Source organism: Ambystoma mexicanum, chromosome 6q, assembly GCF_040938575.1.
Source record: "Ambystoma mexicanum isolate Mex_15411 chromosome 6q, UKY_AmexF1_1, whole genome shotgun sequence".
Taxonomy (NCBI): Eukaryota; Metazoa; Chordata; class Amphibia; order Caudata; family Ambystomatidae; genus Ambystoma; species Ambystoma mexicanum.
This window is the reverse complement of record NC_090937.1, coordinates 681,508,911-682,662,343: the sequence shown is the minus strand read 5'-3', so window position 1 is coordinate 682,662,343 and position 1,153,433 is coordinate 681,508,911. Positions and strand designations below refer to the sequence as shown.

The 1,153,433-nt window shown below is 45.7% G+C and overlaps 1 protein-coding gene across 3 annotated transcripts; it reads left to right on the top strand.

Annotated features, from left to right (window-relative positions):
* The first annotated feature begins 246,837 nt into the window (after positions 1 to 246,837).
* Positions 246,838 to 1,124,511, top strand: MGAT4D (MGAT4 family member D). 3 transcript variants are annotated; one of them, XM_069631174.1, is made up of 15 exons: positions 246,838 to 246,971; positions 497,999 to 498,160; positions 548,746 to 548,886; positions 715,428 to 715,561; positions 766,334 to 766,380; positions 782,014 to 782,127; positions 805,686 to 805,761; positions 926,805 to 926,919; positions 991,599 to 991,729; positions 1,013,357 to 1,013,464; positions 1,020,830 to 1,021,023; positions 1,089,008 to 1,089,086; positions 1,089,186 to 1,089,261; positions 1,098,682 to 1,098,794; positions 1,123,778 to 1,123,935. In XM_069631174.1, the coding sequence occupies exons 1-15, from the start codon at positions 246,863 to 246,865 to the stop codon at positions 1,123,799 to 1,123,801; spliced, it is 1,623 nt and encodes a 540-aa protein (XP_069487275.1). In that variant the 5' UTR covers positions 246,838 to 246,862; the 3' UTR covers positions 1,123,802 to 1,123,935. The 3 variants fall into 3 exon arrangements, with proteins under 3 accessions (XP_069487275.1, XP_069487277.1, XP_069487276.1); XM_069631175.1 differs by having other exon boundaries at positions 246,843 to 247,469; positions 1,123,778 to 1,124,511; XM_069631176.1 differs by lacking the exons at positions 1,089,008 to 1,089,086; positions 1,089,186 to 1,089,261 and having other exon boundaries at positions 1,123,778 to 1,123,916.
* The last annotated feature ends 28,922 nt before the right edge of the window (positions 1,124,512 to 1,153,433 follow it).

The window sequence follows — 1,153,433 nt, the reverse complement described above, 5'->3', positions numbered from 1 at the left end:
GGACAATCCACAAACATGACACATCCCAGATGGCACGTAGCATAGCCATGACAGAATTGACAAAGACACCCAGATGGTAGTAAATCAGTACTGTCCCCCATCCATGTGAGACGCACATCATGAAATAGAACATGGAAAAGAGTGTGACAAAACACACGTGTCACACACTGCAACAACTCCAGTGTTTACTAATACAGTGATGGGAGGCACATGGATACATCAATGGTAGGTCACTTGGACATGACACAAGTCAATTGTCATGTTGAACATTCAAACAGGGCTCCGAAGTGATCGGGTGCAGTGCATGTGTAGGTGCAGAAAGTCAATCAGCCTGATTGATGAAATCATTTCCATTAAAAGTTAACAAATGTGGGGCATTGTGGGGTGAAATCTATGTCTGAAGTATGTTGAATTTGGGGCAGAACAGCACAAAAATGTGTGCTTATCATGCAAATGATTCCATCAATCAGGCAGAATGAAAAGAAAAACACTATTAAGAATGTTGTGGCATGATTCCAGTTGAAGGGCAAGTACAGTCATTATGTGCAAAGTGTTTTCAGCGGGATACTGTGAAACCCAAACCCAAGGGCAGGGGATGGGTTGGAGGCACCACATGGGTCACATATAGCAGTCATGACTACACAGCCTGACCTGGCACTCATTCAGAACATATCACCCAAGCAACATACACATGGTCTGGACACAAACGCAAGGCCACTCACCGGACATTGCTTCAAGATCTGGTACGTCTCCCATGCCTTGGATCTGATCCTCTGCAATGAACCCTCCAGCGATTGCCTCATGTTCTGTGAGTTCATCCTCCTATGGTGGAGACCCACTGCCAGTCACCAGAGTAGAGGCATAATTGGAAGCCAGCATGTTTTTTGCTCGGTGTTTGAGGTCATTCCACCGCTTTGAGCAATCATCAACTGGGCCCTACATTGAGCAGTCGTAGTCTTGCACCCTGCAGTCACCAGCATGTTGCGGCCATGTAGTCCACAAGTGCGTCTAGTTCCAAATCATTGAAACTCTGCTTCCTTGACGTGCCTGAGGGGCAAGCTGTCCCTGTCTGAACCGTAAGAGCACGCTTCTTCCTCTTGAGAGGTGGTGCGGACCCTAAGTTGCTTACGCCGCTCTGGTGGGTATGGGCTGAAGTGCAGATGGACTGGCTACGGGAAGCAGGCAATGGCATGATGACCGAAGTTCTCACTGCAGGCATTGGCTGCTGGGTGGTGTTGCCAGGACCAAGCGGCACAACTGCCTTGGTGTGATGGTCTGGGACCAACACTGTCCCAGCTGGGTGACTCAGAGCCAGGGTGGATCCAGCTGCAGCTACCCCTGCAGCCTCCTCACCCTGGCTACTTGGGGCAGCAGATTACATTGCTGCCCCAGATCCACGTGGCCAGGTGACAGCAACCCCACAGGGGCTGGTAACAGCAGAAGAGGCTGCAGAGACATCCAGGTTGGTGGTGTGTACGGAGGAGGCTGCATCCAAGCTGCACATGGGGCCTGGTGGGGGTGGTACCACTGGTGTGTCACGCTCACCTGATTCCCACGGAGGCGCAGGTCTGGCTTCGAGTGCTGATGCTTCTTCAATGGTGAAGCGCAGGACAGGTAGGGCCCCTCTACTCTGGCTTCTCTGGCTCGCAGGAATATTCCCCTGTGCGTGAAAAGGGAGTATTACCTACTGACGGAATAATGCTCAAGCCTCCCACTCCCTTCCAACCCTCCACGATTCCCTTCCATGGGTCCCCGTGAAGTTTAACCTTAGGGTCTGGAAGGATGAGTTCTCCATCCTGCTTCTGATGCAGGGGCGCGTTGAAACCCAGTTACTTCACTGGATTGAGGTTTGTTGGAAGTTCAAATAAGCTTGACTATTCAGGTAAGGCGCTGTAAGAGTTCTGTTGCAAGTTCAAAAGTTCAAGCTTAATAATAATGTTCATAGTCTTATTGCAGCAGCAAGCGCTAACGCTTATGTCTTTTTCCCCTTAGGGGCCCGGGTTCGGAATGCCGGAGATATGACGCCGACCCGAAGTGAAACGTGCAGTTCCAGTAAATGACAGGTAAGTTCTGGATGAGCGTTCGGGTAATGTCTTTGCATTCGCTCATACAATGTCTTTGTCTTTTTTCCCCATAGGGACCGGGGTCCGGAATGCCAGGAAGCGGCAGGACCCGAAATGAAATGGGAATGACCCAACAGGTAAGTCTTAGAAGGAAGCTGAGCTTTTCCTATTCCCTTCCTTCTCTCACCTGTGTTCTTGTCTTTTTCTCTCCAGGCTCTGGGAAGTGGCTGCGGATCCGGATGATCGCTGCTGAAGATGGAGGTGCCCAGGAAAGGTGAGTGAAATGCAGCGATGCAGCGATCGAAGCGAAATGCTTTTTAAAATGATGTCTTCCCTTTCAGGATCGTCGGTGTGATGTCTCCGTGATACAGCTTTAGTAGGTAAGGTCTACTTTCTCTCCAATTCTCTCTTAGCAGGTGACCCAGGATGCTGACAGGCGTGGCTGAAGTCCAGATGCAGGAGCTGACACGGTGAGCGTCCAGCTGCGAGGAGCAGAACAACGCGAAGCGTGAGTTGCTGATCGGGCGTGGTTTAAATAGCTTTGGAAGAAGTCCCGGGTATGTATCCTTCCACCGGTCAGGTGTATCCTTCTCTGACTACACCCAGGTGGAAAGTAGTCCCACAGGTAAAGTAGTTCCATTCAGGCCTCAAGAGGGCCTGGATGTAGCAGCATGGTCTGCATCAGGTAAGTGCACATTAAAACACTTGAACACATGTCTAGCTTTATGAGCCTGGCGCCTAAGGCGCCAGGACAGGGGTCCAACATGAGCCTGGCGCCTAAGGTGCCAGGACTGTGTCGAAAGGGCCCCAGCTTGGGCCCGCTGGCACTTCCCTGGGGGGAATGATGCCTGCCTCTGGGGTTGCTGGGTCGGACCTGGCTCCTTGGAGGTAGGCATCATGACATGGTGCAAGTGGTCCAGTCCAGGGGCAGGGGTAGGAGGCAGCACAGGTCGCCGCGGGGGGGGGGGGGCTGTGCATGTCACTGTCCCTGACACTGTGACTGCATTACCATGCACCAGCAGGGATGCCCCGCCCCAGGCCCATCCGCAGGTAGGGGGGAGGTCCATGTCATCTGCCACTCCTCTACCTGCGGACGTGGGGACCCGTGACAGGATCGAGTCCATCCTCATTGGTGTCACGTTGTGCACACGTGTAATTCGTGATGACGTGCGTGCATCCTGGGGGGACCACGCACGTCATCACGAAGAGACGCGTGCCAACGTGGCCCAGTTGAGAGGGCTCGTGGTCCGGGGGTTCCTCCATGTGTCGCTCTGTCTTGCGGCCCTCTCCTCCTCTGTGCACACTATATGCTAGTCGTTCTCCGTGCCGTCTTCCAGCCCACATTACACCAGGGCCCCCTGTGGACCAGCCCCAACCAACGCAGCCTGGCTGGTGGAGATCCCATCCCTGCCAAAGTCGGGAGTGTGAGCTCCAGCACAGGTGGTCACGCCAGCAACTGGACCCCTGACAATGGACGATGTGCAGGCACATTCAAGCAGAGCACCTACACGACGGCCCCGGGTGTTGACATCTACCCAGAGGCAGTCGTGGTGGCAGCGGCAGGCAGCAGAAAAGCGCGGTGGCAGGCTTGGCGTAGGAGGCATGTGGCCTCGGGGCCATCAACATCATCGGGGCGGGCATCAGCCAGTAGCCGAAACCGGTATGAATGCAGCTTGGAGTGTTGAATGGCTCAGTACTTGTCCCAATACACATAACCTGTTGTGAGTGTCTGGAGAGAAGTGAATGGCCTGAATGCCCCGTGTGCCTGATTGGCTGCCTGCCTGCATGAATGACCGTAGTCGTGATTGAATGCTTGAGTGTGACCCAGCGGAATGAATGGGAGATCAACAGTATATCTGGGGACCTCTCATTGCTAGGAATCGTGTTCAGAAGCTGAAGTCCACTATGATGAGTAATTCGAGTAACTGAAGCTTGATCCTGAAGCCCTGCTGGACGAGAAGAATTGCTGTTGCTCTCCTTCACAATCTGAAAGCTGCTGTGCTTCAAGAACGGACCCAGAGAGGACCTGGTAAGGCGCCCTCTTCCCAAGCTACGAGAGACCATCGTGCACAGCTGATCTTTGCCTAAGCTCCCTGGTAGACAGACCTTCAACAGGCTGCCAACCCGATACGGGGATTGCTGCGGAACTCCAAGGAGAAGCGCCCGGACTGTTGTCCACCACTGTCGACGACTGCCGTCGCCAACTGGAGCCGCCATGCTCCCACTGCATAAGAACTTCATTGGTCCAAGGACGTCTCGTCCGCATCGTTGCTGCTGTATCCTGCTGGAGAAGGCCTGAACATCGACGCGCCGAGGAGCATCCACCGGTGGGTTTCCCGCCACCCAAAAACCACTGAGACGCCGATGACTCGACACCCTTGCTGGGCCACAGTTCTTCAACTTTTTGCGGTCCAGAACTATCGACACTGAGGTGCCCCACACACCTCTTCCTGGCAGGACGTTTTACGCTTCCCCGTCAACGAGCACCGCTAGGAACGACGCAGCCACCTCACCGTCATAGCTCGACCTATTCTCCGTCGGACGTTCGATGACCCATGACTCCTGTCTGAAAGGGAGGACACTCAAGAAGCGTTGTCAATTTCCCTGATGAGGAAGGCTACAACGCCAAGGTACTTTGGGGTTGCAGAACTATTGGAAAGTCTAGTGTGAACAATATATGGACTGGGCTTGTATCTTTCTTCTACAGGTTGCCCAGGTGGGGGGATCTCCACACAGAACTGTGTCTAGGTAGCAGGACTAGTATTCTGCCGATTGCTTAACTATCTTGCTTTCCTTCCTCTCTCTATTGCTGGTTTCCTCTTTATTTTGATCTGTGTGTCATTCTGACCGTATGCACTTTAAGGAGATCTAATAACGTTAGTGGCACTACTTCAGAATTGTTTATATTTACCATTGTTGATTTTCAGAGTACAAAGTGAGTTATCGTGATCGTGTATACGACCATGAATATTAATTATATAAAGACTGTGTTTTAACCGATACAGTGTGTGGACATTCCTTTGTGGGTGCTTGGGGACTACACTGTACTTAAGAACTTACTCGCATCACCTCCTGAGAAGCTATGCCTTGATTGCTCGACCACAATACCGATAATAGAGAATCTTGGCAGGGGTCCTCTGTGCCTCTCCTCTACCATATAGAGAGTGGAAGTACAGACCCCCCTCCGGTCTTTACAGCTGGTGTCAGCGGTGGGATGCTTATGGTTTTAAACTCAGTGTATAACTGTGCCACTTACGAAGGATATCTGCGCTTTGTTAAATTAAGGTTTAGTCGGGTACAAGATAACTGCATTACAAGCAATGGAATCTATTGCAAATGGTAAATTGGCTCGGATGAGCTTAGAGGCTCTCCAGAGTGCTTGTGAAGCCAGGGAATTAGACTTTGTGGATAAGTCTAGGGCTGAGCTGATAGCTGCCCTGGTGGACTACCAGATCGATTGTGAAACTCTTGAAGGGGGGATACAACCAATGAGGACTCTACCCCAGGGGTTGTCGCCGAAACTGATTCTGGGAATGCCACCATTCCTGCTGCCTCTGTTCCAAGCCCCAGCAGTTCCTTAGAGCTTGAGTTATTAAGGATGAAATTGGCCTTTGAATATCGTAAATTGGAAATAGATGCTGAGTTTAAGAAAGAGGAGTTGGCACAGCAAGTGGAACTCGAAAATAGGGATCTTGAACTCAAAGACAAGGACACTGAATGTCAGCGAATCCAGCTCGAAAAAGCTCGAGTGGAAATTTCAGCGAAAACCGTTGAGAGTGTCAGGTCCCCAGCAATCAAGTTTATGAAAGATTTGGTTGCTGTGCATGCGGAGGGTTCTGACATCCTCCAATGGATTGAAGCGTTTGAAATGGCTTGTGCAATTCACGATGTTGATAAGAGAGATTGGGCTAAGTGTTTGTTAAGCAGAGTGCCTCAAACTGGATATGACTGTATTCTGAAACTGAGTGTGGAAGAAAGGGGTCAGTATGAGTGCATGAAGTCTGCCTTAATCGCCAAGTTTGGCAAAACACCTACCCAATATCTTAAACGGTTCAAGGATTTTAAGAAACGAGAGAATGTGTGTTGGGTTGATTGGGTGAGTGCTGCGCACATGAACATGATGGGGTGGATTGATGGTCACAAGGTGAAAACGTTTGTTGAATTGTCTCACCTCTTGTTTTTTGAGCATTTTTCAGAAGCCTGTTCACCAGAGCTGCGTCAGTATGCTGCTGACCAGAACATCTTGGACCCCTTTAAGCTGGCTAGGTTGGCTGACAAGTGGGTCTCCCACCGGGTGTCCCGTAAGGAATCCAGTGGGAAGGACAAGGACAAAGAAAAGGGGGCCTCTCAGAAAGCTGAGGAGTCCCAAAAGCAGTCACAATTGGGTAAACCAAAACCTTCCTCTCCGAAGACCCAAAAACCTAGTGGGGATAAGTCTGTTGTGGGTGGGAGGGAGAGTAGTGGTCCGCCTGCTGCAAAGCAGGGTCCCAGTGGCTCCAGTACCGTACCCCGCACGCCTGGCACTTGTTGGGATTGTGGGGCTCTGGACCACCGAAGGGGTGACCCCAAGTGTAAGGGTAAGGCGCTTGGAGTCCAGGCTGTCAGCCTGACCTACCCCCTACTCCGTACCTGTGGTGGAGGCCACTGTCCTTGTTATGCTCACCTGGCTCCCACAGAGCCATCGATCGGAACTGGACAGCTGCGGTCTCCACCAATGTGACGCATAGGGCCGAGATGCCGGACTGGACTAGCCCACCTAGCTTAGTTTGCTTGGCCCGTAGGAATATTCTTCTGCAAATGGAGAAAGGGAATTAACCACCCGTGGAGTTGAACGTAAATCCCCCTACCCCCACTGGTCTCCCCACAGATCACCTTTGATGTCTCCTCTTATAGTCTCACCTGATGGTTTGAAAAGATGAGCTCTCCATCCTGCATTGAGCACAGGGGCACGTTGATAACAAGTTGCTTCACTGGCTCGAAGGAATTGGTGAGTTCCAGAACAATATTGACTCCAAAAAGTATGTAGTTCGTAAGAGTTCACATGTCTGACTTTCACTCTTGTCCGATTCCTTGCAGTTTGCAGCTTGACCCCAGCAAAGTGTTCCTCGTGGTAGCTGACAAAGTTCAGGTAAGGATTTGGCCTATCCTAGACAGTTCAATAAAATAAGGCCAGAATGTAACCTGTGGCTTGCTCTCTTATTCAGGTGTGGAGAGAAAATATGAGTTTGGGGAATAATGCCTCCAGCGGTAAAATTAGGTAAGTCTATTGTGGTGAGAAGAGTTCCCCTTGTTTGTCCTTTTGTCTCACCTTGTTGTCCTTTTGTTCACCTTAGGGGTCGGGGTACGGCGAGGATGCAATGGAGACTGCGCCGACCCGTGAAGAGGAATAGTACCCCCGGCGGTAATCAGGTAAGTCTACGGGGGTAGTTACTATTGCCTCTGTTTATTCCCTTGGCTCACCTTTGCTGTTCTTGTGTTCCCCTTAGGTGCCAGAGTGCGGCGGGAACGTGCAGAAGGATGCGGTGGGGTGGATCGTGAGGATGCTGCAAGGCCGGTGAGTTCAGCGCGGTGCTGCAGCAGGTGAGGCAGCACAAGTAAAATGCTTCTTTCTTCCAGCTCGAAGGCGCAGTGGATCCGGAATTCAGGTAAGGATCTAAGGTTTTGCTCTTATTCTAACCTCTTCTTCTTCTGTTCCTCCCTTTTTCTAGGAGCTGCAGACTCGAGGCGGATGTGGCAGAAGACTGGATGCAGACTTGCAGACACGGTGAGCGTTACGCTGCTGGATGCAGAATAACGCAAAGCGTGTGGTGCTCTTTCGGGTGTGGTTTGAATAGCCTCTAAACTAGTCCCAGGTAAGGATTCCTCCCCAGCCCCACCCAAGTAAAAAAATAGTCCCTGGGTAAAATAGTCCCTTCCAAGCCTCCTTTGTCTTGGAGCTCTGCAGCATGGTCCGCATCAAGTAAGCTTGCAGCATGGTCTGCATCAGGTAAATTCTACTCTATGAGCCTGGCGCCTGTGGCGCCAGGACTGACTCTCCATATGAGCCTGGCACCATGGGCGCCAGGACCGCACCCAAACAGCCCCTAGCAGGGGTCTTTGGGCTTGCTCAAAATAACTTAATGCCTGCTTCCGGGGTTGCTGGACCTGGTCTGGTTCCCCAGGGGTAGGCATCATGACAGCACTCCCCCCAAGGCCCCTCCTAAATTCGTTCTTCCCCGTGGTTTTGGTTTGTCTGGGAAATTTCAGTGGAATCTTTTCACCAATCGAGGTGCATGTACTTGGTCACTAGGTTCCCAAGACCTTTCCTGTGGTCCGTAACCTTTTCAGTCGATTAAATAAAAAAGTTTTGACCTCACCATCTTGGAGTCCAGGATGTTCTTAACTTCAAATTTGGGTTCCCCGTCTATAAGGATGGGGTCTGGTGGCTTGGTTTGTCTTGTCCCTGGTTGCACTGGCTTCAAAAGTGACACATGAAAGACGGGGTGAATTCGCATATTAGCAGGTAAGTCCAACTTGACGGTCACCGGGTTGATAATGGCCTTAATAGAGTAAGGTCCCAAATATCTAGGGTTAAAGGTCCGCGTTCCCTTGAGAGGTATGTGTTTTGTGGCCAACCATACTTGGTCCCCTATTTGGTACTGTGGAGTATCACTTCTATGCCGATCAGCATCTTTCTTATATTTCTCCTTCGCCTGTTTTAAATGTGCAGTTGCCTGCTTAAAGGCTTGTGTAATCGTAGCGTGTAGATGGTCCACTGCGGGCATTTCTAAGTCCATATAGGGTATAAAAGGGGCTTTGTCCAGTTCAAGAATGTACTGAATTATTGTATGCATATTCGGCGATCCAAAGAATGTCCTTCCAATTACACTCAGTCTGATGTAACATACAACTCAGGTATTGTTCAAGAGTCTGGTTGGTCCTCTCCGTTTGACCATCGGTCTGGGGGTGGTGACTGGTCGATAATCTCACGTCGATTTGCGCCAATTGACAAAATTTCTTCAAAAAATGTGAAATGAATTGACTACCCCGGTCAGAGACCAACACGGACGGAAATCCATGTATGCGAACAATGTTTTCGAGGAATTCTTTGACCAGGATTGAGGCTGAAGGTAGTCCTTTTAATGGAATAAAGTGGGCCATCTTGGAAAAAAAGATCCACAATAACTAGGATGGTGTTAAACCCATTACAAGGAGGTAGATTGGTAATAAAGTCTAACGATAAGGTGTGCCATGGTGTAGGCGGAATGTCTAAAGGTTGTGAGAATCCAGCTGGTTTTTTCTTTTGACTTTTGTTTTGGGCGCAAATACCACAAGACATCAAAAATGATTTAATATCCTTTCGTCAGGTGGGCTACCAGAATTGTCTTTTAATTTTAGCTTCAGTTTTTGCAATACCTGGGTGCCCCTCCATTAGGGTATCATGATAACGGGAAATGACTACCTCTTGTAGTTCCATGTGTGGCAGAAATAGCCGCCCTTGGTAATAAGGCAGATCATTGGTGACAGAGTAGTCTGGGCCTTTCTTTACCCAGTCCTGCAGGGCTGTAGGATCAAAGAGTTGCTGGATCTTTACCTGAATGTCCTCTAGTGTCTGTAGAGTAGTCATGCCAAGAATCCTTTGTTCGGAAATTATAGGTAATGGTTCTGGGTTCACTTCTGCCTCTCCCATCCCTATTCGGGATAAGGCGTCTGCTTTACCATTCTTACAACCTGGTCGATAGGTTATCATGAAATCTAACTCGGAAAAGAACAATGTCCATCAGAGTTGACATGACGATTGGGCTTTGGCTGTTTATAAATACTGTAAGTTCCGGTGATTGGTGATCACAGTAATGGTATGCCTGGCACCGAGAAGATAGTCCCGCCAAGCCTTGAAGGCGGATTTAATGGCTAATAACTCCTTGTCGGTAACCGCATAGTTTAACTCGGGTGCCGAGAACTTTCTGACCAAAATGCTACTGGGTGAAGCTGGCCAGTTTCAGGGTCCGTTTGAGACAGGACAGCTCCCATGGCTAGACTGGATGCATCAGTTTCCACTATGTATGGAAGTTCAGGGCGCGGGTGCTTTAACACAGTTGCAGATGTGAATTTCGCTTTCAGCTCTTGGAAGGCATTTTCAGCTTCTTCAGTCCACATAAACCGTTTATTTTTTCGCAAGAGAGCTGTGATGGGATGTACGACATGTGAGAAATCTGGGATGAATCTGCGGTAGAAATTGGCAAAGCCGAGCATGCTTTGTACTCCTTTAACTGAACTTGGTGATGGCCACTTAAGGATTGCGTCCACCTTTCGTGAATCCATTCGGACTCCCTTTGGGGTCAGGATAAACCCAAGGAATTCAACTTCTGTGGCATGAAAAACGCATTTCTCTAGTTTTGCATATAGTTTGTGCTGGCACAATTTCTCAAGGACTGCTTGGACGTGCTTCACATGGTCAGATTCTGAAGAGGAGTACACTAGAATATCGTCGATATACATGACAACACAAACGTCAATGAGTTCACGAAGGACATTGTTCATGAAGTATTGGAAGGTGGGTGGTGCAATGCACAACCCGAAAGGCATCACCTGGTATTCGAATAACCCATACTTAGTGCGGAAAGCAGTCTTCCATTCGTCGCCCTCTTTTACACGTACCAGATGGTATGTTCCCTGGAGATCTAATTTAGTGTATATACAAGCGTCCTTCACTTGGTCTAGTAGTTCAGGGATCAGAGGCAATGGGTATCAGTACTTAACAGTTATCTGGTTCAATGGGCGGTAGTCTATGCACGTTCTGAGGTCACCTTCTTTTTTGGGCACAAAGAACAAAGCTGAAGATGCAGGGGACTTGGATGGGCGACTAAAGCCATTGGCAAGTTACTGGTCTAAGTATTGTCGTAAGTGAAGGTTTTCAGGTTCCATAAGGGCATAGATCCTGCTACAAGGAGGTTGTGCACCGGGTATGAGATTGATTTGACAATCGTACGATCTGTGAGGAGGTAAGGTGTTTGCCTGTTCTTTTTGGAAGACATCCTGGAATTCCCTTGGCTCACCTTTGCTGTTCTTGTGTTCCCCTTAGGTGCCAGAGTGCGGCGGGAATGTGCAGAAGGATGTGGTGGATCGTGAGGATGCTGCGAAGGCCGGTGAGTTCAGCGCGGCGCTGCAGCAGGCGAGGTGGCACAAGTAAAATGCTTCTTTCTTCCAGCTCGAAGGCACGGTGGATCCGGAATTCAGGTAAGGATCGAAGGTTTTGCTCATATTCTAACCTCTTCTTCTTCTGTTCCTCCCTTTTTCTAGGAGCTGCAGACTCGAGGCGGGCTTGGCAGAAGACTGGATGCAGGCTTGCAGACACAGTGAGCGTTACGCTGCTGGATGCAGAATAATGCAAAGCGTGTGCTGCTCTTCGGGTGTGGTTTAAATAGCCTCCAAAGTAGTTCCAGGTAAGTATACCTCCCCAGCCCCACCCGAGTAAAAAAATAGGCCCTAGGTAAAATAGTCCCTTCCAAGCCTCATTTGGCTTGGAGCTCTGCAGCATGGTCTGCATCAGGTAAGCTTGCAGCATGGTCTGCATCAGGTAAGTTCTACTCTATGAGCCTGGTGCCTATGGCGCCAGGACTGACTCTCCAAATGAGCCTGGCGCCATAGGTGCCAGGACCGCACCCAAACAGCCCCTAGCAGGGGTTTTTGGGCTTGTTCAAAATAACTTGATGCCTGCTTCAAGGGTTGCTGGACCTGGACTGGTTCCCCGGGGGTAGGCATCATGACAGCCCTCCCCTCCTCTACTGGGATCACCTTCGGTGCTCCAGTAGAGATTTCCTTAGTGGCCCTTGGGGCCTGGGACCAGTATACAAAAGTACTGGTGACTATCCCAAAAAACACTCGTAGGTTTTTGAGAAGTGTCCTCTTGAATGGCCAGCCTTCTACTGGTTTGAGAGACACTGGGACAAGCATGACAGTGGTGGACAGGACCCTGGTCAAGCCAGAGGACTATGTATGTGCTCCTCTGAGAACCACCAGGTTAGCTGGTGGGCCTCCCAAATTATCGCCTGTAGCCTTAGTCAACATTACGATTGGAGACAAGACAGCAAAGCTTCCGGTCCTGGTTCAGGACAATGTGCCTGCAACCATTTTGGTCGGAAACGATTTGGTCGAGTTGGGGATGATCACGGATGGTCTACCCATGGCTGCTGTGGCGGTCACCCGATCGTAGGTCACACAGGGTCCGACGGGGAAACCCAAGGCATGAAAGAAAAGGAGGAGTAAGAAGGCTGCCTCTGTGGAGGGAGCCCCTGCTCGTCCCGCTGTTCCGACAGCACCCATTGGGATTCATGCTCCGGACAGGCTGGGTCCAGTGGTAATTCCCGTCTCAACTCCTGTGGGAGACAAGCCAGAAGACTTTCCTGTGGGAGAGGCGCTTAACCTGGTGGATCATCCCGACCTTCAATGATTTTTGGCTGAAGGGGGACCCTCCCGGGCGGACTTCTGTAAGGGACAGAGAGAGTGCCACTCTCTCCAGGGTCAGAGGACACAGGCCCTGTCCCAGGCACAAGGAGAAGTGCCTAGGACATTTTGGATTTATTGCGAGGGTGAGCTCCTTGTTAGCGAGCCCACTAAGCCTGAACCTGGTGCCCTCAAGAGGTTGGTGGTACCCCAGGTTTACAGGCCATTCCTGCTGCAGTTGGCGCATGAGGCACCCTTAGCTGGTCATCTTGGGACCAAGAAGACGAAGTAGCAGCTCTCTGCCCATTTCTACTGGCCACGGATGGGAGTAGAAGTGGAGTCCCACTGCAGGACCTGCCCAACTTGTCAGTTGTCTGGCAAGACTGGAGGCAGAGTCATCGCCCCACTGCAACCATTGCCAGTGGTTGGCACACCGTTTGAGAGGGTGGGCATCGACATTGTCGGCCCCCTTGACCCTCCCACGTCGGGTGGACATCGGTTCATCCTAGGCTTGGTAGGTCATGCCACCACGTACCCTGAGGCTATACCCCTTCGGACGGTTACGCCCAAGGTGGTTACCAGGGCTCTCCTGGGCATTTTCACTCATGTTGGATTCCCTAAGGAGGTTGACTTGGATAGAGGATCCAACTTCATGTCAAGTTACATGAAAACCATGTGGAAAGAATGCGGAGTAGTAACTTACAAATTCTCCACCTCTTACCACCCAGACCAACGGTTTGGTTGAGAGATTTAACAAAACTCTCAAGGGCATGTTAGGTGCTTTGGAAGAGCCCCTCAGGAAGAAGTGGGATCTTCTCCTGCCATGCCTGCTGTTTGCTTACAGAGAGGTACCTCAAGAGGGTGTTGGTTTCAGCCCCTTTGAGTTACTCTTTGGACATCCCGTGAGGGGGCCCCACGCCTTGATCCGAGAAGGTTGGGAGGCCACCCCTCCAGGTCCCGCCAAGCAAGTGGGGGACTATGTGTTAGGCCTCAGACGGAGGATGACACAGATGATGGGTCAAGCAACCGCAAATCTTAAGACCAGCCAGGAATTGAATAAGTACTGGCACAACCTTAAAGCATCGCAAGTGGATTGGATTCCGGGACAGGAGGTCCTCGTGATGGAGCCTACCAAGCCTCGGGCTTTGGCGGATAAATGGACTGGACCCTTTAGGATCATCTCCAAGATGGGCAAAGTCAATTATCTGGTTGACATGGGAGCCTCTGGGGTAGCCCCTCAGATATTCCATGTTAACAGGTTCAAGCCTTTCCAGAGCCGGGCCTAAGTCTCATGTCTCTTGCTAACTTCAGGGCAACAAGAGGATGAGAGTCAGCCCTCTCCTGATTTGCTACATAGCAACCCTCAGGATGGCTCCGTGGAGGGAGTACATCTCTCTCCCGATCTGACAACAGAGCAGCAGAGGGCCTACAGGGCTCTGCTCCGGCAGTACACCTCTCTGTTTTCACTGACACCAGGTCTTACACCATGGTGTAGGCACGAGATTGACACTGGTGACAGTGTGCCTGTCAAAAGCAGGTGCTACCGTATGTCAGATACCGTCAAGAACCACATCCAGGCTGAGGTCACCAAGATGTTGGATCTGGGAGTTATTGAACCCTCAACCAGTCCCTGGTCCAGTCCTGTGGTCCTTGTCCCCAAGGCAAGTTCCCAGGCAAGTACCAAGGATTGGAGATTCTGTGTGGACTACTGAGGAATCAATGCCGTCACCAAAACTGATGCGCACCCACTGCCCCGGGCTGATGAGCTTGTGGACACGATAGGTGCTGCCAAATTTGTGAGCACCTTCGACCTTACCTCAGGCTATTGGCAAATAGCTCGGACAGACCATGACAAGGAAAAAACGGCGTTCTGAACACCAGCGGGACTCTACCCGTTTAGAGTCATGCCTTTCGGGTTGAAGAACATCCCTGCCACTTTCCAGAGATTAGTCAACCATGCGCTCAGTGGGCTGGAAGCCTTTTGTGTGGCTTACTTAGACGACATTGCTGTCTACAGTTCCACTTGGGAAGAGCATTTGACGCATCCGGATAAAGTGTTGCAGGCGTTACAAAGGGCTAACCTCACTATCAAGGCCACCAAGTGCCAGATAGGTCAGGGGAAAGTCACGTATCTTGGTCATGAGGTAGGAGGGGGTCAGATCCAACCTTTCCCTAGTAAGGTACAGGATGTACATGACTGGGAGACTCCCACTGCTCAAACCCAGGTGAGAGCCTTTTTGGGCCTCACGGGGTATTATCGCAATTTCATGGCAGACTATGGAACCATAGCTGCACCCCTGACAGCTCTGACTTCACCCAAGCAACCGAGGAAGGTTAATTGAACGGAAGACTGTCAGAGGGCCTTCGGTGGCTTGAAAGGAAGTCTGTGTCGGGCACCCGTGTTGTGTGCACCCGATTACAGCAAGCCCTTTATCGTTCAAACTGACACCTGCGACACCGGAATTGGAAGGGTCTTGTCCCAGTTAGATGACAAAGGAAGAGAGCATCCAATCATATTCATCAGTAGACAACTCAAGGGTAGGGAATTTAGGTGGGCTACCGTTGAAAAGGAATGTTTTAGTATAGTTTGGAGCCATTGGCGTTTTAGACCCTACCTTACCGGGCCTACCTTCAAGGTCGAAACAGATCATAAGCCCCTTAAGTGTCTTATGCAGATGAAGGGTGAAAACCTGAAAATGCTCAGGTGGTCCATTAGTCTGCAAGGACTAGACTTTACCATTGAGGACAGACCAGGGAAGAGTCACGATAACGCAGATGGCCTTTCCAGAAGGTATGTTGACCGTCTGGATGAGGGTGCCTATCCTGTGGGAGATTAGGCACCCTAACCTCAGTTTGGGGGGGCGTCTGTGATGCTGGAAATGCATTGGAGGGACAGGGCCTCCGTATTCTTGTGCTTTACTGCTTTTTATCGTGTGTTCTGTCATGTTTTCCACGCAGGAGTTCATGTGGGACTCCTGGCGGTGCAGCTCTCTCTCTTTTGGTTTGGTGAACTGACCCATGGGATACCCTTATGACACCCATGGGTAGGGGTGCAACCCTTTGCCCTTAGTGTATATTTTTGGGCACCTGTGTGTGACCCACAGAGCAGGGTACGGGCTGGTGGCAGCTCCGTGCTGAAATTCCTGGTGCCCTGAGCATCCCACATTTTGGGATGCCCAGGCCCTATCATTTGGAATCGGTAGATTCCGGATGGAGACAAAATGGCTCCCATGGCCTCTTGCCTTCCATCACCTGTTACCTTGATCTTCCCGAAGTCCCGGGAAGCCCTGCCTCTGTCCCTTACCCCTGACTGGCTGTTGGGTGGAAGTTCCATATATGGTAGTGTGGGGAAGTGCCGACCAGACTGGCTGGAGCCTTCTCAACAACCATATGTTGTGGGTACGCCTATGGGTGGGATCTGGGTGAATGGAGTGTGTGACGAATATGCATTCTATGTTGTGGCTGTCTAGTATCTGGTGGTTGACACAATGGTTGAGACGGCCCAGCCCGAAACCGGTATGTATGCAGCTCGGTACTTGTCCCAAAACACATAACTTGTTGTGAGTGTCTGGAGAGAAGTGAATGGCCTAAATGCCCCGTGTGCCTGATTGGCTGCCTGCCTGCATGAATGACCGTAGTCGTGATTGGATGCTTGAGTGTGACCCAGCGGAATGAATGGGAGATCAACAGTATATCTGGGGATCTCTCACTGCTAGGAATCAGGTTCAGAAGCTGAAGTCCACTACGACGAGTAACTGGAGTAACTGAAGCTTGATCCTGAAGCCCTGCTGGATGAGAAGAATTGCTGTTGCTCTCCTTCACAATCTGAAAGCTGCTGTGCTTCAAGAACTGACCCAGAGAGGACCTGGTAAGGCGCCCTCTTACCGAGCTACGAGGGACCATCGTGCACAGCTGATCTTTGACTAAGCTCCCTGGTAGACAGACCTTGGACAGGCTGCCGACCCGATACGGGGATTGAGGTGGAACTCCAAGGAGAAGCGCCCAGACTGTGTCCGCCACTGTCGACGACCGCTGTCGCCGACTGGAGCTGCCGTGCTCCCGTTTCCTAAGAACTTCATTGATCCAAGGACGCTCTTGTCTGCATCGTCGCCGCGGTATCCTGCTGGAGAAGGCCTGACCATCGATGCGCCGAGGAGCATCCAGGGGTGGGTTTCCCGCCACCCAAAGACCACCGAGACGCCAACGACTCGACGCCCTTGCTGGGCCACAGTTCTTCAACTCTTTGCGGTCCAGAACTATTGACACAAAGGGGTCCCGCACGCCTCTTCCTGGCAGGACGTTTACGCTTCCCCCTCAACGAGCACCGCTAGGAACGACGCGGCCACCTCACCTTCGTAGCTCAACCTATTCTCCATCAGACGTTCGATGACCCTTGAGACTCCTGCCTGAAAGGGAGGACACTCAAGAAGGGGTGTCAATTTCCCCAACGAGGAACGCTACAACGCCAAGGTACTTTGGGGTCGCAGAACTATTGGAAATTCTAGTCTGAACAATATATGGACTGGGCTTGTATCTTTCTTCTACAGGTTGCCCAGGTGGGGGGATCTCCACACAGAACTGTGTCTAGCAGCAGGACCAGTATTATGGTAATTGCTTAACCATCTTGCTTTCCTTCCTCTCTCTACTGCTGGTTACCTCTTTATTTTGATCTGTGTGTCATTCTGACCATATGCAATTTAAGGAGATCTAATAACGTTAGTGGTACCACTTTAGAATTGTATATATTTACCATTGTTGATTTTCGGAGTACAAAGTGAGTTATCGTGATCGTGTAAACGACCTTGAATATTAATTATATAAAGACTGTGTTTTAACTGATACAGTGTGTGGACAATCCTTTGTGGGTGCCTGAGGACTATACTGTACTTAAGAACCAGCTTGCATCATCACCTGAGAAGCTATGCCTTGATTGCTCGACGACGTTACCAATAATAGAGAATCTTGGCAGGGGTCCTCTATGCCTCTCCTCTCCCATATAGATAGCGAAAGTACAGACCCCCATCTCCGGTCTTTACAACGGCTCACAATGGTCAGGGCGGAGAACTCCATGCACAGGGCATTGAGGCACACTAAGTGCTTCGAGGCAACTCGCAGGGAGTTGGAGGAGGCTATGGCTGCATCCCTGTGAGACCTCGATGCCAGGGAAGAGGCCCACTTCCGGAACATCGACGTGGAGTTCGATTATGCCCTGGCCCGGAACATCAAAAAGTGAACCGTCGGACTAGCCCGCCGCCTTTGTATATAGTTGTGTAGGTGTAGGTTTCCTTTTATTTTTATTTTTATTTGTTGTGCATGGATTATGCCCCGCCTTTTTGTAAATAGTTATTTATTAGGTAGGTTTTTGGTTAGGTTTCATTTAGATTGTTGGGCTCATGGACCCTTGAATATTAATTTCTATATATTGATGGACCTGGATTTACTTTATTGTTTGACCCATGGAGGAAAGCTTTGTTTTTTTTACTTTGGATTTTATTTTATGGACTGACGCTTTGGAGCCATTTTACGTTGGATTTTATTGATGACAGCCTTCATTTTTGTTGCTCAATTTTGGACATCCGGACTTTATTCTTTTTATTCTTGTGTGCTTTTGTTTTATTCATTCAGTTTAGTATTCAATACAGTTTTTTTTCTCTACTTTACTTGTGTGGTCTTCTGTTATTCGTTTTGTGCATGTCACAATGTGTGCTTTCTCAGTCATGTGTCGCCATTGTGTGGGTCTGACAGACATGTATTCATGGGAATGCTGGTTATTTGGTTTCTATCATGACATGGGGAATTCAATGTGGAGTGGATGGAATGCTTGGTTCGGTGTTTGGACTGGGGTGGTGTGGGGTGGGATTTGGTGGCCACAAGGGCCACGGTTCTGGATTGTGATGATGTGTTGGGTTGGGGGACATGAGTCGGGGCCTGCTGGCAGGTTGCCATCACTGGGGGTGGGGTGGGGGACATGAGTCGGGGCCTGCTGGCAAGTTGCTGTCACTGGGTGAGGGGTCAGGGACATGAGTTGGGGCCTGCTGGCAGGTGCCCGTCAATGGGGTTGGGGTAGGGGGACATGTGTCAGGGCTCCCAAGTGCATGGTGCCATGTGGCCTGACTGCAGGTCATGGTCAGGGGTGATGGGCTGCCTGCGGGGCATCCCCAGGGGTGTAGGGTTGTCCCCTGTGGTGTGGCCTGCCTGCGGGTCATGGTCTGGGGTGATGGGCTGCCTGCGGGGCATGGTCTGGGGTAATGGAGTTCCTGCAGGGCATGCCCAGAGGTGTAGGGTGCTTCCCTTGGGTGTGGGCTGCCTGCGGGCATGGGGAAGGGGGAGGGCCACACCCAGGAGGGCCCACACTGCCAAATTGTGTGTTAAACTCCCCACACACCCCCGGAATACGCGCACCCCTCTTACACCAGGCCAATCACGTGTAACACTCCCCACACACCCCACGGAATGCACGTACCCCGCTTGTGCCAGGCAGATTGCGTATTAAACTCCCGTGCAACCCTCGGAATACGCGTACCCCGCTCACACCAGGTCAATCGTGTGTGAAACTCCCAGCGCACCCCTCGGAATACGTGTACCCTGCTCACGCCAGGCAGATCATGTGTGAAACTCCCTGTGCATCCCTCGGAATATGCCTACCCCGCTTGCACAAGGCCAATCATGTGTAGTACGCCCTGCGCACCCCTGAAATAGGTGTACCCCACTCGAGCCAGGCCAATCACGTGTGAAACTCCCCACGCACCCCTCGGAATACATGTACCCCACTCGCGCCAGGCCAATCGCGTGTCAAACTCCCCGCGCACCCCTCGGAATACACGTACTCCGCTCGCGCTAGGCCAATCACCTGTAAAACTCCCCGCGCACCCCTCGGAATACACGTACCCCACTCATTCGCGGGTAGTTACACACGCGATAGGCCTAGCGCGAGCGGGGTATGTGTATTACTGGGGTTCGCGGGGAGTTTCACACGCGGTAGGCCCTGTGCGAGCGGGACACGTGTATTACTGGGGTTTGCGGGGAGTTTCACACACGGTAGGCCCTGTGTGAGTGGGGCACGTGTATTACTGGGGTTTGCGGGGAGTTTCACACGCAGTAGGCCCTGTGCGAGCGGGGCACGTGTATAACTGGGGTTCGCTGGGAGGTTTCACACGCGGTAAGCCCTGTGCGAGCGGGGCACGTGTATTACTGGGGTTCGCGGGGAGTTTCACACGCGGTAGGCCCTGTGCGAGCGGGGCACGTGTATTTCTGGGGTTTGCAGGGTGTTTCACACGCGGGAGGCCCTGTGCGAGTGGGGCACGTGTATTACTGGGGTTCGTGGGGAGTTTCACACGCGGTAGGCCCTGTGCGAGCGGGGCACGTGTATTACTGGGGTTCGCGGGGAGTTTCACACATGGTAGGCCCTGTGCGAGCGGGGCACGTGTATTACTGGGGTTCGCGGGGAGTTTCACACGCGGTAGGCCCTGTGCGAGTGGGGCACGTGTATTTCTGGGGTTTGCGGGGCGTTTCACACGCGGTAGGCCCTGTGCGAGTGGGGCACGTGTATTTCTGGGGTGCCCAAATGAATTGGCAGTGTGTGTCCTCCCAGGTGTGCCCTCACATCTCTCCCCAGGGCCTGCAGGCAGACCACAACACAGGGGAACACACTGCACCCCTGGCCATGCCTCACAGGCAGCCCATCCACCCTGGCGAAGCTCCCCAGCCAGCCCACATGTCACCACGCACAAGTGAGCACTGACTCATGTCCCCTCACCCACCTACCCACCCAGCAGTGAAGGGCACCTGCCAGAAGGCCCCCACTCATGTCCCCCCACCCACCCACCCAGCAGTGAAGGGCACCTGCCAGCAGGCCCCCACTCATGTCCCCCCATCCACCCACCCACCCAGCAGTGAAGGGCACCTGCCAGCAGGCCCCAACTCATGTCCCCCCCCAACACGTCAACATGACCCACAATCATGGCCCTCATGGCCACCCAAACCACACGGCACACCACTCCTGCCCAAATAACCAACCAAGCATAACATACACCCCACATTGAAATGCCCATTACATGAAACAAACCAAATGGCATGTATGTACATCAACACATATCCGTCACACACACAAAATGGGTGCCAGTGAATGTGAAAACCCACATTGTGACATGCATGAAACCAATGAGAGAATACCACACATTGAAGTACGGGAAAAAATGTATTGAATAAAAAATGTGGTGAAACAAATTCAAAGACCAAACAATGAACATAAGGAAAACAATGCAGAATGTCACATAATGATAAAAAAGGAAATCAGAATCCAAAATATATGAAATCAAAAATTTCTCCAAAGTCTCCCTCCAACAAAGCAAATCCAAACAGAAATGAAAAAGTAAAATCCATTGCTCCATGGAACAATCAAAAAAGAAAATGCCGACAAATCCACACTCCAACTATTTACAAGGATGAAATCCTGGGTCCATGAGCCCAACTGTCCAAATGAAACATACAAAAATACACTAACTAATGAAGAACTATGTACAAAAATGTGGGGTATTGTCCAAGTGCCCCAAAAAAAAGGAAAACAAAAATGAAACCTAACACTAACTAACTAACTATTTACAATGGCAGCGGGCTAGTCCGACGGCTCACTTTTTGATGTCCCGGGACAGGGCATCATCGAACTCCCGCTCAATGTCCTGGAGGGGCTCCTCTTCCATGGCCCCGAGGGTTCGCAGGGACGATGACATGTTGACCTCCCACTCCCTGCGCATTGCCCCGAGGCACTCGGCCCGCCTCAGTGCCCTCCGCATGGAATTCTCCGCCCTGACCATTGTGAGCCATGCCTCTTCCGCCCGCTGGTGCTCCGCATCTATGGCGTGGCCCAACCGCTGCCACACGGAAGACACTTGCAATCTGGGTCCTCCTGCCCTATGGCCGATGCCTGCCCCTCTGATGTTGAAGGCCCTGAGCCATCATTGCTCCCACCATGTTGCTGCTGCTGTGCCTGTGCCTGCACCCTGGCTCTTGGTGCCTGCACGTCCTCCTTCCGGCTGGGGTGCAGTTGTCGTGGTGGCCACCCCTGCTGGACGTCCGACTCCCGACTGTGGCAGGGATGTGTCCTCCACCAGCCTGGCCGGTGGGTCAGAGGCAGCTCCACAGGGTACCCAAGTGATACATGGGTGGGAAGATGGCATGGAAGATGACTGGCGCGTAGGGGGTTCAGGTGAGGAGGGTGTCGCAAGAAGGTCCAGCACAGGGAGAAATCCAGCACTGGTGACCCGTCCCAGTAGGTCAACGCGGTCAAAGAGGCATCCAAGATGACGTGCAGTGTCTTCACGAAAACACCGCAGGTCACCTCGCATGCCCCGTTGACGCAACGCTATCCCATCCAGGACAGGTTCAACCCAGTCCCGGATAGCCATGTCCACAGGGAGAGAAAGGCCAGTTGTTGTGCGCCCATCCCCTCCCTGAAAACGGGTCTGGACGTAGGCATCCCTGCTGGTGCCGGATGATGCAGTCACAGGATCAGGGACAGTATTACACACAGGCACCTCTGCAGGTGGCCTGTGCTGCCTCCTGTCCCTGCCCCTGCACTGCACCACTGGCACCAGTGAAATCCCCACCTCCAGACCCCGTGTGTGTCCCTTCCACGGCCTCCTCCTCCTCCAAACCCCCCACAAACCTGGATGACTCCATGCCATCTTCCTCCGGCGGACCCTGTGGGGTCTCAGCTGCCCCTTCTGCTGCCGAGGAGTCCATTTCCAACCTCTGCCTCTTGGAACTACCCTCGGCAGCTGCGGCCTGGAACGCGGCACCAGCCTCCTCACTCCCCGAAGAGATGAAAATCTGGGAGGGGAGCCGGGCCTTGCATCTCCGGCTGGTAGTGCGATGCCTGCCGCTTTGCTCCACAGCACCCTCTCCGCCCTCTTCATCAGTTGATGCTGCAGACAGGGAGAGACAGAACACAGGCATCAGGGAACTGTACAATGGACTGATACACACATGACAGTTGTACATGAGTGGCAGTGTCAAACCTCAGACAAGGCATCACACTCCCTAACACACATGTCATTTCTACTCACACACATGAGCAATTCCACATCAATATTGCACCAGGCAGCACCATCCATACACATACAACAGCATCAGCATCCAAAGGTGAGCCTGACGTCACATGAAATACAGGGAGTGCACAACACATGCACACACACCAACACACTTACATGCATGTGTACATGTCCACCAACTGTCACAGTGATGAGATCGCCATCCATGTCACATCTGGCATTCAGCCTTCTACATGTCAGTGCCACATGCATCCATGTTGCATCACAGTTGCACACTTGCCAAATACACACACATGCACACAGTGCAGATACATGCAGCTGGAACCACCATCCATGTGTGACACCACAACCATGTCAACATACATACACAGCAATGCAAACTTGTGTGCTTCCACACCTGCATTTGGCCTGCAGGCTTACCAACACATACACCATCCATGTGTCTCACACATGGGAGGACTCACATGTGTCAGCTTCATGCCCCTGTAAATACACATCCATACATGGCCCTACAAAAACACATGTATAACCTGCACACTACTGGCACACCACAACAAGCACAGCGTCCAATCAGTATGCATGTACACTTACCGCTCGACTCCAGACGGGTTTGCCTCTCAAGGACCTGGACTTTGAGCGCTGGGTGTATGCGTTCCAGGACCCGCATTTGGTGGTCTGACAGCTGGCCCCGGTGCCCCTTGGCATCCGCTGCCTTCAAGAGGCGCTGGACCCTGTCGAGGATCCTGGACCTGAAGTCCTCCCAGCGCTTCCGGACATGTTTGATGTCGCAGACTGCCACCCCCTCCTCGTTGATGGCAGTCACAATGTCCATCCAGATCCTGGTCCGTTCTTCATTGTCGGCGCGCGAACTTCCAAAGAGGGCATCATACTGCCCCAGGACTTGCTCCACCAGGACACCAACTTCCCTGGCACTGAAGCTGGTGGCCCTCTGTCTCTCTGGCTGGGGGTTTCCAGTGGTGCCAGATGCTGTTGTGCCCGACATGGCAACCCCAGAGGCAGGTGTGGGTGGGCAACTGGGTCCTGGGGCTGGGCTGTGGAGCAATGGTATCCCAGTCGGGAGTCTTCAGTTCCAGCAGGGTGGTCACAGCAACTGCACCCCTGGCTGACGTGCAGGCAGCAAATAGCAGGGCACGTGGGCAGCAGGCAGGCAGGCAGCAGCAGATGGCAGGTGGGAGCGTGCTCGGGGCTCTTGGGGGCAGTAATTCAGCCTTCTGGGCAGGAGCGTTGTCTTCCGTGTGTTGTCGCGTGGCCAGCTTGATACGGAGTGATTTGGCACGTGAAAAAATTGCACATCAGCGTGTAATTCGAGGAAAGGCCCTTAGCGCGTAAGCGCGTCTGTGACGTTTCGCATGCAGGTGTTTCCCTCGTGACGGGTGCATAGTGAATCAGCAAATGAAGACACAGCACGTATGTGAATTCATTGGACCAAAGGCCCGTTAGCGCGTAAGCGTGTCTGTGACGTGACCCGCAAGGGGGTTTCCCTCAACACGGGTGCATGTTCATTGTACACGTGCAAAAACTGCACGTCCGAGTGTCAGCTCGTGTAATTGGAGGAAAGGGCCTTAGCGCGTGCACGCGTAAGTGACGTTGTACATGTGGGCCAGTTGAAAAGGTACGTGTAGGACGCCATTTTCTTGTACGTGCTTTTTGTGGAGAGCGAGTGGGTGAATTTTGTACTTCTAGTCGGTTCACACGCGATTACTTCACAACGGTTCTAGTTCGTACTCCCTGTTACCTCTGACAGCATTCAATTCTTATTTTGGCCTGTTTCCTCAAACAGCGTTCACTTCTTCTTTTGTCCTGTTTCCTCAGACAGCGTACAATTCTTCTTTTGGCGGGGGTGTTGCCAACACGCACAGGCGCGTCTTTTTCATGTCTTTTTTCCAGGCACACGGTGAGTCACGCAAGTATTTACCAACTGTGCTTGCCCCGTGTGTCGCGTACCCCTTCAGAGGTCAGTGTAGGCTGCGTGTATTATGCGTACGCTTATTTTTGTGTTTCTAGGTGCCACAGCGTAGTGCGGGTTCATTTTTCCATGCACATGGTCTATGAGGGGTTGCGTGCATGTTCATTTTTGTTTTTGGGGTATCTGTGCGTTGCGTGACCCGTCATCTTCCCCCAGGGGTCACAGAGACAACCTTGCTAGAGCGCTAGGGTGTGAATTCCATCTAGGACCCTACCCCTTTCACCCCCAATTGCCCAGGACAATTGTTTACTGCTACTCCCATACGCACAACAACATCAGTGCCATGGTTGGGAGGCAACCAAGCGGTAAGGGAGGCAAAGGTGGCCGACCTCCAAAAGGTGGGCATGGTGGGCACGGTTGGGGACATGGCCAGGATTTACAGGGTGCCCCTAGACCCCCATGTGTGGAGGACCAATCAGGGACAACCATGCCCCCCCCATGGTTGTGGGAAACGTAGCTGGCACCATCCCAGCTCAGCCCTTGTTGGACCAGCCCATTTTGGCACCTGAACCGGCACAGGATGACTCCCAGGCTGACTTCCAGGTCAACAAGTCTAAGACACATGTAGTGGTGCAAGTTGCTGTCACCAGCCGGGACCGTGTCGGTCCAGGTCCATCAAACCGACGTTGGCCCTGCAGCCAATGCTTGCACCAAGACCTATGGTCAGTGTGCATTCGCGCACACCCAGTACCCAGTCCACCGGCGGTTCTGCCCCTACTGACCAGAGCGGCGTAAGCCACTCAGGATCCGCACAGCCTTTGAAAAAGAAGAAGAAGGGTGCTCTGGCAGTACAGACAGGGCTACACACTCCGGCACGTCAAGGAAGCCTAGCTTTAATGACAAAGAACTTGATGCACTTGTGGCCTATGTGTCAGCACATAGCCGCGAAATGGTGGTGACTGCAGGGTGCAAGTCCACACCTGGTCAACGTAAGGCACACTGGCAGACCATCACGGACATCATTAGTGCCCTTGGATTTGTGAGGCGCACATCTGTTGGTTGCTACAAGCGGTGGAATGACCTGAAACGCAGAGCAAAGAACAAGCTGGCCTTAAATCATGCCTCTACTCTGGTGACTGGCGGTGGGTCTCCACCAGAGGACAAACAACTCACTGAACATGAGTCTGTTGCTGGAACCTTCGTCACAGAGGAACAGATCCAAGGCATGGGAGACCTAACAGATTACGATGCATTGTCCAGTGAGTGCCCATGCATGTATGTGTACTCCATGTGTATGTTGTTTGGGTGACGGGTTCTGATTGAGTGCCTGGTGAGGGTGTGTACTCCTGCGTGGTATGGGTCACCCATGTGCTTCCTCCAAAACATTCACCGGCCTTGAATATGGGTATGACAGTATCCCTTCTGCCCACAGTAGCCAATTAGCGCAACATTACTGCAGTTGCACTTGAACTGTCATCTTGCAACAACATTGTTCAGATTTTTTCAGGGTTCATTCAGGCTGATTGTTTCAATTCTCCAATTTTTGCAACACATATGTGACATGCTTCTGTCATTGATTACACCCCTCATTGGCCCACATTTGTTACCTTGTCATGTGAATGATTAGACCATTCACGCTGATTGAGTATTGGCCTGCTCACATTAATTTTTGGTGCCTGTTTGAATGTGGTACATGATAGTTGTTTCCTGTCATGTTGAAGTGACCAACCATTGATGTGTACATCTGCCTGTCACCACTGTATTATGGATGTGTTGCAGTGTGTGGCACATGCGTATTTTGTCAAGCTATTTAGCATTTTTCATCTCATCATGTCCATCTCACATGGATGGGTGACAGTACTCATTCACTGACATATGGCTGTACTTGTCAAATGTACCATGGCTATGCTACATGCCATCTGTGTGCTAGCATGTGTCATGTATGTGTATTGGCCATGCCACTCACAGGCTAATGCGTGATGCCAGTGCTACCCAGCATGCAGCAAATGTGTTGCTTTTCCATCTTGGTGTCATCATTGTCTGCTTTTTGCCTCCCCTTCCTTCTCATTGACAGTGCATGCATGCCAAGGTTATAGTCATGTGGGACATGTGTAAATCATGTTCTGGATCTCTGGCTTGTCAGGCCTATGTGTGTGCTATGGAGCTAATGCCTGTTTCCATTTTTTGTCTTTCATGTTTTTGCAGGTGATGACGCACTTGATGCTGTTGAGGTTCAGGAGATGGTGCAGACCCAGGAGGAATCTCAGGCACGACCGGGCACTAGTGGGGGATGTGGTGTGGTGGTGGGTGAAAACCCAATCTCACTGCAGACCATACTGTCCAGGTGTGTCTCTGGGTGCACCTCCCCAGACCTCTATTCAGGTGCTGAATCGGATGATGAGACTTATGTGCCGTCGCAGGTGAGTGTTTCTGGAAGGGATTCTGTTCTGTCCAACCCATCTGCACCAGGGGTAGGACCCTCTATGGGGATGTCAGTGTTGGTAATTCTGCCTTTGGCGGTTACGGATGCAGGGTCACACTCGACAACATCTGATCCTGTTCCCGGGCCAGCAGATCAGAGGGGGAATGCAGTCCTGCAGCCTCAGGCAGTGCCAGCACAGCAAGGTGCAGATTGCCTTGCCCCGAACAGGTGTGGTGCCCACCGACGCGGTGGCCGTACGCCACCAGGCAATACTGTATGGGAGAACTCCATTTACAGTATTATAGCCCAAAAGGGAGCATTTGTTGAAATGATGGCTCAGGCAATGGAGAGGGTGGCCACTTCCATTCTCCCCCCTGAAAGGCAGAAGAAGCAACAACAGCAGGCAACAGACTCCATTTGCCAATCACACAGGGAAGACATGTTGGCGTCCAACATGGACCGACGGGTGGCACTGGAGACTCTGCGCTAAGCCATATCTATAGAGTCACAGGGCCACAGGGAAGCCCTGACGGTAGAACTCCATAACCTCAGGGAGACTCTGGGTGAACTTGAGGCTTCCCGAAATTGTAGTTCAGAACAGCAGCTGGAGCAGCTCACACGTTCGCTCTCAGCTGAGCTGCAGGCAACTCGGGAGGAGATCCGGGCATCACGGGAGGCCATGCGTGCAGAAATGCAGGCAACCCGTCAGGTGCTGCATGGGGATCTCCGTACTATAATCCTCCAGAACGAGACCTTCCACACCCGCATGCTTGCTGCCATGGAGGACCATACCAGGGCTTTGCGTGGGCCACCTCCCATAGCACCACCACCTCCTGATGCAACAGCAGAGGGTGATGAGAGTGACAGCAGCACTCCTCCCACACTAGCGTAGCTTTGCAGGCCATGAGCCCATGGTGGCTGTTGGTGTGCACCCTGTCCTCGAACCTCCTGGGTGGCCTCCCCCCCTTGACTCCCACATGGCCTTTTTAAATTTTTTTTAAATTTGTTTTTACAGTGTGTTGCCTTGTGTGGCTCCCGTGGGCATCCACTGTGTATTCCAGCTGGGCACATGCAGGCTTGTCCTGTGTTTGGATTAGATGCTTGGGTTCCTGACACACACACCCCTCCTGCTTCCCTTTCCATGGTCTTGCAAAGGGTGTGACCAAGTGACAGTGACTTACACAGTGACATTGGGCTCCCATGAGCTGTGTGGGCAGTCTTTAGTCAAAACTGTGTGTACATCCCTAGTGGGGATTGTTGTTGTATTGAACACTGCATGGTGTATTGATATTTGCTTGTGCATCCATGTCTTCCTCCTTATTCACAGGTACCTTCTTCATGTCTTCACAAGGCCGTCTCCTTTGCGGATGCAGTTCATGTTGTGTGCAGTACACTGACACATTTGCCTGACATCAACACCCTGCAGTTGGACGGGGTGGTTGTGCTGGCTTATTCAGGTTGTAAAACTTGCACTACTTTTATTTGGTACTGTCATATTTTGGCAATGTTTCATCCTGTGTTCCTGTATTGTGTTGTTGGTAAGTATTTGGTCATGTGTGCTGTTTGTTATTGATTACTGGGAGCATATTGTCTGTGGCCTGTTTCCATTTGGGACAGGGCACTTTGTGACACTTGTGTCATGTGTTGTGCATTCCTTTGTTTGCTTTCACATTGCATGACATGCCATGGTGTGTTGGGTAGCGGAGATGGGGAGGGGTTGGGTGACATGGCGCTGTTTTCATGTTGTATTTTGCAAGGGGGTAGTCATTCATGCAGAATAAATGTGTGTCTTTTTGTGACACAGCATTGGTTGTCTTTCGGTAGGTAGGGATGCACACAATGTAACACTTCCAGATGACCGATCTCAGGCTGGTATGGTTGTGATAGTTGACTGTCCCTTATGTCATCATCATTGATTGTCAGCTGGTATGTACCAGGGCTGTGTGCACTCCACAGGGGTGTGATTTTAGGTGAAGTAATTAGCCACCAGCTGCGTACGGGCTGCCTCACCACGTACCCTTTCCCCTCCCATGCGCAGCGGCCGTGCATGTGGTTGGGGATGTGGGGGCACCACATGTCCACCGGCAGGCCCCGGCGTGTTGCAACGTTGTGCAGGACACATGCTGCCACTATGATCCTGCACGCTACTGGGGGCGTGTAAAGCAGCTGCCCACCAGAGCGGTCAAGGGAGCGAAAGCGTGACTTAAGCACTCTGAATGTGCGCTCCACTATGCCCCGGGTTGCAATATGGGCTGTGTTGTATCTTGCCACGGGTGGTGGGGTGGGGTTCCGAATTGGCGTCATCAGGTGGGTGCTCAGAGGGTAGGCACTGTCCCCTGGGGAGGTGATAATGGGTATCATTAGTGGGGTTGTGACATTACTCAGTATCTGACATGCATGCATGTGCTGTGGCATTTATACTCACCAAGCAGCCATGTATTGCCATGCCACCCAGCTTCTAGGTCCTGGTTTAGGGTTGACATTCTGTAAATTAAACTGTCATGGGTCGACCCTGGATAGTTGGCAGATACTGAGGTGATGATTCCCTTGGCATCACATACTACCTGCACGTTGATGGAATGCCAGTGCTTGCGGTTTCTATAGATGTGCTCAGTTGCCCTGGGAGGATGTAGAGCCACATGGGTGCAATCAATGGCACCTAGCACTTTGGGGAAGTGTGCCACCCCGTAAAAATCCTGGACGGCAGCCTGCCTTTCTGCAGGTGTTCTGGGCAGGTATATGTGCCTGCGGACTGATGGGCGTGCAGTCATGATGGCCAACACCTGGTGTAGGCAGCGTGACTGCGTGGCCTGTGACACCCCCCCACTATGGCGCTTTTCTGCTGAAATGAACCAGTGGCCAAGAAGTGCAGTACATTGAGCACCTTTTCCAAGGGGCTCAGTGCTTGGGAGCACAGGGTGGGTTATGTGAGGTTATCCTCCCACTCACTCACCAGGTCGAGTATTATGTGAGGTGGAAACCTGTAACTCCCATACACCTGGTCATCAGGCATCCCAAAAAGGCTGGTCCTGGGTGTAAAAATTCTGGCCCTGACTATCCTCCTCTCCTGCGGTGTCCCACGACCACTGCTGCGAGGAACGGTATATTCATTGTAGCGTCTGAGCTTGTTTGTTGTTTGCCTCGCACTTTTATGCTGCGCGGGTCCACGTACGCCTGCTTCCTGCTGGCGTACGTGTTTCCCGATTAGCCCGTCTTTTTTGGCGCACGCGTTTGCCCTGTTCGATTCCATGAATACGTGTTGTAGGTGCGCGTGTGGGTGTTCTACGCATTTACCTCCTGTACTTCCACCGTAATGCCCACATTTTCACAGGTTGTTCCCCATTCCGCGTGTTACGCCCCGTGTTCCGCCTAGTTTTGTTGTGTGCGCCGCGCTATGTGCGCTTTCGCTGTGCATGTAGCGCACGCCATTTGATGACGTGTGCGCCCGCGTGCGCCACGCAGAATTTTAGTGCACATCCCAGATTTTACACGTGTACAGACTTCCATGAATCGATGTGCGCGGATTTCACATGCTTGCACTGCGATTTTCGCACAAGCGCTGCGATTCGCACACTTTCGCACGCTTGCGCGGAGATTTTCGGCGCACATTTATTCCATGAATGGGCCTGTTAATATATAATGTTCAGTGTTTCACCTGCAGCACAGCTCTTCAGCATGATTGTTCGACTCTAGTTGGACAGTGCTTAATTTGTAGAAAAATAAGTGCCAGTGCCCAAAAAATATTGGCCCCATAATGCCGGGCGCGGCGTCGCCCCGCAGTGCGGATGCGCCGCCGGCACCGACCCGCAGTGCGGACGCGTGCCCCATGCCAGTTCAGTGGTAGACCTACCTAGATCGGCCCACCAGCAGCCCATTACTTTGCTGCTGCTCCATGTCACATGTTTGGCGCTGCAGCAACTGCTGGCACAGGCTAGTAGTGGGATGGATGAGGAAGGGCACACATGGGTTAAGAAAGTATAATGCTTTAAAGTTGGAAAACACTTACTTGTTATAGTAGGTGTAGTGGTTCCAGCATTCCGGCAACCCCAGAGGCAAAAGAGTGCATTTGAACACACTTCTAAGTTCTAGACCACATTCGTTAGACATCTGGACCATATTTGCTGTCCTCGAAGTGATAATGTATTTGAAAATTGTTGTAAACCTGTGGATGTTATCTTATTTGTCAATTTTGTAGAATGACCCCCACTGCCCACACCCTCCCACCACCCTGTTTCCCTGTTAGACAAGGTTCCCCAAGCTACCGTGTCCATGTTAAGGGCCTGGATGGCAAGTACCATTTTGGGGCCTCAAACAGGAATTTGACTCATTGTGACATGGGATGCCAAGCAAAACTGTGGAAAAAAAGTGCTGTCTTATTCAAACGGCAAGTGATTGGGCCTCTTTTGTGTGGTAACCTATTTTATTGCTGCATGTTCTCATACTAAAAGGGTTGGGGTTTCTGAAAATGTGTAACATGGAGTGACATTAAATGTTATTTCCAGGGTCTCTTTCGGCTCCCAGTACACCCCTGAGTTGTCATGGTTGCTCTAAATAATTGTTTACACAAGCTCTAACTTAAAATTAATGGGGGCTGGGGTGAGGGGGTTGGGGAAAGGCAGCCAATGTTGTGTGGTGCTATACAACCATTCTCCATTGCAAATTGTAATGGGGTGGCTCTCCCTGCTCACATGGTAATTGTTCTGTTTTATTGTTTGTCCCACTACAGTGTTTGCTGGCATTATTGGCAACCAAGCCAAACTATTCTTCAAATAGTTAATTTCGTTCACCCTTGCAAACTCGATGAAAGACATGTTCTCCATGTGGGTGGAAATACCAACCAACTTTGATTGGCAGATGCCAGTGCTAAACCCGCTGAGCTATCCTGCTAGCCCAGCACACATGGTCCCTCAGTAAACCTGCCCGAGCACCTGAAATCAGAGGGGATGCACTAAACCCGTCCCCACTCACAGTGGCAACGAATTAGCAGTAATCCCTATGCAAAATAAAACACGGCAAATAAAAAGCTTGCATCTCTGGTGGATGAAAAATAGCTAGCCAACAGATGCAAAGGTGACAAATGGGGGGAAAGAACCTGCAGTATAAAACCCAGCCAACGTGTCAAAAATATTGTGGTACATTCGCATGCCCCACAGTCCAAGCACTATGCTGCACTGCTGCACGGGAATGTGTGTGGTACCTCAAATAACGATTTTAAAACCACTGAGTTGCACTATTATTCAGACTGCACAGGACTGGCACCAATAGCTGGTTTGTAATTGCAACTGCCACCCACCGTCAGCTGTACGGAAAAAAAACCCTGCCCAAATTGTTGCACCTTTGCACCCCTCAATCGTGTACGCCACACCTGGCAAAAATGTATGGTTCCCTGATAGTCAGGATGGAAAGAGCTGCCCCCCAGGCCAAAGTTCATCGTGTTGCCGCCCCGGGCAAGGCGGAGTCTGGCTCGGGCACAGGTTGGGTGGGGGTCTGCCGTGTCATCCTCTCTGAGAACACAATGGGTTTGTCCCCAGCCAAAGGGAGGCGAAAATGTATCGGATTCAGCAAAAGAAAAATAAGTGAAGATAATGCGCTGTGCCCAGGGCCTACTTCAAGGTCACACATCAAACTTCAAGCACATGCATCCGTTTGGAGCACATGCAGTAGTGAACGACTGTTAATGGATGTAATCATTTAATGCATGTATAGTACTAGAGACCACCAAATCCAAGTTAACCTACACTGAGAGTGGTGACAGATCTATCAAACTTTATATCATATTCAAGAAAATTAGGAACTAAATTCCACCAATCTCCCAAAACTTGAGTAACAGGAGCAACCTCCAACATCACAACGTTATGATTTGTAAACTACCCCCACCCTCCAGGGGATATCTCCCGTGTCTTCCCGCTACCGGTATGGCCACTCGGTCCAGAGGACAAAGTCAAGTGACCTTTTGACTCACCACGTGCACGTCTCCAGCATAATCAGGCATGTCTAAAACCCTCCAGTTTCTCGTGCACGGAAACGTTTGCCATAAAATGAATGAAATGCACGCCTAAACCGTGTCATTTTTTTTAACATATCACTCATTCCGTGTTATACATATACTATTTTAGAAATACATATAAATACGGAATTGCGTGACCCCAGTGGCCATGTATGTCCCCCCAGGCAGCCCTGGTCGTCCGACTCCGAGTCTGACCAAGGCTGCTGCGGGTGGGGCGCTTTCTGCAATTCTTCACGCTCTGCTTATTGCGGGGCCAGGCAGCGGCCGCACTGGCTGTGGGATCATCTGCATCATCAATATTGATGCATACAGATGATCCCATTAGCCAGAGCCGCCTCCGCTGGCCTGCTCGCATTTGCCTCGCGGGCCGCGGCCTGCTGCTGAGTCAGACTCGGGCGTTTGGGCCAGGCGTCAGCCCGGCTGTGGAGCAGGCAGGGTGGCCACAGGGCAGGCGGATGTCACAGAACTGAGCATCATGTACATTTCATGGCGGCGGGCAGAGACGCGGCACTGCAGGCCCGAACAACAGATAGATAGTCAAGTAAAAAAAAAGACAGTCAAGTTACCGTTCACAGTACTTCACTTACCGTTACTGCCGGCGGCGCTGCGTTATTCAGCAAGCACGGCCTGGCCTGACCCTGAGGAACTCAAGTAGGCCCGGACGCAGAGGCGGAGCACACAGAACAGAACACGAGTCTCACCCTCACCTCACGCCACGCCTTAACAAGTGTGCTCCTGCCTCTGCTCAACAACAGACCCACGTGACACCCACCCCCACACACTTACGTCATCATGTCATTTCACTGGCTGGAGCCTGGAGTCAACAAGTTAACAACACAGCAATGAAAACTGTGCATTCTGTGTTACTATACAGAATGTATCAGAAACTGCATAGTAACAACAGAATGTTGGTTTTCATTGACTGTTGTTGTTGTTGTACTCTGTAGGCCCAGCCAGCCAGGAGCCAGCCATGTCTTTGCAAGGAGAGCAGCAGCAGAATGATTTATGATGATCATGAAACTAGTTTAAGTGTGAACAAACAAAGGAATTACACGTGCGCCAGCCGCCCAATGATGTTCCGGTCCCCAAAAAAGAGTGCCGGTGTTGGGAACCGGCAACCACCCCCACAAATTAAGCACTGTTAAGTTGAATGATAAACTATGTCATATTTTCTGTTGGGTTTTACAATTTCCACAAGTAAGGCAAGGATATGTACCACATTTTCAGGGCTGTAAAAATAGTTGTTGTTGCCACTGCAGTTGGTCTGTTTTTACATATGCATCTCATAAATTGCTGCTCCACGGTTATAGAAAATTTGCAAAATATGTCTGCGTGCATGCGTTTAAGTATGTGTGGGATTTAAAAAATGTGAATCTAGATGGGAAGCCATGGCACGCTGTACAATAAGGAAGTACCCATGGGGTTATTGGTAGCATGCAGGTGCAGCAAGCGATCTGGTATAGGTTGTGGAAACAGGGCAGGCATGGGAACAACAGACAGGGAAAATAGGGTTGAGCGCAGCGATCTGCGATTAGTTAGCTTGTCTATGAAATGTAATGTCTTCTGGTACTTTCCGAAGTGCAGGACGAAGGGGACATGTCCTACCTGCACTGGTTACTTCTTCTAAAGACAGGGTGCATAGCAGGAAATTGCCTCATTCCTGTTTTTATATATCTTCGGGTCTTGGTTTCCAGTCTGACAATGTGTGGTTTCCGGTGCAGTGCTGACCTCCAGAGATGGTGAGTTTCTTGGACTAATCGATTGATTTGTTTATGACTGCTTTATAGTTGATGGAGGCAGACTCAAACATGGAGCGTGCTTGAAGGGGAAGTCAGTGCAGCTCCTGGAGGATGGGGTTGACACAGTGAGGTTTCTTATCCCAGTCATGAGGAATGCTGCAGCTTGGTGGACAGCCTTCCGAATGGCCAACGTGTCATCATGTGATTAGGGTAGTTCCTCCATTCAAGATGACCCTGGCTTGGACAACTGTTCTGAACCTCTGGGCAGAGATAAAAGGCTTGACTTTGCAGAGTAGCACAACCTTGCAGTATGTGGGCAATGTGTGTGTTGAAAGGGATATCACAGCTGATAGCAAATCTGAGAGTTTTTACAATAGGTTAGCATTGAGCCATGAATCTGTTTAGTTTCACGTCCGTCAGCCAACTATGGACCTATGCCTGCTTGATGACGTTTCGGAGGAGAATTAAATTAGTCTTATAAGGTTTGGCTTCAGATGAGGGTAGATGCATGATAGGGGAGATAGTTGGCTCTGTCATCCAGTATGATTTATAATCTTTCCATTTAGAATCATGTTGAATTATTTTCCATTTATCGTGAATAATGTGTTGTACTTTGCCATGCATTTAAGGTCACAGGTGAGTTCTATAGCATCTTTTTTCTTTCTTAGATCCAATGCATCCACCCTTTTACGTTCTATACTTTATTCCAGGCATCCTGCGTTTCTGCTGGAGGATAACCTTGATCGAAAATGTCAAGTACTTTTTGTATCTTGCTCTGAGAAATCTTGTTCATCACTGATTATTATTTCAACTAATAATAATTGGCTATATGGTAGGCCCCTCACAGTGCACATTGGTTGGAAGCTTGATCCCAGTAAAGAATGTTTCAATCAATCATTTTGAATATAGATTTGATATAAACTGTTTATTGACGATTAAGACATTGAGGTTCAAGCACACTACATTTGCTTGACCCATAGCGAATGGAAATTGAGTATGGTCATGGATTTGATTTAAGGTAAGGTAAAGAAAGTGGTTTTACATATCACTCTCCTGCCAATAGTTTTGCGCTACGAGATTCATCTTACTCAATACATTGTATGTGGCTGTGTTAGCTTCTAAGAGAGGACACTTTGGGTTCCTGACATTGAGCCAGTAGAGGGGTGAAAGGGAACAGGAACATACTATCTGCTGCAAACATCTAATGAATGGTGATACAATGTGTGCTAGTGGTAGACAGGGAGATAAAGAGTGTCAGGTTGCTCACTCCACAAATAGCAAGAACGAATGGCTGTGCTCTGTATAAAGGTGGGCGAGTTCATGGAAGGGCTTGCAGTGGTGCCCAGAAGGAAATGATGAGCAATTCTGGTAAAATCCAAAAGATACATTTTATGACATACTAAGGGATATATCTTTAAACATGTATTATACAAAAAATTGCATAGAGTAATGCTCCAAGTAGTGCCATGTACACCTTTCCCAGCCACACCTCGGGAATTGTGTTACATGGCTACATAAGGAGAAGGCATATTTAAAAAATATAGCTATGATCAATGTGTATGATGTCCGCAGTAAGGAACAACTTTATTAAGCCAATCTTTGGATAAGAGGGACAGTAGAAACGAGCAAGAGCAAGAGGGTTTTCATCCATTTTGACAAAATAATGCATAGATGAAAACATATGCGTCTCCTGGGACATATATGATTTTGGAGACATGATTGTTATATACACAATGTTAGCGAAGCTATAGAGGAAATTGTGACTGCATTGCAAGGTTTCACTGTACCTTGTTCCTATGGAAATGTTACTTGTGAAAAGGTTAAGGGATTAACTCATGATGTGAACAACTTGTTACAAAATGCAGGGTTGGAAGTTGCTGAATAGGGATCCTTCAGTCCAAGAGACAGAAAATATTGCTACAATCATTGATTATGGTCAGCCAAAAATACCCTCAATCCATAGATTCTGTTCTCTACTGACCTACTCAATTTTCTTCTTCCAATTGGACGTTATATATGTGCTGTCCTTCACCCACATGCCTTCTAGTACTCCTCATATCTCTCCCTGCTCAATTTACATACCCTCCTTTCACACATACACCCCACATCATTCCAATCACCACCTGTCCAAGAAGACATTTTCTGGAGGCAAAACAAGAAGGTTACTAACACTAGAGATGCCCCACAAGTGTAATGGAAAGGAACCACTTAGAAATATGGGTACTTCTGATATACAAATATCAAAACATCTAAGTTTGCCCCTGTGTCTCCGTCTCCTCCCATTAACTTTCCTTTTTCTCTCCATTGTTTCTTCCAGAAGCATGCAACAAGAGTCCAATAACTAGCACTAATAACTTCAATATATTTATGTTTACTTTCTGGGAACATAAGCCTCTTTAAATGCCTTTGCTCAGTTTTGGTCTTTAACATGGTCTTCACGGCTTATAATGTCCCATATGACAATTGCAAAGAATCCATAAAGATTAATTGTAATCTTTGGAATGTTGGTACAGGGTTGGAATTAGACAACCTGCCGGCAATGCAATCCAGTATAACCCAAACATCGCATACAGGCTTCAGATTATTCACAACTCCTTCTTGTCACAGCACCTATGTGCACTATCGTTTCCTGATGTGTACTTCTCACCTACTTAGCCACCCTCTCTCATCGAAACAGCAGCTCTTTGCCTTACCTGTGAGGTCAGGTGAAGGACGTCGACACATTTATGTCCATGATTGTGCAAGTCACTTTGGGCAACTGTATCTTCTGTGATGCCAGATGTTAGGGACTGGCTTCTCCCTCAAGGATGCCAGCAACATAGATCTCTCTGTTTCCCCCACGTCGCTTCGGCTGCTTTGCCCAGCTGCTATGTTCCTCACTTCCAGGACTTCGACTCCGCTCATGTAGGTGACTTCCCTCCTTCCAGTTCGGCTCCTATGCACCCTCTTCACAACCCAGGGACATCTTTGGAAAATCATCTACCTGCCGCTAATTCCACACATCCACCCAGGATATCTGGCATACTCCATTATATATTGTTCAAATAATCTTTAATAACCCTTTCAAATGACATATAATAGTTCTGCAGGCCCTGTTCTCAGACTTTACTAGGAGTAATAGACCTGTAGACCTCGATAAACACCATCACTGCACTCAGGCCTCTAACTTTGCTGCAGGGTCCTTAACTTCTGGTACAGCCCTCAATCAGGATCTATAACGCTTAATTATCGCAATGGAATGTTGAGGTGGGCATTGTGAGCAATGGGTCTGCAGAGATTAACTACTGTTACAAAGCTTGATGTTTCTTTCCCAAACATTCCAATCACTGTCTCCTACATGCAATGTGTTGGCCTTGCTTGCATTCTTCTCATGTAGCACTGCAACTTTCTCTGTAACTTTCTCTGTAACTGTCATTTATCAGCTGCAAAATGCCTGTCAACTGGGCAGAATTGGAGGGGATGCTCTGGAAGAGGGTGCTTAGGCTCCCACAGAGCTTACCAATGGTTAGTCAGAGATATGAGTTGGGCATCCATTTCATGCAAATGCAGGTGGAGTCGTGGCTCATCACGCTCTACAGACTGATAGTAGCACCAAAAGAAAATACTCTGTACAATGATATAGGTTCTTTAATGGACAGGGACATATGCATTTTCCTAACAAACCTAAAGAATTTGGTGACTAACGTCCTATGCGAGTGTGAGTGCGCAGTGGAGGATTTTATTTCTAATCCAATAGGAGTGAAGAAAGTGCTGGAAAGATTGGATTAGGGCCGTACTATTGAAAATATGCACAATTCAGTCCTGGCAAAATCACTCTGCATATTGATAGGCCAAGAGGTTTCCTTGCCCGGTATTTGAAACACTTCCCAAATTCAAGGAATAGGCAGGATTTCTTAAGATTCCATCTTAATCGGAATAACGTGGGGGAAATAATATCCTATCGTAAAAAGAACTTACAAGGAGCCTACACCTGTTTACTCTGTAAAAGGGCTGGTAAACAGTGCCTAAAGCACATAATGATAGAGTGTAATAGCACATGGGAAACACGAGTTAGGCTCTTGGGGCCATTTGTGGCCCAGGAGGACTCTTTATCCTCTGAGATGTTTTGGGAGAAGGTGATTTCAGGGTATGAAGTCCTCCTGTCCAGGTATGTAATAAATGTACTTGAAGTAGTAGGATTTGCAAATGTATAAACTCCCTATTCATTGTGGGGGGGGGGGTGTTAGTACCTGCTTAGAAAGGACATTTTAAATAATGTGTGTTGAGTTTTTTTTCTAACTCTCTTTTTCTGTTTTTTTTTGTTTATTTCCTACTGAAAAGAAATGAGAATCATTTTTATTGTTGATTGTATATATAATGGAGTTTTCATTTTCTTTTCTTTTTGTCTTTTTGTTTCTTTTCTTTTTGTATGAAGACGCTAAAGCCTGCATTGACTGAGCTGCACTTGGTGTTACTGGAACTTCGCCTCAGGACCTCAACTTGAGATCAGATCAATAACACTTGCTACAGCATACCAAGGAGACCAGGCACATCTCATTACATTACACATGATGAATTGTCTAATCTGTATTAAGACAGAAATGAAAAAGTTTATAATATTGTACATAACGTTATGTAATTATCATTATTAATCTATGTATAATGCATCAAAAACCTCAAAGAGGCATCACATCAGAGAATATATGATAAACAAAGAACGAAACAAAACAAATCTCCAAAAAATTATCAAATCAGAAGCAGGATTAGAAAATCTAACATCAATACATAACGAGTCAAAACAAGAGAACACACTACCATCAGAAGAGCAATGTCTTAAGTCTCTTCTTAAATTGGTAATGGAAATAACTCAAGAGCAAGAGAAACCACAAAAAACGAAGGGAGTGGCATCTTTAAAAATTGTACAAGTGTATGAGTAAAATAATGACAGGCGCATGAGTTGGCTTGGAGTTGTGTCAGAGTATCATTGTAGAAGGCTGCTCCCAAACCTGCTGTGTACTGTTGCTTTAAGAAAGCAAACAACTCTCTGTGTTTCATAAGCCACTGCTTAGCTCCGGCGCATGAGTTGGCTTGTGTCAGAGTTTGGGCGGCATAGTCGTGTCAATGGAGCCGAGCGGGCCCAGGACAAGGCGCCAAGTAAGGCTCTGTGAACAAGCACCTTCAGTGCTCTCAATGATCATGCCAGAGCTGTAACCTGAGGTGAGTCAGCAGCCTGTAGTTTTCACTAATGTTACAGCTTCTGCTTCTGCCATTGACTACACCTCTCCTGTGGCTTCCCCTGCTGCCTTACCTGCACTGGCTTCCACTCCGATTTATGTCATGGACCCCAACATAACTAGAGACGGGATCAAAGGAACATTGGGAGGTTTACATCCAAACCAGACAGTGAAGTTGAATGGCCATTCATTTACCGTTAGAGAGCTTGTTGATTACGACACCTCAGTTATATTGGGGTGACTCCAGTTTGCACCCTCAGTTGTGTATTTGGAATTGAGTAATAGGTCAGTGGCGGCACTCAATTCCAAGTCTATTGTGTCCAAAATATTCCTGAACGCTATGGTTACCCAAGGGGGATCTCCAACAAGACAGCATTATAATGATCTTTCAAAGGAGCCCTCATAACAATGATAATCCTCCCATTAATGTTCAGGCTCAAAACGTCCAACAAAATGAAGGTCTCAAGGGCACAGACTTTTAGCTTTTTCGAAAGAAGGTTTTTGTGTGTAGGATGATGGCCACTTTCTGGATCTTAATATAGATGAGGTAGTGTTCTTGGATACTGCCACTCCACAGTCTTAACTGCATGCCAACCAAGGGGTGAGTTCCATGACTAATTTCGCAAGACGACCCACTGAATTGACAGTTTGGCTATCTCGGGCTATATCTGATTTTCAATGGTTGATTGACTGGCAGAAGACACATCGTGATGTTTTTGGTCCAAACGTGTCCACTTCGACATATACAGAAAAGTAATTCCTTGAATTCTCTAAGTCCAATATCATGCATCCAGCAGAAGATAGGCCTGCAAAAGGGTTGTCTACTGTGGAGATAGAGAAGAAGGTTTGCAAGGACCATGCATGCAACCTACTTAATCCACCCCATACTGTTTTAACCAGGTGCCTGGAAGATGAATACCTTGACTTACAATCATCGATAGGGTCATCATCTGTCTCTCACTGTCCTGAAAGTGTGAAAACTGAACGATGCAGTGGAGCAGATAGAAATTCTAGCAAAGCTAGATATGAAAATGGCTTTTCTCCTGTTGCTATGTCCCAGATCCAAAATAGCGTCATGTCCGTGTTAGTGTCATTCTAGCACCTTTCACCAAACTTTATCCATGAACGAGGCTTTAAAAGATCAAGCCACGTTACTAGCATTCTAACCAGACTTTTGTGGAATCGTTTACATCCACAGTCCAATCAAGATTGCACAAGGAAGTGGAACAGACAGCTCAGTGGCAATCATGACTCTGATTTGGCAACAGGTGAAGAAGCCAATAAAAACATTATGATGGCCTCTATCTTGGAAGCGATGAAATGGCAGCACTCTTTAAAAATTGTGAACAAGAGGATTGATTGTTCAGCTAAAAGACTTGCTCACCCAATAAATCATTCTCAATTGGTGGATACTTCTACTCTTACAAGCAATGACCATCAAAAAACTCAACAAGGCATGGCAGACTATACATGGAAAGACCCAGATAGGGTGAACGATCAGCATACTCCTTGATTGGCAGAGACAATGGTGTCTAGTAAACCAGCCTCAAATGTATCACCCATTAAGGATGACTCCAGCCAGAGATTAGCGACTGAATGTGATACATCTAGCAGATCTCTATCAGCTCTTGAGAAGGGTGCATTGGATGCACCGATAGCTCTCCAATGAGCTATATTAAACAATGGTGCTTCTAAAAATCTGTTCCCCATGTTTGATAAAGCAACAAAGTCAGATTTAAAGTATGGGAACCAGGAAAAGAAACCTAAGAATATGCAGCAAAGTCAAAAACCCAAATCGAATGGATTGAGAGCTTTTTTGCGCAACCTAAAAGCTCCCCCGAACCAAGAAACAAATGCCTCTTCATCGCAGAAGAAGGCCTAATCAGGGAAAGGATTTGCAAATGGTACTAAAAACAACAAAGGCTTGAGAACAAGCCGACATTGACAAAGGGCCCAGGAGTCATTTTTGTCAATCAAGATGAAGACCCAGAACTTGTAACTCTCTTGGATTTATCAACGTACTTGATTGAGGAGGGAGAGGAGTATGACGAGTCACTGTCCAATTCTGAGAAAGAGGTTGATGATGGTAATTGAAATGATGGAGTTGATCAGAAGATTGAACGTCCGTTGACTCAAAACTAGAGCAACCTATTACTGTCACAGTCCCAGGCAATTGCAAGTGATACTCTCTTGATACTTGAGGAAAAGCGGTTGGTCTCCCTTAGTAGAGCTACCTGTGTGACAGACACACTGAGAAAGGGAGAAACATAAAATCAACAACAATTATACCATCTAGGACCTATTATGCCAAATTCACTGGAAACATAGTTGTGATCGAAAGGTTATTGGTTGCGAAGGATGGTTTGATACTAAACTGAGCCAATGTTTTGAACCTCTTGTACTATATTCCCAAACTAAGATACATTGAGTCTGACAACATGAAGATTGTTCCGTTTGTCGAAGAGAAAATAATGGATTGGATTAGCCTTTATTTATCCTCGACCCCAGTGATAACGCCCTTACTAGAGGCGGCACCAGATTTGCTTCCTCTTGGTTTTGAATTATCATCAGGTCCACTGAGACAGTCACCTCAACCATCTAATGAGTTGAAACAACTGTCTGAGAATGTTGACTTTAAACACATAACACAACAACATAATAGCAGGAGAAGGGAGACTTAAAACCTGATTTTTCCAAGCCACAAACTGGATAAGCTATGGCCCTTTCCTTTGGAATCTTTGCAACCCATGATAGCAGTGATGTTTAATCCTGTGAAAATAAATGAGAGGAGAATTGTGGAGCTACAGAAAAAAACTGTTCAAAGCCCCTAGTAGATGACTGGTCAAGGCTGGCCAGTGCCTTTGTACTATCAAATGGAAACTAACAACAAGAATATCAAGAATTCAAACCACTACAATTATGCTTCTGGAACACTGGAGGTTTCATGCATCTTTTTGCAGAGAGTAATCCCGGCCTTGAATTTTATGACATCTTGTGTTTCCAGGAGACTTGGCTACGATTGGTTCCAACGTGTGATGGGTTTGTAGCATACTTGAATCTGGCACAAAAAGGTTTATTCGGTTAACCACATTCCCGTTTATTGACTTTGGTGAAATGTGGTCACGGTCTAACTGTGGTAGACAGAGGCGTTGCTAGGGGGGGGCTTAGGGGGCTATAGCCCTGGGTCTTTTGGTTATAGCCCGAATAGAATCTCAGGGTCTACAACCAAAAGACTAGCTAGACCTGAGTCCTGACAATTCCGACATTAGTGTAGCCCCGGATCTTTTCCAGACCTAGCAACACCCCTGGTGGTAGAAGTGTCCAATCTTAATCAATTTCCACAAATGCTTAGGCTTAATAGAAGTGACTCTATTGCGAGAGAAGTTAAAACACGGATAATTCTGAAGAGAAATTGGTATCCAGTTGGAATTCGTGATGATTACTTCATCAATCAGATATTAATTTTTCTAAAAGAGCTTGGCTGCTGCGGTTTGGTCTAACATGGAGACATGATTAAACTGATTATCAGTAAATATCAGAATGACTACATTCAGTGTAGATGGTCGCGTCCCACCACGTTTTTGGGCTTGGCCAAGAACAAACCCCCTTAATCATATGGGTAAAAGTAGAATAACCCGGAATGAGACTGCGCCCAATGTGCAAGGGTGTGATTTTTTTTTATTTAACAAAATGCCCTTTTGCAATGACACGTGTTTCGGTCTCCCATGAGACCTTTCTCAAATCAGGGCCAATATACTATCATGACATCATGTATTATAACACAAATTAGAGAAATAAATATGTGTGAGTTACAAACAGTTTAAATCCAAATTCAAACATTCATTTTGAAATAAATAAAAGAAAATAAAGACCAGACAATAATTGGGATGGGAAAAGGGGAAGGAATGATGGGGATACAAGAATGATTGAAAACAGCTCGTTAGGTTTTGTCCTTATCAACATGTTAATCAACTTGCTTACATTGGACCTTGTTACAAGTTATGAACATTTTTTCCTTTTTACCTTGAAATCTTTGAGTGCCCCTACCAAATTTGGCAAAACGTTGTCCACAATAATCGGGTTAGATCCCTCAATTGATGGGTTGTGTGATTTTCAGGGTCTTGTTATTACTAGTGCAAAATGGGTCCGTTTTCTTGTGTGCATATTTGCACATCGTGCAAGTCCCACAAATTCTAAAACCTATGATTGTTGCTTGTAGCCAATTGGATGGTTCTACCAATTCTTGATCCGGTAGGTTAGATGGACTTAGTTTGTTTTTGAGTGTTTGTGCTCTTTTCAAGGTAATTCTCGGATTGTCATCCACACAGTTAGCAATGTTTTTATCCAGTTTCAAAAGATACCAATGTTTAGCTAGAATCTTTTTCAAGACTCTATGGTCAACACTGTATTTTGTGATAAATCCGATTGTTGTTTGTTCTGACGTTTTGATCTTAGGGCATAGTGTTTGGTCTTGTGTTATCGATGAGCTTTTGTCCAATGCTTTACTGACATATTGTTCTGAATACCCTCTGGCCAGGAATCTTGATTTGAGTATTTTGCATTCCTTCTCAAAATTTTCGTTGGTTTGGCGGTTTCTTCTTGCTCTTATGAATTCCCCTGCTGGTATGTTCAAAATAGTCGGTCTATGGTGGCAGCTTGCTGCGTGTAACGTTGAGTTGACTTCCGTAGGCTTACGGTAAGTGCATGTTAAGATTTGCTTCTGTTCAATGTATATTGTTAGGTCTAGAAAGTTAATACTTTTGGCATCACAGACACCAGTGAATCGAATTCCCATTCTATTTTGGTTAATCCTGTTCTGAAATTCAGCGAATCCTAATTCTGTACCTTTCCTTAGTAACAGCACATCATCGATATATCTTAACCAATGAACATGTTCTTTTTTATATGCTTTATCCTTGTAGATGATTGTGTCTTCAAATAGGCCCATGAAAATATTTGTAGGGCCGGGGCATATTTGGTGCCCATTGCAACGCCCATGGTTTGTCTATAATATGTGTTGTTGAAGTTGAAAATGTTGCATTCAAATGATAGCTTCAACATTTCCTTCACCATTTGGATCTGGTGGTACATTGATGTTGATTCCTCCTTGAACGTATGGTCTATTGCTTGTAATGCCCATGTATGTTGAATTGATGTATAAAGCGCTTTTACATCTAAGGTTGCCAGAAGACAGAGATTCTCCCATTTCCAAGATTTTAGTTTGTTGATTACGTCCGTAGTATCTTTGAGATACGCTCTTAATTGCATGGCTCTAGGACTCAAAATGTTGTCCAGATATTGCAAAATGTTCTCAGTTGTCCATCCAATTCCACTCAGGATTTGTCTACCCTCTGGTATTAGGTTATATTCCTTGTGAACCTTAGGTAGGAAATACATGATTGGTGTCATTGGGTCTTTGATTAGGAGGTAACTTCTTTCATTGTCCATAAGGAGACCCTTGCGGTGCCAATCATAGATCTTAATTTCCAATTTATGTATGATTCCCTTTGTTGGGTTAGTGAGCAGTGTTTCATAGTAACCTGGGGTGTTTAGGTGTCTTCTAGCCATCTCCAGATAATGTTCTCTGTCCATAATAATAATGTTGCCCCCCTTGTCCACCTCTTTAATCACTATGAAGCAGTCACTCTTCAGATTGCATAGGGTTTCTTGTTCTTTCTGGGTGAGATTGTGTTTGACTCTTGAATGCTGTTTTTTGTAGTCCGTCCGATAAAGATCTTGAGATACTGCCTTGTAAAAGGTATCAATAATATTATCTGCTGAGAATTGGGGTACAAATCTGGATGCTGGTTTTAACTCTTTAATCGGTAACAAATCCGGTTCCACATTTAAATCTCGTAATACACTAGTGATTTCATAATCCTCGGTTCTGTGATGGATCTGAGTAAGTGAATTTCTTCTATTTCTTTAATGCTTAGATGCAAGAAGAAACTGCCAAACCAACGAAAATTTTGAGAAGGAATGAAAAATACTCAAATCAAGATTCCTGGCCAGAGGGTATTCAGAACAATGTGTCAGTAAAGCATTGGACAAAAGCTCATTGATAACACAAGACCAAACACTATGCCCTAAGATCAAAATGTCAGAACAAACAAAGATCGGATTTATCACAAAATACAGTGTTGACCATAGAGTCTTGAAAAAGATTCTAGCTAAACATTGGTATCTTTTGAAACTGGATAAAAACATTGCTAACTGTGTGGATGACAATCCGAGAATTACCTTGAAAAGAGCACAAACATTCAAAAACAAACTAAGTCCATCTAACCTACCGGATCAAGAATTGGGAAAACCATCCAATTGGATACAAGCAACAACCATAGGTTTTAGAAAATGTAGGACTTGCACGATGTACAAATATGCACACAAGAAAACTGACCTATTTAGCACTAATAATAACAAGACCCTGAAAATCACACAACACATCAATTGAGGGATCTAACCCGATTATTGTGGACAACGTTTTGCCAAATTTGGTAGGGGCACTAGAAGATTTCAAGGTAAAAATGAAAAAATGTTCATAACTTGTAACAAGGTCCAATGTAAGCAAGATGATTAACATGTTGATAAGGACAAAACCTAACAAGCTGTTTTCAATAATTCTTGTATCCCCATCACTCCTTCCCCTTTCCCCATCCCAATTATTGTCTGGTCTTTATTTTCTTTTATTTATTTCAAAATGAATGTTTGAATATGGATTTAAACTGTTTGTAACTCACACATGTTTATTTCTCTAATTTGTGTTATAATACATGGTGTCATGATAGTATATTGGCCCTGATTTGAGAAAGGTCTCATGGGAGACCGAAACACATGTCATTGCAAAAGAGCATTTTGTTAAATAAAAAAATCACACCCTTTCACATTGGGCGCAGTCTCATTCCGGGTTATTATACTTTTACCCATACGATTAAGGGGGTTGGTTCTTGGCCAAACGCAAAACCTGGTGGGACGCGACCATCTACACTGAATGTAGTCATTCTAATATTTACTGATAATCAGTTTAATCATGTCGCCATGTTAGACCAAAGCGCAGCAGCCAAGCTCTTTTAGAAAAATCTATTTTTGGTTGTGGTCAACGGCAGACATACCACAGGATAAAAGGGCAGAGTACCTAAGGAACAGGCAGGAAGAAACTGCCAACCTATTCACACCAAAAGGAAAAAGCAAACATGCATTCTTCAACCCCATACAAAAGCAGGAGGACCTGAGAGCACTGTTTTTCAAATTAGAAAGATTTTCCAAAAAAGAAATTGACAAATACTGGGAGATAGAATCCCTAGAAAACTATCTAAAAATGAACTAATTCCCAGAGGGTTGCGTATCTTGATCTTCCCGAATTTTCACAATGACTTGGATAATGACTTGGCAGAGATGTGGGAGAAAAACCTGAATCGAAGCTCAAACAAAATGGTTGAACTGTTGATTGAACATGCAACACGAGAGCATAAAGAACAATAGAACTAATAGACAAAACAAAAAAAGAAATTGGAGAGAAAAAATCACAGGAATCGACGAAAGAGAAAAATTATAATACTATGTATGATATCCTAAAGAATTACCAGGATGAAGTTAAACTAAGAAAAATAAGGAAACACTACAGAGATGAGAGGGATTATAAAGAGGACAGGGTATACACCTTTCAAATAAAATATGACTCCCCCATGAAATTTGGTTCAAAGACAAGTACACGCAACACTTCATCGGCGAGCTCAGATGCAGATTCAGAAGAAGAATCACCAATCACAGAAGGTGAGGCACCGGATACAGAAGCGATGGGGGCAACTACAGATACGAGGACAGTGGAAGAAAGCATAAGTGGGAGATCAACCGCTGGGTTCATGAATCAAATCAAAAGATACAAGAAAGTAAATAGAAACATCATTCCCAAACAGGTCCGTTTTCAATTACCTGTGAACACAGGATCAACAACCAATACACCAGGAGGAGAGGAAGGAGGGGGGAACAAGATCTAACAGATCAAGGATCTCAAGAAAATACAAACAAAAGGCTTACCAGAGCGAATTCAAAAGAAATAAACAGAGCGAAATAGGACCAAATCTTATTCTGAACCTATCCAGCAGAATGATATCATCAGAGGAAAACAAGCTACTGAATAAAGGACTTTCATTTGCCCCTTTGGCGAAGCACAATGAGACAGAGTTACATATAGACCTATTCAAATTTGTACGTACATTGAAACTTAAAAAGTTTTTTGCGACCAAAGCACCAGGGAAGTACCATCAACAGCCAAAAACATTCTGAGTGATCTAAGCATTAAAGAAATAGAAGAAATTCACTTACTCAGATCCATCACAGAACCAGGGGATTATGAAATCACTAGTGTATTACGAGATTTAAATGTGGAACAGATTTGTTACCGATTAAAGAGTTAAAACCAGCATCCATATTTATACCCCAATTCTCAGCAGATAATAGTATTGATACCTTTTACAAGGCAGTATCTCAAGATCTTTATCGGACTGACTACAAAAGACAGCATTCAAGAGTCAAACACAATCTCATCCCGAAAGAACAAGAAGCCCTACGCAATCTGAAGAGTGACCGCTCCATAGTGATTAAAGAGGCGGACAAGGGGGGCAACACTGTTATTATGGACAGAGTAAATTATCTGGAGATGGCTAGAAGACACCTAAACACCCCAGGTTGCTATGAAACACTGCTCACTATCCCAACAAAGGAAATCATACAAAAATTGGAAATTAAAATCTATGATTGGCACTGCAAAGGTCTCCTTACGGACAATGAAAGAAGTTACCTCCTAATCAAAGACCCAATGACACCAATCATGTATTTCCTACCTAAGGTTCACAAGGAATATAACCTAATACCAGAGGGTAGACAAATCCTGAGTGGAATTGGTTGGACATCTGAGAACATTTCGCAATATCTGGACAACATTTTGAGGCCTAGAGCCATGCAATTAAGAGCGTATCTCAAAGATACTACGGACGTAATCAACAAACTAAAATCTTGGAAATGGGAGAATGACTGTCTTCTGGCAACCTTAGATGTAAAAGTGCTTTATACATCAATTCAACATACATGGGCATTACAAGCAATAGACCATACGTTCAAGGAGGAATCAGCATCAATGTACCACCAGATCCAAATGGTGAAGGAAATGTTGAAGCTATCATTTGAATGCAACATTTTCAACTTCAACAACACATATTATAGACAAACCAAGGGCGTTGCAATAGGCAGCAAATATTCCCCGGCCCTCGCAAATATTTTCATGGGCCTATTTGAAGACACAATCATCTACAAGGATGAAGCATATAAAAAAGAACTTGTTCATTGGTTAAGATATATCGATGATGTGCTGTTTCTACGGAAAGGTACAGAATTAGGTTTCACTGAATTTCAGAACAGGATTAACCAAAATAGAATGGGAATTCAATTCACTGGTGTCTGTGATGCCAAAAGTATTAACTTTCTAGACCTAACAATATACATTGAACAGAAGCAAATCTTAACATGCACTTACCGTAAGCTTACGGAAGTCAACTCAACGTTACACGCAGCAAGCTGCCACCACAGACCGAGTATTTTGAACATACCAGCAGGGGACTTCATAAGAGCAAGAGGAAACTGCCAAACCAATGAAAATTTTCAGAAGGAATGCAAAATACTCAAATCAAGATTCCTGGCCAGAGGGTATTCAGAACAATGTGTCAGTAAAGCATTGGACAAAAGCTCATCGATAACACAAGACCAAACACTATGCCCTAAAATCAAAACGTCAGAACAAACAACGATCGGATTTATCACAAAATACCATGTTGACCATAGAGTCTTGAAAAAGATTCTAGCTAAACATTGGTATCTTTTGAAACTGGATGAAAACATTGCTAACTGTGTGGATGGCAAACCGAGAATTAACTTGAAAAGAGCACAAACACTCAAAAACAAATTAAGTCCATCTAACCTACCGGATCAAGAATTGGGAGAACCATCCAATTGGCTACAAGCAACAACCATAGGTTTTAGAAAATGTGGGACTTGCACGGTGTGCAAATATGCACACAAGAAAACTGACCTATTTTGCACTAGTAATAACAAGACCTTGAAAATCACACAACCCATCAATTGAGGGATCTAACCCGATTATTGTGGACAACGTTTTGCCAAATTTGGTAGGGGCACTGGAAGATTTCAAGGTAATAATGAAAAAATGTTCATAACTTGTAACAACGTCCAATGTAAGCAAATTGATTAACATATTGATAAGGACAAAACCTAACAAGCTGTTCTCAATCATTCTTGTATCCCCATCACTCCTTCCCCTTTCCCCATCCCAATTATTGTCTGGTGTTTATTTTCTTTTATTTATTTCAAAATGAATGTTTGAATTTGGATATAAACGGTTTGTAACTCACACATGTTTATTTCTCTAATTTGTGTTATAACACATGGTGTCATGATAGTATATTGGCCCTGATTTGAGAAAGGTCTCATGGGAGACCGAAACATGTGTCATTGCAAAAGGGCATTTTGTTAAATAAAAAAACCACACCCTTGCACATTGGGCGCAGTCTCATTCCGGGTTATTCTACTTTTACCTATACAATCAGATATTAAGGCTGGTCGATGACTCTCATCTCCGATTCAACACCACATATATAATTGTATGTTGTGAACTGAATATATCTTGCTTTGATGATATGGGAGGCTGCTGCTGAAGAATTTGATAACCAGCAAGGCACGTTATGGCTTCATGAATTGCTGGAACGGGGCCTTTTTATGCTTAATGGTCAAACAACGGGGGACATCCCGGCTAGAGCAACTTGGGCTCGGAGCAACCAAAAAGCATGTCTGGATTAAATACTTGTCTATTTGAATATGGTTCGCCAAGTTAAATCTCTGTCAATGGGCTTCATTACGAGTTTGCTGGTCTGGATACAATGGTCCCAGTAAGCTTACCGGTACTGTTATATCCAGACCAGCAAACTCTGAGTTGTGCTCACGGGCGCCTTTCATTCCGCCAGGTCTGACCTGGTGGAATGAAAGGCACCCGCAAGCACAGCATTTCGGATGCACAGGCACCATTGAAAACAGTGCCTGTGCATCTGGCTTCCCCAATCCCATTGAGCCCTATGGGTCTCAAATGGGAATGGGGAAGAATTTTTTCTGGTGCCTAGGAATGGGCAAATACCGGGTCCGGCAAGGCTGTAATGGCCCGGTAATTGCCCATTTATGAGAGCCGGAAAAAATGCAACTCCGGCGGCAGCCGTGCCTGTTTTACAGGCACGGCTATCACCAGAGTTGTAATTAGGCCCAGTGACTCCTAGTGACAAGAGTCACCATTGGGCTCTATTAAGCAATCAAACAACAGAGGCTGCCTTATTGATGACCTCAGTTTCGGAAGATAGATGGGTTACTCACTTTTGAAGTCTGTTTTCGAGGAAGCAGATTGTGGGTGACAACATCAAGATCAACTCTTTGGAGAAATTGTTGATAGATTTCAACAGGGAGGATCTCTTGATGTTGATAAGATATGTAAAAACCTCATGAGTCCCGGGTCCTGATGGCCTTTCTAATAACATACTTAGATCTAACACAGAAGCATGGGATGACTTCTGTGTTCTTATATTTGATCAAATTCTAAAGGCAAAAGATGTGCCCCCCACTTGAAGAACGGCCCTAATTGTCCATGTGTTCAAAAAGGGAGACAGGGAAAATCCCTGCAATTATTCACCTATTGCCCTGCTTGACACATAGGGCAAGATTTGCATCAGTCTTTTTGAGCCACCTTACGACCTGGGCGGTGAAGAACAATAGGCTTGATCCTAGACAGACAGGATTTGTGACCAATCTTAATTGGTTCCTGTTGAACCTGTTAAAACTTAAAGCTCTTAAGACTAGAACTAAAATCTATTTGGTTTTTATTTATTTGGAGCAGGCGTTTGATGGTGTCAATAGGAATAGATTATGGCAAAAACTGCTGAATTGGAAATGCCCTTTGGAACCGTTCGATGCTTTTAAAACATTGTATTCGGTGACCTCAATCCAAGGTAGGCTTTCAAGAGAAGCTACATTCTCTAAAAAGATTTACACCTTTTGCAGTCTTAAGCAGGGTTGACCGCTAGACCCAGCTTATTCAATCTCTATTCATCAAATCTGGATAATAACCAGAAGGACATTGTGGCCTACCCACAAAAAATTAATGACAAACCCATGGCATGGATTGTAAATGCCGACGACTTGGTCATGCTTGATCAGACACTGATCGGTCTACAGCGGAGATTGATGCAGTTAGAATCCTATATTAAGGAGAATGACCTTAGAATTAATGTTAAAATAACGAAAATAATGTAATTTTGTTGGTGACAGGGGAAACACAAGGGGAAATTCAAATGGGATGCGGGAGAAATACATCTAGAACAGGTACATTCAGTAAAGAACTTGGGAGTTCCCATTAACTGTAGTATTACAGAAACAGGAATTGGACTTGGCATTAAGATCTAAAGTGAAAAGTCTAGACTTACAAGGGTTGATGCTGCACAAGAAATACAGTAAATTCACTATGTGTCCGATTGTCACCTTTTATAAACAAAAGGTATCTATGATTTTAACTTATGGAGCAGAAACAGCCTTGAATTTGTCCTTGGAGATTTGGGATATCTTGGAAGCTATTTTTTGGTGTAGAGAACTTTGTTTACCAGCAAGCTTTCCACAGACCATGATTAGGTATGAACTTGCTCGCCAATCTCTCCAATCAACAGTTCTTGGGAGGTCTCTGGCTTTGTTTAGCAAATCTATAATGAACAATGTTCTACATTTTGTTGAGATACTAGGGCAGACACCTCCGGAGGGATCTGATTTATTATTGGATAAATTACACCTATTGGGTAGCCTTATTCTGCCGGTAGAGGTCTAAAAAACAAATCCAGAGAAGGTAAAAAAAAAAGGTTACTGCTGCAGGACTGGATTAACACACAAGACAGAAGACGCAGGTTTTGAGTATAATTAAATCTCCTTCATGAGCGGAACGCAGTTAACCAACTACCACTTTATTTGATGAAATTCTCTTGCCCTCAAGATTTATTCATGCATCTTCGTTTAAATTCTCTGCCTGTTAGAGAGGCATTATGTCTTAGGCGACAAGTTGACAAAGCTGAATCTATCTATAGACTCTGTTAGGAGAATGGTCGCTTCGGTCATCTAAATACTTGGTAGAATGTCTAGCGTTAGCTGCCGTTAGAGAGACATACTTTGGCGCAGTGGATCGAAAGTGTCGAACCATACCTGCTGATTGGCGGAATATGCTTCTAGTCAGGGAACAGAAAAGCGTGATTTTTATAGTTCTGAAATGTTTAAAAGAAACGTTGCTATTATCCATTAAATGATGAACTATATGTTTAAAGATGATGTGGGTTGTAAGCATTAATAGGATCTGTTTCACATAATTGCTATTTTAGATGAACTAAGAACTATGCAGATGAGCTGTTTTCATGGTAATTGGTTGAATTAGCTTATTTAGTTTGGGTTTTGGATTTGTCACATTTTATGTGGCTATGTATTGCTAACAATATAAAAAGATTGTAATAAACCAATCATTTAATACATTATTTTTTTAAATAGAATAAATAATAACACTGATGAAGATGTTTAACAGGTTGGTGAGAGCTGTGAATGCAGACCTAGCTGGTGATAAAAATGATTGGAGTTCCGTTGAATGTGTTTGCTGATCCAAAATTACCATTTCTGACTCCTAAAGAAAGATGCATCTGTGGTTTGGGCAAGTCCTGCCTGGCAAGTGTGTGGTAAATTCAGCTCAGTTTATGTGATTTACCAAGGCTGTCCTTGAGTGCAGGTGTATCAAAGCCAAGGAAAATGTGTATTCAGCAGTTCAGGGCAGTTCTGTTTTGGGTTCGAAAGAACATATTGCAATGAGAATTGTTTTGGAGCCACATCTTACAGAACCTGCATTCATTACCTCTTGTTAACGGAGGATAGCACAAGGGCAACGTGCTGATCTTGGAAGCAAGTCCACAAAGAGCAACAGAGGTTTGAATCCCAGATCCACACTTAGGAACCCAATTCGGGTATAGATAACAATAAAATAAAATAAACTCACAGCAAGAAGAGGTGCCTCGGAGGTTATGGAGATGGCAAATGGTTTTATCAAAAAATATGTCCCTGTGGTAACTTTCAAAGACACTGTGGGCCTCATTATGTGTTTAATGATAATATGGCAGTATCACTGTTACCACCGCGCACCCCAGTAATACACGTACCCGTACCCCGCTCGCACAGGGCCAATCGCGTGTGAAACTTCCCGCGAACCCCAGTAATACATGTACCCCGCTCATGTCTGGCAGAATCACAACCGTATTGCAAGTTTGTGGGAATGTGCACACCCCATTGGTGCTAACAGTGATTCTGTCCTGCGGAATTACTGCTGAAAATGAGTCCCGGATGGTAATTCCTACCGGAATCGGTTCAATTAATGTTACACCATACAATCGGTGTTAATTTCGCTGGCAGAATTAGCCCCAGTGCTAATTTTGGCAGATATTGGCAGTTATTCCGCCTGCGGAATTACTGCAGACTACTTATTCGGCAGTGTGGTAAAAGTGGAGGCATTTCTGTTACCACCATTCTTACCATATACCACCTCAATCATAATGAGCCCCACTGTCTGGTTGATATCATTGTCAATAATGATTAAGGACACGTTTAAAAGTGAAATTTAGAAGAAATGGAAAGGGATTATTTAGACCATAGAATTATGAGAATGGTCCTTCTCGTGTTTACTTTCTTTGAGGCCCTCTGGGAAACTTAGAATATGTATGTATTTTAGAGACCAGAAATTCCAAATATTATTTCGTAAATTAAATGTTACTAAATTTAAAATGTGTCTTTATCACATCATCAATTGCTTTGTCCCATGATTATTACCTGCATGACTTTCGGCATGCGTTCATACATTTTCCAAAGAGCCTTCACTTGCGTCATGACAGAGTTATTAATTGAACCTCCAGGGTAAATTGTTGATTAATTCGTCTGATGTCAGAAAATAATATCAGTGGTTGCCTCCTATGTGACTCATAGCAGGGTGAGGGGTACTCAGATAAGTGTACACTCAGACAGCAACTTACCTTGGCAGTCTCGTCACCACTGAAAGACTCACCAGACGGAAGTTAGATCTACTTGATGCAGTGTCTACTCTCAGCCAGTGAGCTGTGCTGGGGTGATGGGGGATGGCAGAGAGCCCCCTGGGGCAGGGCCTTAAGTGGGGTGTGGCTAGTCAGGGCATAGTCCTGGCAGTCTTCAAAAGTGCTCCCAAACTGGGCTTCTGACGGGTTCCCCCAACTTGCTCTAGGAGCACCAAACATCTTAGGCAGCCCTTTAGTGCAAAAGAGCTGCACTGTTAAAGGGTTGCCTGGGAGGTCGGAGCTTCTGATTGCAAAAAACAGAGCGGTCCCGACCTCGCAGGCATCCCTTTGACCACACCGCTATGTTGTGGAAAAGGGCTGCCCGAGGTGTTGGTGCCTCTCACAAAGAAACAAAAGGCAGGGTGCCGCAATTCTTTGTTTCTTAATCACCAGCTCAGATCCCCGCAGACAGTGCGTGCAGGCATCTGAGCCAGTGATTTAGAAACAAAAGCAGAGGGTGCTCCGAAAGCGCCCCACGCCTTTTTTCTCCCCTCTCTCTCTAACCCCTCCCATGCCACTTAGGCCACGCCCCTTGTCTGAGCATCTCCTCAAATTCTTACCCCACTTAAAACACTGCCCTTGGGTATTTAGTGTTTCGGAAACAGTCGATGGTTAAGACGGTTAAACAACCGTCGGACAGAGAAACTGTCGAACATGTGGTATGGTAATCTTGTAGAACTGAAAAGACAAACATGTGCCAAGACACCCCTGGGCAATGTGTGCTACAGGTGCAGTCAATGAGTCTGCCAAAACACAAAACAAGGCCTAATTGACAGTGTGACAGCCATGAAAGGGCCTGACACAGCACAGTGTGTTTCCTCATTACTTAATAGAGTGAAAACAATGCCACCAGTCAGCACAAGGTGCTAAACACGCAAGAATTGGAAAAGCCAACAGCTTTGGCGTGTCTTTAGGTATCAGATACAGATAGCCATTAGGCACTTCTATCTTATATTCCCAGGGAATGAACCCATGCTCAACCTGCTGCCATTTTATGGCCAACTACTAGAGTTATGTGAGAGCCTGCAAAAACAAAAAAGCCAAAAACGTTAGCTTTGCCAGTGCTTGCCAAAACTGCTATCTTTATCACTGCATGTTTTTAACACAAATTCAGTGCACGGAATAGATGCAAAGACACACAGTGCAATCACAGGTGCTTATAAATCAAGTGGCTCAAGGCACACTTACTTAAGGCAATTGTATTAGATCATTAGCTCGTTCCAATGGTTTAAAGCTGCAATTAAGCCACTAGAAGTCACAGAGCTGGACTCAAAGATATTCCTGGAAAGGGGGAGGGGAGTTTAGACAGGAAGGGTAGGTCATGTGCGGTATTGGCCATAGGTCCTAGCATGGCCTTGAGCGGTCAATGAGTGGGTAAATAACCAAATAACACTCACAGGACCCAGCTCACATCTCATCTCCCTCCTGCCTTTACTTCTCATGACAATAGTTTTGTTTTATAGACAGCAATCTCAGCGCCATCGAATGTACTTAACGTGTACGGGGCAGATGGGACATGTAAAGGAATTGCTATTACCACTATCCTAGCTGTCATAAACATGCTCAAGCATTTACGCCACTGTGCTATTTTCCTTGGGAGTTCACCACCAGGTGGATTCCAAAGAAAGTCATTGTAAACGCTACCATCTATGCATGAACGACGGGTAGCATTTACCAAATATACACTAAAACGTACAAACACAAGGCATACGGGTGATTACATATGCATTTACACCTTTGTTTTGCAATTTACACTTTTAAATAAACGTAACCCTCAATAGTTCGAACAGAAAACACAATAACGCACAGTAAACATGTATCTGGACCATTGATACTGAAATGACACATGAGAATGAATGCAATGATTAGCATGACACACTTGCAAGGGCCTGATTCACAGAGCGTTTTCCTATGGGATGGCGCCATTAGAAAACGCTTCTGTGAATCAGGCCCAAAGGGCCCCATTTTGAGGCAGGCGTACTGCAAATTAAAAACTGCATCAGGCTCTTTTTATTTGCGGAGAACCCCATTGCCAGTCATTTGTATGGCAGAGGGCTCCCTTTCTCTACACATACAAATACTCCAGAATTTGCACCTGTGTGAACATGCACATGCTGGGGATCCCTATGGAGGTATCCCTATGGAGTGACAGCTTTTTGTAAAAACTAAAGTAAAAATCTATCGGACTCCATAGTGATGCACTGTAATCGCTCCATGTATGCGCCTATTTGCATGGCGGAGTGCAAAGGTGGTGCAGGCCAAAAGATAGCATACACGCTTGTACGCAGCTTTTTTGCCCTCCCCTTTTGCACTTTGCTATGCAAATGATGAAAATGGGGCTGCAGGGTCCTGGCTACGCCTAACTGCTAATGTACCAGGTCTCGGCCACCAAATTACCTGGAGCCTTAACATGGGCTCCAAAGGGTTTTCTTTTTTAGTCACCAGAGTGCTACATCTTAGGAGTTGAAGACAGGTGAAAATGGGTTACACCTGGTTTATCCCATTATTTAATGCTCTGGCGGATTTCATTTTTTTAATAGTGGTGTAGGGAGGCCAATGGGATATACGTTGCCACCTTGCAGTACCACTGCGTCTGGAAAAAAAGAAACAAAAAAAACATTTGGTTTTATGGCACACAACTTCACATGATTTTCCATGCTGTTATAAAACCAACATTTTATTGTGGAGTTCCCCTGTTTTTAGCTAAAAGTAGGTGGATTGAAGAGGATTGAAGAGGAATCCTTTTGAAATATGTGTGCCAATTGAGGGAGGCAGTCGAACATTTTCCAAACGTAGTGAAATAATGGCGATTTTTCCGGTGTAAGCACTTTTTTCCAGTAATGTGATCGAATTGAGGAAAATCGCATAAAACTCTGCAATTAACACTTTTAAAAAGGGCGAAGAGAGTCATGCAGTGAAGTGACCCGCTCCAGAAGAAGACTTGCTTGTTTCTTTTTGAAAATAGAGAGCTCAGGCGCCACTATCAAAGGAGTTATGTCCTGCACTTGCAGAACACGTCATCTGGCAACTACGACACATGGCACACCTGATTCCAGAGACGTTTTTATGGGAGGGCAAAAGGGGCACTTGCCCAGGGCACCCACCTTGGAGGGGCGTGTGGGGGCACAAGGCTAGCTGATCTGAAGAAGTAAGAGTCCATTGTTCACCAGTCTTAAATAGCACACGTCAGGATATTTTATGGGGTGCTGCTGAGACTCTAAACGCATTGCCTTTCTGTTTTGACAAGTACATTCTGCCTTGATCAATTAATCATGTATTGCTCTCTGTGTTGAGTGTGTTATACATAGTTTGCGTGTTCCTTACGGCACAACTCGTTCTTTATTTCCTGTGGAAATTATGTTGATCATGTGCATGCCATGGCCATGGTGAAATGAATATTGATAAATTGCGTGCCACAGTGGTTCAGAAGTTACCTCAGCGTGTGAAGCACCCATTGCAGTGATATGTGCTTGTATGCACAATTAGAATATTACATTCCAGCAAGGCTGGCTGAGCAATTTTCTATGTCTGAGGTTTATAAACTTGCCGGCATATGTACTTGGTTTTGCAGAACAACATCTGCTGTTATCAGCAATGCACCTGCACCATCTATGGGTTTCTATAAAAACGAACATATCATTCGTATGGTGAAGGTCTAGAAATTGGTTTGTTCAGATGGGGTGTTGTAAAACCTAGGCAATCGCCTCCAATGATGGCATAAACTGTCAGTCCAAGAGGTCAATAAGTATCCAAATACAAGACTACGGAACAAAAGCGTTCATGCTTGTATCCTGGATTTGCCAGCAGATGATACAGTGACCCTGGTCAAATAATCTAATATATTTTACATTACTGTGCTGTCTTCTGTGAGGTTTGCCTTCTTGCATGCTGCTGGTATAGTTTAGTCCATTACTTGATGTTTCTTCTTATCTAGGCCTTTTGGGTGGAAGGGTGGTAGACGGAAGAGAGAGGACCATATGTTGCAGGTCTCAGGCAAGCATATTTTAAGGTCTGCTTGTTTGACACAAAAACTGTTTGCTTTTTGGTAAAAGACAAACGTTTTTATGCATGTATATAAATTAAAATGCCACAAGTCATTGTTTTGGATGATATGCTAGTTCTTATATACTTCCATTGATGATGGATATAATGAAGCTAGAATCATTCCATTTTGCATAACACCCTTCTATAATATTTTGTTAAAAAATTGGCATGTTTGGTAATGTGATTTGTGTACTTTCCAAGTCCTTTCTTTATAAAATGAGATTGTTTTAGTTCACGGTAAGAACTGGAAAAGAAAGTGTTCAAATGCAGCAATTGTAGAGTTGGCACAACTCCCAGCTTCACTCCTTCACCCCTTAACCAATGTGTGATCTTGGGCATCTCATTTAATTTTCTATTGCCTAACCTCTCAATATTGTCAGTCCCTAAACCTTTCAAAATTGTCAACCGTTCGGAGTGATTTCCTTCTCATGGCATGATATTCATAAAAGCCTTAATCATGGTTTCACTGTGTTGATAGTGAGCATTTTCATATCGCATACCACAGGCATTTGTTCCTTTGATATCTAGTGGCAACCCTATTTGAAAACCATATTCGATTTATAATCTCAGTCTGTCTGGATAAAGAGACCTTCCTGATAGCTTCTAATCTGCCACCACTATCCATGCTACGGTATGTGTAGTGTTCTCCTTCCTTCTAATAGGTTGTCTCTATCCATGCATGAGCACTTTTGCATTCTGTGAGGCAGCTAATGTGAGTTCTCTGTCTATTATGGGTTACATGTACCTTTGATATACATTCCTGCATTAATGCTACAGGCTGCATACCTTCCTGGATGTTATTGATAACAATTATCCTGTATGTACTAGAACAGTAAATTCTTCATAGACTGCCAATGTTGGTCTTCAAATGCTACTTGTTTATCATTCTGAATGAAGAGGCTAAGGGGTGCTTATTATGCTGCGAGACAGCATATCCACCTATAGGTTGGGAGCGCGACGGGCGGGGTGTGTGGCGTGGCCAGTATTCTTGATCCCTTAATTCCTTTGGTTTGGTGCAGGGGCCCCCAAAGATATCCATGCCCAGGGCACCAAAAGTTCTTAAAATGGCCTTGCATGATTCTGAGATCAGCCTTGCAACATAAACGATTCACAACTGTCAAAGGAAAGCCTACCAGCTGGTACAATTAATGCAGGTTTTGGCCATAGCATATCTTCCACTGCTTTCTGCGACACACTTTCTGCCCATCTTCCCCTTTTTGGCCGTTATTGTGCTCCTTGGGACAGCAGTGCATGTCCAAGGATACCATGGATACTGAGGGGGCTAAAACGTGTGACCATTAGAGGAACATTCTAAATTCCTTGTAACATTCTTGGACATTTAGTTAACACTGATTGGAGAAAAAAAAAAGAATCAAACCGTTCAGTGAAAATTCAGGGGAGGTGCCGAGGAGAGTTATTTGGCAACGTGCGCGAGCAGGACAGACGCCCGTTTCCTAGAAGCGCATGAGTCATTCTGGAGCTTCCGGCTCTTATTGTGCTAGAAGTGCATTTACTGCCAGTGAACATTGTGGTGTGTAAAGGAGCGACCCTACCACTACAGTTAATAAGTAGGCTTACAGTTTTCCGCTTTTACACATAAATACAGGTGGAAATCAATCTGCTTTCTGTCTATTAATTTATAAAAACGGAGAAGAAAAAAACAGAAAAACAGGTCTTTCTGTCTAGTTCTCTAGACTGTCTATCGAGGATGTCACCAGTACATCGAAGGCCAATCACATTGCAGATTGGCAGCATGGAGAGTGTAAACGTTGCATAAAAATAGAATTAAAGTTCTTCAAATTGGTGACAGCTCATATTTTCAGGCAGCAGCAGTCACAGGAGCAACCGTTTGTTGATATGGCAAAAAACAGAGCTTGCATTTCTTTCTTATATGGTTTTATGTTTGCTTTAATAAATGCAGAAAAATTACTTGTTGCGAATTATGTTTTTATATGACAAAAAATAAATGTGGACGAATACAGAAAAGAAGGCCTAAAAATAAATATGGATATATATAGATGGAAATGGCAGAAAAATGAATACCATAATACCGGGAGCCTCAATGGTAATCAGTGGCGGAGTCAGGGGCGGCGCCTAGGTGGGGCCCTGCTGCCTTATGCACCCAACTGTGAACACTCTGAGAGTGAAATACTTGAAATATGTCCAAAGAGCAATTTCGATCCACATGTACAGAACTCGATCCTAAATCTCTTTGAGAAGAGTATTCTTTCTGATTTGAAATGGATTAATTATAAAATATCAACACCTTTCAATGTGAAAAAGTGCCAATTAGATCATGTGGAAGCACTGGCGAAAGATGAGGATCTGACCATAAAACCTGTCGACAAAGTAGGTGCAATTGTTGTGATGAACACAGATGATTACAGAAAAAAATGCCTGATGTTACTTAATGAAGTCAGTACATATACCAAACTCGATGGGGATCCAATCATGAGAATAAAGCCGCTCATTGAAAACATAGTGGAGGAAGCCCTTGACAATGAATGGATCAGTATTAAAACAAGCAAATTTCTAATCAATAAATATCCAATCACGCCAGTGTTCTACGGATTGCCGAAGATCCACAAAAATCAAAGTGATCCTCCTCTAAGACCCATAGTAGCTGGCACCGACAGTATCTTCGACCCACTATCCATTTACATTGACCGGCTACTCCAACCACTAATTCAGGTCATCCCGACGTATCTTAAGGATACCACAGACTTTTTAAACTGCATCCAAGAAATCAGAGCATTGAGTTCAGATTGCATATTGTTCAGTATGGATGTGTGCAGCTTGTACACTTCCATCCCACATGAGGAAGGGATTCAAGCAGTGGAATGGCTACTATTGAATTCACAAGCAACAAGAGGTGATCCACAATTGATTATGAAGCTCCTAAGCCTGATATTGAATAACAACTACTTCAGATTTCAGGGTAACTTCTATCTCCAAGTCAGGGGAACATACCTTCATGTATAGGTGCGAGCACATACATTTATTGGAGAATGCGGACTGGTCTAGCAAGATACTAATATGGAAATGATTTATTGATGATATCTTTGGGATTTGGTGCAGCACCAAAGAGGAAATGACCAGCTTTTTAACTTCTTGAATTCAGTACATCAAAGCATTAAATTTACGATGGAAGTGGGAACACCTTCCTTACATTTCCTAGACGTCTGCTTGGAGATTCAAAACAATCAAATTGTGACCAATATCTATCACAAACCAATTGACGTCAATAATCTATTACATTTTTCTAGCTTTCATCCAAAGTAAATGCTGGGCAGTCTACCCTATAGCCAAATTCTGAGATTGAAAAGGATTGTTTCTGATCCAGCGGGACTTGATGTCGAATGCACCAAATTGTTGGACAAGTTTGCTAAGAGGGGCTACCCGCATTATGTTCTTGAGGAAGCCACGGGAGATCATCTGGTGTGAGCAAGGAACAACTTCTTACACCAAAGATTAAAAACAAAGAGACACTGTTACTTTATATCTCAAAGTATTCTCGTCAAAGTTTTCAAGTGGGGAGAGCAATCAAGAAACATTGGGGAATTCTCCATAGTGACCACTTCTCGAAAAACTATTTCCCAAGGCTCCAATGATGGCCTTCAAAAGAGGCCAGGACTTGAGATACAAACTGGTGAGAGCTGAGAAACCCCATAAAGAAAAACAAATGTGTTTGCAAACAAGAAAGAAGGGCATTTTCCCATGCTTGGGATGTTCCCATTGTAATAATGTAATTAAGGGTGAAAGTGTAAAACATCCCCAGTCGGGCAAGAAATACAAACTACGAGATTACGCTACCTGCATGACAACAGGGGTTATCTATGCAGTCAAATGCCCTTGTGGTAAACTATATGTGGGTCAGACCACAAGAGCGGTGAAAGAAAGAATAACCAAACACAAGTCAAATATCAGGTGCAAAAATATGAAATCCCCGTTGGCGAGACACTATACAGAATACCAACATACCAAATTCCAGATCTTAGAGGTGGTTAAGAAACCATACAGAGGGTGCGGGGCGACTATCATTATCTGATTATTTAGATAAGAGTCAGGCCTTTACTCTTTATTTTTGTTTCATCAAAATGAATGTATAAATGTGGATTATTATTATTTTTTTTTTTTCTCTCCTAATGTAAATTTTGATCCTAATTGGGTCATGCTTAGACATCATAGATGATTACCCAGAGACAATTGTCTTGTGTACTGGAGAATATCAATCTGTTGAATATGGACACAAATGTTAAACAGGAGGCATAACAGATGAAACATATTGTTCTTTACAGTGGAACAGTTGTTAAAATGTAGTCAGTCCAGGGTGTGTTGACCGGACCACTGTTCACAATTCTTGATCATGAGAATCTCACATGTTAAAATCAGGTAATTGCATTTGTATGAAAGATACATAAATAATTACAAAATATGATTTCTACTGTGGCCATTTTTGTAATTCTCATACACGTGGAGCAAGGAAAATTTCCATCACTTCCCTTATTTTTCCATAGAAACCTAAATAATTAACACGGTAACACACCAATTTATTTTACACTCTCATTTTATAGCACATTAGATTGAACTAATGATACCAGTATGCTGGTGTAAGTTAACTCATTAGCCTTTTCGATGTTCTAAGATGGCGCCCATACATACATACATCCTTAAGATGCACAGGATAAGAACTGCTGTGTTATGCGGCAGTGTGTAAGAGGAAGCTAAATAAAGAAGACGTGATTCCCACATCCTGTGTGTGTGCTTCATTGGCGCACATTTCTCATGTATTTGCACAGCTCCTAACCCCTGGGCCCAGCAAGCCAAGGGGACATGATAACACCAAGTGTTTCAAGTGATCTCCACACGGTGTGCTACTACATTCCCACTTATAATCCTCGAAAAAATGACTCGGGAAGCAGCCCGTGAACGTGCTACCACCAGAGATGAGACATTACGCCACCCAGGTCAATTTTATATGGGTGACCAGCAAGATTTGTGGCAGAGATGGGAATGATGGATCAGTAGATTTGAAAACGACATGGCTGCACATGATGAGAGGGCTCAAATTAAGTTTGACAGGGGGCTGCTTCCTAACCTAGTAGGAGAAGGAATCGAAGACCTTATCCCCACTTTCCCACCTGAGGAGGTAAAGACATACAAGGGACTGAAGGAAGCATTAAGCACATACTTTGACACCAAGAGAAATATTGATCATAGAGAGGCATAAGTTTCATATGGCCAGTCAAATGAATGGGGAGTCAATTGATGCTTTTGCAACTAGGCTGTGCAAGCTCGTAGCCCATTGCAAATATCTCAAGTTTACAAATGAAGAATCTATCAGATAACGAATTATAGGAGGTTGCCTCTCATCCAATTTCAGGAGGTACCTTCTCTGTGAACCTCTCCCTCTCACCACCATCCTGCAAATGGTGCAAACGGAAGCCAGAGTGGATACCCAAGCAGCACAAATAGAGACTGGAAAGGGTTCAGTGAGAGAATAAGCATATCAAATCAGGCAAGGCAGAAGGAGTATGACAGGTGTTAATCCATCTGTACAAAGATTTGGAACCACAGGAAAATGTTACAGGTGTGTTTTACCATTCCTTCATGATGAAGGGGTGAAGTCCCCTGCATTTGGACAAATGGGTGAAAATTGTGGGAGAGAAAGTCACAATGCGAGGGTGTATAACGCGTCACCAAATCACATGCAAGGAAGTAGCAGCCCAAGCAGGAGACCCGAATCGAACATGCACATGTCAGGGCCCAGAAGGGATGTGGATGTGAGGAGAAACTTGGTGAGTCATGTCCGACAAGTAACAGGCCGGTCTCCATTGCCCACACCTTCTCAAGAAAGAAGCCAACGAGACTACGCATACTTGATGAAGGATGTTGTGACTGTCCCAGAAGGAGACATTGACATCAAAGTAGGACAGTATCCGGCCAAGTTCGCTATCGACACTGGAGCCATGTTAAACATCATGTGCATATCTGAATTCCACAAGATGGCACACCCACCCTTACCCCCACGTTGACATCGTCTTTGCTCAAGGTATTTCAGTGGGTCGCAAAAGGACATGTTTGAAACCACAGAAAGTTCCCTATGGAGCTAAGCTATAAAGGGCGAGTCGCCATGGCGGAACTACATGTTCTTCTAGGAGATGTACTAGAAAGCAATCTTCTGGGGAAACCCACGGCCGTGGAAATGGGAATTGCTGCCGTAACATATGCCATGAGACATGAGGGGCCAATCCATGAGAAATTCCCAGAGTTAGTCAGAGGAATCAGATGTTTGAGAGGGAAAGCAGTGGCTCTCCACATCGACGAGTCTGTTGTCCCAGTCGCCTAGCACCCCAGAAGGATACCGATCCATTTACAACCACAAGTGAAGGAGACAATTAGGTGTCTGCTAAAAGAAAACATAGTAGAACCAGTTTGCGACCCCACTCCAGAATTCTGCAACTGGTGGCTGTCCCCAAACAAGGCTCATATGATAAAATCTGTCTGTGTAGACATGAGGCAACCAACAAAGCCATTGAGTGTGAGATGCAACCAGGCATGCATCTGGATGACATGATCAGTTTGCTAAATAGGGCCAATTAAATATAATTAAATATTCACCAAGTTAGACCTCTACACAAGATATAATCAGATGAAACTTCATGAACAATCACGTTATATAACGATGTTTGCAACTGATGAAGAACTATTCAGCTACAAAAGATTCCATTTTGCAACATCATTTGCAGCCGAGATCTTCCAAGAGAGCATCAGGATTGTGATTTGTCATGTAATAAACAGTTTCAATCACAGACTTCCTGCAACCGTGAGCCCCGCTCGCACTTTGATTTCTCTCGGTATCCTGCTAGCAGTTCTGCTCTCTCTCCGTGGATGCTGTTGGGCGTTTGGCTTCTCTCTGATGTTTCCGCTGTGCACCTCCTGACCTCGGAAGCTCTGCTCTCTTTCTGCGGACACTGGCAGTTGTTTTGGCTTCATCTTCTGTGTCTGCAGATCATGCTGCTTGACTCCAACCACCGAGGCTCCCCTTCTCAAAGCCGCTGGCCCTGGATTTTATAGTTTCCTGGGGTCATCTGCCAGCATCCTGGCTCTTCTTGCAGAACCTACTATGGCTGCCTCCTCATCAGGATTCGCTGCTGGTCTCTCGCACTCAGGATCCCCCGCTGGTCTAATTGTTGTTGGTCTCCTCCATTCTTATACACCTGCAACCACTTGATAGCTTGCAGGTGTCAGTCCCAATTTGGAATTGACTGGTGGTCATTACTAAAGCAGTTGGGACATGCCTGACCTTTACAATACTTTGCAGGCTTCTTCCTAGTCTCAGTACTAGAGTGGTGAAACGACTGACTAGTGTTCACTACTCTTAATTGCCTCTTCCTCGTCCCAGTACCATAGTGATTTGAATGATGGAAAATGTGTGGAGATGTGTTACAGTAGCCCATAAAGGCTGGGGGAGGTTTGGGCTGGTCTTCATAAGGGACATGGGGATACCATGTCCCCTTAGTAAACCTCCTCTCTTTTACCCTTTGTGCTCTAGCACCTTGAAGCATCTCTTGTGCTAGATGGGATTACCAATAAAGATCCCAGTCAAATAACCAGAATGACTGAAAGAATATGGCAAAATACTACTTTACACTCAGTTCAATAAGGCAGGGCAAACTGACAGACATCAGACTTATGCTCGTACATTCACACATAAACTTGATTATACAGGGGTTTTATACCCCATTATGTGTCATATAGGGCATTATCCTAAGTGGCAAGCCATAAAACCTATTGAAGGGAGGGATTGGTTGAGGGAACATATGTACCTATAGTATACATAAGGGTTAGTACATCATTGGCTGCCTCTTACCTGTACGGCATGCCTCAAACTACCTCGAAATACATATAATACTGATTTTTGCAGAGTAAATGGCAGCGCATTGATCTATGCAACATTTTATAGCAGGTTTCCCCTATAGACCCTCTGATTGGTTAGCATTCTCACCCAACCATGGACTTTTCGGCTAGCTAGCAACACATATGTGAAACGAGCCCAGGTGTTTGAGTCACATCAGATTAATCCCCACTTTCCCAATTAATCTAGCATCTCTAATCAGCCCAAACTCAAGCCAAAGTTTCCCATGTATCGTTAACCATGTAGCCTGTTCTCTGTTCTGGGACATTCAAGGGAGTGTAAGCACATCCAAAGCTTAATGAATAGCCCTTGTTTTTGACTTTTGAATCACATGTGAGGAGACCGCAAATGTGTCAATTTCAACCTCTTATGTACTGCTATTTGATTTAATTATACTGAGTGTTCCTGCTCCTCTTGGCTTCTAGAGGCTTGCTCACTCCATCTTGTTTAGACTTTATACACTTTAATTACACAATATGTGGCTCTTGCAAATGTTTTCTTCTTCTTTAATCTGACAGAAAATATGTCTCACATAAAAGGCTTATCCTTCGGCCTCCCCTTGTGCCTTAAAATAGTATCCTTGATTCCAACATAGAGTCTGCTTTCTTTTGTGCACAAAACTGTTTCTCCTGACTCTGCAGACCTGGTCGGTCTCTGAGGTAATGGGATTGAATTTGACTTAAGCCGATGTCCATCTTCCATTCATGGGCGTACTAGCCCGATTATATCTTCCTCTATAGCAAGCTTCTATAAGTCTCATCTACCTTGCGTTACTGCATATTTACACTTATTGGTCAGCAAGTTACTTTTTCCTCTTTACATATATGATTACTTTATCATTTTGTACATGTTTCTCTTATTGCTTAATGTATTTTCAAGTCATTTTTGTATATCTGTTTCATGACATCAGTCTGCCCTCATTAGATTTCACTCAGTGCTCTTTCAGTGCGAGGGTACATTCAGTATGGTTGTCTGAGTGCATATCGCCTCTCATACACTCAATGTAGTATAGGGACAATACATGGGGTCCAATATAGGGCTCTTCTTCTGCTGTTCCAATATGATGGCGGTGAGGCAATGGAAGCTATCATCCTCCTCTACTGGTTCTGCTATGAACATTGCTGGGTTCACTGTCTAGCATCAAACAGTTTTAATTGCAGGGTTTCAAATAATTATCTCGTATCCTGATGCTCTTTGTGTGGTTAATGTACTTTTGGGTTTCTCTAAATATCGCAAATAATGTGTGCTCCACAAATAATGTTACTGAACACCCCATTGTTATACTTGCCAAGCTTTTTCAATCGTGAATGTAGCAACAGTTAAAGATTGCTCACAAGGGTAATGCCCTTTCATAACTGGATCTAAAATCCCACTATAATAAGCCAATGGTTTTTGTCCATGCCCCAACATTGTTTTCCCTGTAAGGGCTGCTGTCATAACTTCTCCATTTGAATGAGAAAATAAATAACATTCTTCATGATAATCTGAAATTCCTAATACAGGGGTTGTGCTGATTGCCTTTTTTAATTCTTCAAATGTTTCAGTCATCTCATCTGTCCATGCTAATTTATTCTTATCCACATGTGTTCTTCAAGTCCTCTCAAAAGTGGTTGAATATATGTACTGTAATCAAAAACCCAGGCCCTACAATAGTTACATAGGCCTAAGAATTGTTGCATTTCTCTCACTGTTTTTGGTTCTAAAGTCTTCATAATTGTGTCTGCTCTCTCAGGTGTCACTTGTTTCCTTCGTGAGAAATAAACTGTCCTATATACAAGACCTCTTCCTGACAATATTGTAACTTTTCTTTGTCCACTTTATATCCTTTCTCTGAGAGAATAGTCAGAAGCTTAACTGAATCTTCCCTGCACCTTTCTTCTGTTTAACTGCACACCAAAATGTCCACCACGTACTGAATGATTGCATTTTCGAACTGAACATTCCCTAAATCCATCTGAAGGACTCATTAAAGAGTCAAGCGGACTCACAAAACCCATGGGGCATACAAGTATGTTTCAAGCGAATATTTCTACACGAAAAGGAAGTCAAATCTGTCTGTCCTCATAGAGGGCAATATAAAAGAACACATTATTTAAATCTATAACTTTGAAATTTTTACCTTAAATGGGATATTGCACAATATTGTTGCAGGATTTGGAACTAAAGGCAACTCCACTTTGATTACATTGTGTAGGGAGCGAAGGTCCTGTATGAATCTCCATGACCGCCTCCCCCACCGTTGATTTTTTCACTGGATACACCACTGTGTTGCATGAAGAATTGTATGGCACCAATATTCCTTGCTTCATTAAAGCGGAAATGGTCTTAAATATACCTTCATCTGCTTCTCTAGACATTGTGTATAGCTTCGCTTGTAGCAAAAGAAAGGGCTCCTGGTTTAAGTTTGATTTTAACTGCTCCTACTCCTTTTGCTAGATCCACTTCATATAGACTTGTGGTCCATTGGTTCCTCTTGGGGGTCTGGTGTTACAGATCGTTATGAACACATTAGGTCATTCCGTGGGCTGTCCTATTGTGGATATAAATTATTGATATATTATTGTGGATTCATTATATTAATCCCGGTACCTGTGAAAGGGTTTCCTCCTACCACAGTCACACTCTAATGTGGGTGCTGGTGTTGCTGGGCTCCTGTATTCATATTCCATTGTGGTATCATGGACTGCTGTGTCTGCACTTGTTGAGTTTGCATGGGTATTTGCTGAGGTTGCCCTTGTGGTGATTGCATTTGCAATGCCGCTTGCTGTGTCTGCTGTGATTGTTGCGCATGTGTCTGAGCCTGCGTGTGATCTTGGGCATAATACTCCTGTGGTCCTGATTTATATTGTAGAACATACCCCATACCCCCTCATGAAGTTTGCCAATTTTTCTGCATGCCTCCTCTGCTTCTACATGTTCTGGCTATGTGTCCTATTCTTGCTCAATTCCAACATTGTTGTGGCTGTCCGCCATTAAATCCTCCTCCTTCTGAAATTCACCTCATCCTCCTACTCTAGGTACATTCCCTCTCCCCTATGGCCAAATATTTTATCAACTCTGATCTGATACACTATGTTATTTTGCTGCATTGGTCGCATTTCCTAGAACTTCACTACTCGTCAATACCGCTCCCTCCATGGCTAGTTTTGATACCTTTTTCTGGGATAGCTTTGCCTCTTCCTGCTTCCTACTCTCGGCTTTCTTTGTATTCCTCTCCTGTAACAAATGGCAATGATGCAAAATTATCAATTGTATTTCTGGCCATGGTTTCACTTCCATTCCCACCTGCTTCTTCATTTGCCATTGCACTGGCTCGGGGAGTCCCTGACACAAAATGTGGTAAAATAATACCACAGTTTCATCCCACGGCTCACGAGTCTTGAGGCACCATCTCTCTTGAATATCTTGAATAAAAGAAACATAGTCTTCATCCTCCCTCATTTTCCTAGTCATAATCGCACCCATATCTGATGTGTCGGGATATTGTACTCTGAGTGCTCGCCATACGTCTGCTCTGCAGTTAATAAATGGCGCTCCATCATGTGTTGTGTTTTGTGCAGTCACACCTGCGTATCCTGCTTGCTTCCAAAGGTCATCAGCTCTCTCCCCTAGAATGGCTGCCAGCAGGCCTTGTACATCACCTATTGCTAGCGTCATTCCTGATGCCATTCTATCCAGCTCATAAATCAATTTCCCACACCGGAAGATAAACTTAGTAATTTACATTTTAAATTATCTTTATCCATTTGAGGCCACGGTATGTAATGTGGTCATCCTCCCCTTTCTCTAATAATGGAAATTGGGGAAAATCCTGGTCCATAATCATACCTGCCTACACTTCTCGTTTTCCGGGCGAGGATTGTCTTGACATACATCCCCTGTACTGCAATATCATGAATGCAGTCGCTCAGTGTATGCTGTCGATTCTGGTGTTATTTTTTTGGGGGCTCCTCTAAATCTGACCAGTTTACCCCTTTCTCTACACTCAATTCTTTTGAAAACTTGCATGTGCTCTCTTTTTGCGCTCTTTTGTTTTCTTCATTTTCTTCTTCTGACATCATTATGCCCGAGCTTGTATGACTATTAGCCTTTTCCACATCATCAAGATCTAATCTGCTTAAAGACAGTGTTCTGTGCTCATCTCTTATGATATCATCCAACCTTCCTCACTTTTCCCTCAATAGAGTTCCTCCCATATTCTCTTGGGTTTTATACCGTTCTTTAACCCTTATTTGCCTATATGAATCCCCAATTAATTTCCCTATGTTCTCTGTGTCTCTACTTTGCTTGCCCATGTTGATATTCTTGGTATCCCTTTGAACTCTCCGTGGGGCTTTTGTGCCCCTCTCTCTTCCTCAAATCTTTCTTGTGCTTCAATCGGCACTATTCTTCTATGACATAAATATTCTATCTCATCAACCTTTACGTTCATTTCTTCTTCTCTCTTCCTCAAATCCCTCTCACCTTCTTTGCAACCTAAGTACTTTCATTCTTTGTGCTTCTACCTCCTCTCTTCTCTACTAGTCTCTTCTTTACTTTCCTTGCCTTGTACCTTCTTAGTTCTTCCCTTCACTTGCTTTCTCTTTCCTGCTCTTCTGTAGGTGCTCTCTCTTCTTCCTTTTCTCACTCTTCTATTTCTTCTCTTTGTCGAAACCCATCAATGCCATTATCATCCAGCTTAAGTAATATTTGTCCTCCCATCCATGAATTCTGTACTATTGTAATTCCCTTAGCCTTGTTCTTTATTTCTTTCTGTTTCCTTGCCTCTTCCTCTATCTCCATCTCTCCACCTTGCCTATCCTCCTTTTCATCACACTGTTTACTTGTATCGCGTGTCGTAATATATTTGCGTTCTCTGCTTTTGCTCTCTTCAGTATTATCCTCACAGTTATAAGCGGGGGCTCTTGTGTCGGATTAATGTACCCCGCTGCTGCTTTCAATTCCTTTAAGGGATAAAATCCCTTCTCTTGTGTATCTACGCTCTTATTTTCAGAAGGGGTAAGGGCAGCTGAAGGCGTTATATGTTCCCCTTTATGCTGATTAAGCATTCACTCCTTCTCGCTCTATTACATCTTCCATAGCTCTAAACAGCCAACCTTTTCTGTAACTTCTTTCCCTTATATGAAGCATGCAAATATGTTGTCATAAGTCACAACACTGTTTTTGATAACAAACCCTCTTGAGGCCACTGCATAAGTGTCTTATTGGTCATGCCTTGAACCCATTCCGAATGACATTTCCTTATTTGAGCTGTAGATCTTGGCAATGTCCTGCATAAGTGTAGAAGAGGAGTGTACCCCATAATGACAAGTCGATGTTGACTGTCTATACTTACCCAACCTTTTATTTGTCTCTTTATTTTATCAAATATACCACGCTGATCAATTTGAGCAGGCACCATCAACCGCTGCTTATTAATGTTCAAAAATCCAAATATTCTAACCACTTTTTAATTATCTATGCAACAATGGTTTTTTTGTTCCTTCATTTACACTTTCTATCAATTTTTAGTATCTCATTGTTTTATCATTGATACTTTGAGAATCTCTTCCTTGTTTATTGATTTCCTTCAATTCTTATCCTCCTGATTGACGTCAAACGTTTGATTAACATTATTAATAATCACCTTAATTTATTACTATCATTTTATATATGTTACTTGACACACAACAAAGGTTTTATACTGGCATATAATAACGCCATAGACATTGCACTTTAAAACATTTTCCTGGACACGTCTTCATTTACTACCTTTAGTAAATGTATCTCATCTCATCTTTTACTCCATCTTGGACTTTGATATGCACTCTTCTTTGACCTTGCCTCAGGAATCCTGAACACCCCTATTTGGAGTCTGTTTAGTGTGTACCTTTCCGCCCCTCTTAGAACCAGGAATCGAGGTAACTACTTCTCTTCTTTATAGTTCCAAAAAAATCCTGTTACTATTATACATATTATTTACAACAAAGTCCCTCCCCCTACTTCTGCCCCCTTCGATGTTCTAGTTCCATCAGTGACTCAGCTTGATTCCCTCGGCATCGACTGTTCCCACACCGACCAGTTTGCATTCCGTTTGCAGAATTTCGTCAAAGGGGGACCTGTCAACTGTATCTTCTTACACGTGTTTTCTTGTGCACTGTTCTCCACAGGAAGCTCTTCCATCATCTGGCTAATGGCCGAAGCAGTGAAATGGGCCTAAGTCGATTGGACCTAAACCATCCGCACCGCTACCAATTGGTTCTAGCACCTTGAAGCATCTCATGTGCTAGATTTGATTACCAATAACGATCACAGACCAAATAACCGGACAGACTCAAAGAATGTGGCAAAATACTTGTCACATATTGGGATTCGGTTTTCCAGAGAATATTTCACTACGAATTGCTGGGTGTAAACTCTGCCATCATATTTATTGGAACATTTCCTCTCTCTGGTCATTTTTCTGGTGTTCATTACCTTTTCTAAAAGTCCAATGCTATTTTGTCTTGTGCACTTTCTTCTAAAGGGTATGTCAATTGAACTATGTTTGTATATTTCACTTTAAGATATATGTTCACTTACTGTAGGTATAGTCATGGATGCCAGCTTTTCATTTGGTGGCAAAAGTACTTGACAATATATTATTCTTGCAGCCAGTAATTTTTTTCCTGTTTCCACGCTTCTAAAATACAGTTAGTTGGGGTCGTGCAATGTATCGCAGCAGTCACCAAGAGACTGCCCATAAAACAAGGAAAGTGGAAGTGGGACACCGAGAGTTGAGACAAGGTATCCCCTTCCTTGTAGCACCTTTTCCCTATCTTAGCCTGTAGGATATTTAGAAGATCTACCCCACCCTTTCCCACGCAAACACTTTCTTACACTGTAACAGACAACAGACTAACACCAGAGCCATTAACCTAACATGTGCCAGCACACGGGTCAGGCAGAGTCAGGCAATTGAAAATAACCACACGCATCTGATGGCCCTTTACCTTCCCCACATGGATAAAATGCAGAGCATGAAAGCACACTTGGAGCAAGGTTGAACACACGAGGAGACAGCTACACCAAACCGGCAGCTCTAACGGAGAAGAAAGGCAGTGAGACCTGGAAGGACGACGAAGTGAGAATTACCCTTGCCCTTTTCAACTCATGTCCGCAAAAACTCTGAAAGGGAAATCATAAGACCAGGAGTTACAGCTGGCGTGTGCAGCAGTAGATGTCAAAATTAAACAGGGGCCACCCGCATTAATAACACAGGTGGAGGCAAGCTGGCTAACATGGTACTATCCTTGATGCCAGAGTTCAGAGAAACCAACGGGTTCAGCACAGCCGGTGAGTCGAAGAAGACTGATAGCAAACCAAACTGTGTTGAACTCAAGGTTGCAAGTAGCAACATTTTGGAATTCCAGGATTTTGCAAGACAAACAAATTGTGTGTGTGTTGAACTTTGAAGAAAGCTCAGTTAAAGTCCAGGTGCAGAGGGGTCTGGCGCCACATGAGCACTCATTTGAAAGGCTCTGACTGGGACCTGTTTTGAAACTCCAGGAACTGTCAGGCATCAGAGTGGTCCTACAAGGGTTATGTCAAATCTCTTGTACAATCGAAAGTCTCTGACCCATTGCCAGAAGAAAGCTAGGGCAAGGGGACCCCACTTTCCAAAAAGGTTGCAAACTGTTGAATGTGACAAGTGTGAACTCGACAGAGGGATGACGAAAGAAAGCTAGCAGAAGGAAAACCTTGCTTTCTGATGAAAATGAGCAATGCATGAACTGTGTTAAAAAGACTGAAATGGATTAAAGAAAGTTTGTAGTGAACACGATGGAGGGAGGCCCAAACTGCAAGGATGATCCAAGCATGACGGAGGGAGATCCTGGGGTGAAGAGCAATCGCCCAAGGGGCAAGATCACCAAGAGAACTTTTTGTTTGTTTATCATTGTGAAACACCACTGGCCTTCTAAGGCAAGAGACTTTTGAAAGAAGGAGTCTTAGCCTCTGGAGGTTTTTTCATATCGTTTAACTGAACTGTGAACCTCGTGCTGACGAGACCAAGGAGTGTACTGTGCTCGAGAGTCCTGTCTTGTCCCGTGCTTCAAACATGGGGAAGGGGGACCCAGCCATACCATCCTGACTTATCATTTGGTGAACACTTCTTTCTTTTCTGGTGAACATTACCCCACACTATGTTTGTAATTTAGTGGTAAGGATTGGCAATCTTTTTTTAGTATAGGCTCTTTCTATTTATTTGATGGTTGTAGCTTGCTCCCATCTTAGATTTAGGTTTAGATTAGGCTGTTATCTCACTCATTATAAAGTTCAATAAACACCCTTGAAATGTGATCACTTGTGTCAGTCTTTACTGTTGCCACCATGAGTTCCTTACACCATGTAATGATTAAATAAATACAGTGGGCTGACCATGGCCAAAGGCCATGGCTAGTAATCTGGTAGTGTTTGACAATTGACAGTGGGCATGGCTAGTAGTCTGATAGTGTTCTAAAATATACAATGGGCACAGCCTAAAGCCATTGCCAGTGGTGTAGAAAAAATATAAGAAATAGCAAAACCCTTAAAATTCAATGAAAAAGCTTTGGTTGATGATCAATCAAGGTAAAAACCTATTGCAACAAAACCCCTGAAATTCAGCGCATTGAGGAACTCGGGAACGGCTTCACTCAATGCATTCTTGTTGCAAGGCCCAAGAGGACATATTTATTAGAAGAGAAAGGATTGACAATGCCATAGAAAATGGCATTTTGGGAGTTATAGTTTTATAGGGGATATAGGGGTGATCAACATGAACTCCCCTAGTAAGCCGGTCCTGAGTTCCCCAATGTGTTGAATTTCAGTGGTCTTGTTGCGCTACATTTTTACCTAAACTGATCACTAGCTAGGGTTTTTCATTGAAGATATATGTATCACTGAAATAACATTGTTAAACGGACATTATGGTTAATTTGCACTAATAAAAACCTATAAAATTCAATGAAAAAACTTTGTTAATGGGACGTTATAGTTACATGCAAAACCGAAAACCCTCAGAAATTCACCAGTTATTTATTCATGTATTTATTTATTCATTGTTTGCTTGTTAGGCGCTTATACTGGAAATACATTCTGTTTCAAAGCACCCACAGGGCAGCAGGGAGGGAACATGGGATAGCTGTACAATTAAATACAAAAAATACAGAGGGGGAAGGACGGACAAATCTACTATGTCTTGTGAGTATTCAGAATGTGCAAGTGCAGGAAGGAAGAGGACAGTGGGGTAGGTGTTGTGGTGTCCGTCGAGGTGAGCCGCAGATGAAGTGCAAGGTATGGTAAGTGCTATGTGGCCAGGAGGCACGATTAGTGGAAAGTGCAAATCTCCAGGGTGGATGGTGTGCCGAGGCAAGTGCAGAGGAAGGCAGATGCTGGGGAGATTGGGTGTGAATGGTCAGAGGCCCAGACGATGCATAAGTGTCCAAGACACCAATCACAGCAACTGTGGGATTAGCAGAGGAAGGAGGAAGAAAGGAGGAGCATCTTGAGGTGTTTTCGGAACATCAGAAGGTCCTGCTCAAGATGCAGAGGGAGGGCGAGGCTGTTCCAAAGGAAGGAACCAGCTGAGGAAAGCAAGTGGCCTCCTACTCAATGTTTAGCTAAATGCTTTACACACAGAGAGTTGATGCCAGAGGAGCCTAGAGGTCTAGAAGGAGAGTATTTTGTAAGAGAGAGTTGCAGATAGTGTGGTCCCCAGCCTCAGACAGCCTTGTGGATGATGCAGAGGGATTTGAATCTGATCCATGCAGCAACCTGGAGCCAGTGGAGGCTTTTTAGAGCAGGAGAGAGGCAGTGCCTGGTCCTAAAGCCAAGGATAAGTCTTGCTGCTCTATTCTGGATTAGCTGAAGGGGTCACAGAGTTGAAGAAGGTAGATTGAGGAGGAGGCTGTTGCAATAGTGAAGCCTAAATTGAACCAGGGCTCTGGAACCATTGAACCTTTGGGGGAAAGTGAGAAAGTGGAGAATTCCTTTGAGAAGGAAGAGTTGGAAGTGGTACTTCTTGGCAATGTCCTGCGTGTCAGGGAGGAAGGATAAAAAAAGAGTCAAAGATGACTCCATGGTTTCTGGCTTCAGAAGAAATAGCAGGGAGAGAAGGTGAGAGGCCAGAGAGAAGGGAAGAAGGAGGGAGCAGTGGTCCCAATTGGAAGGATCCCATTTTTGTTGGCATTGAGACAGAGATCATTGGAAGAGCACCAAGCATGGATGGCAGACGGATAGTCAGAGATGAAGGATGGTGCGAGTGAGTCAGCAGGAAGTATGAAAAAGAGTTGTGTGTCATCTGCATAACACTGGAAGATGGGGAGAAGGAGGAGATTAGGCATGGCAGTTGAGTAAGGTAGATATTAAAGAGCCAGGGGTAGAGGATAGATCCCTGGGGAACACCACAGGTGGAGAAGGAAGTGGGAGAGAAGAAGGTGCCCACGATGACATGGGAAGAGCGGTCAGTTAGGAAAGAAGTCAGCCATTCCAGTGACCGTTCTGAGATACCAAGGGTATTGTGGAGCCTTTGTATGAGGATGAAATTGTTGACAGTGTCAAAGGCACGTTGAAGTACAGGGATGGGAGGAGTTCTTCACGGGGTTCAGAAGAGCAGTTTCCGTGCCTCTGGATGTTCGGATCCAGACTGATGATCATGGAGACAACAGACAGGGTGAGTGTGCGAGTTGAGTTGGGACAAGACCAGCTTCTCCAGCAGTTTCCCCAGGAAGGGTCTGGACAGGTAGGGTCTGCAGAAGGCTTTTTCAATAGTGGGCACACAAGGGAGTGCTTGAAGGAGGAGGGGAAAGAGCCAGTGGTGAAAGAGTGGTTGCAGAAATCAGTGAGTGCGCAGGTAAGAGAGCCAATGCTGTCTTTGAAAGTTTTGGACGCGCAAGTGGAACCTGTTTGGAAGAAGCCTTTATAGAGTGGACAACTCTGGTAACTTCTTCAGGTGTGACAGGGAGAAGGAGGAGAAGGAGGAAGGAGGAAGGGCCCAAGGGAGGCAAGTGGGTGTGGGATGGGTTAGGTGGGTGAGTAACAAGGGCGTTCAGGATCTACTGAGTTTTGGTGGCAAAGTGTGTGGCCAGTGCATTGCACACAGCCTCAGAAGGAAGAGGGTAGGTAGAGACTGTGAAACGGTTGGCTATCTCACTGCAGTTTTTGCAAAGTTCAGCCATGTTATTGAATGCACCCGATACCCATGCTGAATGTGGGGTCTTTTCTTGGAACGGATGGTGAGTCTGTATTGCTTTTAGAGCAGGAGGCAGGCCAGTTTGTCAGAAGGTGTACCTGAGGTGTGCCACTGCCATTCTGCTGCTCTGGACTTCGTTTCAGAGCTACACATTCAGAGTCATACCAGGTGTTACGCTTAGAGGAAGGTTTCAGCCGGATCTGCATGACTGGGCAAGGCCGTCAAGGGGATTGGTGATTGCTGATTGAAGATTGCTGAGAGCCGAGTCTGTGGTGAAGTCTGAGGTAGTGGGGAAGTGCAGTGAAAGTAGAGGCAAGGCAGTGGCTGACACTTGTTTAGTCAGGCGAATGTCCGAGAATGAGTTTGGAAGTGCTTTTGTGGATGCAGCAGGATGGCCAAAGGAGCCCAGGTTGGAGGAGAGGAGAGCATGGTCTGACCAGGAGAGAATGGCGACCAGAGGGGGAGCGAGTGAGAGGTCGGAGTGGATGATGGCATCCAGGGTGTGTCCAGCTGAGTGGGTTGGACCGGAGGGGAGGATGGAGAGGGAGGCGCAGAGGTCAATGAACAGAGTGGATGCTGAGGCAGAGGCATCCAATTGGATGTGGAAGTCACCCAAAAGGAGGATGTTGGAAGTAGATGAAGGAAAGGAGGAGCAGAAATCAGCCCATTCAGATAGGAAGAGGGTGGTAGCACCTAGAGGCCGGTAGATGGTAGCAATTGTCAAAATGGAGGAGGGAGAGATGACCAACTTGCAGACCAGGCTGTCAAAGTAGGTATAGAGTTTGATGGGTACAATGGAAGAAGGAACCCACTCAGGATAGATTAGGGCGGCCCCACTGCCAGTACGGTGAGGTTGAGGCTTGGAAATGATCTTGAAGCTGACAGGAAGGAGGGAGTCAAAGGCAGTGAATGAGCAAGTATTGAACCAAGTCTCGGTGAGAGTGAGAAAGTTGAGGTCAGTGTCTTCAAGTAGGAGGCAGATGTTAGCAGAGTTGTTGTTGGCAGAGCGGGCGTTAAGAGTTGCCAGGTGGAGGCTGTCTCTGCCTTTGAAGGTTTTCTGAGGAGGAGTACAGGGGAGTGGTACTCCAGTCAGGGGAGGAGGGACAGTGAGACTGGTGAGGGGTGAGGCAGCTGTGAGAAAACTGAAGGTGTATCTTCCGATAGTCCCATATGATCTGTCATCCAGGTGAGCAGGACAAGGCCAGCGCTATTGGATCCGATTCCTGGGGGTGGACTATTGCGGGAAGATCACCAGGATGGGGGACTTCGGGGAGTGAAAGTGGGACACTGTTTTGTTTTCCAGAAAGTGTAGCAACCTCAGTTTAGTACTACATACCCCACTACACAAAGTGAAAGTTATTGGACAGAGGGAGGCAATAACACAAACTTAGACTAAAAGTTAGAATATGATTGGCCCTTTACAGGCCCTTTATTCACAGTTACTAACAAACAACATACAAATGAATAAATGCTACTTATCACACATAGATTAGATACATACAATGAAAAGAATATACTCTAATATGTCATCGTAAGCGCAGCTGTAGAGAACACCTTCATCTCGCTATAGCACGACAATGCAAAGTCCCAAAGCAAGTGGGCAGATAGAGCCACTCAGCTAACGGACCTGGAACAGAGCGTCCTCCTTTTCAGTGAGACTTTTTCTTTCTACCTCAGCGGATTACCCAACTCTTCTTATTTGGTCAGATTCTCTGCCTTCCACAGGTTACTGAATGACTCCGGCCGTAATGGCAGACAGCAAGCATCAGAGGCACTCTTGGAATGGAAAAATCCAGACAGTAGAAAAACCCATCTCATGCTATTGTGCTCCCGTTCCCAGCACCCTTATCAGTCCACCTGCTTATCTCAGCCTCTTCTCATAGCTCGTCCTTCAACAAGCAATGCAAAACCATCCTACGCGTTGAACTTGTGCGCTTCTCACTAGAATACTGCTAGCGCTGCTAAATCATGTTTGCCTTCTAAAAGGGTTCATCGCAAAATGCAGACTTTCACAATAGTTGGAAGCAACTGTCCAACAATGGGCACTTACTGGCGCCATGCTTTAGCTCGTTTTTTCCCTCAAGCACCACAATCCACCCTTGGACATTTAGTTTCCATAACCCAGAGAAACAAAAGATGGTTTCTGAAAGTGACAAAAAATCATTACTAAATTAGGAACACAAGGAATACAACAACAAATAACCAAAATTAAGACAATCATAAAATGCACACAAAAGTGTAAAGTAATGCGGTAGGAATCCAATAAAAAAGTTAATCCCACCGGTTCCCAATTTAATCCTGGGTCACTTGTGAAATCAGGTCCTTTAAATAAATAATACGTTTTTCAATAGATTAGGAATGATCACACAGGTCAAAACAACACATAGCCTCTACCGCATTACAACCCAGATTATGCTTTAGAAGTAAACAATCAATGGCAGCTCTCTTCACCAAACAGGCTTTCTTCAATATTCTTCTATCTAAAAGCAATTCTTCCAGAGCTTGAGCGGTGCTACTTAGCCCCTTTACCACAAAACAAGCTAATCTAATCAGGGATTTATAACGCTGAGCAGCAAGTCCCCCGCACCCACCAAAGAAAATGCAAGAGCTAACACTTCAGCTTCGGACAATAAATGCACGTGAGAATCACAATCAGGCAAAAACCTGTGTTTTCAAAAGTAGATCTCCTCTTGCGATGCAAAGCAGGTTGCAAAGGAAGCATAGTCAGTCCCATTTCGAGTTAAAGCACAAGCACCTCCAGAAATGTTACCGGAATGTAAGTGTAACTAACATTTCCACAGGAAACCAACCATCAAGTAGGCAACTTCACATGTTTTAAATGGTTAGCAGCCTTCACAGTAAAATTACATAACATCAAATTCGAAACATCACGACATGCACTAGCAGTTCACGAACACAATTGTTCATCGAACTCAGTACAGTTCTGCGGATTGGACAAGTTCAATTGTTGACATTTTGGGAACGTCTTTAGGTTGACAAGTCATGTTATAACACACGTCTCCATGCACGACATTGTAAGTCACAATGTGCTTCATATTTCTCCATTTGCGTGTTGCTTCTCGACAAAACGTACAGTACTCATAGGCGGAAAACAAATGTCTCACGTCATAATATTCAACAAGCAAATCATTATGCAGGATTCCAAACAAATGCCTCAACACAGTAGCCGGGGTTGGCACAGACACAAGACATGTTGAAGGCAGATTTCCAGCATCCTGACTATAAGCCAAGCAAATGTGTAAAATATTTAACACATGTCACGCCAAAAAGGCCCACATGTTGGCCGTTTGCTTCATGATGGAAGAATAACCACGCTGAAGAAAAGAAAGATCTGCAGAGGTAGTAGGCAGAGCATCACAAATATATCTATGGCGTTTTCTCAGAAATGTCCAAACTCCCACCACTGCGTCGGCCGGCCATCCGGCATCAGCCATGGGCAACGTAGTATAGTAATTGCTGCAGGACATCATTCGCATCACCAGAGTCGGTTGCACAAAGGAGACGCTCGCCACTATTCTTTGCATGTCCCCGAACCCTCCCAAACGGACTCTACACAGCCATACAAGAACAATCGCTACATACAGGGTCTGCAAATAAACACATTTCAGAAAAAATAGATATCAGCGTTGTACATCATTCACATAAGTAGCATTTGTTAGCAAGGATGTGGCTCCATTTCCTCTTCCCAGGTTCCATCACTAAGACGAATTGATTCCCCCCTGCTGCAATTACATCTGTCGGAACCGGCGGGCCGCTAGGTTTCTCAACCCAAACGTTTGCCCCGGTACAATTTTATCTGATGAGCCAAAACCTCTGTCCGAACATGTAGTTACCACAGTTGGTGGCTCTCCTTTTTCACCATTGCTAGCTTCACAGGTATGATAATCAATTGTGCCACCCTATCCCCTTTGTGGATTGGCAGAATTTGGTCTCCACTGTTAATTAAAATAACTTTAATGTCCCCTTGGTAATCTGTGTCCACAATACGTTTTAGCACTTTAATTCCCTTCAATGCTAATCCAGATCTAGGGGCAATCAATTCCATATTTAATGCTATTCGTACTCCACACCCTGTATCAATAACACAGATCCCTCTAGGTACCGGTCTGATCTCTTCATTAGAATGCAAGTCTACTCCGGCTGATTCTGGGGTGGCACTATAAGGAGCTAGAGCCCTTGGCAATAACTCCCAGTACAACAAAGTTTTCACTGCCACATTAGGTTTTATTTGTAAAGCTGACATTAACATGCGCATAAGTGGGGATTCATTGTTTGTAATAGGTATGTTATTCAATGCTTGCACAGCATCCCAGATGCGATCCTGCCACCCTGTCAAATTACCATCACCATTCTTACATAGTTGTTCTTTCAACAAACCATTCATTCTCTCAATCAAACTCAAAGCTTTGGGATGATATGGAATGTGGAATATCCACTCAATGCTTTTTTCCTGACGATATTGCTGAACTAACTTGCCTTTAAAGTACAACCCGTTGTCACTTTCAATTTGTACAGATACTCCACAGTACAATGTAATCTGTTCTGACAAGTTTATGGTGTTTAACTGCGTTGCTCTCTTGCATGGGAATACCATCAAGTACCTGGAATACATGCCCACAATGGAACAATCAAATTGGCATCCTTTACTGATCGGCATTGGACCGATATAATCAATCTTCCAAATTTGTGCTAACATACCTCACGTCAATGATCCCTGAATTACATGGGGAATAGGTCGTTGTCTATGATGCTGACATATTGGACAATTCAAAATCACAGTTTTCACTACTTCCAAAGAAATATTAAGTCCTCTCACTTGTGCCCACATGATAGTGGCTTTTTCTCAGAGATGCTCCCTTTTCTGATGTGCCCATTTGGCCAGACTCTCCATATCATCGTCTTCTCAACCCTTGCATCCACAGATGACAATTTGGCATGTTCATCTGCAACAGAATTAAACCAACATTCTAATGAGTATGTCGCACAATGCGCATCTACGTAATACACTGTCACTTCACTGTCTGTCAATATTTCGCAATATATTGCCATCATTCTTTTCCCTACAATTCTTTCGAATGAATCTTTCACATTTTCCTGCCATATTGGCAGCCATACAGACAGTCCATTGGCCACAGACCATGAGTCCGTGTATACATGACAATGACCAGGTGATTCTTGCTTTAGCGTCTGAAACACTGCATACAGTTTTGCAAACTGACTGCTGTGACCTTTGCCTGTCGTCGTCAAAATTGTCCTTGTTTTGGGATTTTATGACACAGCTAACCAATGTTGTTCCGTCCCTACATATTGGGCTGAACTATTAGTAAACCAAGCATTTTCTGTTTGTTCACTTGTCAAATCTCCATACGGTACTCCCCATTTCACAGGAGATTCACAGATTTTTGTCATGTACTGTGGATCAATGTCTACAGGTGGCACAGCAGCTACTTGCTCATGTAGCTTTGCCACTCCACCCTTCCCTGATTTGGCACAATTTTGAATGTACCATTTCCACTTGATAATGCTAGCCTCTTGTGCATGTTCTATTCACTGTGTCTTAGGAGAGTTCAGTACCCATTGCTTGATCAGAATTTTAGGACTAATCAATACATCATGATTTACTGTCATCTGCTATGTGTCCACAAGAACCCAATAGCATGCTAGCAATTGCTTTTCAAACCGAGTATATCTGTCACCAGCCTCGGGTAACTTACGACTTCAAAAACCTAAAGGAAAACGTTTCCTGTCTTGCTTTTGCCACAAACGCCAATTGGCATAATTGCCATGTACAGATACATTTAGTACAGCCTTATCTGCCTTCAAAAGCCACAAATCAAGCACACGTTGCACTGTGTCTTTTGCTAATTGAAATGCTTTCTCTTGCTCCTCTCCCCATTTAAACCACATTCCTGTCACTTTGTAGAGGGGGCCAATATTTGTCCCAAATGTGGTATATGCTGTCTCCAAAACCCAAACAACCCAATAAACTGCTGAGCCTGTTTTTTGTTCAAGGGTGTAGCAAATTCAATATCCTTTGTTTGGCCTTCAGCTCCCTTTCTTGATGTCAATTGTACCATCGAATCTCCAAAAAGATCACTGTCTCTGCTGGACCTTGGATCTTATCCTCATTAATCTCCCAGCCTTCCATTCTCAATCGTTCCATGGTTATTTCAAGGTGCATTCACACACTTTGCTCATCTATTCCCTGCACTAGAATGTCATCAATGTAGTGCGAAATCTGTACATCAGGTTTGTACGGTATTTTATCTAAGTGTTCTGCCACCAGCCGGTGACAGATGGTCGGACTTTGCATATATCCCATTGGCAAATGTCTGAACATATATCGCCCTCCATTCCACGATAATGCAAACTGCTCTTGACACTCTTCTGCAATTGGTACGGTGAAAAATGCATTAGCCAGCTCAATCACTACATACCATGTTCCCTCAAATTCTTGCGCGTTCTCAATCAGAGAAATGGCATCCAGGACTGTGGGTATTAAAGGAGGAGTATGCTTGTTCAACTCACGATAATCCGCAGTCATTCTGTAACTTCCATCTGTTTTTTTTGATCGGCCAGACTGGATTGTTCCATGGCATAGTCCAGGGTCAGACTGGGACAAAAAAAAGCCTGGTCACCCAAAAGAAAAGTGGCCCACCCCTTGCCTCAAAACAGTGGCCCACCCCTCGCCTGATGACCCGTGACCTCTGATTACATCACCGGAAGTGATGTAATTTGTCCCCAACTCAAAGTGACATCCCGGTAAGCGATGAAACACGATCTTTCACCCCTTGACAAAACAGGAAGTGGCATCAAATAGCATTGTTCCTAAGTACACAAAATTACTGTGAATCCAAGCAGACGTCCAAGGCCAAGTGATAATATGTTGTTGTATAGCACTTACGTTTAAGCTCTTTTTTTATAGAAAAAATATGCATACAATATCATCCAACCTGTGTTGGTACTCATTTACCGACCTAAGAAGGATGAAAGGCTTTTGGAAAAAAAAGAAAATAGAAAAAAAATATATTTGTTTTCTATTTTTTTTCCTCCTGCAAACCGGCCTAGGCATGGCCTGAAACCGGCCCCCACTTCCCAGGGACGATTTTGGACTTGCCACAGCCCGAAAGGCCAAGGGGCCAATCCGACCCTGCCGTTGTCACGGGACGTAACACTACTGCCTCAACAGATAACTTGATAGTGTCTGAAATTTTCTTGTGCCCACTAGGAATGTGGTATTGTTTCATAGACACACGTTTCGTGGCCAAAGGAACCTGCACCGGGGGCATCTTCAATTTTCCCACAATAACTGGTGTACAAGTCAATGCACTCAATCCGAATTGATAGGTTTTGCCTTCTAAACCTAAGATCAATCACTCCAAAATGTAAAAACCAATAATGTACTCAGGTATTGGAACAATTAACACTTGATATTTGTGACAATTTAAATTACCAATTTTCATGTCCACGCTCAACTGAACTGCTGGTGTCTCTTTCCCTCTTTCCACGAATCGATGAGGCCTCTCCTCCGGTATCAATCAAGGCACAAACGTTTTGTGTATTCCCAGATTGCCAAAAATATTTTACCTTCACATGAGGTCACCTGTCCACCTTAAGCCGGGCAGACGCTAGCAGAGTTTGACCACAATCCTATTAAAATTTTGAATGTGTGTATTTGGACTCAGTCTCCAACATCACACTCATCACTTTCCTCAAATCAGCATACATCGGCTGACATGGTGAAGGTATCCCTTAAACCCCTCATCCACCTCCTCCTCAGGCGGCACGGAAGGGGTAACTGTCCCCATCTCGCTTATTCACAACCTGTTGTTTAACCTGTCTGTATCTCTCTTTTCCATCAAGCCTTCTTTTTTTGTATAGCTGATACATTTCACAGGTTTCACTTCCGTCAGTTTCTTCCTGTGGTACTCCATCTTTTAGCAGCTCCAAAAACATGTTCTCCTTCCTTGATACTCAAGAATCTCAACTATCGGACCTCTTACCTGGAGTGCATCTGTCACTCCACCCTCTCTCTCCCTTTCCTGTTCCCTGGATTTTTCCTGAATTTTGTCACATACACCCAGGTCTGCTAACTGTCGGATGGCATCTACCACTTCATCCGTTCATGTGCCTGTCATTCCCACCAGCAGTGTCATGATGACATTTTTGTATGCAGGCAGGGCAGTTCGAATGATCAAATTCCATGTCGAAATGGATAGCGTCTCTACTCCCATATGTTCTGGATCATCAATATGGATCGCTTCCTTCATAGCACGCTCCCTAAGTCTCTGAATTGTCTCTCTCAGTGTATATTATCTCTTGTCCTCACTAGGTCAATAGAAAGTAATCAGATATTTGGGATTACATCCCTGATCTGCTAACTGTGAAAGTGTTGTTTCTCGCCCCTGGGCAGCAGGAGGCTGCCCTGCTCGAAAGACCTGCTGTATATTTGTTTCATGACACAATGGCAAAAATCGTGGGGAATTTGTTGGATCTATGAGAAGGCCTGCTGGCTCTCTGTCGAATGATCTCACCAGCCATGCCAACAGAGGCTCACCACCTGCCTTCTGTCTTAATCAACTAATAATCCCCTCAACCTCTTGCTTTATAAAATGCTCCAGCGTTGTTAAATCTACCAACCCACCCATTGGATTTTGCAGATGTGGCGGATGTGGCCCCACTCCTTCCTATCAGGTTCTGGCTTAGATGGTGCCTCTCTGTCTGAACCACTCCCTGAATTTATGCTGTCAAACACATCTCTGTCCTAATCTTCGAGATCCATGAAAGTCCTGGCAGGAGAGTATACCACGCAAAGTCAAGTGTGTAGAACAAGCTGCATGAAAGTACTGGCAGGAGAGTATACCAGGAAAGTTCAACTGTGTAGAACAAGCTGCATGAATGTCCTGGCAGGAGAGTCCACCAGGCAAAGTCAAGTGTATACGAGTGTAAAAAACAAATCCCAAAGAAGACCCATGCCTTTGGAGATTTGTAAAACTACATGACAGAAACTGAGACGAGGAAGAGGTGAGTAGTAGAAATTAATACTCCTGATGAAGACAAATACCAGTGAACTAGTAGTTGGGATAACTCAATTGGCCTGGCATGGTTCAAAGCCATGTCAGGAAAGGAAATATGGAGTTCTCCTGTGCGAGGCAGAGAGAGGTACCAGCAGCATTGCCAATCCTTACTGCGATGCTACAGAATAGTGTGGGATATAGTTCACAAGAAACGAAAGAAGTGTTCACAAAATAAGACAGGATGTTATGGCTGGGATATCCCTTCCCCACATTTTTAGCATGGGACAAGGCAGGACTATTTAGCACAGCACACTCCTGTGCTTCTCTGGCACAAACTTACAGCTCCTTTTCTCTATATCAGGGCCTGCTGTGCCCAGGTCTCTTCTTATGCAAGTCTATTGCTTCAGAGGGTCTTATATGCCAAAACAACAAAACAAACAGTTCCTTCTGCTAGTCTTCAGAGGGCCTGATGTGCCAAAACCAAAGTTCCTTCTACTAATCCTCCCATCGGGTGATTACCCTTCACCCTTGGATATTCAAGGGTGAAGGGTAATCACTCAAACCCTGGTATCCGGGTATCCGAGTTCTGATCCTTCTCTCACTCCTTCGCCTCGCTCAACTGGGCTCAGACCAACCGTTCACTGTGGACACCCCTCAGTCGGATTCATACTTGTTGTCACAGTGTTGTTCACTTAGCTTCTTCACACCTTTTCTCTAGAAGCCCCTCAGTCGGGTTCACTATCACCTTTCAATTAAAATGTCCTTATTTGTAATATTCAAAAGTCTCAATGTCTTTTTAAATAACCACCTTCTAGTAAGGTCCCCCTCATCTGGGCCCAGAACTTCCACAGCACTTGCCAATTTTAAACAAAGACTTCTGAAGGGTGATCAGGTCTTGCTGGGTCACCCTGTTAGCCTATGGCAAGTGTGTGTTTATTCACAAAATCACAGTTCGCACAGCATTCCCCTCTGCAGGGCTCAAGTGCCTGTTTTACAATTCCCTCCACCGGGTTCACACTGTCCACAGTTCACAATTTCTACAACGTGTCAAGGACTTCCGATTGTACAAGCGGTTTGGCTTGACCCTTGTATGACCACCTTGCCACCTCACGCCGGCCTTCTCTATGGCCTCTTGGTATTTGTAGTTTAAGTATCTTTTAGTATAATGCTTTCTTTGTTCGGGAGAGGGGTACCAGCCAGAGAGCTTTGAATGAGTGCCTAGGTGGCGCCGGACCACTCTATCTCTGGTACCAGGTTCGTTTACAAAAGACCTCTGTATCTTAATCTTCTTAATGTTGCCACGGCAACCTTGAGCCTAACACATTCTGGTCCACTATCAGGTTCGTCCGACTCACCGGTTGTGCTGAACTCATTGGCATTTCTTTTGCTGTTGGTATCAAGGACGGTACCACAATGGCAACTACATCTCCCCAGCCTGGCTATAGTGCGGGAGAGTTCCATGTACCGCTGCCATCCGTCACATCATTCGCCAGCGGCAATCCCCAGTCTTATGTTTCTTTTGTCAGAGACTTCAGGGTTTGGGTTTAAAAAGACAAGGGTGGGGTTGCTGTTGAGCAGCCAACAGGATGGCTGCCTAATGCTGGAGCTCCGCTAACGGCCCATCAGAAATCTGTTTGGTGGTAGCAATATCAAAACTCATCTACCCCGACTTTGGCATCGGTTCCCACTACAGGGCCAGCTGTTGTGGACCATACCACCACTCTGAGGGGGAGGAGCTTCCGGAGCACCAACTCAGCAAGGTGCATGTGGGAGACAGCGGAGGTCATGGCCTTGGCCTCATTCCCACAGCAACCTGAGACACCATCTGCCTGAGGGAGCAAATCTTACACGTCCGAGTGGCTTCCGCATATTTGCCGCTGGGCCGGCCTGGCAGAGGGCGGCGTTCCATCCACCCGACTGCAGAGTACTACGGGTGAGTGCTACTCCCCTTGACCGGTAGAATCCCTCCCGTGGGCTACCCGGCATACCCCAGCAAGCGGTCTCCTTCTCCCATGCGCCGGTCTGCCACTGCGGGCGCGGTGTCTCCCAGGACCTTTTCGCCTCGGGTGACAGACAGCATACACACCACAAGAGGCACCATGAGATAAGTGGGGTAGCGGGTGTCAAGAGAAGGGTTTTCTTCTTCATGATTGGTTAAATCCCCCTCCTCCTCACCTGAGCTGATGGCTTCTTGGGGTTTCCCTTCTTTCTTCTTCCAGAGAGTTCCTTTTTTGTGTGTAAGTAGGGCCTGCCACGGGAGGAAGCCACTATGGCCGCTTATGTAGATAGCAGTCCGGAGGCCCCTCTCCCGTGATGACCCAGGCAGGGGAAAAAGCCAGATGGCACAAAAAAACCCTGAGTGATCTTGAGATAGCCTTGAGTCGCAGCACATCAGACTCCCAACGGATCCAGAGGAAACAGCCCATCACTCCGGAGGACAGCAAAGGTAACGGAAGCGAAGGGAGAGCTTTGCTGGGAACCAGGGAAGCAACAGCTGAGAAGACAGCGGAACGGAAGATCCGAGGAAGAGCAGGAGAGAGGCTGGGAGAGCTCTGAAGTGGAAGCCTGCAGCACGGGAGCCGTGTGCAAGGGACGGAGCAGGGAAATAGAGGGAGCAAGTGAAAGAGCCGAACCTCTGAGGAGACGGAGGGAGAGAGCGAGAGAGGAGACAAGAGAGAGTGTCACCAAGAGAGACAAAGAAGAAAACAAAGTAACAGGGAGAGACCATGAGAGACTACACAGTAAAGAGGAAAACTAGTGTTATAAACAAAGAGCAGGCCGCGCAGTGGGTTGCAACATGCCGACTGCCGGGAAGAGGGGAAAGAAATAGCTCTCAGCGGTGGCCATGTTGCAAAACCACAAGACTGCAGGCGCAAGAAGGAAAGAACATGGTGGAACCGTCAATGGCTGCTTGTGCACCAGCGGCTCCACAAGTGCCAGTCTCTGAGTCGCATGACAGTATGCCCCTGTCTTGTGCAAACAGCCCCCGGGCTTACCCGGTGGGCACGGTGAAACATTTGGATCATCCGAGGAGCGTGGACAAAAGACCAGGGTTCCCATGAGTCCTCTGACCTGGGATACCCTTTCCAGCTCACAAGGTATTCCAGACGTCCTCTTCTGTATCTAGAATCCCGAATACAGGAAACTTAGTATTCTTCGGGAATAGGAGTCTAAGGAACAAGGAGGCTGCTGGGTAGAACAGGAGAATTACCCTGTTTGACCAGATGCAGAAGGGACACGTGGAATACAGGGTGAATGCGAGCCAGACTCTTGGGAAGTTTGAGACAAAAGGCCACCTGGTTGACCTTAGGGATGATCTCATACAGGCCATGATACCGGGGGAAAGTTTGGTCGGGTGAACCCATTGGGGTAAATATCTGGTGGAAAGCCAGACCCGGGAACCCACTTCCCATTTTGGACAAGGTAAGCAATGGCGATCTGCCTGTGCTTTGTATCTGCTGTGGGCTTCCAGTAGGCTTTTCTTGGCAGTCTTATGGGCAGAGGAGATTTCAACCAGTGTAGACTCAATGGTGGGTATGTTGGTGAGTTGTTGACATGTGAGGAGTATGCTCCGCGGATGCAATCCGTACGTACAAAAGAAGGGGCTGAGGCCTGTAGCCGTATGTACAGTGTTGTTGTAGGCATATTCTGTGGTAGGTAAGAGGGATACACAATTGTCTTGATGATGGTTGATATAGCATCTGAGATATTGTTCTAGAGTAGCGTTGAGACGCTCGGCCAGACCATTAGTCTGTGGGTGGAACCCCCATGGCAATGCTCTCTCAATTCCTAGCCGGCTACACAGCGCGGTCCAGAACCAGGATATATATTGGCATCCTCTGTCAGAGGTTATCTTCGAAGATGTCCCAGAGAAACACCTCGGCCATCTCTGAAGCTGACTGAACCACAGGAAGAGGGGAGAAATGAGCCAACTTAGAGAGAGAGTTCACCATGACCATTATACAAGTACATCCTTGGGACATGGGAAGGTGGGTACAGAAGGTTGTTCCTGTAAACCTGGGGGTATACTGGTGCGGCTCTTGCTTCTGGCATAGACCTGGCATATTTATCCACATCAGAAAGAAGAGTTAGCCAAAAAAAAGACTGCAACACCAGGTCTTGCGTGCCTCTTACCCCACGATGGCCAGCTGATAAATGGCTGTGACATAATTTCAAGACCTTCAGTTGTAGAGGACGAGTAGGTATGTATAATTTCCTGTTGATGAACAGTAACCCGTCTGTCCATTCTGTCTGGGAGTGTCTACCTTGCTGCAACCGTACCCCTTGTTTGGGAGTCATGGCAGTCTTAACATCCTGTAGAAACGACGACACTAAACAGACTATTCTGTTTCTCGGAAAGATGGGTTCCGGCTGGTGGGCCGAATGTGGTTCTGAGGTATCTCTGCATGACAGGGCATCAGCCAGGAAGTTTTGACTGCCAGGTATGTAGGTGATGGTAAAGTCATATTGACAAAGGAAGTGGGCCCATCTGGCTTGTCGGGAGTTGACACTCCATGCCTCGGAGGATGTTTAGGTTCTTGTGGTCGGTGCGTAGGATGAACGGATGAATTCCCCCTTGTAACAGATGTCTCCATTCTTCCAAGCAGTTTTCAAGGCCAACAGCTTTTTTTCTATTACAGAATAATTATTTGGGCTTGGGGTGAGATTTTTCAAAATGTAGGCGATGGGATGTTTTATGTCGTTCCTTTCTTGTAGCAGAACTGCTCCTACGGCTCACGCGGAGGCATCCACCTCAACAATGAATGTTTTTGATTGATCTGGTTGACAAAGTATGAGTGCAGAACAGAACAGGTCCTTGAGGTGACCGAAGGCTTCATCCGCTTGTTCAGTCCAACGGAAAGGTTTGGCCTCCTTCTTAAGCAGGGCTGTAATGGGCAACACTACCCGAGAAAAATGTGCAATGAACTTCCGATAAAAGTTTGCCAATCCAAGAAATCTTTGGATGTCCTTCACGGACAATGGAGTGTGCCACTCAAGGATGGCAGACACCTTCTATGGGTCCATCGTGATGCCTTGTTTGGAAAGGATGAATCCTAGATATGGTACTGAGACAACGTTAAAAAGACATTTCTCAGGTTTGACCAGTAAGTGGCGTGTCTGTAGTCAGTGAAGAACAGCTTGGAGGTGTTCAGTATGTTTCTGTTGGGTGCGGGAAAACACTAATATGTCATCCAGATAGACAATAGTATTTATAAACAAGACATCAGAGAACAAGCGGCCCATAAAATGATGAAAAACAGCAGGGGCGTTAACAAGCCCTAAAGGCATTACCTTGTATTCATATTTAGAGAACACAGATGCCCCCTGGACTGCCTCAAGGAAATCGGAAATGAGTGGCATAGGGTATCGGTCCCGAACTGTGACCTTATACAAGCCTCTATAATCAATACAAGGCTGTAGGTCAGTGGAGTCGTGTTTCAGAATAAAGAATAACAATGCCCCTGCTGGGGATCTAGAATGCTGAATGAGACCATTAACCAAGTGTGCATCCAAGTAGGATCTCAACGCCTTCTTTTCCGTGAGAGATTGAGCAAACATGCACCCAAAAGGAACTACAGCATCAGGAATCAGATCGATCACACAGTCTTCAGGGTGATGAGGTCTCAGGTCCAAGATGGCCTTATTGATGGACACTTCTTGGTACTCCACGAGTTCTGGTGGTATACAGCACACGTCTCTGGAATTCTTCTGACCGGAAGGCACAATATGTATTGTTTCTTTCATGAGGTTCAAAAGGCAGTTCTGTCTGCAATAAGCAGAATTGAAGGTCATGGTTTGCTTTGCCCAATCAATAGCCGGGTTGTGTTTTCTCAACCAAGAGATACCGAGGATCACTGGAAAATGGGCGACCCGGTTTATGTCGAATGTTATCTGCTCCGAATGCTGTAGGATCTTGACTGTGAGGGTTTCTGTAGAGTGAGTGATGGGACCAGATGAAAGTGGAGAGCCATCTACTCCTTCCACCTTCTGATCTTCTTTGTGACATAGGCGACGCAGACCAATCTTTTCTGCCAATATTGTGTCTATATAGTTACCAGCAGCACCAGAGTCAATGAGGGCCATGGTGTGAACTGTTTGGTGCTGCACAACCAACTGTAAGGCGATAACTATGAGGCGGGAGTCTTCTGCACCGGTATTGGGAGCCACGGTGAGTGTAACGTAGGGACTGCTTGAGACACTTCGGATACCCGTCCCCATCAGGTCCGGGGTCAGCAGTTCCCCCCCACCTAGGGGGAACTTCTGGGCAGTTGCGGAGAAGATGACTGTCAGCGCCACAATACATGCACAGACCCAACTCCTCCCTTCTGGCGTCAATGGGGCTTGAGTTGAGCCATTCTGCATGGGTTCATCCCTGGTGGTTTGTGTGGTCCGTAGAGAAGGAGGAGTTGCTGCCGGAGGATGGGTTGAAGTGGTCTTGTATTTCCTTCTTTCAGACCTGTGTTCCCCTAAGCGGGATTCTATTTGCAGATCGGTTGAGATAAGATCAGAAAAGGTAGCAGGCCGGGAGGTACGAGATAGCTCATCTTTTAATTCCTCCCTTAGCCCGCACCAGAAGATAGAATACTGTGCTTGTTCTGGCCAACCAGCGTCTGTTGTTAGACGTTTAAAGGAGGTGATATAGGTGAGCAAGTCGCTGGACCCTTCTTGGATGTCCAGTAGTTCTTCACAAGCAACATACGTAATTTACAGACGCTCAAGATCTGCTTAAAGCAAGAAATCCACCGTAGTCTTGGAGGATAGGGTTGTTGTTTGTTACTAGAGGGGTGACCCACGCCAGGGCATTGCCCGTCATATTGGAGACCATGAACCCAACCTTGGTATGTTTGTTAGCATAGGCGTAGGGATGGAAAGCGAAGTAGACCATACAGGCTTCGTCAAACTTGCCTGAGGATAATGCCATGGGGGGTAGGTCAGGAGCATGGGGTTCCGGTTTCACCACCATTTCTTTCAAGACTGCATTTTCACCTTTGATATTCTGTAGTTCCAAGTTCAGTCCTTGAACAGCCCCCACTAGGTCCTGTAATTGTCCCGCCGTTGCCATGGTAATTGGTGGGCATTGCAATCTGTCAACAGAGGGGTCGTCTTAGTCATGATCAGTTAAATCCCCCTCCTCCTCACCTGAACTGATGGCTTCTTGGGGTTTCCCTTTTTTCTTGTTCCAGAGAGTTCCTTTTTTTTGTAAGTAGGGCTTATGTAGATAGCGGTCCGGAGGCCCCTCTCCCGGGACAACCCAGGCAGGGGAAAAAGCCAGATGGTGCAAAAAAAACCTGTGTGATCTTGAGATAGCCTTGAGTCGCAGCACGTAGTTACCGTTGGAAGCAGAGGAAGTTCGGAGGCAGGCGGTTGGAGCATGTCAGACTCCCAATGGAACAATAGGAAACAGCTCAGTACTCCGGCAGACACCATAGGTAACTGAAGCGAAGGGAGAGCTTCGCTGGGGACCAGGGAAGCAGCAGCTGAGAAGACGGCGGAAAGGAAGATCCAAGGAAGAGCAGGAGAGAGGCTCAGAGAGCTCTGAGGTGGGAAGCCTGCAGCACGGGGAGCCGTGCGCAAGGGATGGAGAAGGGAAAGAAAGGGAGCAAGGGAAAGAGCGGAACTGCTGAGGAAGCGGAGGGAGAAAGAGAGAGTGTCGCAGAGAGCGACAAAGAAGAAAACAAAGTAACAGGGAGAGGCAGTGAGAGACTACACGGTTAAGAGGAAAACTAATGTTAGAACCAAAGAGCAAGCTGTGCAGTGGGTTGCAATGCGCTGACCGCCGGGAGGAGGGGAAAGAAATACCTCTCAGTGGCAGCCATGTTGCAAACCCACTAGACCGCGGGCGCAAGAAGGAAAGATCGCGGTAGAAACGTCAATGGCTGCTTGTGCACCAGCGTCTCCACAAACACCAGACTCTGCGGTGCATGACAGCGGGCACCCCGGGAATCCTACAAGCAGCCCAGCACCCTGCCGCCCAATACTGCATCGATCTCACCCAGGCCGCAGGGTCCTCAGGTTAGATCCACAGCAGAGGCTGCTACACCAACAATGCCAACTGCAATGGCAGCACCATTGTCTACTGTGCCACTCACCACCATGGCCTAGCAGGCCTCATCCCTGCGGTGAAGTGTAGGCTGGCGCTGGGGGGACCCTTAGTTCGACTCCCCTACCTGCGCTGACACTAGCGTGACAGGGCCTTCAGTGGCAGCGACATCCACACCCTCCTAGCCAAACCAACCCACTCCTGAGCAGACCAACCTGTGCAATCTCCAGCTCCTGACCCAACTGCATTGGCGAGGCCCCATGCCTCCAACCTCTCCAAACCTGACCAGGCTGGGGAACCTGCACACCCACTGGCCAAGCAGGGGGGCAAAATACGGCACAACTATCAGCTATACAGGGTGGAAAACCCTCAGGCTGAGCAGCTGAAAACAGTGCAATCCCCATTACCTGCCCAACAAGAACCACCAGGACGGCAGAGGCAACAGAACCTGGCCATATCGAGGCCAACCAGTAGCACAAGCAGGTCTCTCTGTGCGGGGACCAAGCACATCATACTGAACTAGGGGTAGACCTGACAACAACATAACTAGAGCAGACTTCATGCTGCCGCAACGGAGGGACAGTGTACCCCACAGCCAGAACTAACAGCAGCATACCCGCCTATCTGATTTTGCTGCACCGGTGGCCCCCTATGACTGGGCACAGCGTTGATCTTCACACTACCGATACATAAAGGGAGGGCAGGTAGACCCTGCCCACACCAGATCTACGGCCCTGTGACCCTCCAGCCATCCTGCGGGCACACCCAAATACCTGAGTTGTTGCAGAGTGATAGGGTAAACTATAATCCCAGCCCCTCATCCACCCATTGAAGATCCCAGCTGCCAGCCAACCCTGCTATACCCCAGACCACAGGACCTGGCGCATATCAGACGATGCCGGCTGTGCCCCACAAGGGATCCTGTGCCAGGTTTGGGGCATTGATTCAAGGTTGAGGAGGAGGTCGCCCAGTAGAACCTCTCAATTTAAAACCAAGGTTCCCCCCAGCACCAGCCTACCAGTCCAACAACCATGACTAGAGGCACAGGTGGAGGAAAGAAGACGGGGCCATGGACACATTTGCGGCTGCTACTCCCCGTGAAACTCTGGAGCACTCTACCAGCTCTCATGAATCCACCCCCGACCTCACTCATATGATGGAGGTCATGGCCAAGGGTTTTGTGGCCGTCCATGAGAAGCTGGATGATATCACGGCCAATGTTGCATCCATGATGTTGCAGCTTTCCAAGGAGGCTGCGACAAGGATTGGGGCGACGGAGGATACTGTGCAAGGCCTCTGAAACCCAGTAGCAACCCTGGTGAAAGACATGAAAACTGTGAAATCCAAATGCAATGATTTAGAGTCAAGCTCCAGGAGAAATACCATTAGAATGGCCGGAGTCCCAGAGGATGCACTATCTGGGGGCATCGAACAGGCAGTGGAAAACCTACTCAAGGCGCTCCTGGGTGCCCTAGTGCTTTCCCCCTTCTTCGCGGTGGAGCGGGCCCACCAGGCACTTGGCCCCAAACCCAAATCTAGCGACTTTCCACGACCCAACATCGCGAAAATCCTCAGTTTCTGTGATAGAGACCAACTCCTGCACCTCGACAAAGAGAAAAAGGAACTAAGATTGGGCTCCCAGATAATACGGATTTTACCAGATTTCTTTATCTCAGTGCAACACGAGAGGCCCCAGTTCACTGGAGTCAAGAAACTAATTTGAGCGTGTAACATTCAATACGCAATGCTGTTCCCAGCCCAACTAAAATTTCAATTTCATGACAAAATGTACTTTTTTACGGTTCAGACGAGGCAGTCAAATTCACAGAGGCTCAAATATCGATCCCAGACGGCTGAGAAGATGATGGAGATATCCCACCGCCGGTTTGAAGGAACTCCTCAGAACTGCACTATCAACCACCTGTACTTTATGACAAGCACATAGTACCTGTGATGTAACCTGCCACCACCACAGGCACCTCTGAATATATGATCCTGCAATGAACCTGTGGAGTGGGCTGGAGCGGAAGCAGCTTACACACAGCAGATGCTAAGTTAATGTTGTGTCGAGATAAAGAAAAGTGGCCATGTTGGGGTAGGCGATGGGTCAGGGCGGGGGAGGAAGAGGATTTTACAGTGCTGGGTTGGGGGGGCAGTGGGGGTAGTAGGAAGGGGGTGAAAATCTGTGTTATCACCGAAACCACCCAGATGTTTATGCACCGGTTGCACTTCTGAACCCAACAGGGGAAGAAAAAGGGGAAATAATTTGTTAGCAGAGTGCAAGGTTGGAAATGATCGAACTTTGAAAGATGGAACTTGTAACAAGAGATTGGTGGGGCACTCACCTGAAATGGCAATATTACTACAATAGAATTGAAGGCAATAACTTGGAATATCAGGGGGATAGGAAACTACACTAAATCACGTAGAATCATGGCGTATGCGAATAGGCACACAGTGAATATTCTTCTCCTACAGGAGACATACGCCAAAGCGGGGGCATCCACGGGTATCGCATCAGCATTGGGGCTAATAAGTTTTTCACCTCAGACACCACCCAATCCAGGGGGGTTATGTCACTTATCCACAAATCTGTGAAATTTGCCCTTAAAAATAAATACTTCAACCCCGGTGGACGCTATTTTATCCTGCACTGCATTATAGATGGAATAAAATTACTACGGGTCAACATCTAGTGCCCCAACATTGATACCCCCGGAATTCTTTGATGAAGTAGTATCAATTCTAACATGGTAAATTGGGATCCCGATCCTGTGGGTGGGGGCGATTGGAACTTGATCCTGGATCAGGCTAGGGACAGAACTGGGATGGCTCCCAGACCCCAATCGCACGCAGCTCGCCAGCTTCAAACGCACATGGAATACTTGGAACTGAGGGACACATGTCGGACACTCCATCCACAAGAGGGACAATATACGTATTACTCTTCGGTGCATGACTGTTCATTATGCATACACATGTATCTAACCTCGGGATCATGCTGTGATACTACCCCACACCCTGTCTGACCACTCCACAGTGGTACTGACCCTAACCACAGGAAAGCCCCCCGGGCTGCGAAGCTCCTGGCGGTTTAAATCAGAAGCACTCCGTGACGTAGTATTCAAAGCGGAGATTCGCTCAGATATAGATACATACTTTGCCTGTAATGAAGCAGATGCTACTACTGCTCGAGGCCTTCAAGGTCTATATCCAAGGCATGTTTACCTCTAGGGAAGCGAGAGTTCTAGAAACAATAAGAAACAACCTCCAGCACTCCAAAAGTAAGCTTAAATCTCTGGAACAAAAGTATTCCGACCACTGGAGCCAGCAAATTCTAGCGCAGATACACTATGAGCTGTAGTAGTTCGAGGCAAACCCCTTTAGGGAGGTACGCTATTTCATATGCCCGCAAGCAGCTAGGAGATATAGGGAGGGGGAAAAACCTGGCAGAACCCTAACCAGACTAACCAAACGAGGGTGGACGTACCCAGGTTGACTGTATTACAGATGCGTGGGGGAATCCCCAATGGTTAGACCAAGAAATCCTACGAGTGTTCTCAGACTTTTACTGTTCCCTGCACACTTCTGAGCAACAGCACAATGCATATGCTGTAAGTCCCTCCTCGAGGAGATCCCCTTATCATACTTAAGCATTCAGGCCAGGGAAGATCAGTAGAGGATCACTAACGGTGATAGAGGATCTCCCAAAGGTTAAGGCCCCGTCCCAGAAAGACTCACAACTGAATTCTACCAAGAGCACGTAGCCCTACTCTCCCCGCACCTCCTCGAGGTATGGAACAAATCACTTTGTGACCCCATCTTTCCTACCTCCTACCTCACTGAGAGATGCTACTATAACTACACTCCTCAAACCTGATAAACCAAGTAATGAATGCAGGTCTTACAGACCCCTCTCCCTTATGAATGTGGACACCAAAATCTTCACCAAAGCTCTCGCAAACACTAAGGGGGCTTTATCCCAGATAGGTCGACATCTCTGAACATTAGGCGGCTATTCAATGTCATGGCAAGAATTGACCCTGCAGCGGAGGCAGTAGCAGCGGCATTTGATGCTCAGAAAGTCTTTGACATGGTCTCCTGGGAATATCTGTGGGTGGTCCTTGAGATAATGGGAATTGGCACCGAAATGCTTTGATACATTAAACTTCTTTACACACACCCCACAGCCAGTGTCTTAATCAATTCTCACAAGACGTCACCTTTTAATCTAAGCATGGGCACACCACAGGGATGCCCACTCTTCCCGATTCTCTTCACAGTAGCCATCGAAACAATGGCTGACATGATTTGATCGCGTCACAGTGATCGGGGCATTCGCCTCGAGGTAGGCCAGAGATAGTATCACTATATGCAGATGATGTCCTGCTATCTGTAAGAGCGCCCAAGGAAATCTCGACCCTTTCCTTCAGGGTTGTGATCCAATTGGGAGGCTTCTCCAGGTTCACAATGAACTACACCAAATCAGAAATATTCCCACTCACTAGCAACACCAAACAACCAAGAGGTATATTCCCCATCTGCTAGTCTCCCAACAAAATTAGATACCTAGGGGTAAGGGTGTCTGGGGCGAAGCCATCTCTTCTTGGGACAACTATGGCACTATGGAAACCTATGTGGAAAGCAAACTGACTAGGTGGTGTGCACTCACTATCACAATGGCTGGTAAATCCCTAGTGAAGATGGTGCTAGTTCCAAAACGTCTATATATATTTGCTTACATCCCCATCTGGCAGGGGAAACCCTTCTTCTCCAAAATACACAGACTTTGGGCTTCATTACGAGTCCGGTGGTAGCTGTGCCGAAAAACCAGGCAGGCATCTCCCGGACCCGAAATAAGATTCCGCCTCCATGATTGCCGGGATCACCGGGGCATTACAACCCCAGTGACCCAGTAATTCCGGAGGCGGAATTCCATAAATCCCCATTTCCATGGAATCCGGTAGGACTCCCGGGGAATGTGGACAATAGAAACACTGGTTCCGTCTATGACGGAGCAGGTGTTTCCATTTCCGCCTGCAGGTGGGGGGTGTTACTCCCGCCAGGTCAGACCTGGCAGGAGTGACACCTCCCACGTGCAGAACTCGGAATGAGCCGGTCCGGAAACAACGGTGGCAGCGGATTTACCGCCACCGTTGTTTCCGGACCAGCAGGGTCATAATGAAGCCCTTTGTATGCAATTCCTATGGCACGCTGGGGTGGTGCGGAAGAAATGGTTGGATATGTTTCTACCATATGACAAGGGGGCTTTGCGGCTCCCAATCTTGAATAATACTTGCTGGCGGGACAAGTCCAGTACACCTTCTACTGGTATGGGGAAAGTCAGCAACCACCACACGTCAAACTTGAGCTCCTAGCAGCCGGTGAATCTGACCTCAAAACACTCATCATGAACCACAAATATAAAGATAACTGTCTGTACGACCCAGTCTCTGCCACTTTACTAGCCTGACGCCACATACTATCACCAAGTATAGAAACTCGTCCATGCTACAAATGGCTTCCCTTATGGAGTGTCCCTGGATTTGACCCACTTGGGACACTGCGCTAGCGACACATTGGAGGGGGCTGGGATACAGAGCACTTGCAGACCTATTGCTGGAAGGGAAATTCATTACACCTCAAACCTGGCGGGGAGAACACATTGGCTCAGGACTAGAACTATTGCAATACTAGAGGCTGCCCACGGCAGCACAATCACTGTGGTCTTCCCTCCCATCGGAGCCCCTAGAAACTCAGGAGATCCTGTACATAGCTAACTCCTTTGGCGCCTGCAATATAGTGTGAACACATACAGAATTCTATTAAACTGAAAATCTGACTCTACTTCTAGAGTGCGCACTAGGTGGTCATACAACCTGGGCATGAATCTAATTGATACCCAATGGTACCACATGTTAACACATACCAAACAGATCTCTCTGAACTTTAGGTTCTGATGTTTGCAATATAAACTGTACTACACCCCCCAAAGGCTCAACAGAATCTCCCTGGGTGCAGACCACCTATGTCCCAGATGACGATCAGACTCGGCTGACAACATGCACATGTTCTGGTCTTGTGTCCAGATGGGGGCCTTCTGGGGCAATGTACTGCAAACTCTCTCCGACATAGGGAATGTACCCCTTTAACACGCCCCAGTAAGGGCCCTGTTTGGTGTATGGTATGACAAACCGAATAAGAACATTTGTGCATTTGTGAATATAGGCTGTATGACCGCTAGGAGATGTGTGCTGCAGAAATGGAAACATGCCTCTCCACCCAGTAGTAAAGCATGGATGGCTGCACTAACCAGGGCCCAGGACTGAGAGGAACAATATGTGAACTCACTGGACCCCACGTCCCGCCCAAAGGATATATGGTCTGAGGTTCAGACATACTTGGCTAACCTTCGTCATTGATTGTCAAATCACTAATTTAACCTGTTAGAAAGAAATGTAATATAAGTATGTTGGATGCCCCCTGATCGAAACTTACTGTCTGTCTACATCTGTGCTTTGATAAAGACATGTAACCTATTGTACTCTGATATGTTTGCCAATAAATAAAAGTTAAAAAAAGAAAAGGGCAAGGGGTGTCTCCCTTCTTGATGACCTTTCAGGTCTTGCCACCTTTCTTATCCGTTTGAACTGCCGTCCTGGAATAGCTGCTTCCTTGTGTGTTCAGAGTGTGCTCTTGTGCCATGCCTTTTATCCCAGTGGGGACAAGAAAGGGAAGTCAGGAGTGTGGTTATCAGGAATTTCCTGGCTATGCCTGGCCTCAAAACTGGGACAACCTCTTAGTTCATCAACCCTCCTCCTAGGGGGTTGGTAAAGTCAAAAGGCTGGGAATTGTGGGGTTTGTGAAATTAATGGGAAAAATCTATAAAATAATAGTTTGGAGGTCTGGCGAGGGAATGGCCAGGATTATTGTTGTGACAGGAGTATGGGGTATTGTGGGAACTGTGGTGTTTTGTCAAAGCAGACTGGGAGTTTGGGAAATAATAATCAGAGGGGCAAGGAGAATAATGAATGGGAGTACTCGGGTAGGTGACAGGAAAATAGGGACTCTGGGAGATGTAGGTTTCCACTGCAATGGGGTTTGGGTTCCTAATGGTTTTACCAGATGCGGAGGAGTTGCTGGTTTCGGGTAAGGGAGATTCATTGGGTGGAAGGGAGGTTGATTAGGAACAGCCTTTGAAAGCCTCAGGGACTTCATCCTCCTCATCGCCTTCCCCGGTGTAATACTGTGTCTCACCTAGGGTATTCCCCCAAGCATAAACCTGGGTTCCCCTACCCAGGGGATCCTCCCTCACTTGTCCACAATGGGTGATTTCCTTTCACCCATGGATTCCCCTCAACTGGGCTCTGATCCTTTTTGTAATGTTGGCTTCCCTCAGTTGGGTTCACATTTGCCAATTCCATACAGTTCACTTATTTGTAATACCTTGCAGGATTCACTTCCCTTAGCTTTTTCTAGCCCCCAGTCAGGCTTTCCACATTTATCGTTCGTACAGAGGTTCCCTCAGCCAGTCACACACGCCTGTTTCATAATGTCAAAACTTTCGTAATGGTTTAAGGACTTTCGACTGTAGAAGGGATTTTGGCATGACCATCTTAACTCTTTATGCCGGCCTTTTCTATGGCCACTTGTTACTATAACGTTTAACAAGAAAAGGGGACCAGCCAGAGATTTTTGAATGGACTCTCAAGAGGCGCTGGATCACTCTGCAGATGATCTTTCCCTGGGCTTTCAAAATTCACTAGCACACACGTTCTTTGTTCATATCAAGTTTCCGTTTGCACCCTTTGCTCAACACCGTCCAGTTTATTATCTGTTCTCCCTCCGCTTCACTGGCTGTCATGACCTCCTTGTCATTTCTTGTCTCTGAAGTCAAGGACGATGCCACAGTAGCAAGCATGCCTCCTCGCCTCAGTTATCAGTGTGCGGAGGGGGGGGTCCTGTGCACTGTTGACATCTGTTACACCACACATCAGCTGTAGTTCCCGGTCTTATGATTCCTTTCATGGAGGATTCCCGGATTTGGGTCAAAAAGGACAAGGGCACTTCCCTCCTTTGTGTCCTTTCCAGTCTCGCCGCCCATCTTCTCTGTTTGAACTGCCGTCCCTGGAATAGCTGTTTTCTTGTCTGTTTGTCCTTGCTCAAACTGTGCTCTCATGCTCCACCTTTCATCCCTGTGGGGAAGGGAAAGGGGCATCAGGTGTGTGTAGTTATTGACAAGTGCTTGACTCTGCCTGAACCTTGTGTTAGGACACATCAGGTAAACGGCTCTGGTGTTAATCCATCATCTTCCACGGTGTAAGAAAGTGTTCATGTCGGAAAAGGGTTGGGGTAGAGCTTCTGAGTATCCTACGTGGTAGGATGGGGAAAAGGTTTTAATAGGAAGGGTAGTACCTCGTCTCACCCGTCGGTGTCCCTCTTCCCCTCCCCCAAAACCCTCCATCCAGGTGATCCTCCCCCAATGTTAAACACACTCAGAAACTGGATCCAATGGCAATGGCCATGTCGTGGCCGCCTGGATGACAGATCTCCTAGGATTAGCGGGTGAAACACCTTCAGGTTTCTCACAGTTTTCATGGAAAACCTCTATAATATGCCCCCACACTCCATAAAATAAGCATTGCTCTACTGGAGAGGTTTTCGAGTCATTCAGAGATATAGTGAATATTGACACTCTCCTATCCTTATTCAGGGGGCTAAAAACGTTTTCTGGGACATGACTGTTCTTTAGTGTTTGCTCCTTCTTGCCCATATAGGGTTCTCCTTATATCTTCCTCTTTAGGTTTCTCAACTTCTCTCTCATCTGCTTGTCCCCTAATTTTCCCTTTGAATAATAAGGATAGGGTTCTGGGATTTTGTTTTCCATGGGAGGGGTCCCTGGGCTTTCACCTGGTGTTTCATTAGACAATATTTTCCCCAGGGTCTCACATGTTAGATTCTCTCTGGCTGTTTCCCAAGGGGTTTCATATACTTGTATCCCTACTCTTTCTCCCCTACAGATCTTTTTGGGGTGTATGGGGAAATTCAGGAAAATAAAGGTTAATTCAGCTACATAGGAAAAAAGAGGTCACATTCTCACTTTATCGTCCTTGCATGGCAAAATATAGAAAGACCAACCAAAGGGTTATTCTATTCTTAGTTGCAAAGACACTAAGGCTTTCTCCCTTCCTTGTACTAAAGAATCCCGAGGGCTAAAAAGATAATAAGTGTTGCCCTCAACATTCTTTCGAACAGGTAAGATAGCTTGCAAGATCACGGGAAGAAAATTGTATTCCCTTTCTCTTTTCCAGGGGCTTGAACAGTTGCATCATGTGTTCCATAGACCTCACCCCATTGATGGAAAAGGAGCTAGATTGGGTTTGCCTCTTGACTCAAAGATTTCTGAGTTCCCTTGGAGTGAGTTGTTCATTTACTCTTGTTCTAATACTGTGGGTAGAGCATGAAAATCCCTTTTCGGTCTCCAGTCATATAAGTGGATTCTCCAATTGATTCATGTCCCACTCTGACACCATATGTAAGAAAGGCCTGGTATCAAAGTAAGACAGACACTAGTGATCACAGTTCAAGGGTGTTTATTAAACTGTAAAATGGGTCAGAAAAACGCCTAATCTAAACCTAAATATGAGATCGGAGCAAGCTACAACCATCAAATAATAATAATAGAGTCCTAGTGGAGTCTAGTCAAATACTAAGAAGACATTTTGCCAATCCTTACCGCTATGCTCTAAAATAGTGTGGGATAATGTTCACAAGAAAAGAAAGAAGTGTTCACAAAATGATAAATCAGGATGTTATGGCCGGGGTCTCCCTTCCCACGTTTTCAGCTCTAAACAAGGCGGGACTATTGAGCACAGCACAATCCTGGACTTCTCTGGCATGAGATTACAGTTCCTTTTCTCTACATCAGGGCCTTCTGTGCCCAAGTCTCTTCTCTTGCAAAGGATCTCATCACGAGTTGGGAGGTATACCCAGCGGTATTACCGCCGGGCTATTACTGTTACCGCCAAACCCCCGGTGCTATTAGCGCCGGATCATGAATTTGGCTGAATGTTAAGTCCCCATTCCCTCATTGGGCCCATTCGGGAATTCCTCATTCTCCGTTGGCCCCAATGGGGGATTTACGGCACTACTACCACTGGCGGTAAAAGCGCGAGTTAATAGCTCAGAGCTGGGGGTAAATCCTGCCTAGCCCCTGATTTGGTGGACCCTTAAATGCGGCGGTAATAGCATTACCGCCACAGTTAAGGTATACAGCCAAATTCATGATGACACCAAAAGTCTTTTGCTTCAGAAGGCCTGATATGCCAAAACAACAAAAAATGTTCCTTCTGCTAATCTTCACATCGGGTGATTACCCTTCACCCTTGAATCCCCTTTAGCCAGGTTCCGTTCTTCCTCCCACTCTTTAGCCTCCCTCAACCGGGATCAGACCAACTATTCACTTTGGACATCCCTCACTCAGGTTCATACTTGTCTTCACAGTGTTGTTCACTTAGCTTCTTCACACCTTTTCTCTAGACGCCTTTCAATCACAATTTCCTTATTTGTAATATTCAAAAGTCTCAAGGGGCCTCATTACACGGATGGCGGTAATTGCGCCATGGTTGCTGCCGGTATTTTACCGATTCCGCCTTGGTGAATCGGGGAATTACCGCCCCATTCCAAGGTTGGCGGGGCGGTAATTCCCCATTCACCAAGGCCCTTCCCCATTCCCATTTGAGCCCCCATAGGGCTCAATGGGAATGGGGAAGGAGCAAATAATGGTACCGCTAGTAGTACCGTTATTTGCCCTGAAGTCCCTCAGCGGGTCCCTTCCTTAACGTGTGGTCTGGCCACACGTTAAGGACAGGACCCGCTGAGGGACCTCGTAGTATGGCGCTAAGGGATTACCGGCACCGGTGCCCTTACTGGTGCCGGTAATCCCTTAGCGCCAACCGTGTAATGAGGCCTAATGTCTTTTTAAACAACCACCTTTTAGTTAGGACCACCTCATCTGGGCTCAGGACTTCCACAGCACTTGGCAATTGTAAACAAAAACTTCAGGTCTTGCTAGGTCACTCTTTGAGCCTATGGCAAGTGTGTGTTTATTTCATGTTTATCTTTTAGCTCAATACATTCTTTGTTCAGGAGCAGTGTACCAGCAAGAGTCCTTTGAATGAGCGCCCACGTGGGGCCAGACCACTCTATCTCTGTTACCAAGTTTGTTCACAAAAGACCTCTGTATCTTAATCTTCATAATGTTGTCACTGCAACCTTGAGCCTAACACAGTCCAGCACACTATCAGTTTCTTCTGACTCACCGGCTGAGCTGAACTCAGCATTTCTTTTGCCGCTGGTGTCAAAGATGGTACCACGATGGCAACTGCATCTCCCGGCCCTGGCTATCAGTGCGGGAGGGTTCAATGTACCGCTGACATCTGTCACACCATTTGCCAGCTGCGATTCATGGCCTTATGTTTCTTTTGTCAGAGGCTTTGTGGGCCTGGGTTGAAAAGGGCAAGGGCGACTCCCCCCCTGACGGCCTTTCAGGTTTCGCCACCTTTCTCCTCCATTTGAATAGCTGCTTCCTCCTGTGTTCAGCCTTTCTCAGAGTGTGCTCTTGTGCTCTGCTTTTTATCACAGTGGGGACAAGAAAGGGAATTCAGGTGTCTGTGTTTATCGGTAATTTCCTGACTCTGCCTGGCCTCAAAACTAGGACAACCTCTTAATTCATCAGCCCTTGTCCTAAGGGGGTTGATAAACTCGAAAGGGTGAGAATTGTAGGGTTTGTGAAATGAATGGGAAAAAAGAATAGTTTGTAGGTCTGTCGAGGGAATGACCGGGATTATTGTTGTGAAATGAATAGGGGATTTTGGGGGAACTGTAGTGTCTTGTCAAAGCAGACTGGGAGTTCGGGAAATAATAATCAGAGGGATGGAGAGAAGAATGACTGTGAGTACTCCGGTAGGCGACAAGAAAATAGGGACTCAGCATGATGTAGTCTCCCACTGCAACAGGGTTTGGGTTCCTAATAGGTTTACCAGATGCAGAAGAGTTGTTGGATTCTGGTAAGGGAGATTCATTGGATGGAAGGGAGGTTGATTTACAAAGCCCTATGAAGGCCTCAGGGACTTTGTCCTTCTCGTCCTCTTCCCCGATGTAACGCTGAGTCTCACCTGGGGTATTCTGAGCGTAACCGCGGGTACCCCTACCCAGGTGATCCTCCATCGCTTGTCCACCCCCAGGGTTGGGATCGGAGAGTGCCAGCCCTTCCCTGCTCACCTGAATAAGCAATTCTTGGGCTCGGTAGGTAAACCGGTCACGAAAACACCAGCACCATTAGCAATAGTACCAGTGCTTTCGTGTCCCCATTCCCATGGAGTCCTATGAGACACCATGGGAAAGGGGAGTTACAATTTACCAGCGCCAGACTTTCCGGCCCACCGGGGTTGTAATCCCCCGATGTTACCGGGAAGTCAGGTGCCGGTAAATCATTACGGGTCCAGTGGCAACCCACTGGTATCACCAGCATGGTTACTGCCGGACCCGTATTGAGGCCCATAATCTTTATCTATAGCACAATAGGCCATATAGGTGTGTTGTTAAAGTGCATGGTTGTCATCGGATACTGGGGTTATTTGGTAAATTTGGCAGAGTATTCTCTTATCCATGCAGTGCGCAATTGAAACCCTTATTTTCTATAAATTCAATAATCTGAACAATATACCACTCGTATCAACCCTTCTCCTGAGACCCCTAAACCCCCCTCCCCCCAGTCACACTGAACCAGGAATCAGGCTGGTTTGCAAAGGTAAAAATGTACTTATGTATTTAGAATTTTAATCACAATATATTTTAATAGGCAAACAACAATCACCAATGTGGTGACAGAACACGGAATAGTATCTTTAATACACTAGGAATCAAGGAATGAGCACAAAAACAAATGCAACACAGAAAAGAATACTTTTGTATTGGTGTAGAACAGATGGAACTATGCTCAGGAGTTCCCCCTGCAACACCCTTCAAGCCCACAATAGTCAATGTAAAGAGATGGAAGAAGAGAGCAGGTATTCAGGAATATCACACATCAAACAGAATATCAGTCCCACCTTCCCCCTTCAAACACAAGAGAAAAACGGAATTGACTTTTCAGCTGTCAGGTTGGCTTTGAAATTGTCTTTAGAATTGACTGAGCAAAAACACCAAATGTGGTCAAAAATACTTAAATTATTAGAAATTCCTATGGGAGCTGCTTTGAACAGTTGCAAACAATCACAATCAACGATTTAGTCAGAATAAAACTTTTTAAATCTCAAAGTCCAAGTGGGAAATAAATTAAAGCTATTTCACACGTGTAAAATATCTCAGAATGTAAAATCGTGGCAAACTTTTCCTTACGCGATATTCGCTGTAACGGGAGAAGCACACTGATTTGCAAGGCGTTTTGGGTTCTGTGGATTGCTAAGGATGTTAGGTGCGTTTCTATCATAAAAACTGGGGGAGTTATAGAGGTTTTAGTAAAGGTTGTTTTTGTAAAATAGGCGTGAGAATGGAAATTAGAAATGCACTTTGAAAATTACAGATGGGTTGAGTACAATAGATTATGACTATGAAAAGGCAAATGTCACAGATGGATCTTACAGTCACGTGATCAGCGTAACCCGCCTGTTGTGGATACTCTACTTCTTCAGATGAGAAAAGAGTCCGCGCAAAGATAGTTCTAGCAAATGTTCCCTCTAAGCTGTGCTCATGCGTGCTTGCCCAACCTCCTTCTGGGTGCCGCTCAGAAGAACTTCAGCAGCGCACACAGACAATTCCCACCTATGAAAAAGATTTTGATCGCCACTGTTAATTCCGGACCGCCTGATCCCGAGGCCTGCAGGCAGAAGGTGATCTTCCTGCCAGGTCTGACCTGGCGGGTTGAACACCTCCCGCCTGCAGGCGGACGTGGAAACACCGGCACCATCACAAGATGGTGCCGGTGTTTCCACTTCCCCATTCCCATTGAGTCCTGTGGGACTCAATGTGAATGGGGATTTACCGAATTCCGCCTCCGGAATTCCCGGGACACCAGGGCTGTAATGCCCTGGTAATTCCGGGAGTCACGGAGGCGGAATGGTAATACGAGTCCGGCGGTAACCAGGCGGTTTTACTGCTGCGGTTACCGCCGGACTCGTAATGAGGCCCTATGTCTGTCAGCTCAAATATCAAATACTGAGTGCAAGTAACCAGGGGACTTGAATGTGTACCCTCATCCGATGATTTCTATTTTTTGTACATATGTCACACAAGCACTTTGAAGCTGCCCCCCTCGCAAGTTAATGCATTCCAAAATTCAAATATTAATTTGCCCTCTAATGATTTTTTGTAGGCAAATGTCATGTCTACTTTATAAGCGGAGAGCTTGCAATATCATTTACCTGGCCTGCAAGGGATAATGGGTATGAACTATGCCTTCCATTATTCGTATATAGTATTAGGGCAACAGATATACAGATTACTAGAATACTTTTCACACAATCTGCCACCTTTCCAAGTTTTCAAAGTTCCATGGAGCATAGACCTTAACAAATTATATAATTACTAGCTGCTATGCAAAAACTGCTCAGTTGCTGAGGGCTTTTTAATATGATAATGTGTTTGCGTTTATTGCCTCTAGTATCCCCATGTATCTTGTCCAACTGATAACAGCAAATTTCATAAGTGGAGTCCCTAGTTAAAGAAGAAAGCACTTACTCTGGTGTACATATGAACATTGCTGCTATTGACTTAAAAAGGTAAAAATATGTGATTTTCTTCATCAGTGCTCCAGACAAAACCTCAGTAGGACTCTAGTGGAATTGTGTCTAGGCTGTGGTGAGAAAGGGTTTGCAAAACTGTACGCTGTATTATGTATCCTGTCACATCACTTCCTATGTCGGGGTTACAAGGAGGGCTCTGATTTGATGTTATTCCCTACTGCGGATCAAATGATCTTTCAGGGAGTAAGAAAGTAATTAGCTTTGCCAGAAGGGATATTTCACGTTTATTAAAATATGTTCTTTCACCTTAAAATTCCTCTTTAGATTGGGCAGTAGTATTATTTGAGTTTCTACCAATGCCACTGCTCTGCGGGTCACTGATTCAAAAGAAAATATCAGTGGAACTTTGTGGGTAGAAACAGGGGGCTAGCTTCCAATATGTTCATGGTTTCCCGTTTTTGTTGGGCACATTTTCCTGTTTTTAGAGAGTACCAATGGATCGTGTATATTGCTCTTAAATGTAAGGCTGGTTTTGAGAAAATTTCACAACTCACAGTACCACGTAATATGAATAGCAAGCAGAGGCCCAGGAATTCTGATCATCAAATTCAGTGGTACAGTTATTCAAATGCAATTATCGTCCTTGCAGACATTTTGAGGCATGTTCTCCCGGCCCTTGAATTACTTAATTAAAGTGGCAAATTAATTCCTATTTGCATGCTTTCTGACACATGCCTTTTTAGTTGCCTTTATTTCATTTGCAAAAATGTAATCCTGTCAGAAATGTTTGACACCCACATCAGTGATAAGTGATATTTGCTTTTTTGTAATAAACATGAGCATTTTTTTAATGGTTCTACACACTTTCTGCATTTTCTCTAGGCAGTGTCGACAAATGAATAGCCACAACTAAACCTATTGTTTATCCTGACCAAACAAAGCTTTTTTGTGCATACATATTTTTTTCTCTGCACATGAGTAATTTTGGTAAGGAACTACGGCATATATTGAAGTCTTGGACTGGTTGATGAGCTCTTCTTATAACCACATAGAATATTTTTTTTAAGCCTATATGTTTGGAAAGTGTTTCAATATTCCCCTTTTACACTGACTCGTGAAGAATTGCAGTGGTTGGGAAGGAGAAATTCCGTTCCAAACTCTTTTGAGATGGTAGCTCACCAACTCTGCATGCTCACAAAGAAGCTTACCTCATAATTTTGTTTGGACACATGGAAAATAGGTTGCGCACGAAAGCTAAGCTTTTCCGCACTTAGGGAAAAATAATTAGAGGGAGCATTGGTTCTAGAACACTATAGTTCTGAATGAAAGATAGGATGGGTTTGAGATCTGGATAAGACAATGCAAATATACTATGGGTCACTGTTTTTCCTATAAATACTCACAGGATAAGTTATTAAATTGGACTGTCAGTTCAGATCATGGATTGGATCTGGTCTAGGAAGAACAGCACATCGGGCACGGGATCGGATCAGCTAGGCCGGTCACCGGATTTTCACACAATCTCCCTTCTTGATTGTGGATATTTCAAGCAGCTGGATAGCGAGTTCCTCAGGCAAGCCCAGTGGTTGCAAGCCAGAGAATTTCAGGATACTAGTTCAAAAGGCCTTCTCATACCACAGTGCTTCACTGGGTGGCAAGAATAAGTTTAAAGATTTAGGCCTTGCAGAAAGTAAATAGTTCTCTACTGCTTGCAAGAGTCTTGGCATCTGGATCTGGAAAGATGTTTAAAGCTGGATGTAGAATGGTGGATCAGAGTGCTTTGCTGGAATCAGGAAAGTGAGTGGATCTGTGAGTCCCTATGTGTTGTCAGCTGTTTCTATTTATCCTTTAAAATGACATCAGAAAATGGGTGTATGGGCCGGCTTATCTAAGCTTGCCCCTGGGAGATGTGATTGGATCAAAACTTCATCTCCGTCTTGCATCTGAGTGATTGGATCAAGGCCGGATAATGTCACATTTTATGGTTTGCTTTACAGTTCTTAGAAACCTTCCTTTAGCTACTGGTCTCAACATCGGATTTTATACTAAATACACATTTCTACATTGGTCACTTTTACACAAATCAAACACAAATATGCCATATTTTATGTAGCATCTGTTCCTCAAAATCCTGCAGCTGTGAGATCTTGTTTCAACTTTCTACAGAATTATGTCCTTTTTGCTATGAACACAATTTCCAAACTGTATGCAAATTTCCACAAATGTGTGTGTTTAACATGGGAATGTGTGCATACATTTTCATAATTCTAGGATTAATGCATTTCACATAAAACCACATAAATTGCCGTTCCTGTCCAGAACATGTTACATGGTTCTGCTGTCTCTTAAAACGTGCAGCCAAAAATTAGACTAGCAGATATGTCCTTGGTACATTTGTCACCATTTTGAATCACAAGTTATGAGTCTTTAAAAATTGTTCTTTGTTCATGCTTAACAGCAAATGGTATATCCCTTTTTCTCTCCCTGGAGTCCAGGAGCATCCCCCTCCTGGTTTGTTCCTTCCAGGAGCCATTTACAACACTCTCACACCTCCGTTTCCTGGGCTGAGGGGCCTGCTATTGTTCATTCTCTTTCTAATCACATACATGATTTAATTCTAGTCTATGTGGGTAAATGTTGCTACATATTAGCGGTAGATAAGAACACTTAATTGTTTCCTGACCTTTCTTTTCCACATTTTTGTTATCACAAAACCATTTCAAGTAATTTTCTGAATGTGGTTCATGTTTAATTATGTTTTTATTTTTTATACTTATTTCAACTCTTTCTTTTTACAAACCTATGAATGAAATAATTTGATGTTGAAAATAAATTTTCACAATTTTGAAGACATATCTGTATTTCACTTGCTTTCCTTCTTGTTTGATGACTCAATTTTTGAGCATTTTGAGCATTAGTACCGGTCTTTTCTAAACACTCATGTCTAACACCTCCAAATAACTTGGTGAATACATGTGGAGTTTTCCTTCTCTCCTGTTTGAATACCATTCTCTTTCTGTAGACAAGAGTCTGGGCTAACCCGCAATTAGGATCTCCCAGTGAGTTTCTGCTGAGAAGATATCCCTCCCCCTGGGAGAAACCTATTTGTCCACTTCCAAAGGGTTGCAGCTCAGCCAAGCTAACTTATTCTCAATTAAAAATCCAGGGAAAACCAAACGTGTTGCATCAAACATAAATACATTACAGAATCTCATGATTGAATGTATGACGTTGAGCGACATGAAAGAAAAATGATTTGGAAGGAAACTAATTGTTCAAAACCATTTGACTCAAGATCAAATATGGAATATGTTGTTCTCAAATCCAAGCTCATCAATACAGATAGCGATTGTGCAATTCTTAGACATGATACTACCCTATTCAAAATCCTAGTGGCCGGGTGCGCACATTAACATTGTATGAGATATACCATGAATATTAATTTATGTATGAGATTCGACATTCTGGGCCAATGTATTGCAGGTCTATTTTAAAAATACACGATGTCATTCAATTATTGACACATTTTTAGTTCATTGGAGAATAGGACAAAAATTCTATTTTTTGAATGATTGAACTTTTTTTATACCATTTTTAAATCTGATCATATTCACTGTTTTTTTTCTGTTTACTTTCTTCTTTTCTTTTTCTTTATATGTTGGCTCTGAATGAAGTTTTTGAAATATGTGTTAAATAACTTGCTTTTGATGATTTTATACAGTATGAATTTTATTCTTCCTTCAATATGTAATTTTCTTTGTGAAGTGTTTATTTGAAAAGTTGATCTAACAACTATAACAAATAATAAAAAAATAAAAAATAAAAATACATTACTTTCTCAGCTTTAACTCTGTTGGATAAAAAGCAACTGAAATCTGTATTCTTTTTAGCCACAATCCTTTTTATGTTTGCTAATCCGGCAGGCTTTTTAGTTTAGATCACTTTAATGTTTCATCAGTAACTCATCTGACAGCTGTCATTCAGGTAGACCAGGGTACTGCACTCAGATTCCGAGAGGGACTGTCAGTTTACAGACAATCCGTTTTTTCTGAAGAAATGTTTTGCTCTTCACATTTAGGACTTTGTATGTTCGCAATGCTTCTTACGATTACATGAATTTTAGCGCCGAGCAAGATTTTGGATGTTGAGAATTGTTGTGTTATAGACATTTTGGTGTTTTTAGCACCAAAGCAAAGGTCATTTGTAGGCACATTTTGGAATTTCATTTGCAAAGCGCTTCTTCTCTCTCTGCACTCTGTTCGCTGGTCATGCAGCCCACTGGCACATTTTCTGCAGGGTGTGCTCTATTCCACCACACATGCACAATGGGTGGCTGATTGTGCATCCATCTTTTTGTGGGTTGCAGAACGTGGTTTTTGTAGGTTTTTGGCGCACACAAGGGTTTTGCTGCCATTGTTGCTGTTTCTTGCACCATCAGTATCAAAGTGATGCCGCATAGCACAGCGGAGTGGATCAATAGTCCCCACAGAGCCCCCCCCCCCCTCCCGACTTGGTTTTGACCTCCTGTCAAGGGGAAGTTGGGAGATTGGGATGTTCTTCTTCTGTCCGTGTGGAGAATTTCAGTGGCTTCTCCCGTCAGTAATTGAAGCGTCCCGCTCTCTTCGCCGGTTCTGGTCAGGAGTATTGCTGGTTCTGGTTGGGAGTATTGCTGGTTCTGGTTGGGAGTATGGAGCGGCACTTTGGGCTCCTTGGGTCTTTCCTCCCGGTCCCGAGTGGTCCTCCTTGTTAATTCTTGGGATGATTCTTAGTCCAATGCTAGAAAATAGAACATAGCGTGATTAAGGAAATTTTCTTACTACTGTGTCCTCACATCTTCGGGGGGATGTCAGCAGTGGGAAAGACACTTGCATTGGTTAACATTGGCAATATTCCCATCTAGGTTCGCTAATGGTTTTAACAGGTGGATTCTGTAGGTGAGTCTTGGGATGGTCACCTCTCCTCCATTTTTGAAATTTCATTAATAACTAGGGTCCAAATTAATCGCAGGTTGGTTGAGGAGGTCACAGCTCATATAAAAGGCAGAAGGAAAACCTCGCACAATCCAACAAGTATCTATTACGCTTTTGTCATCCCTAGAAATTTTGATCATACAACTGCTAAGCAGAGGATGTTTGAGGAGCTTCCAGGTCCCATACCCATTGCTACACTGACTCTCCGACGGGTAAGGTCTGGTCTTTTGGGAGTTTTTTTGAATAATGCTTCGCTGATGAAGCTTTCTTTGCTATTCAAGTCATCTCGGGCGAGGACAGACTCCTTACATCATTTAACTGAATCAGGAGGAAGAGCTGTTCACCATTTTTCAGAATGCCAGCTAAGTTCTGTGCTGGTTTGATATCAATTTTGGCTACTGACTTGGGATTTTTGGATTGTGCATAAGTATAAAATTTCAATGTATCTCCCTCCAGGGTGGAATGCCACTTGAGACTGGAAGGGAGGCTGATTTGCAGAAATGGAGAAGAGTTCACATCACAATTTGGTGGCCCCACAGTTATGACGGTGACGTTGGGTGTGTCATTGTGTTGAAAGTAGAACCTTATTAGGTCTGGTTTTTGTTCAAGCATGTGGAATGTGCCATTTAGACTCACATGGTTGACACTTTCTTTAATTTAATTGGCCTGTGGGTCAGGGTCGAGGGGACCTTGTTTACACAATCTATGAGGGGAGACAGACTGCAGAGGATGTCATTCCCTAATGGACAGGGGGTTCCCTCTGGCACCACTAGGACCGGGTGCTCAATTTTGTGTCACCCAATTTTAATTTCCAGCTCTGCAGACCCTTCAACAGGAATTTCCTTCCCGTCAAAGTTCTGAAGCTGTCAGGAAGAGAGGTGAGAGGAATTTGGTATTTCTCCCCCCTTCCCGGATTTAGCTGCTCAAAGACTCTCTTTGATAACAAAGTTGCTTGGGATCCAGTGTCCACCAGTGCTGGAATTGCACATCGCCCTTGCACCTGGATGGAGGCGTAGAATCTACCTTCCATATCCTCCAAGGGGCATAGGTAATGGGTGCTCTGGGTAAGCTTGGTGGTCAATTTGCTTATTTCTGACTCTGACACCGGGATAGTTGGGTCAAGAGACGGTGTCGGAGTTGAAGAATCTAGCACAGAATTTTGACACACCGCTATTTGGGGAGTCTCGGGCTCCCCTTGTTCTGTTTCTGGGCTGCCCCCCCTTGTCTGGAAGCAGTCAACAGAAGTGGTTGGTGAGGTTTGTGGTTTCTCTTGGGTCGGTTCTGGGTTGCTCCCCCTTTCTAGGAGGCGGTCCCCAGAATGGAGTTGGATGGTTTGGGTATCTGAGCACACAGTTTCATACTCCTTGATTTGAGAGGTCTCAGGCTCCTCCCTTTCTGGTTCGGGGCTGCCCCCCCCTTTTTGGAGACAGTCCTCAGAAGGGCTTTGGGGAGCTAGGCACCCTTCTTCCTCTGGTTCTGGGCCTTCCCCCCTTTTTGGAGGCAGTCCCCAGAAGAGGTTTTAACATGATCCTGGGTGTGAGCTTGGGGATCTGCAAAGAAAACAGGATAGTTAGATATGGGGGGAGTTTTGGGCTCCCCTGGTTCTGATTCTAGGCTGCCCCCCCCTTTTGGAGGCAGTCACCAGAATTGGTTTGAACAAGGTGACTTTCTTGCTGGTCTTTCTGGGGTTCAATATTGGGCGGTTTAAACTCAGTCCCCACATCTACCCAGTCTTGATCAGGATTTCTTGGGACCCATTTTTCTTTGGGAGGAGTTCTTCCATCCCTCAAGGAGAAGATCCTTTTCCCAGAATCCTCTGAGGACCCCTCTCCTTCAAGTTGGAAGATTCAAACCTCCTCTACAAAATGGGCATTTTTAGGCTCTTTATTTCTCCTACCCGCCCTGTGTTCCCTAGGTTGCAGATTTTCGGGGCAGGAGATTCTGGTTCTGGTTCCTGGGTTTCCAGGGGATTTTCACAAGTGGGGAAGGAAGCTTCCTCTAAGGCTTTATACCCATCTTCCCCTTGTGCCTCCTCCCTGGGAACCGGTGGTTTGTCGAGGTTCTCTCCTCGTCATTGCTCTGGAGCACCAGACCCTTGATTTGCGGAGTTCTGAGTCACCATGCTCATTTGAGGGTTCTATTGAGCCCTCGGCATGCGACCCAGATCCTGTGCCAAGTTGTGGACCTGGCGCTCCAGTTGGGACACCGGCTCCGGGTGGTACGGGGTCCTCTGGTCTACCCTTGGTTGATCACAGGAAGGGTAACTGTCCCTTCTTCCATAATAGCCTTGGTTGGGATAGTTTTGGTACCCCTCCACCCTTGGCCTCCCCTCTCCCGGATTGGGATGTCTGGGCTCAGGAAAGTAGGGAAAGAAAGAATGGTTGTTTTGGGGGTTGGTGTTTGGCGGGTACCGGGGAAAGAAATTCAACCCGATATTTGGGGATTACTGCCCTCTTGGGGAAAGTGAGGAGGGAAGTTTCCTGGGTTGGCGGCTGCCTGGTTGGATCCCCCCTTGGTCTGGGGGAGTCCACACATAGCCCACGATGGGTCTGTTGCCCTTGTATCAGGGGCTGATGTAGTCAGGGAATTTAGGGGTCCCATTTGTGGGGTTACCTCCCTGACTCCCTGTTTGGGATTGGCCCGAGAGCCTTCTGGGTCCTTCATTGGTGGGATTTTGCGCAGGAATGTTTTTAGGCCCCCACCCCATCTCCAGATCTAAAATGGGGACAACCTTCACCTCTGCCACCTTAGCAGCAGCAGGGTTGTTGGTTGGTTTTGGGCTTTTATTGGCACTTTTATTTTCTACTGGCTTCTGCACTTCATAGATGTGAGTTGCTTGTTCAATGACCCAGTCTAGTGATCTTTTCTCACGAAAGTCCCTCACCAGCTGGGTCATAATGTATTTAGGGAGGGCATCAAAGAAGGTATTGATAAATTCCCTACTGTCTGTGCGCACTCTCCTGGTGGTCTGCACAAAGTCACGTTTCAGCTCTTGTACAAATTCTTGCGGGGCCGGGTCTTCCCCACATTGCAGATTGTAGGCCACCTTGCGGGCCTCTTGAGGGTGTCTGTGTATTGAGAAGTGCTTTAAGATGGCCGCCCTATAGGCGGACCATCTTGAATGGTTCTGATCGTCCAGCACCGCAAAGAAGCTGGAGTATTCAGGTGAAAATGTCCACTTGACATACTGAATACAGCTTTGGCTGTCCTTTAGGTGGAAAGTCTCCATCATTTGCTCAAACAATTCGAGGTGCTCCCAACTGAATATTTGGCATGTTTATGGTAGGGCGTTATGATGCTCCTAATAGCCTTGATTTGCTTCAGGGGATCTTTCAGTAGGGCCCTCTTCATTTTGTTGGCCTTTTTAGCTCTGGTCACCCAGGTCCACTCATCCTCTGACTCAGAGGCACTGCTACCAGAGGTGGCTGTCTGATCTTCTAGGCTCTCCCTGATTCTGCGGGCTCGTGAATGGCTGGCAGAATGTGGGGGCCTAGTCTCTTGAAACCTGTGGCGCTCGGAAGCATCTTCTGACTCTCCCTTGCTCCCAGGATTGTCTGAGTACCCCCACCCCCCACACTGTCCTAGCTGGGAAGAGGTTTTTAAAATGCTCTTTGTGGGTCTAGTCTCATAGAATTCCGCACCAAATGTGACTGACTGATCTCTTGGTAGGTGATATTTCTGAGGATCCAGTTTTCTGATTCTCCCCTCACTGGAGTCTCCTTGATCAGAGAGGCTGGCCCTTATATTTGGGCACCTGTACAAAGATGCCCGCCCATCCATTTCTGGGAGGTGCTTATCTGTCAGTCCCATATCTCCCATTGTATTGATGTCTACCATCCCTGTGGACCTTGGCTCATATGAGCCAGTGGACATGAGGGTGGCAGGACCATGGAACTGAAGGGATTGACGTCCCTGATGCCAGGGGTCCTGAGGTTATGCTCAGGGGTTTTTCTTCCCCATCTTACCTCATTGCTTTCCGCCCCTACTCCCTGATGACATACCAAAATGTGACCCTTTTGTTCCTCTATTAAGGCCTTAAAGGTCTCTATGATTTGTTCTTGCATGGCTATCTGTTGGTGGAGCCTGCCATTCCTTTCACAGAGAGCCTCGTTGTCTCGCTGTGCTTCCTGCCTTAATTGGGAGTATTGGGCCACTTTTTGCTGCAGGAGACTCACCTCATTACTTTGGTCCTTACTGGTCTGATTATTCTTTGCCAAAGCATCCTCCACCCACCTGGTGTGCTCTAACAGCTTTTCATAATCAGTTTTGATTTCCCCAAACGCCTGAAGGGTCAGCTTACTTTCCTCCAACTATGTTTTTAAATGGCTGACTTCCTGGGCTAGGGTGTCCCTCTCCTGACTTAGAGTGCCTCGCTGTGCAGCCAGGTCGTCCCTATGCTTTTTAAATGCACCAGTTTTCTGGTGCTCCTCATCAAACTCTGCTTGGGATTCTAGGTCTTTAAGAAATAATTTATTATTTTCCTATTTTAATTTGTCTATCTGGTCTTGTAAAATGACCATCTGTTTTTCGTAGAGTCTATTAAAAGTTAATTGTTGCACCAGCTTTTGTTGACCCTATTTTAAAGAGTCCAACCTTTCCTGACTCTTTTTGCAGTGTCTGTACCTGGGCATCTTGCTCTGCATTCTTTTGCAGTAAGAGAGACAGATCTTCTTGGAGTTTGGTGATATATCTGTTTCAGATTTTTGGCTATCCCGGAGCCTTTGCTCTGCAGAGTCCAGATTGCTCTGGATTTTCTGCAGTGCTTCCCCTTGCCTCTTTCTGAAATCTACATGGTCTGCATACTTTTCCTGTATGACTCCTATCTGTAGGGACAGGTAGGCCGCTATTTTGGCAATTTTGCATTGCTCCTCTTTTATTTTAGGGGTCATATACAATTCACTAAGTGCTTGATGTAATGGACCCTTATCCAGCCAGGTATCAAGGTTGATTTCAGTGATTTCTTTTTTTATTCCCTGCAGCCATACCTGTTCATCCTGTTCTGGCCATTCACCCCTGACTAACAATTTGTGCAGTAGGTGTTCCCTCGCATTATTGATTTCCACTGGGGTCGCCATTCCGGAAATATTAATTTCCTTCTGACTTATCTCATGGTTCTTTTACTTTTGCAAGCGGCCCAATTCCTTGGAGTATTTCTTTTTAGGGGTGCTTGTACAGTGCAGCAAAGTATGGTGACCCAACAAGGTGTATGTACCCCGCCGGCTAGCACGCTGTGTAAGACTGTCACGAGTGGTATGTCAAATTCAGGATCCCGCAGACGAGCCCCCAAGCTGTAAGTGATTTCAATCTGGCACACACCCAAGTCACGCCCCCAGCATGCAGTGCGCAATTGAAACCCTTATTTATTTGTATCTATAAATTCAATATTCTGAACGATATACCACTCATGTCACACCCTTCTTCTGAATCCCGCCCCCCCCGGTCACACTGAACCGGGAATCAGGTTACTTTGCAAAGGTAAATATTTATTTATGTACTTAGAATTTTAATTACAATATATTTTAATAGGTAAACAACAATCACCAATGGGGTGACAGAACACTGAATAGTATCTTTAATACACTAGGAATCAAGGAATGAGCACAAAAACAAATGCAGCACAGAAAAGAATACTTTTGAATTGGTGTATAACAGATGGCACTATGGTTAGGAGTTCCCCCTGCAACACCTCCCAACCCCCCAATAGGCAATGTAAAGAGATGGAAGGAGAGAGTAGGTATTCAGGAATAGCACAAATCAAAAACGAATATCAGTCCCACCTTTCCCCTTCAAACACAAGAGAAAAACGGAATTGACTTTATAGTTGTCATGTTGGCTTTCAAATTGTCTTTGGAATTGATTGAGCAAAAACACCAAATGTGGTCAAAAATACTTAAAGTATTATAAATTCCTATGGGAGCCACTTTGAACAGTTGCAAACAATTACAATCAATGAATTATTCAGAATAAAACTTTTGAAATCTCAAAGTCCAAGTGGGAAGTAAATTAAAGCTATTTCACACATGTAAAGTGTCTCAAAATGGAAAATCGCACCAAACTTTTCCTTATGTGATATTCGCTATAATGGGAGAATCGCTTTGTTATGCAAAGGGTCTTTGGATATCTAAGGATGTCAGGTACAAGTAGGAGTTGAAATTCCGTTTCTATCATAAAAACTGAGGGAGTTATAGAGGTTTTAGTAAAGGTCGTATTTGTAAAATAGGCGCGAGAATGGAAAACAGAAATGCACTTTGAAAATGACAGATGGGTTGAGTACAATAGATTATGACTATGAAAAAGTGAATGCCACAGATGGATCTTACAGTCATGTGATCAGCGTAAATCGCCTGTTATGGATACTCTACTTCTTCAGATGAGAAAAGAGTCAGCGCAAAGATAGATTCTAGCAACACTATGGTTCTGAATGAAAGATAGGATGGGTTTGAGATTGGGATAAGACAATGCAAATATACTGTGGGTCACAGTCAAGTTATTAGATGGGACCGTCAGTTCTGGTCATGGATTGGATCTGGTCTAGGAAGAACAGCACATCGGGCATAGGATCGGATCAGCTAGGCCGGTCACCGTATTTGTACAGAATCTCCCTTCTTGATTGTGGATATTCCAAGCAGCTGGATAGCAAGTTCCTCAGGCAAGCCTAGTGGTAGCAAGCCAGAAAATTTCAGGATACTAGATCAAAAGGCCTTCTCACACCACAGCGCTTCACTGGGTGGTAAGAATAAGTTTGAAGATTTAGGCCTTGCAGAAAGTCAATAGTTCTCTATTGCTTGAAATAGTCTTAGTATCTGGATCTGGAAAGATGTTTAAAGCTGGGTGTAGAATGCTGGATCCGAGTGCTTCGCCGGAATCAGGAAAGTGAGTGGATCTGTGAGTCCCTATGTGTTGTCCGCTGTTTCTATTTATCCTTTAAAATGACATCACAAAATGGGTGTATCGGCCGGCTTAGCTAAGCTTGCCCCTGTGAGCTGGGATTGGATCAAAACTTCATCTCCGCCTTGCCTTTGAGTGATTGGATCAAGGCCGGATGATGTCACATTTTATGGTTTGCTTTACAGTTCTTAGAAACCTCCCTTTAGCTTCTGGTCTCAAAATGAGATTATATACTAAATACACATTTATACATTAGTCACTTTTACACAAATCACACACAAAGATGCCATATTCTATGTAGCATCTGTTCCTCAAAATCCTGCAGGTGTGAGATCTTGTTTCAACTTTCTACAGAATTTTGTCCTTTTTGCTATGAACTCAATTTCCAAACTTTATGCAAATTTCCACAAACCTGTGTGTTTAATATGGGAATATGTGTGTACATTTTCACAATTCTAGGATTAATTCATTTCACATAAAACCACATATATTGGCGTTCCTGTCCAGGACATGTTACACGGTTCTGCTGCCTCTTAAAACGTGTAGCCAAAAATTAGACTAACATTTATGTCCTTGGTATATTGTCCACCATTTTGAATCACAAGTTATGAGTTTTGCAAAATTGTTCTTTGTTCATGCTTAACAGCAAATGGTATGCCACTTTTTCTCTCCATGGGGTCCAGGAGCATCCCCCTCCTGGTTTGTTCCTTCCAGGAGCCATGTACAACACTCTCACACCTCTGTTTCCTGGGCTGAAGGGCCTGCTATTGTTCATTCTCTTTCATTAGATAATATTCTGGGCTAACCCGCCGTTAGCATCTCCCAGTGAGTTTCTTCTGAGAGGATATTCCTTCCCCTGGGAGAAACCTGTTTGTCCACTTCCAAAGGGTTGCAGCTCAGCCAAGCTAATTTATTCTTAATTAAAAATCCAGGGAAAACCAAACTTGTTGCATCAAACATAAATACATTCCTTTCTCAGATTTAAATCTGTGGGATAAAAAGCAACTGAGATCTTTATTCTTTTTAGCCACAATCCTTTTTCTGTTTGCTAATCCGGCAGACTTTTTAGTTTAGATCACTTTAAAGTTCCATCAGTAACTCATCTGACAGCTGTCATTCAGGTAGCCCAGGGTAATGCACCCAGATTCTGACAGGGGCTGTCAGTTTACAGAGAATCCGGTTTTTCTGAAGAAATGTTTTGTTCTTCACATTTAGGACTTTGTATGTTTGCAATGCATCATAGTATTACATGAACTTTAGCGCCGAGCAAGATTTTGGATGTTGAGAATTGTTGTGTTATAGGCATTTTGGAGTTTTTAGCACCAAAGCAAATGTCATTTGTAAGCACATTTTGGAATTTCATTTGAAAAGAGCTGCTTCTCTCTCTGCACTCTGTTCGCTGGTCATGCAGCCCACTGGCACATTTTCTGCAGGGTGTGCTCAATTCCACCACACATGCACCATTGGTGGCTGGTTGTGTATCCATCTTTTTGTGGGTTGCAGAACGCGATTTGTGTAGGTTTTTGTAGGTTTTTGGCGCACACAAGGGTTTTGCCGCCATTGTTGCTGTTTCTTGCACCATCAGTATCAAAGCGATGCCGCATAGCACAGCGGAGTGGGTCAATACATCCCACAGAGTGATACCATGTCTCATCTGGAAACGTCCTTCCACTCCCATGAGGGTCGTCTCCCCCATGTGGTCCTCCCTCAGATAGCCACCACCAGGGTCGGGATCAGGTAGCTTCTACCTTTCCCTGGCCACAAGAAGAGAGACTTTCCCTGGGAAAGGAGTGAAGGCATCGTCGGATTCATCACATACCCTTCCCCTTAAGATGCTGATCTCTTTGTCCTTCAAAGGAAAATTACCTAAGAGTTTTACTCTTCCTACTTCTTTACTTTCTTTCTGTTCTGATAAATCAAGGGACCAGCTCCTAAGCTTATTGTTCTTTTAAAGAAATGAGATAGGATTTCTCCAACCTGTTGGTTGGATGATACTTACAAAGAGGGAGGTCCAACTCTCTGGGTTCTGGTTTTTATTTGGGCCACCTGTGAAACCCATATCAAACTGGGGCACGTCACTCTCCATAACTAATTGGAACAGAAGATTGGCGATCACTGCCATTATAAGATTTAATTATTCTCCCAAAATAGCAATGGGTATTTGTGATTGTGGGTGTTTTACAATATGGCCATGCACACAACCTTTTTTCTTCTTATCCTCCTCCTTCCCAGGGGATGTAGGTCTGCTCTTATGGTACATCCCTTATTCCCAGTGTCTAGTTGGGCCCATAGGTATTTTCCGGCTATGATAGCAGGGACTCTGTAGATGGTTTTGCCTCCAGTATTTAAAAGGGTGTTAGGTTTTTTCTGTTCTTATTTTTTCTCCCTTTTGGGAGACATCTCTCTGGGTTCTTCTCCCAATTTGCCTTTATCTCAGTATGTTAAGCGGAGGACATTTGCATCCTGTGAGGATAGCTCAGTGGCAATGTGCTCGCATTGGAAACAAGACGACACAAAGCAACACAGGTTTGATCCCCGGGTCCGCACTTAGAAACCTCTGGGTATTTAAGTGTGTTATAAATATGCAACTAAGGCAACAACAAAAAAATTATTCTGTAACAAATCCTTGATGCCCCCGGACTGTTTGAGCGCTTTAAAAATACAAATAAATAAAATTAAAATAAATAAGATGGTTCAGCCCTTGTTTCCTTACTTTGCCCATCTCGGCGACGTGGTTTTACAGATAGTATTGTAGAGACATCAATCTTGTTTGAGGGGCAATCTCTTGCCGGATTACTTTATTCACCACAGGAATAACATTTCTGGTTTAAGGAGAGAGGTGGGAGTATTCTAGAAAGTATATCTCTTGTTTCACTCTCTATCATTTTAGCGTCCAAACCTGGTCCATTCTCGCTTGGTTTATCAGGTGTCTCCAATCCCTGTAAGTCATGGTGGCATACCTTTGGGGTAGATAGTTCCCGTTCCTCCTGTTCTACTGGGTAGTACTTTGGAGGAAATCCAAATTCTTCCCATGAGGGATCTAGTTTGTATTTTACGGTAGACGGGAAAATGTAGTGTGGTGTCTTCTCCTTTTTCTGTTCTTTTAAGAATTTAGGTTGGGATGAGACCTTTCCATCAGTGATGGGGATGGTTTCCGTCTATCACTTGCGAGAGAGAGATCACAAATCTCTTCAAGTAACATGGAAAATGGTATTTGGGTAGATCCATTAGTCAAAGGAGGACTTTGATTTTCCTGATTTTTTGATTTCAGGAACCAATGGGGGTGACCTCTGAAGTGGATGTTTCTCCTTCTTCTTATTCTTCCCGAAGGCAGTCTTGTTGTGGATTTTCTGTATATGGGTTCTCGGAAACCGCCTATATACCAGGGAAAAAAAGACCTAGGACTAGGGTCCTCTAAGGTTTTCGAAGAAGGTGGAGAATCAAAAAGCTTGTACTTTCCCTGGTAGAGGTCTTAACCAGCGTTTTCATCTGTTGGAGTGTTTATTGCAATATCTTTTTCTGACGGAGGTCTGAATTAACATTTTCAAGGTATCAAGTGGCACTTTCCAAAGAAATTAGTATACTGGATGAGTTTGTTTTTCCATTAGTAGCATACGTATTGTTGAAACAGTAACAAAACAAACTAACATTGGAAATGCAGCAGTGATTTGCAGTGAACGAGCAGTACCCCTGGTCCTCCCTGTCTATGTGCACCTCTGTACAGGGTCAGGTTCCCAAGAGACAGGGGACCCAGGGAAACCATCTGGTGAAGAAAACCCTGTTGCTGGTCTGAGTGTGAAACCAAATTCTAACTGCGTTCTTCCCTGCAGACTACAGTTGCGTTAATGGCCCTGGAACCACTTTCCCATGGATTCTACTGCACAGTGGGGTTTTAAGTTCCTGCCCGCTAGTAAGAGAGGAAGACAGAGAGCGCAACAATAAGTACAGAGCAGAGCCGATTTGATTAGGAAGGTTAGCAGGGGGAAAGACGTACCGATGAGGAGCAGGAGGCAGGACTACATTGTGGGTGCAGAACTGAAAGCCTGAAGTCGCTAAGAGGGTGATATGGTTCTGAACGTAAGGAATCAAATTAAGGCAAGCTTAATCACAGGGGGAAACACAAAGAATAGTCCTGGAAGAAAGCAAACTTATGGAGCATCTTGCTCAGAATCAGCGACACATGGTTGTCCTGGAACCTCCTTTACTTGATGCCGTCTGAAACATCGGAACGTTCAGAGCGCAAAATGATTAGAGCTCTGCATGGCACACCTGACGCAATCTTGTGGGAACATTAAAATAATGAGCCCCTATGTCTGCAATGATGCCAGAAAGAATGCCGGAAATACCGGCCCATGACAGTATGCCCCCATTCCAAGCAGGGACCCCCCTGGTTTACCCAGGTAATGACAATGGAACAGGCGGACCAATTGGGGAGCATGGATACCGGCAGCAGGCTTCCATGACCGATCATTGAGGGAACACCCATTCCAGTCCAACACATACTGTAAATGTCTGTGATGGAATTGGGAGTAACAAATACCGGCCACCTCGTACTCCAAACCCATTACCATGGACACCGGAGGGGGACGAGGGACAGTCAGGCGATGGAATCTGTCTGGGACATTGGGTTTCAACTGAGAAATGTGGAAGACAGGGTGGATATGGCACCAAGAAGGGGGAAGGCGCAACAGGCAGGTGGCAGCACCGCAGGCTTCCAAGATCCCAAAAGGACCAGAGTACTTGGGCAAGTGTTTGGAAGGCAGCAAGCGACGGGGTTAGAAAACGGAAAGCCAACCACACCAAATCGTCTGGACCCAAGACAGGATCCGGCGTGCAGTGGCGATACTCAAACTTCTTGATCCTTACCTGTGGTACCAGCAGTGCTGACAAGGCCATCCTGTCATCGTACTGGAGATTGGTCACCAAGGCCTCCACATCAGGAAATTTAGAGGACATGGAAGACACTGCAGGAAAACAAGCAGGGTGCTAACCATAGGTACAACAGAAAACGCTGCAGCCCAGAGTAGAATGCCGAGAATTATTAAAGGCAAACTCGGTCAGAGGCAAGAGTTCCACCCAATTGTCTTGAGCCAAAGAGATGAAACAATTGAGGTAGCCTTCCAGGGTCTGATTCTGCCTCTCTGTATGACTATTGGTTTGCAGATGAAACCCAGAGCTCAGTGCCCTCCTGATGTTGAGCAGCTTACAGATCTGTGGCCAGTACTGGGAGGTATACAGGGATCCCTGTCCAAAATAATGGTCTTAGGTAAGCCATGACGAAAGATTATGGTCTTGATGAATATGTGGGCCATCAGTGCGGTAGTCAGAACTCCTGGGAGTACATGGAAATGGGCCAGTTTTGTAAAAGATTCGAGCAGCGCCATAATGCATGTATGACCCTCTGGGGGTGGTAGGTCCACTATAAAGGTAGTTGAGATTATCTGCTGATGCCAGGTAGAAATGCACATCTTTTCCAACTGGCCCAAAGGCGGCTTAAACGGAATCTTGGCCTGTATAAAAGTGATGCAGGAAGAAATGTAATCATGGACATTCCGAACCCCATCTGGCCACCAGAAATGTCTTTGCATCAGTTCCAAGGTGTTACTGATGTAAGTAATGGGAGATACACAAAACTTCTTTCTGTAATTGGACTGTAGGTAAGAACACTTTGTTTATATGGAAATAATAGCCATCTGTCGGGCCAGATTGTATTTTCTTGACATTTCTTGGTAAAGCGCGTCATGACCTAAGGTACTATTATGAACAGTCTGAAGGAAATCGGATACGGTGGCCACAAACGTGGCTCTGGGGAACAGTCTTCCATGAGAGCTGGTCCACTTGTAAGTTGACTCTTCACAGGATTATGGTAAAAGTAATTTTGTAGGGGGAAAAAGATGAGCCCATCGTGCCTGCCCACTTTCTTGGTCTCTGCATATTGTAGGCTCTGTAGATTCTGGTGATCAGTGCAGACTTCAACAACGTATTTGGAGCCTAATAAAAGATGTCTCCACTCCTGAAATGCTCTTTTGATGGCCAACAGTTCCTTCTCCAGTACAGTGTAATTTAATTTGAAGGGGACAATGTCTTGGACAAATAGGCTACAGGACTTTCTTAACCATCCAGCGAGCATTGTTTCAGTACAGCACCCAAAGCACTGTAGGAAACGTCAGTTCTGATTCGGGGTCCGCTGTATAGGAGCACAGAAAATAAGGTCTTGAGAGTCTCAAAAGCCTGATGAGTCGACTCCAGATAAACTTTGCACCTTTTTTGAGTAGCGCGGTCAAACGAAGAATAATGGCAGAAAAGTAAACTATGAACTTCATATAAAAATTGGCAAAGCCCAGGATTCGTTGTAGCTACCTCACAAAAGTGGGTGGTTTCCAATCCAGTATAGTGGCTACTTTACTCAGATCCATGGAGATGCGTTCAGCGGACAACACATATCCAAAGTAAGTGACTGCAGATTGATCAAATTCAAGTTTATCCAATTTGCAAAACAAAAGATAATCCTGCAAGTATTGCAGAACAGCCTGCACTTGAAAGATGTGCTCCACCAGGTTATGCGAAAATATCAAAATGTCATACATATATATGATGACAGAGTGTAACAAAATATTGGAGAATATATTATCCTTAAAGCGATGGAATATGGCAAAGGCATTTGGCAAACCAAATGGCATTACTATGTATTCAAAATGCTCAAACGGGGTGCAGAAAGCAGTGTTCCATTCGTCCCCTTTCCTGATTCGGATGAGATGATAAGCACCCCTCAAGTCAAACTTGGTGTAAAACGAAGCCCCCTTAACTGCCTCCAAAATGTCAGGGATCAAAGGCATAGGATATCTATCCAGGATGGTAATCTTATTCAATCCTCAAAAGTTGATACAAGGATGCCGTTCCACCAAGTTCTTTTTGAGGATAAAAAACAACAAGCCCCCTGCTAGGGAAGTAGATGTCGTAATCAATCAGTTCTTGAGATTGGTTTGTAGATTGTCCTACTTCTTCTCTTTTGCTGATAAAATGTACATGCAACCAAAGGAAGCAGTTTGATATCACAGTCATAACTCCAATGAGGTGTTAAGACGGAAAACTCGCTGGCACAAAACACCTCTTGATAATTGAGATAGTGTGTTGGAATACCCTGGATGTTAGCCACCGTGGTGGCAGAGGCAGAGCTCTCCTCATTCGTAGGGGCAGGGCGTAAGCCTACCAAACTCTCCGAAAGGCAGTGGGAGATGTATTGCTCAGAACCCAGAGAAATTGTACCTGACGCCTAAGTTATATAAGGGTTATGTAAATGCAGCCATGATAAGCGTAAAATAAGGGGGGTTGTGTGCTGCTTTTATGATGTGAAATGCTATCTGTTCCTTGTGATACACTATGTTCAAACACAAGGAGGCGGTTTGTTCGCTTACGGGCCGTGAATATAAAGGACTCCCATCCACTCCTTCAACAGGAACTGATACTCCCTTGGAAATGCGGGGAATCCCCTTGCCATTAGCCCATTGATAATCAATAAAGTTGCTTGCAGTGCCACAATTCACAGGGTTGGCACATTAATGAGTTCAATGTCGGAAGAGGATAGAACTACCTTCAAGAATACCATGGACAAGTTCAGGTCAGACATTGATTGAGAAACCAAGACACTATCAGGGGAACCAAACTGTTTATCCCTGACCGGGGTTCCCTCTACGTTCGGGATGATGCATTTCCCGATTTTCTAGGAGGGGCAAATGGACAATCCCGCACCAAATGATCCTGTGATGCGCAGTAAATACAGAGGCCAAGAGTCCGTCATCGGGAACGCTCTTCTGCTGTTAAAGGACCCCATGCTAACCCCAATTGCATGGGTTCTTCTGGTTCTAGGGGTTTACTGTCACCCAGGAACGCTTGTAAAGATTGCTTAAGGACTTCCACATTTTCCTATCCATATGTCTTTCTTGTAAATGATAGTACAATTGTATTGTCATGGCTATCATGTCTGCAAGATTAATAGGACGGGGTACCCTCGAGATCTCGTTGTTAAGGTCTTCTGATAGACCTCTCCAGAATAATGGGATTAAAGCGTCATCGTGCCATGCAGTGTTGGTTGCCATCTGCTTGAATCTTGTAATATACATGAGGACATCCTGAGAACCTTGTTTGAAATCTAGCAACTGATCTTGGGAAGAAACAGTTATCTCCTGATGCCTGAACATGGCCTTCAAGCTGTTCACAAAGGCGGGACATGAATCAAGGATGAGATTGTTGGTCTTTACAAGAGGGGTAGCCCATGCCAAAGCCTCACCAGTCAAATAAGAAATCATGTGACCCACTCTGTATCTGTTGGTAGGGAAAAACCCTGCTTTGAAAGCAAACTGGACAGTACATGCGTCCAGGAACTCCTTTAGCTTGTGCGGATTCCCATCAAACTTGATGCCCAGTAACAGGCCTGGGGTAACTCAGGTTTGGGAGCATGTCGGGACAACTGTTGCCTAAGAACTACCGTTTCCTGTTTCAGGTTCTGGACCTCTGTTGTCAAGAACTGCATTGCTGCAACTAACTGCTTTATCTGATCCATGGCCGCTGAGTCTATGATATTTGATGGGCGTCGCTATCATAATTATCATTGAAACAGTAACGAAACACACTATCCTTGCAAATGCAGCTGTGATTTGCAGTGAACGAGCAGTACCCCTGGTCCTCCCTGTCTATCGGTACCTCTGCGTAGTGTAAGGAAGGCATGGTTTCAATAGTAACACAGACACAAGTGACCACAGTTCAAGGGTGTTTATTGAACTTTCACAAGGGTGAGATAAATGCCTATCTAAACCTAAATCTACAGATGGGAGCAATCTACGACCATCAAATTATAAAAATGCAGTCCTAGTTGAGTCTTATCAAATTAGAACGGGCCTATACTAAAACACCTATTGCCAATCCTTACTGCTAATTTACAAATAATGTGGGGTGAAGTTCACAAAATGATAAATCAGGATGATTGGGCCATTGGCCTTTCTTCCCCATGTTTTCAGCACAGGGCAAGGCGGTTCACTCAGGCCAAGCACACACTCTGGCTTCTGCGACAGTTCGATTTCCGCAGTTCAGGACCTCCTGTGTCCAAGTCCATTTCTTCTTGCAAGTCTCTTGACTCAGAGGGCCTGGTGTACACAAAACAACATGTAAACATTATTTTCCCTGGATCCCCCTCAGTCAGGTTCAGATCCCTTTCAAAACAATGTCCAAAGTTCTTTCGCAGGTGACTCACGGTTCACCCTGGATACCCCTCAGCTGGGCTCAGAGCCCTTTTTTTGGTCAATTAGTCCCCCTCAGCTGGGCTCAGACCAATTGCAATGTACTTTAACCTATCGAAGACTTCTGAATGTGCACAGGATTTAGCAAGATCTGTTGCATGACCCCTTCGAGCTCAGTATAACTTTTCTCACACTCAGTATAGGTTGGATACCTAACAGAGACCTTCGACTGAGCGCCCACTTGGCGCCGAACCACCCTATCCACGGTATCTTTTCTCCCAAAGTTCAATCACACAGTTCAATTACTTCTTTGGTTCCAATTATACTTGCTTTGCTCATTGCCAACAACTCAAACACTATTATCTTTATACAAAGGTGCGGCTTGCAACCTTGGTTCAAAACACAAGCTGGTTTGGTATCAGTCTCTCTGGCTCACTGGCTGAACTATCTTTTCTGACGCTGCTTTGTTGTAGTAGCCAAGGACAGCACCACAGCGGCAATCGCTCCTCCCCACCTTGGTTATTGACGCAGGAGAGCCCGGGTACCTCAGACACACTGTGCAGGTTTGATTAGCCTTAGTTTCTGGTCTTCAGTTTCTTACTTTCCAAGGCTCATTAAAGTAACAGTCTTTAGAGGTCACGGGTACTTACCTTTTTGCCACTCTCTCTAATCTCGCTATCTTTCTCCTTGTGTTAAACTGCCATCTTGGAACTGCTTTTTCCTTGTGTGCTTTGCCTCGCTGAGAGTGTGCTTTCGTGCTCCATCTTTTATCCATGTGGAGAAGAGTGATGTAAGTTAGGTGTGTAATAATCCCTAATTGCCTGACCTTGCCTGTCCATGGTGATGGGCCATATCAGGTATACGGCTCTGGTGTTAGTCCGTTGTTGATCACGCTGAGCTCTCTGTGAGAAAGTGTTTGTATTGGGGAAGGGGGAGGGGGCTTGAGTTCCTAAATATCTGATAGGATGGGGAAAAGGTGTTACAGGGAAGGGGATACCACGTCTCACCCTCCGGTGTCCCACTTCCACTTCCCAAAGACCCCTCATCCAGGTGATCAACCCTCACTGGTCCACCCCCAGGAATTCGATCCAAGAACATTAGCCATGTCCTGGCCACCTGGATGACAGATCCCCGGAGACTAGCGGGTGATACGCCTTCTGGTTTCTCACAGTAGGCTCAAACTCCCAAGAGACATGGGACCTAGAGAAACCCTCTGGGGAACAAAACTCTGTAGCTGGTCTGAATGTAAAACCGGATTCTAACTGCGTTCTTCTCTTCAGACTACGGTTGCATTAATGGCCCTGGAACCACATTACCATGGATTCTACTGTGCGGTGGGGTGTCAAGTTACTGTGTGCTGGTAAGAGAGGAAGACAGAGAGCGTATCGTTAAATACAGAGCAGAGCTGATCTTATTAGGAAAGTTAGCAGGGTGAAAGACATATCAATGAGGAGTGGGAAGCAGGACTACATAGCAGGTGCAGAACTGAAAGCCTAAAGCCGCTAAGAGGGCAGTAGGGTTCTGAAAGGAAGGAATAGAGTTAAGTAAAGCTTAATCACAGCGGTGAAACGGAAAGAATAGCTGCAGGAGAAAAGAAAAGTATGGAGCGCCTTACTCTGAAGTAGCGATGCATGGTTGCCCTGGAAACTCCTGTACTTGATGCCATCTGAAACTATGGAATGTGCGGAGCGCGCAAAGACTAGAGCACTGCATGGCACACCCAGCGCCATCTTGGGGAAACGATAGAATAATTATCCCATATGCCTCCAACATTGCCAGAGAGAATGCCGGCGAAACTGGCCCATGACAATTACCCAAATCTTTACCCGGGTTACATGGAGATCTCTCCTCAAGTGAAGATAATGATGAGAAAGGGGGGTCTTGTTTGCTATTATGTTCTCCAGTAGAAATCAAACTATGGAAGTCCTTCTTAGGGGAAGTAGTCTGGTATTTCTTTTTATTTTTCTGTATTTTTAACCTGTTACTGTGGGGCATAGTGTTACTAGTTAAATCAGTCTTTAGATCAGATGTGAAAAATGTAAGGCTGTAGTTTCTAGAGTGTCACACACTTCTCTCCTCAATGGGAGAGAAATCTCCTGTGGTAATCGAAGAGTTCATCCATCTCCATTATAATCCTGACTCTGAATGATCGTAATTAGAGTCAGGGTTTAACTTTGTCTCTAAGTTGGAGTTACCCCAACAATTTTCACGACCCCATTTCCCACTGTTTTGCTTCTCTTGGTGTTTAGCACTCCCTTTCTTAGAGCTTTGCTGGAAGGGAGGTTCCCATAGGCTTTAAAAAACAAAACATCCCACCAATTCACTCCTCTAAAGCTGCCTCATACCATGGGACAGAGAGCATTCTCAAAGTTGATATGCGGTCAGTCTTGTCAAGGGGTATGAGCTAGATCACTGAAATGGTGGGGGTTTCCACTCAGAGATCTAAGGAGGTGGCAATTGTGTCCCTAATGGGAACTCGATTCTCGTCAGGAAAGAAAAGGTTATACATATTTCCCTCCACCTTTTCCTAATGCGTAAGATGGCTTGGTAAGTCAAGGGCAAAAATCTGATTCCCATTTCTTGACCTGGATGATACATGGTTTCTTGATTTCTCCACATAGGTCCAGATCCACTTGTGGAAAAGAAGATTAGAGCTGACCTTCTCCCCGATTTAGGACTTGTGGCATTGGGACTAGTCTTAGTTAATTTGGCAATTTCTGGGGAATCCAGTTTGTATCCGCTGAGCCGGATCCAGACCTGACAACATATGTAAGGGGTCAAGAGAAAGAGTCGGAAACAGTGGCATATTTAGTTTTGGTTAAAGACTTTTATTTCTCAAAACAGTAAGAGAGTTGGGGGAAATCCAATCTATCCCTTCTTCTAAGAGGGGTTTCCCTGCTTCAACAAAACTAAGGAATGTCTGTGTCAGGATGTTAAATAAAACAAAAGGATCCTCTGTCTTGTGTATAATCCTAAACTGACCCTTACATTCGAAACGTAATATAATGTGTACAAGGGAATTCAATAATCTATCCTCATAGCTTGCTTGCCAAATTCCAAACAAAAATAAGTTGCAAGGTGTTAAAAGGAAAAGAATAACAAAGTTCTGCCAGGAAAGGGGTTTTCCCTTACCCTAGATTTCTTCTGGTAATCAAAAGGTTATTAAATCATAGTTCTGATCCACTCTCTAATGCTTTGTATTTCCAAAAGGTTTACAATACTTTCCTTCTTCAATGGTTATTTCTCTTTAAACTCCTAGAACATTCCCCTGCCAGGATGTTTATGCCTTTGTCATTGATACTCCAAAAAGGGGTATGCTTTCACCCTTCAACATTTGTTTCTTACAATTTTATATTTAGCAAGTTTTCTCTGCTTTCCATTCCTGTTGTACGCGTCTGACAGTATATTGTTTTTTTTTCTCGCACAGTTCAAGTTTGCTTTCTTTCTCACTCCTGCCATGATATCACTTGTTGTCATAAATGACAGTTTACTTCCATTCTCATTCCTGGTTTACTCTCCTGCCACAATAACACTATTTTCAAGTTCACTTTCTCTTTCACTCATGGTTTAATCTCTTACAAGGATAACACTGTTTCTTTAAATCTCTTTCTCATTCCTGTATCTCCAACTGCACATTTTGCCTGGTTTGATCCACGCTTTTACGCTCATCCAATATTGGGTTGCTAATCCCCTCTTGTCAAAGTTCATAACACTCTTTTCAAAGTTTTGGGATACTAGCCAAATTTTTTCATTATTTGCATTCATATTCATTCTTCTCTTCATATGTTGGGTTGCCGACCCTTTCTCAGCGTTACTTTTAAATATCACAACTTCCTCAAAGGGCTTGTTTTGCCTTCCTTGTGTTACCTCTGTAACTAGGCATTCACTTGCAAGCGCTCTGGTAACCGATTAAACTTTCCTGGGCTTAGCGGACATCTGTCGTGTCTCTCACATCTCTGTCTGTTTGGTTTCTCTACTTTGCTGACTCAGTGTGCGTCCTGCAAGCTGAGCGACCCTTGTGTGGCTCCGTAAGGGCAGCGTACAGCTCCCGCTGCAGCTAGCAACCATGCTGTGGGCATCCTTCGCTCTGCTTTTCCCACACACCTCTCGTGTCAGCCTCAATTGCTCTCTCTTCAATTTACTCACATTCAGAGTTCTCTGCGGCAGCAGCACCATTCACCAACTCACTTGGCTTTTGCCTCTCTCTCAGCTGCTTCTCTCCCAGCTGCTTCTCTCTTTCAAACTTGTCAGCTGTGGCATATTTAAACTTCCCAGTCTTGCCAAACAGTTTCCAAAGATTAGACCGCTGTGTTTGTTTACCGGTCCTAGTCATCTTCATTGTTCCATCGCTCTTCCTCGTCCCAGTACTAAAAAGGTGTGCTGGGGGCTGAGACTGTGTTTGACTGGGAATACCTATATATTTTTCATCTACATCATAATAGGCCATGTAGGTGTGTTGTATAGGTGCATGGTTGTCATTGGATACAGTGGTTATTAGGTCATTTTGGTCAAGCATTCTCATATCCCTCCCTTTCCCTATATAGGGTTCACCAGGTCCAGAGTCAAACATTTCAAAAGGGGAGGCAGAATTGTGGTTAGAGCATGTTGGGGGTAGTCAGTGTTAAAGGTGAAAGGGAGATAACATGTCTCATCTGCCAATGTCCTTCCACCCCCATGAGGGCCGTCTCCTCCATGTAGTCCTCCCTCAGATAGACAACCCCAGGGTATGGATAAGGTAGCTTCTGCCTTTCTCCGGCCAGAAGAGGATATACCTTATCTGAGAAGGGAGTGATGACATTGCAAGTTTCATCACAGTTCCCAGCACTCTCTGAGAGCCCTGAGATACCATTTTCTTGCCTTTAGCTGAATAACATTGAGGTATTTTTAGTATACCGATCAAGATGAGGGGAATAATGCCACAATTGTATCCATTTTGACTAACATAGTTCTTTAAGGATTAATATATTTGAGTGACACTATGGTATGTGTACTTTTCAAGACACACCCCCATGCTTATACAATTCAGAAAATAACTTAAGACCCACCTCTTAAAGGAATCTCTCTGCCTCCACACCTATGCCACCCACCCATCTCATCCCTGCTACCTGATACCCCTGCACCCCTTCTATGTTCCCTTCAGTATCTCACCCCCCACTGTATATCTGTTCTATATTTACCTCTATAAAGCTCTCTGTTATGTATCTGTATTGTTGTATAATTCTAAAGCGTTCAGCTGCTTCTCGAAGCTAGGGCCACACTCTATAAAAGAAATAATAATAATAAGTTATCTATATAAAGCAGCATATTGTTGACAGCCAGACATTGGGGTGAGGAGGGGAAATGATGAGAGGGCAAGTAAGTCATGAGTATTTGCCCAGTATGTGGCAAGAGAGGTTGCAATCCAGGACACTGGTGCAGTTATTCTCCCCTGATTATGCCTGCCAGTGTGGGCACATGCAAAGGACACATGTGGGTGGTGTAAGGAACTCATCATGGCAACAGTAAACACAGACACAAGTGATCACAGTTCAAGGGTGATTATTAAACTGTAAATGCAGGGTGGAAAAAACTCCAAACCTAAATCTAAGATGGGAGCAAGCGTCGACCATCAAATGAAAATAAGGCAGTCCTCGTGGCGTTGTGTCAAAATAAAAAGTCCATTCTGTCGGAAGCGGCTGTCTTATTTTGCAACTGCATTGTGATTCAGTGCGGCTTGACAGAGGACATGCAGAGGACGTGCTGACGAGTGCTGACAAGGTGCTGACGAGGTACGAGGGTCTATTCCTCTAATTGAATCTAGTGGAAGTAGACGAGGAGACAAGGAGGACGAGGAGGAGACTGTGGTGTTGGAGATCTCGGTGTTGGTGCTGGTGCTGAGGGGCCGCCTGGGTGTGCTGGGGGAAAACGTAGCTTTCTAGGAGCAGTTTAGGAATCGGCTGGGCAGCTGAGCAGCTCGTAGTAGAGGCTGAGTGTAACCCTGCATGGGTAAGATCTGCACGCTCACCACCCTATCTGCCCAACCCTATCTACCCTACCTACCCACTCTTACATTGTATTTTTACAGCATTCTCACCCCGTTCTCACACCTTCACACTTCTTTTAAATATATAGCCATCTATTGTTGTGCCTGCCGCTCATTGTAAATATTGACTTTGAGTCTTGGAAGCTTTAGTGGTTGCCCTGAATATGTGGCCTGGCTGTCTAGCAAACAAAGACAGCAAAGACAGCAAATTGTATTGTATTTGGGACTAATCTCACCCGCAGCTGGTTGGGAGACTGTGGGACTGGGATCCTTTGATCGCAGCCAGCCGGAGAGGCTTTACGTTCGTTTGGAGGAGAGAGTACTTCGTGGACACCGTTGCTGTACTACCTTGAAGTTGCTGGATAAGTGAGGGCTTGCCGGCACTGACCCACGGGACTGTGGGGGAGGAGGCACTTTGGCCCCGGTGTGGGTAAACAGGAGGGGAGCCCCTGTAGGGAGCCTGTGGTGTGGGAGCAGAGTCCCTCACTTAGTTGGCATCGTCGGAACACGTGGTTGCCCTCGCTCTCAGTGGTAACTCGGGACCCGCTGGGTCCTAACGTAGCAAGTTTTCAGTGCTGCGTACATCCCTCAACGTTGATCATCATTGGGCATGCCAAACTACTGAAAGTCTGAAAACACAGCCAACAAAGTTGAATAGAAGAGACTATTTCCCCTTATTTGAGAGGCATTAATTTGAGTGAGGTATTTATACACAATCAAACCTGAAATTAAGGAGTAATCACGATGGTGGGAGTACAACTGAAGGGGAGGGTATAACATCAGAAGAGGTGGTGTTATCCAGTACTGTTGAGCCGACTAGTAAGGAAATCAGGTCAGACCTCTACACACCAGGAGTCAGCCTAGACATCACAGCACAAGTACATAGAGAGGCAGCACCCCTCACACCCACAAAAACAGATAGACAAGAGAAGAAGACCACAAAGGAAGGGAGTATTGGAAAAGAGGTTTAGAATACACAGTGACAATGAAGAAAATACAGAAGAAAATAGAAGAACACTTTGGTAAAAACAAAAGTGCAAGTGATGAGGAGATGATATGGTTGACAGACAACACATTTCACTCCAGTTTAAGACTGAGAGAAGAAAGGGGTGAAATAGATATTACACCTCCTGCAATGCCACGACTGAACACAAGTGAACTGATTCTGTTAGAACAGAGTGTGCAGTTCTGATAAGAATCAAGAGTCGACTCTATTTGGTAATGAAGAAAGTTTGGAAGGTCAACAACCATGTCTAGAAATAAACAATCCCTATCCTGAGCAAACTCAAGCTCAAGTCAATCAAGTAAATGAAAATACACTATCTGCATTAAAGTATGTCTTGAGCTCCTTGGTCTCAGTATTTGAACTGTTAAAAGGAGAGGTGCAGTCACAAACAGGCACCCTCCTAGACATGACAAAGGAGATGGCAAACCTGGATGGGGCACTAATAGGTTGTAATAATATACTAAATACAAATGTTCTCCAGGGTTTACAAGAGTTGAGACTAGAATGTACTAAACAAGGTATGGACCTATCAGCGGTACATCAATCTCCTGCAGCACGGAAAAAGTTTGAGGAGACAGACCTCAAGGTAAAACAGGATATTGTGCTGCAACTCCAAACCTTGAACCAAAGAATGTCAGATACAGAGCAAATAATAGAGTTGAAAGATCATAACTCACATATGGATTATACCCCATTGTCAGAATCTACACTTGAAGAGTTTAGAAGATTGGCTACTGTTGGAGATGGTCTCTTAGAAGAAGAGACTGAGACTTCGGATCCAATGGAAAAGACAATAAATCAGATTGGGACTTCTTTAATCGTGGTGGTCGAAGAGAATGACAACCCTGCACAATCTGGAAGGAAAAAAGAAAAGAAAAGAGAATCAAGGAGACAAAGAAGACTGAAAGAGAACTTAATACAAAAAAGGGAAAAAAAGTCAAAAAAACAAAGGAAGAAAAAATATAACAATGCAGAAACAAATAACTTTTTGAATAAAATAACGAATATCTCATTATCGTCATCAGGGGTAGATTAGAATGTAATCGAATTAGATCCTGTGGAAGGTGCCTGCGGGGAAATAGACCCATCCAAGAAACAAAAATATTTTACTGGGAAAAAGAACAATCGCAAAGATCAGATGGGTAGCCATGAAAGAGATAAAAAACAATCAAGGTCATCAACAGGCTGCCAAACAGACCTTGAGAAGGATGGTCAGTAGCCCCCTCAGAACCAATAAAGATAAAGAAGAATCCACCAATTGCACCAATATTTTTGAAAATGAAGAAAAAAGCTGAAATAGTAAAAAAAGCTCAAAATGCGGAGACTATTGGAGAAGTGAAGATCACTCTAAAGATTGCTGCGATATTCCTGAAAAAGACTGAAGCAGAACAAAAGAACTTGGCTGTCGGTGATAATGTAAGGACATGGGAGGGAAAGCACAAGAGAATCGGGGAGATTGGGAATGGAGTGGGAACATCAAAAGAAATTGAGGAATTCTTTACCTCAAACCCAATCTCAAAGACCTCGGCAGATGCCCCAAAACAACAAATGGAAGGACAAGCAAAATCATCACCATTTGCTATGCCAATTATCTGGATGCAATCAACTGCAAATAAAAAACAGATAAAGTCCTTAAATTGAGAGGTGATTTTAACAATCTTAAAAAAAGTGCCGACCTTATATCTTATTAACAGCAATGACATCGAATTTGTGAAATTTGCAGACATAACAAAACCCCGGGTGGCAGAGCTTGATGCGCCTCAAGAGAGGTGTACACAGCCATCAACGAGGCAAAGGAGGACCTGAAGAAACTAAATGTATTAGTTACAAATGAAAGGCCGGAGATTTCAATACAGCAAGTGGGAGGTGGTCAGAAAAGTAACCCACCTCAAGGGCTCAAAAATACCCGCCCCCCTCCCCCAAGTCAAATTCTCAATTGGTAATGAATGCAACGGCAGCTTCGGGGGCAAACTTAAATGGAAATGCGTTATCCCTGCTCCTGGACATTCTTACAGAGGTTTTGCAGAAACTCGGCCTGGCACAAAAACCTCTTTGAAAATGACGGTTTAAAAATGTTCTGTTGGAACACGCGGGGCCCAAATAACATCGCCTCCAAGTTTACGAAAAATTACCTTTTTGGGGAGGGAGATGCTATCTTGCTACAGGAAACATGGATGGTAAACCATATAGTACTAGAGGGTTTTTTCGTAGAGGCACAAGCCGCATCTCAAAACGTTAGAGGGAGGCCGAGTGGGGGGATGCTGATAGCCCTTAAGAACTCTAAATTTAGGGATATACACATCATTGACTGTAAGATACAAGGGCTTCAACTCTGTAAAGCGACTTTGAAGAGTGCTCAACAAGTCTTAGAGCTGATAATTGGCAATATTTACTGGAAGCCCGCTTGTTCGGGCCTGGACGCCTTTTTTGGAAACACTAGCACAGGCCCTAGAAAAGGCGTTAACATTGTTTCCAGAGGCTAAAATAATACTAGGAGGGGACTTGAATTCCCAATGCTTGAATTTAGCAAAAGAACAAACAAATCAAGGAGGACGGAGGGTGACAGAGAATGGTCACTCATGGATAGACTTTTTTAGTATGTGGGATTTTAAAATGGTAAATGGAAATATACCAGGGGATATACCAGCAAAACCGACGATAATCCAAGGTGCAGTGGTCTCAACGCTAGACTACCTTTTTTATTTCAGACTCATTATTTGAACAAAAGGTAATGCTAGCCATTTGTGAGGGGGGTGGCAGTGACCATTTGAGGTTAAAACTCTCACTCCCAGAAGTACTATCAGAAACACAGTTAAGAGACAAACAAAACCTGGAATGTAGGAAGGGAAGAGTCTGGATCCACAAATATAAAGCAGGGGGGTTGAAACTAAATGAGAAACTCATAGCCCTGCCGGAATCCTACCAACATGAAAACTGTTCAACCTGAGGTTTCTCAAAATTCATCTGGTCAATTTACCCACCGAGAACAAGTGGGGATGGCCCCAAACATATACATACACATATATTTGATGAAGAGACCATGGTAAAGAAATAAGAACATAATAGGAATCTACGGTTGATTAAAAAACCCACAAGTGGGACATGGAAGCGATCAAAGATGAGATAAGACTGTTGAAAAGAAACTATAAGGATTGGTCTATGGAAAATAAACAGACATCAGAAAGATGGTGAACATATGTTGGATTTACTCTCAGAAAATAACTAGAAGGATTTCTGGTCTGTTATTCATAAATTTGAGGGAAATTCGGCGACCCAGCTTTGTAATTTGGTTAAAGAAGAAGATTGGATTAGCCATTTAAAATTATTTTTGGGAAACCAATTAAAACTATATTTGAATGCAACATGCAGATAAGCTGGCAATTGTCATTTGACGAAACCCTCATCAAAGATTTGATTATGAAGGGATCATCCTCAAAAGCGGCAGGTCTGAATGGTCTCACCTACCAAGTAATGAGGAACAGGCCGGATTTGTGGTCAAAATTGCTTACCTGCCTTTTTTTGGAGATCATAGCCAGAAAGCAATTTCCTTCATTATGGAGCTCTGCAACTGTAATTCCTTTGTTCAAGGGGGGAGATAGGACGGTGGCAGCAAACTATCGTCCTATCGCCCTCCTGTACATTGATAGCAAAATATTCATGAAGGTACTGTTAGGTGAATTAGAGGCTTGGGAAAGAAAGACAAAGATCATATCAAGATGCCAGACAGGTTTCAGGAAGGGGCTCTCCACCGCAGTAAATGGCATTATGTTATGATATGGTATTTGTAACGCGCCTATACACAAGTGTTTCAAGGCGCGACGAGGCAGGGAGGGAGGGAAACAAGGGGAAGACAGACAAACGATCCTACTAGGCCAGGTGTCATTCAGATCGCGCAAGTGCAGAGGTAAGGGGAAAAGGAGAAAGTGCAGGGGGAGGAGGTGGGGGGGAAGTGCAGTACAAGGTAAGTAGCGTAATAAAATAATAAATAATAAATAAAAAGGGCCAGCTGGTGGCAAGTGCGAGGTAAGTGCAGAGCAAGTGCTGAGAAGTGCTGGGAAGGGGGGCTGTAGGGATACAGTGACAGTCCCACAGTGCAGGGGGAGCCAGGGAGGCAGTGCAAGTGGAGAGTGGCTGGGCCCTGGACCGAGGTCGCTGAGAGTGGCCCAGATGCAGGTTTAGTGCAGAATTCAGTGGGGAGTTAAGCAGGTTTAGCAGGGGAGAGGGAGAGAGAAGGCAGAAGCGAAGAGGAAGGTTTTGAGGTACTTCCGGAACCGGAGATGGTTCTCCTCAAGTTTCAGGGAGGCAGGAAGGCTGTTCCAGAGGGAGGCCCCTGCTGCGGAGAGAGATCTACCCCCGGCTCGTTGCTTCGAGAAGCGGCTGACCATGAGGGAGTTGGAGACGGATGAGCGAAGGGCTCGTGAAGGAAGATATTTAGGAAGAGAGAGTTGAAGGTATTTAGGCCCCAGGCCCCAGAAGGCCTTGTGGACAATGCAGAGGGTTTTGAACTTAATCCTCGCAGCCACTGGGAGCCAGTGAAGAGATTTCAGTCCTGGAGAGATACGGTCCCTGGGCTTGAGGCCAAGGACAAGTCTTGCAGTTCTGTTCTGGATAAGTTGCAGAGGGCGGAGAGTGGAGGCAGGCAGATTAAGATAGAGGCTGTTACAGTAGTCCAGCCTTGAGAGAACCAGGGCTCGGGAGACAGTGAGCTTCTGGGGGAAGGAGAGGAAGGGAAGAATATCTCTGAGGAGGTGCAGCTGGTAGTGTGACTTCTTAGAGACGTCAGATATATGAGGAGAGAAGGAGAGTGTGGAGTCGAAGATGACCCCGAGGTTTTTAGCCTTGCAGGTAGGGGCGGGAAGGGGGCCAAGGGAGGCCGGCCAGAGAGCTGCAGGGAAGGAGGGAGTGGGTGTGCCGATGAGTAGAATCTCAGTCTTACTGGCGTTAAGGCAGAGGTCATTGGCAGCACACCATTCCTGGATAGCAGACAGACAGTCGGAGATGAGGGAAGGAGAGGAGGAGGCCGAGGGTAGCCTGAAAATGAGCTGGGTATCGTCCGCATAGCACTGGAAGTGGGGGCAGAGAGCGGCGATGCGGTGGGCAAGGAGTGCCAGATACTGGTTGAAAAGCCAGGGAGAGAGGTTGGATCCCTGGGGGACACCACAGGTGGAGAAAAAGATGTCAGAGAGGAAGGAGCCCATTTGGACCTGGGAGGGTCGACCGGAAAGGAAAGAGGTCAGCCATGCCAGAGCCTGACCATTGATACCCAGGTTATCACGGAGACGGTTGAGCAGGATGGCATGGTTGACAGTGTCAAAGGCAGAGGAGAGATCGAGCAGAATGAGAACACAGGGAGTGTTGTTAAATTTATTGTTAAATGTTAAAAATTTTAAATGTTAAATGTTAAAAAAATGTTAAATGTTAAAAATTAAATGTTAAATTTATTAAGCGAGAAGACACAGAAGAAAGGGGAAGAACAGCATGGGGCATAGGTGGATTTTTCCAAAGCCTTTGACAGGGTGGATAGAGGAAGGCTCAGGCAGAAATTAAGATCAAAAGGAATTCCAGAAGGATTATTGGCCATGGTGATAGAATTCCACATGGAGAATAGCATCAGAGTACGGTTGGATGAAGAAGGCCATTTATCAGAACCAATCAAGGTGAACTGGGGGGTGAAGCAGGGTTGTTTAGGGGCTCCATTTTTTTCAATCTTTACACATCTGATATGGGGGACTTTTTAGCTCCATTTGCATTAGCAAGTCCAGTATTAAACGGAGTTCAACTACACTGGCTCGCTCATGCAGATGTTGTTATCCTACATAGAAATGCGATAGGACTACGACTGTTGGATGGTCTTTTCAAATATGTGAATATAAATGGGCTCTCAATGAACCCCACAAAATCTAAAATCTTAGGGGTCGATTCATGGAAATAATGTGCGCCGAAAATTCCCGCGCAAAGGTGCTAAAACGTGCGAATCGCAGGAAAAGTGCGAAAATCGCAGTGCAAGTGCGAAAATCGCAGGGAAACCAGCGCACAGCGATTCATGGAAGTCCGTGCGCAAGAAAAACATTGGATGTGCGCAAAAAATGTGCGCCAACAAAAAGCACCCATATACAGCCATGATGAATGGGCCATACAGTGGCCCTCTAGGACAAATGAGGTGCAAAGGGGCACCGACAAACACGGACACCCGCTGTGTGAAAAATAGCGTGTGCGCGTGTTCCTGGGTGCGCGGGAAGTTCCACACGCGATTGGCCTGGGTACGTGTACTTCAGGGTGCGCGGGAAGTTCCACACGCGATTAGCTTGGGTACGTGTACTACGGGGTGCGCGGGAAGTTCCACACGCGATTGGCCTGGGTAGGTGGGGGTGCGCGGGAAGTTCCACATGCGATTGTCCTGGGTACGTGTACTTCGGGGTGCGCGGGAAGTTCCACATGCGATTGGCCTGGGTACGTGTACTTTGGGGTGCGCGGGAAGTTCCACACGCAATTAGCCAGGTTAGTGTACTATGGGGTGCGCGGGAAGTTCCACATGCGATTGGCCTGGGTAGGTGGGGGTACGCGGGAAGTCCCACACGCGATTGGCCTGGGTACGTGTACTTCGGGGTGTGCGGGAAGTTCCACACGCGATTGGCCTGGGTAGGTGGGGGTGTGTGGGAAGTTCCACACGCGATTGGCCTGGGTACGTGTACTTCAGGGTGCGCCGGAAGTTCCACACGAGATTGGCCTGGGTACGTGTACTACGGGGTGCGCGGGATGTTCCACACGTGATTGGCCTGGGTAGGTGGGGGTGCGCGGGAAGTTCCACACGCGATTGGCCTGGGTACGTGTACTTCGGGGTGCGCAGGAAGTTCCACACGCGATTGGCCTGGGTACGTGTATTCCGAGGTGCGCGGGAAGATTCACACCCGATTTCAGCAGGGTACGTGTATTTCGGTGGTGTCGGGGAATGCTACACGTGATTTGGCCATGTGGGTCCTCCCAGGTGTTCCCTCTACACCCTCCACGGCCCCTGCAGGCAGCCCACACCACAGGGTACTACCCTGCACCCCTGCTCATGTCCCACAGGCAACCCATCCACCATGGCCATCCCCACCAGCCAACCCACATGTCACCTTCCACTACTGATCACCAACACATGTCTCCCAACACCCCCACCCCCCAGCCACCAGGGGCAGCCTCCACCAGGCCCCCACTCATGTCCCCTATCACCCCCACCCCCCAGCAGTGCAGGGGCAGCCTCCACCAGGCCCCCACTCATGTCTCCCATCACCCCCACCCCCCAGCAATGCAGGGGCAGCCTCCACCAGGCCCCCACTCATGTCTCCCATCACCCCCACCCCCCAGCAGTGCAGGGGCAGCTTCCGCCAGGCCCCCACTCATGTCTACCACCACCCCCACCCCCCAGCAGTGCAGGGGCAGCCTCCACCAGGCTCCCACACATGTCCCCCTGCACCCCCACCCCCCAGCCACCAGGGGCAGCCTTCACCAGGCTCCCACACATGTCCCCCTGCACCTCCACCCCCCAGCCACCAGGGGCAGCCTCCACCAGGCTCCCACACATATCCCCCTGCACCCCCACCCCCCAGGGGCAGCCTCCACCAGGCCCCCACTCATGTCCCCCTGCACCCCCACCCACCAGCCACCAGGGACAGCCTGCACCAGGCCCCCACCCATGTCTACCACCACCCCAACCCCCCAGCCACCAGGGGCAGCCTCCACCAGGCTCCCACACATGTCCCCCTGCACCCCCACCCCCCAGCCACCAGGGGCAGCCTCCACCAGGCCCCCACTCATGTCCGCTATCATCCCCACCCCCAGCAGTGCAGGGGCAGCCTCCACCAGGCCCCCACTCATGTCCCCCTGCACTCCCACCCCCCAGCCACCAGGGGCAGCCTCCACCAGGCCCCCACTCATGTCCGACTCATGTCTCCCTGCACCCCCACCCCCCAGCCACCAGGGGCAGCCTCCACCAGGCCCCCACTCATGTCTCCCATCACCCCCACCCCCCAGCCACCAGGGGCAGCCTCCACCAGGCCCCCACTCATGTCCCTATCACTCCCACTTCCCAGCCACCAGGGGCAGCCTCCACCAGGCCCCCGCCCATGTCTACCACCACCGCCACCCCCCAGCAGTGTAGGGGCAGCCTCCACCAGGCCCCCACTCATGTCTACCACCACCGCAACCCCCCAGCAGTGCAGGGGCAGCCTCCACCAGGCCCCCACTCATGTCTCCCATTACCCCCACCCCCCAGCCACCAGGGGCAGCCTCCACCAGGCCCCCACTCATGTCCCCTCTCACCTCCACCCCCCAGCCACCAGGGGCAGCCTCCACCAGGCCCCCGCCCATGTCTACCACCACTGCCACCCCCCAGCAGTGCAGGGGCAGCCTCCACCAGGCCCCCACTCATGTCTACCACCACCCCCAACCCCCAGCAGTGCAGGGGCAGCCTCCACCAGCCCCCCACCCATGTCTACCACCACCCCCACCCCCCAGCCACCAGAGGCAGCCTCCACCAGGCTCCCACACATGTCCCCCTTCACCCCCACCCCCCAGCCACCAGGGGCAGCCTCCACCAGGCCCCCACTCATGTCCCCCTGCACCCCCACCCCGCAGCCACCAGGGGCAGCCTCCACCAGGCTCCCACACATGTCCCCCTGCACCCCCACCCCCCAGCCACCAGGGGCAGCCTCCACCAGGCCCCCACTCATGTCCCCCTGCACCCCCACCCCCCAGCCACCAGGGGCAGCCTCCACCAGGCCCCCACTCATGTCCAACTCATGTCTCCCTGCACCCCCACCCCCCAGCAACCAGGGGCAGCCTCCACCAGGCCCCCACTCATGTCTCCCATCACCCCCACCCCCCAGCAGTGCAGGGGCAGCCTCCACCAGGCCCCCACCCATGTCTACCACCACCCCCACCCCCCAGCCACCAGGGGCAGCCTCCACCAGGCCCCCACTCATGTCCCCTATCACCCCCACCGCCAGCCGTGTGATTTGCCTGGGTACGTGTACTTCGGGGTGCGCGGGAAGTTCCACACGCGATTGGCCTGGGTACATATACTTCGGGGTGCGCGGGAAGTCCCACACGCGATTGGCCTGGGTACGTGTACTTCGGGGTGCGCGGGAAGTCCCACACGCGATTGGCCTGGGTACGTGTACTTCGGGGTGCGCGGGAAGTCCCACACGCGATTGGCCTGGGTACGTGTACTTCGGGGTGCGCGTGAACTTCCACACGTGATTGGCCTGGGTACGTGCACTACGGGGTGCGCGTGAACTTCCACAAGCGACTGGGCCTGTGAGAGTGGGGTACATGTATTCCAGGGGTGGCCGGGAATATTTACCCACGACTGGGCCTGAGAGAGCGTGCTACATGTATTCCTGGGGTGGGCGGGAAGATTCACACGTTCGCCTACGACGTGCCGAAAAATAAATGGTCCAATCCTGAGACATGTACGCCAGCATGAAGCAGGCGTATGTCGACCCGCGCAGCATAAAAGTGGGCGCAAACAACAAACAAGCTCATACGCCAGGATGAATATACCATTCCTAGCAGCAGTGGCCGTGGGTTACAAAAGGAGGAGGAGGAGGATCGTGACAGCCTTTTTGGGATTCCTGATGACCAGGTGTATGGGAGGTACAGGTTTCCCCCACACATAATACTGGACCTGGTCAGTGAGTGGGAGGATGACCTCACATCACCCACCCTGTGCTCCCAAGCACTCAGCCCCCTGGAGAAGGTCCTCAATGTACTGCACTTCTTGGCCACAGGATCATTTCAGCGGACAAGTGCCATAGTGGGTGGGGTGTCACAGGCCACGCAGTCACGCTGCCTACACCAGGTCTTGAACATCATCACTGCACACCCATCAGTCCGTAGGCACATATACCTGCCCAGGACACCTGCAGAAAGGCAGGCTGCCACCCTCGATTTCTACGGTGTGGCACAATTACCAAAAGTGCTAGGTGCCATTGACTGCACCCATGTGGCACTACGTCCCCCCAGGGCATCTGAGCACATCTATAGGAACCGCAAGCACTGGCATTCCATCAACGTGCAGGTAGTATGTAATGCTAAGGGAATCATCACCTCAGTATATGGCAACTATCCAGGGTCCACCCACGACAGCTTCATTTACCGAATGTCTACCCTAAGCCGGGACCTAGAAGCTGGGCGGCATGGCAATACATGGCTGCTTGGTGAGTATGAATGCCACTGCACATGCATGCATGTCAGATGCAGAGTTATGTCACTACCCCACTAATGATACCCATCACCTCCTCACCAGGGGACAGTGCCTACCCTCTGAGCACCCACATGATGACGCCAATTCGGAACCCCATCACGCCTCCAGAGGTAAGATACAACACAGCCCATATTGCAACCCGGGGCATAGTGGAGCGCACATTCGGAGTGCTCAAGTCACGCTTTCGCTCCCGTGACCGTTCTGGCGGGCAGCTGTTATATGCGCCCCCAGTAGTGTGCAGGATCATAGTGGCAGCATGTGTCCTGCACAATGTTGCAACATGCCGTGGCCTGGCTGTGGACATGGCGGTGCCCCCACATCCCCAACCACATGCACGGCCGCTGCGCATGGGAGGGGAGAGGGCACAGGGTGAGGCAGCCCGTACGCAGCTGGTGGCTAATTACTTCACATAGAAATCACACCCCAGTGGAGTGCACACAGGCCTGGCACATACCATCTGATAAGCAATGATGACTCGACCTGACAATTAAGACGAACAAAGGGACTGTCAACTGTCAGAACCATAGCAGCCTGAGATTGTTCATGTGGAAGTGTCACAATGTGTGCATCCCTACCTACACAAACACCACCAATGCAGTGTCATGAAAAGACACTTCCATGCTGCAGAAATGAATACCCACTCGCAAAATACTACATGAAAACAGTGCCATGTCACCCACCCCCTCCCCGGCACGGCCACACAACACACCATGGCATGTCATGCAATGTGAGAGGAAAGAAATTAATCCCCACAACATGCCCCAAGTGTCAGCAGCTACAGTGTCCCTAATGGAAACATGTCCACACATGAAATGCTCACAGTAATGCAGGACCTACAACCCACATTACCAAATACTTACCAAGAATACCAATCACCTACACAACCTCCAACCTACCTTAAACATGACATTACAGACTTAAAAATTAGCTAGCCTCACCACCTGATGATGACAGCCCTCCGAACACTTCCAAGTATACAGTGTTAGCGCCACACAAGAGTGTAGGTGCACTGCTTACAACATGGATTCCAGTTCCAAGGTGGACCGCATTGTGAAGACATGAGGAATGGACCTGCAAATATGGAGGATGAGATGGATGCAGAGGCACATATCAATACACCATGCAGTGTACAATACAACAACAATATGCACTATGAATGTATACACAGTATTGACTACAGACTGCCCACACAGCTCATGGGAGTCCAATGTCACCATGTACGTCAATGTCACTTGGGCACACCCTTTGCAAGCCCATGGAAACCGGAAGCAGGAGGGGTGTGTGTGACAAAAACCCAAGCATCTGAACCAAATCCATGACAAGCCTGCATGTGCCCAGCCACAAAGCAGCGTATGCCCACGGGAGCCACACAAGGCAACATACTGTCCCAAAAAAAAAAAAAAAGGCCATTAATGGACCCGGGGGAGGGTGGGGGAGGCCACCCAGGAGGTCCGAAGACAGGGTGCACACCAAAACCCACCTGTGTGGATCTTGCAGAAAATAAACACCTCCATGGGCTCATGGCCTACACGGCTACCCTATTGTGGGAGTATCACTGCTGTTGCTATCCTCACCCTCTGCAGCTGCATCAGGAGGTGGTGGCACTATGGGAGGCAGCCCACGCAAAGCCCTAGTCTGTTCCTCCATGGCTGCAAGCATGCGGGTGTGGTAGGTCTCGTTCTGGGGGATAAGTGTGCGGAGGTCCCCATACAACAACTCACGGGATGCCCGGACCTCCACCCTAGTTGCCTGCATCTCAGCTGAGAGTGTACGGGTGAGACGCTCCAGCTGCTGTTCTGTCCTTCGGTTTGTTGAAGCCTCAAGCTCAACAAGAGTCGTCCTGAGGTGAAGGAGTTCCAGCCTCAGGGCTTCCCTGTGGCCCTGGGACTCTATGGAGATGGCTTCCTGCAGAGTCGCCAGTGTCGCCCGCCTGTCCCTGTCGGACGCCAACATGTCCTCCCTGTGTGACTGGCAGATGGAGTCGGTTGCCTGCTTTAGTCCTTCCATTAGCCTTTCGGGGGGGACAATGGAAGTGGCCACCCTATCCATGGCCTGAGCCATCATCTCTGATGATGCTGCCTGTTGGGTTGCCATACCGTAAATTGATTGCTCCCATGCGGTATTGCCATGTGGCGTACGGCCACCACGTCGGCGGGCACAACACCTGTCTGGGGCAAGGCGAACTGTGCCTTGCTGTGCCGGCACTGCCTGAGGCTGCAGGACTGCATTCCCCTCTGATCTGCTGGCCCAGGAACAGGATCAGATGTCGCGGAGTGTGACCCTTCATCCGTAACCACCAAAGGCGTACCTGCCAACACTGACATCCCCATTGAGGGTTCTAACCCTGGTGCAGGTGGGTCGGACAGAACAGAATCCCTCCCAGGAACACTCACCTGCGACGGCACGTAGGTCTTATCATCCGAATCGACACCTGAATACAGCTCGGGGGAGGTGCAGCCAGAGACACCCCTTGAGAGCACGACCTGCAGCAGTTGTGGGTTCTCACCCACCACCACACCACGTCCCTCACTGGTGGTCGGTCGGCCCTCAGACCTCTCCTGGGTCTGCACCATCTCCACAACCCCAGCAGTATCAATGCGTCTTCCCCTGCAAAGACATAAAAGAAAACAAATGGAAACAGGCATTAGCACTATGGCACACAATTAGGGCTGAGAGGCTACAGAAACAGTACTTGATTGACACATGTCCCACATGACTAAAACACTCCCATGCAGGCACCGTCACTGCGTGTGATGGGGAGGCAGATGGCACACATTGATGACACCAAGATGGAAGATGAACACATTTGCTGCATGCTGCCTAGCAGTGGCATCACACATTGGCCAGTGATTGGCAGGTCAAATACACATGCCATCACACAGATGGCATGTACCCTAGCCATGAAGTGAAGAGGGAGAGGAGGTCACCATTTGTTCATTCAGTCCCGTTTGCTCATATAATTGATTATTTTCATTGTAATGGTTCAAATGTTTAACCTGCAGCTGCCAGTCAAAAATGGTCCTATAGCACAGGGACATGTCTAAACTAATCATGTCCAGGAAACTGAGCCAGTCCACTGTACCATAGCCATGTCAGACATTTGACAATAGGACTGAGAAATCCAGAGTAAAAGTGGTGGTATGCAAACAATCTGCCTGAATAAACAGAGGTAAATAAGCAACAGTGTTGTGGCAAGATGACACTCCAAGGGCAACTGGCGTGGTGTTGGGCTGGATGTCTAATGTTGGCCGAAGGGATGCTGCTATACCCAAATGCTGGTGCCAAGAATGTATAGGAAGAGGCACATGGGTGAGCCGAACCACTCAGGCACACACACCCTTCCCTGGCACCCAAACAGAAGCCCTCCCACACACACCATGCACATGGATGACACACACATGCATGTGCACTCACTGGACAATGCCTTGTAATCTGCCAGTTCTCCCACGCCTTGGATCTGTTCCTCCGTGACGTAGGTCCCAGCAACCTGCTCATGTGGAGTGAGTTCTATGTCGTCTGCTGGAGACCCACCTCCAGTCACTGGAGTTGCGGCATGACTTGAGGCCAGCTTATTCTTTGCCCTGTGCTTCAGGTCATTCCAGCGCTTGTAGCATTCATTAGCTGTGCGCCTCACGATTCCAAGGGCACTTATGATGTCCGCAATAGTCTGCCAGTGTGCCTGACATTGTGCAGGTGTGGTCTTGGATCCTGCAACAATCACCATTTCGCGGTCATGTGCGGACACATACTCTACAAGTGCATTCAGTTCGGCCACATTGAAGCTGGGCTTCCTTGACGGGCCGGACTGTGTAGCCGTGTCTGGGGCATCAGCCTCTACTGGACGAGCACTCTTCCTCTTCCGCTTGGAAGGTGGTGGGGATCCTGAATGTCCTACGCCGCTCTGGACACTAGGGGCAGGAGCGTGGGATTGCACACTCAGCATGGGAGTTGGTGCAGGCATTAGCTCAAGTGTGATGGTGTCAGGGGGAATGTCAGCATGATGGACTTGGACCGACACTGTCCTGGATGGGTGTGTGAGAGGTGGGGTGGATGGAGCCGCAGCTGCCCCTGCAGCCTCCCCAGCCTGCCTACACGGGGCAACAGATGACCTAGCTGCCCCTGATCCACGTGGCCTGATGACACCAACGTTCACCGGCGCACGTGGCCTAGACCTGCTGACCTGGAAGTCAGCCATGGAGTCACCCTGTGCCAGGTCTGGTTCCACAGTGGGCTGGTCCAACAAGGGCTGAGCATGGATGGTGTCAGCCACGGTAACCTCAACCAGGGGAGGGGGGGCATGGGTGTCCCTGACTGCTCCTCCACACATGGGGGGCTAGGGGCACCCTGCAAGTCACGGCCACGTCCCCTACTGGGCTCGGCCACCTTTGCCACCCTTACGGCTTGGTCGCCTCCCAGCCATGGCACTGATGTTATTGGGCGTATGGGAGTCGATGTGAACTATTGTCCTGGGGGTCAAAGGGGTTGGGTACCAGATGGTAATCGTACCCTAGTGCTCTAGCAAGGCTGTATGTCACCCCTGGGGAAAGATGATGGGTCACGCAACACACAGGCACCCCAAAAAAGCAAAGTAAGGTGCACGCAACCCCTCCTAGACCACGTGCGTGGAAAAATAAACCTGCACTACGTTGTGGCACGCAAAAACACAAGAATGAACATATGCGTGTCACACACAGCCTAGAATGACCTCTGAAGGGGTACGCGACACACGGGGCAAGCACAAATGTTAAATACGTGCGCGACTCACCGTCTGCCAGGAACAAAAGCGTGAAAAATATGCAAGTGTGCGCGTTGGCAACACCCCCTCCAAAAGAAGAATTGGACGCTGTCTGAGGAGACAAGACAACAGTAGAAGGGAACGCTGTTTGAGGAAACAGGCCCAGGAAAAAGAGGAAAAGAGAAAAAGCTGTTAGAGGTAACAGGGAGTACGAACAGGAAACGCCGTGAAGTAAATCGCTTGTGAACCGACAAGAAGTACAGATTTCACCCACTCGCACGTACAAGGAAATGGCGTTCTACACGTACCTTTTATACACACGTCACAGACGCGCATACACGATGTGGCCATTTCCACCAATTACGCGCTTTGACACTTGGACGTGTATCTCTTCATTTTTACATGCGCCATTCTCTACGGCCATGCGCGTGACGTCACAGCTGCGCATGATGGCCTTTGGGCCAATGAAATTGCATATGCGAGCACACGTGGTAAAACTGCACGTCCGAGTGTCATCACGTGTAATCGGAGGGAAGTGAGCGTACTGACGTGCATACGCGCTAAGGCCCTTTCCTCGATTCACACGCAGACGTGCAGGATTTTCACGTGCCAAATCACTCCGTATCAAGCTGGCCACGTGTAAGCACACGGAAGACCATGCTCCTGCCCAGAAGGCCGAATTACTGCCCCCCAGAGCCCCGAGCACGCTCCCACCTGCCATCTGCTGCTGCCTGACTGCCTGCTGCTCACGTGCCCTGCCATTTGCTGCCTGCACATCAGCCAGGGGTGCTGTTGCTGTGACCACCGCTGCTGGAACCGAAGACTCCCGACTGGGATTCCATCGCTCCACAGCCCAGCCCCAGGAACCTGTTGCCCACCCACTCCTGCCTCTGGGGTTGTCATGTCGGGCACTGCAACATCTGGCACCACTGACAACCCCGGCCAGAGAGGCAGAGGGGCACCAGCTTCAGTGCCAGGGAAGTTGGTGTCCTGGTGGAGCAAGTCCTGGGGCAGTATGATGCCCTCTATGGAAGTGTGCGCGCCGACAAGGAAGGACGGACTTGGATCTGGACGGACATCGTGACTGCCATCCAAAATGTCAAGAAGCGCTGGGAGGACTTCAGGTCCAGGACCCTGAACAAGGCCCGGCGCCCTGAACAAGGCAGCGGATGCTAAGGGGCGCCGGGGCCACGTGTCGGAAGATCAGATGATGGTCCTGGAATGCATATCCCTAGCGCTCCACATCCAGGTCCTTGAGAGGCAGACCCGTCTGGAGTCGAGCGGTAAGTGTACATGCATCATGATTGTAAACTGTGCGTGTGGTGATGTGCCAGTAGTGTGCCGGTTGCACATCTGTTTGTATGGGGCCGAGTATGGGTGGGGGTGTACAGGGCTGTGAGGCTAACACATGCGAGGGCTGTCATGTGTGAGACATGGATGGTGCTTGTGTGTGTAGGCTTGCATGCCAAATGCAGTTGTGTGGGCACACATGTTTGGATGAATGTGTATGTAAGTGGGCATGTTTGTGATGTCACGCATGTATGTTGTTTTCAGCTGCATGTATCAGCACTGTGTACATGTGCATGTGTGTGGAAAAATAAACCTGCACTACAAGTGAGTGTGGTGGTGTGCGTGCATGTGTAGTGCACTCCCTGTGTTGCATGTGATGTCTGGCTCACCTTTGCCTGCTCATGCTGTTGTATGTGTATGGATGGTGCTGGCAGTTGGGATGTGGCTGTGGTATGGCTCATGTGTGCAAGTTGAAATGACATGTGTGTTGCCGATTGTGATGCCATGTCTGAGATTTGCCAATGCCACTCATGTGCAACTGTCATGTGTGTATGTGTCCATTGTACAGTGCCCTGATGCCTGTGTTTAATTTCTCCCTGTCTGCAGCGTCAACTGATGAAGAGGGCGGAGAAGGTGCTGTGGAGCACAGCGGCGGGGATTGCACCGCCAGCCGGAGACGCAAGGCCCGGCTCCCCTCCCAGGTTGTGATCTCGTCGGGGAGTGAGGAGTCCGGTGCCGCGTCCCAGGCCGCAGCTGCCGGGGGGAGGTCCAAGAGGCGGAGGTCGGAGTTGGACTCCTCGGCAGCAGAAGGGGCAGCTGGGACCCCACAGGGCCCAAGGGGGAAGATGGCACGGAGTCATCCAGGTTGGTGGGGGGTTTGGTGGAGGAGGAGGCCGTGCAAGCAACAGAGACGGGGTCTGGAAGTGGGGATTCCACTGGTGCTAGTGGTGCAGTGCCGGGACGCGAGGCAGCACAGGTCGCCGCGGAGGTGCCTGTGTGCAATCCTGTCCCTGATCCTGTCACTGCATCATCTTGCACCAGCAGGGATGCCTACGTCCAGACCTGTTTTCAGGCAGGGGATGAGCTCATGACAACTGCCTGCAGACGTGGCTATCCGTGTCTGGGTTGAGCCTGTCCTGACTGGTGTGGCGTTGCATCAACGGGCCATGCGAGGTGACCTGCAGTCTTTTCATGAGGAAACTGCACGTCATCTCGAATGGCTCGTTGACCGCGTCGGCCTACTGGGACAGGTCACCCAGGCCGGATTCCTCCGTTTGATGGGGCTTGCTCAGACCCCCTCCTCAACTGAACCCCCTATGCGCCAGTCGTCCTCTGTGCCATTTTCCCACCCATCAGTCACCAGGGTGCCCTGTGGAGCTGCCTCTGACAATGCGGCCAGGACGGGAAGTGTCTTCCGTGTGGCAGCGGTTGGGCCACGCCATAGATGCGGAGCGGCAGCGGGCGGAAGAGGCACGGCTCACGATGGTCCGGGCGGAGAACTCCGTGCAGAGGGCTCTGAGCCGTGCCAAGTGCCTCGAGGCAATTCGCAGGGAGTTTGGGGGGAACATGTGGACGGCCCTGCGGACCCTCTGGGCCATGGAGGAGGAGCGCCTCCGGGACATTGAGCAGGAGTTCGATGATGCTCTGGCCCGGAACATCCCGAAGTGAGCCGTCGGACTAGCCCGCTGCCCTTGTAAATAGCTATATATTTAGTGTTAGGTTTCCTTTGGTTTGGCTTTATTTTTGGACCTTTTGGACAATGGGCCACATTTTTGTATATAGTTATTTTTTTTAGGTAGTGTTATTAGATAGGTTTCATTTCTTCGGTTGGGATCATGGACCCTGGATAGTTATCTGTACATAGTTGACTTTTGGATTTTCAATTTTTATTATGAATTCGCCATGGAACAATGGTTTTCGATTTTAATTTGTGACTTTGGACACCTTTCCTTTGCATTATGATTTGTGGTTTAGCATTTTTTCACGGACCTGCTGTTTTTTTTTTTTGTTAAATTTCTATTATTGTTTGTTTATTTTTGATTCAATTTATGTTGCTTTTAATACATATTTTTTCTTCAAAGTTCAATGTGTAGTATCATCTCATTGGTTTCATGCATATCATGATATGGGTTTTGACATTCACGGACTCCCATTGGGTATATGTGAGGGACATGTGTTCATTTCAAAACTTTCAATTGGGCTTCTGTCATGTTTTTGCAATTTCTAAGTGGGTGGATGCAATACTCGGGTGGGTGTTTGCCATTTGGAGGCTGACCATAAGGGCCAGGGATCTACATTGTGGTGACATGTTGGCTGGGAGACGTGAGTGGGGGCCTGGTGGAGGCTGCCCCTGCACTGCTGGGGGGTGGGGGTGATGGGAGACATGAGTGAGGGCCTGGTGGAGGCTGCCCCTGCACTGCTGGGGGATGGTGGTGGAGGTAGACATGGGTGGGGGCCTGGTGGAGGCTGCCCCTGCACTGCTGGGGAGTGGCGGTGGTGGTAGACATGAGTGGGGGCCTGGTGGAGGCTGCCCCTGCACTGCTGGGGGGTGGCGGTGGTGGTAGACATGGGTGGGGCCTGGTGGAGGCTGCCCCTGGTGGCTGGGGGGTGGGGGTCATAGGGGACATGAGTGGGGGCCTGTTGGAGGCTGCCCCTGGGGGGTGGGGGTGCAGGGAGACATGAGTTGGACATGAGTGGGGGCCTGGTGGAGGCTGTCCATGCACTGCTGGGGGGTGGGGGTGATGGGAGACATGAGTGGGGGCCTGGTGGAGGCTGCCCCTGCACTGCTGGGGGGGTGGCGGTGGTGTTAGACATGAGTGGGGGCCTGGTGGAGGCTGCCCCTGCACTGCTGGGGGGTGGCGGTGGTGGTAGACATTGGTGGGGGCCTGGTGGAGGCTGCCCCTGGTGGCTGGGGGTGGGGGTGATAGGGGACATGAGTGGGGGCCTGGTGGAGGCTGCCCCTGGGGGGTGGGGGTGCAGGGAGACATGAGTTGTACATGAGTGGGGGCCTGGTGGAGGCTGCCCCTGCACTGCTGGGGGGTGGGGGTGATGGGAGACATGAGTGGGGGCCTGGTGGAGGCTGCCCCTGCACTGCTGGGGGGTGGCGGTGGTGGTAGACATGGGCGGGGCCTGGTGGAGGCTGCCCCTGCACTGCTGGGGAGTGGCGGTGGTGGTAGACATGAGTGGGGGCCTGGTGGAAGCTGCCCCTGCACTGCTGGGGGGTGGCGGTGGTGGTAGACATTGGTGGGGGCCTGGTGGAGGCTGCCCCTGGTGGCTGGGGGGGTGGGGGTGATAGGGGATATGAGTGGGGGCCTGGTGGAGGCTGCCCCTGGTGGCTGGGGGTGGGGGTGCAGGGAGACATGAGTTGGACATGAGTGGGGGCCTGGTGGAGGCTGCCCCTGGTGGCTGGGGGGTGGGGGTGATAGGGGACATGAGTCGGGGCCTGGTGGAGGCTGCCCCTGGTGGCTGGGGGGTGGGGGTGATGGGAGACATGAGTGGGGGCCTGGTGGAGGCTGCCACTGCACTGCTGGGGAGTGGGGGTGATGGGAGACATGGGTGGGGGCCTGGTGGAGGCTGCCCCTGCACTGCTGGGGGGTGGGGGTGATGGGAGACATGGGTGGGGGCCTGGTGGAGGCTGCTCCTGCACTGCTGGGGGGTGGCAGTGGTGGTAGACATGGGTGGGGGCCTGGTGGAAGCTGCCCCTGCACTGCTGGGGGCTGGCAGTGGTGGTAGACATGAATGGGGGCCTGGTGGAGGCTGCCCCTGCACTGCTGTGGGTGGCGGTGGTGGTAGACATGGGTGGGGGCCTGGTGGAGGCTGCCCCTGGTGGCTGGGGTTTGGGGGTGATAGGGGACATGAGTGGGGGCCTGGTGGAGGCTGCCCCTGCACTGCTGGGGGGTGGCGGTGGTGGTAGACATGGGTGGGGGCCTGGTGGAGGCTGCCCCTGGTGGCTGGGGGGTGTGAGTGATAGGGGACATGAGTGGGGGCCTGGTGGAGGCTGCCCCTGGTGGCTGGGGTTTGGGGGTGATGGGAGACATGATTGGGGGCCTGGTGGAGGCTGCCCCTGGTTGCTGGGGGGTGGCGGTGGTGGTAGACATGAGTGGGGGCCTGGTGGAGGCTGCCCCTGGTGGCTGGGGGGTGGCGGTGGTGGTAGACATGAGTGGGGGCCTGGTGGAGGCTGCCCCTGGTGGCTGGGGGTTGGGGGTGCAGGGAGACATGAGTTGGACATGAGTGGGGGCCTGGTGGAGGCTGCCACTGCACTGCTGGGGGGTGGGAGTGATGGGAAACATGGGTGGGGGCCTGGTGGAGGCTGCCCCTGCACTGCTGGGGGTTGGCGGTGGTGGTAGACATGGGTGGGGGCCTGGTGGAGGCTGCCCCTTCACTGCTGGGGGGTGGCGGTGGTGGTAGACATGAGTGGGGGCCTGGTGGAGGCTGCCCCTGGTGGCTGAGGGGTGGGGGTGATAGGGGACATGAGTAGGGGCCTGGTGGAGGCTGCCCCTGGTGGCTGGGGGGTGGGGGTGATGGGAGACATGAGTGGGGGCCTGGTGGAGGCTGCCCCTGGTGGCTGGGGGGTGGGGGTGATGGGAGACATGCGTGGGGGCCTGGTGGAGGCTGCCCCTGGTGGCTGGGGGGTGGGGGTGGTGGTAGACATGAGTGGGGGCCTGGTGGAGGCTGCCGCTGGAGGGTGAGGGTGATAGGGGACATGAGTGGGGGCCTGGTGGAGGCTGCCCCTGGTGGCTGGGGGGTGGAGGTGCAGGGAGACATGAGTTGGACATGAGTGGCGGCCTGGTGGAGGCTGCCCCTGGTGGCTGGGGGGTGGGGGTGCAGGGTGACATGAGTTGGACTTGAGTGGGGGTCTGGTGGAGGCTGCCCCTGCACTGCTGGGGGGGTGGGGGTAATAGGGGACATGGGTGGGGGCCGGGTGGAGGCTGCCCCTGGTGGCTGGGGGGTGGGGGTGATGGGAGACATGAGTGGGGGCCTGGTGGAGGCTGTCCCTGCACTGCTGGGGGGTGGCGGTGGTGGTAGACATGGGTGGAGGCCTGGTGGAGGCTGCCCCTGGTGGCTGGGGGGTGGGAGTGATAGGGGACATGAGTGGAGGCCTGGTGGAGGCTGCCCCTGGTGGCTGGGGGGTGGTGGTGATGGGAGACATGAGCGGGGGCCTGGTGGAGGCTGCCCCTGCACTGCTGGGGGGTGGCGGTGGTGGTAGACATGAGTGGGGGCCTGGTGGAGGCTGCCCCTGCACTGCTGGGGGGTGGCGGTGGTGGTAGACATGGGTGGGGGCCTGGTGGAGGCTGCCCCTGGTGGCTGGGGGGTGGGAGTGATAGGGGACATGAGTGGGGGCCTGGTGGAGGCTGCCCCTGGTGGCTGAGGGGTGAGGGTGATGGGAGACATGAGTGGGGGCCTGGTGGAGGCTGCCCCTGGTGGCTGGGGGTGGGGGTGATGGGAGACATGAGTGGTGGCCTGGTGGAGGCTGCCCCTGGTGGCTGGGGGGTGGGGGTGGTGGTAGACATGAGTGGGGGTCTGGTGGAGGCTACCCCTGCACTGCTGGGGGGTGGGGTGATGGGAGACATGAGTGGGGGCCTGGTGGAGGCTGCCCCTGGTTGCTGGGGGGTGGCAGTGGTGGTAGACATGAGTGGGGGCCTGGTGGAGGCTGCCCCTGGTGGCTGGGGGTTGGCGGTGGTGGTAGACATGGGTGGGGCCTGGTGGAGGCTGCCCCTGCACTGCTGGGGGGTGGGGGTGATGGGAGACATGAGTGGGGCCTGGTGGAGGCTGCCCCTGCACCGCTGGGGTGTGGGGGTGATGGGAGACATGAGTGGGGGCCTGGTGGAGGCAGCCCCTGCACTTCTGGGGGGTGGCGGTGGTGGTAGACATGGGTGGGGGCCTGGTGGAGGCTGCCCCTGCACTGCTGGGGGGTGGCGGTGGTGGTAGACATGAGTGGGGGCCTGGTGGAGGCTGCCCCTGCACTGCTGGGGGGTGGCGGTGGTGGTAGACATGGGTGCGGGCCTGGTGGAGGCTGCCCCTGCACTGCTGGGGGGTGGCGGTGGTGGTAGACATGAGTGGGGGCCTGGTGGAGGCTGCCCCTGGTGGCTGGGTGGTGGAGGTGCAGGGAGACATGAGTTGGACATGAGTGGGGGCCTGGTGGAGGCTGCCCCTGCACTGCTGGGGGGTGGGGGTGATGGGAGACATGGGTGGGGGCCTGGTGGAGGCTGCCCCTGCACTGCTGGGGGATGGCGGTGGAGGTAGACATGGGTGGGGGCCTGGTGGAGGCTGCCCCTGCACTGCTGGGGAGTGGCGGTGGTGGTAGACATGAGTGGGGGCCTGGAGGAGGCTGCCCCTGCACTGCTGGGGGGTGGCGGTGGTGGTAGACATGGGTGGGGGCCTGGTGGAGGCTGCCCCTGGTGGCTGGGGGGTGGGGGTGATAGGGGACATGAGTGGGGGCCTGGTGGAGGCTGCCCCTGGGGGTGGGGGTGCAGGGAGACATGAGTTGGACATGAGTGGGGGCCTGGTGGAGGCTGCCCCTGCACTGCTGGGGGGTGGGGGTGATGGGAGACATGGGTGGAGGCCTGGTGGGTGCTGCCCCTGCACTGCTGGGGGTGGCGGTGGTGTTAGACATGAGTGGGGGCCTGGTGGAGGCTGCCCCTGCACTGCTGGGGGGTGGCGGTGGTGGTAGACATGGGTGGGGGCCTGGTGGAGGCTGCCCCTGGTGGCTGGGGGGTGGGGGTGATAGGGGACATGAGTAGGGGCCTGGTGGAGGCTGCCCCTGGGGGGTGGGGGTGCAGGGAGACATGAGTTGTACATGAGTGGGGGCCTGGTGGAGGCTGCCCCTGCACTGCTGGGGGGTGGGGGTAATGGGAGACATGAGTGGGGGCCTGGTGGAGGCTGCCCCTGCACTGCTGGGGGGTGGCGGTGGTGGTAGACATGAGCGGGGGCCTTGTGGAGGCTGCCCCTGCACTGCTGGGGAGTGGCGGTGGTGGTAGACATGAGTGGGGGCCTGGTGGAAGCTGCCCCTGCACTGCTGGGGGGTGGCGGTGGTGGTAGACATTGGTGGGGGCCTGGTGGAGGCTGCCCCTGATGGCTGGGGGGGTGGGGGTGATAGGGGGCATGAGTGGGGGCCTGGTGGAGGCTGCCCCTGGTGGCTGGGGCGTGGGGGTGCAGGGAGACATGAGTTGGACATGAGTGGGGGCCTGGTGGAGGCTGCCCCTGCACTGCTGGGGGGTGGGGGTGATGGGAGACATGGGTGGGGGCCTGGTGGAGGCTGCCCCTACACTGCTGGGGGGTGGGGGTGATGGGAGACATGAGTGGGGGCCTGGTGGAGGCTGCCCCTGCACTGCTGGGCGGTGGCGGTGGTGGTAGACATGGGTGGGGGCCTGGTGGAGGCTGCCCCTGCACTGCTGGGGGGTGGCGGTGGTGGTAGACATGAGTGGGGGCCTGATGGAGGCTGCCCCTGGTGGCTGGGGGATGGGGGTGATAGGGGACATGAGTGGGGGCCTGGTGGTGGTTGCCCCTGGTGGCTGGGGGGTGGGGGTGATGGGAGACATGAGTGGGGGCCTGGTGGAGGCTGCCACTGCACTGCTGGGGGGTGGGGGTGATGGGAGACATGGGTGGGGGCCTGGTGGAGGCTGCCCCTGCACTGCTGGGGGTGGGGGTGATGGGAGACATGAGTGGGGGCCTGGTGGAGGCTGCCCCTGCACTGCTGGGGGGTGGCAGTGGTGGTAGACATGGGTGGGGGCCTGGCGGAGGCTGCCCCTGCACTGCTGGGGGGTGGCAGTGGTGGTAGACATGAGTGGGGGCCTGGTGGAGGCTGCCCCTGCACTGCTGGGGGTGGCGGTGGTGGTAGACATGGGTGGGGGCCTGGTGGAGGCTGCCCCTGGTGGCTGGGGGGTGGGGGTGATAGGGGACATGAGTGGGGGCCTGGTGGAGGCTGCCCCTGGTGGCTGGGGGGTGGGGGTGATGGGAGACATGAGTGGGGGCCTGGTGAAGGCTGCCCCTGGTGGCAGGGGGTGGGGGTGGTGGTAGACATGAGTGGGGGCCTGGTGGAGGCTGCCCCTGCACTGCTGGGGGGTGGGGGTGATGGGAGACATGAGTGGGGGCCTGGTGGAGGCTGCCCCTGGTTGCTGGGGGGTGGCGGTGGTGGTAGACATGAGTGGGGGCCTGGTGGAGGCTGCCCCTGGTGGCTGGGGGGTGGCGGTGGTGGTAGACATGAGTGGGGGCCTGGTGGAGGCTGCCCCTGGTGGCTGGGGGTTGGGGGTGCAGGGAGACATGAGTTGGACATGAGTGGGGGCCTGGTGGAGGCTGCCCCTGCACTGCTGGGGGGTGGGGGTGATGGGAAACATGGGTGGGGGCCTGGTGGAGGCTGCCCCTGCACTGCTGGGGGGTGGGGGTGATGGGAGACATGAGTGGGGGCCTGGTGGAGGCTGCCCCTGCACTGCTGGGGTTTGGCGGTGGTGGTAGACATGGGTGGGGGCCTTGTGGAGGCTGCCCCTTCACTGCTGGGGGGTGGCGGTGGTGGTAGACATGAGTGGGGGCCTGGTGGAGGCTGCCCCTGGTGGCTGGGGGGTGGGGGTGATAGGGGACATGAGTAGGGGCCTGGTGGAGGCTGCCCCTGGTGGCTGGGGGTTGGGGGTGATGGGAGACATTGGTGGGGGCCTGGTGGAGGCTGCCCCTGCACTGCTGGGGGGTGGGGGTGATGGGAGACATGAGTGGGGGCCTGGTGGAGGCTGCCCCTGGTGGCTGGGGGGTGGGGGTGATGGGAGATATGCGTGGGGGCCTGGTGGAGGTTGCCCCTGGTGGCTGGGGGGTGGGGGGTGGTGGTAGACATGAGTGGGGGCCTGGTGGAGGCTGCCGCTGGGGGGTGGGGGTGATAGGGGACATGAGTGGGGGCCTGGTGGAGGCTGCCCCTGGTGGCTGGGGGGTGGAGGTGCAGGGAGACATGAGTTGGACATGAGTGGCGGCCTGGTGGAGGCTGCCCCTGGTGGCTGGGGGGTGGGGGTGTAGGGAGACATGAGTTGGACATGAGTGGGGGTCTGGTTGAGGCTGCCCCTGCACCGCTGGGGGGTCGGGGTAATAGCGGACATGAGTGGGGGCCTGGTGGAGGCTGCCCCTGGTGGCTGGGGGGTGGGGGTGATGGGAGACATGACTGGGGGCCTGGTGGAGGCTGCCCCTGCACTGCTGGGGGGTGGCGGTGGTGGTAGACATGGGTGGGGGCCTGGTGGAGGCTGCCCCTGGTGGCTGGGGGGTGGGGGCGATAGGGGTCCCTGAGTGGGGGCCTGGTGGAGGCTGCCCCTGGTGGCTGGGGGGTGGTGGTGATGGGAGACATGAGTGGGGGCCTGGTGGAGGCTGCCCCTGCACTGCTGGGGGGTGGCGGTGGTGGTAGACATGAGTGGGGGCCTGGTGGAGGCTGCCCCTGCACTGCTGGGGGGTGGCGGTGGTGGTAGACATGGGTGGGGGCCTGGTGGAGGCTGCCCCTGGTGGCTGGGGGGTGGGAGTAATAGGGGACATGAGTGGGGGCCTGGTGGAGGCTGCCCCTGGTTGCTGGGGGGTGGCAGTGGTGGTAGACATGAGTGGGGGCCTGGTGGAGGCTGCCCCTGGTGGCTGGGGGGTGGCGGTGGTGGTAGACATGGGTGGGGGCCTGGTGGAGGCTGCCCCTGCAATGCTTGGGGGTGGGGATGATGGGAGACATGAGTGGGGCCTGGTGGAGGCTGCCCCTGCACTGCTGGGGTGTGGGGTGATGGGAGACATGCGTGGGGGCCTGGTGGAGGCTGCCCCCGCACTGCTGGGGTGTGGGGGTGATGAGAGACATGGGTGGGGGCCTGGTGGAGGCTGCCCCTGCACTGCAGGGGGGTGTCGGTGGTGGTAGACATGGGTGGGGGCCTGGTGGAGGCTGCCCCTGCACTGCTGGGGGGTGGCGGTGGTGGTAGACATGAGTGGGGGCCTGCTGGAGGCTGCCCCTGCACTGCTGGGGGGTGGCGGTGGTGGTAGACATGGGTGGGGGCCTGGTGGAGGCTGCCCCTACACTGCTGGGGGTTGGCGGTGGTGGTAGACATGAGTGGGGGCCTGGTGGAGGCTGCCCCTGGTGGCTGGGGGGTGGAGGTGGTGGTAGACATGGGTGGGGGCCTGGTGGAGGCTGCCCCTGCACTGCTGGGGGGTGGGTGTGATGGGAGACATGAGTGGGGCCTGGTGGAGGCTGCCCCTGCACCGCTGGGGTGTGGGGGTGATGGGAGACATGAGTGGGGGCCTGGTGGAGGCAGCCCCTGCACTGCTGGGGGGTGGCGGTGGTGGTAGACATGGGTGGGGGCCTGGTGGAGGCTGCCCCTGCACTGCTGGGGGGTGGCGGTGGTGGTAGACATGAGTGGGGGCCTGGTGGAGGCTGCCCCTGCACTGCTGGGGGGTGGCGGTGGTGGTAGACATGGGTGCGGGCCTGGTGGAGGCTGCCCCTGCACTGCTGGGGGGTGGCGATGGTGGTAGACATGAGTGGGGGCCTGGTGGAGGCTGCCCCTGGTGGCTGGGTGGTGGAGGTGCAGGGAGACATGAGTTGGACATGAGTTGGACATGAGTGGGGGCCTGGTGGAGGCTGCCCCTGCACTGCTGGGGGGTGGGGGTGATGGGAGACATGGGTGGGGGCCTGGTGGAGGCTGCCCCTGCACTGCTGGGGGATGGCGGTGGAGGTAGACATGGGTGTGGGCCTGGTGGAGGCTGCCCCTGCACTGCTGGGGAGTGGCGGTGGTGGTAGACATGAGTGGGGGCCTGGAGGAGGCTGCCCCTGCACTGCTGTGGGGTGGCGGTGGTGGTAGACATGGGTGGGGGCCTGGTGGAGGCTGCCCCTGGTGGCTGGGGGGTGGGGGTGATAGGGGACATGAGTGGGGGCCTGGTGGAGGCTACCCCTGGGGGGTGGGGGTGCAGGGAGACATGAGTTGGACATGAGTGAGGGCCTGGTGGAGGCTGCCCCTGCACTGCTGGGGGGTGGGGGTGATGGGAGACATGGGTGGAGGCCTGGTGGGGGCTGCCCCTGCACTGCTGGGGGTTGGCGGTGGTGTTAGACATGAGTGGGGGCCTGGTGGAGGCTGCCCCTGCACTGCTGGGGGGTGGCGGTGGTGGTAGACATGGGTGGGGGCCTGGTGGAGGCTGCCCCTGGTGGCTGGGGGGTGGGGGTGATAGGGTACATGAGTGGGGGCCTGGTGGAGGCTGCCCCTGGGGGGTGGGGGTGCAGGGAGACATAAGTTGTACATGAGTGGGGGCCTGGTGGAGGCTGCCCCTGCACTGCTGGGGGGTGGGGGTAATGGGAGACATGAGTGGGGGCCTGGTGGAGGCGGCCCCTGCACTGCTGGGGGGTGGGGGTGATGGGAGACATGAGTGGGGGCCTGGTGGAGGCTGCCCCTGCACTGCTGGGCGGTGGCGGTGGTGGTAGACATGGGTGGGGGCCTGGTGGAGGCTGCCCCTGCACTGCTGGGGGGTGGCGGTGGTGGTAGACATGAGTGGGGGCCTGGTGGAGGCTGCCCCTGGTGGCTGGGGGATGGGGGTGATAGGGGACATGAGTGGGGGCCTGGTGGAAGTTGCCCCTGGTGGCTGGGGGGTGGGGGTGATGGGAGACATGAGTGGGGGCCTGGTGGAGGCTGCCACTACACTGCTGGGGGGTGGGGGTGATGGGAGACATGGGTGGGGGCCTGGTGGAGGCTGCCCCTGCACTGCTGGGGGTGGGGGTGATGGGAGACATGAGTGGGGGCCTGGTGGAGGCTGCCCCTGCACTGCTGGGCGTGGCGGTGGTGGTAGACATGGGTGGGGGCCTGGTGGAGGCTGCCCCTGGTGGCTGGGGGGTGGGGGTGATAGGGGACATGAGTGGGGGCCTGGTGGAGGCTGCCCCTGGTGGCTGGGGGGTGGGGGTGATGGGAGACATGAGTGGGGGCCTGGTGAAGGCTGCCCCTGGTGGCAGGGGGTGGGGGTGGTGGTAGACATGAGTGGGGGCCTGGTGGAGGCTGCCCCTGGTTGCTGGGGGGTGGCGGTGGTGGTAGACATGAGTGGGGGCCTGGTGGAGGCTGCCCCTGGTGGCTGGGGGGTGGCGGTGGTGGTAGACATGAGTGGGGGCCTGGTGGAGGCTGCCCCTGGTGGCTGGGGGTTGGGGGTGCAGGGAGACATGAGTTGGACATGAGTGGGGGCCTGGTGGAGGCTGCCCCTGCACTGCTGGGGGGTGGGGGTGATGGGAAACATGGGTGGGGGCCTGGTGGAGGCTGCCCCTGCACTGCTGGGGGGTGGGGGTGATGGGAGACATGAGTGGGGGCCTGGTGGAGGCTGCCCCTGCACTGCTGGGGGTTGGCGGTGGTGGTAGACATGGGTGGGGACCTTGTGGAGGCTGCCCCTTCACTGCTGGGGGGTGGCGGTGGTGGTAGACATGAGTGGGGGCCTGGTGGAGGCTGCCCCTGGTGGCTGGGGGGTGGGGGTGATAGGGGACATGAGTAGGGGCCTGGTGGAGGCTGCCCCTGGTGGCTGGGGGTTGGGGGTGATGGGAGACATTGGTGGGGGCCTGGTGGAGGCTGCCCCTGCACTGCTGGGGGGTGGGGGTGATGGGAGACATGATTGGGTGCCTGGTGGAGGCTGCCCCTGGTGGCTGGGTGGTGGGGGTGATGGGAGACATCAGTGGGGGCCTGGTGGAGGCTGCCCCTGGTGGCTGGGGGGTGGGGGTGGTGGTAGACATGAGTGGGGGCCTGGTGGAGGCTGCCGCTGGGGGGTGGGGGTGATAGGGGACATGAGTGGGGGCCTGGTGGAGGCTGCCCCTGGTGGCTGGGGGGTGGAGGTGCAGGGAGACATGAGTTGGACATGAGTGGCGGCCTGGTGGAGGCTGCCCCTTGTGGCTGGGGGGTGGGGGTGTAGGGAGACATGAGTTGGACATGAGTGGGGGTCTGGTTGAGGCTGCCCCTGGTGGCTGGGGGGTGGGGGTGATGGGAGACATGACTGGGGGCCTGGTGGAGGCTGCCCCTGCACTGCAGGGGGGTGGCGGTGGTGGTAGACATGGGTGGGGGCCTGGTGGAGGCTGCCCCTGGTGGCTGGGGGGTGGGGGTGATTGGGGTCCCTGAGTGGGGGCCTGGTGGAGGCTGCCCCTGGTGGCTGGGGGGTGGGGGTGATGGGAGACATGACTGGGGGCCTGGTGGAGGCTGCCCCTGCACTGCTGGGGGGTGGCGGTGGTGGTAGACATGGGTGGGGGCCTGGTGGAGGCTGCCTCTGGTGGCTGGGGGGTGGGGTGATAGGGGTCCCTGAGTGGGGGCCTGGTGGAGGCTGCCCCTGGTGGCTGGGGGGTGGTGGTGATGGGAGACATGAGTGGGGGCCTGGTGGAGGCTGCCCCTGCACTGCTGGGGGGTGGCGGTGGTGGTAGACATGAGTGGGGGCCTGGTGGAGGCTGCCCCTGCACTGCTGGGGGGTGGCGGTGGTGGTAGACATGGGTGGGGGCCTGGTGGAGGCTGCCCCTGGTGGCTGGGGGGTGGGAGTAATAGGGGACATGAGTGGGGGCCTGGTGGAGGCTGCCCCTGGTGGCTGGGGGTGGGGGTGATGGGAGACATGAGTGGGGGCCTGGTGGAGGCTGCCCCTGGTGGCTGGGGGGTGGGGGTGGTGGTAGACATGAGTGGGGGTCTGGTGGAGGCTACCCCTGCACTGCTGGCGGGGTGGGGGTGATGGGAGACATGAGTGGGGGCCTGGTGGAGGCTGCCCCTGGTTGCTGGGGGGTGGCAGTGGTGGTAGACATGAGTGGGGGCCTGGTGTAGGCTGCCCCTGGTGGCTGGGGGGTGGCGGTGGTGGTAGACATGGGTGGGGGCCTGGTGGAGGCTGCCCCTGCAATGCTGGGGGGTGGGGATGATGGGAGACATGAGTGGGGCCTGGTGGAGGCTGCCCCTGCACTGCTGGGGTGTGGAGGTGATGGGAGACATGGGTGGGGGCCTGGTGGAGGCTGCCCCTGCACTTTTGGGGGGTGGGGGTGATGGGAGACATGTGTGGGGGCCTGGTGGAGGCTGCCCCTGCACTGCTGGGGTGGAGGCTGCCCCTGCACTGCTGGGGTGTGGGGGTGATGGGAGACATGGGTGGGGGCCTGGTGGAGGCTGCCCCTGCACTGCAGGGGGATGTCGGTGGTGGTAGACATGGGTGGGGGCCTGGTGGAGGCTGCCCCTGCACTGCTGGGGGGTGGCGGTGGTGGTAGACATGAGTGGGGGCCTGGTGGAGGCTGCCCCTGGTGGCTGGGTGGTGGAGGTGCAGGGAGACATGAGTTGGACATGAGTGGGGGCCTGGTGGAGGCTGCCCCTGCACTGCTGGGGGGTGGCGGTGGTGGTAGACATGGGTGGGGGCCTGGTGGAGGCTGCCCCTGGTGGCTGGGGGGTGGGGGTGATAGGGTACATGAGTGGGGGCCTGGTGGAGGCTGCCCCTGGGGGGTGGGGGTGCAGGGAGACATAAGTTGTACATGAGTGGGGGCCTGGTGGAGGCTGCCCCTGCACTGCTGGGGGGTGGGGGTAATGGGAGACATGAGTGGGGGCCTGGTGGAGGCGGCCCCTGCACTGCTGGGGGGTGGGGGTGATGGGAGACATGAGTGGGGGCCTGGTGGAGGCTGCCCCTGCACTGCTGGGCGGTGGCGGTGGTGGTAGACATGGGTGGGGGCCTGGTGGAGGCTGCCCCTGCACTGCTGGGGGGTGGCGGTGGTGGTAGACATGAGTGGGGGCCTGGTGGAGGCTGCCCCTGGTGGCTGGGGGATGGGGGTGATAGGGGACATGAGTGGGGGCCTGGTGGAAGTTGCCCCTGGTGGCTGGGGGGTGGGGGTGATGGGAGACATGAGTGGGGGCCTGGTGGAGGCTGCCACTACACTGCTGGGGGGTGGGGGTGATGGGAGACATGGGTGGGGGCCTGGTGGAGGCTGCCCCTGCACTGCTGGGGGTGGGGGTGATGGGAGACATGAGTGGGGGCCTGGTGGAGGCTGCCCCTGCACTGCTGGGCGTGGCGGTGGTGGTAGACATGGGTGGGGGCCTGGTGGAGGCTGCCCCTGGTGGCTGGGGGGTGGGGGTGATAGGGGACATGAGTGGGGGCCTGGTGGAGGCTGCCCCTGGTGGCTGGGGGGTGGGGGTGATGGGAGACATGAGTGGGGGCCTGGTGAAGGCTGCCCCTGGTGGCAGGGGGTGGGGGTGGTGGTAGACATGAGTGGGGGCCTGGTGGAGGCTGCCCCTGGTTGCTGGGGGGTGGCGGTGGTGGTAGACATGAGTGGGGGCCTGGTGGAGGCTGCCCCTGGTGGCTGGGGGGTGGCGGTGGTGGTAGACATGAGTGGGGGCCTGGTGGAGGCTGCCCCTGGTGGCTGGGGGTTGGGGGTGCAGGGAGACATGAGTTGGACATGAGTGGGGGCCTGGTGGAGGCTGCCCCTGCACTGCTGGGGGGTGGGGGTGATGGGAAACATGGGTGGGGGCCTGGTGGAGGCTGCCCCTGCACTGCTGGGGGGTGGGGGTGATGGGAGACATGAGTGGGGGCCTGGTGGAGGCTGCCCCTGCACTGCTGGGGGTTGGCGGTGGTGGTAGACATGGGTGGGGACCTTGTGGAGGCTGCCCCTTCACTGCTGGGGGGTGGCGGTGGTGGTAGACATGAGTGGGGGCCTGGTGGAGGCTGCCCCTGGTGGCTGGGGGGTGGGGGTGATAGGGGACATGAGTAGGGGCCTGGTGGAGGCTGCCCCTGGTGGCTGGGGGTTGGGGGTGATGGGAGACATTGGTGGGGGCCTGGTGGAGGCTGCCCCTGCACTGCTGGGGGGTGGGGGTGATGGGAGACATGATTGGGTGCCTGGTGGAGGCTGCCCCTGGTGGCTGGGTGGTGGGGGTGATGGGAGACATCAGTGGGGGCCTGGTGGAGGCTGCCCCTGGTGGCTGGGGGGTGGGGGTGGTGGTAGACATGAGTGGGGGCCTGGTGGAGGCTGCCGCTGGGGGGTGGGGGTGATAGGGGACATGAGTGGGGGCCTGGTGGAGGCTGCCCCTGGTGGCTGGGGGGTGGAGGTGCAGGGAGACATGAGTTGGACATGAGTGGCGGCCTGGTGGAGGCTGCCCCTTGTGGCTGGGGGGTGGGGGTGTAGGGAGACATGAGTTGGACATGAGTGGGGGTCTGGTTGAGGCTGCCCCTGGTGGCTGGGGGGTGGGGGTGATGGGAGACATGACTGGGGGCCTGGTGGAGGCTGCCCCTGCACTGCAGGGGGGTGGCGGTGGTGGTAGACATGGGTGGGGGCCTGGTGGAGGCTGCCCCTGGTGGCTGGGGGGTGGGGGTGATAGGGGTCCCTGAGTGGGGGCCTGGTGGAGGCTGCCCCTGGTGGCTGGGGGGTGGGGGTGATGGGAGACATGACTGGGGGCCTGGTGGAGGCTGCCCCTGCACTGCTGGGGGGTGGCGGTGGTGGTAGACATGGGTGGGGGCCTGGTGGAGGCTGCCTCTGGTGGCTGGGGGGTGGGGTGATAGGGGTCCCTGAGTGGGGGCCTGGTGGAGGCTGCCCCTGGTGGCTGGGGGGTGGTGGTGATGGGAGACATGAGTGGGGGCCTGGTGGAGGCTGCCCCTGCACTGCTGGGGGGTGGCGGTGGTGGTAGACATGAGTGGGGGCCTGGTGGAGGCTGCCCCTGCACTGCTGGGGGGTGGCGGTGGTGGTAGACATGGGTGGGGGCCTGGTGGAGGCTGCCCCTGGTGGCTGGGGGGTGGGAGTAATAGGGGACATGAGTGGGGGCCTGGTGGAGGCTGCCCCTGGTGGCTGGGGGTGGGGGTGATGGGAGACATGAGTGGGGGCCTGGTGGAGGCTGCCCCTGGTGGCTGGGGGGTGGGGGTGGTGGTAGACATGAGTGGGGGTCTGGTGGAGGCTACCCCTGCACTGCTGGCGGGGTGGGGGTGATGGGAGACATGAGTGGGGGCCTGGTGGAGGCTGCCCCTGGTTGCTGGGGGGTGGCAGTGGTGGTAGACATGAGTGGGGGCCTGGTGTAGGCTGCCCCTGGTGGCTGGGGGGTGGCGGTGGTGGTAGACATGGGTGGGGGCCTGGTGGAGGCTGCCCCTGCAATGCTGGGGGGTGGGGATGATGGGAGACATGAGTGGGGCCTGGTGGAGGCTGCCCCTGCACTGCTGGGGTGTGGAGGTGATGGGAGACATGGGTGGGGGCCTGGTGGAGGCTGCCCCTGCACTTTTGGGGGGTGGGGGTGATGGGAGACATGTGTGGGGGCCTGGTGGAGGCTGCCCCTGCACTGCTGGGGTGGAGGCTGCCCCTGCACTGCTGGGGTGTGGGGGTGATGGGAGACATGGGTGGGGGCCTGGTGGAGGCTGCCCCTGCACTGCAGGGGGATGTCGGTGGTGGTAGACATGGGTGGGGGCCTGGTGGAGGCTGCCCCTGCACTGCTGGGGGGTGGCGGTGGTGGTAGACATGAGTGGGGGCCTGCTGGAGGCTGCCCCTGCACTGCTGGGGGGTGGCGGTGGTGGTAGACATGGGTGGGGGCCTGGTGGAGGCTGCCCCTACACTGCTGGGGGGTGGCGGTGGTGGTAGACATGAGTGGGGGCCTGGTGGAGGCTGCCCCTGGTGGCTGGGGGGTGGAGGTGCAGGGAGACATGAGTTGGACATGAGTGGGGGCCTGGTGGAGGCTGCCCCTGCACTGCTGGGGGGTGGGGGTGATGGGAGACATGGGTGGGGGCCTGGTGGAGGCTGCCCCTGGTGGCTGGGGGTGCAGGGGGACATGTGTTGGTGGGCAGTAGTGCAAGGTGACATGTGGGTTGGCTGGGGGGCATGGCCATGGTGGATGGGGCGCCTGCAAGACATGTGCAGGGTAGGCCCCTGTGGTGTGGGCAACCTGCAGGGGCCGTGGAGGGTGTAGAGGGAACACCTGGGATGACCCACGAAGGACCCACACGTGCAATTCACGTGTGGTGCGCCCCGTGCACCCCTGGAATACACGTACCCTGCTGTTTTTGCATGTGATACTTCCTGCGCACCCCTGAAATATACGTACCCTGCTGTTTTTGCGTGTGATACTTCCCACGCACCCCTGAAATACACGTACCCTGCTGTTTTTGCGTGTGATGCTTCCCGCGCACCCTGGAATACACGTACCCTGATGGAATCGCGTGTGATACTTCCCGCGCACCCCTGAGATACACGTACCCTGCTGCTTTTGCGTGTGATACGTTCCATGCACCCCTGGAATACACGTACCCTGCTGTTTTTGTGTGTGATACTTCCCGCGCACCCCTGAAATACACGTACCCTGCTGCTTTTGCGTGTGATACTTCCCGCGTACCCCTGGAATACACATACCCTGCTGCTTTTGCGTGTGTTACTTCCCACGCACCCTTGATGCACACGTACACAGGACAATCGCGTGTGGAACTTCCCGCGAACCACTGAAATACACGCTCCCCGCTTGGTGTTTGCTGTTTGCCAGCCCTGTGAACTGGTCCAGGGTTGGCGCAGCCCTTTGCGATTATTTGGGGATTTTGAAGGCTTTTCCTTGCGCGAGGGCGCTCTTGGGGGCGTGACTGGCGCTGCTGCAGGGTCGCTGCGCCACGCTGCGCCACGGCTGGTTTTGGATGCGAAAATCCATGAATACGCTGTGCGCGGAAATCGATTTTAGCGCACGCGGCTGGTGCAGACATTCGCACCGGCACGCTGTGCGCCAGCCGCGTGCGCCACTTTTGTGCGAATTTCTATGAATTACCCTGTTAGTCTGCAGACAGAAAAATAAACATGTCACCTACCACCATTGGTCATTGGGGGGAGTGAGAATAATGAGGGCAGAAGAGTTGGTCTATCTTGGTTATAAAATATTTGCTAATCCAGCAGTGTATAAAATGGAGCATGAGATTTCCCTGAAGCTTAAACCTTTGACGGCCCAGATGAAAAAGATACTTGGGAAATATGGAAGATTCTCAATTGTCCCAATATTAAAATTCTATCAAGCAAAAGTCATCCCGGTCTTGCTGTTTGGATTGGAGGCAAAACCTCACTTATGGGACTCACAGTGGCAAAGATGGGAAGGCCTCATTTGGAAGCATGCATTAGGGCTGCCTTTGAGTTTATCAATAGACAATCTCCATTTCGAATTAGGCCTCAGGTCTCTTGCAAGCAGGTTGGAAATTAATATCACTCTGGCAAAAGATCACCACTGCTCAAGAAGACTCACTATATTCGGTCATAGATGCCCATATGAAGTCAGGGAAATCACCCATCTTGGACAATTTAAAGCTGTTGATGGAAAAATCACTGTTGAATACTGACATTGAAATTAAGCTTTTACTTGAAGATCCGGTGAAAGCGAAAAAGAAATGGGACTAAATGGACTAAATGGACTGGATCGATACTATTGAGAAAATAAGAACATGCACACGCCCGAACCCTCTACAGATGGCAGATCGGAAATTGGGTGTTTTGAATAAATACCTAGCAAGATTCCCTGACTGGAGAATTAGGAGCAAGTTCTCAAGGTTGAGGTTGAATGTTACCAAAACAGGAGAAGTATTAACAAAAAGAGGAACGGGCGATCAGGCAGTAAAGCTCTGCAAGATCTGTGGAAACTGAGAATGGCAGTCTATTAACCATCTACTGCTGTTCTGTGAAGGCACAGGAGAAGCTAGACAACACTTCTTCAGTAAATTCGCTCATTCTGCTCTATACTCTACACAAGAATACTGGTGGGAAAGACTTATTGGTGGTAATTCACAGGAAATTACAATTGCAGTGATACATACGTTGGAGAGCTGTAAAATTGAGTCTTAGCCTGAAAATCAGGATTAAGTCTGAAATTAACTATTACTATATTGGACAGTTGAATTTGCATTGGAAAATGACACAGAATTTCGCTCATAATCACTGCAAGTGTTTGCCTGACCTATAGCAAAAGGAGATTATGGGCCTCATTACAACTCAGGTGGTAAGGGGAAGGGGTTTACGGCAGCGTAAACAGCGCCGACCCTTACCGCCTGAGTACGAGGTCCCTTAGCGCCATGGCAGATTTAACACCTGCTTTTAGCAAGTGTTAAAATCCATGGTGCTAAGGGACCATGAAGTTAATTACGCCACCGTAATTTACGGTGGCGTAATTAACTCCTTCCCCACTCCCATTATGCCCTATGGGGCAAAAATGGGAATGGGGAAGGGTAAATGGGGATTGGGGACTTACCGCCCCGCCAAGGTCGGAATGGGGCGGTAAGTCCGCCAACCACCATGGCGTAAACGTAGTTTACGCCATGGTGCTAAAGTCACGGCCCAGGCGGTAACTTACCGCCTGGGTCGTAATGAGGCCCTATATGTCATCAGGTTTTGTATTCTCCTGTTTGGGGTGGGAAAGTATTTTCTTTAACTTTGAATCTGGAGTGCATGTATATTTTAATTTTGTTTTAAATAATGTTTTTTTAGTATGATATCATGAAAGATTTGTATATAATGATGAAATAGTTGTAAAAGGTTAATGTTAATCATATACAACAATAAAAAATAAAAAAGGCCTATACCAAAAAAAAACTATTGCCAATTTGTTACAACTAATTACAGAAAGAGTGTGGGGGTAGGGTTTTCAATAAAGAAAGAAGTGTACACAAATAATAAGTCAGGATGCGATTGCCAGGGGTCTCCCTTCCCCACATTGTCAGCAAGGGACAAGGCGGGACCTTGGAGCACAGCACACACTCGAGCCTTCTCAGCAAGAGCCAACAGTTCCATGTCAGCTATCAGGTACTTTGACGGTTAAGTCTCCTTTCATAAACAGTCTCTTGCCTTCAAGTGCCTGATGCATTCAATAACCAAACACAAAGTTCTGTTCCAAATATACTTTGGGTGACGGCTTCACACCTGGATCCCCTTCTTCTGGCCGCAGACCCCTCACCAGTCGTATTCCATAAACCAACTAAACAGTTCCTTTTTCTCAATGAACTTTAGGTGATTATTTTTCACCCGTGGATCTTCCTCAGCCAGGCTCGGACCCAAATGACAAGGGGGACAATTTAGTTCCGCTGGTCTTGCATTCACAAATCTTCAATGTCTTTTTATACAGTTCAAACAGGCTTTGCCCTTGGTTGTCGGTTTCCCTCTACCGGGTTTGCTCTCGCCAACTTTTACCAAACAGTTCACTATGGGACTTTAAACTTTGCCCCTTCTGCTTAGGATCCCTCCGCCGGGTTCACTCTTGCCAACTTTACGAAACACACTTCATTACTGATTTCACCATGCAGGATTCATTTCCCTTCATCACAATCATCTGTCGGTCAAAGACTTTCCACCGTACAGAGGTTTTACAAGGCCTTCTGGTTATGGTAGTCTCTACCTTCGGGTAATCACCCATAGTGTTCTGCGTGAGCTCCCATGTGGTGCCGGACGCCTCTGTTGCAGGCTTTTCCCCCCATTGTTATCCTTCTCCTTTGAGTGAACTTTGGTACCACTGAGACAAGCGTTTCTCCTTGGCTTAGTTATCAGCGGACAAGGGTCTTGTGTACCATTGACATCTGCTGCAGCACACGCTGGCCTTTGTTTGCAGTATTTTCTTTTTCCGTCTGCAGTGGTTTCACAGGCCTTAATAGGAAAGGGTAAAGCCACTTCTCTCCTTGTCACCCTCTCGATATATTCACTGTCTTTTGCCTCCTCTTGAACTACTGTGATGAGTTAGCTCTCTCACGTCGTGAGGTCTGCCATGCTCATCCTGTGCTCTCTTGCTCAACATTTTATTCCTGTGAAAAAGGGAAAGGGCAGTCAGGTGTGAGTGATTATGGTCAATTGCCTGACTTTGCCTGACCCTTATATTGGGACATGTCAGGTCTGGTGTTAGTCCGTTGTTTTTCGTGTTGTGCGAAAGTGTTTGTGGGTCGAAAAATTGGGGAGGTTTTTTTTGGAATATCCTACATGGTAAGATGGGGAAAGGTGTTGACAGAAGGGGGATACTACATCTCACCCGTTGGTGCCTCACTTCCACTCCCCAAGGACCCCGTATCCAGGTGATCCTCCCTCACTGATCCACCCACAGGAACTGGATCCAATAGTGATGGCCATGTCCTGGCCACCTGTATGACAGATCCTGGGGGTCTAGCTAGGGAGACACATTCAGGTTGCTCACAATGGGCAGAAGAGGAAGATTCTTGAGAAGGCGGATGCAACCGCTTGGGTTTTTCTGAGGTTGGCAAACTTGCTCAAGTATTTGGCTTCAATGATTTTACTCAGGTTGCCATATTCCCAGTGCCGATGTTTATACACAAGACCACAAGCGCTTGTCTCGTATTGGCATTTTGTTTTCCAGGGAATATTTCATTACAGATTGCTGGGTTTAAAAGGTGAGCACCTTTTATACTTTGAGCAAAAAGATAACAGCGTGGGCCCAACTAAGTGTTCTTACTGATGGAGGTCTATTTCCTTCTTTACACACATTTATTTTCATGGTTATAATGTTTTTACACAGTCAACTCTATAAAAATATTGTTGCTGATGCCTTTCGAACTCATAAGATCCATCTTCAGGGCATTAGAGTTGATTCTTTCACGAAAATAGATAATTGCATTTGTATATTAATCTGTAAACCTAAGGTAAATCACAAACCATATTGTGACCACATATGGACATTTGTACTGTGTGACTATAATGTAAGCTGCTGAATAAATAGACACCATACATTTTTTCACACTACCCTCAATAGTAGAAATTTCAGCTGGAGGGTATTGAACCTGTAAAATAGAACATATATCATTGACGGGTGTTAATACTGGTGGATAATTGGTGGAGTATCTATTTTCATAAAAAAATCAACTCTAATGCCCTGAAGATGGATCTTATGTGTCTGAAATATGTCAGCAACAATATTTCTATACATTTGACTGTGTAAAAACAGTATAACCCTGAAATAAATGTGTTTCGTTTGACAATAATAAGAAGTGATGTTTTGCTTCAAACACAAAAGTTTGTTCTCTTGCAAATTCCTTGCATTCAAAAATGTTGCTACTTGCAACCTTGGGCTCAACACAGTTTGGTTTGGCATCAGCTTCCTTCCGACTCACCGACAGTGCTGAAACCGTTGGCTTCTCTGATCTCTGGAGTCAAGGATAGTACCATGGTAGCCAGCTTGCCTCTCCACCTGCGTTAACAATGCGGTAGGCCCTGATGTACTCTTTCCCCATGTGCTTCTCCACATGCCAGCTGTTAATCCTAGTCTTATGATTTCCCTTTCGGAGGCTTTGTGGGTCTGCGTTGAAAAGGGCAAGGGCAATTCCCCCTTCATCGTCCTTCCAGGTCTGGCCGCCTTTCTCCTCCGTTTGAACTGGTGGTTTGGTGTAGCTGTCTCCTCGCATTGGTACAAGTGTGCTTCCGTGCTCTGCCATGTATCCCTGTGGGGAAGGTAACGTGCTGTCAGGTGTGTGTGGTTATAGTCAATTGTCTGACTCTGCCTGACCCATGTGTTGAGACATGTCAGGTAAACCGCTCTGGTGTTAGTCCGTCGTCGGTTACAGCGTAAGAAAGTAATTTTGTGGATAAAGGGGGGTGGTAGAACTTCTAAATATCCTACAGGGTCAGATGGGGAAAAGGTGTTACAGGGAAGGGGATACAATGTCTCAACCCACAGTATCCCACTTCCACTCCAAGAAAACCCCCTCGTCCAGGTGTTCCTGCCCCACTGGTCCACCCCGAGGAACTAGATCCAATAACGAGGGGTGTTTCCTGGCCACTTGGACGACAGATCTCCGGGGAATAGCGGTTGAGACACCTTCAGGTTTCTCACAGAGGCCAGGCCAGAACAGCAAAATAAAGTGTGTCAAGGAAAGGGGCAGGTAGCAAGCAGGATGTCAGGAAGGGCCTAAAGGTAGAGGTGTGCCCACTATGCAAAAGAGAGAAAGGCACCTTTTATACTTTGAGCAAAAAGATAACAGCGTGGGCCCAACTAAGTGTTCTTACTGATGGAGGTCTATTTCCTTCTTTACACACATTTATTTTCATGGTTATAATGTTTTTACACAGTCAACTCTATAAAAATATTGTTGCTGATGCATTTCGAACTCATAAGATCCATCTTCAGGGCATTAGAGTTGATTCTTTCACGAAAATAGATAATTGCATTTGTATATTAATCTGTAAACCTAAGGTAAATCACAAACCATATTGTGACCACATATGGACATTTGTACTGTGTGACTATAATGTAAGCTGCTGAATAAATAGACACCATACATTTTTTCACACTACCCTCAATAGTAGAAATTTCAGCTGGAGGGTATTGAACCTGTAAAATAGAACATATATCATTGACGGGTGTTAATACTGGTGGATAATTGGTGGAGTATCTATTTTCATAAAAAAATCAACTCTAATGCCCTGAAGATGGATCTTATGTGTCTGAAATATGTCAGCAACAATATTTCTATACATTTGACTGTGTAAAAACAGTATAACCCTGAAATAAATGTGTTTCGTTTGACAATAATAAGAAGTGATGTTTTGCTTCAAACACAAAAGTTTGTTCTCTTGCAAATTCCTTGCATTCAAAAATTTTGCTACTTGCAACCTTGGGCTCAACACAGTTTGGTTTGGCATCAGCTTCCTTCCGACTCACCGACAGTGCTGAAACCGTTGGCTTCTCTGATCTCTGGAGTCAAGGATAGTACCATGGTAGCCAGCTTGCCTCTCCACCTGCGTTAACAATGCGGTAGGCCCTGATGTACTCTTTCCCCATGTGCTTCTCCACATGCCAGCTGTTAATCCTAGTCTTATGATTTCCCTTTCGGAGGCTTTGTGGGTCTGCGTTGAAAAGGGCAAGGGCAATTCCCCCTTCATCGTCCTTCCAGGTCTGGCCGCCTTTCTCCTCCGTTTGAACTGGTGGTTTGGTGTAGCTGTCTCCTCGCATTGGTACAAGTGTGCTTCCGTGCTCTGCCATGTATCCCTGTGGGGAAGGTAACGTGCTGTCAGGTGTGTGTGGTTATAGTCAATTGTCTGACTCTGCCTGACCCATGTGTTGAGACATGTCAGGTAAACCGCTCTGGTGTTAGTCCGTCGTCGGTTACAGCGTAAGAAAGTAATTTTGTGGATAAAGGGGGGTGGTAGAACTTCTAAATATCCTACAGGGTCAGATGGGGAAAAGGTGTTACAGGGAAGGGGATACAATGTCTCAACCCACAGTATCCCACTTCCACTCCAAGAAAACCCCCTCGTCCAGGTGTTCCTGCCCCACTGGTCCACCCCGAGGAACTAGATCCAATAACGAGGGGTGTTTCCTGGCCACTTGGACGACAGATCTCCGGGGAATAGCGGTTGAGACACCTTCAGGTTTCTCACAGAGGCCAGGCCAGAACAGCAAAATAAAGTGTGTCAAGGAAAGGGGCAGGTAGCAAGCAGGATGTCAGGAAGGGCCTAAAGGTAGAGGTGTGCCCACTATGCAAAAGAGAGAAAGGCACACAAGAAGCTGGATTACAAGGAGTCCTGCAGATAAGAAAGGATAGGCAACAGAGGCTGTGAACAAAATGGGGCAGGGAATACAAAGAGAACAAACACGTTTGGTTCCCTCTGGGGGTGTACGCAGAATGGGGGAAGAGTGTCCCACGGAACCAGGGAAACTCCAGCCTTCTGAGCAGATTGGTATTACAGGGGCCCACTCTGAATGCTAATGGAAAGGAGCACCAGCAGTGGGTGTCTGTGTCTGAACCCTAAGGCACGAACAAGGTAACAGTACTCACAAGACTGAAGCCTGTACAGGTCCAGCAGGAACCGAACAATGACTGCTTCCTGAAACAGGAACCAGTATACTGTTAACAATGACACAAATTACAACACTAAAATGCGACAAGGGAAGGGGCAGAGATTGCCTGCAGGAAATCCAGCAGCCAAACTCTGTACATAGGAATTACATAAAGCACAAGTGAAGACAAGAACAGAAATATCATAGCTCTCAACTCACACGCTTTTGGCGGGTGTCACCCGCCTTGTAAAGGGCTGACTCACCCACCAAGCCTCCTGCACGCCCATTCATTCCAATGGGCGTCTCACCCGCAAAAAACAAAATCGGGTGATTTCACCCGCCTTTGCAACACAAATGGTTGAGAGCTATGGAAATATCCAAGTCAAAGAGAGCAAGGTTCAGGACAGAGAACCGGGGGAAAAAAAGGGCAGAAAACTCGTATATAAATGCAGGCAACAGCAACCGGAAATTGTACATGGGAATCAAGAACAGTAACTCAGGGCTGGAAAAACAACAGTAAGCTAACAGAGAGAAAACAAGGAAACAGTACTACTGAAGTGGATTAAAAAAGGGGACGACTGAAGACTCAAGGAAGCTTAGGGCAGGAATCATGGGCAGTGGGCACAGCACACGGAAATGAACAAGATCATTGATGGTAGAAAGCAAAGTGGGCATAGCCAGGGAACAGAGGGCTGCAAGCAAGGAAGAGGCCAACGGAGCTGTAGCCAGGGAAAAGTGGGCTTCAGATAAGGAAGAGAGCAAGGGGGCTGTAGCCAGGGAACAGAGGGCTACAAACAAGGAAGCAGGGCTGCAGTATGGGAAGCACAGAGGTGCAGGCAAAAGTCAGGGGAGAGAAGGCCGAGAAGCAGGGCTGCAAGGCTGGAACTAGAGAAGGAACTGGAAACCACAGGACACAGCACATTTCCAAGGAAAAAGGCAACAAAGGGCTGGTAGAAAGATCAATGCAAGAGACCTGTCCTCCTGCAGGCAGCTGCTTAAATACTGACCTGCCATGTGCTGAAGTAGGCTAATAAGCAGCACCTGGAGCAGCACACCCGAATGTAACTGGCCTCCTCCCTCTCTAGTCATGGGAAAGCGAAGCTCGCACTGTTCCCTAAGGCTTCTGGGGATTGTAGTGCTAGAACTGCTGCATAGGAATAGCCAGGGAATGGAAACTGCCACAAGGTGCATTATTGGACATGTAGTTTGTAAAAGTAAGTAAGAAAGTTCCAAAGCCTTGCAAACGGAAAGTAAAGACAATAATATGAATAGATGTTGTCCAGGGAGTATTACGGAAACAAATGAGTCCCAAATAGTCCACGATGGGTGCAGATTGGTGCGCCAGCGGCACAGTCGTGACACAGGACCACAGGAAACAGAGTGACTATGACTGACAAAATGGCAGGACTAGCAAGGAGCGTTAAGACACACCAACCTCTAGCTCTGCACTGCTTCTTATATTGTATATAGACAAGCTGCCCGGATAACCAAGGATGCTCAGGGGCGTTTGGGGTACCCAAGGGGCAAGGCCTCTGCCTCACCGCAAAGAAACATCATGGTGGCGCCGCTCCCTGCGCACAGCGGCCCCTCTGCAGGTTGAATCCAGGCTGCATCTTTTTCATGTCAGAACAGCTGCCACAGCCGTTAGACCCATCATAAAGAAGCAGGTAAGTTGGGCTGTGCTGCGTGCAAGGACCATATGCACACGGTAGGCCTAACAACAATCAATGACAAGAGTGTGAGAAAGTATCTGAAGGAAAATATATTCTAACTATAGGACCACAGAAAGTGCAAAACCCAAGACTATTCTTGAACAACTGCAAGAGTTGATCTCAGAGACTATGAGATTATGTCGCAAAATATCTGTACCACATGGAGAAAGACTTTAAATAAAAAAGCCTATTGGAAGAGAACAATAGACAAAGTGAAGAGAAAACATTCTCTTGGCCTATTTAGGTTAATTACATATAGTGGTAGTGTTAGACAGAGTTAGTTTAGACGGAGGACATTGTTACTTTGGACTTCCTGACAACTGATTAGCAACTTTTGTTTTTTAGATAAGTAGGGCATTCCCTTTAGGAAAAGGGAAAGCTAGGCCTTCTACTTATAATGTAATATAATATATTGAATTATGCCCTCAGCGTGTCTGACTCCTCCTTTCGAAATGCCAGAACACTTTCTCATCTCCAGCACCATCCCCAACCCTGACCATTCAGGAACAAAGGACTTGAGGGTGATGGCCTTGTAGATGACACGGCTGGATTTGAAGGCAATACATGTTTTCGGTGTGAGCCAGTGCAGTTTGATGAGGATCAGGTGAGGTGGTCAAATTTGTAGTCCTTTGATGAGTCGTGCTGCAGCATGTAGGACACATCTCAGTGGTCACTGTAAGGCCTTTGAGGAGGACATCGCCACCATCTAGGTGGGTGAGTACCAGGGCTTGGACGGAAAATCTGAAGTTATTTTCTGGGATTAAGGGCTTGATTTTCTGCAGAAAGTGAAGTTGTTACCAAACAATGTATTTCTTCCTTGCTATGTGCTCCTTGAAGGAGAGATGTTGTTTGATGTTGAACCCAATAGACATCAAGGGTGGTCAGCTGTGGAGTGAAACCCTCAAGGATCATAGTGGAGAGACAGGGCTGGATGTCAGGTTGTATGATATTATTGGTCAGCAGCCCAAACTCGGTCTTGGAGGGGTTGAGCTACAGGTAAGCAATAGACATCCAGGACGTGAGCAATGAGGGAGGCTGTGAGCCTGTGGATGTCCTCAACGGAGGACATCTTAAAGTAGAGCTGTTTCCCATCTGCTTGTAGGTGGATATGGTTGTTGTATGGAGCCCGGAGGGCTGAGAATGCTCCTGAGTGATCCTTGATAATCTTCTAAAAGAGATCACAAGGCCTTGGACTCTACCTCACCCCGCACCAAAATCATCCACCACAAAGTACCTGAAAAACTCAACAACAAATGGTTAAACATCAATGCAGCACCCCTTAATAGAACAGACCGAGAGCTGGAATGAACATGGCAGAAAGACCAATTGGAAAAAGACAAACTTTCAACGCTACCAGTCAGCCAGATCCCAGGCTTAAAAACTCAACTACCAGCCCTGGGTAATAGAACCCTCCCAAGAACTACTGAGCTATCCTGTGTTTTCAAAACAGATCATTAACCAAAGGGGCTTAAATCATTCCTAGAACCCTAACAAACCTTCCTCAATGAAGTGGCTTCATTGTTTATCATGAAAATCACAGACATCAACAAATCCAACCCCAATTGATGCCCCCAACCAGAGATTAACTCTGGAACCTCACACACCATCTGCACCTTCCACCATGTCACTGAAGAAGACAATCATGACCAAACAGAAAATCTTGCCCATTCTGAGCATCTCAGGTGTCCAACAGGAATCCTGCCAGCCTCCTTCATGAAACATGATTGGACAGTGATAGTCTCAGGAATCCCAACTTGTGAAAAAATCAATTTTCAATCTGATACTGAAAAAGCCCAATTGAGTCAATTACTGACCTACTGTCAACCACCCAGATATGGGTAAAATTATTTAGAAAGTGGTGACATCCCATTTCAATAATAAACTGAAGAGGCAAAATCGTCCATGCTTGACAATCTGTGTGTAGACTTCCTACAAGTACTGTACAATGCATAGTCAACAATTGCAAATAAATCCTCTAGACCCTTGGTACCAACATTCCAACAGCCATTTTTTTGTTTGTACTGTCTGCAACATATGGCATGGTCGACCCCGATATCCTCCTACACAGACTCCAAAAACGCTTTGTCATGAGGGGCCAAATAAGGACAATGCTTGAGTCCTTATGAAAATACTTCATATAATGGGTCAAAGTAGATTCATTTGAATACTGACCCTTCTCTTCACATTGTGGTATCCCCCAAATCTCAACCCTTTCACCCTGGCTATTTAAATCATACTTGTGCTTGTCACTTTCATCCTAGATTCATTAAATTCCATACCAATACTATGCTGACAACATACAACTTCTGATTTGTCTCTCCAGTGGCACCCTGCATTGGATGCCATTTAACACAGCATTCTCTGATTGTTTTTATCTTCATACATCTAGCTTGATTTAGCCCTGAAATAAATGCTTTCTATGCCTCTGTTATGAATACACGTGCTGAGAATATTCATATCTCTTTACAATCTGAAACCATGTCATGCTTATTAGGCCTCCGGCTCACAGTGGGTAAAACTACTGGTAGAAGTGTAATTTTAGCATTGCTTCTGGCTTGAACATGTATTGCAGTTTGCTGGATGGGTAAAACCTTGCCATCTTTGTCAGGATGGATGTGTGAAGTTTGCTGGGGCATGTCACTACAAACACATTGATTGAGAACTATCTCACCCTACGTCTCGGCCTAAGGATATCTGGACATACTTGAAACCCTAACTGGGAGAAAATGGTGACATGGTAAAAAGTATTAATATTGACCAGATGTTACACCTTCATGCATATTTTTACCTCCATATGGTACTGTAGCTGAGAATGTTTGGTCTTGTCTTAAATCATATAGAGTACATGGTCATATTAGGATTTATTTTCACTACTATTTGTTTGAATTACTGATCTCTGAAAAGTGACTTGCAATATAAGAATATGAACACTTATATTGTTGAATGCAATAAAGAGATTTGAAAATAGGTTTACAAAAATCTTTAATTGGATGGCAGAAATAGTCTCCACAATACCAGCAAGAAAACTGAGGTCATCATCTTCAGCCTTAATAAGCATTCCCTGTTTCAATTTCACAGGCCTAAAACTCTAGACCGCCCTGCACCACCCAAGCAAATAGCGCAGAAAATAGAAGTAATATTTCACTCTGTTGTGTCGTTTGAAGCCCAAATAAATGGTGTCCGCAAAAAATCTAATCTCAAACTTCATCTTCTAAAAAACATCTGCCTGCTGCTGGAATCCTTCCACAGAAAGAACTTAGTTGAAGCTTTAATCCTGCCACATATGGGGGCTCATCATAAATTTGTCAGTATCCCACTGATAATTCTGGTAGGATACGGGCAACAGTACCCACCGTTACTGGCACCTGATATCCCAGAATTTCCGGGATATTACAGGTGCCAGCAACAGTAGGTAAATCCCCATTCCGTGGAGTCCATAGGACTCCATTGGGGTGTTGCCGGTATTACCAGCACTAGTAATACTGGCTTATTTTGCCAATGGGGGCCAGATTTATCTCCAGCTCTTGGTTAGAGGTAAATCAGTCAACCCACACCGGCAAACTTGTAATCTGGCAGTGCAGGAAGAGTTGCAGTAACGGAATTACTGCCACTTTTCCCGCACCGCCAATTTAAAATTAGCCCCTTCGACAATTGGATCATCCTACTAACTGATACCCCCAAATGTTGGACCAAGAAACTGAACCCCAACTATTTAAAAACCGTGCTGTTAGAATGATATGCAATCTGAAATACCAGGACCACATCTCCCCGTCACTAGAATTCCCTGAATTGGATACTAGTAGAATTGTTCATCTTCCCCAAAATCTAATACCCAATGCAGAGGGCCATCCAAGTTTAAGTTGCACACCAATAAATAGCTGCTCATATGTGGTTGATTCAATAAAGTATGTGTCAGTGGTAAGAAACTCAACTCAAAAGTCCCAAAACTCTGGAGAAATCCCTCTCACCCAGATACCTGGAAACACACATGAGAACACTACAACGTTTAAATGAGCCCTTAAAGACTAGGAGGCCGATTCATGGAATAATTAGCGCGGCGCAAGTGGGCAAAAACGTGCGAATCGCAGTGGAATAGCGAAAATCGCAGTGCAATTGCGAAAATCGCACGAAAAGCAGCGCACGTCGATTCATGGAAGGCCGTGCGCGAGAAAACCAGCGGATGTGCGATAAAAAAGTGCGCGGCGCACGTTGGCGCACAGGCCATCTAGCAGCGTGCGCCAGGTCACAGCGAAAATCGCACAGGGCACAGCGAAATTCGCACATAGTGCGGCGCACGCAACAAAAGTAGGCGGAACACGGGCGTAACACTCGGAATGGGGAACAACTTGTCAAAACGTGGGCGTCACGGGGGAAGTACAGGGCACAAGTGCGCGGAACGCCCACACGCTCGCCTACAACACGTATTCATGGAATAGAATAGGGCAAAAAAGCGCACGCTCAAACCAGCGCACAGGCACAAACACGACCGCCACAAGAAAGCAGGCGGTAGCGTCTCTGCGGCTGTAAGAAATGTGCGCCAAAAGGTGCGCCAACAAATAGCACCTATATACTGCCATGATGAATGTCCCATACTGTGGCCCTCCAGGAAAAATGACGTGCAAAGGGGTACCCACAAACACGGACACCCGCTGACAAAAAATACGTGTGCGTGTATACCGGGGTGCGCGGGAAGTCTAACACGCGATTTCAGCAGGGTACGTGCATCACAGGGGTTCGCGTGAAGTTATTCACGCGATCGGGCCTGGGGGAGCGGGCTATGTGTATTTCAGGGGTTCGCGTGAAGTTTCACACGCGATCGGGTCTGGGGGAGCGGGCTACGTGTATTACAGGGGTTCGCGTGAAGTTCCTCACCCGATCGGGCCTGGGGGAGCGTGCTACGTGTATTTCAGTGGTTCGCGTGAAGTTTCACACGCGATCGGGCCTGGGGGAGCGGGCTACGTGTATTACAGGGGTTCGCGTGAAGTTCCTCACGCGATCGGGCCTGGGGTAGCGGGCTACGTGTATTACAGGGGTTCGCGTGAAGTTCCTCACGAGATCGGGCCTGGGGGAGCGGGCTACGTGTATTCCAGGGGTGCGCGTGAAGTTCCACACGCGAATAGCCTGGGCGCGTGTATTTCAGGGGTGCGCGGGAAGTTCCACACGCGAATAGCCTGGGGGCGCGTGTATTCCAGGGGTGCGCGGGAAGTTCCACACGCGAATAACCTGGGCGCGTGTATTTCAGGGGTGCGCGGGAAGTTCCACACGCGAATAGCCTGGGGGCGCGTGTATTCCAGGGGTGCGCGGGAAGTTCCACACGCGAATAGCCTGGGCGCGTGTATATCAGGGGTGCGCGGGAAGTTCCACACGCGAATAGCCTGGGGGCACGTGTATTTCAGGGGTGCGCGTGAAGTTCCACACGCGAATAGCCTGGGCGCATGTATTTCAGGGGTGCGCGGGAAGTTCCACACGCTAATAGCCTGGGCGCGTGTATTTCAGGGGTGCGCGGGAAGTTCCACATGCGAATAGCCTGGGCGCGTGTATCTCAGGGGTGCGCGGGAAGTTCCACACGCGAATAGCCTGGGCGCGTGTATTTCAGGGGTGCGCGGGAAGTTCCACACGCGAATAGCCTGGGGGCGCGTGTATTCCAGGGGTGCGCGGGAAGTTCCACACGCGAATAGCCTGGGCGCGTGTATTTCAGGGGTGCGCGGGAAGTTCCACACGCGAATAGCCTGGGGGCGCGTGTATTCCAGGGGTGCGCGGGAAGTTCCACACGCGAATAGCCTGGGCGCGTGTATATCAGGGGTGCGCGGGAAGTTCCACACGCGAATAGCCTGGGGGCACGTGTATTTCAGGGGTGCGCGTGAAGTTCCACACGCGAATAGCCTGGGCGCGTGTATTTCAGGGGTGCGCGGGAAGTTCCACGCGCGAATAGCCTGGGGGCGCGTGTATTCCAGGGGTGCGCGGGAAGTTCCACACGCGAATAGCCTGGGCGCGTGTATTTCAGGGGTGCGCGGGAAGTTCCACACGCGAATAGCCTGGGGGCGCGTGTATTCCAGGGGTGCGCGGGAAGTTCCACACGCGAATAGCCTGGGCGCGTGTATTTCAGGGGTGCGCGGGAAGTTCCACACGCGAATAGCCTGGGCGCGTGTATTTCAGGGGTGCGCGGGAAGTTCCACACGCGAATAGCCTGGGGGCGCGTGTATATCAGGGGTGCGCGGGAAGTTCCACACGCGAATAGCCTGGGCGCGTGTATTTCAGGGGTGCGCGGGAAGTTGCACACGCGAATAGCCTGGGCGCGTGTATTTCAGGGGTGCGCGGGAAGTCCCACACGCGAATAGCCTGGGCGCGTGTATTTCAGGGGTGCGCGGGAAGTTCCACATGTGATTTGACAGTGTGGGTCCTCCCAGGTGTACCCTGTACACCCTCCACGGCCCCTGCAGGCAGCCCACACCACAGGGGACTACCATGCATCCCTGGTCATGTCCCGCAGACAGCCCACCCACCATGGGCATGCCCCCCAGCAAAGGCACATGTCTCCTTGAACTAATGAACACCAACTCATGTCCCCTTGCACCCCCACCCCCCAGCACTGTGGGGCACCTGCCAGCAGGCCCCCACCCATGTCCAACTCATGTCCCCTTGCACCCCCACCCCCCAGCACTGTGGGGCACCTGCCAGCAGGCCCCCACCCATGTCCAACTCATGTCCCCCACCACCCCCACCCCCCAGCACTGTGGGGCACCTGCCAGCAGGCCCCCACCCATGTCCAACTCATGTCTCCCACCACCCCCACCCCCCAGCAACCAGGGTCACCCTCCACCAGGCCCCCACTCATGTCTCCCATCACCCCCACACCCCAGCAGTGCAGGGTCACCCTCCACCAGGCCCCCACTCATGTCTCCCACCACCCCCACCCCCCAGCCACCAGGGGCACCCTCCACCAGGCCCCCACTCATGTCACCCACCACCCCCACCCCCCAGCCACCAGGGGCAGCCTCCACCAGGCCCCCACTCATGTCTCCCACCACCCCCACCCCCCAGCAGTGCAGGCTCAACCTCCACCAGGCCCCCACTCATATCCCCCTGCACCCCCACCCCCCTGCCACCATGTGCAGCCCCCACCAGGTCCTCACAATCCCCAATCATGTGCGTAATGGTCAGCCTCCACAGCCAAAAAGCCCTACCAAGTAACCCATTCACCCACATGGAAATGGAAATCACATGTTACACCCCCAATGTACATGAAGCAAATGAACCCATGTCCGTCACACACATATTTTCAAATTGAATGGGAAAACACACAACATGACATGCATGAAACCAATGAGATGAAACCACACAGTGAACAATGGAAAAAAAAATGTATTGAAAAAAATACAAATGCCAAAGAAAGAAAACTAACTACAATGTAAATGTGAAAAAATAAGCTGCATGTCCGCATAAAAACACAAAACTAGAAAATCAAATCAAAAAAATTATGTCCAAAGTGAAATGTAAAAACTCTCCATGCAACAAAGAACTATGTACAAAAATAACAAGGGTCCATCATCACAACTGAACTAAGGAAACCTCCTAAAAAACCTACCTAAATATCAACTATATACAAAAAGTGGAGCAGTGTCCGTCGACTCCAAATAATAATAAGAACGAAAGGAAACCTAAAACTAAAGAACTATATACAAAGGCGGCGGGCAAGTCCAGCGGCTCACTCTGTGGTGTTCCGGGCCAGGGCATCATCGAACTCCTGTTCGATGTCCCGGAGGCGGTCCAGTTCCATGGCCCCGAGGGTCCGCAGGGACGACGCCGTGTCCTCCTCCAACCCCCTGCGGATTGCCTCGAGGCACTCGGCCCGCCTCAGGGCCCTCCGCATGGAGTTCTCCGCCCTGACCATTGTGAGCCGCGCCTCTTCCGCCCGCCGCCGCTCCGCACCTATGGCGTGGCCCAACCGCTGCCACACGGAAGACACTCTCTGTCCTGGGTCCTCCTGCCCTCCGGCCGATGCCTGCCCCTCCGATGTCGAAGGCCCAGAGCCTTCATGGCTCCCACCATCTTGCTGCTGCTGCTGCTCTGCCTCTGCCCGTGCACTGCCTCCTGCTGCCTGCACATCCTCCGCCGGCTGGGGTGCACCTGTTGATGTGGCCACCCCTGCTGGACGTCCGACTCCCGACTGTGGCAGGGATGCCTCCTCCACCAGCCTGGCCGCACTGTCAGAGGCAGCTCCACAGGGCACCCAGGTGACTGTTGGGTGGGAAGATGGCACAGAGGACGACTGGCGCGTAGGGGGTCCAGTTGAGGAGGGGGTCGGAGCAAGCCCCATCAGACAGCGGAATCCGGCCTGGGTGACCTGTCCCAGCAGGCTGACGTGGTCAACGAGCCATTCGAGATGACGTGCAGTCTCTCCATGAAAAGACTGCAGGTCACCTCGCATGGCCCGTTGACGCAACGCCACACCAGCCAGGACAGGCTCAACCCGGACCTGGATGGCCACGTCCGCAGGCAGAGGAAGGCCAGTTGACGTCAGCTCATCCCCTGCCTGAAAACGGGTCTGGACGTAGGCATCCCTGCTGGTGCAAGATGATGCAGGGACAGGATCGGGGACAGGATTGCACACAGGCACCTCCGCGGCCGCCTGTGCTGCCTCCGGTCCCTGGTCCTGCACTGCACCACTAGCACCAGTGGGATCCCCACCTCCAGACCCTGTCTCTGGTGCTTGCGCGGCCCCCTCCTCCACCAAACCCCCCACCAACCTGGATGACTCTGTGCCATCTTCCCCTGTTGGGCCCTGTGGGGTCCCAGCTGCCCCTTCTGCTGCCGAGGAGTCCAACTGCAACCTCCGCCTCTTGGACCTCCCCCCAGCAGCTGCGGCCTGGGACGCGGCACCGGACTCCTCACTCCCCGACGAGATGACAACACGGGAGGGGAGCCGGGCCTTGCGTCTCCGGCTGGCGGTCGGATCCCCGCCGCTGTGCTCCACAGCACCTTCTCCGCCCTCTTCATCAGTTGACGCTGCAGACAGGGAGAAACAAAACACAGGCATCAGGGCACTGTACAATGGACACATACACGCATGACAGTTGCACATGAGTGGCATTGGCAAACCTCAGACATGTCATCACAATCCCCAACACACATGTCATTGCAACTGGCACACATGAGCCATACCACAGCCATATCGCAACTGCCACCACCATCCCTACACATACAACAGCATCAGCAGCCAAAGGGGAGCCATACATCACATGCAACACAGGAAGTGCACCACACATGTACACACACCACCACACTTGCATGCATGTCTACACCTCTGCCAAGTGTCGCACTGTTCAGACGGGCATCCATGTCACATCTGCCAATCAGGCTTCCACATACCGCTGTCACATGCATCCATGTAGCATCACTGTTGCACCTTTGACAAATACACACACATGCACATGTACACAGTGCTCATACATGCAGCCGAAAACAACATACATGCCTGACATCACGGACATGTCTACTTACATACACATTCATCCAAACATGTGTGCACGCACAACTGCATTTGCCATGCAAGCCCACACACACAAGCACCATCCATGTCTCACACATTACAGCCCTCGCATGTGTCAGCCCCACGGCCCTGTACACCCCCACCCATACTCCACCCCATACAAACAGATGTGCAACCGGCACAATGGGGAATGATCACCACACGCCCTGCTCACAACCAGGATGCATGTACACTCACCGCTCGACTCCAGACGGCTCTGCTTCTCTAGGACCTGGACGTGGAGCGCTGGGGATATGCGTTCCAGGACCCCCATCTGTTCTTCCGACAAGTGGCCCCGGCGCCCCTTGGCATCCGCTGCCTTCAAGAGGCGCCGGGCCTTGTTCAGGGTCCTGGACCTGAAGTCCTCCCAGCGCTTCCTGACATGTTGTAAGTCCCGGACTGCCACCCCCTCCGCGTTGATGGCAGTCACGATGTCAGTCCAGATCCGAGTCCGTCCTTCCTTGTCGGCGCGGGAACTTCCAAAGAGGGCATCATACTGCCCCAGGACTTGCTCCACCAGGACACCAACTTCGGTGGCACTGAAGCTGGTGCCCCTCTGCCTCTCTGGCCGGGGGTTGTCAGTGGTCACAGATGGTGTTAGCCCCGACATGACAACCCCAGAGGCAGGAGTGGGTGGGCAACTGGGTCCTGGGGCTGGGCTGTGGAGCGATGGAATTCCAGTCGGGAGTCTTCTGTTCCAGCAGGGGTGGTCACAGCAACAGCACCCCTGGCTGATGTGCAGGCAGCAAATGGCAGTGCACGTGGGCAGCAGGCAGTCAGGCAGCAGCAGATAGCAGGTGGGAGCGTGCTCGGGGCTCTGGGGGGCAGTAATTCGGCCTTCTGGGCAGGAGCGTGGTCTCCCGTGTGCTCACGCGTGGCCAGCTTGGTACGGAGTGAATTGGCACGTGAAAATCCTGCACGTCAGCGTGAAAACCGAGGAAAGGCCCTTAGCGCGTAAGCGCGTCAGCACGCATACGCGATTCCATTGGACCAAAGGCCCTCAGCGCGTAAGCGCGTCTGTGACGTGACCCGCACGGGTGTTTCCCACACAGCACGTGATGACAGAGCACACGTGGAAAGACTGCACGTCAGAGTCTCATTGTCTCATTGCGTGTGATTGGTGGAAATGGCTGTACACCGGGATACAGGTGCGCTGACGTACTTGCGTGTGTAAGTGTCCGCGCACACCTCATATACACGTACATAGGCCAATCGCGTGTACACGCACTTTTGTCCAATTACACGCGATGAGACTCTGACGTGCAGTCTTTCCACGTGTGCTCTGTCATCACGTGCTGTGTGGGAAACACCCGTGCGGGTCACGTCACAGACGCGCTTACGCGCTGAGGGCCTTTGGTCCAATGGAATCGCGTATGCGTGCTGACGCGCTTACGCGCTAAGGGCCTTTCCTCGGTTTTCACGCTGACGTGCAGGATTTTCACGTGCCAATTCACTCCGTACCAAGCTGGCCACGCGTGAGCACACGGGAGACCACACTCCTGCCCAGAAGGCCGAATTACTGCCCCCCAGAGCCCCGAGCACGCTCCCACCTGCTATCTGCTGCTGCCTGACTGCCTGCTGCCCACGTGCACTGCCATTTGCTGCCTGCACATCAGCCAGGGGTGCTGTTGCTGTGACCACCCCTGCTGGAACAGAAGACTCCCGACTGGAATTCCATCGCTCCACAGCCCAGCCCCAGGACCCAGTTGCCCACCCACTCCTGCCTCTGGGGTTGTCATGTCGGGGCTAACACCATCTGTGACCACTGACAACCCCCGGCCAGAGAGGCAGAGGGGCACCAGCTTCAGTGCCACCGAAGTTGGTGTCCTGGTGGAGCAAGTCCTGGGGCAGTATGATGCCCTCTTTGGAAGTTCCCGCGCCGACAAGGAAGGACGGACTCGGATCTGGACTGACATCGTGACTGCCATCAACGCGGAGGGGGTGGCAGTCCGGGACTTACAACATGTCAGGAAGCGCTGGGAGGACTTCAGGTCCAGGACCCTGAACAAGGCCCGGCGCCTCTTGAAGGCAGCGGATGCCAAGGGGCGCCGGGGCCACTTGTCGGAAGAACAGATGGGGGTCCTGGAACGCATATCCCCAGCGCTCCACGTCCAGGTCCTAGAGAAGCAGAGCCGTCTGGAGTCGAGCGGTGAGTGTACATGCATCCTGGTTGTGAGCAGGGCGTGTGGTGATCATTCCCCATTGTGCCGGTTGCACATCTGTTTGTATGGGGTGGAGTATGGGTGGGGGTGTACAGGGCCGTGGGGCTGACACATGCGAGGGCTGTAATGTGTGAGACATGGATGGTGCTTGTGTGTGTGGGCTTGCATGGCAAATGCAGTTGTGCGTGCACACATGTTTGGATGAATGTGTATGTAAGTAGACATGTCCGTGATGTCAGGCATGTATGTTGTTTTCGGCTGCATGTATGAGCACTGTGTACATGTGCATGTGTGTGTATTTGTCAAAGGTGCAACAGTGATGCTACATGGATGCATGTGACAGCGGTATGTGGAAGCCTGATTGGCAGATGTGACATGGATGCCCGTCTGAACAGTGCGACACTTGGCAGAGGTGTAGACATGCATGCAAGTGTGGTGGTGTGTGTACATGTGTGGTGCACTTCCTGTGTTGCATGTGATGTATGGCTCCCCTTTGGCTGCTGATGCTGTTGTATGTGTAGGGATGGTGGTGGCAGTTGCGATATGGCTGTGGTATGGCTCATGTGTGCCAGTTGCAATGACATGTGTGTTGGGGATTGTGATGACATGTCTGAGGTTTGCCAATGCCACTCATGTGCAACTGTCATGCGTGTATGTGTCCACTGTACAGTGCCCTGATGCCTGTGTTTTGTTTCTCCCTGTCTGCAGCGTCAACTGATGAAGAGGGCGGAGAAGGTGCTGTGGAGCACAGCGGCGGGGATCCGACCGCCAGCCGGAGACGCAAGGCCCGGCTCCCCTCCCGTGTTGTCATCTCGTCGGGGAGTGAGGAGTCCGGTGCCGCGTCCCAGGCCGCAGCTGCCGGGGGGAGGTCCAAGAGGCGGAGGTTGGAGTTGGACTCCTCGGCAGCAGAAGGGGCAGCTGGGACCCCACAGGGCCCAAAAGGGGAAGATGGCACGGAGTCATCCAGGTTGGTGGGGAGTCTGGTGGAGGAGGAGGCCGTGCAAGCACCAGAGATGGGGTCTGGAGGTGGGGATCCCACTGGTGCTAGTGGTGCAGTCCAGGACCAGGGACAGGAGGCAGCACAGGCGGCCGCGGAGGTGCCTGTGTGCAATCCTGTCCCCGATCCTGTCCCTGCATCATCTTGCACCAGCAGGGATGCCTACGTCCAGACCCGTTTTCAGGCAGGGGATGAGCTGACGTCAACTGGCCTTCCTCTGCCTGCGGACGTGGCTATCCAGGTCCGGGTTGAGCCTGTCCTGGCTGGTGTGGCGTTGCGTCAACGGGCCATGCGAGGTGACCTGCAGTCTTTTCATGGAGAGACTGCACGTCATCTCGAATGGCTCGTTGACCACGTCAGCCTGCTGGGACAGGTCACCCAGACCGGATTCCTCCGTCTGATGGGGCTTGTTCCGACCCCCTCCTCAACTGGACCCCCTACGCGCCAGTCGTCCTCTGTGCCATCTTCCCACCCATCAGTCACCTGGGTGCCCTGTGGAGCTGCCTCTGACAGTGCGGCCAGGCTGGTGGAGGAGGCATCCCTGCCACAGTCGGGAGTCGGACGTCCAGCAGGGGTGGCCACATCAACAACTGCACCCCAGCCGGCGGAGGATGTGCAGGCAGCAGGAGGCAGTGCACGGGCAGAGGCAGAGCAGCAGCAGCAGCAAGATGGTGGGAGCCATGAAGGCTCGGGGCCTTCGACATCGGAGGGGCAGGCATCGGCCGGAGGGCAGGAGGACCCAGGACAGAGAGTGTCTTCCGTGTGGCAGCGGTTGGGCCACGCCATAGGTGCGGAGCGGCGGTGGGCGGAAGAGGCGCGGCTCACAATGGTCAGGGCGGAGAACTCCATGCGGAGGGCCATGAGGCGGGCCGAGTGCCTCGAGGCAATCCGCAGGGGGTTGGAGGAGGGCACGGCGTCGTCCCTGCGGACCCTCGGGGCCATGGAACTGGACCGCCTCCGGGACATCGAACAGGAGTTCGATGATGCCCTGGCCCGGAACACCACAGAGTGAGCCGCTGGACTTGCCCGCCGCCTTTGTATATAGTTCTTTAGTTTTAGGTTTCCTTTGTTTTTTCTTATGATTTGGAGTCGACGGACACTGCTCCACTTTTTGTATATAGTTGATATTTAGGTAGGTTTTTTAGGAGGTTTCCTTAGTTCTGTTGTGATGATGGACCCTTGTTATTTTTGTACATAGTTCTTTGTTGCACGGAGAGTTTTGACATTTCACTTTGGACAAAATTTTTTGGATTAGATTTTCTAGTTTTGTGTTTTTATGCGGACATGCAGCTTCTTTTTTCACATTTACATTGTAGTTAGTTTTCTTTCTTTAGCATTCGTATTTTTTTCTAATACATTTTTTTTTACATTGTTCACTGTGTGGTTTCATCTCATTGGTTTCATGCATGTCATGTTATGTGTTTTCCCATTCAATTGGAAAATATGTGTGTGACGGACATGGGTTCATTTGCTTCATGAACATTGGGGGTGTAACATGTGATTTCCATTTCCATGTGGGTGAATGGGTTACTTGGTAGGGCTTTTTGGCTGTGGAGGCTGACCATTACGCACATTGTGAGGACCTGGTGGGGGCTGCACATGGTGGCAGGGGGGTGGGGGTGGTGGGAGACATGAGTGGGGGCCTGGTGGAGGGTGCCCCTGCACTGCTGGGGGGTGGGGGTGGTGGGAGACATGAGTGGGGGCCTGGTGGAGGGTGCCCCTGGTGGCTGGGGGGTGGGGGTGGTGGGAGACATGAGTGGGGGCCTGGTGGAGGGTGACCCTGGTGGCTGGGGGGTGGGGGTGGTGGGTGACATGAGTGGGGGCCTGGTGGAGGGTGACCCTGGTGGCTGGGGGGTGGGGGTGGTGGGAGACATGAGTGGGGGCCTGGTGGAGGGTGCCCCTGGTGGCTGGGGGGTGGGGGTGGTGGGAGACATGAGTGGGGGCCTGGTGGAGGGTGACCCTGGTGGCTGGGGGGTGGGGGTGGTGGGTGACATGAGTGGGGGCCTGGTGGAGGGTGACCCTGGTGGCTGGGGGGTGGGGGTGGTGGGAGACATGAGTGGGGGCCTGGTGGAGGGTGCCCCTGGTGGCAGGGGGGTGGGGGTGATAGGGGACATTAGTGGGGGCCTGGTGGAGGCTGCCCCTGCACTGCTGGGGGGTGGGGGTGGTGGGAGACATGAGTGGGGGCCTGGTGGAGGGTGACCCTGGTGGCTGGGGGGTGGGGGTGGTGGGTGACATGAGTGGGGGCCTGGTGGAGGGTGACCCTGGTGGGTGGGGGGTGGGGGTGGTGGGTGACATGAGTGGGGGCCTGGTGGAGGGTGACCCTGGTGGCTGGGGGGTGGGGGTGGTGGGAGACATGAGTGGGGGCCTGGTGGAGGGTGCCCCTGGTGGCTGGGGGGTGGGGGTGGTGGGAGACATGAGTGGGGGCCTGGTGGAGGGTGACCCTGGTGGCTGGGGGGTGGGGGTGGTGGGTGACATGAGTGGGGGCCTGGTGGAGGGTGACCCTGGTGGCTGGGGGGTGGGGGTGGTGGGAGACATGAGTGGGGGCCTGGTGGAGGGTGCCCCTGGTGGCGGGGGGGTGGGGGTGATAGGGGACATTAGTGGGGGCCTGGTGGAGGCTGCCCCTGCACTGCTGGGGGGTGGGGGTGGTGGGAGACATGAGTGGGGGCCTGGTGGAGGGTGACCCTGGTGGCTGGGGGGTGGGGGTGGTGGGTGACATGAGTGGGGGCCTGGTGGAGGGTGACCCTGGTGGGTGGGGGGTGGGGGTGGTGGGAGACATGAGTGGGGGCCTGGTGGAGGGTGACCCTGGTGGCTGGGGGGTGGGGGTGGTGGGTGACATGAGTGGGGGCCTGGTGGAGGCTGCCCCTGCACTGCTGGGGGGTGGGGGTGGTGGGAGACATGAGTGGGGGCCTGGTGGAGGGTGACCCTGGTGGCTGGGGGGTGGGGGTGGTGGGAGACATGAGTGGGGGCCTGGTGGAGGGTGCCCCTGGTGGCTGGGGGGTGGGGGTGGTGGGTGACATGAGTGGGGGCCTGGTGGAGGGTGACCCTGGTGGCTGGGGGGTGGGGGTGGTGGGTGACATGAGTGGGGGCCTGGTGGAGGCTGCCCCTGCACTGCTGGGGGGTGGGGGTGGTGGGAGACATGAGTGGGGGCCTGGTGGAGGGTGACCCTGGTGGCTGGGGGGTGGGGGTGGTGGGTGACATGAGTGGGGGCCTGGTGGAGGCTGCCCCTGCACTGCTGGGGGGTGGGGGTGGTGGGAGACATGAGTGGGGGCCTGGTGGAGGGTGACCCTGGTGGCTGGGGGGTGGGGGTGGTGGGTGACATGAGTGGGGGCCTGGTGGAGGGTGACCCTGGTGGCTGGGGGGTGGGGGTGGTGGGTGACATGAGTGGGGGCCTGGTGGAGGCTGCCCCTGCACTGCTGGGGGGTGGGGGTGGTGGGAGACATGTGTGGGGGCCTGGTGGAGGGTGACCCTGGTGGCTGGGGGGTGGGGGTGGTGGGTGACATGAGTGGGGGCCTGGTGGAGGGTGACCCTGGTGGCTGGGGGGTGGGGGTGGTGGGAGACATGAGTGGGGGCCTGGTGGAGGGTGCCCCTGGTGGCGGGGGGTGGGGGTGATAGGGGACATGAGTGGGGGCCTGGTGGAGGCTGCCCCTGCACTGCTGGGGGGTGGGGGTGGTGGGAGACATGAGTGGGGGCCTGGTGGAGGGTGACCCTGGTGGCTGGGGGGTGGGGGTGGTGGGAGACATGAGTGGGGGCCTGGTGGAGGGTGACCCTGGTGGCTGGGGGGTGGGGGTGGTGGGTGACATGAGTGGGGGCCTGGTGGAGGGTGACCCTGGTGGCTGGGGGGTGGGGGTGGTGGGTGACATGAGTGGGGGCCTGGTGGAGGCTGCCCCTGCACTGCTGGGGGGTGGGGGTGGTGGGAGACATGAGTGGGGGCCTGGTGGAGGGTGCCCCTGGTGGCGGGGGGGTGGGGGTGATAGGGGACATGAGTGGGGGCCTGGTGGAGGCTGCCCCTGCACTGCTGGGGGGTGGGGGTGGTGGGAGACATGAGTGGGGGCCTGGTGGAGGGTGACCCTGGTGGCTGGGGGGTGGGGGTGGTGGGAGACATGAGTGGGGGCCTGGTGGAGGGTGACCCTGGTGGCTGGGGGGTGGGGGTGGTGGGTGACATGAGTGGGGGCCTGGTGGAGGGTGACCCTGGTGGCTGGGGTGTGGGGGTGGTGGGTGACATGAGTGGGGGCCTGGTGGAGGCTGCCCCTGCACTGCTGGGGGGTGGGGGTGGTGGGAGACATGAGTGGGGGCCTGGTGGAGGGGGCCCCTGGTGGCGGGGGGGTGGGGGTGATAGGGGACATGAGTGGGGGCCTGGTGGAGGCTGCCCCTGCACTGCTGGGGGGTGGGGGTGGTGGGAGACATGAGTGGGGGCCTGGTGGAGGGTGACCCTGGTGGCTGGGGGGTGGGGGTGGTGGGTGACATGAGTGGGGGCCTGGTGGAGGGTGACCCTGGTGGCTGGGGGGTGGGGGTGGTGGGAGACATGAGTGGGGGCCTGGTGGAGGGTGCCCCTGGTGGCGGGGGGGGTGGGGGTGATAGGGGACATGAGTGGGGGCCTGGTGGAGGCTGCCCCTGCACTGCTGGGGGGTGGGGGTGGTGGGAGACATGAGTGGGGGCCTGGTGGAGGGTGACCCTGGTGGCTGGGGGGTGGGGGTGGTGGGAGACATGAGTGGGGGCTTGGTGGAGGGTGACCCTGGTGGCTGGGGGGTGGGGGTGGTGGGTGACATGAGTGGGGGCCTGGTGGAGGGTGACCCTGGTGGCTGGGGGGTGGGGGTGGTGGGTGACATGAGTGGGGGCCTGGTGGAGGCTGCCCCTGCACTGCTGGGGGGTGGGGGTGGTGGGAGACATGAGTGGGGGCCTGGTGGAGGGTGTCCCTGGTGGCTGGGGGGTGGGGGTGGTGGGTGACATGAGTGGGGGCCTGGTGGAGGCTGCCCCTGCACTGCTGGGGGGTGGGGGTGCAGGGGGACATGAGCAGGTGTGCAGGGTAGTCCCCTGTTTTGTGGGCTGCCTGCAGGGGCTGTGGAGGGTGTACAGGGAACACCTGTGAGGACCCACCCAGCCTAATTGCGTGTGATAATTCCCGCACACTTCTGTAATACACGTACCTGGCCAAATCGCATGTGAGAATTCCCGCGCACCCCTGTAATACACGTACCCAGCCGAATCGCGTGTAGAACTTCCCGTGTACCCCTGTAATACACGTACCCAGCCAAATCGCGTGTGATCATTCCCACATACCCCTGTAATACACGTACCCTGGCCAATTGCGTGTAGAACTTCCCACGCACCCCTGTAATACACGTACCAAGCCAAATCGCGTGTGATAATTCCCACGCACCCCTGTAATACACGTACCTGGCCAAATCGCATGTGAGAATTCCCGCGCACCCCTGTAATACACGTACCCAGCCGAATCGCGTGTAGAACTTCCCGTGTACCCCTGTAATACACGTACCCAGCCAAATCGCGTGTGATAATTCCCACATACCCCTGTAATACACGTACCCTGGCCAATCGCGTGTACAACTTCCCACGCACCCCTGTAATACACGTACCAAGCCAAATCGCGTGTGACAATTCCCACGCACCCCTGTAATACACGTACCTGGCCAAATCACATGTGAGAATTCCCGCGCACCCCTGTAATACACGTACCCAGCCGAATCGCGTGTAGAACTTCCCGTGTACCCCTGTAATACACCTACCCAGCCAAATCGCGTGTGATAATTCCCGCGCACCCCTGGAATACACGTACCCAGCCAAATCGCGTGTGATAATTCCCGCGCACCCCTGGAATACACGTACCCAGCCAAATCGCGTGTGATAATTCCCGCGCACCCCTGTAATATACGTACCCAGCCAAATCGCGTGTGATAATTCATGCGTACCCCTGTGATACACGTGCCCTGGCTAATCGCGTGTAAAACTTCACGCGTACCCCTGATATGCACGTTACCCGCTTTGCGTTCCTTGTTTGGCAGCCCTGTGGACTGGTCCAGGGTTAGCGCTGCCCTTTGCGATGATTTAGCGATTTTGATGGCTTTTCCTTGCGCGAGGGCGTTCTTGGGGGCGTTACTGGCGCTGCTGCAGGGTCGCTGCGATACTCTGCGCCACGGCTGGTTTGGGAGCCTGAAATCCATGAATACGCTGTGCGCGGAAATCGGTTTTAGCGCACGTGCCTGGCGCAGTCAATCGCACGCGGACACTCTGCGCCAGCCGCTTGCGACACTTTTCTGCGAAATTCTGTGAATTACCCTGTAGATGTTGGGCAAAACACCCCACTCGAGAAAGAGTGCCTCTTGTATGGAATATGAAACATGCTAAATACACTGTACATCTATTACCTCAAACCTTACTTCTTATTGTATCTGTTTCATGTTAGGCACAATATTCCTGAAGAGTACCTGCAAGACTTGATCAATATAATGCATTCCTTTGTTGATTACCACTACCCTCCAATCATGCCCATGCACTTTGAAACAGTTTGCTCGCAGTGTAGAAATATATAAAAAGACAAATAAAATTTAAATATATAATTATAAATGTGTGCTTTTTCATGGCAGCTACCGTCAACACAGGATCCAACTCCCCAACTGAGACAAGACAGGCAAAATTGCTTCCATGACTCATCACACCCTCTCTTCTGCCTGTAACGATATATTGGGAGTACCATGCTCAACATAGGTAGTCCCCCAATTAAGATGGCTCACAATAGACCATTGATTGCGGAAGCAAAAAGCACTATATATATATATATACACATATATATATAAATAAAATAAAATGTGTGTGGGTTTGTGGCGTGATACCATTGATCCATGTAAAATGCCACACTGTTTCACGAATCTGCACCAAATTTTGCAAAGATACCTTTTAGAACCCTCCTGACATTACTGGCAACATGATATTTGGACACACCGCCCCTTTCCCCCTATTTCAGCAAAAGTTAAAATTTGTTTGTGGGTTTGTGGCCTGTGGATGATTGTCAAGAAAGGAAGAAGGCCTTGACTATGGCAAGGGGTAAAGTGCACAGAATTGCACAGGAAACAACTTTGGATCTAACAACGTGCATAAAATACCCAAGGCTTGTGTATGTATAAACCCAGGAGTGCAAATAAAGTATTTACCAATATACGAAAAAGGAATGTAGGGTAAGCACTTAAGACCTCCTTATAACTGAAAGGAAAGTCAGCAAACTCTTTACCCACTATGCTCTTACAGATACTGACGGCGCTAAACCCACGTAGCGGGCAAGCAAGTACAGATTCTGTGAACTGACACTCTGTAAAATACTGAATAAGTAACATTCAAACAGTACTCACGAGGACCGGAAAGACCACTAGAATGTCAGTAATTTCACGAACCCTGTAGATCAAACAGGAACCCAGAAGGCTGTAAAAGCAAAGTGTTAAAGATAACAAAATACATTAACCCTAGTCAGGGGCAAGTAAGAATTGTGATATTAACTTGTGAGGAAAACAAAAGGGGATACACACTGGAACATGTTACAACAACACCCACACCTAATATGCGATGGAAAGTAAATGCTGAAGTGCAAATGAAAATATGGAATGGAATCTGAATAAAGTAGGATCAGGAGCTGGGGAAACGCTATTACAAAGAAAACCTTTCCCACCCAACCAAGGGAAAAAGGCAGTAAACTAATACTACAAAAGTAAGGTTAATGCATCAAGTCTTCAGTAACCAGAACAGCATAAAGAGACAGAACGCTCCGGCAACCTGGGCTGCATCAAATAGTAAAGCACAGAGAAAGGCTGTCTGCAGACAGAGGAAGATAGAAAGGGAAATGCAGAAAGCATAAATCAATTAAGCACATTAATCCGAAATCCAGGACAGAGGAACAAGATACAGGAGCTAAGAACTGGGCACAAAAAGCTAGGAACTGGAACTAGGTACAAGGCACAGAAACCAGGAACAAGGAACAAGGAACAGGAGACTAGTCACAACAGGAACACTGCTACAATGACCAGCGCCGGACTGAAGCAAACTGAGGCTTTTTAAAGCTGCTAAACGAGCACACCCCTCAGGCGTGCCGCCTGCTGCACCTGCAGCCACAGGTGTTGCCTATCCTCCACCCAGCCTTGTCCTGCAAGGGAGGGGATGAAGCAGTGAGCCAGGCATTCTGGGAAGCAGGAGGTGAAGCAGTGAGCCAAGGCATTCTAGGAAGCATAGTCATTTGATTTAAGTAGCATGCTGGCTGCCAAAAACCTGGAATGGATCCGGAAGGGAAGAAACTTGGAAAATAAGTTTGTAACGGTCCCAATTCATCAGAACACTGTAGCATAAGGTTCGAAGGAAATGTCCAGTAGGGAATAAACCCCAAAACATGCCCCCAAGTGGCGGGAACGGGAACGAAGGGAGCGAGAACGGGAACGAAGGGAGCGGGCCGTGACAATGATGCCGTAAACCATGTTCACCTGGAACGGAAACACAAAAATGTAGGAGAGGCAATTTGACCTGTGGGGTGAAGGTGAAGGCAGGGAGCAGATCACAAGTTTCCAAAAATGTTCTGCATCAGGAGGAATTCATTTTCCAAGATGGTGTCTGCCGACGAAGCCGTAAACCATGTTCACTGGGAAGAGAAAGAAAAAATGTTTCTCAACCGGTCCCGGCACAAGTAACAGAAAATCACATTTCAAGGCCCTTGGATGCATGATTTCTGAGATGTTTGCTCTGCAAGGAACTCATGGTATCAAAAGTATGAACGTGATACAAAGAACAAATTCAAGGTGGTTCATTGAACAGTTTTCAAGGGGTTTAAAAAAACTCCTAACTTGCTATAATCCTAAAATGGGAGTAATATCGACCATTGAAATAAGGAAAGAAACAGTCCTAGTCAGTCCGTGACAAATCAAGATGGCTTATACAAAAAAAAAAAAAAAAAACGAATGCCGGTCCTATCCCTTCTACAAAAAGCATGTAAAGGGGAATGTGCATGCAAAGGAAAGTCAGGGTTATGACATAAAGGATCACGATGGCCGAGTCAGCTCGCTTCCCCACTTTGGGCAGAATTGAGTAAGGTGGCCCCCGTAGACAGGATGACAGACTCTGGCTCAGATTATTAAAAAAGGCAGTTCAAAACGTGGGATGAGGCTTGCTTGGCCTTCCACGTTAAAGTCACTTAAGTACACCAAAAAGTTATTTCACGGTTCAACAGAATTCACATAGGTATCCCTCTGTCAGGCTAAAACCTCTCAAGGCATCAAGAGTTCACGCAAGTCTCCTTCAGCCGAGCTCAGACCTCTCAATCACAGCACTTGTAGGGGCTGCCTTCCGCAAACTTTATTCACATTCATTAGTGGTTACATTCCCCTAACTTATTTCAGGTTCCAGGTCTCTCTCAGTCGGGCTCGGATCTTTCACTGATGTCAAAACATTCAAGTGTGCAAGGCTTTTCCCTAAACCTCTGCAGGACCAGCTCGACTTACACTACATCTCTGCCTATGGTATTTGCCCCAGTGAATCTTGGTCTGGGTAGTTCTACAACGCAATCAGAAAAGTTCACGGTAGGCTCCTCTCAGCCGGGCTCAAGCCTGCTTTGTAGTTCACATCAAACAAATCACAGTTCACTGTGGGCTCCCCTCAGTCAGACTCAAGCCTTCTTCCTTGCGGTGGTTTCCCTGCCGAAGACTGTCGAATGTGCGAGGATTTGACATGTACCTCAACATGACCACTTTCACCTATTCAGTTTGCAGAGACTTTAGGAAAGACACTCTCGATTCAGCCTGATCATTCTGCCACTAATTTTCAGGGTTCTAATATTTTGCTGAAAAACACTACCAGTCCCATAATGCACTTGGACTCAGTTCATTACTTTCCATTGTGCTTCAGCCACACACATGCCAATGGGTTCCACTCTCTCTTGGACTCACCCAGGTGGGATGGAGCTGACAGGTAGTGTATGGTGCTTTTTTGGGCTGAGGTCAGGGTCTCAACAAAGGTTCCTCTTCCCTCACCAACTTATTTGTTCACCAGGGAGGGAAGCAGATCCTTCTTTGCTGGTCTTTCCTCCCCAACTCTGTCATTCACTCGGGAGGTAGTGCACTACTTTCCCCCCAAATGCACTTCTTCCTCTGTTTGTCAATGCCCCAGAGGAATGGACACTTTCCTGGAAATGTCCCTCACTGAGCAACTCTCTCTGCTCTGGCTTCCAGGTACCATCCAGCACTGCCAACTCGCTCTCTGAGTGCTTGCTACTTAGGTAGGGATCCTCTGCCAGAATAAGCCTTACAGCCTCCCTCCTGGCTTCCCAAGAGCAACTTCCTTCTCTTCCCATGCACGCTCCTTTTATGCACCTGTGAGATAATAATTGTCTGCAGGCGTTTGGTCGGGTTGGGTCTGCCTGACCTTGCCTGTCCTCGTTAAAAGAACAGCCTGCTGTCAGAATGGAAGAGTCTGTCCTCTGTGTCTTAGTGTGTTTTCCTTTTGTAATTATCATACTCTTAGTCCCTCTCTTCCTCATCTCCATCTTTTGTAATTGTAGTAGAAGAACGGAATTATGCGAGCTGTAGTGTCATTTTAAAAGGAAAGAAAAATAGCGTTGATTTTTGTCAAAAAGGGAGATTTGGATGTAAGGTTGCTGAGAAATGGGTTTCACGGAAGGAGAGGTACAATTTACATTGGGGTTTAGGGGTGTTCTTGGTTTCTGCTTGTGGGATGTATTAACCCACTCATCCAAGCCCTGCAACATCACTAGGCATTGCTGGCAGCAGAAACATCAGAATAGCCACTAGAAAGCAAGCTGCTTGCTCAAAACCATCCAAAAATGCTCAGTAAAAATCTGAAAGATAGGCTGCCATCCACTTTTGCCTATCTTAGTGAGCACAGGAGATCATTGCCTAAAACCACAATTGGGCCATCCACAAAGCAGCCTGAAACCACTTGGAAAAGGCAATGCTGATTGGCAAAAGCAACACAAAGCTGTTTGGGAATCTTTTCTTGATTGTCAAAAATTGCTAAAATCATGGCTCACAAAATCACCTAAAAGATCCAACCGCTTTGTTGGGTGTTCCACATTACTCTGCTGCAAGAATCCACATCAATACAATGTCAGCAAGAATCATATGCTATCAAGCAAAATCTTATTTTAAAGATACTGATGAAAAGACAGCTGTATTGGGTGCAATACTGGTACTCACCACTACCAGAAGCCGGCGTTTTAAAACCATATTCTTTGAAAAACTGAACAATTGAACCCAAACTATGCCAAAGAGGAGAATTCTATCAAAATGCCATATAGGGTGCCACACAGGGATTTCATTGTTGAAAAAGACTTGATTTAAAGATATGTTGCTTATTGTGAGTTTATAAATGTATTTTTTTTACAAGGAACTAAGTTGCAATTGACTAGAAGGCAATCTGATTTAGTTAAAACTTCAAGAGGCCTTCTGTCCATGGGAACTCTTCACACGTGATCCCTAGGCAAAAGAGACTTCCCCTGGCCCAAGCCAGTGTGCACAGGAACTGGGGAGTGGCACCCTGGACTGATGCTCTGCTGCCTGGAAACAAGACAATGGGCCTCATTACGACCCTGGTGCTAAGGGGTTAAAGGCGCCGTAAAAGGCTGCGGCGCCGTTAACCCCTTAGCGCCTGATTACGAGGTCCCTTTGCAGCTCCCGACCTTAACGGCTGGTGTGGACCAGCCGTTAAAGTAGGGACCCGCAAAGGGACCTTGAAGGCAATTACGTTACCGCAATTTGTGGTACCGTAATTACCGCCTTCCCCATTCCGATTGAGCCCTATGGGGCAAAAATGGGGAAGGGCCAATGGTGCATGGGGAATTACCGCCCCACCAACCTTGGAATGGGGTGGTAATTCCCTATTGCACCATGGCGGACTCGTTACTATACCTGCAGCAACCATGGTGCTAATAGCGCCATTGGTTACCGCCGGTATTGTAATGAGGGCCAATGGATTCTTTCAGCTGAATAGAATATGCTGATTTGGGTGTGCCTGGTTAACAACTGCTCTAGCAGGAAGGCAGGCCATGTGACCATCTGACTCACCCAGCTCTGGGGGGCGGACCAGACTGAGGTGTGTATTGAATTGAAAGCAAATGTATGTTTTATAAAATTGCATATAACAAATTTTACCAAGCTGCCAAAAATATGAAACTTTGGGATTCTTAAAATGACAAATTCACTCACAATTTACGACTAAGCTGGACGCCGGGTGATGCTCTGAGACCAAACCCAAGAATGTATTAATATTGTAGATACAGTGTTTATGCTATGAACATAAGAACTTACAGTAATTTGGCCAGAGAGGATCTGCATGCATGTATCAAATTTGGTGCAGAACCAATATTGAGAAACCCACCAAAATCGCGAATAAGTTGTCATTTTGGAACTAAAGCTCTTAGGAAGATCAGAGTTGGACAAGAATGTACCTTAAGTAATCTGTGATGTGTATATGTATTATCAACAAGTTGTGCACCTTGGAAATATGTTTGTTATGAAAAATTGATTTTCTAAGTAAAGCAAAGGGGAGTTTCTTCCCTAGAGCGTAAATGGTAGCATCATAATGACGCCTCATGACACGCTGATCCTTTCTCCAGTCAAAAGACAGAGAATCCTCTAACCTATCAAATCCTTAGGGGGTTGGGCATGTTGAATCAGCCTCCACACCCACTTTGAAAACACATAAAAAGGGACTGCTGAGACCCAGATAAAACACTCATTTTTTCCACTACTCACCGATTCCTGCGAAGCACTCTGCCGGACCAGATCCAGACAATATCCAGATAGAGACTCCAGATCTAGATCCAGAGACCAGAACTTAGAATCCAGACTCTAGAACCAAGCTCTAGAACCCTGAAGCAAAGGCCTAATTCACAAGCTGAATCCTCTCCGCAGGCCTTCAGAATCATTTGCAACCTGATTCTAACCACTAAACTTCCACGGGGCCTAACCAAACCATTCAACAGCCGGGCCGTGCTGTTTGCTTCCAGCTAAGAACCCTGTGCTAGGACCCAGATCCAGACCCAGAGAGAGACCCAGACCGCCGTGCAGTGCTGAGAGCAGAACCCAGAGGGCCTGAGACCTGTCCGGTGGCAAGAGTGAAGCCAAACCCCTTGACCAGATCTTTGACGAGGCCCATTCCATTTCAAAGCCTAGGAATGAGTATCTAGTCTAGAACTGTCCATAACCAATCTCTTAGTTTAAAGTAATCCTCTTCCAACCATTTTAACCTGTCCAGAACTGCATTATAGAATCTTGTGTCCATCCTGTTGATTCCAAATCTGTAACGCGCAATCTGTCATTTGTGATATCTTGATTTTATTTCTGCAAAATCTACCTTCACAAAAACATCTGTAACTTTTGAACCGCGAAATGTAACTGCCATTTTAAAGCTAAGATCCTAAGCTGTCCAACAAACCCAAAAGGACATTCTAATTAATAATAGTTTTTCCGTAATCGCGATTTATGCACATGGAAAAATTGCTGCAAATTGTAATTTAGCTCCATTTCACCACTTGTAAAAATAGCTGTTTCTTGTTTGCAACTGCTGAATTTCGTTTTCAATTTGATAATCATTCATGAATCATTGCTAGTGTTGACCTGAACCAATCCAAAGTAACTATCACTTATTCTGATTATCCTTTAGTGAATTAAAATCATTTTAGCATATTTTTCCATCCCTTGCAATCACATTCAAAAGCATTTTAACCTGTGTTTTAAAATCATACCTGTTTTCCCTATGCTTGCTGGGGGGAACTGGAATTGAACTGCATTCTTGATTGTATTCCTGAAACTTGTGTGCCCTCATTTCCATCTCTTCATATTACATAGGGGGGGGGGAGTGAGTAGTCACAGGGGAAACATCTTTTGATTGAAATCATATCAAGTTATTTCTGTGTTGCATTATTTTCCATTATTGCATTTCCTTCAATCATATAAGGTATTTTTTGCTACAGTATCCTTCATATTCATACTCCTAAGTGATTAAAGAGATTGTCAATTTTGTAATATTATCCCTTGTTGATTACCGTCCATATTCATAAGTGCGCTATTCAAATATTATTTTAGTCATAAAAGTGTGATATATATATTGTTTAATACTTCAAATAAATATTTTAATTTGCAAAACAAACCTACTTCTTGGCTCAGTGGGATCAGGGGGATTCAAAGAGAGGGGCGTTATATCAGGGTTCATCATCCAGATTCAAAGAACTTTGACATAAAAATATCTAAATAAGGGCTTCCATTGGGCATCCCATCCTAAGCATTGACTTAGTTGGATTGCTGGATTGAAGTCACTTACACCCTGAAGGTGCCGTCTTCTTTTCCATAAGGGAAATGTTTGGGGAAGGATGGGACTCTGTTGACTATATCCCATAAAGACAGAGGGATTGTCGGATAGGGGGTGTATGCAGAAAAAAAGGATACAGCATCTCACTCAAGGGGGCCCCTCCCGCATTCCCCAAGAACCCCCTTGCCAGGTAATCCTCCCACGCTTGTCCACCCCCAAGGTTCAAATCCAAGAGCAATGGCCTTCCCCTGGCCACCTGAGTCATGGATCCTTGAGAATAGCATGGAAGACGCACCTCAGGTATCTCCCAGCCCTGCAATGAACTGCACCATGCCAGGGTAAGGCAGAACAGTGACGTACAGGATCATTCATTTTCGACAATTAATGAGAGCTAACACTCTCATTAATTGTTGAAAATCATGTCTGTCTACAGAACCCATTCACAGAACTGGTACCTTAGCTAGTGTATCGTATAGAGCCACATAGATCTCCTTCTCTTGTGCCAGCAATTAGCCAAGAAGTAGACATGGTTATAGGTAGAATATATATTTATTTAAAATGTTTGTTCAATTAATCTTTAATGGCTACACTCGCCACCTTCTCTGTGGCACAAAACAAAACTTCAACAGACACAATGAACAGGAAAATATTTGAGAGTGAAAACAAAGCACAGTTTTGTTACAGATTATACATGTCATGCTTGATACGTGGGGTTTCTCTGCACACTTGAAAATGCTTGCAGTTTTGAAAACACACAGACTTTGAAAATCCTTTTTTTTTTTTTAAATGTATAGACCTTTCTTTCTGCACCCCAAAGGCAATCCCAAAATCGTTCTGCCATCAGGGTCACTTACTCAATCTCAGTGAAGAGTGTATATTTTTGAATGGAGAATTATGCTGGGTTTCACTTTTACAAAGCACTTCTCTCCCAAACAACAAAAACCCTTGTATCAGATCTATGCTGCACCCCTCCATTTAAAGGCCAGGTCTTGGGAGTGGTGACAGTTTAGGAATTTCATTTTGGGCCAAGGGCACCCCTTTGCTTAAATACAATGTTTAAGGAGTGGTGACCATTGGGGATTTTGTTTTGGGACATAAACCCCCTCGTTTGAAAGGCAGGGTTTGGGAAGTGGTAATGGTTGGAAATTTTTTTTTACTACTGGAACACCCCTTTATTTCAAGGCAAGGTTTAAGGAGTAGTAACAGTTGGGAATTTTGTTTAGTGGAAAGGCCCTTTTAATGTTAAAGGCAATGTTTGAGAATTGTGAGAAATGTACATTTCGTGTTGGGGCAAGGGCACCCCTGTTCATTAGGTCAAGCTGGGATGGACAGGAAGAACAAATGCACCCAATCACTTTACATGACTATAACTTTATTCCTGCTAGGAAAGAGGGCGGAAGTTTCTAACTATTCCAAGCTCCCCCCGGCGTCAATCTGTTTGGGAGTGAAATAAATTGATATAAGATCAAATATGCTAAAGGGTCTACACCATTTGTACCTCCGCCCACTATTAAGGGAAGATATTAAGGCAGTCAGATCCCCAGCACACTTGTCATTTGGCTAGATCTACATACATTGGAAACACCTGTCGCTGGGCATCCAGTAAAGACAGGACTCCCATTTGGACAGCACAGGGTCTGGCCACTTCAGTCAGAGATTGTCAACAGATTTCATCCCTCAGATGGCTCTCCTTAAGAATCAGGGCCCAGTCAGCTTTTGCCTTTCCCAGGTTCTCTCGTCCATGCAAGGTTAAAGCTCAATCACTTGGAGGGCCTTTCCACACAAGGAAGATCAGGCTGCCTTCTCTGGATTCACCAAGGTGTATTATAGGCAAGTCTTGGAAGACGTTTAGCAGCACTCACCCAAAGGTGTGTTTTCGCAGGTCTTTCCCTCTCTGCCTTTTTCCTTGTCTCCCCTCCTTGTTCCATAGAGCAAGTGCTTTTTAATGGATAAGTCCCCGCCACAAAATATTAAAATTAGCAGGTGTCAACTTATTAGCCTCGAATTTGCCTTGGAACTCTGCCGCTCTCCTCCTCCACCGTTCCACCCCTCTGTACCAATTGGCCCTGGGAGTTTCATGATTGAAGTGAAGTGGAGGGTATACAGCTTATATAATTAACATTTTTTTTACATGACAACTTTTTACTCAAAATGTCCCTACATTGCAGAATTTAGTAATTTACCAATAAATGCCATACTATAGAGATAATAATATTCCCCTAACCATGACGCATTGGCAGAGCTTACTCTCGTTTCAGCACATTATTGCACGGGTGCACTATGGATTTTCACCCTTTATGCGAAAACTGACATAGTTGGCAATATGAAGCTTCCTAATCAGACATCTCATTTAACAAGCCACTAGCTCCCCGACTTTCAGACTTCTAACATTTTGGGGGAAGCTAGAAACACCTTTGAGGTTGTCCCGGAGTTATAAACAATCAAATTCAGATACAATTAACATCAATGCCATCACCTTCACGACAGCTTTAAATTGAGATCTGTCACAACACTAAGTATTACGATCTCAATGTTATTGAATAAAATACAATATTTAATAAATGTCAATGGCCATACATTTACCATGGATGAATTGTAGTTTAATTTTTCTGTTTCCTTGGAACCATGTGGCTCAGAGCATCTGTAGTCTCTGGTCTGAATTTTGATTTAAGACTGGGGTAAAAGCATTTGCCTTTTGATCTTTGAGAGTTGATGGGCTGAAGAGAGTCTTATCCTGCAGCAGATGGTTTACCTCTGCCCTGTGAGACTTGTGTATAGGCGCGTTATAAATGCCATATCATATCATGAGGCCATGGTGGCATTTTCCATTTTGTCCTTGTAATCTTGAGTTGTCACAATTCCGATCTAACAGTGTTTTTAAAAAAACATTTTCACCCACCCAAGCTGGCCTTGTGTGAAGCTGGCCCATCGTATATACCTTGCATGCAGAAGCCTCAAAGAGATCTCCCTTCCTATAAGGAGTCACCCAACTCTGCCATGGGTAGGGTGTGGGGGGAGTCACTTGCAAATGCTGTCCAGCAACTAGAGGCATTTGTCTGTTGGCACCTTGATGCTTTCGGGTCATAGTTCGTGCTCTATAAATCCGATAATATTAATTGGGATCATAAGAGATTTTCATGTTGCATTTATATGAAAACAGCCTTCTCACTTTCTTTCATGGATTTTTCAGGTGAAGCACTAACTTGCATCTCACCATCATTATTCTCTTTATCACATTCTTAAGAACATTTTTCCCCATTGCAAAATGCAAACATGATTTCAGTTTCTGTGTTGCAAAGTGGACGTTAGTGACCTGAAATGAAAAATACTAACATAGCTTTGAATTTCGCAAATGAGGCCCACTTTGTGCTCTTAATTTTTCATGATGCATAAAATTTTGATGTGTGGCAGTTTCAATGAAAAATGCTGCTTTTTGTCTCTCAGCCAACAATGTGCCCTTTCCATCTTCACATATTCCTCGGGTCAACTGCATAACCCCACAGGTTTCTCCCCAGACTGTTCCAGTTCCATGACATCTACTTCCGGGTGGTAATGTACCATGCCATCCATTGTTTTTAACCATTACCCTCACTAAACTAGTTGTTGCATAGTAAAATGCACCCTCTCGTGAGGAGCTTAGACTGTCCTGAAGAATGTGGCGTTACTAAACCTAAGCCACTGAAACCGGTCGACGGTGTTTGCATCATCTAAAAGGGTTCCAATTCGCCCCCACTTTAGTTTTGAGCAAACTTTTACATTGTCCCACTTCCCATGAGTAACAAGTTGACTCCACATGGGAAGAGGTGTTTGTATTGTCTTTGTGTGTGTTTATGGAATTGGGAACTTATCCCATTTCCCGAAGTTGTGTCATTTTTATAATGAGTACCCCAGGAGCGGTGTGACAATCGATGGGCTATTAAAAATTGTCAATCCCATTAGATGCCACACGGTTTAGTTTGAAGAGAAATATTGACTCTCTTGACTTCCCTGGGCTAACTCCCTTTTCCTTTCCCTGGTTTTATTGCTAGTCTCTTCCGATTAAGCCAATCGAGAAGAGAGTGGGCTGAGACTCCCAAGGTTGAATGTATTACTTACTGTAGAAGTGGCAATTTTACTCTTATTCTGTCTCTAATAGATAGGCGTTGTAACACCGCAACCTAGCTAAGTGAGCACGTTAGGTAGGGATAGTACTCACGTTTCGCTCTATCCTCCTGTCTTCGGTCACAACCTTGGTCTATTCCTTCTTGAATAGATTTGAGTCCACCCCACAGTTAAATAAGTTAAATAAATAAAACCCTGGTTGTAGGGTTTGGTTTTACGATCTGGACCTAATCTTGGGTTCTCAGGTTGTTGCTAGTAGCTTTCATACAGTTGTGTTTTGCCTAAATTTTTTGTGTTAACAATATCTATCTAAGGGCAATACCCTGTCAACTATTAGAAACTGCCCCTTTGTTTGCTAATAATTCAACTGCAGGAATACCAGTATTTGGACTTATTAGGCACATTTGGCAGTATTGAAGTTTTAAGGCAGGCTTATCATTCACCAGTGTGCCTTCCCATACACAATGTATTTCAAAATAGAGACCTACCCTGGCCTTTCCTTTGGTCATGCTGAAGCTGTCATTAAACCCCACCTGCCCAAATGGTGCCACACCATGAACTCCACCACAACTAACAGGAAGCTGTACTACCTGGCTGTGATAAATTGACCCTGCTGGTTGATGGTATCAGTAAGTGGGAAGATGTTTGGGCTGGCCCAACATCCAGCAGGCAATCAGACTTGCCTTCCAGTGCGTGACTGGCAAAGTATCTATGTGATTATTGTAAAAATACATTTTTGAATCCCAAAATACTTCATTTGTTTTTTCTCTTTTTACCCCTTTTACATCCCCCAAAACCCCTTCACTTTTTTACTAACTTAACCACCCACAAAATGTATGAATATATATATCACTAGAAAAAACTTTATTAGAGGGATGTGCTGTTTAAGCAGCGCTACTAAAAACCTGTGAAATTCACTAAAAAAACTTTATAAACGTGACATTATGGTTCAAAGTACAATCGAAAAACCCCTGAAATTTGACAGTTATGGTAGGCTAAGCAACCATAACTGCCCTTACCACTGTGCACTGCTAACACTAACACCCAGGACATCAAAGATGACATCACAAATGTCATTGATGACATCACTGATGACATCACATGTGTAGCCCCTTTGTTTTTGTTCACTGCCATATCTAGGCCAGGTGGGTTTATTTACTGATAGTCAGAAACTTCACTTTCAAAAGGTATTACATTTATTAATGTTGCTATTCTCACATGTTCTTACACTACTTTCTTTAGAATTTAATCGCAGCGTTTGATGTACATCTATAGCAGAAGAAGCAGGCCTGACACACCACAATCATTTTTGTGTGTGAATCCAATCATGTTGTTAGAACTGATATAATATTGTTTCGTCCTCATTGTATATGTTGGCCTATGCCCAGTCGCTTTGCAAGGAAATTTGTATTACAAGGTCGTGACCTCAAGTGAACCAAGCCTCCATTTTAGATTAAAGGCGCCATTTTAGTTTATTGTTTAAAGACACCCTGTAGTCTAAAATGGCCGTCTCGTGTGCTCTTGTTCTTGCTTTAACCTCTTCAACCTCTATAGGAGAGTTAATGTTCAACCTGCCTTCAGGCTACATGTTAGGGTCATGTAGACCTTGTCCTTAGTTGACCTCGGGATCAGGGGATTACTTGAATCGGCGATGTTAACCTGCAAGTATACAAGAACAATAACGCTATCCAAATACGACATGTGAAACATTTGTTTGATCTGTATTAAAGCAAAGAGTAAAGAGTGTAATGTTAAACTAGAGAATAATAGTGTGTGTTAGTAAATATGTTGAAAAGTAAAACCGAATGCATGAGATATGTAAATTAGGAAACGAACCTGGCGCAACCCTAGCCCAGTTCATAATTAACCTGAAAGAGGCTGGACATCGTTATAACGAAAATGTATAAATACGCCGATGTCCATCTAGCAATTCCTGCTCACTGCTCACATTGAACCCTGCTGGTGGTCTCTGTGATGTATTGATGGCCAAATAGCTATTTGTGTACTTTGTTTGGTAACTGTTCAGTTTTGTAATAAAGATTCTGGGAATCTTTTCTAGCTCGTGTCGGTGTATTTTCCTTTTGCTTTGTGTAAAAGCCTTAATATTGTATTTTTATGATCCCACAGATGGCGCCCGAATTCGGACCCTCAAGATCGACTTCGTCTCGTTGAAGGTTGGCTCGGCTATCGTACCGGGATCGGACGGTGCCAACAGAAATGGCCACTCTGGACGAGAAGTGAATTCCTCGACAAAACTGCACGATCCGATCCCTGAACGGTGAGCTGTAGCCCAAGACGACATCTTGACGAGGGTCCATATATCGAGGTGGGTAAATTTGCCGAAAATCTCCAGACACGTGGTCCTTAGCGTTGTCCTTAGTAACCCGATCGGGCCTCCCAGTCCTTTGGTCAGGTGAATCGTGTCCCGATTCTTAATTTAACCCTGACAATTTGAATTTGGCGCATTTTACTCGCGAGCACAATTACTTGACCAGGTAACACCAGAACTTTGATATGCCTGGGAAATTGTCTGCCTGCTTTAGGGCATTATTCCGCAGCGACAGACAATCTTTGGAAGATAGCCGTCCCGCACCAGAGGAGGGGTCGCCGGCAAGTACTATGTACTGTAAGAAAGGCTTTGGTAGTATAGCATTTAATGACATTTGGCAGAGGCAGACCAGACATAATTCTAATCTTCGGTGGTCAACCAATGGTAGTTTTGAAATCCCTCGTATAGAATATCTAGAGTCTGTATTAGTAAAGAAAAAGGCTAGACTTGCAGCATTTGACGGATTGCATAGTTGGAAAACAGAAGCTTTGCAGCAACAAAAGAGTAGAGAGAAACATATGCGTAGACATATGACGAGTGTCAAAAAGGCATGGTTATATGATCAAAATAAACCATTGGAGTCAGATAGGAACATGGACAGGGTGTTCCAATTAGGCATTCAGAAAATGTACCCTTCAAAAGATTTTCATACGTCAGATGAATTGAATAATAAACTTTTGCATGAACGAAGGCCCAATGCCTCCGCGCCACCTCCGTACGTCTCTCCTCCTGGCGCTTTGCCTCTTCCCATTGTTATTCCCTCTCCAATAGTTCCTCCGGTCCCCCCTGTTGTTTTTCCTGTTCTTCCAGCCGCCGCTCCTTTGCCTGCCCCCTTACCTCCAATTGTTGATATCCAGAATGTGCCTACTCTTCCTCTTCCAAGTGATTCTGCATCGCTTGTAGTAGACCAGGGAGCGAGACCAAGGGTTGTGACTCGTAATACTGTGTCCACAGATAAAAAGAATGAATTGACTGCTTGGGCTAAACATTGCATGGAGAAGGGTGAACAAGCTGATGTTTTTTCCACACTCGAAAATTTAAAAGGTATTCCCGAGAAAAATGTCTTTATTGAAGGATTAAGGATTCATTTGACTATAATGTGGAATAGATTAAACGATGTAGATCTCCCACAAGGGTTACGGGATTTGAATGCCTTAGCGTTGTCCAGAGATACTGCAAAGAAGGTATATGAGCATGTTGAGATGATTTTTGAGTATAGGAAGGAGTTGGAAGGGTTACAGAATGAGGAAGCAGATGGTGGTAGTTTAGGTATTATGTGCTTACAGAAACGGTTTTCTCCTCGCCGTGAATTAAAGGGTGAGGAAGCGCGAATTTGAACAAAGAATGCGATAAGATGGATTTCGGACATGTCGATAACTGCAGATGAAGTATATGACACATATAGTCAGTATACGATAGAAATGCAAAAGAAGGTGATACAGGTGATGGTGGAGTACCTGTAGAATGAGTATGTAAAAAGAAAGATTTGTTGTCCCACAGAATTGTTGAGTGTTTATAAGAGAGCCTTTTCAATTGATACTTCTTCGACTGCCTTGGAGCTTGATTTGGCTCTGTTGCTTAGTAAGCGATCGGAGCTGCCTACTTCTCAGTTGCCTATGATAGAGGTCCCTCTGACATTTGTCCCGAAAGTTGAGATTGCGGCCTATGCTGGACGAGGAATACTTGCGGGAGAAATTCCTGTACATTACGTATCACAGTTTGTTCACGTCCCATTTTCAAGACAGGAAGTGAACACCATAAAGCAGTCTATTCCCGATGTAAGAAAGAATCCGACCGGGTTCTATAAAGAAATAGAGTCGGTCTTACGGTCGTCGGTATTCACCTTAAGTGATATTGATTTATTATTTCCCGTACTCCTGCCAGTCGATTTGTGGAAACAGATTAGGACTATAGATGATATACCTGGGTTGGGAGATACATGGGATAACATGGCTAGGTAGAGAAAGACCAGCTGGCGAACGACCCCCTCAAGTGATATTAACCTTGCCTGATAGGATTATTGTAAAATTGAAAACTATAGTTCCTGAAAAAAGAATCATTTGGGACAAGCTTATGGTCTGTTTCCAAGGAAAATCGGAGGGTGCTACCGATTTCTTCAATTGGTTCGAGCAGGTATTTTCAGATTTCAGTGGACAAGACTTAGACACAGAGTCAGGGAAAAGGCTTTTTGTCAACAAATTTGTACGTGGATTGCTGCCTGACATCCAGTTACAGATTATGTCTTCCGAAAGCGCTTGGCAGGCGAAGTCTCAATCAGAAGTACTGCATATGGCACAGTACTATGAAAATCGTGTGAATAATGAAAAGGAAAAACTTGAGAAGAGAAAGGGTGACCTGAAAACAAAAGTCTTATTACAACAGATTGTTAGAAGCCCTAGAGGGGGTAATCAATTTAGAGGTCAGTACATTCCACAGGGAAGTGCGCCCTTGGCTCCGGTAACCATTAACCAGTGTGCCTATTGTCGACAGGAAGGCTACTGGCGCGCACAATGTCCGACCTTGCAGCAGAGGACATTTGGGAACATGGGTAGACGATCCAGAGGTCGCCCAGGTGCAGGGGGCCCTGGTAGAGGTCAGTTTGCTCCAGAATCACAGCAACCTCCTTCACAAGATAAGCAAGTTTCGAATGTGGATAATAGAAACATTTTTTATCACCCTTCTGCCACGTACCTCTCTGAAGAACTTCCTTTTGATAATATTCTGTTTCGCTAGGATTGCCCGAAGCAGGATTTGGAACCGACGCCTATTCCTGTTCATCGGAAAGGCCCCTACGTTGAGATGGCGGTGGGAAATAGGAAGCATCTATTTTTAGTAGATACGGGAGCACAGAAATGTTCCATTGATCATTCACGGGTTCCAAATATTCCCCCGTCAGGACAGTCCAACGTTTCTGTAGGGTTTTCAGGCACACTTGTAGTTTGTCCGGTCTCTTTGCCAGTTCCGATAACACTGGGTCCCTTCACGGAGCAGTGTCCATTTCTACTTACCACAAACTGTGGGGAGAACTTGCTGGGGCTAAATTTGTTGAAGGCATTGCATGCAGTAATACATTGTTCTCCGGATGGAGTTCGGTTAACAATTTCTCCTCAGCAACCACTCGCCTCTCAGTTTTTGACTCGTCCTTTACCGCCAGAATTCAGTAATGTTCCAGAAAGCTTATGGGCAATTGATGATAATGATGTGGGCATTCTTCAAATTGAACCTGTTAAAATTATTCTGAAACATGGAGTAAAATTGCCTCGCATCCCGCAGTATAAGATCTCAGTTGAAGGCGAGCAGGCTTTGAAATGTATAGTTTCTGATTTTGTACATCGTGGAGTAATTGAGGAAATTATGGTTAGCCTATGCAATAGCCCTATTTTGCCAGTATACAAAAAAGGTGATAATGCGATTCCCTTTAGGTTCATAATTGATTTACGCGCTATTAACACAATTGTGGCTCGTCAATTTCCTATTGTACCTGATGTTACAACAATACTAAGCATGATTCCGGCTTCTGCCACTCATTTTAGCGTTGTTGATCTTAAAAACGCGTTTTTCAATATTCCCATACACAAGGATAGCAGGTATTTGTTCGCGTTTACCCTAGGTGGATGTTCGTTCACATTCACTCGTGCACCACAAGGTTACACTGAGAGTCCAAGTATTTACAGTAGGGCATTGAAAGAGCAGCTCTATACTCTCGAGTTGCCTCCTACTTGCAAGTTACTACAGTATATAGATATTCTCCTCTTGGCTGCTGATTCTGAGAGCACCTGTAAAGAAGGCACCATGTTGTTGCTTTGTCATCTAGCGAAACATGGCCACAAAGCTTCACTCAAAAAAGTCCAATATTGTTGTCAGGAGGTCGCCTATTTAGGCTATCTCCTGTCAAAGGAGGGAAGACGGTTGACACCTGAACGAATAAAGACTATTTCTGGCATGTCTGTCCAAAATACGCAGAAGGAAGTTAGAGCCCTGATAGGTATGGCTTCTTACTGTAGATTGTGGATCCCTAACTTTTCGTTAACGATTAAACCAATGCTGGCTTTGACAAAGAAGGGCATTTCTTTGCCATTGCCATGGACTTTGGAACACCAGCCAGCATTTGATTTGCTCAAATCCGCGCTGTGTTCAGCACCGGTTTTAGGAACTCCGAATTATGACAAGGCCTTTGTATTGTTTGTGCATGAACGTGATGGATGTGCTTTGGCTGTATTAACGCAGGAGCATGGAGGGAAGAATAGGCTGTGCGGTTACTATTCCTCTGCCCTTGTTCCTGTAGCATGCGCTTTGCCAAGATGTTTGCGCGCTGTCGCTGCTGCTGCTTCGTCTGTAAAACAGAGTGAGGGAATGGTCCTGGGACATGCGTTAACCCTAATGGTACCTCACTCTGTGGATATTTTATTGAATAGAACTCAAACGCAACACCTCACTTCCGCACGATTGACAAAATATGAACTAATCTTGTTTGCCCCCCACATTCAAATTCAGAGGTGTTGTCTATTAAATCCGGCTGAACTTTTACCTGTCCCGCAAGATACTGTTGATGTTGACGAAATGTCACACGATTGCCTTTATGTGACAGAACAAGAGACTAAAGGCAGAATCGATCTGAGAGACACGCCTTTGAATAGCCCACAAGGAGAGCTATTTTGTGATGGCTCTTGTTTTAAACTTCCGAATGGTACATCCACGGCTGCTAATGCTGTTACTACTTTAAGCACGATTGTGGAAACGAGAAGAATTATGCATAATTCCGCGCAGGCCGCAGAAATTATAGCGTTAACTCGAGCTTGTGAACTTTCTGAAGGGTTTAAGTAAATATATATACCGATAGTCAGTATGCCTTTGGGGTGCTCCACAACTTCGGTAGACTTTGGAAAGAACGAGGATTCTTGACCTTGCACGGAACAAAAATTCAGCATGGCACTTTAATAGTACGATTACTTTCAGCACTCGCACTCCCTGTTCAGTTAGCTATTGTAAAATGTTCAGCGCATCAAAAGGTTACAGATGATGTACGAAAAGGGAATGCTTTCGCTGATCAGATAGCTAAACAAACTGCCACTGATTTCAGTTCAGAAATGTATGCTGTAAGGGAAACTGTAAATATTTGCACTTTGGGTGAAAGTATCGATTCTGTAAAAGACATTCAAGCAGATGCTACCATAGAGGAAACTAAGAGATGGATCGAGAGTGCAGGGAGATTGGATGATGATGGGTGTTGGGTGGACAATATTGAAGGAAAATGGTTACTCCCTGACGCCTACATTACAATGATGGTTATTATGGCTCATGGTCCGACACATGTTTGTGTGCGTAAATTGACAAAAATGCTACACAGTGTATGGGCCAATGATAAGATTTTCAAAACTGCAGAGCGCTTTGTCCAAGGGTGCATGGTCTGCTTGCAGCACAATGTAGGAAAAGGTACCTCGACTCCTAGAGGAAGTTTTGCTCCACCTTCTGTTCTGTTTGAGGTTATTCACTTTGATTTTATTGAAATGGAACGTTGCAATAATCTTAAATATGTGTTGGTTGTCATTTGTGCTTTTAGTAAGTGGGTTGAGGCTTACCCTGTTAGAGATGCAACGGCCATAACCACGGCAAAAACTCTGTTGAAAGAGTTTTTTCCTAGGTTCGGGCTGCCGAGAGTCATCTGGTCGGATAATGGGCCACACTTTATCGCTACTGTAATCCTACCAATTTGCAAAGGATTACAGATTGATAAACGATTCTATTCGGCCAGACATGCCCAAAGTGCCGGATTAGTGGAAAGGCATAACGGCATTATAAAGAACAAGCTTGCTAAGACGTGTGCTGGCACCAAGTTAAAATGGTTGGATGCCTTACCGATCGTGTTGCTGTCGATGAGAACAACCCCTCAAACTAAGACTGGGCTCTCTCCGTTTGAGGTGGTAATGGGGAGACCTGCTAATATTTGGGGTATGCCAAAAAAATCACCAGTTGCGGGATATAGAGAATGTGCTTCTTTCAGATTACTGTAACCAGTTGACTAATCATTTGTTTTCAATTTATCGCCAGGTGCGAGAGGCATTACCTGTACGTTACGAGGGTCCTAGTTACAGTCTATGACCGGGGGACTGGATCCTCACGAAGGTTTTTGAGAGGTCATCTTGCCTTGCACCTCGGTGGAGGGGTCCCTACCAAGTCCTGCTAGTCACTCAGACTGCTGTGCGGGTAGCGGGTCGTAAGAACTGGATCCATGCGACACACCAAACGGATCCCGCAGCCCCTGCCATACGATACAGAAGACACAGAATCACTTCCCACTGCAGTAACTAATGTGCCTGAAACAGCAACAACCAACAAGGGAGTATCGGAGACCGTTCCAGAATTTGCAAGGCCAGACAAAACGGCCATCTTTTCTCCGCACACTCTCCAACAGTGGAACTTCCGGATCAATCCTTTTCTGATCCCATTTCCGTTCATTCGCCACCTGCAGGAGGAAGTGACGACACTTTGCTCTCACCAGAAACTGTGAAATAAAATTTGCGTCCAAGGAAATAGACGTACAGCACGGTCTGACTGTGCAATTGAGAAAATCATTTGAAGGCTTGTCTTTTGGCCCGACTGTACGGAAGCATTCTGTTGGCTAAGGGTTGTGGGAAAGACATTAAGAAGACGCGCGACTGGAGTCGCCAGCAAACGAACAATTGGTATTTTTTGATTGAAGACTACAATGCCTGCACCCGCTACCGCTCGTACCGAACTTTTAGATGAATATGTGACTAGCAGAGACAATGGTCAAACATGTAAGGGGACCCCCAAAATGTATTGTTGCCTTTTTGTAATAATAACTGGATTTTTAGTAACTGTTGGTTTTGGGTTATGGTATCTGGAGGAAGCATATCCGCTAGAGGACTTTTTACCTATTGAAAATGTATCTGTTATCCCCACTCCTTCAGTGCAATTGCATACTTTATCACCTAGAGATTCTTCGCATAGACGGAACTATCAGAATAATAGTCTTTTGTTAATTATGAATGGCACTCATGCAATTTTAAATAGAACCAATTGCTGGATCTGTTCACATCTACCGCAACATGGGGATAAGGGGCTAGGTTGGTACATTCATCCTTTACCTTTGACAACTGCTTGTTATGCTTCTCTTAGAGCACTATTCTTTGGCCGATGGAATGACAGCATCTCAGGGAACTTTGATGGTACAAATTTGAATAGTTTTGAAAAGCATGTTTTGATGCCCCTGGGATGCTCGCTTTTTGCAAATAGAAGCAAGCCAAATGTTGCTTTTGTTAGGCCCTCTGATAGATTGTCTCGTCCTTTTCAGTCTTTAATCTCTTTCAAAATGGCTCCTATAGGCAATAAGGATGCCATGCCTCCATCTTATTCTGTTAACCATAGCCCCGATTCAGTATCCTTCTGCATACAGAGGAATGGAACATGGTCAATGGGTAATTTTAGAAAGTGCGCCAACGTTGCGAATTTGACTAGTGAGAAAAGACCTCTGTACGTAGGCAAACCTGTCTATTTTGTTTGCGGTGATGTGGCATTTCCATGGTTGCCCAGGGATTGGCAAGGAACCTGCTATTTAGGGATTCTACTACCTGGGGAATTTATTGCCAGTACTGCAGAAATTTCAAAAACTCGTCCACGATGAGTTGTGAAAGGGGATGCTCCAGCGCAAACTCTAGGGGACATCATGAAATCCTTCATGCCATTTTCTGGGCAAATTACGAATTCAGAAGATATCAGGGGACTAGCGTGAGTATTGGAGAGAACCATCAACCGGACCACTGACATACTCTATAATATGACGTTAGAACAGAAAGCGATAAGATTAGTGGCTCTTCAGAACCGGATGGCATTAGATGTAATTCTGGCCAAGCGTGGATCAGTATGTAAAATAGTGGGGTCCGCTTGCTGCGTTTACGCACCAGACTCCTCTCCAACGATCTTTAGGGCTATCCAAAATATCCATGTTCTTAGTTCAGAAGTATATGTTCCTGACGGAAACTGGGAACTTAGTGCATGGTTTTGGGACCTCCTACGGTCATGGGGATGGAAGTTGTTTTCGGCCCTGCTGATTATCTTGGGAAGTTTTCTATTCCAGTGTCTCCCTGGTATATGCTCAGTATTAGGGGGGTTTGCGCGCAAGCAACAAGTGTATTAGGGCATAAAATATACGCCCCAGACATGTCTTCCAAAGAGTATGTGTTGAAAGAAACTCTTGTGTCTGATCTAATGGCAATAGATATGTCCAACAATGATTCGGGATGTATAGACATTGAAATGTGGAGTTAACCGCAAAACGATTGAAGGTAGTTTAGCGCTTGGCATAGGACAAAAGGGGGGTTTGTTAGAACTGATATAATATTGTTTCGTCCTCATCGTATATGTTGGCCTATGCCCAGTCGCTTTGCGAGGAAATTCGTATTACAAGGTTGTGACCTCAAGTGAACCAAGCCTCCATTTTAGGTTAAAGCCGCCATTTTAGTTTATTGTATAAAGTCACCCTGTAGTCTAAAATGGCTGTCTCGTGTGCTCTTGTTCTTGCTTTAACCTCTTCAACCTCTGTAGGAGAGTTAATGTCCAACCTGCCTTCAGGCTACATGTTAGGGTCATGTAGACCTTGTCCTTCGTTGACCTCGGGATCAGGGGATTACTTGAATCGGCGATGTTAACCTACAAGTATACAAGAACAATAAGGCTATCCAAATACGACATGTGAAACATTTGTTTGATCTGTATTAAAGCAATGTGTAAAGAGTGTAACGTTAAACTAGAGAATAATAGTGTGTGTTAGTAAATATGTTGAAAAGTAAAACCGCATGCACAAGATATGTAAATTAGGAAATGAACCTGGCACGACCTAGCCCAGTTCATAATTAACCTGAAAGAGGCTGGACATTGTTATAACGAAAATGTATAAATACGCCGATGTCCAGCTAGCAATTCCTGCTCACTGCTCACATTGAACCCTGCTGGTGGTCTCTGTGATGTATTGACGGCCAAATAGCTATTTGTGTACTTTGTTTGGTAACTGTTCAGTTTTGTAATAAAGATTCTGGGAATCTTTTCTAGCCTGTGTCAGTGTATTTTCCTTTGCTTGGTGTAAAAGCCGTAATATTGTATTTTTATGATCCCACAATGTAGATTATACACAGTTGCTAATGATACTGCCTCTTGTATGCTTACTTTACTCTCCACATATAAGCCCCATCTTTGTATGCATTGTAGTCTATTTCTGCTTTGTGTGTAGTACTAGATATATGTAGTAAGTGATGCATTATTAGCAACTTAGTACATGTTTCACTGACCAGAAAAGTGTAATACAGAAATATTCACCTTTTTGTTAGACAACTTTGGAAAGTACAAACCAATACCTACATTTCGGTATGAGTAGGTTCCTGTACTAGAAAGAACACTGCAATTGAATGTTCTTTATAACACTACATTACGTGATGAAGTATGTACTTTATTATACATGTGCCAATAATCCCTGATATTCTTTTGCTAAAATTACATTCACAACCCCTCGCCTGAATAGTAAATGCACATGTGATGTCATCAGTGATGTCATCAATGACATTTGTGATGTCATCTTTGATGTCCTGGGTGTTAGTGTTAGCAGTGCACAATGGTGCGGGCAGTTATGGTTGCTTAGCCTACCATAACTGTCGAATTTCAGGGGTTTTTCGATTGTACTTTGAACCATAATGTCACGTTTATAAAGTTGTTTTAGTGAATTTCACAGGTTTTTAGTAGTGCAACTTAACCATAACGTCCCTCTAATAAAGTTTTTTCTAGGGAATTTTATGGGGTTTTAGTAGGCCAACTTAACCATAACATCCCTTTAACAAAGTTTTTTTTAATCAATTTTACAGGTTTTCAGTAGAGCAACTTAACCACACTGTCCCTTTTGCAAAGTTGTATTGCTAAAGATTATCGGTTTACAGTAGTGCCATGTAACCATAATTTAAAGCAACCTCTGACTTATTTAAACACCTTGCGGAGAATACCACTTGATAATATGCTGGTGTACAGCACGGTAACGTGTCCCAGAATCCGTGAAGTAAGATGTTTGTCTCGTGGACAATGTGGAAACAGATTTCATATTGATGTAGGAACGTCCACCTGCAACATTTGCATTGCACAGCACCAATACGTATTGGTAGTTAGCCATTAACAATGTAGTACACATTGCATACTTTCAGCAAATGTTTTAGTTATCTGAAAATGACATCAGCTAAGGCCATCCCTCCTCGCCAAGAAACAGCAGCACTACTGTAATGAAGGAGCATGACAAACACTGCCCCAACCTTAGAAATAACAAACGCACAATATTTTTGCACGGCCACCCACTCCCCCATATCACTGTTTGATGCGTCTTTCCTCATTTCCGTTCGCAAATGGCCTTATTAGCTGTCCCACCAAAAAAGAAAACCATCTGTTAACAAAGTAATTGTTGCGTTAAGAACCACCTTTCACAGGAAAGGACATAGACGCAATAAGATTTGACAATAATAGTATAGATGTGCAAAGCATTAACGTGTGCTACGGAAAAATAGGATTTCTGGTTATAATCTGGCCCGCCGCAAGCCGGATTACAAAACAAAATCCTTTTTCAAGATGGCCACCATCGAAAGGAAAGGCGGTTGTTCCATACATTGGCCCTTTTCGCTTTCCATGACAGCAAGGAAAAAGCAACAGAATGTACCGTGACGCAGAACCTGTAAATAAACATAAAGCGACGTATAACGTGGTACTTTACATTTCAAAATGATACACGTGATGTTAAAGAAAACGGTAACATTTTAGAATTTGGAAAGTACTTTTATTTAACAAACAACTCTCAGAGATCAACGGACTATCACCGTTGCCTTACACCACCATAAATGATGTTATGTTGCTCCTTGTCGCTAGTTCAGCGTAGGGACAGAGCGGCCCTAGCCTGTCATCCCATAACATTATAATGGACAGGCACCTGGTCACCAGCAGTTGCATCTGGCGTGGAAAGAAGCCGTCACTCGGCATCTGGAAGCCATAGCAAGCATAGTGCGGCAAAATGTAGCTAGGCGGCAAATGTAAGAGAAAATCTGTGACAATACCTTTAGGAAAAAATTCCAAAACAGACACAAAAATTGTGGAAAGTACTACACAAATATAAGTGGCCAAACAGGACATTTTAAAGAAATATTAGAGTTGGCCATGGGTACATGTAATGACACCCTACAAACTCAGATAAACAGCACTCGCCATAAGGGTTCAAAAAAGGACAACTACGCAGTGAGATGGTAATTCAGTTATGAAGGCAGCATGAATGGATAAGCAAGAAAAAATGACATGTCGTAATGTTACAAAAGACCAAAAGAACGTGCAAACTGATACACAAAGCTATGTGGGCAAGCATAACATTTGAAAGAAAAAGAAATAATGGTCACCAATGGTGACTCTAGTCATAGCCTGCAAACGCGAACAATGTACACTCTCTGTTATAGGAGGAAAATTACAACTGCGCAAAAATGTAATGCTTCAGTTACATTGTCACAATTAGTGTTCAGTCGTCAAAATTAAACTTACATCATCTTGACAGCCTCCATTATTTTTGCCAAAGTCAGACAGCAAACTGTTTTCATCAAAGAATATTCGTGAACTGTTATTTCATGTTCCTTACAAACGTTTTTAAAATATAACCTCATCAAAAAGTATTTTTTATTCCAAGCTTTCATTCCTTGCGTAGCTTTTAAAGTTTCCCTTTTGCTCAAGGTCAAAAAACAATAGCCCATTATGAATTGACTTGGATGCGTGGGCCTACTGATCTCGCAACCAAAAAAGCAAATCAACTGACCTTCAATCAGAAGGCAAATACATTCTCACTTTGCAACAACATATGAGCAGCCTATCATGAGAACCGCTACTCCCATACGCCGCGTGAACCACTGTTTCCATCAAACACTCCAGGTGGCTGTCTCAGATTTCAAAACATAGGATGCCAGTCCGACTTCAAAATTAATCTGAAAACATTGTAAAACAGACGCAGGCATTGGTCATCGTGCATTAAGCACCAACTTCCACTTTACCGTATGAATTTGGTGGCAAGAAAACACCACTTTTTCAATTTTAAGTAAGGCTCACCTTCGGAAACATTATTTCATAATTGTAACAAGTACATTAGTGTCTTGTTTTGTATGTGTTACCGGCAAGGTCCGTGTACACCAAAACATGAACAAAATATGGCAGAGGCCGCGAAGAAATCTGACGCACTTCATGCTGTTCCACAACCAATCAGTGAAAGCGCCACATGTCCACGGACATGACGCTACAGATTAGTCAATCTATTTCTTGTCCGCGAAGCGAACAGGGAAGTGTGACCGCGGAGCGGACACAGATATCACTGACTTTTCCAGACCTACTTTTTCATCGTTTTGAAGAAAAGTACTGGACGGATTTTCACCAAATTTACAAAAGCACAATTTTGGGACCAAGCCACTGCTCCTGCTGCAAATATGGTGAAAATCCGTCCAGCGGTTTGGGCTGTAGGCGTGCGCAAAGTTTTTTCCCCATTCAGTCTATGGGAAAAAAAGACATTTTGGGACCCCCCTATGACAAAAGAGAAATCATATTGTGCCTCCTATTGCAATAAATGTATGAATATTGGCCTACGCCACGCTGCTCGAAAGTCGCTTGCGAAAGAATCCGTGTTGCAGGGTCCTGACCTTAAATCAATGCAAGCCGCCATTTTAGGTCAAATCGCCATTTTAGGATTCGCTTTGTAAAAGTCACCCTGTGAGTTAAAATGGTGGACAATGTCATTCCAGAATACAACATGGCCGTCTTGACCTCTGTACATAGCTAATATGTAACTTGCCTGCGGGCCACTTGTTGAGGTTGTGAACCGAGACCTTGTCCTTCGTTGACCTGTGTGTAAAAGGATTACTCGTGCAATTAAACTAATCCACGAGCATATGTTGAAACAATGTATTCAAATACTGAACGTAGAACATCTGTTTAACTACTTGTATTAATGTTTGAGAAGGCCTGCATGGACAATCTTAGAATACATAGTTATTGCATAGGCTTGTTGATACATGTATTAAAGGCAAACCAGTTATATGCGGTTGTTCGAGACTTGGCACAAACCCTAGATCGGAGATGTATTAAATGGAAATATTAACCCGAAGTGGGGCTGGACAATGTGCCCATCAAGTGTATAAAAAGCGAATGCATTCTAATGTACAACGTCTCTCACTGAACACACTGAACCACGGTGGAGTTCGTTGTGTTGTACTGAGGACCGATAGCTATCTGATATTGCTCTGTTTTTGTACCTGGATTCAGTATAAAATAAAGTACTTTATATGTTCCTTTGTAACCCGTGTTCGGTGTATTTCCTTTTGGGGTACTCAGCCTCGATATTTTGATTTTGTTTTCACAGTTGGCGCCCGAATAGGGACCCTCAAGATTGATGCCGGATTGTTGAAGGTTGACGCACGCTATCAGACTGGGATCGGACGGTGTGACATAAGGGGCCCCACTGAACGAGACGCAACACCTCATCAGTGCTGCACGACCCGATCCTTGGACGATAAGCGTGTGGTCCGAGACGGCATCTTGACGAGGGTCCACTTATCGAGGCGGGCAGATTTGTCGAAATCACCATACACGAGGTAAGATTAGTTAGGTAAGATTCTTTGAAATCCGATCGGACCTCCTTGGTTTTGGTCAGGTGAGTCGTGACCCGATTCTTAATTTAATCCTGACAATTTGAATTTGGCACATTGTATCTGCAGACACAATTATTGACCAGGTAACACCAAGAATTTGAGATATGCCTGGGAAATTGTCTACCTGCTTTAGGGCATTATTCCACAGCGATAGACAATCTTTGGAATTTAGCCATCCGGCACCACAGGAGAGGTCGCCGTCATGTACAATGTACTGTAAGCATGGCATTGGAAGTATAGTATTTAATGACATTTGGCACAGACAAACCAGACATGCCTCTGAACTTCAGTGGCCAATCAATGGTATTTTTGAAATCCCTCGTATTGAGTATTTAGAGTCAATTCTATTAAAGAAAAAGGCTAGACCTGCAGCATTTGATGTTTTGCAGAATTGGAAAAAAGAAGTGTTGCAACAACTTAAAAGTAGAGAGAAGCATGCGCGCCGTCATAAGACGAACGCCGAAAAAGCATTATTGTATGACCAAGATAAACATTCTGAATCGACTAGAAATATGGACAGGGCTTTCTCACTTGGAATTCAAAAAATATATCCGTCCAAAGACCTCCATGCTTTATAGATAAATTATTAAATGAACGAAGGCCTGGTGCCTCTGCGCCACCTCTGTATGTTCCTCTTCCTGCTGCCTTGCCTCTTCCACCTGTTATTCCTGTTCTACCTGCTGTTGTTCCTGTTCCTCCTAATGACCCCCTTCCTCCAGCTCCCCCACCTCTTTTTATCGCACCAGTTACAGTACCTCCATCAAATTTGCCTGCTCCCTCTCTGCCAAGTGGTCCTGAGCCGCTTGTAATCGATCGAGGTGCAGGGTCAAAGGTTGTCATTCGCAATACTGTACCGCCGGAGAAGAAACGTGAGTTAATTGCATGGGCTAAGCATTGTATGGAGAAGGATGATCAAGTTGGTGTTTTTGCCACACTTTATAATATGGATAGATTTCCTGAGAAAAATGTTTTTATTGAAGGTTTAGGGATTCAGTTATTTATAATGTGGGGAAGATTAAATAATGCTGATCTCCCGCAAGGGTTATGGGATCTAAATACTCTAGCGCTTTCTAGAGACACTGTGGAGAAGGTAAATGTCGAGAGGTTATTTGGGTATAGAAAGGAGTTTGAAAAGTTACAGAATGAGGATGACGAGGAGGAAAATATGTATGTACAGAAACGGTTCCTTCCTTGTCGTAAATCGATATCTGAGGAAGCACGAATTTGTACGAAAGATGCACTTAGATGGATTTCGGATATGTCGATAACTCCCGTTGAAGTATATGACACGTATAGTCAGTATACGCCAGAAATGCCGAGGAAAGTGATACAGGTAATGATAGAGTACCTACAGGATGATTGTGTAAAAAGAAAGATTAATTGTCCCACAGATTTATTGAGTATTTACAAGAGAGCTTTTTCACTTGACACTTCGACTGCTCTAGCACTCGATTTAGCTCTGTTGCTTAGTAAGCGTTCGGAGTCACCTACTTCTCAGTTGCCTATGAGAGAGGTACCTCCGACATTTGTCCCAAAGGTTGAGATTCCTGCTAATGTTGCAGCAGGTACACCTGCTGTGGACATTCCCGCACATTATGTATCACAGTTTGTTCAGGTCCCGTTTTCACGACAGGAAGTGAACACTATTAGACAATCCATTCCTGATATTAGGAAAAATCCGACAGGATTCTATAAAGAAATAGAGTCCGTTTTGCAATCCTCAGTATTCACCTTAGGCGATATTGATTTGTTATTCCCTGTACTCCTGCCCATAGATTTATGGAAACAAGTCAGAACTATTGACAACGTACCAGGGTTGGGAGATACATGGGTGACTATAACTAGACTCGATGGAGAAAGGCCAGCTGGTAAAAGACCGCCTCAGGTGATAATAACTTTGCCTGATAGAATTATTGCAAAATTAAAAACTATAATTCCAGAAAAAAGAATTATATGGGACAAACTTACGGCCTGTTTCCAAGGAAAGTCTGAGGGTGCTGCCGAGTTCTTTAATCGGTTCAAACAGGTATTCTCGGATTTCAGTGGACAAGACCTAGGCACAGAGTCTGGGAAAAGGTTGTTCGTGGACAAATTTGTGCGTGGATTGATGCCTGACATCCAGTCACAAAATAGATCTTCTGAGAGCGCTTGGCAGGCAAAATCACAATCAGAAGTACTGCACATGGATCAGTACTATGAGACCTGTGCCAATAATGAAAAAGATAGGGTTGAAAAACGAAAAGTCGATTTGAAAACTAAAGTTCTATTGCAGCAAATTGTTAGAGGCCCCAGAGGGGGTAGTTCTCAGGTTAGAGGTCAGTATGTCCCACAGTGGAATGTGCCCTTGGGTCCTGTGAACATTAACCAGTGCGCTTATTGTCGTCGAGAGGGTCATTGGTGAGCACAATGCCCCGTCCTTCAACAAAGGTCAAATAATACATTTGGAAATATCGGTAGGCGATCCAGAGGTCGTCCGGGTGTAGGGGGCCCTGGTAGAGGTCCGTTTGCACAGGACCCTCAGCAACCTTTCTCGCAGGACAATCAGACTCCGAGTGTGGACACCAGGAACATATTTGATCATCCTTCCGCTGCATATTTATCTGAAGAGCTTCCTTTTGATGATATTCTGTTTCGTTAGGATTGCCCAAAGCAGGGTTTGGAACCTACACCTAGTCCCGTCAATCAGAAAGGTCCCTACGTTGAAATGGTGGTGGGAAATAGGAAACATCCGTTTTTGATAGACACTAGTGCACAGAAGTGTTCCATTGATCATTCACGGGTTCCAAACATTCCACTGTCAGGGCAAACCAATGTTTCTGTAGGGTTTTCTGGTACACCAGTCGTTTGTCCGGTTTCTTTGCCGGTACCTATTTCTTTGGGTCCCTTTATGGACCATTCTCCATTTCTGTTGACTTCGGATTGTGGAGAGATCTTGCTGGGGTTGAACCTGGTTAAAGAATTAAATGCAGTGATTTATTGTTCTTCTGATGGAGTACGCTTGACTATTTCACCACAGCAATTTTCTGTCTCGCAATTCTTGACTAGACCTTTGCCTCCATAATTCATTGATGTGCCAGAGAGCTTGTGGGCTGTCGACGACAATGATGTCGGTGTTTTACAGACTGAACCTGTCAAGATAGTTTTGAAACATGGAATTGAGCTGCCACGCATTCCTCAGTATAAGATTTCAGTTGAGGGCGAGCAAGCTTTGAAATGCATTGTTTCCGATTTTGTGCATTGCGGGGTGATTGAAGAAATTTCAGGAAGTTTGTGTAACAGTCCGATTTTACCCGTCTACAAGAAAGGCGATAATGCAATTCCATTCCGTTTCATAATTGATTTACGTGCCATTAATAAAGTTGTGGCACCGCAATTTCCAATTATGCCTGATGTAAAGACAATCCTAACCATGATTCCAGCTACAGCTACTTACTTTAGTGTTGTGGACCTGAAGAATGCTTGCTTTAATATTCCTATACACAAGGATAGTAGATATGTGTTTGCGTTCACCTTAGGGGATGCTCGTTCACATTTACTTGTGCACCTCAAGGGTACAAAGAGAGTCCTAGCACTTATAGTAGGGCTTTGAAAGAACAACTTGATACTCTTGAATTGCCCTCTACCTGTACTTTGCTTCCGTACGTTGATGATTTGCTTCTAGCTGCTGACTCTGAGAGTGCCTGTAAGGAGGGCACTGTGTTATTGCTTATCCATCTAGCTAAGCATGGTCACAAAGCTTTGCTTAAAAAATGTCAATATTGTTGTCAGGAGGTCGCCTATTTAGGCCATCTCCTGTCAAAGGAGGGAAGAAGATTGACACCTGAAAGAATATAACACATTTCTGGCATGTCTGTCCCAAATACACAGAAGGAAGTTAGAGCCTTGATAGGTATGGCTTCTTACTGTAGGTTGTAGATCCCAAATTTTTCACTAGTGATCAAACCGATGTTGGCTTTGACAAAGAAGGGCATTTCTTCGCCATTGCCATGGAACACGGAACACCAGCAATCGTTTGACTTGCTTAAGACTGCATTATGCTCTGCACCAGTTTTGGACACACCAAACTATAAAAAGGCCTTTGTGTTGTTTGTGCATGAATGTGATGGATGTGCTTTGGCTGTATTAATGCAGGAACATGGAGGGAAGAATAGGCCGTGCAGTTACTTTTCTTCCGCCCTTGATCCTGTAGCATGCGCTTTGCCAAGGTGTTTGTGAGCTGTCGCTCCTGCTGCGTCTGTAAAACAGAGTGAGGGAATGGTCTTAGGCCATGATCTAACCCTGATGGTGCCTCACTCTGTAGATGTTCTACTGAACCGAGCTCAAACACAACACCTCACTTCTGCACAGTTGACAAGATATGAATTGATCTTGTTTGCCCCTGACATTCAAATTAAGAGGTGTTGTGTTCTTAATCCGACTGAACTCCTACCTTTCCCGCAAGATACTACTTGCGGCGATGAAGTGCCACATGATTGTTTGTATACGACCGAACAAGAGACAAAGGGTAGAATTGATTTGAAAGATACTCCCTTGGATAATCCGCAAGGAGAGCTGTTCTGCGACGGCTCCTGCTTCAAACTTCTTAAGTGATCACTACTTTGAGCACGGTTGTGGAAACTAAGAGAATCACGCATAATTCTGTGCAGGCTGCAGAGATTATAGCATTGACCCGAGCTTGTGAACTTTCTGAAGGGCTTGCAGTAAATATATATACTGATAGTCAGTATGCCTTTGGGGTGGTTCACAACTTTGGGAGACTTTGGTCAGAGAGAGGGTTCCTAACTTCGCATGGCACCAAAATTCAACATGGCTCCCGAATAGTACAACTACTCTCAACGCTTGCGCTCCCTACTCAGTTAGCAGTTATGAAATGTGCAGCACATCGAAAGATTACAGATTATATAGGGAAAGGGAATGCTTTCGCTGATCAGATAGCTAGGCAAACTGCTACCGATCTCCTTACGGAGATGTATGTTTCGAGGGAGTCTATAAATGCTTATGCAATGGATGATGGTGTTGGGTCTGTACGGGATATCCAAGCTGATGCCACGTTAGAAGAATCCAAAAGGTGGGCTGAAGGCTTGGGGAAACTTGACGATGACGGGTGTTGGGTGGACATAGTAGAAGGAAAATGGCTACTCCCTGACGCGTATGACATGATGATGGTCATCATGGCCCATGGTCCTACGCATGTATGTGCTCAGAAGATGACAAAAATGTTAGAGAAAGTTTGGGTAAATGACAAAATTTCTAAAATTGGCCAGCGCTACATCCAGGAATGCATGATTTGCCTACAACACAACGTGGGAAAAGGGACAGTAACTCCAAGGGGTAGTTTTGGGCCACCCTCTGTCCCCTTTGAAGTGATCCACTTTGACTTTACTGAAATGGAACGATGTGATAATAAGAAAAATGTACTGGTGGTTATCTGTTCTTTTAGTAAATGGGTTGTAGCTTTACCCGTTAAAGATGCTACAGCTATGACTACTGCAAAAATCATGTTAAAGGAATACTTCCCGCGGTTTGGGCTACCAAGAGTTATCTGGTCGGACAATCGTCCACATTTTGTCGCTGCTGTAATTCTGCAGATGTGTACGGCATACGAATTGACAAACGGTTCCATTCGGCCAGACATGCTCAGAGCGCTGGACTACTAGTAGTACAACGGTATCATTAAGAACAAGCTCGCTAAGACGTGTGCTGGCACCAAACTAAAATGGCCGGACACCTTACTGATTGTGTTGTTATCCATGCGCACAACCCCTCAAACTAAGACTGGGCTCTCTCCATTTGAGGTGGTAATGGGGTGACCTGCCAATATTTGGAAACTTCCTAAATGTAACTCATTAAGAAATGTTGAAAATGTATTACTTTCAGATTATTGTAGCCAGTTGACTAAAAACCTGCATTTGATTTATCACCAGGTACGAGAAGCTTTACCTGTGCAATACGAGGGCCCGGGCCACAGCATACGGCCTGGAAGCTGGGTGCTCGTCAAATCTTTTGAGCGCTCCTCTTGCCTCGCGCCTCACTGGCGTGGGCCATTCCAAGTCCTGTTGGTCACCCAGACAGCGGTGCGGGTCACTGGGAAAAAGAACTGGATCCACGCGTCCCACGTCAAGAAACTTCCTCATCCTGTGCCACTTGTTACAGAAGAAACAAACCCCTCGCTGATACTGCAACCAACGATCCCAAAGCATTAAGTAGCACTGAGATTGTGTCGGAGAATCTCTCTGAGCCCGTGAGGCTTGGGGAAGCTGCAATTTTGTCTCCACACACTCTAAAAATTTTGCATCCGGGAACTGCCATTTCGAATTCAGCACCTTCACTTGCTTCGGACACGTTGCTTCCAGCAGGAAGTAACGACATATTGTTTCCGGATCAATCAGTACCAGGAACAGTAAGGTACAATCTATGTCTGAGGAAATAGACTTAAGGCACGGTTTTGATGTTCATCTGATAGACTTACGGCACGGTTCGGCTGTGCATCTGAAAAAGAAAAGGGTCATCGAGGGCTTGTTTTTACCCAAATTTGAGAAAGGGGATTCTGTTGGCTAGGGTTGTGGAAGGACTAAGAAGTCGCTCGACCGGGAGGTCGCCAGCAACGAACTTTGGTGCATCCATTTGAAGACTACAATGCTTGCTACTGCTACAGCTCATATGGGACTTGTAAATAAGGGGGTGACCAACAGGGACAATGGACGAAATGCATGGGCCCCGAAAATGTATTGCTCTATTTTTATAATGATATTTGTTTTTTTAATAGTCGCTGCCTTAGGATTGTGGTACCTCGAGGAAACTCCTTCTTTAGAACTTTTGTTGCCTACTGAAAGTGCACCTATTGTTCCTACTCCCTTTGTACATTTGCATACTCTATCCCCTAGGGATTCTCAGCACAGACAAAGGTACCACAATAACACTCTACTGTTTATTATGAATGCTACGCATGTCATTTTTAATAAATCTAACTGTTGGGTCTGCTGGTGTCTAGTCAAATGGTCGACAGAAAAATGGTCGACACAATTTGGTCGACAGGACAAATGATCACATTTTTTTTTAGTTATATATATTTTTTTAGGTTTTCGTTTAGGGGAAAAAGGGATTTTTACCAAAAAAAGGGGGTTGGCGGGGAACCCCAAATGCTATCATTTGACCTGTCGACCTTTTGGTGTCGACCATTTGTCCTGTCGACCATTTAAATTCGACCATTTGACCTACAACTGGGTCTGCTCACATTTACTGCAACACTGGGATAAGGGGCTAGGTTGGTATATTCATCCTTTACCGTTGACAACTGCTTGCTATACTTCTCTTAGAGCACTGTTCTTTGGCCGGTGGAATGATAGCATCTCAGGGAACTTTGATGGCACCAATTTGAGTAGTTTCGAGAAACGTGTTTTGACTCCCCTGGGATGCTCGCTTTTCGCAAACAGGAGTAAACTGAACGTTGCTTCTATTAGGCATTCCGATAAACTTTCTTGTCCTTTCCAATCTTTGATTTCCTTTGAGATGGCTCCAATAGGCAATAAGGATGCCATGCTTCCTTCTTACACTGTTAACCATAGCCCCGATTCAGTTTCTTTTTGCATACAGAGGAATGGAACTCAGTCGATGGGAAATTTTCTAGGTTGTGCCAACGTTGCAAATTTGACTGGGGAAAATAGACCTTTGTTTGTAGGCGAACCTGTCTACTTTGTCTGCGGTAATGAAGCATTCCTATGGTTGCCCAGGGATTGGCAGGGAACCTGTTATTTAGGGGTCCTGTTACCTGGGGTGTTTATAGCTAGTACAAGAGAAGTTTCGAAGGCTCATCCGCGGCGGGACGAGAATGGTGACACCCCAGCACAAATCCTGGGAGATATAGCTAAATCAGTTGTGCCATTTTGGGGGCAGATGGCAAATTCAGAGGATATCAGAAAATTAGCGAGAGTACTGGAGAGAGCCATCAACCGGACCACGGACATACTCTATAATATGACATTAGAACAAAAGGCGATAAGATTAATAGCACTTCAAAACCGAATGGCATTAGATGTCATTCTGGCTGAGCTTGGTGGTGTGTGTAAATTAGTGGGGTCCACTTGCTGTGTTTTCATACCAGATTCCTCCCCAACTATCTTCAAGGCAATACAGAATCTGCACGTCCTTAGTTCCGAAGTGCATGTTCCTGAGGGAAACTGGGATCTAAGCGCTTGGTTCTGGGACTTCTTGGGGTTGGAAGGTACTTTCGGTCTTGCTGATTATTTTGGGAATCCTGTTGTTTCTTTGTTGCTGTATTCAGTGTCTGCTGGTATGTGTTCGATGCTAGGGGGATGTTGCGCACAAGCGATAGGTTCGATAGGACATAAAGTGTATGCCCCGGATAAAACTTCCAAAGAATATGTGTTGAAAGATATTTTAGCAAATGACCTAATGGCAATAGATATTTCCGATAGTGATTCAGGGTGCATGGACGATGATGCATGGAGTTATTTGCAAGGAGATCCAAAGTAGTTTTTAGCACTTGAACCAAAAAGGGGGGGGGGTGTTTGCCAACAAACTACCTTGTTATATCCTCACCAGAGTTCACACATCTAGATCTCACACCAAAACCATGAATTCACAACCCATCAATCTTTTAACTAATATAAAGAGATGGTAGGCTCAGTTTTAACAAACATACTTCATCAATTTATTAAATGTTTTAATAAAACAGACCATTTGGTCACATTTGCAAAACTCATTGTACATAAAAAACACAAAGTAAAAGAGACAAATAATCTAGTTTGAATCTTGTGCAATATTCACAAATTGCTTATTTTTCAACAATAGTGATGTTAGTAACACAATGGGTGACATAAATTTAGCAAGATCTTCTATTGCTAAGCCGTCCCCATTCTTTTTGTGTCGACGTGTATAAGTACGTTTCCAGCCTTTGGTATTATTGTCACACACCGACTTTTCTTATTTTTTGATTGATTAGTCGTGTCTGTAAGGCTATCTTCAGGACACAATATTTGCAAGTATAGAAAAACACACAGTTGGATGTGTGATGTCTCGGAGTATCTAAAAAATACAGAACAAACTGTATTAGTGAATGTCAAACCTAAAACCAAAAACAAAAGCCTATTGAATTTTTACACATACATGGGTGGCAGAGAACCTATGTTAACCTCTTTGTCTATTTCTGTGGGTATGCTTCATCAAACATGTTATTCAGCCTGTCATTTATTCATGCAACTTTTGCAACTTTTGCTCCCAACTTGGCTAATCTGTATATGAACAATTTTGAAATCAGTCACATCTATGCGACAGATAACCCTTACTATGAAAAGATAAAGGCTTGGTTCCACTACATAGATGACATCTTTATGATCTGGCGAGGCACGAAAGATGACCTGACGATATTTACCACATGGCTAAATACAAGAGAAGCATCTATACAATGTACATGTGATTGTAATAATGACGAAATCCCCTTTCTAGATTTGTCCATTCGGCGAATGGCTGACAATAAGGTTGGCACGAGTCTTTACAAGAAACCTACTCAGAAAAACACCTTGTTAGAATTCAACAGTTACCATCCCCAATCACTAAGGGAAAACTTATCATTTGGCCAGTTTCTCCGCATCAGGCGAAATTGCTCTGATAAAAGTGATTTTAAAAATCATAGCCAGGTCCTGAGGAAAAATCTAAAAGAGAGAGGATATCCGCCACATATCATCAGAAGGGCTTATAAAAAAGCGGCAAATATATCAAGGACCGACTGCCTATCGAAACAGACTACCACTACTTTAGATAAAATCACCTGTGTGTCCTCTTTCACACCGATTAGCAATAATCTGAGGAAAATCATTTTAGCCAATTGGAAAATGATCAACACTGAAGATTTTAGTATTCCGCCGCCCCGTTTTGCATTTAAACGCCTCATCAACATTATAGATAAATTGGTCCATACCTACCCAGTGGCAGAATCTAGTCCTAATACACAATTGACACTGTGGCATTTACCTCCGGTAACAGGACACTTTAAATGTGGAAAGTGCAACATGTGCCAATTCACAAAGAATCTAAAAACCATCAATCTAAAAAGCACTAACTGGAAACTAGATGGCTTTAGCAGTTGCTGGACCAAATGGGTAGTATACTGTATTATATGCCCATGCAGACTGATATATATTGGAAAGACCAAACGCCCAGTGCGTACAAGAATCGGAGAACATTGTGGCTGTATTAAAAACAACACAGCAGATAAGCCACTGGTTGAGCATTACAATAAGATGAAACACACCCATAACGACATCTTTTGGTGTGTGTTGCAAAAAATGGATGCTCATCCACGTGGTGGTGACCATGATAAAAAACTGCGAAAATTGGAGCAAAATGGATATATAATATGGACTCAGTGAAAAATGGTCTAAATTTATACATTGAATGGGGCCTGTTTCTTCAAAAATAATCTTCAAAAATAATGAACATAACGCTGTGATATTTTTGAAAGTTAAATAACTATGAGACTAGGTTATGTTGTTGTGTCAAAATAATTAGTTTACATATATGCAGCTTTTTCATTTTGACTGCATGTATATTACACATTACAACATATACACCCTGGCGCATGTTGCCCGTTCCAAGATGTCCGAAACACTAGCAAAACGCTCCTTTTCGCGCACACGCGATCACGTGCTGTGTCAACAAACACATGATGCCGATTAAGCGTTAAATGTGTGTGTTTCTGAGGCACCGTGAAAACTAGTGAGGAGAAAAGAGACGTGGAGGCGATACTAACTAGAACGCTCGATACAAGAGGTAACTTGATAATCCAAAAATAGATATTCATGATCTGAAGCAAAACGAGACACGTTTTGACCAAATGCGGATTTATTTGTTGCTGATTGTGTGTTCCCCCTTGTTTTGAATTGTAGAATTGGGCAGCGTAGGGAACTGCAACCCATACACATAGAAACACGCGATTACCAAGGCACAGCAACCGGCGAGGTGAATCAGCACCGGTATGTGTTAAGAAATGTTGCACTGTAAAAAGCAAGTATCTTCTAGCCTGTGCGGCAAGATACATGGGCTTAGATTGCTGAAAAGCTGCTGGGCCATAACACTGTGTTTTTCCCCTTTTTCTCCTTTTTGTTCCTTTTTGTACAAAGGGGAGAAAGCTGTAATGAAGCATTAAAAGCATATTCGAAGTGAGATGTAATCCTGCCACGAGTCTCTAGATCCGTGACAACAGCAAGAACCGGTATCTTGCACTATTGCTGGTATGTGTTTTTGATTAAATCTGAAAAGCGACGTTATGGATAGGCGTGCTTGTGCATGTTCGTGTCGGCAATCACTACGACTCTCTGCCCTCTTCTCTCCTATGGGTCGTATTTTAAATCTAACAGGACAACTTTGGCGAACAGCCCAGCTAAGATGTTGCTTAGATAGGCGACAATAAGCGAGTGCTGATTGGTATATTTAACCTAATGCTCCCCTTCATGGTTGAGAATGAATAAATGACAGGCTGAATAACATGCGCCAAAATACTTAAAATCACTTTTGATGTGACATCACAAGCTGAATAATAAAGTTGTGACACACCAGGGAGCTAATGTAAAGACATGGCTTGGTTGTGTGTGTTTGATGAAGCATACCCACCGAAATAGACAAAGAGGTTAACATAGGTTCTCTGCCACCCATGTATGTGTAAAAATTCAATAGGTTTTTGGTTTTGGGTTTGACATTCAGTAATACAGTTTGTTCTGTATTTTTTAGATACTCTGAGACATCACACATCCAACTGTGTGTTTTTCTATACTTGTGAATATTGTGTCCTGAAGAAAGCCTTACAGACACGACTAATCAATCAAAAAATAAGAAAAGTCGGTGTGTGACAATAATACCAAAGGCTGGAAACGTACTTATACACGTCGACACAAAAAGAATGGGGACGGCTTAGCAATAGAAGATCTTGCTAAATTGATGTCACCCATTGTGTTACTAACATCACTATTGTTGAAAAATAAGCAATTTGTGAATATTGCACAAGATTCAAACTATATATTATTTGTCTCTTTTACTTTGTGTTTTTTATGTACAATGAGTTTTGCAAATGTGACCAAATGGTCTGTTTTATTAAAACATTTAATAAATTGATGAAGTATTTTTGTTAAAACTGAGCCTACCATCTCTTTATATTAGTTAAAAGATTGATGGGTTGTGAATTCCTGGTTTTGGTGTGAGATCTAGATGTGTGAACTCTGGTGAGGATATGACAAGGTAGTTTGTTGGCAAAACCCCCCCTCTTTTTGGTTTACTTGATATAGTCCTCTGCCAACAATACCCTAAAAAGAGGACTTATGCAATAAAAGCGTGCTCATTGCTTTTTGTAGTTTTTAGCACTTGGCATAGGCCAAAAGGAGGGTTTGTCAAAAGAGAAATCATATCGTGCCTCCTACTGCAATAAATGTATGAATATTGGCCTACGCCAAGCTGCTCGAAATTCGCTTGCGAAAGAATCGTGTTGCAAGGTCCTGACCTTAAATCAATGTAAGCCGCCATTTTATGTCAAACCGCCATTTTAGGATTCGCTTTGTAAAAGTCACCCTGTGAGTTAAAATGGTGGACGATGTCATTCCAGAATACAACATAGCTGTCTTGACCTCTGTACAAAGCTAATATGTAACTTGCCTGCAGGCCACTTGTTGAGGTCGTGAACTGAGACCTTGTCCTTCGTTGGCCTGTGTGTAAAAGGATTACTCGTGCAATTAAACTAATCCACGAGCATATGTTGAAACAATGTATTCAAATACTGAACGTGGAACATCTGTTTAACTACATTGTATTAATGCTTGAGAAGGCCTGCATGGAAAATCTTAGAATACACAGTTATTGCATAGGCTTGTTGATACATGTATTAAAGGCAAACCAGTTATATGCGGTTGTTCGAAACTTGGCACGAACCCTAGATCGGTGATGTATTAAATGGAAATATTAACCCGAAGTGGGGCTGGACATCGTGCCCACCAAGTGTATAATGCATTCTAATGTACAACGTCTCTCACTGAACACACTGAACCACGCTGGAGTTTGTTTTATTGTACTGAGGACCGATAGCTATCTGATTTCGCTCTGTTTTTGTAACTGGATTCAGTATAAAATAAAGTACTTTATATGTTCCTTTGTAACCCGTGTTCGGTGTATTTCCTTTTGGGGTACTCAGGCTAGATATTTTGATTTTGTTTTCACACCTGTAACTTTGCTCCCCCTGGACCAAACCTCACCAAATTCAGAGTGGGCTATATACTTTTTTTGCAAAGTTTGGTGAGGATTCGTCCGGGGAGAACAAAGTTATAAGCCACCCAAACAGTGCTCTTGGCTGCTGCAGTAGCTGCTTGTGACACACGCTGTACGCTTCCTGTACAAATCTTTGTGCCACAGCTAAGAGTGCTTGATCATCGAGAAGGCGCTGAATGCCACTCTTGCTTGGGTGGCCCATGATGTCACAGGTGGGGTTGTCTTCTCATGCAAGTTTGCCCTCTTCAGGAACCAATCAGCCTGCCATGGACCCTCATACGGGCAGGCAATTAAGTTTCCAACGCCTCCTCCTCAGTAGCCATCTCCTGTAAGACCCTCATTGGCTCCCCCATCTGGTGGTTCACAGTCTCCTGCAGCACCATTCTTTGCTGTCCCCTCTCCCTGTCATCCCCCTGCACCTGCTCCTCTGTGGCTACCTTCCCATGATACTGGGTATCACTTCCTCCCCGCCACGTACAGGGGTTAATGCAGTTGCCCACGTTCTGAAGGTACTCTTGAGTGGCGCTGCAACTATCACTACCTCCACCTCATTGGTAGCAACATCCTCTCACTGCACCGTAGCAGTTTCTTCAACCACTAAGTCTGCAATAATGTCTACCTGCCATGATAGGACCCATCCAAAAGACCATACTATTCTACTAACCACTCTTCACCTCACCCACTGTCTGGCTCCTCCACCTGTGTCTCCCACTCATGTCAGAAGATCTCAACTCCTGGTGCAGAGTTTAAGGGCTAATCCACATCATCTGGTGCTTCCTCGTAATAGAAGAACAAGTTGTGCAAAACAAATGGCAAAGCTATATGGATTCCTGCCAGACTCACATAATGGGAATAGGTTCTTGGAACACACATACAGTGGGGAAGGGGAGTAGTTAATACAAAGCACAGGAAGACTTTTGGGGTTCACACAGGAAAGGTGTTAGGAAATGTTTTTTGTATTTCTTCAATTGTTGCAGTGCCACACAGGGGAAAAGGAGCAATGTAAAACACAAGGAGAACTTTTTAAAAAACTATTATTTTTAACCACGGAGCAAAGGACAAAGTGAAGATTAGAGAACACATACAAAAGGAGTATATATACTATAAGGCTCAACAAACACCAAGAATACCACTAAGAGGCAAAAAATGATCCAAGCACAGATCAAGAAAACACTACAAACTTGGGCTTAATATTTCAAGGTGAAAATGACTAGCCTGGCATAAATGGGTGGTTCGTAATTTTCCAGAACTCTTTTGCTACCCCTCATAAAAGGGAATCTCAGTGCACTATAAGACTAACAGCAGTCAGCAGGGTGTCATTCATTACCTTCCATTGAACAGACTGACTTTATGCACCCGATATCGAGACTGTATAAACTGAGTACTTAGAAATTGAAATGCACTTTCTGGGTGTCATGGTGCTATCTACCTTACCAATCACCACACCCCTTCTTGCTAACGTTTACAATGCGTTAAGTAAATGTTACCAAGAGAGGCATATTACTGATCTGAAATCAGTAAGCGAGAAGCGTTAGGGGCGATTGATGTAGTGTTAGAGAGCAGGGTAAGCAGTGGCATAGTAAACGAGGGCAGATCCCCCCCCGGTGGCTCTTTTACCAGTCAGACTGGGACATTTGGGAGTGGGACACCTCTCCCGTTCGACCCCTCATTAACAATGGAGGTGCAGAAGGGGAAAGCAATGTGTTCCTGCTCAGCACCCTCATTGTCCTGGCAGCAGGACACCTTTCCCGATCGGGACCTTCATTGTAGACAGCACTGCGAAGGGGTCACCCCGCAGCTGAAAAGCAGGGGACAGTAGGACAGGAAGTGAGAGGGACAAGACAATGGCCGACAGGTCACCAGCCAGTGTTCAGGAAAACAAGCACAACACCTCTCCTCCACGCCCCCTCAGACTCCTGGAGCCAGACAGGATGAGGGGCCAAGTGGAAAACAGCACTGTATAGGAAAAATATGGAGGTGTGAAGCATCCAAGGCAGAGGAAGCAGGAAACCCCCAGGTAGGGACAAAGGAGGCACCCCTAGGTGCGAACTGCCGTTGGCGCCAGCTGGCCGGGGGCTGGACAAAGCCCCCACAGAGGCAGGCAGGCAGAGCCCAGGGCTAGCCCCCTGGCCAGTACAAGAAGTTGCAGGAGCAGCCAGAAAAGCACATTCAGTTTGGTACTCTGCACGGAGCACCAACCAAGTATCCTGCGTACGGTTTACTTTTTCTTTTACCAAGGACCCTACCACCCAAGAAAAAGGGAGAAAAAGAAGGAAAACAAATACAGGGCAACGTACAGGGCCCACATTGTTGTGGGGAGAGGAAGGTGGCACGTACCAGAGGGCGGTACCTCTGGAGCTCTTGCCCAAAAGTATACATTATGTATTATTACAATGATTATGATGTTTTAGTGTATATTACGTAATGTACAAATAAAAACCCTGCAGCCTTTTTATTCCCAACACTTATCCAATGTCTTGTGTGGTACATGGGGGGTGATGGTGGCAGTCACTAATCTCTTGGGTCCACCGGTTATTATTGAGGGGGGCGTATAGGAAAGGTGTCCCTCTGTCAAGACAATGTTCCGCGGAGCTCCGGGCAGCAGAGCAACTCTGCCGAAGACCTAACACGTTGCTTTGTGCCAAAAGAGCATTACCATGGCAGTAATTAGGCACTGATGGGAGGGAGGGGGGGCTATTAGCAGAGAGTCTTGTAACTTAAGAAATGTGAATGTGATGATAAGGGAGATGGGTGCATAATTCTGCATGTTTCATGAAATAAACACTATGGCTTTAAAACCCAAGGGGGATTTGTTAGGCTCACATTAATGCTATTGTGACTTTGCATGCAGGATGGGGAAAATAAAACTAAAGCCATGCTCTCATTGCTCAAAATATTTCTAGGACGATGTATATAGTGTAAAGTTAATTATGAAAGTCTAGTTTATTATGTAATTGGGATTGCTTCCAATGCATTAATATTGGAAATGGAAGGAGTTGGATATCACATCTCATGCTATAGGAAGGGTCTCGGGATTGGAACGAGAAGGAGTTGGATATCACATCTCATGCTATAGGAAAGGTCTCAGGTTTGGTATTAGAAGCATTGAGATATCACATTCCATGATACAGGATGGATCTCAGGTTAGGACGGGAAGGTGTTGGATATCACATCTCATGCTACAGGATGGATCCCAGGTTTGTAATGGGAAGGAGTTCAATATCACAACTCATGCCATAGGAAGGGTCTTAAGTTTGGAAAAGGAAGGAGTTGGATATCACATCTCATCCTATTGGAGTGGATGGAACAGATGGAGTGGACGGAACACATGGAGTGGATTGAACAGTTGGAGTGGATGGAACAGATAGAGCAGATAGAACTAATAGAGCGGATGGGGTGGATGGAACAGACGGAGTGGATGGAAAGGATGCTGCAGATGGAACGGATTGAGTGGATGGAACACACAGAGCTGATCGAATTAATTGGAAGGATGAAACGGATAGAACACATTAAACGGATCGGAAGGATGGAACGGGTCTACTGAATGGATGGAGTAGATTATGTGAATGATGGGTTGAGTGGATGGAATGATAAAAGGATGAATGAAACAGACTAAATGGCTGAATAGACGAAGTGGAATGAACCGTCAGAGTAAATAAAACGGATAGAATAGATGGTACAGATGGAGTGCTCGATCTCAAGCACCCTACTGATAACCACCATATCACACTACCACACTTACTCTCTCCTATACACCAACACTCCACTAGAACACAGCGATACTATGACACATTCGGTATAGCTGTTCTCACATTAACATCCGCCACATACTCATCATCCTAATTAAACACAGCTAGCTGAGCACACACCACTAGCATACGTGTCTCAGGCCTAACGCAGCCACAAAGCAGCCTGGGTGTCATCCCTCCACAATGAACACATATACCTGACCTCCCAACCAACACACCTACCGCTAAGAAGCAGCTGTCATGCAACTGCCATACCGGCTGCACACACATCCGGTGCACCCACGCACCTTATGACTCTTTCTCTCTCTACTCAACCTATCAGCGCTTTGAGATCATACCAATGATACGTAAGGCACTATATAAATGCCAAGTAACAGAACATAACATATATAGAGTATTTAAGCCCATGAAATTCAAAGCAAAACCGTAATACATATCTATATCAACTAAACCTGGGAAGATGCTTTCACTTGCTTAAATTGTCCACATCCCTATTTCACCATGACCCTCTGGAAAGTAATGCAATCTCACTGTGCCTTGTTTGCAGCTCAGTAAGTGTTTTACTTCATAGCTTATGTTAATATATCACACTACCATTAAAAAAGTCTAATGACTATAGAGTTACTCCATATATAATAATAGTGCAATTTAGGCATTTTGCAACACAAGGGTATTTGCCACTTGGCTTGCTCATGGCAACTTATTCTAAAGTCATTACCATGGTGCCTCCAAGTATCAGCAAACCATTAATGCTCCTTGCAATGTCCTTTTCTGCGAAGTCACTTCTGTTGATTCAATATGCAAATTGGGAGGTTTGTATATATCTTGCCCGACAGGGCTCTGATAGACGAGTTTCCTGTATCTGTAACGATCCTGCAGTTTTATTTATTTGTTATGTGCATGTGTTAAAATGCCAGTTGATTGGGCAGGTGCGAATGATACCGTATAGATCGCCCAGGGAGGCGAGCGAAGCTTTGCAAGCAGCAATTACGGGTCTGGCCTTGGAAGAACAAGCAGGGCAGCCTGAAATTAGCAGATACGCAGGTTAGTCGCGTTCGCACAGCGGCTCTGCGTCTGCGGGTGAGCCCCAGCAACCACGGTTACAGGAAAGGGGCGCCTCCAGAGACAGGGAGGGAGGAAACAGGGCGGGCTGCTATCCCCTTCAGCGCCCGGTGCCGTGGCTGGCAGTCAGGGGGAGGAAGTCGCCGTGCGAGCGAGAGGCAGAGCCGGGGAGGCGGAAAGGCAAAGGGGAAACGCAACTAGCGGAGAAACACACGCGCTGTGCTCCCTGACAGCGAGCAGGCAACCCTCTGTCGCCGCTGGGAGCTGGCGCAGGTGATCAGGCGGCCGAGCCGGGGCTCAGCTCAGCGGGACCCCGCCCCCCTCAGGCCGGCTTCGTTTTGGTCTCGGCGGTGGAAAGAGGCGCCGAGGCCGCCGCTGGGTGCTATGAGATGAGGTTGCGGAATGGCAGCGTGCTAACACTCCTCTGCCTGGCCACCTTCCTCTCTGTCTCCTGGATCACCGTATGGTTCAACCAACGAGGTAAGGCCGGCGGCTGCTCGCGGATCAAGTCTGCACTGGGGGGTGGGGGGGAGAATAGTACGGGAAGCAAGAACTCGGGTTTGGTGAGTTAGTGCTTTTCTGCCCATCGTCGGCGCGTGCCATCCACTACAAGCCTGGGTTTTGTCTCTGACCTACCTGTGCTCAGATGTTGCGCCCCCCCCCCCCCCCGGAATATTTAAATGTGGTGCATTGTACATGTGTGCAGGGACTTATTAGGAGAAAATGGAAAGCGGAGTTGAACTAATGTTGTTAAAGAAATTATTTCATTTCTTCGTTAGTATCCATCACACTTATTTTCCCGAAAGGTCCCCACCCGTATACACTAGTAACTGGACACACAATGATACCACAGCACCCTCTCTACCATACACGAGTTTGCTAATCAGAGGTCCATTAAACACAGGTTTCAAGTCGTCACCGTGTACTTTGTTACAAAAGGTTTCGGGGGTATTCCTAGAATCTATGTAACTAACAATCCGTTGGACACGCAAACCAGCGCCCCCAGGATCGCGTGGCTTCATACAATTATCGATTCTATTTGCGAAGTTAATATAACAGCAATTTGGTAATAGTTGCTGGATGTTTTGTAGATTTTGACAGCATTCATACTTCTTCAGTGTTTGAAACTATTTCCATACACGCGTGCTTTCTTGCTTCATGTTATGTTAATGCTATGTAAAGGTCCTATGGTTGGCTGACCTTTGCACCCAGTGTGTCTCATCTTCTCGCTGTCTCTGTCATTCTGACGATGACTGGGGAGTGGCATATTATGGTTTACAGTTTATCGGCATCTGGTGCCTATGAAGCCTGATTGAAGCATATCGAAGACAAGTTCCACATTGAAAGAAGCACAGGTGTGTGGGAAATGGTGTCCTGCGCAGAGGAAGTCATTTAGTCACCTCAAATGCATGCAGCTCTCTCAGAATTTCTTTTTTCTTCCTGCCATACGGCTCATTTTAAGTTTTGAAGCTGTGAATGTTGTGAGAACTGGATTGTGCGTTGGCCCACAAGTTACACACATGTCTCTCGTTGGTTTTCAGTAGGGACTCTCTGCCCCCTGTTCGTTTCTTTTTCACGTTTTTTAAAGAAACCCCCTAATGATACAAATCCAGCTGAACACCTCTTGTATTATAAGAAAGTTCCTTTTGACAAGCCGCAGAACTCGAGGACTGCGGCCTATCTGGTATTGTGTTACATTAATGATTAGCCTCGTATGTTAATGTGTCACTGAAAATGGCCTGGACATTCAAGTGGTGGGAAGGTGCGTGTCTGATTGCACGGGGTCCCCTGGCTGCCGCCGATTACAGGTGATTCAGCTTCCACTGGTCATCGACCTCTCAATGATATTCAGCACAATCAACATGATCACGTGTGACTGCTGGCCGGTGCTGCTTAGATCACGCCGCGTCTGGTTTAATTGCCTTGTGTTTCTTTGTACGTTAAGACGACTGCCGCACGCTTTGAGGCACACAGCACATGGCCCACAACACGCTTTTGGTTGGACGATTGCATCACGCATTCAAGCGACTGCATACCTTGCATACACAGTGCTCCCAAAGTTATGCTTGGTGTGGGGCAAGGTAAGCTTTTGCCCCACCTGGAATACCTCACGGTATAAACACCAGTAGCTAGCACTGTTAGACTTTATGTGACCTATCTGTACAGTTAGGCATGGTTAGAGCCCTTTCATATATAACTATAGATAACAAAAATAGCTGGACCCAGTCCTATGAATATTACACAAACAATGATCGGGGCGATTCTGGATGAAGCTTACTTATTCTTTATACAGTATTCTTTATACCGGTGGTTGTAGTTTTATTCTGAGCAATTACAAATCATTCATACACAACAATAAACAAAAAAGTGTTCCACAGGTGTGACAATGCAGTTCATTATAGGTACGTTCGATTTGTAATTCAAAATGTTGCACAATCTCAAAATACAGCCCTATTACTGAACTACGGCTATCTAAGTCTACCTGCCTTCTTTATTAGGCTAGTTGAGGTGTGTTGGTGTGTTGCACTGTTATGTTCTCAGCTTGGCAACACACCAGTGTTTCAGCCTCATGAGCTGATGAATGGTGCTCTTCTTATAACGGCCTTCTTCAGGACAGAGGTGTTTGTTCTCATCTCTCTTGTGAGGATTCCTGTATTCAATTATTGTGCGATGTAATTAAGCCTTGTGCATGTCTGGCTAGGTAGCATGGGGATGTTGTCGGAGCTTCGCTGTGTTGCATCTTCTTCTTCTACTCATTTTATGTTATGTATTGGTACCTGGCAGATCAGGGAAGAGCCAGGTGCCCTATTTTTGACTATACCCATTCCTATAAAGTAGGGCTTGAATCTTACCTTTTGGGCAGTCTGAACTGTACAAATAGGTTGCATCAGATAGCACGGTGGTACCATCGTTTATTCAGTGAGGTATTCCAGATGATGGACAAGGTTGTCCAGGTAATGGTTGCACAACGTTTCAGTATTATGGTATGGAGAGCCGTGCAGCACTATGGCCCGGAAGAATACTGACACATAGATTGATAGGTAATGGTCAGCCAACACATGTCTTGAGAGTAAAGGGATGATAATGGACACTCTGAACACTAATGCGTTAACGCCATTCATCGTTTTCAGGTGCCTAGCGCGCAGTTCTTGAAGCAGTATTTTCTCGAGTCCTTTAGCCCCATATCACCCACAGTTCTTCCTCCTCCAATGGGGTATAAGCATTGCAAAATGCGCCTTGCTGAAGATGTCCAGGATCTCGGCAATGTGTACAGTTTGATTCTTTCTTTTCATTGTTTAAATTTGATAAAGCAAATTCAGTACAATTCAGATACAATAGCTGTATGTTATGTTATGTTACTTGGCATTTATATAGCACCTTATGTACCATTGGTATGACCTCAAAGGGCTGGTAGTTTGAACGCCCTTGTGAACCGCAGTTCAGGTCATTGGAGAGTGTGTCGTATGGTGCATGGGCGCACCACATATGTGTGCCGTTGGTGGGGTTGTTGCATGATATCTGGTTCTTAAAGGTAGGTGTGGTGCTGAGGAAATCAGTTGGATGTGTTCAGTCAGGAGGATGGACACCCAGACTGAGTTCTGGCTGTGTTAAACCTGAGGAGATGCCTAAGCTAGCCGGTATGTGCTCAGCTAGCTGTGTTTTATTAGGATGATGAGGTGTTCATGGGGTCATATTAGTATGAGAACAGCTAGGCCGAATGTCTCATAGCATAGCTGTGTTCTAGTTGAATGATGGTGAATAGGAGAGAGTAAGCATAGTAGTGTGATATGGTGGTTATGAGTAAAGCACCTGCGACCAAGAATGAGAGCAGAACGGGGGCCTACGTATATAAAGCGACAGGATGGATAGGGTAAACATGTGATACAGATAACATGGGGCTACAGGTACATAGCATATACATAGCATAAATAGAAGATACAGAGCTATAGCCACTCCATCCACTCTGCCTTTTCCATCTGTTCCATTTGTTCCGTCCTTTACATCTGCTCCATCCTTTACATCCGCTCCGTCCTTTGCATCCACTCTAACCGCACCCTCCACTCCATCCGTTCCATCCACTCTAACCGCTCCATCTCCTCCATCCTTTCTATCCGCTCCACTCCATCCTTTACATCGGCTCCATCTGTTGCATCCACTCTTAACTGCTCCCTGCACTCCACTCATTCCATCTGTTCCATCCACTCTAACCGCTCCATCTACTCCATCCTTTCTATCCGCTCCACCGCTGCCATCACTACATCCTTTACATCTGTTTCATCCACTCTTAACTGCTCCCTGCACTCCACCCATTCCATCCACTCCATCTGTTCCATCCACTCTAACCACTCCATCCTTTCTATCCATTCCACCCCGTCCTTTCCATCCACTCTATCCTTTCCATACACTCCATCCATTCTATCCACTCCATCCTTTTTCCATCTACTCCATCCGTTCTGTCCGCTCCGTCTGTTCTATCCACTTCGTCCTTTCAATTCACTTCATCCATTCTGTCCATTCTATATGTTCCATCTACTCCATCCTTTCCATCTACTTCATTGGTTCCATCCACTCTCTCTGTTCCTTCCACTCCATCCGTTCAATTCACTTAATTCTGTCCATTCTATCCGTTTCATCTACTCAATCTAATCCATCTATTTCACTTACTCTATCTGTTTCAGTCTTTCTGTCTGTTCCATCAACTCCCTTTGCTCTTTTATTTTCTTTGTTCAAACAACCTTGGATTTCTGTTTGTTTTGGCTAATCATTCCATTTGCTCTTAGCGTCGATTCATTAAGGGAAGAGCAATGTTTTCTGTAATATGCGGAATGACAGGTAGTCATTGGTGTGTCAAATGTGGGGTGGGAGCGAGTTCCATAGAGTGGGGGCCAAGGCTGAGAATGATGATCCCCCTAACCTGACTGAGTTGGTGTTTGGTACTGCTGAAAGGAGGGCAGAGCTTGATCTTAGAGTGTGCAGTGGTTGGTAGGGTTTTAGCTTGTCCTGTAGGTAAAGAGGGCCGGTTTCATTCACTGCTCGGTGGGAGATGCATAAGGTTTTGAAAGTCACCCTTTGTCCAACCGGGAGCCAGTGGGGAGTTCTGAGAGCTGGAGAGGTGTGATCTCTTGGGCCAAGTGCTAGAAGCAATTTAGCTGCATCATTTTGTGCTCTTTCTAGTTTAATAAGGTGGTATGCTTGGACCCCGAGGAAGAGGGAGCTGCCATAGTCCAGTCTAAACATAACAATAGATTGGACAGCAGCAAGTCTGTTGGGAAAGTAGAGGTACGGAAAATGCATCTAAGAATTTTGAGGTGGTAATGGCAGGACTTGGAGATGTTGATTTGGTGAGAGAGGGTTAGGTCAGAGTCGAGAGTGCATCCAAGGTTTTTTACAGTGGGCAAGGTGGTGGGTGGATTGCCCATGGATGATGGCCATGGTAGAGGATGGGGGAGAATCTCGGTGTTGCCACACATCATAATTTCGGTTTTAGTGGGGTTTAAGAGGAGGTGGTTTGTGGTCATTCAGCGACCAATGTCAAGGAGGCAGGCTGTGAGGTCCCACTGACAGTTGGGCTTTGAGTTGAGCAGTTTTAGGATTAATTGGGTGCTATTGGGTGTTATCTGCGTAGGTATTGCACAGGATATTGTGCGTGCGGATTATTCCTAGGAGGGTGGGCGTATAGAGGTTGAACAGGAGGGCTGACAGGCATGCTCCTTGTGGAACTCCGGTATTGACTGGTCGGATGGCAGAAGCAAAGGTGGAGAGGAGGGTGATTTGTTTCCTATTGTTGAGGAAGGATGCTGTCCACTTGAGAGCGTTTCCACAGATTCCTAGGGAGTGGAGATGGTCGATGAGGATTGAGTGGTTGATTGTCTCAAAGGTGGTGAAGAGGTCTAGAAGGATTAGTGCAGTGCATCCTGCAGAATCTGCAGTGATCTTAAGGTCATCCTACATTGAGGTCAGAGTCGATTCGCTTCCGTGTCAAGGTCTGAAGCCTGATTGTGCATGCAGGGTGAAGGAGATTGTTGGATTCGACAAAGGCATTTAGTTGGGTGTATGCAGCTCGATCAATGAGTTTAGCAAGGAACCTGATGATTCCTGAGAAGAGGAAGTGATTTATGATGGTTCTTACGTACTCTCCGATCCAGGTGGATGAGAATATTTCTTTGAGGATTGAGGCGGGGCAGTGATCTAGGGGGGAGCCAGATGGTTTCCGGGCAGAGAGAAGTTTGAGAAATTGGTATCTTGATATTGGTGTGAATGAGTAGAAGGTGGGTTGGGTTGTAGTTGCTGTGGCAGGTGGGGGGGGGGCGACTGGTAGGGAAGGTGGATTACGTGGCAGGGGCATGAGGGCCAATTTGTTGTTGAGAGAATTTGTTCTGTTGAGAGCAGTGGTGTAGAAGTGGAGAGAGAGTGAGTCGCAGAGTGACAGAGATGAGGTTGATTGGGTGGTGGTACAGGTTGGTTTGGTGAATTCAGAGATGATTTTGTGGAGTTCCTTGCTGGTGTTTTCACAGTTGAGAATCAAGAGTTGTGGACTTTTTTTGCTTTTCGGGTTTCGGCTTTGTAATGGCGATGGTGCCGGGCCAGGGAGGATGTACTCAGGCTGGTTCTATATTTCCACCATTTGCCTTTGAGGGATTTATACAGTTGTTTTGCAGTCTTCAGGTCTGGTGTAAACCATCTGGGATAAGGGCCACGGCGAGCGGTGGATTGGGGTGAGCGGGATTAATGAGCTATTGAGCCACGAGTCAAAGGAGTCAGTGGTTAAGAGTTCGTTACGTGGGGTGGTTGAGGGAGGAGTTTGAAATAGCGCGTTGGCTAGGTCAGGGAGCATTTTTAGTTTCTTCCAGCATTTGCTTTGATTTTGGGGGTTCTGGTTCAAGTATGGGGAGGGGGCGGGCGAGCGAATGTTGAAAGGCACAATGAAGTGATCAGACCAGGTGATATGTGTAGGGGGGCTTAGATCTATCTGGTCCTGGGAGCTAAGATGGCATCAAGGGTGTGTCCTTTAGAGTGAACTGGGCCGTTCATGAGAAGGTGGTGGTTAAGCGCATCTAGGCAGTCGACCAGTGAGTGGGTCACGGGGTTGGTGGGAATGTCCAGGCAGATATATGAAGTCCCCTAGAAGAGTGAGGGTCGGATGGTTTATTTGGATGGTGGCTATCGAATCACAGAGGTTGCTTGAGAATTGTCTGTCATAGCCAGGGGGTCTGTAGATGATTAGGGAGCTGTGGGAGAACATTGGGGGGGAGGGATAGTTTGACCAGAAGCGATTCTCAGGAAGGGTTGATTGTCTGGCAGTCGATGATTAAGGCGGAGAAGTGTGACTTGAAAACAATTGCTAGTCCTCCGCCTCCTCTGGAGGGTTGGTTGAGTGAGATGAGGGATTAGTCTGGGGGGAAGGCTTCATGGGCAATGGGGTCAAAGTCGTCGGAGAATCAGGTTTCTGTGATAAAGACTAGGTCTGGTTTGTCAGAGGCGATGAGGTCAAAGATGCTGTGTCTGTTTTTTTCTACAGATCGGGCATTAAAAAGGATGCATCTTACTGTGGCACAGGGGATGTTGTGGAGGTTGTAGGGGTGGTGGTGGGGAGGAGTGGGTGAGTGGCTGCGAGGGGTTGGGGGTGGTGGGGAGTAAGGGGAGTGAGCAGAATCTGGGAAGTGAGATAAGCGGGTTGGTCAATGGTGGTTGGGAAGAGTAGGAGGTGGGTGTGGGGAGGATAGGGTTGGATGGGTGTGTGAGGGTAGTCGGTAGGGAAGACGGATTTGGGGCTGGGGATTTGAGGGTGAACTGTAAGGGGTTATGGTTTCTAATTGTGGTTGGTGAAAATTCAAGGGAGATGGGTTTGAAGCAGGGCAAGGAAGGGGTGGAGGGCGGAGATGGTGGGGATTGAGAGATTGAGGTGGTGGGTCGAGACAGGAGGGGCGAGGAGTAGAGGGAGATTGAAGGAGACCAGGTTCTTTTTTCCAGGGTTTTTAATGCTGTTGGTGTGTGTGAGAGGGTAGTGGGGGTCGGAGGGAGATGGGGATGCGGTCACTGTTCTTGCCAGGGCGAGACGTGCAGTTTTTAGGCAAGCGAAGGGATGAGGTCGGTGGAGGATGTTAGGAGTTTACGCTGGGAAGGGGCAGTGGGTGGTGGCTGGACGAGGAGGGTCTGGGTGGGTGTGCGTTTTTTTGATCGGGCATGCTGGGGGGAGGGTGGGTGGAAGGGGTGGGAGGAACAGGTGTGTTAGGATGGTTGGCGCGCCATCGGGCTCCTCTGGCTTGGTGGTTGGATAGGGGGTGGTGTAAGAGTTTGGTGGAGGGTGGGATGGTTTGCGATGGGAGGGGAAGGGTACTAGGGGCAAGGGGGAGGGAGGCGCACCAGTGTGAGGCTCTTTCTCTGGACCTAGCTGGGTGGGATGGCCTTGTAGCGTGGCGAGGCAGAGTTAGTGCTTGGTTGTAGTATGCACTATACCACAGGGACACTAATTAGGCACTCTTTCTAAATTCAACTATACTACAGTGAGGCTATTAGCACACTTTCCGGATTCGACTTTAGCACTGTGACACTAATTAGGAACAGTTTCTAAATTCAACTATACTACAGTGACGCCGTTAGGCACAGTTTTTAAATTCAACTCTACCACAGTGATGCTATTAGGCACACTTTCTAAATTAAACTATACCACAGAGACGCTATTGGGCACACTTTCTAGATTCAACTATACCACAGAGACTCTATTAGGCACACTTTCTAAATTCAATTTTACCACAGTGACGATAATAGGCACACTCAATGTTGATAGGAGCACTTTCTAAATTCAAACATTACCACTGTGATGCCGTTAGGGCACACTTTCAAAATTGAACTTTAATACAACGACGCTGATTATGGTACACTCAATTGGCATCTACCTTGATGCCACTCTATCCTTCTCCAAACAAACTAACGCGGTTGCAACATCATCCGCTTACACATGTAAATTAATCACCGCCTGCAGGCCTTTCATGACCACACCTAACTGCATTACTCTTGCTAGAACTCTAGTTCTGTCCAAAATTGATTATTGTAATGCCCTATACTTAGGTACTAGCCACAAAAACATCAACAAGTTACAAGTAATTCAGAATAATGCCATTAGGTCTGCCCTTAACATCCCTAAGAAGTCGCATACCTCTGAGACTAGACGTAACTTGCGTTGGCTCCCGGTAGAGCACAGAATATCGCTCAAATCTCTTTCTCTAACACACAAAGCTAGGGCTAACCTCGTTCCAGTCTACCCTACTAACCAACTCACCTCACACACGTCCTCTAGACCACTTGGAGCGGCCCAAGTACATACAATGTCCATACCAAGATTCAAACTCCATAACTCAGGAGGTGCCAGTTTCCCTGTATTGGCATCAAAGTTATGGAACACACTCCCTGCTTCTCTTAGATCTCAACCCTCCTTCCATTTATTTAAGTACAACCCTAAATGTTGGTTTCAGGACATGGACACAATGACAGCCTAACCTCCTTAGATCACTGGTTTATTTCCTGCTTTACAGTATTTATTGTAGTCACAACTTATTTATTTACTTTACCATTACTGGACTCTTGTAAATGTGGAGAGCTAGAGTCTCCTACCTTGTTTAACTGCATCTTCCTGATCTACTGTATGCAACTGCAACGTCCGGTAACTTTATTTAAAATAATGCGCCCGGTTGCCCATGGGCCTGGCTGCGCTTTACAAATAAACAAAATACAAATATAAATGGTGTTGGGAGTGCAGTCTAGGAGCAAGGTTCAATATAGTGAAGCTATTTGGGTATGAATAATCGTTTGACCGTAGTATGTGAATGAGTGATGTTACACAAAAAAAGTTAACATTTTTAAGAAAGGGTGGTAGGGCTTTCTGGCATGAAGTAATTGCTTCAGTCCCTACCCTTGCCACACTTACTTTTTGGTTGGTGCTGGTTGACTGCAGGCTACTGACTTCTTGCTTCCCCTGCGGATATCTGCAGATACCATCTGGAGCTGCCTCTGTAGGAGCCGCCCTTTGCCTTGGCCCTTAGCCGCAGGGCTGCACGCGCAGAGGGCTGCCCTGGAAGCATCAGATATGTCTTGGAGACACGGTCCTAGGGACCAATGAAAGCATGGAGGGCGGTCGGGAGGCGACAGCGACGGGGAAACAGGAAGTGTGGCAACACAAGTCTTGAGAGTAAAGGGAGGATATCAGACACTGTGAACACTAATGCGTTAATGCTATTCATCGTTTTCAGGTGCCTAGAACACAGTTTTTGAAGCAGTATTTTCTCGAGCCCTTTAGCCCCATACCACCCACAGTTCTTTCTCCACCCATGGGGTTAAAGCATTGCAAAATGAGCTTTGCTGAAGATGACCAGGATCTCGGCAATGTGTACAGTTTGATACTTTCTTTTCATAGTTTAAATTTCATGAAGCAAATTCAATACAATCCAGATGCAATAGCTGTATACAGAATCACAAATTGTACAATAATAGGCTGAGTAGTCTCGAACAATTAAAGGCAATTGTGATATATATAACATGTGATGTATATAACAGAAAAATGTATGCGTATAAGCCGCAATCTAAAATTCATGATTGTTACAGACAAAGCTCTTACAGTAAATTGCCTAATTCATGAATCCTTACATAAAGGAAAGCAAATCAATGATACAAATAGTAGTGGTTATAGCAGGAAAACATACACGGTTCAATGGTTCTTTTTGTCATTGTGGAATATAGATCCTGCAATTCACCCTAATGAAAGCCATACAAGTAACACATATGTAACTATTTTACTAGCAGTCATGCAATTGCAGTACCTTTCTTTGACATTTCTAACCTCGAGAACACACAATGGATCCTTTGCACCAATGTAAGGCCTTTTGGCTCTTGGAGTAACCTCTGATTGATTTTCTTTATTTGTTTTCATTGTCAATATGCATAAAGAGAACTGCCCCTCTCCACACTCTCTGTGGTGTGGCACTAGACAGAAGCAGAGTTGCCGATGCAAAAACATTTTTCACAAGCAAAGTGCATTCAGCAATCTGCAATACGTTAACATCATCACCAAAGCCCCAAATACATTTCCAAAAAGATGTCACAATAAAGTGACAACATTGAGGTTATTGTTTTACACAAAACCCGGCAATTACATTGGTTGTTAATCAGTTCTGAACCTGTACTATTTCATAAGCAAAGGTATTAATTGAGACCATCCCTAGGCATCTCAATACATGTAGGCAATCCTCACCTAGCTAGTCAGTGGACAGAACCCCTCGGCCAACCAAAGCAATATCATAGATGTTGCTCCACATGCACATACAATAATGTAAACTGCGACTAGTACGGGAGGGGGGTGGAAATTAAGTTGCAAGCTACTAGCCAGCCATAAAATGTTACTTGCTACATCAATTTTATGCTTACACAGAGCAGGCTTTTTCTTATTCGCCAAGATTCAAATATCACTAACCATCGGCTCGTTGCTTGTGTACATTTTGCACCCTGGACCAGTATTTGTATTCTGTGTTTGTTTTCCCCCTTGTTCTTTGTATTTTGCATGACAAAATCAAACGAAATGTCAACAAAGGCCAATTCTACAAGGTGTTTGTCGGGTGCAGAATCTAACACCGCTCCCCTTACATCCCGACATAAGAAGCAAATGCTCTCACCTCTTCACCACAAACATTGTGATGATAAATCATGGAGAGGCATAAAAGGGCATCAACCCATCCACATATGTCTCAATGTGCTCCGCAACAATGTGGCGATTGCAATGCACCGTGTCACAGCATGCAATGCTCTTTACTGCCCAGTACATATTTTCTAGTTTCTGCTGCCATTCACATTGCTACAAAACCAATACAAATGGCCGTTGGTATAGCTGCTATTGACTTTTGTACGGTGGTCTGTAACTTGCATATCTCACAATGTTAGTACAACTTGCTTGTTCCCTTGCCATTGCTAACTAGGGCAGATGGCAGTTGTTCAAAACCTTTCGCATGCCAATGGTTTTATATCTCTTGGTGTGCAAATGTGTACTTTCTGCTGAATCACTTAAAAATGGAAATGCATCTCCAAGACTTAATCATTTGTTCATTCCACCTTTTATGGGATGGTGGGGATGATGGCCCTGAGGATGATCCCAGGGTGACGTTTATTTCTTGCCTCCAGTAAACATACATTCCAGAATTGCCACCCTAGGTGTATTGTTTTGAATTACCACACGTGTGCCCAATAACATACACTAGGGGTACAGGTTTGTACCCTCACCCATGGGTGCCATACGGGTATCCCAAGGGTCTGTACACCAAACGAGGCAGAGTTGCACTGCCATGAGTCCCACATGGACTCATAGGCAGAAAATAACAGAGAACATAAACTAAAAAGGACTACAGAACGAGGCATTTCCAGCATCACACTCTATATGAAACACGAGGTGGTTTGTTTGTCCCTTGATAAAGGAAAGCAATCTTGCATATGTAAACCAGTTTTTTTTCTTTTCTCCAGCATTGGATCTTTCATAGATTCAGATGCTTGAATATTCCCCGTCGGACTGGGAATCCTCGGTGATAAAAATAATATAAAATGTTTTTTTTTTAATATACACACATTGCTAACAGCAATGCATGTACATAGCCCATTATGGCCTATGAGCCATTCTGTTGTGTAGTCCCTCCACCTCACTTTGGTCCTTTATGACCCCAACCAATGAGGTGGCAGGGCTTAAGCTCTGCCCCAGGCAGCCGTCTTCAGATTTTTCACCGCAGCCTAATTCACACAGGGAATCCAGGGGCCATAGACTTGGTTACCTCCCGCAGAATATTTAGTATACCTTGAAAATAGCAGGTATAATGTATTTGTATCTGTAAAAAAACCCACCCTGGTTCATCACCTACGGTTTTACGTTTTTTCTGTGTTTCTATAACGACAATTTATGAAACTATTGTTCAGTTTTCCTGTTATGTTATTGCAAATCGGTATGGCAACTAATTGAATTATGTTTCCAATCTATTTTTGCTTTTGTTTTTATTTGATTATGTTTGCAAAATAAGTGGGCATGTGTTGCTCATATAAAACTATTAAATGTTATGGTTGATTGAATTCATTCCATTCTTTCTTTGACATTTTAGTTGAATTAAGCAGCCTAAAAGTCAATTTCATCATTCTATGTGTATTTATTTCTCGTCTAATTATGAGTTTACAAACTTGTTGATACTTAGTATGTCAAATGGAGTTTACCTCTGCAGTAAATAAGGAATGCAGGAATTGTTCAATGTAAATTAATGTGGTAGGACGCCGTTTCTCATGTTCCCATACATTACAGCTCTATAAAGTCCTACCACTTTTTTGAGCAGTCCCTTCAGTTACGTAACAGGGAATCCTGAAGCTCTCCTGAGCTTTTTCAAATTTTTTCTTCAATTTTCACTGTAGTTTATATTGTAATATAGTAAAGACTAGGGGCTATCTCCACTGTTTTTTGGGGCTCCAAAAAACTTTGTTTTGACCCTGAATTCGTCGAGTGAACTTTCTCTTCAGATGGCTGACCTTCAGGCTACAAAGAAGCCTTCCATATTCAGGGATTGCACGAGGTGCAGGAGAAAGGTGGTTTACATGAAAGATCCCCATGATCACTGCATATGTGGATGGAAGGGTGAAATATGTGGATAGAACAAATTAAGTATGTGGAAGGTACTGGTGCAATATGTGAAAGGTACCGGGAAGTAAGTGGATGGTACCGGTGAAATAGGTGAATCGAGTGCGTGGAGCGTACTCTAGTGCATGGAGCGGACTGGAGGGCATGAGCGAACTGGAATGCATAGAATTGCGTGACTTACATGAATGGTTTGGAATGCATGGAACGTTTGATGAGCATGTAACCCACCATATCACATCACCACGCCTACTCTCTTCTTTACACCACCATTCAACTAGAACACAGAGATACTATGACACCATTCGGTATAACTGTTCTCATACCAACATCTGCCTCATACTCCCCATCACTCTTACTAAACACTGCTGGTTACTCACCCCCCAGCCAGGCGTTCTCCTCAGGCCTAACGCAGCCACAATCGGTCTGGATAAATCCTGCCAGAACTAACACATGCTCTTGACCTCTCAACCACCACCTATACCGCTAAGAAGCAGCTATTACACGAATACCGCACCCGGTGCTCACACGCCCCTTTGACTCTCTCTACTCTCCCTACTGACCTGAACTTCGGTTCCCAAGGGCGTTCAACCTACCAGGACCTTCAGACCATACCAATGCTATATAAGGCGCTATATAAATGCAAAATAACATAACATAACATGTTTGTTATATTCTGCATTTCTACCCATTGTCCTATCGGTTCAGTGGAACAATCCAACCCAAGAGAAGGCCTACCAAGCAGGGGAGAGCTATTTATTTCAAGCGTGATTGAAGAATTCGACCGTACGCACAGCAGGTGTGCACTCGCCTGGGCTTTTTTATTTTTTAAAGAAATTGAATGATGGAAGATCAACCTCAGAATATGTGTGAGGCTAATCCACACACATTTTCCTATGCTCACCGCACAACAAACACATAGTCACTTGTACTCTGGATGTACACAGCCTACAGGTGCAGTCCTCCTGTCATGTTCAGTTGGAATGTGACAGCCAGGTGTACATGAAAGCAGCAAGTGGAGGAGGGCAACAACTTCCTCCTCCCATGGCCAGCCTAATTAAATATTGAAGGATCCATGAATCCGTCCTATCCTTTGTCCGCATGCTGGTGGAAGTGCATACACCCTTTTGATATGCCTCTGTGTCAACTTAAAGTCAGCTCCCGCCCCTTAGTATGAAGGGCAGTGAATGTCATGTCTGGGACAACTGTTTACAGTGGTCATCAACTCATAGAGACCCATTCAGGAAGGTACAACTATGTGATTTGGTGGAGAAAGAAAGTCTGTTCTCGCCATAACTTCATGGGAGACCTACACTTTGATCAGGAGCCACAGAGAGCTCAATTAACCAGAGGGACACTTTGAATCACAACAGATGGGAAGATGGGTGGGACTTAGTAGTACATGTTGTCATCCCCTTACCTTTCTGGTTGCAAAGCACTCTGGTTATGACCTGATGCATAACTGAAGATTGTGGTGGGGACCCAGAATTGCTTCATCAAGGTAGGCTTATTGTGCACCAATCACTGGGGCCCATTTGGCTTTAAAAGAGGGTTGAACCACTCTTTTAGCAGATCATCTGAAGACTTTGCAAGGAGTAACAAGAATGACTCATTTGGACCCTGGCTGAAGGTACAGCCTGTCTTACAGCTTCTGCCAGAGAAGGAAGGCCAGGATTTTCAACAGGGAAGCACACTCCTTCCCCTAAACATCTGAGGGAACAGAGGGAGATACTGAATCCAGAGGACCCTCTAGCAGCTCCAGAACCGGTACCCAGTTAGCAGACAGCGTGCCCTGCTAGGCCCTGCAAGCAAGCTTCCTAGGTGGGAAGTACCAGAGAGTCTCTGAACCAATAGAACAACAAGGCCATTGCCTGCAACACTCTCCTCCGCTATGGGCCATCCACCTTAAAGGACAACACATGCCCAGCGAAGAAGCTAGGAGGAGTGCATCAGCCAGTGTCCGCCTTAAGGACACTTTGGAGGCAGTCGAGCCCCTCGAGCTGCAACCGAGTGCACCCATGATTGTTGTAATGCCGCAGTCACTCACGCCATCTGAGATGCCTCGACCAGTGTTTCAGACCCTCCAACCAGCACTGAGACAACGATTCCTGACACCGAGCTGCCAGGCAGGCCAGCAGGCAGCAGTCCGTCCAGCCTCACTCGCTGAACTGCCTGCCGCCTGATACGTGCAGCTGTCCTCCGTCTTGAACTGTGTTGCAGAAGCTGCAAAGCACACTGAAACCGACTCGACGCTGTCGAGCACCAAGAACTTGGATGGGCTGTATTTTGTAGTGTGCTAGAACGGTCTGTTGTGATAATAATAGTAATAAAGTAGATATTGTTATACACCCTTGACTGGACAGTCCTTTTTAGCATTTGATAATTGTGAGGGATTCGACCACGCGCACAGGAAGAGTGCAGTTGCCCTGGATTTTTTTTGTTTAAAAGAATGCATGATGGGAGATAAACCTCTGTAAATATGTGGGGCCATTGACGCACATATTTTCCACGCACACCGCACAGCAGAAAAATAGTCATGTACTCTGGGAGGACACAGATTACCAGCGCCGCCCTCCCCTGTCATGTGTAGCTGACTAGTGACGGCCGCAGATACATCAAAAGCCTTTGGCCATGGGCAGCCCCGTTAGAATTTCAAGGACCCATGGATTTGCATCTCCATTGTCAAACCTTGCTGGTGGTGGCGAATACTGAAGAATGTTAATTATCAAGACTCGCGGAAGGCCTGGGTGCAGGAATTAACAATAGAGACCACACGCCAACACCTCTTTGTAATGCATTGTGTTGGCACCAACACCCCTCCTTGTTATGAAAGGGCAATTTATGTCCTGTCTGGAACTACTCCTTTCAGAGCACGGAAGTGTGGATTGTAGGAGACGAAAGTCTGCCTGCAACCCCCTACTTCAAAGGAGGTCCATGTTGTGATAAAGCGCTGCATAGGGCTCGGTTAATTAGGGAGACACACAGCACACAGGAAGATGGGTGGGACTTAGAAGTATATGTTGTCATTCTTCCCCTGTCTGTTGCCAAGCTCTCTGATTCTGACCTGAAGCATCACTGAAGATTATTGGTGGGGACCCAGGATTGGCTCACTTAAGTTAGGCTTGGCCTACACCAATCCCTGGGCCCCTCACTGATCAGATCATCTGATTACTTTACAAGGAGTAAGAAGGAGGACTCATTTGGACCAGAGCTGAAGGTGCAGTCTACCTTGCATCTTCTTCCAGTGAAGGAAGGCCAGGAGTTCCAAGGGGGAAGCAAGACCCCTCCCCTAAACATCTCCCAGGGAACAGAGGGAGATACCGGACTGAGAGGACCCATCCAGCAGCTCCAGAACTGGTACCCAGCCAGCACACAGCGTGCCCTGCTAGGTTCTGACAGCAAGCTTCCTATGTGGGAAGTGCTGGATAGAGAGTCTCTGGATAAAGGACATGGCTATTGCCTACTAACACCCTCTGGAGCTTTGGGCTGTCCACCTTGAAAGGACAAGAGCCCTACAAAGAAGCTACAGGGAGTGCCACACAAGCATCATCCAGCGTCCATCTTTTTAAGGACAATTTCGAGACAGTCGAGCCCTCAAACCACATCTGCCTGCACCGCTGACTGCTGTCACGCTGCAGTCGCCATAGCCATTCAGGACGCCTCGACCAGCATTCCGGATCCACCAGCCGGCACAGAGGCACCGATTCTTGACCCTGAGCGGCTGTGCTGGACAGCCATCAGACGTTTGTCCAGCCTTGCTTGCCAAACTGCCTGCCGCCTGCTACTCACAGCTGTCTCCCATCACTAACTGTCTCACAGGCTGCAAAGCGCCCTGGAACCGCCTCGATGCTGTCAAGCACCAAGAACCTCTTCAGCAGCAGGTATATTGTGGTTTTGTCTGCCTGGTCCTTCTCTGAAGGCCCCTAGAGACAGTTACGACCCGTTACCCCTTTGGTGTTGAAACCAATAACCTTGAACTGTAAGACTGATTACTTTACCAACAACCCTCCAGTCTGTATCCAGAGTGCATCCCTTTCCTTTGTGAAATTGTCTGTCCTCTTTGTTCCTTTTTATAGTGTGGGTTGTGTAGTAGTGTGCGAGAACTGCCTGTTGTAGTGATAATAAATTAGATATTTGTATACAACCTTGACTGGACAGTCCTTTTTATCTTTGGGTAATAATTGTATTTTTGCTATGTTGCAACTAGCCAACGATCCACGACCTTACGGAGATGAGCCTGCCATTCCGTCCGCGTTATCAAAATTGGACAAGGAGGTCTTATAATTCACTTGTATTCCAATCTGTCCAGATCCCTTCTGGTGTACTAGAGGTGTGGGGTTGATTGATGGTTTAGAAACTGATATTCATCCCATGACCACTGGTGCCCCGGAAGTTGATTCATCACAGTGACCAGCAAGGTATCTATGTTGTACCATTTGAAAATGCCTTCAGTGATATGCCTGCACTGTCACTAAAAGTTCGCTGGTTGATATCGCAGCACTGTGGCCTAGTATTACATGCAGTGCTGCTCCATTTCCTATTGTGAGAGACTGTGTTTATCTTGACTTTTTTATCCACTAGTAATCTGCTGCACTTGCCTTAAAAAAAAGTACCCCAGACGCTCAGTTAAATACGATAGTGCAGCATTTTCCTGATCAAGCTTTTAATAGCTATAGTCTTGGTGGCACCCTAATCCCACACCATCTGTGAACAATGCTACTGTACATAGATGTGAACCGCTGGCAACCACCCATTAGAGAGTTAATTGGCAAGGAATGGCAAGTGTGATGTCTTTGCAGGGGCGTTGCTAGGGGGGGGGCTAAGGGGGCTATAGCCCCTGATCTTTTGGCTGTAGCCCCGGATAGAATCTCAGGAGCTACAGCCAAAAGACTAGCTAGCCCCCAGTCCCAACAGTTCTGACATCAGCTTAGCCCCGGGTCTTTTCCAGACCTAGCAACTCCCCTGTGTCTTTGTATCACTATTGGGTGGGGTGGAGTAAGGCAGGTCGGGTGGGAACATGCCCCTTTTCTGTAAGAGCACTCGGAGGCCTAGATGAGGGAGAATTCACGTGTGCAGTAGCGTGCATGGGTGATGGTGGCATAGAATGCCGAGAGATGAGACGGGGACTGTGCACTTCCTCCTCAGCTGTGCTCTATGTAATTAAGCACAATAGTAGTGATTGACCTCTGGTTTGTGGTCTCTAGGCGCATGAATACAGGGCATTTCTATTGTCAATTACGAGTACCTGCACATTTAAGGGTGATGTAATGGTGCGAGTACCTGGACTTCGGTGTCAAATCCTTGCAATGGTGTGAATACCTGGTCTTTTTATGGTAATAGCTTGCATGCTATAGGAATACCTCTCATATGATGTGGATAATAGTGCATGATGCTAATATCTGGTTTATGGAAAATTCATGTATACGAGGCCAGAACTAGCTTTGCCAATGCTTGCTTTGTTTTTGTTGGTTTGGTGACGGTATAAATGGAAACCGGCTTGCTTGGTTAGGCAACGAGTCTAGTGTACTGTGGTATGGTGCAATGTCATTGTCACTTTTTGGCTGAGTGCATTATTACATATGATGATGGGGTTGATGCTCTTCTACATTTCTCGTGACTTCATCTTCATGGCGTTGGTCGTGAAGCAACTGGAGCTTTAGTCTCCGGTGCCAAGAAGCCAGCTAAGGAGCAACGCTTACCTCCACTTCTGCCAGCGCCTTTTGTTTTGCCTTTTTATATCGTTTAATGGTACTTTTCTTCTGATGTCTTTTTGAGAAATGAAAATGGAAAACAAATACTGAAAGAAGGTTTGGGAGCCCCTCTGCTGACAGCAAACATGGCCACATATTATGTTCTACAGGAAGGTGCCCACTTGGGAGGGTCTACAACCATGTTTTAGCTCACTGGGACTTTCACAGAGGAGAAATATCAATTTCCATAACATTCTGGTCCCACCCCCTTAGGCAATCCTAGGCAAGTCTCCTCTTAACAGGAGTACCAACAGCAACCCCAGACGTGTTTCGGCCTAGTTGGGACTCATCAGTGAGATGAAGCTGTGCCTCTCTAAGCACAATGATGACTGGGTCCACGTCTCGATTACCCAGTGTAATTTCTGGTGAAACCCCAAGCTTCTAAAAAGTAAATAAAAATAAAAAAAAAAAAAAAAGGTTGGGAACCATAAATTACTCTGGGTAATCCAGGCGTGGGCCCCTTGCTCACAGTACTTAAAGAAGCGCAGCTATACCTCACTGCTGAGGCCTGACTAAGCCGAAACACGTGTCTGGGGTTGATGTTGGTACTCTTGTTCACAGGAGAATTACCTAGCATTTTGGTGGTGACTGCCCAAGTTGGTGGGGCTAGACTAATATGCAAATAGCCATTTCTCCTCTGTGAAAGGTACAGTGAGCTAAAACGTGGTTGTAGACCTTCCCAACTGTGCACCTTCCCAAAGAACAGGGGATTTGGCCATGTTCATTCTCAGTAGAGGGGCTCCCAGACCGATTTGTAAAATACAAATACTAGTTGTATATTGGAGTACTTTATGTATAATTAGAGCAGCAGCTACCATTAGAGCTTCATTGACAGCGTAGTTCTGTGCACTGTCTTGCTGGTTGGCAACGGGCTCATGTATTGAGATGGCCTCAAGTGGTTCCATGTACCATATAGCATCGGGTTGGAACTGCTTGCCTGCCAACACCATTTGTGTTTTTTTTGTTTTTTTTTTGGTAACATTATAATAATCAGAAATGTGTTTTTTGAGTGTACCATCTTTATTGAAATGTCCACAATGGTTTTGGTAATGTTTCTTCATTTCATGTCTTCCTTAGTAACGTTGAACTTTGGGGTTCACAATGGGTAGGCCGAATTTGGTGGGTGAGGGTGTACTAGTCCTATAGAGATGCTAACCTCGTTTCACATAAGGATCATGTTGCTGCCAGGTGTCAATGGCGGGCGATGGGTTAGTGAGGGAGTCGAAGACCGATGGAGCTGATCACTGCTTTTGAGTAACCTACCGGAGACTGGATAAATTGGGAAATCGAGAAGTGTACTGTACAGCATATGAGTAGCACATATAAGTAAAGCCCAGGCATCCAATATTTACAATATCATAAAATCACTTCGAAAATTCTCCAGCACTTATAGTTGGTGCTTTTGTTCTGCACCCAAAAAAGTATAATGGAGGTATAAAAACGCATGCAAAACTATTTAATTTAATTGTGTTTGCCTTTTAATCGATGTAAATTAATCGGGCATACGAGAGTCAAAATACAAAATTATACAACAATATATAGCATGCATAAAATATGATGATAACCTGCATTGACAAAGAGATCCTGCCCACAATGGTCCTCCATGTAGCCCTGACAGTAAAGCAATGCAAACCGACTATAATAAAACAATGAATCATGAAATGAGACAGAAAAGCATTGCTATTACTACTAGGGGGTTCATATTAAATAGTTGTTGTTTTGAATAAAGACGACCTCATAAACCACGCTCTGTACATGTATTTGGCAACTGCATAGAAGTGTGTACCGTCTGCTGTACACACCCGTTGCTTCATGCACGTTTCCTACACCATAGTTGACAAATCTTCGTTTCAAAAATGCCTTCCTATGGTCCAGTTATAGTGAACAGTTAAACAAGAAATTTACTCTTTTAGTTGCAAGTTTGCAGTGAGGACATTTGTTGGATACACGTGTGTCCCATCTAGTCATGCGTTGCGCCGCGGTTAAAATCCCAAACCTGAACATTACATACAGTGATCTCATGAATTTAGATTTCATTATGGTCCAGGTGCTCCTCATAACCATGGCATCATTTATTGTGTTGATGAGTTGATTATTATTTATTTATTTTTTTTCTCCAGCAGGTCCGCTCTCTTTTTGACAAAGACGTCTCTTGCTACAATCACTTTAGACGTGGTGTTTATTTCAAGTATTTTGGTCCCAAATTCATTGTGCCCAGTTCCGCGCAAGGTATTCCTCGAGTGTCTGCACCAAGGTGTCGAAAGCCCACCTTCCTGACTCATATGGTCTAACACGGCTTCTCTGTATATGCCTAATTCAGGAGAACACCAACGTCTAACCCGAAAACACCAGTTTAGCTTCCCGTACAAGGAAATGGTTGGGCAACTAAGTAGGAGGTCGAGTACCCTCTTTAAAAAGCGTTTCTCTACTACCCTCTTGAGATCTATATTCTGTATACCCCCAGATCTCTGCTCCATAGAGTGCCTATGAGCTTGCTTGAAGTTTGTATGCCTTGATGGTAGGTCTGATTACACCATTGCCGTGTTCATACATTGGGAAAACCCGCTAACCCAATTCTCAACTTTCCACATACACTTCTCATACGGAAACTCACAGAACCACCTCTTGGCACATCCATCCGTACGCACTTCACCACACCGCAACAACAGACTAATAGCACATGGGAACTCGCACAGACCCGAAAACCACACTTCAGCTCAGCGTATGGTGCAAACCGAACTGAAGCTGCCAACAGGATATCAAAACTCTCACTTTCCTATTCCCAGTGTAAAGGAGCAGCCGAATGCGTTTACAGGAAGTCACGCCCCTTTTCTGCCTATATGTTGGTAACCGGACAATGCGACACGTGCAACACCAGTAACGATACCTATACCATGAAGACACTTTGAGACAAGTTATCCATTGAGAAGTCCCTATGAGAAGTACCCCCGAAAGGCTGTTGATCTCCTGAGAAAAGCGCTGAAGAAGTGTGATGTTAAAAGGAGAAGCTGGTGATGTCATGAAGAATGAGAATGACGCAATGAGAAGATTGACCAGAGAAGAGAATGCATAGGTGATATACAATCTGATGGCGAAGTAAAGAATTGAGAAAACTTTCATATGCTGAATGAAGATTGCATGAGTGTGAAGAACACTGAAGAACATGCAAGCCGTTCAATAACTGTACAGACACTGTAATGAAAGTAATCAAAGTATTCATAAGGCTGGCTATACATAGTATATAGACTGCAGGCGACGCCACCAACACGTTTGTATATAGAGTTCTGGACATTCAATGATGTATTTTAGTAAGCAAGTATTCATGAAGGAAGATGGATTTGAAGCTACACGTGTCGCAGCAAAGAATGGGCTTGCATTTGAAGCAAATCAGAAAGGCTGTCTGACTTGATGTCAAAGACTGGAAGCGGCCAAGAATTGGTCATCAGCGTGCGAAGAACAGTACACGTGAGAAGCCAAGGCATCCCTTATTAAAGTTGCAAAGAAGGAACATCATGGATGCCGAGTTTCCTCATTAAAGACAAATAAATGCTATAATACAAGCAAATTTATGGTCTCTGATCACGTGAGTTGAGGATGAAAATAGATGAAGAGCATGGTGCACCGGACTGGAGATAGCAAGTGCTCACACTCCCATATATTCCCAGAGACGGGGAGCTAGTTCAAAGACCATGTGAATGGCATACGGCATGAGTGACGATAGATGGCAGGCTAATTGGGTGGGAAGATAAGGTCCGGTCCACCCACCAGCACCTTGGGTAACAGCTTACATGCTGCTAGAGTCTCAAATGTTCCAGAAGGGTACAAGCGGCCAACCAATTATAGAAGGCCATATAACAAAGATCCTTATAGTTTAAGAGCCAATGAGGTGTTGTGTTTCTAAATATTGTTGAAGATGACTTGCACGAAGGGTGGGCATGAGAAGCCCACCTGACTATAGAGACCCCATCACAGTTCCAGCCCCTATAGAAGTATACTTATATGTTCCCCTTTGAGCCAACCACTACCCCGTGTAGGTTTTCTTTGCTACATAGTTTGACGTCAAGAATGACACCTTTTTGCTGCAAAGATGTGAATTTTATTTTTTTGTCAATTGTTGAGATCATGCTTTACGACGTCCGTTGTACTCCCTGTTTTAAATAATTGTTAATAAAACAGTGTTATTTGCCAAGTTATTCTTGGTCCCATCCGAAGTACGACGTGTTACCTTGAGGCAAAGGTCCTAAGGGTTCACCACTACACCCTACTAACCCCACAACTCCCCCCTTTCTTCACACACTCCTTTTCAGATCTGCAAGCACGCCTGGGGACCACTCCTGTGGTGACGGTGTGCGGTACAAATACCTTTTTAACATACATGAACCTTGCAATGGCACCACAGTATCTGGACATCTTCACACACGTTCTCTCCAAGTAATACTCCCATTACCCCGTGCTTATGAAACTTGTGCCCAAATAATCCTATTGATTCAGTTGCTCAATCACTGTTTTGTTCACCCTTTCGAATGGCAGAAGTGTTGGAATATATTGAAGTATTTTTTCAACATAAACGGTGTCAGTGACACAAGGAAGGATTTGTCTTCAAACAAAAGAATTGGATCTTTACCTGCTCCCAGAGTTGGGGCATTAATGGTAGACCATAACAATTTCTCAATCGCTCCATAACAAAAAGGCAGAGCAACATTGCTGACAACACATATCCCTGGAGTACCCCTTTTTGTGCAGGAAAAGGGAATGTTTGTTGTTTACCCAGAATCTACCTCACTACTGCGGTATTTCCTGTGTATAGCCAGAGTAGAGAAGATTGGAGACCATGAGGGATACCCCAATTCCTGCGAGGATTCCCTCAGTTTTGTGCATAGCTCACTGTCGTAAGCAGTCTGTAGTTCAAAAAACTACTCAGGAATTCAAGTGATAGGAATTTTTCGACCAACACAAATAACCTAAAACTCTGGTCAGCAGTGCCCACACCCTACCTGAAGCCTACTTGGAGGGTTCATAAGGTTTTTATTTGTCATCCCGGAATTCAGTTTGCATACCACTGCCCTGGCAAAAATGTTCCCTGAGCAATCCAGCAATAAGATTGGGTGGTAATTGGATGGAATCACGTGCCACCCACTTCTTGTAAGGTGGAACGATTTTTGCACCGTGACAGTTTTTGGGTACAGCGCAAGAGACTGTTATTGCACTCGATAGCATTGAAAGATAAGGCACCCAAATCACGTGCTCATCCTTGAATAGCTCAAAAATCAAATAGTGATCAGGGCCAGGGGCCTTGTCTTTTTTGGAGATCAATTGTTTCCATTATCTCTTTTAATGTAATCCCTAATGGGTCATGCAGAAGATCACCTTGTACTAAATTCCGCTGCGTGGTTGAATCGTATATTTTCTCTTCAGAACATAGGTTCCTGAAATGGTCATGTTATTCATTCGCTGATATAGAACCCCGAACAGTGTTCTCTTCCCCACCCTTACAGTTGAAAAATAACCTGGGGTAAATCAAAACAGAAAATCGTCAATAAATACTCAATGGCACACTTTTTTAAAATTTTCGAATTAGTAGATCAAAGTCCTGCGACCCAGTTGATTAGAGGCCAATCAATTGATGCAGCCTTCGTCCAGCTGATGAGGTTCACACAAGATGTGAACCCTGGATCCCAGTCTGTCGCGGGTACGGCTGGTAGGCTTTGAAACCCACTATCACAACTTCTGCACAGCTCGACAAGTGTCTGAATAGTTACCTGCTTGAAAATATGCCTATCCCTATTACACGAGTTAATGGGACTCAATTTGTTGAATTGGGAAGAACGAAGACGCAAGTGGGCTTGGGATTTGCAACCTGGTTGTGCAGGCAGAACACTGATGCCGTGGCGAGCACTGAACGCCGACTTATCTTACCTCCGTGGAGGCATGCTTATAAAGTAGCATGCAGCATTTTCTGACCACTTAGTTTACCGTGTGTTGCAATGCTGTCGCAGGGCAGATTTGTAATGTTTCCCCAAGTCTTTCCAGCGCTTGCAAATGATTGTAGAAGTACTCAAACGGTGCATGTTAACGGTTATAGTCATGTTCTCTCGGCTGTTTTCTGTGTACTCGCCATAGCAATGAAGATTTGTACCACTGTAGCCAAAGCTACGTTTGTCCTGCACAAAGTCCATTGTAGATTGCAAACTGATCTTTGGTTGGCAATCAATATCTGCTGGGCTAAGGCTCTGTGCCCTTTGCAGCACCGATTGCAAGAGCACATTTCCATGTGGTTCTGATTTCACTGAACTTCACAAGTTGGGTTAAAACATTCAGTTTACTGCTGGAGAGGGCATGAACGTTTAAGGCAACAGTCAGTGTCTTGACAGACACCATAGCCGAAAATAATATGTTAATGTGATGTCATGGATGGGCCCAACACATGGAAGAAAAGTAAACAATGTTATGTTTGTGTATAGGACACGTGAAACGTTGCCAGTTTCTCCCAGAAAGTATTCACAAGAAAAAGGAAGCGTGTACCATAATTATTACAACCATGGGATCCGGCAAACGGTCTGACTGAATGTGAGACAGGTGCAAGGATCAACCCGTTGTGTACATAACATAATTCCCAGAAATATTGCTCTGAGCTGAGAAGCCTAACGGTGGTGATCTTGTTCAGTCCTGGTGAGGGGAGGACTGGCAATGCATTCGGGAGTGGTCAGGGACTGCAAAGGTATAGATGTCAAGTTGCAAACTACTAGCCAGCCATAAAAAGTCACTCACCACCTGAATTCTATACATTGACACATTGCTCCATTTTCGACCCGCCTAGAGTCAATTATCACAAGCTAGTGGCGAGTGCATATTTTGCTCCATGACATTTGGCTCTGTTGTGTATACCCCCCCCCCCATGCCACGCCATGGTTGAGCATTCTGTAGCCCATGTGGTGAGTAAGATTGGTGATCCCCAGTGGGTCACCAGTGGTCTTTACGTGTGCACCAATCCTTTCCCGTTTGCCTTCCTCCATGCCCACCAACTAGTAAACACATGTTCCTATTTATGTTAAGTTTGTTCAGAGCATTTCAGCCCTAAAACGGATTGTTCGGACTCGGAGAACTTCCGTGCTTTGCTTATAGCTAGAAAGTGTCTGGCTCCCTGCCCATCTGCTGCGAGGCTGCACATATATCGGGTTACCCCTATATTTGAAGCTGCTGAATCTGCCCTCTGACTTTGCACCCAGAGTCACAAGACCTCAGATCCCCACCCTCACCCCCAGCTAGTATCTACTCTAAGGGCCCTATGGTATAGCACCTAGAAGCGCAGCAGAAGACCCCCATAAGTACCCCCACCTGCACAACCTACACGTGTGTTCTATGATGTAGTAAAACCCACAAAAGAACCCGGACTCTGAAAAAGGTACGCGAGAGGTGAGCAGCTGGAGATAAAAAGGATAGGGTGGGGACCGCCATAGACCCCCCCCCCCCCTGCAACTCCAGGACAAGCACTATTTTTACAAATTGTGTAGAGCTGGAATGTTGGTCAACTGCCAGGATTAGAACGTTGGAGAAGGGCGGTGAAATGAAGATCACTCGGGTGGGAGAACAGGTCAGGATTTATTGAGTGCACGCGTGCATTACACCGCAACATGCAGCATCCTCTCTCACGACCGGAAATCCAGCAACTGTCGCTGGGATCCTCTCTGTGCAGCAACATTCCACATTTTGAAGGCGCAGCGGGCAAATTGCACAACATGATGCAGGTGACCACTATGTACTTCTCGGCCAAATACAACCACGCTTTAAAACTATTACGGAACGATTTGCGCACATATTAGCAGGCTGTCTCCTAACTCAGCCACTGTGCTTATTCTCAGGCCGTTCAACTGTGAAAGGACAGTGCCTACCAGGCCATTTATGTCTTAGCGCCACATCGCGCGAGTAGCCTCACTTACTGGCAGAGGCATTGCTGGGGGGGGGGGGGGTCTTTTGGTTGTAGCCCCGGATAGAAGCTCAGGGGCTACAACCAAAAGGCTAGCTAGCCCTGAGTCCCGACAGTCCTGACATTAGTGTAGACCCTCGTCTTTTCCAGACCTAGCAACAGCGCTGCCTACTGGCACATGCCAGATATGTACCGGCTACCTAACAGAGCCTGATGCCTCACGTTTCTAGTTAGGATCTGTACTTCGAGTCAGTAGGTTGATATTCTTTAAGCATATTGTGTGACCCTGTCTGACATTACCCCAAGGTAGTCTGACTTGATCCGAGTGTCGCAGCATGGCAAGTGAGAAAATGGATTTCACTCCGCTCATGGGATGCTCAGTCCAAGCTGTTTACCAATATGTATGTAGTGTGTGTGTGCTGCTTCTGACGGGGCATCCGTATGGATATTATTTTGTTTGTGTCAATAAGGAAACTGGAAATTGGAAGCTGACCATGCAGCCAGGTATCAGCGTCCGGTGGTGTAAAACCTGGCTCGCATTTAATACAAATGCGAGCAGGTGAGTGTGCACAGCAACCTTGCCAATGCACAAATAGGGGGCATTCCACTTCCTCTTTCAGTTATCTTGCCAGGACAGTTGCATACCAAAATCTAGCACCCTCCGTTCCCATCTGTATGTAAAACAGCCTGGCATTGTGTGTATATATTTATGCTAAACCACTGTAATATTCAGTGCTTACTTTGTGTGGGGGCTTGCCAGGGCTCAGCCCTGGCACTTATTTCTGAGCCCCTGCACTTATTGCTGATTCCAGATTCATTTATGTTGTTGTGGTTTGGCAACTTTATTATTTAAACAGTCAGTCATAGAAGCATAACAAACAACAACGGTGCAGGGTTAGAAATTGCCAAGCGCGTTTACCGTCTACTTCTACCCTAGGGGAGCCTGGTTAACTTGGAACCAACAGCTACCAGGAACTACTTCTGGCTCCCCAGTCCAAGTGGTTCCTTACAATATGGGACATTGACTTTGAGTGTTTCAAAATGCTAATAAAAAAGAACTAGGACACATCTAAACATAATGGATCATACATAATAGCCAAAAAGTTACTGTGCATCTCATGTGGAAGTTAGATTTCTAGCGCTGTATACCCGCTCCCACTTACCTAGCCGAAGCTCCTGCTTACTGGGTGATGCCTGCCACCCAGGTCCTGGTTTTAGCTCCTGCTCATTGAACCTTAATTTCGAGCCCTGCAGTGTGCACTGGCCAGGGTTCTGCATGGGTTAGCTCATTGTTATCCCTGAACCTGATTGGTTGTCAGGGCTATTTATCCATTTTCATGAATAACTATGAATTGGAAGTTTGGGCGTTGACAATGCTGGGCACTGAAGCTGGCCATGTCCGCATACTGCTCCACTCCGCTCGCATGACATTGCCGCAAATTCTCTACTGTAATAACCATCCGGGTGGGTTGACAACTGGACTGTCACCATCCAGCAGCCCCAACACAGGGGCAATGTCAGTGAAATGGCCAATAGCGAAGAAGAGTTTCTGTCATGAGTGCCAACGTATATAAGACAGTCCTTCTGCAGTTTATGATGGGCAAGTTCGTCAGTCAAGTAATGATTTTGATTGCATTTGTCCATCAATATACAGTAAGAGGAAAGCATGCTTGCTCTTTTGTTCTGTGGATGGCTGGTTATCATGTCCCACTTGTCACCAATGGGATCAGAGCAAAATGTTAACCATGATGTGTTTTTAAAGAAACACTTAGCATATTAGTTGTGTCTTGAAATAAACAACGTCTATGTCAATTGATATCTGTAAATAGCCTGGAGGACCTATCATGGTGGGAGTCGCAGATTTAACCACAAACATGTTGACACAGTGTGGAGCAGCCTTGCGTAGTGTCAACAGTGGGCAGGGAGTTCACAACCCATTGTGTAACAGGCATGGTAGAAAATATCTGGGACCTGGCACTTACTTTCATACAAACTAAGCACTGGTGATAATCCATGTTAACTGAGAATGTTGGAGGAATAAAATGCATGTCTGTTCTTAAGCTTGTGAAAGAATTCCAGGTAGCCATGCTGAGGAACTGCCGTGGGCAAGCGAGCGGACCCCTGAATATGTCTGTGCTTTTAATATCATGTTGAATAAAGGGGGGGGGTCCCAACCTAACTGCAATTGCTTGTGATCTGCCATTGAATCACATGTCTAACTTTCTAATTATTCTACTTAAGCATTTGTGGATCAAATGCACATTTTGGTATCCCCTCCAAAGCCATTCTAAAGTGATAGCTGCACATATTTGATGACCCTTTTGGACTGGAATCCAAAAGTGGCTATGGAAGTGCTTTTAAACGTGGGCCCATATTGCAAGTGTTGTGACCAAGCAGATCACAAGTTTTGGGGGTTAAGGGGGGGGTGCCGCCCAAGGGAATTTTGAAAGTTGGGTCCAACTAGGAGATTTAATGTAATGTAAGGCACATTTGTCCTGACAACGAAATTGAATATTAGTTAAACCTAACATTAAACTGACATAATGCATGTGGTAACCTTGAGCAATAATGCACTGAGGGTTCTATGACCCCTTCATTACTTTAAATGGATGTGGGGTAGAGGGAAGATTTCAGAAGCATGGGGGTGGGGTGCCTGGGAGAGAGCGGGCAAGAGGATCGGAAAACTAGGCAATTACCAGCCTAAAGAGTCGCATGATGTAGAGGCGCTCCAGTTCCCAGTAGGCCCGTCCACCCCAAGTGAAGCAGGTGGGGACTGAGCCCCGCCCCACCTGGAAGGCAGTGTTAAATAGCCTCAATAAGACCCACTCAGACTTTGAGCACAGCAGTTTCTTGCTGGACCCAAGACATTAGCACAGTCCCAAACAACCAGCCTCCAGTTTGGCAGCGAAGGCAGCTTTCCATGGAAATCCGTCACTACTGTGAAAGTAGTTTAGTTGGATCCTAATCACAGAGCACATTACATTGACGTGCATACCACGCTTCAGTAGTATTGGGTCAACATTTGGGGTCACGTGACGTCCGGTGCACTTTTGAAAGATAGTTTGCCCCAGACAGTACTTTTAATGTGCACCTACACAGCACGCAGTGCTATTTCATTTTCTATAAAATGAAATATTGGGTTACAGTGCTGCATGCAATGCATTGTGTCCACAGGGACGTTCCGCCGGTAGAGTAACACACAACGCGCCCTTTTCTGTTTTGTTCGAGGAGAATGGAGCTTTGCTCCTTTGTCTCTTGCAGATCAGCTGCGGCGATATTCCCACACATTGATAAATCGAAGCAGCCTCCTTTTTCATAAAACACATGTGCGTGTGTTTCTTTTTGCCTCTTTCCTTAACTGTGTTAACCATACACGCACTCCTCATTCCCCATTTGTGTTTCCTCCTCCATATTTGTATTTTTTCCATTGCTCAAAAGTAGGAGCCCCGCATGTTTGTGGCTTGAGAGAGCCTTCAAGATTATTACATCAACTCAGTTATTTCTTCTTAATCCCAAGCGACTCTTCCGGGCCCCTTTCGCTGGAGATCATAGTGCGGAAACCTTGCTCGTCGGTCGAGTGGACCAATCAAAGTCCCAACCTTATTGGGTTGTTCAGGCTACCTTTCGGCTACTTTGCACCTATTGGTAGCAGTTTACCATTCCCTTCCTTTGTGGATGCTACATAACTCTTCCTGCGATGAAGGAAATAGCTGTGCCCTGCCTTCTGTTTTTGGTGAGGTTGGGTTGGGTTGGGTTGGGTTGGGTGTTGAATATATTTCTGAAAGACATAGGAAACCCTCCACTCTGGGCTAGGGTATTAGTATTACTAATTAACGTGGAAAAGAAGTCCAGAGGATACAATTTTTGAAAACAAAGTATCAAAGGGATTTATTATACCTGATACATTATTTCAACATATGAGTTTAATCATGATTTAATCAGCACTACAAATATTATTTACATAGCAGGAGAATTAAAAATATACAAAATAAGAGCAATTCATCCAAATCCTATTCGTCCACACGCGTCCATCATGCATCCATACACTGATATAAAACAATAGATGTACAATAAAACCTGTAAAAAAATCACAGCAAACTTTTATAAAAATGTGCAATCCATGTACGTGATCACAATAATTGTACAAGTGATCTGATATTGGGGTGGATCAAGTAGGAATCCAAAACATCCTCTTCCCAAATTGGGTGTTGAGGCTGCTGGCAGGAAGTGGACCACCCTCTCAATGCTTCTAGTTTCCTGCAGCAATACATTTGCTTGCTGTTGCTGGCCCCTGGTTTAGATATTAAGCCTATTTAACCATTTGCTTTCCCCAGCCTTCACAGTGGATCTACTCTTCAATGCCTCGTCTTGGAGCCAGTTCGTGTTCTAAGCTTTTGGACAATTGCTTTCCTTGGGCGTGTAACCCCAGCTAAGTAAGTACTGCCTTCCAGTGCCCCCTTCTGGGGCTAAGCAAACTTCTTAATTTTTGGCCACGTGGATTACAGCAGGGTAGGTGGTAGTGCCAGTACAATCATGTATAATCTGAGAAAGTAGTGATGTCACTGACTTGTATTCTATTCACTCAGATCGTAATGCTAGCATTAATAATAACTACCATTAACTTAAGAGCCTCCACACGCTTAGTTGTCTTTTCGTCTTCAATATACTCTGTAAGACTTACCCTAATCAGTGATCCTCATCTTGTGAAACCTGCGAAGAGGAAGGGCAGTCTTTCCCTCTGCTATTTAAATCTGTGTGGTTTCCGCTTCTGCTGGTCTACAATCCTTTTCAGCTAGGCATGCCTGCGTAAACGTTGATGGCGTTGGTGACATAGCAGCAATTTGGTCCATGGCCGTAAGGGCAGGGTTTTCTAAGTATTATATCGCGTGACGTTTTGGACAAATTCCAGTCATCGCTGTCAATGGTGAGTGGTCATGCGTGGTCCAGAACAATTGGGGCATGGGCTTGGCGCACCTTCCAAAGACTGCTAATTTGCTCCATCATTGTGCTGTGTCTGTGCTTTAGTTTATGGCTGTGTGCATGGGGGCATGACGTGTGAGGTCAGAGTCAATGCTCTAAGGGTAGTATGTGTTTGTGAGAGACTGTTCTGACCCAGGTGCTTCACCACTGGCAGTTAGTGATGCAGCCTAGGCGGTGGGAGCCAGTGGGCCTCTGTCCTGTAACATACTTGGACTAATTGTAACTGAATACATGAACTTGATGTATAACTTAACAAAGGACCTGGGAAGCATCTTTACAAAACTTCGCTGATGTAATAAAGATTTCAATGGATTTAAACAACTCCTTAAGTGCCAGGCAATTATTGAAGTCTATGTAAAAAGGACGAGTATACTCGTCCTTGGCACTACCAGTCGCTCTTTAGAATCTGTGTGTGGCTGGCTTGCCTTTCACCTTCCAGAGGTTGATGCCAAACACAGCCACTTCACACACTTCCTCAGCTACTTCTGCCTTTTTGATGGGCGTGCCGGGTACATGGCAGTCTTTGCTACATGCTGTCAGTACCTGGCCTTTGGATTGTCTTACCTGGCATACAGTATGATTTTGGGCATATGCTGGGTGTACTGACACCCCATTTAATCGTACAAAATACAAAGATCCGAGTGTTTCTGTCGCTTGTTTATCCTTATAATTGAATTAACGTAGTCATTAATTATCTAGTGGTTAGGGCTGCAGTGTTACCACCAGCCAGAACAGCCTATCCCAAGGGACCAATTGCAATGTTTATCTTGGTGAAAGGTCTATGCTGCGAGTGGCTCTTTTTTTTAACTGGTTGTTAACTTTTTGTTATTAATAAAAAGAAGCACGAGAAGACGGCTGCTATTGGAAAGCGAATGGAGCTCTATAAATGGCCTTCTCTTGCCAGATACCATCGATAGAGAAAACGGACTTCGGCATGGCGGAGAACCGAGGGCTATGAATACAAATCAGTATTCATTTTAGGGGGTGGGGGAAATCTGGGATTGGTGGACAATCATGAGTCGGGAGAGGAAGAGTCAGAAGTGAACTGGTAGCTCGGGAAGTGGTCTTTTACTGCCCGATACTGGCTACGTTCCAAGCATCCCGATTAGTCTTCAGTCACCCAGGGTGCCAATAGTGAATAGATTTGACATTTTACCTGAAGATCCTCTGTGTCAGGGAATTGTGCAATTAATTTATCGTTTTTGGATTATTTTGTAAATCACCAAAAACATTACGATTTCTTGTCCAGCCCTTTTTTTAACATCTATAAATGCACTTTGAGCTGCAATGCACACATTATTATGAATCGGCTTTTATTGTTATGTTAAAAGTCACGGGCCCCTAAAGTCATGAAAGAATGTTACCTGCTGGGCCACTTGCAGTAAATTATCATGCAAGCAAACTCAGGGCACCTGAGTGACTCACTAATGAGTTGGTAGACTCTGCACCGATGGCTTTAAGAATTACGTATTTAACATGTACCAAGAAACAATGTTCACACTCATAATTATATATATCACCCAGTCTGCTTCTTTGTACTAAAGAGAACCTTAGGACTGAGTGGTTACTTGAAAGACGGGCATTTAAATGCACAAAAAGGTGACCTTTTGCTTTAAGAAACTGCACCAATTAAAGAATCTAGTCTTAAGTTTTAATTCACTGTTTACATTTTTTTTTATTTTTTAATGAACAAATATCAGATTCATTTGTAAATATATATCATACATATACACACAGCGGTGGCCAGTGCATAAGAGTTGCACCGCTCTAGTCACCAGATGTTCATAATAAAAAACGGGGACAGGTCACCAACATAAAAGTAGGACTACCATTTGATAGTGGCTGTTCAGTAGTGGGAATATACAATCACCAAACTAGATATTTCCGGTTTATAATCGTCATGGTGAATAGTTCATAAACCATAATTCTGCATCGATCTGTGTGAAAATATAAACTCTGCTTCCAGTTTCAGCTGGGATTCTGTCAGTGGTCACTCTCCTTTTCCTCAAAACCGTGAAGTGAGGCGTGGGGGCGACAGAGGGCCCAATTCTGGGGCCGACACGGCAAAGCTAGGACGTACGCTCACTACTGCACAGTGCTACATTTCAGGAGCAGAGTGGTCGACAATAATTACGTTCTGTCTGCAAGGACAGGGGTCCTACAAGCTCTTATTTGAGGCAACTCTGGGCACTGTTGAAAGCTGAGTCCTGCAGGGCCTTTTCTCCAGCAGGTGGAGGACACACAGTCCATAGAAAGTCATGAGGTCATCTATTTGAATGGTCTACACGTGTCATTATGTGGGCCTTTCTGGTCGTGGGACCCGTGGTTCGGCAGAAGGGAGTATTGCGCGGTTGGGGGATTAAGTGTCAATTGACTTCACTCCCTGCTGCTTCCTGCAGCTGAACGGGTCCTTCATCCAGATGAGTGAAGCCTAGGGACAAGCGACAGTATTATTTAAAATAAGGTAAGTGGGGGGAAAACTATGCATGCATGAGTGTTGATTGAATGTGTTGGAATGTGAGCATGTTTGTATGGGTGCATGTGTTGGTATCAGCCTGTGTTAGTAGTTGCGCTTTGAAACACTTATATAGGCGCAGTTATAAATACCAACTCAATCATTCAATCAATCCCTGGTTGCCGATGCATCTTTCCTATATGTATGTGCAAAGAGGGCGAAGGAGTAATATATGTATGTGCAAAGAGGGCGAAGGAGTACCATCAAATAGATAGTGATTTTGAAATGCAATACAGCGAAGGATAGCAGGAACTAGCTGACAGGCGAGGGGACACACGACAAAACTGTCATTTATCAACACAGCCAGCCTGAGCATTTTTTCTTTCATTGGCAATACTGGCTCAGTTGGCAAAACCATCATGAGTACTTTTTTTTACTGTGTTTATACTGGGATATGTTGGAATAGCCAGCATGAACATGATATCTGCTTCGGCAATTGCGGCATTATTGGGCCTAGCCAACAGGAGTGTGATCGTAAAGTCGCAATATTGGCACAGCTTGCCTGAACTCGCAGAAGAGGAAATATTGGTGTTATTCGGCAGAGCCAAATGAGTGCGTTCTACGGTTGTATATATCCAGCATGGCTATGTCGTTCTTCACTGGCAACGCTGCCATGACTGAGCAGAGCAAACGTGAGTGTGTATTAATGATGACAGTGAAGCATAAACTGTAGGCGCAGGCATCATAACAATGTTGGGAAATACTCCTCCATGCTGTTAGAGAAATCCCATTCAGCTGCACAGGGCTTGTTTGCTGTGTCTTTGGAAATGACCTCTGAAGAAACACTGCAGACGTAAAACCTTCATAAGACTGGGGTGTGTCTTTGACATTAGTCTTATGAAAGTTCTAACACAGAGCTTCTTGGCAAGGGAGTCGTGTGGTCATAACGTTAAGTGCCTCCCCTCACAGCCGTGCAGCCTGGGGTTGAATCCCGACTGCGGAAAGGGCTACTTCAAGTTGGTGCAGGAATTTGCCATTTGAATTAAATTCAAAAGAGCTTTCAACTACAAAGACACCGCAAACATGACCTATATAGCTGAATGTCTACTACCAATCAGCTATACAGGACATGTTTACCCTGTCTTCAGAGCGCAATTCTAAAGACACGCCAGTCTTATGAAAGTTCTTACACTACATTGTGTCTTTAGAATTTAATGTGTTGACTGCAGTAAACAAACACAAACTACCAGCCTTTAAAATAATAATAAAAATAAAAGAAAATAGGTGTTTGGAGAAAGTTGCTTATTCTCTATTGGGAAATTCATTATAATGTGTGTTTTATTTATTTACTATTATTTTTGTTTGAGTGTAGGCACACTTTAAACATACACACCTATTGAGTGCACCCCTCCTTGGACTCTGGTGTGCTTTTTGTGTGCGACCCACCGGACGTTTCACTTAGATACCAGTGTGAGGGCAACCTGGATGTGCAACTGCTACCAGTCAGAGGTGAATTGAGAATGACAACACTAGGTGGAACAGGAAATCAAGCCAAGGTGTACAGTTGGAAGTTGCATTGTAAGAGCCGAGGCCCAAAATCTCCTAGCGAGTAAAGCATTCAGCTACTTTTGAATAAAAGGCTTCCTTTTGGAAGCTGGACTAACCGTTCTATAGCAAAATGAGAGGCTGTTTGTAATAGTGTGCAATACGACTTCACCATGTTACTGTGTTTTTGTGGAATCCAGTTTGCATGGCTAACATTTTCTTCATGTGAATCTACTGCACAATATTGTTTACAGGATGGTCATGTCTCTTAAATGAAAAGTAATATTACGTTTATCTGGGTCATGCGGAATCAAGTATGCTTTTAGTTGGTTCTTGAAGATGGAAAGCTCCTCCTCCTCCTCCAGTTGCATAGGTAGTAATTCCAAAGTCTGGTTGCCAGTTTGGAGAAAGCCCAGTCTCCATGGCAGAACTCTTTTCCAAGTATGTACTGTAAAAGGCAAAGTTACAAAATAAAAAAGAATTGCACGTTTTTTAATTCATTATTTATGCAAATATTCTACTTTAGTCCCATTTCGCAATTCACGTTTCCAGGCCCCTGCTGAGGGGATGTTTAAATGCGGATGAAAGAGGATTTTCCGAACTCTATGTCCTGCTTTTGCTCCTCATTTGCCAGGCCCAGCTTGATCCTTACGTAATGAATTTACTGTGAATGTCCTCTGTCGGAACGCTTTCATTCTGTACAAATCTCAACAACCGAACAAAAATCTGCTGTACATTTGTTGAATTTATCTGCTTTTCAGATAAAGTATCATCTTTCAAAATCAGGTGCACTCCTATCCAGATTGGCCCTTGTGTCCTTCAAGAAATGTGTTCTACAAGCCCTCTTGCCTTTCATCTTCCTGTCTCTCGTCTCAGTATTTTGTACACAGATATTGTGTGGCACTTTAACATTTTACTGATACATTTTTAATTTGTAATTCCCTGGATGTGATGGGCTTTGTACTCTTTGGTCCCAACTTCAGTCACTGACTCTTGCCTCCAACAGCCGAGTCCACGTTTTAACTGGGTTCAAGTTTAGTACCATAGATTGAAGGGTATTTCTATATTTATGAGCAAACTTTATTAGATTATACATAAACAATTTGCTTTTATATCACAAAATAAATCATATACTTGATAGGAACAAGCGGTGAGGGAAAAGACAAAGGCAGATGGATGTAACAATTATTGGATTCAGGACTACAAGTTGGTCCTGCGTAAAGTCCATCCCATACCATATTATGCTCTTCCAAAGCACCCCATCTTTGACAAGAGCCTTTTTCCTTAGATAAAAGTGTGACCATACTATGCAGCCATTTATCACAGGCAGGTTGCACAGACATAATGCCTGTTTCTTTGCCATTGAAAAAGCTCTGAAAGTCCACATTGGCTTTGCAGGTTGTTTCTGACTTCAGCCAGCGCTCCTAGAATATTACAGAATATAGCATGAATATATCGTGAATTCTGAGAAGCCACAACAAAATTGCTGCCTTCTAGCTTTTTAGCGATCTGGTCCTACCTCAGACATAGTCGTCCGACTTAGGAACATGCTGAGGATACGTCACTGGGTAGTTCAGGTCAGAACATCGGGCGGAGCAGCTTTGCACTCTATCAATGGCAGTTATTAGCATGGATTTGATGATACCATTTTATTGGTGACTCGATAGTCCCGCCCACCCCCTCCAGCACTATCTGAAATGTCATCAGGCCTAGTGCGATAGTCGCTTGTTTTGTCCCTCCCCTCACCTTTTTGTTTTCTCCGGCTCTACCAGAAATGTTGCCAGGCCTAGTACGGTAGTCGCCTGTCTGTTTCCATTTCCTTCCCACTCTCCCCCTCCTTCCTTATCTATGTCTTAGCTCTTGCACTATCTGAAATGTAGTCGGGCCGAGTACGATAGTTAATTTCACATCGTTACTGTTCATGGCCTGTAAGAATGTCATTGTATTTTCCCTTGTTCCCTCCCTTGCCTTGAAGTTCTTTGAAACACATGGGGCCTAATTCACAGAAGCGTTTTATAATGGTAAAACCACATTGGAAAACGTTCTGTGAATTAGGCCCATTGTGTATAGGCGTGTAAATAAACTTAAATAAACTATTATATCATTTATGCTGTTACGAAATACGTAATTAATTATAGCCAATATTCTTTAAAATAGTTTTTGAATACATACTTCAATTATATTTCATCGTTTTATGAACCCGCCCATTACAGGATCATGTTTACTGAAATACTAGTGCTCGTTCACGTGAATGGTTCTTCAAAAATGTTTACATTTTTTATTGGTTTAATAGAAATTTGTTTTTTCCCTCTGAACAACATTTCTTGATTGTGATTTATAATATTAGGGATTCAAATTTTAGTTTTGATGAGTGAGACCTTGGTATGAGGCGGACCCTTCCATGATCCATCACTGGTAGACCAGGATCTAATGCATCTGGTCACACATCGAATTACTGTATGAGATGCAAACTAGAGGTCTGACCATGATATGTGACCCATTAAGCTTTAAATGTCTTAGAGGTTTCCTAATCCATCATTTTAATGAAATGTCCCAAACACATGGAAGCAGTGTCACATAGGTATGCTTGCCTCGCCTTTGTTTGCCTGTGCTAGCTCCTGATAGCAGTTTGTGTCAAGCTAACGTTGATCTTCTAGGCTAAAACCAGGAGCTCAAACAAATGGTAATCCCTTCATTTCTATTTTGAGCACTGGCTATTAGATGTGATCAAATGTATTGCACTGATAGCACGCATATTTGGCAATTGACAAATATTCATTACACATTATTTTTATGGTCATAATTTGTGCAGGGAATTGTATGGAAGCAGCATGTTTTCTATGTACATTGTGACGAATCGAGGTATTTTGTCCCTGCTTCCCAGCAGGAAACCACCCTCTTTGAGGTTGTGGAGGTGATCTTGCTCAGCAAAACCCTCCCAAGGTATTTGGGAAAGTGGGACCTCACTGGGAGTGACTCTCCTCATGGGGACAAGGACCCCTATTCTCCTAAGGAACTCCCATCCACAAATAGCCTGTCACAAATCCCGTATCAGCCTGCATGGGATGGGACTGGAGAAGACTGAGTGGGGCCCCCAAGTTGGCAGCAAAGGCATACTAATCTTATTTCATTATCGTTAGTTGGAGGTAATGCTGAATACCTACAAAGCATAACACTTGACATGAAACAGCATTCCTCCTGGAGGGATGGTGATATGAATGAAGGAGTTTCTATTCATGAGTGGAGATGAAGAGGGAATCCTTTGCAGAGACTAACCCCTGATTTAAGAACATTCTGGAGGAGCAGAGCCGTGCAGGGCTGCAGAGCTGGTGCTTGTGAGGGGAAGCCTGTCCCAGGAAGAGAGGCACTGAATAGCCAGTGCAGAGAGTGCCGGAAGTACAAAGTTGAAAGCAGTATAAAACCTGCTTTACCTGGTGGCATCGCCACGCACCAGTCTTGGTGGTGATGGTGGTGGAGTCCAAAAACGAACGCAGAGACCGGGCATTGATGGAGGAACGAGGCTTCCATTTGCAAAGCCGGCACCGAGGATCCAAAAACAAAGCCATCCGGAGCTGCAGAGCCAGACACCTCTCTCTCGGAGATGCCGGAGAGGGCGAAGAGCAGCAGCCTGGTCTGTGAGACATCATCCCACTGGAGCATAAGCAAAAGAAGCAAAGGAACAGGGATTGCCCAGACTGGAATGTGACAAAGTGAAGGAAACAGAAGCCACTGGAGGGAAGCCACCGAGGGGTCAGTCGGAACCTCAGAGAAAGACTATCCAGAAGGGCCACAGGAACCCTGAAATCCTGTGCATTAGAGATTGACAAATACGAGGGAACCTGCCCCTGGCACCAAACAAAAGAAACGTGATGCCCCATCTGGGCCATGTGCAATTGGTGCATGTCAGGAAATAGTTTGATGTTGAAATGTATTTAGCCCCCTTTTAACACGATGCTGGAATGTGGGGACATTTCCAACCTTGCCCGACTTCCGTGTACTTTTTGGGTGGCATCAAGTAAACTTGGACATCAAGGCATCTTGAGGTGATGAGAACACTTATCTGAACAGCACTGTCCGCTGGTTGTTGTCACCCCAAGGGCTGGATTTATGCTGCGTTCATTTCATAACTGTGCAGTGCCTTTAGGTATTTCTCTGTGGTAGCGTGGAGGATGGCAACGCTCTTGCCACATTGGAATTATTTGGCTCATTTCCCTGTGATGATCAAAGCAATTGTTTGCTTCCCTTTGTTGGGGAAATGCTTACATGAAGGACAGCCTACCCATGGAACCTGAGCCACATCTCCATTTATAGTCAAGGAGCATCCATCACTGGTAAGACATAAAGGGTCTTACAATACCCTTTGCACATAAAGGCAGCAAGTTAAATGTATGCTCTCTCTATAGAGATGCAAAATCCTATTTTAGGCCAAAGGCCATTGTTGTGTCTTAATTTACAAGTAATTGCTCCCTAGCCAAAAGGCATAACTTGAAACTTAGGACAGTTTTTTATGTAATTTAAAAGTCCCCACAATTGGGCTGTGGTTGACAATCCCTATCAATTAAGTGACGTGTTCGAATTGCACAGGTTGCAAATAACATATCTTACTCACAGGGAGTATGTTAAGGTGCAGTGACTGCTCTAGGTTAAAGCTGATTGATTTTATTTTTCTTTTTTGTTTGGTGCTTGTGCCTTGGCACCCATACTACTTTGCAAAGACAGATTTTCTGGATCCACATTCATTGGGTATTTTTCCTCTAGGATCAGACAGACCAAGAATATACTTGTTTTTTTTAATGTCTAATTGGTCTGTTTCATGTGGATGCACAACTTCCAAACTAAATAATTTTTTAATCGTCTACATCACATGAAACAATGTTCCCCCTCTCTGATGTTTTGACTTAACCCCTGTGTTGATGTTGTCTCAGCTATGCAGATATCTTAAGAGTGGTTCCGTTTCTCTATGTTGGATATTGTTGCAATAGCTGTGGTCCATCAATCTTGAGAAGTGAGTTACTTTATGGTCTACTCCATCTGAAGCCGCCACCGTGCATTGTGAGGAGAGTAAGATCGGAGTCGAGGAATTCATTGCAAAGCTGTGCATATGTGGACCCTGGACCTATAGATGGTTTGAGCTGGGGCTGAGGTAGGAGGTCAAACGGACATATGGGAGCTGAGCCAAGTGAGGACAACGTGTGGGCTGAGAGGAGGAACACACGTGATTGGAAAGATCTGGTATCTGGCGGCTAAGTGTTCTCATGCCAGTTAGCAAGCATGGCGGTATTATTTCCCTCTTTTACACGTTGGGCTGCATAGCTATAGGATGAGGCTGTTGCTGGGCTACATCTGCTGGTATACTGGGATTGTTTCCCCCAGTGGCATGTCTAGCTGCCGAGCAGGATTGGGTGGTGGTTTTCTGGGAGCCATAAGATCACCTTATGATCAGGTGATGTTTCCTCAGACAGTACTAGGTTCGTTTATTATTTTAATGGGTACTCATTATCACCTCAAAAGAGGTGACGCTGCGCACGAAGGACGCCAAAGATGGAGCACACATTACTATAGAAAGCATTGAAACGGAACAGAAGAAATGAAGTATGATGCATATGGTATAGTACAGGAAAACCATAGTACAGAAATAATGCAAGCGGTCGGTCGTATTCCAGGCAACTGCAGGTTCAGTATCCGCTAATGCTACAGCTAGCCTGCAGTTCCCCAGAGTCCCATAGCAGGAAATCGGCCAGAGATGAGGTAAGAAGGCGTGCATGATGGAGAACTCTGGAACAATGATTGTCCAGCCTTCATATTCACATTTTACCACCTTTTCTAGCAAAATAAAATTATAATGACCATGTAGACTAAGGTACAAAAATAAGGACCGTTGGAGGATGATTTTTAAGTCTTTGCCCCCAAGATTTACGACCAATGATTCACCTGCATCCAGTGTGAGATTTCACTGCTGTTTAAAAGCCAAGCTTTTTCCGTCAACTTCAACAGGCAACTCGTTTGATCTTCTGCGGTGGGAGAAGTGGACTTGCTGCACACTTGGATTTGACATTGAACAGCAGCAACACCTGTCACCTAAATTGGTCATGCAGGTCTTTATCCTTCCCTCTATTAAATTCCCATGTCTACCTAACTGCACTGATATTGACACAACACTATCTTAAGAACGATCATGACTGTTGGTCTGCAGGCTTTGGCTCTCCAGATGTTTTGAATTACAACTCCCATCAGCCCCAGCCAGCATATTCAGTGGGGAAGAACCATGTGATCTGTCGTCCAGAACGTCTGGAGAGCCGAAGGTTGCAAACCCCTGCTCTATAGAGTCTCTGATTTGGAAGTGGGGAGTGGTAAAGGACCAGCTGACCCATACAGCCTATGTTTTCATACAGGTAGCTGCTAATATGCCATTTTGGAAATTGAGCCAAGAACTGCAGATTTTAAATGTGCTTTTTAGTGACTGTGTCTTGAAGGTTCTTATGAGAAGTAGTATGAATGCATCCTTCTTTATTAAACCAAAGGAAGATCTTTCTGAACTATTGGAAAATTAAAGAATGAACAGGGTAGGGCTGTCCACGGACCAATCAATGGTTGTTGAGGGATACATAGCATTCACAGGTGGCATTCATGCTATTTACGTGCCTTGTTTGTTACATACTTTTCGTTCATGCCTGCTAAGAAATTAATTGATTTTACTGAGGGTCTCTCTATTGTAATTTCACTGAGGATCTCTTTATTGTACTCTATTTGTGATTAGATGGCAATTGAGAGCTCTTCTCTGATGGGATGCACCGTTTTGGTATTAAAACTATAGTGTTATGTGAAGTAATTCATCCAATTCACCACTGTAGTGATTTCGGAACACCAAGGCTTGTGTGGAGGTTGGCATGTTGTGCCTGCCTGTATATCCACACCAGCGCAGGGGAGAAGCGGTGGGCGAGAGAGAAGGGGCAAGTTAAAGGTTGAGGAAAACGTTTGTGATAGCATTGTCATGTCGATCCATCTAAAGCGGATCATAGATGAGGTTAAGAGGGTGAATTCTAACGGCAGAAGTTGAGTTTGACTGTATGGTGGACTCGGGATGCTCAAGCAGGCCCTTGCAGCATGCATGCTATTTTGCTTTGGATCACATGTAATTTCTCCCACACAGAAAACTCTGGAATTGTAATAATGCGACTGCCGAGCCTAGAGCCCAAAAGTAGGCCAGTCCATATTTGACTGTGTGAACGTGAACAGAGACACACAGAATAAGAACAGTGGGAATGGGTGAGTTCTCTGTTCTCCAATATAAAGTGAAAGCCTGTTACCCGTTTGTGTGATATTCTCATGATTGTAGTGAAGATGCAAGAAAGAACCAGAGGCTTCTGTGCAGTGCTCCAGATAAGATTTTGAGGTGGGAGAATTTTACTCCCTATTTTGAAACTTTGAGAGTAAATGTGATTTTAAGAGAGTAAAAAATGTATGTGACATCCAGCCTATGTGTTCAAAAACTGTATGGAAATAATTAGTATCCAGCAGCTTTCTGCATTGTGACAGAATACACATTTCATTATTTCTCGAAGGTCTGGCCATTGATCTCTCCTGTATAGTTTTAAATTTTGAAATCATAAAAACCTAACCAATTACATAGTAAAGCAAACATGAATTGTATTGTGTGTTTTGAGGTTCGATAGCAGAATTGTCTTTTGATAGTTAATGAAAGTCCTCATTTCCTGGAGCTATTACTACCTAATGGTATGCCAATGTTATGATACAACAGTGCAGAGAGGCAAGGACTCCTGCTAAATTCTATATCTAATCTAATAGTGAAATGGTTATTTATATAGCGCTTTTGGCAAAGTGCTGTACATAGAACATATTTATCACAATTATCACCAAACCAAAGTTGGTACTCCTTTATCGACCGCGAAAGGATGAGAGGTTGGCCTTGCCAGGATTTGAACCTGTGAGCAACAGATCACACACAGATTGTAGCAACAAGTGCTCAACCAGCTAAGCTAGCTTGGTGGCTAACATCCTCCAGAGGTTGGTTAACTGAGCATCGACTGAGGTATAATAATCACACTACATAGATGTTGGACAAACCATGTATGAAATGCTACATAACGTTAAATACCTATCTGGATTATCACAGGGACAGGTTTTTCTGAGTTTCTATTTCAATTACCCATGTCACTTTCATTTGTTTGTTTTGGAACAGTGCTTGCACTTCCTGGAGAGTCCGTTTTTGGATGTTTTAATTGTAGTCTTGAAGATTTGAGAGGCTATAACACCTGTGATTGGTGTGATGACAATCACTCACCCTTGATGAAAGACTCTGCTCTCATTGACCTTTTTAAATTAATGTATCCCATTGATTACAAGGTTGAATGGATGTTAACTAGACTGTACATAGTCATCATTTTACACATGTTTTTTAGAATTAGAGTGTAAATGAAATTATAAGTGCAAAAATGAAGTGCCTACGCGTGATTATGCACACAGCACCGGAACTCTGAAACATTCAATTGTGTAATACTGGTTTGCTTTCACTGGGGAAAACAAAGTATAATTTGTTACAACATATTCATTCTCAATTGCAACTTAGTTTTCCATTTTTTAATTATACAATCCTAAAATTCTAGGAAAGTAAATATGCACAGTGCTTCTGTTTGCTCCCTGAGCATCAACACAGCAGAAGCTGAATGGAAATAAATAATTCCTTTTTCACAGTGTGCAGTTTCTTTTTTGAAGGGCTTTAGAGAAATACATTCTGTTTCAGAGGTGGCTTGCAATTACATCTATGTAGATAGAATTCAAACAAAGCCTTCTGATTTCCATCAAGTAAACTGACCTTTGCACTGCCCTCTGCTCTACACCTGTGTGTAAATATACAAAGGTAAATAATAAAGCTGGTGTATTTACAAAATGCTCATGCGTAAAAAGGCCTGGTACGCACCATACCTCAAGGCCTGCCTCTGTGGTTTGTTTTATGCTGAATCTTCTCTACTAGCGATCTAGTCAAATTTCACCTAGAACTTACAATGTATGGAAGATTTCAGTTGACTCAATGGAGGAAGGCAGTAATGGCTACAGTGATATACAAACCTACTGTAATAACTTCTCAGATTGAGACAACCTAGAGGGTATTGTGAGACTGGCAAATTAGTAATTCAAATATTCTTGAATGTACATTTGCTGTAAGGTTCTAGATGCTGTAGTTCTTGCCTGGTGCTCCAAATCCATATGTCATGTAATCATAGGCCGCACTGACTGTTATGAGCACATCTCTGATTTAAGCCTATGCTAACAATGTGTGAATAGCGGCAGCCCAATACGCATTGGAAAATTGGAGTATAGGTGGTATTTAAAGCCACTACTTTTGGTTGAGCTGTTGACCAATATAAATCTAACGCTGGAGTATGTGGTTCTGTTGACTCCCATGTAATACAATGCACTACACTCCTTATAACCAGTGGTATGTGCAACACCTTGGGACCCGGCAGTCGCACTGCATTTTAAGTTGCTTTTTGTGGGAGTAGAAGTATATCTTTATTGCTGTAGGAGTGAGTAGCAGTACAGAAAGCAAGAGATTATTACAGGGCAAGAGTTATAATTTTGTTTAGTGTTCTAAATAATTCCTAATAAATGTGCAGTGCATGGTACATGGTATAGAATTAAGTTTTCTTTCTTGGATGGTTGCACAAATCTGATGCCTTCCTCCAAATGAACCCTTAGAAGAGTCATGTCTATATAGAATCAAGGAAGATGGAGGAAATAAGGGATACCATGGTGATCTGGAAATCTAGGTCCATAGTACAGTGGCTAATCGGCTGAAGGCGTGACAGTGCTGGGATCCCCATGCGTACATCCAAAGCAGGTGAGAATATACTATGAAGGGAGTGAAAACTTAGTAAGGCACAAACATGGCTATGTAAATAAACAATGCTCTGCCAAAATATATATGAGACCACTGAAATCGAAATCTGTAGTGAAGTGGTTATTCAACTGAGTGTTCATGGGGTGCTGTGATCATTCCCAAGTGGGCGAGAGCATACTATAAAGGAAGGGGGTACTAAGTAAGCAAAGTGTACTTAGAGTGGTGCATATCCAGCCCGTGTTTTGTGATTATGGCTGCACCAGAGTGCTTTCAAAGAAGGATTTGTGAAATTGGTGTTTAAAAAAGAAATTCTCAAAATGTCTTTTTCCTTACTAACATTATGTGGTGCCTGGATAAATAGTGTAGAAATATTCCCCTTTTGGAGAAAAGTGGCCCGACCTAGACCTAGGTGTGTGATTCATCTCAAGTTTCTGATGGCATGGTGCATTTCTATTTTTGATTGGAGGCCTGTCTCTTGAATTGCTTTGAAAGTAATGTAGAGCACTTTGAACACTGTTTTGCAACTGATTGGGAGCCAATGTAACGCCACATGTGTAGGAGGGGGGACCCTGCACCCAAATCTCAAGAGCAAACGAGAACCTGCATATGAAAATATTTACAGCTGAGTCAATATAGTGGGCAAGAAGGTGGAGGCTATTTGCATAGTTCACTTTAGATGGATGAATAGCCAAGATGGTTATGTATTTTTGTGGGTTGTGTGAAATTAATTGAGCATGCATTTATGTTATTTATTGAACATTTGTATGTTGCCTATACATCAAAGTGTTTCCAGGCGCCACAAGACGCACAAGGGGTGGTACAGAGAAGAAAATAACAATAACGGTCCTACTAGGCCTTCTGACATTCGGTTCGTGCAAGTGCAATGACCGGAAGTGCCATGGCGAGGGGAGGAGGGAGAAGTGCAAGGGGTCGGGGAGCCCAAAGGGCTGGACAAGTGCTGAGTGAGGCCCAGCAGAGCAAGTGCTTAGGGAACAAGGGGAGGGGTCAGCTAGTGTGATGGAGAGGCATTGACCAGACTGAGTAGGCTAGTCTGGGAAGTGTACCCGGGGGCAAATGCTGGTAGAGAGAGGGGGGAGACTAGTTGAAGGAGGGCCTGGCCCCAGTAAGGCGCATGAGGGATACAGACAACCAGACATGGAGGCAGGAAGAACCAGCAGGGGAGGGGGAGGGTGGAGGAGGAGAAAACGAAGGTCTTGAGAAGCTTCTGGAATTTAAGGAGGTCCGGCTCAAGATTGAGGGGCAGGGAGGCCGTTCCCCTGCCCCCCCACCCACTCTCTGCTTGGAGAAGCGTCTTATTTGCACAGAGTTGGAGCTAGAAGACCGAAGAATTCTAGCAGGGAGGTATTTAGGGAGAGAGAGTTGGATGTAGTGAGGTCCCAGGCCCCAGAAAGCCTTGTGGATGATACAAAGGGTCTTGAATGGGATCCTTTCAGCTACAGGGAGTCAGTGGAGAGATTTTAGGGCTGAAGAAATGCGGTCCCTGGGCTTGAGGCCAAGGATAAGTCTTGCAGTCCTATTCTATATTAGTTTAAGAGGGCGGAGGGAGGAAAGAGGCAGATTAAGGAGGAGGCTGTTACAGTAGTCCAGCCTGGAGAAAACCAGAGCTCTGGAGACATTGGCCCTCATTAAGAGCATGGCGATCCGGGAAGTACGGTACTGGTAAGCATGCCAGTGCTGTACTTCCCGGACCGCCTTAGTACAGGCTCTGCTCGTGGGAACCGTTTCAATCACCAGGTTTTTCCTGGCGGGTGTAACCGCACCCGCGAGCAGAGCACGTCGGATGCACCGGCACATGCAGAGTTGTGCCGGTGCCTCTGACAGCCCCATTCAGCCCAGTTGGGCTGAATGGGGATTAGGAGGCCCTTGGTTCCGGCACCCTGGGCAAGTACCGGGTCCGCCTAACTCGGCATGACCCGGTTCTTGCCCATTCACTAGTCCCAGAAAAAATGCAACTCCGGCGGCAGCCATGCCATTTTTAACGGCACGGCTACCGCCAGAGTTGTAATGAGGGCCTTTGACTTTCTGGGGGAAGGTGAGGAAAGGGAGAATGCCTCTAAGGAGATGAAGCTGAAAGTGAGATTTCTTGAGGTCAGCGATGTGAGGTGAGAAGGAGAGAGCGAGTCGAAGAGGACACCCAGTTTATTTGCCTTACAAGAGGGTGTTGTAGGGGGCCCAAGGAGGGCAGCCAAAGAGGAGGAGGGAAGGAAGGGGAAGGAGTCCCAATGAGAAGGATCTCAGTCTTACTGACATTAAGGCAGAGATAGTTAGAATCACACAATGCCTGAAAAGTAGTCAGACAATCTGGAATGAGAGGGGAAGGAGAGGAGGCAGAAGAGAGAATCATAAAGGAGAGCTGTGTGTCGTCAGCATAGCATTGAAAATGAGAGAAGGTGGAGATCAGGTGGGCGAGAGGTGCAAGATAAGTGTTGAAGAGCCACAGCAATAGGATAGGGTCATGAGGGATGCCACAGGTGGCGAGTGAGATGCAGGAGGGAAATAGGCCAGTGTTGCACTTGGGAGAGTCGTTTTGAGAGGAAGGGATGCCACAGGTGGCGAATGAGATACAGGAGGGAAATAGGCAATTGTTGCACTTGGGAGAGTCGTTTTGAGAGGAAGGAGGTCAGCCAATCCAGTACCTGGTCAGGGATGCCTAAGGTATCACATAGTCGATTTATGAGGTTGGAATGATTGACCATGTCAAAGGTGAAGGACACATCGAGGAGGATGAGAATGGAAGGAGAGTTGGAATCAAGGTTTGGCTTTCTTATCATGTGTGGTAGCCTTAAATGAATATTCTTGCCCTTTATTTTTGTCAACCGAATCCATTCATAAATTATTACTGTTATTCCTCATTGAACCAGATAGATAACAAGGCTTCCTTTTTTAATTCCTGCATTGATTTGAACTGGGCAAGTAGAGATAAGGGATTCCTTGATCTTTAATTGGAAAGACCCTAGGCTAGCATCCGTTGGTTTGTCGAGGGTCAGCGATGGGATGGGGGTCACCTTTAATGTTGATATCCTAAGAGAACCATTGGGTCTGCCCAGAAATGAATGGAGCTGGATTGATAATAAAGAATAGCACAGCTCAATGGTCAGATCAGGGCAAAATAAGTAAAGGTATGTTGAGTACACGATGGCAGGGCCAAACATGGCATCTATCAGATTTCCTGCTCTGTGGATAGCTTCTGTACTCAACACATGTGCATCTAGTCTTTCCAAAGTTTGGTATAAAGGCTCTTACTGAAACTCTTCAGAGGTTGTCCCTTCTTCACCCCAAATGTTAGGTCCCTGACAATGCTAAGGTTTGGGTGTGAGACAGTTTGCGAGAAACCAGATCTGCGAAATCCCCCCTCCTCCACCCCAAATTTCACATTGTAACTCTGCCAGATGCCCCTGGATGAGGAGGAATGCTCTAGATAATAAAGGTTCCAGACGAATATGGGTTCACAAGTTGGAGATGCAATATCTGGGAACGAGACCAGGGTGAGAGATTTGTTTTATACAAACACTTTTCCACCAGTTCTCTGTTCTCTTCTTCAGGATAGATCTGTAGCCAGTTAGGATAGCAGTGTGAATAATGGGTGGATAGTCTTTATTGCCAAGTTTCAGTAGGAAACCATATTTCAAGATAAAGTTGCATATTTTGTGAATTCTCTATATCACAGAGGAGAATACACTTTTGCCTGGGGGTGAGTTAAGTCATGTTGTTGAGTTTATGCCATGACTAGGAGCAGGTGATTCCAAAGTGGGTAAAACACAGCTGAAATTAAATACCTCTTTAATGGTTTAGTTGTTGAGGTGGAATTGACTTCAATGAATTGCACAAAGGCAGGATGAAAGGAAGTGGTACCTGATGGGGAATGCAGTGTTAAATGGGAAGAGGATACAAGAGTTTCTTGTAAAAGAGATAATGCAAGTTCCTTGGATAATATTCGAGTACCATTGCATGCAGTCCGGAAAATCTGAGAAGAGGGCAAAAAGTGACTTAGTTGGGGAAGGTTGCTTACACGAATGAGGGCAGAGAATGTTTTTAATACAGTTTTATAGGATAAACAAGGTGACCCGAATGCTCCCAAAGTGGTCGGCCCAATGTCATTACATGGAAGAATGGTCTAGGATAGCTGGGACTTGGCATTCTTGTTTGGCCATTGAGGGATGAAAATATAGAAAAATATGTACTGCTTTTTATGACGCACAAGATAGTTACAGGTGTAGGATTGAGAGGGTGATTTGATGGTCCCTGAAGTCTGTTGATGGAATTATTGATGTTTCTTACCAAAGGTGTGTGTTTGGTTATTGTGTGGGTTTGTGTTTGTGGAAGGATTGGTGGAGGGGGGCTTTTATCTTAATGCCTGGGTTTGAAAACTGTACACAATCTACGTTTGTTCATGAAGAGAGGTTGTGTGTTGAGAGGGGAAAGACATTAAGAGGGGGTGCAGAATTTAATTTAGTTTGAGTAAATATTCCTAGTCGTAGCCAAAGGCTGTCCAAGGAATGATCACTTACCAAAGGATTGTTGCAGAGGCTGTTAGCAGATTATTCGTATGTCAATCGGATGCCAGAGCATGAGTGACAAAAGGAGTGCGGGGGAGTTAACTGCAACTCCCCCGCAACTCCCTCCATTTAGATCCCAGGCTGTGAAGCCTGGGATCTAAATGGAGGATGGGGGTGACATGTTTGTGGGGAGTGGGTGTCTGCTGATGCTGTGTCTTTGTGTGTATGTGGTAGCATGCTTTGGCCGATGCTCCTCTGTTAAGTCTTATGTGGAATTTGTCTTTGCGTTAGTTAGGCCTTGTGGTAATCTCAGAGTGGATGCAATAACATTGTTGCAATATTTCAGAATATTCTACACAATTCTATGGAGAGAAGTCAACATGGATGGGTTAAGTGGGGAACTATTCTCTGCTGTGGCAAAAAGGAACGAAGAGACCGATCAAGTGTTGTCATTGTGGTTTCTATAGACTTTTATTAAATGATAAACAAAGCCTATCTATCCCTAACTCTAACGGGAATTAGCTAACTAAACAAAACAAACATGGGTGCTCATCAGGAAGTCTGCGTGAGTCAAAACAAAAAGGCATTGCCCCTTTTCTCAAAGGCTCCTACTCCATCACTGTCACTACTACAAAACAACATAAAGTCCAGCTACTGTTCGTAATCCAGGACTACGACTCCCTCTGCTGATGTAGTGTCTAAATACCTCTTGGGCTGTTAAAAGCAAAAGTTTCACAAATCTTTCAGTTTCTCTGTAACCCAACAGAAAATAAACAGTGTTCTCCCTTCTCCTAACTTGTGCCCCAATGTCTTTCAAAGCTCTTAATAAAGTCTGTAGCTCCTTTAGGGAGGTTTTCGGAATCTTTAGGTTTTTTATGGTTCTTGGGCCGCCCGCACTGGGATGAGGAAGCAGTTCCTGGAGTCCTTCTAGACTCTCCAGCACCACACCTCTGGTCATATCACAGCTTCCAGCTTGCCAGAACCACACAAGACATTGCTGGATGGGTCAGAGGACGACGAGGAACACAGTCATTCTTTGCTGTTCTGTTTTAAATAGTGCAGATGTCCCCAGCATGACATCACTCTAATTTGACAGCAGCTGATTGGCATGCTTCCTGCTCGATTGTAGTGTTCTCGAGCTCTTCTTCGTCTCTGTCTTTACAACGTTCAATAATGGTGTATCCGGTCTTCATTCCCTGCTCTTCTTTCCTGTACTGTTACAAGAAAGGTTATAATTAGCTGACCTTTCTAACTTGGGTGTTTTAACAATATTGGGAAGAAAAGGTTTCAAAAAAAGGATATGACCACAGTATACATTAGCACTTTCTGAATAATTCCTTACAGATCTTGCATGCTTTGGAGTCGTCATGGGATGAGAGTCATCTCCCCCAGAATGATTTGGAGTTATTTCTGCCCTGTGGGGTTTATGGCTAAAGGGGCCTTGTCCCGTACATGACCTTGTCCCCAGGAGGGGAGTTCCTCTCCATTAGGTCCTCCCACTTCACCGCTAGGCGGACTAACGGTTAGCAGCCTCACCACCCTAGCCTCGTGGAAAGGGGCGGCCCTCTGCAGAGAAGTGATAAAAGTAGGTGAATCGTCGCACAGCGTGTACACAATACAAATGTTGTTGCAGCAGAAATCCTAAGCATTTCAATGTTGAAAAGTAAAAACCTTTGCAACAGACCATATTCTCAAGGTTATGGCTAAAGAATCCTCTCTGAATAGAATTGGAAGTATTCAAAGAGTTTTTAGAATTGGAAATACGCGGCATGTACTTTCTACAGTGAAAGTTGGCAAATGGAGGGGAGGCTGGATTATTAGACTTCGTAAACATCCATGCAGCATAATCTATTCTTAACATTTTAACAAGGTGGTGGTACATAGTGTGCCCAATAGGTTTCTTACATTTATTCACCATGCATAGGTATGTGGAAGCCCTGCCCTATTTTGAAACATGCCATTTGATTGCTGCATTAGCCATTTTCTCTGATAATTATAGCAGTTCTCCAAGGCAGTTTGTCACAGTGTGTTAACTCGATACATGCTTGCCCTTGTTCATTCCTCGGTGTCCTCTAAGAAGGGTCTTAATTTGATAACCAGTTGCTGGATATCTCTTTGGGTTGTGCAGGCTTCTCCAGTTTGTACAGTGTACCTAGCTGTCACACGTGGCTTGCATATAGTCATGGTAAATTGGGGGGGGTGTGTGTGTTAACATTCAATCCTTACATTACCTTCTCTTCTCACAAACACACACACTCATACTGCAGAACCACTATTACTCCTAAGCCAATACCTCATCTGCTCCATGAACGTTCACCACATTCCTCCATTCACTGCTGGTCTCTTGGTCATCTTCCAAAAAATTCCACACTTCTACAATCTGGCCCTGTTCAGTATCTATACCTTGTGAGGATTTGCCATCTTTCCTTAACAAATCTGGCCCTGTTTTCGCCTCCCAGGGCATGTACTTCTTGAAAGGGCAGTAAGCCCTGCTAACTTTCTCCATGTGGGGTTGATGCATCATGGACTTGATGGTGTGAGAAGTTCAGTGTCCTAGTTCAGGTCTCCATTTTGGTACATTTTCAGAATTGTCCCTGGTGTTCTAGTGGGCTGCTGTTTTGCAAGAGCAACATTTCTGGTCGGTCCTGGCAGGTGGCCCATGAGCTCTAGTGCTTTGTGGCTGCAGCTAATGTGTCTCCCTCACTGGCGAGATATTGCTGCAATCTGGTCTGTGCAGTGTGTGAGATTGCAGAGTAATGACAGACAGACAAAGTGGTGTGCTTCACAATGCTTTTTATTTAAATAGTATGAGGGTTTGGGGGGAAAAAGGCCTCATTATCCCTAATTCTGAGGGGTTTCCCTTCCTCATCGAAATTAACGAATGGACCCATTTTTTTCCGGATGTCTGTAGTAAAGGTTCATAGTCCTATTCTGTCCCTCACACTTAATACACCACAAAAGCCATCATTGGGAAACATAAACAATACTTGCCTACCTTTTTTGCAGCCTTTTTATGATCCTCAGACCAACTATCTCAGTATTGGATTTTATATGCCAGGGGGGATACTCCCCTTCCCTGGCCTTTGCGTATTGCCTAGGGGGAAAATCCACTTCCCTTGGTCTTTCCTTAGTGCCAAGGGAGAAATCCACTACCCCTGGTCTTTCCTTTGTGCCAAGGGGGTAAATCCACTTTCCACGTTATTATTTAAAGGTATTTTCTTCCTCTTTCAAATGAAATGCTAACCAGTTATAAGTAATAGTGGCTTACTTGTGGTGTCCTTAGTTCTATTTTAGAGAAAGTTTTGATTTGGATACCTTTGCACAGTACTAGCTTGGGTCTTCCTTTTCCAAGCGTTACTCGTAATGTTTTACTTGCTCTCTGGCTCTGCTCAAGTCCAAAACATAATTTTACTTACGTTGAATTGGGACACTGTGTATTTATGTATGGGAAAGCTGCCTTCCTGTAATGGAATGACTGGTTGTGTGCCAAGACCGTAAATTGCCCTATTCAGCGCTCCCTCATTAGGCTGCTCCGCATGAACGTGTTCCGGGCATTGAGATCGAAGGCTGCTTTCAGGGGTGGTTTGCTCCCGGCAGCCCTCCTCACTCACTGTGTATTCCGGGTACTTACCATAAAGCCTCACAATGTCCATTCGCATTGGTGTGTATAATCGGTGGTTGCCGGTCTGCAGGGTTCTCTCCCCTATTCTCCTCGTGTCTTGCTGGTGGCGGACATCCACTGCCTGGTCCGCCTGTCTTATTTTTAGTATCATTGGAGACCTTGATGGTGTTGCCATCAATGATAAATGTTTTGAAGGCAGGGTCCAGTTTGTTAAGTCTATGATGGGAACCGAGGATGAGTAACTCAGTTTCTCATCATTTAGGCAGAGCCCATGATTGCCATCCAAGCCTGGATGACTGAGTAAATGTCATTGAGGGCTTTTGAGTCAGTCACGTAGTCCCCTGTAGTCACCAGTGATAGCGATGAGTATTTGGGTGTCATCAGCGTAATTGGTGTAGGTGACACCCAGATAGTCAAGAATTTCAAAGAGTGGCTTCGTGAAGACATTGTAAAGTATGGGCGAGACACAGGACCCTTGCGGGACGCCACACAGGACTGGAGAGGGTTCAGCAGATGCGGATGGAGAGAAGACCTGCATAGTTCTATTTGCTAGAAAGGAGCTAATCCAGGATGTGGCTTCATTTGAAAAGTGGGTAGCATTTTTGAGGTGGTGGCAGAGAATTTGAAGGTTGACTGGGACAAATGCTGCTGATAGGTCTAACAGTAGGAGGAGTGCCAGTTTACCATCGTCATTTTAAGTCTTCAATTTGTGATTTTAGATCAATGAGGGTGGTCTCCGTTCCGTGTCTGGGTCGGAAACCCGATTGACGGAGGCCTAGGAGATTATTGCTTTTCAAATATTACTGAATTTGTAAGTAGGCAGCGCGGTCCAGGATTTTCAGGAGGAGCGGAACCGTAGTAATGGGTTTGTAGTTGCTAGGATTGCACAGGTCAAAAGTAGGCTTTTTTATGAGAGGGATGACCCAAGCATCCTTAAGGTTATCAGGGACTATTCCAGATTTAAAAGAGGCATTGATAAGGGTGGTGATGAAAGGGGTGAGATCATGTGCCGTATCTTTAATGATAGGGGCGGGACAGGAGTCTCCTTGACAGTTAGATGGTTTCAGTTTTTTTATGATATTTTCCACCTCAGCAATAGAAAGAAGTGTAAAGTGGAAGGGTTTGGCGGAGTGTATTAGAGGAAGTATTTTGTTGAGATGAGGGTTAGGTAGCGAGTGTGGGTGAAGGCTGCCTTTTATGCCGTTGATTTTGAGTTGAAGTGTGGATGTTTTATCAAGGAGGGCTTTTTGGAAATTTGTGCACCAATCGGAATCGTTATTGCAGGTGTCAGTAGGAGCTATTGGAGATTCCAGCTCTTTTAGGATTTTAAAGAGCTCTTTGGTGTTGGAGTCATCCTGGAGGCTACGGTTATTGTGCATATCTTTTTTTTGCAAGGTATATTGCTTCTTTGTAGTTGGAAGAAGCTAGGCTTATGGAAGTTTTTTTAGAATCCGTAGGATGGGTTTTCCAGTGAGCCTCTGCATTTCTTTTTGTTTTACGTAGATCTCTCAGGTGTGGAGTGAACCACGAATTAAGGTGGGCTCTGGGTTTAGGTTTCCGTAGTTTGAGTGGGGCTATGATGTTTAGTGCCTTTTGGATGGTTTGGTTATATGTATCTACTAGTACTATGGGGTCTGAACAAGTAGACGATGCTCTATTGAGGAGGGGGAGCATGAGGGGGAGTAGTTTCTCTTTAGTAATGTCCTTATTTCTGGTGCAGATAGAAGGGGCAATATTTGGTTTGATGCTTTGCTGACTGGATTTGATGCAGAAGGTACTTTTCTGATGATCTGATCATATGCATTGGGTGATTGCCACTGAATCAATGCTGCAGTTCAGGTCAGACAGCCAATCAAGGGTTCTACCCTTATTGTGCATTGGGGTGTGGATTTGATGAGAGAATCCTAAGTCGGTTAAAGTACTTGCAAGGTCAAGGGCTTTGGGATCACTGGGGTCTTGGAATCCTAAGTTTATGTCACCCAGCAATATGATTTGGGAGTTATGTTTAATTTTGTCTGCAAGAAGCGATGAGATGTCATCAATAAAGGAGGTGGTAGGTCTTGGAGGTCGATAGATAAGGTGAATAGTGACTAGTTGGTTGGGTGATCTTGGAAGTTTAACAGATAGTATTTCAGCCGAAGGGATCTGTTGATTAGAGATAGGCCTAAGTTTGGGTGATCTATTAAAAATGAAGGCAACACCCCCACCTTTGGAAAGGTTGGAGTTCCTGTCACATCTGATGATGGCGTAGTTGTGACGAGTTTGGTCTTTAAATCTCTCAGTGGCTTGGTTCCTGATTACCTATCTTCTGTAGTTTCTTTTTATACTCCCTCTTGCTCACTTTATTCATGTTCCCAATTTCTTCTTGCTGCCCCTCGTCCTCCTTGTGCTCAGACACATTTTCACTCTTCCTCCCTGCTGGCTCCCTTCCACTGGGATGCTCTTCCTCTTTCTCTTCGCTCTATCTCGGTTTATTCTGTTTTCCATGACTCTCTGCGATCCTACCTACTTGAGTCTGGTTAATTATGTTTTGCTAATGTTCATAATTGTACAATTTTTGATCACATGTACAGCACTTTGGTTTAAAGCGCTACATAAAACCCAAATAAAATGCAAAAAAATACATCTACTCCTAAGTCTGGAAAGGAAGCATTATTATGGAAAGAGATTGAATATCACCTTGTAGATTATTTTTATGAGATATGCTGGGCCACTGAAGAGCCATATAGTTTTGATGCAGCCAGAAAATAAATCGAGGACAAAGCCTTAATTTGGGATAGAATGAGTATTATAAATTATTTGTCCAATAAGAAAAGATTCTACGATTATTCTAGACTAGGCTTCCCACAGCTGGCACCTTTTGACTTTGTCGTCAAGTGTTATGATCAAACCCTGAGACGATGTCGCTGCTTAAGATTTGATGCACTGCCAACGAGGATGCTAAGTAGTGCTTGTGGGAGTGGGGGGGTTTGTGGGGGGGACAGCTGCAACTAGAGTATGTTGTTTCTGTTCTTCAAGCAGTCGGCATTTTTTAACTTGGTGTGAGTTCTTAATAACATAATATAAAGTGGCTTATTCTAGATTCAGTAATGATTTGAGCAATATAGTCGCAATCAATTCTGGTCCCATCTAATCATGAAATTCTGTGCTCCTGGCCGCTGCTGCCTTTCATGTATGGAAGGGAATTGAGATAGTAACTCACTGCACAAAATAAATCGGACTTGCCATGAACCATTTAAATATATTCATTTCTGGAAAACCTCTCGGCTGCTCTGCTGCAAGGCACGATGGCAGATATAGCTATTTTCTTGGGAGCAGGGGGCACCATGTTCCCCGTTGATTATTTTAAAGATGGTCCTACTTCCCACATCTGCTGAATTTCAAGGGTTTTGTTGCTTTACATCTGATCACCTTAACTGTCCCTTAATTAATGTTTTTTCAATGAATGAATATATATATTCACCTCTAGGTTTCTTTGATGCTTCTAGCCATGGCCTTTGGCTGTGGCCACTATACATGTTGCAGCCGTTGCCTTTGCCCTTGGCCATTGAGCTCAGCCTTTGGCCGTGCCACTGTATCTTTTAATAGACATGGTTTCTTTCAAGCCCGCTCACCCTGGCCTTTGGCCGTGGCCCGTACATGTTGCACCAATAGGTTTCTTTGGAGCCTACTGGCCAGGGCCATTGGCAAAAATACCCATTTCCCCTTGCCCAATGAATGAGATCACAACATATGTCCCCCACATTTTTTTGCTCCCTGATGATTACTACAGTAATTATCCCGATAACCGTGATACTGCCTTGTTTTAATCTGTTACACATTACAAAATCGTTTTCAAAATATTAGCTAAATCCATACTGCAAGTCAAGTTATTAGCAATTCAATTTTTGGGTTTCCTATGGAACTAGCTACGCACCTACTGCGCACTATTATTTATAACCACCTTACTGCCTAGCATATGTTTGCATATTCTGGCACTTTAAATAACTTAATCACCTTTTTCAATGTAATTTATCAACATTAGAAGACTGAAATCAGAATAGGCCTGGCTGAGATTCTTAGCTGCTACATGATCCAGGAGCATCGCAATTGCTACAGGCAAGCTTTACAATCTCCATCCCTTTCTTCTTGCTGCATAAACCGAGGTTACTTTCTGAAATTCACAAAAGTGCAAAGACATCGGTGCTTTCCAAAACTTGAAATGAAGTAATGTGTGGTGGTCTTGTATAGCGCACCTCGGTCATTTTGGCAAGCTTGTGGCATGTCAATTATTACATAAAAAGGCACACTAAATGTTTCATTTGCTGATTCCAGTGCATCAAACACCACCTTACATCTTTTTACGGCGTTTTTTTTATCTTTCAAAACCTACGTGATTTAATTTCTGGGTGGTGTTTTTCTCATTGAGCTATACATCAATTTGACGTTTAAGTGAGAGGGCTAATTGCTGTCCACGATAGGTCACATCAGGGCGGATGGGGGGGGAATGCACTCTACAGCCACAGACAGATATACACGTGTCCTCCGCGATCAGCAGACCATGTCCTGCTCGCGCATTTCATGACCACAAACGCTGTGCATGAGTGTGCACACCCTGCACTCTGGCACTCGTAACAGAATACTGTACACAAAACCTGAATAGCAAGTAGGCCTGGTGCACAAGATGCCAGAGACACAGTAGCAGAGCAGTACTTAATGTGTGTGGGTGTTTGCCAGAAACGTATTTCTGCCCCTGGACACTTAACTCAGACTCTGTATAGTTAGGTGGCAGTGTTTTGGGCAATTTTAACTTTAAGTGAGTCTCGGGCACATAACAAGCACGGGCCAAGGCCTCTGCGTCCTCGGCCGGCCTATTGTTCAGGCAACTGATGACCCAAGGATGCTCGGCAGTTCTATTTAACCAATCCGTTTTTATGGATAACAATGCATTGTAAGGTGACCATACTGGATGCTCCTGCTAGTGGGCATGCCCGCACATTTGCCCGGACAGTCTGCAGGACAGCCCGGCCGCTTCTAGATCCACAGGTACGGCTTATGCCAACCGTCTATGCATTCTTACGTTCAAGCGTGCCAAAGCTGGCAGTGCCAGTTTACCTGTCTCCGCTGCCACTCTCTGGAACTCCCTCCCCCATGCCTTGAGATCCGAGCCTTCCTACATCTTGTACTGAAAAAGACTGAACAGTGAAAACCCACCTGTGTCATTAGCAATCCTCTGTCTGATAACCGTTCTAACCAGCTAAGTTAAAAACAGCACCTAGATACACACAGGTGTAAAGTGCGCTCTACAAATATGTATAAATAAATAAATAGGTACCACTCTGCGAGGGTAATAACCAGCAGCAGTGCCACAGTCACCAGCCAGATGCACCAACACAGGACCATCAAGACTGCCCACCTTTACAAGAAGATGGCCTTGCTGCAGTGCTTAACAATCTGTTCCGTAATGGTTTGATCTGCATTTATCTATAAATATACCATAGGGGAGAAGCATATGTGTTCTTCTCTATGTGGATAGACACCTATAGAATCGGAGCACAATGTTAACGATGATCTGTTCTAAAGAATCCACGTACACACTTCTCTTTTCTCAAGACACAACCAGTATGTTAAATTGTCTTTTTTTGTTCTGTTGATTGGTATTTGCAAATCGCCCATCTGACATGGAGCATCCATAACTCTCAATAAGTCCGTAGGAGTTGTAGCTTTAACCGCAAATGTATTGACACTCTGGTCAAGTAGCCATGGGTGGCGGCAACAGTGTAGGGAAAGCTGCCTGCCCCTATTTTTCATAGGTGTACCTGGCACTTATTTTATTATTAAGCACAAATATACACAAAGACAAGGGCTTCACCAACCCTATTGGCCTCCACACACATTCACATAGCCAGGCTGACCACAGCACCCAGTCAGTATCTCTCGCACATATCCTGGCACACCCGGACAACATTCACTGCCATAGGTGGGCGCTGGGGAATGTCAAAAGGCACTTCCCCTATATTGGTTGGACCACCAGTTATAAGGGTGCACTCTGCTAGCCGGGGCTGGTTCCTCTGTCTGGAAGCTCTTTGCAGGGAAGACCGTGCCCTTTATGAATGCAGGAAAAACAGGAAAAGGAGAGAAACCAAATTCTCGACTCAGTACTGACGAATTTCTAAAACTACCCTACGTAATTATATATGGTAGGTTTGGAAAGGTAAGCAAAAGGTGGTTGAAGGGTGGGGAAAAGTAGGAACTCCCACTTGAAGGGTGGGGAAAAGTAGGAACTCCCACTAAGAAAACGGACAAAAAGTAGATTTTGGTATTTAAAAGTCTCAACAACAAAACATAAACTGGTCACAAAACGGACATGCAGCCAATATAAACGTGCTGGGTGTCGTGGCATAGTTCCTTCTGGGGCATAAGTGTCAAAACATTCAAGCATGGAAGATGTGGGACATGGCGTCTAAAGGGGTTGTCACCGGATTTCAGGGCTTTTTTGCTGAAGTGTCCATGGTCTAACGATTTCCAGGTGTGTGGTGATGGATGCGGTTCCGGACAGTAGCGCGGCATCCAGTAGACCGCTTTCGTGGAATCGAGGAGTGACTTCGGTTCCATTCCCCTTTAGTTGGGATATGCGAGTCTCAGCAGAAAGACCCAGAATTCAGTGGACAGTTAGTCTCTGGGAAATGTGCTCCCACCTGGGGAGGTTTAATGAACACAGGCAGCCCAATCCAACGCCCCATATAGTGTGATCAGATGTATTGACTGCACGGTTTCTACCAGTTGTCCGGGTTCTTGGCTGGTTCAAGTGTGTTGAGAAGCCTGCACTGCAATCTTAGCAGTCTGCTGTGAGAGCTACTGGAAACGGGCGACCTTGTGACTCAGTGTTTTGGTGTTAAGGTTACGCGTGTTGTGTGGGGGCGTGCCTTCATGGCAGGATGTTGCCACTATTAAGCAATTTCCGCGGCTCATTGTCGAGGCTCGGCTTGCATCAGATCTGTATCTAAAACAATTAAAGTACATTTTCCAAATTCTGTGAAGGGCAGAAAGGAATGGTCGGAGCAGTCTGGAGCGTTCCGTGTTTATGTAGGCAGTCCACTGTGCCCGTAGCCATGTCGTCAGCCCGTTTAGGGTCACATCTCAATCACCGAGAGCTATTTATGGAACTGAATAACAATTTGTAATGTCCACCATTTATTCCGTGCTAATTGGTGTGCAACGAGGGACTCGATTCCCTGAGGCACATACGAGGAGGTGATGCCTCTGTCAATTACCACACCAAAGGGAGGGAGAGATCAGAACCTTTCATCTTAAGTGCGCACATGGTGCAGGACTCCATGACCCAGTATGACCTTTGCACGTGGTTATTTAATTATTAAGTATCAGCCTGTGGGAATTTAGCCCTGTGGGCCTGCGGGAGGTGCTGCAGAGTTAGCTGCAGCTCTGCCTCTGGAGCTGCTGTGTGTTTGCATTTGGAAAGCCCAGAGCACTGCCACCAAGCAAGGCTCCAAAGAAAGCTGCTCCAAAATTAGGAAATGCGGTGTCTCTGTCAATGATAAACCAGCCCAGTGGGGCAAGGTGGTTCATTGTTTAACTCTGATGGCATCCTATCAGCACGAGACAACATGTCGGCGTACTGTCATCCAGTGGCATCTCCAGGAATCAAATTTAGGAGGGGCACAGAGGTGGCCAAAGACAAAAGTAGGGGGGCACATACAAAAGTAGGGGGAGAACATGGTCACTGCTCGTCTTAGGTGGGGGGCACAAAGGGGGGCACAGGGGTTCACAGGGGGGCCCCGCCCCCCCACTTTCCCCCCTAGTGACGCCACTGCTCACAACTTTGTTTCAGAGGTGTTTTGTGGCTTTTGTAGGAGTTTGAAGATGGTGCGTTTTGATCTATCTTTGCCCCCTTCTGCCTTGTGTTTGTTTCATTTGGCCCCCTTTTCCATCTTTGTATAACGTTCTGCTTATCAGGCAGGAGGGTCTTCCTCCAATGGTGACATTTAGCCGGGAAGCGAGTGCACCTGCCCATGTGCCGAGCCTGAAGTAACATTCACACGGCTCTGTGGGCTCTTGTGTGCTTGCCAATCATTAGACTTGTTCACCTTGCCACATAAAGATATGTGTGGGTGCTGTGTCTCCTTGTATCGTGGTTGCGACTTTGCTCTGTCCATGTCTTGTGTACATCCATTACTCCTACAGAATGAAAATGCGATCAGCTTAAAAAGTCCATCGTTGGTCCTTCCCGAGAAAGGATTTCAAATCATAAAGTGAGGCAGAGATTTGGAGGAAGATTGAAGGGGGAAGAGTAGGTTGACTTTTTATGCTAACAGGTTTGGAAAGAGGTGGATGCCATGCCTCTTTGTAGTGAGTTCCCTATATGTGCCGGATAAACACATCTGTAGCAGACATTGCCTGAGGCGAGGGAGTCCTGGGGAATTTGCTCAAGAAGCGGATATGTGGTAGGGGTGACAATGGAGGCCTTGCCTCTGAGTCTGGGGAGGAGGCAGGGCTGACAATGGAGGGTCTGCCAGCTGGGTGATGAGTGAAGAGGAGGTGAAAGTAGTAATTATTCCGCTGGTTGTGGCTAAGTCTGGGGAGGACCTGGTGTCAACTGTTGACTTGATGCAGGAGAAGGAAATTGTAGTGGTGGATACGCGAGAGTTGTTGCTGTAGAAATGCCTTCAAACGTAGAAGTTAAAGAGGAGATTGTCATAATTCAATGGGTGGGTGCAGCAGAGTTTTATGACGGCCTGACATGGATGAGGAATGGTTGTGGGTGGTGGTGCAGCAGGAGATGGAAGAGCAATAGGTGGAGGACATAGAAGTAGCCCCTGAAAAACCTTTAGGTGCAGGAAGAGACCGAGGGCTCTGCAGGTGAGCCTGGTCTGGGGGAAGGCAGGCACAGGCATCCCTTATTCAGGTTGAGATTCGTCAGGGGACACCTTGACCTTAGTCGTCTGCAGTGACCAACTCTTCATGGTTTGGGACCACTATAGTTTGCTGGACAGAAGACTGTTAGGTGGCATGAAGACAATACAATGTGCCAAATATGCAAGACAACAGTGAAACAGAGTACATGGTTGAAGGATTTCTCATTGGGGACCACAATAATGCACAAGAATGTGAAATGTATGCATTGTATGTCTAGAATTAATGCATGCATGTCAGCTTACAGTGGCCCTTCAGCAATGACCTACACTATGGGAACTGCAACGAGGGAATGTCCTCACAGATGGACATACCATTCCAACACAACCTGGACACAACAGCAAAAATAGCCCTCTGTCTCCCGGCCCTCATGTGCCAATGGCATCATCGAGCATGGCATTGCCCCCAGGCCACCTACACTGCAGCTTGTAGTTTATTATTGTGGTAGAGCTGTGGTTGTGTTATTATTTGGACAGACACAGAGGAAACAAATGTTGTGACATGCTGGCATGCACTGCCTTCATTACCAGATGACCAGTCATTTCCGGGAGCAGGCTGAACCCCACTGCAGACGATTGCCTGTAGGGGCACATACTCTGCCACTTATCTACATTCTTGTAGATGACTGATTGGGTATTGGATTAGAGGGTAGGAAAAGGATAGGTCGAGTGAGTGCCCTTGGACGCAGAGCTTTAGGCCCCAACTATTCTTAGATCCACCAATCATGCAAGAGAGTTTCAATGCATTGCAAGATCAGCCGTGTTACACAACAAGCTGAATACATGAAAAGGGAGTGAAAAATGTTCACAACGTAGTTAATTAAATGGAGCTAATTTAAATTGTAATCAGATAAATGGCCCAAATGTTGGCACACATTGTTGTGATTTATGAATCTTGTGGCACGTTCATAAAATGCTCTCGTGTCAGAAATTCAATGATTCATAGTCCTGCTCTACTTAGTTGCATTCAATGCTCCAGATAGGATTTTGGTGTAACAGCATTTTACTCCCAATTTTTAGAATTGGAGAGTTAATCCAATTTCAAGAGTAAAAATGAGTTTCGTCCTTGTCAAGAGAGTAAAATTGTCTGACAACTATTCAATGTGTGTGTAAAATTAGAACTGTGTTCGAAAACATTAGTGGCAAACAACTTGTCGATGCGTACTACCCAGCTTCATCTTCATTATACTTGGACTTTAAAACTCTGTTAAGAACCACTACAGATGCAAGCTAGTTGCATCATGATATGATACAATATGCCATTTATAACGCGCCTATACACAAGTTTTTCAAGGCGCAACGAGGCAAGGGAGGGGGAACAGAGGGAAGGCAGTTAACGATCTTACTAGGCCAGGTGTCCTTCTGATTGCGCAAATGGAAAGGAAGGGGGAAAGGAAAAGTTCGAAGGGGAGGGGGAGGGGAAAGTGAAGTACATGGTATAATAAATAACAACATAAATAAAAAATCGGCCAGCTGGTGGCAGTGCAGGCTGAGTGCAGACATAAGTGCTGGTGGGGGGACTGTAGGGATACAGTCCCCAGGTGCAGGGGTTGTCCGGAGGGCAGTGTAGGCGTGCAACTGGCAGGGCTAGGGCCTGAGAAAAGATGGGTGGGCAGCTAATCAGTGCAGTCTCAGTATCAGCCAAGACCTCAGCAGGGGACAGGGGGAGAGAAAGCAGAAGCAAAGAGGAAGGTTTTAAGGTGCTTCTGGAACCGAAGATGGTTCTCCTCAAGTTTCAGGGAGGCTGTTCCAGAGGGAGGCCCCAGCCGAAGAGCGAGATCTGCCACCAACTTGTTGCTTGAAGAAGCGGCTGACGATGAGGGAGTTGGAGGCAGATGAGCAAAGAGGTCGAGAGGGAAGATATTTAGGAAGAGTGAGTTGAAGTTATTGAGGCCCCAGTCCCCAGAAGGCCTTGTGGATGATGCAGAGGGTTTTGAACTTAATCCTCACAGCCACTGGGAGCCAGTGCAGAGATTTCAGTCCTGGAGAGATACGATCCCTGGGCTTGAGGCCAAGGACAAGTCTTGCAGATCTGTTCTGGATGAGTTGTAGAGGGAGTAGAGTAGAAGCAGCAGATTTAGAAAGAGGCTGTTGCAATAGTCAAGCCTAGAGAGAACCAGAGCTCTGGAGACAGTGAGCCTCTGGGGGAAGGAGAGGAAAGGAAAAATACCTCTGAGGAGGTGTAATTGGTAGTGTGACTTCTTAGGGATGTCAGAGATGTTAGGAGAGAAAGAGTGTGGAGTCGAAGATGACCCCAAGGTTTTTAGCCTTGCAGGTGGGAGCGGGAAGAGGGCAGAGAGACGCCGGCCAGAGAGCTACAGGAAAGGAGGCAATGGGTGTGCCAATGAGGAGAATCTCAGTCTTACAGGCATTAAGGCAGAGGTCATTGGCGGCACACCACACCTGCATATCAGACACAGAGATGAGAGACGGAGAAGAGGTGGCCCAAGGTAGCCTGAAAACGAGCTGAGTGTCATCCGCATAGCACTGAATGGTGGGGCAGAGAGCGGCAATGCAGTCAGCAAGGAGAGCTAGGCATTGGTTGACCAGCCAGGGAGAGAGGTTAGACCCCTGGGGACACCACAGGTAGAGAAGAAGAGAGGAAGGACCCGAGTTGGACGTGGGAGGGTCGATCAGAGAGGAAGGAAGTCAGCCACACCAGGATCTGATCGGTGATACCAAGGTTATCACAGATACAATTTAGCAGGATGGCATGGTTGACGGTGTCAAAGGCAGAAGAGAGATCAAGCAATATGAGGACACAGGAGAGTCAAGGTTGGAGAGCAGGTCTTCACGGATGTTCAGGAGAGCAGTTTCCATGCTTCTGGCAGCTCTGAAGTCAGACTGATGGTCTTGAAAACAACCAACAGATTCAGTGTGGCGAATGGACCATGAATCCAGTCTCTCACCCTACCAGCATCACTACTCTGCCTCTCGGGCCTACTGTTGCTTCCTGGCACTTCCTGCTTGACAGCCACCCCATGTTCTTGCTCCATCTCTCCTTCCCTTTGCAACTCTGTTTCCCTTGTCTCTCACGTTCTGATGTTTTGCCTCACACCGTTGAGTGTTTCTAGGCCACGTTTTGAGTTCTGTTGCCCTGTCACTCTGCCTCTCCCATTTCTGCATTCTATTATTGCTGTTTCCCTCCTACATTGTGTTGTATCAGTTGGTATAACTCCTTTTTCTCTTTCATGTAATTACTCTGGCTATATCTAATTTTTCAGTTTCTTTGTTGTGGTTGCTACTCTTTTTGATGATCCTTCTAGCACAGCCTCTTAAGTTATTGGCCTGCCTTTCTCTATCCTGGAATTTCTATTTCCAGGTCTCCCTTTCTGCCGTTGATCTGTGCTTATTTTACTGTCTCTTCTCTTTTTTTTTGCTCGGCTTCTATCTCTCTCATGTTGTGCTTGTGCCCTATTATTTGTCTGTTTCCCTTCTCACTTTTTTTGTTTCTCGCATATATAGCTCATTGGTCTCTCTCTTTCTGTTGCTCAAATTCCGGTTTTTGATTGTCTAATAGGTTCTCTGTTCTCTTTCCCTCCCCCTATCCCTCTACTTTCTTCTCCTGTTTTGCTTAGGTTCAGAGTTGCTCTTCCTCTCCTTTTTGTCTTTTGACATAGCACCAATAAATGTTCAAAAAGCTGAAAAGGCTTTTTCCATTTACAAATCTAGTATAGATTTACCATTGAGTGCTCCTTTTTAGATGCGAGCAAACCTTCTTTTGGCCATTAGGCTGATAATTGTAGAGGGAGAGATTTGTCTAACCAGAAGCAGCACTTGCTTGAATGCAGATGTTTTACCAAAACTGCACACCATTACAAGTATAAGAGCCCCGATGAGGTGTGTTCTGAGCAATTACAAGAATAGCAGCCCAAATGGGATGTGCTTCTTCTGAGCCATTACAGGTATAGCAGCCCGGATGATATGTGCGTATTCTGAGCCATTAAAGGAATAGCAGCGCTGATGAAATGTGTATTTCGAATCACTGAATAAGTCGAAAGCTAAGTCGGCTCTGTTACAATTGGTGGTTACCTACATCTTAAACACATACCTCTGATGCAGATGCATTAACTCGCCTATCAACAGGATTTGAACTAACAGGTTAGACAATGATCTCTGCAGCAGGGTTATTGACCCCCTAAGCTACCTTTCCAAACAGGCTGTTGACTAGGAAATGCACGTAGGTTTAAGGACACTGGCAGTTCCATGTGAGGCTTACCTGACATAACTGACTTGTAAAGGCTGTCAGCCTGTTCGGAGTATCCTACTTGAGTCAGGAGATTCATAATGATACTTTGAAATGTGCTCGATTTGTGGCAGTGGGACTCAGTAACCGGACATGGGAGAAGCAGAAGTTTTGAAAAGTGCAAGACCTCGTGAGAGGAATTGAAGTATGTGACAGCAGTGCCATCTTCACATTGTCTGCCAGTGTGCATCATGCCAGTTCAGGAGGATGGTTGGAAGGATCTAGGTGAAAATATCAAATGTTTTTCTGCGCGATCGCAAGTCTTCCATGTAAAACAACAAATCATATGTATTTTTAATGTGGGGTAGATCCCCCCCGCAGCCCTGCCTCATTTTACCCCACTTTATAAAATATCCCTATCCGATTTACCTCCCCCACCCCCCACACACCCCATATCTATTTTTTAGGGAAATTAATTTTCAATGCAAGGTTTTATGCCTCACAGTAATGGGATTCAATATTTTGTCGTTATACCAGTGGGAAGAGCTCAGACACTGTTCTTGCTCAGTACTTTAGCTCAGTGCAGAAAATGCTAACACCTGTTTGTGCTTTGTCATTACAGCAGCTCTGTTAAGAAATTCAGGTACTGTCCCAAAACATAACAGTCCTGATAAGAAATGCGGGCATGATATAATCAGCCCTGCTGTGAATAATTGCCATTGTGCCATGCATATAGCAGCTCCACTGATAAATTAGGCTACTTTGACAGAATATATAGTAGTCCTGTTGAGAGGTACCGGTACAATCTCTGCCACTAAAAACATATGCAGCACTGCTTCTACCTGCATCCATTATACCCTCTTGCAGTGGATGGATGGTCAGAAAGGGAGCTAATGTAAAGTTCAGACCACATAACCAGCTATTCTTTGCTCTCTGAGACAACAAACTAAATACAGTGCCCTTTCATGCATGTGCATGCACGCAAACACATACAATCGTACGACTAAAAAGAACAATCTTCATATAGAACACCAAAAGCTTTTCCTTCTCACAAATGCCAAAGAAATGCTTGCTGGGAGACTCTCCAAAAACTTCAAAACATGAAGAACCCCAAGCCATTAAATCCAATTGATGTGCTTCTGTGATGAAAAGAAAACAAAGTATGAACTACCCATGCTGCTGCAACTGCCCTTCCTCTATTAGCTGATTAAAACTGAGTAACATTTTAGACAATGATGCATGCATCGTAAAGCAATGTGAAAAGCATGTTCATGATGCAAAATGACATTGTAACCTAAAAGATTGAGGCAGTTGAACAGAGTGAACAAAACACAAATTACCTTCTATATTCCTCAAAGTAGTATCTTGATCGAATTATTAACAGAGGAGAGTGTAAACAGACCAGGACTCATCCTAGTTACCTCTTTCAAGGAACTGCGTGGATTGCTAAAATAAAGAGTGGATTTGCAAGCTGCTGCTGGCCATGCTGGCCATGCTGTCACCAGTGAGCTCCATGATTTATTGGGGTGCTGCCATAAATAGCCTGCGTAAGCTGTATGCAAGAAAGAATTAAATAATTTTAAAAAAGCCTTATACGCACCTTATCTGGAGGGCTTGATGCATTCATCATGCTTAGCATGTACATTTCTGCCAGCTAGTAATGGGCCACTTGTGTTAACCATTCTTGTATCAATGACAGAAGAAACAACAGTGTGTGTTTGACATTGTGGCGTTGCATGGAAAATTCAAAAACGCACCTGAGAATTCAATGTCGGTAGTACTTTGGGTGAATAAAGTAGAAGTAAAAAATTGAAAATTTATAAGTGTCCATGAGGTGATATTCCCCAACAATTAGGCCACTATGCTATTTATAATATGGATCCAGCTATGAACACAGTCAGGTCAAGCTGGCCTCAAAGCAAAGGTGAAGGATTTTTTCACAAGATTGTGCTTTAAAGATATACTTAGCTAGTATTGGGCATTGTCATTATGCTGGCCTTGATTGTCAGAGGTTGATGTGTTTTGTGAAGAATTTGTTTAGAAGTTTGCAATTTTGGAAAAGCACATGAAAGCAGTTAATGCTTTACAACATGAAAAGCTTGTAGCAGGGACTGAAGTAGCCAGACAAGGTTCATATTTATGTGTCTCATTTCACTATGAGAAGTGACAAAATGAAAGCTGGCTATCTGTGCATTAACTCTGGTTGAAAAAAAATCAGGATGTAAGAAAGGAACAGTAGTAGCACAAAAGCTAATGTGATCTACAACTAGTCACCATTCCATCATTAGATCTATGGAACAACAGAAGTAGCATTTCCTCGGTTGTCAGAATGGACAGTGACTGGATACTGGTGAGAGAGGGCTATAGTACAGGTCTCCAGGGTTCATTCCAGTCATGTGTATGGTGCCTCATCATATAGCTATGCAAAAATGTGGCACGCAACATTTTCCCAGACCTTTCCAGCAGCACATTTTCATTGACGTAGTGCGGGTGTTGAAATTATGTGATTCTTTGTTCTGTAGTATTTAAAGCTTCCCCACTTTATACTTTGTTGCTGGAGAAAGCTAATGTGATCTGTTCTCTTCCGACCACAAAATTGCTGCTTGTGGGAGCATTCTATATAGTGTAGCGGTCACACAGTGACTTTGTTCACTATAATATCTTATAGGCTTCTTTGAAAGACCCTAAAACAAGGTGGAGAACAAAATGTCATTTCCTACTGTATGTAACTACAGCATTATAATCATTCTTCTCTTCTGTATCGCTTGTTTCCAAAATGCTACATTGCAGACTCGAGTCATGCAGGTCGCCACCTTTATCTTGGTCATAATTTTCATAATTTTCCTCAGACACTGTTACCCGGGGCTCAAGGGGTTAACGCTCATGAGCCCCCTCCGTTGGAAAGGCGGAGTTTTGACTGGGCAAGGGAGTTATGGGGCACGTGCGCAGCAAGCGCCAGTTACTGCTTGGTTGTAAGAGAATAAAGAAGTTCCTCCTATCTCTCCGTGTGTGCGTCCTTCATTGGGCCTAGATTCCTAGGCAACAGACACATCAGTGGATGTGGGTGGTGGTGGAGACCCTTATAAAATGTCTCCAACCTTCACCTTCCTGCACCTTTTGTATTTGATTCTCCTGGCTCAGCAGTAGAGTCTGCAACTCCGTCCCCTTTCTACCCCAGAGAACGTGGGCTGAAATTGCTCTGCATCCCTCCCTCTACTTCTGACCCATTAGGTGTCCCAGGAATGTTGACCCTCAAATATATTACTTTCTCTATAACCACAGAAAGTTGCATACTTAGTTACATACACTGAGTGCCATGATCTGCTGGTAAGTCCACATGGATTGATCGCTTACCTCATTTTCTAGTTTTTTTTTCCAAAGCGCGGCTGGTGCAGGATTCGAACCCTATTGCTCTTGTTTCAAAGACCGAAGCGTTGCCAATGAGCTATCCTCACAGCTCTGCTTCAGCATTGTCTTTTGAAACTGATGTTGCTGAAGTGTCAAATGATTATCCACTGTTGCCACCTTCTGGCAGAAGGTGGAATTGACTGCCTTGTCAAAACACGGAAACAACAAACGAAAGCAATCTTTCTTTTTCCTCTGCCTCTTCTGGGTACAGATGGAGTGTGTGAGACGATGCAAACATTTCAAAACGACTGGAAAAAAAGACTTCAACAATGGGTTTGAAGTCTGATACGCCGCAACATCAATACACACGTACAGTGAATGCATTTGAATGGGTTTTAGGATATGAAGCCCATGTGATCCACCTCTTAATGCTATAGCCAGACATGCTTTGCAAAGAAAGTGCGTTTTTTCGTTTGGGCAAGAACAAATAGCACTCGGTATGGGAAAACCTGAGAATGTCACCACCCTGCCAGCAAATGAGAGCTTTAAACTATGTTTCAATTGCTTGTCCATTGTGCAGCTGGTACTATGAGCGTGTGTATTATTCAAATCAGCAGAGAATGTGCAAACAACTCAATTGCTGAAACGATGATTACAAAGCACCATCTCTTTCAGGTGTATTTAGATGCATTTACACGCTGCCACTTGTGTTTAAATATCGTGCTCACACGATGCATGGATAAGAACCTTCCTGTGTGCTCCCAATTCGGCGTGAGGACTGATGGGTTTGTCTTGACTGCATATTGATGATAGGTGTGGAGGCTTTAAGACATAGAGACATTGATTGATGTCCGGGTAAAGTGTGCGAAGCCATACAGAACGTCATTCCATCACCTCTATAATATGGTCTGATTGTTGACCTTCTTGTGACTAACCTTCCAATTTATGGTCCTCCGCTATAGGACCTTGTGTTCAATGGGATTTTTGACTTTGTGGGTTGAGTTGGGGAGGTAGATGTTTAATTATTTAGATGGGAAGCCTAGCACTTTTTTGGATGTTGACTTATACTGTTATCATTTGTCTGGGAATATATTTTAAAAGAAAACTGCTACGCTTGTGCTGGGTCTTGTAGATTGGGACGAAGTGAGTTGTTATATGCCCTGTTGAAAGTATTAGTATTGGCTATAAACATATTTCTTTCTAGGTACTGGCTGCTCCTTCCTGGTGAATTTATTGTCCTCATTTGATAATTGCGAGAGAATGGAGGGGTGTCTAATGGATGCTGGTGACAGGGTACATGTTTACCTAATATGAAATATATTTATATATTTATATAGTTGCCTATTTATAGATGCACCTAAAAATTCTTGATTTATTCAAAATTGTATGTTCTTTGCCTTGCATGTCTTCTATTTTCCATGCCGATTTTTATTTTTATTTTTCTCGGCTCATTTTGGTGTTTTAATTTGATTGGGTGGGTCCGACTAAATATGGATTCAGTCTTTATGTGAAGAGTAGTTGGATCTATTTAGTTTAATTTGCTATTTCTTTGGATATACTGCCTCTTATTTGAATATATATGTACGGCCCACGGGACATCACCCAGGCTCCCTGTGCAGATTGTTTTCGCACTCGCTCTTTGTGGGGAGTGTGTTCGAGGGGCTACTGTCCTAACTGATGACAATATGCTGGACTTGGGGGAGGCAAATCTGTGGGTTTGGGATACTGTTAGGTTTATTTGAGGCTGATGCATGTTGCTAGAGGTGTTATCAGTGGTGTGGGATGAGCGCTTAATTGGTGAGTGAAATGCTTTTGGAGATATGGAAACTGTAACAAATATATGGATGGTTGTCAAGGTCGAATTTAATATACATAAGGTGGCGTTTGACTAGTTGGTAAATTTTGGGGGGATTATTTCTATAGATAATGTTCATAAGCTTATAGGAGGGGTGTCCAGGACACTGGGCTATTTAGAATGTTATATCTAGTGTATAGTACTTGTCTGTTGTTGCTGACTTGCTTCTATTTCAGAGGGGGGGAGGGTTTGTTCACATCTTGTAGTTACCTTTTAAGATTTTCTGGTTTGGTAGTGGATCCTATATTTGGTGAATTTGGCGTTGATAGTGGGTCAGTGAACATGGCTGATGATTTACGTATACTTACGTGGAATGTTAATGGACTAAATAATTCAAAGAAAAGGCTAAAGATCATGAATTACATGAAAGAGCTGAAGTGCGACATTTGTTTTATTCAGGAGACTCATCTGCTTAAAGATGAAGTCAGTACCCTTAATAAAGGTTGGGTTGGAAGGGTCTATGGCTCATGTTTTTCCACTCGATCAAGGGGAGTGGCAATTTTAATTAGGAAGAATACTCCATTGAAGATTGTACGGGAAATATCAGATGGTGAGGGTAGGATGGTGGCTTTGCTGGTTAATATTCAAGGTTGTTTTGTGACGCTATGTAATATTTATGCCCCATCAGTGGATGATGGTTCATTCTTTAGGAAGGTGGCTCAGACGCTTCAAGACTTGGGTTCGGATAATATAATTCTTGGTGGTGACTTTAATACTGTTTTGAATAATGATTTGGATAGAAGTGTGTCTGGAAATTATAGACATAGTGACCGCCATTTGATTTCTCTGAAGGACTTGCTGGAGGAACATGCTTTGCGGGATGGTTGGAGGTTGGAACATCCACATGCTAGAGAGTATAGTTTTTACTCAGGTGCACATTCGGTTTACTCTAGACTGGACATGTTGCTGACAGCTGGACTAATGACGAAGAACTATAAATCCAGTGAAATAGGCACAATCTTACTGACGGATCATGCACACGTGGTGATGTGTATTAGCTTGGGAGGTCCTGTTCAGAAGCAATATACTTGGAGAATGGATAATACGTATTTGAAGATGGATAAGGAGGTGGAGAAGTTGAGGGCAGAAATTGATTTTTTTGTTTCAGTAAATCACACGGGCGAATTGAGTCCTGAGGTTGTATGGGAAGCTTTGAAATGCACTATGAGGGGTTATCTGATTAATTTGACGTGTGGATTGAAAAAGAAGAATTCTGGTAGGCAGAAGGAACTTGAGGTGAGGATTGGTGATTTATCTAAGGTGGTCATGACTGACCCGTTTGACAGAGATGGTCTTAATGAATTGAAAAAACTAAAGAGAGAACTTAGTGATATAATTGAGGAGAGAGCGGAAAAGAAATACCATAACCTGAAATGTGAGTACTTTGAGAAAGGTGAGAAGTGTGATAGATGGTTAGCATATAGGTTGAAGATGAGGGAATCTGAACGGTCGATTGCATCTATTCAGGATAAAGATGGCCGGATCACATTTATGCCAAATGAAATTAACAGTGTTTTTCGGGATTATTACATGCATTTATATAAGAGTGAAATCGATGAACCACTCGGGAGTGTGGACTTTCTTGAGAGGGCGAACCTTGCTAGAGTTTCTGATTTTGATTCGCAGACACTAGAGGAGGACCTGACATTGGATGAGATTAAGAAGGCTATTAGCAAATTAAATGTTGGGAAGTCACCTGGGCCAGACGGCTTTCCGGTTGAGTTCTACAAGATATTGCCGGATTCAGCCCTGTATCTACTTAGGGACATGTATGTATCCTCTTTGGCTAGTGGCCTACTGCCGCCTTCGACTAGACACGCCATGATATCTGTCTTTCCGAAGAAGGGAAAGGATGAGACGCTTCCTGGGAGTTATCGTCCGATTAGTCTTATTAACACGGACAACAAAATTTTGGCGAAGATCTTGGCCTCTAGAGTGGAGGATCTTCTCCCGAAGTTGATCAATGAAAATCAATCGGGTTTTGTGAAAGGGAGAAAAACATCTAGCAACATCAGGCGTTTATTCCATACGATTAATAAGGCGACGGATGAGTCAGGGGATGCAGCCGTTTTTTCATTGGACGCGGAGAAGGCTTTTGATCGGGTGGAATGGGATTTCTTGTTCTTAGTCCTTGAGAAATTGGGATTTGGAGTGAATTTTAGATCGTGGATCAGGCTCTTATATTCGGAGCCGACAGCAGATGTTAATACCAATGGGATCCGCTCTGTTCCTTTTAGTCTGGAAAGGGGGACGAGACAGGGATGCCCGCTTTCGCCTTTGTTGTTTGTTCTGGCGATTGAGCCTTTGGCAGCTGTTATTAGAAATGAACTGGATATTGACGGTGTCTCGTGTTGGGGTTTACAACAGAAAATATGGTTGTTTGCAGATGACATACTTTTGGTCCTGCGGGACTTGCATCTATCTTTACCAGCATTAATGGATGTCTTAACTTCATTCCAGAAGATTTCTGGTTATAGAGTAAATTGGAGCAAATCGGAAGTGATGCCGCTGGTTCCTGGATGTAGCAAAAAATATGTCACTGATCTGGGTTTTCGTTGGTGTCCAGATAAGGTGTTATATCTGGGGATTTGGATCACTCCGAGGATTAGTGACTTGGTAAGAGTGAACATGAATATGCTTACTGTGGCTTTTAAAAATGACTTGGAACGATGGGAATTACTGTATCTCTCGCTTTGGGGGAAGGTTAACGCTTTGAAGATGGTGTCCGCCCCTAAAATCAACTATATTTTAGGTATGATCCCATTGAATATTGAGGCTTCTTATTGGAAAGAATTAGACAGGCTTACACAAGGATTTTTATGGGACAAGAAACCGCCAAGATTGAGTTTGTGGAAGTTACAGTTGCCATTGGAGAAAGGCGGGTTAGGAGTACCAAATTTCAGGGCCTATCATCTAGCCTTTAATTGTGCTTTTGTGGTTGACTTCATGGAAACAAATCCTAGTGTGTGGGCTGTGGCCGAGGCGAGTGCTAATGGCCCTTTGTCACCTAGGGCATTGTTGACCACAGTATCGAAAGGTGTGAAAGATATATTGACTACATCATTGAGAAATTCCTGGAAGAATCTGAATGCATTGTTAGGTGTGGATGCATGCAGAGATCCGAATGCGTCATTATGGATGAATCCCTCTATCAAACTAAACGGCAAAACAATATTTTGGCCTGAATGGTTTTTAGGTGGTGTCAAATGGGTTGGTGACCTCTTCACTGAGGGTGAATGGAAAAGCGCTAGAGATTTGCAGAGAGAATTTCGCATTGAGGGTTTCAAGTTTTCAGACTACAGGAAACTGAAGTTGGTTGTTGGTGTGTGTGATTTTCAAAATAGTCTGAACCTGGAATTTCTTACGAGGAAATCTTTGGTGAATGAGGGCGGCTTAGCGAGCAGAGTATACAGGCAGATTCTGCTTGAATATAAAGGCAATGATTTTCTAAGATTTGAATGGAGTAGGAGAATTGGCACGGACATTTCTGTGGAAGTTTGGACACGGATGTGTGAGAATGTCAAACTGTGTTCCTTGAGTTTGACTGAGCGGACAAGACAGATTAAGATCCTGAATAGGGTCTATTGGACCCCGGAAAAATTGTGGAGGCGAAGTTTAAGGGATGGTCCGGAATGCTGGGCATGTGTTCAGGAGAATGGTACAATGGAGCATATGTTGTGGGATTGCGTGAAGGTTCGAGGGTTCTGGAATGATGTCGGTGTAATTTGTGAAGAAATCCTGGATGTGACAATTGATTTTAATTTCGAGACAATCATTCTGGGGAGCGACTTCAACTTGGATGATCTCTCTCAATGCCAGAAAAAATGGTTATTTAGAGGAGCTGCAGTGGGTAAGAAAATTATCCTTAGAAATTGGAAATCTGTTGCTGCATTGGAGAAAGAGTTGTGGATAAGTGAAATGCGAGATTTGGCAGCTATGGAGGAATGTATATATAGGAAACAGGGTAAGAATGGTTTGTTTGCAAAAATATGGGGGACTTTTTTGGATCTGTATTGAGTTTGATTTTATAGGTAATGTGATGTGAACTGTGGGTTGGGTTGGGTTTTGTATTTAAAATATTCTTGTTTTTGATGTTTCAGTGAACTGGTATGTAATTTTTTTTTGTGAATATGTTATTGTCTTTTCTTCTTTTTCTAAAATAAAGTTGCAAAAAAAAAAAAAAAAAAGATTTGTTACTTAAAACTTGCATCTTCCTACAAGTGTTTGGCTTAGCCACTAAGCGGTGAGACACTGATTTACAACCACTGAATGTAATCTATTCTTGCTCTGCCATGAATTATGAGGCCACACACAGATGACACATATTCATTAACTGACTACAATCTCCTCATGACTAGCAATATATCTAAAACGTGTTCTCTGCAACTGATATTTGCTCTGTCCATAGAATGATGATGCACCAACTTTCAGCCACTCATTATGCTCTCTTGCCTGAATAGGAATTCGGATATTTGTTTTTCACAATTTTGCAATAAGTATTGGTCTGGCTACAAAAAGATGACACCCTGGCTTGCTGCCACTGAAATTACTAATGGCTTGCCTGCTTCCAAACTATTATGTGATGTTCTTCTCCTTAAACTAATGGGAACTATCATGTGCATTTGTCATGCATGTTGTTCACTTGTATGCTCTATAGTACGTTCTGATGGCTAAAACTGGGCCCGTTTCATTTTCCTGCCCCTCCCTCAACTAAATAGTATTTAATTTTCTACCTAACCCTCGAAACAAGCATACTTTATTATTATACATCCTCCTCCACTAAAATCCTGTTTTCTACCTCTTCATCAATTAAAGCCTACCAACCCCAACCGCTCTAGCAGCCTCCTGCTGCTACCGCCTCACTAGACTGATCGAACCAAGCAAGCACAGTATACAATATTTTGCCTCTACCACCTGATACTTTTTCCACGCCACTGATAATGATTGCAACAATTAGATTCATCACAAGTTTGATATTTTCTGGCGTTTTGGATTATCCAAACAATTTTGTCAGGCTTGCAAATGCCTTTGTATGGTTGAGTGGGTCATCATTAAACCCAATATAGCCACAGTATGTTCTGGTACAGCTGTATGAAAGCATCTGCCTCTTTTCGTAAGGCACATCCTCACACACCCATTATTCTCCTGGTACTCTTTGCCTGGTAAAGAAGCACCCTCTAGGGCTATATTTCCAAGAAAGCACTCTGCCTAGGTCAGAGCGAAAGCCTTACTGAACTATGTATATATAAAATAGGGCAGCGATATTTAGGTTAAAACTTGTTTGCAAATTCTATTGCTAATAACTTTTGACATGCTTGATAGGCTTAGATGACATTTTCCAAAATAAATCTGTGGCCTGTGTCCCTCCAAACTGGACATTTCCGGAGAACATTTGTTAGCTGAATTAAAAGCTATTTGGAAAAACCCAAATAAGACCAAATTGGGCGCGAAGCATCACAGATGTGTACCTTTTGTTGGTTTGGTGTAAATTCATCCTGTAGTTTAAAAAAAACAAAAATGGTGAATAGGGTGTCCCTGGACCCAAAAAACATTAATCTATCTCACATGGGGAATTGCAGCAACTGAGGGTTTGAAATGAAAACCACCATCTTGTTTTTGCTGAAATGTCATTTGTGTGCAGGAATCCACCAATATTAAAACGTGCGAGCTATTGCGTCGCCTGATTGTAAACGTTTACGAAGCTCCTGGCTGGGTCAGGCACAAACGGGCAAGGGCCTTTTCTTTTCTAGTCATTTAAGGACGCCTAATGAGAATTGATGAAGTCGGTGGTGTGCTGCCAGAGGAGTGGTAGGGCCTGGTCACATGACCAGCAGCCTTCTCAGTGCTGTTTGGCTGGAGCACTAATGCATCTGCAAAGAAGGTGGGGAAATTGTTTTGGGTGGGGCTGCAGAGTGGCAGGATCGGGTCATGTGACTTCCTTAGTATTTTGGTTGGTGGCCCAAAAGGGCCCGAAACCTCACTCTAGCTTGCTCAGGTGTTTGGCTCAGATGGGTCTGGAGGAACTTTAACCCATCCAGACAATGCCCAGCCCCAAAGAATGGCATTTGGCAATGGCATGAACCCCTGATTGTTTCTCCCAGTCGTCTTCCCTAGTGTCTCAAACAGGCCTCAAAACCCTTCACACGGCACACAATGCCACAGGCCTCAAACCCCTCAGACGTCCCTCTTTCTCACCCAGTGATGAGGTACCCATAACTTTGGTTTCAGAATGTTGCTGAAACCAAGCGGAGCATTTCTGAAGGCCCTAAGCAAACTATTGGATATTCAAATTGTGAATGCTTGCAAATTGTACAGGCTTCCTAGTAGCCTGGACAAGGGGTTAAGCAGGACTTGTGGGCTTGAAGCACCACTGAGCATGTAAAGAGGTGGCTAATGGGAGCAAATTCACTGTGTGACAAAATTACAGTGAAAAAAACGGAAGCAAAATGACAGTGCGACACATGGAAGCAAGTCCCATTGAGAAGAATACCAGTGGTATGTCTGTAATTGGAACTGCAGTGGCATACGCAGGAGCAACATATGTTGGGAGCTTCTGAGCAGAACCACAAAGGGACACTTGGGAGTAGTGCAGTAGTTCGTAGAGTGGTGAGCAGGTCATCTAATGTCACAGACCAGCAAAAGGCACATAGAACAGGGGATAACATGGAATATTAAGGCATGAAAAGGGCCTACTACTACTTTGGGTCACGAGACTTCACAAACCAATTGATTCAAATTACTCCTCACCAAATCCCGTTGGTGGCAAATCCAAAATTCCTAGAGGTAGCAGTGGAATGGGGGAATTCGTTGCGGGGGAGGGGAGCAGAACAATATTAATCTTTTATCTAAAATTGAATTTAACTTGCTGATGTATCCTACAAACGACGGATACTTCAGGTCTACGATCAGAAGACCACCATTTAAACGGACAGGTTGAAAGCAAAGTAAAAACATGAGCCAATGCACTTCGCGTTAAAGCAAATTGTAGTATTATTCATTCACTCACCACTATACTGCAGTCCGGATGAAAGGGCTCAGAAAAAAGGGAGGGTTCAGAGGGCATACCTTTTGGATGCTTGCTTGGTTCGGCTCTGTCCCTAGAAGGCATTGGGCTTCAGCCAGGATCCAGCTTTTATTGGCTTGCCTGCTTCTGCCTGTGGCCCCAAATGCATTACGCTTCACTAGTCACTCATGGTCCCATAAGCATACATGTTCCAGAAATCACTCTACTGTAGTTGGGCACAATCCCTCCACATGGCAGCATGTCCCATAATGCACTTTGTCAAATTCTGTTTAGACCCCCCCCCTACAGTGAAACTACATTTTCCAGAATCCACATTTCCTGTCGTTACTGCTGCACACACAACAGTAAATGCCCCATAGTCCACATTGCTGCCCAAGATTGAAAATGCACTTGTTTTACTCTGTGCAGCTAACCACTCAGGTCTATGTACCTCTCAATAAAAAAGATCCTCTCAATACTGCTGCATAGCCGTTATCCATAGTACGCGTCCTCGGCTAGTGTTCAATTTGTTGACATGCCACGGGGTAGTCTGTGCCTCACTCCGTACAGAGCCCCACCTATCAGTCTTGGGGCTACATGTCAAAGAATGGACATTGGCTCACTATTGAAGCACACATGAGATCGTGTATGTAAGTAAACACGTTCTGCATACTACGCAGAACCCCCTTTGGAATTCCCGGCCAGAAAGCATTCTTCCTCACTGATTGCAGATTTTCCTAAAATACTTGGAATCCAGAACTAGAAGAGCTCTCCCTCATCACTGAGTATCAAGTATTGTGTGCCCCAGAAAGAACTTTGCGAGCACATACGTCCCTGCAATGCTAAATTTCTACACATGTATGCTGCTGCACTTTTATGTTGGAGTAGCTTTGATGGTTCACTTTTAAAGACGATTCAAAAAATAAAAGAAAATCCTAAAACGTGAGTTTTCTCGGATTGTTTTAGAAAGAGTACTTGGAGCAAGACTGTCAGCTGGAATGCTCTGTCGCTAGGAATTCATACACCTCTTAGTTCTGTTGCTCAACCTTTCCGGATTCCTGCTCTCTAGGGGTGCCTACTCTCTTTTTGGTGATGCGCTGAATTGTGGGGATGCATGACCTTTGCTCCTAGAAGTCTCTATTTGACCTTCTCTGTGCCACAGGTGTCCCCCTGTATTGCACAATGAAGGTTATGTACATAACAAGTGCATATCTGTCACAACTGGACTTCTGCGAGAGTGGACCTCCCTTATAACTGTATTAAGATAAGTGTGGGAGCCCGTCAACTGAGAACGAACAATGGGAAGATCCCACTCAGGAGGGTCTACAAGCACATTTTAGTGCGCTGTACCTTTCACAGAGGAGAAATGGCTGTTTCCATATCAAGTTGGATCCTTCCAACTGCACAGTCCACCGAATACTGTAGTTCCATGCTTGCATAGATGGAAGGTATTCTACAAATTGGGGCCGGGGAAATAAAGTAGCATTCTATATCCAAATAAAGTCGAAAACACCAGGACCAATCCAAAACAATCAGTTTAACAGAAATATGACGTTGAAAACTACAGCCAATTGTAAGTTATGGGGATTCAAACGCAGTCCCAAAAGGGCTAAGCAGTCCATATGCCTGGAGGACAAGAGTACAAAAGCAGGTCACTTCCTGAAGAGTGTGCAGGGTAGACAGCAGCTGCATGAACAGGAGTTGGATGGGAAGCTCTGAGCATCCGCATGACGCGTCTTTTACTTCTGCACTACACGCGGCTGACGTCAAGCACTGTGGACACTCTGCACAATGTCTTATCTTATGGGGATTGCAGTTCCTGGCGGGATCCGGCATCTGAAAGCTCAGCCCTTCAGCCAATGGCTTCTCCAAAACAACTGCCACGGGTGGCAGATCATGACAAACATCCAATGTTCAATGCCGGGAAGCAAAATACATCTCAACAGGCAAGGTAAATGGGTAGGGTTGTATCTGGGAGGGAGGGTAAAGGGACCAGGAAGAGTGGGAAAGGATAGAGGAAGACGGGAGGGATAGGGAGGAGTTCCGGGGCGTACACTGGATTAGGATGTCAGTGCCCCATTAGCCACATTTCACTTTGGATCTCTTGAGGCTTCCTTGGTGCCACCGCTTTCCTTGATGCTCTGCTTCCAATAAATCGTTCTCTCTCTCCGCACAGCATTTGGGCGTTGCCAGACAGAAACTAGCAGCACAAAGCTCTCCCTGGCTTCTTTTGTGTTGGAGCACCTCCTGCAAACTCTTGGGAAGTAAAATAACTGTAATTCCCTGCATCGAGGTCCCTTTCACCTTCTTTCAATGTTTCAGAAGTTACAGGACTGGAAAGCGCAGAATGCAGCTCTCTCTGTCTTCCTTTTCAATGTTTGAGTGCTGCACTGCAGAGGGCCTGGGCAACCTTGCCCAACATGTGGTTCTACTGGACTCCTTTGCAGACCCTCCATGATGGCTTGCTTCAGTGCACTAAGCATATCCTCCTCATTCGTGGACACTAGTATATGTTCGTCTCACCCCACAGCATCCGTCCTTCCATCTGCTTTTTGTACAGTTGAGTTCCTCTGCCTTGGCCTTGATGCTTGCATCTGCTTGCAGACTCAATATCTTTGCAAAGCTGTCCTAGGGCAGTGCTGCTCCTCCGACGTCGGCTCAACGACTGTGCACCACAGTGTCGTCTCGTGTTGTCAGCCCGCCCCAGCTCAATGTTTCATTTGATCCTGGCCTTGCCCCTTCTTCACTCTTCAGAGCGCAGATCCAGCCGATGAACATGGATAGGGGCATCAGAATCATTGAGTGACTTATTTTCTATTTCTTTCACAGTACCGCCTCCCTGTGTACTAGTTACCTAGTCAAGCACACCTTGGCTAATTTGGAAAAGTGGTAGGGTATTTTAGGGCATAGTTCGGAGTGGTATCCGTTTGGGGAGCTGACAATTTCGTCTGTGGCAGATGGGGGAAAAGGGTTTTTTATTTTCTGTCATGGCTGGTGCTGCTTCCTGCTCTATTAACCAGCTAAATGGGTGTGCATTGCCCTTGGTGGCCCATAATATATGTGCCTTTGCGTTCCTGCTGTTGAGTGATAGGTTTTCTTTCATTTGATGGTGTCTAATGTCCTTCGGTAATGTCAAGGGTTTTGACCCATGTTGAATTATTAGACGGGGTAGATGTGGGGATGAGCTGTCGCCGGCCATCATTCTATCCCGGAATAAAACTAAATCAATAGACTGGGTAGATGTGGGGATGAGCTGTTGCCACCCACATTCACGCCAGAATCCAGGAGAACCGCGCAGTTTGCGCACACCAAAATGGTCACCTAACCTGCCACCCACCAGTGCAAAGAAAGATGGTTCTGTTCAAAGTTGCTAAAATCATGGGCACAAGACCACTGTAAAGATACAACCTTCTTGCGGGGGGTTCCACATCACCACTCTACTCTAAGGATGCCATCAAAACAATGTTAAGCAAGGATCATATACCATCAAGCAAAATCCCCTTTTGAAATGCATTAATTCAAGACAGATCCCAAAAATGGGTGCAGTACCCGCTTTGGACACAAACCGGCGCTAGCGGTCTAAACTCTTACAGGAGAGTTGTCTTGCAGAACTGTGCATTGATCAGAAGGAGTCTTAGTTAATTAAAAGTTCAAAGAGTCTCTGTTCATGGGAGGCATTCACACCAGCCCTGAGCAGCAACAGCCCAGGAAATCACAGGTCTCTGTTAATCAAATGCAGAGTGGCCCCCCTGGTCTGTTGACCTCAGCCTGCTGGACCCAACATAATAGACCCATGCAATTGAATGGGGTATGTTGATTTTCAGTGTGGACTGTAAACAGAGACATGTGTTTCCTGACTTACCCAGTTTCTGGGGGTGGGCTCAGACACTTTTGTGGAATCACATTGCAGCAAATATATGTTTAAGTTAAATGCTTCTAAAATATTGTATTAAGCTTACATAAATGTGCAATTTGGAGATCCTTAATCTAAGAAATGTACCCACAATTCAAAACTTGATTCGACTTTGTACCATGTTCTGAGGCAAAACCCCACTATTTGATACTACAGACACTGTGTTTATGCTAGAGACCTAGTAAATTAATGGAATATGGGTAGAAAGGCGGTGTACATGTGTGCCATTTTTGGTAAACGTCCGATATTGGAAAACCAACTAAAAACGAAAATAAGTTGCCATTTGTGAATGCAAGCCCTCAGGAAGATCAGAGTTGGGTCAGAATGTACCTTAAGTCAGCTATAATATGTACATCTAATGTCAAACAACTGTGTATCTGGGAAGTATGTGTAGTTATGAAAAATGATTTTCTAAGCAAAAGTAAAGGGGCGTTCTTCAATAGATCATAAATGGCTGACATCACTCTGACACTCCATTTCCTTCCCCCAATCAAGGAGGAGAGGGGAACTTGGCCAATGATAAGTCGTAAGGGCAGGCTTACCTATGCCCAGGCACACACCCATTTGCAAAACACATAAAAAGAGCCCCTGGAAGCCAGATAGGATTTTCTTTTTCACTTTCTGTGGAGCATTTTGACAGACAACTCCACATCCAGACTTCAGACTTCACATTCAGAGACTCCTGACTCCAGAACAAAACTCCAAGAACTCTAGAACCCAACAGCCGAACTCCTATCAGCAGGCCTTCAAAACCTAGTAACCAAACCAAACTATTCAGACAGCCGGGCTGATCTGTTTGATTCTGATTCTGGCCTAAAACCCTGTGCCAGAAACACCCAGAAAGCAGAGCTGTACCCGGAACCAGAGACCAGACTGCCGTGCAGTGCCAAGATCGTTTGCCAGAACCAGAGATCCAGACTGCTGTGCAGTGCCGCTAGCAGAGCTGACCCAGATTGCTGTGAACAGAACCAGGCAAAGACCGTCCGTGGCGAGAGAACCGCAGCCAATCCTGACCTGACCCGTGACGAAGTCGCATTCCTGTCCAACATATAGTGTGAGTACCCAGCCAGGACTGTGCAAAACCCAATCTCTTAGTTTAAAATAATCTAATTCAAACTATTTTAACCTATTGAGAACTGCATCCTAGAAATCTTGTGTTGCTTCTGTGATCTTTAAAGCTGAGAACTGTCATCTGTCATTCTGAAACTGTGATTTCATTTCTGAAAAACTACCTTCACAAAATGGTCCGTATCTCCAGAACCGTTTGTGCTAGGAGCGAGTTTTAACTGTCTTAGAGCCAAGATCCTAAGCTTTCCAACAAGCCTAAAACCGACTTGCTATTCCTTATAGGGCCTCCGTAAACGCGCCCGACGCACTCGGAAAATTTGCCGCAATTTGACATTTTGCTTCATTTTAGCCACGTGTAAAAATATTTCTTTTCTTACATCCCTGAAATCCGTTTCCAACCTAATCATCCCTCATTAATCATTGTAGCGCGGACCTGAACTCATTCCAAGTATCTATCACCTACCCTGAACCTCCTATAGGGAATCAAAAGCAATTTTAGCACATTTCTCACTTCATTGTCATCACATTCAAAGCATTTTGGGCCTGTGTTTAAAACTTCAAGCTGTTTTCCTCTAAGCTTGCTAGGGGGGGAACTGAATTATATTTGATTGCATTCCTGAGAACTGAGTGCTTTCCTTCCATCTCTTTACATTGCATAAAGGGGGGGGTGAATTGCTACCAGGGGGAAAAGTGATTACATTGTTTTGGTTGAAATCATATCAAGTTTATTTTCTGTACTGCATTTCATTCATCATTCCATTGTCTTTGAAGCCATATGAACATTCTCAGCTACTTTATCCTCTCTGTATCAACTTCTAAGCCATTAAAAAGAGTGTACCACTATAACATTATCCATTGTTGATCAACATCATATTTTCAAGTGTGTTATCAAATATTAATTTATTATCAAAGTGTGATATATATATATTGTTTAATTGTCAAACCTTTTAATTTGCAAAACAAACCTACTTCTTGGCTCAGTAGGGTCAGGGGGATTCTAAGAGAGGGCTGTTATATAAGGGTTGTCCTCCAGAGTAAACAAACTGGACATAAAAATATATCAATAAGGGTTTCCCTCAGCATCCCAGACTAGGCATTGACTTAGCTGTAGTGTTGAATTGAATCCGCTTACAGTAAGAAATGCCTTTCTACCGTTGCATATTTTAGATTGTTGTTTTGGTGATGTTATTGGGCATTCTGTAGGAATATCCACTGAGTTTGTGGTATGGAGTGATTTTATTATTGTACATTGCAAACCTATACGGCACTCAGTGGTACCTAGAACTGACTTCACTCCACTGCAAAATGTGGAATAAGAGTGCTGCCAGCCTCCATTTGAGCATTCTGGTTCTGCTTAGTATCGAGAGTACCTGATTTAGTGAATATGCTTACTACAGACTTTCTTCCTATGCCCAGTCTGCTAGCCAGCATAGTTATTGTACATTCTGTCCTCCGGGGATCGGAGCGGACATTTCTTCATAGCATGAGTTCATAAGTTCTTTTTATTTGACAAGTGCATGCGTGGCTTTGTCCTTACTCACCCAAGCCATGCAATGGGCTTTGCACCCGCTGTCCTTTTCTGCATTTGAGTAGGGACGGATGGGTTTAGCATTGCACAGGTTTTTAATTTCCCACATTGTTTGTGTGCTTCAATGTTTTTGAAGGCTCTTCTCTCATTGTACTCCAGGTTGGCGTTCAATCTACTCCACCTATGCCAGGAGGATAAAGCAGTTTCAGCATGTGCATCATGCCACTACAATGTCATGGTTATGGACCCTCACACCCTCTCTGCCTTAAATTTTTGGTCCCCGACCATCATTGGAATGCATGCTTTTATTGTTACTCACTCCTGATCAGAGCTTTCAGCAGGTGTCTCCTCAAGTGGGAGATGTTGCAAATACCATCCCACCTATTCAACTGTGATTCCTTTTGGATATCACAGCTTCTGGAAGGTGCAATAGCCACTCTCAGACTACCAGGTGATAGCTCTAGGTTTGTTCCATATTCAAAGGCCAATACCATACATATATCATAGGTTCGCCAGGGGCTAAAAAAACCTGCTTTGCCAATGTTCCAATTCTGGGAATAAAGTTACTGGTGTTTCGGCAGAGGATTTCTGTGAAGGGTCTAAGAACACTGGTCTGCCAAAGCTTCCCGTTCTGGGAGTAAAATGACTTCCCCTGCCAGTGTTCCACACTTGGGTGCTGAATCTACCACCTTCTATGGCAAAGGTCCTTCTACAGAGGCTACGACCCCATTCAGAGTCTACTTCACCTACCAGCTCGGCTGAGGATTCCTGTGCTGGGACTGAATCAATGACCGACCAATCTGACATGCCATTCAGAATGCCCAAATCCAGCCTCATGAGCCAAACAATTGGTTTGCCATTGAAGTCCATTGCTGTGATGCAGGAGAAAATTCCACTCTAAAAAGACAGATGGCAGGCCACAAGTCGGAGGTAGACCTGATTTGTACAGCTTCCATGACTGCCATCCCCTGGGCTCAGCTTTAGTGGACCATGTTCATCCCCACAACATATATTGCAACAAGATCCTTTTCGCTCCCAGAGCAGAGTGGTTCAGCCCCTTCAAAGATGCTCATGCCATCTACTATTTCTCTCCAGCCAACACTTTCTGCACTTCAGTTTGTAGGCCCTTTGTTGCCAAGACCTTCATGGCAACCTGTTTCTAGGTTTTTGGGCCCTACCTGCACCATGGCATTCAGCATCATACCAAAATCCAGTGGAGGATCGCTTCTCATCGATCTTTCAGCTGCATATGCATACTGATCCTATGAAATCCTATTTCAAGGAACTTATAAAAGCGGTCCTGTGGGATACATTTAACCACTCAGCAGTACTTCCCCACATCACAAACCTGCACTTCAGCAGTTAACAGCAGAATGGCTGTGCTGGCTCCTTTAAGCACCATTGCCCTTCATCAAAACTGCATTTTCAGCTGCAAAATGATGGCTGCACTGTCTTGCCAAGCACCTGTTGGGCAGGATGGAACAAGGGGGCACACTGAGAAAGCCTGCCAGTGTTTCTTACATGCACCAAGAAGAAAATTGAGAAGCAGCACTGCTTTGCTGCTAGATCCACATTCACACTTGAAAAAGGAAATATTTGGCCTTTATAATGATGGCACCCTGATGCTCTTTCTCATCTGTTCATATCCCGGAATAAAACTAAATCGTATCCTAGGACATGTAGCGGTGCCCATCCACATTCAGATTGTGCCAGCAAAAAAGAGCACTGTCACAGAATGGCAGGCTGTGTCAGGCATAGTCTGGGAAGTCACCAGAAACTTTACTTTCAGCCGTACGGGAAAGCGCTTGACATTTGGCTACAAGGTGTCAAAAATAAACCTTGCAAAAAGAAACCCTAACTCTCTGTGCACATGCCAATTTCAGTGGACCTTTGCCTTGAACATACTGCTGTGTGAGAGAAACTGAGTAGGGCTGCAAAACAATATTGGAAATTCAGATGGAAGAGAAAAAACAAATTTGAGTGGGACATCCCAGCAGACTTCACCACGTGTCAAAATGTGCTTTTGCAAATAAGAAAAATACCTTTGTTAATGGTGCAATGTCAAATAATGCCCTGTCCTTACCTAGCAATGTAAAGGGGATTTTGATGGGAAACATGTATGAGATGTTTTATTTCAATAGGCTTGCTTCGGATTCAGAACAAAATAAAATACGGAAATAAATGTATTGGCTAGACTGGGAAATCAGCCCAAACCGCTTTCTCCAAGGCTCAAGGGACAGTTGGGTGCTGACAACAGGAGTGCCCTAACCCAAGAGAAACTGCAGTAGATTCTGGGACACCTCATTGTTAATTATGCCCTTTGAAACTTTGAATGGACCAGGAGGCAGAGTATCACATGCTTGTCAGACTTCTGTCTGCGTTCCAGGTTGACACAATAGATTCTGGGACGCCTATGTGTGAAAACTCAAGTAACACCTCCCTGCAACTTCTACTGGGGAGCTTCAAAGCCAATTCCAGAGCAGCCTTGTGAGCTATGCCCTTATTTGGTAGACAATTCTGGCCATCTGTCTGAAAAGACAATTTTATTAATAAACTTTTAAGACTTTTATCTCTACAACAGGACTTTGCAGGAATGTAAAAGTTTCACAGTTTAAATGTAATTTCGGTGGCTTTTAAACAAGACGTGGTAGCCTTCACTGGCACATTGTGGACAGAATTGGCAGCGAATAGGATATTTTGAGGAAAGTGTATATGATGCCACTTTGAAATTCAATACTTACCTGCCTTATGATAATATCTACACATGTATAAAGTTATAGAATTTTAGGTAAAATAATTTCATTGAAAATGACGAAAAACTATTAGACGGACAAAACAAAGTCCTACAAACTTGAGAATTGGACTGCCATGCTCTGTGTGAAATGTGCAATCTGCTTATGTCATTTCCCAAAGTGCCATAACTGTACAAATGTGTGATTTATGTTAAGATTGATTTTTGTCAAAAAGGACTGTGGCATGGCTTTTCACCTCATAAAACACAACCCCCTAAACTGAGTCCCCTCCTGAAGGAGGGGACCAAAATAGGCTGGCCTATCCTGTTCTTGGGGGTATGTCTAGCTTAGTTCTGCCCAACAGTAAATCCGGTAATGACACCCGCTTTTATATAAGGGGTGGGAGCTCACAGGGACTCTCACCTGAATTTCCAGCGCCTGCGTATCCAGACATTCCCGATCCATCTTTGCAAGATTCCAGACTCTACTGCCAGGCCAAAGCATAGCTGACCCTATCCCAGCAAGGCCAAAGCATAGCTGACCCTATCCCAGCAAGGCCATTGATCCAGAAACCCCACTAACATCCCAATAACAAGGGGGCAAAGCTGAGGACCCTTTTGGGAGCATCCTGTGACCAGACTGGCATTTTGTCCACTACCTGCATGCCCGCTGTATCCTTGCCATCCAGTGACCAGACTTGCCCAGCTGTTTGCTGAGAGTGGCACCCGCCGTCTTCGGAACAGAGTTTTTGAGTCCAGAACCCGGTTGACTGTACCAAATCCCAAACTTAAGAGTGGATTGTGAGTATTTCCCCATCCCATAGCAACACATAGCGTATCCCATCTTGACCCTTTTTCTTTGTCCTGCTCTCTAAGTAATTCTATCCATACCCTGATAACTTATTTAAAATTGTTAGAATTCTCTGTGCACCTGGATCTTCAAGCGTTAGCACCACTTTTCTCTTCATTTCTGTCTTGCATAGATCATAAGTCCTTAGCAATATGTTGATTAAATTAATTTTCCATAAAGAAAAGGGGTACACTGCGTGAAGGGTTACAACTGCAGCGTACCTATTTATATTCATGGGTGGCGTTCCTCTATTCTAGCCATTAAATCTAGTGTAAGTGAAATTTGTCTTTTCTGTAAAACTGATTTTTCTCTCCTTAATTGCTTTCTTTTACCAAAACCGACCCTCCTTTCACCTTGGAAATCTCATCCAATTATCCAGCTATAGTCACTCTTTCACTTCTATATTGTCCCTGTGATGTGCATCTATCACCCATCCTAAAAAACGCATTACGATTCTATTGTATTTCACACGTTTAAAAAAAAAAAAAAAGTTTGGACATTTAAAACTGCAAATGTGTATAAATTGCAACTTTTCAACGTGTGCATTTGGCTGCACTGTGTTTTTCATTTTGAGTTGTTTTTTGAACTGTATTCCTTTTGTGATACCTTACCTTATAGTTGCTAGTGATGTAACATCCCTAATGCTGTGATAAAACATATGTACATCATTATTTAATTACACAGATAATTAATTATTTGTCAAAATCCGAATGTCATTTATGCTATTGCAAAGGGTTTTTGCCTCTTATTTTGTGACGGAAAGTCAGATTTTGATTCTGTTTGCTGCATCATATCCCTAATTCCCTGCTGCTTCTTTCTATCCCCTCAGAATTCGATTAATTGGGGTTTGATGGAACATTGCAGGGGGAAATCTTAACTCGGGTGCTATCTATCCTAATTGAAAAAGTGCTCCTATTCATTTGTGTTTTGGCTATGTTCTTGTATAAGGTTACCCAAGTGTATTTTAGTAGTGTTTATTGTAATTATAATCGCATTGGTGATTGCTGCCCAACATAAAAATGGTGTGATTTCCTTTGAAATTAAAATAAATAAATATTGTATTCCCACCAACTGGCCTGGTTCATGGTCCATTGTTACCCGGGGTGTTGGTAAAAGGGTGTGTGAGACGGGTTGGGTATCGGCTCAATTCGAATTCATATAAAATAAAGAGAAAGTATTCTAATTGAGCGCTACATCCTAGGCTAAGGGCAAAAGTCCTGATCCGTTGTGTAACGCCCGGTTAGAATCCTTCACAGTCCTTCCTCTGCAGGAGTCCCCTCCAATCAATTCAGATGAACCTTTAGGAGGTGCTTCCTCCCAACCTCTCTATTCCTGTTCCCTCTACAACCTCTTACAGAGCTGGATGTGGTTCCTAAGGATGATCCTGATTCCCCCTGACCCCCCCGCCCTTCCTCAGGATGGTCAGATGAGTCAGAAGATGTCCTTTTTTTTAGAAATGGCTTTCCATAACTGTCAGTGGGTGAAAATTCTATTAATCCCTCTCATGTAGAACCCTCGGGAAGATCTGTGGTTTTAGCTGGGACTGTATATTAGAACATCAGGAATATCTGGTATGAATCTCCAGAAAGACCACCTGCCTGAAGAGGAGATTCGGGCTAGGCCTCCCACACACATTCCTACAAACAAAAGGATTGAAATGAGACCTTGTCAGTTGGGATCGAATCGCATCTGCCCGTCTACCTTGCCTGCAAGCCTCCTTGGTGCAGTGGCAGCAGCAAACCTATATTAACAATTTTCTACTGGCTCTGCTGACTTTGGCAAGGAGGACAAAGCATTAGAGGCCCCAAGAAGAAACAAGTATGCAAACACAACTTTTCATTTGAGACAGGCTAGCACTGATGCGTTGTTGGCAGTTGCCAACCGAAATATGTGGAAAGATGCAGGGGGGTCTTAAAAAATGTTTCTACCCACAAGCTTTGCAGATGGCAGGGTTGTATCCCAGGATATCTTGCTTCTTTCAGTCATTATGTTTACACTGTTGTGTGTGAATACAAATGGACAAGCATGGCTCCACACAAACAAAATGTCTAAACTACAAGACCATGTTTTAGATCTGTCTTATGCTTGCATAGACCTTTTTCATTGCTCCACTGATGATGAGCTTGCTGAGACTAAGGTTAGCAAGCTCACTGAAAGACCACCGTCTATGCATATGATATGATGCCCTCTTCTTTGGGCTTGTCTTGGCAGGGATTACATTCAAGATTGTTTGGAAGATAACAGAGCTACCAAGAATGAAAGGCCTTGAATCCAGACAGATCCTGGAGCAAACCTAGAAAGGCATAGAAGAGCACATCAACTAGCGGTTTCTTTGTTCAACCACCTCAGGAATGATTTCCTTCTTCAGGGGCCAAGTCAAAGTGAATAAGGCCAGGTCCAATGAAAGTCTGGTGGGAGACCAGTTGAAATACCACGTGCAGGTGTGAAGCACCATAACCAAAGCCCCTGGGTTGTTTCCTTTCCCAGCAGAGATTGTTTTCCTCCCCCTCCCTCTCACTGTCCTTTGCAGCAAAATGGGCCTCCCTTGCTTTTGGGTGAGATTTAGAAGCTATTGGAGAGGGCCATCAAGCCACTTCCTCTTTTAGATGTGGGGGACTCTAGCTTCTGTTCCCATCTCTTCACTGTGTTAAAACTAAACCTTGTGGGGCTGTGCACCACTCTCGACCTTTCAGGGTGCAATATGTTCCTTCCCCAAAAGAAAGTTCAATATGATCACAACTGCACAAATAATTTCTACTCTTAACTGGGGGACACTCTATTCCTTCAGTGAATCTGAAGGATGCCTACTTGCACATCCCCACCTGGGCCCCTAATCAGCAATTACTTCTGTTTTTGGTGGGGTGCCAGTAATTTCAATACACCGTGCTACCTTTTAGACTGACCCTGCCTCTAAGAATATTCAACAAAATGATGGCAGCCATTGCTGAACATTTGCAACTTCAGAGTGTCCGTATGTACCCTGCTTGGATGGGTGCCCGGCAGCTGCTGCTAGACCTCTTCATTGACCAAGGCTTGTAAGTGAACCGCAAGAAATCATCTTTGACAGTCTCAGAGGAGCTGATACTTGTAGGCTTCTGCTGGAACACTGTAAAGACCAAGGTTTTTCAAATAGAGGAATGGATCATAGACCTCTTGAATGCACTTGCACTGTTCTTGAGCCAGACAGTTCTGTCATTGAGGTGTTTCCAGAGGCTTTTGTTGTGGCAATTATTCTTAGACAGTGGAAAATGAGGCATACTTCTTGGAAGGGTTTGGTTTCGAGCCTCAGAATCTCAGTAAAGATTATCCAAATTCCCAAACATATCCATCAGCCCCTCCGGTGGTTGTCTCCAAAGAGCAATTTGATGGCAGCATTCCCTTTTGAGGATCATTTACCTGCAGCAATTATCAAAACAAATTGCTCTCTACTCGGGTGGAGAGCAACAATGGGGGATTTCTGGATACATGATTTAAATCTGAAATTTGGAATACAAAGACCAGTTACATGGCCTAGAGTTGAGGGCACAGGCTTCACATCTTTTCTTCTAAATACCACGAATATGACAATCCACATTATGTCTGACAATTCATCAGCAATGTAATACGTGAACAAACGGGGGTACAAAACTGACAACTCCACTGCTGGAAGGAGTAGAGGTGTACGAGTAGGAACGGAATCATGGAATTGATCTACATGCGAATTGCTTTCTGGGGGTGCTAAATGATCTGGCACACTCGCTGAGTTATCCTTCAATGGCAAATGATGAATGGCAACTTCATCCAGTAGTATTGCTGGCCCTTTTCCACCATTGGCGTTTCCTGCAAACATATGTCTTTCAATCTTGGATCAACTAGTAGTGCCTTCTCTATGCCTTTATGGCCAAGGACCAGGGTCTTTGGGAGAGGCCTTGGAGATGAAGTGGGAGGCATTGTCAGCGTTCACTCTCTGCCTCAGATTCCTCACCTAAATCAGAAGCTATGTCAGACCCGATCTTACAGCATGAGCCTGATAACCCAGTGACAGATGTCCTGGTCCAGGTTTTCTGGCCTGATGTCGTTGACCATGGAAATTCTGAAACTTCATCCTACTAGGAATTATCTTTTGACCCAGAGGGAGGGCGTGATTCTTCATTACTCTTTTCAATTGGTGCCCTCCCTGCAATCTATGCCCTTACCGGCCTGGTCTGTGTGGAGATGACTTTAGGTTATATAGGGTTGTCTCATGATAATGACTATTAGTAAGGCTGCTAGGAAGAACTCAACCCGTGTCCAGTAGATGAGTAAGCAAACAATGTTATGCTATATTGGGCACTCAGAAAATATAAGAAATCAATGAAAAATGGTCTTTACATGACCTACTGTCATTTGTGTCGGGCCTGCTATCGATGGGTCTGCAAATAGTTGTGTAGAATGTATTGGCTACTTGATTCTATACCAAATCTGATAAAAAATGTTGTATCACAAGTCCTGTGGTGAAACATCTCTGAGGGCCTGTAACATGAATTTTTCTCTGAGAAAACAGCACCTTCATTGGGATCTTGATGTGGTCCTGGCGACCTTGAGTCATAAGCCATTAAAACCAATGGGAATGGTGGATGGAAAACATGTTGCCTGCAGAACGTGCTTTTTTATCACTATTAATTCAGCTCGAAGACTGAGCGAGCTATAGCCAACTTACTGTCTTTCACCATATTAACATTGTACAAGATTCTGCTTCGGGTGGACGATCCCTCAGAGGATTTGGTAAAGCTAGCTTCTGGTCTTGATCATGTAAAGCCCAGTTGTCCAACTCCAGGCCTCAAGGGTCTGATCCAGGCAGAGTTTTCAGGATACCCCTCTTTAATACTCATGAGGTTCATTTGCATACAATGATTTTAAATGTGTGCAAATGTTGCGTCATGAATATTAATGGAGGATATCCTAAAAACCTGTCAGTATTCCGCCCTTTGAGGCGAGAAGTTGGACAACCCCCAGAGTTGGAAAACCCTAAACGGGGTTGCATGCCAGATTTTGGGCTGAATGTCAACTCTTGAAAAAGCTGTGGTGATCCTGTTTGGTCTTTGACCTCTCTCAAAGAACACCTTCTGGGTCAGCAAGTCCCTTTTTAAAGCAACATTAAAAATGTGCGGGTTCTTTGGAGCGCAGACCTCCCCTTCATAACTTAAGTCAGTGCGGTTGTAAAATCCTTTTTATCATGTAGAAGTGATGGGTAATTAGCCTAAAACCATGTGCTAGAAACTAGAAATATTGTGGCATGTCACAGTGAAACCAACAATTGGAGACGCTTCCCTAACGTCCCTCAATAGAAAAAAACAACTAAAAAAGTGTGATTTCTGGCAGCACCTTCCCAGAAATGTTGAAATGCAGATCAGTCTGATGAACGCAGTGATCTTCACGCAGCATAGGATTCTATTCATCTAAGAAGACCTTGCTTTCCCATTTTAACATGCACGAGTAATAGAACTATAGCACGTTTCCATTCGCTAGCTGTGGCCAAGACAGATTAGGAAACACTGAACATGGTGTTATTGAGAAAGCAAAGATTTACAAAAACTGTTTATTCACTGAACAGAATAAAGGTTGCACCTCATTAAGCAGATGTATTATAAGAGCCCTGAAGAAGAGCAAAGCTCGAACATGTGTAGCTCAACGTTTTGGATTGAAAGTCACACTTATTTTCAAATACACATCTTCGGTATTTTCTATTTTAAAAGGTGTTGTTTAACTTTGTTTGAATTAAGTAACTTAATTTATTATACATTCATTTAGCATACATTTCTGGGAAGGCGCTGCCAGAAACTACACACTTTTAGTTGTAAATCTTTTTCACATCTTAAACAGATTTTTGAAAGATGTCAAAGTGTGGCTGGGGCTTGAATCAACTACGTAGTGGTCTATGCTAATGCAATTTACTCGGGTTTTGCCTCGACTAATTTCCATTGGATTGTCCAGAACTTAGCTTTTCTTTCTCAAGTCGAGAAACTGTTGCAGCGCTGTTTCTCAACTCAAGAAAAATTGCTTGGTACCCTGGTACGACGTTCCTGGAAGAGCATGGCAAGTGCCATGGTGTGGGCTTGCGCTTGTTTCATGACCCTGGACAGCCCTCTTGGAAAACAGCAGTGCAGATAGACTGGCAAACCTCCAGCAGGTAAGTGACTTGCACCAATACGCGCCATCTAGGGCATCTGGCTTCCAAGGATGACTCAAATAAAAATGCTGGAACAGACTGGGTGCGTGGACATGTGAGGCGAGTTCTGAGGAGTGATTGCAGGAAGCATAACCCTTCAAATCTGAGGTAGTAATGGTGCCCTCTCCAACGGGAATCGCAAATGTCTTGTAGCTCAAATTCAGGCTGGCTCTGGACCAAGAGAGGAGGCGGCTTAGGCAGAGAGTTGCCATATGAATCGGGAAGATGAGGCTTAAGAAGAGAAACATGAAAGACAGAGTGGACGCACCAGGAGGGCGGAAAGCGCAGAGGCAAAGCCACAGAAGACATGTGTTTGGTGATACGAAACGTAACACGGTAGCGAAGTGCAAGCTTAGTGGGCAAGTTGGACAGATGTATATGCTTAGAGGAAAGCCAGACCTGGGTGTCTACTTGGCAGATGGGTTCAGGGGACGTTTTTTATCTGCCTGTTTATTTATAGGCACTATGATCCGCTTGTAATAGCCAAGTTGCCACCTGATGCTGTGCCTGGATTTGCGTAATCAATGCTGATTGAATGGGACTGAGGGAGACTGGATCCCTTGGGATGAGTTCGAGATGTAGACCATACAAACAGAAAAGAAATGGCTGCATTTGATGGTTGGATGACTTGAATTGCTGTATGCCATGGTCACGGAGATCAGCCCATTTGCCGTGTTTTGCATTAGTATACCAGTGTAGATACTGATCCAAAGTCTGATTGGTTCTTTCAGTTTGGCCGTTGCTCTGTGGGTGACATCCAGAGCTCAAGGCACATTGAATTCCAATGTGTTGATAACCGGGTCATGAAAAAAATGACTGGGACATTTGGCCTGCCATAGGTAACTTGGGTAGTGGGATGAAATTAGCATATTTGGTAAAGCTGTCCACCACTACCATGATACAGGTATGCCCTTGTGAGTTGACCAGGTCCATGATGAAGTCAGTGGCGATGGTATGTCAGGGCTGTACGGGTATGTGAAGAATCCTGTGGAGTCCTCACTTATTCTTTGGCGGTGGTCTCCTACCACATGGCCAGGGAACGGCAGCTGCTACATGATCTTGACCCTGGGGGTGGTTTTATGAGGGAGGATCATGTGGGATGGGATGACCTGCAGGGGGAGGTGGGCATGCCTTTGGGAGAGACATAGTACTCACCCCCCTACCACCCTCCTTCTGTAGAAACCCCTATGTTGCCATTTCAGTTAAGACAAATTTGACACACATTTAAGATCCCCAGTTTCTGATGTTTTGCTAAACCTAAATTTTGAACAATATCCCATTGGAAATCATACAAATGCTATGGACTCCTATTCGCACTGAGACAAGGAAGAAGAGAAAGTTCACGCGTATCAGAGGAAAAAACAAAGTCAAGCATGCTGTCTAGTTGTTTTGAGGAGGTGCGAGTAGGCGGGACCTTTTAAAAATGGTGCTCCCTTTAAAACTGAGAGCTGAAGGAGAAGGAAGAGAAAATGGGCATCAGAGAAGCAGAGTTGAGGCAGACAGCTGCACAGAAAAGAACTGTGATGGAGGAAGTGGGCATTTCCACCTGCAAGTGTTCCATACCTGTGTGTGCGCCTGCAGTGTCTCGTCTGGCCTCGCGCCAGAGTGTGAAACGCTGAAGTGCTGCAGCCCCAGCCAAGCTACCGGGAGCCTGGTTGTGTAGAGGTGCAGCGGTCATGGTGGCGGGTGAAAGCAGAGCTGCTTGGAGAGCTGGAAAGAAGTCTGCACTGCAGAGGAGGCCGTCCCATAGCAGGAGCTTCACTGCAGCAGTGCGCCATGGGTCAGAGATGCTTCAGTACACCGGTGAGTCTACCCAGAGCCATTGAGGATCCCAGAGCGTACTGACAGGGACATGAACAGATCAAAATATGTGTATACCGAAACAGTGAAAAAGAAAGACAGTACTTGAATAAATCCCCATACATGAGATTTCAGTGTGCAGGTAGTTGGAACAAGTAAAACCTCAAGCCAATGAAGTGGAAAACACAGTGAGGTAACTGTTGACTTAAAGGACAGTGAACTGAAGAAAAGTCCCAGTGAAAGGAACACACCATACCCTGAACATTGGGAGGCGCGATACCTGGCAGGAGAGGCCACAAGGGGATCTGTAAAACCTTGATAGTTTCCTAGCAGGGGACTATACCAGGAGGCCCAGACCAATTCTTTAGAGAGGAAAGATCCCTGGCAGGAGAGTACCGTCACTGTAGATTTCTTCGAATACCATTTAATCTAATGAGATTTTACCAAATGTAATGGAAATTGTATATGTGTAATGCATAATAGGTGGGGTGTGGGTTAAGGGTATAAGTTATGGTAGGGAGAGGTGAGCAGGGTTGCAGGGTTCTCTTCCCCCCCATTTATTTTTAAAATGTTGACAAGTAGATTTTGTTTTTCAGTTAAAAGGATTCAGTGAAAACTCCATTAGGTGACATATTTTCAAAGAAATCCCATACGTCCAGACAGTACAACAGAGGATCAAGGATTCCTGTCAGGGGGAGTATAACAGTAGGTCCATTTAAGTGGGAAAGAAACATATTTGTGTTTGCAAAGTATATGGTAAGGAAGAATGCCAGAGGCACTTTTGCCATTCTAAAATAACTGCTGTTTGAGACACTTTTCCCTCTTCAAGAACTGTTATTTTAGAGACACTTTGCTATCTTACTTAAATATACTGGGGAAGGGAACCACCCTCTGGATCCAAGAATGTATACTTGGAGAAAAACACTTCGGTTGGATTTATCTATTTTATGTTTACGAACACTTATGCACTTAGTTGATCATTTCCCAATGCGAGGGTCAGATTAGTATGGCTTTGGACAAAAGGATAGTTTTTAAATTTGCTGATGAGACACAGACTGATCTTTAGTTTAGCATACGGACAAAGTTCTTCATCCAACTCTTTTGGTTTATTAAAGATGTCTGTTAAAAACATTACCACTTTATTTTTGCCTCTCAGTTCTGACCCATCACATATGGTGTCAGTAGTGCAATCGGATTCAGTTCACTCAAACTGGGGGACCCTTAAGTTTGAGAAATTTAGGAAGAGAGCCTCCGATCCTACCATTGCCATTGAATGTTTTATAGGATTTGACTTCTACAGTAGTAGGGAAGAATTGCTTCAACCTGGGAACCGAACTTTGATTCCTACTGATTTAGTACTTATCCCCCCTCCTGGTACTTAATTAGACTGGCCTCTAAATCAGGTTTGGCATGGCGATATGGCTTAGATATATTGGCTGGTGTCATAGACCCGGACTATAAAGGAGATTTAAAAGTGATGATAGGAAATAATGGGAAAAAGACTTACCAAATTAAAGCAGGGGAGAGAATCGCCAAAGGGATTTTGGAAAAGGCTTTATTTCCTAAACCTCTAGAAATTAAGGATTTTGACAAAACTGGGAGAGGAACTAAAGGTCTTGGAGAAGCAGATACAGAGCCTCCAATTAGACCAACAATAAAAACAAGCCCTATAACAGAAGAGACTTGGGTTATTCCTGATCTTGCCTTTACCCAAAGAAATGATCCCTTATTAGCGCAGCCCTTTTTGCAGGTCTGACCGCAGGATGAATAAAGGGGAAAAAGGTGTGCCATTCTTCTTAAAACCTGGGTTATTGTATAGAGGAGATATTGGACCTGATGCTATTCCTCGATCGCAAATAGTAATACCTAAAAGTAATAAAACATTTGTTTTAAAAATTGCTCATTCTCCTCCGACAGTTGGACATCTTGGAACAGCTATAACCCAAGCCCAAATTGTGAACTGATTCAATTGGCAAGGGATGTATGCTGATATAAAGTATGTTGTCAGTACTTGTGCCTTTTGTCAGAAAACAAGTAGCCAGTTACCTCTTCCAGCTCCCTTACAACCTTTACCTTTCATAGCCATACCTTTTTCACATATAGGTATGGATATAGTTGGACCCTTCGATTCATCAAAGTTGGGAAACCAATATATATTAGTGATAGTAGATTATGCTACCCATTATCCTGAAGCTTTTCCCTTGCAGAATAGCACCTTGCTACATACTCTAAAGCATTTAATTCCCTTGTTTTCAAGAGTGTGTTTCCAGAAGGAGTTCTTGACTGATCAAGGGTCTACATTTACGAGTAAACTCATGTCTGAGGTGAAGAAGATGCTTTAGATTAAAACTCTGCATACCTCCTATTTATATCCCCATACTGATGGTTTGGTTGAGTGATTCAATAAGACCTTAAAACACATTTTAAAGAAACTAGTAGAAGTAGACAGAAAGAATTGAGATGTTATGGCAACATGGACCCGATTTTCCATTAAAATAAACTCCACAATTTTCCACAGGATTCTTTTCATTTCAGCTATAATATGGAAGAGAATCAAGAGATGCTTTAGATATGTAATGTGAAACATGGGAAGAATGATAGAAAGCCACTCTACTTTTATCCCAAAGTGCTCAGTGGTTCAAAGAACATGTGGCAGCTGTTCGGTTCATAGTACAGACTAATATGACTAGAACCCAGGAACAGCAGAAGGAGTACCACGATAAGAAAGCTGTGTTAAGATCTTTTTCTTTTGGCCAGTAGGGCTTAGTCCTCCAATCTTAAGAAAATAAAATGCTCTTTAGGTGACATGGTCCCTATGAGATTATAGAACTGTGAGAAACCAAAGGGCGTCTCACCTGCTAATCCCCGGGGGATCTCTCTCTCTCTCTCGCTCGCTCGCTTAGGTGGTCAGAGCATGGCCATCGCCTTTGGATCCAGACTCTGGAGATGGACCAGTGCCGGAGCATCACCTGGGTTTGGGGTCTACGGGAGTATGGGTGAGACAGCCAGTGGTGAGACACAGTATTCCTCCCTTTCCCCTACCCATGATTCCTCCTATTTCATAGGATTCTCTGGTGTCCAACTCCCTCCGCCCCTTTCCACACAAACACATTGGCTGAGGAAGGGGGAGATTGAGAGTAATAATGCTAACTCTTAGACATCACTTTCGACATGTCCTGTTAATTGGATTAGGCAAAGTCAGGCACTTAACTGTAAGTGCATACAAAGGTGGAAAATAGAGATGCACTCTGAGCAAGGTGGAACACGAGTAAGAACAGAACTTCCAGGGTGAAGTCAAACCTCTGGAGCAGAGCAATGGACCAAGGGATGAGAGCCACAGATGGAGAATACCAGGAGTTCCCAGCAAGAGGACGTGGCCTCGAAAGACAAGTGGAGAAGGCTGAATCCCAAACAAGCAGGCTGCATTGTGTTTCAAGGATGCCAGCGACCCTCCGGGGTGAATGGCAGAGTTGGGGAGGCGAGCCGACGACTGTGGTCCTAACCTTTACTCGTAAACTAGAAGACAGTAAAGACGAGAAAGAAACTCTCACACCCGGGGAGTTGGCAAGTGACGTGAGGGACGTGTGCTAAAGAAAGATTGAAGTGGCAACATTATATAGCATGATTTAAAGGCTGCACGCGTGTGGATGAGATGCGAAGAAAGGCAGACCTGCGAATGAACCCTAATGATGGCTGTGAAGTCAGCGATACTGAGTAACCGAGTTGTCCGGCGAAAGGAAGTAGCCCACTCGAAAGTCTCTGTGAATGGTGAAAATTTTTAGCGATAAAGTGAATGAACTGTAAAAGCATGTGATTGAAATGACCCTGAGAAAAGGGGAAATTAAAAGGTGAATGGTGAACGTTGAACTTTGGTGAGTGAACCACCATACCAGAAAGCACTGGGGCAAATAACAGGAGTGTGAAATGAAAGCTAGATAGTCCAAGTGGTCCTGCGGAGGTCTGTAGAAAAACGCCATGCACAATTGAGAGTTTTTGATATCAGTGAACGGTCCAAGCCCAACTGAGGAAGACCGCAGGTGTAATAAGTTGAGGGAAGGGAAGCTAAAGGAGGCGAATTATAGGAAGGGAACCCCTGCCAACTGTTTTGTTTTGCTGTGAAAGTTCGGAGCCCAACAGAAGGGGACCAACAGGAAATTTTGGTGAACTAGGTTTTGGAAATTCGATAGTAAGACTTTAATGTGCAACACCAGGCGGGTCTCGATCCACTTCTTGAACTGCTTTTTTGTTAAGAGCCTGAGCCAGAGTGTGTCATCTTGCCTACAGGGACCAACTTACTCTGTGCTGTCCAACGTGGGGAGGAGAGCTGACTCTACCACATTTATTCTTTATATTTGAACATTGACTTTCCTTTGCATACATTCTCCTTTTCACAATTGTTGTACAAGATCTAGGGCAGGCATTATATTTTTTTATTATAGGCCATTTTGATTTGACTGACTCACTAGGACTGTTTTTTATTTGATGTCTGAGACTACTCCCATCTTAACTATATGGCAAAGTAGGAGTTTCACCAACCCCATTGAAACTTTAATAATGGTTTTACAAATTGTACCTTTTGTTCCGTGTCATACTTGTGATACCATGCCTCCTTTACAGAAAAGACAGGACCTACTATCGTGTCTCACAGCTGACCGAAACATTAAGGCCAACATCTATCATGTAAATCTTCTCAAGAAATGGAAATACATCTTGTCAAAGACACTTCAAGATTTAATGCATCTGTTGGAACAGTTACCAGATGGTTCTAGAACAGAACCAGGAAGAGTGAATGAGGTATATCTTTATATCCGTACCCCTCCAGGAAAGGCTATCCATTTAAAACCTTATCAAGTACTAAATATTAAAAGCTGATATTCTAGAACCTTTGCAAAGCCCCTAGTCCTCCTCTGTGGTGTTGGTTGCGAAACCAAACCAATCTTGAGATTCTCCATTGATTTTCAAAAGGTAAATTAGGTTTCCCGTTGTGATAGTTATCCAATGCCTAGAAATTATGCTCTTATCGACAGCCTGGGAACCGCAGTGCATCTCTCCACTATTGATCTTACTAAGGGTTATGGGAAAGTTGCAGTTAATCCTGCAGAAAAAAACAAAAAATGATTTTTCCACTCCCCTAGGTGTTTTCCAATTTAAAGTCTTACCTTTTGGTTTACATGAGGCACCAGCTACTTTCGAAAGGTTAATCTATCAAATTATTTGACCCTATGCTTCTTTCTGTGGAGCATACATTGATATTATCATCCATAGCAAATCTTGGAAAGAACATATGTACCATCTATATTTAGTTGCTAGAGCCTTAAGGAAAGCAGGACTTACTGCAAACCCAATGAAATGCAATCTTGGTAGATCTGCAGAAAAATAGATTGAGTACTTTGTAGGAAATTAACTTTCTCAGCCACAGATGGGAAAGGCCACTAAATAACCTTCATCCCACATCAAAACACTTCTACATACACACCTATTGAACAAGATCATCAAATAAAAACACATGTATTTACATAATTGTGTAGACCTTTCCTCTGTCTCTTTCCTCTCGGGACGTACAGGGTGCAGGCATACCAGGTTCTTCCACGCTCCTCTGATACCGTGTCCACCTTCAATATCCTGCCCAGCTGGGCTCCGCGCCCTGCTCCAAGGATCAGGCCGGTCTTCTGGTAACATTGCACCTGCGGACCACTTCAGAGTGTGCACATGGAGCGGACTCTTCAGACATGTGCTGAAACCCAGTATGCACAGCGAGGAAGCCCCCTGCCTCATGGAGGATCTGGAATCACATATGGGTCACCAAATTCTGTAGGTTAAATCCAAAACCCGGTCGATAACAAATGACTCCACAAGGGTCGAACTAAATGCAGTTTGCAAGAAAAAGAGTTTTATTGCATGCAAATATGCCTGGGAGTGTCAGTCAGTCCTGTAAAACTGAAACCATACTCAATACACCCATTCCTAGTTACATCTTTTACAGAGGAAAATCGCACATTAGCCTAAGCAAAACATATCAGATTCAACATAATCCCATGTTCCCCATTTGCTAACCCCTACACAAAAATCAAAATTTTCCATTGTTCAGGCATATCTAAACACAAACATTACACAAATGCTCCACAGCAGTTCCCCACTGTGCCGACACATTTGGGGTTAAACTACAGCTTGCATCTGCTTATTCGGGTTTATGGATGCTCTGCCCATCATCACTTCATAATCAGTATCAGTCTGAGACAGTAAGTGCTGGTGCTCAGAAATACCAGCTCGGAAAGAATTTGCCAGGGACCCACAAATTAAGCACTGAGTCTTGGATTTGCTAGTGCTGTGTGGTGTCAAACGAGTGCAGCATGGAATTTAGATGGCGTTGCATTTGCCTTGTTTAGCTTTATTATAACTTTCATGAATAAGAGTGCTTTGATTTTAGTGGCGTGTACCCTAAATTAGGCCTTAGTAATGTTTCGATTGCGTGTGATGGGTTTGCATGTTTTTAAATGCTATGCAACTGTAGTGCATATCTTTTGCAAGTGCACATCATGTAACACAAACCTAATGCTTTGGTGTTCTGTTTAATATGTTTTGCACCTTAGAAAATTCAAATGTGTTATACGATGTGTTTTGGTGGGATTGAGTGAGAAAGTAAGTGCTGGGAAAGAAAGGTTTGAGGAGTAACTGTTCATGTTGCATATGGGTTTTCCAATGTGGTTACGGGATTGATTTGGGTATTTGTGTGTTTATTCATTCTTAAAGTGCTTAGTCCTAAGCCTGAACCAAAACAGTAAATTTTTTGTTGTAAATACAAATCAACAAAAACAAACAAATGTAGTTCAGCAGAAGACCAGGCTTTAAGTTGGGAGCAGAACAGAGGCAAAGTGGAAGAAGAGTGAATTAAGAGGGTGGGAGTTCCAGGACTTTGGGTTGAGAAGAGCGAAGGATTGAAACCGGGAAGAGGCACAAGGAGGCTTAGGCACAGCAAGAAGAAACAAGACCGAGAATGGAGAGCGCAGAAGAAAGAATTAAGGGAAGACTGATAAGGCAAGACGACACAGTGATTTTAAAAACAATACATATAATGTTAAAGAGGTGGTGCGATTCAAAAGACAGCCAAGACAGAAAGGAGGGCTCAGGAGAGGGAGAAGGTGAAGGTAGAGAAAGCAAAGTCTGAATCAAGAGATGGTAGACAGAACAGAGTGGGGCAAGCTCATTGGCAGGAAGACCAAACGGAAGAGACGAGCAATTGTAAAGGCAAGAAAAAATAAATGCAGGAATAAGGGTTTTCGAAGAAGACTATGATAACTCAGGGTGAAGTTTACAGATATTATAGAGGTGAAACCAACAGCTGTGGGCAGTACAGTTAATGTGTAGGAATCAAAGGTTACACCTAGATGTGAGTGAAATTAGGAAAAGGTAATAAAGCAGAAGGGAAAGAGCAGAAACAGTAAGACGTGGATCAGATGAAGACAGAAAGGAAAGAAACTCCATCTTGACAGGGATGCAGAGGATATAGATCTGACATCAGGAAAAGTCTATAGCACTTCTGAGAAACCCTGAGAAAGAAATTAAAAGATGTGTGTTATCTGCAAAGAAATGGAAAGGGAGGCCAATTATTGGAGATGTCAGAGAGAGCAGAAATGTACAGAGAGAAAAGAAGGGGGACAAGAACCAAACCTTGGGAACCTGGAATAAGAGAGGAAGGAGAACAATAACTAGACCAATAACTAGCAAAAGTGTGATTAGCAAGATAGGAAGAGGACTGAGTAGGAAAAGCCAAATGAAGGGAGAGAAAAAAGAAGGGTAGAGTGATCAACAGTATCAAACACTGCAGAAAGATTGACAAGGATAAGCATAGAAGACCTGAGTATCGAGCTGAGAAAGGAATTGGTGATATGGATTAAACTAGTTTCTAGAGAGTGCATGGGATAGAAACCTGATTTCTGATGAGGAAGAAGAGAATGACATTGAAGATGGTGTGAGATTTGCAAAAGAACAACACTCCACAAGCTGAGAAAGAAAAGGAAGAAGCAAAATTGTGTTATCGATAGGGAGCGATGGATCCAGAGATGGCTTTTTAAAGGTGGGAAGAATGGCCACATTTTCAAAAGCAGAATGGAATGTAGTGGAAGGAAGATAACATTTGATGATGAAGAAAGATTTTGAATAATTGCAGGGAAGAATGCAGGAATAAGAGGCGAAGGCAATGGGTGAAGTCTTGGAAGAATTGCAGCTGTCTCTGAGACACAAGTGAAAGTGCAAAAAGAAGGTGATGGGCTGTGGCAGAGACATGAGAGGGAAGGGTGGCAGAAGAAGGCTCCAGGTTGTGAGATCTTAGAAGGGAACAAGTTGGAAAAATCAAGGGCAGATATAGCGGAAGAGCAGGAGAAGAAGGCAAATGATCCACCAGTTAGTAAAGTCATCGGGGGAGAATTGTTGAATGAAATCCGAATAGTAAGATGTTTTTGCTTGAAGAACCAAACTGTGCTGTGAAGTGAGTGAAAAGAGATCAAATAAGGAATGGAAGCACCTTTCTGCATGCCTAAGAGAGGTTCATGAGGAATGAACCTGAGGGGGCCCGGGAGGGGCATCCAAGGTTGAGAAGGTTTCTTTGTGGGAACAAAAGAGTGAAGAGTAAGAAAAGCATTGAGAGTGGCATTCCGAGTATAAGAAAAACGAGTAATATCCATGTCAGTTGAGTAAGAAGCAAACAAAGTGAAATAAGGTAAGGAGGAAGTAAGGTTGGGTAGAAAGGAATAAAGTTCTTACGATTACGACAAATAAAGAAAAGCGAATCGGAAGACGTGGGAAGAGAGGACGTAAAGGAAAGTGAAAAGGAGAATGAGAGCAGAGCATGATCCGTGAGATAAAAAGGAGTAGCATGGATAGGAGAAAAGGAGCTGGGAAAGGAAAATACCAAATTAAGAGTAGAACTTGAAGTGTGAGAAGGGGGAAATGGAAGGGAGAACAGAACATATGAAGCAACTGGGAGCAGCAGTGGGCAAAAAACATGGGTAAAGCAGAGGTGGAGATTAAGATCACCAAGTAGAAAGAGGAGTGAAGAGAGAGGAAAAACGAGAGAAAGTAAGGAATCCAGGTCTTCACAAAATTAAGAAACCAGTCCAGTAGGGTGATGAATAACCAGGAAAGAGGAGAACAAGGCTTTTGGAAGGTGGCAATATGATATTCAAAGGAAGAGCGGGACGGGAGAACGGGAGGGGGAAAAGGGATACAAGTAGAATGAAACAAGATGCTGGTGATGCCGCTAGATCAATTAAGTCCAGGAGATTGGGGGAAAGAAGTAGAAGAAGGAAGCCAGAACAACTGTATCAAAGGAAGTGATCCAGGTTTTGGTGATGGTAGGAATTGAAGATCTAATCGAAAGTTTTCTTGCACAAAGATGTCCTTTACAAAGGCCAACATAGAGAGATGGAGGAATGTTGGGAGAGAGAACACAAATGAGATTGGTGCTGAGAGTTAGGCTAGATGGTATAAGAACTAAAGATGATGAGTGGACAGTATATACATAGCGAAAGTGAAAAGAAAGAGGTAAATTAAAAGGTGTAGTGGGAGGATGTAAACAATACCCGTTCAGGTGGAGAAATGGGTTAACCAGGAGCTTTTAAAAGAAAGAACACCAAGGTAGAGAATAATGAAAAAGTGGGGGAAGGGACACAGGGACCAAACGGGGGCAGAATAAGGCAGAAGAATCTGTGTAGCCCACCTAGAGAAAAGACACCCAGAGTGAGGAAGGGGAAAGAAGGAAAAAAGCAGGAACAGGGCCCAAGACGCAGGGCAGTCGGAGGTCTGAGCTGCAGTCCGATAGTAAGGTGGGCAAGTGGGAGGGCCATCAAGCCAGATTCTGTCCATGGATGCCTGGCTATAGCTAACAAAAAAAGGTTTTGAGGAAATGAGGATTCCTTGTTACTAGATATCAAGTGTTGGATGTTTATGTGCATATTTATATTAGCTTTGCAAATTGCACAGCTGCAAATCCAATTTGGGTACACAATTTTGTGTAAAATATTTCATTTGAAAATTCACATTAGAAAAGTGAGTATGAGGGTTTGGTGGGTCTAATATTCTTAGTGACGTGCTGGGTGTGTTGTGAGAGCATTTGGGGAGACAGGATTCCCTGTCATCCAGTGTACATGATTGGCATATTTTGGTGTGGATTTGAATGTGCTGTGCAAGGGTGATGTATGTTTTTGAAAACTGCACATTTGTATTTCGCATATACGTATGCAATCTTGTGTCCACACAAGCCTTGGCTGGGTTTTGAGGGCGTGAGTCACTGCAGAGTTTGGAAATTCTTTTAAACTGTAGTTTTATTATGTGGTTGAGGGGTGGGTTTGGGTGTGGTGTGAAAGCCTGCAGGGGTATGACTATAGTGTTGCCTTGTATATGGTATACATGTATCTGGATGTTTCCATTTGTGCTTGTAGGATGTTGTTGGCCTTTATATTGGAGAGGGTGTGCCTGCAGGAAATATGATGAATGTGTACACGTGTGATGGGCGTTGGTGTACGAATTCCTTTCGGTATATACAAAGTTGTGAGGTTTTCGTGTGGTGGTTGCAGGATGTTGGCTGATCTAGTTGTGAAGAATTGCATGGAGCAGTACAATGGATTTTGTAATTTCGAGATGTGACTGTTCTCTTGTGTAGATGGACTTGTAGGCCTTGGAAAACACATGCTTTCCAACTACCAGGCTCAGTGGCCCTAACAGATCGTTTTAGTGTTGACATTCTGTGAAATAAACAGAGAAAAGGATACTTTCGATTTCTTGAGTTAGCTTGTGTGAATATGGATATGTATGTATGCGTGTATGGATGAATGTTAAGTTACCATAAACCACAAACTTGACTTTTAATCCTGTGGTAGAAACCCGGTCTAGAACAGGTGCCTCGGGTATGTAACTGAAGTGAGTCTGTCTGGAACCGGGGGCACAAGTACAACACTGCTGATGTTTGCTACAGGGCCTATCAAGCCTGTTTTAGTGGTAGCCCTGGGCCCCCAGAGAGGACACATGAGACATTGTTGCTTGTCCGGGCTCTGCTAGTTCAATGGTGTGGCATTGCGTGAACGCCCCATTCATTCACCCGACAGAGTTGCATCACTCCGTCTCGTGCTTCTTAAAGCAACTGCACCACACTCCTCCTTTTTCATAACAACAACAAACAGTGTGGAACACTCATTTAACAATAAACTGGACTGGGGAACACCGCTTGAAGCGTCCTCTGCCCTTATGCATTCAGCACAGAGTCCTTGAGACGGGAAGGCCTACTTTGTGTGGTGCATTGGGGGTACGGTGTGCGCCCTCCCCAGCTCGATCTCCTGTTACCTGTCATTCCTTCCTTGCCTGGCTCGTGGTGAACACTGACGTCACCTCCATCATCTAGTACCTCGTCTCGCGCACTCCAGGCTGTGGTGATCCTGGCCCTCCTTTCTTTCACCACCCTCTCGTTATCAATTTCAGCAGGTGCTCTCTCTTTCAAATCTGGTAGCGGACCTCTGAGCACCCTCTGAACAGTGCTTCCACAGGTGCAACTCCCATCGAGCAGTGTGAAGTCATTCGGTATTCTTTTACGAACTGGTACAGCGACCTTTTCAGACTCTGTCCCTGCCCACGGGCAGTACAAAATATGTTGTTGAGAGTTTGCATAAAGCGTTCCACTTCCCCATTTGCCATTGGCCACACTAGTGAGATTTTCATGCTGGAGTGCAGCATTTACCACAGGAACTGCGCAAAGCTCTCCCCTTAAAATGGTTGTGCATTGTCTGAACAGATCTCCTTCGGGAACCCATGCGAGGCAAAAACCTTCTCCCACACCGTCAAAATTTGGTCAAACGCCACTGATTCAACAAACTTCACCTCTGGATACCTTATCAACTGGTCGATGAACACCATGAAGTGCATGTCCCTCCCAGTCAACCCAAAGTCAATATATGCGGTCTCCCATGGCTGGGAACTCCTCGGCATGGACTCGGTCCACGGTTCCCGTTGCACCGGGCGGCCACCTGTCACCACACACATGCAGCCACAAACTCGTCCACATGCCTCTCCAGATTTGGGAACCACACCTTGAGTCTCAATCAAGCCTTCGTGTCGGCTAACGCTAGTTCTCTTATTTTCCCCAGATGCTCGAGTGCAACGTGGGCATCCTGCGTCCTTTTGCTCAGACATTCAAGTACCCCTTTGCACTCTCCCTTATGTAGTGCCCCTTGAAGGAGGTGAAAGCATTCATCCTGTTCTGACACCGCTGTCAACTCCTGAATGGGCATAGAGTTTGGTGTGGCTAATTCAATTAGGATTTTGCAATGGCCTTGATGGACTGGTCAGTGGGTTACCAGCAGCCCTATGGACATGGTTGGTTGGCTCAAGAAAGGTCTCAAACCTGGCTTGAGGCTTGTGGGCCTCCAGTCGACTGGGGGGCTACTGGTGGGTTTGGCATTGTAAGGAGCGGAGAAGAATTGTCTGGTTCTGGCCACCAATGGAGTCTGGCTAGAGCCCTGGGCATTGGGCCAGTGACCATGGCCAGAGGACCCTTCTGCTGGCTTGGGGTAGCTGAGATGTGGCCAGTCAGTTAATGGGCGTCTAGGGGTGTGGCATAGCTAAAGGCCCTGCCCTGGGTAAAATGACTGCTGGCCATGGCCATGGCCGTGCCCACTGTGGGTTGCATGCATTACCCATGACATTCCTAAAGGGAGTAGGGGGGTAAACGGGCTGTTTTCCTTTTTCTCATGCCATGGGCAGTAGTAATTCTGCGTGGCTTACTGATGACCTAGGCATGGCACAAGGCCATGCCTTGCACAAACAGGGCGTTGGCCATTGACCACTACGGTGGAATAGAATTGCCTTTTTCCTGGCAGAAGGTGAATGTGATTACCTTGTAATTTTTAACACTTGACTAAGGGATGTCGAATACCCAAAGGCCTTGTGCACAAGGTACAAATGCAAAATGTTGAGACAAAAAAATGACATTCATGGGACATTCAGGTGTCTTTTCAAATGGAACATTGAAAGAAACAATAATAATTCTGTAAGCTAACGAGCGCTCATGCAGGGCATAAAAGACTTTGTAGCTTATTCTTGTTTTGCGTCAACAAGATGGATTCTCATGCCGTTTTCTAGCTATCGCTGTTACTGCACCATTCTAGACCTCAAGAAGACAGGGCAGTTAAAGTTTGTCACGTGGATGAGAAGAGAGTTGGAATAGATGGACCAGTTGAGAGTTGACAAGCGATCCCCAGCTGGGGGGGAGGATGGAAGGTAGTCCAAAACTGAGCAAAGAGGATTAATAGTGGGATGTGTGATCTACAGATCAATCTAGTTGTCTAGGCAGGCTTGTTGGTTACACAGGTACTGAGATTGATCAACCTAAAAACAAGTGCTGTAATTGGTTTGGTGAAAAGGTAGGTGGCGTGTTAGTGGGTGCAGGGCAGTAGTACAGATTTGGGCACATTTAGCATCCTTTTTGAATCTACGAGAATATTTCTCCATCTGATAAATTGGCAATTTGAGGGTATCAGACTTCAGATTAGCATTTTAGCAGTGCCTTTTCGTTGTCTCCATAGATGCCTTTGACACACCCTGAAGCCGCCACCATCACTTTGCATCATTGCATGTTTTACACCCTTGTAATGATGATCAAATATGGCTGGGATCACCCCAACTAAGCCCCAACCCCTTGAAATATATGATCCCTCGCAGAACCAGTAACCTCAGTGAAACTCCTTATGCATTAATAAGATCATAAAAACCTGGCCCCAGGCTAAACTCCTCTGTATCACGGTGATGCAGATCTGTTGCACACCTCCTGTCATATAGTTAAAAAAAATATTGTTCAATAACACTGTGCAGGCTCACCATGCCCAGAAGGGCCAAACTCTTTAAACCGGACAATGACTTCCATACCAGCAAGCGATCAATAATGCGCCCCAGGCTCTACTCTAGAAAACCCGAACCTTAAAAACATTCATCCACCGCTCGAAGCAATCCTATCATCCAGTATGTTCATCACTTTATTGGCTCCGCCTCCCCCTCAAAGTTCCTACTCCTTACAGTGGTACTCTTTTTGATATGAAATGTTTCATACATAAAACCCCATATGGCCTGCAGAAAAAGCATGGCTTTGGTACAGTAACTTGCTGTCATGCCCCTTGTGTCTGCAATCCCTTGTATGAATGGGCGATTATTGCAAAATCAGCCTCTGATTCATTAATATCCTATGTAACGTTGACACATGCGCGGTCCTACATGGGGATTTTGCAGTCGTTTGCGTTGTTATAGACTGTTGTATCTGCTGTGGGATTGTACGAGTGTGCAACATCAGCTCCTCCCATAGTTTTTACCTTGCAGCAACTCATTCCACTTTTCTTCTAATTCTAGAACATCACTTTGAAAGCAGAAGTTTGTAAATTAATATATAATAACAATCCAAATGCTCGTCAAATGATTCGCTAAATATTGACCGTGCATTTGAGGTTATGTGCCTCTACATCGACATGAGTTTTTTCGAAATAATGTTGTTCAATTAAATGAATTCGAGAAAACTCATTGCAATATATATTTGCCCCCCCTCCAAACCTTCCTTCCCTAAACTATAAACCCTACGCCGACTCCCTCCCCACTCCTTCTAACCCATTACCCCACTCGCCCTAATATGCGTTTTTTTAAGTCATTGCGCCTCATCACGAGGCTGGCGGTAGCCCAGCTGCCACCGGTATTCATTTTGTTCCGGCTCCCAGAAAATTCTTTCCCATTCCCATTTGAGCCGCATAGGGCGCAATGGGAATGGGGAAGATGGTAGCACCGGTACATTTAATAACGGTACCGGTGCTACCGTCATGTTCAGCTCGGGGGTGCCGGTACAGCCACCAGGTCAGACCTGGTGGCTGCAAAGGCACACGCAGGCAGAACTCATAGTTTGCCGGTACAATAATAATGGTACCAGCAAGCGTACCGGTACCGTTGTTACTGTACCGGCAAACTCGTAATGAGGCCCATTGTTTTGAAAAAAGTGTACATCTGAAAAACACCTGGGGATTAAACAATGCAATAGCGCATTTGATGTGAAGTGGCACATGGCTGGCAGAACGAAGGTGCGCCATTAGCGGGATCTCCTGATGAAGCAAAACGTCTGTCAGTAGATCAGTTAAAGTATACCAACATAGACACTTGCAACCTAACGCCATCCCTAGAAAAAATAGCATTTGCAGCAGTGGTAGCTTGCATTAGATATGGAGCCATCTGCTGAAAATGAATTTATGTTCCTGCCATGACTCTTCTGTACAGGCACTTCCATTGGCCGCAGTGACTACATTCTGTTTAGGGTGACCAGACGTCCCGGTTTTCCCGGGACAGTCCGGGGAAATCACCCTCCGTCCCAACCTTTCAGGTCTAAGTCGCAACACTTACTGACTGTGCCACAGAGACTGGGCTGGAAACGAGTGTACAGCAAGCCATGTTATATCAATTGGAGCAAACGCCTGTCTTGAATAACTTGCCAAGATTCACAGACAAAACTGCCCAAATGAGATCATATACAGTTTATAGAAAGGAGAAGTGCTGGAAATATGATTGTGTGGTGGTTGTGGTGGCGTGTTGGGGAGGGGGGGTAATTGGTGGACTACGATGGGGTAGTTCCTCTTTTATGTTGTTGGTTGTCCCGGTTTTTCGTTTTGGAAATCTGGTTACCCTAATTCTGTTACATTTATAGTTTGCCGCCCATGACGTGGACAGGTGGTATTTAAATCTGAATGTGAGCTTCGCTTCACTGCACCATTCTCGTCACAAGGTAATTATCCCACTCCCCACTACCCCCTGTCTCCCCCACGCGATCTGCCACGCTCCCTTGACTCTAGAAATGTGATTGTCCTGAATGCAAGCTAGAGGATTTTTTATAATGTAACAATCACTGGCATGCTGCCCGATCATAAAATCCTCACTCTGGAACATGTTTGCAATGTAAACTCATTTATTGAAATCTATTGGTTTGTGGGCCACATGTTCTCTGAAATAATTGTTGATGGGCAGGGTCTAAGTAACTTACATTTTTGAATTGTCTTGGTTCTGGTGCACGCACGTATGCTTTTGTCAACTTTACCATGTTTTCTGGTATCGGGTAATATTATCCCCGCCAATATCGCCAAATATATGGTCGCCGGGAATGGCCATAGGCAATATTTTTAGTGGGGATAATTTATGGAGTAAATGGGAGCAGGGGTTTCCCCTGCTGCCTTTAAAACATATGGGGGTTGCGTGGGTGGCCCCAGAGGTTCCATGGGTTAATATTGCCACAAAAAAGGCGCCCATTCTTGTATGCCGTTATTTTTGCAGGGTTATTAACACATGGAGACGTTTTTTTCTGTTCCCACTGTATTTCTTGTGTTTTTCTTTTATTAAGATAGATAGTTCCATTTCAAATGAATCATCATTGAAGCAATTCTACAAAAAGGTATTCGTCCCCCTTGTGCTTGCATTAAGGTTTCAAGCAGAACTCCAGGCGTGGCCCAACCTCTTGTAGAAGCATCAGTACACATAAACCGGACCACTTCAGACCACCTCTGATGAGCAACCAAAACACTCATTCATTTATTATTCACTTATTCATTTGCATGACAAATTACAATGTCTAATATAATTATTATTTCAGTATTGCTATACAAATAGATCAATTGGGTTAAAAAGATAAATGCAACCATGTCTTTACAATTATAGTTTTCATAACATTACAGTACACATTTAAATCTACTGTCACTGCCCCCTTTACTCCTATTTCTATCTCCTTCCCTTCTTCCAAACCCCTCTTGCCACATAGTCTACTTAATTAGTAACTCTCCCCAATGGCTACTGTTTTAAGGGGCTGATATAGCATTCCCGCTATCCGACCCACCCATTCATGCATATAACCACCAGGAACCCTCGGAATTCCGTAGACTGTAATCGCCACCCTGGTGTTCAATTGATTTTTTTTTTTATTGAATGATGACCACAATTTTGCATTTACCCTTTTACTAATTTGGATCGGAAAGGCACGGTGCAGGTCTTGCATGAGTAGTGTTAATCCCGTCGGTCTTTATTTGCCTGGGTTTTTTGTTTTTTTAATAGTGAATCTTTCAAGATGTTGGATAAAAGTGTGTTGCAAGCACAATCCAAAATGAATCCCACGAACTAAAACGAATCAAACCAATGGTGTGCCCATGATCTCGGGCTCTTTTAGTGCTTCCTGTGAACGGAAGAATGCAGATTTGCTAAATCATACGTTGCTACGTTGGAAGGTGACCTTTTAACTGCTCTGCAGACAGCAGAGCTGACCGCTTGTATTAGCATTAGTCAATGCCAAGACATCAAAAGTGGATTCTGCTGCATTTGGTGTCGGATGTCTGTCAATGTTCCCCCTCCATGTGCTTGTATAAGGGTAGTTCCGAGTCTCTGAGATGAGGAAAGTTGTGATTCTTGAGCCGACTAGCAGGATGGGTAGGCTAGTGAGTGAGATCGGGTAGGAGCCTTGCATGAGGAAATACAGCTGTGTGAGTGTCTAGTGCTTACAACCTTCAGTGCGTAGATGCTCCCGGTCTGTTCATTTAGAAGGATTGCTGTGATCTCTTGGGCTTTTCTGATTAGCTTGCACAGAGCGTGGCCACAAAATTGTGCATAGACCAGTTTGCTTTTGCGCAACATATTGCTAGATGGTATCCCCAATTAAAAATGTCTGCAAATTGTCTACGTGGGAGAGGCGTGGTGGAGAGGAGAGCCATTTTTTTTGTTCTGCAACTGGTTTTTGGAGTTGAGAAGAATGTGGCTGAGCCTGATCTTGCCTGCAGCAGAGCTGCTCAGTTTGCAAGCAGCAATCTTCTACCTGTTTAAAGGTGAATGATGAAAGCAGTTTGCTATATACACAAAGCAAACTTTAGTGGGAAGTTTCCTCAGGTGACCAATTAAGGAGTTTGGCTGTGTCATCACTGCGCTGCAGGTGGAGTACTTAATCCCTGTATAGTTCAATCCTGTTATGCACTTTCATTTTTTAGAAACTGATGTATTTGTTATGGTTTTAATATACAGTGTGTTCTTACTCTTTGAGCATGTTTCGTGACTTTTTTTATATTTCTTTTAATATGTGTTTTGATATGAATTCTTAGGTATTTGTGGGCACAGATTTCGATTATTTTGACGCTTTTGTTAAGGTTTTGATTCTAGTTGGAATGCTGATGTGGTTTTTATTTTTGCAACTCGTTTTTATGTTGAATACTTGATAAATTAATCAACAGAGCTGTTGCTTGTGCCACGGTTTATTGAGAAGACACCCTCAACACGGGAGTCCCTTTCCTCCCCACTCAAGTGGTTATTCAACCAACTGTTTAACAGATTCTTTTTTTAGCCCTATCTCGGACACACATCATGCCCCTTGGATCCCTCACCCCTGAGCTAACAATGAGCCAAGAGCCAGGCCAGTGTAGGGGAAATATATTTATTTAAATTAAAAATAATAGAAATTTCCATGAAAATGTCAAAAATGCCACTTTATCCGTGGCACACACAATCAACTTGTCTTGGCACAAATAAATCACAAAAGTGAGTTAAAATGAACACAGACACGATTCTTTCTGTACATTTCACTTCCCAAAATAAGATCAATAAAGAAGGCTCTTATGTAATGCGATTTTGATATTCTGCAGGCTGAAAAGGCTAGCAGTAGGATATATAGCAATTATAATTTCGCCCACACTTTTGGTTTAAAATAATGACAGGGTGATTTCTGGCTTTGTTTTTCAGACCTCCCTCCCCCCCAAACCCCTCCACTCCCGTGATTTGTTCTAGGTTGGAAAGTCAGACAGAAAAATAGGAATGCTTTGGGGAATTTGGATATCAGAACCCCTTCCCCCCCCCCCTTTACTGGAAGGCCTGTGTTGTGGAAGCTGGATAAAAAGGGATGGGCTGATTTAAGAACAAAGACACCCCACTTCCTTGTTGCCCAGCTGACACTGACTTCTTTAAGGATTACCTGGAAGTGAGCTTTGTTAATTTTGAATTTTAACAAAATTCACCCTGTAGTGTTGTAAAGACTGGTAGGGGGTGTCTGTACTTCCGTTCTCTATATGGTAGAGGAGAGGCACAGATGACCCGAGCCAAGATTCTCTATTATTGGTACGTGGTCGAGCAATCAAGGCCTAGCTTCTCAGGAGGTGATGCAGGCTGGTTCTTAAGTACAGTGTAGTCCCCGAGCCCCCACAAAGGAATGTCCACACACTGTATTACTGAAAACAGTCTTTATATAATTAATATTCAAAGGTATGTACACGATCACAATAACGCACTTTGTACTCGAAAGTCAATAATGATAAATATATACAATTCTAAAGTGGTACCACCAATGTTATCGAATCTCATTAAAGTGCATCAACTGTACGGTTAAAATGTCACACAGATCAATAACGAGGAAACCAGCAATAGAGATAGGAAGGAACGCAAGATGGTTGAAACAATAGGCAGAATGCTGACCCCTACCACTAGGCACAGTTCTGTGTGGAGATCTCCCCCCCCACCTGGGCAACCTGTAAATAAAGATATATAGCACAAGCCCAGTCCATATAATGTTCAATAGTCTTACTTCCTCCTATTAAGGTTTTACCCCCCCAATGTACCTGGTGGAGTAGAATTCTCCGACAATGCGTCGACCGATCCTTCTTGAGTGACTCCCTTTAAGGCAGGAGCCACGGATCATCGAGAGGTGTCGAGGAACTCGGCGTTCGGTGTCAGGGAATCGACAGCCCTTCTTGAGTGCCCTCCCTTTAAAGCAGGAGTCGCGGGTCGTCGAACGTCCGACGGTGAACAGGTTTAACTACGGCAGTGAAGTGGCAGCTTCGTTCCTTGTGGTGCTCATCGACGACCGAGCGTTGGCGTCCTGCAAGGAAGAGGCGTGCGGGGCACCTCGGTGATGATAGTTCTGGACCGCAAAGAGATGAAGAACTGTGGCCCAGTAAGGGCGTCGAGTCGTCGGCGTCTCTGTGGTCTTTAGGTGGCGGGAAACCCACTGGCGGATGCTCCTCGGTGCGTGGACGGTCGGGCCATCTCCAGCGGGAGAAAAGCGGGTGACGATGCAGACGAGAGCGTCTGATGATCAATTGAAGTTCTTAGGCAAAACGGGAGCACGGGGGCTCCGGTCAGCGACGGCGGTCGTCGACAGTGGCGGACAACAGTCAGAGTGCTTCTCTTTGAGATTCCACGGCAGTCCCCGTCTCGGGTCGGCAGCCTGTCGAAGGTCTGTCTACCAGGGAGCTTTGGCAAAGATCAGCTGTGCACGATGGTCCCTCGTAGCTCGGGAAGAGGGCGCCTTACCAGGTCCTCTCTGGGTCAGTCCTTGGAAGCACAGCAGCTTTCAGATTGCGAAGGAGAGCAACAGCAATTCTTCTCGTCCAGCAGGGCTTCAAGGTCAAGCTTCAGTTACTCCAGTTACTCGTCGTAGTGGACTTCAGCTTCTGAACACGATTCCTAGCAGTGAGAGGTCCCCAGATATACTGTTGATCTCCCATTTATTCCGCTGGGTCACACTCAAGCATCCAATCATGACTAAGGGCATTCATGCAGGCAGGCAGCCAATCAGGTACACAAGGTATTCAGTCCATTCACTTCTTTCGAGACACTCACAACAAGTTATGTGTATTGGGACAAGTACCGAGCCATTCAAAACTCCAAGCTGCATTCATACCGGTTTCGGGCAGGGCTGTCTCAGTCATTGTGTCAACCACCAGATACTAACAATCCACAACACAGAATGCATATTCGTCACACACTCTATTCACCCAGGTCCCACCCACAGGAGGTACCCACAACATACATCACCGGGAAGGCTCCAGCTAGTCTGGCCGGGCCTTCACAACAACACCATATATGGCATTTCCACCCAACAGCCAGTCAGGGGGAAGGGACAGAGTCAGGGCTTCCCAGGACTTTGGGAAAACAAGGTAATGGGTAATAGAAAGCAAGAGGCCACAGGGGCCATCTTGTTTTCCATCAGGAATCAACGGATCCCAATGGCAGGGCCGGGGTATCCCAAAATGGACGATACTCCGCGCACCTGTCAAATTCAGCATGGAGCTGCCACCAGCCCATACCCTGCTCTGCGGGCCACCCACAGGTGCCCAAAAACATACACTAGGGGCACAGGGTTGCACCCCCACCCATGGGTGCCATAAGGGTATCCCACGGGTCCGTTCACCAAACCAAAAAGAGAGAGAGCTGCACTGCCAGGAGTCCCACCTGGACTCCTGCGTGGAAAAAACGACAGAACACACGATAAAAAGCAGTAAAGGACAAGGATACGGAGGCCCTGTCCCTCTGATGCATTTCCAGCCTTACAAGTGTTTGGCCAGTTGGGGAATTAATTAAATTCATATTTTTGGTTACATCGGCTAAGGATCTACATAGTTTTGCCTGCCCCCACCCACTATAAAGGGAAAGGATTAAAGGCAAGCAGACCCCCCCCACCTTTTGGTTTTCCAGGACTTAGTTCTGCTTGCATAGAAGCTTTTTTTTAAGGTTCAGGAAAGCCAGCTGCATCTCAGGACATTCTAAAAAGATAGGGTAGGCGTCTGATAACTCTGCTCTCAAAGATGGCCTCCCGCTCTACACCACAGGACCCAGTCAGCTTTGAGACCTTTCTAGAAATAGACAACTCCACCCAGATGCACTCTCAGCGATCTCCTCTGGTGTTTCCTTACAGCTTTCAGATGGAAAGTTTCAGAAGTCTTTCTGTCTTTCTCCTTTTTCTGTTTCCCCAGTTTGTGTGTGTGTGTCCTGTCCTAGTGCAGTCCCCCTTATATAACAGAAATGACAATTACCAATTCTACAATCTTGGGGAAGTACCCTGCAATACTTCCGGCCACTAGGATTGGGCAGTTACCCTCTCTCCGCCCACAGTCAGGATTGGTTTAGAGGTTTGGAGCAACATGTCTATGCCCATTTTTCATCATCCTTTGTTCTGCTTTCAACTTTTTGGGCAAAAACTAGTTATGTATCACAAATTCATAATTGTATTAGCAAATGCCATACTAAACATATTTTCTGTTTTAGCTGATCAAAGAGAATTAGAAAAGCTGATCGCCAAATCCGTACAATGTAGCAGGGCCATGTGGCACATTTTGTTTCCATAAAATGCTCAACAGTTATGAAAATGTAAGTTATTAAGCATTTCCCTAATTTCAGTTCACACCTTTTCACCAATTCTCAAATTTGGAACATACTCAGATCAACCAGAAACCTATAACTGGCCATTACAGTTCCCAGCGTCACAGAAAGGTGCATTTTATATCCCCAAACTCGCCCAGAAATTGCATAAAAATTGTATAAAAATGAAATCAATCCACAGTATGGTTGCTGCAAAAAATGTCTAAATGGTAAGTCGTTTAAATTAATTGGGAGTGTTCTTGTTCAGCAAATGGGAGGTCTGCCTCATCCAGCACAGCCATCTGTCTACCTGGGCCAGCCTGTGACCAGAGGTTTTTATTAGTCTCTTTGAAGTTGCTAGTGTGATCTTTGTAGTGGGTGCCCCCAGTCTTCACACCTTTTAGTCGTGCTCTAGCCAAGGATGGCTTTCTTTGAAGTCGTTGCTTTCCTAGCCAGCAGGTCTGTGGAATACTGATTTTTTTTACGACTTTAGCAGCACCAAATTTTATTTGCAGGGTTCATTAGATGGGAGATGTGATGTCCAGGCTGGAAGTGGGGGTTTTCCTTTTTGTGAAGTTTTTTCCTCAGCCAGAATCAGGTTTCTCCTGAAGACTGTCTCTTCAAATGTCACTGGAGTTTTGTAGGTGAAACAGAATATACATTGCTTTTGTCAACCCAAACATGTTTTGATTTCCTGACATTTTTCCGTGAGCAGTGATATTTTTTCCCATTTTGGCTTTTTAAACAGTTTTTATTTGCACCACATGTGCAGGCCATTTTTTCATTCAATGTTTAAAAATCCTGTTTTCCATGTCACAGGGATCTTTCATTCCTTCTTCTTTTGTAAATGAAACTGCTGCTTGACCATTGGTAACGACAGGTAAGCCCTTATCCCCATGGCTCTTTAGCTTTATGTGAAAAGCAAAAGCCAGGCCGTTTTTGGTGCAGTGTTTAACTGCCTGCCATTCATGTGAAAGGGACTTCTGTTTGGGGCTTTTAAATGCACCCCACGGCAGAGCATGTGCAACCTGCTTAGTCGCCTATTCCTGCCCCCCCCCCCCACCCAACTCCCACTGGTACAAAGGGTGAGGCTGAATTAGACATCTGACAGTCTTCAGAAGGGGCCCATTTAGTAGATATCATTGCTGACTATAATGAGGGTGATCCAGGCTGAGTCCCCCCCCACCCCTGTGCTTTCTCACTATGCGCACTAAATGAAAACCATGAGTAGCTAGCATGTGCATACAAACTACCAAGCTATGCATTGGTGCAAAAAAAGAGTGCTATTTACATATAAGAATAGCCTATTAACTAGGACAAAAGGACCTTCAAACTGCAGTGAGATTAACTGAAATTGGAGTTTTAGTTTAGCCATCTAAGTGCATGTTAAATGGCAGAAAAGTGAACCCCCATAGAATGGAGGAGCATCTCAAAATGTGCCATTTCCCATTTGGAGTCCTTGACAAATGAAAGAAAAGTTACGGCAATTGTGCTGAATAGAAGTTTTGGGAAGACCTTTCCTTGCCTTTGGAAGCCCTAACAAAGACTCTGACTTCCAAGGCCACCATTGTCCGATCGACGGTCCAGTATTGTGGAGAGTTACACTATTTGATTCCCGGAGGGGCTTCACATCCATCTGGTATTTTCTAATGCAGCTTTGGACTTCTCTCAGCGACTTGTCCCCTGACAAGGCAGAAATCTTGACTACCCCCACAGCATTACTATCTGGATGGGAACTCAAAGGCAAATGCTCAGTTGGAACAGTAATCCTCAAAAACTTGCACTGCTCTTTCGTGACTTCGAACACCCTCTCATATCGGTGTTTGGGAATCTCCAATAGGTATGGAGGAAATGAGATGGGATGTAGGAGTAAGAAAGTTGCTTGATGGTAATGGCTACTGGAATCCTAGTCCATAGGCCCCTTTCTTCCATATGCTTGCCCACCTGGGATGCGGGCAGAAGCCAATGTCCAATACCTGGCCATTTGTAAGCACTAAAGGACAATGATTTTCTTTGGTGTGGCATAAACACCATGGTCCCATCCCCTTGGAACGTTATGCCCAACAGCTATGGAAGACTACGGATCAAGAGTACAGTAATGCCTGCGGTGCATAACTAACAATTTCAAAACTGAGCATTGTTTCAATGACCTGAAATAGGAAGGGCTTGTATCCTCCTTGTGGCGCTTATTATTTTCTTTTTCAAAGTAAGATACATGCACAAATGTCCCATATTCTATTGACTGTACTTTGCCCGGATAAGTATTCCTTTATTTATATCATCCGTGAACCTCCATCCTGGTAAAATGGGCAACTAACCCACAGTGCCAGTTTGTGATGCATGTCTTTTTCTGGCCCTCTAATTTAGGATGCTGCAGTTACTCTTTAAAACATCCGAAGACTTCTCTGGTGGAAGCTTTTATCTCCACTACTGGAATATCAGGGACTGAGTCCAAGTCGCAGTAATAGAAGTGTCCCAAAAAAGTAGTGGAGCTGTGATCCTTGCAGAGTTTGGGGTAGGCTGGAGGGGAGCAAGGTGCAATACATATTTCAAAAGGTTGTGGCCATGCCGGCTGACAACCAATTGAATTGAACAGGCAAAAGGAGGAGTTCCATTTATTTTTAGTTTGGGCTATTAGTTGTCCCTTGCAACACCTATAATAGCCCAAACTATTGCATTCAAATACTGATTCATGTGTACATACAGAGAAGGGCTTGTGACACTGGCCTTATTTGAATGACATTTGAGGAGGGGGACAGTGTATTTTGATGTTTTTTGGTTATTGGTCCTTCCCATTCCCTGCCCCTAGCCATGGTCAAGCGTCAAGCTCCAAAGAGTTGTTCACAATTCTCAGCGAGCTTGAAGCTCCTGCCCTGTCATTTTGACAATCATAAAATACACAATCTGGAGTACTGATATCCAGAACTCCCCAAGGCAAAAGATTGCTAATATCAATGAAGGGCACTGTGTCAAGCCTTATGTCACCCAGGATCCATCCACAATAGCCAGATCAGAACAATCACTCCCATCTTGGGCCCCTCGTCAGGTTCTGTAAAATATCAGAACCCAACATGCTTGAACTACTGGTGAAAATGGAACCTATAATCTGGAAGGATGACATCGGTCCTGGCAACCATTGTCAAATCATGTGCAGTGATGTAGGTGCCTATTATCACCAAATTTCTCAATCTTTTGTTTAGGGAAAATACTGCCCCAAGCTCTCTTAAACAGGCCTGGATTTCACCTCCCCTAACATATCCAGCAACTATCTCTAATTCACCCTTTATTTTGAAAATCCTTGATAAAGTAGCATATCAACAAATTCAAGAATTCCTAGATTTACATAACATCCTTGGCTCCAACCAATCCGGGTTCAGAAGCAATCATAGCACAGAAACCATTCTCCTCGACCTGAAAACATCCATTCTTCAGCATGTGTACAAAGGTAAATCATCTGTTTTGATGATATTAGATCTCACCGTTGCTTTTGACCTTGTTGATCATAGGCTACAAGACAGTGCCCACTTCTCTACAGAGGTCGCTAGTTGGGTCCTTTTCTTTCTCTCCAATCGGATTGCGAGAGTCTTTTTTGGCAGAGGGATATGTTCTAGAGTGTGAGGTGCCCCAAGGCTCCTTTGTGTCCCAACGCTCTTCAACATCTTTACTCTCCCTCTCTTCAGCTACCTGGATGCGGAATGCATTGGGTATGCAAACTATGCGCATGACACTCCATGCCACTATCCCCTTTCTGGCAACCATGAGCTTGATTCACAGTCCATTAATAATACTTATAATTGCATTCATCATGTATGACTATTAATGGCCTGGTACTTAACAATGGTAAGACAGACATTATGCTGGAAGGCACAGTCCCCAAACTGCTTAAATTGGATCCTGAGTATGCCACCTTTTGAATCTCGGACTGCCTCTTAACAACACTCCCAAAAGTTAAAACATTGGGTCTGATACTGGATTCTGAGCTCACAATGAAAGCGCATGTCAGCAGCCTCGTGTTGCAAGCCTCCTATTATGTCATGATATTGGTACAGGCAAGACCAGTTCTTGAAAGGGCGTACAACGCAACACTCATTGGCTCGTGCAATCATCGACTCTCGCCTTGACTACTGTGCCAGTCTTCTTCAGGGCATTGGAAAGACTGAGATTAATTGGTTACAGGTGGTCCAAAATAATGCAGTCAGGGTGGTGACTGGTCTTCACAGAACAGAACATGTGTCTGCAGGAAGAAGGTCACTCCACTGGCTGCCAGTACAGAAGCAGATTCTATTCAGGACACTGTGCATTACGCATACATGTCTCAATGGAAAAAGCCTGGCATATCTAACAAAAATGTGGTTGCCGGTTAAGCAAGCGCTATGAACCAACAACACAGGTCTGTTGGAAACCCCTGCTGCCAAGCTCTCCCATGTACAAAATGGCTGCTTCTGAGTGGCCTCACCCGGGTATGGAATGCCCATCCACCGGATCTCAGACTGTGTGGGGCAGGTTCAATCTTTTGGGGTAGGCTGAAGACCCTTCTGTTTGAATAAACTCACCGTAGTGCTTCACTAAACTCACCATAGCGGTTCACTGTTATCCCCCTCGGACTCTCTGGCCTGATTGATCTGTTCTCTTATTTGTTTTGCTCATTGTTGTCTGTTTTGTCCTCGCACTTCTATTCCCACGGGTGTCGTTCCAGCACATTACAAATAAATAAAATAAATAAATGGTATTCCCTTTGGCTAATGCCAACCATTCCTGCCCATCTCATGAATTCTTTTAGCTCTGCGCTCTTCCATGGTAGCAGCCGTCTTCGATGACTATCTTTAAGAAAGCTCTCTGGAAACAAGCTGAAGCTAGCAGCCATCTTTCAATAGGAAATATACCATGCTTCTTCCAAAGAAAATTATACATTTTCAGGCGATTACCACATTTTTTCCATTTATTTTTTCCTTTTTAAAAATTGTTTTTATTCTGCGTACAATGGACCCTCAGGCATAATGGAGAGTACAGACAAACAACAAATACGTTTTACAGCATAAATAACATTTATATGTAGAGCATTTTTGAAACATACGTAAGATACAATTTTACAAGAACACTAAAGTTAAAAAAATTGATGATTCCTATTTTTAACATTAAAAAATATTTCTTGCATTTTCTTTTCTTTTTACGTGCATGCATCCTGATTCAAAAGTGCAATTTTTTCCACTGACTCACAGTGATGTATTTGCAACAAGGCCAACTCTAGGCCTTGAACTAGAGCTGCAGATTACAAAAGGAGCAGCAGATTGTTAAATTTATTAATTATTTCTCACCTGATGTTCATTGGTGGACGTCAATCTTTATTTAATGACGATCATTTGAAAGTATCTTGGGCGGTTGCTGCTGTAGAAAGGGCTTTTCCAAATGAATGACGGCAGGTTTCACCTGACGTCAAGATGTGTAGCATTCTCCTAGCACGCAGCGGGAAGTATGGGTGCCGGGCAGTAAGCTTCCTATATATTGTGTACTTGCTACACTGTCAGCGAGAGAGAAGTGCTGTGTTCCCGCCAGGTGCTGGGACTGTCGGACTATTTTCACCCCCCCCCTTCCCCCCTGCCCCCCAGCTCTATTGCATAGACTTTTGGATTGGGTGCCTAAGAGATGACTAACCACCAAAGCAGCAGCAGTGAGCACACTAAAAGAGACCATTATCTATCCTTGCAGATTCGCTTAAATGAATACCATGTTTTAGCAGGTAAGGCATTTAAATTATAAAAACGTAATCTTTTTTTCTTAAACCCATTTGAAAGCTGGTTTCGTACCGTATTTGCTTACATGACACTCATGCCGCTACACCAGGGTTGTCCAACTCCGAGCCTTGAGGGCCGTAAACCTGACAGGTTTTCATGATATCACAATATTCATGAGGAAAAATACATTTAGAATGTTTGTATGCAAATTTACCTCATGAATATTAATGAGGGGCATCGTGAAAATCCAACAACGATCCGACCTTCGAGTCCTGGATTGGACAACACTGCGCTCCGCCATCTTCATCTCGTTCATCTTGTTTGTGTGTGAAAGCCCCATAGCAGTTACAAGGTGACATTCATATGAGGCACACTTCCTTCCGTCTTTCAATTAAAACTGCAGAACGCCTTTCACAAACCTGTGCCCACGACATGCGTAGCCAGTGACCCAAATTGTCATTGATCAAACCATAAAAACAGCCCTCAAACGTGTCGCATAAGGAAATACTTCTGGGGCGGCTGATAAAAGTACACGCCTGGAGGCGGATCCGCAAAGAATCTGGAGTGTGCATTGTCCTCGCACACAGCATGAGAGTGCCAGACTCCCTGCTCATCCTTTACATTATTATTTGAAATGCATGTCGTAATTCGAGCCTGTACAAGTGCGATTGTATTTATTATATGTCCACAAAGTCTCCAAAATATTATTATAGTAATTGCGAAAAGTGTTTTGGATAGATCTGTTTACCGTATGTGAATGAATTAAAACAAATGGGGTGAAAAGGTGCGTTTTCACAGGATTACCCGCAGTTTCCCTAGAAACTCATTTTTATTAATGAACTGTGAATCGTATTACTTGTGAAACAGAAGTACGATACAGGAAACAACCCTTCCAACTCCAACACTGTAGTTAAGGCACCATTAGACTATCCCTGCACTGTTAATCAGTGAATTGATAGAAGTTTGGGAGGTTTACTTCCTCCATAGAATCTCAATAGGCTTTGCAGTGTCAGTCACATGTTAAACTGCACCTGGCACGAGTCAATTTATAAGCTTTCTCCTAAGTTGCTATAGCCCATTAGTCGGAGTTGGGTCAGGTAGGTAAAGAACTAAACCCCTAATTATTTACTAACCCTGTCATGGGCAGCAAGATGCTTTATTTTACATTATTTTGGTTGAATGAGTAAGCGTGGAGAAAATGGTGTATGTTTCTGTTTGAGAGGATATCTGAAAGATGTCTGAATGTTCACGAACTTGAGTAAAAGCTTTGATGTGACGTCATGGTGGCATGGAGTAACCCATGTGCTAATTCAACCAATTGGAGTGCCGCAATTCTAGTTTGGTTGCCTGAACTGCAAATACATTTTCCCTCAAAATCTTGACGTGAAGCAATTAAATGACTAAAAAGTAAAAACTTGCAGGCACAGTGCTGAGAAACACCTAAAATATGAAGTGCGGTATGTTTTTTCTTCTTCATTCCAATGTAATACTTATGCGTCGGTTTTTATGATGATCAAAGGTGAATGGGGCGGAGTCTGGTGAAAAAGGGTAAGAATCTGGTGGAGGGGCAATGTAAAGTAGGGGGGCTCATGCACTTTGTTAGGCCTAGGGCAGCAGAAAGCCTAACTACTCCACGGCTGGCATGGCATGGAGGAGAAGGGGGAGGCTCGAGTGGTGCTCGTTGTCCATGGGAGGATCCCACAGCTCGGTCTCCTTCCCCCAGGTTCATATGAGGTTCCCTTCCTAATTTCACTCCCTCCTCTGCTGGGTTGCTGGCAGTAGCCCAGTCGGAAGAAGCTGAAAGAAGGAATTGTGTGCCGGGCTCTTGGGTCATGATGACTGCTGTGCAGTAACTGCTTTCGAACAGGTTTGCAGTATAACAGGTTCTTAAAATCACAAAGAAATTACCTTTTTACCCAAGTCTCAGACTCTCAAGGTTTGCAGGACTTTTTATACTGGTCAATGCTTCCCTTCCAAGGAGAGGAAGAAGAGCCTCCACCACAGGAACTGCCAGGAGCTATCCACTTGCCACCGGTCCCTCTGGAGAGCTGGGGGCACGCAGGACTGTTCGATCCTCTTTGCAGGCTGCACCAGCATCACTCCCACCTCGTCCCTCTCTGACCCATGCAATGAAGGTCTGACACCCTCACTCGATGTACCTCTCTTCCTGATATCCATCCAAACGTGATCTATGCTCCTTCCTTCTGTCTCGTGCTCAACTTTCACCTACCCTGTATCCCCCCCATAGACTCCCAGCCATCCATGCGGACTCATGTTCCACAGATAATATTCACTGTGCAAACAAAATGGGAGAGAAAAGCCCCACAACCATTGTCACGTATCGCAGTATTAACCAGAATCCTCGGGGGTGAGCACATGCTCTATATGGTATAGCATGTGCACTCTGCATGCTCGGGGAGCGGCCCTGCCGTTCTCTTGTGCACACTGAACGTTTTCCAAGCACAGCAGTGTTATAGCTCTCGAGGGAATCAATATTTGGTCCAGGGTGGGGTCAGGCGGTCAGCAAGCATACATGATACTTGCCCCAAGACAGTGCATTAAATGGGATGAGAAATTGAGGGGGGGCTCTCCTTAGGGGGTGTGGCCTACTGAGGGCTAAGTAGGCCACACCTCCTAAAGAGACCCCCCCTCTCCTAAATTTGGCAGGGGCTGGTAATAGAAGTAGAGCTGTGCTGCACTGGCATTATTACTTTTGATGCGCCCAGCCCCTCCTTTTAAACAAAAGAAGGGGCTGGGTGCACCAACGGTGTGACACCAGTGTGCCCCAGCTCACACAGAGCAAGCAGGCAAACCTTTCATCCGAGGAGCCCGTGGTAGGCAACGCTTTAACCACCGGCTCCTTGAATGAAAGGTCACTCTGCTGCTGATGTCTCTGTACTCGGAAACAGGAGGAGGGCTGGACTGCCCAGCTCTCCTTTTGTTTTCGAGTTAAATCATTAAGCAGCATGAAGCCCATTGGCTTCATGCTACTTGATGACTATTTACTCGGAAAGAAAAGGAGAGCTGAGCAGCCAGCCCTTCCCCTGTTTTTGAGTACAGAGACATCAAGCAGCCTGTGTAGCTGAAGCGCTGCACAGTTACACAGGCTGCTTGCAGGTGTCAGTAATTCTGAAGTGCTGACACCTGCAGGCAGCCTGTGTAACTGCTGCGCTTTGGCTACACAGGCTGCTGGACTGAGGTGTCGGTGTGGTTGGGGCTAGTCGGGTGTGGGCCCCTGGCTGGAGAACCCTCTTTGGAGACTGCCAGGGCTTGGATCCGGCCCACTTAAACCCTACCCCCAGACAGCATCACACCATGCTGCTCGTGACTGTGCATGTTTTTGTTTTTTAAAGTACTGTAGAGGGAGCTACTTTTACACACTGGTTAGTTTCCTGCGCACTAGCACAGCAATTACATGTGAATGGGCTCATCTTCAGTCAACAGGGAAATATTTTAGCAAGTACATAGCAGTAATGTGGGGAGCGGAAGCTCTGTGTTTCCAAGGCCCCAGGTTTTAAGACCGGCAGACACCAATTTCAAACATCCAACTTCAAAGAAAGAGACTCATAAAATCTGTGGTCACAGGCTGCTCTATAGAGGAATGGCTTGGATGAAGCAGAGCTCCCATTTTCTGAACATGCAGATTTACAATTATTTTATAGTGGCTATTATAACTTAGACCGTTTTCCTAGAAGCCACAAGTGGTATTGCATTGATTTATGTGTCATTTACTAGATGATTTCCAGGTGATTTTGTTGAAATAAAAATCATCCATCTGTGACTTGGGGAACTGTAACGAACAGCTAAAATGGGTTTCAGGATGATCTAAAAATGTCCTGAACATAGAGCTGGCAAACTGGTGGAAGGTAAAATGTGTTATGTGGGGAATAAATGGCATGTTTCTAATGATTATGCTTTTTGTAAAAATGGTGGAAAATTGCCAAATGGCTTTGCAAAATGGTCCAGCCATGGCTCTCATTTTATTTAATTCCCCATGTGAAGCTGAATCGGAAAACATATATATTAGGGCAGTTACTAGTAAATCACAATGTTTTTGACACATAACCAGATGTTTGGCAAACATTGACATGGGAACAAAGGGGGATTTCAATGGGAAGTTGCCATGTGTCTATTACAGACTCCTAAACCAATCCTTGGAGAGAGGCTGGGTTTGAAAGGAGAGAGAAGGGTAACTGTCCAATCCTATTTGGGAAAGCTCTTGTAGGGTGCTCCCCAGGAGTGTAAACTTGTCATCACTGCTATATAAAGTTGATGCATTATGAGAAAAGGAAGAGCTCCTAAAATTACCATTGTGAACAGAGCTGCTAAAACTGACCATCTGACAGCCACAAGGAAATGCCAAAAGGAGATTTTGATTGATTTGATTTGGGATTTATAATATGCATATCTTTCCAGAACCAAGCAGAAAACCTGCATCTGTGTGCAGATGTTCAGTTCCTCTAGCCTCATAAAACATTATACCACTCGGGTCTACTCCTCCTTTAAATGCCTGGTCTCCAGGCTCTCCCTCTCACCTGTCGCCTCTCTTACTCTGGCCACCTTCTATCGGCTGCCAGGGCAGTCCACCCTCTCCCTCACAATGGGCTTACCTGGCCTCTTCTCTCCTCTCCTCTTCCCAACTCATCCTTTTGGGGGATGTTAACATCCTTCTTGACCCTCCTGACCTTTCCAAAAACTATGTGACTCCCTTTCTCTTTCCATTCTACCCTCTGGTCCAACACACACTCCTTGCCACACCTTGTATGCTCTCATCAACACAGACATCCCACTCCCTATTCCCCTAACTACTTCACTCTCATGGACTGATCATTCTCTTCCCTCTATTCTCACTTGAATCTCTCTTCTCCTTTGGCAATAGCACAGCCTAAACCACCTCCTTCCTTCAAGGTCATCCAACCCATGAAAAGAGTGTCAGCGACTGCCTTTGCGTCCACCTACTCTCCTACTTCTACCCCTGCGGCTGATTCCCACCCTGATGCAGCCTTCTCCAACTTTCATCGTTCCATCAATACCACTCTTGACATTTTTGCCCCTGCCATGATGGTCCGATTGAAGTCTGCAAAAAGTGCAGCTCTTCGTATGACTCTGATCTCGCTGACCTTAAACGCAAGTGCACAACAGCAGAACGGAAATGGGGATCTTCAGGTACAGCCTCTAACAAACTGGCCTGCCCCCTTCTTCAAAGGCAATATAGACTCTGCATCCGCTCCAAGAAAAGAGTCTACATTCAAGCCTCCATCTCTGCAGCATCTAACAACATGGCCAAACTCTTCAAAGTCTGCAAGGAATTGGCCAACCCTACCGCAGCCGTATCCTCTACTACACCTACCCAGGCCCTTGCTCTGCCCTGGCCGCACACTTCACCATCAAAACACAGGACATCCTGTCCTCTCTCTCTCTCTCTCTTCTGCTCTCCCCCTCCACTGCACCAACATCTCTTGAGCCCCCCTCAGCCACCTCCACCCCACCCCCTCTTCTCTCTTCCCTCTCCCCTGTCACACCTGATGAGGTATCCAGACAAGTCCGGTTTATGAAAGCCTCTTCCAAACAGGTGGACCCCTTTCCCTCCAAAACCATCAAGGACAATATTGACACTTTCACTCCAGCCTTGGCCGACCTCTGCAACCTCATTTTTGCCACTGGTGTTTTCCCCTCTCCTCTCAAGCACTCTCTTGTGCACCCTCTGCTCAAAAAGCCCTCCGCCGACCCATCCATTCTGGCAAACTATCCCTCCGCCGACTCGTCCATTACGGCAAACTATCTCCCAATCTCCATCACCCCTTTCCTGGGAAAACCCCTGGAGAAGTTGGCTAGCACTCAACTTACCCTCCATTCTGAATCTGTTGGTTTTCTCCATCACCATCAGTATGGCTTTAGAACATTCAGAGGCACAGGACCTGCTCTTCTGAGCACCCAGGAAGACCTGCTCTCAAATCTTGACTCCAACTCTCCCTCTGTCCTCATTCTTCTCGGCCGCTCTTCTGCTTTCGATAAGGAAAACCACCTTCCCTTGGGCATCATAGATCAGGCCCTGGCATGGCTCGCCTCCTTTCTCTCTGACCGGCCCTCCCAGATGGAACTCGGCCCTTTCTCTCCTCTATCACTTGCTATACTTGTGGTGCCCCCAGGGTTCTAACTTTTCCCCCTGGTTCTTCAATATCTGCATGGCCCTCTTGGCCCAAAAGATCTCTACCTTTACCTCTTACATATATTTTTAGGGGGAACACGCAGCTCTCTTTTAGGCTACCCTAGGCCCCCTCCTCCGCTTCGCTCATCCCTTTATATCCACAATTCAGACTTGGTGTACTGCTAGCAATCTATGCCTGAATGCCAGTAAGATAGAGATCATCCTCATTGGGACCCCTGCTCCCACTTTCCCGCTTTCTAACTGGCCTGCATCCCTTGGCCCTGCACCCACACCCACCAATGAGGCAAAAATCTTGGGGTCATCTTCGACTCCACTCTCTCCTTCTCTTCTCACATCTCAGGCAGCTCCAGAAAGTCCAACTACCAACTGCACCACCTCAAGGTATTCTACCTTTCCACACTTTCCCCCAGAGGCTCATCACCTCTTTCTCAATATTCCTACTTCTACTCTCCGTCCTCTGCAACTCATCCAGAACAGAACCGCAAGACTTATCCATGGCCCCAAACCCAGGGGCTGCATCTCTCCGACACTGAAATGGGCCGCTTTCACAAACAGAGATTTGGGGGGTAGATCTTTATCCTCTGTAGGTACTTCCCTCTGGAACAGCCTCTCTGCCTCTCTCTGCCTTGAGCCGGAACAGCTTGAGTTCCGGAAACTCATCAAGACCTTCCTTTTCTCTTCCTCCTTTCCTCTCCCTCTCCCCTGCTAACCTCCTTTCATTTCTCTCCACCCTCCCAAACTCTGTTCAGTTTTTGCTGACTGGTTGCCCGGTTCACCTCCAGAGCCTACAGGTCCCAGGCTCCCCCGCCAGTCTTTTGCACTTGCCTCTGAGCCGCTGCACTTTGTTCAACATTACTGCACTTTCAGCTTGTGTTCCTTGAGCGCGCCAACCTCTCTGCACTTAACCCAGGTCCTTGCTTGCCCTGACTCGTCCCCCCAACCCCCTGTTTCTGCTCCTCCGTCTGTACATATGCATGACCTAAATGCACTAGGACCAGTTAGTTTGTCTGCCCTGTCCCCACCTCCACCATTTTCTGTCCTTCCCTCCCGAGCTTGGTCTCAACTGTACGACTTCATGCACTTGCAATGGGCGAAATGTCAGGCCTAGTATGCTAGTTTTTCTGTTTAGATCATTCGGAATCTTCAAGGCCTAAGAATGATTACTGTATTCCCTTGTTATCTTCCCGCGTTGAAGTAGTTTGAAGCACTCCACCTGTTTATAAGCACTATATTAATGAACAATAAATAAACCACTATTTCTGTAACAGGGGAGAAATCAGTTTGTTTCTGTAACATGTGTTTTGTTTATGAATATGATGTGTATAGGCGTGTTATAAATGCCATATCATAAGTGTTTCAAGGCGTGGCAAGGGAGGATGAACAGAGGGAAGACAGACAATGATCCTACTAGGCCAGGTGTCATTCAGATCGTGCAAGTGCATGGGAAGGGGGAAACGGAAAGTGCGAGGGAGAAGGGAGAGGGGAAAGTGCAGTACATGGGATAAGAGAATATATAAGATAAATATAAACGACCGGAAGGTGGCAAGTAGAAGGTAAGAGCAGACATAAGTGCAGGTAGGGTGACTGTAGGGATACATAATACAGTCCCCAGGTGCGGGGGCTGCCAGGGAGGCAGAGCATGTGTGGCCTGGGCTCGAGGTCAGAAAGGGTGGCGCGGCAGCCAGAGCAGATGGAGCCAGGAATTCAGCAGGGGAGAGGGGGAGAGAAAGCAGAGGCAAAGAGGAAGGTTTTGAGGTACTTCCGGAACCGGAGGTGGTTATCCTCAAGTTTCAGGGAGGCCGGAAGGCTGTTCCAGAGGGAGGCCTATGCCGAGGAGAGAAATCTACCACCAACTTGTTGCTTGGAGAAGCGACTGACCCTGAGGGAGTTGGAGGTGGATGAGCAAAGAGTTCGAGAAGGAAGAGACTTAGGAAGAGAGAGTTGAAGATATTGCGGCCCCAGGCCCCAGAAGGCCTTGTGGACAATGCAGAGGGTTTTGAACTTAATCCTTGCACCCACTGGGAGCCAGTGCAGAGATGTCAGTCCTGGAGAGACACGAACCTGGGCTTGAGGCCAATGACAAGTCTTGCAGTCCTGTTCTGGATAAGTTGCAGAGGGCGGAGAGTAGAGGCAGGCAGATTTAGATAGAGGCTGTTGCAATAGTCCAGCCTAGAGAGAACCAGGGCTCTGGAGATGGTGAGCTTCTGGGGAAAGGAGAAGAAAGGAAGAATACCTCTGAGGAAGTGCACCTCGTAGTGTGACTTATTAGAGACATCAGAGATGTGAGGAGAGAAGGAGAGTGTGGAGTCGATGATCCTGAGGTTCTTTGCCTTGCAGGTGGGAGCAGGAAGAGGGCGGAGAGAGGCAGGCCAGAGAGCTGCAGGACGGAGTGGGTGTGCCAATGAGTAGAATCTCAGTCTTACTGGCATTAAGGCAGAGGTCATTGGCAGCACACCACTCCAGTCAGATATGAGGGTAGTAGGGGAGGAGGCAGAGGGTAGCCTGAAAATGAGCTGGGTATCAACCGCATAGCACTGAAATTTGGGGCATAGAGCTTTGATGCGGTGGGCAAGGAGTGTCAGGTATTGGTTGAAAAGCCAGGGAGAAAGGTTACATCCCTGGGGGACACCACAGGTAGAGAAAAAGATATTAGAGAGGAAGGACCCAAGTTGTACCTGGGAGGGTCGGTCAGAGAGGAAGAAGGTCAGCCACGCCAGAGTCTGACCAGTGATACCCAGCTTATCACGGAGATGGTTGAGCAGGATGGCATGGTTGACCGTGTCAAAGGCAGAAGAGAGTTCAAGCAAGATGAGGACACACAGGGTGTTGGAGTCGAGGTTGGAGAGCAGGTCTTCACGGATGTTCAGGAGAGCAATTTCCGTGCTTCTGGCAGCTCTGAAGCCAGACTGATGGTCATGAAGACAACCAACAGATTTGGTGTGGAGATTAAGCTGGGAGATGGCTAGTTTCTCCAGGAGCTTGCCCAGGAAGGGAGTGATGGAGATTGGGTGATAGCTAGCCAGGCAGGAGGCGTTGGCAGAGGGTTTCTTAAGAAGAGGGTGCACAAGGGAGTGCTTCAGAGGCGATGAGAAGACTCCAGTGGCGAAGGGGTAATTGCAGAAATGAGCCAGGGCAGGAGCCAGGGAGTCGATGTGGTCCTTGATAGTTTTGGAGGAACAGGGGTGAACCTGTTTAGACGATACTTTCATAGATCGGACTTCTCTAGAAACCTCATCTGCAGAGAAAAGGGGAAAGGCAGAGAAGGAGGGAGGGTGGTGGCAGCAGAAGGGCCAGAGGAGGAGCAGGGAATGGATGGAGGGAGACGATAGGAGGAGAGTGAGGACAGGATGTCCTTAGTTTTAGAAGTAAAGTGAGAGGCCAGTGCCGTGCAGAGGGCCTGGGAAGGTACAGGAGAGGGAGAGACTGTGGCAGGGTTGGCCAGTTCCTTGCAAATTTTAAAGAGTTCAGCCGAGTTGTTAGGAGCTGCAGTGATGCGGGCTTGGATATGATCTATAAGGAATGTGGTGTGTGACTCTCCCAAGTGTATTGCCATTTTAAGATGGGCAGTGTTGTGTGGCCTTCTCAAGTGTATTGCCCTTGAGCTAATAAAAGGAGCAACTGCAGGCACGTGCAGCAAAATGGCTGCAGATTCAAAGCATGGAATGACGGAGTCTGTATCTCAATTAGGCCTGCAGGCCCACACAGGCCTGCAGGCCATGGTGACGTGGAGCCCTCTTGCCAGTACAGTGTCCGGGGTCTGCAGAGGCTGGGTATGGTCCGCCTTGCCCCTGCACAAGACCAGGTGCTCCTTGGAAACCCCCTGAGGCACTGGGCCTCTAACTAAGGTGCTAATGTCCACAGCACCAATTGGGCCTGCTGAATGCCAATAGAAGGCCCCCATAACGATACCTGCTGCAATTTCCAGGGGGCCATTTTGACATTAAAAAAAAAGGTTTGTGTTATGGAGCCGCAATCAAGGATAACATAGCTAGTTATTATGCACACTTCAACATCCGCTGAGCGCAAAATCAACGTCAATGTTACAACTCTGTATAAACCAGTCGTGTTGTTGAAAACTGTTAAACGTGCGCATGTACATTTTTCTGTCCTTTCTGCACTCTTCAGAGGCCAGTGAAGCCGTTGGGCCACCGTGGGATTCCAATTTGTGGAGCCAAACGTTTTATGTTTGAGTTTATTTTGTATTAAACAAATTCGTCCGCCACGTTCACTGTTGACAGCAATCGAGCCCACAACGCTTTATGGCATCGAAACAAACCACAGTACTTTTTTGGCAACACTTAACCTGACGGCCACTCCTAGACCACTGATCGCTGCTAATCGTTTGTGACTCCATTGCTATGTTATTTGCATACGCTTTCCATCCTCCACTCATGCAGGAAGAGACACGAACTGGGTGCGTTTGCCTTTCACAGCCAAAACATGTATTTACAATGGAGATTGTGACTATGAATACATTCTAAAGGGGAGCTCTGCCGGAAAGCCAACAACGCCTACACACACGGCCAATCGGTGGGGCAGTTTATCAAGCCTATGTACACTCCAGCAGACGGCTCCCTTTCACATCTTAGAACGAGTCCAGTTTGTCATGTTGGGATAAGGAGGGCGGAGAACAATAGCCTGTTTGGAGAGAAGTAAAGCGAAGGTAACTGCTACCAATTCGCATTCCTACTGAATGGCGCGCACGCACACTCCCACACCCACTCTAACATGCACTGCTGCATCTCAGAAGATTGTGGTGAGAAAACCACTATTGAAATGGCTTGCAATGTGGACATCCTGGCAGGCTCAAATATGCAACGATCATCACTGTATCATTAAGGAAAAAACATATGTGCCATTGGATTAGCAACATTCTATCGCAAATAACTTTTGTCCTGTTCGACAAATGCTCAAAATAGTCCCAACAAATGTTTCAACAAGGTCCCTCAAAACCGGAGAGTTCCTTCAAAAGATATATAGTGTACCTTTGCAATGTTTTACCTGCATGGAAAAGACAACATTTTTGGAAAGCTGGAGGGATTTTCGATAGTTTTTGTTGAAAAGCAGCAGGAAGCATGGGAGTGCATTCCTTTGTTTTTTTGGCAATGACTCTTCCAGGATTTTTTCTTAAATTTGGAGAAGTGGGATTCCATAGGCACCTCAAAATAGCCATATCTCCCATGATGCACTGGTTGTTATGACGTTACAGTGTTCAGAAATGAAAATCGGCCATATTCTAGTTTACGTTTTTACTTGCGGAGCACAGGGAACAACCAGAAAAGGTGTCTGATCTCACGGAGCAAACCTGAGGTCCCACTTAAGTTAACATTGGGACCCCAGTCCGAGCCCAGCTCTGGTCATACCTACACCACACCTGAGAGACTATATCAGTGACTGTCTTTTACAGTGATTAAGAAATCCAAATAAACCACGCACTGCTCAACCATGTTGATGTTAATTTTGCAAAGGGGTGGTTTAATGAAAGCAGCAGCATAGACAATAATTAAGTGGGAGCAAAAGGAATGCTAGGATGGTTTTCATATTGACATGAAACAAGATGTTTACGTGATTAAGGATGTGTGAATAATAGCAATAAGGGTGCAGCATCATAGGTGGTGGGTCGTGAGCTATAGATCAGAATGGATGGCTGAACTCTAATGCATTCCGATGTCTTTGTGATCCTGGCAATAAAGAGGACTAGTTTCTAGAGCGTCTAACATGATCTTTTTTTGTTAGCCAAACTTTATAGTGCATTTGCCATCATAAGAAGATTATGGGAAACGCCATCAAGATGGTGAAAAAAACTTCAGCACAACTGAGAGGGCAACATTTCCAAAATGCAAGAGGACCACAATACAAACCTGGGGGAGCAAGGATGCAGAAGTTAGGAAACACTGCTGAAGTATTGGAACACCGCTTGTATCGGTGTGGACTGGGCTCTACAGCAGTCACCCCATTACAAGCAGAGAACACTTGGTCCCATCAAAGACTCCCCTCCACAAGAATGGAATACTCAGCCATAGGGCAAAGTTACGGTCTTGTATTGGAGCACGGGCAATTCTCAGTCTCACTGCGCCCAAGAGTGCAATATAGGCATGTGTTGCAAGTAATTGAAGAGAGATGTGGTTATAAATCCGATGGTTATAAGTCCGTAATTGAAGCTTGTATTTTATTTGTTTTTATTGTCATTTTGTGTGTTATGTATATGGATTAAAGTATGACATCTTTTTGAAATATCCTGTCTAAATTATATATGACAACTCTAATGTACTTGGCTAAGTGGGATAAGCACAACCAGAATGTATGAAGAGTGGGTAGCCGTAGTGTGGAATTGTGTTCTTTGTTAGATATCCTGCGTACATGGTCTTGTAATTTGGCTTAACCAAATAATTCCCTATGGTAGGGAAAAGTAGTTGATGAGTGCGCCGGTGGGGGGGGTCAACTGGTAAGAGGGTTCACCCTCCCTCCCCCTGCCGAAAATGCAATATTTATAGCATTCATTTGGTAAACATAATTAACCATACGATTGTCTAGTTAATTATAGATGATAAGCTATTGCTAAATGTAAACACAATGCAGCATAAAAAGCACAATTGTGCACTTATTTCTGTCTCCTGAAGGGCTGTCTCTTGGCATGAGTAGTTCAACAGATGAGATTAATTGCCAGTCTGCATAATTGCTCTGATGTTCTTAAACCAAAATGCTTGGTACCTGCAATGTAAATACTTTAGTCGCAAGTCACCTTCTTTATTGTACCTTTTTGAGAATGTGCAGATCAATGATTCCAGCCCGTTAAATGCATACTCTTGCTGCACAAAAAACCTGAGGATGCATCCTCGCACTGAACAAACGTGCATCGTCACGTTGCACAATCGTAATCACACCTCTCATACATCTGCACAGTGCACATGCAACCTCACCCTGATATTAACCCTCATGTGGCACATGCATTCTCTCCTTGAAACATGGGCCTCACATAGGACATACGCACACGATGCATACACACACGCACACACACACACACCCTCTTCCTCGCACATTGTGTGATGTCTAAAGTCCTAAACTGTAGCTCTGCTGAGACATAATTGATTATTTGCATGTTGTCCTATCTGGTTAACCGATTACCTGGTTGTCCTCATCCAAGGTTTCATAACTAATAAACATTTTGTATGTTGTATGTCCTTTGTGCATTGCGGGTTAGCTTGCCTTGTGTAAGTCTCCTCACAAGTTGGTGGTGTGGTTTCCTCTGGTTACTGCAACATTGTTGGGTGGTGTTAGTGGAGTAAAGACATTCAGCTCTCAAGATTGCTATGTCAATGGAAGTGGAACTTGAGGCTGAGTCCTGTAACAGGCAAAGTAGTCGACCCAAGAGGAATATTGAGGAAGCACTGCTGTACTGCAGCCTTCCAGCACTCATTTATGAGGAGAAGCTCTGCCAGTGTGTACTGTAAAGGTGCAGAATCAGGAGATTGACGCAGAGTGACGTTGTTGTTAGACTTTTATTTCAACAAAAAGAAAATTGGAAAACACTGCTATCCTCAACACTAAAAAGGGTTTCCCTGCCTCAAACAAAAAACTAAAGAAAATGTCAGAACATCGGTAATAATAAAAGTCCACCGGCGTGTCAAACCCTTTCCTATCCCTTACACTAAGCTACAACTAAGGATTTGTCTCTTCTTGGTCCAGAAGAATGACTCCCTTCTTCTGGACGGGTGCGATTTCCACCATAGGGGAGTGTCTCCCTTCCCCTGGCCTTTCTCAGGCTGCTCTTCGCAGTTCAATATGGTTGGGAGGGAGGGGGGAGTTGCCTCCCTGTGATGTTACTCCTTTCTAGGTTGCGGTTGCTCCTCTTTCTCAGTAAAAGTAACTTTACTCCTCCCGAGGTGGTTCTTGTACTCCTTCATCTCAGTAAAAGTGATGGTACTCCTTTATAGGTTGTTTTTGTTCTTCTCTGTCTCCGTTCTACAGTGTGGTCCACATGGGTAGTCCCTACTCTTCTTCGTCTTGGTATTTAAGTAATGATTTGTATTATTATACTCTACATGCATACATAGAGGTATGGGAAACTATGCTACCCTTCTCAGGGTAAGGGCTGTGGGAGTTGGGAAAGAGGGGTACTGTGTTTTCCCTGGATTGTCATCCCTTGTCCCATAAGGGCTTCCTCTCACCATGTGGTCCGCTCAGAGCGCACAACCCCTAGGGGGACTATCGGACTGTGGCTGCACCGCCCTTGCCACGTGGGAAGTTTCTTCACCTATGGGAGAATGGAGGACATCCAAGGATTCGTCAGAGTACCCACACTTGTCTACTAGAGCGAGGCCCTGTGGTATTTTCTTTCCTTGACCCAATGGAACTAGCCAAGTTGTAAACTCTCGTAACGGTTTATTGAGAAGCCACCCTCAACACAGGGAGTTCCTTCCATGCCAACTCACGTGGTTATGCAACAAACTAACAGATTTGTGTATTTTTATTTTTATTTTTTTTAAGCCCCATCTCAAACACATCATGCACCGTGTATCCCTCTCCCCTGAGTTAACAACGAGCCAAGAACCAGGCAAGTGTACAGGAAATATATTGGTGTTTATTTATTTAAATTAAAAGTAATAAAAATTAGCATGAAAATGTCAATACACCACTTTATCCGTGACACAACACAATCAACTTCTCTTAGCATAAACAAATCACAAAAGTGAGTTAAAAAGAACACAATCACAATGCTTACTTTCTGTAAATTTCACTTTGCAAAATGATTACACTGATGAATAACAAAGGCACGTATGTAATGTTGAGATTTTGATTTTCCTGCAGGCTTAAAAGGCTAGTCCAGTAAGCCCATGGAAAGTAAAAGGGTTTGCCAGCGCACCAATGCCGTCATTTAGAATAAACCAAAAGGAAAGTAATCAAAGCGAGGGGAAGCTCGTAACTACTGAAGAACACAATATACATAAGTGGGAAGCTGGATGGTATAATTAAATCTACTGCTTCATGAAAACACAATGAGAAACCAAATGGGAAGCCATTAAACAAACAAAGTATTTGTTAAACAAAAATTTAACAGATAAATAAAGTCCTACCTGAATAAGCAGGTAGTGTAGCAAATACCTGGCAGCAGAGTATAACAGGTGAAGACACGTGTGTATGAACTATTGTGTAACCTGTTAAAAGGAAAGCAATATATGAATGATAAAGTATCAAGAGAAGCTGTTAAAGAAAGGCACTAATGTTGTGAATTGTGAATGGTGAACAAAGTGCAGAAAGGAAAGGAAAGGTGCTTTTGAAACTGAAAGGTAAGCGAATAACTGGAGAAAGGAGCAATTATCTCAAACCATGTGAATGCTGTGAGGGAAGAGGAAAAACCTCCTGGAAACCTGGTGATTCTTTTTGAATCTGGTTGTTTAATGCAAAGAAGGTAGAGAAGGAGGTTCTTCCTAGAACTCCGAACTTTTTCAAGAAAACATTTCTGTTGGATTTTGAACTCTTGTGTTGAACTTTCACCATTTCAAACCCTATAAGAATACAAGAAACACTACCCTTTGCACCTTGGAGTTATTTCAGAGTGTGAGGGCCAGAATAGGATTACAGACACAGTTCCTACTTTTATTTGGAAATCTTGACATTGACAGACTCATTAGCTTTTGGTTGTGGTAGGGGAATTCCTCCTAGATTAGGGATAGTGAGGCATTTACCAACTCCCTTTTCATTTAAAGAAATGTTTGTAGCCACCAACATGTCTCCTCTGTGTCCATGTCTTATTCATGGCTCCTTGCACTAACTTTCCCTAACTCTAAGAGGGGTTTCCTTGCCTCAACTAAAACACCAAGGGTTCTGTCACAATGTCTGTGTAAATGAAAAGTCCACTGTCCTTTGTCAAAAACCCTACTTCTGTCGCTTACACTTAAAACTAAAGCCAATCCTTTGTTGTTGGGGGAAGTGCCTCGGTCTCCCCAGCCTATTCAGGCTCAAAAGTAGTTTCTTGGGGTTCCAGACCCTGGTTGGCGGCTTTCATTCCCTCTTGCCATATACTGTGCTGAAGAACAACAGCCTGGATACTTTCCAAGCTGTAGTGTGTCCCTGACCATGGTGTGCAGATCTGGTTCCCTCTCACCTGGCACTGCGATGAAGAAGAGCAGCCTGGATGCACTTCCCAAGCTGAAGTGGTGGGTGGAGGGGCAGTCCTTGACCCTGGTGTGCAGACCTGGTTCCCTCTCACCAGGGACTGCGACGAAGAAAGAAGTGCAGCCTGGATTCACTATTCAGAATGTAGTCGGTTATACAGGCTTGGTTCACTAACCTGCCAAGCACTGTATGAAGTGTCCTTCAAGTTCCAGTTCCTTCTATTAGGGTGCGAGTCCAAGAATCACAATTCCGACCTCAGTTTTTCCTCCTGTGCGCTTGGTTCACTCTTCTGCCAAGCCCTAATACAACTTTGTGTACTTTTCTGTCTTTCTCTGACTGTGAGGGTGCCAGACCCTCCTTTCCCAGCCTTCATGTTCATACCATGACTTCCTTGAGCCTTAACATTCTTCCTGACCACCCACGCACCTTATGCAGTGGTCGATGGGGTTGTCGGTTCCCATTTGGTAGCTGGGCTTGTTAGCAGGGCTCCGGTACCCACCTGCAGCTTCCCTTGCTCTGCAGTGGCTCCACGGTCTTGTTCTCTCCATGACAGCGTGGTCTCAGACTTAACTCTGTGGGAATTGGGTCTCTGGTCATGGGATTGGGGGAAAATACTGCTTTTTCCCGATGTGGTATTCACTGAACACAAAGGGGTTTTCCCCTCCCATGAGATCTACTCACTGGGTACCACCCCTAGGGGGGCTATCGGTTAGCGACCTCACCACCCTGGCCTCATGAGAAGAGACTCCCCCTTCGGAAGCAGTGATGACATCCTGGGATTTGTCATACTTGTCTTCAGAGTTGGATGCAACCAGGGAAATGACTCCCTTCCCCTAGCCTCTTTTCACTCGGTTAAATCGTTGCACAACACCAGCTTGGAATTACTCCCTTCCCCTGGTCTATGTATTGCGTAGCTTCAAACACGTAGTTCTCAAATGTTCGAAAGGTGCACAACCCTGGCGTCCCTCTCCTTTGATTGCACTCACTTGGTATCCCTCTCTACCAAGTACTGCGATGAGAAAAAAACCTGTTATTTTCTGACTTCGGGTTCCAGACCCCGGTTTATCTGTCTCTTTAGTTTGGCCCACTTTGTTCACTCTCCTGCCAAGTATGACCATAAGGAAGATACCTCATTTCTTGATTTGGGTCCCAGGCCCTAGCTCCTCTCGCTCTTTGGTTCAACCCACTTGCCTTACTCTCTCGCCAAGTACTGCCACAAGGAAGATGCCTTGCTTCTTGTTTTGGGTCCCAGCCCATTCTCTGGTGGTCAGTGGCTTTTGTTGGGCCACTGGGCCGAGAAAGCATTCCTCGAATGCAAGACCCTCTTGCCACCTGCCTTGCCTCCTTAACAGGCCTCCTGAACTTCCCCATAGCTGTCAATGGGATTGGGTTGCACTCTGATTCTTCCTGCGATCAGGCATCTCGATGGCAGCATCAGCGATCCTTCTTCCTCGGTCCTTCGGCTGCTTGGGTCTGCGCTAGATGCTGTCACCAGACTGTTTGGTCCACTTGGTTACGTCGCCGCACTGCTTTTCAGGACTTGCAGGGAGGTGACTTCTAGCTCCACCTCCTCTGGACTCCCATAGCTGCTTGCCTACTTCCGCCGCTCTACCTGGTTCTTCTCTGGGTGCGATTCGAAACTCCTGGGTTTGTTGCACGCTGAAGGCAAGTAGTCTTTTTTTCTGTTTCTCTTTTATGGCACAGGTGCAATATCAACAATGGTAGCTGTAGTTGTCATGCAGGCCGTATTACTCCTACAGTCCACCATGTCCCAGCACATGGGTCAGGCAAACCCTCAAGGTTCTCAAGGATGTTCGTCATCACAGTGCATTTGGTTCTGTCAGTCTAACATATGTTACAGAAGTATATGGGCCTACTCTCACTAGAAGAGTTTGTGATGGAAGAGGGGCTTAAGAAGTGAAGGGGTGTATAGGGCACAGGTGAAGGGTGGGTATACTGCTTTCTCCAAAGATGTTCTCTCTTGTCCCCAGAGGGGAGGCCTCTTCCTATGCGATCCTCCCGCTTAGTACCACCGGCAAGGGGACTATCGGGTAGCGGCCTCACCGCCCCGGCCTCATATGAAGGGGCTTCCCCCCTGGGGAGAAGTGACGACATCTCAGGATTCATCACAGTACACATTCTCGGGTTAAGTGGGAAATGGAGGATGTGTGGACCTAGGTGTTAAGGACAAACCATTACTTGAAGGGGAGGGTCTGTACCTTCTTCCTGAAATGTAGAAGCAAGGGGACAAGCCTGTATTCACAGAGACACTTCAAAACAAACCAACAGGACAGTAAGATGGGAGACCAGATGACAATAATTACCCAGGGGAAACTGGGGAAGGTTTAACAAGTTTCTATTTCTTGTGTAGTTTTGGGATCGGATTAGGCACCAGAAAATGTTTTGGCATTTATGAATTTGAATAGTGGTCACAAAAGAGGGAAAAATAATAAAGAAAGGGTAATTTTTGTTTTTTATTTGGGGAGAAACCAAACACTAAAAAACATAGAACAAAAGCTAAAACAAAGGGACACAAAATGTGCTACAAAGATGCACCAGAGAGCAATGAACTAGGAATGCTATGAATTATCCGAATTAGAAATGTTCGAGGGAGAAAAAATAAAAGTAATTTGAACCAAAATAACATTCGGTTTTCACTCCCCCAAACATTTCTTATAACCCCCACCCCTCTACCCACTTACTTATCTTTTGGCAGCACACTTCACTGTGTGCCACCATCTCCTGCATCCCTCTGCGATGCTGGTTCCTTTCACTTATGTCCTCGGGAACCGGCGCCACAGGGGGGTCCTTTTTTTGTGAACTTTTTATTTAATAGGGAGCGGGTGACACCCCTGCAAACCCCAATGGCATTATAGTGAACAAGGGTTTGTTCGACAACCCGCAGCCCCCGCCCCCCTTGTTCACTATAATGACATTGAGTGGGGTATTTATTAACATTTTCGGCTGTACGTAATTTTCGTACAGCCAATTTTCACACAAATCTCAATTTTGTTAAAAAAATTGATTCCAATGAACTAGACAAAAACCCAACATGAAACGGCAAGAACTCAAAAAAAGACTCCTCAACCCCGTGCTCCAATGCTCTAGAGACCTTCCAAACACACAGGGTGCTCTCTGCACACCTTCCCTCACAGCCTAGCAAAACCTGCAAAGAAGCAGGAATTGAGCTGGGGTGTACACAGGTGGTTAAACATCCTTTAGAACATTCTAGTGCTCTTATTAGCTGAATGAACTCCACAAATATGCTTGAGAGGGCTCTGATTGGCTGGATAATCCTGACAGATTTTATGAAAATATTGATGCCCCACTTCTTTGAGAATTCCCCAACCATCGCTGGCTCATGACGCACATAAAACCATGCACCCTCACGCTGCACATATATTAATTGTAAGGGTGTCGAAGAAGGACTCAGACATAAAGGTGGCATATCTGGAGCTATAGATTTTTATTAATAAATAAAGCAAGTGAAAACCTATCTTTCCCTATTCCTAAGAGGAGCATCCCTGCCTCAACTAAAGATCTAAGGTGACTGTCCGTTAAAGTATTTGTCCACTGTCCTGTGTCAAGAAAACCCTACTTCTGGTCCTTACACTTTAAGCTAAAGAATACAGTTGTAGTTTTCTGATCCCAGGAGAATGCCTCCCTTCTCCTGGCGTTCAGTTTCAAAAAGCTCTGGGGGGAATGACTTCCTTCTCCAGGTCACAAAGTTCCAAACAATATTTACTTTCTCTGGTGTTTGGTCTTGGTCTCAAAAAGAGCTAGGGGAATCACTCCCTTCCCCAGGCCGTTTGGACCTTCCTCCCGGTCCAAGTTATCAGGAGAATGACTCCCTTCTCCTGGTATCTGTAACGCAATCTCTTACAACCAGGGGAATTACTCCCTTTCCCTGGTCAGGTTTCACAGTTACAACACCCAACTCTGAGTGTTATGAAGATCTGTGACCCTGGCTTCTCTCTTGTTCTTGGGCTTGTCTGACTTGGTCCACTTCTCTGCCAAGTACTGCCACGAGGAAGATGACTTGTATGGTTTGGGTCCCAATCCCTTTTTTTCTCCCCTTCTCTTTATGTCCCCTTGGCTGCCTTGCTTGCCAAGTACTGACAGGAGGAAGATAGTCTAGCTCGTACCTTCCAACCCTCACCGGTCCCCACACCTCTCCTGTTACCATCTGTGTTCCTGGGATCCGCAGCTGGTTCTTCTGTGATCTCACTCCTACTCTGTATGCTGCGTGGGGGATCTCCCTGCCTTCACCTCGTGGGTCTCCTGGCCAGCCCTTGGAGCGACGGTATTGATGTGGACTCTCTCATTCGCGTCACGGTCTACCACTCTTGGCATCCAAATGGTAACATCAGGCAAAGCAGTCCTGTTATTCCGTTCACCCCCCTGGGAGTAGACTGCTCACAGCTCCACCCTGGCCTTCGCTTTGTCTCATTCATGCTTCCCGGGCTTCATGGTCTCTGGTCCTCGTTGGCTGTCTCTCTCCTTTAGGAAGTCTATAACATTCCTGCTTCTTCTCTAGGTCACTCTTTATGGATCAGGACCTCTTCTCAGAATTTGTATGGCTGGTGATCTTTGTTTCTGATGATCTTTTTCGTGTTAATACTTGAGTCAGCAATACTATTGGTATTGCCATCAGTCTTCTTCGTCTCAGACCTGTTAAGGAAAAGGTTAGAATTAGCAAATTGTTTTAGCGTAGTCCTTTTAACATCATGACCTACAGGTTTAGAAGAACTGATATTGCAGTGGTACATATTAGTATTGCTAAAGGTGCTCTTTATATACTTTGGGGTCTGCACAGTGAAAGAATGGTAAGGCTCAGTCATGGGATGACAATTGTTACCCTTAAAACAACCTGGTCTTCTTATCGGATTGTGAGGTTGAGGGTAGGGAGGCCGTGCCTCAGAGTCGGGTCCTTATCCCAAAGTGAATGAGCTGTGTTTGTCAGTTTGAGGGCTTTGGAGTTAGCGGGGCCGTATCGCAGACTTGTGTCCTTATCCACAGGAGGGGAGTTTGTGGCCCTCCTGCCTGTTATCACCCCCAGGGGGACTATAGGTTACCGGCCGCACATCCCCGGCCTCATGCAATGGGGCTCCTTTCTGGGGAGAAGTGACGCCAACCGAAGGATCCTCAATGCATAAGCAACCAGTGGAGAAATGCCTAAACAGTTGGCTTCTTTAAGGATAGCATCAAATTCCAGTACAACGTTTTGGTGGTGACCAACACTCCTGTTCCTTTCAAGGGATACCGCAATCATTTCTACCTGGACTTGCAGATATTGTATCCAGATATTGTAATGCTTGGATTGAAACATGTTTAAAACTCATCTGCCAGATTAATCCCCAAATTCAGCAGAACAGAGAGCAAGTCTCCTCTCTCTGTGATGATGTAATGGCTCCCTGATCGGGAGGTGTTCAAATATATGGAATTGGCCAACAAGCATTCCACTCAGTGGGGACCCTTGTTCCTTACACAGATCTGTGGCAATTCTAGCACTAGCTTCATCGGCCAATCATTCGCTGGATGCTCCATCACTGAGATGAGTCGCAGCTGTTCTGAAGCGTCTTTAGTTAACTAACATATGCAATATACTCCTCATGACACCGCGTATATCTGACCAGTTGTAGTTTATCCTGATCATAAAACAGCATGATTGTGTTCTCAATGACTTAAACCTCACTCAGGGGACCGCTTTCGGCTTCTTAAGCAGGACCATAGGAAAAAAGAACCAAAAATGTGTTGAGCGATGCACTTTATTAATGAATATTATCCAACATTTACACATCTCTCAATGCACCGTACTAAATGCATTTCTTCTCCCTCTGTGTCTACACAAAAGTCAACAAATACACACGTTTGAAGAGAATTTCGATTTGGTATGCGGCATTTCTTGGGGGGGAAAAAAAGCACCTGTTCAAGTGCAGCTCTCAGGCTCTCTGTTTTCAGTGAAGGACTTTGTGCTGAGCTCTGCAAGTGTTGGCACTTGGCGTGTTTCGACTCGCATGGACCTTGGAGTGGTTTTTAAACAAACACACTGAAGCCGTAAGTACCAAAACGGGCACATTTGCATAAATGTGCCCCGCCAAGAACTCGGGGTAAATGCTCTACTGAACTGTTAAACGCATACGTTCTTTAAAACCTTGGAAACCCATAAAGCGGAGAGAGTAAACCTAAGCCACTTTTCCATGTGCTTGATTCTCAAAGAGGCCCAATGTCGCTAATACAGTGAGTGGGTGGTTCTGGGAAGGAACAGAATAAAGATGGACAATGCAAATGAGAGGTCTTGCTACTGCAGAAAACCGAAGAGAGATGAGCTGAACATTGTGGCATTATAAACCGACCCTAACTCAGCAGTTACCTACGATAGCAGACATACAGGGTACAGCAGTAGGGCCCTATTTTCCATAGTGTACTTACATTACAGTTAAAATGCATTTCCAAAATGTTTGATCGGTAAATTAATGTTGCTGTGTAAAAACGGTGGCCTGAGTGCTGTGCGAAATGCAACTGACTTGAAACCGAGAGCCAGTCAAATAGGCGCAAGCAAGTTTTTAACAACTATGCTCCTCACTCTAAAAACTTCAACAAGTACTAGGAATGTACTGCACAACTTGTTACCATTCACTTAAACCTTAGGTAGTGGCTTAGCATGAATTGGCAGGACCTGCTCCTATAGAAAGATGGTGGCGGTCCTCTGAAATCGTCATGAGCTGTGACAGCTTTGAGACAAGTGTGCCCCTGCCCTGCACCACAAGGTCTGGAGAGTGAGTTGTTGCACCCTGGTTCAGGAGAGAAGCTATTGGTCACACTGAGTGCTGCTGACTTGGGGCTTGTATTAGTTTGGTACACAACAAAGACTCCATGATAAATTCCCATTTAACTCCCTTGCGCAAAATTTGACTAAGTGTATTCGTATCAATTGAAGTTGCACCAAACATGATTAATAACCCAGTAATCTGCACACTCAAACAGCCAAGTGGTTGTCTTCACCTCTTTCCTGTGACTGAGGTGAAGTGGGCGGGTCACAACTTGTTTGAGAAATTCGCCAGAGAGTGTTTGCCAAAATCGAGCTCTCCGGGTCGCGCTGTGTTAAGGGTCGCCTCTGCTGCCCTCGCCCTGGTTTCCTGATACTAGCCAGGGAAATATTTGAGGCTCGTTTGTGTGTAGAGATAAGGGCATCAGCTCTAACCCCAGCATTTATTTCTGAGAAGTGTTTACTCATGTTTTTCCAGTAAAGCAAAGGCCGAGTCTTTGCAACAACAGCTAGTGAGAACGTTCACAGGCTCTTTCCTGATCTTACACGTGCAGTTTCCTTTTCAGAATGTGTTTATCGCGCTGTTGCAGGAAGTGGGGGCGGGGGTCTGCTCTGCTCTGTACTTGAACCCTTAGCAGTCGCAATTCTGTGCCTTTTGTAGCCTTGTTTGAAACCGCTTTTTGTCGCAGTTAGGTTATCAAGCCATTAATCACTAATTCTGATGAAGTTCAAACAGTACACCCCAACATACACCTATTGAGACACCTTAAGCTAATGTTACAGCAGTAGCCAGCTCTGCGATAACAGTCTTTCCCAAACAGTGTAATCTAGAGTTCGTTATTGGCCTGCACTGTAATATACAGTTTATCAAGCAATGTTCAGACTATGGTCTACCGGATTTCCATGCAACTCACGGTGCGTCAAGGACTTAAAAATTAGAGGTGCTTTTCAAATTTAACAAAATGTGAATGTCTTTTTCAGATTGGAAAATGAGTGTTACCGAAAAAAACAGACATCCATTTTGCACTTGGGGCTTGAATATCTCGTCGCTATTGCCAGCCTCGGAATAATCCCAGAGTAGTGATGTTGCTATTTAAACACGACTAGACAACCTAGAGAAGTCCCCTTCATTCCTTCTGAGTTTCCCACTGAAACCACCATTGTCTGTATGTTTTTCTTATATGGCAAACGGTTTCCTCATCCTGTTCAAATGGGTGACTGTGACATTGGTTTAGAAACAAAAGGAACCGTTTGTCTGATGTCATAAGAACACGATTTTCTAATGTTGTTCCCTATTTATGTGTATAGAAAGAGCAACGCCAAGAACAGATTTAGTTTATAACTTCTATTGTTTGCGACAAGTTAACTATTAGGAAATGATCACTGCTCACCCTGGCCTCTCAGGTGCATTAGTGTTGTTTCCCTACTTCTTAGTCGCTTTTATTTCCTCCCGCTTCCCTGCGCTCGTGCAGAAGCACGTGCCCTGCGCAACACACAGGCACAGGATTGCATCGCCTCCTCCTCAAAGGAAAGGAAATAGAGAGAAAGGGAATGAGAGAGGGAGAAATCGAGCTAGATGAGAGAACTATTAAGTCTCTGAAGTTGTGAAGTCTTCTTGGCAGCTTTCTATTCCTTTGAGATGTCCTCGGCCCTCCTACTCTATTTTTGGGTAGATTGTCTCCATCACATGATGTCCTCTGCCTATGTCCTTCATGTTTCACTTCTCGTTGTGCTTATGCTTTCCTCCTCTTGCATGTTGCCATGATCTTCAGCTGATCTTTGTTCATTAAGCCCTTCCATTTCTTGCAAACCCAGTTCTTGAGGGACTTGCACATTGTGCCGCTAACATCCAGCTTTTCTGTCGAAATTTCAAATATTAGAGTTTGTGTTTTTGGTTGTATATTTACTCTTCTCACTTGTTCAGGCTGGTTGTATTTTGATTTGGTACAGCTGTCAATGGACACCATTGTTTGCCATCTATTAAAGGGAACCCTGCTTTTGAAAGACCAGGAAGAATTTGATAGCTGCCTCCATCATGTTGAACACCTCTCTTCCATCCACCTGGAGGTATAATCAACCAGCATTTATCTCTGCAAAGCTGGCATGTGGCCCATTGGAACAATGGAGTCAGTTCCAATGTTCTTCCAGACCTTTGCTAACCAGGCCGCATTCCTAAGGGATGTGGGTCTTGTGGTGAGTGTGGGGCCACACTCTGTCCAGATGCTCCTTTGATCTACATGGATCTCTACCACATTTCCAAAGATCTGACTTTAACTGTTTCTCATCATTTTTTGTGGGTGTTCCCCCAAGTTGGCCATCTTTAACTAGGTGGATGAGCATCACTTTGGCCACTGTAAATGGGACTATTTTATTGTCTTGCATGAGAAGACACTGGTTTCTGGGTAGTTCATCCACAACTTGGCAATACTTGCTGTAATCCTAATGGCAGATTCTGCTAATCTTGCTAATCTTTTTTTAGTGTAACCTTTTGGTATGTTGAGGACTGTGTCCAATCAGATACGGTCTGGTGATCCCACCCTTGAGTACTGTTGGATGCCTCAGGTGCTGGCTAGTATGCAGTTTTCATTTCGATAATTGTGGACGTGGTCACTCTCAAGTAATGTATGGGAAAGACAACCCGATTGTTTTTGACAACTCAATATATGCTCTTTTATGAGGGATTCATTAGTCCTGCAATTTGGAAGCTAGCAAAGGCAAGGAAGGCATCCGATTCCTTCTGATTTGTGGACCAAGGATGTTCAGCAATGGGGTATGGACTGCCTGCAGTGTAGATGGGAATTCCTTCTGCATCAGTATGTCCTAGAGGGTGCTGTTGCCCATGTTCAGGCTAGCATCTCCACATTTCCTGTCAGAGTAAGGGCTTGCTCTATCAGTTATTGATTTTGATTCTGGTACTGGGCATCAGAGCTGCATTCAATCCTTAAATGCCTGTATTGACAGACACAAGGGCGCCACGTTGTTGAATGGACGCAAACATGGTGTGTTTGTTTTTCTGAAAAATGCCTCCTGACTGTTGAGGGACCATTCCTAGTCTGCTCCTTTCATCAGTATTAGCTACCTAAGGGATAAATCCATCTCTGGTGGGGACTGGAGTAAATACAAACCAACGTACAAAAGAAATGTGCCCACCCGGAATAATTGACAATGTGTTATTTCATATAATTCATAATATCTGAGCTGGGATGTAACCTCACCTCTTACAATAGTGCCCAAACAGCTGTAGGGAACAGTGCATGTATCCCAACTGTGCCAATAAATGCAGCAACTGACTAATATAAACAGAAACATACATTTAATGTTTTTATTTTATCATAATGTAGTACATGAAAATGAAAAACCATCTAGGTAAAAAAAATAGAAAGCAACATACACAACAAACATATAAATCAAAGAACTATTGTGTACATGATAAACCCACAAAAAAGTGAATTGCCTAAAGAGTGAATAGACTCAGACAAGACATACATACTAGAAACGCATATCAATTTAGTGACTTCAAAAGTGAAGAACAAAAGCAATCCCGCTGAACTGGAAACATTGATGGGAGGTGCAGATAACCAATAAACGTCCGCAATTTTCCAAGAAGCAAGTATCTGTAAAGGACCTGGTCTTAATCTAGTTTAAGGTCATGCAGCCAAATAAAGCAATATGAAAGATGAAAAGCAGATAATCAATATTGCTTAATGTATCACAGGTCTATGTACACAGGGGAGCCCCAAAGCCAGCTTTAGAGAACTGATACATACTAATGATGGCAGAACAACCCGGGAGGGGCACCTCCCACACATTTCGGCAATCTGTATGAATCTTCCCCTTCGTCCGGACCAAGGAAGATGAGTGACCCAATGCCAAAGCTGTACAGGGCCGGGATCGAAGTGGGGAGGTCGGGGACCAAGGCCTGCTGTGCCCAAGTTGGAGACACAGGAATGGAGTCTGGAGGTCAAGGGGGAAAGTGCAGTTCATCACCAGCAATCTTATATGGGAAAATCCCTCAATTCATAAAAATTGGAGAAGTCGCCGGCATTGGCAGAGATCAAGCTGTAAATGATGGCTTGCAGCTACTGGTCCACAGAGCAGGAGGAACGCCCGGATGCCGGCAGGGAGGCATTTACTTTGTTGCTGTGAAATCCCTTACTAACTTGCCATTGTATTCTGCAATCTCCATGAACCATTTCAGTTGTTCCTATGGTTGCCACTGTCCTTCAACTATTCTTTCTTTCGGGTGCGCTCCTGTTGATAAGATGGAAAACCACAGATAGCAAAGTTCGTTCATCAGAAAGCTGCACTTTTGTGTCCTCAGTCGGTGTATACAAGCTACTAGCCGTATCAGTACTTTGCTTAGCCTCCAATTTCCCATGCATACTTATGTGCTTGACTCCCTGAATTCCTTTCAGAATTATTGCCATCCATCTCTTAAATACTGAAGCAGAAGAGCATAGTCAAAATGAAAGTCTTGTGTATTGGAAGACACCACTTTGTGTTACGGGTGCATTAAAGTGCTTGGATTTGGGCTGCAATTTCAGCAAATCCCAAGTCCAGCTGGTTGAATACTTTCTCTCCGAGTGACAGCACACCCTTTATTATGTAAAGCAGCGGGAAGAAGTCACATGGTGCCTCGTTCGGTTTCTTTGATTGCCACAGTGTGTCCACTTATTTGTTTCCACCTTCCAGGGGACTGAGGTGGCACATCCACTTGGTTATTACCGCTGGCCATGTGATCTTGCCACAATGCAGTTTGTGCAGTTGTTCGTTAATCTATCCTCTTGCTACAACATGCAGATCTCACTTTGTGTTTCAGCACGCATGCCCGTTTCTTGATGTGGATTTCATGGGCATAGCTTTTGAGGGTCCTGTTCGCCAATTGGAAGACCTTTGTGCTTGAAAAGTATCTTTGCCAAACCCATTTTGTGGACGATTATGAGCTGCATTCGGGCATACCTTGATAATGAACTTTCTTGGATGTGGTCATCAGAGCAATATGCTTATGCTATGCTGTGGTGCCAACTTCATAATTTTCCTCGTCAATTTGAGTTCTTTGTACCATGAACTCACGTAACATTTTGTCAGAGATCATTATCAGGTCGGATCCAGAGTCTACAAGCATTTTGATTTTCTTTTTGCCTACTGTTAACTTCACAACACAGCTCCCTTCTCGGGAACTGAACCTCCTTCCGGAAGTAGCAAGCCACCCCCGGAGCTTTCTGCTTAATCAGAACTGTTCATACTCTGGTCCAGGTGTGCCACCAATGTGACGTTTCAGCTAGTGCACGGTTTAGCTCTGTGCCCAATGGTCCTGCTGTTGGAACACTTTGTCTTATGCTACGCAGTCTGAATCATTTGCCTTGTCCCCTTGATTTCCACACGTATGGCACTCCATCTGTCTATCGTGCCTTCACTCCTCTGCTTCATGAGTTTTTCTTTGCACTTCTGTGTACGTTGCTGACTGCCAATGGAAATATTTTTTTTATTTGAAGCCCTGCTCTGTTGCTCTATGTGAAGACCATGGATTTCCCAAACTGGGATATCTGTTTTTTATGAGTTTTTGTCTGATTCGGCTGCACCAGTAGCCCACATGGGTCATATTTGATTGCCATCTCTGTGTTGTCTTTAAAGTCACAGGTTATGGCCAGTTCCTTGAGCTTAGTCAGAAATGTATTTATCGTGTCTACCTCGCCTTGCCGCAGCCTTATAATAAACACGTTTATACTGTGCTGTAAAATGTTCGGCTGTCCATATTTGTCATGGATAACCATATCATCTGAGTTCTTTGAACACCTTGTCCCTCCGTGCTTGGGGCATTTAGTAGAATTGCTGCTCTTCTACTAGTTGCAGTAGAGTGTCCTCTGCGCCTCCAGACATAGCTAAAAATGAATGCTCCATTGACTCCACAGGACTGCTGACAGGCCCAGAGTGGGCAAGACTGCTGACGGCGATCTCGCTCCCTGCACCATACTTGTGACTCTGTGCCTCTTGTGCAGTGTTTGGTCGAAACCTCTTTGTTCTTCTGCACCCAACTCTACTCTGCCTGCATGTGCCATGATCTCATCCTTATCGCAAATTCAGGGTTTTCCTTCATATTCATGTGTGCAGGAAGTAGAACTCCAAGGTCAGTTTGTAGCCAATAATTGAATCCCTTTCATTTACTAGGTTTTTATGATTGCGTCTCGTATGCCTCAGTGATGTATCCTGGCCATCCAGCCTTTTATTTCCTCTCCCTTGCAAGTGGCGGTGCATCCTAGCATCCGCTGCACAGTAGATACAGAGAGAGGACTGGCATTACAGTTACTTTGCCTTATAATGGTCTGTGTTACAGATGAACACTATGCAATAGACAGGCAGGCATTGAAAAGACTGATTAGATTTGGATTTGGCAGAACTAAAAAAAAGTATACTTTGCACGTGGAGGGTGAAATAGTAGACGATTTGCAAGTCTTCATAGAACGCATTAAAAAAAGCAAATGCCCCTGTTGGACAAGTGAAGTAAACAAACAAAGCTTATGTGGCTGCTTGACTGTTGCATGTGAAGGGCTGCCTCGTCCGCTGTTACTCTTTCAGAGCTTCCAGAGTTCTCCGTTGCTCACTGCTGGAGGGTGGTGAGCTGCTGGCCATTGGTCCGTAGTGTTCTTGCTGTTGACTGCTGAGGGTTTCTGGCCTGAGCCGTTGCTGCCCATAATGACTTTCCTTTGGGGCTGGATTTGCCCTGCATGTGGAGGTGGAAGGATGTTGTAGGAGGATGTAAGACTAGAGTTTTGTGTCCTTCACAGGAGCCTGGATTTGCTAGACAGTTTTTTCGGTAGCCTGTTGACTTCTCACCTTTAATATTTGCCTCCCCCAAAGTTTAATTTGGTTGGGGGATGGCTGGGTTTGTCTTGTAATTGAATTCCATGATTTTCTTTTTCTTCTCTTTTGTATCTGGCTGATTCTTGTTGTTATTCCATCATTATTTTGTTTGTATCAATTTGTTATTTTTTTGTAAAGCGCTATTTATTATGTTTTGTAAAACACAAGAAATACACACATAAATCATGGTATGGATGTTAGCGGGTATCTACCATAGCAATATGATGGAGATCTAATATTGAGGGCAGCACCAACTGACATTACTAGCTAATGGCCAGCAGTGCCAACTTGGACAAACAGTTTCTGTGTATAGGGGTTTTCGAATTGGTGTTGGGACATGCAATTAGCCTAATTTCTTTCTTTGTGGGAATGCATCCAAGCCTGGCGCATGCATATGAACTTGGCATATGCATCTTATCCTTCTGTTTTTGGCTTTAACACTGCTCTGTGTCCCAAACAGTTCTACATAGAACAGAAAGGGTATTAAGAAGCTGAATATTTGGTTGGCATGGCACTGGCTATGTTATTGTCACGTATAGGTCCCATCGTAATTATTTTCTTTTCCTTTCACTCACAGTTTTTCCTTCTAGTACTTTGTCATAGTTCTTTTGTGTCATAGCCTGTCCCGTTCTTAGTCCCTTGCCATATTACTTCTCCATCGTAATGGTCCTTCTCTTTTGTACCACTACCTCATCGTGCTCTTCCGCTATCCTAGTCCTTCTCCTTTGTTAGTCCTTGCCCTTCATCACCGTCTTCCCACTCCTTCATGGTCATTCTACTTTGTCCTGGTCCCTATCCTTCATCACAGGCACCCTTCATCAACCCCCTTCTACACTATTATTTTCCTTACCCAAGCTCTTTAGGCACATTACTTCATCACTGTCCTTCACCTTCACCACGGTCCTTAGGCACAGCCTTCATCGCAGTCCTTCATCATAGTCCTGCTTCATGAGTCCCTTTTCTTCAATACAGCCCTTAGTCACAGTTATTTTCATTCAGCACACTACATCTGTTGTCACACGCCATCTCCTTTGGCCTTTCAGTTTCCTTTGTCACCTTCCTTCCCCATTGTCAGGCCACTTGCTTCAGGTTTCGCAGAGGTAAACGTTAAGGCATAAATGCTGCTCGCATTTTTGAAAGCCGCAAATTAGCCTAACTTGTTCACGTTATCCGATCTTCATTGCATCAGTTATAACTAGCATATTTACTGCATAGCTGATGCCCTCTTTGTATGGGCATCACTGCCTGGTTTGGCTACTGCTGATGTGTCTTGGTTTAGTATAATAAGCTCAACCTATTCCATCCTATGGTTACTAACCGATGCATGCCTTCATTCACATGGTCTAATATCATGTATGTTAATGTTCAATTTCAGAGTTGCATAGTCCTTAATTTGGTCCATGTATTAAATGAGTTGTTGTGGGTTACCCCCTTCTGTTGGTCAATGTTTTCAGCCCTGTGTATTTGGGATTTGAAGTTGTGTTTTAACATTGATGGTGCCATGCTCCTTTTTTTTTTCTTTCTTTTTTTTTCTTCTTCTCTGAAAGCACATTATGGACCTTCTTAGCAGGCTGCATAATCCACAGACTTTGTGCCTCAACTGCTGATTCAAAACGATTGACCTATTTAATCCCCCAGCAGAGGCTAAAAACTCACATAACAAGTATTGGCAAGATGGTAACAGACGGCAAGTTGTTTCAGTACATATGGCATATTATGGAAGTGTCTGGCAGATTCATTTTATTTATTTATTTATTTATTGATCATTTGTTAGACACATATTAAAAAGAATGTCTTTTTTCAAGCGCCACAAGGCAAATGGGGAGGGAACAAGGGGAGTGAATGCATTGCAAAAAAACAGTAGGTATACAAATATGGTCATACTAGGGTTTTGTGTCATTTGTACATGCAAGTGCAGTAAAGAGAAATGCAGGAGGCGGGGTGGAATTAGGGATGGAAAGTGCTGGTAAGTCCGGGAGGGAAGTGCAGGAGCAGAGTCCACTGGCTAAGTGCTGGGCAGAAGGATCCCATGGAAAGCTATGTGTCATCAACATAACACTGAAAATGAGGAGAGGAGATCCTCAAGTGAGCGAGAGGGGCGAGATAGATATTGAAGAGCCATGGCGGTAGGATAGAGCCCTGGGGGATACCAAAGTAGAGATTTAAGAGATGGAGGAGAAAGGCCAGTGGTCGAAGTGTACGAAAATAAGTAGTGGAACTATGTTCCCTGCTGGCCTGCACCCTCTCCCCACAAACCCCATGACCACGTCCCCTCCCAGACACAAAACACACCCCTAACACTTGAACCTGCTGTTTAAGGGAATGTTCAGTGCAGTGCACTGAAAGTGCAAGTTTCAACTTCTTCCTACACTTTTATTTTAAAACGAAACCATTCCGCAACGGTTTCTTTTTAAAATAAAAGTATAGGAGCTGTAAAAGGTCATTTTAAAAAGTAGAGGAGCACGGCTCCCGACCGCTCCCGCTCACTTCGACCACTGAGAAAGGCACCAGCTGCAACTGGGATAGGCGGTTAGTGAGGAAAAGGAGGTCAACCAATCCAGTGCCCAGCCCGTGATGCCGAGGGGGTCTTGGAGCCATTTTATGAGGGTAGAGTAGTTGACCATGTCAAAGGCAGAGGAGAGATTGAGGAGAATAAGAACAGGAGCATTAGAAGCAAGACTTGCCAGCGTGTCCTCACAGTTGTTCAGGAGAGCAGTTTTTGTGCCTCTGGATGCCGGAATCCAGATTGATGATCATGGAGGCGTCCCATGAGTTTGGTATGGAGGGTCAGTTGGGGGAGGGCCAACTTCTCCAGGAGTTTACCCAGGAAGTGTGTGGTGGAGATGGGGCCATAGGTAGCTGGGCAGGAAGGGTCAGCAGACAGCTTTTTTAGGAGAGAGTTCACAAGGGAATGCTTGAGGGAAAGAGGAAGGTGCCAGTGGTGATTGAGTGGTTACATAAATCATCAAGAGCTGGTGGGGTGGGAGGAGATGTTATCCTTAATGGCTCCAGAAGAGCAGGAGAGCCCCTTTTTGAATTAGACCTTTATAGAGCTTTATAGAACGACTTTAGCAACCTCATCAGGTGTTATGGGCAGGAGGGAAGAGTGTCCCGGGGTGCGTGCCTTATGGGTACAATGGAGGCAGGACTGTGTGAATGGGAATGGAGGTGGTGGAGAGTGAAGACAGGATTTCCTGAGTTTTAGAAGTGAAATGGGAGGCCAAGGCGGTGAGGAGAGCCTGGGAAGGAGAGATGGAGGTTGAGACTGCAGTTGAATTGGCGATTTCCTTGCAGATTTGGAAAGTTCTGCCATGTTATTAGTGGCTCCAGAGATGCGGGCCCTCTTCTTAGATAGGATATAAAAGCGATAATGCCTTTGGAGCAGGCGACAGGCCAGTTTGTCAGAGGGTGAACCCGAAGTATGCTTTTTCATTGAGCAACTTTGCACGTACGTTTCAGGGATGCCAGAACAGAATCATACCAGCTGTTGCATCTAGAGGCAGGTTTCAGGTGGATCCTCATGACGGGGGCAAAGGTGTAGAGAGTGTGCAGATTAGCAAGGACAGAGTCATAGGGAGAGTCGGGACCAAGAGGGAGAATGAAAGTGGAAGCAAAAGCAGCGACTGACACACTCTTCATCGGTCGAAAGATGGCAAAGGAGGTTGACAGGGCTGGGGTGGCTCGAACAAAGGACTAAAGGATCCCAAGTGGGAGGATAGGAGAGAGTGGTCAGACCAGGAGAGGAGATGGTGGGACTGGGTTAGAGATGGGCGTGTCCCCAAAGATGAGGGCATCCAAAATGTTTCGGATTGAGTGGTTCAGACCAGAAGGAAGAATGGTGAGTGAGATTGAGTCACAGAGGTCACGGAACAGTGAGGTGGCTGTTTCAGGGGAGTAGAGGTGGATATTGAAGTGTCTGAGGAAGTGGAGTTTGGAGGAAGAGGTCAAGAGGGAGTAGGTGAGGTCTGCCCATTTAGAGTGGAAGAGAGAGAGAATCCGGCCAGGGGGCCTGTTGATGGTCGCAAAGGTGATTGAGAGAGAGTAGGAGAGACCCGGAGCCTACAGACAAGGCATTCCAAAGGGGAGTAGGTTTGAGTAGGTATAATGACAGCAGGGACACATGCAGGGAAAATCAGGGCCACTCCACCTCAGGGCTAGTTGGGCCTGGTTTTGAGAGGATTTTGTAGCCTTCAGGAAGGAGAGTGTCAAGAACAGTGACGGAGCTGACATTGAACCACGTCTCGGGAAGGGCGAGAACGTTGAGGGCAAAGTCTTCAAGAAGGTGGCAGACATTGGAGGAATGTTTGACAGCACAAGCGTTCAGAGTAGCTAAGTTAAGCTGATTACCACCTTTGAAATCTTTTCAAACCGCGGTACAGCAGCGGGGTACTCCTGCTGGTGGAGGTGAGGGGGTGAGTGGAAAGGATGAAGGAATAGTAGAAGTGGAAGGGAGGGAATTAATGAGAGCAGGTAGGCGCTGGTAGAGGAGAAGGGTAGGTTGAGAGCCATAGTGATACATTAATGATGCATTTAGAGGATGAGAAGTATGCCAAGAGTGTGTCCCATCAAGTGCCAACATATATGGGTGAAGTGGAGAAAGGGGAACAAGTGGAAATCAGGTCAGTAGTCCAAAGGTCCAGGGAGGTGACACGGAAGTTTGTCATTAATAGTCTGTCTAGAAGTAGCATTGACATAGGTGTCGGCAATCGGTAGGCCTGGGATGGCGGCAAGGAGAGCTCTTTTAAACTTTTTCTTCCAGGCCTCGTGAGAGAGATAGGAGAGATGTTAGTGTAGCAGTTAGAATAGGTAGGGGAGATGGAGAGTACCATGTGGCGAGGATGGGGTTGAGAGGGAGATAGACAGGGGAGCTACACAGTACACACATAATCTCACCAGGCATCCTAGCAGCCAGGCAGGCACAGATGGTAGGGTGTTATAACCAAGAAATGCACAGGGAAGCAACTTTTTTAGGAACCTTAGCTGGGTGTGCATTAAAATACAACCAAACTAGTCAATGTGCATATTTGAAAACACACCTAGATGCAACTTTGCAGTTTAGCACTAAACTACAGCAGAAGTAGTCAATCAATGCTCAGGTTATAAAACACAGGAAATACAGGTGGTGCAGAGACAGCAAGTGAGAAGGCCACATGAGTGAGAATAGACCGTCTGAGCATACCTCATGCAATGTCAACCTATAAGGGGGGACCATTGCAAAGGATTGTCGAGAACAGGAATGGAAGTTAAAGACAGGGAATTTGTGGTTAGGGGAGAAAGACAGTCCAAAGCATTACTCACTGGATCATGGTCAGTTAATGTAGGACAGGCTTAAAGATGGAGGGCGGACCAGATAAGTGCTTGATCAAGGGTGGAGATCAGGCCAATAGATGCACAATGGTAAGGTAGGAGTTCTGAGATCCTGGCGAGGTAAGGGGTGCAAGAGTGGCAGGCTGCATATCACGGGCTGACATCACACTGTTAAACAATGGCAGGAAGGTAAGATGAGGTTGGTAGCGTGAGTGGAGAGGCACAGGTGGTGATTTGCATGGCCAGCCCTGGAGGCGAATGAAGAGTAGGGAGTAGTCGGGAGTAGTAGGAGCAGAGGTCTTGCCTCAACCGGCAGCTCAACAGCAAAGTGCGTAGTGGCAGCGGGCTGACTGATTCGGCGAGTTAGTAATGATGGAGACCCTCCTCGCCAGGACAGGGCCAGACGGGGAGAGACCCTGACCCTTTTAGGAAGCCCTTTGAGGGGGCTGGGGAATGCCTACCAGCAGGGACGTCATTTCACCAAAATGCCTGGGGAAGTGGAAGTGACATCACCTGACCCTTGAGCCCCTGGTGACATCACAGGAAGTGATGTAATGTGACCCCACCCCCAAGTGACATCACCGGAACTGATGGCAAACGACCGTCAGATTTTTTTAGATGCATCTAGCATCTGTGTTTCCAGGTGCTCTTGTTTCAGCCAAACATAAGAACCGAGGCACAGAGCGAGGCATGACTTGTCCACGATTATACATTTGGGGAATGCCATTTCCCAGATTCGATGTGGGGTCTCTATGTAAAACATAAATAATGCAGTATTTCTAAAAGGGGACCGAAATCTGTAATGCAGGCTATAGCCAGTGTATGAGACATCTTTATATCAATGGACACAGAAGTATGTGTTTTCTGTGGAGTTGCTGTGTTAAGCCAAATAAGCACTTACCTGGGGAGGCTTGCACTTCTGTTTAACCAGGAGAAAAATGCTGCACGAGCAAGGCCTGAAAATTAAATCATTGAACAGGATTTAGTATCAACAAACTTCCCTGGTTATAAATGTATATATGATTCAGCTACCACTACGATAGAAGGAAACTATTAGACTGGTCTGTCTGCACAGACGGGAGTGCACCTTATAACATTATCTTTGCTAGAGTAGAATACCTGTTAAAGGTTATTTTAATTTACCTAAGATTCCCCATAGTTTTTAGTATCTAAGCATAATGCTTGGTTCCAGAGGACTTTAAATAAATTAAAAAAAGTTTATTTTTATATCCTTGCTGCAAACACAAATTCATAGCACCACACAGTTATTTAAAATTGAAAACGCCCACGAGTTGCTTCTCGCTCTGTGACTCACTGGCAGACTTCACGGTGTGCACTAAATACTACCCCTTTGACAGACCAAGTGGTGCCCAATGGCGTAGCACAGAAATTGGCAGCTCCCCTGCGAGTCATGCTGTGGCCCCACCACCCCCCAAGCACCTTAACAAAGCAGAAGGCACGCCACACCGCGGGCAAGTCCGGACACCCATGTGTGCGCAATGTCCATGATGATTATGCGACTGCAGGGGCATGCACTACTGCAAGTGAAAGAAGTAAATATGTTTTTCAATCAAAGTTTAAATCTTTAACATAACATAGAGAGAAGGGGGCGGCGTCTGGTCCACAAATATACCAGGCACCAGTGTTGGCTGGTGAGTTGTTTTTTTGGATGGTGTAAATATTTGTTACATAATGTGTTTGTGACTGAGAATAGCGAAGGAGCCTGAACTAACGGAAATGGGTTGTGGTGGTCCAGGGGGATTCTTCTCCCTCCCCAGAGTAAATAATGGATTAAACTGTTGCATTACACAGCACTCTTTCTGGGAAAATTTGGGCAAAAGTCCAACCATCGGTTTTGTAGGGTAAATCAGGAAAAAAAGTACAATAGATGCAAGTTACCAAAAGTGCACTGGGCATTTCCTATGTTACCTGCAATACATGCCAGTATAAAAAACATTTGTATGCTGGCTGTGCCCATACATTTCCATGCTGGCTCCACCAACATATGCTAGTATTCCCATATAAGACCATGCTTATGTTCGCTTTAAGATGCTTTTTTATAGTATCATTACTGGCAATGGGCACAAAACTGGCTATGCCAATATATGCCAGTACTCCTATGTAGGTACATACTCCCATTGGTTTGGCCATTAAAAGTGACATGTCACAATAGGAAAACTTGTCCAAACTGGTTCCAACGTAAGCCAGTCTAGACCGATAAGAACACTTATCTTGCTTGATTCATCAGAGGTGCTCAGTTAATAAAAGGTCATGCTACAGTGAAGAATATACAGGCCGCTATTCCAAAACATCAGTCTAGTGAGGTAACACTACTTATCATGCTTGCTGTTTAAAGATGCAGAGTAATAAATGTCATGCCACAGTAAGCAATGGCTAGACTGACTGCACTGAAATGCCGTTTGAGCCAGGGAAATGCCGTTTGAGCCAGGGAATGGCACACATGAACTTTACGTTGCCCATACATGCCAGTAAAACATGTAAAGTCAATAAAGGATGTGGCAGAAATGCTCCAGTGATCCCCAGTCTCCCAGGGCCTTACACACACATGCATCCCCTTTCATCCACCGGTCATTCACCCATACATCTCCTCTCGCACTCCCTCACACTGGATTCACCACACAGGCACACACCAAACCCCACCCAGAACATTAAAACGCACACTACCACATGTATGCTCTTTCACCCACCAGTCACTCACTCACACCTTCACTTACATGCACTCAATGCATTCTCTACACAGTTGGTTTGCAGCTACCATTTAGCCATTACATTCCAGAAGACTGTTTTAAAATAGCATTGGCACCCCCTTAAAAGAACATGGCTAGTTCGAAGAGTTCCTTGGGAATTTAAGGGTGTGGTGGTGCGGGCTGGGAGGTGGTAAGTGGGAAAAGTCATAGGGACTAGCATAGCCATGGGTGGTCAGTTGTTTAGTAATAAAATAACCACAGCTTGTGGCTCTCTTCAAATCCACTCTCTCACCCCTTTTTTCACTACCCATGCAAATAGTTTAGACTTATAGAAGTCCTTAAGGTGACATCTAATACCACAAACAAATACGTCACATGATGACCGGTACAATGCACTGCACAGTTGTTACAGCCAAACCTGTTGGCTTTGCCCATGCTTGTTTAATGTGTGGACACTGTGCTCGCATCAAATGTACCTTTAAAAATAAAACAAAGAAGCATTGGCAATGCCAGTAGTTTGGGCTTTTGTGTAGGCATGAAAAAGGCACTTGACAAGCACAGCCATAGTGGTATTAACTTCCCATAGTTGGTAGCAGGTGAAACATGGTGCGAGTACCTGGGCATTTAATAGCACTGCCTGGCAAAAGCTTAAAACCTATGCACAAGCCAAAAGTGTTGGCTTTGCCAATGTTAGTTTGAAACAGGCTTTCACTGGCTTCACCAATGCTGGTTTTTAACAGGACTTCAGTGAAGGACACACCAAGTTTTTGTAAACTGAGTGGCTGAGGGAAGGCTTGGTAAGACTTTTATTATACTAGTAGCATATTTGCAACTCCAATTAAGTCTTTTACTCTCAGTAGCTTGCTTTGACCAAACACTGTCAGCCCTTTTGAATGCAACGCCTGATGGTAAGGCTTGATTAAAGCAATCTCAAAGAAATCCCATGAGAAGGTGTTTTGGGTGGGCAAAGGTAGGAATGTGTGGGGATCGGCCATAGGGATGAGCATGGCCATGGGCAGTGGGTAGGCACATAACCAAACACCTAGAAACTGTGTATCCGTCCTCATGTCATTCCACTGTGTCCCACCACATATGCGATTCCTCCCTATCTGTACTCCAATGCAATAGGTTTGGCTTCCAAGTGTTGCAAGCGACACCTAATAGTCCACACTAAAAATATGAACCTGGCAAGGGGAACAGGCACACTTTACCAGCATCGCGTACACTATTCTTCTGTGCTCGCATCAGTTTCACCTTTAAAAAATAAAATAATAAATATTCATATGGCAAGGGCAATATGCACAATTTACACCACCGGGTGTAGTATTCCCTGGAGCAAAATGGCACAGAATCTGTTATGTAGAATTGCAAGGAGTCACTAGGGGCATCCCCCTTCGCAGTTTGTCTTCCTGCCCTCAGAGAATATATCCATGATTGAGCATTTGCAGAAACTATTTCTCAAGGCACTACAGCTTTAAGGCAGTAAAGGGCGAGCACTTTCCTTCCCTGCTTTATATAGCTTACAAGCGTTCCCCAGGGCACTGCAACGAAAACGCCTCTGCCACAGCAGACCTGATTACCCGTCGGTAAAGACCCAATTAAGGAGCTAGTGATATCTGATGACTCCACGCACACAAGAACAGACCTGCACATTCTCTAGGTGTTCTCCATGTTCCTTACGTTTAGTTTTGAGGCTTGTAGCTGACGTGATGGTTCACGTGAAAACCTTGATATTGCAAAGATGGCAATTTTGCGTCAGTAATGGCTCGTAATGACCTGTGATAAACGATACTTTAAGCAAGATTGGAAAACATTGTTCCAGACCACACATCAGGTGATTGAGTATTTGCTTTATAGTAACAAAGGTACAAGATAAAGAGAAATACTGAAGTGAGATATAACGGGTGCCTCCTAGTGTAGAGCGAAGTAGAACATGTCATACATGTTATCTTGATACTGACATTGTTTAGTCTGATGAATAGCTTTGAGCATTTAATAAGAACAATAGATTGATATGCCTCTGTGGGTTAGGAGGCAGCGATATTCCTTGTCAGAGAACAGGGCTTCTGGGTGGGATTCTTCACAACCGAGTATCCCCTCCGAGTACCACCTCCCTGGAAATGCTATCCACTAGGCATGCACACTTTGTTCGATCATGCTACATGCGTGCAGCTTGTAAATGCTCCACTTCAGCAAATAGCTACTGAATAATCGGCATGAACTAGAACCAGGTACTTGGATCAGGATTCACAGCCTCAACACTGTGCGACATGTACATGCAGGGGTATGGCGGGATCCATCTTAACCTCGGACACTGATTACATGGATAAGTACCCGGCACAAATGTATAAGAACAATGAAATCAGAAAGTGTTTAGACCATTCTGGTCTTACTCTCAATTGCACATCAGTACAATGCATTTTGTCTGCCTTTCCAACCAATGCTGCTCCAGGTTTCTAAGTGTGATCACCTGGCAATCCACAGAATATTAAATGTGAAGTCACTTCTCCAAAAAGTGTCACTGGTTGATGAGCATGTGACCAAAACCTATTGTTTTCAGGTTGCAGAAAACATTGGTTAACAGACAAGACAGGCGGTGAGGTAGGAAGAGGTTTTGAGACAATTAGCTGAATTTGTATGGTGCCTACTGTATGTGCCCATATAGAAGGGACAGCAACCTGTGGTTCTCAAGCTGTTTTGAGCCAAGGCTCCTGTGGTTCCCCTGCATTGACTATGCTGGCTAGGGCTGATGAAATTTGTAGTTCAAAAATCTGGAGAGCCAAAGGTTGCAGACCCTTGCCGTAGAGAAAGCTACATACTTGACCAGAGAAAAAAAAAAACTTTGACCAATCAAAATAATACTATGTTTATTGCAGATGCTAACCGTTGTGGATTGAGAATGTGGACTCTTTGGGATAGAATAGTTGTGATCTATGACACCCTATCTGCCCTCCTCTCCCTGCCACCACCTACCTCATTCTTCACTTAGCTCTACCAATTACCTACTTCTCCCTTAGATCACTGGTTGAACCAGCAGCCATTTTCCAGAAAGTCAATCTATCTTGGCTCCTGTAGTTTAGGATCTATTAAAGACACAGAAGTAAATATTATATATTTTGTATCTACTCATCCAGCAGTAAGCACAAAATAGTTTTTTAAAAATCGTTTGTCTAACAATAATAGTTTCAAGAGAAACCAAAATGGAGCTTCCCAACATGTAGTGTCATGTCCCAAGAAAATAGGAGCCTGTGCAATGAGTCTCTCCCACTCTTCTTTAGCACTCTGGAACAACTATAACACCTAATCAAAATGGGATCCAAAAGACGGTACCTCCCAACATCCAGTAGGCAGAGCAAGAGCAATACCAGTTCTTCTCCCATTTGGTCAACTAGGTAAAAAGACAGACCAGTATAGTCGCAAAGGAAGCTACCCTCAGTATTCCATTGATCTCGTAACATGTTAGGATAGTTCAACAGAGCAACGATTGAGTTTGCCTCCAAGGGTTGATGAATTAGGAGAGTGAAACAGATGTAGATTTTAAGGTACGCTTATTCGTCAGTCCATCTTAAACTGACCAGCAGCACAGCATCGGTCTGTCCAGTCTCACTCCTTTCTCTTAACTGCTCCTTCTCCCACATTTTACGTTCTGGAACGATCAATCTTCCACCTTCTAGATTGGACATCATAAGACACATTCATGCCACTTTACTGCAGCTGAGTATTATTGAAAAGCATACATTGTCCTCAGCAACCGCTCCCTGCAGTGGGCTTGATCTGGCAGGAAGCCTAACGATACAAATTATTATCACTGTTAAGGGAAAATCGCTTTAGATCACATAGACCTTGTTATAGCACTATTTTGGAAGAAGTTGTTTATCAGCCCATTCTCTTGCTATTGGCCGAAGAAAACCAAATATCTGTCAAGCATATGGGACTATGGAAACGAAACCCTAACAACCTGTGAAGGAAAATCGTTAGTTTGAATTACAATACAAGTGTGTGACCTTCAACCATTGTTTAAGACAGGAAATTATCACGGGGGAAACAAAACGGGCATATTTTCTAAAAATGAAGATGGAATGTTACTACAGGAAGATGCATGCATCTGTGATAGGATGAAGGGCTCCTTGCAGCAATACGACATACAAAGACATCCCATCCTTTTAAGTCTAAAAGCCATAAGAGGGACGATACGTTAATTGGTTAGTAAAGATTGCTATCCTTTAATATTACCCGAAAACTCTAGAAAACCCTACTAAACCCTCAAAAATAGGGGCAATATACTTCCTCCTACTTCTCTTAATACTTGCGGAACCCCAGGATCGCTGAACTTCAGGGGAAGAAAGTATCTTCCCCATGGAGATCTATAAAAACCACCCTTTAGAAGATGAAGGCGAAAGACTAGTTACGTTAGCGAACATTGAAGTATTCAGCAAAGGACATTTACCGGCTTTTCAGGGTGGCCTGAAGGGCATCATTTGGCAAATTAAAACAAACACTAGCTGGCTGAATATTCCCTTCCAGGGTGGAGACCGAGAACCGCGTTCACTTCCCCAGTCGCCAGAGAATTCCAATGAGAGCACAGAAAGCGACGAGTTTAGCAGATACATTCTTGGCCTGGATGTTAACTAGTACACAGTGGTAAAATAAGTCCTGAGCCAATATTGACTTTAAAGAAAACCCTCCTAAGAAAAAAAAACCCTTATTAATGTTGATTTTGAGTGCAATGGGATTTGTGCATTAGATGGTGTTTATGAAACGTTCCGCAGTTGGGCAGCCTTCTTTAGGAGAGGGCACATTTGTTAAGAAAAAGGGGTGCAATTGAAACTTTAGAAAGCTGTGCTCGATATTTATGAAGAAGCTCCTGAAGGCAATTCTCTAACCTGCCCGGAAATTATGTTGAAGAAAAGGGAAACACGTTTGCCTGCACGAATAAGTGGTGCTTATTGATGAATGCCACCACTATAGTCCTTTAACAACATGTGTTCTATCACTCTCATATCGTCCCCATCCCCACATGAACACGTTCTTGTATTTGACCTTCTCAGTCATACCTACTGAATGCTCATTATAAGTTAACTGGTACAATTTATCCAGATGTATAAGCCAATACCTTCCCTTCACCCACAATACCTTTTTAGAGACATGTCATGACGGCATCAGAGAAGATGACCATACTATATTACGTACAGCCATTTTATCTAGCGGTTCGATGGCATCCCTTCCTGCTGAACCGGGTGAGAATAGCCAACTGATCACCACTCCTGTTCTTTCAGAAGCACCCTAGGATGGAGGATGTGACAGGCTCAAATTGTCGAGGAAAGTGAAATGTAGGTAAGGCTCGTCAGATTGCAGAGAAAGTTGAGGAGACAAAAAAGGGAGATGGGGGAGGGGAAACCGGAATTTGTTATGAAAGCCAACTCCTATCCTCTACTTTTCAGGGGGGTGGGAGAAAATAGAGAACAATGTTGATGCCTTTCACAGTGAAGTGAAGAGAGTTAAGCTCCTGGAGCTGCTTCCATGTAAAACATTCTGACTGACATTTATTTTTTTTAACAAGAACACGTGCAACATAAGTTAAGCATAAAGGAAAACTGTATTGGATAGTAAGTGAGAGAAGGGATTGTAAAGCAGAAGCGTCTGGTAGCAGCTTGAAAACTGTTAAAATCTTGCCCCACACTAGCTAAAGCACTTGTGTTATCAAAGCATTATAGAGAGAGCTGTTTTTTTTTCTGGGAAAAATAGACCATGGGCCAAAATGTATAGGTGAGTGAAATGGCCACTATCTTTGGGAATAGGTTTAATGGCACTGTTGTAGCATCAATATAGCAATGGTAGATGAGGGACAAAGAGACATTACTGTTGCCATATAGTGCGAGCAGCTCGATGGTATATAGGTTTCCATCAGAGTCAACAATGGGAGCAGTTCAGCTGGTAACAGAAACAATGGCTGTTATCCCATTCAGGAGTCAACGTTCCTTGAACATGAACGTTGATGAGGCTTGTTGGAAGGGTAGCAGGGAGGCGCTAGGACTGTGAGTGTATTTCCAGGGATAGGAAAGGAAAGTGCATCAGCACCATATTGAATCCTTTTACCTATATGTCACACTGAACGTGTGTAATCATGTATTTGAGGTCCACCAGGGCTGCCAAACGCATTATAATCATTTGCAGAGGTTCTGGGCTCAGTTTGTAAACGGATTGCCCGTTCTATCATACATGCGAGCAGCACGTGAATGGCGCTCATACTTCCCCACAAAATCCTGTCACTGCCCCTTTAAGTTCTTTCACACATCTTCCAAGAAGGAGGAGAAAGAAGTGTCTTACGAGCGAACCGAGTTTGTCCTTTTAAACAAATTGTGTTATTTTCTATTCGGGGGAATTCATACAACCTCCCCCGATCAGGCGGAGCAAAGAATGTTAAGCCGGGAGCATCATCTTTGCGGATATCATGTAACAAATTGGGGACTGCTGCACTGTGCTAATGCAATGTTTGCTGCGAGAACTATAATGCAAGGAAGCAGCCATATTCATACAGGAGGCAGGAGATCTACAAAAAATGGAAGCCCGTGTCAGCATAAAAAGGAGTGCCATTGCTCGTGTGGAGGACCGTGAGCTACGAGACATCAGTGTGCGCAGCAGGGGTGTTGCTATTTCTGGAAAAGATCAGGGGCTAAGCTAATGTCGGGACTGTTGGTACTCTGGGCTAGCTAGCCTTTTGGTTGTAGCCCCTGAGCTTCTATCTGGGGCTGCAACTGTAGAGGCACCAGACCAGCCAGAGAAGTGACAAGCAGTTTATTGATAGATTACAAGTCACTAAGATAGAGACCCCCAACCCTCTGCCCAGCATAACATCAACTGTCACTCCTCAAGCAATAACATTCCATATGATGCTACAGAGTGTATGTCATGGCATTCTTCTCACAGCATTCTACTGATAAGATCTGCATTGTCAGCCTGCACTGAGACATTACCATAACACCCCCCCTCCTTTCTCAAATAAAACTATATACATACATTTTAAACATTTCAAGCAAAGCAGAAACAAAAAACGTATAAGATTGTGGGGTTGCCAAATGTGAAGCCACCTTATTTCCTCACCTTGGCAACCCGCGACAGATTCCACAGTTGCCCACTCTCCAATTTCACAGCACCCTCAAAAACCTGAGCCACCTTAACAGGATCTGAATACAGAGGATCCCCCTTATTTGCTATGACCGCCTTTCTTATTCTGATCATGTCACCTACTTCAACACTTGTCCTCTTTCTAGGGAATTTCTAATTGACCTTTTCAACCCACTTACTTTTCCGTTCATCCATCCTTTTTTTTACTTCTTCCACTACCTTATCTGTCTCTCTCGCCCGGCCCAACCAAGCTGGCGACAATACTGTGTTTCCCTTCCGCCCTCTCATCAACTCAAATGGACTAACTCCCGTTTCAGTATTGGGAGCCATTCTCAGAGCATACATTCATTCTTTTACAGTCACCTTCCTGTCCAAACCACATGCACTGCCTCCTCTGATACCCTCCATAATGCAACGGTTGATCCTCTCAATCATGCCGTTGGCTTCGGGATAATACAATGCCGTCTTTTTGTGCTTAACACCACACTTGTACATGTACTCTTGAAAGAAGCTTCCCGTAAACTGTGGACCATTATTCATCAACATACTCCTAGGTAATCCTTCCCTTTCAAACACTTCCTCCAGAAATGCCACTGTGGACCATCCTGTGACGTCCCTCATTATTTTAAACTCCGTCCACCTCGATAACATGTCCACTAGTGCAACAATAACATTACCTCTAACCTTGCCCATGTCTACAGGTCCTAAAATATCCATTGCCAAATCCTGCCAAACACCCTTGGGACTTTCAGTTCCCTTCACTGGCTGTGCCACCGCTGATATGTTCTTCCCTGACTTGGTACAATCAATACAACCTCCAATTACCCTCTCAATCTCACGGTCCAGCCCCGGCCACCAATAATCGGCCTTAATCACCTCCTTGGTCTTATACGTACCAATGTGTCGTTGATGCGCAATATCAATACGTTTTCTCCTCAGGCAATTCGGCACAACTAACATGTCCCACCGATATATCAAACCATCCTTCACAGATAATTCACACCTCATCTCCCAGAAGGCCCTTTCATCACCCGATAACCTCTTTTCTGGCCAACCCCCTCTAATGAATGACATTATGCGCTTCCACATGTCATCCAGAGCAAATGCATTGTTCCATTCTTCTTTGTGAATTACACCTCCTCCAGTGGTAAAAACCATAGACTCAATATACGCATACTCCTCGATGCCATGCTCATCTTCCACTCTTATTCTTGACGCATGATCAGCTTGTACATTGTCTTTTCCTGCAACAACCTCTATACTAAACCTATGACATTGTAGTCTGGTTACCCAACATGCAACCCTTCTTGACACTTTGTCCAGTCCCTTACTTTCAAATATGGCTTTCATAGGCTTATGATCTGTTCTCAATACAAAGTCTTGGCCCCACACAAAGTTTTTCAACTTTTCAATTCCCCAATGACATGCTAGTGCCTCTTTTTCCAAGACAGAATAGTTGAGTTCAGCTCCTCTCAACATGCTTGAAGCATGTAACACCACCATCTCTGATCCGTCCTTTCCAACTTGAGACATCACCACACCAATTCCAGTTTCACTTTCACTAGTATCGTCTTTTTCCTAGTGTCATACATGGCCAAAGGTTTGGCCATGTCAATTTTCGACTTAATCTCATGAAATTCTCTTTTGCACTCCAAACTCCAATCGAACTCTACACCCTTTCTCAATAATGCCCTCAGCGCAGTAACATTATCAGCATAATTCTCTATGAAACGATGATAGAATTCTATTGTCCCCAAGAAAGACCGTAGTTCTGCCTTATTTTTAGGGGATTGCATTTTCTTTATACCATCAACTAGCTCTCTTTTTGGTTTCAATCCTTCTTCAGGTATTTGATGACCTAAATATTCCACTACCCGAGTGGAAAAGACACATTTCTCCCCTCTCAAAGTAATTTCACGGGCTCTAAATATTTCCAATACTGTTTCCACTTTTTTCTGTAGATCCTCTTGGGTATTTCCACAGATTAACACATCGTCCTGGAAACACCACACATTGGTAACACCCTTGAGTAACCCATCCATCACTTTTTGGAAAACAGAAGACGCTGAAATTAAACCAAATGGCATGCGCCTAAACTGGTAAATACCGTCGTACGTAATGAACGCTGTCAGTTTGCGTGACTCAACATCTAGGTTAATCTGATGATAGGCGCTAGCCATATCTAATTTGGCAAAGAATTTGGCATTGCCAATCCTGCTCAACAGCTCCCCCATGTCGATCTGCCACCACACAACGGTTCAATTCTCTCAGGTCGATGCATACCCTCAACTCCCCACTTGGTTTCTTAACAACAACTACAGGGGAGATCCACTCAACCACCTTGACTGGTTCAATGATACCAGCTTTCATCAGTTTCTCCAATTCTACACTCGCAGCATTGCGCATCGATAGCTGCAGTGGTCTGAGTTTAGCCGCCAACGGTTTGCTACAATCCTTTAAGACAATTTTATGAATCATACCTTTGAGACAACCAACACCTTTGTTGAAAACATCAGGATAATCAGCAATCAGACTGTTGGAAATCACTTCCTAACCTTCACACACAGATTCCTTCCCTACATTTAAAACCTGTTCTTCGCTATTGGGATCTTACTCGATACATAGACCCCTTTTTTCGTTCCATCCTAATAACGTCTCACCATTCTTTGTGACATACAACTTGCCATACGTAACTCTGTCTTTAAATTTGAACCTTGCCGTACAACACCCTAACACCTCAATTCTGCTACCATTATAGCCACCAGGTGTCTTGTCCGACGGGCTCAACTCATCCATCCTTCCACCAACCACCTTCTCATATACAGCTTTTGACATCAAGGTAATTTTAGAGCTAGAATCTGCAAGCATCTTAACCTGACACCCATTTACCTCAACCCATGCTGAAGGGTGCTCGCACTCATCTATCTCTTTACACTGAACCAAATTCACCGTCACAATTTCATTATCTGAGCCTTCACATTCCTCTGATGAAGGACCATCAACTTCCTCAATTAACATTATACTTTTCCCCGCACCAATATTATAATTAGAACAACAGTTTTCGAAATGCCCCCATCTTTTACAAATGTTACACTTTGACTTCCTCCCCAGACATATCGGTGATGAAGATAGATGGTGAGGACTTCCGCATCGAAAGCATAAACGTTCATCTCTCTTTTTTCCCAATTTCTGTATTGCTTCCCTTTGGGGAATTCTATTAGATATCTGGGTCGCATTACCACCTTTCCCTTGGTACACATCACCAGATTTGGATGTTTTCCCTTTCTGTCTTTTCTGTGTTTTGGCCGCATCCCTTTTTCTGTCACTCACTCTCAGAACCTCAACCTGTTGCTCAGCTTTGGTACCCTTTGTCCCCAACTTTGCAACACATTGTAGAGTATGTTCAATTCTTTTCGCTATACCGATAACCTCATCCAGGCAGGGATCATCCTTTAGCCAGACTTCCTCCCTAATCTTGTCATTGGAGCAATGCAACATGAATTGATCTCTAATGTGTTCATCTAGGCTTTCCCCAAATTTGCAATTCAGAGACAGATGCCTCAGAGCGGTGACGTAGTCTTCTACCGATTCGCCCTCATGTTGTGATCTCATCCCAAAATGATACCGTTCCAAAACAGTACTTATCTTTGACTCGAAATGTTTATCCAGTTTGGCTAGTGCCACATCAAAATCGTTCAGGCCCTCTTCAGCATCCAACTCACTGACATTGGGTAAAGTTTCAAAAATCCGCTGCCCCTCATATCCCAGGAAGTGCATAAGGACACCTTCCTTTCCACTGACATGCCATTCCCACAAGTGGCTTTCACGTAGTGGAGAAAACCCTTCTTCCAGGGTCCCCATTTTATCCTTGGAGGACCAGGGGAGGGCAAGAACATCTGTGGCCCCGGTATGCCTGACAAAGCCATGCATGCTCAGCACGGTGTCTGACACTACAGGAACAACCACCAATATGCACACTACTACACCCCCAGGCGGTGCTGGGACCCCCAGGCGGCGCTCACCTCAGTTGGAAGTCACTGTATCCACTGCAATTCAAATGGCAGGCGTCGGGCTTCCGACCAGCTCCACAAGCTTTGGCTCGCAATGTAGGCTTTCCCTCGGGCGCGTAGTTCAGCTTCTCTCCGTGCAGCACGTGCACAATCATTTCCACAGACCCGCCAATGAGCCTGCCGAGGGTCCTTTCCACACACGTGACGAGGGGTGCCAGCTAGCCAAATCCTCTCCCCTCAGCCGTGCGTGTTCACGCACCGCTTCCGCACACGTGATGTGCACGAGCGCTGTGCGCGGATTCTCTCCGCTCGTACGCTCAAGTCCGTGCACCGCTTCCGCACACGTGATGTGCGCGTGAAATCGGAGGGTGCGCTCCTCGCGACAATGCCTGCCTCCTCCCGGCCTCCTCCCAATAAGATTGGGACAGACTAACGCTTCCCCCCGCTCACCTCACATGGGTCCGCATCCGCGAGTTTAACGCCGGATGGCACAGCGATCCGGGGCGCGGCGCGCTGGGAACCGCTCCGCTCACTAGGCAGGTGAGCTCTGCTCGGGGTCGCCGCTCAGGCTTGCACACGGCTTGGCATCCGCGGGCCGGCAAGCAGGTGTGGATCCGCAGATACACAGTTCAGTCGTGCGAGGTTGTGGGACGACCTCTCCTCATCAGGCCTCACGGCTGGGGGTCTCAGAGCCTCGGGACCGCTTCCTTTTGCTGAAACACGGGTCCGTTAAATGGGCGGCAGCAGTCCTTTTCAATGCGCCAGAGTGCCGTATCCCATCCTCGTCACCATATGTAGAGGCACCAGACCAGCCAGAGAAGTGACGAGCAGTTTATTGATAGATTATAAGTCACTAAGATAGAGACCCCCCAGCCCAGCATAACATCAACTGTCACTCCTCAAGCAATAACATTCCATATGATGCTACAAAGTGTATGTCATGGCATTCTTCTCACAGCTTTCTACTGATCAGATCTGCATTGTCAGCCTGCACTGAGACATTACCATAACAGCAACCAAAAGACCTGGGGCTATAGCCCCCTCGGCCCCCTCTTAGCAACACCTCCGGTGAGCAGACCTTGCGTGAGCAGTCCCTGATCTACAGGATCCCGTGCCATAATAATAATAATTTAGCATTTATATAGCGCTACAAACCCTCAGGTATCCGAGTGCTGCTCATTATTACCCACAGTGTGTGCTGCTAATTTATCGATCTCGGAAGGATGAAAGGCTGAGTTTGGCCCTTCCGGAATTCGAACCTGTGTCGACAGGCTCTGCACAGATGTCAAAGCGAGTGCTCTCTCGCTGTGCTATCGGACTGGTGCTCCTGCACTGATGCGCATTCACCAGTAAGGAGCAGAAGAAAAAACATGTCCGCCTGTGGAGCAACATTAGTTTCAGAAAAGCCCGACACTCCATGCGCCAAAGCTGTTTGTCGAGTACAGTGAAAGTACAGAAAACGCAAAACCAAAACTCAGTGAAACCAAGATCATATTACTATTATTATATTATTATAAGAAACACATAGTACAGTTTACATTGGATTTTCTTATGCATTAAGTCATGCATTTTTTATGGAAAAACATAAGGTACTTGTAACTGCTGTGACGAGCAGCAAAGAAGAGGAAGGGCCGCATTACGACCCAGGCGGAGGACCATGGTGCTATTAGCACCATGGTCCATGCCGGTGTCCGCCATGGCGGAATGGGGAATTACCACCCCATTCCAAGGTTGGCAGGGCGGTAATTCCCCATGCCACCATGGCCCTTTCCCATTCCCATTTTTGCCCCATAGGGCTCAATGGGAATGGGGAAGGCGCTAGCACCAAGGTCGCTTTGCGGGTCCCTATTTAGGCGCTAATAGGTTAACGGCGCCGCAGCCTTTTACGGCGCCGTTAACCCATTAGCGCCTTGGTCATAATGAGGCCCGAAGAGTCACTCCTTGCACTGGCTTTTATGTGCTGGGGACTTTTGGGTTTGGATCGTCTGGGTCTGAGTCTGCATGTAAGATGCTCCATTTCTTGATTCTCTTGAACTAATATTGGAACACACAAAACCTTTTTTATAAGGTGATCTTTCTTTCTTGCTGTATGAGTAGATAAAGAAGATGTTGCACAATAGAAAGCCTCCGGTCTTGACATAGAATCGAAGCCCTGCCACCCCCACCCATCTTTACCTCAACCCCTTCTAACCCTTTACTCTGAAACTGGCATTCCAGCATTCCTCAAAATAGCTACAGTATTACCTATCCTCAAAAAGCCCTCTAAAAAAACCCATCAATTTGACCAGCTATTGTCCTTTTCCCCCACGCTCCCTCACTACTCCAGTCCTTCAATGGGCAATCGTTACCGGATGACCAGTTTGCCTGATGTCAATGACCTATGTGACCCCTTCTTATCATGGTTTATCGGCCATCACTCAATAGAAAAATCACTGACCAATGTCTTAAACTTTCTTACCACTGCCCATCACTCCAAGCTGTCCTCTGTCCTCTTCCTGGTTGATCACTCGGCATCCTTTCACACAGTTGACAACCCCTTTCTCATATTGACCCTCTCTCAGCTCCGGATCCAAGACATTGAACTTGCCTAGATTCTCTGGTTTATAGCTGTTAATGCTCCATCTTCTGAAATACTAAGACCCTTGAACTCTCCTTTCTGTGGGAGTTCTGCAAGCATCTGTTTGGGGCTCACAATTCTTGGGCTAGCACACTTGTTTCCTTGGTAAGCCAGTCTCGTCCTTTGGTTTCTTCTGCCACCTCTTTACTAAACATAGACCCATCCTCTTCTTCCTGAACTTTATAGCAGACATCTCGCCACATCTGTCATTGGCCATCAACCATTAGATTTCCCACACTAGGGAGTTTGGGATGGATGAGGGTGGGGGAGGGGTAGTATATGGACAGGGAAAATGAGGGGTGCCCATAACACAGGGCTGGAGGGATAGCTCAGTGGCAACGCGTTTGTCTTGATTCAAATCCTTGTCTCGCTCTTAGAAACTGCTCTCCAGTATTAAGCACCTTCTGAAAGATTAATTCATTTGAATTAATTTTTGTCTTATTGCCAGCTCTTCCAATACCACAATCCTGTATGCCTCAGCAGACCCAGTCTCTAGGCCTCCTTTCAGCCTCCTTTTCCTCTGTTCCCGTTGCCTTCTCAGATCCTGCTGCAAAGCTCTGAAACACAGGGTCCTCTTTGACAACGGGATCCAACCCAAGCAACGTGCCACCTCTGTTGTGATTGCCAGACTGCTTAACCTACTGAATAGCTAGGAAATCTGTCCCCTCCTTACCTGCAACACCACTAAATCTCCCACCAGTTTACTGCTCTCGTCTCCTTTGCACAGTTTTACAACTCTCACACTGGAGAATGTTTAATGTCCTCTCCCATCTCACCAATTCCATGCCACTTGGCACTGAATGCATCAGTAGTCTCTTCAAATTCCTTCGACTAGCTGACTCTGTCCCCAGCTAAACCTTTACTCGTACCCTTTGCTCTGGTCTCCTACAAAGGCTCCCAGTAGCTGCTACCCCTTGCTGCCTTGCTCTTCAGCTGCTTCCATCTCATTGGTCTCCTCCTCTGCGGATTTGCACCCATATCTAAATATCACTACTACCACTCCTTTTAAATCTGCCATCAAAATGATCACCTCACTTTGTTAGGTGACTGAGACTTAACTCGTCACCTTTGACCTCCTGCATGATCTCCTGTCCCCCATTTGGACATGCTGTTTATTTGTTGAAACTGTATGTAATTTGACAATCGGTGTAAACTGTCTCAAGCATATATTGTCAGTCTTGGCTGTTGCTATTTTCAGCCTTGTTTGAAATAGGATGGCTTGTTAAAGGGAGGCGGAGGAGAGGAACATAGTGAAGATGTGATCTCTGCCGTGCTAATTTTCATGCAGGCGTACAATGAATAGATTCTTAGGTTCTAGGTGTTTTCTAAGACTTTCATTTGAAAGTCTGTATTTTGTTCATGCACTTTTGGTCGACCTGAATTCGGTTTGTTTTTTGTTGTTATGCCCCCTACACATGCTGCCTCTCCTTAACCCCACCCTCCCAACATCCACCTCATTCCCCCTACTCCTACTTACACACATAGATATAGTGAGGGGATCATACTATACATCGTATTGAGAGACGGACGTAGGCGGGCACACACTATGCATCTTATGCCATAATTTATAACTTGACCTGACTCTTATCTGTCTCCAACCCTAGCTTTCATGGATTTAATATCATGCCGGTGAGCCCTGCTGTGACATAGGAAAGGAATGGAATGGAAAGGCAAAGGTTATGGCAGGAGTTCCCTAGATACCTCTAAGGAGAAAGGCACTGGGTTTGAATAACTGTCATGCAAAAGGAAAGGCGGACAAAGGAATGGTGGTGTACAGTTTTAGTTGTTGTTTGCCTTGCTTATACTTGTTGTTCTGGTCCACCAGTAGGGTTTTATATGTGCTTTTCTATAAAAGGGGAAAACACAAGACACTATATATAAACACTATTTACCTAAAACTAAACGGCTGCATATCCAAAAGAAAACTTTCAAAAATAAGTCCTTTAATTATTTAAAAAAAAAAAAATGAAATCCTTAAAATATGTAGTCTCTACAGTGCACTGCATAAAACGATATGTTTCCTTATTTCAGAGACAGCCTGGTCAGGGTTGTCTCAAGGTCCTTGCTGCTGCTATTTCTTGATGTTCTTCTGTTGTTGGTGATGGCTCTCTGGCATGCAGTTATGTATAGCTAGGAAGCAGCCAGCAGCCGCAGCGTGTGTGGGCACCTAAGTATTTCTTTTCTTTGGCATGGTTGCATATGCTAAAAGCAGCCCAATTATTGTACAGAGCCTGGGAAGCATTGGCAATGTTGGGCACTCCCCGCTGTGTGAAGCACCAGTAGCGTGCTGGGACCGTGGATGAACAGAAGTCACCTGCAGGGGAAATGATGTTTGGTGCTCCCCTGCCTATCAGGGGAGCGTCGCTTTTAGGCCCCGGGGTGCAGCTGTGAATGACGCTGACCGGAGACCGAGTCAACTCTCATTGGAAATTTCAGAGTCGAGGATCCCGCACGCGAGGCTCCTTTGCTCGATTTTTCTTTTTCGTTTCAAGGATCCGTGGGGTGGCTTCTCAAGCATGGGATCATTTACCTTTTAACGTATTTATATGCAAGGGGGTTACATATGTATATGTAATTGATCGACTCAGCCAAAAGTGTGCAAACAAAATACAGACTTTCAAAACACTTAATGAGCTTCCTTTGGAATCTGCCTCGGTTTTGTACCTGGTCAAAACCAGGTGGATTCCACAAGAATCAATCAGTTAACACTGCCTGCAAAGCATATTTGCAGGCAGTGTTTACATTTGCAGGAGATGGAGAAGAAAATAAGAGTAAAAGTGAGTTTGACTAACTTTTACACTTTCTTTCTCCCCTCTGCCTCGTGTAAAATTGCGCTCGGAGGACCCTACAGCGCCAAAGTAACAACATTGATGGCCCCCTGCATGTAAATAACACATTTAACAACAGTCTGTTTATGCCCTAACATTTACCTTGCCCACCACTTAAATTGTTGCTTGTTGAATTATCAAGCTACCAAATACAAAGTGACTGCTACAACTGCTTTTTATCCTCGTGTACAGTGTATCTAATTCACAGTGTATCCAACTCAGTCCCGCTCCTTCGTGTTCAACAAATTGAAAATAAATATAACTTACAAAGAAAGTAATTCAAAATAGCATGTGTTTCCTGGCACTCCTTCATCAGGATAAAAAAAAAACGGAACCATTCCCTCTATATTTATAGAAGAAGGCAACCCAGACAGCCCTCACCACCCAAAGAGTTAGGAGTTCCAACCATGCAGGTTGCAGTCATTTTCTATCTAAAATGCAGACCGTATTTTTGTGAAATCCTGTAATAGGCTGTTTTAGCTCAGGTTATTTAAATATGTGATATGTGTCTCCCATGGAATTTCTAACATTTTATAGTGTGTGAGAAACTGTGGGCCCTCTATAAAAGTACATTCTTCCAATATGGCACTGAATTTAATTTCCTCTTTTTGAGGCCAAGTAGCAGAGCCCAGGCATTTGATCATGACCTGGTCAATATAACTATATATATAAAAAGAGCTTAGTTGGATGTCAAAATTAGATATTCCCCAATCCTACATATGTACCCTGCATTCGATCCATAGGTCCTTTCTTAAAGGAATAGTGCCAACAAAAATATTATTGTCCCAAGGGTTCGGGCGTGTGTTTTTAAGCATACGTTGATCGATCGTACAAACATTTCCTGTGCACCTTAGGGTAGTTTTCCTCTTTTTTACAGAAATGCAAAAGCGGCAGCAGGGTGCGGCCATCTTGTGCTAATCTTATCCGTTGCTGCATCGCCCTAAGGTGAACTGCCCTGGCGGTGCTAAATCATATCCCCCACCCCTGAGGCTGAGATCATTAGACACGTACCACCCATTTCACAATGTCAATGCACGTCTCATGTGAGCATTCTCTGCGCTTCAGCTAATGATGCATTTCCATGGAAATGGCAGGATGCCTCTTTCCCCAATAAGTATAAACGGACCGCTTCTCATCAGACAACATCAGATTTGCTTTTCCAATCATTTCACTGTCTTTTTTCTGAGTAGTCTGTGCCTCATTTCTGTGTTCTGGCCAGCTACCTTCGTTGCTCATAGCCTGTGCGAACAGATACTAGTACCATTACTATCCATTTTTATTTTGCCCCATAATGGCAACAATGGAGGCCCTACCCGTATGAGCCGGAGTATTGAGAGGCAGAATTACTCAAAAGAGAAAGATGGGGAAACGATGGGGCTTCGAAAAACAGTTGGGAGGACAATTCAACAGATGAAGGGCCTGAGCCTAGTCGCATGGACAATGCTTCTACCTGGAGTACCTGCAATCTGTGCGTGCTAATGCCAACCGAGGAGGAGAACTGCTGCTGCCGAGAAAACTCTGCATTCTTGTCCTACATTTTAATACACTTATCTTGTTAATTTTAAAACAGTTTGTATCTTTCTCTTCCACAGGTCGTAAAGTCTGGTGGCTTATCGTTCGTTTACATGGTGGCTTCATGGGAGGCTTGGACACAGCATTCGACGAGTAATACCCGCCTGTGTCGTTGGTGCCATTAGAGACACATTCCCCAGTAACAGCGGTCAGTACAGGGGATTTTCCTATACTGTGCTGCAACCCGAAGTTTATAATGTGTAGTACATTTGTGCTATTAAAATCAGCACAAAAAAAAATACAACTGAACTTTTATGAACGATTGTTTCAATTTTTCAGTGAATCAAGTGTGTCTCCATTAAGCAGTGTTCTGGCCCTTTTCTGCATGCCTCTTGGCCGTCCCCCCACCCTATCAATGACTGTTGGCACCTGTGGCCGTGCCCTCCCAAGGTGGCTGGCAGGGTGGGAACGGCCAAGGTGCCAAACACCATGTACACTTCAAAGGTATCTTATGTGCAGGGGCCATTGTACACATGGCCTAGCCAGACCCTGTGTCTCCATGGAGGCTCCCCTGAAGCAGGCCGTGCCCCTGCTATCCACATAAGACCACGCCATATACACGTCATTCATTCACATACACACCCACTTTTCTAATTCTTTATAAACCACTTGATATTTATCATGAGAACATCTTTGAGCACTGCAAGTCAACTTGTGAACGTGCTACCTGAGCACTTCTGTGACCACTGCGAGTCAGTTCGTCATTGTGCTACCTGTGAACATTTCCCTGTTCTCCTGCTACTAACTAACCTGCTTGCTGAATATAACTGTTTGTTGGTCAAGGTAATGGAAGGTCACCTAATCATATCTCCTTGATCTTTAAATTTCTATATATTTCGAACAAACATACTCAGTAGTGTAATGTTCATTCATCTCATTGCCATTACCATTGACTTGAGTTTAATTTGTTATGTTATCGATGTATAGCAATTGTCATCAGTGTCAATTGGGATCAGATTGCATCCTTCGCAGACCGTGTCTATTAGCATGTTTCCTTTTGATGCATGATAGTACATTCAAGGGATGAGTAACATGTTACGATTTGCGTCACATCAATGAATTGTGTATGAAAGTTATCCTACAATACAGCCGGCTATGCTACACAGGTTTTGCTTCGGTGACCAAAACATAGATTACATAGAAAAATGTATGATATAATTCCATCTTTATCACGCTTTCATGCAAAGTCATTTTCTAATGTTGGGGACCTTTTTTTGTTCTTTTTTTTTACAGAATTTCCAACAATGCCTGCATGTACGGTTTACGGTTGCCCTTCTAAAGGCACTATAATGCATGTATTCCTGAGCAATATAGATCTAATAAGAGAATTGGTCAGATATTGCAGATTTGTGCCGGAAGAGCTGGAAAGTAGAGCCCATGATTTCCTGGGGGACTTGAGGGGTGATCGATTCCGCATCTGCGCTTTGCCACGAATATGTACGACCAATCGCAGTACACAAAGAAGCATTGACTCAGAACATCTTGTAAATTGCTTCCAAATGCAATTCGACTCTATTCATGAACAGACTGCCTCAGATAATTCACGGTCCCTGATTTAGCTGTAGGCCTTGGGGTACTGAACAGATAACTACATGGACGGATTGGTGTTTTAGGTGCAACTGTCCCTTATAATACTTTTTATATTTACAAGATTGTATTGCTTTATAACTAAACCCCATTTTGCTATACATTTGTCCTTGGTTTTAGGACATCATAGAAAACGATTTATGGGCACAGATAACTATGCTATAGTTCCCTTGGAAATAAGCATAATCTTTTCATAATTGGTTGCTTTACATGTCAAGTTTTTAGGTTAGCATTTCTAAATCAAATCTAATTTTCCCTTTACAACTCCATGACAATGCACTGAATATGAAGGAGCAAGATTCTGCATCCATGTCTTTCCTGGAGTCAACAACAACTTCGAGCGCGTATCAGGTAGTTTTATTTCAGTCTATTCAGTTCCAGAAATGTTTTATGCATGGACTTTGAGATAATATGATAAAGTTTACGTATCCTGTTTGTTTGCATAATGTTTCATTTATGGGTTTTTATTGATATGTACCATTGTCTGCATCCCATTGTGTGTGTTCAATTTCACTTTTTTCATCCATACTAAAACAAGTACTGTGTTACAGGGTGATAATGGTACTTGAACTACAATTACATTATCTTTTCAAGCTGATCCAGAGCCTGAGGTATGCGTAATGACCGTTCCCTTGAATGAAAGAAAGTACATCGTACATCTGATACTATTAGACAGTGACATTATTATAAACAAGCATATTTTGCAAAACGCTTGAGTGCAACATTACAATCAGTGTGTTTCGCACGGTGATCTGTGATCGAGTACACTAGCCATCAATCAGGTGCAATTCGAAATGTATATTTTGACTAAATGACGTACACAGTGTACGAGGGTATTTATGTAAGCCGTGTGTGCAAGGAAATAATTTGATTTCAAATATGATTGACTTTTTTTTAATCAATATTCTATTCTAGGCATGTATACAAGATCGGGAAATATAATCGGAGGCACGTGGATCCGAGGTGGTGGAACAACTTGCTGGTGCAGTCGTTGCAGTGAAGAACACGGTTTCAAAGAAAATCAAGAAAGCAATGGTAACTAGCAAACAAGTGTGATTGCAAAGTCTTTTGGGCAGTTGTCTTCATAACATGCTTTATTTTAAATCTAAAGTGCTATATACTATATGTCTGTATGTTGGTTTTACATTGAACATGTTTTCACAATCCATCTCCTAGAAGCCCAGAAGTAAACAAACTTTGACACAGACAGCTACGGAAGCCAGAGATGCTGCTTGCCAAACTGATTTCACCATGGAGCAACTATTATTTGAGGCGCAGCGTATTCAACTGAATAAGCAGACTCAAGATGCTTATGCCCAATGGCTAGAAAATGAATTGAATGTGACCGGAGAAGCCAGCAAAGTGGTGTTGGACCATTGCTACAATGCAAGAACTCCACAAGATGAAGACAAAACTGAGTATAATGTTCATGCTTTTGAATAACTCGCAGACCTCTTGACACAATCGACAGCAGCAAAAAAAGGGCCACTCAACAAACAGTCAACATTGTTGGTTTCTCCAATTTGTGTTGAAATAACACAAGCTGAATTAACAGAGACTGAAGCCTCAACACAATTGACCGAGGAACTTGCCAAAGATCTCGACTACAGTGCATCCTGTTCGGCCGATATGTCTACCACAGGTGAGTCACAAACCACATTCATGCAGTACGATAGTCTAATACAGGAGCCGAAACACATTGTATTCTAGAGCTGCCTGATGGAGATAATACGGATGCTGAAATTTGTCCATCCAGTGAGGGAGGGAAGTATGTGGGAAGCCATTGTTGGATGTGACTAGTGTATCACAAGGCATTAACTTGAAAATACAAGCCACCTGTGATCGGCTGCATGCACAATTTTCATGGTCCGCTCAACCAATGCTGGGGAAAGTGGCAGCTGGAAATGTACTGTGTGCATCAGCTTTACTTCTCAGCGGCTCTACTTTTAATAAGTTGTCCAGTTTCTGTCAATTTGTGGGACTCCAGTTCGTTTCTAAAAAGCAGTAGTACAAATATCAAAGTGAATATTTATTCCCTGCTATTAGTGAAGCATGGAAAATTTAACAAATGTCAATTGCGAGGAAATTCTCTGACAAACGGTTCAGGCTAGCTGGCGATGGACAGTGTGACAGCCATGGATTTTTAGAAAAGTACTGCACATACCACTTTCAGGGCATGGAAACTAAAAATAATTGTGAGTTTGGTGGTCGTTCAGGTGTCCGAATGTAAATCCTCAGTGGCTATGGAGAAACATGGTTTCATCAAATCCCTGGAAGATCTCCAATCGAGGGGAATGCAAATTGACCTCATAGCCATGGACAGACATGTTTCAATAGCCAAGACCATGAGAGAGCAGTTTCCAAATATTCACCATAAATTTGATGTATGGCACGTTACCAAATCTATCAATAAAAAAAATCTCAGCTGCAGGAAAAAAAGGTCCTGAAAATATTTTACATTGGTCCCAGTCTTTCAGCAACCATCTTTGGTGGAGCTCCAAAACTTGTGGTGGGTCTTTGGAAATTCTACTAGAAAAATGTCAGTCACTAATGCACCACTGTTGCAACGTTCACTCTTGGACAGAAAACCAACATTTCCACCAATGTGCACATGGACCTTTGTCGCCGGAGCAGGAATGCAAGAAGAAGTGATTGATTCCATCTTCACTTCCATACAAAGCTCTTGAGAAGATTGTGTTTGATAAAACTCTATCAAGAGATCTGAAGGGTCTCCCAGAATTCTGTCACACGGGAGATTTGGAGGTGTTCCACAATATGTGTGTGAAGTACAGGCGCAAGAGATTGCATTTCAGCATAGACGGGATGCAATATAGGACATTACTAGTGGTATTAGCGCATAACGAGCACGTAGTCATGAACAATCGAGGACTACAGGAAACATTGGGATGCTTCGTTACACAATGGCCTTTACGAAAAGAAGCAAAAAATGGGTGGTCAAGCCAATATGCCAGGAAATGGAATTCGATTTTGTAAAAGATCTTATTACGACTGTCTTGGACATACATCCTCACGGAATCGTGCAAGATTTTGTTCCGAGGACACATAATTGCCATACAACATTGCAAACATGCCCTGTCCACCTAAAGCAGAGTTTATGGAACAGTTCACTTCCCGGTTTAAATGATTACCATCTATTTCTTTGTTCAACAATGTTTATATAAAGCGTCTAATATGTCTTTTGAAATATATATTTATTTATTTTTTTTCTTTTTCAATAAGTGCCTTTTTGAGAATGCCATACAGTGTAACACTGATTTCACACTTCCCAGTTTCATCGAGCTAATGTGGGACCTTCACTGATCGTGGGAGGGTCAGATGGATGACAGCTTGAAAGCAACTTTGGGGTTCTGCAGTTGCCTTACTTGCCCAAATAGCTGAATAACTACGCATCCCACAAAAGGAATGAGACCTAGTCTAGATAAAATAATTGGCATGCAAGAACTACTGACTGTAAGCAAAACAGGGCATCAAAGGGGGTTGTTGGTGAGCAATAGCTGCACTCTGACTCTGGGGCCATGTGTTGGGGGTCGTTTCTAATGTAAGGAAGGAGCGGGTCAGTTCAGCCCCCAACCCACCCAAAATTCTACACGAAAGTGACACCTTGCTCTTGCAATTGTGGGGGACGCCTCCTTTGCTGTTCTGTAGCCATGGTGAAGAAGGACCTGACATAAGCAGAGGTGGTGCTACGCACTTGGAATCCATTTTGTTTACCCTCGACTCCAGCTTTGGACTAGGCCACATTCTGGCATTGTGAAGTTTCCCCTTCCCCTCAGCAGCTCCGCGGACAGCGAGCACTGACAGCCCCCACCTTTTTTCCTCCTGCACCTGTGCGTCCCAAGTCCCTTTCTCACAGATGCGCTGAGACAAGATGTTGCGAACAAAGAATACATTAATTTCATTCTTCCTCTGAGATCACTGTCCTGTGTGTGTGATAGGGCCAAACCATGACTTGCAGTTGTTCATCCATCTCAACAAATGTGCTCCAGCACCTCTCACCCCCGCTGCTGGAAAATTACTGCTTGTTCAACCTTGTGCCCCTCCAAAGCTATTCTTTTGATGTACCAGAAGTGTGACCCTTCCTTGCTGACCACCCAGAGTGCCTCCTAATAAAACAAGATCCCAGTCACAGTATATTCTGTCCTAAACTACGATGTGTCACTCCACCCCCTTTCTCACTCTGATGTGCGAGACCTGTCAGCTATCAATCCTGACCCCCACAGGTTACCTCAGGGGCAAGACCCCCACACCCTTCACCTCACTAGTGACCCAAAGTGGGATAGTACAAACGCACGTGTTCAATTTCTAGGCCTCTAATATATACTCAAAAGGTATAGTGATTATCATAATTTAATGCATGTCTAGGATAAGTGTGTAGATCAGTTTGGGGAGTGAGCGCCTTCACTATAGGATGTCTTATCACAGGGGCCGATCTTTGATTTGCAGCCCTCAAAGTCTTACGATTTCAAACACGGTGGGGGTAGGTGTCAGCGTTACCAGAATATTTGACCAATACAGAATAGGTATATGGGCGGTGAGGTTGAGGTGGTGCGGGGCTAGGGTCTGGAAACCAGATGCGTTCAAGGAGAACTGGGGTCATGGGTTCAGGGGACTGTGGCCTGGCAGTAGGGGGTTGCAGCAAGGCTTACTCAGACTTTCTCGTATGAGCAAATTTTGTCAGGGCTCGACACTCGCTCCTTGCGAAAAATGTTTGTGATTTGCCGTGTGAACAGGAGACTGGCTGAGCTGACAGGTGCTGTGGGGGTGGCTGTGGGAGTCGCTGAGAGAGTGCGAAGTTCTCCAGAGGAACATTACAAATAAGGCATTTGGAAGTAAACTAACTAACTGTTTTCATTAAAAAAAGTAAATTACTAGAAATGTTGTGCGGCATTGGTGGATGGCAGCAAACAATTAATTTGTTTTTTCCAAAATATTTGTAATGCCACTATGGTCTGAAAGGCTATTCGCTCGCATTCGGAGTGAAGGTCAGCAGCTTTGATTTTTGCTTGCAAGCTGAGCAAACCCACTCATCGTACACAGTATAAGGTTCAATTGTTTTTCGACCTTGAAAGAAAGGGAGGATTCCAAAAGGAATGAATGAAGGGAGGGGTCTAATACTGTCAAATATGATAAGGTTCACCATTCAAAAACTGGACAAAAGAACATGTAATTTCATTTTATGAAAATGTGTTGATCTGAGCGGAGTCTCTGCGTTATGCCAAGGGAATGAAAATGCCAAATATTATGTACGTTTTACTTTAGACGATTTTATAGACCAACGAGTCAACGTATCATTGCCAACCCTTATTGCTGGCTTACATTGTACTGGGTTGTTCTTTGTGGCATATTGCAACGACACGAAAATACAACCTGTGTGTGTACTTGTCTTTGTCCCAGGCACATGGGCAGTCCAGCATAGAAATGCACGTAGTCCACAACTGGGTGCCCCCAGATTCCACAAACGCTAAATTCTACGCTAATATTTAGTTAAAATGCCGTCTGTGTTCTTCGAATTGTAGCGTCCGCTTCCGCATCCCATTTCGAGCTGAGCATACTCCATAGCACTAACCTCTGAAGCAAATTGTAGACTACTACCACGTTGTTTTCTCTGTTCCCATTGTTTCACGTCTGTGTTCATCATTAGTTTTCACAGAGTGCAGAATTAATGGGTAAAATGATAAATTGTAATAAAGATCAGCTACTCACACGTTTCTGTTATATTTTTCAAACCGCTACATCCTGCCTTCCTGCGATTGTCATCGATTCCACTTACCAACTGACAGGTTTTTTTACATGCAGCTGCAGATACACTTAAATGGCTGGATCACCATGATGCTTTTTTGGGACGATTGCCACTGGCCGATATGCCCTTACGCAGTACCAGCGATAAAGAGCAACCTGACATTTTTTTACGGTGGCCTAGCGCCAAGCTGATGCCCAAGCCTTGCGATTCACGGTGCATCCAATGCACTTCTTGTACTCAAAAGGAACACCACGTGACTCGCGATAAACATTTGAGGATCGAAAACAAAGAAAAAAATTAGCCATTTGCTCGAATATGGCAATCACCGGATGTCCTCGGAGCGTTTATTGTGAAATAAAAGTACTTTACAAATTGTACAGTTTTGCTATTTCCTTTACAAGTATAGTTTTATATTCAAAATTGGGATGCGCTGTGTTGTGAGATGTGTGTTGATATTCCGGGTTCTGCGTCAACACGTAGGTAATGACTGGGCGTGTTTGGCTATGCTGCCCAGTAACGTCATGGAGATAGGCAGAGAATATCGCTAGGTTTGATGATGTCAGCTGCCGGGGTAGGAAATATGATTTAGTGCCGCCAGGGCAGTTCACCTTAGGGCAATGCAGCAACGGATAAGATTAGCACAAGATGGCCACGCCCTGCTGCCTGATTTCGCATGTGTAAAAAAGAGGAAAACTATAGTAAGGTGCATAGGAAATGTTTGTATGATCGATCAATGTATGCTTAAAACACATGCCCAAACCTTCGGGACAATAATATTTTTGAGCACACTATTCCTTTAATACATAAACAAGATGGATGAATATGTAACCGTACGGGAGCAATTATCAAGCATGTTGCTGTCTGCAATATTTTTAACAAGTGAGTCTTAGGAGGCCTGTTTTGGTCCACCTTATAGAGGACTCCTGAAAGTCCTCAATGTGTTTAAAGTTTGAGACTTTAAACCCAAAGCACGGATTTTTGTAAAGTATGGGTTCCGCAGTGTGGAGGAGAAATGCAGTAGGATGCAATGAGACGTCAAGAGAATATTAGGTTGCAATGTATGTGCAAGTGAAAACTGATGAGGTGAAGACAGGGTGACAATTCTGTACTGCTTTTAAGAAGGTAAGGCCTTTGCCCTTCACTGGCCTAGTAGAGATGGGGGATGCCATGTTGAAATATGTATGCGTGCTAAGAAGATGGACTTATGTTTTGAGGAATTAAGAATATATCTAGATGCATGCTAACTGCAGCACAAGTCTTTGTTTATGTAACTCTGAACACACAGCTCACTTACAAGGTGTGCAGGTTTAATTGGAATAAACTGACGTAGCTTCACTGATAGCACTCTGAAGATGTAGGGAGTTTGACCGGAGAGCTCGGATTTCGCTGCTTTCATAAAAGAATGCTATTGTAACAATTAGGAAGTGTTCTCAACACATAAGAGCAGCACACAAGCCTGTCTTTTAATCTGGTGAAATGCCCTCCTTGGGTGAACAGTCGGTTTCTGTGCATTCCCAGAGCTTAGCAGTGGCCTGCAGACTGTTAGGATCACAAACAATGCATGCATCATTCCTATGACCACTGGCTGTCTACTGCTTCAGTAGATGTAGTAATTGATCAGAATACCTTGCAGAACCTTCCGCCTGTGCACCGTTAGATTGCCAGTTGGCCCAAAAACGTAGTTCCTTTTCTGTGTTCAAGCACTAGTTCATCTGGAAAACGAGGCCTTCTTGTATATAGATCAGTGTGCCAAAAACCTCACACACTTGTGCATGCTTGCTTGGCAAAGATTAACCAGAAATCTGGCAATTTCTCGCTCTCTTTATTCCCTTATTGCGATTAGTTCCATTAACGGTCTAAATGTAGAATTGCATATTGCTTCTTTGTCTTGGGTGTGGTCAAATGATCTATTTAAGTTGCACCTCTTGCTATATTTGTCAAACAGACTTTTTTTTCGCGGACTTAAATCTCTCAGGGAAACTGTTTTGCTAAACCTAGATTTCTCAGTGATTCTGTACGCACGTGGATGGATATGTTTCAGATATGGGAAGTTAGCAAGACACTGTATGGTATGTTTTGGGTTGTATCGTCAGCTATCTTTTCTACAGTCACCTCAGCTTTGCTTCTGTTACAGAAGAAGGCTATCAGATTATTTTCCCCTAAAATGTGTATCCTGTTGCACTGGAGCCATTTTGCTGCAAGTGTTTGCATTGTGGAGAAGTGCCGTTTCCCAATGAGTCATCATTGATTGTAAAGCTATTCTAAACAAGTGCCAGAAATCCTGTTTGCAGAACCTTCTGTGTAAATAATTTCAGGTATCAGTGTTCGTAATTCAATGTCGCATTTGTTAAATCCTAAAACGTTGGGTAAAACGTGCAGAGTATTGTCTCTTGTATTGAATCAGATGTGTACTTCCTTAGTTGGTTAAATCTCCAATTTTGTATCCTGTCAAATTGTTTTTGGTCATAAGTCTTAGAATGTCACCATCTTGCAATTTTTTTTAAATCAAAGTTGCGTATGTTGTTTGTTACTTTCTTCCCCACCTGCCCCATGCTCCCATTCGTTCCACTGTGCTGATTGTCTGATTGTCTTCCTAGATTATTGTTTAAATGTATTTCTCGGAGAGGAGATTTCAATTATGTGAAGAGGTTGGCAAGAACAATTTTGTATGCTTTGTGGCCAATTGGCTGGTATAGATCAGGGTTTGTTTGTTTTGGGTGTATGCTGGTAGACCTCTGTCAATTCTAAGTTTTGCCAGTTCCAATTCAGTAATCGCCAGGTATTTGCGCTTAGTAGTGGACCAAACCATATACTTGACTATCTGATTTTCGGAAAACGCCTGCTTTTCTGCCCACATATCAATTGAATTTGTGGAATCTATGCTTGCAATGGCCCTAAATAAAGTTTTTGATCAGCTTGTTGCTGATCGTGAATGTTTTTGGTGTATTACTGATGGAAAAATTTAGAAAACCTAATTTCATTTAGATACTCTTGGCATTTTCATGATCTGGACCCAGTCGTAAAGAGTCTTTATCCTGTTTGGATGGGCCGTCTTCGTTCTTGTTTCAGAGGAAGGTCTGTATCGTCTGTTACCTTAAAATTAAGGTCAGTGCCAATTGCGAGACCTACATATTTTATGTTTTGACAACCATTACAAAGGATGGTGGTGTGCCCCCATTTTGTGTGTACATTTCATTGAGGGTTCTTGGTTATATTTTATTACTGTATATCTCTTCACTGCTTTCCAGTGGCATTTATGCAGATTAATTAAATATCCCTGTGCTCTGTTCTGTTAATGTTTATGCACTGTACCAAGCCACAGCCATAGCTTCAGAATGCCAGGGATTGCAAGTAGAGTGGGGTTTTGTGACCTCCCGCCCCGCCTTCCTGTTAATGCAGACCTCTGGACGTTGGTCTTCTGGAGGAAACAAAGGATAAGCAATGGGAAGATTAAGAGAACAGGGAAACTGGAAATAATGTTACAAATAAATTAAGGGGAGATGGAAGGGTTAGAATGATTTGTGGTAGTATTGAATGTCATTCCAAATAGATGAACCATGGTCTGTGGGAGAGAAAGAACAGTATGTCAGGTGAGTGCTGCAAGAATGGACTTGGGCAATGCTGATAGATTGTTGGCTATTTGCCCAACCATATCCAGATGATATACCGCAGGTCTAAACCTAGAATATTAATTCTGGGTCTGTCAAGCATCAGCCAAGAGTGGATTGGACCAAGAGTGTACTGTGTAGAAAGGTGGATGTTGTTGGTAACAAAAGATAGCAGAATGGGATGGTTTCAACTAATAAGGTACATTTGAGAGTATGTTCCGTGCATCATGCCATAGCACCTTTTCTTCAAGTCTGTGAATAGACCGGGAGCCTGACATCAAAGAGGAGGTAGAGTGCATGTGCAGTCTGTGAGTTGCCCACAAACGAAAATGTTAATTGCTAAAGACCACTGCAAAGGCCTGTGTTGGAGGTCTCTGCTGGTCTCATTCCCCATCTAGGGACCGGCACAAAGGGCCCACCGAGATGCGATTCCAGCTGCATCTCCATCACCGCACTTTTGCCTCAGGATCTTGTTAAGTTTTCCGCCACCCTGGATCACTACTAGCGGGCACCCGGCCTGCCCCGAACCACAACAGCCCTGATTGGCTGATGCCGAAACACCTCTGGCTTCAACTTCAAGCCGGGAGGTGCAGCCAGTCACTTCCTAAAGCCCACTGCAAAGGCCTGTGTTGGAGGTCTCTGCTGGTCTCATTCCCCATCTAGGGACCGGCACAAAGGGCCCACGGAGATGCGATTCCAGCTGCATCTCCATCACAGCACTTTTGCCCCAGGATCTTGTTAAGGTGGCCGCTGTGCTGGATCACTACTAATGGGCACCCAGCCTGCACCGGACCACGACATCCCTGATTGGCTGGATGCTGAAACACCTCCGGCTTCAACTTCAAGCTTGGAGGAGCAGCCAGTCACTTGCTAAAGCCCACTGCAAAGGCCTGTGTTGGAGGTCTCCGCCAGTCTCTGCCAGAGTAGCTGTGACCCATCTGCAGAATCACTTCCTGCTAGATCGGGTCATTGCCATGCTAAAACCACTTGCAAAGGTAAGCCCTGCCGGCGACTACCCACACACGTACTGGCTCATATCTGTTTTATTTCCACTTTTTCCCCATTCTCCCGTATGGATATCGCTCCTGGATCCCTCGAATCTAGCAGCTCCCGACTGTGAATAGAGTCCTGTGCCACACCAGATTTTGCTGAACTCACTCCTGACTCTAACTCCTATTCTACAACCGGAGTAATGGCCGACATGCACCCTTGCTTCCTCTGACTCTATACCACACGATAACCAATACATATTTTTACATTTACCAGCCCTCGCTGTTGCCTGGGTAACTCGCCTTACTGGTCTCTGCAGAGTTTCATGTAAACGCACTTTACCCACCTTGACTGCACTGCACTTTGATGCTTCACGCAATTCACCTAAACTATCTTAGTAGCTCTTTGCTACAAATGCTTTTTTACCTATTTTGACCTCACCAGCTCATTGCTGCATTTAGATGTGCCCTGCAACTTACTCAATTTGTATCGTGTACCTCAATTGTGCCCTCATCTATCTGTATACCTGAGGAAGCCCCCGCACCACGAGGCTTGGCTTTGCCAGTCTGTGCATTTAGTTTCTTTGTCCCTTACCTATCTGTATACCTGATGTAGCCCCCGCACCAGGAGGCGTGGCTTTGCCAGATTATGCTACTAAGAACCACTTGTAACACGTATATGTGATCTTGCACTTTTAAGAAGTCCACTTCACACTTACCATAACTAGCGCGCGTGTACCTGAGGGTTTGGTGCGCTGCTATAAAGGCATAATTAAATAAATGGAAATTGATTCTAAAAGTACACATCTAAACGTACACACTAAGAGGGATCCTCAGAAACCCAAGCTATTTGTTTAAACTCTGTTGCTGTGATCTCCGCTATGGAAGCTTTCAGCAACCTCCTACCAGATGCCAAGTACAGATGGAATGAGGCAGAGAACATGTATCCCAGCTGATGGGCTGCCCTGGTCCGACCCAGGTTGCATGATGATCAGAACCTTGAACAAGATCTGCTGTCCTAAGCTGTTCCGGCGAGCAAGAAACGACCAATGGTATGATTTCAAAGAACCGATGGAGCAAACCACTCCACATGCTCGTCCATTAGCTTGCAACCCAAAATCCCTGGATTAGGTGATTAAACTTTATTATTTGAATTATGACAGAAATAGCATACTTTTTATATTTGAAATGTATAATTCCCCTAAGCAGTTTAATGTGATGCTCTACTGTCGGTGAAGATGAGGATTAAGAGTCTGCATCTGTCCACTTAGCACATTCCTTGCCACACGACGATATAAACATTTAGTTGCTTGATAACCACGTAGGCTACCCCACTTCCTTGACCCCCCCACTGTAATAATTGAGTTCAGCTATTGAACTTTCCTCACTTCTTACAGCTCATTTTCTCTTTTGAGGGGGAAATATTTCTTGTGATTCGTCGTTTGATAAAAGTCAGTAACACTAGTGTGGAGGTGCAGATATGTAATGCTGGCTAGTTTTTCTCCATAAACTCTCTTCTCCATCGCAAGTGTTGTTGCCAAGCCATAGATGTCCTCTAATGCATTGGGAGTATAACTTTGCTATTGAAGCTCAACTCCTTGTTGTTATTCCAGATTACACATCTCCTTTGAATATTATGGGTCTCCACATACACATATTCTCAGGCCGCTTGAGACCAAATAGAAAATGACTAATTAACACCAAATAAAATCTGGCTTTCAATACATTTTATATAACGAGCTATGTGATATAAGAGTATGGAATACTATTTTTACTCTCAAGGTGACAGGGGCATGTGTGTGATGTAAAATATGAGTGCTTCATGATTTCTCCTGTGTAATCAAGTTAAGTTGATGATCTTAACAATAGGCAATTCTGGTAGTGTCACTTGGTTGACGTTGAAGGAAAGTGCATAAAACTAAAAAACAAAGTTCAGCCACTCAAATATCTTTGGAAAGTTCTGTTAAATTCAGCCTGTGTGGGGGAGGGGAACCGGGGGGCAGGAGTGGGGTACCGGGGCAGGGAGGAAAGAAGCAGTGGGAGACATAAAAAGTAATCCGATTCAAACTAATTTTGGGAATTTTTGGTGTTGAAGCATTGAAAAAAGTATTGACAGATGTACACCAATGTTGGATGAGAATTTTGCATCTGTTCCAGCTTGGAATCTTTACTTGCTGAAAATCCGTCAACTGTTTGAGGAAAGAAAAACGGACATTTGGCCAATATAAAATAGAGAAATGTTGATAGTTTGGTTTGTGAACTATTTCTATGCATACATATTTGTAAAGGGGTGTACTATTGTCAGAGGACATCTTGGTGCTAAAAATGATAAAGTGAAATTGAATGTCAAATTAGTCCTAATCAGTCTGGAAAACCTTTGAGAGGTCAGAAACATTTCTAATGAATAGTGGGAGTGAGTGGACGAACTTCAACTCAAGAATGCGGGGCTGGAATTGGTGATGTCCAGGCTAAATATGTTTTGTCCGACAGCCACGTTGGTTTTACAAACATGGTCTGACGTTTGTGCTCTAGCACCTCGAAGCACCTTTTGTGCTTGATGGAATTACAAATAAAGATCTCAGACCAAATAACCGGACAGACTTAAGGAAAATGGCAAAGTACTACTTTAGTCTCATTTAATAAAGCAGGGAGAACTGACAGCATCAGACTGATGCATGCACACTCACACCTTAATTTGATTACATGGAGGTCTTATACCTCAATATGTGTTTTCTTTGATGTCAAACTACGTGGCAAATTTTAAACCTATTGAGGGTAAGGATTGGTTAAGGGAACGTTTCTACAGGTAGAACATATACAAATGAATACATCATTGACTGCCCCTTGTTTTTAGGGCACGCCTTGAACTTTCTCTAAATATATATAGTACTGATTATAGCGGACAAAATAACAGCAGATTGGTCTATGCAACATTGTATGTTAGGTTGCCGCTTAGACCCACTGATTGGTTTGCATGCTATCCCATCCCTGTACTTTGTCTCTTTAGTGGCACATATGTGAAATGAAGCCTAGGTGCTTTGAATACCGTTGGATTACTCCCTGTTCTCCCAATTAAGCCATCATCCTTCATCGGTCAGCCATAAGACAAAGTCTTCCGTCTGTAGTTGGCCTTGCAGCTTGCTCACCGTTCTGAAACATTTGAGGGAGTGTGAGCACACCCCTATCTTCGTCTGAGACTCTAATGAATAGCACTTGTCTTTGATCTCTAAGTCACATGTGAAGAGACCACAAATGAGTCCATTTCGGCCTCTTATTTGCTGTTAATTGATTACATTATGCAGGGTTCTGCTGCTCCTCTTGGCCTCTAGAGACTTGCTCACTCTACCTTGCATAGACTTCATACATTTTTAATTGTCCAAAACTTTGGCTTCTTCTTTAATCCAAGAGAAATGTGCCCTTCTTTCATAGCTCATCCTGGTGAACTCCCCTTTTGTCTTGAAATTATTCCTTAAAAGAGCATCCGTGATCCTAGGCCAACATAGCCATCCTGTTGTTCTGCACAAAGGATTTTCCAGCCTCTCCTGATTCTGCAGCCTTAGTCTGTCTCTGAGGTAGCTTTGTCAAATTCAACATGAGATAGTGTCCATTTTCCTCTCATGGCCATCCTTGCCATGTTATATATTCCGCTATCACAAGCCTCTAAATTTTGTATCTCTCTTGCGTTACTGCGTACATACAGTTATTGACCAGTAAGTTACTTCATCTTCTTTGTATTCATGATTACTTTAGCTCTAACGTATTTTCATAATGTTTCAGGATAGGTTCATATATCTTATTCATGACATCACTCTGCCCTCATCAGATTTCACTTAACGTTCCATGATGTTCATAGGTGCGTGCTGACAGCCTTCCATGCAGCATTCTTCCACAATTTCAGTGCAAGGGTACATTCTGTATGGCTGACTGAGTGCATAACTTCTCTTACGCTCCATGAGGTATAGGCATAACACATATTGACCTTCTCCTGCTGTTCCAGTATGATGGCGGTTAGGGGGTGGAAGCTAGGGAAAATGCATCCACCTACTCCTCTACATTCCCCCCTCTGGTTGAATCCTCAAGCACATTCCTCTCTTCGTTCTCTTTGTCATCCTCCTCTATCATTTTTTCATACAATCGTTTCTTGGGAATCCATATCTTTGTCACCCCTCCCAGGTGACCTGCATTTTCTATATGTTCATCCACACTCCCAGCTCGAGTGGTAACAATATCCTGATGGTGGACAGAATATCCAACGTCCTACATATTTTTTATGATCCTTGGGATAGTAGAACTTTGTTCCCAGAGGTGCAAGGGTACTTTTCTTTATATTCTCAGGGCTCCTGTTCTCATTTTGCATCTGCTCACTAGTCCCAGAGTCTATATCAATCATGGTCTTCATCCCAATAGCTTTTTTGGCTGTCTTCTGGCATTGTCTCAAGATGATCCTTATAAGACAAAATCCTAACAATACAAACACTAAGTAGCTTGAAGGTGTTCGCCAGCCAGGTTGGAACCCATAAAAATGAAGATGTGAACCAATTGATTTTCATCTGCTTCCTCCACCATCGTCGTGTACAACGTTGACAACATCGTTATTGCTTCTGTCAGGGTCACATTTTCCTCATGAGTAGGTCTAGATGCACAGCAAGAAGGCCCAATCTTGGCGCACATGACTCCTTCAATTGTTGTGATTAAGTCCGGGACATACCTGTTCCTGAGGGCCCTGATTGCTCTCATTTCTTCTGTGATTGCATTGAATACTTCTATTGTCGTGTTTATCGTCTGCAGCAGCTCCCATCTGGCGATCTGTAACCACTTGACATTCACTGCAGTCCTGGTATGAAGATAGCTGTAAATATCACTGCTGTTTGGCTGAACAGCATATGCTCATCTGGAATATCATGATATGCTTTTAATGATTTTGCTGAGAAGTAATTCTCTCTATTTTGTCAGTGTCTGCTGAATGGCCTCCTCTTCCTCATGTGTGCATCCATCTTTGGAAAATGTATTATCTGTAAGTCTCTTTGTGGTACTACCAAGGCTGGTACACTTATCAGTACCAATGAACACACTCCTCCCCATTTTGGCAGTCATTTCATATGTGCTCTTGATCCACAGGCCAATAGTGATCCATCAGTACTGCTATTCTTTCCTTCATTCCTGGCACATCGAAAACTGCCAAACTGACGTTTTCTCCAATTTTGATTGTGCAATTGTTTCTGAAACATAAGAACACATTCTACAGGGACAGTATTTGCAAGGGTCCCCCTCCCACCTCATCGTCGACTCATGTTAGTAATCTGCAGTCTTAGGCCAAATGGTCCAAGCATTCTTTCTCTGCGTTCATCACAACTTCTTCCCATTGTCCTGTTAATAACAATGTTTTACACACAACCAATCCATCCCCCCATCCTTCAGCAATGAACACTGCTCCTTTAATTCATAGCTGGCCTTTTCCTCAGCATTCTTGCCTTTCCTCCAGTCTTGTCTTCACATTGGAGAATCTTATTTTCTTCTATGTTGATTCCTGCTCCATTTATTCCAGGCTGTTCATATTTTATTATTCAGTGCTTTGTTTCTTGGGTTTCTCTAGTCTTTATATCTTGTACATAATTGTCTTCTCTTTGAAACGTCTTTTTATTAACCCATACTATGGTGGTTGTTCTGCCTTGGAATTGTCCTCTTGTCAGGCAGAGTGCAAGGTGTGTCAGGCAATGTGCCTTTCGAACGGATTGTGTCCTCCAACGTATTTCGCATCTTTGACACCTAATGTCCACAGCTGTGCTGCTGTCATGATCTCTGCTTCCAAAAGATCAGGACTTGCCCGACTCCCTTGGAAGCAGACCCATAACCCCGGTTCCGAGTGCCAGCCAGTCCCAATTGGGACCTTTTGGACCCTGTCCTGGCGCCAGTGGCACCAGGCTCATAAAGATGCCCAGTCCCAGCGCTGGAAGCGCCGGGCTCATAATGCTTGGGTGGACTTACCTGCAGCAGACCATGCTGCTTACTTACCTGCCAGTTGAACCACTGATCCTCTTCTGTTTGGGACTACTTTTCCTGTTGGGTGGGGCAGGAGCCACTCCCTAGGTTCAGAACACTGGAACTCTTCTGGAAAGCAGGAACTCTTTTCTTAGGCGTGGCTGTGGAAGGAGACACCTAAGCACTACAGGAGGCTATTTAAACCACACCCGATGGATGAATCTTGCTTTGCGTTATTCTGCATTCTCTGCAGCAGAACGCTCATCGTGTCTTCTGCTTCTGATCCTGGGCCTAAGGGAACAAAGGCTTACCATCCTGGAATCCAGTCTTCAGCAGCACCTGTAAAGACAAAGAAAGAACAGGTTAGCACTACGGTCTTCAGTGGCAGCGCATCTCTTACCTGGTCCATCGGCTGTCACCAACGCCTCGCGCTGCATTCCGGCATCTGAAAGACAAAGGCTTACCTACTCTTCGCATGCTCCGGAGGTCTTCGCACTGCATTCCGGCATCTGAAAGACAAAAGCTTACCAGCTCTTCGCACGCTCCGGAGGCCTTCGGCGCTGCATCCCGCATCTGAAAGACAAAAGAAGGTGCGTTTAAAGACATTGGGCAACTTTATTACTCACGTGCCAGTACTCCTTCCCACGCCGAATCCAGTGGGTATTCCAGCACCCTTCAGCTTCTCTAAAGCTCCGAACTTGTACCTGCAAGATAAAAGGGACAGTTAGTGCGCATCGTGAAGCAGGCTACAAGCGCTTACTTACGTGCTTCCAGGCGCTTCTATTCCTCACGCGGGTTCGATCCTCAACTCATCAGCCCGCCATCCGTCATCGCCGGAACCCTGCAAAACAAGAGATATCATTACAAAAGACTTTTAAGACATTTGAAGTGCCCAGAACTTACCGTTCGTGCAGTTAACGACGGACAGCAGTCCTCTGAGGTCAAGAGGCCTGCACCCTTATCCAGTGAAGAAACTGGTTACGGCACCCTGCCCCGAGGCAGATGGAGAGCTCGGCGTTCACTTACCTAAGGTGAGGGCGTTAACCTTTGGGGTTCTACAGGAGAAGAGAAAGGGAAGAGGAGAGAGGCACCCAATAACCCCAGTTCATTAATCCCATATTTTCTATCTGCAGACATCTTACTCTTCGAGTCAGACATACAGTGCACAGAGGTCCAGCCCAAAGAGCCAACCGTGTGTTACACATCACCTTTGAAGATACGGCATTCACCCAGTCAAGACCGGCGCCTCTGCGGGAATCAGGTGAGCGTTACAGCTGCTTCGGAAAGTTTTTGGCAGAGGGTGTCCTGCGTTGATGGCATCCGGTCGATGTCCCTCGAAGGCCTCCTTCGAGGATGACATCATCGGATGTTATAAGTAGGACGCACGCGCCCATAGCCACAGTTCTGTTTTTTCCGCAAACGTGTTTGCTTTGAGAACTCGGCGTGCCTCGTGTTATCTACTTTGATAATGTTGACTTCTTCTACCCCACCAACCCCGCGGTCGTGCTTTAAAAAGTGCTGGGACTGTAAGTCCAAGATGTCCATCCCGGACCCGCACTGTATCTGCTTGTGGTGTCTGGGCGAGAGCCACAACACGGATGACTGCTCGAAGTGCCAGTCGTTGACTGCCAAAGCCTTGCGAGAGCAGAAGAGGAGGTTGCAGATAGGTCGGGTATCCACTCCCCGTAAATCCAAACAGACTAGTGGTCTTTCCACTGACGATTCGAGGGGTGACTGTCCCCATCGGAAGGAGTTCAGGGGATCTCCGTCCCGGAGTGGCTTGGGAACTACTTTATTGTATTGTCAGCCAACATGGAGGCATCCACATTGCTTGGTGCCTAAGAACCATGCTATGCGGTCTAGTGTTTTGGGTGTGGTAGCCTAGGGACTACTTTTCCTGGACTATTTTGTTGGGGCTATTTAAACCACCCCCGAGCAAGATGGGAATAGTTTCTTACCTGTAACTCCATTTCTCCAGCATTGGTATCTTTCATGGATTCACATGCTTTGAATATTCCCCGTCGTCAGGCTGGGAATCCCCGGTACATTATATAGACCCTTTCCCGTAGGAAAACTTTTTCGACGCTTATGCGTCCTATCCACCTCGTTTTGTATCATGCGTGCCCGTGCCGTCAGGACGTCATGATATAAATACAGGCCCCGCCCCCGCGCTCCCTCAGATTTCGGCCCCCAAAGTAGTGGGGGAACCGGTTTGCATGATCAGGGGAGGCAGGTGGGCGCATGTGAATCCATGAAAGATACCAATGCTGGAGAAATGGAGTTACAGGTAAGAAACTATTCCCTTCTCCAGCATTGGATCTTTCATGGATTCACATGCTTTGAATAGATTACATAGCAGTACTACCCCCAAGAGGAGGTGTGCATGCAAACCCCTATACATTCTTCACAAAAGGCCGTTCCCTAAGATTATGTATACATCAGTAATAGTTTACATAGGGAAAAAACGGACCACATACAGTCATAAATTCCACAGGATGCCACCCCGCAGCCGGGGCTTACCTTACTGGAATAGGTGTCGAAGCACCGCCTGTCCCATCCGGGTGTCTTCGGCATGTTGCTGCGACAGGCAGTAATGGCGGGTAAAGGTGTGTGTAGTCGCCCAGGTAGCCGCCATGCAGATGTCCCCTAGAGGGACTCCGGCCCACAGTGCCGTCGACGATGCCGCTGCTCTAGTTGAATGAGCTCTTGGCCGTCGTAGAAGAGGCTTCCCTGCCTTGGAATGGCAGTACGAGATGGTAGATGACACCCATCTTGAAAGTCCTTGCTTTGAAATGGCTTTTCCTCTAGCACCCAACCCATAGGCCACAAACAGCTGTCTCGTTTCTCTGAACGGTTGCGTACGATGAAGATAAAACTTGAGAGCCCTTTTTACATCCAATGTGTGTAGCATGCGCTCCGCTCCCGAGCATGGCTCCGGAAAAAACGTAGGCAACACGATAGAAGAGTGTTTATGAAACACCGAAGGAGCTTTTGGTATGAACTGTGGGTTAGTGGCTAGGACTACCTTGGTCTTGAAAAATCGTAAGTATGGTGGGTCCACCATTAGAGCCTGAACTTCTGAGATACGTCGGGCTGAAGTGATGGCCACCAGGAAGGCCAATTTCCACGACAGAAACTTCAGAGACGATGATGACATTGGCTCAAACGGAGGTTTCATAAGAGACGTTAAGATCAGATTGAGGCTCCACTCCGGTGGAAATTTCTTCTCTGGAGGGAAACTCCGAAAGAGGCCTTTAAGGAAGTGCTTAATCAGGCGGTCGCTGAACAATGGTGCCGAGTGCCGTCGACGAGTAAACCTGGAAATGGCTGCTAGGTGTACTTTTATTGACGACACCGACAGGCCCATTTGAGCTAATAACAGCAAGTATGGAAGGAGCTGTTCCGGCCTAATCGATTGCGGGGCCAAACCTGGTTGATCCTCACACCATTGACAGAACCTTTTCCATTTGTACGCGTATGAGGCGTTTGTGGAAGGTGCTCTTGCCGCTTGCAGGATACGTCGACAGTCCTCCGGAATCGTTAGCCGACCAAATTCGGCGAAGTCAGGAGCCAGGCCGTCAACTTGAGGCTGTCCGGGTCGTGATGCCAAACGACACCCTCCTGTCGAGACAGAAGGTCGGGGGTCTTCTGGAATCTCATCGGTTCCGCCGCCGCTAAGTGTAGTAGGTCTGAAAACCACACTTGTCTGGCCCAGTATGGGGCCACCAGAATTACCCGACATGGGTACCTGAGGATCCATTGCAACGTCCTCCTGACAAGGGGAAAAGGAGGAAATGCGTACAGGAATTTGTTCGTCCATGGGAATGAGAACGCATCCCCCAGTGAGCCCTGCTGAGGCCATCTGCTTGCGTACTGATGGCATTTCTTGTTGTTCTTCGTTGCAAACAGGTCTATGGAAGGGTGTCCCCATTCCTTGAATACTTGTTGAAGTTGTTGGTCGTTCAGCACCCATTCGTGAACTTCGTTCATTTCTCTGCTGAGGGCATCGGCTTCCACGTTTTTCACTCCTGGTAGGTGAAATGCTAAGATTTGTATGTTGTGTTGAAGGGCCCAATGCCAGATTTTCTGTGCCTCTGTCGATAGGGACCTGGAACGTGTCCCTCCTTGTTTCCTCAAGTAGAACATCGTAGTGGTGTTGTCCGTCATGACACGCACCACCGAGTCCCTCAGTTGCGGAAGAAAAGACTTCAGAGCCCATCGCACTGCTCTCAGTTCTAGCAGGTTGATATGCAGGGAGGACTCCTGCAAAGACCACTGGCCTTGTACCTGTAACATATCCAGATGAGCTCCCCATCCGCTCAGCGATGCATCCGTCACCACCGTCTTTTGGAACTCTGGTTCCAGTAGAGGCATCCCTCTCGTTAGGTGAGTAGACACTTTCCACCAGCCGAGTGCTTGAACTAGTTGTTCGTCGACGACCAGTCTGTCGGACCAGCGACCTCTGCTCTGCGCCCAACGGTCCGCTAGAAATTCCTGGCAAGGCCTCATAAACAGACGGCAGTTGTTTATTAACGGAATGCAGGACGACATGGTCCCTAGCAGGGACATGTACTTGCGCACAGAGACCTTGGTACCGCCTCTCCATTCCGACGCCTTGTTTTGAAGTTTCTGAATTCTTTCGCTGGATGGTTTCACCAGGCTTGTGTGTGTATGAAACTCCGCTCCTAGAAAGACCAAGGTCCTCGAAGGCTCTACTGAGGACTTGTTGAAGTTTATTGCGAAGCCCAGTTCCTGTAAGATGGACATTGTGGCTCGTAGACTGTCTCGTGTTTGTTCCTTGGATGACCCTCTGATTAGCCAGTCGTCTAGATATGGATAGACATGATGACCATCCTTCCTTAAATGGGCCGCTATAGGGGCCAAGCACTTGGTGAACGTCCTGGGGGAGGACTTGAGCCCGAACGGGAGGACCTTGAACTGAAAATGCTTTCTCCCGACGACGAATCTTAAATATCTCCTGTGTCGTGGGCGTATTGGGATGTGAAAATAAGCATCCTGAAGGTCTAGTGAAGAGAGATAGTCCATGGGTTGCACCGATCTGATAACCTCTTGGAGTTTTAGCATTTTGAATTTTTGGCTCTTTAGCCACTTGTTGAGTACCCTCAGGTCGAGAATGGGCCTCCATTTGCCGTTTGGCTTTTTGACAACAAAGAACCTGGAATAAACTCCTTGGCCTTCCTGTGCCACAGGAACTCTCTCTACCGCCCCTTTTCGCAACATAAGCTCCGCCTCTTGTCGTAGGATTTGGAGGTGGGGCTGTGTCGAGAATAAAGGAGGAAGACGCGGAGGCTTGTCTTTGAATTGCAGCGCATGACCCATGCGAATCGTGTCTAGGACCCATCGATCTTTGGTGATGCATTTCCATCGGTCGAAGTGATGAGAGACTCGACCCCCCAGGACGTTCCGAAGGCCGTCATTGGTTGCTGGTTTGCTTGTTCTTCGTTGACGACGGACCTGAGCCTCGCCGCCTGGAGGCTTGATAGTCCCTGCTTCCACGTGCCGACTGGGACGCTCGTCTGAACCCTTGTGAAGAGTACGAGGGCCTGTTAAATCCACGGTCCCTCGAGGCTCCAAAGCGGGAGTTTCCAGAAGCACCTCTGAAAGGGCGAAAAGAGCGAAAATTTCTACCCGTTTGAAGGGCGCCGAGGGACCTAGCAGTATCCGTGTCTTCTTTCATCCCTTTCAGCGCTTCATCAACTTTTTCGCCAAACAGGTGCTCCCCTTCGCATGGCATGTCCAGGACTTTGTACTGTACTTCAGGACGGAAAGTAGTACATTTGAGCCACGCTTGTCGACGAAGCACTACTCCATGGTTGATTTGTTTGAAACCAGACTCTGCTAGGTCCACTGCGATATTAATAGCGTGGTTCGAGGCCTCCTCGCCGTCCCGCACCAGTAACATAGCTGCTTTTCGGTGTTCGTCTGGCAGGTGTTCTAGGATAGGGGCTAATTTGTGCCACATTTCCCTATCATATCGTGACACGATCGCTAAGGAATTGGCTGCTCTTACTGTCGTCGCTCCGACCGAGAGCACCTTCTTTCCAAATGCGTCCTGCCTCCTAGCCTCGCTTTCCGGTGGCGTTGAACATTTCTGCTGGACCCTGGCCTTCCTAGCTGCTGCCGCCGACACCACCGAGTCAGACAAAGGCTGTGATGTTAGACATTTTGGAGTGGACTCAGGAGCTTTAAACTTTTTCTCGATCCGTCCCTTTATGGCTGGTTCCGAGAACGGATGGCGCATCGTTTTGAGACCTTCTTGCCACACGTGGTCAAGGATTGGGATGGCAAATACCGATTTTCTCCTTTGACCCATATGGTCAAAAAGGAAACAGTCTTTCCTCTGCTCCTCAGGAATCAAGCCGAATTCGGAACACGCTTTCCCCATCATTGCATGGAAGGCTCCCACATCATCAGGGGGAGATGGCTGTGTCTGGCTCCTCGTAGACTCCAATTCTACATCCGAATTCCATGTCGGGTCCCTCGACGGTGACAGGGAGATGTCTGACCCAGAGTCATCATGTATAGAGTCGGACTCCGACAACTCACCCTCCTCCTGAGCTCGAGGACGATCTTTTACCGCCTGGGGAGCCGATGGGTGATTCGTCGACGAGCGAGCCGTACAAGTTTGCTCGTCGACGGAAGGTACAGACAGAAGTGACGATGACGTCCCAGGTTGAGGGAACTGGGTATCCAGCCGCTGTAGTAGCTTCTGAAGAGTATTAAGCACATCCAGAGACAAAACTGTCTGGGGGTTCAGCAACGTGGATGATATAGGTACCATACCCCCGCTCGCACTCGTCGCCGTCGTCGTCGACGTGGAAGGCCGTAAGCCTAAATCCAATGGCTGCAGAACCATGTCACCTTCCCCTTCCGCCGAGCAGGCCGTGTCTGGCTGCAGTAAGACCTCAGGGGGGATCGGGTCATAGACCTCAGGCAGCCAAGCCATAGACTGAGTTTCCGTCGACGAAGGAATCCCAACCGCTGCTGCTTGAACGGTAATAGGCATCGTCAACGACACCGAGGTCGACGAGGAAGTCGTCGTCGTCGAGCCTTTAGACTTCGTTGTCGATTTTGATGCCGACTTCCCGGCTGAAGCTTCTCGACTCACGGAAGACCTGGGACGGTCCCCTGAGGAGGATTTAGACAGCGCCAGCCTCTCCGTCTTAGATGATGAGGAGGAGGAGGGCTTTTTATGAGATGAGGAGGATCCAGCATGTTTCCCCTTATGCTTGTCCTCAGGGCGAATTTCTGCTGGCCGCACCTTCTTCGATGGAGGCTCCGACTTGCTCCTGGAGGCCGTGGAGCCAACTTCCGAAGCCGGGTAGGCACCCGCTCCGTCATTAAGCCAGTCGACCAGCCTTCTTTTACGGTCCTTAAGGGTTTTTTGGGAGAAACCCTGGCATATCTCACATGTATCCGCCGCGTGGTGCGGGTGGAGACAGTAGATACAGTCCATGTGGCCGTCTCCTTCATAAACCTTTTTGAGGCCACAGGTTGCACATGGACGAAATAACGCCTTTCCAGACATAATTCTCCAGATTTGAACTTCGCTTACGCGAAACAGACAAAAAAACAATCTAGTTATCACTAGTAGTAACACGAAGATCCCACTGCTTTGAAAGACGGTTGAAATCTGAGGGAGCGCGGGGGCGGGGCCTGTATTTATATCATGACGTCCTGACGGCACGGGCACGCATGATACAAAACGAGGTGGATAGGACGCATAAGCGTCGAAAAAGTTTTCCTACGGGAAAGGGTCTATATAATGTACCGGGGATTCCCAGCCTGACGACGGGGAATATTCAAAGCATGTGAATCCATGAAAGATCCAATGCTGGAGAAAACACGCTTCGCGTTGCTTTGCAGCTTGCAACGTGATGCTCACAGTGTCCAGCTATTACCTCGGAGAAGCAGAACCTGCAAGGAGACAAAAGGAACATCATTAGCAGCAGCATCTTACCTGCAGTCTTCATTTTTAAACACTCGCAGCTACTGAGAACAGCTTCCTCGAATCTGCACGCCACCCGGACAGAACGACCTGAAAGAGGAAGATAGAGGCACTATTAAAGAAAGCAGTAGAGACATTTACAAATTACGAACTGCTCAAAAGGCTTACCTGGCTGGTTGCCTCTCGGCTGGCACCACACCGGACATTCCACTCGCGCTGAAGTACACCGCGACCTACAAGGAAGGAAAACACAGGTTAGCAAAGGCAAGACTTCACAGCGCTGCACATAGCGCTTACTTACCGCATCATAGCGCTCTTAATGCACCAACATTTACCAGCGGGGCTCAACCAAGCCAGTTTGCCACGCTGAAGCTCCGCTTACCTAAGGGAGAAAAAAGAGACATTTTAAACAAAGAAAGGCATGCAGGATAGCAACAAAACTAAAGAACAGCAATATGACCTACCTGAACAATATCAAACGGGCCGGTGTCGGTGAAGTGACTGGACTGCCCTCGCCCATGAAAGACAACGCTCCCCTGCAAAGAAGGCAGGACGGAGAGCACACCTAATTCTACCACAAGGTGAGGAGAGGGTGCCAGAGGGACTGAAATCATACGGGGGTGGAGGGAGGATATTTACCCCAGTTGGTCAGTCTTGAACACAGTCCTCCTGTATTTTCAGGCAGAACCTTCCCTGCAGACCACATCAGGGCAAAGCTGAGAAGCATACAAGCGAGTAACCCGGCTGGGTGGCGTCCCTGTGAATACCAGGTGAGCGTAACAGGCCCGGATCGTCGGTGCGATAAACATTGGGAACCATTGAGGTCCTGTTCGGACAAGGCTTTGGTAGATCGCCAGAGATGTGCCAGAAACAGGTTGCGGTCTTCGTCCCCGATGAGACAGTCAAAGCCATCGGTGCCATGCCCCTCGAGTGCGGCTGTCAGGGCCTCGCCCTCGGTCAGAGCCTTGGAGCCCTTGGTGCCCTAGTCTACGCCGAAGCCATCAGCGCCCTCAACGCCATTGGGGCTTATAGGCATGAATTTGCCGGTGGAGGATCCTAGAGCTGTGGTACCTCACAGAAAGGCTCTGTTTAAGATTGTGAGGCCTCCTCTTGACTCCAGGGCTGCTCCTCTACCTAGGAGGGAGTTATTTCATTCTCTACAGGCTATCTGAGGTTGAGGAGAGGTCTGATGTGGAGTTGGAGCCTTTTGATGCTCCTGGTGACGCTCCTGACATGGTCTTTTCTGAGGACAGTCAGCTGGAGGATCTACATCAATCTTTACATGCTGGCAGTGGCTTGGATACATCTCCTGAGATGGAGTTTGTCAGGCAAGAGCCTGGGGCTCATGCTGAATTCTCCTATAGGAGGTTGATGTCGAGGGTCATGGAGTACCTGGGGTTGTCCGGCCCTCCAGTTGAATTCAAACAGGATGACCTGACTGACATTTTGGATCAGGGTCCATCCACTGACCCAGTTTTGCCTTTTCACATGGCATTACAGAAAAGGGTGGCTGTGGCGTGGATCACCCCAGAGTCTCTTCCGCGGTCAACAAGTCATTGACTAAGAAATACCACCCATCCAGTAGCAACCCCAGTTACCTATCCACACACCCCACTCCTGAGAGTTCGGTGGTCCAGGCGGCCACCTCGAAGCAGGCGGCGTACCATGCCATCCCTCCAGATAGGGACGCCAAGCGCTTCAATGGATGAGCACGCAAGGTATTTTCAGCTGGGAGTATGGCCCTTAAATCGGCCAACTCCACCTGTGCATTGGCCACATTTTCACACACTCTGTGGAATTCTCTCTCTCTCTGGCGGCTCTGCATATTCCTGAAGGGGAAGAAAGGGATGTATTCCTTGCTATTGTGCAGGATGGCAAGGATGCCATGTGTGAATCCCTTTAATCTGGGTTGGACACGGCAGATACTCTCAATAATACTAGAGGCATAACTGGTTTTCCAGCGCTATCCTGTCTCCAAATTGCCTCAGTGGGGGAGAACACTGCTGCCTTCTTCATAAATCCTGTTCTTCATGTGGTGGTCGACCTTTTATCTCAATTAACTGGACAATGGACAGCATGCTAAAGCCCTCCTTTACCAAAATGCTTTGTCATGTAATTTTTTTTAACATCTTCTGCTTCAAGACTAGATATGGGTGTATAATAGTATGCTTTTTTAGTCTCTAAATCTGTTGTTGAATTTCCACCGGAAATTAAATCTGTTCTTTTGGAAGGTGCTGCATATTTTGAGACTGTTGGGGTCAGTAGGAGACTTAATGGTTCTATAAGCCTATCCGATAGGGCTGCATGTTGCACAGAAGTGCTGTCTGCGTGGAGGAAGCCCCCTACTTTTCCAGCGTGACAAACCTGTGTGTGCAGTTGACATCACAGAGGCAGAGTTAAAGTACATTGTCACTTCCTCATCCTCAAATCTCTGCAGCAGTTTAATGAATGCCACTAATTCTGCAGCCTGTGCTGAATAATTCAAAGACAACCTTATACTTGTCACTATCTCAAATTCACCTTCTCGATTCAGATTTATTACCGCTGATTCATTGTGCCTTTCCCCAAATGTGAGGTCAATCCTTGAAGAACCATAACAAAAAAAGCCCCCCCGAAGGCATTTTCTCTAGCTTCAGAAATATCATTATAACATTCAGTGTATGTGTGCAATCCTTTACATAGACATTCTCTCCTACTAGTTCTGCTATAAATGTTGCTGGATTTACTGTCTTGCATCTAACAATTTTGATTGCAGTGTTGGAACTAATCCCCTCATACCCAGTTGCTCTTTGTGTGGTCAATTTACTTTTGGGTTTCTCTAAAAGCGTGAATAATGCAGGCTCTAGAAATAATGTTAGTGGGAACCCCATTGTTCTGCTTGATGCCTTTTCAAGTGTGAATGCAGCAGCAGCTAAATATTGCTCACAGGGATAGTGTCTTCATAACTCAATCTAAAATCCACTGTACTGAGCCAATGGTTTGTGTTCATGTCCTAATGTTTTCTTCTCTGTGATGACTGCGGTCATAACATCTCCATTTGAATGAGAAAATAAATAGAAATCTTCATTATAATCTGGGATCCCCAACACAGGGGTTGTACTGATTGCCTTTTTTATTTCTTCAAATACTTCAGTCATCGCATCGGTCCAAGTTATTGTGCTTTTGTCCACTTGTGCTTCTTAAAGTCCTTTAAAAAGTGGTTGAATATATGTACTGTAATTGAAAATCCAGGCCCTGCAGTAATTACATAAGCCTAGAAACTGTTGCATTCACCTCATTGTTCTAGGTGCATCAGTTTTCATGATTGCTTCTGCTCTCTCGGGTGTCAAATTTCTCCCTTTGTGAGAGATCAACTGTCCTATGTACAATGCCTCTTCCTGACAATATTGTAACTTCTCCTTGTCTACCTTGTGTCTTTTCTCTGAATATAGTCATGAGATTAACTGAGTATTCTCTGCATCTATCTTCTGTCTCACTGCACACCAAAATGTCATCCATGTACTGGATTAATGCACTTTAGAGTTGGACATTACCCAGGGCCATCTGAAGACTCTGTAAAAGATTGAAGGGGACTCACAGTACACCTGGGACAAACGGGTATGTTTCGGATGGTTATTTCTATAGGAAAAGGAATTAAAATCTTGTGAGTCTTCATGAAGAGGCATCACAATTAATGCATGTAATAAGTCTATTACAGTAAAATATTTAGCCTTAGTTGGAATGTTACACATTTTTGTAGCAGGATTTGGAACTGAAGCAATCTCGGCTTCGACTATATTGTTTAGGGACAAAGGTCCTGTTTAAATCTCCACGAACCACCCTGTGATTACCCCACGGAGTACACAGCCATGTTACATGATGAATCCAATGGCACTAATAAGCCTTGCTTCATTAAACCAGAAATGGTCACAAATATAACTTCATCTGCCTCTCTGGACATGGGATATTGCTTTGCTTCTGTGGCAAAAGGGCTTGTGGTTTTAGTTTAATTTTAACTACACCTATCCCTTTTAATAGACCCACATCATATGGGCTTGTGGTCCATCAAACCTTTGGCATTTTCTCTAAGTCTTCCGGGAAGAATGATGGTCTTCTTTTTACCAACACCATTTTGTTGAAGCATTCCTATATTCTCTACTTTATTCCAATATGTGAGACTTATATAAAACACTAGTTCATCATCTGAGTAGTAACCTCTAAACAGTTCTTTGTCTTTCATCTGTCAGCCTATATCCTTCACTGAGGACTATCACTGTCCTCCATCGTTTTCTTCATCTGTCCCATGAAACATCACTTTTTTTCCGACCACTGCTGCTTCTAACTCTAAGGCGATAAGCTGCCCTTACTCACTGTTGAAAGTAAGCGTCCCCCATAAGGCAGTAACCTCCCCACAATGAGAGGCAATATAGGACACACCCCAGGAGGGAATTACACCAGGACCAAGTGCGGGTGATTAAAAATGTTTTTTTATATAATCTATATAGGGCATGCAAAGGACTCTGCAAACTCCGAGAGTGCTCTGTCTGACAATAGCAAAGACAGTCATATTTATTACGAAACAACGTCGTAAATCCTGCTGCTATAGGGGGCACATGGTCTCAGGGATTGGGTGACATCAACTAGCTATAAGCACTGTATCGAAGAGCTGCTCCAGGATTGGTGGACATCTGCGTGGTGCCAACTTGGGGTGGATAGGTCAGCTGGGCTCGTCAGGGTGGAGCTGCCAGGTCAGACACAGTCTGGGTCGATGATTAGTGGCTGCACTAACACTTTGCCCTTGTGGCCACATATACACACACACACGCACATCATTTTCTACAATTCCGGTTGCCCTGCAAATCCTACAATGCGTTAATCTTAGATCAACTGGGAGACAAAAAGAGACAGCATACGATGTGAAGCTTCACCAACATCAATGTACAATTACTCTTGACTTAATGACCAGGTGTCATAAGTCCAGGTGTCTTATCAGAGGGAACGGGGTAAGCTGCCTTGCCATTCTGTTCTGTTAGATGTGGTGAGGGATTGCTTTATGATATGTTAGTACAGGGGTAAATAACTGTCTCTATGGCTCGTTAACTTGGGGTGAACTGGAGTACTATGGGATCAGTAGGGCACATCTCTGGCCCCTCAAGGCGGTGGGATTTAGGACCAGGTTGTACATAATTCACTTGGTCAAACTATGGCAGTCTCTAACACGGGGGAGGTGAATACTTGAAGCAGGTCCAGCAGAAATGTGTGGAGGTGAGACTGTGCTGCGCAAGCACCAGCAAGCCCTGGTGGGCCTTGGCGGGAGGAGGGGGAGTTGGACTTGTAGCTCTAAGAGATTTTCTGTTCCTGAACTGTACAATATACCATAAGAGGAGACAATTACTACAGTTAGTGGCATTAGGATGATTACATATTTCTATCATTTACAAATGTGTCTACTGCTTTATACGTAGCAATGGGAGTCTGGCAGTGCACATGCATTACATAACGTTAGTTGAACACATATTTATAATTCATAGGACAGACAGACGAATAACAATGTGAGGTAGCGTCAGGTTGGATCATGTACGCAGAGGCAATGTGTTCATTTCCATTCTTGTTTATAGTAAAAACTGGTTCAACGCCCTTGAAGGCTGTTGCACTTTTCTAACCGTCTTTCACTACATTACACACAAGTATTCTCTGTAACTCTTTTTGCTTTATCTTTTGTACATTAGCAGTAATCATTAGTTAGCATAAGACGGAATCTATCATGCCCTTTCATTAGACCGTCAAGGCACATGGTATCTTGCAGCGGGCGGGGGTCATCCTCGCTTTATTACGTTATAAGCTTCCTCCCTTCCCAACACCCATGTTATAATTTACAAACGACCCTGTGAACTATTGGGGTTTGGTATGCAGTTAACACTTCATCTGGGGGATCTGGGCAGGGGTTCATGAAGGAAGGTTATTGACACCATATATTTTAAATGTTGGGGGTTAAATGCAGGATCAAGGCTTGTTTGATTGGGATGGTTCTTGTTATTTTCCAGACTCAAACTACGAGTCAGGTCACTTCTAGGACAGTGATGTACTGCGGAAGGTAAATGATAGTGTTTCTTCTGATACTTGTTTGTGTCTGGTTGCTCATGAGAAGCGGCCTTCAGCGGATCTGCCATGGGGTGGGGGCGTGCGGGGGAAGTGCATGGCTCCCTGTGCGAGGTGAGCGGAGGCACAGCTACAGCTTTCACATGCAGTCTATTCCACTTGGGGTTTGGTCTGTACATCTAAAATGGAGTCTTGATGTTTTCAAAATGGTGTGTATGGTACGTTACAGTACGGGTCGTGTGGCCTTATGTGTCGATCAGCAGCCATCCTGCCTCCCGCGCCCAGGTGCATGGGGGGCAGCTGACGAGCCACGAGCCTCACAGAGGTGGGGAATGTTAGGGAGGGGGTCCTAAAGACCTGTCCTCCCATAAATTTCCCCCTTTCATTACTTAAGTAATGAATACTGTAACTCACCTAACCTCTGGCGTTCTTTCTCATTTGTAACTGCTTCATCCCACGCCGGTGTACCCTTTATTGGCATCCTCACTTTACATACCCCTCAGACTCTTCCCCCCTCCTAGCATACTCGTCAGGTGTGCAGGTCATATATATACATCCCCTATCTCCTTCCAAGTCCACCCACACCTCTGTATGCCATTCCCGTTCTCGAGGCTCCTTTATTGTGGTATGATATAACCTGTCACTATATCCCCATCATAGTATAATGGCACCATTCTATACTTGGGCTCAGGGTCCTCACCTGTTTGTACTTGTGCTTCTTGCATGATGTGTGCTGCTCCTCTAGTGTTGCCCATTGTCACCATCATCATTGCGCAGCATCAAAGACCCAACTGGCACATGCAAAAAATCAGGAGTAAAAATACCACAATGGGCATCAACATCAGCCCCAGCCAGGCTGGTACCCAAGAAAAAATGTTGTCGAACCAAGTGCTGGCGTCCGCTTAACCTTCGTTCCTCATTTGTTCCCCCAGGTTGTGCACCGCTGCAATAACATGTGATAATATTCCATTGTCCGCATCTTCAGAAGGTACGGATGTGCAGCACGCGCTCACGATTTTTCAGCAAACCCCTCCATCCAACAGGTCTAGGACATACCTGTTCTGCATGGTCATTAACCGTAGGGCCCTTAGCTCTACCTTGATCACATTGAACCCTTCTTCAGTGTCGTTGGCCACCTGGAACAGCTCCCAGCGCGTGATCTGGAGCCATTTTGCATTGGTTCGCGTCTGGATACTGGGCATAAGGGAGGCGAAGAACGTCTCGGAGGAATTAAATAGCCGGCACTTGTCAGGAATCTGAGCCAACAGGTCTGAGGAGGCTTTGGATATGTAGTTGGATGATCTCCGCCGCCTTGATATCACATCTTGCGCTTTGCCCGAGGACAGGGCATGCAAAGGCGGTTCTTCTGTTGGTTGTGTATTTTGTTCATGGTGGGTTTTCCTCCATCAATGTGGCTTTCCGGGATTACCATCAAAGCCGAATGCAGTGTTGCCAGAGAGCATGTGCCCCTCGAGGATTGTGGGAGGTGCAAGTACGCCTGTTTACCGCAGACCCAGTAATTACTGATGTAGTCCCTTTTTTCATGTCTGGGATAATGAGTGTCCGATTGCAGTTCTTGTTTGCACCCATGATGTTTGTTCCCTCGCCATGGAAGCACAGTTCGTATGAAATTTCTTTTTGCAATTTAAATGGTTTTTCTATGGCGGTCACCCAGGTCAGTTTTGTGATGTGTTCCTTCCAAACTGGTGTACAGGTTTTCTCGATCCATTGTAGTTTTTCTCCCAGCAGTCCTCGTAGCGCTTCAGCCTTACACGATATTACTTCATCTTTCCACTTATTGTCCAAAAACAATGTCCCTTTAAAAGAACCTTTTTTTGTGATTAAACATATTACTCCTTTAGCTCTTGGAATAGCAGGTTTTTTTCATTTTGCAGCATTTCAAATGATACTTCGTGTGCCTGGAAGGTGTTCTTAATTCTGCAGAGAGTCAGATGAAGGAGACACTGGGCATCTGCAAGTGGCAGTTCTTTAGGTAGCAAGATCTTAGGTGTGCCTGAGGCGTGGGGAATCGGGGAACAGACATAACAACTCTCGTTGGTTGTCTGTTTTGCAGTGTAGCTCATGTCTGCATACCTTTTGTTTGACTGATGTGGATGTCTAGGGTCTTCTATTGTGTCTAGGCCCAGGCCAAAATAGTCATCATATTTTTTTTCCCCACCTCACTCCTTCTACTGCTTTTAAGGTAGCTTTTCGCTTCTCTTGCTGCTTGCGACATCGCCCCCTCTTTTCCCGCGCCCCCCTTTTCCCATTCATCATATAGGGCCAAAAACCTCTCTGCCATCTCTGCATTCTCTTCCTTCCTACTCACGGGGGGGGGGGGGTCTAGTTTCTGCGGTTGGGTTAACTTCTGGTGTATGCATTGTGGCAGTAGTGTCATACAACCATTACATAACAGAAGGGTTACGATCATTTAATCCATAGACAATGTATTCAGGCATTATACAGTGGAGCTGGGCATATGGTTGACCTGTGGTTGGTATCATTTGGGGGCTGTACATGAGCAGGGTCTGTATCATAACCCCATATGAGCTGAAATCCATCCCATATCAAATAGGCCACCTCTTTAACCATTTTTGTTCTATTCCCCAAGTTTGTTCCATTCCTTCCCCCCTCATTTATCTCGATAGAGATGAATGCAATCGCATAACAGATGATAAGGCCGGACATTATTGTAAAAAAATAGAACAGCACATACAAACAGTCCATGCTCATACAAATATCTACAGACACCAAAATTCACATTTCTGACTGCCCTAATATTATTTGCTGCAGGCTGCCCGTTCGTTGCCATGGTTAATCCTGTGTATCAAAACATAAAATCATATTAAGCATACTTAAACAGTTTTATATTTCTCATTTTTCATCAAAAATCAGGGATGAAAAGAGAGAGAGAGAGAGAGAGAGAGAGAGATCATTATGCGCTTTTACATTCTCTTTGACTTGTGCCATTGTACATTTCTAAGGTAAGACTGTGCCTCTATTTGTAATCACGGTGACACTTCTGGCACATTTTGTACTTCTTTGTCTTGTTCTTGTGTAACGCTTTTGTGAGCTTTTCGTATGTCTGTTAAATGTATCCAATATCTCAAGCCCTTTACCTTGACTGCCGTCGTTGTGTGCAATAAATTACTTCATAAGGGCCATGAAATCTTGGGGCATTCCACCTACGTACAAAACTCCTCACGAACACCATCTCTCCCAGCATTAACTGACCTGTAGGGCTATCTGCTGTTGAGTCTACTGCCTCACTTCCCACCTCTCGGCAAATGGTGGTACAAGTTGGCTAGCTATCATGCGGACTGCTCTGGTAAGTTTTGTTAAGTAGTCATTAAATTCCTCACCCAATATAGTGGCGCTTTTATGGGCATCTGAATGTTTGCAGAGTGGGGAGTGTGCTGTGTGCATGCGTCTTCCTGTCACTATCTCGTGTGGTGACAAATGGTGGTCCTTGCAAGGCGGATTTCTCAACTCAAAAAAGGGCAGCGGCAGTCAGTGCACCCAATTCCTTTTTAATGAGAAGCATAATTTTGACAACCTCCCTTTTAGGAGGCCGTTAATTTTTTCAACCAGGCCATTGCTTTGCGGATGGTAAATCGAGCACAGTTTGTTTGATTCCTAGCAGAGCTGTAACTTATTTGAAGAGGTCATTGACAAAATGCATGCCATTATCCGAGCGAATCACGTCGCAAATTCCCCAGCGCGGGTATGCTTCCCTTACTAAGAATTTTTCAGTGCACTTGGCATCTGGACGTGCACAGGGTCCTGCTTCGACCCACCTGGAAAATGGACAAACTACCACTGTCATGTACCGTGCACCATTGCATCTTTCTCCCATATCTGCATAATCAATATGCAGCTCTCTGAAGGGACCTGTTGGTTTTGGTATTGTTCCCCGCAGTGTCCTTAATGTCATTCCGGAATTGTATATCTGGCATGTTGTACACTCCATCGCCAACTTTGATAGCTGCTCTTGTAACCCTGGAACAAACCAGTCTTCTTGTATCTCTGCGGTGATATGCTGCTTGGCATTGTGTGCTGGAAAGTGTAATTGTTGGAATGCTATTTCTAAGAGTTTGACTGGCATTACCACTTTTCCTGAGTTATTTTGACGCCATAAAAGATCTGTTGCTGACTCGCTATATCCTCTATTTTCCCACAGCTCTTTCTCTTCTTTACTTGCTCCTTCCTGTAACTCTAGTATTTGTGACATGGCCATGGCATTAAATCCATCCAGGAGATCTTCCTCTACCTGCTTGTGTACTAGGTACTCACCTGGCAGTTTTTTCACTAGCTAAGAGGCTTCCTTGGCTGCGGCGCCTGCTGCCGCATTTCCCAAAGAGATAACATCTGTGTTGGTGGTGTGGGCCTGGCACTTCACTATGGCTACCATGGCGGGGTCTTTCAGTGCCTCAATAAGATCTTTGAGGAGTTCTGCATGTTGTACAGGCGACCCATCGGCACTGTGGAACTCCCTCAGTCCCCACCTTGCCAACCCACCATGTACTGTAGTGGTCACGTATGCTGAGTCCGTATAGATTGTGACTGCACACCCTTTTGCTGCATGTAATGCTTCAATTAGTGTGATGAGTTCTGCTGCTTGAGCTGAGTAATGGGCAGGTAGGCGCTGCTGTATTATCACCTCGTACTCGCCTTCTTCCAGCCTCACTACAGCTATTCCTACGTGTTTTTCGCCTGTATCTGGGTTTATGGATGCTGACCCGTCTATAAAGAATACTTCTCCTTCGTTTAATGCATTTTCACTCACCACGGTGCTTTCTTCTTCCTCCCTTTGCATGTTGCACAATCGTGTGCCTGCATATCTTCCAATGGGCATGGTTCTGTGATGAATCTTGCGGGGTTCACTGTTTTACATCTCACTATGTGTATGTTTGCACTAGACAGAATTATCTCATAGGCAGTGGCTCTTTGTGTTGTGAGCGTGCTTTTTGATCTTTCCAAGATAGCAAACGGGGAGAGCTCCACAAACAGGGTTAGCCCATCACTATTGTTGCACTTTTTTCAATGGCGAACACTGCGGCTGCGGGAGATTGCTCACAAGCGAAGTGTCCATGCATTACTGCGTCCAGTGTGCCACTGTAGTAAGCAAGGGGCTTGTGTCCCAGGGATGTCTTTTGTGTTAGTACTGCTGTCATGAGGGTCCCTTTACAATGAGAGAACAGGTAGAACTCATGCTCGTAATCTGGGTTCGCTAGCACTGGTGCACTTGAGATTAGTTCCTTGAGTGACGTGAACGCGTCACTTAGTTCTGCGGTCCATTTTATTTCTGTGTTCTCTCGTTGGGCCTTCTTGAGTGCTTTAATAATGGTCTTGTATATGCTGCGTAATCGAATATCCATGATTGGCAGTAGTTACACATGCTGAGAAATGTTTGCATTTCTTTTACTGTTTTTGGTCTTCCCACCACTGTAATGGCAGCTACTCTGTCTGGTATTATTTTCTTGCCATCTCGTGAGATCAGTTGTCCCAAGGACAACACTTCTCATTGGCAGTACTGCAGTTTCCCTCTGTCAACCTTGTAACCTTTGTGGGCCAACAATGTCAAGAGAGCAACAGAGTATTTTCTGCATTCTTCCTCATTTTTTGCGCAGATGAGTAAATCATCTGCGTATTGAATAATCACACTCTCTGCTGTCATATTCCCTAAATCTTCATGTAGGATGCAATTGAATATGCTGGGGCTTTCGCAGTACCCCTGGGGTAACCTGCAGTGCTTGTATATTTTTCCCCCCAATGTAAATGCTGTTAAATATCTGCACTCTTCTGGGAGTGGTATTGAGAAAAAGGCATTCTTCAAATCCACTACTGTGAAATGTGATGCCTTCTTGGGATGCTGCACAGGATGGATGCTGGATTAGGGACCAAAGGGAATTCTTTTTGGATGACGTCATTGAGGGGGCATAGGTCTTGGATCATCCTCCATGCCCCTCCTTTAGCTTTTTTAAGTATTACATGGCAGTTTGAGGGCACTATTATTCCTTGAGCCAGTAATGCACTGATCATCTCTTTTATCCCTTCTTCCACTTCCCGGGACAGGGGGTATTGTTTTACCAGGGGTAATATGGCTCCAGGTTTGAGTTTTATTTTAACTGGTGTGACCCTATGCAGCAGTCCCACATCATGAGGGCCTGTGGTCAACAGGTTACTGGGCACTGATTTCATGTCATCATCGAAGAAGGAAGGAGTGGCTCCTATCACTGCCATTAGCTGTACAGGCACTTGTCTCTCCTCTATCATGATATCACAAGTATTGCTATTTCCATTATTATTTCACCATCACTTCCTGAGTCTGAAAAAAGTTTTTCATCTGATAGATCTCGCAATGCAATGTCGGCATTGATGCACAATTCCGTGCGTTATTCGCAGTCGTGTATGTCCATTGCAATGATGGCTATTCTTTTGGCTGAGATCTGAACTGCATGCAAATCTAATGACATCACTGTTCCGGGCACAATCTCTGGGCATGCTATGGGTGGGAAGATGAACTCCGTGGGTACTCTCCATTCTAAATTTTTCAATTCTGGGACCACCCGTGTCAATGTTTTTAGCCCTTGAATGAACACATCAGGGTCCACCGGTATGCTGCGCACTTCTGGTGCTGTTGCTCGCGCGTGCACCTCCAGCATTACGCGCATGGGGCAGATCCCTGGAGTTGAACAAACTATACCTCGCTCCTTGAAAGAGATAGTCCTATTAAGCTTACTGAGAAGGTCCCTTCCCAATAAGTTAATTGGTGACTGTTCGTAGTATAACAGGGGTGCCCTTACTGTTTTTTCCCCTACGGTGACATCCAAATCTTCTGTATAAGGAACTTCGACAACAGCCCCAGAGAACCCCTGCATCTCCAATTTACGATTAGATAGCGGCAACCGGCCTTCATGCAAGCATGATTTTTCAGCTCCCGAATCCACTATAAATATGAACTGTTTATTCCCTATCTGCGCCCCTATCAATGGTTCCTCTGCTGCATTGTAGGTCGTATATAGTACAGGACACGCAAGTGCTCCCTGTGGGCTGTCCTATGCTGGGTGTCTCGTGTCCCACCCAACCAGGCTGAAGACATTACCTGATACCACTGCCACTCCTCCGTACGGTGCCGGCGCACCATTAGCTGTTGTTGCGAACGGGTTGCCCTGTGTGTATGGCACATGCTCGCGGCTCTGCGGGTGCTGTTGTACGTTATGGGGTTGTTCTAGATACCCATGCTCTTGTTGCCCTTGTGCCCCTCCCATGGGTAATCCATATGGGCTTCCCGGGTGAGGGTGACCATAAGGTTGATCTTCTTGGTAATGTTACTTGGGCTGTTTCCGCACTCTCGTGAGAAGTGTCCCCATCTCTCACAATTCCAGCAATTCCCTTGTCCTCCTCTAGGTCCTTGCCCTCCATATCTGCCATTTCCCCCATACCCTTGACCACCCCCTCTGCGTCCCCTGTACCCACCTCGTCCTCCGCGGGGGGCCCGCACTTGCTACTGCGGTCCTCTGTACTGCTCCTGTCCATTCCACTGTGTCTGCCCGTTGCCTGCCCAATTTGCTGCCATCCTCCCTTGTATTGCTACCAATCCCTCCTCCTCCTCTACCTCCCTATCTTGGGGGAGTGCTGCTACAGCTGCTGTAACCTTCACCAGTTTCGTTTGTACTAACTTCGCTTCGTCTGCCAACCTTTTTTGTGCAATTTCCTTCTCTCGTTCCTTTATTCATTTGCAGTTATGAACTATTATGCTTTGAATTTCTAGCCACCCCTTCGCTTCGATACCTGCTATTTTGCTGAGTGCCTTCTGCACTTCTTAGCCCTCTCTTTATTATAAAGTAGAATAGGGACGTTGACTGGTCCCAGGCCGTACCCGTCTCGGCTCTCCACATCTCCTGCACCCAAAAGATGAAATCCATAGCTTCCTCCCCATCATTCATGGTACATTGCATCACTGACTGTAAATCTGGTGTGTCTGGAAATGTTTCCCTTAATGCGTCCCATACTCTCGCACGCACTGTATTAAAAGAAGCTCCATCATGGCGGTCACAATCCAAGGTTACTCCCGGGAAACCAGCTTTTGCCCATACTCTATCTGCTTGGTCACCTACTGCCGATACCAGCAAGCTCTTAACATCACCTACCGTCAATGGCACTCCTGCGGTATGCTTCTCAAATGCATATATCCACTTACTTGCCCCTCTTGATAGCGGGGGCAGGGACTTTAATATATTTGCTTTGTCCATTTGGGCCCAGGGTATGTAATTTGGCCTCCCAAATCCCCTACGTATCAATGGGAGTTGTAATTTGCTCTTGGTTACTTTTCCTGTACTCACCTTTAATCCCTTCCTCCCTAATGTAGCCATTCTTCCCGTTCTATTCCTCAACCTCCCCGTCCACTCCTCTTCCATTGTTCTTCCCAGGGGCATCTCGTCCAATCTACCTGACCCACCTCCTGCTGCTACCCCCAGCCTTGTTTTCCTCAAATTCGTGTGGTCCCGGTTCTAATATTCGAGTTGGTTCTTCCTGGATTCTAAATAGTATTTCCCCCTTCTTCCACCCTTCCTCAGAAGACCTGTCGAGCGCATGTGCCCTAGGTGTTCGTTCTGTTCTTGCAACGCTCGTCCCGTTCACGTATATTTCTTATTCTAGATAGCTCCTCTATAGCCTTTGAGAGTCTAGAGTCTAGGTCCTCTGTTAGTTTTTCAATGTCTACTGCAGGGGTACTAACTGTCCACTCTGTCTAGGACAGTCATATGGGGTGGTGCAGTTGGTTTTGGGGGAAGCTGTAGGGGCAGAAGTGGGCACATACGTGGGATCGCTATACCCTTCTGCTGGCACTGGTTTGTTTAGGAGGGGGTATATCTTTGTTACCTCTACTGACCCTTCTGTCTTCATCTCCTCACCTTTACTCTCGTTCGCTACCATGGGGGTGGCGGTAGTGGTGGGTTGATCAAGTACTACATCTTTCCTTTTGAGTGGGGGCACCTCTTCAAACAGTCTCCACAGGTCTAATATTTCTCTTCTGTTATGAAATTGTTTTCCGTTATATTTCATGAATATACATGTGGCTACCATGTCCAAGACACTTTTATCAAATTACCCTCCTTGTGGCCATACCTGGGGTAGCCCCTCTCCTTTCAATTCTGTGACCCATTGATCATGGTACTTGTTTATACGTTCTGCATAACCAGGTAGATTTTTGCAAATGTGGGCATGGGGTGTTTCCGCCCCCATATTGTAGTCTCGTTGTTCACCTTTGTGTTATTTATCACTGTCACTGTAACTTATGGGCATGTGTATCTCTTATCTCTAATAGTTCTTGGCTGTTACAAAATGCTTGTTCACAATATTACTGTCTTAAGACCTTACCGGGTCACACTTACAATTACCATACCACAGAACTATCTAGTATCATTAAGTCAACATCATTTCTTTACAATTCAATTCTCTGAAACATGAATATTTTAGCACATACAACATGAAGCAGACATTTAACAAACTTTTAACATAAAACATATAACAATGACTCTCCCTTTTCTCACCCTGTACTTCTGTCTTTTACAAGGCCTCCTGTCCCACACCCAATTTTTCCCCCCTTCACCCTTAGAAGTTATAGCACTTTTTATAGTATCGATATACCCAGAATAGAGAAGAAAGAAGAAGCAGTTTCTAATGTATACACCCTGTCTCCCTATTCTTCAGACACCCTTATTTTATTTTCCACTATTCAACTTATTCCCAGTACTAGTCAAGATAGCACTATGCAGCGCCGCCTTCTACCCCTTTGCAGAGCTAGGTTCCCGTCTTTATCTTCCCTTATTTCACCTTATTATCCTAATGGCCATATGCAGAGAAAGAAAATAGTATTAATAGTTGAAAGTACCCATTAACTGACCTCGTATAATCTGGCTCCCTCCCTCTTTTCCTTTTATGATCACTCGCAACTTAATACTCACGTGCCTGTCTTGATCCGAGATTCTCCGGACTGGGTCTGTCCAGGCGGCACTGCCTCACACTCAATGGCTGCCCCCCGGCTCCGGCAAGTGGTATTAAAGGGTCTTTTGGAGCAGGACCCGTACCCTTTCGGCCTACTGCATGCGCACGTCTAAGCGTACCAGTTTCCGTAGGCGGGCAGCTCCCTTGAGCGGGCGCACCGTGCGTCTCCACTGCCGCCCGGAACTTCTCGTGCCAAAAGGGGACAATATGAAACAAATCACGCCTTCGGGGTCACCACTGAAAGTAAGCGTCCCCCATAAGGCAGTAACCTCCCCACAATGAGAGGCAATAAAGGACACACCCCAGGAGGGAATGAGACCAAGACCAAGTGCGGGTGATGAAAAAGTTTTTTTTATATAATCAGTATAGGGCATGCAAAGGACTCTGCAAGCTCGGAGAGCGCTCTGTCTGACAATAGCAAAGACAGTCATATTTATTACAAAACTACGTCGTAAATCCTGCTGCTATAGGGGGCACATAGTCTCAGGGATTGGGTGGCGTCGACTAGCTATAAGCACTGTATCGAAGAGCTGCTCCAGGATTGGTGGACATCTGCGTGGTGCCAACGTGAGGTGGATAGGTCAGCTGGGCTCGTCGGGGGGGAGCTGCCAGGCCGGACACGGTCTGTGTCGATGATTAGTGGCTGCACTAACACTTTGCCCTTGTGGCCACGCATACACACACACATCATTTTCTACAATTCCGGTTGTCCTGCAAATCCTACAATGTGTTAATGTTAGATCAAATGCGAGACAAAAAGACAGCATATGATGTGAAGCTTCACCAATACATCAGTGTACAATTGCTCTTGACCTAATGACCAGGTCTCATAAGTCCAGGTGTCTTATCAGAGGGCCCGGGGAAAGCTGCCTTGTCATTCTGTTCTGTTAGATGTGGTGAGGGATTGCTTTACGATATGTTAGTACTGGGGTGATTAACTGTCTCTATGGCTCGTTAACTTGGGGTGAACTGGAGTATTATGGGATCAGTAAGGGCACATCTCTGGCCCCTCAAGGCGGTGGGATTTAGGACCAGGTTGTTCATAATTCACTTGGCCAAACTATGGCGGTCTCTAACATGGGGGAGGTGAATACGTGAAGCGGGTCCAGCAGAAATGTGGGGAGGTGAGGCTGTGCTGCGCGAGCACCAGCAAGCCCTGGCGGGCCATGGCAGGAGGAGGGGGAGATGGCCTTGTAGCTCTAAGCGATTCTCTGTTCCTGGACTGTACAATATACCATAAGAGGAGACAATTACTACAGTTAGTGGCATTAGGAAGATTACATATTTCTATCGTTTACAAATTTGTCTACTGCTTCATACGTAGCAATGGGAGTCTGGCAGTGGCACATGCATTACATAACGTTAGTTGAACACGTATTGATAATTCATAGGACAGACAGACGAATAACAACGTGAGGTAGCATCAGGATGGATCATGTACGCAGGATCAGAGAGGCAATGTGTTCGTTTACATTCTTGTTTATAGTAAAAACTGGTTCAACGCCCTTGCTTTTTTAACCTTATTTCACTACATTACACAAGTATTCTCTGTAACTCGTTTTGCTTTATCCTTTGTACATTAGCAGCAATCATTAGTTAGCATAAGATGGAATCTATCGAGCCCTTTCATTAGACCTTGAAGGCACATGGTATCTTGCAGCGGGCGGGGGGGTCATCCTCGCTTTATTATGTTATAAGCTTCCTCCCTTCCCAACACTCATGTTATAATTTACAAACGACCCTGTGAACTATTGGGGTTTGGTATGCAGTTAACACTTCATCTGGGGGATCTGGGCAGGGGTTCATGGAGGAAGGTTATTGACACCATATATTTTAAATGTTCGGTGTTAAATGCAGGGTCGAGGCTTGTTTGACTGGGATGATTCTTGTTATTTTCCAGACTCAAAACTACAAGTCAGGTCACTTCCAGGACAGTGAAGTACTGCAGAAGGTAAATGATAGTGGTTGTTCTGATATTTGTTCGTGTCTGGTTGCTCGTGAGAACGGGCCTTCAGCGGATCTGCCATGGGAAGTGCATGGCTCCCTGTGCGAGGTGAGCGGAGGCACAGCTACAGCTTTCGCATGCAGGCTATTCCACTTGGGGTTTGGTCTGTACATCTAAAATGGAGTCTTGATGTTTTCAAAATGGTGTCTATGGTACGTTACAGTACGGGTCGTGTGGCCTTATGTGTCCATTAGCAGCCATCCTGCCTCCCGAGCCCAGGTGCATGGGGGGCAGCTGACGAGCCACGAGCCTCACAGAGGTGGGGAATGTTAGGGGGGTACTACAGACCTGTCCTCCCATACATTGTCCATGGGAATCTCTGGTCTAAATAATAATTCATCAGGTATTCTAAATATTATATCTACCAATCTCAGTAACCATGGTACTAAGATAGTCACTCCATACAAAAATACCTCTGGATCTAAAGGAACTCCTTGTAATGCCTTCTGGCCTTGTACAGCTAAAAGGATAATATAAACTCTCCCACATTCATATAGTGTATCCATGGAGTAGAACACCCTATTCCTTCATCGGTAAAGGATATCATCATGTTAAGCTTTGTCATCAGGTCACATCCTAATAAGTTAATTCAAGTCTGCCTAGAATATAGTAATGGCATTGAAATATATTGTGTTCTCCTATAGAGATTGGCAATTCTTCCGTGAAAGGAACTAAACGCATGGCCCCAGAGAATCCCTGAGAATTCATAGCAGTACCTGACATTGGGTAGTTTCCCTCATGGATACAGGAATGAGTGGTTCCAGTGTCTGCAAGAAATTAAAATGTCTTGCCTACTATCATTACCCTGACACTTGGTCCCTCTTGGGGGGGGGGGGTCTGGTGTCAACAATAATACTGAACACATCAGGTCGCTGTGTGGGCTGTCCTATTGTGGGCATAAATTCATCCCTGTGCCTGTGAAATATTTCCTCCTATCACAGTCACACTCCCCAATTTGGGTTCGAGAGCGGGTGCTTGTTGGGCCCCTGGGGTCATGTTCCATTGTGGCACCATAGCCTACTATGTCTGTGCTTGCTGCATTTGTATATTTTGTGCTTGCACCTGTTGTGCTTGCATGGGTATTTGCTGTGGTTGCCCTTGTGGTACTTGAATTTGCAGCAGCGCTGGCTGCATTTTGTTGGGGTTGCAGCGCATATGTCTGAGCATGTGTGTGATCTGGGCAAAATATTCCTGTGATTCTCTATTATATTGTGGAGCATAACCCATCCCACCTGTTGGAGCTTTCCAATTCTGTTGTATGCCTCCTCTGCTTCTGCATGTTCTTCCTATGTGTCCTATTCTTCTGCAATTCCAGCATTGTGCGGCTGTCCACCATTAAATCCTCCTCTTCCCTAAGAGTTTTGAAACCCACCTTGTCTTACTCCTCTAGGCCCATTCCCTCTTCCCCTTGTCCAAAGGTTAAACCCACTCTGATCTGTGGGATACCCTGCATTACTTTGCTGCCCTGACCGCATCTCCTGTGTCACCCCTTCTTCATCACTCAGTACCTCTCCCTCTATGGCTATTTTTGAAAACTTCTTCTGGACTAACTTTGCTTTCTCCTGTTTTCTATTCTCAGCTGTTTTATAAATTCTTCTCCTGCATTAATCAACCGTGATGGACTATTGTCTATTGTATATCTGCCCATGGCTTTGCTTCCATTCCCACCTGTTTCTTCAATTGCTGTTGCACTGGCTCAGGCAGTCAGACACAAAATGTGGTAAAATAATGCTACCGTTTTATACCACCGTTCACAGCTCCTGACGCCATCTATCTTGAATATAAGCAATAGGGTGTTTATCCTCCCCCATTTTCCTAGTTGCATCAGACATGGGTGCGATCATATCAGGGTATTGCACTCTGAGCGCCTGCCATATGTCTGCTCTGCAATTATTAAATGGTGCTTCATCGTGTGTCGTGTTTTGCGCAGTCACACCTGTGTATGTTGATCGTTTCCAAATGTCATCAGCTCGCTCCCCTATGATGGCTGCTAACAAGCCTTTAACGTGACCTATAGCTAGTGTCATTCCTAATGTCTTTCTTTCTAACTCATAAATTCATTTGCTCGCACCAGAAGTCAAACCTGGCAGTTTACATCTTAAAATCTTTATCCATCTGGGGCCAGGGTATATATTGTGGTCCTCGTCAATAGCAATTGTGAAAATCCCAGTCCATAATCATACTTGCCTACACTCCTTGTCTCCCAGGTGTGGTTAGTCTCGCCAGTTTGTCTTCTTCCTGGTACCAACCTTAATCTACTTTCATAAGGTGGGGATATATCCCCTGTACTGCGCGATCGTGCCTGTAGTCGCTCAAAGTATTGTGTCGGTTCTGGTGTGTTTTCTTTAGGGTCCCTCCAGTCAGACCATTTTGCCCCTTTCTCTACACTTCTTTTGAAAAACTGCATGCACTCTCGATTTGCGCCCTCTCATTCTCCTCCCTTTCTTCGTCAGATATCATTATGCCCCCACTCGTATGTTTGTTATCCTTCTCTGCATCATCAAGATCTAATCTGTATAAAGACAAGTTTCTTTACTTGTCTATTATGTCATCTAGCCTACCTTCAGTTCTTCTAAGTAGAGATCCCTCTGCATTCTCTTGGGTTTTATGCCTGTCTTTATCCCTTATTTGCCTATATAAATTCCCAAGTCTCTGCATTATATCTTCTGTGTCCTGCTCATCAGCCCATGTGGATCTCAGCATTCCTTTGCAGCTCCCTATGAGGCTGTTTTGATCCTCTCGTCCTGAAATCTTTCTTGTGCATCAATCAGCACTATGCTCTTATGACCTAAATATTGTATCTCATCTTTGAATCCCCTACTCCTGTTCATTTCCTCTTCTCTTCTACTCCTCTCCCACAATTCATCTTCCACTCGCCTTCTTTGCAGCCTACGTACCTTTCATTCTTTCGCCTTCTATCTCTTCTTGTTTCTTCTCTTCAAATTTATCCTGTTCTTTCCTTGCCTCATATCTTCATTCTTCCCTTCACTTGCATTGTTATCCCTCTCTTCTTTCTATGCTCTTTCCTCTTCTTTCTCCCCTCTTTCCTCTTCCTTCTTTCTTTTCCTGCTCTTCTTTCCTCTTTCTTGAACCCCGTCAATGCCCTTTTTCATCTAGCTTAAGTAATATTTGTTCTCCATTCCATTCATTCTGTGCTATCGTTATTCCCTTAGCGTTATCCTTTATTTCTTTGTTTCCTTGCTTCTTCCTATATCTCCATTTGTCTGCCTTGCCTGTCCTTTATTTCATCACACGGTTTACTTCACGCTGTCCCCCATGATGGCGAGTCGGTTTTGACCATAAATACTTACCTGTCCTTTTATTTGATTCTTTATTTTATCAAATATACCACAACGATCAATTGGTACAGACATCAATCATGGTTTATAATCCCCCCCAAAAATATTGTAACTACTTACTTTTTTTAATTTAAAAACCAATGCAATGATGATCTGTTTGCTCCGTAGTTTACACTTTCTATCAAGCTTTGTTATTTCGTTCTTCCATTAGTATTTTAAGTGTCTTCTTCATTTATGTACTCATTGACACCCTCCTGATTGATGGCATCCTCTTGGTCCAAATGTTCACCAATCTCCTAGTTTTTATCATCATTTTATATCTATTTTTCTAACACAACAAAAGCTTTATATTTATTTGTATAACCCCTCACAGGTGCACTTTTTAAATGGTACTGCGTACACCTTCCTTTACTATTTTAGTAAATGCATCCTTCTCCATTTCACTCAATTTTGAAGTTTGATATGCACTCTTCTGCTGGCCTGGCCTCAGGAATCTTTAACACCCCTATTTTTAGTCTTTACTTTAGTGCGTACACTTATACCCCCTTTGGAACCAGGAATCAAGGTATCTACTTCTTTTTATAATCTCCCCAAAAAATACTGTTACTTGGATACCTACTATTTACAACACAATCCCTCCCCCTATTTTTGCCACCTTTGTTGTTCTACTTACATCCGTGACTCAGTTTGAGTCCCTCGGCATCGACTCTCCCTCAACCGACTAGTTTGCCTTCCATCCACAGGGCACCTGTGGGGACAGGAACTTTTTCAAAAGGGCACCTGCCAACCAAATCTTCTTGCACGTGACTTTGCACGCAGATCGCCACAGGAAGCTCTGCGGTCTTCTGGCTAATGGCAAGAGCAGCCAAACGTCCGGGGGTCTGGATCTGACCTAGGCCGATTAGACTGTAACCATCCTCGGTGCTACCAAAATGTGCTATAGAACCTTGAAGCATCTTTTGTGCTAGATGGAATTACAAATAAAGATCTCAAATCAAATAACCAGACAGACTCAAGGAATATGGAAAAGTACTACTTTATTCTCATTTAATAATGCAGGGAGAACTAACTGCTACGACTGATCCATGTACACTCACACCTTAACTTCATTACACAGATGTCTTATACCTCAATTTGCGTCATCTATGATGTCATTCTAAACCTATTGAGGGGTAGTGTTGGATAAGGGTACATATCTACCTATACAACATATACGAATGAATATATCATTGGCTGTCCCTTGTCTGTAGGACATGCCTTGAACTACCTCCAAATACGTATGGTACTGATTATAGCAGACAAAATAACAGCAGATTGGTCTATGCTACATTGTATGTTAGGTTGCACCTTAGACTCACTGATTGGTTGGCATGCTATCCCAACCTTGGACGTTCAGCTCTTTAGCAGCATGTATGTGAAGCGAAACCTAGGTGCTTTGAATTGCGTCGGATTACTCCCCGTTCTCCCATCGGTCGCCCATAAAACAAAGTCTTCTATCTGTAGTTGACCTGGTAGCCTGCTCATTGTCCTGGAACATTTGAGGGAGTGTGGGTAGACCACTATCTTCATCTGAGGCTCTAATGAATAGCCCTTGTCTTCAACTTCTGAGTCACATGTGAAGAGACCACAAATCTGTCAATTTCAGACTCTTATTCGCTGTTATTTCATTCAATTATACAGGGTGCTGTTGCTCCTCTTGGTCTCTGGAGGCTTGCTCACTCTACCTTGCATATACTTCATACACTTTCAATTGTCCAATACTTTGGCTCTCGCAGATGTTTTCTTCTTTAATCCAAGAGAAATGTGCCCTTTGTTCATAGCTTGTCCTGATGAACTCCCTTTGTGTCTTGCAATTATTCCTTAAAATAACATCCTTGATTCTAGGCGAAAATAGCCATCCTGTTCTGCATACAGGGCTTCCAGCCTGTCCTGATTCTGCTGCCTTGGTCTGTCTCTGAGGTAGCTTGGTTGAATTCGACATTAACCAGCATCCATTGTCTTATCATGGCCATCCTTGCCAGGTTATATATTCCTCTAAAGCAAGCCTGTATATATCTTGCATTACTGCGTATTTACAGTTATTTAGCAGTAAGTTACTTCATCTTCTTTGTATTCACAATTACTTTAGCTTTTAGTATTTTCATATCATTTCAGCATTGGCACATATATCTTCTTCATGATATCACTCTGTCCTCATCAGATTTCAGTTAACGTTCCATGATGTCCATAAGTGCGTGCTGACATCCTTGCATGCGGCATCCTTTCACACTTTTAGTGTGAGGGTACATTCTGTATGGCTGTCGGATTGCTTAACGTCTCTCGTACACTCAGTGAGGTATAGGCAAAACACATGGTGTCCCGCATACAGCCCTTCTCCTGCTGTTCCAGTTTCGCACCGGTGAGGCGGCAGGAGATGGAGAAAAGGCATCCACCTTCTCTACACTTTTCAAACTTGATTTTAGAATTCTTTATTGATGGGTTAGATTGCATTCCCCAGGGGAATGTTTTCAGGCAGGGGAGGACAGGGGCAAGCCCAGAGGGCTGGAATGTGCTCATTAAAGGAACCTAAATGTAAATTATATTGGACGTATTGCGGTTTTATTTTTTTGTACTGCATAACATGCTTTTCAGTTTACAAAAACTTTTTGCACAATATCAATTCATCCATAATAGAAGTCACACATAACTATTTTTCTTTCCCTAAAATTGCACATCATATACAATTAGTTACTATTAAAAACCATCCATGATTTGACAAATTAAATAAGATTCAAAAGGGATTTACAAGCCATCTGTCCAAGGCGAGAGTTCAGAATATTTAATTTGTCTCCGGGGCAACTCGCTCGTCTTGGAAGCAAGACGACGTGGAGCAACACAGGTTTGATCCCAGGGTCTGCGCTTAGAAACCTCTGGGTATTAAGCGCATTATAAATAACCAAATACAATTACAATAAGGTGCTAGTACTTATCAACAAGTCCCATTCTTTCTTAACCCAATAATAGCAAGACTTTCAGTTACCTAAAAACACCTAGATAATATCATTTAGAAATCTTGAAAGGGCTAACGATAGGCCTAATTCGTATCCATAAACTAGTCTCTGCCAAAATGCTTCCGTATTAACCCAGGTGGGATTGTACACAAAATGTTTAAAATACTGTTTTCTCAAATCCTGCAAACGCTGACACTCAATTACAATATACCTTAAGTTAGCTGGTGCATCGTGTATTTTGCAATGATCACAGGTAAAGTTTGAAGGCAAATCCCCCTGGCTTCTAATAAACTTTATTTCTCCAGGCAGGAGCAAATTCAGTCTAAAGCCTAAAAACTGCGTGTGCCAGGTCCAGTTGGGTACAGAGGTCAAATATTTTGGCACAGTGCTATAACTGTGTAGATCCAATCCAAAATCGTTATTTAGACCGTAAGTTCCATCACTGTCCCTGGTGTTGCTCCAGTCCTTAATAAATACTCTTTTTTTTCTTCATTTTTATATGCTCAATAGAATTCTCTACTAATGGATTCTCATTGGTAGTACAACCAGCCAAAATATTTTTTCGTCTAATATTATATTTCAAAAATACTCTAATCTCCCTGGAGATTAATTTTTAAATTCTTGTATAAGGAATTCTCTTCCAGGAGAAGTATTTTCCTGTACAATTGCAGAATACGCCATTGATACCAGCCCCTCATAGATATGATTCATAGTTCATGTCATATTACCGAATTGGGGACACAATTTGGCAAATGTTGTGTCCTCTTCCATATAATCCCCTCATTTGGCACGAGGTCAATCTTATTTGCAGAAGGGCTGATTTCAAATCTGTGAATCAGGAACAGGACTATTTTCCGAAAATAAAAATTCAATAAGGGTTTCAGTGAATATCTACAGTACTTAAAGTGTATTTGCCTCATTTGCGGGACAAAACCTTTAGCTCTTGCGGCCAGATTCATCAAGACTACACAGATAGAAACCCAGGCATGTTAGCACGCTTGTAATCACGAAAGTCTTAGCCCTTGCACACCACCTAAAACTACAACTTTTAATACTGTTTTGTCTTGAACTCTGTTTTGGTTTTATCTGCATTTAATTTCACATAGTTTTCATCTACATACTCAACAAAATAGTTTATTAAATGTTGGCATTTGATTTGGGCGTGATCTAGTAATAAAATATTGTCGACTTGGGCAAACCATGATAATTTAGATGCAAGGACAGTTTTTCTGAAGTCCATCTAGGGGCTTAGTATTCTTTCTTGTACTTTTTCTTTAGTCTTGTTTTTTGACCTTTAATGTTTTAAAATGTATGTGACTATTTTGTGATTAATGTTGATTTTCTACTGGTGATATATATGATGTGATGAATTGTAAAAAATTATATTTTGTGATGTAAAGGTTTTTTAAACCATAAACCGTAAAACCAAAAAAAAATAACTAGGGGCTTAGTAAAACCATTCAACTGAGACAGTACCAGACTCCACTCTTAGTAAAAGGCTGTACCACCTGAGAATATATTAGTGAGGACAGAGCAACCAGGCTTCCCTTAGGAGGGAGAGAGGGCTGTAGATTCAGTGTAATGACATTGTAACATCCATATGGTCCAAAGAAACACTATGTATTGTAAAAATAAATGGTTTATTTGAATACAATTTGGACCCAGACAAATATTGGGGGGAATACATATGATCACATTATATATAACCACAATTACTACAAAAAAAAACAGTATGCTTGAAGGTGCAAAGGACCAAAGCATATAACCTGATTTGGAGCACCTAACAGTAGTTCTGGGGAAGTCAAAACCAAGAGTTACTTTTGGATTACTAACAGTGATACAGGGTAGTAGACCCTAGCAGTTGTACCGTGATGCTCAGCAAGAAATCACGTAGTAAATCAACTGGACAATATACATTTCTGAATAGTGGAACACTTATTCTAGGAACACTAGAAACCTATAACTCTGATTCAGGATAGCAGTTATTCTAGGGGAGTTGGACCTTGGAGTCTAATATTCAATTACAGTTGCTTTTCAGTTCACAGACTAAGGGGAGCAATAACGTATTACCTTGCATAGCTGTGTAGCATCCAAAAATAGGTGAAGTAAAACCTCTTTACACTTTTGTTAGGGGCTACCATCAACCTAAAAGGTAAGTATGACCTTGGCAGATGTATTCTGGACAGGCTAACGGCAAGTCGGGGGAAGCAAGACCCAATTGGGGACACTCGTGCAATTATCCTAGCAGGAATAATAAAGTGAAACAAGCAGCATTACTTTGGGAAGAGGGGAACGCAATTCACAGGTAAGTAAGTTAACCTACTATCTACTTTCTGTTAGAATGGTGAGACAGTTTCTAAGGAAAGTAAGACTTTGAGAATACTTATTTAAGAAGGCACACAGCTCATTCAAGGTAAGTAAATCCTACATATACTTTTCGGAATGGCAGAACATATCTAAGGTAAGTGATGACATTTTGTAACTATTCACTCACAGTTTAAAGTTACCAACAAACTCTTTTACAAGTAAGTACACTTTTCAACACTTGTTCTACTTTTCCAGGCAGACCATTTAAATTATCTAGCCCTTCCCAATTCTAGTACAGGAGTTCTCTGAGGCAGAAGAGGGACCTTAGTGGTCTACTAGCCAGCAGTTGGCAGTGTGAGAAATGGCTGAATTGCATGCAAAGTCCGAGCTCCTGAGGAAGACTGCGCAAACAAGTAAGTAGTTCACTTTGAAAGTTAATTAGGGTCCACGGACTTCAGAGAAGGCACCCTCCGAGGATTCAAGCAGTGAGCCTGGGTGAACTGGATGAGGCACCTCCCAATCACAGTAGCACCTGAAGGATACTCCAGAATCACAAGAGACTGAAGGTAAGTAAATGTGCAAGTAGACACAGTACCTCAGCATAGAAGAAATGTTGCAGCAGGAAGACTTCAGTATATGCAGCCAAAAACATGGTTGATGGATTCCTTTGTCTAGAAGGCAGAAGACTAGACTTTGGAAGGTATTTTCTCATGGCTGGATGCAGCTATGTGGATTTGAAATCTTTTTCAGGAGAACAGAAGAAGAGTGAATACTGCTAGTTGCATTCTCGTCATTTGCAAGGTTCAGCACTCTGATAAGGAGACCTTTTGGACTTGATTCACGTCTCTGGAGGTCCAGCAGGATTTCCACAAACTTTCAGCAAGATTTGGAATTTCGGAAGACCATGCACCGCACAATGGCTTGAGGTCCCATGGTATTGGGGTTATTGCAGCCACGCAAGGTCACAGCATGATGTGTGATGGCCCCAAATGCAGGTCGTCTTGAGTCTAGTGGGTCTCGCCAGGCTCTGGGTCAGGGGAATCTGTTTCGGGATGCCCAGGTCGATTGGAAGCAAGGGCTGCAGCAGGCTCCAGTTACACAGCAGGCTCTCCGGTTGCTGGAAATCGTCTCCGCTATGTTTACTTCACCACCCTCTTTGGTTTTGGTTCCAGTGGTCGACTTGTGAGCAGCTTCCTGATAACAACTCTATACCTGGAACTACAGCATAACCTCTGCATTCTCTCCCCACATTTTACAGAAAGGGCGGACTGGCTGTCCAATCAGGACAGCCAGCCACACACTGAGAATTGTTCCCTTTCAGGCAAGGTGGAAGACAAAGAGCTGCAGAGTTTTTGACTCCTCCCTCGCTTCCTGCCTTTCCAGGTACTCTGGAGCCGGGGCAGGGAATACACAGGTTTCCCTCCGAATACAAAGCAGTGACTGTTATGTCAACATGGAAAGCACTGCATTCTGCAAACAGGCTATCCGACACTAGAATGTAGTGGATGTTATCCTATTCAGATGTCCTCTGTAATTGTCATCTATTACCGAAAAGCCCCAAGAGTCCAGCAATAATTGCCAAGTTCTACGATTAATTATTTTGTAGATTATGCTTCCAGGTGTGGAATTGGATTGCTGTTCATAACTTCCACAAACTTTGTTAAGATCACCTCCAACATTTATATCACAGTGTTCTCGATCGCTTAAATGTGCCTTGAAACACAGGTGTATGGGTGTATTATAAATACCCAATAAATAACTAAAACAGGTTGATGGCTTCATTCACTTGCCCAAGAAATGTGTCTAAGGGGATAAGTGAGGGATTCCAACATAAATTAAACACTGTCATTCTACTTGGACTTTCTGCTATCAGCATGTTAAATTTAACTGCTAGAATTCCATAGTGCTTATCAAGGACTTCAACATGATCACCCATGAGCCCTGTATTTACTGCTGTAATCAAACTTACTGAAGAGTGCCCTCCATTGCTACAAGAGGCGAGCTGCCGAACAGTTTTCTATCCTTCGTTTTGGACACAGGAGAGCAGCCACAAATCTTGTAGCAAGATCACTGGGTTCGTGCGCAGGATAGTTCCCAATTCTGCATTACTAAAAAGCTGGGCATGTCCCCTCGTGTTCCGGGAGATTATAGAAAAACAGTACTTGCGAGTCTTGGGCTCAAAGCCCCCTCTAAGCGTTGCAACCTGATGATTTTCAGGTGAGTGGGCATTTGAGGGCAGGCTCCAGTCCTACACGGCCACCCCGCCCCCTTGGTCTCTCCTGCTCCCATATTCACTCTCCTTTGTCCCACCAGAGAGTTAGAGCATTTAATATATAGATTTGTGTACTTAATGCTGTTGTTCTTTTGCTCGGAAAGATGCATTTCCTGAAATTGATGACCATCATAAGGAGTGATATCATACCCCATCTGGCACAGGGCCTGTCCTTCCCTCAACAACAACTTGTAAACACCACTACGTTATTTCTGTTATCCTCTGGAAAGTTAACTAGATCTATGTCCCTTGTTGACAAAAGGTTCAGCTAAGGTATCTCATGTTCAGAATGTAAGAGCCATTCAAAGTAATGTCTGCCTCTCCCCAAAAAACAAATAGTTGATTCACCACTCTTTGTTTCTTAGATATGGATGACAGACGGACTTCATTTTCCCTTTTGTTGCATAAGGAGGGGCAGCTCCATTCCTCTCGGGTTGAAGGGTGGTTGGTAATAGGCCAAAGCCCTTCTCCCCCAGAACTTGAGCGACAGTTGATATTTGACACCGCTTGTCAGGAAATGGTAGTAGGTCCAAATCACTTTGAGTGCTAGTATGTTGAACCAGATTACACTGAGTGCTGGTAGGTAGGACCAAAGGCCCCCGAAGGTTGGCTGACTTGCCTTCATTTAGTAGGTTTGCATGTGTCATTATCTAATGAAAAGGTGCCATCAGAGGGGACTGATGTCCTTCACCACCTGGGCTTCCTCCTCGGCTCTGGCTTTTGAAGCCAATTCATCCGTTAGGTGCAGGTTCCTAAGGTAATCTTTCGAACTCCTGCGTTTTGCAGCCTTTTTCATTTGTTTCTTAGTTTTCTACTTTGAATGCAATGTTTGTCGATTGTATGAACTAATTACCGGAATTGCCAGAGGAGCGGGTACATTCCCAGGAACTTCGTTACTTGGTTTCTGTCACTCCTGATTTTACTGCAGGTTGTTTTTCATGCGTTTCAACATTAATTTCCAACTCCATGGAGTGCTGGCAGTTCCCTGATTGGCCCGCTCTCCGAAGGAGCGTTTGCATCCCAACAACGGGGTCCTCAAGTTTAAACTTAATTTCTCTCAACATTAACGTATGAGGAATACGTAGGCGAGACCTTATTTCCCCTTTCCTCCCTATTAATGTGTGTTGATGCTAGGGAAACAGTGGTACTGGCTTCACAAGCGGACCCAGATTGCGTACGCTCACTAGTTCCCAGATACTGTTCGATTAATAGAGAGTGGGCCTTCAGAGCTTCTTTGGCATTCGATTTCACCATCAGCACACTGCAGTGGACAGTTTTCAATGGGAGTGCCACTTCTTGGATTTATTAGCTCCAGGATACTTTGGTCCATAATAAAGTGTACGTCCTCGGGTAAATCTGAGTTGGTGGCACTAACTGGAGAGGCAACATTTTGTATGGTGCAGCTGCTTTGCTTCAGATACAAATCGGTGATCTTTCATATGGGCAGCATCGAATCATCCGTTTCTTTAATTAAATTTTTGATACTCTCTGCCAGCCCTGAGGGCCGGTGTGGCAGTTTCATTTTCATTCTCAGATGCTGCAATTATGGCACCTCTCATAGTTATCGAAGAGATATTAATGGACAATTCTGTAATGTCCGTTATGGCAGGCAAGGCTGCAAAACCCAAGATGTACTCTGAAGCAGTCGATATATATTTATTTGTACCCAGTTTTAAAAAGCCGCCTTGCTCCAAAGTTGAGGCAGATCGAGGTGCTGTCCCAACCTCTGACATACTAGTACTTCTGTCAACAGGATGGGTAATAACAACCCCGCTGCTACAGCCTCTTCTACCTCAGCACCCTCAGTGTCTCCCCCCGCACCTCCACAGTCTCCAATTTTGGAACCGGCACACTGTCCACCATCACAGGTACCCTACTCTCCACTTTGAGGTCACTCAAAGGACTCAGATTGCGAAAAGGAACTGTGGGAGAATTATCTGGAAATGGGCTGCTAGTGCTTGCTTGAAAGGCAACACTCCTGAGGTTCTATACATGGGAATCCATAATTACAATAAGCAGTGGGACAGGGGGTAAACCGAGACGATAAGCCCTTAAAAGCCGCTAGTCTCTGGGGGGTGTTAATCAAGGCTCCAACCAGGCCCCCAACTAACCGCAGCAGGCCACTATTGACCATGGGTTAAAGGCGCTCTTCCATTGCTGCATTGCCACCCGTGCAATCATTCCTTCCCTTGTGCTCGCACTCACGGCCCTTCACCTCTCACCCCGGGTCAAGACTAGGTCAGACAGGGCTTCCCCATTTCCAGCGGCCCAAGGAGGTTACAGCTCAGTGTCTCAACGCAGGACTTCAGGAGACCATTGTAGAGGGCGGCGGCACCCCGACCACCATGTTAATCTCTCAATGGCTAATTTCTGTGCAGCCTTATGGGCGCACAGCACACCGCAAACTCCAAAAGATTCAACCATACGTAGCAGGTCACACTGTCCTATGGTTTTCTAAAGCCACACACGTGACGTATTGTTTAGCAGGAAAGGAATGTAGAATGCTATGAACCTTGTTATTTCGTTTGATATGTAGGTGCACCCATGCCAATAATGTGTGCTTTACAGGCGATGGTATTGCTCCTGGGGGAGTATAGGAGTAAACCTGTTGCAAAATCAACAAAAGACCACTCGTGGGATTGTATGGGGTATTTAATAATAGTTTGGTGCTCTTAGCTTTTCCTCGACAGTTGGGTTGCCTTGGAACAGAATCTCCAAACATTTCACTTGTAAAAGATGAGGCAAAATCAAAAGAAAATAAGGTACAACTTATCAAAGGTGGGATTGTACAAGCAGGGCACTCAGTTGCCCAGTAAAACTGCAGAGATGGATCTAGAGAGATCTAAGAGTCTAATGAGGCTGTTTTCGTATGTACCTGGAGAGGCCTACTTAAAAGAGAATTCCAAGAGCCTACACAGGGCTGTGTATAGAACAATGGTCGAGGCCAGCTTCAGCTAAAGAAAGCAAGCTAAGCACATGCTGTGAGCTATATCTCTAACACTGGCAAAAACCAGGTCTACAAGAGAATGCTGAAAGTCTGCTAAGGGATATGTCTGAGAGACTGACCAGGGTCAGACCCAGAGTCTGGTAAACCAGAGAGATGGCTCAGGGCTACACCACTTGTGTTGGGAAGAGATCCGCCAGAGAAAGAAACCAGAGGAGACCTTTACCCAGGAGGGCGACCACAGCTAGTGGGTTACAATAACACTGCCTGACAAAAACCCTAAACAAGAAGAAAGAAATACATGCTTGGGAGGTGTGTGTGTATTATTGATTCCAGCATAGGGCGTGAGACCTAAGGCTAGACGGTGAGATTCACAGTAGCCTAAGACGGCAGCTTGGGGTGCAAATCTTTGCCAGGCCTTTGTCATAATGTGAGGCAGAGCAGTGTTGAGGGTCCGTATGCTGTCAGCGGTGAGGGTGACCCAACATCACCATCCATGCCCCTGCTGACAGCCTGCATTGCACCATTGATGGCTGAATTTCATCTAGAGGTAAGCCGTCGGGCTTCAACATTGAAAATGTATGGCTGTTTACCTTTTTGAAAATGGCCTCCACCTTTGTCCATCCTGCCTCATTGCCGTTGTTGCTGTCCTGCATGGGGCTGATTGGCTGACTTTGTCATCCATTGGCCAATCCCTGGGGAGCCGGCAGCCAAAGCCAGCCCCCACCAAGGCCCACATCAAGGCTGTCACCTGTCTGACCTGGATAACTTGAGGAAGAGCAACAACAAGGGTCTGCAGGCTGTCGGGAGACACGGCAACCCAACATCCGCATCCATGGCCGAATTTCATCTAAAGATGAGCCCTGCCGGGCTTCAACATTGGCAATGTGTGGCTGTATGCCTTTTTGAAAATGGCTGCCACTTTTGTCCATCCTGCCTCATTGCTGTTGTTGCTCTGTTTGCTGCATGGGTCTGATTTGCCATCTATCGTCTAATCCCTGGGGAGCTGTCCGACCATGGCCGCCGTGCTGTCACTTCTGCCGTGCTCCCTTGGCTCCTTCCTTCTTCCTGCACACCAGTCGCAGCTCTGATCTGGTACGACCTCTCCTTCCACTATCCGATGGCTGCGTCTTCTTTTACTTTTAGGTAAGCATTGCAAAAGTTCTGGTTTGGCTGCTTTATTTGCCTCTCCTCCCTTTTCCTTCTTGCTGTGCCCGGTTACTTCCCTGTTTCACCCTCCTTGATTTGTTTCATGTTCACTCTTTCCTTCGCTGCCCTGTTCTGTGCATCTGAGCCTTTCCTTCGGATCCGTGAGCTTGGGGTTTGCCTGGATAGGAGCCCGACTGTTCTCCGCAGACCCCCACGGTGGTCCGCTTAACTTCTTTCTCTTTGTCCTGATCACTACAAACTTTCCTTTTTTTTTCCTGCATCGTTCTACACTGCAAATCGGGCAGTTGTACCTCTCTACTTGACTATTATTCTTGCCTCACCTGTCGCTGAATTTGCTGAGTATCTTCCATGTTTGCCTCCTTGGCCTGTCTCTGCTTACCTTCTGCCATTGTTTTTCTATTTTTGATACCTGCCACTTTTCCCCTTCCTCTTGCTCAGTTTTTACTTCTTCCTGACCTCAATTGCATTACCTGTGTTTGTGGATCTTTGTGCTTTAATTTTCTGTGCAATGATATATGGTCGCTGCATACTTATTCTTGCGCTGCTGGCTTACCTACTGTTTGTACATTGTTGCAGCCCCTACACTGTGGCATTCCTGCCTCCTGCCCATCCCTGCATTCATGTTTAGCACTTGCACGCTGAATTGTCACATGGCCTAGTAAGAGCGTTGTTTTGGTTTGTTCTTTTCCTCCCCTCTTCCCTTCCTCCTGCACTCCCACCCCTCCCTTGATCTATGTGACGTCACCCGCCCATTCCACATCATTTCACGACTGAGTCAGAATGTTTTGTTTGTTTTCTACCCTCCTTCCCCCTTCCTGCACTTCCCCGCCCTCCTCTATTTCCCTGCTCTCCTCTTTTTCCCAGATCTGTTGCTTTAGCACTTGCACGTTCCGAATGTTTCAAAGAACGTTTCTGTTTGATCTCCTGTCCCTCCTTCATTTTCCCCACCCTCCCCCTTTTCTTGATGTGCCTCGAAACACAATTCTGCTGTATAGTGGACATTACAAATAACTAATAAATAAAATGCCTGCCACTCAAAAACAAGGATGGGGAGAGGTTCTTACTGGTTGAAGCTGTCAATAGCTGAGGTGAGTGTTCTATCCCAATCACTGTAAGTCTGAAGCAAGGAAGTGAGCGTTGTACTGTATTGCAGAAATGTTATACCAGTTGGGGAATCCTGAGGAAGATCAATGTTCTCGCAAGTAGATCATTACTCCTACTGAGGTCCCTCATCAGCAACTTAGTATAATATACCTTCCTTGGCCTAAACCATAGGCTAGAATTGTTCATGCTACCTTCCCCCAAGAATATGAAGCTGGTTAAACAAGCTGGTTTTTCCTACGTCACAAAGCCAGAATGTAATTTAAGTGGTCTTCTATAGCACCCTTTGACCACATTTTCTGACTTGGCTGCATGCCCCACTGTAAGAAAAAGGGGACACATTTGTGGCTGCAGTGGGAGAGGCAGATGCAAAACCTGTGGTGGTGTTGGGTGCAGGTCGGAAGTATTAGGTTCCAGTCTGGGCTTGGCAGATGGAAGAGCGCAATAACGGATGGCTGTGATTATCCGCTGATATGGGAGGGTGTGGTAGGTCTAAAGAGAAGAATGACGTGGCATCTGTTAACAGTGCGTTTAGCAGGCCTTAAGAACTGCCCCGAACTGCATAGAAACTAAACATTTTTCATTTTAAAAATGTGTGTTTTTCTGGTGACGTGATTTTTCTTTATGAAATGTACACATGGTATGACTTATGCTGTTGACAATTTGTTGCACCAGGGATTTGGATGTAAATATGATCACCGGGTGTGCTTATATGCAGTATTGTCCTATTCCCAGGGAGTTCTCCTCAGTCAAACAATGGACACATAAATCTTATAGTACCTATTTCTGGCCTCCCTCTAATGTCTGTTTTTGAAAACTCTCTGATTCATGGTGTGCCTGGAGTGCTGCACTCACCTACTGGCTACATAATACGAACAGTTCCCTTTCTACATGCGGGTAAAAAATGAGCCCTTCACAAGGCTGTTCAAATGGCTGTTTGCTGTGCGATGATCTGTTTGATTTTCCGATTATTATTGGGTTTCAGATTATATTGAAGAGGGGAATCAGATTTGCTGGTATTGGATTATTTTAGTTTTTAAAAAAATGGATAGAACCTCATTGTTATGGAATGTGGCTCTATTTTCAGAGTCATCATTGCTAGCAAATCTTGGTGTGGTCATCTCAAGTGATTCTTCACAGTACATGATTAACGATTTACTACGCAAAGCTGTGGGGCTCATTATCAATGTGTGTTATTCCCCCAGGAAGGACCACATATGTAACTTTAGCCCCGTCTGAGCTTTTCAACATTTTTCTTGTGGCGATAATAAGACACATGAATGGGCCATCCTTAAAAACAGGCAGTGCCCTGGGCAGCAAAACAAAAAGGCGGCACCCCATTCCCCCCTGCGCACCCCTGGTCATGCTGGTGGGGCATCCCATGTTTCAATAGACGCGGCAGGTGCACTATTGTTAAATGCGCTCTGCTCCTGAGAGGCTCCCTGTTGGCCCCCCCCAGATAAAATTTGGCACCACCTGGTGACTGGAACAGTGGGCAGAGAATGTATATTCTCGTGAGCTGTTCCAGCCACCTGATTTGGCCAATGGCCCTTCCCCGGGTATGAATGGTGTTTTCAAATCTTTCTCTTTGGGATTATTTGTGAACAAAGAGTTGGATGGGGAGGATTAGTTGCATATGTTAATTGTAGACCAATTTTTTATGATTAACACATGGAGATCATTATTGACCTCCTCAGCCAATCAGAGTGCGTTCAATAATAAGAAATATTAACTTATGTCAATAGAACAGGAAATGTGGAGGATTGAGGCTCCTGACTGATGTCATCGGGGTGGGGTGGGTGTGGTAACACATTTTAGCACAAAAAGGTGCCAGCTTTCTGAACATTCTGCTTTTAGAAGCAGACCTGGAACTAGAAAACCTTTCTCTGTATTCAAAAAACAGCACTGCAAGTTTCACGTAAGCTTTCTTTCTTTAAGACAGGTCATCACTAGAAGTAGCCGTTTTTCGCTGCAGCATCCAATTTACTGCAACAAAGATAAAGCTGAAACATGGGAAATGCTTTTAATTGAGTAATCATATACTTTTACATTACACTTAATACATCTTAAAACCGTTCCAGTTCAACCAAGTCTGCAATTGGAATGCTTACCTTCTGATGACAATCTTGTTATTAAAATACTTTAAAATAAACCACATTTAATTTACTAGACTCATTTCGTCCATCTAATGTACTCACTATTAAATTAACGATTTATCTTCTCCAAAACTCAATATATGAACTACTGTTACAAGGTTTTTATGACTTGGCAAAACCATTTGCCCTATTTTTTGTTCCTGTTTCTTTTTCCAGAAAAGTCATTTTATGTTATTCACATCTTATTTAGGGGACTTCATTTTGCAATCCCTTATGTTATTTGTAGTGTATTCACATACTCCCCCCCCCCCATCCTGCCTGTCCATCTTCCCTCCCGTCTCCCCTTCTGAAGTCTCCATCCTACTATCCAAAGCCCATCCCACGTCCGGCCATCTGACCCTCTCCCTTCCCTTCTTATCCCTAAGATTTACCCTCTTCTTATCCCCTACCTCACCTCCTTTTCAACATCTGTCTCTCCTCGGCTACTTTTCCCTCTGCTTTCAAGCATGCTACGATCACCCCTATCCTGAAGAAACCTGCTGATCCTCTTCTCACCTCTAACTTTAGACCCATCTCTCTTTTCCCATTCCTCTCCAAGCTTCTCGGGCGCCTTGCCTACTCTCAGCTCTCATCCTTTGTCACTAACTCCTCTCTCCTACCACCCTACCAATCAGGCTTCTGTCCCAAACATTCCACAGAAACTGCTCTCACCTCTATTCTCAACTCCCTTCTCTCTGCTCACCACGCCAAACAATCCTCTATCCTTATTCTCCTCGACCTCTCTGCAGCCTTTGACACTGTCGATTATCCCCTCCTCATTCACACTCTTTTCCTTTGGCTTCAAAGGCTCTGTCCTCAACTAGCTATCCTCTTACCTCTTACCTCTTCCCGCTCCTTTACTGTCTCCTGGGGTGGCCGGTCCTCTACTACCTATCCTTTTGAATACGGCGTACCCCAAGGGTCGATACTTGGTCCTTTCCTCTTCTCTCTTTAACCTCCCTCATTGCCCCCGTTATCTCCTCGTTTGGCATCTCCCACCACTTCTGTGCCGACGACACTCAACTCTTTCTCTCTTTCTCCTCCTTCTCATCTGACCTTCACCAAAAACTCTCCTCCTGCCTTACTGCCATTAAGAACTGGATGTCTTCCCGATTTCTCTCTTAACACTGACAAAACCAAAGTTGTATTCTTTCCCTCTAACTCTCTTCCCTGTCCCTCTCCTCCCCCATTCATTCACTTTCCTCTCTCCAATCTTCCTATCTCACTTCAAGCTCGTAACCTAGAGGTTCTCTTTGACTCCTCTCTCTCCTTCTCCCAACATATTTCCCTCACTTCCCTCACCTGTCGCAACCACCTCTTCAATATTCGCGAAATCTGTCCTTCTCTCACTTTCCGCGCTACTAAACACTTAATCTCCTCCCTCATCTTCTCCCGCCTCTTCTACTGCTCATCCCTACTCTTTGGACTTCCTACTTCTCATCTTGCCCCTCTTAAATCCGTCTACCACTCTGCTGTTCATACCCTCTGTCTACTTAGCACCCGTGACTCCATTTCTACCTCTCTCTCTTCCCCTGGGTGGCTTCCTTTTCACTCCCAACTTAAATTTCAATTTCTCTGCCTTGTCTTCAAATCTCTCCATGGTCTCGCTCCCCCTTATCTCTCCTCCTTTCTCTCCTTCTATGCTCCCTCCCGTTCCCTTCGGTACGCTGACCATTTCCTTCTCACTGTACCTCCCTCCCCTTGTGCCTCCTCCCGTTTCTGCTCCTTCCAACTCCTAGCACCTCAACACTGGAACTCCCTTCCTCTTGCTATCCGCTCTACCCCCACCTTCACCTCATTCTGCACTTCCCTTACATCTCTTCTCCTCCATTCTCCTCCCTGAAACACCTCCCCCCTCCTGCTCTCCCCCCTCCTTATTCTTTCCCCTATTCCCCCCTCTCCAAACTCCCCCCCTCTCACCCTCCCCCTTCCCTCCTCCTACCATTCTTCACCATTCCCCTCCTATCGACTCCCTCTCCCCTTCCCTACCTATCCCCTTCAGTTAATTACTCTTTTCACTGTTTTGTTGATTGATTCATAATTTATTTGCTTCAACTGTTATATTGTTTGTTTATGTATTATGTTGTTCAATTGTACAGCGCTTTGGCGTAAGGTGCTTAATAAATCAATTAATACAAATAAATGAAACTTTTGATGTGTAATTTTTATGCGAGCCTAAAAGCAATGAAAGGCTTTTGATGTCACAACTGGCAAGAAACCACTTGATAGTTCTATATAGCACCCTCATTTTTGCCCTATTTTTAGTTCCTGTTTCTTTTTCTAGAAAAGTCATTTTATGTTATTCAGATTGTATTTAGTGGCCTTCATTTTGCAATCACTTATGTTATTTGTAGTGTATTCACATTATAAATGAAACTTTTGATGTGTAATTTCTATGCGAGCCTGAAAGCAATGAAAGGTTTTTGATGTCACACCTTGCAAGAAACCACTTGATGGTTATATATACCACCCTAAAGACTGAGTTTCTTTCTAAATTTACAAATTGTGATAAATCCAATTGAGTCATCACACATTCCCCTGTGGGAACCTCCTCCCATGTGGCCAGGGGATGGCAACTGCTACCTGATCCTCACCCTGGGGTTGGTTATATGAGGGAGGATTATATGGGAGGAGACAAGTACCAAGGAGATTCTATGACTTCATTGGAGGAGTCGCAGTGTTCCCACCTTAACAAGAGAAAAAACCTAAACCCCAAGACCTCAATGGCCTATTGTCCGATAACGATTCCCTCCTGTAGAGGAAGTCAAGAAACCTTTTCTCTACATCATTCTAGTTAGGCCCCCACATTTCACCCAAACACCCATAACTCTCACATAACATATTTTGATATTGATGTGCATTTTTGTCAAATCGGTGAGAAAGGTCATCCAGGAGTTAAATTACAAAGAAATGTATGGACTTCAACTCCCATAACCAATCAAATAGTGAGATGAGAAGAAGGGCAAGGGAGTTTATGCAAAGGGACAGGAGCTTGAAGTACAACGTGCGGACTAGGTGTTTTTCCAAACCTGCAATGAGCGTTACATTTAAAAATGGCAACCATACTATGGAGGAGAAGAGTGCAGAAATCACTGGAGAAGGAAACGGTAGCGGGGTGGAAGCTCCTGGAGGCTGGACCACTTGATGGGACAGCAGTCTTCAACCCAAGCCATGAGGAAAAGCTGGCAGGTGATCACAGAGCTGCATTGGATGGCAGAGAAGTGTCCTGACACTCCAAACTGGAAGACTGGTGGATAAGCCATACTGCAGAGGTGTGAGCAGCATTGGAGATGCTGGAAGAAAACAGATGAGTCTGCCCAAAGCAGCTGGGGACCCCAGGGTATTCCGACAAGCATGCCAACAAGTGATTGAATGGTACAAGATTGCTAATACAGGAAATATACAAAGTCAACGTTTGTTTGAATACAGCCAATCATATACAGATGCATGGGATGCCAATGTGGGGGAGTCGTTTGAGCAAGTACATTTGAGCAAATATTACCAAAGGCAGCTAAACCAAGTACCACATGGTATATGCTGAAGTGGTATCCAAGAACTGTGAAACACATAATGAATCCTGGCAGGCGAGCGTACCAGGCTTTTTAAATTGCACAAAGATTCCTGGCAGGTGAGTACACCAGGCAGCTGGAAATTGTATGAATATTCCTGGCAGGGGAGTATACCAGGTAATCTGCAAAGATATAGGAACCGTTTCAGAAAGACTATAAAAAAACTTTTTGGTAGAACAAGAACTTTGTGAGTCCGGTGAAGACACAAAAAAACTGTTAGCTAAAGCGACATTTTGCAATCGATCCAGGGGAAGGGACCACATTCTGGATGCAAGGGTCTTTACCCTGGCGAACATTCTTGTTGGAGTAATTCATACCACACAATATATTAAGTGCCTTCACTGGACCCTGGTCCCAGTCATCAATGGCAGTGTAATGTAATTATACTTGTGCTAACTATGGTCTGGAGGCATCTAGGCACTATGGAAGACAGGCAGAAAAGACCCTTGTTAGAGCAGGAAGAAGCAAAAGCTTCAAGACAATGTTTGAGCTTTTCAGAAACCAAGATGATCGCTAATTTCAGGGAGCTGGAGCGAAAGAGCTTTCCACAGAGAAGGTGCGAGTACCGAAAAAGAGCAGCCTCCAGCCCAAGCTCTGTCAGCTAGCGACCCTCAAGTTCTGTGAAGCAAAGCGTCACGGCCTGGTGGGCATATAAAAAGCCAGTTAGATTGGAGATAATCGGCACCAGATTGATGAATTGCACGCTGCACAATGCAAAGGTTCTTAAATTTAATGCAGCTACTTGCAGGTAGACAGTGGAGCTGTTGCAACACATAAGAAGACTCTGAGAGTTTGGTGGCACCCAAGGCCAAGCCAGCTGCAGAGTTTTGATGAAGCTGCAGGCACTGAATCAGAAACAGCGGCTGACCAAGTTAGATTCCATTGCAGTAATCAAGAGATCCCATAATGGATGCCGTCACTAAATTGGTCTCGGCTCAATTGTAAGAAAAGGCTACGTTAGCTTCAAGATCTTCAGCTTAAGAAAGCCTATATTACACACTGATGTAATTTGAGCTTCTCTAGTTCCTGATGGTAGAAGTTTAATTACAAGACTATTTACTAGGATTCGGACAGGGACCGAAAGAATCCGGCCAATACTAGACATTTTCAAAACACCAGAATTGTAATATTGTGCTTTTACTAAAGTTCTAGTCATTGCCCTTTAATTAGTGCTGAATGCAATGGGATTGACAGGACTGAGTAACTTGCTTTCTATGAGCTAAATCATTTATCTAAAAAATGGCTGTGAAAACGGACTGGTATTGCAATTATCACTCTTGGTCAGGAATTAACACGTTGGTGATTAAAAGATGGGAGATGTTACCTATTGTTGCATTAATAGTTATAATGCTACTGAATACATACGTGATTTATGATTTATGTAAGGTGTTAATTTATTATACTGTAAACATAGTTTCATTTGTATAAAGTGTGTTTTGGCTAGATCACAGTAGGATGCAACTTTTCGACTTGATATCATTGTGTGCCCAACCCAAACATGAGCTTTTCAACAATATTATTCTCATATAGCCTTCGCGAGAAACTTTTGAGCCATACAAATGAACCACTGACGCGCACACGTGACTGCACTATTCCTTACCCTGCTTGTGTTCCCCGCTTCAGACGGTTTGCAGTTCTTTTGAGTGAACTTTTACATATAAATCTTAAATGCCTATGCGTGGCATTAGACAAGATATTATAAAGGTTCGATTGGCACAAATGAAAGCCTTCAACACAAGTTGCAGAGAAAGTTGTGGTGGGTGGTGTTGGTTGTCAAATTATACAGCATACTTAAGAGTCCATATATTTGCAAATATAAAATGACAACATCTCTGCATTTATTCTAAAGCACTTACTCTCCTGCTGGCTTTGGGTGACTGAGAGCCTGGAAGTTGAGCATAACTTCTATATGAATGGCACTTACTAAAACCAAAAAAAAGCCTTTGGCAATGCAGCACAACAAGTAAAAGCTACATTCTGAAGTGCTGCCACCACATGCAACATCCAACATGTTAAATCACCAAAAGTGAACATTTCATGATGTAGGCTTTTAAAATGCCAAACAAACAAACCCAAAAAAGTGGGAACCTCAACAATCACTGGTACCTTGAGGTAGAAACATATAATAATATACAGAAAATGGTACCAGGAGGTCAGGAAACACTATAGAAAGAGGGCAAATGGATGCATGGATCAAATTGTCATTTTCATTTTATTTAGAATTATATAAAACACAATATTTGGAAAACATTTAGATCATTATAAAAAACATTTTACTAATCAGACATTCAAAATCATTCATTCAAATTATTTGCACATCTAAACGTTATATAAATATACTAAAGTGCCATAAGAAATGTCATTTATTTCATTGGTACATTTCTTTTCATTATGAACATAATAATTCAGAAAAACGCAAATAACAAAATTGTGGTTCATTCCAGAAAAATATATCGACTATTGGTGCCTAAACAAATCGTTCTTCTTTACGAAAAAGCTTCCCAGTTGGTAAATAGTTTCGACTTGACGGATAGTGTGTGTCTTCATCAGGATTGGATGAACATTTAACGAATATTTCTGCAAACCCCATTTGGTTCGCCCAGTGGCTAGTATTCCAGCAGCCTCTGGTCAAGGTCTGATACTGAACTTCCTTCTTTAAAGATGAGTGTCTTCCACTCTAAAGTCAGTCCATTGTTATGCCGTACCCCTTAGATACGAACAGTACACAGCTTTCACGACTCGCCGCCTGTCTTTGTACAACGACGGTCTTAACATAGTCTGTCACCGAGGAAGTTTGCATATGGCGGATGCAAACATCCTCGGTGACAGACTATGTTAAGACCGTCGTTGTACAAAGACAGGCGGCGAGTCGTGAAAGCTGTGTACTGTTCGTATCTAAGGGGTACGGCATAACAATGGACTGACTTTAGAGTGGAAGACACTCATCTTTAAAGAAGGAAGTTCAGTATCAGACCTTGACCAGAGGCTGCTGGAATACTAGCCACTGGGCGAACCAAATGGGGTTTGCAGAAATATTCGTTAAATGTTCATCCAATCCTGATGAAGACACACACTATCCGTCAAGTCGAAACTATTTACCAACTGGGAAGCTTTTTCGTAAAGAAGAACGATTTGTTTAGGCACCAATAGTCGATATATTTTTCTGGAATGAACCACAATTTTGTTGTTTGCGTTTTTCTGAATTATTATGTTCATAATGAAAAGAAATGTACCAATGAAATAAATGACATTTCTTATGGCACTTTAGTATATTTATATAACGTTTAGATGTGCAAATAATTTGAATGAATGTTTTTGAATGTCTGATTAGTAAAATGTTTTTTATAATGATCTAAATGTTTTCCAAATATTGTGTTTTATATAATTCTAAATAAAATGAAAATGACAATTTGATCCATGCATCCATTTGCCCTCTTTCTATAGGCTTTTAAAATGCCAGCTAGTCGTACAAAGTACAGGTTTTAAAAGTACAGATCATCCAGATCTGCAGGATGATAAGTGACTTAGAAAAATAAATGTTTGATGTGAAAAAACCGAAATTTAATGCATTTTCAAAATTTTGTATTTCAGGAAATGGAATAGATGAGTATCAAAAAGATTTCCTGGATCTCCGGCAGAGGCTATTGACTGCAGAACAAGAAAACCTTAAAAAGTCCAGAGAGTTGAGTACCGTCCTTGATGAGATCAAACGTTCGCTAGCCGAGCGGAGGAATGGCACCAGCAATCACACAGGTGTGTTTGTTTCTAATTAGTGGCACCATAATGTGAGTTCTTAAAATAAAGCTATGGTTTGCTGAGAGTTGTGCTTTTTCAAACTTGCTATCCTTATTGCACCTTTTACAGTGATTTAAGACTACTTCGTTTCGTTTGACATTTGCAGTAGAAAAGAGCAGCACCCTCTCATTGTTACTGAAAATCGTGGTCCACCTCACAATAACTGTTAGGCCGAATTCGAGGAGTAGACTTCTTTTCTTAACCGTAGCCCAGCATATCCTCCACATAAGTCCACCGATCCGTATGGTGGTCCTGTTTGCAGGATGAGGGTGCAATGCATAAAATAAGCAGTGTCCCATAGCAATTTGCTATGCAATTATGTACGTTTGCTAATGAAATTGACACTTGTGTAGCACAGCTAGCCATTTAAATTACCCTTTTCAATGAAAGCACAGCTCACCCTATGTAAAGACTGGAGGGGGGGGTCTGTACTTCCGCTCTCTATATGATTGAAGAGAGGCACAGAGGACCCCAGCCAAGATTCTGTATTGTGGTAGAAATGGACGAGCAATCAAGGCCTAGCTTCTCAGGAGGTGATGCAGGCTGGTTCTTAAGTACAGTGCAGTCCCCAAGCACCCACAAAGGAAAGTTCGCACACTGTATCGGTTAAAACACAGTCTTTATATAATTAATAGTCAAGGTTATATACAATATCACGATAACACACTTTGTACTCGGTTATATATAATGGCAAATATACAGTTCTACGTGGTACCACAATTACTATTAGATCCCTTTAAAGTGCCCAACTGTAGGGTTAAATGGCACACAAATCAGTTTTAAAGAAAACCAACTATAGAGGTAAGAGTGAAGGAGTTGGTAAGAACAATTGGCAGAAATACTGGTCACTACCATTAAACAGTTCTGTGTGGAGAACCTGTAGAATAAAGCTACAAGCCTAGTCCATATATTGTTCACAAGAGCCTTCCCAATGGTTCTGCAACCCCAAAGTACCTGGCATTGTAGCGTTCCTCATCGGGGAATCGACGGCCCTTCTTGAGTGTCCTCCCTTTAAGGCAGGAGTCACGGGTCGCTGAACGTCTGACGGAGAACAGGGTGAGCTACGACGGTGAAGTGGCAGCTTCGTTCCTAGCGGTGCTCAGCGGTGACCGAGCGTAGACGTCCTGCAAGGAAGAGGCGTGCAGGGCACCTCGGTGTCGATAGTTCTGGACCGCAAAGAGTTTGAAGAACTGTGGCCCTGCAAGGGCGTTGAGCCGTCGGAGTCTCTGTGGTCTTTGGGTGGCGGGAAACCCACCAGTGGATGCTCCTCGGCGTGTTGATGGTCAGGCCTTCTCCAGCGGGATAAGATGGCAGCGATGCGGACGAGAGCGTCCTTGGATTCGAAAGTTCTTAGGCAAACGGGAGCACGGCGGCTCCGGTCAGCTACGCCGGTCGTCGACAGTGGCGGACAACAGTCTGGGCGCTTTTCCTTGGGATTCCGCGGCAGTCCCTGTCTCGGGTCGGCAGCCTGTTGTAGGTCTGTCTGCTAGGGAGCTTTGGCAAAGATCAGCTGGTGCACGATGGTCCCTTGTAGCTCGGGAAGAGGGCCCCTTATCAGGTCCTCAATGGATCAGTCCTTGAAGACAAAGCAGCTTTCTGATTGAGGAAGAAGGGAAACCGCAATTCTTCTCGTCCAGCAGGGCTTCAAGATCAAGCTTCAGTTTCACTCCAGTTACTCGTCGTAGTGGACTTCAGCTTCTGAACACAAATTCTAGCAGTGAGAGGCCCCCAGATATACTAGTTGGTCTCCCATTCATTCTGCTGGGTCACACTCGGGCAACCAATCGGTCAGAAGGGCATTCATGCAGGCAGGCAGCCAATCAGGTGCATAGTGCATTCAGGCCATTCACTCCTCTCCAGACACTCACAACAAGTTATGTGTATTGGGACAAGTACCCAGACATTCAACACTCTACACTGCATTCATACCAGTTTCGGGCAGGGCTGTCTGTCATTGTGTCAAACACCAGAGACTAGACATCCACAACACAGAATGCATATTCGTCACACACTCCATTCACCCAGGTCCCACCCACAGGGTGTAACCACAACATACAGTCACTGGGAAGGCTCCAGCCAGTCTGGCCTGGACTTCACAACAGCACCATATATGGAACTTCCACCCAACAGCCGGTCAGGGGGAAGGGACAGAGTCAGGGCTTCCTGTGACTTTGGGAAAACAAGGTAACGGGCAATAGAAAGCAAGAGGCCACAGGGGCCATCTTGTTTCCCATCAGGAATCAACTGATTCCAAGGGCAGGGCCTGGGTTTCCCAAAATGGAGGATACTCCGAGCACCTGCCAAATTCAGCATGGAGCTGCCACCAGCCCATACCCTGCACTTTGGGCCACACTCAGGTGCCCAAAAACATACACTAGGGGCACAGGGTTGTATTGTACCCCCACCCATGAGTGCCATAAGGTTATCCCATGGGTCTGTACACCAAACCAAAAGAGACATCTGCACCGCCAGGAGTCCCACCTGGACTCTTGCGTGGAAAACACGACAGAACACACAATAAAAAGCAGTGAAGCACAAGGTTACGGAGGCCCTGTCCCTCTGATGCATTTCCAGCATCACACCCTGCATTACACCCTTTCCTTCAGGGCTCTCTCCACCCTATTTTCTATTTTTGCTACAATTTCAAAGGAGCTAATGGGAAGAGTGCAGCAGTAGTCCTCTCCGTGCCAAAGGCCTGTGTGTAGGATTGCTAAGCAAGAAAAGTTATTTTTCAAATAATTGCACAAACCAGAAGTAATCGGGGTGATACTTTTATAGAGCTATCTACATGTGGCAAAGACCAGTCTTTGGTAACCTGATTTATTTAAAAGACAGTCCTGCAATTCCATTCATAAAAATGTAAGTTGTTAGATAATGCATGATTACAGTATAGCACTGTAAAACAGTGTTATTTAGTAAACTTTAGGCTAGTGTATCTAAAGCTCACAGTGTCAACTACATTTAATTTTGTTGGGGAAGATGCTTCATATTGACAAGAAAATACTTTTGAAAATGTACATGATCACACGGCCAAATATCTTAAACCTAGTTTTGTTATGAGCTGGTTGCATACATCTGTGCAGCCTGTGCTCAACCCTTGAGCTGATCCCAAACTACTTGACATTCTCTCTTATCAACCTGTTGTTTTATACCAGTTAGCCTGAAAGTGAAATGGCCGTAAAGTCCAATATTCCAGCAAGTCTGCTGAGTTCTCTGCCTGCTAACACATCCACTCTGCTACGTCTCTTACTTTCTTTCCTCTTACACAAACAATAATAATAATACACAAATCTAACTAAATGTTTGTGCAAAGTAGTGACTGATGGTTCCATCCAGTCTGTATACCTACAATACCATAAACTGTAGTTGGCCTTCAGAGCTCGCTTTGCTGTATGATTAGGATTGCATTATTTATTAGCAACTGTTGGACAGCGCTGGACAATGTGTATGCAATCAGAATGTGCAAGAAATGTTGGCATTTCATGCAGGCCCCCGTGCAGCCTTCACCCTGTCCTGATGTGCCACACCTCAATCCCCCTTACGTGGGCACCTCCAGGTCCTGAAAATAGTGAGTTCCAATCGCGGACATATGTGTAGGGAAGCATGTATTGCGCAAAGCCGGGTTCCGTTAAAGTAAAGTGGCTTAAAGTGCTAATAGTGATAAATGCTGCTTTAATGGTTGTTGTGAAGGTCCGAAATTTAAGGCGGACAACTTTTGTATGATTTCTCAAAATGTACCATTTTATTAAATTAGAACTTTCAACAAACGCCTCACTATACGTACTCTGATGAGGATTTCCCTGACTATCAAAAACTCAAGGAAACACAGTAAAAAAAGGAGATCTGTCCCTCACAATAAAATACACAAGAAGATATATGGCAATTCACAACAATATCAACAATTGTACTTCTAATATATTCACATTCTCTCTGTATAACCCGGGTGAACTCCCCTTCTCCAGGTTTCAGGTTAGATTCAGTTCCAATGTTCAACAAAAAAATAAAACAAGGACATCCCGGTTTGTAACAAAGTTCCAACTCAGTTCTTGGCTCCTTCACTTTGTCAAATGAACGTTCTGTTATCCAGTGTTCAATCAACAGAATGATGTCACTTCTTCCTTGAACAATGATTTCCACTTCACAAATTGCATCAATGGTGTTCTGAATCGAGATGGTTTGTCACAACTTTTAAACGTCAAAGAAGAAACACAGCTCCTTGTCAGTTTCAAAGAAACACAACTTCTGGCAATGTTAAGGAAATGCAACTTCTTGCGGACCCTTCGCAATGCTCTTTTTGTATCACCACAAATCACAGTTTGTATATTTGTCAGGATGACTTCACAGCACCTTTCCTTCTACCTGGTGTTAGGAAGGCAGGGTATCAACAGAAAGACACACAAGTGACCACAGTTCAAGGGTGTTTATTGAACTTCAGTTGGGTTTCAAAAACAGCTATCTAATCCTAAATCTAAAGATGGGAGCAAGCTACGACCATCAAATAATAATAGTGCAGTCCTAGTGGTGTCTTGTAAAAATGAAAGTGCCTATACTAATAAACCTATTGCCAATCCTTACCTCTAAATACAAGTAGTGTGGGAAACAATGTTATGCAAAAGAGAAGTGTTCAAGAAATGATATGTCAGGATATTCAAGCTGTTGGCTTCCCTTCGCTATGTTTTCAGCACGGGATAAGACGGCACACTCTAGCTTAGCACAGTCTCTGGCTTCTCTAGTGTTAGGAAAGATTTCGTAATTGTAGGTAATTTTCCTTCCATGTGGCAACCCCTAAACTTTTTGCTGTTGTTTTTCACCTTGTTCTTGACTTTGCCAGAGAAGTGCAGCCTTCTGCTGCACTCCTCTGGGCTTTCGCTCCTTTTCTTATGGGGAAACTGACATGCCCTTAAGACAGTCAGTACCGGGGAACGCTGTTTCCCGTAGTTTCTTTTATCATGTTGCGGCTTTCGTGCAACATGACACAAGAGGGCACTGTAAGCTAAGTTACAGCTCTCTTGGGTCTCTAGCCTTCTACAGGCCCTAGATACTCGTTTAGGATTGTATTTGATCGGTGCAAGTAATTCAGGGACGGGAATGGTGGCAGCGATCGTTTCTTTGTATTTTGAGCTCCTTTTGGCGTTCTAAGCACGTTTTCTGCGCTTAACCCAAAATGGTGGCCTGGCTCCCAAAATGGCCAGACCACGAGGCTCCTTTGTCCTGTCCGCTGACCGTCTTGCTCCCTTCACCTTCCCCAGGTCGAGCCGACCCGGGGCCTTCCTTATTTGGGCATGTACTTTCCCGCGAAACACGGATGCTTTCGCGGGCTTCTACATGTCTTTTGTGTGCCTCCAGGGTGTGGGCTGGGATGTCTGGTCCCAATACACATCCTGGGTGCCAGAGAGTCTAGGGTGGTGTGAATGCCTGGGACCACCGTGGTCCGTGATTGGTCCACGAATGGTGTGAGTGTTGATGAGCGGATCTCCTATTGGGTCCCCTCCGTTTTGGCGCGAAGGGAACCGTGGATAAGAGGGGGCTGGAAACACCACTACCATGTCGATCTCCTGAGTTCTCACGAACGAAGGAATACAGGAGCAAACAAGAGGCTGGACGAGGAATCGCTGGTGACCCGCTGAAGGACTCCTCCTTTGCACTGCTGTCGCCTTGTGAAACCCTTTTCACCTTTGATCGAACCAGAAGGCCTGTACTGGTACTTCGACCTTTGGAATAGCGGGAACAGCTATTCTCGGCATCTTCATCATCTCCTGCCAGTAAGCCTTCGGAAGCGTCTCTGGGCCATCCAGCTGACTGACCAGCTTACACGGGAGTCTTGCTCTGTAACCGCCGCCAGGTTGTGTTGTATTTCGAGTCCTTGTCACTCTCACACGCTTCGTACACTTGGCGTTCCCAGGTCGGAAGTGAGTAGTGTACATTTGGCTCAGATACACACGGCCGCTCCGTTGCCCTGCTGTGGTGACAAAACTGTGCAGGTTTCTTCGATTGGGACGTCTTTTTACTCAACACGACGACGAGGCGTTCCCTGCTCTTCTGAACCTGCCAGCTGCTGAAACTGACGCGGAGAAGCCTGGGTCTGCTTGCATCGGGGACCGGTGAGTAGCATAGCTAGGATCTGGTCACCCTCCTGCAGGAGCCCATTGCTTTTCCCCGCTGTGTAAAACAGCACCCTTTTGCTGTACTCGCGCTCTGCTTCTGCCCACTGTGGAGGCTGCGCTTGAGTCGCGGAACTTGTTCTCCTTCATTTGTGCACTGAACTGAACTGCCTGATTTCCTTAGAAGAGACTCTCCTTTTGCCCGTTGGCACCAGCGTGTGCAGGTACTTTTGAGCACAAGGCTCCACTCTTCGCAGGGCTCGGACTTCCATCTAGTTAGGTGCCTCTGAAGGCGAACTGAGTCTAAAGCATTGTATCGCACTGCCTGTTTTCCTTCCCTTGCAGGTGGACTACACATTTTGTGCATATAACGCTTGCGACTGTCGTATTTGTATATATATTGTGTTGATATGGTATGTGTTGGTTTACTATCGTTATATTGTGATTTTCTCGCTACGGTCATTGTTTTAAAGGCCTTAAAATAAATGTGTATATATTTTTTATATAACACCTGTTTGGAGTAGTTTGTAAGTGATCTTGCTTTGTGTGCTCATTGCGGACTTTCAGTCACCCTCACCCCTCTTGAGACCTAGTCTTGACCGCCGCGATCGCTACCTTGATTGGTCTGGCTTGTAACTTCAGTTGGGTTTCAAAAACAGCTATCTAATCCTAAATCTAAAGATGGGAGCAAGCTACGACCATCAAATAATAATAGTGCAGTCCTAGTGGTGTCTTGTAAAAATGAAACTGCCTATACTAATAAACCTATTGCCAATCCTTACCTCTAAATACAAGTAGTGTGGGAAACAATGTTATGCAAAAGAGAAGTGTTCAAGAAATGATATGTCAGGATATTCAAGCTGTTGGCTTCCCTTCGCTACGTTTTCAGCACGGGATAAGACGGCACACTCTAGCTTAGCACAGTCTCTGGCTTCTCTAGCATGAGGGTGCAGCTCAAACCTTCAACATCATGGCCTTCTGTGCCAAAGTCTCTTTACCATTCAAAATCTCTTCTTTCAGGGGGCCTGATGAAATAGACAAATAATAAAGTTCCTTTCCTTCCAGGATTCTCCTACGTACCCTTTTCTCATGTGATTTACTGTTCACCTTGGATCCTCCTGCGCCGGGCTCAATCCACTTTAATACAAAGTTTGTATTTTCACAATTTCCACATATCCAATTTCTCGATTCACCCAGGATCACCCTCTGTCGGGCTCAGATGAGTTCTAGCACAAAATCTCCAATCAGTCTCCCTCTGCCAGGCTCAGACCAATTTATATTTTGTAGCACAAACTTGCGTTAACATAAATCTTTTAATTGATCTCCCTCCATCGGGCTCGGAACAACTTTGTCTACTTTGCCATCAACTTTCTTTATTGTATCAACATCGAAGACTTTTGATTGTGGACAGGATTTTACTTGGCCTGTTGCAGGACCACTTCGATTCACAATCCTCTGCCACTCTTTCACTTTTGTCAACTCTCAGCGGGACACCTTACAGAGACCTTCAATTGAGTCTGAATGCAGTGCCAGAACACTCTCTCAAAGGTATTGTATATCTTGGTTTCAAAGTTCAATCGCGCATCTGCAATTCAACTTTACTCACGTTGGTTATCACACGCATTTCATAAAATGTTCGTTCCAGTGCTTGCCATTCAATATTGCTGCTGTCAACCTTAGCTTCAACACAGACTTGTCTTGTATCTGTCTGCCCAGCTCACCGGCTGTGTTGACTTCACTGATGCTGCTTTTTTTGTTGGAGCCAAGTACCATGGCAGCTTGCGATTCTCCCTGTCTTGATTATCGACGCAGATGGGCCCCGGGTACCTCTGACACACAATGCAGGATTCCTCAGCCTGGTTTCCTGGTCTTACACTTTCTATTCTCGAGGCTTCATGAAAATAATGGTTCCTTGTCAAAAAGGTCAAGGTAGCATCCCTCCTTGTGATCCTCTTTGGCTTCGCCATCTTTCTCCTCATGTTAAACTGCCATCTTGGAACTGCTGTTTCCTCGTGTGCTTTTCCCCACTCAGAGTGTGCTTTTGTGCTCTGCCTTTTATCCATGTGGGGAAGTGTAATGGAAGTCAGGTGTGCGTGGTGGTCAGTAATTGCCTGAAACTGCCTGACCATTGTATTGGGACACGTCAGGTATATGGCTTGGGTGTTAGTCCGTTTCCTCTCTTTGCGAGCTATCCATGAGAAAGTGTTTGTGTTGTGAAGTGGGGGCTGAGTTCCTAAGTATTCTACCTGGTAGGATGGGGTACAGGTGTTACAGGGAAGGGGATACTGTGCCTCACCATCCTGTGTCCCACTCCCACTCTGCAAAGACCCCTCACCCAGGTGATCCTCCCACACTGGTCCACCCCCAGGAACTGGATCCAAAAGCGATGGCCATGTCTAGGCCACCTGGATGACAGATTCCCAAAGACTAGTGGGTGAGATACCTTCTGGTTTCTCATACTCGGTTAACATCTGCCAGGGTTCACCATGCGGGTCTACTTGCCGGTCCGATAGTGTTCCACATTCAACCTTGCTTTTGAAGTTTTAGATCTGACAACCAAATGTATTACCACTGCTTCAACAGTTTGTGACTTTGTGATTGTTTTTTTCTGATAAATTGCTAATAATCTTCACACTAGTGCTCCTCAACACCTTTATGTAGGCAAGGCACTCTTCCTCTGAACATTCAACTTTTAGAAGGGCAGCCTATTTGCCACTCTTGTCTTTCTGCCACACAAACACTAAACAAAATGTCCTCAAGACTGTAATTCTACCTTTCCTCCTTGTAGCTTTGGGAATGTGAGTTATACCAACTTTTAGGGAACAATTACAATCAGCAAGCCTCACCTTCTTACAACCTTGCATTCACCTCTTCACGTCCTGCCGATCAAAGCAGCTCAATGGTATGCCTTGTTGTTAGTCTCTCTTGGCATAGGACAATGCTTGTTTCACTCTTGGCTTGGGCATTGCTTGTTCCCTCAAATGCACAATTACCAATGTTCAGTCACTTAACTTCGGTGCTACATTATTTTCAACTGCTTCACAGTTGAGTTTTCGGTAAACTTTTTGCTCAGAATCGTTTTTAAGCACCCGCACCCAGACTTTAATCTGTTTTCATGGGTTTTAGTGTTCAATTAACATGGTTTGGAGTATTTTACTCTTACCTGAGTTCTATTCAAGAGGTTCACTCATGCGCGAATGCTACTTTTGGAACTTCCCATTGTCCAACAATTAACAGTCGGTTTAACACTGCTTTTACTCGCACAGGAGTGATTCTGCTGGGAGATGCCTGCCTTTGTTTGCACAAGGGATCAGAACACTTGGCAACACTCACCAGCTTCTGTCTCACTCCCTTCACATGCTGCAGGACTTGAATTGCTTCTGGCTTTGTTTGGACACACACATACACTTCCTCAGTGAAGTTATCTTTGTTCTCACTACGCAGTCATGGAGCTCCTCTCGCTCCTGGGACCCTTTGCCGGTACACCAACTCTCAGCCGCGGTCTTCGGCAGGCTTCCTGCTGCGCAATCTCTGCAATCGGGCTCACATGGGGAAAGGCCGTCGCATTTCAAGCTTTCCGCTGCACAACCTCTGCACTTCAGATTTAGGTGGAACAGGACCCTCTCGGGACAGGCAGCTGGAATCTGTTTGGTCAAAGTTCCGGCACCCCTTCTTTCCACCAACTTCTGCTTAGTTTGCCAACACTGTGCTCTCCTTCTATGCTGCTATTGCTGCCACTACTCCAGCCACATCTCAATCGAATGGCCTGCACCTGAGGGGGGCATTTAAACCTCTATGCTCCCTCAGGTGGGGGTCGTTATGCCGACTACTACTGCAACATTGCTCTTGAGCCCTCTTCCTCATCTCAGTAATTGGGGAATTATGGGACTTAGTCCCTAAAAACAAAATTAGGTTTTCTTATCTCTTCTACTTGGCAATATGCCATTAGAAATGTGGGATTGCAGAGAAAGTTAAACAAGGGAGTTTCCCAGTCTTCCTGACGTGTCCCTCGCCCATGTGATCCTCCCGCAGAACACCACCCTCCGGGCCGGGTTCAGGAAGCATCTGTCCTTCCCTGGCCACATGAGAAGGGTGACAGGCCAGGTTTTGGGAGGTTGGGGGATTCATTGCTGATTGATCAGTGTGCATGGCTGGAATGATGCTCCTGGACCTACAACACGTGGGCTTGAGGGTTGTTAGTGATCCTGTCCTCCCCCGAATGTAGTATTTAATGCTATATTGAAAACCATTGATCTCAATGACGGGCAAGGGCCATCTTGTCCACCTGCAGCTGACAATCTGCCTGCCTCAACACTGTAATACGTTCTATAAATCAGGTTATGACTTTCCCTTAACATTGTGAACTTTTTGTATGTATGGAACATCTGAACCTCTTGCAGAGCAAATTATGGGTCAAACATACAACATACAACATACAATATACAGGAGACTGCCCTGTGCAACACCAGCTGGACCCAACTGCACAGAGGCTTGCACTAAAAAAAAATTCAGAGCCTCTTTTATCATATCTATTTATTTGTGTCCATTCATGCAGATAACCTTTTTATATTTACTGACGGTCATCTCAGTAATGTCCTATTTCAATGGTACACAAAATGCTGTATTGTTGCTTATTTGATTTATTGGGTACAAGTAATTTTTGGTAACACTAAAAAATATGACTACAAAATTGCTAGTGTTTGTTGGCTAATCACGAAAATATTCTTTAGCAATTTCTGCTAATTGATTTCTGAAAATTAATGTATGCCTTGGGGTGGCACATAAGTTCAAGGAGCTTGCAGTCTGGCCTAACATTTGCCCCCTGGTGTACACAATGCAGAAGACTGTGGTCACCATTCCACCAAAGTGGTTACTGTGTGTGCATTGCTAGCATGGACCTTAAAGGGCCCATCACTAGTATACATGTTTGTAATCCACCCCCCTCCCTCCTTCACTTGCCTCAGGATTTCTATTTTTATTCTGAGTTATGGTCTCAATTTCACTCTATGCTTTACCTCAAGATTCAGCGAATGCTCAACCAAACTGCATCCCTTTTGCGAACAAGAGAGGTGCCCTGGGTAGCAACTGCCATTCCCAGATCAAATGATGGGTCAAGGGAACATACCACATACATTTACGTAAGGGCTGAAGACTCTCTCTCTCATTCTATCAGTTAGTTGGGGAGAATCACTTTGTGCCATCCTACCAAGATACTTTCTTGTTCTCGCAGCTCATTTGGGGCACAGTTGCTTATTTTGCTTCTCTATTGGGCTCTGTGCCGTCCTGCCGAGGCTAACTCCTTCTCTTGTCTTGCTGCTCTCTTTTGGTGTGCTTCTCAGCCCTGGCGTTCTCTCTCTCTCTCTAATTTCTCTCCACACTTTCTTTGGCGTGGCTAAGCTCTGTGGGCCTGCTCTGCCTCCTCTATGATTGGTTGTTCTAGTTATACTCTCCAAGTGGGATGTTTTCACTTGTCTCTGCTCAATCTTTACAGAAGATTGGGCATACCCAGGGTCAGAAGCTAAGTCTGCAATTAGTAAAGGGTGTAGATGGTAATCACAAAATCCAGCCCCTACATAGACTACAAGGGTGTTAATGCCTTGGGGGTGGGGTAGAGACACAAACACCTGTTGGAGTGTCTATTGTCAAAGGGGGAGTCACCTCCCGAGGGATCATGCTTATCCTGTCTCCTGGAGTGTGTTAAGTGCAGCAGATTCACCTCTGTAGTCCCAAAAGGGGTGGCTCGCCATTGGGGAGAGGTGACAATCTGCCTGGAATCGTCACAGCTGAGAAAAATAAAACACAAAGTACATAAGACAAAATGGAAAAGTGACTGCTTAATATAGACCAAGGGAGGGGTAATTATTGTGGGATAATGACCCCCCCACACACACACACTTTATGGCCCGAGGCAAGGCAGAGGGCCATAAATTGGAGAAGGGTCATAGTCCCAAGCGATAATGATCACTTCTGAGGTCTATAAGGATATTAGCAAATACTGCTAATAGGAATCTATGCTTTGGAGTTGTAAAGTAGAACATCAATAGTGAGTACAATACATACCCAAACCGTGTTGGTAAATTACATTTGCTTTTATTTTGTAATATTTAAAAAACAAGGGTGTATTTGCAAATTACTCATTTTAATTGAAAAATTGGTTGAACTGGAAAGGTTTAACATGAGCATTTATTAGGTGTAATGTAAAAAGAAACAAATTGTCTATAAGGAAGTTGAAGGTTTTGGCTTTCTCTTTGGTGTGGTAAATTGGGTGTTTTTAAGGGGAAAAAAATCATCCCAGCGAGGCAGTGTTTTGTTAAACAAAATCCTACCTTGAAGTTGCATTGATGTTTCCCTGCTTGCTTCTGAAGTAAGAATATTCAGAATGCTGTCAAAGTAGTTACTGCAACCTGAACATTCTCATTGTCTGAGAGATGATCAATATAGAACTTCCACAATATTCCCCAAAATCATTAAAAAAGACAGATGTGATCATTTTCCCATGATTCTGATAGAGCCAATCAGACCAGCAACGGATACCACCAGTTCAAGCAATCAGTAGTGCAGTACTGCAATTCATTACACATATTGAACAATTAATTAATTAAGCAATATGACCCTCACGGCGGGGGCTTCGCTCGGGCCTATAACTACGGGCCCCGGGGCATTATCTGAGTCGGTAATGCCCCCGCTGCGAGGGTCATATTGCTTTTAGTACCCCGGCCCGCATTATATGCGTGACCGGGGCACTAAAAGCATTTTTTTCTGTCCCGAAAAAGTGTTCCCAGCGCGTCCGCACTTGAAAAAAAAAGAAGCAGAAGGTAAGTGGGGTTGAGAGGGCGGGAGGGAGGGGAAGAAAAGAAAATAAGTACCTGCGTCCCTGCCAGGGGACGATGGAAGCCTCCAGCTGTGTGGAGGCGCAGAGTCTCCACACTGCTGGAAGCTGTCATCGTCCCCCACCAGGGACGCAGGAGCAAGAAGGCAAGTGGGGTGGGGTAGGGAGGAGGGAGGGAAGGGAAAAAAAAAAAAAAGCTTACCGGAGTCCCCAGCGGGGGGCTGAGGCAGCCTCTCGGACGTGGGGAGGCACGGAGCGGGGATGGCCCCGCTTGGAGCCTCCTCATTGGCTGAGGGGCTGCCATGCCCCCCCCGCCGAGGACAAGGCAGCTGGAGTCCCGGCCGAGAATCAAAGGATTCTCGGCCGGGTAAGGTACCGGCGAGAGCCAATCATAATGCGTGTTGCATTCTACTTGACTCTCGCCGGGTACTAAACTGTATTAATTCTTGTCTATAATTGCTTCTAAAAATGTAATGGTTCCTATCATTATTGATGCAGATTTTCCTTCCAGAATTCACTCCCATAGAGAATCGACCAATACCCAGTGTGTATTGCTCACAAATTTACTAAAGTATTTGACCCTTGACTCTGATAAACCTGGACATTTCAAAATAAAAAGGTAGAAGTTTTCTATAGGAGTATTCAACCAACAACATCTACAGAATCGCTCTTCTTTAGGAAGGCCCAATCTTATTCCAACAATTTGTCTTGTCAGGTAAAGGTTTACACGTAATCATATTTAAATCTCACTCACATTCCCAGGTGCTGTCTTCCATCAGATGAAAAGTACACCCTCATTTAGCAGTCTGTCACTACCGTGAGGGCCAAAGAAGAAAAAATGCCAGACCAGGTGGAAGCCATCGCTGTACAGATTAATGCATGTTTGGATCATTGTTGACGCCATGAAAACAAACGTTTTCTATGCAGTGTGATCCTAAAAAGAAGTACACCACTTTGTGAGTCTCTCTATAGATTGAAGGACTGGAACGTCAGAAACCAAGTGAAGATAGTTATGCATGATTGACAAAAAATAATTGTTGTTGTAGTTTGAGCCACACCACTTGCATGTTGGTGGTCCAGAGATAACTCCTAAAAGAGTGTTGTGAATTATGACACTGCGGCCTCTGCGCATCAGAGGGGTGCATTGTGTCACTGTGGCATTCGAAATAGACCATTGCACCTTATTCATTCACCAGCGTCGTGTCATTCCAAATATTTTGTTCATAGAAACACAGGAACAAGTGTACATTTTGATATTATTTTGTTAAGTACACACACTCTAGCAGCGTTTTGGGCTCTGTTCAGACAAGGGAACATGGGAAGGTAAACAACTATAGTTGGTATGTGACTTTTCCCCACAATAGTAAGAGTACAAGTTACACTATCTGAATATATTTGCAAAATACACTGCAGGGCTGTTTTCTTTTCTAGTAAGTGCACAGAAACTCTAAGAAAAGCAGCAAGATCTACTATTGTAAAAACCATCTTCAATAAAAAAGCGAGCTTCATGTTCAGTATGATCTCTGCATTTTTACTGTTTTCACTAAAATGTGCCTGGCCGCGGTCTTTGTGGTAGGATTAAATGGGTTTTATAATATTTTTTAATTTCGCAGCTTGCAGTGCCTCGAACTTGCAACTACAATGTTCCTGTAGGAAAGGCACTGTTCCATATCTATTGTGCTAGATTTTGAAGAGCTAATTGCACCAATGTAAAGATGGGACTTGGCAAGTTGTATGTGTTGTGTCCCTGACACTGCCAAGTACCATCTGAAGGGTCACAAAGTGTGTCGATACCAATGTGGGAGCTAGGGGCAGCACCTGATTCATCTGACTGTCCCCAAATGACATTCCTGGCTGTTTATCAGTCCATAATTCAACCAATTTGTTCAAGGAACTTATGCTTAGTGTTAAAATCGACTTCCTCCAGTTGACTACGGGATCCTTAAATTCACTGTTCTGGCCTCACTGTGCGCTTCCTGCAGTTTGCTTTGTGCACTTAGACTCAAGCGTCACAGTATGCAGCCTGTTGTCTGTAGGAAATTTCTTCAATCAGCACTTGGAATTCATGCCCCACGTCAAGTGTGTTTTGGAGTGTATAAGAGCTTATTAGCACCTCTTCTCTTCAAGATGCTTCCCATCTCTAGCTCCAAAATTACAAGTTCACTGTTCTTCGTTAACTTCTCTCTGGAAACATACACTGAGTATTTCAATATTTAGCTTTGCTTCACAAGTGATTCCTTCTCTTCAAGATTCTTCACCTCTCTCGAATAGTCTGGTACTTAATTCCTTCAGTCTTTTCGACCACTGCTTCGTGAGCTCTGCAAGCAATGCCAGTACCAAACAGCAATAGAGCAGGACGAAGCCCGGACATCAGTAGGCCAGAAGGAGAAACATAGCACATATCAGTGAATGAGATGTTAAGAATACTATACTTTAAGACAAACTACAAATAATTTGATGCCAGTCTTTTTCTATAATCTCACATTTCATAAGCCGTCTGAAAATTAAATTTGTAGGACGCAACTATCTGGAGAATTAATAATGGTTTCTCCAATTTATCAAATTTAGGGCCTATGCACTAGTGGTTGTAGGGCCACAGGAATATTTTGCTTGACAAGACAGTGCAGTTGTGAACGTCACATTTTATAACCCTCGTTTAGGGCTCGGAGGGGCTCTGGGTACCAAGGATTCTGACAGCGTGCATGGAGAGCTACCTGGAGATGGTATACATGGGTTTCCTCAGATCCGTTCCGCATGTCCTAGATCATTCTTCCTGTTACAACAGGAGGATATTGCACAACCCGTTATATAGCGCAGGAAAGGGCAGTGAGTCTGAACCCTCATCTGGTCCACCAGAGTAAACCGTCCTCCCTCTTGCAGCACTCATTGAACTGGGAAACGGAGGAAAAACCCTCAAGTGCTTTCACAAATGATCAGTTATTCACAAGTGAGCACTGTGCAGGCTATAAAGATGACTTTTGGGGGGAATAAAACAAACTCACCTGATGAAACCCCAGGACAGATAGCGAACAGGCACAGAGGGAGACCTTACACTAGAGCCACATGGCTGAACAGCAACATCCATCTAATTTCTAAATGTTAGGTGGGTGAGGATTTAAACCCTTGGTCACAGTCAGTCAGATCACAATCAGAGTCAATTACCAAGGGGGAGACATTACCTGTAACCAACTGAAAATCCTCTGGAGTTATGGACCTTGTTAGTTAACTGATCTGGATCACTAAAACCAACATTCCAAAGTCCTCTGTGTGGAGTCATAGACCAGGTTACTGACATGGAGGCAACATGAGGAAAGTCAGAACACAGGGGGACACCAAAGAGAATCGTTTGACTAATATCTCAGACAATGGCAGGAGCCAGAGAAGAATGAGCCAGAGAGCATGCAGAGGGCTAGACCACAGATGCATGGATGAGGCCAGACACATAGAAAAAACAGAGGGGACGTTGGCCTGTAGGTCAAGATTGCGCAGCCTGAATACATTTTAAGCAGGAGAGGAGGTTTGGGGGATGGTGACAAATACTTTCTGGCCGGAGTGTGTGAAAGATATGATCAGCCCAGGAGGGCAACTTATGGTTAAAGGGTGAGACTATCTGAACGTTCACACATACTCTAAGGCAGCTAGAGGAGCGAAGAACATGATGGTAGGCTAAAATCAAGACATGAGCTCATATACGATACTATCTCACTGAGACTGCAAAGCATAAAAGCGATTTGGGTGCTCTTTCCCTGAGAATGTATACTTGTTTTGGGAAACTAGAAAGAACCAGTGGTCTCTTAGGTTGGCTCTTGAATAATTTTGATTAACACCATCCTGACACTGTTAATCTAGTAATTTCTATTGCGTTTTAGTTGGAAAATAGTAAGCCTGATAGGTGCTCATGATCAATCATCCGGGCAGCTAATACAATGTGACGGGTCAGAATAAGGACCTGGACACGTTTCTTCCATTTCAAAAGGTTTTCTTTTTCATCATCTCTAAAATTATATAAACTCCTGTGTGTCCCGAAGCTATGGGGTTTCCCAACCTAACCAACATTACTTGGGTGCTTGTCAGTCATAGGTGAGTCCAAAAAGCAAGAGCTGTCCTCTATCCAAATCTGTTCTACTCATCCACTTCCACTATTCAAAAAGGTAACTAAGGCTCAGGAGAATGACTCCCTTCTCATGTGTTCTTTGTCTTAGCAAAGTCACTTCAATATTGAATCTTTAGTTGGTTCTTGGCAACCACCCTCAAAGGTTCATAGAGTTATAGGTTTGTTCTGCTTTCCTGGTCTTTGACAGAGTGCTTTTCCCTTCTGATACTCCTTCTCTCTCTGTCTTCTATCTTTGCAAGCATTACTCTTTCCTCTCTGAATGTCCACTCTCTTTCCTGGCTGGGGCAGTTTATTTCCCACTCTTCTCTATTACTGGAATGAGCTTGGCAGTTCCATTAATTATTCTAATTTATATTCTTCTCTTCAATGTTACTGGGATGAGTATGATTGTGTAATTACGATTCACACTTGGATTCCACTCTTCTGTTTCACTGGCACGAGCATGATTCATGTTCTCTTTATCTCCTACTTTCCCTATTACCTCTTTTCCTTGGGGTTAGTGTCACCGGGCTTGTTTGCAGGGGCAACCTCTCCTCGCTCTCTCAGGTTGGCTTCACTCTTTTCTCCTTCTTGCTCCCTCCCTTGGCATCCACTCTCTGCGGTAGGGTCCGTGGTCTTGGCATTCTTGCTGGACTGGACAGTGCAGGGCGTTGCAGTCATGCCACCACACACTCTTAGGCTTCTTCTCTGGGTTTCTCTTTCCTCAGCTACCCCGGGTATCAGATGTTCTCGCATCTCGTTTCCATACCAGTTGTTTATCTGGTTTACACACTTCACTCATCAGCTTTTCTCAGCTTCCGCAGGCTCCCAGTTTTGAATCTCCTGGACTTCTCTCTCTCTTGACTCCTCCTTCTCTTTTTATGAAGGACAGCTGGGACGTACCCAGCATAGTGATATAGCCCTTCTTGCATTGAACGTTCGGTATCGCTCGATCACTAGTCTTCTAAGTATTAGTGATAAAAGTTTCTTTTACTTGGATTAGTGGTGTTATTCAACAAAGCAAACAGTAGTGTGTTCTTTAAGTTCTCTTGGTTGTAGTACTGTAGCTGGTGGACTGTGAGGGAATGTTTTAGGGAGTTCCTCTTGAGTCTGGATTCCTTGTCCTCAAGGGGGAGGGGGAAGTCTCTACCATTGAGGTCCCGCTTGCTTCGAACCCTAGGGAGGGTATTGCGTAGCTGACTTACCTCCCTAGCCTCGCAAGGAAAGGCTCCCCCTTGGTGATAAGTGACTAAATCCCTGATTTATGACAACTTCTTGAAGAATAGATTTCTGACATATGTTTTCAGTGGATCCCACCCGACACCGCCTAAAATGTGCAGGTAGGAATGAAATAAAGGCTGCACCTTTTTCATGCCTCTTTAAACTATCTAGGTCAGTAACTGCAGGCCTGTTAGCCTAGTGCGTATAACAGTGTACATTTATGCAGCTTTCGGGAACACACTATTCAAGGCTTTGAAGTCACACACCAACCACTGCAAGAATACTGAGTTAATGCCGACCTTGAAGTTGGGATTGTCATTTTAGCAAAATCCATGGAGAAGAGATCATACAGTAAGGGCTCAAAGTGGTTTCCAAAATAACGTGCGGTAAGCAGAGGGCTGATCAAATCTTTCACCTCTACTGTTCCTCACTACAGTGCTTACTCCATGAAGAATTAGGTCGTTTTGAAGGCAGGAATCTAATTGCCAGCTAATAATTTTAAACAACCCAACCAACAGGAGCTGGCATGCAGGAGCATACTCTCCAACAGGACATGCTGTAACCTTCGAAGAAATTACAGCATCAACCAATTTCAAATTAATTTTACCTTGTATTGTGGAGGTTGTCTGGCCTTATCTTTTAATCTTTGATTTTGTTATTTGGCAGCATTCTCATTTGTCAACTTTTTCCTCAGCCTGAAGCACAAAATCAATTTAGCCTGAATCTTTCGCTGATCGCTTATTGGCTTGGTGCAACATTCTAGCCGGTCAAGTGGCACAGCGAGTAGAGCGCTCGCTTTGACATCCGTGCAGAGCCTGCTAACGCAGGTTCGAATCCCGGCGGGGCCAATCTCAGCCTTTCATCCTTCCGAGGTCGATAAATGAGCACCACACACCGTGGGTAATAATAAGCAGCGCTCAGATACCTGAGGGTTTGTAGCGCTATATAAAAAGCCTAATTAATTATTATTCTAGAGGCAGAGATTGTACCTCATCTCACACTTACAAGCTAATTGCAGTGCCACAATGAAGGGATGAACAAAACATGTTGACTCAACCGACCCAGATTTTATTCACAGCGAGGGTTGGACTGAGGTCTAAAATCGGTCCAGGCACCCAAGAAAAAGTGGTCCACAATCGCATATTACAATTCATTGCTATCCAGAAAAGACTGTACATTATTTTGCAAAAAATGCTTTTGAAAACATTTGCTTCATATTATTGGTTAAATTAGTGTATTAACTTATGTAACCGTCCCACTCCGGCCAAAAAAGTGGTCCATTCTGTCCCAAAAAACTGGCCAATCCTAGAATCATGTGCTGGCACTTCGGCATTACCCAATAGGCCAGTCTGAATCGGTTTACAACAGAAGGTGGGGTCGCAAGTGATGCGGGTCAACGGAAAAAACGAATGCGCTTTGTGCAAACACAGAGGCTAAGGAAAAAGGTTAGGATGGAAGCTTGTGCAAACAGAGAGGCATGCTCCCACTGATATTCCGTACATCTGCCAGACCAGCAGGGCTTTGAGGAGCTATGAAAGAGGAAAAGCAAAAGAAAGAGATGGGTGGGATAATGAAAGGGAGAGCGTGGACAATGGTAGCCAGAGGGGAAGGTTCAGGAGTAATCCGTGAGCACTAGAACCAGATACCACTCCCTCTGACACCCCAGCCACGTGACTAAAAGCAGCACATAGGCTACTGAGGTGAACCAGAAGGAGGACTCCTACTATTATGCACCATGTTTGGGTTTTTATTTAATTTAAAAAGAAAACCCCTATCTAGCCCTACCACTATAAGGGAGGTTCCCTACCTAATACAATGAAAACTAAGGCTGCTTGTCAATGTCCTGAAAATAAATAGTTCTGAGTCCAAACCCTTGAAGCTAACTGGCCCTACTACTTGCAAGAAAAACATCCCAAAAAGCAGGAGGCAGGAGCACTGGCCTCTGTCTTCAGCTTCTGCCTGGTCCAATCACTTGGTTCGCTTTCCCACCGGTTTACAAAGTTCATCAATGTCTCAAAAAACAGTTCACGGGGATCTCCTTTCCATAGGTTTCCAAAGTGTGTTAATGTCTCAAAACATAGTTCACAAACTTTATGTAGAGTAAACATTAATATCTTCCATTCAATGTTCTTTTGAGGAAAAGTATGGTTATTTTCATACAGTTTTTGCAGATTCGATCAGAGGCTTGAAACCCTCAAATTTCTCGATCTACAGTTCTCTTTATTGAACTTCGTGGTTCTCAGACTCTTCATAGTCCTCTTGCATTCTGACATGCTTACTTTCTCTCGGTGGGGCCTCAGCCCAATTCGGGTTTTCTCAGTTCCTGCACTCCTGGTGTCTCCCCAGCTTTAAATGTGAGTCTGTTTGTTTCTCAGGATTCCCAATGTCCTCTTGCCTTCTAGTAGCCTTGGAGCAACTTGATTGAAATAGTGTGTCTGCCCACTCAGGTTTCTCAGGCTCCTGTAACCTTGTCGACTTTCTCAGCCTTGAAAGTCTGTTTCTCAGGACTCTCCGAAGTCTTCTGGCCCTTTGTGGGCTTGTTTTTCTCTCTGCTCAGTTTTACCAAGTTCTCGTAGCCTCTGCAGCTTCTCCAGCCTTGACTGTCACTTAGTTTCTCAGGGCTCTTCACAGCCCTATGGCCCCCTGATTGGCTTGCTTTCTCTGTTTCTGGTTTTATCAGAATCCCATAACCTAGTCAGCCCCTTCCCCACCCTTGATTATCAATGTTCATACCTCTCAATTGCATTCTCTCCTCTAGAGTGTTCGGTTCCCTTCAGTTGCTAGTCTCATCAGCAAATGCCCTTCCTGTGCGGAGCTCAGGCATCCAGGCTCCCCTCTGCAGTCTGGTCTGCGCATCGAATTCCAGGACCCAGGCCCATCATGGCTTACTTGTGTTTGTGCCCCCAGATAAGGTGGTTGCTTTCCCCTCTGTCTCTTTCCTGACCGTGGTTTCTTAGTCAAATAGGACACCAGCCTTCTGGCTAGGGATTTGCTTGCTTTCCCTGCTGCTAGCGCCGCAGTCTAGCCTGGCTCTGCCACTCCATAGCTTTTCCTTGTCACAGGCTCACAGTAGTCACTCTCCTACCTGCTTAGGAGTTTCTCTTGGTTTTATGTACATCATCCAAAACAAAAGGGGTGTATCATTCTCTTTTAACTGTGGCTGACAGACGAGACCCAGCATTACCTGAAGCCAAAGATTTGGAAAAAATGTAACTATTCTGTGAATCCAAAATACTATCACAAATAAAATGGCTGTGTTGCTGTTATTTGACTGTGGAGTTCGGGCGAGCTCCAGCGTTACTTGGAGGCAGAGATAGAAGATATGCCACTGTTTGCATCAAAACAGAAGTAAGGCTGCCCAATTCTCATGCAGGCAGACAATGTTTTCTGGGCTGGGAGTTCCTTATCAGAATGGGAATCCTTGGCCCTGAGAGCACAAATGCCTTGGCAGGGTTTGGCTAAGCAGGCTCCCCTCCCTAGTCTCAAAAGGGGTGGATCCCCGTAGGGGAAAAGGGATGTTGCACTACCAAGACCAGGTCTGATGATTTTAGCAATCTTAACCATGGTCGCCCTGATCTGAAGAGCAGCCGAGCATGGCCTGTCAACCCTTCATCTGGCGTCATTGGGAGTCTGTAAAGAAGAGAATGACAACAAGTGGTCTGGTGCGATGCTTTGGAACTGGTTTTGCGGGGAAGCATCTCTCCACAGTAGTGTCATCTGTATTCACCCCCAAAACCCTTCATTGATCAGGTGAGAGGAGAATGGGTGACGTAGCTGCTGCAGGAATGTGGGGAGGAAAAAGGAGGAGGAAAAAAATTGCAACGGTTGATTAGGGGTAGCAGGAGGATCGAGTGAAACCTCCCACCCCCACTGCAGCAAAATCCCAGGATGAAAAGTCACCTGGGGCACTGGACCAGGGATCCCGACTGTTCTCACAATGATGGTTTCGTTAAGCATGCATTTGGTGATGACAGCACTTAGCATGTCTGTGTGGTGTCTTCTCTCCTCCTGCCCGCTGCAGAAGATCTACAGTGAGTATTGAGCTTTCTTTGAGAGAAAAACTCATTCTCTTGCTTCAGGCGACTGCACCCTGAAGGAAGTAGTTCCCAGTGGTTGCCTCTACCTGGAGACAGGGATAACAGGATATCCTGTTGAAGGGTATCTCCAGGCATGGTGCAGGGGTTCTTCGGACATATTTAGTGGTAGTACCTGTAATTAGCACTTTGAAGCAGGATCAATCTGGCATGAAGTGCCATATGAAAACATGGTGTTATGGTTAAAATCCTACTTCCTATCTTTTATAAAAAGTAACTTGGAGCAACAAAAGTTGTGATTTAACACTGAAGGCTTTGTTTCAAGTTTTGAAAAGGATGTAACTCCTCTGCGTAGACTTCCGGCATACAAAACTCTCATTGTTAATGATACCTCAGACTTCAGCAGTCTCTTTTGACCTTCCGTGCATTATAGATATGGCGTTTATTTTTAGCTGGATTACCGCTGGTGATCATTTTGGTTGCCTTCACTGATAAAATGAGGAACCCTGCCAGAATGCACGATTGCTGCCATTCTGGCAGTAAAGGATGCAGACTCACTGGAATGGTGCTGGCGGAATGCAAGTAAATCTGCATACATCCTAAACTTTTTTTAAAAAATGTTTTTTTTTAACAATGTCCACCATCTCCTTGGAGATTGGACACTGTTATGTAGAGTAGCTACTCATGTTGGTGCTGTCCATTTTTTTTTTTAATAAAGCGGTGAAGGGTTCTTAAGCGCCTATGTCTTCATTATGTTGCCAAGTGGTGAGAAGGTGTGCTATGCCTACTCCTCCTTCCCGTCTGGGGTCCTGCGCACAGGTCTTTCTCATAGAGTTAAGAGAAGTGCTTTTACAGGAAACATGACTTCACTTTCAGAAGCCCATGCACAATTCTTACTTCCACCTATTGGGTTGTGTGTTAGGCAATTTTCTGACTGTAATCACCGGTGCTAAATACCACCAAGCTCCCAAGCCAATAATGCAGTGAGTGGTGGAACCGGTGGTATTTATTTGATAACGTTTGCATTACCATTGCTGCCATTGTGGTTCTTCTTACTGTTTACATTGATCTTACTTGGCATGATGGCAATACTTTTTGCTTTCCAACCTTCAACATCCTGTCTGCTTCACCCCCACCCGTTCATTACAGCAAGAACATAAACAAATGACAACATTTAACAAGAATGCCCTGGATGCTGTGGCTCAACGTATAGACCAAATGCATACGTAACCACATTTCTTTTATTATATGTGTACACAGTGACATACACCACTGCAGCCATAAAGCATAAAAGAAACAAACATGTTCTCGTTAAATTAACACGCAGGAACCCAATGCCTTCCTATGTACCCCCCTGGCACCATGCAGTCTGTCCCTCCTAACGCCACCTATTTTGAAGTGTTGCCTTGCCACCTATGTCGCACTAATGGAGTAGCTATGACGAGAAGTTGTAATAACCGTGTTAGCCAAATGGACAGTGCAGGTAGAAATATCAGAGCATCTTTCAGAGATATCTGTTATTAGACCAACTACATATTTAGCTTTTAAATCCACTTGATCTATTCCCAATTTCCTGTTTACTCTTACTCCCGATTTTCTTTTCTTGGGAACCTGATTTTAGGGAGTGAAATGGGCTATGCCACTCAACCCTACAAAGAAACCGCATTCCAGACCTGTTTACTTCCTAAAATAGAGAAATGTTCCCAACAAGAAAACATTGAGCAGAAAAGTACTCTCAGCAAAAAATAGGAGAAACACATTTTTGACTGCCCTCATATTCTGCCCACGCTGTTCTACGGATATGTTCGGCTCAATGGTACTGGCAGATCAGTGCAACAGAAATATATTATTTCAAGTAAAAATGCATCTTTTAATGTGCATTACTAGGTGCAAAGAAGTATGGATTACAATACATCTATCTAGATTTAAAAGACATTATTTTTGCTCACCTAAAAAAATAGCCCACTCGAATAGATTTTTTTTTAAATCGCTAAAAAATCTTTTATTCATAATTTCAAGAAATAGGGAGTAAAGAAATCTAATTAAAAATGTAGACTGCAGCCCTGATGCCACTTATGTGGAGCTCTGGCTTCAACGTTTATCACACAACTGCATCCAAAAGGAAAAATAGCCGTCTCTAAAATGTTATTTGCCATTTTGGCACAGTCAAACTGTAACTTGTCTGGTAAGCTGTCGGCCAACCTCTAAGAATGACTAATTTGAGACTGTTTTGTAGAGTTCTGATAGTAGGGTGTTGGATTTGTTGTCTATTATGTTGGTCCGTTTTTTTTTATTGATACTTTTTGTGCCCTTTTGCTCTACTGTTTGTTCTGTGTGTTAGAACATTGTTCACTTCTCCCAGCATATAAAGAAGAAAAACAGCTGCCCTTTACTCTGGTGCTTTGTCGCTTTTATTTCCCTTAGGAAAAGTTGAAAAACCCAAAAGGTTTCCTGTACGGTCTCCCAAAAAAATATCAAAACATTGTTTACCCTTTCAATTTCCTGCTGTGTTTTCGTGGTCTCCACCCACCACTTTTTGGCCTGTTGCTTGTGTAGGTTTATCATGTGTTTTTTTTTTTTTTTTTTTCTTCCAGTAGAATGGATTTTATAGTTTGTTACCAGGGATTTGGTTCTTGGTTCTCAACACTGGTGTCTTACTTTTTGGTCCTCTGGGTGTGTTTTGGTTTGTCATGGTTCTCTCATTTGTGGTTCTATTATGGCATGCAGGGGGCTTTGGAAGGGTAAGAAGGAGGCGACGGAGGGGAGGAGATACATTTCTCCCTGCAATAGAAGGAAGATTCCTTCGATTATAATGATGGGTGAAACAATGTGCTGTTGGTGCCAATTTATGGGCCCAGGCCACGCAGCAATTCTGATCCTCTGATTTTGTGGGGATAGCATGAGGAAATGGGGACCCCTCAGGAGATGGAGTGGGAGAAGAGGAAGGGCCATTGGAGGAGGTCTGACTATTTGTCCAGAGGCGGGGAGGCAGAGAATCTTGTATTTTGTGGGGACCCCTATGTGGTCCTGGTAAGTGGAGGAGCAAGAGGTCATATTGCTAATTTTTGAAGAGGTGACAGCAAAATCAAGCACAATGGAGGAGGAATATGGTGGGGCTCTCGTCTGGGTAAAGGGCATTGAGCAAAGCAGGCAGAGTGAGAGTGCTGAAATGAGGGGGAGGTCCAATGGAAGGAACCTCAGGAGGAGGACCTGCAGCAGGAGGAGGTATAGGATGGGGATGAGGGGGTCCCACATAGATTTGCCATGTTCCTGCCATTGTGTAGTCAGAAAGCCAGACATTAGAGGATCTCAAGGGAGCAGAGACTTTTCCCTCCACACAATCTCCATCTTGTGATGTTTGCTGTGAAGCCTCCTACCCCGACACATGTAGGTAAAGCCACTTTTCACTTTAAATGTGGGTTCATAAAGGAAGCCAGCATGTACTAAATGTGACCTTTTCCTGTGGATCCTCACTCGAGTTTGAAAGCAGGTCTCATCAACTGAGCCACATCGGCATCACCTGGCAAGGCACACACCCTTGCTATGTTGGTCAGGGTTAGCTAAAGCAGCTCACCAGTGCGTGAATGTCACTGAGGGATGCATTTTGATGTCATGCTTTCTTGGTTGTCTCCTTGAAATGTTATAGCACAGAATAGACTTTAGACAGCAGCTGCCAGTGATCTGTTGTGAGCATTGTAGTAATGTGCGATAGCATTTCTCTGCTCCTGTAGCATGTCAGATGTTTACAAATTAACATTCCAACGTTTCAATAGGTGGCCACTGAGGTCTTTGGGTTGTTTAGTGATAATGTTTGGCTCTTGTAAGGGTGCAGAAGTAAGACTCTGACACAGAGGGCTCATTGTGATTGATAAAGACTTTTTATTCAAGTAAAGAAATGAAATGAAAACCCTATCTCTAAGAGGAGTTTCCTTTCCTCTACCGAAATATTTAAGTCACTGTCAAGATCTCAAAAGCAAAAGTCCACAGTCCATTGTCGGAATCCTTTCTCTGTCCCTTATGCTTGATGATAAACTAAATCAAAAGGATATCTTCCTGATCCACAGGAATGGCTCCCTTCCCCCTGGACAACAGATTGTTCTTGATTTGAAATTTCTCCTAGGTCATTTTCCACTGGTGGGGGAATGTCTCCCTTCCCCAGCCTTCCTCAGGCTTCAGGTAGAGTTAATCAACTGTTGGGGATATGTCTCCCTTCCCAGTTTTTCTCAGGCTTATTACATGGTTCACCAACTGATGGAGATGGTCTCCCTTCCTCAACTGGCCTTTCTCCAGTTTCTCATCTGTCCTTGTGGGTCCCAGATCCTGAGTGGCGAACCTGGTTCCTTTTGCTACCAGGTACTGCAATGAAGAGTGGTTTGATGCCTCTCCAAACTGTGTTGGCTCCCCAACCCTGCTTGATGGACCTTGTCCTTTCTTTACCAGGTACTTGGTGTCAAACGCTGCCTTGGTTTACTCACCAACCAAGTTCTGTGTTCATATGTATTACTTTCACAGTCTTATTCTCATTTGCAGACTTGGGTTAGTCTCCTGCCAAGTACTGCTCTCACTCCGTCTTCTGACATTTGCAGCCCTGGGTTGCCTTCTCTCCAAGAACTTATACAAAGAAAATTTGGTAACCTTGATATAAGATCTGTCCTTCTCCTGCCTGTAAGGCCCCAGACCCTATTCTCCTTGGTATGGTGTCTTAACAATATTCTGGTGAATGTCCCTTGGAGGTTTTTCTCTTTCCCCCACTTTACATTCTCTGTTGTCTTTAGGGCTCCTTGTACCCTTTGGAAACCCCAACCATAGGCTCAGCCACCCAAATACCTTTAGGGTCTTGGCTGCAACCTTCCGGTCCATCATAGGATTCCCCATTTCTCTTTGGCTCGCTGGCACTCTGGGGCTCTTAACAGCATGCTCTGACAGCTCTGCAGCTTCCAACCCTGTTAAGTGTGTCTCTCTGCCAGACCACATGGTCCCACAGTGCTGCACTGTTGGCGCTCTCCCTAGCCAGCCCCTTGGTTCTCCTTCTATTCGTTGACACTGTGCTTCTTGCCTTCCGGCCTTTCCAGTCTCCCCCTTTGGGCCTTTACGGAGAGCATCTGCCACGCTCTCTGTTCCTCCAGAGATCTGCTTGCCGGGTGAGTGCATGCTCAGTTTTGATTTCGGTACCGATTAAGGCCTGTGGTTGGAAACTAGAACGTTCATGCACGTTCCTCTGATTGATTCCTGTGGATCTGCACCTCTTCTTCATCACAGTTTCTAGACCTGGATCTTCATTATAGCCACCTCCATTCTTCCTTGTCTCAGTCCTTTCTATGGCTTGCCTTTTATAGAAGTATATGGGATAGGAGGGTATGGATGGAGAGAGTGGGGGGTGAAGGAGAGGTGTAGGTGTTAGGTGGATACTGTGTTCTCCCACAATAGTTGTCACTGGTCCCATAGGGGGCTTCCCCTCCCATGGAGATCTACCTGCCCAGTAACACCCCTGGGGGACTATCATGTAGCAAACTCATTTACCTAGTCTCATGGGAACGGGCTCCCCTACGGAAGTAGTGACAACATCATGGGATTTGTCACACTCCTTCAATTGGCATCATGCAATATTGGAACAATAAACCCAGCCAACATGTTAGCTGACCTTCTGAGCCATAGCAGCAGTGTCTCTTACTAGCTGGAAACTACCCATAAAGCATCTGATCACAAAGGGGACATGCATACATTGGGGGATGTGAATTCCTATTCCACTTCATAAGACAGCAAAGATATTTGATTCATTGCCTAGTGCAAAAAAGCCCAAAGACAAACTTCAAAGCCTTAACATTGTACCGCCACCTCTTCTACCAGATGCCTGCTGCCCTGTGGATTCTGCCCTGAACAGCTTGCATGCACTAAATTGCCTTATGCCAAACTTCATACACTTGCTGCCTGATTGCATCACGGCACCCCTCTTGGCAGGTACAAGGTGCTGTGATGACCATGTTGTAGGTGTTCTCACCAAAGTTCCAGATTTCCATGGTGAAGTGTATTGATTATATGATTGGCTGCTATTATACCCACCTCATTGTACCCTTAACCTGATAACATTATTGCTCAGTTGGCATTGCACTTATTGCATGTTTTTGGCCTCATTCATATGCTTCCTCAAAACCTGTCTGACACTATGGGGGATTGAGGGATTGATGCTGCTCATGCACCAGTGCATGTAGGGTAGAACTTTGTGTCCAAATCCCAAGCACAGCTGCATTATTCGCAGAGATAATTATGTAGACTGATGGTGGTATGCTGCTTGCTTCATGGTATGGGTAGAGATGCACTTGAGCTCTTTTGAGATCTTCTCACATTTTGCATGTTCCTGCTGCATATAGGACTTTATAGATGTGGTGTCCAAGTTGGTTCCTGTCTACCCTCTGCACACCACATTCAAACTAAGTGTTCTAGTCCACAGATTTGGTTGCTGTTTATTCTGTCAGAAGTAATTCCACACTTGACTATTGTTGTGAGCTATCACACAGGCTGGGCTCATATATGCATTATGCTGTGGCAGTGGTGTTCTGTAAACCAAGTTATGAAGTGATGTAACTGTGACAGGAAGGCTGTTTTTTGCCGATACTGTACACAGGTGGGTGTGAGCTTCTATTACAAAAGGAGACTCTGTATTTGTTGATGCCTTCTCCTCGTCCATATCACTTATGTTCAACAGCAACATGCATTCCTGCCTGGGCTGTGATGGATCATAATCTGTCTCTTGATTCTCAATCATATTGTTGGCATCCTCATCATTAATGCCTGGCTTACCAGGGGATAGAGGCGGTGTAGATTCAGACCTGGTATTTTCAATTTCCTCTGCTATTCAGCTACCCTGTATGCAGTTCTGCCTTGTGTAATGTGAGGCAGACCATGTTGTGAAGTTTTCTCAACAAATGACATTTTATTGTAATGGATGAATGCCTCACTATCCCTACCCTGATGAGGATTTCCCTGCCTAAAATAAACTAAAGGAAACACTCTAACAAAGGGTATCTGTCCCTTCAGATAAACCAGAAAATACATGGCAGTTCAAAACAATAATTATTGAGTTCACCAAGTAAACAAAGTCTCTCTTCTGAACCTGGGTGAGCTCCCCTTCCCCAGGTCTAAACGTGATTCTGCTTCACAGTTCAAGAAAAGAACATGTGGGAATTCTGGCAGGAAACAGTTTCAGTTCAGTCTGATTTAACTTCAACTTGTCAACAAAAGATCCAACACATAGGTTATACAATTCATATTCTTTAACAACTCCAGAAAATATAACTTCTCTCCAACAGCCTTGCTTGGCTCTTCCTCCACTACTACTAACAACATAACATGTGTCTATCAGGACCACCTGGTAGCACTTCTCCAACTTCCACCTGGATTGCTTCCTTAGGAGGTCTGTAATCTCGAAAGATTTGTCATTCGGGTATACCGCCCTGCATGAGCAGCGTTTCGCAACCAGTGCTTTTTGTGGTCAATGTCGACTGACCAGAAGGTTACAACAGCTTCACAGTGTTCGACAAAAGACTGCCTCAAAACCTTCAACAACTTTTCAGGGATGACCAGATTCACAGTGATGCTCTTTAACACTTTTCTGCAAATAATGCTCCTCTCCTCTGGATATCTGTTCCCAGAAGGGCAGCCTTTTTGCTACTCTTGTTTCCCCACTTCACAATCAAACAAAGACTGACGGGCATAGGCTTTCTTCCTACCTCTCCCCAGGTTGTAACAAGGTGTGGGAGTTCCAACTTGTACCAGTTCTTGTCTATAGCTTAGGCAGCCAGTTTCAGAGTTTATAAACCTTGCATTAGCCCCCTTCTGCTGTTGGCAATATTGGATAGACTGGGTCTCTTGGCTTGGGCAATGCTGATTAACTCGTAATGAAGTTCCACCAACCATTGGTTGGGTTTTCCTCAAACTTCCACTTTCAATATTACAGTCATTTGGCTTAGACACTTTAGAGTCTTGCTGCTGTTCCCCAGTTTGGTATTTAAAAATTAGTTGCAAACCACTTTCACTCTTGTGTGGGTGCTGCTTTTTATATCTTATAATTGTTCGGTATTCAAAACAAACGGGCAGATTACTTTCATTCACACGTGAGTGCTGCTTTGCACTCGTTCTGCTTCCACGCAAGCGTCCCTTACTCGCACTCCTGCTTCCCACCTGCAAGCGATGACAGAGTGCTCCGAGATCCTAACACTATGTGAACTACCAGTTTACACACACACCTCTGTTCCCCTTGTGTCGCACTGGACTTCTGCTGCTTTGGCTCTTCACGACTTGGCAAACCTCTTCGGTGAGTCTGCCTTTGTCCACGCCACTTCCACTTGGAGCTTCTTTCACTGTGGAGGCCCTCTAGTACAAGCCAGGCACCAGAGACGGCCTCGAGGCTCACAGGTGCACGCCAGCCACCTGAAACAGCCTCCTGCACGCTTCACGCTGCGCAGCCTTTGCAGAACACGTCACATGGGAAATAGCCTCCCTTTGGTTCGCTACCCACTGCGCAACCTCTGCACTTCAGCTTTCTGGGGATCCAGACCCTCTCCGGACTGGCAGCTGGTATCTGTTTTGCAGTGGTCCTGGCATCCTCTTTTCTCCAGCTTCTGTCTGGGTTGTCAACACGAACTATGTGCCTTCTGCTTCTGATTTCCTCTGCTCATCAACAGCAAAGCCAACTCCATGGCCTGCACCCAAGGGGGCTGTTTTAAGCCTCTCAGTCCCCCTCAGGTGTGGGTCAGCTACACTAATTAGCTGACCGCTCCTTCAGCATTGTGCCTGTACAACCCTCTTCTTCGTCCCAGTACTTAGGGAATTCTGGGACTTGAAGTCCCTAATGGAATAATTAGGTGTTCTTATCTCTGGTGTTTTACAATATGCCATTAGAAGAGTGGGGCTTCGGGAAAAGTTGAATAAGGGGGTTTCCTATTCTTCCTGACCTGCCCCCCCCATGTGATCCTCCCGCAGAACACCACCACCAAGGTCATGATCAGAAAGTGTCGCCCTTTCCCTGGCCGCATGAGATGGGTCCCAGGCCAGGTTTTCTGGGGGAATCCTTGCTGATTCATCACACCCACCATCATCTGCTCCTGAGATGGTGGGAGGAACTGAAAGTGCAGATTTCTCTTTTGGTCCATTGGATGTTCGTTGTGGGGCAATACCTGTGCATGTACTGGTTCTGTGTGACTTGTGACGGGGCAGTGGAGTGTGATTTGGATGATGGCTTCAATTGACTGCATGCAATTTTGCCTTCCCCAGTGGCCAAAGAAAGTGAAGTTGCCTATGTGAAAAGACAAAGGACAGAATGTCTCCTCCTGCTTCTGTCTCATTGTTGTGCTGCCAACATTATTTCGAAATGTGTTGTTCACTCGCTGCCTGCATTATCACTGCCTCCCTGAATCGCTGCTGCTTCCTCTCACAAAGATCATGCTTGAATGACTCTCCAATAAACTATCCTTGGGGATTCTCTGCTCTTCCTGCTCCTTCTCCCATTTCTTATCCAATGGCACATAGTTTGTGCACTCACTTCAAAAGATGCACACTGATAAGTGTATCACTAACCCAGGGTGCCCGAAATTCTTATAATTCATCACCGAAATGACACAAGCCTGGCTCTCCTAAATGGTTTCCTTAGTATTCCCTGATCTTCCTCCCAGGTGTCGCCCAACAGTATTTGTTTCATTCCCTCTGTACAACAGACAGTGACTGGTGTGTGTCCCTTCACCCCGATTCTTTGCTCCTCCTCTCACCTGCCCCAAAGGAAACAAGAGTGGACATGTTGGCCTCTGTCACCAAAGGTGAACGTCCTCGCATGAATCCCCACCCAAAATACTCACACCAGATGGCACTCATGTTTTTGCCGACTTCAAATCACTCCATTCTCGCTGCAGTGCTACCTAAGAAAACCCTATGTAAACTGAAGTCCATAGTCAATCATTCTCTCTCTACGCCCTACTTCCTACTGAAGTACTGTAATGCCACTCAAGTTGAGTTCCCCCTTTCCTAAGCCCGTCTCCAGCAACATCCTCCTCTCTCCGAAAGATGCACAGGGCTGAAACCAGCTCCAAGCACTATTCCCCCTTTAAACCATGTGGTCAAACATCAGACAAACATTCTAAAATGTTTGACCTAAGTTCCACATGGTCGAATCACTCTAGATATGTGTGAGATCCGAGGTTCTGTAGGTAAAGTTCATCCAGGCCTAGAGATGAGGATTCATCCAAGGCTTCATAGTTGTATTTTATAGTTCTCATTACAAACACATGATACAAAACATTTGAATTGTTGTGGGCCACCCCTGTAATTATTCAACGACTAGTCATCTTAAACACAAGTCCACAGCAGTGCATAGAGGCTGCAACAATAGCACAGGTTACGCTGTTTAAGACTCTTATATGGGCAAATCACTTGTATTCACATTAACATACCTTATATTACATTCATCACTCCATCTATAACAAACATTTGCCTCCAAACATTCTGCTTCTATACAAATGTCCCTTTGTTTATTTTCATGTTTATCCTTATTGCCTTCCAGCTATTTGAAGATGTATGCTTATCAATAATAGTTGTGCAATATCTCTTTTGATAGCTGTTCAGATCTGCACTTAATCTGGTAGAATATGACTTATTTCATTGTTGTGTATATTTAAGCTAAAGGTTTTGATATGTACACATCTGGACAAGTCTCAAATATATTGTACATGTCTGTCAATCATTTATGACATTGGTATGGTATGGTAATGTTTGTTTGTAAAGCATCTATACACAAGGCAAGTGTTTCAAAGCGCTCACGTAGGGAGGGAACAAGGGCAGAAAAGCAATCATCAGAGCCCATGAGTTTCTGAACAATACCAGTCTGCCCAGGCAGAGTAAGTGCATATAATACAATTAACAGTGTTGATAACAGGAACTAGGTCTGACAACGATTATGCAGTTTTTCCAAGAGCATAGAGGCGCCATCATGCAGGAGGGGAGACAGGGAGGAAAAGATAGGCGATCTTCAAGGCATGGTACGTTCAGATCGATCAAGTGCACAAACGGTACAGGAGATGGGAGGGGCGTAGGGGAAGAGGACAAGTGCAGGGGGGGGGAATTCCAGATGCACCGAGTTGGAAACTGGTTAAGTGCTGAGAGATGCCATTCTCAGTGGGTCACTGACCAAGTGCAGTAGCAATGAGGCACGTGCAAGCCCTGAGGCAAGTGCTAGAAGACTGGCGAGGGTGCCAGGGACCTGTGAGCCTCTGAGGTACGCCCAGTGGCCAGTCGGCTAGCTGTGTGGAAAAGGAGGGAGAAAGGGATAGAGCGGAAGAGAGGTGAGCGGGGTAGAGGGAGAGAAGGAAGAGGAGTAGAGGAATGTCTTAAGGAGTTTCCAGAATTTAAGGAGATCAGGCTCAAGACAGGGGGCGGCAGGGAGGCTATTCCAGAGGGAGGCCCCTGCTGAAGATAAAGATCTCCCTCCAAATCTCTGCTTAGAGAACCGGCTCACTCGCAGAAGGGTTGAGGTAGATGAACGGAGGGCTTGGGAAGGACAGCATTTAGGAAGGCATTGGTACAGATAGGTGGGTCCCAGGCAAGAGAAAGCCTTGTGGACAATGCAGAGGGTCTTGAACTTGATCCTTGCAGCCACAGGGAACCCGGTGGAGGGATTTCAGTGCTGGAGAGATGTGTTCCCTGGACTTGAGGCCAAGGATACATCTTGTGGTTCTGTTCTGGATGAGTTGCAGAGGGTGCAAAGCAGAGGCAGGGAGGTTGAGAAAGAGGCTGCTGCAGTAGTCCAGTCTTCAGAGAACGAGGGCTCTGGAGACAGTGAGCCTATGGGGGAAGGTGAGAAAAGAAAGAGTACCTCTGAGTAGGTGCAGCTGATAGTTGGACTTTTTGGAGATTTCCGAAATGTGAGTGGAGAAGGAGAGAGTGGAGTTGAAGGTGACCCCAAGGTTTTTTGCCTCGAAGTGGGTGCGGGAGCAGGGCCAAGAAAGACCGGCCAGAGTGAGAGTTGGAAAGCGGGATTAGGATTCCCAATGGCAACAATCTCAGTCTTACTGGAGTTTAGGCAAAGGTTGTTTGCAGCACACCATGACTGAATTGCAGACAGTCCGATTTGAGTGAGGTAGAAGAGGTGGCTGAGAGTAGCCTGAAGGAGAGTTGCGTGTCATCCACATAACACTGGAAGTTGGAGGTTAAACTGGCAATGACACGTGCTAGGGCAGCCATGTAGACATTGAACAACCAGGGGGATAGGTGAGAACCCTGGTGGACGCTGAAGGTTGAAAGAGTGATAATTAGAATGGACCCAAGTTCCACCTGGGATAGGCGGTCAGAAAGGAAGGAGGTTAACCACGCCAGAGCCTGACATGTGATTCCTAGGGTGTCACAGAGACGTGTGATCAGGATGTTGTGGTTTACTGTGTTAAATGCAGAGGAGAGGTCAAGAAGAATGGGGACAGAGGGAGAGTTAGTGTCGAGATTTGATAGCGGGTCTTCATGGGTGTTCAGAAGAGCAGTTTCTGTGCCTCTGGATGCTCTGTGCCTCTGGATGCTCTAAAGCCAGACTTGTGGTCGTGGAGGCAACCAGCAGATTCAGTGTGGAGGGTGAGCTGAGAGATAGCCAGCTTCTCCAGGAGTTTGCCCAGGAAAGCGGTGATAGAGATGGGGCAGTAGTTTACCAGAATGGAGGGGTTGGCAGAGGGTTTCTTAAGCAGAGGGTGCACAAGAAAGTGCTTAAGAGAAGTTGGGAAAACTGCACTGGCAAGAGTGATTGCAGAGATCAGCCAATGCTGGAATGAGGGAGTGAATGTTGTCCTTAATGGTTTTGGAGGAACAGGGGTCCACCTGTTTGGATGAGGCTTTCATAGACCAGACTTGTCTGGTGACCTCATCTGGTGTGATGGGAGTGAGAGAAGAGAGGAGAAGTGGTGGAGGGGCCAAGAGAGGCTCCAGGGGTGTTTGTGTCAGATGTGGTGTGGAATTGAGAGAGGAAAGGATGTCATGGGTTTTTGCGGTGAAGTGAGAAGCCAAGGCAGAGCAGAGGTCCTGGTTAGGTGTGACAGAGAGGAGGCTGCTGCAGGATTGGCCAGTTCCTTACAGACTTTGAAAAGTCTGGCTGTGTTGTTTGATGTCGCAGAGATGCAGGTTTCAATAAAGACTCTTTTCTTGGTGCCGATATTGCCTTTGAAGGATGCAGCAGGCCAGTTTGTCAGAGGGTCCGCCTGATGCATTCCATTTCCGTTCAGATACCCTATGCTTGTGTTTAAGGGCAGACAGATCAGAGTTGTACCAAGAGTTGCACTTTTTGGAAGGCTCCAGTCGGACCCTCATGACGGGGGCAAGAGTGTCAACGGTGTTGGAGATAGAGTTTGAAGTTAGTGAGGGCTGTGTCAGCGTGGGAGTCCGCCGTAGGAGGCGGACAGAAGCAGAAGGTGGAGGCAAAGGCAGCTGCTGTCACTCTTTTCATGGGTCTGGTGACTTTGAATTTAAGTGGCCGTGCCGGGTGTACCGATGCAAAAGGAGAGGAGAGCTTCAAGTGTGAAGAGAGTGGTCCGTCGAAGAGAGAGAGGTAGTGAGAGGGATAGAAAGAGAGATGTCGGCAGAGATGAGAGCATCCAAAGTGTGGCCCGCTGTGTGCGTGGAGCCAGAAGGTAAGATAGAGGGGGAGAGGGCATGGTGGCTGATAGAAGGTGGCCATAAAGAGAGAAGATTTAGGACAGAGTGAGAGCCCGAAGACTAGGCATTCAAAAGAGGGGGAATATGCCGGAGTGGGGATGATGGACACATGTATCCATTCTTGGAAAATCAATGCCACTCCCCCTCCTGACCCTTTGGGCCTGGGTACAGAGAGGATCTTGTATTCTTCAGGGAGGAGTCTGTCAAAGCTCTTGACAGAGCTATCCTTGAACCCTGTCTCTGTGATGGCAAGCATCTCAAGATCCATGCATTCAAGGATGTTGCAGATGTTGGACAGGTGTTTGACAGCAGAGTGAGAGTTTAGCGTGGCAATATGCAGCAGTTTACCATCTTTTAAGGTCTTCTGTGGTGGGGTTGGGGGGCGCAGAGGACAGTTGTCCCACCCGAGGGTGGCAAGAGAGGCAGAGCAATAGTGGAGGATGGTGGAGGAGCCAAGGCCGACAGCGGAGCCGGGACAGTAATGCAAGGCCAGGGTGCTTGTGCAGAGGTGGAGGAAGGTACAGCAGGCAAGGGAGCTTGTGCTGAGGATGAGTAAAACACAGCAGGCGCGGGGGCCTGTTCAGGGGGAGAGGTAAGGTTTGAGAGGCAAGGTAGGAGCCTGTCAAATAGAAGAAGGTTGGGGTTGAGGCCCCTGAACCATGACGGTTCCATTTAGATAGACAGTAATGATGACCCTGGAAATGGAGAAGAAGTCGAGGAGGACCTCCCAGCGGTTGCCACCATTAATGGAGGAAGAGGCGATAGGAGAGAGAAAGGCGACCATGTTCTGAGTCCATAGGTCGGGTGATGGAACGACAAAGTGAATGTCTGTGAGAGTCTCTCTGGTGGAAGCAGTGACATAGGTGTCTGCAATAGGAAGGCCTGGGTTGGAGCCCAGTATGTCCTCCTTAAATTGCTTCTGGACAGATTTAGTGATAGGAGAGGGATAGGAAATAAAGAAGCAGTTGGAGAAGGGGAGATAGATAGCGACATAGCTAACTGCAGTGCTGAGGAGGACACTTACCAAGGGAAAACAAAGAGTGTAGGATACAGAGGGTGCCAGGGGGCGATTGAGAGGGGGAGTCAGATGAATCAGCACTTACTCTGCAGCAAACAGGCACAGCTAAAAACGATTTTCCGGGAGACAGCACAATTTTCAGGAAAACGGGCACTATCTATGCAGCAAGAGGGCACAGCTAAAAACGATTTTCAAACAAACCGATATTGAGGACACAGGAAGGGCATCACAGCAATCGGTAGATGTAGTGAGTCGCAGAGTGAAGGCAAAAAACAGAGTCAGCATATAGCGTGCAGCATTTTCAGAATTGAAGACTTGGAAGGCAGAGAAGAAGAGCTTCTATGGGGATGAGGCAGCCACTGAACACACTTGATGGCGCGGGTCAGGAAGAAACAGTCCGGAGGATCGTTCAGTGTGGCTATGCTTTAAGCATATTGGATGATGATGCCAGGACGTTGGGCCAGGAGCACAGCCAGCACTGATGGGGACGGACAAGACCCCGATGTGGGCCTTTGAAGAATTGACAGGCTCCCGCCTCCCATTGCCACTGATTGGCTATTGAGGTGAAATTGGCTAAAGGCAGTGCAGCGATGAGTTGAAATCCAACTGCGTCGAGGGTGTGCGGCTGCATCATACAGGGAAGAAAGTAAGTACTCCTAAGATCAATGGAGGAAAAAATAATGCCAGCAGAAAAATCAGTTAGTCTAAATGGAGGGTGCAGAACTAATTTCAGAGTATCTTGAGGCTCTCTTGTGACAGGTCGATAATTGGAGCCCACCTACACCCATTATGCCTAAAAATAATTTTAATGCCACAGTTAGTAACGCCAACGGGGCAAATGTCTCAATGTGTAGGTGATGTAGCCAATAATAGCCTTAGTAAATTGTCCAACTTAAAGGAAACCTATCCTGAATATGCTTTTGAAAAAGGCCTAGCTATTCAGCAAAACCAGGTTCTTCATATTGACAAAGTTCTCCCGAGGCTAGAATACGTTGGACAAATTGCTACAGCTCCCTACACTGAGCAGAATGCCTCACAGCTGCAATATTCTTTATAATGAATAGGGCAGTGAATTTTGCTAAAAATACCTGTGGCTTTGCCCTGTCTAAACGAGGCAATATTTTTATGCCAAAACATTCCTCATTGCTGGGTCGCAGCAAGAAATCTATTTTGTGCGATTTTGTTACCATTACTCTCAATCACACGTCTAAGGTCTCTGATCTATTATGGACAGGTATGCAGTGCCAACTGGGGCCATCAGAGATCAATCTTGTATCTTTGGAGCTAGTTTACAAACCTTAGGATCAAACGTCTATGGTCTGATCCTCATTGTAACCATTCTAACACAATTCATAGATCCTCTAATTATGATCTACATAGGTAGGATATTTTATAGTATTGGGTTATAGTATTGGGAGCCCCTATGTTTAACCATGGGGTAACCCTAACACTCAAACAGATTTGAATGCTTTGGTTATATGGAGGGAGAGGATTGACTTCTAGATCAGGTGCACACTTCATCTGAGGCAGTCTTGGGAGGGCTGGGCCCAACGTTACCAATAGCTGGGCAACACACAAAGACGCTATGGTGCCTGGCTAGAAATTCTTGTAAATGGACTCTAATCTTAATAGGATTCTTGGGTGAAATATTGCTGGCCATCATAAACAAGTGTGGGATGGGTCCTGGGGTAACCAAGCCCATACATCTCCAAGGCTTTATGCTGTTCCACAAGCAGGCTGTAAGATCCAGCAGTAAGGGGAGATCTTCGGGACGGCTGGCTACTTATATAGCTAACACGTTGGGTTGGAGCATTAAACACCTGCATGTCCATAACCCTAACCTGCTCTTTCTAATTGCCAATATCATTTAGACTAAACAACTGTGTTTTATTAACCTTTATATCCGTAATGGAGACAAGTCAGTGGATGCACTTCTAACTCTTCAAGGAATCAGGAAACATGATATTGATGGCCTTAGGTCAGATTTGACTATTCTAATTTGATCAGAGGAAGAGCTCCTCTATGATAAAGATGAGTAACACTCCTTTTCTGTCACAAGCTCATGTTTATTGGATTTCAGGTCCTCAAACGCCACTCTATACTGTGGGACACAGTGATTGAAACAGGCTATGCAGCCGACAGCGGGAGGTTTGAATCTGTATGCCTGCAACTTTACATTTACCTTTGGGCACCTTTTGGGAACAATATTTGACTACATTTTGGTCGCCATGTGAAGCTGGAACCATATTAAAGGCTTTGACATACTTTACCTCTGCAATAGTGATCACTAACTACTACCTTTGATCTGGTTATAGCGACTCAGCCTCTGATACGGACTTGCACTATCCTGTTCAACTGGCAAAACACACCAATGGACGTGCCTTGCATTAGAGGCCAGACATAGCAATGGACTATCTGAGGGAAGTTATGAAAGCTAATGAGGAAAACTCAAGGATTTGTCCTAGCCCCAATACTACTCCACAAATTATTCTGAGCGCTTTATCGCATCATGTGGTGAACGTTTTGGGATAAAGAAATATAAGAAGCGTCAGTCAAGGTGGAAGCTTAATACCTGGCTTTCAGCCAAGTGCAAGAGGAAAAAGAAAGCCCTTCTAGGGGCTCCTAAGGCTAAGCACCTGAATATGGCCATGATCAGGCAAAGGCAAGCGGAATGTAAACAGTAACTAGCCTTGCTGAAGCAGGAGATTGACAGGACCTATTAGGAAGCATTGTGTGTGTCTGCCACACGCAATAACAAAGGTTTTTGGGGGATTATTGCCAAGAATTTCGAACAACTTAGGTCTGGGCCTTTGTGATATACCAGAAGCACAAATCAATGAACAGGATTGGGTTGGCCACTTTACCGCACTGTTCTGGTACTGGCGACAGTATTGCTGGGTACTCTAATTTTGAAGGTACCATTTTGGTACCTTTCTCTGGTAAGGAAGTCAAATTAGTCATTGGTCGGCAGAAATGTTTTAAGGCTCCTGGGGCTGATGGAGTGCTGAATTATATTTTCACTTCTGTGTTCAGTTATGGGGCCCTTCCCCTACTTAGGTCTTCAACGCACTGCTGTCCATTGGCTTTATACTCAAAAGTTGGAAAATCTGAACAATTGTTCCTATATTTAAGAAAGGGAACACATCACTCCCGACCTTCTACCGTCCGATTACACTCTTGGATGGTACCACCAGTTAATTTCTGGTGTTCTAATGAGATTCGAAGAATGGGCTATTAATCATACCCTATTATCGGATACACATTTGTTGTTCAGAACTGGAATGGACATGGTATATGTAATTCTCTCCAAGTGTCTTACCATTTTGAGGGCTCCTGTCTGTGGCCTCATGAATCGGAGTTTCCTTTCTGACCACGTAGACCAGAGTTTCCTCTGGAGATTTTTTGACGTTATGGGGGTTCCTTAATCACTGCTGAGTGTGTTGTATTCTCTATATGTGGATACCAGAGTCTTTATTCCACATGGCAATGGAGGCGAGGTCAATGATTGCATAACCGTGACCAAGTGTGTCCATCAGGGCTGTATCCTGGCCCCATTACGCTTTAAAATGTACATTAATTGGCTTCCTCTGTGCCTGGAGGGACTGGGCGCAGATGTACCTCACTGTGAGGGAAGAAAGTTTCCGGTCCTGACTATGTGGGCATTGAAACTCTTTAAAGCAGAATACCCAAGTCCCTGCAGAGTTTAGTGGAAGGCTATGTGAATTGTATTTCCTGATTGTGTCTAAAGTCAATAAAGTGAAATGCTTTGTCAATTGCTTTACATCTAGCAGGCAGCATGTCCCAAGGGTTTACCAACTGGACTACAAATTAACCTTCTGCCTGCATTTTGAATATCTGGGGATTATTTTCAATGGTCATTTTACATTGAAGGATAACATCTATGCAAGAAGACTAAAGATGATGCAGGCTACCAGATGTCGCTTTAGCTTTGCTAAAATGTTGCATTATTCCTCAGTCCCACACATGCTAACTGATTATAAAGGGGTGGGGGTAGGTGCTTACGGTGGGGAATTATGGGGTACAGGAAATTTAGGGGGGTTTCAATCCGAGTCAAATTGCTTCTTTTCTTGTTTATTGAGGGTGCCTGCATCGGCTGCAGCCTACATGTGCTCATCATGAGATGGGGCAGGCTTTTATATCTGACATTTTGCTCCTTACGCCTATTCTCTCCTGGTATTGCCATGTGGTGGTCGGGTGATGATTTTCTCACACATTTGTTGACGCACATATTTTCTCTGGGTAATTGCCAGAAGATTGAGTGGTTGGAATACATCAAAACGGCCTTTGGATCCATGGGCGCGAGTTCCGGCTTTAACAACCCATTAAGTCTTGCAACTGTCCCTAGTTCAATACTTAAAACACAGTTCCTTGCTCTTTGGGCTTGTAAAAGAGAGAATCTTTGTCTTCGAGCATCCACAGTACAACAATATCTCCCACTCTCACCCCCTGAGGTGAAGTCCCCACACCTTGATTTCTGTCACAGATCCTTACCATAGGTCACCTTTGACACATGCTAGATTTAATGCAACACATGTCAAGGCAGTGACCAGTAGATGTGCTATTGGGTCCAATATCAGCACAATTTGTTTTTGTGGAGATGTTGAAACCCTGTCTCATTTTGTGAACTTTTGTCCCACATGCAAAGACTTGCATAAACAGTATCTTTATGATTTTCTGAAGGGTTCTGGAGACCTGCTTTTCTATTATTACTGTCATTAAGAAATGTAATTAGTGTATTTTAATTTGCATGTTTTTACACCATGCGTGGAAAAGAAGAGCCGTGCTCGACTGATTAATTTTATGATATTGTTATGTGATTAAAATGAAGTGTTTCTTGATGCCTTACTGTGGGCTATTGGTGTGTAAATGATATTATTTATAAAGTGTTTCGATGATAATGTTTTAAGTATTTTTATTATGTTTTTTTGGATTATTACATATCCGAAATAAACAATCCACTCACTCACTGATGAATGTGACTGTACATTTGAACAATGGAGTTGTCCAGTTTGACTTGTCTTCAGGGACAATTTGTTAGATTGAATTATTACCACTACATTTCTTAGATGAAATTACCCTCAATTCGAAAAGGCAATAGAAACAGTTACTCCAAAGGGTGATTACATAGCTTTATAGAATGAGGGCAATGGACGTTCTTGCTGGATTATGACCCATCGCCAACTTGTAAATTAGGGTAAGTCATTATTCCAAGCGATAATGACCCCTCCCGAGGTCTATAAGACTATTAGCGCATGGTGGTAGTAGCAATACATGTTTTGGAGTTTTCATGGTGAGGTACACAATTGTGTTTTAAGGGTGATTCAGGGAAACGGACACATTGAGTTAGTACATGAAATGTGGTATTATTTTGATGCATTTAAATAACATGATTGTCTTCATAAATTAAACCGCTTATTTGCAACTTGGTTTAACTGGAACAGTATTAACATGAGCATGCATTAGGTGTCATGTTAAAAGTAAACTATTTATAATGGAAAAAAAACGTGTCCATGTTTTCTCTTTCTTTTACATGTGTTAAATAGCATGTCGCAGCAAAATAAATGGTCCAACTGGAAGAGGAGGACTGGCAACATTTAGCCTGAGTGGAGTGGGGGGTAAAGGGAATTGTAATTTTCTGACCCATAGTCCAGTGATCCAAGGTCCATAATGCAGTGACCCCATCTTCCAGAGAAAGTAAATTCAATACACCCCCTCCACACACAAGTACATACATATAGCAGATCTTACTTTCCTTGTATGCAACACATTTTTCAGTTATGTTTGTGGTTTCTTAGAGACCCGGACCACAGGAAACTCTCTCACATACCAAACATAGTAAAATTATTTCACAAAGATAATATAATTGGTGTAATGGAAAGCTGGGATTTGAGCCCAAGTTTCCCATGTCCTGGTCCAGTCTGCAAATTGATAGCAGGCTACATCTCCTCTCATCCCATCCAATCCTATGTTTAGTTTTGGACCAATGTAAGGAGGTGACAAAGCTAGATAATTCATTGAAAGAACCGAGCCATTGCTGAACCGGGGTCACTCTCAAAACCAAACATGAGCTGACATGGCAAAATAGCATACCTGGCTTCTTGAGTCCACAGCCCACAAAACACACCCTGTACCTGGTACCCTGTCTACCCAACCCACCCACAACACAAGTCCCTCACTTGGTATCCTGCCTCCCCACCAGTACACATTATATAAATGATCACAGTTATGAGTGTTTATAGATTTGCACCCGGGGAAGGGTGCTCAGCCAATCAGAGAGCTGGAACAACGGATGAGAACACACTGTGTACCTTCGGCTATTTCCAGCCACCCGAAACCCTTCCCCAGGTGGCGCCATCTTGATTGTGAGGAGGCAACATGTAGCCTCTCCCCACCCCAAAAAACATATTTCACCCTTTCTCCAAACGCCTCGTTCCCCAATTAAGTGCAGGGCCGGAGCTTTGTGCTCCTTTCCCAGCGCTCCACCCGCCACAGCCACCACCATGGAAATGGGACTACGTGCCTTTTCCTATGGCGATGGCCATCTTTTTTTAATGTGAGTTTGGGCTTGCACAGTGTGCGTGCATCCCATTTCCCTTAATAAAAGAAAACTATTTGTATCCCTGCTGTACCGCGGGGAGCACATTGCTACCACCCCCATGTCGATGGGGAGGGAGGGGACACAGACATGGGCAGTCACGGCCCAAAGCCCTCGCTAAGGCACAGACTGGTGGGCCGTTACCGCCCATCTCCACCCCCCGACACAGGGGTATTCCCATATTAACAGTGTAGACTATAAACCCATGTGAGTGAAGCTTTCTCTACAAATAGGTAAGGAAAATAAGGTACAGTGATAAGTTATTTGCTCAGGGTCATGGAAGGTGAGGATGCGAGTCCTGCCTTCCTGATTCCACAGTTTTCAATTTAGAGAACAGGGGAGACTTTGTCTCATCCATCTTAAATATTAGAAACAACAATACACGTTCTGCAGAGTTGTTATAAACCACTACACTGTTCAATTTAGCCTTCAAAGCACCAATATATTTGCAAGATGGAAACCTATTAATTGTCTGTATCATGAGGGGAAAACCTCAGAGTGGACACAATTATACAGACTAAGAATATCATTCTAATGAAAACTCAGTATAATTGTAATACTAGTCTGTACAATTGTATGTACTTTTTTAACCCGGTTCGCGATAAACCAACCCAAAAAATATAAGTGAAGTCTTAATTGAAACATATGTTCATAAATAAAGTATAGGTCACTTTGTCAGATAGATAAATATGAATTCCCATCAAAGAACACATATTAACTATACAACATTAATAGTTGACGTACCAACAAGAGGGAGTTGCATACACTCCCAGGAGATCTGGAAATAGCATTATAAACACCCCAGCTGCTTAAAGTCAGAAGCATTTCTTTTTTCGAGCTCTGTAGGTAGAATGGAAGCAATTGTAGGCAACACTGTTTGGTTTTTGAAGGTTTAAATGGGGGGACCAGCATTGGCAGGGGCAGAGCTTTCAGCGCTAATGCCTCTCCTCCACCCCCACCCCCTTTCAAGAATTATGTTGCTCTGCGCGTACTAGAACCTTTCATTTGGTCCTGTATGACAGCAGTTGCAATGTATCCCTGCAATAACGAGACTCCTCGACTTTCAGTTCTACTTGGTGGAAGCACAGCTTTCTCAGCAATGCATATTCTACTGTAATGTGTAGGATTTACATAATCCGAGTTCTCACAAAACAAGTGTAAGAGGGAGTGAAAGTATAGGTTATTTTATTCAGAATGCTTATCGCGCAGCACAGGGACTGCTTGCTCTCCAAATCTTCCAAAATAATGTGAAGAAGCAGTACCTTCAGCCCATCTGCTGCCTCTCGAGTAGCCATGAGGAACCTGCACGTTCCAGAAAGGGCCTCAGCTGCTGAGTAGCTCCGATGGCTTGCAAGTCTTTTTTTTCCCATACTGGCTCATTCATTTCATTAATGCACTTCTAACTGGTATATTTTCCTAATGGCTGTACTGCACTGCAAATAGTGTAGGAGTAGATCTTTTCTGTAGCCTAGCCTTGTTAAGTATTACTGTTGATTGTTTGAAATGCAAATGTTATAGACATTATGAACAAAAGGAAGATGTATATGGTTGTTAAATATTGATTTCAAGCAGGAGGGGTGTATACTAGTGAGAACTATTCCCAGTCCAGTTTACAGAGCTCTCAAGATCTCGCATTGCCACATATCCGGTGTGAAGTAATCCCCAATTCATTGTTCTGCTGACATATTGCATTCTGGTGCCTCTGCATGTATAAGGTGTACACGAATGCAAAAGGGCATGCTCTAAAATGCTAGTGGTCAAAGTTTAGATTTAAGAGCTCTGTTTGAGCATATTTTTAAGACACGTTTGAATGAATTGGTTATATTAGGTGAGAAAGCGTGGCATTTCGTTCATGTGCATTACTAGCTTTGTTCAGCAGTTACTTTGCATGTTCAATACTTTTGCGTGGCAGAAGAGAAAACATGTACTTGTGATAATTAAGTGGACTCATTCCATGGTGAAAGCTGCACACATTGGCCCTGACTACATGGGGGCAATTGCCCACTTTCCTCTTGAGCATTGCGCTCCTGAACCTCACTTTGAATCCATGAACATGCTTTGCGTTTTCAAATGTATATCCTAAATGAATGTTGCTGAAGATGAAACACAGTTGACTTAAGTCAATTGCAGGAACTGCACCTTTGGTAACGCAGTGATATTGAGCAGTATAGAGGGATCCAAATCCTATGTTGAACTCTTTGAAAGCCGAGCCATGATCCCTAACGGACGAGTCTGGAAGGTATCTCAGCAGATTGGGTGACTGTTTTTGAGATCATGTGTTCTTAACTATATGATATTCCTACAGCTTGTTTTTTAGATTTCTACTGAAAAAAGTGCTGCCAAGTGCAGTTTGGGCACATTCTAAAAAAAATCCCCCTGGGAACGAATTGGGGATCCTTTGCTTTGCTTTGTCTCTTGCTCCTATTTGGGGAGGACACTGATTTCTGCCCTCTGGCGAAAATACAAAGTTGGCACCCCTGGGTGAATATATATGTAGATTTCTGCAGATCTTTTTCAAATCTCTATATATATGTTGAAATTCTGGCAGGGCAGTTTCTGCCTTTCATCCTTATGCCGTTCATAATACGATTACCATTGTGTTGCTTAATGGCAACATGATATGGTATTTACCATGCTGCTGTGAACCTACTGGTACTCACTGTGATGTAGTGTAGTTTACACCTTGTGCCAGTGAGCCTATGAACTAAAGTGTTGTTGGGGTAGGATGGGGGAGCTCAAGGAGATGGCTAGTTGGGCCTTGCTCCTTCTGTGGAAATGCAGACTCCCTACTGAAAATGTGCCCTTTTTCAAAGTCTGTCTCCCCATCTTGCCATGCTGAATACTCCCCCCCCCCACCCCTGTAATGATCCTAAATATTTAAATCGAAAAGATCCTCTCCCTTAGTGAACTACTCTTTGCACAGTTTAGTAAGCAGTCTAATAAGAGTGCGCCGCTTCACAAATAACCCAGGTTTACCAGTCACTGCAAATCAGAAGGCTACAAAGCATGTCATTCTCCATTTTTAGATTACTTGCTGGAGCTGTTTTAAGAAATTGTAGCTTTTCTAAATAAAATGCTTGTGTAGATTTACTCTCAAACTGTTGGACAATCGAATATGATAGTCACCGAATGTATCTGAAACGGATGGTGAGGCGGGTATAATGGATTCATAGAAAAACGAAGACACGAATCACAAGGAGGAAGAATAGAAGAGAGGATGGATAAAGCATGTGTATTAGAGGTGAGGCAGAAAAGAAGGTGGAGAGACAGGAGGGAGGCAATGTGAGAGTGTGCATAGCGATTTCCATAAGAATGCTGAGAGCAGGCGATTGAAAGTAGATCATGAGGGGAAAGAAGAGGTAGCGTACAAATAAGGGATTCATGTCAAACAATGGCACTGAATTGTTTCAGAAAAGGAAATCCACAGTTAAGCAGTTGGGGCACAACTTAGCTGTGTACTTATGCCACTCAATGGGCAGCACTGTACTTGCTGATAACATAAGGGTGCATATGAACATTATTTTGTTTTGCAATGAAAGTAATGATATAAACATTGCTAATCATGTAATTAAGATTGCTAACCAAATAACATGTATTTGGCAATTTCAACTAATCAATGTTGTAAAACTAATTTATGCCTTGAATATCCATTTTTAGTTGCCAGTGGGTCCTGAGCGGACAATAAAAACCTTAATGCTGGTTGGGCGTGTCTAAACATACACACTCTTAATATTGGAATCAGGAAACCTTTCCTTTGTTTTGCTAAAATGGGCCAAAAGAATAACAGATGCAGTAAATCATTCCTTTCGCTTTGACAACAAGGACTGCTCTTCCTCGCAGTACAATTTGCTGATGGGTAAAGTGCCCTCTCCCCAGCAAAAAGAAGATTTGCTCTAAATGCCATGATCACTGCCATTTTCCTTGGGGTGACAAGCCATTGGATGTACCCTGGCCTATCAGTAATAGAGTTTCACACTTTGCTTCTACAATTCACTCTCACTCCTTGTTCTTGCTCTGTTTAAACTTAAATTAATTCTCCTTTGGCAACGTTGCCTACCAACGGCTCGCCACCGACCAAATGCCCGAGACCAAGCTCTTGTAGAGATGATGATGATATATATTTTAAGTCAGAAATGAGAAAGGGGTCGTGCTAGTCCCACAATTGGGTGCAGTGGCATGCAGGTCAGGCACAGATCAGAGTAAAGTTAATCAAATCAAACTCCTTGCCATTTTCGATGTGTACACCTCTGTCAGTTAAACTCTTTTCCCTGCCCATCACCCTCCATTGTCTTTCCCTTGTACCACATTCTTGATCACCCCTGTTCCTTAAAATTAACTTTCAGGCCTCTTCCCTTGTTGCTCCATCCTGGAATCCTTAACTCAATACCCGTCTCTTGCATGCACCCCCTTCCTTTTCTCTCATCCCCTTTAATTGCTGATCGCACAAAGTCCATTACTTGCCCTCCACCGCATTCCATTGAACTGGCTCACATGTATACAGTAGACAACCATGATGTGCCAGTTAGTCTCTACCAGATGTGACAAGAAGCTGTGGTTGGGGTCTTGCTTGTAATTGGGGCTATGAGGTCAGCACTTGGGCATCGCAGAGCAACAGATTCCAAGGGGACGTGGCTTTTATTGTGCTCCCAATTTGAGCTTTCTTAGAAAGTTGGCTGCATATTTTAACTAATGGAAGTAGAGTGAACTGCAAGGGGAATCCACCTGACCCCTGGAGAGGGAGCAGGAGTGACCTATTATATGTGTGTTTTCAAGTAAGATGGACAGTGCGTGTATGTTTCAGTTTCTGTCACTGGGGTGATGTGTTTGAGTTTGTTTGTTTGACTGTGTGAAGTATTGGTAGAAGGATGTATCTGTGTTGATGTAACTTTCTATTTATATACCTGCATCTGTTGTTGATTTGTGTGTCTTTTGTTGGTCACATAAGAGGTGTCTGTGGGTAAGACAATGGGTCTCATTACACGGAAGGCGGTAAGAGTTAATGGTCACCGGTAATGGTACCGGTGACCGTTAACCCTTACCGCCTGATTACGAGGTCCCTTTGCGGGTTGGTACTTTAACGCCTGCTTTTTAGCAGGTGTTAAAAACCAACCCGCAAAGGGACCAGGGTGCTAATTACGGTACCGCAATTTGCGGTACCGTAATTAGCACCTTTCCCATTCCCATTATGCCCTATGGGCCAAAAATGGGAATGGGGAAGGGCAATGGGGGAAGGGGGAATTACCGCCCCAACCTTGGAATAGGGCGGTAATTCCCCTTTCCTCCAAGGCGGTTCAGGTATTTTACCGGCATGGACCAAGGTGCTATAACCGCACCTTGGTCCACCGCCTACCGTGTAATGAGGCCCAATGAAAACAATCAGAAAATTAGGGGGTCATTCAGAGTTTGGTGGTAACAGTAAAATTGGAAATCTTTTTTAAATACCCCTGATTTTACTGTCCGCTCAATTCAGGGTTTGATCAACTGCCATAAGTAATGAACCATGGGAATACCGGTGGTGGTATTTTAGGCTGGGAATCTACCTATTTTTACCTCGACCTCACAGGTGGTGTTAACAAAATTCAAATGGGCCCCAAATCTTTTAACACACTTATGGAATTGTTCATATTTCAAACATAACATCCTGAAGTATAAAAAAGTATAACCTTGCCTCCACATTGTTTTTGTATGCTATAAACATATACTATTTATAACATCTTTTTTATGTATCGGGGTGTTATTTTTGGAATATGAAAAATTTCATAAGTGACCAGATAGTCGGAACAATTGCATTACTATAATATTTTAATTGTATTATTTTACTTGGTCTTTGTAAAATTCTGAAATCTTGAAGAGGCCCAATAGGCCCTATAGGTGAAACACAAAGCATGTGCATAAGTGTTGGTTACTTAATAAACATCATGGTTATAAGAACGCATGTAATAATGTTATTCTTTGCTATTTAAGAATAGTTGTTAACAATGAGAAACATACAATATTGTGCAACTCTGCTGCAAAATAATGTCTGAAGATATGTGAATTCATATAATTTTGCGTGATCATGCCTATAGGGAAAACCTTTCTTCAATACTCATTAATAATTGAATGTTACATATTTCTGTATGTGTTTTTCAACTGTACCCAAAAGTAAGTACCATAACCAATAAGACAGCCATTTCGAAAACAACCATATAGTTACATCCCTGGGTGCTATTAAACCCTTTTTGCAATGGACTCACTAGTTATCATGAAATTCACAAGAACACAGGACAGAGCATTCTTGCAGAATGAAACCGATGATAAACTCTCTAATAAGGTTCAGACAGTTACTTCATTGGCAAGTAGGAGTCGTGATAAGCTGCTGTTGATTGTAACAGACCAATGGTGTATGGTGCACAGTGGTGCCAACTTTACAATCTAGGGTCAGAGAATCTGTCATTTAAATGTGTATATTGGTGCTGGGCAGTATGGAAATGCCCCTACAGCTTAGCCCCGTGTCTCAAACTCACTCACAGTGGAGGCCTATGTGTGGTAGCTACCCAGGCACATCTATCACATTGCTGAAATCAAATCAAGCACCTCATTCCATCTAAACAAAAGCCAAGCATGCTTTGCAGCAATCGTTTCCTTTGAGGGAGGCAGGTTTCTGCAGGAATTTGTCTTTCTCAAAATTTGTTTTACTGTTTTTCAGCTCTGTCCCAGAGAGCGACTTCCCTGCCAGCCTGTTGGGAAATTGCCCTTTTGTCATTTTCCCAGTGCGCCCGGCCAACTGGAGAGGAAATCCCTTTTTGAAACAAACTCTTGCCTGCAAATTGCATTGCAGTTTCCCTGCCTGCTTCTGAAGACAGAATGTTAACAATGTAGTCAAAAGCAGTAGTTATTGAATGCACTCTAAACATTCCGATTGGCTGAAAGAAGGTTAATAATGATGTCCTTGTGCTAATTATTATTTTTTTGTAGATGATACCAGGTGGAAAGAGTTTAATTTCACCAGCAAGGCTCCTGGTCAGTTTGTCAACCTCTACTATTACCTGCCTCACCTCTTGGAGCATGAAGACAGTCTGCGCCCCAACGTTCTATTTGGACAAGGCAGAACTGGAGGTAAGACTAAAATACTCTGTGTTTCGTTTGAGGGGGCTGGTTTGTTTTTATCCATTTACAATTAAAAACACATGCACACTTTGTTTTTAAGCAATATAACCCGAGGAGGGGTGCATTACCATTGAGGTAATGACCCGAGCCAGCAGTTACAACTGACCCCCGCCCGGGCATTACCTTACTGGTAATGCCCCCCTCCGAGGGTTATACTGCAATTAAGTGGTACCTGGGTACATAGTGTTTCCGTCGCAAGCTGAGAAACTACGTGTTTGCTGTTTCTCATCTCACGATAAAAATTCAGAAAAAGATGTCTGCCATAGATCGAGGAGAAGAACTGCTCATAATCCCTTCTTCCTTTCCATGGCGACCATTCGGGAGTTGCAGATGCGCCGGGAAAACGACCATTCCCGGCGCCAGTGAAGTACAAAGCAGCGCAAGATAAGTGTGGAAGGGATGGGTTGGCTTAAATATGTGGAAAAGGGGAGTGGGGGAGGCGGGATGGGGACACAGGGGGCACAGGTAGCAAACTTATTTGATTCCCGGAAAGGGACGATGGTGGCCCTCTGGTCTGAGGTGGCTCAGAGCGGGGTCTTTACCGGTGTAGTAAAGACCCTGTTCTGAGCCTACTCATTGGCTGGGAGGCTGCAAAACACCCCCCTCCGGGTACTAATACAAGGTACTTAGCAATTTCGATCTGGTGGATCAAGAAAGACCTCAGTCAAATCAGTTTTAAAAAAATCAGTTTTGGCAACATTACGAAGCACATAGGTTTTCTTATTTGTCATCATGGTCAGGTCTGTGTCAATTTTAGGTAACCGGGAGAGGAAGAGTTGGTCTGATAGGGAGAGAGATTGTGGGCCTGCCATGAAACATAATGAGGCAGTCAAAAATGCACTTGAGGCTTAGTGTGCAAAAGACAAACAAGCAATCATTATTGAACCAAGGTGCTGCAAAGGCAAAGCATGTTAACGTGCAAATGCCAAATATCTTGGTGATCTGCCAGTAAGATCGCTGAGCTACTAAGATTATGGGTTGTGGTAAAACTGTCACTTAAAACACAGATGAACTGGAGGACTTCCAGCACTTTAAGACGGGTCAGCAATACATTTTAGAGGAATGGGGATGCAGAGGTTACTCAAACATCAATAAATGAAACGATTCAGGAAGTTGCCAAAAAGATAACTTGTTTAATATCAATTATCTAAAACAGGGAGTACAACGAATGTCATCGGACGGATCATAGTAAGGTCTCTCAATGAACTTCATAAAAAGCATACCTTTTATAATAAAATCTCGTCATAGGTTCATAGGTGACGTACAACCTGCGTATTACTAACGTCCTCCTACGTGGAAAACTACAAAAACCTACTGAAGAGAGTGATAGGGTCTAAGGGAATGACTAAGTATACAATCCATACTCGTCTAATGGACGTGAGAAAGGTGATAGGTTTCTTAACATCAGGTGGTGCAACTAAGTCCTTCCCACAAAACAGGTCACTACAAACGTCACTAAATATACGACGTCCTATTGGCCACAAAATTATAGGACCCCCCCCAATCATGCGATCCTCTGTCGTTGGTTGGCTTCTAACCTCCGTCAGCATCCTTCAGCCCATGCAAGCCGCATGCAGGCCAGACTGCAAGGTGCTGGTTAGTTAGTCAAAATATCTGCTTCCCACCAATTAGAACATCATCCATCATCACCTCAGTGGTCGGTTGTTAATTGGGGCCTTTGAACTTGTCCTTTGGAGTGTTCTTTTGCTCTGGAAGATACAGGGGAGTAGAGGCACGCTCTGCCCTCGTGCATAGGTGTGACCATCATGCTTGTCCAGCTTCTTCTCCCCACGTGACTGGAGACCACAAAATTGAGCTTTCAGTGTATTAAAAATACTATTTTCCAATGAGCCCCTGACGTCTTGTTTGTTCTGTCCAAGCTTCTGAACAGGAGGTTTATTCCTTTACAAAAATGTAACTCATTTCTGTTCTTCTCAGCTGAATACGATCTTGGCTTCTTGGCTCATTCAACCTCACCTTTCTGAACTTCGCTTGTAATCCATTTGTTTTTTAACTGCGCCAAAATACGGAAAAGATAGCCTTTCTCCTTTAGCTCAGCTCTGCTTATATTTCATAATGAGACCATTCATTTTTTACTCATTCCTATGTATTCCTACATTGAAATGGCTTAATATCTTCATCATTTCTTCAGCATAAGCCTCTTCATCTTAAGCCCAAGATGTTGCTTATCTTTGATACATTCCTGATGCCTTATAGAATATCCGCATTCTCTCGTCTCTGCATCTCTTCTATGTACATCAGCTCGAGTCTTGCATGAGGTCACCAATCTGTCAGTCAGACGTCCTACTTCTTCTGGGATTTTGTTTAAACTACTATCATACTGGGCCTCATTACAAGTTTGCTGCTCCGGTAACAATGGTACCAGTAAGCTTACCAGTACCGTTGTTACCGGACCGGCAAACTACTAGTTCTGCTTGCAGGTGCCTTCCCGCCCACCAGGTCTGACCTGGTGGGCGTACTGGCACCTGCGAGCAGACCTCTTTCTATGGGACTCGAATGGGAATGGGCAGTAATACATTCCCGGCGCCTGGCAATGGGGAAATAATGCCCCTGTATTTCCCCATTGCCAGGCACAGTAAAAATATGCACGTTCGGCAGCAGCCTGCCGGTTTTACCGGCAAGGCTACCGCCGAACTTGTAATGAGGTCCACTGTCTTGAATGCAGGTATGGTTTTCTGAACGGGAACGTAGCCTCCAGGATTTCCTTTGGCATCTGTTGTTTCAATTGTTCTGCATAGGTCACATACTCTGGTCTCCAACATATAGGCATTGTGGGTAAACTGGTTGAGGTGGGGGGTGCTTAGCTCCTTCTCTACACAGACATCAAATTATCCACATATATTTGCAACAGAACCTAAAACCACTCAACATATGCACCAATGTGAATCTCTGATGCTCTCGGTCCAAAATGCTGGCAAAATCCACAGGGAGTCTCTAAGTATTGTTCCTCTATGCAGAAAAGCCCTGCACTTGAGCAAATCACCAGAAGTGTGAACACTTTGGTGTGAAGACTAGTGCATGGTTAATTTGGGCAGGTGGTATGCGTGAGCTGGGGCAAGTCAAAAAAGTGTACCTATTGCTTGCAGTAAATAATGGAGAGGCATAACCAAATTAGAACATTTAATTATTTATTTGTGATTTATAAAGTGCCAACTGCAACCCAGTCTCTTCTAAAATCCACTGGGAATCTTGTGCTTGTGATAAAGCTGTCAAGACTTGGCTTGATTAGGACTGGGCTTTATTTTTGGGTATTGAAATTACTCCTTTGGGGGGATAACTTGAACCTTTGATGTGCACAGCTTGATGTTACTTTGCTTGTTTTCTTTGTACTTAGACCATTTAATAAAAAATATGTATACCATTTTTAAAATAAGTATTGCCATCTCTTTCCCTGGCTAATTGCATTGTTGTAAATTTACCAAATAAAACTCTCTGGTGGGGTTAATAATCTTATTGCTTAATCTCATCTTAATTACTGAAAGTCCTACTCTTGTTTGTCTCATACCTAACTATGTCAAGAATGTTGGCACCCACCAACGGGCAATGCTGTAGCTTTGATACTCTTTCACTTTTAATTAGTGTCATATTGTATTTTTACAAGCCACACCTCACTCTGGAGTACCGGAGTGCTGTACAAGTCATAGAGCAATACATTGGTAGCAAGAATTTAACAAATCATAAAGTAAATATTAACTGGAGTACAGGCCTGAGTACACGGGCCAAATTTAAGGTTTTCACAGTAGGACCACTATATATACTAAGCAACAGCTCCCTCTAGCATTGACAACAGGTGAAGCTACTCCATCAGACAAACATACATTTGGCCTTTTATTATATTGTTAGATAATTACAGTATCATATATGGATTCCAGTGTGCACAAGATAGCTGGAATATAGGTTTCACCAAGGTGTAGATGGACGGGTCTACATTTCTTTTCTAAACTTGCAGACTTGGAGCAGTCCAGCTTGCCACCAGGATAGAATTCCAAAGGACTGCATAGTAGCATGAGAAGCACTGTTACCTAGTTTCCCCTTGCAAGCCACTCCAGTTTCCAGTTAGGTGATGGTCCCACAGTGGTTTGGCCATCTGCTATCTGATTATTTGTTTGGCCGTCAGGTAGGTTGGTGTACCAGCAGTGGTTGCTTGTAGGCAAGGCATTCTGTTTTGAACTAAATCCTAGCTCGGAGGACCTTATTATCGAACAGGAACTGTACTTGGTACTTGTCACAGAAGCTTGGCTACACCAAGCACCTGGACCACTACTAGCTCTGGCCATCCCCACAGATTATAACATCATTAGATCCAATAGTACCACCTCAACAGGAGGTGGTGTAGTCATAATAGCCAAATTAAAGCTGCAAAGTAGAGCATGCACTACTGAAGAAATAGTAGGTTAGGAACTACTCTTATTAGCTAAATTCGCTACTGACCAAAAAAACACATTTCACCTTGTGGTCATTTACAGATCTCCGAACAGCAACACTAATCCAGACCTAGATATACTGCTGCTGTTAGCAACATTCATTAAACCTAACACCAAATGTATTATCCTTGGAGGTATGAATCTAGGTTTTAATGACAAACAGGATACCAAAGCAGAAACTCTACACATGGCACTCAAGATATGAATTTCACACAGCTGGTGAATGCCCCTACGCACATCAAAGGTGGAACATTGGATTGGATACTAACGCTTAATTCCAAAATATCTATTGAATCGATCATACCCTGGACTGGACTGACCACTATGTCATAAACTTCTCCCTTACCAGAAAGGACATAAGCCCCCAAAAAACCAAAGGTACTGAAACCTACTGAGCAAGAAATATTCAGAAACTAACAGCTGAATATGTAGCCACTATTATAACAATTGCATTGTCTTTCAATTTGGCCACAAGTAACAACCCCGCTCTTTAAGCTCAGGCCTACCATAAGTGCCTTATCAATACTATTGACACGGCAGCACCGCTAATAACCAAAGCACGACGTACTATGAAACGGAAGAGCTTCTGGTTCAATGAAGAATTAGTTATAATTAGATGAACCAAAATAACGCTTGAGCATATTAATAAAAAATCACCCACCCTAGACTCTACCAATGCCTTCAGAATTGCCAATAAAAACCACATAACCACCATCATTACCCATAAAGCCAAGGCATACAACACCCGCATTAGCAATGCCACCTCCAACACTAAAGAGCTTTTTTCTATTCTCAAGGAATTGGAAAATCCCATCCCAGACACCCCTCCTAACTCCATTAAGGAATGGTGCATGCAGTAGCTTCTAAAATCGAACTACTTCAAAAGAAAAATCCTAGCTGCAAAAAATGTAAAAACACTAACTTAAATAAAACCAATGGAAATGCAGACCTGCCATTCCAATTTACCCCAGTCACCCAAGAGACAGTGGCTGACACCATCGCTAAACTAAAAGCTTCAAATTGCAGAGGGGTTAACTTCCCTGCGCATTTAGTTAAATTCTGCACCCCCCTCCTCACGTACGGTACCGTTTCAGCTCAAAATTATCGATAAAATAGCCTACAATCAAATCCAAGTTCACCTTGAATACAACCAGCTCTTTGGAGATAGACAATCCAGGTTTAGGCTCAACCATATCACAGAAACGGCTCTCTTTGAGCTGAATATCCAGATAGATGCCATCAGGGACTCAGGCAAACTTGGAATACTATTGCTGTTAGACCCATCTGCAGCTTTCGATTTGGTGGATATGACAAATTATGTGCCACTCTAATGACTTCTGCTTCTCCAAAGATGCAACCTTCTGTTGGAAATCATTTCTATCCGAACGCACCTCTAGACTAAGCATCGGTAAAGAAGCTGTGAACCCCATACCAGTCCTTATTGGTGTACCCCAAGGGTCATGTCTCTCACCTACTTTATATAATGCCTACACTAAGCTTCTTTTGTTGGCCTTGGACGCTATAATAATAATACATTTATTGTGAGTTAGTTAAATATTTGAACTTTGCACAAACAATACAAAATACCAATATATCCAATAACTTAATACATACAATCTACACATACTATAACATTTTTTAAACACATAACTCTAAGTATAAATGAAATACATAAATAGTGTCCATCGAACATCATATACAACCCAAAACCACAAAACACAAAAACACCTAACACATTACACTAGGCACTAGACACCAAGCACAAGGGTCAGTTCCTGGGAGGCCCAATAACTTGGGACCTGGAAAGTATGGCACAAACAACACATTAAGTGTGTGGTGGTTTTGGGGGAGAGCTCAATCAGTTACACTTACATCCTTCAGATTAGTATCAATTTCCGGTAATGAAGGAATTGTCTCCTGCTCCAATTCCACTCTAAATTCAGCTACAGCTGGCTGATTTGGTAATAAACTTTTAACTCTAACCCAAACACTATATAGTGCCAGCTGCGTCCCAATAGAGTCTGAGTTTAGACAGTAGGCCCAGAAAGACTCTCCCTTGATTGTATCATAGTTACTTACCAGCTTTCCCAACATGCACATGTACAGTGGGCCCAAACGAGGGCACAGTGTTAAAACGGGCCTAGTTGTTTCTAGATGTTCTCCCATCTCACAGATATGACAACACCTATCCTTTGGTAAAATGCCCAGCCGTGGTTCAACAACCGTTAATACCTGGAGCGGATTCGTCCTCAGCCTTAGCATAAATTGACGCACCTCCAGATCTGGGCATAGTATCAAATATTGTTGGGTCTTTCTGTATCTATGGATTACATGCGTTACAGCCTCATACGCCTTCAGGGTGGACAAATGGGTGTAATTCTGGGTCCAGTCCCATCTGTTCATTTTTTTTGTATGAACGATTTTTTTAAATGTATAAATGGCATTGTCCTCTTCTTGTCATAAAACCAATCTATATCAGCAAAAATTGACTCGTTCAACTGTTTGTAACTTTTACCCTGGGGTGACTTTTCGTTGTCAAAGTTGTTACCAGCCAAACCAAGCAATTTACATGAGGGAGTGGAAATTGCTTTCAGGTAGAACACACCTCGTGCTCGCAAGGCCATACCTTTTAAGTGATGTTAGACCCAATTACAGCCTTGAATACTGAACAGAGCAAGCTGGGCCCATGCCCAGTACTGCACGCCAGTACTGACCCTCTAATATAGTGAGACAGATCTTGTATCGCTAATGCCTTCAGGCCATACAAGATGGCTGGGACAAATCACTGTTGGTAGAGTTTAATAATCCCCACAATAATAAACCCTGCTGTTCCTTTAGCAAATTTACAGGCCTGCAATATATGGAGTTTAGCACGTCCCTTTTTTGGGAAATGATCAGATTATAATCAGGTTGGGTATCAAATTCTAACCCCAAATATGGATAGGATTGATCAATACTTATTCTTCCCAAGCTTGTCTCGACCCCTGAACGACAGGGGCCACTTTTACCAATTGCCAGAATCTTAGTTTTCCTCAAGTTAATGGTAAGACCCAGTTGAGCCGAGTAAAGGGCCAACTCCTATAGCATGCTCTTAACTCCCGACAACGTTCGATCAAATAATATTAAGTCATCAGCATAGAGCATGCCTACAATCGGAGTATCCCCTAACTTTGGAGGGCAATTTACTTTAGTGGTCATCCGAGGTAACAAGTCGGCTATACATAAATTGCAGCACATAGGTGCCCCCACACAGCCCTGTTTAACTCCCATGTTAATAGGAATAGGATCAGTGGCCTCTCCCTCGTTATTAAGTCTGACCCTGGCACTGTTGTTACTATGTAGACTGTGCAGTACATGTAATATCCAGCCAGGACACTTTAGGTCACTTAGCTTATCCCACAGCGTCTCCCGGTTAACCTGGTCAAAGGCACTGCAAAAGTCAAACAAAGACTATATACAGGGTGGCATTTTTATTGCTAAGTGTGTTGTTAATCAGTAGATCCAGGACCTTGATGTTATGTGCTGTCCCAGAGCCAGTTCTAAACCCTGTCTGAGCGTAATTCAAGATTTTATTTGTTACAACCCAATTTTCAAGTTCCCTAAGAACAAGTGTCATGAATATTTTACTGGTTATGTCAAGCATGGAGCGAAGTCGGTAATTACCAGCGTTACAATGATCTCCATTTTTATGCACTGGTATAAGTACCGACCTTCTCCATGATGACGGAATCATGGCAGTCATGCAGATTCGCAAAAAGGGTGTCAAAGGTACTTGTGCCCAGTTCTCCGGGTCGTTTTTTAATACTGTGTTTGCTAACCCATTTGGGCCTGGGGCATTAGAGGGTTTAAGTCCTAAAATGGCCTGCTTTATCATTTTATGACTTAAAGGTAGAGGCCATATGTTTGTCCTTAGCACAATGGAGGGAGCAGGTATATTTACATCAAAGAACGTGTTCTTAATGTGTTCAACCCACTGCTCCTCACCAATGGGATTCACTATTCTTAATCTCTGTTCCCCTCCTGCCTCTCCTAATGTTTGCCAGATTCTTCGTGTGTTATTTTTCACGTTGTTGGGACTTACGATAGTGGTAAAGCCATGAATGATACTGCCGCTTGATATACTTAATCTTGGTCGCCCTCTCCTGCTGGCTCATTTTATTAGTATAAGACAATCCGAGGCTCGAATTTCTCGCCGCATTAACCGTTGGCGATCCCAAATCTTAATGTCAAACTTTCCCCTTTCAACTGCTTTCCATTTAATTTTGGGAACCTGGGGTCGCTTAAAAAGAGACTGAGTGAGAGATTGTATCCATACCTCCATCTCCTCAGGAGATGTCCCCCTTAATACATTCTTCATACAACATCCCTCAGGGAAAGTCAAGATACTCATTCTATCAATATTGTCCTGTGTCCACCGTATCCGGTTACCTGAATTATTTGGGATCACATTACTATATACTTTCCCAGATCCCTTTCCCCCTCCCCCACTCAGGGTCAGAGTCAGGGTAACTGGGGCATGGTCACTAAAAATGTTAGTAGCAATATGAATGCCAATAACATTGCCCAATAGGCATTCAGAGACCGCTACATAGTCCAAAACCGCCCTCTTAGTTCCCACTACCCATGTTACTTGACCAGAGTTATCACCAGTAGTGCGGCCATTCAAGATAGTGCACCTCCATTCATTTAGATAGTCTAGCCATACCTTGCCTTTAGTGTCAGAGGTAATTTGTGGCATACGACAATAGTCAGTTACATTGGTATAATTACCACAACCTTCTAAGTCCACACATCTCGCATTTAAATCACCACATAATATGATCGGGTTACTTTTGTTGTCTGTAACCCAGTTCATTAATATAGTGTCCAATTGCTCACAAATAGGCTCAGACATCAAAGTACCCGATGGATCATAGACATCAATGATTAACAGTTCTTGTTGCTTTCCTCCTCTCTCGGTATGGTCACAGCCTCGGCTAACACATTGCCACCAGGTTTAGGATCATTTACCAGGCTCGGGTTATATGTCGACTTTATTCCCATTAATAGGCCTCCCTTAGGGCGTCCGAGCTCCCCCTTGGTGGCCACTGCTTGAAAGGTCACATAGCCATCAAATTCCACCTTAAATGTGATACATGTCTCTTGCAACACAAAAACTTTGTGGGAAAACAAAACTTCCTGGGCACCACCCCCATTTAGCCTGTGGCTGAAACCCCTAGTGTTCCAGCTCACAACTGACCAATTTCAGTCTGAGCATGTTTTTATAGCAATCATGTTCTTTAGCCATTCCCAACCTTGGTTATCATTGTATTTAACTACTTCCTTCAGTTCACCTTTAGATTTTGAACAATTGCATATGACACATCCTTCCGCAGGAATTTCCGTCCTTACCGGTATGTCCAAGTCATATTCTAGGTATCCCAAAGATGCAGAATGTGATCTGATGAGAGCTATAGTCTCAGGCAGGCTACAGTGAACTTTGGTAGTCATGGTATTCAATGTGCGAAGTGTTTCTACAAAGTCAGTCTCCAGAATTCAGTATCCTAAAAGAGGGTACCTTATTGAATAGTGACAAAAGTGAAGCAGGATTCAACTGCCGCCCATTTGCAGCTACCTTAGATGCAATAGTCAAGGGTCTCTGTGGTAATACCAAGGTGGTGGTGGTGGGGGGGGGAAGAGTGTACAGAGGAGGAGTCAGAAGAGGAAGCATCAGCATTACTAGAGGTCGTAATGATAACAGCCGGTGGACTCTGAGGCCCCTGTAAAGGGGCATTTGATCCAACTACATGATTACAGGCTATATGAGCCTGTTTAGTAGCTTTATCCTCCTCCCAGGTGGACACTGTACAAGCCGGTCCCTCCTCTATCAACCAGCTGGTTAATGTGCCGGCCGTCTTTTGCGTCTCGCTGCTCGTTTTCATTGTTTTTTGGACATGTTAGCGCTACAAGGGCGCAATGTTGAGTTTAATTGAGGACAGTTCACTTCATGTTTATCACTTAGAGCCGGCAGGTCAGTGATTATCTTCGTTTGTGGCATCAGTGTTTTCTGCTTTGCCTGTCTCCTCTGGTGATTAATTACAGACACCAAGTCCAAAGAACCCTTTATCAGATCTGCAAAGGACAGAGATGGTGCCAAATCCAGATTCACTACCGGGAGCTCCACAATTGCACAATCTTGAGACATCCCCATTGCAGCAGATAGTTTTTGAGGGGCATCCCCCCGCAAGTCAATAATTGCCCTTTCTTTGGGTTGATTTAAAGTTGTTAGGTGTTGATGTATACTTGCTATTTCAACCCCCTCAAGTTTCAGGTCTTCATGTATTGTGCCACACAATTTTAATAAAATTTTAACTGCAAAATGTAATATACCTTTATTATGGTTTGCAGAGGTCTCAGGAGTACTATACTCCTCCTCTGTTAGCATGCTTGATGGCAGTGCAGTTCCATAGAACATGTTAGGACTGGCAGATAACCTAGCTGCCCCCCTTGTGTCAGGCTGAGGGGTATCCTTTATTTCAGTAACCAATGGGGGGCGCCCCACCACCCCTGTAGGGGGCACAGATCCCAGGATTACCTCACTCCTTAGTGGTGACAAAACTTGGACCTCCTCTACTGGTAGGGGGTCTGGCAGACGTAGCTGCAACAGCGTTTGTGCTTTTTCCGCAAACTCTCCTTTCCTCCCACCTACAGTGGGGGTCGTGCGTTCCTGAAGAGCATAGCATAGCTGAAGTAGTGAATCATTATCCAGATCCAACAGTAGGTAGCTACTGTCAGCCTCCCCTAGCGGGGGTATTGTATCCAATGGGGGCAATGATGTTGCCTGGGCTGGTGTTTTGGCAGGAAAAAAGGCATCCAATGGGCCTTTTTTTTGGCCCAACTCCTCTTGCATTTTTAACCCTTTTTCCCCCCTCCTTGCCGGCTTTCTGTGGTTCAGCACCAGTATCATTAGACTGTTTGGATGAATGTAATCCATAGGGTTTCTTTCCCCGGGTACCCACTGCTTTACAACAGCTTGCGGCTTTTCCCGGCATTACAGAAAAGGAAAGGGGGGCAGCAATATAAAGGTAGGTGCTGGTGCAGCTGGCTTATAGCAAATTTAACACAACACACTCCCCCTTCCCCCCACACGGCTCACTGCGTTATTTTACTCTGCTGCCCATGCCTTTAACTAGAAACTATAATGCAATGTGACACAAATCAAAAATCTGTAACTGTGGCAGACCGTAGCTCATTGAGCAATAACCCACCCGGACACACGCCAGCCCTTTCTTCAAGGCTTCCCGTACTTACAGGGGGCAAGGCTCATGGGTACAGTTAAATCACAAGAATGCCTGTGCGCCTAGAGCACATCGCCGAGCCCAAGCCAGATTCAAAAACATAAATGAACACAGACAGTTCAGTCTCACTGCGCTGAACAGTGCAATAGTGCCAGGTGTTCCAAGGAATTCAAAGAAGGAGGGTTTTCTCATGAGTCCAATGAGTTTAATAATGAAGTACCCTGACACGTGTTTCGAGTCATCACCGACTCTTCATCTGAGGCTGAAAGTTTCAAGAGCTAGCCTAACCAATTAAGTATATCGTGGCCAGTGCCAGATGCACTCTCACTGCTTCGCAATTGCCGAACTCTGTGCAATGCTGCTGAACTGAATGAAATGAAAGTAAGCCCAGCTTACTGTGTCAGGATACTTCAATATTAAACTCATTGGACACATGAGAAATCCCTCCTTCTTTGAATTCCTTGGAACACCTGTCACTATTGCACTGTTCAGCGCAGTGAGACTGAGAACTGTCTGTGTTCATTTAGGTTCTTAACTGTGGGTGGCATCTGGCAGTGCTCTCACACCCCTCAGCCGCCTGCAGCTTTAGTGCTTCCCTAATTTCTTCAGTGTACAAGCGCTGTGGACTTTGACTTGTTCTGCCAAACCTGTGTGTTTCCAGATTCAAAAACGACATGATCCTGCGTCAGCTGCCTCCCGTTTTCAGGGCTTCTCTGCCGCTCCCGGGCTCCTCTCCCCGGCTCCGCCGCACTACCTCACCGCCTCTGGCGCGGTCCTCGAAAATTCGAAAAAGGGACCCTAGCACTCCGGTCCCTCGGCATCCCTCGGCGCGAGCACATGTTGCGTGAAACGAGAGCACAGGAAGCACTGGGAGAGTCGTCAAGCCGCACTGGATCTCACTAGTCTGGTGCAAGATCAGCCGCTTCCAACAACTCTCTAAGCTCTAACTCCGACACCTCTATAGGCTTGGACGCTATGAGTGCTATCTACACCAATTTTGCAGATGAAACCCAGATCCTCATACCGATCTCTCGTGATTATGCACAAGATACGATAACTATCAACAAAATGTATGCCATAATCCAAACCTGGATGGCCCTTAAATGCCTTTTCCTCAACAATGAGAAAACTGAAATTCTCATTGTGGGCTCCCAAAGTAAAATCCATGCACTCCACTCAGACTATTCAACCATTAATATAGACGGTTCACTGATCCCAGTATCAAAACAGGTAAAAACTCTAGGAGTTTATCTTGTTTCTTATCTAACAATGACCAGACATGTAAACGTTCTGTCGTTATCTACCTCTCACACTTCTAAACTGATCGCCCTTAGTCAACAGTACCTCACGCCAACAAACTGTGTCACCCTAGCCAGAGCCCTAACCCCATCCAAATTGGATTACTGTAATGTTCTACTACTAGGGACGTCCAATGCTAACATAGGGAAATAACAATTTATGCAAAATAAAGCATTACGAGCAGCATTAGGAATTAAAAAATCTGACTATATCTCTAACATCAGAAGGGAGACCCACTGGCTACCCATCAAGGTGAGAATCGTATTTAAATCACTGTGCATTACCTACAAATGCCTTACCAATAAAGCACCCACCTACCTAAACAACTCAATAAGCAAAAAAGCACCTAAGAGGACACTCGGATCCAACCACAAATCGCTCTTGGATGTCCCCTAATTCAAAAGCTCTGGAGCAGGAGGCAGCAGCTTCCTAGTCATGGACCCTAATCACTGGAATAAGCGCCTACTTAACGTCAAAAATGACAACTCCTTCCTTGGCTTCAGAAAATTGCTAAAAACCTGGCTTATCAACCAATATTAGCCAACCCAACACTAGCAGCTAAACCACCCCATCGTAGGCCCAGTTACATGCTCTTGCTGGTAGACTTGCACCAACAACTGTAAATATTGTATAAATGTAACAATCTGTCCTAATATGTGTATCATTATCGTTTTATGTACTTGTAATCATGTATTCAAGCTGTCTGTAACAACACTGTGATACCCCAGGGCCTGGGTGTTTAACAAATGTAATAAAATATATAAAAAAATAAAATACCTGGTTTATCCTTTCACCGGGCTTCTTCAGGGCGATCACTTCTTGCCCTACGGGTATTCTCGCCTGCCCGGATACTTTTTCACATCACAACAGAAAAGTGCTTCACTGGTAACTTTCAGATTAGAATAACAACACTTGAGTAGTCTTCCTTTGTATCACAATGTTAGCAGCTTTTAGGGAATAAAGGAATAAAACATTTACATTGATCCACACTAGGACTTTCCACAAATGATGCTCATGTCCCTCTGGCTAGCTTCTTCCAGAAGGGCAGCCTATTTGCCATCTATCTTTCCCCTCTGCATCAATACCACAATAGTAGTCAGGATAAAGTCATTTATATCAACCAAAATCATAGATGTCCCAGAACCTGAGTCGCATCCTTGACAACCTGTAGCTTTTTAACATTCACCTCTTGTGTTTGGCAACTTCTGTTAGACTGATATTGCCTGTTTAATTTTTCTTGGCTTGGGTATTGGTAGTATGCCTGAGATCCTAATAAGGCCTCCCCATCGGGTTGTTGGTGTTTGCTTACATAGTCAGATCTAGGGTTCTTTTGATTTAACATCAGTCACGTTTGTGAATTTGCAACAGTTCGGTATTTGTAATGCCTAGTAGCTTGCCTTTCACTCACTCGCAAGTGATCCTGTCTGTGCAGAACACGCACCCTGCACTGGAATGCCACAGAGTCACTCGTTCGTTTAAGGCTGACAGGGTAAGTCGCTTCTAGGTGTTCCGCTCTGTGGTTGCAGGACTGCTAAACCCGTGGCTTCTCCCGACCAGGTGCATCCTCTCTTTGGTCTTCGCCACTTCCGCCACACTGGCTTGGAGCCGCTCTATCTCCCGAGAGTCTCTGGTGCAACCCAGCCTGAGACCACTCAACTGCTCGCACCACGTTTGCTTCCCACTGTGCAACTTCTGCACAACGTAATATTACGGGCTAAGTATCTCTTCTTTACGCTTACCGCTGTGTGACCTCTGCAGTTTGGTGTTTTAGAGGCACAGACCATCTCAGGCCCTCTCCTGGTCCCGGCGTCTTTTTGCTCCTCTACTTCTTTCCACCCACTGCATTCACGCCCGAACTATCTTCTACAATACTGCTTCCTCTTTACCTGCACCTGAGGGGACCTTTTAAGCCACTTAGTCTCCATCAGGTGTAGGTCATTGTTTCCAATTAGCTGACCACTCCTGCAGCTCTGTTCCTCTGCATCCCTCTTCCTCGTCACAGTACTAAGCGAATTATGGGACTTGAAGTCCCTAAGGATAACGTTTATTTCCTTCAACTCTTATGTAATATAATATCTGCTTTGCAATAAGCCATCAAGAGACTTTGGTCTAGGGGAAAGTTAAACAGGGGAATTTCTCCTTCCTCCCGACCCGTTTCCTTCCACAGAACACCATCCCCAGGGTCAGGAAAGATCTGCATTTCCCTGGCCACATGAGGACTGTCCAAGGCCGCAGTTTTGGGGTGGATCACTACTGCTTCATCAGTGTTCTCAACTGCCTCTAATATTCCATCCTTTCCAGTCAATCTTAAAAGGTTGCAAAGATCTCGTCTAGCATTGAGCTGAATGGGAAGCACCTTGTGTTGAACTGGTATAGCTATTAGCTAATTGAAGTACTTGTAGGAGCGCAAGCACCCTGTCATTTGTACCGAAACACAGTTGCATATCTTATAAGCATTTTATCACATAACCTTTATACCACAAATACAGTGTCACTTATATTTGGGCCTAGCCTGCTATGTAGTAAGCCTTGGTCTTAGTATCCTAATGTTGAAGAGCCCTGCATTTTGTATGGAGGAAAGTTTTCCTAATGCAAATTTGTTTTAGAACTCCACACCCAAAAAGGTTTATTTTCTGACCTTCCCAGCTCATGGATTTATTTCTAACTTGCGCAGGAGTCTACTACTGTTGGGAAATATATATTTGTATACTGTTTGAGAAACTAAGTATCAAGTTGTGCAGAACTCTGATGCCATGTACCTGATATCCAGACGGGTCTTGTCGCGACAAGCCCATAATGCCACAGGATCTAGTCCAACTGCAACGAAGGTTGTTGTAGAAATCCTGCCCCTGTGAAATAATAGGACATGGCATTGATATGGCTCAGTCTTCCTGCACCATGGAGCAGCGCCCTGGGCTTTCTGTGTTGTAAGGAAAGTGCAAAGCAGTGATACAGGTTGCTTTGTTCTGAACTGCATTGGCGGAAGGTCAGGAGGATGTTGAAGGAAGGCAGCAAAGCTTGGACCACTTAGGGCAAGGAAATTTCCGAAGAGGGGGCAACAAGAAGCCCACAGAAGAAAAAGGCAAGCAGGAGAAGGGGGACTAGGGAGCCAGACCGAAATAGGATTAGGGAGCAACGAATGAAAACAAGCAGAAATCAGTAGAGGAGATAGATGATCAAGAGAAGGACACATCCAGTAGCAAGCACATTGAGAGCCTGGGGACGCTCAGAGGGTGGGGCGTTTTGGCATTTCAAGGAGAGCACTGACAATAAGGCTCCTGCAAGCATTGTCCGATTAAAGCTAGGACACCTCGTATCATGCATGTCTCCAAGGTGACCAGAGGTCCTGCACCAATCCATGATGTGGACTAGATGGTGATGCCCAGGAAAACAGAGTGCAGGCACCGGGACAGACCTGCAGGGGAGCAGGGATTCCATGTCCTATGTCTGGACAGTTGCCTCTATGGGCACCAATTCCAGGCACCAGATACGTCTGGCCAATGCTCATTCTGATTATGGGCACCAAAATGACATGTGACAGTATGATGTAGCCTGTGCCGAAGTCTGCCATGAGGTTAGCTCAAAGTCCATCTATATGTACTGCTGAATATGCATTCTTGCTCTGTGTGTCGAGATTGCCCGAGACATGCAAGACAAATGGGTTTGTGGCTTCAGATACATTTTCAGGGTTTATGGTACTGGCATCAACCACTGCTACCTTGCTCATAGCTTTAGGTTTGCACATGTGGGAAAAATTACCTTTTTTCTTGCAGAAGGCGCAATCTTTTCCTCTGGTGTGGCAGTCATTACTATCAGCTACTGAAACACCCTCTGCGACGGTATCTGCACTCACTTGAACATTCTGCTTGAGCCTGGGAGGTATGTCACTGTCTCCAGTCCCCTCTGTGTATGAAGCGTTCAATCTGTCAGTGAACTACAATACACACTTCTTCTTTGGGCTCCAGGCGTTTTACTTTCTTCATGCACTGCATGGATAGTTTGAAACTTGTTGCTGTAGTGACGGCTTCCTTTAAATTAGGATCCATTTTAAACCATTACATTTCTTACACCTTTCTGTCCCTGAAATATCAACTGGCCAGGTATCATTTGATCAACCATGAGGCCGGATTTGCATGTGCTGGCTAACTCCTGCAAGCTGGTCACTCACAAAGTCTTTAATTATCTCCAGCAGAGATTACAAATGGGTGTGAAAGTTGTCACTCTAACTGTATGTTCAAATGTTTGCCAAAGCGACTCTCAAATCTTGGGCAAGCTTCCAAATATACATCTGTAATAGATGAACCATTTGCCTTCTGCGCAAGTGCTGTAGGCACAAATGGACTCTGCCCTAATAGTAGAGCAAGTCTAGTTTGTGTTTAGATACAAAGTCTTCTCTGTTCCCCTCAATGTGGTTCTACTGTGTCCAAAATTAAGGTGGGTCCTCACTTGCATTGTGTGCATCTGAAAGGTAACTCGACAAAGGAGATCTGTGTTGTCTCCAAAGCCTTGACATGGGCCTTCTGGGCTTTACATTCGGGAGCTGGGTCGGTGGTTTATCTGCCTTGTTGCCATTGTGGTCATTTTGGGGGTGTGACGAATCAACTTCCCGGAGCACCAGTGGTCCAGGGATGAATATTGGTTTCTAAACCATCCATCAACCCCACACCTCTAGTACACCAGAAGGGATCTGAACAGATTGGAATACAAGTGAATTATAAGACCACCTTGTCCAATTTTGGTAATGTGGACGGAACGGCAGGCTTCACTCCGCAAGGTCGTGTATCGTTGGTTAGTTGCAACACAGCGAAAATACAATTATTACCCAATGATAAGAGACTGTCCAGTCAAGGTTGTATACAAATATCTACTTTATTATTACACAACAGACAGTTCCAGCACACTACAAATATGACCCACCCTGTAATGGAACATGGAGGACAGACCATTTCACGAAGGAAAGTGATGCACTCCGGATACGGACAGGAGGGTAGTTGATAAAGTAATCAGTCTTAGAAGTTCTGAAGAAGTTCTTGGTGCTTGACAGCATTGAGGCAGTTCTAGGACATTTTGCAGCCCTTGAGACAGAGTTAGTGGTAGGAGACTGCTGTGGGTAGCAGGTGGCAGGCAGTTCGGCAAGCAAGACTGGACGAACCTCTGCAGGCTGGCCGGCGTGGTGGCTCGGGCCAAGAATTTTTGTCTGCGCTGGTTGGTGGATCTGGAATGCTGGTCTAGGTGGCTCAGACGGCTATGGTGACAACAGTCAGTGGTGCAGCTGGATGTGGTTGGAGGACCCAACTGTCTCGAAAATGTCCTTAAAAGATGGGCGCTGGTCGATGCTTGCGTGGCTCTCCTCCTAGCTTCTTTGCAGGGATCATGTCGTCCTTTCAAGGCGGACGGCCCAAAGCTCAGGAGAGTGTTTGCAGGCAATGGCCTTGTCCTTAGTTCAGATACTCTTCGGCACTGACCACCTAGGAAGCTTGCTGGCAGAACCTAGCAGGGCACGCTGTGTGCTGGTTGGGTACCGGTTCTGGAGCTGCTGGATGGGTCCTCTGAGTCTGGTATCTCCCTCTATTCCCTGGGAAATGTTTAGGGGAGGGATCTTGCTTCCGTCTTGGAACTCCTGGCCTTCCTTCACTGGTGGAAGATTTAAGGTAGACTGTACCTTCAGCCCGGGTCCAAATGAGTCCTCCTTCTTACTCCTTTTGAAGTCGTCGGATGATCTGCCAAGTGAGGGGTTCAACCCTCCCTTAATGCCAAATGGGCCCCAGTGATTGGTGCAGGCTATGCCAATCATGGGTCCCCACCAACAATCTTCTGTTATGCTTGAGGTCAGGACCAGAGTGCTCTGCAACAGGACAAAGGTTGACAACACATACCTAAGCCCCACCCATCTTCCTGTCTGTTTTAGATCTAAGTGTCTCTCTTGGTAACTGAGCTCTCTGTGACTCTTAATTAAAGTGCAGGTCTATCTTGAAGTTTGTGATGGGAGCGGTCTTCCTGTCTCCCCTTAATCACATCCTTCATCTCTCTGAAAGGGGTCCGCTCTGCAGGGACACCTGTGGTAACTGATAGACCCAGACAGGCCATTCACTGCCTTTCAAACAGAGGTGGGAACTAGCTTCAAGCTGACACATTGCATACCAAAGGAGTGTTAGCCCACCTTCCCATTGTCTCTTCGGGCAACCAAGCCTCTTCTCCAGGCCTGCCTTAAATATTCCTCATTAGTATGCACTGCCACCAGCCAGATTAGATCAAGGGAAAGCAGGTTCATGGGGCCTTTTGATATTTTAATTAGGCTTCCCATGGCTGGAGGAAGGTGTGCCTTCCGCCTTCTTAAGATGCTTTGATGTACCAGTGGCTGTCATATTCCAGCCGCATATGACAGGGGAAGACTGTGCCTGTAGGCTGTGTCTTCCTGGAGTACACGTGACTATGCATTTTGTGCGGGAAGCAAATTAAATGTGTGCGGAATGGCCTCACCCATTTCTCAGAGGGTGGTCTCCCATCATTCATTTTCATTTATCGAAAATTCAAAAAGCCCAGGTGAGCGCACTCTCCCTATGCCGGTGGTCGAATTCCTCACAGGGGGCATCAGTGTACACACTAAATAGTGGCAGATGAAGCTTTAACCCTAGAGGCAGATAACCTACAAATAACTGTGTACATAGCCAAAGCAGCTTTTATCAACCCTTTATTTCAACACATGCTTTCCTTAAGTTGCAACTTTCAAGGCATTGGAGCAGCTAAGGGGGTTAAGGAGGTATAGGATTAACTATGGTTTATAAGAGAATGGACCACACCCCTACACTTGTGCACCGCTTGCTGCATCTTCTCTCCTAGTTCACTCTAGTATTGATCTCCCATAATCGTTTGCACCTATATCTACCCTCCTCGCTAATGGTGACCTTGCAAAGCTCCTTTGTGAAGTACAGACGTGCAAATACCTTTGAAAGCTACTACAGAATCGCAGCCCAGATAGTACTCGTGGTTTATCTCACTGTCACTTGATATAGCAACCTGGATTGATATTTGTAAAGCTATGCTTACTCCCAAAGGTCTACAAAGGTCTGCAACCACTTCCGGTTCCAGGGCTGGAATTCCCCTCTTCATGTTGTTTGTCTTGGTTGAAGAGACTTTGCCATAGTTATTTTGGATACCATTTCCAAGAATAAGGAGCAGTTCAGTGAGCTAGTGGTTTGTAAAAAGGCCCTGAGCCTGGTTACATCAAAGCTCCGAAAGGGAGGCATTCATTGGGTGTCCTTCTAATGAATTTCCTTTTACCCAAGCTATAAGATGAGACATAGATGCCTCTTATGCCTCACAACACCTTTATATTGGAATGATCCCGCTTGAAATAGCCAAACAAGGAGAATCAAGACGGAGAGAAAAAAAAAAAGAAAACACGAGTTTGTGTCTTGTTGTGAAACTGATTGGTTAACAAACAACATTATTTGCATGCACGAGTGTATAGGAGTTTGCAGAAGGCCATGACTGTCCGAAGAGAACACATGGAACTTATCAAATCTGCCAATCGATCCCACATTCGTAGTTCTAATTTACTACAAGAAAATCTTAATTTCTCTAAAGGCTTTAGTGAACGCTGTTTCATAACTAGAGCCTGGTTCAACACATTGACCCTCAGGGTAGTAACAACAAGGTGAATTGTGCCTAGATTGTAGAGTGAAAATTGTGAACTATGTAATGGGGGACCTTAAGATCTTTTGCATTTCCTGTTTCTGCTCCGCATACGACACCGTCTGCAGGCGTACAGTTGTTACTTTATTGAATAATTTTAATTTTAGGCAATGTCATCCTGCTATGTATTTTATTTTAACAGAGGAATCATCTTTAGTTTCCTGGGCCTTGCGTTACCTTATTGGGGGTAGATCGAGCTATTGGGGGAAAAAAAGCTAACTGCATCATTTTGAATACATGGACTATAGGCTTTAATTTGATTGCTTCATTGTCAGATAGTATGGAATACTATTTATAGAAAGTTTTAGATTCTAGCAGGAAAAACCCAAAAGTATTTAATTGATTACATCTTTTGCTTTTTTATAGATTGTGTTACTTTATATTCTCCAGCATGGGGTCTGGCATGGATTCACATGCTCATGAATTCCCCGTCGTCAGGCTGGGAATCCTCGGTAAAGAAAAAACCAGTATCAGTTTCGTTTCTGATCTGTCTTTCGTAGTAATAACCAATCACTGGTCTCTGCGTCATACTGACCACAGCCAATGACTGCCCTCTACCTAAGCACCGCCTCTGGCAGCCATCTTCAGATTTTTACCGCACGTTCATGTGTTGGGATCCTCGTGCTATTGCTCTCGAGCGTTAGTGCTATTTTTTCACGTTTTTTCTCAAAAACTTCGTTTTTTCGGTCAAAAGAGCCTCAAGCTCCACCGACTCTCCATCCGATTAACGGGGACCCGTGTCGGATTCGTCTGCGCCCCTCAAGGGTGAAGATTTCGTCGAGCTACGCTTTTGGAGGACTCCAGAAGTTTCTCAGGCCCGCACATGGCCCAGGAGAAGGGAAGCTCGACGCCCGGAAAGCTGTTCAGGATTTGCCCTGGATGCCAGCTGCAGAACGTCTTTAAGGAGGACGAACACTCCTTTTGTCTCTACTGCTTACATGAGGACAAGACGCACGTGGAGAAGGACTGTGCGTTTTGCGGCAATATGTCGGAGCGGACCATGAAGGACCGCCATCAACGTCTCGCCAACTGGCTGGAAGGGAAGAGCCCGTCAGGCGAGAAGAAGAGGAAGAAATCCGAGCGGTCTTCTAAGACCTTTCGAGGACGGCCCGGCGACGGGGGTCCAACACAAGGCCAAGCACCGCAAGTCCGCTGGCACCGGGAGCGCCGAACGGTCGGGCTCTACGGGCGCCAGGCAGGGCGCACCCTCCCCGGCACCTTCAGCCACGAGCCAACGCTCTGAGTCGGGTAAGAGGAAGGGCGAGCACCCGGCGAAGCTCCTGGAGAGGCCCCGGTCGAGCTCAAAGGCCCCATCGGAGGGGGAGCGAGGCAGTGTCCCCCCCCCCTCAAGGATAAGGCGGTGAGCGCACCTAAGGTGGTGAAGGCCTTAATCCATCCGGCCAAGCCCTCTATCGATACTGTCGCGGCGGCCCTGGCTCAGCCTGTGGAGGCTACACCAGTGGTGGCGAACTCGGGGCTCAGAGTCTCCCTGCCACCTCGGAGGGAGTCCTCTTTTGTGCCCATCGATAGGACCCCTGTGAAATCCCCAGCGGGGAAGAAAAAGGGGGGGCAGGGCGTCGTCGTAGATTCGGCCTCAACCTCGGAGGAGGAGCTGATTGAGGTCTTAAGCCACGGCCTTGGCGTGGAAGAAGACCGGCCCGTCGGGATGGATCCCGACGCAGGTGACGACGACATCGTCGAGGGTGCCGACGGGGCCCCTGATCGCCCGTCGGATTCCCCTCTGCCAGCGCCGCAAGACAACTCGGCGGCCATTTTGTTGGCTATACAGTCCTTATGTTCAGAGATAAGGACGAGACTACCGTTGCCGACGGAGGAACCTCTCCCGTCGGGGGATCCGGGACCTTCTGGTGTTCCCCCGCCCAAGAAAAGAAGGATTCACCCTCCACCTCCTTTGCAGCCGTCGCGCCCCGTCCAGCCCTCCTCCCCGTCCACCCGAGGGGATGATACGGGGACTGACACGGCAGCGACGGGTACGGACGACGAGGTATACGACGAGGATCTACCGTCGTCACCTCCCACCAGGGCTTCTCCGCCCGACGAGATTGGATCGTTCCACTCCATGATCGCCAGGGCATCCGAGCTTTTCCAACTCTGCCCTGAGGAGAAGAAAAAGGAAGGATTCCTTTATCAACGGCGCGAGGCCAAGAGGAAGACGGTCCTCACGGTGCCTCTACTGGACGACATTTGGGATGAGGGCCTCGCCCTCCTCAAGAACCCTTCCACGACGCCAGCTAGAAGAGACCGGTACGGGAAGAAGTACCGGGTCCCGGATGCGGCCCCCCTGTGCCTCCGGGCGCAGCCTACCCCGGACTCCGTCGTCTCCGCGGCCGCCAGGAAGAAAGCGGGGGGGGGGTGCGGCCTCCACATCGACTTCCCCACCGGACGGCGAGGGAAAGAAATTGGACGCTATAGGACGCAGGGTCATCTCGTCTGCAGCAACGACGATTAAAGCGGCCAACGCCTTGGCTATCGTGGCCCGCTACGACAGGGAGCTATGGTACAAACTGGCTCCCCTGCTGGACTTCCTACCGGACGACAAGAGGGCGGATGCCCTGGAGATCCAGCAGGAAGGTGAGGTGGCGTCGGACCACGCCATCACTATTGCGACGGACATCGCCGACACTGGGTTTCGCCAGTTGGGCAACGGCGTGTGCCTTAGGCGGCGTGGATGGCTCAAGGCTACGGACTTCCGTCAAGACGTACAGACCAGAGTCCTGGACATGCCGTTCGATGGGAACAACCTGTCCTTCCTCCTCTCTCCTGGGAACGAGGCTTGCAACGCAGGAAGTAAATGATCCCTGACACGAGATCAAAGTTATTATGTAACTTTAAAAACATCCGGAACGGCAGGGAGCTGGGGAACGCAGGCAGACACGCAGGACCAAAAGAATTCGCTGCTGCGCACGTGACATTGATGTAGATGCCTCTGACAGTTATGACGTCACCAAATCCGCTTCGCTGTCGACCCGTAAACACCACCCGAAACCGCAAACATTTATCCTCGGGCGCCGTCAGATTCAGGCCAATCACAGTAAAAGTACAGACCCACAAGTCTCTCGGATCTGTGTCATACGGCTGTCCTGTGCCGAACGATCTGCGCGCTCACCGTCAGCCTTGAGGCGCTGTGTCAAGGATCCACACACACCCCGACAGCAGACTCCCTGGTGCGGCGCTCACCGTCAGCCTTGAGACGCTGTGTCAAGGATCCACGCACACCCGACAGCAGACTCCCTGGACCAGATGATGACATGGGCTCCGCCAAGGGCAACAGACAGGCACAAGCACCGCTACGCGCAGCCGCAGGACATAGACTGGTAGCCGGCTCCACAACGCGGACAAGGCACCAAAAAGACGCATTGCTGGGGAATGCGGCTGCTGCCTCAGGAATATCACAATCAGCTTCAGCAGCCCTCCCACTCCTGTGCTCGCCTGAAACTGCGTTGGAAGCACCTGAAGAAGCCCTGGCCCCGGGTCAAACTGGGACAACGGCCAGGTCCAAGGCACCATCTGCCACCAGGTTGCCCCTCTCTACCAATGAGGGGCCACGAACTGCACACGGCAGGCAATTGGACACGGACCCGCCTGGGTGTGGGGGGGATCACGGGGGCGGTGTTCCAGGGTGCTGCACCCCCCCCCAGCAGCGCCGAGTAGGCAGTCCACCTACAAATCCCATCCTCGTCGCCAGTGTAACAAAGTGGACCTCCAGTACTTCAGGTAAGTTACAGGTTCCTTTATTGTCCATGTCCAGTACTCTTCCTCAAGACACAGGGATGGTAGGGGACACAAGTTGACAAGGGAAACACCGGGCTCACCCCCACACCCATCTTCTCAGCTCACTCTTCTCACTCTCACTCCCAACAGTCACTCACAGAACCTTGCACACCAACATTCTACATAAACATTCCAAGTAGGTGATGTCACACACCCACCTAACCTGAAAGCAGATTACTACATTGTTCATGAGGCGTGTCTGTAATGTTGAGACACTTAGAGTTACCAGATGACTCCAAACAATCTCCGAGTACTGGTTTGCCTTATTCAGTTGCATGCTGGGAGTGTAATAGTGTTGGGTCCTTTGAACTGAACACATCGACTGAAGTAAAACTAGGGTGTAAAGGAAAAGTGTTCCCCATGCCATTGTCAGCGGGCAACCCTAAGGGCATTCATTGAATATTTAAGGCAAAAGCTAATATGAGGTTTTTGCCACTAGCATATAATGGTGGATGGTTTTGGGGGAGGGTTGTGCAGGGGCTTGGGGGATGGATAATTGATGGTCCCATGAAAGAAAGAATGTAGATGATTTCAAGTGTTTAATGTTAACATCAGGCATTTCAATTCACTTTCTTGGTGAGCAGCTGTTGGAAATATCTGTTCTTCATTCATGAAATCGCTGGGAGGGGTGAGGGGGGTAGCTGAAGGATTGGAAACAGAAAGATTTTGTTGTCATCAGGGAGCAGGTGTTTAGAAAAAAACAAGTTGGGGCAAAGTGTCAGGGAAGAGATGGCTGCAGTGGTCACAGGTTTTGAAGTTAGAAATGTGGTTGAGAATCTTTTCAAGAGTATGTTTTGTTCAACCTGATTAATAGGGATTGCAGAGGTGGGTGATGGTGATGCACTGGGTGACTTGGTGTAAAATATGTATTTCTCCTGTACTAGGCAACAATATAATGTGAGGAACAGGGTTGGAGAAAGTAGATGGGATGACTGATGCAAATTGGGGAGGTGCTGGTGAAATGGGGACCATTTGAAAATCATGTAGTCGTTACACCCAAGAAACCAGAAAACTATGCCAACACGCGTACACCTATACAAAATGCCAAATGAGCATTTTTATTTTTACTGTGTTCCAAAGTTTATTCTTAACCCCATTTGTTTCCCCATTATGAAGTAAAGGGATGACCCACTCTTTGGCTGGACTGCCCTATGCTATTTTACCTGTTTTCCTACTTGTCACTCTGCTTGAGGAGAATATTTTGTCTGCAAATATTGAAATTGTGCATGTCTGCAGCAGGGCCGGCCCATCTCGAACAGCTGGGATCTGGCTTACGTCATGCCAACAGCATACCTTCTGCCTGCCCAGACCTTTCATCAGCATAAATCTCATTCTTTTGGGAGTTCCTCGGGTAGCTTACACCACTGACAGCTCACAGACTACTTCACAACAATTATGTTTGCTTGTCAGTGTGGCTATGGAGATCATATTCATATGGAACTGTGGTATATGGCTTTATCTATATATATATCGTGTGGATATTTGGGATATAAAATATAGTAAAACTGGTTGCCTCACTTTTCCTCAATACAAACCTTTCACATCCTGCCTGTCGTGCACAACTCGGGCATTGTGAATTCATCTATATATTTCTCTGGGTATTGTTTGTCACTATGCTTTCATTTCTTAATGGAGACGATAGTACATCAATGAATAATATGTCCAGGGCGCTCATGGATTCACATCGTTTACATCGGCAATAACAAACAAATAAAACATGCAGAACAATTCACATCAGTTACTCATTTGTAGACATAAACCATCTATCATTAGTACCTAGCGGGGTGGGGGGGGGACTGCCTCCCAGCCAATGAGGAGGCTCAGAATGGGGGGGTGTTACCAGACGTTCATCCTGCCACCCTGAGCCTCCTCAGGGCTGGAGGCCGCCATCTTCCCCTGCTGGGAAAAGAGGTAAGTGCTCTCTCATCCTCCACAGATTTCCCTTCCCTCCGATCCCCCCACTGACCTTCTTTTTGGTCACTTTTCTCCCTTTCCATGGTGGCCATTTTGTTTGTTTACTTATTTTGTTTTTTACTGTTTACAATGACTGCCGTAGAAAGGGAGAACTGACTTTGTTTCCCCTTCCTTGGTGGCTATTTTGCCTTTTTTTGTTTTCCAGTTGCGAAACGTACCTCTTCTGTAGAAATCGTGAAAGGACAAAACTATGTTTGTGGGGATATGATTTACAGTTCTCAGATATATTCATTACAGGAAGCTTCAGTGTCCATGATTACTGGAGCAGCGCAGTACATAATGTGACGTAACTGATGGAGTGAGGGGTGCCTCCTGTTTAGAGGTTATGAGATCTGGGTTCCTCACACATCCAGTCTGACTTCTAAACATCAAATAACGTTTTCATGCAGTGGACACCTGTATTTCTTGTTGTTCCCTTGAATGATTGCCCAGACCAAATTCAGAATAATCTATCCTGGGCCCTTAACTGCTGGACCCTGAATTTGGGTGGGGGAGTTTGAAAGAAATGGAAAAGGTTAGCTATGTAGTAACAAGAATAGAATCGGTGGAACTTTAACTGCCAGCATTGGGCCTTTCAGTCCCCCCATTGAACCCAGAGAGGAGGTGTTTTATCATGAAAATCAGCTCTTGCTCCCCTCTCATGGTTCTATGTCATGATAACAAATTAAATTACTTTGTGGTCATTTACTTCGTTGTAATTACTTTGATTTATTTTGGTGGGGTCCCCCCCATTCCCTCTTTTCCCCCCTCACTAAAACCCCTACCCCAACCCATCCACATCCCCCTTATAGCCTCTAACACTTAAAAACATCCAGGGACGTCAATTGGGTGTCACCAGAGATCACAATTGCATCCCCTGGCAAGTAATGTGCGACTGCAAGTAGTGTACTCTGCCTCTGTGATCCCTCGTAAAGGATTGCAGAGGGAAAACGAAAGTAAAGAGAGCTCTCAAACGGGAGCCCTCTTTACATTAATTTCTTTTTAAAAAACCACTCTGACTTCAAAGAAACTATTTCCATTACAGAAACATTATTTCTTTTGGAAGTCAGAATGACTTTAAAAATAATCCCGCCCCTCCACAGGACAGGACTCTGGCTCCCCTGCTCTGCACATGGCAGGGCTGCATGGAGCATGGGAGTTGGAGAGGCCTGCCTCCAGAGGATTTACTCGGAGCAGCAATGGGTTTGGGAAAAAGGTAAAAAACATGTTTTCTTTAATAAATGTGTGTGCGTGCATGCATATCGGTGATAACACTTGGTTAAAGGGCCGTTATGTTTAAGTTGCACTAATAATGTATCAAATTCAGTGAAAAAACGTTGTTAAAATGACGTTGTGGTTACATGTAAAATTGAAAACCCCCAAAAATGTGCCAGTTATGGTAAACTAAGCAACCAAATGATCACTGTCGGCGAACAGAAACTAGTCTAGATATGTCTGTGAACAAAAATAAGTGTCCCAATTATGGCGAATTTCTGTTTATTTTTGGTTTTACTTGTAACCATAATGTCCCTTTAACAAACCTTTTTTCACTGAATTTCATAGGTTTTTACCAGTACAGTCTTAATTTGCTATAAGTTCCTTATATTATACTTGCCTCCAATGTAGCAGCTCTATAGTGCGTGAATGGTAAGAATGTCCACAGACAGGCAGCTTTCACAAAGTACAGAAGCTCAGGGGACAACAGAAAATGCTGTACCCTTCAACCAGCAAACATATATACATAAAACAGAATTGCTTATATTTACTGCACCCAAATATAACTTTTGGTAAAAATGATCATTTCAAAATGTACACATTAGTTTTTCATTTAGCACACCATATAATGGAATGCACCAAGCACAAATCATAACTGTACACCTCATATTACAGCCTCGAATACAGGCGCTAATTTCAAAACGACCTCTTACCAAATAGTAAGTCAACTGTATGCATTTCTCTATTATTACCATTCATTATGTAAACATTTCTTATAAGCGAAAATCACAATTCTTTTATTTTAACACTAATGGCAAACACACTTGAGTGAAAACTCCCCAAAAGAAGAAATGAGGATTGGTTCATTAAGGTGGGTGTAGCCTACACCAATCAGGCTTTTATATTTTTTTTTATTGTTTGGTTTTATGTATTCAACTAACAAATGCTCTACTGAACTTATTTTTCTAACTTTCAAAGAAGTGATACTTTTTTTTATTTTTCCTTTTTGTTTACTTCAACTATTAAAATAAAATACTTAAATCCATATTTTGTGTTTACAAAAACTGCTTTAATGCATTTTTTAACGTTTTCCAAAATATTGTAATTGCCCACATCCGTCAGATGCACTCAGTCTCCTTGAAAATTGTTGACAATATCAAATTTGATATTTTCCTTATGAAAAGATAGTCATGCCAACATACCACAAAAAACCACATTCAACTGTGAGAAAAAACAATCTTTCCACATGGAAACAGTTCGATCAAATTTCCAGATGTATCCTTCATTGCAAACTGCAATGAAATTCTGGTGACATAGCCCAAACTGCTGCCTCCACAATGAACAACAATGATGTCCGGATGCTTGAAAGTAACCATATTCTCACAAAACGGGAGCAAGTCCGCCCACTTGATTCCTCAAACCCATACCAAAAAAGTGAAATTATTGAAATCCAAGCTTTGCAGATAATTCACACTGCTCACAATACACCTTCAACCAATGGACCAACGAATTGCCCACAATCCAGACAGTCTCCTCAAAGCCATAGCCATATTCACTGCACACAACAGAGATAAAGCTTGCTACTCAGTCTTCCTGCACACCACACCACTGAAACCTGATTGGCTGATCCCCCTGATTTCCTTGGACACCCACGACTGTTCACATTCCCTGCAGACCCCTTCCCATGACCCCTTTCCATGCCAGGCATAATTAAAAGAACTGGATGGCACATGTGGTGTCTGTGGAATACCCCAATGTCTGTGGATGCCGTAGTACAGGGGCAGCCCTTCTACCCTTTTTATGTTTGTACCACTTCCTTATTGACTGCTTTCAAACAGTCACACATCTGTCAACCAATCGCATCCAAAAACTCTACATGTAACCCTGTCATCTGAGTTACTCACCGGCACCTGCATCAAAAACTACTGTAAAACTCTCCAAGATTTCTATTTGCAGATTCAACAACATCTTCATCTAACAACACATAGTACAGGTATGCTTATATTTTTTTTAAGTCTTTTTTTCAACTCTTTTACAAATGTATATATACAGGGTTTCTGCCATTTCCCATTTTTTCAGCAAACTAGCAAATGCCATGTATCTCAGCATTCAGCACCTGTTCAAATCAAGTGGCAGTTACTTACAATGCTGTGCATTTAAAAAAAAATGTTTAGGAGCTTTTTCATGAAAGTTTAAAAAGAAATGCATATATGCATTTATAGCACCACTGTGTAACTTTTTTCTAAAAGAAAGGAAAAGCAGATTGAAAAGATTGGTACGACATTTTTAAATGGCACTTGGTGTGTGGAAGTTTAATATGTTGGCAGTACATGCATACTGGCCAACATGACCCATTCCAATCTGTTATGTTATACAAATTTATAGCGCATACTTTCACCCGAAGGTATCTTGGCACGAGGAAAAACAAGGACACACCTACCTCCTATGCTACTAAAACAGAAAGGTCATTAGCGTACACCTAAACTGAAGGTGATTGACAGTGCCCCTAAGGTCACATGGTAAACCATTCCACAGTTTGCTAGTTGCAAATAAGAAAGCTCATCCACCCACACGGGCAAAGCAAACCTTCGGAATTGCAACCAGGTTGGCATAGCCAGAACAAAGTGGTTGTCCCGGAATATAGGTGCGAACCTTGTCCTGGAGATACGCAGCCCCCTGACGATAAAAGGCCCGGTGGACCAAGCATAAGGATTTAGATTTAATCCTCTGGGCGACTGGGAGCCAGTGAATGGCCCAAAACACTGGACATATGTGGGCTCCAAAGGGAGAGTTAATATCCACCCTAGCTGCTAAGTTTTGCAGCAGTTGTAGGCGGTGTATGGAACCTAATGGTTGTACCAGGTAAAGCGCTTTGCAGTAGTCAATCCGACTGGTAATTAGTGATGCTTCCACTAGAGGTCGTAAATGTTCAGGCAGAAAGGGAAGTACTTTCCCCAACACTCTCAGGAGAAAGTGCCCCGTCTTGCACACCGATAAAGAGGATGACAAAAGGACACCTAAATTCCTGACCACAGTCATCGGGATGGGAAGATCACCCAAAGTGAAGGCCCAGAAAGAAAATGTCCACAAAGAAACCAAAGCAGAGGAGCCAACCGTGAGGACCTCCATCTTGTCCCCATTCAGTTCAAGCCAGTTTGCATTCATCCAGCTCCACACTGCTGACAGACACTCGTGCAGTTGCTGAGCTGTCGTCAATTGGTCCCTATCTAGTCGGACCAAGATCTGAGTGTCATCCAGCAGCGGAAGCCATAGGAGTAGATGAAGTGAACCAGCGGCTGAATATAGATATTAAAAAGCATAGGGGACAAGGCGGCGCCCTGTGGGACACCACAGGACAGAGCACAGGAAGATGACAGAAAGGGCAGTAGAGAAATTGACTGACTCCTGTCCATTAGAAATGAAACAAACCAGGCCAGGAGGGGCCCAGAGAGGCCCGCTGCACGTAGGTGAGCCAACGGGACGGAATGGTCGACCGTGTCGAATTCCGCAGAAGGATCCAACAAAATCAGGGTACCCACTGTTCCGCAGAAAGATCTAACAAAATCAGGGCACCCACTACTGCCCGATCCAGCAACATGGGTAGGTCATCGACCACAGACACTAGGACACTCTTAATGCCACGCACCGACCGAAACCCAGACTGAAAGGAGCAGAAGAATAGAGAGGATTCAAGGAATGCAGAAAGCAGAGGCACTATCGGAGACTCCAGCAGCTTCACGAAGAAAGGAAGAAGAGAAATGGGATGAAAATTAGCTCACAGCGAAGCATCCAGGGCCGGTTTCTTCAGGAGGATCAGTCGCCTGCTTTAATTCGATGGGGGATCAGGCCTGTCTGACAAGTAAGATTCACTGCCTCCACGACCCAGGGAATTCTACTGGGCATTACTGCTTTCAAAGTGGCCAATGGAATAGGGTCTGACTGGGCTGCAGACTTAAGGCGGCCCACTGCCTGCAGGACCTCACTGGCTACGAATTCAGGGAACCTGCTCCAACCAGCAGCGTGTCAGTCAGCCGTTTCGCAAGAGCAAAGAATGGATGTCTTGCTTGCTGGTAGAGATATTTTTTCGAATGTCCACTATGTTAGCGTAGAAGGAATCCGAAAGAGAGTCAAGCCGGCACCATGGGGGAACAACGGGTGGCAGAAGAGAATGAGTTTACCACAGAGAAAAGTTCTTTCGATTTGATTTAGGGCTTGCTCAACCATACCAGTAAAAAAGGCTTGTTTAGCTGTCGGAATATCACAATGATATATTTTAGTACTCTGCTGAAAGGAGGCCTTCTCTACAGATCCATATGCACAGCACCATTGCGCTCTGCCTGCCTGACTAACCGGCAGAAGGCTCTAAGTTGATCAGTGAACCATGGTTCGGAAGGACGTTTCCGAGCCCGGACAAGTTTATGCAGAGCTGCCGGATTTGACGCATCCAATAAAATGCCAGAGAGAGAAGGAAAATCATTCGCTACTTCAGACTTATATTTGATCACAATAAGAGAAGATAGCTGCTGATGATCAATTAAGTGCCAGTTATGTCTCCAGCACGTGACCGGGGGAGGGGGGAGGAGTGCTATCTTAGTTCTCACTGCTCCCAAGAGTCCAAAGGAGATAAGCCTGTGATCAGATCACAGGACTGGTTTCATCTGGACCATGGTGGTAAAGAATTAGATCCAGTATGCCACCCTGAGCATGAGTCAGATCAGACATGTTGTGGCAATCCCAAATCCAGCATAGCTTCACAAAATTGGGCTAATATTGGGGGTGTGGAGGCATTAAGCCTCATATTAAAATCACCCAATACAGCCAGACACACACATTTCATCTAGAAAGCGGCTACTAGCTCCGGGAATAGATTAGGAAAAGAAGAGTAAGGTCCTGGCGGGCGGTATATCACAAAAAAATGCCAAAAGGGCAAAGCTGACACCGTAATGTACACTCAAAGTGCTTTCATTTTCAATGTATGCTCTAAGGGGATCATAGAAATTTGAAGGGCAGAGCTAAAAATAACTGCACCCCCCCCCCACCTGAATGGGAGGAAATTCGATCCAGGTGAACAATATTATAACCGTCTGGAAGTGTGCGGGAGAATACCAAAGCAGATGTTTCCGTCAGCCAGGTCTCAGTCACAAAAAACAAATCCGGGCTGGTTTATGCTAGTAGTTCATATATAAAGAGAGCATGCACCACCACAGAGCACACGATAATAAATATAGCAGACAGAGGGAGCTTTTCAGGCACCTTGGCACCCTTTCATTTAACTTGCTGCAGCACAAAGTTGTTTAGCAGGAGCAGCCCTCCTGGGCACATTTCAAGGAGTGTTTTCCGCGAGTACTGTCTAATGCCCACTGCACCCCCACCGCCGGTCCCATCTGTGACCCAGGCGCAACTTCGGCATGATGAGTGTGTTTGTGCTGCCGTGTCTACGTACGCACTCCATATGTGTACCCAGTGTATTACCAGAGCCAATCCGGTCCTCCTACTAATAAGCAGCAAGGACAGACTACCCACAGTGTCTGAGTGCAGCAAGAAAGAAAATATAGACCTGTGCAGCCGAGCACGATCCTCGGCGCACAGTTGAGGCCAGGCACGCTCTGCGACTGGCTGGCATACAAGAAGGCAAGGTATTTAAAAACATCAGAGGAAGTTAAAAAATAAATAAAAATATAAAAATAGAATGCCACGAGGTAGCGTGTGTGTAAGTATGTGACGCCCAGTCACGCGTCACAGCCTGGATAGAAGTCTGGTACTTAAAAGGATTTTTTTTAAAATAGGCCACAAGAAAATAGAGATGAAAAGATCAAAGCACAGCCCAAGCTGTACCTTCCAAATCTGTAGTTGCTTATGTAGTCTTGTTTTTTTCTCTTCATTCTGTGACTTGTAACACCACTTCTCCCATTACACAAATGGGACTACAAGTCCCAGAATGCAACAAAATAAAAACAGGACTTTTATTTCACTGTTACTCATTATATTGCACCATTCACTCTTCCCATTGAAACACCACCATTATAACACCCACTCTTTTCCTAAAAACATAATGTCCCTACTTATTAAATCACACCACCACTCCCTTACTAACCCATGCCCATCACACCTGTACATACTTAGTCTTACAACTTTCCCACCCACACCTATCATCCCAAAACACAATCGCACAGCACTGAATTATTCTCTACAATTATACCCACAGACCCATTCACAATACATGCATATACGTTCCACAGCTTTCCAACCCAAACTTTCTTTTTTCCCAACAGAACCAAATGCCTACTAAAAAACAACTTTGTTAGAGCAGATAAGAATAAAAGCAAGCCAAATATTCACCCACCTCTAAAACAATTTATAGAAAACATTAAAACAAGAGCTAGTAACATCACTCAACAAAGATAAACCAGCCACAACTGAAAAAAGCTGGCCCCATTTGCAAAAACTAAAAGTAAAACAAATGTACAAACAAAAGCAGACCTACTAATGAACCTAACACTATAGCTACCAAAGTTAATGTAGCCACAGTAAAGCATTCTAAACATCAATTTTACAAAAAATATTCCACTGTAGAGTTCTTCACAATCTTATAAAAACAGCTGAAAAGTCAACCTCTTCCCTTAAAAACGATGGCAGAAGACTAATCCTCAAAGCTCTGACAGCGCATTTCTACTAAAGAGAAAGTTGTTCATATTGATTTTAAACAGAATGAAACCACTAACTAAATGAATCAATAGATTACATAAAGTACTTTTAAACATGTGCAGTGTCAGTAAAGATACCTTTTCAAACTCCTGTGAAGCTGAATGGATTCACACAAGCAGAACAGAACCACATTTCTATGAAGAGGCTCATAAACAAGAACAAATAAACCCAATTGCAATAGACAATAATGTCTTAGGGTATGAAATGGTGGGATACACCATTATGGCAAAAGAAACCCTTATAGAAAAAGCTTCCCCAACAAACTTTCAACCAAATGTTCCTTTCACCCAAACAAACAGTCCAGTGTGCAAACATGCAGCTCAATGTGTAATGTATGCCAACAATCCTTTAAATCTTTGCGTCAATTCTTCAATCACTATATGAAACAAATCCACCACATCATAATGTTTGAAACACACCATTCTACTATACGGAAACTTGTACATCGACTATGCTATGCAAAGTGTCCTGCTCCAGAACTGCAAAATTTTAATAACATTCTCACACATGTAACAGACAAAGAACTCCTTCGAGAAATAGAGCACATCCAAAGTAAATATTTTGGAACTGAAGCTGACTTGGAGAATTCGGTAGCTTCACAAACACCAAACTCCTAACAAGCATATACAAAAAAGAAATAGATAAGTTTCCCATCTGCTGAAATGCCAGATCAAGTATGTGTGTGTGTTGTAGCAGACCTTTTTACAAAAAGAGCACAAAAATAGAAGATATGGCCTACAAAATAGCGGACAACGAGGTATCCCAATGGTTCCAATTAGATGTATATTGAACAGCAGAAAATAAATGGAAAATAACTGACCCCTCAATAGTTTGCACTTACTGCAATACAAAGCTTGACAATAACCAAATGCCATCACGTGCTGTCACTGAAAACTTAGAAATATTCCCACTTCCAAAGGCTCTCCAACAACTTAACTTGTATGAGAGTATTATAATCCAAACTGTGCACCCATATCAATCCATAAAACGCCTTCAACCGAAAACGGCTAAATTGCCTCCATCTGAGTTACTAAAAGGCATTTGTGGCAAAGTAGTCTATTTGCCATTAGATCTTAAAGAAACTCTAGGAGTACAATGGCCAATAGATCAATCGTTGATTGCACTTAATAGTGTACTAACAAAAGACAAAACAATTTGGCAACAACTAGTCGACTTAAATTTAGACAAGCCCTACAATATCTGAAAGAAAACAATGAATACTACAAAGATATAAACATAGAGGGAAACTTAAAAGAAACCACCCAAATAATTAAAGATTCACCAACAACTGACCAATTTGAACATGTAGATCCTGTTACCGGAGCCAACATTTTAGACCAGTATACAATTAACCCACAACACGCCAAAGACACAATAGAATATGCATTAGAATCATATCAAATGCATCAAGCCAAAGGCTCCCCAACGAGCATATGGGAAAAAAGTGTAGAAGCACGTCATTTTCCTCTACTCTTTCCTACAGGAATAGGAGGCATATATGATGAAAGATCCACACAAATTAGTGCATCGGAATATCGCTCTTTACAAATGTATTCTGAAGACCCAAGATTCAAAGATAATGTAGAATACATTTTCCACCTCCTGTCGAAAGTGAACTAGCAACTCTGTTATCAAGTTGCACACACATTAAAAACAGATTCACATTTTTTAAACCTGTCTGCTACCCAACTGCTTCAAAAGATAAGACAAAGATGAAGTAGTTTTGCAGTCAAGTATCACAAATCCCTTGGCAAACATCTGTTGTACAAAGGAATACTGGTTCCGACGTCATGCTGATGTACATTATATGTTAAGGAACGTAGGCCCACCCGCATGGTTTGTTACTTTACGTTGTGCAGAATACACATGCGATGACTTGCATGACTTATGCACTACAAACCAAAATAACGAGGGAATAGACATAAAAACACCAGGAGAACTCTGTTCTCTTGACTCTGTCAATGTATTAAAGTACTTTCACCATTGATTCATTGCCATGCTGTTCTTCATCTGCAATAAAACAACCCCTCTGCACAGAGAAGTGGAACACTTCTTTTGGAAAAAAGAATATCAATTCAGAGGAGCATCGCACATCCACATGTTTTTGTGGATAAAAGATGCTACAAAATTTGACCATGACAGTGATACCACTGTTTTACAGTTTATTGAAAAATATATTACCTGCAACATCCCTTCATATACCACACATAGTGACCTACGTACACAAATCTTATGGTTCCAAAAACAAAAGTGTGGCAAATAATGCTGAGGTAGGCATAAAATGAAAGGTAACTAGACCCGTTTGCAAAAAAGCTCAAGTAAATAGCTTGATAGTCTACTGTTAGACACAGTGTAAAAGGCAAATACCCCTAAAAACACATACAAGATTAAAAGGGACGAAGCATCGCAGTACATCAATGATTAAATGCAATCATTGTCCTCTTGTGGAATGCAAATGTAGACATGCAATGCATTGCAGACAATTCCACTGCAGTTGCAAGCTAAAACTGAGAACGCAGAGCTAAAAGACCTCTGGGATTACGTATCATCTGATAGAACACTGTCACAAAAATTGTAGACCTTTTGGTATAAAAATTCTCTCCCATAGAGAATGCAGGTGCTACGAAGCTGCAGATCATTTAACAGGTACAACCTTGTATGGCAAATTGGAACACATTTTCTGGCTAAACCATGATCCAGCTTCATCCGGAAAAGAGTACTAAAATCCTACCAAGATATAGAAACAGTAGCCACAAATGATCCCAACAGCCAGGACATTTAAAAAAATAATAATAATTGACACATGCTACCCAAACAGAAGTACTGCTTTGGAAAACATGTGCCCAAAACTACTCCTACAAAAGCAGTCACACCAGATGAGACAACTGGAAAATATTCAGTCTGAACTTGTGAAGGAAGCCTAGTAAAATTTACCAAGCCCAGCCTAATTAATCTTATAAAGTTATCATTTAAATCACTGCAACATAGAGAACTGTATTACATGGCCATACTGCAACTTGGTAAACCTTGGAGAAAAGAAGAATTATTAGGTGACTATGACTCATTTGAAGCTGCATCCAAAGCAGATGAAAGCAGTATGTCAAATTCAAACAATACAATGAAATGTTGGCCAAATGAATGCCAACAAGAAGAAGAAATTGAAGCTCTACTAGATAAAGACACTCCCGAGGGCAGTTAATCTACTCTTAAAGGAAGCCAATAACCACTTGGAAAACCACACATTCTAAATGAAGCAGAAAATAGCCATGCCGGAGGTAGAAAATACCATGTATCAATCTACAGACTTGTCGGTTCTCAAATCACAGCTAAATGATAAAAAACTTGCCATGTATCTAGAAGTCACTGAAAAAATTGAACATGGTTCGAAACATGAAAGTAAAACTTGTAGCTGTAAAAATTATAAACCGCTACTCCTGTATGTAAGTGGTGAAGCTGGTTAACAAACAACCTTTCATCTGTTGTAACCGGCCCAAGAGGTGTAGCTGCCTACAACATAGGAGGTGTAACTTTACAATGACTACTGCCCCTCCCAGTAGAACACGAAAAAAAAATGAGACTACTCCAAATTATCAGCAGAAGCTGCTACTGAAGTACGCAGAATTCTGAAACAAATGAAGGTACCCCTGATAGATGAAGTAAGCATGGTTTCCAACCTCATGTTGACTTTAATTCATCTCAGAATGCAAGAAGTCCTAAAAACCGACTACGAAGAACTGTTTAGAGGAAAACAAGTTAAAACCCAACTCAAAACATGCGTCAGTCTGCACATCTCAACTATGCTAACCTTTTAAAAAGCATTAGAACTGGTGTGCTTGCTAAAGATGCAATATTTATCTTAAATACTAGACTAATCCATGAGCTATATGGGCAAACATCATCTGCTTCTGATGTCATGGAATTATTAACTCAACAAAATATAAAATGCATGTCCTTAATGCCGAACCTTGCAAGCAGTAGTCAATTCAATGATACAATGTTGAAAAAAGAAATGCACCCATACTGCATATCCGCTCCACAGACAACCTATAAGTGCACGACATGACACTCCATATGTGTCAACAAGCAACAGCATGACTAAATAGCTGAGAATAATGTATGTCCAACACAGCTGGATTACTAACAGTATTAACTCTGTGTCTAAACGGCAGAGTAATTCTAAAATGTAACATTGACGTAGAGCAAGGTTTAGCCAATGGAGCAATTGGTACAGTTGTTGGCTTCCAAACATATGACAACAACATTCAGTTTGTCAACATCCACTTTGACAAACACGCAGAAGTAAAAAGAAAATAGGTTGCACAATAGCATGTTTCCTTCCTTTGAAAGACATGTATGTACGCAGAGAACAATTCTCTTTCTATTGCAAATGCAGTCACTATTAATAAATAGCAAGGTCTAACCCTAGATAACGCACTGATTGACATTGGCAGCACAGTCTTTAAAGAAGGTATGAGTTACGTAGCACTTTCGGGTCTGCATACACTTAATGGTCCATTCCTAGTTAACTTTGATTCAAATATAGTCAATGCTGACATTCCTTGCCTCCTGGAATACAACAAGCTATGTGCACTGTACACCCCCCATCTAGATATGTACCCTTGTCCTCAAAAAAGAAAAAACCTTTAAAAAGAAAACTAATACAAACAGAACCTATAGCAGACTGCCCAGCAATACTGCTAAAGAAACAAACACCAACTTCTGCTCCATCAAATAATACAACCACAAAACTCTCTAGTACAAAATCAACTGCTTGGCCATCAGAATACAAAGAGAGAAATGTCTCTTCTCCAAAAAACAACTGCAAGCCCATTAAAGGATGCAAAGGCACAACTCTCTGGTCCATTTTAATTCAGCAACACAACTGGAGTAAATGGCTATGCAAATGTAGCAATGTAGAACTCAAATCTTCTCTTCCAATTGTTCACAACATTTACTTAAACGGCTCGGAACAGTAGTGTCTGCAAATGCTCGTCCCTTGTAGAAATGCCACAAATAATCCTGACAGCACTTAGTATTTAAGGTATAAGGCAGGAATTAGACTACTGTACAGGAATGGTCAAGTTCACCATAAACACACAGGAAGTTCCACAAGAATTCCTTATGTACTGGAAACCAAAAACATCCCTATAAATGAACACTTACAGATTTCATACTCGTGGAAACATGCATGCAATCTCTGCAACCATGTTTCACAAGAGCACATCCCTAATGAATGATTTTTTGATGTATCCATACCAGATTCTGAATCCATTCCATTTCACCAGCTTCTGCACATTGCAAATCATAGCATATTATGCTCTTTTTGTAATTCAAACTATCGGTTCGACATACAAATAAACTCACATGTCCAATTTGTGATACTAATGCTTCTGAGGCACAATACAGATGGTACCAAAAACAACTGTAAGCTTATTTTATTTATTTATTTATGTATTTATTGCAATTGTTTATACGCCCAAACCATTGGGTATCACGGCGTAGGTTACAGGCATAATAGTCATCTTAGCAGTTTCATGAACATATGCAGTTTGGTAGTAACATATTAACATAGCAGGACATAGCAGGAGTGTTTACTTAAATTGTTGGTTATAGGCTAGAGGGGCGTGGCAAAAAGTAGGGGGCAGGAGACTCGGTAGAATAAAAAATTAGGTAAGCTGGCCATGAAATGTTACTATTTGTTCAAAAGCCAGGTTTTTAGTAATGTCTTGAATTTCAGGAAGCTTACTAGCTTCACACATGGCCAAGTATCTCTTGGCAAGAAAATCCCCACAACAGTGGGCAAAATCTACCACATTGGTGCTACAACCTCTTGAGGCCGCTATACAGCAAATGTTTAAAAAAAAAACTGTGGTTGGTTTGAATGTAACAAAACCTCTGTTACTCCAAAACATAAGTTACCAGCAAATCTAACAAATGCCTACTTATTATTCCTTCAACCTAAATTTTGTCACTAATGTATAGCAAAATAAACAGTCAGAGTACACTAATGGGGTATCTAACTACATCCATAATACTACGATAGTATTTTTAAAAGGCAAGATAGTTAGACTACACCAACAGGTATCTAATTACTTCAAAAATACCCTTCCCTTCATTGCAATACACCCAAAATATGCCATCACAGTTCTTGTTACTGCAATTCTTTATGTGAAATACAATATAATTAGAATACGCCAACAGTACCAACAAATATAACAAATGCCTACTTAATATTCCTTCACCCCAAATGTACTCACTAAACAATAGTATAATAAACAGTTCAAATACGCCAACAGTCATCTAACTACTTCTAAAATAGCCTTCATTACAATACACTTTAAATATGCAATCACAGTTATTCTTACAAAAAAATCTTCTAAAGTCCAATATGGTTAGAATATGTCAACAGGTATGCAACTCCTTTAAACAGTCACTTAATTGCAACACACTTCAAACAACATACTGTCACACTTACACTCACCTTGTGAAAGCAAAAGAAAATATCGAGGTTGAGTACCCCAAAAGGAAATACACCAAACACGGGTTAATAAAGATTCTGAGATCTTTATTCAAACAACTGTACAGTTTACAAAGAAACAAAGAATCAGATAGCTATCTGGCCCTCAGTACATCACAGCGAATACCAGCCCTGTCGGTGTGAGAAGTTAGAGGTACTGGACGTCTAAACATTTGTATCTTTTATACAGTTTCCAATCGTAATGTCCAACCCCTCTGCAGGTTAATAATTTCAGTCTTGGGTTGGTGCCGAGTTCACCTCTAAGTTATCGAACTAAATGCATGTGGATTATGTCCAGTTTGTACCACAACAGATCACAATGGCAACAGTGCATCTTCGAATTTAACATTTAAGCCTTAATACACATTCTATACAATGTAGTTCAACAAGTGTTCACGTTTAGTATTTAAACAACATTGTGTTTGATGTATGTCCGCAGGTCGGGCTTGTTGCCGTAGGTAATCCTCGATCTACAGGTCAAACGTAGGACAAGGTCTCATTACACGGTCCTAACATTTGGTTTACAGGCAGTTTGGACATTAACTCTGCGCGAAGGTCAGGACAGCTAGGTTTCAAGCGGGAAAGCACTGTCCACCATTTTAGAACACAGAGTGACTTTGAAACAAGAATCAAAATGGCGAGTGTACCCAAAATGGCGGCTAGGTCGATCTAAGGTCGGAACCTTGTGACGCAGATTTCTTCGCAGAGCGACTGGGCTTAGGCCAATATATACAATAAAGGAGGTACAATATGATATCCTGTTTAAAAAACCCTCCTTTTGGCCTAAGCCAAGCACTAAACTACTTCTAGTCACTTCACGAGTAACTCCACATCTCAATGTCCATGCATCTTGAATCACTATCGGAAATATCAATTGCCATGAGGTCGGAAACTAAAATTTCCTTCAGCCTAATTTAGAACGACTGAGAGCAGCTTCCAACCCCAAGATTGCAAGAAGTCCCAGAACCAAGAGCAAAGATCCCAATTTCCCTCGGGAACATCCACTTCTGAACTAAGGACATGCAGATTTTGAATTGCTCTGAAAATCGTTGGGGATGAATCTGGCTCGAAAACGCAGCAAGTGGACCCCACTAATTTACATACCCCACCACGTTCAGCCAGAATGACATCTAATGCCATCCGGTTCTGAAGTGCCACTAACCTTATTGCTTTCTGTTCTAACGTCATATTATAGAGTATGTCAGTGGTCCGGTTGATGGTCCTCTCCAGTACTCTCACTAGTTTCCTGATATCTTCTGAGTTCAGTATTTGTCTCCAAAATGGCACAACAGATTTAGCTATGTCACCCAGAATTTGTGCTGAAGTATCCCCATTCTCGTCTCACTGTGGACGAGCCTTTGAAATTTCTATAGTGCTAGCAATAAATACCCCGGGTAACAGAATCCCTAAATAACAAGTTCCCTGCCAATCCCTTGGTAACCATGGAAATGCTACATTACCGCAAACTAAGTAGACAGGTTCGCCTATATACAAAGGTCTGTCCTTACTAGTCAAATTCGCAAAGTTTGCGCAGCCTTTAAAATCACCCATTGACTGAGTACCATTCTTCTGTATGCAGAAAGAAACTGAATCGGGGCTGTGGTTAACAGTATAAGAAGGAGGCGTGACATCCCTTTTGCCTATATGAGCCATCTTAAAAGAGATCAAGTATTTAAAAGTATGGGACAGTCTGTCAGAAGGCCTAATAGAAGCAACATTTGGCTTGCTCCTATTCGTAAAGAGTGAGCATCCCAGGGAGGTTAGAACACGTTTCTCAAAATCATTTAAGTTAGTTCCATCAAAATTCCCTGAGATGCTATCATTCCATCGGCCAAAGAATAGTGCTCTTATAGAAGCATAACAAGCAGTTGTCAAAGGTAAAGGATGAATATACCAACCCATCCCCTAGTCCCCGTGTTGCGGTATATGTGAACAAACCTAAAAGTTGGACCTATTAAAAATGGCATGTGTAGCATTCATAATGAGTAGCAGAGTGTTGTTCTGGTAACTTCGTCTGTGGTGAGAGTCTCTAGGAGATAGAGTGCGCAGATGCACGAATGGAGTAGAAACAGTGGGTACATTTTCAGTGTGTAACACATTTTCAAGCGGCTGTGTTTCTTCCAGATACCAGAATCCTAAGACAATGACTATTGTAAAACCAGTTAACATTATCACTAAACAACAATACGTTTTCAGGGCCCACACATTCGATCGTTCCTTTCCGTGGCTGGTCACACTGTCTCTTATCGATTCCGTACGAGCGGGAGCGGTTGCAGGCATTGAACTCTTCAAACGGTTTGCACTATAGTTAATTTGCTGGTGACCTCCAGGCCGAGCATCATCTTAGTCCTTTCACAAACCCTAGCCAACAGAATCCCCTTATGTACAAATGGTTGGGCCAAAAAGATAAGCCCTTTGCTGATTTTCTCGGTGGCACAGCCGAACCGTGCAGTAGGTCTATTTCCTCGGACGCAGATCGTACCCTGTGACACCTGGTACTGCGTGATCTGTCAACAACGTGTCGTCACTTCCCATTGGAAGCGACAAATCCAAAACAGGATCTGATCCAAGATCTGGAACAAATTCAAAAGACGGAACTGTTGGAGAGTGTGGAGGAGACAAGTCTATTTCCCCAGGCCCCTCGGGTTCAGGGAGAGTCTCCAAAGCACTCTCGATGCTGTTTACTGCTTTGTGATTGTTGGTTGCAGTACTGATAAGGGGTTCTGTAACTTCTGTAGCTAGTGGCACAGGGCACAGAATTATCTTGATGCGGGACGCGTGGATCCAGTTCTTCTTGCCTGCTACCCGCATCACCATCTGTGTGACCAGGAGGGCCTGGTGGGGGCCCCTCCAACGAGGTATGAGGCAGGAAGATCGCTCAAATGCTTTTGTGAGGACCCAGTCTTCTGGCCCTATGCTGTGACCGGGGCCCTCGTATCTAACAGATAAAGCCTCTCATACCTGGTGATAAATCAAATACAGATTTTTAGTTAACTGGCCACAGTAGTCAGAAAGGTGTACATTTTTGACATCTCGTAAAGAATGGGGCTTTGGGAGATTCCAAATGTTAGCTGGCCTACCCATGACCACCTCAAAGGGAGAGAGCCCAGTCTTAGTTTGAGGGGTCATCCTCATGGACAATAATACGGTCGGTAAGGCGTCCGGCCATTTTAGTTTGGTGCCGGCACATGTCTTAGCAAGTTTGTTCTTGATGATGCCGTTGTGTCTCTCTACTAGTCCAGCACTCTGTGCGTGCCTGGCCGAATGGAACCGTTTATCGATCTGTAATCCCGCGCATATCTGCAGAATTACAGCAGTGATAAAATGTGGACCATTGTCTGACCAGATGACTCTTGGCAGACCAAATCTTGGAAAATATTCCTTCAGCATGGTCTTTGCCATGGTCATAGCGGTGGCATCTTTGACGGGAAAAGCTTCAACCCATTTGCTAAAAGCACAAATGACGACCAATACATATTTAAAATTATGACAACACTCCATTTCAATAAAGTCAAAATGAATCACTTCAAAGGGGACAGAAGGTGGACCAAAACTACCCCTAGGAGTTGATGTGCCCTTTCCCACATTGTGCTGTAAACAAATCATACACCCCTGAATGAAGCGTTCAGCTACTTTAGGGATTTTGTCATTTGCCCACACTTTTTGCAACATTTTGGTGACCTTATGAGCACAAATATGGGTGGGACCGTGAGCCATAACAACCATCATAATATACGCGTCCGGCAATAACTATCTCCCTTCAACTTTGTCCACCCAACAGCCGTCATCATCCAATTTCACCAAACCCTCAGCCCACTTCTTAGATTCCTCTAACGTGGCATCGGCTTGAATATTCTTTATGGATTCGATACCCTCATCCAAAGTACAGGCATTTGTGTCTTCCCTTGGAGTATACATTTCTGAAGAGAGATCAGTGGCAGTCTTTTTGGCTATCTGGTCAGCAAAAGTGTTCCCCTTTCCTACATTACCTACAATCCTCTGATGTGCTGCGCATTTTATAATCGCTAGCTGAGTAGGGAGTGCAAGCGCTGAAAGTAACCGTACTATCAAGGAGCCGTGTTGAATTTTTGTGCCATGTGAGGTCAAGAAACCTCTTTCTGACAAAAGTCTGCCAAAGTTGTGAACCACCCCAAAGGCATACTGACTGTCAGTATGTATGTTTACGATAAGCCCTTCGGAAAGTTCACAAGCTAGGGTCAATGCTATAATCTCTGCAGCCTGCGCAGAGTTATGAGGGATTCTTTTGGTCTCCACGACCGTGCTCAATGTGGTGATTGCATAAGCAGCTGTGGATGTACCATCCGGGAGTTTGAAACAGGAGCCATCACAAAACAGCTCCCCTTGCGGTTTGTTCAAAGGAATGTCTCTTAGAGCGATTCTGTATTTGGTCTCTTGTTCTGTAGTGTAAAGGCAGTCATGTGACTCTTCGTCACTGCAAGCAGTACCTTGCAAAAAAGGTAAAAGTTCAGCCGGATTAAGAACACAACACCTCTTGATTTGGATGTGCGGTGCAAACAAGATTAATTTGTATCTCGTTAATCGTGCGGAGGTAAGGTGTTGCGTTTGTGTTCTGTTTAATAGAACATCTACAGAGTGAGGTACCATCAGGGTTAAACATGGCCTAGGACCATTCCCTCGCTCTGTTTTACAGACGCAGCAGCAGCAGCGACAGCTCTCAAACATCTTGGCAAAGCGCATGCAACAGGATCAACGGCGGAAGAAAAGTAGCCGAACTGCCTTTTCTTCCCTCCATGTTCCTGCGTTAATACAGCCAAACCACATCCATCACATTCATGCACATACGACACAAAGGCCTTTTCATAGTTTGGTGTGCCCAAAACCGGTGCCGAGCACAATGCAGTCTTGAGCAGATCAAATGATTGCTGGTGTTCCAAGTTCCACGGTAATGGCGAAGAAATGCCCTTCTTCGTCAGAGCCAACATTGGTTTAATCACTATGGAGAAATTCGGGATCCACTGCCTACAGTAAGAAGCCATTCCTATAAAGGCTCTGACTTCCTTCTGTGTATTTGGGACAGATATTCTAGAAATGATTTGTATCCGTTCAGGCGTCAACCTTCTTCCCTCCTTTGACAGGAGATAGCCTAAATAGGCGACCTCCTGTCGACAATATTGACATTTTTTAAGCGAAGCTTTATGTCCATGTTGTACTAAGTGAATAAGCAACAACACTGTGCCCTCCTTACAAGCGCTCTCTGAGTCAGCAGCTAAGAGAAGATCATCTACATACTGAAGCAATGTACAAGTAGAGGGCAACTCAAGTGTGTCGAGCTGCTCTTTCAAAGCCCTACTATAGATGCTAGGACTTTCTGTGTAACCTTGCCGTGCACGGGTAAAGGTAAACCAGCGTCCCCCTAAGGTGAACACGAACAAGTATCTACTATCCTTATGTATAGGGATACTAACGAAAGCGTTCTTTAGATCCACAACACTAAAGTGAGTAGCTGAAGCCGGAATCATGGTCAATATTGTTGTCACATCAGGAACAATGGGAAATTGTAGAGCAACGATCTTATTAAAGGCACGTAGATCAATAATAAAATGGAAGGGAATCGCATTATCGCCTTTTTTATACACGGACAAAATCGGACTATTGCACAAACTACCTGCAATTTCCTCAAGCACCACTCGATGCACAAAATCGGAGACCATGCATTTCAAAGCTTGCTCACCATCGACCGAGATCTTATACTGGGGAATATGTGGCAACTTTACTCCATGTTTCAGAATAATCTTAACAGGCTCAATTTGCAAAACACTGACATCATTGTCATCGATTGCCCACAAACACGCCGGAACATTTCTAAATTCCGACGGCAAAGGTCTCGTTAAGAATTGGGAGACAGAAAGGTGCTGTGGTGAAATCGTCAAACGCACTCCATCAGAAGAACATTGAATTACCACATTTAATTCTTTCAACAGATTCAACCCCAACAAATTCTCTCCACAATTCGTGGTCAAAAGGAACGGACAGTGGTCCGTGAATGTACCCAAAGTAATAGGTACCGGTGAAGAAACCGGACAGACAACTGGTGTGCCAGAAAACCCGACAGAAACATTGGTTTGCCCTGACAGTGAAATGTTTGGAACCCGTGAATGATCAATGGAGCACTTCTGTGCCCGTGTATCTATCAAGAATGGATTTTTTTTATTTATATTTATATAGCGCGCAAACAGCCCAGGGGCATTGAGGCTTTCCTATTTCCCACTATCCTTTCAACGTAGGGACCTTTCTGATTAATGGGAATAGGCGTTGGTTCCAAACCTTGCTTGGGGCAATCCTAGTGAAACAGAATGTCATTGAAAGGAAGTTCTTCAGAGAGGTAAGCGGCAGAAGGATGATCAAAAATGTTTCTATTGTCCACACTTGGTGTCTGATTGTCCTGCGAAAAAGGTTGCTGTGAATCCTGTGAAAACTGACTTCCACCAGGACCACCTGATCCTGGGCGACCTCTGGATCGTCTACCCATATTCCCAAATGCGTTATTCGACCTCTGCTGGAGGATCAGGCATTGTGCATGCCAATGACCCTCTTGTCTGCAATAAGCACACTGGTTTATATTTACAAGACCCAATGGCGCATTTCCCTGTGGAACGTACTGACCTCTAAATTGCGAAGTACCCCCTCTAGGGCCTCTAACAATTTGTTGCAATAATACTTTTGTCTTTAAGTCACCTTTTCTTTTTTCAACTCTTTCTTTTTCATTATTGACATGATTCTCATAGTACTGAGCCATGTGCAGTACTTCTGACTGAGACTTTGCTTGCCAAGCACTCTCGGAAGACATAATTTCTGACTGGGTGTCAGGCAGCAATCCATGCACAAATGTATCCACGAATAGTCATTTCCCAGACTCTGTGCTTAAGTCTTGCCCACTGTAATCCGAAAATACTTGTTCGAACCGGTTAAAGAACTTGGTAGCACCCTCGGATTTTCCTTGGACACAGGCCGTAAGCTTGTCCCAAATAATCCTTCTTTCAGGAATTACAGTTTTCAACTTTGTAACTATTTTATCAGGCAAAGTTAGTATTACCTGTGGAGGTCTCTCACCAGCTGGCCTTTCTCTAGCGAGTCTAGCCATAGTATCCCATGAATCTCCTAACCCTGCTACATCATCTATAGTCCTAAACTGCTTCCATAAATCAAGAGGCAGGAGTACAGGAAATAATAAATCAATATCACTTAAGGTGAATACTGATGACTGCAAGACAGACTCTATTTCTTTATAGAACCCTGTCAGATTCTTCCTAGTATCAGGAATAGATTGTTTAATGGTGTTCATTTTCTGTCTCGAGAACGGGACGTCAAAAAACTGTGACACATAATGTGCAGGAATTTCTTGAGCAGCAGTACCTGCTGCAGAATTAGCTGGAATCTCTTCTTTTGGGACAAATGTCGGAAGAACCTCTCTTATTGGCAACTGAGAAATAGGCAACTCCGAACGCTTACTAAGCAACAGAGCTAAATCGAGCGCTAAAGCAGCCGAAGAAGTGTCAAACGAAAAAGCCCTCTTATAAATACCCAATGACTCTGCGGGAAAACAAATCTTTCTTTTTACGCACTCATCCTGCAGGTACTGTACCATCACCTGTATCACTTTCCTCAGCATTTCTGGCGTATACTGACTATACGTGTCATATACCTCCAACGGGAGTTATCGATATATTTGAGATCCACCTAATTGCATCTTTCGTACAAATTCGTATTTCTTCGTTTATCGATTTTCGACAAGGAAAAAACTGTTTCTGCACGAACATAACGTCCGAACTATCACCATCTTCATTTTCATTCTTCACCCTTTCCAACTCTTTTCTATACTCAAACTCTCTTTACATGCTCTTGTACTTTCTCCACAGTATCTCGAGAGAATGCTAAAGTATTCAGATCCCTTAACCCTTATGGGAGATCTATATCATTTAGCCTATTCCACATTACACATAAATGAATTCCTAATCCTTCAATAAAAACGTTTTTCTCAGGAAAATTGTCCAAATTACAGAGTGTGACAAGAGCATAATTTTGTTCATCCCTCTCCATGCACTGTTAAGCCCACACAATTAATTCACGCTTTTTATCTGAAGACACAGTATTACGAGTTACAACCCTCGATCCCCCTCCCCGATCCTCTTCCAAGTGGTTCTACACTGCTTGTAGTAGGAGATTAGGCAATTTTTGAACATCTGGAAACAAAGGTACTATCACTGGCACGGCAGGCGAGCCCACTGGACCCGTAACAGTAGGCAAAGATGGAGGAGCAGGTGGAGGAGCGGCGACAAGAGGAGGAAAAATGGGAGGAAGAAGAGGAACATTAAGAGGAGCAATAGGAGGAGCAGGAGGGCTACAAGAGGAGGAATAACAGCAGGAAAAGGAACATACGGAGGTGGCGCAGTGGCACCAGGCCTGCGTTCATTAAGAAGTTTGTCAATAAGTTCATTAGATACATGAGTCTTTGGAAGGATACATTTTCTGGATACAAAGCGAGAAAGCCTTATCCATATTCCTAACTGACTCAGACTGTTTATTCTGGTCATATTACAATGCTTTCTCAGCGTTCGTCATATGACGGCCCGCATGCTTGTCTATACTCTTAAGCTGCTGCGTAGCTTCTTTCTTCCAATTCTTTAACATATCGAATGCTGCAGGTATAGCCTTTTTCTTCAATAATATGGATTCTAAGTATTCAATACGTGGAATTTCAAAACTACCATTGATTGGCCACTGAAGTTCAGGAGCATGTCTAGTTTGTCTGTGCCAAATATCATTAAATACTATACTACTGCTTACAGTACATAGTACACGTCGGCGACCCCTCCATTGGCGCTGGTCGGCCAAATTCCAAAGATTGTCTGTCACTGCGGAATAACGCCCTGAAGCGGGCAGACAATTTCCCAGGCATATCAGAATACTGGTGTTGCCTGGTCAATAATTGTACTTGCGAGTGCAATACACCAAAACAAATTATCAGGATACTTAAGAATCGGGTCACGACTCACCTAATGAAATCCTAAGGAGGTCCGATCGGATTGCAAAAAGTTCTAACCAAGGTTCCGCATGGTTGGTGATTTCGGCAAATCTGCCCGCCTCGATATATGGACCCTCATCAAGATGCCAACTCGGACCGCATGCTCACCGTTCAGGGATCGGGCTGTGCACCGCTGCTGAGGTGTTGCATCTCATCCAAGAAAGCGGTCCCCTTTTACACCGTCCGATCCCGGTCTGATAGCCGCGTCAACCTTCAACGAGCTGGCATCAATCTTGAGGGTCCCTATTTGGGTGCCATCTGTGAAAGCAAAAGAAAATATCGAGGCTGAGTACCCCAAAAGGAAATGCACCAAACACGGGTTTATAAAGATTCTCAGATCTTTATTCAAACAACTGTACAATTTACAAATAAACAAGTATCAGATAGCTATCTGGCTCTCAGTACATCACAGCGAATACCAGCCCTGTCGGTGTGAGAAGTGAGAGGTACTGGACGTCTAAACATTTGCCTTTTTTATACAGTTTCCAATCGTAATGTCCAACCTCTCTGCAGGTTAATAATTTCAGTTTAGGGATGGTGCCGGGTTCACCTCTAATTTATCCAACTATATGCATGTGGATTATATCCAGTTTGTACCCCAACAGATCACAATGGCAACAGTGTATCTTCAAATTTAACATTTAAGTCTTAATACACATCCTATACAATGTAGTTCAACAAGTCTTCACGTTTAGTATTTAAACAACATTGTGTTTGATGTACATCCGCGGTCGGGCCTGTTGCCGTAGGTAATCCTCGATCTACAGGTCAAACGTAGGACAAGGTCTCATTACACGGTCCTAACATTTGGCCTACGGGCAGTTTGGACATTAACTCTGCGCGAAGGTCAGGGCGGCTAGGTTACAAGCAGGAAAACACTGTCCACCATTTTAGAACACAGAGTGACTTTGAAACAGGAATCAAAATGGCGGGTCTACCCAAAATGGCGGCTAGGTCGATCTAAGGTTGGAACCTTGTGACGCAGATTTCTTCGCAGATTGACAATATATACAATAAAGGAGGTATGATAGGATATCCCGTTTAACAACACAATTAGAATAGGGTTTCTTTAATCCTCTATGGATTTTCCCAATGATTATTTCATGACAATGCAACAGTGTTACTACACACTAATGTTGTACAAAACATAGTACATAGCATGTACTGTTTGAGGGAAAAAAAGTACATATGCATGTGAAATTGTATTCAATTAACACTTTCAAACTATCCTGCTTAACATGTTATACTCCTTTTTTTCACAGAAAAGGAACCAGAGATTCCAGCTTTTACTGCTGTATTCAACTAAGTAACCCTACCAAGTACAATCCTATTTGTTATCTTCACAAAGAAACAAATACATATTCCATAAGCACTATCCTCAATTGTATTACATTCATATATACCATATACACTTCAGTTGTATCATTCCACCATATTACAAATACCATATACTCCCCCGTAATACCCATAATTACTATACACATATTGCTATAATGTGTGTCCAGTGGCCATGCCCCTAATAATCTGGCCACTGCAATATAAATAAACCATATAAGTATGTACAATACACCTTCAAATAACAAAACTGATCCAGAACCCCCTGCCTTCCATAATGGATCTGCTGACACTTAAATTGACCGTGGTCTCAGTGGCACCAGCAAACACTTTGTTCACCTATAGAAATGGCTCCATATCAACTTTATCCAGCTCCCCCACCCTTTTCAGGCTCTGTTTCATCCACCAAATACCCCAAATGTGTTTTCCAGACTTTTTCCTCACTGCATTATCCGCAGACACCGACGGCTGTCCGCGGATCCATTATGGCGACGCTCCCAAAAATATGACTCAGCTTGCGCTTTTCACTATCCAATCAATGGGTGCATTTGATGTCCGCAGACATCACGCCGCCCACTGATTGGACCAGGGTCTTCTGCGGTCTCTGAATCAGGAAATGAGTCTGCGGGCCATACCTAAATATCACAATATTTTTTGTACCTACTTTTTGCCATTTTTAAAAAAACGACTGTACGGATGTACACCAAATTTACAAAAGCATGCTTTCGGGACCAAGCAATTTGGTGAAAATCCATCCAGCGGTCTGGGTTGTGGGTGCCTCTGAGGATTTCTACACATTTTGGGACCCCATCTTATAACTTCCCCCCCTGGACGAGACCACAAAAAACATTGCAAAATCATTCTGAGCGGGCATATACTTGTTTTGCAAAGTTTGGTGAGGATTCGTCCAGGGGGGCAAAGTTATAAGCTGCCCAAAAAGTGCTCTTTCTATGAGTTGAGCAACTTAACCATAACTACAGGGCTGCTTCCACAGGCCCTGTAATAAGGTTTTGTGTATGTATATGTATATGTATATGTATATTATGTAATGTTTGTGAGTGAGTGCAAGATGTATGGGTGGCTGGGTGTGAGTGGATGGGTTTATGTGTACTTGAGCACTTGAATGTGTGTGCTTGTGTTCAGTACCTAGATTACCTACTGGTAATCTTTATTACTCCTAGTCCTACTCTTCCTTGTCCCAGTACTTGACCATGAAGCTCCGTCCCTCATACTTAAGTACTGGGATGAGGAAGAGGGACGTGGAGGAAATGGTGGGCCAATGAGCTTATTTTGGGGGTTAGAGGACAGCGTGGGAACGAGAGGGGACATGTCAGGAGAGTGGGGCAGGAGCGGGGTGCGCTATCACATATTGCAGATCTAGGCGTGCACCTAGATTAACCATTTCTGTGGGCTAACCCTTAAAATGTTGGGAGAGGCGCTGTCTTCAGAGACTGTCTGGGGGAAACATGCTTGTGAGGGGGCATATAACTTCTTTACACATTCTAATGTCTTCGATGTTAGACAATTAACTCACTCCTCTACATGTGAAGGCACCCACTTAAGAACTGCTGTGAGAATGAGCTGTCTCCTGTCCCACTCTACCCTTCCATTCAATCACCTGACATGCAAGTACTAATCCCCCATCACAATTTCAATTGCCTAAAAACGTATGCAAACAAATAAAGGTGCGAACAATTAAACTTTTTACATTAGTAATTGCTGGGCCTTTAACTGTGAAGCTGCAGACGTTTTTTATTGTGTTTTGACCTGTTCTGTCCTGCTACGGCCTTGTAGGTCAGCCAGGACAAGTGGGGAGCTAAAGTCTGATTAGCCCAACGGCTTTTGAGCCACTGTGAGCATCCATGATAAAGCAGGCATGATACGTGTTATTATTGGTTATACTAGCATTTTGGTAGAGCCAGTCTAGTCAAAGCTTAATGTGGCTTGGCATTTTGTACCGGGCATTTCTGATAAAGAAATCATGATTAGTATAATTATCTGACTCGACTGTCATTTGGGTGCAGCCAGTCCTTATTGTGGCATTGTATTTTTTTTTTTTTTGGGGCATCTATGATAATGTAAGCATAAGTGGTTAGATGGCATCATTTTGGTGCTGCCAATTTAGGTATGTCTTACTCTGGAATGGCATTTTTACTGTAAATCATCAAGGCTATAGCAAACATGATAAGTGTGATTACGTGTCTGGCCTACATTCTGACATGATTTCTTATGGTGGCATGACCTTTTTAAAAGCAAAACAGTAAGATAGCTCAGCGGGTTGAGCGCTGGCTGCTGTGATCTGTGTGATCTGCATGTAGTAGGTCCAAATCCTGGCAAGGCCAACTCAGTCTTTCAGTCTTCCGAGATTGATAAATTAGTAACTTCAGTTGTGATAATTGTATGTAAATATGTGCTATGTACAGCGCTTTGGCAAAAGCACTATAGAATTAAAAAATGAGGGGCGCTGTTGAGCAGCCAGCAAGATGGCTGCCTAGCTCTTGAGCTCCGTGCACAGCCGCTCTTCACCCGATGACATCTGCGGACTAATACATCCCTGCACCTCCTCGACCGTCCCCCTGTCCTCCCTACAACGGGGGCTACGTACTGCTGCGATCCTGGCTCGAATCGGATCTTGGGTGCCGGAGATCTTCGCTGCGGGAGCCTCGGAGCTGCCGCGACGCTTGGAGGCCCATCGGGGTTTCTCTGCCCGGCTCCCGCCACTCCATTACTGCCTCCCTGCTGCATCCTCCCACTGGCCCGCCTGCTGAGACTCATGCCGCGGTGCCCCGCGAGCCGCGCTGTGGGCGCCGTGAGGTGGGCCTAGCCCGTTCCGTGGTCGGGGCCCTCGGGCCTGGGTGGCCGGTTCTCCCGGCCGGACTTCCTCTCCTTCACGCCGCTCGACACCTGGGCGGTGCGGCCCTCCTGGAGGGGTCGTGCCCGCTGCCGGGCTTGACTGCCTGCGCCCGGCCTATATCCTGCTACCGCTGCTGGGATCTGATCCGCCCCCGGCGGACCCCGAGGACCGGAGGAACGACACTCGCTCCCGGACTGGATGACCGCGGAGCGCACACCAGGTGAGGGGTTGCTGGGGCCGCTGCGCGTCGGGGCTGCATTGGCCCCGAATCCATTACAGGCCAATTTCTATCTGGGCCTCTCCCCCCGCGCTGCGCGGCCCCGGCTGGCCCCTGCGCCGCCTTGATTGCTTTCGGGGCCCGTGCCCTGCGGCGCTGCGGGGCCCTGCACCCCGCCGGACCCGGATTGGCCCGCTGCCGCCTTCCTCCGAGCACAGCGGTCTCCGGATCGTTGCCGAGGCCCTCACTCTGGCGCTCATCCTTGCTGGGTGCCGCCGTCACTGCCCCAGGTAACACCCGCTCCTGCACTAAGGCCCACACTCCTGCTGGTTGAGTTCTCTGTGGTGCTCACTCGGGTCTGTTCTGGCCTCCATCCTCATTATCTAGGGCGGCCTGATCCCTGCGACTATTCTATACCTCCCCGCTGACACGGCTCCTGCCGCCACTGTCAGGATTGTTTACATCGGCGGACCGGACCACCATCATTGGCCTTGAACCTCTCCTGCATCCCCTCACTCGTGTCTTTACTCTGCCCACTTAGGGCCCCTGCAACACTTTCCACGATGTCTAACAGATCAAGGAATACCAATAAAACCGGGGCCATGGACAAATTCGCTAAAGCCGCTCCGAGACCTGACTCGGCCCACGCACCAGGCGACCCAGCCGACGGCTCGCTATGCGACGAGGCACCCACCACTGACCTCACAGCGATAATGGAATCCATGGCCAGAAACTTTGCAGCTTTCCACGAAAAGCTTGATGACATTAATGCCAACGTGGCCTCACTCAGAGCTAAACTGGACCAACAGGGGGCTCGAATCACAGAGACTGAAAATAGGATTGGCACCAACGAGGATAATATCTCTACACTGCAGGGCACTGTGTCCACTTTGGTCTCGGATATGAAGGCGGTCAAGGCCAAGTGTGATGACCTTGAATCTAGGTCGCGTAGAAACAACATACGCATCGTTGGTGTCCCTGAAAACGCGCTGAGGGGTCGACTGGAATCGGCGGTCGAGGACCTCCTGAAGGAACTACTGGGCAACCCTGACATGTCCCCCTTCTTCACCATCGAAAGGGCCCATAGAGCACTGTCATCCCGGCCTAAACCCGGTGACTTTCCGAGGCCTATTATTGCCAAGGTTCTGAGCTTCAAAGACCGTGACTTAATCCTCCGCCTCGCACGGGAAAAAGGCGAGTTACGAATGGACTCGCAGGTGATCAGGATTTTCCCCGACTTTTCCACCGGAGTTCAGCAGGAGCGTCGCCAGTTCCTCGGAGTGAAGAAACTCCTCAGGGAAAGGCACATCCCCTACGCCATACTTTTCCCTGCACGCTTGAAGTTCACGTTCAACGGCAAACTTTATTTTTTTACAGTGCCGTCTGAGGCGGTCAAATTCATCGAGGCACATGTTCCTCTCCACCCTCCGGCAGATGACACTGTGAATAATGAGTGAATTTTATGTTTGCTTTGCGATGCTTTGATACTATGCTTATTGGTAAATCGTCTCATGCCACTTTTTGTTCACACCCATGAGTGACCACACCTCTGCATTCACTGGTATACAATGTGGACCTACGTAGGTTTAATCACAGTTCCTTAGCCCTCAGATACGTACTTTCTATCTTGCATGTTGTAGGTCCACTCATAGTGATCATGTTGATTCCTGTTCTCGTCAAATGCAATACCTCTCTACTTCACATCCAGGCCGGTACGGCCATAGGTAACGGCTGTAACATACATCACTAAACCGCAAACACTGTTTATTTTCTCACGGACGCCTTTGTGTCCCAAGCGTGCTAGCACACGGCAATAGCGCACCCCATTGCGATTGCACTGCTTCCTAGTTTTTTGTTTTTGGTTTGCCCCTGTTGGGCTCTTGCACTGGCTGGATCATGTTGGGGTCGGTCCGACTGTGCACCGTTGGGGATGGGTGGGATGTACACTGCTGATCATGGGTTGGTGGTGAGGGTGGGGGGGGGAAACCGGGAGTTATCTACAAAAGGCACACGAGGTTGCATGTGGCCGGCACTAATGGGCCACGTTCGTAAATCTTGCCTCAACCCTTGGGGCGCACACTATTGTTGGGTCCGAGACGTTCATTGAGAACACGTGTTACATAATGAGACTCCTGGCACAGTTATGGCAACCGTCTTAATGTCATGGAATGTCCGAGGGGTAAGCAATCACACTAAGGCGCGCAAAATCATGGCATATGCCAACAGACATAACTGCAAGATACTGTTCCTGCAGGAGACACACTCCAATGGCCACATCCCCCGAACAATGGCCCCGGCATGGGGATCTGCTAGATTTTTTACCTCCTACTCCACTCAATCCAGGGGGGTTTTAACCATGATCCATAAATCCATCAAGTTCACACTGCATAAAAACTACACTGACCCTGAGGGACGCTATGTCATACTACACTGCACTTTGGCCAACAAAGAATATCTACTCGTCAATACCTATTGCCCCAATATCGATTCTCCCGATTTTTTTGATAAGATCGCCACTATACTGCTGGGATATGTGGGAACTCTGGTCATTTGGGGAGGAGATTTGAATCTTATTCTTGATGCAGCCCTAGATAGGACTGGATCCAACCCACGGCCTCTGTCCAGTGCCGCCCGCAGGTTGCACTCTCACATTAAGACCCTCGACATTTGCGATGCCTGGAGGTCGCTACACCCACATCTTAGAGACTACACTTACTATTCGTCAGTGCATGGGAGCTCTTCTAGGATAGACTTGTTTCTTGTCTCGAAGGGTGTCATGGGAGGGGCGTTGGGCTCCCAGATCCTACCCCGTACGCTTTCTGATCATGCCCCGATCACACTCACAGCCAGACTAGGGGTACCCGTCCCGACGTTCAGCACCTGGCGTTTTAAATCTGACGCCCTGCGAGATGTGGTATTTAAGGCTGAAATACTCGACGATATTCTGTCTTTCTTCGAAATGAATACTCTCCGAGATACCTCTGCCGCCGTGAGGTGGGACGCCTTTAAGGTGTATATCAGGGGTATGTCTATCTCCCGGGAAGCCGGGGTGCTGAAATCTATCAGAACAGCGCTGAGCCGTTCAGAAAGCAAACTGAAACAATTGGAACTGCAAGGCGCCTCCGGTGCCGACCCCGCCACTCTTGCCCAGATTTCTGAGGAACTCCAAGCTTTCAACAAACTCGCCGTCAGCGAGATTCATTTCCTTGGTCGCCCTCAAGCGGCCAGGAAATATGGCGAGGGAGAGAGGCCCGGGAGAACGTTAGCGACACTAACTAAATGGGAATCTGGCTGAACGCAAATCACCTCACTTAAAGATGAACAGGGTAATGCTCAATGGGCTGACCAACAAATCCTGAACACATTTACCGAATTTTACAGATCTCTCTACTCTCAGCCTGCTGAGCACACTGAACAACACATGCGGGAACTCCTTGACTCGATCCCCACCACTGAGGTCTCCTCCGCTACCCGTGACGAACTAGACTCTCCAGTCACGCTCGACGAGATAGTTACAGCCATCTCTGACCTACCCAAAGGCAAAGCCCCGGGGCCCGACGGTCTGACCGCCGATTTCTATCAAGAACACGTCGCTATACTCGCCCCCAAGCTACTCGAGGTCTGGGATGAATCGCTCCGAGTCTCTATTCTTCCCCTCTCTATGCGCGAGGCAGCCATTACAGTGCTGCTCAAGCCCGATAAGCCCGACGACGAATGTGGGTCCTACAGACCCCTCTCCCTGATGAACCTCGACACAAAGATCTTCGCAAAAATTATAGCGAACCGATTCCTGCCCATTATGACATATCTGGTCCATGATGACCAGGCCGGCTTTGTACCGGGCAGGTCCACCTCCCACAACATCAGGAGACTGTTTAACGTAATGTCCCGCATTGACCAAGAGGCACAAGCAGTGGTGGTCACACTGGACGCCCAGAAGGCCTTCGATATGGTCTCCTGGAGATACACTTGGCTGGTTCTTGAGAATATGGGTATTGGCCCGAACATGATTGGGTTTATAAAATTGCTCTACACTTCCCCTGTGGCACGGGTTAGGATCAATACACTAACTTCTGATCTTTTCACACTGTTCAGAGGTACCCGACAGGGATGCCCCTTCTCTCCAATACTGTTCGCTTTAGCAATTGAACCAATGGCAGACTATGTCCGTGCTCACCACGCCCGCAAGGGTATAAGACTGAAAGACAGCCCCGAAATTATATCTCTATATGCGGACGATGTTCTCCTATACATCAGAGACCCTGCAATACACCTTGACTCAATACTAAGGGACATTACCCGCATAGGCACTCACTCCGGCTTCACTATCAATTACTCCAAGTCGGAGATCTTCCCGCTCACTAAGTCCACCCAGCAACCTGCCTCTGAATACCCCCTCCGTTGGTCACCGACTGGTTTTAGATATTTGGGCGTGCACATATCCTTGGCCAAGTCCTCTCTTCTCGCTGACAATTACTCTGCGGTAACGCGCATTGTCGAAACTAAAATTCTCAGGTGGCGAGCCCTCCCGCTCTCCATTGCTGGACGGCTCTCCCTCATTAAAATGATTCTGCTCCCCAAACTCCTCTACACATTTAGCAACGTACCCGTGTGGCCTGGGAATGACTACTTTGCCAGACTGCATACACTGTTTGCTCAGTTTCTTTGGCACGCGGGCGCAGTACGCAAAAAGTGGACGGACATGACACTTCCATACAAACTAGGGGGACTTACCGCCCCGAATGTATCACTTTACTGGCACGCAGCTCAGGCCCAGCATGCCACCCACTGGTATCCTGGGGCACCAACACGTCCCCATGTCAAACTGGAGAGTTTGGCGACCACCGGCATTGACCTAATGTCTGCGTTACTGCATTACCAATACATACCCGACTCTCCTATTGACCCTCTCTACACTACTCTCTTGGCCTGGTCTCGCATGCTTTCCCAGACGCCTGGTGCCTTCCCGTACTACAAGTGGCTTCCCGTGTGGGCCTTTCCTGGCCTGGAACCCACACACGACGCAGCGCTGGCCCGACACTGGGGGGAGCTGGGATACCATGCACTGACGGACTTCTATCCTGAAGGCAGGTTTATTGACCCCCGATCTTGGAAACCGGGTCACACCGGGACCGCGTTGGAAACTCTCCAATATTATAGACTGCGGGCCGCGTTTAGGTCCAAATGGCCCATATTCCCGGACGAGCCCCCAGACAACCCAGCCATCGCATACATTGCCAATTCAGGGGGCGCCCGCGGCGTGGTCTCCTCACTCTACAAGATATTTCAGGCTGCTTCCCCTACTCCCACTCTCAAGGCACGGGATGGCTGGGCCGACGACCTGGGCCTGGAAATATCAGATGGGGCCTGGGAGAACATGTGCCTGCACACCCAACGAGTCTCCCTCAACTTCCGTTTTCGTGCCATGCAGTACAAACTCCTAAATAGACTTTATTATACTCCGTACAGAACCTCTAGGTTCGCTCACACTGCGACACACCCCTGCCCCCGCTGCAGAGCGACAGAGGCTGACCACCTACACATGTTCTGGTCTTGCAACAAACTGCTTGGTTTCTGGGAGGGTATCCTTGAAACTCTCTCCGCCATCATTGGAGTCGTTATTGACCCGGATCCCCTGGCCGTCCTGTTTGGCGCTTGGGCGACCGATGACACTAGATGCTCAGCTAAATTTCTGAATATTGCATGTATGGTTGCCAAGAAATGCGTTCTCCAGAATTGGAAAAATCCCTCCCCTCCGGCTCACCGGAAATGGCTCCAGATGCTTACCTGGTCACGCAATTGCGAGGAGGGGTTCATATCCATGCTCCCTGCTACATCTCGCCCCTGTAACATCTGGACGGAATTCAACACTTACCTTAACAATAGAAGTACAAGTCCCTCCAACTCTGGCTTGTCTCCCACTCCTCTGTGACTACCCCTACTATGTGCACACTTACTTGTATATATCTCATGCGACCACTGCCTTGTATTGCTGTGACCAATGTACCTTACTAAATGTAATGTAACGTCTTTTACACGTGCTGAAATTGTGACCTTGTTGCCTGCACCATGTAACCTTGTGCCGCCAAAAATAAAAGTTTAAAAAAAAAAAAAAAAGAATTAAAAAATGATTAATTAAAGCATTAATGCTCCTGTGCACTGAAAGTGACATAGATTTTTGCATACTGTATTATTGCAGCACTGGCAAAGAAGAGAATCTACTTTTCATAGAATGGCAATACCTGTCATGTCTCCCTGGACTAAAGTGGGGCGGAGGCCCTTTCTGGTGTAGCCACATGCCAGGAAGCGGTCCTTCCTGCTCTGGCATTCCTGCGGCTTACTGGATTCTGCAGTCTGCCTCCCTTGGTTCCTCTCTTGAGCTCGTTGGATCCACAGACCTTGCTAGTCTCATCAGTTGATTTCCCAGTTTAAATGTCCTGCCTGCAAAATTGTGCTCACAACTAGAGCACAGTGTGTTTTCCTGGCCTTTGGTGATCTTCATTACTCAACTCCTCTTCCTCGTGGCAGTACTTGTAGCATTAAAATACGGGAAGTCAGTTTGTGATACCCTATAGGTAGAGTCTGAGGAAGTGTCTTTAATACTTGGTGACCTATGTGTAGAGGTCGAAAAAGGTTCCCCACTAGTTCTAAATGGCAAGTTGGGTTTTAGATAACTTGCTGGGGATGGACATCGAGTTACCTGGGGAGTAATCCTCCCTACTCCTTGCCTCATCCTCGTCTCAGCTTTGTCATAATTATTGCCAAATCTTTAAATAGCAAACCTGATGGTGAAACCAATATTGCCTTGGTCTTTGTACTATTGGGTCTAACCCAGTCATATTTTGACCCCATCAATGGCATATGAAGGCAGTACCCTTGTTAAAATGTGGTTGGTATCTAAAATATTTGTGTCTGCTTCAGTACCTATTTGGTATTTCAAAATGTTTATAAACTTTTTTTTTGTTTATGCCCACAAGCCACTTTTGGTGTTGTCACCAGGGTTAAAGAGGAACTGATGCCATGAGGGTCAAAGGTTAAGTGACATCACTTCCTGTGATGTCATCAAGTCTGTGATGTCCCTTCCGCTACTCCTGGCATTTTGGTGAATCGATATCCCTGCGTGTAGGCTGTTAATAATTTGGGCCATAGGATATACAAGTGTGATTTCGGAATCAATGGAATTGGAGGGGCAGGCGGCCTTGATAGCCTTGAGGAGGGATTGTTGTTGAAGAGCTGAGTGGAGCATAGGCAGGAAGGATAGAGTCACCCTTATGAGGAGCAAAAGGGGTGAGGCAAGGATGGGATTCATTGTTGGGATTACTATGGAGAAGTAGGCATCAAAGATGTTGCGTGAGAGGAATTGGCTAACGTGGTAAATATCCTAGGTATTCCCCGTCTGGGTTTTCAGCAGCAGGGAGGACAAGACATTTCCAGATCTGTATTGGTCATGGAGCGCTGTGAAAGTGAGTAAGAAAAGATTCCGGCAGCTGCAATGATTTATATGAGGCGTTGCTCAATGCTAAGGGAGCATTCTGGGATTAAGGTGCAAAAGGGTTCTGACTCATCCGTGGCTATGTTGCATTCACCATTACAGGAGAAGTAAGTTGAAAACTCACATATTTTAGTGTATACAATTACTAAGGAAACAAAAAATACCTTTGTGAGTGAGGTTTATGCTCCCTACTCATTTCAACACTCCTTCAGTTTCCCTCTTTTTCTCTTCAGCCCTTTTTTAAATCCCTGGTCTTCCAGAGGTCATGAACAATTGAAATTGATTGGATCATCTTTTACATTTTCATTGAACATTCTTTAGTATCTCTGCTCTCAAACGTTAGCCTTGCCCCACAATGCCATGGTTCTCCTTTTTTACTACAATCTGTGGAAGTCAAATACCTTGAACCGGTTTCAATTAAGAAAGCATTCTATGAATGGCAACTGGGATACTAATTGAACCGGATAACAGAAGCAGCGTGAGGATTTATCTAAACAACTTTTCATTATCTCGAACAAGACAAAAAGACTTTGAAAATATTCAGTGGCTTTCTACCCTTTAATCACTGGGTAATGCCAGCCTCTTTGCGGAATACTAGAGATATCATAAAGTTAGCTATGAAATCAAATAAAAATTGTGTCAGTAGAGTCTATGGTTAGTCTTTCATTTTTGATTTGTCCAGCTGTACTTTATGTGCTTCTCCTTACGTTCCCTCATTTTAATACGCAGCGTGCCGACATTTGTGAATAGCACAAGCAAATACTGAAAAAATTAGTTCAGTACAAAAGAAGAATGGCCACCAGCAAAGAAGTATTCTGGTCTGAGTAAAATGAAAAGCTACTATGGGTAAGATCAGAGATTTAGAGCCTCCTAAACAGTACAGGTTTCCCTCCCAATCATTGTTAAAACCCTACCCAATAAACTACCTGCAAGCAGAAAATGGGTTCGGTGGGAACTCCAATGTTTGACAATAGAGGATGGGACTGGGGTGTCCCTGGGGGCAGAGGGCGTGTAGTATCCGGGAACCTTGGGTAAGTCAGCCACCACACAGGAGTCAATTGAGTACAAACAAGAAATGTACTTTATTGCTTAGATCTCAGGCAGGAAAGGTTACTAGGCATCCCTCTAGCTCAGACTCCCATCTCTAAGTCTGCCACCAACGGTCATCCCCAGTATCCCCCTCACACAACTTTATAGATTCCCTCTGGCATTCCTAAGATAGTTGACCCGCACAGACAGCTGGGAATCATTCACTCAGCACACAACCATTCCAGGTAAACACTCAAGCTTGGTTCGTGTGTACTGGCTGGCTTACCTGAGGTTCCCAGATACTACAGGGCTAATGCCCACTCTGGTAGGTAATACTGAGAGAGGCTCATCTCCAGGCACCTGAGTAAATCTCCTGCCTTCTCTTTGTTCCCCATGATTCTATCAATGAACCGTCCAGGCAATACAGTTAGTTCACAATGCAGGGAAGCACTTACTATTTGTGGAGCTTAGGATCAAGGACCACGATGCATATGAAGCTAATTGGTTCCTTGAAAGATGTAAGTCTGCACATATCACCCATGCAGCGACTTGCTGACTACTAACTCTTTTCCTCACGAGCCTTTGCATATTTTAGAAATCAGCGCTGCAGTCCACGCTTTTAAACTAAGATAGTAGACAAAAACTGAAATAGCCTTGCATGGCAGAACCCAGGTGCGGTCAGCCAACTTATTAATTTCAGGTACTGTTACAGTCCTTACCTGGACCATGGTAGGGTATCAGCATGCACGCCTGCGTCTGCGAACCCCAAGGGGGCCATGGCATATAAGGACACACAGGAACCAGTTTATGGAACAACCTCCTTTATTGCCTTGTACATAATTCTGGTCCCGGGCACCCATAGCCCCTCCTGTCAAGTCCTTCCACCTCGCCTTAAGGTGGCCCCTCACTTAAGGTTGCCCGCTCACTTTCACCCTGCAACACCTCCCCCCTGCTTAACATCCTTGTGGGGTCGGCGGCTTGTGTTGCGTTCTGGTGGTCACCACTGTGTGCCTTGGTCTTGTTAGCCGTTGCTTCGGTGTCCTCCTCCTTTAGTCTCTCCGTTCTTGTAGATCGCTCCCTTTCCATCATTGTCCTGCAGTACTCCTTGCTGATGTCATTCTCTCCTTGCAGGATAATCCTTTGTCTGCTGCTGATGTGATTGCTGTGCAATAGTCGTGTGTTTGAGCGACCCTTTGTGACATTCAGCATGCAATCTTGTTCTTTTTGGTGGCTCCCCTTTCCGGGCTTCCTTTTGTTGTGGGTGTCCTACTCTAGCCTGTTCTGTACTGTGGCCAATCCATCTGGGCTTCTTTCCAGTGGCCCTCCTTTCTGGCCTTCCTTTTTCTGCTGCCCTCCTTTCTGGGCTCCTTTTTCTGCTGCCCTCCTTTCTGGGCCTCTTTTTCTGCGGCCTCCTTTCTGGGCTCCTTTTTCTGCTGCCGTGGCCCTCCTCTTCACTGTGGGTGGACTGCCCCCTCTTCAATTCGGGCGGATTGTCCTTCCTCCTCCCACCTTTGTAACCTAGCCAGGATCGGCACAGTACTGGGCAGACTGCCCCACTTCCTTCCACCTTTCCTTGACCCCCTCCTCGGGCAATGTTAGTTTGTGGCCGTCTTGTCTATCGTCTTGGAGGAGTGTTGTGCTGTCTATTCCTTGAATTTGTGGGCTGGCTCTGTTTCCTGCACCGCGAGGCCTCGTGATTGCAATTTTGCATCACCAACAGTGTGTGTGTGTGGGTACTCTACTTGTGTCTGTAGCTTCGTGGCTGCTTGGTCCTGAGTTTTATTTCGTAGAGAGTCCATATTGAAGCGGCTGCTGTCTTGGTGTGATTGGAGACGTAATGTCTCTGGGTTTGCAGCTTTACACTGGTGTCTCTGGGTCTGCAGCTCTGTGTGGCCACTGTCCTGGGTCGGCTGGGGACGTGGTGTCTCTGGGTTTGCAGCTTTGCATTGCTGCCCGAGTATAGGTCTCAGTTGTCCTGCAGCTTCATGTGCGTCACAGGACGCTGGTGATATGGTTGGTGGGGGTTAGTGCTCAGTGGTGACTCCACATGTCCAGCTTGCTTGCAGTGCCTGTCTGCACCCCTTTCCGGGATGTTATGGTGTGGCTGGTGGCTCAGGTATGACTGGCGGGTTTGGTGCGCGGTGTCTCTCGTGACCCTATTGGGCCTTTGTTTGCTTGGCAGGGGCCTGGGTTCTTCTTACATTGTTATCTGGGTGTGTGCACGACTAGTGCATCGTCCGCTGTGTAGTTTCTGGTCTGCTAGAGGCCGGAGCGCAGGGCCGTAACTCCGGGCACGTCTCTTCAGCTGTTCTCTCCCCCGCCACCATACCGCTGCTGCTGGGCTGGTCACGCTCGCTGCACCTGTTCTGCGGTACATACAGCTGGGCTCGACTTGTCTGCCACGTGGTGTGCTTGGCTGGAGTCACCTTAGCTCTGCTGGGCGCTGATGTCCACTCTCAGGGTTATGATCTGGGGTTCAGTGCTGTTGGCAGCATTTGTGGGTGCTACCTCTGAAATTTCAGGCAATGAGTGTGGCAAGTCCTGTGCTTTGCTTGTGGTGTGACTGCCACCTAGGCGTAGGTGGAGACGTGGTGCGTTATGTCTCTGGGCCTTTAACATGCGTTATGTCTCTGGGACTGTAACCCATGTGTTTGTGGTGTTCTGCAAATTTCACTGGTTGTAGGAGCTTGTTTTTGCTCGTTCTTGTGGTTTAGCAGGTTTGACTGGGTGGTGAATAATGGATTCGTATTATTCTGGTATTATCGCTGCTGCATATGCGTTCTCGGCTGCTATGACTTATGGGAGTGAGCGGGGAGTGATTATTTTCCCTTTGGTTATGTTGTCCATTGCCAGCCTGCTCCTGTGTGCGGTGGGGCTCCTGACCCTCCTTACCGTCTGTCTCCTGCTGCTGGATGATCTGGCCGGTGCATCCATGTCTCGTGCTCTGTCTGAAGCGTGATTTCCTTTTCTCCGGTGATGGGTGCACGGACGGTATCTCAGTCAGCTTCACACTGCCGGGCTCACTGTTGCCTCCTGTGTTCGCTGGATACCGTTGCACACAGTTCTTTCTCTGCAGTGCTGGTTTCCTGTGTCACCGTTGCCATTGGGTGTGCTGGATGCAGTGGTGTAGCTGCTCTGGAATGTTGTCCCTGTGAGTTCTTTTGGTTGCTTCCAGTGTCACCAGGGACGTAAGTGAGCGTTGCTCCTGAGTTTTGTGGCTTCGTGGGTGCCTCTTTAGTTGGGTTGTCCTTTGTGATGTGATGTCAGGGGATTTCTTTCTGCTCGGGTGTTTGGCTGCGCACGCGTAATGTGGCACATGTTTCTCGATTTGCACACTCCTGGCAGTGGGCACACAGGCTGGATTGTGCCTGTAGTGGTTGTTGATAGTGCTGGTGGAGCAGTGATCGGGAAGGTTCTGTTTCTCTGGGGTGTCCTGCTCTGGTGGGTAACGATTCATTGACTGTAGTTATCTACTTTATTACTTATTATTATTTTTTCCATACCTCTCGTGTGTTTATCAGTACACGCGTGGTGTGACATGTGTATCGATTCGCCCACATGGCCCGTTCTCTTGATGGCGGGCACACTGGCCGGTGCGTCGTGTGCTCTGTCTCAACTGGGCACTCTGTGTCCCTCCCTCTGTAATATTCTCACGTTTTCTGGGGGCCTTTGTGCGTCACCCAGCAGGGCTTCAATGGGGCTCACCTCGTTGGTTATTCCGTCGGGTGCCATGCTGCTGGGCTCTTGTCCCTGTTGGAACCAATTTCTCTGCATTGCTCGTGCTCGGCAGCCTGCTGCTGCGGGAAATCGCTCATCACCTCCTCTGCAGCTTGCGTAGCTGGGCTCACTACATTCCCCTGTCTGCTGGGCCATCTCCCACAACTCACATCCTCTGTGGCCTGCACAGCTGGGCACTCTTCGCAGGCTGCTCGTCTTCCGTGTTGTCCTGGCGTTTCCACTCCGCTCTGCTGCACGCTCCTCGCCTGCCACACTGCTGGGCTCTGCACGCCTGACGTATTGCTGAGCTCACAGTGCCCCCCTCTGTCATCAACCGTGCACCATATCGTCTATGTAATTCCATCAGCTGCAAAGTGTAGGGTTCGACTGACTTCGTCGCCAGTTGTTATAGTCCTTACCTGCACCATTGTAGGGTGTCGGCATGCACCCCTGCGTCTGCGGGCCCCGAGGGGTCCATGGCATATAAAGACACACGGGAGCCAGTTTATGGACCAACCTCCTTTATTGCCCTCTACATACTTCTGGTCCTGGGCTCCCGTAGCCCCTCCTCTTCCTCCCTTGTCCCTCGTGTCCAGTCCTTCCTCCTCACTTAAGGTGGCCCACTCACTTTCACCCTGCAATAGGTAATGAAACCGTAGTTCCAGAATACCGCCCCCAACCCCCTATGTTCACCTGCTGCACACAGCAGATACACTTTAAACTATTTCACCTCCTACGCCCACAAGGCAAGGCAGAAAAACGGTTTATGGGAGGCGGGAGACCGTGTGGTAGTCGGGAGTGCAAGGAAAGATAGAATAGTGCATGTTGGGTGCTGTGGGTGCTGTGAGGAAGACTGAGAAACCTTGAAGTGGTAGAAGGCAGAGGAAGGAGAAGTGAAAGGTAAGTTGGGGAAGGGAGAAGTGAGTAGAGGCAGTGAAGGAACAAGTGGGAAAGGGGAAGGACTGAGAGCCTAGAGGAGAGGTGTAAAGTAGAGAAAAAGGGAATGGTATGGGAAAGAAGGAGAAAAGCATAGAAACTGGTGGCACAAAGAAGAGGAAAACCATTGCGTACAAAGCAGGAGAGTGGGCCAGGGGGGGAATCAGGGAGTCTGGAGCGAGAGATAATGGAGGATGGGGGAACCATAAAGAGAAAACGGGGTGCACGGCAGAGCACAGAACAGGAGTGGCATTTCCAATAGTTAGGGGTCTGGGAAGAATCCTGAGATGGTGAAGGAACATGCCTACATAAATCCCAGACAGCCTTGAAAGGAAGTTTCAATGTAAGAAACCCAGGGCCCAAAGCATTCTTAAGAGTCTGACAACTGACCCATGTCTAGATGGCTCATGTACCAGGTATGGTGGTGCCAGGTACATCACAAGACAAGGAGAGGCTTGGCAACCTCCCAGTGAGCATGCCAACAGTCAAAAAAGATTCTACACAATGTCAAGAAAGTAGTGCCGGACATTACATTAAAGAATTAGTGACCTTTTTTGATTTTCCAAATCACTGTAGTGGTCTCAGACTGTGTGCATTTTTCATTGAAGAAGGCCGTCATTTGGGGGAGAGATGGAGGGATTTAGAACCACGGTTCTGAGAAAGACTCATGACCCCGGACCCCAAACCCTATACCCTACTTATTTTGTTACTCATAAAGTATGTGAAGTGTATGGCTTTGCTTTCAATTGTTGATCTCACCGCTGTGACAGTTTGATGTATTTTTTAGTCATAACATAGACAAAACAACCAAAACCAAGGGAGAGGAACAAAACAAAAGAAAGAAGAGGCAGCTACATCAAATGAGGCCGACACAGCCCGTTAAGCAGCAGTAATAGTAAGTCTTAGATCACCATTCTTATGGGACACAACTACAATTCACAGTGTAAATGTTCAAACTAGCGTCCCCCGAGTCCTTATCCTTCAGGGCCCTCCCTCCTCCCATGCCGCCCATATTTTAGAGGCCTTGTTAGGACAGCCTCTTGCGTTATAAATCCGTCTTTCGAACATAGCACATGTGTCCATGTCCAGCGCCCACCGCTCCATTGTCGGAGATACCGGGACTCCCCATTTCTGTGCAATGTTTCACTTCATTAGGGCGACCGCCGTGTGCAGTAACAGTTCTTCCCATTTATTCAGTTTGTACTCCCCTGGTACTCCGAGGAGTAGGACCTTCGGGTCAAGTTCTATTGTTTTGGAGAGTATCCGGGCCAATTCCCGACAGCAAGCCTCCCAGAAAGTTCGGATGCGGGGGCAGGACCACAGAATATGGAAGAAGGTCCCCTCCTCGTCCCCACACCTGAGACAGTTCGGGTTTGTTGCTTTCTTCCACCCAAACAGTGCAGTTCTAGGGTAGTACACTCTGTGCAGTATTTTAAGTTGCACCAGTCTGAGTCTCGAGGAGATGGCAGTTTCCCGTGGGTGCATTAATACCCGTATCCAGTCCTCTGGGTCGATATCCCCTACATCTGTTTCCCACTTGGCTTTTAAACTGGTCAATTCAGGGGTCGCGAAGGATGTGATGGCATTATAAAGGATGGATGTGCATTTGGAGGGGATATATTCAGGGAAAATGTTACGTTCTATAGGTGAGTACTCCGGGATGTTGTCTTCTGTCGCTATGTGGACTCTTAGGGCGCGGGACATTTGCATGTGATGGTATCTCTCGGTGTCCGGGAGCCGAAATCTGTGTTGTAGGTCTGCAAACGGGGCAAGATTCCCGTCTTTCAGGACATCCCCCACTTTCTGAATCCCAGCTCTTACCCAGGATGGCCAAGGTTCAAACCTCGCAGTTTCTCTCAGGTTGGCGTTTTGCCATAGGGGCTGCGCCGCTGATATCTTGTTCCCCCATCCCACAAACTTGTGTACGTTCTTCCAAGTGGTGGTAATCTGTGCCCTTGTTGTTGGTGGGGATGGTCTAGGGGGGGCTTGGTACAATAACTGTATTGGATCGGTGCCGTGCATGGCAGCCACATCGGCTTTGATATGGGGTAGCTCCCGGTCCCCGTGTAGTAGGTCATTGATCACCATAAATTGTGAGGCCCAATAGTAGGTCTGAAGGCGGGGCACTCCGATCCCACCCTCCCATACCGACCTTTGAAGTGTGGCCAGTGCTATACGCGCCTGTCCTCCGCCCCACAAGAGCTGCCTAAGGAAGGTTTCCACCCAGCCAAATTCAGCCCCCGAGATCTGCAAAGGGGCGTTTTGTAGGACGTAGAGGAATCGCGGGAGGGCCAACATTTTGAAGAGAGCGGCTCTGCCCATGAGGGTCAGGGGGAGAAGCTTCCAGTGTTGTACGTCGTTAGAGAATCGGTCCAGGATTGGTTTGAGATTGTGCTTGCTATAACTAGTTAGATCCGTTGTTATCCAGATCCCGAGATAACGGAAGCCAAGTTGTTCTATTTGGTATGGGCATTCCCTTGGGTTGGGCTGTCCCCCTCCCTTCACCGGGAAGAAGACAGATTTCTTCCAGTTGATCCTTAGACAGCTAAATTCCCCGTACTGGACAAGAATCTGGGTCACTATGGGGCAGGTTCGGGTAGGCTCTCCCAGGTATATCAGGAGGTCGTCAGCGTATAGGGATATCCGATCTTCGTGACCCTCTGGCCATTTGAATCCCACCCAGGATGTGCTTTGGCGAAGCCATATGGCCAATGGCTCTATCGCCAGAGCGAAGTGAAGGGGGGAGAGGGGGCATCCCTGCCGTGTGCCCCTGCCCAGTCGGAAGGAGCGAGATGTCCACCCGTTCACCTTGACTTCCGCCCAGATGTTTGTGTATAGCAGCTTCACCCATCCCAGGAACCCCTCCCCAAAGCCCATCCGTGCCATGATCTCCCAGAGGCCATCCCATCGGACCGAGTCGAAAGCCTTCTCGAAGTCGATTGCTAGAAGGGCAAGCGATTGTCAATGGTAGGGGCCCTCTCTAACGCTAAGTGAAGTCGGCGCAAGTTCATCCGGGTCGATTTGTGTGGCATAAAGCCACATTGGTCCGGGTGTATTAGGGTATCAGCCACCGGTTGTAACCTGTTGGCCAGGACCTTGGCGAGGACTTTAGCCTCGCCATTGATTAGCGAGATTGGCCTATAAGAGGCACACTGCACGTGGGGTTTGTCAGGTTTAGGGATGACTACGATGGTAGCCTTACACAGGTCTTGCGGGAGAGCGCCTTGTTCCCGGGCCGTCAGTAACATTTTATGGAGGGAAGATGCTATGTTGACCCCCCCCCACCTTCTGCCATGTTTCGACTGGGAACCCGTTCGGGCCTAGCGTTTTCCCGGTCTGTAGTTGGGCTAGTGCTTCAGCCATCTCGGTCTCCGAGAGGTCAGAGTCCAAGCGTGCTTTTTGTTGCACTGAGAGAGTTGGGAATATTATGTCGTTTAGGAGGGTTGGGTCCAGCCGCGAGGTCGGGGCCCGGTAAAGTGCTTCATAAAATTGGGCAAAGGCTTCAGCTATCTCTGCGTCCGAATGGAACCTCTCCCCCCGTGGGGTGACAATCTCGCAAACACATCGTTGACCTCCTCTCCAACCAAGCCAGCAATCGACCAGCCTTGTCCCCATGCTCATCAATTCTGGCTCTGGAGTCGCAGTGGGCTTGTTTGGCATTGTCTAATAAGAGGTTTCGGAGCCGCTCAGTGGCACGTTTAAGGGATAGTTGGGTCTGCGGGGATGGGTCAAGGATGTGCTCGTTCTCACATTGGGCCAGTTCATCTTCCGCCTTCGTTATATCTTGGAGTCTCTCCCGCCTTCTATTTGCCACAGAGGAGATTAAGGCACCCCGCAAAACGGTTTTATAGTCCTCCCAGATCACCACCGGATCTTGTTCTCTGTTATCGTTAGTTTCGAAGTACTCGGTGGAGACTTCAGTGAGGTGGTCAACAAGCTCAGGGAAACCCAGATAGTAAGTGTTTAGTCTCCATGTCCTAGGGGGGGGAAGCGCCTTGTGCGCGAATCTCCACGAGTAGAGGCGAATGGTCTGAGATGCCCCGGGGAAGGAAATCCACCACAAGTGCCCTGTAGAGATCCGTGTGTGGGACAAAAAGATAGTCGATCCTGGAAAGGGTGCCGTGGGTACCAGAGTGGAAGGAGTACGCCCCATCGTCCGGGTGCAACTCTCGCCATACATCACCCAAACGCAAGGCAGACGCAAAGTTAGATAGTTTTGTGGGGGTGTCCGGGTTGCGTTGTCTGAGATGTGTACGGTCAGTGGAATTGCACATGACATCGTTAAAGTCTCCCCCCAGAAACAGCTTGACAGATTGGTGTTTACCTATGAGGGCAGTCAACTCGTCCGGTAGCTCCTGTCCCAGTCCGGGTGGGGAGTACACCGAGACGAAGGCGACCTTCTCATTCCACAACGTACCAAGGATCAGTATGTAACGACCTTGTGGGTCCTGTTCTGGGCATTGGAGGGTGAAAGGAACACGTTTGTGTATGAGATTGAGAGTACCCCTAGATCCCATCGTGTATCCCGCGTGGAAAGCAGCCCTGTAGTTAGTGCGTTGGAAGTAAGAACAGTTCGAGCCCACTAGGTGTGTTTCAGATAGCAGGGCCACATCGGGGGAGTGTCTACTGAGTATTTATTTAATCAAGCGCCTCTTGATCACAGAGCCCATCCCGTTTACATTCCAGGTGAGCACCTTGAGAGACTTGGGACGTTCAGTCGGGATCGACTGGGGTTGTGAGGGTGCCATCCAGAGATTGGAGTAAATAGTTGGACAGGTGTTTTACGAGGAAGGTGTCTCTGCTAATGGTGATGTATTGCGGTGTGTGTCTGAAGTGCTGAGTATTGTGTTGCCTGGACCATCTGTAGCCTCGTCCTACCCTGAACCTCAACATATTTCGGAGCCCGAGGGGACGCGTTGCTCCTAGGGTAACAAAGAACTTATTAGAACTCTCCCTTCCCTCCCCCTCCCCATACTCCACCCCAACACGAAGTACCTGTTGCCCCAACATCTTGACCCTCAACAAGTGTAAGGTGTCAGCCTTACAGACCCTTATTCAAATTAAAGCTAAAGAGATTAAAAATTGGAAATTGGGGGAGGGGGGGCCCCTGTTGCCTTTACCAGGTGCGATGGAGATATGCCCCCGCAAGCCACATTATTAATGACATAGACGACTTACAATAGCTTGGTGGCACACCCGTGCCTTCTGTGGCAGCAGTTTGGTCGTGCCCCCGCTCGTGGGGCCAGACCCATCCGCAAGGAACAGTCATGTTCAATCTCCAGCCTCCGCCGGCTGGTTCGGTGAGGGTGGCCTGTCCGGCTCCAGAGGATGGTCCGGCGGCAGTCTAAGATTTCTGCCCCTGTCGGTTCGAGGCGCCGACCAGTCCCCCTCAATGTGTTGCTCTGCCCATCGCCAGGCCTCCTTCGGGTCGTTGAAGTGGACCGTTGTGCCCTTGTGATATATTTTCAGCTGGGCCGGGAAGAGCAGGCCGTACTTGACTCCCATCGCTTGGAGCTCTCTTTTGTCTTTCAAAGGATTGCCTTGCCTTCTGGACCTCCCGCGTATAGTCCAGGAAGAAGGCTATCTTGGAGCCATTAAAGGTGGTCGTACCCTTGGTTCGTGCAAGGTGCAGCAGCGTGTCTCGGTCCCGATAGTTTAGTAGCCTTGCTATCACCGTGCGCGGCGGAGCATCAGGCACTGGTCTGCCAGTGGGCATTCGGTGTGCCCTCTCTATCGAGAAGAATTTGGAAAAGGATCGCTGATCGAAGAGGTCCATCAGCCACTGCTCCAGGAAAAATTCCATACAGGGACCTTCGGCCTTCTCAGGGATACTGAGAATTCGAATGTTATTGCGCCTGGACCTGCCCTCCACCTCCTCGACTCTGGCTTCCAGAGTTTTAAGTTTGGCGGAGACTCCTTGAAGTTGTTGTTGCATTGCGTGCAACCCATCCTCGGTGTTGGAAATACGCTGTTCCGCCTCACCCTTTCTTGCCGACAGTTTCTGCAGATCGTGTCGGAGGAGGGACATATCCAGGCTGATTCCGTCCATCTTCTGCTCCATCGACGAGCGGGAATCCGCTATGGCTGCCATGACGTCTCTTAGGGAGAGCCCAGATGCAGAGTCCACTTCTACCGACGGCAACGGTTGAGTATCAGGAGATTGCGATGGAGGCATTGTGTACTGGTCCATTCTGTTTTGCATGGTGGGCCTTCTAGTTTTGTCTTTCCCCATGGCCGCCGTCGGGCCCCCTGGGTGCCCCCTGCATCTTGGGTACTGTCCTGTTACACACCGGCCCAGCCTCACCAAAGAGTCGCACAAGTCGGCAAGCGTTGCCAACGCCCTGTGGGTTTAGGCACCCCTCCAGCCGGCAGGGAAAAGGAGGGCACAGAGCCGGATGGTGAGCCCGTGGTAGTGGGTGTGTAGGCCCAGCCACAGACGCTGGGAATTTTGCTGTGATGTGCCGGGGGTGTTCGCCAGTTCCAATACCCGTTGTACTTTCAGTGGTCCAACAGCCCCTAAAGTGGTCACTCAGGGGGGGGCACTCACCGGCGGGGCCGCCTCCGCATCGCACGGGTCTCCGTAGCGGCGCTCTGTTGTTCTCGCCTGTCCCTCCTCGTCCGGGCGGAGCAGGGCCGGCGGTCCCTTCTCTCAAATTCCTCCAGGAGCCTCGCTCGCGGCTCCCGCCAGTGCACCGGAGCTTCGCCTCCATTGCGGTCGCCGCTGGATGTGTGGGTGCACCGCTCCCCACTCAGTGCGTGCCTGATGGTCCGGTGGCCATCTTGGTTCGTCCTCGAGCCGCAATGGTGTAATTTTCCCTCGCTCCTGGTCCCGAAGCCCCTGTGCGTTTCGGGCTGGGATTCGCCCCAGATGTGCCGCTGGGTGTCAGGCACCGGGGGTCTTGCTTTGGGGGTCACCAGATATTTCCAGGTGGTCGTTTATAGCAGGATGTTAAGCCGCGGCAGCGGGAGCTCCGAAGGCACACGTCTACTTCATCGCACAGTTGGCCACGCCCCCCCCGGGTTTGATGTATTTTTGAAAATACTACATAACTAAGAGTACACATATAAAGACAATGACATTTTATCTTTCATCCCTCAATGCTAGGACACCACACTAGTCATGCATATTTATCTTTGACTGACACTTGGTCTGACTCCAGGAAGTCATGGAGCAAAAGCCCAATCCAAAACAGGAGTGGTATAGAGAAAGCATGACCCTGCAGAAAGGAGCCAGATACCCTGCCTGAATGAGGAGCACTGTAGTGTTTTGTAGCTCTTTTTGGCTTTCATGGATATTTGATGCAAAGGTGGCCTTCTATGCATCCAATCAACATTCCAGGAATGCTCTCATAGCAGAAACTTCAGGTATTTGAGTGGCAAATCATTGAGCCACAGCGAGTAAACATTTGGAATTCTCTATCAAGTCACCCGCAAATGCGCACAAGCAGAACATGTTAACTAAAGGCACACCTTCTCCGAGCCTCTTTGTAGATTGTTTATGCGTATTGATGTCTAAGTTGTGTTTTCCAATGTTGCATAGTTTTCCAGGACTATGTAATATAAATGTTTGAACACATGTAGGTATATTGTCCAACGTACCTCAATCTAATCTTCATAACGTGATATGACTCACCGTTTTGTATCCTTTGCACCCACAATGGCTAATCCTGTAGACCCTTTAAACACTGTATATAATTTAAAAATCTCTCCGGATGAAGAATGCTCTGACCAGGCGAGAGATTTACCACAGATGACTCAATTTTATTTCAACAAGAAAGTTCTTGGCAACACAACCTCAACCAATATGATATAGTGGTAAACATCAAACAAGAAATAACAGTTTATTTTTATTCCGGTGTCCAGTATAGTATTAGGTTGTGGGTTATTTTTCAGAAAAAGAATGGAAAGAAGTGTTTTGTGGGACAAGTGTTTGGGCATTAGTTGGATATTATTTACCAAAAGGTAATCCTTCAAAAATCCCTTTTCATCATTTACCAGATTCTTGCATATTTATGGCAGGCAGACATTCCAAAAATCTTGCGACTCAATGAATCATCTTGGTTAGCCCCTGACAAACTGCTAAACTCTGCCATTATCGTGGCCTGGAGGGAATACCTTCCATTTAATAAACTAAGGAATTGATACATTTGTCTAAGCAGTGGTGTTTCCACATAACAGTTGTCATTTAATTAGGAAGTGCAACACAAGGGGAACATTCACATGAAAGCCCTACCAATAAGGTTTTTCATTTAATGAGTTTTAGCTCAAGGTAAATACTGTACCCATAGTCATGCCCTCCTTCTCCCTCAGTCAGCCACTGGCTTACTCTTATCCACTGGTCTCACACTCACCTCCACATAATAGTTATTTCATAAATGTCCTGTGTTCTTATAGCCAGGATCCAATGATAGTTCTTTAGACGTGTGTTTGTACTGCCACATTCACAAGATATCAACATTTCAGTTCGGATTATGAACTTTCCTCTCCAAAAACATACTTGAAGAAACTATTCCACTGGACTGATATTCATCCATCTGTTACAAATAGATGGAATTTAAAAAAGGTGTTAGAACAATCCTCCATATTTTTACAAAGGAATGTGGGAGCCCATCTTCTGAGAATGAACATGGGTCAAATACACTGTTCTATGAAATATCTTCCACTCGGGAGGGTCTACAACCACGTTTTAGCTCACTGCATCTTGCATATTTTGCTATGGCCATAATACATACCTTAAACTGCCTCCCCTTTCATCTATTCCAGGTATCTGATCTACTTTTCCAATGGGCTATCCCAAGGAGGTACATCTGCCATGTCTTATTGTAGGTTCTACTCCTGGGGATTTTTCAAATTTGTACTGCCTCCATTGTTTTTCCTCTGGCCAACAAAGCATATTCCCAAACTAGCCACCCCTTCTATCTGTTTAATCAAAAGGCTATCCAATCTAGGCCTGTCTGTATCCGAAATGTTCAAATACAATCATACACTGATAGCCCCCACCCTGCATAACCTCTTGACCAGACCATTATTCAGAATTCTGGACTCACTGGGCATCTCATATACCAACTATGCAGATGACACCCAGGTGCTCATACCTCTGTCAGGGGATTATCTATCTGACACAAACACCCTCAACTTCATCTACTCCACCATCCAATCATGGATGCCAGGCGACTGTCTGTCTAAACAGTGAAAAAACCGAACTCCTCCTGATCGCCATTCACACTGAGCAAACTCACCAAGGAGTATCACACCCTCACTATTGACAACATCTCCATCACAGTATTACATGCAATTAAGACCCTGGGCATGTACTTCGAAACCAAGCCTGACCATGGACAGGCAGGTTAACGCCATAGCTTTCTCTGCAGCGTATCACTCCAAACTGATCAATGCTGTCAGACCATTCCTGAACCAACAGAACTGTATTACCATAACCAGAGCCATTTTAGGATCCAGACTGGATTACTGAAATGCCCTCTTTTTTGGTACCTCCCAAAGAAACTTGGCTAAATTGCAGATAGCCCAGAATAATGCTTTAAGGGCCGCAACAGGCATATCGTGCAGGGAACACATCTCTGCACTCATGAAGCAGGTACATTGGCTGCCTATCAAGGAAGGGGTTGTCTTCAAAACACTAGCCCTAACCCACACATGTCTTCACGATCTCTCACCTAGGTATCTAGTGCAAAGGATCTCCAAACAAACGGCATCTAGACACTCCAGGTCCGCCTATGCCAACCGCATCATGGTTCCTCACACGCGTAGAGTGAGTGCTGGGGGCTCGAGCTTTCCAACAATGGCTGCCACTCTCTGGAACAAACTCCCAAACCAGATCAGATCAATTGAGTCTCATGCTGCATTCCGCCAAGCCTTAAAAACTAGGCTCTTTGTTTATTTGTGATACTTTACATATGCTACTTAACTGAACTAGGACACACTATGCGATGTAGAATATTGTACTTGTAATTTATCCATGTAAGCAACTGTTTGTAAGATATTTCTTACTGGGCCGCTTATTATAACCTGCAAGCATGCCTTAAGTATCCTTTAGCGCCTCGATGCCTGTGGGCTGCAGTGTGCTATATAAATCCAAAATAAATAAATAAATAACAGATATACATTTAATTTCATGTCTGTAAGGTTAAATGCCTCTTTTAGCTCTTCAAATGATTTGAACATGCCCCACACCAGCAGAATCGAGATGCAGTTTAATGCATGAACATGTACATCTTTCACCATATAATCGTGCTTCCTGTCTGTAGGATTTGTTTCAACCAAATGGGCTTGCTGGCTGGAAGGTCAGTACAAACAGCCCACATATTCATTTTTTGCAAGATAAGTTTGAATGCAGCACCTCAAAGTGGTTAGAAGTCACCTTGGGTGTCCATCCCTGCATGCCTCTCATCCTAATGCGACTTATCAAGGTAGGCAAAGTAGAAGGTTGAGTTTGTCTTATACTTTAGAATTACGAAGCAATGATCTCATCTTCCAATCATGTTTGCTCTTCATGTGACAAATGCAACCTCTGTTTGCTGGAGTATTGAAGAACTTGGTCAAACATTTTAATAGGATTAAGTAGTTCGTTCATTGCACCATGTTTATGGTAGCTGGTTAATTCTAGTGGATAAGGAAATCTTTCTACACTTCTGGGGCATCTCTGAATTGAGCCATCAGCACTTCTTGCAGGCATCAAACAGCCTCTTCAAACCTTGTATTGTCAGGAGTCTGGGCTTCGAAGCTTAAAAAATCTCTGGCATACCCAAGGTATCTAGTATTGCCCTAAACTGATGGAGAAAGAAAATGCTGAATGTGCGTTGATTGCTGGGACAAAAATTCGATCCCCATAATGCTGAACATGGGTTGTGGGGCTGTCCCGCGATTCCACAAAATTAGAAACAAAGGTCAATAAAGTAAAAAAACAGAAAAAAGATGGAACCCTGCAGCACCAGCTGCGACCCACGTTAGTGGGAGGGAACTGACGCTGCAGGGAAAAAGGCGAGTCAGTGTGCCGCCGAAAAGGTGACTAGGAAGAATGGGTAGGGGGATGTGGGATGCCAGGGAAAGTGATCTATGTGATCCCTGCGTAGCACGATTTTGCAATTTGATATTTTTGGGTTCGCAATTTTGTGCTGCACTGTAATTACGCAGATCCAAGGTACCTACTATCATGTGTATGTATGCATGTGCTGAGTTTTATATAGCACAAACTTAACTGTGAAGCGACAGTGGGCTACAGTAATGGGTACAACAATATGGATCCAATTACAAGGACAGGTTTTTGAGTGTATACTTGGAAGAAGATGCAGAGAGGAGATTATTTGTATCCCAATAGCCCACCAAAGCTGGCTCTTATATTTTCGTTGCTTTCAAAACGTTCCTCTGTGTTTTTAATTTTGGTGTGAATATATTCCATGTATTGCAGGAATTCGGTAACCTATGTATAGCATTTGGTTCTGTCTTCGTCCCTGTGATGTCCCTTGCTACCCTGCGTTTCTCTGCCTTTGGTTCCACTCGTATTGTGAATATTTGCAGTACTTGACATATCCTGGAAGTTGTTCATTACCACATCAAATCCCCCACTGTGCACCACGTCTGCATCTTAGGCACGGAAGAAGCCTTGTTCCTTTTCCCATTTATTATACTGATCCCAAAGCTGACTCCTCCTAGATCAATGCCAGTGCCAAGAATATCCTTCTTTGTTCTTCACTTCTCTATCAAGTGAGGCCTTGGCCACAAGAGTTGCCACCATTCTTTTTCTTGAGTTACTTGAACTTGCATCTACACCCCTTCAATTTCTTGTGGTCTTCTTTAGTGAGGTTATCACCCTTCTCTTTATAATTGGGCCATTAAGATAGTTTACTTTCCAGGAGAGTACCTTATCTTGGAGAAACGGTGTTCATGTAGCTGCCATGGGTGGATAGCTACCCAAGATTGCCCCTCACTTTTATTTGTTTTGGCATTTGTATAGCTCACTAAATCCCTTTGCATCAAGGCGCTGGTTACAGACGAGAAGAAAATCAAACCTTGCAGAAAAACAACAAACATCACTTGGAGTTAACAAAAAATTGCAGGATCCGGGCCCAAGCATGTTCAAGTATGCGTGATCTGATGCTCCCTCTAATTTACAAGTCCTGTTGTATTTTTATACCTTCAGCTTTTGGTAACCGATCATGGTGGCTTTGCAGACTGACTTTTTGTGACTACATCTTGATTTTCTGCATAGGATGCACTTTATTTCACACCTCCTTCTCCGAAACGTTGTCTTCAAATCCTTTCCCTCCCCTCTCTTCCTCTCATCTTCGTCTAATTGTTGTGGAGGCAGTCAAGACACCATTTCATCTTACCCAAGACTCTGTGATTCATGTATATGGAAGACGATTAAAGCCTCTTCCTCTCCACCTCCAAACATCATTTCTTCCGAAGGTTGCATGTCCCACTTCTGTTCATCTACTGCACCCTCTGATCGTGCTCTCAGTTCATGTTGTGTGTTTCTCTTCTAGCTATATAAACAATAATTGTAGGGCATATAGCCTATTGGAAGGGGTCCCCAGGTCTGTAAAGCCATCATTAACTGTGCCTTTTTGAAATCCACACGTAATTCATTGAAATGCAGTGATTCTAAATGACAGATATTTACGTAGTCAGTAGTTCTTCTGAAATCCTGGTGTGTTTTGGGCTCTTAACGCGGCAAAACATATAGATCCCAGATGTGTCCTTGTCTGTAGCTGGTACCTCCGCACCCTCCAGGTGGTGAACCTTTCCAATAAAGGAAACCTAGACCCTGTCCTGCAGCAAAAACGTACCATTTGTTGACTTCAGACTACAGTGAAGACATTTCTTTCCTTCCTACTTCTTTTCATCTTCCTTCTACCCCTGTACATGAGTATGTGGTGTGCAGGGTTAGGGCTCTTCCCGTCTATTCTCGGCTTTCAGTAATTCCTTTCTCTTATGGCTGAGGACATCTGCTAAGGTCAGGTTGCATCCAACTTTTCGTTTCCATGTCATTTCATCGCGGGATGTTCTTTTTCATATTTTAATGAAAAAACCCATTGCTTTTTAAAAAATTATTTTTGAGGGTGTCTCCCCCTCAAACCTCCATTCCTTTTAATATTTTATCTATTCCCAAACACCCACACCCCATATATATCATTTTCTAACCCCCCCTATGATTTTTTTTCATTAAAACATTTGCAGTAAAAAACCCAGCGATTAAAAGGACGTTGTACCAACTTTTCAACCTCTGTAAGTGCAGGCTGATTCCCAAGCATACCCGATTCTGATGGCTGTAACTCTCTCTTGTAGGCTTTTTCTAAATCGCCTTCTGTTGCGCTACGTTTTTGTAGTATTTAGTCTGCAGAGAGACGAGCCTTTCACTGTCCGCCTCTCTACAGACTCTTTTATGAAGATTCCTGTGATCTTCAACAGGATTCAACAGGATTTACTGTTCCAGAAGGCTTCTTTATCAATTCAGTGTGCACACATTTTGTAAGGTTTGTTTCTCTCCTCACTCGTGCTACCACTGTCATACAGAGATCCTCCACAGACAGACTCCCGTTAGCGGACCCTTTTTAAAATGTGTCAAACTCATTTCTCCCTTTCAACACCCCCGTCTACTTTCGTCTATCATTTCTCTCGTTCTCCCCAAGCTTTCTCTTTGCCCCCTTTCTCCTACATTGCGGTTTCTTTTAGACGTTACTCATTCATCTCTTTCATCTGAAGAGGGGAGATCAGAATATGCTTTCTGTCCCGAAAGACCCTCCAACCGGAAGAAGCACCAACGGCAATATGGCCACCGATCATATGTGCTCCCATCAATCCTAACTGCTCCTGTGATGGACAACTACGATGAAAGATACCCTCTCAGCAGGCCCTACAACCCTGCAGCAGTTCCAACTCTACCTAGAGTGGATGAAGACATGCAAGAAGGAGCTGGAAACTGATACATGAGCAGAATTGGCAAAAGCACTGAGAAGCCATGCCTCAAGTCTTTAGAGACATCACGATGACATAACTATGTCAGACATGAAGCACACATGCCATCCGCAGTCAGGACACCCACACACCCAACTACACGAAGAATACATGTATACAGCTCTGAGTAGGAGGACCATGACCTATACATACTGTATGCACGTTTATTTTTTGGCCATTAGGCTTTCAACAGCAACGCAGGAACACAAGAAGCAAAGAAGAGCTTGTGTAAATGCTTGCAGATGCTTAAATGCATATAACCCTATGGTATGGCAGGAGCACTCGAGGGACTTGACGGCTATGACGCACTAACCTATGGACACTATGGAAGACGCATATAGTAGAAGCCAGACCAGTGCGTAGGAAAATCTAGTAGGCTCCAATAGTCTTAGAGAAACCTCAAGCCTCATAGACTGCTGTGCGAGCAGAACCACTGCAGTGGAAACAAAGCCACTGCTAATGTCGTAATGTTGCAAATGACATTCCCTGCTCTTAACCAAAGTGACACCAGCTGCAGGAGAGGCGCACTCTCCGACAAATACAGAATAATTCAGAGCTCCTTTGCTCACAAACTTGGTCTCCATGCACTTGATCTGGACGAGCTGATGAGGAGCCAAGAACCGTCTCACGGACCAGACAATGGTCGCAACAAAGTCGTTACACTCAAGCTACAGTTCTGCATTGGGAAACGGAGCACTCTCATGGCAGTTATGGTTTACACAGTTATGTCGCAGGCACATTCTTGCACTTCACCAACACATAGTTGCACACCATGAACTGGTGTCTAGCGGGCTGGGAACTAAGGTTATTCCAGGCTTGGGGGCCTGTGGCTCGGCCAGTCAGAAATCATGGCCCTAGGGATGGGTAGGTGGGGTCCCTGACCAATCACAGGGTCCACATACTGTAACAAATAATTAGTATCATTTTTTGGGGATGGTCCACGCCTAACACCTGGCACAGCCTTATTCAATAATACAACTTCTATAACTGCTTCTTTAACCAGAAGATGGAGTACCACTCGGCAACCTAGCCGGAGTGGAGTTAGGTTTTGGAGAAGGGCCTAGAATGTGATGCAAATTATGATGTCACATGTCATCAAAACTGGCCTGAGTGCCGGAGTACGGCGAGATGTGCATGGACTTCCCTCCGCGCATGTAATCCCTGTGGTTTGTTGGCAGTAATAAACCTCAGTTGCACCTTGCTACTTGTGTGGGCCTTGCATTCTTTTGGGGCCAGGAAGGAGTTAGGCCTTGTATGAGTTTGGCATCCGCAGACTCTTAGCACGGCTCAGCCTGCCTGGGGGTCCACCGCCAACACATCAGTGCTATGAGGCTCTAATTACTAGCCTTTTCACAGTGTAGAAAACCACAAACCAGACTGGCTTCTTATGTGGTACAATGCGGCATCAATGGCTCTGTCTCCCCAAGATGGCCAGGGTATCAGCACACAGATTTGTGTTTTAATCCAGTCCCATTAATCCTTTCAGAACACTCCTTCTTTGCAGTTGTGGGTTCACAAAACATGGTCTGCCTTCCTAAATTTGGGGTTTAGAGTGGGGGACCATCATGTTTAAGAGAATAATTTATATAATCGAGTTTCTGATCCGGTTGGGACCTCAGGCTTGTTTATATTGATATGCTACATTGTAGGTGGATCAGAAATCAATAGTTAGAGAGCTGGGGGTCTATTTGTTCACACACTTGCATTTCTCACTCACGTTCTCTCTCATTAGCTGTCTCTCCCATTTCCTCCCTCTTCTTTCTCCAACTCTCCTCATGTGCCTATTTTACATTTAATTTTATTTCTCCCTCCATCCCTCGTTCTGCCCTTTGTTTCCTTTTTTCTGTTTTCTTTCTATTTCTCAATCTTCCTCTTCCCCTTTCTCTTTTTCTCTTTCCTGTGCTCTGTCGCTTTAAATCCAATAGTTACTTTTTTCTTTTGCTTTTGTACTTCCTGTGAGCTATTTCTGAACTTGACATGCTCTAGTCTTGCGTAATTCCGACCATGGCCACTCACCCCTCTCTTAATCTGTGTGGGAAGCGTCTCCTATTTGTTCTCTCCATAATAACATATATCTTCGTTTTAAATCCTGGATTGACATGCTTTCAAAATGCCTTGTGTGAAGTGCAACCTCGCATGCCATAAATGACTCCCTTCTCTTCATCATAGTTTTTTTTTGTATACTTTAAATAATCTTTCCAGTATATAAAACATTTGTATTACCCAGAACCACAATTAAGTTTTTAAGAACATCTCATTCAACATTATTAAAATATTTGAGTTTAAATTAAAAACCCAACTACTTCAAAACGCACCATTTAAGTATCCAAACTTTAACCTTTCCGTTTCGCAACTGAAATGTGTGTTCGTATATCAATTTGACTTGATAATGCATAATGGAACATTATTCCTTTTATGACGTGTGGATGGATTGCTGAAATCTCTGTCTGAAAACCTGTATAGATTCCTTTGAAAGTACTGGTGTGGTGGACCTACATTCCTGTAAACAGGAAATGAAATAGCAAGCCATTACAGTTGTTGCTTGTCATTGGAAAACCTGCTGGCAGATCTAGCAGAACCATTCGGTAAAACGTGTCATCCAGGGACGTCATTTAGGGGTCGCTAGAGGTCGCAATTACGACCTCTATGGTCTCCCTTGCAACCTCTAAAAACCAAAAACTAAAAAAAAATATTTTTTGTTTTTTGTAATGCAAGCTCCTGGGCTGTGGCCAGCACCGTGTGGCTTTTTACTTCTGGAGTTGCACTTTTTCTTGTTTAGCCCCCTTAAAAAAGAAGCAAAATAAGATGCCACAAGTCTAACACTTTCAGCACTGACTCTAAATAAGAAAGAATAACAATACCAAATAATGTGTCTTTCTGGAACTCTATACAATAATTCCTAGGCTCATTAAATGTTTATTTCAGGTTCACTTCAGGGGGTGAGTCACTTATTTAGTCTGTTCTTAAACACCTCACTCAGCTTTCATCCTTCAGAGGTCGATAAATGAGTACCAACACAGGTTGGGTGATATTGGGTGTATATTTTTTCTATATAAAGCGCTTAAGCGGAAGTGCTATATAATAACACATCATTATCATTTGTCATGGACATCTGCTTGCATGCATAGTAATTTGGTAATATGGGCCTATACACACTGATCTTAATGATACATATGGCAATCCATTCTTGTATGAAATGTACATCACGTAGTGATATTGTAACTATATTTTTCGTAGTGTACAATGCTGTGTGATGCCACTTCCTGTTTTGTCAACGGGTGAAATGTCGTGTTCCATTGCTACCCGCGATATCACTTTGGGGCGGGATCAAATGACACCACCTCCTGTGATGTCATCGAGGGTCAAGGGTCGTGTGATTTTGGTGCAATGACGTCCCTGGTTTTCAGACCCTTTGCTTGCATCTGAACCATCTGTGATGAATACTCCTGCATCTGAAGCCAATTGTAACTCAAAACTTGCTGTTTTTGCTTTTGGTTTAAGAGTCGAATCTTGCTGTACTTTGCCAACTTGCTCTGCACTTTGCGTGTAACTGTTGCTTCTCTGTAACTTGTCAGCCCAGTGACTTCACCTCTCTTTGTTCCACTCCTACCTGCCTCCCCCCCTGCTACTCCCTCTTTTCCTCGCCACCTCTCCCATGGCACTTTGTTTCTCCTATCTTTTCAAATTGCTTTTCCATCAACTATTCTTTCCTTCTCACTAAGTCCGGTGGGAAGAAGTTCAAAAAGGACATCCTTGCCTGCCCATCGCTGATACTTATTCCAGCGCTTCCTCCAGACAGACACTCACCGACATCCTATTTGTCGTTCCCTTGGCAGATCTATGGACTCTTCATATGCTCTCTGTGCTCTGTCCTGTCTCCTCCTCTTCCATTAATGGTGGCACCCGCTGGGAAGTGCTCAAGACTTCCTTCGACTCCTCTAAAGTCATCATTAATGTTTACCTTAGTGGCACTGTCATGGTCCAAGGACCTCTGGCTAATCTCCTCCTTTTCGACAGGTGCTTCTTTCATTCATCAATTTCCTTTCATCTCCTGCTGTCCCCTCCTCTCCCCCCTTGGCTACCTTGCCCTCTCTTTCCTTCTCTGTCCCACCTCGGGCACCTTCTCCTCCGCAGGGCGTACCTCTGATGTGTACCCCTCCGCAGAATGGTCCTTAAGGCTGGCAACCTTTTTCATCTTGCCACTCTCAACTCTTGCTCTGCTGTCAAACACTCCTCTAACATCTGCCACTTCCTGGAAGAACTTGACCTCAATGTCCTCAGTCTTACCGAGACATGGTTCACGGCCAGCTCTGTCACAAGCATTTACACTCTCCTCACTGATGGCTACAAGATCCTCTCTGCACCTAGATCCTCTCGGTCTGGAAGGGGTGTAGCCTTGATCTTTCCTGAGTGGATTCCTGCCTCTATCATGCCCACTCAGACTTACTCCTCTTTTGAATGCCTTGTCTGCAGGTTCTCGCTCTCTCCTAGCCATTCTCTTACTGTGGCTGCTATCTATCGGCCTCCTGGTCAAATCGCTTCATTTCTCTCTGAGTGGGAGGACCTCTCCTTCTCCCTCTTGGCATCAACCACTCAACTCCTCCTCCTTGGTGACCTCAATATCCATCTAGACTCTCCTTGTCCATCCTTTACTCGTCTATGACCTCTGTGACTCCCTCTACCTTTCTATCCTGTCCTCTGACCCGACTCACACTGCAAGGCACACACTTGATGTCTTGATCTCCTCTGTCCTCCCCTTCTCCATCCCTCGGACCACTCCTCTCTCCTGGAGCGATCTCTCCCTCTCTTCCCACCTGGCCATGCCTACCCCAACACTGCCACCTACCTTCCCGGACATCCGGCCCATGAAGTATGTGTCACTGGAGGCTTTCGACACCACCTTCTCCCCCGCCTCCCCCTCCACCTCTGGCTGACTCACACCCTGACACAGCCCTATCTCTTTTCTACTCTTCTATTTCTGATACTCTTGATGCTGTTGCCCCTGTCATGAGGATACCCTTGAAGTCCAAAGCCAAATGCAATTCTTCGTATGACTCTGATTTAGCTACACTTAAACATAAGTGTAGGGCGGCTGAGAGGAAATGGAGGGCTTCTTGTTCATCCTCTGTCAAACTGGCATGTTGCCTGCTCCATAGGCAATACCGACTCTCTGTCCGCACCAAGAAGAGAGCCCACATCCAAGCCCATGTCTCTGTGGCATCTAGCAACTCAGCCAAACTCTTTAAACTCTGCAAGAAACTGGCCAACCTTGCTGCACTCTCTAGCCCTCCTCTCGCCTCACAGGCTCTCTGCAATGACCTTGCCTCTCACTTCATCACAAAAACCCAGGACATACTGTCCACCCTTTCCCCTTCCCCTTCTGTGAATGCTGACCCTCCTTCAGCCTCCCGCTCTCCCTCTTTCTCGGCCTTTCCTCTTTTCTCCCCTGACAAGGTCAGTAGACGAGTCTTATCTATGAAAGCCTCATCAAAGCAGGTTCATCCATGTTCCTCTAAAACCATCAAGGACCACATTGATACCCTCGCCCCGGCACTTGCCGATTTCTGCAACCACTCCTTTGCCCCAGGATCCTTCCTCACCCCTCTGAAGCACTCTCTTGTGCATCCTCTTCTCAAGAAACCCACAGCTGATCCCTCTTGTCCAGCTTAATATCGCCAAATTCGATTACTCCTTTTCTGGGCAAACTCTTGGAAAAGCTTGCCATCTCTCAGCTTATCCTTCATTCTGATTCTGCTGTCTCCATGACCATCAGTCTAGCTTTTGAGCTGACAGAAGCACAGAAACTGCTCTCTTGAACATCTGTGAAGATCTGTTCTTCAACCTTGAACCTTAACTCTAACATTCCCTCTGTCCTCATCCTACTCGATCTCTCTTCTGCCTTTGACACGGTCAACCATACATTCCTGCTCAACCGTCTCTGTGACAAACTGGGTATCACTGATCAGGCTCTGGCCTGGCTGACCTCTTTCCTCTCTGATCGACCCTCCCAGGTCCAACATGGTTCCTTCCTTTCATCAATCTCCCTTTCTGCCTGTGGTGTTCCCCAGGGGTCTAACCTCTCGCCCTGGCTTTTCAACCAATACCAGGCAACTCTCGCCCACTGCATTGCCATTTTCTGATCTAATTTCCAGTGCTATGCTGATGACACTCCTCATCTTCCGGCTTCCCTCTGCCACTTCCTCTCCTTCTCTCATCTCTGATTGCCCAACTGCCATTCAGGGTTGGTGTGCCGCCAACGATCTCTGCCTGAATGCCAGCAAGACCGAGATCCTCCTCATCTTCACCCTCCTTTCCACTAACTCTCTAGTCGGCCTCCCTTGGCCCTCCTCCTACCCCTACTTGTGAGGCCAAGAACCTCAGGGTCATCTTTGATTCCATGCTTTCCTTCTCTGCCCACATCTCTGATGACTCTAAAAAGTGAGAGGGATCCCCATCCCCACTTGACAGGGTGTAGTCCCTGACCATGTTACATTGACCAATCACAGCAAAGAGCATCATGACACATCAAATTGGAATAAGCCCCCTCTAGGTAATCTTCCAAGAGTTCTGAGTGGGGACTGACACAATTAAGATGGGGGAGGGCAGATATTCAAAACCTTGACAAAGAGAGAAGAACAATAACTGAAAACATTTTCAGCAATGGTTAATCCTCATCAAGATATGCTAACAGATTTTAATAGCATTACAGTACTTCTAGGAAATTCCATCACACTTCTCTAGTTAAACATCAGCTGATAATGGCATAAGTGGCAGGTATGCAATTTATTTGTTTTTATAAATCCAAAAACGTATTTGTATAAAAAGTACTGCATTTTGTGTTGTTTTTATAAATGTATGTATTGGTTATTTATAGTACCGTAATCGGTGGTTCAAGGCACATCAAGACAAAAAAGGGTGTGGGGGCCAGGGATGAAAAAAAGAAACCAAAACGCTCCTTATAGGTCTTGAGACATTCGGATCGTGCAAGTGCTGTAACATGAAATGCATGTGAGAGGAGGAGAAGGGGGAGTGCAGGGCAATGAGGAACAGGAATTAAGAAAACAAAAAAATCCTACTAGGTCATTGTTTCTGCTATTCTCCAAGACCAGTCATCATTTTTTGTTGTTTCCTCGTAATGCCTGCTCTGCAAGTCAGTTGCTCCACTCATGTTTTGCTTCTGCGTCGTGTGTAGTTACCCTAGAGATCATTTACCAGACCACACAGAACAAAGGTTCCTGGACTCAGGGAGGCAATAATCCACACTTAGACCAATAGTTACAATATAATGGGTTCTTTATGGGCCCTTTATTCACACACACCATATAAACATACACCAAACACTATAAATAAATAAGGTCAGTTATACATAGACACCTACATCAATATGACTAAAGAAAATACTTCACCGTTAGAGTAGTTGAAGTAGAGAACTTCATCTCGGCCACTATGACACTACCCAGTCCCCCGGCAGGTGGGCAGAGAGAGATCACATGTTCTAACGGGGTCTGGAGCATTGCGTCCTCATTTCTCAGCAAGAGTTAATCACCCGGGGTTTCAATTATGAAATAAAATACCACCTGGATACCCCTCTCTTATGGGGAAATGATCCCTGCCCAACGTAGGCTGCCAAACGTCCCCAACCGAAGGACAGCCAACAAGCATGGGGGCACAGAGTGGAAGAATCCAGCTAATAGTGGAAAAACCCAGCTTGTCTCCCATGCAATCGCTCCCAGCACCACTTATCACTGCACCTGCACAGCTCAGACTCCCTTCTTGGTGTGCCCTTGCTCGAACAATGTGCCAATTATCCCTCTAAATGAACTCATCTGTATACAAATATAAACATTGCAATCGTGAAATTGTGGCAGAGCTCATGTCTGCTTAATTGAGTTCACAGAAACATTGCGGTTATGAAAATGAATGTCCAAAATGGCTGCGCACCTGCGCCATGTTTTCTTTAGCTCAGTTTCGCACACACATTACATCCCACCACCTATTTAATTGGTTTTCCTTATGCGTCCTCATCACTGGTGTCCTCATCAAAGGATATAGGGCCAAGGGCCTAACCCACTATCTTGAATTTCACCTACAAAGAAATCGCTTCTACTCACCAAAAGACATCACCATTTGTCACCTCCCTCCACAACGCATACCCCACTCACTACGATTCGAATGGATAAGTACCCTGGGCAGCCTCAGCAAGTTACCCTAGTGAAACTCATCAATATTGCCTTTGCCCCCATCCAACACCCATGGACCACATGAACATGATATGATATGGCATTTATAACGCGCCTATAAACAAGTGTTTCAAGGCACGCTGAGGTAGGGGAGGGGAATAGTGTGAAGTCAGAGACGACGATTTTACGAGGCCAGGTGAAGTTGCGATCATGCAAGTGTAAGGTAAGGGGGAGGGGCAGTGCAGTAACGACAGTAAAAATAAATAGATAAATAAGCACAAAACAAAAGTGCTGCCTGCTGGTGGCAAGTGCAAAAGGTAAGTGCAGACATCAGGTGTTAAGTGTTGGTAGGGGGCTGTAGGGATACAGAAAACAGTCCCCAATTGTGGGGGATGCCAAGGAGGCAGTGCAGGGGTGCAACTGGCAGGCAAGGGGATCTGGGCCTGAGATCACAGGGTATCCAGGTGATCAGTGCAGTTTCACTTTCAGCCAGGAGTTCAGCAGGGGAGAGGAGGAGAGAAAGCAGAAGCAAAGAGGAAGGTTTTGAGGTGCTTCCGGAACCGGAGATGATTCTCCTCAAGTTTCAGAGAGGCAGGGAGGCTGTTCCAGAGGGCGGTCCTAGCTGAAGAAAGAGATGTACCACCAACTCGTTGTTTGGAGAAGCGAATGACTCTGAGGGAGTTGGAGGCAGATGAGCGAAGAGCTCGATAAGAAAGATATTTAGCAAGAGAGAGTTGAAGGTATTGAGGCCCCAGACCCCAGAAGGCCTTGTGGACAATGCAAAGGGTTTTGAACTTAATCCTCACAGCCACTAGGAGCCAGTGCAGAGATTCCAGTCCTGGAGAAATACGATCCCTGGGCTTGAGGCCAAGGACAAGTCTTGCAGTCCTGTTCTTGATGAGTTGCACAGGGTGGAGAGTAGAAGCAGGTAGATTTAGAAAGAGGCTGTTGCAGTAATCCAGGCTAGAGAGAACCAGAGCTCTGGAGACAGAGAGCTTCTGGGGAAGGAGAGGAAAGGAAGAATTCCTCTGAGGAGGTGCAGCTGGTAGTGTGATTACTTGGAAACGTCAGAGATGTGAGGCGAGAAGGAAAGTGTGGAGTCGAAGATGACCTCAAGGTTTTTAGCCACACAGGAGGGAGCAGGAATAGGGCCAAGAGAGGCTGGCCAGAGAGTGACGGGAAAGGAGGGAGCAGGTGTGCCAATGAGGAGAATCTGTCATACTGGCATTAAGGCAGAGATCATTGGTGGCACACCACTCCTGTATAGCAGACAAGATAGTCAGAGATGTGAGAAGGAGAAGAAGTAGAGGAAGGGAGCCTGAACATGAGTTGTCATCCACATAGCACTGAAAGTTGGGACAGAGAGCATAACTGTGGTGGGCAAGGAGTGCCAGGTATTGGTTGAACAGCCAGGGAGAGAGGTTAGTCCCCTGGGGAACACTGCAGGTAGAGATGGAGATGGAGATGGAGATAGGAGATGGAGATAGGAGATGGAGATGGAGATGGAGATGGAGATGGAGATAGAGGAGAGGAAAGACCCAAGTTGGACCTGGGAGGGTCGATCTGACAGGAAAGATGTTAGCCAAGCCAGGGCCTGATCCGTGTTGCGCAGGTTATCACGGAAGACGGTTGAGCAGGATGGCATGGTGTCAAAGCCAGAAGAGAGATGAAGTAAGATGAGGACACAGGGGGTGTTGGAATCGAGGTTGGAGAGCAGGTCGTCACAGATGTTCAGGAGAGCAGTTTCCGTGATTCTGGCAACTCTGAAGTCAGACTGATGGTCATGGGGACAACCAACAGATTCGGTGTCAAGATTAAGCTGGGAGATGGCCAGCTTTCACAGAGTTTGCAGAGAAGGAAGGAGGAGAGGTGGCTGAAGAAGGGCCGGAGGAAGAGCGGAAATAGAGGGGGCAGAGGGAGAGGAAGAGAGGGAGGACAGGATGTCCTGAGTTTTAGAGATGAAATGTGAAGCAAGGGCCGTGCAGAGGGCCTGTGAGGGGACAGGAGAGGTAGAGATTGCAGCAGGATTGGCAAGCTCCTTGCAGATTTTAAAGAGTTTGGCCGAGTTGTTAGATGCTGCAGATCCACAGACTTGGATGTGGGCTCTCTTCTTGGTGCGGACAGAAAGCCAGTATTGCCTTTGGAGCCGGCGGCAGGCCAATTTGTCAGAGGATGTACCGGAAGCATGCCAGTTCCTCTCAGCCACCCTGCACTTGCATTTAAGGGTGGCGAGATCTGAGTCGTACCAGGAGTTGAACTTGGCTTTGGGCTTCAAACGGATCTTCCTGACAGGGGCCAGAACATCGAGAGTATCGGATAAAGTTGCCTGGTTGGTTGCCTGGGCCTTCATTGCCCAATCTGAGCCACCGGGAGGTGGGAGCCGGCTCCATCTACAGGGCCCACGAGGAGGCCTCCTTTTTCATTCTTTCTGAGTCTTCCTGGGCAGATGCTTGCCTCCTGTGCCCTGGCTGGGCCTCTGCTTTTATTTTTACATGCTCTGGAGAGCAGATACTACTTTGCAGGGTAAGCTCTGAATTTAGCAGTGTGCTTTTTGCTTGCCAGGCGTGATTTTCAAATGACAAAAACATTTATAATAATGATAAAATGTGCCTACATTTCTTTTTTGAATCCTCTGTGGGCGCTGGACCGCTGTAAATTGCTTTCGAGGGGATTGGGTCCTCCGACGTATTCCATATCTATGACAGGTAATGTCCACAGCTGTGCTGCTTCGGAAAATCTTTGGCGTCTGTGTCCTGCGTCGATGCGCCGTTCCCGAGGACCGACGGCCGACGTCACCCAATGTGATAAGTAGGACGCACAACGCCCATAGCCTCAGTCCTGTTTTTTCCGCGAACGTGTTTGATTCGTGAATCTCGGTACGCCTCGACTCTTTGGAGTTTGCTGTTTTCAATTCTCGGTTTGTTGAACCTGTTCGTTTTTTTTGTGAAGACCTGTTCGTGGCGATGTCTACTTCGTCTTCAACCCCGCGTCCGGGCTTCAAGAAATGCAGGGACTGTGGGTCCAAGATGTCGGTCACGGACTCGCACGACGCCTGCCTCTGGTGCCTCGGGGAGGCCCACGATACGGACGGTAGGCCGGGTGTCTAAGCCCCGGAAGTAGAGGTCTGCGGGGCTTTCGACGGACGACTCGAGGGGCGACTCTCCACGTCATCGTCGGAAGTCCAGTGGGTCTCCTTCCAGGAGTCGGTCTCGCCACTCCTCCGCCTCTTCGAGGCATTCCCGGAAGCGCCGGCATCGGTCGCCTTCCCCGTCCTCTTCCGAGAACTCCGCCCGTCGGCGGGTCGCTTATCCCTCCATGCAAGCGACACCGGAGGAATGGGCTTCCTTTGGGAAGCAGATGCTAGCGATTCTTGAATCGCAGGGCACCGGTCCGTCCACGCCTCCGAGTGGGGTCGGTCGGCACCGGTCGAGAGACACCGCTCGTACGCCTTCGGGCGGTCGGCACGGCTCGCGCGAGAGGTCCCGCTCGGACAAGGGTAGCCGTTCTCGCCATGCCCGTTCCAGGTCCTCGACGCGCTCGAGACCCCGTGATCCTGTGCCGTCTTCGAAGAAGACATCGACGCCTGTGGCGCCGAGGTCGTTAATGATTTCTCTCGAGGCTCTGCCTCCGAGGGGGCCGTCGGCGCCTAGGTCCTCGAGAGACACGCTCGGAGCTCCGGCTTCGAGGCCTGTGTCGACGCCGCTGACGTCGACGCCGATTCGCTCGACGTCGACGCCTTTTCTGTCGACGCCGGCGCCAACTCGTTCGGCGCCCTTGACGCCTTTCGAGGCGGTGGTGTCAGAGGGGCCCCGTGGCACGGGGTTGGCCCCTAGAAAGGCTCTTGCTAAGGTCAGGCACTGCTTTGGTCCCTAGAGGTCTTCCTCTCCCCGCCTGGAGTACATTTCAGAGGGTGATGAAGGCTCTGATGACGGCTTGGTTCCGGTTACGGTTCCAGATGAGCTTATCTCAGGCCATAGCCAGTTTGATGACCTGAGGCAGTCGCTGCATGATGCCAGTGGACTGGACACCTCTCCGGAGGTGGAGTTTTGTAGGCCGGAGCCTGGCACTCATGCCGATTCTTCATATCGGCGCCTTATGTCTCGGGTCACCGAGTACTTGGGTTGGTCAGCTCCCCCAGGGGAGTTTGTCCAGGATGAGCTCAGGGACATCCTTGATCTTGGTCCTCCCACTGACCCTGTTTTGCCGTTTCATATGGCTCTGCAGAGAAGGGTGGCGGCGGCTTGGACTGCTCCGGAGAGTCTCCCGGCAGTGGGCAAGTCTTTGTCGCGAAAATACCGTCCAGCCAGTAGCGACCCCTGCTACTTGTCTAGGCAACCCACTCAGGAGAGTTTGGTGGTGCAGGTGGCTATGGCCCCGGCAAAGCAGGCGTCGTATCCTACCATCCCTCCGGATAGGGACGACAAACGTTTTGACGGCTGGGCGAAGAAAGTGTTTTCTTCAGGGGGTATGGCGCTTCAGGCGGCCAACTCCATATGTGCCTTGTCTCGTTTCACACACACTCTGGGGAACTTTGTTGCATTAGCGGCTGAACATATTCCCGAAGGGGACGAACGAGATGTTTCCTTGCTATGGTTCAGGATGGCAAGGATGCCATGTGTGAGGCCGTTCAGTCATGTTTGGACTTGGCAGATTGTGTCAGCCGGTCCATGGCGGCGAGCACCGTAATGCGCAGGTTTGCGTGGTTGCGGAAGTCTGGGTTCGCTCCTGATGTGCAGTCCCGGCTCCCCAACATGCCCTTTGATGGTGAAAACCTTTTTGGCAGCAAGGCTGACGAGAGCCTTGAGAGGTTGCAGACCTCCAAAGCTGCAGCAAAGTCGTTGGGCGCTGCAGTTCGCCAACCTCCGCCTTTTCGTCCTAGGGGACAGCAATGGAGGGGAGGTTCCTTTCGCTATTACTCGTCCTTCAGTAAAGCGAGGGGTACTAACAGTCAAAGAGGCCATCGTAAGAGTGCCAGAGGTGGAAACAAAAGTACTCGAGGTGCCAAGGCCGCTCGGGCAGTTGCCTCTTTGCCCTCGGGCAAATCTGCAGCCTCTACCACTCAGTCATGAGGCCAGGTCCCATGGTTCGCCGGTTGGGGGAAGGCTGGCGCAGCAAGCCATTACTTCGGATGTGTCGGTTCTGGAGATCATAACCCACGGCTACTGTCTTCCTTTTCGGCAGAGGCCTCACGACAATCCACCAGGGAATCTCTCTTTGAAGAGTCTGGATCCGCTCCTTGCGCAGGAAATTCAAGCCCTGCTGGAGAAAGGCGCCATAGAACTGGTGCCTGTAGCAGAGAGGAACAAGGGATGGTATTCCCCTTATTTCTTGATTTCGAAGAAAGACGGGGGATTGAGACCCATCATGGACTTGCGCGGTTTGAACAAACTCCTCAGGAAGGACAAGTTCAAGATGGTGACTCTTTCTCAAGTCCTCCAGGCCCTTCAACTTCAGGACTGGTTGGTGTCTCTTGACCTCAAGGATGCTTACTTCCATGTGCCGATTCATCCCAGGCACAAGAAGTACCTGAGGTTCGCGGTTGGCGACTCGCACTTTCAGTTTCGGGTCCTGCCATTCGGATTGACCTCCGCCCTGAGGGTTTTCACCAAGCACATGGTAGTGGTGGCAGCGCATCTCAGGAAAGGGGGGATTCACGTCTACCCCTACCTGGACGATTGGCTGATCACGAGGAGCTCTCCCGAGCAAGTCCTGGATCATCTGTCCATCACCTGCCACTCTTTTCACAGGCTGGGCTTCTCCCTCAATTTAAAGAAGTCCCATTTGACACCAACGCAGCGGCTCCAGCACATCGGAGCAGTGCTCGACACGTCCCTGGGGCAGTGTTTTCCTCCTCAGGTGAGGGCTCTTCACATTCAGCAGATGGTGAACAAGTTTCAATTTGCCCAGGATCTCCCATCGTGTGAGTTCTCGAGACTGCTCGGCCTCATGGCATCCTGCATTCTTCTGGTGCCAGAGGCTCGTCTGCAGATGAGATCTTTGCAGTGAGCACTCAAGCTCCAGTGGTCTCAGTCCTCCGGCAGGCTGTCGGACCCTGTTCAGGTGCTGCCCTCGGTAGCCCAGGACCTTCTGTGGTGGGCCGTCGAAGGCAATCTGATGAAGGGGGCCCCATTTTGGCTGCCCTGGCCGGAGGTGACGATTGTGACGGACGCATCCCTCACGGGATGGGGAGCTCATGCCAACGAGTTGACAGTCAGCGGTCGTTGGTCTCCGTCGGAGTCCAGACTCCATAACAATCTGTTGGAGCTGAGGGCCGTCAGGCTAGCCCTGAAGGCTTTTCTGCCGACTGTGCGCGGAAAGAGTGTCCTGACTCTAACGGACAACACGGTGGCCATGCACTACCTCACCAAAAAGGGGGGGCAGGGTCGCTTCTGCTGTGCAGGGAGGCAATGCAGCTCGAATTCTGGGCCATCCAGCAGGAAGTTTCGATCTTGGCAGTTCATCTGGCCGGAGACGACAACGAGACGGCAGACGCTCTGAGCAGGCAGAGCATGATCTCTCACGAGTGGGAGCTGGCTCAGGAGATTCTCCTGGAGATCTTCGCCCTTTGGGGGACCCCTTATGTGGATCTCTTCACCTCCAGTGTCAACCGGAAGTGCGAAAGGTTTTGCTCGCGGGAATTTCCTCCAAAAGGAGCCTTACGAGACGCGTTTGTGGTGGAGTGGTCATTCCCACTGCTGTACGCATTTCCTCCAGTCCCCGTCATCCCGCAAGTACTGCAGAGGTTACGGAGGTTCGGTTCCCGGATGATCCTCGTTTCTCCGGCGTGGGCCTGGAGGACGTGGTACCCAGACCTTCTCAACTTGTCCATCTGCCCTCCACGACGTCTTCCCTACCGAGACGATCTGCTGTCACGGAAGGGGGGCTAGGTTCTCCATCCAGAGGTAAGATCCCTCAACCTTCACGCTTGGCTTCTGAAAGGTTGAGGTATAAGGATTGGGACCTCCCTGAAGACATGATGGAGTAGTTGCTCTCGGCCAGGCGGACAGCAACAAAGTCTCTGTACCGTTGCCGTTGGAGAAAGTTCTGCGACTGGTGCAGAGTTAAGAATGTGGATCCTTTTGAATGTGACATTCCCATGGTTCTGTCTTTTTTGCTTTCTTTGGCTCGTCTGAAGAGTGTTCCTATTTTAAGATTCCTTTAATTTCTCAGTTTTTGAAAGGGCTCACTAATGTGCCCTCCGTCACCTTTTCTGGTGCCCGGTTGGGATTTGAACCTTGTTCTTAAGTTTCTTATGGGTGCTCCGTTTGAGCCTTTACATTCTTGCCCTTTGAGGCTGTTAACTCTGAAAACTGTGTTTTTGGTTGCGGTTACTTCCGCTCGCAGAGTGAGTGAGTTACAGGCACTTTCAGTTAAGCCACCCTTCACTGTGTTTCATGAGGACAGGGTTGTCCTTAGAGTTCGTCCTTCTTTTCTTCCGAAGGTGGTTTCGGAATTTCATTTGAGCCAGAAGGTTGTTCTTCCGGCGTTCTATCCTCCTCCACATCCTGGTAAGGAAGAGGAGAGGCTCCATAGGCTTGATCCTAGGAGGGCGTTGAGCTTTTATATTTCGGGCATGTCCCGGGTCAGAGTGGACGATCAACCTTTCATTGGTTACGCTGGAAAGCGTTTGGGACAAGCTGTGACGAAACAGACTTTGTCTCGTTGGATTATTTTAGCTATCTCCGAGTGTTACCGCTTGGCGGGTAAGGATCCTCCGGCTGGCTTGCGGGCCCATTCTACCAGGAGAGTGGCTGCGTCTACTGCCCTGCAGAGGGGAGTTCCTATTCGTCACATTGTGATGCAGCCACCTGGGCTTCAGTACATACTTTTGTACGTCACTACTCCCTCGATTCCATCAGAGGGCAGGATCTGGCCTTTGGCAAGGCAGTCCTCTATTCCGCAATTTGATTGGGCATGCTAAATTTGTGTTCTAAATTCTTTCCCACCTCCTTGCTTGGTACTGCTTTGGGAGTCTGTCATAGATATGGAATACGTCGGAGGACCCAATCCCCTCGAAGAACAAGTTACTTTCTTACCTGGTAATGTTCTTTCGATGGGATGGTCCGACGACGTATTCCATATCGCTCCCTCCCTGCCTTCCCCGCTGCAGAATTTCTTTTGCGATTGCAGCTTGCGTTCCGCAAGGCCTTGTGTGTCTGACTGGCAGAAAACTGGTGGCACACGTTCTGGGAAAAAACTATAACTGAGGCTATGGGCGTCATGCGTCCTACTTATCACATCGGGTGACGTCGGCCGTCGGAGGAGGTCCTCGGGAATGGCACATCAACGTCATCGACGCAGGACGCAGACGCCAAAGATTTTCCGAAGCAGCACAGCTGTGGACCTTACCTGTCATAGATATGGAATACGTCGTCGGACCATCCCATCGAAAGAACTTTACCAGGTAAGTAAGTAACTTGTTCTTTTCCTCTATTCTACTGCACCCAGCTGTTGGTTTTAAGGCACTGTGTCTGCTGTTTGCCATTGGCTTCACTGCTTTCAGGCCCCTTCAAGATGGCCTCTCTGTTTCCTTGGATCAAATTGTTTGCCTTCCTTGCCTGACTCCCATCCCATTGGTTGCTTGGGCCTTCATTGCCCAATCGTAGCAACCAGGAGGCGTGAGCCGGCTCCATTTACAATGACCCCCTCTAAGGCCCCTGCCAGCTTCCCTGTCCACTGACAGGTCGCTAAATGAGACTCCTGTTTCTGCCACAGCCCAACCCTCCCTGAGGTTGCTACTCCCGTTCTATTGGACTACCATGACACTCTTACCACATTCTGCATGGGTTAGTTCCCTCCTTCTTATGTACTCATCTGAAGCTGTTTCCATACTCGCGTTTATCATCTCACTCATTTTAATTTCCTTAACCACTGTGCCCTCATTTATCAGGAAATTAAAACTTGGGTGTATTTTGCATTTAATGGGAAAGTCAAACTTGGGTGTGTTTTTGCATTTAACTGGAAAGTCAAACTTGGGTGTATTTTGCATTTAACTTTAGCCATTGATTGTAACCTGCTAGCCCAGTGACTGCTCTATACCGCTGTACTTGCTTACTCCTCCCTCTGCCTCTTCTCTTCTCACTTATGGTGCTTTCTGTTTCTCCCATCTATTCTAACTTCTCTATCAACTATCCTTCTCTTCTCACTAAGTTTGGAAAGAAGTTGTTTAAAAATTATATCTTGGCCTCAAACCCTGGGCTCCCTATCGCTGATATCTATACCAGCGCCTCTTCCAGACAGACCCTCAATGACATCCTCTTTGTTGTTCATTCACCGGATCTATGAACCCCCTCATATGATGTCTGTGTTCTGACCTGTCTCCTCCTCTCGCATTAAGGGTGGCACTCGCTGGGAAGTATTCATGGCTTCATTTAACTCCTCCAGAGTCATCCTTAATGTCTACCTAAACGGCACTGTCATGGTCCAAGGTCCTCAGGCCAATCTACTCCTTTTCGATAGGCGGTTCCCTCGCCTCATCAACTTACTTTCATCTCTGGCTGTCGCCTCCTCTCATTACTTGGCTACCTTGCCCACTCTTCCCTCCTTCTCTGCCCCTCTTCAGACTACCTCCACAACTCCGCAGGGCATACCTCTGATTTGTACCCCTCCCTGGAAGGTCTTCAAGGCCGGCAACCTTCTTCATCTTTCCACTCTCAACTCTCGCTCTGCTGTCAAACACTTCCTCTGTCATCTGCCACCCCCTTGAAGAACTGGACCTTGATGACCTCGGTCTTACGGAGACATGGTTTATGGCCAGCTCCATCACAAGCTTTGACATTTTCCTCCCTGATGGTTACAAAGTCCTCTCCACACCCAGATCCACCCAGCCTGAAGCGGGTGTAGCCCTGATCTTTCTTGAGTGGATTCCTGCCACTATCATTCCCACTTAGATTTACTCCTCTTTCGAATGCCTTGTCTGCAGGCTTTCAATCTGTCCTAGCCACTCTCCAACTGTTGCTACTCTCTAACGGCCCCCTGAGCAAATCACCTCTTTTCTTTCTGAGTGGTCTGACCTCTCCTCCTCCCTCCTGACCTCTACCACTCAACTCTTCCTCCTTGGTGACCTCAACATCTACCTCGATTCTCCCTGTCCCTCATCTCTGCTCTTTTGTGACCTTTCCGATTCCCTCTCCCTCTCTATCCTTCCCTCTGGCCTGACACATTCTGCAGGACACTCTCGATGTCCTGATCTCCTCTGGCCTCCCCTTCTCTATCCCTCTGACCACTCCTCTCTCCTGGAGTGACCACTGCCTTCTCTCCTCTCATATCTCACTCTTTCCCCCCCATGCCTTCCCCCCCAAGCCAAGCTCACCCCAACACTGCCACCTACCTTCTTGGACATCCGATCTATGAAGCGTGTGTCAGTTGAGGCTTTCACTGTCACCTTCCCCCCCCCTTCCTCTGGCTGACTTGAACCTGGACACAACCCTGTCCCTTCTCTAATCTTCCATTTCTGACTCTCTTGATGCTCTTGCCCCTGTCGTGAGGATCCGCTTGATGTCAAAAGCCAAGTGTAATTCCTGGTATGACTCTGACCTAGCTACACTTAAACGCAAGTTTAGGGCGGCTGATAGGAAATGGAGGGCTTCTTGTTCATCCTCTAAAAAACTGGCATGTCCCCTGCTCCAAAGGCAATACCGACTCTCTGTCCACACCACAAAGAGAGTCCACATTGAAGCCCGTGTATCTGCGGCATCTAACGACTCAGCCAAACTCTTTAAAATCTGCAAGGAGCTTGCCAACTCTGCTGCAATCTCTACCCCTCCTCTTGCCTCCCAGGCTCTTTGCAATGACCTTGCCTCTCACTTTATCTCAAAAACCCAGGACATCTTGTCCACCCTCTCCTCCCCTTCATATTCCCCCTCAGTCTGTGCTTGCTAACCCCCTTTATCCACCCCCCCTTTCTCTTCTCCCCTGATGAGGTCGCTAGACAAGTCCGATCTATGTCAGCCTCGTCAAAACGGGTTCATCCCTGTTCTTCTAAAACCATCAAGGACCACATTGACACCCTCGCTCCGGCCGTTGCTGATTTTTTCAACCGTTCCTTTGCCTCGGGATCCTTCCCCTCCCCTCTGAAACACTCCTTTGTGCATCCTCTTCTCAAGAAACCCACAGCTAATCCTTCCTGTCTGGCTAACTATCGCCCAATCTCCATTACTCCCTTTCTGGGCAAACTCCTGGAAAAGCTGGCCGTCTCTCAGCTTAACCTTCATTCTGATTCTGTTGGCTGTCTCCATGATCACCAGTCTGGTTTCAGAGCGGCCAGAAGCACGGAAACTGCTCTCCTGAACATCTGTGAAGATCTGCTCTCCAACCTTGACTCTAACATTCCCTCTGTCCTCATCCTACTCGATCTCTCTTCTGCCTTCGACATAGTCAACCATACCATCCTGCTCAACCGTCTCCATGAGAACCTGGTTATCACTGATCAGGCTCTGGCCTGGCTGACCTCTTTCCTCTCTGATCGACCCTCCCAGGTCCAACTCGGGTCCTTCCTATCATCTATCTTCCTCTCTACCTCTGGTGTTCCCCAGGGGTCTAACATCTCGCCCTGGCTTTTCAACCAATACCTGGCAGCTCTCACCCACTGCATTGCCATTCTACGCTAAAATTGCAAGTGCTAAGCTGATGGCACTCAACTCATTTTCAGGCTGCCCTCGACCACCTCCTCTCCCATCTCTGATTGCCTAACTGCCATTCAGGATTGGTGTGCCGCCAATGATCTTTGTCTGAATGTCAGCAAGACGTAGATCCTCCTCATCAGCACACCTTCTCCATCCTTTCCCTTCTCTCTCTGGCCGGCCTCGCTTGGCCCTTCTCCTATCCCCACCTGCAAGGCTAAGAACCTCCGGGTCATCTTTGACTCCACACTTTCCTTCTCCGCCTACATCTGTGAGATCTCTAAAAAGTCAAACTTCCTACTACACTTCCTCAGAGGTACTCTTCCTTTCCTCTCCTTCCCCCAGAAGCTCACTGTCTCCCAAGCTCTGGTTCTCTCTAAGTTTCTAAATCTACCTGCCTCTACTCTTCGCCTTCTGCAACTAATCCAGAAAAGGACTGCGAGACTTGTCCTTGGCCTCAAGCCGTGGGATTGTTTCTCTCCAGCTCTGAAGTCTCTCCATTGGCTCCCAGTGGATGCAAGGATTACATTTAAAATCCTCTGGATTGTCCACAAAGCTTTCTGGGGCATGGGTCCAAAATACCTTCAGCTATCCCTCCGCAAATACCTTCCCTCTCGAGCTCTTCGCTCCTCTACCTCTAACTCCCTCAGGGTCAGTCGTGTTTCAAAGAAACGAGCTGAGGGTAGATCTGTCTTCAGCTGGTGCCTCCCTCTGGAACATCCTCTCGGCTACTCTAAAATTTTAGGAGAACCATCTCCGGTTCCGGAAACACCTCAAGACCTTCCTCTTTGCATCTGCCTTTGCTTCCCTTGCCCCCTGCTGATCTGCTCTCTTGGCACTGTGCACCTGGCCACCCTTCTGCACTGACTCCCGGCCAGCCCTTGCACTTGCCATTGTATCTGTACCCATAAAGCCCCAGTCCTCATTTTCTTCTTTTTATGCACTTATCAGACTTAACCGGTTCTGCTGCCGTAAACACAGCACTTGCCACTTGCTGGCTGCACTATCCCCGTTTATTGCTCCATTATCTGTTGTATTTATTTATTTGTTTATTCTTGATTTAACTGTTCAATGCAGTTTTTACAAGGTATGTATGTACTCGGGCTTTATTTATTTTTACTTATTATTAATCTGTTCTCCTCTGCTCCGCACTTCCCCTCTTCCCTATCCATGCACCTTTCCCCTTTCCCTTTCCCATGCACTTGCACATTCTCAATGTCACTGGGCCTAGTAAGATTGTTGTTTTGTTCTCCCCTGTTCCCCTCCCTTGCCTTGTCACGCTCTGCAACACTTGTGTACGAGCACAATACAAATAAAATAAATCATATATCATATCATATCATAGCGGAGTGGAGCATGGAGAGGGCTGTGTCAGGGTGTGAGTCAGCCAAAGGGGGAGGGGGCATGAGAAAGTGGTGGCGTAAGTCTCAACTGACACATGCTTCATGGGTCGGATAAACGAGAAGCTAGGTGGCAGTGCTGGAGTTGGGTTGGCCTGAGGGGTGTATAGAGTGAGTTGGGAGGAAAGGAGAAAGTGATCACTCCAGGAGAGAGGAGTGGTGAGAGGGATTCCCTTTCATGTTCATCAATGCTCGCTCAGCAGTCACTCATGCTGCAGAGATCACTGACCTCCTCTCATACAACAACTGTGATGCCCGGTTCATCACTAAAACATGGTTTACCATATCCTCCCCACATGTTTTCGACATTGTCCTACCCCACGGCTACTGCATCCATCATGCTGCCTGGCCAGGAAGGGCAGCAGGCAGAGTGGCAATCATCCACAGGAGCAATTGGCCATGCTCCATCATCCACTCTCCCAGAACAAGCTCATTTGTATTACTCGCCTGCCAGTTCCCTCTATCGCACAAGGAATCCATCACGTTCCATGACATCTACCGACCACCTTACAGGAGTGACTTTCATTGCAGACATCTCCAACGTACTCTCCTCTGCCAAATTACCACATTCAAACAATGTCTTTCGCTGTGATTTTATCATTCCAGAGTCACAAATTGAAAACCACACTCAGCATGGTTTTTGCACTGCCCACTTCAATAGACCTTAAGCAAATTGGGCTCTCACTCACGCACAACAATGGCAGCAGTATAGATTTAGGCTTCGCGTTATCCCCAGCATCACCTATGCAGACCCTATCTGACTTGATTGGTCTGACCATGCTGTAATCCCATTATCAGTCACTCACTAGACTACGGCTCAAAGCCACCTCACTCAATGCCACAATATCTTTCAGGTCAATGAGCTAATGGCAAACTTTGCAGACTTCCCAACCACAGGGAATGCCTTGGGCCTCCTGGAATTATTCAGCAACTCTGCTATGAAAGTGATGGACACTCATGCCCCCCCTAAAATCCAGCCGTGCTAAAACCAACCTGGTGCTTAATGCTCTCCTCAGCATCATCAAAGTCTTTCCACAGAATTATCATTCCTGGACACCTTCAAGACTGGTATCATGCAACCTCTGACCAACTGCAGGCCCATTACGAACCTCTCATTTATTGGCAAAATCTTGTAAAAAGTAGCTGCTACACAATTACTTGGCAGAATCGAACACCCCATCTAAATGACTATCAGTCAGGGTTCCACCCAAAGTATAGCATCGGAAAAGCCACCACCCAGGTGGTGGATGATGCTCTCCAAATCATGGATAAATGTGACTCATGCCTCTTCGTCCTCCTTGACCTCTTGGCTGCATTCGACACCATATACCACTGCATCCTTCTCTCCTCCTTACTGAATGGATGGGATTGTCTGGAACTGTCCAGAATTGGTTTACCTCCTACCTCTCAGGCAGATACCAGGTTTTCCAGATGAACTTTTTGCGTTCTAACCAACTCAGACTCCTGCGGAGTCCCCCAAGTCAACATCCTCTCATCAATCCCTTGCTTACCTTTACATTGAGCCTCTGGGCACTCTCCTCAAAGATCCCAAAATATCCATCCGCCAATGCAAAGACGATACTCGTTGTACGAGAGTAAATAACATGCAGGACATCATTCATCTCTGTGATTACTTAGACATCATCCCGTTCTGGATTTCGACTGCCTACCTCAAACTAAACCAACCCAAGGCTAAATGTGTCCTCATTGGTCAGCCCGCTAAAATCAAACCCTGCATCCCGCTGCAGGACTTCCGGACCATAGTGCAGGCCCTCGTGGTCTTGTACATCGATGGGGGAAATGCTCTCCTGGCAGGTCGTACACCTGGCTCCCCTTAAAACAGTCCACCACGCTGTATTATCATGGGAGTACAGAATCTTGACTGAATTACCCCCATCCTACATGGGCTTCCATTCCAAGCCAGGATACTGTTCTAGACTGCATGTATCTACAAAGGAGTCATGAGTAGCACACCAGCGTACCTGGTGGATAAACTCCACATATCTGGCCTCACACGCTCCTCGCGCAGGCAATCGGCCAACCGGCTTGAATCACAACTATCTGCAAAGAGAGGACCCACAAACAATCCTTCTGTTAGCTCTGTGTTCGCTCAGAAGGCCCCCGCAATTCTCCCATTTTGCAAATCTCTCAAAACATGTCTCTTTCAATAATACCTGTCCAAGGACGAATTCCAATGGATGCACATACCGATGCACAGACCTCCCAATACTGTGCTACTGTTAAAGATGCCGGCCCAAATGCTGGCTACCCAGACTCTGTGCAGCACTCTTCTGCTCTTGAGCTAGGTCCACGCTTTAAATGATTAGATAAATAAAAAATAAAAAAAATAAGATCAATGACTCAGTCAGCTTTCAGTCAGGTATACACTAGGAAACGGTTACTCTTCAAGCCCCCATTGAGATACTATGATGCCAGCAAACACCCTTCACCACAGTAGTCACCCAATCAATAAACAACGAGAATGACCATAGAACAGAAACTACTGAACTGAAGGTTTAACCCAGTAAGTCCCAGTCAACTCTTTTACCTGTTTACTGGCCAGATAAAGAGGAAAGTAGCATTCTGAGCTCACTAAATATTATGCGGGTGGGTACACGTGCTCTGCTGCAAGAGTTATAAAGAGGAAAAGGAGGGACAAAATAAAAGAAGGAAGCTATGGATTGGCAGAAACATGTTGACGACAACCCATGAGAATGGTATTACATCATCGCAATGAAAACAATTGATGAGAAAGACATGATGCATGACAGTATTTCTAGTTCTATTACGTAATGTATAATGCCCAGAACTGTTAAAATTGACTGCATTTAGGTGCAGGTGAAATGTCATTAAGACAGTCAGAGCAGGAAAACTGAATGGCTCCAGTATGTATCATTGAAATAAATGTTTTCAGAGCCTTTCGAAATAGTAACAGAAAAGTGATATCTCTTAGCTCAAGAGGCAAAGAGTTCCACAGTTCTGGTTCATTGACGTAGAAATGTCTGGCTCTTCTATGGATACAACGGGAAGGTGGTATTCTCAATAGTTTTTGTCCTCCGATCTAAGTGATCTTGTGGGATGATGGCAATTCTGTTTACTATATATGGTGGAGCAAGTCCATACACGCATGTATACATTAAGCATAGCACTTTATAGTCTATCATTTGATCCACCGACAGCTAATATAAGAAGGTGCAACGGTTGGATACTGTGGAAGACTTCAAGGTCATAGAAATCAGTCCAAGGGAAGCGTTTTGAGCTCACTGCAGTGGTCACAATGGGCACTAGGGGATTCCTGCTAAAGTGGTGTTAGCATAATCCAGTTTCAAATTTACTAGGGATCCAATCACTCCTAGGTACAGCCGACTGCCAGAAATGGTATAACTAAGCGAAGGCATCAAAGAGTATCGTAAGTAGATTAAACAATAGACCCAATTTGGTGGTTGCAGCTCAAGTCTGACTTCCAATAACAACCTAGGCCATTTATACTAGTGGTATATAATCCAAATATAAGAGGAGGAAATGGAGTTGCTGCTGGATTGTTACAAATATGTTTTGGTCCTAGCAGCATCATTTCTGTCTTAGTGGGGTTGAGTTGCAATGTGTTCAGTCATCCACTGTTCAATCTCATTGCTAGACTGAGCAATATTTTCCAGAGCTATTGTGGGGTCCACAAAGATATACCTGCGTATCGTCTGCTTTTAGAGTGATATCGCAAATTAAATCTGATGATAATTTCTAGCAAAATTTGTATGTAGATATCAAAATGGATAGGAGACGGCGAAGATCCTTGTTTGACTCAGTGGATACAAAGTTTAAGAACTATTGTCCTTTTTTAACAGCTTTCTTACTCTCCACCTCACTTTAATTTGTATAAGGAGTTGATCCCGAATGAAGCTAGCATCCCAAGGCAAAGTGTACAAAATACAATAAAAGTGGCTTTGTTCTGGTCATGGCCATGGGTGATTTTTCAAAATGGAAAATTACAGGATAGTGTTTTAATTTTCCTTGTAGAGACACTACAGTAAGTAACAGTGGACAGGCAATGTAACTTCAAGGAGCAAAGTGTCAATGACTAACATTTAATTGTCACCTGTGACTTGAAAAGAAACGGACAGTGCACCACAAACTGCTTCTTAACCAGGAGTATGACTCCCATCACAAACATTTGGATTTGAGATGCAAACATTTTTCTAACCCCAAATAGCAGAGGGCATTTACTCGATTAGAGACACCGATATGGCTCATCAAAGGCCCTCACTGTTGCTGGTTGGTGAAGCCAGCTGCCTTGGGTATTATGGCTGTTGAATCCTTGGGAAGCTATGTGTAAAGAAGAAAAAAAAATATACAACTTAAGGATACTGACTGTTATAAGCTACTGGCCACAGATCCAACAGCAGAGATGAACAATACACTCTTTGACCTGCTCACGAAATGGAAAGAGAAAGGCCTGCTTGATGAGGACATCTGTAAATACTTACATCCGCAATTTCCGGTGATGCCTACTATTTATTTCCTACCCAAGGTGCATAAGAACAAAACTAAACCACCAGGAAGGCCGATAGTTACGCTATGTGGTGCACTACTTGAAAATATATCAGAATTAGTGGACGAAACCCCTATTCAATTCGTCACCACCTTACCGTCATATCTACACGATACTAAAGACTTCCTCAATAAAATTGATGGGATACCTTGGGAGAAGACATACATACTAGCTACACTGGATGTGGTCTCTTTATATACATCCATCAAGCACACAGATGGCCTCAAATCATGTGATTACTTTCTAAAAACCAGATCCCTCAACTTCTTAGAACATGGCAAGATGATTCTGGAAATGATTAACCTATGTTTGACAAATAACAGCTTTTTATTTAACAAGAACTTCTATACCCAGTTGCAAGGTACAGCTATGGGAACAACATTTGCTCCTTCGTACGCTAATCTCACTATGGGCTGGTGGGAGAAGTTTGAAGTTTGGACATCTACCAATGCTGCAAATACTGATAATGTTGTACTTTGGTTACGTTACATAGATGACCTATTAATTATCTGGGATGGGTCTATCACTGAATAGTTGGAGTTTGTTAAATTACTTAACATCAATGCATTTGATTTACAATTCACCGAATCCCATAGCAAGACTGCTATCGTCTACTTAGATATTCTTGTTATTGTGGCAGAAGGTGAACTAGTGACAGAATTGTATCGCAAACCTACCAGTTCAAACGTACCACTGCATGCTATAAGCAACCATCCCACAGCCCTGAAGTGGAGCATACCTTATGGCGAATTCATTCGCATAAGGCGCAACTGTTCCCAAATTGAAACCTTTGACAAAGAATGTGGAAGTATGGCCCTTAAGTTCTTACAAAGAGGTTATCCCAAAAAAGTGTTGGAAAGAGCATATAATAAGGCACGAGAGAAAGATTGCTCTATTTTGTTGATGTCCAAAGTTCCAATGGTAACTAGTTTGGAAACAGGAGATACCAGACTAATTCTAACATATAGCAAAGCTTCCAACAATATATGTCACATAATGCATAAACATTGGCATATATTGAAACAAGATGAACATTTGCGAAGCATTCTGGGTAATAACATCACCTTTAGACGCTCTGCCTCATTCAGGGATCACCTTGTATCCAGTTGTGTCCTAAAATCGTCTCAATAGGCCAAAGTTGGCTTGGAGCAATACCAGACGGTTTCCAGAAATGTACGAAATGTAAAGCGTGCAAATTTGCCAAGAATACAAAAAACTATCTTCATCCAATACTACACAAAAACGTGATTATTAAATCTCATATCACCTGTGAAACTGAGTATGTTGTGTACGTACTCACTTGCCATTCTGACAAGTGGTACGTTGGTAGTACCATTGGCAAACTGAAATTGAGAATACTGCAACACATAAGTGCCATCAAGAATATCGATTCTACGTATCCGATGGCTCTTCATTTTCAGGAAAAACATGGAGGCAACCTACAAGGTTTTGCCTACTTTGGGATACATGCTATTCCAAAGGCACCTAGAGGAGGAAACCGTGAATTGCTCCTTAGACAAACTGAGACGAAATATATACTGGATCTAGAAACTAAGAAACCTAAGGGACACAATCTGGATGAGGAACTTTATACTTTTCTTGGGACTTAAATTTACTATCTGTATTTGTCTCATACATCTTGAATTGTATCTGTTCTGAGTTTTTACTTTGAGACCCCCCCTTTGTCAACTCTTTGCATTTTTCTGTAACTCTCTGGGACACGCTTGACATAAGTTGCAGTTCCATCAGCTGGACTGACATATATGGGATCATGGTGTTATTTAACATAATTGCACACTGATCTTTATGCTACACGGTTTGTTGCCACCACTGTCATTTCTCACATTAGCTTGTAGGTTTTAGAGTCTATCAATTCAATATTCCAAAGACAGTAATTGAATGAATTTTAGATCTCCTCTTACTTTCAGCTATCTAATTTTAATGTTTTCTTTCTTAGTTTTATATGTAGGGTGAGCAATTTTATTGCTATGTTATCTAGGAACTTCATTTCAAACCCGCAGTTATATTCTATCTTAGCGATTTTTAAAGTGTTCCTCCTTTTATAATGCACATTAGATTAGTTAGGATTATTGCTCAGGTATGATTGATTTTCTAATTAGGGTTTTATCCTTTGTCGCAGTCTTGTATTTCAATTGTATTATCATTTGTATAGTTGTGTGTATATAATTTGTTGTTCCTACATCAAGGCTATGAATGCACTAAGCACTTTATATATCCTTGTATAGGATTTCTATGCTGCTATATTGCTATTTGCACATTACCCGTTGGGGTTAGTTATTGCGATTTTGCACATGCACTTGCACTTTATGCATCTCTATATGCGGTTCATGCAAAAAGCAGCCCGTGATGCATTATGGCACTTGCACTTTCATCACATAGCCTATCAACAATATGATGTATGATAATTTCGAATATATGTCACTAGCTACATTGACACACAGCTTTTCGCAATTCATTTATGAATTGCAGGAATAATATTTTGCAAATTATCCAGGATTGCGACTAGTGATCAGTATGGAATACATTGGTATTTTGTCAGCGTGTTCTTTGACATTAGACAAACGTGTTTTAGACTAATAAATAAACACGACACACGCAGCACTACACATACATATAGACCTGACTTAATACACACTTTAAATCACACATTCGTTTTATAAACAAAATTAATAATACATTTATAAACGTAACATGTGCAACAGGAGGACACTTACTGAAGTTTAAAATGTGTGGTTTACATGTTGAGAAAAGTGATACATCGCCAGCCAATTGGATCTGCCTAACAAATGTATTGCATGCAATTCAATGTTTTTTAAGGTAACCCACTTTGGGTTTAAACACTTTCAAACATGGCGGATTTTGTGGGGAAAAAATGGCTACCATTGTTTTGGACAATCTATCCATGTATTCCATAGAGAATATACAGGTTTAAATGGACTTCTTTTGTTTCTGCACCCTCATCATGATCAAGCGGCTAGCTTTGCCGCGAAACTCGTCGTTGTCCGCATTTTTCTCATGTCTATGGCATTTCATTAAATATATGTCCCAAACCAATTTACTTTGTCATAAAATAAATACTTGTTAATAGAAGGAAAACCACTTAAGATCTGCTACCAAGCCTCAGCCGTCTCCTTTGTGGATGGTAGCAGTCCCCTTTAGGAAGGTCTTGTGACTACCCTGGCACCCATGAGATGTGTGCTGCATGCTACAGCATGACTCATCAACAGACACTGCAATTACAACAGCATCACCCGACCCTCATCGAACTGCACGGGCCCCTGCTGCAAATCTGCATCATCTTCAAATCCCGCTGTTAACCTGAAGCCCCCAAGCACCTCACTGAATTCACCAGAAGTAAGGATGTGTGCAGTCTTGAACTCCAGTGGTGCAGGAAGGAAAGAACCAGGAGTCAGACCTCCTGTCTATGCCCCAAGATCTCTTCCTGGTCAACAATATACTCACCCCCTTGCTTCTACAGTTCAGGAATGGGCTCAAGACACTGCTCTTCAGAGAATGGCTCCTCCCGAACAACTATGTCCACACACCCTCCACTTCCCACCCTACCTGACACTGGGTGATCTGATCCACACGGTCCCCCCCACCCATTTGTAGATCCTTTTCTGACAAATTCCCCTCCTTCCCTCCCCAGTGTTGTTTCTGTGCTCCCCTCAGCATATGTTCTTTCCCCTATGATTATAAGGCGCTCCATGCTTCTCCCTGCTAGGGCTGCGCTCAATAAATACCCTAATAATGAGGAAAGCCAATACAACTCTATTTTAAGCCTGCTTGACTGTGACTAAATGTGAACTGTGAATATTTGTGTCTCATCACTGAAAGGTGTGGGTGACCATGAATATTCCTAGAAATGAGTTTAGACTTGAGAGCCTGCTGTTACCCACAATAGAAAAAGAAACCAGTCTTTGCAAAGCCCAAGGTTTTGGCTTTTGTGTAGGCATGGGCAGACATTTGCCCGGCACGGTCATAATGGTAATGCCATCGTAGGAAAATGGTGCCTGGACATATGATGTCAGTGCCTGGGGAAGGCCTACCCAATACCTATATGATAAGGCATTTATAATGTAAATGCACAAGTGTTTCTAGGTGCCACAAGACCAGGGTGGGTGGACAAGACAAACAATCCTACTAGGCCTTATGCAAGTGTGACAATGAGAAGTGCAGGGGAAGGAGGGGGGAAGGAGAGGGGGAAGGGCAGGAGCAAGGAGAGGGAGGCGTGCAAGGGAGAGGAGAAGTGCAATCAGGGCAACATGGCTCTGGGTAAGTGCAAGGAGGCATGGGAGGTTGTAGGGATTACAGTTACAGCCCCTAAGTAATTGGTAGGCCAGGAGAGTGGCCATGGAGGAGCATGGTACCCAGTGAGACCCTAAAGGAACCAGACAACCAGTCAGCACAGCAGACATGTACGTTAGTAAGGGAACGAGAGAGAGAAGGCAGAGGATAAAAGCAGGGTCTTGAGCTGCTTCCAGAATGTCAGATGGTCCGGTTCACGTCTGAGAGGGGCAGGGACACTGTTCCACAGGGAGGCACCTGCAGAGGAGAGAGATCTACCCCCCACTCTCTGCCTGGAGAAGCGACTGACCCTCAGAGAATTGGAGGTAGCTGAGCAAAGGGCTCTAGAATTGAAGGTATTTTGGAAGAGAGAGTTTGATGAAGTGCGGGCCCTTGCTCTAGAAATCCTTGTGGATGATGCAGAGGGTCTTGAACTTAATCCTTGCTGGCTACTTGGAGCCGGTGGATAGATTTTAGGGCTGGTGAGATGCAGTCTTTGAGCCTGATGCCAATGATAAGTCTTGCAGTCCTGTTCTGGATTTGTTGCAGGGGGTGAAGTGTAGAGGTAAGCAGATTGAGACAGAAGCTGTTGCAGTAGTTTAGCCTGGAGAGTACAAGGGCGCTGGAGACAGTGAGCTTCTGGGGGAAAGTGAGAAAAGGTAGAATACCTATGAGGAGATGTTGCTGGAAGTGGGCCTTTTTGGCAAGATACGTGATGTGAAGAGAGAAGGAGAGAGTGGAGTCAAAGATGACACCAAGGTTTTTTGCCTTACAGGAAGGCGAGGGTAGAGGGCCCAAGGAATGCAGCCAGAGGGAGAGAGGGAAAGCCGGAGCAGGGGGCCCAGTGAGAAGGATCTCTGTCTTACAGGCATTAAGGCAAAGATCGTTGGAGGCGTGCCAATCCTGAACCATGGATAAACGGTCAGGAATGATTGACGGAGGAGAGGCGCTGAGGGAAGCCTGAAAGAGAGGCAAATTTCGTATGCATAACACTGAAAGTTAGAAGAGAAGATGGAGATCCGGTGGGCCAAAGGCTCCAGATAGACATTGAAGAGCCAGGGTGAGAGGATAAAGCCCTGGGGGACACCACACATGGAGAGAGAGGTGGTCGCAAGAATAGACCCAAGTTGGACCTGGGAGGGATGGCCAGGTTCACACTCAGGCGGTTGATCAGGGTGACGTGATTGACTGTGTCAAAATCAGAGAACAGGGTCAAGGAGGATGAGCACAGAGGGAGAGGGAGAGTCGAGGTTAGAGAGCAAATCTTTTTGGGTGTTCAGGAGAGCAGTTTCCGTGCCTCTGGCTGCTCTGAAGCAAGGCTGCTGATGGTCATGGAAGAAGCCAACAGATTCAGTGTGCAGGGTAAGATGGCAGATGGACAGCTTTTCCAGGAGTTTGCACAGGAAAGGAGTAATAGAAATCGAGCGTTAGTTTACCTGACGGGTAGGATGGGCGGAATGCTTTTTTAGGAGGGGATGCACAGGTGAATGCTTGAAGAGAGAGGGGAAAGATCCAGTGGTGAAGGAGTGCAGAAAATTGGCAAGGCTGGTGCAAGGCTTGTAATATGGTCCTTGATGGTTCTGGAGGAGCCAAGATGTGGGCTTTGCCACTGTTTGTTTTCAACAGGACTTCAGTGCAGGCAACTGGTGCAAGAACATGTGTATTGCTTATAAATGTGGCTGAAGGTATACTTGCTTAAGACATTTTTATTACACCATTATGTAATTTCCCACTGCAATTAAGCCATTAAGTCTCAACATTTGATGTTACTGAGGTGTGATAGATGTAGCTGAAAGAAATCCAAGCAGAGTGTGTGGTTTGGTGGGCAGGGGCATGTAGTGGTTGGAATGTCATAGAGATTAGCGTGTTTTGGATGGCCAATAACCAAATTGCACCCACCCGCTCTGTGTACATCCTGGCATCCCCTATCCCTCCTGTCTGTACTCAATTGGTTTCGGCATATAGGCGACGATAAAGATAAAGTGCCACCTTCTAGCCAAAACAAAAAATACTATTTTTGTGCTAGAAATGAAAATACTTGTTCTAGCAGGGGATCCCTTGGCCAGGACATTCAAATCAATTTTTTCTAGCATGGGCAGGCTCTGTGCTCTTTCTTTCTTCAGTTCCTTATATGAGCATCCCCGCACACTCAAAATTAATATATGTAGCATGGGTGATTTAATTAAAAGACAGCTAGCACCAATATCCAGTTTTTTAGAATATGAATAGCATAAAGCAAATAACATTTCCAGCACATTTCCAATGTGTAATGGGTTTTTCCAATAGAAATATGTTTTTAATATAAGATGACACACTATCCGTGTGGCGCCTTGCTAGGTCATAAGGGGAGTGGTTCATATTTTAAGGTCGTGAGTGATGTGTAATGCATACAGAGGTTACGTTCCTTCTTCCCTTTGTGGAGCCACCCCCTTTGAGGCTAGGGAGGTGAGCCTGCTAAGAAAACCCCTCCCTAGGGATTTGAGAGGAGTGGAATAGCACTGGTAGTGACTCCCCTCAAGGTGACAATGACTCCCATTCCCATGGTGAACTATTTATAACTAAACCATTATCAGCATATATGGGAATTCAAGAATATGGTATATTCAACTGTGTGGATTCAAGATAATACTGAAACTGCCTTTGAATGTTTGGCTCAGAACAATGCTGATCTTTGTGGGGGCTTGACAGCTGAACATAAACATGCTCTTTTTTGCCATGGAGCAAGAATAAAGTTACTATCACTCTTGAATGGAGGTGAAGCAATACGCAGAAGCGAGTCTCTGATGTGAACATGTCACTGATGGGCAGAGGCTGACGCGGAGGTGAGATACTGCCAGCTAGACATGGCAGAGTGCAGAGTCAGAGAGGCAAAGGCAGCTCAAGGCCAGCCTTACCTAACCATGGATCAAGAGACAAGCAAATCCTCCACTCTCATTGAGAGCCCAAGAGTGGCAAGGTGCTGAAACGAGTGGAAGGGAAAACCTGCTTGTATCCAAACTGAAAAACCTGCAAGCCTCTGGGAATGCCACCTCTATCCAAGAGACTCCTCCTCACTGGAACACACCCAGCAGAACAGAAGCTATATAGGTTGTCCAGGGCAGATGGAGGCAGAGAAAGGAGAGAAGGAAAGTGGAGGAAGGAAGAGTTGCCATAAGCCCCTACAAGGGTCATTAAGACCCGGAAAGAGAGAAGGAACTGAGGCTTACGGGGTGCCTAAGAAACCCAAAGATTGTAATTCACCAGATGGCTCAGGGGAACTGCGAAGAGCTAAGAGAGCCACCTCACTAGAGGGGTTACAAGTCTCTAGAGAGATCAGAGGGACCTTGGGGAAGAGGAACCCAAGGGGACTGGAGAGGCCCAATAAACAAAGTAAAGAAGAAATACCAGGAGAGTACAGAGACTCCCAAGACGTGAAACAAGTGGGGGAAGGTTCCCTACACATTGTGGAGAGGTGTCAGGGAAATAGCCCTTCACTTAAAGAAATTTAGACACTTTGTTTTTTCAGGGTCTTAAGGTTTTCTTTACGGAACTTAAGAGAGACTGCCAAGACATGTTAAATAATAGAACCAAGAATTGTGTTTTCTGCAGAAACTTATTGAACCCTGAACCCGGGTTCAGAGGCTCCTGAGAAGCCAGAGGAAGATTGGGGTGAAATAACTGAGTGCTAGGCACTCTGCCTAGTTTTTCTTTTATGTTTAAGCGGATTTGACTATTTTTGTGTTTTGACTACAGATGAGCACCTTATTTATAGTTTATAGGAAGTGAACTTCCTTGTAACAGTAGGGCTAGAAAGGCATTTGCTTTCTAAGTTAAATAAAGCCTCTTGACGCCATCCTCATTTACGAGTCCGCGTTCTGTTTTGTGGAAGATGAAAGTCTGTCGTCCGCTGGAGGCCCCTTCTGATTTTAACATTTTTACACCGATCCACCACAAGTTGGGAGGTTCAGCAAACTCTGATTCGCTTGAAAATCAAGTGATTCAGAGAGTTAATGGATCAGACTCGGTAGGACTTCACAAATGATCAGTCACTTGTCTTACCATAGTGCTGTACCAAGGATGTACGACCTGCCTCAGGTCACTATGCAATGGAAGGGCTAGCTCAATAGGGATGCCAAGTATGCTTTGTTAGAAAAATACTACCAAATTTCAGGAATAGATATGTTTCACATGTCTCCCCTCCAGGGCTCCTACACTCTAAGGAACATAGCAAAATAAGTAATTTCCAGAAGATGTCAACTTCAGTAATCCAGTTTGGAGTGAATTTTGAGTTTGAAGTATGTTTGTCCTGTGCCTGCAAACACATGCCCTTTCCCCCAGTCTCCATGGTGTTATGGGTTTTTTGCAGGTTGTGCTCTGCTACACGAATCCAGTCACCTGCAAAGGATTAGATCAAATGGAAAATGCCAGAAACAATAAGCTGTGCAATCTTTAGAGATATATTTCCTGCATCTGAGTGCTTCAGAGAATCAGAGATGGGCCCATAAGGTCAGAAGCGGCATGGGTAACTTCAGATCTGACCATCAGCCCATCACCTGCGTAGTCCAATAGCGATCAATACTCTATCCAGTGATCTATATAGAACCATGTAGGTCGCTTCTCTGTTAAACTAATATTTTTCTTCGCCAATACCCTGATGGCATTCAGTTGTACCTCACATTGAATTTTACATATAATGTCTCAGCAAATGCCTCATCGTCATCCAACCTTAGGCGATGAGAACCTTCCTCAAACTCCATCCCATCAAAACATTATTGATCTTACTAAAAGATCTGACTAAACAGAAGGCCATACAAGGGTGGTGGAGAGACATGGGCCTCAATGGATTCACACCTCAAGTTGCCCCTTGTGCCAAAACGCTTGGGTTCCTTGTTAGCAAACTCTACTTCTGCCAATATATGAATAAAAAAAGCCCAGACCGCCAGGTTTCAACTGGCACTATTGCAACAGCTAAATACCTTCTTCCCACCTGAGAATTTACGAACCACTGTCAAATCCCTCTTAATCTCGCACCTTGATGGTGGGAACAGCCTCCCCAATGGCATCCCGGCCAAAAGGTAGCAGGTCACTTTACCTCAGAAATGTTTCTGTGGTAAAGGATTTTGTATACCAATTGAAAAAATAAAATAAAAGGTTTATCGGGATCTTCCCATGCAGTGCGATGGATGGGATGACAAGTGCCCCCTCCAAAACAGTAAAGGAGATGTAGAATGATGACCTTAAACAGTGACCCTAATCAGACCACATACCTACCCACACCCAACCCACGGACCCGTCCGCATGCTGCTGCATGCCTCATAGCAGCAGCTAAGAAATTGAACCACATCTTCCCCATCCTAAGGCAAATACACCGGGTGTCCATCCCAGCCTGGATACTATTCAAAACTGCCTGCAAAACATATAAGGAAACTACTGCCTGTACCACCAGACTACTCGGCCACACATTTTCAGGCTCCTACATATATTCTGAGGCTCGAGACACTGACCTCTGTTAATGCCAAATTGCTTCTGCAATACTCTATTGCTTCCTAACTATGAATGTGCAAGCCCCTTCTGGCAATGTGTGCTGGTCCTAACGATGCTGCCCTATCAACGGTCCTATTTGAGATCATTGCATCACCAAGCGTCTGGTCTTAAAACCCAAAACCCATGCATCAGTTATTCTACATTTCTGGGCCCAAGAGGCGAAACGACCAGACAGAACGTCAGTTTTCATGATCTGCCTAGTGCATCACCCACATTTCCATTCAAATGCACGGTTGAGGAAATGTTGTCAAAAGCAAAATGCGGTCTTTAGTGCTCTAAGGGTTAAAGAACTGTAACCGACCTAAAGAGAAGTCAAGTTTTCTTAAAGCTAGACAAACTGTCTTTTGCCCTTCAATACCCCATGCTGATATTTTAATTTTGCTGTATCGTTTTTGCTTAGAGGCTCTTGATATCCACGATATTGGTGTAAAATCCAGTTTCGAGAGATTGGCCATTCAATTCCAATGGGTCAATTGCATGTTCCATGCATGTAAGAGATACATAAAGCACAATTTAACTGGGAAGCAATGGAGCAATGCATATAGGGGATGCACCCAGGGTGTTACAGGCCGGGAGCAGCCGGGCATAGAAGGGGTAGCTGGAGTGGGTCGGCCCAACCGGGACTGGTGGAGCTTTGTGCGTGATTAAGTAGGGTTGAGTGGAATGATCAGAGATTCTGTGATTTTCTCGTAGTGAAATGTACACAATGTACAATTCCCGCACAGAACTATCAGCAAGCAAGGCAACAACTAACGTACTGAGTCAATATGTTTGCTTGCTGGTTATTTCGTGTGCATTACAATATGGCTATGATTGGCTTAGATCTGCTTTTCCGCTGAGCAAATCTGTTTGCACGCTACTTTCCACCTTCATAACATGAGCAATATCAACAGACAAAAAACGGCAGGAAAATTGATGAACACAACTGGTATGCTGATAAAGACTCCAATTTGTGTTCCTATTCACAAAAGACAATGGAATCCGGTTAAACACAGTGCACCCCAAAATAGTAATTGCGATTATGATGCAGACTTGAATATTCCTGCAAATTAGCGCAAATCAAATATTTGGATCTGGCTAAAATGTTTCAGTAACTTTTTTTTTTCTTTTTTCTTTTTTTTTCTTAAGAAAGGTTATTCTTATACAGGCTCTATTTTACAAACACATTTTGAAAATCTGGCAAAAACTAAAAATCCCCATAATCTTAATAACCATGGTTAAATTAACAAAATGATTCCTGGCTCAGTCGCTCATTAGTTTGGTTAACTTATGTTAAATTATTTCGCAGCTGTGCATGAAACTCGGGTTATTATAGTTCACATACCTTGAACATGAAATTACAGATATTTTTGAAATTTCTCAAGAAAAGGAAATGATAGCGACAGGTCTTTCCTGTTGACCATTTGAGCTGTTTTACTTGCATATATGCTTTTTGCTAATCAGCCTTTCTGTTGCTGCTGGGAAACACTTCCTTCCTTTGTTTCACTTGCATCATCACAGCTCCCAGATAAATTATTCAAAGAAATGGCCACCCTGCTCACAGCTTGCCTTGAGTCCTTCTGTATTCAAGCTCGTATAACATGTTGTTCATGGATGTTATTGTGCTCCCTAAACTAGTGCGGCACGTGTTCCGATGCTTCATCAAGAATGGCTTCAAAGCCAGTTTTCTGTCCATAGACGATTATAATATTTTCAAACTAGTCACAGATTCTGATAAAATGTCATTCATTATTTAGAGAGACGTGAATGATATCCACCACTAACCAGAACAAGATTTGACACGTGTGAACGTCACGTGTTTGTGCCAAGTGGTGTCTCTTCCAATATGCTCTGTGGTCCTTACAGTAGAGGCAAGAGTAAACTGGTTGTTCAACCTGGGAGAAGCAGTGACTACCATGAGCAACCCGCTATCTGCTGCTCCTGAGCCAGCCGGTTACTGGTTCATCTGTAAATAGACAAATGGTGAGTGTGTTTGATGACCGGTTCGGATTTAGCCACTCAATGGCATGCACATGATGCCTCTAGCCAAAGCTACAGTGCTATCCAGGAAGCGTGTACCTAACAGGCCATATAAGGTCCTAGAGCTGCTTCACATTCGTTTCCATATGTATATTTGTTGTGGGGGAAAGTGTGATTGCCCTTTAAGAGGGACTATGACAGCAGACGAAGAGGACGCGTCTCAAGGTAGAGAGAGGCAGGGGTTGTATAAGAATAATAAAGTGCATATGTGGACGAGCCAGACGTGTCTCCACGTAACAACTGACGATGAGGATAAACTCTGCACAAACGGATTAGCATTATTATATGAGCTGGTCCACTCGAACCTGTACTGGTGTGCCTGCAGCGGCGGCTGCCCTTCCCTGCCGTGGGGTGGGAGCTCCTTTATGCGGTGATGCCCAGCCACGACGTGCTGAGTCATTCACTTTGTCTACAGCGGGCCTGCAGGGCAGTTGTCCTTTCTCTGCTGGCAGCAGAGCTCCTTTAGATGCTGGGAAGCCTCCTTCCTGCGTCGGGGAAATCCACTGGCTCCGGCTGCATGCCGCCGTGTCCTGTGCATCTGACAAGCCACCGCGAGGTGCAACCCCATCCAATGGCAGTTCAATGAGCTGATACGAAGAAAAAAACAAACAAAAGAGAAACAAAATGACGATACACACAACACTCCCAGATACTTGTGTGCAGCAACACAAATTGACCCAGTGCCCCCAGTTAGCATGATAAGGGCTGAAGACACCCAGGTGCGACACACCACACCTAGAGAGGCTAAAGGGGTGGCATGAAACAGCTGTTACATGCAGGAATACTGTATGGACAACACCACCCATTACCGGCAAAGCCCCACAAGGGCCATGCAGGGCTGCCTCTACCTGTGACTAGGAAGGTGACAAGAAACTCGCCACACTGAATGAATGGACCAGCCAAGAACACACCATGGGAGACCAAGAAGGCGAACAGCAAGGAGGTGGCAGAGTAGCACTCCTGCGAAAGCCTTTGCCATTTTGCCTACTGCCGCAGCATGACAGAGGCCCTAGATGGACCGACTGGGTCGAGGACTTTGACGGATTCATCACAGCAGCAGAGGAGGACAAATTGCCAGTTCTAAGAGCACTTTTCACTAACCTTGCTGTTAAGAGATTAAGAACATCAGGAAACTACCAGCCAGTGAGAGGACCACATACAATGATCTTGTGACTGCCCTTAACAAGAAACTGGTCATAGAACCGAACAGAGACTATGAGAGGTACGTGTTCAGTCAGTGCCAACAGGCTGCTCATGTGACTGTGGCAGAGTTCACCTGCCTACGCAAGAAATGTATTAATTGTCAGTTCTCAGCATTCTCAGACGACAAAGCTATCTGCCTTCATGTAATCGAAGGGTGTACGTCCTCTGTGTTGTGGAAGCAACTCCAAAAGAAGCCTCTCACCATCGACTAATTCATCGACATAGCAAGGGTACACGAGAGAGTGGAGATCCAGACCTGGGCCATAGAGACCCCAAAAAAGAAAGCTGAGAAGGACCACCTGGTTGGAGCACTCGCACATGTCAGACGCAGGAAGAGGGACGCACAATAGCGCATACCTGCAGAAAGCTCCACCGAAAGAGAGATCTGGACAGATGCAGACAGGACTCTGCTACTGATGTGGCCAGATGGTCCAACGCCAGGGGCCCTGCCCGGCCATGACCCAGCACTGCACGAATTGGGGAGAGAAAGACATTTTAAGGCAGTCTACAGGGAGGGGAGATCATTTCCCCCAGGGCGTCAGCCACTGGCTAGACCCCCAAACTGGCGACAGCCCTACAGATCAAACTCACAATCACCACCGTGGAGACACCCGCAATTTTGCCTGCAACGACCATGGAGGATGATTAAAGCAATGGAACATGGATCAGACTATGGCGAAACATCCAGCGATGGCCAACCAATAGACAGCCGAATACTACCCAGACCACTATGCCTACCCGGGCAACTCGTATGCCTACTATGATGACTATGCCCAGGGACAGGACCCCAACCTCCTGGATGAGTTTGTCAACCTGATGCATGGCGAATCGGAGTGCAGCGAAGCTCCGAATATCTTGGTGCAGATGAGGAAAGTGACCCACCGCTTCCTGATGGACACCGGGGCTACAGTCAACATCATGTGGGAGCAGGAATTCCGGCTAACAGGGAACGCAGAAGACCTGACACCATCCAGAGCGAGAATATTTCAGTGAGGAGCCAGCACACCACTGCTGTCCCTAGGCCAGTTCAGAAGGCACTCTCATACAAAGGGAAGACGCCCGACACCATCATCCACGTACTTAGGAGCCCAGTCAGTGGTAAATGCCTGCTCAGCTACGGCACTGCATATGAGCTTGGATTAATTGATGTCCACTCCTCGCACTACTTCTCAACTCAGACTACGGTCTCCAAAAGGGCGTTCATCCGCACAGCGCTTTGAAGCCATACCAATGGCAGCATGCCCCACACAAGTGCCATATAACATAACTCTGTTTCTGTGGTTTTCGACTGCTGAGTTATTGTGTACTGTGAGAATTCTGTCACTTTGAACCTAGCTGCTGTAAATTCTCAAACTCTGAATCTTGTCACTGAGGAATCCTCGTAACCTGAATTCTGATACTGGAACCTTCCAGACTCTGATTATCAGTCGGTGCTATGCCACTTTGAATTAACACTGCCATATTCTGTCACTTTGAATTTAGCTGCTTTGAGTTTCTAACTTTGAATGTGTCACTGCTGGATTCTGTCACTTTAAATTCTTTCACTGTGGCTTTTAACTCCTATTTGTCCATTGGGTAACTCTGTCATGTAGGCTTTGCCACTGTTATATTCTGTGACCTTGAACTCTACTGCTGTGCATTTTCTGACTTTGAGTTTGCCACTGTGTGACTCTGTCACTTTGAAGGTTGGCACTGTGAGATGTCACTCTGAGCTTTGAACTTAACTACTGTAATATTCGGTCACCTTCGACCGTTATCAGTTTCTTAACTTTGAAACTTACCAGTGTTTAACTCTGTCACTCCCAACTGTGTTGCTGTGAATTCTCTATTTTTGAATTTTTCAGCTACGAGTTTGGTCACTTGGTTGCTTTGACTTTGTTTTAACTTTGAACCTACCACTGTAAGATTCTGCCACTTTGAAAATTGCAGCTTTCAGCTTACTAACGTTGCCACTTGCCACTGTGTGACTCTATCACTTGGAATTTTGTTGGTGTGAGCGTTGACCGTTGAACTTTGCCAATATGGGATGCCATCTCTCTGAACACTTTTTCTGTGGGTTTTCAAAGTCTGAGTTTTTTGCACTGTGAGATTCTGTCACTTTGGACCTGGCAGCTGTATGTACTCTAACACTAAATCTTGTCACTGAGGGAATGTCATAACCTGAACTCTGCCACCGTGGAACCTTCCATACTCTGATTTGTACCACTGGGTGACTCTGCCACTTTGAACTCGCCACTGCCAGATTCTGTCACTCTGAACGTAGCTGCTGTGAACTTCCTAACTCTTATTTTGCTACTGTGTGACTCTGAATTCTGCCACAGTGAGACTGTCACCTTGTACTTTGCAGCTACGGGCTTTTTACTTAAATCTTGCCACTGATGGATATGCCACTCTGAACCACCTGCTGTGAGCTCCTTAACTTTTTTGCCACTATGAGACTGTTACTTTTAACTTTTTTACTGTCAGTTTTGACTCTCAATTTTGCTAATGTATGATCCTGTCAGTCTGAGGTTGGCTGCTTCGAGTCGCCTCACCTTCAATTTTGTCCTTGAGATTTTTTCTAATCTTGCACCTTGTCTTGCTTAAATGCTGCCACTGTTATCCTCTTCCCCTCACTTTAAACTTTGCCATGGTGAGCTCGGTCTCTTTGAAGTCTGATGCTGTGAGGTTGGACTTGCTCTTAATTTTGCCACGGTGGGGCACGGCCACATGGAATTTCGCCACTGTAAACCCTTTTCACTTTTTACAGCACACCTCCTAGAGTCTGTCACCTCTGAACGTTGCCACTCGCCCAGCCTTTTGGACTCTAAACACTCTGAACCTTCCACTGCTAATTCTGGCAACTTTAAACCTCCCGACTTCAACCCTATCACTGTGAAGCTGGGGTTCCCACGCACCACGATACACTGAGACTGAGATACAACCACCACAGAAAGACTTTTGCCATTGTGAACCCCATATCACTACAAGGCCCTAGCAAAGTAGGGCCCAAACCATCTGGTAGATATAGCCACATTGAGCCATTCGCCAATACAAGGCACCATCATTAGAGACTTATGACCAGGAGGCCCTAATAAGGACTTACCACTCGGAGATCCTGTCATTGGTAGACCTCGCCACCAACACAGGAAACAACACCAGAAAAAAATAAGAAAAAATATATTTAACAAAAAATGGCAATGGGGATAGAATTGCCCCTGGGATAGTTGTCAGCTAAGGTAATTTCTATCTGGAAATGTTCGACCCTCAGGATAGTACTGCCCCTGGGATAGTTCTTCCCCTTGAACAGCATTGTCCCTTAAACAGCTCTGCTCCTGGGTGACCCCCTACACTCCTTGGGATAGGCCCCTGGCCCAAGCATAAGGTTTTGCCCCAGGGATAAGGTTTGCCCTCAGGATAGGTTTATCCATGCAGCAGTTTGACACCTGAAACCACTGCGATAGCTTGCCCTATAATATCCTACACACTACACCTCTGCTCCATGGTAGAATAGTACAAACGTACACAGGCCAAGCAAAGAGAACAAAAAAACATGAGGACATAGACAACCCACCAGGACATACCCAAACAACCAACCTGTTTGAAACAGACTGAATCAAACAAGAAACTCCGCTCCCAAGCAACAAGCCCACAATACAAAAATACATCATACCAGTAAAGACTGACACACGAGAAATAATCAAAACAAGGCCATCCATCTCAAATCACCACACGTGTGAGCTGTGAGGGTCTAGGAGTAAGAGACGGACACAAGGGTGGCATGTCGATTGACAATTACTTTTATAATACAAGTAAAATGGGGGAGTTGGAGTAAACCTTGACTAGCCCCATCTTTCAGAGGGGTTTCCCTGCCTTAACAAAACTATCTAATGAAGCTGTCTGCATCAGAATGTCCAAAGTAAAGTTTGCCGTCCTGTGTCCAAAACCTACTCTATGCCATACAAGCTAAACTGAGTATAATATCAAGGGGAAAATGTCCCTTGACTGCAACCGGCAGCCCGATCTTGTCAGCCAAACACAAAAGTTCAAAAAGGTGTAGAAAGTCTGGCTTCTATACTTTGGGTCAGTGTGCTCCGGTAGAGCAGGTTTGCTTTGCTCCACCAATTGAAGCGCATTGAGCTCTATGATGGCTGAATGCAACTGATGGACAAGAAGCTTGTTAACATCCCTCTTTAGACCGATTCATTGGCACAGGACTGCTCTTTTATTGTTATGACTTAGATGTCCGAATGATCAGCGATGACCCTCGCTTGCCTTTCTCATTGAATCTGAACAATGGCGGACCTAGAAAGAATAGGGGTGTGAGCAGGCCCGAAGCCCAATCAATCGGCTAGCTGTATGTAGAGGCCCTTCAGAATGCAAAGATGCATTGGCTCTGTGCTGCAGTCTTGATGGAATGTTTTTGAAGCATAACTAGGGCAATTTGCCACCATTATCCATCTAGTTTCTTTCAAATTGGATTCAGTGGAAAAAAAAGAAATGCTGGCATAAAAAAAAAGAACAAAGGCACGTGCCTGTTACCAGAGGCATAGCCAGGATTGTCTAAGAAGTGGGGCATGAAGGTTATGTAGTTGGGCCCACCATAGCGACATTGACCTCTGTACATGCCCCCACACCGCTGCTGAGTAAGCATTTACAGATTTTAGCTGGGCTTTGCCCTCCCAGGCCCTACTCTGTCTACGCCACTGCCACTTACACACTTATCCTCGACTTGGCAGTGCTGAGAAATGAACTGAAACCATATCTTGGGCGTTTACCTTTCCTGCTTAGCTCTGCAGCCTGGGTACTATCTGGGATGTGTCTGCATGGCCATGGAATCTCCAATGACATGTGGAAACACCTCAGGCGAAACTGGTGCTTTTATATCCGTGCAATTTGGGTGCCACAGAGACCTGGTGTTTACTTCCAAAATGTCCAGAAATGGGCATTCCAATCATTTGGGGAGGTGGGGTCTCTCAGGGCACAAATACTTTGTCAGTTCCTCTTTCTGGCCGTGTGCAACATCTGAAACGCTGCGTCTCATTGGAAAATTGAGGATACTTTGCACTGTGAACCCCAGGAAGGCTGAACATGTGCATGAAGAGCATTCCCATTCTGCACCCCCTGAAGAGTGGACCAACAGGAGAACCCCTTGCAATAAAATGTATGCAATAGTCTTGAGCATAAGATTCCTTACATCAGTGAGATTTCAGTTCACTGAGGGGATGCGCCACATGCCGCATTGCAGTCTGGGGCTGTAGCTGCAAGGTTTCCTACTATGTTCTTTACTTTGACGTAGCCTTCAAAACATTCTGTAAGGGATGCCATTATGGTCTGCGCTTCAAGATGCTCTTTGGTCAGGATCATCCCAGAGGCTGTGTCATGTTTTAGCAAGCGCTAACGCACCATTTGAAAAATGTTTCTTTTATCACCTGCATCCACTTCACAATAGCAAAGCTCCCATTTTTCTTGTTTGATACGGCTAGTTTAGTCATTTGCTTCCTGTCATGCTTTAATTGATTGACCATTCCAGAGAACTAAAAGCCTACCTCCTCGCCTGAGTTGCCCTCTTAACCTACCTCTCTTTTGCCTGCTAGCTAACATTTTTCCCTCGCCTCTAACCTGCATCTGTCTCTCACTTCCTCTGCCTCCATCATACTAGCACTTAACTCATAATCGTCACGCCCGCAGCACAGCTGGCCGTACCGCCTACCTGCATTTAAAAATGTCCAATGTTGGTTGTCCTTTATGTATGTCCACTTCTGTTTTGTCCCCGGTGACTGTTCCATTTGCTCACTTCCCCAAACTGGTCAGAATGTCACTCTATCTCGCCCCATTGGAAGAAGCCCACTGCTTCCTGTCAAATCTGATTTTCTATCTATTGTGCGTTCTTTTGTGATTAAAAGTGCATTGTTCCTCCTGCATATATATAAAGAAATCGAGCTGAAAGTGGTGGCCCTGCCCCCCCCACAAACCTGGCTAACTCTGCCTCTCACTGCTGCCCGTCCCTCCCTCTCTGCTCTGTCAGCGGTCAACCCCTCTGTTGCCCCATCAGCTGGTGTTCACTTTTCTTGCTCTGTATCCCCAGAACTACCTTATCCCTGCAAGGGCAGTGCCGGCATCAACTTTTTGGGGGGCTGGATAGTAGCAGTTTTTAAAGCTGGTAGTGAGTGGGGACATTAAACCCATTGCGCTGTTGAACCCCCCCCCCACCCTCTCCATTCTGAGCCCAGGAGGCTGAATAGATATTATGCCTTCCTTTGGCCCATTAGAAGTTTCTTTCAAATTGATTGTGCCTCTGATGTTTTCCCCATCTTTGACATGTAGTGTCCACAGCTCGGCTGCTTCAGACATTTTTCGTCAGAGGGCGCCCTGCGTTGATGGCATCGAGTCGATGTCCCTCAAAGGCCTCTATCGAGGGTGACATCATCGGATGTTATAAGTAGCACGCATAGCGCCCGTAGCCTCAGTTTCGGTTTTTCCGCAAACATGCGTGCCTCATACTTTCTAGTGTTTTCTTTGAAGATTTTCTTCGATATGTCTTTGTCTTCCACTCCGACGACACCTCAGTCCGGGTTCAAGAAATGCCGGGACTGTGGATACATTATGTTCATCACGGATCCGCATCGTGTCTGCCTATGGTGCCATGGCCGGGGCCATGACACGGATATGTGCTCCAAATCCCAGTCGATGACTGGAAGGGCCTTGTGCGAACGAAAGGGTAAACGCAAGGTAGGCAAGGTGTCCAAGCCCTAAAAGTTCCGACCTGCTGAGGCTTCGACCGACGAGTCAAGAGATGACTCTCCTCAGAGAAAGAAGGCCAAGCGCTCAAGGTCCAGGAGTGGTTCCCGCCACACCTCCTCGAAAGCTTCGACGAGGAGGACAAGGCACTGCCGGTCGCCTTCCTCGTCGTCTTCTTTGGGTGGCATCCCCGAGAGGGTAAGTTGCCCGTCCAAACATTCAATGCCCGCGGAGTGGGAAGCTTTCTGGGTGAAAATGCTTGACATTTTTGACAAACAGGGCAAAGCCCCGTCCTCGCCTTCTGTTGAAGCCAGCAGGGAACGTCCTCTGATGGAAACTTGCACTCACTCTAGCCCAAGTAAATGGCGCGATCCTCATCGGGAGCCTTCACGCCTTGTTCAGACAAGGTTCATAAGCATCGCTCGAGACGTCAAAGACTCCATCGAAACCGTCAAAGTCCTCGATTACATCGAAGCCGGCAACACCTTTAGCTCCACGCCAGCCTATAGTGCCTGTCGGGTCATCCACCCAGATCAGGCCCTTGATGCCTTCAGTGCCAACGCCATCGGCACCGTCGGTGCCAAAGTTATCGGTTCAGCCCTTGGCACCGTTGCAACCACCTAAGAAGGCAGTGGCTAAGTCCAAGTTGACTCAGAAGCCTCTGGCTGAGGTTCCCGAGAAGAGGTGTACTCCCCTGCCAAAGAGACTTTTTTTAAGTCCCTCACATTCATTTTTGAGGAGGAGGAACATTCTGATGAGGGTGAGGATTCTTTTGGTCTCCAGTTTGGGACCCCTAATGTGCCAGAATGCCTCATCTCGGAGGAGAGTCGTTTGCAGGATCTTTGTGATACTTTGCATAATGCCAGTGGTATTGACACTTCTCCTGAGGTGGAGTTCGGCAGGCCTGACCCTGGTGAGAATGCCGACTCCTCTTACCGACGCCTTACATTGAGAGTGGTGGAGTATTTGGGCTGGGCCAGGCCTACTGCCCACTATGATCAGGATGATCTCGCAGACATTTTGGATCAGGGTCCCTACGGATCCCATATTGCCTTTTCATGTGGCTCTGCAGAACTGGGTGGCTAAAAATTGGGAAACCCTGGAGAATAATCCGACGGTGAAAATACTTCCCCTCCAGTAGTGACCCGGCTATCTGTCTTCTCACTCCACTCCTGAGAGTCTGGTGGTCCAGGCAGCCACGGCTACCTCAAAACAGGCGGCGTACCCTACTACCCCTCCGGATAGACACGATAAGCGCATGGATGGATGGGCAAGAAAGGTATTTTTGTCTGGGAGTGTGGCAATGAAGGCGGCCAATTCCTCTTGTGCCTTGGCAAGATTTTCGTACATTCTGTGGGATTCCATATCCATGGCGGCTGAGCATATTCCCGAAGGGGATGAAAGGGAGGGCTTCCAAGCTCTTGTTAAGGATGGCAAGGAAGCCATGTGTGATCCCTTCAGTCTGGGTTGGATGTTGCTGACATTGTCAGTAGGTCCATGGCTATGAGCACCATAAGACGCAGATGTGTGGTTGCGGAAGGTGGGTTTTGCACTGGATGTGCAGGATCGCCTTCTGAACATGCCATTTTATGGGTCTCACCTTTTTGGCAGCAAGGCTGACGAGAGCCTTGAGAAGCAGCAGACCTCTAAGGCAGCCACCAAGTCTTTGGAAGGGCGAGAGGAAAGTTCAGTCAAAGAGACCAATGTAAGTTTCCTCGTGGTGAACGAGGTAGAGGTGCCAAAGCTGCTCAAGCAGCAGCCTCTTTGCCATCAGGCTCTGCTACTGCAGCTTCAAAACCGCTCTGAGGCCTTCGGTCACAGCTCACTGGTGGGGGGCAAGCTGTCTCAGCATCTAGAAGAATGGCGAGCCATTACTTCAGATGCTTGGGCTCTGTAAACAATAGCCCACGCATACTGGCTTCCTTTTCTAAGGAAGCCTTGCGACAATCCACCGGGAGTACACTCTTTTGAGAGTTCCAGATCCGCTCCTTTTGCAGGAAATATTAAACCTACTAGAGAAAAGGTGCTATAGAACCAGTGCCTGTGGCGGAGAGGAACAAGGGATGGTACTCCCCTTATTTTTTGATTCCCCAAAAGGACAGGGGACTGAGTTGACTTGAGATGCTTGAACAAGTTACTCAGGAAGGACAAGTTGAAGATGGTCACTCTTTCTCAGATCCTTCAGGCCCTCCAACTTCAGGATTGGTTGGTGTCATTGGACCTTCAGGATGCTTATTTTCATGTGCCAATCCATCTGAAGCACAGGAAATACCTGAGGTTTGCCCTTTGGCGGCTTCCACTATCAGTTTGATTCCTGCCATTCAGATTGACCTCCGCCTGAGGGTATTCACCAAACAGATGGTGGTAGTTGCAGCGCAACGCATCGCAGGAGAGGGGGGATTCACATCAGATTCTACTTGGACAATTGGCTGATAAGGGCGCGTACTCCTGAACAAGCCTTGCATCATCTCAACGTTAGCTGTCACTCCCTTCATGGACTGGGCTTCTCCCTCAATTTTTAAGAAGTCCCTTATGACACCTTCCCAACAGCTCTGGTACATCGGGGCTGTCTTGGACACGTCCTTGCAAGTGCTCGTCACCCAAGGTGAGGGCTCAGAACATTCTCCAGATGGTAACTACATTTCAGAATGCCCACAGTCTTCCGGCCTTAGAAGTCTTAAGGTTGCTCGCCCTCGTAGCATCCAGCATTTTTCTGGTGCCAGAGGTCGAGTAAGAATGAGGTCCCTTCAATGGGTGATCAGGACTCAATGGTCTCAATTCTCAATCAAGATGTTGGATCGCCTTCAAGTTCCGACCAGGGTCTCATAGGATCTTCTCTAGTGGGCCTGCGAGGAAAACTTCATGAAGGGAGAACCTTTTTGGCAGCCATGGCCGGAGGCCACTGTAGTGATGGACGTTTCCCTCACAGGGTGTTGAGCTCATCCAACGATCTTAACATCAGCGGTCGTTGGTCTCCATCAGAGTCTAAACTTCACATCAATCTGTTGGAGCTGAGATCAATCAGGCTAGCACTGAAGGCTTTCCTGCCATCTGTACAGAGGAAGCATGTCCTGATAATGACAGACAAAACGGTGGCCAAGCATTACCTCAACAACAGAGGAGGTGTGGGGTCCCTGCCACTGTGCAGAGAGGCGATGCAGCTCTTGTTCTGGCCAATTCAAGAAGGAATCTCCCTAGCACCAGTTCATCTGGCCGTACAGGAGAACATGGCGATGGACGCTCTGAGCAGGCAGAGCACAGTCTCCCACAAGTGGGAAATAGCTCAGGAAGTCCTTCAAGAGATCTTCGCCCTTTGGGGAACCCCTCAATTGGATCTGTTTGTGACCGGTGCCAACTAGAAGTGCGAGCAGTACTGCTCAAAGGAATTTCCTCCGAGAGGAGCTCTAGGAGACACGTTCATGGTGGATTGGGAATTCTTGCTACTGTACGCGTTTTCTCCAGTCCCCGTCATTCCTCACATTCTCAGGTGGTAAAGACGGTTCGGGTCCCACATGATCCTAGTTTTCTCCGGATTGGGCCAGGAGATCATTGTACCGGGATCTTCTCGAAATGTCCATCTGTCCTCCGATGTGTCTTGCCCAAAGAGAGGATCTTCTCTCGCCAGAGGAAGGTCGGGTTCTCCATCCAAAGGTCCAGATGCTCAACCTTCACACTTGGTTTCTGAAAGGTTGTGATACAAGGATTGGCACCTCCCAGATGATGTAATGGAGGTGTTGCTTTCGGCCAGGCGGCCGACGCCAAAATCTCTGTACCATTGCCGTTGGAATAAGTTTCTGCGACTGGTGCAGAGAAAAGAATGTTAACCCTTTTCAGTGTTCAACTCTGGATGTTCTATCCTTTTTGCTTTCTTTAGCCCACAAGGGTCTACAGGTGCGGACCATTAAAGGTTACCTAGCAGCGCTCCCAATCTTTAAGTGCTCTTCAGAGGAATGCTCTTAGTTTAAGATTCGTTTCGTTACTCAATTTCTAAAAGGGCTCACAAATGCGTTCCCGCTTTCACCGTTTCAGGTTCCGGTTTGGGACCTTAACTTGGTCTTAAAATTTCTGATGGGTGCACCATTTGAACCATTGCACTCATGTCCATTGAGGTTCTTAACCTTTCAGACTAGTATGTTGGTTGCTCTGACATCTGCATGCAGAGTGAGCGAGTTGCAGGCACTTTCTTCCAAGCCACCCTTTACTGTATTCCACAAGGACAGGGTTGTGTTAAGAGTCAGACCCTCATTTCTCCCTAGGGTAGTTTCAGACTTTCATTTGAGTCGGAAAACTGTGCTACCTGCCTTCTATCCTCCTCTGCATCCTGGTAAGGAAGAGGAAAGGCTTCATAGGTTGGACTCTGGGAGAGCTTTAACCTTTTAGATTTCCAGAATGTCAAATGTGAGAGTGGATGGCCAGCTGTTTGTGGGATATACCGGGCAAAAACGGAGCTAGGCTGTGTCTAAGCAGACCTTGTCTAGGTAGATCATCCTCGCTATTTCTGAGTGCTATACTTTGGCGGGCAAGGTCCCTCCTGAGGGCTTGCATGCTCATTCAACCAGAGGCATGGCTACGTTGACAGCCCTGTAAAGTGGTATCCCTATTATAAACATTTGTGATGCTGCAACATGGTCTTCGACGGAGGCCTTCGAGGGACATCGACCTGACACCTACGACACAGGGCGCCCTCTGCCGAAACATTTCAAAGCAGCCAAGCTGGGGACACTACATGTCAAAGATGAGGAATACGTGGGAGGAACACCCAGTGAAAATACCTTTACCAGGGGTAAGTAACTTGTTCTTCTCTCCAACTCAGAGGCAATTTAGTTAACCAAATTGATGCTAATTATTGGCTCTGTGGGCCATCTAAAGACTGAAACCAGGGGAAGTTAACTCAAAAATTGTATTATTTAAAAATGTTGTCCATGATCAAAATATATATATTAACATGTTTTAAAAATGTTTCTATGAAAAATAAGTTTCAAAATGAGCCTCCAAGTCCTTCTTTTCAAGGACTCAGAGGCAACTATTTTGTAAGCCGAAACAGTTTCATCTGTTTGTTTTAATTCTCTGCTCCCACAGCAGTAATCGAGCAGGCGCACCCCTACCGGGAGCTGAACTTGTTGCTGCCAGAGAGCTTCATCACAAGGGATCTATTGACATTGCCACGGCAGGCCTTGGTCCTCTGCCACTGTATAGGTGCTGCTGCTCACATTACAGACTGTATAAATTTAACTAAATACACCGCTCTCAGAGGTGAGGTATTTGACAAGCTCTTTCCATCATAGACACAGGCTGGACATCTGTAGTATCGGATAGCTACAGTTGGCATCCATGATCAGGGTTCCAGAATAGGAACCTGAGGGGTGGGAATGCAAGTGGGGAGAGAGCTGGAGGTTGAAGAAGGAGACGGACTGGTAGCTCCGCTGCTCCGTTCATATCCCCTTAATTCCTAATGTAACAACTAAATAAAGTACATATAAAAGCCCTCCCATGTACGTGGTCACTTCATGTGGTGACAAGGATCCTCGGTCTGCTCGTACGCAGATGTATACCAAAGAGGAAGAGAAATGAGCACCGGAAAGCAGTCCGAGTCAAAAAGAAAAAAACAAGTGACCAAAAAAGTGACAGTATAATCCTGAAAATGGCGATAAAAGGTACCATGTATTATGATATATAACAGAGGGTGGACGCTTACTTACAGCAGCTTCATTTTATGAAGCTGTAATGCAAGCGTATTGTCAACAGTGATTTAAAGAAAAGGACCCTACCAAAACGTCCTTTGCGTGTGGCCATCTCGGTTATGAATGGGCATTCCCAGGGCAACCCTATGAAGCTTGGTGGGGTGCAGTGTAACGGGTTACGATAGGCCGGTTGAAAAATAAAAAGGACAGTATGCATGGAAGCCAGGCACACGGAAGTTAGGCGCGCAGCAAGAAAATGTATCGAGGGGTAATCCTCTGCTTCCTCGTCTCAGCCTAAAAATTTTTTTTTTTCTTTTCCCTTGTACAGAAAATATACTGGTGAACTGTATGAATGTATAATAAATGCTGAGAAAGAAGACAAATACTATTGTAGGTAGTAAAAGAACAAGAATAAGCAATAGGTGCATAGCAACAAGAAAACAAAAACATTGAGTTAAGTGGAGCAGGAGACGGTACAAGAAACATGTTGATGCATAGTGTTCCACCACCAGCTATGTTCCTACCAGAGACTGGTGAGCCAATTCGACCTTCGAAGAGGTGGTTGAAGTCTTTTGAACATAATGCCAGTGTGGTGTGCGGCGCAAATTACAGTGTGGAGAGGAAGAAATCACTACTTCTACACTGTTTAGGTCTAGCTGGCCAGGAGAAATATGAGGATCTACCAGATGTATCAGTAGCAGAATGTGGGGATATGAACGAGTATGAAAAGTGCATCATGAAAATGGGTAGACACTACGAAAAGAAATTGAGCACTGTACTGGAGAGATACAGATTTGGTAAAAGATCACAAGAAACAGGAGAAAGTGTTGAGCAATACGTAAAGCTCTTAGGAAATTGGCAAACACCTGAAAATTTGGCCAACAACTAGAAGAAAGATTAAGAGATCAGTTCATGTTAGAATGTGGCAGTACCAAAGTCTGGGAGAAGTTATGGGCTGAAGATGATCCACCTCTAGATGTGGTTTTGTGGATTGTCAAAGAAGTGGAGCACATGGAAAATTGTATCAAGACATTAGAAGGCAGAGTAAAAGATAATTTGATAAAGGCAGAACCAACTGTTAACATGTTGCAACCTGCACAGTGCGACAATGTAATGAATGTAAACAGTCACAACAATCCAAATACGAGAAGGAGAGAATATACCAGACTTCCGGTTTCATCCAGAAACAATGGGGAAATGAGAAGCCGTGGATACAATCTGGGACGTTTCATGGGAAATCTTCAAGCTCAAAGTAGTCAGAGTCAGAGGTTGGAGCAGAGCCTGCTTCAGATGTGATAGTCCATCACACTGGGCGAGTAGTACTGACTGTCCTGCTCGACACATAATATGTAGAAATTGCAATGGGAAAGGTCATCTGGCTAAATGTTGCAGGATTGGAAGAAGCAACATGAATTGGATTGGAAATGAAGGAAGCGATGAAGGGGACAAATGTGTTTTAGCAATTTGCGGCAAGGATGACGAAGTAGAATTGGAAAGTGCGAAGACCATTGTCATGGTGAATGGTAACCCAATTAGAATGATGACAGACTCTGGAGCCTGTGGAGGTGTGAAGATTGATATCATAGGCTGGTTCAAAGCCACATTGGGGTTCAAGGAAAGGATGGCTGTAGGAAAAGTATGTGTCTCAAAAAAAGGTGCATTGCCTTTGCTTAGTTGGACACATCAGGCATGGCTCAAAGCAAGACTGGATGCCAGTGCAGAAGAATCAATATATGCTGTGGAGTCAAATGAAATGGATGTAGAGAAGTTGAAGTTGGAAGTATTAAGAGATGGGATTGGGTGTGTTAAAGGCATTACACACCGCATCCAGCTTAAGGAAGGGTGCAAACCGGTTGCTCAGAAGTTGAGAAGTGTTCCATTGGCTTTGAGAGAAGAGGTAAAAAAAAGAATTAAAGTTAGAAGAACAAGGGATCATAGAGAAAATTAATGCTGCAGAATGGGTCTCGCCTCTTGTGATCGTGAGGAAAAGCTCTGGAAAAGAGAGAGTGTGTATTGATTTAAGGGATAAGGGAGTTAAACAAATGCATTATCCCGGAGAGACACCCGTTACCCAATATCCAAGAACTGCTTTCAACCATGGGATCGGCTAAAGTATTTTCGACATTGGATCTTACCTCTGCCTACCGTCAGGTAAACTACATAAGGATTCAAGACATTTGACTCCATTTGTCACACCAGAAGGTTTATATCAGTACCGGAGGATGCCCTTTGGACTCATCTCGGCAGCCTCAGTGTTTCAGAAAATGATGCATCGTATATTTGATGGGGATGAAGGCGTCATCTTCTTTCAAGATGATATACTCATTTATGCAGACATGGAGGAAGAGCACAATAGAAGGCTAGAAAAGGTCTTCAGAAAATTACGTAATGTAGGTTTGATGCTTAGCAAGGATCAATAGGAAAGAAATTGAATATTTGGGACATGTCATATGGAAGGATGGTATTGCACCCAGACCTGAATTGATGTCTGCTATAGAGGAGATGGCCTCTCCAAACAGAGAGCAGCTGAGGACTTTTTTGGGCATGGCAACTATTTTTCGAAATATGTCTGAAGATTTTCAGATCACACAGTGATGCTAAGGGATCTGACAAAAAAGAACAGGAAGTTTGAATGGAGTGAAGCATGTGAGGAAGAATTCAGGTACTTCAAAAGTGCCTTAGGAACAGCAATGGCATTGATAAACTATGAGAGTGGATGATGCATGATGATCACGACTGATGCAAGCAATGTCGGTTTGGGTGCAGTGTTGACACAAGTACATGGAGGAAAAGAGTATATCATAGCATTTGCTTCTCGGCTACTGAAAGGGGCAGAACAAGCATACACTACCATAGAGAAGGAAGTGCTGACTATTGTTTGTGCAGTTAACAAGTTCAGAAGCTTTGTATGGGGAACAAGATTTGAATTACACACGGACCACAAGCCACTAATGAAGGTGTTCATGGGTCAAGGGTCTGGATAAAGTATCAGGAAGAATAAGACAATGGGTTTCCAGGTTGCAGGAATTTGATTTTGAGATGAAGTATATACCTGGTGTGAAGAACAATGCTGCAGAATGTATTTCAAGGATGACAAACCTTCAGGAAGAGGGTGTAGAAATGGAAGACCAACAGGAGATATGTGCACTACAGGATGCTGCTATCTGCAGACAGGAATGGATAGAGGAGATGAGAAAGGATGCCAGAATAATGTTTGTAATGGAAAATCTCAACAAAAAAATGGTTCTAATTAACAAGGTTCAAGAAGTTGGAGCTGAAGGTTTTTGGAGTGTCAGACATGAATTGAGCAGTCAGGATGATTACCTGTTGAGGGGCGACAAACTGATTCCACCTGAGGGTATCGGAGAGAGAATTATACTGTTGGGACACGAAGGACATCAAGGAATCTCTGAGACAAAGAACAGAATAAGAAATGCATATTGGTGGCCTAGTTGTGATCTGCAGATTGAAAGAAGTGTTGGGAATTGTATCCTTTGCAACAAGTGCAGGCGAGAAGTATCCGATGGTTGTGACAGATGTACCTGACACACCGTGGAAGAAATTAGCTATAGATGTTCTGGGTCCAGTGTAGAGTGAGGGCTACCAGACCTTTTGTGTAGTGGTAATTGATATGTTGACAAGATGGGCTGAAGTCCAGATGTTGTCAAGTGTTTCGACTAGAGGCATTATAGAATTTCTAGTTTTTTATTTTCTATGCCCCACAAACCATTCGGATTCTGGTCCAGTCAGGACTTTAGGAGGCTAGGGCAAATCGGGACCAAGCCCTGGCAGTCTCCCAAAACTCTGGACAACCCGGGGCCCTGCCGGGGCTCCCTCCCAACCAGCAATGAAAAGCACTTTTTTTTCTTATTGCTGCATCCTCGGGATTTGAACCGGAGCGCTGGTGATATCAAGCCACTGTCATAGCCACTGTGCTATTTCCTATTTGCTGAAATTTCTTTTGTTTTTAATTAATAGACTGCCTGACGTGATAGGCTTCATATTTTCAAACAGTCTATTGAATGAAACAAGATTCCAGAACCTACAAAATAGCACAATGCCTTTTCGTTGGTGCTGGACTTCTTTTGTTTAATTCAAGACTGCATAACACATGAAGCCCAACAGTCTTTGTGTCAAACAGTCTATTGAATGAAATAAAAGAAATGAAGTACCTATGAAATAGCACAATGCGATTCGATACAGGATTGTCAACAGTAGGGCTCGGGTTTCAATCCCTAGCACAGGACAACAAAAAGAAAAGCAAGGAAATTATTTTTCCTGGGGGTTCGATCCCAAGCCCTGCCAATGACAAGCCAGCTTCATATCACACTCTATTTGGGAGAGATGCTGGATTAATTTTTCTTTAATTTTTCTTTAATTTTTCTTTAATTTTCCTTTAATTTTTCTTTCATTTCAGTATACTGCTTGGAACATAAAGCCTGTGTCAAGCAGGCTATTGGATGAAACAGGGATCTGGTTTGAATCCTCAGCACTGCACAATAAAAAAGAAAGAAAAAATGACTGAGGAAAACCACTTTTTATTGTCCGGTTTTGGGCACACTTCAGGCAATGCCCATAATTTAGAACACGCACATCATTTAGGCCACACCCTCTCATTCCAACACTCCCTCAATTTCTCACCCCACTTAGAGCACTGGGTCCAGAGCCCAGACAGCTACCAAATATCTCCTTTGTGGGACAGCAGGCCTCTGGCCCACCTGTATGCGTTCACAGTGCGGCCTGCCTTGCACACCGGGCTGCTTTGTGCACGTCTGCTCCCCTCAGCCTTTGGCAGCACAGGGAAAATCAGCACCCATGTTACGCTCCCTCTTCTTGTACCGCTTCCTCTTTTTGTACTAATCCCTTTTTGAGCAGCTGAAGGCCAGTGCAGTCTTTGACAATCCAATGCTTGGTTACCACATGTACATTTGCAAATAATTGAAGCATCATTCCCTATGAGTCACAATGCCTGTTCTCAGAATGGCTAGTGAAATTCTCAGTGGTGATTCTGGAATGTAGTGTGATTTGTGTATTTTGCAAATCGGACAATTGCACCTCACTGACTTTGCAAATGCAAATCGACATCACATGTTTTCGTTCTCCGTCTGGACAGCGCAGAAGGGAAGACTTTGCAAATCTGCTTTGCCCATAGGACCTTTTGCTCCTGTAAAATGATCCCTAGCGTAGGTGCTTGAAGTTGTGAGTTAGAGAAATGTTCTCACTCTTTTGGCATACAAATCACGGAATGTGTAAACAGTCAGGTACGGACGCAGCACGTTCGAATTGCCATGCAGTGACTGATAAGCTGATAGAATGTTAGTAGACTGGATAGTTGCAACTTACTATGTTCAAGGTTAAATAAATAGTATGGATATACTAGGGCCAGCCCGTAGGAGCTCCAAAAAATAGTCTTCATAAAATTGCGAATATTAACTAAGCTAATGTGTGAGATTCGGGTAGTGTATACAAAATCACTCTGTTCCTTTGTTCCATTACAGACTCGGATGCACCCAGGGCTTTAAGTGGGCTGGGACTAGCCGGGGCCAAGCTCTGGCAGTCTCCAGAAAGGCAGCCATGTAGCCGAAGCACTGCATAGTTACACGACTGCCTGCAGGTGTCAGTACTTCGGAAGCACTTTAATCTGCAGGCAGCCAGTGTAACTGTGGCTTCGGCAGCACGCCTGTCAGATGACTCTGAACTCTGAAACAGGATGAGGGCTCTCTTGTTTCCCAGTAAAGAGACCTCATGCAGCATGAAGCCTTTTAAACGCATCTTCATGATGCGTGATGACTCTTTACTCGGAAACAAAAGGAGCGACTGGGCGATCCAGCCCTCCTCTTTTGGATTAGAGTCCTCATGAACGAGGCAGCCCTTTCATTCAATGAGCCCATGGTTTTTAACCACACAGCGCCTTGAATGAAGGGGCTACCTGTTGCCTGTGAGAGCTGGAAACAAAAAGGGTGGCGTCCTACCACAGGCGTTTATATCTTTACACACGTATTCTTAGTAAAGACTTTCTATTTATCATGCTTTGTATAGCTGCAGAAAAATACAATCTTACAATAGATGAGGAGCAAAAAAACAATATATTGAGTGCACTTCGCTTTTTGTTATTTAGCTAGTGTTAGAACTGCAAGTAGAGCCCAACATTTAGATTTTTTGGGCAAGTCAAAAAGTTCTGCATTTTTGTCATATTCATCATACCTTGTGAATTATCAAGAAAGAAACACGTTGAGTACCAAACAAAGTGAACAAACCAGGTACAAAAACATATACACATATAAATCAATTACTAAACAGTGTGAACAATTTCAGTGAACATTTCTTTTCACAGAGACATTATTTGGGCAAATACTATCATGGAAGACATGATAGTGTTAAGAACATACATATTCAAAAGGTTAGCATTAGTATGTCCTTCAATTAGGTTTTTATACAAAAGGCATTGAATGGTCAATGGTGTTTTTCTAACGACCAAGTGGGTGACTCCAGCAGCGGTCCTCTGTAACGGGTCGCTGTCCTCCGCTATGCACACCCCTGCCTGTACCTGCCGGGTCTGTAGGACCATCAGTGGGTACCATGCTCGCCAGGGTTCTCCTTCATGTCTCTCCCAGCGACTGCCATTTTTCCTGCACGTCGTCACTTCTGGCCCGTACCTAGTTCTTGGTGAAAACTAGCTCCTCAAGAGCAAAGACCTGAGCGGCCTGTGAGCGCTGGGGCACACTGGTGTCACACCTTTGATGCGGCCAGCTGCAAAGAGCTGGGCACACCATATGTAATAATGCCAGTGCACCCCAACTCGCCTGCTTTCACCAACTCTCCCACCCCCACTGGCGAGAGCGTGGCTCTCGTTGGGGGCGTGGCCTAAGTGCACACACTTGGTCCACGCGTCCTCAATGAGAGCCCCCCTTTATTTAGCATCCCTCTTCATCCATTGGATGCACTGCTCAAGGTCGTGTTATTAAATCGGGATCAAATTTGTTAATATTGAAACAGTGGCTAGAGCTCAGTGTACCAAATTTTAGGGGAAACACGCTGCCAACCTAGCTTGCTCTGAATAGATAGCTGGTGTCCTTTTTTTGTAGTTTTACAACGAGGTGAATCAATTTCTTACATGAAGAAATGCCACAATTACAAAACAAGTTGCTGAGATAGCTTAGTCTGTTAATGAACCTGCTGCGTGTGTTTGTTTGCAGCCTGCAGCACAGATTGGATTTTGCCACTCCACCCAAAAATGCTGATCAGGTTTAACTTTTCTGTTGATCTTTGTTCTTGAGCTATCAAACTCGTCTGCATACAGTAGCAATCGCCAATTATTACTGTTTAAATATTAGATTCTGGAGCGAGACGGACTGAGCTGTGGCGGGCATGGTATCCTGGCGTAGTCTTGTTCACCCATGATGTTCACTGTGGCCCCAGAGTCGATCATAAATTGAAATTGGCAATTCGCCATCTTGAGCGGGATCTGCGGGGCCTCCCTGGCCTCTTTGTTGTCGAGGATGAGGTTCACGAACTCATCCTGGTCGTAGTGGTCCTGCGGCGCGTAGTAGGCCGCCGCCTGGTCGTCTTGGCAGAGGGTTTCCGGCCTGTATTCTGCAGGCGGGTTGTCGTATTCGTCTGTGAAATGTCTGGGCTGTTCGGCCTGGTCATACGGAGGGGCATATCCTGCCGCTAGGTATTCGTCCATCGCACGAACGTAACGCCTCTGGCCGAGGCCCTGTTGATATGGTCTCGGCTGGCTGTATTGCAGGGGTTGCGGGCGGAACGGCATTCTGGGGGCCGCCTGGGGCCGCATCGGTGGAAATGGTACGCCCTCCCTGCAAACGGAGTGAAAGTGTCCTTCTCTCCCGCAGTTGGTACATCGCTGGGACAGGGCTGGGCAAGACCCTGAGTGGGGGAAGGACATCCCGCAGCGGTAGCACTGTCTTTGCAGACGCGGGGTTGACATCGACGGGGCAATCGGTGGTCTATATGGCTGAGGGCCCCTGTCGCCTTGACGGGGGGGCAGTATGGCGGCCACGAATTCCCCTGAGTCCACTTTCGCGTTGTTGGAATGGCCCATGGCTGAGGCCTGCGCATCCACCCTCTCGTGGATGCGGGCGAGTTCACTGACCTCGGGCATGGTGAGCGGTTTCTTGAGGAGCTGTTTCTTGAGTGCGGGGGAGAGGCATCCCTCGATCACCCTCAGCCGGATAGCTTCCTCTAACGAGAACGCATCAAATTGGCAGTTCGCCCCTTTCACCCGTAGACGTGTGATGAATTCGTCGACGGTCTCTTGCGGGAGTTGGGTGCATTGATTGAACAGGTATCTTTCATAGTCCCGATTGACTTCGATGATAAGCAGTTTGTCCAAAGCGCCGATCAGCTTGGGAAAAGTGTCCTGGTCTGTGGGCGGAATGGCCTTAACGACCGTTTTGATCTCTCCCCCTACCAGGTTAAGGAAAATGTCTCTCATATTGGGGGAGTCCCCGTCGCCGGAACCTCTCACGAAGTGTCGAAAATCGTCCATCCAGTCGGTCCATCTGGGGCCTTTGGTGGCCTGAGGAGTCATAGTGAACGGCGGGGGCAGTCGTAGTTGAATCGACTTCGCCACCCGTGGCAGTTGAGGCGAGCCCTGGCTGGACCCCGGGTTGGAGGTGCTCATGGCGCCTGGGAGAGAAGGCCCACGGGTGCGCGGGCGGGGTCGCTTCCGCGGAGGTTCGACGGAGGAGGTCCGGCAAGGCGGATTCGGCGGAGTGCCGTGTTGCGCGGAGGTGGAGCAGGAGGAGGGGGCTCGCTGGATCGGCCACCACAGGCGGACTGCCGTAGGAGGAGGACTCCGGTGCGCGGGAGAGATCCTCGTCGCCAAATGTTGCCTAGGGATCTAGGCCCAAATGAAGGACGCACACACGGAGAGATAAGAGGAACTTCTTTATTCTTTCACAACCAAACTGGAACTGGCACTCGCAGCGCACGTGCCCCATAACCCCCTTGCCCAGTCAAACTCCGCCTTTCCAACGGAGGGGGCTCACGAGCGTTAACCCCTTGAGTCCCGGGTAACACCGTGGTCAGTTTTTACTGAACATTCTTCTCGAGAATTGTGGCCGTGCCAACATTGTGTTCTGTTTCTGGAGTTCGAACATGTGCTCAAACACCCCTTTTCATGTTCAGTGGTTGAATGATTGACATCTACTCCATACATGCTGTCTTTTACCCTGAAAAGAATTGATACTTATGTGCACACATTTAAATATTACATGATTGTTTTTTGTTTTTTTAAATCCCACTCACACTAAAAAAAACATCACTTAAATAAAGGATCGTTTTTCTGGTTGTGAAGTGCACATAGTAAGTGCCTTACAACTCAACAAGGCAATGCTACTATTTGAAAAATTAAATAGTTGCTTGGTGCCTTTCGGTGCCTATGAAGGAATTCCCTTGAAAGCCTCTTTTGACTTCTGCAGCTTGGTCACTCAAGTGGTATCCTTTCAAGACAAACTGGATGTGTGTGCTGGGTTTAAAATTGCTGGGAGCTGTTTAGCTCCTGTTTCTAGCCTTGGAGAGCCTGGATAGCTTGAAACAAACAGTTGCCAGGAGCTATGTTTGGCTCCCCAGGCCTTCTGGTGCTCTACAAACATACATATCTGACATTAACTTTAATTGTTTGGGAATTCTAGGGCGATGGCCTATAGTTAAGCAAAACAGAGTTATATAGTGTTGGGTGTCTTGACCCACGTTCACGTTATTATGCTGCCACATTTGGTGCTGTGGGCTTAGAAGATCCAAGATGACCGAAAAGCCCACATTTGCGCCAGAATCCAGGAAAACCGCGCAGTTTTTTCACACACAAAAATGGTCGCCTGACCTTCCACCCACCAGTGCGAGCGTGATGGGCCAGAAGCGCCATGAGTGAAACGTGGTGCCAAAGGAAAAACAGCAGTGCCTGTTAGCTCAAAAGCGCTTTGAAATCACCTTTGTTTCTCTGAAATGCAAGCTAAAAATGCCTATTTTAAACATTGCAAGATATTCAAAAATCTCACTGAACACCAGCAGACATTTGGCAGAATGTAGTCTTGTGTGCATACAAAATCTGGAAAGATGAAGAGCCTAAAACAATGTTTATAACAAAACTGGCTGAGCTGTGGATGTCAGCAGCTGAAGTGAAATTGGACTTAAAGCCACTAAAATCGAAATGTTTAAAATAAATGAGTGACCTACTTTTGAGTGTCACATAGGTTGCAACTGTTTAAAGGTCATAGTTTTGAACTTGGAATCCGCGTTCTAGCTGCATGTGTAAAAATTGTAAGTTTGATTTGAATGAAGAAAAACTGGGAACAAAAGTGACATTTGGCTGAAGCCTGGCTTGAAGAGATTGAATTCTGCCCGGCAACTACCCCCAACAGGAGTGGAAACTTGCTCAGCCACTGCATTCCCAGGCCTGGCTGCCTTCTGATGTTCCCACCAAAAGGAGATGACACCTCCCTGATTGAATCAGGGGAGGAGCACCTGGGAGCAGGGAAACAGAACAATGAGCCTTCCTTGGCTCAGGCAAATGTTAAATTAGGGGGGTCGTAAATGGCTTCCTCTTGAGAGAAACTGGGAGGGGCAGTGCCTCTTTGAGCAACTTGAGTTGGAGGAAGTGGACAAACCAGAAATTCCACCATGTGCTTTGGGAAACCACACCCCTCTGGGCCAGAGCATAATTTTAAAAAGATGGATAATTCATAGTACGGACTTGTCAACATTATATAATTAATATCATTATTCTTGTGATTTTTCTGTTCACATTTTAAGAGGTGTTAGGACTCTGTGGTATGTTCTGGGGGGTAATAGCGGAAAATAAGGTATTACTCTGAATGTTCTTTCTGTATGTCATAAAATGAATGCCTGATGACACTCCATTCCTTCCCCCAATCAAGGGAGAGAGGAGAGCTTGGCCAATGATAAGTTGTGAGGGTCAGGCTTAGTTATGCCCACGCACACACCCATTTTCAAAACACATAAAAAGAGACTGCTTTGGACAGGCAGGACATTCATTTTCCATTTTCTTGCGGAGCATTTTGCCGGACCACACAACATCTAGAAGGAACATCCAGAACTTAGACTCCAGGTAGACTACAGAACATAAAGCAAAGGCCTAACCCACAAGCTGAGAACTCTTCTCGGCAGGCCTTCAGAATCCAGCAATCCAACCAAACTATTCTACAGCCGGGGCGAGCTGTTGGATTCTTTGCCAAGAACTTTTGCCAGAACCGGTAGCAGACCCAGAAAGCAGTGCTGTATCCAGAGAGACCAGAACCAGAGAGACCCAGACCAGATCGCTGTGAAGTGCAGAGCAGAGCTGACCCAGAGAGCTGTGACTTCAGAACCACCCACCAGGAGTCCAGTCCAAACCTGCTGACCAGACCCTGACGGCCTATTTCAAATTTATAGTTTGAGTACTCAGCCAGAACAGTGCAAACCAATCTCTTAGTTGTTGGGTGTCCTGGTGCTGTGGGCTTAGAAAATCCAAGATGGCAAAAAAGCCCACATGTACACCAGAATAGGAAAACTGTGCAGCACTGGCATGGAAAACATCATGATGGCCAGAACTTCCCAGAAAATGCACAGGGAAATGCATGAAGAATAGGCTGCCACCCATTTTTGCCTAGGTTGTGAGCACAGGAGGGCACTGCCTAAAACCACCATTGGGCTACCCACACAGTAGCCTGAAACCATTGGGAATGGCAATGCTGATTGCCAAAAGCAACCTAGAACTGTGGCAAATTCATTTTCTTAAATCCCAAAAATGGTTGCATTACCAGTACTCACCACTATCAGAAAGCCAGCGTTTTAAAACCACCAGACTTTTGTGTAAAACTGAACAAATGAAACAAAACCAGACCAAGGAAAGACTTGCTAAGAGGTGGATACAATGTAAAACTATACTCTGAAATGACTTGAAGGAAGTAATTATTTAATGTGTATGTAAAAATCGTAATAGATTTAAACTGAGGGGCAAAAAGTGACATTTAGCTGAAACCTGGCTTAATGAAACTGAATTCTGCCTGACATCTACCCCCACAGGAGTTAAAACCTGCTCAGCCACTCGTCCCCTTGCCAAAAGGAGTTGTCACCTCTCTGATTAGATTAGGGGTGGAGCAGCTACAGGGAGTTGAACAAAGGCCTGTCCTGGGCCCAGGCAGATGTCCTTGAGCACATGTGTGTAAATTTGGGGAAAATTTCCGATATTGCAAAACCAGTTAAAAAGTGCAAAATGTTGCCATTTCTGAATGCAAGCCCCCAGGAAGAGCAGAGTTTGAACAGAGTATACCTCATGTGATATGTGATGGGTGCATGTAATTTTAAACAACTGTGTATCTGTGCAATATGTATTTGAATCAAATATAGATTTGTGGGCAAACTGACCAGGGGAGGATCCTCTGACCCATAAAACCTACAGCATCACTCTGACTCACATTTCCTTCCCCCAATTATGGGAGAGGGGGAGAATTGGGCCAATGACAAGTAGAGAGGGGCAGGCTTAGCTAGGCCCAGGCACACACCCATTTTCAAAACACATAAAAAGAGACTGCTGGGACAGGTAGAGACATTCAATTCCATTTGCTGCGGAGCATGCTGACCGACGACTTCACATCCAGAGATCCAGGCTTCAAATCCATCAATCTCCAAAGAGCAGAACTTTACTTCAGAACTTACTTAAAGCAAGGGCCTAAACCCACAAACTGAGAACTCTTCTCAGCAGGCCTCAGCATCCTCAAAATCATTTGCAGACTATTGACAGCCGGGCTGAGCTGTTGATTCTGGCCTGAAACCCTGCGCCAGAAAGATCCCGAAGCAGTGCTGTACCCAGAGAAAGCAGAGCAGTATCCAGAATCAGAGGCCAGAGATCCAGAGTGACCCAGACCGCTGTGAGCAGAACCAGAGAGCTGACCCAGATCACTGTGAAGTGCCGAGACCAGAACCGGAGTCCAGTCCAAAACCTGACCAGATCCGTGGTGAGGCCTATTTCAAAAATATATTGTGAGTACCTAGTAGAACTGTGCAGAAACGATCTCTTAGTTAAAATAATCTAATCCAAACTATTTTAATCTAACCAGAACTGCCTCCTAGAAGTTGTCATTTGTTATTTTGTAAAGCTGCACCACTGTCACTTGTCAATTCTGAAGCTGCAAGCTGACACCTGTCATTTTGAGAGTACCTTAAATCCGAAAAACTACCTTTATTTAATCGTCCGTATCTCTGGAACCGTTTGGGCTAGGAACTTGGTTTAACTTTCCGCAATCACGATTCACGCACTTGCGAATTTTACCGCGATTTGCTATTTGGTTAAAAATCCAGCCACGTGTAACCATCAGCAGTCATTTCTTTCCTTGCTAAAAATTTGTTTGCCTCTTAATCACCATCTCTGAATCATTGCTAAAGTGAGCCTGCACTCATCCCTAGTGTCTCTCACTCACCCTGATCCTCCTAAAGGGAATTAAAAGCATTTTCAGCATATTTCTCACTTCATTGCCACCACATTCAAAGAACTTGGGCCTGTGTTTTAAAACTCATACCGGTTTTCTCTAAGCTTGCTGGGGGGGAACTGAATTTCGTATTGTATTTGATTGCATTCCTGAGAACTGTGTGCTCCTCTTTCCATCTCCTTCCATGTCTTACATTGCATAGGGGAGGGCCAGAGAAAAAGTGATTATTTTATCTTTTGCTAAAATCATATCAAGTATTTCTGTACTGCAATTTATTCCTCATTGCTTTTCCCTTGAAATCATAAAAGTAGTCTCGCTACTTTATCCATCCTATACGAACTCCTCATTGATTGTAAAGAAGTGTGCTAGTGCCAGATTCCCCATTGTTTATCAACATCATATGTCTAAGTGTACTATCAGATATTAATTTATTATATAGTGTGATATATATATATATATTGTTTAAATTCTCAAATAAACCTTTTAAACTTGCAAAACAGAACTACTTCTTGGCTCAGTGGGGTCAGGGGGATTCTAAGAGAGGGGTGTTATATAGGGGAAGTCATCCAGAACTAATGAACTGGACATAAAGATATATCAATAAGGGTTTCCATTCAGTATCCCAGACTAGGCATTGATTTAGCTGTAGTGTTGAATTGAATCCTCTTACATAGTTTAAAATAATCTAATTCAAACCATTTCCACCTATCTAGAACTGCATCATAGAATTGTGTGTCCATCCTGTTGATCCAAAACCTTCCACAGCGCATCTGTCATTCTGAAACTTTAATTTCAATTCTGAAAATCTATCTTCACAAAATCGTCTGTATCTTTGCAACCGCGTGTGCTCATTTGAAAGCTAAGATTCTAAGCTTTCCAACAAGCCTACTCCTCATAGTTTTTCCATAATCGCGCTCGACGCATTCGGAAAAATTGCCGCGAATTGACATTTTGCTTCATTTCAACCACGTGTAAAAATATCTGTCTTTTGCTTCCGTTATTGAATTCCGTTTTCAACCTGATAACTATCCCTGAATCATTGATAGTGCTGACCTGAACTAATATTAAGTAGCTATCACCTACCCTGAATCTCCTATAGGGAATTAAAATCATTTTTAGCATAATTTCACTTCCTTGCAAACCACATTTAAAGTATTTTGCCTGTGTTTTACAATCATCCCTGTGATCTAAGCTTGCTAGGGGGGAACTGAACTACATTTGATTGTATTCCTGAGAACTGTGTGCTCTCCTTTCCATCTTCTATTGCATAGGGGGGGAGTGAATTGCCACCAGGGGAAAAGTGAACATATTATCTCTTGTGAAACCCTATCCGTTTATTTCTGTACTGAATTCTTTCCGTCATTGTTTTTCCTTGAAACCATAAAAGCATTCTCAGTTAACTTTTCCTTCCTATACCAACTCCTAAGTAATCGAATAAGCGTACAACTGTAATATTATCCATTGATGAATCACTGTCATATTCTTAAGTGTGATATCAAATATTAATTTATTATAAAAGTGTGATTTATATATCTATTGTTTAATTTTTCTAATAAATCTTTTAAATTGCAAAACAAACCTACTTCTTGGCTCAGTGAGGTCAGGGGGATTCCATGAGAGGGGCGTTATATAAGGGTTTATCATCCAGAGTATAACTTGTCATAAAAATATATAAATAAGGGCTTCCCTTGGGCGTCCCAGACGAGGCACTGACTTAGTGGGATTGCTGAATTGAAGTCACTTAACAATAGGAAATCAAAAACATGAATTGCTAAAACCTTTTGACTCGTGCAACAGTTTTGGGTGAAATAATGCAGAGAAAAAGTTCTGTCACGCTATGCCCAAACTTGAAAGTTTCAGAAATATTCTATGAACATTTTTTAAAAAATTAAGAAAACTAAAAAATGCAGTTTTGGCCTAGTCCCCACTCATTCCCCCAAGACAGAAAAGTCCAAATTTTGCCAGACCGCACAGCTAAAAGCACCTAACCGATTTGGATCAGGTCTGAAACAACTTGGGCACGAAGCGTTGACTCGTGATCCTTTTGTGGTTTAGGGTTATTCTATCCAGTATGTTTTTTAGTATTTGACAGAGAAGGGGTTTCCCGCTTCTCTAAAATAGATAAGCTATATCTAGGTTCAATTGAGAAGAAACCGGGTGTTTATAAATAAAACCTCTGGCATCTTTTTTTTTTTTTTCTCGATGTGTAAGAGAATACAGAAAAGGATATCGGAAAATAAAACGCAAAAAATTAATTTGCATGTGAAAAAACTTGTAAATGCCAGTAATCTACAGGTGGGGGTGGCAAGAGGACATTAAGGGAAGTTTGGGAGTTGAAAGGGGGGCAAGGGACCATGTTGTTACACTACGGCAACAAAGGGCTTTCTTACGAAGAACTTCCCGACCATGGAATCCGCTTTGGCATTGTTACAAGTTGCCTTGGAAACTGTTCAGGTCGCATAAATGTGCTAGTCAGCTGATCGGACGTGCTTTGCTTACACGGAAGCCATGCCCCCTTGTTCCTGTAAGCTTTCAGCAGCAGGAACTTCGTTGCTGCTAATTGTACGTTGCTACGTGCCTTTTCGTAGCCCGCCTATGGCACTGTTTACCTTCTTTGGATTACCCTCCGTGTACCTTATTGACTTTGAACTCTCCTTACCAGACCTTGGCTTTGTACTCGTTTCTGCTTACCTGGATTACCCTTTGGACTTGTTGCCACAGCCTTTTCTATTTATCTTTTCTTTTTATCTATTTTCTTTTCTATTTTCATACTGACCACAGCCAATGACTGCCCTCTACCTAAGCACCGCCTCTGGCAGCCATCTTCAGATTTTTACCGCACGTTCATGTGTTGGGATCCTCGTGCTATTGCTCTCGAGCGTTAGTGCTATTTTTCGCGCTTTTTTCACATAAACTTCGATTCTTTCGGTCAAAAGAGCCTCAAGCTCCACCGATCCTACATCCGATCAACGGGGACCCGTGTCGGATTCGTCTGCGCCCCTCAAGGGTGAAGATTTCGTCGAGCTACACTTCGGAGGACTCCAGAAGCTTCTCAGGCCCGGTCTCGGAGATGGCCCAGGAGAAGGGAAGCTCGACGCCCGGAAAGCTGTTCAGGGTCTGCCCTGGATGCCAGCTGCAGAACGTCTTTAAGGAGGACGAACACTCTTTCTGCCTTTACTGCCTTCATGAGGACAAGACGCACGTGGAGAAGGACTGTGCGTTTTGCGGCAACATGTCGGAACGGACCATGAAGGACCGCCATCAACGTCTCGCCAACTGGCTGGAGGGTAAGAGCCCGTCTGGCGAGAAGAAGAAGAAATCCGAGCGGTCTTCTAAGACCTTTGAGGGCGCCCCGGCGACGGGGGCCCAACATAAGGCTAAGCACCGCGAGTCCGCTGGCACCGGGAGCGCCGAACGGTCGGGCTCTACGGGCGCCAGGCAGGGCGCACCCTCCCCGGCACCATCAACCACGAGCCAACGCTCTGGGTCGGGTAAGAGGAAGGCCGAGCACCCGGCGAAACTCCTGGAGAGGCCCCGGTCGAGCTCTAAGACAGAGGAGGAGCGTGGCAGTACCCCCTCCCTCAAGGATAAGGCGGTGAGCGCACCTAAGGTGGTGAAGGCCTTGATCCATCCGACCAAGCCCTCTATCGAAACGGTCGTGGCGGCCCTGGCTCAGCCTGTGGAGGCTGCGCCAGTGGTGGCGACCTCGGGGCCCAGAATCTCCCTGCCTCCTCGGAGGGAGTCTTCTTTTGTGCCCATCGATAGGACCCCCGTGAAACCCTCCGTGGGGAAGAAGAAGGGGGGGCAGGGCGTCGTCGTAGATTCGGCCTCAACCTCAGAAGAGGAGCTGATCGAGGTCTTAAGCCACGGCCTAGGCGTGGAAGAAGGCCAGCCCGTCGGAATGGACCCCGACGCAGGTGACGACGACATCGTCGAGGATACCGACGGGGCCCCTGCTCGCCCGTCGGATTCCCCTCTGCCAGCGCCGCAAGACAACTCGGCGGCCATTTTGTTGGCCATACAGTCCTTATGCTCCGAGATAAGGACGAGACTACCGTTACCGACGGAGGAACCTCTCCCGTCGGGGGATCCAGAACCGGGACCTTCTGGTGTTCCCCCTACCAAGAAAAGAAGGATCCATCCTCCACCTCCTTTTAAACCGTCGCGCCCCGTCCAGCCCTCCTCCCCGTCCACCCGAGGGGATGATACGGGGACTGACACGGCAGCGACGGGTACGGACGACGAGGCATACGACGAGGATATTCCGTCGTCGCCTCCCGCCAGGGCTTCTCCGCCCGACGAGATCGGATCTTTCCACTCCATGATCTCCAGGGCTTCCGAGCTTTTCCAACTCTGCCCTGAGGAGAAGAAAAAGGAAGGCTTCCTTTATCAGCGGCGCGAGGCCAAGAGGAAGACGGTCCTCGCAGTGCCTCTGTTGGACGACATTTGGGATGAGGGCCTTTCCCTCCTCAAGAACCCTTCCACGACGCCAGCTAGAAGAGACCGGTACGAGAAAAAGTACCGGGTCCCGGACACGGCCCCCCTGTGCCTCCGGGCGCAGCCTACCCCGGATTCCGTCGTCTCCGCGGCAGCCAGGAAGAAAGCGGGGGGGGTGCGGCCTCCACATCGACTTCCCCGCCGGACGGCGAGGGAAAGAAATTGGATGCTATGGGACGTAGAGTCATCTCGTCGGCAGCGACGACGATTAAAGCGGCCAACGCCTTGGCTATCGTGGCTCGCTACGACAGGGAGCTCTGGTACAAGATAGCTCCCCTGCTGGATTTTCTGCCGGACGACAAGAGGGCGGAGGCCCTGGAGATCCTGCAGGAAGGTGAGGTGGCCTCGGACCACGCCATCACCGTGGCGACGGACATTGCCGACACTGGGTTCCGCCAGCTGGGCAACGGCGTTTGCCTTCGACGTCGTGGATGGCTCAAAGCTACGGACTTCCGGCAGGACGTCCAGACCAGAGTCCTGGACATGCCCTTCGACGGGAACAACCTGTTTGGGAAGACAGTGGACGATTCCCTTCAGGCCATCAAGGCGGATACTGAGACGGCCCGGGCCCTCAGAGTTCTGCAGCAACGTCGGACGCCCTTTCGGAGCAGCGGAGGCAAGGGCGCCTCCAGAGGTTCCGGCGGCGGTTCCGCTTCCTACCGTCAAGCGGCCCGCTCGTCGTCGCAAGAGGCCTACAGAGGACGAGGCAAGTCTAGCGGACCCCGCCGTCGTCGCCCAGGAGGTCAAGGCGGCAAGGCCGCGTCCAAGCAGGATTGAACCGGCTGTGGGGTCGGGCCCCCACCGGAGCACCCCGGTGGGAGGCCGGCTGGCGGGCTTCGTCAGCGTGTGGGAGTCCATCTCCACCGACCGTTGGGTGCTGGACGCCCTGGCCCGGGGCCACGCGCTCGAGTTTCAAAGAAGGTGCCCGCGCGTCCCCCCCGTGGCCAGGAAAGAACTTCACGTCCCTCAACTTCTCCTGGAGGTAAAGGCGATGCTCAGGAAGGGCGCCATCGAAATCGTCCCAAAGAGGCTTCGGGGCTCCGGAGTTTACTCGAGATACTTCCTCGTGAAGAAGAAGACGGGAGGATGGCGCCCCATCCTAGACCTCCGACGTCTGAACAAGTTCATCAAGGCGCAGAAGTTCCGGATGGTCACCCTCCAGCACGTCCTGGGCCAGCTGGAGGAAGGGGATTTCCTATCGTCGTTGGATTTGGAGGATGCCTACTTCCACATTCCCATCCTAAAGGGGCACCGAAAATTCCTCAGGTTCGTGGTCCAAGGGCGTCATTACCAGTTCAGAGCCCTCCCCTTCGGACTACGGTCGGCACCCAGGGTATTCACCAAGTGCCTCGCACCGGTGGCGGCGCAGCTGCGCCGCGAGGGGATCCACGTCTACCCCTACCTGGACGACTGGCTCATCCGCGCCAAGACGAGGGAGCTCGCCGTGGTTCACACGGCAAGGACCGTCCAACTCCTCACGGACCTGGGATTCTCCGTGAACTACGCCAAATCCCACCTGGTGCCCGCGCAAGTCGCACTGTTTCTGGGAGCGAGGCTCGACACAGTGTCCCTTCTGGCCTCCCCGTCGGAGGAGAGGACCAGGACCATCTTGGGCAAGGTGCAACGGATGTTGGTGGCCGACGCGGCCAAAGTGAGGTCCATCAAGTCCCTCCTCGGGATGATGTCTTCCTGCATCTACCTCATTCCCATGTGCAGGCTCCGGATGCGCCCGTTGCAAGAATTCCTGGATGCGCGCTGGATCCAGACGACGGGCAGCTTCGAGGAAAGGATCAAGCTCGACGAGAACTTCCGACGAGCGATACGGTGGTGGGGCACCCGCGCGCATCTGACGGCGGGCATGGACTTCCAGACCCCAGCCCACCAGGAGACTGTGACTACGGATGCCTCCCTGGAAGGGTGGGGAGCGCACACCGAAAATCTGCACGCAAAGGGACTCTGGCTCCCGACGGAGAAGTCCCTGCATATCAACGTCCTGGAGCTCCGTGCAGTGTTTTGGGCCCTCAGGTCCTTCCTTCCGTCCCTCAAGGGCAAGGTGGTGAGGATCTTCACCGACAACACCACCACCATGTTTTACATCAGGAAACAGGGCGGAACCAGGTCCCCAGCGCTGTCCAAGGAGGCGCAGGACCTGTGGCATTGGGCCATCGCCCAAAGGATTTTTCTGGTGCCGTTTCATCTGGCAGGGATAAAAAAACACCATCGCCGACTCACTCAGCAGGGAGCTGCGCTCGTGCCACGAGTGGGAACTACGGCAGGATCTGGTGGATCGCCTCTTCCGACGGTGGGGCACACCCCAGATCGACCTGTTCGCGACGGCGACGAACACCAAGTGCCAGAGGTTCGCCAGCAGGTTTCCCCAGACGAGGAGCATGGGCGATGCTTTCTCGTTCCCCTGGGAGGGCCTGTTCCTCTACGCGTTCCCTCCCTTGCCTCTGCTAATCCGGCTAGTCAACCTGCTGAAGAGGTCACGGTGCAGGATGATCCTCGTCGCACCCTCGTGGCCGAGGCAGATATGGTTCCCGGACCTTCTGGACTTGTCAGCGTCCCCGCCGATCAAGCTGCCGGCGGACGCGGATCTACTCTCCAGGGAAGGAGGCGCCATCCTCCACCACGACCCGAAGTCGCTGAACTTGCAGGCCTGGCTCCTGCAGCGCTAGAGTTTGGAGGATACGACATACCGGCCGACTGCAGAGAGGTTCTTGCAAAGGCCAGGGCGTCCTCGACTCTTAAATGCTACGGACACAAATGGAAGAGGTTCTCTGTCTGGTGCCACGCACAGAAGATTAACCCTCTACGGATTACGGCTCCCCAAGTACTGCCGTACCTGCTGACGCTGGCCAAAGCTGGCCTGGCACACGCGTCCATCAAGATTCATCTTGCTGCGATCTCCCGATACACCAGAACCACGGGGCGGACGTCCTTGTGGTCTCATCGCCTGGTGAAAGAGTTCATGAAGGGACTGTTCAGATCGTTCCCGCCGGTGAAGGCTCCGGCCCCAGCGTGGGAGCTCAACGTGGTGCTGACCAAGCTCATGGGACCTCCGTTCGAGCCTCTGCACTCGGCTCCGTTGAAGTTTCTATCGTGGAAAACTGCTTTTCTTGTGGCCATCACCTCCGCACGACGAGTGGGAGAGATCCAGGCCCTTTCCTGCAAGGCCCCGTACTTGACTTTCCACGACACGAGGGTAGTGCTCAGGACGCACCCCTCCTTCATGCCCAAGGTACCGTCGGACTTCCATCTCAACGAACCCTTGGTGTTGCCTGTATTCTTCCCGTCGCCTTCGTCGCCGGCTGAGAGGACTTTGCACTCGCTGGATGTAGCTAGAGCGCTGAAGTTCTACGTGGACCGCACGAAGTGTTTTCGGAAGACGTCACAACTCTTTGTGAACTTTGGACCTGTCAATCAGGGGAAGGCTCTCTCGAAGGCTTCCATTTCCAGATGGCTCTCCGGCTGTATCATGTACTGTCATCGGTTGGCAAACCGACCTCTGCCCGGCCGTCCGAGAGCCCATTCCACCAGAGCGATCGCAGCTACCACGGCGTTCCTTTCTGGTGTGCCCCTGCTGGACATATGCAGGGCTGCTACGTGGAGGTCGACGCACACCTTCACGAAGTTCTACTGCGTCGATCGGGATTCCAGGGAGGAGTCCAGGGTCGGCCAAGCAGTGCTGCGCAACCTGTTCGCCTGAGGTGAGCCTGGTGAGGAGGTAAGATGCTTAATGTTGAGTTTGATGCTATGCTTAATGTTGAGCCTTTGCCACCTCCCGTGGTTGTGCATGTGTATACTGCTATGTATTCTTTATTCATGAGCATGTGAATCCATGCCAGACCCCATGCTGGAGAAGGAACAAGTTACTTACCTGTAACTGTTGTTCTCCAGCATGGGTCTGGCATGGATTCACATGCGAACCCTCTGCGGCTCTTCACTTGGTCATACTGCCACTTCACATGCTTCCAAATCTGAAGATGGCTGCCAGAGGCGGTGCTTAGGTAGAGGGCAGTCATTGGCTGTGGTCAGTATGACGCAGAGACCAGTGATTGGTTATTACTACGAAAGACAGATCAGAAACGAAACTGATACTGGTTTTTTCTTTACCGAGGATTCCCAGCCTGACGACGGGGAATATTCATGAGCATGTGAATCCATGCCAGACCCATGCTGGAGAACAACAGTTACAGGTAAGTAACTTGTTCCTTACGCGCAGTTTTCCTTTACTGCCGTAAATCCGCAGGAGCCTCCCCGCACAGCCTTCAGTTCTACTGGCTCTGCGGCGCTCCACTCCCGCTCAAAACTGGACTCCAGCTCACATACAACTTACACTTGCACGAGCGCCTCTGCTTTCCATCTGAGTTCCGGCTCTACGATTAAGACCTGCTGAGATCTGCTTCAGCGTGACTTTTGGGAATTCTCATTTAGCGTAAGTGGTATCCTTGTTGGTCTTTTTCTTCCTGTTCTATCTGAAACATTTATTTGGAAGTATAAGTCCCATCCTACCAGTTCTGCATATTAAGGATTTGCCTTTGCTCCAACTACCTGATTAACTGTATTGATCCTGGGAGACTGTTTGTTTTTCTACTGAAGTGCATTTACGAACACTTTCCAGGACCTGCACCAACCCAGCCCTAGTGCGTACCTCGTGCCGTTCGGGTTGTCCTCTCTATACTAACCTTCCCACTTTATTATTTTATCCTGTTGTTGTCATCCACCATTTGGATTTTGTGTTTCTTAGTGAAACTGGTACAGAATTCCCTCTCAGATCTACTCACATATACCACCTCAGGTATCGGCAGTTCTATTGTGTTAAATAGAAATAATTAAAAAAACACAAGTTAGGCATAATACTCAAACCTTTCTGTATCTCTTGCAGCGTTGATCTGGCAGTGCGCTCAATCCCGCTCTTTTGCATTATAGACTGCTCTGTCTGTTCTTACATAAATAGCAGAGTGGTACATTGTGAAAAAGAGCCCCTTTCTAAGGGAAAGCCTGATTCTTTGAAATAGGGGACCTGGGTTTCTGGAGACTTCTACGGCTCATCCTACATCTCGATCCAGGTTGGGGGTCACGTAGACCTTCCTGCTCGGTGAGTAACACATGTTTGCTACATGTAGCTCAAACATTTGTCACATACCCTCAGTTATAACCTGGGGTATAACCACACTTTCATTGAAAGTGTTGTAGAGGAAATGGGAGAGAGCAGGGGAGGTGAGGAGGTAATCAGTGGAGTGGGGGAGCAGGCACACATGGGGGCACTTGGTGGGGGTCTGGGAGGGCAGGAAATGATTTTATTTGTCGCCTTTCCCGATAACCGTGGGTATAAGGGCTAAAGATAACCAAAGGTTTTAAATTTATATATTTTTACAGCTACAGTGACGTTGGGGCTGAAGAATCGCTGCCCATGGCCAATGACGGGATAGTGTTTTTAAGTGCAGAGTGGGGGATGGCTGAGTGGGCTTTCATACTGTGGGCACGGCCGAAGGCCATGGCCATGTTTGTGTTTTAAAATATACAGTAGGCATGGCCATGGCTCGTCATCTGGTAGTGTTCTAAAAGTCCACTGGCCCCGGCCAAAGGCTTTGGCTAGTAATTTGGTAGTAATTGAAAATGTTCAGTGGGCACGGCCAAAGGTCATGGCCAGTGGTGCGAAAAACATTTAAAAACTTTAACGATACGTTGTTACATTAACTGATCAGTAATTTAAGTTTTTTCATTTAATATAAATAAAGAAGAATCCGGAAGCATACAAGACACATTTAAACATAATTGATCATACAAAATGGGCAAAACGTTAATGTGCGTATCCCCATGGAAATTAGATTTGTTGCGTTTGGTTTATTCGCTCCTCGTTCCCCAGTGGTAGCTCCTGCCCACCTGGCGATGCCTGACACCTAGTAGCTGGTTTTAGCTTCTGTTTCTTGAATCTGAATTTTGAACCCTGGATGAGGTTTGTCATGTAAAGAACTGAAAATACAGCAACTCGCTCACAATCTAGATTGGCCCTCAGGGTACACAAGACTATCTACATTAATATGTGCTGCAGATAATGGAAACGTCTAAGATCTGTGATGATCATCGTACTGCTATCATTTCACCACAATACTGTAGACATTGGGTATGAAGGGCCAACACTCACTTGCCAACCTCCTAACTTGACCATATGCCAAAAAGACAGACCCAATCTTTTGAGAACCTTATGACTAATTACTGTGACAAAAGTGGTAAAAACTATAGGTTTATCAATTGTACAACGTTCTTCTGTGATGCTTAGCAGTCCAGGGTCTCTTACATGAATAGTTGCTTCACAAAATGTATATTAGAGTTATTGTTTTGTACCACGATACATATGTTGAAACTTCTAAGTTCTACCATGAATGAAATCACCACCAGGAAAAAAAACATTGAGGGGGTACTGTGAGGAATTTGACCATCTGCATGGTGGGTTTGCGCTTGTCTGTTTATTTATTTTGTAATTTTAAATGAAATTGTATGATGGTAGATCAACCTGGAAAATGTGTGGGGCTAATCAGCACACATTTTCCTGTGCTCACTGCATGACATACACATACATCTGTGTGCTCGAGGTTGATGCAGTCTATAGGCGCCGTCCCCCTGTCATATTTAGTTGGAATATGACAGAAAAGAGTGTATAAAGGCATCTCACAAGGGGAAAGGCAAAACCTTCCCTGCCAAGGCCAGCCTAATTTCCAAACAAAGGATCCATGGATCTGCCCTGCCCTTTGTTAGGTGCTGGTGGCATCTTTGCATACTAATCGGAGTTAATTCAAGCAGGCCCATGGGAGGCCTAGTCACAGGACTAACACAGGGCAGGAAAAGTCCAACAACCTTTTATATGCAGTGTCAACCTGAAGCCAGCTCCCGCCTCTCAGTATCAAGGCAGTGACCTGTCATGTCTGGGACTATGTGTTTACAGAAGGCAACCCCCACAAGGGGTCCCCATTCACAAGGTGCGAGTATGTGGATTGATGGCGACAGTCTTTTCTCGCTGCAGCTTCAAGGGAGACCTGTCACTGTAATCGGGAACCACAGAGAGCTCCATTAAGTAGAGAGACCCTTCGATCGACAAAAAATAGGATTATGGGTGGGACTTAGTATTCCATGTTTTTACCCATTTACCTTTTCTGTTGCAAAGCACTCCGGTTATGACCTCATGCATGCAGAAGATTGTTGGTGGGGGGCCCAGAATTGGTTCATTAAGGTAGGTGTAGCCTACAGCAATCACTGTGGCCCATTTGGCTTTAAAGGATGGCTGAGCCACTCTTTTGGGAAGATCATCTGAAGCCTTTGTAAGGAGTAACAAGAAGAACTCATTTGGACCCTGGCTGAGGTACAGTCTGCCTTATAGCATCTGTCAGTACAGGAAGGCCAGGATTTCCAAAAAGGGAATCAAGATCCCTCCCCTAAACATCTCACAGGGAACAGAGGGAGATACTGAATGCAGAGGACCCTCCAGCAGCACCAGAACCGGTACCCAGCCAACACACAGCATGCCCTGTTAGGCTCTGCAAGCAAGCTTATTCGGTGGGAAGTGCCAGAGAGACTCTGAACCAAACCCAGGACAAGGCCGGTGCCTGTAACACTCTCCTCCGCTTTGGGCTGTTGCCTTAAAGGACTACACGAGCCCAGTGAAGAAGCTAGGAAGAGTGCATCGACCAGCATCTGTCTTAAAAGACATATTCCCTAACTGTTGTCACACTGCAGTCACTAAAGTGGTCCGAGATGCCTCAACCAGTTCTTCTGACCCGCCAAACAGCACTGAGACAACAATTCCTCACCCTGAGTTGCTGTGTAGGCCAGCCTGCAGCCGTCAGACAGCCTCGATCGCCTGATGCCCACAGCTGTCTCCGTCTTGAACTCTGTCGCAGGAGCTGCAAAGCACCCTGAAACACTCGACTCCGTCGAGCACCAGGAACTTCTACAATGACATGGTACATTGCGGTTTTGTTCCCCTGCCCGTTGTGACATTTTATGACCCATTGCTCCCTTTGTGATGAAATCAAGTATCCTTGAACTATTGTGATTAATAACTTTACTGACTACCCTCCTGTCAGTATCCCTTTTCCTACTTGAAACTGTCTGTTCTCTGCATTACTTTACACAGTGGGTTGTAGTTTATAGTGTGCTAGACTGTCTGTTAAATATTAACAAAGTAGATATTTTTATACAACCTTGACTGGACAGTCCCTTTTATCATTGGGTACCAATTGAATGTTCGGTGTGTTCCAACTAACCAGCGATACACAACCTTGCAGAGATAAGCCTGCCATTCCATACATGTGTCCAAAATTGGATAAGGAGGTTTTTAATTTGCTTGGGTTTATGATATGATATGATATATTTTATTTGTATTGCGCTTGTACCCAAGTGTTTCAGAGCACGACAAGGTAAGGGAGGGGAACAAGGGAGAACAAAAATAACAATGATCTTACTAGGCCCAGTGACATTGAGAACGCGCAAGTGCATGGGGCAGGGAAGGGGGAAAAGTGCATGCAAGAGGGGAGGAGAGGAAGTGTGGGGCAAAGGAAATACAGATAAATAATATAATAAATAAATAACAAAGGCACCAAGAACCGTGATGGTGCAGCCAGCAAGTGGCAAGTGCTGGGTTGAGACAGCAGACAGAGGTATGTCTGATAAGTGCAGGAAAAAAGGTAGGGAGGGGCTGTATGGTTACAGATGCAGACCCCAGTGCAGGGATTGCCCAGAGGCAGTGGAGGGTGAACAGGTACCTGGGCCTGGAAGACAGAGTTTAGGCAAGGTGCACGGTGCAGAGAGAGAAAAAGATCAGCAAGGGAGAGGAGAGGTGAAGGCAGAAGCGAAGAGGAAGGCCTTGAGGTGCTTCCAGAACCGGAGATGGTTTGCCTTAAGTTTCAGAGTGGCAGGGTGGCTGTTTCAGAGGGAGCCCCAGCTTGTTTCTTTGAAAAATGACAGAACTTGAGGGAGTTAGAGGTAGAGGAGTGTAGAGCTCGGGAGGGGAGGTTTATACGGAGGGATAGCTGAAGGTATTTTGGAACCTGGCCCCAGAAGACCTTGTGGGCAATGCAGAGGGTTTTGAATTTAATCCTTGCATCCACTGGGAGCCAGTGGAGGGATTTCAGGGCTGGAGAGATATGATCCTAGGGCTTGAGGCCAAGGACAAGTCTTGCAGTCCTGTTCTGGATGAGTTGTAAAGAGCTGGGAGTAGAAGCGGGTAGATTTAGAAAGAGGCTGTTAAAGTCCAACCTAGAGAGAACCAGGGTTCGGGAGACAGTGAGCTTCTGGGGGAAGGAGATGAAAGGTAGAGTACCTCTGAGGAGGTGCAGTAGGGAGTTTGACTTTTTAGAGATGTCAGATATGTGGGCAGAGAAAGAAAGTGTGGAATCAAAGATGATTCTGAGTTTCTTAGCCTCGCAGGTGGGGGTTGGAGGAGGGTCAAGGGAGGCCGGCCAGAGACTGAGGGGAAAGGAGGGTGGCGGTGTGTCGGTGAGGAGAATCTGTCTTGCTGGCATTCAGGCAGAGATCATTGGTGACACACCAACCCTGAATGGCAGTTAGGCAATCAGAGATGGAAGAAGGAGAGGAGATGGCAGAGGGAAGCATGAAGATGAGTTGAGTGTCGTCAGCATAGCACTGTAAATTGGAGCAAAAAATGTCAATGCCGTGGGCGAGAGTTGCCAGGTATTGGTTGAAAAGCCAGGGCAAGAGGTTAGACCCCTGGGGAATACCACAGGTAGAAAGGGAGATAGATGAAAGGAAGGACCCAGGTTGGACCTCGGAGGGTCGATCAGAGAGGAAAGAGGCCAGCCAGGCCACAGCCTGATCAGTGATACTCAGGTTGTCACGGAGATGGTTGAGCAGCATGGTATGGTTGACTGTGTCGAAGGCAGAAGAGATATTGAGTAGGATGAGAACAGAGGGAATGTTAGTCAAGGTTGGAAAGTAACTGTTCTTCGCAGATGTTCAGGAGAACAGCTTCCATGCTTATAGCAGCTCTAAAGCCAGACTGATGGTCATGGAGACAACTCACAGAATCAGAAGGAAGGTTCAACTGAGAGATGGCCAGCTTTTCACGAAGTTTGCCCAGAAAAGGAGTAATGGAGAATCGGCAATAATGAGCGAGACAAGAAGAATCAGCTGTGGGTTTCTTGAGGAGAGGATGCACAAGAGAATGCTTCAGGGGGAAAGGGAAGGCTCCCGAGGTAAAGGAGTGGTTACAGAAATTGGCAAGAGTCGGAGCAAGGGTGTCAATGTGGTCCTTGATGGTTTTAGAGGAGCAGGGATGAACCTGTTTTGATGAGGCTTTCATATATTGGACTTGTCTAGCGACCTCTTCGGGGGAGAAGAGGAAAGGACGAGAAAGAGGGAGGGGGGTGGATGAAGGATTGTCAGCATTCACAGAAGGATAAGGGAGAGGAGGGGAGGAGAGGGAGGACAGTATGACCTGGGTTTTTGATATGAAGTGAAAGGCAAGGTCATTGCAAAGAGCCTGAGAGGTGACAGGAGGGGTAAAGACTTCAGCAGGGTTGGCCAGCTCCTTGCAGATTTTAAAGAGTTCGGCCGAGTTGTTTGATGCCGCAGAGACACAGGTTTGGATGTGGGCTCTCTTCTTGGTGCAGATAGGGAGTCGATGTTGCCTTTGAAGCAGGCGACAGGCCAGTTTGACAGTGGAGAAACAAGAAGCCCTTCATTTCCGCTCATTCACCCTACACTTAGGTTTAAGTGGAGCCAGGTCAGAGTCATACCAAGAATTGCATGACAGGGGCAAGAGCACCCATAGTATCAGAAATAGAAGAGTAGAGCAGAGACAGGGCTGTGTCAGGTTGTGAGTCAGCCAGAGGTGGAGGGGAGGGGTGGGATAAGGTGTCGGTGAAAGCCTCCAATGACGCACACTTCATGGCCCAGATGTCCGAGAAGGTAGGTGGCAGTGTTGGGGTAGGCTTGGCCTTGGGGGTAAGAGAGGGAGAGATGAGAGAAGAGGAGGGAGTGATCCCTCCAGGAGAGAGCAGTGGTCAGAGGGATGGAGAGGAAGGTCAGAGGAGATCATGACATCAAGAGTGTTCCCTGCAAAGTGAGTGGGCCAGATGGGAGGATAGAAAAGGAGAGGGAGTCACAGAGGTCACAGAAGAGTAAAGAGGATGAACAAGGATTGGCAAGATGGATATTGAGATCACCAAGGAGGGGGAGTTGAGTGGTTGAGGCCAGGAGAGAGGAGGAGAGGTCCGCCCACTCAGAGAGAAATTAGGTGATTTGACCAGGAGGTTGGTAGATAGCCACAGTAAGAGAATAGCTGGGAGATAGATAGAGAGAGAGCCTGTAGAAGAGGCATTCAAAAGAGGAGTAAGTCTGAGTGGGAATGATAGAGGCAGGAATCCACTCAAGAAAGATCAGGGCTACACCACCTCCGGACCGAGAGGATTGAGGTGTTGCGATCAGGGAGCAGAGTGTGAACCATGTCTCGGTAAGACCAAGAACATCAAGGTCAAACTCTTCAAGGAAGTGGCAGATGTCAGCAGAGCGAGAGTTGAGTGGCAAGATGAAGAAGGGTTGCCAGCCTTAAACTAGAGTTTGCAATCTGTTCAGATACCTTCTGGTTTACTAAAGGTGTCTGGCTGATTGGTTTATAAACCGATATTCAAACCTGGACCAGTGGTGCCCCGGAAGTTGATTTGTCACAGGTACTGGGGGGCCAAACAGTTTAGGGCCCTTATAATTTGGGCCTTGCAATGTCATTCTCACAACTCTCCTGGCTGGCAGACAACTTCAGAGTTCAATGGCCAATATCTCAGACGGGCCCAAGAGCACCTCATCGTGATGTGCTAGCAGCGGACATGATCTACTCCATATTGGACACAGCGCTTGACGTGTCAGTATGGTTACTCATTATTTGGCCCGCCAGCTGTGTTGGACTGCCATTAGCCACTACCCAGTATAATCAATGGTGAAGTGTCATCGGGATTGCACTCCAAAACATCTTTAGGGCCACAAAATGAATGTCCTTTTATTATATGGGCTAACGCCACAATGATAAAATAGCTCAGAGCAGAGCACCTAAGCTCCATTCAAAAGTTCAAATTCCACCAGGCCAACTCATCCCTTCAGTCTCCTTGCGTCAACACATTGGGCACCATTAAAATTGGGTATTATGAACTCTATAGTGCATAGAAGTGGGAACATTCCTGGATGAAGCATAATATGAAAACTTAATTCTATTCTGATGTCAACATCTTCAATAACTGAAAGATGTAGACAAGTTGGATTACATCTGGATGAGAACTGTTGTTGGTGGGTGCCAGTATTTGACTGATATCAGTAAGCCACCACTGACACAGCTGGAGAAGGAAGTGTGACTTGCTCGGTGGAAGAGAGTAGAAAGGGAGAATTTTGACTTTATCTTCATATGTTAACAATATGTCTTTTTTTGGTAATAGAACTAAAAGACAAAGAAGTCTTCCGAAAGCATCACAATTATTCATCAAGAGACTCGGGCAATCTGCCCTCAACCTTTGAAGAGAGGGGCAGGGCTATTGATTACATATTGGACACCCAGTACCAGTGCTTTAAATTAGATAATGCATTGAGCGGGCTCCATAATGATTTAGGAAACGGTAATTGGTGGCAGGAAGTAGGGCGTGTCTGGCAGGGCCTAATAATCTCCGATAACTAAGGAACCTTTGAAAGGGGTGTTGTCTATGCTACTAGAGGAGTCCCCTAACAGATGTGATGGGGATTTCGTACCTTGCATGAAATAGAGAGAAATCGGTCATGAAAGGTGTGTGAAAAAGAATGAATGAGCAGTTACCTAACTTGGTAACATTAAGACAAAAAAATCCAATCCAATCAGTTCAATGCCGCTTCCAATCACTGTAAGATAGCTCAGTGTGCTTGTGCATTCTGCATCAATATGCTGGTACGCCCATGCCCATTTCCCTTGCCAGGAAGCTAGCTAAGCTAGCTGAAGCCGCTACTTTATCTGCTACAGAAATGTGTTGGATAGAACATGCACACGGTCCCTCCACCAAAATAGAAACTGTGTTCCAGCCACCTTCTCCACGCATGCCCGAAACTCATGTTCTTCAATGTATTGCCCATTAAAAATAAAAGGTAAGCACGCATTTTCTTAGGCAGAAAGCGAGCAAAACACACGTGTTCCTTCTGACATCACTATTCGTTCATCTGTATTTGTATAGCGTGCCAAACATGGAGGCATCTGGGCGCCTTGCATGGTTTACATAACAGGACATTGACATTACATTTCAGGTAATTACAGTGAGTGTGCAGTTTTAATGTGCTCAATTGGCTCTTGGTTTCGATGCCTACCGGCACTGAAGGCTCCTCCAGGCTCTGCTATAGACCGGAGCGTATTGGGAACCAGGTGAACCTGCCCCTGTTCAGGCGAGGATGGGGAAGGCGCCCTTGGTCCCTGTCTCGAGGCAGAATCTTCCTTCTTGCTGGGGCCCATGCCCTCTTTAAGCTATTCACATCACCGTTTGTAAACCTATTATTTAATCATTACTTTTTGTTATGAAATCTTTTAGAGGCCATTTAAAATATGCTTCAGGCATGTCTCCATTGTTGTATGTGAAAATGTATGCAGGTCAATTTTGCCTTTGACACAATACGTATTTATTTGACGAACGGTTACAACTAAGAGTTTAAAATGAACATATGTGTTGGAATGAGGTTGCAATTAGTGACAAATGCGTTATAGAGAGGAAACTGTTAGATTCTTGAAAGATGCTTGATTGCCAATTAGTTTTCAAACTCATTCTTATTGACATTAAATAATAATTCTCTTTGTCTAATTATCATTTAGAAATAATTCTCCTTGCTGACAAACGTTTCGCATACTGCACTTTCTCAGGGCAAGATCATTTTATGTTATTTCTCAAAGTAGCTTTTATGTATATGAATCTGTATGGCATTTTCCGAAACAATGCAACTTCTACTAAAATAACTTTTAAACAACGAGTGATAACTAACTAAGTTAGTTTTTTTATGAAATCACTAACTCCTACGGAGACATGGATGACCTGCTTCAATCAAAGTGACCAGCATCCAAGGAGTTGGCAAAGTATTTGCAACTCATTGTAAACAACAGTTAAGATTTAGAAATTCAGATCTAAATGTGATTCACAGAAATACAAGTTTTCACTTTACACTGACATGGATTTGTTTTGGGATCTGCAGGGGGGTACATGCCTGGGAATGAGAAATACACTTGTCACCTTCTCTTTTTCTGACGCGTTATCGGCTGCATTTCTATTCCTCACATCACACATTATAAAAACTCGGATTTCAAAAAAACCATACACTAATAACAAATCATCTCCTAATAAAGACAGATGTCCAGGCGGAGCACGCCCTTTGCCCTTCAAGGCGGGGCATGGTGGTGAGGCCCCATCCCGTCCCCAGCATGCCCTGCTCCTGTGTGGGAGGCCTTCCCAGGAGGCCGACCCTTTGTTACCCAACTTGCCCCATGATCCCGCCCGACACCCTCTCCCCTGCTGGGATCCCCAGGCAGCTGCCCATGAATTCCGCATGGCGGTGTACTTTGCCCTCCACTTCCCATAATTCTAGCTCCGGAGTCCCCCAGAAGGGGATTCGAATGTCTCTGTGGTCCTCATCCACCTGGCACCCTCATCCCTCCTACACTGCCCCAAACTCCGCTACTCAGGGTGGGCGTTGTGGGAAAAAGTAAATCTGATGCAGACAGGACGATGGCGTGGCCCGGACAGCAGGAACACAGTGACAAAATCCCCTCAGGGTAAGGCAGAGAACTGTTCCTCCCTGCACTCTTGCCCCCCTTTTATGTCACATTTCGTTCCGCCGTGCCCCCCCCCCCCACCTTTCAGGCCCAAGCCTGCAAAACCTGCCTTGCCCCCTGCCGCAGAACTAGTGCCACCTGGTGCCTCCTATCTTCCAGTCATCCCAGCCCCTCCCATGCCCCCAGGAAGCCCCCACCCCCCCGCCAACCAAGCATCCCCACAAGAGCAGGTCCTTCGCCTTTCATCTTCTTCGTTTCCTTCTTTGAAGTGATTGTAGATCTATCCTAGAACAGAACGAAGTAACTGTTAAACATTGGCATTTACATCAGAAATTAAATAAAACCTCTTGCCTTGAGAGAGTGTAGTGTGCGAAACACTTAATAGTGGCTAGAATTATTTAGAAATATGGCAATGCACATTATTTAAAATTGGCAATGAAAATTCTTTCGAGACATAATTGGTGATGAAAATTAATAATATAACTGTACCCAACTTGTTTCTAATTACATACATAACAGACATGAGAACTGTTTAGAGACTATAATTATATTTCACAAATGTTAATTTGCAGAACATACAGTAAACAAGACAGTATACAGCTTTAAAATAAAGTAATTACGAGCGGAGAAACTCAAACGGCCTACACTTGCTGATTTATCTACACCACCAGCGAATGCAAAACATAATAATGTTCTACGTATAGGCACATACTTCAGTGGATATACGTCAAAGTAGCCTGTTCTGGGCAACGTTTTTTGCAGCAGACACAACCTAATTTACAGAGGAAGACGCTTGCATAGCAATGTTTCGCTTGTTCCTTTTCTCATCAGATCTTAACAGATATTTAAACTTCTTCATTTGGATTCCAGGTAGACAAGCATGATGAAACATATACCCGTTACCTGGAAATGGGGTGGGGTTAGGGCCCCAGTGGCAAGGCCAATAAAAGGGGTGGGGGGATTAGGCTTTCTGTGTTTTATCACTCAAACCTATCTATTGTGTATAGAGTTTGTGTATCTGTTTTCTAATTCTTTGTTCTTCCGTGCAGTGACATTGGTGATGGGAATACCCACTGTGAAAAGGGACAAGAAGAGTTACCTAATGGACACCCTCAGTTCCCTTTTCTATGAGCTATCTCCAGGGGAGAAAAACGAATGCCTTCTGATTGTCTTCATAGCAGAGGTAAGTTGATGTTGTAAGATGTGCACTTGTTTGTAGGTGGGGGCAATTGTGGCTGTGCTCTTGAGAGCAGCATTGCTGGGAGGTACTCGTTTGGCTTTGTCTTTCTGTGTGAACATTCAAATAACCAGAAGACATTCTAACAGTTCAAAACAGTCTATATTGCCCACAGTCTTGTGCTTGGTGAGCCTAAATAATGCATAGTGATGGCAAGTTACCTGAATCCCAGCTGCATATGATGCAGTCCTCGTTGTAGCAACCAATTTAGTATAAAAAGCATAATTCAAGAGAGCCTGAGCATGTGTTGCACACCACATTAGAACTCCTGCAGAGAAGGGTGGACTCTTCAAAATGTAATAATTTACTATAGTACTTCATATGTTTTCATGGTAAATTGCACATTTTTTATTCATGACCTGCCATATGTCTTATATGTCTTTTCTATGCTTTATTGATTTGGTCAATGTCCAATGACTGAAATACATTCCTAATTTCCCCCAGAACGCTGCCATTGTGAGTCTCAGCCAAGGTCAGTGCCACCAGTTCTGAAGTCAGTGATGGTTATGTGAATGCACAAGAAGCTCCACCCCCCTCAGTTAAGATCTACAAAACAATATTTCCACAGTTTAATTATCCGCTTATTACAGTGGCACCTGGCATGTGTGAAGCAGCCAATCGTGTTTCTCTGACAACAGGCCCTGTGCACCTTCAGTTTGCTTTTTCCTAATCTGTGGTTTTCTTTATTGGCAACTGCAATTCCCCTCCACCCCCCCCCCCCCTGTGGTTCTGGCACCACTTCTTCAATGCACATAGAGTAGGTCTTTGGCAGCTATGTAAGCCTAAGCACTTTCACTGAGGGAAACATGTTCATGCTCTGAACATGTTGCGTTCAGAAGCCTGAAATATGTTTCCCATGCTGAAAATAAAGCACTCTGGGGGGTGGGGGGGGTGGCTTTTGGAGGGTTGGCCCGTATGTGAATAGACTCCCTGTCATCAGCTGCACAATATAGAGGTGATATAAAGCCTTTGTTGGCTACCCTAATTTTGCTAAAGCAGTTTGTGTCGGCTTGTGGGGGCATTAAGAGGCAATATAGCATGTAGTCTTGCACTATCATACTACATCAGCACATTCAGTGGATGGTTCTTTCCCAGAACACACCTTTAAAAAGTGACCAGGAGCAGGGCTGGCCTTAGGACAGGGCAACCCGGGTGATTGCCCGGGGCGCTCTACTCACCGTCTCATGGTGGTGCACCGCGGCACCGAGAGCACTCGGTTTAGGCTGCGCACCTCGGGTCAACCTGGGCGTTTTTTATTTTTAATTTTTTGGCACCTATCGCCCTTCCCATCACCAAGGTGCACCTGGGATCTCGAGGTGCACCTTGGTGATGCGTCGGGTTGTCGCCTCCCAGGTGTAGGGTACATTTATCCGCCCAGAACTCTCATACATCACCCAACTGCATTTCTCAGCAGTACCAGCAGAATGGCTGCGCTGGCTCTGTTGGGACCATTGCATTGCACCAAAACTGAGTTTTGCAGTCACTGAAATAATGGCTGTGCTGTCTTTTCCAAGCACATATGGGGCGAGATGGAACATGGAACACCCCAAGAAAGGCTGCCAGTGTTTTCCTCATATGCACCAAAGAAAATAATTAAAAAGCAGCACTACTAGCTCAACATTTGCCATTGAAAAAGGAAATAGTTTGCATTTCAAATGACTGCGCCCTGATGCTCTTTTCCACCGTTTGAACAGTATACCGCTCTGTTCCAGTGAGTCCCAGCTATGTCCATCCATATTCAGATTGTGCTAAAACAAAAAGGGGCATTTCTCACTGAATGACAGGTTGTGTCAGGCAAGATCTGTGAAATAGCAAAGAACTTCACTCCAAGCCATACAAAAGCTTGACTTTTTGCAACAAAATATCACAGCTAAACTCTTCACAAGAAGCCCTACCTCTCTGTGCTTATGTCAGTTTCAGTGGACCCTTGCCTTGAACAGATTTCTGTGTATGAGAAATTGACTAGGGCTACAATTAATGTTTACACTCTAGATGTAAGAGAAAACCGCATTGTGAAGTGAAAGCAAAGGAAAATTAACCACCTGTAAAATGGTGCTTTTTAAAAATAAGGAAATGCCTGTTTTAAAGTAAATTGTTGAATTAAGGCCCTGTCCTTCCATTGAAAGGTGAGGGGGGGTTTGTTTTAAAACAGTTTTGTTTTCTGGTTCAGGAAAGAAAGAAAAAAGATATTAGCTGAAGCCACAGAACAGGTTTTTTCCCGGCCTGGCTTCAAAGGACTTTGCTACCTGGGAACAGGATCTGCCTCCCTTCAAGTGGACCAAGGGTGGTGGATCTTGCACCCTTGTCAGACCCTGTGGCAGTGCTCCAGCCTGGTACAATGGATTTCTGGGACACATAGGTGTGACTATTTAGCAGCACCTCCCCTCAACTCAAACTGGGGAGCTTCAAGGAGTTGGGAAGTATGCCCTTATTTGGAAGACAATGCTGGCCCATTTGGGGCAAAAGACTGTTCTGAATTCATGAGCGTTAAGACTTTTATTTTTGCAACCGGAAAACACAGTTATACGACAGTTTAACAGTTTAAATGTATTTTTGATAGCATTAAAACAAGACGTAGCTTTCCCTAGCATGTGGGGGATGCAAACGGCAGAAAAATGTAAATCATGGGGAAAGTATACATGGTATAACTTTGAAATTTAATGCAAACATGTTTTGTGATAATAGGTGCACATATCTAAAATTGCAGAATTTTAGGTGAAGCGGTTCCCACTAGAAATGGCGAATGATTATTAGAATGCCGAAACAATATCGTACAAATGTGGGAATTGGAATGAAATGTTCAGTGTAAAATCTGGAATCTGCCTATGTGATTTTCAAAAGTGTGATGTGCATCTGTCACTCAGCATAAAAACTGCATTCTGATTCTGTCTTTCCCCCGTTTTTCAAGCTGTTTTGTCATTCTGAACCTGTGCAAATTAGCAAAGGCAATTTCTACGCGTGTGATTTGGCTGCACTGTGTTTTTCACTTTCAAGTTGATTTTCTGAATTGTATGCCCATTGTTAGGACATTGCTTGTAGTTTGCTAGTGTTCTTACATCCCTGATACTGCTACAATTCATATTTACCTCATTCATTCAACTGCACATGTAATCAAATCTTTACTAATTCAGAGTGCTATTTTGTTCAATTGCTAATGGTTTTAAATCCCATTTCTTGGGTGCAAGGTTGGATTTCACTTCTGTTTGCTGTCTAGTATACCTAGCTCCTTGCTACTCCTTGATACCCAAACAAAACGCAGTTAATGGGGGTTTGAGGGAGTATTGCAATGGGAAATCTTAACTGGCGTGCTATCTATCCAAAAAGTAATATTGGTCTCATGCATTTGTGCATGTTATATTAGAAGGTCAAACTAGGTGTATGCTATCATTTTACAGTGTAGATTATCACCACAGTGGTGATTGCTGCCCTACATTAAATGTGTGTGATATTATGTGAATTTAAAATAAATAAATATTGTATTCCCACCCACTGGCCTGGTTCATAGTCCATTGTGATGTGGGGTATTTGTAAAAGGGGATGCGAGACGGGTTGGGTGCCATCTGAATTCTTAGGAAAAAAAGTAAAAGTGTTTTAATTGTGCGCTGCAACCTAGGCCAGTGGCAAGAGTCCTGGGCTGGTGTGCGACCCCCGATTAGAATCCTTAACACAAGTGGGTGACGGACATTGATATAATTTACAAGCTCCCGCCCCTACAGGCACCCTCAATCGCTGCAACAGGGATGGGGGCTGTCCTGTTTACATACACACCTGCCAGCGTTTAAGATGCGCAGCTGGGAACACACACACACAGACACAGACACACTTACACACACTTACACACACACACTTACACACACACTTACACACACACACACTTACACACACACACTTACACACACACACACTTACACACACACACACACACACACACACACACACACACACACACACACACACACACACACACACACACACACACACACACACACACACACACTTACTTTAAACTGTATTGGCCCCTTAAACAACTTCTTAATGCAGCTCTTAACCTCTCGAGAACCCTCATGCAAAAAAACCACCCCAAACACAAAGACTCTGCAAAAAGCTGTTCTTGATGCTCACTTCATGCTCAGACCACAGCCCTCTCCAGTGAACCCCAGTTGTAAAACTCTTAAAGTATACTCCTTTTCCCAGTGGCGTACTGCGCGGGGGTAGGGGGTGAAAGTGAGGGCAAGCTGACCCCACAGTCTCTTTTGAGAGCCTGACTGGGACTTTTGTCAGAGGGACATCTCTGCCCAATGGGACAGGTTTAGTTTATTTACTTATATTGCAAACATAACCCAACGGTATCTGGGCACTTAAGAGACATGGTATGTTACAGGACACAATGCAGATGATAAAATGTACAAGGATACATTTTACAATATCAGGTAGGTTTCATAATTCCAACAGGTTACAAGATCTGGTAGGTTTCATAATTACATAGGGTTAGAGTACACTTGAAAACAGAATTAGCAGGTTGCACTGTCAGGCTGTAACTGTGGTAACAAAGAATTTACAAAAATATGTAGCCAGCTGTACAATTATAAACAGTAAGGTACACAAAAACCTTAGTGGTAAACTGAGCTACGCCATGCCCTGGGAGAACAGTCAATATTTTGTCTTGGCTCTAAAGGCCCAGAAGGAGGATTCTGCTCTAATGGCTGGGGGGAGAGAATTCCAGCATTTGGCAACTAGCACTGGGAAGCTTGAACCTCCTGCAGTTTTTAAGTTGTATTTTGGGATGTTCAGTCGGTTGAGATAACCAGATCTAGTGGGTCTGTCCTGCTGTGTCCTATAGAATTTGTCTGTCAGTTATTTCGGATCTCTGTAAGAGAGACATTTATGCGTGATGACTAAGGATCATAATGTAATTCTGTCCCGCATGGGAAGCCAGTGAATGTCCCGCCTGAAGGATGATATATAGGGTGGTAAGATAGCTCAGCGGGTTGAGCACTCTCTGCTGTGATCTGAGCGTGATCTGCAGGTCACTGTTTCGAATCCCAGCAAGGCCAACTCAGCCTTTCATCCTTCCGATGTCGATAAATGAGTACCAATTTCGGTTGGGTGATATTGTATGTAAATATGTGCTCTGTAACGCACTTTGGATAAAGGCGCTATATAAACAACACATCATTATCATTAACATCATTATTATATGAGAGGAGCGTGGCATATTCAAGGCCGATCTCAATGCATTGTTCTGCAGGACTTGGAGTTTATTTATGTTCTGAGCAGAGGAACCTAAGAATAGGGTGTCACAGTAATCTAGCTTTGAGAGGATCAAGGCTCTGGCTAGTGTAATACAGCTGTTGGTCGATAAGAATGGTTTGCAGGCATTTGAGTTTATTTGTGTAGGCCGTAGATGAGGCTGTAGTATTTTAAGAGATATGGTGGAGTCAGGTAAACCCCAAGCGTTTTGACTTTGCCGGTGACTTTTATGGTGTTCCTGTCAATATTGAAGGCTGTATAACGTTTGTCTTATTTATTTAGTTGAGCTTGAGAACCATTAATCAAAAGTTCGGTCTTGTCATTTAGGCAAAGACTGTGAGCCGCCATCCAGGCTTGAATCTCAAGATAAATATTGTTTATCATTTTGGCATCTATGTCATAGCACTCCGAGTGTGATGAGGACCTGGGTGTCATCAGCATAATTTGTGTAGGTGACACCCAGGTTGTCAAGGCGATCAAAGAGGAGCTTTGTAAATATGTTATAGAGCGTGGGTGATGTGCAGGATCCCTGTGGTACTGCAGTCGAGGATACTGAGGATGCATAAACTCTGGTAGTTCTGTTTGAGAGAAAGGATTCGATCCAGCTAGCGGCTTTCGGTGAGAAAGCTGCTGCTGCCGTTGGGTGTTTGGTCAAGATTTTATGGTCAACAAGGTCGAATGCTGCAGAGAGGTCTAATAGAAGGAGGATTTGTGGGGTGATCCATCCTATTCCGCTCAGTATTGGTCGTCCTTCCGGTATAGGGTCAAATATCTTGTGAATCTTGGGTAAGAAGTAGATGGTTGGCATCCTGGGGTGTGAAGGTTGGATGGATCACGGAACCTTTGAATAAATACATCAACAATGTTCTGGCACCTGAGGTAGCAAAGATACCTACTTTTCTACGCGACACTATGCACACCTTGCTGATTCTAAAAGAAATTGTATGGAACAATGACTACACTCTTGTCACTCTCGACGTGAAAGCCCTGTATACGTCCATTGATCATGGACTAGCCCTCAAGGACATTGATTTTGCCTTTACTAAAGCATCAGCCTCATTTTGGTCGCACCTAGAACTCACGAAAGAATTTCTGGAATTTTCACTAACTAATACCATCTTCCTTTTTGATCAGCAATACTATAAGCAAACTAAAGGTATAGCAATGGGGGCTACATATGCACCCTCCATGGCCAACCTTTTCATGCACCATTACGAACAAGTGCATGCATTTACCAACCATGACTTCAACAAACTGATCCACACTTGGATGAGATACATTGATGATATTTTGATGATTTGGCGTGGAACAAAAGAGGAACTTGACGCATTTCAACTTTACCTTAACGCAAACAACTTTGGCATTGAATTAACAGGCTCCTCAAGCAAAGCAAACATAGATTTTCTGGATATCACCATCACACCAATGGGGACTAGACTTATGACCACAACCTTCAGGAAACAGACGGACGTCAACTCAGTCCTTTCTGCCTCGAGCTACCACAAGAAATCGGTAATCAACAACATCCCCAAAGGAGAATTTCTACGAGCAAAAAGAATCTGCAGTGATCTACCAGCATTTGAAACGGAATGCACAACACTCAGCAAACGCTTTCAAGAAAGAGGATACCCGGAACAAGCAATCCAGGCAGCCATAACCATGGCCCATAAAAGGGATGAAGTACACTCCTGACCCCAAAAGTACACACCAGCAAAGAGGCAACAATGGACAGCCCAGTATGATACATCACCCAATTTTGCAGTGACAGCCACCGAGTTCAGAAAATTCTTAAAAGACACTGGCAAATCTTAACAATTGATGAAGATATCAAGGCATGGATCCCAGAGAAACCCACTTTAACCTTTACCAAAGCAAGAACACTAAAAAACATCCTTAGTCCATCTTTCATGGCACCAATCACCAAAACCAGTACCAACTGGCTTACTAACAACAAACCAGTAGGGTTTTATAAATGTGGAACCTGTTCCATGTGTAAATTCGCTACCACGACCAAAACTGTAACTTTTAGTACCATTGACACACATATGATTGAACAATATATCAATTGCAAATCCAAATTCGTGGTTTATGTTATCAACTGTGTCTGTAACCGCAAATATATTGGAAGCACCAAAAGAGAGCTCGGAACAAGAATTAGGGAGCACCTGAACTCCCTGCATTCTCAGGACAACCGATACCCACTGGCGCTACACTGGCAAGAAAAACACCAGTGGGACAACAAGGAAGACATCACCTTCATGGGCCTGGAGAAAATCCCAATCAATATAAGAGGTGGAGACTGAGAACTCCAACTACGTCAGAAGGAAGCAAAACTGATATGCAAATATCGATCTGTCACCTTTGGATTAAACAGTGATCACGACTTTCATGTTTTCTTATAAAAATGTCAACCTTGTTTTGAAATCTGCATGACTCATTTTACCATCAACTTCAAAGAGTGTGAGTGTCAATAGGCAACCCTTATTGGACACATCATACCCCCAAACCTTAAAACCTGATGTGTGGCAACCTTTGCCCCTCCACCCCACTGCATACATCAGCCGCATTATCCTTGACAATCCTGTCCTCCTCACCACCCTCATTGGCCACCAACTGGTCATTGGACTCCCCCGGTCAACCTAATCAGGGCTTTTTACAAATCTTCCTTCATTAACTCAGCCACCTTAGGCCACTTCATTATCTGCTCCTTTAACACGATTGTCCACCTTCCTTCAGGTTCATATATCCATGTGACGCTTGTATCAACAAACTTACTTCCTTCACCTAACAACCGGGTGATTACCACCTAATACATGCCTTACTAACCGTGCCGGTGCGCCAGTCAGCACCTAGACACAAATGGAATAGACACAAAGTGAATAGCCTATCTTTGGGCGGCTCTCAACGAGCCAATCAGATCGCTAGAATTCGAAACCAATCAGATTGCACCTTCCTTATCTACAGGAAGTAACATGCATTCCCACCAGACGACCGTCGTCTCCACCACTCCGTGTACCCTCCTGCCTAACCGGACAAGGTAAGCTTCGAGCGCAGTACCACGCGTTCCTTGCAGAATACAGCTGCTCTAGCCTGCTGATCACGTTCGCTTTCACAAATTGCATCCACTCGCGTACGTGGGTTTTTTATTTAGATGAGACTGATCACTTGTACCATGCTGCCTTTGTCCACACCGGCCACTACGCACTGCCCCTAGGGCGCCGCTCGGCTTAATGGAGCCCCGCGCATCACGTTCGCTTTCACAAACTCGCCCATGCATCCGCTCGCGTATGCGGTTCGTTCTAATTAGACGAGACTGATCACTTGCACCATGCATCTTAGTCCTCTGCCCACACGGGCTGCTACGCACTGCCCACAGGGCGCCGCTTGGCTCAATTGAGTGCGCGTCCATACAAATAGCCAGCCTCCATGCTATAAACCCCCGGAACACGCTGTCATGAGGGATAGGCTTACCTATCCCCCCTCACTCTGCTGAACCCAGACACCTGGGAATTCCCCACATGGGTGGCGCTGCACACACACGCCAGCCCCATTTTTGTAATTAGGCACCAGCCACTTTAACACCAGGAGCAATAACGCGACTAGAAAGCAGGCACTCATGGTAATTAACATGAGCTTGCCCACCTGCTAACCTCACAATTCCAAACTCCAGGCACAGTTGTACCACGCAAGTCCTAAGGCAACATTGGCCAACTTAACATCCTTCTCACCAGCTAACACTGACCCTCTCGACTTGAGGCCAACAAGGGACTCATTATTAGTAAGGCTACAAACATCCTGGTAGCCCCAATCAAATGCCGCGCACACACGTGACTCACCCTTCCTATGCCAACTCGCTAGCTCCTTTCTCATGTATCCCCTCCCTCAAACTCTAAAAACCATCTTCCTTTCAGAAACGGCTATCCAGCCCCCTGGCACCCTCACCTGGGTAGGACCAGCCCACCTCTTTGAAGCTCACAAAAAAACTCAATTGGGTAAAACCGTGTAACCCTCTTTTTGTTGGGCAAATTGAAACCTATGCAGCCCTCCCCAAACTAACTATCAGTTCTCGTTTTTCTTCCCTTTCCCTTGGTACTTTGTCTCCTTTTCTACTACAAATCATATTACAACTTGGCTTCTTGATTTACAACTAACTGCTGTATGATTGTGTCTAAATTACCACACTCTGTCACTATCACTTACCATCACCCAACATGGTAAATCACCTCCCCTGGGTGTCACTATATGCTGTGATATTGCATTTATTTTGTCTCGACTGGTTTTGTTTTCAAAAATCGTTTTTGAATATATGCATTATGTGTATGAAATGACCATTATCAAATACTGACTGACCTTGAAAATCACCACACTGGGTACACCTTATCACTACCACACCAATTCTTAAAATCACAGCCTTGAAAAAGACTAAGGTTGAAACGCGCGTCGGCTGTGTGAAGTGCCATTATGTTACAAATGTATTTCATTAGTGCTGATTAACTAAGGAAATAAAACAAATCACGTGTTTAACACAAAACAAACTTGACTCATCCATTACCTATGAAAGTTGCTAAATACAGGTCCACAGTCTGTCAAACCCCACAAATCGTCTTTACAATTAGGAACCCTGTAGTTGGTTCCTTGACAAACCAGGACTCAGGCTGCAGGTTTTACATAATAAACCAACAAACAAGAAGTGCGCAGGAGAGAAGGAGTTCCGCTTTCCAAAACTCCATCCATGCTCTAATCACTAATATAAGGAGGATTGCCAATTTGCCCTTGTCTTTGGTTTCATCCATCTGGATTTTTAGATCTAGAAGAGCGGGTTCCGTACCATGTCTTGGTCTAAAACGGGACTGTCGAAGGCCTAGTAAATCGTTGTTTTCCAAATGTTTTTGTATTTGGAGATAGGCAGCACGATTTAACTTTTTTAAGAGAATAGGTACAGTTGTTATGAGCCTACAATGTGTTGGTATATTAGGGTCCAAATTGGGTTTTTTTAAGAAGCGGCATGACCTATGCTTCTTTTGTTGTTTGGGACAACACAGTTTTTGAAGGAGGAGTTAATCAAGGTTGTTATGAATGGTGCAAATTCTCTTGCTCCATCCTTGATGATCGGGGCTGGGCATGTATCTCCCTGACAGTTAGAGGGTTTGATCCCTAAAATGATGTTTTCTACTTCTTTGATGGTGACTGGTGAGAAGTGAAAAGGGAAGTATGATGGTTGTTGGTCAGATGCTTTGGGGTTATTAGGGCTGGCTATTATTTTTGTTTCTATTTTTGTTTGTAGTAAGGCTGTTTTGTCTGAAAGGGCTTTTTGAATATTTGCATACCAGGTTGCGTCTTTCAGGCAGGTTCCTGTGGGAGTTGCAGGAGCCTCTAGTTCTCTTAACATGGTGAAGAGTTCTTTTGAGCTTGACTTGGTGTTCTGATATCATTATAGATTTCTCTTTTAGTTCTGAGAATGGCTGCTTTGTAAGTCTGAGCTGATGAGGAGAGTTCTCTTTATTAGGGGAGGAAGGTATTTTTCTCCAGATGGTTTCAGCCAATCTTTTTGCATTGCGGAGCAATTTTAGGTCGGCTGAAAACCATTTGTTTAGATGGGTTGATGGCTTGCCCATTTTGGGTTTGAGTGGTTTGTTTATTACTTGATCAATGGTGTTAATGTACGTTTTTACTAACAGGGTGGGGTCCCTGTCAATGTTGTGGGGTAGATTGGCAAGGGGCTGTAGTAGGGCGGTAGGTTGTCATAGGTTAAGTTGTTTGTTCCCGGACATAGTGGGGGGGGGGGGGGCAATGGTTACGCTAGAATTGAGGCAGACTTTCTCTTGTATGGCCAAGGTGATGCGGTGATGGTTGGACCATGCACAAGGTTCATTATTCATTATAAAACTAAAAGGATATTTGCATGTTTAAGGAATCCATAGAAATTAATCTGCTTTTCTTAACAGCCTTTAGAAAACAAAATTAGAATAGGAATAAAATAATATCTGTACATTTGCTTTCATGGTGGTGAAACAGTTGACGTCGATCAGCCAGTCCAGGGTTCTACTGTTTTAATGTGGGTTGATTCATTAATGCGTAATTTGAAACCTAGTTGTGAGATAGTGTTTTCCAGGGTTGTGGCGTTCACATCTTTGCAGTCGTGAAGGCCTAGGTTTAGATCTCCAAGCAGGATGATTTGAGAGCCAGGTTTCGTATTCTGTGTCAGCAGGGCTGAGATGTCTTCTTCGAATGAGGAAATGGGGCTGGGGGGCTTGATAGATGAGATGCATAAGTAGGGTGGGGGTAGGTAGTTTTGGCTATGAAGGGGACGCTGCCCCCTTTTCCCGTGGCTCTATCTGCTCTAATAATGGTAAAGTTGTCAGGGATGGCTAGTGCTAGGGATGGACCTGCTGCTGGATGCAACCATGTTTCTGATATGGCTATAAAGTCTAATTGGTGTGAAGTAATAAAGTGAGCAATATCTAGAGCGTGGGCAACTAGAGAACAAGCGTTAATAAGGGCTTCTTTGATGTCTGGTGTGTTAGGTGGGTGCAGTTGTGGTCTTGGGGAAGGGGGTGTCAGATGATGTCTTGTTCTCAGTGGTGAGACGGGGTGGGGGGGTAGATAGGTGTGGTATTGTTAATCAATGTGAAGGCAGGCAGGTGGTGACCTGGAGGGAGGTTAGGCAGGTTTTTACTTTCTTAGGAAGCAAATGTGACCCTAGTCTAGCATTCCTCAGGGTGACTGTGCATGGGATCAATGGCATGGGTGGGGAGGCAAAGCAATTGATCCATTCCGCCGGGGTGAGTGGGCAGGAGGTGTTGCCGTTGTGGGGCGTGTTTAGACCAGTGGATGGGATCTTGGCCTGGGCGGGAGGTAGAAATTGGTTGGTGATCTAGTGCGGAATAGAGGGAGAAAGTTAGCTATTATGAGCGTTACTGTACGTAGCGTGGCCATTTGATTTGTGGACGTGTAGAGCACTGTCTTTTTTAAATTGTAGTGCACAGAACAAATCTGGTGTGCATAAGGCTAAGCACCTAGCAAAGTGTGTGGTGATACTGGGCGAGCATGTAATGTTACTAGGCAGTACAATGGCTAACAGGGCAGGTCAAAATCATTAGGTAACACAATGGCTAGTAATACACTGGGTATCATAAACGCTAATAAGGCGGCTAAACACTGGGCGACTGGGCTGGCAGTGCAGGTAAAAATTCAATAGGTTGCACATAGGCTAACAGGGCAGGTGTCCCGCTGGGAGGACAATGTGTGCTGAGCAATTCCTGCTCCGTGCGCTCATTGTCCTGGCAGCAGGACACCTTACCGTTACGAACGGGAGGGGTGTCCAAATGCCAGGACAATGTCCGAAGGAGCTCCAGGCATCAGAGGGGCTCTCACGTTGCTCTGTGTCAACAAAGCATTTCAATGTGGCCCATTAGGCACTGGGTGGGAGGGGGGAGGTATGGGGGACTATTAGCAGAGAATTGTCCCTTTAGAAATGTGCATGGGAGGGAGTGATCAGCAGTGTGAAGGGTGCATTATGCTGAAGGTGTTATGTCATAATGACTATGGATTTACCCAAGGGTGATTTGTTAGGCTCACATTAATTTGCATGATGCTATTGTGACATTGCATGCAGGCTGGGTAGAATCAAACTAAAGCCAGCCTCTTATTGCTCAACATAATTCTATGATTATTTGTATATAGTGTACAACTAATTATAAAAGGATAGTTTATTATGTAATGTGCTTTGCTTCCAAGTCATTGCTATAAATAACATATTATTTAAGCACATGAAATGCAAAGGGAATCCTTAACAAATTTCTATGTCAACTAAACCTGGGAAGATATGCTCAGTTGCTTAAATTGGCCACATTCCGGTTTCACCATTGAACCAATGTGTGTGATCCTGGCCAGATCATTTAATGTTAATTTTAACACTGTGTCTTATTTGCAGCTCTGTAAGCGATTCACTTCAGCACTTGAGTTAATATATCATGCTGTTATTTAAAATGAAAAGCCTCACTATAAATTCCTCCATATATAATAATAGTACAATTTAGGTATTTTGCACCACAGTTATTTCACACTTGCTTACTCATGGCAACTTATTCTAAAGTAATTTCCATGGTGCCTCCAAGTATCGAAGACTGATGATGCTCCTTGCAAAGTCCTTTTCTGTGAAGTCACTTCTGTTCAGTTTTTTTTTTATGTGTTAAAATGCCATCTGCCACTAATTTTACTCAAAATGTATATTGGAGTAGGGGTGGGCGGTTTGGAGGCGCGAATGAGACCATACGGATTTGGGCACACTGCATTTGGGGGAGGTGGGAGTAGGACTTTTTTCGTGGCTCGGCTCCCCCACCCGTAATGCTGGATACTTCCCTGCATTTTGCGTTGTATAAATATGCACCCCCAACTAGCACTGTTCCCTAAACACAATGACCACTGATTTAATTCACAACTTTATAATGAGCGTTCCCCTTTTCCCCTGTAATGGTTTGCACCTTTTTAAAATGCACTGCCTCTCATTTAGAATTATTCCAAGCTATGACACCATACTAAAAACAGATGCCCAGATCCACTTGTTATGTGTAGTCCTTTCTAAAAGATATTTTCGCAAACTTTCCTCACAATGTATTCTGCAAGCGAAGCTCATATAGAGCAGACACAGTAGGCTGTACAAAATCTTCTTATGGCACTCTTACTGGAAATTCACATAGTCAACGCATTAGAGCAAATTGATATAATTCCTCGTGTGAGCACTTAAATAGTCTCTAGAGTGTAATTGGACATTGGCAACATTCTTCTGAACAATAAAGTGCCAATAGAACCTATCTGGAGACATGTTACTATATTAATATTTATAACTGTTCTTTTATGACAAGTTTAAAACCGGGGACCAGTTTCTAAGCTCTAGTCCAAGATTCGAACCTGTATTGCTTTGCCTTGTCTTGCTTCCAAGACAAACGCACTGCCCTTTAGCTATCCTCCCGGCACTATTATATTAATATGGCAACAGTTAATTTGTATGTGTGTAGTGTGTTAAACTTTTTTTTCTTCCCTGAATGTAGGTGAGGTTTTTTAGTCATTTGATACATTAGTAACGCTGTATCCTGTTCCATTTGTGTCCTCACCTAAACGCACTAACAACTCTGCCACAACCACCCAACTCTCCTCACACTTAAACACCACAGCACCACCCACCTGTTAACAATAACCTAACCCAGATTGTCCTTTCACTATTCAGGCAATAGTTCTTGCGAATCCCGTAAAACAAAAGCTAGACAGTGAATGACGCAGCAGCTAGAGCAATAGAGAGAACATGCCCAGAAGGCGAGTACCAGAATTGAGTGAAGACATTAAACGGACATTGACAGTTCAGCTTCAAGAAAGGAACAGAGGTGAAGTGTCATACCGTGGACAAGTGCAGAGCCATAATAATGTATTTGAAATGCAAGCTTGTTGGCAGCCAAACTCTGAAACACAAAGCACTGGAGAATCGGGAGCGGACACATTAAAGGAAAGACTGCAGCAATATGTGAAAAGGGCATGCACACTGAGCGACAAAACCACTCCTGTTGCCATTTGCTCTGCTCACACACACTTTTGGCTAAATAGCCCTCTTGGTTTAATAAATTATCGTACACAAATGTTTAGAGGGTCCTTTGCTTTTTTAGGCTGACACCTTAATTACTCATACTTCTAGGATATTTCTAATTTGCTCCATAGTAGTAAGTTCAAAAGTTCATTACTTACACCAACAATTCAATGAGTGGATCCTGATCACTTTATGCAAAAATATATATCTTTATTAGATGAACATAAAAACACCTGCATTCATAACCACAGAATGCATCTTACAATTTTTGTTTCATTTTTTAAGAGATTTTTCACATTGCACTATTGATTTAAGAGTCAATACAATCAATCTGCACAGTCTGCAAAAAACGTATTCTTACATCAAACTTGAACTACATTCCTAGGCTCTTATTTTCTGTTCAACCTCACTATTTGGAAAGACACAGAACCATCCTTACTCACGAATGTTATTCGTGAAACCTACTCATTCATCCACTTTTTCAACACTCCTCTCATAGCCCGGCATATTTCATTCCTCATTCATACTTCATTTCATTCTATTCAGGAAATTCATCAGGGGTATACAGACAATCGATTGTACAATTTCTTTATGCCAGACAGTTTCCTTTAGTCTGGACTCAGAGGGATGGATGGTTCTGTTCCTCACTCCCTTCTCTTTAACCTCTGAGCCAGTACAGGTGTCTAAGGCTAGATCGGTCGTTTATGTGGGTGGTGTTCACCCTCACGGCGATGACATGCTGTCCTTGGCGTCTTATGTATGAAGTTTTTATAATAGTTTTCCTTTCCCTCTGTCTTGGCACAGGTACCGTTTTCAATTACTGCTTTTATTCATAGCATTATTTCCAAACCCAACTCTAGGTTGGTCCTACAACGCAAGGGCTGCTGTGAGGCTTCGTTCTGCGGCACGCTCTCTGCGGTCGAGTAATTGTGCTGCACTGGTTCTCTACATTCGTAGTTATTCCAGCTGGTCATTTTTGTCGAATCATGCTGGGCGTCCTTTGCCTGGGTCATGTGCTTTCCCTCCACGGCCTCCCCGGATTTTCTCTCTCCTTGCCTCCGGCTCCACTTCGCTGTGTCGTTTAAACTTTGAGCTCCACTTAACTGCATACTTGGGCCGAAGGGGGGCAGAGGGACAGGTGATTACTCCTGTTTCTGGTTGTTCTTGTGATGAAAGGTGCAATAAAAAAGGGCCTTGTGGCTGTGCATGTATGTACACTCTAGTAAAATGTCTTTAGCAAACAGCCAACATTGTATTAGGCCTTGAAATGCATACAAGTGTGTATATGAAGGACATAGGCAACACACTAATGTTCCTGACCACCGCCAAGCTCAGTAACGGTATTCGAACATTAATGCATCGGCATTGTCACGCTTCAAAACCTCCTCTCTCTCTGCATGTCTCATTCCAGCTACTTCCATGTCTCCTGGTCAGGACCAGCGTTAGCACTGGTAGAGCCCTGGCCGAAACAAGATTTGTATCCCCTCCAAAAAAGAAAAATACTCGCACCAATCTTCAAATACCTAGGCAACACAAACAATATATGACAAAAAGATCCTTTGCAATCTTGATTTGCCTCTGTACTGCATGTTCTACATAATAAAACACTCACAACATGGCTTTCTGTAAGAACACAGGATAAAATGTATTTACAAAACTGAAAAGAAAAAATCTGATACTGTTCTGCCAAGGATTTGATGCTGCAGGCGTAAACTGTCATTTAAATGAAAACACACTAAATTAGCAAGAACAAACATCTGGACTTCAATTGTTTGTCTTTATAGTATCACAGGACAACTAATTTAAAAGTTAACTTTTCTAGCCTTTCTGTTGGCAAACTCTGCTATGGCACCAGAAAGATTATGGTCTGAGCAATGCCATTTTCGATTGAGAACATTGCCAGTGCGACAAGCCTCGCTTTGTTCATTTTTGAGCAGAGGTAGATTTTAATGAATTTCAGTTTGGAGAAGCTCCTTTCTCCACTTGCTACAGAGACTGGTATTGTTAATAAAATGCGTAACACAACCCCGACATTTGGAAAGCAATCCTGCAGTTTTCGACTGTGAATCAACTACAGCACATCAAACGGGTTCTGTACATTTTCTGTCAACGTAGGTTTAAGACCCAAAAATTAATCTTTTAGGCACATTGCATCAATGTCAGAGTCCCCCTTGCCGAGGTTAGTGCCACCTCCAAACTCCTGCAATTCTCATAAAGGAGTGCACCATCAGAAAACCCTTTCATATTATACAGAAAACCCCATGTTGAATTGTGCTACATCATTTGTTTGAACCTTTCTTGGATGGAGTTTAATGCAGTGTCCAACAACATATAAAAAAATTCCATCCTAAACTTCTCCTTTGGATCTGGAGGAGCGCCATCTTTACATTCATATGAAAATTGCTCTTTCTTGTGTCTCCTCGTGTTGTCTTTGAAAGAAGCTTCAAGCTCCCGCTCAGTGGGCAACTCTTTAGCTGTAATCAGAGTATCAGTGAATCTATTTTCTCTGTACTTCTCTAGATGCAGGATTCAAAAAGGGTAACAGCTGTGGAAATATCCTAAGATTTGGACTGCATGGTGCTGTGATGTTGTGTTGTCTTGCCTGTCCTTCCACTGGCCTCCTGTATGAGTGATGGAATGTTGAGGAGTGAGTGACAGCTCAGGAGAATGTTGTGGTTTGATTGCGTATGAGAGTTCCATGGGTTGACAGTTGGGGCCTGTGCTGGGATGCATGTGAATGCCGGTGGGCCAGCTCCCTTACCTCTGTCCTGTCCTATTGTACATATCCACTAAGAGTAACAGGTTACTGCATGTATGTATTAATGTTAATAAAGAAGATTAGCTGGAAATGCCCCAAGTCTACAGCTGGTCTGTAACCCACATCAACACCTCGCCCACATCCTCATTACAACTTATGGCTTTTCTTATTAGGTTGACTCTAAACAAAATAACATGCCAGACAACCAAAGCCACAAAAAATGCATAGTCTTCCAATTGATCAGCGAGAGTGCTTGCTTCATGATGAAGCGATGCATCAGCTTTCCCCTCTTCGGCAAGTTCAAGAAGAGCATCATGGACACCATCAATTTGATTCCTGCCAGCTTTTACACTGTCCATTTTACACTCCCATTGTGTTTGGGGCTTCAGGGTTAAACCTTTAACACTCTTTTTCCAGCCCTATGTTGTCCACAGTTTGGAGATAGCTTTCCATTCCTGATCTCAATTCTGTTTTATGTTCTACATTGGTTCCGATGAGAAGTCAGGACTGCACGTATATATGTATACAGGTGCAACACGGTTGTCCCTTTGATGCAAACTTTGAAGAGATAGTTTTGCCATTCTTTAAAATACCATAGTTTGCAAAAGACACTTCATCATCCATAAAGTGTATGTGAAAGAGACATTTCTACTATTCTTAAAGAATCTTTGTTTGACCAGAACATTTTTAATACGAAACAGTTCAAGGGAAGGGAATCCTCCTCTGGATGCAAGGATTGTTTGTTGGATTTTGATACTTAGTTTTTACACACTTTTTGTTGAATCTAATGCAGAGACTTTTACCTTGCATCTTTTTGTTGTTGATTGTTAGTGTGAGGGTCAGATACATTTTGGACACAAGGACAGTTTGCCCAAATCGAACAACGAGGCAGACTGATCTTTAGTTTTAATTTACAAGGGAGGGAAACTTTCTCTAGGATATGATAGAGAGGCCTTCATCAAACCCTTTAATTTTAATAAAATGCCTAATGTTGAAAACATTACAACTTTGTATCTGCCTCTCATTTCTGATCACTCACAGATAATACTCATGTTTACTTTTACCTTGATCCCCAGTGAGACCGGCGAGACACCAGTAGCACTCCCCACCCCCTCAAATTAGAGGCCCTGACCCTCTCCCCCTTCACACGCAGCACAGGCACCAACACTCATACAACACACATGCTCTCATTTAACCAACATACACTCATTAATCAGTCCATATATATGGCACTCAGATGATAAACTTGTATGCCCACATACATAAAAACACAGACACACATTAATTTACGCACACTCCCTCAGACACAGACAGCCCACCTTGGATACAAACATGTGCATTAACATTTCACTTACCTGCTTCATGCCCCCAAATACGAGGAGGCTTGATCGGATTGCCGACACACACAAAGTGTGCTGACTGATGGAAGAGGAGAGCACTCCTCTCACCTCAGAAAGCAGCCATGCTAGTAACGCAATAATGAGAAGCAGCGGGGCCAGATCTTCTATGCCACAAAGGACACTCAGAGTCTCTTTGCACATCATTTAAACATTTTAAAAATGCAAAGTGGGCGTACGTGCCTAGCTGAGAGGTGGTTAGCAATGTCCCCCATGCAAGTTAAGCACTTGGGTGGACTTTGCTGTCTGCCACTCCGCTGAGACATATGTGCACTTTTAGAATAACATTCTACATGTACATTAGAACATTAATATAAACGTGCCGATCTCTCAGGGGCGACACCCTGTGCCCATACAAAAGAGCCACCACAGTTGCCACACAAACGGCAGATTCTTCCGATCTGCACTGAACACAATCGTTTTCTTCACCTGCCTCCTTCTATCCAACTAAGTCCCCTCCCCACCAACACTTTTTACAGAGCAACTAACAGCAAGGCCAGCATTATTAACATATGGGTGTTTTACAAGGCCACCAATTTATTTTTACCTTTTACAAAAAGTAGAAAGTATGCACAAAATATGCAAAATACCAGGGTTTTCTGCCGCACATTTTTCTAGATTGGTACCGACAACTGGAGTCCTACCAGCTCAGTGGAGATTGATTCGTCCTTAAAGGGGTTATCCCCATATATTTGAATTGGTACCTATTTCCTGAAGAAATGCTTCCAATAACTGCAAAGACAACTAGAGGTACGCTTTTATGTGTGATATTGTTATTGGCAACAAATGGAACACATCCTGCTGTCATGATATTTCTAAATGATGTCAGAACGTCAATTCCAACCCAAACAAGCATCATCAAAGTGATATACCCTTATCCCTATTGTATTGCATTAATGCAGACTTGGGGTTGCATGAATAGATTTCTTTTTTTTTATTTTAGGCTGAGTGGCCGCTTCTGAGCTGCTTCGGTTGAACTGGTACTGCTGCCATGATGAAGCCCGTGCTGTGCCACAAAAGGGCTTGTAATTGAGTTTTATCTCACTTATTAGCACACACTGTTCTTCTGATACTGTGTTATTGTATGCTAACAACTCCATCCTGCCACTTTCTTTCCTCTGCGTCGCTTTATTATGGTGGCATGACGGGATAATCTGCAGCAAATATGAGAATTTTACTAAACTATTGTTGGGATAAAAAAATACTGTAAATAGTGTTTAGTGCTGCAAGAGTATCCTTTTAGCAGGATGTCCCCATCTAAAGGGAATTGTTTGATCCCCAACAAGAAAGGAATATTAATCAAGCAAATTGGAAACCGCCCAATCCAGTTGAAAGAAACTGCTTGGTTTAGTTGAGGAGCACTAGCTAATCCTTCTTTCTCAACTTGGAGTGAGGGTGTGGACGTTTTTCAGGAGAAATCTATCTGTTTGAGGCAGCCGAATGGTCCTAATCCATGCTTAATTTGTAAAAAACAATGTGCCAGGGCCCAAAAACTCTTGGCTCATTAATGCTGGCCCCGGCAGCGCGGCTCAGTGTCAGATCGGCCCACCAGCAACCCATCGCACTGCTGCTGCTCCTCCAAGTCACTTGTTTGGCACTGCAGCAACTGTTGGCACGGGCTCGTAGTGAGATAGATGGGAAAGAGCACACATGGGTTTAGGAATGATAGCCCAGCTTCCAGTGCACTGAGCTGTAATGGTATAGCATTGTCAAAATGAATTATTCCCATTTAGCGCTGAGATACATTATGCCCAATTACAGCAGCATGGCCAAATTCCATTATGCCCTGTTAACATGGCATAAATGCATTGCATTAGACCCAGCGTTATCTTATTAATTAGGTCCAGTTAGCACATAATGACCAGTTTATATTCGGTCCCAGTTAACAAGTCCAGTCTGCAACAAGGCAATGGTTGGAAAGAGGTGTGGTCTGCTTGCTATGTTGAGGTGAAGATTTTTCTAACCCTGATTTCCCCCCAACTGTGTAAATTTTACAACGGTTGGCAAAACTATTGAAGTCTGAGCCACCTAAAGGGAACACTTAGACTTAGAAATTGACATAATGTCAGTACATATGTATTACAGTTAAATAATTTGACCTGTGTTGCTTCATGTACAGTACGAAGAAATATAATTATTGCATGAGCTTAACCCATGTTTTGCATGTTTCATTCACGTAATATAGCCTCGTTGCGCATTCTCCAGGTAACACATACAAATACTAACATGTATAATGATGATTTGTTATTTGCATAACACTTTCACCCAAATCACTGAACTTGGAACATGTTAACATAAAATGATCACCCAAACGAAATGTGTACTCTTTTACCGACCTCGGAAGGATGAAAGGGTAAATTGCCTTGAGGGGTTCGACCCTGCAACCTGCACATCACACACAGATCAGAGCAGCGAGAGGTCAATCTGCTGAGCTATCTTAATTATGTACTGAGTAATGCACATGTATTTTGCTCAAAAGTGCCCCATTCCACTTCATCACTGATTGGGACTGTTTAAGGCAGAGACTGACTGACTGAACCATGTGCAAAGGCATGTGTGGTGACTTCGAAAACATGTGACTGACTGACTGCCCCTGCACAAGTGGCTTTTATGAAACACTGGCCTCTTGGGAAATGCATTGCACTCTAATCTTCACTAGAAAGGATGTACTACGCAGACATGGTCAAGTGGCTAAACTGGTGACTGTGGTCTTGGGTAACCTATAATGTAACCCCCTATTAGGGGACATTGTGTAAACTGGGGCACATCTCTTTACCGGAGAGCTTGGTGGGGAGGTGCACTCACGTGTCAATGATTACTTCTAATTCAAAATGCTCAATTCAAAAATGTTAACCACACTCTATGTGCTACTTTACTAGGTCTGTGCTACCAGACTAATATAGAAAATGAAGAAGTGGTCCTCCGTGTCAAACGGAGAACACAGCAAAGGCACACTCTTTACTGATATAACATCAGCCAAATTGAAATAAACAAGTAAACACCATTTTTGTTAACTTAAAGTATATTTTTTGCAGATGTCCAAAAGTTTTTTTTAAAAAATATTAACATCACAAATAATGTAACGCACAATATTCACACTCCTAATCTAGGTGTTCCTTGTTCCATGCTTTCACAATTGAATACATAAAATTCTGATTATTTGTCTCACATCATGTACACAACAATGTTATTATAAATTCATAAGTCGCATTGTAAATTCACGGTGATCCTTTCTCAGAGCCACCCTTTTGGTAATTCATCAATCTCAATCAGTGTTCATATCCTGTTATTAACTTGATGCTCAAGGTGAGAGCTTCTAGGTTATCCACTACACGTTTTGGGCTAATGTGTGCCCGTCTTCACGTGAGGATATCAATATCTTCTTTAGTTTATCTAAAAAGGCAAAGCTAAACTATGGTTAGACTAATATTTCATTTAGAACAAATTCTTGTGTGTGATGAGTACAATTGCTGCACCAACCTTGTTGGCATTAGAGTGAGACATGAATGCTGCTCACTTGCCTATAGACTGGACCTCAAATCTCGCCTCTTAGTGATGTAATACTTTCTCTCTTCTCTCGTGTCCTTTCTGTGAAGATAAGACGTTGTAATCTAAGACTTGAAGTAAAACCTAGTTTGGTGATCAAGAGCGGGACCAGTCGCTAAAAAGAAGCGCTGGGTCCCACTCCATGATCACCAAAAACATGCAACTTATTGATGACATGGAAAACTTACCAGACGGAATCATCTGTCTCGGTCTGATCCTACGGCATGAGTTGCCGCAGTGTTGAAAATTCTTGATTCTGTAAAAGAATCGCATGGTAAGCTAAGATCATAGGTTTGAAAAATCACACATTAGTCATACCTTTTAGTAATCTTGGTTATGGATGACTTCAGTAGTCGTGTTAAACCACCGGACTACAGCCGGTGCGTATAGAAATGCCTGAGGTGCTACACCGGCACCAAGTAAACAATCACTGTACGGCTGCTTTTTTACTTTCGGAAATTCCCATGCGACACGGTTGCTGAAAGTAAATGTATGGATAATTTTATTCCCTAAGTAAGTATAAGTAATGAAATCCAGTATAACTAATCTTCCTAACAATCTCTTACCTTGTTAATCTTAATTTTATTTTGTTAATCGTGCCCGCTATCGTGTACGTGTCTTCAGGAGCTCCCTATTCCTTACAACTCGTGGCTGCTGCATCGGACTGTTGCTTTGCAACCTGCCGAGCTAGACTGCCTAATGTGATTGCTAGGGTTGTATGTCGCTCTCCCTTTCAACCCGCCATCTTGGGTGCGCTTGTGCTAGATTTTCCATGTGTATAACCACTGGTATCTCATAACATCTCACAAGTTGACAATGTCATTCAAATTATAGTCCTTTCGTTTTGATGTTATCATTTAAACCAACCCATAATACATACAGTTACCTGCGGTGGTAATGTGAGATAGATACGAATCAAGCATATTATTATTCTTCGGTCAAGCATATAACGTGTTAGGTTAGACATTCATGTAGCAATTACAATGCCTGATTTCAGACTTTTACTCCATTGGATCAATGGCATGTACAAGAGTCTGATATGCAGTTATTTCATTATTCTGGATTCCATTCTAAGATTTCATTCTTACTGGGCTTCTACATCGCTTATCTGTAGCTCAATTAAATGGTGCTAAATTGGAATGTGTGTTGAGGTGAAGTGATTGGGATGACAATCTGTTCCTTCCCCAGATGAATGAATCAACCCAACCCTATTAGGGTATAATAGAATGTTAACATTTTCACAATCTCTGTTCAAAGTTTAACCAATTTATAGAGCACAGTTCCTGTTGGTACTTTCATAGAAAGCAGTTCAGATCCCATTCCAGTGGATTTCCCTCTGTTGAAGTCTTTTGTTTAGATTACCCCCTCTTCTAGGTATAGTCACATGCTCCAAGATTGCAAACTGGATTTGTGCAATCGTGTGTTTTTGTTCGTTAAAGTGTTGTGCGACAGGTGATTTTCCTGATTGTTGTTTTATATTTGATTTATGGTCACACCACCTTGTCTTTGCCTTCCGTCCTGTCAGTCCAACATAATATATGCCGCAAGGGCATTTGATCCCATATATTACCTTTGCGGTGTCACATGTCGACGTGTGTAGTAGAGGTATTTTATTTCCTTTCCTTGTGCGATTTATGAAGTTTCCTTTGATTATATTGTTGCAACAATTATACTTGTTGCAAGGGAGTGCTCCCTTGTGTGTCTTGTTGGCTCTTTTCTTGTTGTAACCAAGGTCCAATTTCATTAGATGATCACGAATGGATGGGCTCTTTCCATATGCAAATTATGGTAGTGTAGGGAATAAAGCTGTTCGTGTTGGATCCAATTCCAGCAATTTCCAGTTCTTCTTGATTATTTTTCTTAAGTTGTTACTTTGCTGAGAGTAAGTAGTGACATATACTGGTTCAGATTCAGTGTGTTTAGTCTTGGGTTTCATCACTTCGATCCTCGGTGTCTCCTTAACCTTTTCCTACATGAGAGCATACCTTTCCTCTCTGAGGTTTAATGGGAAATGCACATTTTAGGGAACCCCTATAACTCAAACCATGCTCTTCATTTTGGGAGTGCAATTTAACCATAGCTCCAGTCTCTCTATCCATGACTTTGTTGTTTATTGAACATGACAGACAAATGAGCTAAACACGAATGTACAGTTCCTTAAGCACAGGCTACAGGCCTTTTTACATAGGTTATCACACAAAATGACAATGTTCTAAGTTACAAGTTACAACTTGACCATTCACTCGCCATCACAGGGATCTAGGAGGGAGGCTGAGGTCCTCTAAGCTAATAATATGGGGAAGAACTTTCAAGAATGTGTCCAAAGGGCGAGTGTCCCTGTGAGTGGGAGGAGGGGAAGGGCAGAGGGGGGGAGGGAGTTGTGGGAGCAGGTAGAGAATAGGGAGGATGAAGGGGGGGGATGAAAGGAGAGTAAGAACAGGGTGGGAAAAGAGGGGTGAATAGGGAGGGAGGGGGGCATAAGAGTGATTTTGCTATTCTGTTGGGGGTTGGGGTATTTAATTATGGTGGATGGATGCGGGGGGAGTGTGGAGTTGCAGGTGTTCTAACTCCCTCTCCCCCCCGCACAATTTACTTGAGAGGAAATGTGTTTTTCAAGGGGATTGTGTCCTCCAACGTATTCCACATCTATGACGGGTAATGTCAACAGCTGTGCTGCTTCGGAAATTTTTTCGGCAGAGGGCATCCTGCGTCGATGACATTGATACGTTGTCCCTCGAGGGCCTCCATTGAGGGTCGACATCACCGAATGTTATAGATAGGACACACGGCGACCGTAGCCTCAGTTCCGTTTTTTGCTTTGGAATCTCAGCGCGCTAGATTCTTCTGTTTGAATATGTCTTCTTCTGCTACCCCGAAGTCGGGCTTTAAATAGTGTTGAGACTGTGGGTCACAGATGGCCATCATGACCCGCACAACATCTGCCTTTGGTGCCTTGGCGAAAGCCACGCCACCGACAACTGTGAGGAGTGTCAGTCCCTGACGTCTAAGGCCTTGCGGGAACATAAGAAATTGAAGGTAGGTAGGGTGTCTTAAGCCTCATAAATTGAAGTCCGCTGGGCTTTCGACCGATGACTCGAGGGGCGACTCTCCGCGTCGGCGAAAGTCCAGGGGGGGTCTCGGTCTAGGAGTGGTTCCCGCCATTCCTCTGCCTCGTCAAGGCATTCTAGGAAGCGCCATCAGTGGTCGCCTTCCCCGTCTTCGTCGGAGGAGGACTCCACTTGACTTTTCCCACCAAGTCTTCATCACGGCCGAATGGGATTCATTCCACCGGCTGATGTTGGCGATTTTCGAATCGCAAGGCACAGTTCCATCCGCACCTTTGAAAAAAGCCAGAAAGGAACGGGCTCTGTCCACCACTCGCACGCCTTCGGGCTCGGGAGGTCGGCGCGCTGATTGGGAGCTGTCGAGGTCCTGCTCGGACAAGGGAGATCGCCATAGCTGTGCCAGGTCCAGGTCCCGGTCCTCGACACCATCGAGACCGTCGGAACCTGTGAAGCCTTCGAAGAAGGCGTCGATACCATCAGCGCCGTGTCAGTCAGGGGCTCTCTCAGGGCTCCACCCTTGAAGAAGTTTTCTACGCCGTCAGCACCTCGGTCGACATTGACGCCAATTCCCTCTGCACCCTCTGCCGTTTGTGGAGGATTTGCCGGAGGTGCCCCAGAGGGCTGTGGAACCTACGAGGAAGGCTCTGAGTAAATCTGTGAGGCCTGTTTTTGAGCCCTACTCTGTTCCTCCTCCCAGATTGGATTTGTTCCAACCTTTGGATTATATTTTGGAGCTGGAGCAAGGGTTGTTCCTAATGTTGTGTCTGGGCACAGTCAGTTGGAGGAACTCTGTTAGTCCTTGCATGACGCCAGTGGTCTTGACACCTCTCCGGATGTGGAGTTTGGCAGGCCTGAGCTGCGGACGCATGCTGAATCCTCTTATAGGCGTCTCATGTCGAGGGTGGTCTGCTCCAACTGTTGATTTTGATCAGGATGATCTGACGGACATCCTGAATCAAGGTCCACCCACTGACCCAGTGTTGCCATTTCACATGGCTTTGAAAAGAAGGGAGGCAGCGGCTTGTACTGCTCCGGAGAGTCTCCCAGCAGTGAATAAGTCGCTTCTGAAAAAATACTGCCCAGCCAGTAGTGACCCCTGCTACTTGTCAACGCACCCTACTCCGGAGAGTCTGGTGGTGCAGGCGGCTACGGCCCCCGCAAACCAGGCTGCGTACCCTACCATCCCTCCTGATGGGGATGATAAGTGCTTTGATGGTTGGGCGAAGAAGGTATTTTCATCTGGGGGTATGGCTTTGAAGGCAGCCAACTCCGTTTGTGCCTTGGTGAGATTCACTCACACGCCGTGGAATTGTGCATCTTTGGCACCTGAGCATATTCCCGAAGGGGAGGAATGGGATGGTTTTCTAGCCCTCGTGCAAGACGGCAAGGATGCCATGTGTGAAGCCGTTCAGTCGGGTTTGAACACGGCAGACTGTGTCAGTCGGTCTATGGCTGCAAGCACCGTGATACGCAGGTTTGCGTGGTTGCGGAAGTCGGGGTTTGCTCCTGATGTGCAATCTCGGCTTGTCAACATGCCCTTTGATGGTGTCCATCTGTTTGGCAGCAAGGCTGACTAGAGTCTTGAGAGGTTGCAGACCTCCAAAGCTGCAGCGAAGTCTTTGAGCGCTGCAGTACGTCAACCTCCACCGTTTCATCCTAGGGTACAGCAATGGAGGGGAGGTTCCTTTCGGTACTACTCTTCCTTTGGTAGATCGAGAGGAGCTGCCAGTCAAAGGGGCCACCGTAGGAGTACCAGAGGTGGAAAGCAAGATACTCAAGGTGCCAAAGCCGTTCAGGCAGTTGCCTCTTTGCCCTCAAGCACTGCCGCAGCCGGGTCCGCTCAGTCATGAGGCCATATACCATGGTTCGCCGGTTGGGGGCAGACTTAAGCAGCATCTTGGAGAATGGCGTGCCATTACTTCCGATGTGTGGGTTCTGGAGATCATAACCCACGGCTACTGTCTTCCCTTCCGACAGAGGCCCCATGACAATCCACTGGGGAAGCTCTCTTTGAAGCGTCCGGATCCGCTCCTTGCACAGGAAATCCTATCCCTGCTGGAGAAAGGCACCATAGAACTGGTGCCTGTAGCGGAGAGGAACAAGGGATGGCATTCCCCTTATTTTTTGATCCCGAAAAAAGACGGGGGATTGAGACCCATCATGGACTTGCGTGGGCTGAACAAGCTCCTCAGGAAGGACAAGTTCAAGATGGTAACTCTTTCTCAAGTCCTCCAGGCCCTTCAACTTCAGGATTGGTTGGTGTCTCTCGACCTCAAGGATGCTTACTTTCATGTGCCGATTCATCCCAAGCACAGGAAGTACCTGAGGTTCGCGGTTGGCAACTCGCATTTTCAGTTTCGGGTCCTGCCGTTCGGATGACCTCCACCCCGAGGGTCTTCACCAAGCTGATGGTGGTGGCAGCGTATCTCAGGAAATGGGGGATTCATGTCTACCCCTACCTGGACATTTGGTTGATCAGGGCGCACTCTCCCGAGCAAACCGTAGATCTGTCCGTCACCTGCCACTCCCTTCACAAGCTGGGCTTCTCCCTCAATTTAAAGAAGTCTCATTTGACACCTTTCCAGCGGCTCCAATACATCGGAGCAGTGCTCGACACATCCCTGGGGCAATGTTCGCCTCCCCAGGCGAGGGCGCATCACATTCTGCAGATGGTGGACAAATTTCATCGTGCCCAGAGTCTCCCGGCGTTCGAGTTCTTGAGGTTGCTCGGCCTCATGGCATCCTGCATTTTCCAGGTTACTTCCACACGCAGAGTGAGTGAGTTGCAGGCACTCTCCGCCAAGCCACTCTTTACTGTGTTCCATAAGGACAGGGTTGTCCTGCGGGTGCAGCCATCTTTTCTTCCGAAGATTGTGTCAGAATTCCATTTGAGCCAGAAGGTGATCCTTCCGGCGTTTTATCCTCCTCCACATCCTGGTAAGGAAGAGGAGAGTCTTCATAGGTTGGATCCTAGAAGGGCTTTGAGTTTCTATCTCTCACGCATGTCCCGGGTCAGAGTGGATGATCAGCTCTTTGTTGGTTATGCTGGAAGGTGCTTAGGTCAGGCTGTTTCCAAACAGACCTTGTCTAGATGGATCATTTTGACGATCTCGGAGTGTTACCGTTTGGCGGGAAAGGACCCTCCAGCAGGCTTACGGGCTCAGTCTACTAGGGGTGTGGCTGTCTCTACTGCTCTACAGAGGGGTGTTCCAATTCACAATATTTGCGAAGCAGCCACATGGGCCTCTGTCCATACTTTTGTGAGACACTATTCCTTGGACTCCATCCATGGGTAGGATTTGGCCTTTGGTAAGGCAGTCCTTTATTCAGCAATTTGAATTGGGCATTCTAAAATTATAAATTGTACATTCTTTTCCCACCTCCGTATGTTGGTTCTGCTTTGGGAGTCTGTTATAGATACGTCGGAGGACACAATACCCTCGATGAAGAAGTTACTTACCTTATCTGGTAATGTTCTTTCAATGGGATGTTCCTCCAACGTATTCCACATCGAACCCTCTCAGCTTGTCCTGCTACTAAGAATTTCTTATGCGATTGCAGCTTACGTTTCCGCAAGGCTTTCTGCAGTCATACTGGCAGGAGATTGGTGCCACACGTTTTGGGAAAAACTATAAATGAGGCTACGAGTGCTGTGCGTCCTATATATAACATCCGGTGATGTCGACCCTTGATGGAGGCTCTTGAGGGCCAACATATCGACGTCATTGATGCAGGATGCCCTCTGCCAAAAAAAATTCTGAAGCAGCACAGCTGTGGACATTACCTGTCATAGATTTGGAATATATCAGAGGAACATCCCATTGAAAGAACGTTACCAGATAAGGTAAGTAACTTGTTCATTGCTAACAAATGGGCCTCGATTAAATCTCCACAAACAAACAAAGTAGAACCCTGCAGATTTTTGAAACACAGAATGAACAGGGACAGACGCCTAAATCGCCACAATCCCCTAAGGCAAAAAACACAATTTCTATAATTGGTAGTCTTTTGTGGCACAGTCAAGAGATTCCGTAGGAGATGAGGGTCACAGCAACTTCTACTAGGGGGTATTATGGGGGCCTGAGCATAGAGTAAAGGACGAATGCAGTCAGGCGTCGCTTGTGCGAGAAAGTGGGGCGAGTTCCTGTAGAAGTCGTGGCTCATACAGTATATTGAGCCTATTGGAGTAGCACTCAATTTCTTGCCAAGTGGTCACCCAGTTTACTAGTGACGGGCAGGAGCGCGGCATGCATCTGTTGCCGATATCCGTGCGGGATTCGCCTTATGGGTGGGAAACGTAGTGCACCTGTCTGGGTCGAGAGCCTCCGACCGTTTACACTGTGAAAACGAAACCCTTGCAGATGGCATGGGTTTGGTGGGGGTTTGTGTGCGAGTCTGTATAGGATTGTTTTGTGTTTGATGTTGTACTGTTGGAGGTTGAGTGTGTTATTATCGAGTGGGATGACAGACAGGTGGTGCAGTTTGCTGTGTGATTTGAAGTTGATGTTATGGTAGATGTGTGTGTGTGTGTGTGACACAATTGAGAGATTTTGTAGGGTTGAAGTTGAGAAAGGTCGGTGTGCACTAATAGGCTATATGGTTTTGTTTAGTCTGAAATTTATTATATGGTGTTAGCAATATTATGTTTTCTTTTGTCGGGCCTGCCCAGTTTGTTTGAGTCTGTTTTGGTGGTCCAGCGTTTGTGGTGTCTCTCATTGTATCAGTGTTTCCCTTAGACAGTGCTTCATGGTTAGGTTAGCAAATCAAAGACGTGTGGGAAGGGTGACCCCTTGACCAAAAGACGAGAAGATGGGCAGCACCATATCACACAGGAATGAAGAGGAGAAAGACTTTAAGATGAATCACCAGAGGAGAATGTGGTGCATGAGGACCAGACCCCTGAGATAACAGGACAGAGTGAGTCGAGCACCAACACCCGAAGATGAGCCAGAAGAGTGACCGGGGCCCTGACCCTGGGAAGATTTTCATAGTGTGGGGGCACTTCCAAATAAAACCACAGAAAATAACCATCCTGAAAAATCATGTATACCACATTAAGTAATGGTGTGGGCCATGCATAGTGCTGTGTTACAGCTATGAAGATGATAAATGGCGGAACCTTTCACTGTAACAATTGGAATCACCTACATTGAACACATTACAAGGGCTGAAACAAATTACAGGTTTATGCCTAGGCAGGTGGACACATAGATCAGTACTCTTCTTGAGCCTCCCTGGGCTGATCCTAGTCTGCAGGGATCCATCGGCCCTTCTCCTGCCCAGCAGCATGCTCCGGAGAGCAGACACACAATTTTCAGGGTAAGCTTGAAATTTAGCTTACAAATGGTGCGTGGTGTTGCAGATTTTGTGGGAAAAAAAATTGCATTTTTATTTTCAACAATTCAGATTTATGTCCCGGCTTATGGCAGACTGCACCTCCTAGGACACAATCATTTTGATCTGTACCCATCTTGTGGGTTTGTACCTCCAATACTGGAAATCCATTGGGCAACACTGTTCATTGAGGCCTTCCAATATGGCCTCATTTTTCGCCTCTGTGTCTGATGTTTTCCTGCCTAGCCTGACTCAAGCACCCATTGGTTGCCTGGGCCTTCATTGCCCAATCGGAGCACCCGGGAAGCGGGAGCCGGCACCATCAACAAAGGCCCACTTCTAAGGCCCCCGTCAGCTTCCTGTCTGCTTTAGAGGCTACAACATGAGATTACTGCAACAGCCAAACCCTCACTGTGGTTGCTACCCCTGTACCATTGTACTGCCATGACTCTCTTACAATTTTTCTATTTTGGTTAGTTCCCTCCTTCTTGATTTACCTGTACTTCCTTCTCTGAGTGTACTCTCAACTCTCCCTGTTATGTACTCATTTGAAGCTTTAGCTATACTTACCTCTACCGTCTGATTACCACTCTAAATTATTTAAAGACTGGTCTCCCATTTTACTTGAAAGTCAAACCTGAGTGTATTTTTGCATTTAGTGGAAAGTCTAACTTAGGTGTATTTTTGCATCTAACTTTGCCCATTGATTGTAACCTGCTAGCCCAGTAACGGTTCAATACTGCTTTACTTGCTTAACCCTCCGTCTGCCTCCACTCTTTTCTCCCTCCCATCTATTCCAACTGCTTCTCTAGCAACTATCCTCCCCTTCTCACTAAGTCTGGAAAAAAGAAATTTAAAAAGGATATCTTGGCCTCCAATCCTGGTCTCCCTATCGCTGATAACCTATGCCAGTGCCTCACCCAAACAGACCCTTACTGACATCCTCTTTTCTTGTCCCTTCGCTGGATCTATGGCCCACCCCCCCATATGATCTCTGTGCTTTGCCCTGTCTCCTCCTCTCCCATTAATGGTGGCACTTGCGGGGATGTCCTCATGGCTTCTTTTGACTCCTCCAGAATCATCCTTAATGTCTACCTAAATGTCAGTGTCATGGTCCAAGTTCCTCAGGCCAATCTCCTCCTCTTTGATAGGCGCGTCCCTCACCTCATCAACTTCCTCTCATCTCCAGCTGTCCCCTCCTCTCACTCCTTGGATACCTTGCCCACTTTTTCCTCCTCTGCCACTCTGCAGGCTACCTCCACAATTCTACAGGGCGTAACTCTGATTTGTACCCCTCCCCGGAAGATCTTTAAGGCCGGCAACCTTCTTTACCTTGCCACTCTCAACTCTCGCCCTGCTGTCAAACAATCCTCCGACATCTGCCACCTCCTTGAAGAACTGGACCTTGATGTCCTCGGTCTTACGGAGACATGGTTTATGGCCAGCTCTATCACAAGCTTTGACACTCTACTCCCTGAGGGTTACAGGATCCTCTCCGCACCCAGATCCACTTGACCTGGAGGGGGTGTAGCTCTGATCTTTCCTGAGTGGATTTCCACCACTATCATCCCGATTCAGACTTACTCCTCTTTTGAATGCCTTGTCTGCAGGCTCTCAATCTCTCCCAGTCACTCCCTTACTGTTGCTACTATCTACCACCCCCCGGGCAAATCACCTCCTTTCTCTCTGAGTGGGCTGACCTCTCCTCCTCCTTCCTGGCCTCAACCACTCAACTCCTCCTCCTTGGTGACCTCAACATCCACCTCGATTCTCCCTGTCCCTCATCTTTGCTCTTTTGCAACCACTGTGATTCCCTCTCCCTCTCTATCCTCCCCTCTTGCCCGCCGCACTTTGCAGGACCCACACTTGATGTCTTGATCTCCCCTGGCCTCCCCCTCTCTATCCCTCTGGCCACTCCTCTCTCCTGGAGTGACCACTGCCTTCTCTCCTCCCATCTCTCACTCTCTTCCCCCCAAGCCAACCCGACCCCAACACTGCCACTTACTTTCGCGGACATCCGACCTATGAAGCGTGTGTCCGCTGAGGCTTTCGCTGCCACCTTCTCTCACCCTCCTCCTCCTCTGGCTGACTCACACCCCGACACAACCCTGTCCCTTCTCTACTCTTCTATCTCTGATATTCTTGATGCTCTTGCCCCTGTCATGAGGATCGGCTTGAAGTCCAAAGCCAAGTGCAATTCCTGGTATGACTACGACCTAAGTACACTTAAACTTAGGTGTAGGGCGGCTGAGAGGAAATGGAGGGCTTCTTGTTCATCCTCTGACAAACTGGCCTGTCACCTGCTCCAAAGGCAATACCGACTCTCTGTCCGTACCAAGAAGAGAGCCCACATTCAATCCCATGTCTCTGCGGCATCCAACAACTCGGCCGAACTCTTTAAAATCTGCAAGGAGTTTGCCAACCCTGCAGCAGTCTCCACCCCTCCTTTTGCCTCCCAGGCTCTCTGCAATGCCCTTGCCTCACACTTTATCTCAAAAGCTCAGGACATTCTGTCCACCCTCTCCACCCCTGCCCCTCCCATTCCCTCTGTCTGTGCTTGCAGACCCCCCTTTAACCACCCCCCACCTTCCTTCTCTCTCTTCCCTATTTTCTCCCCTGATGAGGTCGCTAGACAAGTCCGATCTATGAAAGCCTTGTCAAAACAGGTTCATCCCTGTTCCTCTGAAACCAACAAGGACCACATTGACACCCTTGCTCCAGCCCTTGCCAATTTTTGCAACCACTCCTTTGCCTCAGGATCTTTCCCCTCCTCTCTGAAGCACTTCCTTGTGCATCCTCTTCTCAAGAAACCCACAGCTGATCCTTCCTGTCCCGCTAACTATCCCCCAATTTCCATTACCCCCTTTCTGGGCAAACACCTGGAAAAGCTGGCCATCTCTCAGCTTAACCTTCATTCAGATTCTGTTGGCTGTCTCCATGACCACCAGTCTGTCTTCAGAGCGGCCAGATGCACGGAAACTGATGTCCTGAATATCCGTGAAGATATACTCTCCAACCTCGACTCTAACATTCCCTCTGTCCTCATCCTTCTTGAGCTCTCTTCTGCCTTCGACACGGTCAACCACACCATCCTGCTCAACCATCTCCATGATAACCTGGGCATCACTGATCAGGCTCTGGGCTGGCTGACCTCTTTCCTCTCTGATCGACCCTCCCAGGTCCAACCGGGGTATTTCCTATCATATATCTTCCTCTCTACCTGTGGGGTTCCCAGGGGTCTAACCTCTCACCCTGGCTCTTCAACCAATACCTGGCAACTCTCGCCCACTGCATTGCCATTTTCTGCTCAAATTTCCAGTGCTACACTGATGACACTCAACTCATTTTCCAGCTGCCTTCGGCCACCCCCTCTCCCTCCCTCATCTCTGACTGCCTAACTGCCATTCAAGATTGGTGTACTGCCAATGATATTTGTCTGAATGCCAGCAAGACTGAGCTCCTCCTCCTCCGCACACTATCTCCATCCTTCTCCCTCACCCTCTGACAGGCCTCCCTTGGCCCTCCTCCTACCCCTTCCGGCGAGGCTAAGTACCTCGGGGTAATCTTTGACTCCACACTTTCCTTCTCCTCCCATATCTCTGAGGTCTCTAAAAAGTCAAACTTCCTACTGCACCTCCTCAGAGGTACTCTCCTTCCCTCAGAATCTCACGGTCTCCCAAGCTCTGGTTCTCTCTAGGTTGGACTATTGTAACAGCCTCTTTCTAAATCTACCTGCCTCTACTCTGCACCCTCTGCAACTTATCCAGAACAGGACTGCGAGACTTGTCGTTGGCCTCAAGCCCTGGTTTCGTATCTCTCCAGCCCTGAAATCTCTCCATTGGCTCCCAGTGGATGCAGGGATTAAGTTCAAAACCCTCTGCATTGTTCACAAGGCTTTCTGGGGTTTGGGTCCAAAATACCTTCAGCTATCTCTCCACAAATACCTCCCCTCTCGAACTCTTCGCTCCTCTAACTCACTCCGGGTCAATCGTTTTTCAAAGAAACAAGCTGGGGGTAGATCTCTATCTTCGGCTGAGGCCTCCCTCTGGAACAGCCTCCCTGCCAATCTGAAACTTGAGAAGAACCATCTCCGATTCTGAAAGAACCTCAAGACCTTCCTCTTTGCTTCTGCCTTCACTCCCCCTCTCCCCTGCTGATCTGCTCTCTCTTGGCACTGTGCACTCTGTACCCAGTCTGTTGCCTTAAACACAGCACTTGTCACTTGCTGGCTGCACTATCACTGTTTATTGCCTCTATTTATCTATTTATTTTTATTTATTATTATTTATCTGCTCTCCTCTGCTCCGCACTTTCCACTCTCCCCCTTCCATGCACTTTTCCCTTTTTCCCTTTCCCATGCACTTGCGTGTTCTCAATGTCACTGGGCCTAGTAAGATTGTTGTTATTGTGTTGTGCTCTCCCCTGTTCCCTTCCCTTGCCTAGTCGCGCTCTGAAACACTTGTGTACGAGCGCAATACAAATAAAATCATATATCATATCATATCATGAGGCAGTCACATAGATCACACAAAAAAAAATGTAAAACATGGAAATATGTCAAAGGACCCAAATCCTTCCACGTTTGAGACCGTGTTCGTGTTGGCTTTCTCTAGGTTACATGTGTTCGCCACCACGGCTCATTATTGAATCTCTTGTTTGTTACTACCCCTTTTCTCGCCAAGTCATTGGGCCTCATTATAACTCAGACGGTCCGGAAATAACGGTGGCGGTAAACCCGCCGCCAGCGTTGTTTCCGTACCGCCTGATCCCGACTCCTGCAGGCGGGAGGTGATGTTCCCGCCAGATTTGACCTGGCGGGTTTAACACCCCCCGCCTGCAGGCGGACGAGGAAACACCGGCAGCATTACGAGATGCTGCCGGTGTTTCCATGATCCCCATTCCCATTGAATCCCATAGGACTCAATGGGAATGGGGATTAACACCGTTCCGCCTCCGTGATTCCCGGGAAACCGGGGTTGTAATGCCCCGGTAATTCCGGGATCACGGAGGAGGAATGGTAATACGAGTCCGGCGGTAACCAGGTGGTTTTACCGCTGCGGTTATCGCCGGACTCGTAATGAGGCCCATTGTATCTTACGTTCTGGTCCTGCCTGTATATATGGTCATCCTACTATCAGCACCGCAAGCAAACTCTACTCATTTGACCAATATCTAAAAACCTCACACTCAAGAAAGTCCCCTGGGATGTAATTTGCTTGTTGGCTGAGACAATATAAGCGTAATTATGTTTTTGTTCGTACTTCATGGCAAGTAATGGATGAACACGATCAATCAAGACTCACTCTGTTTCACACAGATCATTTGAATAGTCGTACTATACCAAAGGGTCCACACTGGGGGTGCTCCTAACCAGAATTGCCTGCGGGTAACTATTGATAACGCGACCGTATTCTATTCTGAAGTTCCGATTGACATCTGATAGACGACGAGAGTGAAATTCGAATTGCCTATGTCACCCAGGAACTAAAAATGAAATAATCCCAAAACGATCTAGTAGTGCATGTCCAAGACTTTTCCACACCCGCCATTGTCCCTAAGGAACAGTACTGCAGGGGCGGATGAAGAAGTCACGAGGGGGTGTATAGAGAACATGGGCTGGTAACAATGCATTGGGTCCTACAACCCTCCTATTCCTCCCTCTGGATCCCCATCATCCTCTCTCCACCCATGGGGCCCAGGAGGCATCGAGAAGGAAATGTTGCCCTGCCCTGCGGTGGTGTCGCCCATGTGGAAGAGGACCGCCATATTCCGCAGCATGGGTTTCATAGCCGGAGGATGCAGCATTAAGAAACACCTTGTTGCTAATGGTTTCCTATTGGAATTGTACACTTAAACATGACCTCCATGTTTAAGGTTTAAAGTGGCTCGCCAAAACCCATGCAGGCAAGTAGAGGCTTGTTGAATACTGTGATACGCCTTTGAACAAGACACAATGGTTCTGAAGTCAGAGATTGCTTCAGTTGGAGCTACCGAATGCAGGCGTACTTTTAAGGTCGAACTACAGACAATTAAGAATAAGTGTTCATAAATATGTTGAATAATCGACAATACAGTTAAATGTAGTTATAGCGTTCCATTGGAAGGTGTCAATTGATACGGTGGCGTTCCTTATGAGTCAATGCTGGCGCAGTTTTTACACATTGTAGACGTTTCCTTACTTTACATAAACAGGGTCTTGACATCATCATTTTTGACATTCTGGTTAGAACTAGACGGAGGTTTAATGGATGGTCGTCCCTTCTTCTGACTGCCTCGCCCATGACCTGGGAACCCTAGATTACATCAGCTGGGGCTCTAGTTTCGCACTCACTCCAGCTCTACTAACCATTCTCTACTGGGCCAGATATGGCAGTTCAGACACAGCAGCTGCGTACAAATATCCCTTCACCCCTCGGGTGGGAGTGCTATCCAGCAGGGGAAGGGATCATCTGTTTGAGGTTAGGATGGAATTTGATGAAAACACCAATCAGAATTAAGGAACTGATAACGACACAATCCCTTCATTGCGCATGCTCACCACGTCCTGCCTTTCTCCCAGCCTTGTTGTGCCTCCCTGGGACGAGCTAAATCAGTTCTACCCCTTCCCCTCTTTCTCATCCATTATGGCAACCAACATCTGTCTGGCACAGCATACGTGATATATATTTAAGTGTTATGCTTTATAAAACCTAGCACATACACTGTCAATGTGTCTAAAGATCTGCTCTTTTGGATTGCCAGGGCATATGGTGGTAATTTACATAATTATTAGAGGCCCTTACACCACTGCACACACACCTCGATTGCACAGCACCATCTGTGCACTAACACAAGGCCTGTATCTGTCTGACCCTGTGTCCTAATACTTTTACTGACCTGGGCCAGATACCAGAACCTTTGCACCGGTGCAAGTGCAAACTTTGCACGGTATTCGTACTAGGACCAATTTTAAACACACTGGGACACATTCAAAAACCATTACTCCTCGACAAGTGCAGTTTGGCATATTAAAAGCGTGAGGTAAAAAATTGCCCTAGTGCAAAAAAAATGCACTTTCACTATGTTTATTTGCACTAGGGCAAGTTTCCCTAATGCAAAAATGCATCAAACATTTCTCTTTTTAGCACTAGGGTAATTTTAGCCCTGTTGATTTTAATATGCCAAACTGCACTTGTCGAGGAGCAATGGTTTTTTAATGTGTCCCAGTGTTTTTAAAAATAGGGCAAACTTTTCCCTAGTGCTAATACCGTGCAACCTTTGCACTTGCACCGGTGCAACGTTTCTGTAATCTGGCTCCTGGCAGTTCTTAATTTGTAAACAACAAAAAAAGACATACAAAGTGTCAATTGTTTCGCACTTTTACCTCCACCACTTATTTTGTCAAAATATCTGTGGGTTCCAGCTCCAACCACAGCGGCTCATTGGGGGTGATGAGTGCAATTTACGAATGCCAGTCACTGTGACGTACTAGGTTTTTCTTGAAATGAGAAGGCTCATGATTAACTGCTTCTTTAACCAGAAGATGGAGTAAGTGTTTTCGTCCTTTAGTAAAGTGCTGGAGAAATGAAGATGATCGGAGTAGACCATGGTCGTAATTTTAGGGGGGGCAGGGGTTTTTGTCCCTGCCAACTTTCATGGTACACCATATTGTCCCCATTCATTTGACTGGGGCACCTTTTCATCAGATGTCTTGTCCCCCCCCCCAATATTTTCAGCAAAGTTACTCCACTGGAGTAGACTGATGAACTTAGCTGCCAAACAATACAGCACGCTTTTCATGCACCATTCAGCAGTGGCGGAACCAGAACGAGGACAATGGGGGGGTGCGGCTTCCTCCCCCATTGTGCCCAGGGAGTCCCCCATCCTCCCGCTGGCCCACTATTACCCCCCTTCACCAAAAGCTTCCTCTGTTACTGCCATTCACCACAGACATTCTTCCTTGGCAACCTTCTTTTTCCTGGCCTTTCCCTTGTGGCAGTCCTGTTGGGTGGTAACTGTCCTGTTGTCCTTTGTGCCAGGCACCCCTCTGGGCCGCGAATGGCACTGGCGACCTTGCAGCAGTGTTTGCAGGCACATGTTTAAAACTGTGTGCCGGCAGCCTGGCACATGCGTGTGTATCGGTGCATCCTGGGCTACCTGCATACTAGAAGAGAGGGGGCAGTGCTCAGTTTAACAATACCCTGCACGTTTGTGCTGGGTGCATCGGCCGGCAGATGGGCAGCAGCAGGGCTGTCCCAAGGTGTGGCCCCCTTACGATTATTTGTACTGGGCCAGCGACCTGAGAAATATCCCCTTGAGTTTTTGTGTGTAGGAACCCAAATATGGTTTATTTATACAACTGCGAATCAACTACAGAAAAGTTAGGTTTCTCTACTAAAGAAAGGGTTATGCCAGACTAACCTTTCTATCATATGGATAAATGTATAAAGGATGGCATGCTGGTGTGTGGTGTGAGGCGCCAGCATTAATGAGTGCCACGCCCCTGTATGCACATTAAAACACACACATTACAACACACATCATACACAGTGGCGTGTACAGTGGATGAGGGAGCCCAAACCAAACAGTGGGGGCTTGAGAGGGGTTCTCACTCCCAAGAAAATTTTGAAACGTTGGGTTAAAATGGTGCAGTTTACATCACTTTCTTTGTGAAATCGGGTAGAAAGCCATACCGTTTGCAATTGGTTTTGTATGGTAGCAAGTCCCCAACCATGCACAGGAACATTTTCAAATGCATTTCATGCTGCCTTTGCCCACAACATATGCCAGTATAAAAATATGTTCATGCTGGCTGTTCCCATGTATGCCCATGTAGGCTGCCCCAATATATGCCAGTATTACCATATAAGTACTCCCAGCCACTAAAAATGTGATGCCACAAAATGTATATCCATGCTAGCTGAACACCATCGGTGTTATTACTGGCTAGACTGCCCTACATTCAATGTGGCCCAGATTAGCCATGTAGTAACACTTATGTTTGCTCTACCCTTGATGCGTGGTCTTTTCTATCAAGGGTAAGGCAAAAACATGCATTGGCATTGGCAATGGCAGCATTTTGCGGTTGGCATGGGAAAGACACTGCTGTATGAAATTTACTGGCTGTTGATGGCAGAATGTGCAAAATGTCTTTGGAACCTGAGCATCTAAAAAGCACTGCCTGGCAAATGCCTAATACCTATGCACACTACAAAAATGTTGGCTTTGCCAATGCTTGTTTTTAACAGGAATTCATTAAAGGGAATGTGTGGTACTTTTTAAATAATGTGGCTAAGGCGGAGCTAGCCAAGATTTTTTTTTTGTTTTTACACCAATGGTATGTTTACAGTGCACATTAAGTCATTCACTCTAAGTAGACTGCTTTGAGAAAACGCAGGCAGGCACTTCAAGTGCAAAGTTTGATGGTAAGGCTTCAATAAAGCTAGCTCAGGGATTACCATGGCCATGGGCAGTGAATGAGTGGGCAAATAACCAAACAACGCCTACAAGCTTTGAGTCCCTCCTCATATGCCATTTCTCCCTATACAATAATTGTGGCTTGTTGGTGGCACTTACTGCCACGTAATAGCTTCAATTAAAAAGATTGCAGGGCCGCCATAGGTAGGGGTGGGGATGCACACACTCTTACATCCAACACTTTCACCCATGCATTCATTCACCAGTCACACAACTACATGCACACATATATAAAACCAAACACAACATTGACACCAGCATAACTACCAACATACACGCGCACATTCATACACATATACACACATTTAAATATACATACAAACATTTAATTTACAATAAAAAAAACACCTACGTTACCTCCATGCACCCTTCATAAGTGACTGCGCAGCAATGGGAGGTCCGGATGGCCCTCCCTTCACTACAACACGTAGACGCGCTGCCTGACAGGAGAAGAGGCACTCGCTAGAGTGTTTCCCAACCGCAAGGTGAACTCGCCGACAGGAGAGGAATCCTCACGTCATTGTGTGTCCACGTGGTTCATGGATTGAGGTGTTGTCTGGACTCGGGTGTGATTTCCTATATAACAAGCTGCATGGCTGTGGATAACAATACAATGAGCCTGTGACCTTAGCACACAGAGTATTTTGTTGTTGGTCTCGAAAGTACAATAGAGGTTCCTTTTCACGTTAACGAGTGCATTCTAGACCTTGCAGTCCAGCATCTCTGTGCAAACTCTACATCTAGACTCAGAATCTTGTTTGTGTAGCATGTTTTTTGTTCAGTAACTTTTACATATTTTCAGGTTGCATCGCAGGAGCGGTAGGCATGGGGGCCCACTCCCAGCCCTGTTCAGACTACCCCTGTGCTGCCATTCCATTACTACACCACTAGCCCAGTGCCCCATTGCTCTTGCACGCTTCCACATTCATTCTGCACGCAGGGTAGAGTCGGCACAGGGAACTCTGTATAGGCTTGTTAGAGATGGGTAACAGGATCTCCAGTCAGCCGTGATGGTTGGTGATGGTGGTCAGCACAATAATGGAAGGCGGCGGAGCTCACCTCTGAGCCCTGCCATCTCCCGTTATTTTGCTGCTATTGCAGGGTCTGAGAGCAGGCAGCACAGTCGGTGTGTGAATAACACCAGTGAACTGTGCTGCCTTCTACTGAGGCGAGGAGAGGGGGCCGCGAGTTCCGGGGCAGTTTGCCCTTCCTACCCCCCCAACCCTCGCTCGTGACGGCCCTACTGATCAGCAGAGCTAAAACTGGGCGTGACATCTGCCAGCCAGATCGGGGTTGAAAGACTGAGGTACAAATGTTAGAGGGAGAAAAGACTGAAGAATATTTTTCCGAAATAACCTTCAGTCTTTTCTCCCCTGAACATTACTGGCCCACATCCCCAACACACCTCCACTGCCCTACTTACCTTGCTTCTGACTCACTGTGTCCCTGCAACGCCGGTTTCCTTTCACTTCCATGATCGGGAACCAGTGCTGCAGGGTCCTTTCCATGTTTTATTTTTTGTTGGGATGGGTGTAGGGGTCACCCCGCTCACAATATAGTGCGTGATCTGGTCAAACTTTTCAGGCAGTTCAGACTTTGATGCCAAAATTCGCCCAAATTCCACACTCGGCCATTTTTTATCGGTCATTTTGGCTCATTCAATGCCAGCCATTTCACTAACACTGGCACATATGCCATGAACTTGTTCCTGCCCCATGAACTTGTTAGTTGGTACCGTGGGCAGAAGAGGTTGGGAGTGGTGCTGCTGTATTTTTATTTATTACATTTTACTGTTCCTATACTTTTATTTTAAAAAGAAACGGTTATGGAATGGTTTCATTTTAAAATAAAAGTGAAGGAAGTAGTTCAAACTTGCACATTCAGTGCACTGAACGTTCCCTTAAACAGCAGGTGCATGTGTATGGGGGTTTGTATTGTGGGTGGGAGGGGGGTGGTGATGGGGTTTGTGGGGAGCGGGGGCAGGCCAGTAGGGTATATAGTTCCACTACCTCTTTTCATACACTTCGACCACTGATCATGGCTGCCCAAACCACACACCCGGTTGTGGCAGTGCTTCCAGTTGCTCTGGTTCCACGCAGGCTAGTTGAGCAGTGTGGCCAGCACTGTCAACGTCTATGCATTGAAGTGGAGGACCGACGCAGAATCCCTGGTGTGGCGTATCGGGTTCATGAACAATGAGGAGACCAGGAATGCAGAGACTCGTAGCTTGTGCACAGTTGTGTTGCTTGTTGTGTTACTACGACTGACAGTAAAGTAATAAAGTTGCCAAAACACCACATCATAATCTCACAGCTTTTGAGAAAAAAAATGTAGTCCTCAAAAATAAATCACAGGGCTCATCCCTGGCAAACACCCAAACACATTAAGCTCTATGTCTTGGTGATGCGACGTATTAAGTTGTGTTTGTGTAAGGATAAGTTTGTGAATAGCCGAGTAGAGATGAAGACAACATGGCAAGAAAAAACTATTCAGACATCTGCAACATGCATTCAACACGTTTCAAAGTGAGCATGTATTGATGGGCTAGTTGTAGGCAGATGGTAAGGGGTTATCAGCACACTGAAGTCGTTTATGAATATACTAAACTGTTTTAGACCTGTAAGAATGTTCCTCCAATTAGAGCATACATCATCCATTCTCCGGGTTTCATTCAGCAAAATATCGCGGTATTTGTATGTTGCCTTCCCTAGAAGCCACGCAAATGTGCATGAGCGGAAACTGGATGTCACTGAACACCAGCCAATGATGTTGAGCGTTATTTGTGTCAGTGTGCAATGCACCTGCATTGATGCCATCTGAAGCTTTCACTGGTCACGTAGTGACGTCGCGTTCCCATGGGATATTCCCACGAACACATGCCCCTGCGGGCTTGAGTCACTCCGTCGTTGTTTCTAGAACCCGAGTGTCTGACACGCGCCTGCGTTTAGCATCAGTGCAACCGGTTCTCCTCCTTTACATATGACGTAATCAACACGGAACTAAGATGGTGAACAAAGGCTGTTCTCTTAGTGTGGCATGTGTGAGGGGATGACTGCACGTCGTCGCGAAAGACATCACAGACCGTCTTTGGCTTACTGCTGGGTCAAGACCACACGCCTCTTCAGTGTCTCTTAGACTTGTTAGGCAGGTTATACTGGAACTACACCTTCTAGTCGTCTTTGAAATCCAATGACACGTGGTTAGCCGTGGTTGATTTCCTGATGTATAATTTAGTAGTTGTGCTGTCATTAATTATTAGTGATTTTCAGCACAGAAGAGAGGAAACGGTGAGGCTGAGGTGCAGAGCTCATAAATAAAGGTTCCAGACGCCGAATAATGTGCAACTTTACGATCTTTCTTTACAACAGTAATGGAGGAAGCAGACAGGGACGTCATTTCACCAAAATGCCAGGGGTAGCGGAAGTGACATCACCCGACCCTTGACCCCCTGATGACATCACAGGAAGTGATGTCATTAGACCCCGCCCCAAAGTGATATAGCGGGTAGCGATGGAACACAACATTTCACCCGTTGACAAAACAGGAAGTGGCATCACATAGCATTGTACACTATGAAAAATATAGTTATGATATCGCTATATGATGTACATTCATACAAGAATGGATCGCCATATCTATCATTAAGTTCAGTGTTTATTGGACCGTATTACCAAATGACTGTGTATGCAAGCAGACGTCCATGACCAAATGATAAGCGTAAGTGCTATATAATAACACATCATTAAGCGCTTTATATAGAAAAAATATACACCCAATATCACCCAACCTGTGTTGGTACTCATTCATCGACCTCAGAAGGATGAACGGCTTAGGCTTAGTGAGGCGTTTAAGAACAGACTAAATCAGTGACTCACCCCCTGAAGTGTGCCTGAAATAAACATTTAATGAGGCCAGCAATTACTGTATAGAATTCCAGAAAGACACATTATTTGGTATTCCTATTCTTTCTTATTTAGGGTCAGTGCTGAAAGTGTTAGAAGAAAAATAAGAACAGGAGTGCCTCAAGTCTTTTTTTTAAGGGGCCTGAACAAGAAAGCCAGCCACCCCAGAAGTAAAGAGCCACAGCCCAGGAGCTTGCATAACTTAAATAAAAAAAAAAAGTTTTTTTTTTTTTTAGTAGAGGTCGCAAGGGACACCACAGAGGTCGCAAGGGAGACGACAGAGGTCGCAGTTGCGACCCCTGGCGACCCCCAAATGACGTCCCTGGAAGCAGATAATGGCTGTGGTCCTTAAAACAGTTCTCTGGACTCACATCTTACACCCCTGCTTACATGCCTCGTTCTCTGGCCTGTTGGTCCACTCTGCCAGCACAGCAGAACTGAGTATTAAGCCACCACTGAGAACCATTGGGGAAGGGAAGTCTTAACTGTCATCATAGAGTCTTAGTATCTGCTGGGCAACCTTTCTGGCCTGTTTGAGCTGTGACTACGTGCATGCCTGCATGCCTCACTTGAAGTTCCCCGGACATGTCCTTGTTCATCAGCCCAGGTTCTATCACCCCAACTCCCTTTTGCTCATTGTAGGGAGGGTTGTCTTCCTCACTCTCTAGGGCTCTCCATGTTTTCTCCTCTGGTGTTAGTTCGCCTTGTTCTGTGTTCCCCCCACTTCCTGCCTTGTCTAGGGCTCTCCTACTTTTCACTTCTTGTGCAGCTCAGTGCAATCCAGATGCATTCCAGACATTACCAAAAGGCTTATGACCCTATGCTGTTGGTATGCTTTTTCAATTTAGATTGGTTGACTAATCCTAGATATTTTATGTTTGTCCTTGTGCTCCAGATCCATTTTCACCTACATTTCTTTTTTCAAAGTGTTTCCCCTTTTACTCTCGTCATACTTTTTCTTTCTTTGTTCATCTTGTACCTTTTCTATTCAATGGCTGACATTCTTCATGAGCAATATATGAGATTTTCCACTCTACGGGCAAGCGTAGGGTCTCTGGAATCCATGCAGTGGTGATTTGGCACAATAGAAGCGTAGATTACTTTTCTGTTGCTCTACCTCTCATCAGCTTTAATTTAGTCATTCTTGGCATTCCTACTGCAGAGATTGGCATCAGTCTAAGTGTTGCTACTGTAGCTTGATTCATGTCCTTGATACACCTGTTCCCCTTCTCTTTGCAAACACTTTGGAGTAGGCATCATGCTAGGTGATCGGTCTGGTACGCCACAATGTTTCACTGCGTGTGTTTGCACGTCATTTCACTCCCAGCCCTTACAAGTGGCTGCCACATTCACACAGGTAAAATATGTGCCCATAATCTTACTCTAAGGCTGTAACTTGTCAAATAACGACTGTACTTGAGGATATGGGGCTTTACCGGTTCATATTTTGGGTACTTGCACAAATAGAGTATTACCTGGGATGGGATCTCTACACCATTGCATGTGATGTGTTCCCGGCATTAGTTGTGTGTATTGGGCCATGCAGATCTGCATCTGGGCTATGATAGCAGTAGTTCCATGCAAGGCTGCACATGATATATGATAACTTCAGCCGGCAAACAATTTTTAATCTGGGCATATGAGAAAGGACTTGGGCATGTGAGCCAATGTCTGGCATTTGATGGATTTCATATTGAGCCTCATCTAGCATGTCAGTAGCTGTGGCTTTGAGGTGTCTGTTGGCATATTACAGCCCCATGCATGTTATGACTGGACATGTTCATGTAAGGCTAGAACTGTTAATGTGGTCTGCACCTAGCTATGTGAGATGGTACCCAATGTGTTTTGGCATGAACTTGGCATATGAGGCTTTATCGGACATATGATGGCAATGCCTCTGTAGGTGACTCATAACACTTGAGTGTATTCATCGGTTATGACCTTCCCTCAACCTAGTAGTACCCGAGGGGTACATTGTCTACAGACAAGAAAGCACCTCCCACAGAGGGCGTGGAGTTGCCGTCATCGCCAAAGAGTCCCCATCAATCAGGACTATTCAGAGGGACCTTGATCAGAGTTCTGATTACCTTTTACTCAAACATAATCGCTCAGAAAAATGCACCTATACCTTCCACCTCATCTACAGACCACCTGGCCCTTCCAGTGATTTCCAATATGCTCTAACCCACTCCCTCTCAGACAACTTAAAAAAACGCATCCAAAATCTTGCTCTTGGGGGACCTTAATCTAGGTTTTAATGACCCTAAAGTCCCACAAGCTAAAACTCTCAACAAAACACTGCGCACCCTAGGGTTCGCGCAAGCCATCTCTAGCTCTACTCACACCAAAGGCTGCACCCCAGACTCGGTTGCCCACCATAAATGCTCGCTCAGCCGCCCTGTGATCACCCCACAACCCTGATCTGATCATCATTGTATTATATTCAACATCCTCACCTCCAGAGGTCCTCAACCACCCACCATCCCTCTTCCAGCAGCCATTTCCTGTAGCTCGAAACTGCTCACCTATAACAATTTGTACCAGCACCTTAGGATACCTACTCTCCTACCTCCCTTCACTGATGACCCTGATCTTCTTGCCGGCGACTTCAAGAAAGTCACCACCAAGGCCCTTGACCTGGTGGCACCTCTCACGCTTAAAAAAGCTAATCAATCCAAACATTACAATGCTTGGTTCACCCTGGATCTCCTACAATTATGTGGCAAAAAAGGGTTTCTCTCACCACCTGGATCAACAACCCCACAGAGGACACTAGAATCGCCTTCAAATCCATCTCGAAACAATATAAAATCGCCATCACCAACGCCAAAGCCACATCGTACAATACTAGGATAGCTAATGCTAATTCTGGAAGTAGAGAAATATTTTCTATATTCAGAGAGCTTGAGACACCTTCCTAACCCCCCTCACTGATTGTGAAGGTCGAAGCCTGGCGCAACTCCATTCAGTCCGCCATGCTAAACAAACTGGAAACCCTATAAGCCAAAATCCTCACAAACCAACAAGAGCTCACCAGATTGATTGCCAGCAGTCAAGGCAACCCTACACCAGTAGCTAAGCCCAACCTCTCCCCAGTGTTCGACTTCAAGGACATGAGTGAAAAGGAGGTCACCACACTACTCCAATCCATCAAACTCTCCAACTGCAAGGGCAATGCTTGCCCTGCACAAGTCATCAAGGACTGTGCCCCCTCCCTAGCCCTCATAATCAAAGCATTCATCAATGCCTCATTCCGCTCTGGCTACGTCCCAGTTGGACTAAAGGAAGCGTGGGTTTGTCCGCTCCTTAAAAAGCCTTCCCTTGACCCCTCCATCCCAGGTAACTACAGGCCCATCACCACCATCCCCTTCGTATTAAAAATACTGGATAAAGCAGCCTACCTGCAAATTCAGAAATTCCTAGAAGACAATCACCTCCTAGGACTTAGGCAATCTGGATTCAGACCACGTCATGGGATGGAAACGGCTCTCGTTGACCTCAAAATCCAAATTGATGATCTCAGAGACGCAGGCAAACCTGCACTCCTCCTTCTGCTGTTGGGCCTATCAGCGGCCTTTGATCTGTTTGACCACAAAACCCTATGCCAGAACCTTTCATCAGTAGCCAACTTCTCTGACAAGGCACGCAAATGGGTTGACTAATTTCTAAAAGACAGAGCAATGAAAGTCTTCTGACTCATCAAGCGCTGACACCAGCACCATTAAATGCGCGGTACCGCAAGGCTCTTGTACGGCCCACACCCTTTACAACCTCTTCACAAGGCCACTGTTCAATATCCTGGACTTATTGGGCATGTCAAATACGAACTATGCAGATGACACCGAGGTACTTATTCCCCTCTCGGGTGACTACCTGTCTGACCAGAACACCCGAACTCCATATAGATAACAATCCAATCCTGGATGGCAAAAAACTGGCTATGTCTCAACAGTGAGAAAACCAAACTCCTGGTAGTTGGTTCCCTCTCTACATTGAGCAAATTGGACAGCCAATATTCCTCCTTTTCCATTGACAACATCCCTATTACCATGTCACCCTCCATCAAAACACTAGGTGTCTACCTGGAACCTGACCTGACCATGAACAGACAGGTAAACGCCATAGCCTCCTCATCTGCCTATCACTCAAAACTCATCAACTCAGTTAGACCCATCCTGTCCCAGCAAAATTGCCTCACTACCGCCAGGGCCATAATTGGATCCAGGCTTGATTACTGTAATGCGCTGCTCATTGGTACTTCTGCCAAGAATGTCTCCAAACTTCAAATAGTTCAAAATAACGCGCTCAGAGCCGCCACCAGTCTTGCACGTAGATATCACATCTCAGAACCCAGAAGGCAGGTCCACTGGCTTCCAGTCAAGGAGAGGATCACATTCAAAGCTCTCGTCCTGACTCATAAGCGCCTCCACGACCTGGCCCCCCCCTACTTGGCATGCAGGATCACCAAACCCACCAGCCTCAGACCTTCCAGATCTCCCTACTCCAACCTCCTATCTGTACCCAGAACTTGTAAAGCCAGGGCAGGAGGCTTTAGCTTCCTCACTGTTGCCCCCATACTTTGGAACTCCTTACCACCTCACATCAGGATCATTAAATCTCACTCAGCCTTTTGCAAAGCCATCAAAACAAACCTCTTTGTCTGACTGTATCAACATGTATTCTCTGGCATGTATCAACATGTACTCCTTGATACTATGTAAACATTTACGCTGAGTTGTAAGCAAGTTTTCACTGGGCGGTTTCTTTGTAACCCTTAATCAAGCCTTCTTAAGCTTTGATACAGCACCTCGATGCCTGCGGGCTGCAGTGCGCTCTACAAATCCAAAATAAAGAAAATAAATATACTGGTTATAACATGGCGTTGCCTTCGCCTAGGAGCTTGTCCTGGTGGTGTCGGGGTGAAGAATGTGCCCAAGGTGTTCTATTGCGCTGTAGAAAGATACAAGGTTCTTTGAAATCAAACCCTGCATTTCTTGTAAAACATGTATTTTCTAGACTGTTTGAACACAGAATGTTATGCTGCGTGATGCTCAGGGCCGTTTTCATTGCTGGCTGCAATACCTTTGGCATCATTTAGTCTCCATAGCTGTCTTTGCTTTTGCATTATAACCCTAATGATTTATCAATGGCTGTTCATTCGGACATTGTAACCACCCTTTCATCACGCACCCTGTTAGGCCCTAAAGGCTGCGCACTGTACGTAATGTGTTTTCTGCTGAGTGCAGTCACATTTCTTCACCGCAATGATCGGGTATATAGCTCGAGTGTCGCAGTAAAGTTTTGCATGCAATCATAAGTGCAAGAATAACCTAACGTGTGCATTTTAGGTTTGTCCATGGGAGTGGGATCATTGCAATTAGAGGGACACTGCATGGTTCCCCCTGGGCATGGCTGCGAATCATTGCTGCATTTCTAATTTAAACAGGTAGCAAGATGGCGCCCTCCAGTTGGCACTTGGCATACATTTTATATCGAGATGTTGATAAAACATCCCTTGCCCATCTGCAGCCCCTGCCCGCTTCCCATAAGCACCTTTGCCTTCTAGTGCTATCGCCTTTGCCATTACCTTTTAGTGCCAAATGGAAGCGGCGCCCGGTACAGAACACGGTAGGGGTGAACGTGGACTCTCTGGATGGAGAGCTAATGGGTTAAGCGTTGCTCTCCTACGGAGCAAGCATGCGATTCGTGAGTTCGAATTCAGGCATTGCCAACGCTGTCCTTCTTACCCCCGAGGTCGATACACTGAGTACTGTTAAATTGATGAATAATTGTTAGTACAGCGAATAGAGTGGAGGAACCCGACACCCAGAGCTATATAATAGACAAGGGGCCTCATTACGAGTCACCCGGTATGGAAATAATGGCGGCGGTAAACCCGCCACCACCGTTTTTCCACACCGGGTCATCTCGAGTCCTGCAAGCGGAGGTGTCATTCCCGCCAGGTCTGACCTGGCAGGTATAACACCGCCCGCCTGCAGGCGGATGAGGAAACACCAGCACCATCACGAGATGGTTCCGGTGTTTCCATGGTCCCCATTCCCATTGAGTCCCACTGGACTCAATGGGAATGGGGATTTACCGAATTCCACCTCCGGAATTCCCGGGTCACCAGGTTGTAATGCCCCGGTAATTCCGGGAATCACAGAGGTGGAATGGCAATACGAGTCTGGCGGTAACTGAGCCGGAAAAACCGGCAGGTTACCGCCGGACTCGTAATGAGGCCCAAGATCCTGTGTGTTTTCTTTTCTCCGCAGAGATATTGTTGCACAGTCGTTGCATAAAAGGGGCTGAGATCATATAGCCCCCCCTCCCCCACTTGAGTTGAACTGTGCATGTCACAGTACTTGCATCTTTTGGAATACAATCATTGTTTTGGAAATGTCACACTAATACATTTTCTTTTACTTTTTAGGATGATGCAAAATACGTGAATGCCATTGCTGACAGTGTAAATCAGAGGTAGGTCTTGCATGCTCTGCCCTCTCAATTTGATCACATATATTTGTCAAACTGTATTTTATTTATTTGTAGCACTCATCTCAAAAAACGGATTGTGGAATGCTGGGCTATTTTATGTTATTGAAGATTTAAATATTGCATTATGCCACTTGACAAACTTTGATGTAGGCCTTATTTTTTTGGGTAGTAAGAAGTTTGGGTCCCAGTCAATTGGAGCAGATGGCCACATCACGATAAAATAGGTGGTTCAGCCTTGGATCTCGTTAAATTAGGGGAGCTATCTACCGTCTCCTTTATCAGATATGGCATTTACATTGACCCAGGTTTGTCGGCTGGAAGTCATGTGAAGCTACGACCTATGCCCGACATGTGTGGGGCGCTCTTGTGGATGTGCTTAGTTCCATGCTGTACCGGTTTGTATTGGGTGTTGGATCACTGGGCTCCTTCAGCCTGGTGATATTTACGCCATTGCATTAGAAGGGTTGGTTTCCTTGCTCCGGTGGCCAAGGTAGAGTATGTAGAGTACCATGAACTACATTATTTTTCCAACTGATAGCCAATGATTCAAAAGATTTTGGATGGATCAACTGCTTTTTGGGGGGGCGTACCTTCTGTACAGTATTCATTGTCTTTGCCAGAAGACCAAATTAAAGTGAGCAGCATTAATGATTATCCAAAGTGAACCTGCCGATCAGTGTTAAAATGTCTTCCTACTTCTGCAAGCAATTAGTTCTTGGTGGATTTTGGCTGAACTACCCATCTTGATTAGTGCAATTCTGTGTGTTGTAAAACTTTAATACATAGATCCCATGCTACCTTCACTTGTTTTGGAGATGTGCTACATTCTGCTATGCATTCTATTGTATGAATACCGTTTGTCCAAGCTTAAATGGTAGGTAAATACACCAGTCTAGCTAGATGCTGATCTACTAACAATGGCTGTGAAGTGGTATGTTTTTATTGCTCTAGGAAAAATGTAAATCCAAGAATAAAGTGGGCTTCTTTCAGTGTAAGGAAAATTCTTGCTATTGCTCCAAGAAAGAGGATGAAGGCGTTTCTGTAAATCGTTGTTTTCCTTGTCATGGAAAATGTTAGCTGTACAATTACATACCTGTAAAGTTTTATTTAGTTGGGAAACTCTGCCTAGAATTTGGCAACTGACATCGGCGTGTTGTTTCTGGTGTTAAACTACATTGTGTAAGTAGTGCTGTTTTAGGCCTTGCCGTCTTAGCAAAGCGTTCAACCAGCAAACTGTTCTATTGTCTGAGCTCTTGAAGTTTTGTTCAATTGTCTCCTATTGTCTTGTCTCTCCTGGTCTTGTCTACTTGCCCCCATCCGTGTGTCCTTCCCTAGTGTTCTCCCCTCCCCCTCCCCCTTCCTCTTCTCTCCCCATCCACTCTATGGTGCTCTCTGTCTCGCCTATCTTTCCTAACTGCTTCTCTATCGACTATTCTGCTCTCCTCACTAAATCTGGTAGGAAGAAGTTTAAAAAAGACATCCTGGTCTCCAATGCAGGCCTCCCAATCGCTGACGCCTATACCAGTACTTCCTCCAGGCAAACTCTCACTGACCTCCTCTGTCGTTCCCTCACCCGACCTATAGACTCTTCATATAGTCTCTGTGCTTTCTCCTTTCTCTTCTTCTCCATTTAATGGTGGCACCCGGTGGTAGGCCCGTCTGGCCTCCTTCCTCTCCTCCCAAGGTCATCATTAATGTATACCTAAATGGCATCTTCTTGGTCCAAGGCCCTCAGGCCGACCTTCTCTCCTTTGATAGACGCTTCCCGCGCCTCATCAATCTCCTTTCTTTTCCTACTGTCCCCTCTCTTCCATCCACGGCTTCTTTGCCTCCTCCTGCTGCCTCCTTCTTGGCTACCTTGGACTCTCCTCCTTCCTCTTCTGCCCCCCACCCACTCGGGTTTCTTCTACACCTGCGCAGGGCATACCTCTGATTTGTACCCCTGCCCGTATGTCTTTCATGGACGGCATCCTTCTCCATATTGCCACTCTAAACTCTCGCTCAGCTGTCAAAAACTCCTCTGACATCTGCCGCCTCCTTGAAGAATTTGACCTCGATGTCCTTGGTCTCACCGAGACATGGTTTACGGCCAGCTCTGTCGCGAGCTTTGACACTCTGCTCCCTGATGACTGCAAGATCCCCTCGGTGCCCAGGTCCAATTGTTCCGGAGTGGGTGTAGTCCTGATCTTCTCTCTGCACCAGGGAGAGAGCCCTAATCCAAGCCCGCGTCTCTGCGGCATCCAACAACTCGGACAAACTCTTTTTAAAATCTGCAAGGAGCTGGTCGATCCTGCTGCAGTCTCTACCTCTCCTGTCCCCTTCCAGGCCCTCTGCATGGTCCTGGCTTCTCATTTCATCTCTAAAACTCAGGACATCCTGTCCTCTCTCTTCCTCTCCTCCTCCTCCCTCTACTCCCCGCTCTTCCTCTGGCCCTTCTGTGGCCACCCTTCCTCCCTCCTTCTCTGCCTTTCCCCTGTTTTTCCCAGATGAGGTTTCTAGACAAGACTGATCTATGAAAGTCTTGTCGAAATAGGTTCACCCCTGTTGCTCCAAAACCATCAAGGACCACATTGAGACCCTGGCTCCTTCTCTGGCTTACTTCGGCAACCACTCCTTTGCCACTGGAGTCTTCCCTTCCCCCCTGAAGCACTCCCTTGTGCACCCTCTTCTTAAGAAACCCTCTGCTGACCAGTCCTACCCGGCTAACTGTCGCCCAATCTCCATCACTCCTTTCCTGGGCAAACTCCTGGAAAAGCTGCCCATCTCCCAGCTTAATCTTCGCACTGAATCTGTTGGTTGTCTCCATGACCATCATTCTGGCTTTGGAGCTGCCAGAAGCACGGAAACTGCTCTTCTGAAAATCTGTGAAGACCTGCTCTCTAACCTCAATTCCAACGCCCCATGTGTCCTCCCCCTCCTACTTAATCTCTCTTCTGCCTTTGACATGGTCGACCATGCATCCTGCTCACCCATCTCTGTGATAACTGGGTATCACCAATCAGGCCTTGGCTTGGCTGGCTTCTTTCCTCTCCAATCAACCCTCCCAGGTCCAACTTGGGTCCTCCTTCTCCTCTATCTCTCTACCTGTGGTGTTCCCCAGGGGTCTAACCTCTCTCTCTCCCTGGCTGTTCACCCAATACCTGGCACTTCTTGCCCACTGCATTGCCGCTCTCTGTCCCAACTTTCCGTGCTATGCAGATGACACTCTTTTAGGCTCCTTTCTGCCACCTCTTCTCCTTCTCTCATCTCTGACTGCTATCCAGGAGTGGTGCGTCTACAATGATCTCTGCCTTAATGCCAGTAAGACCGAGATTCTCCTCATCAGTACAACTGCTCCCTCCTTTCCTGTCACTCTCTGGCCGGCCTCTCTTGGTCCTCTTTTTGCTCCCACATGTGAGGCTAAAAACCTTGGGGTCTTCTTCGACTCCACACTCTGCTTCTCTCCTCACATTTATGACACCTCTAACAAGTCACACTACCAGCTGCACCTTCTCAGAGGTATTCTTCCTTTCCTCCCGTTCCCCCAGATGCTCACTGTCTCCAGAGCTCTGATTCTCTCTAGGCTGGACTACTACAACAGCCTCTTTCTAAATCTGCCTGCCTCTACTCTCCGCCCTCTGCAACTCATCCAGAACAGCACTGCGAGACTTGTCCTTGGCCTCAAGCCTAGGGATCGTATCTCTCCAGGACTGAAATCTCTGCACTGGCTCCCAGTGGCGGTGAGGATTAAGTTCAAATCCCTTTGTATTGTCGATAAGGCCTTCTGGGGCCTGGGACCTCAATCCCTTCAACTCTCTCGTCCTAAATAGCTTCCTTCACGAGCTCTTCGCTTATCCGCCTCAAACTCCCTCAGGGTCATTCGCTTCTCCAAGAAACGAGTTGGTGGTAGATCTCTTTCTTTGGCTGGGACCTCCTTCTGGAATAGCCTTGCTGCCTCTCTGAAACTTGGGGAGAACCATTTCTGGTTCCAAAAGCACCTCAAGACCTTCCTCTTTGCTTCTGCTATCTCTCCTCCTCTCCCCTGCTGATCACCTGGCTGAAATTGAAACTGGACTGGTTACCTGGCTACCCTCTGATCTCGGGCCCAGGCCCCCCAACCTGCCAGTTGCACACCTTCACTGCCCCCTGGCAAACCTTGCATTCGGGTGAGGCTGTTTCTGTATCCCTACAGCCCCCTACTAGCACTTGACACCTGATTTCTGCACTTACTCTGCGCTTGCCATTAGCTGACCGCACTTTTTATTTATTGTTTTTTTTATTTATTTTACTCTTATCCTTTGTACTGCACTGACCCTTCCCCTATCCCCCGCACTTCTCCCCCTACCCACTCCCCTGAACTTGCGCGATCACAATGTCACTAGGCCTAGTAAGATAGTTGTCTGTCTTACCTCTGTTTCCACCTCCCTTGCCACATCGCGCCTTGAAACACTTGTGTATCGGCGTGTTATAAATGCCATATCATATCACTCAGAAGCCCAAATATTGCAAGCACGTAAGTTACAAAGAAGACGCGAGGAAGAGTCATTAAGGGAAATAAGGAGAAGGGAGAAAGAAATTAACAGAAGCATGGGATTTACACATGAGATTGAATATTTATGCTGTAGAACTATATCCTTAAGTAGGTTAGATCTTGAGGATGTGGGAGAGGATAATAGTCATAAGATTAGGGGCATAATGTCAGATGAGGAACTGAGACAAAGTAAGAAAATGCAAGAAGAGGGTGGATGTGGATTTTCGAGAGAATTAAGTATAGATAAAGCGGTAAAATGATTAGATCTGGAGGACCCTATAAGGAAGACACCAGACCCAATAACATTTATTGTATAGTTCGGGGGATGCGTACCCACCTTATGTGAGTAGACTAGGGGAATTACTAGGGAGAAGACGAATAGGCTATGATGATGCTGCCTGGATGAAAATTGTGGGTAGGTATGATAAAGGATCAGGGTTTTCACAATTCCCATTATTAGAAAAAGGAAGGCATTGACCACAATATATACCATGGCCCCAGATGGATAAGGACAATTTAAAATGCACACTGCCAAGTTTGACTTCCGGTGCGGGAAAATAGATTAAGGAACTAGAGAAAAGAATGCCAGGAATGACTTTAGCTATAGGCGATATAAAAGGCCTATTATCAGCTATCCTAGGGGAGAGATCTGCTGATATTTGGGAAAGAGCAGGGTATCCAAAAGTAACCACATAAAATATAGTACATTCAATAATTGTAGAGCAGACTTATGGCGAGCGCTTAGAGTAAAATATACAGATACATCGGATATCGGGGCGATATTGACTAGGAAGATGAGGGAGGATGAAGACCGCATTGCTTTATTCAGGATATTCAAGACAAATGGAGTGCAGCGGCGCATGACCGTGGAATAAAACAGTAGCATTATTTTACGACATATTACGTCTGCGATTGCCAGAGCTAGTGCAGAGGCAATTAAAAAAACAGGTAGGAATGGGTGCAAAACCATGGCCAGTGATACAATTGGCAATCATGCGTTATTGTGGAATGCTAAAAGATAAAGGCGAGAAGAAAACTGAGGGCAGAAAGCAGGAAGTATGGCACAGAGGGACCGGTGTTGACAAGTAAGGAGGGAAGCACTGCACAAATAATACAGTTCCCACAGAAAAATAGCATAGCCAATGTCCAAGATAAGAATTGGAATAGTTCTATGTCGAAAGTCTGAGGAAGTGGACCATGGGAGGAGAATTTTAAAACCAGAGGGAAGAGAAGGGAAGGGGAGAATTTAATGGTGGAAAGTCATTAATATGCTTGGATTGTGGAAAATGAGGGCACATGGCTAGAGTATGGAGAAGCAGAGCAGCCATGCCACAACAGAATTGGGAATCTTCAAGGGTGAGGGGGGGGGTGGATATGCTCCCGCAATATAACACAGATTCACAAGAATATTATGTCCAAGATCACACTCAGAATCAAGCATGTGCACTACAACCACAGCAGTTTCAGCAAGCACCAATTCCAACAAGTACCAATGCAAACACAATCATTACAGGGGCAGCAACATCAAGCACCTATGCAAATGCAAAAGGCACCCACTCAGCAGATAAAATATATTCCAATGCAAAATATGGGCGCATCACGGTGGCAGATGGACACAGGAGCCACGCAGGTAGTTAAACCCAAACTAGGAAGCGTGACTCTGGTAGGAGGGAATTCTTTCATAGGCACGTGTTGAATTAATACCCATAATAGGGCATCCACAGGATGACCTGATGTGTTTGGTACTATCTGTAAAACCAGACCCCTAAGAGGAACAATGAGTTAAGGTGATGATAGGATGCAAGACATACTAATTTCTTGTGGACACTGGAGTGACTTGTTCATGTGTCCATGAGGGAAAATGTTCAATGTTCAATGTCATTCATTGCCATGAATGTGCAGAGAATTACTGGGGTGACAACTTTAGTTCCAAATTACCTATTTCTATAGGGGAACACAGCATGTCTGACATTGCTATATTCCATACAGACACCAGTGAACATACTAGGACGTGATTTAATGACGAAACGTAACATGATGATATGGTTTACTGACAAAAAGGCACAGTGTGCTAAACTCCAGGGATACATAAATGTGAGAGAATTTAAACTTGCCTTTACAGGAAAGAAAGCTTTAAGGGGAGTTCCCCTGGACAAAGAAGTGTTCTTGGATTGAGTGCATGTTTTAATATCATGGTTACCTAAATGGGCAGGTAAAATAGTAAGGGTGCCTGATAAATTGTAGTTTAGATCAGAAATTCCCATGGATGATGAGGAAGGGCAAGTTATTCCTTTGAAGTTAGACGCAGCAGTGGTAAGAGCAGAAAGGGTGATGCTTCATGGCAAATACGATGAGGTAAGAGGATGGAGAACAGTGATAGCCCTCAATGAAGGATATATACTGAGAGACCTGACAGATGACGAACTATTTAGGGATGACTATTCAGATGATGAATTAGTGTACTTTATAAGTCTCACTTATTGGATGTAAGTTGAGAGTATAGAGGTACCACAGAGAATGGTGGTGATAAAAACTAAGCCATTCTTTTTTTAGGAAGACATGGGAAAAGTCCATATGATGTGGGTCTATTGAAAGAAGTAGGAGCAGTAAAAATCAAAATTAAACCAGGAAATATTTTTCCATGTGCAAAACAATACCCTATGCCTAGAGAAGCAGATGAGCGGATATTCAAAACTATATCTGCCGGAATGAAACAAGGCATTCTGGTACGATCAGAATCACTGTCTAACAGGGCCATGTACCCTGTCAAATCAAAGGGGCGGGGGTTGTGGAGATGTATCCAGGACCTTTGTGCTTTCAACCATATAGTCGAAGCAGAGTTTCCTTTAGTTCCAAACCCTGCGACATTAATGAGCAATATCCCGTCAACAGCCAGGTATTTTACTATTGCCCATTTGAAAAATGTGTTTTTCTCAATTCCCTTACACGAAGACTCAGAGGATTTGACTTCCTTTTCAAATAGAACAATGCCTCTGAAACATACTAGATTACCTTAGGGGTACTGTGAGCCCCCTTCCATCTTTAATAGAGTCCTTCAGATGGATTTAGGAAATGTTGAGCTTGAAAGCGCCATAATTCCATACGTGGATGACATTTTAATGTGCAGTGAGACGGAAGAAAAATGCGGAGAATACTCTGTCAAACTTATGACGATACTCATAGAGAAAGGGTACAAGGTAGACAAAGAAGAGCTACAATATTGTCAAAAGCAAGTGTTATACATAGGACAATTAATCTCACATGAAGGGAAAAGAATGACGCCTGAAAGAGCAGAAGCTATCAAGAGAACCGTGCACCCAAACACAGTGAGACATATGCAGCAGTTTTTAGGTTTATGCAATTATTGCAGGGCCTGGATCTTTGATTACAGTACATATATCCAACCACTTGTAAAGGTGCTTAAGGAAGCACAGGTGGCTAATACTAAATTGGTGTGGACAGAAGACATGTCTGAAGGATTTAATTAACTAAAACATGCGATCAGCCCAGCTCCTGTGTCAGGAATTCCAAATTACAGTGAGGAATTGTACTTATTTTCCCATTCAAATGAAGAAGTCATGACAGCAGTCCTTACACAGAGGACGTCATTAGGACATGGTCATAAATCATTGGCTTATTACAGTGGGACGCTATACCCGGTTATGATAGGACACTATCCTTGCGATTAATCTTTGGTAACTGCTGCATGCGCCATAGAAAAGGCTTCAAGTTGTTTTCTTGCTATATCTTGCTGTCCCGCTCACGTTGTGCACTGACAAAGAGGTTTTATCCAGAGCAAGTGTTCCTGGCCAGGTAAGGAAGTAGAAAGTCTAGTTCCAAGTCAGTCCAATGGAACACAGAAAAAACTAGCAGAAACGAGCAGTCACTCCTGCCAGACTGCTTGCTTGTGTGCTTTACCTTGCTGTCCCGCAAACGCCTCATGCTGTCAATGAGGTTTTATACAGAATTCTGTTTTGCGCACATTGCAAACAGTAAGGGTTGTGAAATTACAGCTTACTGGTAATGGGCACCTGTGGCAAGTTATTTAAAAGTGACGCTCCTGTTCCAAACAAGATAACAACCAAACCTCCATTTGTTATGTGGAAATTAGGACCCTAAAAGCATTCATTGAAGGTCTGAGGTTATGGTGGCTGCTTGATCTGCACTCTTCCTGATCATAAAGAGTAACAAACAGAAAATTGTTATATCTGTATTGCTATAGTTGTCCTCCTTCCCATTGACCTTCTGAAGAACTACGGGTTAATTCTTTCACTATTGTAACTGCATGCTGAGATCTGATCTGAGGACCTGATAGGAGGGACACCCCTTCTGGGGATAGGGACATAATCCTCTGGAAAAGCCTCCATACCACCAACACAGCACATAAACCACTCTGCTTTTGGTCACCCTTTTCATCCTCCCTTAATGGTAGAACCATCTGCTACAGTAAAACCATGACAGTGACCAGCATAAGGCCTACTGAGAAGAAGAACATGAGAGGCATATGGAGTGACAAGATGAAGAATAAGCCAAATATTGGAATGCGGTGACTCACTGTCATCATGAAGAGTGCCAACGAGACTTTCACAAAGGTTTTTGACATTACGTCTCCTGGTGAAGGAACTTTACTTTTGTTATAGCCGTTTGGTTTGTGTTCGGTTTAAACTGTTAGGTTTCTGATGGGTTATGAGAGCATATTATTTTTGGACGCACAATCTGACAGGTCATTAGAGTTTTCCAGGTTGAGGCAGGGCAAGACCTTTAGAAGTAGGGAGAGAGGGGGGTTTCTTCTTTCATAATAAAGGTTTGTAGCCCCAAACATGACCCCTCCTTGTTGGTCTCCTTCTTCTACACCCTCAAAGTAGTCCCATTGAATTTTGGAGAATGCAACCCTTTCAAAGCATCTGTACTCTGTAAGGTATAGCACATTCATAGGAATGTCGTCCTGTTGCAACTACTATATTGAGTAATGTGCGTTCTGTGATGTGTAGTTGTGTGTGATGCAGGGGGCATTTCAACCATGTGAATGTTTTTCGCAATGAAGTCCTTCTGAAGAATCTTTTCTGATGGAGGCTGGCTGGCACGTGGGAGACATGCTTGACGAGGCTTTTTTTTAAGTGAGCATTGTATTCGGGTTTAAATATCTCAAGATCACTTTGAGATGCAAAGTGCATTGAGGAAAGGTTCTGAGTTGTATAGTCTATGCAGGTTTTGATACTGAGACGGAGAATGCATTCTGTCAGGCTGCAAAAATACCCACTCACCATTGGTCGGTGAGAAGTTTATCTGAGCAAGTAAGGTTTTGTGTGCATGTTGAGAGCTGGTAACTGCCTGTTTGCTCAGCCTACACATGAACACCTGTGCATATACATCCCTGAGAACCTGCTGTTGAGTGTGCATTGCAAATGTGGGCAATATGGCACAACAGGCAGTCCCCTTTCAATTGTCAGTCCCATTCTTTCAGGGTTTTGAGGAACTGCAGCAACTACCAGTGCGGTTAGGGTGTCCTGACCCCTTCAAACCTATTACCTTTCCACCCCACATATTCCACCTCACCTTCACTAGTATTTGAGTGCTTGCATGAGAACAAGGGCATTCAGGGATGTCCGAAGCAAAAGCAGGATGGATAAACCACATAGCTGAATGCAAAGTCTTTTAAGTGAGTATATATTTCCCAAGATTTACTGACATTTTACTGTTAGGGTGAGTGTTTTGACAAGTGAAATGTGCACTGGGCCCAGTGTACATTAAGTGCTCAAAAGGATTTCACCTTAAATCACTATCACAGACATATGTGATCAACATAAAAAACTGTTGTCATTCAAATTGCTATTTGTCCCACCTCACTTTCTCATATGTGACTTATTTACAGAATTAGTGCAATTTACTTACTGGGGCTCATTTTTTTAAAATTGTTGTTCAGTAAAATAAGTGCAATAAAAGAAATATAAGGCTTTTGCCAATCTTTATATTGTCAGAAACCTGAAGGTACTCTCACATCTTCTCCCCAGGTCTCTTCTGTTCAGGTGGCTACAGAAGGCCCACTACTTTTGGATCCCGACTCTGGGGGTGGACAAGCGAGAGAGGATCACCTGGGTGGCGGGTTCTTGGGGATTGGGGACAGAGTGCCTGAGGGTGAGAGAGATATGGTATCCCTCTCCTTTCCGAACACACTATCTGACCCTTCCTCAGCCTTTATGGACTATATACAATCCCAACCCATAATTCCCCATTCAACCCTACCTGGTACTGAGACAAAGAAGAGGGAACTAGGAGTAATGCACACTTCCTATGCAAAACACCACTGTTGTACTGGGACGAAGAAGAGGAGTATGCAGACATCCACTACTGAAGGTCAGGCCCATCCCAGTAATTGGATTTGTTATGGTCAGGCAATACAAACTAACAGACACCTGGGACCCATTAACAAGGCTCAGATGAATAAGAGGTGGAGGCCAAATCAAGAGAGAGCTGCTGCAGCTACAGTATAAAGGGAGAATGGCTATGCAAAGCAGGCACCCATCAAAATAAGCATGGAAGCTCTAGCCATGCCGAACACTCAGGGTAAAGACCTTTGCTTAAAGAAGTGCTGGAGCTGAAAGTTTGGGAATGGCTGCCTACCTTGAGGCACATATACACAGTGGTCGAAGTGTACGAAAAAAAGTAGTGGAACTATGTTCCCTGCTGGCCTGCACCCACTCCTGACAAACCCCATCACCACGTCCCCTCCCACACACAATACACACCCCCAAACACTTGCATAAGTTGTTTAATGGAATGTTCAGTACAGTGCACTGAAAGTGCAAGTTTCAACTTCTTCCTACACTTTTATTTTAAAACGAAACCATTCTGGAACGGTTTCTTTTTAAAATAAAATTGTAGGAGCTGTAAAAGGTCACTTTAAAAAGTACAGGAGCACCGCTCCCGCTCACTTCGACCACTGCATATACAGGCTGCACATGAATGAGGGAACAGTAGAGACGTTTGTCTGGAATTGTCTGGCAAAGCGCTGCCAGTGCCGGGAACTTCAGCCTGCTACTTCTGCGAATGTGCGCTCTGGGCAGTCCAACTCCTCAGCCCAGAGCAATACTAGACCACAACCACAAACAGTAAAGCAGGATCTGCCTAGGCCTCTATCGGGGTTTGATGGAATGCTGGGGTTCTCGCTAGATGTAACTTTTCCTGGCAGATAGTTTCTGCAGTATGGCGAACAGTGTCCCCAAGTATACCGATATGATAAGTTATTTATAACGTGCTTAATACCCAGAGGTTTTTAAGAGCGGACCCGGTGATCGAACCTGTGTTGCTCCGTGTCTGTAGCTTCCAAGGCGAGCACGTTGGCCCAGAGCTATCCTCCTGAGATTAAATGGTTGGTGGACTGCTGGAATTCCTCTACCTGTTTTTTTTTTGTTTGTTTGTCTGTGTTCTATGTTCGTCTGCTTATGTTGAAGGGAATTTTTTGAATGGTATACTGAAAAAAAAAAGAAAGAAATTATTGTACCACCATTAGTTTTGCTTAGCTCTGCAAATTCCCCTTGGCAGGCGCACGATTTTTCTAAGCGCTTCAGCAGTAATTTAAATGGTATAAAATAGGTGGGGAAGCCCCTGAAGCGAGGCATCTGATGGGCGGGAGCATGGCCTAATTTAAATGTTGTCACTATTTGGTTCAGCTTAGGGTTATCTTTAGGCCGTCCATTGCATTTAAACAGAATATTAAGCTTTTGTGCCCTATTCTTGCCATTCACTGTCAGGCATGTGTTTAGAAATGCTGCTATGTATAAATAAGCCGCCATGTAAGTGAGGGTAGCTCAGCATAGCTCACCGCTGCAATTTGCTATGTGATCACAAATTCAGACATGTTCACAAATGGTTTCATTTTGGGAAACTATTGGGTACCAAAGTGGATTTTGTATTCTTTGTGATTTTTTTGGAAGTGTTTAAAAACACAGGCGTTTGTCTTCAGCAATTTTATTTGTCTTCAACAATTCCATCATTTCAATATTAGGGCCATTATTCCATTTTAAATAAATAGTACTACCTTTAGTGTCTATTGCATTCCTACATATAAGAATATCTACCCGTGGCAATCACCGTTTCCCCTTTCTATGCTGGTTTCATAATGATGTTCCCATTTTCTTTCAAGGATCCGAGTAATTGTTCTTCTTGTGAAATGTTTTGATGATTTGTTTTACATTCATAGGGTAATTTACCCGTTTCCAAATGACTATTTTACTAAATTTCAATAAACTCTAAGTAATAGGTGTAAAGGGACGTTTTGGTTGTTCTATATAAAGACATTAACCTTGTACAATTGGAAGATTAACACATTTTATTTCCGCAAATTTAATTTTCGTACACATTTTTCTATATCCACCATGAAATGAAATGCTGAATCACTACTAGTTGGTACAAAATGGAGACCTTTATCTAAAAAGTGGTGTTCATTTTGTGTATGTGTTGCCCACTCGAAGTGCTTCCTTCCGAGGTCTATGGTCAAGCAGTGCAACTGGTACTGTCTTTACAGTCTCTGTTGAACATACAACTCACCTTGATGCCCTCCTGCCAACTATCACCAATAGCCTAGTGGAAGAATGGCTTCCTCACAAAGGGTGGGTTAACCAAGCAGTCATGAAATGTCACCAGATCAACTGCTGTCCTTTCAAGATGTTCAAATACTTTGCACCGAAAGCCAGCCTCAACACCAACACTAAAATATAGATCACCCTCACCTATAGACCTAGAAGCCCAGACACTTGGCTCCTCCCTAATTGGAATAAATTCCTGCCGGTGGCACCAGGTTTGAGGATAAGATCTCGAAGAGCATGGGGAATCTTGATACTTGGATAGATATCCTTGATAATAAACACGAACATCAATTATGGGAGCTCATGAGCAGCAATGGTTTCATGCAATACATCCATGCGCTGAGGAACATGCATGGGATACCATGGTTTCCCAAATTGTGCACTTGCCCACCCAAATGACAACACAGACTTCTGGCCATATTACTGTCTGATACAGGATCTGCTCCTGCCACCTAGAACTCCCATCACTTTCGGACTAGAAAAGGAAATGTCACCCAAAAGCTTCACCAATCCATTCTCATTCAGTCCTGGAGGATTTGGAGATGTAAATAATTCGGATGTTCCACTGCAGGAGCATCGTCAGGCAATCTCCACAACACTGTATGGCTTAGTCCCTATGATAATCCGCTCATAAGAATATGAACGCATTGTATAACATTTGGCTTACACATGGCAAACAGCTGGCCATCATGAAATGAGAAGGGAGAAAACGAGAGTGGGTCAAATGACTCAACGCAAAGGGTAAGCAACTGGCAACGTTCTCAACTTGCAGTGGAAAAAGCAGCCTATTTGCCCCAGCAGATTAATTTTTATAGCAACATAAAGAAGTGTTCTCAGTCCACTACACCAGGTGTTATGCAATGGCCATACTGTGCCATTCCTCCCTCCCCTCTGGATCCATCCCCGTTTCCCTCAAAGTAGCAACAACCACAGCCCTACTGAAGCAGCAAGAAGCTGCTGCAACAATTTTGGAAAATGTTCACACCATTTGTTCCAAACCCCTGGAAGGTAAACATGTAGAAAAGCATGTCGCTAAACAACTCCAACAATACAAAGAAATCTATAAATTAGTGCACAATAACAATAAGGTTTTTCACCCATGACAGAAGACCAAAACAGCTCTGCTGGACTAGAGAGGACATCCTTGTGAACTTTGAATCCAGATGCCCAACAACGATTATCTTACTGGCCTTGTCAGTGATCTCTGACAGTATGGAACAAACCATCCTTCTGCACAGACTGAAACAGTATGAGGGCATTAAACGGGTGCACTGGAGGGTATCTCCTCGTTTCTGAAGAAGTACCAAGCCTTAATAAAAATGTGATGATTTCAAGTTCAAGCTAATACCTTTCATGTGTGGGCTATCGGAGGGCTTCTCCTGCTTATCATGGATTTAACACTTGAACCTTCCATTTGACCCAAGTCTTTCAATACTTCCATATTGACTTCAACAGGCATGCCAAAGACACTCCATTCAGATTCAGCTTGGAGGCTAGTTCCATCATCTGCGTAAAACTCATTACAGCCTGCCTCTCAGCGGTCCAGAACTGGATGTTCGACAGATCTTTGCTTAAACTAGGTATATTCAAAACGTTCATCTGAAGCAAAACCCCGGCCAATGTTATGTCCAACTTGTGGCCCTGAGACAATGGAACCATAACCCCCAATGTTCAGGAAGATTTAAGAATGTCTGCATCATTTAATACCAGTCTCTCACCTTCTGACACCACATTTCAACCACAGTGTCTAAATGCCAGTTCCTCAACTCTCTGTCTTGCAAGATCCTCCAAGCATAGCTGCTGAATCTTTTCTGTCCAGGATCAAAACCCTTGTCGGATTGAATTCCTTTCTGGAGACAATGTTAACTTAACGACGTGAATCCTTGCGGTAGAGAGGGTATTTAGAAAGTATACATTTGCCAGACACAACCTATTGATTGATGATCACCTAGTTATCAAAAACCTTCTTCCTGTGCGTTACTAGTATGCATGTCCCTGGATTATTGCAAAATAGTATGCATAGGCCCCTATTTTTTTAGTCATAGGAGTTGTGAGTTTCCACTCCAGGCTTTTAAACGGGATTATCTGCTTCGACATCTATAACATGGGTGTCTGGTAAAAACAATGATACATCACATTCGGACTCATTCAAGAACGAATCATGTTCGTCTTCTGTTGGAGTTATTGGAGCCATTTATAACCGTCACATTGACTTTCAGATTTGTAGGGAACACTCTAGCCTGTTTAGACATTCGTCTCTGCTGGGTATGTAGGATATGAGAAAAATTGTACTCCGGCGTTTCATAAAACCTGACCCCTTTGTTTACAGCGCTTCAAGTTCTGCAATGGAGTATGCAGTGAAGGCACACGTGACAAATTAACACTGTCTTGTTACATACGCATGTGAATTTGGCAGGGAAGACACAGGAAGTTGTTTTAATGTGCTCTCTGTGCAAGGATGTGTTTATACAGTGGTCCCATCTGCTGCCTACTCATTAAACTTTTATTTACTAATTACAGGTTTCCAAATGAAATACAGTCTGGACTCCTCGAGGTCATCGCCCCTCCTGTCGGCTATTACCCGGACTTCTCCACCATCAAGGAAACCTTTGGGGATTCCAAGGAGAGAGTGAGGTACGCCAGCGCGCGGTGTCTGTGGAATGGGGGGCTCGATGCTTGTGTCGTATGCAGGACGTTTTAATGGCTAACTGCATTACTCATCCCAGCTAATGTGTTCTATCCGCACTAATGCACCAGCTGTTTATTTAACACACTTACACTGTAAATTGGTGACATCATCTCCGAATCAATACTGGGTCTGGTGGGGGCGGAGTGCAGAAGCACTGGGATCGCGTGCCTGTTTCCCCCCTGGCCTCGAAGCGTGGTCATTATTAATATAGGCGATTAGTACTCTATACTCTCAAGCTGTGCATCTAAGGAGAGCCGGCAGAGATAAGGGGGCTTGTTCTATCCCTGTACAAATGCCTGGATGCCATCTAACCGCGGGTGCATCAATGGGGGTTCAGGGAGGTCCTTCCACCGATAAATTAAATTAAACTATGGGTAAGAATAGTGCATTTTACAGTTCACTTGCTCTGATAAACTGGGTAAAAGGCCACACAGTTTACAATCGGTTTGGTAAGTTAAGACATGAAAAAAGCCCATTAGATGCCAAGCCACCAAAAAAGCACACAAAGAATTTCCCAATGCATTTTCATAATGCCTTTGCCCTCTATATTGTCATACTGATTGTGCACCCATGTGCCTAGTCAGGTGCAGATACATATGCCAGTATTCCCACATAAGAACATACTATTTATTTTGTATTTTTTTTAAATGTAAATAAAAAGTTTTTTATAAAACAAAACACCAAGAGAGAGCACCTAGAATTTAGAGGATACGTGAATGATTCCTTCATTATCTAAAACCTGTTAAATCCCGCAGGACATTTTGTATAAATTCCCCAAATTTAGTAAATGATGAATCAAATTGATATCATTACCAGCCATATACCGTTTCCAGAGGCTGGTTATATTTGGGTGGTTGCTACCAAAATTACCATAGTCCAGTAATGTCTTCCTATCTACAGTTGCCAGGCTTTCACAATTAACCAAAAGATGATTAGTAGTTTCCAAAGTGGCCTCCCCACAAAGTCTGCATTTGCGGTCCCCTCTTGCTTGCCCCAATGAGCTCATAAGAGTTACCCAAATGATATGTAACTTTCATATATTTCCAAAGAATATTATTGCTGGGGAAGTTTATAATCTATATTCATTGTGTCTTAGATTTCGTTGACAGGTCTGCAGCGCTCCGTTTGACATCAAAAGCATTGATTTGAAATGGTGTGAACTCTTTGTAACGACCTCAGTTGATATTGTTGACTACATCTGGTAGCTGTACACTCCATAAGCGTTTGGTAGCGTACGTATCATGGAAGGTACACCACACCCTTTGAGGAAAGAGATACGTGAGCTGTAATCCTTAACAACGAAGGGCAACCGGGAACCTGGAGCAGCATTGTCACATTTCCAATGATAGTTAAGGCATCTAGCTATTAATGTCAAACTAACTTTGCATATGTTGAATTCCACATTGACCTATTCAGTCGGCATAGTTGGATGCAGTTTAAGCAAGATTTTGAGACATTTACTCTGAAAATGATCTCATTCAATTGCCCTTTTCGTGGCCCATATTTCAGACCCATAGATGAGCAAGATGAAGATTTTGGTATGATATCATTTGATGTGTATTGACCGCGTATCCCACATGTTGATGAGGGAAAGCTCTTAGTGCCCCTCTCTGTTGGTGCATTTTTAATTGGGTACTTTGAAGTTTCGCTCACCCAATTTAGCTTATGATTATGCTAAGGCGCTTCTATTCAAATACAGTTTCCAATGCAAGCTTGCCAAGGGTCCACTTAAATCCTTTGTATTTGGCTTTGGTAGGGTAAAAATCCATGATCTTTGATTTTTCGGTATTCATTTTGAGTCCATTCTGAGTGCAGCATGTTCAGTAGTGCCTGCAGCTCATTCGAAGTGCAGTTCTTAATGACAGATCATTTGAATACCTACCTGATACTGACCCTGGGGCAGTTATATGAGGGAGGCGATAACTACCAGGGAGATGTTATGAATTCATTTAGATGAGTCTCAGTATCCCCCCTTTCCCATCCCATGAGAAAGACTCCCCTGACACCCACAATCTTAATGGCCTATTGTCTGCTATCAGTTTGACCTTGTAGAGGAAGTCAAGAATCCTTTACAGCATTCTAGTCAGACCTCCACCTTTCACTGAAACACGCACAATTCACACATTACACCTTTTTTTTGCTGATGTGTCTTTGTGTGAAATCCGTGAGAAAACCATGCAGGAGTTAAAAGCCCATAGAAAGGTATGGACTTCAACTCACATAATGACTGCAGTACTGAGACAAGGAGGAGCAGGCCATTTAAAGATGGCAACCGTATTATGGAGGCGAGCAGTGCCGGAGGAGATGTTGCCATCCATGCTAGGGCTCCTGAATGCGAGGCACACCGACTGAGCTGGCGAAGCTGAGAAGGCCGACAGGACAGGGAGAGAGAAATTGAGTGCAAGCAAAGAGGGCTGTGGAGACGCCAAGAGTAGTGCAGAAGCTCTTATGGGTCAGGCCACTCGAAAAGATCACAGTCTTCCACCTGGGCTGCGAAGGAAAGCTGGCATGTGACCGCGGAGCCACGCTGGATGTTGGAGGAGTGTCCGCACACTCTAAACTGGAAAGCAGGTGTAGAAGACGCATCTCAGAAGCGCAAGCAGTATTGGAGACACTGGAAAAATATGGCGACACTGCCAAAAGCAGCTGAAGACCTCTGGGAGTTTCAAATAAGCGTGCCATCAAGCAATTGGTACAAGAATGCTAATGCAGAAAATGTACAAAAACAAAGTTTGTTCAGATGGAATCAAAGCAAAGTACAAATTCAACACCCTTACAAAGGCAAAGTACAAAGGGAGCGTTTGAATGCAAAGGCAAGATTCAATAAGGACAATGTTTGAATGTAGACAAGACAAAGTACAAAGGCAAACCCCAGGCAAGTATAGATGCATGAGATGCCAATGTGGGGGAGATGTCTTGAGCAAATGTGTTTGAGCAAATATTACTATAGATAGATATACCAAGCACCACATGTTATATGCTATTGTCTATCAAAGAGATGTGAAATGCACGAGAGCCATGGCAGGCGAATACCCCAGGCAGCTGAAGTTGTATTATGGAACTGTGAAACACAAGTCCTGTCAGGCGACTATACCAGGCAGCTAAAAATTGTATAACGTTTCCTGGCAGGGGAGTATAACACGTAATCTGCAGTTACAAAAACATCTACAGAAAGACTATTACAGAACATTTTGCTTGAAAAAGAACTTTGAGAGTCTAGTGAAGGCACACAGGAACTGTTGGCTAAAGAGATAATGTTGCCATCCTGTTTAAGAATCTAGGGGAAGGGAACCACCCTCTGGACCCAAGGTGTTTTTTTTTACCTTGGAGAACATTTGTGTTGGTGTTATACCTATACTTTGGATTTTGAACACTTTCTCTAACATAGAGTTAGACATTCCCTTGCACTTTTTGTTGTTTGTTTAGAAGTGTGAGGGCCCGGTTGTCTTGGACACAAAGATGGCTTTTCAGTTACTGATATCCTGTCACAGACAGATCCTTAGTTTTAGTTTCCAGGTAGGGGAGTTCTTCTTTAAAATAGAGCACTAGAGGTGTTCTCCCAACCCATTTATAGTTAATAAAAATGTCTTTAAACAAGAATACAACAACCTTGTGTCCGTCTCATTTCTTACCCCGCACACTTCCTTATGGATCTTTTCAATATGGTGCTCTGGGCTTTTCGGTACTGGTATTGGTACTCGTGTCCTTGGTAACACCTTGTCCCTTCTGCAGGCTATTCATGAAGTCTCTAACCCCTGGGCTTCTTGTATGTATCTCTGATGGGGTTTGCATCCCTTCCTCCTTATGGGACTTCTCAATATGGTTTTCGTGGCTTTCGGTGTTCTTATTACTTTATACACTTTAGTCCTTGCTCAGGCTGTTCACAGGTAGGGTTGGGCAATAATCCCGCCGGCGAAATTGAATTTTCTTATTTTTTAAAATGTAACGACGGGTAAACACCCCTTTCCCCGTTCGATCGCGTAAAAAACGAAATTTCCAAAACCAAAATTATGGGTGGGAAAAGGACCCAAACTGCCAATTCTGCTCCATTGGTAAAATTGGCTAATTGAGTGAAATTCGCCAGAAATCTGCCAATGTTCCAGCAGAACATAAATAGCCATTTTTGCCAACCCTATTCACACACTCACTCACAAGTAAATTACTGAGGGTTTCAGCTTTCAAGCAGCATTCAACTGCCTGCCTCCCTTCTTCCTTTGCGACCCCCGTACATGTTTTCTTGAGGCACTTCAGCCAGAAAGGGTTGGTGCTTCTGGTATCGTTGTCATTCGTCTCTGCATGCTGTGTTGGTGCCTTGTGTGGCGGCGGCCTTCTTGGGGCCTCGCCAGTGCTTGGGGCTCTCACCCCTTCAGTGACTCTTGTTTATGAGGGATGAAGAGCTTTTGCCCCTTGCATTCTTGGACTTGGCTTTGTTTAATGGGCTGCTCGTGACCCATCATGTCCTCTCGTGGTCCTGCCTCTGCCTTTGTTTCCGCACTACAGGAGCAGTGTCTTTTCTGCACATCTCTCCTCCCCTGCTGTTCGGATTGCTGTCAGGGAATCCTATCCTCCAAGTGAAGGCTATTTTTATAGCGTCTCTGCAGCAACAGGTGGCGTGTAGTTGCTTATGATAGTGATTCTGCAGAGGGTTCAGCAGTGGTGTCAAACACAAAGGCCTTAGCACCGTTACAACTTCCTTGGCCCTCATATAGGTGGAGAGTACAGTCTTTTCGGGAGATCTTTCTACCTTGCGAGTTCTCCTCCCCTAAGGTGGGAGTCACTCCCATTGAGTTCCGCTTGCCCAAACACCTATGGAGGGTCTGGTGGAATGGGCTCAACTCCCTAGCTTCAATGGGGTGGCTCCATTTACGGGGCGCATGAGGGAAGGGGAAAACTTGCACTCATGTATAGCCTAACTCATTGGATGCTTTAGACAACATTTTTCTGATGAGCAGGATTCTACTGTGACAGCATGCTTTAACTTGTTTGTTGCAAATCGTCAAGCCTTTTGTTTTAAATCTGTCCAAACGTGGCAAAAACCTTGTCCGTGATATCTTGAGTCACCCAAACATGCTGCAGACCAATCTGGACCTTGTAAATGGCCAAATCTGCATCTGCCGACACTCCGCTGGACTGCACATTTTAGTAAGGGGGGAACCAGAATGAATAGTTGGAAAATATACCTTAACAGTTGTTTACAGACTTTCATGGGGACTTGCAGAATCTGCTGTGCATAATTTATTTATTAATGAATATTATTTGTAATGTGCTGGTAACGAGCCCAGAGGCATGGTAGTGCACACAAGACAAAACAAATACACAACAGAAGGTAACCGTGGGAAGTAAAAGACTGAGAAGAAATGGTCAGGCAGACGCGCAGATTCAGATTATTAGATAGAGTTTATTCAAAAAGATGGGTTTTCAATCTGCTCTTGAAAAGCCGCAGGTTGGTACATGACCTCAATTCTGGCGGAAGCTAGTTCCACAACTGTGGAGCAGCATGTGGAAAGGATCTAGGCTGCACATAGGACACGATGCTCTCTCGGCGTCACTAATAAACCAGTATTGTTTGACCTCGGCGCTCTACACACCGGTAGGCATGAAATGCGACTGGCCAGATACTTGGGGGGAGGAGGGGAAGGGGGGCTTGCCCTGAGATGCAATTATGCGTAATACACATCACGCGGTAGGTAAAACAGCTACGAATGGGGAGCCAATGTAATGCCCTCCTAGCCGTTGTAACGTGGTTTCTCCTTTGCAGCCCTGCCATGTTACGCACAGCGTTATTCTGGATCACCTGTAACCGGGTCAAATCATGCTTGGAAATACCGAGCAATAGACTGGAGCAATAATCAATCTTGGCTCCGATAATAGCACAGCGTTATTCTGGATCACCTGTAACCGGGTCAAATCATGCTTGGAAATACCGAGCAATAGACTGGAGCAATAATCAATCTTGGCTCCGATAATAGCACAAGATACTGTGGCACAATTTACTGATGACAGAAAGGGTCAGATGATAACATGTGCTGGAGACAAGGTAGTTAACCTGGTTTTTCATAGCCAATTCCAGATCCATGAACACACCAAGTGTCTTGACCATGGAAAAGGGGCATGCTAAAATTCCCTGGGGGTACCCCCATGCGAGGGAGCTTGCGGCTGCGCATGGCATGACTGATGGCCATGTGCAGAGTGAGGTGGGAAATGGGTGGCCACATGCCATGAACAGCTGGCGGATTGGGAGTGGCTGGTGAATGGCCAGTGGCCTTTAAATAAACAGCACCCAAGAAGAGCAATATCCTCTTGGGTGCTGTCAGTGCCTTAAGTGGCACTACAATATGAGCCGGGGCTCATCGAAGGGGCGTGGCCTAATGGCAGGGGTCCTGCTGGCCCATTAGGCCATGCCCACCGATGAGCCCCGGCTCAATGGGCTACTGGCACCCCTGCCAGGCAGTCTTTTGTGGAGATCACCACGCGCTCCCCATGAGAGAGAAGGTGCTGATCTCTGCCTTTATTTTCTAAAGGCTTGCCTGGCAGGGGACAGCGCCTTGCCTATTCAGCCTTAATGGTGGTGCTGCCCTTGGCCAGCTGGGAAGGGGCAGCGTCACCATTAAGGCTGAAAAGGTGAGGCCGCTGGAACCAGAGGCCCTGTTTCTTAAGACTGAAACTCCCGCGAATCTGCGGGAGCTTCAGTATTTAGAAAGCAAAGCCTCTGCTTCCAGTGGCCCCACGTTTTCTCCATGATGGTGGCTCCGGCCCACGGCATCTCTTGCTTAAAGGTCTGCCTCGCAGGTACGGTGCCACAATTATGGGTTAAAGTCCTTTTTTTCTGAAGCCTGAAGCTCTCGTACATGAGCGAGAGCTTCAGGCTATAGAAAAAAATGCCTTTTCGTGTAGTGGCCGTGGCTGCCAGGGGAGTTTAGTAGGCCCCGGCAGGGCCCCGCCTGAAAACGAGATTTCGGAGCCTGCTGGGGCCCAGCCCCGCCAGGCCCCAGCCCACTTAAAGCCCTGGGTGCTGTTTATTTAAACTGTATTACCTGTGTTGTGAGGGCATTATTACCTTGTTGGTGTTTGGTTTCCCCATTATTGTTACCTGGCCAAAGGTTGTGCCAAGTGACCAGAATGGGTGGCTCTAGGTTTTCGGGCACAGGCAAAGGTCAAGCTCCTGGCAAAATGGTCACTGGGCATGGCTGCATGCCATTCTTAGTCACAAATGTGGGTGGTTGGACAGGTCTGTTAGGATGATGTAGCCTACAGGCACACACTTTGGGAGTATGGCCATAGGCCATACTCTAGGCAAATTGGCCATAGAGCATGGCTACACATCATGCCCAGAGGCATTTTGGCTGGCTTGGCAGTACTCTTGGAATAGCTAAAAGCCAGACTCTAGGCAAGCTAACCCTTAGACATGGAGACAGCGGGGGTCTTTGTGGTGCTCAGGGTATGGTCAAAGGCCATGCCCCAAGCAAAGTCGTTGCTGGTCATGGCTGCAGTCCCATACCTTAGGCAAATTAGCCACAAGAATTGCACCAGGTGTTGGCATAGGGGTGCTCATCGTGGTGTGGGGTTGCTTAGGCCATGCGCTAGGCAGTGTTGACACTGTGCATGGTGCAAGGTGTGGGCCTCCATGCCACATTCAGAGCACAACTAGCTACCATGCCCTCCCACGCTTGAAGCAAGGCACACTTTTTAATAATCATCTTTGTGTCCGCTGCACTCAAGACTCTGACTACGACAATAAACTTCCCATATTTGAGTAGGCAGAGCCTTTGGCCTGTTCTTGCCCAACTGCCACTCAGTATTCAGCCTATGACCATGATTATTGCTTCTATGTACTACAGACCAATGTTCGTAACTGCAGATGCGCGTCACATCCAGAGCCTTCCTTACAATGGACACTACTCGCTTATCCACATAAGAAAACCCACATGCTTCTCATTGGTCACTGATAATTGACCTTTACGGTTCAAGAAATAAACTCTTAACTTGCAGGTCCTTTCTAACTACAATTCCCAGAATTCCTACACATGTACACATGTGCATTGGGTCCCTGGCTTGCTCATTGATTGCAAGCCTAAGATCACAGTTCTATCAGGAAGCAGTGAGTGTTATTCCAGGAAGCCTTGTTTCCCGCTCATGAGATCCCGGTCACTTGTCCCTTGATCAGGCTCGTGGCTATGAATGTTACTCTTGTGGTTTCATTTTGTCTGTTAGTGGTCTACCTTTCCCCTGCATAATGCACTGCTTACGTTTTGCTCATTGATACCTTTGCCACCTATGTATTGTCAGACAGTGAGGAATTGTGATCTGGCAATGTTTTTTTAATTTTAGTACATACAATTATACAGGCGATCCCTTCTCCAAAGGGGAAACCTGCTAACCAGATTCCCCTTTGTTGCAACTCCAAACCAAAACCATAGTGTGCTTGTGGCCTGCTGCATCAGTAGCCTGATAGACAGCACCTTCTCTGCTCATGGTGCAGCACTGGGTCAAAGGTCGCAAGATGCCAACTTGACTGCCGCACTGACAGCCAAGTCACTACGGCACAGGGACAACATGAAAGATATGCCCCCTGTACCCAAACTACGATGATCATGAGTACTCAGTTCTGGTGGCAGGGCAATCTCTAAGACTAACCTGTGCTTGAATTTAGGCATATTACATGACAATACTTATGATAATGACCACCATGTCCTCATTAATATTGTACATGTGTCAGCGCCTGTGAGTTAACTCTGCTGTGGAAGGGATTGTGTATACTGGTCAATACTGCCACACGACAGGATAGAAACCCCCTCTCTTTGATTCTGTTTGTGAGGGCCGCTAACCCCAACCCACAGAGACGGCCACATGGCAGGCAGCTGTCTTGGTCTCGGGTATCAAGGGAGCACACCCATTCAGGATGAGTAGCCTCACAGCAGGGTGCTGCATATTCAAAGGTCTTTGTTGTCCGTAGGAGAGAAGGGGGGAGTAGTATAGGCTGGAGTGCTCTGAACACTGGGAGAAGCCTTCCATCTTGTTTCTTACTGCCTCTCCTGCCCCGTCTTCTCCACTTCCTCTGGAGAAAAATACTTTGGGTACAAGATCAAGATGGCAAAGTCCACTCCAGCCAGGAGCAGGAAATGGTCCCCAGTTGGTCACCTGAGGACTTGTGCACTTAAAAGGAGTCTCACCCCCCCCCCCTCTCAACAGAACATCTTCTGTTTCTAGAATTCCCTTCAAGGCTGGATAAACATTTTGAATACTATCACCTGGACTTCCTTTTGGAACAGTTGCACTGTCCAAAGCCCTCCGCCAGAGGTCGAGAAGTAGCCATCCAAGACCGAAGGAAGATCTCTCCCCTAACTACAACCAGGGAACATTGGGAACCAGTGCTGTGGACCAGGACCAACATTCTGCCATGCATCTTCGGTGCTAGAAGGGCAGACCCAGAACTGGAGCATCCTGTCTTTGAGTCATTTGTGAATGCTTCAGAGCAACCCGAAGGGCCAGACCAGCTGCAGCTTCCTGTTCTCTCACACTGACTCAGTCGCTCCATGTTCCCTGCATCCTGAATGATAGGGCGGCACTGGTGCTGGTGTCTCCCTTCCTTCAACAAGTCGAACTGTAGCACTGTTTCAACATCAGCTCGACACAGAATTGTGTCCTTGTAAAGCATGTCAGTTGCCAGGCCTGAAATATCTGCTGAATGCCAGAACCCAAACCGGATCTCTGGAGGGTTACTCACTGATTCCATACCGCGGGTCACAACCAAGACTCAGCCCTGCTATCTCAAGAACTGCCACCTCATTATAGGCATATCGACTCACCCTCCTCCACATCAAAATGGTCGCCCACCAATACTGGAGCGTCAATCACCGACCTTGTCCAGCGGCTAAAGCCCGACTTAGCCTGGCCAATGTTGAAGAATTCTTGGGACCGCCCGACCTGCATCACTTGAACAGCTGCAGTATGACTGCACAGAGCACCTGCTTTCACCCCTTTTAGAAGCCCGCTTGCTGCTAGAGTCTCCACGATCCTATGTGCCCGACTGAGCCTTATCTGCTCACTTCATTGTTCGAACCTGGGTATGATGTGTCATCCAACCAAGAACTGACAGCGGGTACTGTGACACTGAATGGTCCACTTGGACCTTAGAGATTGGTTAGATCCCAACCGCTCCTGTGTTCAACTCAATATCCTTTTATGGTAGTGCCTTACCTACCATCCCTAGTGCTACTTTCTCCAGTTTGTTGCATTTTCTCTGTTCTTCCCATTGGGCTGGGTTTTTGTATAGTATCTCTTTTACTTCTACTTGCAGATGGTGTGTTTAATAAAGGTGTTTATATTTGTATAGAAACCTTGATTTATTTTGTACAGTGATGATGTGTTCCTTGGGTCACTACTGGCTCACCTTCACAACCCTCGAGTAGATCCTTTCCTTGGCCCGCATTACCACAGAAGGGGAAGGAGGTATATCTCTTGATCGTGCCTGTTTTACTTTTATGATTGTGTTGTGTTGTGGTTTGTAGAAGTGTGAGGGCTGAGTGGACCAATCTACCCCACTCTGTCATCTTTGATGTCCTGGGTGTTAGTCTTAGCAGTGCACGATGGTGGCGCGAGTTATGGTTGCTTAGCTTACCATAACTGGCAAATTTCAGGGGTTTTCCGATTTTACTTGTAACCATAACGTCCTTTTAACAACGTTTTTTTACTGAATTTCATAGGCTTTTTCCATAACGTCCCTTTAACAACATTTTTTCAGTGAATTTCATGGGTTTTTACAAGTGCATGCTATTTTCCTACAATTTACTAATATCATACTTACCAAATATAACAATATTTGTGTCCAATTTACAAAGTGTCACCTTAAAACTCTGCCATTTCCCACCTTCTAGAATAATGTTTAACACTTCTATACACTATTTGCAACTATTTCAACTAGTTTTGCATCCGTAGACGTCTATGAACACCTGACTTCATTGCGGACCGTCCGGACAGTGACACATGACCATACGCTGGCGCGCGGCATGATGACATGTCCGAGAACCCGTCCGCACTTCACAATAAGATCCCTCCTTCGCAGACAGTTCAGAACTGCATTTTCTACTGATCTAGGAACTTTCAACTTCAAAACTTCCCTTGCACACCTTTTCATACTCATTATCCATTACCAATCTAGTACACAGTACATACTTGGAAGAATTTTATCAAAACTGGTATTTATCTTAAACATGGCATCAGTTATTGCCATCCCTCCTCCCCAAGAGCCACCACCACCACGAGCAGCTGGAGGACCTTTACAACAACAAAAAAGCAGTACTTTCAAAGACAATGAAGAGGACCAAGAAGATGAGGTAGAGGAAGTGCCTACTTCTGCACCAAGATCGAATCATGGGTGTGCCAGTTCTTTACTACTGTTGGGAGTGTACCAAGGCTAAAGCTACCAAAGTGAAATGCAATTAGTGCAATTCTGTACTCAGTCGCTGATTACCTGGACAGTACTCCTATGGGACCACCTCCATGCGCCACCACACAAAATCCAATGACCGCAATGCTCTCAGAAAGGTTGTTCCTTTCTCAGCAAGTAGTAAGCTGTCTTCCTCCACCTCATCTTCTTTAACAAATCCTGTAACCACACAGCCTGATGTCTGCGAGCATTGGTGCTTTATAAATAAATAAATAAGGATGGCTACGGACCATTGACGTCCATTGCAGCCCCTGAAATGGGGGATAAAGGCCATTAGCACCCCTGGTTCCTAAAGCGGGAACCCAGGGTGCTAAAACATAGATTTGTCTTCCTACAGCGGGATGCTTCTGGCGTCCCGTTGTAGGAAGGAAAATCCTTTTCCCAGATACCCAACATGGAAAGAGAAGGAGGGGCTCTGTACACAGCCCCTCTTCCCTTGCCAGGGCAGCCTGCAAAACCCTATGAACATATTACCACAAGCACCTTTTTCCCTTTCAAACCTATCCTACCTTCGAATAACTTTACCACATAGCCGGTCCCAGGTAGACATAGCCACTTTAACACCATTTTCCGTCCCTAGCGGTCATGGCCAGTAGCCAGATTGTCTGTGTCATGACCTTATTCCATGACCCAGACAATCTGGCAACTGCCCACAGCCACAGGCTATACCTCAGTCACCAAAGGTATATGACTGTTTTTTGTGCCAACATTATTACACTTGTCAAAAAATAAAACACGGGCACATTTGCAAAACCATGCTTTAATGTCCTTGCCAATGCTCCTCACGAGTTTGCTCAAAATCCACCGATGTTTTATTTTTTAAAAAGTGTCAAAATATATGTGCATACAATAGTCATATAACTTAGCCCCCACTTGACAAAATCCATTCAGTCTTTACACGAACATTGAAGGTTGGGTCTATAAACTTTCTCAAAACTTTTATCCACATTCGTCAAATAGCAACAAAGTTATAAGCCATCTAAAAATGTTGAGACCCCCCCCTCTATTTTCGCCCCCTCTTGAGAAAATCCCACCAAACTTTAGAGAACCATTTATATCTAGATCCAAAATCGTTTTGCCAAATGTTGTGCAGGATCGTCACATGACACCACATTTATATGCCTTTACAATATTTTGGGACCCCCCCCTCTAATTTTGCCCCCTCTTGAGAAAATCCCACCAAACTTTAGAGAACCATTTATATCTAGATCCAAAATCGTTTTGCCAAATGTTGTGCAGATTCGTCACATGACACCACATTTATATGCCTTTACAATATTTTGAGACCCCCCCTCTAATTTTGCCCCCTCTTGACAGAATCCCACAAAACTTTGCAAAACCATTCAGGATTAGTCCTAGGATAAAATTGCAAAATTACATGCAGTTTTACTGAGTGGCGCAAAAGTTGTAAGCCATCCAAAAACTGCTTTTCCCCAACCCTGTAATGCAGAAACAGGTACAGATGTCCTAGGACATCTGAAGTGTCCGCGAAAACCACAGGACTGCCCCATGACATCTGGAGTGTTCCCAAACTTTCAGGGGGGGTGAAACAACCCATTTTGTGGCTTCTTTTGGCCATATCCAATCCAATCATCACCCCCCACCCCACATCCCGAGAGATTGTTTGTTGAGTTTAAGTGAAATGCTGCTTTTTTTGTTTGTTTTCACAGCGCAGAAAAAGTCTGCGAATCTAAGATGGCAGGCATTTCAGGAAACCTGACGCATTTCACATTTTCTCACCAGCCAATCAGCAGCCACGTCCCGATGTCCGAGGACCACGCAAAAGTTAGCAAATTTTCGGACCAATCAGAGGCCAGTCCGCAGGCAGAACAGGGAAGTGAGTCCGCGGAGCAGACACAGATATCACTCATTTTTTTGCCTTACGTTTTGGTTGTTTAAAGAAAACTAGCTACTGGACGGATATACACCAAATTAACAAAAGCCCATTTTCTGGACCAAGCCGCCGCTCCTGCTGCAAATTTGGTGGAAACCCATCCAGCGGTTTGGGCTGTATGTGTGAGCAAAGTTTTTCCCCATCATGTCTATGGGAAAAAAAGAAATTTAGGGACCCCCTCTATAACTTTGCCTCCCCTTGACCAAACCTCACCAAACAAAATTCAGAGTGGGCCATATACTTTTTTTGCAAAGTTTGTTGAGGATTTGTTAGGGGAAGCGAAGTTATAAGCCACCCAAACATACTGGCTACATGGTATTTGGACATCCCACCCCTTTCCCTGGATTTCAGCCCCTTCACACATGAGATGGTTGCCTGAAGGACCAGACAAAGCTAATTTTAAGTTTCTTGAAGTGAGGAACAAAACTCATAAGTCCCACAGGTGACCGTGAAATCCATGTTTCAAGGCCCTAGGAGACACTGTTTGCGAGTTGCACCACAATGCACCGCAACAGGTGGGGCCTGCACACAGAAGGTCCCTATATGCTGCAGCATGTCAACTCTTGCCCCCCCTCCACGTCTGTTCCGGGGTATGTCAGCCAGCCACAAGTGCCCATTCCAAGTCCAGTTTACTCCAGAGTACAAAGCACATCAAGCAATAAGCAACTCGGAACAGCAAATTAGTGTTATCATGTCAATCGACAGAACCCATGAGCATGGGTAGTTAAACTACAAAAAAAAGGATACCGTAGAAAACCATTCAGCAGGGCTGCCAAAAGAACCTGGAACAACAGGGATGCCCTTTTGGAGACTAGTAAAGACATCCAACGGTCCACAAAACAAGGAATTGTATGTGTGAGAAAGCTGAAGATGTCTCATCTACTAGTCCCCGGGGATCTGTCATCCAGATGGCCAGGTTGTGGCCCTCGCTTTTTGGATCCAGTTCCTGGAGTGGACTAGTTTGGGAGGCTCACCTGGATGGGAGGTGTCTTCAGGGAGTGGAAGTGGGACACCGGAGGGTGAGACGCGGTATGCCCTTCCCTATAACACCTTTTCCCCATCCTACCAAGTAGGATACCTAGGAAGTCAACTCGTCAGGCGATTACGGATCATTACACACACCTGACTTCACACTTCCCCACACAGATAAAAGGCGGAGCCTTGGAATGTAAGAAACCGCACACAAGGAACGAAGACTGATCAAACCTGTGCAGTGTGTCAGAGGTACCCAAGGCTCTCCCGCGTCGATAAGCTAGGCGGGGAGGAGCGCTTGCCGCTGTGATACTTTCCTTGGCTCCTACAACAAAGTGGCATTGCAAAAGACAGCACAGTCAGAGAGACTGATACTAAGCTGGCTTGTGTTTTGAACTAAGGTTGCAAGCAGCAACTTTGTATAAAGAGAACAGTGTCTGATGCATTGGCAATGAGTGACGCAAGTATAATTGGAACCAAAGAAGTAATTGAACTTTTTGATTGAACTTTGGGAGGCAACCCGAGATACCACACACAGAGTGGTCCGGCGTCACATGGGCGCTCATTCATAGGTCTCTGTTAGGTATCCAACTGATGCTGAATGTGAGAGAAAGGAATACGGAGATCGAAGTGGTCATGCATAACATTGCTAAATCCTATGCACATCCAAAAGTCTTCAATAGTTTAAAGTTTATCACAATTGGTCCGAGCCCGGCTGAGGGAGAATCATTGACCAAAAGATAGGGATCTGAGCCTGGGTAAGGGGTACTCAGGGTGAACCGTGGGTCACCCGTGAAAGAACTCTCGGACATTGGTGTGAAAGGGAACTGAGACCGGCTGAGGAGGATTCAGGGTGAAAAGCCTACCTGAATCCAGGCCGAGAGAAAGAACATTTCTTTATTATTTTTGTACAGCAGGCCCACTGAGTCAAGAGACTTACCAGGAGTAAAGAGGCTTGGACACAGAAGGTCCTGAACCGTGGACATTGAACTGTATCCTTCTGCTGCAGTGCCAGAGTGTGTGCTTTGCTCGAGTGACCCGCCTTGCCCCGTGCTGAAAATGCGGGGAAGGGAGGCCAACGGCCCAATCATCGTTACATTTTGTGAACACTTCTTTCTTTTTCATGAACTTCACCCCACACTATTTGTAAATTAGTAGTAAGCCTTGGCAATCGTTTTTTTCCTTTTTAGTATAGGCCCTTTTTATATTGACAAGACTCAACTAGGACTGCCTTCTTTATTATTTGATGGTCCTGTCCTATATTTAGGTTTAGATAGGCGTTTATTGAAATTTTGCAAGGGTATGATAAACACCCTTGAACTGTGGTCACTTTTGTCTGTCTTACTATTTCCACCATTCGTTCCTTACATATGTGGGAGTTCATTTACCAACCTTTCTTATAAGTTCAAGAACTGTATTAAAAGAAATTGGAAAGTGAATAGCGGTACCACATCCTTTAAAGAACCTATTTTTGCATTCAAGAAGAGTACAAGAAATTGTGATGTATTGATTAGGAATGACAATAAATCTCAACCAGTATGGACTCCCTCTATCCATGAGCTCTGGGGTTTAGTTGAAGTATGTGGTCATTATCCATGCGGAAAGTATGTGATGTGTTCACAGGCAGCAGCCATGAAAGAAGTTGATATTGGTCTTGCATATCCTTGGACCCTCAGGAAATTAACTAATTGCAACACAAGTATGGTTATGTATATGATATCCTGTCCGTGTGGCCTCGGGTATATTTGTGAAATAAAGAGAAATGTAAACACATGGATGATTGAACACAGAAGTTGGTTGAGGAAACTTTTTCTTACAGCCACGCTGGTGAAATTGAAGAGGAACAGCATCGACCAGAAGACTTTGAATGGATTGTTTTACAGCATAGTACTGGTTATGCTCCAGAGAAAGGGAAGAAAATACTTACTGGAACAAAAATTAATTTTCAGGACATATAGTGATACAGATGGATTGAATGAGAAAGCTGTATGGGATTTATTAATTGAGAAATACATTCTATTAAGTATCAGCCTGTTTTGATAAACCTGTTTTTCGTTGTACATTTGACCTCCAGATTATGGAGCTACGAGGAGTCATTTTGAGGTACATTTTCTAGATTTGAGGAGTCCTTTTTTTGGAAATAACAATGCAGTAGAACAGAAGCTAATCATCTAATGCAGTATGTATATATCTACGGTTTGGTAGATATCGAGAGACTGTGCACTATATTTCGTACAGTCATAGTCTAATTTCTACTGAATGTTTATACTCATACAACAGAGTAAATGTTTGCCCCTGCGTTCTTGTGGCAATCGAGAGTGTGAGAACTACAATTCCCTTGTGTGAATTAGCTCCGTTACCAGATAAGGGTAGAACATCCTAACATGCGTATGTTGGGGCACATCTCCATTTATGCCATATTAGGAAGACAAGGAACATGTTTAGCACAGTGCTACGTGACTAACTGGAACAAACTTGTCTAAAGAACAAAAGAACAGCAAGTGGCGGTAAGCTTTCAGTAACAAATAATTACATGAAACCAGAATTTTGGATGAGCGTTGTTGATTTACCTGAAGAGTCCTTTGGTAATTCGGGCCATGTGTTTATTTTTTAGAACTGCCATTTGCGAACGATGTTTGTGAGGTGTAATCAAAGTCCCCAAACTAATGGAACTGAAGGGCCCACTGGGAAACTGACCTGCCAGCGTTCAGAAACCTGAACGCTGAAAAATTGGACCCATTAAATGTAATCAGTGGACAGATTGCAAAAGCACATTGCATTTCAGACTGAGAAATAAATGCATGTGACAATTCAGACCCACTTTTCAGCAGAAAAACGAACAGCAAGTAATTAAAATTGTATTTTGTTAATGACTGAAAGAAACAGCCCTGCACTTTCAGCCCAAAAGCAAAGTGTCACTCTGATCAGTAAAATACACTGTGTGTTAAAGAATAAAGGCTGCTGTTAGAAAATCCAGTATGAGATTTCATTTCACCCAAGGGCAATGGGCAAATTTCACAAGTGGCTCCCCCCTCTGCTAGCCTGGTTTGTGCATCCAACTGTTTACAACTGCATTAAAATGTGTCCTGTCTGAAGGGTGTTGAAAAACAAACTTTCTCTAGATTTGCTGTCTGGGCCGTACAATTGGCCCTGACTGATGCATGACTGGAAAGTAGGGGGGAGTTGAGAACACAGGGGCTACAATCAAGGGGAGCTGAATCTTTGAAAGAAATACAAGAAATACAACCTTTCCGATCAGAATGATTGTCCCCTTCAGATAAGAGGACAGGCCTTGTGACATGACAGGGCCGGCCTGACTCATTGAATGCAGAGGGTGATCCTCGTGTAGCAAATGCATCATCCATTTGTGATCTGCTGCCACTAACTTCCAATAACCAACTTCAAACAGAGAGACTTATAAACACTATGGTCACAAGCTGGCCGAGATACAAATGGCCTGGAGAAAGCAGAGCTCTAATTTTGCTCAAAATGAAGATTTACTATTAATTTAAAAGGACTATTATAATTTAGGCCTTTGTCCCAGCAACCATAAGGCAGACTGCCCTTGATATGTGTCATTTTTTAGATAATTACCAGCCGATTTTGTTGAAATATAAATCAACACCTGTGTCTTTGGGAACTGCGATGTGAAAATTTCCCAAATGTAAGAGTTGGTGAACTGGTGGGGAATAAAATTAGGTATTTGGAGAGTAAATTAAATGTTCATAATTATTACGCTTTTTGTGTAAATGGTGGATAATTGCCACATGGCCATGAAACAAGATGCGGAAATGGCTGTCATTTTATTATATTACGCATGAGTAGCTGAAGCGGAATACATATATATCATGGCAGTTACTAGTAAAATTATGAAGTTCTGCTACAAAATTACATTTTACCCAGAAGCAGACCTAGACACAAAAAGGGATTTCAAAGGGAAGTTGCCATATGTCTGTTCCATACTCTTAAACCAATCCATAGAGAGGGTCTGGATTTGGGAGGAGAGAGAAGGGTGACTGTCCAATCCTGAGTGTGACAACTCTTGCAGGGAACTCCCCAAGATTGTCAACTTGATGGAGTCGTCACTGATCTATGCACTATGGGGAAAGGGAGAGCTCCTAAAATTATCACTGTGAAAAGAGCTGATAAAAACGTACCATCTGAAGGAAACCCCAAAAGGTGATTTTTGCAGAGACTACTACTGGGTGGAGTGGTCTATTGTTGGGAAGGACTAAAAGCTAACTGGGTCCTATTGTGGAGAGCTGGGGACCATCCTTGAGAGATGAGTGACCAGTCCCCAGCCCTATATTTCGAGAGGGTCCTGAAATGCAGCTGGCTGTCCTGAACTTTAAGCAGAGGTTTTCACTGTAAGTAGATTTTAGCCCTTTTAACCAAAAGGTGGGAGAATCTGCTGGCCTTAAATCCTTTCTCTTTTTAGCGGTTAGGGGGAGAGGACCAAAACGGTGCAGATCCTTAGCATGTTTAATTAAAAATAAGAATTTGATAAATTCCCCCTGGAAGAGCACTACAGGGTGATTTTTGTTAAAATTCAAAGCTTATTCCCAGTGTGCACTGAAAACTATAGACTGACATTTAATTGGGTAATCCTATGGGTGCTGCTTCCCCAACACAGTCCTTTAAGTGGAGGGGGTCGGAAATCCAAAATTCTTCAATCACCCCAATTTTTCACTCCAACTTCCCCCACAAAAACCAAAGTAGTAGGAAGGGTCTGAAAAACCCACCGCTAAATCTTGTGTCTATCTTGGGCTGAGGTGTGGTTGAAATATTAATTGGCATATGCATTTGTCCAAATCTGTAAACCAAACTGCTAGCCTTTTAAGCGCGAAGGAAAATCGAAATTGCACAGCACTACATCTGTAAATTGATTGTGTTCACTGGCCAGTGCTAATTATTGCTTGAAGTGAAATCTGTAGAAAGAAACGTATTATAATTTGTATTTTTCCCAACCCATTTGTGTGATTTATTTGTGTGACAAGAAGTTAATGGTGAGCCACAAAGAAGGTGGTGGCTGTACTTTAGTGTGATTTCTAATACCTATAATTAAATAAATACAAATGTATTTCGTGTACACCGGCCTGTTTCTTGACTCATTGGTAGCTCAGGGAAGGCGGGGGGGGGGGTGCAAGGAGCATGATATGAGGCTAAGATATGGCTGAATAAAAGATCTGACATTAACCGTTTATTATGTGACACTTATATGGGGAGGGAAAGAACCCCCTGTGTTGAGGGTGGCCTCTCAATGAAACCGTTACATGGTCTACAGGACATGTTAGTCCTATAACATGCTCCAAATAATACTAGAATTGTAAGGAAATAGGAGAATAGTGTTTTCCAGTTGAGAATAGTGACAAATAGATTAGGCTGATTTTTTTAATTGAGATAGTTTTTCCTGTTGTAATATTCTTCTTTGATGCCTATTTTGTAGAATGTGATTGCATTTCGATCAAGTTGAAACATGGTGAATAAAGACAAGAATTGGGACTATGTACCAAGATGGGAAATGGCACCTTTACCATTCCTTTAATATGTTTGTAGTTAAGTCTGCCTGTTGTTTTTTGGTTTCCAGGTTAAAATAATACATTGCAATAAAATGGTCACAGATGAATTTTGTGCTGATCCAAACAAATTTCGAACCATATAAGAAGTAATAATATCCCCCTAGAAGAAAGTCCATGGCATGAGAAACCTTTTAAGAACAGAAACATACGTATGTTGGGGAACCAGTCAATATGAAATATATTTGTATCATTAGTTTTAGAAGATATTTAATGTAATTTGTGTTGTCTGCGTATTCATATACCTTTTTGTATTGATTGATTGATATGTTTGTATATATGGTTGTAGGACTGATTGGGAAGATTGCTATGTTTCTAAAAACTTTTTAAAGAATTACATGCACTAAATGAATAATAAAATGTTGGTATTTTTTGTAGAAATATGATGCTGTTTTTTCTGATGTCATTTTGGTGGTTGGATTTCATGATTGGTAAGAAACACTTTATGTGAGAACTGTGAAAGCTGTAATAACGACAAAAGGACTTGGGTGTTGTTTTCTGAGTGTTGAATGTCGGTTTTCCATTGGCACCGTTTTATGTCGGTAGTCCCTGTTGGATTTGGTGGGTCAAATAATTCACTCCATCATTTGGGTTACATGCTCCAGCACTTCTTTCTCGTCTTGGATATGTGGTGGTTCCATTGTAGCTTCTATCAGGATATGGTCCTTCTTGCTAACCAGTTGTGACAGCTAGGCTGGAGGGTAGCAGACCCAAAAGTCCTGGTTTGTAAAATGCAGCTCCTGTGCGTCAAAGTTATAGGCTTTAAGGTGCTGCTTGACAAACTTTGCCACAGTCTTTGAAAGCACGTGGATGACGGGTGACCTGCTCACTGGGTGTGTTTCTGCTGACCGGACTCCTGACAGGACTCCTAACATCCTTGCTCTTACTCCTGTCTTCCAAAGTACTGCCTTGTTCTACTTCCTCCTCCATGCCCTGCAATGTTCAGGCTGTTTTACCGCTCCTCTTGGTTTCCAGCCCTTTCACATTAATTTCAGTTCATCATCTCTCATGACCTTCATCCACTCCTCCAGAGATTTTCAGTCCCTGTACTCTTCTTGTGCCTCTCATCCTAATGGTGTAGTCTGTCAGTTCGTTCACAATGTTCTTTATTCCTTTTAATACTCTACTTGATCCTGGCTCCTTCTGATGTTTCATTGTCTTTCCTCCAACCTTCCCTCTTTGTTTTTGTTCACTTTCCTCCAACATCCTCTTTAGATGTTCTTGTGTATTTCCTCAACCTTTTACCTCAATTCTAGACACTCTTCTCTAATGTCTTCCTTTTAATCTACCACTATATTTTGTCCATCCTCCTCTCTCCTCTCTATTCATGAATCTCAAATCCCTCCTGGTCTTCTCATTGTCCTCTTTCTCCTACAGCTGTCTCCAGCGCCTCAACTACTCTCCTCCTGATTACCCTTCTATCTCATTTGCTTTCTTCTCCAACTTGCTACCTCCTTCCAACTTCAACCACACCCAGTATGCAGCCCTGGGACTCCTTATACTTCCATCTTATTGTACTTTTAGCCTGTTGTCGTGTGCTGGTTTGCAGACCGCGCATTCATAAGGGCCCTTCGCCATCTTGCGACACCCGATAATGTACTTTGTTCCTTTTCCATTAACACCTGGCATTTAGGCTTGTAGGTGTACACAGCCGGGTATGTCCTTAAAGTAAACCAATGCTAAATGTCCAGATTTACAATCGTATCGTGGGGACCTGAGCTTGTTACTACAGTGTCATAGGTTTGGTTGGTCAGCTCCACTGTGGGAATCTTAATGGAGTGTGTTGTCCAGGAGTTACAGATACCACAGTTGATGGGGCTTTTCCAGTGCCACTCCTGGTATATGCATGGATCCCACGTCTTGGTGTGTGGGTCTTATTGATTGTGCTACTAAGTGTTGGGGGGGCTGGGAAAGGGAAATAAACGTATCAACATAGGTGGCTGACTGACTGTGTTGGTGGTTGCCGTATTATATTGTCTATGCAGGGAACATTTTAAGGTTATGCAGCTGGTTTTCTAGGGAAAATATGGAAAATTACTTTTTATCCAAATTTCACTTTCCTAGCCAATCTATTTTCAACTGCTACATTACTCTGTATTCCCTGTCTTTTGGCGCTTGGGGTCATCCACACTGATTCTTTTTGATCATTGTCCTGAGGTCCCCATGTAGGGTGTAGGTTTACCCTATACTGGAGTCGCCAGTAGGCAGTATGCAGTGATAGACCACCAGGTTGGGGAACCTGGGGCACCACCCTTCCCCTTCTGGACCAAACATCACGTAGCAAGTGATGGCACCAGGTGTCCCTGGCCACCCATACCCTACCGTGTAGCCTAATGTGTGGGACGTCTGCACACAGGATCTGCATTAGGTAGAGGGGTTATTCACTGCAGAAGTCGGGCCATGAAGTTTCTCTAGGGGTTCCCATTGTGTGAACACCACCAGTTTGGTGGCATACACAAACTGCAAAAAAAGCACCAGAATTGAAGCACGCTTCGTCCACAACATAGTGCAAAACCATTTTCCGGAGGCAGTGCGACAGTGCTAGTTGCCATGGTGCTCCTGCATGGCAACCATGGAAATGGGGAGCACAACACAGTTGGTACTGTCCATTGTGTGACTGGTGTTCCACAAGGGTAAGTGCCTTTCAAGCAATGGAAGGATTTAATTCTGACAGTGCCGATTAAATCTCTATCGTTCCTTCCCAGTCTTCAGACAGGACCCATATTTTTGTTATACCCTATCTGAGTAACAACATGAAAGTCAATGACCATGCCCTTTTCACACTTGGGATGTGGCACAGCTTTCAGTCCTGTCTGAAGTGAGTACAATGCATGGCTGGCCCCTCGCCATGCTTTGTCCACACGACAGTGTATGCCTGGCTAAGGACCATACCATTCTAACCCTTGAGGGGAGAGGATTATATTTGGCTATATACTGGATTAAGTAATGACCAAACACCTCGGACAGATTCCTATTGACGCAGACGTTAACATGCAGCCTTCAACAATGACTTTTTAATGGATTTATGATCTGTGAACCTTCCAACTTCTGCAGTGAGTATAAAGCTTCTCAGTGTTTCATCCTTTGTGCGCATAATGCCACAGATTATGGGTTTGGCTGCCATGTAAGAATGCATCGCTAGAATCCTTGTCCTGAACAAAAGGGAGCGTTTGCTTTGTGGCCAATATCCAGCTTAGTTCTGCAGGAAGAGGATCTGCTTGCACAATGTTTGTGGCATGTGTACACAACCTTTGTTTGCAGTTTTTCTTTCTGTCGAAATATTTAAAAACATGGTGCAGGTATACTCTGTTCAACCAAAAGGAATGACCCAATGTGGATCTTAATTCTGTGGCGTGGCCAGTTTGTGAAGGAAACCCAAACCTGAAAAATTGATGTTTGCCCTTGATAGTCTTGAATAAAGCAACGAAGGAGAAGTTGTGATGTTTGTGCATCGAATGCTTTGCAATCCTCAGCGACAGTTATGATTATCTCTATAAATACTTGGCGCATGCGCATATTTCAGCTGTGCAAGTGTAGTCTATATGTGTGTGTGTTTTATAACGGACACAGTTGTGACAGATCAGTTTTAACCCAATTCTTCCTGTGGTTATTTAGGTGGAGAACGAAACAGAATCTCGACTATAGCTTCCTCATGTTGTATGCCCAGCCTAAGGGTGTGTTCTATCTTCAGGTGAGTTTTTCTTATGTGCGAAATAACGGTGTTGATGTGGCATATCAGTGGTTAAAGATTTGTTGCCTCACAGCTTTCTTTACAGCTGTTATATTTGCCATGTTTTTCTTTAATGTGTTTTCTTGGAAACCTAATGACGTTGGTCGAGGACAAACTAGAGCAACCAACTGTAAAATCACTCGTACCCAGTGGCCCACTATCCTATAAGCTAACAGTGCCTATTTCGCATTGGGGCTCCTCCTATATCTTTTGTGTAGGCAGTGGCACCCAGGGTTTCTGCTTCTACTGCCCCCTCCCCTGTCCACACCACGCTCTTGACCCATCTCTCATCCTCCGCCACATCCGTTCGAATTAAAGGTTTGTTATCAAGCTTCCAGCGTGTTATTTCTCACTATGAAACTTTTTTTTCGATATGTGTTTACTCATTTTGTAATCGTTATATTGGCGCATGTGTAATGTAAAGTGTACCATTTGTACCCATTTTTTCCCTTTGGGTCGGGGGCCCCAGAACCCTATTAAGAGGGGCTGTTCATGCTCTGTATATTAGCTCGCACAGTGTAATGTGGGGCCACTTTTGGCGGTCATGTAAACACCTTACTTTCACGCATTCGTATGAAACCCTTCACTCAGTTTGGTAGAGCAGCCAATACTTATGTGCTCCTACGTCAACAATCGACAAGATCCATAAATACAAAACGTAATTGCAGTTTGGCCACATCTTTCAGACCCTAACAATCGATCTTCCTCATAAGTGTCACATCTTTTGTTTGTGCAACCGTGCAATCGTGCATGGCCTCTATTAGAACCAATGGATCGTGTACATCAATGTGTTTTGGAACACTCAGATCTCATTACCAATTTTGCTTGCGTTTGGGCATATTCCAGGCAAACCGCACCCATTTCGTGCAGGAGATTTTTGGTGGCGGGTTAGCAGAATTTTGCAGACTCCTGCTGTCAGACATCGATGGAAAACACACATTGTACTATGGTTCGAGTGGTAAAACACTGGGCCATGTACATGGAAAACATTCAGACGGACTACGACGTGTGCCAGAATGCTGATGCATGTGTGTGAAGCGGATCTCCATGATTTTATTGAGGCGCACAATTTCGAAAATGCTGAATTCGAAGTGCGCGCTGCGGTGAAATCGCACATGATTTCAGGTGCATTCCCACTATACAGGTCTCTCAAATTTAGCGGGGGTTCTGTCTCCTAATTGCATTGTATGATATTTAGACTGCATTGATAGGCCTCTCCCCCACTATAGCAAGGGTTCTGTCTCCCAATTGCACTGTATGATACCTAGACTGCATTGATAGGCCTCTCTCCCACTATACAGGTCTCTCGGATTTAGCGGGGGTTCTGTCTCCTAATTGCATTGTATGATGTTGAGGTTGCACTGATAGGCCTCTCTCCCACTATACAGGTCTCTCAAATCTAGCAGAGGCTCTCTCCCGAAATTGCTGTGTAGGATGTTGAGATTGCACTGATAGGCCTCTCTCCCACTATGCAGGTCTCTCAAATTTAACAGGGGTTCTGTCCCCAAATTGCTGTGTATGATATTTAGACTGCATTGATAGGCCTCTCTCCCACTATACAGGTCTCTCGGATTTAGCGGGGGTTCTGTCTCCTAATTGCATTGTATGATGTTTAGGCTGCACCTATAGGCCTCTCCCCCACTATACAGGTCTCTCAAATTTAGCAGGGGTTCTGCCCCCTAATTGCATTGTATGATATTTAGATTGCACTGATAGGCCTCTCTCCCACTATACAGGTCTCTCAAATTTAGCAGGGGCTCTCTCCCCAAATTGCTGTGGAGGATGTTTAGATTGCACTGATAGGACTCTCGCCCACTATACAGGTCTCTCAAATAATCTAACTGTGCTCAGTTCAGTACCCTACGAATCCCGGAATCCCACCACCGCCGAACTCAATTAAATCACATACCAGCAGACAACTAACACCAACCCCCCCCGACAGTCTACCATTAGGAAACTCCCCCTCCCACCGACAGAAAGCAACACTGAGCCAGAGAACACCCCAGCGTACCCAGAGAAGGAAACCGAGGTCACTGCGACCGCACAGCATAGAGGACCAACTACCACACTACGCCTGCACCTAGACTGGAAAATGGCCCGTACCAGAAAAGGACACCGAGAAAGAGAACAAGATCGAGCGACAAGAGATGCGAACACACAACACTGACAGAACCCACTAGAAACAGCCCCATCGCAAGAAAACACGCCTAAAGCAGCCACAACTGGAACAAAACCCACAAGAGATAAATCATTATACCTCTCACCTTACCTCGCAACAACCACGGTACACCGACACCCCAACACGGAAACCTCGAAACATGCAAAGAACTTCCTGATACACGCGGAAAAAAGATGGGGGCAATCGACAAGAGAGTGGGAGGGCTCCGACCCCATCACCCCTTACATTACAAGAACAGAGGGACAACACTGATTCCCACTACGCCCTGCACAATACGGTGAAGTACGGACAACCAGCAATGCCACCCCCACCCAACAATCGGACCCAATGAAGAAACCACCGCTGATCTTAATCCGAGCAGCATCACAGCAGAAACACCAAGACTAATCAGCCCTGTTATCAACCTACTAGATTGCTTCAATGAAGAAGCAGCTGTCGCCGTTCTTCATCCTACCAACATCAACGCAGAAACTCCACGAACAGACAATCACAAACTCGAACAACAAATACCCTCAAAACAAAATCTCACCCAGAGAATCCACTGTAACCTAATAAACGCAAGGTCAATGTCCAAACACTCAACGGAAATATACGACCTGCTGTCAGAAGGAGGCATAGACATCCTATTTGTAACCGAAACATGGCTAGACGACAACTACAAGATCACCCTCAACAACTGCCTGTCTGAAGCCTTCAAATGCATCCAAACAAACAGAAAATCCAAAAGAGGGGGAGGACTAGCGATCATCCACAAGGAACAACTGGCCATCAAAATGGAAGATCCACTAAACATCAACAAATGCGAATCCTTAATACTACGACTTTCAGTAAACCCCAAAACCAACCTGAAATTCATACTGATATACAGACCACCAACCTGCGATGCGACTTTCATAGACTCTTTCACGGAAGCAATCACTACCCTAGCCATCAAGTACAATCATCTGATCATCCTCGGAGATTTCAACATCTGGTTCGACAAAGAAACCACAACCACACAAAAATCCTTAACCGCCCAACTAGCAACCATGAACCTACAACAACTAGTCAAAGGAGCAACCAACTCAGCAGGGCACACACTGGACGCAATCTTCGCCAACAAGGATCTCATCACCACGGCACCCCCAATTCAAATACTTTGGAGCGACCACCTCATTATTCCGTTCATAATCACAACGGCCCCTCCAACAAAAAAGCAACAAGAAAAACAACCCATCATGATGAAAAGAAATTGGAGAACCATAAAAAACTCCAACCTAACCGAGCTCCTAGAACTCCGCAAACCACAAGCATCAACCATGGAAGAAGCAGACCTAGGCAAAAAAGTTGCCCTACTTCATACCTGGATCGCAACAACCCTTGACGACATCGCCAAAGAAAAGCCCTTCACCCCATCACGCAAGAAAACTACAGCAAAATGGTCCACCCCACTACTCAACGCCATGAAAAAGAAAAACCGAAAACTAGAAGCTGAATGGAGGACCAACAACACCACCGCAAACAAATTGAAATCCTACAACAGATCCGCGCATATAAAAAGGAAATACAAAAAACGAAGAGGAAACATTACGACAATTGAATCTCCATAGCACCAAATGTTCAAAAAGAACTATTCAAAATCATAAACGAAATAAAAAACCCACCGGCCTGCAACAACACGCCAATCCCATCGACAAAACTTTGCGAGGACCTTGGAGACCACTTCAAAAACAAAATAACCTCCAATACACCATACAAAACAAACCAAGCGTTCCCAGCTCAAACCCCACCGACACAGAAGAGGAACACACAAACAAGCTACGAAACTTCCCAGAAATATCAGTTGAGGCTTTCGTCAAACTGGTAAACCAAAGCAACAAATCGGGCTCTCCTGAAGACCCTTGCCCCCCGGACATATACAAAACAATTCTCAAACAAAGAACCCCCATGGAATACCACAGGAATCTCCTCAACCTCTCAATAGACAAAGTACCGCAGGCCTTCAAATCGGCCTACATCAAGCCACTACTTAAAGACACAACAGGAAACGTGGAGGACCCATCTAACTACAGACCCATCTCCAACATACCCTACATAGCCAAACTGCTAGAAACGTACGTCTACCAAATAACCCAAGAATTCATAGAAGAGCATTGCCTACTAGACCAGGCACAAGTTGGCTTCAGACCTATGAGAGGAACAGAATCTGCTCTCCTCTCAATATGGGACGACCTAAAAACAAACAGACTCAGACAACAGCACCACCCTGATTCTCCTTGATCTGTCTGCAGCCTTCGACACTGTCAACCACGCCATCCTCATAAAGAGATTAGAAGGACTAGGGATAACAGACACTGCCCTACTATGGATCAAATCCTTCCTAACAAACAGAACAGAAACAATATGGATGAAACCGTGTAACTCCAAACCCAGAGTCTCCACATGCAGAGTACCACAAGGATCATCCTTCTCCCCACTTCTATTCAACATCTACATGTACCTATTAATCAAACTCATCAAAAAACACGGCCTCACATGCTACAACTACGCCGACGATATCAAATAATCTTCAACATACAAGACACCCGAGAAGAAAACACCACACTAGAGAATTGCCTTTGTGACATATTCAACTGGATGAACCTCAACCATCTAAAAATCAACCCAGGCAAAACGGAGATAATGATTGTTTCAAAAAAGGGAGGAGACATCAACTACATCCCCTGGCCAAGAGAGCTCGGCACCACACCAGAACCATCATCAACGGTAAAAAACCTAGGGGTGCTGATGGATAACAACCTCACCCTGGAGCCACAAGTAAACTCGGTAATCAAGAAATGCTTCTTCCTCCTGCGAGCAGGAAAAAGGATCCTACCGTTCCTGTCATTCGCCAACAAAACACTTACCATCATCGCACTGATCATGTCCATAGTAGACTATGCCAATAGCCTATACCTGGGCATGCCCGAACGACTTCTAAAAAAACTGCAACGCATACAAAATGCAGCAGCCAGACTCCTCCTCAAGCTACCCAGAAGAGAACACATCACACCCGCGCTAAAAATACTACACTGGCTACCACTGAAACAGCGAATAAAGTTCAAGGCCATGTGCATCACGCACAGAGCAATACACAAACAAGGCGCAGAATTCCTAAGCGACAAACTACGCCTACATCAACCGACAAGAACACTAAGATCAAGCACTGACATACGCCTGGAACCAAAACCCTACAACAGAAAAAAACTCGGAGGATCGTCTTTCTCTCACCAGGCACCTAAAACTTGGAACAACCTACCTACGAATATACGGAATACAACAAACCACCTAGCATTCAGGAAACTTCTCAAATTATGGCTCTTCAAAGCACTAGAGTGCCCATACACTAAAACAATGATGAAAATAACTCCAACCTCGTCCACCCCCAAACTGGACAAACACTCAAGCCAAAGAACCAACCACTCGACAGAGCATAAGACATGGAAACAGCCACAAAGGAAGGCTACAGAGACTGACCACATACCCAGACGAAAGCCCTCTAGTGACTCTCCCACTCATACGTACCGGGCAAACACACCCAGACCGGCAGACGCATCTAGATGGACGTTGGACTGCGTCGCATCTGGATAGGATCGATTGAAGGATAACATGTCCGCGCCCATGAAAACGCGAATGCTAGCATGCGCCACACTCAGAGCCGTGAACACCAGCCTGCGTGGCGTTGGGATGGAGTTGTGAATGTTAACATGCCCACACCTGGACTAATCTCTAAACACTAGCCCGCGCCGCGTCTAGATAAGTGTGAATGTTGGCATGACCACACCTGTATGGAGCCGTAAACATTGGCCTGCGCCGCGTCTAGATGGGAATGTGAGAGCCAACAAGTGCCACACTACTCAGAACTGCGAGTGCTAGCATTGGTAAAGGTCAGGTAACCCACTAACCAATATACGCTCAAACTCTGCATACCTATCTCACTCAAAAAACGTACACAACCATCTTGCGCACAACAAGCCGCACGCACTTCACAACACTGCAACAATACATAAGCCGGAACAACAGCACCCTCGGCCTGACTCCAATCCGATACCCGCACCAAATCTCAGCACCCGGTGTATACTGAGTTGAAGCTGCCAACAGAACACCACTCCTCTCACTATCCTACTCCCTTCTTCAACCTACTAACCCATCCCACCTTTATCGTTTACAGATCCGCCTGAGCGCCTGGGGACCAATTCCGTTGGTGACGGTGCGCGGTACAAATACCTTTAACATTTAACATTCCCTAACCTGATCCCCCCACCGGCTCCCTACTTAAGTTGTGTGCGGCCAACACCCCCCATCTCCCTGCGCCACCGGTTCCCTTTACTTAGGTGAATGGGAACCAGCGCAGTAGGGTGGTTCTTTTTTTTTTCTTTTTTTTACACCTTTATTGTACAGTAAGCAGGGGACACCCCTGCAAACCCTGTAATGAACGAGAGTGCAGGGGACACCCCCACAACCCCTACTCCTCTTGTTCACTACAATGGTACCGTATGGTGGATTTGATCAAAATTTTCAGCTGACCGAAGCTGAAATTCGATCAAATCTACCATGCGTTCTTATTTATTTGAGATTTTGGGGCAATAATGTGTGAATCTTGGGATTTCGTCACCAGAAATCAAATGCTTATTGGTTTGTGATTACAAGTGTTAGTTTGATCAGGCCAGATACTTACCACTGGATTGCCCCTTTGGAATAAGGACTTTCAGGGGGTTGCCACTTCATGCAGGCGAGGCAGGTGTGGACTTGGAACCAAAAGAGGCCATGGAAATAATTTTTTAAGTGGCCTCCTATTACACATTTTCAGCAAGCTCAACCATTTTCCTTTGAGAAAGTATAGAAATAAAATAAGGTAACACACAAGAATCCCATGGTGCAGAGGCCTACCTGCACTGGCATAACGGGGGCTCCCGCAGCCCCCATAGTGCGGGGGGGAGGGGCACCAGCACATGTCCTGAGAGGGGGCCCCACTTGGAGAAAAAAAATGAAAAGTATTTTTTTTTCTTCAAAAAAACAAATGTTTGATTTCACTTTGCATTCATAAAGACATTATTTCTGTAGCAGAAATAATGTCTTTATGAAGGCAGAGTGACTACAAAAAGAAACTTTCTTTTTGAAGTGCGAGGGATCCCCCCCACACTAATCAATGGAAGACCCTAGGCTGGAGGCCTCCATGTCATGGGGTGGGGAAACCCTATGACTTCAAAAAGAAACAGTTGGCCTCATTATGAATTTGCCGGTCCGGAAACAACAGTACTGGTACAGTTCTGTGAGCGAGTGCCTTTCAGCCTGCTAAGTCTGCCCTGGCAGGCAGAACGGCACTGCGCAGAACTCAACGGATGCACCGGCACTAGTCATGAATGTTGCCGGTGCATCCAGCCTCCCCTTTCCCATTAAGTTGAATGGGACTCAAATGGGAATAGGGAGTAATATTTTCCGGCGCCCGGGAATGGGCAATTACGAGGTCCGCCGGGCTGTAATGCACCAGTAAATGCCCATTCCCGAGCACCGGAGAATTCATGGCTCCGGCGGCCAGCCGTGCCGGTATTTACCGACACGGCTACCGCAAGGATCATAATAACCCCCAGATTCTTTTTGAAGTCACTCTGCATTCATAAAGAAATTATTTCCATTATGGTTCAGTCCTTAAGGGAAATCATTTCTTTATGAAGTCAATGGGACTTCAAAAAGAAACCATTTCTTTTTGAAGTAATAGGGCTCCCCTTAACCTCATGACAGGTGTATGTGTGAGTGTATGGTGACAGGGTGCACAATTAAATATACGGGTGGCTGCTTGGTTGTGCCTGTATGGTGCTTATTCGCGCTCTGGTGTATCCGCGCTCTGAAAAACCTGTGTATGAGTGCAATATAAATAAAATATCATATATCATATCATGGTGAAAGAGTGAACACTTAAAATGTATGGATGGCAGGGTGTGCATGTGTGTATAGGGTGAATGGTGTGTGTGCTTGTGTTCAGGGGTGAAACAAAACCTACATTTTGGGGGGCTAACCCTTGAAATGTTGGGAGAGGCGCTAACTTCACGGGCGGTGGGGGAGGGGCACACTTATTTGTGTGGGGGCATCCAATTTCTTTACGTATTTTAGTGAGACTATTCTAGTGCAGCTTCAATGTTACACACAGTTAACTCTCTCCTTAAAACTCCCACTTACGGACTACTGCAAGAATTGAGTGGTCTCCTGTTTGAGGGGATTGGGTCCTCCGACGTATTCCATATCTATGACAGCAATCACCACAGCTGTGCTGCTTCGGAAAATCTTTCGGCGTCCTGCGTCGATGACATTGATACTCCGTCCTCGAGGGCCTCCGTTGAGCCGACGTCACCGCATGTTATAAGTAGGACGCATGACGCCCGTAACCTCAATTCCGTTTTTTCTGCTAACGTGTTCGCTTCGGAGATCTCGGCGCATCTCGATTTCACTGAATCATGTTCTTTCGGTTCTTTGAACCTGTTGCTTCATTGCTATTGAATATGTCGTCTTCGGCTTCCCACCCTGCCGTCCGGGTTTAAGAAGTTTCGGGTATGCCGGTCCAAGATGTCCCTGATGGATACGCAGGACACTTGCCTCTGGTGCTTCAGGGAGGACCATGATACGGACGACTGTGTCGACTGCCAATCGCTCACTTCGAAGGCCTTGCGGGAGGGTAAGAAGAAGCCTTCGGTCGGTAAGCTGGCCAAGCCCCGGAAGTCACGTTCCACTGGTCTTTCAACGGATGATTCGAGGGGCGACTCTCCGCATCGTCATTGTGAGTCCGGGGGTTCTCGCTCTGGGAGTCGGTCCCGCCATTCCCCTGCCTCTTTGAGGCACTCCAGGAAGCGCTGTCACAGGTCGCCTTCCCCGTCCTCTTCCGAGGACTCCGTCCATCGGCGGGTAGCTTGTCCCAACAAGCATTCCACTCCTGAGAAATGGGATAGTTCCGAAAGGAGATGTTGGCGATTTTTCAATCGTAGGACTCTGGTCTGGCCGCGCCGTCTGAGGACGCCGGTCGAGGTCGCGCTAGAGACACTGCTCGTCCGCCTTCGGGCTCAAGCATTCATCGCGACCATCGGGCGCCTTCGAGGTCCCAGTCGGACAAGGATGGTCGCTCTAGGCATGCCCGTTCCAGGTCCCGGTCCTCACCGCCATCGAGACCGCGAGACTCTGTGAAGTCTTCGAAGAAGACATCGACGCTGGCGGCGCCAAGGTCGTCGATGGACTCTCTCAAGGCCCCGCCTCTGAGGAAGTCGTCGACGTCATCGGCGTCCAGGCTGTCGAGAGACACGCTCGGGGCTCTGCCTTCGAGGCATGTGTCGACACCGTCAAAGCTGTCGACACCGCGCTCGACGTCAACGCCCATTCCGTCGATGCCCTCGATGCCTTTCGAGGCAGCCTTGTCGGAGGTACCCCGTGGCACAGTGGCACCCCCCAGAAAGGCGGTGGCTAAGGCTAAACATGTCTTTGTGCCTTTTTCTGTACCCTCTTTCCAGCCTCTTGATTATAATTCTGATGAAGGTGAGGTTTCTGCATTGGTTCCTGATGACATTGTTTCTGGTCACAGTCAACTTGAGGACCTGCGTCAGTCACTGCACGACGCCAGTGGTCTTGACACCTCTCCGGAGGTGGAGTTTGGTAGGCCGGAGCCTGGCACGCATGCAAAATCTTCATATCGGCGCCTCATGTCGAGGGTCATTGAATACCTGGGTTGGTCTGCCCCCCTGGGGATTTTCAGCAGGATGACCTGACTGATATCTTGGACCAAGGTCCTCCAACTGACCCGGTGCTACCATTCCATATGGCCTTGCAGAGAAGGGTGGCTGCGGCTTGGACTTCTCCGGAGAGTCTCCCGGCAGTGAGCAAGTCCTTGCCGAAGAAATATCGCCCAGCCAGTGGCGACCCCTCCTACTTGACAACGCACCCTACTCCGGAGAGTTTGGTGGTACAGGCGGCTACGGCCCCCGCAAAGCAGGCATCGTATCCTACCATCCCTCCTGATAGGGGCGACAAACGTTTTGATGGCTGGGCGAAGAAGGTATTTTCTTCTGGGGGTATGGCGCCTCAGGCTGCCAACTCCATTTGTGCCTTGTTTCGTTTCACGCACACTCTGTTGAACTGCATTTCCTTAGCGGCTGATCATATCCCCAAAGGGGAGGAACGGGATGGTTTCCTTGCTATCGTGCAGGATGGCAAGGACGCCATGTGTGAATCCGTTCAGTCGGGTCTGGACAGGGTTGATTTGCGTCAGCCGTTCCATGGCAGCGAGCACCGTATTGCGCAGGATTGCGTGGTTGCGGAAGTCGGGTTTTGCTCCGGATGTGCAAAGCCGGCTCCTCAACATGCCCTTTGATGGTGAACATCTTTTTGGCAGTAAGGCTGACGAGAGTCTTGAGAGGTTGCAGACCTCGAAAGCTGCAGCAAAGTCGTTGGGCGCTGCAGTCCGCCAACCTCCGCCTTTCCGTCCTAGGGGACAGCAATGGAGGGGAGGTTCCTTTCGCTATTACTCATCCTTTAGTAGAGCGAGAGGAGCTCCAAGTCAGAGGCAACCGTAGGAGTGCCAGAGGTAGAAAACAAGGTACTCGAGGTGCCAAGGCCGCGCAAAAAGTTGCCTCTTTGTCCTCCAGCACTGCCGCAGCCACTTCAGGTCAGTCATGAGGACCATGCTTCTCCGGTTGGGGGAAGGCTGGCGCAGCATCTTGTAGAGTGGCGTGCCATTACTTCAGATGTGTGGGTTCTGGAGATCATAACCCATGGCTACTGTCTTCCTTTCCGGCAGAGGCCTCCCGACAATCCACCAGGGAATCTCTCTTTGAAGAGTCCGGATCCGCTCCTTGCACAGGAAATTCAATCCCTGCTGGAGAAAGGCGCCATAGAACTGGTGCCTGTAGCGGAGAGGAACAAGGGATGGTATTCCCCTTATTTTTTGATATCGAAGAAAGACGGGGGATTGAGACCCATCATGGACTTTCGTGGTTTGAACAAGCTCCTTCGGAAGGACAAGTTCAAGATGGCTACTCTTTCTTAAGTCCTCCAGGCCCTTCATCTCCAGGACTGGTTGGTGTCTCTAGACCTCAAGGACGCTTATTTTCATGTGCCGATCGATCCCAAGCACAAGAAGTACCTGAGGTTCACGGTTGGCGACTCGCACTTTCAGTTTCGGATCCTGCTGTTCGGATTGACCTCTGCCCGAGGGTCTTCACCAAGCTCATTGTGGTGGTGGCAGCGTATCTCCGGAAAGGGGGGATTCACGTCTACCCCTACCTGGACGATTGGCTGATGAGGACGCGCTCTCCCGAGCAAGACCTGGATCATCTGTCCGTCACCTGCCACTCCCTTCACAAGCTGGGCTTCTCCCTCAACTTAAAGAAGTCCCACTTGACGCCAACTCAGAGGCTCCAGTACATAGGAGCAGTGCTCGACACGTCCCTCGGGCAGTGTTTTCCTCCCCAGGTAAGGGCTCATCACATTCAGCAGATGGTGCACAAGTTTCAACATGCCCAGAATCTCCCTGCGTTTGAGTTCTTGAGAATGCTCGGCCTCATGGCATCCTGCATTCTTCTGGTGCCGGAGGCCAGGTTGCGGATGAGATCTTTGCAATGGGCACTCAAGCTCCAGTGGTCTGTCCTCCGGCAGGATGTCGGACCCCGTTCAGGTGCCGCCCTCGGTCGCCGAGGACCTTCTGTGGTGGGCCGTCGAAAGCAATCTGATGAAGGGGGCTCTGTTTTGGCTACCCTGGCCGGAGGTGATGATCGTGATGGACGCGTCCCTCACGGGATGGGGAGCTCATGCCAACGAGCTGACAGTCAGCGGTTGTTGGTCTCCGTCGGAGTTCAGACTCCATATCAATCTGTTGGAGTTGAGGGCCGTCAGGCTTGCCCTGAAGGCTTTTCTGCCGTCTGTGCGAGGAAAGAATGTCCTGATTCTGACGGACAACACAGTGGCCATGCACTACCTCAACAAAAAGTGGGGGGATAGGGTCACTTCCTCTTTGCAGGGAGGCGATGCAGCTCTGGTTCTGGGCAATCCAGCAGGAAATTTCAATCTCTGCAGTTCATCTGGTCGGAGACGAAAACGAGACGGCGGACGCTCTGAGCAGGCAGAGCGCGATCTCTCACGAGTGGGAGTTGGCTCACGAGATTCTCCTGGAGATCTTTGCCCTTTGGGGGACCCCTCAAGTGGATCTCTTCAACTCCAGTGTCAACCGAAAGTGCGAAAGGTTCTGCTCACGGGAATTTCCTCCAAGAGGAGCCTTAGGAGACACGTTCGTGGTGGAGTGGTCATTCCCACTGCTGTACGCATTTCCTCCAGTCCCCATCATCCCGCAAGTGCTGCAGAGGTTACCGAGGTTTGGTTCCCGGATGATCCTCATTGCTCCAGCATGGGCCAGGAGAACGTGGTACCCGGACCTTCTCGACTGGTCCATCTGCCCTCCACGTCGTCTTCCCTACCGAGACGATCTGCTCTCACGGGAGGGGGGTCAGGTTCTCCATCCAGAGGTCAGATCCCTCAACCTTCGCGCTTGCTTCAGAAAGGTTGAGGTATAAGGATTGGGACCTCCCTGAAGACGTGATGGAGGTGTTGCTTTCGGCAAGATGGCCGGCAACAAAGTCCCTGTACCGTTGCCGTTGGAGAAAGTTCTGAGACTGGTGCAGGGTTTAGAATGTGGACCCTTTTTCATGTGACATTCCTGTCGTTCTGTCTTTTTTGCTTTCTTTAGCCCACAGGGGCTTGCAAGTGGGTACCATTAAAGGTTACCTGGCGGCGCTGTCCATATTTAAGCGCTCGTCTGAGGAGAGTTCTTATTTTAAAATTCCTTTAATTTCTCAGTTTCTAAAAGGGCTCACTAATGTGCTCCCTCCATCACCTTTCCAGTTGCCCGGTTGGGATTTGGACCTGGTTCTCAAGTTTCTAATGGGTGCTCTATTTGAGCCTTTACATTCTTGCCCCTTGAAACTGTTAACTCTTAAAACTGTATTTTTAGTGCGGTCACTTCTGCTCACAGAGTGAGTTACAGGCACTTTCAGTTAAGCCACCCTTCACTGTGTTTCATAAGGACAGGGTTGTCCTTAGAGTTCGTCCTTCCTTTCTTCCGAAGGTGGTGTCGGAATTTCATTTAGGCCAGACTGTTATTCTTCTGGCATTTTATCCTCCCCCACATCCTGGTAAGGAGGAGGAGAGGCTCCACAGGTTGGATCCTAGGAGAGCTTTTAGCTTCTATATTTCTTGTATGTCCCTGGTCAGAGTGGACGATCAGCTCTTTATTGGTTAAGCTGGAAGGCGTTTGGGATAAGCTGTGACTAAGCAGACTTTGTCCAGATGGATTGTCTTGGCAATCTCTGAATGTTACCGCCTTGCGGGCAAGGACCATCCGGTGGGCTTACGGGCCCATTTGACTAGATGTATGGCTGCCTCTACTGCCCTGCAGAGTGGTGTTCCTATTCGTAACATCCATGATGCAGCCACTTGGTCTTCGGTCCATACTTTTGACGTCACTACTCCCGTGGGCAGGATCTGGCCTTTGGCAAGGCGGTCCTTTACTCTAAATTTGTGTATTCTAAATTCTTTTCCCACCTCCTTAGGTACTGCTTTGGGAGTCTGTCATAGATATGGAATGGGTCGGAGGACCCAATCCCCTCGAAGAACAAGTTACTCTCTTACCTGGTAATGTTCTTTCGATGGGATGGTCCGACGACGTATTCCATATCGCTCCCTCCCTGCCTTCCCCACTACAGAATTTCTTATGCGATTGCAGCTTACGTTTCCGCAAGGCTTTCTGTGGTCATACTGGCAGTTGATTGGTGCCACACGTTCTGGTAAAAAACTACAACTGAGGCTACGGCGTTGTGCGTCCTACTTATAACATCCGGTGACGTCGGCTCGATGAAGGCCCTCGAGGACGCCGTATCGACGTCATCGACGCAGGACGCAGAAACCGAAAGATTTTCCGAAGCAGCACAGCTGTGGTGATTACTGTCATAGATATGGAGTACGTCGTCGGACCATCCCATCCAAAGAACGTTACCAGGTAAGAGAGTAACTTGTTCTTCCCTCTCTACCCTTCCAATCCTTCCCCTGGCATGCAAATACTAAACCCACTTCACGATTTCAACTGACTAAAAAATGAGGCATTTGAATGCAGGTACTAATAGTGAAATGCTTTATGTTAGTAATTGTGGGCTCTTGTTAACAGAAAAACCCAGGTGGCATTTAACATCTTTGTCCTGTTCTGTCCAGCAACTGCTCTGAAGGTCAGCCAGGTCGAGTCAACATAGCCCAAAATTTCATGGGGGTGGGGGGGGGCTGAATCCCAGTCAACTCAATGGTGTTGCACCACTACTTATGTTTAATACCTTGATTACTTATTGGTAATTTTCATTACTCCTAGCCCTATTCTTCCTAGTCCCACTACTTGTGAATGAGCCACTCTGCCTCATACACAAGTACTGGGATGAGGTAGTGGTACATGGAGGTAATGCTTGATTTAGCTACCAGTAATCTGCATTACTCCTAGTCAAAATGGTTGTCTATGTCCAATCTAAGCAGGCATGATATGTGGTATTAGTGGCTAGAGAGACATTTTTCCTAAGTTTGGTATGACTTTTTTTTATAAGTGCGCATTTATGATAAAGCAGTCCTGCTCAGTGTAATTACCTGGCTAGACTGGCATTTCAGTGCTGCCAGACTAGTCGTTTCTTACTGGGACATTGTATATTTTTGTTAGAATCTGTGAGAAAATTATATGATATAAGTCATTTATAACGCGCCTGTACACAAGTGTTTCTAGGCGCAACAAGACAAGGGAGGGAAGATAGAGGGAGGACAAGACAAACAATCCTACTAGGCTTTGTGTCTTTCAGATCGTGCAGGTGTGAGAACGAGAAGTGCAAGGTGAAAGGGAGGGGTGAAGTGCAAGGGAGAGGGGAGGAAAAAACGGCAGCAATTCTGAGTTTGTGCAAGGGTAGTGCAAGGAGAACAAGGGACTGTAGGGTTACAGCCCCTAAGTGCATGGTAGGCCCTGAGGCAGTATAGGGGTAACTGATCAAGAAAGAGTCTGGAGTCAGTGAGACACTGAGGGTAGCCCAGCAACCAGTCAGTACATCAGACAGGTAGGTCAGGCAGGCCAGGAGGGTAGGGAGAGAGAGAAAGCAGCGGAGAACAGGAAAGTTTTGAGCTGCATCTGGATTTTCAGATGGTCCGGCTCAAGTTTGAGAGGGGAAGGGAGGCCTTTCCAGAGGGAGGCACCTGCATAGGAGATCTACCCCCATCCCACTCATTGCCTGGGGAAGTGTCTAACCCTTAGAGAGTTGGAGGTAGCTGAGTAAAGGGATTGAGAAGGAAGGTATTTTGGAAGAGAGCGATAGATGTAGTGTGGGCCCGGGCCCAGGAAGCTTTGTGGACAATGCAAGGTGTCTTGAACTTGATCCTTGCAGCAACCTGGAGCCAGTGGAGCGATTTCAGAGCTGGAGAGATATGATCCCTGGGCTTGAGGCCAAGGATAAGACTCGCATTCCTGTTCTGGATTAGTTGCAGAGGGCAGAGAGTAGAGGAAGGCAGGTTGAGAAAGAGGCTGTTGCAGTAGTCCAGCCTAGAGAGAACCAGGCAGGGCTCTGGAGACAGTGAGCTTCTGGGGGAAAGTGAGAAAGGGAAGAGTCCATTTGAGGAGGAGCAGCTGATAGTGGGACTTCTTGGCGATGTCTGAGCTGTGAGGAGAGAAAGAGAGAGAGGAGTCAAAGATGACAACCAAGTTTTTTGCCTCGCAGGAAGGTGAAAGAAGAGGGCCCAAGGTAAGCGGAGAAGTGAGAGAGGGAATGCAGGGGCCCCAATGAGAAGGATCTCCATCTTACTGGCATTAAGGGAGAGATCGGTGGATGCACACCAATCCTGAATCGCGGATAGACAGTCAGGAATGAGAGAGAGAGAGAAGAGTCTGAGGGGAGCCGGAAGGAAAGCTGAGTGTCATCTGCATAAGAGGAGAAAGTAGAGATCAGGTGGGCCAAAGGGGCCAAGAAGTGGTTGAAAAACCAGGGTGAGAGGATGGAGCCCTGGGGAATGCCACAGGTATAGAGTGATGTGGCAGAGAGAAAGGGACCAAGGTGCACCTGGGAGGGGCAGTCCACGAGGAAGGAGGTCAGCCACTCAAGGGCCTGATCTGTGATGCCTAGGTTCTCATGGAGTAGATTAATCAGGATGGTGTGGTTGACCGTGTCGAAAGCAGAGGAAATATCAAGGAGGATGAGGTCAGAAGGAATGCTGTAATCAAGGTTAGAGCGCAGATCTTCACAGGTGTTCAGGAGAACAGTTTCCATGCCTCTGGCAGCTCTGAAGCCAGACTGATGGTCATGGAGACAACCAACAGATTCGGTGTGGAGAGTAAGCTGGAAGATTGCCAGTTTATTTTTCCAACAGTTTGCCCAGGAAAGGCCTGATGGATATTAGGCGATAGTTTTCCAGGCAGGCAGGAAAGGTAGACAGCTTCTTGAGGAGTGGGTGCACAAGAGAGTGCTCAAGGGGAGAGGGGAACATTCCAGTGGTGAAAGAGTGATTACAGAAATCAGCCACGGCTGGAGCGAGGGTGTCAATATGGTCCTTGATGGTTCTAGAGGATCAGGGGAGCACCTGTTTGGACAACACTTTCAAAGATCAGACTTGTCTAGAAACCTCATTAGGTATTGTCAGAGTTGTCAGAGAGAAAGAGGAGAAAGGAGGAAGAGAAGTAGAGCTGACCAATGGGGTGGCCAAGAGAGGAAGGGGGAGAGGAAGAGGAGATGGGGGACTGGATGTCCTGAGTTTTAGCAGAGAAGAGAGCAAACAGAGCCATACCGAGGGCCTGTGAGGGAACAGGACAGGTAAAGACCGTAACAGGATTGACCAGTTACTTAAAGATTTTAAAGAGTTTGGCCGTGTTGTTAGAGGCCACTGAGACGCAGGCTTGAATGTGTGTTCTCTTATTGATGAGTGTTATTGCTTCGACTGGAAATTTGGGGCAACCAGTCTAGATATGTCTAAATGTGGCCTGGCATGCTTTACTGTAATGTTATTACACTGGTCTGCATTGTTCAGCCAGTTGGACATGTTTTCATTGTGGAATGGCATTTTTAATAGCAAAGCATTAATGTTCCTGTGCACTGTTGGTGACTTGCATGTATTAGATTGGTGTTATCCTACAAAACCATTGCAAACACTCTGGCTTTTTAGCCAATTTTTCTCAGAAAGTGTGCTGTATATTGCATTAAAATACATATTTATATCTTTCTCCTAGTAGAGTGTGTGGCATACCCCTTCAAAAGCACATTTGTGCATATTGCGCAAGCGTGATAATCTAGGCCAGCCCAGAGTATGGCGCTACCCGTGATTTGTTGCTGAGTTGGGGGGGCACCCCTCGGCATGGCCCGCAGCTGGGGTCCCCCCGCATTTTGGGTTACGCCACTGCCTACCTGGAATCCTCCAGAGTTCCTTATAGGCGAGTCCACCTCTGAGACGAGCGGATGTGCTACGGAACCAGTGAATTATATAATGGGCACACACCTGAGCCTCTGAGAATATGAGGAAATGAACGTTGAATGCCTATCATGGAAATCAGAGTCCTAAAACTGTGCGAGTCCGATCCCTATATATTCGCTACTGTAGAGGCCGCACTACTAGGCTTTAGTTCAAAGCCTACAGAAATGGACAGTTAGACATTTTTATGTGGTAGTGTTTGAAGTATTCCGTGCAGGTTTGTTTTTGAAAATGCGGGCCTTTAGGTTGGTGCTAGCGCTTCACTTTCTAAAACATGCAAGGGCACCTGTCCCGTAGATTAGAAACAGGATAGGACCTTTATTGGCATGGTAACTCAGTAAGAGCAGGGAGCTGTTTCTCTTATGCTAGAATGCCCTATCAAAACCAATAGCAAACCTGCTTCTAGCTATCAGATATGTTTTGAGCATTTCAGTCATTATATTTTGGTAGGTCTTTTACATTGCGGTACTACAGTTTGAATGGTCTCTTGGCGCTCTGGTCGATCTGAAAGAATGTGGAATTGGGTTTGGTTAGTGGGAGAAGAGGGACAATGAAATATAGCTTTGCAGTTTTAGTATTGTGTGTGGTTTGGAAGTAGGCAGATTCTGTGTGGAAGACTGTTTCTGGTTTGCATCAAGAGACCTTAAGGTATCTGTGTCCAGAGCGGAGCCATGTGCATCAGGAAGGATGCATGGTATGGACTGTGATACGTGTGGAGGACTCAGTATAGCTATCTATAGGACTTTGCAGAATCCATCCAGTTTGGATGTGCAAACATTCTAATAGTGATATACCTTGAGTAGTGTAATTGTGTGAAGTCCTGAAACACCTTTCAGTGGGTTAGTTTTCGACACAGTAGACCACATGCAACATCTCATGCTAAATAACATTGGAGAAAATGGGAGAAGACATATAAGATGTCAGTATCTAGTAACTGAGAAATAGGTGGACAAAGGCACTTCTGAGCCATGCAAATACCAACTAAAAGGGGCTCCCTTAGGGAGGACTTTTATCCTGCGATAACCGCCCCTAGAAGGTAACCAAAAAACAGGTGCAGGAAGATCGGACAAAAAGGCGAATGTTCTGGTGAACACAAGATTTGTCAAAAAAGAGAGAGGGAGAGAAAGTTATAATAAACCACAGGATTGGAGCAACCCCCCCTCCCACTATTCATGCTGTTGTTTACCTGGACAGGGAGCAGGAATTTTCTAAGAATCCTGGGACTAACAGGGGAAAATTATCATCCATAGATCAGGCAACCGGCCATCGGATAGGCAGAGATCTAAATAAACAAAACCATAAAGTTGCAAGGACATGTCTCGGGTGGCACGAGGATGAACTAAACAAGAGGTATTCCATCAGCTAGGTAATTCCCATGTAAGTCAGAAGTCGTTTGGAATATACGAGTTGCAGAAAAAAACAATCCAAGTACAGTAAAATCCCAAATTCAACAAGAAGTCTCCCAGGAAAACAAATGAGGATACCAGGAATTTCCAAGAAAAGGATAGAATAATCCAAAAATGTTACCAAACAAGTCTGATTGGAGGCAGGGACAAGAGCATGGAAAAGTAGATGGCCAGACCAAGAGAAATCCAGGACGGGTAGATAAGCAGACAGAAGGTTGGTGCACAGTGAATCAAAACGCTATCAACAAGCAGAACGCCACTCAAACCGGCAGAAATGTACTTGCTTGGAGAAGCAGTGCTGGTCTCCAGTGCAGGCTTTTACAGTGAAAAGTGGGCTGACGCAGCATCAGGTGGGATGCGCAATGTACGCAATGACGTCACTGTGCGCTTTCGTATCTCACGTAGCCCCACGCCAGTTTAGTTGGTTGTCTTCTAATTTACCATTGTAACGGTTGCCAGGGACGCTTTCAGATTTTAGGCAGCACAGTGATATATGATATGATTGTTTATTTATATAGCGCCTATACACAATGTGTTTCAAAGTGCTTCAAGGCAAGGAAGGGAACAAGGGAAAAAAACAATTACATTCTTACAGGCCATGAAGCGTAAGGATGTGAAATTAACTATCGTACTCGGCCCGACGACATTTCATATAGTGCAAGAGCTAAGACATAGATAAGGAAGGGGTGGGGCGAGTGGGAAGGAAATGGAAACAGACAGGCGACTACCGTGCTAGGCCTGACAACATTTCTGGTAGAGCCGGAAAAAAACAAGCGGTGAGGGAGAGGGGTGCAGAAAGGTAGGGGAGGAACAAAACAAGCGACTATCATACTAGGCCTGACGACATTTCAGATAGTGCTGGAGGGGTGTGGGAAGGAAAAAACAAGTAAGGGGAGGGGGGGAGGAGACAGACAAGGTTGCTATCATACTAGGTCCAGGGACAATTCTGATAGAGTAAGTGCATAGAAGAAAGTAAGGGGGATTCCGGAATGCAGGCAGCTGAGGCAGCAGCATAATCCGGTTGCTCCCGGCCCTCTCCCTTTTATGATTGTTGGTGATTACGAGCTCAAAAAAGAAAATTGATTCAGCTGATAACCCTGTACCTAAGAAACCGAAATCTACTTCAGGGATGGAGGAAACACCTAGTACTCAGGATATATATTCCTTGCTACTGAAGATGGCCCAGGATCTTGGAAAGGTGGTGCAGGATGTGAGTGATGTCAAGTCCACTATGGAGGATGTTTCCCTGAAGGTGTCACAGTTGGATTGCCGGGTTTCAGCCTTGAGATGGCTGGGAGTTTTAGAGCCTATAATAGCCTGAAGGATGAGGTACAGAGAGGAAAGGACAAGAGCCTTGAACGGGATTTGAAAGTCAGAGCCAGGAATCTGAGGCTGGTTGGTGTGGAGGAAGATGCTTCAGAAGATTTGTTTAAGCTGGTGTTGGACATTTTGAAAGCTTCCTTTTGCTATGATCTGGCTGTATTGGGAGACCTGGATAATGCTTATAGGGTTGGCAGGAAAGATGGGTCTAAATCCAGGCAGATTCTCATCTCCTTCACACACACACAAGGATCAAGGAGGAAGTGCTTACTCTGGCAAGGATAAAGGGCAAAGCCTACTATAAAGGGGAACAGATTTTCCTCTATCCTGATTTTCCTAAAGAAACCTTGGCCATACTGAAAGCATTTAAGGAGGTCAAGGAAAAAGAAAATATTGCTGGAGTGAAGGCTTTTCTTAACAGGAATAATTTATTGACCCTTGCCCTGCCTGGTGGTGATAAAACGACTTCGGACCATAAGGAGGCAGCTGGTTGGCTGGAGCCATTGCTGAATAAAGACAATTAATATGCATTTCAACGTTTATTTGGTGTTTTCTAATTGTTTGGGATTTGCCAATATGGCGACTTAAGTTAAAGACAGTTAACCGTTGTGGATTTTTTAAAGTAAATCCTCTCACTCTGCGTATGCGTTCTTGTCTGCTCGGCCCGGGTTATTCAGTGGAGACATTTACAAGGAATGGACCTTATGGATCGTGGGAGTCACGTGGATTGCAGCACGTTGCGCGTATACGTTTGTGTCTGGTATGGTGATACGCATGCCCCTATCGTTGAAATGGCCGTAGTCTGTGTGACGCCTGTGGTCATATCGTATCCCGGCTCGCTCGCTCTATGTGGGAGAGGCAGAGCTGCCATTGTAAGCAACGGATCCGGGAGGAGGGGCCCGCTCAGCAAGTAAGTGATCGCTTGCCTCCTTGCCTCTTTGCAATCTCGGGATCAGTGTGAGGCTCCTCTTCCCCCATCCCTTCCCTGGCACTGGGGGCCGCCTATGTGCTCCACTGGCTTTATCCTCTAGCCCTTCCCCAAGCGGTGCACAGAGTCAATGTGCGACGTGGTCCTGATCCTGGGATCGTGCTCTTTTGATCTGGTTGGTGTCTGTCCGGAAACAGATCTCTGTGCATTGCGCATTTAGTTGTACCAACTGTACCCGTATGCCAGCCTTTTGTTAGATGCTTCTGATGCGCGTCCGGTCATTTATGGCATCGCATTTATTTCATTTGAAATCAGATAAGTGACTATATTTGAAGTTTATGTACAAATTTGCGCATAACATTAAGGATGCTGCATGGGGTTACGTAGTCCTTGGAGGACTTTCATCCTATTCCAGTACATGGCTATGGTGGCAGCGTGTCTTGCTCATACCCTTGTCTTCTCGACAACGCTTCTGGACTAATTGGATTGTTCGCTGACTTGTTGCAGATGCTGTTGCCCCGAGAGATGGCTATGCGTGGGCTGACTGATGGATTATGGCAGGATGTGGCCCTTTTGTTCTGACTTTGTGGGTTCAGCCCTCGATTGAGGTCCGGTGTTCCCTGGAGGACCTCTGATCGGAAATTTGATTTGCTTTCATTCTGTGTTGAACTCTTCCCATGTCATCCCCCCTTCCCCCCACCACCACCCCTAAAAAACGTTCTTTCTTTCTTTGGTCCTGTGACATGGGGCTAAATGCAAGAACTAATATGTGACTATGGTGGGTTTAGTTATGTGGGACGGGGCATGTGTCTTACATGTGTGATTGTTTCGCACGGGTGGTGTGGTTTTGTGGGGCTCATGATCTTGCCATTAATATTGCCCTTGCTATTTCTGGAGCTCTGGGGGGGTATTTCTTGTGTGAGGGCTCAGTGTCCATTCAATGCCAGTGTTGATCCTTGGATGGTCTGGATTTGGGGTCCCTGGGGCAATATGGGCGTTCTCTTTCGACCACTGTCCAATCTTGGCCATCTGACCGTCAGGTTAGATGTCACAGTGTGATCCTGGTTGTGTTGTATGGATCTTAGGCTGGAGTTGCTGGTTATGTCTAGTCCCCGCCCCCTCTGGTGTTCGTGCTGTGGATTGGCCGTTCCCAATTCCCTCGCTGTCTATATTGACAGTGGTCTGCTGCGCATGGGCGTGAATAGGGCTAGGGTACTATTGATGAGTCGTCCTCTTCTGCCATCATTGTCGAACTATGTATTCGGTCAATGTGTGTCGTCCTGTTTTGGCCAAATCTTAGTTTGTATTAATCCTTTAAAAGATCTGATAAATCAGAACCCTGTAGCAGCTGGACAACAGGACCAACTTGCCGGTTTTGACTTTAAAGAATCCTCATTAACTGAAATGTTGGGATTGCGTAAAACCATGCATCCCACCAATTGCCCGAGTGAACTATTTCCCTCCAAATACATCTTAGAACACCAGGAATTGTTTGCTCCTGTCCTCTGCCGATTTGTTAACTCATCCTTTCATACTGGTATTATTCCTCAGTCTATAAAAAATGTAGCAGTCACCCCCTTGTTGAAAAAAGTAGGACTGGACCCTTTGGATGCCGCGAATCTAAGGCCCATCACTAACACCCTCTTTTTCCTTAAAATTATCCACAAGGCAGCTACTGTACAACTGCAATCCTACGTACTAGATACCGGTAAATTACATGTGAAGCAATCTGGTTTTCAGAGTTTCCACGGCACCAAGACTGCATTGTTGGATTTGCAAACGTACATGCTTTCCAAATTGCAACATAGTATGTCGGGGCTGCTGATGCTGTTAGATTGGTCAGCGGTCTTCAACTTGCTAGACCACAAAACCTTGCTCGATCGGTTGTCCACTGTCGGAGGACTCTCCAAAAATGCCTTCACCTTGCTCAGATCCTTTTAGTCATGGGTATTTTGGTGTGACTGTGCTTCTGAGCCACAGACCACGACATGCAGAGTCCCTCAGGGGGCTTGTCTTTCCCCCCTGTTGTTCAACATTTATATTTTCCCCCTATGTGTCGAATTAGAATCACTGGGGATTTTCTTCTTGCAACTACGCCGATGATTTCCAACTGGTGTTGGATATCACCGGGAATCATGATATTGACCAACTGACGCTGGCAGCAGCCTATCATGTTATAAAATAATGGATGTCCATGAATTGGCTCTGTTTAAACGCTGTCAAGACCGAATTAATGCGTTTCGGCCCCCAGCAGGCCCAATCAAAATTAGACCAGAGGTATGCCCGTTTTACTATCGATGGCAACCAAATGAAAGTAGTGCAGTAAGTTAAGCCACTAGGTAATACATGGAGGAAAGCCTGGACTGTGAGGCGCATGTTACAGAAATTTCCACCAATGCCAACTACCATCTCAAGGTGCTCACACAAGTGGCACCTCTAATCTCAGTGGAAAACTGCATGAAGCTTGCGAGGGTGGTGATCCTCCCACGCGTAGACTATTGTAATGCATTATTGGGAGGTGCCAATAAGGCTGACATCCAACAACTACAGAAAATACAGAATGCTGCAGTACGGATCATCTATCAGATGAAACACTCAGAACCCACCAGTGCAGCCAGAAAAAACTCCACTGGCTCCTGGTGGCAGCTCGTATCCAGTTCAAACTGCTAACGACCTGTCATACATGTATTTTTGGTAATGCTCCCCTATACCTGAAGGAAAAGATCAGCATTTACCGACCCAGGAAATATATAAGATCTGTTGGAATTACCCCGGATAAAACGATCTTGTGGTTTAGGTCGAGCCTTCCGTATCCAGGGTGCCAGAGTATGGAATGCCCTTTCCCCACAGCTACAAAAGACAGAGGACCATCTTGTCTTTCGTAAACAGCTGAAGACAATGCTGTTTTACTAGAATTGACTGTGCTCAGAGTGCTACTCGCCACTCTTTCTACCTCTCGGCACCTAGGTGCCCACGGTCTTTGGCATGTTACAAGCCTAATAACATAACAACATAACCTAACATTTGTAGCCGTATATCATTAGGAAGAAAGTGGAATGGTGATTAGATTAGTAAGGGCTGCAAACAATCATAAAAGCCACCTATATCAAGGCATGCCAAGGTACTAAAAGTAATAGCACTGCATAAATGTATGATGAAGGATATAAGCAGGCCAAAAGGATTTATTACTGGTTGTTGCTGTGGATAGTGTGAGCTGATCATTCAAAGAGATGGCGTATATTATTTTAAATGCAGTTCCTGATTCTGCTAATGCACACTCTGACCTAATGCCCCATAATACACAATCCCACCCCACAATTCCAAGTATACAGGCTATATTTGGAGTTGAAACTCTAAATGCAATTTGTATGAAGAAGTAAAACCAAAGGTGGTCCCCTAACCAGGGGTGTCGCTAGCTCTGGAAAAGATCTGGGGCTATGCTAATGTCGGGACTGTCAGGACTCGGGGCTAGGTAGCCTTTTGGTTGTAGACCCTGAGCTTCTATCTGGGGCTACAACCAAAAGACCCGGGGCTATAGCCCCCTCACCTCCCCCCCAGCAACACCTCTGCCCCGAACTATACGCTGGGGAGGATACCACAGTAAAACACATAGGCAGCTTGCTTACAAAAAAGGAGAATTTACCTGTCTATAAATCTCACTATGATAGAAAACACCCACAATCATTCCAGAATAGCATACATCTGTATCTCTATAAAAACTATATTTAAGAATGATATACAATTTAATATCGGCACTGCCTCTTGGCAGCCAGCTTGTTCCCTTTTCAATATTATGTATTTTCAAGAAAGATTACACAGATCAAAATATTCTACACTTATTGTATTTGATATGCACTCCCTAATTGCATGTGCAATGTGGTGTGTTTGATGTCTAGCCTATGCATTTTACTGAAATGCAAACTGAGGTAGATAGCAAAAACATCTACTGGGCTGCGTTTTGGAAAACTGTGTTTTCATTTTAAAACACAGATTACTGGTTCATTTACACTATGTATCAAACCAAAATTATGATTTTCTGAAAGGTCAACAACTCTGCACATTTTCATTTACATTTTTGTGCTTTAGTATCCCCTGCTTCTACACAATGTGTACCCTGGGTGTCTCGGAGCGGGCACTGGACTGGCTTACCTCCTTCCTAACTGACCGCTCTTCCAAAGTCACACTGGGCATCTTCTCGTCCCCTACTTCTTTCTCCACCTGTGGCATCCCCTAGGGCTCCATTATTTCGCCTTGGCTCTTTAACATCTCCCTTACTCTACTGGCATGCCTCATGTCCTCCTTCTCCCCCAACTTCCAGTGCTATGCTGACAACACGCAACTCTTCTTCAACCTACATATGCCCTTGCACCCTCCATTATCCCCGATTGCCTCTCTGCCATCCAGGCCTAGTGTGCTTCTAATGATCACTGCCTAAAATGCCAGAAAAACAGAGATCCTCCCTATTGGGACCCTGGCACCTGATCTCTTACCTTCACCCTGGCCTTCTTCCATGGGCTCTCCTCCTGCTCCATCTATGGAAGCCAGAAACCCTGGAGTCATTTTTGACTCCTCTCTCTCCTTCCCCCCGCATACTCAGGACATTGCCAAGAAGTCCCACTTTCAGCTTTTCCTTCTGAAAGGAATTCTACCTTTCCTCACCTTCACCCATATGCTCAATGTTACCCAGGCTCTGGTTCTCTCTAGGCTTGATTATTGCAATAATCTACCTCTGTCCACTCAGCGATCCCTCCAGCTAATCCAGAATAGGGCAGCAAGACTTATCCTTGACATCAAGCCCAGGTGCTGAATCTCTCCTGCCCTACAAAGTCTTCCCTGGCTCCCGATCACAGCACAGATTAAATTCAAATCCCTCTGCATCACACACAACGCTGGCTGGGGCCAATAAATTCAAATCCCTCTGCATCACACACAAGGCTGGCTGGGGCCACTGACCACTCTATCTGCCACTCTTTCTCACTAAATATTCCCCCTCTAGACACCTATGTTCCTCTGGCACCAACTCCTTGTGTGTAAAGCGTTTGCTAAACAGAGCAGGTGGTCAATCGCTTTCCACAGCGGGCTCCCTTCTTTGCAACACCCTCCCCATCCCTCTTTGTCTTGAGCAGGACCTCCTTAAGTTCTGAGAAAAAAACCTCAAGACCATCATCTTTACACCTTCCTTCCCCCCTCTACCCCCTTCTAATCGCACAGTAGCTTAATTGGTGTGCAGGGTCCTTATGCATCCCCAGAGACCTGACCTCCCACATTTTATCCCTGCTGCTGTCCATCCTCTGCACTTGCCTCAACTCACCCTCCACCACTGGAGGTTGCACTTACCTTTCTTCCTAGCACTTCACCTGCTGCTCCCCATGAGCACCACAGCACCTGTCCCATACCCCTCTTCCCTCTGCACTTGCACGTTCTGAACACTCACAGGGGATAGTAGGTCCATCTTCCCCTCCCCATTTTCTCTTCTTATATTGTATTAAACATTGTTGTAATTTCAATGTCTATCGTGCCTGTGGGCGCTTTGAAACAGTATTTTCTTCCTGTATACGTGCCTAACAAGTGAACAATAAATAAATAAAATGTAATGAGAGGCATTTGAATGTCCATTTAGATTTCTATCATTTTCTGTGGAATGGAATTGGCCCGCCAAGTGGGCTATTCCAATGTGTGGCTTTTTAACGGACCTTGGGCTTCAGAAGTCTTCATTTATTAATCCACTGGCAGGCGCAATTGAGTGTTGCACACCGGTTGATGGCCCCAGTTTCTGACTACATGTGTAAACAGAACAGGGGGTACATTTACTTGGCTATGGTTCAAAAGACTCTGCAGGCTGCGCAGAAATACATTGTTCTACCCTAAATCAGCTTTCACTTAGCTTTGAGTATAGTGAAAAAGCAATTGGCATTTCACACTAAAAAGCAAACTCATTTTTGTTGAAATCAGTCCCCCCCAGTTGCTCCTGCTCCCGTTGCACCTCTTTTCTGGGACTTAGCAGAGGAATGATTCAAGAGGACATATATCCAATTACATTAGGACATGTTATATTCCCTTTGGAGTTTTCTTTTAAGGCACAGATCCATTATGGACCCTCCCAGTTTCTAAGTAATCTCCCCAGTCTGCTTGGCCCCTCAGGTGCTTGCTATCTCCAACTCTGGGAAATCAGATCTCACTCTAGGTAAAATCTGTTTCAGACTTCCTTCTTGGGCAAGGCCCAGGGTCTCTCCCATCTGAGGATGTTATCCCAGTCCAGCATTCCTCCATTCAGACAAGGTTACCCCCTCGGTAGCCTTCAGCATCGCAGAGCTCTTGCTTTAATTTCTGTGGGTTGGAACTTAAATAGGCTCTAAACCTTACCACAGTTTTTCACACAATGTCATAATTAGTTTCCGGTTTTGGATTGGTTAAATGCTCTTCTTGGTTATTTTCAGAAAATGCCCCTTCATTTTATAGGTTGATCACATTTTAGCAAGTTACAAGGGTGTATTCTGAACACTTTTTTCTACTCTTAGTCATATTTTTCCATAACCCCTGGCAGCAATGTTTCCCATCAATGAGATATGGACTTAGATGTGCATGATCACGCCAAATTCAGGGTCATGCAACAGAAATTCTAGATGGAAAAATGTTGTCAATTTGTAAGTATGATTTTATCATTATTGGCTATTTAACAACATATTGTGTTTGGTCCCCTTTTGTGTGGCAGATTTTCACAATACCAGATTTACTTTTCTTTTTAAGGACTGTAAAGTTATAGCCAAAAGGGTGGTTTGCATTGTATATTGTAATACAAAGTGTCCAGTTTCATTTCTGTCGAACCTTGCACACCTTTAGACTTCCTTTGAAGTTAATGATGAATATGAATAGCTCAGATGGCCCCTTTGTGAAGCCTTTATTGGCTCAACAGATGGTGAAATAATGGGCAGACCGAGCTCACAGAGTTACAAGCCTAATGGAAGTCCTCCAGAAGATTTGTCTCTCAAAACCAGGCCTATACACCATGTGACCAACTCAGATTTTTCTGCTCGGAGACAACCTTTTGAATTTATTAATAAATATAAGGTGTTTTTCCAAGCCTTGAACACATGATCATTGTGTTTTAATAGGCGTAATGTGTTCATATGATTGATGGATAAAGAAGTCTGTCTCTCTAGATGGCCACTTCGTGACACCCTCTCCCCATGGTTGAATTTCCCATGTAAGTTGAACTGAAGTTACATTGCATTAGATTCACTTACGAACAGACACAAACAATTGTAGCAAAGCCAATACTAGGACACTGCCATTTGTCAGCTAATAGTGAAATATGCCCAATTGCTAATATGTTAATTTATTTCTAGTGCAATTATAGTATGCATGCCTTTATTTATAATTACTTCACAAATGATTATTTCTGATGATATTCTAGAGACGATCACAGTGCACTGGGGAAATGTCCTACTATAGAGAAAGAAGCACTTTTTACATTTAACATTGTTTCACAAGATATGAATAAAATACATATTACAAATGTAAAAGAGCAATGTCAATTCTTATCCTTGTAGCAAGAATTTATTTATTTATTGAGACAATCGTCATTTTCTTCATGTAGAATGTAAAGTTATGCTCCATTTGAAAAGAACATATGGCTTAATGGCTTATGAAATTTTGTGTGAATCAGTTTGCTTCTTGAGCTACATGTCAAAGTACATTTCAGTTGTACAAAATGGGTTTTCTTCTCTACTTGGTGACATTTTGCACATGATATTTAGTAACATGCACCAGTTCTCTGTTTAATATGTCCTTGCATTTCACAGGCATTCATTCAATACTAGGTCTTTGATAGAAAAGTGTCCTTCAGCATAGCTGGCTGTTAACTGAACATTTAGCAGTAACCATGGTGCCCTGAAAATGAATAAACAGGCTCTGTACCATTTTCTCTGATTCAGTTGTTCTCAGTTTCTATTCATTTTTGTCTACAGATAGCATTGTAAAAGCGAGCGATCAGGGAGGCCAAGGCTAAAGTTAAGAAGCAAGGCCTGGGATGAACTGAAATTAGCTGAAATTAGCTGGCCAGAAGGACTTGCCGGTGACCGTGTAATGACCGTGTAGCAACAATTTCAGGATCTACATGGGTAGCACATTTGTCATTTTCGGGGGAGGAAGGGTAAAATCCCAGACAGAAACTAAACCCATGTTTAGAGAATATAATGGGTGATGGTATACCAATCTCTCTGATTCAGATCACAATTGATACACTCCATTGTATATATTTTCTTGGAATAAGAGCATTCCTATAGATCTGTTCAGAAGGGACCCCTCTTTCTGGAGTCTGATTTTTAGTCTGCTTTCAATGCAGTTTTAGAAAGTACTCAGATTCCACAAAGTTGGCACCATTTCAGTTATTTGGACCCAAAGGTTATTTGTCCTATCAGCCCATGTAATGTACTAGAGGCAGTTTCAAAATGGTGTTTGAAAGCCCTACACAGCACAATGTTGGCATAGTGTAAAGCTAACTGCCCCGTCCCAGAAATCCAATTTGGCTTCTCTGAAGGGCTAGGAACCACTGACCAGGTTGTGCACTTGTTATCCAATTATCAGAAAACACACCCCTGGTTCGGCATAGTGCAGCCTTTATGGACCTATTAACTCTGTTTGACTGCATGGACAGATCTCTTCTATGGAAGCTTTTGCAGACCCATGGTATCCCAATAGACTTTTGGAAATGTTAAGACACCACATGCCTCAGTTGTGGACCTGCTGGGGGGGAATTAACAGCTTGCTGAATCTCACTTAAGGGTACATGTTAGGGGGGTGTATAGGCATCCCTGTTTAACCTTTTTGTTTATGATCTTAACACTACACTTTTAACTAGCTATTGGTATTATTCCAGTAATAGCAGGGCACCAAATCCACCGTTTATTGTGCTTGGGCAACCCAGTACTCTATTGCTTGATCTCCAAAACGTAATAGAGAAATATACAGAAATAACATGAGTGTCAGTACATCCAAATACAAGACAATGCCTCTCAAGTTTGGATCCTCTAAGCCCAGATTAATTTTCTGCAATGGGATCTGCTGAATTGGGTGGATTGTTACACTTCTCTAGGCATGCACTTTACATGTACTATTGCTTGATAAAAACAAATTGATAAATACCCTTGCAGGCTAAATCAGAAAACTCAGCTCAGTCTCTAGTAACCTACCCAATTAAAATTGTGATGAACTGCTATCATGAGACATCCCTTTGTCACACTTCATGGAAACGCTGTTTGGGGTTATGACTTTTCAACCATTCATTACAATACAACACACAGTTCTTAGGAAATGCTGCTTACCCTACTCAGCATCAATGATTTCCATACACAGTAAATAATGAGAACCATATTGTGCACCCACAATAGGATTTCCCTCGGCAGATGTCTTTGAGGTAATGACTACTAGATATGTGTGCATTTGATGTAATTGTGAATAATGGGAAACCCATTGAGTTATTGTGGAAAACAACTTTAAGATCTACTTGATGAAATCACCCCTTTGTCTTACTTGAATCTGACCTTTTTTTTGTCACAAATATTATAGAAATTCATGTTGCATTACCAATGCTTCTGGAGTGGAGTGACACTTACCCAGTTGATGGATGGAAAAGGAGGGTTGTGGCCTAAATTTAGGAGACAAGTTGGGTAAGATATTTTCTCCAAGATATTGAATGGGTTTGGGTCATATATGATGTGGCCAATGAGCAAGACTTGTGCCACCGCTTGGACTTTTGAATTGTACGGGCAAAGTTTAGGCTGCTGCGCTGGGCTTGGACCAGAAGGGTTATAACCATACCTGCCACTTTTGAGTTTGGAAAAGAGTATGGAGCATTTTTTCTATGTGGACAAAATAACCAACTATTTATATGCCATACTGACATAGAAACAAAAAACTGCCTCCCAATAAATGAATACAAGGCAGAGGTTTCGTTTCTTGGCTCAAACATCAAGCAATCACACAGCTACAGTAGTCCTTTTGCATCATGTATGGAATATAAGGCGAACCATACCATACAACGAAGAGATTGAGCACAGATGTGCGCAATGGTTCCACTAACTTGAGGTGTCATGAAGCAAGTAAACTCTCATACTTTAAGGTCTTGAAGAGATACCCAATGCAACTTACAAGCTATTAAATATAAATGGTCAAAATCACTGTCTTTAATGACAGTGGGGGGTGGGCACATAAAAGACACTTTGCATAAGCAAGTGACACCATGGTCTGTAACACATTCTTATTTGGGGGAGTCATGTGACTGTATCTATGCATATTTAGGATTTATCCCTACCAGGGAAGCACCGTAGTAGTGTACATAGGGGGCAGAGTTGTATTGGAAGGGATAGGATGAGCAGTAGGGGGATCTCTAAGGGTAGTAGTAGGTATGAGTTCCATGATTAGCGTGATGTTCTTGAAGGGTCTTGAGGTTTATCGCAAGGCTGGAGAGGGGAAGTCTGATCTGCATTGGCAACTGGTTTGATACAGGGTTTGTAGAAGGGAAAGGCCGGTTTCCTAGCTTTTCTCACTCTTGTTTTTTGTTTTCAGTCTAACAATGTGGCTTTTGATGGTCTGTTGGCCTGCAGAGGAAGTGAGTTTCTTGGCATGGTAGATTGCAATTGTGATTGTAACTGCTATGTAGGGGATGGAGCCTATACAAGCTTGTAGGATGAGTAGGCAAGACTCCACTTTGGAGGTCATTGTTGATAGCTTGGATGATGGGTGGTGTCTTGCTGTGTCGTGTCGTAGTTGGAATCTGAATTGGCAGTCCTTTCGGAGATTTTGGTATGATCCTTGCATGGGGCTTATTTGCTGACCCAGTTACTGCTCTCCTGTGTTGCATTTGTCATTCTTCATTAAGAATAGGATCTATGCCGCTTTCAGTGTGTCTGGGAAGTAGGCTGATGTTGAGTACTGTTGGGAGTACGTCCACTTTGATGACAATAACAATGAAGGAGGGGCTAATCTTCGTGTTGAGATTGTGGTCTGCAAGACTGTTGGTCAGGTATTCTGGAGTAATTGTTCAGAATTTCGCCCAGTTTAGTATTTTGCTGGCTGGTTCCAGCAGGACATCCATGGTGTGTTTGCAACAGTTAATGTGTTTCTTCTCGTCTATTATCACTGTGAAGAAGCTGTTGATGGTGGTACATTTTGTCAGGTGTCTTGACCCACGTTTGAACTATTATGCTACAATGTTTGGTGCTGTGGGCTTAGAAAATCCAAGATGGCGGAAAAGCCCACATTTGCGCCAGAATCCAGGAAAACCGCGCAGTTTTGTACACACCAAAATGGTCGCCTGACCTGCCACCCACCAGTGCGAGTGTGATGGGCTACACACAGAGCAAAAACCAGTGCAAAGAAAGAGGGTTCTGTTCAAAATCTGTTTTTATTAATGTCAAAAATTGCTAAGATCATGGGCACGAAACCACCAAACAAAAATCCAACTCTGGTTGAGTGTTCTTCTTTACTCTACTGCAGATCCACATCAATGCCATGTTAAGCAAGGATCACATACTATCCAGTAAAATCCTTTCTTTTTGAAATGTATTAATTCAAGACAGCTCCCAAAAATGGGTGCAGTACCGGCATTTGACACGAACCGGCGCTAGCGATCTAAACCCTGACAGGAGACCTGTATTTCAGGAGTTGCAAAAGGAACCTGAGTCAGCCTGAACTTCAAAGGCTTGCTGATCAATGAGAATTCTTAACACCTACTCTTCTCAGAACTCCTCACAAGAAGACAGTCTGATTCAATTAAAAGTTCAAGAGGATGGGAATTCTTCACACCTGCTCTTACCACCAACAGTACAGGATATCGCCTTGACATGTAAATTGGGAGAGGAGGAGAGTTTCCTGCAGCCTGGCAGAAAGGAACAATAGCCTCTTTCCACTGAATAGGATATGCTGATTTGGGAGTTAACTGTCAACACTGCTCTGAGAGAAACAAGACATCTGATCTCTGAGTCAAGCCAAGCTTCTGGGGGGCGGACCCAGACTCAGATGTGAATTCCATTAAGGGCAAATGTATGTGTTATTTAATTGCTTATAAAATATTGTATTAAGCTTACAGAAATGTACAATTGGAGATTCTTAATATGAAAAATGTGCCTACAATTTGAGACTAAACTCCACTCTGTGTGACGCTCTAAGACCGAACCCCGCTATTTATTAATATTGCAGACACTGTGCTTACACTAGAGAATTGAAAACTTATTGTAATGTGCTCAGGGAGGGGGTGTACCTCTGTGTAAATCTTGAGGAAAAACCAATATGGCGAAAGTCACTAAAAAACGCAAAATGTTGTTATTTTTGAACCCAAGCTGGTAGAAAAATGGGCCTCGAACCGAACTGTACCTTGATCAATCTATGCTGTGTATATGTAATTTCAACAAAATGCGTATCAGGGAAATATGTGTTTTTGGGTAAAATTGATTTTCTCAGTAAAAGCAAAGGGGCGTTTCTTCAATAGATTGTAAAATGGCAGCATCACTCTGACTCACAACTTAGTTCCCCAGTGAGAGCACAGAAAATTCTGTAGCCTAGGGACATTCACTTTTCCATTTTAAACTGATTTCTTGCGAATCATTTTGCCGGACGACTTCAAATCCAGACAGATCCAGAACTTAAAGCAGAGGGGCCAAACCACAAGCTGAATCCTTTTCAGCAGGCCTCAAAATCTTTTGCAACCTGATTCAACAGCCGGGCAAGCTGTTCGATTCTGGCCTAGAACCTTGTGCCAGAAACACCCAGAAAGCAGAGCTGTATCCAGTGCCGAGACCAGCACCAGAGATCCAGAACCGCACACCAGACCCAGACCAGACCGCTGTGAGCAGAACCAGGTCCAGAGACCGTCCCGTGGCGAGAGAACCGCAGCCATCCTGACCAGATCTTGACGGCTTATTTCAAATTTATAGTGTGAGTACCCAGCCAGAACTGTGCATAGTCATCTTTTAGTTTAAGATAAGCTTATCCCATCCAATTCAACCTGCCTAGAACTGCATTAGAAATCCCGTGTTCATTCTGTGACTTTAAACCTGTGAAAGTGTCATCTGCCATTCTGAATCATTATTTAATTATTGAAAATCTACCTCCACAAAATTGTCCGTATCTTTAGAACTGCATGTGCTAGGAACAAGATTGAACTTTCATTGTAAAGCTAAGATCCTGAGCTTTCCAATGAACCCAGAACCGCCTTCCTATTCCTTATAGTATTTCCGTAATCGCGCTCGACGCATTCGGAAAAAGTGCTGCGAATTGCAACTAGCTCATTTCACTACTTGTAAAAAAATCGCCGTCTTTGCTTGCAACTGCTGAACTCCGTTTTCAACCTGATAATCCCTCATGAATCACTGATAGTGTTGACCTGAACCAATCTTAAGTAGCTATCACCTACCCTGAATCTCCTATAGTATATCTTCACTTCTTTGCAAATCACATATAAAGTATTTTTGTCTGTGTTTTAAAATCATCCCTGTGCTCTAAGCTTGCTGGGGGGAACTGAATTGGTATTGCATTTGTTGGTATTTCTGAAAATTGTGTGCTCACCTTCCATCTCTTTATACTGCATAGGGGGGAGTGAACTGCCACAAGGGGAAAAGTGATTAGATTATCTCTTGTTGAAACCATATCAGTTTATTTCTATGGTGCATTCTTTCCATCATTGTTTTTCCCTTGAAACTATAAAGCATGCTCAGCTACCTTATCTTTCCTATACCAACTCCTAAGTGATTACAAAAGTGTGCTAGGGTAATATTATCCATTGTTGATCACTGTCATATTCATAAGTGTGTGATCAAATATTAATTTATTATAAAAGTGTGATATATAAATTGTTTAATTTTCAAATAAATCTTTTAATTTGCAAAACAAACCTACTTCTTGGCTCAGTGAGGTCAGGGGGATTCAAAGAGAGGGGCGTTATACAAGGGTTTATCATCCAGATCCATGAACTTGTCATAAAAATATATAATTAAGGGCTTCCCTTGGGCATCCCAGACTCAGCATTGACTTAGTTGGAGTGCTGAATTGAAGTCGCTTAACAGAGTGCGGGCTAGAGCCGGGACATCTGGATAAGTTCTACCACTTGTGCAGCTTAATACAGTGTGCCAACTGATAGGATACATAAATCCTGTTGGATCACCACGCTGTATTACACTGTAAAAGCACTCCTCAAAGGAACGCTCTAAGGAACCGGCCTGTTTTGCAAAATAAAATACTAACTTCTGTAAGTCGGGAAGGAAATCAATTTCCAGAATGACGACCTTGGTAGATATCAAAATAGCCAGAGAGCACCTCTTGCATAAGCTATTTGTGAGAGGTGAATGGACGGAACAGGACCAGAATGTGTGGTTGCAGGCGATCGCGCAACAGGTCACTGTAACCGGGTGAGATATATGGAGAGATCAGGGTCTCTTACATGTGGCCCTGAGTGAACTATATATGGCCCCTAAGGCTAAGGATGAGCACAACAAGATTGTCAGGGTAGCGGCATATTTATATTTATATATGGGAGCCATACAGGACAAATGTGCTCAATGCCAAGATCTGGCAAATAGGCAACTGATGGCATTAGAAAAGGCCCAATCTCACCTGGTCTCTTCTGAGGAGAGGCTGCAGAAGAGCCAGGAGTCAGAAAATGATAGTAGGCAGTATATCATTAAAATAAAAGAGGACATGGATATCCTGCAACAGGAAAAGTCGGACCAGGATACCAGATTCCTGGCCTTGCAGAAGGAGTACCAAGAAGGTTTGGACTCCCTACTGCAGAGCCAGAAAAAGCTGGAGCAACAACTGGACTTCAATAGGGCATGCGCAGAGCAGGTAGTCACCCTGCAAAGCCACCTAGATAGGGAGAGGGCAGAGAGCAACAAACTGATTCTGAAAGACCTGGATACCCAGGCAGAGTTTGATCAGGAGCGCCAGAGAGCTGGTGCCTTTCAAAGGCAGAGGGATGACCTGGCGGCACAGATGCAGACTCTTAGTCAGGAAAGGGACACCTTAGGCCAGGAAGTCTGCCACTTAAAAAGAAAAATTGAAGAAAATCACTTGGCCCTTCAGGGACTGGGTGACCTCCAAAAAGAGCATCAGAACTTGTTAGAGCACACCAGGAGGGTGGAAGATGCTCTGGCAAGAAAGGAGCAGGCCAGTAGGGATGGGACTCGGGAGGTAACCCTCCTGCAGCCAAGACTGGCCCAGTACTCCAGGACCAACCAGGAGGCACAGAGAGAAAATGAGGCTCTCTGTCAGCACAATGATAGGCTCCAGAAACAGGTAGCCATGCAGGAGAGACTGATAGTCTAGTAATGCCTTAACTGAGGAACTGAAAGCACAGGCTCTTGCATGGCAACAGGGAGCAGGGGCTGATAGAGATGAGGTTCACTGGGAAAGGTAAACACCTGAGCATAACCTCAGGAGCCCTAGTACCAGAGGCCTTCATCTCTCCCAGTCCCTGGACTCTGCCACCCCCATGTCCCCTGGCGCACATGAGCACAGGGCCACAGGATGGCAGATTACTATCCAACCAAAAGTATGGGGCTCATAGGCCAGTACCTCCCAGTAATGGATGGGCGGGCATCCGGGTATGGGCACCTAAGTACAGTGCAATTTAGTGGGGAACCCCAGGAGAGTAGGCCCACTAAGGGCATTCTGAAAACCTCTGCCCAGTTAGGTCAGTGAGGGGGTACTCATCAAATCCTGGAAGCAAGGAGGAATCTGAAGACTCCTCTGAACGACATAGGAGACCAGGTCCCCACATTCTGCCAGCCATTCCGAGGCTCACAGAATCCGGGAAAACCCGGAAGATCGGACGGGCACCTCTGGGAGCAGTGCTTCTGAGTCAGAGGATGAATGGACCAGGGTTACTCGAACCAAAAAGGCCAATAAGGCAAAAAGGGCCTTGCTTAAGGACCCCTTAAAACAGATTAAGGCAATAAGGAGTGTCATCACCCCTTATCACAAGAACGCCAAGTATTCTGTTTGGGAACACTTGGAGCTTTACGAGCAAATGATGGAGACTTTCCATTTGAAGGACATCAGTAGCTGTATTCAGTATGTCAAATGGACATTCTCCCCAGAATACTCCAGTTTCTTTGCGGGGCTGGAGGACCAAAACCATTCAAGATGGTCCACATATAGGGCGGCCATCTTGAAACATTTTTCTGTTCACAGAAATCCCCAAGAGGCTCGCAAGGCAGCCTACAATTTGCAATGTGGGGAGGATCAGGCCCCACAAGAATGTGTGCAGGAATTGAAGCGTGCCTTTGCGCAGACTACCAGAAGATTGCGCACGGACAGTAAAGAGTTTGTAAATACGTGTTTCCATGCCTTGCCCAAATACATCATGACCCAGCTAGTGAGAGATTTTCATGAGAAAAGGTCACTAGACTGGGTCATTGTACAGGCCACCCGGATCTATGAGGTGCAGAAGCCCATAGAAAATAAAAACAACGCCCAGAAAAGTCCCAAACCGACCAGCACCCCTGCTGCTACCAAGGTGGCAGAGGTAAAGGTTGCCCCCATTTTAGATTTGGAGATGGGTGGGGCCTAAAAACCTGCCTGCACCGAATAATTCTCAGCACAGAAGGCCCTCGGGCCAGTCAAAGATAGGGAGTCAAGGAGGTAGTCCCACAAATGGGGTCCCTCGCTCCCCTGACTATGTAAGTCCCCGCTACAAGGGAAACCGACCCATCCTGGGGTATGTGTGGACTCCTCCAGCCCAAGGGGGGGATCCAACCAGGCACCCAACCCAGGGAACTTCCCTCCTAACTTCCCACAGGAGGGCAGAAATTCACCAAACCCTGGGCAGAACTTTTTTCCCAGGTATCCACCCAATTTCCAGCCCCAAAATCATCCATCCTTCTTTCACCAATTCCCTGAGCCCAGACAACCTAATCTGGGAGAGGGGAGGCCAAGGGTGGAGGGGTACCCAAATCTTCCCAACCTGGGTACTACCAGAGAAGGGATAGCTACCCTTCCCGGGATCAGCCCAGGGGAGAAAATAGAACCCCGTATCAGCCTGAGCGGGTTTCCCAGTTAGAGCGTCAGGTCCAAAATATGGCACGGGATCTGGGTCACATGCTGAGGGCCCAACAGAACCCTCAGACGAGCATGCCGGCGCAGAATGCCCCAAACTCTGGGCCTGATGCTCCAGAACAATGACTGGGGCAGCACCCCCGATAACCCACCGGTTCCCGGGGAGGAGGCACAAGGGGAAGGGAGGTGTAAAGCCTTGGAGGAAGCTTCCTTCCCCACTTGTAAACAGCCCCTGGAAACCCAGGAACCGGAAACAAAATCTCCTACCCCTGAAAGTCTGCCATCCAAGGAGCAGAGAGGAGGTAGGAGAAACAAAGGACCCAAACAGACCCATTTTGTGGAGGAGGTACAGGTCTTCCAATTTGAGGGAGAGGGATCCTCAGATGATCCTGGGAAAAGGATCTTCTCCTTCAGAGATGGGGGAGCTCCTCCCAAGGAAAAATGGGTCCCAAGGGATTCCAATCCAGACTCGGTAGATGTGGAGATTGAGCTGTCGCCGCCCATCATTCTATCCCAGAACTAACAATACCGAAAACACCTGGTTCAAACCCATCCAGGTGACTGCCTCCAAAAGGGGTAGGGGGGCGGCCCAGAACCGGAACCAGGGGAACCCAAAACCGCATCCATAGACTGGGTAGATGTGGGGATTGAGCTGTCGCCGCCCATCATTCTATCCCAGAACCAACAATACCGAAAACCCCTGGTTCAAACCCATCCTGGTGACTGCCTCCAAAAAGGGGTGGGTGGCCCAGAACCGGAACCAGGGGAACCCAAAACCGCATCAATATGCAATTGCCAACTTTTTCTTTCAGATTCCCAAAACTCCCTGCCGAACTCTGCCCAAATCTCTTCTCTCTCAATGTCCAAAACCAGAAAATTTGCCCACCAGTTGTCCAAAAATGTGCATCATCTGTGCACCCTTGAGGAGAAGGAAGGAAGATACTATGCCCCGGTACAAGTACAGGGGCAGGGTACAATTTTGGCACTGGTGGACACTGGATCCCAAGCTACCCTTCTGCCCAAACGGGTTTTTGATGAACTAAATGCAGGAAGGGAGGAGAATTACCGAATTCCTCTCACCTCTCTTCCTGGACAACTTCAGAACTTTGACGGGAAGGAAATTCCCGTCGAGGGGACTGCAGATTTGGACATCAAAATTGGGCGACACAAGGTGAAACACTCGGTCATAGTAGTGAATCCAGAGGGCATCCCTTGTTTACTAGGAAATGACCTCCTGAGAAGGTTGTCACCCCTAATAGATTGCGTAAACAAGGTCCTCTGGACCCAGACTAGCCGACCAATAAAATTAAAACAGAGCGTCAACCATGTTACTTTAAACGGCACCTGCCACATGGTTGAACAAAAATCTGACCAAGTAGAATTTCACTTCCAGAACAACCAAATTCCAGACGTGACAGTAATAGCAGTAGGACAACAGACTGGTGATGGGGGGTCCTCGCTATTTCTGAAAATCAACCTTCCTTCCAGTTTAAGGTGGTATTCCACACTGGAAGGAAACACTCTGAAATTCTTTACTAATCCACAATCAGACATTCCCACTCCGATAGTCCAGAAAGATGTGAAATGAGCTCAGAGCCTGCCTGATATTCAGCAAATTGGAGAGAAGTTGTTCTTCCCCTTTCAGTTAAATGAAGGGAAGGACTCTGTTCTCTCCAGAGTGTCTGTGAACAACGGTAAGAGCTTCATCAGTGAAGCCATGTTCCGCCAACTCCCAAAAGATCCAGCCATTCCCACATTTAAACTGATAGACAAATGGGAAATGGATCTGGAAACGCCCAATTCCAAACATCTCCTGCCAAGCAGGTGTATGCTCAAAATCTCCATTGGCAACAAGCGCATAGTCCATAATTGTTGGGTCGTGCGAGACGTCACTGCCGCATTTTACTTAGGCAGTGACATTCTCAATCGCTTTGCCATTAGTTTGGACATAATAAACTTCAAAGCTTGGTCCCGATTAGCGGATAATCCCATGGGCTTTGATGATCCAGAAAAAGCATTTAGGTCAGCTCAATTGCTACCTTATGCAGTTGAAATTCAGATTAAAGAGGAAGTCACCATCCCAGAAAGGACCCGACAATTCTCCCTGGAAGTGAAAGTTAAAAGCGGACAAAAATTGAAAAACCCTGATGCTTATATTCATCTAAATGCTTCTCTCCAACAACAAGGGTTGGGGGTAAACCCAACACCATTAGTCAACATAGAACATGACACCATTCCAATAGAGGTGGATAACAGCGACTTAAAGAGTATTACTCTAGCCGCAGACACCATTATTGGAATGGCGGTTGATGACCAACATTTTTCCATTGATTTAGGAAATGAACTGTTAGGACCAATCCCCAAGGACTGTTTTGACAGTGATAGCAATGACAATACAACACCAGACAGGATCTTTACCCGGCATGGGGGGGAACTTCCTGGTGTACACTTACTGCCCTTTTGGTAAAGAAGATGTGACTTGTGACTTCAGAAGGGTTGAGGTGATTTTCCAGGTCCATGAGGGCTGCCTTTCCCACCTGAAGCCTCCAGTCCAAATCAGCACTCTGACCAGGGACTTCTCCACCCAGCTGGAGGAGGCCGCTGAGATAGCAAAACCAGAAGTCTTTCCAGGCTTCAGGCAGATGGTGGAAGAGAGAGTTAACCTAGCTGATGCCTGTGTGACTCTGGAACAGAAGCAAAAGTTGAAACAAGTTTTCTTAGATTTCCAAGATCTCTTCGCGGTGGACTCATATGACTGTGGTCGCACCGACATCCACACAATTCCCACTGACCCTGGCATGACTCCAGTATTTGTGAAGCAATATCGCTTGCCTCTCGCATCCATGGAGTCCCTTACTGAAATAATTAAGAACCTTGAGTCCCGGGGGATAATCCGTTCAGTTCACAGCACTTTCAATAATCCGGTGCTGGGAATATTGAAGCCAAAAGGCCAGTGGAGATCTGCGCCGACCTTAGGGAGCTCAACAAACGGATCCATACTTCCCGATGGCCTCTTCCCTACATTGACCAAGGGCTGGCCCAGATCCAGGGGTCACAGGTATTCACTGCAATAGACCTGACCAATGGATACTGGACTGTGCCTGTCAGTAGGGAGGACCAATACAAGCTGACTTTTAGCTTTGGGGGCCAGCAGTACACATGGACCCGGACTCCCTTCGGATACCTCAACTCCGGCAATGAATTCAACATTTTCCTTCACAAGGCCATGCCCGACCTGGGTGCAAGGGGTAACCTGGCTTATGTAGATGATGTCCTCATCAAAAGTTCATCTGTGGAGGAACACATAGCAGAGATCCGTTATGTTCTGACACAGTTGTGGGCCGCCGGAGCCAAACTTTCCTTTCAGAAAGCACCGTGGTGTAGAACCCGTGTTAATTTCTTGGGGCATGAGATTACTCCTCAGGGTCTCTGTCCCCAGGAAAAGAAAGTGGAAGCACTTCAGAAACTGAAAGACCCCACAACTCTGCGGGAACTAAGGAGCCTCCTTGGACTGACTAATTACAGCAGAAAGTTCATTGAGGGCTACGCAGAGATCACCAGACCCCTGATTCATCTCTTGAAGGGGGGGGTCAAGTGGGAATGGGGTCCAGAACAATCCGAGGCAGTAAGACAGCTCAAAAGAAGCCTCTCGCAAGCGCCCTGCCTAGCTTACCCTGTCAGAAACAAGGAGTTTTTCTTGGAGACAGGGTTCTCTAATACATGCTTGACTGCAGTATTATATCAAAAGCATGACAAGGTCAATAAAGTTATCTCCTATGTGAGCAAAACTTTATCCTATGTGGAGGAAAAATTCAACGATTGTGAGAAGGCACTCCTGGCAACGGTGTGGGCATTGAAGAATTACCGCCCGTTTATCCAGGGGGAACACATCATAGTGGGGACTCCACACCAACCTCTGCAATATCTCCAAAGTGACAGAATCCGGGCCGGAAATGTGAGTAATTCCCGAATTACTTCCTGGATTCTGGCAATGCAAGGCTTTCCTGTGGAAGTCAGATACGGCCAAAACAAGAAGAGTCCCCTCCCGCAAGGTCTGGCTGACTTGCATGATTGTGCCAGAGAAAACTGTCTCAAGAACGAAAGTCTAAAAATCAAGGACAACATGGAGGCATACCTTAATTCCCCCTACAAAGTCTTTGAAGAAAACAAGTGTGAGGGAATGCCCACTGTCTATATGGATGGATGCTCTTACCATGTTGACAACAATGAGGAAAAAGAACTTGTGGCCGGCGTAGGGAATGCATGGGTGAATGAGTCCCCAGAACCCTGCGCTGGGTAAAAAATTGGTCCCCGAAGTAGTCAGGTGGCAGAGTTGATGGCTGTGCACCAGGCCATCCTCACTGCTGTCCAACATCAACTCCACGAACTGGTCATAATCACAAATTCAGATTATGTACGGAACGGGTTCTTGGAGCACCTGGTTAATTGGAAAACCAGAGGCATGTTATGTGCTAATAACAAACCCTTGAAACATGGGAAGTTAATTCAAAACATTGATGATCTGGTCACCGCGAATGGGATGACCATCTACTGGAAGATGATCAAGGGTCATTCCAAAGTAGAGGGACCAGACAAAACTGCAAATGACTTGGCTGATCAGCCAAAACTGGGGCCATCCAAGGGGATCTAATAGAGATTGAGTCCCTGTTGGGGGAAATCCAGGTCACTGCTATCACTAGGTCCCAGACAAATGCTCACAATGATCTTTCAACTGCACAATGGAGTAAGGAGACCCCAGATGCTGATTTGATAACGGCTCAGAAGGGGGATCCAATAATTGGTAATTGAGGACCCTGTGAACTTTCCCCTGACGGATACCGATTACATTGGGAAAGAGGACCTTAGAGTGTTGATGAAATGTCCAAAAATGTTCCGGATCCAAGAAGGTTTGTTGGTAAGGAAATCCTAAGGTGGCCATGATCAGTGGGTGGTCCCTGCCTCATTCCAAAGCCTGATGTTAAGTCACGCCCATGATGCGGCCACCGCCGGTCATAGGGGGTTTCACACAACACTTGAGATCTTAAGAGAGGTTGCATACTGGCCACACATGGGGCAGGACCTCGACCAATACTTGAAGGGGTGTCTTGTGTGTGCACAATTTCAGCCAACATCCCTCAAACACCGTGCGCCTCTCCAAAAGAGGGGGATGACACTGCCATGGTCAGATTTGCAAGTCGACTTCATAGGCCCTGTGATTCGCTCCTCTAGGGGGAATAAGTACATGTTGACGGTGACATGCTTATTTACCAAATGGGTGGAATGTCTCCCGGCCCCAAACTGCAAGGCAGAAACAGCAGATGCCCTGATGATCAACCACATCTTTTCGCGTTTTGGTCTACCCCAAAGGATTGAGTCAGACAGAGGTAGCCATTTTACCATCGAAGTAATGACTAAGATGTGGGAGATACTGGGGGTTAAAAGGAAGCTTCATATTGCTTACCGGCCAGCCTCTTCTGGTGCAGTGGAGAGATACAACAGAACCATTGTGAGCATCTTAAAAAAGTTTGTGGCAGAGTCTGGTCCAAGTTGGGATATCCGATTACCTCTGGTCCTAATGGCCATCAGATCTACCCCTTCATCTGCAACTAAAATGTCACCATTTGAGCTGATGACTGGATGCAAGATGGTGCTTCCCCAGCATTTGCTCTACAGGACCCAAGAGCAGACACTGATTAATGCCGCCACAACTCATGAGTATGTGGAGAATTTAAGGAAACGCCTTCAACACGTCTCGACCAACGCGATCCGAATAATCTCAGACCCATAACAAACTGCAACTTCATCCTCAAAATCATGGATAAGATCGCCACATGCAGCTCCAGGCACACGTAGAGGAATCTAATTCCCTCCACCCACAGCAGTCTGGTTTTCGCCCCGCAAACAGTACCGAGACGGCCATGTTAGATCTGCAGACCAAAATGCTCGGTATTATTGACAAGGGTAAGACAGGCCTCCTCGTTCTACTCGACCTCAGCGCTGCATTTGATCTCCTCGACCATAACCTACTCCAGAACGTGCTAAAAAAGACCACCAACTGCTCTGTTGAAGCCATCAGATGGATAATGTCCTTTCTAAAAAACAGAATATCCAGAGTGCACTGGGGGGACAAGTTCTCCCTTGAAAAAGAAATCCTCTGTGGAGTTCCCCAAGGGGCCAGTATGTCACCCCTACTGTTCAATCTTTACTTAAAATACCTATGCCTTGTTCTAGACCACATAAACACCTATTTCACTAACTATGCTGACGACACACAGCTTGTATTCGAACTAAGTGGCAATTATCAGAAAGATAGCGAGCAACTTACCACGATATACAACCACGTGGAGCAATGGATGGACACCAATTGTATGTGCCTAAACGGAAAAAAAACGGAACTCATGATTTTCGGCTCATCCTCTGCTCGTGCTAAGCTACCCGCATCCTACACATCCTTCCACATTAAAGATACCCCCATTCCGGTCCTAAGCAAGGTTAAAACCCTAGGTATGCTGCTAGAAGCATCGTTGGGTGCGGACGCCCAAGTACAGTTCATCAAAAAAAACTGTGCCTACCACCTCCGTCTAATAAAAGCCATCAGACCTTTCATATCCGAGGAAAATTGTGCGACCATAGCAAGAGCCACCATCTTATCGCGCCTTGACTATGGCAACGCTCTAGTCCTGGGTGCCTCCAAGCAATGCCTACAAAGCTACCAAATTGTACAGAACAACGCGGTAAGAATTGTCAAGCTCAAAACTAAAACAGAACATATCAGCAACTCCAGAAGAGAGCTTCACTGGCTGAAAATCGAAGATAGGGTGCATTTCAAAACCTTAACCATCGTTCACAGATGCATCTACGGAAAGGCACCAACCTACTTAAAAACTAGGATCAAACCATACGTTCCTAATAGAACACTGAGATCATCCCAACTTGTTAAAATTGCTACGTCACCTCACAAACTCAAAAGTGGCTTAGGTAGAGCCTTTCCAACCCTTGCAGCCAACCTTTGGAACAACCTACCAGACCACCTTAGACTGGAAACCAACTACTCGCGTTTTCGCAAACAGGTAAAAACCCATATCTTCAAATAAACGGCCATCACGGCATATGCCTCAGTTAGCTTAATTCTATGTGACTGTCCCATCTGCTCTGTCTAATCACTATCTGTTCCGTCCGTTCTCGTGTCCTTGTTTCTCCGCCCCGAGGCTCGCGAGCTACCGGCGCAATATAAATATTAAATAAATAAATAAAATAAAAAACACGCTTTTGCCTATGCTCAGCGGAATCTAGAAAGATCAGCCGAGAGTATGAAAACTCATTATGATTTGAAGACTACTAGGAAAGAATACAATGTGGGAGACCCGGTCTATCTATACAATTTCCAAAGGAACCAGGCCAAACAGCGGAAATGTTTGCCTACATGGAAGGGACATTTTGAAATTGTAGACAAGATCTCCCCAGTCGCCTACAAGATCCGCATCCCCAAAGGTAGTTCGGCGGATGGGGAAGACAAGTGGGTCCATATTAATCAGCTAATGTGTTGCCATCCCAGGCATACTCTGCAGCAACTGGAGGAGTCCTCTGCAATCCCAAAGGGGGCCAATCCAGAGTAATACAAGTCCAACCCTAAAATATCCCACATATAGCCTATAAAATTCCATGATTCTTGAATGCAAATGTCTCCTGATTTATAAAATGTATATGTTCGCCCCACCATCAATAGTAGTGGGGAAATGTCTACGAATATGTTTCTGCCGCTTTGCTTTGTCATCCTAGGAGAGATGAAACTATGGAGACTGACCAAGGAGGACGACCCGGGGACCGAGAACAAAGATCCGAGGGGCCCGGGGTACCGCCCGAAACTCCCATCATGACCGGCGAGGAGAACCGATCGATCCACCCTGATGGAGGAAAAGATGCTGAACTGTGCCATCTGCGGAATCAGAAGAAGATGATGCGGACATCCCAGCGCGTGGATCAAAACATCCTTTGCACCCGACTCCCCCTCGACTCGAAATCAAAGTGCAGTCGGGCGGGGGGCTTGTCAGGTGTCTTGACCCACGTTTGAACTATTATACTAAAACATTTGGTGCTGTGGCCTTAGAAAATCCAAGATGGCGGAAAAGCCAACATTTGCGCCAGAATCCAGGAAAACCGCGCATATTTGCGCACACCAAAATGGTCGCCTGACCTGCCACCCACCAGTGCGAGCTTGATGGGCTACACACAGAGCAAAAACCAGTGCAAAGAAAGATGGTTCTGTTCAAAATCTGTTTTTATTAATGTCAAAAATTGCTAAGATCATAGGCACGAAACCACCAAACAAAAATCCAACTCTGGTTGAGTGTTCTACTTTACTCTACTGCAGATCCACATCAACACCATGTTAAGCAAGGATCATATACTATCAAGTAAAATCCTTTCTTTTTGAAATGTATTAATTCAAGACAGCTCCCAAAAATGGGTGCAGTACCGGCATTTGACACTAACCGGCACTAGCGATCTAAACCCTGACAGGAGACCTGTATTTCAGGAGTTGCAAAAGGAACCTGAGTCAGCCTGAACTTCAAAGGCTTGCTGATCAATGAGAATTCTTAACACCTACTCTTCCCAGAACTCCTCACAAGAAGACAGTCTGATTCAATTAAAAGTTCAAGAGGATGGGAAGTCTTCACACCTGCTCTTACCACCAACAGTACAGGATATCGCCTTGACATGTAAATTAGGAGGGGAGGAGAGTTTCCTGCAGCCTGGCAGAAAGGAACAATAGCCTCTTTCCACTGAATAGGATATGCTGATTTAGGTGTTAACTGTCAACAATGCTCTGGGAGAAACAAGACCTCTGATCTCTGAGTCAAGCCAAGCTTCTGGGGGGCGGACCCAGACTCGGATGTGAAGGGCAAATGTATGTGTTATTTAATTGCTTATAAAATATTGTATTAAGCTTACAGAAATGTACAATATGGAGATTCTTAATATGGAAAATGTGCCTACAATTTGAGACTAAACTCCACTCTGTGTGGCGCTCTAAGACCGAACACCGCTATTTATTAATATTGCAGACACTGTGCGTACACTAGAGAATTGAAAACTTATTGTAATGTGCTCAGGAAGGGGGTGTACCTCTGTGTAAATTTTGAGGAAAAACCAATATGGCGAAAGTCACTAAAAAATGCAAAATGTTGTTATTTTCGAACCCAAGCTCGTAGAAACATGGGCCTCGAACCAAATTGTACCTAGATCAATCTCTGATGTGTATATGTAATTTCAACAAAATGTGTATCTGGGAAATGTGTTTTGGGTAAAATTGATTTTCTCAGTAAAAGGAAAGGGGCATTTCTTCAATAGATTGTAAAATGGCAGCATCACTCCGACTCACAACTTAGTTCCCCAGTGAGAGCACAGAACATTCTCTAGTCTATTAGGATCCTCAGAGGGTGGGGCATAGAAAGTCAGTCTCCCCACCCTCTTTCAAAAGGCATAAAAGGAGTCATTGAGACCCAGATAGGGACATTCACTTTTCCATTTTAAACTGATTTCTTGCGAAGCATTTTGCTGGACGACTTCAAATCCAGACTTCAAATCCAGACAGATCCAGAGATCCAGAACTTAGACTCCAGAACTTAAAGCAGAGGGGCCAAACCACAAGCTGAATCCTTTTCAGCAGGCCTCAAAATCTTTTGCAACCTGATTCAACAGCCGGGCGAGCTGTTTGATTCTGGCCTAGAACCTTGTGCCAGAAACACCCAGAAAGCAGAGCTGTATCCAGTGCCGAGACCAGCACCAGAGATCCAGAACCGCACACCAGACCCAGACCAGACCGCTGTGAGCAGAACCAGGTCCAGAGACCGTCCCGTGGCGAGAGTACCGCAGCCAACCTGACCAGATCTTGACGGTTTATTTCAAATTTATAGTGTGAGTACCCAGCCAGAACTGTGCATAGTCATCTATTAGTTTAAGATGAGTTTATCCCATCCAATTCAACCTGCCTAGAACTGCATTAGAAATCGCGTGTTCATTCTGTGACTTTAAACCTGTGAAAGTGTCATTTGCCATTCTGAATCATTATTTAATTTTTGAAAATCTACCGCCACAAAATTGTCCGTATCTTTAGAACCGCATGTGCTAGGAACGAGATTTAACTTTCATTTTTTTAAGCTAATATCCTGAGCTTCCTATTCCTTATAGGTTTTCTGTAATTGCGCTCGACGCATTCGGAAAAAGTGCAGCGAATTGCAAATAGCTCATTTCACCACTTGTAAAAAAAATCGCTGTATTTTGCTTGCAACTGCTGAACTCCGTTTTCAACCTGATAATCCCTCATGAATCACTGATAGTGTTGACCTGAACCAATCCTAAGTAGCTATCACCTACCCCGAATCTCCTATAGGGAATTAAAATAATTTTTAGCATATTTTCACTTCTCTGCAAATCACATTTAAAGTATTGTTGCCTGTGTTTTAAAATCATCCTTGTGCTCTAAGCTTGCTAGGGGGGAACTGAATTGGTATTGCATTTGATGGTATTCCTGAAAATTGTGTGCTCTCCTTCCAACTCTTTATACTGCATAGGGGGGGAGTGAACTGCCACAAGAGGAAAAGTGATTAGATTCTCTCTTGTTGAAACCATATCAGTTTATTTCTGTGCTGCATTCTTTCCATCATTGTTTTTCCCTTGAAACCATAAAAGCATTCTCAGCTACCTTATCCTTCCTATACCAACTCCTAAGTGATTACAAAAGTGTGCTAGGGTAATATTATCCATTGTTGATCACTGTCATATTCATAAGTGTGTGATCAAATATTAATTTATTATAGAAGTGTGATATATATATATATATATATATATATATATATATATTGTTTAATTTTCAAATAAATCTTTTAATTTGCAAAACAAACCTACTTCTTGGCTCAGTGAGGTCAGGGGGATTCAAAGAGAGGGGCGTTATACAAGGGTTTATCATCCAGATCCATGAACATGTCATAAAAATATATAATTAAGGGCTTCCCTTGGGCATCCCAGTCTCAGCATTGACTTAGTTGGAGTGCTGAATTGAAGTTGCTTAACAATTTGGCTGTGGATTGTTGTGATGCTGGGGTTTGATGCAGTGATGCATGGCTTATGAAATTGTTCTACTTTTATTGGATGCTTCCCCGACGGTTGTTGGTTTGTAGTTTGCTTTGGCTGTGATGAGGCGTGTAATGCATTGTGAATGGAGGGACTCGGGCTGAGGAGGGTTTCTTGTTGATGGAGTTTCTCCAGAACCTTTCTCTCAACGGTTCTGCTTATGTCAAGAAGTACTGTGTTTACCAAGTGGTGGGAGGGCTTACGTTTGTCCAGTCGAAGTTTCAGTAATGCATAGAGGTTGGTGCTTTCAGGGTACAGTTGAGCGTGCTGAGCTGAACATTGATGTTCTATGAGGGGTCAGACCTTCTAGTGAAACCACGCAGAATTGCTTGGAGAGGTGGGCTGCCTTGGTGGTTTGTTTTTGGGTGGGGGAAGAGCACGTGGTAGAGCAGGATAGTTATGGATGTGTCATTTGCCCATTCCAAAGATGGGGAGGATATTCAATGCCTATGTCTCAACATGTAGTGAATTCCAGGTCAAGTCTGTTGCCTTTTTTGCCGGATTGTCATATGTAACGTTTGTAGAATCCCTGGATTTTTTTTGTTTTCATTAATTAGGGTAGACTTGTGTCTTGCTGAATCAGTATCCATATCAAGGGAACTGGCAAAGGCCTGGAGATGCGTCAAAATTGCTGTAATTACCACTGACTGGGCCATTCTGTTTGCACGCTGCCTTTTTAAAATTATATCTGCAATTATATATATAATTATGCTTTTTATGACTTCAGTTTTATTGTGAAAAAAGGAAACATTTGCCTGTTTTTAAAATGTAATGTAAAATTAAATCATTCTTAGGAAAGCTGTTACTATAAATTGCTCTCTCTAATTTGAAATATAGATTTGTTGATAATAGATTTTAACGCTTGGTATTTTACCTTCTCTTCTACATATGATGCATGTAGATGGATTCCTGTGGTTTTGCAACATTTCACTCAACCTGTTGGCTTTTATTGTTCAATTTAACCAAAATAAAACATTTCCTACCAGTATCCTTATTTGCAGCATCTGCTCTCCAGAGGCACAGAGCTGGTGCAGGAGTCACGGGTGCCCATTTGACAGCTGATGTGATATCCCCAATCAGCACTTAGCCTACATATAATGCAAAGGCTTTCACACTTTTTTGGCCTGGGTGACCCCTGAGAAAAATGTGGGCAGGCTGGCCCTCCCAAAATTCCAAATGGACAAGTCCAAATGGCTATGAATTATTGCGCACCATCACCACACCCTACTCCCAGTATAGTGCCTGTGCTCCCCCACCTGCTCCTATCACAGTCTCTGGGCTCCCTCATCCCACTCCTAGCCCATTCCCTGGACTCTCCACAGCCCACTAGACACTGGGATGTCCCCATCCTGCTCCCACTACTATGCCATGGGTCCCCCCCATCCTGCTGCCGCCACAGTCCCTGGGCTCCTCGCCCCACCCGGCTGCCTGCAAAGTGCCAGGGCCAGGGGTGGCTGGTGATTTTTTTTTAAGTGTATGGGCATAAATATTCCTCCAAATCTGACATAGCAACCGAGCATATTGATCGACCACGAGCCAAGCAAGAAGTGGTCGGGGGGGGGTTCTCCCCCTGGGATTTTTAAAAAATGTGTTAAAATGTTGCATTTTATAACCTACTTTAAAAAGAACCTGGGTAAATAGCCAAACAGTTTGAAATTGGCTGGGGGAGGGGTCAGGGGGCAGGCATGGTATTATTTACTGGACATCCTATGATAGATTACCTGATTCCCATCAAAATCATGGGTCATAATGAATTTAGTATAGACAGAGGGAGCTTCACATGGAGGAGGATAACACCATGTCTTCTCTCTCTCTCTCTCTCTCTCTTTCTCTCTCTTTCTCTCTCTCTCTCTCTCCCTCCCCCTTCCTTCCTTCCTGTCTACTCCCTTTCCTTAAGCACAAAGCATGTGGGCGTGATGTCAGAAGTTAAAGACTGTTTGTCTCAAGGACAGATATTGGAACCAATAAAGCAGGCTTTCTTTAGTCCAGTCACCTATGGAAGATTGCCTTTCAAACAAGAGCCCCCCCCCCCCTCTTTCTTGCATTCTCCCTTGAACAAAAACCTGGGGAGGAATTCATTGGACTTCTGTTGGGAGAATTGACTTTCCAAAACCCTCAGTTGGAGGTGAAGTCTAAGACTCCAAGGCAGAGGCAAGCTCTGCTCCCTAACCATTACCAGGAAATATTGTGGTTACTACTGTTGAAAAGTGACCTGGACATCTTGCCAGCTGCACCAGCACCCAGGCTTCTCATTGGGATTGATGACCTCTGCAGGTGCCAGATAAAATCCCTGGAGTGGGTATGAAGAAAAAAAGACCCATCTTTCCCCTGAGCCCCTCGATTGGGATTCTCCACACCTGAGAACACTCAGCAGCTGGAATCCTCTTTGTGCAGCTTGGAACTGTATGCAAACTGTGTTCAAACACAGAACCCCTCATTACACATGTTTGAACTGTATTTGAACTGCATTCAATGCCCTTAGAAACCTAGCCCCTCTTAAGACCGGTTAATACCGAATTCGAATCCACAATAACCCCTGCTCCCATATGTTCAAACCGAATTCAAAGCAATACAGGGCCCCTGCTCACACAGGTTCATACCCAATTTGAACCGCGTTTGACTCCCTCCAAACTAACACATGTTCCTCAGTGCTGCATTGACACTGTTTGTGCATCCTTCGGAATGGTTTGAATTGCAGGACTAGTGAACTAATGGGTAACACAAGGGATAGAGGGATAAAGAGAGCAGACCGGTCTTCCCTGGCCTTCTATCCTAACAAACAAACAATGGGACCGGTTTTTCTCATGTCCTTCCTTTCAGCAGAGCCCTTACGCAGGGAGGAACAGACTTCCAAATGAGTGATTAATAATTCAATAATCTGTCTAGACCTACATTTCTTATTTCTCGCAATTTATTTAAATCATTAGGTACATTTAAAAGAGGTGTATCAAAAATTAGTACGTGGCTCTCTACCCACGTAAATATACTTGTGACTTAGATTTGTATTTTTAGCTACAACCAAGACAGCACCTTGTATGTATGAATGATACACATGCCTGCTACCTAGTTATAGCAAAATCACCAAAACAGTGCAAAATATGAAACATAACAAAACCATTACTTTACAACACTGTACTCACACACCGTAAACACATTAACTAGTGCCATAGAGAATGAAAAGGCTCACTGGTTGAAACAATGTGTGTGTGTCAATATTCTAAGCAAACCCAACATGTACTTTCCTGTAAATGGCCAAAAATAGCTTACTTGGGGGGGAATTCTTTAGGGGATCAATTGTAGTGTAGCTATGTCGTACAGGTTACTGCTTCATGATAGTTCAAGAATTGAGAAAATGCACTCCTCCCCTTGTGGAACTCTGCAAAAGAAGGGAAGGGAAAGAATAAACACAACACTTTAGTTGTTGTGATATGGCTACTAATAATTCTTCACCAATTGTGCTATTAAGTAAAAACTAAATAGAGCAGCTTGAACACTTACCTGAGTTACTGTTTTGACTCGGTGAGTGGAGCGTTAGCAGTCTTAATCCACTGTCCCAATAGGAACCTGAGGGGGCATAGAGGAATAAACCAGGCATTTAGTTGATCTATAAATGTGTTAGCTCTTATGAAAACAACATGGTCGTCATGTCAAGCTGATTCCATGTATATAGTCAGTACGAAATGATATCACTGATCATTTTAGTCAATCATGTTGTTGTTCGTGCTTACATTTATGGATAAAATCATCTTCCACTCATGGCTGAGGCCATAGCGCTCCTCGTGTAGAGGGATTCATCACGTTGATCAGATTTCTGTAGAGTGATGATACCATATATCACTATCAATGGCCAGACACAGGAATTTGGCATGATTCTGTATGGACCGAATGTCTGTCATTAATTTTCTGTACAAATTCGCAGTTCGGGGCATGCTCTGGTGGACGATTCTTTCTAACCACGTGCATCTTGCATGCAGGAAGGGGCACATGCAACGAGGTACCATCACCTTGGGTGCTCTTCTCCCGTGCTACACTGCCTGTAAACGCCCTCTACATCAGCATGTGAAAACACCTGTTACGTGGTAGCCGTCCGTGACATGTCCACTTGCTTTGTTCTTATAGTGTCTTATTCGGTATGTGCCGAAATAAGGGCTAATGAGATATCGGTACTTAATAGTTTAAACACTTTCCAAAGGATGTATGGCTCTCGTATAAACTCCTGTCTGTCTGTATTCAATAGTCGACTTGGGACACCTGTATGTAATGGCAACGTCAGGAATCTGTTTGTCTGCCAGATAAGGTCTCCGTAGTACGGATGACACTGCACTAGAAAACACAGAAAACAAAGTGCGGAAGCACAAGCTCAGAGTTCCTCATTATGGAATCTAACTCTAGTGAAAACAACTTACAGAGTTTAGCTGAGTATACTTACTATTCGTGTTCTTTTGCCAAAGTATGGATCTCTCGCGCCCGTGTAGTGGCTGCCATGGTCCTGTGTTAGTCTCTGTAGCAATAATAAAGTGCGTTACGTGGAACACGTAATTCGTAAACCATGCAATCATAGATGCGCTTCCGTAGTAGCATGGGAAGTGTAGTTTACTCGTTATTTTATCTAAGAAGATAATGGTGCACTGATATGTCTTGCAAACGACATCCTCTGGCCATTGTGGTAAATGAAAAACGGGAGAGGAAAATAGTAAGGCAACTTTCAAGTTCTCTACATAACATTGAGCTGTTATATGTAATGGTGCCAAAGTAAACTAAAACCGGGCTGGTTTTCGTACTGCTGGCTTCAAATTACTATACCCATAAACCTCTGGCTCACAGACAGTCAGTGATATGAAACGTGAAGGGGTTTTAGTCGATGTAAATTCATCAGGCTGTATTCCATTCTAATGATTCGTTTAGACCCCATTCATAACTTTTGGTCAGGAAAATTAGACGTGTTTACTCCTTTGAGAGTTTTTAATCCTGTGCTGTGTTCCCACTTAGATGTAGTTTGCATATCACTGACCATCTGATGTCATTACATGAGTGTCCTGCACTCATAAAGTGGCCTTCCATTGGTGCTGTTAGTGTTTGGTTCCTGATACAGCTCTTATGTTCGCCAATGTGTATTTTTACTGGTCTTTCTGTCTTCCCTATATAGAGCCTGTCACAAGGACAACAAATGGCGTAAATTACCTATGCGGTATTGCAATTAGTGAGTGTTTTTGTTGCCACAGTGTCTTGAGGCCTAAATTGAGGGTGTCGGTTTTGTTGCTTTTTGTCTACAAAACCTGCAGTTCCCGCAGAACATCACACAAAAGCCTGGTTCGACCCTTTGGAAACACCAAAGAACAGCATGTGGTACCTTTAAGAGGCCCCATCCCCTGGCCACTTTTGGGACCTTGGGCACTAGCAAGCCACCTTATTGCACCTTTTCCACAAAAAATAACCTTTTAATGTACCATTTCTTCAAGTTCTTGCCTTTCACCCCTGCTGCATTTCACAGAAGGCTAGCATCATCTGCATTTTACATATTCTGTAGTTTCTCCACAGGGTTTTTTTTGTAGTGTTTTCTAGTATAGCTGATTGCATATGGTGATATGATATGGCATCTATAACGCACCTATACACAAGTGTTTCAATGTGCGACGAGGCAAGGGAGGGGGAACAGATGGAGGACAGAGACAACGATCGTACTAGACCACGTGGCATTCAGATTACGCAAATGCCGGGAACGGGAGGGGGGAAGGGGAAAAGTGGGGGGTAAGAGGGCGGGAACAGTGCAGTAGATGGAATAAATAAAAGCAATAAGTAAAAAGTGTGTTTAATTAAAGTATATATATTTGTATAGAACCTTCATTCCTTTATTTTTGACTGTTGTACTTTTTGGGTTGCTAATACTTCACTTCCACACCACTTCTGAGAATATATCCTTCCCGCTGCCCACGTTACCACAAGAGGCGAAGGAGGTATATCTCTTAGCTGTGCTTGCTTTACTGTTATGATTGGGATGACTCTTATTTTGTAGAAGTGTAAGGGCAGAGTAGGTGGTTTAACCACTAAACGGGAGAGGAGAATAGTAAGGCAACTTTCAAGTTCTCTACATAACATTGAGCTGTTATATGTAATAGTACTCATCCATGTACTCCTACAGGGCAGTCGTCCTTTTTCACCCCTTTACTGCAGGATGATTCTTTTTGATTTCCATAGTATGGCACAGTTTCAGAAGATTGTCAGGTCTTTTTGACCTGGCTTTTCAGCTGGTGAACTCGGAGTATGATTTCAGTTGTTTTGTGTACAGTTGTTGTGATGAGGTCTGTGATGTATTCAAGGATGGTCTTGTTGTGCTATTCATTAGATCAGGTGGTAGGTAACTGTCTGAGCATGGCACAGTGGGACATGTCTGGGGACTTTCATGGATGTGGGTGTGATGTGCTCCTGGAAAGGGTGTATGTTCTTGAGGTATTGTTGATTATTGCTATCTCTCCTCCAAGCTTTGCTTTGTGCCCTTGTGTTCAGGCGAGGATGAGCCATGTTTTTGCGTTGAAGAGTATGTCTAGGTTTTGTAGAGGCAATAAGGTTGGCAACGCCTGCTGAATGTAATACTGTGGAGTGTGCACTGATGATGAAAGTATGTTTGCCAAGTGTTGTTTCCGTGTTATGATTGGGATGTGGATGAGGTTTTACAGAGTGGTGTGTGTGTGTGTGTGTGTCTGTGACTGTCTGTCTCTTACTTGGTTTGCTCTTTCCACTTCCTAAAAGTACCAAATTGAAGCTGCCCTTGACTTCTAGTGGCCTAAGCATCAAATACCGTGCCAGATCTCCTGAGAGCTAAGAGGTAATAGGGGAACGGAGCATGGCAGGCAAAAAGAGCAGGAATGGACTTGTAGTGATTATCTGGGGAAGAGGTCATATAACCTCCCACTTGCACAGGTATCAACTAAGTGAATGTGTTTATCAGAAAAGATGCTGCCAACAATGGGCCAGTCACTTTTTTACTTTGGCCTTCAATAAATAGCCTGACCAATCCAAGCTGTGTAATACATCAGTTTCTGCACAAATATATCACAGTGGTGTGATCAAAGTTGAGAGCTCCTGCGTCCCCACGCGACCACCTCCTGGTGAAGGGACACTGACATTAAGTCAGTGTGTTACTCCCACAATAATGTATGACTGAACTCTTGCAGTGTTGCAAGCGTGAGTATTTGGAGGTGGACCTGTGCAGGAAATGTTCATGTAAAAGTTTTTGCATCCAGAAATTCTTACAAGAAATGAAACTTGTATCTTAGTTTGCATGCAAAATATCCATGTTCCTGGGCCAGTGCCTCCAAGGACTGGGGTGGATTTCTACAGACAGAAAGCCTTATTCCAGAAAAGGGAAGGCAGTCCTTCACTTGCCGGGAAGATGTTTCTGAGTCATAGAGGGAAGTTATGAGGTGATGTTGGAGATTCAGAGCTGGTAGAAAGCAGGGCAAAACCACTAGCACACAGCGTCTGCACTCTGCGACCCCGTGCAGAGTGTTGTGGATCAGTTGACTAATTACCCCTAATGGGACTGTCCATTTAACACACAGGGCAATTTTTTGTGCATTCTTCATGGGGTGCTGCTGATCTAAAAGTAAGATTGAATTTAGTCTCCAATGTCCCTGCAAACAAAGGAACTCTTTCCCCATAGGTTTGAGATCCCCATAGATAAGTGTTTCTGCTGTTGTGCCTTTTCTTGGCATTCCCTAATCAGAGATTACGGTGCTTATCCTGGGCGGAACTATACAATGCTGTTTTGATTTGATTTACAAAAACCTTACTTAATGCATACATAATTATCACACAATAATGACGTATGAAACAATAAAGGTCAGAAATATGTAAAACATTTACAAAATGGTCATTAACATCAATCGATTTCTGTTAAGAATCAGAATTCAAAATCCACAGTTTAGACAATCAAGTATAAATACTTTTTTGGTTAACATCTCATAATCAAGGTTTAACCTAACATATTTTTAATAACTCTCACAAGGGCTAATATCAGCGTTTAAAAAAACAAAACAAAAACATGTTTGGGGTTGCCCACCATAGACATTTCCTTGTGGTGAATGTTAGACGGAGAGGCATTGTTTTAGCCAGCCACGTCTGAGCAGATAAGTAGCCCCACATTCTAAGAGGAGATGTTAACATTTCTCAAGTGCGTCGGGAATATTACAAAGACGGCAGATTCTGTCAAGTCGGGATATCCCTCTATGAGAGACCATAACATCAGTGTACATAAGATAGTAGAGCGAAAGCACATACATACCATACACATCTTTCCATCAGGAAATATACTTAAATAGTGAGGAAGCATGTTGTATTTCTAACAGGCGTTATATTTCCTTACAGTGTCATGCTGCTCAGCGCAGCCCCAGAGCGATATTTTTAATTTGACTTTATTTGGATTCAACACTAGTTCCTCAAAAGAAATTTGCGGACAGCACAAGAAGAGTAAGAGGTTTGACATATGGCTACCTACGGAGACCAGGAGAAGGATGAAAACACTTCACTAGTCAAGAACACGTGTCATAAAAGTGTTGAGGAGCATACTCCAGTGATACAGGAACTCCTCCAGGCTAGAAACCTGTTCTCAGACCAGTGAGGTTGGAAGTCCTCTTTTGAGCATACCAGTGCTTAGAAAATGTAAGTAATGTGACGTTGACAATAGAAACCAAATTGTTCCTCTGATATGCATTCGTTTCCAAGATCAATTACAGATGTACAAATGTGACAACAATTTCAATAAAGCTGATCTTTGACAACTTCTCTGTAAGAGTCCTGCACAGTCCTTCCTGCTCACATTTCAGAAGCAGCTAGCAGGACATCAGCATTTCCAATAATATGGCCGTGCTGCATTATGCTGTCTGTGGGCGTAAGGTTGATTATCTAGAGTGGAAAAGATGAAAAAGACCGGGCATTTTATTTCAGGGTTTGTTTGAATGAACAAATAATATCCAATCCTGCTATATATGAATTACGGCCAGAACCACACATTACCTGATAAAGTTGCAATGTTCAACCCAAGATTTTTGTATGGAGACCAAGCTGTGAATTCATGTAAACAAATACAAGAACAGAATTGTCCCAAAAGCTACAGGTTTGATGTCTGAGCTTCCCTATAAATAATAGAAAGATGCAAACAATGGAAACCTTTCTATTCGTTAGTGATCACCTTAAGAACAAAGTATCATGGCAACCCCACCTGAAACAAGCACTCTCAAGGGCAACTTCCACTGTGAACAAGATTAAGAAGTATGCCAGAACACTAGGCCACAATTCCCCAAAATGTCTATTTGGGACAATTAATGCCAAGGTGTGGAGGATAGCCATTTATGGGTTTGAAGTATGGTATTCAGAAACAGCTGGACAGGGGAGTAGTTAAGTTTCATCAAGGTGGCTACACAAGACTACGGTCTATCTCCACAGCTCTGATTCTCTCTAGGCTGGACTACTGCAGCAGCCTCTTTCTAAATCTGCCTGCCTCTACTCTCCGCCCTCTTCAACTCATCCAAAACAGGACTTCGAGACTTATCCTTGGCCTCAAGCCCAGGGATCGTATCTCTCCAGGACTGAAAGCTCTGCACTGGCTTCCAGTGGCAGCGAAGATTAAATTCAAAACTCTCTGCATTGTCCACAAGGCCTTCTGGGGCCTGGGGCCTCATTACCTTCAACTCTCTCTTCCTAAATATCTTCCTTCTCGGGCTCTTCACCCATCTACCTCCAACTCCCTCAGGGTCTGTCGCTTCTCCAAGCAGCGAGTTGGTGGTAGATCTCTTTCTTCTGCTGGGCCTCCCTCTGGCATAGCCTACATGCCTCTCTGAAACTTGAGGAGAACCATCTCCGTTTCCGGAAGCACCTCAAGACCTTCCTCTTTGCTTCTGCTGTCTTTCCTCCTCTCCCCTGCTGATCTCCTGGCTGCATCTGAACCTGCACTGGTTACCTGGTTACCCTCTGATCTCGGGCCCAGGTCCCCTCCCCGCCAGCTGCACACCTGCACTGCCCCGCTGGTATCCCTTGCACTCAGGGACTGTTTCTGTATCCCTACAGCCCCTACTAGCACCAATGTCTGCACTTATCCTTGCACTTGCCACCAGCTGACCACACTTTTATTAACTATTTATGGTCTTATTTATTTTACTGTTATCCTATGTACTGCACTGCTTCCCCTTCCTCCTGCACTTTTCCCCTTCCCCCCTCCCCTGCACTTGCAAGATCTCAATGTCACCTGTACTAGTAAGATTGCTGTCTCTGTCTGCCCTCCGTTTCCCTTCCCTTGCCTCATCACACCTTGAAACACTTGTGTATAGGCGCATTATAAATGCCATATCATATACCAAAGAGGCGTGCAGTCAACATCCCAGTCGGACAAGAGGCTGTAAGCAAAACCCAGTTGGCTGATTGGGGTTCGGCAGGAAATATATTTGTACGAGTAATGGGATGCGACATGTCGGGCATTTTCATAGTACATGCAGGCTGCACAATGACTGGGAGAAGCACTGCGGCGGGCACCAAATGATGAGGAGCAGGCTAGTGAGTCCCTTCCGGCTGCTGCTGCAGGTATTTTTTGGAATCAATCAGGTGCCTATTGGATACAGATGTTTAAAGGTTGTACACTATGATGGATGTTATGGTGACAGATCCATAGACTGACTCAATGGTGGGGCTATTCCCTGTTTGGGAGGGGGAATGCCCTTGGTCATTGTCCCTGTGGCAGTATGTTGGGGCACATTGCATTGAACTGAGTTATGGACTCAACAATTGGGAACACTGTAAGGGAGATTTCTTGCTGATTTATGTCATGGCCCAATGTTTGATGCAGAATGGTGAGGTGTCATGCCGGTGTGGGATATATTTACCCACTCAGCAGTACTTCCCCACATCACCAAGCTGCGCATCTGCAGTCACGAGCAAAATGGTGACACGACCCCTGACCCACAACCCCACTGGCATGCCCACACGCCAGGTAGGGCCTGGACTTGGAGTTCAATTGGGGCCTCAGGGGCCTTGCAGTATCTTCCTGGACTCTCCTGGACTCAGTCCTGGCGTCTTTGGCTCCATGCTCATGTGCAGAATAGAGAACCTCCTTGAAGGGACTACTTTTTCTGTGGGGGCCTGCAGCTAACGGAGGCACTCACACAGTATAGTTCCTAAGAACCAGACTGTGCGGTGCAGTGTTTTCGAGTGTGGTAGCCTGGACTACTTTACGCAGACTACTTTACAGAGGGCTATATAAACGATACTCAAGTTACAGAACATGCTTCGTGTTGTTGTGCAGCCAGCAGCGTAACGCTCATCGTGTCCAGTGACCTGATACCGGCGATCCTTGAACAACGGACCTGCAGAGGAGACAAAGAACATCATTATTAGTCTCTACTTACCTGCGAATTCCATTGCGCTTCTGTTTGTCGTTCTTCCATCCTTCTGCTGCTCGCGATCATTCATCCAGTCATCAGCAGCTTCGGGGCACCACGAACGCAGCGGAATGAAGCAACCTAGAGAAAGAGAGAGAGAGAGAGAGAGAAAGAAGGACAACGTTAAAACAAGTCAGGTACAGCGCTAGCCGCAGTCATCTCGAGAACCTCACCTGGTTGGGCCTTTCTCGTCCGGCATCATTCCGGAACACATCGCACACCAGGAAAGACCACCGTGACCTGAAAAGGAAGAAAGAGTACAGGTTAGCAAATAAAGGACAAAATAGCGCCGTGCAGCGCGCATTACCTACCAAAATTGCAGTACGCTCTTGCGTCCTCCATTCCGGCAAGAGTCTGATCCCAGCTGCACACCCCCGAACCTCCGCTCACCTATGGGGGAATAAGAAAAGACATTAATCACAAGAAAGAAAGGCAAGGACTTATAAAGACAGCGGCAAACAGACTTACCTGCCTTAAAAGACAATTGAATGGACTGGCACCAGTGAAGTTAACTTGGTCGCTCAAGCCCGCCGAAAAATATGCATCTCTGCAGAGAAGGCAGGACGGAGAGCACGCCGGACATCACTACAAGGTGAGGAGAGGGCCATCGGGTCGAACCCAGGGCAGGTGGGAGGAGACTGAATCCGATCCTAATTCCAGTCCTCCTGTGCTTTCAGGCCCAACTTCCATCGGAGGCACCATCCGGGATTGGGAAGGGGTCCAGGGCGAACCCAACAACCAGGGCTGAGTGACATCCCTGTGGATAGCAGGTGAGCGTAACAAATGGCTGCTGGCTCCTGTGAGCACCATGGCCTTAAAACTGCTTTTTGCAGCAACAGAAAGATAGCTACACCATCTTGCCAAGTACATATTGGGCAGGATGGAACAAGGGGGCACACTGAGGAATCCTGCCAGTGTGTTCCTACAAATACAAAAGATATAGAGTGAAAAAGCAGTGCTGCTTTGCTGCCAGCCCAAAGTTCCATGGAAAAAGGGAATTATTTACATTTAAAAATGATGCTGCTCTGATGCTCTTTTTCCTCTGATTCCTTAAAACAATATTTTATTAATAAGACCCTGCCATGTTTATCCACATTCACTTTGTGCTTCGGCAAAACCAAGTATGACCACTGAATGACGGGCTCTGTCAGGCCAAATCTGAAAAAGCCCCAAAGAAACCTCAGTTTCAAGGATCAGTAATTCAAAGGAACTCCAGTTCTGGGCTATGTCAGTCTCGGTGCATCTGTGGTTCAAGCAAAACTGCTGCCTACCAGAAACTATCTAGGGCTGCAAAACAATATTGGCAAGGCAGATGGAGAAAAATGAAGTTGAAAGGTAAATCCCATCAACATTTGCTCCACATGTGTCAAAATTGATTTTGCAAACTAAAGAAAAAAAAAGGCCTGTTTTAAAAGTACAATGTTGAACAACAATGTCTCCTTGCCTACCAATGTGAAAGGATATTGTCCTGTGAAGATACATGTATAATATGGTTCTATTCAGCAGGTTTTCTTCCAATTCAGAGCCAAAAATAAATAAAATTAAATCAAACTGCAGTGGCTGCATGGGGGGATGTCAGCCCAGAAACAGGTTTCTGATGAGAGGATACCAGAAACAAAAGGGAACCACAATACACTTCCAGGACACCCAAGTGATAATGGTTAGGTTGGACAGACTGTCCAAAAGCATGAAAAACTGGTAGAAGGGCGAAACAAGGTCCCACAACCGCGAGGATTGGACTGCTATGCTCTATGGCGCCAGGCTCATACACCATGAAAATCAATGTGCTTGGGAACTGCTTTATTGTATTGTCAGCCAACATGGAGGCATCCACATAGCTTGGTTCTTATGAACCAAGCTAATATGTCTAGTGTTTTGGGTGTGGTAGCCTAGGGACTACTTTACCTGGACTATTTTGTTGGGGCTATTTAAACCACAACCGAGCAAGACAACACGCTTCATGTTACTTGGCAGCTTGCAACGTGATGCTCACTGTGTCCAGCTATTCCCCCCGAACCTTGCAGAAGCAGAACCTGCAAGGAGACAAAAGGAACATCATTAGCAGCAGCATCTTACCTGCAGTCTTCATCTTTAGCCACTCGCAGGTCCTGAGAACAGCTTCCTCGAATCTGCACGCCTCCCGGACAGAACCACCTGAAAGAGGAAGATAGAGGCAACATTAAAGAAAGCAGTAGAGACATTTGCAAATTACGAACTGCTCAAAAGGCTTACCTGGCTGGTCACCTCTCGGCTGGCACCACTCCGGACATTCCACTTGCGCTGAAGAACACCATGACCTACAAGGAAGGAAAACACAGGTTAGCAAAGGCAAGACTTTACAGCGCTGCGCATAGCTCTTACTTAACGCATCATAGCACTCTTAATGTGCCATCATTTACCAGCGGGGCTCAACCAAGCCAGTTCACTATACTGAAGCTCTGCATACCTAAGGGAGAAAAAGAGACATTTTAAACAAAGAAAGGAATGCAGGATAGCAACAATACTAAAGAACAGCAATAAGACCTACCTGAACAATATCAAACAGGCCGGCGTCAGTGAAGTAACTGGACCGCACACGCCCACGAAAGACAACGCGCCCCTGCAAAGAAGACAGGATGGAGAGCATGCCTAACTCTACCAGAAGGTGAGTGGAGGGCCCCAGAGGGGCTGAAATCATACAGGGGTGGAGGGAGGATACTCTTGAACACAGTCCTCCTGTATTTTCAGGCAGAACCTTCCCTGCAGACCACATCTGGGAAAAGCTGAGAAGTATACCAGCGAGTAACCCGGCTGGGTGGCATTCCTGTGGATACCAGGTGAGCGTAACCCCACGCCTGTATATCTTTGGCCGTCTTCTTGATCGATTCTTGAGGAACCGTCAATGAACACGATTTCACTACTTGCCAGGGCATTTTCCTTTACCCTGGGGATTTCATCATAGAATTCCTCATAATTTGCACCATCGTGTATGGGTTCTCCCTCTGTAACTGGCTCTGCTATGAACGTAGCTGGATTTACTGTTTTACATCAAACTATTTTGATTGATGGGTTGGAGATAATCACCTTATATGCAGATGCTCTCTGAGATGTCAGTGTGCCCTTTGGCTTCTCTAGTATGGTGAATAGCGAGTGCTCAACGTACAATGTCATGGAGCACCCCATCACAATGGATTATGTCTTTTCAATGGCAAATGCGGTAACAGCTAGATTTTGTTCGCATGGGAAGTGGCCCCTCATAACCGGGTTCAGAATCCCCCTGTAATATGCTAGGGGCTTGTACCCCAGGGAGGTTCTTTGAGCGAGCACTGCTGTCATAAAGATGCCATTGGTATGTGAGAACAGGTAGAATTCCTCTGCATAATTTGGGATCCCTAAAACCGGGGCCTTACAAATTGCCACCTTAAGTTCTGCAAACCCCTTCTCCATTGCCTCTGTCCATTCAATTTCTCCCTTTGTTGCCTGGGCTTTCTTCAAAGCCTGAAGCAAGGGCTTGGTATACGAGCTGTAATCGAAAACCCATGCTTTGACATAATTGCACAAGCCTAAGAAGCTTTGCATTTGTTTTATCGTAAGTGGCTTAGCCTTGTTGATGATAGCTTCAGCCCTTTCTGGGGTTACCTTTTTCCCTTCGTGTGAGATTAGCTGGCCTATGTACAGCACTTCTCGTTGACAGTATTGTAACTTTTCCTTATCAACTTTATACCCTTTCTCAGCCAAGATAATCAATAGCTGGACAGAGTCGCGCCTGCATTGTTCCTCAGTGATGCTTCAGATTAGAATGTCATCCACATACTGCAAAACAAAACTGTTTACTGCAATATTGCTTAAGTCCATCTGCAGGACTCTGTTGAAAATGGATGGAGACTCACAGTAACCCTGTGGCAGTCTCGTGCTTTTCAGGTGCATTTGCCTGAAAGTGAATGACATCAGGTCTTGTGAGTCACGGTGCAACGGGATTGAGAAGAACGCATTTTCAAGTCAATCAGCGTGAAATATTTTGCCTCAGTGGGTATGTTGCATAGAATTGTGCATGGATTAGGGACTAGGGGGAACTCAGCTTCCACTATATCGTTTAATGCTCTTAAATCTTGGATTAAACGCCAAGACCCTCCCTTTGATTTCTTGACAGGGTAAATCACTGTGTTGCAAGGTGATTCTGATGTCAGTAGGATGCCCTGCTCCATCATGGGGGAAATTGTCTTCGCAATCCCTTCATCTGCCTCTCTAGACATAGGATATTGTCATGCTCTTGGTAAAATTGCTCCTGGTTTCAGTTTAATTTTCACTTCACCTGCCCCCTTCAGGAGGCCTACATCATAGGGCCCTGTAGTCCATACCGCGACAGGCACTTGGGCCATGTCATCATCAAAGTATTCTGGACGTATTAGCGCCAACATCATTCTCTGTGGCATGTCCCGTTTGATCATTTTGACCCAAAATATGAGACTCACTTCTACCCTTCTCTTCTAGGTCAGGGTATTCTTCGAACAGATCGTCATCGGTGACGTCAGTCACTCGATACCCTTCTTCGATGGCGATAATTGCACACCATTGTCTGCCTTCGTCGTCATATCCTTCGACCAATACCACTTTCCCTCGTACTGCGGCAGATTGTATCATTAAGGGAAATATTTATCCCTCCTCTTCGTACATAGGTATTCTGGGTCTGAATAGAAACTCATCAGGTGTCCTCATAGTTCTATCTGCGAGGCCTGGCAATCCCGCCATGAGCACCCGCAAACCATATGCGAAGACTTCTGGCTCCAATGGTATAGCTCTCATGGCTATATGTCCGGAGTATGCTCTGATAATTTCACACACGTTTGAATAATGCATTAATACTATACCATTCTCGGTAAACGAGATTGTCATATTCAATTTAGTCATTAAGTCCCGACCCAGGATGTTTACTGGGGTCTGACGTGAATATAATAAGGGTACATTCATTTTGCGCTCTCCCACGGAGACTGGAAGTGCGTCTGTAAAGGGAACTCTACTGTGAGCTCCTGTGAAACTGAGTATCTATGGCTTCGCCGGACAAGGAAAACTTGCCTTCTCGTATGCACGAGCACGTCACACCCATGTCAACTAAGTAGAAATATTCTTTACCCCCTATGCTGACATTCACCCTAGGTTCCTTATTAGGGTCTGGTGTCACTGATAGTATAGAACACATCAGAGTCCCCCTTGAGCTGTCCCATTTCATATTTAAGTTCGGCCCGCTGTATACTTGCTGATTTCCCCTCTAGTCTCAGGGTTGACTCCCCCTCCGGAGCTAGTGCTCTGTGACATTTGCGGTGGTGCCTGCTGGGATTGTCTGTGCGGTACGATCCCCATGTGCGGGGGTGGAACCGCTTGCTGTGCACCCTGCTGCACAGCAAGCTGGCGCCTTCTGCTGCACTGTGTGATTTTGTGCACCACCCTGTTGTGGGACGGCTGGCTGATTCACCATGCCTGCCCCCATCCCTTGACTATTTTACCACATGCCTTGGCTTCTGCACACGCACGCCACATGTCCTGTCATTCCACACAGCCAACACACTGGCGGTGGTCGGGCCATCTGTCCATCTGACGTAGCTGGACTGCCCATCAGCGCGTTCTGAAAGCCACTTTGATTATTCTGAAAGCCCCCCTTGTTACCTCGAAACCCACGCTGATTACTCTGCCATCCTCTTCCTCCAAAACCCCTTCCCCTTGGGTAAAATCCTGTGCTACCTTGGTTATTCTGGGATGGGTTAGCTACTGATTGCGCTCTTGGTTCAGCTGGGCTTGTCAGCATGGCTCCCTCAAGAGCATACTTTGAGAGTTTCTTTTGCACCACCTTTGCTTCCTCACCCTTACGAGTTGCCTCCTTCTTCCGGTTCTTTTCTTGCAACAATCTTCAGTAGTGTACAATTGTCAACTGTATTTCGAACCATGAATTTGCTTCTACTCCTACCAATATTTTTAGCTGCTTCTGCACCGGTTCAGGCAACCCCTGGCATAAATGTGGTAGAATACAAGGATAGATTTCGTCCAAGACCCATGCGTTTCAAGCACCCAAGCATCTTGAAAATTCTGGATATAAATCAACAGATCCTCTGACTCTTTCATTTTCCGAGTCATTATAGCTCCCATATCCGAAGTGTCTGGATATAGCGTTCGCAGCGCTTTCCACACTTCTGCTCTACAATTATTAAATGGTGCTCAGTCATGGGGGGTGTTGATTATGGTTACCCTAGGGTAGCCTGCCCATTTCCATACATCGTCTGCTCTTTCACCAAGTATGGCGATTAGGAGGCCCTTAATGTCCCCTATAGCTAAGGTTTACACCCCCCGTCATTTTCTCTAACTCATGTATCCACTTTCCGGCTCCCGATGTCCGCATTGGAAGCTTATTTTCAAGGTTCTCTCGGTCCATGTTTGGCCATGGAATATATTGTGGTCTTGCTCCCCCCTTTTCTAGCAGCGGGAATTGGAATGCACAGTCTTCCTTTTCTTCTCCCATAGCTCTTGTATCTATCGCTGGGGTGGCATTTCCACCTTGCCGTCTCCCTGGCAATGCCCTTAATCTATCTGCATAGACAGGTGCTGACACCCCCCTCTTATCGTGGGGTGTTCCTTCATGTCGGCCGGACTGCACGGCATCTGACCATCGTACCCCTTGGTCCCTTGGGAGCCGTTTGTCGCACCGTCTCCCTTCCTCGTGTGCCTCATCCTCGGTTTACTCACCAGAGCCAGATTCTGAATACTCCCACTTTACACAACTCCTTGCAATTTCTTCATTTTGCCCAATCTCCAGCCTGTCTGGGGACAGTCCCCTACTCCCACTACTTTGGGTGACATCCTCAGTGTCATATAGCTGAGTGCTCTCTAGGCCCTCATCTTCCCTTCCCCCTTGGGATATTTGCTCCAGCCCCATCTCATCATATATTTTATCGATCATTTCCCCGATACTTCGGGTATCGAAGTCATCTTCAATATTTGTCCCACTTATTCCTTGCACCGAGTCGTGTGCAGGAAAGAATTCTTCTAGGTCTTCCCATTCTACAACAGGATTGGGTTTTTTAACTTCCCACTCCAAATATTCTAGATCTCGTGCCCTCTGTCTGTGCTTACGTTCTCCTTCCTCATCTATTCCCTTGCGCTTCTTCACTTCTTCTCTAGCCTGGTCTACTTCCTTCATCCTTACATTTCTACGTTCCTTTGCCCTTCTAATTTCCTCATCTTCTCTTCAATTTCTTCTCTCGTGCTCTTTGCTCTTCTTCCGACCTTTGCTTATTATGTTTGTACTGGTCGTAGGATGCCTTCTGGTTGCGATCGAGCTGTTTCTCTTGCTCTTTGCAATATAGTTGTTCTCGCTTAAGCCTATCCTTCCTTCTTGTCCTTTCGTCCCTTACTTCCATCTCTTTTTCTCTCTCTCTCCTTTGCGTCTCATCAGACCTCTCTCTAGGCCTTATATCATCACTTACGTATGCGTACTAACGAATGACTCTAAGGGGCTGATGAGTGCATACTAATGTTGAATGCGGGGAAAGCATGAGTGCATAGAGCGGATGAGTGTGTGGAGCTGGTGAGTGCAGGGAGCTGGTGAGTGCAGGGAGCTGGTGAGTGCAGGGAGCTGGTGAGTGCAGGGAGCTGGTGAGTGCCGGGAGCTGGTGAGTGCCGGGAGTGGGTGAATGCAGGGAGCGGGTGACTGCGCACTGTGGGTGAATGCGAAGTACAGGCGCAGACAGTGTGCTTGCGAGGGGCAGACAGGAGTGCATACGTGGGGCTGTCAGGAACACGCGGGGCGGACTGGAATGCATGAGTGCGTCGAGCAGACCGGAGTGTGTAGCACTGACGGAGACGCATGGAATTAATAAAAGTCCATAGAACGGACTGGAGCGCATAGAAGTGCGCGACGTACATAGTATGGCCTGGAATGCAGAGAACGTATAAAAGAGCATGCAACCTATCATATCACACCCCACGCTTACTCTCTTCTTTACACCACCACTCGACTAGAACACAGAGATACTATGACACCATTCGGTATAACTGTTCTCATACCAACACCTCCCGCTCACTCCCCATCACTCTAAGTAAACATTGCTGGTTACACACCCCCCAGCCAGGCGTTCTCCTCAGGCCTAACGCAGCCACAGTCGGTCTGGATAAATCCTGCCAGAACGAACACATACCCCTGATCTCAACCACCACACCTACCGCTAAGAAGCGGCTATTTAACGAATACCGCACCAGCTGCACACATACCCGGTGCACACACACGCCGTTGACTCTCCCTACTCTCTTTACTGAGCTGAACTTCGGTTCCCAAGGGCGTTCAACCTACCAGCGCCTTCAGACCATAACAATGGTATTTAAGGCGCTATATAAGTGCAAAATAACATAACATAACTTAAAATATATAATCTGCCCACGTGATTTGTTACCGTGCCACAACTGTAGAATTGTGTAAATTCTGTTATGACTGATTTTTGGCAACATGGTCTGTGGGAAGGCTTTGTACATCATAAAGTACAACCCCTAAACTGAGTCAGATCCTAGAGGAGGCAACCAACATCCATTGTCCAATCTAGTTGTTTAGAGGCATGCTTTGCTAACCCTGACCCACCATATAGTCTATGATATCACTATGCATTATAAATAAGAGCCCCTAGCAGAACTCTAGACAGACCCTCTCCTGAATTTCCTGTGCCAGTGTTCCTGATCTCCATTCATCTTGCTGATTCCAGATTTTCCCTACAAGGCCAAAACATTGCTGACCCTACTCCAGAGCCCACTGCAAAACCCAAGCATAGCTGATTCCTATTCCAGCAAGGCCATTGATCCAGAAAAAAACACTAATATCCCATTAACAAAAAGGGGAAGTGGTGTTATCTTTTGCATCCTGATATCATACTGGCTTGTGGCCCACTAACTGCATGCTCGCTGCAATCCTGCCATCCAGCTGACCTTTAGTATCCAGTTACGAGAATTGCCCAGCTGTCCTTGCCATCCGGTGACCAGAACTGCCCAGCTGTTTGCTGTAAGGCGCACCCATCATGTGGTGACCAGACACCGTTGACTGTCCAAAATCCCAGATTCAAAAGTGGACTGTGAGTATCCTTCATCCCATAACCCATAGTCTACCCCATATTGACCCTTGTCTGTATTACACTCTCTAAGCAATCCTATCTATACACTGGTAACTTGTTAACACTGTTAGAATTATCTTTGCACCCTGCTCTTGACTTTCTAAGTATTAGCGACATTTCTCTTTTAATTTCTGTCTGGTGTAAATCCTATGCCCTTAGTTATATTGTGAGTAATCATACTAATTTCCAGTTAAGGTTAAACGCTGGGGTGATGAGGTTGACCTCACGAATCAACCTTGGAGCTTACTGCATTCCTCTTTAACAATATAGTCTAGATAATTTAGTTTGTCAAATTTGACTTTCTTTCAAAACCGATTTTCTCACTTTTAACTGCTCTATTTTCCTAAAACTGAACCTCAGTCGACCCTGAACATCTCATCCAAATCTAACTACCACCATCCTTTCACCTTTATATTGTCCCTGTGATATACATCTTTCCTCCAGTCCAACAACTGCATTGCAAATCAGAGTATTTCACCCGTTTTTCATAGAAACCGTTTCTGGCATTTTAAACGGTAATTAGGTAAATTGCAAGTTTTCCAACATATCATTTGGTTGCAGCATGCTCTAAACTTTCCACTTGTTTTCAAATGGTATGCTCCTGGGGATCCATTGCCTTGTGATTGCTAGTGTTTGTGCATTGTTGCCTTAGTAAGAAATCATATTTATTTCAACGTTTTAACCACATATTTATTATTTATTTGGCATTTCCATGTGTCATATTGCAAAGGGTTTACAACTCTTGTGCAAAATAAAGCCGAACTTTTAGCTCAGATACAGGCTAAACAAAAATTAGCGGACCAAAAATTACAAAAGAGCCAAGAGTTTGAGGCAGAATCTGGAGATGACATTAAAAAATTTAAATAGGACTTGGTCCTCCAACAACAGAATAATGTAGACATAGAGGCCGAACTAGAAGCAGTAAAAATAGTGTCAGGAAAAGGTTGACGTTCTAGAAGAGAGTCAACAGAAACTGACTCAACAATTAACGTATAACACAAGCTCCTCAGGGCGGATAACGATGCTACAAAATCAGGTCAAAAGGTTGGAAGAGGAGAATAGCAAATACATTATTAAATAACTCAACTCCCAAACAGATTTGATCAAGAGCGCCAAAAATGAAATACCATCAAGCAACAAAGGGATGACCTGGCTGAACAGGGAGGCACCCTAAATCAGGAGAAAGATGACCTGTGTCAGGAAGTAAGTAAATTAAAAACAGTTACAGGGAAGGAGGTTAGGCCTCCAGAAACTAAATGAACTCAAAACAGAATATGGGAATCTACTGGAGCACGCCAGATGGATAGCAGGTGCCCTGGAAGAGAATACCCAAACTAAAAATGCACAAACTCAGGAGGTGTGTCTCCTGCAACAAAAATTGCCTCAGGGTGCCCAAACTATACAGGCAGCACAAAGAGATAACGAGGCCCTCTGTGAAGAGAATGATGGGCTCGAATTGTCTGCTCTTGGGGATCCATTGCATTCTGATTTCTAGTGTTTGTGCATTGTTGCCTTAGTAAGAAATCATATTTACTTCAAAGTTTTAACCGCATATTAATTATTTATTTGGCATTTCCGTGTGTCATTTCATTCTATTGCAAAGGGTTTACTTTGAATTTAAAAATAAATGAATCTTGCATCTTCACCAACCGGCCTTGTTCATGGTCCATTGGGACCCAGGGTATTTGAAAAAGGGGGTGTGATACAAGTTGTGTACGATCACAAATTGAATTTGCATAAAATAACGAAATGGGCATCTCAGTTGTGCGCTACATACTAGGCTGAGACCAAGGTGTGTGTGTCGCCTGATTGAATTCCTTAACGCTGGGCGCTTATTGAGTGGTTCTCACCGGTAAGTGCAAGGGGGAATTGGACTGAGGGGTCTGGTCGGTTTACGCGGATCACCTATTTTCCTCCGGTCTGTTCCCGGTTCATGCCACTCACCCATGCTCAAGTATATAACTAATGATGCAACAGGTTTTCTATGATATCATTCATGAACTTCTTCTTGTCACATTTTGTGATGTAATAAATGCGTCTAAATGATTTCCAAAAAATATTGTTGTCTGGTTTCACTCATTGGCCGTGCGTCGCCCAAAGCACAATCAATCCTTGCTGGTTGCATTGGACAGGACCTCTGTTTGGGCCTCTATTATGAAATGTCCACGTATGATGTTTCCAAAGCAAAGCAGTGTTTTAGGATCATCTGATCCATCTGGGAACACTGGCAGCACCTCGTTCTGTCGCAGGCTGCAACTCTATTTTGAGTCTAAGGCAGCATAGGGCAGCAGGCCTCTTATATGGAAGGAATATCACCCCCTACTTTGCATAGCATATATGTGATGTTGTGCTATCCCTTACGAGCCTGGTTGAGTGATGGGATCATGTGGCAGACCATGATCCACTATGCCTGTATGGAGGGGGGTGCAGTAAACTGTTAGACATTTCGAGTTTTTGTTCTGGTTTAAAATGGAGTTGGCTACAACCTGATGCAGGGTTCCACAGATTTCTTTTTATTTCTATGGTCGCCTTCCATATTTGGAACCCTGCTGGACTCAGAACAGGCTTTATTTGACTACCCCTGTTGTGGTAAGGGAGCAATCCTGCTACACGGTACACACAGATCACGAAGCAAGAACTACAATGATTAAATTGTGATGTGCACCCTATGAAACCTTACTGTCTCAACTGATTTGGACTGTGGTCCCCGAGGGCGTTCAACCTACCAGCGCTTTGAAGTCATACCAATGATATATAGAGCGCTATCTAAATGCCAAATAACGCAACACAACACAGCATGTGTCAAGCAGTGGGAATTGATCCTCTCCACTTCTGTGTATTAGTTGTGTTCATTGTTTAAAACTATGTGAGACACGTGCAATTATTGCTTAAGTAAAATTGTTTGCTCATTGGTAACTCTGAGGTGTGCTTATGGGAAACCAGTTTAAATGTTCTTTTATTGCGTTGTAACTATGCAATAACGAATTGACTGGCTGCATTGTCATTGCACCCTGATAGTTTTGTTTTGACGCAAAGTCAGAGACAAAAAGGTCCCGCAGGCGAGATCGTCGGCATGCTGTGTTTTTATTACTAGCTATGAATAAAATGTGTTCAGCATAACTAGTTTCTGGTTTTATTTACCGCATACAAATTCTTAGTATTTTAGGCGAACTGTAGAATATGCACACAAAAAACTAAAATCTATGCTATTGTTGCATCTTCAAACATAAGTGCCCGATTGAGTGTTAAAACGTAAGCGCCCAACAGAATATCTTGTGGAGAGAAGCCCTACTCTGCACATGGAGGATATTTTGGAAGGACTCGTGTTTCTTGACTTTGCAATATGAGAGGCTCCGCTTCCAGGAGTCACTGACATATACACCATGATGCTTTGAGTGGAGATAATCAGGCGTTTTTTCAGGTAGACGCCTAATTTCACCTTTTTTAAGTATCATTGTGTTCTGTCGAGTGTGCTCAGAGTTAACGAGAGTGCATGGCAAGCATGGGGTTTCCTGTTTCCCAGCAGTCTACTACAGTCTTGTGCGCCACATCCCCAGTTTCTGGTGCCTTGCCAGGGAAGGTGGCACGGAAGCAACCTGATCCATCTGCGCAAGCAAATGGCGACCATTATTCCCTATCTTCGTTCAGGGCACTCTTGCCCCAGACAATTATGTATTTCTAAAGCGTCTTTGAGAAGCTCAGCTACTCTGTTTGTTTGGAAGGGCTTTGTTGTCGCTCAGAGCAGAGCTGGAAATTACGGCTATGACGGTAGCTTTATGCACCCCAATTCACAGCCGTTTACTTGACGCCTTGTCCTTTTGTTTCTGCGGGAACATCACCTGTCAGCGAACTAATTTGTTCTCTGGCCCTGCAATTTACTGCATTGTGAAACCCAGCTTTTTGAACGACCCAGAGCAAACGGAAGACGTCACTATGCGAATAGTACTAACTATAATACTTTCTTGCATACTCTTCTTCTTGCCACAGTTTTGTGGCGCTGCAAATACCTGCTGCTTGTAATCAGGGCAGGCATTAGCAGCCTGTGGGGACGTCAGGTGATCGCGGAAGCGCGGTCTCGCTAGATCTCGATCCAACTGGATCTCGCGAGCCCGCACTCCGCGAGAGAACGTTGGGGAGAACGTTGCCGTGAGTATTAGCGGAGCGCCAGACCAAGAGGTCTGCACACAGCACTGCTCCTGTTAAGGAGCCACTATAAAAGAGGCCCATAGAAGTCTCTACAGTCCAGCTTCCAGGGCATAAGTCCAATGCTACGGGAGGCCACATGGGGGCCCTGGAAGCTTACAGCGTGCCATCCATGAGCACACCCTGCCTCCAGTGAAGTAACTGGGAGGCCCAGACTGGAACTGTGAATAACTCCCCTGCCCTGCTCAAGGACAAGTTATGCCCACCAGTTTGTCTTGTTAATAAAGACAGTTAAGACCCATCTGAGCGTCCTGTCGTCCTTGGAGGCCACAGCCGCAGCGACCTGGGCAGCACAACAGAAAATTTGCGCCAGATTTTTCAATAGGTGCTGATCAGCTCCCTATTGTTATTAAATGTGCTCCGCTTTGGAGAACGGAGCGCATTTCATATCAATAGGGTGCCTGCCATGCCTTCACCCACCACGCCAGCTCGGGGGGGGGGCCTTGAAAAACTCCCCAGAGCTGATGTGGTGGGGGCCTAATGGCAGGATGCCCCAGGTGGTTGCCCGGCCATCCCACCCCCAATGCGGCACTGCTTGCAATACCCAATGTAATGCTACATGATTGAATTGGCCTGTAGTCTTCATGTTGGTTAGTCATTGTACTCCTCATGCAGTTAATCACCTGATTAAATCACAACAGTAAACGCTGTCCCTCATGGAGTATGTTTGTCAGATGACATTATCTAATACCTATTAGAAGTAGTGCTGGAAATGGACAACATTTAATGCGGAGACATCAAGGGGGTGCAAGCATGGCATGGTATCACTAGTATGACACTGACACAAGGTACAATTTGAAAAACATTTATTAAAGTTTCAATGGGGTTGGAGAAACTCCTACTTTAACCTATAGCTAGGATGGAAGTAGTCTCAACGATCAAATAATAAACAGTCCTAGTTGAGTCATTCAAATAAAATGGCCTATGCTAACAAAACCTAATGCCTGCCCTATCTCTTGCACACAAGTGTATGAAGGAGATATGTAGGTAAAGGAAAATCTGTGTTCAAATATAAAGAATAAATGTGGCTGAATCAGCTCTCCTCCCCACGTCAGACAACACGGAGTAAGTCCGACCTCATAGGCAGGATGACACTCTGGCTCGAGTCTTTAACACACAAACAGTTCAAAAGTTGGATCGAGGCCCACCTGGTCTTCCATGTGAATGTATTTCTTTTCAGCCTCTCAAGCAACGTTCAACAAAAAGTTCACACCGGTCCCCCTCTCTCAGGGCTAAGACCTCAAAAGGTTCATGTTCGTCCCGCTCTTTCAGGCTCAGACTTTTCACAACAAAAAGTTCATCAATTCTTGCAAGGGCTCCCTTCCCCAAGCATATTACACTTCGGGTCTCCCTCAGTCGGGCTGAGACCGTTTTTAGATATCGAAGACTTTCGAGTGTGTGTGGCTTTCTTTACAGACCTCCACAGGACCACTTTGGCTCAGTTCAACTTTCAGCTTTTTACCATTCCATTCTCGCCGGTTTAATTTAGATTTCTTTGCTTTTACAGTTTTCACTTTATCGCTACAAACAATATACCTTTCATGGAGACCTTCGAGTGGGCTACTTCCTTTCGCCGGACCACTCTGTTACTCAGTATCGCTGATCGTACAACTGTCCTTTCTTCAAAGTTCATTTGCAGGTCTGCCTTTGCTCGCATCTCATCTACACACATGCAGCCTTAACTTGCGATATAATGTTGCAACTCCAATCTTTAACACACACCGGTCTCTTAGGTTATTTGCCAACGCACCGACTGTGTGCGTTTCTTTCTTCTTTTTCCAATTTTCCAATTCAAGAGTCAAGGTTAGTACCACAGGCTTGGCCTCCCCTCCCCAACTCTGCCCTTCACCTGGGACTGTTGCTGGCATCCTTGAAGCACAATGCAGCCTTCTGATTTGGGATTTGGCCTTCTCCACATATCTTTCACAGCCTTTCAGAGGCAACTACCTCTGTTGGGGAACTCCTGGGGTTCTCAACCTGCTGCTCTTGTACCTTGGTCCCTCGCTCTGCTCCAGTAGGTTCGCCTTCGCCCCAGAAGCTCTGCTCTTACTTGTGTTCCAAATAGCTGAGTGTGTCTCTAGGTTCCACCTTTTATCCATGTGGGAGAGTTAATCGGTGTCAGGTGTATCTACTTAAAGTCAAGTGCCTGACTTTGCCTGATCCAATTAACCGAACATGTCCAATGCAATGTATAAGAGTCAGTCTTGTTACTCTCAGTCGACCATCTTCCACGTCCCATTGCTTGGGTAGAAAGGGGTGGGGGTAGTTGGCACCTCGGATAATCCTAAAAAAATAGGATGGGTTAGGTGTACAAAAAAGGAGGGACTACAACGTCTCGCCATCGGCTGCCTCACCCTCAAGACCCCTCACAAAGGTGATCCTCCCGCACTGGTCCACTCCCAGGTTCCTGATCCAAAGGTGATGAGTTGAGACATTTGAGACAGCCTTTGGTTTCTCACTGGGGGAGAGTGGAAGGCGAAAGGAGAGAGGGGAGAGGGGAAGATGAGGGGGCAGGGGGTGGTGGAGAGAGTGGGGGTGACTGGATGTTGTCAAGACAGATCATCAGTGGTGTGGGTAGGACTGGGGGCAGATTGTCAGTGGTGAGCGGGGGGATGTGGGAGGGCAAAGCTAAGTGTGGAATGATGTGCATGGCTTGAATATAGGATGGTGGCTGCTTTGCATAAAAACAATGTGCATTTTGGGAACATAAAAATGACCACCAATTTATCAAACATGCCTCTGTTAATAATAACAAACTTTCATTCCTTCTGAGCATGAAATGCACACTTGGTATGGTGCTCATTTTCTCTGTCGGAATAGTCACTTTGTGTTTACATGAAACAGTGCTGCGGCAAGACTGTTTTTTAAAGGAACACTGCTCCGTCTTGTTCCAGCCCAATTCCTCCCCTGATTAGAAGCAGAAGGAAGTTATAATACAAGTGTTTATTATTATTAGTATGTTTTTATTAATATTCATTAAGAAACAGACATATTACGTAATAGCAGGACCAATGGGAATTCCCAGCAGACCTTGGAAATGCCTACTTGTGCGCTTTCAGCACATCTACTGTGCTGCTCAATTCTCTTTTTGCTTTGTGTTGAGCACCTGACTGCTTGTGAGCTCTATTCATCCATGCCTTTGCGACAGATAGACCAGGAGACCACAGCAGTGTATAAATGGTGCCTGTTTTTGGGTTTGGCACATTTTGTTAAATAACGCCAACAACATTGCTACAGAGAAGAGAGAGTAAAAGGGTGCCAGAAAAGCGACTTTGTAGTTGGAATGACAACTGGAGATGCTGTGGCATAATTTGCCAACGCACTAAATGATGTTTGATGTTTCCTTACGCCAATGTAATCCAGTAATTGCTTGTTTAAATTATTTTCTCCGAATCAGGAGTACTGTAACATGTCACGTATGTGTCTCAATTTCAAAGCTGGGGGTGCATAGTGATCTTACCTCTCAGAGTCGGAGGGAGGTGGGCTATATGTGGGGTGGGCTAGTTTTCCTGGCTCGTTGTGCTACAGATAGGTTTCCCTTTCTGGGTACTTTTATGCTATAAGCATTGTTTTTGTAGAGATGCAGTGGCAATGACAACCTACAGAGATCCTCATAAGAGATCTGAGAGGACCTCTGTATGTTGCCAGTGAATACTGCACCTTTCCAAAAAGAATATCGCACAGATGTCCTAGTAAGAACAAGGACCTCTGTATGTTGTCAGTGGTACTGCACCTCTAAAAATTAAATCATGCTTGTAATGCACGCATTATTTATTTGAGAGGTGCAGTACTACTGACAACATACAGAGGCCCCCATGAGAAATCTGCGAGGACCTCCATATGTTGTCAGTGGTACTTCGCCTCTCAAAAAAATTATGCCATAGAGCTGTCCTCATAAGAAATCAAAGATGAGGACCTCTGTATGTTATCAGTGGCATTTCACCTCTCCAGAAGTGCAATCCAAGGTCATGCAGATACCAGGGTTTTCCTATCTGCCTTACATTTTCATTAGTGGAAAAACATTTGTGCTCTGACTGTGTTGTGTATGTCTTTCAAGCATTTCTAGATCTGTTGGAGGGATAGAAATAAAAAAAATAGCATCACAGGGTGGCCCTGCTCTCGATCGAAACATGACTTAGGCGCTTTTCAAAGCACATCCGGTTTCTGAATTTGGGGTGCACTTTGAAATGTGTAGAAATTCTCTTTGTCCTACTGCTTTTTGCAATTGCGTAAAATGTGGGGAAAAGGGTATCAGAATGTGGATGTTCATCTATAACTATGAAGAAATCCCAGATTTAATTTGAGGACATCTGCACTCGTCCAAAAATGAGCCCCATTGAGAGCAAAACTATAATATAGGACAACTACGAGCAAGTTGCAATTGTACATACAAACCATATGATGTATTCCCCACTTGCACTGTTACTCCTTTCCCTCTGTGTGCTTCCTTCCTTCCCCCTTTGTGCTGTCCCTCCTTCCGCCTTTGTGCTGTCCCTCCTTCCAACATTGTGCTGTCCCTCCTTCCCCCTTTGCGCTGTCCCTCCTCCCCTTTGCGTTGTCTCCCCTCCGTTGCTCTTGCCTGTCCCTCCCTCACTCCTTTTGCGCTGTGGCTCTGTCCCTTTTGTGCTGTTGCACCATCACTTTTGTTCTTGTACTCCTTTCCCTGTTTACTGTCGATCCTTCCACATGTGCCTCCAATCTTTCCACAGTGCGCTGTTGCTTGTTCCTGCATTGTGCTGTCACTCCTTCTCTCCCATTGCGCCATTGCTCCTTCCCCCCCCATTGCGCCCTGGCTCCTTCCCCCCCCATTGTGCCCTGGCTCCTCCCCCACCCCATTGTGCTCTGGCTCCTTCCCCCCCCCATTGTGCTCTGGCTCCTTTCCCCCTCCATTGTGCCCTGGCTCCTTCCCCCCCCATTGTGCCCTGGCTCCTTCCCCCCCATTGTGCCCTGGCTCCTTCCCCCCCCCATTGTGCCCTGGCTCCTTCGCCCCCATTGTGCTGTGGCTCCTTCCCCCCACATTGCGCCATGGCTCCTCCCCCCATTGTACCATTGCTCCCCCTGCCCATTGGGCTGTGGCTCCCCCCATTGGGCTGTGGCTCCCCCTTATTGTGCAGTGGCGTGTGGCTCCCCCCATTGTGCTGTGGCTTGTGGCTCCCCCCATTGTGCTGTGGCTTGTGGCTCCACCCCCATTGTGATGTGGCTTGCCCCCATTGTGCTGTGGCTCCTCCCCCATTGTACCATTGCTCCCCCTCCCCATTGTGCTGTGGCTCCCCCCATTGTGCTGTGGCTCCCCCCATTGTGCTGTGGCTCCCCCTTATTGTGCTGTGGCTTGTGGCTCCCCCCCATTGTGCTGTGGCTTGTGGCTCCACCCCCATTGTTCTGTGGCTCCTTTCTCCCCTATTGCGCTGTGCTCCTTTCCCCCCCATTGCGCTCTGGCTCCTCCCCCCAATGCGCTGTGGCTTCTTCCCCTCCCCTCATTGTGCTGTGGCTCCTCCCCTATTGTGCTGTGGCTCCTCCCCCAATTCTGCTGTGGCTCCTTCCCCCCCTTGCGCTGTTGCTCCTTCCCCTCTTGCGCTGTTGCTCCTACCCCATTGTGCTGTCGCACTTTTCCCCCTTGCACTGTTGCAGCTACCCCGACCCATATACACTGTCACTCCTTCCTTCAAGTGTTGTGCAATGCTCCTGTGTACTGTTGCTGACCTGGTTTACATCGATTGGATTTTGTATTCTACTGTTGTCATTTGTTTCTTAATTCCTCTCCCCATAGTGCTTTCCTTACCCCCACAACACTGCCCTTGATTCCCTGCTATGCTGTAATTTCGTCTGACCTTTGCTGCCATTCCTCATTCCTTCCCTCCATGTAAAATGTAAAATGCAATAAACTACAATGGGCAAAACGATTGGTTTTGCCATTGCTTTTTTTACCTGGATCCATGGAGTATTGCTGCAGGCCTGTTCTGCTGAAACCTGTCTTCCTTGGCACGTCCTTTCCACTGCGGCAATAGGCTTATGATCTGTTCTGCTTGCCTCAGTGCAAGGGATGGGCACCACAGTCCTTGACCCATCACACCACTTTGTATCTGCTATCTATTTCACCAGAATTCCTTCAACCTGCACGTACGTCCAAGTGCTGGACAGTATGTAAACAATTCGATGACTCACGTATGGGTGTGTAATAACCATGTACAATCGTATTTATGAATACTGAAACCGCAGAACTATGGAACCCCATAAGAACTGGGTGATCAGGATCTATCACACACACAGTCATGGAAAAAATCTTACACACTAGTGGACTATCGAGTGGCTCAGATCCATTAGTTAGCAACCGTGCATCCTTTAATTGCTATCCAAAAATGCAAAACTATGGAATACCTTTAAGTTATATGATCCATTTATACCCAGATCGATTCATGATTTACTGTGATTGCGGCACCTGTAAACTGATGATAACATCATCACGCTCAAAAACGTGTGACATCATCACGCCACGGTATATTATGCCATTTCCAAAATGGCGGCGCTCAGACAACACAGCGGAGGGAAGCCATCCGAGATCCTGTATGCTGAGCCCATCTCTCTTAATCAGGTAAAATGAAGCCTACCAACAGCTATGTCCCACGACCTTACACCATCCCACTCTCATACCAAGCTTCTTTAACACCACTGTTCCCCTTACCAGAAAACAGCTCATACAAAAATGTAGGACCAGAGGCAAATGCCCGCCTTCTCTAGCCATCGTCGGGATTACATCAAGCATGCACAAGGAAACTGAAACCAGACATTTTGCTCTTCCCCCAACTCACGTGCACTGGCACCCTAGACTTTAATATATCACCGGTACCAGTAATAACTCAGTAATATCTAATTTCCCCTACAGAAAGACTCCAACCATTCAAACTGGGACTTTGGGCCAAGGGTCCAACCTAAGAACTCAATTCAAGGATCTCGTTTGATATTATTCAGGAAATTTAAACCTAAACCGGCTATAAGAGGTAACCATGCAGTATGAAAAAGGAAAAAAATAACACACGAAACTTGCAAGCAATAGTTTTGTTCCCCTGTCACATACCCAGATAATCACCAAGGTAGAATGTTCTAGAATCATCTATGTCCACCTATAGGCACCATATCTCCCCCCATACCTCCCCAATACAATGTGGTGATCACTATACAATAATGAATTGGGATAAAACGGTAAAAAGCAAATGGATATTGACCATTAAGTATCTAGGATCATTCACATGAAAGTTCAAGTCACGCCAATCCCAAAACAAATGGATTGCTTGCTCGGTCTATACCTTACTCACCATGCTATTCTAAGCCTACAAAGAAAAACCCTCAACTATCCTTTTCATTTTTTTCTCCCCTCTTTCTCTGCTCCCTGACTCACAGGATCAACAGTCAAATGGGCACTGGACCAGTTGTATTTGTATATACCTGAAATGATCAATGTAAACTGTAAATTGTACTAGACATGATTATTGGGATACTTATGTTTGCAATTGATGCGTTGTATTGTTAGATTAACTGATGAACTACAAACAACTTGAAATCACCCGTGAACTTGAACATCCAATAGTGAAAGCCACTTATAATTGGTAGTATTGTCGCTTCTGCCTTGCTTAAAGACCGGAATAACATGTGATTGTTTCCACGGCAGAGGTATTTTGCCTCTTCTAACAATCTGAGAGAATAATGTATGTAATATATCTGCCCATAATTTTTTGTTTCCTATCATTACTAAATTGACAACTCTGTCTGGGCCCAGAGCTCTTGATTTCTTGAGTTGCTTAATAATTACTATCAGATCATCTTTATCAAAATTAAGAGTCAAGGGTCTGTTATCGGCGAGTATGGGGCATGTAGTAGCTCTAACGTTTCCCCTAAATTTGATTCCCAGATTTTAGACGGGATGGCATTCGATAGGGCAACCTGATGTTCTTTGTCTCGCCTATTAAATGAGGGCCACATTCCCTTGCTGTAATTCTTCCCGATGTTTTTATATAAGTGTCTCCAACCAGTATTACTGGTAGACCTATGATACCACTTTAGCCATTTCTCTACCTCGTTTTTTAGAGTCTCAACAGCAACATGCATCACCCAGGCATCCATGTGAAACTATCTCACTTTCCAGATTGCCTGACTTAAGTAGCATTTTTTTGGGGTTCTCATTTTATCATAAGAATGTAGATGTTTACTCCACCCTGTTTAAACACAGAACCCCTGTTTCTGGATATAAAGAAGGTAGTAATGAAGTTGATGCAATCAATAATTGTATTAGGCTGCACTAGTTTTTTGTGCACGGCCTCAGGTTTACCCATATCCTTTTTTTATAGCCTCCAGATTTTTATCTGACCACCCGAATCTGAAAACGGTATTATTTACTACATCACCACCTACTTTGTCTGTATGACTGAACATCAATACTAGTAAAGACAGATCGAGATTCAAGATGGCATGGTCACTGTAATCTGTCATCAAGTCAACTCTATCACATAATTTGCTACTACCTGGTTTATAGTGAAAAGATCGGAAAAAAAGGTCGAAAAAAAAGGTCGAACAAAAAATTGCGAAAAAAAAAGTTGAATTATTTTTTCAATACTTTTTTTTTTTAAATGGGGGGGTTCCCCCCAGCCCCCCTTTTTTCATTTTTTTTTATTTTACCCATTTTTTTACTTACCTGACCCCAAAAATACATATAAATAAATAAATAATAAATTCGACCTTTTTTTTCTCAAGATTTTTGTTTCGAGATTGACATTCGAGATTTCTTTTTCAACCTTTTTGACTGACCACCCAATTACCCATTGAACATCAACGTACCCATATTGTAAAAGAAATCTACCCATGAGCAAGCAGTTCTAAATACTTTCACCTTTCTACTGCAAAATGTCAACCATGACATTGACTATTTTTCAGTTACAATATGATCAATACAGGGTGCATTACGGTCCCCACAATAAGGAGCTTAGTTTCAGGCAACACAGCAACAAGTGACATTATTGTCTTGTATATATCCAATTGAATGTCTTCAGTACTGAGGCCTCCAGGAGGGTCGTAGAGGTTTAGCACTAACATGTGAAACCTCCCACACAGTGTAACTTCAACTATCAAAAAATTCGGATTAATTGTCAAAGTTATAATTGCCTGGACTCCAGAACATTAGAACACAGTGTCAACAAACTGCTGTTCTGGCAGGGCTTTTTAGCATGTAAAAACATAACTTCCCCCATCAACCATGTTTCTTGGAGTAGAATTATATCGGAGTTCTGGAGTTGTTGGAATGAGCCACTGTCGGAAAACAAATGGGGATGGCCTCTTGTATTCCATGAGCTGATCAAGATATTACTTCTAGGTTTGCTGATTAGGCACCAGTAGGAAGGATAAAAGCCACTCCCAGTGTGCTTTTGCAGTCGGATCATCTACTTGGTTTCAGGCAAATGCTTTTGTGACTCAACTCAGGCCTTGCTCTGAATGGCCGATCTTACTTGACCTGGTGACCCGAAATTCTCCTCGGCATCTTCTCGATTCAATTTCAGGCTTGTGATTTGCTCTATATCAAAACCCCATGTTAAAGGGGATGGTGCAGAGGTCCGAACGAATGCCTTAATTTCAGAGTCCATACAGTGAACTCTTGATACTGCCAAACTGTACCCTTTAAGCTGTTCAACAAAGTCGAAATCTCTGCTCTGCAGAACACGTAATGACGGTAGGTAAAATATCAAGCAATGAGCTACGTTTTATAGGTGATGGATCACCTTAAAATAGCTTTGAGATGGTAAAAGATGTTGCGAATTCTGGTTCATGTTGACCGCACAATCTGACTTCTGCGCTACAGGCACATCGGGAACCACCTTTGTTACTATCACCACCATTACATGTTCATGTTTCAGGCATTGATAAATCTGATACATCCTCATCTAAAGATAATGAGTGTTCAGACCCTTCTCTTGGTATTGTAGCCGGATTGCTTCCCAGATATGTTGATTATTGTATTTATCCTTGCAGGTTTAGGCTTGAAGTTTAATTACCCAATCATCCTAGCCTCCTAGTCACTCTCTTGCAGGCTTTCTTCTGTAATGGGGCGTTGGTTTGTGTGGGAGCTTGATATGCTGCCATAACTGGAATATCTGAAATATTCTTCGATGTATCCTTCTTTAATTTACTGACCTTTGCAACTTTTGAAATCTTCCGACGCTCTTTCCTTGACAAACTGTGGTCATAATTAGGCTAATTTTCTGACGAGCCACTCTCCAGGACCGTGACTGTTTTAACCACTGTTGATTCCAGTGGATTATCTTTCCTTTGCTTCTGACCTCTAATGGTGATAAGGCAGGATCCTTTGGTTTAGCATTATTACAGATTGTTGTATTTTTGCCACTAGTGCCTTCCATATCACCTGGCCATTTCGGCGGAACCTTTTAGAAGCAACTACTCCAGCATGTGCCCCTGTTGCTGGGACTGCTTTGATGCAAAATTACATAATTCTAACACCATTTTGGGTGTGAAGCTAATTGCCCCATTTTGCAAGTTTTGACCTGCGTTCTCTTCATCAATAAGCGAGCTGGATTGCGGTTTGCATTCTTCCCGCAAGCGGCTTAGCGCCGTGACTTTGCACTTGTATCTTCAATAAGTTGGTTAAACATGTTGAGACGGACAATCTTTGATTGGTCAAGGATACATTAGAATTAGTCCGAACATTGGTCTTAGCTGTACTCACATATGATTGTTTAGAGCAATTAGAGATAGAGAGCTGCTGAACATCTGCTTGCATCGACAAACATATATTGAGCAAATATTTATTGTCAATTTCACATGAGGCATTGCCCAGACCCTCCTGTATTCCTGTATCAGCAGTAGTTACTACAGTCTCCACAATAATGTCACCCTGGGTCACCATCTTAAAATTGTTAGTAATCTTAGAGACCCCTTGTATGGATGACTGATTCGCATTTGCAGAAACCTACGATGGAATTCTCATCTGCCGGTCCGAACTGGTACTCGCTCCCGCTGCGGTGGCTGAATGCTTCTTAATTATTTGATTCTTCATATGCAGATTACAATTTCTTTTTCCAGTCATTATAGTACACACTCTGCATACAGAATTTTTGTAGAATGCAGTTTTACCGAATTGTTAGGAACTTGCATTCAGCGACCTTCTTTGGTTAAATACTGGGGCTGGGTCGGAGCTCTCTTGTTCCAGCAGAGACTGCAAAGACTGCCACAGCTTCACACAGCGCACCTATTTGTAGTAGCTGTCGCACGTGCTTGGTTTCACGGCAGATGTCAAGCGCGATAACGGCTCACCACCACGAAACACTACAAATCACTTTCACCCACTTCAGAGCACTTCTGCATAGAATATGGATTTTCAGTCCTCCTCTTGCAGGTGTGCACTGCTCTCACAATTTTCTTAAAGGGTTAGGCAGCACCCAGCTCACCTAATGCAGTCCGGGTTCTGCAGCACCAAGGGATTTCCAAATTAGCAGATTTACTGCCACACAGCAAACAAACGGGCAGAGTGGCTACTACAAACCACTTTCGGCCACGTCCAGACCTTATTAATGGATCAAAGGGGTCACAAATTGTATCAGATGATGGGCCCATAGATGGTGTAAGGAGGATTCCTTGGCTACGTTCACCATGCTGTGCTCTGCGGCAGGGTTTCTCATAATTTAGAAGCTCCTGGTCCTTCAAGGGATTGTGGGTACTGCCAGCACACTCCTCTCCCCTTATCCAGGTACATAAATAATGCACAGAAGGTCAGGGGAGCGGAGTGGGACATGAGTTAAGACAAACTGCCAGCCGTTTATCAGTCACTTCCCACAGTATCCACACAAATACACCTAAGGCCTGTTAAGCTAAGGGAGTCGCGCCCAAGTGTGGCACCACAGTTTGGTAAGCAGAGGTAGATCCACGAATCCCACATCAAACCTTTAAACCATACTCAGAGGTGTGGCTCATCCATATATGTCCATGATCTTTTGGACAAAGGGAGGATGTAAGAAGAATCCTGAGAACTATGTAATAAAGGGCTGTGGCAGAAGGCAGTGAGAATCCAGACAAGCGGCTCCTCTGGTGGTAGCTGGAAGGAAACGCAGAAGGAAACGGAAGAGGAGGTCAGAGGAGAGATAACATTTGCCTGGGGGAGAGGGACCCTACAAGCTCGGACAACAAGAAATTGAGATGCTGGAGGAGAGACCCAGGCTTCTGGGGAGAGAAAGACCCAGGAGGCTGGGGTAGAAGGAAGACTCCTGGGACTGGGAGAAAAATGACCCAGGTGACGGGGAGAATGAGTCAGGATGCTGTGGAGTGGGAGATTAAGAAGCTGGGTAGAAGATGACCCTTGTAGCTGGGGGAAGAGTCCCACCAGACTGGGGAGAGAAAAACCTGGGGTGGGGAGTGGATGGGAGTGAGGGAGTGTATGAGACTGAGTGACCTACATAAAAAAAACACAGAAGGATGGGGAAAGCAAGTGGTAGGGGAAAAGGGACACCTGGGGAGATGGTGAAAGAACTGCAAAAGAGGTTGTGGAGGGAGAACCACAAGTTTGGGGAGAGAAGGACCTAGGAAGTTGGAAGGTAGAGATTGTGAAGTAAGTTATGCCTACAGACGTCTTTAAGCCTGCAGAGATTGAGGTGGGGGTGGTTGAAGAGGATGGGGTGAAGAAGCCAGCTCTCAATATATAGGTGATTAAGGAGGAAAAGTTGGACAACAGTGAACAGATAATTTAAAGAGAGGGTGACCAGAATAGAAAAAAGAATCCGAAACTCCCCAGGAGTATGCAAGGAGGAGGCAGAAAGGAATATCAATCGGGAATAGAAGAGCAGGAAATGGCGGTTCCGAAAAGATGCAATGGAAAGCCTATAATTGAGAACCAGTGCACCTGAAGTGCTGAGGAGCTGCATTAGAAACACAAGGATAAAGCTGGAGAGAAGGAAGAAACAAGCGAAGGTCCCCAGGTTTGAGCTTGTCTGGGGACATTGAGGTCGGAGAAATTGTTTGGGTTGGGAGACTGCAGAAACAGGCTCCTGAGTAAGGGAGGTGGTGAGAGGCTTAGCAAAGATACTGTAAAGAAACCTTTGGATATGCTCCCATCTACCTATGGTTTAGTTTAAGGCCGGCTCTAGCATGACCCCAGCTATAGAATCAACCATTAGGCTCCAATACACATGTGAATCTCCAGAGGGGCTTCCCAACATAGACTAGCTCAGTGGTGGGCAACCTGTGGTCCCCATATATTTTGGCCTACAACTCCTATCAACCCTAGCCAGCATAGTCAATGGTGATGGAATATGGGTGTTGTAAGCCAACACATCTGAAGGGCCACAATAGTTGGCCAATGTTGTGCTACATGCACAAGATCATTGCTAAGAAGATTGCCTAAAACAGATTTTTGGGATACAGAATGAAATTTCCGACACATTTTAACTCTTTATGCTTGATTTCCGACATCGACATGGAGCGCACACAACCACATTATGTTTCTGTTCAGGTAACCCACTGCTAAGGACCATAACTCAGACCTCACAAGATGTGAAAGAACTGTTGCTTCAGGCCTTTTTGAACCTTCCTGAGAGGCCCTTACACTTAGTATGGTGCAAGCCATCCTGACCATGTTTGGGTTGCATTTAAGCACATTTCTGTCCCTGAGGGATTTGCTTTGATCTGAACAAATGTTGGGAAGCATATGCCTTTGCTGGCCTTTGTTTAATCACTGTGCACTTCATGACACCTTATGCATTAATATCAGTTTGGATAATAGGACAATAGCCATTCAGATGCCTAACCTGATGGATGCCATTATTGAGCCATGCATTCCTCCTCACAAATGATCCTCTCTTCAATTTAGACAGCTATGTTAAAAAGTTGTATACCTTGCCTCAGACCGGCAATGATCATATAAAGCTGGATATACAGTGGTGGGTGTGTTTGTCCTGCCTAAGAACCCCTTAGCTATTAGTGTACCCTTTATAATTATTCAGGTTATGAAAGCTAGGTCTAATATAAACATTTCCTTTTTTGAACATAATAGCGCCAGAGCATAAAGGGGTCTGTGACACATTTCCCAGAAAACTAATGTCTTAACTGCATCTCCAGTGGAGGATTTGATGTTCTGCCCTAGGTTTTAGTTTAAGCGATTAGCTTAAGCACCAGCTTTACGTTGAAACTATTGCATTGGAGTACAACTTGGCAGGCGATGACATGTAGAGGGTGGTGTTTATTTATCCACACATTGAATGCCCATGGCCATGCTGATCCCTGTGTCTTTTCCCACCCATTACTTGCCCCTCCCCACCCAAAACACATTCTCCTCGGATCTCTTTTAACTAGCTTTTTCAAAAGGCAACAAGCAGTAACATCAAACCCTGGCCTTCCAGTTTTATTTCAAAGCTGTCTGCTGAGACTTAATGGTTTAATTGCAGATGTTAAAGCACTACTGTCTAAATACAAATTTAACCAAGTGTGCCTTCATCTCCTGTCTGTCCCTTGCACTACATCCTATTTAAAACCAGCTTCAACAAATCCTACAGTTTTGTCTTGTGTATAGGTATTAGGTATGCATCTGCCAGACACTGCTATCAAATACCCAGGATCTCGCACATGTTCAGCTGTTCCATCTCATGTCCAGGTAGTGTCATTATGTTAGTGCTTGGCAAATGCCTATGCCATAACTAAACAAAAGTCAAAACTGTTTGCTTTGTCAATGCTTGTTCCTAGAGAGAACACATTTGGGATTGCAGCAAACAAGCCTACTTTGTATCTAGGCTTCCTGCCCCCTTACTAAATGTCATTGCTGTAGTTTTCATGGGGCTATTGATCCAGGTTTGTAAAACTGCAGAGTGTGAACACAAGTTCTTAACATTGATTGTTAATCTGCTAAATTCTGTATATATATTCTCATAATTAGGACAGACTGTGACAAATACACGTTGCCCCCTCACCTCCTATACATTCTCCTGGTTCTTCATTGTTGCTTCGTTCCTTTGGCATGTCCAGCCCTCCCTGAGCCTCTTGATCTGGGCCTACACGGACCCCACCACTTTTATTATACATTTTAAGCGTGAGGGTGTCCTTTGAAGATGTAATACTGGTGTCCTCTTCTTTTGTCCCCTGTTAACAATGACTCGGGTCTAATGAGCAAACCAAATGCTTAGCTATAGGATTGTCTGATTCAATGTGCATTTCATATTCTGTCTCAGAAGAAAGGTCATGGGCACCAATTGGGCCCACATGGAAGTAAGGTTAGCTGTTCTGTAGTTAATCGATGGGCAGGTAGTGAAGGCGTCCTACCTCCCACATTCTGTGCTGTTCTCTGCTATCTTATCAGTACTGTTAAGATTACAAGCTACTTTAACATCCTGATAGCTTGCATTCATTTTAGTGGTTTCGCGATTGACATAATTCACTGGTTCTTTTTAACTGCAGAATTAGATAATATATCAAAGCGAACCTTGTCTAAATCAACACAAAGCCCTAACCAGATCAGTTTGTTCCCCTCGAGCCACAAAGGACTTGAATACAAAAGGTGTCGTATGGCTGAACTCACTATGAAAAAGGGACCACTTTATGGAAAGGCCTGTCTGCCCTACTATTCTCTAACTAATGCAATCGTGGCACTAGCCTCCTTCCTGGATTGCCATTCACAGTGAGCAGGGCCGGTCTTGCACCAGATTGCACCCCAGGCGGGATGCATCGTTGGTCGCCCCTCCCCACCCCCCAACCGGCTCACCTCACTCCCAAACTACACATCTGTTGTACAACAAAACCACTCCTCAATGTGAATAAATAATTGCTATATAAATGAAGCTAGTTTTTTTACATTGTAATTCAAGTACTTTACAGAAGAATTCTAATGTGAAAACACAGCTGTTGCTGCCCAAGTAAATGTTTTTTCTGTCACCTGCTCTTAGGGAAGGCCTTGCCTGAATGCAGTTTCAGACTGTCCGTACTGGCACACTGCGGTGTGACCAGCCTGCCGGGGTCTGAGGGCCCACTGGCCCTCTGTTGCAGGTGTTCTCTTCGTACCATCTCACATATATTTCACAAGAGGCAATACTAGACTAACCATATGAATAATTTTCTGATAGGTTATCATTCCCAGATGGACAGTCTGGTACACTGTTATTGTATTCTTTCAAAATACCTCTGAGTGTGGGAAAGAGGACAAATAACACCAATGAGGATTCCCGTATGATTTGCATTAAATCACATAGCATTTCAGGACTATCACAGTGATCGGAGCTCTGTACATTTGATAAACAAATCTGTCATAAAAGGATTGTATGTGTGAATCTCTAAACGCATAACCGATGCATAGCTTGGTGCTCACATCACGGTTCACAATACTCACACTAACATTAAAATGTTTGTAACCATGAACGATGCATGCTCATTTGGACATCTTAAATTGTTGGATGCGAGTATTAAATGGCCACAACATCAGCCACTCAAATGGGGTACAAGGGCTCTTTTTCCTTCTTGTTTCTGAAGAATTTTAGATGGGGAAGGGCTGGGTCCTACTGTGGGCATGTCCAGCCCAATACAGAAACATCTTTTGGAAATTATATCTACAGACAGGACAGTATACCGCACAAGAGGGACCCAATTAACAATGCATAAAAAGGCTATATAGAAAGGATTGTGTACCTCTTACAAACTTTAGCCTGACCAGTAATAAACTGAAGAAGCATTTTAAACAAAACTGGTTTCTAATGCATGGTAAAGGGTCCACAGTTCCTCAGCCACTACCTCTTCACTATTACGCAGGCCTCGCTCGGGGGGCTATTTCTGCAAAAACTAGCAGGTCCATGATTTATCTAAGAGGGCTGGCATTAGCATCTTTTGTTAGTGCTGATATGTAGCAAGTGAAAATCATGACATGGCAGTGTAGAAAGGGCGTTTGGCCTAGTGGATGAACAATTTGAGGAAACTTCTTTGATTGCTTTGTGTTTAAGTGTGGGCCCGGTATGGCATGCTCATCAGAGTCACATACACAAAACATTCCAGTGTGCTATAGTATGGACTTTTGGAACATCAGACAATAACAGGTATATGTGCCGTTACATACGGGAGCGCCAAATAGATGCCATTAACCAACAGGGTGGTGACTTGGGCAGCGCACAACTCATTGCTGCACACATATCACTACATTGATTTGCCACGGTCTATGGTCTGCACAGTGACACAATAAACCCTGCTTTCCTAATCAAGGTGCCAAGTCACATTGGGTTGCCATCTGGTGTGCGTGGTAAGCAGTGGCTGACTCTGGCTTGTTGACAAAAGTAAAAGACGTTTGATGCTAAGCTTATGCATTTAGTCCAAAGCAGACAGTACAATTCTTAAGCAAGAACATGTCAGTTAACCTTCCCAGGGATGCGCCATATGTAACTCAAAAATAATATAGGAAAAAAATACGTGTTGGTGTTTCAAATAAAGAGACATGAAAATAAATAAACAGTTTAAAACATTTCTGTGTGGAATGTTTATTCTGTTTGCAGAATGCATAGGTTTGATCAGCTAACTGATACTTGTACTGGCCTGGTGAATAAAAATGCCCCATGTTCAGTTCTTAAGAGTGAAATGTTGAGCACATACTGTATACAAACAATGGCTTGTTAAATGAGCCATCACTTATAAATTGCTCCACTTCAAAGGCTGTTACTTTAGCAAAAAGAATGAGGAGCAAACAAGGGGTGTGTGACTCTAGAGCAGGGGTGCACAACTGATTTTGACAGAGGGCTGAAAGTACCTTACATGATGGCTATAGTGGGCCGAAAAGTAAATGTGGGTGGGGTGGTAGGTGTGGCGGGGCGTGGCAAGGCAGGAGGCTTTTTTAACCCCCAATTTCTATTAAGCACTATGCCCCATGGCCCCCAACCAAACACTATGCCCCATGGCCCCCACCCCCAACCAAACACTATGCCCCATGGCCCCCATCCAAACACTATCCCCCAGGGCCCCCACTCACCAACCAAACACTATTCCCCATGGCCCCCACTCCCCAACCAAACACTATGCCCCATGGCCCCCAACCAAACACTATGCCCCATGCCCCCACTCCCCAGCCAAACACTATGCCCCATGACCCCCAACCAAACACTATGCCCCATAGCCCCCACCCCTCAACCAAACACTATGCCCCATGGCCCCCAAACAAACACTATGCCCCATGGCCCCCAACCAAACACTATGTCCCATGGCTCCACTCCCCAAACAAACACTATGCCCCATGACCCCCACCCCTCAACCAAACACTATGCCCCATGACCCCCAAACAAACACTATGCCCCATGGTCCCACACCCCAACCAAACACTATGCCCCATGCCCCCAACTCCCCAACCAAACACTATGCCCCATGACCCCACCCCTCAACCAAACACTATGCCCCATGGCCCCCAACAAAACACTATTCCCCATGGCCCCCACTCCCCAGCCAAAGACTATCTCAACATACACTGCGCAGACATACAAATACAAACACCCATACAGACCCAACACACGCCCCCACACCCCATCTCAACATGCACTAAAGACATACAATTACAAACACCCATACACACCCAACACACTCCCCCACCCCGCATCTCAACATACACTGCAGACATACAAATACAAACACCCATACAGACCCGACACACCCCCTACTCCCGCATCTCAACATACACTGCGCAGGCATACAAATACAAACACCCATACAGACCCGACACTCCCCCAACCCCCATCTCAACATACACACATACACTGCAGACATACAAATACAAACACCCATACAGACCCGACACACCCCCTACCCCGCATCTCAACATACACTGCGCAGGCATACAAATACAAACACCCATACAGACCCAACACACCCCCCAACTCCCCATCTCAACATACACTGCAGACATACAACTACAAACACCCATACAGACCCGACATACCCCTCGACCCCCGCATCGCAACATACAAACAAAAACAAAAAACACAGCCAGGATGGACCCGAGACGGACACACACACACACAAACACACACAAACATACAGCCCCCCCCACATGTACTTACCAGACGTGCTGTAACGCTGGCGAGGCTTCTGGCATTACGGCTGGCATGGGCGTGGCAAGGCTGAAATGCCTTCCGGTATCAAGCCTAACTGGCCACGCCAGCCGTAATGCTGGCACTCCATTGGTGCAGCACACATGCACTACGAGGCTCGTAGGAGCTGCGTGGTTCATGTGCACTGAACCAATGAGGGCCAGTGTTTTGTCCGGCCCGGAAGACAACAAAGACTTTCCTAATGGAGGGCGGCCGATGCTGCTTGCGTGCCTCCCTCCATTAGGAAATTCTTTGTTCCTCGCAGGCCGGACAAAATGGCATGGCGGGCCGCAACTGGCCCGCGGGCCGTAAGTTGTGCACCCATGCTCTAGAGCATCTTGCACGCTGCGTTTGAAATATGCATTCCTGTGATTGCATATTCCGAACCCATCGCAGTCGGCAGAGATCAGCAGCCACAAATGGCAGAGAGCAATGCATTTCCAATTTTATGCTACCATTTTCTGGACTGTATAAGTTTCCAAGCGTACAGTGTTTTGTTTTTCTGTTCAGGAACCAAGTCACAAGTTCAGCCGAAATCCAGTTGCACCCTATATTCTTCCATTTTACACTATACTAGGCTAAGATTGCATCCATGAGATTCACCATTCTAATGGACAGGGGAGTTGCTAGGTCTGGAAAAGACCCGGGGCTACACTGATGTTGGAACTGTTGGGACTGGGGGCTAGCTAGTCTTTTGGCTGTAGCTCCTGAGATTCTATCCGGGGCTACAACCAAAAGATCAGGGGCTATATCCCCCTGAGCCCCCCCCAGCAACGCCCCTGCTAATGGAGAATGGGCGATCAATGTCAGCGCATTCCTATACGCAACACGTTACTTGCCTTATACGAGCGTGGGGCAGGAGGCTTTTGTTTACAGTCGTTCCCGATTGCCATGCTTGAATAATTCTTAATATTCGGCAGCTCACACCCTTGCTATTGTTAAAGTGAGTCTTCTGAAGTAGTGTGAGCCATAGTTAAATGTGCTATGCACCAAATGGGCTGCTTAAGTTGAATCTAATAATATTGCTGCATGATGCAATGATACAAATATTTTTGCCCTATACCCCATTAGCCTTAAAGTAGATGATTAAAGTCGCTCAGCTTTGAGGGCGTGTAGCAGTTCCAAAAAACAACTTTGCTTTAACGAGGCTGGCAAGGGTTCATTTACATTTGTCTGTTTTTTGGTTGCACTTGAAGTTTAAACAAACTCACTGTTCCTTCCATTGCGGAAGGGCAGACCGTTTCCATATGAACTGCATGATTACATGTTTGACCGTTGTTGATGATACCAAAATAATATACCACTTTTGTTATATGGTGCTTCATGGCGAATGCCTCCCACCATGAAGCGCTATAATAAAGGATGTAATTAATACCCATGTTAATGGTACCGAATGTATCAACATCAGAACGATGAAGGGCAGGTCCACCCTGCCGGGGATTCAAACTTTGAAGTGCTATTACAATTTGAGGTAGATTTGTGACAACCTGTGTGCCAACTGCTTCCTTCCTACTGAAGGCTAGAGTTACCGGGCTGCTCCCAGCAGTCCCCCTTTCCAAGGGAAAGGGGGAGAAAAAACCAGTGAATGTGCTGAGCAGGCTCTTCAAAAACTTGTGAAGGCAAAAAGGACATACATTAGATGCCTGGCTGCAGCAAATACGCAAAAACTCAAAGCCAAAGGTGAGACACAGCATTCGCCCACGGCACCCTACTGACCCCATTTCAAAATTAAGCAAATTGACGCATCTTGGCACCTCTTAACAGTGGTTAGCATTTAGGGTACAATACTTACACTTACCTTTTATTGATCGGCAGGGAGAAGCTCTCGGCACCCGAGGGCTGCACGAACGGGAGCACCAAGATGGCAATGTCGGGCTCTGGACTGGCTCACTGGGTCTGGCTGCGGCTAGGCCTTGATAAGTCAATTTCTGCTGCAATTTCTATGCCACTGCCAATGGACACAGACAGGGACAGCGAGGTCAAGTAAGGGCAGGCTGCCCATCCCCCTGTGTCAGTGCACTGCGCCTGAGGCACATGATCTGGAGGAGGGGAAATGCGCCAAGGCATGGGGCCTGGCTGTCTGGCGCAAGCGCCACCCGGGGAAATAAAATGAAGCAACAAATGTTGCTATTTCTGCTATTTGTTGCCCTGAGCTAAGGCTGCAGTACTAGCCTAGCAATACAATATAATTTATTTAAAAATGTAAGTGGCTGGCTGGTGCGGCCTGGCTTTGGAGGAACACCTCGAGCTCCGAAGATGGAATAATGCAGAGAAAGACTGCTGTCTCTGCTTGCATACACTCGCCACTCAGACTGGCCCCCTGTATGACTGGTGGTGCCATGTGGCGCAGCCATTGTGTGGTACGGATGGTAAACAGTCAGTGAAAGATATTTGTTGCACAAATGTATTTGTAACTTCTTTTTTTAAATGAAGTGCGGTGCAGACTGCTGCTGTGGTGCCCCCTAGAGGCTGACTGACGTCAGGCAGCCGCCTGAGCTGCCTGACACAAAGATCGGCCCTGCCAGTGAGGTTGGGTGTACTTGCTGAACTCGCAGCAGCCCGGCCATCCTCGTTTGCTGAATGTCTCTCCCCTGCCACCAGACTAATGCCTGAAGCTTCCCATGGAGTGCCTTGGAGCAGGAGTTCTTTCTTTTTAGTCAGTTTATTGACTTCTGTGATTGGTCTCATTGCTAATGCAGACCTTGTCTTGTTGTTACTTTGGTTAGGGGATAGGTTGGATTCCGTTTTGTGAACACCTCTTAGTATTCAAAATGGCCGCCTTACACCTTCTCCTCTAGACTGGCATTATTTGCTGGATCTTGTCAGCTTAATGCATATGCTCATCCTGGCCAAACTATTCTTATTTCTCTGTAGCAAATCATTTAGGCAGACTCACATAAGGGTTATGGTTTTGATTCCATCTAAAAACGAAAGCAACATTCAGTCCTGGGTGGTGCTTTCTCAAAGATGGACTTTGTGATTGAGTCACTGTCTCCACTGATGACTGTGCTGACCAGGTTCTAATCAGACTCACTCGTACTTTTCCAATGTTCGCTGGCAAATGTGCAATCCCAAAATGCCAATGTGTTTACCCTGACTAATGCTTGTGAATGTGCACAAGCGCATCCCATTTTGCCTACTTGCTTAGTGAAAGTGCTTGGAAAAAAAAGTTATTTTAGTTCATGCCAATGTTGGTAGTCATAACTCTTTGGTGTTCTGAAGATTTGATCCCTGACTTTCTAATTTCTGAAAGAAGTACTAACAATTACAGAATAAATACTTGCCTTTAGATGTAGAACAAAACGTTCACAAAGGAACAACAAGTTGAAACCTCAGAGTTTCAAAGGTATCAAAGAACAAGGCCAGCACCTTAGTGGTGAAGGACTTGAGACGTCTGCGCCATATTATTTTTTTGTACAATTGATCACACTTTCCTTTGTTTGGGGGTGGCTCTCTTTGGAATGCACATAATACATTCTTCGTACTGATTAAGGGATTAAAGTGTCTCAGAGGTGCCCCAATTACCCTTTCTGGAGTCTCCTCTGCTCCCTTGTATTGCCAGCTCATGATACTCGCCATCACCATTAGAAGATTGTGCTTCTTTTCACACTTGGCCGCTGCTGCCGCCTGCTTGTTTACCAATGTTGGAGTAAGACCTTCAGCATTGCACATTTAGGACTCTGCTCATGTAAGTGCCTTACATTATAAAGTCTGTCTCGTACTTTGCTAGAATTATGATTATAGACCGATTACTACTCCATTCTTCTTTTTACCTTGGCTTAACGGTTGGTTCATTTATATAAATTGCATAGTAATGAACTCTTTCAGAGCTCGTGTGCACCACTGTTGTACCTCTTACATGTTCAGAGCACCTGTTATCCCCTTTGTAGATTTAGTGCATTGAGTATGCTTTTATCTTGACGTCCCTCTCGTGCCAGGTTCCCCACATGTGTGATTGTGAACAAGTCAAGGTAATCGGTCTTCTCGTGTTGTAAACTTAGACATTGAGCTGGTCTGTTTTGTCATTCTCGTCTAAATGTCAACATCCAATGCCTATTCGTCTACAATATAGTCTTAAATGTATTTATGTTATGTGTTTGTTACATAGGCATTCACATCTAAATAGCTGCAGGTTTGATAATACATAAATATGATAGGGACAGGTACATAGCATTTGTTGGGACTGTATAGAAAACATTTCTCCATAGGATGCTGCAGTTACTGAGGGTTGGTCTAGAGAGGGAGGTCTGCTCTGAGTAAGTGTATTACGTTATTTAAAACTTTCAGATGGTTTTTCTTCAGCTCGAGATGAACACTCTTGTCCTCCAGGTTATCCCCGTTTGTCTAAGACTTGTTACGAGCTTTTGGACGGCTCTGATTTGCAAGAGTGGGGAGCCTGAGTTAGCAGCTAGTGGTTGCATACATTGCAAAAGTAGTTACGATGTCAGTGCACTTTGCCTTATCAGCAGGCATCGTTAAAGGCAATTGTTAGTTCAACATGTCCCCAGTAAGTATAGTCCGCTCTTGACGTGGTAAGATTTATTTGTACACTCTACCACACCTGCCATGCCTGTTTCAGATATCTACCTCGCAGACATAAACAAGCAGTGAACTGAGACGAATCTTCCAGAAAAATATACTGCAAATCGCTGTCTCCGACGTTCTAATCTGAGTTCAAAAGAAAGTGTGTATTCACAAGTGATGGAGCATTACAGTAGGAATTAAAATCTCAGCTCCCCCCCCCCAAAAAAAAGATCGAACGGGAACATTCTGGTGCTGTAGAAATACCAAAGTTTCTTCCGGTTTTAAGCTCTATTTGTCTAGTGAGAGTAACCCTTAGCTTCTTGGATAAATATACTGATCAATAAACCTTTCCCTAGGTGCACAGTTTCCAATTGATTTTCAGTGTAAACATACCTTTGGAGACTGAACTTTAACATGTTCACGTAAGACACTGTGGGGCAGATTACAATGGCAGATAAAACAAGACCAGAAGATGCACTTTTTTATTTGTTATTTTTTAAACATGTGCAGGTTATTTTATGTTCACGTCACCTGTACATTGCGAGGGGGCGGGACATCAGCCTAAAAAAAACAGCTGGCCAGTCTTCATGTACATTATTGTATGCCTTTTAAATAAGACAAACCTGTATATCCCTGTATTAGGGATTGGAATGTGAAAGGGACTTCAGAGGTTCATATAGCTGCTTCTCTGCTTAATATAAACATCATTTCATGGTCAGGAATGTCCCTATCATGCAATGCACAACATGCTCCAATCAGGCAGGGGGAAAAGACTTGGTTTTATGTGCATTTGAAGCCAGCAGTCCTCGGAAGGTTGGCAGTGTTTAGAGTACCTCGTTGATTGCATTTCATTGTTTAATTAAAAGTCTGTTTTCAAAGGACCTTGATTGGGCGTTCTTTTTTTTTTATTTTACATTTATAAAGCGCTCACACAGCCCGCAGGCATCGAGGCGCTGTTACAGGAATTGTTAGTTTTTCTTAGTTGTATAATTGTGTTTTTTCTTTGTCTTAGTTACGTATGACCCGGGATCGAACCTGTTGTTGCTTTGTGTCGTCTTGCTTCCAAGATGCGCACGCTGCTGCTGTGCTATCCTCCCGGGACAATTGTAATTGTAATTAAGTTGTTCAGGTTGCTACTGCCATCACCTCACACCCTTCCTGAAGAGTGTAGGCTGTGCTCTGCCTGCACTAACAGAAAAGGTGATGGAGATATACCTGCTGGATTGTGTCTGTTTCACCTTTCTGATTGGGATCACTGCTGGTTTTACTGAGTAGGCGATGTAGTCACTACTCATCCCTGTACTCCTGCAGAGAAGTAGTCTTCATCACAGTACCTACGGAAGGACCTTAAACATTTTTGGGCTGACAGTCTCAAATATGTGCCTTCCCTTAATTGTGGCAAGAGTAGGGTTTTATCTGTGAAAATGTTCACACCTTCAACTATTGCCTCTGCCTTGAATGTGGAGAGAGATTCCTCAATACGTAGCCCCGGCCTTGGGGGGGGGGGTGTTGACTGTATGATAGAATGGACCTTTTCTACCTCACAAATGTGGGTTAGATTTCCCATTTTTTCAGTCATTATTTTTTAGAAAATATTTAAGGGATCAGCTTCATGCAGAAAGTCTTACAAAAACGGGAACACAGGGCCATGTGTTGACCTGTGTGTGCACTGCATTGTATTGATAATCCCTATCCTACAACTTCCAAATGAAACAAGCCTACAGAGAAAGACAAAGAGGATGAGGCCTTGCCGTTGCATGCAAAGACCACCTAAAGATGACCAGAGCACCACCAATAAAAATGCCAAAGTGTGAATTACTCTTTCCCCACCTAACTTTAGAACAACAAACTAACCTTTTATTCCTGCTCCTCTACAGGGCACACACATATGACTCTCCTTTCACTGACACATTTACCAAAGCCATCACCAATATCTCCTTAAAATATGAACACCTGATGATACTAGGAGACTTCAACAGCTTGTTTGAGGAAAAAAATACTAACTCTCCAAAATCAATAAATCACTAAAAAATCAACTAGCAACGATGATCCTACAGCAACAGGTGAAGGGAGGTACCCACAGAGCAGGGAGCACCCTAGATGCAGTCTTTTGCAAAAAAATCTGGTTGCAACAGCACCCCCAATGCAGATTCTGTGGAGCATCCACCTCATAATACCATTTGTGATCCACCCACCAACACGAATACAAGCTAACCCCCCAAAATACCACCCAGTTCAGATGAGGAAATGGAAATCCATAAACACCGTAGACATAAACGCCAAACTCAATCCACAAAACCATCGATTACCATCTTGAATTCATCCAACATCAAAGAACAACAGAGAAAATACAAACGTGGATAACAAACCCTTCATATTCCTCCAGAAAAGCAACGATGAGATGTTTCAGACCTTACCTCAGAGCACTGAAAAAACTGAACAGAAAACTGGAACAAGAATAGAGGAAAAACTCCAATCGGCAGAAAGAAAAAAATTGTTCACCAAAACAAGACACGACTATACAAAGTAAAAATTCTCAAAGCAAAATAGAATATACTGCACCAAACATATCACCAATTCAACCAACAACCAGAAACAGAAGTTTAGTATCATCAACAAGCTAAGAAACCCAATATTCTGCAATAACACACCTACGTCCTCACAAAGATTGTGACAACCTGACAAATCACTTCAAAAACTACATCACAAACATCCAGCAAGTCATCAAGAGCAGCCCCATAAACGCCAACCACACCACTAACCAACTGGGATGAATCCCAGGGTATTGTCACATCTTCCATGGGGGAGTCCCCTTTCCATGATTCCAGGGAGGTGAGTCAACTACCTGATAGGCCCCCTGGGGGAGGTGTTTAGCAGCTGGATCTCATGGGAGGGAAATCCTTCATGGGATTGGTGCCAATGGCCCTGGTAGAACACAGTATTCACTCACCCCTTTGGAGTCTTCTTTAACCCCCACTCATGTCCCTCTGATTCCCAGAACACTATTTGAACCACTGTTTGTCATGGTTCCGCAGAAGACATCTTTAATGAGACTGGGACGAGGAAGAGGGAGACTCACCCAAGCCTTATGCAAAATATCACTGTGCCGAGGAAGATGAAGCAGGGAGGTGAAAGTCTAACATGGAACCAACACACTGTGAGGTGAAATATAGCCTCTGAATGCCAGAAATAACGAGGCCAGAGCAGTGGTCGAAGTGAGCGGGAGCGGTTGGGGGTGGTGCTCCTCTACTCTTTTTAAATTAAGTTTTACTGCTCCTATACTTTTATTTTAAAATGAAACTGTCCCGGAACAGTTTAGTTTTAAAATAACCGTGTAGGATCAAATTGAAACTTGTTCTTTCAGTGCACTACACTGAACATTCCCTTAGACAGCAGGTGCATGTGTTTGAAGGTTTGTATTGTGTGTGGGAGACGTTGTGGTGATGGGTTTGTGGGGAGTCGGTGCAGGACAACGCGGAATATAGTTCCACTACTTCTTTTCGTACACTTCGACCACTGGGCCAGAGTGATTTGGGACGTACCATTGAAGTACAAGGCCAGCACAGAAATGGTGATGTCCGACATGAGGCATATTGAACCAAAAACAGGCCTAAACCTCAAAGGAAAAAAAGTGGGCTTTAATCTCAAAAGTGCGAAGATATGAGCAATGCATTTCAGCAAGGAAACGAAAGACATGTGGCTGACAATGCTGCTTTACAAAATCAATGGAGAACTGCACTTTTACTTAGAGACCGACAGCAGCATGTACAATATCTTTATGCAACATGAGACTGTGATCCGAAATCTTAATTGAAACAAAGTTTCTTGTAGTGATAAGATATAAACTAACTTTTTTTCCCTCATCCAAATGACAGTATGCTAAGGTAAGTGCTTACTAGACTTTCAGAGATTGAACATGGTTTTCTCATACAACTGCTTATACGTATGGACAATCGAGACGCGATTCTCATGCATTTTGCAACTGTGAGGTTAATGAAGTACATTACACATGGATAAGGCCCAGGTGCCTTATAGAATGTCATGTAAAATGCAATGTGTGCGAGTTTAAAAGCCAACTTAACCTCCAAGACCTTTTCCTCTGCTGGTACTGGAGAGCGAGGTCTGATTGTCAACCATCAATCGGGGCCATTGCTTAAAAATATAGAAACAAATACACAGCTTAGATTTAAACCACAGTGGAAAAGTGTATGTTCTTTCAGCAGAAGTGATAACAAGGAGGTTGTCCTACCCTCTATGAGTCAAAGGAATGCAAACTAATTGAAGTGCAAACTGGTTTTTAAACCCTTTTAGATGCCCATATAGTTGGGGCAACAATTGTTAGAGACCGCACACTTGCTGCTGGTAAACACAAATCTCTTGCTCATATAAAAAGTGTCAGCCTTTTATTATTCACTGGCTGATGCTTTTTCTTTTTCAAAATATTTAAGTATTTATATATACATGACAGTACATGAGGACAAGTATAATAAACAAACCTATGGCTGTGTTAAAAGATAAACGTAACATGTTTACAGATAACCTGAGGTGAAAATCATCCACTTGTATATTTAACAAACAAATTGTTCATAGATGGAATGTGCCATATGGTTAGGTACAAAATACACAGGATGAGAGTGTAATTGAGGGAGACATTGATTGTAGGTCTCCTATGCCCAGCTAAAGTCTGACCTCATATACCTCAGCAGAAGTGATCTTGTGGTCACAATTCCCATACATGGTCTGTTATTGTTGCAGCCTGGGCCATTACAGGCCAAGAACGGAGGGGTGAACATAAACAAGAGCCAGTTTCTGGTTGATCACATGCAACTTAAGAGAGCAAAAGAAAAGGCTGCAGTTTAGTTAATAGAAAAATGCCTATTATTGCATTAAAAGGGCAAAGTATATGCCACAACAGTCATTCCAGACTTTTATTAAAGGGGACAGTAACCCCTTTTGAACCATGCCAAAACGATTTTGATATGATAAACATAACTAAAGTTATTAACACAAATTTAATTTGGGCTTCCCCTGATACTGAGAGATTTGAAAGGTGGTGCGAGGGTGAAGGACACAATTACCAAGGGAACTATGAAGTGACTTGTTTTTCACTGATACAGCTCCTTAGTAAATGAAGAAAATCTGTATCTCTGCATAGACAGGGCATGCCGACTTCAGACTAGCATCTGCTTTGCCGTAAAATGTAGTTCTTAAAAATATATCCATACATGTAAAGATTTGAAAAATGAGGGTACTTGCCGTGTTGATAGATTTTTAGAGTTTTGAACATCCTGAGCCCACAAGTCTGTTTGGGATGACAAAGCTTTCTCCTCCCACAGCTTTCCAAACTCGCACCCCTCATCTCCTTGTCCTATTAGCACACAGGTGGGAGGTGGGTAGAGAAAATCAACCATTCCCTTTGAGGAATCATTACAAGTGTGTGATGTCTTTTGCCCAATAAGTAAACCAGTTTGATTATAACTGGGCTTTTTCCACTTATTGCGGGAGGCAACCTACTGCTGAACTCCTGCGAGAAACACCCAAGCAGAGAGGCCCTAAATCTTCCATTGGAGAAAGGGACCAGGAGACATAGAAGCTGACTGGGACCCCTTGGAGGAGCCAAAGGGGACGATCCTGGACTGACACTATTGCTGTCCCAGTGGTGCCCTGCTGTTCCCTGATGTCCATTACAAGGCCTCTCCTGTAAGTAAAACTATCCCCAAAGCCATAGATTGTGTAGGCCCTGCATTTTCAAGCATTGTTTGTTATTTACCCATAGCAAAATATCCTGTTTGTCTGTGTAGATCCTTAGCATATTTAATTAAAGTAAATCAATTAATTCCCCTAAAGAAATCACAGGATGTGTTTTCTTGGCATTCAAAACTAACGCACTCTTCCCAGTGTGTTTTTAGCCGGTATAGACATAAAGATTTGCCAAAAGAATTAATCTCAAAATCCTGTTTCCACGTGAGCGTGCAGGGTGCAAAACTAAATTGCCCCTTTGTTCCCATTGTGCCCTGACCCAAACCACAAAGCCCTGCCTGTTTTTTGGTTAGGTGTGGCAAAAAAAGAATTCCATTGCTTTTCGTTCCCTCATATTGCTTCTGTGGTAATCAATAAAAAAAAATCGATTTTGATCCCTTGAATACTTTTTCAAAAAAGTGCATTTTATCAGAATCCCAAAACGATTTCCCATTGTTTCCACTCTCTTCCACTGGCCTTCAATTCAGAGGGGTCAAGTCTAGTTGAGGTTTGGAGGATGGGGGTTGCTGGGAGAAAAGTATTATAAGCAAATCAGCAATCACTGCATGTCTTGTATTGTTCTTTCTCTGTGTTGGTGGGTGATTTGAAAAGAAAGCTGCAGGAAATTGTGACTGCATATCTCAGTTATTATCTCTGTGTTGGTGCCATTACGGAAGTCATTTTTGTTCTTGTGTTGCCACAGCATTGGTGGCTGTTAGTCTATTTGTCAAATTTTGTTTGAATAAATTAATAAATATATATATTTTTACTACACACTGACCTGGTTCCTAGTCCATTGTTCACCAGGTAGTTGTTGGGATTGGGTGCGAGACGGGTTGGAGGCCTTACCAAACTGAACCTTAACACACTAATAGTTTTTTATTGTGCGTGACATTCATTGGGAGGAAAGGAACTCCGAGTTGAGTGTGACCTCATAATAAACCATGACAACACACGGTGCAGTTGCCCAAAAGCAAGCCTTATGGTAAAAAGGGAGGACAGACTTATTCCCATGTCGAGAATCCAGGCCTGAAGTAACAGCGAGATTGATATTGGTCCCGTACTGAGGAACCTGAAGACTGGGACGCAGACAGTCACTGATACCAGAGAGGTCCTAGCAAGGCAGACCTGATCGGTGACAGACACAGGAAGCCAGACCAATGAAAACTGAACAGGAACAATGATGCGGGCAGCCTTGGGTGAGAGAGAGTCGATGGAGCTACCAAGCCACGAGAAGAACGCTCAGTCCGGCAGGAATGGAGAAACTTTGTTCCACCTTCAGAATATACCAGAGACTACGGGTTCTCAAAGATTACACAGGGATGAAAAAGGAAACCTACAAATGGATGCAAACTTCATAAATCAAATAAGAACAAATAAATCAAATATAATACAAACTGTGTGAAGCTGCTAAACCCGGGTCATAAGGGAGCAAGAAAAGAGGCCTACAATTGGATACACAAAAAATATAGAGGGAAATCAGGTATAACTGCAGGTTTCAAAGGAGCAAACCTGACATTTTATATCAAAAACAAAAATGGGGCTCCCGCGCCTGAGGGTGGGTGTGAGCATGGGTTTTACTGGATCACTAAAGAAATCACACTCAAAGGTAATTAGGGGACAGTGCATAATCGAAGTTTAAGGAAAATACAACCTGACCTCATTGGAAAATACAGTTGATAATGAAATTTTAATAAAAAACATACAAGCATTAAAACCAACTATGTAAAACTAACATTTAAAATCTAACATACGCGCTGACAAAGTGACTAGTGCTAACAACACAAAGTGCTAAGTGCTATTTGCCACATTGCTACAAAAGGGCAAGGTACGTATCGGGCTCCAATTGTACATACACATTTGTAAACAGTTGTGTACTTTTGAAATGAGTCTAATATACAGCTTCAATCAAACAAAATCCAACAAAGCAAAGAAACCACACAAAGTGCATAAGTAGAGACCTTCTTTGTTGGGTGTCTATAATTTTGATGCCTTAGTCAAGGTGTACCTAAAGTGCATCTGTGGTATACTAATCCAACAGAAAATACTTCACATTAGTATCTGTTCAAAACCCAACATGTTTCGTTCCTATAGTCCTATAGGTTGATAGTAGGAACTTCTTCAGGGGAAAATGTGTGGTGCTTGGGGCGAAAGACACTCCCAGCCCAAGTTGAAATAGTAGCTGTCAGACTGTCGTAAAAGTGTGAAGTCTTGTTCAATGTTTCTTAATGGACAATTCAGGGAGATAATGTCTGTGTAATCTTGTTAACAGTACAAGAAAATCGATCCAGGCCACACCGTCTCTTCGTGTTAGTAAGCAGCCCGTGAGTACTGTCTGGAATCACAGTGTTGCAGTCTCCAATAAGAGTCTTTAAGCTTCACTCATGTGTTTGAAAATTTGTTGGAAGATTGGAGTGCCTGTTTAAATATTGTTGATGCAGGCATACAGGGTTTAGTGCCAAATTCTGCAATGCGAAGTCCAGAGGCACTTCATCGTGGTGTGGCTGCGGCAAAAGGATCCGATCAAGAAGATATTGGATACAAACATTGAGAGTACATCTAGGTGGGACAGTACCTCACAGGGGAGTATACCTGGTCTGTCTAAGTAGACGGTGGGTAATAAAGGGACGAGGATCCGAACAAAACAAGTGTGTCTGGGACCCAGATGAAAATGGGCAAAGCCCACCAGTAGAATGTATAAGGGTCGAACACCCACCTCAATACAGGAAGAATAATAACCAGTGGGCTGGAGCCTAAATACACACATCTCTAGAACTGAAAGTTGTGAGTCTGGCAAGTGAGTAAACCACACTTGTTGTACCATTGGAATAGTCTACGGTAAGGTCGGGCAGGTTAGTGAGCCAGACCGGACAATAGTCTGGAAAGGATCATTTTCTGCCACGAACTGGGGAAGAGGAATTCTCCATAGGAATTTGAGGAACTTTGGTTTGTGATTAAGTCGAACCAGGAACCCAGGAAGAGGTTTCCCCCAGGAGAGTGGAGAACTGGGTTATTTTTAAGTTTGGCGGAACTTGTGAAAATTGAACTATATACTTTCTTTTGCATAAGAACTGCACTTTGGTGTGGGCATTGGGAACAGGAGAGACCTTCTCCTAGAGTTAATGAGACACACTTGTTCTTTAGTTAGTTTGAAAGTGTAAGGGAAGGAAATAGTTTTAGACCCAGGATGGTGGAGATTTCTGTTTCAAGGCCATTCTGACTGGGTCCTTAATGTTGTTTTGTTGAGGCAGGGAGACCACTCAAAGTAAAAAGGGTAAGACAGGCTTTTCTTTCCTTTCTTTTGTTCTAAATCAAAATGCCACTTCTGTGTCTGACTTCTTCACCCTTAGACAACACCTAAACCAACCATAAGACTAACCTACCTTCCACCAATCTCAGCAGAAGAATTCAGAAGCCTAGGGAACTAAAGCAACAGAGTAGGCTCACCAACAGATCCTTGCCCGCCAGACACCTGCAATACTATCCTCACCCAAAAAAAAAGGCAGATTACTCCTGCAACATATGTAACCACTCACTGACAGGATATGTACCATGAATATTCAAATACGCGTACATCAAACCACTCCTAAAAGACCCCTCAGGAAACACAGAAGACCGAACCAACTACCGACTAATATCAATAATCCCAGACACGGCAAAATCTCTTAGAAAGCTACGTATTGGAACAAATCCTGCAACATGTAGAAAACAACTGGATACTAGGCAGATCTGTGTGATTACTGGGGCCATTTTACTGCAACCTCCTAAAATGCTGACCCTCGTAAGCCCACTACTTAAGTTTTATGCAATACCCATTCCCCAACCTATATATGGGCTGTAAAGTGGATCGAAATAAATAAAAAAATATTTTAGGTGGTAGCAGTAATTGTATAATCCCTTTTAGACCAATTATAGCAATGCAAAGTGGATAAAAGTGGTGTTTGGCAGTGAGATACTGGAGACATTGTGCCTTTAACCTGACTACCCAGCCTACGGAGCGGCAGAACAAAAGGGCTGTCATTCCGTGAAGTGGAGACAAGTGGTGATTGGTGGTGTTTGTAGTTGGCTCTTAGGATCGAAGGACTGCAGCAGAGTCTGTCTATTGGAACCTGCGGTGTTTGGTCGTGTGTGGTCTTGTCTCCTGCTGCATTTCCACTTGAGGCTCAGTGCTGTGCTGTTCTGTAGCCATACTCTGCGTTGGTGGGGAGGGGGGAACAGAACTGTGCTAAGAGCGGCTACAGCATACAGGTAGTTTCTTTTTAACACCTTGTTAACCCCTTTACAAACTGTCCAAGGGCTGAATTGAAAGGCTACTAAGACTGCCTCCATAGTCTTTCCCAGTCCTCCGATTCCACCCACGGAGGTGAAAGGGAGTCATGCCTTCGACATATGATTTGAGAAGTGGAGTGGGAAATGTAAGAGGAAGAGCTGTACATCAGTTTGACATAGGAGACAGAATGGACCATCTACAAACAGGGGCACAGGTGCATGGCGAGTCTACCTCTCAGGCTCCTATAAGGAATAAAAGCGAATTAGCAAGCAATCTATCCGAGGATACTCGGAGTGTCCACGAACACATGGTGCCTGCAATGGCCAACACCTCTATGGACATAGGAAATTGGCCCCTCTGCTTTTGCCGTTAAGAAAAATTGTATGCTTTCATGCCTCAACACAAATTCAGGCTGCAAACTATTCCAAAGTCCCATTCAACGTTCTGCAACCATTGGTGAATCCGATGACATTACCCATTTCTGTCAATAATGGTGGAGACGGGACGCATCCATACAGCCTGTAATGAAACCTGTGTTTTTTGTATTTGGAGCAGTGACTACACAACTGACTTTGATACATAATGACTGCTTGGACAAAACTGTGCTGCAATGCTTCCTAAAATTTCCAGGGGTGCTGAGGGACCAGCACCATGGGACATAGAGGTACTTGAAGATTCCTTCCAGAAGTTACTCTATGCACACACAAGCATTTTGAAAGACATTACTGATATGGAAATGTCTATGTATGATATTATGGTGTCTAACGTAGGACAAGCCAAAGGAGAGGATAAGCCGGTCCATGTCTAACAGGGTGGGCATCTCACCTTAGGTGGTCCTGTCCGAGGTGTAGCTGAAAGAGGGTGCAGACACTATATCATCTGTGGAAAATGAAAAACAATGTGGTGCCTTATGTCAATATAATTATGGGAATTAAATCGAAGGCACTGATGTGTGGAGGCCATTTTATATAAAATGGGGGCAAAAGAAAGTGATGTGGTCCACTGCCACTTGAATGGTCAGCAGAATAACATAGGTCCGCATGCGGAAGTGGTATCCATGAGTGGGGGTGATATGGGAGCACCTTGTCTACACAAATTCGATAACCTATGTAACCTATGTGACAACCCGCATGAGAATCTTTGTACTGGGCCTCTCAATTAAGAGATGCCAAGGAGTAAAATCCCAGTTCCACAATATGAAGGTGCACAGGCGTTGAATTCTGCAATGGATTTATTTTTACCTTTAATTACGAATCTACATATCAGCCTAAATTTGGCTCTTAAAACTCTTGCGGATGCACAGGAAAATATGGGGGGTGTTCTGTTGGGCCAACAATCGGCCTTTACTATTCTAAATGAATGAATAATGTCACTGGAAGGTTTTATGAAGTGAGTACAGAGCACAATCAATGTATCAGGGCGGCACAAGCGTGCACCCAGTACGAACTAGTCCCAAAAATTACAAATCTGGAAGAAACTATGCCTTAATTTTGTAAGTACTAAGGAAAAAAGATGAAAATGATGATAAAAACCAAAATAGACATAATGTTGTGATTGCTGAGAGAGTGTGTCCCAATGAGCACTGGGATGTCCATAATAAGAGCGTATTGTTGGATGTGTCTACAGGTGGGTGATATGTCTTTTATTCCTGATAGTCACAGTCCTAATAGAAGCAGCGTCGAGATTGGAGAGGGGGGAGGGAAATAATGGTCCCTCTGCCCAAATTGAAGTGGCAAATGAGGGGAGTGAATGTTATGAGGTTCATAAGGCTGCTATGAACAGGGGTAACATCCGTAGGAGTAGAAAACGAGAGGCAAAGGTAAAAATAGGAAAATATCTACAAATATGCCATCATCGGGGAACAACACCTTGATTAAATATATTAAGCATTTACCAGGAAAGAAGCAGATCATAGATCTTAATAAAGAGGCTGAATGTGATGTGAAGGGGATAGAGTTGAGGATATGGTATATGCGGGGGGGAGGGGAGTACAATTACAGGGTAATGAAAGTTGGACTGCGAAAATAATTAAGGTATCGCAAAATCCACCTATACCACCTGGTGCAAGAACTAGACCCATTAGCAGCCTTTGGCACAGTCGACTACGAAACCCTCATCAAAAGACAAAGAGAAATAGAATTCGGCAACACAGATTTACTATGGCTAAAATCCTTCCCGACAACAAGAACAGAAAAAACGTGGCTAAGACCCTTCAAATCAGCCCCAGGCAACACAACTTGCAGAGTTCCCCAAGGCTCATCACTGCTCGTTAACTTCTACGTGACCCCCCTCTCATCAATTTCATCAAAAGCCATTGACTGACATGCTATAACTATGCAGGCGATGCACAACTCATATAGAAAATCAGCACAAGTGAAGTACCAGACCTAACCCTTACAATCTACGTCACAGAAATACACGTATGGGTGAGCACCAACAGCCTTAAACTCAACCCAACAAAATTCATATCCTAATCATGCCCAACAACCCATCAAACCAACTCCACATTCCATGGCAAACGGAAAAAACGGAATACAACCAGAACCCTCCAAAGTAGTTAAAAACCTTGCGATATTAATGGACAATGACTTAATACTGAAACGACAAAAAAAGTCGTAAATAAGTACTTCCTCACCTTTTAACATAGAGCACTAACCAGCATCTTCCTTGTCATGTGAAGCATAAAGTACGCAAACAACTCCTTCCTCTGAATGCTGGACCACCTCACCAAAGAAATACAATGAATTGTGACAAACTGTTTAGTCCTGTCACTTCTACCCCCGAGATGGAGCATTCCGATGAGGTCAGGGAGGTGAGGCCTCTAGCCGATAGTCCCCCTGAGAGTGTTACTCATCGGGAAGATCCCATAGGAGGGGACCTCCCCTAGGCCCTGTGATAGAAGTGAGAACTATTGAGGGAGAACGCAGTATGAAAATGACCACTCTACTCCTAGAGCCACATCCCCACACACTTCTAAGATCACAACATTCTCACCCTCTGTGCCCCGTCTTCCTGCTCATAATTACCTTATGCAGTGTAGACCTATTTATGAGGTGAGGGAAAACCATACTGCAATGAGGAAGAGTAGGAATAATGATGGCTCAGTAAATACTGACATGAGGAAGAAGAAGAAAGGAGTAATGAAGAGTCCTCTGTGGAACCAAAACAAACACTCCAGCTCTCACCTGGACCCGCAAGGCGCTTTGGCTTAAGGCGCTTTATAAATAAAATAAAATACAAATAAAAAGAGAGTAGAGACTTCTCTCGGCGTCTGATTCTTCCCCTTCCCCTGGAGGAACCATGAGCTGAACAGAGATGCTCTGCGGAGAAAAGGGACCAAGGGAGACCGGCACACCAAGCAGCCAACATGTGCATCCCAGTGGAGCATGCCACTGACAGCCACGGACTGCAGCGGGAGGTACAGATATCCCAGAAACAAATATACCTCTTTTTTAATCACAAGAGACAAGAGAAGACCAAGGGAACAAAACATAATATCCCCTGGCAAAACCACATATATCAGTTCAAGAGAGAGCATGAGAAAGGATGGGAGAAAGGGAGACACTTTCCCCATCTTACAGAACTGTAAAGAAGTTGTCGAAGAAGACTGGGGATCCCATCTGTGTGAGACTACCTTGGTAGATCAAGTGATGGCAAGGGGAAAGGAGGAGACTCCAACAGTAAGAAAACTGCCTCCAATATATATATTGAAAGGCCTAGTGATGGCCAGTATAAGAGGACAATCTCCCCTTTAGTCACGAACTGCTGAAACCTGTCCAGAAGGAAGGAATTACCTTTCTGGGATCAGGGTGAAGCTAGATTTGTAGTTTTCTTTTGAAGTGTGAGGAACAGAATTAGGCCTGGGACTCAGGACGGTGGACTCTCTTTCCTTTGATGTAAATTCTTACACTATCCTTAGTTTTGTTTGAGGCAGGGAAACCCCTCTTAGTTATAGGGGCAGCTTGGGTTTCCATTTTATTTCCCTACAATAAATGTTTTTGTCCACAAACACATCACCTTTGCGTCCCGTGTCTACTTCACCCTTACAGAATCCAGAACGCAGCGGATGACTGCTCAGACTCACCAAGAGAGAACACATTGCACCAGCACTAAGAACCCTACACTGGCTACCAGTAAAACGTGTTTTTTCTTGAAGACATGGTCAAGAAGTGCAATTACTACAGGAAACAAATCTCCATTTACAAACCAAATTGAACACTCAGATCCAGCAATGCATGGAACCAAAACAATATTCAAAGTTGAAATTTGGTGTATTTGCATTCTCCTGTATCTCGGCAAAAACTTTGGAACTCATTCCCAAAGGAAACACGAACAAAGGAACACCTAACATTCAGAAAATTATTAAAAGCATGGCTTTTTTCACTCCTGAACTAAACAGAAAACTCTGTCAGAGGGAAACAGCCATCAAAACACAAGAGAAACACCCACAAAACTTAAATCTAATGAAGAAAGAAACCTGGTTACCCATGAAACGAAGCACTTCTTTATGCATGCCAACCCAGAGGAACTGCAGCCCTGCCAAACCAACACAACCCTCAAAGAGAGTGGCTCAAACCACCCCCATGACTAACCCTACTAACAACTTTTCAACATCCTGCATACGCGCCTTCAAACACCAAAACACACATGTACCGCTACAGGAGCAGAAACCTCAAAAAAGCAACAAACTGTACACAATCTTCAATCCTCATCTAAACCGAACCCACTACAGAAAACCAAAACCGCAAAACACACCACTCTATAAACGCAAACATCACCAAGCCATTACCGACTACAAACCCAGCACACAGTGACTTGCTTTTTCCGAACTAATGCGAGCAGCAGCACAGCAAAGCTCTCTCGCGCTCTCCCTTTCGATCCCGCTAAGTACCCCCCCCTGAACCCTCCTCCCTTTTCAGATCAGCCCTAACTCCTGGCGATCATGAAAATGGCAGCTGCGTGCGGTATAAATCACAATAACATAACATTTCACAAAATGGGGAGGAGTAGAAAAATATAATTGACTCTGTATTTTAAAAACGTATACAAATTCTCAGTCACAAGTACATCAGCTGATTCAGAATTCAATTGGTAATTATGCGAGAGGAGATTAAGGAATTTCTTATGATGATGGTCTGGCAGCCTATGTGCCATCAGTAAAATGAGACCGGCCCATTCAGTAGTAAAGTGCTGGAAAACTACTATTCGAGGGGATTGGGTCCTCCAATGTATTCCATATCTATGACAGTAATCACCACAGCTGTGCTGCTTTGGAAAATCTTCGGCGCTGCGTCGATGACGTCGATACGCCGCCCTCGAGGACCTCCTCCGATGGCCGGCGTCACTGGATGTTATAAGTAGGACGCACGACGCCCGTAGCTTCAGTTCTGTTTTTTCCGCAAACGTGTTCGCTTCGGGAATCTCGGCGCGCCTCGACTCTTTGGAGTTTCTGTTGCTTTCTCGGTTCTTCGAACCTGTTTGTGTAATATTTCTTCGTGAAGATGTCTACCTAGTCTTCCACACAGCGTCCGTGCTTTAAGAAGTGCGGGGACTGTGGGTCCAAGATGTCGGTCACGGACTCGCACGACGCCTGCCTCTGGTTCCTCGGGGAGGCCCATGACACGGATGACTGTGTCGACTGCCAGTCGCTCACGTCGAAAGCCTCGCAGGAGCGCAAGAAGAAGTTATCGGTAGGTAAGGTGTCCAAGCCCTGGCAGTCGAGGTCTGCGGGGCTTTCGACGGACAACTCGAGGGGCGACTCTTCGCGTCGTCGTCGGAAGTCCAGTGGGTCTCGGTCCTGGAGTCGATCTCGCCACTCCTCTGCCTCTTCGAGGCACTCCCGGAAGCGCTGTCATCGGTCGCCTTCCCCTTCCTCATCCGAGGACTCCGCCCATCGGCGGGTCACTTACCCCACCAAACATGCGACACTGGAGGAATGGGCTTCCTTCGGGAAGAAAATGTTGACGATTCTCGAATCGCAGGGCACTGGTCCGTCCGCGCCTCCGAGTGGGGTCGGTCGTGATCAGCCGAGAGACGCCGCTCGCATGCCTTCGGGCTCGGGCGGTCGTCACGATTCGCGGAAAAGTCCCGCTCGGACAAGGGGAATCGTTCTCGGCATGCCCGGTCCAGGTCCCGGTCCTCGACGCGCTCGAGACCGCGTGAACCTATGAAGTCTTCGAGGAAGACATCGATGCCTGTGGCGCCGAAGTCATCGACGGACTCTCTCGAGGCTCCGCCTCCGAGGGTGTCGTCGACACCTTCGACGCCCAGGATGTCGAGGGACACGCTCGGGGCTCTGCCTTCGAGGCATGTGTCGACGCCGTCGGCGCAGCGTCTGTCGTCGACACCGATTCTCTCAACGCCGGTGCCGATTCACTCAACGCCCTCGACGCCTTTCGGGGCTGTGTCGACGGGGGTACCCTGTGGTTCAGGGGAACCACCTAGAAAGGCTCTGGCCAAGGTCAAGCATGGATTTGGTTCCAGTTCTGTGCCTTCTTACCACCATCTGGAGTTCATTTCTGAGGTGGATGAGTGCTCTGATGATGGCATGGTGCCTGACATGGTGCCTGACGAGATTCTCTCGGGCCATAGCCAGTTTGAGGACCTGAGGCAGTCCCTGCATGATGCGAGTGGGCTGGACACCTCTCCAGAGGTGGAGTTTTGTAGGCCTGAGCCTGGCACTCATGCTGATTCTTCGTACCGGCGCCTTATGTCACGGGTCACCGAGTACTTAGGGTGGTGTGCTCCCCCAGGGGAGTTTGTTCAGGATGACCTTACGGATATCCTCGACATTGGTCCACCAACTGACCCGGTGCTGCCGTTTCATATGGCTCTACAGAGGAGGGTGGCGGCGGCTTCGACTGCTCCGGAGAGTCTCCTGGCAGTGAGCAATTCTCCCAGCCAGTAGTGACCCCTGCTACTTGTCCAAGCACCCTACTCCGAAGAGTTTGGTGGTGCAGGTGGCTATGGTCCCGGCAAAGCAGGTGTCGTACCCTACCATCTCTCCTGATAGGGACGACAAGCGTTTTGACGGCTGGGCGAAGAAAGTGTTTTCTGTGGGGGGGTATGGCGCTTCAGACGGCCAACTCCATTTGTGGCTTGTCTCGTTTCACGCACACTCTGTAGAACTGTGTTTCCTTGGCGGCTGAACATATTCCCGAAGGGGATGAACGGGATGGTTTCCTTGCCATGGTTCAGGATGGCAAGGATGCTATGTGTGAGGCCGTTCAGTTGGGTTTGGACATGGCAGATTGTGTCAGCCGGTCCATGTCGGCGAGCACCGTGATACGCAGGTTTGCGTGGTTGCCGAAGTCGGGGTTTGCTCCTGATGTGCAGGCCCGGCTCCTCAACATGCCCTTTGACGGGGAACATCTTTTTGGCAGCAAGGCTGACGAGAGCCTTGAGAGGTTGCAGACCTCAAAACCGGCAGCAAAGTCGTTGGTCGCTGCAGTTCGGCAACCTCTGCCTTTTCGTCCTAGGGGACAGCAATGGAGGGGAGGTTAATTTCGTTATTACTCATCCTTTGGTAAAGCTGCCAGTCAAAGGGGCCACCCTAGGAGTGCCACAGGTGGAAAACAAAGTACTCGAGGTGCCAAGGCCGCTCGGGCTGTTGCCTCTTTGCCCTCAGGCAACGCCGCAGCCGCTTCAGCTCAGTCATAAGGCCATGTCCCATGGTTCGCCGGTTAGGGGAAGGCTGGCGCAGCATCTTGCAGAGTGGCGTGCTATTACTTCAGATGTGTGGGTTCTGGAGATCATAACTCACGGCTACTGTCTTCCGTTCCGGCAGAGGCCTCAAGACTATCCACCGGGGAATCTCTTTGAAGAGTCCGGATCCGCTCCTTGCGCAGGAAATTAAATCCCTGCTGGGGAAAGGCGCCATAAAACTGGGGCCTGTAGCGGAGAGGAACAAGGGATGGTATTCCCCTTATTTTTTGATTTCCAAGAAAGACGGTGGATTGAGACCCATCATGGACTTGCACGGTTTGAACAAGCTCCGCAGGAAGGACAAGTTCAAGATGGTTACTCTTTCTCAAGTCCTCCAGGCCCTTCAACTTCAGGACTGGTTGGTGTCTCTCGACCTCAAGGACGCTTATTTTCATGTGCCGATCCATCCGAAACACAAGAAGTACCTGATGTTTGCGGTTGGCGATTCGCACTTTCAGTTTCGGGTCCTGCCGTTCGGATTGACCTACGCCCGAGGGTCTTCACCAAGCTCATGGTAGTGGTGGCAGCGCACCTCAGGAAAGGGACGGAATTCACATCTACCCCTACCTGGACGATTGGTTGATCAGGGCGCGCTCTTCCGAGCAAGTCCTGGATCATCTGTCAGTCACCTGCCACTCCCTCTACAAGCTGGGCTTCTCCCTCAACTTGAAGAAGTCCCATTTAACACCAACTCAGAGGCTCCAGTACATCGGAGCAGTGATCGACACGTCCCTGGGGCAGTGCTTTCCTCCCCAGGTGAGGGCTCATCACATTCAGCAGATAGTGCACAAGTTTCACCTTGCCCAGACTCTCCCAGTGTTCGAGTTCTTGAGACTGCTCGGCCTCATGGCATCCTGCATTCTTCTGGTGCCAGAGACCAGGTTGCGGATGAGATCTTTGCAATGGGCACTCGAGCTCCAGTGGTCTCAGTCCTCCGGCAGGATGTCAGACCCTGTTCAGGTGCCGTCTTTGGTCACCCAGGACCTTCTGTGGTGGGCTGACAAAGGCAATCTGATGAGGGGGGGTTTCCATTTTGGCTGCCCTGGCCGGAGGTGACGATCGTGACGGACGCATCCCTCACGGGATGGGGAGCTCATGCCAACGACTTGACGGTCAGCGGTCGTTGGTCTCCGTTGGAGTCCAGACTCCAAACCAATCTGTTGGAGCTGAGGGCCGTCAGGCTAGCCCTGAAGGCTTTTCTGCCGACTGTGCAAGGAAAGAATGTCCTGATCCTGACGGACAAAACGGTGGCCATGCACTACCTCAACAAAAAGCGGGGGGCAGGGTCACTTCCTCGGTGCATGGAGGCGATGCAGCTCTGGTTCTGGGCAATCCAGCAGGAAGTTTCGATCTTGGCAGTTCATCTGGCAGGAGACGAAAACGAGACAGCGGACGCTCTGAGCAGGCAGAGCGCGATCTCTCACGAGTGGGAGTTGGCTCAGGAGATTCTCCTGGAGATCTTTGCCTTTTGGGGGACCCCTCAAGTGGATCTCTTTGTCTCCGGTGTCAACCGGAAGTGCGAGAGGTTCTGCTCGCGGGAATTTCCTCCAAACTGAGCCTTAGGAGACGCGTTCATGGTGGAGTGGTCATTCCCACTGCTGTACGCGTTTCCTCCAGTCCCCGTCATCCTGCAAGTACTGCAGAGGTTATGGAGGTTTGGTTCCCGGATGATCCTCATTTCTCCAGCGTGGGCCCGGAGGATGTGGTACCCGGACTTTCTCGACTTGTCCATCTGCCCTCCACGTCGTCTTCCCTACCGAGACGATCTGCTCTCACGGGAGGGGGTTCAGGTTCTCCATCCAGAGGTCAGGTCCCTCGACCTTCACGCTTGGTTTCTGAAGGGTTGAGGTATAAGGATTGGGACCTCCCTGAAGACGTGCTGGTGGTGTTGCTTTCGGCCAGAAGGCCCGCAACAAAGTCCCTGTACCGTTGCCGTTGGAGAAAGTTCTGCGACTGGTGCTGCGTTAAGAATGTGGATCCTTTTGCATGTGAAATTCCCATGGTTCAGTCTTTTTTGCTTTCTTAGGCCCACAGGGGCTTTCAAGGGGGTACCATTAAAGGTTACCTGGCGGCGCTGTCCATATTTAAGTGCTCGTCTGAAGAGTGTTCCTATTTTAAAATTCCTTTAATTTCTCAGTTTCTGAAAGGGCTCACTAATGTGTTCCCTCCGTCACCTTTCCAGGTGCCCGGTTGGGATTTGAACCTTGTTCTCAAGTTTCTGATGGGTGCTCCGTTTGAGCCTTTGCATTCATGCCCTTTGAGACTGTTAATTCTGAAAACTTTATTTTTAGTTGCGGTCACTTCTGCTCGCAGAGTGAATGAGTTACAGGCACTTTCAGTTAAGCCACCCTTCACTGTGTTTCATAAGGACAGGGTTGTCCTTAGAGTTTGTCCTTCTTTTCTTTCGAAGGTGGTGTCAGAATTTCATTTAGGCCAGAAGATTGTTCTTCCGGCATTTTATCCTCCTCCACATCCTGGTAAGGAAGAGGAGAGGCTCCATAGGCTTGATCCTAGGAGAGCGTTAAGCTTTTATGTTTCACGCATGTCCCGGGTCAGAGTGGACGATCAGCTCTTTATTGGTTACACTGGAAAGCGTTTGGGACAGGCTGTGACGAAACAGACTTTGTCTCGCTGTATTATTTTGGCTATCTCTGAGTGTTACTGCTTGGTGCATAAGGACCCACCGGTCTGCTTACGGGCCCATTCTACCAGGGGTATGGCTGCCTCTACTGCCCTGCAGAGGGGTGTTCCTATTCGCAAAACATCTGTGATGCAGCCACCTGGGTTTCGGTACATACTTTTGTATGTCACTATTCCCTCGATTCCATCCGGGGGCAGGATCTGGCCTTTGGCAAGGCGGTCCTTTACTCCGCAATTTGATTGGGCATGCTAAATTTCTGTTTTCTAAATTCTTTTCCCACCTCCTTGCATTGGTACTGCTTTGGGAGTCTGTCATAGATATGGAATACGTCGGACGACCCAATCCCCTCGAAGAACAAGTTACTCTCTTACCTGGTAATGTTCTTTCGATGGGATGGTCCGACAACGTATTCCATATTGCACCCTACCTACCTTCCCCGCTACAGAATTTCTTATGCGATTGCAGCTTGTGTTTCCACAAGGCTTTGTGTGTCAAACTGGCTGAAGACTGGTGGCACACGTTCTGGGGAAAAAACTACAACTGAGGCTACGGGTGTCGTGCGTCCTACTTATAACATCCAGTGACGTTGGCCATCGGAGGAGTTCTTCGAGGGCGGCGTATCGACGTCATCGACGCAGGACGCAGACGCCGAAGATTTTCCGAAGCAGCACAGCTGTGGTGATTACTGTCATAGATATGGAATACGTCGTCGGACGATCCCATCGAAAGAACGTTACCAGGTAAGAGAGTAACTTGTTCTTCTCTCTTTAACATGCATAGAGTTTTGAAGACAATCAGTTTGTTTTTTTCTGGCAGCCAATAAAGGGATTTATAAGTTGGTGTGAGCTGGGCAGATGTATGTGTTTGTTTCAAACAAAAAGAATAACGAAATAACAATATGGATTCTCAATCATATGAATGGATAGAGATGAGGGATATATTTGAGCCCAAATGAAGAACTAAAATATGGGTTTACCACTATCAAATAAAGGGTATATTTGAATCTGCTTAAAATAATCATACATTCAGACCTCTGTGTACACCGTGTGAATTTCTGATGGACACGTACTGCAGAAAGAAGTCAATTGAGACTTGTATTCACTGGCCATGGCCAACTGACTATATAAGCAGAAATGTGGCAGATGCTAAAAGGTGAGGAAATGCCTCACCCCAGAAAATCATTAACAAAAGGGTCCTTCATTGTTTTCCACATAATCCCTAACAAATGAGCTAAGACAATGTAACGACTAATGAAAATGTAATGTTCTAGAACTCATTACCCATATTTTACAAAGCTATGCCGACAGAAGAGAAAAGTGAGTGCTCACATTAATCAACCGGGCACAACGGGACATGCAATTGCATGGCCCAGCTATAAGAACCCTATGCACCTATATTTGTCTGTAACCCTTGTTTGTATTTCGTCTCATTCATCATATATTTTGGTTTCCAAGCTTTCTTTCTATTGTGTACTGGTTGGTGGTGAGGAAAGCAGCTTGGTCACTCATTTTGGTGCTTGGAAAAGGGGACAATGAAATGAAGCGAAACAATTGAAATAAGCAACCGCTGACTCATCTGCCTGTGCTCTTGTTTCAATTTGGGGTCATGTAGAAAACAATTAAATCAATAGTTAATCCCTTTTAATGCATCAAACAATTCTCATGAAACTATTAGGAACATCTCTACTAATAAAGATACATTCATAGGGAGCGATGTCCGACTGTCTAGGTGGCCCTTCTGTGCCAATAATTTCACTACCAGTAGGAGAACCTGAAGAGCTGTAGGAGTATCCCACTTTACCTGAATACTTACTGCTTCTTGTGTAGCATTCAACAAATATTATGCCCCACTAGCAATCCCATTTGTTGTTAAATGCTTAGTATTACTGTGTCAAGCTTAACTGGTCAGAAGGTAAGATGTTTCTCCCACCCAGATTTATCAGTACCCTGGGGTATAACACCAGAGAATTGAAAAACCCAACCACACAGTGACACTGGAGCTGTATGTTACACAATGTGTCAATGCTTCAAAGTGAGATTGCACCATCCATGGAGCCAATACCCACTCTATAGTCCTCACTATTCTTACACTAAGTGTCGGGGGCTACTAATGTGCTCCGGGAAACATCTAAATGAGGTGCATAACCAAGTAATTTACAAGGGCAGAAACATGATCAAGTATCTTGTAATCAAAACTCCAGAGGTAGTAAGTGCTATTGTCTGCTAGAGGATGAAAAGACATGTTTCCAATGCCAAAGTTTGCATTTTATATGCAGTGGTGGAAGAAAGGCTACAGCATAATTCTGCCCTTGGTGTCTATGGCTCCTCGATACCTTGGATCAGTATCCCCTTGTTTGAACTCGGGGAGCTTGGTGTGGCTACGGTGGCCTTCTGCCAGCAAAGCGGGGAACCTGCTCTGCTTCCGTGCTTGATTCATTGCAAGTCATGTATGCTCCCCAGTTAAGACTGGGGTAAATGGGTTCCAGTCAGACGAGTATGCTTTTTATCGAAGGCCACCCTCTGCTCTGTTGCCCCTCCATCCTGTGTATCCCGTGATGCAGAATATCCTCCCATCATGATACTGATCTGAACATGTCCCAGGTCCCTGCTCTGATGTAGAGATGGCGAAAGGCAGTTCCTAGAAGATTGTCCATGTATCCGTTGAAGGGATTGTGATGTCCGAGCTGGCACAGCTCTATTCTGTCTTTTATATGACAGGGTAGACATGCACATGTTACTAACATTCTCTTTTGTGTCTTTTTCCAGCTAGAGGATGACATTATAGCCAAACCTCAGTATTTCCCATCAATAAAAACCTTTGCTCTCCAGCAGACCTCTGATGACTGGGTTTTTCTGGAATTCTCTCAGCTCGGCTTCATTGGTAAGCTATGGCCAGTGGCAATATCTTCTTCCTTTCCTACATTTTGTTTCCCGGATTCACTGACATGTCCATATTAAAATGGTTTCTATAAACTTCAATGCAACATCGAAAATGTCATAAGTTAGGTAGGGGATATATAATATGAGTTCAATGCAAAATTCACTTGCACGTTATATGCAAATTTGAAAGAGAGGACTGTACATGCTTCCTTATTAAATTATTGCAAACATGGATGCATATAGCTATCCATCAGTCACTGCCCACCTAGGTTGGCTGCTGATCTTTGGGGTGTCAATGAAATCATTCACAGGGTATTGGTTCATGTAGAAGAAAGAACATTCGAGGGGTTTAGAGAATGACGGAAAGAATAGAAAAAACTATTCTCTTTTAAGATTGGTTTTCATATTGGTTCATGACAATTGCACCATACATTTTATCTGCTAAAAATGTTACAATTATAAAATGATTTGTGATGAAACTGAGGGAATACAGAATCAATCCACTACTGATGAAATTTAAGCACATTCTGTGTAAAGCCTCTTTGCCTCAGTGGCAGTTTAGTTATTAACCTTGACCATGTGTCACATTACTTATGTCCCATGCCACACATTGAACTATGCATTCAGATAAGGACTGTTTGTCTCATGGCCATTTGCGTCCAGAGTACTCTGTCCATGTCAGCTTGTCCCTTCAGAAGGGTAAACAGCTTATCCGTGACATTGAATTCCACCTGTGAAAGAAACAAGACTAACCATTTGGTGATTAGGACTTAGGCGGCGCGTGTCCGGTATTAGTGAGCTAATGGCGATTATGATTGTCTGAAGGAGATTGAAGAGCAGCTTTGGTGCCCAGAAGATGGTGGCACCTCGCCTGCAAGTATCACAAACCATCACATACACTTTAATCTAATTTACTAGATCCCTGAAGAAGGACAATGAAGCCATAAAACGCTTGCAGATAGTATCTCTTCATTTACGACACTTATGCAATAAATAAAATTCCAGTGAGGAGTTTGCATATGGTGTTTACTAAAGAATTTAAATGGTTGAAGGATCATTTAAAAATGCACGTAATGCACACAATCTTCCTCTTGACTTTTTGTGGTTTAACCCATAACAGGCAAGGCTCCCTTGCTGCCTTTGGAGCCCATCGCACTACCTGTTGGGAAATTAGAATGCAGAGACAGTTTCTCTCTGGATAGGCACATTTCTCTGGTCTCAAAGAGGTTGGACCGTAGGCCAAGCATGCTTTACTTTCGGGTATGTCCTAGAGTGGAACAAGGAGTGCTTAATAGCGATGTCCCTTTCTACATGTAAACAAACCTGCCCCACATTGTATTCCGTGCCATAGCTTATTTGTGTTGAACACTGCCATGCCCTATAGATAGCCATCTTAAGGCGATATGAGCGGAAAGCACAAACATTATTGTGCTACAGAAATCCATCCCACTTAGACTACTGCTACTACTATGTAAACTGCGCTATTTAAACTCTGAGTTGATTGTGTTACCCTCCATAATCAGCCATTGTGATAAGCCATTGTACTGAATTGTGGAAGGAAATGTGTTCCACCTACATGTAAACTAAGGGTCAGACCTCATGTAGGATTTAAATGTATTTTGCGGGAAACAAAATGTGTTGCGCCCAATTGTGTTTTGGGGACAGGAAATGTGTTACAATCGACATTGGCACGTTTCACATTTGGATAGATGTGTGAAGATTAGCCTTGCCTCGCATTTAGATAGAATTCTGAAGATTAGCCATGCATGACATTTAGATAGACTCGTGAAGATTGCCTTGCCTCACGTTTAGATAGAATTGTGAAGAATTGCCATGCGTCACATTTATTAATGTGAAGATTAGCAACCGACCAAAACTTTGAGAGTATCCAGTTTACTAACCCCCCACTCCTGCTCCCCTCCTACACACATCCCTTGTACTATACACACCCATGGGCTAGCCAAACTACACACACACCCCCAACATAACTAACACTCGCACACAACAACAATCACACACTGAACCATACACCTACGGACACAACAAGCCAGTATGCACCACTATAACCTTAAACACCAGCCATTGTAGACATAAAACAGACAAACCCCTCCTCCCAATATAACCGACATTCACATATAACAAACAACCCATGCACAGGGCCTCCCCGTTACGGATACAACAGTCCAGTGTGTGCAATCAACCCTTCTGCAACCCAACACAGACGCCAGTCTCTCCTGGTTCTGGACCTATCCTATCCCCTACCCTCGCTTAGCAACCCCGTCCTCTTTCTTGCAGCAACTGCCCCTGGGCGGTAGTGGTGCGCAGTATAAGTCAACATAACATAGTACCACCCCATTTTACAGTATGCAAATTGCATGCAGGGCACCACCAATGCCTGCCCTTATGGGTTGCGAGTCCCCCGCATGCAATGGTCGACACTCGCAAAGTGGAGTGTATGCGTGAAGAGTAAATGAATGCCAAATTGCCTTTACTCTTCACTAGTTCTCTCCAATTTGTGAGCGATCAAACACTGCCTGCAAATGACTCTTTGCGTGCAGGATTCTATAATATGTTCCAATGGTATCTACCTGGTCTTTAGCAGGTGCTAATCCAAAGCATATTCCTTTGGAATATTGTGGTTTCACGCCTGCATGAAAAAACGCATGCTAGCGTAAAACCAGTTGACAGGAAGAAAGCAAAGATGCAAATTAGCTGGCGAGTAACATGGAAGCGTAAACAAATACACCTTGCTTTTACCCTTTAATTTTCCACTTTGAAAACGACCCTCTTAGTATCTTGACAGTAAAGGCAATAAAACAGCCAGGTGGTTAGCAAATAATGACTGTTGTACTTCCTGCCAGTGTACAGGCTTGGTTGTATTTACCACTGCATGCACACCAGGGTGAAAACCGACATTATAGGTGAAATGCTGGCAAATGTGCTGTGGGTAAAATCTTATAGGAGGTCCCCTGAAAGTGGTAACGTTTTCTCCTGTATTGTAGGAAGGCGCACTGCAGGAGAAACATTCCTAGAAAGATGCCACCAAGGGTCCTTTGCACTGCTTCTGCAATCTCATAGGGAAGGGACATTATAGAAAAATGTACATTAGTACGATTCGCGACTGTACATAATCCATTTCCATCTTGAAAACGTGGATGGAAATGGATGAGTATTCAAATGAAAACCTGCAGACTTGCTCAAAGGCCACCAGTAGAGTGTTTAGGAACTTTACAGTAATGCTGCCTGTACGGTAGTCAGATGCCACAAACAAGAGACCCACAGTTTATCAGTGGCCCTAATTGTTTACCACTGGCGGTAATCTGGGCAGAAAATCTGCCAGATGTTGTATGTTGGTCTAGTTCTTTTTGTCAGAGGGCGTCATGACCTCGTCGTGGCGCCTCTGTAATAAAAGGGGATCTGCTGGCACGCACAAGGGAGTGCAGCAGAGCCCCAGGAAGCGGCAACTCGTGTCTGCGTGTGGTTCTTGGGGGCTGGGGTTTGCCACGTGATCGTGGCCTACTGGTGCTGGCGCGGCCTGGGTGCCCCCAGGTCCGAGCCTCCCTGGTGCTCGGTGCCCCCAGCAGAGGTCAGCAGTCTGGTGAACCGGACCGTGTGGGGAGATCCCTGCACACATCCCGCTGCGTGCCCGCAGCTCTGGGAGTCGTGTCGGGAGGTCCCGATGCCTGGAGTGGCCCGCCCCGGTGACCGGCGGCGGGTCACCACACCAATGGTGTACTGAGGGCATAAGTGTGTAATGTGCTGAACGTTGAAAATAAAATAAAAATGTCTTGGAATAAATACCAATAACAAGTGTCTGAAGAAATACAGTAAGATAAACCATCCCTATCGATCGCTTTATCAGTACTCACGTCTTCCTTTTCCTAATCATAAAAAATATTTAGTTTTGTTTTCAAGTTTCTGCCAAGGCTGTCTTTACATGGATTATATCAGCACTAATATATTAATGGACCTTTTAGCTCATGTGCGTTTGTTACCATTAGCTAATGGATAATTCGTGTCCAATAGTAATGTGGCACTGTGAAAAACACCCAATTGTATATACAAGTGTAATGTATAGATAACGGGTCTCCGTTGATGGATATGAGGTGTTCATAATTCAATTCTAATCCATACCTGCGTACCTTTCACTTCATTTATTTGTTTACAATGCACACTCAATATTATTTGTACATATTCTTTTTCTCCAGATTAATATTCTTTTTTACTGGTGGTGCAAGGGGGTGTTCAACCTTAGTTGCTAGTCCTGTCTAATGCTATTTTCTAAAACAAAACAAAAACTCCAGTTAACCTCTGATAGGCTGCATGCTGGCAGCAGCCTTGCGCCACTTTCAGGCATAGCTGCACTATGCCACCCAGCCCACGAAACTGCCATAGTTCCGCCAAAGCACACAATCTCACCGACCCATTAGCCACAGAGGCAACTATTTTCCGCATCCCTCTTCCCTAGTGACCACGTTCTGCCATATTTATCTGTTCCAGAGTCCAGCAAGTGCGTATCCATCTCCGCCAGTGGGATCAATGTGCCCCAGCGATATGCCAGCTCCGACACAGCAGCTCACATCCACACTAACCAGTCCCCTGCTGGAAATCAAAGGTGTATTCAGCACACTGCGTAATAACCGGCAGCTAAATCCCCACCTGCCAGCATGGACGTCATTTCTCCAAATTGTAGGGATAGCGGAAGTGGCATCACATGACTCTTGACCTCTGATGACATCACAGAAAGTGATGTCATTTGACCCCACACTGAAGTAACAACACGGAAAGCGATGGAACACAACGTTTACCCCTTGTCAAAACAGGAAGTGGCATCACATAGCATTGTTTCTAATTACACTATGAAAACTATGGTTACAATATTATTGTGATGTGATATACATTTCATACAAGAATGGATTACCATATGTATCGGCAGAAAAAAAACATGCTATAACTGCAACTTGTGAAAAGCAAAATACATAGTCCAAAATTGATGCTTGTTCTACTCTATATGCTTTTTGGGGGATTTTGTCTGCATTGTAAATTTGAGCTGTTTACGAACAGACTAAATCAGTGACTCACCCCGGTAAGTGCGCCTGAAATAAAACTAGTCTACCAATTATTGTATGGAATTCCAGAAAGGGAAATGGCTCAAATAGGCACATGGCATTGGCCATAGCCAAGGAGCTTGAATTTGTTAAAAAAAAAAAAAAAAAAAATCTGTTTTTTTTTTAGAGGTAGCAAGGGAGACGTCGGCGGTCGCAATTGCGACCTCTGGCGACCCCTAAATGATGTCCCTACCTGTCAGATGAGAGAGCCCCCCATTTAGTAATCAAAGAACACGGGTTGCATAGTAAAGATGTACGGGGTTGGTCTATTATGGAGCTGGGAGTGCTCATAGAAGCAATTGCATCCGTTGAACGCAGCATCTCTGGAGTGGATGTCCAAACACGTGACCAAGGTTAAAGCAGGATCGTCTGAGCAGATATTAATCTTATTAATGGGTGCGACTTCAGTTAGGGAGATATGGAATGCTAAGAATCGCATTGGATGGAGTGGGCAATGTTGTGTTGTGTTGTGTTACTGGGAGATATAGTGTGCTCCACTGCCATTTGAGTGGTCTCTAAACTATCTGGCAGATCTGACCCAGGGTTGGGTGGGCTGGAAGGGATTGTAGAAAGACGGGGAAAATGTAAGATGGCCTTATTGTCGTGCTGGTGCATGCAGACTGGTGGTACCCTTAGCTCTGTGTCCTGGTCGGTTTGGAGATGTTCGTTTTTGTTGTTGTTAAAATTGTGATGTGGTTTTAATAAAGCAAACCTTTCACAAATAAACATGTTACACATTAGAATACAACATTAGCACTCAGTTTAAAATACAGAAAGAAAAATATAGAAGAAAACGCATATCGTGGATTAGACATGCAAAAGTAAAAAATACAGTTGACTCGCCAAGTTAGTATAAACTTAATCATAAATGAATACTCTAACTCTGATATTAAAAATACATCAATCTGCGTTAAATCATCTATATTACAAAAATAGGAATTTAAGTGATTGAAACCACTTATGAAATTCATGCAAACGCATTTCGAGATGCAACAAGAGCGATACAACTGTATGTTTAAAGCTGAATTTGCAACAGCGTGAAGAGCTCAAGCAAAACTCTGTGTTATGCTAAAGTTAAGGCAATACTGTTCCGTTGCCTCAAACGAGAGCACAACGATTCCCCGGCCATAACATAGAGTACATGTACAAAAGAACTAAAAGAAAAGGTTCTTAAGTTGTTAACGGCATTACAGTAGACAGATGTTTGAGGGTTTCCATCCCTGCTTTCTCATGACATAGGGCCTCATTACACGGACGGTGGTGGACCAAGGTGCTACTAGCACCTTGGTCCATGCCGGTAAAATACCGGCACCGCCTTGGAGGAAAGGGGAATTACCACCCTATTCCAAGGTTGGTGGGGCGGTAATTCCCCCTTCCCCCATTGCCCTTCCCCATTCTTGCCCCATAGGGCATAATGGGAATGGGGAAGGTGCTAATTACGGCACCGCAAATTGCGGTACCGTAATTAGCTCCATGGTCCCTTTGCGGGTTGGCTTTTAACGCCTGCAAAAAGCAGGCGTTAAAGTCTCCAACCCGCAAAGGGACCTCGTAGTAAGGCAGTAAGGGTTAACGGTCACCGGTACCATTAACGGTCACCGTTCACCCTTACCGCTGTCCGTGTAATGAGGCCCATAGTCTTCAGACTCAAGTAAAGCCCTTCCACGGTTTCCTACGGCCTAAACGCTCAAGGGTAGGCAATGTATTCAACTTAAAACATAAATGGAGGAAAACACCCTTCTAGATGGAAACAGGTTGATATATTTGGGGAAATATTTGGGGAAATTTCCTCTTCTCCTAATAAATCCTGCATATTCTTTATAGGCCCTAAACATGTTCAGTTCTTCAATAGTTTCACTCCAGTCTACCGTATACAACTTAGTTTTAACTTTACTGGGATTCCCAATCGGCTCCTCTGCATCTGATTCAATTTTATAAAGGAGCTCAGACATTCTCCCTCTGAAGTGATTCATGTATAACAGAGAGACTGTTGCTGCAGAATAACATTCAAATCAAAATACTATGAGGAGTCAGGAATGAGACGCGCACACAGGGGACTCCTCATATTTATGGCTATAAAGTTTTTTGGAAATAATAATGGGATTTGGGAAAGGCCTCCCTGTCCCTAATCCAGGAGGGAGGTATTTCCCTACCCCAAACAAAAACTAAAGGTCTGGCCATTGTCAAGATGTACAAACCAAAAATGTCATGTGTCCGAAATCCTATTTCCACGCTCTCACACTAGAAATAACTAAAAGGTGCGAACAGTAATGTCTTTGGCTTGAAAGAGTGCACAACATTTAAAATTCAAAAGAAATCTCCAATGGATAGGGTTCACAGTTGCTGGGGATGTTCTCTTCCCCAGGTTTCTCTTCACCAAAGTAAAAAGGTTCAAAAAGAAAATAACCAAGTTCCTGTAGCCCAAGAGGATAACTCCCTCCTCTTCGTGTTGTAATTCACTCCTGGGAAATTACTCCCTTCCCCAGGTTTTCTCCTCATTCAATGCAGTCAGAATCCTAAGTGTTTGAATCTTCCTTTGGATTCCATCTTTAGAATGCCACAACGTGGGTACAGGTTCCATACTCGCACACCACCAGGTATACTCCCTTGCCAGGTCTGTTGTACAGTTCAAGAAGGGGTATTGCTCTTCCTTTTTGTTTTGCTTCAATTCTCTAGATTGCCTGGTGTACTCTCCTGCCAGGACTTTCAGTACAACAGTCAACAGCTTTGTGATCAAGGGGGTTATTTAGCTTTCTAAGTTCCCCTTTCCATTTGGGATTCTTGTATTCTCCTTCTTCCCCAAGTACTGGGACTATGAAGATTAGCCACATAGCAAGCCGTAGGGATTCACCTCCCACTTGTACTTAGGAATGCCTTCTCCCACTCCCACCCAGTGCCCCAGCCTGTTACTGTGGGCTCACCGGTGCTTGAACTGCTTTCATAGCTTCTCCGACCCCCGTTTGGGTCCTGCTTCGCTTCTGCAGTTTGGACAGCTGAGCTCTGCAGCAGATGGCGTTCAGTGTACCGCCCTGGCTTCCTTTGCTGCCATGAAGCTTCCGTTCTGCTTTGCGTCTCTCGTAGGCATCTCTGGTGCCTGTGGGAGAGCGCCGCCAACACAGATGCTGCCTTGCCTGCTTTCCACTCTGCTCATTAACTTAGCTCACTTTCTCCTTTTCCTCCATGATTCTCTCATGTCTCTGTTCGTCTGTGCTCCTGACAGCTTGGTTTACCTGACTTAAGCAAGCCGGTCAGATCTGTGTGTTGCTCGGCTGTTCCATCTTTGAACTCCTGTGCTCAGAAAGGGAGATGCTCTGAGCAAATCAGATTTCTCCAACTATTAGGCTGCTCTGGTTGCTTCAGTTGAGCAATCCTCATTCTGGTTGCCCTCTACCTCATGTCCGTGTTTGTATGTAGGTTGGCTTTCAGAATATTGAAGGATATTGTCAAGATGCTTTAGGGGTTGATGAGGGGAATTACAATATTCCATCAGCGCATGGGGAATGGAGGGGATACCCCTAAAAGGGAAAGGTGGGATACCATGTCTCATAGATAATGCCTCACTTCCCCCCTCCCTTAAGGTCACCTCTCCCGATGTGAGCCACCCTTAAATAGCCACCTCCAGGGTCAGGATCAGGGAGCGACTGCTGTCCCTTGGCCACATGAGAGGCCACCACTGGAAAAGGAGAGATGGCGACATCAGATTAATCACAATACAAAGTATTAAGAGGAGGATTAATCAGTTTCGCATAAATACAATGTTGTTGCCATAGTACCATTTGGATGAAGCAAAATAAAACCCATTTTGTGGCATATCACCGATTTTGGAATAGTCAATGGAAGTCTCAAAATTCTGTTCCATAATGTGCCTTGGAGCGTATTCTAATAAGACCACTAGTCGAGCAAAATAATGTCCAAGCCATAGATAATTGCAGGTTCAAGTTTTGCTAAATAGAAACGCAGTAATGGGAGGTAAGAATAGTCACACATCTTAACATGAATCCTCTTTAGTTGGTCTGACAATGGTTGGGTCCTGGCTCTCCGTCTATCCTTCAAATCAGAAATCAACACATTGTTAGATAGGTTAAAACCAAGGTATTTTATGGCTAAAACGTTACCCATCCATTGATCTCAGACTGTGCAAACCATCGTTTTCGGCTTTGTCTTGGTGGAATAAACCACAATTTAGCATTTTGAGCCATTAACCAAGTGATTATTATTGATGTGATACTCGAGAACAAATTCAGTTTTCTTTGTAAACCCAAAGGTGTCTTATCAAAGAAAACCAGATTGTCCCCAAAGGTGAGCCAGTTCAGTTTAAACAGCCAAGCTTGATGCAATAGTACCATGGGACCGCAAATTGTCAATATCTGATATTTATAAATGAAAGAGTCGGAGCCCGGACGCAGCCCTGCTTCAAACCAATGGAATAGGTTTAATCTCCAGGGTTGATCAGGGCAGTTCTGTTAAATTTGCGGTCAGCGGTTAAACTTTTTCTTTTCTTTGCATGATCTGATCAAAGACATTAATCTGTACATACTCTGTATTACAGAAACATCGTTTAGGGACCATACTATGGCAACCCTAAACGATGTAGTCCCCCGGGTTTTCTCTGCATTCATGGCAAACTGCTCTTCAGGCCGGGGAGTCCGGGGGGAGTTGCAATAATCTGTAGAGCTGGTTTCAAAATCCTGTATACGAATATTACCAATATTATAGACTCAGAACTCCTCCACATACAATTTCTGGTCACTGCCATTTCATCAGTGGATCTTTTATTGGTGTACCATCCACCTGAGGCAGATAACCAGTTCCATTTGGAGATGGCAGATTTGAGAGCCCAAATGATTCCACTCTGCCCTCGGCTGATTGTGTTGGGATATTTTAACTATTGGGTGGAGGATGAGGACATGTTCGAAGACAGGCTTTCTTGTACTCCTTCAGAATGCTAGAATTGGCTCAGTTACTGGAAGGGCCAACTAACCTAGCTAGCCACTCTTTAGACTGCATTTTTGACAATTCAAAATTGGTAGTGGTGTCCCCTCACAGACCAGCTATTTGGTCCGATCATGTAGGGAATTTCTTAACAATACACGTGAATATGCTCAGACCATTCTTTGAGGTTTTAAGTCCAGTGGATTCCCTATCTGAACCAAATGTGGAAACTTTCTCATAAATTGAACCAAATGGTCTATTGGAGACATTTTATGACAAACAATCCAGGGCAGTGGAGCAGTTTGCTTCAGGCTTACTGAAAAGGAAAAATAGTGCAAAAAAGGACTGGTTCTCCGGTTTATTAAGAGAAGAAAAACGGACAGTTATGATGGCAGAGAGAATGTGGGGGGAAAAAGGAGGAAACATCTATAATAATTTATAAGCAGACGCTCCATTCTCATAAAATAATGATTATGTAAGCTAAGATGAGTTATTACTCCAATCAGATTTTCTCCAACCCAAATGTATCTCAGAAAATCTTTAAAGTGTTGAATGAATGTCATGCGCCAGTGACTGTGAAGACCCAAAGTTTTTCCTGGATAAAATAAATAAGATCTAGGAGGAAAATCAGGAACTAGATCCTAAGCCCCAGGAGGACCTAGAGGCACACGGCCAGTCCAACTGCTGCAGGCTTATTCTCAGCTGACCAGTAAAGCTCACCTTTTGGAGGTTATGGGGAAGAGGAGACTTTCAGGACCCATTTATGATCCCTGTCCAGCAAACCTTGTGAAAGCTGTTAGGTAAGTGATTGCACAAGATCTGTGTCAGATTATTAACCGATCTTTTGAAATGGGCATAGTGCCTCATATTTAAAAAAGAAAAATGCCTGCTGTGAATCCTTTAATGAAGTCATCCTCCCCGGACGACTCCTGCTAAGCCAATTATAGGCCCACTCCTTCCTTATGTCAGCAAATTTATGGAAAGCTTGGCTGCTGAACAATTACAATTCCTCAGAATCTCTGGGTTGGTTGAATAGGGCCCATGCTGGTTTTAGGCTTAGACACATTACAGCATTAGTTGTCCGTTCTTCTGTTGATGACCTTAGATGGCCAGTTGATCAGGTAGGTGCCAGGGTCCTTATCCTATTGGATCTATCGTTGGCCTTTGACACTGTGGACCACAATATTCTCTTGTCTAGACTAAGTAGGTATGGGTTGAGAGATGGCACCCTCAATTGGCTTGCTTCTTTTCTATCTGACAGATCACAGGTGGTGATATACCCCCCCTTTTGAATCTGGTATATCTACTGTAAGGTTCCACAGGTCTCTTCTCTGAGCCCTCTGATTTTTAATCTTTGAGAACTTTGGCTCATACGAGATCGGCCAGAGTCCATTTCTACATTTATGCTGACAATAATCCACTATTTTTTTCAGCTTGATGAGGAAGATGTGGTCACAGAAAATAGTTGAGATCATGTCTGGGGCAGGTCAGTACCTGGATGTTCCAATGAAGCTTAACTTTAAGATCTAGAAGATAGAGCTGTTGATGTGTTCTGCTTACATAGTCAGCCCACGACTAGGGAATATCGGGGAAAATGGAAGTGTCCAGTTGGGTGCCCACATTTGGGCTACTTCTTTAGGGCAATGTGCTTTGCCTGTGCAAAAAGCCAAGAAGCAAGGCTTCTGGCTTTTTTTTGTTATTCTTGGCGAGTCATATATTGCATGTTTCCAGGGTATGCTTTTTTTCTCTTGAGGTCCCTTTAATATCTGTTGGTGGTTTTTGCATTTGCACACAAAGTTCAAATTGTAAATGATTTTATTTCCAGTCGGCTGGACTATTGCAAGGCTTTATACCTTGGACTCCAATAAAACAGCCATTGGCCAACTCCAGAGAATTCAAAATGCTGCTGCAAGAGTTTTGGGGAAAGCCGGTCAGAGAAAACATATCACCAATCTTGCGAGCCCTCCACTGGTTGCCAGTGGAAAGCAGATAAAGTTCAAAACATTGTGTATTGTACATTGTGCATTATACGGCCAATTACCCACTTTCATTAAAGCTAAACTCCTTTGCTATGTTCCATTGAGATGTCTGTGTTCTGCCTCCAGCAATTTACTTTTGGTTCCCACCTTTAGATGAGTGAAATGGGGAGGCTGCTCATTGACCATGTAGGCATCACTGCTGTGGAGCTCACTACCTCCAAACCTGAGGAGTATTGAGGGACATATGGATTTCCGTCACAAAATAGACATTTTAAAAATCAGAAAAGGATTAATATTACTTTATGCATCAAGTATCGCAAAGGACCTGTAGATGGCGAGATTTGCGTGTGCCCCATTTAAAAAAAAAAAAAAAAAAAAAAAAAGGTTTGATAATAGACGTATTCCATGAATGGGGAACTTGCAAAGTACACACAATCTCTCTGAAAAGAAGTAGAATGCCTGACCGTAACTCAGGATCATTTTTGATTATGGTCGGCGATGAGCCATCTTGGCCGGGGGACCTGGAAGATTTTGCCTTCACAATTACTAAATGTACATCTTCATATGACCAATGTGATTCTACGCTATACATATATGTAATATGGGGGAAAGTAACAGTTGGATCATTTGCAGGTCTAGCGTACAGAGCACCATAAAACTCTACCCAGGTAAGTTGGTCAATGATGTGCAATGTCTCGGGACTGACGCTACCAGAGATAGTTAGTTCCCAACATTCCAAAGGGTTAGCATTTTCTAAGGTTTCCAGCATATGCTGGTGGTCTTGTCGAAAGAGAAAGTATATTGTGCCTCCTATTGTAATAAATATATTAATATTGGCCTACACCAAACTGCTCGAAAGTCGCTTGCGAAAGAAATCCGTGTTGCAAGGTGCTGACCTTAAATCCATGTAAGCCGCCATTTTAGGTCAAACCGCCATTTTAGGATTCGTTGTGTAAAAGTCACCCTGTGAGTTAAAATGGTGGACAATGTCATTCCAGAATACAACATGGCCGTCTTGACCTCTGTACATAGCTAATGTGTAACTTGCCTGCAGGCCACTTGTTGAGGTCGTGAACTGAGACCTTGTCCTATGTTGACCTATGTGAAGAAGGATTACTCGTGCAATGAATCTAATCCACGAGCACATGTTGAGACAATGTATTCAAATACTGAACGAAGAACATCTGTTTAAAGTACATTGTATTAATGTTTAAGAAAGCCTGCATGGAAAATCTTAGAATACACAGTTATTGCATAGGTTTGTTGATACATGTATTAAAGGCAAATCAGTTATATGCGGTTGTTTGAGACTTGGCATGAACCCTAGATTGGTGATGTATTAAATGGAATATTATCCCGAAGTGGGGCTGGACATTGAGCCCACCAAGTGTATAAAAAGCGAATGCATTCTAATGTACAAGGTCTCTCACTGAACACACTGAACCACACTGGAGTTTGGTGTGTTGTACTGAGGGCCGATAGCTATCTGATTTTTGCTCTGTTTTTGTAACTGGATTCAGTATAAAATAAAGTACTTTGTATGTTCCTTTGTAACCGGTGTTCGGTGTATTTCCTTTTGGGGTACTCAGCCTCGAAATTTTAGTTTTGTTTTCACAGTTGGCGCCCGAATAGGGACCCTCAGGATTGATGCCGGATTGTTCAAGGTTGATGCACACCATCGGACCGGGATCGGACGGTGTGGCATAAGGGGCCCCCTGAACTAGACGCGACACCTCAGCAGCGCTGCACAACTCGATCCTTGGACGATAAGCCGTCTCGGGCGTGTGGTCCGAGACGGCATCTTGACGAGGGTCCACTTATCGAGGTGGGCAGATTTGCCGAAATCACCATACACGAGGTAAGATTAGTTAGGTAAGATTCTTAGAAATCCGATCGGACCTCCTTAGGTTCGGTCAGGTGAGTCGTGACCCGATTCTTAATTTAACCCTGACAATTTGAATTTTGGCGCATTGTATCTGCAGACACAATTATTCACCAGGTAACACCAAGAATTTGAGATATGCCTGGGAAATTGTCTACCTGCTTTAGGGCATTATTCTGCAGTGATAGACAATCTTTGGAATTTAGCCGTCCCGCACCACAGAGGGGTCGCCGGCATGTACTATGTACTGTAAGCATGGCATTGGAAGTATAGTATTTAATGACATTTGGCACAGACACACCAGACATGCCTCCGAACTTCAGTGGCCAATCAGTGGTAGTTTTGAAATCCCTCGTATTGAGTATTTAGAGTCAATTCTATTAAAGAAAAAGGCTAGACCTGCAGCATTTGATGTTTTACAGAATTGGAAAAAAGAAGCGTTGAAACAACTTAAAAGTAGAGAGAAGGCAACTAAAAATATGGATAGGGCTTTTTCACTCGGTATTCAGAAAATCTATCCTTCTAAAGATCGTCATATTTCTGATGAGTTTATTGACAAAATATTAAATGAACGAAGGCCTGGTGCCTCTGCGCCACCTCCGTATGTTCCTCTTCCTGCTGCTTTGCCTCTTCCTCCTGTTATTCCTGCTCTACCTGTTGTTGTTCCCGTTGTTCTTGCTCTGCCTAATATTCCTCTTCCTCCAGCTCCCGCACCTCTTTTTATCGCACCAGTTATAGTACCTCAATCAAATATGCCTGCTCCCTCTCTTCCAAGTGGTCCTGAGCCGCTTGTAATCGATCGAGGTACAGGAACAAAGGTTGTCACTCGCAATACCGTACCACCGGAGAAGAAACGTGAGTTAATTGCATGGGCTAAACATTGTATGGAGAAGGATGATCACGCTAGCGTTTTTGCCACACTCTGTAATACGTATAATTTTCCTGATAAACATATTTTTATTGAATGTTTAGGGATTCAGTTATGTATAATGTGGGGAAGATTAAATAATGCAGATTTTCCGCAAGGGTTAAGGGATCTAAATACTCTAGCGCTTTCTAGAGACACTGTGGAGAAGGTAAATGAGCATTTCGAGAGGTTGTTTGGGTATGGAAAGGAGTTAGAAAAGTTACAGAATGAGGATGAAGGAGAAGAAAATTATGTATGTACAGAAACGGTTCCTTCCGTGTCGTAAACCGTTATCGGAGGAAATACGAATTTGTAAGAAAGACGCGATTAGATGAATTTCAGACATATCAATAACTCCAGTTGAGGTAAATGACACATATAGTCAATATACGCTAGAAATGCAGAGGAAAGTGATACAGGTAATGGTAGAGTACCTGCAGGATGAGTGTGTAAAAAGGAAGATTAGTTGTCCCACAGAGTTATTGAGCATTTATAAGAGAGCTTTTTCACTTGACACTTCTTCGACTGCTTTAGCGCTCGACTTGGCTCTGTTGCTTAGTAAGTGTTCGGGGTCACCTACTTCTCAGTTGCCTATGAGAGAGGTTCCTCCGACATTTGTCCCGAAGGTTGAGGCCGATCCTGCGCATAATATAGTCGCTGTGAACATTCCCGCACATTATGTATCGCAGTTCGTTCACGTCCCGTTCTCAAGACAGGAAGTGAATACTATTAGGCAATCTATTCCTGATATTAGGAAAAATCCGACAGGGTTCTATAAAGAGATAGAATCCGTTTTGCAGTCCTCAGTGTTCACCTTGGGTGACATTGATTTGTTGTTTCCTGTACTCCTGCCCGTAGATTTATGGAAGCAAGTTAGAACTATTGACGACGTACCCGGGTTGGGAGATACATGGGTGAATATAACTAGAGTCGATGGGGAAAGGCCAGCTGGCGAAAGACCACCTCAGGTGATATTAACTCTGCCTGATAGAATCGTTGCTAAATTAAAAACCATAATTCCCGACAAGAGAATTATTTGGGACAAGCTTACGGCCTGTGTCCAAGGAAAGTCTGAGGGTGCTACCGAGTTCTTTAATTGGTTCAAACAGGTATTCTCAGATTTCAATGGACAAGACTTAGGCACAGAGTCTGGGAAAAGATTATTTGTGGACAAATTTGTACGTGGATTGCTGCCTGACATCCAGTCACAAATTATGTCTTCTGAGAGCGCTTGGCAGGCAAAATCACAATCAGAAGTACTGCACATGGCTCAGTACTACGAGAACCATGTCAATAATGAAAAAGAATGGATTGAAAAACGGAAAGGCGACTTAAAACTGAAGTGCTATTGCAGCAAATTGTTAGGGGCACCAGAGGGGGTAGTTCTCAGGTTAGAGGTCAGTATGTCCCGCAGGGGAATGTGCCCTTGGGTCCTGTGAACATTAACCACTGTGCTTATTGTCGTCGAGAGGGTCATTGGCGAGCACAATGCCCCGTCCTGCAACAAAAACAAAGGTTGAATAATACATTTGGTAATATGGGTAGGTGATCCAGAGGTCGCCTTGGCGTAGGGGGCCCTGGTAGAGGTCCGTTTACACAGGACCCTCAGCAACCTTTTTCGCAGGACAATCAGACTCCGAGTGTGGACACCAGGAACATATTTGATCATCCTTCCGCTGCATATTTATCTGAAGAACTTCCTTTTGATGATATTCTGTTTCGTTAGGATTGCCCGAAGCAGGGTTTGGAACCTACACCTATTCCCGTCAATCAGAAAGGTCCCTACGTTGAAATGGTGGTGGGAAATAGGAAACATCAGTTTTTGATAGACACTGGAGCACAGAAGTGTTCCATTTATCATTTGCGGGGTTCCAAACATTTCACTGTTGGGGCAAACCAATGTTTCTGTAGGGTTTTCTGGTATACCAGTTGTTTGTCCAGTTTCTATGCCAGTACCTATTTCTTTGGGTCCCTTTACCGACCATTGTCCATTTCTGTTAACTTCGGATTGCGGAGAGAACTTGCTGGGGTTGAATCTGTTAAAAGAATTAAATGCAGTGATTTATTGTTCTTCTGATGGAGTGCGCTTGACGATTTCTGCCTGTGTTTTACAGATTGAGCCTGTCAAAATAGTCTTGAAACATGGAATTGAGCTGCCATGCATTCCCCAGTATAAGATTTTGGTTGAGGGCGAGCGAGCTTTGAAATATATTGTTTCCGATTTTGTTCATCGCGGGGTGATTGATAAAATTTCAGCAAGTTTGTGTAACAGTACGATTTTACCCATGCACAAGAAAGGCGATAATGTAATTCCATTCCATTTCATAATTGATTTACGTGCCATTAATAAAGTTGTGGCACCACAATTTCCAATTGTGCCTGATGTAACGACCATCCTAACCATGATTCCAGCTACAGCTACTTACTTTAGTGTTGTGGACTTAAAGAATGCGTTCTTTAGTATTCCTATACACAAGGATAGTAGATACTGGTTCGCGTTCACCTTAGGGGGACGCTGGTTTACATTTACTCGTGCACCTCAAGGGTACACAGAGAGCCCTAGCATTTATAGTAGGGCTTTGAAAGAACAACTTGATACCCTTCAATTACCCTCTATCTGTACTTTGCTTCAGTACGTTGATGATTTGCTTCTAGCTGCTGACTCTGAGAGTGCCTGTAAGGAGGGCACTGTGTTATTACTTATTCATCTACCTAAGCATGGTCACAAAGCTTTGCTTAAAAAATGTCAATATTGTTGTCAGGATGTCACCTATTTAGGCTATCTCCTGTCAAATTAGGGAAGGAGATTGACACCTGAAAGAATAAAACACATTTCCGGTATGTCTGTCCCAAATACACAGAAGGAGGTTAGGGCCTTGATAGGTATGGCTTCTTACTGTAGGTTGTGGATCCCAAATTTTTCACTAGTGATCAAACCGATGTTGGCTTTGACGAAGAAGGTCATTTCTTCGCCATTGCCATGGAACGCGGTACACCAGCAGTCGTTTGACTTGCTTAAAACTGCATTATGCTCTGCACCAGTTTTGGGCACACCAAACTATGAAAAGGCCTTTGTGTTGTTTGTGCATGAATGTGATGGATGTGCTTTGGCTGTATTAACGCAGGAACATGGAGGGAAGAATAGGCCGTGCAGTTACTTTTCTTCTGCCTTTGATCCTGTAGCATGCACTTTGCCAAGATGTTTGCGCGCTGTCGCTGCTGCTGCCGCGTCTGTAAAACAGAGTGAGGTAACGGTCCTAGGCCATGATCTAACCCGATGGTACCTCACTCTGTAGATGTTCTACTGAACCGAACTCAAATGCAACACCTCACTTCTGCACGGTTGAGAAGATATGAATTGATCTTGTTTGCTCCTCGCATTCAAATTAAGAGGTGTTGTGTTCTTAATCCGGCTGAACTCCTACCTTTCCCGCAAGATACTACTTGCGGCGATGAAGTGCCACATGATTGTTTGTATACGACCGAACAAGAGACAAAGGGTAGAATTGATTTGAAAGATACTCCCTTGGATAATCCGCAAGGAGAGCTGTTTTGTGACGGCTCCTGCTTTAAACTTCCGGATGGTACATCCACAGCTGCTTATGTGATCACTACTTTGAGCACCGTTGTGGAAACTAAGAGAATCACGCATAATTCTGTGCAGGCTGCAGAGATTATAGCATTTACCCGAGCTTGTGAACTTTCTGGCGTGCCAGTAATACTATCCCTAGTGTGATGTCCACTGTACCCATGATCCCTCACACGTGTAGGACCCTCAGATTGTTTTTTTCCGCCATACTGGTCGGAAGCATTTCGCGGAGTTCCCTAGCCTTAGCCATACATTTGCAAAATATCGTTATATTTTCCCCATTCTCCACCCCAACGTAGAGTCACCGAACTTCCACACTCGACGCCGGCCCGGAGAGGAAATCGACCGTCGAGAGCTGCACGATGGATTTGGGCCTCGGAAGGCCTCTGGCCTCGGCCCGCACCTAGGAAGGCCTCTGACCTCGGCCCTGCAAGTAGGGAGAGGGGGGGTGGACATACTCTACACTCTTTTGGTATGTAGGTACATTCTTATATATTCCTACACTTATCAGCCCGCTGCCACAAGGTGCGTATGGAGGGTACCCCTTTCCAATTCTGCCCCAAGTGCAACCGCAAGTACCCTTGGGTTGATAGACATGCCACGTGCAATCTCTGCTTGCCGAGGGACCACCCCGAGGCGAACTGCAGAGCGTGTAGTAGGTTTAAACCGAAAACACTTAAGGACCGTTCGATCAAGCGTTGGGCCCACCACGCCAGGGGTCAGGAGGCCATGGCAATGGAGGGCGCCTTCAGCGATGGCAGCAACGCCGTGCTTTCAGACGGCGAGGGCAAGTCCCCGACCTCGGAAGGTCGTCCGGCAGGGCGGCTATGCGGAAGACCGCCGGCGACACAAGCGCTACCCACAGCACTTCCACAAAACACATGAAGTCAAACCGAGTCTCGACGCGCACGTCGAGTTCTCGGAAAGAGGCACATAGAGAATGGTCCGAATCGGTGTCCTCTGGGCGCTCTCGCTCTAGACCGCCGCATGACTCCAGGCAATCATCCACTGTTGCCAAGCATGCCTCGCTCCCCAAGGTAACGGAAGTTCAATCGTCGGAAGACGAAGCCGACTTCCATCCCCAGACCTCACTCCAGGAGTCGGCGCCCGCAGACCGCGTAACGGTGTCTCCCGAGTCCCTACCTCCACATTCTAACGATGGGGACACTACCCCCGAACCTCGACGCCAGGCGTTGGAAGGCTCTGAAGGGGTGAAAAGGCAGGGAAAACACTCTTCCGCCCACAGGGAGGGGGGAATACAACAAAGGAAGCAGTCTCAGCCTCCTTACACACCTCTAAAACTTTCCACTCCACATAAACAGACAGACAAGTCCCAACCTTCTGTTATCCCAAAGACCCCTGCTAAAACCTGTCAGTCTAGTCAGGATAAGGCGGAGAAAGTCCCAGAAAGGGTCATTCCCAGTTCTAGAGAATGGCCTAGTGATGACATAGGCAGGGTTATGTCAAGGATGTCCTCATTGGCAGATTTTTACGCAAAAAACCCTGAACACTTTCTCTCCTATACTCCCGACGGGTCAGCACCCTCAGGCTCTAAGGATCCAATACCTCCAAGTAAGAAGTCCCGATTTGAAGCCCCAACACGGTCTTCATACCCCTTCTATATACAACCCTACTCTCAATATCAAGGGGATACATCCTTTTGTGAGGATCCAGATTTGGGCATGTTGGAAGAGCTAACTGGTACGGGCTACTATGGGGATGATGAGGACCAAGAAGAGGAAGAGGAAGACCCTGAGACCTACAGAGTAGATTCCCCGGTAGAGAAAGAACCCTCAATTACCGACTCCCCTATCGACAATCAACCTCTCCTGAATGAAGTTCTGTCCCGAGAGGCAGAACACTTCCACATTGACACCCAGGGTGCCCAGGAAGAGAGGGACTTCGCTGGGGAGTTAGTAGGAGAAAGGAGACCTGTTGCGCAGGCCATCCCTATCCTTAAGTCTATTCAAAGAAGAATAGACCCTTCACTTGTAAATCCCTACCTCATCAGGGCAGTGAACCCAAGGATTGAGAAACTTTTCAGGGCAGCCCAATCAGACCCACTATACATAAGGGGGCATCTGAAGCCGGACTCCCTGGTAGTTACAAACACCCGTAAAAGGGCGGGAACACCCTTGTCATCGTCCGCAGCTCCTCCCGACAAGGAGAGCAAGAAACTATATGGGTTGGGCAGGAAGGTAGACTCCACTTCCGCCTACCAGGCAAGGATCGCCAACTCCACCACCCTGTTGGCCAGTTACAACTGCCACCAGTGGGAAGAAGTCGCGGCACTCATAGACTCCGCCCCAGAACCCTTAAAGAGCCAATTGGCACGAGTTTCCGCGGAGGGAAGAGCCGTGTCCGGTTGCATTTTATAAGCAGGCTTTGATGCCGCGGATAACGCTGGCAGATTGATAGCAGAAGGGGCTGTTATCAAGAGACACGGTTGGTTACGGCAGTCTGGATTCAAGGCTGAAACCCAAGCATCATTGTTAGATAAACCTGTGGAGCCGGATCTGTTGTTTGGTAAGGCAGTCGAGGACGCGCTAAAAAATGCCAATGATGAGTATGAGACACTCAAATCCCTAGGCCAACTAACCAATAAACCCCCTAATCAAAGAGGGAATGGCAATTTTTCGTCGCCCACGCGGACAAAATTCCCAGAGCGGATCTAACTATTCCCAAGGGCATAGTACACCATGGAACAAGAACAACCAGCAGTCTACCCAGGGTTATGTCAGGGGTAATAAGAGGACATGGTAAGGGTAGAGGCAGCCTCAGTAGCCTCAAATATGATGCCTATTTTCATATTTCCATGTTCCCAGCGCACAGAATGTACTTGGCTTCAAGTGGATAGTCGGCATTACCAGTTCAAGGTACTGAGCTTCGGGATAGCTTCGGGTCCAAGGTTATTCACCAAGGTACTGGCGGTGGCGGCAGCACACCTACGCAGGGAGGCAATCCCGGTGTACCCTTACCTGGACGACTGGCTCATCACGGGGGAGACCCCAGTAATTTGCAGAACAAACATTCAAAGGACGATCGACCTCCTCTTCGAATTGGCTTGCTCAATAAACAAGAAGAAGTCAAGTCTGGTGCCAAGTACCTCCAAACAATTCCTAGGAGCTATCCTAGACACTCAAGAGGGGTTGACCTTTCCATCCGAGGAAAGAATTCGGAATATACTACTGCAAATTCCGCATTATCAGGCCGGTCGCCAGATAACGGTACGCAAAGCAATGCGTTTGCTGGGCATGATGGCGTCATGTATTTACCTGGTCCCCCACGCGCACCTGCGCATGCGTCCCATGCAGGAATGGTTGGCGAACAGTGGTCTCAGGCAAGTGGTCAGTGGGACGATCTAGTGGTCGTTTCGCCAACACTTGTACAAAGCCTTCACTGGTGGACAAGAGAAAATCTGTCCAAGGGGAAACCCTTTTACGATCCCGAGATACAGGCGGTAGTCACAACCGATGCATGCCTGACAGGGTGTGGAGCTCACTATCTCCACCACACAGCTCAGGGTCTCTGGTCTCACTCAGTGGCCAGGAATCATATCAACCTACTAGAGCTTCTGGCGGTATTCAGAGCGCTTCAATCGTTCGAGCCCTACCTGCAGAATCTGTCAGTGCAGATCCTGTTGGACAGCACTACAGCCATGTTTTACCTGAACAAGCAAAGGGGCACTTGTTCGCCAAATCTGTCCAAGCTTGCCCAGAAAATTTGGATATGGGCACTCAGATGGAACATCTTCCTGTCATCTCAACATGTTCCAGGGGACCTCAATTCTCTGGCGGATGCTTTGAGCAGAGACTCCCTTCCAGAGGAACATGAATGGTGTCTACACAGAGAAATCGTAGAAGATATCTTCTCTCAGTGGGATTCCCCCACTATAGACCTATTCGCTACAAGCGAAAATAGACGATGCCCAGGATTTGCATCCAGGTTCCCCCAACCAGACTCCCAGGGGAACGCCCTGTGGATGAACTGGTCAGGGATGTTTGCGTACGCTTTTCCACCAACTCCCCTCATCAGGAAGGTGGTCAACAAGATGAACAGAGAATCGATGACGCTTGTCCTAGTTGCTCCAATTTGTGGGCCCGACAACCGTGGTTCCCACACTTATGCAGATTAGCAGTGTGCAAACCCATCAGGCTCCCAGGCTGGTACGACCTACTGTCCCAGCACCAAGGGCACAAGGTGCATCCTCAACCCAACTCATTGAACCTGGCAGCATGGCTCCGGAGGTCATAGAGTTTGGACATCTCAATTTACCACAGAGATATCGACGTCCTAAAAGAATATGGGAAGCCAAACACGAGGCACTGCTACTTTGACAAATGGAAAAGATTTGTTATCTGGTGCCAAAATAAGCAAATCAACCCGGTTGATTGCACACCTTCAACTATTGTCACATACATGCTCCACCTGCTGGATGCAGGACTGGCTTTTAACTCACTAAAGGTACACCTGGCAGCTCTGTCAGCATACACCACCTCCCATAACAAGGTGTCGTGGTGGAAAGTACCAGTAGTTAAAGCCTCCATGGAAGGAGTAAAGAGACTTCACCCTCCTATTTCAAACCCACCACCAGGATGGGACCTTAATGCGGTGCTATCTAAGCTCATGGGCCCCGCTTTCGAGCCCATGCATAAAAGCAGTCTCAAACACCTGACTTATAAGACGGCCTTCTTAGTAGCTATTACATCCATAAGAAGAGTCAGTGAAATTCAGGCTCTGTCAGTGCAAGATCCTTTCTTTACAGTTCATAAAGATAAACTGGTTTTACGCACACACCCTAGGTTCTAACCTAAGTTTATTTCTAAATTCTAGGTGAACCAGTCCATCGAGCTTCCGGGTTTCTTCCAAGACCCACAGAGCTCGACTGAGGTGAAACTACACACCCTAGATGTGCGTAGGGCAGTCCTCTACTATGTAAACAAGACCAGACCGCTAAGGAAAACAGACCAACTGTTTGTCTCTGTAGCTACAGGCAGAGAGGGGGGATCGCGTCTCTAAAGGTGCCATCTCGAAGTGGATTATTAACTGTATCCAGCTGTGTTACTCCCTTTCTGAAAAAACTCTGCCTTTCACGCCAAGAGCCCACTCTACAAGAGGCATTGGGGCCACTCTGGCTTTCATTGCAAATGTCCCCCTTGACACCATTTGCAAAGCAGCTACTTGGAGCTCTATTCACACTTTTACTCAGCACTACTGCAGTGACACCCATTCCAAGACAGATACCCAAGTGGGACAAGCAGTTCTAAGACATTTATTTGCTCATGACCCTTCTCACATCCCACCTCCTTCTTCAGGTACTGCTCGCTAATCTATGCACAGCATGTGATCTAAGCAGATTCCACAAGCCTCAGAAGGGATACATTACTCACCGTAATCGTATTTCTGATGCTTGTATCTGCTTAGATTCACATGCGACCCACCCTTCCTCCCCTCTGAGAGAAGGCGCATGGATGCTTGTAGTCTTACCTTTCTTTCTATCTGCTTGTATTATCTGTACTCACGCTTCTCCTCATGCTACCTTATGTCAGAAAAAATACAATCTGAGGGTCCTACACGCGTGAGGGATCATGACTACAGTGGACGTCACACTAGGGATAGTATTACTGGCACGCCCTGTGTCGACGCCCATTTTCGAGTTTCGAAAAACAAACTGTAATACTACGCAGCTTCCACTAGATGTCGGCCTATGCACAGCATGTGAATCTAAGCAGATACAAGCATCAGAAATACGATTACGGTGAGTAATGTATCCCATACTGATAGTCAGTATGACTTTGGGGTGGTCCACAACTTTGGGAGACTTTGGTCAGAGAGAGGGTTCCTAACTTCGCATGGCACCAAAATTCAACATGGCTCCCTAATAGTACAACTACTCTCAGCGCTTGCGCTCCCTACTCAGTTAGCAGTTATGAAATGTGCAGCACATCGAAAGGTTACAGATGATATAGGGAAAGGGAATGCTTTCGCGGATCAGATAGCTAGGCAAACTGCTACCGATCTCCTTACGGAGATGTATGTTTCAAGGGAATCTTTAGCTGCTTATACAATAGATGAGGGTGTTGGGTCTCTACGGGATATCCAAGCTGATGCCACTTTAGAAGAATCCAAAAGGTGGGCTGAAGGCTTGGGGAAACTTGATGACGGGTGTTGGGTGGACATAGTAGAAGGGAAATGGCTCCTCTCTGACGCGTATGTCATGATGATGGTCATCATGGCCCATGGTCCTACGCATGTATGTACCCAGAAAATGACAAAAATGTTAGAGAAGGTTTGGGTAAATGAAATAATTTTGAAAATTGGCCAGCGCTACGTCCGGGAGTGCATGATCTGCCTGCAACACAACGTGGGAAAGGGGACAGTAACTCCAAGGGGTCGTTTTGGGCCACCCTCTGTCCCCTTTGAAGTGATCCACTTTGATTTCATTGAAATGGAACGATGCGATAAGAAATATGTACTGGTGGTTATCTGTGCGTTTAGTAAATGGGTTGAGGCTTTCCCTGTTAAATATGCTACAGCTATGACTACTGCAAAAATCATGTTAAAAGAATACTTTCCACGGTTCGGTTTGCCAAGAGTTATCTGGTCGGACAATGGTCCACATTTTGTCACCGCTGTAATTCTACAGATATGTACAGCATTACGAATTGATAAACGGTTCCATTCGGCCAGACATGCTCAGAGCGCCGGACTAGTGGAAAGACACAACGGTATCATCAAGAACAAGCTCACTAAAACGTGTGCTGGCACCAAACTAAAATGGCCGGACACCTTACCGATCATGTTGTTATCTATGCGCACAACCCCTCAAAATAAGACTGGGCTCTCTCCATTTGAGGTGGTAATGGGAGACCTGCCAATATTTGAAACCTTCCTAAATGTAACTCGTTAAGAAATGTTGAAAATGTACTACTTTCAGATTATTGTAGCCAATTGACTAAAAACCTGTATTTGATTTATCACCAGGTACGAGAAGCTTTACCTGTGCGATACGAGGGCCCGGGCCATGGCATACGGCCTGGGAGTTGGGTGCTCGTCAAATCGTTTGAGCGCACCTCCTGCCTCGCGCCTAGCTGGTGTGGCCCATTCCAAGTTCTGTTGGTCACCCAGACAGCGGTGAGGGTCGCTGGCCGAAAGAACTGGATCCACGAGTCCCACATCAAGAAACTTCCTCACCCTGTGCCACACGTTACAGAAGAAACGGAACCCCTCGCTGACACTGCAACCAATGATCCCAAAGCAGCACTGAGAGTGTGTTGGAGAATCTCTCTGAGCCCGGGAGGCTTGGGGAAGCTGCCATTTTGTCTCCGTACTCTCCACAAATTTTGCACCCGGAAATGGCTGTTTCGAATTCAGCCCCTTCACTTGCCTCTGACACGTTGCTTACAGCAGGAAGTGACGACATATTGTTTCCGGATCAATCGGTACCAGGAAAAGTACGATATAATCTACGACCACGCAGATAGACTTACGGCACGGTTTTGCTGTGCATCTGATAGATTTACGGCACGGTTCGGCTGTGCATTCGAAGAAGGAAAAGAGTCATCGAGGGCTTGCTTTTTGTCCAAAATTTGAGAAAGGGGATTCTGTTGGCTAGGGTAGTGGAAGGACTAAGCGGTTGCTCGACCGTGAGGTCGCCAGCAACAAACTTTGGAGTGTCCGTTTGAAGACTACGATGCCCGCCAGCGCTACCGCTCGTATGGGACTTGTAAATAAGGGGGTGACCAACCGGGACAATAGACAAAATGCCTGGGCCCCCGAAAATGTATTGCTGTATTCTTATAATGATATTTGGTTTTTTAATAGTCGCTGCCTTAGGATTGTGGTACCTTGAGGAAACTCACTCTTTAGAACTTTTGTTGCCTACTGAAAGTGCACCCATTCCTACTCCCTTTGTACATTTGCATACTTTATCCCCTCAGGATTCCCAGCACAGACAAAGGTACCACAATAACACTTTAATGCTTATCATGAATGCTAAACATGCCATGTTGGGTCTGCTCACATTTACCGCAACATGGGGATAAGGGGCTAGGTTGGTATATTCATCCTTTACCGTTGACAACTGCTTGCTATGCCTCTCTTAGAGTACTGTTCTTTGGTCGGTGAAATGATAGCATCTCAGGGAACTTTGATGGCACCAATTTCAATAGTTTTGAGAAACGTGTTTTGACTCCCCTGGGATGCTCGCATTTTGCAAATAGGAGTAAACCGAATGTTGCTTCTATTAAGCCTTCTGATAAACTGTCTTGTCCTTTCCAATCTTTGATTTCCTTTAAAATGGCTCCAATAGGCAATAAGGACACCATGCCTCCTTCTTACACTGTTAACCATAGCCCCGATTCAGTTTCTTTTTGCATACAGAGGAATGGAACTCAGTCAATGAGAAATTTTCTAGGTTGTGCCAACATTGCAAATTTGACTGGGGAGAACAGACCTTTGTATGTAGGCGAAGCTGTCTACTTAGTCTGCGGTAATATAGCATTCCCATGGTTGCCCAGGGATTGGCAGGGAACCTGTTATTTAAGGATCCTGTTACCTGGGGTGTTTATAGCTAGTACAAAAGAAGTTTCGAAGGCTTTTCCACGGCGGGATGAGAATGGTGACACCCGAGCACAAATCTTGGGAGATATAGCTAAATCAGTTGTGCCATTTTGGGGGCAGATAGCGAATTTAGAAGATATCAGAAAACTAGCGAGAGTACTGGAGAGAACCATCAACCGGACCATGGACATACTCTATAATATGACGTTAGAACAAAAGGCGATAAGATTAGTAGCACTTCAAAACTGAATGGCATTTGATGTCATTCTAGCTGAGCGTGGTGGAGTGTGCAAATTAGTGGGGTCCGCTTGCTGTTTTTTCGTCCAGATTTCTCCCCAACTATCTTCAAGGCAATACAGAATCTGCACATCCTTAGTTCCGAAGTGCACATTCCTGAGGTAAACTGGGATCTAAGCGCTTGGTTGTGGGACTTCTTGCGATCTTGGGGTTGGAAGGTACTTTAGGTCTTACCAATTATTTTGGGAATCCTGTTGTTTCTTTGTTGCTGTATTCAGAGTCTACCTAGTATGTGTTCAATGCTAGGGAGATGTTGCCCACAAGCGATTCGTTCGATAGGACATAAAGTGTATGCCCCAGATAAGACTTCCAAAGAATATGTGTTGAAGGATATTTTAGCAAATGACCTAATGGCAATAGATATTTCTGATAGTGATTCAGGGTGCATGGACGATGATGCATGGATTTATTTGCAAGGAGATCCAAAGTAGTTTTTAGCACTTGGCATAGGCCAAAAGGAGGCTTTGTCAAAAGAGAAATCATATCGTGCCTCCTATTGCAATAAATGTATGAATATTGGCCTACGCCAAGCTGCTTGCAATTCGCTTGCGAAAGAATCCGTGTTGCAAGGTCCTGACCTTAAATCAATGTAAGCCGCCATTTTAGGTCAAACCGCCATTTTAGGATTCGTTGTGTAAAAGTTACCCTGTGAGTTAAAATGGTAGACGATGTCATTCCAGAATACAACATGGCCATCTTGACCTCTGTACATAGCTAATGTGTAACTTGCCAGCAGGCCACCTGTTGAGGTCGTGAACTGAGACCTTGTCCTATGTTGACCTATGTGTAGAAGGATTACTCGTGCAATCAAACTAATCCACGAGCATATGTTGAGACAATGTATTCAAATACTGAACGAAGAACATCTGTTTAAACTACATTGTAAGAAAGCCTGCATGGAAAATCTTAAAATACACAGTTGTTGCATAGGTTTGTTGATACATGTATAAAAGGCAAACCAGTTATATGCGGTTGTTTGAGACTTGGCACGAACCCTAGATCGGTGATGTATTAAATGGAATATTAACCCGAAGTGGGGCTGGACTTCGCGCCCACCGAGTGTATAAAAAGCAAATGCATTCTAATGTACAACGTCTCTCACTGAACACACTGAACCATGCTGGAGTTCGTTGTGTTGTACTGAGGGCCGATAGCTATCTGATTTTTGCTCTGTTTTTGTAACTGGATTCAGTATAAAATAAAGTACTTTGTATGTTCATTTGTAACCCGTGTTCAGTGTATTTCCTTTTGGGGTACTCAGCCTCGATATTTTGATTCTGTTTTCACAGTCTCTTATGTAGATTTGATGTTTCAGCACTTTTAAATAATTCTTGTACCTTTTGGACAATTTTCAGCTTTTTTCTTTAACTGCATAATCAGAAACTTGATCACGTGAAAGATTTTTTTAGCAGCCTTTTTTTTCTACCCTCATGTTATACCGATAGGTTTGCTTTTCTGAGACAAGAAGCTTGACCTTTCCTGTCAAACTCTTCCAAATGTCAGTGGAATTGAAACTACTACAGAGAAGGCTTCCTCACGATGAACTCCACTGTCATGGACATACAGCTACATTCCATTTAAAGTAGAGGCCACCTCGGTCTGGAGTTACCGTAGCCATCATTGGTTTCATCTCATGATAACCAACTGGGATATGTACAGAAAAGGTAATGACCAAGTGGTCACCAAATTCTGTATTTGTTATACAAAGTGGGGAACAAATAATTTTCATTGTCTTAGCGACATAAACATGATCAATCCAAGATGTTGGAGTACCTCATTGCCATGCATTTATAGAGGGGTTTGTAAGCCCCTCCTCTGGGAGACGCAACTTCATATTCCAATCATGCATGTAAGATTCCAAAATCTTCCCTCTATCAATAGTATTCACACGGCCAATCTCTCGTTACAAACCCTCTTCACATGGAGCCCATCGCCTTATACACATTCTGAATTAAAGTCCCCACCTATTATGATATTGTTGGTACACCCATTTCTTAACCATTGTAGAATGATCACGACTATCGCAGATTGACGCACATAACATGGCATCTTTGCAGGGTTCCAGTAAAAAATTCATAAACAATTGAATCAGCGGATCCACCAGACATAAGCCCACTGCCAATAGACCCTCATTGAAGTGCAAATTTAAATCAATTTCTATGATAAGCCCTCCAGAGGCCAGCAGGGCTCCTAGTAGCCACTTTGGAGTAAGGTTTATAGCCCTCAAGTTAAAGAGGTTTGACTGCCATCATCTCTTGAAGCATCACAATATGTTTATCTAAAATATGTGATTTTAGTTTTTGAGGCCTTTAAGATGTTAACAAAACCACATGAATTCCAAGATGCAATTCATAAATGAAGCGGGCTAAAGTTTACAAAAAAGTTCTTGGGTTTTACGTTTACATTAATAGAGGCCGTCAACCAAGACCAATCTTGTACAGTGTCAAAAGGTTGATCATTGTCCCAAACATTAGTTACAGATCGATTACTAGTGAGTAAGTCCCTTTTAATTATTAAAGGAGGCAAATGCAAAAGATTCTTCATACCGCTTGAGGGCTGATATGCGAGAAAAGAGTTAACTTCTCTGTGTTTTGAAAATTCAATGAGATCAAACCCCATAGACCAGAAAATGTCTCTGCGCCCAAATTAACAGAGCCACAATGTGGGAATAGAAGTATAACGCTAGTTTATCAGTACCAGAGTCCAGGATGTTTGTCAATGTCACCTGTGTGCAAGAGGTGCAGGGCAGGACTCCTTTCAAATATAAGCAGTATCTTGGCTCTATTCAGCTGGATGACACCATTGACTGGTATAATATTCTCCAGGCCTATCGTTCATCAAAAGGACCAGAACGGCCCGATAACATATGATGTGATTTTGGCTGATACAAAGGATCCTTAGTTGCTCTCTTCCTACCAGTATCAGTTGGCAATTACAAGTTATTGAACTCAATTGGAGGAGAAATTGGTATGTTAGTTGGCCTGGGTACGTATATATCTAGTAGAGATAGTAGTAATCTTTTTCTGTTTAGTAGTGACCTCATTACCTTTTGGCGTTTTAGTCTTTTAGATTGAATTGGACTAGTCTCAGTGCCCACATGGTCAGTGGAACACCCCCAACCCCAAGGAGGCCTGCGCTTGAATGTTTAAATTGATTATTTCCCCTTTGTTAGGGAGACAGCAAAGGCATTTTCATGAAGATCTAATTTTGTTATTTGGTAGTTTCTCGGTTTTCTATTGCTTCCTTTTCTGCTTACTTTTTTCATTGTTTTCCTAATCAGGTACACATTAGACTCTTGTTCTACACAAGAGATGTCACCCAGCTGCCCCATCAATCATAGGCCTCGCCCCAGTTGGAATCAGCAATAAATCCAGATAGCGGCTGAGCCTAGAGTGACATTCATCATCAAGTTCTCCCTCAATAATTGATATCTCCAAATCCAATCCTCCCCTGCATGAGATGTTGTCATAAGGCTTAATAGGACGCTCCAAAAATGTTTGTACATTTTGGTCAATTGTGGAGATCTTGTTGACATTCTCTTATACAATATCCTTGATATTATCATACAGCCTCAATATTGATTCTAGCACTGGGTGCAGTGTGGACATAGAGGATGGACAAAGCATGTCCAAACCGGGGAGAATATTCAAATCCCTATGCATTTGAAATGTTTTGGGCATGAGGTAATCTTGGGGATAGGCAATTTGAGAGGAGAAACCTGAGGAATGGACTGGGGTGTGCCCAGATCCAGGAACATCATTTAGGGGTTGCCAGAGGTTGCAACTGTGACCTCTGAGGTCTCCTTTGCGACCTCTAAAAAAAGAAAAAGAAAAAGGTTGTGCAGCCAGCATGGCCAGCACCATGCGGCTCTTTACTTTTGGAGTGGCTGGCTTTCTTGTTCAGGCCCCTTAAAAAAAGAAGAAGAAAAATAAGAACAGGAGTGCCACAAGTCTAACACTTTGTGCACTGGCCCTAAATAAGAAAGAATACACACTTCAGGGGGTGAGTCACTGATTTAGTCTGTTCTTAAATGCCTCAACTCAACCTTTCATCCTTCTGAGGTCGATAAATGAGTACCAACACAGGTTGGGTGATATTGGGTGTCTATTTTTTATATATATATATATATATATATATATATATTTATTTGCATTTATCAAGCGCGCTTGCAGCCCAAAAGGCATCGAGGCGCTGTTACAGATGATAAGCAGACTTGAGTTACAGGCGGGTGCCCAATGGGCTCATGGTTACATGGTAGCGAACAAATAAGCAGATTTTAGTTACAGGCGGGTGCCCAATGGGCTAATAGTTACACGGTAGAGAACAAATATGCAGGGAATTGTGCAAACCAACTCGCGATAGATATTCTGTTTAGACAAAGAGTCTAGTTTTAATAGCCTTGCGGAAGGCTAGGTGTGATTCAATCAGTCTTAGGTGAGGTGGCAGTGCGTTCCAGTGCGTGGCTGCTTGGGTGGGGAAGATGGAGCCTCCAGCGTGCACCTTTCGTGAAGTGGGTGTGACGATCGTGTTGGAATAGCGTGATCTTAAGGGTCTGGTGGCTGTGTGCCTGATGATTCTGTCGGTCAGGTAAGGCGGGGCAAGCTCGTGGAGGCATTTGTGGGTGAGGGCAAGTGTTTTAAAGACAATTCTCTCTTTGACAGGGAGCCAGTGGGCTTGCCTTCTGATTTCAGAGATGCGGTCTCTTCTGGCTGTGCCTGTGGCTGCCCTCAGCGCTTTGTTTTGAGCTATCTGCAATTTGGCCACATTGTTGCTGGAGGTCCCAGCGAGGAGGGCATTGCAGTAGTCTAGCCTTGACCCGATAATTGCCCTGGCAATGGTGAGGCAATTGTAGCAGGCCAGGAAGGGCCTAGCAGCATTGAAGATTTTAGAGTAATAGGCTGAAGAGGTGGCAATAGCCTTGACCTGTCTGTCCATGGAGAGGTCGGAGTCAAGGTAGACTCCGAGGGTCTTAACATGGTTTGAGACCTTGATAGGAATGTTATCGATGGTGAAGGAAGAGTACTGGTCTCCAAGGTTGCCCAATGTGAACGGTGATCCTATGAGGAGGAGTTCCGTTTTTTCACTATTGAGGCAGAGCCAGTTTTCTGCCATCCAGGATTGGATGGTGGAGTAGATAGTGGTGAGGGTGTTAGAGTCTGCTTGGTAGTCGCCCGAGAGTGGGATGAGTACCTGTGTGTCATCCGCTTAATTGGTGTAGGATATGCCAAGGGAATCCAAGATGCTGAACAGGGGCCTTGTGAAAAGGTTGTAGAGCGTAGGTGCTACACAGAACCCCTGGGGAACACCGCAGGTGAGCAGGCTCGGGGTGGCGGATGCAGACTCTGAGAAGACTTTCATGGCCCTTTCTTGGAGGAAGGAGGTGATCCATTGACAGGCTTTCGGGGAGAAGTTGGCTTGGGTGGCTAGATGGTGGCACAAGGTGTTGTGGTCCACGAGAGCAAAGGCCGCGGATAGATCAAGGAGCAGTAGGAGAGCAGGTTTGCCTGCATCTCTAAGATCGTCCATTTGATTCTTTAGGTCTAGGAGGGCCGTCTTGGTGCCGTGCCGTGGGCGGAATCCAGATTGCTGCAGGCCTAGGAGCCGGTTATCCTCTAAGAACTTCTGGACTTGCAGGTAAGCTGCTTTGTCCAAGATTTTGAGCAGGAAGGGAACAGTGGTAATAGGTCTGTAATTACCAGGGACTGTGGAGTCAAGTGAGGGTTTTTTAAGGAGTCGGCGCACCCAAGCTTCCTTGAGTCCAGACGGGACATGGCCTGACTGGAAGGAGGAGTTGATAAAAGCTGTAAGGAAGGGGGCTAGGATAGGTGCTGAGTCTTTGATGAGGCTAGCTGGGCAGGTGTCGCCCTTGCAATTGGAGGGTTTGATGGAGTTGAGCAGGGTGATGACCTCTCGCTCATTGACATCTTTGAATTCAAATAAAGGGGAGGCCCTGGTCTTGAAGGGTGGCTCAGCGTGCAATTTGGCTATGATGTTGGAGAGGGCTTTTTGGTGGCCGCGGATTTTGGTTTGGAGGGTGTTGAGCTTGTCGAGCATGGCCGACTGAAAACGCTTAAGCGTAAGTGCTTCGTAAGAAAACATCATTTGGTCATGGACGTCTGCTTGCATTCACAGTAATTTGGTAATATGTGCCTATACACACTGATCTTAATGATACATATTGCGATCCATTCTTGTATGAAATGTACATCACATTATAGTGATATTGTAACCATATTTTTCGTAGTGTGCAATGCTATGTGATGCAACTTCCTGTTTTGTAAATGGGTGAATGGTCATGTTACATTGCTTCCCGCGATATCACTTCGGATTGGGGTCAAATGAGATCACTTCCTGTTATGTCATGGGGGGGTCAAGGGTCGTGTGATGTCACTTCCGCTACCCCAGGCATTTTGGTGAAATGACATCCCTGTCCAGATCATGCTGCGGAGCTGTTGTGGGATCCTGGACGCCAGCTGTGGTCTGAATGGTCCGATGGATGGGGCTCATCACCCACTTCTCGGCACAGTCGCAGGAAGACTCCTCTAAAATGATCGAGTCTGCACATTCCTTGTGCACTGCTGCAGTTACAGTATTAATGTTACCACCATAAGGTGGAAGTACAGCATCCGTGGATTCAACAATGTCACAGAACTCTGTAATCTTAACCTGCTTCTTTTTGTGGTGAGATTCAGCGGCAACAGATTGTTTGTTTGTAGAAGAACGGGCCGTATCCCTCAAAGTGCTCATTGGACCCGAAATTGAGTTTCCCTCATTACCAGTGTTATTATTACTGCAGAGATTATAGATGCAAGTTATTGGTGCGCCATAGAGGTGGGGGGGGACCAATGGTTTCCCCAGTAAGTAAAGATGAACAAACTCGATAATCGCGAATGTATGAAGTTGTTGCCGTTTTCAATAGTAAATAAAGCGGGCGAGAGTATAAAACAATATACCCACATACGCACAGCTGTGGTCGAAGTGTACGAAAAGAAGTAGTGCAACTATGTTCCCTGCCGGTCTGCATCCACACCCCATAAACCCCATCACCACCTCCCCTCCCACACACAATACACACCCCAAACACTTGCACCTGCTGATTAAGGCAACGTCCAGTGCAGTGCACTGAAAGTGTAAGTTTCATCTTCTTCCTACACTTCTATTTTAAAACGAAACCATTCCGGAACAGTTTCTTTTGTAAAATAAAAGTATAGGAGCTGTAAAAGGTAATTTAAAAAAGTAGAGGAGCACCGCTCCCGTCCGCTCCCGCTCACTTTGACCACTGACGCACAGCACTTATGTTTCTCGTCATATGGAAGTGTAAATTGTTCCCAGGACTCCACAGAGCACACTTGCCCACACTTCTGCACGTGCTCCGTTCTGTGTTGAGTGCAAAGGTGCATTTGTGTTCATATGGGAGACTCCTGTGTCCTTCAAGCTAGGATGCATTTGTCTGAGAAGGGGATATGCAAGTTGTTTGTGGAGGTGTAGTATTCTGTGTTTTCATATCTATAGGCTGAGATTTTAAGTAGCTGGGTGTGATTGGCTTAGTCTGTGTATAGAATGTTCATGTAGAAGATGCAAACCTTTGCAAACCATCCATCAAGTGTGTCAGGGAGCAATCACAGTAGGACAACACATATTTTGGACTAAGTAATATCACAGTGAGACGGCAATTGCTAAGGGACCCCATAGCACAATATACCAGTAGGAAGTCATTAATACAGTACATGTATTAGAGACAAAGAGCTGTGCAAACTCCAAATGTAGTCGGTGGCCACACCCTCTATTCCTGTTCAGGCTGTCTGACCTAATGGACCTGGGCAGCATTCAGGTTTGAAGGAGGCCCTTCATGGTATTGGTAACTGAAAGACAGTTAAGTTATTACGAGGAAATACATAAAACTAGGCTTCCTGGTCGGTGCTTTCACTGACATATTAAACTTGGGTATCTCTTTTGAGACTAACTCAGGAGTGTGAAGGCTGTCTCCCAATACTGTGAATATCTATGCACTCCGTGAATTTAATTACCTCTTACAAGATGGCCTCCTCACCCCACTAATATCGACCAGAAGCAGTGGAGTAACTTTGATGAAAATTTTGGGGGGACATGACATCTGAAGATAAGGTGCCCCAGCCAAATGAATGGGGAGAAAATGGTGTGCCAATAAAGTAGGGGGGACAAACACCCCCATCCCCCCCTAAAATTACACCCACGACAGAAGCACTGTGAGTAAGGGGTGAGCGGAAAGCAGTGTGCGGGAAGATGGTGGAGTTTGAAAAGATAGTGACAAATGAAGTAGCTCTCATGAATGCTAGGAATCTGTCTGGAATCCTGTATACTATCTGGATAAGGGAAATCGTATGCACATAACCACCCCAGCAAGGCTCTCAATTTGGTATACGTGGCGATTCCCCAACATCCCCCATAAAGGAATGTCCACACACTATGTTAGGTGATAACACACCTTCTTTATATAAAATAAGGTTTGCTACTGCTACCAAATATACATATAAATAATAACACTTTGTACATGGAATACTTATTCAGTGTATGGTAAATATATACACTCTGTGGTACCACACACTGCTCACATTCAGTAAGAACTGCACTAACTGCAGACAGTTTTAAATGGCAGGTGAAATCTTAAATAAGGTGTAACCAGCATAGAATAGGAAAGAAGGAAGGTTAATTATGAAGAGTGGCAGAATGATTTCTTTAGACTAGCCAAGTAATTGAGGCAACGTGTAATAGAAAAGCTAGGAGTAACTTATGCTGTCGTTTACAGCCCAGTGTAATATTGTTCAATAACTTTGTGCATTCTTTTAAAAGGTTCTACTACCCAAAGTACCCGAGAGGCCACAGGAGAACAGGATCCAAGACGAAAGTGGGACCCCTGGATGACTCCTGAGTCTAGATGATCTTCCTCATCACAGCACCTTTGGTGCCTTGGCAGGCGGAGTGGCAGATTTTCTCAGCTTTACTGGACGATTCCATCCAAGGGTTGACCCCCTTTGGAAGAAGGAGTCACTGGGATGCTGAGTCCAAGAATAAAAAGGAACCAAAGTCTTTCGAAATGGCAGCCGTTTAGCTCTTCACGGTGATCTCCTTTGGTCGATGATTTCTGTGACTGTAGAAGTCCTGTGAAGAAGAAACTTGCTGTGTTCTTACGTAAAGGCTTGGTGGATGAAGATGAGACCCCTGGGACCTTTCGATGACTTCTGTCGTTGATGGGTGCATAGGTCACCTTTGGTGCCTGGTTTCGGAATATCGCGTTTTTTGGACTTTCAGTTCTTCAGTGCTGCAGCTGCAGCATGGACCTCTGGATGGCTTGTGGCGACCTGGATCTGACCACAGGAGTGGACCTTGGACCCTCAACAAGTCTGGACTCTCAGGACGACTTAAATATCTTATGGTGGTGGGAAACCCACTGTCCGACCTTCCACGGCACCCGACGATTCTGGGTTCTTCTCTGGCAGAAAAAGTGGTCAGTGGTGACTGCATTGATGTCCTTTCAAATGTTCTCAGACAGTTTGGAACTTTCACAGCTCCGGCTGTCCAGCAGCAATATGAGAGGGTACCCCCTCCTATAGGCGGTTAGAAAGCAACAGCTTCCAGCTGTCACAAAACGCACCTCCGGTCCCTGGATGACACCAATGAACTTCTCTGGCTCAAGATGTCTGGCACTCCTCTTCTGAACTTCAAAGACCCCTTCTCCGGATGGCAGGCACACAGGACTGGCTTCCAGGATACTTCAATTAAGATTAGCATCTTTGCACGATGGTCCATCGTAGCTCGGGGAGAGGTCTCCTTTGCAAGTCCTCTCTGGATCAGTCCTTGGCAGACAAAACAGCTTTCAGATTGTTGAAGAAATGCAGAAGCATACTTCTCGTCCAGCTGGGTTTCAAGTAGAAGCTTCTTCTTGATAAGCTTCGACTTCAACTACTGAACAAATTGGTAAATTAGAGGTCCCCAGATGTACACATCTGTCCCTCATTCACTCTGCCTGAGCCAGGCTCAGTCAGCCAATCACACAGTAGTACATTCATGCAGACAGGCAGTTAATCAGGCTTGCAGGCATCCAGGCCATTCACTCCACTCACACACCGAATACAAGAGATGTGGATTGAGGCAAGTACCCATCCTTTCAGCACACTACACTGCATGCATGTCACAGAGAAACCAGACACTCACAACAGAGAATGTGAGTACACTTCCAATTCCATTCACACCGGCCCCACCCCTAGGGTTTACCCACAACACACAACACCTGGGAAGGCTCCAGTCAGTCTGACAGGAGGCAGCTCTAGAGCCGTGTATGGTATTTCCACCCAACAGACAGTCAGGGGGAAGGGAACAACAGAGACACATATGTGGGGTTTCCACCCAACTGCCATTCAGCAGGAAGGGACAGAGTCAGTGCTTTACAGGACTTTGGTAAACAAGGTAAAAGTAATGGGAACCAAGAGGCCATAGGAGCCATCTGCCTTGTGTCAGGAATCCACTGATTCCTATAGCAGGGCCTGGGTATCCGAAAATGGAGGATACTAGAGCCCGTATGTACAAGATGTACCACCACCACCCATGGGCTCCATAAGAGTATACCATGGGGGGTGATCACCAAAAGATAAGAAGGAAGAGCTGCACTGCCAGAGGTCCAGACGGGACCTCAGTGAAAGAAAGACTAGAGAAAACACACATAGAATCGTTAAGACAAGGACAGGAGGCCCTGTCTCTCAATATGGCATTTCCAGCATCACACACACAATTCAACAAATTATATTTCTTGAATATCGAGTGATCATGTTAGAAAAGACAGGCTATCAAAGGTTTACCACGTTATCATCCTGGGCTAGCCTGCTATTCTGCTAAACAAGTGGACAGCCACAACACTGCTCAAAGTGTTGTTCTTGTGCTAAACACTATTTTTGTTTGGTTTGTTAAAGTACTTAATGCCATGATCACATTGACCACATCTCACTGCCTTATTAAAGATTAGAACGCGCTCATTGCTTAATTTCATGCTGTATTTTTAGCCTCTGTCATTTTAACAGAACTTTTTTTGTAATAAAGAAGGGAACAACCAGTCATAAAACACACAGAGACGACTTTTTTCCAGAAAGACTAGCAGGGAATGTGAAGTTCCTGATGTGTGTTCACTGTCAACTAATGTATAGCAATACATGATCACAAACGTACTAAGGAAATGGGTACACACCGCAGCAAAATGTGTAGAGCGTGTGGAATTCACACAGTACCTACTTTTTGATCAAACCTCTTTAAGACAAATAAACTCTCATACTCGGGCAGGGAAATGTTTCTAAAAAGGATGCAAACGTGCAGTGAATGTCATTGTAGTGTGATTACTTAATAGAAAAAATGGTCATGGGAGCACTCATTCTTCATAGTATGTGAGAGTCTTATGATGCTTAATGTGACCGGGTCAATGATCTGACCTCATCAAGAGCGGATTGAGACCACTGTCAGCCTGGGCCACGAGGCCTACAAGGGTTTTCACCAGATCCCGTCCTTGCCCCAGAGGCAGGGTGTGGCAGTTGGCAGGGCCTCAGTCCCTGTCCCTACTACAGTTTCTTTCATGTCTTGCAGTTCAATATCTGGCATGCACAGCCGTGGAAGAACGAGCAAACAGCCTACCTGGGAGCTGGACCAAGGAGAACCGCCAGGCTTCACAGCAATCTGCACTGCAGACTAGAAAAATAGATGCACTAGGCGCCATTGGTCAGAGTGAGGAAAATGGCTCCAGCAGCAGCAAGGCTGCAATCTGCTCTCCTTCATAGAACAGCTATCTCAGTACCCTCATCCAAACCAACTAGGTCAATTCTCTTACCTGCAATGGAGCCCAACATAGTCCCCCTGTCAAGCTGGAATCCTACATATGCTGGGAAGACCTCACATGAACTGGGACATTGAAATGTATTCTTGCTGCAGTGGACCACTGTTGACATTAGCCACCCAACCCCTGCCCAAAGAATGGGCAGGGATTAAGAGCCTTTTTGTGCTTTTGCTCACCTGTAACACCTCCCATGGAGAAAGGAAAGCCAGTGGCTGGCTAGAGTAGCCATGTGAGGAAGGGCGTGCATTCGAATGGGGACAAGAAACAGGAGTGTGTGCGTTATTTGGGAGAGGTCAAAGGACGAGAAGGTGGACCCAACTGAGCATGTGTAAGAAGGATGGTGTAGAAGCAAGTGGAGCAGGGTTTCCAAAGTAGTGTTCAAGGTGAGGTATTGGTTGGTAAGAGAAAGTGATACTTGGGTGCATGCACGGGATGTGAGTGAAACAAACAGAGGGAGAGTAGGCAGTGAATGAGAAGGTGACTGGAAGAGTGAAAGGAGAGCAACGGAGGGAGAAGTTGTTGGTGTAGAGTAATAGTGTGGAGAATAGCAGTAGTGTGGAGTGGGCAGGAGTAGTAGCATTAAAAGGGAGGGTGGTAGAAGTGTGGAGAAAATAGAGTAATCAAGTGTAAGATTGGAGGGTGGAAATGGCGATTAGAGAGGAATATTGGAGGGATGGAATAGGGCGAGATGGAGGGTGGAGTAGTAGAGAGGAGGAAAACATGTTAGGGGAATGGACCAATTGGGGCCGAAGTATGTGAAAGGCACCAATCCTTACATTGCACAACGTTGGAAACTTAGGTCAGGAACTGTCCAGATTGTTCACAGAGGGTGTTGGAGAGAGAAGGTATTTTACCTTAAAACATCACAGCCAGTTGGAAAGCTTCTTAGATACTAGGAGCTAACAATCTCTAGATTCAAACCTGGGGTTGAGAGATGCTTGGGCTAGGGAGGGAGTGAATGGCACTAGATGGGAGCGAGAGATGGCCCTTAGCAAGCCCAAAAGTAAAAACCCTTGAACGTTCTTTAAGTTGGCGTGTTCTTGATGCCATGGGTACTCGGTAAATGACTTCACAATAGTCTGTTTAACCATTCAGGTTGCAATTATCTCACTAGCTTCCTAACACTATGCACTCACATTAATAGTAAGACCTGCCTAGAATCTCACCCTTTTTTCTAAATGCATGATTGATCTTTTTGTTCCGAATGCTTTCAGCATATCTTAGAATGTGGGGCGATCGCCTGTAGATTGCTATTGGTGCATTAGCCCAAGCAACACGTGTGCAAAACTGAGAGGAAAAGGAAATTCCGCCCACACACTATGACTCTCACTTGCCTAACTTACATTTACCTTGTTAACACAATCAGATTCAGATATTTGACTAGTAACACCATTTCAGCGATCCCACAGTGTCCTGGACTTAATTCAGCGTTCGGACAAGTGTCAGCCAGAGTTAAAAAACGGACATGCACAGTTCATGATTAGTCCTGTAAGCAGAAGGTTTCTAGAGTAGTTGAAGGAGAACATTTACATTTGATTTAAATGAGTGAGCAATGGAACCCTAAAACAGAATGTCTTCTTTTTGTGGCTTCTAAGGGAGGGGTGAACCCTAGAGCCCCCTTGTATGAGATGCACACAGTTGACATTTATTGTCAATGACTACGGTTAGGGTGGAAGGCAAAAAACGCATTATTTTGTAGTTGGGCAGGACATTATATTCATTGGCTGTACCCGAGTGGGTCTCCATTTTGTGATGGTACCGATTACAAGTGAAGAAAAACATACAATTGTTCGGAGGCAGGATATAACACTCGGTGGCTGTGATTGACTGTGCCAGCTTTTTAGAATGGGGCAGAAGTCTAGCAGTAAAGAAGCAGTCCTAGCATTCTTTGGAGGTAGATTAGATTCAGAGGTGTAACTGAGTGTGCAACTCATGTGCTATCTTCCAATGGCTTCTAGTACTAGGGACTGAATGACACACACATTTGTGAAATGTCTTGTCTGTGACTGGTAGGCAGGAGAAAAAATACAGATGTTGCTGGAGGAAGGATGTTGCATCCAGTGTCTGTAAGGAAGTGTGCAATACATGTGCCATTTCCTTGTGGCTAGCTCTAGGCGGGAGAGGTTATGCATTTTAGCGGGAGAAAGGTTACGAAAAAGAGTTTTTTTTTTTAAAGAGATTTTAAAAGAAATCCATAAAAAATAATTTCTGCAATGGAGATTAATAATTGAAGAAACTTCAACAAACAAGAACAATAAAAAAAAATCGTTCGCGAACAGGGAAATAAATATGAAAGACCAGCAAAAATGATCATTCTTGCTATAACAAGAGCACCTCTGCTCTCTGCTAGCATGGCTCAGCCCTCTTCCTCCTCCTAATAGGAAAGCAAAACACACCGAGGCCCACGACATGAGCTAGGTCTTTTTTATATGGCCCTCAATCCTTTCTAAGGATTCTAGGACTCTAGAAGTTTGTGGTTCTTGTTGGCCTGCCGAAATTCACACCAGTCTGAACTTGCAATCAAACTCGGTTAAGAGTTTAGCCTGCCGATAATTCTTGCCTAAACTCAAGAGACTGCCAATTTCCAAATGTGGAACTTGGTGCGACATCACCAGGCAGAAGGTTCACTGCATTTGAGAGCGAAATGTGTACATATCACACTTTTAATCGGCTGAAATGGCCATCCCTCAACACATCTCACCACTGTTTTGGGCCAATATTTTCTCTGATACACAGCCAATACAACCTTAAGGTGTTGTCTATCATTTAGCCATGCAGTGTCTCCTTGTTATTCCCCACATACCCAAAGCTCCTGCCCTGGCCATAACAAACAGATGTACCGTTCTAGGACATATAAGCATCCAGGTTTACATTATTTCCCATCGCATTGGTGTGGCCAGACACCAGAACACACTTCTGGTGAACCCCTCGATTTACTCAAAGGCCAAATCAAAAGTAGGCATGTCACATGACATTAGTAAACATCAGGTTACACTAGGCAACCTGTGACAAAATCATCACCTGAGGTCTGTGGAACATAATTCCTCCTCACCAGCAAGATTAATCTGGGACTACAAAGAGCCTAAATATTATATGATATGACATTCATTTATAACGTGCCTATACACAATTGTTAGATACCTCTCATCAGCCCAAAGAAGTTTTGTCAATGGTGTGGGATGATGGGAGTTGTAGGCCAAGACATTTGGAGAGCCACAGGTAGAGTATAAAAGCTGTTCCTTGTTGATAAATAACTACACATCGAAAGATACAGTAGTGTACAGCCAGAGCCTTAACCCAGTACGTTGCTCCCCAACCCCAAACTGGTAGATAGTGAAGAGAAAGACCACACTGTCTTCACTACGCACCGATTGCTCACAGTTGCAGAAGAAGCATGTCACTTATCATAATGAAGGGCGCTCATGGCCAGACAGCTGTTTCCACTTCAAGTGATCAGAACGAATTACTGTGTGTGGCCTTTGCATTGACAAAAGTAACTTTGCGTGGTACACACCAGCAGCAGGACATAATACCACTACAAAGGCAGAATGGCGAGGTATATCTGTTACTTCGTGCATAACAGCTGCGAGAGTTGTGTATGCGAGTGCTGTCATGGAAAATGAACAACAGACTCTTCCATGTAATGTACTTTATTAAAATAAAGTACATTATAAATTGGCAAGATGGCAAAGTAGACTGTACATCATCTACTAGTACAATATTAGTGAAGATAAGATTGACACCTTGCCATCATCTGCACCCTAATGTACAGCATACTGAGTGATGGGGTTAACTCTTACCAGCACATACCTGTCATGAACTTTGAAGTTAGGAATTAATCTTCCTTGACAGAAGATTATATTTCAGTCCTAGGAGACAGAATGAGACAACATTTTAAAGTTTTTTTTGATTAACGTGGCCAATGTGCCTCTCAATGTGACACCTTCCTACCATCGGGGACAATAAAAATCCCTCGGACCTTCCCAAGGGGCAAACTCCTCTCATTGGCGTAGCGGAGGGCCACACCACCACGTGTCCGAGGGGTGGCCTCCACGGAATTAAAAAAGAAAGTTTCTTTTTGAAGTTACTCCGACTTCAGAAATAAAATATTTCAGTAATGGTTCTGATCCGTATCAGAAATATCTTTTTTTTTTAATGTCAAAGTTACTTCAAAAATAAATGATTTCCTTTTGAAGTCAGAGGGCCTCCCCTACACCCATATGACATGTAAGCCTCCGGCTCCTCTGCACGTTCCTGCTGTGTGGAGCAGGGAGCTGGAGGCCTTGTTCCTTGTAGCTACAGATTGGCAAAAAGGTAAAGGCAATGTATTGTGTGTAAATGTGCATCTGTGCATGTCGGTGTGGCTCTGTATATGTATATTATGTAATGTGTGTGGGTGAGGGCATGATTTGTGGGTGGCTGGGTGTGTGTATATCAGTTTATGTTGGATGAGTGCACATGTAAATGTATGGGTGCACATGTGTGTGCTTGTGTTTAATGCCTCCAGTGCTTACCAGTAATATCCATTACTCCTAGCACTACTCTTCCTCAACCCAGTACTTGTGCATGAGGCAACCTGCCTCATAGACAAGTACTGGGACGAGGTAGAGGGAGATGGAGGTAATGCCTGGCTTAGTTACCTGTAATCTTCATGCGCCTAGTCGCACCCTTCCTTGTCCCATTACTTACATATGAGGCGCAAGGAGCCTCACACATAAGTACTGGGATGAGGAAGAGGGGTGTGGAGGTAATTCTTGGCAGAGGAGCTGATTTTGGGGGTAGAGGTAAGGGAATGGGAGAGAGAGGGGACCATGGGGGGAGGGGAGGGTTGGTGTGGTAAATTGTAATGCACATCCATGATAAAGCGTGCATGATGTTATTAGTGGTTAGACTGGCATGGTGGTGCAATCAGTTAGCCATGTCTTACTGTGGCTTGACTTTATTTTTACTGAGCATAGCTGATAAACCAATCCTGAAAAGTGTATTTACCTGCCTAGACGGGCCTCTGGGTGCAGACAGTCTAGCCGTTTCTTACTGTGGCATTGTATATTTTTCTGGGCATCTGTGAAAAGAAAAAGCATGATAAGTGTAAGTTTAGACTGATATTTTGGTGCAACCAGTCTAGGTATGTCTTACTGGCATGGCAGGTTTTACTGTAATATGTATATTAGTGCCTGTCTAGACTGGCCTACCTTGTGCAGTCAGTTTGGACAGGTTTTTCCTTTTGTGGCAATGCATTTTTAATAGCAAAGCATTAAATTGAAGTGTTAATGTTGTTGTGCACTGTCGTTGACTTGCATGTATTCTTCTTTTTTTTAAAATTGGAGTTACCCTACAAAAATATTGGAAACGCTCTGGCTTTTTAGCCAATTTGTCTCAAAACTTGTGCTGTCAAAGGTACCGTTTTAACCCATTATTCCAACCTTTATCTGGGAGGGGGAACCCACGAATCCCCTTTGGATGGTTTGGGCTTCCTCGCTACGCTCGGTCACTCTGGTATATTTGTGGGAAATATTCATGCCCCTTCAATTAAAAAATTCACCAGCCACCAGTGCAGGCATGACTGTTGGGTAAATGGGTATGAATAAATGCATGGGTGCAAGTTTTGAGCCAGCGCAAGGGCATTGGAACATGAATGTTTTCTTGCATGTGTTACTGCCATTTTCCAAGTCAACAAGAGAAGGCTGCAGATCCAGCCTGAACAAGTTTTCTTATTGTATCAATATTTGCGTATTTTCCTGGCAACATACAGAGTTGGCTAGTACATTTAGGTGACCAGATGCCAAGCACAGTTCCCTTGTTTATACACTAGGCGAACAATTTAAGGTTTGATTAAAATACCTATTTATATCTTTCTCCTAGTGCAGTGTGTAGCGTGCCCCTGCAGCAGCATTATCATGTGGAGTTTGCACGTGTGGTGGTCCAGGCCGGCCCGAAGAGTGGCGCAACCATGCTTTGTTTATGAACTTGACCAGGAAGGGTGGGGGGCTGTCAGCCTGGCTCGCTTGGGGACCCATTTTGTGGTACACCACTGCTTCCTCTCTGCTTGTAAAATAGACATTTACAGAGAGGAAGTTATCACCTTTAATGATGATGGTGGGTGGTTGCCCATTTTCATAGATTACTTGCGTGTAGGAAGGAGTGTTTGAAATTGACGTATTTGAAATTGATTTATATTTTAGTTTTATAAACTGCTGCTGCTAGTTCATTTACTATTGATTTTAATTGTTCTTAGCCTGATAATATTTTTACATTGCCTCCATATTAATGTGTGTGCAAGTGTTTCTTGTAATGACACTGTCGCGAGTGAAGTTGCCTTGCCTACTGCTGTTTGATTCAGGAACTACACTTCCCGACACTGTTGTAGTTTCCCTGATTATTTAATCGAATACCAGGCACGAGACCGCCTGTGCGACAGACGGTCTTTGGCAGCTGCGGCGGTGTTGGCGACAAGGCGGTAAGGACTCATTACTCTTGCTATAGTTCATCGTCCTCACTGTAAGTTTCAAGTCTTCCATTGGTTTCGCTGACTCATCGAGGGAAATTGTAATAGTTCCTCAGGATAAACACAGAGATAGTGTGAGTTTGTCCCCGGGTCGTTCTCATAATGCTGACAAGGCCATAAGAAGCCTGCTACTTAACAGCAGATATCTGGTTAAACACTCCATATAAATAGCATAAGTACATTTTGTATCTGGATATAGATATCTGTTCCCTGACCGAGACATGGCTACATGAGGCGGCTGGCCCCTCTGATATTCGCTACCCCGTATCAATAGGGAGACTCAAGGGGATGGGTGTGTGGCAATTATATTTAAAAACAATTTGGACATATCGAAGTCAGATGTGCATGGCCCCAGTGGCTGCGAGACACTTTGTTTCAAACTTAGAACTGACTCATCTACCACGCTGAACATGTTGATGATTTATCATCCCCCATCTGCCATGCCAGATTTCGTCTCACACCTAAATAGTTTGGCCTTGACCCAATTGAAGGGTGCTGCCAAATGGATCATAATGGGAGACCTAAATCTCTTGAAGGATAATCACAATGACCCAGCAGCTGGTGAACTTGTAAGGTTGACGGCTGCATTGGGCTTTAAGCAACACATTGATAAACCCACTCACAGCAAAGGTAATATGTTAGATTAGGTCTTCTCACATAACATGAACATAAGTAAGCTTCATATCTCCTTATGCCCTTGATCTGATTATTCATTTATTGAATTTATTGTCAGCTTGGACTCTGCTAAACACAAATCGAGTATGTCAAGGAAATTGAAGATGCTTAATCCTGAGCCCGTGAAGGAGTGGATCCAAACCCCTGCCTTAGAAGGACCTTTCGATCTCTGCTAATGTCAAAATCATGACCAACTCCCTTCTGGAAGCAACCAATATTTTAGCACCGCTAAAAAGCAGGAAGGTGATTAACCTTCCCAAAAATACTTGGTTTTCAGACAACTTAAAAGTGTTAAGAGTGGGTAAGAGAAAAGATTTCTGCCAGTGGAAAAAGTCCATAACGGGTGAGGATAAGTTACTATATCAGCAGTCTGGCAGGAAATGTAAGCTGGCTGTCATTAAAGCCAAGAAGGACTCTTATGACTCACGAATAGAGGAAGCTCAATATGATTCCAGAGAGATCTTCACTATTTTGAAGGAATTGGAGAAACCAGATATCAAATTCCAGGAAACTATTTGTAAAGAACAGAAGTGGTGTGTGCATATCCAAAAGGCTATGTTGGACACAATTGAAAAGATAAAGGCAATATTGAAAAGGCGAAAACTAGTGAGCCTCCAAAGCTTAATAAAGGAATTTTCAAAGAAGATGCTCCTGCTCCGCAGACAGTACCCAGACTTAATTTTAAGAGCATAATTGAAGCAGAGCTTCGGATTTTCTTGGCCAAACTTAAACCATCCTCATGCAAAGGGCACACCTTCCCAGCCTCAGCTATCAAAGCTTGCTTAGAGTTATTGATTAGCTCCATAATCAGAATAGTCAATGCATCCTTCAAAGAAGGATTGGTTGCCACAAGATCAGCCCATTGTTAAAAAAAAAAAAGGGCTGGATCCTAAAGTCGCCATTAATTACCGACCTATATCCAACTCACCATTTCTGTTAAAATATTGGATAGAGTGGCAAATGAACAACTATTAAGCCACATTAAAGACCACCCAATCCTGAGTGGGGGTCAGTCGGGCTTCAGACCAGGCTTCAGGACGGAATCAGCACTATTGGAACTTAAGTCCATTAGGATGCCTAATATTAATGAAGGGAAAACCATGCTGCTGATGTCATTGTACTTGTTGGCCACCGCATTTGATTTAGTGGACCACCCATTGCTTTTGACCAGATTATAGGAAGTTGCTAACTTTAGCGATCAAGTGATGGAGTGGATGCAGTCCTTTTTAGGAAACGGAACAATGCGGGTATGCAGCAAGCAAGCGGATGCCCATCCTGCCCCGCTATGCTATGGCGTCCCACAGGGGGCATCTTTATCCCATTTTGTACAACATCTTTACAGCTCCACTTTTCAGTTACTTGAGCAAAAAAGGTGATGTATCCTTTAAGCGAAATACTGTCAGCAGATGGCACTTTCTCAACCGTAAGTATCCTGGGCAGAACAATAAAAAATGCATAGTGGACTCCTCAGGGTTGCCACAGACCTTACAGTCCAGCTCAGGAGACAGGGACAACCTTGCCATGTAGCTTGCCAGTTTGAGGGTGTTGGTGTGTAATTGGATATAAGCACCGGGCATAAACAGGTGATACCAATTCAAGATAACGTTCAAAACCATAAACCTGCCCCTTTAGTATATAAAATGCCCCAGTGCTTAAAACCTCAAATGGGTTTCTCATCTGGGTAATTATGGCATCATGGCACTTACTCCTTAACGCAGACTTGTATCTCAGGGTTAGACTCTCCGGGCTAGTCCAGAAAAGCGTCATACCCAACTTCTCTAAGCCACCCTTAATAAATAGCAGCTAGGGCGTAGGGCTCATACCCACTGTGCCTCTCACGTTTAGAAATGCTTTGTGATATTTGGCAAGTTCCGGGGTACTCAAGACCCTTGGCCAGTACATCAGTGGGTTCATGGCTATAACTTCCCCGATGGGTTTCAGGGCACACTCCCACCTTAGACTTGCCATTGGGGCTCCCTTCGGCTACATGAAAAGGCTCCTTAGGAAGCCATTGTCCACCCGACTCATTTTAGCTGAAGAGCAGTGGCCCCAGATTTCTGCTCCATACAAAGCCGCTGCCCTCCCCTGTTCCTGATACAATTTAATAGCAGGTTGACTGCACCCCTTCCCATTTTATTATAAAGGCATCAAATACCCCCGCTATGTTTTTCCAGAGTAGCTGCAGCTTTAACAAGATGACTTGACCATGTGAGGTCCTTGTCAAATAGAACTCCCAAATAGTCATATTTCTGCACCTGTTCTAACACATAGTCGCCTACAGGAAGAGTTAGTTCGTAACTACACCTAATAGTTGGTTCCTTTTACTGAAGACCAGCACCTTGGTCTTCTCGAGATTGACATAGACAGTTCTCAGCACTTCTCTGTAAAAATGTCTCGGTTGTGTTTTAGCCCCCTCAGGGTTGTGGCTAGAAGAACCGTTGTTAGGCTTTGTTAGACCTTTTTCATTTTTAGATGTTTTCTTGGAGACATTTTGACACCTTTACCAGACACTAGGGGATCTATTTCAACCATCAGACTTTCCCTCAGGGGTGGAAGTACTGAAGACACTGAGATTTTAGTGAGGGGCCGAGAGTCCCTGGAACGCTCTGTAGATTTCTCCTTGACCTCATTCAGTTGCACCTTATGATTACCACTTGACACTGTCACAGAAGCTGTAAAAGAGCTCTGCATTATATAAGAATTGCCGAATTGGATCTCACCTCATAGGCCCCAGTGTCATACAGACAGATAAAAGACTAATACTATGTTTAACGCCGCTAATGTGCTCAAGCTGGCATCAGAGGATTCCTTACATGCCAGGTCCTCGCCATCAAAAAGAAGCAAGGAGTGCTCTGTCCTTGATGAGGTGTCTAGACCGGGTTCAGTGTCATTCCCTGTAGATTCCGCAGAAATACTAGTAGCCTGGGTGTTAAAAGACCAGGCGACATACTCAGTCTTTCATTCAGGCTGTTTTGCTCTTCAAATTCTTTCTCCTAACTTACACCAAGCTCTGGCTGCAGTATGCTCAGTCTAAGTTCAATATTGCTGAGCACTGGGCCAGAGATTTCACACATTATTTATTCAGTTATTGGTGTTCTGGCTGTTAGGTCTAGAACAGTGTTGTCCAGTGTGCTTTATGTTTTAATGAGAGTTTGAATTTTGCCCTGGTCTGCTGAAACTCTATCAGTTCCAGTCACCTCAGGTAACTGTTTTTTTTCCCCTCACTTCTAAGATGATAGCTCTAATGTTCCCCTTCATTGCCAGAATGGCTAGAAACCCACTGACAGCAGGTTGTGTATTCAAGTCAGTGGTTTTCCAAGAGGCTTCTTGTTAGAAAGCTGTTTGACCGTGTTATTACACCTTAGTCATGCCTTCCGTATTAAAAAGCCTAGTATTCACTAGTCGGCGGTGTCTCACTTGTGGAATCTCTTTGGCATCTCCCTGGTTTTAATGATCACAGTTAACCGTTCAACAGAAGTAAAGAGAAAAGAAATCACTGCTGGATTGTTTGCCAAAGCTTGTCGTAGCTTCTAATTGGAGCATGAAAATTAGGGGGGGTTGATTGAATACATTTTTACAGTGCCGCTGCTCCGTTTTAATGTTGTGTAAGGGTTAAGGCAGCAAATGAACAAATAAATGCAACTAGCGCAACAGTAATAAACTTCTTTTTGTTTTTAAGAGGTTGCGCCAAATTACGCCACTAATTCAACTGATTTTGGGAGACCGTTCCAGTTAGAAGTATTGCAATCTCCATTTGTGGACTTGCGTGGACTAGGTCCTGGTTCCTCCAGTCCCACTGCGGGCCACTGATGAGCGCACACTCCTTCACACTGCGCGTGGGGAGAGGAGTTATACGGCTGCTGGTCACTGGAGGCTCCACCCAGAGAAAGAACTGCCACTGAAAAGATATTGGACTGCTTCCCCTGATAACCACACTCTCCTTCACATTCAACATTTACATTTGGCTATCCTGCTGTTTTTGACAACAACTCCTAAAAGTGCAAGCCAGCATAGTCAATAGTGAAGTGTCATGGGAGTTATAGTTAAAAACATCTCGAGAACCACAAGTTGCAGGCCCCAGCTGTATCTGGCCATGTCTTCTCTCTTATTTTAATGCCTCCCTGCAATCATCCTGTGGTTGACACACAGCATGCGCCACCGTTCCCTTACAACGAAGATACAGCTAACGCCACCCAGGGCGCAACACTCCGAACGCTGTCTAGGAAAGGAAACGGCAGACCCCAGGCCTCCGTATGAGAGCACCTGGACAGTCCATGTTACACACAGACTGAACGAAAGGCATGAAAAAGAAGGGGGCGCAAACAATCAGAAAAGTGAGTTGAAAGAACAAATGGAAAACTTGAAAGGCCACTAAGTGACAGAAATAATCAACTAAGAGGCAGATACATACCGATGTACTGCTACTACCATACACAAGCAACCAGCTGACACCATCGATAGGGCAGAGTGCCAATGGGCAATGTAAAAAATAAATCCCCCTCTGGTGTTCCTAGCTGAGGCTGTGATACCGGCATTTCCATAGGAACGATGGAAGAAGGCATTTGAACATTATGCAAAGGTGGTATATGGCACCAACTGTGCTGTAGAACAAAAAAGGATCCCTCCTGCTGCGCTGCTGGGAACAGCAGGGCAGGATCAGTATGAGATCTTCCTGGATGTAACTGAAGTGGATGCAGGGGAACTTAATAAATATGAGCGATGTATGAAAAGAAATCATAAGCACTATGAGAAAAAAACCTAGCATAATCCTAGAGAGATTCCACTTCCGCAAAAGAGTGCAGGAGACCAGTGAGAGTGTAGAACAGTACATAATCGCTATGAGGAGCCTTGGCTGAATGTGCAACTACGAAGGACAGACAGTGGAGAGGTTGTGAGATCAATTTATGCTTGAATGCCGAAATAACGCAAGACAAGTTGAGGTCGAGGAGTTACCCATCCTTGGAAGAAGTCATTTCTATAGTATAATGGAACACATGGAGGCATGTATGGGAGGATGAGACAAACACTATAAGTGCAAACTGCAGAAGGCAGGCGCCATGATGAATGGAACAATGACTGTTAAGAGAAACAACCTGCCCAATACAGCAGGAGGAGAGTGCTCGGTGGGCCGGAATGAAGCATTGTTACAACCCCAGATGAACGGGGAACAGATGGTACACTAGTCAGGGCGCTAGGTAAAGACGTTACAGGTGCGACTGTAGTGCACCCTTGGAGGAGCAGTGGAGATTATCCAGCCAGATAGATATTCTGCAGTAAGTGCAATAGAAGGGGGTCACCTGTCAAAATGCTGTCGATCCCCTCAAGAAATAAACTGCATAGAAAAAATAAACCGCATAGAAGAACCCATCAAACAGGTGACAGAAAAATGCATTTATTTGTTGTTCTGCACTGACGATGTGACATTGGATGGTCCCATAAGGATGATATCTTTAGATGGCACAGAAATAACCATGATGGTAGACTCAGGAGCCAAATACTCACTACTACCAAAAGACAAATTCAAAATCATGTTTGGGAATAAGGCCCTCCACAAGGTAGATATCAACACTGTGGCATATGAAGGTTAACCGATCAATAGTGTAGGCTGGTTCCCACACATCAGCAATTCAAGGATCTAAGGATAGGTTTAGGTATCGGAGAAGTGAAACATTCCGTTGCTGAGTTGGGCCCACCAGAAGAAGTTGGACGTTAAGCTAAGCCCAAATGAGGAGGAAACAGTGCATGCATGCACCAATGCTATGTTCATACACACAGAGACACATTCAAGGACAAATTGTGATGTCTCAAGGGATATGTGCACCAAATCCAACTATGGCCAGGTGCAGTGCTATTTGCTCACAAGATACGAAACATACAAATCACTATAACGGAAGAGGTCAAGATGGAATTAAAGGAACTAGAAAGGCAGGGCAATAATACAAAGGATCCAGGCCTCATAGTGGGTCTACTTGCGAGTAGTTGTGCTGAACTTAAATGACAATTAAGAATGTGTTGACCTTAGGTCCCTGAATTAAAGTGTCCTACTAGAAAGACACCCTTTACCCAACATTGACAAACTGTTCCAGGTTAGACCTTACCTTACACATCACCAGATCTGCCTGCATGAAACATCTAAGCACCTGATGCCATTCATCACTTGGGAGGGATTGTTTCAATATTGAGTGTATGCCATTCGGATTAATATCTGCTTCAGCTGTATTCCAGAATGTCATGTGCAGAATGTTTCAGAGACAGTCCTATTTTTCCCAAACGATTTATTAATATACAACGAGAATGAAAAACATCATGATTTGTTACAAAATGCACTAAATAAATTGGAGAAGGGAGGTTTAACATTTAGCAAGGAAAAATGCAAATTCAACATGGGTATAGTATATGGGCCAAATGTCAGCAAGAGGAATGGAATCAAAAACTGAGCTAAGGGACACCACTGAGAAGACAACAATACCAGATACAGAGGAGAAATGTATAAAAAAAGAGGCACATGTGAAGGGACACACAAATGTAGCAAAGTATTTCAAATAATAACGCAAGCCCTAAAGAGGTTGTCATCATTGAGCAACTACAAATGAGGAAACAGAACAATTATAGCATCTTAAGCAAGCAATGTTCTGGGATATATTGACCCAACTCAGCTGTGCTTCCCCACATCACAAAGCTGCAGAAACAGCAAAATAGCTGCACTGGCTTCTGTGAGCTTCATGGACTCAAAACTGCGTTTTTTCAGCAACAAAAAGATGCCTGCACCTTCTTGCCAAGCACACATTGGGCAGGATGGACCACAAGGGGACACAATGAGGGAGCGTGCCAGTGTGTTCTGACTAATACAAATGGAATAAAGTGAAAATGCAGTATTGCATAAAGTGACTTTGCTGCCAGCCCAAAATCCCCATTAAAAAGGAAACTTTTCACCTTTAAAATAAAGCTGCTGACGCTATTTTCATCTGCTCTTCCTTAAACTACTGTTATTAATAAGGCCCTGCCATGCCCAGTATATCCCATTGTGCTTCAGCAAAACTAAGCATGATTTATAATTGACAGGCCCTGTCAAACCAACTCTGGGAAAAATCAACACAGGAACTTCACTTTTACTCGCAAACACGTTCATTTTATTCACAAAGTATCAAAGATCAGTAGTTCAAAGGAAATCCAGCTATCTGGGCCATGTCGATTTCAATGCATCTGTGCTTCAAACAAAACTGTGTCATCCAAGAAAATAACGATGGCTGCAAAACACTGTGGGAATCTGATGGAGATGCAAAACTGAATTTAAAAAGAAATGCCAACTTGCACCAAAAAGAATGGGCTTTGCAAACTAAAGGAGGAAAATGCCCGTTTTAAAAAGTACAACTGTTGAATGAAAGCCTGCCATTACCTAGCAATGTGAAGGGGTTTGTTTCTGGTACACACATGGGCTATTTTATGCCACAGGCTTGGTTTAATTCAGGACCACATTTAAGAGAATAAAGGTTTTAAACCACTTTGGCTGGATTTTGCAAGCTCTCAAAAACAGGTTATTCCAGTTGGCACAGCTTAGGCTTCCCCCCCAAAGAAAGGGAACCACCATAAACACTCAGCAGATACTAACACCACAGTGATAATTACTAGGTTGGACAGAATCTGGTCTGGGCTGTACCCCCTGACAATGGAACTCCCAGGACAAGGAAGTGTGAAGTGGGAAAGGGGAAATAAACCTTCAATTGAGCTGGGAAACCCCCACCTAGCTATGGAGGAAATGACAGTTGGTGGCAGCTGAAGAGGGAAAGAAATGGTCCAGTGACGGACAAAGGAATGCCAATTATTCCAAAGACTATTGATTGATAACAATATAAAGACTTTTATCTCTGCAGCAAAACTTTGTAAAAATGTAAGAATTTTGCAGTTTAAAAGTGATTTTGTGGTGTATAAATTGAGACATTGTAGAATTCACTGACACCTTGGACAGAAATGGCAAAGAATAGGGGATTATAAGAAAAGTATCCATGATCCCATTGCGAATGTTCATACTTACTTCTCTTTTGATAATCCACACACATGCATAAAGTTATAGAATTTTAGGCCGAACCTTTCATACTAAAAATTCCCAAAAAGTATTAACCGCACAAAATAATGTCTCACAGATTTCAGAGTTGGAGTGTAATGTTCTACATAAAATATGTAACCTGTTTATGTAAGTTGCTAAGAGACTTAAACTGTATAAATGTATCATTTGTGGCAAAATCGGATTTTAGAGGTTTTTGAACATTGTAAAACTCACATCATAAATCTGACATGTTGTCCTGAAATCCAACCAGTTGAGAGTGAGGCAGAGGCTAGCACCCCTGACCGCTCCAGTCGGTTAGAGGTGTGCTTAGTTAAGCCTGCCCAGCAATATACTTTGATGATGTCACTATGCATTATAAATAAGAGTCCCTGACACGACTCTAGACGGACACTCTTCCTGATTTCCTGCACCAGCGTTCCTGTTCTATTCATCCTGCTGAGTCCAGATTCTAACTACAAGGTGTAAGCATCGCTAACCCTTACAGCAAGGCCTCAATTCTAAAATCCCAAATAACCAAAGGGAGAAAGCTGTGGTATTCTTTGGGAAGCATCCTGATACCACTAATGTTTGCTCATTAACTGCTGCCCACTAACTGTATCCAACGGTACCTGTGCCATCCAGCGACCAGAGTTACCATCCAGTGACCCAACCTCTCCCAGCTGTCTTTTGCCCAGCTTTCCTTTGCCAGGCCCGCTGCCGTGTGGTGACCAGAACCTGTTGACGGTCCAAAAATCCCAAACTAAAAGTGGACTGTAAGTATAATCCCTTCCCCATAGAAATCTATAGTCTATCTTGTCTTGCATTTGTCCTTATCCCACACTCTAAGCCATTCTATCCTTATCCTGATAACTTGTTAAAACTGTCAGAATTATCTGCAACCCTGCCCTTGATCCTAATGCTAGCGCCATCTCTCTTTTCATTCTTGTCTGGTGTAAACTGTAAGCCCTCAGTTATATTTTGAGTAATCCAACTAATTTCCATATATTTTATTGTTGATGTTGAGCACTGGGGTGGTAAGGTTGACCTCGCGAATCAACCTTGGTGCTTACTGTGTTCCTCTTCAACAATATAGTCTAGATAATTAATTTCAAGTAATATTTGCCTTTCTTTCAAAACTGAAGTCCTAATTTTGGCCGCTTTGTTTTCTGAAAACTGAACCCCATTTCAACCTTAACATCTCATTCAAAACTGCAGCTACCCCCATTCTTTCACTTCTGTAATATCCCTGTGATATACCTCTGTTCTCCAGACTAAAAACCCCATCACGATTTGCAATATTTCACCCGTTTTTTAAAGAAACCGTTTGAGTAAATTTACACGGAAATTGAAAGGAAATGCAACTTTTACACGTGTCATTTAGCTGCAATCCGTTTTAAACTGTCCACTCGCTTTTAGAATTGTATGCTCTTGGTAATCCATTGCTTGTGATTGTTAGCATCTTTGCATTGTGCTTTAGTGAGGGGAATTTTATTTGTTTCAGGGTTTTAACACACATTAATTATTTGTCCATTTCCAAGTGTCATTTCATAACATTGCAAGGGGTTTTTCCCTCTTATTTGGGGAGGAAAGGTTGGATTTTGATTCCGTTTCCTGCCTCTTATTCCGATTGCCTGCTGCTTCTTTATATACACTCAGAATTGATTATTCATTGGTTTCAGCAAACATTGAAGGGAGAAACCCTAACTTGGGTGCTATCTTTACTAAATCAAAAAGTGCTCCCATTTCCTGGTGTTTTGTATATGTTCCACTCGAAGGTTAAACCAAGTGCTTTGCTTACATTCTCATTGTAATCATCACCCCATTGGTGATTGCTGCCCCATATTAAAAATTGTATGATTTCTTTTGAATTTTAAGATAAATAAATATTGTATTTCACCAATCAGGCTGGTTCATGGTCCATTGTAAACCGGGGTATTTGAAAAGGGGGTGTGATACGAGTTGTGTACCATCTCAAATTGAATCTGCATTAAATAAGGAGAAAGGCATCTCAGTTGTGCGCTACATACTAGGCCGAGACCACGGTGGGTGTTGCCTAATTGAAATCTTTAATAATGTAGATTTAATGGCTAAACTAATACAGTAAGATCGAATGAGAGAAATATAAAATTGCGTTTGCACCACAGCTGTTAAAGGGAGCTGAAAAGAATTACTTCTCAATTGAAAAGGAGCAGTGTGGTGAACCAGGAGGAGGACTCTGACTAATGTGGGTCATAGTTAACAAAGCTTATTATAAGAGAACCAAAATGCCTAACTAGCCCTATCGCTATGATGAAAATTCTCTACCTAGGAAAAACTAAAGCCAAAGGTGCACGTCAAGTCCAAAATAAAGTCTTCTGTTCAAATCTGAACCAGAAAACTAGCCCTACCATTCTAAAAGACCCGTAACTAACAGGAAAAGAGGAGGCTTGCACAATAGCCTCGGTATGGGCTTCTGCCTGGCCCAACTTGTAATAGACTTGCTCTCAGTCTCAAAGTTCCTTTAGAACACAGTGATATATTCTTCACAATCTTCGTATATAGTCTCTTGGTAAAAATTATAATTATCTTATGTATGGGTTGAACTCTCCCCTTAATAAAGCAAACTGTCTCTTATTTTTAACCTTTCCAATCCCTACAGGATTACGTGAAAAGCACATTTTTGCCACCTTTGTGGTGCTGGGTCTCACCCAAAATCCCGTGGCTCTGTTGTAAATGTATTGTTTCTCAATTGCAAAATCTGTCTTGGGGTGTCTGCCTGCTCTGTTAACACAGGTTTCCCCGTCTTCATGTACTTTGCTATCCGTGCTCCAGAGCATTCACCTTCCTTTCACTCACCTTTAACGTAGGAGTTATGGCTGTCCTTCTCTAAAAGTCTTGTCGGCTATCCCAGCCTTGATTTGTAGTGTTCCGATCTCCCTTATTCTATGTTACCAGGGCCGTAAATTCTTTGTTTCTCATACCTGCATAGGTTCTGGTACTCCGGGAAACCAGAAGTCCTAGGCTTCGCTCACCTACATAAATCAGTTTTTTCTGTTTCCCCGTAGGTACCTCTGTCAGCAGAAAAGGTGCTTGCTGGGTGTAGCTCGGGACCCTGGGCTCCTTTTCCCTCTTGGAATAAGTTCCTCAGTGCCAGGCCCACCACTGCTCGTAAGTGGTCATGCCACCCGAAGACGGCTGTCCACTCGTCATCTCTCACCCCTTGCCCGGAGCTTCTTGCTCGTTCAATGTGCCCAACATCCAGTCTCCAGCTAGCAGGTCTCCGTTCCTTGCCACCACTTGCTGCGTGTCTCAACGTGTCTCTCCCCCTTCAGGACATCGATGCTACAGAGGTTTGTCCCTGCAAAGCATTGTTCTCCTCCCTCCATAGGAGTCTCTCTTCTTGTACATGTCGTTGGAACAAAAGGAATTGTTTCTACCTTCCTTGATCATGGTATTCAAGCGATATTCAGCATCTGAATCCAATAGAGTGAAAGAAGGATTTTATTTGATAATGGTTGTAACAGGGAATGCCCAAGTCTTTCCAACATCCATAAATACCAACAGGGTGGTTTCAACTGGGAGTTCCTCATTTGAATGGGAATCCTTGCCCCCAAGAAGGTGTCGCTCTCAGTGAGGCCCCACCTGCCCAGACACCTAGGGGAGGGTCTTGCTTCGCAGGCTCACCTTGCTAGCCACAAAAGGCATGGTTCTCCTCTGGGGAGAAAGGACGAATTGTCCAGATTGTCACAGAAGCTAGCAATAATTAAGCAAATTAATTTGTTAGGGTAGGCAGTCTGTTTTGCTGCTGTACTGCTTGAGACAGCATGTTCCAGCAGCCTCGGCATTCGTGCACATTTGCTAATGCATTTTTAGAGTGGCACAGGCCATAACTGTTTGCCTGTTCGGGCTGAACGACGGTCAGCGCAACCGTCTGCCCGCTCCACCACTTAATTTGTTGCAAGCCACTCTTGCTAGTGTGGTGGCTAGAGTCGCCAGTCTCTTACCTCTCACCCCCAATTTGGATGCAAGAAAAAGTGGAAATATCATCTATAAACCTAACCTGTTAGCATATGACCAAAATGTATTCACATGGTACCTTGCTACAATTTAGGGATAGTTTTTAAATTGACTTTTAATATAAGTAATATTCAGGGTCTGCAATGGGATAATTATGTTCAGGCACTTGCTTGCACTTTCTCTACCTCAGCTAATACCTCCATGCGGGTACTTCTATGTTGCCAACCTATGGGCGCCATTGGCATTTACCTTAATAAAGTGGAGCGATACCAGGCTTCAGAAGCCGTACAATGCTCCAAACTGATGATCTTGGATGATTTTAATGCATGGTGTAATGATTCCACTCATATAGAAAGGCTACGATTGAGGGAAATATCAATAGCCCATGACCTATCTTTTCTCAGTTCATCAGCCTCACACAACCAGGGTAATTGTCTGGATAATGTTCTATCCAGGGGTCTGAACATCTTCCATAGGGAAAATAAAGCAGTTGCCTGGTCAGACCATTTTATGGTGACTGACGGGCTGAACAACGGTCAGCGCAACCGTTTGCCCGATCCACCACTTAATTAGTTGCAAGCCACTCTTGCTAGTGTGGTGGCTAGAGTCGCAAGTCTCTTACCTCTCGCCCCCAATTTCGATGCAAGGTAAAAGTAAAATATCATCTATAAACCTAACCTGTTAGCATATGACCAAAATGTATTCACATGGTACCTTGCTACAATTTAGGGATAGTTGTTTTTAAATTGACTTGTAATATAAGTAATATTCATGGTCTGCAATGGGATAATGATGTTCAGGCACTTGCTTGCACTTTCTCTACCACAGCTAATACCTCCATGTGGGTACTTCTATGTTACCAACCTCTAGAAGGCTCACTGTCAGGCCCATTATCTAACTCTGTCCTATCGCGCAGTAGGAAGGCGCTAGATGCTTGAACAGGATCACATTTAGCTGCCAAACTCCCGCCATTGGCCTTGGTAAAAAACTGCAACAAATTTAACCAGCTTAATATATCGATGTTAAGGAAATGCTGCGATGCAAGAGCACCTTTGAAAGCAAAGAACCAAAAAAAGAATAGAAATAACTCCTGGTTTACAAACTCCCTAAAGGAACTAAAAAGGATCTACCGAAAGAAAGAAAAAAAATATGGTTGAAACGAAGACATGCCGTCCCATCAAAGTGCCAAAGTGGTACTGGCTACCTATAGACAGGGAATTATTTCAGCAAAATCTCAGTTCCTTCAAGATCAGATAAATTCCTCTAAGAATAGGTGAAAGGATCTTTTCACCTTGATCAGAAGCCTTATGTCACCAACCTTTGTCTTATCTGGGCTCCCCTTTTCTTATGCTCTGGCAAATGAATTTAATAAGTTTTTTCAATGAAAATATAAACCTCATACGCACGCAACTTGACACTCAAACTAACATCATTGTGGTCTCAAATCAAATTCAAGACCCACAAAGGAGGGTTATCTCCCAAATCCCCTCCTTCTCCCCCCGCCACGAGTTAATTCTAAAATGATGGAAGACTTCATCGTACAACTTAAACCCACAAATCAAAACGATGATCTGAACACAGCATATCTGGCAGTGAAACATACCTCCCTTGTCAGTGGTTTCATGACAGAATTTGTGAACGTATCCTTAGTGCAGGGATTGATGTAAAGAAATCTGTGCCCACACCTTTGTTAAAAAAAATCTACTTTGAACTACCAGGCCATGGGAAATTATCGCCCAATCGCAGGTCTAACCTGGACCGCTAATGCCTTGGAAAAGATTATTACCACACAGATGCAGAACCAATTAGAGGAACATTCCATCCTTAACACCTTCCAGTCTGGTTTCAGGCCTGGTAACGGGACTGAAACAGCACTACTGCCTGTTTGAGATGACATCATGAGTCGGAAACCTTTGGCATGGTCGACTTTGGTTTATTATTGACCAGACTTCTCGAAGTGGCCCAGGTGTCAGAGGCTACCATGAAAAAGTTCTCTTCCTTTTTGAAAAGTCAGACTCAAGTAGTCAGGTTGGGTGTTTACTACTCTGAAGCTCTCCCAGTATTGTGTGGAGTTCCACAGGGATCGTCATTGTCATCAATATTGTTTACTATCTTTCTCAGGACAGTGATGGACATCTTCTCTAGGTTTAACCTGAAATACCATTCATATGATGAACTGTGAAATATGTCATCTTTTATCCCCTTTCAGGAAAAACTTAAAACGTACCTGTTCCAGTGATTGATGGGTCCTGTGGCTGTGTCTTGATGCGAGCAAAGGATTTTAACATCTGTGCCTTGATGCAGTTTACTGTTGCTTCCAAAAGGATATGCACATTACAAATCCCTAATCTAATAAAATGGGCAGTACCCAAATTTCAATCATTTGTGTGGGGCAGACCATTTGAAGTGCACATGGACCAATAGCCGTTAAGAGAAATATCCATGTACAAGGGCGTGGATGAAGTGTCTAACAGAATAAGTAGTTTGGTAATAGTTACAAGAGCATGTTATGGAATAATATATGTGCCCAGAGTCAAGAATTGTACAGCAGACTGCTTGTCAAGCTTGACCAGTAAGGAGGAACAGCTAAATGAATTGGAAGAACAAATTATGACCGTACTAGATGAGGCGATACCGGAACAAGAGTGGAGTAGGGCATTGGAGGAACATGAAGATTTGAGGAAGGTCATTGAGAATATGAAGGACGGAAATTTGATTAAATCAGAGCCTGGAGATCAGGACTTGAAAGCCCTGTGGCAAGTGAGGAATTAACTATGTGGATGGTACATTATTGAAAAAAGTAGAAATCGACATTGTCCCATGAAGGGCATAACAAAAACAAAACAATGCGTGAGGAGCGATTACTGGTGGCCACAGTGCGATGTACACATTGAAAGAAAATTCCACCTTTGTGAATTGGAAGAAAAAATGTATGTAGGACATAGGTGTCCTATGACTGTTACGAGTATACTCAGCGTGCCTTAGGGATGTGTGGGTTTGGATATTGTAGGCCCAGTGTGCTGTGGGGTTATCCCAAGTTTTGCATAGTATTGATTTATTTACTAACACAGTGGGCAGCAGTGCACATAACAAATGATACCAGTGTTGGAAGTGTGCTGAGGTTCTTGAATAAGGTATTTCAATGAGAAGGTAATCACAGTTAATCCCATCTATTGGAGTACAGTTTGTATTGAGAGAGATGGGAGAATAGCTGAGACGCAATGCTATTGAACACAGCACCAGTGTAATATACCACCCCTAAACTAATGAGACTGTGGAAAGAAAGAATAAGATGGGCAGTAGCAAATCAGAGAATTTTGGAGGAAGCTGTGCAGGAGATATTGATAGCGCACAGGTTTACACCACACCCAACAATAGGTATATATTTCAATTTAGTTGTGGGAGTAAAGCTAGCACCAAATTGTCAGCATTTGGTCGAACTGTAGAACATATTAGACCAGTAGATAAAGGCATTTGAGGCAAGGTTTGAACCCAGATCCCCTGCTTCTTTCTCTTTTTGCAATGGAGTGCTCAAACTACTGAACCCCAAATCCCACGACCATGACACCAATACAAGTGTGCATAAGCTAAGACACAGCTTGCCCATATCACCATCCTCTCTGCACTATCTTCAAGATGACCGGCCCTGTAGGACAATGTATAAAGGGACATATTGGCTATGGCCAAACTGTGTGAATTGGCAGTGATTGTGTGGCTAGCTACAGCTAATCTCAGCAAATGCAACAGTAGAATGGGCTTCCATAGACTGGACAAGCAGTCCTAAATTCATAGTACAACAGAAATAGATGTATTTTATTGGTGAACATGACGGAAATGTCAACATTTAAACCTATTTAAGTTCAGCTGGAAGGAAATGGGTGGAGGTAAATGTTGCCACCCATTATTACGAAGTAAACGTGAGATCAAAAAATAGACATACACGAAGATCCCTCTTAACAGCACCTTATTCATGATTTCTCTTAGAGGGATACTGGGCAATAATAGGTGTAGAAACTCAATCTTTACCAGCATTCTGCCTCTCTAAGCTGACTCAATCTTCCATCACTACTTCCCCTTTGATTAGATAAGTTTCAGGATTGGGTACTGTCAGTGTCTCTGGAAATGAAACCGTAACTCCTCCAGTTCCCTCTTGAGCCGGGGCTTTGATTCTGACCAGTAGGTTGACATATGAGACCAGACATGTGGACAAACAAGTAGACGGTTGGCTTAAAATAAATTTCAGAAATTGAAACTAGAAAGTTTCCTTTAGCCCCCCCCTTTGGAATCTCATGGGGCATAGATTTCATTTTTAACCTAGTGCAAGATGTGAAAGCACACCCTCCTAGATTTGAATTTTCATAGGAATACAATGCAGTGCAGCACAAAATGGATGCAAGATGTGAAAGCACAACCACCACACCCACCTAGATTTGATTTTTAAAAGAGGAGTATAATGCTTTGCAAAAGAGAGGGACTATGTTCCAAGTTCAGGAGCCACCAACATCAGCACAAGCAGCAGGCACTCGCCACTTAACGCCATTTGAACTTATACTCACAAAAGACATCTGGAGGGGCATGATTGCAATATTGTATAAACGAATGTACAGATACAATGGTGTCAATAGACATCCCTAAATATATTTAGGGGTGCAAATTGACTTGGCCCTTTGGGCTTGAATGTACACTAGGGCATACAGATGCATCACACAAAAATAAACTATATACCAAGTATGCTGTAGAGGGTGTGTGACACCAGAGCATATCAACAAAGGAGATTTGGCTGCGTCTATGGTGGGACTGCCCAAAAGCACACTTATTTTGAAAGGCGGTCTTCCCACAAAATGAATTTGCATGATCCAACATGCAAGTGGAAGGAATTTACCCAGCTTTAAGAACCAACAAAATCCTTCTCATGCACGTCAGCAAAGTAAGCACTAACATGAAGTTGGAGATCCCTGAAGGGCCCTAACCTGGCGATGCGGTGTTGTAAAATCGGAGAGATCCTTTCATCTGAAAAAATCATGGCAAGTCTCTCCAATCGCGTTCCTCCGTACTTGGAGGCACAGTTCCTTTTGCGCAATTTCCCAATGATTTGGATTTAGACCGACAGAATATGAACACATCACATTTTTCTGATCAATGTATGGTATATAAATATGGTGTGACGGTAAGTATAAAAGACTCCTCCCCAATGACTCTGGGATATGGTAAACCTGCACAATAATGGTATTTGAATTTTCTTTATAGGGTCTACAAATAGTTTCACTTGGAAATTGAGATTTGCCTGCCAAAGTTTCTTTTTTTTATTTTATTTTTTTTACTTTTAATCAAATCTTTGTAGCTCCTTACTGGCTGTATATTTCTTCTGACCTGTAAAACAAATTAACAGAACATTTACAAATTCTGATTTATTTGTTGGTTGTCCCAGTGCCATCTACCCTTGGACGATGAATGTGCTGTCCCTTTGTCATTGTGAATGGTCTGTATAACTCCTTCCGAGATTCACTGATGTAGCCCTAATCCTACCAATGGCCAGCCAGTGAGTTACTTTAAACTAATGAGACCCCTCCCCCCGACCCCCCACTCTCCTCTTGGCATAGGAGGTACTCCCTGACCTCTAGCATGACCTGGTTAAGAAAGCTTCATAGCTCTTCCACTCTAGGCATTCTCTGCTCATAAATGATTCTCTTGTATATTGGTCCACTGCTCTCCCTGCTACCCTCCGACATTCATCTGTCCGACATGTGTGTGGACATGGCAGAAAGAAGTAATGTAGCCCACAGTGAGAATAATCGTTGCTGTGAACACAGAGGCACAGCGCAAGACTTGTTGCAGAACACACAACCATGCAGCGTTCACCCACAGCAGTGATTACGGACCACGCCCGCACAAAGCGCATCTGTTTAGGCCTCAAACTACACAGAGTGGCCTTTCAAAGGCAGGCGTGTTGGATAGTCTCTCTGCTTGAGATGGTATCGTGTGTTGTCCCTCTGCAGCCCATTCTGATGTAAATGGCTGCGGAGGCGCTTATCTGGACACCCTACCTGGATACCCTGACATTGACCCGGGTCTTGCAAAGACAGGTCAAGTGACTGAATGCAGGCCTCCCTGCGAGCTTCCGCACAGATTTCGCTTAACTAAATGTGCTGCAGCATGAGCTAAAAGGGGTTCACACAGCTTGGGGGTGTATCCTTTGACTGATAAGGGGGTGTATCATTACACAGGTGTGGACACTCTGAAGAGAATGTGAAAGTGCACCTGCCGGCGAAGAGACGCAGCATTGATGCGGTTCTGGTCGGCGTGCGGCCCGCAGTTCATGGGAGGTGCTCACTCTGTTCCTTTCTTTGCCTTCCCAGGAAAGCTCTTCAAAGCCAAAGACTTGCCGCTCATCGTGGAGTTCTTCTTGATGTTCTTTAAGGACAAGCCGATAGACTGGCTTCTGGACCACATACTGTGGGTCAAAGTGTGCAACCCCGAGAAGGATTCGGTGAGTACTTTCTGTTCAGTGTTCAGAAGATGCAGCAGTGTGTCTAAAGAAGTGAAAAAGGCTATCATTATGTAAACAAAGAAAAAGGAAAAAAAAAAAAAAACAAGACCCTTTGTATAATGGAAATGCGTGCATTTTTATAGTATTTTGTATGAAAAGCTCACTAAAAGTGTGTGTTCTTCTCCAAACCGAGGATACTTTGGAACGAACCAGGGTTATTTTATTTATTTATTTATTTTATTTATTTATTTATTTTATTGATTTGTATTTATAAAGCACACAAACGGCCCAGAGGCACCATGCTGTCGCTGCTGAGAGGCTTAACCATTCTAAAATGAAGCAGCGCACCATTTTTAAAATATGAAGCCTCACTGACAGTGTTGCACGTGATTCCAGGTGACACATCTTGAGGAGGGTTAAGAGAGATTAGCGACAGCACAGATGAGAAGTACTAATGAGGCAGAGTTTGGAGCAAAAAGGAAGACGCATGGGTACGGTGTTCATGAGGAGAGGCATAACATGAGGAGGACGTTCACATACTCCCTGGGTACCACTCACTTTGCAGAGCATGTTCCAGAAGAAGTGTGGTTCTAGAGTAAGGGGCCCTGTGCGGAGAGAAAAATGCAGATGAGAATATGTGAAATGTAATTCTGGATGGGAAAATAACTTTCATTTCAGAAAAAAGGAGGGTTGGTTTCAGCCAACATGTGACTCTCAGCGACCTTTATCCACAAATTTTAGATGCCAATGCCTGTACCTGTGTCACACTAGCTGGAGAGATAGAGGTCCAAGACCTCGCCTCTACGTAACAAGTAAGTTGAAAGACCCTCCTGCATATAAATGTGCCACACTTTAAGTTCGATAGTTCCAGGATTGCGGTATTATTAGCACACACACTTCTAGAATATTTCTAACAAATTGCCCTCTATGGTAACACGTGTTTCGGCATTTAATCAGTGCCTTTCTCAAACCAGGGCTGAGTTGATTGTCAACCGTGTCTGTGTAATGCAGTCTGTTCAAGTAGTAATAACCGGGTTAAATCCTGTATGCACGCAGCTCAAGTTCACTGATTAAATGCCGAAACACGTGTTACCATAGAGGGCAATTTGTCAGAAATGTTCTAGAATTGTGTGTGTTAATAAAACCACAATCCTGGAACTATCGAACTTAGTGTGGTGCATTTATATGCAGGAGGGTCTTTCAACTAACTTTAATTTCAGAAATAAGATTTTGCCAGTGTGCTGCCTGTGGACGCACACCTTTCATGTCCCTTCCCTCTATTAAACTTCCAATGATGTCACCTATGGTGACATCAATTCCTGTGAGATTACCTCTGGTCAAGTCACCTGGGCCAAAGCATGTGCCTTTATGACCACCCTGACGGAAATTGCAAAGATGGTACCCCTGTATGCGAGCAAGGGAAATGTGTTTACTAAGTGTGTCCTGGCACCTTAAAGCAGTCAGAGACATGGGAAGAGTAAATACGACTGGACATTACCTGCCATACATTTCTTTGCATCTCTGTTTGTTGTGTCCTGCGATGGATCGATGAATGGATGATGGATCAATGAATATTTAAGTTAGCTATGGGTCTATTTGTATTTATTTTATTTGTATAGCGCAAACCAGGCCCGTAGGCAACCAGGCGTACATCTGCAAACAATAGTTAATTACAGGAGCATACGTAATAGTTGCAACGTTACAGGAGCATAGTACAAAGCATAGGCATACAGGAGCAGTGCAAGTTAGTCGGGCTTACATAACAACTCTGAGAAGTCGGCTATTCAGAAGATAGCTGGACATCTGATGTGGCTAGCCAGTGTTTAACCTTGAGTTTAAATCGGTGAGATGAAAGATTTCTAATAGAGAGAGGCACAGTGTTCCAAAGTTTGGCTGCCAGGACTGGGAAGCTAACCCCTCCAGCTGTTTGGAGCTTGAATCTGGGGATTGCAAGGCTTTGTCTATGGGCAGACCTAAGTGACTGTAGCGGGATGTATTGAGTGAACCGCGAGGCTAAGTAGATAGGGGCTTGGTTGTGAAAGCATTTGTAAGTAAGGGCAAGTGATTTGAGTGAGATCCTTTGGGTGACTGAAAGCCAATGAAGGTTCTTCCTCGTTTCAAAGATGTGTGCTGATCTAGGGATGTTGAGGGCTGCTCTAATGGCGTTGTTTTGAGTGATCTGGAGTTTATTGAGGTTACACTGATTAGTGCCTTGGTACAGTGCATTGCAGTAGTCCTGTTTGGACATAACCAGTGTCCTGGCTAGGGTGATGCAGTTCTGCGAAGAGAGGAATGGGCGACAGGCTGTTATCAGTTTACAAGTGTAGGCTGATGCGGACGCAACTGCATTAGTTTGTCTGTGAAGTGAGAGTGTGGAATCTAGGTAGATTCCCAAGGTTTTTGTATCTTTGGATACTTTGATGGGGTTGCCATCGATATTGAAGGAGCTGAACAAAGGGTTCAACTTGTTGAGTCTTTGTTGAGTGCCTAGGATGAGGAGCTCTGTCTTATCATTAAGACCGAGCTCATGTTGTGCCATCCAGGCTTGGATGACATGGTAAATGTTGTTTAGTGCTTTAGAGTCTACAGAGTAGTCGCCTGTGATGGGAATGAGTATCTGGGTGTCATCAGTGTAATTGGTGTAGGTGACACCCAGATAGTCAAGCACATCAAACAGGGTTTAGTGAATACATTGTAGAGGGTGGGTGATACACATGGCCCTTGCGGGACCCCACAGGGGACTGGCGCTGGGTCAGCTCAAGATGTTGGGGAGAAAACTCTCATGTGTCTATTGTCTAGAAATGACCTGATCCAGTTGGTGGCGTTATCAGAGAAGTGGGCGGCAGATTTCAGATGTTGACAGAGGATTTGGTGGTTGACCAGATCAAAGGCAGCAGATAAGTCCAGTAGGAGTAGTAGTGCCAATCTGCCATTATCTTTTATGTCCTAAATTTGGGTATTGAGGTCTAAGAGGGCTGTTTCAGTCCCATGTTTGGGTCTGAAACTGGATTGTCTTGTGCCTATTTCTGTATCTGTAGGTAGGCTGCTCTGTCTAGTATTTTTAGAAGAAATGGAACTGTAGTAATGGGCCTATAGCTGGTTGGAGTCTCCGGATCTAGAGTTGTTTTTTTTAAGAAGGGGGATAACCCAAGCATCCTTCAAATTGTTAGGGACCATTCCAGATTGAAATGAGGCATTGATGAAAGTGGTTATGAAAGGAGCGAGGTTGTGTGCCGATTCCTTAATGATCGGTGGCGGACAAGAGTCGCCTTGACAGTTCGAGGGTTTTAAGGTACTAATGATTTTTTCAACCTCAGAGATGGTAAGAGTTGTAAAAGTGAATGGCTTGTTGGAGAGTGGGACGGTCTTTTTGGGTGGCATGGTTTTAGTTGGGGGGAGGTGAGAAGGGTATTTTGTTTGGTGTTTATATTGGACTGCAAGGTAGTGATTTTGTTGAGAAGTGCATTTTGGATGTTATTGCACCAGGTGCTGTCTTTGATGCAGGAGTCGGGGACAGGTGAAGGGGATTCTAATTCTTTAAGAATTTTAAATAACTCTTTTGTGTTGGATTCAGCTTGAGATATACGTTGGTTGTATGTCTCTTTTTTGGCTTGGAGGATGGCTTCCTTGTAGATAAGTGAAGTGATGAGAAGGGAGTCTTTGTTAGCCATACTAGGAACGCTTTTCCAAAAAGCTTTGGCCTTCCGCTTTTCTTTACGCAGAACTGTAAGCTGCGGGGTGAACCATGAGTTCTGGTGGGATCGTTGTTTGGCTTTGCGTATTTTGAGTGGGGCAATAGTCTCTATGGCATTGAGTATGGTAAGATTGAAGGTGTCTACTAAGACGGTAGGGTCCTTATGCTGGGAGGCACAATTAAGGTCAGATATCCAATCCAACGTTCTGCCCTTGTTGTGGGTAGGTGCGAGAATGTGTTGTTGGAAGTCTAGGTTACCAAGGGTAGTGGCAACCTCGATGGCCATATGATCCTTGGGGTCGGAGAGGCCCAGATTGAGGTCACCTAGTAGCAACACCTGCGAATTAGGCTTGGTGTTGGCAGACAAGATAGATGTAATATCATCTGTGAATGAACCAAGGGGACCTGGGGGTCTGTAAATGAGGTGTAATGTTGCTGTGTTAGTCGGTGAAAGGGATAGTTTCACAGATAGGGATTCTGCAGAGCTGAGTTGGGAATTGGTAGTGGTTCTCATAGTGATATTATCTTTGTGTATAAATGCGACTCCTCCACCTTTAGACAGGATGGAGAGGCGGTCATTTCTAATGATGGAGTAACCATTAGGAATGGCTAAGGCGAGAAGAGGGCCAGAGGCAGCATGTAACCAGGTTTCAGTGATAGCTAAGAAATCGATGTTTTGGATGGTGATGAGGTCAGCAATGTCGAGAGCGTGTGCCGAGAGGGATCTTGCATTGATAAGAGCACCCTTGAGCGCTGTGATGGAGGGGGGAGGTTGGGTCTCGTTAGTGAATCATGTTGTATATGGGTGGTGTGGCTGCGCTGCGTGCAAGGTGCATGAAGCAATCTACATCTGAGTCTGGCGTTTCTAGATTGTAATGTACACGGTTGGTTGGGTGTAGGTTTTGTGGCAAAGTGTTTGAGCCACAGAACCGGATAGTTGAGGTACGGATTAATTGAGTGGTTTGTGCAATGATGCATGGTAAGGAAGTGTGTGGAAATGTCGTTGTGGGTGAGGGAGTGATGTGTCTTGGCAATGTTGGTGGAGGGAATGCCGGGGGTAGAGATTGAGTACCCTATAATGATTAGGTGGATAAGGTGGAAGCAGGCAGGGTGCCACAGCTGCATGACGTGGCCTAGTAGTTCGGATACCAGGTAGGGTAAAGTGCCAGACGCTTACTAAGTGTGATACTTATCAGGAGGATAGTTTACAGCGGGGATACCCTTCGCCATTAGCCACAGGTAGTGAGCAGTGGGGAGCACTTCTTCTTCTGTTACACTTCTGTTACATGGAGCTACATTTGCTCACACAAACACAGTGCATAAATGACACCAAGAAGTCTACTCTGTGTACCTGTGAGCCTCCAGATATGTACATACGAAATCATATTCTAGTAAAGTGTAATCCGCTTTCCTAATCATATATATGGACAAAGGTATGATGTGCACAAAAAAATCACCCCAAATGTACAAATCCTTACTTGACATAGATCAATCAGTCAGACGCACAACTTGAGCTGCTTTGGGAAAATATTGTTTTCAGATACGTCAGAAATATTTGGCTTATTCAATGAGCATGGCAGATAGCTACTCACACCTTTTTATTATAAAAGACTGTATTCACGGTGTGTGTTACACTCCCGTCAGGTTGAGTACATATGATCAGAAAAAGTGTCCCTATTCAACATGGACAGAAGGGTGACATGAATGGTCTTCAAAACTAGCTTTCCATGACTGTGAGGGACTGGAGGGGGGCGGCGGGGTCTGTACTTCCACTCTCTATTTGGTAGAGGAGAGGCACAGAGGACCCATGCCAAGATTCTCAATAAGGTAGCAATGGAGGAGCAATCAAGGCCCAGCTTCTCAGGAGGTGATGCAGGAGGACACAGAAAACCAACACATCTGTGCAGGCTGAACTTATACAGGTGTTTTGTTTGTCCCTCAATGTTAGAGCTCATACTTATAATGGAGCCCAGCATTCAGGGGTGGTGGTGGGTAAAATCACTTGTTCCAACATCGATCCCTAATCATCAACTATCGGGTACGAGGTAATGAATTGGGGCCAGTAAGTGATTAGAGAGCGACTTTGGGGTAGCCTGAGAGCGAGATAGGTTGCTCAACGATTCATTACAACATGTAGCAATACTGCTTAATCCATACACATATTTCAAAAAAAGGTAGTAGGTGCTCCTCTCCAGATGGAACATGGCATGATAACCAGTTCTGAGATGAGTTTGCAGCACATGCTTTTTGCTCATTGTACCTTTCACAGATGGGAAATATCCATTTGCATATCAGTCTTTGTCCCGCCCACATGGGCAGTCCAGCACCGAAATGCTATGGCAATTCCTCTCTGAACAAGAGTACCAACAGCAACCCCATACACGTGTTTCATCCTTGTTGGGCCTCATCGGTGAGGTGAAGCTGCGCCTCTCTGAGCACAGTGAGCAGGGAGTCCACGTCTGGTTGCCTCCAGGTATCTCAGGGTGACCAACCCCAAGTTCCTTACAAATATTTCAAAAAAAGGTAGCAGGTCCTGGTCTGGAGGCAACCAGACGTGGACTCCCTGCTCACTGTGCTCAGAGAGGCGCAGCTTCATCTCACTGATGAGGCCCAACAAGGCTGAAACACGTGTATGGGGTTGCTGGTGGTACTCTTGTTCAGAGAGGAATTGCCATAGCATTTCGGTGCTGGACTGGCCATCTGGACGGGACACAGACTGATATGCAAATGGATATTTCCCATCTGTGAAAGGTACAGTGACCAAAAAGTGTGTGCTGCAAACTCTCATCTCAGAACAGGTTACCATGCCGTGTTCTTTCTGGAGAGGAGCGCCTGCTACCTTTTTGTAAATTAATCCATACACATATCGATCCCCCTGATGAACTACAGCACCATTGTATCAATAATTTAACGCAGAATCTGAGGTTTCATTACCAAGATTAATTCACATCAGCTGGTAACTGCTGGCAGCCACTGGAGAAATTACTGCGTTAATAGTCGAGGGTGCAAGTCTCTCCGCTTTTACCAATCTACGATTTCAAACACATATGTAATTTCTGATGCCCATTTTGACCCAGGATCATATTTAGTCCAGAAGTGCATCAGGTCCCCATTATTCAGGGTAAGCAAATAAAGCCTTCTTAACACAAGCCCATATAGATTGTGCATTACCTCATTAGAAATTAGTACCCAGAAATATGTCAAAGTTTGGCATTACCCATAATGCACACAACCATTCCTGCTCCTGTGGTGGTCATTGCTATGCTGGAAATGCATCGGATGGACAGGGCCTCCGTATCCTTGTCCTTTACTGCCTTTTATCATGTGTTCTGTTGTGTTTTCCGCACATGAGTTCATGTGGGACTCCTGGCGGTGCAGCACTCTCCTTTGGTTTTGGTGAACAGACCCATGGGATACCCTTATGGCACCCATGGGTAGGGGTACAAGCCTGTGCCCCTAGTGTATGTTTTTGGGCACCTGTGTGTGGCCCACAGAGCATGGTATGGGTTGGTGGCAGCTCTGTGCTGAATTGACTGGTGCCCGAAGAGTCCTCCATTTTGGGATGCCCAGACCCTGTTATTGGAATAGATAGATTCCTGATTGAGACAAAATGGCCTCCGTGGCCTCTTGCCTTCCATCACCTGTTACCTTGATCTTCCCAAAGTTCCGGGAAGCCCTGAATCTGTCCCTTCCCCCTGACTGACTGGTGGGTGGAAGTTCCATATATGGTAGTGTGGGGAAGTGCTGACCAGACTGGCTGGAGCATTCCCAACAACCGTATGTTGTGGGTATGCCTGTGGGTGGGACCTGGGTGAATGGAGTGTGTGACGAATACGCATTCTATGTTGTGAATGTCTAGTTTCTGGTGTTTGACACAATGACTGAGACAGCCCTGCCCGAAACTGGTATGAATGCAGTGTGGAGTGCTGCATGGCTGGGTACTTGTCCCAATACACATAACTTGTTATGAGTTTCTGGAGAGAAGTGAATGGCCTGAATGCACTGTGTGCATGATTGGCTGCCTGCCTGCATGAATACCCTTTGCCGTGATTGGATGCTTGAGCATGACCCAACGGACTGAATGGGAGATCAACAGTATATCTGGGGACCTCTCACTGCTAGGAATCGTGTTCAGAAGCTGAAGTCCACTACGACGAGTAACTGGAATAACTGAAGCTTAACCTTGAGGCCCTACTGGATGAGAAGAATTGCTGTTGCTCTCCTTCACAATCTGAAAGCTGCTGTGTCTCCAAGAACTGACCCAGAGAGGACCTAGTAAGGCGCCCTCTTCCGGAGCTATGAGGGACCATCATGCACCAGCTGATCTTTGCAAAATCTCCCTGGTAGACAGACCTTCGACAGGCTGCCGACCCGAGACGGGGACTGCTGCAGAATCCCAAGGAGAAGCGCCTGGACTGTTGTCCACCACTGTCGACGACCGCAGCCGCCGTGCTCCCGTCTGCCTAAGAACTTTCGAATCCAAGGAGGCTCTCGTCCGCATCGCCGCCGTCTTATCCCGCTGGAGAAGACCTGACCGTCGACGTGCTGAGGAGCATCCACCGGTGAGTTTCCCGATACCCAAAGACCACAGACGCCGACGACTTGCCGCCTTTGCTGGGCCACAGTTCTTTAAACTCTTTGCGGTCCAGAACTATCGACACCGAGGTGCCCCGCACGCCTCTTCCTTGCAGGACGTTTACGCTTCCCCATCAATGAGCACCGCTAGGAACAAAGCTGCCACTTCACCGTCATAGCTCGACCTGTTATCCATCGGACGTTCGACGACCTGTGACTCCTGCCTTGAAAGGAGGGCACTCTAGAAGGGCCGTCAATTCCCCGACGAGGAACGCTACAACACCGGGTACTTTGGGGTTGCAAGACTATTGGGAAGTCTCTTGTGAACAATCTATGGTCTGAGCTTGTATCTTTATTCTATAGGTTGCCCAGGTGGAGCGGATCTCCACACAGAACTGTGTTTAACGGTAGTGACCAGTATTTCTGCCAATTGTTCTTATCAACTGCTTTCCTCTTACCTCTATGGTTGGCTTCCTTTATGAACTGATTTGTGTGCCATTTAACTGTACAGTTGATGCACTTTAAAGAGATCTAATAGTAATTGTGGTACCATGTAGAACTGTATATATTTGCCATTATAGATAACCGAGTACAAAGTGCGCTATCGTGATATTGTATATAACCTTGAATATTATATAAAGACTGTGTTTTAACTGATACAGTGTGTGGACATTCCTTTGTGGGTGCTTGGGGACTACACTGTACTTAAGAACCAGCCTGTATCACCTGCTGAGAAGCTGGGCCTTGAATGCTCGTCCATTGCTACCTTATTGAGAATCTTGGCAGGGGTCCTCTGTGCCTCTCCTCTACCATATAGAGAGCGGAAGTACAGAGTAGACTTCTTGGTGTCATTTATGCACTGTGCTTGTGTGACCAAAGGTAGCTCCATGTAACAGAAGAAGTAGACCCATAGCTAACTTAGATATTCATTGATCCATCATCCATCCATCGATCCATCGCAGGACACAACAAACAGAGACGCAAAGAAATGTATGGCAGGTAATGTTTATGTATTCCACAGGCGTTACCCTTTTTTCGGATTTTAGCAGATTTTTAGATATTTAACCTCATTGTGATTGATAAGTGTATCAATGGAACTGTGGTCAATTAGACGTGTTCAGCGTATGCAAGCATATGTCCTGGATCAATGATCGGACCGCTGCAAAACTGCTAGAGTTCATTTAGAAACAAATCTTTACCTTAGTGGCTCTGCCGTACATTATTTTGGTGATGTATACTTTCAGAAGCTAAACCAATGATCACAACATAAACGAGACCCCGATCTGGTTCTTTTTTTATAGTTTTAGCCAAAGAATTGCCCGCCTGACATGTTATTTAGGAAATCGGAGAAAAAGCTGCTCACATTTGCCCTACCCTCTGCTTGCAACCTGGCCACGTTCTCTGACTCTACTTCGCTCAGCGCTCCATCGAGCTGGGGGTATCAGTCCAGCATGCACACTTCAGCTGACTCTTAGAGGTTTGCTGCCACATGGGAAAATGCAGGTTCAGAGTTTGTCTCGAGTCATGAAGATGTGGCATCCCATCAGAGGACATTCAGAGCTTGTGAAAAGGAGACATTTATGGATGGGCATTGGGATGCAGCGAAACCTGGACCATCAATCCATTAATGACCAACTTTATTCAGAAAATGGTATCGATCCATCAAAGAGCATTAATCCTTTCGAGGATTGATTATTGTAATGCCCTCTACATCGGAGCAAACAAATCCATTACCCACCGACTTCAAATTCTTCAAAACAATGCCCTACGAGCCGCCCTTGGTGTACCCAAAAGATCACATATTTCAAACATCAGACGTCTAAACAACTGGTTATCCTCCCAAAACAAAATCCACCTCAAAGTAGCATCCCTGGTTCATAAAGCCTTGAACAATGCAGCACCAAGCTATCTCCGCAATAAACTCACAAAAAGAAATCACTCGCGCCCTGCCAGAACTGCAAATGCCAACAGCCTCATCATTCCTAGATTCAGGTTATCTAAGGCGGGGGGTAGTAGCTTCCCGGTGCAAGCAGCTCAATTATGGAACTCATTGCCTAATCCTCTACGCGAGGCACAGCCCTTCCTTAAATTCAGAATCAACTACATCAATTTGCTAAGGACTGCCAATGAATAGCCTATTGGCGCCCACTTATCCTTCACCCCATCCTAGAACATACACTTCATCATGATCTTTATGGTCCCACTCTCTTGTACATAGACTCTCTTGATCATATTTTGTATCTATTCGGCATGTAAACCGCAACTGCTGCCTTCCTGTGATATTTTGCATTCTATTATTTGTATTTTGTATTTATACAGTGTATGTATTCCCATGACCCCACCCTGCAACCTAAGCTTCGCATTTTCTGTACTGCTGCGCCCGGCTACCTTCGGGTTTGGTGCGCATTATAAGTGAATAAAACAAACAAACAAACAAACAAAGTACATTGGTAGTGTAACGTACACAGCTAGCTGTAATACAACTCATTACAATAAGATATATAATCATAAAATCAGCTGAATTTACCTATATGATAGGGGTATAAAGCATCATTAATGAATCTCTTAGGAAGCCTGCTTAATATATACTACAATTGTGCAGGTATTTTGTGGTTCATTCAACATTTTTAAATACATCAAAGCAACTGTACATTGGCGAACACCTAACATTTTCAAAACTACTTTTACAGTGCGTGAACAAATTACATCATATGTTGGACAGAGCAAAAAGACAATGCATAACCATTTCAACTATGGCACGGACACAAGTGCTCAAATAGTTGGGATTTTGTACAAAGCCCTTTTGTCTTTTTCAGTGGTAGCAAAGGCTGGAACTGTAGAGGAATGCATAAAGGGTGAGTTTTGAGGGCTAAGGTTGAGGTTTGGTAAAGTTGAGGGGCCCCATTGCTGCACATCCTCAGTGGTGAGCTTGATCCCCCACCCCCTTTTCCACTAGTCCTCATCACAGAGGAAAAGTAATTAAGAAACACTGAATAATAATGATTCTATGCACTTTGGAAAACAAGTATCCAAGTACTCAGCACCTGTGTGCTAGTGTTTGTGGATAGCTCTACAGTTGATCTTCTTTAGTATGTATCTATACAAGCCAAGGCTGGACAACGTTCTAGATAGGCCGCGAAATCAAGTTTACAGGTGTGGCGGGTCAGATGAAGGACACAGGCATAGTGTTCACATTTCCACTGCTTATTTATTAAATTATAAGAACAATGCCTATCTTTCCCTATTGCTATGAGGGTATTTCCTGCCTATATAAATAAGATGCTTGTCAGTCATCACAGCGTCTCCAAATACTGAGTCATCTGTCCAAAAACGAGTTCTACCTGATGCTACCCCTATTCTAATTAACTAAATGCAGCCAGGACAGTGACTCTCTTCTCCAGACTGTTTCTTCTGAAAGAGTTATTCTTCTTTCCAAAGTTCTTCTAGTAGTCTATTTTTAAATAGTCTCTCGTCACGTTCTTTGTTAGTTCTTGCAACACCCTCAGTAGGTTTTTGGGCTTACTTTTTTTTTTCTCTGGACAATGTTCAATTTATCCCCATTTGCCCTCTTTCTTACCCTTTGATCCAGGCTGCTATGCCTTTTGGATTCCTCCGACATATATTTTCTTAGCTGGGTACAGAGATATTTGACAGTTAATGTTCTCCCTCTTCCGAGGTGGCTTACATAGCATTTCTCTTTTATGAGCTCTGCTGCATTTAACTTTGTGCTCAAAGGATTCTCTTTTTGAGATTCTCCACATCTTGCTTTATTGGATACGTGCCCCTATTCCCAGGTCATTTCTATACAAGGCTTAATGCTTATAGGATTATTTGTGATTCTCTTTCTCACATTGTTAAAATTCCAGTTTATCACTTTTCTATTCCATAGCTTGTCAATTTCACTGGGACACGTTTTTCCAGATGTACAATGATTCCACAGCAGCCTCCCGGTTCTCATGTTCTCCCTGTTATAAAGGACCAGCGGGAAGCTGTACCTCAAGCGGCACAGAAAGGCCAGGAAATTCTGTGACCAAAAAATGGAAATAGTCAAATTAAATGGCAAATCCCACTTTATTAACAATCCACATAAAGCAGGGACAGCAGTTAGCACACAAGTCTCAAGAGCTCTCTGAGGTTTCAATACAGAACAATGATTATGAATGATATGATGGGGTCATGCCTTCCTGATGGAAAGTATGGAACCGATGGAGATGCCATTAGTAGGCCGGCACATTTTCCTCACGTTTTTCTAGTGAGTCGTCTCATTTATTTCAAGATGGCTGCCACTGCTATATCCTGTGGCAGTATGTTGCAGCCGGCGCGTTGCAACCTAAGACTGTCGGTTAGATGCTAGTGTGATTTCTACTTTGGAGCCAACACGCCCTCCGTTGTCTTGCTCTGTGTTTTTCTGCTCACGGCTTGAATTGCTGTGCTATCTTGTTTTCGCCCTTTCCTGTCTCACGCTGGGATACCCGCTATATTCTCTCTCTCTCTCCCTCTCCCTCTCTCTTCATCTCCTCGCCCTCTCGCTCTCCCTCTCCTCTCCCTCTCTCCCGCTCCCTCTCCCTCCCTCCCTCTCCCTCCCCCTCTCTCCCCCTCTCCCTTCTCCTCCTCTCCCCCTATCCCTTCTCCCCCTCTCCCCCACCCTCACCCTCTCTCTCTCCCCCACCCTCACCCTCTCTCTCTATCCCCCTCTCCCCCTCTCCCTCACCCTCTCTCTCTCCCCCTCTCTCTCTCCCCCTCTCTCTCTCCCCCCCCTCTTTCTCCCCCCTCTCTCTGTCTCCCCCTCCCTCTCTCCAGAGGAGAGCACCCTAACTTGCACCGAAAGAACAAAGACAAAAAGAGGAAGGAGAGGAGGAGAAAGAAGACGGAGTTGCTTGATAATTCAACAGAAGACCAAGGGGAGGTTGGATGCACCAGAGTCTGACAGCTTGTAACGCCCCACGTCGTCCCTCAAACTGTACAAGGGGCTTATAACTGAAGTCCAGACACTGAGATCTGAAAACGTGGCCCTGAGACAACAGATTTCCGTCAGGGATGGTGATCTGCCCCCACTACCTTTGCCCTTTGGGAAGTATGATGGCAGCCCTAAAACACTGAGCTCCTGGATGCATCTTCCATGTACATTGCCTTTTGCCCCAGGGCCTATGAATCTGACTGGGCTTGAGTGCGATTCTTAGTGTCCAACTTAGTAGACAATGGACTTGCCTGGGCCACTCCATTAATTACACAGTCGGACTCTTCTATCAATAACTGCGCTCAGTTCAAACAGATGTTTTGCACCCGCTTTGAAAGACTGGAGGTGCGGTTTTCGTCATATGAAGCCATGTTGGATCACCGGCAGGTTACACAGGACGTGCAGTCTTACAGTCTTTGAGGTTGGCCACAAATGCCAGATGGCCTGATTCGGCACAGCAGACACTCTTTCATTGGGGACTCCATGATGAAATCAAAGATGAGCTCGCAAGGACCGCCTGACCCCATCCTTCCAGGACCTGGTTACACTTTCGCTCCAGATCAAGTTTCGTCTGGGAGAAAGGCGGCAAGAAAGGAGAAGGAACCGACCAGCCCTGTTGCCCTTGTCAAACCCTTCTCAAGGAAGTGAGAAACCAACTAGTACATCCGGAGAAGAACCGATGCAGATAAGTGCGACAAGGGGACCGCTCACTGACGAGGAACGCAAGCGGCACAAAGATATGGATCTTTGCATATACTCCGGATCGTCCAAACATCTGTTAAGGAACTCCCCGGAAGTCCCACCTCGTCGTCAGGAAAACGCTATACCCCGAACCTGAACAGGGACAAGTCTGGGGTACAAGTGTTAAGTCCCTGCAACAAGACCTTGTGTATGGATGCTCCAGAAGAGAACAGTTTGATGGTGTTTAAGGTGGTGTTATCCTACGGTTCCACATCGTCCTGGGAAGTTCTCGCTATGCTAGACTGCAGTGCTGCAGGAAATTTCATTGATATAACATGGGCCACAGAAAACTGACTACCTGTGAGAGCAAAGGAATAATCCATACCTGTAGAAGGGATCGATGGAACACCTCTGTCTGCTGGACCCATTGTATAAGAGTCTAAACCCCCTCCAGGTGACATTGTATCAACACCAGGAAGTCATTGTTTTTGATCCGATAAAGGGGGCACACTTTCCTGTCATCCTGGGGATCCCTTGGCTTCAGCGCCATAGTCTGGCGATCGATTGGTCCGCAAACGCCATACCGTTTAATTCCACACATTGTCTACGGGATTATCTAGTGCATCAAGACTCCACTCCGCTCCGGAATCAGGTTGACACTCTGGCTGCGTCTGAAATTCTTCCCATACCAACACATTACTAGGAGTATTTAGGAGTCTTCAAGGACAATCAACCACATCTCCTCCCTCCTCACCGAGAAGAAGACTGCTCTATCAAAACCGTGCCAGATAGCGCCATACCATTTGGGAGGATGTACCCATTGTCGATACCCGAGAGAAAGGCCCTCAAGGAATCCTTAGACAGCAACCTACAACATGGACTTATCCAGGAGATTATTTTTCATCCCCAAAAAAGGATACCTTGAACTCAGTCCTTATATAGATTACAGGGGCCTAAACCAGCTGACGATAAAGGACAGATACCATATGCCCTTGATCAAGGAGGTCTTAGAGGCGGTACAGGGTTCTACCATCTTTACGAAACTCGACCTGCGTGGAGCATACTATTGGTTATGCATAAGAACCGGCGATGAGTGGAAAACGGCATTTCATACACCACTGGGACACTTTGAATACAGGGTGATGCCTTTTGGGCTATTCAATGCCCCCGCTGTATTCCAGCGTTTTATGGACAAGACATTCTCGGATCTGCTGTTTTCTACTGTGGTAATATAACTGGACGACCTACTGATATTCTCTTGTTCTCCCTCTGAACACTGTCGTCGCGTATGTAAAGTGCTTGCAAGTCGCCAACAGAACCACCTGTTTGCCAAGCCAAAGAAGTGCATATTTGAAGTGTCCTCTGTTTCTTATCTAGGGTTCATCCTGTTCAAGGAGGGAATTAAGATGGATCCTGGGAAGATTAAGGCTATACTCCAATGGCCGTCCCTTAAGGGCTTGACAAATATACAACGTTTCTTGGGGTTATCAAATTTCCATAGGTGCTTTATTGCTGGTTTCTCCAATAGAGTGCTTCCCATTACTGCTCTTCTGAAAAAAGGTGTGATGTTCCATTGGAATCCAGAAGCCGAGCAGGCCTTCCAGTCCCTTAAACAAGCCTTCATGACAGCTCCAATACTAAGCCAGCCTGACCAGACTCAGCCCTTCATCGTTGAAGCAGATGCTTCATCAGGAGGCATAGATGCCGCACTACTGCAAAAGGGACCAGACAGACTCGAACATCCCATCGCCTATCATTCTCGCACTCTTACACTCGGTGAACAGAATTATTCTGTTATTGAGAAGGAATTACTGGCTATCCAACAGGCATGTGAGGAGTGGCTCCACCTTCTTCAAGGAGCATTACACCGCTTTACAGTATGCACTGATCACAGCAATTTACGCATTCTCCAACAGATGGAGATTAGAAACACTTAACACGCCTGCTGGGCGTATTTACTTTTCCAATTTGACTTGGGCATCACTTATATCCCGGGAAAGGACAATATACTGGTGGATGCTCTTTCACGCATCCTTGGCGATGATTCCGACACCTATCAAGGTCAGGAATTACTGCTTGCCGGTAAAGAGATCATAGCGGTAACAAATACCTTCTTACAAGACGTTCAAGAGGAGCAATCCCGGGAATCGCCACCATGCTCACCAGGGGAGCCCTTGAAAGAACGGAAGGGTCTGTACTTCAAGAAACGCACCCTTTTTCTACCGACTGCAAGACTTCCATTTTTAGCCATATCATGGTGTCATGATTTGCCCACAGCAGGCCATAAGGGCCAGAAAGCAACCAAGGAGCTCATATCTCGCCTCTTCTGGTGGCCTACCAAGGATAAGGATGTTCAATTCTATGTATCCTCATGTCCTGTTTGTGCAACCAATAAAAACCAGTCCACCAAACCTCTTGGATTGTTGCAACAGAATGACGTGCCTTCACAACCTTGGACGCATATTTCCACTGATTTTGTTGTGGATCTTCCTTTGTCTAGTGGTTACATGGCTATAATGGTGACAGTGGATACCCTCAGCAAATTGGCCCACTTCTCTCCATTATGAGGACTCCCTACCGCACCAGAGACGGCGACAGTATTCTTGAGAGATATAGTTTGCCTACATGCACTTCATGATACCATAGTATCAGACAGAGGCTTGCATTTTACGTCAATGTTCTGGGCGGCTCTTTGTCATCTGATGGGAATACAGCGAGCTCTCTCTTCGGGGTATCACCCCCAAAGTAATTGGCAGACTGAAAGGTTGAATTACACGCTAGAGCAATGACTCCAGTGTTTCTGTAGTCCGAGACAAGACAATTGGTATGACTTCCTCTCCCTAGCAGAGTTTGCCTATAACAACGTGATCCATACAGTCACTAAGACGAGTCCATTTCTTTGCACTTATGGCTATCATCCCAGACACATTCCGTTCAACACTGCAGTCTCCATCAGGATACCTTCCTTAGACCATCTGCAGGACACCCTCAAAGAAACACACAAACAAGCTCAAGAGACTTTGAAAAAGAGTAGGAGAGAATACAAGAAATGGCCTGACAAGAGAAGACTCCCTGATCCTCCTTGGAAAGAAGGAACCCATGTCTAGTTGACAACTAAGTACCTGCCCCGGTGGGTGCATAGGGGGAGGTTCTCTCCTCAGTATATAGGACCTTTCCCTATTACCTCCACGATCAATCATGTAGCTTTTTGCCTCTTTCTACCAGCTTACCTTAAGAGGGTTCACCCTGTGTTCCATACTTTACTTCTCAAAGTGTACCAACCAGATCCCTACAACCGACGGAACCCTGAGGCCAAGTTCAGCTCAAGAACCAGCTGAATATGAAGTGTCTCGCCTCATCAATTATAGGTACAGTATAGGGGTACTAAAATACCTGGTACATTGGAAGGGATATTCCGATGCAGAGCGCACCTGGGAACCTAAGAGACATTTGCACACACCGCTGCTCATCCGAAGGTTTCACAGACTGCATTCAGGCAAACATAGGGGACCCGCGAGAAAGAGGGGACATACTGTCATGCCTTCCCGATGGAAAGTGTGGAACCGATGGAGAGTCCATTAGCAGACCGGCACGTTTTCCTCACGTTTTTCTAGTGAGCAGTCTAGTTTATTTCAAGAGGGCCACCGCCGCTATAGCCTGTGGCAGTGTGTTGGAGCCAGCGCATTGCAACCTATGACTTTGTCGGTTAGACGCTAGTGTGATTTCTACCTTGGAGCCAATGTTCCCTCCCTTGTCTTGCTCTGTGTTTTTTCCTTGTTTTTCTGCTCATAGCTCGTATTGCCATGCGATCTTGTTTTTGCCCTATCCTGTCTTACCCGGGGATACCCGCTAACTTGGCTCTCTCGCGCTCTCTCTTCTCTCTTTTCTCTCTTTCCTCTTTCCTCTCTTTCCTCTCTCTTTCCTCTCTCTCTCTTTCCTCTCTCTCTCTTTCCTCTCTCTCTCTTTCCTCTCTCTTTCCTCTCTTTCTCTCTCCTGTCTTTCCCCTCTCTCTCTTTCCCCTCTCTCTCTCTCTCCCTCTCTTTCCTCTCTCTCTTTCCTCTTTCCTCTCTCTCTTTCTCTTTTCTCTCTCGTCTCTTTCTCTTGTCTCTCTTTTCTCTCTTTTCTCTCTTGTTCTTTCCTTTCTCTTTCCTTTCTCTTTGCTCTTTCTCTCTCTTTCCTCTCTCTCTTTCCTCCCTCTCTTTCCTCTCTTTCCTTTCCTCTCTCTCTTTCCTCTCTTTCCTCTCTCTTTCCTCTCTTCCCTCTCTCTCTCTCTTTCCTCTCTTTCCTCTCTCTCTTTCCTCTCTCTCTTCTCTCCTCTCTCTCTCCTCTCTCTTTCCTCTCTCTCTCTTTCCTCTTTCCTCCATCTCTTTCCTCTCTCTCTCTCTCTCTCTCTCTCTCTCTCTCTCTCTCTTTCTCTCTCTCTCTTTCTCTCTCTCTGTTTCCTTCATCCAACCTTCTCAATTACACTCAACAGCCGCAGTGGATCTTTCACGGACCATTCTGGCCTTTGTAGTCCTTTGGATACTATCACTGCTCCCAGCTGACTATGTACCACGGATCCTGTTTATCTCCGGAATGGGACACTTGTTATTCAACTTTCAGGATCCTCACAGGGTTTTCTTCAGCCAAGAGGCTTTTTCCCTGTTCGTTGAGGGGCACGCGCCCAGGGAATCCTCGTTGCCAGGTGTTTCCAAGACCTCGGCAACATGGCCTCCAGAGGAGAGGGCCCTTACTCGCACGAAAAGAAGAAAGACAAAAAGGGAGAAGAAAAGAAGAAAGAGAGAAGGCGAAAGAAGACGGAGACGCTCGATAGTACAGCAGAAGACCATGGTGAGGCGAAAGGGAGGGTGGAAGCGGCAGAGTCTGACAGATGGTCTATTTATATAGCACCTATACACAATGTGTTTCAAAGCACTTCAAGGCAAGGGAGGGAATTAGGGAAAATACAATGACATTGTTACAGACCTTGAACAGTAAGGATGTGAAATTAACTATCGTACTAGGCCTGACAACATTTCAGCAAGCTCTAAGACCTAGATAAGGAAGGGAGAGGGAGAGTGGGAAGGACATGGAAACAGATAGGCGACTACCCTACTAGGCCTGACAACATTTCTGGTAGAGCCAGAGAAAAATAAAAGGTGAGGGAGAGGGGTGCAAAAGGAAGGGGAGGGACAAAACAAGCAACTATCGTACTAGGCCTAACGACATTTCAGATAGTGCTGGAGGTGTGTGGGGGGACAATAAGGGGAGGGAGGAGGAGACAGACGAGGTTGCTATCATACTAGGTCCTGTGACAATTCTGATAGAGTAAGTGCATAGAAGAAAGTAAGGGGAGGATATAGGAAAAGGTAGAAAGGGAGAGGAGGAGAGAACGGAGAGTAAGCAGTAAAAAAGAGTGGAGAAGCAAGAGGGGAGAGCGAATACCATTGCAGAAGTCAGTAGTAACACATAATGTTGCAAACCAGGATACAAGATGAAGATGGGAACAGCATGATTCGGGGCCATCATGAGTACAAGATGCAAAGGAGCATGAAAGTTGAGAAAGGGTGACGCAACGTGAATCAATGAAGTCCATAAAAGTCAAATCCAGCATTGGCCACAAGATGGTGATGGTGAAACCAGAATGTATCAGGACAGACTCCTGCAGAAGTAGTCTGGAGGGGGCCGGAGGGGGAGGAGGGGAAGCAGGGTAGAAGAATCAAGCAAAACAGGCAACACCTGACAACACCTGTGTGCGAGAAGGGAGGGGGAGTACAAGGGAAGATCACGGGGGTACCAAACGGGGTGGGGATGGCCTGTGGGGACAGAGGGAATAAACACATGTTGGTGCATGCTTACCTGCTGTCTGAGCAGGGGGCCTGGCCCTGGGTGGTCCTGGTCCAAATAGGTCCAAACGGGAATTGGCCTTTTCTTTCGTCTAGCCTTCGCTTCGGATGCACAGGCGAGAGATGCCCTTGATCCAAGAGTTAAGAGCAGGAAGGAAGAGGCGGGGCTAAGAAGGTGGGTGGTGCTTAAGCCAGGTGACCTAGATCACTTGCACCTGCTCCCCATCTGCAAAGGAAAAGAGGCTGGAGAGCTCCTTAAGTAGGGAAAAAGAGCTGCAACCAGGAAGGCACCTGGTGGGCGGGGCTTGCTCAGTGGGGGGGGAAAGAGCAGCAACCTGGAAGGTGCCAGGTGGGTGGGGCTTAGGCCAGGTGACCTAGATCCACTTGCACCTGCTCCCCATCTGAATGGAAAAGACGTCATAGCTGATGTAATATCATAATCTTAGTTTTAAAAAAGACGGGGTTTGAGGATTGGTTAAGGGAATTGTGTACATATACAATGTATAGGGGTTAGTCTTTTCCTTGGACATGACTATCTTATGGCCCCACCTTAGACCACCCCTAAATTGAAAGAGAGAAAAAAAGACATAATCTCAGCAATATGTAATTGAGTAATGCAACAGTTAAAGGGCGGCATCACGTTGAGCGTTTTGATTGGTTGACATTTATCTTGCCAACCTTGAGCACTAGGCAGGTCATCAGCACATGGGCAAAAATAGTGGTAGGGTGAGCATACCCAGGAACTGCTTCTTCTAATTAAATAAGGCACCATCCCTTATTTTCTAGGCCACGAGCCAGGGCATCTAGCTTTGTTTTTGACCTTGTTGGTGTCTCTTCTGAGAATTTGTGGGGAGTAGAGGCCGGTGCCTGTCTGGGCCTGGAGCTAATGAATGGAGAGTGTTTTCCAATTATAGGTCATGTGCGAGAAGACCATGTTTTGAATAGGTTTACTCGGCTTTTACCATGATTTTAGCTCATATCAATAAGAGTGTTACCCTTTCTGGCCACTGGAGACTTAGTCGATCCGTACCTCATAAAGTAGTAAGCTTCTAATTCGTCAGCACCTGGCATTCAAGGCTGTTCATGGTCTACTTAATCTGAAAGAACTATGGCTTGCACTTGGGAATTATTATCTTATGTTCTCTTTGGAGCCATCCAACCTCCTTTGTTTCACAGTAACGTTGGAATGAGGCTGGGCAGCCACTGTTCACCCGCACGGATTTGTATTTCAGCTAATTCAGCAAGTCAAACCTCTCTGCAGCCTCAATGCTTCTGATTGTGCATTTTATACAAGAAGGCCACTCGTTTCTGTTGCGTTTGTACGTTAAGCAAGCTGTGTACAAATTAATTTTGCATTTCAGCATATACATTGTTTGTTTTGTTTAGGATCATGGCAAGGCATGTTCTAGTAATCCATTTGTTTGTGGCTGGCAGCAATGCCTTCGGTTTTAGGTGCATCCTGTAGATGGGTGCAGTTCTTGGCAGTATGTGTTATGGCTGGGGCTTGTCTGTACCCTTGTTGGGTCCTTAATATTATGAATGTCTCACCCTATTTCTTTTGCAGATCTCGGTTGTTCTTACATATACAAAAACGCAGTAGTGTTATTTTCAGTATAGTCCGGAATTGTTTTAAATGAAGCAACATTTCTACAATGTAGGTATGATTTTGCAAGGGCAAACGTAGTGCTGGTGCAAAATCAATTATAGCAACACAACTTTTCACTGCAATTTTTGGCCTATTTCAAATGTCACGCACAATTGCACAGACACTAGTGTTTCGTTTTGATATTACTTTATGGCAGCTAATATCTGGAATACACATTTTTTTGAATTTCCAGAAACATATTGTGTCTTTAAAATGTTGATTTCAAAATCTCCTTGCGTCTTCTTTCTAGAAACACTGTGACAGACAAAAGGCCAATCTACGCATCCGGTACCGGCCATCGCTCTTCCAGCACATGGGAACGCATTCATCACTGGCTGGGAAGATACAGAATTTAAAAGTAAGGGCGTTTCTAATTCTTTCCACTAAAATAAGTTATTAAAAGTGCCTAACTCATCCACTTGTTTAAGTAAAATACCCCAGTCCTCCCTATTAGAAATGCTCATTCTGTGCCCTATTTTCAGGTTTGGGAATCGGGGCATGGCCGTAATAGTAGGTTGTTTTTACAGGTCTAGAAGCTAATTTCACAGCAGTGTTGCCTTTCGGAGGTTCAGCAGATATCGAATACTGCACGAGAACAGACCCAGAATCCTTTAGCGGCATTCAGTAGCCAATTGATTTCCTGCTTATAACTGTGCCCGTTTGTGAGAAACAGAGAGGATACTTGTAACCTTTTGGGAGAAAAAAAACAATGATTTATTTAATTTTACAACAGAACAAATCGGCCCTGAGGACCAAGTTAAATTACTGAGCACAATGAGGGAATTGAGCTGTACGGGTCCCGGGCAGTGTCTCTAAAGCTATTATAATCAGTGCAATACCTCATTTAGACTTGAAACTAGCTAAGAGGTTGCATAGATTAGATCCTTGTGTGCTCTAGTAAATGTGAGTCATGATAATGGGGATCACAGACGATGTGGGGAAGGACCTGGAATAACTATGGTTTTTGATTGATGCACTACTTGAGAGATTTTGCAGCAGGCAGAAGTAGGCGCCGAAGGCAATGACGTAACCTCCGGTTCTCCTTATATGAAGAGGAGCAGATGGCGCAAACGGAAGCCACCAATGATTCAGCCTCTGAGGAGACGAGCAAGTGTAGCAAACTCTGTGTGTTGGTTGTCTGTAACATTGGGAGGGTGCAGTTGAGCATCTGACAAGTCTAAAACACAATTTAGCTTACTGCGCCACACAATACGGTGGTGCATCCAGATGCGGGGGCTTGAGTTGAATCCGTGTGGCTGGGAATCTCAGGGCTATTGGAGATAGACGAGCTGCACCTTCCTGTATAGCCTGCAGAATACCCAATGGGCTCTGCCGCCTTTAATGTGATGTTACTCTAATGGAGATGGGTCATTGTAAGCCATGCACCAGACGATTGACTCCTTGTTAGTGCATCAGGTGTATTAGGGAATTCATGTTGTTAATTCTGCAAAAGGGTGAGCTGTCTGGCAAAGTAGTATGCTGCAGTTGAATAGGTTCTGCTCTTGGTCGTAGGAAGAATAAGGCTGCTCTGTATTGAATGGCCATTTCTTGACAAAGAAGTTACTGAAATAGGCGCCTTCAGGGGCATAAAGGGGAGCATACAGAAAGAGCCTCATTGCGACCACTGAAATGGTGACCTAAAACATGCATGCAGTGGAAGTCTGCTCTGCCATAGGAGTCGGCTGCCAAGGTTCACTGCATAGGCCACCAATCAAAGGCATGCAGCATAAAGTGTACTCAAAGGAAATCAACTGGGATGAACAACTATGCAGCTATGGAGCCACAACCACACCTTTGCATGTGGATCAAGGCTTATTAGTATTTGAGATTTATAAAAATTGATTTTTAAGCAGCACTTTTCTGTCATGTGATCTGTTGAGTCCAGGCCAATTTAGTTCAGACAGATGCCATCCTGCCTACCCAGTCGTCTTTTTCGAAGGTTATGACCTGTTTTGATTGTGCATGTGCGACACACTTTCAATTATTCGTATTCCTTATTATGCTCCATTAAAAGTTTCACACGAGAATTCGCCCTTAATCCAAGACATATTCCACAAAGCAGATTACGGCAATGCACCTTCTGATTTAAGGTTTTGCTGGTACAACATTGAAGGATGACCTCATCTGTATTCTCCCTGACTGCATACTAGCAAAGGACAGCATCTGGAAGTTTTCAGAGGCATGTTTATAGGAAGTATCTCGCTAAGGCTAATGTAAATGCATTGTCTTCTAAACGCCGCATTGGGTATATAGTTTAGCCAGCCTCTACGCACTGCCTAATTTAGTATGCATAATCGGGGAGTAGACTCTGTAAACCCTATAATTGGCAAGGCAGCCTGTTCCCCTTCATTACAATTGTTGGAGCCTGTGGCAAAATCATAGAAGGAAGATGTTAGACCTGGAATACAGTATAAAGAATGTTTCTATACAAGCGTTCTAAGGTGTTCTAGGTTTCCCAACTTTGGATGGTCACTGGCCACAGTTCTGATGGTCTCTTGCTTATGCTCGCTTGGACACATGGACTTCAGTTCCCAGGCACTGAAAATTGGCTTCACATTGTCTTTTCGCGTATCTTTTGGACTTCAATTCCCAGTGTACAATCTAGATGTGTCCAGTCTTTCTCAGAAGGTTCAGACAATGTGGCCTTGAGTTCTCAGAATATCATCATGAAGTGTGCTTTTCATTTAGAGGGTTCTGGTAACATGGACTCCGGTTCCCAGGAGGTAATCTTGAAGGTGAAAGCCTCCTTTCAGGCACTTGTTAAAAGTGGACTCCAGTTCCCAATTTTCGATTTTGAATGGTTGTCTTTTTTTCCAGAGAGTTCTGTAAACAGGGATTCCCGGTGCAAATGAGCAGTCTTGAAAGGACCAGTCACTTGTTCAAAAGAATGTTTGGCCCTGTTTATGTCCCAGTAGGCAATCGTGAAGGGCCAAGTCTCCTTCTCAGGAATGTTTGACAAATTAGACATTATTGCCCATTTTTCAATCCTGAAGGTTTCCGTGTCTTTCTCCTAGCTATGGGAACAGGCATTTCAGTTCCCATAATCGAGTGTTCAGTCTCTTTATGAGCGAGCTCGAGAACGTTGGCTAAAGTTTTCACTATGCAATCTTTGCTCATTCCATATTGTTCTCTATGGATTCTGGGCGTGGACTTAAATTGTCAGTAAGCAATCTTGTAGTCTTCATACTCTTTCACAGGGAGCTTTTCACCATGAAACGTTTCTCCGTTTCTGAAAATCTACACAGATCCTCTTCGTCATAGCTGTTGCGAATGTACACTTATGTTAATGCTCCAACAGTGCTATGGTTATTGACCGGATGATTGATCAGCAAACCTCTTCAAGGGCATTGCCATATGCAATTACATTCCTACTGTGCTGTTAATACACTGGATTGATTCTCTGCACAACCTCTTGCTCAGTGGTATTGGGAATATAGGCTTCTCTTCCCATAATCAAATCTTTACATACTTTAGTGTTTGCTGCTTTGACCCTCCCTATCATATGTCAGTTACCAGAAGGGTGGGCCACAAACCTGCCTCTAAGAACTGCAGTGGAGTCACTGCTGGCACTCCTGTTCTCCCCTCTTTTCTAGACTTTTGACTACTTTCATGCTTGTTGTTTCTCCCGCTCTTGCGTTCTCCATCTCCCTGCAGAATGATTCCACACCTGTCTGCAGTGCCAACACAAACTAAGCCCACTTGGATTCACCTGCCTACCATTTCTCTGTCTTTCTAGACCTCTCACTACCACATAGGCTTAGCATCTGCCAGGGTTTCCTGTGTTAAGTTGTCAACAGTTCCTTTTCTCTGTAATGGATTTGTTGAGAATGCTTTCCATGCCACCAATACTGTTGCCTCCTTCAGATTCATAACTGATGAGCATTCCATGTCCCTGGATCTGCTTTACAAACACTGTGCTTCATATTTAAATTGGTCTGAATCGAGCCGAACACCACCTGATGTTTCCCATCCTCGTTCCAATGATCACGTACCATGGAGTGTCCTCCATTTTGAATCTCAAGTGGTGCCACAGGTGTAGTCCCATCCTAACAATGGGAGGAATACTACTGCTCTCATTGCTGGTGCGTGGGGTTGATGGCATGCCAACACAGGTTTTTAGGAAAGAGCAAGGAAATCTGATGTATTGTAGCATCTTCGACACTGGCTGTCAAAGGTCTGGCCTGTGCCAGAGTGAAGTCTGAATGAATCACCCTAGCAGAAACCATACAATATTTGCTTGTGACGGCTTCCAAAGTGCCATGATGTGTGGATATTCACAAGGCTGTTTTGAGATGACAAACAAGGCCCTTTCATCCTGCAATGCACCTATATGACTCTCTCCTGCATTAATACTGCATGGCTCCCCTCCCTCCCACAGCAGCAGACTGTGGCGATGCAGAGCCAGTGTTTTGTATCCTGACAGGAAAGGGTGCAAATGAGCATAGACTGAGACTGAGGGATGGTAGTGGATGGAATCCAAATCGGACCATGGATTCACAGGAGAACGCAAACCCATGGAGAAGAACGCAGGATGGAAGAAAATGGCAGAGGCCTAATCTTGGTAGAGCCATTCATTGAGAACAGCAATTTAAGGAGAAACACTGCACACAGGAATTTGGAGTCAACATTCTACATCTAGTACATCTAGAGAGCACACCTTTGGAGAAACATTTAGTAAAATGTCTAGAGCACTTGGAGAAGAATGCATACAAGTCAAACGGATGCATGCTTGAAATCGGGGATCAGAGTTTTGAGAGCTCATTGGGTAGCAGACATGCAACATGTGGGAACTTGGGGCCAGAGTTCCTAAGGTATTGAGGAAGTGAAGATGGGGAGAATCGTGGGTGGAACTTGAAGTAAAAGTTCCCAGAGAAAATGAATTCAAAACCGAAGTGCCCACAAGACACTCAGATAGTGATTACAGAACATACTTTTGTGTTCAGATTTATTGTGCATGAATTCAAGAGATATTGAACAAGTGGGTGCTAAAAGAATGCACATTCATGAAGCATTCTCATTGAAAATCTGCAGGCTATACGAACAGAATACCACATTCGAAGCATGCATGCAGCTAATTCCGCACAACCTCATACGGCCTCACATCCAATTTTCTGCGGCCGGCCCAAGCAGGTGTATATACCATCAAGTCCTGTGCATCCATGTTCATGTAAATAACATCGGATGGGTGTGACTCCCAGGAACTAGAGAATGCTAACCTGCTTCTTATATCTTCCTATAAAGGCATTACTTGCATCCACCATTCATGCCAATTTGACTCTTTTTCTTGAGAAAGAAGAATAAGAGGAGGATTATAATAGCTTTATAGATCCAGCTGTTGTGCTGCACCGTGGATTATAGACCTGAAGCCCTTGTTAAGTGCCCTTGCTGCACTCAGGCCTTTAACTCTGTCTTTGGAGCCATAACTCCTGGCACGACCCTTGGATAAGGTCTGAAAAGCTACTTTAATAACCCCTGGATTTTTGCCTCCGTAACTGGAAAATCTACAGACTATCTGAGGTGGTACAGCTGTGTAAGCTTTTAGGTCTTGCAGATTGTTGGCTTTCACTCGCCTTGGGCTTCATGCCTTCGTGCCCACTGCCATTTTTACATCACTACACTCGACTGCCCATTCTTCCTTGCTGTGCCGGCTAAAGAGCACACTCCCTCAAAACATGCTCAGCTTCCACTCATCCGTTGACTCCTCTGCCCCTTTTCCACCGGATCATCCCCCTCATTGCGCCGGCATACCTGGTCATGGCTCATCCTCTAGGCCTACTCCACACATGCTAGATGACTGAATATGTGTGGAGCATACGTGCAGCCAAATCCCCCATAGCATGTCAGGTGGATTTACTTTCAATTGCTGCATTCACTATTTATGCCTGTGCTCGGAAAATGCACCACATTCCCAGAAGCATTTACATTAAATGATTGCATTGCCTATTAAAGCCCACAGTCAACCAATGTCCTGCAACCGTCCACTCTGATCTACATTCAGTTTTTGCATCCACCATTCATTCCCTTTTAGGAGAAGTTAAAATAGCTTTATAGTCCCCATATCTGGCCATACCAATCATTAGGATGCCATACACCTTGTTGAAAGCCCTTGTGACACTGTCTTCAGACCAAGTCTCTTAATTTGAACTCTGGAATATTGGCTAGTCATTGAGCCAAGAGAGAGCCTTAACCCTTGTTAAACAGCTGGATATTTCTCTCCATTAAACAACATTCATAATCACTTCTAGTATCTGAGCGTGTTCTCCAGCCCTTTTCACAGCCCCTCCCCGAGCTGTAATGCCACATTCGAAAATTGGAGCATTGAAATGTTTGCCGTACCATTGCACAGAGAAGTGGCAGAGGGTTCTACAAGCTATTCACAGCCAGCAGGTGGCTGCAAACGCGGGTGAGAACACATAGTGTACTACCCATGTTGTCCAGCATCCCCCAAAACCCTTCGCAGGTGTTGCAGTCTTGATTTTGGAGAGGCAACCAAGCCATTCTGCTCTACTCGTTGGGTGGTGTAATGCTCGAATGCCTGTATAGACCCAGAGCGAGGAACGTGCCTGGAATTCTAGTTTCTCAAACTTAAAAATGTTTGCACTCAGTTGTTTTAACTCTATCCTAAAGCCCATAACGCCCAGTACATCCCACAAACCCAGTCTATAACACATATTTATGCACCAGTAACTAAAATCTGTGATCGTAGGAGATGAACTAAAGAATACCAAGACATACATAAAGGAGGAAAACATCTAGAAGACATGCCTTCTCTGTCTGCGCCCTCAGACTCTACAGCCTCCTCGCTGTCAACACCAGACTTTCCCTCTCATTTCTACATTTCAGGAAGGGGCTCAAGACCCTCCTCTCCAAGGAATGGCTGGTCTCTAAAACCCAGGTTCACACACTCTCCACTCTCCCCCCAGGGCTGGGAGGATAGCTCAAGGGCAACGCCCTCGCCTTGGAAGCAAGACGACGCAGAGCAACACAAGTTCAATCCCCGGGTCTGCACTTAGAAACCTCTTGGTATTAAGCGTGTTAATAATAGCCACTTACAATTACAGTAACCTGAGACTTGGAGATCTAGTCCGTCCGGTTTCCTCCCCTGGTTGTTGGTGGATGCCTTTCTACCAAATTTCCTGCCCTCCCACTTCCCCCATTGTTAGTTCCCTGCTTCCCTCACTGTGTCCTTCCCCCCTTTCTCTGACATGATACCGTGCTTAATAAATACCCTAATAATTATATAGGACACTCGCACTTTTTGATAAAAAATAAAATCTTTGAACTATCTGCACTGACTTCGGTCAGAACGTTTTGAGTTTGCCAAATGTCTTGTACCGTTCCTGGGAAAATGCTAATCTCAAAGTAGTGGTGTGCCACAATGGGGTGCTAATGATTTAGTCCCAGTAGGGGACGCTTTGGATTCCCCACTGTGTAATTATCTGGCGTTCCACTTTCAGAAGGAGTAAGGTAAAGTAGTTGGGGCCAGGTTCTGAGATAGCGCACACTTTTTACCCGCTAGAGCCACACGGTATGGAAGTTACGGGCCTCGAACAAGCACATGTGTCTGCTTCTCTCTGTAGTCCAGATATGTGACCTGTACTGGAATTCCGGCCATTGCATAGTATATGTAGTGCATAAGCTGATTCATTCCATAGGCATACAAGAATTCTATTGAAAGCTGATTTTTTTTTTTAAGTCGATTTGCATTTTTCCTTCTACCCAGGATAAAGACTTTGGCAAAGCGGTGCTGCACAAATCTCATCCTAACCCATCAGCAAAAGTATCCACCAGCATGAAAGAATACCAGCAATTCACCCTGGAGAAAGCCTACAGAGGCGAGGACTGTTTCTGGGCATTTGCTCCTGCCGCGGGGGACCACATCCTCATCACCTTTTTTCACCCATTAGTTGTAGATGGGTAAGTCCAAGGCTTTGGGATTACGATGCGCCACATTGACTTTGTTGATTAAAACTAGGGTTGCATGTTCGGGGTGGAGCAGCACTGGAAAAGACTCACCATTTCTGTGTGTTGCTTTTCCACCACTTCGTTTTGGTTTTGGTTTGGGTAAAAATTGCTGTGCAGTCTTTGCATTTCCTTGAACGCTAGAACCTGTTATTGCACAGCCTCCAGTGCAGTTTGGAAACCAGATTGCTTTGTGAAGGTATTTTGATGATGAGGTACAAACGGGAAACTTTTCGTGCAAGCAAAACTGTACTGTGAATGGCATGCTGCTGTTTGGATGGGTTGGGACAAAAGGCAGCCCAAAGCCTTCGTTGAATGGGGTGGCCAACTAGTAGCTTAAGGAGGCAGAAGCACGATTTGTCTTCACCCTCAAACGCATTTGTGAGCCTGCGTAAAGGCTTCAGTTGGTTTGGGGATAACCGGGGCATGGACCCCGCTGTGCCCAAAGAGTGCCCTTGCATCAGGGATCTGCCAGTGCTCCCCATCCCAATTTCCCTGCACTTAAAGCCAAAGAAAAGACGTCTGACAATACTGCGCTTCCCCAGTAGATGGCACTGTAGTACATTTCAAGAATCGCCTCATTAGTTTCAGATATTTGTATTCATATTATTTGTTGTGTAATACTCTGAAGGGAAAATATTGAGAATACATTGATTTGTTCAACATATATTTCATTTTGCATTAGACTGATTTGATCAAATCAATTAATATATAATAGATATATCTCAAAAGTACTTAGTGATTGATCCATCCATTGACAGATTTTGATTTAATTTTTTTTTTATATTTGAATATTTTTATTTTAGTCAGTCCAGTTCACAAACGCTATTTAGTTAACCGTGTTTATGGTATTTTTACCAAAACGGAGAAGTGCAATGAAAAAAAATAATAATCCATGTTTTAAAAATTAATTAAAGCATTACAACATAACGTACAACAGTTCAAAGTGCCAAATAATGCATAGAAGAATGCGTACAATGGTCCTCAAACGTTCAATACTAATGTAAAATAAAACAGTCACACCGTTAAAAAATATGTTGTGCAAAATTTGGCATTAGTTTACCCGTATTGTTCAAAGCATGATTAACAAAAATACACAAGTGCAATAAAGGGGAAGTAGCCCAAAGCAAAAATAGTCGGCCCATCGACCTTGCCTAATATTTAGATACCTAGAAAACGACGTCAGCGTATGTTGTCGGACCTGGCTATGTTTGGGATGAAAGAACAAGAAATACATAATCGACTCTTGCGCATCGCGGAACGTAGGACAGAAGCTATTTTCTAACATGTTGGTAAAGTTGTTACAGGACTATAAGCAAGTCATGGCATCAAAGTAAAAAAGACACAAGTGATCACAGTTCAAGGGTGTTTATTAAACTGTAAATATGGGTGAGATAAACACCTAATCTAAAATGGGAGCAAGCTACGACCATCAAATAATAATACCATCAAGTGGAGTCTAGTCAATTAAAAGGGCCTGTGCTAAGAAACATATTGCCAATCCGTATCGCTATGCTACAAAAGAGTGTGGGGTAATGTTCACAAGAAAAGAAAGAAGTATTTGAGTCAGGATGTTATGGCCGGGGTGTCCCTTACCCACGTTTTTAGCATAGGAAAAAGGCAGGACTCTGGAGCGCAGCACACTCCTGGGCTTCTCCAGCACGAGGTTACAGTTCCCTTTCCACTATCAGGGCCTTCTGTGCTCAAGTCTCTTCTCATGCAAAGTCTCTTGCTTCAGAGGTCCTGATAAGCCAAAATAACAAAACAAAAGTTCCTTCTGGTAGCCTTTACGTGGGGTGAATATCTGTCACCCTGGGATCCCCGTCAGTCGAGCTCCGATCCGTCTCTCAATCGTCCGCCTCCCTCAGTCAGGTTCAGACCAACCACTCACTGTGGACATCCCTCAGTCGAGTTCACGCTTGTCATCACAATTGTTCGTCGGTGTTTTAATACTCTGCTGGATTCCCTTCCCTTGGTTTTCTAGCCCCAGTCAGGCTTTTCCTTAGCCCCCAGTCAGGCTTGATAAAGTTCCATCATCACTATGATTTCGCAGGCATCACTCGGTCGGGTTCACAATTGCCCCCATAATACTGTTCGCTTTGTTTAGCTTTTCTCTTCTCCTCTAATGATCTTTAGTCTTGATGTCTTTTTAAACAATCGCACAATGTTCAGATTAGGTCCCACTCGTCCGGGCTTCGACCTCCATAACACTTTGGCTTCCTATCACCACAGTTCGCACAGCGTTCCCCTCAGCCGGGTGCAAATGGCTGTTTTATAATAACAGTAATGTCTGCAGTGTGTCAAGGACTTTCGATTGTACGAGGGATTTGACTTGACCCTTTTATGACCACCTCAACACCTTATACTAGCCTTCCATGGCCTCTTAGTACCTGTTGTTTCTTTTACTCGTAATTTCCAACAGTCTCTGTTAGGAGAAGGGTACCAGTCAAAGACCTTCGACTGAGTGCCCACGTGGCGCCAGACTACCCTGGTGCCAAGATTGTTCATAGAAAACCTTTTGTCTATTTTATATTCTTACGGTTCCCACTTGCAACCTTGAGCCTAATACAAGCTGGTTGACTTTCAGATTCCTCCGACTCACTGGCTGTGTTGAACTCGTTGACGGTTCCTTTTTCTGCTGGAGTCAAGGACAGTACCTCGATGGCCACCACGTCTCCCCGCCCTGGTAATCCGTGCAGGAGGGTGCCATGTACCGCTGTCATCCGTTGCACCACCTGCCAGCTGCAATTCCTGGTTTTATGTATCTTTCATCGGACGCTTCGCGGGTCTGGGTTGAAAATGGTGTGTGTTGTCAAGGTGTTGCCCAAATCTGCTTGAACTTATTAGCGGGACAGGATCTCACAGGTAAATTAGAAGTAGTTCTTTCTTTGGGTTCAATACCTGGGCCATATACTGAATAAAGGGGTTTCTTTCTAACTCCTAATTCATTAAATCTCGTTCTAGGGGGCTGGTAAACTGGGAAAGGTGAGAATGTTAAGGTTTGTGAAATGAATAGGAAAAATCCATAAAATAATAGTATGGAGGTCGGTCGAGGGAATGACCGGAATTATTATCGTAAAATGAATAGAGAGGATTGTAGTGTGTTGTAAAAGCAGACAGGGGTGGGGGGCCGGGAAATAATAATTGGAGGGACGGGGAGAAGAATGACTGAGTACTCTGATAGGCAACCAGAAAATAGGGATTCTGGGAGATGTAGTTTCCCATGGCAGCAGGGTTTGTGTTCCTAATAGGTTTACCAGATGCATTCGGTTTGTTGGATTTTAGTAAGGGAGATTCATTGGGTGGAATGGAAGGGAGGTTGACTTGGAACAGCCTATGAAAGCCTCAGGGACTTCGTCCACTTCCCCTGTGTAATACCATGTCTCACCTGGGACATTCCCCCAAGCATAACCCTGGGTTCCCCTACCCAGGGAAACCTCCCTCGCTCGTCCAACCACAGGGTTGGGATCTGAGAGTGCCAGCCATTCCCTTCCCACCTGAATATGGGATTCTCAGGATCTACTTGGGGGGGAAAAAACCTTCAGGTTTCTCACAGGACCATCTGCCAAATGTCAAGTTCAGAGGGATACAGTTAAAACACTATTTGGTGATGAAGATATAATGGTTCAAATAAGGAGCTGGTATGGCTGCCTTCTGTAAAAAATCCCCAGATGTAGTCACTCCTCCCTTAGATGGAGCCCCTTCTCATGATGCCAGGGAGGTGAGGCTGCTGCCCAATAGCCCCCCTGGGGGGTGTATCTCATGGGGAAGCAAGCCCCCTATGGGATTAGTGATGACCTGGGGAGAACATGATATCCCCATAGCCCACCTAACCCTGACACACCTTCCTACCCCCCTCTCACCAGTGCCTTCCCAAGTGTACCTATGTAGCTTTCCCATACCAGCCAGGTACTACTGAGATGAGGAAGTGTGTGGACTCCTCAAGAGGCTTATTTCTGTTATGTACAGAGACGAGGAAGAGACCAACTGACTCACTGGGAGTCCTCAACATCAGTACTGGGATGAGGAAGAAGTGCAGAAGCATAAAGAGCACCTCTATTGAACGGTCTAGTTGATTCCCATTGGCTGAGCTGCCATTAAAACAGAAGATGAATTTCAAATCGGAGAATCACTCTCCGGAGGAACGAACAAAGGAAGGGACAACAGGGAAGAGAAAGACACCCGCCTGCAGTTACATCGCCAGAAAGGCTGGGAGCAAGAGACGGGAGCCAGAGCACCCAAGCGAAGGAGAAGGCTGGAGCGAACAAACTGACTGAGCCAAGCAGCCTAGCAGCAGGAAGGACTAGGAGATACCAAAGAGGGGAATCGAAGCCTGTACACAACCGCAAGACACCGGTAAGCACCCATAACAGGGTGTGGGAGACCAGGACAGTTGTGAGGGCCCTCAAAGCTAGAACAACTTTTGCCAAAATTATCTGGGATGCAAAGGGGCAAATGCAAAATGGGTCTGGGACCCAAGAAAGAGAGATGCCTATACTAAAGGGATCTAGGACACGAAGGAGAGAAGGAAACCAATACAGAAAGGGGTCTGGGACCTGAGATAAAGAAATAAACTAATAAGGAGGGTCCTGGGCACGATGAGGTGGAATGCCTGGCAGGATAGTGAACAGAGTGTAACCCTAACGCTGTGACTATACAAGACGTTTGTTTTGTGTTTTTTGCTAGAATGCACTCAAAGTACTTTTTTCGGTACTTTTACATTCTTGGAGCACAATTTGGCTTGCTTCACTCAGAACTGAACTAAATTTGGATTGTTGTCCAGAAGAAAGGAATCATTCTTCTGGAACAAGTCCACCCCTATTTCTTAATTATGTTTATGGTGTGAGGGATGGAATTAGGCTTTTTTGACGCAGGACAGTGGACTCTTTGCTTTAGAGTGACATCCTGACAATTTCCTTAGTATTAGTTGAGGCAGGGAAACCCGTCTTATAACTAGGGTCGGATAGGGTTTTCTCTTTTATTTGCTGACTAATATAAGTCTACAGCCAAAAGCATGCCAGCTGTTTTGGTCTCCTGCTTCTACACCCTTACAGTACCCAAATGTAAAGGAATAGCCATAATGGGCCTCATTACAAGTTTGGCGGTAGCCGTGCGCTTAATAAGGGCACAGCTACTGCCAAACTTGCTATCAGCACCGGCACCCACGTATGGGCCATTGCTGGCCCGTTACCAGTTGAATGGGCACGGTAATTGCACATTCGCGGGTGTTGGTATGGCCGGGCTCCCGATCCTTATTCTGCCCCCTAGGGCAGAATGGGGGTGGGGAGCATGATTGAACCGTTTATAATGGTGCCCGTGCAATCACGAGTTCTGCTTGCGGGTGCCGCTCTGCACGCCTGGTCTGACCAGACATGCAGACCGGCACCCACAAGCAGAACTCCTAATGTGGCGGTATAGTAACAACGGAGCCGGTAGCACTACCGGCGCCGTTGTTGCCTTCCGCCACATTCGTAATGAGGCCCAATGTCTATTAATTTGCTTGCATAGCTTCTCGTTTCCCTCAATCTTTGAGCATTTGCTAAAATCAGGCTCTTCACGCATATTAAGTCCTGCTTGTTCAGCCCAGACAGGCATTCTAAACAGCTCAAGTGAGTGAAAAGGGGCAATCATCTTTTTATCAATGCCAACCCTGGCACATGGCCTTCTCTATCACTGATCCTATTTTCAAAGATTGTCTACTAGAGCCTGGCATAACTGTTTTGCAAGATTATAAAAAGTTAGTCAATGGGAGCTAAAAATGATCTACTAAAAAACCATATCCAACTCCATCTGGCTGGAAGAGCTTGGAGACGACAGAGATGAACATACAACATTTTACAAACAGTAGTTTGTAAAAGATTCCCATTATTAATACCCTAAATGTCAGCCCCTTAAAAGACCACATATGAAGTTTTAGCTTCATATGCATAAAGCGTACTCTCAATTGGCATGGATGTCATTTGGGGGTTACGGGGGTTGCTCCTGCTACCCCTAAAATAAAATCATTTTTTAAAAAAGGAACTTTTGTTTTGTTTTTAAATTAAAGCCACAGGCTCTTAAAAAGCCTCTTAAAAAAATAAAAACAGGAGGTTCCACAAGTGTAATACTTTGAGCAGTGACCCTAAAAAAGAAAGAATAGGAATAACAAATAATTTGCCTGTATGGAATTCTATACAATAATTGCTAGACTCTAAGGTGTATGTATGTCAGGCCCACTTCATGGGTTGAGTCACTGATTTAGTCTGTTCTTAAACACTTCAATTCACAATGCAGAAAAATGCTTCCAAAAAGCATTTAGAGCAGAATACGCATCAATTTTGGACTATGTGTTTTGCTTTTCGCAAGTTCCAGTTATGGCATGTTTTTTTCTGCCATTTTGTCTGTTCTGATCATCACAAGACATTCCATTTCGGTGTCCTCGGTCACTGGACAAAATCCTTGTGCCTAAAAGCCTGTGTCTAGTGTAGACATGTTTGACCATAGCATATAAAGTGGACCTTGATTTAATTGTGCTACAATTAATGCTTTGTTGTAATGTGTCTATCTTTCCAATTTCCCTGGTATGCTGTTCAGGATGTTTGTTTGCATGTATGAGGTAATGAGTGGCCAGAGTACGGGCTGCCGTGTGAGTGCGCTGCTTACCCTGTGCTACTCTAAATTCTTTAATACACAGTCATGAACCTTCCCAATGATATGTATTTTGCCAACCTCTGAAGTCTGAAAAGTAGATCCACTCAGGCATGCATGTGGCCAACTTTACTCCAAACCTGCAGATGAACTGGCCTGCTGTTGAAGCTCAGTTACCAGTTAACGGGTATCCACTACAGAGTGTAATTTGCTTTCTGACTTTGAGAACATTCAGACATGTAATTGCTAATTTTACTATAGCCAGTAAGATAGCTCAGTGGGTTGAGCGTTCACAGCTGTGATGTGTGTGTGTGAGCTGCAGGTTTAAAGGCCAACTCAGCCTTTCATCCTTCTGAGGTTGATGAATGAGAACCAACACAGGTTGGGTGTTATTGTATTGAAGGAGCCCCTGAGGGACCCTCAGATGTGGAAACAAGGCACAATCACCCCACACGAACTGATACGCCAGACACGAGGTTGCATTTCCAAAATCTATGGTTTATTGCAAAACAAATAGTCCCACTTGGCCAAATGGTCCCACGCCCCGCAACGTGTGTAACAGCCCCCGGGGGACGCAAGAGAGCAAAAATCGTACATCAGTTGCATATATACAAAATGTGCATTTTACAATCAGTAATGACACATTCGATACCGCCCCCAATTCATTCCCTTTGAATTGGAGGCGATGATTGACCATGGTGACGAATGATACCTTAGACCACCATATTTGGTAACAGTTTTAAATCTCGAATTTACAGAAACCATTCTTTATTTGAGAGAACACAGCGCTTCTGTTTTCATGGGCAAGCTGCGCGTAGGGGACTGGCACATTCCAGGCCTTACTATCTTCTTGTTTCAATTCACGCTCTAGAGGTCAGCTTGCTCTCTGATGCCTCACAGTGCTCAGAAGGGGGGGCTGTAAAGAAGAACATAATTCCTTTAATATTAGTTTTGTACATTGCTATTCTTTTAAGGAGACTCGTTGGCATCCGTGTACTGATTGAAATGCCTTGCTCCTTGCCTTCAAGGATATGTGAGGGAGGGAACCGGGCATTTCTGTCTGGCTCTCCAGCGTAATGTTTCAACATGTCTTTAATAACCTTGGACCATTGAAGCGGAATAATATCTACAGCAAAGCAGTTTTACATGAGGCAAAGTAGCAGCGTTAGAGAGAACAGAGAGAGAAAACAAAATGGCGATTCTGGTCATCTTAAAATGGCCCTACTCTAGTTGAGCTAGTAACTATGTAATGACTAATGAACATATATTCTTAACACCTTAAATGAGGCGGTTGGTCTTCGGCCAACCAATTATCCTGCATGGCCTTCCGTTCGAGGGGTGTCTAATTTTTCTAGACTGACAGTATGTATATTTGGCCTATATAAAGCGCTTAAGAGTAAGTGTTATATAATAACATGTCATTATCATTTGGCCTTGGACATCTGCTTGCATTCCTAGTAATTTGGTAATATGCGCCTATACACACTGATATTAAGGATACATATGGTGATCCATTCTTGTATGAAATGTATATCACAATACAGTGATATAGTAACCAGATTGTTCGTACTCAGGAACAATGCTATGTGATGTCCCTTCCCGTTTTGTCAAGGGGTGAACGGTCGTGTTCCATTGCTTTCTGTGATGTCACTTCAGGGTGGGGTCAAATGACATCACTTCCGGTGATGTCAGCAGAGGTCAAGGGTCGTGTGATGTCACTTCCGCAACCCCTGGCATTTTGGTGAAATGACATCCATGTCAATTGGGTAGGCCAAAATGTTTGACACAAATTTGTAAAAGTGCTATGGCCTTTTGAAGACTACCAAGGAAAAAACATGATCGCTAATGTATCTGCATTCACACTCTGACCTTGTGTGGCCATGTAATTGGAGTAAACATCAAGTCATTTCTGTAATGAATTAGAAGACGTTGCAAGTAACACAGTAGTTTTTGCAAATGATAGAATAGGATTTGAAATACTACCTTCTTTCTGAGTGTCCGTTCCACAGTCACATAAAACTGTATATAATTGATTAACATATACATTGAATACACAATTGCCATTCTCGCACAGCCTAGTCGACCACCACAACATATCTGAAGGGTTTCTTTTTTTTTTACTTTCCCATCCGCACTAAAAAGAACTACATCGAAATGATTAGCATTTAAAGGAGCCATTAAGTGTAGCAGGTGGGCAGCCAAACCCAAGTTGCTTCATGTTTACGATCATTATACGCTGTCGGCTAAGTGAAACGAAGTTGAACAGTTCATAAACGTAACATATAATCGTTCTTCTATAATAAAACGTCACTTGGCAGCTACCAGAAAGAACTAAAGGGCTGGTGTTGAGAGCCCCACTGAACAGTTGCTGAGATGTCATTAGATTGAACCCAGCAAATCAGCGGGTACACTAGCACTTCCCAGACATCTTAAAAGAGCATCTTCAGAGCAATATAGGTCAATCACTGGTAGGGCTGCACCTATTGCCCTTTTCATAAATTGGGAAAATCAATTCGTGGTCACAGGACCCCAGGAACCAATTGAGTTTTGTCATTAAATTACAAATCTTACTTGACAAAGGGCCTGACGATCCAGTTAGTAGTTACTGGAAATCATATCGGGACCCAGCGATCTTATTAGCTTTTAAGGAATGTATTGCTTCATGTAGTTCAATAGTACAAACAATGACGGGGCCCTCGGTAGGCTTTCCTTCATCAATCTCGTAATGTTGAGTTCAACTAGGAATTTATTTTGCATAGAGTGTTGTAATATATACCCTACGGACCCCAGCGGTATGTTTATCCCAATTCTATTAGTTGTCATGTTCCCCGAACCATTAGCGTCCCTATCCCAAAAACGTGACTATTTTGACTGCTGATTAATTATATTTAGCACACATTGTAAAATAAATGTTACTCTGTTTCCTGGTGCTTACGAAACCTCTGTTATTGTTGTGCTACTCCTTCAATTACATAGGCCATGCATGCACTTCTCGGCCATGCCAGACACTGCCCCAAAATATTATGTTGCAACTCGTTAGGGGGCTTGATCGAATTCTTATCCCCCTTAAAGCTCTGTTCTCCCTCAGCGGAACAGATCCACTTCCCCTGCACAGTACCTTCTTGAAAGGCTACCAGACAACCAACACCCCTGCCTCGTGCAGCATTACTTCCATTTTGTTTGGATGGGCTTGCTTCAGGGAGGTTCTGTATGCTGCGCAAGAAAGCAAATTAGCCTGCGCAGAAGTAACACAACATGGGGTTAATTTGCATGCACACCCAGACCCAAAAATAGGCTTCGGATTCTGAACAAATCCTGGATTGCATTTTGATGGGAGTCTGTGTAAGCAGTTGTATTTAATATCTTCTTTGATGTCAACTATGTGGAAGTAGTGCACGTGGAAAATCAAAATTCTAATATTGGTGAAACATTGATTCTTGTAAATTGTGAACAATGTACCCCTTAAATTAAGTGTTGTATGATGGAATATGGGCAAAACAATATCAAGCAGTGTTCTATATTGTTTTTAAGCAAAATGTAATATTGAAAAAGGTCACCCTATCGTAAAACTATTCTGGATTACTGAGGGATAATTCCCATGCAAATTGAAAGTCAACAGTAATTTACTGAAGGATTTGGACTTCTCAAACCTAAACAGAGAGGAAAGGGTATGTTTTAGCTGAACGAGGAGTCTTCTCATATAAACACTGTGTGGTAGCTGTCAGCCAACCTACCAGACTCCTGTAAAGCAATAATTAAGTGAGCAAACCAGCACTTTAATACAGGCTGACATCAAGCATTTGTCAAATCGACTGTGCAAAAGCATCCTTGAGCAAACATATCCACAATCTAGATGAGTCTAGGAAAGAAAAACAAAAAAATTAGTTTGTACAACGATGTGGTCTACAAGAAAACAAAAGCATTACTAATTGAAGAAAGAAGCAAGTGGAGGGCTTTCTTCGCACAGCAGCAGAACAAAACTAAAATGAAAGTATGATTGACTAAATAAAATATCCTGAAACAAGAATTACATTAAATCAGCGAAAGATGCTAGAAGCCGTTCTTAGCCATTTAGTTATTAAACGATTAATCGAAGAAATAATAGATCTTACCTATCTTCAAGGATCTGCTCTTGTTAGTCCTTTAAGCGTGCGTCATGTTCGAGATGGCCTGCATCACATACAAAGCATTCACAAGCCAATAACTTGACCTATCCAAGAAACTCACCATCTCAAAGGGCAGCGCACCATCAACAGTCACAAAAATGGAAACAGCAAATGGATACATAGAAAAACAGGAAGGCCACTTTTTCTGGCTAAGCAACCTGTCGGGAATAAATTACCAAGACACACAAGACTGGCCCCCTCCATCGTACACTACACCAAACCATGCTCTTCAAAGAACATCTTGTCAATTGCTGATCGCTGCACTCAGCCATAATTGTCCCTTTCAGCCCCTCCACCCTCATCATTCTAAGACCTCTGCTACCACTGCACCCCTGCTTATAGTTCTCTGAATAAATCCTCTATCTGCAGTGCTCGGTTGCTTTCTAGCTAGGTTTGCACTTTATAAATCCCATTCCTAAATATATACATAAAGATTGGGACCTCACAAAATGTCTGCCGGTGTCAGAGCAGAACTTCTACTATATTATCACACTTCTTAAATTAAGAAGGGAAATTCTAAAAGCAATGGAAAGTCTTGAGTGATAAATGGGATCAGTGCAGAAATGTAGGAAAAGCATATTGACAAGTTGTCTTATGACGTGTGCAAAGAATTGAATGCGGGCATGCAGATTGGAGGAACGTCCTGTCCTGGCGGACATCATGCATCATACTTAGCCTAAAAAAAGTACAAGTTTCAAAGTGCTGTAAATTGTGTAGACAGAACTCCCCGTTACTGAGATGAACATTTTATTTCAAGAAGCCTTGCCAAGAACAAACTTAAAGCGTGCACAGGAAGCCCTCTACTTCGTGACTAATGGTGTTTGATTTGGGAATGTCACAACTCATAAAGTACTCGCAAACTATTGATCTAGCAACTACAAATAATACACCACTAGCTTTAAGGGCACGTGATGCATTAAAAGGTTTTGAGAAAATACACTGGAAATATTTGTACATAATCTTTGACCGAACAGGGCCTCAGGTTTCTTTTGAATTATTTAAAAGTATACTTCTCCTGTCCAATATACCCAGAGCTGAGGTGGTTGTGGATAGCAAACAAAGCAGCAGTTGCGGGAGGGATGAGACCGGGGTGTGTGTTCTGTATCCACTAGCACTGAGATTGAGGATAGTCATTGGTGTACCGGCTTTTGAAAGAAGCAGTGTGATATGATATGGAATTTATAACGCGCCTGTACACAAGTGTTTCTAGCCTCGACAAGAAAATAGTCCATGTTAAGCAATTTGCAGACGATGTGATTATGTGGGCAACCTTTGAAACACACTGATCTACTACCTACTTTAGCAAGTCTTCTCACGTTAAAAGAATCATCAGGATACATCTGAGGCAATACAGTGGTTCTCTACATTTCACAATGTTTTGGAAAATAAGTGCAGATTTGTTAACTAGGAACAGAGATCCCAAAGAAATTGTGCGACCTCAAGAGGTTAACTTTGAATGGTTAGTTACGGAGATGGGAACGGCTTACCCTTGATGGGAAGGATGTACATAATGAAATCTACAATGGAGGTCCACCCACAGACTTTATTTAAGCTACAAAGAATTATCAATACTTTTTATAAATGTTTATAGCTGTCGTGAAAGATGAAGCCAGCGTATAAAATTAACAAGGGAAGTTGGACTTTACTTGACTTCGATCTACAGTCCTAGGCATCCCAACTAAAACAAAAAATACCACTCCTGGAACCTTCCCCAGACAAGCAGCGAAGATGTGTATATAGGATATTTTACAGCTCTGTGCTCCCAAATAGCCAGATGGTTATAGTTCTGAATTTTGAATCCCGGTTTCTTCTGGTAGATCCCACCCAAAACCACAGACTCCTGGGGCAAGGTAAGAGTGATATAAGACTTCACTTGGAACTGCATTAAATAGTCACTTTTTTGCAGTCACAGACCGAGTTTGATTTTAGTAAATGTGTGTTTTGTTTGGACTAAAGTGCTACTATCGGTAGAGTTTTCAAAAGGAGGTCTTCTCTACCTAAACAATCCTAAATGTTCAGTGGCACACAGGTGCAGGGATTCTATGCATAGATTTAAGTTTGTGCTGCTAAGGACACTGGCCCAGCATGGTGGCAGAATGTCAAGACGAGAAGTGCAGACGTTAACGGGGGTTATAAAACTGGCAGTGGGGAGAAGCATTGAACACCACATTTTTTGCTGATGGTTGTGAATAAACGCAATGCAATCTTATTTTACTCACTGGTTTTTGGTCTTTCAAGAAAGAGTGGCCGTAGAGGTGGGTTTTGTAGGAACAGATCAAGGAGCAAAGAAATTCTTCCTATAAGAGTAGATGTACGAGGCAAGACATAAGTTGCCATTTTGTGAATGAGGGGTCAGTGTTGCGCATGTTTGTGTGTGGCAGTGGTGGCCGCATTCATAGGGCTGGGGGGGCCACCCCCCCCAAACCAGGGCCCTGCAGCTACATGCAGAACAGATTCAGAAGTTCTGAATCTGTTCTGCATTAATGATGCATCATTGGCGTGGTGGTAGCGCGCAGCAATGTAGGACTAGTACAAGAAGCCTGTAGAAGGTATTTTGTTTAAATAAATAATTATGTGCCGGGCCTGCTTAGTGATCTCGGCAATGTTGGTTTCCAGCACAGGGGCACGTCCCTTTTTACGCTATGTTGTGCAGTAAAAATGCATGGAGCTCGTAGCTCCACGCAATCTACATAAGCACCATCGAATTTAAGATGCTGGCGGGGCGCTAGAGAGGTGGCCCTACCAGTATTGTTCTGTGCACAAACAGCACACCAGCAGTAACAGGCTGAGGCATAGCAACAATTATTAATGAATGCCATTGGCTGTTTGCCAGCCAATGGCATTTGAGTGTGTGGGTGGGGTTGTGGGCGCACGGGTGTGTTCGGCATGCCAGAGCAGTTCTTCACACTGTGCGTGCCATGGACTGCTGCAAGCTCCCCAGAGAGAAAACCAGCAGACCGAGGCCAGCGCACACCACGTGCACTGGCCTGACGCGAGGCTGTTGCTGCCTGCCCTGCCGCTGGTATATGAATGCTATTTACTTCTTGTTGTGTGTAGTGTAGGCCTTCATTGCCCAGGACAGGACAGTGCTCCAGAACCGTCCGGGAGCCCTGCCTTGGGGAATGCAGGCAGGGCCTAGTTGATGACGCCTACCCTAGGCTAGGCCGAGGCGCACAAACCCAGGTGGCCACCGGGCCCCACATTGATGCTCGGCTCAGGAGAGAGCCTGAACCATGAACCTACTTGAAGTAGGCTGAGGCGGGTCAGATGGGCCCATATCAATGCTCGGCTCAGGCTCTCGCGGAAGTGCTACTAGCACTTGGGCGAGAGCCTGAGCCGAGCTACAACATCAGATGTTACTCCAGATCGCCACTGCTCTATGACTTAGTCCGAGTATCCATCCATGAATCCGACGCCGGTGGTCACTCTCTGGTCGTGTAATGTCCTTGAATGCCGGACACATCAATATGCATGGTTAGTAGTAGAACGGCTGAAAAGCCTGCAAACGATTGTAATGTTGACAAAACAGTTAAGCACATTTAAAATTGCATTTTTGTATAATAAAAATGCAGGACTACAGGTACCACAGCGCCCAAAATCGAAGGTACAGGTGGGTGGATGCCAATCCCCCCACCATTCCCGGTTGTTTGAGGCAACAGTAAACAGAAGTGAGCTTGTTTCCTTTAATCCGTGTTCTCGAACATTACTGATATGATTAATTGTCAGATGACCAGGCACTTCCCGAACCAGCCCACAGGAAAGGTTAAGCATGGCTGGGTGTCGGATTTCGGTACTGGCCTACAAGGAAAACTACAGATTATTGTGTTTAAAAAATTTTTATTTTCACAGTTCATTCATACCGTGCACGGTGAGGTGACGGACGGTCACTGATCACAGAGCGCCGTGCTGCGCGACCAAGCAAAATGCCCCAGCTTGGCACTGTAATCACTGTCAAGTCACTCACTGTGACCACAGTGCTGGTGCCAAACTGGCAGATTTCACTTGGTCGCAATGAGGCTAATCTAGGGCATATTAGTGACTGCTGGGATGCTGCAGCCTATTGTACCATCATAGGGTTTAAGTTATATTAGCCAGGCTATGAATAGGTGCGTATGCAGAAGATTATTTTTTCAAAAATAGGCTCTAGCCTAAAAATCTCCTGCCACTCCCTCTCCTCTTTGTAATAGTAAAAGGCACGTGACAGCATGTAAATCCTTATATCAACATGTTGCCGAAATAATATCATTGTTCATTTCATTTTCACACATAAATGGTAAACTATAAGTCCCAGAATGCAACATAATTCCAACCTGAAAAATCTAGTTAATCCCACAGTACTTTGACTGATTTAATTACAACATATTATGTAATAAAAAGAAGTTGTGTAATAAACAAAGATAGATATGCAGATTGCTTGTCACAAACTTCCAGCACGTTATTCATGATGTTGAAAACATTTGACCAGTGACTTAAGCAACTGAAGATGTCAAGATAGTAGACATCAATGATGGATATAAACAAATCTTTCAATGGGTGCTTTGTGTTGCTCACTTTAACTAGAACAGATTTGCAAGATAACTGGTGTTTTGCAAGCTCTTTGAGTTGGAAATGTTCCATGCATATGAAAGGCTCTGCCATTGATACAAGACATGTTTTTGCAGGCACATTAACGACTTGCAGAGCCACAGATGCTGTGTCTTTAGGTCGAACGTGAGGGTGTTGTCTAGATATCACAGAGGATAATTTCATTTCTCGGGTGTAAGAACACAACCATTTCCCCACTGCTCCTGCAATTGGCCACAGGTGATTTGGTATGGTGTGGTCGGCTGTGTTGTAGGAAGCAGAGAGGTCAACTAGGATCAAGAAATATACATGTCTTTTACTTTTTGGAGGTGAATAATGTGTCCAAGACATTGAGTGCCATAATGGCAGAAGCTCCAACCTCCAATGCAAATGTGCAAACTTCAACATCCTGCAGTGTTACTTAGTCCCTACTCCTCTTAATTTTATTTCTTGGTTATATTAGTTTTACTTGTCCTCATTAAGCATAGCCTCAAGCACCATGATTACTCCTCAGGCACAGTGTAATATACCACCATTAGTATGTAAAGCGTCATGCTTTTTATGTCATATTTCGGTGGGTTTGAACAGTAAATTGCACCTTTTGGAAGCCATTTTTTTAATGATGTGGGGTCACTCCCAAATTCGACTGGATAAATTTGAACCCCACCACCTTTCAAAGTCACTAAGCCTCCACTGGTTTGTGGTGTGGGCTTCGTTACTGCAGGGTATTGGTACTCCCCAGGTCCGACACCTTTGCTTGGATGTGTGTGATTGCATGGTGTACTTTTGGCTTGTCATCACGTTTTGTGAAAGGTATGCAGAATTATGGCGCATGCTCTCTGTGAACAGGTTGCTGTAGACTGCGTGGTGGTGATCAAACAAGTTGTGGTTACATAGTTGCTTAGAGTGAGTGCTTCATTTTAGTGATGTCATTTGCCTGAAGGATGCTAAGGTATGATCACGTAAGTAAGTGTAGCTTCCATTTACAGGAATTGCAGAATACAGTGCTACATATTGAAAAACCAGGCATGGGGTGCTAACATCACACCAAGCAGCCATTGAACACAACCACACAGTGCACCAAAGTACATTCTCCCCACCCCCCTTTCCCCATCACTTAAGTTAACCAACTCCAGCATTCCCTTCTGGCTTCCCTCCAGGCCGCCTTCCTGAACAAAAGACATACACCAGGTCATGCAAGGTGATGCAGCCTTCTGAGCGTCAGTTTTTCTGGTAAGCGGTCTAGAGACTGGAATCGAGCATAATAGATACATCTGTAATGTCACACAGGGTTAAACTTGATCTTACTACATCACAATGCTATACACCACAGCATACTATTTCATGAGCTATTATAAACATATCGTAATACACCTGTTCATACAGGAAAGCTGACCCTACACCCTCCACGTTGTTATTGGCAAAAATAATTATAGGGTTGTGCCTTTCAGATACTCTGTCTCCTTTCTCTCATACCCTGATGTTCCACGTCCTGTCTTTACTCCAGTCTCTACTCTCTTGCATCCAACTCCACCTAGCTTCTCTCCTACTACCCTCTGCCTCTTATATCTCGCATTCCTTCTACTACTCACCTCCACCCTCTGCCTCATCCCTACTGCACCCCTCTCAACAAAACTGCTCTCTCCTCAACACCACTATTCCCTCCTCCACGCTACGGTTCCATCCTAATACTATCACTCCACCCCATCTCCAAGTCAGGCACCCCCTTTCACTCTCACAAACACTATTCACTCTCTATCTCTCTCTCTCACAGCCTCACGCGCCCACCTGTAATGCACACTCACTGCACAGTACCACTTGCTCTCACCAACACATACCTTGCCTTTTCTTTAATTCACTTCCTCATTCCTGTCCACTGTCCTTTATTCTGTTGTTCTCTTGGTCTGCCACCTCCTCCTCTTTCCGTAACAGAACAACCCACAACTTCCTGCTTCCTGTTGCCCCTCTTGTATTCCTCATCTTCCTCACATTGGTTTATTAGCCCTGGCCAGTCTGGCCCTTTCTTCCCCTCTTGGGAAGTATTACAGAGGAATGATTAAAAAGCCCAGCCCCTTTTCTCCATGTGAGGATGCTGTGAAGCAGCAATGGTGGCCCTTGTTGCAAACTATCCAAGATCGAGTTTGGGGGGTCACGGCCCAGCTTCTCTCCAGGTAAGTAAAGTTTTGTTGAGTGTGTTGGGTGTCCTGACCCACGTTTGGACTATTATGCTGCAACATTTGGTGCTGTGGGCTTAGGAAATCCAAGAGGGCGGAAAAGCCCACATTTGCGCCAGAATCTTAGAGAACCGTGCAGTTTTGCGCACATCAAAGTGGTCCCCTGACCTGCCTCCCACCAGTGCAAGCATGATGGGCCAGGAGGGCCATGAGTGAAATGTGTGCCAAAGGAAAAACGGCAGTGCCGGTTGGCTAAAAAAAGCGCTTTAAAATCACCTTTGTTTCCCTGAATGCAAGCTCAAAATGCCTATTTTAAACATCACAAGATATTCAAAAATCTCAATGAACACCAGCAGACATTTGGCAGAATGTATTCTTGTGTGTATACAAAATCTGGAAAGATGAAGAGCCCAAAACAATGTTTATAACAAAACTGGCTGAGCTGTGGATGTCAGCAGCTTAAGTTAAATGGACAGAAAGCCACTAAAATCGAAATGTTTAAAATAAATGAGTGACCTACTTTTGAGTATAACATAGGTTGCAACTGTTAAATGTCATAGTTTTGAACTTAGAATCAGCATTCTAGCTGCATGTGCAAAAATTGTGAGTTTGATTTGAATGAAGAAAAACTGGGAACAAAAGTGACATTTAGCTGAAGCTTGGCTTAATGAAACTGGATTCTGCCTGACAACTACCCCCGACAGGAGAGGGAATTCAGCAGCTGTGTTCCCAGGCCTGGCTGCATCCTGCTGCCCCTGCCAAAAGGAGATGACACCTCTCTGATTGAATTAGGGGAGTGGCACCTGGGGACTACAGGAAACTAAACAAAGCACTGTCCCTGGCTCAGGCAAATGTTATATTGGGGGGGGGGTCGTAAAATGGCTTCCTCTTGGGAGAAACTGGGAGGGGCAGTGCCTGTGAGAGCAAGCTGAGCTTGGGGGAAGTGGATAAACCAGAAATTCCACCATGTGCTTTGGAAAACCACACCCCTTTGGGGCCAGAGCATGATTTTAAAAAGATGGATAATTCATAGTGCGGACTTGTAAAAATTATATAAATAACATCATTATTCTTGTGATTTTTCTGTGCACATTTTAAGAGGTGTTAGGACCCTGTGGTATGTTCTTGGGGATAGTAGCGGAAAAAAAGGTTGTTACTCCAAATGTATGCATGTTAAAAATCTGACACTTTATCATCTGAAACCCATATCCCTGGTGCACATTTGTGTAAAATCTGAAAAGGTTTAGAGGTCGTTATCTGGATGAAAAGAGGAGAATTCTGTCATAAGTGGACACGACATTTTACAAAGACAGGGATCGGATGGTTTGGTACTACAGAAAATAGGTTAACTGGACGTATAATATTAGAAAAATGGTACATAGATAAATATGTATTTGGATCAGAAATAGATTTGTGTGCAATTTGACAAGGGGAAGATCCTCTGACCATAAACCTACAGCATCACTCTGACACTCCATTTCCTTCCCCCAATCAAGGGAGAGAGGAAAGCTTGGCCAATGATAAGTGAGAGGGGCAGGCTTAGCTAGGCCCAGGCGCACACCCATTTTCAAAACACATAAAAGGAACATTGAAACCCAGGTAGAGACATTCACTTTCCACTTTCTTGCCGGACGCTTTGCCGGGAGACTCCAGACTTCAAATCCAGAACTCCAGGGATCCAGAACTTTACTTCAAAACTTGTAGCAGAGAGGCTAACCCACAAGCTGAGTTCTCTTCAGCAGGCCTCAAAAATCATTTGCAAACTATTCAACCGCCGGGCTGTGCGGTTTGCTGCTTGCTAAGAATCCACTTGATCCAGACCCGCAGAACCAGAGACCGCTGTATCCGGAACCGCTAGCAGAACCGATAACAGAACCGGCGACCCAGAGACCAGATCGCTGTGAAGAACCGCTGGCAGAAGTCCAGCCAATCCTGACCCGATCGGTGACAGTCGCATTCCTGTCCAAAATCTAGTGCGAGTACCCAGCTAGTACTGTGCCAAAACCAATCTCTTAGTTTAAAATAATCTAATCCAAACTATTTTAGCCTATTAGAACTGCCTCCTAGAATCGTGTCATTCTGTCATCTTTAAAACTGAAAACTGTCATCTGTCATTCTGAGCTTTAAAATTTCAAATCCGAAAAACTACCTTTACTAAATCGGCCGTATCTCCGGAACCGTTTGCGCTAGGAACGAGATCTAACTTACTTTCATCTTAAAGCTAAGATTCTAGGCTTTCCAACGAACCTAGAACCGACTTCCTACTCCTTATAGTGCCTCCGTAATTGCGCTCGACGCACGCGGCTAAATTGCCGCGATTTGACATTTTGCTTCATTTTAGCCACGGGTAAAAACATTTGTTTTTGCTTCCATCACTGAAATCTGTTTTCAACCTAATAACCATCCCTGAATCATAGATAGGGTTGGCCTGAACTGATTCAAAGTATCTATCACCTACCCCAAACCCACTATAGGGAATTAAAAGTATTTTTAGCATATTTTTCACTTAATTGCAACCACATCAAAGTATCTTGCCTGTGTTTAAAACTCCTACCTGTTTTCATCTAAGCTTGCTAGGGGGGAACTGAATTATATTTGATTGCATTCCTGAGAACTGTGTGCTTTCCTTCCATCTCTTTACCTTGCATAAAGGGGGGGGGGGTGAATTGTCAAAGAAAAGTGATTACATTGTCTTTTGTTGAAGTCATATCAAGTTTATTTTCTGTACTGCATTTTCATTCATCATTGCATTGTCCTTGAAGCCATAAAAGCATTCTCAGCTACTTTATCCTCTCTATATCACTTCTAAGCCATCAAAAGAGTGTACCACTGTAACAATATCCATTGTTGATCACTATCCTCTTCACAAGTGTGCTATCAAATATTAATTTACTATAAAAGTGTGATAGATATATATTGTTTAATTTTCAAATAAACCTTTTAACTTGCAAAACCAACCTACTTCTTGGCTCAGTGGGGTCAGGGGGATTCTAAGAGAGGGGTGTTATAGAAGGGTTGTCATCCAGAGTAAACAAACTGGACATAAAAATATATCAATAAGGGTTTCCCTCAGCATCCCAGACTAGGCATTGACTTAGCAGTAGTGCTGAATTGAAGTCGCTTACAAGTGGTTGCTGCTCCATTGTGAGTGCTTGGCAGACTAGGGAAGTTGTTAAGGAAAATTCTCAGAAATGTGTAATTCCTCTCTACTTAAGAGACCCCCAGCAACTTTGCTGGATTTTAAGGACTTGCATTTTTAACCTGGAGAAAGTGAGACCCTTTTGCCACTCATGGATTTTTAAATGAGATTTGAACCCTGCCTTTCTTTTTGGTTGTGGACTCTGACAAACTCCATAGGCATCATCTTTCACATTGTGTCACACATCATCCTCAGTGCAGTGAAACAGGGAAGTCTTTTCACATTTCCCAAAGGTTGAAATACCTTATCTTGGATAAACTACTGTTTCCAAGATCAGTGAAGTGAAATTGACTTTACTCACATTTGTAACTTTCTAGACCTAGCCCACATTTCTTACAATAGGCTGCTGGAGGGGTTACTTAGTATCCCCTTTTGTCTATCTTCTCATTAACAATTTGTTGTTACCCTTTCCTCGATGAATGGCTGGTGGCAGTGGTTTACTTTTTACTACTGTGGTGTGCTTTTACGGCAGGCTGCGTTTGCAGCTGCAGTAAAGCACCCAGGGGTCCCATTTTTGGCAAAATGTGCCAGTCTTCTTTTTTTGTTGTTCCTTTGTGGAAAGTACCTTCTTGAGATTTACTCTGCTCGCCAAATCAGGTTTTGTCCCTTTGTTAGTTTTGTCTTTGGCGGGATTCACGAGTCAAGCTCGCCTCTGGCTCCAGGGTGTGTGGCATGGGCAGGCAGCGAGGTTGGCCCGAACTCCCTGTGCTTAATCTCCTAGGAGACAGAAATGCACTCTTAGGTGATTGGCTGGCTGGCTGTCCGGCAAGGACAGCCACCCTGCTGGGTGACTGACAGCTAGGCTGGAATGAATGGGAGAAACCTGCATAAAAGGCCGGGCTCTTTGGCTTGGAAGGCAGAGACAGCCACTGGATGAAGGAATCCAAATAAGAACTTGGAAGAGACGCCTGCTGCAACTCCTTGACTGTTGGTTTGCCCAGTGAAGCCCTGCTGCTGTGCTGAAGCTCCAAATTAGTTTAGACTAGAGAAGCCCTGTAAGGACGACTTTTCCCCTTGAGTTGGTGGGACCAATCAACTACAAAGTAAGCACCTGGACATCCTCTCGAAGCTGGTTGAATTTCCACTGTAGTCGCTGCTGGAAACCGCAGAGCCAGGAAGAGAAACACCAGTTCATGAGCATTGCTTTTAAGTTGGCCAAGAGCTCCAGGAAGATCCTACAGGAAGCAGGACTGACCAAGCCTGAGCCACCTCAACAGAGTGCTGGACCCCAGATGCAAGGAAAGCCCATCTCAACAGCCATGAGTCTGCGGTGGTGCTATTTGCTGAGACGTGAGAAGCTGAAATCACAAAGTGCCACTTAATAGAAGTTGGTCCTTTTCTGTCGTCCTCCAGACGTCCTCCCTCTTGTCCCCATGACTCAGGCCCAGGAACACAGGATCTGCAGGGCTGCACAGGAACAGAAGCCAGCCAAAGGTACTGTAAAGTCTAAGAGAACTTACCTCTTGTTGTGTAACCTTACTTGTTCTGAGTGGAGATGTGTCTTGGTTTCTTCTGTAGTGTTGCCAACAGCTTCTTTACCTCACAAGCCTAATCAGTTTGTGGCCCTTCTTTGATTTCTTCTTTTCTACAAAGACTTCTAAAACATTGTGCAAGACTTTTTACCTACCTGCAATAATTGCTTCAGCTCACCTTGACTTTTGTCCAATTAACTTTGGCCTGCCTCCCTGAATAAATCTTCTTCCCTCTGACTCTGTTGTTTAGCCCTCCTTCCAGGAAGGGGTTAACTTGCTTTGCATTGGGGGTTACCAAAAGTACTTCCCTGCTTCAGAATATGTGTGAGATCACTTGTTTTATTCTAATCCTCTGTTTCTTTGACATACTCCTAAGTATTGCCCTAAATGCAACAGTGATATATTAATGTCCACAGTGTCCAAACTAGTGAAGTCACCTGAGGATGTAGGAAATGTCTGTGTGCCATTTTAAATGGGTGTTTACTGATTTAGGGAAACTCAGAGTGTGTATTTTGGAGTGTATTTGTGTGTTACTATTATGTTGCCGCTTCTGAAGAAGGCTTACTCAAACTGACAAATTAATAATGGTTTAATCAAGAAACCTTTTGTGTAAGAGTTTATTTGAATACTTGTCACTGTGAATCTCTATCTAACTCCCCTGCAGCCCACGTTGAACCCTCTTGAGATAAGCCTAGCATCTCAAAACACTACCAACCTGGGTAGTAAAGACTTATACCAAAGGTTGGGTTCATATTGCCAGGAGGTCAGGGTTGTTGTAGTGCACCCAAAGGGTAGTGCATACAATCTTGCCTAACAGCAGCTGCAGTGGTCTTGCTGCTATACGCACCGGCGGTGGGGGCCGTTTGTGGTCTTGGCTACAGGGAATGCCGCATACAATCTCCTATCCTTTTCTCATTGCTTATCTCTCTCCTTCTGGTCTCTGCACTACAGATGGTTGTATGCAGATCACGTGGGGTGCTGATCAACTGTAGGGTGGTGGGGAGCCTCTTGTCGCTGGTTCTGCATCCTCCGACTCTAAAAGAGAAGGAAAAAATCTGGATAGTACTTTCTTCCAGAGGTATAGGGTGAAGCAAGCTGGTACTACACATATGCAAACAGGCACTTGGTGAGGGCACAGGAATGTGGGCCCTCTAAACTGCCACTGTCTCCAAATAGGGTATGGCTGGCTGTGGATTCCTCCCTGGTATGCCTCCCACTCCAGGCTCAGAGGGGGTGCTCTCCCCTTTTCATAAGGTCACATTGCTGACCTTGTCCCAGGTGCTATCACTTTGTATTCCATGATTCCTTTTGTATTTAACATACACAGCATAATATAGGCAAAGCCGGGTTGCAGTCTCGTTTGAAGGAGCAGGCAGGCTTGGAGTAATCTTTGCTTGGTCGCTGGTGAGTCGTGTCCATGAGCGTGGTGTGCAATATAAATGATACAAGAAAGAGCTGAGGCAGTACCACGGGCCCGGGTGCCACCTTGGGCCAGTGTATGACAGGCCTATGTGGGTGGAATGCAAAGGATCCTGGTCACAGTACCCGAATGTAGTTAAATGGCAGGGGGCATCCACATGGCCTCATGACAGTCGGGGCCTGAGGGCTTAGGTTATTGTCACTCCACCAATCAATTAGTTCATGCCAGTTCTAAAAGGCTTGGCCAATCAAAAACCCCATGTGCCAATCAGGGTGATACTAATGTACATTCTCCCCAAATGAGAGCGACTGAAATGCTCTCTGCAAAAATCAAAAGCTCCAGTGCAGTGGCAGCTGGTGACTTTGAAAGGTGGTGGGGCGCAAATTTCTCCGGTTGAATTTGGGAGCGACCCCACATCATTAAAAAATGGCTTCCAAAAGGTGAAATTTACTGTCCAAACCCACAAATATGACATAAAAACCATTAGGTTTTACATACTAATGGTGGTACATTACACTGTGCCAAAGGAGTAATTGTGGTGCTTGAGGCTATGCTTAATTAGGACAAGTAAAACTAATACAACCAAGAAATAAAATTGAGAGGAGTAGGGACTAAGTAACACTGCATGATGTTGAAGTTTGCACATTTGCATTGGAGGTTGGAGCTACTGCCATTTTGGCACTCAATGTCTTGGACACATTATTCACCTCTAAAAAGTAAAAGACATGCATGTTTCTCGATCCTAGTTGACCTCTCTGCTGCCTACAACACAGTCAACCACACCATACCAAATCACTGGTGGCCAATTGCAGGAGCAGAGGGGAAACGGTTGTGTTCTTACACCCGAGAAATGAAACTACCCTCTTGATATCTAGACAACACCCTTGTATCAGTGGCAGCGCCTTTCATATGCATGGAACATTTCCAACTCGAAGAGCTCGCAAAACACTAGTTACCTTGCAAAATCTGTGCTAGTTAAAGTGAGCAACACAAAGCACCCATTGAAAGATTTGTTTATATCCATAATCATTGACGTCTACTATCTTGACATCTTCAGTTGTTTAAGTCACTGGTCAAATGTTTTCAACATCATGAATAATGTGCTGGAAGTTTGTGACAAGCAATCTGAATATCTATCTTTGTTTATTACTCAACTTTTTATTACATAATATGTTGTAATTAAATCAGTCAAAGTACTGTGGGATTAACTAGATTTTTCAGGTTGGAATTATGTTGCATTCTGGGACTTATAGTTTACCATTTATGTGTGAAAATGAAATCAACAATGATATTCTTTCCGCAACATGTTGCTATAAGGATTTACATTCTGCCACGTGCCTTTTATTATTTCAAAGAGGAGAGGGAGGGGCAGGAGATTTTTAGGCTAGGGCCTATTTTTTTTAAATAATCTTCTGCATACGCACCTATTCATAGCCTGGCTAATAGCGTAACTTAAACCCTTTGATGGTACAATCAGCTGCAATATCCCAACACTCACTAATATGCCCTATATTAACCTCATTACGACCAAGTGAAATCCCCCAGCTTGGCACCGGCACTGTGGTCACAGTCAGTGACTTGACAGTGACCACAGCGCCCATCCCCCCTTTGACATCCAAAGTGGCAGCAGGAAGCCCGCTGCTACAATGAATGAGCACACAGACGGAGCCCTGCTTCCTTTCCATGCTACCAGGAACACCAGAGAGGAGAGAAGCCCTGTCTTTCTCACAATTGCCAGCACAAGGAAGAAAGAATCACCTACAGCTGTAGGCTCCAGTAAAAAAAATTTAAAGGATAGCAGCACTGTACCAAACAAACTCCCACCCCACAGGAGTAATGCTAAATAAATACCCTGAGCTGTTTCACACAGGAGATCACCACAATGAAATTCAGAGAAGGGAAACTGCCCAGACTTATAAAGGGGGACAAACCTGCAGCTCCTTCTCTGCAAGCAACAAGCACAGACTGAAGTGGGATCCGAGATAGTGGCTTACCCTATTTAAATGCTTCGCCCATAAACTTGGGGATAAAAAGCATCTCTGCCTTGGAGGATAATCGGAGTGGGCCTGTGACCCCTCTAGCCAATCAGCGTTAAACTAGTCCGTCTAAGCATTACATAAGGGACCGCTCCCATGACAAGAGCTGAAGTGAGTTTTGTTGTACAGGAAAGCTGACTTGTGGTATTCAAGAGGAAGACGATGGCTGGAGCAGAGAGGAAGGTTGCTGTGCTGGCTGTAAGACCAGGAGTGGAAGATCAGATTCTAACTTTGGAGACGGAAGAGGATGGATGATTGAGGGTAAATGCGAGGCAATATAAAGTGATGTCTTCAGGAGGAAAAGGGTAAGTGAAAAAGAGGGCTTAAAAATACCAAAAATGTAAATCATCCAATGCCTTCGGACTTACCTGCTGCAGTCATTAAGGCTTAGCACAAGCATTCTGGATTGAGGGGCGCTTGCTACCAGCAAAATAACCCAATGCTGTCGCTGTCATCACTGGGGATCACGAAACAGCTTCTGCGAGAATCTGAGTCACCCTAGTCATGACCTCAGAGAATGACATTACACTTTTGGAGCTAGCCCAGACAATATGGTGCTTGGAGCCTTCTTTTGTTTGTATAGAAAACCAACTGACACTTCTATCTGCAAGAGCAGCTCTGCACATATCGGCCATTTACAAATATTAGCAGAAGATGTTGCTGCATGACAATGTTGGGAAGGTCCACCTCACTGGTTGGCACACATTTCCATCTAGGCTGCATTACAAATAACTAGATCAAGTTCCTACTCCCATTTCCTTTTGCATAATTCCAAATCCAATAGAACAGATGAGGGGCCAATAAGCTTAAACAGAATTGAGACAGCAGGTCTGAAAGGCTTGGCCAATGTTATTAGGACATGTGGCGAGTGAGCGTTCAGGTATTTGAAAACCATGAACAGTGACTTGAACATTTTTGGAAGAAATGTGCATCTTGAACTTCCTCTTTCTTCCATCTTGCGTTCCAACTTCAGGGGTTTCACACAAATCACTGACCCTTGTTCAATACATCTTTCAATGCAAAAGCGTCCATCACAATTCACCTGTTCTTTCTCACTTAAAACTGTATTTTTCCATAACAGTTGTATGGCTCCCCCAAATAGGTCAAACGCCAATAGTGTGGGCACCACTCGAACACACATTATAAACCGTTCAATTATGCACTTCTAGAGTTAACAAACAACAATATTAGGAGCGCATCAGCCCAGAAGTGGCAGAATGCAGAAATTAAGAGTCCCCAAATAGACCAAGAATAATAGTTTTTGGTGCTCCATGGGGTCAATTACAAACTTGTTTGATACAAAAGTGAAATAGGGTAATTGTATTAGCAAAATTCTCATGCAGCTCAACTCTTGTCTCCAATCCTAATAACATTGACAAAGCACTGCAGACCAGAAAACCATTACCCTAGTGTCAAACATCATTTGTTTGTTGATTGCCAGACATATTTTGGTGCATAGACAGAAGATGTTGTCAAATGCATTTCGGACCCGTCTGGTTCCTCGGGGAGGATGTCAATCTTCAAAACTTATGCTTTGAAGATAGACAATCCTGCCCGAGGAACCAGTCTGGTCTGAAATGAATTGGACAGCATCTCAGACCTGCCTGGTTCATCAAGGAGAGTGTCCTTCAAAGCTTAAGCTGTAAGTGTATTATTGAATTTGTGTATGGTAAAATTAACCAAAGATGGGTAGTATCCGAGGAAAAGCCATGCAGAGAAGCAGAGCCAGGTCACTGAGCAAGAACAAAGGCGACTAAATAGGAAAAGCAAACAAAGCAGAGCGTCAAGCATAAAACAAAGAAAGAGGGAACGAATGAAGCATTAGATCATCAGAAGAGAGCCACAGAGAGGGCTTTGAGAGAAAACAAATCTGTTTGAAAGGGGAGAAGGCCAGAGGTGAGGGGGGAATGGGATAGGCTAGCCTCCGAGGGAGACAGAATTTGAGTACTACAGGTACACCTAGCAAACAGGATCCGTAGGGAAGACAGTAGAAAGGTAGTAGATAGATCTGTAGAGGTGGAGATGGTATGTGAAGGAAGCCTGGCTTCAGTGAGTCTGCAAAAGAAGATTCATTCTGAAGAAGAGATAAAAAACAAAAGTAGTTTTATCACTGAAGGAACATGCATTCCAGTGTGCATTAGAAAAGGGGAGAAATAAGTCTAATACGCGTCATTAGTACGTATACTGCCTAATATCTTTGTAACCTGCTCTTTAAACTGAACTGCAGAAGTGAGCAGAGCCTGCAATGATTCCTTGTGGAATTCAGGACAAACATACTCTCTCTTAAATGTATGCTTGCTCTGAACAATTTTAATAACGCAATGTCTTTTCAAAAGCAACACCTTTCAGGCTTCACTTGTTAGCTGGAAACCTCCCACGCATAACACTGTGCTTAATAGTCTCACTATTTGCACATTTTTAACAGCGCCTTTATTTAGTGCATATCGCACATGGTTAATGGTATGCCACTTCGTGTGCCGCATAATGTGTGCACGGGATGTGTTGCAGCTGGCCCAGGCAATGTGTGCGCCCCTACTTCTCGGAGTGAATGAATGTAACGCTGTCTGCTTTGCATGCACTGGGATCTGTCAGGTCCGTGGTTTTGTGTTAGCTCAGGACTGCATGTGTTGCTGTAGATGAGTGCTGCTCCTTAGTGTCCCGGGAGGCTAGCTCGGCGGCAACGTGCTCACCTTGGAAGCAAGATGACACGAAGCAACACAGGTTCGATCCCTGGGTCCACGCTTAGAAAACTCTGGGTATTTAAGAGCATTATAAATGCAACTAAGACAAAAAAACAATTATGCAACTAAAAAAACAAACAATTCCTGTAACAATGCCTTGATGCCCGCGGGCTGTGTGAGCACTTTAAAAATGCAAATAAATAAAATAAATAGTGGTGCTGTGGCCTAAATGCCTCCGCTTATACCACGGGAAAAGGATTCCATCAAATGCAACATCTTCCCACAGCCCTGTTGAAGTCATTCTTTACAGGTTGTGACGCCCACAGTTTAATGAGGGGCTACTGTTTTTCTATGAGGGGTTCTTTTGTATCGAGGTATGGCCCTGCATATTGACGCGCCTATGTAAAATGGCGAGGCTTGCTTGCAATGCCTCCTGCCGCGTGCAAGCGCAAGACTTTAATTTCATATGATGAAATGAAAACGTCCCTCGCTCCTGCAGCAATCTCATGTAAACAGCTTGTGAAGAGATTATCCATTTAATGAAATGTCAATCTTCGTGAAAATGAAAATAGAGATAGAAATATTTCGTAACCTGTGAAATGAATTAAACATTTTCTCAGGTCTAAATTATCAGCAAGGCTTGGGTATCAAATATCATACCAGAGCAATCTAAAGGCCAAGGCAAACCAACCTTAGAGCATTACTTTGTTTTTTGGATGAAGGGTTGCTGTGCTAGAGAAGAAGTAGGTGTGACATTCCTTGGTATCATTTCTTTTGGGTTTAAGAGATTGGCCAGCCTTGATTGGCCCTACCGCTGGCACTGGTGTTCCTGAATCATTATTAATGGCCACTGATTGGACCACACCTTGGCAAGACAGCACATAAAGAACCAGACCGCCATCTTTGAATTAGGTGGCACCCTCATGCCGGCCACCTATTTCCAGAATGTCTCCTCATTGCTCCCTGGATTGCTGTCTGTTCATGGCTGGCGCTGCAGCGTTGACCTCTACCAATGTGGGCGAAGTGCTAGCAGAGATGTCGTAATGGGAGGGTAAAAGGGGCAGACGCTCACGGACCCCACCTTTGGAGGGGGCTGGGGGGGGCCTGATCCAAAAAACGCAGTTCCCATTGTACAGAAAACATAAATGGCAAAGGTAAATATCTTTTTTTTTGGTGTGGTGCTGATGCTCTGAATATACTGCCTCGCTGCTGTTCACAAATAACATTCTGCTCTGATCAATTAAGCCTGTAATGCTTTCTGCGTTTACTTTGGTATACATTGTGTTCACTAGCACAACTTCAGGAACATTCTTACTTTTATGCGAGCAATATATTGATCAAGTGCAATAACCAAAGTTGAAATTACAGATGTCAGTGCTGTAATGGGTCAGAAGATAGCTCAGTGTGCAAAGCACTCGTTACTGAGATTTGCGTTTATTTGCCAGATCACATTACCAAATACCGGCAAGATTCCCTTGGTCCGAAGTTGATCAAGTGGTGCGCATGCATACTTTTGGTGATTGTAACACCCGTTGTGCTACAAAACGACATCCTTCCTCTGGATTGCAGTAGCTAAAATAAACGAACATCGTCTCAGTATGGTGACTGTCTAGAGCACTATTCCTACAGACGGGTGTTGTAAAACCTGTCCGCCACCCCCAAATGATAGCAAATTATTAGTCAGCAGAGGTGATTGGGTAGCCAAATTCGACAGTGTCCAGGCTTGTATAGTGTCATTGCCAGCAAAGGATACAGTGATGCAGGACACATTCTCAAACGTTACTTTATAGAACATTAATTGTTCATGAAAATGTTTGCCTTCTCCCATCTTGCTGGCAATATTTAGCCCGTTGCCTGATCTTTCTTGGTATGTGTGTCATTTGAATCTAAGAGGGTTCTAGATAGAAGAGAGTGGACCAAATGTTGCAGTCCTCTAGCAAGCATATTTTCATATTTAAAACAAGAGGTTTGCTTTGTTGTAGTCTCTGTATTACATTATTTAAAACTTGAACATACTAAAGAAAAATCCTGATGACATCTTTTAAGCTCATATCCGTTAGTATTCTGGTACGTGTTATACTTTCCGTGATGATGAAGACAATGAAGCTAGAATTATTCCTGTTTTGCTTAAAATGCTCCAATAACATTTTCTTTTTAAAGATGTTCATGTTGGGTTATGTGATTTGTTCACTTTCCAAGTCAGCTCTAAACAAATGGGATTATTTCATTTCATTGAAGTCAAACATTTACAAATAATCACACTTTGATCTATGATAAGAAATGAAAAACAAAGGGATAACGTGCAGAAATTGCAGATTTAGTTCAAATCCCATGAAGAGGGAAAATGGGATGATCCATTTCCCCGATTCCCATCCAGACCATGGCCTATGACGTCACAACCTAAGCACCCACCGGGGGATGAGTTCAGCCCTCTGACTGCTGCCCCGGACGTCAAGATTCACGTGGCCATGCCCTGTACCCCCAGGCCAGCTGTGCACCATCCAAAGCACGTGGTAGGACCTCAGGTGGAGCTGAGACCGACCATATGGACCAACTCGATTAGACATCATCCACCAATATCGCCGTCATTAGAGATGACATGACGACATAGCCAACGGACAAAAACACACATGCCACCAAGAACCTGGATCAGACACACACCAACCCACACGAAGAACATACTCAGTGCTATGATGTAGAGGACTGCTCCCACGCACACATCGTTGTTATTTTATCACATAGGCTAACTAATGCACCGCAGAAACGCAAGACGCCAAAAGAGCTTGTGTATATGCTTGCAGACTCTTTTTGCTACTAAAAACCCTGAGGACGTCACCCTGTAGATGGACTAATATATAAGGACCCAAGTTGCACCTCGTGACCCCCGTGTTACGGACTGTACGCCGCCACCCAAGGACTAGGCCAAGGTAGGCCGCAAACCAAAGTCCACAGGCCCAGAGCAGCTCAGACGAAACTGCAAGGTGCTGATCATGCAGAACAAACCCTGACGGGAGGCCCACACCAAAGCCACGAAGTTGCAATCTACATGCCGTGCTCTCAGCGCCAAGGCTACAGCTGCCACTGCTAAACACTCCTCGGGGCATAAATACAAATAAAATCCCCGTAATTCTGCCTCTGCCACGGTCTCAACACGTGACCAGGCCAACCTGATACGATGCCAAGCTCCAAGGACCAGAGAAGATCTGTGGTCTCACGTCTGGGACCTAGACTGCAACAACAAAGTTACAAGTTGGACACCGGCGGCAATGGGGAGGGAGCACCCAACAGCCAGTAGTAAGACCTGTCCATTGTCTGCCAATGACACAGTCACACATTGTTGACAACACCAGGGTACATCGTGAGCTGGGAACGATGATGGTCCCAGGCTTGGGGGCTCGCGGATGAACCAATCAGGATACGAGGGGCTAACCACTGACGACACCGTGATTCAACCAATCACTAACTTTTTCCATGTATCAAATCTCATGTAATCTTTCTTAGGGACAACCCAAGTGTACCACCTGACCTCTTTTCCACCACTAAAATCCTCTCCTGTACTGACCCATACTGACCCTACCACTCGGGGATCCATCCCGGAGTAGCGTTACGTTTAGGGGCTAGTCTTTCCAGGCCACGCACGTAGTAGCGTCATCCTGCTACAAAAGGGCCTACAAGCCCATCTCCGCTGAGATGTTCCTTGGGTACCCATGCGCCGAGAACCTGTCCCTGTCTGTTTTGAGCAATAAACAGCAGTAACTCTTTGCTCTTGTGTGTGCCTCATACTCCTTTGGGACGCAGGAGGAGTTGGGGCCTCCCCAACCCCAGAGGTCCGCGGACAGCCCTGCCGACCCCCGGGAAATCACCCCGACATCCAGCTTCACCTCTTAACCAATGTGTGATACTGAGCAACACATTTAATCTCATATTGACCACCTGTCAAAATAGCCAGTGTGTAAACCTTTTAAAATGCTCAGCCTGTAACAGTGAGTTCATTCTCAAGGGATATACTCTTCAAAAAAGCCTCACTCATGGCTTAACTGGCTATATTGATATAATATGGCATGCATAACACACCTATACACAGGTGTTTTAAGACATGACGAGGCAAGGGAGGGGAACAGAGGGAGGACAAAGACAATGATCTTACTAGGCCTAGTGACATTTAGATCGCACAAGTGCCGGGGAGAGTGGAGGGGAAAAGTGCCAGAGGCAGAGGAGGAAGGGCGAGTGCCATACAAGAAATCAAAAACAAGCAGTGCAGCCAGCAGGTGACAAGTGCATGGCTAAGTGCAGACATCAGGTCTCCAATAAGTGCAGGTAAGCAGACTGTAGGTTTGCAGATACAGACACAAGTGCAGGGGATGCCAGGAGGCAGTGCAGGTGTGCAATTCATAGGGTAGCCCGGTGACCAGTGCAGTATTGTTGTTTCATATATAGCAATAGTAACCATTGATATATTGCACACCACAACCATTTGTTTCTTTGTCCTGTAATGGCAACACCACTTCAAAACCATGGCCCTTTTCTCTCGATTTATGTCCAGAAGCATGCAACCTTCCTGGTAGCTTCTAATCTGCATGTGCTATCTATTCTATGGTATGTGTTCATTCTCTTTGCTGCCACTCGGTCTCCTGTATCTATTCTTGAATGTTTTTACATTCTGTTGGGATGCTAATGTGAGTCCTATGTCTATTCTGTGGTATATGCACCTTTTTCATACAGCCACTGATTTGTGTCCTGCATTTATAGTACAGCCAGCATACCTTCTTGGTAGGAACTGTCGTTAAAGGTTGTTAAAGGTGTCCTGTCTCTATGCTAGAGTACAAGTACCCTTGGTCCTAGACTGCTAATGTTGCCCTTGAAATGCCACTTTTATTTTTTATTCTGATTCCAGTAAGGATGAAGGAGGTAAGGGAACTGGAAGTGTACCAGATTTATTTTGTTCGCTGCAAGGCAGCATACCCATCTATGAGTGTGACAAGTGGGGTGCGACCAGCTATTCTAGCTTCCGTAACTACTTCTGGTTCTGTAGAGGAGGGCCTCAATGGTGTCTGTGTCCCGAGCCCAAAAATTTAAATGGCCACCATCATCCTGATTCTATAAAATCTAATACTGATCCTACAGTGCTTGGAAACATCTGACCTATCAGCAGTATGTCTGCTTGAAGCCAAAATTCTAGAAAAGGAAGGCTGTCCTCAAGAATCAAAAATTGAAAGAAGAAACCCCTGTCCTACACCGCTGTTTGTCTAGCTTTCAACCATCAAGAGTCACAGAATGAATGTTTATCGGCATCAGAGAGAGTGTTCTCTCATCTTCGGAAAATAAACATCATGTGCCCCTCCTATTATTGGGACTCTCGGCCAAGTATGGCTTTGCTGGCCAGTCCATACGCATCAACAGTCGTCACTCAGAATTGGGAAGCATTGAAAGGATTCACAGATTGAATACTTTCTCAAAGGCATGATCTATCGAGTAAAAGTTGTTTACTTTTGGCACATCATAATGACCCTGAAAGGTGCAATGCATCAGGGATCTGCCATCTCCCCATAGCTCCTCCACACCTACATGGAACCCCTGCTACAATGCCTTAAATGTTCCTTGTTCTATTTGCCAACAACTTTCAGATCCTGGTGCATCCAGGTTCTGGCATCTACAACAATTTGCAATCAATTGCTGCTTGCACCCCAAGACTCCAAGAGCAGATGACCGCTGTCTCAACAGGAAATTAACATAAGTCATCCTATTTGGGTTTCCCAGAGCTTCCACCATTCCTTTCTGTTTGCCGCTGTGACGCATTGCAGCATTCCGTCACTTCACCCCAGGGAGCCTTTCCATGTGAGGCTGGGGAGGTGAGCATGCTATGCAATACCCTCCCTGGGAGTAGAGGTGTGTGGGGCCTCGCCAGGCGAGACTCCCCACCCTCCCCCCCATGGAGAAACAGACTTCAGTGCTGATGAGGAACTCCATGTCCAAATATCTCATCAATTCACGTTAGTGAAACCTGGTGGGAGAAAACAGAACCACTCACTATATATTTGCTACTGCGATACTTCACCTGAGAAGAAGTATTTTTCTGGCACTGTGATGAAGAAAACCAATAGAACAATAATTGCCACTGTGATGAAGAAACACAATAGTGCAATAATTAATGCTAGTCCAACACAAAGTACAGACTATAATGTTACACAGGGGAAGCCCCAGAGACACCAATGAGTTCATAGCTGCTGTGGCAGCCAAGCAAAAGGAGAAGCAGAGAAGCTGTGGTTTCTTGCGCAGGGAGGAAACCTGCGTGCAACAATGCCCAAGTCGCACTGGGAAGCTGAGACGCGCTGGAGAACTGAGCAACCAAATCTCTGGAAACAGACATCCAGACCTGACGAGAGAGGAGAAGATACAGGGAGACAGTAGTGATGAGGCGGACACGAGTGAAAGTAAGATTTATGCTAGTTTATTGTGACAGAGCCCGCCGGCACAACCGCTCCTTCTACCTCTCAGTCAGCCGTCGCTCTCGCCTCGCGAACACCCGTCTCCCATGGTAACTATGAGACCGGGTTTTGCGTGACGACACGCGCGACTCATCACATGTATTGAATACTATTCTCTACATATCTTCCCCTTTGGAAGAAAATAAACATTTCACACACCAAACTTAAAAAAAGAACATGTTACATTATTTTTCCCAATAGGAAACTATCAAGACATAACTGTACTATAAAGTATACTAGAAACCTAAGAAAATGTATTTAATAAACACCACTGTTCAACGCTTTATTTGACATAGTCTCTTAGCCAGATGGGTTTTGACCTCGACCTGCCTGTATTCTTGACTTCGTCCTCCTTCCACTCATCTTTCTTGCCACAGTCACCTCTACTACTATACTCTACTCTCCCTTCACTCTCATTCACTCCCCTCACTTTCGCAATCCTTCCTTTAGACCATAATTCTCCCCCTTCCAAAATTACAACAGACTTCTTTACTGCAGAAATTTTCTTTGGCCCCAAATATTTACTCTCCAAGCATTTGTTCACCACCCTGGGGTTCTTCACATATACTCTCTCCCCTACCTTCCACTCACGTTCTTTCACTTTCTCCCGAACATTGAAACTTGCTTTATTCCTTTCTTGATTGACCTTTATGAGTCTCATTATGTGTGCTCTATCTACATGAACCACCTTGGCCACCCCTAACCAACCCGGACACAATTTCGTTCCTGGTTCCCTCCCTTTGAGGGATACAAACGGTGACACTCCTGTCACCGAATGTGGCGTTGTTACATAACTCCATGTCATTACATTCAAAACATCTCTCCATGGTTGATTCCCTCTCATAGCCAATTGTAAACCATCCTTCAGCCAACGCTTCACCCTCTCAACCAGCCCATTCGCTCTGGGATGATACAATGCTGTTTTGATGTGTTTTATACTGTAACTACTAAGAAATTTCTTCATAGCTTCTGACACAAATTGAACACCATTGTCTGATACCAGTTCAGTTGGAACTCCTTCTCTAAGAAATATCCTTTCCAGAAATGCTATTAACTCTCTTGCAGTGACTTCTCTGACCGCTTCCCACTCAACCCATTTTGAATGGCAATCCACAAGTACAAATAAAAATCTTAGACCTCCACCTAACCCTCTTATAGGCCCCATGATATCCACTGCAACCTTTGACCAAGGTTGACTGGGAGCAGAATTAGGAACTAATGAGGTCTCACGTACTACTTTGGTCTTGTCACTCGCTTGGCATAACACACAATCCTTCACCCACCCTCAGTCATTTTGTCAATTTTAGGCCACCAATAATCCTTTCGCAATTTCCTTTTCATGGCGCCTTCACTACGTCTGACTGACTCTGGAGGAACAAACCACCTCCCTCTCCTCAGTTTATTCTCATATATGTTCAATTCCTCTTTTAGCTCCCACCAAACATCAAACTTCCTCTCCAAATCCTTCTTTTGAGGCCATCCCTTCACAGTCCACTCCTTGACTGACTTTAACTCGAAATCAGATTCCTCTCCCTTTGACCACATCTCCTCGCTGATCGCATCCAACACTTCAGCCACAACTGATTCGTGAACTTCACTCTCATCGACATTAACGGTATTATTCTCAACGGGCAGCCTGGAAAGGCAGTCTTCCACTACATTTTTTTTCCCCGGCAGAAAACGCATCCCAAAATTATATGCCTGTAATCCTAATCCCCACTTGCTTATTCTAGGAGAGCCTAAGGCCCACCTTCCACTCTCAAACAACTGCACTAAAGGATTGTGGTCAGATCTGAATGTAAAACGTCTGCCCCACAAAAAGTATTTAAAGTGCGTGATGGCCCAGAACATAGCTAACGTCTCTCTTTCGATGACAGAGTATTTACTCTCTGGTGTCTTCAACGCTCTGGATGCAAAAGCAATTACCCTTTCGTCATTTCCTACACCATATTGAATTAATGTCGCTCCTAATCCCAACACACTGGCATCTACTACCAATACGGTCTTATCTAAAGGGCCACATTTTCCGATCGAGGGAGCTGCGCTAATTGCATCCTTAATGCTTTGAAATGCGGCACAACATTCCGATGACCATTCAAATCTGGCACCTTTCTTCAACAACATTCTTAATGGGCTAGAGGCTATCGCGAAATCTTTAACAAATTTATGATAATATTCCGCAAGGCCCAAAAAGGACCTTACTTGATCCTTGTTGGAAGGTTCCGGTACATTCTTTACCGCTTCAACCAAACTCCTTTTATGTTTCACACCATATTTATCAATTTCGTGTCCCAGATACTCCACTCTGTCAACTCCTATTTTACATTTCTCTCTCCTTACAGTCAAACCCACTTCAGACATTCTGCTCAACACTCTCGACAGCACCTCATCATGTTCAGTTACAGAATTTGCATATATAAGTACGTCATCCTGGAATTTCACAATGTTCTCTATCCCTTCCAATATGATATCCATCACTCTCTGAAACACAGAGGCTGCGGAAGCTAGCCCAAATGGCACTGTGCAATATTTGAATTATCCAAAGGGTGTTATGAACGCTGTGAGATTCTGGCAGTCTTCTTTCAAATGAATCTGCTGATATGCCTGAGAAAGGTCGATCAACGAAAAAACTTTAACTCCCTTGAGTGTGGATAAGGCATCTCCAATTATCGGTAAAGGATGTCTGTCGATTAAAATGTTCCTATTGATATCTCTCATATCTACACAAAGTCTCAATTGTCCATTGGGCTTCATAGCCACCACAATAGGAGACAACCACTCTGAACTCTCACTTTGTTCTATGATACCCTTCTGTAACAGAGTTTCAATTTCCGCCTTCAATTTTCCTCTTAAGTCATGGGTACAGGCCTTACTTTATGTACTCGTGGTATAGCACCAGCCTTCATTCGTATTTCGTGCTCAAACCCTCTAAGCATCCCCAACTCTGGTCAGAACACCTCAGGAAATGTATTTTCCCACTTGTCATTAACTTCCACAATTGTTACTGGCTCCTCTGCATTTGCCTGTATACGTATACCTAGTTTATGTTGCTCACTCCACCCTAACAGGGAAGATCCTTCTTGTGTCACATATATGTCTGAGTCACAACTTCTTCCTTTGTATTCAACAGTTGCCTGGAATTTTCCTAATATCTCGATTCTAACATTGCCGTATGCATATGGTTCTATGCTGTGCTGTCTAAGATCATTGATTGAGCCATGCAGACAGTTCTCATAAGTCTTTTTGGATACCAAAGTCCAATGTGAGCAACTATCCACCTTTAGCGTGACCACTCTTCCATTTATCAAGAATACATCGGTGGGAGATTTCCCTTTGTTTGATAAGTCCGCTATCTCCAACACATGTTTGGTTTGTTGGTTTTGAAGTAGACTTTCTTCTTGTTCCGGCACTCTCATCCCTGGTTCAATATAGTTCACTTGGTTAGCTCCTCTGCATACTCTGGCAAAATGCCCCTTCTTATTGCATTTTAAACATGAAGCATTTCTTGCAGGGCAAAATGCTCTCATGGAGATGTGTCGATTGCTGTCACACTTGTAGCTCTTGGTTTCTTTGTTCATACTGGTTTTTCGGATTCCTCTCACAGCTGCCACTTCGCCTTCCTGTTTTTCTCCTTTCATGGTCGCCATGTATTTGTGTTTGCTCCATCCCTCTGGCAGTTTCTACCGCCACCTCCAGAGATGCATCTTTTATCAACAATCTCTCCTGTATTTTCAAGTTACTAGTGCATCTCACTAATTGATCTCGTATCAATGAGTCTGTTAATTGTCCAAATTCACATGTGTGACTAAGAGACCTCAATGCTGCAATAAAATTCTCCACTGGTTCACTGGGATCCTGTGCCTCTCGAACGTTATGTTTTTCTTCGCTTTCTAGTTTTCTTTCTGCCAAGGTACTGATCCACCTCACCTTGGCCTTCTAGCGGAGGCTGAGGGAGACCATTGTATACACTGCGACCCTCCGTGCCCAAATTATGTAAAAGTATTGCTTCTTTTCTGGACGCAGCAAATTTATCCCCTCCAATTGCCTCTAAATAAGTGTAAAATAATTTCTTCCATCCGTCCCATCTTATTGGTGGGACACCAGGTTCCATCAAGAAGGGTGGAGGTGGGGCCATGCTAGCTGCTGCCATGTTGAGAATCTCCGGTGTCTTTAAATCCCACTCAATATGTAATGTTAACTTTGTAGCAGTGGAGACAATACAGAGATATTCCTTCTCTCTTTCTCTTGGCTCCAATAAGAAAACAGCCTCTGTTTGTTTACTTTTTCTTTTCTGGGTGGCAATAGGGCATGTTTTGTCTCTGGTAGTGGGCGTAGCTCAAGAAGCAAGGCTTAGGAGGCTTGGTTAGGACAGCGCCGCAGCTATCACTCTCCTGTCGTGCGGTTCGCTCACTTCCCCGCTCCCTCAGTGCCCCTCCTCACCTGTCAGGCCATCGGAGGCCGGGGAGCGGGGCCGGGTTCCTGAAGTTGCTGCCCTAGTGAGTGAGCCGTCACAGGCTCTGCCGGCACCTCGCACCGTGCTCCCTCCCAGTCAGAGGCATGGGAGGCGCCGGAACTCACAACGTGTGGCCTTGAAGTGGATCGTGCTCCGTCGCGGGCCCTGCGTGAGGTCTTCTCCCTCGTCGCCAATTGTAGTGATGAGGCGGACTCGAGTGAAAGTAAGATTTATGCTAGTTTATTGTAACAGCTCGCCGGCACAACCGCTCCTTCTACCTCTCAGTCAACCGTCGCTCTTGCCTCACGAACACCCGTCTCCCATGGTAACTATGAGACCGGGTTTCGCGTAACGACGCGCACGGCTCATCACATGTATTGATTCCTATTCTCTACAGAGACCTTTTCCCAACTGGGAAGAAGCGCATTAACCAACACTGCAGAGGGTGCCAGAGTGCGGAAAAGTGACAACAGGAGTTGCCAACTTGACACACACAGAAGACTCCAAGAGGCAAACTACTGATGCATTGATGCAGTCCTAGCACCGTGAAGGTAAGGGGAAGAGATGGAGACCCAGGTAGGGTAGCGAGTGCAAAGAATACTACACTCGTACTCATCCCAGGGAGATGGAAACTAATCAGAAGAGTGAGCGCTATTATTGGATCCATTCTATTAATCACAAAGTAACCAGAAGAGCGAGAGACATTCCTGGATAAACCATATTCATCCCACTAAGATAAAAAGTAACCAGAAGAGTGAGAATCATCACTGGGTCAATCATACTCGTCCCAGTGAGACTGAGATTCTACTCATCGGCACTCCCACTCCCTCCTTCCCTGCAGCTCTCTGGCCGGCCTCTCTGGGCCCTCTTCCTGCTCCTACCTGCAAGGCAAAAAATCTCGGGGTCATCTTCGACTCTGCACTTTCCTTCTCTCCTCACATATCCGATGTCTCTAAGAAGTCACACTACCAGCTACACCTCCTCAGAGGTATCCTTCCTTTCCTCTCCTTCCCCCAGAAGCTCACTGTCTCTAGAGCCCTGGTTCTCTCGAAGCTGGACTACTATAACAGCCTCTATCTAAATCTGCCCGCCTCTACTCTCCGCCCTTTGCAACTCATCCAGAACAGGACTGCGAGACTTGTCCTTGGCCTCAAGCCCAGGGACCGTATCTCTCCAGGACTGAAATCACTACACTTGCTCCCAGTGACTGCGAGGATCAAGTTTAAAACCCTCTGCATTGTCCACAAGGCCGTCTGGGGCCTTGGGCCAAAATACCTTAAACTCTCTCTTCCTAAATACCTTCCTTCTCGAGCTCTTCGCTCATCCGCCTCCAACTCCCTCAGGGTCAGCCGCTTCTCCAAACAACGAGTTGGGGGCAGATCTCTCTCCGCTGCAGGGGCCTCCCTCTGGAACAGCCTTCCTGCCTCCCTGAAACATGAGGAGAACCATCTCTGGTTCCGGAAGCACCTCAAAACCTTTCTCTCCCCCTCTCCCCTGCTAATACTACTGAAACTGCACTGAATCTGCAATCTGCAACTGGGCCACTCGCCGTTCTCGGTCCTTGACCCAGCCACTCTCCCCTGCACTGCCTCCCCGGCAACCCCTGCACTGCGGGACTGTGTCTGTATCCCTACAGCCCCCCTTCCGAGCACTTGTCTGCACTTACCTCGCACTTGCCACCAGCTGGCCCTTGTTATTTATCCTGTATGCTCTATGCTAATAGCCCAGTACTGCACTTTCCCCTCTCCCTTTCCCCCATGCACTTTTCCCTTCCCCTCTACCCTTGAACTTGCGCAATCTGAATGACACCTGGCCTAGTAGGATTGTTGTCTGTCTCCCCTTGATCCCCCCCGCCTCGTCGCGCCTTGAAACACTTGTGTATAGGCGCGTTACAAATGCCATATATCATATCATAAAGTAACCAGGAGAGTAAGAACTAACAATGGGTCAATCATACTTGTCCCAGTGCGAAGGAAAGTAACCAGAAGAGTGAGAGTCATTACTCTGTTCATCATACTCGTCCCAATGAAAAACCAAGCACTAAGATGATTGATAATTCTTAGAAGAAAACGATTGTTTATAATATTCAAGATACAATTTGCTTATCGGATAAAGAGAGAGACCTTCAAGTTCATGTGCCAGGACCTAAGGGAGAGAAGCTCAAGGAAAAGGAACGTCTTTAAAGAGGACTTTGAAGGGTCAAAAGAAGAACAGCCAAGAAAATTTGAAACCCCTAAGTGAGTTGAACCAACCGATACAAATGATAGCCAAGAACTCTCAAGATTCTATACTGAAGAATCTTGCTGAGAAAGCAACACCAGGAGAAGGGAGTCATTCACTTAGACTTTAGTTATTTTGAATTAGTAATGGGGCCAGAAAAGCTAAGATTTGAACAGAGGACAGACTATTACCTTTGGACTTCAGAACTAACTGACAAGCATCCCAGTAAGTTGTGTTAGTTAGGGAAACCCATAGCTTAGGGAAAGTGAGGCATTTTCCATATTATTTCAATAAACCCAGTATAAAAAAGCTAAAGTATAGTCTGTCTCCTACTTCTGACCCTCCGCACCACCCATGATGGTACCCTTACTATACTGGAAATAAGGCAAAAAAACCTGGGTCAGTTTTGACGCAATATTTTCATTTGATCTACATGTTAAGAACTAAAGTCTAACCTCCTACTTTTTTAGGACAACATCCTCCTCTCAGCTCAGTTCAAAGCCCTGGTCATGTCACACCTGGATGTCTTTCAAAGCATGTTTTCAGTGATATGGAAGAAAGTCCCATGTCAATTACATATCACCCAGAATTGAGCCGCTTGACAAATCATGAAGAGAAAGGAGCATTTCATCCTTTGAAACACAGGCTCTCCTTTTAGGTGCTGGACATCACACACTGGTCTTCGAGTGACAGTGTGTTCCAATATCTGTCAAAACCATATATCCCAGGCATGACTCTAGAATTATTCAAAGGGCAGCTGGCATGCTGCATCAAATTCAGAAAGGAATGACCCAGTGGGAGAAGAATTGTTGTCATGGTCCCAAAGCTCTGTAATCACTTCACTGAGTACACATTTCACAATGTCACCTGAAGTTCAGGCAATCCCATACAACTCTGTTGGTCTACACAGCCTTCCACAGCTCCACTTCCTGAGAGCCCACCTAACTCCACTGTACTAATGCATCGACACTGCCCCGGTATGGCTCAAATCTTCACTAAGAAAAAAGTGATATACTGGACTTTTTTTGCATTTATGCTACATTTCAATATCCTTGACAACAACCTTAGTTTTGCTGCAAAATGGTATCTATACCTGCCTTCCTCGTCCTTATTCCCACTCTCATTCATGTTCTTAATTGCTGCTATTACCTGAAGTGTTAACTGTTGCCCCAAGACCCCACCTGTTGTCCCTCCCCCACTACGCCAAAATAAATATTGTTCCCTTTTTTCGTGCATTAAAGGTTTCATTTATGTAAGCAACCACATCTATTTAAGTTTTCTCAAGGCAGGATCCCACCATGTGTGATACCGTGTTTTAGTAATCCTCATTCATAGAAAGGGTTGCAGTAACATTATCAGTGGCTGCATTCAGATTGTGACTGCAGCACTGTACATACAGCCGTCCAGCATATTCTACCACCATTATAATTATACAGCCTTCGTAACTTATTCTAGGACCAGTAGGATTATATAAACAAACTCCATTCCTGCATATACTCGGTAGTGGGTGCAAAACACATTTCCCATGGGTGATGGAAGGCAAATACGTGCAAAGATTTGACATGCTACGTTCAGGAGAAGAGGTCAACGTTTCACAATATTCTGTGCAATGCTGCCGGGAATTCTTACCAGCTCCACGGTTGCATCATGGAAAATATTCGTGTTTGTTGATATAAGTTGGTTCCAGCTGAAACGTCATGTTTGTGTTCCGATTTATCCTGGGCCTTATGAACGTGGGTCATTCAAGCAGTGGAAAAACAGTACTTCACGTAGCCAGTGTAAATCACATTAACCCACTCCCAGCTGAAAGGTTGCGCATTTATGCATTTGGGAATGTGTAAATACGTTCGGCCTTTATGTTTGTACTGGGGAAGACATGTGAACTATAGAACAGTTACATTTTATGTCACATTGTATGTCAAACGAAACGCAGGGCAGTAAAAAGGTAGGGATGCGAAACCAGGGCCAGCTGAAGGGTTTGTGAGGTCCTGAGCTGAATGATATTTGGGTAGTATTTCACAAACATTGCAGGTGCAATTACCACTAGAGCACACATTTCCCTACTGCAAAATGCAGTGTTTGGGGGAAATGGCTGCTCTAGTCCTATTGCTACTGCAAAATTAGCTCCAGTGAAAAAATGCATCCAAAGAATGTTTTATACATGGCTAATTTTTGCTCCAGTACTTAACTGCAGCGTGTCTGTAATGTGGCCCCTGGTGACGTGTTTGATGCTGCAGAACAGTTTCAGGGTGCTTGGTAACAGGTGCTGCATCATTCTGACCCACGTTTGTAGCACTCAATGTGCGACTTCAGAACGAGGCGGCAATGCGAGTGTCGAACCCTTGGCCGTGTGTAGAGCTACCTGCAAAAGACATGTGACCTCCACCTTAATTTGTATTAGCATGACGCGAAGTGACATCAGAAAAGGTCATGTTGAGTGCCATCATTGTAGGATACTCTGGTGCATCATGGGAATTTACATTACAAGAATTTGCCGTGAGTAAGTTGTGAAACAACATAGACATTGCCACTATCTTTGTGATCTATGAAACAACACTGGACTGTTAAAACACGAATTACTTTTTATAATATTTTACACTGCATACTGAACTACTTCTGGGGAACTTCAAATGTTTGTAGATAAGGCACATTGAGATAAAGTGATATGCCGCCGGTGTCAAACATTAGCGCGGTGCAACTTGCATTTCAGCCAGCACTTGACTGCACATCATCTTTGTGATAGTTTGTGCACACAAAAAAAAAAAAACTTTTGGTTTTCAAGATTTCATTTAATGCACTGAATACCCAATTTTATAGTGATGACTTGAAAGTGCACCTAACAAAGCAACCTTACACGTACATAAGTTCTTACAAAAAGATATTAAACAAAAAAGAGTGGTTGTGCCCTTATTCCAATATCGGGAGGATAGCTAAAGGGAAACGCCCTCACCTTGAAAGCAAGAAGATGCACAGCAACACAAGTTAGATCCCTGGGTCTTTGCTTAGAAACCACTGCGTGTCAAGCACATTATAAATAACCAATAACAGTTACAATTGCACTGCAAGTACCAGCATGCAATGCATCTTGAGCCAAGAAAAACCCTCTTCTCAGTTTTGCAACTGTAAAGTACTTTCAAGACTTTATTTTATTTTATTTTTGGGATTTGTAAAGCACACTACAGCCCTCGGGCATTGAGGCGCTGTTTCAGAAGATGTCTTAATTACAGGTACAGGAGGCCCTGCTCGGGGTTACAGAGAGCGAGATCCTAGTGGAGTACAGTGATACATGATACATAGGTGATTGAGATTACATACTTAAAACTTAAACTAGAGGGGTAACAGACAATAAAAGATTTGATAAATCTGGAGGCACAGAGTGGATTGGGATCAGATCTATACAAACAGAAGTGTTTCAATTGCTTTCCAAAATGCTGTGTGCGATTCAATGCCTCTCAGGCAGGGAGGTAGCAAGATCCAATTGGTAGCTGCAATGACCGGGAAACTATACCCTCCTGCTCGCGCCCTGAGGCTCAGGAATGGTGATGCAATTAGTGTAGGCTGTTCTTGTGGGTCTGTCTGTTGAAGGTCAGGAGATTCTCTGAGAGAGTTAGAGAGGGAAGGAATTATGGAGACATTTGTGGGCGAGTGTGAGAGTCTTGAAAATGATATGTTCCTTGATGTGGAGCCAATGAACCGATTACCTGGTGGCTGAGATGTGGTCCCTCCTAGAAATGCCGGTGGCCGCCCTAAGTGCATTCTTTTGTACAGTCTAAAGTTTCCGGATTTGTTTTTGTTGTAGATGTGCCTACCAGGAGGGCGTTGCAGTAATCAAGCCGAGACCCAATTATTGCTCTGGTTATGGTGAGTCAGTTCTATTAGGAAGGGTCTTGCTGCAATGATTCATTTTGAGTGGTAGGCCGAAGCAGATGCAATGGCATTAACATATGTCTGACCATTGAAAGGTTAGAGTCTAAGTATTCTCCTAGGCTTTTTACCGCCTGTGACACAGGGATCAAGGTGTTATCAATCAAGAAGGAGCTGTACTTCGCATCAAGTTTTTTTAGTCTTCCTGGTAAGCCAATAAGTAGAAGTTCAGTTTTGTCACTGTTGAGGCACAGCCAATTTTCAGGCATCCATGTTTGGATTGTGGCGTAGATGGAGTTTAGAGATTCCCCATCGACCTCATAGTCCCCGGTTAGGGGAATGAGGATCTGCGTATCATCAGCATAATTAGTATATGTGATGCCTAGAGCGTCCAGGTAGTTGAATAAAGACCTCATGAACAGGATGTAGAGGGTGGGCGAGATGCAAGATCCTTGAGGGACTCCACATTTGATTAGTTCCAGGCTGGCGCGGGCCTGGTCCGAGAAGACCTTAATTGCTCTTTGTTTGAGAAAGGATGACATCCAGGCTGTAGCATTTGGGGAAAAGTTAGCGGCAGTAGAGAGGTGGTGACATAGTGCATCATGGTCCACCAGGTCAAAAGCCACAGACAGGTCAAGGAAAAGCTGGAGGGCGGGTTGGCCTGCATCTCTAAGGTCATCAATCTGGGTCTTAAGGTCCAATAAAGCAGTTTCGGTCCCATGGCCTGGACGGAAGCCAGACTGTCGGAGACCAAGCAGGTGATTTGTATCCAGGTATTTGTGGACCTGCAGGTAAGCTGCTTTATCAAGTCTTCAACAGGAAAGGGACTGTGGTGATGGGTCTGTAATTCCCTGGAATTGTTGGGTCGAGCGTGGGTTTTTCAACAGTGGTTGTACCTATGATTTTTTGCAGCAGGAAGGGACATGATTTGATTTGAAGGAGGTGTTGATAAAGGCCATGATGAAAGGTGTGAGGGTGGAAGCACTTTCCTTGATGAGCAGCGCTGGACAAGTATCTCCTTTACAGTTGGAGGTCTTGATAGATTTAAGGAGTGCAGTGACTTCTTGTTCATTCATTTCTTTGATCGAAAAGTCCGAGGTGTCACAGGAGGTTAGATAGTTGTTGTTTTAAGGCCTGTTGGGGGTTGATGATTTAATTTTGAAGAATGTTCAACTTATCAAGCATAGCATCCTGGATATTGTTACACCAGTCCTTGTCCTTAGTGAGGCAAGGCATGGTGGGAGAAGATGTTTCCAACTCCCAAAAGATGGCGAAAATCTCTCTGGAGCCTGACTTAGCATTTGCTATCCTAGTGTTGAAGGAATTAGCTTTAGCTTTAATGATGGCAGCTTTTTATTCTTTTGAGATGGTCTTGAAGGCTAGTTTAGTGGAGTCACTTGGTCTGGCTACCCAGGTCGAGAGGGCTGTTCTTTTCCTGGCACGTAACTTGAGGAGCTCTGATGGGAACCAGGAATTTGTGTGTTTAGTATGCTTGGCTTTTCTTAGGGTGAGTGGGGCTATGGCGTCCACCGCTTGTGATATGATGACATTGTAGGTGGAAGCAAGGGTATCTGGGTCATTGGAGAAGGGGGGCTCGAAGGCATGAACCAGGAGATGAGGTAGGAGCCTTTCCTTGGTATGTTGCCGGGAGATTCTGGTGAGAGCAGGTGGCAGCGATTTTGGGTGTTTGGAAGGCCCCTTGGTTAGGTTAAGTTCAAACTGGATGGAGAGGTGGTCGGACCAAGGAATGGGTGTGGTGGAGTTGATAGAGGGAGGGCAGTTATGGTGGGTGATCCAGCCAAGGGTGCATCCTTTGATGTGGGTAGGATTTGTCACAGCTTGTTTGAAGCCCAATGTGGAGAGGGCTTTTCTGAGTGAGGCCGCATGGCAGTCGGCAGGGTCGTTTAGGTATGAGTTCAGGTTTCCCATGAGGATAAACTTAATTGTTTTCTTTAGATTGTCAGCAATAGGGTGTAGGAGGGCATCATTGAAGTCTGTGACTGGCCCTGGAGGACGATACACGATGTAGAGGGTGATAGTACAGTTGGGGGAAGGGTTAACTTTAAGGTGTAGGTAGTCGCTTTTGGATCCTAGATCTCCTTGTACCTTCTTAATGGGGATGGACTCTTTAGCTATGAGGTCTACCCCACCCCCTTTCTGAAGGATACGATCTTGCCTAAAAATGGTGTAGCCTTGGGGGAGGGCCAGGGCAAGAGCAGGGCTCGATGCCTCATGGAGGCAGGTTTCAATGATTATTAGTAGATCTAAGTTGGAGGCGGTGATAAGGTCGTGAATGTCCAAAGCATGGGCGCAGAGCGAATGTGCGCTAATGAGAGCGCACCTGAGCGAGCTAGGGAGGGACATGTGGGCAGAGTGAGAGGGTACCATAGGAGCAGCAGCAACTGCAGGCTGTGAGGGAACAGTGGGCACAATGTGAACAGTAGCAGAATCTGAATTAGATTGCACAGCGGGGATAACAGCACCACCTGAATATGAGGCTACAAAGGGAGCAGTAGGAATATCTGAATTTGGATTTGATTGCACAATGGGAGCGGTAGCAGCAACTGATAGTGGGGGCGCAGTGGGAGCATGTATTGCTCTCCCCAAAGTGCACGGAACAAACATAAATCACCAATGCAATTACAGAGCAAATACTTTGAACGTAGACAGACGCAATAACTCACAGCCACGCATTCTTAGAAGATAATCAGCTCTTATACGGCTATTTATTCAAAGCTTAGAAGTACATAGAAATAACTCACAAAAATAATATGGACAGAAATCACAGAAGAAGTAAAGAATTCAAAAGGAAATACATCACCGTGAGCGTAACAGGATTCCTCATCTCGCAAAGAAGCGGCTGGAAGACCCCGGGAACAGCCAGGCCGAGAGCACAACGGCTCACAGAAGGGCTGGACGTAAGCGTCCTTCTCCGGCGGAAGTCTCACCCGACTACCTCCGGGTTTCCGCATATATACACACTCCACAAAGGGGAGTCAATTCTCGAACCTTCTGGAAAGTGCACTTGCGCAGTTGAGGAACAGCCGCCGGTTGCCAGCTGGGTCAATTGAGAGCTCCCCCCAAGAAGCGTAGTGCCTCCCTGCTCTAAAAACACGCTCCACGGAGAACAGTAGCAAACCATAACAAAGTTAGCTTTTCCAGCAGAAATGTCCTTGACCGCATACTAGGTTTGGAAAGCATGTTTTTCTCAGCACTGTGAATCTAACACTCAGCAAAATGTGTGCAGCTTTTCACTGCGGCATGAAGTAAATATCCATCATGGCTCCGAGCTTTCCCAGAATGCATTGTGCACCAGCGTCATTTTAGTTCAAGCATAACAATTCCACCCTTGGATATTTACCTTCCATAGCCCGGTGGCATAGGAACCGGTCTCTGAAACCTACGAAATGTTAAAACTAAATTGGGAATACATTGAATGCAACAACAACAAGCAATTATGATAGACAATATAATAAAAATACAAGCAAAAGCGTAACAGTGTACCCCCAATATCAGGTATGCATGAAAATAACCAATCCCACCAATTTCCAGTATGATCTTGAGACACTTGAGAAATGAGATCCCTCAAACCTCAAATATGACTTTCAATAGATCGTGAATGGTCACTTAAATTGAAACAACACATACCTTCAAATGCGTTACACCCTAAATTATGTTTTAGCAATAGATAATCAACAGCAGCTCTGTTCTGCAAAGTTGCTTTTCTAATAACTTGACTATCAAGGAGTAATTCTTCTAATGCCTGCGAAGTATGATTAAGGCTTTTGACTACTGAACATGCTAATTTCATCAAAGATTTGTAACCTCCAGCAGCTAAACCCCAAACTCCCACTAATGAAAGGGTTAATGCTAGAACCTCAGCTTCTGATAACAAATGTACATGTGAATCACAGTCAGGAGATAGACCTACAGATTCGAAAGTTTACCTTTTACCTCGAGTTATCGCTGGGTGTAAAGGAAACATCATTAGTCCTAATCGAGTTAAAGCACATGGACCTCCAGAAATGTTAGCTGGAATATAAGTGTATGTAATGTTACCATATGAAAAGAGCCATCCTGTTGGAAGTTTTACATGATTCAAATGACTGGCAGTTATCACTGTATGATTACAAGACATAGTGTTATTTACACTGGTGCATTTGCGTGGCACTCATGAACATAGTCTTCTCTCGAACATTGTATGATTGTGCTGATTGGTCCACTCTATTTGTCGGCATTTGCCAATTTCTTGTGCATTGCATGTCATAACGTAACATACATCACCTTGGGTTATTTTATAAGTAATAACACGTGTCAAATTTCTCCATTTACGGCCAGTCTCTTGGCAGAATCTACAGTATTCGTAAACTGAAAAAGATTGCCTAATATCTGAGTCTTGAACTAAAGAATCATTGTGTGTGACGCCGAAGATATGCTTTAATACCGGAACAGGCGTCAGCACCGCTACTAAACACGTAGTCAATAAAGCTTCAGCATTGGGCACATCAGTTAGACAAAAGTGTTATATGTTCAGTACTTGCTGTGCCAGATATATCCACATATTTTCCGCTTGAGTGATCATGGGAGAATGTTTTCGCCTTCCTGCAAACGCATCTTGCACGACTGGCATCAAGGTTGTTTTCACTTGCTCCTGATTTGTTTGTTGCATTTCACAAATCCATGTCTTCGGTCTAGCTGGCTTTTCGGCACTGGCATAAGGCTGCTTGGGGACAACATTATTCATCACTGTCAGTATCCCCTTGATCGCTGGCACAGATGTGACATTTTTCGTTGGTAGCAGCAGACTGTTTAATTCTCCCAAATGGAGTCCAGTTAGTGCCACAATTACACCAACCAGACACAGGATCTACAAGGCAAACCCAGAAAAGAGATATCAGTGTTGCACATCACTCTCTCGGGTAACATTTGTCTGCGGTTACATATTGCCATTTCTTTCTACCAGGCTCCATAACTAAAACTACTTGATCTCTGCCTGATGCAATGACATCTGCGGGCACTGTCGGGCCACTTGGCTTTCCCACCCACACCTTTGCACCCGGTACCATACTGTCTGAAGAGCCAAAACCGCGGTCCCCATGGGTAGTTAACATTGTAGGAGGCTCCCCCTTCTTAATCATGGACAACTTAATGGGAATGACTATTAATTGGGCCACTCGATCACCCTTGTGGATTGATAACAATTTATCCCCACTATTCATTAGGATGACTTTAATCTCACCCTGGTAATCGGCATCAATTACCCCTCCCAACACTTGAACTCCCTTCAATGCTAGGCCAGATCTAGGGGCAATCCATCCCATATGCTCTGGGGAATCTGTTCTCCAATCCCTGTTTCAATTACAACTATTCCTCTTGTATCTAATCTGATTTCTTCATGGGAATGCAAGTCTACCCCTGCTGACTCTGGAGTTGCTCGATAGGGAGCTAAAGAACCTGGAGTAATTTCCCAGTACAATAGTGTTTCTCTGACTGAATTGGGTTAAACCTGTAAAGTAGGAGTCATTAATCGCATCAAAGGAGTTTCATGTTCATACACAGGCCTATTATTTAATACTTGCATTCAATGAACCCTGAAGCAGCTGGGTAATATGGAACGTGGTACAACCACTTAATGTTCTTTTCCTGACAAAACTCCTGGATTAATTTGCCTTTGAAATGTGACCCATTGTCACTTTGAATCTGCAACGGCACTCCATAATGTAGTATGGTCTGATCTAACAACCTGATGGTGTTCAGTTGGGTTGTACGTTTGCACGGATTGATTCCTCGAGCTTGTGCCCACCTGATGGTAGCCTTTTCTCCAAGGTGCCCACATTTCTGATGGGCCCATTTGGCCAAACTGTCCAAATCGTCTTTCTGAGCCTCTGCATCCACAGATGAAATCTTGGTGTGTTTGTCTGCAACAGAATTAAACCAACGTTCTAATGAGTCTGTGGCACAATGCGCGTCCACATGATATAGAGTGACTTCACTTTGTAATAACATTTCTGCAATATCACAGTTCTTTTCTCCACAACTCCTTTGAAAGAATCTTCCACCCATTCTTTTGCCAAGTTGGCAACCACACTGCCAATCCATTCACCACTGACCATGAATCTGTGTACACATAACATTGACCAGGGGTCTCTTGTTTCAATGCTTGGTAAACTGCGTAAAGTTCTGCAAACTGACTGCTCTTCCCTTTCCCTGTCGTTGTCAACATCTTTTTTGTTTTGGTATTGTACGACACTGCTTTCCAGTACCGCTCAGTTCCCACATATCGAGCTCAATCATCCATGAACCAAGCATGCTCTGTTTGCTTCACGGTCAAATTGCTGTAAGGTACTCCCCATTTCACGGGAGACTCACGTTTTTCAGGCACTTCCGGTGGTTTGTAATCTGAGGGCGCTATGTTGGCTACTTGCTCATGTAATTTTGCCACTCCACCCTTTCCTGATTTGGCACTGTCTTGAATATACCATTTCCACTTAATTATGCTGGCTTCTTGAGCATGTCCTATTCTATGCGTTTTAGGAGAGCTCAGTACCCATTGCATGATTGGTATTTCTGGTCTCATGAATACATCATGGCCCACCGTCATCTGCTCGGTATCAACAAGAGTCCAATAACACGCCAGCAATTGCTTCTCAAACGGAGTGTATGAGTTACCAGCGTCGGGCAATTTACGACTCCAAAACCCTAATGGCACATGTTTCCTGTCTTGTTTCCTCCACACACTCCAGTTATCATAATTGTCTTGTACAGACACATTTAATTCCACTTCTCCTTCCTTCAAGGGCCATAAATCAAGCACCTGCTGCAGTGTCTTTTTCCATTTCAAAGGCTTTCTGCTGCTCTTCCCCCCACTGAAACCTCATATTTCTTTCGTGTCACCTTGTAGGGGGGGGCCAATATCTGCCCTAAATGAGGAATGTGCTGTCTCCAAAACCCAAACAGTCCTATAAACTGCTGAGCTTGCTTTTTGTTCATTGGAGTGGTGAATTCAAGCATTTTCTGTCGGGCTTTTGGCACCATTTCTCGATGCCCATGATGCCACTGAATCCCTAGGAATATCACTGTTTCAGCTGGACCTTGAATTATACTCGGATTAATCTCCCACCCTTCCTTTTTCAATCCTTCCATAAGGACATCTAACTGGCTTTGAACACTGTGCTCATCCTTGCCTTGGATCAAAATATCATCAGTGTAATGAGAGATTTGTATGTCAGGTTTACACAGTATCTTGTCTAAGTGCTCTGCCACCAGCCAGTAACAGATAGTCGGGCTGTGTATGTACCCCATAGGTAGCCTCGTGAAAGTGTACTGACGTCCACTCCACGAAAATGCAAACTGTTCTTGACACTCGTCAGCAATAGGCACGGAGAAAAATGCATTAGCTAAATCTATCACTGCATACCAAGTCCCCTCAAACTTTTCGACATTTTCAATCAAGGTAATAGCATCTGGGACTGCGGGCACTAAGGGAGGACTGTGTTTATTCAACTCCCTGTAATCCACCACGACCCAGCTCCCTTTTTAATAGGCCAGAGAGGATTGTTCCATGAAGTGGTAATAGGGCGTAATACACCCGCCTCCACGTACTCTTTGGTGGTGTCTGAAATTTCCTTGTGCCCCCCCAGGAATGTCGTATTGTTTCATTGCTACCCGCTTGGTTGCCACTGGCACTTGCACTGGGGGCATCTTCAATTTGCCTACAGTAATGGGTGTACAGATTAATGTACTCACCCCAAACTGGTACGTTTTACCGCCAAGTCCCAAGGTTAACCCTTCCAAAATGTCAAAGCCAATTATATATTCAGGTATCGGGACAATCAACACTTGGTGTTTCTGCTTATTCAAATTGCCTATTTTCATCTCCACTTTCGTTTGTACTGCGGGGGTCTCCTTTCCCCCTAGACCTGTAATAGTAAACTGTTTGCCTTTAAATCATGTTGGATTACCATGAATCAAAGAGGCCTCCGCCCCAGTGTCTATCAATGCTTGCACTCCTTGTGTATTTCTTGGCCCCCAAAAAATCTTAACATCAACATGAGGCCGCCTATCCACTTTTATGTGGGCAGACGCTGCCAGAGCTTGGCCGAAGCCCTAGTCAAACTTCGAATGAGTGTGACTCGACTCCGCCTCTAGCATCGCACTCACCACCTTTCTCAAATCAGCGTATGTTGGCTGGTACAGGGAAGGTGTCCCCATAGACCCTTCATCTTGTTCTTCCGCAGGGGGAGCAGAAGGTGAGGTGCCCCCGTGTGGCGTGGTGACTACTTGTTTCTTAACCTGTTTATAGCGCTCTTTGGCTGCAAGTCCTCGTTTTTTGTATAATTCATACATTACTCTGGTTTCAATGCCATCAATTTCTTCATGTGGCACACCATCTTTTAACAAAGCCAAAAACATGTCTTTTCGGGACACTCGGAAGTCTCTGCTATCTTGCCGCCTGCCTTTGGTTCTTCTCTCACTACGCCCCTCTCTCTCCCGTGGCTTGTTATTGCTCTTATCCCACTCCCCCAAATCTGCAAGTTGCCGAATGGCATATGCTACCTCATCAGTAGCCTTGCCCGTCATACCTACGAGCAAAGTCATAATGACACTTTTGTATGCGGGTGGCGCAGTTCTAATCACCATGTTTCGAGTTGAAACTGAAAGCGGCACGGTTCCTATGTGATCAGGAGCATCTATGTGAATAGCCTCTTTCATAGCATGCTCTTGGACTTTTTGAATTGCTTCTCTCAACGTATACCACTTTGTTTCTTCACTGGGCCAATCTGTGGTAATAGGGTATTTACGGTTACATGCTTGGGCTACCAGTTGCAACAAAGACACCTGCGTATCTTGACCATTTGCATCAGGGGGCGGTCCTGCTCTTAAGACCTCCTGTACATTGGTGTCAATTGACAGGGGTAAAAAATGCGGTGAATCCGTAGAATCTACCAACAACCCTGCAGCACCCCCATCTAGTAATCTCACCATCCATGTCAGTAAAGCTTCCCCTGATTTTTGCTTCAAACGGTAATAATTTCCCCAACCTCCTGTTGTGTGTAATCCTCCAGCGTGGTTAAATCCACCATTCCGCCATCAGGATTCTGCGGGTGGGGTCCGGCTCGCCGTCTTCTAATGGGCTTAGCCGCCACTGTTTTCTGTTTCACTTCCATTTTAGGGTCAGACTCATCTGCGGAACTACTTTCTAGACTGGTCGAATCAAAAATATCACCATCCCACTTATCCGGATCCCAGTCTACGCCAGCGGTAGCAATTACAGTTGCCACTTTTCTTTTGTTGACCCCTCCCCGTCTTTTCCTATACTTATGCCGGCCTGCTCTGACTGCTGCCCTCTCGGCCACCGCCTGATATTTGTCGGCCTTATCTTTAAACAGTTTCATTTGAATCTGCTGCATTAACGCAGTCTGCCGTTCTGCAGCTAGCTCTCTTTCTAATCGCAAGACCTCATTTTTCATTTCCACCTTCATTTGATGTATTTTCCTATAAGCATGCAAAAGAACCCAACCTCGCCTACCTAATGCCGCACATTCTTTACCACGTTCTACTGGAACTTGTTGCAAGCATGCCATTACATCAGCCGGATCGGCATCTCCCAATCCTTGATCCCATGTTTCGTTTAGACCTGCACCACATGCCCACGCCTGAGCCAACTTATCATATGTACTCTTAGTCCAGCCTGGAATAACAACATCAGAACAGTCACCGCCAGCGGTAACACTTTTCTTCCTGAACAAACTACTCATTATCGCAAACAGAACAAAACCTCGTTGAATCTATATATTTTTTTCTCTCCACCCTGCAATCACTCCCACAGGCACTCACACACTGACAAAAGGAAAAAAAACTTCACTATTCAAAAACTTCACTTACAAGACAACCAAATCCTATCTACGTTTCAACAGATTCTTGAATACTCGGCACAACTCATCACAAGTATCCTGTTTGTGATGCCAAAAATGTATTGCTCTCCCCAAAGTGCACGGAACAAACATAAATCACCAATCCAATTACAGAGCAAATACTTTGAACGTAGACAGATGCAATAACTCACAGCCACGCATTCTTAGAAGATAATCAGCTCTTATACGGCTATTTATTCAAAGCTTAGAAGTACATAGAAATAACTCACAAAAATAATATGGACAGAAATCACAGAAGAAGTAAAGAATTCCAAAGGAAATACATCACTGTGAGCGTAACAGGATTCCTCATCTCGCCCAGAAGCGGCTGGAAGACCCCGGGAACAGCCAGGCCGAGAGCACCACAGCTCACAGGAGGGCCGGACGTAAGCGTCCTTCTCCGGCTGAAGTCTTACCTGACCACCTCCGGGCTTCCGCATATAAACACACTCCACAAAGGGGAGTCAATTCTCGAACCTTCTGGAAATTGCACTTGCGCAGTTGAGGAACAGCCGTCGGCTGCCAGCTGGGTCAATCTAGAGCTCCCCCCCCCAAGAAGCGTAGTGCCTCCCTTCTCTAAAAACACGCTCCACGGAGAACAGTAGCAAACCATAACAAAGTTAGCTTTCCCAGCAGAAATCTTGACCGCATACCAGGTTTGGAAAGCATGTTTTTCTCAGCACCGTGAATCTAACACTCAGCAAAATGTGTGCAGCTTTTCACTGCGGCATGAAGTAAATATCCATCATGGCTCCGAGCGCTCCCAGAATGCATTGCGCACCAGCACCATTTTAGTTCAAGCATAACAGAGCAGCAGCAGCATCAATGGGGCAACAGCAACATCAATGAAGGCAACAGCAGCATCAGTGGGGGCCACAGCAGCCTTAGAGTAACAGGGCACAATGGGCACAGTCTCTGCATCAGAAGGTGTGGGCATGATGTGATCTACAACAACCTTAATGGAGGCTCCCGCAGAATCAATGGGGGCAACAGCAGCATCAATGGGGGCAACCACAACATTAATGGGGGCAGCAGCAACATCAATGGAGGCAACAGCAACTTCAATGGGGGCAACAGCAGCCTTAGAATAACAGGGCACAATGGGCACAGTCTCTGCATCAGAAGGTGCGGGCGCGATTTGAGCTACAGCAGCATCAATGGGGGCAATAGCAACTTCACTGGAGGCAAAATCAGTATGCGAGTGTGAAGGCATAATGGGCTTTGTCGCAAGTGGCACCAAAGGGTTGAGTTTTGCCAGTCAGGGGAGGGTGGCTGGTGGGCATGGTGCAGGTTACCTTTGATCTAGGTAGCAGTGCTGGTGGTGTTTCTTCAGCATAGGTGTGAAGACAGGCAGGGGTCAGTGCACGACAGAGCCGAGCCGAGTGAGCAGCCGAGGGCACCTAATGTTGCTTGTGGGAAGCTGACATGCAAAGTAGTTCTGGTACTATAGAGCCCACATTTTGGCCAGCTGGTGAGCAGGAGGGCCGAGACGATCTGTGGATTGTCCTCTGTTGGGCACGTGGAATGGCGCAGGATCTAAATAGCCTGTCATGATAGTGCTGTGTGTAATCAAGACGAGAGAATTGTACAGGGCGCAGGATGGACAAGTGAGCCTGGTTCCAAGATGCTAATTTCTGAGGTCAGGGGGTTGGGGGGTGCAGGGGTTTGGAGATGGAAGCAGGGGGAAGGGCGCAAACCCGGCGGCAAGTGGCCCACAAGGCGATGGTCACAGGAAAGGAGGTATCAGCCCGCCCAAGAGGGGTATGCTTACCTGGTTGGGATGGCGTGTGGCTGATCCTATTGGCAGACGGCAGCATCGAGCAGCTGCGAGCTGCCGAGACCGGTGGCAGCCTTTTCCCTCGGTCAATGCCTAGCAGTTTTCCCCCCTCTCCCTTTAAGGCAGGAGGGGAAGAGCCGCCAAGCACAGCGAGCCCATTGCAGCCCGGGCCTGCGGCGGTGAAAGTCCCTGCGACTTGGACTTACAGAAAAATAAATGTGAGGTAGGTTTACTTATTATTTGTGTCTTTGACCCAGACCTGCAGCCTGTTATTACACATGATACTAAGAAATGATGGCGCTCCCAAAAAAACGCATTTTTTTTATTCCACGTCAATGAATCACCCATCATGGACGTTATCTAGACCGTTTGAAAGTCAATATTATTCACGGACTCCGTTTAATTGCCTTGAGAGAAGGCACAGATTTGGCTAGATTACTGGAGGTTTGTGGGAGCTTTCAGAAGCTAATATGGCCATCAGTATTTATCCCCCAACATGCATACACATAACCATGCTGATTAGAGAGGCTTTCCCGAATCAGTGTTCTCTCCAATTAACATTCATTGTTATATCTACTGCCGTTTACCACTAATATACAGCTTCCAATTTAATTGAAGTAAATGACAAACGCTGGGGTAGCGAGGTTTGACAGAGCATCCTCATCAGGATTCTGGTTTACGCTTGCCTCCGTGTGGTGACGGCGGAGGCGCGCGTAAATTGCAAGGCTATATGTCCTGTGCCACTGCACAGGCGATGCACGCCTTGCATCCGCCATGAGGGAAACATGCAGAGGAAGACCAGCAGGGCCTGGAGAGGGTGGGATACGAATTCCCTGCAAGTGAAATTGGGATTTTGATTTTTTAAAAATCAGGATGCTGTGTCCTGAACACCAATCCCCAACACCTCACATTGCACCCTCACAAATAACCTCTTAACACGTCTCCGTTTTGGAGCAACATTTGAGATTCAGAGATTAAAGCAAAGAAGGGAGTTTGTAAAATGGTATTTTCCTGCTGGCTGGAGTACTAATAAATAAACTAGAAGGATCTTGTGTACACTTGACATTGGTGTGCAGGTTTGCCTGTTATGGGAATGGTATTGTGCAAATATGTCTAGCAGCAATGCATTCTTGGACTAAGGCACAAGTGCCCTACACCTGTGCAGGTATGCGGAATGCAGGCTTACTTTTTGTCCCATTTCTTCCCTTTCAAAGCATAACCATACATAGGGGCCTGATTCATGGAAGTGTTTTATAATGGTGCAATCCCATAGGAAAACGTTCCATGAATCAGGCCCACAGTGTGTTCTTATCATGGATAAATTCGTTGAATGGGCAACTGCAGAGTAACTCCAGAAATGGAGGCTGTGACCAGCCAAAGAGACCAGTTTACGATCATCTCAAACGGACACATCCTTAGAGATGTGGATGGGGCAAAAATAGGTTCAGGTTCAGTATGTTAAAATGAAATGTTCGAGTGCTTTGAGTGCAGTTAGCAGCAGGAAGGACTCCCTCCAGTGAATGTGTTTTTCCAAGACACTGGACTCTTGTAGACTACCATAAACACCAATTTGAACTGTTACAGTGGTGTTTTTTGAATTGTTTCACTCCGCTGCTCTTAAGCTCCACCCCCACAGTCACTCGTCCATTTGCGTACCAGGCGCGTGAATTTGCACCCGTGGATTTGTTTGAGTGCTTTGAGTGCAGTTGGCAGTTGAGTTGGTGAGCTTTCCTTTCAACTCTTTTAATTGAAGGTGTAGTTGTTGTATTTCTTAATCTCTGCAATTCAGTTTTACCTCCACAGTGCTCATTTTGCTGATGTTACGAAGTTCGTTGGTCGTGTGGAGTATGAACAACCCCTCTGTCCCCAAGAAACACCCTGACGATAATAGATATATTGTCAGTGTGAATATTAAGGCCACAGGTGGAAGTCCGGAAAACCAGGATGCGGGAACAGCCGGAAGAACCCCTTGAGCGCTGCAAGGCAAGGTACAGTAGTTAAGTAAAGAAACAGGGCCCGAATACCCCCATGTGCATAAACCCAAAATACCAGAATACCTGTGAGACCTTGGGTCAAGGCGTGGGTCTCCTAGCTGTAGCTGGAACGAGCTGTAGGCAAGAACAGGTAACCACCTAGTTGCAGGACCGAGGTCCTAGGCAGTGAAGGGTTAAGCGAGAGCAATCCGTGGAGCAAGCGTGGGTCGGTAACAGGCAGATCCAAAAGTACTTGAAGGGTTAAGCAAGATCAATCCGTGGAGCAGGCGTGGGTCGGTAACAGGCAAATCCAAAAGTACTTGAAGGGTTAAGCAAGAGCAATCCGTGGAGCAGGCGTGGGTCGGTAACGGGCAAATCCAAAAGTACTTGAAGAGTTAAGCAAGAGCAATCCGTGGAGCAAGCGTGGGTCGGTAACAGGCAGGTCGTTGAACGAAGAGAGAACGTCACGTGATACTAAACGAAACAGCTGTGAAGCAACGCCTTCGGTTCACAGACTCCTTTTATTCTTGGAAGGGAACGCACGTAGAGTCACGTGCGATGCGAACCGAAAGCGTTGCAGTGCTGCTAAGCAACCAAAGTCACGTGATCCGTGTAGTGCCGGGAGGCGCTGGTCTCCGCAAGGGATGTGAGTTCCTGAAATGACGGGGCCTCCAGTTAATCTGCCACCGCCGTGAAGGGCGATAAGCACCCGCTACCCCAAACATGCCATGCCGTGCCCTGATATGTGCGACGTGAGTGGGGAGCGTAATGCACGAGTGTCGGGGAGTGCGGGAGGGGATAGACAAGGAGGGGCGAGCGGAAAGGTTTGTCCGTGGTCTAGGAAGTGGTGTGACAGCTGACTAAAACTCGTAGGAGTAACTGTGCTTAGTACTCTGCTTTTTTCCAGGCATGAGTCGCCTGAGTATGCCTCATGTATATACTCTAAAATCGCACATGCCAAATTCTCATGCCCCGCAGCTAAGAAATGTCGAAATGGGTAAACAATTGACTAATAATGTGGGGTTGAAACGGTCATCTTGTCAATTACCTACCCACTCGGGTAAGCAATTTAACTCCAGGATTACAGATACTAGAGACATCTGTAAAGTCAAAACAAACTTGGCGAGTTCCCTGGCTGAGCAGAGCCAACATAACACGGAATCAATCGACGGAATCAATCGAGAGCCATCTGGCCGCTGATATTTCCGATACTGTACTAATTGAACTTGCTGACTCCGCAACGACAGATGCGACACTGAGATTTTAGCTATACTGCAATACGCTTCTTATCCCAGTGCAACTATCTGCCTTCAATCCTGTAAAACCTGTTCCCAAGGAAACTGTACCTAATCTAGAACCTACTTCACAAACACAGGTGTCCTGTCTGGACTCTAGGCTCAGTCATTTAATTACTGCCCCTATGGGCAGTGCTTCATATCCATCAAATGAAACAATTTGCGCTCAGGCAAACCCTCAAGGCGGGCTGCCCATTGCAGTAGCGCAGGTTCACAATAATATGATGATTGTGGTATCTGATTGTATTACACAATCTCTCACCCCTAAAAAGTTGGGATCAGAACAATTGCATATTATCCTCCATGAAGCAGGATCAATTAACATCAAACAAAGGGGTTGTAACTCAAGCTGAAGGGTTGGTGTGTGCTAATGTTATTGACCTTGAGGCGTTGATTGCTGCATACACGCCTGATCACAGGGATGTGTTTTGCTTCTCTGAACTATCTCACCTCCCTGTCAACAGTCTTGCAGATATTTCTACTCACCTGCCTCATGATCCTACTATGCCTTCTCCTTTATCGCAGTCACCTATTATTTTCTCCAACACGTCCTCGTCTTCCTCACCCTTGTCAATCTCTTTTGCCCACCCTACACCGCATCGATCATCATATCCCAAACAATCACCACCTGTGCTTTTGGAGGTTACATTAGGAGCGATGAATACAGCATCAATCTCACTCACCAAATTGTATGAATCCCTGCAGGAGAAAATACTCAAAAATAATGAACTTGCTGATGACACTTTTGAATGCACAGTTTAACAGCCTTGCACATACAATGCCTCTTGAGAAAAATTCTAAAGAGATAAATGAAAACAAACAATGCATGCAAGACAGTGTTCTGTTTGTAGAGCCTCCGGGTCCATCTTTATGTCCTAACAGCCCTTAGCTTCTACTGGCAAGGTCTTAGAGTTAAACTGAAACAAACAATGCACACAAGAGAGTGTATTGTTAATAGAGCCCCAGGGCTCTTTGCCATGTCCTTTGCCTACCCTACCCTTCACGTGTTTGACCATACAGAACATTTAGCTGATGGTGCTCAAGCTCTAGAAGAAGCCAATAATGACAACCGGGCGAGATGTTCTTCTCAGAACAGCACGGAAAAAATACTCAAGTTGCCACAAAGGAAACGTGCTCCATTACAAGACACTGTGCAAGCTCTTAAGCCTAAAACGCTTAATCCATCTTGTCTGTCGTTTAATATTTTTACTAGCATTAAGGCATCCAGACCACCACTATTACGCACCAAAAAATCTAAAGATCAAAAGGCCTTGCCCAAATCCTCCCAAGTTAGATCACATAACTTTATCAAATCCTTGTCCATGCCAAAGAAGCAGTCTCACAAGGAGTTAATTTCGAAAATGTATGCACAAATGGCAAAAGTGTGGAAATTGCTGGGAGAGGATAATTTAATCAATTCCTCAAAATCTACTGCAATGCCTGTGATGAATTATGTACCACTCAAAGCTTTAATATCTGAAGTTGAGCAAATGAATAGTCACACCAATACAATGGAAGAAATGCCTACTATACAACCTGTTTTAGCATCACAAACAAAACTAGAAAGAAGTGTGAATAGTCGAATGATTCGTCCCTCTATTAAACATGATAACTTTATCACTCTAGAACAAAAGAGGAAAGAGCTTGTGTATGGCGCAACTGACCACCTAGCTCTTTCATGTTCGACTCCCATCACTATGACTCCCATCACTACGCACTTGGGCCTGACAGACAGACCCCTGAATGATGACCCATTTGAAACCACTCGTAATAACTTCAAGATCGAGCCACTAACTACACATTCCATTCTTCAAACACTGAAACATATATTTAGCAATGCTAAAAAAACATGTGTCTATACTGTGTCAGAACCAACAGTCTCTGCTACTACAATGCAGAGGTGGGGATTTCCCCATATATACTTTAAATATATCTAGTTTACTGGCTATCTTCAGTGGCATCTAAGCACTAGAAGACCTCTGTTCTTCAGACATATCCCAAGTTGAGTTCCCACAACAGTCAGACCCAACGCAGGTCAGAAAATGGATTCCATCGGGGATTGTATTAAACACCATTTGGAGACCAAAAGCAGCTCTATATTATATGGGCTTCCTCTTAAACCAGGATCACGCTTGTAAAGAGGAAGTCTCTATAAATCAGAATAAGCACAATCTCTTCATTTCTAAAGATCTGAATGCTTATACAACGCTAATGGTCACATGCATGAAAGATACCTTTGAGACGAGGTATCAAGTTGTCATTGAGTACCCATGCATCAAAACACTCTGAGACTCTACCGTGTCATGTATAGCAGCAACCGGCGACGCCTCAACTCACTAATCTAACCTTAGCATTGTGGAATACGAGAGGCTTCAAACACCTCCTTCATCGTGACTATAAACCTCTCCTTGACTTTGATATAGTTCTATTTCAGGAAACATGGTTTACCGACTCTCCTGTGTGGCATGGGCATACATTAACCTTGTTAGCCGCTAAGTCTTATGATCGTGGCAGACCATCAGCAGGACTAATGGTTGCTGTGAGCATGAAATCGCGTTTAACATTGGAACCATGGGCTTGTCCAAGTGCATTCATGCAATTGGTAAAAGTTAAAGCTCCAACGTTAAATCTAGCTATCATAAATCTATACTGGAACCATGTTGGCATATTGGAATCACTTTTTATCCAACATTTAGATGAAATGTTGGAATTCATTTTGCATGATATAACAATTGCATATACCATAAAAGCTGGCGACCGAAACATATATTGTTTTGATGGTGCTACTCCTATTACAAATGAGTTTAATAAAAGGTGGCTTGAAATCATGGAAGAGACACAAGCCAAAACCAACATGGAAATGTGGAAACCAATCTGCCATCATTGACTATATTTTCATGCAATGAAGCATGTTGAATATCATTACAGATGTTCAAGTAATCGCCAAAGACACACCTCGACCATGATCTCTTGGACATGAAATGGAATATCATGTATCCCACACATGCTACAGATTTCTACACAACAAATCTAGAAATTTCAAGTGGGCAAAATAGATTTCAATGGTCGGCTCCTTGTGTGACAGATCTAGAACATTGCTTCCATGATTCCCCATGTTTTTTTAATCAGCAACTTATAAAAAAGGAGGGCCTTTATGTAGCAGCCATGAGTTTATTTAAAATACAACCATCTCTGAATCAAAGGCTGATTATTTTTGGCATAAATATGTCTTTAATCAAGAAATAAACAATAGAAAAACAGAAATGCATAGAGAGCTGAGACATTGGCTTGCACAGGTAAAATGCCTCCAGGACTGTAAAGACTAAATTCAAGAACTGGTTAAAATTCCAATGAGCATTCATCTTTCAGCAGCAATCGGAGCAAATGCTATTGACTATAGAAACTAAAAACAGTGCCCAAACTTGGAAACTATTACTTGCCTCTTATGGCTGGACACATCACTTATTAGATTAACTCTGTCCCAGAGGCCACATGGGTACGACATTATCAAGGCTTAAAGGCAGATCGCAATCAGGAGTCACTGGGGAATACATGTGATTGGACCACTAATGACAATTTGCATTTGTTAATGATGACATACTGCAGTAGATAAAAAAAAATGAAGTACCTCTCGTGCATCTGGTCCTGATGGCCTTACCAAACAAATGCTTAAAACCCACCTAGATGAATGGGTCTTGGTATTATTATACGCCATCTTTACCAGTGTCATTACACAAAGACTAATTCCTCCAACCTGGAAGAGATCTGTTATTGTGGCCATATTTAAGACAGGTGATCTTGAGTGCCCTACCAATTATCGTCCCTTCGCCTTATTCGACATTCCAGACAAGATCTTTGTTAGACGGTTGCTGAGATATTTCATAGCATAGGTTCAAGAAAGCAAGCTATTTGATCCATACCAAACATGATTTATACCAGGTCTGGGGACTTCAGTCAACTTGTTGATGCTATGGATTCTCAAAAGTCATTGCCTATATATGAAGCAACCATTGTACATGGCTTTTGTTGCTTTCCACGCTACCTTTTGATTCTGTCTCAAGAAGTAAGTTGTTTGACAAACTCCAAAAAGCTAAATGCCCTCCTTACAGTCAAGCCCTCAATTTCACATGAATACCACAGTTCAAATTCGTTTGTCTCCAGAAAGTATTCTATCGGAGTTCATTCCAATTTACTGAGGGTTTAATCAGGGATGCATTGTAGCATTAACCTTGTTTAACTTTTATGTAGCAGATATTGGTCAACATCTACAGGCAGTGATCTCAGATCCACCAAAATGAGTACAACAAGCATTACCCTGGCTGCTGCGTGCGGACGATTTAGCCTTTCTCTCTAAAACCCCCAATGGTTTGCAACACCTTCTTTCAGCTCTTGAAAACTATGCCAATAAAAACAGCATCAGCATCAATTTGGGTAAAACAAAAATATTAATCTGTGTGCCTAAACTGCAGATCAAAAAAGAGAAATACAATTGTTATCTCTATGTGAGCAAAGTTGAAGTAACTAATGAATATTGCTGTCTTTGTTTGAGCACAAATAATCATCCAACTGACTCACATTACATTGAACAATGCAAAAAGAAAGTACACACAGCTGCTTATCACTTATCAACCAGTGATTCAATTTTACAAACAAAAGGTAATGCCGGTACTTACTTATGGACCAGAAACCAGAACTCATCGAGAGATAGCCTACTGGACCAAATTAGAAGGCTGCCTGCTGGACCAAACTAGAAGGCTAGTTCTGGAAGAGAGCTTTGTCATTACCATGCAGTGTCCCTATGTCTATATTGCGCCATGAACTGCGATTATTGTCCCTTAGCGCCATGTGTACATGGAAATGTTTAACATCTATAAAAATGCATTACGAACAAGGTGAAAGGTCATTATTAGCGAATTTGGACACTCATCTTAAAAATGCCACTGTGAAGAATCTAATTGTGTGGAACCAGCATATTGAAAGGACCCCGTTAGCAGCAGGAAGTTCTGTAGAACCTCTAATAAATGACCGTAATCAAACTAAAAAGAAACTCTGACTTCACAACTGGGTATGCGCTACACAGCAATGCATGCAATATAATCCTTTCAAGGAAAACAATTTTGGAAATAAGAGTATGATTAATCCGGAACCTTATGTCCCTGTCCAAAAAACAGAACAATGTTCTTGCATTTCAGGCTAAATCTTTGGTCAACTCACGAGATTATAGGAAGAAGGACCAAGTCATCACACAGCTCGAGAACACGTAGATATTGTAAAGATCTGCATGAAATTGAGACACTTGGGCATACCGTGTTTTTCTGTCCAGCCTTATTACCACTTGCAAAAAATATCTGGAACGATATCAGAATTTTCAATACACTTCATCCAGTATGCTCTGGGAAAGCATTTTTAAGGGGAAAAGTTATTGTGTCACATTTGCTGCAATTAACTTTTTTTTATTCACTTGAAATTGGAAAGGAATAGTTCATCATATGACCTAATGTGAGTGATATGAAGTTTTAGTACTAATGTGATGAACTGTGCAAAGCATGACAATTTTATGTTATTTTACTATGACATTTTTTAAGGCAAATGCTAATAAGTTAGAATGCTTTTCTCATGTACACATTTCTTGTCTGACTCTGTGAAATTTGTGTAAAGAAGCACATGATAACCAGTTACTTTTTAAATGTATATAACTTTTAAGAATACATTGATCAAATGACATGTCATGATGTTTAATGTTGATTTTCTTACAACTTGTGTTTTAAATTGTGAATTTGAAAGGTAAAACTATATCCTTAGTCATTGGCCAAATCGTCCTCACTATGCCCTCATCTTTGGAGAACTAGTCCCTGTAAAAACCAAGGTAAACAAACTAGGCTTCCCCTGGTATGCCGATGACTGCATGAATTCATAGGTCATCTCTGGTAAAAGCAACATTCTTTCAAATGAAAGTCTAAAATAATCCAGCCCTGAATGCCAGCAGGGGCCCATGCAGTGATGTAAGGGGCTCTTGCAATGCCCTCCACACGGGGTCCCCATAGATTAAACAAAAAGCCTGAAAACTACCCGAATGCCACAGTAAAGTACATTTTTGGCTTCAGGAAAGGCCAACCAGTCACCGGCCCAATCAAAATCCCACATTAGTCTCTGGTACAGGCCAGGAGCGAATTCAGTACCTTGTGCCTTTCATGCAAAGGCCTAGAAGGTTTTGCGGCATACTACTCTAAAGACAAGATCTCGCGATACCAATCCAACAGTCTCTCACACTCTGCATGGGACAACAGCCTGTTTCTCTCCAAAACCAGTGTGCAAAGACAAAGGAGATGGGCAGTTCGTGTCAATCCATCACCGGATCTGGAATCCGCTCCCAGGGGGCATGAGTCTCCCCCAACCTGATGTCTTTCAGTGCAATCGTTTCTAATAAGGCGGCTCCGAAGAATCAACACGGAAATCTGACAAAACACATACAAATCTATTCAGTTATGCAATAAGAGGCCTATGCACAAACACATTAGACATTGTTGTCATTCACGATAAAAAGATGTAACCTGGAGAGTAACACCATCTACGTTGTGCACTGTCAGTAAATCGTAATCCCCCCACGTTTTCTTGAGAGGAAAGTTATGAGTGTCGTTGTTTCCAAAACCGTGTCTGACTGTTGTCATTTAAGTTCATATTAGCTAGTGGTGCATTTGCCTTATGTCTGGGATAGACTGTTATGATATGATAAGTCATTTATAACGTGCCTGTACACAAGTAGGCACTACAAGACAAGGAAGGGTAGAACGAGGGAGGACAAAACAAACGATCTTACTAAGCCTTGTGTCATTCAGATGTACATTGGACAACGAAATGAAAAGTGCTATAATGATTCAATTTCCCGGGGGGCAAAATGGGCAGTAACTTGTAGCCAGAACTTTGCCCTTCCTAATACCCCTGACCGTGTCCACCTGCAGCAGATTAAACCTCCCTTTGTATTGTACAATTGTTGATGGCCTTTGGCACACCATGATAGGTATGGCTGGATAAGCGGATCAAATACAATGAATATGTCCGATTCATGTGTTAAGCCATTTCAGCACTTCTTTAATTGACTGATAATACATCATTACATTACAAACGTGATACAGCATAAAACGTGAATGCTGATATCCCTGCATTTGATAGCAAAGAATTCCTCAATGATGTGTTGTGTCATGAAGTTCAAAGAGACTTGCCGTCATGTGGTGTCATAAAGTGTATTGATCGACTTGTAGGCTAATTATGAAAATGCAACCTGGTCAATCATTCAAATTCCTTTGCCTTCCCATAGCTAGAGCAAAAAGGACTAGGGAGGATAATCCTATATGTTTATGCTCCCCAATAGAGAATCATTTCCCGTTCTGCTAATCAGGTAGTACATTTTAGGAATACATGGATTAAGGAAATGTATGTTGGTTTGGGCACTATTGATCTGATTGGTTTTGGATTGCTTAGAGGATCCAACCACTGTCTATACTGTTATAATACTATTGGTTCCTTATTTCTGCATGCTTGGGTACAGAGGCTGCACATTGCTCGATTTTGTGTAGTTGATGCATAGATCTTCATCAGCTGTTTTTAATATGGGTTTCATAGGTACCTTTTCCGAAGCGGAAACGTAGAACACCCTGGAGATAAACTCTTCAATACAACTGTGGAGGTTTTACCCGCTGAGGTACGTCTGCATTGTTCTCTCTTTAAACGAACCTTGGCTTGTGATGTTTGTCTTTGCTGCCCATTTACTCTTCTTTTGCGCTTTTTTTTTTATCCGTAGCCAGCAAAATTTGAAGATTTAAAAGAAAATGGTGTTTCTAAGTACCAAAAAACACAAGATGGCTTTGTAAGAATAGGTAAAGGTTTGTCTCCTTCATATAAACCAGAAAAACTAAAGCTTTCTTTTCCACTGAATACAATTGAAAACGCAGAGAAAATCTAGATTAAAATGATTTTCTCTAATGTGGGTAAGAAGGAGCTATAAGGCATATTTACAATCATTTTTAAGTATTTCAGATTTGCCAGTACAATATTCAAATAGCAACATGAAACACACATATATAATACATAGCAGCCTGCAATATCTGTTTCAAACCCTGGAAATAATTCTCTATTACAGGCTAGTTGTGACATCACAACTGACCTTTAATTAAAAAATAAAAACTGCTCTGTAATCAGTATATACACCTCGGTTGTGATGTCACAGTGCCTGCTGCTTGAACCAGCACAGAGCAGAACTCCAGCTGTCAGTACTGCAGTTAAAGCAGTGACGGGCTTTGCAAATTCTGTACTTACTGTAAGGGTGTTGAAGAAGGAAGCTCACCCAAAGGTGTCATTGTTTTGGTTATAAACTTGTATTTCTCGAATAGAAAACCTACCAGTCTCTTTATTTAAGAGGGGCTTCTCTGTCTCAACCTTAAACTAAAGGCATTGTCAGAATGTCCATCAAATCAAATTTCCACAGCCTTGTGTCAAATCCTACTATAACCCTAACACCGTAACTAATGGATAAACTAACAGGAAGTTCCTTCTTCCGGAGAATGGCTCTCTTCTCCCCCTTCTTTAACAGTGTCCAAAGAATGTTCTCTTACAACAGAAATGCAGGAGGGATAACTCCCTTCCCCTGGCTTATGGGTTTCACCCAGTCTTCGTGCAATTGCACATCGAGGAGAATGGCATCCTTCTCCTGGGATAGATTTGCAGAGTTTCCAATAAAACCAGGGGGAATGACTCCCTTCCCCTTGCGTCTCCAGTACAGCTCTCAGCCCAGTATACCCCCCTTCTCCTGGTATTATTTGATACAGTTCACCACAAGGCCAGAGGGAAAGACTCCCTTCCCCTGGCATCTTTAACAAAAGTCCTGGGCCTGTACCAGGAGAATTACCCCCTTCTCCTGGTGTTGCTTGGTTCAGTTCACAATAAGGCCCGGGGGAATGACTCCATTCCCCTGCCATCTTCAACAGAGCTCTTCGTTTGGTACCAGGACAATTACTGCCTTCTGCTGGTATCGCTTGGCTTGGTTCTTTCCCACTGCTGGGGTTCCAAAGCCTTCTCTGGAGGCCATTGGCTTTCCTGTTGCCACTGCGCCAAGATCGATTTCCTCTGATGCTCTCTTTCTCACTGTTGGGGTCTGTGAGAAACCAGAGTTTGTCTCACCCGCTAGTCACCGGGGGTTTCTCGCTCAGGTGGCCAGGGCACATCCATCATCTTTGGATTCAGACCCTGGGGATGGACCAGTGGGGAGGATCACCTGGGTGAGGGGTATTCGGGGAGTGTGGGTCAGGCAGCCGATGGTGAAATGTGGTATTCCCCCCTATTTTGTTTATCCAACCCATCCTATGTTTTAGGATGCTCCAAGGTACCATCTCTGCTCCCCTTTTTTTCACAAACACTGGGCCGAGGAAGAGGGTGACGGAGAGTAACATTAACTTTCACACTTCGTACTGAGCATGTTCTGCTAATCGGGTCAGGCTCTCCACACACGAATAAAAGGCAGCACTCAAAGACACACTCTGAACAAGGTGGAACACAAGTAGGAGAAGGGCTTCTGGGACAAAGGCAAACCTACTGGAGCAGAGCAATGGATAAAGGGACGAGAGCAGCGGGTCAAAACCCCAAAGTTCCCTACTGGAGGTTGTTGCCTCTGACAAACAGTGAAAGACACATGGAGAAGGCCAGATCCCACAAGTGAAAACTGCATTGTGTTTCAAGGACGACAGTGACCCCCTCGGGTGAATGGCAGAGTTGGGGAGGCTTGGCCAAGCCTGTGGCAGTAACCTTGACTCGTGAATTGGGAATCACAAAACCAAGAAGAGTCGCACACAGCCGCTAAAATGGCAAGCAACATGTAAAACCGGTTTGTGTTAAAGTTTGAAGTAGCAACATTTTATCACAAGTGAATGCTGCACACTTGTGAATGAGACACAAAGAAAGGCAGATGTGTGAGTGAACTTTGAAGTAAAAAACAGGTGTGAAATCAGTGCTACTAAGTACGATTGGTCCGGTGAAAGGAAGTAGGCCACTCAAAAGTCTCAGTCAAAAGCAAATAGTTTGAAGCGGTACAGCAAATGAACAGCCAAAGTGAAATAAAGAAGTTCAGTTCCTAGAAAAAGGGAGAGTGTAATTTGAACTGTATACTTTAAGTCAAAGTGGTCCTGCCGTGGTCTGTAAAGAAAGCTACGCACATTCGAAAGTCTTCAACATTTAAAAGTGGTCTGAGCATGACAGAGCAAGACGAGAAGTGAAATGAGCTTGGCAAAGGGAGCACCCCCCTTGCAAGTTTGTGTTGAACTCTATCGAGAAGAGGTCTGAGTCCGACAGAGGGGGACATTTGGGAACATTTTGGTTGAAACATTATCTTGGGAAGTCAAGAAAAGAGACTTAAATGTGGAAGGCCAGACGGGTCTCAATCCACTTTTTGGAACTGTTTATTGTGTTGGAAGCTGCGTCAGAGTGTGTTATCCTGCCTACAGGGACATCCTTACTCCATGAGGTCGAACGTGGGGAGGAGAGCTTGTCCAACCACATTTATTCAATTGAACACTGATTTTTCCTTTTACATAAATTTCTCCTTTGTACACTCTCTTGTACAAGAGATAGGGGAGGCATTAGGTTTTGTTAGCATAGGCCATTTTGATTTGACAGACTACACTAGGACTGCGTTATTTATTATTTTATGATTGAGATCTTAGTTATAGGGCAAGTTAGGAGTTTCTCCAACCTCATCAATTTCAATACATTTTTTACAAATTGTACACATTATGTCAGCGTTATACTTGTGATACCATGCCTCTCCTAGAGGTCCCTGACTCTTCTCTGCTGCCCAGTGGTTTCCTTGTTTCCACTGCGCCGAACAAGATTTCCGCTGATGCTCTCTGTCACTGTTCGGGTCCCAGACCCTTCTCTGGTGGGCGGCGATTTCCTCGTTACCACTGCTCTGAGGAGGATTTCCTCTGATGCTAGCTTTCTAACTCTTCGGGTCCCAGACCCTTCTCTGCTTTTGCCCATTTACGTCCTTGCTAATTTTGGGCTGTGGAAAAGACACATTAGCCTCTGTGTCAACCCATGGGTCCCCTCTTGTTCTTGTGTACCTCCCATTACCTCTTATGGGGCTTTAGTATGTTGCACACCCTTCCTGGGACCGCAGCACACTTTGCCGGCTCTGTGGGATTCTCTCCTCTGCACTTGTGGCTTTGCAGCATCTTCCTGGCTTCGGTCTGCCTCCACTCGGCAGGCACAGAACTTCTTCTGTGTCCTCTTGCCGCTCTCTACTTTTCGGTTCATAGTGATAATCTCGAATGGCAAAATCTCGAAAGTCAAAATGTCGAAAAAGAAATCTCAAAAAAAAAAGTCACATTTTTTTAATGACGTTTTTTGTTTGAAAATGGGGGGGTTCCCCCCCCCCCCCATCCCCTTTTTTTTTTTTTTTACCCATTTTTATATATATACTAGAGCCAAAAAAAATATAGAAAAAAATAATAATTCGACATTTTTTTTTCGACATTTTTGTCTTTCGACATTTTATTTTCGAGATTATCACTGACCACCCTACTTTTCCCCAGCTGCCATCAGCGTTTGAATCTCCCGTACTGAAGAATTCAGAAGCCGGCTGCTTTCCCCAACAGGGCTGGATAACGCTGTGCCTGCCACCACTCTGCTTCTCATTACGGCTGCGTTCGTCTGCACGGCTGGGCTTGACACATCAGATAGTCTTTTGTTCCTTTTTACATTGTATGGCGCATTGTGTGGAACTTTGAAAAAATGTCTTGTTGTATAAGCACCTTATATATGACAAGTAAACAAAAATATTCAGTTCCTCTAATGCAGATTGCACAAATCCTTCTTTCCGAGATACTGATTTAATCATCGAGCCTCCTTGGGGCCACCTCGTACCAGTGTTGTCAGACTCAATGATGTTTATGTCCTCTGTGGTGTTCCTCGTCCTAGTACTTTTGGTTTTAGGGCCCTATGTTACCACAATACATAGGTTTGCTTTCAATGTAGTGGCTTTGGACATTAGGAAGGGCTAAGGAATGTCAGGTGGGTTAACAACATTCAATAGGCTGTACCCCAGGTGATCGTCCTTATCCCCAGAGGGGGATTCTCTTCCCATGAAGTCCTCCTGCATTTAACCACCTCTAGGGGCACTATTGGGTAGCGGCTGCACCTCTGTAGCCTCCCAGAAAAGGGCTAACCCTTGGGGAGAAATTACAACACCTTGTGAATCGTGACATTACAAGATAGTTTTCTGTGACACTTTACGGACCGTAATTGACAAGGAGCCATTTATGGTAGATTGTTTCATTTTTCACTACTGGTAAAACATGTGACCAAGAATATGCATGACTTTACTTCTTTTGAAGCACACAATGAAATGTTTTTTTGATTAATTTTATTAAACTTGTCAAACTATTTTCCAGAAGTACCTTAAAAGGTGCCTGTTAGCTTTTTAAAATCCAAACACATTCTACATTAGTTATCTAGGACAGCAAATGGAATTTATCTTACATTACCAGGTAGTAATGAAGATGACTGTGTGTGTTGTAAATAATAAAATACTCCCCACTTTATGTAAAAAGGATATTTACAAGTCACCTTGGAGTTCCATTGCCTTGTAAAGGGACTCAGCGTTGGACTTGTTCCTATGTTTGGTCATGGAACTCCTTAGTGGCTTACAATATCCTTATGACGTATGGTAGGGTGTACTTTATCCCATATATAATACATTGAGATGTTTGTTTGTTTGATTTTCAATTTGTCCTGTGCTATCTGCTTTCCACTCATATTTGATGGCAACTGGTTAACCTTCACATGAAGGGGACTGTGTGTGATACTAGGGAAAATATATCTACCATCCCTGCATTCTGGGATAGACCGTGCCATTAAATGCCCACCATGCCATTAAAGGCCCACTAAACGTAGGTCTGAGAACTTTCTCTGGGTTGCTGTTCAGTTTTTGCATTTGTGTTGTTTTTATTTAGTTTTTAAAGGATGCAGGCTTTGACTAAATCACGATTGCCCGATTCCTTTGAAAATTAACTACAAAGATGGTTGAGAAAGTAAAATACTCTGTCCCTTTACTATTTTCATGGAGCGGAGCGGCCAGAATGAGTGAATTTGGAAGCGAGAAAGTCAGTAGGAGCGACGGGGACTGTTGGTGGAGGTCAGGCAGAGTGGGCAGTGACGAGCAGATGAAGAGGACTAGGGCACCAGGAAATACAAAATAGGATAGAAGTCACTTGGGGAAGCAGCCACAGATGACGCTTGATAATGCAAGGGGTCATTGACCGATTTGATCGCATTCCACGCCATTTGTTTGGGGAGACTCTCACTAATACGTTATAAAAGAAAGCAATTATAGGCTGCCAGAGTTGCACCGTATATTTTTATTTGATGGGATTGTATCAAAAAAGCTCTTGCTACCTTAATACCTATTGTAGACTGAAAATGCATTGCATATGAACTGTTCTATCCGCCCAACCTTCAACCCCACTCCGGCCACCTTGATAATCGTGATTGCTCTACCAACACATTTTTGCTATATTTGCCACCTGTAAAATTTGTGTCTTCATTGCTAAACTTTAAGTGGTCCAGGCACCACTCTGGGTACTGTATGCTGTTTGTGCTATAGCAAAAATAAAGGTAAATGAATACAGGTATGTATTGACACAGTCCTTGACCATTAATAATGATCTTGGCTATGCAGGGATGCATGGATTACATTTGTTTAGCACACTTTGTTGGATGAGCTGCCCCTAAGCACTGGGCTTAAAAACAATCTTGAGCCCCTTTGTATCCTTGGGTACCTACTCGGTTGTCGGGATCTCCTGAGAAAAGTAGACTCTTCATTGGGAAGTAAATCTTGTGAAGTTTGTTACCCATCTTAATTTGTCTGAAAGTTTGTTCAAGGCCTTAGGCCCTTAGGTGCTACTGTGTCAACCCCTTTTAGTGACTCGGTTAAAGGAGGGCACTACAATCTGATTGGGCCCTGAGGATCTGAGTTGATAAAGTTGTATTTTGGCTTTGAGGATAACATTAAAACCTCAGAGGCACTTGTGTAGATAGGATTACATTTTAAATCTAATTCTGGAATCAAGAGTCAGATAAAACAGTAAAGCGGTCTACCTTTGGTTTTGCGTATTATGAGCCAGACTTTATGTAGAAACTATCCTATCCTAGCAAGTGCTAGGCAACCCGTATTTGTGTTGCATTTTCTAGAATTATATGTGGCCCGACTACAATGTACTTAAACTGCGGGTGGTGTTCAGGTGGATGGTCTGCCTGCACTTGTGTATCTAGAAGAAAATAAATCATAATTGTGATAAATCTGTGGCATAAAGCTCATGTATTGGTCCGTTAGAATGTCCATATTTTTCACTTGACATTGGCTGTCCTGTTTTACTTACAAAACAGTGAGAAAAGGGAAGCCATTTGTTATTTCTGATCTTGGGTGGGCCAAAAAAGGTAATTTCCATTTTATTGGTATTAAGATTTTAATAATGATGATGATGTTGATGATTTTTATAGCACACAGTTGCAAGTTTATTGATTGTATTTATTGGGTATTTATAATGCACCTATACACAGTGTTTCGAGGCCCAACAAAACAAGAGGGAGGGAACGGGGAGGACAAATCATACAGTCCTACTAGGCCTTGTGGCATTCGGATCATGCAAGTGCAGTAACGAGAAGTGCAGGGAAGAGGGGGTGGGGGAGGGTGGGTGTGCTGGTCAGGGAGGAAGGGCCCTTGAGAAAAAGTGAGCGTCAGGTGGTCAGGGCCAGGGGAAAGTAGAGAGTGCAGGAGAGGGAAGGTCCACGAGCTAGGTGCGAGGTAAGGGGCTGGAGGGCAAAAGGGATGCAGATCCAGCCAGGCAAGTGCAGGGTGAGGGGTCCGGAGGGCAAGTGTCGGATGGAGGGGGTCAGGGGAGACCAAGTACAGGGGTGACTGGACTAGGGGAACCTGATGCCCTGTTAGAATCTGAGGGAACCAGGCAGCCAGTCAAGAGGCAAATGAGGACATTATCAGGGGAGAGGGAAGGAATTGGAGAAAAGGAAGGTCTTGTGAAGCTCCCGGAAATTAAGGAGATCCAGCTCAAGTCTGAGAGGGGCAGGGAGGTCCTTCCAGAGGGAGGCACCTACGGGGGAGAGATATCTACCCTCCACTCTCTGCTTGGAAAAGTGTCTGATCTTCAGAGAGTTAGAGCTAGAAGACTGAAGGGCTCTAGCAGGAAGGTATTTAGGATGAGAGAGTTGGATGTAGCGGGGTGCCAGGCCCAAGAAATCCTTGTGGATCATGCAGAGGGTCTTGAACTTGATCCTCACAGCAACTGGGAGCCAGTGGGGAGATTGTTGGGCTGGAGAGATCCAGTCCCTGGGTTTGAGGCCAAGAATACGTCTTGCAGTCCTGTTCTGGATTAGTTGACGGGGGTGAAGGGAGGAGTTAGGCAGCTTGAGGAAGAGGCTGTTGCGGTAGTCCAGCCTGGAGAGGACAAGAGCTCTGGAGATGAGTTTTTGGGGGAAGGTGAGGAAAGGGGGAATGCCTCTGAGGAGGTGCAGCTGAGAGTGGCCCTTCTTGGCAAGGTATGTGATGTGAGGAGAGAAGGAGAGAGAGGAGTCGAAGATGACACAAAGATTTTTTGCCTCACTGGAGGGTGAGCGGAGGGGGCCCATGGAGGGCGTCCAGAGTGTGGGAGAGAAAGAGGGAGCTGGGGTCCCTATGAAAAGGATCTCTGTTTTACTGGCATTAAGCCCCAGTGGCTTCTGTCACCAATCCTGCCTGGGCACTGTGTGACCTGACCCATATCTGCCAGACCTGCATCACAGGCACACTGTAAATAGATGCAAGAGGAGATAATTCATTTACACAAAGTTGCCCTCCGCCTTTGAAGTAGACCATCTGTTGCTTCCCCAAGCAAAGAATATATAATTATGGAACAATAGCTCGGGGCAACACACTTGCTTTGGGAACAAGAGGATGCAGTGCAACAAGGGTTCAGTTCTTGGTCCAGTGCTTAGAAGCTGGAGGAGCCTTGCATCAAGTAAGATGTAAAGGACCAAAGAAAATAATGAAATGGGCCTTTTCTAGGGGTGGTGTCATGGAGCTGCTGCTGATGTTGTTTACATTTTAAAATTTTAAAAAAAACCTGCAATGAATGTGACCTGACACATCTTTCCCGTCAAATCTCCCATCTCACAACAAAAAACGTGGGTTACTTGCCAAATATGAAATACAGAAAGGGGATAGCTGGAAGGTTTCAAATAATTCATAACTACTGGCACAGTTCTGGGCAGCCCTGTAGACCATCGTTTTCAGCCTGCTAAACCACTACAGAAGTGGAAAGACCATATGCAAATCAGACTTGGTCTCACTCCAAAAGGAGCAGTCCAGCCCAAACTGCTAGGTCACATCCGTTCTGCACGAGAACATCAGCATCCCAAACATGTTTTAGTCTCATTGGGCATCATCAGTGAGGAGTAGCCTGGGTCAGCAGGCCCAGCCGGATTTTCTTGGGGTGATGTCATGGAGTTGCTGCTGTGTACATTTTAAAACAAAATAAAAAAAAAAAACCTGCCATTACTGTGACCTGCAACACATCCTTCCCCTCCATCTCCTAACACATCCTTCCCCTTTAATCTCCCATCTAACAAAAAAACTGTGGGTTACTTACCAAATAAGCAAAACAGAAAAGTGATGTTTGGAAGGTTTCAAATCATTCATAACCAGTGACACAGCTCTGGGCAACCCTCCAGATCTCCGTTTTTCTGGTTTTCTGGTTGGACTTGTGTTGATCAGTTGCTGTTTCTATTTTGTGGCCAGATGTTTGGGAGGCACTGGATGTCTGCGCATTGGGGTTTAGCCCTCTTCGAGATGCTCTGTTTACAGTTTAGCTTGAGTGATGTACAAAAGTCCTGGTTGTTGTGTTGCACGTGTGCTTGCATTCACAGTAATTTGGTAATATAGGCCTATACACATTGATATTAATGCTACATATGGTGATCCATTCTTGTATAAAATGTATGTCACATTAGGGTCATATCGTAAGCATATTTTTCTTCGTGTACTGAGGAACAATGCTATGTGATGCCACTTCTGTTTTGTGGAGGAGTGAAATGTGTGCCTTCATTTCCCGTGATTTCATTTGGGGGAGGGGTCAAATGACATCACTTCCTGTAATGTCATCAGAGGTCTGCTACCGCTGACATTTTGGTGAAATGACGTCCCTGATGACCGCATACCTAATGAAAGCTTTGTGGATTTGTTGTATAATCTCTTGCAGGTGCATTTGTGGACGGACTTGCAGAAGGATCCATCTCCCCACTGATGGGGAAAATCATGGCAATTCGCCTCACTGTGCTGAGTGAGTCTCCTGTTTGGGCACTGATAAGCGAGGTGAGTGAGGATGTGCGATGGCGAGCACAAGTATCCCATCAATGTCAACTCTTACTGGGATGAGCATTGTTTTACTTTTGTATTGTGATCATCCATTTACAAAGTTCTGCTAATAGTGAAGCTTTGTATCAAAGTCTTTGTCTTTCAAAATCCACAACTTATTCATAACCATTGAGGCCTTCTATGCATACGTTGCATTTGTAGTTTAATATGGTGGAATGACCCCACACAAACTGAGACGTCGCTACATTTACGTTAAAAAAGGTTGCCCAAATGTCCAGCCGTTTTCAAAGGTCACACACATGTGCTGAATTATGGCAGTGGTGCCACTAGTAAACCGCGAATGCACGTGTAGAGTCTGTCATGTTTAGACGGCAGTGCTATAGCTTTCAGGGGCGAGCATGCATGCGCATTCTTCTCCTCTAGCACGTGCCGCCAGTGCCGCCCTGCTCATTGAAAGGCCCATCGGGAGCGGGACGAGGCTGCTCATGCCCAGGCAGGACCCCTGCACTGCTTCGAATGTCGGATGCTCTTTGTTTGTGCAGGCAACTGGACGTTTGGAGGGACTCGGGATTGTTCCTGTGATGTCCAAGTCGTGCTGTTGTGTCTGCAAAGGTGCTTGTCATGGCGCTGGACTGTCAGATGACCTTTCCGGAGATATGTTACCCTTTCTGTCCCTCAAACTATATGTACAGGGCTATGTTTTTGGTATGGTGTAACCTTTGCCATGATTATGACTTCATTGGCGGGTTTGACCGTTCCTTTGAGCTGGGGTGATCCCGTAGAATTACCTTGCTAGGAGACAATGTTGTGTTAGTGCAAGGTACTTTGGACCTTCCACAGTTCTCGAGTGTCACCTTTGGTGCCAGATTGTGCATTCCGTGGCAGTGGTTTCAGTGGCACAGCGGGCGGGTAAGCTTTTAGCCTCCATGACTCCTACGCGTCTTCATGGAGTGAGATTGAGAAGGTTAGAGTTCAGCACTTGTTACTATAGAAGCAGAATTTACATGTGTGTAGCCATCACCAGTAAAACATACAATTTACCACATGGCCCATTTGCCACATGCATTATTGACACAAATGGTGCAGGGCTTTTGTCAACCCAACGATGCCATTGTTAATGTTTGCAAATTACATAGACTGCCATGTAACAATCTCCCAATCAGGTAAATTATGGGAATTCTAAGCACTTTTTTTGCAAGAATATGGGAGCTGGACAAGCTGTCCTCGTCGGGTTCTTTTGTTCACACTAATCTGAGCCATATGGTCCTCCTTTACGATTATAATGCACCGATCATCACGTTGTGCCACAAAGGCCAACCATAGTGACTGTTGCTACAGCACTCGCAAGACACGGCTACACACAAACTTCCCTGCTAGGGCATAAGAGAAGAACTCTTTTATTTCATTTCGAGGGAACGTGGCTATCAAGAATTAGTTGTCAAACGCAGTGTGCGTTTCATTCCCAATTTAATAATGCAGCCTGTGCACATACATAGGTGGGGGCTTGTGCTCTTACAGCAATGTGTCGGTCAAACCACGCATTCGATTACTGTCCATCCCGTATGTTTTATTTTGCCCCATGCTTTAATGTTAACACAACTGCAGAATACAAAAATGCGGTCATCGGAAGTGAATCATAAACAGTTGACCATCAAACAAAGCCTATAGTAGACCTACAGATCCCAAAGTGACTTTCGCTACGGATACACTTTTTTTCCAGACATCCCAGCATTGCTTCCATGAACGTCACCAATAACATAAATATGTACATCGTTTTGAAATTCTTAACACAGTACAACAAGCATTATTTATGTCAGCCCACAAATTGCAGTGTTGCCTACTTTTTCATGTTGGATATAATGCGACTGGATAAGGCTTGGTAAACTCAACCAACCACATTTGGAAATGCACACATATTAGTTTCTGTCAAATCAAGGTTTCAAATGGATTGTGGCCTCCAACGTATTCCACAGCTGTGTACTTCAGTAATTTTTTCGGGAGAGGGTGTCCTGCGTCAATGGCGTCGGATCGATGTCCCTCGAAGGCCTACGTCGAGGGCGATGTCACCGGATGTTATAAATAGGACGCACGGCGCCTGTAGCCTCAGTTCAGTTTTTCCGTAAACGTGTTTGCTTCGGAAACTCGGCGCACCTCGTGTATTCCTCGTGAATATGTCTTCTTCTTGGACCCCTCAGACTCTGCGGTCTGGCTTCGAGACTTGCCGGGACTGATTACCAACCTGCATCGCATTTGTTTGTGGTGCTTGGGTGAGAGTCACCACACAGATGACTGTTCCAAATGCCAGTCGCTGACTGATAAGGTCTTGCGGGAGCGTAAGGGGAAGCTTCAGGTAGGTAGGGGTTCTAAACCCAGTAAATCCCATGAATCTAAGCCCAAGGGTATGCCCACTGACGATTCGAGGGGCGAATCTCTGTGTCGGATGGAGTCCCGGGGATCTCGGTCGTGGAGTGGTTCCTGCCATTCATCCTCCTCGTCTCAGCATTCTAGGAAGCGTTGTCACCGGTCACCTTCCCCGTCCTCCTCGAAGGATGGAGCCGCAAGGAAAGTGGCTTGTCCAACAAAGTCCTCGACTCCGGAGGAATGGGCTGCCTTCAGGGAGCATATGTTGGCGATTTTTCAATCGCAGAGCACAGTGCCGTCCACGCCTTCTGATGAAGCCGGCAAGGAACGGTCTCGATCTGTGACAAGTGCGCCTTCGGGCTCGGGTTCGGACAAGGTTCAGGATGGTCGCAAGAGACGTGCTTCCAGGTCTCGGTCCTCATCCCCAGCAAGACCGCAGAAACCTGCTAAGTGCTAGAGTTTGGCATCGACTCCATCAGCGCTGTGTCTGTCGGATTACGGACGCTGAAGCTTTGCCTTCGTACCAGCACTCAGCGCCATCAGCACCGTTGTCAATGCCGAAGCCGTCAGCACTCTCGACGCCGAAGCCCTCGATACCTTTGGGGCCTTTTGGCTGGGAATTTCATCGGAGTGCCCTGGTACAGTGCATCCTCTAAGGAAGGCTACTCCAAGTCTGTCAGGCCTGTTAAGGACTCCAGACCCTCGGCTGTCCTGAGACAGAACTTTTACCTCCCTCTTTTACCTGCCTCTGGATGACATCTATGAGGAGGAGGAGAGGTCAGATTTAGATTTTGACCCTGTTGAGCCTGATGAGGTTCCTGTCTTTTAAGGAAATAGTGAATTGGAAGAGTTAAGGCAATCTCTTTGATGGCAGTGGCATAGACACTTCTCCTGAGGTGGAATTTGGCAGGCCTGATCCTGGGGCTCATGCTGAGTCATCCTACAGGAGACTGATGGCTAGGGTCACAGAATATCTACTCCTGAGGCTTTTGTTCAGGATGACTTGATGGATATTTTGGATCAAGGTCTGTCCTCTGACCTGGTGTTACCTTTTCACTTGACCTTGCAGAAAAGGGTGGCGGCTGCTTGGCAGACCTCGGAATCTCTTCCGGCAGTTAACAAATCGTTAACTAAAAAATACTGCTCTTGCGGTAGTGACCCCAGCTACCTTGGCGGCTACTGCCACCTCAAGGCAGGCGACGTACCCTATCATCCCTCCAGATAGGGATGAAAATCACTTCGGCAATTGGGCACGCAAGGTGTTTTCTGCGGGGAGTATGCCGCTGAAATCGGCCAACTCCACTTGTGCCGTAGCAAGATTTTCACAATCTCTGTGGAATTGTGTTTCTCTTGCGGCTGAGAATATACCCGAGCGGGGGGAAAAGGGATGGGCTCCTTGCTCTCGTGCAAGATGGCAAGGATGCCATGTGTGTATCCCTTCAGTCGGGTTTGGACATGGCTGACAGTGTTAGCCGCTCCATGGCTGCGAGCACCGTTATACGCAGATTTGCGTGGTTGCGAATGTCGGGATTTGCCCCAGATGTGCAAGCCCATCTTCTGAAGATGCCTTTTTTGGTGGCGTGCATTTGTTTTGCAGCAAGGCTGACGAGAGCCTTGAGATGCTGTAGACCTCAAAAGCTGCTGTGAAATCTTTAAGCGCAGCTGTGTGTCAACCTACGCCTTTTCGTCCTAGGGGACAGCAGTGGAGGGGAGCTTCTTTTCGTTACTACTCCTCCTTTGGTAGAACGAGAGAGGCCGCCAGTCAAAGGGGTCAGCTTAAAAGTACCCGTGGTGGTCGGGGAAATAGAGGTGCCAAAGCCGCTCAGGCAGCTGCCTCTTTACCTTCAGGTGCTGCCGCAGCACTACAAAACAGTCTTGAAGCCAGGTCCCATGGTTTGCCAGTTTGGGGAAGACTGTCTGAGCATCTCGATGACTGGTGAGCTATTACTTTGAATGCTTGGGTTCTGGATACAATAGCCCATGGCTACAGCCTTCCCCTCCTAAAGGGGCCTCACGACAATCCACTGGGGAATCTCTCTTTGAAGCTTCCAGATCTGATCCTTGTGCAGGAAATCTTAACCCTGCTGGAGAAAGGCGCTATAGAACTGGTGCCTGTAGCGGAGAGGAACAAGGGATGCCATTCCCCTTATTTTTTTCATTCCATAGAAAGACTGGGGAATGAGACCCATCCTGGACTTGCGTTGGTTGAACAAACTTCTCAGTAAGGACAGGTTCAAGATGATCACTCTCTCTCGAGTCCTCCAGGCCCTTCAACTTCGGGATTGGTTGGTGTCTCTGGACCTACAGGATGCTTACTTTCATGTGCCAATTCATCCCAAGCACAGATAGTACCTCTGGTTTGCGGCTGGCGACTCGCACTTTCAGTTTTGGGTCCTGCCATTTGGATTGACCTCTGCCCTGAGGGTCTTCACCAAGCTAATGGTGGTGGTGGCAGCGTGTCTCAGGCGAGGGGGGATTCACATCTACCCCTACCTGGATGACTGGCTGATCCGTGCGCTTTCTCCCGAGCAAGCACTGGATCACCTCGGTCTGACCTGCCGCTCCATCCAAAGGCTGGGCTTCTCCCTCAATTTCAAGAAGTTGCATCTGACACCTTCCCAACAGTTCTAGTACATTTAGGCTGTGTTGGACACATCCTTGGCGCAGTGCTCGCCTCCCAAGGTAAGTGCTCATCAGATTGTGCATATGGTGGACAAGTTTCAACATGCCCAGATTCTCCCAGCTTTCAAATTCTTATGGTTGCTCGGCCTCATAGCATCCTGTATTTTTCTAGTGCCAGAGGCCAGTCTGAGGATGAGATCCCTGCAATGCGTCCTCAAGTTCTCAGGCAAGATGTCAGATACCGTTCAGATTCCACACTCAGTCTCCCAGGATCTTCTGTGGTGGGCCAACGAGGGGAACCTGATGAAAGGGGAGCTGTTTTGGCAACCATGGCCGGAGGTGACTGTAGTGATGGATGCTTGCCTCACAGGATGGGGAGCTAATGCCGAAGACTTGACTGCCAGCGGTCGTTGGTCTCTGTGGGAGTCCAAACTCCACATCAACCTGTTAGAGCTGAGGGCCATCAGGCTGGCCCTGAAGGCTTTTCTGCTGTCTGTGCGGGGGAAGAGTGTCCTGATCATGACGGACAACACAGTGGCCATGCATTACCTCAACAAAAAAGGGGGGGGTTAGGGTCACTCCCATTGTGCAGAGAGGCAATGCAGCTCTGGTTCTAGGCAATCCAGAAGGGAATTTTCGCTGTCAGCAGTTCATCTGGCCAGAGGGGACAATGCGGTGGCGGACGCTCTGTGCAGGCAGAGCACGATCTCTCATAAGTGGGAGTTGGCTCAGGAAGTCCTTCTGGAGATCCTTGCCCTTTGGGGAACCCCACAAGTGGATCTCTTTGCCACCGGTGCCAAGCGAAAGTGCAAGAGATTCTGCTCAAGGGAATTTCCTCTGAGAGGAGCCTTAGGAGACGCATTCATAGTGTATTGGTAATTCCCACTGCTGTAGGCGTTTCCTCCAGTCCCCATCATTCTGCAAGTCCTAAGGAGGTTACAGCGGTTTGGATCCCACATGATCTTCATTGCTCTGGATTGGGCCAGGAGAGCGTGGTACCCAGACCTTCTAGAAATGTCCATCTGCCTTCCACACCATCTTCCCTACCGAAAGGATCTGCTCTTGCGCCAGGAGGAGTCAGGTTCTCCATCCAGAGGTCAGAACTCTCAACCTTCACGCTTGGTATCTGAAAGGTTGAGGCATAAGGATTGGGACCTCCTGGATGACGTGATGGAGGTGCTGCTTTCGGCCAGGAGGCCAGCAACAAAATCCCTGTACAGTTGTCATTGGCATACGTTTTGCAACTGATGCAGAGGACAAAATGTTGCTCCTTTTCAGTCTTCCATTCCTGTTGTGTTGTATTTCTTGCTTTCTTTGACCTACAAGGGCCTTCAAGTGGGTACCATTAAGGGTTACCTGGCGGCTCTGTCTATCTTCAAGCGCTCATCTGAAGAATGTTCTTACTTTAAGATTCCTTTGATTTCCCAATTGTGTTCCCACCATCACCTTTCCAGGTGCCAGTTTGGTATCTGAATTTGGTTTTGAAATTCCTCATTGGTGCTCCGTTTGAACCTTTGCACTCTTGTTCTTTGAGATTATTGTCCTTCAAGACAGTGTTCTTGGTTGAGGTTACTTCCACTCGCAGAGTGAGTGAATTGTAGGCACTTTCATCTAAGCCACCCTTTACTGTGTTCCACAAGGATAGGGTTATACTGTGGGTACGTCCTTCATTTCTACCTAAGGTAGTGTCTGAATTTCATTTGAGCCAGAAAGTGGTTCTTCCTTCTTTCTGCCCTCCTCCTCATCCTGATAAGGAAGAGGAGTGACTCCATAGGTTGTACCCTAGGAGAGCTATGAGCTCTTACATTTCTAGGATAGCCAGGGTCGGAGTGGATGATCAACTCTTTATGGGGTATGCTGGTCACCGAGTGGGCCAGGCTGTTACAAAACAGACCTTGTCCAGGTGGATTATCCTCACCATTACTGAATGTTACCATTTGGCGGGCAAGAATCCTCCTGAAGGGTTGCAAGCTCATTCCATTAGAGGCTTGGCTATTTCCACAGCCCTGCAGCAGGGAGTTTCTATTAGGAATATTTGTGAAGCAGCCACATGGGCTTCTATCCACACCTTTGTTAAACATTACTCCCTGGATACAACACATGGTCTTTGGTAAGGTGGCCCTTTATTCTGCCATCTGATTGGGTACTCTAAATTCCTTTCCCTGCTCCATTTTCTGGTACTGCTTTGGAAGTCTGTCAAAGATGTGGAATACGTTGGAGGACACAATCCATTCGAAGAATAAGTTACTTACCAACTGGTAACGTTCTTTCGATTGGATGTTCCTCCAACGTATTCCACATCGCCGTCCCAGCCTGCGCCTCTGGAGAATTTCCTATTCCATTGCAGCTTATGTTTCCGCAAGGCTATGTGCAGTCAAGCAGGCATTGGATATGTGCATGTCACACGTTATGGAGGAAAAAACATAAACTGAGGCTACGGGCTCGCTGCATCCTAATTATAACATCCGGTGACGTCGCCCTCGATGGAGACCTTCGAGGGACATCGACCTGACGCCATCGACGTGGGACGCCCTCTGCCGAAAAAGTTTCCGAAGTACACAGCTGTGGACATTACATGTCGAAGATGTGGAATACGATGGAGGAACATCCAATTGAAAGAACATTACCAGTCGATAAGTAACTTGTTCTGTCCAAACATTAATTGATTTGGGCAAAATGTTTTTGGGTGGTTGGGATAGGAAGTAGGGCCTGCGTGGTTCAATTTCGAGATTTCGGATTGGTTCGGCCAGAGGTAGCTAGAGCAGTTCTGGAGCGATACAACAATACAAATAGCGTTTAATTGAGGAGAGGTAAAACATTTAAAAATAGGGTTTAGTTGAGGGAGAGGTAGAACATACAAATATGATTTAGTTGGGATGGAGGTAGAAAACGTAAATGGGGATGGATGTCTTTGTGACTGCTGGTTCCAAGTCCCAGTGACCACCTTGCATGGCATCAATGCATCTAAGGTGTTGAATGTCCCAGAGATACTTTGATGGACGGCAGGAGAGTGCATTCAGTGTCAGCAACTTTTGCAGTGAGAAAATATTAGTTCCAGAGAAAGTCTTAAAATGTGCTGAGTATAGGAGTAGACTACGTTTGGTGCAACATTAGCTTTGTGCTGAGAAAAACAAATACTTGTTACTTAGAGTCTTACGATACTTTAGAGTCAATTGAAGGCCTGTAATATTTTTGTTTTGAAAGAAAATAGTTGGTGGTTGCAAAGAAAAATCCTTTAAATTCTTTGGGTTTGGAAGAGTGTGTTGTGTGGCTACAACTGAGCGTGCCTTGATTTTGTGGTGGGTAAAAATACTTTTGTACAAACTCTTGGAATCCTTTGGAAGCGGGAGAGAGCATTCATTGGCAATGCACGAGTTTGTAAACCGGTGATACTGAGGAGGCAAAAGAGAAGATAATGCCACAGTAAGAGGCCTGAAGGAAGCATCAAGCTACACTTTTGCATTTTGTACAAGGTTTTGAAAAGGCAGCCAACTGGGTCTGAAAGTGAAAATATTTGCCCATGGTAGCCACCAAATCTATATTAAATGTTTATTTGTAAGTTTGATAATCCTGGAGTAATAAGGGGTGGGTCCTGTAAAGGTCGCTTCATCTTGGCGAGAATGACCCACCAACTTGTCTGAGGCCTGGCTTTGGATATGTTCAACAGTGAAAAAAACAACAAAAAAAAACAGAGGAGCTAGAAAGGAGTGAGACAAAATAAAAATAATAGCAAAGGGGTATAAAACCTAGGTTGTTCAGTCTAGAACATAGGGAAAATGCCAAGAGCAATGATAAAAGGGACCACTTGCGTTCTCTCTAGGACCAATTTGGTAACACGCATAGCAGAATGTCTAATAAATACACAGGGCACACAGGGACATACATGGAGCATAAAATAATTAAATGATATTCAAAGGCAAAATGAGAAACAAAAAGGTAGATTGAGAAAGTCACAAATGAAAAAGATCATAAAGAATGAGAGAAACATTAGAGATTGGTGTGCAAAGAGACAAATCCTAAAACAACCAGAAATGTTGTAAGAAAAGGAATGAGCATGATTAGTCTTAAAACTTTAGCAGAGGGGTTCAGGGGGCGAGGGGCAGAGGTTGCTGGCCTCCAAGATGGTTTAGACTATTTGCATCTTGGGTGCAGGTTCCCGTCTCTGGGTTGCTGGACTAGGAAGGAGAGGAGTTGCAGAGGAGCTGCTGTGCACATCAGGGTGGGAGACTACATTTTTCCACACATGGATTAACATCCTCTGGAATGCACCAGAACTATGTACTTCCCGACACCCAATCTCATATCCAAGATAGTGCTGCAGTAATGCCTGAACTACTACTGCAGGAAGACTCCAATTACTGAGAGTCCTAGCCATCCTGAACTTGATGAGGTCCAGAAGGGAAGCATCAGTGACTCTGTAGAACCTCAGAATTCCAGAACCTACATTATCTCTCCTGCCTTTGGTGGCGATAAGAGGCCCTAAAGGAATCTGACCCAAATACCAGAGAGCTGGTGGGTGCAAGGGTCCATGTTGTGTTCATCTCCTGCCCTGCAGTGAATGACTGGAGGAGTGTAACCTCCTTTTTCCAAGACCTACCAAGGGTGAACGGCAGCATATTGGTGATCTTACCCTCTTCTCTTTGCGAGAGCATGCCACAGGCCTGGTTCCTTTTGACAACTTTGTTCCTACTATTATGCTGTCCTAGGAAAATAGAAACAAGCAGAAAAAAGACAAGTTCTTCTCTTGTTGACCCTCTGCCAGCATCTGACAGTGATGTACAAAGGGGAATTTTGGCTGAGAGGGAACAACAGTGACCTTATCTACCACGCCTTGAATCCATGCTGGTAAAGTAATTGATGGAGTTGTAAAAAGCAAACAACCCTACCAAGTTCAAAGTCTCCTCAGTTGAGCGAGCTGGAATCACTGAACTCATGTTTTCACAGGTCTCCATTTGGGATCAACAAAAGGTTGAATACTGTATGTCACCTGATTAGGGAGTTCCACCTGATTAGGGGATTCATGAAAAGAATGGGCAACTCAAATGAAAATGGGATCTTCCAAACAAACATATGTCTCAATGGCTGTTCTTCACAGCGGGGTGGTGCCCTTTCCCCTCAGAAACCTTCTCTTTCCCAATATCTCTTTTGTGGGTTGATAGGTTTTAGGTGGGTCCCCCCCCAAACAATGTAGTTGTTTTTTGCCAAGTTTCCTTCTCCACCTACGTCATTCAAAATCAGCAGTTGAACTAGGGCAATGCAGTACCAATGATGACTTCATCAGGCAAGCCAGGTAATACCACCATCCCCACCTCATTAAATCTGAAGGCTGCTCTAGAGTACACTTATGTTATATATTCTTATAAAGCGCACCATCTTTTAGTATTTGTTCTTCTAATTCTGTATTTTTTAATTTTTTTTATTCCTTTTTAGTGTGTTGGTAGATGACTAGCATCTTTTTCACACTGACATAAATAAAAATCAATTATCAAATTTGTCATCACATTTTACATTTCCATCTAATCAACTTAAAATATACATATTAAAATATAATTCTTAATGTATGGGTTTTCCCCAATGCCTCGATCTTAGAGTCACTGTGTATTTTCTTCCGCTGCTGTAGGTAATTTTCTGGCAATTAACTCCCATACGTGGAACGCCGCGTGGTTTAAGATTGATGACTTGGCAGTGAACAGCTCACTCCAGAACTGGTCCAGATTGGGGTTACAGTGATTAGCATAAGCTAGTTTCTATTCTGCCTCCAGTTCTTCGCATTATGTTAGGAGGTGTCTAGTCCTCTCGAGATGTCTTCCACAACAAAAGATATCAGTTCTTGGATATTTGTTCTCCTGGAATTAAGGAATTTCTTCTGGCCTCTATACATAATTTTAGTAAAGAACAGTTGTTATCGATGGAAATAAGTGAGTCTTGATCGATTTCCCCAATACTCGGAAGTGCCATCTCCTGTAGTTTTGACTGCTCTTCTTTAGGGGCAAAGAAAGATTTAATATCTTTTTGTATGTTTAAAGGGGGTGTTGAGATGGAACACATAATTTTTTTCCCTTTTGGGCTTCAGCGGATCCAGCTTTGATTAAGGTCGTGCTTCTTCTTTTTCCATGGGTCTTCATTTCCACAAGAATTAACTTCTGATAGTTTCTTCCATCACGTGGTTCTCCGGTGACTTATCTCACTTATGATTTTGTGGTTAATTACCCCGATTTGCCTTGGGCTGGAGATGGAATCTCATTTAAGGGCTATATACTAAAGCCCCTTTGTGTGCACAGCGGTGGTCCAAAGCAGCCCACGTCTCGCCGGGCGAATATCTATCTGTCTACTTGTGTCCTGACCTGCTCGCGGTGCAACCTACATGCCCCACTAATATCACCAAAATACAGGGTGGAGGGGCAGGGCGGGATGGTCCAGACCAGCAATATGATTGTGCAAAAGAGTGTAAAGCAGCACTTACATATCCTTGCCAACCTTCCCGCCCTCAGTACTCACTCTTACCATCTTTCCACAGGAAGACACCATGAGCCACTCAGCCTGCACAGCTTTCCCAACTACTCGACCGCCGGCCACTCCTCCCCAGCTGCGCACCCCGGGCGACGGTGCCTCTGTGGTCCTTACTCTGAGGCTCCGGTGGGGGGGATGTGTGTGGCCCGCCCTCCAGTGGTTTGCGGCTTGGCGGTCACTCACTTGTCAAGTGCCACAAGGGCACAGGGGGCCGCCACGAGTTGCAAGGAGGAGGTTCACTGGTCGAGTACCACAAGGGAGCAAGAGGCCAGCACGGGCTACAAAGGTGGCTCTAAGGGGCTGCTCACAGGCCATTGGTCCGCAGGCTTGCAGGGCTCGGCGATTCCAACGGCACCAACAGGTCTGCATGGCAACTTGCGATGCAAAACCGTCCCGAGCTAGAGGAAAGGACCTCTCAATGCTCCGACTCAAGCCGCATCTCCCAACTCACCGGAAACTGAAATCTAGAGACCGATCGAGGCCGCTTACGAATCAGTTTCAGTCACTATTTCTGTATTGGTCACGTTCTATGATGTTACTTCCTGTGTGTCACTGGCTCTCTCTGATGTTGCCACTTCTTTTTCCCTTATGATTCCACCACCACCTCCTGTCTTTCACTCTACTGTCTGATGTCATCTCCTCTGGCTGCAACTGTCCTTCTGATGTTACCCCCTTCTTTATTACTCCGTTAACTTTGACCACCTGTTTGCTCAAACCCACTGTTGTTAATTCATCTTATGTCCCTCCAGCCTCTGCTTCTTTAATCGCTCACCAGCTCCAGCCCTCCCCAAATGTGACCCTTCTGCTCCTTCAAACTACCATAAGCAACTGTGGAAAGGTGTTTTTACTGTGTGTTCCCTCCTCCCCCTGGATGGTTCTTCCAGTGAGGGCTTGTACATGTGCCATCTAATTTGGCGTTTTTTCCCAAGTGCATCTGAGGTTGCTTTGAGCTCAAGTGGGAGTCAAGTCTGCAATGGGTCTGTCTGCCATCTTGCGTTCAAATCTTTCTCCACTGACTTTCCGTGGTGCTGTCTGTGCTGGGCTAAGCTCTTTGGTGTTTCTAGCATGTATTTTAGAAGCTGTAAAACAAAGTATGTTTTCCAAACACTTTGTATTACTGAGGGGCACTCAGAAGAATAGAAATATTGTATCCCTAGTACGAGAATGTCTTGATGGAGAACCGTGCTTCTGGAACTGCACGTCGCATGCTAAACTCTGAGTTTGTGAAGATAGAAACTGGCATCATTGCATCCACAGACCTTGGGAGTTCATTGCACGTTCTGCAAGCTTGGCAAACTGATTCTATTGTGTCTGGTAAAATTGTAATATTATCAAAACACTTAAGTGAAACTGCAACAGTAGTACAACACTCACTACTAATGTTGTGTGAGAAGGAACTATTCCTCTTAAAGGAAAAGCTTTTTTTATCGGACTGGAATTGTGTCTGCTCAGTGTGAGCTGGAGGCTCCATTAGTGGTGAGGGTGTGCGCCAGTATTGCCCTGCAATGTTTAAAGCTCTTGGGGCTTGTCTAACCTACTGGGCTAATGTGGGGGAACTCTAGACCCCGAAGCACTGCATGTGTTGGGGTATTGTGATTGCCCCCTGACATGTGACTTGTAACCAAATGGGATGATTAGGCAATCCTCTTATTTATTTATTAGCATTTATAGAGCCCGCCTCAGCCCTTAGGCATCATGGCGCTGTTACAGAGATACTTGCTGGTTACATAGGAAAAGCATAGAACTTATTGTTAACAGGGTATGCATAAATACAGCATTTAATTACATGATCCTGCTTTTCACAGCGTATGCGTAGACCTAACTTAGTTACAAGAGTGGGGTGCTGGGTGGATAGTGGTAGGGGGGAGTTAGAGGGGCTGATGTGGCTATATGAACAGGGTTGTTTTGAGGGTTTTGCGGTTTTGAAGGTGGAGAGTGCGGGTTCAGCTCTGAGTGTGTTGGGTAGTGCCTTCCATAGTTTGGGAGCTATGTGGGTGAAGCTGATGCCTCCTGTGTTAGCTCTTTTTATGGGGGGATACGCAGAGTTGATTGGCGTGATGACTATGCTTGGGGTGTGTGGATGGGTCTCTGATAATGGTGTCTGCTAAGTATGATGAGGTGGTGCGATTGATGCATTTGTGCATTAGGGTAAGTATCTTGAAGTTAATCCTTTCCTTAACTGGAAGCCAGTGGGTGGCTCCCTTAGCCTGGGAGATGTGTTCCCTTGTGGGGATGCTGAGGGCTGCGCGAAGCCCGTTGTTTTGTACTATTTGCAATCTGTGGAGATTTTGGTTTGAGGTGCCTGCAAGGAGAGCATTACAGTAGTCTAGTTTTGCACCTATCGTGGCCCGGGCAATGGAAAGGCAGTTTTGGGTGGTCAAAACGGTTTTATGGCATTTATGAGTTTGGTGGTGTGAGCAGAGGCTGAGGCAATGGCGCTGACCTGACTAGTCATAGAGAGGGTCGAGTCCCAATAAAGTCCTAGAGTTTTTACAATGGTGGAGACAGATATGATGGAGTTGTCAATGGTGAAATTGTCATATTTTTGGTCCAGTTTGGGTAGTATTTCCTTGGGGCCTATGAGGATGATCTCGGTTTTGTCCCTGTTTAAGCAGAGTCCATTGGCTGCCACCCAGGTTTGGATGCTAGTGTAGATTTGGAGGAGGGCTGCTGCGTCCTGGTCGTATGAACCAGTGAGAGGGAGAAGTACTTGCGTATCGTCGGGATAGTTCATGTATGCTATGCCGAGCAAATCCAATTTGTCGAAGAGAGGCTTTGTAAATAGGTTATAAAGGGTAGGTGCGGTGCATGACCCCTGGGGCACTCCGCAGTAGATGGTGGTGTGAGGTGCATTACCTTGATCAGAGTAGACTTTCATGGCTCTGCCTTCTAGAAAGGAAGTTATCCATGAGGTGGCTCTTGTAGAGAAGTGGGTTGCGTTGCAGAGATGGGAGGTCAGGATGTTGTGGTCAGACGTGGCGGAATCTTCTGTATTTGTATTTTGTTTATTTGTATTGCGCAATATAAATCTGTTTATCTGTATTGACCCTCCCACAATCTGTACTGTATTGCCCCTCCCACAAGCCCATAATCCACTCACTTGGGATAGCGCCCGGACCCCTAATAAACAACCTTGCCAGTCCCCAGAACCGGACAGAAGACTTAATCACACTGTATTCACTCAACAGCAATGGAGGTGCAGTCCGTTGTTGCCAGAGTTGGGTAAGGAATTGGCCATATGCTCAGGGTTTGGAAGGTGTGAACAATTGCAGGATTCTGACACTTCTCCCCAGGGTGGAGCATTTCTCTGTGAGGCTCGGAATGTGTGCCCACTGTGCAACACTTTCCCTAGGGATAGAGCGAAGCGGGACCACACCGGGAGAGTCACCCACTCTGGGGACAAGAAACGCCAGTTCTGAGAAGGAACTCCCTAGGCCATATTGTGGGATGTTTTTACCCATGCATCCGAGCCCTACCACCAAAACTGTGCAGTACTGGCATGGAGAACATCATGATGGCCAGAACTTCCCAGAAAATGCACAGGGAAATGCATGAAGAATAGGCTGCCACCCATTTTTGCCTATGTTGTGAGCACAGAAGGGCACAGAGGCTAAAACCATTGTAAAAGGGGCAATGCTGATTGCCAAAAGCAACCCATAACTGGTGGGAATTCGTTTTCTTCAGGTCAAACATGGCTAATTTATGGGCACAAAATTATTTTACTGCAGAACTACACCAATGCCATTTGTTGAACCTGGACAGTATACTTCCATGTAATATCTCTTGTTTGAAATGCTTGAGTTCAAGACTGATCCAAAAATATTGCATGCAGCACCAGCTTTTGATTGAGGGCGGCGCAAGCGGCCTAACTCTAACAGGGAAACTGCATGTCAGGAGTTGCAGGAGAGGCCTTTACATCAAAGGCTGGGAGTTAATTAAAATCTTAACCACATGCTGTTCCCAGAAGACAATCTGATTTAATTAACAGGCCAAAAGCTGGGAAACCTTTCACCTCCAGAGATTCACACCAGGAGTTAGAATCTCACATGACCTCTTGATTGATAGAAGGCAGACTGGCTGGGAGCCTCCTGGAGACCACACAATAGGCTCTTGCACTTGAATAGAATATGTTGATTTTGACTGTTTCCTGTCAACAAAGGCCTGCCTGCCAGAAGACACATGTGATCACTGACCCACCCAAGTCTTGGAGGCGGACTCCAACACTCTGAGAACTGAATTGAAAGCAAAATATATATTTTACAGAAACACTGATAACTCTTTGTAATCAAATGACAGGAATGTATAACTTTGAGAGCCTTCATTTAAAAAATGTACCTCCGATTCAAGCCCAAACTCCAATTTGTGTGATGTTCTGGGGCAAAACCCTGCTATTTATGTATAGTACAGACTCTGTGTTTAAGCTAGAGACATGGGAATTTACTGGAGTATGTATGGACAGGCTGTATATATGTGTATAATTTTTAATGAAAAACCAATATTGCAAAACCAGTTAAAAAACGCAAAATGTTGCCGTTTCTGAATGCAAGCTCTTAGAAACATCAGAGTTTGAGCAGAGTATACCTCATGTGATACGTGATGGGTGCATGTAATTTCAAACCACTGTGTATCTATGACATATGTCTTTAGGTCAAATATAGATTTGTGGGCAAACTGACCAGGGGAGGATCCTCTGACCCATAAAACCTACATCATCACCATGACACACATTTCCTTCCCCCAATCAAAGCAGTGCGGAAAGCTTGACCAATGGGCAGTTGAAAGAGGGGCTGGCTAGTGATGCTGCACACACACCCACTTTCAAAAGACATAAAAAGAGCCACTGGAAGCTAGAGAGGACATTCAATTCCATTTGCTGCGGAGCATGCTGACCCACGACTTCACATCCAGAGATCCTACACTTAGACTTCCAAGCTAAACAGAGACTACAGAACTTTGAACCAAGAAGGCCCACTGCAAGCAAAAGTATTTGTCAGCACGCCCAAAAATCATTTGCAGACTATTCACAGCTGGACCCAGGTGTTGATTCTGGCCTGAAACCCTGTGCCAGAAAGATCCAGAAGCAGTGCTGTACCCAGAGAAAGCAGAGCAGTATCCAGAACCAGAGGCCAGAGATCCAGAGTGACCCAGACCGCTGTTAGCAGAACCAGAGAGCTGATCCAGATCACTGTGAAGTGCCGAGACCAGAACCGGAGTCCAGTCCAAAACCTGACCAGATCCGTGGCGAGGCCTAATTCAAAAATATATTGTGAGTACCTAGCAGAACTGTGCAGAACCAATCTCTTAGTTAAAATAATCTAATCCAAACTATTTTAATCTAACCAGAACTGCCTCCTAACTGTCACCTGTCATTTGCAAAGCTGTCACCTGTCATTTTCTAGCTGCAAGCTGTAACCTGTCGCTTTGAACTTTTAAAATTTCAAATCTGAAAAACTACCTTTATTTAATCGTCCGTATCTCTGGAACCGTTTGTGCTAGGAACTTGGTTTAACTTTCCTCTGAAAATCTCAGATTTTCAACAAGCTTAGAACCGACTTGCTACTCCTTATACTTTTGCCGTAATCACGATTCACGCATTCGCGAATTTTGCCGCGATTTGTGATTTGGCCCGATTTCTTTACTTGTAAAAAGATAGCTGCTTTTGCCTGAACTGCTAAATTTCGTTTGCCTCTTAAGAACCATCCCTGAATCATTGCTAGAGTGAGACTGAACTCATATTAACTAGATACCACTCACCCTGAACCTCCTGAAGGGAATTAAAAGCATTTTCAGCATATTTCTCACTGCATTGTCACCATATTCAAAGCATTTTGCCTGTGTTTCAAAACTCCTATCTGTTGTATAAGCTGCTGGGGGGGAATTGAACTGAATTCTATTTGATTGCATTCCTAAGAACTGTGTCATCTTCATCTCCTTACATTGCATAAAAGGGGGGGGGGGTGAATTGTCCAAGAAAGTGATTCCATTGTCTTTTGCTGAAACCCTATCAAGTTTTTTTCTGTACTGCATTTTCATTCCACCTTGCATCCATTTGAAACCATAAAAGTATTGTTGCTATCTTATCCATCCTATAACCACTCATCATTGATTATAAAGAAGGGTGCTAGTGCCAGACTATCCATTATTGATTACTGCTCAGATTAAGTGTGATATTCAATTATTAATTTATTATAAAGTGTGATATATATATATATATATATATATATATATATATATATATATATATATATATATATTGTTTAAATTCTCAAATAAACCTTTTAACTTGCAAAACAGAACTACTTCTTGGCTCAGTGGGGTCAGGGGGATTCCAAGAGAGGGGTGTTATATAGGGGTAGTCATCCAGAACTCATGAACTGGACATAAAGATATATCAATAAGGGTTTCCATTCAGTATCCCAGACTAGGCATTGACTTAGCTGTAGTGTTGAATTGAATCCTCTTACAATATGGTTTTAACAACGCTTCAATTACCCCTTTTGAAAAAAGGATGAAGAATCAATCAAAGTCTGCTATTGACAATCAAATGCATTGATAACACCTACAATAGCAAACTCATGTGGTACTAAGATGAAGAAACACAATGGAGAAATACAGAATAGGAGCTTGAAAGAAAGGAGGAACTTTGACGGTCCCCCAGGGAAGTTCCCTGACAATGTCATAAATATAGAAGGCAGAGACACCAGAGTGAGAAGCCAGGAAGTTTGAATAGTCGGTTTGCGCTATGCAGAGGAGAGACAGGACATGCAGAGAGGCATGGAGCCTAACGCCTACCAAGATGCAGCCCAGGAGACGCGGGAAACCAAACAGGACCCAAGGCATCTAGAGACTGAACCGTTTGCTGTTGTGACTGCTAACCTAACAGAAGGCAGTGGACCAAGAGGTCCGGTCACAACACTGATACGCCCTATGGTGAAACCACATGCAAGATGAGAAAAGCCAACCTGATGAGAAGGTCCCCAATGCTTGTGAGCCCCTGTGATGTTATCATTGCAAGCTCCGGGTAATGGGGGAAGTGGGAGAACTGGGAGGGAGACCTATAATCATCATTGGAATACTCCTACTCGTCCCAGTGAAGGGAAAATACTCAGTGTGTCGGAAGAAATTAAGAATTAACATTTTCCAGAATAACTTTTTGAAAAGTGTTGATTCTGTTAAAGAGACAGAAGTGAGCATTATGCTTCTCTTTCTTAAATTTAACATTAACATCAGAAGCTCAGTAGCAAGATTTTAGCAAGGCAAAAGTTCATAGAAACAAAACTTGCATGTGCGGAAATACTCGAAGAACTATTTCCAAATAGTCCAAATGTAACTTGGAGCTTCTAAGAATTCCATTTCCCAGAGGTCCTTAAAACATTGAACTATGGCCACCAAACATGTGACCTAAACCAGCCAATCCAGCATACACATGGTCCATCAAATAACTGCAGCTCTTGGGCCACTTCCTCTTTTGACGCTGCAAACTTGGGGAAGAACTTTAAAGCCCATGCACTGAGACGATCCGCCAGCTTTCAACGCTGCGCCAAGGTTTCACCCTCTTCATATGGGCTTATCCGCCGTTCCTGTCGGAGATGAAAAAAACAAAGGGTGACCAAAGAAAAAAGCAAAGAAAAAAGCAACCGAAGTATCACTTGACAAGATATAGTCACATCAGGGAGGGAAAAAAATTCAATTCAGACATTACAAGAGTGGCACAGCAATTTAAATGCATTGCAGAAAAACACATTAGCTGAGAACAGGCAGAATATCCCTTTGCCCTCCCTCCAATTCTAGCAGACTTACAACCTGAATGTTTATCAAAGGGTTTGACAATGCTTGCTTCAGTGTCCTTGATGGAATTAAGACTTTTCTAATATTCTGGAAAATCTTCATTCTATGTTAAGAGCGGAGGAGAGCATTTTGCGTGTTTAAAACTTACCACCAAGGTTGCCGGTTGCTCTACCGGTTTTAAGTACATTTCTTTAAAAACAGATTCTCCTTCCTAGTCGGCCATCCCCACGATGTCTTCCAGTCTGACCCCTACATGCACGGCTTTGGAGGCCAGGGCGCACCTGAGCGTAGGGACGGAAACTGCTCTGTGTGTGATCAGCAAATGGCCCCTAGGATCAACCCTTAGGGTAGAAGCGATCTCATAAACCTTCAGGCACTTGACTACACATAGCTTAGGCTGCTCACTGAATGCAGGACATGTGATCACTCTTGAGTGACATTGCGTTCCCCTTCAAACATGAAAAACCACTCCATCTGGGGAGTATACCCTGCCTGCTAAGTCCAGGGGTCTGACGTTGGAGACTCTCCCACAAGACACTAAACACAGCAGAGTTGTGATCTTGCCAGAGGGAGCAGTGCAGGATAGTTCAGTGTTTGTCAGCCATGAGAGGAAAAGTTTGAGGACATTATTCACATCCCAGGGTCTGTTTTAACAGGCCAGCGGTGGCACCATCAACTGGACGCCCTTAAGCATCCTGCACATTAAGTGATGCTCGACAACTGGAGACCCTTACCCTAGGACATGAACGGCAGATATCACTGAGCGGTAGGCATTCGCCATCCTCTAGGCTAAGCCCCACTCCAGCAGTATGGAATTTTAAAACCTCCGATATAGGGGCTCAAACCGAATGGAGACCCCGTTCCAAGCACCAGTGCACCCAGGCCCCCGCAAGAATTTGTGCATCTCTTTGATGTTGTGGGAGATCAGCTCTCCACGATATGGCTGACAGCCTTGCACGAAATGCCAGGGCTGTCCATCTTGCCCTGAAATCCTACAGGCTGCGAGGGTTAGGTACCCGCATTGGAGGTGGATCTCCCTACTCAGACCCAATAGCAGATCCCGAGTCTGGGGTTGCAGGATTGGAAAATCCAATGAAAGTTCCAGAAGAACTGGACACCAGGACCGAGAGGTCCAAACAGGGGCTACGAGTACTAGCTCTGCCCGCTACTGATGGGCCTTCGCTAGGGTCCTCGCTATCATTGTGAAGGGGGAAAAATCGTAAGCAATCCCTTCAGTTCACCTCTGAAGGGAAGTGTCCGCAGCTGCTGATGTTCTGTCCAGCCTCCAGCTGAAGAATACTGGCAGCTGGGCAGTGACCCAGGGGGCAAATAAGTCCTTGGTTAGAGGTGCCCACCTTCGCTGCCACTCAGCCCCGGGAGGTACTCCACTGTCACTGATATTTGATGTTGCAGACAGAAGTGCCAAAAATCCTTGACTAATTCTGCCAGAGGCCTCAATCTGGTGCCTCCTAGATGATTGATGTATCTTACTGCAGATACGTTGTCCATCTTGAGTATTATACAGAAAGGTCGGTTACCGATCTGAAAATCGCCATGCCGTTTCAGGTCTCCATGTGTGTCAACAACCAGTGCAGCCCGGTTCTCGCTGCCCTTTCAATCTCTGCAGCTTGCGATAATGTAGTCGCCCCCGAAATATGGGCTGAATTGAAGACGATAACAGGCCAATCACTCTTGCCAACTCTTTGAGAGATGATCCCCTTCTGCAAGAGCCTCCATATCTCATTGCACGTGCTGTGCACTTTGCAGGATTGGAGCTGGAGCTGACAGTCCTGGGTGTCCACTCCGAAACCCAGCAATTCTAGTCCTCTCGAGGGTAGCAAGGACTATTATCCCCAATTGTTGAGAAATCACATGCTGTGAAGGTCAATGGCTGCCTGAGCCTGCTCTCTGGCTTGGGCTTCACTCTGCGGCATGATTATGTCATCCAGGTATACAATGAGCCTTATGCCTTTCTCTCTCAGGTACACGACCACTGGCTGCATGAACTTGGTGAAAGCCAAGGGTGCTGGTGGGAGCCGGAAGAGCAGGCTTGTGCATTCCCAATCGAGACCCTTCCAGGTGACCCTCAAATACCTCTCGTGATGTGGACAAATTGGTGCTGCTAGATAGGAGTAGTTGAGGACTAATTGGACCAGTCGGTCACCGGGCTGGAGGATGTCCCTGAGCATGTGAATTCCCTCCACCTTGAAGTGTCTGTAGAGAACCACGTCATTTAGGGCTTTGAGATTTATCACAGAGCAGACCACCTCCTTTTTCTTAGCAGGAAAATGGGGCTGAAGAGTACACCCTAATCTCTACATGGGCGTATCGCGCCCTTCATCTGCAGGTTGCACTTTCTCATCTAGTGCTGCACTGGCCTCTCTCGACAATGCTATGAGGATGGGGTGGCTTGATTGGGTGGGTTCTGAGAAGAAGTCAATGTGGAAACCCCTTGCGGTGTCCCTGGGCCAATCATCTCCTGATGAGGAGTGCCAAGCTTGCGTGAATCGTGCTGTCCTACCACCTATTGCCACTTGCGGTGCTGGAGCTACACAGCTGATACCCACCTGTATTTTGCTGTGCCGGTTGTCTCACTGCTCTTCTCCAACTGTGATGCCTGCCTCTTCCTCTGGAGGTGAAGGTGGTGTCGGATCTGTTCTGCCAGTAGGAATGGGCGTCTCATGCTTGTTGGGACCATCTGTCCAAGGAATAACGACTAGAGGAGCGGTCCTGCCTCTTGGGCCCAAGAAAAAACCTTCGTCGAGAAAACCCTTTTCATTGAGGCTTGTGCCTTGTCAAAGGCGGGGAACTTATACAGGTCTCCCTGTTGCTTCACCTGTCACACGTTGCCCTCCTGGGCCGGTCTCCCTTTATACACCTGCAGCCCTTTGACAGGCTGCAGGTGTGGAAATCTAATTAGTCCTGTCTGACCACAATTACAGGAACATGTCTGACCCTCACAGTACCTTGCATGCATCTTCTTCGTCCCAGTACCAAAGTGGTGTAAAGGTGTAGTCATCATCACTCTTAGTCGCATCTTATTTGTCTCAGTACTGTCAAATTTTACATGTGAAGATTTGAGGGGAACTGGCTTATAAATAGCCTACGTAGGTTGGGTGAGTGTTAGGGTGGTTGTCAAGAGGGAAAGGGGGATACCATGTCTCGCCCAAGTGCACCTTATTCCCAATCCTCAACGGCCCTCCACCCAGGTGATCCTCAGTCGCTTCTCCACCCCCAGGGTCAGGATCCAAGAGTAGAGTGATGGCCTTTCCCTAACAACCTGCGTAAAGGATCCAAGGGGAGTAGAAGTGAGTAGACCCCCAGGTTTCTCACAACATCTCATTACAGAAGACAAGTTATGCACATTGGAAAGTGACTCAAACAAACTCCATACATGTGCCACAGGCACCACTGTTTGTATATTGTCACAGGTTGTCTTTCAAGGTAATCTCTAGTGCCTTCAATGCCCCAAGCCAGAACTAGCCCTAGAATGCTCTGTTGGTGTAAATGTGATGCATACATTCCATAGTAAACAGTGCAATTGTTCATCAAAATGACTCAATGGTTGATAGAGCTGCCCTTTGCCAATAATAAAAAAAACCCTATGTGTGCACATAAAGGTAAAAGCACGGTCTTTGTCATCGTCCTTATTCTGAGGGGCAAAACGTCCTCTTTTGCTGTCAGTATTCAAATATGGCACTCCTTTCTTACTCCCCAGCGAGTATCCAGACGATGGCCTGCAAGGCAGAGGTACCCCATGTGAGGTACCTGTGGAGGATCAGGAGGACGACACATAGGCTGTGAAGACATTTTATGCATAATTTGTATTCTGAACTAAAATAAGGCCTTAATTTCCCTATATCTATGGGATGTTCCCTACCTATTTTACGAACTATGGTGCTCGTCAGTCAGGGTGAATGTCCAAAAACAAGTACGTACACTGTCCAAATCGAACCAATCTGACCCTTCCACTAATGTAACTACAGGGGAATTACTCCCTTCTCCTGGTTGCTGTGTTTTGTCACGGGTTTTCAATGTTCTTTTGTTCCATGCAATAGACCATACGCAGTCTCTTGTTATATTCTGGATTAAGTTCTGTAACACTTGTAGGGGACTGACTGTTTTACTCTCCCCTTTTATGCCAACAAACTTACTTTTATATGCATTCCTTCTCTTTCTTGTGAGGTTCTAGCCTCTCTTCCCAGAGTGCTGATTCATGTATGAGTTTTCACTTCCTTGTCTCCTGGGTGTGTTTTTCCCAAATATCTTTATTATATTCTCTTTCTCATCTTTGGGACCTGGATTGACTTGTCCCTTCTCCCAAGGTAACGAGTTTTCAACTCTACTCTCTCCCACTTTGTGTATTTCATGTAGCTCTGTCTTTCATGAACATGGTTCTCATTCCTCTTCTTATTTCCAATACTTTTCTCATTAGCAATGGGATGAGTTTTGTTAGAGTTATGGGTCCCTCTTAACTGTCCGATAATCCCGTTCCCTGCACTACCTTCTATTCCGAGGGGTAACGTCACCGGTACTGGTAAGGCCTTGAACTTTTTTCTGCTTTTCTTGGTTCTGCGGCTCACTAGTCGCACCATCTGGTTCATGTGCGTTTCATTCTCTTCTTCCGAATTGAACTTGCACTGTATCTTGGGTTGGGAGTGGTTTTCTCCCATCAGTGTTATCAGTGGTGTTCTGCGGGCGCACTGCCCACCGCCATTGCTGTCTGGTCACGCCCACCTCACTAACTTTCTTCAATTGCGTTGATTTCTTCTGGTCTGATATACGGGTCTCCTAGAGTCTTTGGCTCTGCATCGGAGCTCGACTGGTTTACACAGGCTCTGTGTTCTGTGAGAGCCCTGGTTCCTTCAGCTCTGCTACACACAGGTTGCTTTCCTTGGTTCTCTTTGCTTTTTGGCTTCTCTCTGCTTCTCAATCTCTCTAGCCATCTCTCCCTCTCTTGTCATATCATCCCTTTTCAGTATCCTCGGCACAGTCCATTGGAGGGACTGATTTAAAGGGATAGTCTCAGTTTCCTGTTGCGGATAGCGTAAGTTCACTTCATCTTTATGGAATTGATAATGTTCTGTTATATTAGACAAATCCATGTAGGCCATCACTTTGAGATCACCAGGGCATTCCTCACGGAAACAGAACTCCTTGTTCCTAAGAGGGGAGTCTCTCCCGGTGAGATCCCATTTGCCTCGACCCCAAAGGGACAGTGTTGCAGAGCAGGCTCACCTCCCTAGGCTCACAGGGGGTTTTCCCACTTGGGGACAAGGATGAATCCCTCAATTTGTCACATACCTCAAAGTAATGATTAGCAGAGGTTGATGGTATCACCCTCGGGCGGGCCTCAGCATGATTGGTACCTCAGAAAGATTGTATGTAGCAGAAGAGATGACTTGAATAGAGAAGATAGGAGGAAATTAACAGTTTAATGAGCAGGGAAATGGTGATTGTTCCTTGCCACCGGAACTCTTGCATGGAAGGGGACATGCTGAACAACCAATGAACATTGGTGCACCTTTTGCTGGTATGATGGGCGTTCTTTTTAGCTTGCTAGAGCCGCTTTCTGATGTATCTTTCTTCTAAAACAGCTCTTGCTGATTCCTCAGGTGTTTATACAGAATTATTATGAACTAGAAATGTCTTCAATTTCATTATAAGAATGTTCATCCTTCCCTTTTTCTTTTTTTCAGATATTTATTAAAATGAAAAGCTGAAAGCAACCTACTCACTTTAAGAAGAATAAATGCTTCAATTGAAGCTGCCCTGAAGATGCTGCCACACCTGGTGGTCCAACCATTGAACGAGCGAGAAGCAATAAGACATGTAGCAACTACTTTTATGGGGGGTGGGGGTTGGGAGGGTAATAACCCATTTTAACCATGTATGTACATTTCGAAAGTTTGAAAGAACTGGAATATTTAATTATTTATTTATTAAAAAGTTGAAGTGAGACACAAATTACCTCGGCACAAATAAGGATTGTGGCCAGTACTAGTCCTTTGAATACCAAAAGCCAATGTTTTTAGTCTCTTTAGACACTGTTTTATGTTTCGCTCACCAAGTGCTTAACCCTGCTTCCAAGCCTTTCAACAACCTAAAGGAAGCAATGTGAAAGAGATTACTTCTGAGAAGCTTTCCTCTGATTTTTTATTTTTCATAAGCACTTGTGTGACATGGTTTGGAAAAAACAATGAATGTGCAGGTGACACTAGAGTGACCCCAAATAATGTGACTTTATCTTGCACTCTGTACGCTTATTTTGTACCATCTTTTTTATAATATCCCTTGAATCATATTATGAAAGTGGATTGGTAGCACTTCAGATTTTTTTTTAAAGGTGTGCTTTAAGAAACAAAATTTCACACAATCATTTAATGCCTTCGAACGAAATAATTTTTATAACAATAAAGACAGGTTTATGTTATTAAGGTCTGATATTGAGTATTCAATTTAATTGCTTTCTTGGTTGAGAAGCAGGATGCATATATATGTCAATCTGTTCGGGCACTATATGGTCTCTATTTTATAAGGGACTTCCTTTGATGAACTAATGGGAAGTGTCTGCTATGTTCTCAGTTTGATGTTAGAGAAATGCACCTTTGAGTACTAGATCACTCATATTAGATCTTTTGTATCTTGCTGAACATTTTGATGATAAAAAAGTTTAATGAAATCTTAATTCAACTAAATGTTTGCTTAATTATCGTTATAGCTTTATATGGTGGCCCGGAAGGACTAGACTCTTTGAAACCTCTATCACATGCCGACATGAAATGAACATTCTTATTATAACAATAACCCCTGATCCGGTAGGTCGGATCAGGCCCCTGTCCCATTACCACCAATCCAGCATTCTGGAGAGGGTGTTATTACTATGAGCGTCCCAGGTTTTTAATCTCCGGTGCTGATAGCCATCAGTTTGTTTTAATGACCTGGATTCACCCTCAATGCATCCCGTTTATTCAAACAAATACTTATCTAACATGGCTGTAATGGAAATGGAAGGCCCTGGAAATGGAAATGGAAGAGCCCCTCTTCCATCATGGCCCAGAATGCGTAAGCAGTGGTGGCTGCTTGTGCGCTGGCACCAGCTGAAACAGGTAAGTGAGTGGAGACCTGAAGGAAAGGAAGGTGGGGGCAAGATGGAGAGGCAGGTGCTCACAGCTCCAAGCTCTAGTGGAATGAGGAATTGGATTGTGGGATTCAGCCCATGGTTCAAAAAAGCCGACTGGCTGCAGCACCCACCCGGGGTTCTGATAAACTTTCCTGTCTATCACTATGCAACATAAGATCCAGAGGTGAGCGTGCCATTGTTTTGGACTTTTTGTATGGCACAATTGTGCTTTTAGTATCGCACCCTCAGCAATTTGAGTGGACCAGCAGAGACAATTGTGTTAGAAAGCAATTTAAGATGTTGTTTAATACTGATTGGTCCCAATATGTTATGACAGACAGTTGTGATTCTCCCAACGGCATAGAGTAGAGTATTTTGCACTTATATTTTTACTATGTATAGTATCAACAGAAAATTATTTTGTGAAGAAATAACTATTACTTATGCAATCCCTCTCCTTAGTGTCTCTAATGTCTCTGATATTCAGCATGTGCTCTTTACATCAGCAACTGCAACCATCACATCAGAAGTATCCAAAACCATCATGAGCAGAGCCAAACCCAAAGACAAGACTAGTCCATGAAGACCCCCAAGTGACCTATCCCATTCAGTAAAAAAGAGTTGGGTTTAACTTTGTTGAATTTTATGATCAAACGTATAGAATTAGAATTGGACAAAGGAGGATGTATCATACGTGCTCATGTGCCATTAAGGAATCATGACTGACTGTTGTAACAAACCAATCTTTATTTTCTGGCATGGCTTAGTGACTGCTATTATCACAATTCAAAACAAAGAGAGAACCCAAGTTGAAGTGTGCCCAACATGGTAATAAAATGAAAAGGTGGTTGAGGCATTAGATCGTTCAGCTAATTTAAGAAGATCTTGCAATCTAGCTCTACCATATCAAGCTTTTTAAGCCATAATCATTTGAAGCCTAGACGAATAATCACCAAAGCTGGACACATCAATCTCTGTGCACTTTATAGACTATTTAACCCACATCACTAAGGTTGAACAGAAAACCAAAGGTGAAGGCTTGCAGAACTAATTAAAGATAGCTAGCAGATGTTTTCAAATTATCATTTAGTTCAGTTTTTCCACAAACAATTTCATGGCAGGCCGCCTTTGGCAAACAGCGGCCTGTCAATAAATAGTTCATGGGCTAGTAGCACATGGGTGAGTGGTTGTAGGAAGTGGTAGTTGCTCGACTTGTGAGGAGGAGTACATGTGTGTAGTCATAGCTAGAATGAAGGTTGGGTTTGGATGCCAGGGACAGTGGGAAGAAAAGGTAAGGGGGATTGCAAGGGGCAATGGACTGGGTGCTGTATGGAGACTGGGGATTGTGTGGTTGTCACCCACACACGAGGAAGATGGTGGATGTGACATAGGTGTCCACTACACTAGGGGCAGGCATGGGCAGCTAAAATGATGTATTGTGCAGTGGAAAAGCCGGGCCCAAAAAAGGGGCTTTGGCAGACCCAGCCTATGGCAAGATAACATGGAATTCGGCTGTCAGAGATTAAATAATACAATCATTTAAACATACTGGGGACCAACTCCGTTGGTGACGGTGCGCGGTACAAATACCTTTAACATTTACACGTACTCTAGGATCACTTGGAAAGGCTGGAAATTCAAAAACTCTATAAGCTCTTTTAGTACATCAAGATTAATAAAACACCAAAAAGTGTAAATAGTCTATACTTGGGATCCAGATTTCCTACATCCACTACTCACTGAAAGGCTATAAAATTCCTTAGAGTGGCCAAGTTTGCTGATAACCATCTTGGGTGTAGATGTATATTGTTAGACCTAACAACCTATGATGTAAGGACTAAATCTCCATCCTACACAGGGGAATATTTGAGTGTGGGTGGAGCTATCATTCTTACACCTTCCAACAGCCGACAGTCCCAAGGCCATCCGTCCTCTCACGATGAGTAGAAAGAGCAAAATTATTTCAAATAACAGTATGGTAATACGCTCTTTTTGCTAATACAGCCAAACATTAATCACACTATCTATTCAAGTTTAAATGGGATCCCTAGCCCAGAAAGAGTAGTAGTACCAGAGAGCACTAGGAGGGCACAGTTTGTTAATGAAAAATAAAGCAGACTCTGAAATTCCTGCAGGAGTCTATCCCTGGCAAGGCATGGTGACCAGATGTCGTCCAGTATTAAGGGGTGCCATTTGCCTCTCTGGGTTATATCAGAAGCTAGGAGAAGGATGGCTGGATTACTGACCAATCTGAGTCCGATTCTAGAGGTAATGGATGGTATGGTATGTTTGGGAATGGAAAATGGAGTGTTAATCACCAATGTCATTTCTAGGAGTGCTGTCTACAAATTAACAAAACATGTATGTACGAAAGGTCAATAGATTTGTTTCCAACTGAAAAAGTGTAGAATCTATGCATTGAGGTGAGATGCAAACGAATGCTGCTAAATAAGTCTCCCATAACTTTTGTAACCTTGAAAATGCACCAGTTTTCTGCCCTCCTCCTGACCCCCATTGACAATACCACCAATCTGCTCCTTTGCTGCATACTCTTGGGATCAATTCCTTCTGCATGTCTATCTGTCTGGACAGTCCACATTTGTAAAATAATATTTCAAATGTGCTACTTTCATTAATTTAATACTCTAAAGTTTTTTATGTACGAAATAGCAGATGGGCTGTCTAAAGTGTGAATTCTAATGGATTCCTTCCTCTCATGGATTACTCATCTATAATATTCAAGGAAAACATTTTAGTTGAAGGGACGTTAAGGTGAGAACTTCATGCAACGAAACCCCTGAAATTCAGTTAAGGCCACCTTAACTTTGCGCCCCCTGATGCGCAGCCTCTGACCACAATAATGACATCACAGATCACATCACTGATGACATCACTAATTAGATGTTGTATGCGAACACTGGTGACATTACAAATCACATCACTGATGCCATCACTGGTGACAACAATAATTACATTGTATATAACTGATTACATCAATAATGGAATTAGACATAACATATTTTATAAATTAGCTCATGAACACTTTGATTACCTTTTAAGCCATGGTCTTGGCCATGACAAAGGCTGGAGTCACTGGCCAACACCAAAGGTCATAGCTACTGGTCAGTTAGTGTTCAAAAATACCAATGTGGATTGTTAAAAGCCATGCCTAGTAGCCCATCACTGTTTTAAAATAAACAGTGTGCAATGTTGAAAGCTGTAGTCAGTGGCCATGCCTAGAGCCCATTAATATGTTAGACTATACAGTCAGCACAGCCAAAGGCTGTGGCCACTGGCTAGTATTGTGTTGAATACCATGGCTAGTGGCTGGTCAGTGTATATAATATACAGTGGACACACCCTAAGGACATTGCTAGTGGCTAGTTAGTGTTGTATAGTACACAGTAGGCACAGCCGAAGGCCATCACCTATTGCATTTTATTATTTTAAAATATACAATGGACATGGCCAAATGATGTACAAACTGCTCAAGGTCAAATGATGTGGCTAGTGGCCCATTTATACATTAGAATATATAGTGGGCACAGCCAAAGAGTGTGTCCACTGTCCAGCATTGTGCTAAAGTGCATGTCTAGTACCTGATCAGTGTATATAATATACAGTGGACACAGTTGAAAGCTGTATCCACTCGTAAAGGCCACAATCTATGGTTGGTAGCCTGTTAGTGTTTTAAAATATTCAGAGCACATGGGTGAAGGTTGTGACCATTGTCAATAACTGAAGGCCATGACTGGTACCCATTCATGGTTTAAAATATATTTGCCCATACACACTGACCATGTCGGAAGGCCATGCCTAATGCCAGTTACCATTGTGATAAGTATTTGTCATAGTTATGGTCATAGGCTGCGAAACAAAGGGTGCAAAGTTTAGGTGGATTTAGCAGAAATACAGGGGCTTTGTTGCATTACGTTCTCACCCAAACATCCCTGCTACTAAAGATAACGTCCCTGCTACTAAAGTTGTTTCCTTGAATTTCAAGGGTTTTGTTATTCCATACTTAATTAACATTAATAATATAAACAATTTGGCTAATCAAAACAATATATCATGTGTACAAAGTAACATTAAAAAGCAATTGTACAACCATATTCTCACAAATAACCCCATTGTTAAAATATTACTTAACTTTTTAAAGTGTTTACATGTATATGTACTGTTCATAAAGAGTTATTAAAGTGTTATAGTAAGTGTGTACAAAGACTACACTCAATATATCTTCAAATAAATCTTTACAAGACTACTGCCCATATGTAGATATGTATATATATATTTTTCTTTTATGCATTTTTGCACCTAATGCGCCAGCCAATCATATCATGTGCTGCGGCTCCACACTTACACGCGACTTTTATGCGTGTCAACGAATGATCCAATCACACGTTGCGATGTATTTAGGCATGTATGCCCATGCCGTTTGACGTAATCCGCGTGTGTGAAATGAGCCAATAGGAAGTCGAACTCCTTTAATGTGGCTACGCAGCTTCACGCATGATGCACCAGCCGATCGTATAATGCACTGCGGCTCATGCTGTCATGTGACTTTTATCCACGTGACCGAATGACTCAATCAAATGTTGCAATGTATTGGCGTCGGTATGCCCGCACCATTTGACGATATCTACACGTACGAGACTGTCCAATCAGCTGGTGCGGCAGTCTGTAACCGCGAATAATCACCACACCTACAAAAAATAATTGATGGTCCAGTAATTCCCCTACTATGTGCTAAGCACTTCAAAATGATTGGATTCAATGCTTATATGCTTCTAAAGGTAATTAGTCACTCACACTGGTATGCCTGAAAGCAGTTATGTTTATTGGCATTGATGCCATTACGATTGATTTAGTTCTCCACAGTTATTGTGCAATAAGATTGTAATTAACATTGGTGCAAGTACATATCCGTCAATAAATGTTCATTTAACCAAAATACTATATAGTCAATAATTATACATTCATGTTGACTCTTGTGTATCCAATCAATTCATTAGTAGACAATTTGCCTGGTCCAAATATGTACAATCAATGCATTCATTAACAAATTGTGAAAATGAGTATGATCAATATGTGTGCTATCGCGTTGACTCAAATGTAACCAATCAATACATTGACAAATAGATTATCTAACCCAGATGTATACAATCAATGTATACGTGAACTAATTGCAGCCAACGTGTGTTTTGACCCACTGGGTACTCGTCGGGGCACAAACTTTCATTACACAGTTCTTGTGTCAAAATTAGTATCTTAAACAATGTGCTTATATCAAAATTGTTATCTTAACATTCATCATGTTATGCCGCACATAGAATCACTGAGGGGAGAAGGAGGGGGAGAAAAGCAGAGGGGAAACAAATATTAGACATTTCAAAGTTGCTGATTAAATTCAGTTTGTAGATACAAGATTCATGACTTTTGTAGGTAAGTGATTGGCTACCCAAAAAAAAATCGTGTTACTATGCATTGTCAATTGGATATAATCTTCTCAATGATTTAATATTGTTTTCCTACCCAATTTGATCCCACTGGAACTGCTGGTATGTCTATTGCGGAAATAAAAAATACATGTTGTTTTTTTTCTAATTTCACTAATTTTGTAATCATCGCTGAAATAAAATTCGAGGAAATCTGCTTACCTATATGTAAGTCTGTCCTTGATTACACTTTTGTGAGATTAGCTGCTCTAATGGCGGCACTTGTGCTACGTACTCGACGCGTTAATACCGTGTTCCAGGCCGTCGTAGTATGCCTTTCAATATTGGCCTCATTGGCTGCTGCAATATATGCAAAGTGTACCTGGTTACCCAATTGATCATATCTAATCTTGAGCTGCTTGCATTTTAAGAGACTCGTGTATTGTTCTGTCAGAGCTTACCTCAGTTGTATTTGCAGTTTTGAAAAAAGAAAAGAAACGGCCTCTGCGTATTGCGAGTGCTCCGAGACTGCTCTGGCAAAGGCCGGCCTAGTGTGGAGACATTCTTTATATACGTGTCTAACTGTTTTTAGTCATGTGATCTGTCACATGGTCCTATCTTTTGTTTCTACCCTTTTGATTGGTAGGTATATACTGAGTGTCAATCGCAGCTATCAGTTTACATTTTGTTTTGGACAAGTTTCTGTCTGTTACTGAACTCTGTAAGATGTATTCATGATAATTCGGTGCTCGATAAGTGGATATTATTCTTAGGAGAGTATCAGTCTTGTTTGCTAATCTCACCATTTTCCTCAGCATTCTTATTACTTTTCCTGTTTAACATATATTTTGACTAATGGTATTGTATGTTGACCAACACTGTTAAGCCCCTCTTTATATCACTTAACACCCCATTGGGGTTTGTTCTTTGAGCCCATAAATAGGTTTGGCTGCCTTTTATTAATTTGTCCATGCAAGTGCAATTTTGGTTAATAATGTATGATTTTAAGATACCTGATGTTGCCGGAGGCTCCACTGCACTCCCTCCAATTGGCTTGGGAATTGCTATAGGGAACATTTCTCAAAAAGTAATGTAAGAGTTAATGGGATACATTCCCATTCAACTTATTTTAATACATTTAATGATTTGCCATTACACTGGTCACATTCAGGGCCACCCTTCCATTTTATCTACCTCGGATAAATAATTATTCGAATACTGTAAGGCTCATTATTCAAGTAAATGCTCATTGTTAGCTGCAAGACATTGTTATCCCGTTTAGCTATTTGATATCAGTTGATTGTTAAACCATCAATAAGATCATATTTTTTAATGTTAGAGAAAGTGAACCATGTTAAAGGAAGACATTCAACTCATGCTCCTTGTTGAGGCCAAGTTTTAGACATCTGAGTTTGCAAATGGTCCGAGCTTCCAACTGACGTAAATTTAGTTGATGGTCTCCTCCTCTGACATGTGTTTTGGCTTACTGTAATCCAATGAACCGTATATCTCTGCTGTTATCCTTTAGATGGTACATTTGCCATTGAATAGCCAATGGCAGTTTTGGATCTTGACTGTTCAAATTCACTAGATGTTCTCAAATTCTTACTCTGAGCTCCCGAATGGTGCTACCTATGTACATTTTTTTGCAGACAGAAATCACCCCATACACTACACATTTGGTCTTGCAATTTATGAAGTCTTTGATTTCTACCACAAGTCCTCCATGGCAGATGAAGATCCTGGTCGGTGAAAGAGCAAATTTACAAAAATTGCAGGCTCCACATTTATGGTACTTTGGCTGCTAAGCCAATTAGCCAATTAGGAGTCCGCTTACTGTTGGGTTCAGATGCAAAAAAGGAGGGACTGAGTTTCGTTTTGGTAATTTTGTTTAGATGATTTTTGGTCTGGCTGTGATATATTGAGATATCCCGCTCCAACTTCAATAGATGCCAATGTTTATTGAGCAGGTTGTAGATATGACTGCTATTGCTTGAATATTTAGTAATACAATGGACCAATTCTGGATAAGTGTCTTCTCTGGATAATTCCTTACTCAATAAATGTTTGCAATCCAAATTCCTGCTTGTCAATCTTGCTTGTTCAATGATTTTGGCAGGGTACCCTCGATTCTTGAATCTGTCGCCAATCAGTTCACATTCTAAGTTGTAAGCCCCATTTCGAGGGGATTGGGTCTTCTGAGGTATTCCATATCTATGACAGGTAATGTCCACAGCTGTGCTGCTTCGGAAAATTTTCGGCATCTGCATCCTGCGTCGATGACGTCGATGCGCCGTCCCCGAGGACCTCCATCGACGGCCGACGTCACCCGATGTGATAAGTAGGACGCACGACGCCCGTAGCCTCAGTTGTAGTTTTTTCCCCCAGAACGTGTGACACCAGTCTTCTGCCAGTCAGACACACAAGGCCTTGCGGAACGCAAGCTGCAATCGCATAAGAAATTCTGCAGCGGGGAAGGTAGGGAGGGAGCGATATGGAATACATTGTCGGACCATCCCATCGAAAGAACCTTACCAGGTAAGAGTAACTTGTTCTTCTACTACAATTTCATCGGGCTCGATAAAATTCTCCCTTAAGTATGTTGTTTATAACCCCCTTTTTGTGAAAGCTGGTTGCATGTAGAGTTCATAGCTGTATCTTTCTTGAGCGTACAGGTTTTGAAGGATATTGTGCTCAATGTATATATTTTAGATTTAGAAAGACAATCTTCGAGTCATCAATCTGTCCTGTGAATACAATCCCAAAGTCGTTCTTAAGATACTGGAGGAAAATCTTAAATCTATCTGTAGAACTGTCGCATATTAGCAAGACATCGTCTATGTAACGTTTCCAAATATGAATTTCGCTTGAAAATTCATGCGCTTGGTGAATATGTGTATGTTCAAAAAATGCCATGAATAGATTGGCAAGTGAATGGGGCATATGTAGCACCCATGGTGATGCCACTGGTTTGTAGATAGTATTTCTGATTGAAAATGGATTAGTTATGACTGAGAGTGAAGTCCAGGAAAGATTTGATCATTTGAACATGTGTTGTATACGAGGCAGAAAAAGTTTGGAAAGAGAAATCTATCGTCTCTAGTTCCAAATGATGTTGAATGGAAATATACAATGATTTCACATCCAAGGTGGCTAGATGGAATCGTGGTTGCCAAATAATTTGATTTAACAATTTGAGTGTGTGCGTAGTGTCTTTTAGGTATGCTGGTATTTTAGGAACCAAACCTTTTATTGCAGAATATATGTACTCTGATAGTCCTTCAGTGGCGCAACCTTGTCCTCATAATCGGTCTGACTGGAGGTAGAGAGTCATAGGCCTTATGTACCTTCTGTAGAAAATAAATTGTTGGTATAAGAGGTTTAGCGCTAATTAAAAAGGACTTTTCATTGTCTGTTAGAAGGCCCTTTTAGTGCCAGTGTTGTACTAAAGTAGTCAGATTTTTAACGATTTCCAGAGTTGGGTTGTCGCCCAGTTGTCTACAACACCCTGGTGTTGATAAATGTTCATCACCCATAAGGATGTAATCTTGCTCGTTTAAGAGAACAATATTGCCACCTTTGTCTGCTTCTTTAATAGTAATATTGACATCTTGTGCTAAGTCCCGCAAAGCTATTCTTTCCATACTCGTCTAATTCGATTTCCTGCTTTTGAAGCCTCTCATTTTACCATCTATATAGTAATGAATATTATTTCAAAACCGCCTGGTAAAACATATCTATCACATTTTCTGTCATATGAGGCATGAATTTGGATTTTAAGCAATGTTTTTGCATGTCTAAGTTTCTCTGGTGAATGCCCAACTCATGTTGGATCTCCACCAATGATTTTGGTGTGCCATTTTCCAGAGATAGAAGAAGTTGTGTGTTTTCAATGTCTGCAATACTTAGCAAACTCAGAGCTTCCCGACTCCCCTTTGGTGGTATGTTTCTGTTTTATTATGGATGTACTTTTTAAATTTCAATTTTTCTCACAAATTTGTATAGATCGATTTGCACTTCTGTCCTATCTGATGTGGAGAATGGGGCAAATGAGCGACCATGATTGAGTAATGTGGTTTTACTAGTAGAGAGCTCCCAGTTGGAAAGGTTAATGACTAAGCTTTTAGAATCAATTTCCCTGCTTGATTTTTAGTGCTCGACCTGGTAAGTCTGGTGTTGGTGCTGAGTTTTGAACCTCTGCCTCGCTCCTCTTCCTCTGCGGATGTAGGGATGGTTGGAATATTGGGCCCTAAAGGGGCACAAAATCGAACCTGTTTGATGGAGGAGTTATAGGTTGACTGATTGCCCTTTTTGAATCGTTTGATTTCTGCCAGGAAACCTCTTCTATTGTTTAGAGCGTAGTAGGGAATTACTGGACCATCTGTTTTACTTACAGTTGGGCTGGGGTAGCCCTTCAATTCCACCTAAACCGCAGAAATTACTCTTTATCATTTATTTTCAGCTATTGTACATTATTTAATTGGCTGAAGTCTCAGAGCACATCAGAAACTAGGTACCCCACACCTTCCTCATCCCACAAAAAATTAGTTTACTTTTATCGTCGCTTTCTGCACTTGCTAATGAAAGGGTCTCCAAGTAACTGGAAACACTTTTGGCACTTTACCCCTTACATTGTTCATAATTTTTATCCAGTTTTCCCCTAATCCTACTTTCCATTGTCTTGTGATTTGTATATTTTCTTTTTATTATTATTATTTTTTTTACTTTTTTACTTTTTTAGTTTTTTCAGGCATTGTCTTGCTGCCATTTTTACTATTTTACATATTCCTCCCTCTTTGGACATTCCAACATGTCCAACCACGAGAGTAACAGCAGTGATGATGATGTTATCGTTTGGGTTTCAAATCCATCGCCGCAGAGGAAGAAGGCAACTGGAATGAAAACCACTGCTGACAGTTGGTGCTTCTTCCAAGTCAAACACTGTTCTAGAAAAGAGGTAGTGGAGGTACTTTGCACATTCTGCAACACAACTCTATGCTGTAGACCTTCCAATGTTCCATCTCAAAGCCTAGGAATGTCTATAATGATTAACCATCTAGTGGGAGTCCACTGGGATGATGCCGATGATGATTATCGAAAAGCACACAAACATCATAAAAGAAAAAGGCATGGATCCCATTCCTTACATAGACGAAAATCAGCACCACCTTCATAACCTCCATCCACCAGTGCAAGAACATCACCAACTGGAAATTAAGACTCAACTCTGTAAACTGCAGACTGTTATTTTATCAACACCCAATCTTTCCATGATGCACACCATGTGCAAAGGATGCCTCGAATGGGTAATCAAGGAAGATGTTACAATTGAGCAATGGAAGATGTTAATCGCTGAACATCAGATTACCTGTCATGTTTAGTTTTGTTTTTATTAAGTGGCAATGTTTCCCCTTTCATTGAAAAAAATACAAAAAATATATATGTTGATTATTATTTTTATTCCCTTTGTTATATTTTTTACCCTTATGTATTTGCTCCCCTATTCTAACTCCCTCGTTCCATCCCCTAAAACGAAAAGCACCCCAGTTGTTACTCGCTTAAGCCGCGTAAGCAAAATCCTGCAATTCATTGGACTGATGCTGTAGCCACTGCTACAAAAAATAATATAAAAGAATACAGCTGTGTCTGTACATATCTGCATTATAGATGTATATATCATATTGTTCAAATAATTTACCAAATTACCAAATACCTGTATTCATTTTCACTTCTATCTTCCATATTAGTAATTCTGAAACAAAATGAAATTTACTTTATAACAAAATAAAACATACTTATTTGTTTTTTTTCACAATGGTACCAAGTGAATATATTTTATTCCCAGTACAATAACCCTTATCAGGTTGTATTCATTAATCATACTATAGAGGAAAACAAGTCTTGTTGGAGAGAAAAAAACCTCTCCAGTTATTTTATACATATACAAATTATACAATATCTAACTTTCTACAAGTATATGTATATAATATGTAAAATAAAACATTTAACAAAAAAACACAGTTCGGAAAATAAAACTTAAAAAAAATAAGAGCTGCTACAGTGCATTATTGGAAATATAATGCAGTATTAGCACTTCAACTATACTAACCATTTATGTAACTATGAACTGGGTTTTGCATCACCAAATTCTAAAAAGATTGTCCCACAACTTCAACAGTTTGTACACCAATAAAGCCATTTCATTACAATGAAGATATGTTAAAATACTGTACAAACATTATTTAATATAAAATGATGACAAATTTAAAAGATTAATGTATACAACCTTAACCTGGAAACCAAGACGTACAACCTAACTATGTCTTCAGTTTTATAAATAAATGAAGACATGCCAACAGTGTAACATTATTTTGAATATTCATCTTTTTAAAGTATAGTGATACCTATATTTCATATAATAGGTAGACAGTAACAACATTTTTGTGTAAACATATAACACTTAGCAAAATCTACACTAATTCCCTAACAAATGTAATTTCCATACTTCTTATCAAATCGGTGTGCATCCTTTGTTTGGCCACCTACGCACATAAGTAGATAATGACGTTTTTTAATGCACACATCATATTTAAATTTCTTAAAAACTAAGAATTGTTATTTCAACTTATATTGGCACAGATAGTTTTACGCAGTGCGCCATACTTTTTTTTACAATATGAATCTGCACTCCAAATTATAAAAATGATATCTACGTTGCCATTCGATAACTTCTTTCCTAATTTAGCGTGTGTCCTTTTTGGCCACCTGCACACCTAGTAAGCTAAAGACAATGCTCTTAAACCTACCATACAAAATAGAAAACCATGCCAAGCTTAATGACTGGATAGATGGATATATTTTCTGAAAACTTCACACTGCATACAGATATTTTTTTTTATTATTGTGATTTTGGTTGCCAGAGCAACCTTACACAAAGAAAAAATAACATATCCAAAAGTATAAAACAAAACAGAGTCAATTCTCAGTATTTAAAAACACAAAAACAAATCTCACTGTATAAGAACAGAAACACATAATAAAAATTGATAAAAAGATAAAATGAGTTATACATTTTGGCTCCACATTAACCGAGCCAAAAGAAAATCAATAGAGAAATCATATTCACTTGGAGCATTTTATTTAAAACATCTTTCTCTATTTTCCCGAAAGTACGGACAGGCAGTAACCCAATGTTTGAGGGTTTCCTGGTCATTCGTATTGGTGCAAAATCTACAGTGGATGTTATCAAATAGAGACTGTTTTGCTTTCCAATGGAGGATACTTTCTTTTGAGTGAAACCAGTTGAGGAAAAAACATAAATAAACCTCTCAAACTTTATGGTTCGGTATTGTTAATTTGTAAAGCGCCTATACACAATACATACTCAAGGAGGGAGGGAACAAGGGGAAAAAACAGTCATTCAGAGCCCTTGATTTTCTGAACAGTACACATGTAAGTGCATGGAACAAGTGCATATAATACAATTAACAGTGTAAATAACAGCAAATCGGTCTGACAATGATTCTGCAGTTTTACCAAGTGCATTGAGGTGCCACCATGCAAGGAGGGGAGACCAGGGAGAAAACAGACTATCTTCAAGGCATGGTGCATTCAGACCTTGCAAGTGTGCAGACAGGTGCAGGAGAGGGGAGGGAGGACCAATTGCGCCCAGTCAGTCAGTCAGAAGCTGGGGTAAGTGCTGAGAAATTTCAATCACATAGGTCATTGACCAAGTGCAGTAACGATGAGGCAAGTGCAAGGCCTGGAGCCAAGTGTGAGTGGACTGGCAAGGGTGCCAGGGGCCTATGAGACTCTGAGGTACACCAGGCAGCCAGTCAGCAGGCTGTACGGAAAATCTGGGAGAGAGGGATAGAGAGGAGAGATGAGGTTAGCATGGTAGCGGGAGAGAGAAGGAAGAGGAGAAGAGGAATGTCTTGAGGAGTTTGCAGAATTTAAGGAGATCTGGCTCAAGATGTAGGGTTGCATGGAGGCTATTCCAGATGGAGGCCCCTGCAGAGTATAGAGATCTCCCTCCAAATCTCTGCTTTGAGAAACGGCTCACTCGCAGAAGGTTGGAGGTAGATGAGCTGAGGGCTCGGGCAGGACAGCATTTAGGTAGGCATAGTTGCAGATAGGTAGGTCCCATGCCCCAGAAAGCCTTGTGGACAATGCAGAGGGTCTGGAGCTTGATCGTTTCAGCCACGGGGAACCAGTGGAGGGATTTCAGTGCAGGAGGGATGCGGTCCCTGGGCTTGAGGCCAAGGATAAGTCTCGCAGTTCTGTTAGGGATGAGTTGCAGAGGCCGCAGAGCAGAGGCAGGAAGGTTGAGAAAGAGCCTATTGCAGAAGTCCAGCCTTGAGAGAAGCAGGGCTATGGAGACAGTGAACCACTGGGGGAAGGTGTGAAAAGGAAGAGTCCCTCTGAAGATGTGCAACTGGTAGTTGGGCTTTTTGGAGATGTCCAAAATGTGAGTGGAGGAAGAGAGTGGAGTCGAAGATGACCCCAAGGTTTTTTGCATTGCAGGTGAGTGCAGGCGCAGGTCCAAGGGAGGCAGGCCAGAGTGGGAGAGCGGGAGCAGGAGTGTGATTGCGCACAATCTCAGTCTTACTGGCATTGAGGCAGATGTAGTTTGCAGCACACCATGACTGAATTACAGACAGACAGTCTGATATGACCGATGCAGAGGAGGTGGCTGAGGGTAGCCTGAAGGAGAGTTGTGTGTCATCCACATAACACTGGTAGTTAGAGATGAAGGTGGCAATCACCTGTGCCAGGGCAGACATGTAGACTTTGAAGAACCAGGGGGATAGGTTAGAACCCTGGGGAATGCCACAGGTCGAAATAGTGATAGTAGAGAGAAAAGACCCAAGTTCCACCTGGGATGGGCAGTCGGAAAGGAAAGAGGTTAACCATGCCAGAGCCTTACCTTTGATTCCCAGGGTGTCATGGAAACGTGCAATCAGGATGTTGTGGTTTACTGTGTCAAAGGCAGAGGAGAGGTCAAGAAGAATGAGGACAGAGGGAGTGTTGGTGTCAAGATTTGAGAGCAGGTCTTCACAGGTGTTCAGAAGAGCAGTCTCCGTGCCTCTGGATGCTCTGAAGCCAGACTGGTGGTCGTGGAGGCAACCAGCAGATTTGGTGTGGAGGGTGATCTGAGAGATGGCCAGCTTCTGCAGGAGTTTGCCCAGGAAAGGAGTGTTCAAGATAGGGTGGTAGTTTGACAGAATGGAGTGGTCGGCAGAAAGTTTCTTAAGGAGAGGGTGCACACATAGAGTGCTTAAAAGAAGTGTGTGAAAACTCCAGTAGCAAAATAGAGATTTTAGAGATCAGCCAAGGCTAGTGCGAGAGGGTCAATGTTGTCCTTTATGGTTTTGGAGGGGCAGGGGTCCACCTGTTTGGATGAAACCTTAATAGACCTGACTTGTCTGGCAACCTCGTCAGGTGCAACGGGAGTGAGAGAAGAGAGGAGGTGGAGGGGCCAAGAGAGGCTTCAGAGGTGTTGGTGTATGATGTGGTGTGTGAAGAAAGAGAGGAAAGGATGTCTTGGGTTTTTGAGGTGAAATGTGCAGCCAAGGCCGAGCAAAGGTCCTGGGTGGGTGTGACAGAAGAGGAGACTGCTGCAGGATTGGCCAGTTCCTTACAGATTTTTTTAAAATGTTGGCTGTGTTGTTTGATGCCACAGAGATGCAAACTTGAATAACGACTCTTTTTTTGTGGTGTGGATGCAGAGTCGATATTGCCTTTGAAGGAGGCGGCAGGCCAGTTTGTCAGAGGGTCCACCCGACATATTCCATTTCCACTCAGCTGCCCTTCACTTGCGCTAAAGGGTAGCCAGATGGGAGTCGTACCAAGAGTTGCACTTTTTAGAAGGCTTCAGTCGGTCCCTCATGACAGGGGCAAGAGTATCAAGAGTGTTGGAGATGGAGAGATTGAAGTTGGTGAGGGCTGTGTCTAGGTGGGAGTCGGCCACAGGTGTAAGAGGCGAAGAGTAGGTGAAGGCAAAGGCAGCCTCTGTCACTCTTTTCAGGCGTCTGGTGACTTTGGGGCTATTGGTGGGTGGCAGAGGAGCCAAGGCTGAGAAGGGAGCCAGGACAATGAGGAGAGCAGGAGGTAGGCGCAGCAGGCAAAGGAGCCAGTGCAGTGGAGGAGAAAGGCACAGGAGATAAGAGAGCGTGCGCATAGGAGGAGGTGGGCAAAGCTGGCAAGGGAGCCTTTCACAGGGCAACCTCTGCAGGTGCTGGGGCAATACATTACATTTTGTGTACAAATTTAGCATATTCAGAAAACATTGTGTACAGATGAATGTCATCAACTGTTTCCACCCAGTCTAGTTTGTACAATTTGGCCTTTACATAACCAGGTCTATGAACTAGTTCCTCTTCGGTTCAACCAATGTGAATCAGAATTTCCTGCATTCTTTTAGTGAAGACATTAATGGATATAATTGTAGCTTCTAGTGATGTAGGACAGATCCATGTAGAGGCTGTTAGATGGTGGGCACAGGATCTTAGAATAGGTATACAGCATACGCCAGGTATAGCGCTGCCTTAAGCGAAGTGATGCAAAGATCATGCCTGATAATGCAATAAGGTATAGCAGTTGAAAGACCCAAAACCTTTTTCCACAGTGTACCTTGCACAACATTAAGATAATAACCCATGACTAGTAGGAAGAAATCTAATCTGTACATTAGCACAAGTTCCACTTTAGCCAGATAAAAATGTTGAATTGGCAAAACAGAAAATGTGCACACCTTTCTGTACAGACATTTCATTTGGGAGATCAGGGGGGCAAGCCTACCCCATAGAGTTTCTTTCCAGATAACAGCAGAGGACTGATTGCTCAGATTGTAGCCCAAGTACCTAAGGGAGTCCACATGTTCCAGTCTCTCACCGCCAAGACACCAAGAACAGTATTTAATTTTCGAGGGGATTGGGTCCTCCGACGTATTCCATATCTATGACAGGTAATGTCCACAGCTGTGCTGCTTCGGAAAATCTTTGGCTCCTGCGTCGATGACGTCGATGCGCCGTCCCCTAGGGCCTCCTCCGACGGCCGACGTCACCCGATGTGATAAGTAGGACGCACGACGCCCATAGCCTCAGTTCTGTTTTTTCCGCGAACGTGTTCGCTTTGTGAATCTCGGTACGCCTCGACTCGTTGGAGTTACTGTTTTCTTCTCGGTTTGTTGAACCTGTTCGGTTTGTTTGTGGCGATGTCTTTTTCATTTTCGACCCCGCGTCCGGGCTTCAAGAACTGCGGGGACTGTGGGTCCAAGATGTCGGTCATGGACTCGCACGACGCCTGCCTCTGGTGCCTCGGGGAGGCTCACGATACGGACGACTGTGTCGACTGCCAGTCGCTCACTGCGAAGGCCTTGTGAGAACGCAAGAAGAAACTGTTGGTAGGTCGGGTGTCTAAGCCCCGGAAGTCGAGGTCTACGGGGCTTTCGACTGAAGACTCGAGGGGTGACTCTCCGCGTCATCGTCGGAAGTCCGGTGGGTCTCCTTCCAGGAGTCGGTCTTGCCACTCCTCCGCCTCTTCTAGGCATTCCAAGAAGCGCTGGCATAGGTCGCCTTCCCCGTCCTCTTCTTAGGACTCCACCCGTCGGCGGGTCGCTTATCCCTCCATGCAAGCGACACCGGAGGAATGGGCTTCCTTCGGGAAGCAGATGCTAGCGATTCTGGAATCGCTGGGCACCGGTCCGTCTGCGCCTCCGAGTGGGGTCGGTCGGCACCGGTCGAGAGACACCGCCTGTACGCCTTCGGGCTCGGGTGGTCGGCACGGCTCGCGGGAGAGGTCCCGCTCGGACAAGGGTAGCCGTTCTCGCCATGCCCGTTCCAGGTCCCGGTCCTCAATGCGCTCGAGACCGCGTGTTCCTGTGCCGTCTTCGAAGAAGACGTCGACGCCTGTGGCGCCGAGGTCGTCGACGATTACTCTCAAGGTTCCGTCTTCGAGGGGGTCGTCGACGCCGCCGGCGCCCAGGCTGTCGAGAGACACGCTCGGAGCTCCGGCTTCGAGGACTGTGTCGACGCCGCCAATGCTGGAGGCGTTGCAGCTGACGCCTTTTCTGTCGATGCCAGCGCTGACTCGGTCGGCGACCTCAACGCCTTTTCTGTCGACGCCGGCGCCGACTCACTCGGTGCCCTCGACGCCTTTCGGGGCGGTGGTGTCAGAGGGGCCCCGTGGCACTGGGTTTGCCCCTAAAAAGGGTATGGCTAAGATCTGGCACTGCTGTGGTCCGCAGAGGTCTTCCTCTCCCCACCTGGAGTACATTTCAGAGGGTGATAAAGGCTCTGACGGCAGTCTGGTTCCGGTTACGGTTCCGGATGAACTTATCTCGGGCCATAGTCAGTTTGATAACCTGAGGCAGTCACTGCATGATGCCAGTGGTTTGGACACCTCTCCGGTGGTGGAGTTTTGTCGGCCGGAGCCTGGCACTCATGCCAATTTGTCATATCGGCACCTTATGTCTCGGGTTACCGATAACTTGGGTTGGTCGGCTCCCCCAGGGGAGTTCGTTCAGGATGATCTCACGGACATCCTTGATCTCGGTCCACCCATGGCCCGGTTTTGGCTTTTCAGAGAAGGGTGGCGGCGGCTTGGAATGCTCCGGAGAGTCTCCCGGCAGTGGGCAAGTCTTTGTCGTAAAAATACCGTCCAGCCAGTAGCGACCCCTGCTACTTGTCTAAACACCCCACCCCGGAGTGTTTGGTGGTGCAGGTGGCTACGGCCCTGGCAAAGCAGGCGTCATATCCTACCATCCCTCCGGATAGGGACGACAAACGTTTTGACGGTTGAGCGAAGAAAGTGTTTTCTTCTGGGGGTATGGCGCTTCAGGCGGCCAACTCCATATGTGCCTCGTCTCGTTTCACGCACACTCTGTGGAACTGTGTTGCATTAGCGGCTGATCATATTCCCGAAGGGGACGAACGGGATGGTTTCCTTGCTATGGTTCAGGATGGCAAGGATGCCATGTGTGAGGCCGTTCAGTCGGGTTTGGACTTGGCGGATTGTGTCAGCCGGTCCATGGCGGCGAGCACCGTAATGCACAGGTTTGCGTGGTTGAGGAAGTCTGGGTTCGCTCCTGATGTGCAGTCCCGGCTCCTCAACATGCCCTTTGACAGCAAGGCTGACGAGAGCCTTGAGAGGTTGCAGACCTCCAAAGCTGCAGCAAAGTCATTGGGCTCTGCAGTTCGCCAGCCTCTGCCTTTTCATCCTAGGGGACAGCAATGGAGGGGAGGTTCCTTTCGCTATTACTCGTCCTTCAGTAAAGCGAGAGGAGCTAGCAGTCAAAGAGGCCATCGTAAGAGTGCCGGAGGTGGAAACAAAGGTACTCGAGGTGCCAAGGCCGCTCGGGCAGTTGCCTCTTTGCCCTCAGGCAACGCCGCAGCCGCTACCACTCAGTCATGAGGCCGGGTCCCATGGTTCGCCGGTTGGGGGAAGGCTGGCGCAGCATCTTGTAGAGTGGCAAGCCATTACTTCGGATGTGTGGGTTCTGGAGATCATAACCCACGGCTACTGTCTTCCTTTTCGGCAGAGGCCTCACGACAATCCACCAGGGAACCTCTCTTTGAAGAGTCCGGATCCGCTCCTTGCGCAGGAAATTCACACCCTGCTGGAGAAAGGCGCCATAGAACTGGTGCCTGTAGTGGAGAGGAACAAGGGATGGTATTCCCCTTATTTTTTTATTTCAAAGAAAGACGGGGGATTGAGACCCATCATGGACTTGCGCGGTTTGAACAAACTCCTCAGGAAGGACAAGTTCAAGATGGTGACTCTTTTTCAAGTCCTCCTGGCCCTTCAACTTCAGGACTGGTTGGTGTCTCTCAACCTCAAGGATGCATACTTCCATGTGCCGATCCATCCCAAGCACAAGAAGTACCTGAGGTTCGCGGTTGGTGACTCGCACTTTCAGTTTCGGGTCCTGCCGTTCGGATTGACCTCCGCCCCAAGGGTTTTCACCAAGCTCATGGTGGTGGTGGCAGCGCATCTCAGGAAAGGGGGGATTCACGTCTACACCTACCTGGACGATTGGTTGATCAGGGGGAGCTCTCCGGAGCAAGTCCTGGATCATCTGTCCGTCACCTGCCACTCCCTTCACAGGCTGGGCTTCTCCCTCAATTTAAAGAAGTCCCATTTGACACCAACGCAGCGGCTCCAGTACATCGGAGCAGTGCTCGACACGTCCCTGGGGCAGTGTTTTCCCCCTCAGGTGAGGGCTCTTCACATTCAGCAGATGGTGCACAAGTTTCAATTTGCCCAGACTCTCCCAGCGTCTGAGTTCTCGAGACTGCTCGGCCTCATGGCATCCTGCATTCTTCTGGTGCCAGAGGCTCGTCTGCGGATGAGATCTTTGCAGTGGGCACTCAAGCTCCAGTGGTCTCAGTCCTCCGGCAGGCTGTCGGACGCTGTTCAAGTGCCGCCCTCGGTAGCCCGGGACCTTCTGTGGTGGGAAGTCAAGGGCAATCTGATGAAGGGTGCCCCATTTTGGCTGCCCTGGCCAGAGGTCACGATCGTGACGGATGCATCCCTCACGGGATGGGGAGCTCATGCCAACGAGCTGACAGTCAGCGGTCGTTGGTCTCCGTCGGAGTCCAGACTCCATATCAATCTGTTGGAGCTGAGGGCCGTCAGGCTAGCCCTGAAGGCTTTTCTGCCGACTGTGCGCGGGAAGAGTGTCCTGATTCTGATGGACAACACGGTGGCCGTGCACTACCTCAACAAAAAGGGGGGGGGCAGGGTCACTTCCGCTGTGCAGGGAGGCGATGCAGCTCGAGTTGTGGGCCATCCAGCAGGAAGTTTCGACCTCGGCAGTTCATCTGGCCGGGGACGACAACGAGACGGTGGACGCTCTGAGCAGGGAGAGCACGATCTCTCACGAGTGGGAGCTGGCTCAGGAGATTCTCCTGGAGATCTTCGCCCTTTGGGGGACCCCTCAAGTGGATCTTTTCGCCTCCAGTGTCAACCAGAAGTGCGAAAGGTTTTGCTCGCGGGAATTTCCTCCAAAAGGAGCCTTAGGAGACGCGTTTGTGGTGGAGTGGTCATTCCCACTGCTGTATGCGTTTCCTCCAGTCCCCGTCATCCCGCAAGTGTTGCGGAGGTTACAGAGGTTCGGTTCCCAGATGATCCTCATTGCTCCGGCGTGGGCCCGGAGGACGTGGTACCCGGACCTTCTAGACTTGTCCATCTGCCCTCCACGTCGTCTTCCCTACCGAGAAAATCTGCTCTCATGGGAGGCGGGTCAGGTTCTCCATCCAGAGGTCAGATCCCTCAATCTTCATGCTTGGCTTCCGAAAGTTTGAGGTATAAGGATTGGGTCCTCCCTGAAGACGTGATGGAGGTGTTGCTCTCGGCCAGGCAGCCGGCAACTAAGTCTCTGTACCGTTGCCGTTGGTGAAAGTTCTGCGACTGGTGCAGAGTTCAGAATGTGGATCCGTTTGAATGCGACATTCCCATGGTTTTGTCTTTTTTGCTTTCTTTGGCCCACAGGGGCTTGCAAGTGGGGACCATTAAAGGTTACCTGGTGGCGCTGTCCATATTTAACCGCTCGTCTGAAGAGTGTTCCTATTTTAAGATTCCTTTAATTTCGCAGTTTTTGAAAGGGCTCACTAATGTGTTCCCTCCGTCACCTTTTTTGGTGCCAGGTTGGGATTTGAACCTTGTTCTTAAGTTTCTTATGGGTGCTCTGTTTGAGCCTTTACATTCTTGCCCTTTGAGGCTGTTAACTCTGAAAACTGTGTTTTAGTTGCGGTTACTTCCGCTCGCAGAGTGAGTGAGTTACAGGCACTTTCAGTTAAGCCACCCTTCACTGTATTTCACAAGGACAGGGTTGTCCTTAGAGATCGCCCTTCTTTTCTTCCGAAGGTGGTTTCGGAATTTCATTTGAGCCAGAAGGTTGTCCTTCCGGCGTTCTATCCTCCTCCACATCCTGGTAAGGAAGAGGAGAGGCTCCATAGGCTTGATCCTAGGAGAGCGTTGAGCTTTTATATCTCGCGCATGTCCTGGGTCAGAGTGGACAATCAACTTTTCATTGGTTACGCTGGAAAGCGTTTGGGACAAGCTGTGACGAAACAGACTGTCTCGTTGGATTATTTTAGCTATCTCCGAGTGTTACCGCTTGGCGGGTAAGGACCCTCCGGCTGGCTTGCAGGCCCATTCTACCAGAGGAGTGGCTGCGTCTACTGCCCTGCAGAGGGGTGTTCCTATTCATCACATCTGTGATGCAGCCACCTGGGCTTCAGTACATACTTTTGTACGTCACTATTCCCTCGATTCCATCAGGGGGCAAGATCTGGCCTTTGGCAAGGCAGTTCTCTATTCCGCAATTTGATTGGGCATGCTAAATTTGTATTCTAAATTCTTTCCCACCTCCTTGCTTGGTACTGCTTTGGGAGTCTGTCATAGATATGGAATACGTCGGAGGACCCAATCCCCTCGAAGAACAAGTTACTTTCTTACCTGGTAACGTTCTTTCGATGGGATGGTCCGACGATGTATTCCATATCGCTCCCTCCCTGCCTTACCCGCTGCAGAATTTCTTTTGCGATTGCAGCTTGCGTTCCGCAAGGCCTTGTGTGTCTGACTGGCAGAAAACTGGTGGCACACGTTCTGGGGAAAAAACTATAACTGAGGCTATGGGCGTCGTGCATCCTACTTATCACATCGGGTGACATCGGCCGTCGGAGGAGGTCCTCGGGGACGGCGCATCGACATCATCGACGCAGGACGCAGACGCCAAAGATTTTCCGAAGCAGCACAGCTGTGCACATTACCTGTCATAGATATGGAATACGTCGTCGGACCATCCCATCGAAAGAATGTTACCAGGTAAGAAAGTAACTTGTTCATCTTCTGACCCTTGGCAAAAATGACAATTTTGGATGTACCCCCATTAGGGGTTAGATTATTGGTAGTACAGTACTGAGCATATAGATTTAATTTATGTTAAAGGCCCCTAGGTGTGCTGTCAATTAGGATAAAATCATCAACAAACGCTAACCAATCAATTCTAAGACTGCCTAGTCCAGCTGATGACATTATCTCACCCTTCCACAGATATTCCACATCCCTTACATACAGATTGAAAAGGACTGGGGGGAACTGTAGAGCCTTGCTTCAAACCCACCCACGTCTGAATGCAGGAAGAGAAAGAGCCCTCATGTGTAAGGTGTACCTTTTAAAGAAGTGCCTGAATGGAGCAGCGCCAGAAGCTGGGCCAACTTACTAGGTACATACGAGCTCAGAAGTTTGTTTCACAAGTGGGAACACACCACACAATTGAAAGCGCTGGATACATCAAGAGAGTCCATGTATTTCTCCCCCACATCTTTAGTGTGTATGTTGGATATAAGATGCGCAAGGATTGTAGCATTGAGTGGAGTACCAATATTTTTCCTAAACCGAACCTGAAATGTAGAAAATAGACCCTGTTGCCTAATGTGTAGACCAAGGTCCCTAGGGAGTAGAATAGAAAAGACCTTACAGGTGGCATCAATCAGGGCAATAGGTCTATAATTGGCAGGGTCAGCAGCATATTCTTTCTTATAAATTGGTATGATGATTGACTGGACTCAAGCAGGCAGGATAATATGGCGTGTAAATATTGCATCAAAAATGGGCTTTGAAAGGCTAGCCCATAGGGATGGAGAGCTCTTCAGAAAGAATGGTGGAATACCTTCCCCTGGCCGGGGGCACACCATGGTTTAAGACTATCAATGGCCCAGATGATTTCAGATAGTTCCCAATGACACTCCCGCTGCTTCACTGGTCCCAGATTGGGGTCCTCACAGTAGACCATATCTGCCAGAAGTCAGGTGGCATCGAAAAAATGACAGAATCTGTAGCCAGAATTCCCTCCCCACAAGCAGATTCGAGGTTTGCCTCCTTACCCACACATAAGCTATCCAGCATAGACTGGTTGTCTTGTTCATAGGACTCGATAGTCAGGGTTTTAACCATATTTGTATGGGGCTGTGCTGCTTTCTTACTAGCTAAAATATTCTCTGCAGTAGTTATACTCTGACTCTCAAGCCCCTGGATGGCTAGCCATTTGGCTTTCTTGAAGGCCTAATCCTATGATGAAAGGGGTGGCACTTTCTCCTTAGAGTAAAAAATATCTTATGCCCCAGAAGATAAAGTCCTTCACTATGAATACTATGAACAAAGTTGACCCACTCAGTTGGAGACCTCAAAGACAGCAACCCCCTATTCAGTTCAACAAACTACATACATTGGGTGAACTTGCATACTGTCTTGTGCTTCCACATATAATGGTTTGTCTGCCAGTATTTGGCTGCAGAGGGGCCAGGTCTGATCTAACGTCGTATAGGGAGAAAGGTGTGTCCAATAAGGTCAGTAGCAGATGATCGCCCACCCCAGGGTCCACACAGGACAAAGAAGTAAAGGTCTGATAACCATCCAAATGAATGTGTACTAGACATACTGTCCTGCAGTAATACAATTTTAGGCCCTTCAAGTGACAGGATGTTCAGTCAAAATGGATGTAGATTGTTCAAGCCACAGACATTCCATGTTATGATAACGACTCTAATGTTGCTAGGGATGTCCCAAGCCTTGTCGAAGTAGATCAAAGGTTTTAAGGGCTGATCCCACCCGAGACCAATCGTTGGCTGTCTGTAAGGACTTCGAAAGGATACCCTCTGGTTCTATACCCATAAGAGACCGAGGGGAAGCCCTAGCCCCAGAGAGATGTCCAGCATCTGCCCCTGGTGTAATATACTCCAAAAAGGTCTTAACCTCGTCATCTGCTATTTTAGAGGATATAGATCATAACCAAGAGACAAAAGGTTGTCCCTCTGTTCCCATACCATATTCAACACAATCAGTGCGTGAAAACAACTCACCATGCATACATTAACTAATGGCAGGGTAATCCCGTCAATATCTTCTGTGATGATAGATCTGAGCTGGGGAATCATTCTAAACACCTCTAGGATACATGATCTGTTCAAGGACACTATTCCATTGATTGTCTTCCCCACAGCTCATCCCACCAGTATACCATAATTTGCATCCATCTTCTTTCCTACATCTTGCATCCAAAAATTGGCCACTCAGTCCCTAGTCTCTGAATTCAGAGTTTTCGCTTTTAGTGGCTCCTGCATCAAACCAACCAAAGGGGTCCGTCTGAGGAACACCCATATTGGCCCCCTTATTGTTGGAAATATTCCCATAATCTGTAATTATAGTTTGTTTAGTTGCCGGTTGGTCAATACCCGCCTCTCCTATACCTTCCATATTGACTGCAACCGGGCAACTCTCCTCCATACATTCAATGATATCTCTTTCAGTGACCAGATTGTAAACACAGGTGACCTTCTCATTGCTCAAATCATTCATACCGTTTGTACTAGACAGATGCATGATGCCCCTTAGGTTGGTAATATGCCTCTTTATCTTAATATTGGGCTTGTTATTGGATTTTTTAACCTGACCCTTTCCTTTGCCAGTGTTTAAGCCCTCTAGGGTTCTCCTTTTTCTTCCCCCTCGCCGAGCCTACCATACTTGCAGGGGACTCATTGTCTATACCTCGAGGCTGACCTGGGAGTCTGTTCGTCTCGAGACATGCCATGGCCTCAAGACACAGGCCCTGGCCTCCACAAGACAAGATGGACTGTCAGGTACTTCAGTCTGTTCGAGAGACATTATATCCACGTTGCTATCAGCTAGCACCATCTATAGAGTACAAGGGGTGACTGTCCACTCCCTGTCAGCCACATTACCCCTATAATTTGTTGTCAAAAATTGAAAAGAATCGAGATCATTTCGTCCATCTTGGCCAATCTTGTTTCATTAGCACCAACCATTTTGGCCATTTCTCCCCACTCGCCACACCAGGTCGATTTACCCCGGAAAAAGCCCTCCAAATAGACAAGCCTTCTAGACATATAATTGAAGGCAGATTGTTCGCCTGTAAGCACCCCACCAATCAGATCTAGTTTTTCAGCCAGCATTTTAAGAGCAAGATTTAAGCTGATATGCAAATTGGACAGCAACGTAGATGGATACTCATTAAGCAATGGTTGGCCAGAAACCACCCAGCCAAATGTGGGTGAACACCCCGTAAAGGGAAGGCAACACCCAACCCACCCACCCACAAATCATCCATTTGGGCTTGTAGTCCAAATTATGATTAAATGCCCCATACCCCCCCCCCACTTGCAACCGAATAGCCCCATTTCCTGGGTAGAGAGGCTGGGGGCTGGCTGCAGTTGCGGATGATCTCTGGCGTTTATCCTAATTACCAGTGCCATCAGGGGACACACCCTCTCCTCTAGGTGCAATAACACACTCTGGGTCCCTTTCAAGCTCATCGGCCATCACTGAGACATTTAGTCTTAGTCCCTCCTGGGGATGACCCTGAGTTGTGGAACAGTTCTCACACCCTCCTTTATTCTGGGAAAGATCAAGGAGCCTCTTTGGATGCACCAAAGTTTCATGTAAAGAATCCATCTCCAAGTCCTTGATCTCGCCCATTAGGGATTCACAGGCAGTTGCCAGACCATGAAAAGGGTCACAATTAGTTGCCAAACCTTTGCAGGGCCCATAGCTGCTAAGTCATTAGGCACAGGACCCTGCTCTGATATTGACAGATTGCTCCGATTGATACCCCCATCTTGTTGCATGTTCAAACTTGATGCTGGGAGCTCAAGATCAATAGGTTCATCACCTGCCCCAAAAACAAAGATCTCCGCTGAACGGGGCGAGTTCTGGAAAGAAAAACCCTTGCCTTCAGGGATCATCGATCGCTTCCCGTTAGCAATCCCTAATGATCTTTGAGGAGTTGAAGCATGGAACCATAGAATTATCTTTGTTGGGAGGACGAGTGTTGCTGAGTGCACTTCACAATATCGTAGACATCCCCATTACCTCCCTCACCCATTTTGCCTCTATTAGAAGAGGCCATTTTGTTTTTGGCCACATCAATGACATCCAAGACAGCCTGCTTTATAACATCCACTATAGTAGTTGAATTTGGAGCTACTTAGTGTCGTCATATTCAGTAGATTGGATCAGATTCAATATGATATGCACAGTGATAGTGAGTACTTCTAGGCAATAGGCAATCCACAGAGTTTGCAATGCTGAGCAGCAAGGACCGTCTCACTTCACAAGAGCTCAAAGGCTAAACTAGCCCGCAGTCACTCTCGGTCATAACCCAGTGTTGGAAAAGGAGGACACACTGAGTATTTGCAGATAAACCAGCTACTTTAAATGCTGTAAGATGGATGTCAGCTAGGAGCTTTTATAAACACAATAATCAGGATGAGGAGATCCAGAACAGGGACACAGACGTGCTACGTATGAGTATTTATTATGTACTCACACAGGAAGTAGTAGATAACTCCACAATTTATTATACATTTCTTCCGATAAGCACGGGAGATGGTTAAAAAACACGAACAAGGTTGATTATGCAGTGGTAACACAGATCAGTGTAGGCCTCTAAAGTATAGAGGTCAGCACTACATTTGGATACATGTTTCCTCATATATCGAGGGGGTATAAAAACCCGCTGTTACATAAAACAGAAAAAAGCGCACACAACAATCATTGAGTTTTGACAGGTACAGGGTAGTAATGCAGTTGTGACACGTAATTCAGCTAGGAGTGACAAGGGTAAGATGAATATACAAAGCCTGCTCGTACCAGCGACAGAAGGGCATTATTTAAAGGAGAAATAGTAGTTCCCAATAGTAGTTTCCAACAGCAAAGTACCTTTATGGTGTCCTCCGTGGTATCCCTCCCTTCACGGACTGCACAGACTTTCTGGCTATTCAAGAATACTGTGCACTTCCAAAAGGACAGCAACAAACATCACTTTATACTACCGCTGCTGCATCCTGTGGAGTATAAAGCTTAGCTTGTGGTTAGTTACAAACACCCCGTTGTGCCCAATAGCAGTAAGGGAGAGTTGATCACCTCAACTACATGGCTGGCTCAACCTAACGGTAGAATGGAGAGAGTTGAGGAAAAGGCTGTTTGAGAGAGCCGCAGGACACTCACACACAGTAGTTGTACCCAGTTATAACTGCACCTATTCCAGCAGTCGCCGCAAAGTGCAAGATGCACTCGCTGCTGCACTCACTGGAACAGGGGCTTGTTGAGCCCTACACAGACACCCTCTCCTTCAGGCAACCACAGCCCACCATGCCTGTATTTATTCACGTGTTTTCCACTGCCACCACTGGATCAGCAGTGCCTCTATTAAAGTTATTTATACATTTAACAAAATAACCCTTTCAGTAAGGTATTTTAAGTTTTTTATTTCATTTAGAATACTTAAAAAAAAACATTGTGTGCATACTTATTTTCACCACCTACACACATAAGTAAATACAGTATACCTAAATTGTTCCCTAAAATTCTTACAGTAGTTGCATATTATTTATTTTTCAAACATTGTACTATATGGTTTATATATCTAAAACCTATTGTTTCCTTGTTTCATATGTAAACAGTCATGCCTTTCTACACTCCCTCACACTCGAAATAATGTACATGGAACCATTTATGTAACCTAGCACTTGTGGGGAACACTTTTACAGATTAAAATATAGTCTTTTACACAATAACACAGAAATAGAAGATTGCAGAATGCTGTTTTCTCTTCTGGTTCATATACTCTTCAGACCATTACCTCTACATTTATTTTGTAATATTTTTAAAGTATATCTTAGTAACAATCCATTTCTAACTTTATCTAAAACATTAATTACCCTATTATTCAATTTCAAACTTTTATTTTGCACGTTTATATTCACAAAGCAT

Coding starts and splice junctions, on each gene's coding strand:
- MGAT4D (XM_069631174.1), top strand. CDS start 246,863: ATGATACCGTATAGATCGCCCAGGGAGGCGAGCGAAGCTTTGCAAGCA. Junction 715,562..766,333: donor TGATTGTCTTCATAGCAGAG/GTAAGTTGATGT, acceptor TTTACTTTTTAG/GATGATGCAAAATACGTGAA. Junction 991,730..1,013,356: donor GCAACCCCGAGAAGGATTCG/GTGAGTACTTTC, acceptor TCTTCTTTCTAG/AAACACTGTGACAGACAAAA.